General features: G+C 51.8%; 348 protein-coding genes and 6 non-coding genes across 354 annotated transcripts; 181 read left to right on the plus strand and 173 right to left on the minus strand.

The window, feature by feature from the left end:
- Positions 1 to 8,826: 8,826 nt before the first annotated feature.
- Positions 8,827 to 11,286, minus strand: RHO25_006072 (uncharacterized protein; the record flags this gene model as incomplete). The annotated part of the gene is made up of 5 exons (XM_065602736.1): positions 8,827 to 9,649; positions 9,700 to 10,418; positions 10,468 to 10,809; positions 10,859 to 10,927; positions 10,975 to 11,286. The coding sequence occupies 5 exons, from the start codon at positions 11,284 to 11,286 to the stop codon at positions 8,827 to 8,829; spliced, it is 2,265 nt and encodes a 754-aa protein (XP_065458808.1).
- Positions 11,287 to 13,772: 2,486 nt separating this feature from the next.
- On the plus strand, positions 13,773 to 16,235 carry RHO25_006073 (uncharacterized protein; the record flags this gene model as incomplete). The annotated part of the gene is made up of 1 exon (XM_023596930.2): positions 13,773 to 16,235. One exon carries the CDS (start codon positions 13,773 to 13,775, stop codon positions 16,233 to 16,235), a length of 2,463 nt encoding a protein of 820 aa, XP_023452265.1.
- A 772-nt stretch (positions 16,236 to 17,007) lies between these two features.
- On the minus strand, positions 17,008 to 18,354 carry RHO25_006074 (uncharacterized protein; the record flags this gene model as incomplete). The annotated part of the gene is made up of 1 exon (XM_023596931.2): positions 17,008 to 18,354. One exon carries the CDS (start codon positions 18,352 to 18,354, stop codon positions 17,008 to 17,010), a length of 1,347 nt encoding a protein of 448 aa, XP_023451984.2.
- A 623-nt stretch (positions 18,355 to 18,977) lies between these two features.
- On the plus strand, positions 18,978 to 20,078 carry RHO25_006075 (uncharacterized protein; the record flags this gene model as incomplete). The annotated part of the gene is made up of 1 exon (XM_023596932.2): positions 18,978 to 20,078. One exon carries the CDS (start codon positions 18,978 to 18,980, stop codon positions 20,076 to 20,078), a length of 1,101 nt encoding a protein of 366 aa, XP_023451983.1.
- Positions 20,079 to 21,091: 1,013 nt separating this feature from the next.
- Positions 21,092 to 21,805, minus strand: RHO25_006076 (uncharacterized protein; the record flags this gene model as incomplete). Its single annotated transcript, XM_023596933.2, has 1 exon — positions 21,092 to 21,805. One exon carries the CDS (start codon positions 21,803 to 21,805, stop codon positions 21,092 to 21,094), a length of 714 nt encoding a protein of 237 aa, XP_023452125.1.
- A 153-nt stretch (positions 21,806 to 21,958) lies between these two features.
- Positions 21,959 to 22,501, minus strand: RHO25_006077 (uncharacterized protein; the record flags this gene model as incomplete). Its single annotated transcript, XM_065602737.1, has 1 exon — positions 21,959 to 22,501. The coding sequence occupies one exon, from the start codon at positions 22,499 to 22,501 to the stop codon at positions 21,959 to 21,961; it is 543 nt and encodes a 180-aa protein (XP_065458809.1).
- A 313-nt stretch (positions 22,502 to 22,814) lies between these two features.
- RHO25_006078 (uncharacterized protein) lies at positions 22,815 to 24,643 on the plus strand (the record flags this gene model as incomplete). The annotated part of the gene is made up of 2 exons (XM_023596934.2): positions 22,815 to 24,420; positions 24,483 to 24,643. 2 exons carry the CDS (start codon positions 22,815 to 22,817, stop codon positions 24,641 to 24,643), a joined length of 1,767 nt encoding a protein of 588 aa, XP_023452456.1.
- Positions 24,644 to 24,921: 278 nt separating this feature from the next.
- RHO25_006079 (uncharacterized protein) lies at positions 24,922 to 25,746 on the plus strand (the record flags this gene model as incomplete). The annotated part of the gene is made up of 1 exon (XM_065602738.1): positions 24,922 to 25,746. One exon carries the CDS (start codon positions 24,922 to 24,924, stop codon positions 25,744 to 25,746), a length of 825 nt encoding a protein of 274 aa, XP_065458810.1.
- A 662-nt stretch (positions 25,747 to 26,408) lies between these two features.
- Positions 26,409 to 29,366, minus strand: RHO25_006080 (uncharacterized protein; the record flags this gene model as incomplete). The annotated part of the gene is made up of 1 exon (XM_023596935.2): positions 26,409 to 29,366. The coding sequence occupies one exon, from the start codon at positions 29,364 to 29,366 to the stop codon at positions 26,409 to 26,411; it is 2,958 nt and encodes a 985-aa protein (XP_023452454.1).
- Positions 29,367 to 29,696: 330 nt separating this feature from the next.
- ERG10B (Acetyl-CoA acetyltransferase erg10B, cytosolic) lies at positions 29,697 to 30,989 on the plus strand (the record flags this gene model as incomplete). The annotated part of the gene is made up of 2 exons (XM_023596936.2): positions 29,697 to 30,330; positions 30,427 to 30,989. 2 exons carry the CDS (start codon positions 29,697 to 29,699, stop codon positions 30,987 to 30,989), a joined length of 1,197 nt encoding a protein of 398 aa, XP_023452455.1.
- Positions 30,990 to 32,751: 1,762 nt separating this feature from the next.
- Positions 32,752 to 33,137, minus strand: RHO25_006082 (uncharacterized protein; the record flags this gene model as incomplete). Its single annotated transcript, XM_065602739.1, has 3 exons — positions 32,752 to 32,927; positions 32,992 to 33,081; positions 33,131 to 33,137. 3 exons carry the CDS (start codon positions 33,135 to 33,137, stop codon positions 32,752 to 32,754), a joined length of 273 nt encoding a protein of 90 aa, XP_065458811.1.
- Positions 33,138 to 37,981: 4,844 nt separating this feature from the next.
- On the minus strand, positions 37,982 to 39,361 carry RHO25_006083 (uncharacterized protein; the record flags this gene model as incomplete). The annotated part of the gene is made up of 1 exon (XM_023596937.2): positions 37,982 to 39,361. One exon carries the CDS (start codon positions 39,359 to 39,361, stop codon positions 37,982 to 37,984), a length of 1,380 nt encoding a protein of 459 aa, XP_023452451.1.
- Positions 39,362 to 40,089: 728 nt separating this feature from the next.
- Positions 40,090 to 41,319, plus strand: RHO25_006084 (uncharacterized protein; the record flags this gene model as incomplete). The annotated part of the gene is made up of 1 exon (XM_023596938.2): positions 40,090 to 41,319. One exon carries the CDS (start codon positions 40,090 to 40,092, stop codon positions 41,317 to 41,319), a length of 1,230 nt encoding a protein of 409 aa, XP_023452453.1.
- A 132-nt stretch (positions 41,320 to 41,451) lies between these two features.
- On the minus strand, positions 41,452 to 43,839 carry RHO25_006085 (uncharacterized protein; the record flags this gene model as incomplete). Its single annotated transcript, XM_023596939.2, has 1 exon — positions 41,452 to 43,839. The coding sequence occupies one exon, from the start codon at positions 43,837 to 43,839 to the stop codon at positions 41,452 to 41,454; it is 2,388 nt and encodes a 795-aa protein (XP_023452449.2).
- Positions 43,840 to 44,861: 1,022 nt separating this feature from the next.
- On the minus strand, positions 44,862 to 45,189 carry RHO25_006086 (uncharacterized protein; the record flags this gene model as incomplete). The annotated part of the gene is made up of 2 exons (XM_023596940.2): positions 44,862 to 45,092; positions 45,142 to 45,189. The coding sequence occupies 2 exons, from the start codon at positions 45,187 to 45,189 to the stop codon at positions 44,862 to 44,864; spliced, it is 279 nt and encodes a 92-aa protein (XP_023452450.1).
- Positions 45,190 to 45,663: 474 nt separating this feature from the next.
- RHO25_006087 (uncharacterized protein) lies at positions 45,664 to 46,926 on the minus strand (the record flags this gene model as incomplete). The annotated part of the gene is made up of 1 exon (XM_023596941.2): positions 45,664 to 46,926. One exon carries the CDS (start codon positions 46,924 to 46,926, stop codon positions 45,664 to 45,666), a length of 1,263 nt encoding a protein of 420 aa, XP_023452762.1.
- A 301-nt stretch (positions 46,927 to 47,227) lies between these two features.
- On the plus strand, positions 47,228 to 48,448 carry RHO25_006088 (uncharacterized protein; the record flags this gene model as incomplete). Its single annotated transcript, XM_023596942.2, has 2 exons — positions 47,228 to 47,549; positions 47,601 to 48,448. The coding sequence occupies 2 exons, from the start codon at positions 47,228 to 47,230 to the stop codon at positions 48,446 to 48,448; spliced, it is 1,170 nt and encodes a 389-aa protein (XP_023452763.1).
- Positions 48,449 to 48,872: 424 nt separating this feature from the next.
- On the plus strand, positions 48,873 to 49,949 carry RHO25_006089 (uncharacterized protein; the record flags this gene model as incomplete). Its single annotated transcript, XM_023596943.2, has 1 exon — positions 48,873 to 49,949. One exon carries the CDS (start codon positions 48,873 to 48,875, stop codon positions 49,947 to 49,949), a length of 1,077 nt encoding a protein of 358 aa, XP_023451847.1.
- A 298-nt stretch (positions 49,950 to 50,247) lies between these two features.
- Positions 50,248 to 50,979, minus strand: RHO25_006090 (uncharacterized protein; the record flags this gene model as incomplete). Its single annotated transcript, XM_023596944.2, has 2 exons — positions 50,248 to 50,846; positions 50,901 to 50,979. The coding sequence occupies 2 exons, from the start codon at positions 50,977 to 50,979 to the stop codon at positions 50,248 to 50,250; spliced, it is 678 nt and encodes a 225-aa protein (XP_023451846.1).
- Positions 50,980 to 51,276: 297 nt separating this feature from the next.
- Positions 51,277 to 57,876, plus strand: RHO25_006091 (uncharacterized protein; the record flags this gene model as incomplete). The annotated part of the gene is made up of 1 exon (XM_023596945.2): positions 51,277 to 57,876. The coding sequence occupies one exon, from the start codon at positions 51,277 to 51,279 to the stop codon at positions 57,874 to 57,876; it is 6,600 nt and encodes a 2,199-aa protein (XP_023451845.1).
- Positions 57,877 to 58,562: 686 nt separating this feature from the next.
- Positions 58,563 to 59,579, plus strand: RHO25_006092 (uncharacterized protein; the record flags this gene model as incomplete). The annotated part of the gene is made up of 1 exon (XM_023596946.2): positions 58,563 to 59,579. The coding sequence occupies one exon, from the start codon at positions 58,563 to 58,565 to the stop codon at positions 59,577 to 59,579; it is 1,017 nt and encodes a 338-aa protein (XP_023451844.2).
- Positions 59,580 to 60,020: 441 nt separating this feature from the next.
- RHO25_006093 (uncharacterized protein) lies at positions 60,021 to 60,344 on the plus strand (the record flags this gene model as incomplete). Its single annotated transcript, XM_023596948.1, has 1 exon — positions 60,021 to 60,344. One exon carries the CDS (start codon positions 60,021 to 60,023, stop codon positions 60,342 to 60,344), a length of 324 nt encoding a protein of 107 aa, XP_023451850.1.
- Positions 60,345 to 60,386: 42 nt separating this feature from the next.
- RHO25_006094 (uncharacterized protein) lies at positions 60,387 to 60,884 on the plus strand (the record flags this gene model as incomplete). Its single annotated transcript, XM_023596949.1, has 1 exon — positions 60,387 to 60,884. The coding sequence occupies one exon, from the start codon at positions 60,387 to 60,389 to the stop codon at positions 60,882 to 60,884; it is 498 nt and encodes a 165-aa protein (XP_023451849.1).
- Positions 60,885 to 61,000: 116 nt separating this feature from the next.
- On the minus strand, positions 61,001 to 63,384 carry RHO25_006095 (uncharacterized protein; the record flags this gene model as incomplete). Its single annotated transcript, XM_023596947.2, has 2 exons — positions 61,001 to 63,271; positions 63,325 to 63,384. 2 exons carry the CDS (start codon positions 63,382 to 63,384, stop codon positions 61,001 to 61,003), a joined length of 2,331 nt encoding a protein of 776 aa, XP_023451851.1.
- Positions 63,385 to 64,261: 877 nt separating this feature from the next.
- LAP1 (Leucine aminopeptidase 1) lies at positions 64,262 to 65,466 on the plus strand (the record flags this gene model as incomplete). Its single annotated transcript, XM_023596950.2, has 2 exons — positions 64,262 to 65,214; positions 65,265 to 65,466. 2 exons carry the CDS (start codon positions 64,262 to 64,264, stop codon positions 65,464 to 65,466), a joined length of 1,155 nt encoding a protein of 384 aa, XP_023451848.1.
- A 1,363-nt stretch (positions 65,467 to 66,829) lies between these two features.
- Positions 66,830 to 67,818, plus strand: RHO25_006097 (uncharacterized protein; the record flags this gene model as incomplete). The annotated part of the gene is made up of 2 exons (XM_023596951.2): positions 66,830 to 67,086; positions 67,137 to 67,818. 2 exons carry the CDS (start codon positions 66,830 to 66,832, stop codon positions 67,816 to 67,818), a joined length of 939 nt encoding a protein of 312 aa, XP_023451843.1.
- Positions 67,819 to 69,402: 1,584 nt separating this feature from the next.
- Positions 69,403 to 70,970, plus strand: RHO25_006098 (uncharacterized protein; the record flags this gene model as incomplete). The annotated part of the gene is made up of 2 exons (XM_023596952.2): positions 69,403 to 70,042; positions 70,096 to 70,970. 2 exons carry the CDS (start codon positions 69,403 to 69,405, stop codon positions 70,968 to 70,970), a joined length of 1,515 nt encoding a protein of 504 aa, XP_023451842.2.
- A 2,180-nt stretch (positions 70,971 to 73,150) lies between these two features.
- Positions 73,151 to 74,644, plus strand: RHO25_006099 (uncharacterized protein; the record flags this gene model as incomplete). Its single annotated transcript, XM_023596953.2, has 1 exon — positions 73,151 to 74,644. One exon carries the CDS (start codon positions 73,151 to 73,153, stop codon positions 74,642 to 74,644), a length of 1,494 nt encoding a protein of 497 aa, XP_023452629.1.
- A 977-nt stretch (positions 74,645 to 75,621) lies between these two features.
- RHO25_006100 (uncharacterized protein) lies at positions 75,622 to 76,593 on the plus strand (the record flags this gene model as incomplete). Its single annotated transcript, XM_023596954.2, has 2 exons — positions 75,622 to 75,814; positions 75,875 to 76,593. The coding sequence occupies 2 exons, from the start codon at positions 75,622 to 75,624 to the stop codon at positions 76,591 to 76,593; spliced, it is 912 nt and encodes a 303-aa protein (XP_023452630.1).
- A 173-nt stretch (positions 76,594 to 76,766) lies between these two features.
- RHO25_006101 (uncharacterized protein) lies at positions 76,767 to 80,033 on the minus strand (the record flags this gene model as incomplete). The annotated part of the gene is made up of 1 exon (XM_023596955.2): positions 76,767 to 80,033. One exon carries the CDS (start codon positions 80,031 to 80,033, stop codon positions 76,767 to 76,769), a length of 3,267 nt encoding a protein of 1,088 aa, XP_023452631.1.
- A 1,343-nt stretch (positions 80,034 to 81,376) lies between these two features.
- On the minus strand, positions 81,377 to 82,064 carry RHO25_006102 (uncharacterized protein; the record flags this gene model as incomplete). The annotated part of the gene is made up of 3 exons (XM_023596956.1): positions 81,377 to 81,552; positions 81,610 to 81,673; positions 81,726 to 82,064. The coding sequence occupies 3 exons, from the start codon at positions 82,062 to 82,064 to the stop codon at positions 81,377 to 81,379; spliced, it is 579 nt and encodes a 192-aa protein (XP_023452632.1).
- A 353-nt stretch (positions 82,065 to 82,417) lies between these two features.
- RHO25_006103 (uncharacterized protein) lies at positions 82,418 to 84,227 on the minus strand (the record flags this gene model as incomplete). Its single annotated transcript, XM_023596957.1, has 3 exons — positions 82,418 to 83,507; positions 83,565 to 83,798; positions 83,854 to 84,227. 3 exons carry the CDS (start codon positions 84,225 to 84,227, stop codon positions 82,418 to 82,420), a joined length of 1,698 nt encoding a protein of 565 aa, XP_023452633.1.
- An 849-nt stretch (positions 84,228 to 85,076) lies between these two features.
- RHO25_006104 (uncharacterized protein) lies at positions 85,077 to 87,173 on the minus strand (the record flags this gene model as incomplete). The annotated part of the gene is made up of 8 exons (XM_023596958.2): positions 85,077 to 85,544; positions 85,593 to 85,967; positions 86,017 to 86,649; positions 86,703 to 86,742; positions 86,793 to 86,874; positions 86,926 to 86,970; positions 87,022 to 87,041; positions 87,091 to 87,173. 8 exons carry the CDS (start codon positions 87,171 to 87,173, stop codon positions 85,077 to 85,079), a joined length of 1,746 nt encoding a protein of 581 aa, XP_023452634.2.
- A 1,373-nt stretch (positions 87,174 to 88,546) lies between these two features.
- Positions 88,547 to 90,972, plus strand: RHO25_006105 (uncharacterized protein; the record flags this gene model as incomplete). The annotated part of the gene is made up of 11 exons (XM_023596959.1): positions 88,547 to 88,820; positions 88,878 to 89,007; positions 89,059 to 89,244; positions 89,304 to 89,500; positions 89,550 to 89,686; positions 89,736 to 89,879; positions 89,935 to 90,069; positions 90,121 to 90,453; positions 90,506 to 90,590; positions 90,641 to 90,797; positions 90,858 to 90,972. The coding sequence occupies 11 exons, from the start codon at positions 88,547 to 88,549 to the stop codon at positions 90,970 to 90,972; spliced, it is 1,893 nt and encodes a 630-aa protein (XP_023452635.1).
- Positions 90,973 to 94,039: 3,067 nt separating this feature from the next.
- RHO25_006106 (uncharacterized protein) lies at positions 94,040 to 95,138 on the minus strand (the record flags this gene model as incomplete). The annotated part of the gene is made up of 3 exons (XM_023596960.2): positions 94,040 to 94,123; positions 94,176 to 94,969; positions 95,024 to 95,138. The coding sequence occupies 3 exons, from the start codon at positions 95,136 to 95,138 to the stop codon at positions 94,040 to 94,042; spliced, it is 993 nt and encodes a 330-aa protein (XP_023452636.1).
- A 389-nt stretch (positions 95,139 to 95,527) lies between these two features.
- Positions 95,528 to 97,942, plus strand: RHO25_006107 (uncharacterized protein; the record flags this gene model as incomplete). The annotated part of the gene is made up of 6 exons (XM_023596961.2): positions 95,528 to 95,921; positions 95,974 to 96,107; positions 96,158 to 96,533; positions 96,587 to 97,015; positions 97,184 to 97,668; positions 97,727 to 97,942. The coding sequence occupies 6 exons, from the start codon at positions 95,528 to 95,530 to the stop codon at positions 97,940 to 97,942; spliced, it is 2,034 nt and encodes a 677-aa protein (XP_023452625.1).
- A 1,416-nt stretch (positions 97,943 to 99,358) lies between these two features.
- On the plus strand, positions 99,359 to 101,366 carry RHO25_006108 (uncharacterized protein; the record flags this gene model as incomplete). Its single annotated transcript, XM_023596962.2, has 5 exons — positions 99,359 to 99,489; positions 99,542 to 100,326; positions 100,383 to 100,539; positions 100,602 to 101,250; positions 101,307 to 101,366. The coding sequence occupies 5 exons, from the start codon at positions 99,359 to 99,361 to the stop codon at positions 101,364 to 101,366; spliced, it is 1,782 nt and encodes a 593-aa protein (XP_023452626.2).
- A 267-nt stretch (positions 101,367 to 101,633) lies between these two features.
- Positions 101,634 to 102,458, minus strand: RHO25_006109 (uncharacterized protein; the record flags this gene model as incomplete). The annotated part of the gene is made up of 1 exon (XM_023596963.2): positions 101,634 to 102,458. One exon carries the CDS (start codon positions 102,456 to 102,458, stop codon positions 101,634 to 101,636), a length of 825 nt encoding a protein of 274 aa, XP_023453094.1.
- Positions 102,459 to 102,670: 212 nt separating this feature from the next.
- On the plus strand, positions 102,671 to 105,298 carry RHO25_006110 (uncharacterized protein; the record flags this gene model as incomplete). Its single annotated transcript, XM_023596964.2, has 1 exon — positions 102,671 to 105,298. The coding sequence occupies one exon, from the start codon at positions 102,671 to 102,673 to the stop codon at positions 105,296 to 105,298; it is 2,628 nt and encodes an 875-aa protein (XP_023451896.1).
- Positions 105,299 to 105,804: 506 nt separating this feature from the next.
- Positions 105,805 to 106,736, plus strand: RHO25_006111 (uncharacterized protein; the record flags this gene model as incomplete). The annotated part of the gene is made up of 3 exons (XM_023596965.2): positions 105,805 to 105,956; positions 106,015 to 106,663; positions 106,725 to 106,736. 3 exons carry the CDS (start codon positions 105,805 to 105,807, stop codon positions 106,734 to 106,736), a joined length of 813 nt encoding a protein of 270 aa, XP_023451899.1.
- Positions 106,737 to 107,146: 410 nt separating this feature from the next.
- On the plus strand, positions 107,147 to 108,181 carry RHO25_006112 (uncharacterized protein; the record flags this gene model as incomplete). Its single annotated transcript, XM_023596966.2, has 2 exons — positions 107,147 to 107,732; positions 107,784 to 108,181. 2 exons carry the CDS (start codon positions 107,147 to 107,149, stop codon positions 108,179 to 108,181), a joined length of 984 nt encoding a protein of 327 aa, XP_023451898.2.
- A 1,406-nt stretch (positions 108,182 to 109,587) lies between these two features.
- On the plus strand, positions 109,588 to 110,759 carry RHO25_006113 (uncharacterized protein; the record flags this gene model as incomplete). Its single annotated transcript, XM_023596969.2, has 2 exons — positions 109,588 to 109,774; positions 109,825 to 110,759. The coding sequence occupies 2 exons, from the start codon at positions 109,588 to 109,590 to the stop codon at positions 110,757 to 110,759; spliced, it is 1,122 nt and encodes a 373-aa protein (XP_023451891.1).
- Positions 110,760 to 114,049: 3,290 nt separating this feature from the next.
- On the minus strand, positions 114,050 to 114,995 carry RHO25_006114 (uncharacterized protein; the record flags this gene model as incomplete). The annotated part of the gene is made up of 2 exons (XM_065602740.1): positions 114,050 to 114,837; positions 114,893 to 114,995. 2 exons carry the CDS (start codon positions 114,993 to 114,995, stop codon positions 114,050 to 114,052), a joined length of 891 nt encoding a protein of 296 aa, XP_065458812.1.
- A 232-nt stretch (positions 114,996 to 115,227) lies between these two features.
- On the minus strand, positions 115,228 to 116,163 carry RHO25_006115 (uncharacterized protein; the record flags this gene model as incomplete). The annotated part of the gene is made up of 1 exon (XM_023596970.2): positions 115,228 to 116,163. The coding sequence occupies one exon, from the start codon at positions 116,161 to 116,163 to the stop codon at positions 115,228 to 115,230; it is 936 nt and encodes a 311-aa protein (XP_023451895.1).
- A 449-nt stretch (positions 116,164 to 116,612) lies between these two features.
- RHO25_006116 (uncharacterized protein) lies at positions 116,613 to 119,788 on the plus strand (the record flags this gene model as incomplete). The annotated part of the gene is made up of 3 exons (XM_023596971.2): positions 116,613 to 116,822; positions 116,870 to 119,311; positions 119,366 to 119,788. 3 exons carry the CDS (start codon positions 116,613 to 116,615, stop codon positions 119,786 to 119,788), a joined length of 3,075 nt encoding a protein of 1,024 aa, XP_023451894.1.
- Positions 119,789 to 120,285: 497 nt separating this feature from the next.
- RHO25_006117 (uncharacterized protein) lies at positions 120,286 to 121,301 on the plus strand (the record flags this gene model as incomplete). Its single annotated transcript, XM_023596972.2, has 3 exons — positions 120,286 to 120,387; positions 120,451 to 120,972; positions 121,035 to 121,301. The coding sequence occupies 3 exons, from the start codon at positions 120,286 to 120,288 to the stop codon at positions 121,299 to 121,301; spliced, it is 891 nt and encodes a 296-aa protein (XP_023451889.1).
- A 191-nt stretch (positions 121,302 to 121,492) lies between these two features.
- Positions 121,493 to 122,146, minus strand: RHO25_006118 (uncharacterized protein; the record flags this gene model as incomplete). Its single annotated transcript, XM_065602741.1, has 1 exon — positions 121,493 to 122,146. One exon carries the CDS (start codon positions 122,144 to 122,146, stop codon positions 121,493 to 121,495), a length of 654 nt encoding a protein of 217 aa, XP_065458813.1.
- Positions 122,147 to 123,808: 1,662 nt separating this feature from the next.
- On the plus strand, positions 123,809 to 125,596 carry RHO25_006119 (uncharacterized protein; the record flags this gene model as incomplete). The annotated part of the gene is made up of 4 exons (XM_023596973.2): positions 123,809 to 124,136; positions 124,190 to 124,289; positions 124,343 to 124,416; positions 124,470 to 125,596. The coding sequence occupies 4 exons, from the start codon at positions 123,809 to 123,811 to the stop codon at positions 125,594 to 125,596; spliced, it is 1,629 nt and encodes a 542-aa protein (XP_023451888.1).
- Positions 125,597 to 126,562: 966 nt separating this feature from the next.
- Positions 126,563 to 127,759, plus strand: RHO25_006120 (uncharacterized protein; the record flags this gene model as incomplete). The annotated part of the gene is made up of 1 exon (XM_023596974.2): positions 126,563 to 127,759. The coding sequence occupies one exon, from the start codon at positions 126,563 to 126,565 to the stop codon at positions 127,757 to 127,759; it is 1,197 nt and encodes a 398-aa protein (XP_023452679.1).
- An 889-nt stretch (positions 127,760 to 128,648) lies between these two features.
- Positions 128,649 to 131,408, plus strand: RHO25_006121 (uncharacterized protein; the record flags this gene model as incomplete). Its single annotated transcript, XM_023596975.2, has 1 exon — positions 128,649 to 131,408. One exon carries the CDS (start codon positions 128,649 to 128,651, stop codon positions 131,406 to 131,408), a length of 2,760 nt encoding a protein of 919 aa, XP_023452680.1.
- Positions 131,409 to 131,638: 230 nt separating this feature from the next.
- On the minus strand, positions 131,639 to 132,299 carry RHO25_006122 (uncharacterized protein; the record flags this gene model as incomplete). Its single annotated transcript, XM_023596976.2, has 4 exons — positions 131,639 to 131,716; positions 131,773 to 131,867; positions 131,951 to 132,020; positions 132,105 to 132,299. 4 exons carry the CDS (start codon positions 132,297 to 132,299, stop codon positions 131,639 to 131,641), a joined length of 438 nt encoding a protein of 145 aa, XP_023452677.1.
- A 555-nt stretch (positions 132,300 to 132,854) lies between these two features.
- Positions 132,855 to 133,901, minus strand: RHO25_006123 (uncharacterized protein; the record flags this gene model as incomplete). Its single annotated transcript, XM_023596977.2, has 2 exons — positions 132,855 to 133,709; positions 133,761 to 133,901. 2 exons carry the CDS (start codon positions 133,899 to 133,901, stop codon positions 132,855 to 132,857), a joined length of 996 nt encoding a protein of 331 aa, XP_023452678.1.
- A 227-nt stretch (positions 133,902 to 134,128) lies between these two features.
- On the plus strand, positions 134,129 to 134,612 carry RHO25_006124 (uncharacterized protein; the record flags this gene model as incomplete). The annotated part of the gene is made up of 2 exons (XM_023596978.2): positions 134,129 to 134,191; positions 134,244 to 134,612. The coding sequence occupies 2 exons, from the start codon at positions 134,129 to 134,131 to the stop codon at positions 134,610 to 134,612; spliced, it is 432 nt and encodes a 143-aa protein (XP_023452683.1).
- A 3,017-nt stretch (positions 134,613 to 137,629) lies between these two features.
- On the minus strand, positions 137,630 to 139,276 carry RHO25_006125 (uncharacterized protein; the record flags this gene model as incomplete). The annotated part of the gene is made up of 1 exon (XM_023596979.2): positions 137,630 to 139,276. The coding sequence occupies one exon, from the start codon at positions 139,274 to 139,276 to the stop codon at positions 137,630 to 137,632; it is 1,647 nt and encodes a 548-aa protein (XP_023452684.1).
- Positions 139,277 to 140,042: 766 nt separating this feature from the next.
- Positions 140,043 to 140,972, plus strand: RHO25_006126 (uncharacterized protein; the record flags this gene model as incomplete). The annotated part of the gene is made up of 1 exon (XM_023596980.2): positions 140,043 to 140,972. The coding sequence occupies one exon, from the start codon at positions 140,043 to 140,045 to the stop codon at positions 140,970 to 140,972; it is 930 nt and encodes a 309-aa protein (XP_023452681.1).
- Positions 140,973 to 141,246: 274 nt separating this feature from the next.
- Positions 141,247 to 142,531, plus strand: RHO25_006127 (uncharacterized protein; the record flags this gene model as incomplete). The annotated part of the gene is made up of 3 exons (XM_023596981.1): positions 141,247 to 141,322; positions 141,376 to 141,621; positions 141,672 to 142,531. 3 exons carry the CDS (start codon positions 141,247 to 141,249, stop codon positions 142,529 to 142,531), a joined length of 1,182 nt encoding a protein of 393 aa, XP_023452682.1.
- A 7-nt stretch (positions 142,532 to 142,538) lies between these two features.
- On the minus strand, positions 142,539 to 144,002 carry RHO25_006128 (uncharacterized protein; the record flags this gene model as incomplete). The annotated part of the gene is made up of 1 exon (XM_023596982.2): positions 142,539 to 144,002. The coding sequence occupies one exon, from the start codon at positions 144,000 to 144,002 to the stop codon at positions 142,539 to 142,541; it is 1,464 nt and encodes a 487-aa protein (XP_023452685.1).
- A 611-nt stretch (positions 144,003 to 144,613) lies between these two features.
- On the minus strand, positions 144,614 to 148,156 carry RHO25_006129 (uncharacterized protein; the record flags this gene model as incomplete). The annotated part of the gene is made up of 1 exon (XM_023596983.2): positions 144,614 to 148,156. One exon carries the CDS (start codon positions 148,154 to 148,156, stop codon positions 144,614 to 144,616), a length of 3,543 nt encoding a protein of 1,180 aa, XP_023452686.1.
- A 1,314-nt stretch (positions 148,157 to 149,470) lies between these two features.
- On the plus strand, positions 149,471 to 151,510 carry RHO25_006130 (uncharacterized protein; the record flags this gene model as incomplete). Its single annotated transcript, XM_023596984.2, has 1 exon — positions 149,471 to 151,510. One exon carries the CDS (start codon positions 149,471 to 149,473, stop codon positions 151,508 to 151,510), a length of 2,040 nt encoding a protein of 679 aa, XP_023451752.1.
- Positions 151,511 to 151,532: 22 nt separating this feature from the next.
- On the minus strand, positions 151,533 to 152,523 carry RHO25_006131 (uncharacterized protein; the record flags this gene model as incomplete). Its single annotated transcript, XM_023596985.1, has 2 exons — positions 151,533 to 152,413; positions 152,481 to 152,523. The coding sequence occupies 2 exons, from the start codon at positions 152,521 to 152,523 to the stop codon at positions 151,533 to 151,535; spliced, it is 924 nt and encodes a 307-aa protein (XP_023451751.1).
- A 326-nt stretch (positions 152,524 to 152,849) lies between these two features.
- RHO25_006132 (uncharacterized protein) lies at positions 152,850 to 154,629 on the minus strand (the record flags this gene model as incomplete). Its single annotated transcript, XM_023596986.1, has 2 exons — positions 152,850 to 153,266; positions 153,319 to 154,629. The coding sequence occupies 2 exons, from the start codon at positions 154,627 to 154,629 to the stop codon at positions 152,850 to 152,852; spliced, it is 1,728 nt and encodes a 575-aa protein (XP_023451750.1).
- A 983-nt stretch (positions 154,630 to 155,612) lies between these two features.
- Positions 155,613 to 156,029, plus strand: RHO25_006133 (uncharacterized protein; the record flags this gene model as incomplete). Its single annotated transcript, XM_065602742.1, has 1 exon — positions 155,613 to 156,029. One exon carries the CDS (start codon positions 155,613 to 155,615, stop codon positions 156,027 to 156,029), a length of 417 nt encoding a protein of 138 aa, XP_065458814.1.
- A 661-nt stretch (positions 156,030 to 156,690) lies between these two features.
- Positions 156,691 to 157,997, minus strand: RHO25_006134 (uncharacterized protein; the record flags this gene model as incomplete). The annotated part of the gene is made up of 2 exons (XM_023596987.2): positions 156,691 to 157,881; positions 157,935 to 157,997. 2 exons carry the CDS (start codon positions 157,995 to 157,997, stop codon positions 156,691 to 156,693), a joined length of 1,254 nt encoding a protein of 417 aa, XP_023451749.1.
- A 251-nt stretch (positions 157,998 to 158,248) lies between these two features.
- CDC21 (thymidylate synthase) lies at positions 158,249 to 159,262 on the plus strand (the record flags this gene model as incomplete). Its single annotated transcript, XM_023596988.2, has 1 exon — positions 158,249 to 159,262. The coding sequence occupies one exon, from the start codon at positions 158,249 to 158,251 to the stop codon at positions 159,260 to 159,262; it is 1,014 nt and encodes a 337-aa protein (XP_023451748.1).
- Positions 159,263 to 160,046: 784 nt separating this feature from the next.
- On the minus strand, positions 160,047 to 160,924 carry RHO25_006136 (uncharacterized protein; the record flags this gene model as incomplete). The annotated part of the gene is made up of 2 exons (XM_023596989.2): positions 160,047 to 160,699; positions 160,759 to 160,924. The coding sequence occupies 2 exons, from the start codon at positions 160,922 to 160,924 to the stop codon at positions 160,047 to 160,049; spliced, it is 819 nt and encodes a 272-aa protein (XP_023451746.1).
- Positions 160,925 to 161,851: 927 nt separating this feature from the next.
- On the plus strand, positions 161,852 to 163,387 carry RHO25_006137 (uncharacterized protein; the record flags this gene model as incomplete). Its single annotated transcript, XM_023596990.2, has 1 exon — positions 161,852 to 163,387. One exon carries the CDS (start codon positions 161,852 to 161,854, stop codon positions 163,385 to 163,387), a length of 1,536 nt encoding a protein of 511 aa, XP_023451744.2.
- Positions 163,388 to 165,624: 2,237 nt separating this feature from the next.
- Positions 165,625 to 166,689, plus strand: RHO25_006138 (uncharacterized protein; the record flags this gene model as incomplete). The annotated part of the gene is made up of 1 exon (XM_023596991.1): positions 165,625 to 166,689. One exon carries the CDS (start codon positions 165,625 to 165,627, stop codon positions 166,687 to 166,689), a length of 1,065 nt encoding a protein of 354 aa, XP_023451743.1.
- Positions 166,690 to 168,230: 1,541 nt separating this feature from the next.
- On the plus strand, positions 168,231 to 169,289 carry RHO25_006139 (uncharacterized protein; the record flags this gene model as incomplete). The annotated part of the gene is made up of 2 exons (XM_065602743.1): positions 168,231 to 168,547; positions 168,635 to 169,289. The coding sequence occupies 2 exons, from the start codon at positions 168,231 to 168,233 to the stop codon at positions 169,287 to 169,289; spliced, it is 972 nt and encodes a 323-aa protein (XP_065458815.1).
- Positions 169,290 to 170,092: 803 nt separating this feature from the next.
- RHO25_006140 (uncharacterized protein) lies at positions 170,093 to 171,346 on the plus strand (the record flags this gene model as incomplete). Its single annotated transcript, XM_023596992.2, has 1 exon — positions 170,093 to 171,346. One exon carries the CDS (start codon positions 170,093 to 170,095, stop codon positions 171,344 to 171,346), a length of 1,254 nt encoding a protein of 417 aa, XP_023452079.2.
- Positions 171,347 to 171,876: 530 nt separating this feature from the next.
- On the plus strand, positions 171,877 to 172,878 carry RHO25_006141 (uncharacterized protein; the record flags this gene model as incomplete). Its single annotated transcript, XM_023596993.2, has 1 exon — positions 171,877 to 172,878. The coding sequence occupies one exon, from the start codon at positions 171,877 to 171,879 to the stop codon at positions 172,876 to 172,878; it is 1,002 nt and encodes a 333-aa protein (XP_023452078.2).
- Positions 172,879 to 173,758: 880 nt separating this feature from the next.
- On the plus strand, positions 173,759 to 174,838 carry RHO25_006142 (uncharacterized protein; the record flags this gene model as incomplete). Its single annotated transcript, XM_023596994.1, has 1 exon — positions 173,759 to 174,838. The coding sequence occupies one exon, from the start codon at positions 173,759 to 173,761 to the stop codon at positions 174,836 to 174,838; it is 1,080 nt and encodes a 359-aa protein (XP_023451918.1).
- Positions 174,839 to 176,456: 1,618 nt separating this feature from the next.
- On the minus strand, positions 176,457 to 178,340 carry RHO25_006143 (uncharacterized protein; the record flags this gene model as incomplete). Its single annotated transcript, XM_023596995.1, has 3 exons — positions 176,457 to 176,506; positions 176,594 to 177,199; positions 177,251 to 178,340. 3 exons carry the CDS (start codon positions 178,338 to 178,340, stop codon positions 176,457 to 176,459), a joined length of 1,746 nt encoding a protein of 581 aa, XP_023451919.1.
- A 1,351-nt stretch (positions 178,341 to 179,691) lies between these two features.
- On the plus strand, positions 179,692 to 183,071 carry RHO25_006144 (uncharacterized protein; the record flags this gene model as incomplete). Its single annotated transcript, XM_023596996.2, has 5 exons — positions 179,692 to 179,952; positions 180,002 to 182,107; positions 182,159 to 182,512; positions 182,574 to 182,736; positions 182,788 to 183,071. 5 exons carry the CDS (start codon positions 179,692 to 179,694, stop codon positions 183,069 to 183,071), a joined length of 3,168 nt encoding a protein of 1,055 aa, XP_023451920.1.
- A 938-nt stretch (positions 183,072 to 184,009) lies between these two features.
- On the plus strand, positions 184,010 to 185,397 carry RHO25_006145 (uncharacterized protein; the record flags this gene model as incomplete). Its single annotated transcript, XM_065602744.1, has 3 exons — positions 184,010 to 184,490; positions 184,540 to 185,306; positions 185,365 to 185,397. 3 exons carry the CDS (start codon positions 184,010 to 184,012, stop codon positions 185,395 to 185,397), a joined length of 1,281 nt encoding a protein of 426 aa, XP_065458816.1.
- Positions 185,398 to 185,482: 85 nt separating this feature from the next.
- On the minus strand, positions 185,483 to 186,136 carry RHO25_006146 (uncharacterized protein; the record flags this gene model as incomplete). The annotated part of the gene is made up of 1 exon (XM_023596998.2): positions 185,483 to 186,136. One exon carries the CDS (start codon positions 186,134 to 186,136, stop codon positions 185,483 to 185,485), a length of 654 nt encoding a protein of 217 aa, XP_023451915.2.
- Positions 186,137 to 189,575: 3,439 nt separating this feature from the next.
- RHO25_006147 (uncharacterized protein) lies at positions 189,576 to 191,349 on the plus strand (the record flags this gene model as incomplete). Its single annotated transcript, XM_023596999.1, has 3 exons — positions 189,576 to 189,632; positions 189,682 to 190,063; positions 190,187 to 191,349. The coding sequence occupies 3 exons, from the start codon at positions 189,576 to 189,578 to the stop codon at positions 191,347 to 191,349; spliced, it is 1,602 nt and encodes a 533-aa protein (XP_023451916.1).
- A 273-nt stretch (positions 191,350 to 191,622) lies between these two features.
- RHO25_006148 (uncharacterized protein) lies at positions 191,623 to 192,051 on the minus strand (the record flags this gene model as incomplete). The annotated part of the gene is made up of 1 exon (XM_065602745.1): positions 191,623 to 192,051. One exon carries the CDS (start codon positions 192,049 to 192,051, stop codon positions 191,623 to 191,625), a length of 429 nt encoding a protein of 142 aa, XP_065458817.1.
- Positions 192,052 to 192,476: 425 nt separating this feature from the next.
- RHO25_006149 (uncharacterized protein) lies at positions 192,477 to 194,831 on the minus strand (the record flags this gene model as incomplete). The annotated part of the gene is made up of 3 exons (XM_023597000.1): positions 192,477 to 193,460; positions 193,510 to 194,670; positions 194,718 to 194,831. 3 exons carry the CDS (start codon positions 194,829 to 194,831, stop codon positions 192,477 to 192,479), a joined length of 2,259 nt encoding a protein of 752 aa, XP_023451917.1.
- A 941-nt stretch (positions 194,832 to 195,772) lies between these two features.
- Positions 195,773 to 196,609, plus strand: MDE1 (Methylthioribulose-1-phosphate dehydratase; the record flags this gene model as incomplete). The annotated part of the gene is made up of 2 exons (XM_023597001.2): positions 195,773 to 196,072; positions 196,124 to 196,609. 2 exons carry the CDS (start codon positions 195,773 to 195,775, stop codon positions 196,607 to 196,609), a joined length of 786 nt encoding a protein of 261 aa, XP_023452292.1.
- A 380-nt stretch (positions 196,610 to 196,989) lies between these two features.
- Positions 196,990 to 200,187, plus strand: RHO25_006151 (uncharacterized protein; the record flags this gene model as incomplete). The annotated part of the gene is made up of 1 exon (XM_023597002.1): positions 196,990 to 200,187. One exon carries the CDS (start codon positions 196,990 to 196,992, stop codon positions 200,185 to 200,187), a length of 3,198 nt encoding a protein of 1,065 aa, XP_023452898.1.
- Positions 200,188 to 202,920: 2,733 nt separating this feature from the next.
- RHO25_006152 (uncharacterized protein) lies at positions 202,921 to 203,100 on the minus strand (the record flags this gene model as incomplete). The annotated part of the gene is made up of 1 exon (XM_065602746.1): positions 202,921 to 203,100. The coding sequence occupies one exon, from the start codon at positions 203,098 to 203,100 to the stop codon at positions 202,921 to 202,923; it is 180 nt and encodes a 59-aa protein (XP_065458818.1).
- Positions 203,101 to 204,634: 1,534 nt separating this feature from the next.
- On the minus strand, positions 204,635 to 205,144 carry RHO25_006153 (uncharacterized protein; the record flags this gene model as incomplete). The annotated part of the gene is made up of 1 exon (XM_023597003.1): positions 204,635 to 205,144. The coding sequence occupies one exon, from the start codon at positions 205,142 to 205,144 to the stop codon at positions 204,635 to 204,637; it is 510 nt and encodes a 169-aa protein (XP_023451914.1).
- Positions 205,145 to 205,377: 233 nt separating this feature from the next.
- RHO25_006154 (uncharacterized protein) lies at positions 205,378 to 206,439 on the minus strand (the record flags this gene model as incomplete). The annotated part of the gene is made up of 1 exon (XM_023597004.2): positions 205,378 to 206,439. The coding sequence occupies one exon, from the start codon at positions 206,437 to 206,439 to the stop codon at positions 205,378 to 205,380; it is 1,062 nt and encodes a 353-aa protein (XP_023452554.1).
- A 334-nt stretch (positions 206,440 to 206,773) lies between these two features.
- On the plus strand, positions 206,774 to 207,949 carry RHO25_006155 (uncharacterized protein; the record flags this gene model as incomplete). The annotated part of the gene is made up of 1 exon (XM_023597005.2): positions 206,774 to 207,949. One exon carries the CDS (start codon positions 206,774 to 206,776, stop codon positions 207,947 to 207,949), a length of 1,176 nt encoding a protein of 391 aa, XP_023452934.1.
- A 1,004-nt stretch (positions 207,950 to 208,953) lies between these two features.
- On the plus strand, positions 208,954 to 209,868 carry RHO25_006156 (uncharacterized protein; the record flags this gene model as incomplete). Its single annotated transcript, XM_065602747.1, has 1 exon — positions 208,954 to 209,868. One exon carries the CDS (start codon positions 208,954 to 208,956, stop codon positions 209,866 to 209,868), a length of 915 nt encoding a protein of 304 aa, XP_065458819.1.
- Positions 209,869 to 210,498: 630 nt separating this feature from the next.
- Positions 210,499 to 211,898, minus strand: LGD1 (L-galactonate dehydratase; the record flags this gene model as incomplete). Its single annotated transcript, XM_023597006.2, has 2 exons — positions 210,499 to 211,700; positions 211,754 to 211,898. 2 exons carry the CDS (start codon positions 211,896 to 211,898, stop codon positions 210,499 to 210,501), a joined length of 1,347 nt encoding a protein of 448 aa, XP_023452932.1.
- Positions 211,899 to 212,704: 806 nt separating this feature from the next.
- Positions 212,705 to 213,001, plus strand: RHO25_006158 (uncharacterized protein; the record flags this gene model as incomplete). Its single annotated transcript, XM_023597007.2, has 1 exon — positions 212,705 to 213,001. The coding sequence occupies one exon, from the start codon at positions 212,705 to 212,707 to the stop codon at positions 212,999 to 213,001; it is 297 nt and encodes a 98-aa protein (XP_023452933.1).
- An 8,448-nt stretch (positions 213,002 to 221,449) lies between these two features.
- Positions 221,450 to 223,137, minus strand: RHO25_006159 (uncharacterized protein; the record flags this gene model as incomplete). The annotated part of the gene is made up of 6 exons (XM_023597008.2): positions 221,450 to 221,661; positions 221,712 to 222,005; positions 222,064 to 222,250; positions 222,540 to 222,693; positions 222,757 to 222,918; positions 222,992 to 223,137. The coding sequence occupies 6 exons, from the start codon at positions 223,135 to 223,137 to the stop codon at positions 221,450 to 221,452; spliced, it is 1,155 nt and encodes a 384-aa protein (XP_023452551.1).
- A 1,588-nt stretch (positions 223,138 to 224,725) lies between these two features.
- On the plus strand, positions 224,726 to 227,836 carry RHO25_006160 (uncharacterized protein; the record flags this gene model as incomplete). Its single annotated transcript, XM_065602748.1, has 2 exons — positions 224,726 to 225,017; positions 225,252 to 227,836. The coding sequence occupies 2 exons, from the start codon at positions 224,726 to 224,728 to the stop codon at positions 227,834 to 227,836; spliced, it is 2,877 nt and encodes a 958-aa protein (XP_065458820.1).
- Positions 227,837 to 228,775: 939 nt separating this feature from the next.
- RHO25_006161 lies at positions 228,776 to 228,877 on the plus strand. The gene has a single exon. It is a non-coding gene; the product is annotated as a tRNA-Pro (tRNA).
- Positions 228,878 to 229,777: 900 nt separating this feature from the next.
- RHO25_006162 (uncharacterized protein) lies at positions 229,778 to 230,911 on the minus strand (the record flags this gene model as incomplete). Its single annotated transcript, XM_023597010.2, has 1 exon — positions 229,778 to 230,911. The coding sequence occupies one exon, from the start codon at positions 230,909 to 230,911 to the stop codon at positions 229,778 to 229,780; it is 1,134 nt and encodes a 377-aa protein (XP_023452549.2).
- Positions 230,912 to 231,857: 946 nt separating this feature from the next.
- Positions 231,858 to 233,037, plus strand: RHO25_006163 (uncharacterized protein; the record flags this gene model as incomplete). Its single annotated transcript, XM_065602749.1, has 2 exons — positions 231,858 to 232,023; positions 232,079 to 233,037. The coding sequence occupies 2 exons, from the start codon at positions 231,858 to 231,860 to the stop codon at positions 233,035 to 233,037; spliced, it is 1,125 nt and encodes a 374-aa protein (XP_065458821.1).
- A 125-nt stretch (positions 233,038 to 233,162) lies between these two features.
- Positions 233,163 to 235,061, minus strand: RHO25_006164 (uncharacterized protein; the record flags this gene model as incomplete). The annotated part of the gene is made up of 2 exons (XM_023597011.1): positions 233,163 to 234,247; positions 234,470 to 235,061. The coding sequence occupies 2 exons, from the start codon at positions 235,059 to 235,061 to the stop codon at positions 233,163 to 233,165; spliced, it is 1,677 nt and encodes a 558-aa protein (XP_023452550.1).
- Positions 235,062 to 235,801: 740 nt separating this feature from the next.
- On the plus strand, positions 235,802 to 237,576 carry RHO25_006165 (uncharacterized protein; the record flags this gene model as incomplete). The annotated part of the gene is made up of 2 exons (XM_023597012.2): positions 235,802 to 237,281; positions 237,338 to 237,576. 2 exons carry the CDS (start codon positions 235,802 to 235,804, stop codon positions 237,574 to 237,576), a joined length of 1,719 nt encoding a protein of 572 aa, XP_023452270.1.
- Positions 237,577 to 238,133: 557 nt separating this feature from the next.
- On the plus strand, positions 238,134 to 239,588 carry RHO25_006166 (uncharacterized protein; the record flags this gene model as incomplete). The annotated part of the gene is made up of 2 exons (XM_023597013.2): positions 238,134 to 239,365; positions 239,417 to 239,588. 2 exons carry the CDS (start codon positions 238,134 to 238,136, stop codon positions 239,586 to 239,588), a joined length of 1,404 nt encoding a protein of 467 aa, XP_023452547.1.
- A 508-nt stretch (positions 239,589 to 240,096) lies between these two features.
- Positions 240,097 to 241,265, plus strand: RHO25_006167 (uncharacterized protein; the record flags this gene model as incomplete). The annotated part of the gene is made up of 2 exons (XM_023597014.2): positions 240,097 to 240,142; positions 240,196 to 241,265. 2 exons carry the CDS (start codon positions 240,097 to 240,099, stop codon positions 241,263 to 241,265), a joined length of 1,116 nt encoding a protein of 371 aa, XP_023452348.1.
- Positions 241,266 to 242,247: 982 nt separating this feature from the next.
- RHO25_006168 (uncharacterized protein) lies at positions 242,248 to 243,363 on the plus strand (the record flags this gene model as incomplete). Its single annotated transcript, XM_023597015.2, has 1 exon — positions 242,248 to 243,363. One exon carries the CDS (start codon positions 242,248 to 242,250, stop codon positions 243,361 to 243,363), a length of 1,116 nt encoding a protein of 371 aa, XP_023452347.1.
- A 213-nt stretch (positions 243,364 to 243,576) lies between these two features.
- On the minus strand, positions 243,577 to 244,821 carry RHO25_006169 (uncharacterized protein; the record flags this gene model as incomplete). Its single annotated transcript, XM_023597016.2, has 1 exon — positions 243,577 to 244,821. The coding sequence occupies one exon, from the start codon at positions 244,819 to 244,821 to the stop codon at positions 243,577 to 243,579; it is 1,245 nt and encodes a 414-aa protein (XP_023452350.1).
- A 397-nt stretch (positions 244,822 to 245,218) lies between these two features.
- Positions 245,219 to 246,194, minus strand: RHO25_006170 (uncharacterized protein; the record flags this gene model as incomplete). Its single annotated transcript, XM_023597017.1, has 2 exons — positions 245,219 to 245,473; positions 245,526 to 246,194. The coding sequence occupies 2 exons, from the start codon at positions 246,192 to 246,194 to the stop codon at positions 245,219 to 245,221; spliced, it is 924 nt and encodes a 307-aa protein (XP_023452349.1).
- Positions 246,195 to 246,868: 674 nt separating this feature from the next.
- Positions 246,869 to 247,740, plus strand: RHO25_006171 (uncharacterized protein; the record flags this gene model as incomplete). The annotated part of the gene is made up of 2 exons (XM_023597018.1): positions 246,869 to 247,650; positions 247,707 to 247,740. 2 exons carry the CDS (start codon positions 246,869 to 246,871, stop codon positions 247,738 to 247,740), a joined length of 816 nt encoding a protein of 271 aa, XP_023452352.1.
- Positions 247,741 to 247,853: 113 nt separating this feature from the next.
- RHO25_006172 (uncharacterized protein) lies at positions 247,854 to 248,690 on the minus strand (the record flags this gene model as incomplete). Its single annotated transcript, XM_065602750.1, has 1 exon — positions 247,854 to 248,690. The coding sequence occupies one exon, from the start codon at positions 248,688 to 248,690 to the stop codon at positions 247,854 to 247,856; it is 837 nt and encodes a 278-aa protein (XP_065458822.1).
- Positions 248,691 to 249,017: 327 nt separating this feature from the next.
- Positions 249,018 to 250,321, minus strand: RHO25_006173 (uncharacterized protein; the record flags this gene model as incomplete). The annotated part of the gene is made up of 3 exons (XM_023597019.2): positions 249,018 to 249,312; positions 249,364 to 250,184; positions 250,298 to 250,321. 3 exons carry the CDS (start codon positions 250,319 to 250,321, stop codon positions 249,018 to 249,020), a joined length of 1,140 nt encoding a protein of 379 aa, XP_023452351.1.
- A 753-nt stretch (positions 250,322 to 251,074) lies between these two features.
- Positions 251,075 to 252,002, plus strand: RHO25_006174 (uncharacterized protein; the record flags this gene model as incomplete). Its single annotated transcript, XM_023597020.2, has 2 exons — positions 251,075 to 251,309; positions 251,383 to 252,002. The coding sequence occupies 2 exons, from the start codon at positions 251,075 to 251,077 to the stop codon at positions 252,000 to 252,002; spliced, it is 855 nt and encodes a 284-aa protein (XP_023452194.1).
- Positions 252,003 to 252,031: 29 nt separating this feature from the next.
- RHO25_006175 (uncharacterized protein) lies at positions 252,032 to 252,961 on the minus strand (the record flags this gene model as incomplete). The annotated part of the gene is made up of 1 exon (XM_023597021.2): positions 252,032 to 252,961. The coding sequence occupies one exon, from the start codon at positions 252,959 to 252,961 to the stop codon at positions 252,032 to 252,034; it is 930 nt and encodes a 309-aa protein (XP_023452353.2).
- Positions 252,962 to 253,601: 640 nt separating this feature from the next.
- RHO25_006176 (uncharacterized protein) lies at positions 253,602 to 255,132 on the minus strand (the record flags this gene model as incomplete). The annotated part of the gene is made up of 2 exons (XM_023597022.2): positions 253,602 to 253,750; positions 253,806 to 255,132. The coding sequence occupies 2 exons, from the start codon at positions 255,130 to 255,132 to the stop codon at positions 253,602 to 253,604; spliced, it is 1,476 nt and encodes a 491-aa protein (XP_023452987.2).
- A 358-nt stretch (positions 255,133 to 255,490) lies between these two features.
- On the plus strand, positions 255,491 to 257,071 carry RHO25_006177 (uncharacterized protein; the record flags this gene model as incomplete). Its single annotated transcript, XM_023597023.2, has 5 exons — positions 255,491 to 255,555; positions 255,651 to 255,828; positions 255,884 to 256,512; positions 256,573 to 256,751; positions 256,803 to 257,071. The coding sequence occupies 5 exons, from the start codon at positions 255,491 to 255,493 to the stop codon at positions 257,069 to 257,071; spliced, it is 1,320 nt and encodes a 439-aa protein (XP_023452986.1).
- A 157-nt stretch (positions 257,072 to 257,228) lies between these two features.
- On the plus strand, positions 257,229 to 257,441 carry RHO25_006178 (uncharacterized protein; the record flags this gene model as incomplete). The annotated part of the gene is made up of 1 exon (XM_065602751.1): positions 257,229 to 257,441. One exon carries the CDS (start codon positions 257,229 to 257,231, stop codon positions 257,439 to 257,441), a length of 213 nt encoding a protein of 70 aa, XP_065458823.1.
- A 170-nt stretch (positions 257,442 to 257,611) lies between these two features.
- On the plus strand, positions 257,612 to 259,018 carry RHO25_006179 (uncharacterized protein; the record flags this gene model as incomplete). The annotated part of the gene is made up of 1 exon (XM_023597024.2): positions 257,612 to 259,018. The coding sequence occupies one exon, from the start codon at positions 257,612 to 257,614 to the stop codon at positions 259,016 to 259,018; it is 1,407 nt and encodes a 468-aa protein (XP_023452184.1).
- Positions 259,019 to 259,050: 32 nt separating this feature from the next.
- Positions 259,051 to 260,031, minus strand: RHO25_006180 (uncharacterized protein; the record flags this gene model as incomplete). The annotated part of the gene is made up of 1 exon (XM_023597025.2): positions 259,051 to 260,031. The coding sequence occupies one exon, from the start codon at positions 260,029 to 260,031 to the stop codon at positions 259,051 to 259,053; it is 981 nt and encodes a 326-aa protein (XP_023452185.1).
- A 304-nt stretch (positions 260,032 to 260,335) lies between these two features.
- Positions 260,336 to 261,268, minus strand: RHO25_006181 (uncharacterized protein; the record flags this gene model as incomplete). Its single annotated transcript, XM_023597026.2, has 3 exons — positions 260,336 to 260,807; positions 260,867 to 260,939; positions 260,992 to 261,268. The coding sequence occupies 3 exons, from the start codon at positions 261,266 to 261,268 to the stop codon at positions 260,336 to 260,338; spliced, it is 822 nt and encodes a 273-aa protein (XP_023452186.1).
- Positions 261,269 to 262,570: 1,302 nt separating this feature from the next.
- On the plus strand, positions 262,571 to 263,890 carry RHO25_006182 (uncharacterized protein; the record flags this gene model as incomplete). The annotated part of the gene is made up of 1 exon (XM_023597027.2): positions 262,571 to 263,890. One exon carries the CDS (start codon positions 262,571 to 262,573, stop codon positions 263,888 to 263,890), a length of 1,320 nt encoding a protein of 439 aa, XP_023452187.1.
- A 709-nt stretch (positions 263,891 to 264,599) lies between these two features.
- PIM1 (ATP-dependent Lon protease pim1) lies at positions 264,600 to 267,902 on the minus strand (the record flags this gene model as incomplete). Its single annotated transcript, XM_023597028.2, has 2 exons — positions 264,600 to 264,755; positions 264,810 to 267,902. 2 exons carry the CDS (start codon positions 267,900 to 267,902, stop codon positions 264,600 to 264,602), a joined length of 3,249 nt encoding a protein of 1,082 aa, XP_023452182.1.
- Positions 267,903 to 268,600: 698 nt separating this feature from the next.
- On the plus strand, positions 268,601 to 269,050 carry RHO25_006184 (uncharacterized protein; the record flags this gene model as incomplete). The annotated part of the gene is made up of 2 exons (XM_065602752.1): positions 268,601 to 268,767; positions 268,981 to 269,050. 2 exons carry the CDS (start codon positions 268,601 to 268,603, stop codon positions 269,048 to 269,050), a joined length of 237 nt encoding a protein of 78 aa, XP_065458824.1.
- Positions 269,051 to 271,003: 1,953 nt separating this feature from the next.
- On the plus strand, positions 271,004 to 274,418 carry RHO25_006185 (uncharacterized protein; the record flags this gene model as incomplete). The annotated part of the gene is made up of 2 exons (XM_023597029.2): positions 271,004 to 273,147; positions 273,194 to 274,418. 2 exons carry the CDS (start codon positions 271,004 to 271,006, stop codon positions 274,416 to 274,418), a joined length of 3,369 nt encoding a protein of 1,122 aa, XP_023452183.2.
- A 2,678-nt stretch (positions 274,419 to 277,096) lies between these two features.
- RHO25_006186 (uncharacterized protein) lies at positions 277,097 to 278,377 on the minus strand (the record flags this gene model as incomplete). Its single annotated transcript, XM_023597030.2, has 1 exon — positions 277,097 to 278,377. One exon carries the CDS (start codon positions 278,375 to 278,377, stop codon positions 277,097 to 277,099), a length of 1,281 nt encoding a protein of 426 aa, XP_023452158.1.
- A 501-nt stretch (positions 278,378 to 278,878) lies between these two features.
- On the minus strand, positions 278,879 to 278,964 carry RHO25_006187. The gene has a single exon. It is a non-coding gene; the product is annotated as a tRNA-Val (tRNA).
- A 613-nt stretch (positions 278,965 to 279,577) lies between these two features.
- On the minus strand, positions 279,578 to 281,407 carry RHO25_006188 (uncharacterized protein; the record flags this gene model as incomplete). The annotated part of the gene is made up of 6 exons (XM_023597031.1): positions 279,578 to 279,632; positions 279,679 to 279,772; positions 279,817 to 280,459; positions 280,541 to 280,720; positions 280,768 to 281,028; positions 281,087 to 281,407. 6 exons carry the CDS (start codon positions 281,405 to 281,407, stop codon positions 279,578 to 279,580), a joined length of 1,554 nt encoding a protein of 517 aa, XP_023452159.1.
- Positions 281,408 to 281,819: 412 nt separating this feature from the next.
- RHO25_006189 (uncharacterized protein) lies at positions 281,820 to 282,841 on the minus strand (the record flags this gene model as incomplete). The annotated part of the gene is made up of 3 exons (XM_023597032.1): positions 281,820 to 281,956; positions 282,008 to 282,135; positions 282,192 to 282,841. The coding sequence occupies 3 exons, from the start codon at positions 282,839 to 282,841 to the stop codon at positions 281,820 to 281,822; spliced, it is 915 nt and encodes a 304-aa protein (XP_023452163.1).
- A 597-nt stretch (positions 282,842 to 283,438) lies between these two features.
- RHO25_006190 (uncharacterized protein) lies at positions 283,439 to 285,539 on the minus strand (the record flags this gene model as incomplete). The annotated part of the gene is made up of 3 exons (XM_023597033.2): positions 283,439 to 283,840; positions 283,897 to 284,426; positions 284,480 to 285,539. 3 exons carry the CDS (start codon positions 285,537 to 285,539, stop codon positions 283,439 to 283,441), a joined length of 1,992 nt encoding a protein of 663 aa, XP_023452169.1.
- Positions 285,540 to 286,307: 768 nt separating this feature from the next.
- On the minus strand, positions 286,308 to 289,529 carry RHO25_006191 (uncharacterized protein; the record flags this gene model as incomplete). The annotated part of the gene is made up of 1 exon (XM_023597034.2): positions 286,308 to 289,529. One exon carries the CDS (start codon positions 289,527 to 289,529, stop codon positions 286,308 to 286,310), a length of 3,222 nt encoding a protein of 1,073 aa, XP_023452927.1.
- Positions 289,530 to 290,031: 502 nt separating this feature from the next.
- Positions 290,032 to 293,157, plus strand: RHO25_006192 (uncharacterized protein; the record flags this gene model as incomplete). The annotated part of the gene is made up of 4 exons (XM_023597035.2): positions 290,032 to 290,063; positions 290,126 to 290,888; positions 290,941 to 291,096; positions 291,145 to 293,157. 4 exons carry the CDS (start codon positions 290,032 to 290,034, stop codon positions 293,155 to 293,157), a joined length of 2,964 nt encoding a protein of 987 aa, XP_023452926.1.
- Positions 293,158 to 293,546: 389 nt separating this feature from the next.
- MCD4 (Glycosyl phosphatidyl inositol anchor synthesis) lies at positions 293,547 to 297,623 on the minus strand (the record flags this gene model as incomplete). Its single annotated transcript, XM_023597036.2, has 5 exons — positions 293,547 to 294,487; positions 295,295 to 295,548; positions 295,599 to 295,786; positions 295,837 to 297,398; positions 297,455 to 297,623. The coding sequence occupies 5 exons, from the start codon at positions 297,621 to 297,623 to the stop codon at positions 293,547 to 293,549; spliced, it is 3,114 nt and encodes a 1,037-aa protein (XP_023452925.1).
- Positions 297,624 to 298,152: 529 nt separating this feature from the next.
- On the minus strand, positions 298,153 to 298,778 carry RHO25_006194 (uncharacterized protein; the record flags this gene model as incomplete). The annotated part of the gene is made up of 3 exons (XM_023597037.2): positions 298,153 to 298,494; positions 298,560 to 298,696; positions 298,766 to 298,778. 3 exons carry the CDS (start codon positions 298,776 to 298,778, stop codon positions 298,153 to 298,155), a joined length of 492 nt encoding a protein of 163 aa, XP_023452924.1.
- Positions 298,779 to 301,884: 3,106 nt separating this feature from the next.
- RHO25_006195 (uncharacterized protein) lies at positions 301,885 to 302,595 on the minus strand (the record flags this gene model as incomplete). Its single annotated transcript, XM_023597038.2, has 4 exons — positions 301,885 to 301,962; positions 302,031 to 302,317; positions 302,460 to 302,493; positions 302,560 to 302,595. 4 exons carry the CDS (start codon positions 302,593 to 302,595, stop codon positions 301,885 to 301,887), a joined length of 435 nt encoding a protein of 144 aa, XP_023452923.1.
- A 1,008-nt stretch (positions 302,596 to 303,603) lies between these two features.
- On the minus strand, positions 303,604 to 305,582 carry RHO25_006196 (uncharacterized protein; the record flags this gene model as incomplete). Its single annotated transcript, XM_023597039.1, has 6 exons — positions 303,604 to 303,950; positions 304,005 to 304,301; positions 304,441 to 304,859; positions 304,918 to 305,212; positions 305,281 to 305,302; positions 305,358 to 305,582. 6 exons carry the CDS (start codon positions 305,580 to 305,582, stop codon positions 303,604 to 303,606), a joined length of 1,605 nt encoding a protein of 534 aa, XP_023452922.1.
- Positions 305,583 to 305,922: 340 nt separating this feature from the next.
- Positions 305,923 to 308,667, plus strand: RHO25_006197 (uncharacterized protein; the record flags this gene model as incomplete). Its single annotated transcript, XM_023597040.2, has 2 exons — positions 305,923 to 307,902; positions 307,960 to 308,667. 2 exons carry the CDS (start codon positions 305,923 to 305,925, stop codon positions 308,665 to 308,667), a joined length of 2,688 nt encoding a protein of 895 aa, XP_023452921.1.
- A 417-nt stretch (positions 308,668 to 309,084) lies between these two features.
- Positions 309,085 to 311,055, plus strand: RHO25_006198 (uncharacterized protein; the record flags this gene model as incomplete). Its single annotated transcript, XM_023597041.1, has 1 exon — positions 309,085 to 311,055. One exon carries the CDS (start codon positions 309,085 to 309,087, stop codon positions 311,053 to 311,055), a length of 1,971 nt encoding a protein of 656 aa, XP_023452920.1.
- A 452-nt stretch (positions 311,056 to 311,507) lies between these two features.
- On the minus strand, positions 311,508 to 312,406 carry RHO25_006199 (uncharacterized protein; the record flags this gene model as incomplete). The annotated part of the gene is made up of 2 exons (XM_023597042.1): positions 311,508 to 312,093; positions 312,141 to 312,406. 2 exons carry the CDS (start codon positions 312,404 to 312,406, stop codon positions 311,508 to 311,510), a joined length of 852 nt encoding a protein of 283 aa, XP_023452931.1.
- An 842-nt stretch (positions 312,407 to 313,248) lies between these two features.
- Positions 313,249 to 315,175, plus strand: RHO25_006200 (uncharacterized protein; the record flags this gene model as incomplete). The annotated part of the gene is made up of 4 exons (XM_023597043.2): positions 313,249 to 313,421; positions 313,478 to 313,927; positions 313,976 to 314,081; positions 314,132 to 315,175. 4 exons carry the CDS (start codon positions 313,249 to 313,251, stop codon positions 315,173 to 315,175), a joined length of 1,773 nt encoding a protein of 590 aa, XP_023452930.1.
- A 399-nt stretch (positions 315,176 to 315,574) lies between these two features.
- RHO25_006201 (uncharacterized protein) lies at positions 315,575 to 316,621 on the plus strand (the record flags this gene model as incomplete). Its single annotated transcript, XM_023597044.1, has 4 exons — positions 315,575 to 315,641; positions 315,693 to 316,150; positions 316,201 to 316,545; positions 316,598 to 316,621. The coding sequence occupies 4 exons, from the start codon at positions 315,575 to 315,577 to the stop codon at positions 316,619 to 316,621; spliced, it is 894 nt and encodes a 297-aa protein (XP_023452101.1).
- Positions 316,622 to 317,104: 483 nt separating this feature from the next.
- RHO25_006202 lies at positions 317,105 to 317,198 on the plus strand. Its single transcript has one exon. It is a non-coding gene; the product is annotated as a tRNA-Thr (tRNA).
- Positions 317,199 to 319,172: 1,974 nt separating this feature from the next.
- Positions 319,173 to 319,923, plus strand: RHO25_006203 (uncharacterized protein; the record flags this gene model as incomplete). The annotated part of the gene is made up of 2 exons (XM_023597045.1): positions 319,173 to 319,461; positions 319,517 to 319,923. The coding sequence occupies 2 exons, from the start codon at positions 319,173 to 319,175 to the stop codon at positions 319,921 to 319,923; spliced, it is 696 nt and encodes a 231-aa protein (XP_023452102.1).
- A 1,601-nt stretch (positions 319,924 to 321,524) lies between these two features.
- Positions 321,525 to 324,020, minus strand: RHO25_006204 (uncharacterized protein; the record flags this gene model as incomplete). The annotated part of the gene is made up of 2 exons (XM_065602753.1): positions 321,525 to 322,206; positions 323,377 to 324,020. 2 exons carry the CDS (start codon positions 324,018 to 324,020, stop codon positions 321,525 to 321,527), a joined length of 1,326 nt encoding a protein of 441 aa, XP_065458825.1.
- Positions 324,021 to 324,547: 527 nt separating this feature from the next.
- Positions 324,548 to 326,662, plus strand: RHO25_006205 (uncharacterized protein; the record flags this gene model as incomplete). Its single annotated transcript, XM_023597048.2, has 4 exons — positions 324,548 to 324,701; positions 324,754 to 325,456; positions 325,519 to 326,581; positions 326,642 to 326,662. The coding sequence occupies 4 exons, from the start codon at positions 324,548 to 324,550 to the stop codon at positions 326,660 to 326,662; spliced, it is 1,941 nt and encodes a 646-aa protein (XP_023452105.1).
- A 428-nt stretch (positions 326,663 to 327,090) lies between these two features.
- RHO25_006206 (uncharacterized protein) lies at positions 327,091 to 329,189 on the minus strand (the record flags this gene model as incomplete). Its single annotated transcript, XM_023597049.2, has 2 exons — positions 327,091 to 328,394; positions 328,457 to 329,189. 2 exons carry the CDS (start codon positions 329,187 to 329,189, stop codon positions 327,091 to 327,093), a joined length of 2,037 nt encoding a protein of 678 aa, XP_023452106.1.
- Positions 329,190 to 330,937: 1,748 nt separating this feature from the next.
- Positions 330,938 to 332,764, plus strand: RHO25_006207 (uncharacterized protein; the record flags this gene model as incomplete). Its single annotated transcript, XM_023597050.2, has 1 exon — positions 330,938 to 332,764. The coding sequence occupies one exon, from the start codon at positions 330,938 to 330,940 to the stop codon at positions 332,762 to 332,764; it is 1,827 nt and encodes a 608-aa protein (XP_023452103.1).
- Positions 332,765 to 333,289: 525 nt separating this feature from the next.
- On the minus strand, positions 333,290 to 334,315 carry KRR1 (ribosomal RNA assembly protein krr1; the record flags this gene model as incomplete). The annotated part of the gene is made up of 1 exon (XM_023597051.2): positions 333,290 to 334,315. One exon carries the CDS (start codon positions 334,313 to 334,315, stop codon positions 333,290 to 333,292), a length of 1,026 nt encoding a protein of 341 aa, XP_023452104.1.
- Positions 334,316 to 334,715: 400 nt separating this feature from the next.
- RHO25_006209 (uncharacterized protein) lies at positions 334,716 to 335,765 on the plus strand (the record flags this gene model as incomplete). The annotated part of the gene is made up of 1 exon (XM_023597052.2): positions 334,716 to 335,765. The coding sequence occupies one exon, from the start codon at positions 334,716 to 334,718 to the stop codon at positions 335,763 to 335,765; it is 1,050 nt and encodes a 349-aa protein (XP_023452109.1).
- An 804-nt stretch (positions 335,766 to 336,569) lies between these two features.
- On the minus strand, positions 336,570 to 337,091 carry RHO25_006210 (uncharacterized protein; the record flags this gene model as incomplete). The annotated part of the gene is made up of 1 exon (XM_023597053.2): positions 336,570 to 337,091. The coding sequence occupies one exon, from the start codon at positions 337,089 to 337,091 to the stop codon at positions 336,570 to 336,572; it is 522 nt and encodes a 173-aa protein (XP_023452110.1).
- Positions 337,092 to 337,998: 907 nt separating this feature from the next.
- On the minus strand, positions 337,999 to 339,836 carry RHO25_006211 (uncharacterized protein; the record flags this gene model as incomplete). The annotated part of the gene is made up of 2 exons (XM_023597054.2): positions 337,999 to 339,227; positions 339,281 to 339,836. The coding sequence occupies 2 exons, from the start codon at positions 339,834 to 339,836 to the stop codon at positions 337,999 to 338,001; spliced, it is 1,785 nt and encodes a 594-aa protein (XP_023452870.1).
- A 299-nt stretch (positions 339,837 to 340,135) lies between these two features.
- Positions 340,136 to 344,182, plus strand: RHO25_006212 (uncharacterized protein; the record flags this gene model as incomplete). The annotated part of the gene is made up of 1 exon (XM_023597055.2): positions 340,136 to 344,182. The coding sequence occupies one exon, from the start codon at positions 340,136 to 340,138 to the stop codon at positions 344,180 to 344,182; it is 4,047 nt and encodes a 1,348-aa protein (XP_023452869.1).
- A 101-nt stretch (positions 344,183 to 344,283) lies between these two features.
- Positions 344,284 to 345,744, minus strand: RHO25_006213 (uncharacterized protein; the record flags this gene model as incomplete). Its single annotated transcript, XM_023597056.1, has 4 exons — positions 344,284 to 344,578; positions 344,668 to 345,221; positions 345,278 to 345,442; positions 345,511 to 345,744. The coding sequence occupies 4 exons, from the start codon at positions 345,742 to 345,744 to the stop codon at positions 344,284 to 344,286; spliced, it is 1,248 nt and encodes a 415-aa protein (XP_023452872.1).
- Positions 345,745 to 346,644: 900 nt separating this feature from the next.
- On the plus strand, positions 346,645 to 347,676 carry RHO25_006214 (uncharacterized protein; the record flags this gene model as incomplete). The annotated part of the gene is made up of 1 exon (XM_023597057.2): positions 346,645 to 347,676. The coding sequence occupies one exon, from the start codon at positions 346,645 to 346,647 to the stop codon at positions 347,674 to 347,676; it is 1,032 nt and encodes a 343-aa protein (XP_023452871.1).
- A 473-nt stretch (positions 347,677 to 348,149) lies between these two features.
- RHO25_006215 (uncharacterized protein) lies at positions 348,150 to 349,369 on the minus strand (the record flags this gene model as incomplete). The annotated part of the gene is made up of 2 exons (XM_023597058.2): positions 348,150 to 349,282; positions 349,336 to 349,369. 2 exons carry the CDS (start codon positions 349,367 to 349,369, stop codon positions 348,150 to 348,152), a joined length of 1,167 nt encoding a protein of 388 aa, XP_023452866.1.
- A 503-nt stretch (positions 349,370 to 349,872) lies between these two features.
- RHO25_006216 (uncharacterized protein) lies at positions 349,873 to 352,470 on the minus strand (the record flags this gene model as incomplete). Its single annotated transcript, XM_023597059.2, has 1 exon — positions 349,873 to 352,470. The coding sequence occupies one exon, from the start codon at positions 352,468 to 352,470 to the stop codon at positions 349,873 to 349,875; it is 2,598 nt and encodes an 865-aa protein (XP_023452865.1).
- A 774-nt stretch (positions 352,471 to 353,244) lies between these two features.
- RHO25_006217 (uncharacterized protein) lies at positions 353,245 to 358,260 on the plus strand (the record flags this gene model as incomplete). The annotated part of the gene is made up of 1 exon (XM_023597060.2): positions 353,245 to 358,260. One exon carries the CDS (start codon positions 353,245 to 353,247, stop codon positions 358,258 to 358,260), a length of 5,016 nt encoding a protein of 1,671 aa, XP_023452868.1.
- Positions 358,261 to 358,532: 272 nt separating this feature from the next.
- On the plus strand, positions 358,533 to 358,919 carry RHO25_006218 (uncharacterized protein; the record flags this gene model as incomplete). The annotated part of the gene is made up of 1 exon (XM_065602754.1): positions 358,533 to 358,919. The coding sequence occupies one exon, from the start codon at positions 358,533 to 358,535 to the stop codon at positions 358,917 to 358,919; it is 387 nt and encodes a 128-aa protein (XP_065458826.1).
- A 1,662-nt stretch (positions 358,920 to 360,581) lies between these two features.
- On the plus strand, positions 360,582 to 361,818 carry RHO25_006219 (uncharacterized protein; the record flags this gene model as incomplete). Its single annotated transcript, XM_023597061.2, has 2 exons — positions 360,582 to 360,969; positions 361,028 to 361,818. The coding sequence occupies 2 exons, from the start codon at positions 360,582 to 360,584 to the stop codon at positions 361,816 to 361,818; spliced, it is 1,179 nt and encodes a 392-aa protein (XP_023452867.1).
- Positions 361,819 to 361,999: 181 nt separating this feature from the next.
- On the minus strand, positions 362,000 to 363,734 carry RHO25_006220 (uncharacterized protein; the record flags this gene model as incomplete). Its single annotated transcript, XM_065602755.1, has 3 exons — positions 362,000 to 362,992; positions 363,042 to 363,365; positions 363,417 to 363,734. 3 exons carry the CDS (start codon positions 363,732 to 363,734, stop codon positions 362,000 to 362,002), a joined length of 1,635 nt encoding a protein of 544 aa, XP_065458827.1.
- Positions 363,735 to 364,225: 491 nt separating this feature from the next.
- On the minus strand, positions 364,226 to 364,672 carry RHO25_006221 (uncharacterized protein; the record flags this gene model as incomplete). Its single annotated transcript, XM_065602756.1, has 2 exons — positions 364,226 to 364,479; positions 364,567 to 364,672. The coding sequence occupies 2 exons, from the start codon at positions 364,670 to 364,672 to the stop codon at positions 364,226 to 364,228; spliced, it is 360 nt and encodes a 119-aa protein (XP_065458828.1).
- Positions 364,673 to 366,802: 2,130 nt separating this feature from the next.
- Positions 366,803 to 368,720, plus strand: RHO25_006222 (uncharacterized protein; the record flags this gene model as incomplete). Its single annotated transcript, XM_023597063.2, has 4 exons — positions 366,803 to 366,847; positions 366,905 to 367,413; positions 367,473 to 367,863; positions 367,920 to 368,720. 4 exons carry the CDS (start codon positions 366,803 to 366,805, stop codon positions 368,718 to 368,720), a joined length of 1,746 nt encoding a protein of 581 aa, XP_023452860.1.
- A 483-nt stretch (positions 368,721 to 369,203) lies between these two features.
- On the plus strand, positions 369,204 to 370,262 carry RHO25_006223 (uncharacterized protein; the record flags this gene model as incomplete). The annotated part of the gene is made up of 2 exons (XM_023597065.2): positions 369,204 to 369,255; positions 369,343 to 370,262. The coding sequence occupies 2 exons, from the start codon at positions 369,204 to 369,206 to the stop codon at positions 370,260 to 370,262; spliced, it is 972 nt and encodes a 323-aa protein (XP_023452059.1).
- A 103-nt stretch (positions 370,263 to 370,365) lies between these two features.
- RHO25_006224 (uncharacterized protein) lies at positions 370,366 to 371,460 on the minus strand (the record flags this gene model as incomplete). Its single annotated transcript, XM_023597066.2, has 1 exon — positions 370,366 to 371,460. One exon carries the CDS (start codon positions 371,458 to 371,460, stop codon positions 370,366 to 370,368), a length of 1,095 nt encoding a protein of 364 aa, XP_023452060.1.
- A 475-nt stretch (positions 371,461 to 371,935) lies between these two features.
- RHO25_006225 (uncharacterized protein) lies at positions 371,936 to 373,005 on the plus strand (the record flags this gene model as incomplete). Its single annotated transcript, XM_065602757.1, has 2 exons — positions 371,936 to 372,763; positions 372,826 to 373,005. The coding sequence occupies 2 exons, from the start codon at positions 371,936 to 371,938 to the stop codon at positions 373,003 to 373,005; spliced, it is 1,008 nt and encodes a 335-aa protein (XP_065458829.1).
- Positions 373,006 to 373,583: 578 nt separating this feature from the next.
- Positions 373,584 to 374,885, plus strand: RHO25_006226 (uncharacterized protein; the record flags this gene model as incomplete). Its single annotated transcript, XM_023597067.1, has 3 exons — positions 373,584 to 373,779; positions 373,835 to 374,144; positions 374,210 to 374,885. The coding sequence occupies 3 exons, from the start codon at positions 373,584 to 373,586 to the stop codon at positions 374,883 to 374,885; spliced, it is 1,182 nt and encodes a 393-aa protein (XP_023452061.1).
- Positions 374,886 to 375,094: 209 nt separating this feature from the next.
- On the minus strand, positions 375,095 to 376,077 carry RHO25_006227 (uncharacterized protein; the record flags this gene model as incomplete). The annotated part of the gene is made up of 2 exons (XM_065602758.1): positions 375,095 to 375,565; positions 375,628 to 376,077. The coding sequence occupies 2 exons, from the start codon at positions 376,075 to 376,077 to the stop codon at positions 375,095 to 375,097; spliced, it is 921 nt and encodes a 306-aa protein (XP_065458830.1).
- A 749-nt stretch (positions 376,078 to 376,826) lies between these two features.
- Positions 376,827 to 378,110, plus strand: RHO25_006228 (uncharacterized protein; the record flags this gene model as incomplete). The annotated part of the gene is made up of 1 exon (XM_023597068.2): positions 376,827 to 378,110. One exon carries the CDS (start codon positions 376,827 to 376,829, stop codon positions 378,108 to 378,110), a length of 1,284 nt encoding a protein of 427 aa, XP_023452062.1.
- Positions 378,111 to 378,781: 671 nt separating this feature from the next.
- Positions 378,782 to 379,621, plus strand: RHO25_006229 (uncharacterized protein; the record flags this gene model as incomplete). Its single annotated transcript, XM_023597069.2, has 1 exon — positions 378,782 to 379,621. One exon carries the CDS (start codon positions 378,782 to 378,784, stop codon positions 379,619 to 379,621), a length of 840 nt encoding a protein of 279 aa, XP_023452063.1.
- An 832-nt stretch (positions 379,622 to 380,453) lies between these two features.
- Positions 380,454 to 382,011, plus strand: RHO25_006230 (uncharacterized protein; the record flags this gene model as incomplete). Its single annotated transcript, XM_023597070.2, has 2 exons — positions 380,454 to 380,711; positions 380,929 to 382,011. The coding sequence occupies 2 exons, from the start codon at positions 380,454 to 380,456 to the stop codon at positions 382,009 to 382,011; spliced, it is 1,341 nt and encodes a 446-aa protein (XP_023452064.1).
- A 268-nt stretch (positions 382,012 to 382,279) lies between these two features.
- On the minus strand, positions 382,280 to 382,876 carry RHO25_006231 (uncharacterized protein; the record flags this gene model as incomplete). Its single annotated transcript, XM_023597071.2, has 2 exons — positions 382,280 to 382,590; positions 382,672 to 382,876. The coding sequence occupies 2 exons, from the start codon at positions 382,874 to 382,876 to the stop codon at positions 382,280 to 382,282; spliced, it is 516 nt and encodes a 171-aa protein (XP_023452065.1).
- A 1,932-nt stretch (positions 382,877 to 384,808) lies between these two features.
- On the minus strand, positions 384,809 to 385,911 carry RHO25_006232 (uncharacterized protein; the record flags this gene model as incomplete). Its single annotated transcript, XM_023597072.2, has 2 exons — positions 384,809 to 385,741; positions 385,792 to 385,911. The coding sequence occupies 2 exons, from the start codon at positions 385,909 to 385,911 to the stop codon at positions 384,809 to 384,811; spliced, it is 1,053 nt and encodes a 350-aa protein (XP_023452066.1).
- A 1,590-nt stretch (positions 385,912 to 387,501) lies between these two features.
- RHO25_006233 (uncharacterized protein) lies at positions 387,502 to 389,434 on the plus strand (the record flags this gene model as incomplete). The annotated part of the gene is made up of 5 exons (XM_023597074.1): positions 387,502 to 387,692; positions 387,742 to 388,057; positions 388,112 to 388,964; positions 389,022 to 389,266; positions 389,321 to 389,434. The coding sequence occupies 5 exons, from the start codon at positions 387,502 to 387,504 to the stop codon at positions 389,432 to 389,434; spliced, it is 1,719 nt and encodes a 572-aa protein (XP_023452058.1).
- A 4,180-nt stretch (positions 389,435 to 393,614) lies between these two features.
- RHO25_006234 (uncharacterized protein) lies at positions 393,615 to 394,149 on the minus strand (the record flags this gene model as incomplete). The annotated part of the gene is made up of 2 exons (XM_023597076.2): positions 393,615 to 393,857; positions 393,910 to 394,149. The coding sequence occupies 2 exons, from the start codon at positions 394,147 to 394,149 to the stop codon at positions 393,615 to 393,617; spliced, it is 483 nt and encodes a 160-aa protein (XP_023452811.1).
- Positions 394,150 to 394,804: 655 nt separating this feature from the next.
- RHO25_006235 (uncharacterized protein) lies at positions 394,805 to 396,396 on the plus strand (the record flags this gene model as incomplete). Its single annotated transcript, XM_065602759.1, has 5 exons — positions 394,805 to 394,808; positions 394,869 to 395,401; positions 395,451 to 396,073; positions 396,134 to 396,277; positions 396,336 to 396,396. 5 exons carry the CDS (start codon positions 394,805 to 394,807, stop codon positions 396,394 to 396,396), a joined length of 1,365 nt encoding a protein of 454 aa, XP_065458831.1.
- Positions 396,397 to 397,270: 874 nt separating this feature from the next.
- Positions 397,271 to 398,444, plus strand: RHO25_006236 (uncharacterized protein; the record flags this gene model as incomplete). The annotated part of the gene is made up of 3 exons (XM_023597078.2): positions 397,271 to 397,729; positions 397,788 to 398,057; positions 398,109 to 398,444. 3 exons carry the CDS (start codon positions 397,271 to 397,273, stop codon positions 398,442 to 398,444), a joined length of 1,065 nt encoding a protein of 354 aa, XP_023452809.1.
- Positions 398,445 to 399,264: 820 nt separating this feature from the next.
- RHO25_006237 (uncharacterized protein) lies at positions 399,265 to 401,886 on the plus strand (the record flags this gene model as incomplete). Its single annotated transcript, XM_023597079.2, has 3 exons — positions 399,265 to 399,385; positions 399,439 to 401,819; positions 401,875 to 401,886. 3 exons carry the CDS (start codon positions 399,265 to 399,267, stop codon positions 401,884 to 401,886), a joined length of 2,514 nt encoding a protein of 837 aa, XP_023452808.1.
- Positions 401,887 to 402,185: 299 nt separating this feature from the next.
- Positions 402,186 to 402,806, plus strand: RHO25_006238 (uncharacterized protein; the record flags this gene model as incomplete). The annotated part of the gene is made up of 1 exon (XM_023597080.2): positions 402,186 to 402,806. The coding sequence occupies one exon, from the start codon at positions 402,186 to 402,188 to the stop codon at positions 402,804 to 402,806; it is 621 nt and encodes a 206-aa protein (XP_023452815.1).
- Positions 402,807 to 404,562: 1,756 nt separating this feature from the next.
- On the plus strand, positions 404,563 to 404,967 carry RHO25_006239 (uncharacterized protein; the record flags this gene model as incomplete). The annotated part of the gene is made up of 1 exon (XM_065602760.1): positions 404,563 to 404,967. One exon carries the CDS (start codon positions 404,563 to 404,565, stop codon positions 404,965 to 404,967), a length of 405 nt encoding a protein of 134 aa, XP_065458832.1.
- A 182-nt stretch (positions 404,968 to 405,149) lies between these two features.
- Positions 405,150 to 405,347, minus strand: RHO25_006240 (uncharacterized protein; the record flags this gene model as incomplete). The annotated part of the gene is made up of 1 exon (XM_065602761.1): positions 405,150 to 405,347. The coding sequence occupies one exon, from the start codon at positions 405,345 to 405,347 to the stop codon at positions 405,150 to 405,152; it is 198 nt and encodes a 65-aa protein (XP_065458833.1).
- A 484-nt stretch (positions 405,348 to 405,831) lies between these two features.
- RHO25_006241 (uncharacterized protein) lies at positions 405,832 to 406,971 on the plus strand (the record flags this gene model as incomplete). Its single annotated transcript, XM_023597081.2, has 1 exon — positions 405,832 to 406,971. The coding sequence occupies one exon, from the start codon at positions 405,832 to 405,834 to the stop codon at positions 406,969 to 406,971; it is 1,140 nt and encodes a 379-aa protein (XP_023452814.1).
- Positions 406,972 to 407,864: 893 nt separating this feature from the next.
- Positions 407,865 to 408,968, plus strand: RHO25_006242 (uncharacterized protein; the record flags this gene model as incomplete). Its single annotated transcript, XM_023597082.1, has 1 exon — positions 407,865 to 408,968. One exon carries the CDS (start codon positions 407,865 to 407,867, stop codon positions 408,966 to 408,968), a length of 1,104 nt encoding a protein of 367 aa, XP_023452813.1.
- A 403-nt stretch (positions 408,969 to 409,371) lies between these two features.
- RHO25_006243 (uncharacterized protein) lies at positions 409,372 to 410,241 on the plus strand (the record flags this gene model as incomplete). Its single annotated transcript, XM_023597083.1, has 1 exon — positions 409,372 to 410,241. One exon carries the CDS (start codon positions 409,372 to 409,374, stop codon positions 410,239 to 410,241), a length of 870 nt encoding a protein of 289 aa, XP_023452812.1.
- Positions 410,242 to 410,405: 164 nt separating this feature from the next.
- RHO25_006244 (uncharacterized protein) lies at positions 410,406 to 410,831 on the minus strand (the record flags this gene model as incomplete). Its single annotated transcript, XM_023597084.2, has 1 exon — positions 410,406 to 410,831. The coding sequence occupies one exon, from the start codon at positions 410,829 to 410,831 to the stop codon at positions 410,406 to 410,408; it is 426 nt and encodes a 141-aa protein (XP_023452807.1).
- A 1,506-nt stretch (positions 410,832 to 412,337) lies between these two features.
- On the minus strand, positions 412,338 to 414,165 carry RHO25_006245 (uncharacterized protein; the record flags this gene model as incomplete). Its single annotated transcript, XM_023597085.1, has 3 exons — positions 412,338 to 412,411; positions 412,467 to 413,970; positions 414,022 to 414,165. 3 exons carry the CDS (start codon positions 414,163 to 414,165, stop codon positions 412,338 to 412,340), a joined length of 1,722 nt encoding a protein of 573 aa, XP_023452806.1.
- Positions 414,166 to 414,754: 589 nt separating this feature from the next.
- Positions 414,755 to 416,596, minus strand: RHO25_006246 (uncharacterized protein; the record flags this gene model as incomplete). Its single annotated transcript, XM_023597086.2, has 3 exons — positions 414,755 to 416,130; positions 416,180 to 416,283; positions 416,334 to 416,596. The coding sequence occupies 3 exons, from the start codon at positions 416,594 to 416,596 to the stop codon at positions 414,755 to 414,757; spliced, it is 1,743 nt and encodes a 580-aa protein (XP_023452529.1).
- A 1,850-nt stretch (positions 416,597 to 418,446) lies between these two features.
- RHO25_006247 (uncharacterized protein) lies at positions 418,447 to 419,963 on the plus strand (the record flags this gene model as incomplete). Its single annotated transcript, XM_023597087.2, has 3 exons — positions 418,447 to 418,608; positions 418,659 to 418,920; positions 418,972 to 419,963. The coding sequence occupies 3 exons, from the start codon at positions 418,447 to 418,449 to the stop codon at positions 419,961 to 419,963; spliced, it is 1,416 nt and encodes a 471-aa protein (XP_023452530.1).
- A 539-nt stretch (positions 419,964 to 420,502) lies between these two features.
- RHO25_006248 (uncharacterized protein) lies at positions 420,503 to 421,848 on the minus strand (the record flags this gene model as incomplete). The annotated part of the gene is made up of 3 exons (XM_065602762.1): positions 420,503 to 421,349; positions 421,465 to 421,616; positions 421,753 to 421,848. The coding sequence occupies 3 exons, from the start codon at positions 421,846 to 421,848 to the stop codon at positions 420,503 to 420,505; spliced, it is 1,095 nt and encodes a 364-aa protein (XP_065458834.1).
- A 1,170-nt stretch (positions 421,849 to 423,018) lies between these two features.
- Positions 423,019 to 423,561, minus strand: RHO25_006249 (uncharacterized protein; the record flags this gene model as incomplete). The annotated part of the gene is made up of 2 exons (XM_023597088.2): positions 423,019 to 423,079; positions 423,134 to 423,561. 2 exons carry the CDS (start codon positions 423,559 to 423,561, stop codon positions 423,019 to 423,021), a joined length of 489 nt encoding a protein of 162 aa, XP_023452527.1.
- Positions 423,562 to 424,050: 489 nt separating this feature from the next.
- On the minus strand, positions 424,051 to 424,958 carry RHO25_006250 (uncharacterized protein; the record flags this gene model as incomplete). Its single annotated transcript, XM_023597089.2, has 2 exons — positions 424,051 to 424,643; positions 424,709 to 424,958. The coding sequence occupies 2 exons, from the start codon at positions 424,956 to 424,958 to the stop codon at positions 424,051 to 424,053; spliced, it is 843 nt and encodes a 280-aa protein (XP_023452528.1).
- A 549-nt stretch (positions 424,959 to 425,507) lies between these two features.
- Positions 425,508 to 425,607, plus strand: RHO25_006251. Its single transcript has one exon. It is a non-coding gene; the product is annotated as a tRNA-Asn (tRNA).
- Positions 425,608 to 428,640: 3,033 nt separating this feature from the next.
- Positions 428,641 to 430,785, plus strand: RHO25_006252 (uncharacterized protein; the record flags this gene model as incomplete). The annotated part of the gene is made up of 1 exon (XM_023597090.2): positions 428,641 to 430,785. One exon carries the CDS (start codon positions 428,641 to 428,643, stop codon positions 430,783 to 430,785), a length of 2,145 nt encoding a protein of 714 aa, XP_023452525.1.
- Positions 430,786 to 431,196: 411 nt separating this feature from the next.
- Positions 431,197 to 432,256, plus strand: RHO25_006253 (uncharacterized protein; the record flags this gene model as incomplete). The annotated part of the gene is made up of 3 exons (XM_023597091.2): positions 431,197 to 431,286; positions 431,388 to 432,079; positions 432,154 to 432,256. 3 exons carry the CDS (start codon positions 431,197 to 431,199, stop codon positions 432,254 to 432,256), a joined length of 885 nt encoding a protein of 294 aa, XP_023452526.1.
- Positions 432,257 to 432,615: 359 nt separating this feature from the next.
- On the minus strand, positions 432,616 to 434,398 carry RHO25_006254 (uncharacterized protein; the record flags this gene model as incomplete). Its single annotated transcript, XM_023597092.2, has 3 exons — positions 432,616 to 432,860; positions 432,932 to 433,981; positions 434,038 to 434,398. 3 exons carry the CDS (start codon positions 434,396 to 434,398, stop codon positions 432,616 to 432,618), a joined length of 1,656 nt encoding a protein of 551 aa, XP_023452523.1.
- Positions 434,399 to 435,107: 709 nt separating this feature from the next.
- Positions 435,108 to 436,091, plus strand: RHO25_006255 (uncharacterized protein; the record flags this gene model as incomplete). The annotated part of the gene is made up of 1 exon (XM_023597093.1): positions 435,108 to 436,091. One exon carries the CDS (start codon positions 435,108 to 435,110, stop codon positions 436,089 to 436,091), a length of 984 nt encoding a protein of 327 aa, XP_023452524.1.
- Positions 436,092 to 437,263: 1,172 nt separating this feature from the next.
- On the minus strand, positions 437,264 to 440,290 carry RHO25_006256 (uncharacterized protein; the record flags this gene model as incomplete). Its single annotated transcript, XM_023597094.2, has 4 exons — positions 437,264 to 438,848; positions 438,920 to 439,108; positions 439,622 to 439,874; positions 440,263 to 440,290. 4 exons carry the CDS (start codon positions 440,288 to 440,290, stop codon positions 437,264 to 437,266), a joined length of 2,055 nt encoding a protein of 684 aa, XP_023452531.2.
- Positions 440,291 to 445,921: 5,631 nt separating this feature from the next.
- Positions 445,922 to 449,667, minus strand: RHO25_006257 (uncharacterized protein; the record flags this gene model as incomplete). The annotated part of the gene is made up of 2 exons (XM_023597095.2): positions 445,922 to 447,756; positions 447,984 to 449,667. 2 exons carry the CDS (start codon positions 449,665 to 449,667, stop codon positions 445,922 to 445,924), a joined length of 3,519 nt encoding a protein of 1,172 aa, XP_023452532.1.
- A 439-nt stretch (positions 449,668 to 450,106) lies between these two features.
- RHO25_006258 (uncharacterized protein) lies at positions 450,107 to 450,931 on the plus strand (the record flags this gene model as incomplete). Its single annotated transcript, XM_023597096.2, has 1 exon — positions 450,107 to 450,931. One exon carries the CDS (start codon positions 450,107 to 450,109, stop codon positions 450,929 to 450,931), a length of 825 nt encoding a protein of 274 aa, XP_023451712.1.
- Positions 450,932 to 452,587: 1,656 nt separating this feature from the next.
- RHO25_006259 (uncharacterized protein) lies at positions 452,588 to 453,844 on the plus strand (the record flags this gene model as incomplete). Its single annotated transcript, XM_023597097.2, has 3 exons — positions 452,588 to 452,794; positions 452,851 to 453,015; positions 453,074 to 453,844. 3 exons carry the CDS (start codon positions 452,588 to 452,590, stop codon positions 453,842 to 453,844), a joined length of 1,143 nt encoding a protein of 380 aa, XP_023451711.2.
- A 1,197-nt stretch (positions 453,845 to 455,041) lies between these two features.
- Positions 455,042 to 456,658, minus strand: RHO25_006260 (uncharacterized protein; the record flags this gene model as incomplete). The annotated part of the gene is made up of 3 exons (XM_023597098.1): positions 455,042 to 455,673; positions 455,729 to 456,497; positions 456,548 to 456,658. 3 exons carry the CDS (start codon positions 456,656 to 456,658, stop codon positions 455,042 to 455,044), a joined length of 1,512 nt encoding a protein of 503 aa, XP_023451714.1.
- A 1,387-nt stretch (positions 456,659 to 458,045) lies between these two features.
- RHO25_006261 (uncharacterized protein) lies at positions 458,046 to 459,068 on the minus strand (the record flags this gene model as incomplete). Its single annotated transcript, XM_023597099.2, has 2 exons — positions 458,046 to 458,790; positions 458,842 to 459,068. 2 exons carry the CDS (start codon positions 459,066 to 459,068, stop codon positions 458,046 to 458,048), a joined length of 972 nt encoding a protein of 323 aa, XP_023451713.1.
- Positions 459,069 to 459,133: 65 nt separating this feature from the next.
- RFC2 (Subunit of heteropentameric Replication factor C (RF-C)) lies at positions 459,134 to 460,685 on the plus strand (the record flags this gene model as incomplete). Its single annotated transcript, XM_023597100.2, has 3 exons — positions 459,134 to 459,254; positions 459,299 to 459,515; positions 459,578 to 460,685. 3 exons carry the CDS (start codon positions 459,134 to 459,136, stop codon positions 460,683 to 460,685), a joined length of 1,446 nt encoding a protein of 481 aa, XP_023451716.2.
- A 237-nt stretch (positions 460,686 to 460,922) lies between these two features.
- Positions 460,923 to 461,447, minus strand: RHO25_006263 (uncharacterized protein; the record flags this gene model as incomplete). Its single annotated transcript, XM_023597101.1, has 1 exon — positions 460,923 to 461,447. The coding sequence occupies one exon, from the start codon at positions 461,445 to 461,447 to the stop codon at positions 460,923 to 460,925; it is 525 nt and encodes a 174-aa protein (XP_023451715.1).
- Positions 461,448 to 462,080: 633 nt separating this feature from the next.
- On the minus strand, positions 462,081 to 463,938 carry RHO25_006264 (uncharacterized protein; the record flags this gene model as incomplete). Its single annotated transcript, XM_023597102.1, has 4 exons — positions 462,081 to 462,671; positions 462,733 to 462,801; positions 463,180 to 463,854; positions 463,903 to 463,938. 4 exons carry the CDS (start codon positions 463,936 to 463,938, stop codon positions 462,081 to 462,083), a joined length of 1,371 nt encoding a protein of 456 aa, XP_023451718.1.
- Positions 463,939 to 464,610: 672 nt separating this feature from the next.
- RHO25_006265 (uncharacterized protein) lies at positions 464,611 to 465,084 on the minus strand (the record flags this gene model as incomplete). Its single annotated transcript, XM_065602763.1, has 1 exon — positions 464,611 to 465,084. The coding sequence occupies one exon, from the start codon at positions 465,082 to 465,084 to the stop codon at positions 464,611 to 464,613; it is 474 nt and encodes a 157-aa protein (XP_065458835.1).
- A 282-nt stretch (positions 465,085 to 465,366) lies between these two features.
- Positions 465,367 to 466,092, plus strand: RHO25_006266 (uncharacterized protein; the record flags this gene model as incomplete). Its single annotated transcript, XM_065602764.1, has 1 exon — positions 465,367 to 466,092. The coding sequence occupies one exon, from the start codon at positions 465,367 to 465,369 to the stop codon at positions 466,090 to 466,092; it is 726 nt and encodes a 241-aa protein (XP_065458836.1).
- Positions 466,093 to 466,825: 733 nt separating this feature from the next.
- On the minus strand, positions 466,826 to 467,352 carry RHO25_006267 (uncharacterized protein; the record flags this gene model as incomplete). The annotated part of the gene is made up of 2 exons (XM_023597103.2): positions 466,826 to 467,133; positions 467,190 to 467,352. 2 exons carry the CDS (start codon positions 467,350 to 467,352, stop codon positions 466,826 to 466,828), a joined length of 471 nt encoding a protein of 156 aa, XP_023451717.1.
- An 816-nt stretch (positions 467,353 to 468,168) lies between these two features.
- RHO25_006268 (uncharacterized protein) lies at positions 468,169 to 469,418 on the minus strand (the record flags this gene model as incomplete). The annotated part of the gene is made up of 3 exons (XM_023597104.2): positions 468,169 to 468,286; positions 468,345 to 469,112; positions 469,171 to 469,418. The coding sequence occupies 3 exons, from the start codon at positions 469,416 to 469,418 to the stop codon at positions 468,169 to 468,171; spliced, it is 1,134 nt and encodes a 377-aa protein (XP_023451720.1).
- A 452-nt stretch (positions 469,419 to 469,870) lies between these two features.
- Positions 469,871 to 470,424, plus strand: RHO25_006269 (uncharacterized protein; the record flags this gene model as incomplete). Its single annotated transcript, XM_023597105.2, has 2 exons — positions 469,871 to 469,966; positions 470,023 to 470,424. 2 exons carry the CDS (start codon positions 469,871 to 469,873, stop codon positions 470,422 to 470,424), a joined length of 498 nt encoding a protein of 165 aa, XP_023451719.1.
- A 387-nt stretch (positions 470,425 to 470,811) lies between these two features.
- Positions 470,812 to 471,637, minus strand: RHO25_006270 (uncharacterized protein; the record flags this gene model as incomplete). The annotated part of the gene is made up of 2 exons (XM_023597106.2): positions 470,812 to 471,452; positions 471,508 to 471,637. 2 exons carry the CDS (start codon positions 471,635 to 471,637, stop codon positions 470,812 to 470,814), a joined length of 771 nt encoding a protein of 256 aa, XP_023452309.1.
- Positions 471,638 to 474,071: 2,434 nt separating this feature from the next.
- On the minus strand, positions 474,072 to 474,372 carry RHO25_006271 (uncharacterized protein; the record flags this gene model as incomplete). The annotated part of the gene is made up of 2 exons (XM_023597108.2): positions 474,072 to 474,082; positions 474,171 to 474,372. The coding sequence occupies 2 exons, from the start codon at positions 474,370 to 474,372 to the stop codon at positions 474,072 to 474,074; spliced, it is 213 nt and encodes a 70-aa protein (XP_023452313.1).
- A 550-nt stretch (positions 474,373 to 474,922) lies between these two features.
- RHO25_006272 (uncharacterized protein) lies at positions 474,923 to 475,777 on the minus strand (the record flags this gene model as incomplete). The annotated part of the gene is made up of 2 exons (XM_023597109.2): positions 474,923 to 475,210; positions 475,262 to 475,777. The coding sequence occupies 2 exons, from the start codon at positions 475,775 to 475,777 to the stop codon at positions 474,923 to 474,925; spliced, it is 804 nt and encodes a 267-aa protein (XP_023452311.1).
- Positions 475,778 to 476,328: 551 nt separating this feature from the next.
- On the plus strand, positions 476,329 to 477,627 carry RHO25_006273 (uncharacterized protein; the record flags this gene model as incomplete). Its single annotated transcript, XM_023597110.2, has 4 exons — positions 476,329 to 476,484; positions 476,535 to 476,785; positions 476,834 to 477,441; positions 477,494 to 477,627. 4 exons carry the CDS (start codon positions 476,329 to 476,331, stop codon positions 477,625 to 477,627), a joined length of 1,149 nt encoding a protein of 382 aa, XP_023452081.2.
- A 127-nt stretch (positions 477,628 to 477,754) lies between these two features.
- RHO25_006274 (uncharacterized protein) lies at positions 477,755 to 478,639 on the minus strand (the record flags this gene model as incomplete). The annotated part of the gene is made up of 3 exons (XM_023597111.2): positions 477,755 to 478,331; positions 478,391 to 478,579; positions 478,629 to 478,639. The coding sequence occupies 3 exons, from the start codon at positions 478,637 to 478,639 to the stop codon at positions 477,755 to 477,757; spliced, it is 777 nt and encodes a 258-aa protein (XP_023452316.2).
- A 1,783-nt stretch (positions 478,640 to 480,422) lies between these two features.
- On the plus strand, positions 480,423 to 485,207 carry RHO25_006275 (uncharacterized protein; the record flags this gene model as incomplete). Its single annotated transcript, XM_023597112.2, has 1 exon — positions 480,423 to 485,207. One exon carries the CDS (start codon positions 480,423 to 480,425, stop codon positions 485,205 to 485,207), a length of 4,785 nt encoding a protein of 1,594 aa, XP_023452327.1.
- Positions 485,208 to 485,905: 698 nt separating this feature from the next.
- On the minus strand, positions 485,906 to 487,025 carry RHO25_006276 (uncharacterized protein; the record flags this gene model as incomplete). Its single annotated transcript, XM_065602765.1, has 2 exons — positions 485,906 to 486,263; positions 486,325 to 487,025. 2 exons carry the CDS (start codon positions 487,023 to 487,025, stop codon positions 485,906 to 485,908), a joined length of 1,059 nt encoding a protein of 352 aa, XP_065458837.1.
- Positions 487,026 to 487,427: 402 nt separating this feature from the next.
- On the minus strand, positions 487,428 to 488,177 carry RHO25_006277 (uncharacterized protein; the record flags this gene model as incomplete). Its single annotated transcript, XM_023597114.2, has 2 exons — positions 487,428 to 487,761; positions 487,822 to 488,177. The coding sequence occupies 2 exons, from the start codon at positions 488,175 to 488,177 to the stop codon at positions 487,428 to 487,430; spliced, it is 690 nt and encodes a 229-aa protein (XP_023452331.1).
- A 386-nt stretch (positions 488,178 to 488,563) lies between these two features.
- On the minus strand, positions 488,564 to 489,955 carry RHO25_006278 (uncharacterized protein; the record flags this gene model as incomplete). The annotated part of the gene is made up of 1 exon (XM_023597115.2): positions 488,564 to 489,955. One exon carries the CDS (start codon positions 489,953 to 489,955, stop codon positions 488,564 to 488,566), a length of 1,392 nt encoding a protein of 463 aa, XP_023452330.1.
- A 171-nt stretch (positions 489,956 to 490,126) lies between these two features.
- On the plus strand, positions 490,127 to 493,168 carry RHO25_006279 (uncharacterized protein; the record flags this gene model as incomplete). Its single annotated transcript, XM_023597116.2, has 1 exon — positions 490,127 to 493,168. One exon carries the CDS (start codon positions 490,127 to 490,129, stop codon positions 493,166 to 493,168), a length of 3,042 nt encoding a protein of 1,013 aa, XP_023451877.1.
- Positions 493,169 to 493,887: 719 nt separating this feature from the next.
- RHO25_006280 (uncharacterized protein) lies at positions 493,888 to 495,228 on the plus strand (the record flags this gene model as incomplete). The annotated part of the gene is made up of 1 exon (XM_023597117.2): positions 493,888 to 495,228. One exon carries the CDS (start codon positions 493,888 to 493,890, stop codon positions 495,226 to 495,228), a length of 1,341 nt encoding a protein of 446 aa, XP_023452790.1.
- Positions 495,229 to 495,528: 300 nt separating this feature from the next.
- Positions 495,529 to 496,227, minus strand: RHO25_006281 (uncharacterized protein; the record flags this gene model as incomplete). The annotated part of the gene is made up of 4 exons (XM_023597118.2): positions 495,529 to 495,636; positions 495,687 to 495,833; positions 495,887 to 496,042; positions 496,102 to 496,227. 4 exons carry the CDS (start codon positions 496,225 to 496,227, stop codon positions 495,529 to 495,531), a joined length of 537 nt encoding a protein of 178 aa, XP_023451813.1.
- Positions 496,228 to 501,404: 5,177 nt separating this feature from the next.
- Positions 501,405 to 502,851, plus strand: RHO25_006282 (uncharacterized protein; the record flags this gene model as incomplete). The annotated part of the gene is made up of 2 exons (XM_023597120.2): positions 501,405 to 502,325; positions 502,399 to 502,851. 2 exons carry the CDS (start codon positions 501,405 to 501,407, stop codon positions 502,849 to 502,851), a joined length of 1,374 nt encoding a protein of 457 aa, XP_023453043.1.
- A 620-nt stretch (positions 502,852 to 503,471) lies between these two features.
- On the plus strand, positions 503,472 to 505,358 carry RHO25_006283 (uncharacterized protein; the record flags this gene model as incomplete). Its single annotated transcript, XM_023597121.2, has 1 exon — positions 503,472 to 505,358. The coding sequence occupies one exon, from the start codon at positions 503,472 to 503,474 to the stop codon at positions 505,356 to 505,358; it is 1,887 nt and encodes a 628-aa protein (XP_023453042.1).
- A 302-nt stretch (positions 505,359 to 505,660) lies between these two features.
- RHO25_006284 (uncharacterized protein) lies at positions 505,661 to 506,452 on the minus strand (the record flags this gene model as incomplete). Its single annotated transcript, XM_065602766.1, has 1 exon — positions 505,661 to 506,452. One exon carries the CDS (start codon positions 506,450 to 506,452, stop codon positions 505,661 to 505,663), a length of 792 nt encoding a protein of 263 aa, XP_065458838.1.
- An 892-nt stretch (positions 506,453 to 507,344) lies between these two features.
- On the minus strand, positions 507,345 to 508,857 carry RHO25_006285 (uncharacterized protein; the record flags this gene model as incomplete). Its single annotated transcript, XM_023597122.2, has 9 exons — positions 507,345 to 507,456; positions 507,510 to 507,592; positions 507,645 to 507,882; positions 507,957 to 508,370; positions 508,429 to 508,464; positions 508,515 to 508,536; positions 508,585 to 508,652; positions 508,714 to 508,775; positions 508,831 to 508,857. The coding sequence occupies 9 exons, from the start codon at positions 508,855 to 508,857 to the stop codon at positions 507,345 to 507,347; spliced, it is 1,062 nt and encodes a 353-aa protein (XP_023452776.1).
- Positions 508,858 to 511,108: 2,251 nt separating this feature from the next.
- RHO25_006286 (uncharacterized protein) lies at positions 511,109 to 514,232 on the minus strand (the record flags this gene model as incomplete). Its single annotated transcript, XM_023597123.2, has 2 exons — positions 511,109 to 513,781; positions 513,837 to 514,232. The coding sequence occupies 2 exons, from the start codon at positions 514,230 to 514,232 to the stop codon at positions 511,109 to 511,111; spliced, it is 3,069 nt and encodes a 1,022-aa protein (XP_023453038.1).
- A 1,045-nt stretch (positions 514,233 to 515,277) lies between these two features.
- On the plus strand, positions 515,278 to 516,773 carry RHO25_006287 (uncharacterized protein; the record flags this gene model as incomplete). The annotated part of the gene is made up of 2 exons (XM_023597124.2): positions 515,278 to 515,728; positions 515,788 to 516,773. 2 exons carry the CDS (start codon positions 515,278 to 515,280, stop codon positions 516,771 to 516,773), a joined length of 1,437 nt encoding a protein of 478 aa, XP_023453040.2.
- Positions 516,774 to 517,728: 955 nt separating this feature from the next.
- Positions 517,729 to 518,602, plus strand: RHO25_006288 (uncharacterized protein; the record flags this gene model as incomplete). The annotated part of the gene is made up of 2 exons (XM_023597125.2): positions 517,729 to 517,945; positions 518,004 to 518,602. The coding sequence occupies 2 exons, from the start codon at positions 517,729 to 517,731 to the stop codon at positions 518,600 to 518,602; spliced, it is 816 nt and encodes a 271-aa protein (XP_023453020.1).
- Positions 518,603 to 519,845: 1,243 nt separating this feature from the next.
- Positions 519,846 to 520,348, minus strand: RHO25_006289 (uncharacterized protein; the record flags this gene model as incomplete). Its single annotated transcript, XM_023597126.2, has 2 exons — positions 519,846 to 520,010; positions 520,073 to 520,348. 2 exons carry the CDS (start codon positions 520,346 to 520,348, stop codon positions 519,846 to 519,848), a joined length of 441 nt encoding a protein of 146 aa, XP_023453022.1.
- A 1,234-nt stretch (positions 520,349 to 521,582) lies between these two features.
- On the plus strand, positions 521,583 to 522,365 carry RHO25_006290 (uncharacterized protein; the record flags this gene model as incomplete). The annotated part of the gene is made up of 1 exon (XM_065602767.1): positions 521,583 to 522,365. One exon carries the CDS (start codon positions 521,583 to 521,585, stop codon positions 522,363 to 522,365), a length of 783 nt encoding a protein of 260 aa, XP_065458839.1.
- Positions 522,366 to 523,730: 1,365 nt separating this feature from the next.
- On the minus strand, positions 523,731 to 525,547 carry RHO25_006291 (uncharacterized protein; the record flags this gene model as incomplete). The annotated part of the gene is made up of 2 exons (XM_023597127.2): positions 523,731 to 525,073; positions 525,163 to 525,547. The coding sequence occupies 2 exons, from the start codon at positions 525,545 to 525,547 to the stop codon at positions 523,731 to 523,733; spliced, it is 1,728 nt and encodes a 575-aa protein (XP_023452403.1).
- A 536-nt stretch (positions 525,548 to 526,083) lies between these two features.
- RHO25_006292 (uncharacterized protein) lies at positions 526,084 to 526,674 on the minus strand (the record flags this gene model as incomplete). The annotated part of the gene is made up of 1 exon (XM_023597128.1): positions 526,084 to 526,674. The coding sequence occupies one exon, from the start codon at positions 526,672 to 526,674 to the stop codon at positions 526,084 to 526,086; it is 591 nt and encodes a 196-aa protein (XP_023452399.1).
- A 3,113-nt stretch (positions 526,675 to 529,787) lies between these two features.
- Positions 529,788 to 531,059, plus strand: RHO25_006293 (uncharacterized protein; the record flags this gene model as incomplete). Its single annotated transcript, XM_023597129.2, has 3 exons — positions 529,788 to 530,037; positions 530,094 to 530,417; positions 530,485 to 531,059. The coding sequence occupies 3 exons, from the start codon at positions 529,788 to 529,790 to the stop codon at positions 531,057 to 531,059; spliced, it is 1,149 nt and encodes a 382-aa protein (XP_023452613.1).
- Positions 531,060 to 531,562: 503 nt separating this feature from the next.
- RHO25_006294 (uncharacterized protein) lies at positions 531,563 to 531,881 on the minus strand (the record flags this gene model as incomplete). Its single annotated transcript, XM_065602768.1, has 2 exons — positions 531,563 to 531,762; positions 531,833 to 531,881. The coding sequence occupies 2 exons, from the start codon at positions 531,879 to 531,881 to the stop codon at positions 531,563 to 531,565; spliced, it is 249 nt and encodes an 82-aa protein (XP_065458840.1).
- A 1,060-nt stretch (positions 531,882 to 532,941) lies between these two features.
- RHO25_006295 (60S ribosomal protein eL34) lies at positions 532,942 to 533,504 on the minus strand (the record flags this gene model as incomplete). Its single annotated transcript, XM_023597130.2, has 3 exons — positions 532,942 to 533,130; positions 533,256 to 533,393; positions 533,481 to 533,504. The coding sequence occupies 3 exons, from the start codon at positions 533,502 to 533,504 to the stop codon at positions 532,942 to 532,944; spliced, it is 351 nt and encodes a 116-aa protein (XP_023452612.1).
- A 441-nt stretch (positions 533,505 to 533,945) lies between these two features.
- PRPF8 (Pre-mRNA-processing-splicing factor 8) lies at positions 533,946 to 541,249 on the plus strand (the record flags this gene model as incomplete). Its single annotated transcript, XM_023597131.2, has 3 exons — positions 533,946 to 538,496; positions 538,555 to 538,599; positions 538,745 to 541,249. 3 exons carry the CDS (start codon positions 533,946 to 533,948, stop codon positions 541,247 to 541,249), a joined length of 7,101 nt encoding a protein of 2,366 aa, XP_023452390.1.
- Positions 541,250 to 543,133: 1,884 nt separating this feature from the next.
- On the plus strand, positions 543,134 to 546,385 carry RHO25_006297 (uncharacterized protein; the record flags this gene model as incomplete). Its single annotated transcript, XM_023597132.2, has 1 exon — positions 543,134 to 546,385. The coding sequence occupies one exon, from the start codon at positions 543,134 to 543,136 to the stop codon at positions 546,383 to 546,385; it is 3,252 nt and encodes a 1,083-aa protein (XP_023452389.1).
- A 1,229-nt stretch (positions 546,386 to 547,614) lies between these two features.
- Positions 547,615 to 548,409, minus strand: RHO25_006298 (uncharacterized protein; the record flags this gene model as incomplete). The annotated part of the gene is made up of 1 exon (XM_023597133.2): positions 547,615 to 548,409. The coding sequence occupies one exon, from the start codon at positions 548,407 to 548,409 to the stop codon at positions 547,615 to 547,617; it is 795 nt and encodes a 264-aa protein (XP_023452388.2).
- Positions 548,410 to 551,033: 2,624 nt separating this feature from the next.
- On the minus strand, positions 551,034 to 552,158 carry RHO25_006299 (uncharacterized protein; the record flags this gene model as incomplete). Its single annotated transcript, XM_023597134.2, has 2 exons — positions 551,034 to 551,363; positions 551,463 to 552,158. 2 exons carry the CDS (start codon positions 552,156 to 552,158, stop codon positions 551,034 to 551,036), a joined length of 1,026 nt encoding a protein of 341 aa, XP_023452384.2.
- Positions 552,159 to 554,533: 2,375 nt separating this feature from the next.
- RHO25_006300 (uncharacterized protein) lies at positions 554,534 to 555,634 on the minus strand (the record flags this gene model as incomplete). The annotated part of the gene is made up of 5 exons (XM_065602769.1): positions 554,534 to 554,575; positions 554,641 to 554,724; positions 554,793 to 554,825; positions 554,885 to 555,476; positions 555,630 to 555,634. 5 exons carry the CDS (start codon positions 555,632 to 555,634, stop codon positions 554,534 to 554,536), a joined length of 756 nt encoding a protein of 251 aa, XP_065458841.1.
- A 2,646-nt stretch (positions 555,635 to 558,280) lies between these two features.
- Positions 558,281 to 560,167, minus strand: RHO25_006301 (uncharacterized protein; the record flags this gene model as incomplete). Its single annotated transcript, XM_023597136.2, has 1 exon — positions 558,281 to 560,167. The coding sequence occupies one exon, from the start codon at positions 560,165 to 560,167 to the stop codon at positions 558,281 to 558,283; it is 1,887 nt and encodes a 628-aa protein (XP_023452344.1).
- A 541-nt stretch (positions 560,168 to 560,708) lies between these two features.
- RHO25_006302 (uncharacterized protein) lies at positions 560,709 to 561,212 on the minus strand (the record flags this gene model as incomplete). Its single annotated transcript, XM_023597137.2, has 1 exon — positions 560,709 to 561,212. The coding sequence occupies one exon, from the start codon at positions 561,210 to 561,212 to the stop codon at positions 560,709 to 560,711; it is 504 nt and encodes a 167-aa protein (XP_023453104.2).
- An 803-nt stretch (positions 561,213 to 562,015) lies between these two features.
- RHO25_006303 (uncharacterized protein) lies at positions 562,016 to 563,152 on the minus strand (the record flags this gene model as incomplete). The annotated part of the gene is made up of 3 exons (XM_023597138.2): positions 562,016 to 562,742; positions 562,797 to 563,029; positions 563,090 to 563,152. The coding sequence occupies 3 exons, from the start codon at positions 563,150 to 563,152 to the stop codon at positions 562,016 to 562,018; spliced, it is 1,023 nt and encodes a 340-aa protein (XP_023453105.1).
- A 3,776-nt stretch (positions 563,153 to 566,928) lies between these two features.
- RHO25_006304 (uncharacterized protein) lies at positions 566,929 to 568,070 on the minus strand (the record flags this gene model as incomplete). The annotated part of the gene is made up of 2 exons (XM_023597140.2): positions 566,929 to 567,251; positions 567,305 to 568,070. The coding sequence occupies 2 exons, from the start codon at positions 568,068 to 568,070 to the stop codon at positions 566,929 to 566,931; spliced, it is 1,089 nt and encodes a 362-aa protein (XP_023452750.1).
- Positions 568,071 to 568,696: 626 nt separating this feature from the next.
- On the plus strand, positions 568,697 to 569,500 carry RHO25_006305 (uncharacterized protein; the record flags this gene model as incomplete). The annotated part of the gene is made up of 3 exons (XM_023597141.2): positions 568,697 to 568,855; positions 568,957 to 569,242; positions 569,310 to 569,500. 3 exons carry the CDS (start codon positions 568,697 to 568,699, stop codon positions 569,498 to 569,500), a joined length of 636 nt encoding a protein of 211 aa, XP_023452747.1.
- Positions 569,501 to 569,846: 346 nt separating this feature from the next.
- On the minus strand, positions 569,847 to 571,927 carry RHO25_006306 (uncharacterized protein; the record flags this gene model as incomplete). Its single annotated transcript, XM_023597142.2, has 5 exons — positions 569,847 to 570,285; positions 570,354 to 570,471; positions 570,531 to 570,797; positions 570,851 to 571,630; positions 571,684 to 571,927. 5 exons carry the CDS (start codon positions 571,925 to 571,927, stop codon positions 569,847 to 569,849), a joined length of 1,848 nt encoding a protein of 615 aa, XP_023452748.1.
- Positions 571,928 to 573,345: 1,418 nt separating this feature from the next.
- Positions 573,346 to 573,968, minus strand: RHO25_006307 (uncharacterized protein; the record flags this gene model as incomplete). Its single annotated transcript, XM_023597143.2, has 2 exons — positions 573,346 to 573,711; positions 573,768 to 573,968. The coding sequence occupies 2 exons, from the start codon at positions 573,966 to 573,968 to the stop codon at positions 573,346 to 573,348; spliced, it is 567 nt and encodes a 188-aa protein (XP_023453102.1).
- Positions 573,969 to 574,943: 975 nt separating this feature from the next.
- On the minus strand, positions 574,944 to 576,218 carry RHO25_006308 (uncharacterized protein; the record flags this gene model as incomplete). The annotated part of the gene is made up of 1 exon (XM_023597144.1): positions 574,944 to 576,218. The coding sequence occupies one exon, from the start codon at positions 576,216 to 576,218 to the stop codon at positions 574,944 to 574,946; it is 1,275 nt and encodes a 424-aa protein (XP_023453103.1).
- Positions 576,219 to 576,809: 591 nt separating this feature from the next.
- Positions 576,810 to 577,646, minus strand: RHO25_006309 (uncharacterized protein; the record flags this gene model as incomplete). The annotated part of the gene is made up of 1 exon (XM_023597145.1): positions 576,810 to 577,646. The coding sequence occupies one exon, from the start codon at positions 577,644 to 577,646 to the stop codon at positions 576,810 to 576,812; it is 837 nt and encodes a 278-aa protein (XP_023452741.1).
- Positions 577,647 to 577,766: 120 nt separating this feature from the next.
- On the minus strand, positions 577,767 to 578,708 carry RHO25_006310 (uncharacterized protein; the record flags this gene model as incomplete). The annotated part of the gene is made up of 2 exons (XM_023597146.1): positions 577,767 to 578,597; positions 578,664 to 578,708. The coding sequence occupies 2 exons, from the start codon at positions 578,706 to 578,708 to the stop codon at positions 577,767 to 577,769; spliced, it is 876 nt and encodes a 291-aa protein (XP_023452743.1).
- An 894-nt stretch (positions 578,709 to 579,602) lies between these two features.
- On the minus strand, positions 579,603 to 580,987 carry RHO25_006311 (uncharacterized protein; the record flags this gene model as incomplete). The annotated part of the gene is made up of 4 exons (XM_023597147.1): positions 579,603 to 580,067; positions 580,130 to 580,214; positions 580,267 to 580,802; positions 580,877 to 580,987. 4 exons carry the CDS (start codon positions 580,985 to 580,987, stop codon positions 579,603 to 579,605), a joined length of 1,197 nt encoding a protein of 398 aa, XP_023452665.1.
- A 473-nt stretch (positions 580,988 to 581,460) lies between these two features.
- Positions 581,461 to 582,406, plus strand: RHO25_006312 (uncharacterized protein; the record flags this gene model as incomplete). The annotated part of the gene is made up of 3 exons (XM_023597148.2): positions 581,461 to 581,520; positions 581,580 to 582,318; positions 582,375 to 582,406. The coding sequence occupies 3 exons, from the start codon at positions 581,461 to 581,463 to the stop codon at positions 582,404 to 582,406; spliced, it is 831 nt and encodes a 276-aa protein (XP_023452489.1).
- Positions 582,407 to 582,774: 368 nt separating this feature from the next.
- On the plus strand, positions 582,775 to 583,665 carry RHO25_006313 (uncharacterized protein; the record flags this gene model as incomplete). Its single annotated transcript, XM_023597149.2, has 3 exons — positions 582,775 to 583,124; positions 583,214 to 583,391; positions 583,450 to 583,665. 3 exons carry the CDS (start codon positions 582,775 to 582,777, stop codon positions 583,663 to 583,665), a joined length of 744 nt encoding a protein of 247 aa, XP_023452509.1.
- A 517-nt stretch (positions 583,666 to 584,182) lies between these two features.
- RHO25_006314 (uncharacterized protein) lies at positions 584,183 to 586,634 on the minus strand (the record flags this gene model as incomplete). Its single annotated transcript, XM_023597150.2, has 2 exons — positions 584,183 to 586,177; positions 586,224 to 586,634. The coding sequence occupies 2 exons, from the start codon at positions 586,632 to 586,634 to the stop codon at positions 584,183 to 584,185; spliced, it is 2,406 nt and encodes an 801-aa protein (XP_023452503.1).
- Positions 586,635 to 586,979: 345 nt separating this feature from the next.
- On the plus strand, positions 586,980 to 587,831 carry RHO25_006315 (uncharacterized protein; the record flags this gene model as incomplete). The annotated part of the gene is made up of 1 exon (XM_023597151.2): positions 586,980 to 587,831. The coding sequence occupies one exon, from the start codon at positions 586,980 to 586,982 to the stop codon at positions 587,829 to 587,831; it is 852 nt and encodes a 283-aa protein (XP_023452485.1).
- A 497-nt stretch (positions 587,832 to 588,328) lies between these two features.
- RHO25_006316 (uncharacterized protein) lies at positions 588,329 to 589,696 on the plus strand (the record flags this gene model as incomplete). The annotated part of the gene is made up of 1 exon (XM_023597152.1): positions 588,329 to 589,696. One exon carries the CDS (start codon positions 588,329 to 588,331, stop codon positions 589,694 to 589,696), a length of 1,368 nt encoding a protein of 455 aa, XP_023452483.1.
- A 145-nt stretch (positions 589,697 to 589,841) lies between these two features.
- Positions 589,842 to 591,707, plus strand: RHO25_006317 (uncharacterized protein; the record flags this gene model as incomplete). Its single annotated transcript, XM_023597153.1, has 1 exon — positions 589,842 to 591,707. One exon carries the CDS (start codon positions 589,842 to 589,844, stop codon positions 591,705 to 591,707), a length of 1,866 nt encoding a protein of 621 aa, XP_023452487.1.
- A 173-nt stretch (positions 591,708 to 591,880) lies between these two features.
- RHO25_006318 (uncharacterized protein) lies at positions 591,881 to 593,795 on the minus strand (the record flags this gene model as incomplete). The annotated part of the gene is made up of 2 exons (XM_023597154.2): positions 591,881 to 592,730; positions 592,783 to 593,795. 2 exons carry the CDS (start codon positions 593,793 to 593,795, stop codon positions 591,881 to 591,883), a joined length of 1,863 nt encoding a protein of 620 aa, XP_023452486.2.
- Positions 593,796 to 594,757: 962 nt separating this feature from the next.
- On the minus strand, positions 594,758 to 595,597 carry RHO25_006319 (uncharacterized protein; the record flags this gene model as incomplete). Its single annotated transcript, XM_023597155.2, has 1 exon — positions 594,758 to 595,597. One exon carries the CDS (start codon positions 595,595 to 595,597, stop codon positions 594,758 to 594,760), a length of 840 nt encoding a protein of 279 aa, XP_023452511.1.
- Positions 595,598 to 595,794: 197 nt separating this feature from the next.
- On the plus strand, positions 595,795 to 599,841 carry RHO25_006320 (uncharacterized protein; the record flags this gene model as incomplete). The annotated part of the gene is made up of 1 exon (XM_023597156.2): positions 595,795 to 599,841. One exon carries the CDS (start codon positions 595,795 to 595,797, stop codon positions 599,839 to 599,841), a length of 4,047 nt encoding a protein of 1,348 aa, XP_023452227.1.
- Positions 599,842 to 600,413: 572 nt separating this feature from the next.
- On the minus strand, positions 600,414 to 600,803 carry RHO25_006321 (uncharacterized protein; the record flags this gene model as incomplete). Its single annotated transcript, XM_065602770.1, has 1 exon — positions 600,414 to 600,803. One exon carries the CDS (start codon positions 600,801 to 600,803, stop codon positions 600,414 to 600,416), a length of 390 nt encoding a protein of 129 aa, XP_065458842.1.
- A 297-nt stretch (positions 600,804 to 601,100) lies between these two features.
- Positions 601,101 to 602,535, minus strand: RHO25_006322 (uncharacterized protein; the record flags this gene model as incomplete). Its single annotated transcript, XM_023597157.2, has 2 exons — positions 601,101 to 601,986; positions 602,051 to 602,535. The coding sequence occupies 2 exons, from the start codon at positions 602,533 to 602,535 to the stop codon at positions 601,101 to 601,103; spliced, it is 1,371 nt and encodes a 456-aa protein (XP_023452398.1).
- A 2,016-nt stretch (positions 602,536 to 604,551) lies between these two features.
- On the plus strand, positions 604,552 to 605,574 carry RHO25_006323 (uncharacterized protein; the record flags this gene model as incomplete). The annotated part of the gene is made up of 1 exon (XM_023597158.2): positions 604,552 to 605,574. The coding sequence occupies one exon, from the start codon at positions 604,552 to 604,554 to the stop codon at positions 605,572 to 605,574; it is 1,023 nt and encodes a 340-aa protein (XP_023451664.1).
- A 7,170-nt stretch (positions 605,575 to 612,744) lies between these two features.
- RHO25_006324 (uncharacterized protein) lies at positions 612,745 to 613,563 on the plus strand (the record flags this gene model as incomplete). The annotated part of the gene is made up of 1 exon (XM_065602771.1): positions 612,745 to 613,563. The coding sequence occupies one exon, from the start codon at positions 612,745 to 612,747 to the stop codon at positions 613,561 to 613,563; it is 819 nt and encodes a 272-aa protein (XP_065458843.1).
- A 2,216-nt stretch (positions 613,564 to 615,779) lies between these two features.
- On the plus strand, positions 615,780 to 616,223 carry RHO25_006325 (uncharacterized protein; the record flags this gene model as incomplete). The annotated part of the gene is made up of 2 exons (XM_023597159.2): positions 615,780 to 615,950; positions 615,999 to 616,223. 2 exons carry the CDS (start codon positions 615,780 to 615,782, stop codon positions 616,221 to 616,223), a joined length of 396 nt encoding a protein of 131 aa, XP_023451708.1.
- Positions 616,224 to 618,174: 1,951 nt separating this feature from the next.
- Positions 618,175 to 619,455, minus strand: RHO25_006326 (uncharacterized protein; the record flags this gene model as incomplete). The annotated part of the gene is made up of 1 exon (XM_023597160.2): positions 618,175 to 619,455. The coding sequence occupies one exon, from the start codon at positions 619,453 to 619,455 to the stop codon at positions 618,175 to 618,177; it is 1,281 nt and encodes a 426-aa protein (XP_023452397.1).
- A 1,368-nt stretch (positions 619,456 to 620,823) lies between these two features.
- RHO25_006327 (uncharacterized protein) lies at positions 620,824 to 622,574 on the plus strand (the record flags this gene model as incomplete). The annotated part of the gene is made up of 5 exons (XM_023597161.2): positions 620,824 to 621,412; positions 621,471 to 621,565; positions 621,619 to 622,182; positions 622,234 to 622,272; positions 622,329 to 622,574. 5 exons carry the CDS (start codon positions 620,824 to 620,826, stop codon positions 622,572 to 622,574), a joined length of 1,533 nt encoding a protein of 510 aa, XP_023451667.1.
- A 39-nt stretch (positions 622,575 to 622,613) lies between these two features.
- Positions 622,614 to 623,525, minus strand: RHO25_006328 (uncharacterized protein; the record flags this gene model as incomplete). The annotated part of the gene is made up of 1 exon (XM_023597162.1): positions 622,614 to 623,525. The coding sequence occupies one exon, from the start codon at positions 623,523 to 623,525 to the stop codon at positions 622,614 to 622,616; it is 912 nt and encodes a 303-aa protein (XP_023452402.1).
- Positions 623,526 to 624,565: 1,040 nt separating this feature from the next.
- RHO25_006329 (uncharacterized protein) lies at positions 624,566 to 626,622 on the minus strand (the record flags this gene model as incomplete). The annotated part of the gene is made up of 2 exons (XM_023597163.1): positions 624,566 to 624,595; positions 624,667 to 626,622. 2 exons carry the CDS (start codon positions 626,620 to 626,622, stop codon positions 624,566 to 624,568), a joined length of 1,986 nt encoding a protein of 661 aa, XP_023452400.1.
- Positions 626,623 to 627,058: 436 nt separating this feature from the next.
- Positions 627,059 to 628,975, minus strand: RHO25_006330 (uncharacterized protein; the record flags this gene model as incomplete). Its single annotated transcript, XM_023597164.2, has 9 exons — positions 627,059 to 627,189; positions 627,239 to 627,338; positions 627,397 to 627,697; positions 627,756 to 627,880; positions 627,935 to 628,255; positions 628,311 to 628,528; positions 628,582 to 628,601; positions 628,649 to 628,681; positions 628,743 to 628,975. The coding sequence occupies 9 exons, from the start codon at positions 628,973 to 628,975 to the stop codon at positions 627,059 to 627,061; spliced, it is 1,482 nt and encodes a 493-aa protein (XP_023452401.1).
- A 527-nt stretch (positions 628,976 to 629,502) lies between these two features.
- On the plus strand, positions 629,503 to 630,996 carry RHO25_006331 (uncharacterized protein; the record flags this gene model as incomplete). The annotated part of the gene is made up of 1 exon (XM_023597165.1): positions 629,503 to 630,996. The coding sequence occupies one exon, from the start codon at positions 629,503 to 629,505 to the stop codon at positions 630,994 to 630,996; it is 1,494 nt and encodes a 497-aa protein (XP_023452393.1).
- Positions 630,997 to 631,509: 513 nt separating this feature from the next.
- RHO25_006332 (uncharacterized protein) lies at positions 631,510 to 632,529 on the plus strand (the record flags this gene model as incomplete). Its single annotated transcript, XM_023597166.2, has 1 exon — positions 631,510 to 632,529. The coding sequence occupies one exon, from the start codon at positions 631,510 to 631,512 to the stop codon at positions 632,527 to 632,529; it is 1,020 nt and encodes a 339-aa protein (XP_023452396.2).
- Positions 632,530 to 632,644: 115 nt separating this feature from the next.
- RHO25_006333 (uncharacterized protein) lies at positions 632,645 to 634,379 on the minus strand (the record flags this gene model as incomplete). The annotated part of the gene is made up of 3 exons (XM_023597167.1): positions 632,645 to 633,518; positions 633,575 to 634,284; positions 634,335 to 634,379. 3 exons carry the CDS (start codon positions 634,377 to 634,379, stop codon positions 632,645 to 632,647), a joined length of 1,629 nt encoding a protein of 542 aa, XP_023451938.1.
- A 925-nt stretch (positions 634,380 to 635,304) lies between these two features.
- RHO25_006334 (uncharacterized protein) lies at positions 635,305 to 637,183 on the minus strand (the record flags this gene model as incomplete). Its single annotated transcript, XM_023597168.1, has 6 exons — positions 635,305 to 636,002; positions 636,058 to 636,441; positions 636,493 to 636,879; positions 636,941 to 636,986; positions 637,039 to 637,108; positions 637,161 to 637,183. 6 exons carry the CDS (start codon positions 637,181 to 637,183, stop codon positions 635,305 to 635,307), a joined length of 1,608 nt encoding a protein of 535 aa, XP_023451937.1.
- An 817-nt stretch (positions 637,184 to 638,000) lies between these two features.
- RHO25_006335 (uncharacterized protein) lies at positions 638,001 to 639,629 on the minus strand (the record flags this gene model as incomplete). The annotated part of the gene is made up of 3 exons (XM_023597169.2): positions 638,001 to 638,151; positions 638,211 to 638,395; positions 638,448 to 639,629. 3 exons carry the CDS (start codon positions 639,627 to 639,629, stop codon positions 638,001 to 638,003), a joined length of 1,518 nt encoding a protein of 505 aa, XP_023451936.1.
- Positions 639,630 to 640,823: 1,194 nt separating this feature from the next.
- Positions 640,824 to 642,285, plus strand: RHO25_006336 (uncharacterized protein; the record flags this gene model as incomplete). Its single annotated transcript, XM_023597170.2, has 4 exons — positions 640,824 to 640,891; positions 640,943 to 641,394; positions 641,451 to 642,131; positions 642,188 to 642,285. The coding sequence occupies 4 exons, from the start codon at positions 640,824 to 640,826 to the stop codon at positions 642,283 to 642,285; spliced, it is 1,299 nt and encodes a 432-aa protein (XP_023451935.1).
- A 461-nt stretch (positions 642,286 to 642,746) lies between these two features.
- Positions 642,747 to 645,131, plus strand: RHO25_006337 (uncharacterized protein; the record flags this gene model as incomplete). Its single annotated transcript, XM_023597171.2, has 1 exon — positions 642,747 to 645,131. The coding sequence occupies one exon, from the start codon at positions 642,747 to 642,749 to the stop codon at positions 645,129 to 645,131; it is 2,385 nt and encodes a 794-aa protein (XP_023451940.1).
- An 807-nt stretch (positions 645,132 to 645,938) lies between these two features.
- Positions 645,939 to 648,692, plus strand: RHO25_006338 (uncharacterized protein; the record flags this gene model as incomplete). The annotated part of the gene is made up of 1 exon (XM_023597172.2): positions 645,939 to 648,692. The coding sequence occupies one exon, from the start codon at positions 645,939 to 645,941 to the stop codon at positions 648,690 to 648,692; it is 2,754 nt and encodes a 917-aa protein (XP_023451939.2).
- A 284-nt stretch (positions 648,693 to 648,976) lies between these two features.
- On the plus strand, positions 648,977 to 649,537 carry RHO25_006339 (uncharacterized protein; the record flags this gene model as incomplete). The annotated part of the gene is made up of 1 exon (XM_065602772.1): positions 648,977 to 649,537. One exon carries the CDS (start codon positions 648,977 to 648,979, stop codon positions 649,535 to 649,537), a length of 561 nt encoding a protein of 186 aa, XP_065458844.1.
- A 252-nt stretch (positions 649,538 to 649,789) lies between these two features.
- Positions 649,790 to 652,822, minus strand: PRP16 (DEAH-box RNA helicase prp16; the record flags this gene model as incomplete). Its single annotated transcript, XM_023597173.2, has 1 exon — positions 649,790 to 652,822. The coding sequence occupies one exon, from the start codon at positions 652,820 to 652,822 to the stop codon at positions 649,790 to 649,792; it is 3,033 nt and encodes a 1,010-aa protein (XP_023452817.1).
- A 698-nt stretch (positions 652,823 to 653,520) lies between these two features.
- RHO25_006341 (uncharacterized protein) lies at positions 653,521 to 655,245 on the plus strand (the record flags this gene model as incomplete). Its single annotated transcript, XM_023597174.2, has 3 exons — positions 653,521 to 653,717; positions 653,765 to 654,461; positions 654,517 to 655,245. 3 exons carry the CDS (start codon positions 653,521 to 653,523, stop codon positions 655,243 to 655,245), a joined length of 1,623 nt encoding a protein of 540 aa, XP_023452568.1.
- A 521-nt stretch (positions 655,246 to 655,766) lies between these two features.
- RHO25_006342 (uncharacterized protein) lies at positions 655,767 to 657,534 on the plus strand (the record flags this gene model as incomplete). Its single annotated transcript, XM_023597175.1, has 4 exons — positions 655,767 to 656,336; positions 656,431 to 656,971; positions 657,029 to 657,396; positions 657,451 to 657,534. 4 exons carry the CDS (start codon positions 655,767 to 655,769, stop codon positions 657,532 to 657,534), a joined length of 1,563 nt encoding a protein of 520 aa, XP_023452583.1.
- Positions 657,535 to 657,758: 224 nt separating this feature from the next.
- RHO25_006343 (uncharacterized protein) lies at positions 657,759 to 658,631 on the minus strand (the record flags this gene model as incomplete). Its single annotated transcript, XM_023597176.1, has 1 exon — positions 657,759 to 658,631. One exon carries the CDS (start codon positions 658,629 to 658,631, stop codon positions 657,759 to 657,761), a length of 873 nt encoding a protein of 290 aa, XP_023452582.1.
- Positions 658,632 to 659,849: 1,218 nt separating this feature from the next.
- Positions 659,850 to 663,419, minus strand: RHO25_006344 (uncharacterized protein; the record flags this gene model as incomplete). The annotated part of the gene is made up of 1 exon (XM_023597177.2): positions 659,850 to 663,419. One exon carries the CDS (start codon positions 663,417 to 663,419, stop codon positions 659,850 to 659,852), a length of 3,570 nt encoding a protein of 1,189 aa, XP_023451742.1.
- A 389-nt stretch (positions 663,420 to 663,808) lies between these two features.
- RHO25_006345 (uncharacterized protein) lies at positions 663,809 to 664,744 on the plus strand (the record flags this gene model as incomplete). Its single annotated transcript, XM_023597178.2, has 1 exon — positions 663,809 to 664,744. The coding sequence occupies one exon, from the start codon at positions 663,809 to 663,811 to the stop codon at positions 664,742 to 664,744; it is 936 nt and encodes a 311-aa protein (XP_023451747.1).
- Positions 664,745 to 665,575: 831 nt separating this feature from the next.
- On the plus strand, positions 665,576 to 667,447 carry RHO25_006346 (uncharacterized protein; the record flags this gene model as incomplete). The annotated part of the gene is made up of 5 exons (XM_023597179.2): positions 665,576 to 665,643; positions 665,703 to 665,932; positions 665,991 to 667,004; positions 667,065 to 667,295; positions 667,383 to 667,447. 5 exons carry the CDS (start codon positions 665,576 to 665,578, stop codon positions 667,445 to 667,447), a joined length of 1,608 nt encoding a protein of 535 aa, XP_023451753.2.
- A 271-nt stretch (positions 667,448 to 667,718) lies between these two features.
- Positions 667,719 to 669,296, minus strand: RHO25_006347 (uncharacterized protein; the record flags this gene model as incomplete). The annotated part of the gene is made up of 1 exon (XM_023597180.2): positions 667,719 to 669,296. One exon carries the CDS (start codon positions 669,294 to 669,296, stop codon positions 667,719 to 667,721), a length of 1,578 nt encoding a protein of 525 aa, XP_023452189.1.
- A 367-nt stretch (positions 669,297 to 669,663) lies between these two features.
- On the plus strand, positions 669,664 to 670,911 carry RHO25_006348 (uncharacterized protein; the record flags this gene model as incomplete). Its single annotated transcript, XM_023597181.2, has 2 exons — positions 669,664 to 669,772; positions 669,821 to 670,911. 2 exons carry the CDS (start codon positions 669,664 to 669,666, stop codon positions 670,909 to 670,911), a joined length of 1,200 nt encoding a protein of 399 aa, XP_023451764.1.
- Positions 670,912 to 671,517: 606 nt separating this feature from the next.
- RHO25_006349 (uncharacterized protein) lies at positions 671,518 to 677,610 on the plus strand (the record flags this gene model as incomplete). Its single annotated transcript, XM_023597182.2, has 2 exons — positions 671,518 to 672,797; positions 672,891 to 677,610. The coding sequence occupies 2 exons, from the start codon at positions 671,518 to 671,520 to the stop codon at positions 677,608 to 677,610; spliced, it is 6,000 nt and encodes a 1,999-aa protein (XP_023451775.1).
- Positions 677,611 to 678,694: 1,084 nt separating this feature from the next.
- Positions 678,695 to 678,812, plus strand: RHO25_006350. Its single transcript has one exon. It is a non-coding gene; the product is annotated as a tRNA-Met (tRNA).
- Positions 678,813 to 681,745: 2,933 nt separating this feature from the next.
- On the plus strand, positions 681,746 to 683,563 carry RHO25_006351 (uncharacterized protein; the record flags this gene model as incomplete). Its single annotated transcript, XM_023597183.2, has 2 exons — positions 681,746 to 681,827; positions 681,876 to 683,563. The coding sequence occupies 2 exons, from the start codon at positions 681,746 to 681,748 to the stop codon at positions 683,561 to 683,563; spliced, it is 1,770 nt and encodes a 589-aa protein (XP_023451776.1).
- An 878-nt stretch (positions 683,564 to 684,441) lies between these two features.
- Positions 684,442 to 686,282, plus strand: RHO25_006352 (uncharacterized protein; the record flags this gene model as incomplete). The annotated part of the gene is made up of 2 exons (XM_023597185.2): positions 684,442 to 684,700; positions 684,763 to 686,282. The coding sequence occupies 2 exons, from the start codon at positions 684,442 to 684,444 to the stop codon at positions 686,280 to 686,282; spliced, it is 1,779 nt and encodes a 592-aa protein (XP_023451778.1).
- An 816-nt stretch (positions 686,283 to 687,098) lies between these two features.
- Positions 687,099 to 687,858, minus strand: RHO25_006353 (uncharacterized protein; the record flags this gene model as incomplete). The annotated part of the gene is made up of 2 exons (XM_065602773.1): positions 687,099 to 687,167; positions 687,265 to 687,858. 2 exons carry the CDS (start codon positions 687,856 to 687,858, stop codon positions 687,099 to 687,101), a joined length of 663 nt encoding a protein of 220 aa, XP_065458845.1.
- Positions 687,859 to 703,213: 15,355 nt separating this feature from the next.
- RHO25_006354 (uncharacterized protein) lies at positions 703,214 to 704,767 on the plus strand (the record flags this gene model as incomplete). The annotated part of the gene is made up of 1 exon (XM_023597186.2): positions 703,214 to 704,767. The coding sequence occupies one exon, from the start codon at positions 703,214 to 703,216 to the stop codon at positions 704,765 to 704,767; it is 1,554 nt and encodes a 517-aa protein (XP_023451779.1).
- Positions 704,768 to 705,628: 861 nt separating this feature from the next.
- On the plus strand, positions 705,629 to 706,523 carry RHO25_006355 (uncharacterized protein; the record flags this gene model as incomplete). Its single annotated transcript, XM_023597187.2, has 2 exons — positions 705,629 to 705,929; positions 705,982 to 706,523. The coding sequence occupies 2 exons, from the start codon at positions 705,629 to 705,631 to the stop codon at positions 706,521 to 706,523; spliced, it is 843 nt and encodes a 280-aa protein (XP_023451880.2).
- A 387-nt stretch (positions 706,524 to 706,910) lies between these two features.
- On the minus strand, positions 706,911 to 708,570 carry RHO25_006356 (uncharacterized protein; the record flags this gene model as incomplete). The annotated part of the gene is made up of 3 exons (XM_023597188.2): positions 706,911 to 706,943; positions 706,997 to 708,473; positions 708,527 to 708,570. The coding sequence occupies 3 exons, from the start codon at positions 708,568 to 708,570 to the stop codon at positions 706,911 to 706,913; spliced, it is 1,554 nt and encodes a 517-aa protein (XP_023451879.1).
- A 607-nt stretch (positions 708,571 to 709,177) lies between these two features.
- Positions 709,178 to 711,737, plus strand: RHO25_006357 (uncharacterized protein; the record flags this gene model as incomplete). Its single annotated transcript, XM_023597189.1, has 3 exons — positions 709,178 to 709,474; positions 709,529 to 709,738; positions 709,797 to 711,737. The coding sequence occupies 3 exons, from the start codon at positions 709,178 to 709,180 to the stop codon at positions 711,735 to 711,737; spliced, it is 2,448 nt and encodes an 815-aa protein (XP_023451882.1).
- Positions 711,738 to 712,202: 465 nt separating this feature from the next.
- Positions 712,203 to 714,563, minus strand: RHO25_006358 (uncharacterized protein; the record flags this gene model as incomplete). Its single annotated transcript, XM_023597190.2, has 4 exons — positions 712,203 to 713,637; positions 713,689 to 714,129; positions 714,179 to 714,366; positions 714,525 to 714,563. 4 exons carry the CDS (start codon positions 714,561 to 714,563, stop codon positions 712,203 to 712,205), a joined length of 2,103 nt encoding a protein of 700 aa, XP_023451881.1.
- Positions 714,564 to 714,969: 406 nt separating this feature from the next.
- On the plus strand, positions 714,970 to 715,595 carry RHO25_006359 (uncharacterized protein; the record flags this gene model as incomplete). The annotated part of the gene is made up of 2 exons (XM_023597191.1): positions 714,970 to 715,451; positions 715,520 to 715,595. The coding sequence occupies 2 exons, from the start codon at positions 714,970 to 714,972 to the stop codon at positions 715,593 to 715,595; spliced, it is 558 nt and encodes a 185-aa protein (XP_023453100.1).
- A 406-nt stretch (positions 715,596 to 716,001) lies between these two features.
- On the minus strand, positions 716,002 to 720,030 carry RHO25_006360 (uncharacterized protein; the record flags this gene model as incomplete). The annotated part of the gene is made up of 1 exon (XM_023597192.2): positions 716,002 to 720,030. The coding sequence occupies one exon, from the start codon at positions 720,028 to 720,030 to the stop codon at positions 716,002 to 716,004; it is 4,029 nt and encodes a 1,342-aa protein (XP_023451883.1).
- Positions 720,031 to 720,348: 318 nt separating this feature from the next.
- On the plus strand, positions 720,349 to 721,812 carry RHO25_006361 (uncharacterized protein; the record flags this gene model as incomplete). The annotated part of the gene is made up of 1 exon (XM_023597193.2): positions 720,349 to 721,812. The coding sequence occupies one exon, from the start codon at positions 720,349 to 720,351 to the stop codon at positions 721,810 to 721,812; it is 1,464 nt and encodes a 487-aa protein (XP_023451885.1).
- Positions 721,813 to 721,831: 19 nt separating this feature from the next.
- RHO25_006362 (uncharacterized protein) lies at positions 721,832 to 722,884 on the minus strand (the record flags this gene model as incomplete). Its single annotated transcript, XM_065602774.1, has 5 exons — positions 721,832 to 722,244; positions 722,296 to 722,469; positions 722,529 to 722,698; positions 722,758 to 722,809; positions 722,857 to 722,884. 5 exons carry the CDS (start codon positions 722,882 to 722,884, stop codon positions 721,832 to 721,834), a joined length of 837 nt encoding a protein of 278 aa, XP_065458846.1.
- An 884-nt stretch (positions 722,885 to 723,768) lies between these two features.
- RHO25_006363 (uncharacterized protein) lies at positions 723,769 to 724,215 on the minus strand (the record flags this gene model as incomplete). The annotated part of the gene is made up of 1 exon (XM_023597194.1): positions 723,769 to 724,215. The coding sequence occupies one exon, from the start codon at positions 724,213 to 724,215 to the stop codon at positions 723,769 to 723,771; it is 447 nt and encodes a 148-aa protein (XP_023451884.1).
- A 3,502-nt stretch (positions 724,216 to 727,717) lies between these two features.
- Positions 727,718 to 728,140, plus strand: RHO25_006364 (uncharacterized protein; the record flags this gene model as incomplete). The annotated part of the gene is made up of 1 exon (XM_023597195.2): positions 727,718 to 728,140. One exon carries the CDS (start codon positions 727,718 to 727,720, stop codon positions 728,138 to 728,140), a length of 423 nt encoding a protein of 140 aa, XP_023453099.1.
- Positions 728,141 to 728,863: 723 nt separating this feature from the next.
- On the minus strand, positions 728,864 to 730,156 carry RHO25_006365 (uncharacterized protein; the record flags this gene model as incomplete). Its single annotated transcript, XM_065602775.1, has 1 exon — positions 728,864 to 730,156. The coding sequence occupies one exon, from the start codon at positions 730,154 to 730,156 to the stop codon at positions 728,864 to 728,866; it is 1,293 nt and encodes a 430-aa protein (XP_065458847.1).
- Positions 730,157 to 730,441: 285 nt separating this feature from the next.
- RHO25_006366 (uncharacterized protein) lies at positions 730,442 to 734,302 on the minus strand (the record flags this gene model as incomplete). Its single annotated transcript, XM_023597196.2, has 1 exon — positions 730,442 to 734,302. The coding sequence occupies one exon, from the start codon at positions 734,300 to 734,302 to the stop codon at positions 730,442 to 730,444; it is 3,861 nt and encodes a 1,286-aa protein (XP_023451878.1).
- A 438-nt stretch (positions 734,303 to 734,740) lies between these two features.
- On the plus strand, positions 734,741 to 735,198 carry VMA21 (vacuolar ATPase assembly integral membrane protein vma21; the record flags this gene model as incomplete). Its single annotated transcript, XM_023597197.1, has 3 exons — positions 734,741 to 734,838; positions 734,903 to 734,994; positions 735,065 to 735,198. 3 exons carry the CDS (start codon positions 734,741 to 734,743, stop codon positions 735,196 to 735,198), a joined length of 324 nt encoding a protein of 107 aa, XP_023452674.1.
- Positions 735,199 to 736,010: 812 nt separating this feature from the next.
- Positions 736,011 to 737,321, minus strand: RHO25_006368 (uncharacterized protein; the record flags this gene model as incomplete). Its single annotated transcript, XM_023597198.2, has 4 exons — positions 736,011 to 736,594; positions 736,646 to 736,822; positions 736,875 to 736,952; positions 737,117 to 737,321. 4 exons carry the CDS (start codon positions 737,319 to 737,321, stop codon positions 736,011 to 736,013), a joined length of 1,044 nt encoding a protein of 347 aa, XP_023452675.1.
- Positions 737,322 to 740,004: 2,683 nt separating this feature from the next.
- RHO25_006369 (uncharacterized protein) lies at positions 740,005 to 740,961 on the minus strand (the record flags this gene model as incomplete). Its single annotated transcript, XM_023597200.2, has 3 exons — positions 740,005 to 740,067; positions 740,121 to 740,630; positions 740,752 to 740,961. 3 exons carry the CDS (start codon positions 740,959 to 740,961, stop codon positions 740,005 to 740,007), a joined length of 783 nt encoding a protein of 260 aa, XP_023452672.1.
- Positions 740,962 to 742,199: 1,238 nt separating this feature from the next.
- RHO25_006370 (uncharacterized protein) lies at positions 742,200 to 742,421 on the minus strand (the record flags this gene model as incomplete). The annotated part of the gene is made up of 1 exon (XM_065602776.1): positions 742,200 to 742,421. The coding sequence occupies one exon, from the start codon at positions 742,419 to 742,421 to the stop codon at positions 742,200 to 742,202; it is 222 nt and encodes a 73-aa protein (XP_065458848.1).
- A 528-nt stretch (positions 742,422 to 742,949) lies between these two features.
- RHO25_006371 (uncharacterized protein) lies at positions 742,950 to 744,541 on the plus strand (the record flags this gene model as incomplete). Its single annotated transcript, XM_023597201.1, has 2 exons — positions 742,950 to 743,388; positions 743,502 to 744,541. 2 exons carry the CDS (start codon positions 742,950 to 742,952, stop codon positions 744,539 to 744,541), a joined length of 1,479 nt encoding a protein of 492 aa, XP_023452673.1.
- A 2,033-nt stretch (positions 744,542 to 746,574) lies between these two features.
- RHO25_006372 (uncharacterized protein) lies at positions 746,575 to 747,464 on the plus strand (the record flags this gene model as incomplete). Its single annotated transcript, XM_023597202.2, has 2 exons — positions 746,575 to 746,606; positions 746,657 to 747,464. 2 exons carry the CDS (start codon positions 746,575 to 746,577, stop codon positions 747,462 to 747,464), a joined length of 840 nt encoding a protein of 279 aa, XP_023452671.1.
- Positions 747,465 to 747,744: 280 nt separating this feature from the next.
- Positions 747,745 to 748,827, plus strand: RHO25_006373 (uncharacterized protein; the record flags this gene model as incomplete). The annotated part of the gene is made up of 1 exon (XM_065602777.1): positions 747,745 to 748,827. The coding sequence occupies one exon, from the start codon at positions 747,745 to 747,747 to the stop codon at positions 748,825 to 748,827; it is 1,083 nt and encodes a 360-aa protein (XP_065458849.1).
- Positions 748,828 to 749,237: 410 nt separating this feature from the next.
- On the minus strand, positions 749,238 to 753,230 carry RHO25_006374 (uncharacterized protein; the record flags this gene model as incomplete). Its single annotated transcript, XM_023597203.2, has 1 exon — positions 749,238 to 753,230. The coding sequence occupies one exon, from the start codon at positions 753,228 to 753,230 to the stop codon at positions 749,238 to 749,240; it is 3,993 nt and encodes a 1,330-aa protein (XP_023451794.1).
- Positions 753,231 to 753,752: 522 nt separating this feature from the next.
- RHO25_006375 (uncharacterized protein) lies at positions 753,753 to 754,425 on the plus strand (the record flags this gene model as incomplete). Its single annotated transcript, XM_023597204.2, has 3 exons — positions 753,753 to 754,066; positions 754,152 to 754,339; positions 754,415 to 754,425. 3 exons carry the CDS (start codon positions 753,753 to 753,755, stop codon positions 754,423 to 754,425), a joined length of 513 nt encoding a protein of 170 aa, XP_023452668.1.
- A 100-nt stretch (positions 754,426 to 754,525) lies between these two features.
- RHO25_006376 (uncharacterized protein) lies at positions 754,526 to 755,935 on the minus strand (the record flags this gene model as incomplete). The annotated part of the gene is made up of 2 exons (XM_065602778.1): positions 754,526 to 755,371; positions 755,435 to 755,935. The coding sequence occupies 2 exons, from the start codon at positions 755,933 to 755,935 to the stop codon at positions 754,526 to 754,528; spliced, it is 1,347 nt and encodes a 448-aa protein (XP_065458850.1).
- Positions 755,936 to 756,277: 342 nt separating this feature from the next.
- Positions 756,278 to 759,958, minus strand: RHO25_006377 (uncharacterized protein; the record flags this gene model as incomplete). Its single annotated transcript, XM_023597206.2, has 2 exons — positions 756,278 to 759,891; positions 759,949 to 759,958. 2 exons carry the CDS (start codon positions 759,956 to 759,958, stop codon positions 756,278 to 756,280), a joined length of 3,624 nt encoding a protein of 1,207 aa, XP_023452670.1.
- Positions 759,959 to 760,523: 565 nt separating this feature from the next.
- Positions 760,524 to 761,405, minus strand: RHO25_006378 (uncharacterized protein; the record flags this gene model as incomplete). Its single annotated transcript, XM_023597207.1, has 1 exon — positions 760,524 to 761,405. The coding sequence occupies one exon, from the start codon at positions 761,403 to 761,405 to the stop codon at positions 760,524 to 760,526; it is 882 nt and encodes a 293-aa protein (XP_023452666.1).
- Positions 761,406 to 761,751: 346 nt separating this feature from the next.
- Positions 761,752 to 761,843, minus strand: RHO25_006379. The gene has a single exon. It is a non-coding gene; the product is annotated as a tRNA-Lys (tRNA).
- Positions 761,844 to 762,242: 399 nt separating this feature from the next.
- RHO25_006380 (uncharacterized protein) lies at positions 762,243 to 763,934 on the minus strand (the record flags this gene model as incomplete). Its single annotated transcript, XM_023597208.2, has 2 exons — positions 762,243 to 763,480; positions 763,532 to 763,934. The coding sequence occupies 2 exons, from the start codon at positions 763,932 to 763,934 to the stop codon at positions 762,243 to 762,245; spliced, it is 1,641 nt and encodes a 546-aa protein (XP_023452667.1).
- Positions 763,935 to 764,900: 966 nt separating this feature from the next.
- Positions 764,901 to 767,647, minus strand: RHO25_006381 (uncharacterized protein; the record flags this gene model as incomplete). Its single annotated transcript, XM_023597209.2, has 2 exons — positions 764,901 to 765,764; positions 765,818 to 767,647. The coding sequence occupies 2 exons, from the start codon at positions 767,645 to 767,647 to the stop codon at positions 764,901 to 764,903; spliced, it is 2,694 nt and encodes an 897-aa protein (XP_023453080.1).
- A 763-nt stretch (positions 767,648 to 768,410) lies between these two features.
- RHO25_006382 (uncharacterized protein) lies at positions 768,411 to 769,019 on the plus strand (the record flags this gene model as incomplete). Its single annotated transcript, XM_023597211.1, has 1 exon — positions 768,411 to 769,019. The coding sequence occupies one exon, from the start codon at positions 768,411 to 768,413 to the stop codon at positions 769,017 to 769,019; it is 609 nt and encodes a 202-aa protein (XP_023453082.1).
- Positions 769,020 to 769,913: 894 nt separating this feature from the next.
- On the minus strand, positions 769,914 to 770,495 carry RHO25_006383 (uncharacterized protein; the record flags this gene model as incomplete). Its single annotated transcript, XM_023597210.2, has 2 exons — positions 769,914 to 770,309; positions 770,373 to 770,495. The coding sequence occupies 2 exons, from the start codon at positions 770,493 to 770,495 to the stop codon at positions 769,914 to 769,916; spliced, it is 519 nt and encodes a 172-aa protein (XP_023453081.1).
- A 3,237-nt stretch (positions 770,496 to 773,732) lies between these two features.
- On the minus strand, positions 773,733 to 774,905 carry RHO25_006384 (uncharacterized protein; the record flags this gene model as incomplete). Its single annotated transcript, XM_023597212.1, has 3 exons — positions 773,733 to 774,191; positions 774,247 to 774,504; positions 774,555 to 774,905. The coding sequence occupies 3 exons, from the start codon at positions 774,903 to 774,905 to the stop codon at positions 773,733 to 773,735; spliced, it is 1,068 nt and encodes a 355-aa protein (XP_023452841.1).
- Positions 774,906 to 775,618: 713 nt separating this feature from the next.
- RHO25_006385 (uncharacterized protein) lies at positions 775,619 to 776,098 on the plus strand (the record flags this gene model as incomplete). The annotated part of the gene is made up of 2 exons (XM_023597213.2): positions 775,619 to 775,693; positions 775,742 to 776,098. The coding sequence occupies 2 exons, from the start codon at positions 775,619 to 775,621 to the stop codon at positions 776,096 to 776,098; spliced, it is 432 nt and encodes a 143-aa protein (XP_023452842.1).
- Positions 776,099 to 778,292: 2,194 nt separating this feature from the next.
- Positions 778,293 to 778,991, minus strand: RHO25_006386 (uncharacterized protein; the record flags this gene model as incomplete). The annotated part of the gene is made up of 2 exons (XM_065602779.1): positions 778,293 to 778,726; positions 778,826 to 778,991. The coding sequence occupies 2 exons, from the start codon at positions 778,989 to 778,991 to the stop codon at positions 778,293 to 778,295; spliced, it is 600 nt and encodes a 199-aa protein (XP_065458851.1).
- A 185-nt stretch (positions 778,992 to 779,176) lies between these two features.
- Positions 779,177 to 779,884, minus strand: RHO25_006387 (uncharacterized protein; the record flags this gene model as incomplete). Its single annotated transcript, XM_065602780.1, has 1 exon — positions 779,177 to 779,884. The coding sequence occupies one exon, from the start codon at positions 779,882 to 779,884 to the stop codon at positions 779,177 to 779,179; it is 708 nt and encodes a 235-aa protein (XP_065458852.1).
- Positions 779,885 to 780,323: 439 nt separating this feature from the next.
- RHO25_006388 (uncharacterized protein) lies at positions 780,324 to 781,610 on the minus strand (the record flags this gene model as incomplete). Its single annotated transcript, XM_023597216.2, has 1 exon — positions 780,324 to 781,610. One exon carries the CDS (start codon positions 781,608 to 781,610, stop codon positions 780,324 to 780,326), a length of 1,287 nt encoding a protein of 428 aa, XP_023453085.2.
- A 629-nt stretch (positions 781,611 to 782,239) lies between these two features.
- On the minus strand, positions 782,240 to 784,195 carry RHO25_006389 (uncharacterized protein; the record flags this gene model as incomplete). The annotated part of the gene is made up of 2 exons (XM_023597217.2): positions 782,240 to 784,086; positions 784,150 to 784,195. 2 exons carry the CDS (start codon positions 784,193 to 784,195, stop codon positions 782,240 to 782,242), a joined length of 1,893 nt encoding a protein of 630 aa, XP_023453076.1.
- Positions 784,196 to 786,078: 1,883 nt separating this feature from the next.
- Positions 786,079 to 786,919, plus strand: RHO25_006390 (uncharacterized protein; the record flags this gene model as incomplete). Its single annotated transcript, XM_023597218.1, has 3 exons — positions 786,079 to 786,645; positions 786,703 to 786,836; positions 786,883 to 786,919. 3 exons carry the CDS (start codon positions 786,079 to 786,081, stop codon positions 786,917 to 786,919), a joined length of 738 nt encoding a protein of 245 aa, XP_023453077.1.
- A 1,194-nt stretch (positions 786,920 to 788,113) lies between these two features.
- On the plus strand, positions 788,114 to 789,562 carry RHO25_006391 (uncharacterized protein; the record flags this gene model as incomplete). Its single annotated transcript, XM_023597220.2, has 5 exons — positions 788,114 to 788,300; positions 788,629 to 788,669; positions 788,719 to 789,148; positions 789,201 to 789,490; positions 789,545 to 789,562. 5 exons carry the CDS (start codon positions 788,114 to 788,116, stop codon positions 789,560 to 789,562), a joined length of 966 nt encoding a protein of 321 aa, XP_023452298.2.
- A 397-nt stretch (positions 789,563 to 789,959) lies between these two features.
- Positions 789,960 to 791,245, plus strand: RHO25_006392 (uncharacterized protein; the record flags this gene model as incomplete). The annotated part of the gene is made up of 4 exons (XM_065602781.1): positions 789,960 to 790,019; positions 790,074 to 790,084; positions 790,135 to 790,214; positions 790,272 to 791,245. The coding sequence occupies 4 exons, from the start codon at positions 789,960 to 789,962 to the stop codon at positions 791,243 to 791,245; spliced, it is 1,125 nt and encodes a 374-aa protein (XP_065458853.1).
- Positions 791,246 to 791,852: 607 nt separating this feature from the next.
- RHO25_006393 (uncharacterized protein) lies at positions 791,853 to 793,586 on the plus strand (the record flags this gene model as incomplete). Its single annotated transcript, XM_023597222.2, has 2 exons — positions 791,853 to 791,957; positions 792,018 to 793,586. The coding sequence occupies 2 exons, from the start codon at positions 791,853 to 791,855 to the stop codon at positions 793,584 to 793,586; spliced, it is 1,674 nt and encodes a 557-aa protein (XP_023452297.1).
- A 1,841-nt stretch (positions 793,587 to 795,427) lies between these two features.
- On the plus strand, positions 795,428 to 796,455 carry RHO25_006394 (uncharacterized protein; the record flags this gene model as incomplete). The annotated part of the gene is made up of 4 exons (XM_023597223.2): positions 795,428 to 795,611; positions 795,669 to 795,809; positions 795,895 to 795,964; positions 796,014 to 796,455. The coding sequence occupies 4 exons, from the start codon at positions 795,428 to 795,430 to the stop codon at positions 796,453 to 796,455; spliced, it is 837 nt and encodes a 278-aa protein (XP_023452392.1).
- Positions 796,456 to 797,086: 631 nt separating this feature from the next.
- RHO25_006395 (uncharacterized protein) lies at positions 797,087 to 798,367 on the plus strand (the record flags this gene model as incomplete). Its single annotated transcript, XM_023597225.1, has 3 exons — positions 797,087 to 797,217; positions 797,281 to 797,517; positions 797,572 to 798,367. The coding sequence occupies 3 exons, from the start codon at positions 797,087 to 797,089 to the stop codon at positions 798,365 to 798,367; spliced, it is 1,164 nt and encodes a 387-aa protein (XP_023452301.1).
- A 515-nt stretch (positions 798,368 to 798,882) lies between these two features.
- Positions 798,883 to 800,092, plus strand: RHO25_006396 (uncharacterized protein; the record flags this gene model as incomplete). The annotated part of the gene is made up of 3 exons (XM_023597227.2): positions 798,883 to 799,107; positions 799,158 to 799,796; positions 799,859 to 800,092. 3 exons carry the CDS (start codon positions 798,883 to 798,885, stop codon positions 800,090 to 800,092), a joined length of 1,098 nt encoding a protein of 365 aa, XP_023452738.2.
- Positions 800,093 to 803,984: 3,892 nt separating this feature from the next.
- RHO25_006397 (uncharacterized protein) lies at positions 803,985 to 805,127 on the plus strand (the record flags this gene model as incomplete). The annotated part of the gene is made up of 3 exons (XM_023597228.2): positions 803,985 to 804,074; positions 804,155 to 804,653; positions 804,721 to 805,127. 3 exons carry the CDS (start codon positions 803,985 to 803,987, stop codon positions 805,125 to 805,127), a joined length of 996 nt encoding a protein of 331 aa, XP_023452296.1.
- A 3,224-nt stretch (positions 805,128 to 808,351) lies between these two features.
- Positions 808,352 to 809,237, plus strand: RHO25_006398 (mitochondrial 54S ribosomal protein uL29m; the record flags this gene model as incomplete). Its single annotated transcript, XM_023597229.2, has 3 exons — positions 808,352 to 808,879; positions 808,950 to 809,099; positions 809,151 to 809,237. The coding sequence occupies 3 exons, from the start codon at positions 808,352 to 808,354 to the stop codon at positions 809,235 to 809,237; spliced, it is 765 nt and encodes a 254-aa protein (XP_023451637.1).
- A 271-nt stretch (positions 809,238 to 809,508) lies between these two features.
- RHO25_006399 (uncharacterized protein) lies at positions 809,509 to 812,259 on the minus strand (the record flags this gene model as incomplete). The annotated part of the gene is made up of 1 exon (XM_023597230.1): positions 809,509 to 812,259. One exon carries the CDS (start codon positions 812,257 to 812,259, stop codon positions 809,509 to 809,511), a length of 2,751 nt encoding a protein of 916 aa, XP_023451638.1.
- Positions 812,260 to 812,527: 268 nt separating this feature from the next.
- Positions 812,528 to 813,307, plus strand: RHO25_006400 (uncharacterized protein; the record flags this gene model as incomplete). The annotated part of the gene is made up of 3 exons (XM_023597231.1): positions 812,528 to 812,606; positions 812,684 to 813,153; positions 813,230 to 813,307. 3 exons carry the CDS (start codon positions 812,528 to 812,530, stop codon positions 813,305 to 813,307), a joined length of 627 nt encoding a protein of 208 aa, XP_023451668.1.
- A 290-nt stretch (positions 813,308 to 813,597) lies between these two features.
- RHO25_006401 (uncharacterized protein) lies at positions 813,598 to 816,096 on the minus strand (the record flags this gene model as incomplete). The annotated part of the gene is made up of 5 exons (XM_023597232.1): positions 813,598 to 814,548; positions 814,599 to 814,857; positions 814,913 to 815,554; positions 815,613 to 815,701; positions 816,007 to 816,096. 5 exons carry the CDS (start codon positions 816,094 to 816,096, stop codon positions 813,598 to 813,600), a joined length of 2,031 nt encoding a protein of 676 aa, XP_023451636.1.
- Positions 816,097 to 818,541: 2,445 nt separating this feature from the next.
- RHO25_006402 (uncharacterized protein) lies at positions 818,542 to 819,354 on the plus strand (the record flags this gene model as incomplete). Its single annotated transcript, XM_065602782.1, has 1 exon — positions 818,542 to 819,354. The coding sequence occupies one exon, from the start codon at positions 818,542 to 818,544 to the stop codon at positions 819,352 to 819,354; it is 813 nt and encodes a 270-aa protein (XP_065458854.1).
- Positions 819,355 to 820,211: 857 nt separating this feature from the next.
- RHO25_006403 (uncharacterized protein) lies at positions 820,212 to 820,865 on the plus strand (the record flags this gene model as incomplete). The annotated part of the gene is made up of 1 exon (XM_023597233.1): positions 820,212 to 820,865. One exon carries the CDS (start codon positions 820,212 to 820,214, stop codon positions 820,863 to 820,865), a length of 654 nt encoding a protein of 217 aa, XP_023451641.1.
- A 418-nt stretch (positions 820,866 to 821,283) lies between these two features.
- On the minus strand, positions 821,284 to 823,179 carry RHO25_006404 (uncharacterized protein; the record flags this gene model as incomplete). The annotated part of the gene is made up of 1 exon (XM_065602783.1): positions 821,284 to 823,179. The coding sequence occupies one exon, from the start codon at positions 823,177 to 823,179 to the stop codon at positions 821,284 to 821,286; it is 1,896 nt and encodes a 631-aa protein (XP_065458855.1).
- A 972-nt stretch (positions 823,180 to 824,151) lies between these two features.
- Positions 824,152 to 825,810, minus strand: RHO25_006405 (uncharacterized protein; the record flags this gene model as incomplete). The annotated part of the gene is made up of 1 exon (XM_023597234.2): positions 824,152 to 825,810. The coding sequence occupies one exon, from the start codon at positions 825,808 to 825,810 to the stop codon at positions 824,152 to 824,154; it is 1,659 nt and encodes a 552-aa protein (XP_023451642.1).
- A 511-nt stretch (positions 825,811 to 826,321) lies between these two features.
- On the plus strand, positions 826,322 to 827,314 carry RHO25_006406 (uncharacterized protein; the record flags this gene model as incomplete). Its single annotated transcript, XM_023597235.2, has 1 exon — positions 826,322 to 827,314. The coding sequence occupies one exon, from the start codon at positions 826,322 to 826,324 to the stop codon at positions 827,312 to 827,314; it is 993 nt and encodes a 330-aa protein (XP_023451639.1).
- A 766-nt stretch (positions 827,315 to 828,080) lies between these two features.
- Positions 828,081 to 828,431, plus strand: RHO25_006407 (uncharacterized protein; the record flags this gene model as incomplete). Its single annotated transcript, XM_023597236.2, has 1 exon — positions 828,081 to 828,431. One exon carries the CDS (start codon positions 828,081 to 828,083, stop codon positions 828,429 to 828,431), a length of 351 nt encoding a protein of 116 aa, XP_023451640.1.
- A 592-nt stretch (positions 828,432 to 829,023) lies between these two features.
- On the plus strand, positions 829,024 to 830,132 carry RHO25_006408 (uncharacterized protein; the record flags this gene model as incomplete). The annotated part of the gene is made up of 3 exons (XM_023597237.2): positions 829,024 to 829,089; positions 829,158 to 830,023; positions 830,072 to 830,132. The coding sequence occupies 3 exons, from the start codon at positions 829,024 to 829,026 to the stop codon at positions 830,130 to 830,132; spliced, it is 993 nt and encodes a 330-aa protein (XP_023451643.2).
- A 345-nt stretch (positions 830,133 to 830,477) lies between these two features.
- On the minus strand, positions 830,478 to 831,796 carry RHO25_006409 (uncharacterized protein; the record flags this gene model as incomplete). The annotated part of the gene is made up of 2 exons (XM_023597238.1): positions 830,478 to 830,965; positions 831,019 to 831,796. The coding sequence occupies 2 exons, from the start codon at positions 831,794 to 831,796 to the stop codon at positions 830,478 to 830,480; spliced, it is 1,266 nt and encodes a 421-aa protein (XP_023451644.1).
- A 420-nt stretch (positions 831,797 to 832,216) lies between these two features.
- RHO25_006410 (uncharacterized protein) lies at positions 832,217 to 833,661 on the minus strand (the record flags this gene model as incomplete). The annotated part of the gene is made up of 4 exons (XM_023597239.2): positions 832,217 to 832,518; positions 832,573 to 832,679; positions 832,732 to 833,245; positions 833,301 to 833,661. The coding sequence occupies 4 exons, from the start codon at positions 833,659 to 833,661 to the stop codon at positions 832,217 to 832,219; spliced, it is 1,284 nt and encodes a 427-aa protein (XP_023452368.1).
- A 397-nt stretch (positions 833,662 to 834,058) lies between these two features.
- RHO25_006411 (uncharacterized protein) lies at positions 834,059 to 834,892 on the minus strand (the record flags this gene model as incomplete). The annotated part of the gene is made up of 3 exons (XM_023597240.2): positions 834,059 to 834,509; positions 834,569 to 834,794; positions 834,853 to 834,892. 3 exons carry the CDS (start codon positions 834,890 to 834,892, stop codon positions 834,059 to 834,061), a joined length of 717 nt encoding a protein of 238 aa, XP_023452367.1.
- A 351-nt stretch (positions 834,893 to 835,243) lies between these two features.
- Positions 835,244 to 835,845, plus strand: RHO25_006412 (uncharacterized protein; the record flags this gene model as incomplete). The annotated part of the gene is made up of 2 exons (XM_023597241.2): positions 835,244 to 835,609; positions 835,666 to 835,845. 2 exons carry the CDS (start codon positions 835,244 to 835,246, stop codon positions 835,843 to 835,845), a joined length of 546 nt encoding a protein of 181 aa, XP_023452369.1.
- Positions 835,846 to 837,215: 1,370 nt separating this feature from the next.
- On the plus strand, positions 837,216 to 838,163 carry RHO25_006413 (uncharacterized protein; the record flags this gene model as incomplete). Its single annotated transcript, XM_065602784.1, has 1 exon — positions 837,216 to 838,163. One exon carries the CDS (start codon positions 837,216 to 837,218, stop codon positions 838,161 to 838,163), a length of 948 nt encoding a protein of 315 aa, XP_065458856.1.
- Positions 838,164 to 839,497: 1,334 nt separating this feature from the next.
- RHO25_006414 (uncharacterized protein) lies at positions 839,498 to 840,052 on the plus strand (the record flags this gene model as incomplete). The annotated part of the gene is made up of 1 exon (XM_023597242.1): positions 839,498 to 840,052. The coding sequence occupies one exon, from the start codon at positions 839,498 to 839,500 to the stop codon at positions 840,050 to 840,052; it is 555 nt and encodes a 184-aa protein (XP_023453018.1).
- Positions 840,053 to 840,506: 454 nt separating this feature from the next.
- On the minus strand, positions 840,507 to 841,277 carry RHO25_006415 (uncharacterized protein; the record flags this gene model as incomplete). The annotated part of the gene is made up of 2 exons (XM_023597243.1): positions 840,507 to 841,148; positions 841,206 to 841,277. The coding sequence occupies 2 exons, from the start codon at positions 841,275 to 841,277 to the stop codon at positions 840,507 to 840,509; spliced, it is 714 nt and encodes a 237-aa protein (XP_023452364.1).
- Positions 841,278 to 841,952: 675 nt separating this feature from the next.
- RHO25_006416 (uncharacterized protein) lies at positions 841,953 to 842,966 on the minus strand (the record flags this gene model as incomplete). The annotated part of the gene is made up of 3 exons (XM_023597244.2): positions 841,953 to 842,038; positions 842,092 to 842,116; positions 842,172 to 842,966. The coding sequence occupies 3 exons, from the start codon at positions 842,964 to 842,966 to the stop codon at positions 841,953 to 841,955; spliced, it is 906 nt and encodes a 301-aa protein (XP_023452363.1).
- Positions 842,967 to 843,212: 246 nt separating this feature from the next.
- Positions 843,213 to 846,520, minus strand: RHO25_006417 (uncharacterized protein; the record flags this gene model as incomplete). Its single annotated transcript, XM_023597245.2, has 8 exons — positions 843,213 to 844,588; positions 844,637 to 844,776; positions 844,824 to 845,065; positions 845,114 to 845,316; positions 845,368 to 845,503; positions 845,826 to 845,844; positions 845,899 to 846,407; positions 846,461 to 846,520. 8 exons carry the CDS (start codon positions 846,518 to 846,520, stop codon positions 843,213 to 843,215), a joined length of 2,685 nt encoding a protein of 894 aa, XP_023452366.1.
- Positions 846,521 to 846,852: 332 nt separating this feature from the next.
- Positions 846,853 to 850,419, plus strand: RHO25_006418 (uncharacterized protein; the record flags this gene model as incomplete). Its single annotated transcript, XM_023597246.2, has 5 exons — positions 846,853 to 848,575; positions 848,632 to 848,860; positions 848,953 to 849,656; positions 849,705 to 849,949; positions 850,009 to 850,419. 5 exons carry the CDS (start codon positions 846,853 to 846,855, stop codon positions 850,417 to 850,419), a joined length of 3,312 nt encoding a protein of 1,103 aa, XP_023452365.1.
- Positions 850,420 to 852,074: 1,655 nt separating this feature from the next.
- On the plus strand, positions 852,075 to 853,567 carry RHO25_006419 (uncharacterized protein; the record flags this gene model as incomplete). The annotated part of the gene is made up of 2 exons (XM_023597247.2): positions 852,075 to 852,727; positions 852,778 to 853,567. The coding sequence occupies 2 exons, from the start codon at positions 852,075 to 852,077 to the stop codon at positions 853,565 to 853,567; spliced, it is 1,443 nt and encodes a 480-aa protein (XP_023452362.1).
- A 686-nt stretch (positions 853,568 to 854,253) lies between these two features.
- On the plus strand, positions 854,254 to 856,808 carry RHO25_006420 (uncharacterized protein; the record flags this gene model as incomplete). Its single annotated transcript, XM_023597248.2, has 2 exons — positions 854,254 to 854,464; positions 854,518 to 856,808. 2 exons carry the CDS (start codon positions 854,254 to 854,256, stop codon positions 856,806 to 856,808), a joined length of 2,502 nt encoding a protein of 833 aa, XP_023452361.2.
- Positions 856,809 to 857,162: 354 nt separating this feature from the next.
- On the plus strand, positions 857,163 to 859,022 carry RHO25_006421 (uncharacterized protein; the record flags this gene model as incomplete). The annotated part of the gene is made up of 1 exon (XM_023597249.2): positions 857,163 to 859,022. One exon carries the CDS (start codon positions 857,163 to 857,165, stop codon positions 859,020 to 859,022), a length of 1,860 nt encoding a protein of 619 aa, XP_023451698.1.
- Positions 859,023 to 860,723: 1,701 nt separating this feature from the next.
- On the plus strand, positions 860,724 to 862,279 carry RHO25_006422 (uncharacterized protein; the record flags this gene model as incomplete). The annotated part of the gene is made up of 3 exons (XM_023597250.2): positions 860,724 to 860,946; positions 861,002 to 861,922; positions 861,975 to 862,279. 3 exons carry the CDS (start codon positions 860,724 to 860,726, stop codon positions 862,277 to 862,279), a joined length of 1,449 nt encoding a protein of 482 aa, XP_023451699.2.
- Positions 862,280 to 864,818: 2,539 nt separating this feature from the next.
- RHO25_006423 (uncharacterized protein) lies at positions 864,819 to 865,311 on the minus strand (the record flags this gene model as incomplete). Its single annotated transcript, XM_023597251.2, has 2 exons — positions 864,819 to 864,970; positions 865,023 to 865,311. The coding sequence occupies 2 exons, from the start codon at positions 865,309 to 865,311 to the stop codon at positions 864,819 to 864,821; spliced, it is 441 nt and encodes a 146-aa protein (XP_023451700.2).
- Positions 865,312 to 867,294: 1,983 nt separating this feature from the next.
- Positions 867,295 to 867,699, plus strand: RHO25_006424 (uncharacterized protein; the record flags this gene model as incomplete). Its single annotated transcript, XM_023597252.2, has 1 exon — positions 867,295 to 867,699. One exon carries the CDS (start codon positions 867,295 to 867,297, stop codon positions 867,697 to 867,699), a length of 405 nt encoding a protein of 134 aa, XP_023451701.1.
- A 189-nt stretch (positions 867,700 to 867,888) lies between these two features.
- On the plus strand, positions 867,889 to 870,036 carry RHO25_006425 (uncharacterized protein; the record flags this gene model as incomplete). The annotated part of the gene is made up of 1 exon (XM_023597253.2): positions 867,889 to 870,036. The coding sequence occupies one exon, from the start codon at positions 867,889 to 867,891 to the stop codon at positions 870,034 to 870,036; it is 2,148 nt and encodes a 715-aa protein (XP_023451696.1).
- Between the last annotated feature and the right edge of the window lie 15,531 nt (positions 870,037 to 885,567).

Genomic DNA, 885,567 nt, shown 5'->3' on the forward strand with positions numbered 1-885,567 from the left:
GCGCTATTAAAGAGTATAAAGAATAGAAAGAAGCTAGAGCTAATTAAGTAGGAAGTAGCTAAGAAGTAGGTATTCTATAAGCTAAAAAATCGATTTTAGACTATACTACTACTAAGGTACTTTAACTCTATACTACGCCTATAAGTCGAAACTAACGCTTCTAACTTCGTAGTAGCCAGTATTCTAAGCTAACTATTCGAAGCGGAATAGTATCTAATTACCTTCTTCTTATAGAAGATAATTAACGCTAAATATAACTATAAGGTTTATAATAAGAAACTACTCGTAGTAGTTAAGATATTTAAGGCGTAGCGACTATACCTCGAAGGCGCTATATATAAGGTTAAGATACTTATTAATTACGTTAACCTTAAGGAATTTATAGGCGTTAAGTAGTTAATAGGTAGATAAGTAAAGTAGACGATATTCCTCGCTCTCTTTAATTTTACTATTAGCTATCGAGCTAGTAAGCTTAACCTAGCCGATATACTATCTAGACGTAGCGACTACGTATAAGAGGTAAAGGAAATAAGTAACCTCCTACTATTACTATAGTAGAAACTCTAGGTATAGAGTACTATACTCGTAAGCGGCCTAGTTATCGCCCGTATAAAAGCTACTTACTAGGCTTAGTTAGATACTCTAAAGGTAGTTATAGTAGTAGTTAAAAGTAGGAGGGTAGCGCTACTTAATAGTAGGTATATTATAGTAGTAGCTAACTATTCGGTTCGTCTATTTAGCTTTACTCTACTCTTACGAGTCGCTAGCGCTATTACTACGTAAGAGTAGCTATATACTAACGTCTCGGATATAATTATTAGGTATACTACTATATTAGTATAGCTCGATCTAAAAGCAAAAGTACTATATAAGTAGGCCGAACGCGAAGATATAGCGAGCGAGAAATATACTATTAAGGATAGCTATATATATCGAGAAGAGGCTCTATATCTACCGAACGACCTAGTATTATAGACGTAGATAATCTATATATACTACGACGATATCCTAGCGAGCTATTTTAGTAAGAATAAGATAGTAGAGTTAGTTAAGTAGAAGTACTAGTAGCCGGAGGTTAGTAACGATATAAGGTAGTACGTCGAGTAGTATTATAGCTATTAGAAGATAAAAGCGAAGCGCTATTGCCTCTATAGCGAGATAGCTACGCTCCTACTACCTAACTATTCTTAGAAGAATTTATTTATAGACTTTATTACGAATCTTCTATCTAGTAAGTAGAATAGCTATATCTTTAACGCGATCCTTATAATCGTAGATCGTTACTCGAAGATAGTAACTTTCGTTCGAATAATAAAGCGCTATACTAGCGTAGAGCTTACAGATATTCTAATTAATAAAGTAATACGACTACGTAGTATACTAGCTAGTATTATAAGTAATAGAGGCTTAGTCTTTACTAGCTAGTTCTAGTTAGACTTCTACTACGAAACGTATATAAAACGTAAACTAAGTACTATATTCTACCTATAGACTAATAGTTAAACCGAGCGCGCAAACTAGACGCTTAAGTAGTACCTATATATCTATTATAGTAAGTAATAGGACGACTAGGCGTCTATCCTATTATTAGTAGAATTCGCGTATAATAATAGCGCGAATACTACGCTTAAGATATTACTATTTCGAGTAGTATATAGGTTTAACTTAGACCTTTCTATAGAAACGTATAAGAGAGATATAAGCGAAGCTCGAGATATACTTCTTCGAGAAGAGATATTAGTAGCGAAGGATACTATAAAGAAGTTAAAGTAGAACTATAAAGAGCTAACTAAGCGCTAGTAATAAGTAAGCGAATCTTAGGCTAAGTACTTTAATTAGAAGTACTAGCTAATAGAATTTAAAGTTAGTAACTTAGTCCTATTATCTATAAAGAACCTCTAGTTAAAACTACTATTAAAGAAGCTAGCGGACAAATTCGCTAGACTATTTAAAGTTATTAACGTAGTCGGAAAGTAGGCGTACTACCTAGCTCTACTAACCGGCTCGCGGATTTATAATATCTTCTATATATTTCTCTTAGAACTCTAGTAAGATAGCGATATATAGAATACTAGCCTACTACTCGTAGATAAGTAAGGTAAATAAGAAGTTAAGAGGATACTAGAAAGCCGTATAGAGAAAAGCGTAAAGAAGTACCTAGTTCGATAGTATAAATAGCTAGAGGAATATAATATCTAGAAGCTAGTAGAATATATCGGAGATTACGAGGTACTTAATATATTCGAAGCGTAACGCGAAACTAAGTAGCTCGTACGTAAAGCGAAACTATAGAAGAAATAGTAATACTTATTAAATTATATTCTCGTAGATACTCGTTAGATAGATATAATATAGTAGAAGTAGAGATAATAAGTAGGAACTAACCGAGTTAATTATATTAGTTAGTTATAGGTTATATCTTACTCCTAAGATAGGTATTAGCTAAGTTATATAACCTAGTATTATATAACCTATATTACCTAATTCTAATCTCTAAAGTATCTCTTAGAATATCTAACTAAACTATACTTTCTAATACTTCTACTTAGGCTAGATAGTCTTCTACCTACCTTCTTATATTCCTTATATATAGCTACGCGAATTAGATTAAAACGACTAAAAATCCTATCGATAGAGTTTCTAACTAAAAAACTCTAATAGTAGAGTTTCTAGTTACTTTCTTCTATTTATATATCTAATTCCTCTATATAGAACTAATCTTTTACCTTTCCTTATATAAGTTAGAGTTGTTTTATAAACTCCTAGAACTATAGCCTATTCTTTAGTTTAGTTAGGCTATTAGTAACTATCTCTTTTATTAGAATATATTTAACTATAATCTTCCTCTACTACTAGAGATATCTAATATAGTTATATATAATATTAATATATTTAGATCTCTTATAGGTATATATATTCTTAATAAGAGTTAAAGCTACTTAATTATCTCCTATAATTTATACTAGCTTTAGCTCTTTTACTATATTAGGATATACTTTTATAGTTAGTTAGAATAGGTATTCTTCTACTAACTCTATATAGTCTATCTCTCTTAAGAGTACTACTAGGAACTAAGATTGCTTTATATATATATTTATAGCTATATACTTAGCTTCTATTATTAATATTATAATAGACTTTTGCTTCCTACTTATTTAAGAAACTAGAGCTCTATAAAGGAAGAAGATACTCCTAAGGATTAAGACTCTATCTACTTTATCTATTATATAGTTAGAGTCTAAATATCCTATTAGGCTTCCTCTATTTCTTCTAAATATTAATTCTAAGTCTTAGGATAATCTTAAGTATCTTACTAGTTTCTTTAGAGCTTATATATACTTCTTAGTCGAGTCTAAAATATATAAGCTTAGCCTTCTAAAAGAGAAAGTAATATCTAGTCTTATTATAACTATAGGCTATATCTAGATACTAGTTTAGCTTTAGTACTCTATCTTATTCTCTCTCTTATTATATAAGCCTATTAGTTTTAGGCTATTATAACTATCTATTAGTAAGAGAGTTAGGTTAGCTATTTCCTTAGTTATTTCTAGCTTTATAAGGTTCTTCTAGATAAAGTATTCTTAATTAAGCTTTAAAGTTCTAACTTATCTATTTCTTATTAACCTTATTCTAAGAATTTTCTCTAGTTCTCTAAGATCTTTAATTTTAAATACTTTACCTAGCTATTCCTTAAACTAAAGTATATCTTCTAGCTTTAGTACTATAATTAGAATATTATCTATATAGGTTAGGATTAGAATATTCCTTTCCTAGTAGATAAGAAGATATAGGTCTACTTCTAATTATATAAACCTAATTTGTTTTAACTTTAAAATATAGAGTTTGTTCTAGTCTCTTACTACTTACTTTAGTCTATATAAGCTTCTTAGGATTTATAGGACTATATTAGGTAGAATTTTAACTTCTAGTAGTAGAATTATAAAGATTTCTTCTTAAAGTTTACTCTTAGTAAATATATTATTTATATCTACTTAGTAGAGTTCTAGATCCTTTTTATAAACTATAGCTATAAATACTCTTAAAGTATTATATCTAACTATTAGTATAAAGGTCTTTTAGAAATTAACTCTAAACTTCTAAGAGAAACCTTTTATAACTAGTCTTACTTTAAACTTCTTAATAGCTCTACTAATTAATCTTTTTATATTAAATACCTACTTAGATATAATAAAGTTTACTCCTTTAGATAGAATAACTTTTATCTAAGTATTATTACTTCTTAATATAGTTAGTTCCTTTTAGACTATATCCTTCTATATATATCTCTATTTAGAATCCTAAATTATTTCTTTATAGGACTTTAGAATAGGTACCTCTTATCTTTATATAGAGACTTAAGGAGCAATTACTATAAATATAGACTCCTAAACCTCTAATAGAGCTTCCTAAATCTACTTCTATTCTTAGCTTTAGACTTAGCTTAGGAATACTTTATAATACTTAGTACTAGGCTCCTTCTTCTATTTATATTTTCTCTATCTCTTTTAAAGTACTTATCTTATTACTATACTATAAGCTTTTAGCTCTAGGCCTAGTCCTTTATCTAAGATAGATCTCTTTCTTTTTTAGCTATAGATTTAGTTTTAGTTCTTCTTCTAATTTCTATTTCCTTATAGGTCCTACTATATAATATTTAATCCTTTTACTTTAGAATATAGTCTTCTACTAGTACTAGAACTAGCTTATCTATTAACTTCCTAGCTTAGCTTAAGTAGTTTAGTAGTTCTACTTTTCTTCTACTAGAGTTATAGTTCTCTAGAGTTTTCTTCTTCTAGATTCTCTATTCTCTAGTACTTCTTCTTATTCTTTAGTAGAGGTAGTAACTATATAAAGAGTATTTAGCTAGGACCTATAGGTTTAGTTACTATAGCTATAGATATAGTAGCTATAGAAAGTATAACTACTATTAGCTTCTTTAGAAGTCTACTAACTAGGTTTCTAATAGATATACTACTTACTTAATTAAGCTTAGGAATATTTAGCTCTATATCTTCTCCTTTCTTATACTTAAACTAAGTAGTAGTATTATAGGCTTTAATAGCCTTTATATTAGGCTTCTAGAAGAGCTATATTTTAGTAGTATTAGGAATATATTTAATAAATATAGTATCTTTATTTCTATTTATTAGTTTATCTAATCTTATTTCTACTAGCTAGAACTTAGGATCTATATAGACTACTACTTTATAACTCTAAACTCTAAAGTATAATACTAAGAGTTAGATACCTAAAAAGGCTTCCTTAGGTAATACTTTAAATCTATTAATTTCTAAGCTATTAGGAAGGGAATTTCTAATAACTATATAGACTACTAAGGCTTCTAGCTAGAATTTAATAAGTATATAGGCATCTTCTAGTATTGCTTTTATATAGTCTTTAGAGGTTTAGATTAACCTTTTAACTACTCTATTCTAGATAGAGTTATATACTTTAGTTATATAGAAGGAAATTCTATATTCCTTCTCTTACTACTTTAGTATAGTAAGAAGCTCTCTTACTCTATTACTCCTTATAATCTAGAGAGAGTTTCCTAATTATAGCTTAGCTTTTACTTTCTAGTTTTTAAGAATACTTAGTATATCTTCTCTAAACTTTATTAGGAAAGTCTATTTCTTTCTTAAGAAGTTATTAATAATCTTAAGCTACTATTTATATCCTAATCTTAAAATAGATAAAGAACTATAGATATTAATAGAAACTAGAGATAACTTTTAGAGTTTTCTTTTAGTTTCTTTCTCTCTATATTTCTTTATTTTTACTAAGAAATATACTCTATAAGGTTAGTATTCCTTTAGAATAGGAATCTAAGCTTTTAAGTTAGATACTTTATATAGGTTTCTAAGAAGACTCTCTCTAAAATATATAAGTCTCCTATACTAAAGCTCCTACTATTCTTAGATCTTTTCTTAGACTTTAAAGATATAGGCTTTATTCTCTTATTTTTAATTAAAATATAATATTATAAGCTCCTATAATATATTATTAATCTTCTTAATAAATAGTACTCCTTCTAATAGTTTTATTTAGATAACTAGTTTCCTAGATAATAAAATAAGTATAGATTTTAGTAGTTAAATACTATACTACTAGCTAAATTAGCTCTAAGAAACAAGATTTACTCCTAGACTAGATATAAAGAGAATATTCTTAAGAATAATCTATTTTCCTCTTTTTCTACTTATTACTATATTTTCTATATATATAGCTATTAGATAGCTACTTCTAACTTTAATTTACTTTTTTCTCTAAAAAGGTTTTAGTTTCCTAAAAAGTAATTCTTAGTTAGTTATATATAATAAAGTATAGGAGTTAAGTAGCTATCTTAATAGTATATACTTGCCTTTTACTTCTATAGTTAAGTATATAACTTTATTAATATTATTATCCTCTAATAGAGATTAAGATACTTTAGATACTATAGAAGGCTCTATATCTTCTTAGATAGTATATACTTTCTTAGAAAACTTTCTTAAGGTTTATCTCTTCTTAAGGAATTAGACTTTTAAGTTAAGTTTCTTTACTATTTCTTTTAATACTTCTTTATTTAGTAAAGATCTCCTTCTAAATATACTTTCTCTAGGTAGTATTCTTCTCTTCTCTACTCTACTAGCCTATTTTAAGTTAATAGTTCTCTTAGCTTTATTAAAGTATAGATACTTAGTAATATCTCTAAAATACTCCTTTTTATAGAAGTAGTATTTTAGCTTTTTGCTTTAGATCTCTCTTCTTTTAGTAAATATTACTATTTCTTATAACTAGTATCTATACTATATTAACTCCTCTACTTTAAGAAGTTAGAGAATTTCTTTAGAGTCTAAGTCCTTCTAAGCTTAGATAGTCTACCTTATACTCTTATACTTAGCTAGAAGTATAAAGAGTAGATACTTAATCCTTATATTAGAAGTCTTATAGTATAACTCCCTCTAGTTAATCTCTATAATCCTCCTTCTAAAATTACTAAAGTAGACCTATAATTTCCTAATTATATCCTCTAGTTCTATCTTAAAGGTTATAAATTCTTAGATAATAGCTATTATATATACCTATTAGACTTTACTATATTTCCTATATAGCTTTATCTAGATATTATATACTCTTATTTTATCTATTATCTTATTTTAGTTATCTATATAAAGACTTTCTATTAGGATATAGATTGCTTTTATATTATCCTTCTACTATTTTAGGCTAAACTCTAAAAAGGTAGTAGCTTTCCCTTTACTTAATAAAGCTTTAGATAAAGCCTTAGATAACTTAGCTAGAGTAGATACTAATAATCTCTTTAAGTTTAAAATTATTTAGAAAATTTCTTTTTCTTTAAGTATATTTTCCTATAGCTTAAACTATAGTCTCTAGTTCTCTCTTATTAGAATTAGTATTCTCCTTCTATCTAATTTACTTATTAAATCTATTTCTATAAAATTAAATAAATAAATCTAAACTCTAGAAATATAAGCTCTTTTAATCTAATTAGTAGCTTCTAGATTTCTACTTTCTCTAGTTACTAAAACTCTTCTCTCTTAGCTAAGATATCTAAGAACTCTTCTCTTTTAAAGAAGTTAGTTAGATTCTTAAGTAGAGAACTTCTAAAAGATCTACTTTCTTAGAAAGATACTACTAGCTAGTTCTAAGATATTAGTAGTACTTAGTACTTAGATCTAGTCTTATCTACTTAGATACTATAGTCTAAAGCTAATTCTTTCCTTTTTATATTTCTTTAGTATACTTCTCTTTTAAAGTATAGTATACTTTACTAGGCTTTTCTCTATCTTATTTACTTTTTAGGAACTTCTAGCTTATAACTAGAATCTTCTAAAGCTTTAAGATAGTATAGATAGAATATACTTCTAGTCTCTTTTATACTCTTTTTCTACTTCTCTATCTAATTAATACTATAGGTTCTATAAGAGGTAATATATATTACTTTAAGAATAAGAAAGCTAACTCTTACTACTTAGAGCTTCTCTATAAACTCGAGCTTATAACCTATTAAATTATATTCTTATAGATACTCGTTAGATAGGTATAATATAGTAGAAGTAGAGATAATAAGTAGGAACTAACCGAGTTAATTATATTAGTTAGTTATAAGTTATATTTTACTTCTAAGATAGATATTAGCTAGGTTATATAACCTAGTATTATATAACCTATATTATCTAATTCTAATCTCTAAAGTATCTCTTAGAATATCTAACTAGACTATACTTTCTAATAATTAATATAGATACTAGTATAGAAATAAAGACTATATATATAAGCTAGAGTTCCTAAGCTAGTAGATAAGAGGATCGGGCTCCTAAGTACCTAATAATATAAGAAATAACTAAGGAGAACTATATTATAAAGGATCTAAACTATTAAAATAATATAATATTATCCTAAGGAGAAACAGAAACTATAGAAGCGGCAGGCTATATAGAGCTAGCCGCAAAATATAAAGATATAAGGAGGTTTTTCTGCCGGAGTACTAGCACGAGGGCTTTTCCACCTACGAAAAATATAGAGCGTGCTGCTTACTCTAGTTAAAAGAGGTAGACCAGCGTATAAGATTCATCTATCTATCTAATTTTCTACATTCGTCATACACATCCTGAGCAAGAAATCTCTCAACAACGACTGCAAAGTTGATCGTAACGCACGATGTTTGAGCCCATAAAAGGATACCCTTCGGCTTGCAGCAAGACCTGAGAGACATGTCAAACACGATGAAAATCTCCCGTGAAATCGCACTATGTCGTGTGTGACGGTATATCTGCTACGAGGTCTATCGCTGCACGCAATTCCAACGATCCACTGATGGTCTCAAGCGTTCAGCGTGAGTGAGACGTCGTCAATCGAGACGAGGGGCGTAGCAGTAGCCGACCTCCCACAACTCGCCCGGATATTCAAGCTGTTGGGAGTCGTCGAAATGATTGATCCCCTCTGGTCAATCAAAAGATTCTGGTCGGAGTTGACATTCTGCAAAAAGCATATCCTTCCCGAGCCTATATTGACTTCCATGGAACAGGTAGTCCGTACATTGCTTGGGAAGCTAAAGACCACTTTGGCTGTGAAGTGGTACGTTTGCCCGTACTCAGCAGAAGAAATGGCCTGCATGAGGGTTGCCTCGAGATTCGACGTCGATCCGCCGGGGTATGAGATCAGAGCCGCATTTCCCATTACATCGACGGTTGTATTGGCGTTTTTGCGGAAAGTCCAGGGCGTGAGAGCGCCGCTGCTGAAGTCGCCGTTCTGGATGACCTGCACTGGTGATATTACGGTTACATTGGACCCAGGAACATCTTTGAGCGTCGAGAAGTTGACGTTGTCGACCCCGATACGTATTCCAGGGGAGCTGGAGCAAACGCTGTAGATCCTGAAGTTTGCGGTCCCGTTGACCCGGGAGACACCATTTCCAACGAGATTGACTAATCGTTCGAATCGACGCCCGTACCCATAGCTTGCATCGAAATTCCCTCCGAAACTGTCGAAGGTGACACTACAGCCTCCATTTGGGTTCCCTCCTGACCCGAAGACCTCAAAGGTGACCTGAGCACTGAAGGTCCAGGCGGTACCAGCAACTAAAGTGACAGGCTGGACCAATTCATCATTTGGCACGCCCGAACATACATAGTAAGAAATGTAGCTGTCAATACTCATTAGTATCGTGCAAGGCAGATCTGGATTGACACTTACGCTTTTCCACCTTCGACATTCCAGGCTCGATTGGGCGAGCAACCTGAAGAACTTTCTAGCCGGGTGTGTTTCCACGGCGTCAATCCATTCTCAAAATCTCCGTTCACTAAGAACGGCTGGGGAGAGTCTTCCGTCGTAGGATTTGTCTGACGAATGGCAAAATGTACGGCCGAGGTTGCAGCGAAACGTGAGCCATAGCCGGATCTCAACTCGCACAGTTTGGTGCTCGGCTCCCAGCGAGCTGCCAAACACTTTGTGCCCTCTCTGGTACAGAGATCGATGCAATATTCAAGGCCCTCGACCGGAACGCGTGGTACACCAGGTAGTTTGTTGCCTTGGGCGTCCATTGTGCATTCCAGGACATACTTCGAGCCGTCGCGTGCTGTGTATGGTGTCCCGGAGCCATCGCACTTCGCAGGAGGAAGTGCTTTAGCTTGTACTGTCTGGGTTGTGTATACTACTGTGGAAGGTGTTATTGTAGTAGTTGGTATAACCGTTACGGTCGGCGTGACCAGCTCCGTCGAGAGTGGTGTGAAGGTGCTTGAAGGGGTGATGTAGACTGTCGGCGTGGTGTACTCTGTGTGCAGAGGAACAAATGTCGAGAACGACGTAATGGTGACCCTCGGCGTCTCATGCTCCGTCACCTCTGGGGTCATCGTCGAGATAGGCGTCTCGACGAAAGTAGGGGTTATTGTGGTTTGAGCAGCAACATTGACGGTCTGCTCCTGTCAGTCGGCGTCTGCGGGAATAGGATCTCTGAATAGGTACCTCATAAGTTGTTGCCACACTCTGTTGAGTCGTTGTGAGTGTCGATGTCGGGGTGGGTAGCCTAAGACAGCCACAAGCAGATGATATCCTGGTTCGAGCTACGCCAGCTAACAGTGCAAGACCGGCAGGAAGTCCTGGAACAAGCTGCGGTGACGCATCACGTCGGTCAAAGCCTATACTTGTGGACGTCACGAATTCGGTGCTGGTGACCGTGACGGTATCGGCCGTGTCTGTGACAGCATCAATGGTGATAGTCGAAGCATCAACGGTCTGCGTAGTGACACTGGTGGCAGCGGTCTCAACGACAAGTTCTCCAGTAACTGAAGTGGGCTCCGCCGTAAGCTGCAAAAGTGTTAGCAACGGGTCCCCCGACTTTTCGTGAAAGACATACAGAAATTGTACTTGTGTCGGCATTGACAATGACAGTGTCGAGAGTAATGGTCGTAGGTTCTGCGGTGACCTGCGCGTCACTTAGCAACGTCAAAATTCAAAGAAGGCTGGTCATACAGTCGTTGTCCGGGCGGGCGCTGTAAGGACATGGACTTCGCCAACCGAAGTGACCGTCGCTGCCGAAAAGGTGTTCGTCCCTGTCGTAGAGGTAACAAAGGCTTTCGTCGTCTGCACTGAGGTAACCGTGACAGTCGTAGATTGCGTCTTGATGCTCAACCATGATGAACAAAACGAGCTGGCCTGGGGAAATCCGTTCAATATTGTTACTACGGCGGCGACTGGGGCACAAGTCCCTGTGACGACCGGTCCAGCATTAACTTGTGTGTACAGGAGAGGCAGAACTGCCCACATGCGGTTCGTTCTTGGCATGATGGCGAGAATGTTGGAACTGAGTGCGTTGTTGTGCAAGGGCTGTCCTTTGCTACACATAATATAACCATCGTTCGAGCCATGCTATCTCACAAGAGCCTACGCATGGTAGTGGCATGATATGTGCCACCAAAGCCACATAAGACTGCCACCTCACGTTGCTGGTGCTCTTGCGGCGTGGAAGTCGACCATGAGTGGCGTCAAGTGTACGAAGTCCGCCGACTTGAACGTCCCGCTGCAATAGCTGTCTGAAGGGTGAAGGAAAGGCGGACACCCCGAAGTTTTGTGGCTGAGCACTAGTGAGCAAGATGCTGCTGTGGTCAAAACTTACATCGCTGCGGCCGGATGTCCTAATGAATGGTCTAGTCACGCTCTAGCTTGATACTCCCGGGACAGTAGTTGCACACGGACTTGGGCGTGCACTGAAGTTTACGTTGCCTTGTACGAAGGCCAAAAAAACACTCGGTTTTCGCAGAAATTCATGCCGGATTCCTGGACCTGACGCATTCAGTCAGTGCTTCAGCCTCCATCAGCTGTAGACGTACATGCAGTTCGTAAATGACATTGAGCGCGCTTGCGTGCCTTCATGCGACATTGCTACAGTATACAGCAGATTATGAGCTCGGAGAGATTGTGTACTGTAGCAGGAAGCCACAGCCAAGAGAGTTGTCTTGGAAATCTTGGCTGCATGATGTTGATATTGCTGATCATGTTCTTAGGCTGATCGTAGAGCAGCCATGGCCGACACCATCTGTGCCATCAGTATCGGATAATGATGACACTACCTGGAGTAGCAGATAACCTTATGCAATTGCGAAGATCAAACGTACCCTACAGAATCCCGTCCATCAGTGCATTTCCAGTCGAGAGCTGCCAAGGGTACTGTGGCTGATGTACCTTCCCCATTTCAGGCGTTGGACGGGTATACTGCATGGCCACGTGGTCTCACGAGGCGTTGGATGCTGCAGCCTCACTTGCTCACAATTTATTGCCTTGAGGACACGACATCGGGACTCCAAGCATAACGCCAGCCAAGCTTGGCGCCTGCATTGTAGACTGCAGAATCATTAGCGCCGAGGCGTGTACGTAGAGGACATTGCCGCGCGGAAGGTCAAAGCAGGTGCCCACGCGCAGGGAATAGCCACAATGGTAGAGCCAGAAAGATCTCGCAAATGCTCGCATCGTCTGAAGCCTACTCCTCTTGAGGCTACAAATTATACTTTCAAGGTATTCCATGTGCACCCAGTCACCGGCGTTGGACTCAGTGCTGAATAAAATAGATTGGCCTTGATCAATTTGGAAGATTGGGTCAAGCAATTTTCAGAGAAATGTGAGTGTTACGTTTGCCTCCGCCTGGGATTCTGATTGACAGATATGCCCCCGAAAGTCTTGACCGACCGTGGATGCAAGTAACCGCCATCAATGTCCCAGGTCTGGAAGCCGAGCAGGTAGTGTCGATTCTCCGACAGCCAGGCTGGCTGTCCAAGACATCTGAGGTCCAAGTGGCGACGCCCTCAACGGATGGCGTGGAGAAGCTCGACATAATAGATGGCAGATCCAGACGTTCCATCATGCTCTTTCATGAGACAGATTCGGCGAGCATACCGTGGCAGTCAGTGAGCGTCTTCCACGTCGTCAGGGCCAGTGATGCGTTCGTTTCAAAAGCAGAAGGTCATGTTCACGGGCAAGGTGCAAGCAGAGTCTTAGTCGCTGGATTTTCAGACGCTCCACGATTCGATGTGAACGCTAAAGAGCTTCGGATGGCGGATCAACTTCGAGTGCGCATCCTGGCATCTGGATCACCATCCCGCTGGGACTTGCTGGCCTCTATTATACGCCGAACTTTCTGGTCTGAAGCGAGGGTTCGGCATCACTCCGTGAATAGAGCAGTTGACTTACTAGGTAAGCGAGCAGCACAGGTATCGAGGGGTGGCCGCTGCTGAAACCTCTCAGAAGACATATTATCCCGAGATGCAGTAGGGGCGTGCTACCTGTGGGCCATGGCCGTAGATGGGCGGCACGTCTTGGGAGGAGGACTTTGAAGGTTGTCTGGACTGGTTTCTGGGACCGCATGCGATTGGAGCTGGGAAGCCAGGAAGTTTGGAAGGTGGCTCCATTCGACGAGCCAGTGTCGCGAAGGAGGAATTGATCGCATTCGCGCCCCAGAAGTATTGCAAGGCGTGCGGTCTGTACATATGTGGAGCGCTAGTCGAGTAATGAGAGTTGAGTGTTGTTCTGTTCTGTTCTGTTCCGTTCTGTCGAAGTGAAGGCCGATCTCGTTGGTGCCTCAGGCCCCACTGAAGCGCGTCGCGAAATTGACTACGCGTGCGGAAGCTCCGCTCAAGGCCCCCACAATGTCGGGGTGGTGAAGACGGAGGTGAGACCAGACCACAGCTCCAGGGTGGTGCACCACCTCACATCACGCAAGGAATCGGCGGAAGCTCTTCAGACTGCCCTTGCAAGAATGCCCTGGAACGGCCGCCAGCATGGAAACTCGTAACAACTTCACCGTCGATCACAAGGTGGATTTGCTGAAATACCTCATTCGCACCTCTCACACCTGGACCGACGCGGACCTCGCCGCCTTTTTCACGCACGTGCAGAACACCTTTGCCGGCTTCAAGGGCACCAAGTGGGAGGATCAAGATTTGGAGACGAAGCTGCGGAAAGAGGAGCGTTTGTGGTTGGCAGAATGTGCTGGCAGTCGTCCACGCCGGCGAGGGCACGAGAAGGGCTCGTACTATGACAATGCCATGACCACGTGGAAGGAGATCTGGAATGAGCTCTTGATCAAAGACTGGCAGAATGAGGTTGATTGCGGACGAACATATGACCAGGTGCCTGCATCGTTGCGGGACAAGTTGGTGTTTCCCACTCGCCCTTCTGCTTCCACCACAAGCTCCAAGTCACCCTCCGGCACGCCTCAGGCCCCACTCATGACTGCGGCGGACTCACAGAAGCCGGCCGACGTTGTGCTCGAGTTCGATGAAGACAAATTAAAAAGCATCATCGACAACGCAGTGCAGGAAGCTCTTCGCAGGGGCGACAAGGATACAGCTCTTGCGGTGCAGACAGTGTATAGGGACTCGCAAGAGATCTGGGAGCTCAGGTATCTGCTCGAGCAGATTTTTAAGCAAACTGCGAACGCCGAGCAGACCTCCCGCTTTCACAAGTACATTCGCGCGGCGAAGCGCAAAGTCAAATTGCAAAAGGCACAGCAGCAAGCCGACAAAGTGCGGCAACAAGGCGACCGACGAGCGCACAAATTCGCACCCGTCGCCAATATGGGCAAAGGTAGTAACAGTGTCGCGCCGATCGAGGCTAAGCGGCCAGACCACGCTCCTGCGCCTGCTGTTCAGCAGAAGCTCGAGCCCCTATCTCCCGCGGACGCTGGTCCTTCGCAGTGGCCAGCTGCTGAAATCGACGAAAACAACGCCGGCATGGCCGACACTGTACACGCAGATACTCCAGATGCTCAGCTGGCGGCCGAGGAGAAGAGTGCTGAGCAGCAGGCGACTCGCACGGCGAAAACAAATGGGAGCTCTGCATCGGCCGAAACTGCTGTCACGTCAGATAGTGGCTACGATACTACTGACAAGCAACCCCATCGCGACCCATTGGTGACCAAGATATTGGGCAACTTGCAGCACGAGCCATCTGTGAAGAGGTTGTTGCGCTATGACCGAGCATTGCCAACATCAGCAAACATCAAGCAGCTGCGCAAGCGGGAATCAGCTTTGGAGGCTATCAAGGACATCATCACTGCCCATCCCGCCGCAAAGTCTGATCTCACGGTACTTGCAAAGCGGCTGCAGGAGCGAAGCGCTCGCGAAACCGCGGCTGACGGCGAGCAAGCGACTGCTGGTGCCGAACACAGCGAAGATGAAGGCTCAGACCACGGCCTCGAGGAGCAAGAAGCAGAGGGCGTCACTCCGCAGACCCGACGCTCTTTACGGCCGCGTCGCTCAATTGGAGAGGAGAGCAGCGAGCAAGTCAGTTCTGAGCGCCGCCGCACCCACAAGTGGCCATGTCCAATGGCCCAGGAAGCTGGCTGCGATCAATGGTTCAGCTCCTCTGGACATGCCATTCGTCACGCAAACATTCACAGCGGCGTGAAAGACTACAACTGCCCCGAATGCGACAAAGCGTTTGCTCGCAAGGACAACATGATGGAGCATTTTAGAGGAGTGCACAAGAATCGTGTATCTTCCAAGAAGCGCGGTCGTCGATCTTCCGTCTTGTCTGATAGGGAAGTTGGAGAAGACGCCGATCGTATCGCGGCTGAACGCGCAGCAAAGCGGCAGAAGAATTCAGAGAAGACCTTCAGAAATGCACGAGCTGCTAGAGACAGCTCGGTCGAATCTGCAGGTACAACTGACTCTTCCTTGACGGACCTTACCTCCTCCGCCGAGGACCGTCGCCCTCCAGCGGCAGGCAGTTCTGGTAGCGGCACAATGACACAACTGACGCATGCTCTCGAACTTTCCGCCAACACTCCCCACGCGAACCTCGACCACGCTGTCAAAGCGACTGCTGTAGGCCTGGCTAAAGATCCGGCAACATTACTCGCTCGTTTGGAAGCTAAGATGGATGCTCTTCTTACTCGCCAGAATACTGCTCCAGCCCACTTGTCCTCCTCCGGCACCAGCACCCCAAACGGCACACATACGCAACCCGGCGCCGAACATGCGATCTGGTCCTCTGCAATGAGCCTCCTCAACATCGCCACTTCCCTCGATCACAACGCCTTGGACGGTCAGAGCCCCGAGCTTGTTCAGTTCGTCGCTCGCTTGACCAAGACTGCCGCAGAGGCCGTCATCCGTGCATCAGATAGTGCGAAGCAACTTGCCCTGACTGCGAAGAGTGTTAGCGAGATGCTGGAAGATTACGATGGATTTGACGAGCAAATTTCGCCTATTCCCAAGAGTCCTATTCGCGAGAGTGACTGATTGAGATGACGGCATGCGGATACTGCGGCTACGTTCTTCTCCTTACGGCTTACGTCTTTTCTACTGTTTCTCTTTCCTTTGGAGCGTTACGAAAGCGAGTACACACGGTGGCGTCTGAGAGCATTGAGAGGACCCCGTGGATGTGCATAAGGCAGGAACGGTACGATTAATGGGTACAGTTAATTCAAGGATCAAATGTCCGGGCAGAGCACGTTGTCTGGAGAAGAGAAACAACCTGGTGTCGATGAGGGAATGCATCGCTGGTGTGCCGGCTGGTTGCTGGCTGCTTTACTACTGCGTGCTTACCTCTGCACAGAGACAAGGATGTTGCTCTTAGTGTTTGGTCCGTTACATTGCTGTCGTGTATCATATTTCAGTCTCCGACCTGTATTGGTATTCCACTAGCTAATTAGCTAGCTTACTTCACAGTGGTGTAGTGCTCTCTGCTGTACAGAGAAATGAGCAGACTCAGCCACCCTCGCTTCCATTTCGTGCCGAAGCAATTACGTGCATGCAGGAGCCTGAATTGTTTGCGGTGGCTGTATCAGCCAATAGCAAAGACCTTGAAAATAGCATCGCAGCTCTGCACGTGTGACCAGCTCGCCGCTGCGTCGAGACATAGAGATTTTCTTTTCAACCTTCTCGTTCTCTCGTCTAAAATGAGTGACACCTAGTATACAGCGTTGCAGAATAGAAAAGCCCTCTATGCCTAGGCATGTCCGGCACAAAAACTATTCTACTCATACAGTGTCGAAAGAATGAAACAGCACTTTCACGACCGTCGACCAGATCTCTTTCTGCAAGCTTTCTTTTCAGCATCTTGCTCCCGCGTAGATTTCCTGACGGCTTTCTTGCGCGACTTCTCTTCACTTTTGGCAGCGAGTATATTCTTGATCCGGCGTTGCTCGAGGACGGCTTCGTGATCGATCAGGTCCTTGTTGAAACGCGTAGCTTGCGACTGAATTCTGGTCTGCTTTGCTATTTTTTGGTTCAGGATATGGTCTTCTGGATCTGTCAAGATGACATCTGGTTTCTGGGTTTTAGTGACGGGTGCAATACACGCGGCTTCTGGCTCCTTCGGTAGGATTCCCAGGAACCGGACATGCTCAGCATGGCTTTTGCCCAGATGAGTCCAGCGTTCGACTGATTTGTGCGCAGTACCGTTTTCTACCGCTTCCCTCAGGTGATCGAGAAACGCTTTGCGAATGCGGCTGTTTCGATCTACCCAACCAGCCATCTCCCAGGCATCGCGACAGACGGGAGCCGCGAGCCGGTCGCGCCATGCGGCATCACTGACACCACGTCGAGATTTAGGAGGGGTGCCGCCGGTATAGGTGCGACTTATGCATGCGTAGGGGTTTTCTTTGCTGAATCGACCGAAGAGGTGCACCTCCAGCAGCATCAATACTGTCAATGATCCTACGCGCATCAAGACATCTGCGATTTCCGCTTCGTCCGGATCCGTCCAAAACCTTGGATTGCGAGACTCCACTTTCAGAAGATTGCTTGGACAGATCTGTATACGCTGTAGGTTCGGCAGACAGTGGAAGGCAGTGGCGAGCTCACGCTTTGCGGTGTAGCTTGAATATTGGAGAAGTGGGAGCAATGACTTCCAATGATTCGGGCCCCCCTGGTCCGGGTCGTGCACGACGATGCCTGTGATTAAAGAAAGGTGGATTGCAGGTATACGATGTTTCAAGGTGAAACTCAATTCGGTAAAGTCTGCGAAATAGAAGGAAGCGTTCTGCCAGAAAATCGGTGTCGCTTCGCTGGCAACTTGCTTGTTGACGCGTAGAAGGCCAAGGCCTTGACGAGCGCGACACAGCTTGCGACATTTGTTCGTGTTCAACTCCACTTCTATTGGCTCCCAAGGGCTGCGCCTTCGTTCTTCTACACACATCGGAAGCCTGGCAAAGGCTGCTTTGTGATCGATGAGTGGGCATTCGCGGTGGTGTATTCGGTTGTGGAGGTCCGGCTCGATAACGACATTTTCCCAGATTTGATTGCGAAGCTCAGCAGGCAGGCCAAGGAGCCCCGGCTTCTGCATGGTGCGGGCGCCAATTCTCACGATGCTCAGGATGTGTGGCAGTTGTGAGAAGTCGTAATCGATGGTCGCCATTGTTATTGCAATCGCTTGTATACTCAAAGTGGTCAGTAGGTTGTTAACATGGAGTGGACAGAAATGCTGCTGTCAAGCCCATCCTTATAGATTTGGCGAGGAGTCATGGTGATAACGTGGTTCTGTAGTTGAGCATATCTCAAACCTACCAGAATCGGGCAGGTGAGGCCACTCAGGCACGGCTGACATCGCCAGGCAGCTTCGTCTATTGGTCCTAAGCCCTACAGCTCACTGCGTGAAGGAGGTCAGCGATATCTCTGGTAGTGTTGCCAGATGCTGTCTAGTTACGGATAGCAACACGGAAGCTGGAAAATACGCTCATCTTGCGATCGCTCTTGCAGACTGGATCCCGCAGCTGCCTCGACAAAGCCCCTTAGATACACTATACACGGCGGCTATACGAGGATGGAAGGGGACTCGAATCGACGAGCAGAGAAGCGCGGAGTCTCAATCCTGTATCTCGTCCTGCTTTCCGTCAGTCGACTGTGTAGGTAGAAGTTGTAAGTCAGGAGCACCCCAAAAGCATCAACGTCGGGAGAGCCAAGCCTTTCCTCCGCCATCCCGACGACACCCTTCCAATGCTGTGAGCACCATCATCGCCTCGAACTGCATCAACACCGATCATGCCTCCGCGCAGCATAGGCGTCCCTCGAGGGACATTCACATGCCATGCCAAACACATACGCGCCCAACGGCGCCCTGCTAGCACAGCAGTCTCCCACCTCCCCACTGCAGCAGCCATCCCCGAAGCACCACTTTGGAGAGCACGATCAGAACCCGTAACGCGACTCGGACAATCCATCACTGGCGCGATGGAATGGCAGACTTCCACATATACCTTCAACAAACAAGCTGTAAAGCCCATCCCGGTGGTCAGCGCGAACGTGGAGAAACTCATTCAGAATTATGTCACATTGAAGCGGGTCAACAACGTCGGCAAAGATGTGCGAGCGATTCGAACGGCCCTTGCGCAACGGAGAAAAAGCGCAGAGAAGGTTTATGTCTCGAAGCCAAAGATGAAGGATTATGGTGACAGGGTAGAAGTCAAGTGCTTCATTTGGGACGGGAGAGAAGCTCTACGCGAAGAGGCCGATAAACAAAAGCGCTTTGGGAGGAACCAAAGCGACGATTCCAGCAGTGGGAAGAAACAATCGAATGACAGCGATCCCATTCTTGACCCTACACAAACAGTTGGGCTGCAAAGTCTACTTGCGAGAATGTACGGCAAGCAGGTCGATCTGCAATTGATCAAGATCAAACGTCCGCACCTTGACGCTGATATCCTGGCTGCATATGTCGCGCAAAGACTACGAGACCGACGCTTCACACCCCGAAGAGTCATCCGTGACGCGACATGGAGAGCACCTCTCCCTTCAGCGCAAGCAGTCGCAAATATCAAGAACGCAAAACTGCGGAACCAGCCTCAGAAATTCTCATGGCAGGATCTGACCATTGGAAATGCAGCACGGGCTAGTGCGACAGGGATCGTGGAGAGTTTGGCTCTAAGCCAAGTCAGCAGTATTCAAGTAGAAGCCGCCGGTCGTTTGACGAAGCGGTTGACAGCCAACAGATCTGCAAAGAAGATGGCAAGAAGAGGTACAGCGAGTAAGGGACCAGCATATATGCTTCGTGGCTTCAGGAAAGCGCATACACAGTACGCATTTGCGGGTGGTAAGAGACGTGTGGGACAGTTTGGTATCAAGGTTAGCGTGGGACATGTGTGAGCGCCTTGCGCTTTTCTCTTGTATTTTGTAGATTCTGTACAGATACAACGAAGGGAGTGAACACGATTCTTGCTTCGAAGATCAGCCAGTAGCTCATGTTGGAGCTTTGTCTCCAAAAAAAAAAAAAAAGAAGACGAAATGGCCAAAATAAAACTAAACCACATCCGCACGACAGGCGTGTACCCGGCCGTCCGCACCACCACCAGAACACAAGTAATTGTTGTTCAGGGTGACGATTCAGGCAGGCTTGTGAACAAGCATCGACAAGCATTTTGACGACTTACTGCTTGAGCCATCCGTGCAGATGTGACTGTTAGAGTGGGAGCAGAAAATGTTGAACATGGTACCTGGATAACTGAAATGGACAAATGGCGCGGAGGTCCTCGAACGTGGCATGACAAGTATCGCGCGCGGGTAGCGTTGACGGTAGCTCCAACAGAAGTGCACTTCAGCAGCAGTTTTTGCGAGTGCGAACTTCGTCCAAATTTGGCACTGGGGGGCCTACTAGCGTTCACGATAGCAAGGCGAGACTCTTGATCTATGACAGGAAATGAAAGGGCCCACAGCTAAGCATGTTGCCTTCATCTGACGCATTGGAGTTTCAGCTTGTTTGAAACTATAGAAAGCCCAAGAGTTGGGTTTGGTACCATGATTATGTTCTCAACTCTTTGCCTCAGAGCCTGTCCTCAGGCTGCGAATAGATACAAGAGCTCTCATGTGCTGCTTCTCATAGCGCAGCGTACTTCAGCCGATCTAATGAGCTGGAGATGCTTCATTCGTGAGTCGAGGGCGATCGTGGAGGTCCGTCTGCTGTCGAAGTGTCAGTCCTTTAGGCCCTGTTACCTGGCTGATTTTGCATCGACCTACTCAGATACGTGGAAGGAGAAGCCAGGTTGCAGAGTCATTGGGGGCATGACGGGCCCATGACCACAAATCTGCAGGTAGCCAAATGCATCTGACGATACCTCCACAGAGTTCGCTGCGAAACAGATGTGTTGGAACCGTAGTACTACTCAATGCTGTCTCGGCTGTGCGGGTCTGTAGTCCCACAAGATGCTTATCAAATGGGGAATGCAAGTCGACGACTCCATCGATCTCCACTCAAAATAAGAGTCATGGGGATCCGATTCCTTGAAATTCTTTAGTGCAAGCGCGGCGGAATTCCTTGACGCGCGCCAGTCGCTCATGTCACGAAGGGTGACTGCCATCTGCTCGCCATTTGGAGACTCCTTCAGTCCAAGAAAGCACTCCACTCGAGTGTGCGGATTCCAAGAACCACGTTGGTCACGAGCACGTTCTTCGATACTCCTAAGTTGTTTGAACAGGCAGTGTCTCATTGCTCCCAGAGTAGGGCGTCGCGGAAAAACACTGACGATGCCGACCGTGATGTGGCGCACGTATGACTTGCCGACGTCGTCGATCATGTTGAGAAACCAATCGAGGCTTGTAGCGCTTTCAGCATTATCGCGGTCAATGGTTGCTGGGCCAATTTTGAAGTGATTGTTTGCGAAGAACATCTCGGTGCATTCGTCTCGGGCTTGACGACAGACGGCGAGGAGCGAGAGTGGACGAGAATTGAATGCGCGGTTGAGGATTCGCATTTCATTCGGCCTCCCTCTTGCATCATACTTCATGGCCATGTAGATCGGATCATCGTGAATCAGCACGTACTCAAAGATCTTGTTGCGGAGCTCGGCGGCGAGCTTGCCAAGCGGCGAGTCGTCCATAGCGCGTGCCTCGCGTCGTAGCGGTATGTTGTCGACGTTGTGTGTTGTTGTTGTTTGTGCGTGCGTGCAATGCGGTGCTTTGTGTCAGAAGACGCAGGGCGGCGGAACTCGAAGCAAGAAGGGCGTTTGCCCATGGCTTCACTTCTTTCCTCACTAGCGGGCCAGTATCACATCATCGTCGAAGGCACAAGCTTCACATACTGCATGCGCGTTTCCATATGCAGGACCCCTCAGGCCAACATACTTCATCAACATCCATCTGCCGTCCGTCTTCCTCACTTTCCACTGTAATTCGCCCATCGCGCCCACGGCCAGATCCGGAGCGCTTCCCTTCAGCACAGTGTCCAGGTGCACCGTGGCATGCTGCTTATCATCGTCAACATGGCACCAGACATTCGTGACTTCGAGGCGGATTTCCGGCATCTGAGCGTACATCCCGCGCCACTGCTCCATAAACTCTTCGAAATTCATCAGAGCCGGGACATTGTCATGCTTGGCACGGAAGTGGGACGAGATGTGAGAGAGAACTTCTTGTCCGGCAGGAGAAGCATGAGCGAAATCGCGAGCATTGACGATATCGATCTCGAGAACCGACAGCCGGGAAAGGTGGGATTTGATGACATCTATCTTGTACTCTTCTTGTGGAGTGAGCGTCTTCTGGGCCGGCTCTGGAGGGGTTTCTTCTGTTCCATGCATCTTGCACGGATTTCTAGCGCAAGAGAAGAGCAATTCACGCAAAACATGTCTCTCAGCTCGGATATCATTCCGCTGCAAGGAGGAGGCAGTGCTGAAGAGCGCACTCGCTTTCGGCCGCGGCAAAAGCTTCTCTCTGATCGCCTCCCTTGGCCGTGCCGCCCCACTCTTTTGCTGCTCGCCGCCGCCGTTGATTGACGACGAGAGCTGATGAGATAGGCAGGTCGGAAGGCGTGCGCGGCCGACGACAACGTCACAAAGGTAGGTGCTATCCGTTCTCTTTTTCCTTCTTTCATCTTGTCAATAAACAGCTGCGATGGAGAAGTCCAGCCTCCCCATCGCCGAAGAGCCACGCGCTCCAGTTACTAGCAGCAGTTGGAAGCAGAGAGGCTTGAGAGCTGGCCTCCTCACGCTCATCGGCGGCCTCGCCTTTTACAATGGACTAAGCGGAGATACTGTGCATCACATCGGCAGCATTGTGCGTGGGGGCCACAAGCACGACGGCAGTTCCACCAAGCACCAATGCAATCAAGTCCCGGCCTTATGGCCATCTCAGGACGCGAAGCTGCAACACGCCTACGATTTCCTCTTCACACCACAATTCGAGAACGCTTCCATCGCTCGCTTGTCTGGCGCTGTGCAGGTCAGGACGGAGTCCTTCGATGATCTGGGCAAGATTGGAGAGGACAAGAGGTGGGATGTGTTCTATCCCTTCCACGACTACCTCGAGGCTACATTCCCTCGCATCCACAAAGAGCTCAAGGTGGAGAAGGTAAACACGCACGGGCTGGTGTACACATGGCAGGGAAGCGATGCGAGCAAGAAGCCTGTAGTGCTTATGGCTCACCAGGATGTGGTGCCTGTGGACCCAGACACAGTTGACTCGTGGACGCATCCTCCATGGAGCGGATACTATGATGGCGAGCAGATTTGGGGTCGCGGCGCGAGTGATTGCAAGAATCAGCTCATCGGTACTCTCGAAACGCTTGAAGTGCTTCTCGAAGCTGGGTATGAGCCGAAGCGAACCATCGTGCTGTCTTTTGGCTTCGATGAAGAAAGCTCTGGCCGTGAAGGTGCTGGTCACCTTGCGCCATTCCTGTTGGAGCGCTATGGAAAGGACGGCGTGGCAGCTCTTGTCGACGAAGGTATGGGATACACAGAAGCCTTTGGGCGTGGTTTTGCTGTTCCGGGCGTGGCAGAGAAGGGCTACACAGATGTTGACATTACTGTTCGCACTCCTGGAGGTCACAGCTCTGTTCCCCGAGACCACACAAGCATTGGCATTCTCAGTGAGATCATCACTTTGATTGAGAGCCAGCAGTATCCGACTTATCTTGATGGCGAGAACCCCTTCCTCGGTCTGCTGCAGTGCTCTGCTCAGCATGCGCCCGACTTTCCAAAGAAGCTCAAGAAGCTGTTAGGCTCGCATAGCACTGGCGGCAAGCAGGCTTGTTCTAAGAAGCACCACGACAAACTTGCCATCGAAGTTGCCAAAGTCAACCCGCTGGCCAAGTACTTAATGCAGACTTCTCAAGCTGTGGACTTGATTCACGGAGGCACAAAGACCAACGCTCTGCCTGAGACTGCAGTCGCGACTGTCAATCACCGCATCAATATTGGGGACCAGCCAGAGACCATCTTCAATCACCTTGCTCAGATATTGAAGCCGGTTGCCAAGAAGTACAATTTGACGCTGCATGCTTTCGATGGCGAGGCAGCGGCCTATAACTCTATTTCTCTCGGTCCGCGACATACAGTTCTTAGACCTGCACCTGTCACTCCGACCAACACTGATTCTGTCACGCCATATGCAGTGCTATCTGGCACGATCCGCGCATTGCACGGAGAAGACACTATCGTCGCGCCTGCTATCATGACTGGTAACACGGATACACGATACTATTGGAACTTGACTAGGCACAGTAAGTGACATCGCTTCAAAGCAAACCAATGACCACACCCGCTGACCCTACTTCTCGAACAGTCTTTAGATTCGGTCCCGGCTACATCAAGGAGACGGCATCTGATCTCGGCAACATCCACACCGTGGACGAAAGTATTGCTGTGACGAACCATCTTAAGGTTGTAAGGTGGTTTACCCTGTTCTTGAGGAACATTGACGAAGCTCAGTTTGCGGACGAGTGATTTCCGTCCCATCTGAGACACCACGCTATCGGCACGCGTCATTCGTTCCCTCCGGAGAAGCACGAACCCAGGTCTGGATCATGAGGCTGAGCACGTGAGCAGTACCATGGTAATGCGAACAGAAGAGTTCGGTATCGCCGTTCTGGCCTCAAGACTTTGGCACACCAAGCTCGGCGCCATCAGTAGCGCATGTGATAGACAGAATCATATAGTCGTCAATGGCGACCCGAACGCCATTCTGTCGTTCGCACTGCCACTCCTTCCACCTTACCTCCACCATGTCCTCTTCTCCAACCTCACCACCAGGTGGCTTATTCTCACTCGCCCGCGAACTCCGCGACCAAATCTACCTAGAGATCCTTCTCTCCACCCCGCCAGTCTCCCTCTCCCTCAGCAACCGCGTGCACCTCGAAGCAACCTGCCATCCGCTTCCTAATGTCCTCTTGATAAACAAACAATTCTCCGACGAATACCTCTCCCTCTCCCTCAAACTCTCCACCCTCAAAATCTCCAACCACATCTCCTCCAACACCTTCTCGGACCTCGCACCTCACCGTATCTTCTCCCCGGACGAAATAATCTACGTCGAACCCGGCACAACAGCAAGTTCCCTCAGCTCCAAACTCGCCCTAAAACCCCTCCCAACGCTCCCTACCCCCGCTCTCAAGATCCGCAACCTAGACTTCGACATCATCTGTTCCCGTTTCCGAACCCCAGGCTCTGAACTCTCCATCTTGGAAACCTGGACAGACGGGATTTTGAAACAATACCCAATAAAAGAACTCAAATCTTTGGAATTGAATGTCGCGGTTCAGGAGAATGAGGGTGGGGCGGGAGTTTGGGAATTGGAAAGTGAGATTTTGTGGAGTGGAAAATGGCTTCGTTTGAAAGGGATCAAGGGGTTCAGGATTTGGAGGGATGGGAGGGTGGGGGATCTGGGGGATGGGATTAGAGTGAGGAATAGTAGGAGGATTAGGACGAAGGCGCTGGAGTGGGATTTTGATGATAGGAGGTTTAAGAAGCCTGTTGCTGATGGGAAGGGAGAGGGGCAGGCTGGGATGGGGGTGCAGGGGAGGAATGTTTGGTTGAATACGGCGGTTTGATGGATGGTGGGTGATGAGATGGGGTTTTGTTGGATGTGTGGGCGTTTGTCAGGTTTTTGGATTCGAGATGCGTTTTGATGACTGTTCCGATGAAGGCCGTCGGAATTGTATTGCAGGAGTTGTTTGAGGAATAAACGATTTTGTCAGAGGTCTGAGCAAGATCGATTTGTCGCGGGAGAAATGCTCGATTGTCATTAATTTTTCGACACATCGAGATGCATGGTAGTGTTGTTTCGATGAAGAGGTATACAGGCTAGTGGGTAATTTGAACATCGCTTCCAATTCTTTTCGTGCTCATCTACCTACCATGTGAACCTCTTCGTGATGGTCCGTCACCAATTGCATTGCCCTCTAATGCCATGCGGGTCATTGTTATCAGTGGCTTCCTCTAATCTTGCGCTTCATCATATCTCCAGCTCGTGGCACCGGATGCGGCCCGCAAACATTTCATCGGACATGCGCGCCGATTGCTACGCAGCATCGGTGCTGGGCAGCAGTTGTGACGCCGGGTGACTGGTGTCGGGAACTATTCCTAGGCTCTGTGACTCACGGCGTATTGCACGTGTTGTTCTGGTTCACTCGACGTTTATCCAGCCTGCCGCTGTCGATGTCCCATTGGCAACGAGACTGTTTGTGTGGGTCATGTACCATGAAGCTGGCTCTCAGCCATCAAGCATGCCCGTCTCTCGGAGCTGTCGCATGATCTCTGGCTCCACGTACTTGCTGACAGTGACATCCTCACTCAACCCCTTCCTCCTCCTTGTCTTCAGTACAAAATCGCGTGCCGTAGCCTGCGCGCTGGCTGGCTCAAGTGGACGCAGCTTGACGCTCTTGTCCAGTGGGTCACCAGGCACTACCTGCCAGCGATCGAAGACAAGCGACACCGTAGCCTGCCCTTGCGTGTGAATGCGTAGATCCGTTTCGAATCCGAAAGAGTCGATGACAGGGATCAGGCCTTGTACACTGTACAATGGCGTTCCAGGAATAGGCGCATCGCTCAATACATGCCCCCGTCTCCTGGCCAGTACAGTATACAATGAGCTGACGCTGTTTGCAGGCCCGAGCATTGTACACGAATACATTGGTTCCATTAATCTGGGACCAGCCATGAGGAACGATGAGTAGCAAGCTCGACGTGCTGTAGGAATGATCTGACCACCGCCGCGGAAGATGGCTTCCGATGCAAGTTCAACGTCTGTGATCTTGAACTTTACATTCCGGATGGGCTCTTCACAGAGTGGTCCTTCTCGTGTTCCCCAGCTGAAGCCTTGACGGATCGTGTCTTTCACACTCCTAAGCACCTTTTGATCCACATCAGATGGAAGTGTATCGTTTTGCAGAATGTTAGGTCCCAGATCTTCAGACCCAAAAGCCCAAATGTTTCGACTGGCAAGGATATCATAGCCGTAGTTCTCTTCGAAGAATTTACCGACTTTTCGCACAGGATCTTTGATGCTGACTTTGCCGGATTCAATGTCCTCCGCGATGCCGTCATCAAGTGGCTCAGCAACAAATGTCAGCTTGTTCTTCTTATTGGGCGTCAAAGCATAGCACTTCATAGCACTCTGGTCGACACAAGTCTCGCAGAATCGGGTCACCGGATCTGAGATCTTGATCTCCATTTGTGCGTACAGCTTGCGAAGGTCGTGTAGGACGCAGTCCATATACAGCTCTCCTGTGCCGAGAACGACATGTTCACCACTTTCCTCGACCTTTGTCGTGATGAGTGGATAGGATTTGTTGATCTGACGCAGACCATTCAACATCTTCGGCAATTCGGATGGGTTGATTGGCTCGACAGCCACCTTGAAGACGCTCTCAAAGAAATGGGCGATCGGCTTGAAAATGTATGCATCTTCGTCGTCGGTTAGTTTTGGTGCAACGATGGTCGCAGTTTTCATGATGGAGTTGTCGACACCGCCAAGCAGGACAAAGTTACCTGCAGGCATGCCTGACACAGGTACATTGTATCTGCTCTCTGCTATCCAGACCTGCTCGATAGTAGCGTTGACCATGTCTTCCTCGTCATCGATGCTGTAGTTCTCGCCAAGGACTCGAACGGATTGACCAGGCCTTGCAGTTCCACTCATCACTCGTCCGAAGCTGTGGAAGCCTTGTGCGTCTTGAGTGTTAAACAGCTTGGTTACATGGACAACCAAAGGACCCTCGGGGTCACATTCAAGCATTGCTTGAGCTGTCTTGGTATCCAAGGGGCCAGTGTAGTACTTCTCCAGCTTCTGCTTTGCTCCTTCTACTGGGGATGGGACGTGCTCAACGATCATGTCTACGAACCCAGTGGCTGGACCGAAGAATTGCGCACATACCATTCTGAGCAGATCTTTGGCATTTGCTTTCAACTGACTAGGCTTCAGAGATATCCCGAGCGAAGCGAGTGTCTTCTTGAGGTTACCCGGAGACTCGGAAAGAGTATGAGAGTAAAGCTTGTAAATCGGTTCCAGGACGAAGTGGACAAAACTTCGCTTCGCACGCTCTTCCACACCTCTTCTGGTGAATTTGCGTGAGCCAGGGTTGTAATAGATGTCGCCCCATAGACGTCTGCTGAATTCTTTCACATCGAATCCCGCACTCGGGTAGTTCTCGGCGTACATTGTCGCGAAGCTAGGAAGTGTGAAACACCATTCCATGCTGCTGCATGCAAAAGCGACATTGCCCTTCTCGGGGCTTACGCGGAATTTCTCTCCTCGCCCAGGAATGGTGTTCTCGATGTGTGTGTTGACTTGTTCAACCACATGCTTCAGCTTGAAGTAGGCATCCGTTGGAGGTAACTTCAGCTCCAGCATCAGCCGGTCAACTTTATTGATGAGGAGTACGAGGGGGAGTCCGGCAAGTACAGCGTGCTTGATCGCAAGTTCTGTCTGCACCTGCACGCCCTCTACCACGTCCACAACCAAGACAACACCGTCGACCAAGCGTAAGGATGCGGCCACTTCGTCTCCAAAATTGACATGTCCCGGTGTGTCCAAGATGTTCAGTAAATGTGTCTTGCCCTTAGTGCCCTGTAGCAACAGGCTCATTGGGCTGGCCTTTACTGACAGCCCTCGTTCGCGTTCTAGGATGTGTGTGTCGGTATACTTGATCGTCTCGTCGCGCGCCTTGCCAGTCTTGCCCTCCATAAATTTTGAAATGTCGTGTGTTTGAGCGACAAGCATGTCCATAATACTCGTCTTTCCATGATGCAGATGGCCGCACAGGGCGATGTTCCTTATTTGCTCGGGAAATCCCAGAAGATCTGCCATAAACCCACGATCGAAATACACCTGCGGCAAGTCCTCCTCCTCAATTGTGAATTTCTTCTTCTCCACCGGTGCGACAATCGGCTGTTGCAGCGTTTGGGTATCTTCTTCCTGCACCAGCGTCTCGACGTCGGGTCCATAGATCTGAGAGGCGGATGGGTAATACTGCTTGTCTTCGTGCAATACAACGGCATTGGACGGCCCTTCATCGTCGATGTCCATCAACTCCTGGCCGGTCGTCGCCTGTGGCTCGTCTGCATCATCGTCGAGGTATTGCGCGCCATCATTCGCGCCCGAGTCTTGCTCTTCCTCGCTTTCCACATCCTCCCCGATGTAGTTGCCGAACTCATCATAAAGGTCGTCCATATTGGCGATTCCGTTGGTAAGTGAGCGACGCGGATTGTCACTGTCGTCGTCGCCGTCGACGTCGCCGCTGTCGCATGCACGCGACAGAGCTACACTTTTTCGACGCCAGCGGCAGAAAGTTCGGCCGCGCGGGCCGAAGCGAGGCGAAGCCCCACCCCAAACCCTGATGATTAAACAGCTGAGCTCTCAGATTGTTTGGTGGGATGGTACGATTCGGTCGGTGAAGAGAACAATTTATTGCTCTCAACAAAGGACTTTTTCCTCACTTCCTCTTCCTCGCCACAATTCGAATTCTTCTCCACCACTGTACAGCCTACTCCTCCAGCAACCATGGCTCCTCCAAAGCCCGTCTACATCCTCTCCGCAACGAGAACCCCAGTAGGAGCATTCCAAGGCTCGCTTGGTTCGCAGTCAGCCATTGAGCTTGGTACCGTTGCTATCAAGTCTGCGGTTGAGCGTGCAGGCATCAAGCCAGAAGAGGTGCAGGAGGTCTTCTTCGGCAATGTGCTCCAAGCGAACTTGGGCCAAAACCCAGCAAGACAATGCACAATCCACGCTGGACTTCCAGAGTCGACAGAAGCGACAACGATCAACAAGGTCTGCGCCTCCTCGATTAAAGCCATGTCGTTGGCTGCAGCTACCATCCTCACCGGCGAGGTAGACGTCATTGTCGCTGGTGGAACTGAGAGCATGTCGAACACACCACACTACTTGCCCACGCTGCGTAATGGAGCAAAATTTGGTAACCAGACACTCGTCGATGGTGTGTTGAAAGACGGCTTGACCGATGTGTATAAGGACGAACACATGGGTCTGCAGGGAGAAGAGTGTGCAGACGACCATGGATTTAACCGACAGGATCAGGACGAGTACGCCATTCGTTCCTACAAGAAGGCAATTGCTGCAACTGAGGCGGGCTGGTTCAAGGAAGAGATCACACCGGTAACGATCAAGGGCACAAGAGGTGAGTTCAATTTACCAGCGTTGGCATAAGTCTGCACATTGCTACAGGAGTGCAGGACCATCGCTATTCGCAGAGAAAATGCTAAATTTCGACCAGGCAAGCCAGACACAGTTGTCGAGGTGGATGATGAGCCAAAGAAATTCAACGAAGAGGGCACAAAGAAGCTGCGATCAGCATTCAAGAAGGACGGTACCGTAACAGCTGCCAATGCCTCGCCTTTGTCTGATGGCGCGGCCGCAACAGTCTTGGCGAGTGAGGAATACGTGCAAAAGCATGGCTTGAAGCCAATTGCAAAGATCCTTGGCTGGGGAGACGCTGCTAAGAACCCATCAAAATTCACCACCGCGCCCGCTCTTGCAGTCCCCAAAGCATTGAAGCACGCTGGGATTAACCAAGAGGACGTCGATGCTTTCGAAATCAACGAGGCTTTCTCCGTCGTTGCGCTTGCCAATATGAAATTGTTGGGCGTGAGCGAGGACAAGGTCAACATTCACGGTGGTGCAGTGGCCCTTGGTCACCCATTGGGCGCATCAGGTGCACGCATCGTCACAACACTTCTGGGTGTCTTGCGTGAGAAGAAGGGCAAGATTGGTGTAGCTGGCATCTGCAATGGCGGCGGAGGTGCGTCCGCAATCGTGATCGAAAGACTCGACGTATAAGTCGAATTGTTTGCAAACAGCAGGCGACAACAAAAGCATCGAATATACCCCATAGAGTAGGTCGGCCTCGGGGCCGATAGCGAGATATGACGAAGTCTTGTCAGAACCATCTACTCCACTCCTCCCCCAGCTCGACCACCAAAACTCCCAATTGCGACTTCACTTTCAAGGATCTCCTGGTCAATTTGTCTTAGCAGAAATCCCATCTCCTTGGCGTATCAAACATGTTCCACAGCGCTGACGACTGCGGCCGACGTCTTCTCTCAAACGAGAAGTTGCATCTGCTAAGCGAAGAACATCCGCTGGCGGCCGATTTCGAAGCATCAATCGTGTTGCGAGCATGAGCTCGAGAGTTTCTGTTTGATCGATGATCGCTCGATTACTCAAAAGTACAGCATCACTCGAGCATCAACCTTGCCGTACCAAGCAACGATTCGTGAACGGATCAGTTGTTACTGTTGTAAATCTTACTGCAGTGGAACATGGTGATTCATCCGAATACCATGCATCATCTCGAAAAGGCAGTTGCATCGTCGTAAATCTGAACATCCATTAGCTCCCGTCGACGCAGAAGCAATCGCACTGCGCCGCAACGGTCGTATAGATGACCCTGGGTCACATTTCCCAGCTATCGTGAGCACTGGCACAGTCAGGCATCACTTTTCCCGGTCCTGCTGACCTTCGTACCTCTTTGGTGCCACCACAGGCCAGTGGCACAACAGGGCGTCCCGCTTCCGGTGGCGCTGGTCAAACTGCTCGAAGTAGATGTTGCATACCAACAATCACCGACATACACTAGCGGCCGAGGATTACCAGACAATCAACATTGTCCTCTCAGTCTCACAAAGTCGATCCTCTGAAGCACGTGCCTGTGCCGATTCAAACCAGGACTGATGTTGTGAGGGCCCTGCATAAGAGCCGCTGAGCCGCATGGTACGATGCCGTCATGTTACGAATTGCCAGCCCCCGCCAGCACCAACGTGAATCTTGCTTGCAACCACTCTCGCTCAGCGATCATGCAATTGCCCTTTCAGCCAGTACCGCGATGTGACGCTTGATTCTCGGGAGGTGTCCGAGGACAGGATGGCGGATACGTACTACGTACGTATGCACGTCCGCATGACCAGGTATCTTGAGTCGAGCAATTGCTCAAAGAGGAAGTCGCCTCTCGCCACTTGACAAGGTTCTCAATTGTCTGTGTATTTTACAGTATCTTTCAGGGTGCAGACGTAGGGTACAGTGACATGTTGAGACAGAAGTGTTGTTGGCTGTGTTGGCAAATCTCACGATGAGGTGTGTAGTCGTGTCCTAGCGCGAATGCAAGAGATGCTGATCGCTGATCACTGATGAAGATGAACGCTGGTTGTTCACGAGCGAGAGAGCACAAAATTCCGGTTCAATTGTCAGCAGCTCGGGATGAGTAATCCCGATCTCCGCCAATTCCGCAATGGGCTCTGATTTACTTTAGCTGTTACGTGCGTCTCGTTACATTTCAACATCACCTCCTGTTGCAGCCACAGTAGAAATGCAGACTCTCGCCGCTTCGGGCGCTCTTGCACAACAACAAGGACGAGTCGGGAGGAGCTAATGATTACAGGAAGCCAAGCCCAGAAGATCGGATGACAGGAGCACTTGATGAGTTACTACAGAGCATTACAGTGATTACAATACTGGGCCGGACACGACTATGCACGGCATCTCTTCTCCTCCCTGGCATGCGACCCTCCATTGGACTCTCATCACCTCGCCGCGTTGTAGTCACTTATTCTGGGCAGTCGCTTGCGCAAGCACGGCCGTCAGAGCAGCAGCCGCAGTTCCAGCCACCTCCAAACCCGCAAGAGGCAAGGCAGATCCAGCAAGCAGCAGACTGGCGCTTCAGGATCTCGCCGCTGGTGTCTGCCATGGTGCGGCGGAAGAGCTCCATGGTCCTGTCAGCATCTACAGGACGAATCTTAGTCATCTCTTCTTGGCGACTACGTCGTTGCAATGCTCGGAGACTTACCACGTTTGGTGATGACATCGACAGCGGCATCTGGCGATGGAGCGGCCATGACGGAGCCGAGAGTGGCAACGAGAGCGAAGATTGTGGTGACTGAGTAGGGTCAGTATTGCATGTCAGTGTGCAGGCAACAGAGCCTTACGCTGCATCTTGGATGGTAAGGGCGGGGTGTTGGGTATGACTGGATTGGAGCTTTGTTGTGCTTGTTGCTGCTTCGTGCAGGTCTACTGATGGCGATGCAACAGATATTTATACGAAGAATCGACCGCCGGTGACACACCTGCCTGCCTTCACTGACTGAGCAACGCTCGCCAGATGTCAGTCTCCTCGCTTCGCTGCTCCCAAGATGATACTAGAGACATCCAATATCCGCCATAGGCCGTCGAACAGCGACGATACGAGGTATCACCGGACACCTAATGAGTATGAATGAATCACCAGACGGGAATCATGAAGTTCTCTGTTACAAATCATACTGCAACTCCGCAGCCGAGCAATGGCACAGGCCAAGCTGCGGCGGCCTTTCTCTTACTAGCGATGCGCTGCCATCATTGCATGTCTCGGAGGACGCATCGGAACTAAAGCACGCGTGTTCGTGGAGGCTGCTCCGATACACGCGCGCTGCATCAGTGATTCGCATCTGCACATCATGAAGATTGTGGTGCACATATTCCCACGACATGTGCTTAGGCACTGCGTACCTCTGCGGTCGCCATTTTGCCTGAGAAGCACTCATAGGCATTGCGAGTCATGGACAAGATGTGCTGCAGCCGCGCGTTTCAACGGACTTCCTCCCATGGACTACAGTCACAGCACGGAACTTCCCAGGTTAGGACGCTATCTGCGAGCCCGGGACTATTGGAGACCAATGGATCTCGCTGCCATGCTTCTCGTGCAGCTGCTCTTCAGTGCCACGTGCAACACTTCTAGAGAACTACGCCAGTATTGGCCTTGTCTGCTAACCACGAAGGCCGAATATGCGCGGCGCGCACTCGAAACACCCAATCCGCCGATTACAACTCGCTTGCTGGCAGTAAAAACAGTAACCGCTGGAAACCCCACCGGAAAAGTCTCTTGTCGAGCGTCGTCGCCACGGAAAATAAGAAAAACAGGTGTTGCTTAGTTGTGCTAAGCTTAAGGGCATCCTAACCCTAGACCGGGTAGGTTCTATGCCCCGGAATTCTTGTCTCGTGCGGAGGGGCGTGAATCTCGGCATAAAGCGCACGTACACTTTCGATGGCCAACGCACTCGGTTCACACCACCCCGTCGTGCCACTTGTCCCGACGACCACCTGTAGGCACTCTCTGCGATCGCGCTCGGCATCCCGAACAGAGCAAAGCGCGCGGCGAAAACCACAATCTAACATGTTCGATATGAAGGTCATGCGGGACCAAGCATTCTCCATACTATTCTGTCTACGCTTTTAGACAAGAAGTATGACCAGCACGTCGATCAGCACATGGCGGTTTGTCTCAGACATGCTCGTAGACTTGACGTTATCGTGGGACCTGTGTCTGCTCACGATCGTACAGTAGCTGGCCTCCCCGACTGAAGTTGTCTTTGAGCACGGAGCGGCGGTGTAGAAGTCTGGCGACAAGTCGCCAGACTTCAACCGCCTGCCGTCAAGCGCCTTTGGTCATGGTCTTGTGCTGAGCTAGCCGTGCGAGACAATACTGGAAGGGCCAGCTGTGCAATTTTGCACTCACTACTCTGGCAAAACGCGGGTGGTCCCGGCCTTGGGTGACTCAACACTCTCGGACTCGGACTGGAATGACAGCGCATACGTACATCCACTTCAGTAAATTCATAACGACCAGCCCTTGTTCCTCGTGGTCATGATTATGGGGAGGTGAGAATCCAGGATCGATTCCAGGAAAGAAACGGCGTTAACACCGAGCTGTAGAGCTCGAAGTTCTGGCTACGCCTCGTTTCGCTTCCATGTGCGTATTCAGACCGCCCTCACTGCCAAACGAGCGCCGAAGAAGCGAGCAGAGAAGCATGTGCACACTTTGGACTTGGCGTCAACATGGGGTGGAACCACTGGTGCTCATGCGATAAGGTTGGTCGCATTCACTTGCCAGTCATAGCTGTGATGGCCGCGAAAGTTCCAAAAGGAAACTCGCACAAATGCTTTGCGGGATATCACACAATGGCCAAAAGCTCGAATGCCTGTCAGGCCAGGCTCATCGGAAGGTTCGGCCAGGATCGAGCCCAGGCTACCTCTTGTCTTCACAAAGGACTATGCAGTCTATGTCCTGAAGAGGACTCCAGTGGTTTCAGTGTTTCACTCACCGGCTTCTTGCGTGTTGGTGTGTCCTCTCGAGATCGAAACGACCTAGCATGTTGCTTTATGCCTCGTTGATGGGCATGTAGTCAGAAAAGAGCGGCACTTGCCATTGCGATCCAGGGTAATTGGTAGAGTCTGTCCGCACTGTCCGTGGACGATCGCCCAGCATGCTGCTCCTCGGAGTCTCTGATCTGCTGAAGATGTTGGAGATAGCAAGGTTGAATGCGAACACTGGAGCATTCGTTCCCATGAAAAGCAGGCAATGCAAGTCTGAGCCAGTGGGCATGTTGCAGTGGCTCGTCCAGATCTAGATGTACCAGAAGCTACGCCTGGACGTATGACAACGAGCAACGCAATCATACAGAGGCCCTTGCACACCAGAGCCACGCCAACCATGCCCTCACAGCCATCGGCAGGAAAAGCAAATGCCCAAATGCTGAAAGAGGACATCGCACTGCCGTCAACTTGACAATCTACTAGCGTGAAGACGAATGCGACCAGTCAGATATGTCGTTCGCGAGCGATGATGTCGATGTATCAGGTGAGCAGCGGTATCGTTGGTTCAGTGATCAGAAAACAGTTGTTGCAAAGCAACGCCAAAGTCTGGTACACCTCATGTCCTGTCTGACTACCCCATTCGGCGAATGCAGGACTGCCTAGAAGCAACAAGTGCCGCAAAGACTTGGCGAACAAGCCATTCGTGGAAGAAACGGATTGCGGAGATCTTCGCAATCCGAGCCCAAAACAGCAGGCACATACAGTAGAGTGTACTGTAATCTATGCCCGGGAAAGCGACCTAAGGATCATTGTGCAGGTTGTATGCAGGCATGAAGTGCAGAATGATGGCCGCCAAGCTGGCCGCTCCCAAACAGGCTTTTGGTGCAATAGCCCAACGTAGCACTTTCTCTGGAGATCACCACACCTCATCGCTCACCTCTCCGACTTCATCAAACAGAATTCACACCAGTCGCACAGCCATCAAATCCATCGTATCTTCGCAGACATGGTACCTTTCGATGCTGGAGTCGATGTGCAAGCATACCCTACCAGACATTGCTAAATGCATACATGGGTCTAGACTCCGAGCCCTAACGCCACCGCGGAGCCCGCGATACTCCAGAACAAAAGCATCAAGTGCGTAGTGTCGTTCTTCTGGTGTTTGCCAGGAAGATCGCAGTCAAGAGGAACAAGAATAACACTGTACCGGAGATGCCACAACAGCAGCGCGGGCGATGGATCGAGGCCGGGCGCCGCTTTTACACCTCACAATCCGATCGCGCGGCCGCGAAACTCTTTTTCAACCTGCTGATATTGATTCTGCCCGCGCAGGGCGGACACATGATGCGAGCAGCAAACATGCTGTGGTGATACAATGTGATACCAGGTTCTCACCATCACGGTTGGCCATTTTCTCGCAGAGTCTAACGGATGTTCCTCCTTCCGAGCCGGAATGCGCAGTGGTGAGCTGAAGTCTGACATCCATGGCTTGCGGAGACATGTCCGCGGCCCCGAAAACTACTCTGCTCTGCTCTGCGATGCGCTCTGCTTGCCCTGAGAGGCTTTTCGATGCCGTCTCGTAGTGGAAAATACACTGGATCATGGCTTCGTGAATCGAGTTCTGTTCGTTGGTGACAGCGGTAAGCTAACGGTTGTCTGGGCTTGGCAAGGCTGCTGGTATGTGGCGAGCTGAAAGGTTGCAGCCATGGCGTTTCTGTGGCGAGCAGTCGGTGAAAATTCCGGTTGTGGTTCTTCACTATGGCGATGGAGACCATGTCATTCTTTGGTGGACCTACGGTATGCTGATGTGATCTTTTAGTTGACCGACTTGCCCAATTACACGCAAGATATAAACCAGAACATCACAACGCTTGCTGGACTACAGAAGGCTTAAGCGCATTGCGACAAACAAGCTGGTTCGCAGTCGCAATCGATGGTTCACATGAACAAAATAGCCGACGCCTCTTCAGCCCACTGCAAGCCACCACTGGAGTGCGTCTGTAACCCAGTATTCTAGATCATGGTGGCTGAAGGCTTCTGATATCTGGACCATGATCAATCCCATCAACTACCGCGTAACAAGTAGGTCAGGGCTCGTTACCAGCATCTCGTCGGCATCGCCGATAGAATATGACCAGTCTTTGGTCTAGAACGAACGCCAGCCCACAACCCTATTCTTGGCCCCACCATCTAGCACGAAACAGGAAGTTGACGAGAGAACCACATCCACAAAAGGCATACAACATCTTGCTTCATTCTCCTGATTCAGTCTGGCTCACAAGGCCTTCGCCCAAAATATCACTCGCGAGAATCTAGATGCTCTGACACGTGGTTTCGACCGATGCGAGTTGCGATCCTCCAAACCCTCGTCCATCGATGGTGATGGCTCTAGATGCTACGAGGCGGAATCGCAGTGATGACAGAAGTTCTACTCTTGCGGACACTAACGGATGTCCTGCCAAGCTCGGTGAGACCGAACAGTGGCGAGCTGAAAGACGAGTCGTGGTGCGCCAGGGGCAATTGAAGGCGTTGGCCAGATTCTTGCGGTGAATGTCTGCGATGCAATGGAGCGAAGCAAGAGAAAGGCGGACACTGATGGAGAAGTCAGGACATTCTTCGCAGAGCGATTCTGCGTCTACTGCCACTTTGCATGTCCGACGGACATGTTCAGCAAGAACCCTTGATGACAAGGAGTCCAGCTGTGCATCTCAAGAGATACCCAACTTCACATTCTCACCAAGCACAGCATCAACCTGCGCCCCCGCAGCCCCAAGATAGCCCTCTGGCCTACATAACTCCCTCAGCGTCTCCTCGTCCAGGACGTTTGTAACCTCATCCCTCGCCATCAGCTCATCGAACAACGTCCTCTCCGCCTTCGTACTTTCGATCGCCCCTCTACAAGCCTCATAAACCACATCGTGCGCCCTTTGCCTCCCAATAAACCTCGCCAACTCCATCATCACCCTCTCCGCCACAATCAAGCCCCTCGTAGAATCCAGATTCCTCTTCATTGAGTCCACATTGACGACTAGCCCAGGAAGCGCGAAATTCGCCTGCGAGAGCGCTCCTACAACGAGAACAAAAGATTCCGGCACAGCAGCCCATTCCAAATGCCACGGTCCCGTCGCACGTTCAAAATCTGTAATCATCGCATCGAGACATAACCCCGCATTTGCACGAAGCATTTTCGAAGCTGCGAGGATGACTTCGGAACTGATGGGATTGCGTTTCTGCGGCATGGTGCTCGATGCTCCGCGGTGAGGGACAAATGGTTCGCTGACTTCGTTGAACTCGTTCGAGGACATAACGATGAGGTCTGTAGCGAGTTTGCCGAGGCTGCCGCCGATGAGAGCGAGGAAGTTGATGATTTCGGAGATGTTGTCACGGGAGGTGTGCCATGTGATACTGGGATTGGAGAGATTGAGATTCTGGGCTAGTTGAGCCCGGACGGAGAGAGACTTTGTGGAGTCTGAGCCTAGAGATGCAAGAGTTCCTGCTGCTCCGCCGAATTGGACGAGGAGGCAGCGAGGCCGCATCTCCTGCAGCCGCGAGAGATGGCGTTGGAAGCTGGAGAGGTAGACGGCGCATTTGTAGCCGAACGTGACTGAAAGAGCGTGTTGGAGGTGAGTACGGCCTGCCATGGGCGTGTCTCGATGTTTTTCCGCGAGCGAGGATAAAGTCTTGATGATGGCTTTTAGTTGTTCCTCGACCAGGTTCAGACCAGCTTTCATTTGCAGAACGGCGGCTGTGTCCTGGATGTCCTGTGTCGTGGCTCCCCAGTGAACATATTTCCCGGCATCCTCTCCGCACGCTTCAGAGAGCTGTCGAACTAATGGTAGAATCGGATAACCCACGATATCGGTCTCTTTAGCAAGGCGGTCGTGATCAAGTCGGACACTGCGAAGCGCTTTGGCAATGTCAACAGATGCCTGCTCAGGTATAATTCCGCATTGTGCTTGGGCCTGAGCTAGTTGAAGCTCCACTTCCACGCAGCATTCCACATATCTGGAGTCTTCGAATATGTCTCGAGCTGCTTGAGTGCCGAAGAGGTTTTTGAAAAGGAACGAGTCAATTGCGCTAACCGGCATTGTGAGTCTGCTGTTTCTCTGTCAATGGTATAGTGGACTTGGAATGGTGGCAATGAGCAATGCAAGAGTTGAAGATGGTAGTGGAGAACAGGTTGAATGGAGCTCCATGGCGATATCGGACTGCTACTTCAACCTCGCCTGCATTTGGCAGAAATGCTCTCTTTCCGGAGGCGGGACAAAGCTCGGCATTGACCATGACTACGGATATCTCATGTTCTCGATGCCATCAAAGAGCAGGTATGTATCTCCGTGAAGCAGATGCTATCGGGCTGAAATTCCAGATGGTCAATCGAAAGGAAGGTTTACTGCCAAGGATCGAGCTCTTCCATCCAGTGATCTCTTCGGAGTCGAGAACTCGCCGTTGCTGCAATTTAGGAGTAGTGTATTCGAGAAATGTGGCCATTGCTGTCCATACCGGCATCATGCCGATGTCTGTTCATACCACAACAGGAGGTGCGGTGTCGGCAGACGGCACATTCAATGCCAAGCGGGAGATTCACGTGCTTGAGCCAAAATAGCAGCCAATGACATCAGCACTGCAACACGCTCGGCGTTTAGCGGCGGATTGAGCATGCATGCTGACACGCCGCCTGCGAACGTTGTTTGTTCCTGGCAACAGGCAGACGTTTGGCCAACACGATCTCTCTCTCTCCAGCTCGTCCAATGTCCCCCGACACGACGGCGACGTCTCAGTAACCCTCACCACGCCGCCCCTCCCCACCGCCGTAATGGGCGACCAAGAACACTACTCCTCCACTGCCCGCGCCCTCGCCGCTCAGTACAACGACTCCGACGACGATGAGCCTATCAACCCGTCCTCCATCGGCACGCGCAATGCCCCCATCTGGTCACGTCGTTCGCTCGAGTCGCCTAACGCCAGCACATCACGTCGTCCTTACCGGCGCCGCGACAAATACATGACTCTCCTCGGCCAATACTCCACCCGCGGCCAACAGCTATGGAACTCGCTCACACCAGCACAAAGAACGCTCACGGTAATCGCCCTGGTCGTTATAAATGTCCTCGTCATCCTCGCCCTCATCTTCTCCGAACGAATCTTCCACGCTCTAGCCCCAGCCGCCAAACGTTGGCGCGAAATGCCAGCCGGCTGGCTCATCCTCTGGATCATGACCTTTTTCGTCTCCTTCCCTCCCATGATCGGATATAGCACCTGCGTCACCATCGGGGGCTTTGTTTTCGGCATGCCAGGCTGGTTCATCCTCGCCTCGGCCACAATCGTGGGCTCAACATGCTCCTTCATCGTCTCTCGAACCGTCCTCAAAAATTTCGTATCACGTATGACGGAGAAGAATACACAATTTGCTGCGCTATCTCTCGTCCTGAAACACGATGGTATCAAACTACTCATTCTGGTACGACTTTGTCCTTTGCCGTACAGTTTCAGCAATGGAGCTATTAGCACGATCCCGACAGTGACATGGCAGAATTTCATGTTGGCAACGGCGATTGCGAGTCCGAAATTGTTATTGCATATTTTTGTTGGGAGGCAATTGGGCGTAATTGCCGAGTCCGGAGATAAGATGTCCTGGGGGACGAAAATGGTCAGCTATACGACCATGGCGATTGGCATTGCCGTGGGCATTGGGACAGGATATTTGATATATTCACGGACAGCAGCGAGAGCCGCTGTCTTGGAGGCCGAGGAGATCGCGGCTGCTGGGCAAAGTGGCAGGATCAGAAGAACGAGTACGGGAGGGACTGAATATGTGGACGATGAAGCTGTCGAGGCGGGATTCGGCAGTGGGGCGGCGGATATTGTGAGGCAGAGGCAGAGTGATGTTTCATTGCACACAACGTACGAGCAAGATTTGGAAAGAGGTGGGGCATATCGCGATGAGTTTACGGATGATGAGGATGCTACGGAACGGGACGTCTTCGACTCTGGGGAAGGCGAGACGGATGATGAAAGCACTGTTAAACGAAAGGGCTCAGGGTGACGATTTGTATAGAGATAGATGCATGAAGTGAACGATTTCTCACCTAAGTTCACATTGTTCGAAATCGCTACGTTTCCTAACACTGGAAGGGTATCTGCGCACTTTAAAATATAACACAGCAGGCTAATGCCACTAACATCTCACAGTCTCAAACCCACCACTCCTCGAAGACGAAGCCTCATCCACAAGCCACGCCCTCCTCCCATCCCTCCTCACCATCGGCGCAAACTCATACCACTTCCCCAACCTCCTCAACCTCTCATCTCTCACCCTCCGCTTCGCACCTTCAACCCCAGCAAAATCATCCAACAAACTCGAACCATTAAGATACAACATCTTCGCCCCCAAAGTCTCAGGCAAAACCGGAACCTTGGGCTCTCGACTCCGATGAAAAATCACCAAAATCGAAGAAACAATCATGATCCCGAGAATCGCAAGTGAGAGATACTCAGATACCAACCATGTCATATATGTTTGTCCAGCACGGTATGGGACGCCTGAGATGACGATACTGAGAGCTTCACCAAGAAGCGTGATGATCGTGACCATGGCGACGAAGAAATAGCCATGTTGCAGCGCACGCCAGGTAGACAGGAGAGGAGTATTTGTCGGCGCGAAGCAAATTGTACTTTTTGGGAGACAAGGGTCTCGCGCCATTCGACCTAGCGGAGCCATAATCATCGCGCTTTGCTCGATGGTACTCCATAGGTTTGTGAGAATGGTTGCGGCTCCTGTGAGGATGAATCTAGGGCCGAAGGTGTCGCTGCCGAAGAAGCCGTTGAAACCTGTTTTGCCGGATGTGAAGCGCCAGGCGAGGATGACGCCGAAAGTACCTGTCGCGACGAGGAGGAGGATGGGGTCCATCCACATCCAAGTATGTGATCGCGCGGAGGTGGCGTTCCATGAAGATTCAGCGCTGGCGTTGGCGACTGCTGAGTATTCTCCTCGGTCGCTTTTGAAGAGTGTGCGTTCGGTGTGAATCACATCTGCGTCGTAGCCGAGTGGGTAGATGCCGTAGCCTTGTGCTCCGGAGGCGGTCTTCCAGTGGCCAAGGCCGTAGCGTTTTCCTCTCAGTGCTTCTTCCATTGTGAACAAGGTTGTTTCTGGTCCGACCGACATTTCATTGAGTTCTTCTGCGAGACCTGGATGTCTCATCAGACTGCTGACTGTGGCAAGAGAACTTGGATCGGCAGATAATCCCGTTTTGCGCCTGACCAACGCCGCAATGAGACCGATGATGACTGCGCCGGTGAATCCAAGCATTCCTTGAAGGATCCTCACCATCAACGGGGTGGTTGCCAGCCTAGGCGCACATGGAATCTTTGGATTCGGTCCAGGATTTTTGCAGCCCCAATGTGTATCCACCCAGATCACTTCCGAAGCTAAGGCTGGCATGGCGCAGGTGATAATGTACGCGGTAGCTGTTGCTGCTACCGCCCATCTACCTTTCATCAAAGCGGGGAAGGGACCAAACACGACCGAAGGGTTCTGATAGAAGGAGAAAAACGACTTCTCTGCGAGAGCTCCTTGCGAGCCGAACATTTGGCGGAAAGGATCGATGAGCACAAGGTTGCTGTGGAGGACCGAGTATAGGACACGGTAGAGCACGGCCAGCAGGACGCAGAGGAAAGTCCCGTAGAAGACTTGCAATTCATTCCAGTACGAGACAAGTACGACCTTATTGCCATTCTTCCCGATCACTTCTGCATGCAGTGGAGAACCGGAGGCGTCTGGCATTGTCCAGTCCATGGTCATTGTCACTGGAATCAGCTCGTAATTCGTTGTGAGTACACCGCCGGTCGGTTGTACGTAATCTGAACCAGTAGCTGTCCAGGTTGTCTGGCCTGACTGTACGGTCGCCACGACGGCGTGCGAGGAGTATGATACAACAAGCATCGGCTTAGGCGTAGATCCTGGTGACGGTGTCGCAGTCTGTTTTCCTGGAAGATAGTCACTGCTAGGCGGGGATGAGGCGATTATGGGCACATAGTCCGTCGGAGGAGCGTATTGAGTATTGCCAGTTGGGATGTAATCGCTTCGGTCAGGAACGTAGTCGGTCTGGGGTACATCTGAAGCTATTGTCTCCCAACCTCCTGGCTCCTGGACCACGGTTGGACCAATGTAGTCGGTTTCATCTGCGCTTGACACTAGTGTCTCGGTGGGGATGTAGTCGTCCTTAGGAAGTGATTGCGTTACGATTGGTGTGGTAGGTGTTTCAATCACTGGGTCATCGACGATGGGTTCGACCGGCGCTGCAATGGGATCCGCAGGCGGTGTTTCCAGCTCAGGTTCAACCTGTCGGGCGAGAATTCCATGTGCATGGTCTTGATCAGATGTTGCGCTTCTAGATACTAGACTATTTCGTCCATTTCCATGCGGGAATGCGCGGGTGGCATATTCCAGTGCACCGATCAGACCGAAGGTAAAGAATAGCAGACATACCAGCGATGCTGTTCGTAATATCACTGGCTTATACTTGGGCTGGATGATGTCGATGTGAGCGGTCGTCGAATAACTCATGCTGGAATACCGGATTGAGCTTTTGTCGCTGTACGAAGTCGTATCGGCCATAGTGCCCTCCCGGAACAGCGACGCTCTCTCAGGTCGTTGTGCATACATCGGGCCAATGTTGCGGAATCAAACGACTGACGACTCCAGAGCACTGTGAGATGGAGAGTCGAACGGGTCAACTATGTGTCCCGGTATGCACCTGAATCTCCCATCATGCTGCGTAGTCAGCGTGGTGGCGGGGTTCTGGTAGCACCGCCCCTGCAAATGCGGCCATCTGGGCTGATGTGGCATTTTAGAAGCATGCTAACTGGTTCAGCTGCGGCGGAAGGATGAAAGTGAGTTTATTCTTGGCATCAGCTGAGAACAGATTGAGCATCGTGAGCAAATCGGGTCGGTCGATGTACTATCAGGACTTCGTTGCTTGCACAGTCCATCAGTGTATGTCGTGCACCATGTAGCTCTGGACGATCACTCTCTATCACCGAAGACAAATCCCTCGCCCTTGGCAAAATGCTTGTGCTGATGACATCTTTGTTGAGGTGCGAGGTTCGTACGTGATGCAGTATGGAGGACACGTAGCTCGAACAACAGCGATGTCGCGGAGTCGCAGTGTACATTCAGTTCCGTGGAGCATCGTGATTGTGGTGCTTGCCAGCAGCAGTGATTCGATCGTGGTGCAAGTGGCTGCGACGCCAAGGCCGTCGAGCGGAAGGCGTCGAGCCAGACCAAGTTGTGGAGCGGCGAAGCAAATAAGAAAGCTCACATCTGTTCACGTCCCATGGTCGTGCAGTTTTGCTTCAGTGCGAAAGCGAACGCGAAGCCTTTGCAGTTTGGTCGGGCACAGCCAGGAATCTTGGAGGGTGTTGCAGTGCTGCGATAGGCAAGGACGTCAAAATACTCGCTTGGCGTATGGTCCTGTGATGACTTGACAATGGCGCGTCTAGGACTGGCGTTTGCACTGGTCTGAAGCTCAAGCTGCATTGCGCGAGCCAGCAGGTCCACGAGCCTCGCCAACAACATACGCAGTGAGTTTACAGCTCGCGCAGGACCTTGTCTACATCTGCACGAGCCTTCTTCAGCGCCGCATCGGGCTCAGCATCGGGATGGGCGAGCTTGACAGTCTTGTGCAAGTCGAGAAGGTCCTTTGCTCGCTTCAAATCCGGGTCTTCATGGCGTCCGTTCGACGAGACTTCTCCGTTCGCTGCTGCACTTCCCGCCGCGCTCGATCTTGCTGACACGAGTGCGAGAGCGGCGCCCGGGTCCTGCAAGAGTGTAAGCAGTCGGCGGTGGAAGAGAAACATCGGGACTCACAGCAAACTGCAACTGCGTGAGATCCGAGAGTAGATCGGCGACCTTCATCGTGAGGAAGATCGGATCGTGCGAGAGAATGTAAGAATTTTGCCAAAAGCGCAGATGTTGTGGCTGTACAGGAAATGGTGATGGTCGGACGCTGTCACAGGACACTTGACGGCAGCCCAAACGTATCTAAGCGTATCAACCTCACCATCACGCAGCCTTCACTTGCGCAACAGTGGCTTGTACACACCAACTCGCAGAAACCAGATGTTGCGTCGCATGACTGATACAATGCTTTTGACATCAGCTGTGGTTCAGCTAAGACATCATGCGCCTGGGGCTCGCTATGTTAGTTGGAACCGAGGAGAAAGCAGGAGCAATTCAGTCTGGTCATCAACAACAAATGAATAAAGGGTATCTTGTGAATGTCCCTACGCTATGCATCGCCCATCTGCAAATGTATCCGCTCACTCGCTCAAACGCTGCAGGAAACCCGAAAAAGTTGAGTGAAAAGCACTCCATCTATTCCCAGTGGGATCAAGGCCCCCCTCTCGGCGCTTGGTTCCATCGCTTGAAGCTCCGCACATTCGCGTTGACGTTTGTGAACTTCGCCTCCTTGGGATCGTAGCACGACTGCACGTCAAACATCATCCTGCCCCTCTGCCCTCGTACTTCCACCAGTCCTTGAACAACGAACGTTCCTCGTGGAGGCTCCATTTTCTTGGGATTCCAGTTCTTCCTCAACGTGGATTGAAAGACAGACATGGCAATCGGGACGTCCATAGAGTCCTCGCCGGGTTTGGGCATGGGCACGTCGACCATCCACCAACTCAACTTTCTGGCTTCGTCACTCGTCGATTTTGCTGGCGGCATGTTCGAGCTGCCATTCGCACCTTCTGGGCTGGCGTTCGGCTCCAGTTGCCCTTGCCCGACTTGCTTCCTACTCAGCTCTGGGTGATGCTGCTTGTTGTGCATCTCGATCGCATGTCGCATTCTCTCCTCCGGGCTGAACGGATCCTTGTCCTCCCATCCCAGTGCTTGTTTTATCCTCCGATAATTAATGCCGGCTAGCATTGAGCCGGTAGCCCATAACGAATCGAAAGCTGCCTTTGGCCAGATCGTCCTGGTGAGTCTCCACTGATCCTCTGGGCTGATCTTTTGTTGGCTCCAAGCGATGTATGTATCTGCGATCTCGATCCCACTTCTCTCATACTCTTGCGGCGGCCCATCGGGGAAAGAAATGTCCAACCAGTACTTTCCGACCTTGTTGTCCTTCCCCAACTGGCGCGCAACGCCCGGGTGCTTGAGACATTCCTTAAAGATCAATTGAACCAGCTCATTCTGGATTTTGGTGTGCCTTTCTTTATCCTTGGCGATTTTGATGAACTCTTGCCATTCGGGATCCGAACCTCTGTAGAAAGTACGTGGCAGTTTCGTTGACCATGTCAGAGGGATGAATAATGAGTCTGGGTGCGCATATCCGTCGTCCTCGACCTCTTCTTCATCGTCGTCCTCCATCTCCTCGTCCACCATTTCGTCCAGCATTTCCACTTCGACACCCAGCCACTTGACCACCATGCCGAAGTACCAATATACGCAAGCACCGTAAACGCCATATGTTACGATCTGCCGCATGCTCGGACCACGCCCTCTAAAGCGCACTGCTTGGTATCGAACAGGCTCGCCATTCCGTTTGTAGGCGATCCGCGAGGTGAAGCGCTGCTGGGGTATTCGCGACCTGATGTTGGGGCGTAGAAGTTGTTGCTGGCGGAGGCTGATGGCTCGCGGGAGGCGATGCATCTTTCGAGGGTGGGGTGATCAGAGAGTTCGACACGGATCGGACATCGATACTCGCATCCAAGGAATAGTATTGGCAGTGGTCCGAGACAAGTGAGTGTTTGCAGGACAAAGGTGGTGCAGGTTGTTGGAAATGTATCTTCCAGAACATCGCCTCGTCCGTCACGTTCGTCATACTAGACTTTCTTGGCGGTACGGTGATCCGTGCTCCATCTTGTGAACAGCTACCGTAGGCGACAAGCTGCATCTCGGTGTCGAGGCTCCTGCACAGCGTTCATCGCCGCCACGAAGACCGACAGCGACGATGAAGAGCACCGCACACTTTCTCCTGCCCGTGCTGGCTTGCGCGGCACGCATAGCAGAAGCGGCAACTGCACACGTCTACACATACGACCCCCATGCATCAGCGGCGAGAGGGCAAAGCGGAAGGGATCTATCGCCAGTCGCCGCGAGGCTGGTGCTGGCACAAAGAGCGGGGGTCGAGGATTATCACCAGTCAGATTTGCTGAGGCAGGAGGCGATCGAGGCCATTAACGACTATGGCAAGCAAACACCACTGTTTGCTAAGGAGGAGGACAGGCGAAACAATGCCTTTATACTGCTCGAAGGAGTGACAGACAGCATACGTATGGCAGATTCATGAAGCTAGCAAGATCTGGGACACTGACTGCGTGTAGCCTTCTTCAAGGATAACTCCGCACGACATTCATTTGGAATCTCACCTGCACCGAATTCAGCAGCGACGCGAGGCCTCTTTGTCGATCTTGTGAAACAAGAAAATCCAGCATCAGCATCTTCCGACTACGAGATCGTTCAGCATATTTCGGACGCAGACCGTCTCAGCTCAAGCGGGAATGTCTTTTATCTCGCCAAATCAGTGGAGGATATGCTGGCTATGTGGGAGAAGTTCGAGCAGACTGGGACTTTCGCGATCACTGCAATCACCACTCCGGCAGATGCCGAATCGAGCAGGAATGAAGGCAAGTTCCAGTGGGGAACATATGAAATGCCGAACAAGAAGTCAATGCTGCAGAAGAGACAGCGATTAGCACCAGAGGCACCGCTCAGCATGTCGAACGATTTCGCAACGAGCGACTCTTCAGAAGACTCGCCATTACCGAAGTTCCAGGCGAACAACACAACACCTCTACGCGGCATTCTCCCGGCTTGCTTCACATCAGAGTCCGCTTGCGAAAGTGCGACACGAAATTGCACAGGACATGGCAAATGCGGTCTCAAATACCATGATGCGGACTCTCTGGGCCCAGGCGGTCAGACTGGTCTTGACTGCTGGTCCTGCCAATGCACGAAGCCAAAGAGCGAGGCTGGCAAGAAGAGCACAGTATGGGGCGGGCCAGCATGCCAGAAGAAGGATGTCAGTGTCGAGTTCTGGCTCATCGCGCTCTTCACTGTGGCAATCATTGGTCTGGTCAGTTTCGCGGTAGGCACCATTTGGGAAATGGGTTCGCAAGAACTGCCCAGCGTTATCGGTGCGGGCGTTTCTGGACCTACGGCAAGGAAGTAAAGGTGAGTATTGGGAGGAAGGTCGGAGAGATGAGCATGTACCAGAACAAATCATCGAAGGGCGTTCGTCGAGGTTCTAGCCGGGTTGCACGCACTCGGGCCTGCGGTATGTACTTTCCATGTAAAATTGTCATGACAGGTTGAGAAACTCTAGCCCGTCCCGATGCTGAGCAATACATGATGCTCGACGTTTGCAGCCATTTCAGGGTCGAGCCTATTCATATGACTTTGCACATGCAACATTGACTGAGCTGAATAGTCATTCACCCTTTTTCTTTCACCCACTTTTCCTGGTCCTGGAGATGAGATTCACCCCTGTCACCCATTCACTCCATGTCTCTATCATTTCGAATGGATTCCTCACCGGTTCTTTATTCCTTTCACTTACGAAGTCTTCAGGCTTTTCCACCTCACGGTTGACCACAATGGATGGCAAAGCACACCAGTCGACAACACAGTCGAGTCCTGTCGAGTACATGGCGGTTCAACAGCCGCCACTTGACTCCTCGAGTAGTACTACTGCACATCGGTTCCTTGACCTGGAAAATGGACTGATGCATCGTTCTCAACCCACCAACATAGAGCCTGCTGCTCAACAAGCACTCCTCAACCCCTCGAGTCGTAACGAGATCTTTGATTTCTTCGCTCTGCCTCGCGAACTTCGAGACCAAATCTATGACTTCACGCTCGATGAGCCGAAGCATATTAAGACCAGCTCGTTGCAGATCGGGCAACCTTGGGATGCGGCTTACCTTGCGCATGCTCCAGTTCTGGGCCTGCTGCTGGCCAACAAACAAATGAACCAGGAGTACCAGGATGCTATCAAGCGCGCGGAACCCTCGCAGAAGCTGACACTGGTGATCGACCCCGATGTGCGCTACTACCTTCCAGCTGAAACCCTCGTGCCATGTGACGAGTATCTGACCAGCAAGCTTCGAATGGTCCCCAAACTAGAGGTGATATTCTCATGGTTCTACGAATACACTGACCGCTATGACAATGGCGTCACCGCTGATTCCAGCTGGTCAGACGACGACATTGCAGACAACTTACGGCGAATCGGTAAGGACCTTCGCACAGTTCTCGTGCGGCCCTTGCTCCATCAACAGGCACTTACCAACATTGCGCTGATCGTGCGCGGCGCAATCGAGGATGACATAGAAGAAGAAGTAGACTTTCCGATGCTCACTTCCGCGCTGAGAGATTGTGGCAAGAATATCTGCAGTGCTGAGAAGTCTGATGATTCTTACCCCATGCTGTTGCAAGGCATCAAACTCACGTACTGCATTGACATGGAGATGCAAGTTCGGAAGGTGACTGCAATCCCTCGCGTTAGACGCAAATCAGGACTGGCGAATCAACAGTTTTGGAAGAAGGGACGAAGTTATTACTGGAGAACATACCGTGCTACGCCGTCTACCTGCGAGGATAACTTCTATGGCTTTGACCTGGAGAAGCTAGAGCCAGAGGAGGCTGAATTCATGGAGAAACACACGAGATGAGTAACGGACTGTTGCAGAGCAGGACAGATAGCCGAGGACAGGGTCAGAAGATTTTTGAGATTGGGACAGAATGTTTCATAGCGGGCTCGCTACAAGCTCCTGCCGTTTGATAGGGGCAAGCTTGATGCCTCTCGTGGGCAACACAGAAGGCTTGACATAGACACACACGGATTTGTTGTCTTCAGGGCAGAGAGTGTCTTCGCGCACGTATGGTCTAAGCAGCCAAGTGTACTAAGGAGCTCACAGCAGATCAGACTCTGATTATATGCATTCACTCTATCATCGCGACTCTATATTTCTATTTCTCACTTCCCTCTGCTCTGTTTCTCGCCTCGATCTCCCTACATCTCCTAGCCAGGTCACTAATATGCTCATCTCCACTCTCCTCACTCAATCCATTCAACGCAGCCTCCAACTCATAAAGATAATCCTTATTCTCTCCACTCGGCCCTCTCGACTTCACAATATGCTCTGCCAATGCCTGCGGGTCCTGAGGACCAAGAAATTGCGGATTATCCGGTAGGCCAATATACACAAGACATCTGATTGCTTTCCCGTCCGTGGAGAAGTTGTTCGGCACGTGGACGTCTTGGAATGTGGCGGACATGTCTTGCGGTTTCGTTGGTTGTTTGAAAGGAGTGTATTGGATTGAATAGCCGTTGATCTCTCGGATGTCCATGTATTCTTTTACTTCTGCGACTTTGGCTGCGGGTATTCGATATGCTGCGCCCCAGACTCGTGGCGGGGCGGATGCATGTTGATCGGTGAGAGTCTCCCAGAGTTTACGATCGATTAATGTGCAGACTCGGCCTGGGGCTTCTGGCGTTCCACGGTGATCCTCAGAAGATTGCCAGAACCTTCTGACATAATTTTCTATGTATCCAGGGAGACGGAGGTCTTTGAAGATGCTATGAGTATAAAACTTGAAGTAAGAGGAAGAGAATGCCCTACCGTAATGTGGCGGTGGCTTCCATATCAAACTGCCGTAGCCGAACAGCCACAGATCCTCAGGCTCTTCAGGGTCTGCCATGGTCTATACTTTAAATTGTATAATGAAGTCTATGGGACAAAGTCGAAGTGAGCAGATGCTCTGCCGAACATGAAGACGTGCTTGGTCGGATCGGATCAACGTTGTTTGCCGGCTCTTGCATGACTCGCGCTTTTCGCCTAATCTGGCAAAGCGTCAACTTGACTTGAAAATCGTCTTGACCTTCCGATCTTCAATCTCAGTCGCGTGCAGTCTCAGTCGCGTGCAGGCTCATTCGAGCTGACGACCTATCTCCCTTCCTTTCCGCGCGCGCAATCCCGCACATAATACATCGCCATCATGTCGAAACAAGGGAAGGGCGGCGATGGCGCCGACAACAACTTGGGCCAGTACAAATATGCGGCCATGTCGAATTTGGTCCTGCAGGCCGATAGACGATTTGTCTCGCGACGAGGGGACGATGCCACTGGTGATCCGGAGTCACTGGCTGGAAAGATCAAATTGGGAGAAATGGGTTCAAGGACGGCGCGAGAAAAGGCGCCGGTGTCTGCAGCGACGAACGAGGGCGCGAAAAAGAGGAAGCGGACAGAACCTGTGCAGAGCTCACGACAGGCTGGAATTTTGAGCGCACAGGATATGAATATCGAAGGCCTGCGATACCGACCTCGAACCGCTGCGACAAAGGACGTATACGACCTCATCTCATCGAATGTCGCACAGAAAATGGGTGGCGACTATGGGCTGGCGATCACAGCTTCTGCCACTGATTCGATCCTCGAATACCTGAAGGACGACACTTTGAAGGACTTTGACAAGAAGAAGGAGATTGACGACATTCTTGGAATCACGCTATCGAGCAAAGAGTTCAATCAGCTTGTCAATCTGGGAAAGAAGATTACAGACTACGAGGCGCAAGATGACGACCAGGAAATGGGAGATGGCAATGACGACGAGACTGCCATGGATGAACAACAAGGAGTCGCCGTCGACTTCGGCGATGAGTCGGAGGATGAAGATGCGAATCAAACGTTCGAGGTTCGGGACGAGAACGACGAATCGGAAGACGACCTGGCCATGGGTACGGAAGACCTGGCAGAGGACGGCGCGGGCCCGCCGCCTGACGCAGAAGGAGGTGGCGAGGAAGAGGATGATGGACTGGTAATCGAGAGTCGACCCAGACGGACAGGCAAAGAGGGGAAAGATCCAAATTTTGTCCCTGCACACGAGATCGACGCATACTGGTTACAGCGGCATATTGGTGATATCTACGACGATGCGCATATCCAGGCCGAAAAGACCAAAGAGGCTGAGGCAATAATGTCAGGAACAGACGAGTCAGGCCAGGAGCGGCCACTAGGACAAGTGGAAAACGACCTCATGGAGCTCTTCGACTATGAACATCACGAGCTGGTCGGAAAGCTTGTAAAGAACAGAGATAAGATCGTCTGGGTAACGAGATGGCGGCGAGTTGCCGAAGACGATGAATCTCGGGTCATCGTAGAGAAGGAAATGGTGAACGCTGGTCACGCCAGTATCTTGAAGGAACTCCGCGGCCGTGACGAGACAACAGGCAAGCCTAAGATCCAAGTGAAGCTGGACCCGATGCAGCTTGACGCGAAGCTGGAAGTCAAGGACGAGGAAGAAGTCAAGAAGGAGGGCCTAGTGGGAGGCCTGCAACCTCGCAAGACGTTGAATCTGGAGGACCTGAAATTCGACCAAGGCAACCACTTGATGACCAACCAGAACGTACGATTGCCGCAGGGCTCAACGAAGCGAACTTTCAAAGGCTATGAAGAAATACATGTCCCAGCACCGAAGCGCAAGCAGGTCCCCGGCGAACGACCTTTGATCAAATTGGAAGAGCTGCCTGCTTGGGCACGACCCGGATTCGGCTCAAATCCATCGCTCAATCGCATTCAGACAGAGTGCCATGATTCTGCGTTTCTGGGAGATGGCAACATGCTCATTTGTGCACCCACAGGTTCAGGAAAGACCAATGTGGCGATGCTCACGATGTTGCGCGAAATTGGCAAGCATCGCAATCCAGAGACTGGTCGAATCAATCTGGACGAGTTCAAAATTATCTATATTGCTCCATTGAAGGCATTGGTCCAAGAGCAAGTCGGCAACTTTGGCAAGCGTCTGGAGTCTTACGGAATTAAGGTCTCCGAGCTGACAGGTGATCGTCAGCTCACCAAGCAGCAGATCGCAGAGACGAATGTCATTGTCACGACTCCTGAGAAGTGGGACGTCATCACGCGAAAGGCCACAGACACCAGCTACACGAATCTTGTCCGACTGATCTGTATCGATGAAATCCATCTGCTGCATGACGACCGTGGCCCGGTTCTCGAGAGTATTGTTGCGCGTACGATCCGTCGGACTGAGCAGACGGGCGATCCTGTGCGAATCGTTGGTCTCTCGGCTACTCTGCCAAACTACCGCGATGTGGCATCTTTCCTCAGAGTCGATGTGGAGAAGGATCTGTTCCATTTCGATGGTACCTTCAGGCCTTGCCCGCTTAAACAAGAGTTTATTGGTGTCACCGACAAGAAGGCTATCAAGCAGCTCAAGACCATGAACGATGTGTGCTACACGAAAGTGCTTGAGCAGGTTGGGCAAAACAAGAACCAGATGCTCATCTTCGTTCATTCGCGAAAGGAAACTGCAAAGACCGCCAAGTACATTCGTGACAAGGCCCTTGAACTTGACACGATCGGGCAGATTCTGCGCACTGACGCTGCGTCGAGAGAGATCTTGCGCGAAGAAGCTGAGACGTGCCAGAACTCAGATCTGAAGGGTGTTCTCCCATATGGTTTCGGTATACATCATGCCGGTATGAGCAGAGCAGACAGAACTGCCGTCGAGGACTTATTCGCGGATGGTGCGATACAAGTACTCGTTTGTACCGCTACACTGGCTTGGGGTGTGAATCTGCCTGCCCATACCGTGATCATCAAGGGCACTCAAATCTACTCCCCTGAAAAGGGTTCGTGGGTAGAATTGAGTCCTCAAGACGTCTTGCAAATGCTCGGTCGTGCCGGCCGTCCCCAGTACGATACATATGGTGAGGGTATCATCATCACGACGCAGGCAGAGATCCAGTACTACCTGTCGTTGCTCAACCAGCAACTGCCCATCGAGTCACAGTTCGTGTCACGTTTGGCAGACAACCTCAATGCCGAGATTGTGCTGGGCAATGTGCGGACTCGAGATGAAGGCGTTGAATGGCTCAGCTACACGTACCTGTTTGTGCGGATGCTGCGATCGCCTGCCCTGTATCAAGTCGGCGCGGACTATGACGACGACGAGATCCTGGAGCAAAAGCGCGTGGATCTTATTCACTCAGCAGCTGTCGTCCTCGAAAAGGCAAGCTTGATCGCGTACGACAAGAAGAGTGGCCGTCTGCAGAGCAAGGATCTGGGCCGTGTTGCAAGTCACTACTATATCACACACAACAGTATGTTGACCTACAATCTGCACATTCAGCCTTCGGTCAGCCCAATTGAGCTCTTCAGAGTGTTCGCGCTCAGTGATGAGTTCAAATACATTCCTGTACGACAGGACGAGAAGCTTGAATTGGCCAAGCTGCTCGGAAGAGTTCCAATTCCTGTCAAGGAAACCATTGACGAACCGCAATGCAAGATCAATGTCCTTCTCCAAGCATATGTCAGCCGACTGAAATTGGAGGGACTTGCCCTGATGGCAGATCTCGTCTATGTCACGCAATCTGCTGGTCGTATCCTCCGCGCCATGTTCGAGATTGCTTTGAAGAAGGGGTGGTCGCAGGTGGCGAAGGACGCATTGGATCTATGCAAGATGGCAGAGAAACGCATGTGGCCTACCATGACCCCACTTCGCCAATTCGCAGACTGTCCACCGGACATCATCAAGAAGGCTGAGCGTATGGACGTGCCGTGGTCGAGCTACTTCGATCTTGATCCACCCCGCATGGGCGAGCTTCTGGGCATGCCCAAACAGGGACGACAAGTTTGCAACCTGGTTGCAAAGTTTCCGCGACTTGACATCCAGGCACAATGTCAGCCAGTCACCCGAAGCATGCTCCGCGTCGAACTGACCATTACACCAAAGTTCGAATGGGACGACAACATCCACGGTCGCGCTGAGAATTGGTGGATCGTGGTCGAGGACTGTGATGGCGAGGACATTCTGTTCCACGATCAGTTCCTGCTCCGCAAGGAGTACGCCGAAGCTGAGATGAACGAGCATGTCGTAGAATTCACAGTTCCGATCTCTGAACCGATGCCGCCCAATTACTTCATCTCGGTCATAAGCGACAGATGGATGCATGCCGAGAGCAAGCTCACGCTCTCATTCCAGAAGCTTTCACTGCCCGAGAAATTCCCAGCGCACACTCAGCTCCTGGATATGCAGCCTTTGACTATCGAACAGCTGAAGAGGCAGGAGTTCATCGATCTTTATTCTGATATTCCTCAGTTCAACAAGATTCAGACGCAGACATACGATGCCCTTTTCCGGTCGGACGAGAATGTCTTCGTGGGTGCGCCAACAGGCAGTGGCAAGACTATCTGCGCAGAATTTGCATTGCTGCGCCACTTCACGAAAGCTCAAGGCGGGAAAGCCGTTTACATCGCTCCTTTCCAGGAGCAAGTGGACGCAAGGCATGAGGCATGGAAGAAGGCTCTTGGACCGTTGGCCGGCGGCAAAGCTGTTGTTAAGCTTACGGGCGAGACAACTGGTGACTTGAAGCTACTCGCCGAAGGCGACCTCATCTTGGCAACACCCGTGCAATGGGATATGATGTCCCGGCAATGGCAGCGCAGGAAGAACGTGCAGAACGTCGAGCTCGTCATTGCCGATGATCTTCACATGCTCGGCGGTCACGGCGGCTACACCTATGAGGCTGTCGTCTCCCGAACGCAAGCGATCAAGGCTCAGCTCGAGAACGACCTTCGCACAATTGGGTTGAGTGTCTCGCTATCCAACGCGAAAGACATTGGAGAGTGGATTGGTTGCAGCAAGCGCACCATCTTCAACTTCAGCCCTAACAACCGACCTCTGCCTTTGAACTTGCATCTCCAAACATTCAACATCCCGCACTTCCCCTCGCTCATGCTTGCAATGACCAAGCCGACTTATCAAGCAGTCCTGCAGTACGCTCCTGAGAAGCCAGCGATGGTCTTCGTGCCGAGCAGAAAGCAAGCTCGTGCAACAGCACAAGACTTGCTCGCGGCTTGCATTGCTGCTGATGACGAAGATCGATTCTTGCATACAGAAGCAGACCAACTGGCACCAATCTTGTCTAGAGTCAAGGAGAAGACTTTGGCAGAGTCCCTATCGCACGGTATCGCCTACTACCACGAAGCGCTCAGTGACTCTGACAAGCGCATCTCCACGTCACTGTTCAAGCAGGGCGCCGTTCAGCTTCTCATTGTCTCAAGAGACTGCTGCTGGGAGATCGAGCCTGCAGCACACTTGGTGATTGTGATGGGAACTCAATTCTACGAGGGACGTGAGCATCGCTACATTGACTATCCCATCGCCGAAGTTTTGCAGATGTTCGGGAAAGCAGGGCGCCCTGGCGAGGATAGGGATGCTCGCGGTGTGCTCATGTGCCCAGACACCAAGCGCAACTATTACAAGAAGTTCTTGGCTGAGGCGTTGCCCATTGAGAGTCAATTGCTGTCCTACCTCCATGATGCATTCGTGACCGAGATCAGCACGAAGACTATCGAGAGCACACAAGACGCCGTCGATTGGACGACATATACATACCTCTACCGACGGCTGCTTGCCAACCCAAGCTTCTATGGTCTCACAGATACAACGCACGATGGGCTCAGTGCATATTTGTCTGAGCAGGTGGAACAGACCTTGAAGGACCTGACTGATGCGAAGATCATCGAGATGGACGAGGATGAAGACACAATTACACCTCTCAACGCTGCCATGATCGGAGCCTACTACAATATCTCCTTCATCACAATGCAAACATTGCTCCTGTCTTTGAAGCGCGGCACGAAGCTGAAAGGCATTCTCGAGATCGTAACAGCGGCAACAGAGTTTGAAGACATTCAGATTCGTCGTCACGAGGAGCACATCTTGTCACGAATCTACGATCGTGTGCCGGTCAAGCTCGGCGAAGTCAACTTCGAATCACCGCACTTCAAGTCCTTCGTCTTGCTGCAAGCACACTTCTCGAGAATGCAGCTGCCGGCAGATATGGCCAAAGACCAGGAGATCATCCTTCGCAAGGTCTTGAGCATCCTCAGCGCTTGTGTTGATGTACTCTCATCGGAAGGCCACCTCAACGCCATGAATGCTATGGAAATCTGCCAGATGGTTGTGCAGGCGATGTGGGATCGCGACTCTCCACTCAAGCAGATTCCTCACTTCGAGGACGAGAAGATCGCAGTGTGCAGCAAATTTGGCATCAAGGATGTCGTGGAGTTCCAAGATGCTATGGACCCTGATGAGAATCCAGATCATGGCAAGCTCATGGCCGGTCTGGGCTTCAGCAATGCTCAACTCGCAGATGCTGCCCGTTTCATCAACGAGAGGTATCCTAATGTCGAGATGGCGTTTGAGCTTGACGATCCTGAGAACGTTGCGTCTGGGCAGCCTTCGTACGTCAACGTTTCTATCACAAGACAGCTCGAAGAGGATGAAGAACCCAATCTGCAGGTTCATGCACCATTCTATCCGGCTCCGAAGACGGAGAATTGGTGGCTTGTGGTTGGCGAGGAAAGCACGAGGAATCTGCTTGCCATCAAGCGCGTCACGGTTGTGAGGGAGTTGAAGACTAAGTTGGAGATTGTGGTGCCCACGCCTGGAAAACATGAGTTGACGTTGTTTTTGATGAGTGATAGCTACGTTGGCGTGGACCAGGCACCGACTTTTGAGGTTGATGCTGCGGAGGGCATGGAAGAGGACGACGAAGAAGAAGAGGATGAGTGATAGATCGAACTCTCTTCGCTAAGCCACTGTAGATGTAAATGTGAAAATTGAAAATTTAGCGACGTGATTGTACAGTTGGCGACTCGTTCAAGAGGAAATTCGTTTGAAAAGGTCACATTTTGCTGTCTCCATAGCTTTATCTGTGCCTACCGATTTTCGGTGCGGTCCCCCGCACGCAGTCCGCCCTTTGCATGCACACTCCTACTATTACATTCGCAGGTGGGTGACCCTGAGCCAAAGCAAGCGAACCTTGAAATACCCAACTGTCAATCTGAATGTGCTCTTCCGACGGATGACATGCGCGCCGAATGTGGATAACTTGCTGTGGCGACCCGTATAGGCGAGCGCAGTGTTGTTTTCAACAGTACAGCGTGGAGACATCCGGCGATCCGGACACCAGACTTTCTATGCACCCGCTGATGGGACATGTGCAAACTGAGTGGAGCGATGCCGTTGCGGATGGCGGCCATCAGCGGAAGTTCAAGGCCGTGTGGTTCCTCAATGGTGTATACTTGGGTGGAGATCACCTGTACGATCCGCTCCAAGGCCTCTTTTGGGGTATTTATTCGCCGTCCAGCTCGGCATCCTGTTTCCCCGATCGCACAGCTCGTCTTCTAAATTCTCCATGCACATCGAAGGCACAGCGCGTTACTAGCAACAGACAAGATCAGCAATTTGCAACCAGGATGCCACGTATAAAATGGACGCCGATCAACTTACTACAGATCGTGCCTCCGACCGAAAAACCCAACGACTCCCCATTCTTCAGACTTCCCCCCGAAGTGAGATACATGATCTTCAGGAGATTGTGGCGGCACGTCGATATTCCGCAAGAGCATCTCGTTGTCCACGACCATCTGCCCGACGCGAGACTGACGTTCCACACTATTCCAAAGCTTCTGCTGGTTAGCAAAGCCTTCAAGGCCGAATACGAGAAAGAATTGCAGCTGCGTCGCGGGCGCAAAGTGCTCACTATACAATTCTACGACCGCAAAACGAAAGTCGGCAGATTGCCGATTCTGCAGTCCCTGACGGCCGGGGTGCGCGTCGGGCTTGCCACTGTCGAGCACCTGGTCTTGAAGACGAGGTGTCAGTACATTTTTCCTGGCAACTTCACGACCGTCAGCATGGCTTCGGGTCGGCTTCTGATGATGATGCCAGCCCTCAAACATATTGTCATCACTATCAACTTGAGTTGCTGCGTAAGGATCTCCCTCTACGCTGGTGATGAGAACGATTTTGAGGATAATCACTTTCGAGGACGCGCGGCGGCTGAAGTCAGAAGAATTGCCGAAGAAACTCGCGCGGCTTTGCTTGGGATGCTAGTGGAAAAAGTTCCCACGCACTTCTTATTCCGTGCGCCGAAGATACCATTCCTCACGCCCCTGCGGCTGCCCGGGTCCGAAAGAGGCTCGAGGGAGAGTAGATACTTCGGCACTTTCGCCAAGAACAGTCCCCGCAACCACATGTCGCTCATGGCGCGGATAGAGGACCTGACCAAGGAAGGTGTCCTCTGGAAAGTTGAGCCTCCAGATGAGCCGGAGAAGGTGTTTCATGACTTGGAACGGGACTTCAAGGAGGCTCTTGAGTTGTTGAATGCTAACAGGTTGACCCATTACCAGTTCAACCTGGCATGTCAGGATGGGTCGTTCGTGAAGCTTCTGCAGTTGGCAATTGATAGGCCTGCGGTTTGGACAAAGTAGTAGCTGGCAAGAACGAATGGTATCTTCATTACTAGGCAAGTCCAAACATTCCCGTTTCCTGGCACGAGGCTTGCGACATTTGGCTGGCTGGCGGGCAGTGTCTCCGTTTCTTGCGTGGCATAGATGTGAGATGCTGGTGGCTCAGCCCAGCTGCTTTCGACTGCAAAATGGAGACGCGATGGGCAATTTGATGGAAAAGGAGTGCACCGACAAGCGACATGTCGTCGACAGGAAACCACAACCTCGTCTCGAGGACCCCACAATGTGGATGAGGCCACCGATATACCCGATCGAGCATTCCGGCTGAAACCCCAGCTCACCTTTCCCCTCTTGCTCCAGGTGGCGGGCACGCGGCATGAGATCACCCGCAACCAAGTAACTTGGACGCCGACAGTCAATTCAACCGACAAGCTCTCGTTGGCCCGCATTCAGACGCCGACCATGGAGTCTAAGAAACGTATAAAGATCTGCTGGGGCACCAGCGTACAGTCAGCTTCTTTCCGCCAAACCATCGTCAACCACAAAACAGGCACCGCACGAACGTGGGAGAAGCAAGAGCCAAGTCACTGGAAGCAAAAGGGAACTGTATTGGGCAATCCGGAAGATCCAGAGAATTACTACAGTGAACGGAAGAGTTTGGGTGTTCCGAGACGACAAGATTATAAGCTGCAGTCTTCTTCCACTTCATCTTCATCATCTCCAGAAGAGAAAGATAATAGTAAACCCGTGGACAAGACAGCAGACTACGACACCAGCCAACTTTAAAACCCACCGCCTAGACATAACAACAGCATCACAACAGCAACCATGTCCTCCCAACAAGGCCAAGGCCTCCGCATAGCAATGGGCTGCGACGAAGCAGGCTGCAGCTACAAAAACAAAATCAAATCCGACCTCGAAGCCGACCCTCGCGTCTCCTCAGTCATCGACGTAGGCGTAAACTCCACCTCCGATAAAACCGCCTACCCTCACCCGGCCGTCGACGCCGCAAAACTCATCAAAGACGGCAAAGCCGATCGCGCTCTCCTCATCTGCGGTACAGGACTGGGAGTCGCAATCAGCGCGAATAAAGTCCCAGGCATCAGAGCTGTGACGGCACATGATAGTTTTAGTGTGGAGAGGGCGATTTTGAGTAATGATGCGCAGGTGTTGTGTATGGGTGAGAGGGTGATTGGGTTGGAGTTGGCGAGGAGGTTGGCGAAGGAGTGGATTGGGTATAAATTTGATCCTTCGAGTGCGAGTGCTGCGAAGGTTGAGGCGATTATGGAGCATGAGAAGAAGAATTTTGCCGAGTTGGCGAAGTAGGTGCATTGGGTGTGAGAGATTTGGCACATTAGGCATGGTTGGAAAGAGTGTGAACAGCATCATCATTGATCGTGGCATTTTCGTTTTCGCTCTCCATATAAGGCTACTCTTCGTTTCTACCACTCGAGAGGCTCGGTCTTCTCCTCTCCGCGGTTCGTCTTGGGCACAGGAGCTGCCTCGACCTTTACAGGCCCTGTCCTGTGCTTGGCAAGATAGCCAGAACCGTCTAACCACGGTGTCTCCTCAGACCGTCGCGCCTCAAACTTGGCGATCTTGTCATTGTCCTGCATGGTGAGACCAATATCATCGAGACCGTTGAGCAAACAGTGTCGGCGGAATTCCTCCACCTCGAAGCTCGTGATCTCATTTCCATCAGCATCCTTGATTACATTATTCTCAAGGTCCACCTCGATTTCCTTCCCGGCGCTAGCCTCATCGAAGAGCTTCTGCAAGATCTTCTGATCGGTGATCCTGATTGGCAGCATACCGTTCTTGAAGCAGTTGTTGAAGAAGATGTCACCAAATGAGCTGGCGATGATACACTTGATGCCAAAGTCGAGAAGAGCCCAAGGCGCGTGTTCTCTTGAAGAGCCGCAGCCGAAGTTAGGACCGCTGACCACGAGAGTCTTGGCTTTTGTCCACGGCTCTTGGTTGAGCACAAACTCCTTGTTCAATGAACCGTCCTCGTTGAATCGGAATGCATAGAAGAGACCAGCGGAGAGACCTGAGCGCTTGATCGTCTTCAAGAATTGTTTCGGGATGATGGCGTCGGTGTCGACATTACTGCGGTCCATAGGCGCTGCGAGACCCTTGAGCTGCTTGAATGGTGGCATACCCGGCGAGCCTGATGCAGACTTTTGCACGTCACTTGGTGATGCTGTGATATCTTGGTTTTGAGGCAGGTCCAAGATCTTGTCAAGGTCGACGTCTGACTCTGGATCCTCCGAATGAGCCTCGACGTTTGTAGGTGCAATCTTGGCTTGAGGAAGAGCCTGCTCGTAGCCCTCGAGATGCCTGACATCTGCAAGCTTGCCAGCAAGCGCTGCTGCAGCCGCCATTGCTGGCGACATCAAATGTGTGCGACCGCCAGCACCCTGTCGGCCCTCGAAGTTTCGGTTGCTGGTGCTGGCACAGCGTTCGCCAGGAGAGAGAATATCTGGGTTCATACCCAAGCACATAGAGCATCCTGCTTCGCGCCACTCGAAACCAGCGTCGGTGAAAATCTTGTCCAATCCTTCTGACTCAGCTCTTTGCTTGACAAGTCCGGAACCAGGCACGATCATGGCACGCTTCAAGTTCGATGCAACCTTCTTGCCCTTTACAATGTGCGCTGCAATTCGCAAGTCCTCGATACGAGAGTTTGTGCAAGATCCAATGAATACTTTGTCGATGACCACATCGGTCATGGGAGTTCCAGCTGTGAGACCCATGTACTTCAAAGCACGCTCGCAGGCCGACTTCTTGTCCTTGTCGTCAAAGTCATCTGGGCCTGGGACCTTGCCGGTGATTGGCACCACGTCTTGCGGTGAAGTGCCCCACGACACGGTAGGTGCGATGTCTTTGGCATCAATCGTGACCACAGCGTCCCATTTGGCGTCAGGATCGCTCTTGAGGTTCTCCCAGTATTTAATGGCCTTCTTCCACTCTGGGGAATCGTATTTAGGCGCCAATGGCTTGCCCTTGATATATTCGTAAGTAATCTCGTCTGGTGCGACCAAACCAGCACGTGCTCCACCTTCGATCGACATGTTGCACATGCTCATTCTGGCTTCCATACTCAAGCTGCGAATGGCGGAACCGCAGAATTCCATGACGTGCCCGGTACCTCCAGCTGTGCCAATGATGCCAATTACGTGTAACACAATGTCCTTGCTGCTGACTCCAGGGGCAAGCTCTCCGTTCACTTCGATCTTCATGTTCTTGCTTCGTTTCGTCATGAGGGTTTGTGTGGCCAATACATGCTCCACCTCACTGGTACCAATACCAAAGGCAAGACCGCCAAAGGCGCCGTGTGTACTTGTGTGCGAGTCACCACAGACGACTGTGGTACCGGGAAGGGTGAAGCCCTGTTCTGGTCCAATAACGTGGACAATACCTTGCCTCTTATCACCAAGACCGAAGTACGTCAGGTTGAAGTCCTTGACGTTCTGCTCGAGGGTCTCGCACTGTAATCTGCTGTCATCCTCCTTGACAAAATCACTGATGTTCTTGAAGCCTTTTCGTGAGGTGGTAGGAACGTTGTGATCGGTAGTTGCAAGGGTGTTGTCGGGTCTCCGGACCTTTCGGCCAGCATTCTTCAAGCCTTCGAACGCTTGAGGGGAAGTGACTTCGTGCACGAGGTGGCGGTCGATGTAGAGGAGAACGGTGCCATCTGGCTTCTCGTCGACCTAGATGTCCCCGTCAGCACGAAATAACCCGCCGCTCTCCGGCAATGGCTTACAATGTGTGCCGCGAAGACCTTGTCGTAGAGGGTCGACGGCCCTTTCACCACACCTGGCATTCTGGTGGTGTGTGCTCGAACTGGAGGTTGCAATCGGTATCGTGATCGCGGCGGAGAGTATTCGTGAGGCAGTGTCAGACAGGAGGTATTTAGAAGCAATGAGCGGTACCCTTGTCTCACGCCCGCAGCGTCAATGTATAGCAAAGTATTCAAGAGTAGGTGGGCTGCGATATCGGCGTCGCATGGTCAGCCAGCTTTCTGCTCAACATTATTGGCCACAAGTGGATCGAGCAACCAGCATCCGCTGACGCCGTTAATGAGCCGCCACTGGCCATCTGTGCAGAAGTCCGTCCGGGCGGCGGTCCTGAGTCCTGCACTGCTCCGAATACCGGAGTGCGATGCCATGGCTCGAGGTCGGAGGCAGCGGGGCACAGTTTGCAGGTATTTTGGATGTTTGGAACTCCCCGAACGCTTCCAGCACTCGAGACTTGAGGATCCAGCAGCGCGATGATGCCCAGAGGAGGGTAAATAGCGCAAGTTATTAGCAACTCTCTCTTGGTCGAATCGGACAGCCGAATATGAAGAAGCAAGATGCCGCTTAACAAATGGCATCCCTACGCACGCCCAGCAGTCGCACGCGGGGAACGGCGTGCTTCTCCATGACGAAGAATTGAAGCCGAAGCGCGTGATGCAGGCAAGATTTGACGCGACAAACGGAAGTATGTGGTTCCTGCATCAAGAGGTAGGACTGTATATCGCGACGTCTGTTGTGTAGCTGCACACAGATCGCATCGGCAAGTCCAAGTTCAAGTTTGTTTGTGGTGACGCGACCAGCCACCGGCGACACCGGCGTCAGCAGGCAGCCAGGATACCATCATACACAAGCTCAAGCTTGGAGCATTCATCTCACCTGCACTCTTAGCCAGACCACTCCAACATGAAGCTCTCATCGGTATTCCTTGCAGCATCGTCTGCGTCGGCCATATCGGTCCCATCGTTCGCCGACCTCTACAATGGCCTCCAACAGCAGACGCCCTTCGCATCTGGCGAGAAGTACCTGATCGAACTATCGCCATCCGAACGTCGATGGGTGTCCGAGGACGAGAAGTGGCAGTTGCGCCGTGAAGGCGTGCGCTTCTTCGATGTTACAGACCACCAAGACCTGGATGTCTCTACCTTTGCGAGCAAGAAGAAGGTCACCTTCCCAGATAAGATCGCCGAGAATGAGACCGTGTCGGAACTGCTCAAGAGCTTGGATCAGAAGAAGATGCGCAAGCATTTGGAAAGGTTCACAGGCTTCCACACACGATACTACAAGAGCGACTATGGCCGACAATCGTCCGAGTGGCTGTTCGATCAAGTGAACCAGACCTTGACAGATGCTGGCGTGGGAGTCGTGCAGTTCTTCAAGCACCCGTGGGGGCAGAACAGCATCATCGCCACGCTTCCGGGCAAGAGCGAGAAGACTGTCGTCATTGGTGCACACCAGGACAGCATCAACCTGTTCCTGCCATCTATACTCGCAGCGCCTGGCGCAGATGATGATGGCTCTGGTACTGTCACTATTTTGGAAGCCCTCCGCGTCCTCGTTCAGGACCCTAAAATTGCACACGGCAAGGCCGAGAACACCGTCGAGTTTCACTGGTACAGTGCCGAAGAGGGTGGTCTGCTTGGCTCGCAAGCGATCTTCAGCTCGTACGAAAAGCAGGGTCGGGATGTCAAGGCTATGCTGCAGCAAGACATGACCGGCTACACGCATGGAACCAAGGAAGCTGGCGAGCCCGAGTCTGTTGGCGTCATTACCGACTATGTCGACCCTGGCCTGACTGAGTTCATCAAGAAAGTCGTGACCGAGTACTGCACGATTCCGTATGTGGAGACTGCTTGCGGGTGAGTTAATGTTGATCTTGCTCCTATGGTATGCGCTGACAGATTGCTAGCTACGCGTGCTCCGATCATGCTAGCGCCAGCAAGGCTGGCTACCCCAGCGCCTTCGTCATTGAGTCGGATTTCAAGTACAGTGACAAGAAGATTCACACCACTGAGGACAAGATTGAGTACCTTGACTTTGATCACATGCTGCAACATGCGAGATTGACCCTTGGGCTGGCCTACGAGCTAGCCTTTGCCTCCTTCGATTAGATGATGCCCAGTTAATAAGAATAGCGATCGGGTGTCCTGTCTCCCGCTGTTCCGATTATTCTGGACAGACACATAGTGGGTCAAGATAACGGGGTTCTCCGCACAGCAGCGATGATCAACCTGGGGCGCCGATATTATTGAGAGGGGCTGTAGACTCCTGCAAGGGCTGAATGACCTGTCAATCGTAGACAGCACGTGCTTTGCGCGTGCTCTCCGCATTCCTCCCATCTCACATTCCAGCAACCTCATGGCGGCTAGATTCGCATGTCGCAATTCGAGCGTGTAAGCTGACAGATCGTTAGAGCCATTTTCTTGCCAATAGCCGCGAGTCGCATCAGTCACACGTTGAGGTTGCCTTTGGCAGCTTCGAGATGCAACTAGAAGGCCTGTCGTGCGAGGGATCATCTTCGTGCGCAGTTGTTGAAGTTGCATTGCATTGCGTCCACCGCCTCCCCAACCACCCATCTTCTCGTCGGTTGTCGAACGGGAGCGAAAATCTTTCAGGCACGATTGGAGAGAGGGTGGGGTGCTACACGGCGTGATTTGATCCTGCGGGTGCAGCAAGGAGCAGATTTTCGGGTGCATGCAGTCCCTGCTACAGCCACCCGAAGTGTGAAGTAGCGAGCGGTCTCGCGTAGATTCGCTGTACAGCATCACGCAACACCCGTCATGATTGTGGCCGCCTCGGAGTCGACAGCCGAGTTGATGCGACGAAGCTGGAGAAAGTGGATATTATCGTCTGGGGAGAAATCTTGATTACTGCAGAACTGACATCACGTTCAAGTTGGAATCGGGTGTTCTTCGTGCAAATGAAGACGCATCACTCGGCAAGCACAATCTGTACGCCGCATTTAGTTCCTTCCCGCACAGCGAATGCCCGCCGTTCCTGCATATTGACCTGCACTAGTGCTCGCATGATGGCTAAAAGTGGCGATACATGGGCAGATGCAGGTCGCGCAAAAAGATGTCGCCCGCAAGTCGTCGCACAGGAGTCTCAAGGAAATAACCGTTGAACTCTGCCGCTACCACACAGTCACAGTCGCAATATTGACGGAAAGTCCAAGCAACCGTTGCGATCGTGCTGCACGTAGCCGCACGTGGAGGGCAGGCGCAAGGCGAGACACTCGACATTCGTTTGGAAGGCTTCGGCATAAAAAGGGCGTGGGCTCAACGCCGTTCACATACCTCCCGACCTCAAGACATTTACGACTCTCGCCAGCCACCGCCAACGGCTCGAGCATCACAGGCATTCACTTGACTCGATCGAGCTTTTGCAAGGCATACAGATAGAAGGCCGCCACTTCTACTCTGTCGACCTGATTCAAACTTTCGTTTCACAAGCCACGACGACCTCTCCACAGCCATGCTGCTCTTCGCACTCTTTGTCCTACTTGCAGCTTGCGCCTATGCACTTCCGCAAGAGGCGACATGCGCCACCATCACTCGACAGATCATTGTGCCCACGAGGACTGCGACGTACTTGTCGACTGACGTGGTGACGGTGTACCCAACTACTATCAAGGACCTGGGCATTTTCACCTTGATCACGACTCTCTCCGACACGACCACGATTCAGACATTGACTAGCACGACAACCACGTGTACCGCGACTGGCGTTGTGTAAGCCGTCCAACCTCACCTTCACTCGAACAACTGCTAACGCATCTCAGTTCGGCTCCGATTTCGACAAGGACTGTCTATGGAAAATCAAACTTTGTCACGAAGCGCGAGCTGGGTCTCAACCCCAGACAAGAAGCTGTCTGCACGAAGACAATCACGTCCTACACCACATATGGCCAGACTTACACCTATGTCCCAGCCGGCAAGACCAGCACTTTCACTGCTCACACGGCATTCAGCCAAGGCACTGTAACTAGCATCAAAACCGGCGGCAAGGCATATGCCATTGCAACTGCATTTGCCGAGCAGCCTACAACTTGCGGAACTGAGACCATCACTCAGAAGGGCCAAACAGCAACTGTGACCTTGGATCCGAAGTGTTCCCCAACGGCCATGATCAGCGCCTATGCAGGCTACGGCATTCAACGTCTGGACAACACACCATCTGCTGGTGCGACATGGAAGACTAACACGACTGATGCCTCGCAATGCTGTCAGCTATGTGCAACCTCCTGGCAATGTGCGGTCTCTGCTTGGGACATTCGCACCGGCGAGTGTAGGTTGGAGTTTCCAGTGCAATGGAATACTGGAGAGCTGAACTGCGGCACCGGTGCCTTCGCGTGGTACGATGTTGGTCCGTCAACCCCCATGGAACCGGGCACAGGATGGTTCTTGGCAGAGCTCTGCGGCAAAGCGACATATGGCAACACGAAGCCTGATGATGGCACGTAAGGGCGTGCGATGATGCTCCAATTCGACAGATCGCGATGAGAACAGCGAAAGGGACTATGTCACCATGACAGTGTCAGCGAAGCGGTGAAAAGCGGACATGCACGACAAGCTGATATGTACAAGCCTCATCAGCAACAGATGTATATAATGTATGACTTAATGAGTAATGGCGCAGGGATGGGTAACATACGAGGCAATGACAGCACATTGAAAGGACAAGAACAGTCCATCTGTACGAAGAATAGTTCTTTCAACGCGATCGCATCCGGATGCGCTGGCCGAACTGATGGTTTTACAGGCATCTTCCCGCTTCGCCTTCGTGTATGGGCCCGAATTACTGGCGTGCGAGAACCCAAAGGCAAGCGTACCTTGGCAGCTATAGAGAGCATATGCTGTAAATTTGCTAAATCTGTTCGCAGATCCAGCCGCAGTTTTCTCGCACATTGTGCAAAGCTGACTTGACCAATAGTCTGGATGTCTTCAGCAAACGTGTTGCGCCAGGATTATTGTCGGACCACACGCGCGACGCTCGTCTCCCCGTGCTTAGCAGAATCCCGCAATTTCAGCCCGCTGGTGACTACACGAGTCGACCACAGACCGTAGCTTTTCTGCGCTGTCGTGCACAGGTGCGGCCATAATGCCCATGGGGGGAAGTGTTGTTGCTTCTATTCCGGTTTGACCACGTTGGCGGGAGACTGCCTTGATTTGACACGGGTTCTGCACGATGCGGTCACGTCACAGTCGTGCCGGTACGACGGGAGCCAAAGTCTCGAACGTCCATCGCCATCGTGCGGAATCATCAAACAAAGCAAATGCATCACTCTTTGGCCGGTGAGAAGAGAACATCTGCTGTATACATTCCCAGGATGGAGTGTTGGTTCTCTTCTGCCCTAGGGCTATGTGCTGTCGCGCAATGTTTCGGCTTACGAACAGCCCCGGCTCGGTTGGTCGCTAGGGGGAGGAAGAAGAAACGAAACGCCTCTCGCGCTTCGCGAGATTTTTGGCTTCTGCAGATCTGGCACACATGTGTTGGCACGCGGGCTTGTGCCAAACAAGAAACAAGGACAAGCCATGCTACGCGCCTTGGTGTCCGTCACTCTGCAGGTAGGTTAGCAGATTTCCGAGGCGGATATCTCTCATCACTTGCGACTGCTCTTTCTCTATCATACTTGCTAGCAACTACCTCTCGTATTGCTGTCTCAAACTGAGGAAAGAAGGAACGAACTAAATAACTGCAGCCGCGCACAGAGCATTGGATCTCGCATCGACGTCGGGTAAATCACTCAGCTCACCACCCATAGCTCCTATTTGCCTTTCACCCACGCCCACGCCCTGTGCACCGGTACAGCCTCACTCGACCGGTTCTGGTCCTGTAAAGCTGTCCTGCTCCACTCGTTTCCACACCGGCGGTGAGCTGTGTGCGAGCCCGCGAGCTTCACGCCTTGTGACGCTCCAGTCACGCCGAACAAACCAGCAATCGACGCGTCGGACGCGATATCCGACCAGAACTACAAAGCGTAACAACTCCCCGGAACTCTTTCGATCACCTCTATGACAAGTCGGCCCAAGCCCGCTCACACCACCATGTCCTCCCGGGCACCCCATCGCAATATTAGCTGGAACCACCATCGCGCCAGACACTTCAAACGGAAAGACATTCGACCTGACGAGGTCGATAACCAAGGCGCTGGCACAGGCTCGGGCGACGCAGCACATGATGAGAAGAATGTTGGACAAGGAAGAGGCAATGGCTATAGTCAAGTTCCCATGGTGGACTCACATGGCCACAGAGTCAATCATGCCGGACACAGAGTGACGCCTGGGATTCAACCTGATGGCGAGAGTGGAAGGAGCTGGTTTCACCCTTGGCACTTCTTTAAGATCATCTGGACGAGTTCGTGTGCGGCGAGTAAGTGGACGAATGTTTTGTGGCCGTGGACGATTGCTGCGATGGTGTTGTGGTTCACTCATGGTCCCCCATTGTGGATCTTCATTACGGCCTTTATTGGCATGATTCCTTCTGCGAACTTGGTTGGATTTGCTGGACAGGAAGTCGCGAGAAAGATTCCAAAGGTTGCTGGTGTTCTGCTGGAGACGACATTTGGAAGTGTTGTGGAGATCATCTTGTTCATGGTCTTGCTCGTGCAAGGGCGAGAGGAAAACGTTCCTGTCATTCGAGCTGCGATTCTGGGATCCATTCTGGCGAATTTGTTGATGTGTCTTGGTAAGTTCTAACAAGGAACGTCTGTACTGCTTACATCTGCTAACGACGAAAAGGACTCTGCTTCTTCGTCGGAGGCATCTTCCATCCCCAGCAAACCTTCCACGAGGCCATTTCGGAAGTCGGATCGAATCTCATGCTCGTTGCTGGATTTGGCCTCGTCATCCCAACAGTCTACTACAGCTCCTTGACGAATCGTCCCGCAATCTTGGACGAAGTCACGTACAACACAACCAAGCTTTCGCGCGCAACAGCTATCATCTTACTGATCGCATTTTGCATTTACGTCTGGTTCCAGGCTCGTAGCCACCACGGACTGTACGAAGATATTCTCGAAGCTGATGAGGAACGCGACCATGACCGGCATAAGGACCTGGCCAAGCCGAAGCTGACCCTCACTGAGAGTATCATTGCGCTGATCATTGCGCTCACCTTTGTCAGTTTCATGGCTGTATTCCTGGTCAAGGAGATTCACTACATGGTTGAGGAGCGCGGGATACCAGATGCCTTCATTGGCCTGATCATGGTACCGCTTGTCGAAAAGGCAGCAGAACACATCACCGCCATCGACGAAGCATACGACAACCAGATGAACTTTGCTCTCAGCCACGTCCTAGGCGCCAGTATTCAAACTGCACTTCTCAACGCACCACTGGTCATTCTGGTTGCCTGGGGTATTGGTGTGCAGAACATGGCATTGAACTTTGAGCAGTATGACGCTATCGTCCTCATTATTGCCATCATTGTGGTCGGGAATTTCCTGAGAGATGAGAAGAGTGACTATCTGGAAGGAGTGCTCTGTGTCATGGTGTATGCGCTGATCGCCATCGGGGCTTGGTACTATCCCAATCCGCAAGAGGGCGGCGCTCCAGCTAGTGGCGGCGGTGGCGCTGAGGCTGCTGAGGCTGCACACAGGCTGATGTTCAGTTGAGCGGATACGATCGTGCGTAATGCACGGTCTCTTCAACTTTCAGACTGGAGGCCAGTCTGACAGACGTACTTGGGGAGTGGGCAAGCGAGCGATGGTGTTGGAAGGCGTTTTGATGTTTTTGCCCCTCGAGGCCTGGGTCGTTGCTTACTTCAACTGTCATTTTTTTTTTACCTCAGCACTTCACATGGATGACAGAGCGAGACTGTACCTAAATCAGGAATCAAACAGAACTGGAATCTTACTGTCCAAATTGCCACAAGCAGAATTTCTCAGCATGATTCGAGGTTTCTACGCGCGGAGCTTGATTACGGCCGCACAAGATGTACGGTCTTGCAGCTCGTTGACAGTTGCTAATTCCAGTGACCAGAGACACGGTAGGTGCCATGTTCTGCTCAGGACCCAAGGCGGCAATGTTTTGATCGGAAGGCAGCAATCTACTATTTTCGAAGTCTTCAGTCTTGGCTGTGTTGGTTTTGATTTCATGATCGTCAGTGGTCCAGACATGTGATGAAGTGTGGAAGGCAGCAGTCTCCTCAGTGGCCTCGCAGCGCTGGGAAGTTCAGACAGCGGTGAATGGCCGAGGAACGACCGTACCGTGTTGTGGAGTGCTCGAGCAGACTGTCATGGGCTGAGCAAGAGCCTTGAGTCGTTAGTCAGCGCTTCTCGCCGCCTGTGGAGAGCTACGGTGGGATTGATTCCCAGTTTCTGGGGTTTGGAGAGCGCCGACTTTGTTGAATCCGCGGGACAACATCAGCCACGGTATGTGGCGCTCTTACTTCTCGTGACGGATTGCGAACGTTGTAGCGGATCGCCATCGCAGGTATGGCAAAGCTGAGGGGCAGGGATGAGGATCCTGCTGTGGACCGAGATAGATTCTGGTTGTTCTTGGTATCGGAGTCGAGTCACGAACCTGGGACGAGCCTCGCTTGGACAGGTAGAATGGTATGCAGAAGGAGAAGATAGCATCACCTCGGCGATTTTCCACCGTGCTTGGGAGAGAGGATGTATGAGCAGTTGTAATTCGGGACCGAGCAACCACTTTGACGAGAGGGAGACGGAGCGCAGGAAAATCATCGCTTCGAGTGTGGCTAGAGAAGGATCAAATAGCAGTCACCAGCCTCACAGCGAGATGGGACGGCAGATCTCAGCTCTTGCGATGCTGCTCGTCGTCGTGGTCGTGGTGTTGTGTTGTGCGGCAAAGCGGGATAAGGAGAATGGAATCGCCGAAGTCCTGAGGCCGCCCACTGCAGGACGGCTCGGCGAAAAAGGGTCCAAGCGTGTTGTGGCTTGTGGCTTTGCAGACTTCGCCCCGTCGTGATGGCATGAAACACCATCGCACACTCCCAGCACCTCGGCCGGGCATCCACGAAATGGGACACAATCACCCATGCAGCTTACACCAGACTGTCGAGAAGTGGACTGCAGATGGTGGAAGCGAATGTTGGTAGACACGCGTCGACTGCAGGCAAGTTGCGCGTGGTGTTCGCCGCCGAGGACGACGACGGGGCGCCCTCATGCATGGTGAAGCATCACGATGGAAGCGTGCAGGGCGGCCGTAAGCTGTTGGTCCGTGTTTCGCTTCTGCGACAATGCTGCTCCCTCTATACGCGAACCCAATCCTTTGACGCTTCGGCGCGCTCTGCACGTCAGACATGCTAGACTGTGGCATTTCTTAAAAGACAACCTCTGGGACCTGCATGAGAGCTGCATCTGCACCTCGTGTGTTTGCCTCAAGACAATTGCACAACAAGACACCTCTTTGTCCGCCTCAGCCTGAGATACAACCAGCACATTACCAAGCCATACCTTTTCTGTGTCCAGTGTTCACTATAAAGCCAAGCCCCGTCCCTGCTGCTGCTTCTGGTCACAAATCAGCCACCTCACGGAACCACCAAACCGACAGGTACCACCGAGAATCAGAAGATACAAAAGTCGCCCTTCACCATCCCTACAATCAGCAGCCTATCTCGAACAGACTACATTCACCGGTCCTCAGGCTTTCGATAAAGATCAATTGGTCACAAGCTATAGCTTCTGCGTCAGAGGACCCTTCACCAACACTAGCACACGCCAAGCCCATTGGCGTCCAGGCACCAACGTCGCTGCATGTGACTGAAGAGACTCGGATTGGATAAAACTTCTTCTTTCTCTTCACCACATCAACCCACCAAGCCTTCACAATGTGTGTAATTGAGAACAAGACCTACGTCTACCAAGACAACCACAGCCAGACTATCCAGAAACAGTACCGTTGCCACAACGCCCCTGCTGAAGGACTATGCAACCACGTCAGGGAGAGGAACACCGAGTCCGCGCGCGTGGTTGAACGTAGACCGACATCGTCGTCGTCAACCAACATCGTCATGGCCGACGGACGCGAATACCGCTACTTCCCCTTGAGCAGGAGATCAAGCAAGCGCTCCTCGACTGGTCGGTCTACTGGAAACAGCGGCAGGCAGTCTCCAATTGACAGCCTTGTTTCGTCATCACCACCAAGGCCCATGTCTCGTACTGTTCGACCTCGGGCACCCTCACCACCGGCACCTCGACCAGACAGGCGAGTGTCTTTCCATGAACCAACCATGAGGCGCGCAGAGATACTGGACGGTACAGCTGTGTATACGGAAGTACCTTCTCTTGCCATGCCGAGGGCGCCGATCAATGAGAGACGCTCCATCGATCCCAAGTCGTCTATCTCATCTCTGACCAACGAGATTGACGACACCGAGCCACCTGTTCGTCGCTCGTCAATCAAGAGAAGCCGTCGCCCCAGCGGTCTTAGCCTCGGTCTCGACACCCCAGGCACTACGCCTTCTTCACAGTCCTCTCCTGGCCTCAGCGAGCTTCCCAAGATCTATCGTGACCGCCCCTCAGCTGGCACCGCTTCTCCTTCTCACCCATTTAGGTCTGGTTCTGGCAACTACCAATCACTGCAAGACCAAGAGCGTGAGGAAGATGAAAGACAAGCACGACTCATCAGAGATGCTTTGGCAGCTACGGAACAGCGACAGCATGATCGCTTGTCACGAGAAGTGCGTAACTCAGCTCGCAAACATTCGGAAGATCTATCACGAGAGTCTTCGTCAGAAGCAAAAGCAAAGCACAGACATGCCACAGCTGCGGCTCTGACCGGAGAGTCATCTAGAAGCGCCAAACAGCAGGAGAGGGAACGAGAGATCGATCGCAGACTGCAGGCCGATATCGAGCAAGTCAGACTTGAACGTGAGGCGGCAGCTATGCGCAAGCGTGCAGAGTATCAACAACAGCAACAGCTGCCACCAAGCAGTCCGACATCTGCTCGTACATACACATATGTACCGACACCTCCACCAACCACAATCTCAAGGCGGCCCATCTCTGCACGAACTATGACCGACACTTCCTCGCCCACGCTCTCGGCAAGAACACCACGCTATGGTCCGGCCATTGTGCATCAGCCCATTCCGCCGCGCAACCCGTTGGCTGAACAGGGCGAGCGCGTCATACAACGAGAACAAGCTCGTGTAAATGATGCCACCAAGAGGATGACGGAGATGCTGGAGAATACCCACATGTACGATGAAGCATACGACGACGGTACGCAGATATCTGGGGAGTCTAGCGTGCGTTCTGGGTCGGACAGGCGTTATAGGAGGGGAGACCGGCGACACAGGCGTGACAGCTACGACGAGTAATTTGGTTCCCACAGTATCCATGGCGGACATTGTTAGAAATTCGTATCTGGCGCTTTAGGCTATTTGCACGAAAGATAGACTACAGAGCAAATGATAGATACAGACATATTGTCATGCAATTTTCATCGAATGCAGATCCCAGTAAGGATTTTGGTGCCTGAGGCTCGAAAAGCGCTCGAGAAGCTTATGCTCTTGCTCTTGCCTCACAGCATCAGCTCGTTTCCCACTTCGACGCAGACATCAACAACAACAACACCATTTAGCAACTGACACCGAAGCGCAGTGGCGCAAGCGGAAACGAATTTCACGTATGTTGCGCACAAGTACTGTTCCCATACTCCAAGTGTCTCCGTCCGAGATTATCCTCTCTTGGAACGTCCCGGCTGGACGCCGATCGCAGCGAACATGAGATCTTAACGGAGAGTGAAGGACGACCTGCCCTTGCCGCGACGCTCGCGCCTTTTATGACTCTCTCCCTCTTCTTGGATTTGGTGGGCTGTCGAGCAGATGATAGACTGATATTGCATTCGCAAACTGCCCAGAGTCCACGGCAGTCATCTCTTCGGCGAAAATTGTCATCTTTGACAGAGCCACCATCACCAAGCAATTTGTCAGCCAAAAAATGAACCAAAATATGGAAGAATCTCGCAATCGAGACCTGCGAGACCGTCTCGGCCCCAACTTCCCCAGAAAGGTGCATAAGGGAGGAGATATGCACTATACAGGCTGCTTACCGATGCTTGGCGAGCAGTTAGCGTGCATGATAGTCCGACACTTCACCCACTCGGGACAACACGTGGGCGGCAGAGAGAACCGCTTGGCGTGAACGTCACCTCAACTCGGCCTTGCGTCAAGATCGGCATTCCGCATCGAATGATACATAAGCAAGGTGATGGCGACCTGTCAGTTTCTGGTCTGGGCCTTGAATTTCGAAAGAACCTATCTCTCATTTCAGAACTCTACAAAGGTGGTACAAGATGAGGGGCATCTCTGCTTGGACGACGTCGACACTGCTCGCTGTAGCAGCTCTGGTTACAGCTCATGGAGAGCCGAATTTGAAGCATGAGCACGCCGGAGATGTATTTAGGAAACTTCATCGAAAGCAATGCTATCTCGACGGCCCGGCAAGTAATGGCAGCTCGACTGGAGAGTATCGAACCGTGGATGGCGGTATGTTTCCTCAAATACCAACTATTCTTAGAGATTTAAAAGCTGACAATCATCTCCCAGTCGACCTCTACGTCGCCCACCCACCATCCCGCCACCACAAGAAAACCAAAACAACCCCACCAGCCATAATCTACCTAACCGACATCTTCGGCGTCCAACTCCTCAACAACCGCCTCCTAGCCGACGCCTTCTCCAAAGCCGGCTACCTCACCATAATCCCCGACCTCTTCCGCGGCGACCCCGTCCCAGCCAACGCTCTCTCAGACCCCAACTCCAACTTCAACATCACCGAATGGCAAACCCGGCACCCCGCCTCCGAAATCGAAAGCATCATAACCTCCACCCTCCGCACCACAACCTCCGAATACGGCATCCCCTCAACCAAAATCGGCGCCGTCGGCTATTGCTTCGGTGGAAAATATATCGCCCGCTACCTCTCCTCAAACTCAACCCGAGGAAACTTAACCTTCGCAGCAGGTTTCACAGCTCATCCTTCCAACACTCTACCTTCCGAATGGGAAGCGATTGAAAATCCAATTAGTATCGCGTTTGGAGAATTAGATGCTTCGAGTACACCAGAGAATCGCACGAATATTGAAGGGATTTTTATCGAGGGGAATAAAACTTTTCAGACGAATTTGTATGCGGATGCGGAGCATGGGTTTGCGGTGAGGACGAATTTGACGGATCCGAAGAAGAGGTTTGCGCAGGAAAGTGCGTATTTGCAGGCGGTGAGGTGGTTTGATCAGTGGGTTAAGGAGGATGAGGATGATGAGTGAATGACGGGATGATGAATGTGTAATATTTTCGGGAGGGAAGGTGCGTTGGTGAGAGGAAGGGAGGTCTTGCCAATAAGCATTCGTTATGAAAGCTTAGTATCTGAAGGGTATACTCATTTTATGCTCTACTGGTGCATTCAAGAGTCGCGCGTCGGTACATCGTCATGAAACTCTTACAGCTTGAGCTTCTCAAGGGCTGACAAGCTTTCTTCGTACAAGCGAAGTTCGCTCTCAGCATCCTTAAGCCTGCTGTTCTCCTTCTCCCGAACTTCTTTGCTCACGCCTTCGGACAAACTGCCGATCAGCTTCTCCTGCTCCTTGACAGCCTCACTGGCCTTCTGCATCTTGGGGTGAGTCTTCTTGATCTCAGTATCTGGGTCAACCTTGCCCTTGAGCTGAATGTAGACAGCTGCTGCCGCAGACACAGGGTACACAGCGGTACCAGCTGGTGCAGCGTCGCCAGCCTTGAGCACAGTAAGATCCTTCAGGTACTTGCCAGACAAGACCTTGATCGAGCTGTGCTGTGCAGATGCAGTGGATGCAGCTTCCTCGTTCAGAGGACGCACGAAGGCAGTGCCTTCCTCTTTGATGGCGTACTCGTTGAGCAGTGATCGAATACCCTTTGAGCATCCTAAAACGAGCTCGTAATCACGCTCAGACTTTGGATCGTCAAGCGCTGAGTCGTATTGGGGATAGTCGGCGACAACAATCGAGGGCGTCTTGTCCTCTGGTCGGCGCGGCAGGCGTTGCCAGAGCTCTTCTGTAAGGAAAGGCATGATCGGGTGCATGAGGCGCAAACCGCCCTCAAGAGCAGTGTACAAAGTCTCACGAGCACTTTGCTGCTCCTCTGGTGTGCCATCTCTGATGATACCCTTGCTGTTCTCGATGTAGACATCGCACAGGTCGTAGAGCCAATAGCCGTGCAGAGCTTGGGTGGCTTTCGAGAACTCACGAGCCTCAAGAGCGCCGTTAACGTCTCGAGCAGCAATGGTCAGCTTGTGAAGGATCCAGCGCTCTGGCAAGCTTTCCTGCCCAGTCTTGCCCTCTGTCGCCTTAGGCGTGAAGTCCGAAGGTAGATTCATGAGCACATATTTGGTGGCTTGGTAGATCTTGTTGCAGAAATTGCGGTAGCTGCGCATGACCTTGACATCGAAGCTGATGTCGCCACCTCCGGTAGTGTAGTTGATCAGCGAGAACCGCAGAGCATCAGCACCACACTCGTCGATACCATCAGGAAAGGCAGACTTCTGCCACTTGGTCGCGCGCTCGATTTCCTTAGGCGCCAGGTTGCCGACCTTCAGCTTGTCTGTGAGCGCTGTGAGCGAGATGCCGTCCATGATGTCTACTGGATCAATGACATTTCCGAGCGACTTGGACATCTTTCGTCCTTCCGAGTCACGAATAAGTGAGTGGTTGTAGACCTCCTTGAAGGGCGACTTTCCAGTCATCTTAATACCGAACATGATCATGCGAGCAACCCAGAAGAAGAGGATATCCCACCCGGTCTCGAGGAAGGATGTGGGATAGAGTTTCTGGAAGTCGTCACTCTCGAGATTGGGCCAGCCGAGAGTGGAGAAAGGCCAAAGGCCGGATGAGAACCATGTGTCCAAGCAATCCGGATCGCGTTCGAGCTCGAACTTCTTGCCTGGGAACTTAGCTTCGGCCTTTTGACGCGCTTCCGCCTCAGTCTCTGCACACACCCACTTCTCGGGATCTGTGTCATACGCCGAGCCATCTTCCAGCTTGACGTAGTATGCTGGGACCTGGTGACCCCACCATAGCTGACGTGACAAGCACCAGTCGTCAATGTTTTCCATCCATCGATAATAGGTGGCTTCAGAGTTGGCTGGTCGGAGTTTGATCTCGCCACTCTTGACGGCCTCGATGGCGGGATCTGCGAGAGGCTTCATGTGCATCCACCATTGAGGCTTCATGATGGGCTCAATGACATCCTTCGACTTGCTGCACAATGGGATTTGCATCTTGTTGTTAGACTTGCCAACGTACAATCCGAGCTTCTCCAATTCGCTTATGATCTCGTATCGGACATCAAATCGCTTCTTGCCCTCGTATGATCCAGCGTTCGAGTTCATGGTGCCATCATCATTGAGAATGTTGATGAACTCGAGGTTGTGCTCCTTTCCACGCTTGAAATCGTTGAAGTCGTGTGCTGGCGTGATCTTGACGGCACCGGTACCGAAGTCCTTCTCAACAGTTTCGTCTCCGAAAATGGGGAGTTTACGATCAACGAAAGGATGCTTGACAAATTTGCCAATCAGATGCTTGTAGCGCTCGTCTGTAGGATGCACAGCGACACCACTATCGCCAAGCATGGTCTCGGGACGCGTCGTTGCGACCTCAATGAACTCATCGGTGCCGTCAATGGGGTACTTGAAGTTCCAGATAGAGCCGAACTCGATCTTTTTGTCGTAACCTGGGACATCAATCTTGGTTGAGCCTTCCAATTCTTTTTGATCAACTTCCAGATTCGAGAGTGCAGTGTTCATCTTGGTGCACCAGTTGACCAGTCGGTTCGCGCGATAGATGAGTCCTTCTTCGTGGAGATCGATGAATGTCTTTCGAACAGCTGCTGACAGGTTCTCGTCCATGGTGAAGGCTTCTCTATCCCAGTCCATCGATCCGCCAAGTCGTCTCATGACTTTGTTGATCTTCTGGTGGTACTCCTCCTTCCACTCCCAGACAGTCTCGACAAACTTTGGTCTGCCCAGATCATGTCTCGTTGTTCCATTGCGTCTGTTGTACAGCATGTTCTCGACAACGCTTTGCGTGGATATACCAGCGTGATCGCAACCTGGCACGTACAGTGCCGTCAGGCCCTTCATGCGATTCCATCGTATCAAAGCATCTTGTAGTGATGTCGCTAATGCATGTCCTATATGCAGAGCGCCTGTTACGTTGGGAGGTGGGATGGGGATGACGAAGTAGCCAGCATCTTTCACGCTGCCATCTGCCTTGAACTGTGGCTTGTGGAAGCCTGACTTCTCCCACCAGTCATACCAGGCACTTTCGACAACAGAGGGAATGTATGCCTTGTGGTAGTCATCGTCCAATGACTTGAGGATCTTCTTCTCGCCCTTATTCGTCTCTTCCACGTACGGCGGCAGCTTCTCCTGCTCTTTCTTAGTCTTTTCCTTGGGTTTCGACTTTGCGGCCAGCTCAGTCTGTTTGGCCTGTTTCGCTGCAAGCTTTGCCGCCTTTTCTGCCTTTGCCTTCTCCTTGGCTAGCTCTTTCTCGGTCTTCTCTTTCTTGGGCGCGTTGGGGTCTCCGCCGTCCTTGCCCGGCGCCGACTGTCCCTTGATATCGCTGTTTGCGGCGTCGAGGATGGCAGCTTTGCTCTCAGCCGATGGAGCAGGTGGCTGTCCTGTAGCAGGACCCGTAGCCTCGCCGGTCGGGTTGTGGGAGGCGTGGTTCAACGCCATCTTGAAAGTTCGTCGCTGCAGTGACGGAAGTGCTGCTATGCGATAGGATGCATATAGCTGGCGCCGGAGGAGCGCTCGTGACAGTATCTTCGTCGACGTTGCGGAGAATTGGTTAGAGAATGTGGTGCGAGAAGCGGCTCATCTATAACGTTATCTTGCGCGATGAGTCTGACGCTCTGACGCGAATTGTTGACTGTGTATGAGTAGCTGGCTGGAATCACTGATCGACTCGACTCGACTCATCCTCCTTCTACACTTTCTCTGCCAAGACCGTTCAATGAGCCCAAGCTTGACAGGGATTCCCGCTCCCCCACCTTCTCCCACAACTTCACTTCGTCCTTCACTTCATCCTTCACATGATTGAGCCAGCATGTCTCCAACAGCTGCTTGCAGCACAATTATACTTCTTCTTCCAGCTGAGCAGCATAGAAACCTTTCCGCTGTCAGAGATAGAAGCGAAGGGTCCTACATATTGCTTCCACACAAGGCAGTCGCATCTCTGTTCTCCGACAGATCTCTGCAGCACAATTTTGGCCTCAGCCATACCAAGCAGCATTGCAATTTCAATTGAGTCAGAGAAAAGAATATACGACGTGTTCTCAGCCGGATTTTGCCGTGCAAATTTCCCTCTTCGTCACGCCCGGGAGCGGTCACTTCCGACCTTTTTCAGAGAAAGATAGCTTCTAATACAAAATGATTCTAGCTCTCTGAACGATCTCTACGTCACGTCCTAGGCCGTGATTCAGCATAGAGGCAGCGAAAGCCCCAGTCATACGGAGAAAGACGGATCTCGTGCAAATCCAGTCGCGTCTCAGTCAGATCTCTGCGGCACAATCTGGACCAGGGGTACGCAAAGTGGCAGTGGACGTCTTCATTAGTCTGGAGAAAGGCCAATTTAACGGCGATCACGTTGGTTCATCTCTGCCCTCAGACGGCTTGTGCGAGACAGTTCTCCCTCATCATCGAGCTGAGTAGCAGAGCTCTCTCGCCATTTTTCGAGAAAGAGGCAATCCCTAGTGTTTCTCCGTCATACTCCCAAGGCTCAACTCTTGGACGTTTCCAGGCTGAGAAGCAGAGACGCTTGTGTATCTTCAGAGAACACTGAAGCTATCACGGAAAGCACCGTCATCTCTGTTAGACTCACACGGTATCATTCTGGATATATTGAAGCCAAGAAGCAGAGCAGCCTCTGTATCTTTGGAGAAACACCTGAATTTCTGGAGATTGCTTGGTGAGACTCTCATTCATTCGTGCTGTGATGTACTCTATCAACAGTTTCCGGCGCGCTGACTCTGCTCGTCGCCTGCATTCTAGTTCCGGCCATATCTGCCTTCCTGCGCACACTATTTTTGCTGCGTTGTGAGCCAGCCGCGGCTAGTGCTGCCGAGCACATATCGCCCGTGGATCTCGTTTGCATCGGATCTGTCGTAGGCGAGCGCCTGGTGTGCTTCGTATGGGTAGCGGTGGTAGCGCGGCGCAGGTGAGTCTGGCTTGGTGCCTTGGATCGTGCGGGTGTTTACTGGAGGGCGATCTGTTAGTATCCACTTACTACCACTCGAGGTCTCACTGTACTCACATGCTGGGCTATAGGTGCTGCCATCGTAGTCGGCAACAAGGCCATCAGGAAGTGGTTGTTTTTCCTGCCGCCACAAGTCAGCTCATTACCGACAATTTTCAGTACGATGCGCCTACCTCTTCAGCTGTACGCTGGCGATGTACGAATATGTTCGACCGCCAACCTGGAAATGCGAACTCGTGCTCCTCCTCCTGCGGTCCTAGACCTTCTTGACGTGGCTCGTTGCGCGGAGCTCGCTCGTGGTGGACGTGGTAAAATGGGTGGGCCGCAGCCAGATCAACGCGATTGCCGCCACTGCTCGTGCCCTTCTCCCGACCGCTGACATCCCATCTCGAACGGAAAGGCAGGCGCTCGCCGTCGAGTGTTGTGCGGCGACGTGAGTCTTCGCCAGAGTTGCCATGCCCGCCGCCGCCGCCGTGTTTGCCGCTGCCGTCGCGAGGAGTGGAAGAGTTCATTGCGACTTACTGGAGATTGATACCGCCGGGGAGATGATGTATAGGTGTTTGAATGAAGTATTGCTGGGGGAGCAAGAAGTCGTGAAGTGTTCTTATATTTGAAGTGCACTTGGTTTGGTGAGTGAAAGAATTTGGAGCTAAAGCTAAAGCTTGTTCAAGCAAACAATCACAACGCCAATGCATCACTCAATGCAACGGTGGACGCCAGGTCTCACATCAATGGAATTGTGAGTGAATCAATGGATATTTCTGTCGATCTCTACTGACAATCATAGCAATCATGTTGGAAGCCGTTCAGAGTCGTGAAGCCGGAACTCGTCGTTGCACCTGGAGTCCTAAGCAAACGTTTCTGCTCAAAAGAATCGCTGCATCTTGATGCAAAGGACTACGCTCAAAATCAATGTCAGAGCGCCTCCCACGAAGACCAGAACATAGTTCTGAGCCAAAGCCCTCACAATCGCGTGAATGGCTGCTTGTCGAGTCGCCTCGTCCAGGTCGATGAGATACTGCTTGCTGGCTCCAGACACGATCTCCAATACTGGCGCGTCTGCAGGCAGTATGGCAGTCAATGCATCCTTGGCTTGGTTCAAGAAAATGGCATTGGCAATACTGAGGGTGATAGCAGGCGCTGCTAGCTGGCCCCAGGTGATGAGACCTGTTGCAGCAGGAATCAAGCTCGGATCGACGAGCATTTGGCACGCGTTGAATGGCATCTGCACGTACGCTCCAGCGCCTGAGCCAAGGATAACGGTATACCCGTAAAGTCTGGCGGTAGAGGTGGTTTCGTCCACAGTATAGAGGAGTGCTCCACCAACGACAACCAGCACACCTCCATAGAAGAACCAGGGGATCCATTTTCCAGTTGCTGTCACCACGGCGCCGCAGAGCAATACTGTTCCGACCATTAAAAAGACTAGCGGCAGCAGACGAACACCAGCTTCCAGGGCGGTCTCGTTCTGAATGTACTGGAAATACAGCGGGATGAAATATATTGGCAGGAAGCACGCCGTAGAGGAGCAACACTCATTGATGAAGATGATCACCACTCGAAGATCCTTCATCATCTGGACCGGGAACACCACTTGGCGAGCTGCAAAGCCAGTTCCTTGCTGCACAGCGAAGATGAGCAGCAGCGCACCAGCCACGACCCATAAAGCGATCATGGATCCAGAAGTCCATGGGAATGTCAGACCACCAAAGCAAATCGCCAGTACCAGAGAAGTGGTGCTCCCAACAAGCAGCGTCGTACCAACGAAATCGATGTTGTACAGCCGTGTCTTCCAATAAGCATTTGGCTGCGGATCCTTTGACGGGACAAGAAAGAAATACACTGGCGCGAAGAGTCCTGCAACACAGATGTTGACGTAGAATCCCCATCGCCAGGTTGCCGAAGACTCTGCAAAGGCACCGCCAATGATAGGACCAAGAACCGTTCCAGTACCCCTAACCAGATCGTCAATATCGAGTCTCTACACGATGAGCAGAGTTGCAGCCACTCACCAGGTAAGTGCAGGGAACGCCATGTATAGAGCGCGCTCCTTCTCAGTCGTGCTCATCGACAGCAGCGTCAACACTCCAACATACATGCCACTGCCTCCGACGCCAGTGATAGCACGTCCAGCAATCAAAACATCGATATTTGGCGCTGCACCACAGAGCACATTACCGATTTCGAACACGACTACGCAAAGGATAAACACCCATTTGCAGTTGAACTGTCCCAGAACTTGTCCCCTATGAATTACATTCATGTCAGCATTCAGCATGTTGACAGTATAGTTTCACTGACCATGTCAAAACCACCGCTGCAGCCCCCAAGAAGAACGCAACGGAACAGTATGCCAATTTATCGATCGATTGAAATTCTCGTACGAACGTAGCTTGGATATCCGCGGTGATCGTTCCGTCTAAGCCCCAAAGGAAGGTGGCCGAGCAGAGAGAAATGACGACGAGAACCCATTTCCAGCCATGGACGTCCCGTACTGGGACATTGGATCGTAGAGAATTGTGAGAGGGCTGAGACCTGAGAGTGGAGGACTTGTGGCCGAGCTCCTTGTGTGTTCCTGAAAGGTGCTTTTCTTCTTGAGCGGGATCGCTTGTAGCAGCGGATGAAGAAGGTGTGGTTGGGCGGAGAGGTGGTTTGGTGTCGATTGGTTGGTCCATTGTGATTCTCCAGGTTATGTTGGGAATGGATGATGGTGGAATGGAATACAATGGCTACTGGTATTTGGATAAATGAAGACAAGGCTGGACGTTTCTCTATAGCATCATCTCCTCGGGACGAGACGCACGATGAAGCACTTTCGAGACCCTAGGGTAGGCCCGCCGGTATGGTTTGTCGGATAGAGCATCGTCATCGAGATCATGTTCCGGCCACGGGTTCTCCTTCTCGCGTCCCTGCTTTGAGCTACGACGGCACGCAGTGTCGTCTGTGATTCAAGATCGACTTCCGTCCTGACAAAGGTCTTAGGATGAACCGGCTCGTTCGTAACTAACATGCAGTTGGGGAGAAGAGCAGCTACTCATCTGCCAAATGCATGGTAAAAGCCACCTGGTCACAAATCTGCGTACTTGTCGGAACAAGCATGGTAGCTGATACCATGAAGTCAAAAGAGACTTCGATGTGGCGTTTCTGACTCGTATCTGTTTCAGCACTGCAGACTGCGGAGCTTAGGGTGATGCCTACACCATAAAGAATGGGCCACGAGTGGAGTTCAGAGGTTGCATGTGACGGGGCCGGGAGAGCATCCAAGATGTCGGGGCGTTGTGGAGCAAAGCAGCAATGTGTTACGAGTCATCGATGAGTATCGTCTGAGCAACTGACCACTGGCACACTGGTACACAACCGAGCTGTGACAAGAATGTTCAATGGCTCATAGAGAGTGACTAAACGACTTTCGTGATCTCAGAAGTCACTATCTGAAACGCGAAAATCGCGATCCCAATGACAAACGCATCTCCGAGTGACTGTAGCCATCTTTCTCCCCTGGTCTTATCTCTAGATCGCTCCGACTAATCAAGCGGTCCATATCTGAATGGCGGCTTGAAGGAGGCATGAGTCAAACCCTTGACATAAGCTGGAGGTGGCTCTAACGCCTCAACACCCTCCGCCAAGATGATCTGCTGTCCGCCCATGAAATGTGCAATCTTGTGGCAATGCAGCATGCTCAGTGCCGGGAAAGTGATCTGATATCTCACAACCGTCCAGGCACCGTGCTCGCTTTCGAGCATAAAGCCGTCTCGAAGAGGTGCGTTGACCAAGTTGATGCTTTCGGGAGATTCTTTGACAGCTTCGTCGACATCTATCCATTTAAAGAATCCCTGACCTTGTCCGATGACGAAGACCTTGTGGTTGTGCTTGTGGAATGGATGCATGCCGTGTGCGTAGTTCTCGAAAATGATGTCCACGACAGAACCATTTTTCATTCCTTTGAATGAGGTCGGTCCCATTGAGTCATTGTTCCACATAATGGGAGGCATCTATGCTTGTCAGAGAGGCCTGATAGAATGAATATGCGCGATGCTCACCTGCTGTCGAAAGCCTTGATGTGGCTCGCTGGCGATCACCCACGAAGTCGGGGCAGTCTGATTGACCGCGAAGCGGAAGGTGTGGTCAGCCTTCTGTGGAGGCGATCTGGGAGGGAAGGGCGCCAGATCGCGCATCTCGTTCACAGTCTTGCCATCGTGAAGCATCTTGCCTCGCAAATCGATGTGAGGCTTGCTGTCAGGGACAGTCATTACGCCCCCAACTCTGTCTTCTTCAACTCCTGCGTATCGCAAGATGCCAACACCCTGAATAATCTGATCATCGGATAGCGATGAAGCTCGCACTGCATAAGTGCCTGGCTTCTGATCGAGTTTCACCATTACACTGATCCGCTCGGCCATGTTGAGAGTGGCTGCCTGAGTATTGTCAGCATCCATTGCAGTCAGTAGTTGAGCGCATTTTTACCTGAACCTTGACTGGCTGCACGAAGTCACCATCAAGCGCCACAATGTACATATTGTGCTCATCAACAGAGATGCGAAGCATGTGGTAGCTTCCGCCATGGATGAAGTTCATGAGCATGTACTTCTGACCATCTTTGGCTTCGAAGACCTCCATGTTTGCATGCGTTTGCTCGCATTCTCGGTGATTAATGCGATCTCCGCCGATGAGTGGCGGCAGACACCCCTGGCTGTTTGAGTGCGGGCTGTAATCGTCCAGAACGTCGCGAGGCAAGCATGTAACCCTTCCTTTGTCGTTGAATATGATTGCCGCTGCGCAAGATGGCTCAATGCCAGTTTCGCGATATTGGATCGCTTGAACTTCTATATCGTCGTGATACCAATCAGCGAGCATGACATGATGGGCACGATCCTCGGCTTGCATCATAGCCTTGACTTCCTCGGTGTTGGAGGAGATCATTGAATATGGCCTGGGTCGTGATGCTGATGGCTTGACCCAGATAGGTCCTCGTTGTCCATCGATCAACACAGCACCGAAATGTCCGTGGTACCAGTAAATCCCAGTCTGGTTGGTGACCTTCATCTCGTACGTGTAGGCGCTACGGGGTTCCAAAGGCCATTGCGTAACACCTGGGACCTGCAAAGTGGTCAGTGAGATAGCATAGGAGCAGCAGATCCGACTTGACAAACTCCATCTTGCCACATTGAGTCGTGTTGAAAGATGCCGTGCCTGAGCGATATTAGCCGGTGATGCCAACGATACGGATGAGAAGATCCAACCAGTGCAGTGTAGCTTCAACAAGCGCCGTATTCACCACGTTGACGCGGAGAGTATCTCCTTCCTCGACTTCGAGCACAGGACCTGCTCACTGCCATAAGTAAATGTCAGGCGAGATTCAAGAGCGTGCCTCACCTGGAGTCTGCTTGTTGATTGTCATGGCCGCCCTTCCAAATCCCGCTATAAGAAATCAGCGCCGTCTTTTCGAGGCACAAGTGAAAAGATGTATACCGATATTGAGCCATGATTGCCTTATGTGGTCAGCGGAATTCAAGAAATCTTGAGCTGCAATACACATACTCTAGTGTCAGATTATACTCCCGCAGCCTTGCGCTGACACCACCGATGGCGCTCAGTGACGACCAGATGAACAGAGACTTCATGGTATGTGACAATGTGCTTCGAATATCTGGTGTTGGAAGTTCGCGAGCTGTCTACTCGAGCTGGAGGAGCAGAGATGTAACAAAAGCTGATTGAAGTTGTTTGGCAGCGGCTCCGATAACCGCCCACCTACCGTGCCACTGCCGAGCTGGAACATAACAGGTCGAAGAGTACGAGTGCATCGGAGCACGACTCGTGCTACAGAGCTTGTGGAATCAGCATTCGTGAGGCTGGCAGGGATGTATTCGTTCCAAAGTCAAGCCCACGGCAGCATACTGTGCGCACCACCCGTTTGATGACTCGTTGACTGCACAAGACTGCAGTGGCAAGAGCATACGACCATCACGGACCACTGCGAGCTCGGTCAGTCGTCTGCAAGTCGTCGAAGTGTGAGGAGCACGAGCTCCATCGCAGGGTCCTCGAGCTGAGTTCGTTGCCGTCCAGATTATACGAGGTCGATCAATGACCCAAGCGGGTGGTCGTACCTGCTGAACCTACACTGCCTTCAGGAGTATCAAAGCAGGACGCTGTCGGAGTCACGGCCGACCCTTCGACACCACAGACGCGATAGGGCAAGCTCGTGAGGATGCCAGAATGGAGAACGAAACATGCGCGATGCACTCCGCGATCTTCAGGAAACCTTCTCATGATCCCAGCTCCAGAGCGTCGTACTCCTTGCCGCTCTGGCGGTGTGAGAGGCTGTTGGCTCGCTGAAGAGACGACGTGAATTGTGTTTGTGTCTCTGTCTCGGAGTGTTGTAAGTCTGGGAAAGTCGAAGAAGAAGGTGGCTCGGTTTCGGACCCAAACAAGTTGTGGACGCGTTTTCACTCTTCTCCTCCTTTCCCTTCGCAGTTTCCCAAGTTCATCTCCTTAATCCAATTGGCATCCTCATCCCCCGAAAGCTCGTCGTGTACAACTACGAAGATCAGATCTGTGATGGGCAAGTATGTGCTTCGCGGCGGTCTCATCGACCGAGCAATATGCACGCTCCATGACTTAGTTCTACGCGTTTCGTACTCCTTCTCGCATCCCGGCGTCAGAGCTGTACGCTGCAAGTTCGCATAATCCGGCAAAACATGCCGTAGACTCAGAATGCCTGCTTTGCCATGGCACAATGACTTTATGTCGCCATAGACCGAAGCTGAAACGAACGTAGACCGATCGAGAGCATGTGATAGGCCACGCAGTGCATACGAGGTGCATTACTCGTCTATCAGAGCTCCAGGCACGAAAATGGAAGCACCTGTGCTCAGTTGTTCACCCACATTCTTGTATCTGATATCCGAAGTACTAGAATCTGCACCTCAAGACCGTCCAGCTGAAGTAGAGACATATTGAGCAGCACACAGCAGGAACTCCGTGCACTCGAAACAACATGGACGACAAGATCGAAGCCGTTCCCTTCATTGCCCAGGAAGATAGCCCAAAGAAGAAGCAAAATAGAGGACCCAACCTGCTCCTAGGCCTGGCTTGCGGCTTGGTTCTACTCGACTTGGGGACGAGATGGGTAGGCAGCCATCGTGATATTCTGCCAAAATGGCATGGGCAACACAAAGATTGCGGACTACCATCGACTCCTATCACCGAAGTGAGAGAGCCGGGAGTGGTTGACTATACTCTCACGCTCTCTCAAGCATGGCGCAATCCTGGTGAGTGTGCTCATCCTTTGATGTGAAGGCGATTCAATCTAAGTAAAACTTGCACAGATGGAGGCTGGTGGCGACCAATGTTTGTTGGCAACTCGGAGACCCCGTTTGAGACCATCCATGCTCAAGAGGGCGATATCGTCAAGATCCATATGTTCAATGAACTTCAGCTACCATGGGCTATTCACTGGTACGAGGTCAGGCCTCTCCCATAGCATAACTGAAAACTAATCACAGATAGGCTTGGGCTGGACTCTGGAAGTGAGACCTGGAACGATGGCAGTGCCGGCGTCACTACATACCCTCTTCTGCCTAGAGCGAATCGTACGGCAGTGTTTAACACGACAGGCCAATGGGGCCTCAAGCGCTGTCTTGATCACGTCTCGGTTCCATCTGTCGAAGGAAATTATGGCACAATGTGGATTCGGTGAGTACGATAGGAGCATTCTCGCTATTCTCCAGATCCATCAACTAACAACTGCGCAGCCCGAGTCCCAATCGCGAACGGCCATACTCTGTCATCTCGGATGACAAGCAAGATGTTCAAGACATGCTCGAGGCCGAGGTGCGCCCTCACCCTGTGACTGTCTACAATTATCAGCATCGACAAGCAGCTGGCTTGATCGCTCAACTTCAAGCAGAGGGCCACGATCCCTACTGCTTCCAATCTGTCTTGATCAATGGTAAGTCTCCTTCCTTTGATGCTGTTCAGATGGCGCTGACACAGACCAGGGAAGGGTCGTGTTCACTGCAAGCCACCACAGCTTGACAAATTGGATGGCAAGCCTCTAGATACCTACGGCTGCGTCCCACAGGCTTCGGGTGCAGTCGGCTATGGCGAGTGCAAACCATCCAATGGAGACTACGAGGTACTCCACACTACTCCCTGCATGCCAGTACCTTCTCTGACGTTAGTAGATCATACATACTGATAACCGCCGCTGGATCCTCCTCCAGTTCACAAATACAGGATTCGAACATGTCTGGAGGATCTCGATTGACAACCACAAAATGTGGATTGTCGCGAACGATGGCGGCTTTGTGCAGCCACAAGAAGTTGATGTAAGGCGAGGCCTAGTGTGATATCATGCGAGTCAATCTGCTCACAGTCATCCAGGTATTGCATCTCATAGATGCGGACACAATCCACGTTATGATCCGGCTCGACCAGCCTGCACAAGACTATGCTGTTCGCTTCTACAGCTACAGCAAGATGCAGTCTATCCAAGGATTTGCTTACTTGCGATATCCAGTAAGCATAGGCACAAAGACGAACTGCGGTAGATGCTAACGCCTGCTGCAGCATAGGCGTATGGGCCAGACTATTGGTGAACCAATGCCTCAACCAAAGCTAGAAAATGGTCCTGTCAATCTCGACGGCACAGTCAAGAAAGGCTTCGTGCTTCAAGAGGTTGACAAGCTTGCACCATTCACACCAAATAAGCCTGATCAAAAGGCCGATCTGACTCTCCGCCTCAAAGCAACGGGCGCACCAGATCCAGTCAATCCTTTCGTAACCAATTGCTCCCTGAATGGCGCTCCTTGGCAGCTTTTCCGCGAGTTCATGGAACCTGTCGCTCTCCATGTAAAGGAGCAGTCATCCGAGCCGGAACCCATCATCCGGAATCTTCCACTCGTAAGCTTGACATTCAATGCTCATTCATTCTCATTTTCTAACGCTCTTCTAGGGCTCTGTCGTCGACATAATTCTCGAGAATGACCTTCCAGTCGACCTGCCGTTCTACAAACACAACAACCCAACCTTCAAAATCGGTAGCGGTCAAGGCAAATACCCCTACGAGAGCGTCGCAGAAGGTCTCAAGATTGGGACACGAAGAAGTCTTTCAATCTCGAGAACCCAACGTATGGCTACATGCACGAACTTCCTGCCGGAGGTTGGCTCGCATTGAGGTGGAAGATCAACAGACCTGCTGCGACGATGTTCACGGTGTACAAGGTTCGCTACTTCATTCAGGGAATGTAAGTCGTTCACTTCAATTACAGAAAGTTGACTACTGAAATGCTGATTCCTTTCGACAGGCAAGTCGCTTTGCTAGAGGGCGACGATGCGCCGTGGCCGGAGTTGCCAAAGGAGCAGCGAGAGCTTCCGCATGTTGACTTCCCTATTCCGCCTCGTTGTGGAATCTTTGACTAAGACGATCGTATGGAGACATGAGGCACCGAACAGAATGATGAGGTCGGCGTATGGTTTCAGGAAAGCTTTGAAGAAGGTCGAGCACAATGCTAGGAATGACAAGCAAAGAAATTGAAAACCTTCTTCTTGCTATTTCCTAGCCCTCCTTCAGAACTGTACACAATGTCGTATTTCTGACGCCTGATGGGTATAGTCCAGGGCAGCCGCGCCCGTACCATCAAAACGTGCCGGAGGGATTCCGGTACGTTGTAAAACATGTTACAACCACTTGGAAGTGTCGGAAGTGTTCGAATTCCCAGCGGCATGGCTCCCGTAACGTCGCATTGTTGGTTGCAGACGTGGTATCGAGCCGATTGCCGCGCTCCCCGCCAGAAGTCTCACCAGGTTCGCGGTATAGCGGTGAAATGGAGTTCGTGAACAGCGCACGCTGGCGTTAGATGGTGCAGCATATGACAATCCGAAGTCGGCGGACCATGGTCTGGAACAGTTTGCCGCTCCGCCGGCCTCAGCATCGTGCTCGTGTTACTTGGGGTGGTTTTAAGTTGCAGTGGGCGTAGTCCCGAGTCGATGATGAGTTGCGGTCGGCCATCCCGGCTACTGCCTGTTCCTGGGTCCCCGTGTAATGTGGTATCGTCAACCGCAGGCCACGGCGAGCTTGAGCAAAGTGTTCATCAAACATACAGTGTGATCAGTAATGTACAGCGCCGTTGGCCTTGACGGCTGGCAATCTTGTCTACAACGCTCACGCGATTTGCGCCCCCAAGGGTAGTCGACCGCCAGACAGGCGGCTCGCAGTTGATCGTCTTGATCAGATACTCCATGGCGTTGTAACCTTAGCCACGTAGAGATGTATCGTCGCGTTGTCCTAGCACAAGATGACATGCTACACTGATTCGATGCCTTGAGTGAAGTCACGCCGATAGGGCGTCGACTAATTATCACAGAGGGCGTTCCCATCACGTGCTGCTCGACAACTTCCGGTGAAGACATCTCCAATATCGCGCATTTGAGCGCCAAGCCATAGTTCATTTACCCAAACCGCGCGAGTCTCTGACCCCTCCACGAAGAATGTACCGCTTGTTGCCGCAGCTGGCTCGGACAATCGCGGCCAGTATAGATGATACTGTCCATCATGCAGTGCTACGAAGTGCTGGCATATGCTGTGTTACCCTTCAGAAAGGAATTGACAGCCGATTGCTGGCTGATACTGTTTGCCTCCCACCTGCAGATGGCGCGAGCGCAGCAGTGAGCGACATGATGGTGCATCTCACTACTTCGAGTCGATACAGACATCATGGATGATTCACAGGCGAGTGGCAAACTGCACACATGTTCACCATGCAGATGAAGCTGCAGCGTCCCGAGAGCCCCTCCGGTGTCGTTCAGTTAGCGCGACCATTGCATGTGGTAGCACGAGGCATGCTACATGAACGCACTCAGCCCTGGACTCGCAGGAGATGCGGCAGGCCGCATACTTGCCATCCAGTCTCGACTGTATCATGGAGAAGTGCAGTTGGCCCGGCATCTCAGAATGTAGCCAAGCTAATTCCCTCCTCGGCACCAGCTGGAAGCCAGAAAGTGTGTCGAGGATCCCAAGCTTGATAGACGTCGGTAGATAGATTAGATGCAAAGCAATAGACTATGGCAGCCGCCCGCTTGGCGAGGTGCTGTCGCCGATCAATCTCGCAGATGAATCTGCGGATGCTATGCCCGCCATGGGTACCACACGGCTGAGAGCATGATCTCTGCTTTGGCGCGTCACCGGTCATCAGATTCGAGCACTGCTCGAAGAATGGCCGCCTTCCAGGGCGACAGGGTTGAGCCCTACAGCACTGCAGTGTCAGATCTAGCGAAGGAGACCACGTGCATGGCAATCCTCCAGTCAAAACCAGTACAACAGTAGCATTATCAAATCTGCCCTAGCGAGATTTGTGTTGACACGCGAGCCTCGTTCAGGTTGCGTATCCAGCGCCAATGCATGTCGATGTTTTCGGGACCTGGGCCAGGGTGGTAGTCGGTAAGATTTGCTGTGTGAAGTATGTATCTCTCGTGGGAGCTTTGTGTGCGGTCTTCAGCGAACTACTCCGAGCCTGCGTTCAACTCACGATGGTCGCTCGACATACTCCTGCAGTGCGAGATGTCCTCGTCACAACTCGAAGTCCGTTTGCAGTTGCACAGTGATGACCAAGGCGGCTGTCTTGAATGCGAGCTGCGAGATAACCAGTTTACGACGCGTATAAGAGTCTTCAAGAGCCATTTGCGAGCGGGGCTTTTCATCCAAACAGACACAACGAAGTCCAAGCAGCAGCACTGAGTCACACGAGTAACGTTGTCTTCCAACGCCGGTTCGAGCGCAATCATTCGAATGAGTTTGCCATTAGCTGAGATTCAGAAGCGCTGCGGAGACGCCACGCGTCAAAGGTAAGGGAAGCAGACCAAATGTTGCTCATGATCCAGGCTGAGTCCATCAAGTCAGGCCGATGGTCCGAGCAGCACTGTTGCGTCGCATGGAAGTCCTCCGCGTGGCCAGACCTGCGATTTCAAGTCTGGTGCCGCCCAAGTGCCTCAAAATGCAACGATGTGTCAGACCGCACAACCAAACTCATACAGCATCAACCGATACATCGAGACCCCACATCCGTATGAGAGGTTTCTTGCTCTTGGAAAGAGTTGCGATCAGAAGAGCGTGACGCCAGCAAAGGAGACCCGGGTCGCTAAGTCGTCTAAGAGAAGGTCGTAAAGCTTTTCGTGCGGCATGTTCGATTGACAGAAAGATTGGGCGAGGCTGTTTTCGACAATGGCATGCGCCGCATGTATCCGAGTCGGATCGTTCTGTAAGATTAGCATTGAATTCGCATAGCAAGCTGTGTATCACAATGCTTGTGCACCATGAAGGATGTCCTAGTGAAGACCAAAACGGTGTCAGCGGATTCCACAGTGCACCGTCTGCTGCGGCAATAAGATAATCTTAAGCGGCACAAGTTGATCAGTCAGAAGAAGATCTGACCCTTTCATAAGCAAAGTGGTATCTAGTCTCAATCGTGATTCGAGTCTCACTGGTATCATATTAGTGAGCGTTGTTCTCTTGCTCCGCTTGCCGAACAGGTGCGAAGTATGGATGGGCTTGCGCTTCTTTGGCGGTGAGACGTTCCTGGGAAAGGTCAGTACGTTTTAGTGTGATCGCTACAGACGCAAACACATACCTGGTGATCGTAACGCAGTAGCTTATCGAGGAAATCAATCGCGTCGTTGCTGATAAAGCGCTGGTTCTCTGAATTGACAAAAGCCTGCCAGCTCTTCTTTGGGAACCGACCAAGAATGTCGTCGTATTGCGCGTCGAGCTCGATGTCGTACTTGTCAAGGTAATCAAACAGATCTTCGGTTCCCAGAACCTTAGCGATCTTGACCAGTTGATCGCTATTGCTGTTGCCGTGAAAGAAAGGCTCCTTTCTGAAGATCATGCTCGCAAACATGGCGCCGAGTGACCACATGTCTAGACTGTAGTCGTACTCTTGGAAATCGACGAGGAGTTCCGGTCCCTTGAAATACCTGCTTGCGACGCGCACGTTGTATTCTGTCCCAGCGTGATAGAACTCGGCCAGACCCCAGTCAATCAACCGTAACTTCCTGTTCTCATGATCGATCATAACGTTGTGAGGCTTGACGTCCCGGTGCATGATGCCTTTGCTGTGGCAGAAGTCCAGCGCTTTGAGCAGCTCGTAGATGTAGTACCGAACATCATAATCCTGGAATTTGGGATACAACGTGCGGAAATCGGTGTTGTTAACGTGCTCGAAGATCAGACTGGGAGTTTTTGACTGGCTGTCTCTGACAACGTCCAGCAGCGCGACGATGTTTGGCCCACCAGAAAGGTTTTGCAAGATTTTGATCTCACGCTTGATCTTCTTCTTCTTGACCGGCTTGAGCACTTTGATGACGCATTTCTGGTAGTTAACCACGTTGACGCCTTCAAACACCTCGCTGTATTTGCCACGCCCTTTCCTCGCCGTCAGCTGTGTCTGTCATGAATGCGCGCGTGCCCATATCTTACCTATCTTGCGAACCACCTCGTAATTTTCAAGTACTCCCCAGCTGATGTTGACGCTGTCATAGTCCCAGTATGCGCGCGGCATCTGCTGGTTGACATCTGCGTACACCCGCGCCATGCTGACTTGGAGAGCCAGCGAAGGCTCGAGGCTGTTCACTGTTGCCTACCCACTTTCCACTTTCAAGAAGGTGGTGTTGAGATCGAGTCCAGACTGTGTTGGCGGCGCGCGGACGGCGGGCGGATCGAGGCGGCAGCGTGCAATGTATGGGCGGCGGCGCGTCCGGTATTGTAGGCGGCCGGTGTGGTGAGTATCTATGCAACGGAAGGGCTAGAGCGTGGGTGTGTCAGTGTGGATGTGGTCACAGAGATGGCCCCACCAAGAGAGAGCACGAAGGCAGGAAGTGACGCGAGCGGCGGGCCGCGAAACCTTAGGAAGATTCCTTGCCACGTCCAACCTCTCCTGTCTTCTCGACATGCACTCGACACTTCGATGGAAGACGTCAAATAATGGAGCTGAAGGATCTGCCGTTGGTGCAGAGGTTGGCCCTGCCCGCCGTCTCCTCCCTGATCGCGTTCTTGGCCTACACTTCTCAATGGCTGTTCCACCGCATCGAGCCAGGACCACTCTCTTCAGGAGAAGCATACATCTTCAATGCTCTGGTGGCTTGTATTTTCATCTGCTACTGGAGAACATGCCTCACAGATCCAGGCACAATACCCAAGGACTGGCATGAGTCACTAAGTGGCCAAGAGTCAAATGCCAAACAGACCGCAACCAAAGCCGCAGCCCAGAGCAATCGTTGGTGCAGACGATGTGAGGCCTTCAAGCCGCCAAGAGCGCATCACTGCAAAACGTGCAAGCGATGCATTATGAAGATGGATCACCACTGCGTGTGGACTGGTAGGTCGTGGTCCGCGCAGGTATGAACGATGGTAGGTAACTCGTTTTCCAGCCAACTGTGTCTCTCACATCACCATTCCACACTTTATTCGATTTCTGTTCTATGCTGTGGCCTCCATGTCATTTCTGGAATATTTCCTCTTCCTTCGAGTGGCTCCTATATGGGCCAAAAGGAGTTTGCCAAGGGTACGTTTCCTCTCATCCTTCTTTGACTCAGGCACAACTCACAATAGCAGTACCTTGGACCTTTCGTTCTCCAGCTCAGCCATATATTCGTCCTCTTTGCAGTCAACAGTTTTGTTCTGTTTGCTCTTACGCTTCTACTTGGTCGTACCTTGTGGTCGCTTGCAGTAAATACATGGACCATCGAGGGCTGGGAGATTGAAAGACACGATGCTGTCCTCAGGCGGGCCCGCGTCCTGGGTGGGTATCTCGAAGACCCGGATGGAAACAAGATCTTCATTGAGCACCAGGAATTCCCATGGGACATCGGCATCTGGGCCAACATTTGTCAAGGCATGGGCAGCGCGAATCCTTTGAGCTGGCTATGGCCTTTCTCACGAAGCCCAAGTACAGAGACTGGGCTATCCTATGAGCACAATGAGATCGATGGTATGTGTGCGCGCACTCCTTGACACTTCTTGATACTGACTCATATTCTGCAGATCCTAGTAAGCCGTGGCCACCGCCGGATCCGGATCGTCTCTTCCGTGCTGAACGCAAACCGCTGGTTGGTGACGGCTTTACCAAATCATGGGACATCAATGATTTCAAAGAACGTCAAGCGGCGGATCTTGCGCGCTATACAGACGGCGACGGCGAGTACGTAGTTCGTCGGCGACCCTTCCATGAGCGACTAGAGGCTTCCAGACAGAGCGAGAGGATCTACGAGGATGAGGATGCAATCGGTACAGATACAGAATCTGACGAGGAAGACGTCCGAGGCAGACCATCGCGACGTGTCGACGAAGGGGAGGAAGCATGGCGGAACAAGGAGGGTGAGCGATTGGCAGACTTTGGTGTGGATGAAGTGGCCGACTTTTACGACGAGGACGATGTGCCTCTCGCAGAACTAATTCGACGACGGCAACTTGGTCAGGCTGCATGATGGAACGAGAAGCCAAAAGTCGGGCCTGAAAGAAGCCAGCAGATATCTAGAAATCATATCATTTCAAATTTCCACCCAGAAGCAATTGATTGAAGAAAATCCTATGTTTGTGTACACTGAACTGAATAGCACGTGTAGCTTCCATCAACTGAAGCTTGGGATCGAGGCTTGGCATCGGCCTCCGCATCTCATCATCGCTGGCCGTCGCGAAGTAGCCGCAATTCATCGACGTGTCTGCTCACCATCGGCATCATCACGCTATTGTCGCGTCGCGGCCACGCGCAGAACTCACCAAAGATGGCCGAGAACGTGCCACCGAACTCGGCGCAGTCCGCGACCGCTGCAGCAGACCAACCTGGCCGACCATATTACGAGTCACTTCGCTCAACGCTTCGCCAGACACTCGACAAGAAACGAAAAATGGACGAGCAGCTTGCGGCGCTCGAGGAGAATATCTACAAGACCGAAGGCGCATATCTTGAAGAGACGGCCAATTCAGGCAACATAGTACGTGGCTTCGATGGCTGGGTCAAGGGTGTTCAAATCGGCACTCGCAGCGCTGTGGATGGGTCGAGACGTGGCGGAAGAGTGAGAGAGGAAGACCGTGTGTTTAGTCGGAGTAGTGTCAGTTGGATGCGCGTGAGTTCATACAAGGCGCCTGAAGGAGTCAGGTTTGGCATACTGATGCGGAAAGCAGCTCCAGGAAGGACCGGACAGTGGTACTCCGTCTCATGCGCCGACGCCAACAGGACAATTTCCGCCTCAGCTTTCAGCTCGAGATAGCAATGCGAGTACCCCTGCTGCGGGCTCTGGTAAAGCCCAAGGCAACAAGAAGAAGAGACCGACAGATAAGGATGATGAGGATGATCTGAAGCCGTCGAAACGTCACAAGATCACTTACAGTCGGGAGTAGCCTGGCTCTATGAACGAGCTGTGAGTTGGAGCGTTCTTAGCGAGGCGTTTGGAGTACATCACAGATACCCGGCATTATCAAGACACTTTTTTTGCTTCGATATCAGCGAGCACTGCAGAGGACTCAGACCGTTGTCCGAGAATCATGCGATCGGCGCAGGGTATATTCTCAGCACCTATGCAACCTACTTGATGCAGCTGCAGGTGAAAGTCCCAGAGCTCTAGGACCTGCGAAGATTACAACATTTCAACAATCCTGCCTTGTAGCGCATTACACTGTACAAAAAAGAAGCTGGCCCGACAAAAATGGAAACTTGCTGGTCGTGCAAGCTAGTACAGACGACTAGAGGCAGCCCAGGCAAGGCGATGGTCGGTGGCCGGCGACGTCGTGAAGTTTGGCCATCCATTGTCTTGCTGCAGATGCGATCACATTCGCTGCGCCAAAGCATACTAGCCGGCGGACACGCCAAGCCAGCATCAGGCCACAGCCTTGATCTCAAGATGAACCCGAAGCTTGCGACTGCGAGTCAGGCCTCATGAGGCGATATAAGCCCTTTGAGATTGTCGACCTCGCTACACGGCTACATGAGCGCTGCGACCTCCGAACACGTCGCAAGCATAATTTTGACTATGCCGCCGAGCTGAGCGGCTACCACCTCAAAAGGGCACATGCGAATGCGACACAGAATCTTCGGTACGTCGAGAAGCGTTCGCGTAGGTGCGTCCCACTATTGACGGCTGAGGAGCTGCAGGTGAAAAGCTCCAACAAGCCTTGCGCTAATCTTGATGAAGAAGGACCTTCTGAGCTTCTACAAACGTAGCGGTAGCTTGTCTCTTGCAAGCATACGATCACCGCTGCGCGTGGCTATCTTGCATATGCACATCACTGAACGACAGGTCTTGTATGGCGTCGCTTGTTTCTTATCCACTGCTATGTGCCTTCACAGCCGAACTCCTGCTGTAACAGGCATGGTTTTGCGCCACGATAAGTCCGAATCTCGACACCAACGGAACATCGACGCAATCATTGGATGTCTCATTTGGTAAATGGCACGCGACCTGCTGCCACCATCTGCCGACAACGAGACTGCGGCATGGTATTCTTTACAAGCGTGGCTCGTAGTGGTCGCCAAAGCTGCAGCAGAGTCTAACGGCGAACTCACATTTTAGGAAGGAGAAGATATAAGCATACAAACGATGGAAGACATATATCCTGCAACGGGCTGTCGAATGCCTTCGTTCATCTGGTCGCATTTGGTCGCAGAGCAACATGCGATATCTTTCTCTGATCGGGGCCTTCGTGGCATCGTGTTCCTCATCTCCATTGGCAACCCCACATGTACTCCACGAAAGCAGAGATATATTACCGCATGGCTGGGTGAAGAGAGATCGGATCCATGGAGCTACGGTTATACCCATGCGAATTGCCCTGTCACAAAGTAATCTGGACAAGGGAGAGGAGTGGTTGATGGAAGTCTCGCATCCAACCTCTGAGAAATATGGCAAGCATTGGTCGCCGGAAGATGTTGCAGCTGCATTCGCTCCCAGGTAACAATACTGAGCATTCTGTCCGGAGGCGCAGAACTGAGACTATCGATAGTGACTCCGCAGTTCAGGCTGTCAAAGATTGGCTGTCAACATCAGGCATTGCTGGTGAACGCATCAAACAATCTCAAAGTCTTGGCTGGCTACATTTCAATGCTACTATCGATGAAGCCGAAAACTTGTTGAAGACAAAGTATCACATTTATGAGCATGGAGAGACTGGTCAACCGCACGTGGCTTGTGAAGACTACAGCATTCCGGCCAACTTGAAGGACAAGATCGACTTCGTCACGCCAACTCTGCACTTCGACCTCAAGCTGAAGCCGAGAAACGAGAATGCCGAGAGACGCGATATGCAAGAACATGTCAAACCGGGAAACCCAAATGGTGGCAATATCCCGAAGTTTCAGCCTATCGCCAAGAGCAGTATCATCAAGGAGTTGACCGATTGTGACAAGCAAATCACACCAAATTGTCTGCGTGCGCTCTACAAGTTCCCTCCCGGTCTGACAGCCAATCCCAAAAACAGCTATGGTATCGTCGAGTACACTCCGCAAGCCTACGTCCCTAGTGACCTAGACCTGTTCTTCAAGAATTTCAGTACCAGAGAAGTCGGAGACCGCCCCATTCTTCAATCGATCGATGGAGGAGTTGTGCAACAAGAGCAAACCGGATTCAGTTTCAACGGCGAGAGTAATTTGGACTTGGAGTATGGCATGGCTCTTGTCTATCCACAGAAGGTCACTCTGTACCAAGTCGGAGATGAGATCGAAGGTGCTTCTTTCAACGATTTCTTGGACGCGCTTGATGCTTCGTATTGTACTTACGAAGGTGGTGATGGTAAGAGCACAGATTTGCATGATTGTATCTGGGGTCGAGGCTGACAGTGCTTCCAGATCCGTCTCAAGATGCTGCATACCCAGATCCCGCAGCCGGAGGCTACAAAGGACCGAAGGCATGCGGAGGCTTTACTGCAACGAAGGTCATCTCGACGTCCTATGCCTACAACGAAGCTGACTTGACGCCTTTCTACGAGCAACGACAATGCAACGAGTAAGCAGAGCGTACCTTTCTCATGGCGGAGTGAGCCCAGTTGTCCTAACCCTCCACTGCAGATACATGAAGTTGGGTCTGATGGGCACATCCGTCCTCTATTCGAGCGGCGACTATGGCGTCTCCGGCAACCAAGGCCAATGCATTGGTCCAACAGGAGAATACCAAGACCAGTCTCTCGGAGGTCGCTTCAACCCTTCCTTCCCAGGAACTTGTCCCTACGTTACCGCTGTTGGCGCCACACAAGTCAAACCCGGCGTCAATATCCTGACAACACCTACCCAACCCGAACAAGCCTGCGAAACCGTCATCTACTCCGGCGGCGGCTTCTCCAACGTCTTCCCTCTGCCATCTTACCAGTCCTCAGCAGTCAAATCCTACTTCGCGAACCACCTGCCGCCATACACCGCTGCGCAATACAACAACAGCCAGGCCACGCGAGGTTTCCCAGACATCTCCGCGAACGGAGCGAATTACGTCGTCGCAGTCGATGGTAGCTGGAGTTTAGTTTTCGGAACATCTGCTTCTTCGCCAACACTCGGATCGATCCTCACGTTGATCAATGAAGCGAGATATGCGATTGGCAAAGGGTCGATTGGTTTCATCAATCCTGTTGCATATGCTCATCCATCTATGTTCCGCGATGTCACTACTGGCGGGAATAAGGGGTGTAACACGCCTGGATTTTCTGCTGTGAGCGGATGGGATCCTGTGAGTAGAAGCGCCACAAAAGTAATGGTTCGAACAGCTGCTAATCAAACTTTCAGGTGACTGGTCTGGGGACGCCGAACTTTGCATTGATGCTGGCAACCTTCTTAGCATTGTAGATGTTTGGATATCTGGGCTTGAGTTTGTGTGGAGGATGGGTCACTCCCGGGATTAACGGGTATAGTTGATGATCAGCGGTCTTTGAGCCCAGAGTAGCGACTAGGAAACAATCAAATTCTCTGAAAGTGCAAAATCAGTCACAATGTAGAAACGTTATCGAAAGTCAGGTGAGGTTTGCGCTTGCTGCATTCCGAAAGTCTCGTCTAGGTTGTAAGGACTGCCATCAAGGCACACCAGGTAGAGGTTCCGGACGTATGCGCCTGCGCTCATGGCCATCTGGAGGCCGAGGGACGGATAATATCTTCTTCCTCAATACGTCCGTCTCCCTCGTGCAACACCATCGCCTCTCTGTGTCGTCTCCTCCTGTCCTCCGCTTCGTTCCCCTGTAGCCCGCCAGACGCAAAAGAAGGTCGAATCGGTGCAGGAATTCTGTCCCAGCCAGCGAACCTTGCGTGATTGGCTCGAGCTTGCAAGTCATCCATCTCTCTTTCCGTCCTGGCACTTTCCTCACTTAGCTCCTCCAACCGGGCCACGACGTCCATGGCTCTCTCGTCGTCAAGTGAGTTCTGTTGTCTGTTCCTAGCTCTCGCCATTGCGTTCCAGTCATCGACATCCATGAGCTGCAGCTCGCCATTCTCGTCTCTGTAGGCAACGTCATCTGCATATTCCATTGGCATGTCTAGGTCATCTAGACCGCCGCGTGGAAGAGAATCTCGAAGCTCCAGGTCGAAGTCGTACAGATACTGCACAGCCTGTTTCGCCCTACGACTCGTCTCTGGGTTCTTGGAGTCGATATCGCGTCGAAGGATGTCTATAGCGTTGGGCTGAGCTGCAAAGCGTCTGATGACCAGCGAGTGCGCCGCAGCCGCAATCGACGGGTTCGGCGACTGACATAGAGTCTTCAGCGTCTTCACTTCGATGCTCTCTTCCGGGTGAGCGCCGTGGTCGGCATCGTTGGCTGGGAATTGTGCAGGATCGAGTTCGGTCAGGCGAACGATGTCCGTCACGGCGTGCTTGACGTATTTGGCGGCGAAGTAGAAGAAGACGCCGGCGCCCAGCCACAGCCAGCGGTCGTCGATGCGCGTGGCCATGACATTTTGTCCGTCTGTGGGAAGTGAACACAAGCGACGTGGGCGATGCGCTGTTCGGATGAAGTGCACAGGAGCGGACGAGCAAGCTGTGTTCAGCCACAAGGGCGATTCGGGCCGACCGAGCTTCCGACGCCACAATTATAGATTGTGGCAGCCAAAAAAGTTCACCTCTTCGAGACGCGGTCGACATTCTCTCGCTACATCATTTAATCATGCCGGCGTCACAATTGAAGAGACTAAAGCAGAGTCTCCGTGATTCAGGCGTCACAGGACCGCAGAAGTCGAAAAAGCAAAAGAAGCAAATCGCCTCATCGAAAGACCAGACTCGCCGTAACGATCGTGCCGCTGCTCTTCAGAATATTAGAGATTCATTCAACCCGTTCGAGCTCAAGGCGACCAATTCTCGCCCCGCCAAATTCGAACATGCCTCAGCGAGCAACGGAGCCGGTACAGGAAAATACAAGGCGGTGCTACATCGACCTAGGGTGTCGAAGTCTGCGGGGGAGGAAATGCGCAGGGCGACACTTTTACCAGAACTGAGGAGAAGAAACAAGGTCGGCGGGCTCGTTGATAGGCGAATAGGAGAGGGAGATGTGGACATGACGCCAGAGGAGAGGGCTGCGGCTCGGTTCGCGAGGGAGCAAGAGCGCAAGTCGAGGGGCAGAAGCATGTTCGATCTGGAGGGCAGCGATGATGAAGGGGGAGGATTTCAGCTCACACACGGCGGGAAAGGAGTTCGTGATCTCGCAGCCGATGATTTTGACGTGAGTGTGTCAGGCGGGAGTGACGATGAGGGTAGCGAGGGAGGCTTATTCAGAAAGAAGAGACGGCGAAGTGATGTGGAAGAGGAGGGTGCGGTCGATGAAGAGGAAGGTGAGCAGGAGACGGAGGAGCCCGAACGCAAGAAGACGAAGAAGGAGGTCATGGAGGAAATCATCGCAAAATCCAAAATGCACAAGTACGAGCGACAAAAAGCAAAGGAAGATGACGAGGACCTGAGAGAAGAGCTGGACAAAGGTTTTGATGAGATTTTCAGTCTTCTCAAGGGCGCGAAGAAAGCAGCGCCTCCGCCCAAACAGCCACAACCTGCAGCTGTCACTGATAGCGGACCTGTCATCAATGCAGATAGACAGCGATTATTGGATGGGATGGATCGCGAGAAGGCAGACCGGGAGTACGATGTCCGCATGAAGCAACTCGCAATGGATGCTAGAGCTAAGCCTTCAGATAAGACACTGACTGCAGAAGAGAAGGTGCAGAAAGAGGCACAGAGATTGAAAGAGCTCGAGGAGAAGCGACAGAAGCGTATGCGTGGCGAGGATGTCTCCGACGACGAAAGGACGCATAAGGACACCGAAACACAGTTGGGGGGCGACGATGAGGAAATTCCAGATCAAGCTGCGGAGTTCGGCTTTACCAACAGCCTACCCAACCAAAAGCTGGAACGAGATGTGCAGCCGGACGAAGACGAATTTGAGTTTGATGACGATTTGGTCGCGAGCGACTCTGAAGCTGAATTAAGTGATGATGAATCGGAAGCAAGTGACGGCGCTGACGGCGACGCTGCTGTCGAGAATGAAGAAGATGAGTTCGTGAAGGAAGTACTTGGACCGGAGGTGTCAACTGGTGCCAACACAAGTACCCTAGGAGAACGAAGATCTGGTACTGATGCGTCTGGCCTGTCTTACACATATCCCTGTCCTCGATCACACGCCGAGCTACTGGATGTTGTGAAAGATGTGCCGGCAGAGAAATTGACAACAGTCATACAACGAGTTCGTGCTCTGTATCATCCTTCGTTATCTGCCGCGAACAAGGAGTCGATGGCAGATTTCTCTGCTGCACTGGTAGAGCACTTGGGCTGGATGGCGGACAATGCGCAACCATTGCCCGTGATCGAGCAGGTCATGAGACATCTCCATTCGCTTTCGCGAACATATCCGACAGAAATCGGGGAGGCATTCCGGAGAGGACTGGCCGCATTTCAGCAGCGCGGACAGCCTACGCCTGGAGACTTGGCACAGCTTACCGCAATCAGCTCAATATACCCTACCTCTGACCACTGGCATCAGATTGTCACTCCTGCGATCACATTGATGGCTCGTTGGCTGTCCTTGAATGTGCCAACAGCATCTAAACCGGCGACTGCGCAAACTCTTAAAACGGGTGCATTCTTGGTAGCGATTTGTGCGAAGTACCAGTTGCTTAGTAAACGCTATATTCCGGAAGCTGTACGGTTCACCATACGCGTGTTGGATGCTGGTACGGGCAAGCAGAGTGCACCGAAGGAGCTGCTCAGGCCGCATGTCCAGAATCTCGCAGCGATGGCTGATCTCTGGAAGGACAAATCGGCATTCATTGAGATCTTTTCGCCGGCCTTGCCAATTCTGAAACGCATGGGGCAGAATCCACAGTTCAAAGACCTCAACGCAAAAACGCCACATCGAAATATATCGATTCTCATACAGCAGTCGCGGACCGCGCGGCGACCACTCGAACTTCATCATCACCGCCCACAGCCGATTCGAACATCGATACCCAAGTTTGAGGAGAACTTCAATCCCGACAAGCACTATGATCCGGACAGGGAACGCTCGGAAGCCAACAAGCTGCAGAAAGAGTACAAGCGTGAGCGCAAAGGTGCACTTCGTGAGCTTCGCAAGGATGCGAACTTCGTGGCGAGAGAGCAGCTCAAGGATAAGAGGGAACGCGACGCCGAGTATGAGAAGAAATACAGGAGACTCATCGCCGAAGTCCAGAATGAGGAGGGTGCGGCGAGTAAGGATTATGAGCGGGCCAAGGCGAAGAGGACGGCGGAGAAGAAGCGGAATAAGAAGTAGTGACACAGAATTTTGTATAGTACAAATGTATGCGAGGCATGGCTTCTTCTGCCCGGTCATACTTCAGTACCGTCACGTGCAAAAGATCTCTTCGCTGTCGAGAGCTGCTTTGGGGTTCGACGAGGCTCGTATGTGTACTTTGCTGACCAAGACTGACAGCGATGGCCTCGCCGGAGTCGTCTGAACTGAACTCCACCTGTACAGTATGTGTAACCTGAGGCTGTCGCACTAGTCCTGTTCCTGTTCCTGCATGCCAGGATGTGAGCTTCTCCAGTGGCTGGGAGCTCTCTCGAGATCGTCGAGCTCGAATGCGCGTCTCCTCCACCACGATCCTCAATACCGACACACAAAGCCCTCTCGACCGGTCACGACCGTCACAGCCGAGTCGCATACATTACGCGACCGTTCCGACGCGCTCCTTCTAAATCAGCAGACGCGATAGTGACAACAGCGCACGCGTGCGCACTGCAGCTACGAGAACAGACGGAATAAAGTCATTCGCAGCAATGGCTGATACTGAGGGAGAAGTCATCATCGAGGATGAGACCGCGGTCGATGAGGAGATGGGTGAGAATGTGGAGACCGTAGTGGACGAATCTGCACCGGCTGGTCTCGAAGACATTGAGCCGACGCTCCCAAATCGCACCACTTTCCTAGAGTGAGTATGCTGGCAGCCGGCGTTGCAAGATTGGCATACTAACATATCAACCGCGTAGCTACTTGCGATCCCCGATAGTCGAGCTGGTCGTTGGATCCGCTGAGAACACTAGCACGCTCTACGCACATCAAGGAGTCCTCATCAGCTCTCCCTTCTTCCAGGAAGCTTGCGCGCAATTCTCTGAAAATGCTGGCCGCCGACGCATTGAGCTTCTGCAAGATGACGAAGCCGCGACGGCTTCCGTGCTGGAGTATCTGTACAAGAGCGACTACTTCCCAGCACTGCAAGGACAAACCAACCTTGAATACGACTCCACAGTGCCATCCCCAGATCACGATGGTGTTGGCCTTCTGCGTCATGCCAGAGTCTACACACTCGCGCAGAAGTTTGGTCTACCTCAACTTGCAGCGCTCGCGCACAAGAAGATCCACCTCACGCAATCTACTGCAAAGGGCGAAATTGCTTACGCTCGGTTCGTGTACAAGGAGACCAGCCCCGACGACGAGAGCATCAGGAAGCCCGTCGCGGCATTCTGGGCTACCAGAAGCCACGTCTTACGCCACGAAGCCGAGCACGAGTTCAAGAGGATGTGTTTGGAGTTCCCGCAATTCGGTTTCGATGTGCTCAGCTTGGTGCTCGATGCACAGGAGAAGAGAAGTCAGAGACAAGAATCTGGTGGCGGACCTGCTGGCCGGAAACGACAAAGGGTATGTCTCAACTTTCGCAGCCGAGTTCAAATGACACAAGCTAACCTTCTCCTTCGCGCAGACGATTCTATAAGCATCGGGAGAATGTGTACAACTTTGTTTCTAACAGTGGACAATATGGCTATTGTACTTTATCTTGGCATGGATGTACACCGGATACAGATGTTTCGAGATCGCAATGATCCAGCTCATTCGCAGGCAGAAGTTGTACCACTGACGTGTACAGGTCGCTAGTCCATCCGCGCGTCTGTCTTATTAGATCTTCCAAGCTCACGGACCTGGGTGTCGGCTGAAACGATGACAACACAACATCTCCAGGTCCCAGCCCTCCCCTGTCTAAGCTCAACCCTGACGAAGGCAGACAAGAAAGTCTGATCATCCTGTGTACCAATATAACACCTGCCCGCTTCTGCGATCAGAGCAATTCAGTAATCCACCGCCCGTCTCTTCCGGTCATCCAGCTTCTTACTATTTATTTCGAGCATGTTTACAGCACCACTTCGCTTCTTCCGTCCTTCTGTAGAGTATAATCTCACGATCCGTATCGAAGCTCTTCCTCTCGACAAAAACACCATCGATAGCACCGATCTCAAGAGTGCACACTTCGATCCTGATCCTATCGAATTGGGAGATAATACTATTTTACATAGTTACTTGGACCCGCTTTATCGCGAGAAGTCTCCTGTTCCGAGGTCGCCGGCTAGATCTCCTTTACACAAGATGTCAACGCAGTATGATCAGATTGGATCGAAGCACAAGTCGTTAGAGGATAGTCCGGTTGGAGAGGTGGATTTCGAGACAACGTCCAGAGCGTTGGGCGATGTGAAAGGGCTTAGAGTCCTGGATCTGGCGTGTGGAATTGGAAGGTGGAGCCAGTGGCTTGTGAGGAACGGGGCGAAAGAGGTTGTGGGTATTGACATCTCGGAGGCAATGATCAAGGGCGCAAAGGAGATGCAGGCTGCGCTGCCGGAGGGTTTGGCGAAGAAATTGGACTTCTGTGTAAAGGATTGTGGATTGCCGCTTACGGTTGAAGAGGGCGGGTTTGACCTGGTGTTGGGTGCTTGGTATTGTGGGTTCACTCTGCTCATGCGCACGATGAATATGTGCTAATATCGGACAGTGTCCTATGCTGCGGACCATGCGGGGCTTGTGACTATGTTCAATAACATACTCACCAATCTTAGACCTGGCGGCCGATTCCTGGGCGTCGTACCCAACGCGTTCACTCCAATGTTTTGCGACTACATCGTGCACGATCTGAAGATGGAAGTGAACGAGCAAGTGGGAGAGGGATTCTGGAGGTGCACGTTGTCATACAAACCTGGAGGCCTTGCGTTCAAGACGAATGTCAGGTTGCATGATCTCTATGAGAGGGCCGCGAAGGAGGCGGGAATAGGACAGATCAGGTGGAGGCCATACGTCCTTCCCAAAGGCGATCAGCGAGAAGAGCAAGGCTTCTGGGACGAGTTCAAGCTTCGGCCGCATCTGTGCCTGTTAGAGTGTTATAAGCCGGCTTGATCAACAGCGAACGTATGATATAGCACACGAATGATATGTGACGATGATTAGCTTATGTTACCGCCCAGAAACGCGTGTCGTGAAACCAACGCGTTCAAATAGACCCTTGTTTCGCGTCTCCAGCGACCCGTTCTCCATTTCTCCCCACTACAAACAATGGCCGACCAAACACCCGCCCACCACGACGCGCCCAGTCTTCCCGGCTCACCGCTGCCCAAGAGAACGAAATACACCGAGCCCGCAGCCAACCTTAGCGTCGCATGTTAGTTCTTCACACCCCTCAAGCAACGAACAAACACTAATCTAGCTCTAACACACAGCAATCCTAAACGACCAACAAGCCACTCCAACACCACAAACTGCTCAGCTCCCCAACCCACTATCCGAAATGTCAGGCACGATGAATGCGACAGCCGGCGGTCCACCAACACAACTTTCGAATCCGGCAGCAGCAACTCTGCCGCCCATGTCCTTCGAGCCTCCCCCACCAGCCCTACAAGTCAAGCTCCTTTCTGAAAACGCCAAACCTCCCACTCGAGGCTCTGCTTTCGCTGCAGGCTATGACCTTTACGCATCAAAAGAGGCTGTCATCCCAGCGAAGGGGAAAGTTCTAGTCGATACAGATATCAGCATCGCAGTGCCTGTGAATACATATGGGAGAGTTGCTCCTCGCAGTGGGCTGGCAAGCAAGCATAGCATCGATGTGGGTGCGGGAGTGATCGATGCAGATTACAGAGGGCCGGTGAAGGTGCTGTTGTTCAACTTTGGGGAGGAAGACTTTAAGGTTGCTGTGCATGAGAGGGTTGCGCAATTGATTGTGGAAAGGGTGAGTAAAGTGCTCTCCGCAACATGTACTTGGTATTCGGGACTCCACACTAACGCCATGAGTAGATCTACACGCCAGAGGTCGTCGTTGTTCAGGAGTTGGAAGCCACTGTGCGTGGCGCAGGAGGCTTTGGGTCGACAGGTGGGTTTGGTGGTACCCTGCCACCTCTTGAGTCGTCTGCTCTACCGCAGGTCGGTGGTGCTCCGCCCGCATGAGAGGATGGATGGAACGCATAGCACAAGTGTTGCGAAGTTCCAGGGCCAGTTGCAGACGATCTCTGGACTCCGTCGAGCACATTTTGCGGCATTAGGGGCAGATAGCTGCTTGACGTGCCGCGACAGCTTACGGCATCGCTATTCAGCATATGACCAAGACGATGCCAATTAACGAATTATTGGGCATGAGTTCGAAGTGAAAAGGCAAAAGCATAGGAAGGAAACGAGGCAAAAGTAGTTTCAATGAAACATTTCACGAGTTCCAATCAAATTGATTAATCGGAAGTGCTTCGAACTCCGCACCTACACTCCGTCTCGACCTCATCGAGGATCGAGGCACTGAATGCCATTGAACCCAACGCATCATGATCGCGAGAAAGTCTTTCGCGGCGCTGAGCTCATCCGAGCGACAGCTGATCAAATCGCAATACCTGAGCATTGGGCAATGCGCGCGATGTTTCCACAGCTCGCGACGACGAGCGGCAGAAGAACAACGCCCTGAGGACGGTTCACCTGCTATCAAGGACAGTGCCACACGAACGGAGAACAATGGTAAGCTCATACATGCTAGGCTGTAATGCAGCATGCTGAAGCAAACACAGGTTCAGCAGTACAGGCCCCATCCACCAAGCGAGCACGCGCCCAACGCATCTCGAGCGAGCTAGAAATGCTCAATAAGAGCCCGCCGCCTGGGAGCTCGACAACGTTCCCTACTTCCGAGCAGAACCAACATAGCGATCCGACGAGGCCAAACATCAGCGCTGGTTTCACGGAAACGCCTACATCGATGGGCGGGGGTGGCCAACGGATGGGCGAGAACGTGTCTGCGGGTCGAGAAGGCGTGAACGCGCAAGGTGTTGGAAGAATCGCAGGAATCGATGAGCATGTTCGTAACGAGCATCCCAGGCCACAAGCGACTCGGGCGACCGACCAAGTGCAGGATCCAGCGAGCGGCGGTGCAAGCGTGCTAGAGGCTTCTACACCTGGGCAGCTGAGTCGCACTGTCGGGAGTCAAACCAGCACAAATCCAAGCGAAGACGAGGCCCTAGACGAAAGACAAGAAACACAATTACGAGAACACTTGGCAGGTGCCAGGCCTCATGGCCTGCCCTTCCGTCCTCACAAGGCTAATACGAAGGAACTTTTGCAACAAGGTCGAGGCGCTGTTACTCCAACGACGAGCCATTCCGAGGCTACTGTACTAGACCGATACAAGCTGGCCACAGCTCCTTCACGCGACCCCTCCCAACCTTCAGGACGAAGCAAATTCACGCTCGAAGAGGCAGACCGCAAGATTCTTGCAGCGAAGCTCATTGCTGGAAAGTATGACGACCAAGGAATTCTTGCTGGCAAGCAAGTCTACAAGCAGGCCATATTGAACGAACTTGCCAAGAAAACGATGATCAACGACACGTATCTGAAGCAGGACGGCGAAAGATTGCTCAAGAAAGTCCAATCACTCTTGCCGGCAGCTCAACCCGCAAGAACAGCATCTGCACAGAAGGCGCGGCCAGCACCGGCGAAGGCGAGTGCCTGATTCTGCTAGAAGCTAATACGATATACTGTATAAACATTATATTCGTGCCCAGGGCACGACATTCACCCATTGCCTGGTCCATTTAGTCGCTGTTTGGAGGTCCGATGCCGAACATGTCGAACGCGCTCCGGCGAGCACGTTCGCGTGACCTTTCAAAGGCGCGTTCGGGCACTGACGGCATAGGGCTTGACCGGCTCGTTGTGTTTGGTGTTTGATGCATCGATGCCTTGAGAAATCGAGTCGCATTCGACGTTCTAGGCTGTCGTGCCGATAAGGGAGCAGATCTGAGCGCCATTTGTGGTGCTATTTTTGAGTGTTGGAAGCCGGCTGGCGTCTGGTCTCTACAGCGGAACAGATCCTTGATCTTTTGTGACAATTTGGCCATGACGTTGACCGATGCCCGATGGCCGAGATTGGGCAGCCGAAGGTTGACGTAGGCGTGCTCTAGGGCAAGTCGATCTTGGTGCGATCTTACCGCGACTTCGCAGGTCTTGTCGCTTCGAAATCAACGCCTTGTCGGCGCAAGCGACACAGATGCAACGGCACTTCGCATTTCAGGCCAGCACAAGTTCAGGAGCAAATGCTGCCAAGTAAGCTTCGACAAGCATGGAGCAAGACTCAACGTGACAGTTGCGTCAACCATGACCCTGTCCCACGCGAGGATCTCCCCAGGATTCCCCGGGAAAGAGTCTCGAACAAAGACATGCAGGTCCGTTGGAGTTCACCATGTGCAACCTGCATTGGTGAAATGTCTTGCAATGGCTGTCAACATATTTCAGGATTACTGATCTCTGCAACAATCGCTGCGTGTGCTGGGTACAAGAGGCCATTGAAGTCAAATGGGAGCTTGGGGTCCATCAAGTGTTATCAAACTCAATTACATCCCACAGCTTCCCCGTAATCCCAGGAAGGAGACCCCAACATAGGTCCAACTGCCCCCAACTCCAAGCCAGGCACAAGCTTCGCTGCCGTCTTTCTCGCGGTCAGCCCACTGCAGAACACCTCCGGAGTCGGCCACTTTTAGTATCACAACTCTGCACCTCGAACATGAAATCAAGATTCCGCACAAAGATGGGCAACTGCTTCTCATCAGGATCATCAAGCCGCAGAAATCCTTCAGAAGAACTATCCCACGTCTCTCCCGCAACCATGCCAGGCCTGGCAATACCCAAAGAACACCCCGCGCATCCACAGTACGTCCGCCTGTCCCCCGATCCGCACCTACAACACCAACTACGTCGAGAAGGCTCCATACCGACCGTTCATGATGCAGCTACGAAGAGACCGCCGACCTCCCACTCCGCATTATCCAACCAACCTCGAAACAAAAACTCCAGGCCTTCTTCCTCCGAACGCGACCAACGAAGCGATTGGCCTATAGCTTGGAAACCTCAACAACAATACCCACAAATCCCCATTCGACGCTGTCACCCACCCATGCCCGCCATAGCAGTCTCCCCTCCCTCTCCACTGGAAGTCGATCAGAAGGGAGCAATCATCACAACCACAACCACCGTCACGAGTCCAACGGACGACCACCAGGAAAAGATCTGAAACGTAAGACAAAGAAGCGTCCTTCTCGACGAAACATGCGAACTATCCCAGCTCCAATGGAATCCCCTTTATTCGACACCCCCATCCGCGACAAACGAAACAGTTTCGCAGGAGAAGTCCTAAAAGAACTCGCAAGATTCGATGAAGCTTTCCTCAACTCAAGACCTTATCTCCCTAACAATCATTCTTACTCATCCGGTGGCGGTGGCGGGGACGAGAATTATTATAGCGACAGTCATTTGAGCGGTGCTGGGGGTAGTGCGAAGGAGCGAATAACAAGGACACTCAGTTTGAAGAAAACGATGCCGCCGCCTAGAAGGAAAGCTATTAGATTTGATGCGCAGGATTCGGAGGGGAAGAGAATTTTGACGAGTAGCGCGAGTAGTGTTTGTAGTAAGTGTGGGAAAATCTTGCCGGATGTGGGGTGGAGGGCGAGGGTTTGTAGGTGGTGTAAGAGTATTAGTGGGGGAGGGAGTTCGGGGAGGGGGAGTGGAGCGTGGTGATGATTATGATAAACGGTGCTGAGAAGGAGTGTGGGGGGGGTTTTTTTTTGTCAGGTTTGGTTGGTTGATTGATGATGGCGATGAGATTCGGCGAGGCGATCTTGGAATTTTGTTCGTTGGGCTGGTCAGGCTTTTGGGACTCAATTGTGAATGAAGGTGATTAGAATCTCGATCATGAATGTTGACGGACACAACGCATATGTTTGCTGTACATATTTGTTTACGAACCTCTTCGACGTTTGGGCATCCGCTACCCAATTACAAGCTTCGAACTCCCCACAGCGCGACACTCCTCACGACCACAGCATGGGCAGTTCCTTGTCGAAGAAGCCAGACAACAACGTCGTCTCCGTGGACGACTACTGGAACAGTGATCGCGCTTCGACCTGTGACCATCCGCATTGTTTCCACGCCCATCCAGATCACATCCTAGGTGGAAGGAAGAACAGATATTGGTGGAACCCAACAACAAATCGAAGGCGTCTCTATCCCGAAGGACGAGATAGCGAGCCGCGAAGACCACTTGTAGCGTCCGACGATGTGGAGGAGAAGAAGTGTTGTAGGATCTAAGTCTTTGCGGCCGAACAAGCTTTGGTAGACAGTCACCTTTCTCTGAGCAAGCATTTGGTTGTTCGTTGATACTCCGCCGAGAATCAATCCTACTTGTCGTTCTTGGTTCTCTACTTCCTGACTATCTTGTCATCCTCTCAGAACACACCATCGATCCCAAAGAAATCGTCCAACGACAGGGCCGGTTCCCGGTCTCATGCGAGGAGTTTCTGACGTGTCGACTCTGACAATATGTTTGTGGTAAATGATGGTGGGCCGCGTAGATTCCGAGCCTGGCTCAGAGATTGTCGATGCCGTCGAAGGTCTTCTTGCCGAGCTCATCGCACGTGCGCGCTGGAGTTTGCGTTGTCTGGGCTTGTTTTGATATGCTTCAGTTTGGGAACTTTGCATTTGGGGGCGGCCCGATTGCGAGGATGAAAAGGGCTGTTCTGAGTACATTATGACTTGGTCAGGGACGAACATGGTCTCGTCAACGTGCGTGGAGACAAAATGCTGCTGTTTAGTGGCAAAGTTTGTTCAAATTATTTCATGCCGCAGCTGTGAATATTGCGAGCTTAATGATTGTTTTGGTTCGGTGAATGCTGTGCATACTCTCATCGTGAGCAATGCGGTCTCATGACTTCTGAACCATCTGCAACGGTCCCTGCAATGAGTTAATTATCGTTACACCTCTTTCTCCTCTCGCCAGAAATCGAACATGGCTTCTATCTCTGCCTGCCCAACCAGTCTCTCCAGGGTCTTCAGCCGTCCCTGAGGCGTGGGGTCATCCGATGACATGCGTAAATTGCCATTCTCGTCCCAGCGCTCGATTGGCTGCGACAGGATGTCCAGAGCAAAAGCAGCAATCGCAGTTGGAGAGCTCGACGCTGGTGCGTTCGGGGGCCTACTCATTGCTTGAGCCATGTCGTGTAGATTGTCGAAGGTATCACTCAAGACGTTTGCAGTGAAGCCTTGCATGGGTTGCCGCAGTGTACAAAGCTGCATCAGATCTCGAGAGGTTGTTGTTGAGCGCGTTGGATTTGGCTTGTGATTTACGTACTTGGCGGCATGGCTTTGCAGCAAGGTTGGTAAGCCGTCAACGCCATGAAGTGGGAGGATGGGGATGTGCGGTAGATCAGCTTGGTTCATCATTTCTGCTTGCAATTTGGTGAAGGCCAGAGTGCCATCCACGGCGTCAGTGCCGGGCTCTGCAGCGTTCCCCGAGAAATGCTTCGCCGACTGAAAGGAAGTGTTGCGTGGCGGGTTCAGCAAGAAGACAATGGCAATCGGTTCGGTTGTGAGGAACGAAAAATGTTGGATACGCTCCAAGGTTGCCTCCAGCTTGCCGTCCGCCACGGTGGATGGTGATAGCAGCAAGAAGCGCAGGTGACGGGTCGATTTCGAGATGCCCGTACGCGGATCAGTCTCGACAGTGATGGGCACAGCGATGTCGTGCGTGTTGAGGAGTTGCTCTGGGACATGCTGTCAGCAATACTAGTACCGCCACTTCGGTGAGAAGATACGGACCACGAACGTCGTGTTTGGCTTGAGCGAGCAGGGTTGGAATGGCCGACGCGTAGGACGGGCGGCGTCTGAGGGAGTTGCAGAACAGAGTCGGAACTACCGCCATGATCAGGTCTTGGTGTAATCCAGTAGTCGGTGCGAGTGGCAGAGGGGATGGCAGGTAAACGGCTTTTTGTAATAGAACTGTTCGTACATCGCTCCTTCCCTGAGAGAGTCGGAAGTGGAGCGCGCCAGCCGTTATTGCCTGTGGCGAGCATCTATCGTCTAATGGTAACAAATATACAAGTAGCGGGGTATCGTTAGTTGTGAACAGAGTTGCGAGTCCATATTTCTACACATCATCTTCCTTTCCCAGATGCCTCCACTGTATCCACACGCGTCGGTGGTTGTTGCTCAGCTCCCTCTTTGTGGTCTGGCGACTTTTTGTCGAATGCCCTCTCGATGATACCCTTCTTCTCATACTCTTTCGCTGCTTCTTTCGCCGCCTTGGCTTCCTCCCGCTGTTTCGCTATCCGCTGCACTCTCTCTTCCGCCTCTTTCTGGAGCTTCCTATAGTCAACCTTGGCATCCCGCTCGGTTGTAGCATCTTCTTGTTCGCCTTCTTTAGTGCCAATCCAGCCTCGGGGATTCAACCAGCCCGTGGTCTGCTTCTTCTTCTCTCTTGCTTCCTCCTCCCGCTCGTGCAGCTGGTTGAGTGTCTCGAGATTGGGATCAATCTTGCTCCTCAGCTCCAGCACTGTAGCCTCCAACTCTTCCAATCGTTCCGCGACCTCGTCTCGTCGATCGCTCTCCTTGGCTGACCTGCGATAGTTCTCGGCAAGGAGCAGGCTGACCGCGACCATGAAGATGAAGGCTTCGGAGAAGAAATTGGCGCCCAGTTCGATGGCTCTCGCTTCTGAAAGCGGACGAATCTTAGGTTTCAATGGCTTCTGCTGCTCTTCTTTGGGCTTCCCCGCCGCAGAGTCTGCGGCCTCTTTCGCTTTCTGTTCGTCATGCTTTTTCTGCTCCAGCTCTGTGCGTACAGTCGGCTGCTCCGCCTTTCTTTTCCTCTCCTCCGCAAGCCGTTGCTCCCTGTCATGCATTCGCTGTTGCGCATCGGGATCATGCAATATGCCCAGTCTCATCCGCATATCGATCCGATGGACCCGCTGTGCCTGATTGACGGCAAACACCCTGAACCCCTCATGTTCCTTCGCTTGTCGTTTGATGTAATTTCCGATGGGCTTTGCAGCAGTTCTGATGGCCAGCGAGAGGAGCTTGAAAGTGAGAGACATGGTTGCGTCTAATTGCCAGACGATCTATGCCTATCGGATATGCAGCGTTTCTGTCTGTACAGTCCTGGGGAAATTCCTTGCACTAGTATCCACCGCGCCATGGTGTGCACGAGCACAGTGGCACGAGAGTAGCTTACGACCTGCGCATTGCTCCAAGGTATTCAATGCAGTCGACCAGTTCCTGGATAGCGATGTGGTTTGTCTGTCTTTGACGAACAAATGCTGGTTCGGCTGGGTCAAAGCTTGTATGAGCCATGTGTGGGGCCGGCGTCCGGTTGCTATGCAGAATGCTCGGCGTCAACACAAGTGCGTGAACTGCAGCGAACTTCACACTCTGCCTCCGAAAGCCTATCCTCTACTCATCCTACAGCGCGGTGCAGCGAGAGCGTGGCGTTGATGTGTGCGAGCAGACGAGGAACATAACACACCACAGAAGACATACCGCGACTATGTCTTCCACCTCCATCCACGCCGACCCTCCACCGCCTGTTGTGACGGAGCCGACGGGCATCAGTTATGCTACGGGAGGAGCGCTTGGGAAGGGCGGCTTCGCCATCTGCCACAAGGCCGAGCGATACGATGGCAGTCGGCCGACGGGGCAGATTGTCGCGTTGAAGATCGTCAAGACGAGGATGGAGCCGGCGAAGCTGGCGCAGAAGGTTGGTGAACATACAGCAATCCTCCAACTCATGCTAATGGATCTCAGTTCGTCACGGAGCTGCAAATACACAGCAAACTCTCCCACCCGAACATCGTCGGCTTCCACCGCGCCTTCTCCTTCCATACCAGCACATACGTCGTTCTCGAGCTCTGTCCGAATGGATCACTGGCGGACATGCTCAAGAAACGGAAACAAGTCACACTGCCCGAGATCCGAAGACTGGTCATCCAAGTGTGCGGCGCTGTCAAGTATCTTCATCATCGACACATTGTACACCGAGACCTGAAGACGGGCAATCTGTTCCTCGACGAGAGGATGAATGTCAAAGTTGGTGATTTCGGCCTGGCTGCTTTGCTTGTTACAGAACGCGACATGGAAGTCAGGCGAAGGACTACTATGTGTGGTACACCGAATTATCTGGCTCCGGAGATCTTGGAAAAGGGTAAGGGACATGACGAAAAGGTGGATCTATGGGCAATCGGAGTCATCGCATATACACTGGCCGTTGGAAAGGCACCCTTTCATGCGAGTACGAAGGAAGAGATTTACAAAAAGCTAAAGTCCGGGACATACACTTGGCCCGAATTGAGCGCGACGACAAATCAGAGTGCAGATCTACGCGACTTGGTGTCGAGTATATTAGTGGAAGAGCAGCAGAGGCCGACCCCGGATGCCATCGTCAGCCACAAGTTTTTCAAGATTGCATATGTGCCGCCAGAGATTCCAGTTTCCGCCAGGACGGAAGCACCGAGATGGGACGTTTCGATACCATCGACAGAGACCATGCGACGCGGGTACAGCGAAACATGGTTTACTCTGTGTAAAGAGTCGGGCGTGGGAGAGTATGAAGATGGCAAGTGTTTCCCTCTGAACGGTGGGCATAAGATAAGGAGCATTGTCCACGATATGGAAAAAGAGACTCAGCTTGGGCGCCAACCGATGATGCCGATTCCAAAGGACGTGGTCTACACTTCGATGATCTCGGATTTCGAACGATCCAGCCCCGATATTTCCACGGCGTCGGTCGAGCCTCAGCGCAAATACACAACAACTCGACATGTGCGGGAGATCTCTCACAACGAAGTTGCAATTTCGCGACCTCCTCGCGTTACGGACCCTACGAAGGCTGCGCGAGATGCGGAGCTAATGCCACCACCACGCGCTCCGTCACGCGCTGCCCGAGGGACAGCATCTGGTTCGGTAAGGCGAGCTGCTAGGACGATAAGTGAGGAGACCGCAGCCAGATCCGCTGAGTCAGTAAAGGTTGCATCCGATTCAGCCTCTTCCGGCCCTTCATCAGCCGCGACGGTACGAGTTGTCAAGCCCAGACCAGCGGCTGTGCCATCATCGAGTGCACCAGCGACGGTAACGATAGGATCGGCATTGAGGGAAACAAAGAACTCTGCATCCAGCACGACCGCCTCATACCAGACTGCTCAGCCAGAGCAGAGCTCCGATCCGCTGGAGAAGCCACAGAGAGCCGGCACCACCAAGAGGAGCGCGGACGCCAGCCTTGCAAGGCGACCACGGGCACCGAGAACCACTCAGGATCGACCAGCGGAGCAACAAGTTCCCGCACAGCCAACTGCAGCTCGCATTGCAAGGAAGCGTATTGTATCGCAGCCTGTCGAAGAAGGACCGCTTGCAACGCTGGACGAGCTGAGAAAGGTCGAGCCATTCAAGCCGAGCAGGAAGGCACCAGCACCAGAAGTAATCGAGATACTTTCGGACCCAGAGTCCGACGACAGAGATGAGCTTAAGAGGCCCACCGAATCGATCACGGCGACGCTGAAACTGTCCCGGCCACCAAAGATGACGGCGCGGCTGCCACAGCCACAGAAGAAGCTTAATGTGGAGATTGAACCTGCAGTACCAGGAACAGACCCGACCACGGTATTGAACAAGCTTGCGACTCTCAGAGACAATTTGGCCGAAGCTCTTACACGATCCGCGACCGCAAGGACCACATCCAGCTTGAGGAGAGATAGCAATGATCCTGCTGCCGGTCTGCCTTTTGTGTCGCGATGGGTCGATTACAGCCGAAAACATGGTGTAGGATATGTGCTGTCCGACGGCACTGTTGGGTGCATTATCAATGCTACTGCCAGAGCTGGCCAAGCGCCTACGCCAGTCACGCACGTTCTTGTGCGCAATGGACAAAGGTGGCTGAAGAAAGTACACAACAACAAGGAATTCACCGGCATCGATCAGGTTCCACTCGAAATATTCGAAGATCGTGACGTGGAAGGCATCAAGCGTAAGGTGTACAAAGGCCTTGGTAGCGTCAAGGAAGGTCCTCTTCTTGTTGAAGCTGAGAGGCGGCGAACACTCAGTGTGCTTTGGGTCAAGTTTGGCCGATATATGTGCCAGTCTTTGGATGGGTCAGAAGACACCGGTAACAACGGCCATGACCAGGAGAACTTTGTGCGATTCTATCAGCGAATCGGCAATGTTGGCGTCTGGGCCTTTACAGACGGATGTCTCCAGGTAAGCCTCTTCTCTCAAGATTGCGTGAAGCAAGTTGCTAATTCTGTTTTGCAGGTTCACTTCCCAGATCACACCAAGATCGTCCTATCCGCATCTGGACAAGTCGTCTCAGCGACGGTCTTGACTCCCGAAGCTACCTCTCACCTCTCGCACAACGGCGAGCTACTACCTCAACATGTCACGAATCGCGAAATCCTCGCCGACAGCGTGCAAGCCTTGCTCTTCGAAGGTGGCCGTGTCCGACAACGAATTGTCAAGGCCAACCAGCTATCCGCCAAGCTCAACTTCATCCAAGAAGTCGTATCGCAATGGATCGACAACAATGGCCTCGGCCGTTTGGACGAAGATCAAGGTGGCGCTAAGCTCGCGTGGGAGGGCTTGACCGTGAAAGAGAACAAGACGAAAGTTGACCGAGTGACGGTTGGCAGATATGGCGGCGACGATGTCCGACCAACTGTCGAGACCGTAAGAGTATAAAAATATTTTATCTTTCTTGATGATGAATGACGGCCGGAATTTTGTGTTTGCATGGAAGGCGCAGTTTGGTTTACTCCTTGACTGATGAAGAATTGTACAGGCGTTGGTCAGGCCCGATGAGCGAGCATTACGAGGGGCCCTTTTGGATGTTCTTTTCATGAAAGACGCATTGTGGAGCGTTCGAGCGTTTGGATACGTCCGTACTGTATTCAGCGAAGCAAAGTATCTTTTTCTCACACTTTTTGTGACCCCTAACGCCACGACAATGCAAATCACAAACAGTATACACTGGCACCGTGTCCTTGAGAAGAGACGATCATGATGATCTGCCATTTGGATAGGAAGGCCAGACCTGAAGTGATTTCAAATCCGCCAAGACTGGTCCAATGTGACGATCTCCGACTGTCGGACAGCTCCGAACACAGCGACATATAAATGAGCTTGCACTGAGGTTTACAAACAACATCGAATTTGACGAAAAATTTCGAGCTGCCATCATGTCTCTAGGAATCAGCCAAGATCTACTCATCTGCCGCGCTTGTGGAACGCAATTCGATGTGCCCGCAGACCAGCCACTCAAGTCTTGTCGGATCTGTGACGTGAGCTTTACTCTGCGATGTTCCGATTTCCTACCCTACCAAAATCACTGACCAACCTTCCAGGACCCTCGCCAATACGTCCCACCCCAAGGCCAAACCTGGACCTCCCTCGCCTCCCTCCACTCCAGCAAAGAATACAAAAACCAGTTCCAACCCTTCCCAAACGACCCCCGCCTAATCTCCATCTCCACAACCCCCAAATTCGGCATCGGACAACGTGCTATTCTCATCTGTACACCCTCTGGAAACATCTTATGGGATTTAATCGCATACCTCGATCAAGAAACTGTCGATTTCATCAATTCGAAAGCAGGATTGAAAGCTATTGTTATTTCTCATCCGCATTATTATACGACGCATCTGGATTGGGCGAAGACGTTTAATTGTCCGGTTTATGTTTCGAAGGAGGATGAGGAGTGGGTTTGTCGGAAAGATGGGGAGGGGAGGAGGAAGTTGATTGAGAATGAAGTTGAGGAGATTGTGGAGGGGGTGAAAGCTATTAAGGTTGGAGGGCATTTTCCGGGGAGTTTGGTTTTGCTTTGGGAGGGGATGTTGTTTATTGCGGACAGTTTTTTGATTACGCCGGTGAGTTTTGAGTTTTATTTGGAGAGATTTGTGGGATGGAAGGAGCTGATTTTGATGTGCAGAGTGGGCTTTACCATGTGGACAGGCCGGCGGGGACAAATTCGTTCGTGTTCATGTATTCGTATCCGAATATGATACCGCTTCCACCGCCGGAATTGCAGAAGATGTGGCAAGTTTTGAAGAAGCACGATTTTGAGAGCGCTCATGGAGCTTTTACGGGGCAGGATGTGTATGACAAGAATGTGAAAGCACGGGTGTTGGAGAGTATGAAGATACAAGTGAGAGCCATGGGCTGGAATGATGTACCACTTCTGCAGGAGAAGGTATGAGGTACTGGGTTGTTGAGTGTTTCGAGCGCAACGATCAATACGATTCTGCATCAATTGTGAGTCTTGGAACCCCATCGCTGAGTTGTGTTTTTGTTTTCCTCGGATCGCGTTCGGATGCGGCTGCTGAGCTTGATCAAGGCGCACGACTACGACGCACAAGCCTCCAGAGACGATCGATACGGTGCAACCTCCTACGCCTTTCTCCTCCTCATCACCGTCTCCTCCACCTTCCTCTGCTCTTCCCTACTTCGTTCCACAGCGCGATCGAGACTCACTTGAATTCGCGCAGCGATCTCCTCAGCTGGAGTCTCCATTCCCACTAGGCCAATGAACTTGCCAACTTTCCGTCTCTTGATCCTGATTCTTTCCTTATCGCTCATGTTCGCGTAAGGAGCTCTCGGATCAAATCCTTCGACCTCACTCTGGCTAGCGAGAACCGGAGCCTGAATGTCTTCCACCGTGTTCATCAAGTCCTCAAGCCAGATGTCTTCGGACTGTGAAAGCTGCCGGCTGCGACGTCGGATGCGCCCATCGAAGCTGACTTTGGAAGCTGATATTGGTGTTTGTGGTACTGGCTGTGGGCGATTGGATGGTTTGGCGAGGAAGTCTTTGTCCCAGTTCATGTTCGCCGGATAATGGTGCGTCCATTGAGAAGGAGTCGATTGATGGTAGTAATGTGCAATGCTGTCAAGCTCATCTTCGGTGAGCAAGTGGAATGCCATAAGGGTTTTTGGAAATGCAGGGTGAGGCGGTCCTGCCGGAAGAGGGACAAGAGGAGCAAGTCGCAGCTGGAGTGTTGCAATCTTCTTTGCGAGTGCGCTATTTCGGCGGGTGGAGGGCGCCATGTCGAACTATTCTGGCTGTTCCTGCGGCCTGCGTAGGATTGGTAAATGCTGGTCAGGGTGTCGAAGGGCTGAGTATCAGTTCGTCGTTCGGCGGAGTAGACGGTGAATGCTATCTATGCGTGCCCACCTTGTCATGGGCCCGCTTTGTCTTAGGTCCAAATGAGACGTCTAAATCCGTGCCGGCAAGGCCACGTTCGAGAACAAAGGACAACGAGCCACAGTGCCTATCGGGCTTTTACCTTTGTCTCATGGGAGACCAACCGGTCGTCGCTGTCTTGCATCTTCACTTGGCTGCCTTCATCAAGCTCCGGTCCAAGGCATGTATCAACAGCTGAAGTCAGTGGACGTTACGTGGAAAGCCGAAAATCATCATCAGCTGCCCAGACACATGCGGCAGGGTTGGTTGAATACACACAATGTAAGACGGGAGGGCTGGGCTCCATCGCAGTGAAGCCAGTCTCGATCTTCACGCGTGATCCTGTACGAACAATTGGTTGCTCCGCGGCGCTGTTCAACCCAGTTGAACGGTTTCTTCGGCGGATGAGCACCTGATAGTCATGGCATGTTGCAGTATGACCTGGATCTTGTGGTAGCTGTTTGACATTTTTGACTCCCGGCGATGCTTGAGAACCACGGAGAGGATAGTGGATGGCAGTGTGATGGGACCGTGGACTATGACAGCGGTGAAGACCCAATGGATCCGGAGCTGCGCTTCACGATGGACTTCGTCGGGCATCAAAGCCGCTTTTGGCTTTCATCTGCGAGGCGCACTGCTGGCGTGAGTCTTGGAAGCAAAGACTGAGGTGTTCACGATCATTGTCGACGCGTATAGATGTTGTATTTTCGATCTTGAGGAAACGCGACCCAGACACAGTTGTTTGCCAAGACTTGGCTGACTCAGCAGCGAACACGCTCCGCGTCCCGTCGTGTTCTTCCCTTTCGCGAGTCCTTTCCTTACTCTAAACATGTTTCTCACATACACCGCATTGCTGCAGGCCACTGCATTTCACCACAAGTGACAAGCTCCACCAGTCTTGTTTGGCGGAGAACAAGCTACACAAATTCTCCCAAGATGTTGCTTGGACGCCCGAAATCCTTATGCTCGTCTGCTTTGTATGGAAGACGATGATCTGATTATCTGTTCCTTGACATCAGTCATGAGGCATCATCTGCGCCGCGCCCACGAGATACAAGATGAGACACGGCGTTCATTGGGATGCGGTGTGATGAACGCAGACAAGCTGCAGAACCCACAATTCCAGCTCCGTGTTGCGCAACTTCCGTTTCGAGGTCATACAGTCCAGCTGCAGAAACGTGGCTGGCTGTTAAGACTCTAACCATGCGCGTGGATGCAGTACTTCAGCCCGATGCACGGGAAAAAGGGGTCCAGACTGTCACTAATCCCAATTTGAGCTTCAGCTACTACCACCAGACAGTTCAGCTCAGGCCACGCAAGCCACGTTCTACAATCGCTTCGACAAGATTGGCCCATCATTGTTCATGTTGCAGCATGGCACAAGAAGCATGCATATGCTACTGGAACGCCTTGTGGTCTGTGGTCTCCTGCGGGGGAACGGCTTGTTGCTATAAGTACGATCATGCCAGCTCTGAGGGCCAGCGGCGATCCTCGTCTTCCACTGAGCTGGGGGTTTGGCAGTCAATATGGCAGAGGCCGGCTCTCAGGGTACCGAACACAAGACGAATGTCGTTGAGTCTGTTGTCACGCCCGCCGTGCCCGACTGTAGCCTCTGCCGCCGAATCGATGGATCGGGAACTTTGCCCAAGCGACTGATAGTCTGCTGTGATGGCACCTTCAATGCCTCCAATCAAGGTGTCGAGAGCAATCCGACCAACATTGCAAGGCTCAGTCGATGTATCGCGAACGTGGGCTATGCCAAAGATGGCAAGACCAAAATGCCCCAAATCACATACTACCAGGCTGGTATTGGAACAGATACTACTGCCTCAGCGTATACAAAGGCGAGACAAGGTATCACCTCGGTACAAGCTGCCATCTCAGAGCTGTATTAACGTGAAAAACAGGCGGTTTTGGTGCCGGTCTCAACGGCAAAGTTTGCGAAGCCTACAACTACCTCACCAATAACTATGGGCCCGGAGATGAAATTCTAATATTCGGATTCTCGTTCGTCTCAATCCGCTCGTGTTAGCTGGAGGTCCTCTGACAATCAACTTTAGTCGTGGCGCATACACCGCGCGAGTTCTGGCAAGCTTCATTTGTAATTTTGGATTGCTAACCCCAGGGATGATGGGTATGTTAACTCTATCAGCTACGCTGGTTTCGGACACGACGCTGACTTTCAAGACTACTTCGACGAAATATTCGAAGCTTACAAAAAACGCGGCTATTCCGAACACAATTTCGAAGAGATGGCATGGGCACGAGCGAAAGCCACCCCGGGAGAACTAGGACTTGAGCTCAACAGCCCACCAACAACCCGATACGACTGCATCAAAAGATGGACACACATGCACGTCAAGATAAGATGCGTTGGCGTGTTCGATACTGTCGGTAGCGTGGGCATGTCAGGTTACCAACAACAACCTGGTCAAGATGTCGACTGGCATTCCACCGCTCTGCATCCAAAGATCGAATATGCCTTCCAGGCATTAGCTCTCGACGAGAACCGTGGCAACTTCTCACCAACTCTCTGGTATCAGTACGACCAAACAGAAGCGGCTGGCACGGTACTCAAGCAGTGCTGGTTTCCAGGGTATCATGGAGATGTCGGAGGCCACAGCGATCCAGTGTGGTGCACGAACAGTGTCGATTCATTGAGTTTTGCGTGGATGATTGATCAGCTCACTGCTGAAAACCTGCTCCAATTCAGCAAGCCACAGTTGTACTATCCCGTACTGAAACGCGTCCACGAGGGAGTGGTCAACGGAGTCGCAACGAAACCTCCCAAGAACACCGAAGAAGCCAGTGAGCGACGCATTCAATGGTCTGATGGAATTCTTACTCAGACCAATAAATTGACTTACAAGTTCTCTTCTTTCGTTGCGACCAGGAGGTTGTGGTACACACGCACTCCAGGTCACTGGAAGATGGCCAATGGAGCCGATGTCCCAGTCTGTCAACTACACGAGACTATACACCCCAGCGTGTCACACCGCATGCGCCAGAAGGAGATGGCATACCAACCCGAGGGCTTTGCCAAGAAGGAATGGCAGTATCGAGAGAAGACCAATGGCTCTGGGCACGAGTGGGTCAGGACCGTGGACGGGAAGGAGGTCGCAGTCATTCCAGAGTACGAATTGCCAAAGATCGAGAAACAGAAATTCGAGAATCATAACCTATGGTCGGGCAGTCTGGAGCAATACCTAGCACCATCGGATATTCTTGGCAGTGAGAAGTTCGACAGCTTGAAGGCCGATGTCATCGATCAGGGGAAAGTCTTGTCTGCAGCCTTCCAACTGCGCAATGACTGAAATGACGCCTTGAGCATTACAGCTTGTGGCTTATCTTCTGCTTCCATTTCAGCAATCGACACGCAATCCTAGTTCAATTTCGCTTTCGATGCGAGAATCGCATGCATTGATCTACTTTGAGGATCGCATAATCCTCTTAGAGTGCTCAACATCATTCAACCGAGGTGTTTCCCGCTAGGCAGACCTCTGTTCTCTGTCAGACTCAACATCCATCTGTTCGATTCATGGTTACCACCACAGCCATGGCTCTCAGCGGCTGCTCGAAGGATGGTGCCACGTCTGATTGGCGCTCAGGATGTGCTCGGGAAAACTGATACTCACTTGATTGCTAGAAAACAGAGACTGCCGCAGCCCAAGAAAGAAAGTTCTGTGGTTCAACACTTCCATTCGATAACATTCACTCATTGGACTTGTCTGGTACTTCGTCGTTCTTTCTTGATATGCACACAACAGCAATGAAGAACTGAGATCATTCGGATAGCCGGATGCCAGTACCTATCGGGCCGTACGAATATGGGTCCACCTTTAACATCCCGGTCTTCGAAATGTTTTGCGATACGACACTGATGAATACAGCTCCACTCTCTATCTCTTCGCACGAAACGGCGTCAAGATTCAACACCAATACGGCGGTTCCTCGACTATAAGCGGAAGCAGAACAGAGGACTATCACCTATTCGGAAGTTTGACCACTATCGCAATGTCCGAGACGCAGATTTGTCATCTATTCTTGTGTAATACGAGGCACACTAGTCGCCGGCAGTTTGGACGAGCACTCATTGTTGAATCAGTAGGTAGGTAGGCGTGCGCCAAAGATCTCACTTTCACTACAGTAACGTCTCCTATCGTCGAGTATCACTTTGTATCTTACCTTCTAATTCTGCTAAGGCTCAGACTCAAGGCAGGAGTGAGGTCAAGACCACCGCAAATCCTCGCACGAACATATTAACTATTTGATTCCACACCATGCACACGAAGAAAGTGGTATCGCCACTTCTGTTGGCAGCTCCTGCAGCATTGGCCCAAGAAACAGGAACCGGATCATGTACCGACGTGCACATCTTCATTGCACGAGGCTGGAACGAACCCTATCCTGGTCGCCATGAGAAACTGGTCAACGACATTTGTGCAGACGTGTCTGGCTCGAGATGCGATTATGAGGACATCGTCTATCCTGCTGCGTCCAGCGACTACTGCAATGCAGTATCGACGGGGAGCAACAATGGAAAGCAACAAATCGAAGCTTACTACGCCAAATGTCCGGACAGCAAGCTTGTCTTGAGCGGCTACAGCCAAGGAGCCAACATCATTGGCGACATCCTAACTTCTGGCAGCTGCGGATCAAGTACTGGCCTGGACAGCGCGTCTGGTGCGAGCTGCAGTATCGCCGCGGCACTTCTGTTTGGCGACCCGCTCCACCAGCCGAATAAGCCGTACAACTACCTGGATGGCAATGCCGGTCAAGGAACAGGTGGACCACGATCAGAAGCTTCCAACCAAATATTGGATAGCTACACTCCCAGGCTCAGGTCCTACTGTGCAAAAGACGATCTTGTTTGCGCTCCTGGCCAGGGTGCAGATACCGTCGAAGCTCACACCAATTACTTCGATGTGTATTCGCGAGATGCCGCCTCCTGGGTCGCCGAGCTTGTGAAATCTTTCCCGGAGGATGGTTACTGTTCTGTCCCAAAGACCTCTTCGACCAGCAGCACTGTCACCACCAGTACTGCAGAAGTCAGCAGCGCAGCATCAGCGTCAGCGTCAGCGAGCATCACTTCGTCCGTTCCCGTTGCAACCCCGTCTTCTAGATCTAGCTCTCCATCATGGTCGACCAGCTACGCAAACTGCACGTCCACGTCATCATCTCCGACAACGACTGTTGCTGGCAAGCCTGCAGTTGTCATCTCCACCACTGAAGTCGCCACGACAACACTCTGGAACTTCCCTACCCTTGTTATCACCAAGGCCTCTCCAGTGGCGACTTCCTATATTGGCAGTGTCGGGTGGAGCAACGGAACTGCGCCAACTGGAACAGGCGCTGGATCTTGGACGTCGAGCACATCCGCGCCCAGTGCCACTCCTTACACTGGTGGTGCAAGCGGCGTGCAAGCTCTTGGTTGGGCTGCTGGCGCCGTGGCTGCTGTCACTTTGATGATACTTTAGGGCTATGGTGTCTGGTAACGAAGATAATGTATAGATGTTAAGCCGGCAGAGAGGTGCTGCGGGGCCGAACAGGGCTGATAACAAGTGGTAGTAGTAATGTTGAATTTGATCGAATCGACACTGGTCGATCTCAATGCAATAGTGGATCATGTCTGCCAAGAAGCTGACTCAGCCGTCATTTCCTCACCTTGTCCTCGACGCGTCCTTCTCTTCTTCCTGACGCGTGAACTTCACGACATTGTTTGGAGAAATCAGCCATGATCTGCGACCAATGCAAAGACCCGATCCCGGCTCAGCATGCATCCAAGGACGACAAGCTTCAAAGAGTGCTCGCGGTTTGTGGCAACAAGACCCCTGCTACCTCGAACCAAATCAATCATGGCCAGGACGAGAGCGACAGACATGCGGCACTCATGTCTTGTTTACACGCCGCAACTGCAGAAGGGCTGGGTCCGAATGGTGACGCCTTCGAAGCCATCTTGCTGAACAACCTCAAATCCATCGTGTGCGCTTACGCGACCCCTTCTGCTGAGGAGCTTCGTTTGACCGCTCGTGCACATTGTCTACTACACACAATTGGCAATAGAATGGTGCGCTTCCTGCGCACTGGGACTTCTGTCGCTTTGCTGCTGCGCGTTTGTTGATCATCTTGACGTTTGATTCTCACGCACGAAGATCCTTGAACAAAGCATCATAGAGCATGGCAGCAAGATAGGTGTTTGCAATGAGCCGCAACAAACGCTACGGTGTTTGCTGCGCGTGTGTATCTCATGCGAGCTGCAGTCTGTATCCTGTGGCTACCCGCAGGGGGGCCAATGGATATAATAGGGCAACTCGCCTCATCATAGATTTCCGGCAAGAACGCATCAGCTGATGTCAGGCGCTCGAGATGGCATCAATTCCACTCGTATCGCAGTATCTGAGGTACAAAACTGGCACGAACAGACTTGTCAACTGGCTCGCAAGTTCAGCGCAGCAGCTCAATGATCGCCAGGCGCTTTCTCCTGGAACCACTCCAGACTCCACAATACCAAAGACAGTGACGGTCAGCACTTTGGTCGAATACGCCAAACGCATTGTGAACGCTAGAAATCCAACAATCGAGATCAGCACTGCCATTCTGGACATTACGAAAGATGCCATTCTCGGCCGCACTGCCGCCATGAAATGGTACCAAGAACTTGTCGACAATGGTGACTCAGCCAGTGTGAAAGATGTATCTGCTCTTCGAAAGGCAAACGGCACCCACAAACACTTCTTGCTGGCCCTTGAGCAGGTCTTCGAGATTCTGAACCGCGAGCACAAGTCTCGCCGGCCGAAGCGCAAGAAGCAGATGCCTAAACTGGCGTCCCTGGAGAACGACCTGACCAATCTTTACCAGCATCTGCACATCGAGGAGCCAGCAGATGATCCGGATGATCAGTCGACTCCGAAATGCAACGCCGAATTTGTGCCTCCAGTAGCCACATCTGATGGCTTTGAACTTGACAACGAGCTTGAAGACAACCGTTTTGCGGTCTGGTGTCTGCTGAAGGACATGTCCGATATCAGACTTCATCTCAAAGATGTCTGGCGGCAGTACAAGCAAGGAAGTCTCTCATTCCTTGTCGCCGCTAGGATCGCAGACTCTGCCATGTACGTGTGCTGGGAGCTGGCGGCACAATTCGAAAAAGTGTATCCCGAAATCGCAGACTTCGACAAGCTCATAGCCATCATCGGCGTCAAGAAATTCAATTCGCTCGCCATGCATGCGCAGATGCACCATGCTGAAGAAGATCAAGATGAAACGCCTCCTCAACACCATGGCGATCTATTGTGTTGCCACGCTTGGCGCGCTCTGGAAACCTTTCGAAACGTGCAGCTCTACGTCTGGTCTACCGAGACCGAGAAGAGAGACATGTTCGGGGACAAAAAACCATCCATTCACCTCCCCGGCTTCCCATTCAGCAGCGTGCTTATGAACCTGGCGTTCGATTTGAGGGAGGCATTTCCAGCCATCGGACCTCGCGGATTTGATCGGACCAAATTCACTCAGGTATTCTCCAACACCGATTTCTTCTTGGCTAAGCTTTTGGAGTTCAGTGCGAACAAAAAGATGGAAATTGGACTGGTTGCTGCCACGCAGATCTATGCGGACATGCATGACGAGCTCCGTGGCAATATCTCATTCGCGCTACAAGAGACAGAGCGTGCGCATCACTTCACCATGGACACTGTGCGGAAGTATCTCGATGAGCCAGACCGTGTCTCATGGCTTGAGGCGTGTGGCAGCGCGCCGCTGTCCATCAACCAAGAGCGGAACGGATTGCGTGGCTGGGTAGTTCTAATACCCAAGGGATACCGAGACGACCTAGCTCCCTGCGAGACATTCATACCCGAAAGCATACTCAGAGCCCTCCCTTTGCTGCCTGCCATCAGAGTCCGCTGCCACCTATACGCTGCACAACATCAAGCGATCGACCAGATGTCGCAGCATGGGATGTTGCTCTCGGCTGCACATCTCTACCACGCTGGACGCATGACCCGTGCGATCTCTGCACCATGGGAGGACATGGATTTCTTGATTGAACGCCAAGAGGCAAGAGGCGTTTCTCTCAGATTGGGTGCTGCAACGCCAAGGTCCGTGGCAAGACACTACTTTCTCGCCATGGGTCACTCGCTCGCAGAGGTCATGAAGAGCAAAGCGCTCCCAAATATGCTTTCTCTGGCGCAAGCAGAAAGCAAGAGGGTCAAATGTGTGTCAGCATGTCTGTTCGACACAGTACAGGGTAAGACGGAGTACACATCCGAAATCCGTCTGCTGTACCAGGTGGTCCAGGCTTACGGCAAACGAATCAAAGACAAAGAGATCAACGCACAGTATCTGGCCACGAAGCGACTGAACCCCGTTCAGCTGCTTCAAATTGCACAGGAAGTCCTCGTTGATGACGAACCGCACCTTTACTTTGACTACCTGAACTTCGGCGAACTCTGCAGGAAATGGCTTGTCGACGCCTGCAATCTGGTGGCCAAGGCTGTGGAAATGAACTGTGTTTTCTCGAGAGGTGACAAAGATCTCTACATACCCACCAGCATTATTCTATGGCGTGCCGTCGTCGCTGACGATGAACACCGATCCAAATTCAGAACGGAACTCTGCCAGGTTGGAAAACTGGCTGACCGGCTCATAGCAAGCCATGGCAGCAAGTACAAGACACAACTTCTCGAGATCATGTCGTCACGCACGAGTCTGGACGGAGCAGCAGGTGAGACCACGAGCTCCGGTCCCAGAAGTGAGGTGACTCCTGATGAGCATTTTGGCAGCGTCGAAGACATCAGGGGACCACTTCAGCACTGGCACGACCGTCATTACCCAGCTGAGGCCCAGATCTTGAAAGACGCACACGAAACATTCACCTTGTTGACTGCCACACAAGGTGCGATCCCGGAGGAGGCTGTTCGCACAATCGAGAATCAGCTCGATACGCAGTACAGAAAGAAGACGATCCTCAAACAGCCGACACCAGAGCTAGTTGACGGGCAGCTCGTGATCACCACGAAACCGCTGGACGAGCAGGGGCTTGAGACTCGTGTGAGGAACTTGCTTCCTCCTGACTGCGGGGAAACGCTCGAGACTACACGGTGGATGACAGGGTTTACCATGATTTGATGACTCTGTTTGAAGAGTCGTCAGAATCGCGAGGTTTTAGGAGGTCTCGGGGCCTCGCAGTCTGATTTGAAACAGAGCGCAACTCAAGAGGCAAGGCTTTTTCAGATATTGCAACATATTTCAAGATTAGGTACAAAATCGTTCACTCCAGTGCAGCTTGCATTCGTTCTGTGATTCCACTCGTTCTGTCAAGCCTCTTGTTTCCTATCGTTTCGGCTCTGTCTCGTGATCTAGTAGACGATCTGGGCAAGGCGGCCAGTCAAACCAGCCAGGACAATGGAGCTGCCCAAGAAGAGCTGGAAGCGGACCTAGAGAGGGAGTCATCAGCTTCATCAATGGCTAAATGCAGATCACTTTTACGTACCATGACCTTGTTCACCGTCGATTGGAAAATCGAATGCACGATTCTGGCGCCAACGTAGGTCCAAGCCGCTTTCACGGTGTTTGGATGGTCGTCGCCTACAGCACGCACGTGTGAGCATGGGACCTCTGTTGCTGAAGTGCCCAAACACAATAAAGTTTCCACCATAGGCTTTACGTACCAACGACAGCAAGAGCCAATGCCACGGCAAAGAAGATAGTCGGCTGCTCGTGCAAATGATTGTAGTTGTCCTACACCAGCCACATGACCCATGTTAGCTTCAACTTCTGAACATTTGCTCTCGCGCTAGACAAGGTAGCGGATGGAAGCCCTACCGCAATCTGACGAATGGTGATCGGGACCTTGGTGTTGAAGTCTTGGGCCACTTTTTCGGGATTGACATCGATGTTGTACTTCGAGATAGCTGGGATGCGAGTCGCGTACATCCAGGCCTCCATCACGAAGGTCCAACCAGCCAACGTGACGAGCGGCTTGATGAGGGGAGAGTGACCGAGGACTTGAGAGGCCATGGTGATTACTGTGAGCTGTGGCTGTGAGTTGTGATTTCGACAAGGTTATCCTGGTGGATGATTCTGGGGTAGAGATGCGGTTTCAGAGCTTGTTGATGTGTTTTGTCTGTTTTGAGGATGCCTAGCAAGGTATTCGGAGTTTAGCTGGCATGACCGTCCTCGGCTATTGGTCACCCAATAGCCGGACGCGAAACATGCCAAGACATGGTTCGCTCACGTAAGCTGTCCGGCTCAATGTGCTGTAGTCTCTGTGAGACTGGATGATTGCAGTGGATATACAGTCCGTCAAATGCATACGCGGATACTGGGGACAGAACAGGGTATTCACTCTGCAATTTTGCATGGTTCACTGCCAATCAGACAGCTCATTGTGTCCAAAGGCGGCCAGTTCAGATTCTTGAGAGTGGAAACATAGAGTCAGAGGCCCTGCTTTCCGATCCCCGAATGCATGTGACGGACTGTACAGGACAGGTCGGCTGATTCCAATATAGAAATTCAAGTTCTTTTCGGGTTGCCATGAGTCAATTATGCTACTTCATGGGCTACACGAGCCGGCTAAGCTTTCTTTGCATCACGCTCCGCCTTCTTCAGTGCCCGTCTCCGGATGTCGACATGCATCTTCTTATTGATACCCAGCACGAGTCCACTCATCGTTCCAGCGAAAGTCGCGATTCCCCAGTGCATGATTCCGTGGGACCAGTAGGGTGTGCTGGTCGCCGCGATTCCCTGTGCACCTCCAGACCTGCCAATCTTGCCCAAAGCAGCACGAACAAATTGCTTGGGGTTTGGAATCAGAGCTGAAGAACGCCTAATCTTGCTCATGGCAGAAGTGACCAGGTAAGACTGCACGAGCTGGACCTGCACGTTCGAGGAGGCAAGCTCAGAGCTGAGAGCTGTCGACCATTGTTGCAAGAAGGCTTTGCTTCCGCTGTAGGTTGCGAGCAATGGAGAAGGCATGATTCCGCCGAAGGAAGCCATGGTCAAGATGAGACCGCGCTTTCGTTGTACCATGCCTGGTGCGACTATCTGCGTGACACGAAGGGTGCCAAAGCAGTTGATTGTGATGATGTCCTTCATCTCCTTCTCTTGTGTCTCGATGAACGGCACTGGGATGCTATGACTTTGTCCCACATTGTTGATCAGAATCGATACGTCCAGCTCAGCAATCAGTGTCTTCAGGTTCTCGAAGTCGGCGTCTTTGTTCGCGGCGAAGTCCATCGCGTAGAGCTTGGTCTGGACTTTGCATTTCTGTTGGATCTCGGTGGCAAGGGTTTCGAGTTTCGATTGCGTTCGCGAGACAAGGAGGATGTTGAAGCCTTTGCTTGCGAGTTGGAGGGCATATTCTTTGCCAATGCCGTCGGAAGCACCGGTCACGACTGCCCATGTGCCTTTCTTGCCGAACTTGGAGAGCTAGTCGGGGTCAGCACTTCTATCTGTCAGTAAGGGGTGTGTGAGGCTTACAGAGGTGCCTGGCAGGATCAATAGCGAAGCAATCAGTCGCCAGAAGGAGAAGATCTTCAGAGTCAGCCAGATCAGGCCAATGGCTGCAAAGATTTGAGTTGTGGGCGCAGCGTAGATGTCAATGGGCACTGCGGACGCCATCGTGCCGGTCCCTTGCTTGACAAATGAGCTGCGAAGTGAATGTCCAGACGAGGTGGTTGGGACGTGGTGTTGGCCGTGGTGGGACAAGGTTGGACTTCCAAGAATTTGTGGAGAACGCGAACGCGCCCAACTTCACGTCGCGCTTTCAGCCGCAGCTACAAACATTAAAACCTCGATCTCCCCATCTCACGATCATCGGACAAGAATAACGTGTCAATATCGCCATCATGGCGTCTTTGGTCGACTACCTTCCACAGCATGACGGCTACTTGCCCAAATGGCTCCTCTTCGTACGTCCCATCCCATCACCCTTTCCAAAGCTCTAATGTTGACAGCAAATAGATCGCAGTTGTCTCCATCGGCAACACGATTCAATGCTACCGCTCTCTCGCTGGTTCAAAGGAAGTCTACGCTGGCAAGCCCTACAAGACCGACAAAAATGCAAGCCCAGTCAATGAGCTCAGCGCCCGCACTTTTGGCACCTGGACTGCTCTTTCCAGCATAGTTCGGCTCTACGCGGCCTACCACATCGATAATCCTCAGGTGTACCAGTTGGCACTCTGCACCTATGGAATCGCCTTTGCGCACTTCTTCAGTGAATGGCTGGTCTTTGGTTCGGCGAAATGGGGAAGAGGCTTGGCGAGCCCGGTCTTTGTCAGTACTATCACTACGGTGTGGATGCTGACGCAGTGGGGCAACTACGTGAAGTAGATCTGGTATACTTTTGGCCATGTTCAGGCTGTGGAAAGTTCTCAAGGACATCTGCCGCATGCCGCTTGATTAAGCATCCAGACACAATCCCGCTCTTCTTTCCCGACCCATCGAGCAATAAAGATGCCTCCCGAGCGCCGCCTTACTACAGGCTTCGAGCGCCGCTCGAGTAGCTGCGATTGTTTGTCATGCTCCACCAGTCCAGTTGCATCTATCACCACCCGAGGCCTTCCAAAGGGGTCTTCAAGAGGTATCAGAAGCTAATGTGTTTGCTCTGAAACTTTTTAACACTGAAGTTGGCCCCAAGCCATCGATCCGTGAAATCTGTAGCAAAATGAGATCCACTTTCAGGCTCGATGCAGTTAGCCAGAGCCTTCCGATCAGCGAGCAGCAAACACTATAGCACACATAAAATTCGCACTTTTCAAATATATCTCCCAGCAACACGCGCTCGACCTATAAATTCCCTTCGCCAAAGCCTATAAAACACACTTTCTCACCAACAGCCTACTCTCGAATCACCAATACACCGAACACAAAATGGTAATCTCTCCGTATATCCGCAACCCTCGAGGAATATTTACTGACTTCTCAGCCTCTGCAGCCCTCTCGCCGTTCCGCTCTCCTGTACATGGCACGCGCTTGGCGCCTGGCAATGTACTTTATCTGCTATCCAGAAGCCTTTCAGGTTCACAGAGCCGGCCTTCGAATGTTCGGTGCACACGATTGGTACGTTACATGTCGGATAATCACCTTGGTCAGTACAACTTCTGCGACTTGTCTACACTTTCACCCAGAGTACTGATCCATACAAACAGAGACCCAGCCGGAACTCCCCTCGCACCGAAGTCCTCCTTACCATCGTCAAAGCCTGGGCGATGGCCACCGGCATCGGCAACACTCGGATGGCGGACGAGGCAGACCGTGTGGGAAGGGAAATCTTTGGCAACCGCGCGTGGGCCTCTGTCTGCTACGCCTGGATGCGGCAGCAATGAGTGGTACTGGGTATATGGCATTGCTGCCTGCCCGATTGTGCTTGGAGATGGAGGGAGGTGTTTTGCGTACCACTGCATTGAATATAAAGACCTCGAAATGGAATCTCTCGATCTAATCAATTGGTACAATGCTCCTGAGGTTCCCTATTGTGGGCCGTGTCACCTGTAACGCATGCTGAGATCGTGTTGAATAGACTTATGCCTCCGTCATTTCGAATCTTGTAATGCGGTCCGGTTCCCCATTTCTGATCGTGCCCTACATAATGGTTCCCAAAGACTTAATTGATTTGGCTTCTGTCTCCGCGTTTTGGACCGTGCAATACTGCTCGACATCCTGTTTTCGGGTCATGTGATATTTTAAGATGCTCAGAGATTGTATTAAATTGACTTATGCCTCCGTCGTTCGGAATCGTTCCATGGCGCTCCATTTCCATCTTCTGGGTCGTGTCATACATAAAGGGTTGCAGAGGTTGGACTGAAGTAGCTGATGTCTCCGTGTTTTTGACTCGTGTGATGCTGTCCAATTTCCACTTTCTGGATTCCGTTACTTGCAACGATATTCAGAGATTGCATTGAACTGGCTTATGCTCCCCTCCTTTCGACTCGCGTAATGCTCCCAAATATTCAAATCATGGGCCATGTCATGTATAATGTTTGGCAGAGATTCACAACCATTGGCCTATGCTTCCTCCGCAATATTCGGTGCAACGCGTCCAGACATGGAGAGCTTGGGCTGGATATAATACTGCATCATTCAGAGAGCGGAGCACTGACTTGACTCCAATCCTTTGATCCGTACAATACTCATGTATGTCTATCTTATGGGTCATATCATCTTTACAATTATGCAGAGACTCATGCTACGGTGCCATACTTCCATCATTGAATTCAGTTCAAGGCCCACATAAGGAACAACGATTACCTGCTCATGGTGTTTGATGATACAGAGACTCAATGATCCAACTTATGCCTCCGGGTGTTCAATTCGTGCAATGCTCGCAGATGTTTATCTTATGTGGCATGTTCGGTATATGATTATGTAGAGACGAGATCCTGTTGGCCTATGCTTCCACGATAATGTCTCGTGCAACGCTCGCAACGATGGATAATCCGAGTTGGACGCCATACCAATGATACAGAGACTGGTTCGAATGACCCCCGACTCTGATATACATCATCAATTTGAAAGCCCACAGGTTTCAATCCCCTGATCGTGACATGCATGTATGCCAATGGAAGCACAACCTCTGCAATATGCTTCCGTTCCATCTCCTATTTTGAAGCTGCCCGTTCTCGAAATTATGATGCGGGACATACATGCCTGATCACAGAGACAGCAATCTGCAACTCTTGCTTCTGGCATAGTCAATTGCTACAAAGCCCACAGATCTGTTACTTACTTGTCATAGCCAGTCTACGGAATTCCAGAGTCGATTTGATTCTAGCTTCTGTCTCTGCATCAACATGTTGTATAATGCTCGCAGATTTCGAACTCATCAGCTGTGCCACGTATAAAGTAATGCGGAGAGACTATATTTTTGCCGCTCATCTCTCCGCCATATGGCTTCCCACGATGCTCTCATTGCTCCAAACGCCCCTGATGGCTCAAATATGACAATCTGGAGAGTCCTTGTTCTGCCAGCGCATGTTTCTGCTTCAATGTCGGCCACGATGCTTCCCGATGTCTCTTTCTTGAACCAGTGTAGATGTATGATAAAGCAGAGATTGAATTCTGTCAGCTATGCCCTCCTCTTTTCGACATCGGGCAATGGTTCCAGATATTCAAAAAGTTGCCGCGGCACGCCCTCAATTCTGCGGAGAAATGACATTTTACCTCCTAAGTTCCGGAGGACTCTATCGCCAGTGCTTCAATTCGTGTTGTCAAGTGTAAAGGAGCAGACCGTGGGCAGTGTAAGAAAAGACAGAGAGTGCTTACTTCATCTATCAAGATCTACACAATGACCGTATCGTATCCACCAACACCATCGCTCAAACAACAGATAACCAATTGACGAAGGCTTTCTAAGCCGCATTCTTTTGCTGTCTACCTTGCCTCACAAGCCAAAGCAAGAGATCCACCTTCGTAGCGACAGCGACTGCTTTGAGCGAGTTATCGGTATCCCGCTCCGTCACAATAGCAGCGGCATTCCAAACGAAGAATCGCTCGAGGTATGTCAACGGGGTATTCATCGTGATCTCGACAAATTCACGCTTGCTCTCGTCACCCTCTGCGCTGTCTGGATTCTTCTCGATTGGCTTCACTTCATCGATCTGGCTGAAGTTGAACATGACGTCGGAGATCGGGCTTGCAATAGTAACGCGGCCGGATGAGAGGTACGAGAGGCAGTTTCCGAGAGTGACCATGCCCACTAGACGCTTGCCAGAGGCAGCTGTGACAGGAATCTGGTCGTAGCCCTTGTCTCGCATGAGCTCGACTGCATCGTCGACAGTCTGGTTGACAGCGATAGTCTGAATTGGCTTAAGGCGAAGGTCGCGAATCTTGGCATCCTTGGACTGGTCCTTCGTTTCTGTTGTTGTGAGAATAGGCAGAGACTCCGGCTTGCCGTCGTTCTCGCTGACTGGCTCAGCAGCTGGCGTAGGCGGCGTCGGAGGTGCGGTAAGAGGCTCAGAAGGTGGCAGTAGGTCGTTCGCCGCGAGCCAGTCATCGTCCACGAACTTGCTCAAGTAGCTGCGAATGCTATCAGGCAGAATGACAACCACGGAGTCTTCCGGGCCCAAGTTCATTTCCTTGATGGCCTTCATGCATGCAGACATGGCAGATCCTGAGCTGCCACCAACGAGCAGACCTTCCTCGCGAATGAGTCTGCGCGCCCAGTAGAAGGAATCGCGATCATCTGTCTTGTACCACACGTCCACCTCTTGCTGGGCAAGCACTTCTGGAATGAAGTCGTAGCCAATGCCCTCCACCTTGTATGGCTTGTCCTTGCCCTCATCGTTCAACTGCGCTGGCACCGCGAGGATCGAACCCTTCGGGTCTGCTGCCACAATCTTGACCTTATCTCCATGTGCCTTGCGGATACCTCGAGAGATGCCTGTGATCGTACCGCCGGTGCCCGCACCCGCAATGACTGCCTTCAAGCTCGAGGAAAGCGCGTTCGTTTGCTCGACGATCTCTGCCGCGGTGCCGAACTCGTGTGCCAGCGGGTTGTTTGGGTTGCTGTACTGATCCAGAATAACACCGCCTGGAATTTCCTTCTCCAGCTTTTTCGCAACACCGATGTGGCTTTCCGGGCTATCCCATGCCGCGCTTGTTGGTGTTCTGATGATCTCTGCTCCAAGAGCCTTGAGCACACTGACCTTCTCGCTGCTCATCTTCTCTGGCAAAGTGATGATGGTCCTGTAGCCCTTGACAGCGCCCACCAAGGCAAGACCGATGCCAGTGTTACCGCTCGTGGGCTCGATCAGTACGCTGTATCCTGGCTTCAAACGGCCTTCCTTCTCTGCCGCTTCGACCATACGCAAGGCGATGCGGTCTTTGACACTCCCGCCTGCGTTGAAGAATTCGCATTTTGCGTAGACCGCACACTTAATGCCGATCGACTGAGGAACTTTGTTCAAACGGACAAGTGGCGTGTGGCCGATGTTCTCGAGAATGGTGTCCATCACGGCGGGCGGGTTCCGTGGGGTCTTCGAGTTGAGGTGCGACATGCTGTATCGTCTATGGTGATGGTGTATGTCAAGAGGAGTGAGAGAAGGAAAAAGTGAAGATGTCGAGAGAATATATGAGATGCCCGATCCTACTCACTGCCCATCAAAAAGTGTCCCCAGGCGCGTTTTCGGTCACGCCTTGCAGTTCCAGTCTTTGTCAAGAAAATGCCCCTCGCCCCTTCTAGCTTTGCCTTTGGCCGCAAATAGCCGACCACCCGGAAGTCTCTGCGCAGGAACAACACCTTGGCCGCATCATCACGGTGGACTGTGCAACGTGTGTCTCGCAGGGAGGAGAAAGCATCTTCGACGAGGGAGCAACATTGATGAATACACCAAACGTGGTCGCGGTACCGACACCGGCAACGCGCTGGTCTCGCTCTCGACCTCACTAAAGTCACCCCACCATACCCGCTCGTTCCCTAGAAGGAAACTTTTCCTATTTCTACCGTCCGTTGCACGCACGTCCGACAATTTCAGCATGTTCGTACATGACTACGCTCTCATCAGTACGACGGCTGCTGCGGTCAGAGCATCCATTTCTTGAGACCATCAAACGGCCGTTCGAGGCCTCCGATACTCGTACGAATCTACGTTGGACTGCTCGGTCCCTACATCCGTGTTATAGGCAGAGCTACACGTGATCGCGAAGCCATTTAAGAGGTCTGTATCGAAGCTCCCGTGGGCTCTTTTCCACACTGTTTGCTTTGACGAAGCCCTCCACAATTCATACTCATTAAGTGTACCTATTAACAACGAAAACATCACAATGGCTCCTCCTCGCTTGGCATGGCTCGGCCTCGGCAACATGGGCAGAGGCATGGTCAAGAACTTGGTCGAGAAAGGCGAGTACACAGCACCACTTCTCGTCTACAACCGAACGAAAAGCAGAACCGAGAAGCTGGTATCGCAACTCCCGGACGGCAAGGCCAAGGTCATCTCGTCCATCGGAGAAGCAGTGAAAGGCGCGGACATCATCCTCCTTTGCTTGTCCAACGACGCCGCTGTTGAAGAGACCATCAATGAAGCATTGAAGGCTCCTGAGTCCAAGGGCAAGCTCTTTGTGGACTGCAGTACAGTTCATCCGGACACAACTAATAAGCTCGCCAAGACCATCAATGGAGCTGGAGCTGAGTTCGTGGCATGTCCCGTGTTCGGCGCACCAGCAATGGCTGATAATGGCCAACTGATCTGTGTGCTCGCGGGCCCCGAGGCTCAAGTCGATCGTGTCCGGCCATATTGCAAGGGCGTATTGGGTCGAGCAGAAATTGATTATACCGACCAGCCACATGGAAATGCCACGAAACTGAAAATTGTTGGCAATACCTTCATACTATCAATGGTCGAAACACTATCGGAAGGGCATGTGTTGGCGGAAAAGTCAGGTCTGGGAGTCGACAATCTGCACGCTTTCATCGAAACCATGTTTGGAGGAGGCCCATATGCTGCATATAGTAATCGCATGAAGAGTGGCGATTACTTTGATCGCGATGAGCCACTATTCCAGGCGCATCTTGCCAGAAAAGACGCCGGTCACGCGAGAAGCTTAGCCCAAGCTTGTGGAGCGAAGATGAATGCTCTCGAGGTGGCCGATGCGCATCTCAAGCAGGTTGTTGATCACGCTGGAGACAAGGGTGACATTGCAGGAATATATGGTGCTGTGAGAGCTGAGAGCGGGCTGAAGTTTGAGAACAAATAGATGTGGTAGTTGTTATGCATGGATGCAAGCCTTCATGCTCAAAATATCAACCAACCTCTCTTCGGGTACGCATTAGATTTTTCTCCTTGCTGTCAGTGTTCAGAAATAAATAAATGTTGAAGCTGTAACGAGTGGCAAAACTGTCAGTCTTGGCACGCATCGAGGACGCGACTTTGACGCCTCGAGTCTTGCCGACTTCATCACTTTCCACTTCACGGCAAGACATATTGTCTCCCTCCAGATAAGCGCATGTAATGATCCCGAGACAGGCAGCATGTCTGTCCAGAACCCAGTCATTACCATTTCCTCTTCAAATGGCTCTTCGCAAGCTGTTCCAGGCGCATTGACTCGTAAGCAGTCCCACTGCTGACTATTGCAGGAGTAAATGCTGATCCCGCAGCAGACCGTCTTGCAACACAATCTGCTGCCGATGCACTTGGAGATCTTGAGAACCCGGGAGCCTCAGCGGTCTCAAGCGGCATCAGTTACCTGGACAACTCTTTGACTGGCAACAACCCAGCTGCAAGTCCAGGTTTCGAACGTGGCAAAGTTGCCGAAATATGGGGACCTGCAGGCGCTGGCAAGACTGCGATTGCATTTCAAGCTGCTGTAGAGGCTCTCAAGTTGGGCGATACTGTGACTTGGCTTGGTGAGCAGATCGTTTTCCACGGCCTCATTGCAAGCACTAATTGCCGGTAGACTGCTCTTCGTTACTGAGTGCCGCTAGACTCAGAGTGCTCGAGCACATTGAGCTACCAGAAGGTAAATCTGCAGACGCACTGCTTCAAGACCACTTTCGTTACCTCGCAATTTCGACTTTCTCTCATCTCCTTGCTCTTGTGCTGCACCCTCCAGCATTATTTCCTCCAACGGGCACCACGTTGATGGTAGTGGATGGACTGGAAGCTCTTTTGAATCCCGACTATCCAAGAATGCCATACGGAAACGGTGGTCGGACTGAGCAACAGAAATGGCAGGCAGGCCGTAGATATGCCATTCTGGGTACACTGGTCACCGCGTTGAGCAGGCTGGCTGTGCTACACAGCATGGCAGTCATCGTCACGACTGGATGCGGTTCGAAAATGCGAGCTGATGATGGTATGCCAGCGGCCATTGGTCCAGGTCTTGGGGGCTCAGAATGGGAGAATGGAGTCTGGTCACGGGTCGTTGTATTCCGCGACTTCGCTGGCAGATTCGCCGGTGTGCAAAAGTGTCAAGGCCGGAACCTGATGCCTCTCGACCCTACCTCTGACGTTAGGAACGCCATTGGATTCGAGATCGATGAGAATGGGCTACTACGACCGAAGCATACGACTGTAGACTTGACAAGCAGCTCGCCTCTGCCAGTAGTAGCACGACCGCCAGCAAAGAGTTCCAGTCCCGCTAAGCCAGCTCGCAAGCGTTTCTACGAAGAGATTGCCGACTCTGACGAAGATGCGGATGAGTATGGATGGGGCGAGGCTGACGAAAATGCTGTGACTACCGAAGGATTGATTGACGAGGCGCAAACCCAGAAGGAAACACAAGCAAACGATCAATCAAATGGAGATGCTACCTGAAATATGTCTACTGAGCTCTCCAGCCATCGACTACTTGGAACAGAGTCTCGTTCGAGCCGACGTTGCCCGGGAAGACAACATAAGGAATGCCAGCCCACTTGGACGTCTCTTCTAAGCACTCCCACAATGGTACTCCTGGTGCCGCTTGTCCGACAACTGTTGCGATCTTCATCTGCAACCCCTTGGTCGCCATGTCCGACGAAGTGATGCCGCCTTTGGCGATCACATATCGAGGGCGCGACTGCAGTCCAGTCAAGAATGACACGAGTGCTTTCGCCACTGTTGCTCCTATATTGAGACTCTCAGTGCCATCAGCTCCGGTCACTAGCTTCCGGCTAGTCATGACGAGAACGTCCCGTCCTCTCTGAATTTCGCTCGCAGCAGTCGCCTGAGCCTCTTTCACGATCTGCTCTGCAGAATCTGAAGATTCAAGTAGCTTCCCAACATCCAGCGTGACAGTAGTAAGATTATCACCACTCTTCTCAACCAGAACTTCCAATTGAGCCGTAGTCTTCGGCACATACGACCCCGCAATAATCAAACCTCCAACGTTCGGATCCAACTTCAATTCCTCTCTCGTCCTCGGCGGAATAGGCTTAATCCCCAACCTCGCACTCACCAACGCCGCCCCACTCCTAAACAAAAACTTCCTCTTCTCACTAGCCCTCAACAATCCCAAAACCACAACATCCATATCACTCTCACTCGCCGCATTAACAATAACCACACTCCCTTTCTCATACCCCTCCAACAATTGTTGAACCTTTTCCGGCCCACCCTCTCTCACATCCTTCAACCCAATCCCCACAACTTTCTCCCTCGAAATCCTTCCCCCCGATTTCTCCACAACCCAATCCCTCAAATTCGACTCTTTATACCCAAAAGTTGCATCTTTGGCAAATTGCGTCTCTCCTGCGGGGACTAATGTCCCTTCCTCATCTACATAATGCACATCATCAATCGTGTACCTTCCACCTTGTAGAAAGAAAGGTGCCAAGACCCAGAGATCCGCTTCGCCGAGGACTTTGCTTGCCGCATTTGCTTCAAGAGGGAAATGTCCTCGGAGGGTGGAATCTGATCTGAGAACGATTTCGAATGTTTTACCGGTTTCTTGACTTGCGGTTTGGAGATTTTGGGTTATTTCTGTGATGAGGTTTTCTGCTTCGTGGGGATGGAGGGCGCGGGAATTTGTTAGGATGAAGAAGCCACCGATGTTGGACGTTGTTTCGGAGTTGAAGGCGTCGCGGAGGACGGGGATAGACCAGGTCATAAGTACATTGATAGCGTGGCACGTCTGTGTTCCCGTTGGGTCGTCATCGAGGATTACAAGCAGTGGAAGCTTGCTTGATGAGGAGGAGACTTGGGACTTGATTTGGGAGCGGAGGTCGCCTGGGTAGGGGGATGGGAGTGCTGAGAGGACAGTGTCGCGATTCTGGCGCGTAGGCTTGCTTGAAGTGGTCAAGGATGACATGGTGAGTGGAGGCGTTGGTGGTGTGCTTCAGGTAGAACGCGGTGGTCGGGGCTCGTGGTCTGCAATATCCTTACACTCGCGGTTCTTCCAGTCGCCGGAGACAGTGCCTATGTATGCTGCGGATGATGCACTTCACACCTGGAGTCTCGGTCCGCGGATGATCTTTCAGACGTGAGGTCGGCATTTGAAGGCATTGGGTGTAGCTCTTGGTGAGCTGGGCGAAGCTCCACCCTGCGGAAGCTCCGACTGCGGCCAAGACACCATGTACTAGAAAAGCAGCTGCATCGAGCTTGGAGAAACAGAAGTGAAGAATCAATAACATCGCTTGACATTTCATCATGTCCTTGCTGGAAGACCAGAAACTCTGGTAGAGAAGGCCGCAATTGCTATGGCGGCAGTAATGCCCGAGGTGTCTGCCAAGCGCTGCATGTACTTACACTTCCGTCTCGTCTTGAACTTAGCCTTATATCATGTCATAAACCACACTTTACCTCTGGTCGTAACCAGTTGCGACGATTCGAATGCGCCTGACAAAGACCGCCAGCTACGAAATATGAACAGAGTTCCCAAATAAACAACGCCAGCCCGTGGTATACCCAACATGCTTCCCATCACTTCATATCAGCTGGCGTCAAAGCCTGCACAACGGACGTACCATCCATAAACCTCGTTCTGAAGATCCTGTTGGCGTTGGTAAACATCCCATCCTTAAGCGATACAATTATGAACTGGCTCCCTCTGAATCTCGTCCGAATCAGTCGACCAATGTTCTGTGTATGTGAAAGATCGAGCGCCGCATCAACCTCGTCCAGAATGTACATAGGTGCAGGCGAGTATTGCAACAACGACAAGATGAGCGAGAGAGCAATCAGCGATCGCTGTCCTCCAGACAGTTCTGTAAGTGATTGCTTCCAGACTTTGCCGAGACAGACCTTGACTTCGAGACCGTCGCTGATGGCTTTGCCTTCGGGAGGATCCAATTTCGCCGTGTTACCGGGCAAGAGATCGTTGAAGATAAGTCCAAAGTCCTCATTGACCTTCGACCACGTCTTGTGCAGAGCTTCCTTCTTGTACTCGTCCAGCGTGATTATTGTCTCCTCAATCTTCTTCTTGTCACGTATCACTGTTCGCATCATGTTCTTTAGGTCGCGCTCCTTCTTCTCAACGCTGTCGATGGTCGCCATGACAGCTGGGTTGATCTTTTTCTTCATGCCTGTGAAGCGCTCTGTCACGTTCTTCAGATTTGACCTGCACTCTGCCATGTTCTGGTTGTGAAAATCATATGGCGTGTTCGCTCGGCCAAAGGATGAATGCTCCTCGAGAATCCAGTCATACTCTTTCTCCAGACTTGACACCGCTTGCTGTGCTCCTTGCTGGGCTCTTGCAAAGTTATCGATGGCGTGGCCAAGTTTCTGACCCTCGATCTTCTCATCCGAGATCTGCTGAGTCTTTCTCTTCGCAGTACGATCGAGGTCAGCAATCTCATCGTCGAACGAGCTGAGCTTCTTCCTCTCATCGTTCAAGGCGGCTTCAGCTTCCGCGTGCTTGTCACGGATTTGCCTCTGCTCTGCCTCATGCGCTGCAAGCTCCTCTTGCTGGCCCTTCAGAGTGGTCTCGGCATCATGGAGCTCTTCTTGTGCAGTAGTCAGGTCGCTACCAATCTGCTCGGCGTCCACACTCGCATCGCGCACTTCCTGCTGGAGTGGCTTGATAGAACCTTGTGTCTTGGCCAAGGCCTTCTTGAGCTTGTCCAGCTCAGCCTGTAGTTGTTCAAGCTTGGCGCCCTTGTTCGATGAGAAGTCCTTCATGTCCTTCTCGATGCGCTTCACTTCGGCGCTCGCCTCGGATTGACGTGCCTTCGCAGCTTGAATGTTCTCCTTGAGAGCAACATTTGTGTTCTTCATCTCCTGCACCGATGCAATAATGCTACTGGAAGAGTTGCTTGCGATTTGTGTTTCAGCAAGCTGGATCTCATGGTTCTTGAGGTCCAACTCCTGTTTCGACTGGCGCGCACTCTTCAGCTTCTGGGCATCTTGCCTCATAGCTTCATCAAGGGCGGCAAGTTTTGCTTCTTCAGACTCCAATGCCTGGGTGATCGCATTGAGCTTTTGCAACTTGAGCAGAACACCGCTACCTGATGCTGCTGAGCCGCCTGACAACGTTCCGCTCGGGTTGTATGTATCACCCTCAACTGTCACGCTCATCATTCGCACCGAGGGGTCGAATGTGACCTTTTTCGCTGTAGCTGCGTCTGCACAGACAAGAGTATTGCCGAAGACATATTCCATTGCCTTCTCCACCTCATGAGCATAGCCAATGAGGTTGATTGCCAGATGAACATTTCCAGGGCAGAGCTGCTTGGCAGCATTGACTCTTCCAGCATCTGCTCTGGACGCATCGATCTTGTCCAGCGGAACAATGGTGACTCGTCGTCTAAGTTTGCCGTTTTCGATCAGTGCAGAGGAAGTCTTTGCAGTGTCCACTACAACATTGTACAGTCTTCCACCCGCGCAAATTTCGAGTGCTGTGGCTGCCTCTGTCGATGAATCAGGCAGATTGAAAAGCTGAGCAACAAGACCCTTCACTCTCCTCCGATCAAAGTTCGGTTCGGGATCCGCATAGGAGAAGTCCAAGCCTGCGACCTGCCGCCGTAGTCCTTCCGCCTCGCCCTGCAATGACCGTACGCGCTTCTCAAGCTGAGACTTCTCTGCCTGCTGCTCTTCTTCCCTACCTGGCTGATATCCAAGCTTCTCCAGGCGTGTCTGTAATTTTGCCGCCTGAGTTCGCAGCGATTCCAGGTCTTTCAAAAGACCAGCGTTCTCCTTCTCGGCCTGTTTAGCACGTGGCTCGTCTTCCTTGATGCGTGCTTCCAGATGACTAATTTTCAATTTTGACTGCTCAATCTCTGTTCCGGCCTTCGATGCACTATCTCGAGCCGCGGCGAGTTGACCAGCATAGCCTCCATCGGATCCAGCATTCGACGAGATACCGGTCTGCAAAGTCTGAAGCAGTTCTTCCTTCTTGTCCACTTCCGCTCTCTGCTCCTCCAGCTCTTTGCTCGCTGCTTCGTATTTCTGCTGCAGCTTTTGATGAGCTTCGGTCTTCTGCTTCAGCTGCTTCTCCAGATCTTTTACTGTCGCTTGCATCTTCTGCAGACGCTCTTGCTCCTCTGCCATTGAAGATTTCTTAAGTTCCAGTTGCGCATCCAGTCGCTCGAGGCTGATCGAATGCTCCTTGACCGCTTCCTCCAACTTTGCAAACTTGCCGCCCTTGCGGAGCTCCTTGTCACGAGCCGCTCGCACCTTTTCCTTGTCCTCTTCAATCACACCGATTTCACGCTGGAGCTTTTCCGCGCTAACCTCGAGCTCTACAGCACGCTCTTTCTTCGCCGCCAAATCCTGTGCACTCTGTTCCATCTTCTGCTTACTCTTGATGTAGTCATAGGCGATGACCAGTTTCGTAAGTCGCTCCAGGTCATTTTGTGTGCTCTGAAACTCCAGAAATGCGCGCTTCTCGTTGCGCAGCTTCTCCAACTTCGGCTCGATTTCCTCCTTGAGCAGACCTTCCAGCTCCTCCACCTTGGTCTGCTTCTTGGCCAACGTCTTCAGCGCCTTCTCGCGCCTGTCCTCAAACATGCGTGTGCCCGCCGCTTCTTCCACCATGCCCAAAATCTCGGTGCTCTTCATGTTCAGCACCTTTGTAATCTTTCCCTGCATGATCAGGAAATTGGGGTTGTTGATGTTGAGCTGCACGCTTTGGAACAGGTTCTGCACCGTCTGCTGCTGCGCACGATGTCCATTGATGAGGTATTTGCTGGTGCCGCCCAGCACGATCTGTCTCGTGACGTTGATGACAGGCACATCTTCGAAACCAATTGGCGATTTCGCGGTGTCGCCATTGTCGAACACCAACGTGACTGACGCTTTTGTAATGCCGGCCTGCCCCCTCTTGTAGATGAGATCACTCGCTCCGCCTGTCGCACGCAACAGCTCAAACTTGCCAATGCCCAAGCAAAAACATATCGCGTCCAAGATATTCGACTTTCCAGATCCGTTCAGGCCAGTAATCGCGTTGAAGGTGGGGTCCCAGCCGGAGATGACGGTGCGCACGGCGTACGACTTGAAGCCGTCGATGATCAACTCGGTGATGCGCATCGTGGCGGTGGGTATATCGCGTCGTCCAGGTCGCTAGGTGCGCATAGTGGTGTTGTTGGACTTCTAGTTGCAATGTTTACCGGCGGGAGTAAACAAAGGTCGGCCCACGCGAGCGCCAAGCATTTAACCGCCGTTCCGTGCTGCGCGAATCCTCACTCAGCCTGGCATACGCTTACATAACGTCAGGTTATCAGTAACTAGTTCCAGCAAAGCCTTGAATCATCTCTATTGCGACAATTCACCCAACTCATGCCGCGTCTCCCTCGGCCCACTGGCAAGGAACAAGGCCAGAAAGTGACAATAGCATAGCTTTATCAAAGCCTGTCCAGTACGCTCTGGAATCGTACATCATCGTTGGAGCTTGTCGGGCCACGCATTACGCAGCATTTGACCTCGAGGGCTAAAATCAGAATGCTCATGGGCGGAGTAACATCCCGCCCCAGGCTGCGTCTTTGCTTGTTGAAGGCACACCACGACCGCCATTCATGACGAGCTCCCACGGCAAGCTCTCGTGAGAGGCCAGTCCCGCAAGCATTGCTTATTTCAGGACGGCAATGATGTACATGCCGCCGAACGATGTTACACGTGGGCATGCGAGCCCTCGTGTATGTAGCCTCAGGCTACGATGTTGGTTGATCTCAATAGCCCCCGCGGCATACCTCCTACTCCCAATCTGCCGCGCATTACGACGACCAAATGAGGGTGCTGCATCTCCGGCTGGTAGCTTCTCGAGCGTCGAAGGAGAGGAGAGCGGAGTGAGTTCACCGCGGTCTGAATCGTACTCGACGCAGCAGGGCACAGGCACAATGCAGACCCTGGCCACGCGTTGGAGTTCTCGTGCGGAAAGAAGAACGGTCGGCCGCTTTCTGCACAAATTCTGCACTTGCGGGTCTGGCAGGGTGGTTAGATCGCAGTAGGCGCAGTAGTCGCTCGAGCACATCGACCGCTTCCCTCGCAGCGCCACGATCAATAGAATACACCGCCCAGGCCAAGCGATGCCCGCCCGCCACGTCGTCGTCGGAAGAATCAGATGATCAGATTAGATAACAAAAAGTCGCGCGCATCCCAAAGTGCCGCAGCGGATCGTGACTGACTCCCTCCTCTCCCCTCCCTCCTCGGGCTGCCATTGCCACTTCTTGTGCAACACTCGACTGCGCCCGTCCGCCTCGGACCCAGATGCACCACCCCACGCCGCCGTAGCAGCAGGGAATCGCGTCGCATTTTGCTCGCCATTTTCGGGGCTACTGCCGGCATTGGGCCCAGACATCAAAGACGTTTCCCTCTGCCCACACCACTCGTTCCGTGACATGGAAAATGACTACCTCTATGTTGGCGTCTGGAAAGGCAAACGTATACGGGGGACTTAAGAAGTTGACCGTCAGCCAATGCGGCCGTGTATACTCCAACTCCACCACACCGCCACCTCCGCCTCCAACTGCCAATGGCAAGCATGCCGCGAGGGCCGACGACGCCGCCAAGCAGCGCGAGCTGGTGATGAATGTGCTGACGGCGAATGCCACCAAGCGCGACGCCAAACAGTATCTGGCTCGATTTGAGCAGTCAGCACGAACCAGGGCGTACCTGGGCCCAAGCAATGCAGCACCACAAGATGACTCCCATGGCTCTCGTCACCGCACCAAACAGAGAGAGGACCATAACGGTGTGAATCTTGGCGGACTGTACACTCCCGCGAGGGCGATTGCAAATTCTCCACAATTCACTGTTCAAAATGCTTTCCGAGAACAGCAAGTGCAGGAACCCCAGCAAGAACTACATGTGGCGCTAGCATGTCTCAAAGCGCCAGAAGCCATCGACGACTTCACTCTGGACGGCCTTGCCAGAACAATTTCTCAATTGGTCAAACTTGACATGGCCATGATTCTCGTTCTGGACATCAACCCTTCCAATGTCCAAGCAGAAGACCACGCAGAACAACTGGCTGATACAAAAACAATGCGACGTGTCCTCGCCCAGCAAGCAGATCGACTCTGCGATGCCATAGATCGTCATAATCCGGAAGGTGCTCGATCTGTGCCGAACGCCCTCGAAACGTACGAAGATCACTGGGAGCAGGGCATTGATACGATGGAGTTGCAAGTGGCAATGCCAAATTTGATCATGGATCCGTTAAGTCGTGGCATGGTTCCAATAGTATCACCATTGGCTTACAACACTTCCGGTCAACTCGTGGAAGTGGCAGCCGCCGATATTATGGCTGCTTTGACCAAATATCTCACTGGAAAGGACAAACCTGTGGATGATGATGCTGCACATAACTACGGCGAGGTTAGCCTCGATCGGATTGTTGTTTTGGATGCAGTTGGAGGTATTCCCAGCAAGCATCGAGGGCACGGAGCGCATGTCTTCATTAATCTTGATCAGGAATACGACCTAGTGGAGAGCGAACTGGCAGAGTACGCAGAAGAAGCTCGCCAAGACGAAACAAACAGCAGAGGTCCAGCTTTCTATGATCAACATCGTGACAACTTGGAGCTGGTTCGACGATGTCTACACATATTACCATCATCATCTTCAGGACTCATTGTCTCACCACACGAAGCCGCAAGCTCGTCAACAGCTACGGACGCTGCTCCCTCTCCACTTGGTGCTGCCGGAACAAGACGACAGAAGAACCCGCTGATCCATAACCTTCTCACAAACAAGCCTGTAATATCATCATCGCTACCCGCAGCTCGACTGGCCCCAAAAGAACACGACGGCGATGAAGGGCCTCTGACGGAAGCGAGCACTGTGCTCAGAAAGGGCATGCCGCTCAGTGTCATTCCATCAGTAGGCAGGACACGTGGTTGGCAAAAGCCGAGTGTCGGGAGAACTCCACTACAACTCGAAAAGGATCCACGCGTGGACCTTCCTCGTCTGGTACATCTGATCGAAAACAGTTTCCGACGCAAACTGAATGTCAAGCACTATTTACAACGAGTGAACAGTCATGTCGCTGGCATTATCGTAGCCGGACAGTACGAAGGCGGTGCGATCCTCACATGGGAAATGCCGCCCGGTGTTAACGATCCGCAACGACTAGTACCATATCTCGACAAATTCGCCGTCTTGCAGAGCTCACAAGGGTCAAGCGGCGTCGCCGACATTGTCTTCCAAGCAATGGTGCGCAGCTGTTTTCCCAACGGCGTATGCTGGCGCAGCAGGACCGACAATCCCGTCAACAAATGGTACTTTGAGCGTGCAGCTGGGAGCTGGCAAATACCAGACAGCAATTGGACAATGTTCTGGACTGGCGAAGGTGTCATCGAAAACGAGCAGAAGTGGAATGATTATGTGGCCGTCTGTTCAAGCATACAAGCCAGCTGGGCTCCTGACGGGAAGAAAGATGACTGAAAGTAGTTTTAATACCCTCAAGTCAAACAACCAACTTGACCTTCAGCTTATCCCTCTCTACAATCTCCTTCTTCTTCTCTTCACTGACCAATTCTTCCAGATCCCATGTACAGTTCACATATCTTCCCGATAACCATTCTCTCTGCTCCTGACACAGAAATGCCAAAGTATCTGCACACAGTCTCGGAGTCTCAGTGAACGCCGCTTTCAATTCTTCATTCATCCCTTCTCCATTCCCTACAATATCTGTCAAGATATTCCCTGGATGCACAGCAATCGCCACAAGTCCTTGATCTGCATATTCTGCTGCTACAAACTCCGTCAATCGAAGAACGGCGAGTTTGGAAATTTGATAGGCGGAAAGAGTGGGATTGACGAGGTGTGCACCGACGGAGGAGATGTTGATGAGTGTCTTGGTGGAGGAGGCGAGTAGTAAAGGGAGGAAGGATCCTGTCATGAGATAAGTTCCTTGGAGATTAACGTTCATGGTCTCGTCCCACCAGGTTTCAGGAGTGGAAGAGCCGATGAGGTCGTTGGAGGACATCATGCCGGCGTTGTTGATTAGGATGTCGAGTTTACCGGAGAAGCCTTTGGAGATGAGTTCTGCGGCTGCTGAGACGCTGGTGCGGGATGCGATGTCGAGGTTCAGAGGGAGGATTTGGGGTTCGGGATGGCCGGCTGCGAGGGCCGAGGATTTTATGAGGCTGGAGGTTGTAGTCAGGGAGCTCCTGGCTCCCATGGCGATGTGGGATGCTCCGGCTTTGGCGAATGAGATTTCGATTTGTTGGCCGAGGCCTTTGGATGCGCCGGTGATGAGGACGGATTTTCCTGTGAGGTTGGCTTTTGTGGGATCGATGAAGGGGTAGGTGTCGTTGAATACTTTTTGGGTCATGGTGTAGTCGCCTGGAGATTGTTTAGTATGTGGAGGGAGAACTCCGAAGGGCATTTGGGTGTGCCAATTTCAACATACCTGGTCCTTCGAGGACGTTGGGTGTGCCTCGTGGAGGCGGCATATCGGCGGTCAAGTGTTGATCAATCGGCGAAAGTATTGGTGGTATCTAGGTGTTGAAACAACAGTGTTGAGGCAGTGGAATTTATGTATGGCCATTGATACATGAACCCTAATACGAAGACAACTCCGAAGGATCGTAAACTCCGTGATCTCCACACCACAACCTGCCGTGCAACGTGTTGTAGCTTATCAATCGTGGGGCAAGATACGCCGGGACTTAAGGACGGACTTGTGAGTTTTGCTGTCGTTGGTCGTTCGTCCACTACATTGCATCGTACAATTTCGGTATTTTCACACTCACAAGAACCAACGCTTTTGATTTTTTTTTTACGACTGAGTAGGCATATTCACAGTCGCCCTTGTGCTAATAGCGTCCTCGCTTCTCCAAAGACTTGTCACAGTCTTGAGTTGTGTGTAGAAGTTCAAGCCTGGCTTGCCGTAGAAAGTGTTTGCGCCTCCTCCTGCAACCGACTTCTTGTTTCCTGTGAAGCTGAACATTGGCAACGGCACTGGAATCGGTACGTTGATACCGACTTGCCCGGCCTCGATCTCTTTCTGGAACTTGCCAGCTGTGGCGCCAGATGCGGTGAAGATAGCGGTTCCGTTGCCGTATTCATTGTCGTTGATGAGCTTGATCGCATCGTCAAGGGTTGGCACGTTCAAGCAGACGAGGACAGGACCGAAAATCTCCTCCTTGTAGCATTGCATGTCCTTGGTCACGTTCGCGATGATAGTTGGTCCAACCTGCAAGGTGTTAGCACGTGCTCGGTAGGAAACTGTTCGTAAAAATGCTTACCCAGTTGCCATTGGCGTATTTGGCATCCTTTGGCTTTGCTCCGCGACCATCAAGTACAATGGTAGCACCTTCCTTCTCAGCAGACGCAATGAGGCCCTCGATCCTCTCCTTTGCCTGTGGAGAGATGACTGGACCAAGATCTGCGCCCTCCTCGAAACCGCCGTTCATGCTGAGAGCCTTTGCACGCTCGGCGATTTCAGGAGCCCAGTCCTTGGTCTCGCCCACGAAGACAAGTGTGGAAAGTGCCATACATCTCTGGCCCGCGGCACCGAACGCAGCACCAGCGATGGCATTCAGTGTGGCGTTCTTGTTGCAGTCAGGTAGGACAGCGGCGTGGTTCTTGGCGCCCAAGTTGGCCTGGACACGCTTGCCTTGTGCACTGCCACGGCTGAAGATGTACTCGCCAGCCTTGTTGGATCCGACGAAGGAAATGGCCTTGATACGTGGCTCGTCGATGATGAAGTCAACAGTCTTGGCTGCACCGTGAATGATGTTGATCACTCCAGGTGGGAAGCCAGCCTTCTCCGCGAGCTCCGCGAGGATCATGGTGGCACCTGGGTCGCGCTCTGAAGGCTTGATGATAACAGTGTTACCAGAAATGGCGGCAATGGGGATAGTCCAAAGTGGAATCATGGCTGGGAAGTTGAAGGGGCAAATGGCTGCCACAATGCCCAGTGGCTCCCGGTACGAACGAGTCTCCATGTCCTTGGCCACTTCAAGCACCTCACCAGTGATTTGTGTGGTAATTCCGCATGCGTTCTCTGCTACTTGCAGACCACGAAGGACATCACCCTTGGCGTCTGCGAAAGTCTTGCCTTGCTCGAGCGTGATGCTCGCGGCCAAGCGGTCCCAGTTCTCTCTGATCAGCGCCACATACTTGAACATGAGCTGTTGCCTGTGCAGCACACTGGTCGCCTTCCATGCTGGGAATGCCTTCTCGGCGCTGTCTACTGCCGCCTTCAGCTCTTCATCTGTGGACTGCGGCACGCGGGTAACGAGGTTGTTTGTGGACGGGTCGTGTAGATCAATCCATTGTGTAGCCTGAGAGTCGATGAACTTGTTATCGATGAAGTTCTGGGTGTTCAATGGCTGTTGCACTTTCTCGTGGGTCGTTGGGTATTCGGTCGCTGTCGTCGCGGCGGAAGTGGTACCTTGCAAGTGTCGAGTTGTGGCGTGTAGCCGTCGGACGGCCTGCTGGCCCGCATTGGGGTTTTGCGGCATTCTGGTAAATCGAGCGGCGACTGGAGCTGCAGGCCGAAGCGTCAAGCTCTGGAGTAGCTTTCCCTTGGACACAATGCGGCGGGTCGACATATTCGTGGAAAGGAAGAACTCGCTGTCTTCTAGCTAAAGAGACGACGAGGTGGAGCGGAGAGGGATGGAGGGTATCCAACAATGTATCTTTTGCGGAGTGCAGGCGAAACGGTAGAAGAACAGAGCTCGTCGTGACGTCCCCTCTCATCCGCCCTCGGCTTAAGAAGCACAGCGGCATCGGATCCTCAGGGCATTACTTCTTGGCACGGATCCGTATTGTGTATCCATCCGCGAACAAATACCCTATACGGCACGGCATCGACGAGCGCGATATATTGTAGACATCTCACTTCCGCAGATTACGCACAATGACCACGCTTCCAATTCAGTCTGCTGTACTTTGCGACCTACCGTTGCACACCTCCATGCTGTCAAGATCAATGCTGGCTTTCCGCTACGTTCATGAGAGCGGGCGTGAAGACAGAAACACTTCTCTTCATCGGGGACGAATGCCACACCACCGCATCTGGGCCCGGCATCGCTGCACCAGACCGCACTCCGTGGAGACAGCATGGCAGCGCGAAGTCTGACCGTGACACCGGCGAGCAGCCACCGGGCCGGGCAGCCATAATGGCAGGTGTGGCCGACAAGTCCCTCCATGACACGCCGAAACCCTCAAACGATCATAGGGTTTGTTGTACGTGCGAAGTCACTGGGCTGCGTCCATCGTCGAGTTGTGCCGCAGCAAATGGGCTACATATCATAAGCAGGAACGAGATGACTCGCAACTTCATGTGGTACCCGAGCTGATAGGCAACAGACGAATCCTTCAGACTTCACCATAAAAGACAGATGATTTTGAGCTGACATGCAGGAACAACCATCGCTCAGCGTTCAAAATGCCATCAGGAAGCTGCCTATGCGGAGAGATCAAGATAACCTACGAAGGAGAGCCCATGTTCACGGTAGGCTCTTCACCAGCAGCTACGAAGCATATCTGATCAGCGGGCAAGGCAATATGCTGGTGTGACGACGACCGCAAGATGGCCGACATCTCAGTCTATCAAATTCCCAAGCAACACTTCAGGATCACGTCTGGGACGCCGAAAACCTGGACGAAGCCATCTGACTTCGACCGCGAGATCACTAACCACTTCTGTGCAACTTGCGGAACGATTCTCTTTCGCACGGGTGGCAGCCCCAATGTACAAGATTGTATAGGTTTGCGGGCCGGCGTACTGGATGATCAGAGTATTGTCAACGAGACTGTGCCCAAGGTTGAGGTCTTCCCGGAGCGAAGGCCGAAATGGAGAACCAAGGTCAAAGGAGCCATACAATTGAAGGGGCAGGTGGAGATTCTTGAAGATGAGTATTGGAATAAAGATGGCACTTCAAAGGGGACTGATGCCGACGCTACGACGAGTTCGAATGGTAAGGATCTAAGTTCTGCAGAATTTTGAAGCAAATTCATGTTTGTGGCTGCAAATGGCATGTGTTGCAATCAAATGTGCATGATTATATCAAATCTGCCAAAATGTTTCCATTGATGCAAGAATTGAGCCTGATCTTGTCCAAGGCTTTCACATAACCTAAAGATTCGAAGTCGTAGCTGTGACGGCGGTCAACCCCTCCTATAGCTGGCGGCACTGACCGGGTACACCGCGAACAGGATCATTGGATTACGGATCCGATCCTGTTCAGAACACTGCTCGACGGCATTGTGGGTAGTATTCAGTATCCGATTCATTCACTCGTGTATGGCCGTCGTGTGCGGATATAAGCCGGACATTTAGTGTTGGACAGTTGCTGTAGTATGAAGCCTGTATTTTCCGAGGCATGAAATGACTGTCGTCCTGTGCTCCCGATATTTGCGACGTCCGCGGCTCACGAATCCCCGAGAGATTGGTGAGATCGCTCACGAAACCATCGGAGGCCTAGCAGACGCTCCAGATCCTCTCTGCTTCATCCGATCCCTGCACGCTAATAGATCTTTCAGGCCAATACGAAGGAGATATGGTGCGATTATCAAGCCTGTAACACTTGTCTATGTTCGCGCCGGTGCACTAGCTCTGTGCGCTAATGGGAATAGGAGCAGAGAACGCTAACATTGGGGTATCGAAATCAGCGACGCACGACCTCCTCAGTGTCGTCGAACTCTTCTACCTCCTCCGTGCTGTCGCTGTTATCGCCTGCGCGATCATCGTCGGATTCCTGTATTTGCATTTGAGGAGCACCGCCTCTTCGTCCAAAGAAATCATCTGTCTGCAAACCTCGAACCGCATCAGGCCTAATCCGCTTATTCATGGTCTGTCCGCTTCGTCGTTGCTCCTTGATGTATTCTCGGATGGGTACCATGGCGGCATCTCTGCACGCCTCCTTGATGCCGGACCCACTCATGCCAGCACTTACGCGCACGAGCACATCCAGATCAAATGCAGCTGCACCATTTTGGAACTTCCTTCGGTCGATCTTGGTGTCGCGTAACGTCAACTCGAATATCTGTCTCCTTTGCGCAGCATTCGGCAGACTGACCGGGAACTTCTTCGGCATACGTCGCAAGATGGCCTCGTCGATATCCTGGATCCTATTCGTTGCTCCGAGAATGCAAATCCTTTGGCTTCCCCCTTCTGTCGTTGACGAAGCAAGACCATCCCAGTGTGTCATAAACTCAGCCTTCACCATTCCGCTTGCCTCGTGTTCGCCGCTCCTCCTTTGTCCGAGCACAGCATCGATCTCGTCAATGAATACGATAGAGGGTTGCAGTTTCCTAGCAAGCGAAAAGACCGCCGCCACCAATTTGTTGCTGTCACCGTACCATTTCTCCGTCAAGGTTGAAATATGCAAATTAATAAAGCATGCGCCGCTTTCACGTGCCAAAGCCTTTGCCAACATTGTCTTTCCGCATCCAGGAGGTCCATAAAGTAATACACCAGAGGGGGCAGTAAGAAGACTGGAGTGGTTCGAATACAAGTGAGGCATGGTGAGCGGATATATCACGCCTTCGCGCAGCTCTTCTATGATCTGGTCCAAGCCACCTATATCGTCGAATGTAACAGGTATTTCGGTCGGCGCGACTACTTCGGAAGCGATAGTCTGCTCGTATGTGTTCAGTGCAAGCTCTTGCTTCCTCGGTCGCTCGACGAAGCCGGAGTCTTCGTCATCGTGCTCGTCGTCGTAGGTCTCGTGAGTGTTGAAGATAGAATGAAGCCGGGATTCTACTGCTGCTGATTTTTGCTGTGCTTCCTTCTTGGCTTTCGCATCAGGGTCGAAGTGGGCGATAATCTGTCGGGCGAGGAAGAAGGCGACAACGGGCTGCGCGGTGGTCAGTAAGTTGGCAACGGGCGTGTATCGTGTCATAGCCTTACCGCAGCAATCATAGGAAGAAAATCGAAGGCGTATGCCGTCCAGCTCTGCTGCTTGATGGCCATGATGTGGACGTGGAGGCGATGGGCGCCTGTGAGATGTTCGTAGGCGTCGACTTTCACATGCTGCCTTCATGAAGCGTGCTCGTCGGCTTGTCGGAGTCGCCAGCCACAGCATGCCGACGCCACAATTTGTCGTCACTTGCCGCTTTCCGCCCGAAAGTGCTCGTGCAGGGAAGGCGCGTCTGCCCCGCGACAACGCGTCTCGCTCCAAATTCACTATTTCCCGATCAACAGAACTTCATACACAAGTCAAGATGGCGCCAGCAGCAGTCGAAGCCAGCACCGCGATTGAGCCTCAGCTTCAAGTCAAGACGGAAAACGGTACCGTCAATGGGCATACGAAACCGCACGAAGAGTACCAATATTTGAACCTCATTCGAGACATTCTACAACATGGTGAACATCGCCCCGATAGAACTGGAACTGGCACGCTCTCTATCCCATTCCCACCGCAACATCGCTATACTCTTTCCAAACCAGATGGGACATTAGTATTGCCACTCCTGACCACGAAACGCGTCTTTCTACGTGCGGTGGTAGCAGAGTTGCTGTGGTTCGTTGCAGCAGATACCAATGCGAAGACGCTCCAGGATCAGAACGTTCACATCTGGGATGGTAACGGGTCTAGAGAGTACCTAGACAGCGTTGGACTTTCTCACCGCGAAGAAGGCGATCTTGGGCCAGTCTATGGATTTCAATGGAGACATTTTGGTGCCGAGTACAAGGATTGCCATACAGACTATACTGGACAAGGAGTGGATCAGCTGGCTGAGGTCATTCACAAGCTCAAGAACAATCCTTACGACAGAAGAATCATTATGTCTGCCTGGAATCCCGCAGATATGAAGAAGATGGCTTTGCCACCTTGTCACATGTTTGCCCAGTTCTATGTTTCGTTCCCCAAGGACGCAAGCACGAGGGGAAATGGCAGTAAGCGCGGTGTTCTCCATTGTCTACTCTACCAACGCAGCAACGACATGGGCCTAGGGGTGCCATTCAACATTGCTTCGTACGCACTGTTAACACACATGATTGCGCGCGCCACCGACCTGGTTCCTGGCAGTCTAACGCATACGATGGGAGATGCGCACGTCTATCTGGATCACAAGGAAGCCTTAGAGGTACAATTACAACGAGAGCCGCGCGACTTTCCGACGCTGGAGATATCGAGAGAAGTGGGTTGCAGTATTGATGGATGGAAAGCGGAAGACTTCAAAGTTGTTGGATACGAGCCGCACAAGTCCATTGCCATGAAGATGAGTGTATAGAGAATCTTCCATGACCGGAGACGAAAGGTGCTCTCTATCTGAGTGGCCACATTGTCAGCAACATTTGCCCGGCACGAATCTCAGGACGAGAATACGTCCGATGCTTTTGCTGTTGATTTCGGACGCTGCAACAGCCATTCGAGAAGATTACAATACATTTGTGCAAGCGAGCAACGATCTCTACTGAATCGATAGCGTTTCGAGGAGAACCACGGAAACTTCGGTCGTCCTTATTTCTCTGTGAGAAGGATGAACTATGCGAAGACGGCGATACCAAACATGACGGGATATAGGGAAGCTGAGCAGCATCTTCTGCTACGCGAGTGGACTGGATTGCAGGAATCGAAAGAAGTGGGCTCTTCAATGCGAGCAGAATGCGCGTCGGCCAACATCCACGACATAACGCGCAACAGGAATTCGTCCTCGCCTCGCACCAGCGGCGATCTTTCGAGTTTCCTTCGCAGAACTCATCGCCGCTCGGAACTCAGGGATCCGATCTATTTGACATGCATCGCGCTCGAGAGGAGTGAGGCGAGTTCTGTATTCAATGTGCAGATGATGCATTTCGTTAGCACTACACATGCTATTGTTGTTACATTCTGTGCATTCAACCTGATGCCCTTTGGGTATTCTCCCAGTCGGTCGCTCCCAGACTTGCCTCAAAAGTCGAGCCGATTCCCGCACTGTATACTCCAGACGCCACGCTCAGCATGTCAGTCTTTCGGTCTTCCCATCCTATCAATCGTAGCAAGCTTTGCATACACAATTTCAAACGATGTTCATTTCAAGCTTCGCCAAATCGCTTTTCGAACTCGTCGAATAGCTTCGGGGTGATTTCGTCGCTACTGTTGCCTTCGACTCTCCATAGTACACCTCGCTTCTTGAAGTAATCGACTAGACCTCGGCTACTTTCGTCAAAAGTCTTTAGCCGATTCATCCAGACTTCTGGTTTGTCATCATCTCTCTGGATCAGTGGCTCTCCCGTGATGTCGTCTTTGCCATCGACTTTCGGTGCGTTGAAGGTCGTATTGTACACTCTCCCGCTCGACGGGTGCACCCATCGATTACAGATTCGGTCAAGGATGATCTCAGTAGGAGTATGCAGTTGGATAGCCATGTTGACTGGCACCATTTTCTCCAATTGCTCGGCCTGTGCTGCATTGCGCGGGAATCCGTCTAGGATGAAGGACGCATCTGGATGTTCGCTGTAACGGTAGTCGGTGTCCAACTCAGTAGGAATTGTCGTCCAGCTCTCGGGCACCCCATCACCCGCCGCAGGCTGCAGATCGGCTGCGTTGCTGTAGTTCAATGTGTATGGTTGCATGCCATCTGCAGGTATGAGCCAGCCTTTGGTAGTGAGAGCGTTGCGGATCAATCGTAGAATCATGGCATCGGGCACCAAGGCTCCGCGATTCATGAGCGATTCGGCTTGAATGCCTGGTCACGCGACGTCAGTGTTTGGCTCACGTCATGGGATGAATTGGATAGCGACTCACCGAGCGGTGTCTTGTTGCGAACATTATCCCGCAGCAAATCTCCCGAGCTGATGGCAGATAGTTGTGGAAAGCGCTTCATCAATCGCTCCGTCTGTGTGCCCTTTCCAACACCCGGCGCACCAATGAGAATGACCCGAGCTGCTCGGCGCAGCCTTGAAGTCGGCATGGCTGGTATTGATATCGAGTCGCAAGTTGTGTCGATGGCAATACTGGCCGAGTCGCAAGCGGGTGGTTCAAGTGCAGCAGGTCGGGAAAGCGGGAGCCGGCGCAATGGGTGTGATGGTGAAGACTCGTGAGCCTTCCGCGGACAAGGTGTGTCAGCTGCTGTCGTAGACGGCCATGGCGAAGGTGAGGATGGTGAGTGAGGTGTGAGAGAGGAAGAGGAAGGGCAGGCGGGTGGGATGGGCGGACGATAAGATCTAGTGTCGTTCAACCAAAAACAGCGCCGAGGGACGGCAGGTGTCGCTGTTGCGGAGCTGCTGCGGAGGAGCTCGTGTGATGACCGAGAGCGACCGGCCGAGCGAGTACGGGGGGCTATGTACTTGCAGTGGTCATAAATCTTCCACAAAGTACACATTCCACAGCAGAAGATCCGCCTGCCGAGCTGCTACGCGTAGCCACAGCTCGGGAGATGCGACTAGGCTCGCTCAGGCAACAGAGTAGGGACAAGACGCAGACGCTGTTTATCCAGCATATTATTGCGTGTCTACATTATTCTCAAAACAAGAAGTTGGCCCACAGACCCTGTCGGCGAGAAGCTTTCGTTTTAAGTCCGGGCTTGGCTTCAACGGAACGACCAGGGTGTCTGCCGTTCTTTGCTGCAGCAGCTGCTGATGTCAGTAGATCTAACTCGCTGAGACGCAAGTCAGCCAACTCTGTTTTCTCTCCCTCTCAACATCACCTCCCCACCACCGCCACCCATCATCGCCCGCCTTGCAAACCGACGAGGGCATCGACTCCCGCTATTCTTCTTCTGCTGCCGGCCAGCATGATGAACTCACGCTACTCGGCGCAACTTGCGCCTCTCCTGCTTCGCCATGGCACGAGAACCGCCTTCTCGAGATCTGCTCGCCTGCCTAGGACCATGCCCGCAATGGCCATCATCGTTCCTCGCATGCATCAATCCACCAACAATCAACACCATGGAGAAAACAGTGGTCCGCCACCTGGCTTCAACATCGAGCAGGCTAAGAAGCCAATCGCCAAGGAGGCCGACAAAAAGTCCTCGGAACAGAAGATCTCCATTCCAGCTCACAAGCCTTCCGAATCCGCTCCTACACAGGCTGCCGAGCAGCAGGCTCTGAGCGAAATTGCCGCAGAGACTGCAGCGGAAGAAAAAGCGGAGGCGAAGAAGGACGTTGCAAAGAAGGAGGAGAAGAAAAAGATGACCATGTGGGAGAAGGTTAAGCACGAAGCGCAGCATTACTGGGATGGTACGAAACTGCTGGGCACCGAAGTGCGCATCTCCTCGAAACTGGCCTTCAAAATGGCGGCAGGCTACGAACTCACACGAAGAGAACACCGTCAACTCACCAGGACCGTGCAAGATCTTGGCCGCCTTGTGCCATTCTCGGTGTTCGTGCTGGTCCCATTCGCAGAACTGTTGCTTCCAGTCGCCCTAAAGCTGTTCCCAAACATGTTGCCTTCCACCTACGAGAACGCAAAGAGCAAGGAGTCCAAGGCCTCCCGCCTCCGGTCGTCAAGAAAAGAGGTTTCGAACTTCTTGCGCCAGACCATGCGTGAGTCTGGACTTCCCGTATCTCAAACCACAGCGCAGAAAGAGGAGTTCACAGAGTTCTTCCGAAAGTTGAAGACCACGGGAGAGGAGCCCACAAAGGCGGACATCATCAAGGTCTGCAAGTTGTTCAAAGACGATTTGACTCTGGACAATTTGTCGAGACCACAATTGATCGGTATCTGCAAATACATGAACTTGGGCACATTTGGCACCGATGCCATGCTTCGATACACTATCCGCCATCGCATGCGACAGATCAAGCGCGACGACAAGGCTATCAGCTTTGAAGGCGTCGAGTCGCTTTCTGTCCCAGAATTGCAAAACGCCTGCGCCGCACGTGGTCTTCGCACTCACGGCATGAGCCCGGGACGTCTGCGGGATGATCTCCAGATGTGGCTCGATCTGCGTCTCAAGTATGGTGTCCCAAGCACCCTTCTCGTTCTGAGCAACGCTTTCATGTACGCCACCGGCAAGGAGAACGAATTCGAGGGTCAAATGTCGGCACTCCAGGCCGTGCTTGCCAGCATTCCAGAAGAGCTCTTCCATGAAATCGAGCTTGAAGTGCACACCGCCGAAGGCGCAACAACGAACAAGCAGAGGCTGCAAGTCATCAAGGAACAGCAAGAGCTGATCCAAGAAGAGAACGAGCAAGCCGAGGAACAGAAAGCATCTGGTCGTACGGAGGTCGTGAACGACAAGGAGGACATCGACGAGAAAGAGGAGGAACAGAGACAACACGAAGCTCTTGCCAAGAACAAGGACAAGGCTGAGTCGGACATGCTCGAGTCAGAAACAGAGCTCGCAGAACAGCAAAAGCAAGAGAAACAGAGCACGGCCGCCGGCACCAAGGACGGTGCGTCGCCCACGCAGGAGAAGACTGAAACCAGGTAGAGTGGTCCAGGGCGTGTAATGAATACGGCGCCGACACGGAAATTTGTTACAATAGAGGCATAGAACGGGTGGCGGGCGTTTTCGCGGTCGCTTTTCATATGTCATGCGAAAGGCGGCCATGCCGAGTGGCGAATGCCAAAATTCAAAGATCAATGTGTGACTAGAAAATTCGCCCAATGACAGGGCGCAATGGAAGGAAGGGATTTCGGACAAGATACTACGCTGCTCCATCACTCGCGGGAAATGCAAGCAGACAAGCATAGCTTCCATAGATATCATCACTTCCCATAATCAAAATATTTGAAACTGTAGTCCCGGATCAGCCGTGGAACATAATGATGAGTTGAGCTGCCGAGTTGACAAGTTGACAAGTTGTGACGATTGCATGTTTTGCATCATCATACAGTAGCTTCGACTCGCGATGTGCACGCGCGATAGCTTCGTGTGGATATGACAGAAGCTTGGTTGAAGGCTTGGCCGCGATGGCAAGGGCCACGTTTCTCATTCATGCCTGAGTGAGTAAGTTGTTACGGCTTCCCGCGATATCCATGCTGACAAGATGCAGATCGAGGAGGGTCACGCAGCTCAATGTGCAGCGCAGCATAATGCACGGCAGTGTTCTACTACATGCCTTGCCTGGCGACCTTGAGCTGGTTTTCCGACTTCATCTTCGCTAATCGAAGGACTGGTCAACACGCAAAACAATGTCAGCCATGTTTGCCTCGATGTAGTATCCCTAGCTCAGGCGCTGACTGAAACTCGCTCTGGCAAAACCGCATACTGCATCTACACACCAACCGGCACTCGAACCCCTGACCTACGCGAACTTCGCGCGAAAATAGCAAAACGACAAGTCGACGATCCTGTTTATGGGGATCTACCGGAACTAGAATCGGCGATGAGTCGCCAACTTGTCTGAGCAAGCACAATTGCTAGCAGTTTATTAACCCCAACAACATTCCTGACCAAATGCCCGCGAGCAGAGGGGCTTTGGCGATGGCAGTCCTATAGTTGCGTCAGTTACGCCTCAAGTCCAGGAGTGTAAACAAAAACCAAAAAAGCAAGGGAATGAGAACGAATGTATTACGCGCCAACCGGCACTCGAACCCCTGACCTGCCCGTAACTTGAGGAACTCTCGCGCGCAAAAAGCAAAAACAAGTCGACCGCACTCTATACATGTGGTCTGCCGAAATTCGACGCTTTGCGAGTCAACTTGTTGAGTAAGCATGTTTGTTTGGGATATATGAAGGTCAACTGTGGCCGCACGCGACTACTGCGAGTTGCGCTGCAGCAGTCGTGCCTGCTGCCACCTTCCGCGGTCAAACTACTGGGTTTGAGAAGGAGACAAGTACTGTTCATGGGCGACCAGTACCATTTGCTTACACCAATATTCCTTAGAGTCGAGACGGGAGCGACTATGCCGAGCCCTGGTCAGCTTGCTGTTGCGCAATGCACCATGAGTCAAATCAAACGTGTTCCGAAGACAACAAGCGCGCTCTACTGCCCATCATATCAGTCTCTCATATCACATCTTCAACGCTTGCGCTTCTTGCTCAGCTCAGTCACGTCCACAGCTTGTCACGCATTTTTGGCAAAGACAATTATACAACAAATACGCCTTGTGTGTAGCAATCAATTTGCACTCCAGGCATCAGAGCTTTGAGCTTTGTGAAGAGTCAGGTCTTGAATGACTCTCCACGCATCTTTAACGAAGCTGTCCGTCTCACCGTATATGAAGTAAAACGCTGTCTGCGACCCATCACGATAAGCGACTCTTACTCTTAAGTGCGAGGACCGGATACCAGGCAAAACCGGTTTTGGACACGACACGTACTGGAAAGCTTTCACGATGCTCACTGCGGTTGCCACTGCGAAGTGCCGCCCACACAAGTGGATGGTGCTGGCAAATGGCGGGCTCCTACCCACACCCTCTCGTTCCGCTGCAAGGATCACGGGCGACCACGACGCCGCTTTCGAGATCACAATCGTGAACTAGCACGAGATACTTGCTACACTATCACATGAACCATATACTTCCGCGGTGTAACAGTCGATTTCACGTGAACTTGCACAGATCGAGTTGAATATTCACCTCGGGAACTCAATTCACAGGAGCTCGTCTCTGCATGCTCTATTTCAGCCATCTTTCTCTCTATCACAACACTCTTTTCATGTCGCAAAACCTACGAACTCGGAGCATTCTATCGTACTGGCAAAGGCTTGAGGACTAGCCACCATGCCGTATGATGGGTTGCCAACTGGCATTGAACCTCAGGGTTTCACTGAACAACAGGAGAACAGCAAGTCGAAATCAGATACTGGAGCAAAATCTGGAGACTGTTACAGTGATGGCCCCAAACCCTGTCCACGGCTACCAGTCGAACTCATGAGCCAGATATATGGTTGCACATTCTCTCCCTATCTCAATGCCGCCATTCACAACCGCGATTTCACTCTGATCAAAACCGAATCTGGATTTCACACTTTGGCCGAGACCGACTGCAAAGAAGCAATGGACTTCATGCTGGTCAACACAGAGCACAACGAGAAGTTCAGTGCTTATCTGAACAGGCACGCTCCCGTGCATGTTTCACTGGTCACCAAATTGACCCCGGTCGATGACTCTTCCTTCCATCTCACCATCAGAAGCGTTGACAACATACTCCCTACAATGGCAAGACAGCTTTACATCAGTACCGAGATCGAAACTCCAGACGAATCCTTTGCCAACCCGGAAGACACATCCAAGTTTGAGTGGGAAGGTGATGTTCTCACGCCATGGCCAGTAGATAGCCTGGCTGAGGAGGATATCATGGCGAATGAGATCTTTGCTCAGGCCTTCAGAAAGCACCTCGGCAAGGAACTTCCAGAAGATGTATGCATGACGGTCACTCATTCAGAGGAAGAGGAGAGCATCGTGCAGCAGGTGGACAGACGCACTCAGTTCGACATCACAACCTCACCTACTTTTGTCGAACTCAAGAAGCGCCTGCAAGGTTGCGTCGACACAGAAGACATTTTCCTGGTTTTCGACAACGTCGGAGGAGGGTCGCTATCCGGTGAGGACGAATCTGGGGGCGAGTTCGACGGTATGGTTTTCAAAGAGCTGGTTACGGCTGTGGAGCAGATTGCGCGAGTGAAGCGGTACGCTGTCCACGTCGGACGCTATGGGATGTTTGCGTCCCGCAAAGCTGGTCACATGTGGATCAGCCCCGAGGTGCTGCGCATCGATCGCGATGTGCCATGGTGGAGATTCAACGAGGAGTATTACGAGCTTCTCAGGGACTTGCATATCCAGTGATGAGCATGAGCATGAGCATGAGCAGCTGGCGCAGTCTACAGATCACTGAATCTTCGCACAGTGTCTGGAGACAGTCGGGCTGTCTCAAGATCCATTTTGACGACCAAGCACCAACATTACACAGTATACCTTTACGAATCGAATATCAGCAACACGGCAAATTTGGCTTTGGCTGAGTCGGATGTCGACTCCACGAAAACAGCAGAGGCATGAAGCGTTGAGAATACTCCGAAATAGATACCAAATTGACACATGCACTGCACAAAATGTTCCCTACGTTTGATTGAGTTGATGCGCCAACATCGAGGTATGCACATTACACATTTATATTCAGATAGAAGCCGTCTCATATTGACTTCTGCTAGGCATTTCCCCCAACCCACCTTCCGCGATTCAGCTCCTTGGCTCTGTGGAGGAGGCAGGTACTATTCATGGGCAACCAGCACCACATATTGCACTGGTGTACGCTGCCGACTACAGCAAACTCTCTCCTTTCCCCACCGTCTCACGGATGCGGCTTCCTACAAAACAACAGCGAAAGGTTTTCTTGAACTCGCTTTCCGGCGCTTACGCTTCTTGCTGAGCTCAGCATGATTGTATACTTGGGCAAAGACCAACATACAGCAAATACCCTTTGCTTGCGGCAAACGGTTTGTTATCCAGGCACCAAACTCTCGAGCTATTAGAAGAGTCAAGTAGTTACTGACTTGCCAGGCGTTTTCCGGAGAGCTTGCCCCATTCTAAGTGATGGTACCGCAAGCCACCACAACCTGGACGTATTGCAGCATCCTCTGCGCTGTGCATTTTCTGCACTTCCACCTGTCATTTAAGTGTACTATAACACAATGTCTACACTTCTATCAAGTTGTATATGGCACTTTCTGCTGAGGACCACGCCCCATTTCGCAGATCGCCAGGCTACAAATTTGGATCAGAACACTTTCTGTGCTCAACTCAAGCCACGCAGCTGAGGCCGGTCGGTAACTTCTATTTTAGAGGCGCATTGCCAATCGTGCAAACAGGCCCCGCATAATCAAAGGGGCTGTACATTGGCACCGAGGTCGAGAATCCTCGCGGTCCCTTGGATATACGCTGATATCACACTATACTCGAAACCTAGCCAGCGAGAGGGATCAGGCTTCATGCTAGTGGGAAAGTGCCATAATGACAAATCTGTGCTTCTCTCCAGCTTCCTTCACCTAGGGCTATGGTCATACAAGAATTCGGCAACCGGCTCGAGCTGTGTGCCCCGCCGTTGCCGGCACTGCTAACACAGGTGAATCTTCCCTCCGGGACTGGGATCATAATCGAAGCACAAAGCAGTTGGCGATTTTGACACATGGTATCAGGTGACCAAAAAAAACACCTGTGCAAATATCCACCCTGCATAGCGCGTTCACTACCTGCTTGCTTCACTGCACGATTGTGCTAGTTTCCACAATACATCAACCTCCCTACTGCTACGATGCTCTTCCTTCCACCTTTCTGAGCCGTGAGCTTGCACCGCAAATTCGATGGCAAACGCGTCCAGAACAGACATCATGTCTGGTCGACCAGCATTCTCCGAACTCGAACCTCTGCTTCAAGAACAACAGCAGCAGCCAATCGCTACGCCGTGTGAAGATGAAGACCGTCGTCGAGACTTCCTTGACTCTGACCTTCCATGGGAAACCATTAGCAACATATACTCCTATGTGCTACGAACCAAGATCTCGATGAGGGAGTACCAAAAAGACTTCACCTTAGTCAAGACCAAGGGCGGGCACAACTCTGTAACAGGAAGCATTGACGACGATCTTGACCGCTTGCTGTTGACAAGCACGACACACAACGACCACGTCGGCCAGTATCTGCACAGGTCCGTCCCAATGCATGTTCAACTTGCTGCCAAGCTCAAATCGGGGTGCAACAACTGACGCGAGTTCAAGATCGAGAATCTTGACAGGATGATACCTACATCAGTACGCGGGCTGTACATCACTGCCCAGTGTGAGGTCGTTCATGAGACATTCAGCGACTCAGCAGACACTTCGACGGCAAAGTTCGAATGGGTCAATGGAGATGAGACAGCAGAATGGCCAGTTGATGGAATCAGCGTCGAAGATGAGCTGGCTAACAATGCATTTGCGGAAGCGTTCAGACGTCATCTCAGCGACGAAAGCTCAGGTCAAGCACATCAGACGGACGAAGTCATACGTGAGGAAACCATAACAGGCACGGGATTTCGTGGCGAGATTACAAGAACAACCGCGTTTGCGGAGTTCAAGCGACGCCTTCACGCTTGTGAGGCGACAGAGGATATCGTATTGGTTTTCGACATCGAGACAGAAGATCCTTTCGCGGGAGAGCCGGATTTAGAATCGCAAGAAGCATTCTCTTTGTTCGAGCAACTGATGGCTACCGTGGAGGGGATGCTCAGAATCAAGCGCTACAGCATCCATGTTGGACGCTTTTCAGCAACCAAGATCCGCAAGCTCAGCCAGGACTGGAAGGCAGCTGGTGTTATCCACATCAACCAAGAGACGGCTTTCGGACCCCACGACGAGATCCATTGCAAGTTGCTGTCGGATCTACACATTCAGTCACTGCCTCTACCATGAGTGGCTCTTCCAATTAACATTGGGTGTCTCAAGCTTCAAAGTAACGACAAGCATACACTCAATATCGACACGAAAATTAATGACAGTACGATGAAGTGGCAACGCTCGGCCTATCACAGCCACAGGAATCGCAAGCAAGAAGTATGATGAATCGTATGACCACCGCACAAGTCATTCTCTACGCCCGAAGCGGCTAAGAAGAAGAATACAACAGCAGGTAGCCGTGCTGTTTGATGCCATAAACGAAATATCAGTATGAAACTCTCGCTTCTATCATTTGCACAACCCGAATTCCGTTCCAGCCTGCGAATGATCTATTTACCCGACTATCGGCAGAGGACACATGCTTCTCCGATGCATGTGAAAATATCTCTGAAATTCTCGAGTCTCCTCAAGTGCTGATCAGAGCTATGCAGTGAATCAACGCAACACGCTTGCCAGCTTCACATGCTCCACAGTGTCTTATCATTCGCATCGGTCAAGCTCTGTCAGTGCTACACTAGTGGTTATGAAGAACACATGCTGGCATCATGCACTTAGCAGCTTGTGATGGCTCTCAGGACAGGTGAATGTCTGTCCTCTTCTTCCGTGCACTCTTAGCACTCTCTCCTCTTCTATAAGATGGGGTTTCTCAAGACCTTGCAACTCTTTCCGCTATCGCACACTTCTAGTGCTACCTGCAACCTGAATATTAACACGAACCCACCCATGTCCACATCCATCCTAACCCACCTCTTCGACGACTCACAACAAACATAGCTTGAACCCACAAGCACCTTACCGTCTTCATGGATTGCCACACCATGGCTCTCCCTTCACCAATGGACTGGACGTCCTCCAACAACGATACCAATGCTCTTACAGCCACAGACAAGACTCCGATCGAGGAGCTTCCATTTGAGCTACTACAACATGTCTATAGCTACATTGGTCTCCCATTACGATGCATCCATCACTCGACATATGACAGAGTGATTATCATGACGAAGACGACCTATGGTCACGACAGGATACTGATTGTGGACCATGAAGACCTTGCCAGGTCTCTGTCCTTGAGCAAGCTATTGCATGACAGGATTGGCTCGTTGATGCACAGGAAGGTTCCGCTGCATTTTCAGGTCAACATGGTCGTGAAGAGAAGCACAGATGGCATGGAGGCTGAAGTGGCACATTCATCACTTGCTGATGTGATCCCTCTATCTACTCACAAGGTTGTGAGAAATGGACGGTCTGAGATTGAAGCTATCAGCACCATCCACTCTCGTGGAGTTTTCATTCACATCGATTGCGATGCGACATCGTTCTCTTTGGATCCTGTGGAACAGGAGGATGATCTTATCAGCAACCTGGACGAGCCTTCTCAATTCGACTGGATCCACACCACTGGCTGTGATGATCTTGTTGAAGGAAACGATTGGGCGGACGAGTTTGGAAACTACGAGTCCCTCGACTCCGCATTCACCCTTGATACTTTCACTGCCTCCGACACTCTAAGCACTGTTACAGAACAGAACGCCCATCAGTGGATGCCATCCTGGGACAGCGATGACGACCGTCAAGAATCAAAGGGGCCGGGCTCGAACAACGAAGAAGAGATCAATCGCCATATCGTGTCTTCGTTTGACTTCGAGGGCTTGCGTCAGCGCCTCATTCTATGTCACAACACAGAAGACCTGGCGATCATTGTGAACACAAGAATCGACGAGCACGGTCATCAGGAGCAAGAATTGCACACAGGTCGGACGAACATCTTCCACGACGCATTGATCCAGATTGTCGAGCAGATGCCAAGATTGAGACGGTATGCTGTCCGCGTCAATCGATTCACGGCATTCGGGTCCCGCCAGAGAGGCCAGGCATGGACGGACACCGGGGTGGAGAGAGTCTCTCACCAAGGTGGATACGAGGACGGGTACGGAACGCTCCTGGACGGTTTGCACGTCCGTTACGAACCAACGGGGAGGTCAGGCAACTGTGTCTGCGGCTGCGTCGGCGCACAGAAGACTGACGAGGAGAAGGAGTATGCTGGTGGACCAGTCGCCTTTGACTTTTGGTGAAGGTGCCGGCTTTGACAATAGCATTTATGGAAGTGAGGTAGCGTTTTCGTACTCGGAGACGCGCGCGAGAACGAGAAGAAGTCCAAAAGTACTTCGAACACAAGCGAATGGCATCGAGCCTCTCGATACGGAAATCTTTGAGGTCGAGGCATCCGAAAGTATGGGAGTTGTTTTCGTCGCAGAACCGGAAGAAGAATAGATTAGACCAAAGACAACGACGGACTTATGATCATTTCAGATCACTCACGCAGTGACTTTGACCCGTTCTTCATCTCTATCGTTGCTAATCCGCACTCTGCAGAGCAGGAGTAGAGGAGGTATTGGTCCAGATCTGAATTTAGATCAAGAGATCTTCTGCGAATAGAGAATAGGTTCGTGATAATCGAGGCTTTTCGTTACTGACACACTCCAGGGAGAGCTTAATACTGCCTTTTTGGGAAGGATGTCGTTGCTTTGACACCTCACTATCCAGATTGATTAATCAGCAAGGGGTCCACATTTTACGTCATGTATACAACAGAATATTGAAGATGCCAGTCTTCGTCCTACTCGTCAACAACAATTTCTCGACTGTCTTCGCTTCGTACCATCACAAAATGGCTGGTAAACTAGCTATCATCGGTGCCAGTGGCAAATTGGGGTTCGCAACTTTGAATGCTCTCCTGGACCACAAGCTCATTTCGCCCGAGAACATTGTCTGCACAACTTCATCAGACGAAGGTGCCAGGAGACTTGAACCAGCACGCAAGCAAGGAGTCGAGATCAGATCCGCCAACTGGGAAGACCACAAATCATGGGACGAAGCACTTCAAGGATGCGAAAAGGTTTTCCTGATCTCCTCTGCTCGAATCGAAAAAGACTTCAATGATGCGCCGCATGGAGAAGGCCGGGAAGCAGACCATTTCCCAGCAATCGAAGCTGCTCGTCAAACCGGAGTCAAGCACGTCTATTACACCAGTTTAGCATTCGCGAACCCAAGTTTGAGCCGGGTCATGAAAGCACACGAGCGAACCGAGGAGTATTTGAAGCAAAGCGGGTTGAAGTACACCCTGATCCGCGAAGGACTGTACAACGAGAGCTGGCCGCTCTACTTTGGACACTATGACGTGAAGAACGATCAGAGAACAGAAGTTGTCGTAGGCGGCGATAGCAAGATCAGCTGGACTTCCATTCCGGATCTTGGACTAGCCAACGCAATCATCTTGTCCGATCCGAGCGAGACGTGGGAAGGCAAGACCTTCTACCTTTCGCAAAGGAAAGCACATTCGCTCGAAGAGGTTGCTGCGATGGTATCGAAGGCAAAGAGCAACCAAGTCAGCCTCAAAGTGGTGTCGAGAGAAGAGCACGAGAAGCACCACGTGGAGGAGCGAGGAATGCCAGAGCCGTTCATCAAGTGGTGGAGTAAGACGTACGATGCTCTTCGAGAGAAGGAGTGTGAGATTAATGATCCCACTTTGGAGACGTTGCTTGAGACCAAGGGTGTCAAACCGAAGCAGATGGAGGAGACAGTGGAAGAAGCTTTCCACTCTTGAACTTGAAGCAAAATCTATACAACTTTTGCCAGAGCCTAGCCGACACGGACTCCGGATGTGTTAATCTTGGTCAAAGTTGGCCCAAAATGCCGGAATATATATGGACGGGCAATGAACGGCCAGGACATATGTTCACTGAACGAATGTGGGCGTCTTGGCTGTTATGAGGCTGCCGAATGTGAGCCTGGTAGACGCTTTTATCTCGCTGCCAGATGCGGAAGTTTCGTTTGCGACCCTTTCGGTATCGATTCGAGTCATTGTCGACAGCGGGTTTTGAAAGTGGCCTTGCCCTGCTTGCAGATCGAACTGCATGATGGAAGGGCGTGAAACTCCGCCGCGGGAGCTGCATCAAAGCTAGCTATGATAGTATGGAGAACTGTGGCTCTGCCAAGCCATTAAACAGCTGCTAGCAGGACGTGAATGAGTAGTCGCGGCCCGCAGTCTTGTTGGGAAGGCACCACGAGAAGGAAGTCACTGCCCAATGAGTGATACCTGCACGTGCGCAAAGCAATCAGTAGGCCTTGCGTCACATGAAGGCAGTTCATCGATTCAATGTTGCCTCCCAGCTCATGGCAGATGCTGCTACATATCGTTACCGCTTGACTTTCTGCTCCGCAGCGATATATGTCTTGCATCTCCTATTTCCACACCAACATACCTTGTGTGGTCTTTGCCGCAACAACCCTTTCCGAAGAACATCAGCCGTCGGATCGCACTCTCTTAGCTGTGGCTAATTCAAACCTATGGTCCTACGAAGACACACCACCGGTGCCCAGGTCTCTTTCTGCCACAACTCACCGAAGAAGAGTTCAATATTGACATACTGTAATCGCTAGAAATTCGTAGCCCTTTGTCTCACAGGCGCCATAACCTACAGGACATGTCGTCTAACAGATTCGAAGGACAGCCAGAAGGCCAGCGGACTCAAGTTCAGACCAGGCACGCCCACTTCGCCACTCCAGCACTCCCCGCTCGAACCGCCTCACAAGACCCCGGAGTCGTCACTCTCTCCCTCAAAACAACACGCGACCCCCACTCCATCGCAGAAGCGCTCAACTCCTACTCACCTCGACAAACCCCTTTCCACCTCCTCTCACCAACCCAAATCTGCGACGAAAAAGTCATCCGCCATGACCACACCGTCGCACAGCACTTCGAAAGCCAATCACAACAGCCACGAAGTATCGACAACGACACCCATCCGCACAAGAAAATCGTAATACACCACCGCGAGCTCGTCGGCCTCAACCTCATTTCCAACCTGACCCGAATCCAATACGGATACTGGCATGACGAACCGGCCTGCCTCATAGGATTCACATTTCAGTTTCTCGGGAGTGAACACGGACATAGATGGGTTCGATTCGACAGAGCGGATGTGACGATCAAGTTCCACAAAACAGAAAGTGAAGCTGAGGGGCAAGACCCTGAAGTCGTTGATTTTGGGCCCAAACATCTGGTAACTGGCAACAATGGAACAGAAGAGAAGCGCGAATGGCATCTGTCCGCCAACCTTCCAGCCGTCACGCTCGGCGCCATACCAGTGCTAGGGCTCACAGCAGGAGTGTCCCGCACATACGACAAACGATACGCCTCGTCTGTAGAAGGAGCGAGTGTACCATCGCATGGACACACAGCACCAGATTTGGTACGATTTTGGATTCGAGAGGATGCGAAGCAAAGGGAAGGATTGCCGCTGGAGCTCGACTGTGCTATCGTCGTCACGTTTGCAGCGCCAGCGAGTTTCCGAGCTACAGTGAGCGTGAAAGCAGGAGCAGTGTTTGATATGTTGGCGCAACCATGGAGTGAGGCGGAGCCGGTTCTGTTTCAGCATGGGGTTGAGCTTGGAGAGCCGGTAGGCAAGGCTAAGATGGGTATGGTCGACTTCGCGACTTTGGATGTGCGAGATTGGGGGCAAATGGTAGGGGCGGAAGGGATGCTTGAAGCTGGAAAGCGGTGAGGATTGTGGGTTGAAAGTACAATCGTAAATTCCTAGGATCACTAGCGAACATTACGACGCATTCCTAGCTTTCTTGGAAAGACGGACTTCTGCGGAACTGTCATGAAGATACCGCTGATAGATGCCAAAGCAGTTGCGTACTTCCGGGGTTCCTTTTGCTTCGAGCTCTGTGATTCTCGTCGTCCTTCTCATGCCGGCATGGTTGTGAGAAATGACTTAAGTAGACCCAGGCCTAGGCTATGTGGAGCCAAGATGTTAGTCTAAGGCGGGTTCTTGGCCGAAAACCTCGAGCTAGGATAGCGCCGTAGCAGTGGTGCGCTATACGAGCCACTTTCGAGGCCTAGAATTTTGATTAGCCAATTGAAATCGTCAAAAGGCTCTGCAAGGGCCGCCGAGGTTTGTGTTTGCGACCAGGCGTAATCCCGATTAACCGGTTCAGCCAAGTTGATGTTGAACCACTTCTTTCTGCTACTCCAGCGTGGCTTGATCGTTCTGAATGATCAACATGTTGATCAGAGAGTTGAGGCTGGTTGGCTGAATGTGATCATTGCAAAGAAATACAGATCTTCCAGAAGTTGGTTTCGGGAGGGAACAACGCGTCTATTCAAGTGAGAAGCAGCATACCGCCATTGTGAAACAAGAGCAGCGACGTCGTACTCTAATTCGAGGCGAGCAATCATGGAAGTCGGTCGTCGCGGACGGCTGATAATAAGTCTCTCTTGGCAAGCTGATCTAGATGGGCCCACGGAAAAGAATATCTTTCAGTGATCATGAGGACGTCAACGGAAGCATATTGACTTACCAGGAAGACGAACAATCGAAGACAGACATTCTGAACTGTCTTCCAGTCTGCGAGGCACGATGAAAGCAACATCGGTGATTTTCACACTTCTCCTTCCCTTTACTTTGGCATGGGCACGTGGCATGTTCTCCTTACATCAAGAACCCGAGAGCTGATGTGAGAACCAGAACTGCAAAAAGCTCCCCCAAGGAGGCGATGGCTCTTGTTGGCCCAACGATGAGCAAAGAGCGCAAGGCGCCGTGACGCAACTCTGTTCCGAGGTAAGCCATGAATGTGCAATTGTGGAAAAATCGAATCTTTTTGGTGCTGTGCTGATAGGAGATGATAGGGGCCTCCTTGCAAGGAAGAGGACAATGGCTGCTGGCCGAACGCGATTCATTATGATTTCGATCCCAACCGACCTCGGCGTATCACTGGATGGCGGTCGAATTGTAGTTGAGGCTCCATAAAGCGGCAGAAGAGGCTGGAAGTGAGCGCGATGCAGCATTTTGAATGTCGTTTCAGGGTTCTGAAGAGGTCGATCGGCTTAGGAAGTTGAAGTGGAGTTGTGGATGCCGCGAGCTTGCATATGGGAGCTTGAGTGGTGAATGCTTGAGAGCAAGGAAAACGTGAAGCAGAGGCGAAATCTCAAGACTAAGGATACTGATGGAATAAGATGTTAGGTATAAAGCATACTAAGAAGAGTACGCTGCGTTGTCAATACGTGTCTTCGTGAAGTCGTAAGAATGCCTCCGCTCAAACGATAAATCTCAAACCAGCACTCTACATGTCTTCTCGAAAGAAACAAGAATTCCTTCACGTCTTGAAGTAGACCGCTCAACTAAGTGTAGCCATTGCCGCAGCGAGGAGCTTAGCATTTCGTCGTTCTGCGCGAAGAGTCAGCTAAGGTCAGACAAGACGATCGATCGCGGCCCCACCCACTTAGTGCGACGACCGAACCAAGGCCATCCTACCTTTTCGGTCTTTTTCGACTCGTATCACGTTTCGTTGTGGACTCTTCTCGCGCTCGTAGACCACGAGGTCACCTCTTGATCGACTTCGGTCACGATACTCGACCAGCGAGTACTCATCTCGGGTTGGATCCCGCAGCCGCATTGCCAGGTCGCGTTTCTGCTCTGCATCGCGCTCGAGTCTCAGAGCACGGCGTTCCGCTTCGAGAGCTCGAATTTCGGCATTAATATCCCGGTCCGATTGATGAGGACGATCGGCTAGGACAAGGCTGCCCGCATGATGTGAGTGAGCTGGTGCGCGCTCCTCGATGACGGTCTTTCGCTCTTCATAGTACTCAGGCGCTGGAGGAGGAGGCGGAGGTGGCGCCGCCGGCGCTTCGATGAAAGTTTCGTGTTTCGAAACATAAGTCCCCGGTGAAGACGGTCTTCGCGACCGAGAGCGGGGCATTTGGCTGATGCTACTCTTTGCGCTGGGTGATCCGCGTCGGTCGATGATCGTTGGCGGGTTGATCCATTCAGTACGTTCCACCATCTCGTGCTCGCCCATCGGCGGAGGTGGCACACCAGTCTCCTCGACTGTTTTCTCGTAGCGGTAAACCTTCTTCTTTTCTGCTAGGCTGTCAGTATCAATTCTCTGGACGTGAGCTGGACTCAACTTGCCTCCTTCCTTGTATTGTTCGCTGATCTTGATCACTTCATCGATTTGTTCTTTCTCAAGAGCGATCTGCAAGACGTAGAAGTGCTCTTCTTCAGCGAAAGGATAGCCTAGATCCATGATTGCTTCCACTCGCACCAAGCGCTTCGGCATTCGGGTCTTGCCCTTCTTGAATTTCCTTTCTTCACGAACACTTTCCTGAATCAGGGTCTCCTCAACAGTTTCAATCGGTACCAATTCAGTCGCAGGTGCTGGTGGAGGAGGCGGTGGGGGAAGAGTCGTCACGCTCGATTCGCTCACAATCGTGGGTGCCCGGCTCTTCGACTTCTTCGTGCTTGCTTTGGTAGGAGCTTTACTGGGCGCTTTACTTGTTGCTTTGCTGGTTGCCTTGCTGACGCTAGAAGCGCTACTACTGCTACTGCTTGAGCTGCTCTCGCTCCTCTTGGCAGATTTCTCGCTCTTGGGTACGCGTCTCCGATGGACGGAGCGCTCACGCTGGATTTCTACCTCGCGGTATCCCTCCGGCGGCTCGTAGTAGCGCTCGTACTCACGATAGTGTCGGTCGTCGTCCCACGCATCGCGTGTGCGGCGGATCGGGAGCGGAACAGGTACGTAGGGTGCGATGGGATATTCTTCGCGCTCATAACGAGCGGGCCGTCTGTCGAAGGTGTCGAGACTACTTTGCCTTCTCAGCAGACCCGGACGCGGCGCGCGCTGATCGATATCAAAGTCTTCTCGGCTGATGCTCTTTCGGCGGGGCACAAGTTGCATATCAGCCAGTTCACGAGGATCGACGTCACCAAACAGCTCCCTGTCGGTCCTCCTCCGCGGTCGAGATGGAGCCCTCCGCTCTTCTTCGTAAAAGCGGTCGCGCTCTTCGTATCCGCCGCGAGGACCGCGGCTCTCCACCCGGTCCATGACGGCGATGTCGATGTCCCGCCGCCCAGGGCGGTCCCGTTCGTGGAAGTGGAAGTCCTCCTCATATCGTCGGGGCGGCGGGACACTGCCTCTGGCGCCCAGTCTCTCGAAGCGCTCTCGATCCCATCGTTGGGGGATGTCGCCATAGGCCAGGTCGTCGTTGCGATAGCGTGACATGATTGCTCCCTCGTCTTCAGGCTTGTGCTACACGAGCACGGCTCTCTGGCTCAACGCTGATCTTCGGTATGCTGTGCTGGCGGAAGGATGCAGGGCGCGGGCAGGAGAAGGAGCAGTGGGAAGTGAGAAATGGGAATGGAAGTGGCAGCTGGCCAAGATGGGGCCGCACAGAGTCACGGGCGGTGGCTGGCGGGCGTGCTGGCGTGGTGCAGGGAACCGGGCTGTACGATGGGCGTCTGCGAGTGCCCAATTCTGGACCGGTGCTGCAGTGGGAAGCTTCGGGCAGCGACAGACTGTCTCTCAACGCCCTTCACGCTCCGAAACCCATGGGCGAGCACAGACGGCGACGGAAGTGGGTTGCGTCGTCCGAAGGTGCACACGCTGTAGTATTGGGCAGCAAGCGAGAAGTGGGCTGTAGAGGACGACTGCACGAGGATGACGTCGAACTTGGCGCCGATCCCTGCTCCCATCCCTGTCGACTTCACTTCACTTCACCTGCGCCTTCCTTTGGAGTTGAGCTTCACTTCGTGTGCATACTGTCGGACACTACGCATCGCATGCATTGATATGTGAGATGAGATGGAGTCTTCACTTTCCGGCAATGGCTTTAGTGCAATGTGAAGAGTTGGCACACCCCTTCGGTCAACGGTACTGAAGGCAGTTCTTGTGCAGCTCGTTGCAGATCCTGGGTGGTAGTTCGAGAGCAGGCGCGCGAAACTCCAGCGGGCCGGTCAAGATGAAAAGAAGCTTGAAGACGACGTTCAGTCTGGCATCTGGTTGAAGCGGCGCATAGCTATAGGTTCCAGTGTCGGCATGCCGTTGCCGCAAGCCGTAACACAAGAGCAAAGAGGAAGCATTTCATGGCAGAGTTGCTAAGAACCGCAGACAGGATGCAAAGAAGTCAAGTAAGAGGTGTTGACGATGACTACTTCACAGATACATGTGCAGGCGCCGTTCCGTGCACTGGAAATCACGATGTGCCGCCGAACGTCGCTTCTGCTGGAAATCAGCTCAATCCATACCAGAGGCAGGCTTCACCCCCGAGACGCACCAACTTGAGGCAATGTCCTCGCGATCCGCCTCACATATGCATCAGCATTATCATCACTCGGCGCGCGCTCGTCTGATTCTGCGCTTCGCAACATTCGCGCCGCTGCTTAACTTTGACCGCTGCATTAGCGTCAAGGGACAATAGAAGCGCTGCAGCACAATGGAAGCTCGTGCCACGCCGGCGTGACACACACACAGCTGCCTGGAATATCGCTTCTCGTCCGATCTCTTCCTCTTCAACCTTTACCAAACTTCTTCCACCTCGTTTTTGCATACCGCACGCATACCGCACGCATACAACATGGCAGACCCCCTTCGCAGCAGCTTGTTGCACCACGACTCCCTCACTGACGCAGTCACCGGCGAGAGTGTCACACCAGAAACCCAACTCACTGCACTGCACTCGCCGTCACCCGGCTCCCTTCTGTTCAACCTGACGCAGACCGCGGGCCCAAGCAAGCCGTGCTCGTTGGTCTTCAACAATGAGCTGTTTCCGTCTGACGGTCACTCTCACGAGCCAGCAAATTCCGCCTTCCACGCGGACGTCACCTTCAGCGACTTGGTGAGTCACATTGCCAATGCCGCAGGCTACAAGCGCTGACTGAGAATAGCTCACCATTCCGCACTTGCGTGTCGAGGTCAAGTGGCCGGCCCTTGACTTGAAAGTCGCTGTCAAGATTCGCATCACCGAAAACAACGTGCGAGTGGCCTCAAACGTCACGCGCGGCGATCTCACCGCAGACGAGCTGGCCTGCACTTCCTCGGGATCGTCACGGCTCAGTCGAGAGGGCTTCAACAACGCCATCGCGAAAACCAACCAGCTCTGCGTCAAGAGCCAGCGCTTGCTATGGCATCTTCGAGCGCTTTTCGACACTGATGGCCCAAAGGCAGTCAGAATACGCTTCTTCGACACATTGGCTGATGACAAGAGCTCCTGTATCCCTCAACTTCTGCCATTCATTGTTGGCCCTCACAAGCTCAAATCGCTCGCTCTACCAGATCACAGTCAGCTGGTACCTTTGTCGGTCACTCGAACACCTCACGAGCTCTTAAGCTCTCCAGCTCCGTTTCCATTCACAACATTGAGCAGCGGCACAACCTACATCAGCATCAACGATGCCCAAGCTCAACTCTTCGAGAGTGCCCGCATTGCACATGTCGAGCAAGATCTCGGACTCCAGCAGTGGTCCAAAGTCCAGCATGAAGCGGTTCCATATCAGCTTGGTGAATTCGTCATCCTGGCCGTCAATTTCAAGCCTTTTACACCACTCCGAGGTTCGGACGGTTCTAGCGTGGCCTTCCGCCTCCCAGAGCGCATGACCACCAAGATTTGGTCGCAACAAGCTGGCATCGAGTTCGCTTGCTCAGCCTTCCTCTGTCCGTCGATAGCCATGCTCGAAGGCTACGACGCTCTCTTCATCGTCGCCTCGCGCGTACCATTCGCACTTCGGACAGCTTGCCACGATATCAGCGACCTCAACTTACGCACCTCCATCATGGTGACCTTCGAGCCCCGCATCTCGCAGTTCAGCATCTCCAGCCAACTAGCCACTGCCACGGCTTTACGCGCACCTGATGTGGCTCGCTGGTTGCCGATCATTCTCAATCAATCTCCTCATCTGCCTTATGTTGACCTTGCACTCAAGCGGGCGCCAGACTTCAAGGGCAGCGTTGATCGCCGCCAGGTTGACAGAGTGTATGAGATGATGCTGAACTGGCGCAAGTGGAATCCCGAGCAATTGGCTGCACTGAGAAGCGTACGCAGCGCAGTTGGTGGCATCATCTTGATTAGCGGCCCTGCAGGAACTGGCAAGACTTTGGTGCAGCAAATTCTGTGTGCCTTCTTCTATCTCATTGGATTACACGTGCTGGTACTTGCACCAGCCAACAGCAATGTCGCCGACTTTGTCAGCAAGCTCCACAAGAACTTCCCAAGCGGTGATGTTGAGGCTTTGCGAGTATTTCCCCGCTCCGCCGAAACCGATCTCAAGGATGCTGTCGGCAAAGATGCGACAACTGGGCCCAGCACTTCGTTGAACCCAGGACTACCGCCCACGCACCTGTTCGAATTCGAGTTGGTGCGATCCGAAGTCAACGCCGCAGGGGAGAAGTACTCAAAAGGTCGTGAGTCTGGCCTCCAGCACAAGGTGCTCAAGACCGCTCGCAATGGCTCTCTTGACGGCACACTTCTACAACCGATCATGGATGCGAAAGGCAAGGCGATCAGTGACGGCAAGGTCGACATGTGGAAAGAGTTACGCAGATGCATCGAAATGTGCGAGCGCGGCGATTTCGACTGGCAAGACGACAAACTCGTCAACATTTACGAGCAATCTTACAGCGCTTGCAAGTGTCAGTTCATTGCACGCAGCAGGCTCATCGTCACCACCACTGGCAACGTCCACAACCCCGACATCCAAGAGAACTGGGCACAAGACATGCATGGCGTCAAGTGCAAGGGCGTGGTGGTCATTCTGGACGAGGCCTGCAAAGACAACGAGATTGACACGCTTGGGCCGCTCATGTGTCCCGGCTTTCGCTCCAAGGTCACTGGCATGATTATGGTCGGCGACGATCGGCAGCTTGAGCCGACAGATACCTCAGCCAAAGGCCGCGTCCAATTCAGCCTCTTCCCGGGCCGCAGCTCGATGCCGCTTGCGACTCGTCTGAAGAGTGAGGGCCATCCGTGCGTTGAGCTGCTTGAGCAGCATCGAATGGTAAGTACCACTTCTACTGGCATCGCGCAATATTGGCTAACATGAACTCAGAGCGTCCGCATTGCCGACTGGCCATTCACCAACTTCTACCCACCTGGCATGCGTAGCTCACCCAACACGTACCGAACCTTACGCGAAAAGCTACCAGGACTGCGAGTGTGCCTTGCCAAAACGCTGGGCAAGGATCTCGGACATCTCTCACAGCTGTACTCAGCAGTCGACGAGGACGACTTTCTTCGTTCGCACTACGTTCAGGTAATGGGCCGGCGAGTGAAGCGCAACCTCTCCACCGTTGTCCGCGAGCACATACTGGCATTCTTCAACCACATCTTCTGGGACCTACATGCTTACTTTGGTACCGAATTGCATGACAACGTGACTGTCATTGTCGCCTACAAGGAAGCGGTATGTATATCACATTGGCTAGATTTCTGATGTCTCGAGCACTTTATTGACTCTGTCGCAGCGGTTTTGTTGGCAACAAGCTTTGAAGCATTTGATGCGCATCCACAAGCTGACGACAAGAGAGTTACCGAATGTCATGACGATTGACTCCAGTCAAGGCACTGAAGCAACCATCACCATCGTCGACTGCTCTGTTCAGCAGTATCGGAAGGACAGCGACATTGGTAAGATATGCGACAGGATTTACGAACAGGACCGTTCTAATGATTTGACAGGATTCATTGACGACGATCGCCGTATCAACGTTGCAATGACCCGCGCGCAAGAAGTCCGTTGGTTTCTCGGTGGTAGCTGCAGTGCTGATGAGCGTTACGCTCGACGAACCAAGCTTCCGGCTTACGTTCGATACCGCAACCACACTGAGACGACGAACAGTCTCTCGAACTTCGGTGGCGAAGTTCTACCTGCTGATGGCGCGGGCTGGCTGGAGAAGCTTGAGAAGAGAGACGTCTTGCTCCAGAAGACCTTTGTGGATGACATGCGTCGTCTTGGCAGGTGAAGAGGCACGGCGGATCCCAGAAGAAGAGGTTTTAACGTCACCTTGTTGGCAGTATTGAGATTGCACACCTCCTTGCTTGTTTAGCAATTCGGACTGCGGCATCAGATGCGTACATAGAGTGAGCTTTGGAGACGTGATATGAGCGTCATGTTCAGGACTAAAGGAATGCACAACTGTAACTACTGTTCCCACTCAAACATTTGTCTCACCATTTGACTGCAACTCAGAACGGCGTAGAGGGGAGGAACGTGGCTTAAGGCAAGAAAGTGAGGCGGATGACACCGACCAATCACATGCGGTTGACCATGTTGACATCCTCCTCCCTTCTCCGACTCGTCTTGCTCCTGTTCCTCTGAAACAGCAGCAACAATCCACTTTTCGCCATCTGAGCTTAGGAAGCACCACCAGAGTGCCAATTTCCGTGCCCGCTGGACTTCAGTGTCGCGTGCAGTAGCTGGGCCAGTCACTAGAGAGGGAATCTCGCTGCAATGTCGCGAATGACAAAGCGCGCTCCTTTGACACCACCACAAGGCCGTTGATAGCACGTCCATCAGACCAGCTGTCATCTCGACAACAATACTTCTAGGCACTGTCATATCTTTGCACAAGAGCGATCGTTTCCTGATCTGGTCGACATGAGCGCACATTTCCGCCATTTGTAGGAGCTGACTAACCTCGGTCTGAGATCAAAACCCGAAGGATTTGGCCAAGACGAGACCAGTGAACGACGAGGAACTCAGCCTTCATACTTTCGCGATCCTCTGTCGTTGCCGCGCAGCGAGCGCCCGTAGAGTCCGAATGTTATGCATGCATTGTCTAACATAGAATTGTTCGATGCTGCGAAGGTGAGAATATAAGAGTTGCAAGCTGTCCACGCCATCGACCCAACACTGTACTCACGCTCAACTACTATATATCACAGGTTGACGGCATCAGAAATGACAAACAACAAGTTCAAGGTCCTGATCGTGGGAGCTGGAATAGCTGGCCTCTGTATCGCGATCGGTCTCAGGAAGCAGGGCCATCATGTTGTTCTGCTGGAAAGTGCACATCAACTTTCGCCTGTTGGAGCTGGTATACACGTACCACCAAATGCCACATTGGTTCTGGAGCACTGGAATTTACTTGACAGGTTCAAGCATGTCGCTATTGCTCCAGCTGGCTTCATCTTCAGACGATACAAGAATAGTTCGATTCTTGCACAACCAAGTCGACCCGCTCCATCAGACGACGCGCCCACTACCCCTTACTGGTCTATGAAGCGAAGCGACTACCAGCAAGGCCTCTACGAAGCAACTTTGGAAGTCGGTGTAGAGATTTTTCTGGGAAAGAGAGTCGCGACTATGGACCAAGACAATGCATCGGTAACGACCACCGATGGCGAAACTTGGACTGGCAATCTAGTCATTGTTGCAGACGGTACGACGAGATCTGTGCACCTGGATATGCTCAAGCTGACTCTATCCAGGTATCAAATCTCGCCTTCGCCAGCAGATCATCGATGAGCAAGACGTTTCGGCCATTCTACAGCCACTGTCGACCTACAGGGCGATGGTGACGCGAGAAGACCTCATGGCCGATCCTCAAGCTTCCGCTCTTTTTGCCAATGGTGGCACCAATGTCTGGCTAGGGCCATCTCGACATGTGATCATATATCCTGCTGAGAATGGCAAGATATATGCTGTCAATGGCACACATCCTGCTCACAACGATTCTGCTGGAGAATGGAATAAGCCAGCCAACGTTGCAGAGATCCAAGCAAAATTCAACGACTTCGATCCTGCCCTGCAAGGACTGCTCGCGAAAGTCCGAGACTGCAAGTCCTGGGCATTGGCCGAAGTTCCACGCCTGCCTCGATGGACCTCAAAGTCTGGCAAAGTCGTGCTCATCGGTGATGCTGCTCATGGCATGCTGCAATTCCTTGCCCAAGGTGCAGCCATGGCTACTGAAGACGCAGCGGCGCTCGCGGAAGCTTTGTCGCGGGCGAAGTCAGTCGAGAATATCCCGAAGGCTATGCGCGTCTATGAGAGGAGTCGCAAGTGGCGTTGCGAGAAAGTCCAAGCGAATGCTCGACGCAATGGCGAATTCATCCACATGCCAGATGGCGAGGAGCAAGAGCATCGAGACCGCAAAATGGCTGGACTTCAGCGTCCTGATGATCAAGAAGTTGATACCGGACCGCTTCTGGATCCAAAGTTCGCTTCTTGGCTGTACGGCCATAATGCATTTGAACATGTAAGTACTGTTTCCCATCCAATGTGCATCGCCACCGAAATGCTGACCTCGCCCACAGACCCGCAAATTATTAGATGAGGCCGGGTTATAGCCCCACCCTCCCTAACGCCTCCCAAAATGCTCGAGAACTCCTTCCAGCGCCCCCAGATAGCAAAAAAGCCACAGATCACTAATCTCTAATCCTCACAAAAAAACGCCTCAATCAACTTCATCTTCAAAAGTTCAAAATACACAGTTTTCAAATCCTTCCCGTCCCCAAATCCCGCTTCAACTCTCTGCCTCAAAAACCCTTCCTCCAATTCTTTTTTCGCCTCCTCAACATCACGTAAATGAAATTCTAATTTCGGACTGAAATCTATTCCCTTGCATAATTGTGCTGAAACGTACACCGCTACATTGACTCCACTTTTTTGGAGTTCGCGGAGGGGTTCCGAGGCGCGGAAGAGCATTCCGATGTGGTGGGCTACGTTTTCGAAGGGGAGGTGCTGGTCGAGGCAGATTTTGATGTTGTGGAATTTGGGGGTGGGAGGGGTTCGATGGGATTGGGATTGGTTTTGGCAGATTTTTCGGAGGCGGTGGAGGCTGTTGTTGTTGATGGGTTCTTGGGATTGGTGAATTGCGGTTATGAGTTCGAAGATGTTGTCGTAGATGAGGTCTCGGGCTTCAGAGTGGATTTGTTTGCAGGTTTGGAGGAGGTTGAAAATTGGGTGGCTTGTGCTTGTGGAAGGCTTCGTGAGGTCGATTTGGATGGGTTCGTCTTGGAGTAGGGCTTTTTCGTAGATGTTGTTGCGGAGTTCTCCGGGTAGTTCGAGGAGTCGACAGCGATTCATCTTGTGTTCTTGTTCTTCGGTTCTGACCTTTGGATGTGTTAGCTGGTGTGCTTGACAAGAAAAATTACCCGATTCGGCACCGACTTACTTCGTGGAGAAATTTCTGGCAATGATCTGCACAACTTTTGTATGTTTCACTGCTGAACAAAGGCAAAGCCCAAAGCAGAGGACAGAACGTACAGATGGAAAAGCAGAACAGGTCAGCGTGGCGAGAGAACGGCGAGAGAAACTTCCTATATGTGCAAACGCATCACCTGCAGCCCGGGTTTCTTCACCAATTCGACACTAGCTCGCCTTGGCGGTCTAGACTCACGTGCGAACAATTGACAGAATTTCACGTCACTTTGACATGAAAGTGTATATGTTCTGATGCGGTGTTGCAGAAGCGATAGCGTGAGAGAACGGGATACATCATCTCGCATTGGAAATGTGTTGTTCTAATGTGGTGTCGTTTGCAGCTGATTGCATGGCTTGTCGGGCGATTTAATCAAATTGGTTAAGCTTGGCTTGAAATCGTCGAACAATATCCTTCTTCGATGGAAATATAGCTCTGATTGGAGTATAACAGATCGACAAGGAATAACTTTGAATGTTAATGATTCGCTGCATTCAACAAAGTTGTGCCCTCAATGCCGGTCGTTAATGAGTCGCTGAGCGGGTCTCGCTGAGCGGAGATGTCACCACGATCATGCTTATCGAGAGTCTAGCCAGTCCGTTGTATATCTCTTGCTCTGTGCAACAAGAGCCCGTGTCCGTAACGTCAGGACCTTTGCGACAGAGTCGCGTCTTGCCGTTCAATCGTGTTCTTGCACACAGCGCTCCTGTTGAACCAATGCAGGGGCGTCCACTGACGGAAGGCTAGCCTCTTGCACGGTCTAGGAAGGGCTTCAAATCGAGCAAGCATCAATGGCCTCGCGGTAGACTTGACATTATATATTCGGCCGAAAGAAATGAGGCCCGCGCTTAGAATGCATGGTACCGTCGAGCCTCAGTCCTTACTAAACGTTCAGTGACTAAAGAATTGTCCATGGCTAGTGATTCCAGAGCGATCGAGGGTTTTTGGGAAGACCGGCGTCCGAACTTTACGCAATTTGGTTGTAAGAGTGGCTGAAAGGCTGCCTCCGAAGCTGGACATGCCGCCGGATCAGCTCAGTCGCATGCTTTATCCATACACAAGCGTGATCTGATCTTAACCCAGGCTTTCGCCTCGGCCACGGCGGTGTTGGAGAACTCTCCGCCTATCGCCATGAGAGTTCCTGTCCAGAGTCGCAAGACGCACAACTCATACAGTTGTGACGTAGTCGGACAGTATGGGCAGTGCCACGAGCTTACTCCCAGATGGGAAGAGGCACGACCGCTACCAAGATTCTGCGAGCAGAGACATTGCAAGCTGGTGACTACACCGCATGATCAGCTGTAAAGCTCAATCGCGGCCTCTCAATGAATGCGTGTCCCTGCGTTCGGCGCCTGCATACTAATTGCCCTCTCGACTTCTGCCATGGCATGGCAAAGAAAAGTCAACCTACACACCACGAGTGTAGCCCTTGCCGATTACCCTCCAAGACTAGACAACACGTCTGAGGTGGATTTCTACTTCCGACATGCTGGGTCCAAGACATTCCACCGAGCTACACTGTCTGACGCGGAGAGAGCTCGGTCAACAATGCGGCGTATGCTGTGCCACATTTCCATTGCCACGACAAGAATAGTCATTTTGAACGACGAGTCCAGACCGGATATGCCAGTAGTGAATCTAAACGAACTCGAGCGGATCATCAGAGAGAAGACGGTCCTTTGCTACGGTCACAAGAGCCAGAGCTTCGTGGTCGTGTATGACCACGATCCCATGGCCGAGCTGACGCCAAATGGACCTAACACTTCAGTGGTGTTGTCCAGGCGTCCTCAGAGACGTCGGCGCTCGAGACACCGGAGGAGGGCTGCTGTAGTAGTCAGTAATTGTAAAGGGGCGAAGGCACCTGACACTATCGTTGAGCGGAGGCTTCCAGTGCTTGGATGCTGGTTGGGAATTGCTGCAGCATGCTTAGTGCTTACTGGCAGAATGCATCCTTCATAGCGCGAACTCTGGCTAAAACGCATGATCCATTGTCCCAATCTGGACTCGTATGTGCATGACCCAGTATTGAGGTCCCGATTCCGATCTTTCGTGGCGCATCAGGTGGTGGCGATGGTAGACTGCCGCAAGCTTCATCGCTGCGTGATCGCGTGGGTAATCTGTAGTGGATCCATCCATTAAGGGCGGGACCTGTTTGTCGCTCGCCGCACATAGTAGCCAGAGTCTGTGTGACATGTGCTAAAACTTGGATCGGTGATCATTTCAGGCGGAAGCCTGGTCCACAGCAGAGAATTGCCTCCTTTTCACGTCCTCGGAGAAAGCGGCTCCATATAAGTGTGCAGGCGCACACTACCGGGACTTCCAGCTCACCTAACTTTCACTTAGTTCCAGATACCCCTAGAGCATCCTACATAACGTTCACTGCCGGTCTGAGAAAGACAGGCAGTGAACTCAGGTTTGTAAAGTTGGGCAGGCTGGCAGTATCGCTCCGAGGATATTTTCTGTAGCTCGTGTTCTAGGCGTTACGGCGTGGTCCACGTAGAAACAAATCGGGACACAGCATTCGATGAAGGAGGCCCTCACCGCAAAGCGGGGCTGAAACATAGCATTGATAGCAGTAAGGTTTTGGAGTAATGGTCCTGAGTGGCAGGTGAAGTCGGTAGATATAACCCGGCTTGGCGTTAGCCCTTTCCTTTCCGTCCACTTCCCGTCCACGGGGAGCCTGCCCGGCATTCCTCGCATGTTGCTTGCTAGGATATGAAGCATACGCAAAGATTGGCTTTGTGCTGAACAATCAACATACGAGTTACGGCGATGGCCATCAAAGCTTGCTGCATGCAAGCCAACAGCATCATGAGCAGATCGGCACGCCCGCAGGCATGCATATCCTGCATCGCAAGAAAAGCGCGGCGGAATAGGGAGTACTTGCGGTGAGATTGAAAGCCCGATTGATGATTTGTCGTAGGCTCATGAACTTACGAGCCGTCTAGCCGCAACGTTTGAAACGGACAAACGTTGTTTTCGATCTACGGACAAAACGGCTTTCCAACATCTACTGAGACACTTTCGGCAGTGTCGTCTACACGTTGGCTGATCTAACAAGAAACACCGAATCAAGCATCTGACAACGTGGTCTGGTACCGCCTGGCTGCAAAGTGCCGATATCGTGTCCAAGTCCTTTGCACAGACTCTTCGAGGCTCATTTTTATCAACGTCTAAACCGGCTTCGAAGAAAGTTCATTCTAACCCATGAACTACACGTCACGTTGTTGATCGCCCGTCATGGCTGCCAGGCATATATATCTTGTCAAGACATTGCGTCCCTCTACTGAGACTTCTCTATACCAGTAAGGTACACGAGCCAAGATGGATTGGCCTACCTACCTTCTTTCGACGGCCTCTCACAATGATCCAGATCTCCCGGTCAGTATGGCTTGTTCTACGAAAGAGGCCGTGAAGTTGACTTCCATAGCTCGCGTTCGATGCCGATATGCCTGGGCGGACTATGTCTTGGAACCAATACGTACAAGTCGTGAAGAGCGTAGCTGCTGGACTGCAAGCCACACACGTGAAATATCAAGACTGCGTGGGGCTTCTTTCGGACAATGACATTTACTATTATGCCCTGGGAGACGCAGTCGTCGCTGCGGGTTGCATATTCTGTCCGATTCAAACCACCCACAAAGTGGCCGAGCTCGCACATCAGCTCAAAACCGCTTCTGTCAAATACCTTTTCACCAGCCGAAAGCTACTGGACCTCGCACTCGAAGCTGCGTTGTCTGTGGGCATTCCAGATGAGGCAGTCTTCGTATACGACCCTCCTGGCAGAGAGGTCTACAGCGGCTCGCGTACAAGTAAGTACGACCATTCTCCGAAGGCACAGTCGGCTCCACAATTCTTCGCCATCGCAAATTCAGGAAAGAAGCAGTGCACCATAGATATGGGACAGCAGTGCTAACACTTCATGCAATGCACAGGTATGAGTGGGTTGATGTCTACAGATGTCAATCGATGGCAGAATCCGAATGTCGACAAAGACCCTCGCGAGATCATGGCATATCGAATGTTCAGTAGTGGCACGACTGGATCACCCAAAGCCGGTGAGATCTCACACCACACACATGTCCTCAGAGTCGATCAAAGGAGCAAGGGACCCTTTTCCGGGCCCGAAACACAAGCGGTGATCTGGATTCCAATCTACCATTCCTCCAGTCACTGGAATTATCACCAAGCAGCTTTGGGACTGCAGACCATTCATGTCACCCTTGATAAGGAGATGAGAGACATGCCTGCACTCATTGATATAGTTCGCGAAGCCAGGATCTCGTCTCTTATCCTCCCTCCGCGCTTTCTTCGGCCATTCATTGCATGCATAGAAAGTGGCACACGGAGCATGAATGATCTGAAGACGATTGAAAAGGTCAGCGTGGGAGGCTCGGCTATTGACCCTCTTGCTGCTCACCAGTTCCGGGCGACTTTCCCTGAGATCAAATTCCTAGGTGTCTACGGCACAACGGAAGCAGGAGGTATTGCTGTCGGGCCTGGACCTGATCTATCTAAAGCGGGTCTCATCGGTGGTCTTCAGCCGGGTGTTGAACTGAGGTTCATCGATCCGGAAACACTGATTGATGTACAGCCTGGCGAAGATGGCGAAGTCTGTGTTCGCTCCGTACAGGTTCTCAGCAGATATCACAACAACGCCGAAGCCAGCGCATCATCCTTTCTCAAGGATCCGTCAGGAGACTGGTTCCGCACAGGAGACAAAGGACGTTGGGACTCCGAAACGCACCAACTGTTTCTCACGGGCCGCTACAAAGAGATCTTCAAAGTCGCATCGAAAGAAGTATCGCCAGAGGAGATCGAAAATGTGCTAATGCAACATGAAGCGATTGAAGATGCGGCAGTCTGCCCGGTGCCATCGAAGCATGATCAGAATGAGTTGGAAGTGAGAGCCTATGTGGTGAAGAGAAATCGCACACAACAAGTTAGTGCAGAAGACATTGTCCAATTCGTTGCTACGAAGCTTTCGAGTCAAAAGGTTCCCACGGGAGGTGTGGTGTTCTGCGACGAGATCCCAAGGAATGCGTTGAAGAAAGTGGTCAGACGAAAACTACTGGAAATTGACACTAGCAAATTGTAGACGGCTGATGTTCCCGGACTTGAATTTATATATGCCACTTTACGTGATAATTGCATTTTGTGCGTTACTTTCATGCGTGTCATCCACGACACTAATGCGTTTTGTTGGCAAGAAGAAGCAAGTTCCTCGCTCCACTAGTATTTGCTTGTTGCCCTTCATGATGCTCGAGCTGATGGTCGCAGATCCAAACTCGCTCGCTCCTGTAAAGAAATAAGGCCGTGGTTTCACGGCGACCAGAGTCACCCAGCATCGGCCGTGCTTCCCTTCACCACACTACTGCTCATCAACTTTATTCACAACCTTCGCCTCGAAAGCCTCCTGCCCAATCAGCCGCTCACCAACCTCTCCAACCCTCTTCTCAAGCCCAGCACGTCTCTTCTCCAGCAGCATCGCCGACAGATTGACAAGGTATTCAACAGCCATCTCACGCTTCTCCTCCTTCGTAGCAACAGCGACACGCTCGCCAAAAGCAATACGCCAGAATCCGTCCTTTGCGAGTTGCTTACGATGCTCATCTTCGATGCCGACGGCTTCGAGCATGTTGTCTACAGCTGAGGAGAACTGGCCTAGTCTGAGAATGTCGTTTGCTAGGGACTCGACTATGTGGGCGTCGCCTTTGCGGCCGAGGTCCAGGAGAGAAGCCCAGGCGCCGAGGAGAGGGTGGATGAGGTCGTCGGTCTTGAATTGAGTAGTAGGTTGCATTGTGATTGATTTTGGGCTAGGCGATATTGGTTTGTGTTTGTTCTGTAGGATCTGCGTCGGAGTGGATGCAGAGTGTTTGGGTTGTTAGAGCCGTCTGTGAGGATAGGAAGATATGGAGTGCTGAAAACCCGAGTGAATGGTGAAAGAATGGTCATGCGGGAACAATGGCTTTGTGTTGATGTGAGAGCAAATGCATTCACCGCTGGCACATGAAAAGCCAGTCAAATGAGTACAATGCGAATAGGATGGAGAAACAATTGGCTGCAGAGCAATAGCTCAAAGGAAACCAGCAGCAGGAAAACCGGAGACGCTGATAATTTCTATGAGTTGATGCTTTCTCTACTACTATTAGTGTTAGATAGCGAAATGACAACGAGTCTAACCCTCGAAGCTCCACAACTATCTTTCAGCGCCCACATCCCAACTCATCGATCGCGCACAGGATCATAACTAGTCGTACCGCTCGATGAGCTCTTTCGCGAATGCATCGAGCTATGCTGAGACGAGTCAACACCAAACTGTGGCGCACTACATTGTTCCCACTTCTTCAACATATCTCCCATCCTGTAGTCCTCGACGTGATTCGTGTTGCGCACGTAGGGCATACTCCAATTTGGGTAGATTGCAGCGCTCAATTGCTGCAGATCTGAGCCTTGCCAGGAGCTACCAGCCATCATCCGTATCATCTCAGAAATCGAATCTGGTAAGCTGACGTGTAACTCCTCCACAGCAGTGTGATAGAAACTCCGGGCCAGTCCGCGAGATAGCTTCCATTTCCGACTTGTTGCCAGCAGTATTCGGAAGAACTCCTCCAGTGCGGAAATGGTGTCTTGTACCGGCCCGTGTTGGCTTCCTGCGCGGCTGTCCATTCTTTGGGGATTCGCGTGCATGTCGTTGAGGCATATGAAGACACCCATCATAGAATGATTCAGAAGCACAAACGAGACACACTTTAGCCCGTATTCCTCACGGAAAGTCCGAATGAGCGACGCGCCGTGATAGCAATGCTGCAGAACCTGTGCTCGCAGGAAAGCCTTCGTTTGTTCATTCTCTGGGCCCGTCAAATCTTCAGCGTCTCGTACTCTGTCGCGCATCGGACCGAACATTTGCATGAAAGTGCGTTCATGAATCGCCATCTGAACGCAGTGATATTGAACGTGTAGATCGTAGATGCTTGGTGGAGTCTTTGCGCCGAAGTCCAGCTCCTGGGGCAGACTCTCATGCCACTGTTTCAACTGCGCTGACAGTTTGCGGACCACTGTCGCATGCTCACGATGTGCGTCGAGTTCGTTGGCTTGCCAGATCAAAATATTTGTAGCCTCCCATAAGTATCGTGTCAATCGGCATTGCTGTGCGAATAGCGAATTGGCACGAAACGGTATCGGTTCGGTACGGAAGGGGTAGCCTGTCTGTAGCAATGTTAGATACTTCATAATTATTGACTTGTTCTGCGCTTACCCAGTAGTACACGGCGTCTGGTAGCACTTCGTGCACTTCAGGCGCACGGCTCCAATCCGTACCATTACCACCAAGCATAAGGCCCATTTTGCATGTCAATTCCAAATGCACAGTCATCCACCAGATGCAGCCTCGAATTCGGTAATATTCCTGATCGTCTTTGCCCAGTGTACCATCTCGCGCTGGTACATGCAGTCTGCCGTTCAATGCGCAGGCTGCATTCAGCAGGTCAAGTCCTTGCCGGTCTTGGCCACGAATGATACTGTCCACGGCCAGTATTGAAAGCCCTTGAATGTTTGTTGCACTTGGTTCGGACGCCGCTCTCGCCCACAACTGCAGAGCTTTTTTGTGATACATTGCACCAACTTCTGACTTCTGCTTCTCCACAGCGCCGGTCGGTTCCTGGTCGATATTTGCATTCAAAGTTGCCAGTGACATCATCGCGTTAACCAATAATGGCGAACAGTATCGTGATTTGGTGTCTTTACTGCGCATAGCCTTCAAGAATGGCTTCACTTCCACAAAACGCCAGCAGATATTTGGGTAGGAGAAGAAAACAGATATCAAGTGGGACGCATCTTGATCACTCGTGTCGTCAAGCCATGGTTGCGCCGGCACCCAATATGGCGGACCGACATTCTCCTCTTCTTCAAAGACTGGCGCCCCATCTTCAATAGCAGCCCCTGGATTCGCTTCAGTCAATATGCCGCTCATGTGGTCAAGAGTGACGATCTTGTCTTGCAGGTGCTCATATGATTCTAGAGAGGGTAATGCGATGCGTTTATTTGTGATTACCGAACGGGAAGTGCTTGCCACTTCCTCCAGCGAGGCTGTCGATTCGACCAGGTTGAACAGAAAGAGTCGGCGTGGTACTTCGTCAAGTGCTGTCGAAGTGGCTTGATTGATGGAGCCATGCTGGATGAAGGCTAGGAGCGAGTCGACATCGTCCCCTCGGCGTATGCGCTGGAAGATCTCTATAGCTTTGGCTTCATCTTCTCCAGCAAGAACATCGTAGAGCTGCTTTAAGTCTTCATTTGTCTGCGCTAGCTCCTGATGCCTTCGCTTGCGTGCTTGTTGTGGTGTCTCGCTGGGCAGGGTGCTCTCGTATGAGCATTCGAGTGATCGGCGTGCACAGTAAGCGCACGGTAGGCGTCCATCGCACTGTCATGGTCAACATGTGAAGCTGCAAGGAGGAACAGTTGTCGTACTTTGACCTTCTTGGTTCTGCAATTGTGGCACGCTGTAGGGACCGTCTGCCGCTTTATGCTCTGCAGGAGGCGGTCTGGCTCTGGTGCCCTCGCACCTGATGAGGTGACATCCATGGAGGCGGGGCGATCAGTACAACACATCTCGATTGCCGTGTAGACGTGAGAGGCGTGAGGTATTCGCAGTGAGCTATGTTTCGATCCCGGCGTGACGTATATGTGATGTCGACCTGTTGTTCTCGGAGTGAGAATGGTATACTAGCTGTTCTGCATCGTGGCGAGAGATCCGGAAAAGCGTGGCCGAGAAGGACTCCCTGAAGCAAGAGTATGGCAGAAGAGTAGCGGTAGCAAATCGCAAATTTCGCTGAATACCTGCGCGGCGAAGTGCACCGCGTTAGACCGGACACGGAGCAAGGCCCGGAAGCTGAGCCATACGATCGTCACGACGGAAGTGGCACAAGTCCCATAGAATCGTTGCCATGTAATTCGCTCTGAGGCTGGCAAATGCCGGCTCTACGACCTGTGATCGTAAGACGTGCAGCCGGCTGCTCCACTGTCATGATGTGCATGGCCTGTCTTGGGAGAAGATCGAACAGCTCGAGCCGGCCTGGCCTCCGGTCCCACCCCAACTGCCTTCCCTTGGCGTTATCTGTCGAAGTGAAGAAGCCGTGAGCCCGGCTCCGCTGGCTTGTGGAGTGAGCAGCGAGGCACATGCTCAGGACGACATCATGTATGCGCCGGCTGATGTTGCCAATGACTGGCATTACAAGTCCATGCAATTGTGAGAGATCCGCTTGTGTTGCTGTGCCACAATCATGCATGCCGCTGTCACTCGGTTCCCAAGCGAACTGACTCACTGCAACACTTGTGCCTGCAGCATAGTATATCGTCGGAGCATCTGGTTATGATCATTACATTCTAAGATGGCGACCACGCGAGGTGAGAACTGGACCGGGTCCGGAACAACCTTTCGCCGGAAAATGGACTCCCGTCTCTCCAACGAGATGACCCATTGGTGACCAATTCATGTCCAGCCGAAGAAGATTCTCCCGCAAAACATGGCATCCGAAGCAGAGCGGAACACGATCTCGAACGGAGGCCGCGATGAACATGCCCTGGCCAACGAAAATGACGCCCTGATCACCTCCACCGATCCCCACCACCCCGCGAATCACATCTGCTCTCTTTGCGTTCAATTCTATGGCCACGGCTGGGTGACGGGCACGGGAGGCGGCATATCCATCAAGCATGGCGATCGCGTATACCTTGCGCCGTCCGGCGTGCAGAAAGAGCTCATGAAGCCTCAGGACATCTTCGTCATGGATTGGGCAACGAAGCAATACCTTCGTCGGCCACAGGTAGGTGCTGTCTGTCCATGGATAAGTGCTCCGTCGCTGACGGCAAGGTAGGTTCTCAAGCCTTCAGCATGCACTCCCCTCTTCATGTCCGCCTACACCAATCGTGGCGCTGGCGCCTGTATACACACCCACTCTCAATGGGCTGTGCTGGTAACACTAATTTGCGAGGCTGGACTACAAGACCCTGACAACAGAAATGTTTTTGCGATGAAAGAGATTGAACAGATCAAAGGCATCTCTCGGGGAGGCACTGGATCGCAGGAGATCGCAGAAGGTGGCAGGAAGCTGGGCAATCTCGGCTACTTTGACACAATGAAGATTCCGATCATTGAGAACACAGCGCATGAAGAAGACTTGGAAGAGAGCATGTCTCAAGCGATGAAGCAATGGCCCGAGACGTGCGCTATCCTGGTGAAGAGACATGGTGTATATGTCTGGGGCAAGGATGTCGCGCAGGCGAAGACACAATGCGAGAGCTTGGATTACCTATTCCAGCTCGCTGTGGAAATGCACAAGCTCGGGCTGAAATGGGTGTAGCGTGCGGAAGTGAGTCAATGTGAGTTAGAGATGATACCCGAACGATGCTGCTGATGGACGGCGCAATAGAGCGTTTGATTGTAATGGTAGAGTCCACTTCTCTCGCACTCTCCTTCCAGCGAAAGGTATGCAATGACGTTGAGTGTTGCCCTGGCATGACAGAAGCACATTCATGCATCCATGTGTTCGATGAGATGAGTCGAGGGAAGCAGCATTGAGCAGGATTCACAGGATTTCGCTTGGCGAGCTGCTGCAGCCTGGCGGTATCTCAAAAGAGAACATCGACTCATAACACAACATGACTCGAAACCTCCAGTATATCTACGCATAGAACGTTCTACCTCGAGCGATGCAGGGCAGAGATGTCCAAGCTACTCAACATGGCACAGCAAATGCTGCCGACGCGAGAGGTGGCCAACGATGAATCACTAGGGACCGCGACCGACGTGGTCGCAAAGCGATATGATCTACTCTTTCTGGTCGATGCTACGGCCTCTATGGGCTCCTATCTGTACGCTTTGAACCAAGCGCTACCACAAATTATTGCCCTCTCGAAGCTCACAAACTGCTTCGCACGCATTGGAATACTGGCATACCGGGACTACGACTGTACTGGTGGACAGCTACTTGAATGGAGTCAATGGCTCACAGTCGGCTCCATGAAACACCAGCCGGATGTTATCGCAATGGCGCGCAATTTACGAATGGTGGGAGGTCGCAGCTGGCCAGAAGCAGTCAAGACTGGTCTCGCCAAAGCGCACGAGGTCATGCGGTCCAAAGCGAACACACTCGTTATTCTCTATGCAGATGCTCCGCCTCATTTCCGGGACTTCAAAAGATTCGAGGCTAATGCCCGTGAGAGAGACGCCCTGCTCAAACCTGGCAGTTACGGGGGCAATGGCCACATCTTCACGGACTGGACCCAAGGTGCCCGTTTGCTACGTGAAGGTAGCAAGTCAGCTCAGGTCATCAGTGTCATCAGTGGACGCAGCTCAAAGAGTGGCTGTTTTGAGTATTTGAGTACTGTCACAGGAGGCGCTTGCATCCACCTCACCGATGGAAGCGCGCGAAACATTTCGCAAATCACGATCGACTTACTGCTTGCATGGATGGGTGTAAAGAAAGAAGGCTCTGTGGCATCTCCTCTCGGAGCACAACTCTCATGTTATCGCGATGCAGCCGGAATTATGGACATCCAAAGCGAGCAGGACCCTGCACTGGGACGGTTCATCAACCTGGAAGATGTGTGCTTCGGGCGATCGAACACTGTTGAATACGCTCAGTTGACCACTGAGTTACTGGAAAGGCGCTTAAACAAGCGAGCGACATCACTGCAAGATCTTTCGAGTACGTACCTCTCTAACGAGCACTATCGTATGCTCGTTGTACAAGAGCTGCGTGAGATCATCGAGACCGACGTCACAACAATGAGTCTGAACCCAGTCTTCGGCAGCCTCTGGCGAACCTTTTGTAACGACCGACAAAACGAAAATCGACAGCCTCTCCTTGACGCATTCGGTAATAAAATTCAAGCTATCAGGAACGTTGAGGGCCGTGAAATGATGAAAGTCTGGCTTGAGCAGTCGTACGAATACTCTGCCGAAGTGCTGGGGATGATTGAAGACGTTCCTGAGGACCGAAGATATCCATGCGTCTGTCTTGATCCCACACTAGCATTCGAAATTTCTAATGGCCATGACGATGACAAGCGCCCAATCACGGAGTTCACGAGGGACGAACTTCTGGACATTGGTCGAGCGTGCGATTGGAGAGTGCTCAAGCGGCTGGGCAAGGTACTGACACGACTCACATTCATCCAACATGCCGATGATGTGCCTGTCCACATTGCGCATGCGGATGCTGCTCAGCTGCCGAAGATACCACTTTCTCTCGCTCGCAAAGAGCATGGCCGAACATTCTGGAGCATCTTGCTTCATATCGTTGTTCCTGGAACGAAGTTGGGAGCCCGAAGTGCCGCCCTACTTGCAGCATTGACAATTCGATTGGGCGTGCAGCCATTGATGCAGCCTGCTGTTGAGCAGATGCTGCTTTGGCGCGATAGGTGGAATAATCTCGAGGTTCCTGAGACCTGGAATATCAACTGCTTGTCTTTGCTTATCGATGCAGACGATGCCTATCGAAATGGTGACAAAAGTTGCGATGGTCTGCTTCAGAGCTGCGACCGACAACTCTTCGAGCGACTGATCGACTACAAAATGCTGGAGTTGAATCTTGAAACCACGTCGACTGCCAAGGTTACCTGGACTGCGGAACACACCATGATGCCAATAGGCCAAACAGTCATGTGCAAATCATGTCACTGCCATTGCTCAGTCACGATCATGGCTGCCGATAGCCTATGTGGCATATGCTACTACCTCAGAGACCACCCGGAGACAGAAGAGGCAGCGGCCGCCAGAGCGATCACGCAACGAGATAGTGACAAAGCCGACGCGGCATGGTTTCAGTGCAACCTCAATCACTGTCGGGCACAGTATGTTGTCTATGCTGTGTCAGACCTCAACGTCAAGCCCAAATGTCATTACTGCCGTTTCCTGGGCGGGAATGCGCCTGTAGTTGAGTGCACGAAATGCCTCAGCAGCATGATCTGGCCCGAAGAGTATCGTTCTGGAAGCCTGCAGGAATTTCTCTGCGTGGGTTGCAAAGCTGGACGAGAGACTATTGTGGATGTCGAGACTACTGCTAAAGCCCTGCGAGCGGAGAATGGCAACGCCTGGCTGATTGAAGCTAAACAGCATATGTTCATTGATGAAATCTTCTCAGGGCAGAGTCTGTACAAAGTCGCATCGGCTGCAGCACCTCTGGACAATCTCTGCTCTAACGTCGAAATACTGCCAGATATACCGGATCTCAAGCTCTATCTCGACGGTAGGCTCGTACAGAACACTCCGGCCTTGGTCGAACAGCTACGTTCTTGGGTCAACAGGCGACGCACCGAAGCGGGAACCTGCTCACTCTGCTTCAGTGATAAGCGCAAGAACGACCTTCTGCCAGCATGCGGCCGCTCTGGCTGCCAGCAACGAGTCTGTGGCGAATGCCTCAACGGTTGGTACGGGCTCAATGCACCAGGCCAGATTCTCAATACAGCCGCGCTACATTGCCCCTTCTGCAGGCGAATGCCAACGACTAAGACTCTCGCTCGCAACCGCAGCGGTGTCCACGCAGTCAGTCAACTCAAATCCGCAGTGGAGAATAGTGGGACATGGATTTACGGTTGGTGCATCACCTGCGGGACCTCCAAAGAATACATGGAACGAGTTTGTGCGCAAGGAAGTCCAGATGCTATTGAGAACTGGTCTTGCGAGGAATGTGAGGAAGCCAAAGCCACTTCTGGGTCTCAGCCGAAGCATATCAGAAAGGAGTGCCCTGCCTGTGGCGTTATGACAGAAAAGGCCGGCGGCTGCGATCACATCGAATGTGTTTGCGGGGCACATTGGTGTTTCTTCTGCGGCAAGGAGCAGGATTTGGATGGCATTTACAGTCACATGAGCGAAGCGCATGGCGGGTATTATGGAGGTTTGGATGTGGAGGAATATGAATCTGATGAAGACGATTAAGTGCTTCCCGAGGGCTGATTGAGACTTTAGTATGGCGTTATCAGGCACAGTGGCACAATTGACTATGTTTACCATGTTGCTGATTGCAAATTCCACATGCTCATCAATGCCTTCAAGCGCTTGTTATCAACCTGGATCATCCTGATGTTCTGTCAGGGTACCACGACGGATGCACTGGAAGTCGAGAAAACACATGAGAAGTGAATGCCTTTTTCGCGTGCTTCACAGCCGATCATTGATCCTCGATCGTCTGGCTGTCCACAAAAGCAAGCTGCTGGTTGAGCAGGTGGCAGTGCTTCGATCGACACACGCTGACGCTTGGAGAACGCAGCCTGTAGAGGACTTGCGTTTGCCGGCCATCTTGCTGATGCGGATGAGAAGCCATGGCACACCCGCCCATTGTCGTCAGGTCATGAGTCGTCACCTTCTGGTCTCTGTATAGGAAATATGCTTTCCCCTTTCCAAAGGGCCAGCTTTGCCGCCTCGGCTCTTCTGCAATGCCTTGGAGCTGGTGTAATTTCTCTGGCTCGCGTCCTGTGCTTCAGACTCACTCTCATTGTTAATCACGCTCCCGCCGTCTGGTGAGGAGATATTTGGTAGTGGACGGGGCACTCTTATGGGCCTTTTGGCACAGCGGGGCATGGCCTATAACGCTCGTGGTTACATCTGATGCCTTATACCACACTCAGTTCCTGGAGACAACGAAAGATCGACGATGTTACTCTTCTATGCAACACAATCTACCCGCCGTACCATTGTCACACAGAGCGGCTCCGACGATGAATAGTACTGGGAAACATTGACGTTGATGCAGATTACCCAAGGTCGACGGTGGCCACGCTGCTGGTCCTTCGCATGCAACAATGCACCGGCGAAATAATACATGCATGCCGGGCCGTGCTATGCGCAAACTCATTCCTTGATGCAGTTACACCAGTGGCATGGAGGAAGAGCAAGTGATGGTCGCAATCCAGCTTTGCCGAGAATCATGCCTGATAGAGCTTTACTCATCTTGAGCAATCAAAATCAGCATTGTGGTGGTGGCGGCGATGTTTTTTTACAAGCTCGGCAATTCTGTTCAACGGTCGATTGATCCCTCGCTCCATCTGTGCTCAGCCGACCGTCGTCTGTAGCACTTTGATCAGAGTCGCTGGAGTCTGCCATCATGAGAGCCAGGCCAATCGACCATCCTGGATCTGGTTCTCATTCTCCGTCTGCCAGGCTGCAGCTGTTTTGATATGTCCCACACCACGCTCGCTTCGAGGCAGAGGATATTTTGGAGAAATAAGATCTGTGGAGTAGTTTCCCGCCCATAAAACTCAGTAGGATTCTCTTGAGATCTCTGCGTGGATCCGGTGTCGTCACGATTGATCTCATCTTTGTATAAGGAAGCTGCACCAGCTGAGTGTCGAGTACGTCTCGTGCATGTATTTCGCGTCTTCGCAACTTCCACCACTTTTCTCCAAGCTTTCTAGACGTTGCCCACCACCACCACCACCACACAACCTCTTCCTTGTCTCCAACGGCTCCAAAATGCTGCACGACTGTCCAGAATTGGGTGAGATCTGTCGCAATTGAGCTCGTGATGTTTCGGTATCGAACAACCCTTTCCAGGCTCCAGCAAAGTGAGATTGGTCCACCTCATGCCTGCATGAATCTGTCCGTGGGCGAGCAAAGCATACTCACATTCTCGAAAAAAGTGGAAGTTTTCCAGCTGTGTCAAGTTTGGTCAGTGAAGTACACCTTCACTGATCTCGTGATATCTCCAGACGAGCGAGACGTCGCCATTTTCAGCGTGCTTCGTCTGAGCAGCATCCTGCGCTGTTTGGGTTCAGAAGCAGTCAACTCAGGCTCTACTCATCTCCGCCAGAATATTGTATAGGCGTCCCGATCCATCTGTAGTCCCGCTGGCTCGAAGTGGCGTCACCAGTTGGAGAGAGAGGATTATCTATTCCGCAGCTCGATTCCAATCTCAAATCGGGTTTTCGAGCGTGGCCAGTCCTGTTAGCACTCAGTTGCGCTGTAATTCAGAAGCAGACAAAATCATGATCCCGCCGCCTCCACCACGAACATATTTACCCGTTCCGCGTTGTCTTCCCTCCTATTGCCTTTGAGCGTCTTCTGGTAGTAGAGACAAGAGAATTGCGGAAGTGTTCCTCTGTTATGAGCGAGCGGTTTAGGTTCTCAGCTTCGTGAGCTCCAATGCCGTTCGATCCTGTTGAAATTCGGAAGCAGACGTACCATAATCTAGTCTCTCCGCCACGCAGATCTCCAGCCATCCTGGCCATGTTTACTCCTATTGTCTCAGAGGATCTCGGATGACTGGAGACATCAGATATTCAATCTACGTTTCTGTTCGAGCGAGAGATCGATTTCTCGAGCTTTGCCGACCCTGTTGGCTTCCAGTCGTTCCGTAATTCAGAAGCAAGCGTGTCCTGTGTACTCATCCCTGCCCGAAGGACTGCGACTGGTCAGCACCATTTGCACCCTCAATGGCTTGCAACAGTCTGGAAAGCCAGAGAGAGTGGAGAAATTCGAGACGGTCACGTGTTTTTGTAGCAATTTTTCATTCACTTGCTATTTTTGCCTGTCTCCCTCCCTCACTTTCCAGCGTTTTGGTTCGCCCAATTGCGCCAAGCCTCCTCACTGCGATGCCTCAGTGTTGTGTGTATCTGCTCATTTGCGCGTCAGTATGGAGCCCAGGCCGGAATATGGAGGCAGGAGACTTACGGATCAGACGGAAAATGGGCTGGAAGTAGCCATTCCGGCGTACTTCTTCTCCTCGCGCCGCTGCTTGAAGTTGTGGAGCCATTCGAGTGGCTTGGCGCAGAAGGAAGTCAGGCAGAGGACGAACAGGAACCAGAGCGGGCCATGGCAGTCGGCCTCAGTAGCGGCGGCGTCGACTTCAGACATGTTGTGGTTGCTTTTGTAGCGCGGGAGTGAATGTGTGTGCGGTGGTGGCGCAGAGGCGAATGTGTGATAACTGTGCTGTGGCGCCGTGTGTGTAGTTGAGAAGGCGCAGAATATTGTTGTAGTGGTGGAAGTCAAGAAAGCTGAAAAGGCGGCCAAACAACACGGCTTGACAAGCTTGACAGGGGCTAAAGGCGCTAGCGTGCCCTCACAGTACGCGTTCCTCTCGCTGATGGGCTGTACAAGCAATAGTCCTAGTCGGAGCGGCAGCTTGTTCTTAGCCTGCTCAAATCGACATGAACGTAAAGTAGGACGCATCTGTAGCAGCAGTGTGCCGGTCCAATGGTCCTCGAGACTCGACATTCCGTAAGTGAAGCAGACACGAGGCCGGCCTGTCCACCGGCCGCGATGACATGATCCTCCTCTGCTACACAATACGACGTTGTCTGTGTCCGATGCATCATGAACATCAGCCAGAGGAAGTGTGTTGTCCTACGGTAGGATCACCTTCAAGGCCGCGTCCAGCTCCGCAGGCACAGCTCTAGAGGATCACATCGATAGCCACAGCTCCACAGCGAAGATGCGCAGAAACAGCTGAAAGACACCAGCGCTGGTTCATCGATGAGAGCGCGAAGCCGCAATGAAGCACTTCGTCATCCGATCGTGTTCTCATTCGACGTTGTTGACCGTCCGCAACAGTGGGCATCCGGAAAGCTGACCGCGGACAGCCCCCAGCCCCGAGTGAACGAGGTAATGTGGTCACGAGCACCGACGACGCCCCTACGGCGGACCATCTACAGCTACCATGAGAAGAGGCAATCGCCTCGGCGGAGTCACGAGCGTTCAGCCTCCGGTCTCGTCTTGAACTGCCCCAGAGCATCAACGCCTCCAGCAACGATCATCCACCCACCGAGCGAAACAGCCACCAGCACAGAAGCATCAGCACGTGGGATAACCGCAGCGCAGGGCTCTGAAGATGGCGATGCACCACTCGAACTGTACCGACGACATGAACAGAGCGCTTCCGAAACCACCAAAAGCTTTGGACAACCGATTGGAAAGAGCTTGGAAACTTGGAGAGGAGCAGGAACATTTGACAACGCAGCTTGTATTGGCTCGCTGTCTGTCGGTCAACAACACCCTGATGGTACTTCGCGTTGCTCTCAGGACCAAGCGTTCGTCTGGTCTTCCAAGCTCGGTCTTGAGCTCATAAAAACGGCTTCGAACGGCGCAAGGTATCTCGAGGATACCACAACCAGAGCTCGACAGCGTTCCTTTAGCACTGCCGGGCATAGCAGAAGCCACGCTCGCGCACCGAGTAGACCTTGAGCGCCAAAGAAGCAAAGGACTCGCCATCGCAAGGGAAAGAGCATGACTTGTGGGAAACTCGCCGGGCACGAGCAAGAGTGATCAGGCACACCCAACGAGCAGGCTCGACATCATGCTCTACAGTGTTGGGACAGACCGCATCAGCCACGAGGGCGAGGGACTCTCCTTTTGGGGAGAAGTCTTGAGAAGAGGAGACCACGCCCAGCAACTACCAGCCTGGACAATTGAAGGCATTGATCTCCTTGAACTCTTCTTGCAGAGCCCTGCTCAGTCCGTGGCCTCGATTCCTTCCGGCATTGAACCACAGCCTGTACATGCCCCTGCCATTCTTTGCAGCGCCATCGCTGTTATCATCGACGCACTGCCAATGGCTGACATCTTCTGCTTGCTTGAGCTTGTGCTTGAGAACTTCGCATCGCGCAGCGTCGTAGTTGGAGCCAATGTTGATGGAGTACGAGATGAAGAACACATTGTCGGTGGCAGTACAAGACTGGTGTCCAGATGCAAGATGCAATGGGGCCGGCTGAGGATCTCCAGTGAAGAAGTGCTTGGTTGAGTCGAAAGCATTCTTTGTGCCGTCGGATGCTTCGTGGTAGGCATCTTCAACTTTCCCGGCAGCCTGTCCGGCATCCTCTGATATATCTGGGAGAGGCGATGCTGTGACCAGGCGCAGTAGCAAAGCATTGGTCGAAAGCCAGAAAGGGTGGAGGATACGCATGTCTGGTATGTGAGCAGAGGACCTCGGGACGCAGGCTTATCAAGTCTTACCGATGGACTTCGCGCTGCAGCCAATAAGTATGTGGTTGATTGGATGCTGGCAAGAAAGGCTCCGGTGCAGATTCGCGGGCGATATATGCTCCTGGCCACGCCGCTCCATGACCAAACCACGCGAGGATGCAAACACACGAGCAAGATGATCACCAACCGGCGTGACCCAACACACAAACAGTCTCATGCGGCAGCAGCTTTCGGAGGCTTGCGGCTATATTGTACAGCCTTATGACCTCTTTCTTGGCCAGGTCCTGTTCCGTGGCCGTCTGACCAGCAAGCATGACAGTACAAGTCGCCATCGCAGCCGAGACACCGAACTTCACCATCTTCGTTGCAAATGCAACACCAGGAGTCGATATCCTCATCTGTATACGTTGGAAGACTCGACTTGGTCTGGGGCTTGACTGAGGCGACGACTTTCGGCTTTGATGATGGCTTAGAGGTCGGCGTAGAAGGCAGACCAAGGCTATCGAAGCCGAGCTTGGAGAATCGTGCTTCCAGCTCGCTGTCCTCGTATGAGGGTGGTTCATGCTCAGAAGAGACAGGCACATCCTTGAGCTGGGATGGCGTAGACGGTAAGTCGAGCGTATTGCCACCTTCGCCGGAAGTATTGTGGTCGCTGGGCTCCGTATCGTTCACAGCCTCGCCGTATTTCTTCTCGATGTCGAGCTCAGCCAATACTCGCGCGATATATTCGTCGGCATCCTCTTCATCTTGCTCATCCTCGTTCTTTCGCGGAGCGGCATTATCGTCATCCTCTGCAGGCGAGGTGACCTTGTCATCGATCTGGTGCTCATCTTGAGGACCGGAAAGTGGCTCAGCAGTCATGGAGAGCGACTCCTGTGCTTCCTTGAGCAGAGACTGCACATTCTTGGGCTCTTCAGGATCAAGTTTCCACTGTCCATCTGCTTCAAGTTCAGCCAGGAGGTCATCTACACTCTGCTCGTGGCTGTCGTCCTGCCAATTCCGGATGGGATCCTTCTCGGTGTCTGGTTCATCGTGCAACTTCCTCTCGGTTGTTTCAGCAACTGCAGAGGTTTGTCTGTTCGTCGACTTGACATTCCCGGTAGGTGTGAGACTGCCTCCAGCTCGCAGTGTTTTTAGTCTCTCTGCAAGTTTGTCCTCTACAGACTGAGGGGCGCTGGATTGTATGTCGATGATTGGATCACCAGGATCCAGCTTCACCGACGACGGCTTGAGTGCATTCAGCCTGGCGAGGAGGTCATCATCCTGGCCAGGCATGGTGGACAGAGTGTCGTTGATGCGGGCGGCACGGACGGACCACGGACGACGTGAACTATACTGCTTCACTTGGCAAGGATACACGCCACTGGTACGCGCCAAGATGCCGGGAATAAACCTCACGCGTCATCCGAGCCGAAAGTGACACCGGCGGACTGCTGATGTACTCCCAACACGATCGCGGTGAAGAATTGTCGACCTTTTCTCTGCGGACTTGCTGAGGACCCGTCGGACTGAAGAGGTGACGTCTCTTGCCTCTGCGCCGTGTTATGCGGCTTCCACGACTTCGTCCAGAGCTCGCTCAGCTCAACGCTGAACGAGCAGCCGATACGCCATGGCCTTGACCGCCGGAGCCCGTGCGATGGTGAGGGTGGTGGTGGCACAGGGCGGAAAACCAACGAGAACCCTCTGGACGACGTCCTTCTTTGCCCAGGAAATCCAACCACGCAGCGAGCGACGCGACCGACCACGATCCCGCGACCCTCAGACCGGCCTCACTACACCAGCGCCCGAGGAGGCCACTAAGAAGAAGAGCCAGAGCCCATACTACTTCGAGGCTGGCTACGCAGGATGGGCCAAGCGACCTTCTCGACCATTTCCGCCGCCTTTCTTCTCCCCGCCCAGCGGCAGTTTCAGCGATCCGCTGTCCACACACCACCGTTCGATGGACCGGAGACCGAAGGTCGATGGGCAGATGATCCGCGGAGTGACAAATGGAGACGATGCGATGCTCGCAAGTGAGTCGCTGATAGTCGCAAACGATGGAGTTGGAGCTTGGGCACAGCGTGAGCGAGGACATGCTCCGTTATGGAGCCGGCTCGTCGGACATTTCTGGGCTCTAGCCGCTGAGCAGGACATGTACGGACGAGAAGGCGATCCCGATCCTGTGAAATACTTGACAGAGGCGTACGAGAAGACGAAGGAAGCTCTGTCCGAGCCGAACGAATGGCATGGAACAACGACAGCAAGCGCGGCCCTGCTACATTACGCCGGAAGCGAGGGCAAGCAGCACCCAGTGCTCTACGTCACACAGCTGGGCGATTGCAGAATCATGGTCGTACGGCCACAGAACGGAGACCCAGAGATCGTTTTCACCACGAAAGAGCAGTGGCACTACTTTGATTGCCCGAGACAGCTGGGCACCAACTCACCAGACACACCCGAAGGAAACGCAGTCCTAGACAAGGTCGACATTATGGAGAAGGACATCATACTTGCAATGAGCGATGGCGTTACGGACAATTTGTGGGAGGAGGAGATTGCCGACTATGCAGTGGGGGCACTCCAGACGTGGAAGGAGAAGTTCGCCGACAGTACCGACGGAAGTCTGGCAGAAGCAATGAAGTACGTCGCGCAGGAGATTGTGCTATCGGCACGTAGGATCGCCGAAGATCCGTTTGCTGCTTCGCCGTTCATGGAGAAGGCCGTAGAAGAAGGATTGGCCATTGAGGGAGGGAAGCTGGACGACATCTCCGTAGTAGCGGCCGTCTGCTCTCGCCGCAAGGGATGAAGGAGGGAGAAGTCCCCACGATTGACGAGCCTGACGGCCGCTGGACCGGTCGTCCATAAGATACCCATAGCTCCGAAGCATTGCCTTTTTTCGTCGCTCCCAGACAGCGACCAGCACCGAATCCTCACAGTTCCGGTGCATCAGAAGGAAGACAGCGTGCAAATATGTGCACGTCACTAACCTGGTAATAGCTGGTGTATCTGAGCCGAATGAGAGGGAGAGCATGTCACAAGACCGTGCGTCTCCGAAGACAGCAAGGACAGCATGGCACTATGTAGGCCACTTGTCCATGCACAGCTGCACATACAGAAGCAGAACGCAGCTTCAAGATTGTCTCGGTGTGACCTATTCACGGCTTTGTCTCCTCTTTTTTCGCCATTTCTCTGCCTCCAAACCTGCAATGATAATCTTCGCACCTGAGGACCAGCGGTACGAGCGATAGCAGAGTCGCCTGTGTGGCGTCTCTTCTCTAGCACAAAAGTTAGCTGCATCCTCAACAGAAAGATGCGAAAGGCACGTCTCTCTCTCAAGAGATAAGTGGTTTCTCAGGGCCCGAGGTTGGGTACGACGAGAAGTGTGCAGTAAGGGACTGTCAGAGATGCGACACTCTCCTGGCTCCTTCGCCTGGCAATGTACATGCCTTGATGACTGCCGATGGCACGGAAGGGAAGTCGCGTTCGGAGTCGGCCCAGCGTGCATGCTTTTCACATGCAACTGCCCAAGTCCGTCTGTAACCAAATTCGGACCTCAGCCGGCACTTGGGAAGATCGCAAGGACCGTAGACCGTCTTGAGCATGGCATAGTGGAGCTTACGCCAGTCAGGTGGGCCAACTGCAGCGTTCGAGCAATCATTGATCATTCTGCAGCATCAGATAACCATGTGCTGGTGGGGACACTGCAAATTGTGTGACCATTGTGTCTTTTCCCTTCCCTTCTCGCATCGCTCTTGACAGTTATGCCCGGAGTTCGTTTTCCAGCTCCATCACAACCAGAAAACGCCCTTGATGGCAAACCCGTACAAAGGAGCGAGTGGATCGTTTTGGGGGCTGTACTCTCAGGGCCGTCCACGACTATCGGAGAGCGTTCTTCAACGGATATGGGAATATCATACTAGCAACGGTGGAAGCTTCGAGGTCGTACACGAGCCTGGCGCGGGCATCGGCCTGCATACCGAACGCTTAGCTGAGAGGTTCCAACACGTTATCGTCTCGGACACGGAAAGGAGCAGTCTGGACATTGCTACAACACGGTTAAGAGGGTTAAAGAATGCCGAGTATCGTCTGGCGAGATTCGAAAATGCTGCACGACTCCCCAGAGCAGGCATCGATATGGTCGTGGCCATCGACATGACTCACTTCACCGAGACGGACAAAATGCTTGAAGCCGTACATCGACAACTCAAGCCAGGAGGGACGTTCGCGGTGATCCTTGTCGGTCCATCGAAACTGGAAGAAGCAGCGGCGCAAAATATCTGGAAGCGTATATGGTGGAGCAATTTGGAGGCAGTGACGCAGCCCACCATTGGAGGAAAAGTCCGCGATCATTCGTGGCTGGACAGATTCGTGAATGGCCTCGACGGGATTCCTTTACCCGAGCACATGTTCGAACCAGGGGCCGTTCGCATCCACATCAACACTGCGGGAGACTGGCACGACGAAATCATGCCGCCAGGGCTCCAATTCGACAAAGCTCCCTCACAGTCCGACCAAAGCGACCATGTGCTTCACATTGAGGAGAACGAGAACTTGCGATTCACCACGGACATCTTCGGACTCCGAGAGCAATTGGCAGCAATGTCACCAGCCGGCTTGAGTACGAAGATCGAAAAGTCCCTGGAAGAACTAGATCGTTCCTTGAACGGCCGAAAGGTGTCAGGGCACTTTCTTGTCCAATGCTTATTGGCGACAAAGCGTCGCTAGTACGACTTACGGTGGATCTGGCGTTGTAAAATTCAGGCAGAAGTCCGCAAGCGTGGAGCTCAGTTCACGAACCGATCGACAACACAACAAAGTCCGGCGCCACGAGCGCGTTGATTTTTTATCGTAAATCTGTATCAGTGATCTACACCACGTGCGTAATTTATCGTTTTGATTGGTTGAAATGATGAGATAGTGTCTCTCGATGTTTGTGATATTGTGCTGGTATAGATCGAGTACGGGACAACTCATATACCTAGCCATCTGGCCCCTCGTCAGGGTAACATCGCTTCTGAATATCGGGAGCTACGCTCTGCCGACAGTGGACTTCATTCGCATCAGCCCGAAGATCAGCCGTGGGGAGGTCTGGGTTGAATGAGGTACTGTACTCTAAGATGTCAGCCACTGAGAGAGCACAACTATCAGTATTGATGAGCGTTATTACTGTACGAGCCAGTTTACATGGAACCAAGATGGCAAGATCTCGCCGCAACTGATCTATGGCAGAAAGTATGGAGCAAAAGATCGAAGAAGTGACGCTCAGACCAAAGTGAGAGGACGGGGAACGTAGGAGACTGGTCTATAATTATTCACTGTAGTCTATGATATGGAGTCATGTCTGCTTACATGCTATCAGAATTTCGCGCCCTCGAGAATCGGCCTCGCTGCTTCAGTCCGCCACCAGCTGACACCTTCTTTGCCTGGAAACTCATATTCCTCCATACTATCGGCCTTCATTTCTACAGAGTACCCAGGCTCCGTAGGCGTTGTGTAGTAGCCATCCTTGATGACCGATGGGTGAAGGAAGTGCTCGTGAAGGTGGTCGACGTATTCCAAAACTGACAGCTTGCCAGAGACCACGACGTAGTCAATCGTGCTCAGATGTTGAGTGTACTCCGGCAGACCGACACCACCGGAGTGGGGGACGATTGGCACGCCGTACTTCTTTGCGATCAGAAGCACAGCTAGCACTTCGTTCACGCCTCCCATCCTGCAGGCATCGATTTGACATACGTCAATGGCACCTTGCACAATGAGCTGCTTGAAGATGACTCGGTTTTGGCACATCTCTCCGGTTGCAACGCCGATGCCAAGGGGCTTCAATGCTTCGCGGATAGCCTTGTGACCGAAAACATCATCTGGGCTTGTAGGCTCCTCGATGAACCACGGCTTAAATTCGGCAAGTTGTTGCATGTATTCGATAGCCTCCGGGACCGACCACACCTGGTTCGCATCTACCATGAGGACATTGCCCTTGTCGTAGCCGATGACGTCTCTGGCAATTCGGAGTCTTTGTCGATCTTGTTCAATACTTGTCCCGACTTTGAGCTTGAAGTGCTTGTATCCTTGAGCCACAGTTTCGTGCAACAGAGCTTTCATCTTGTCCTCTCCGTATCCGAGCCAACCTGCACTAGTGGTATACGCAGGCACAGCACGATTCTGCTCTGCTTCCTTCATTCTCTGTGCCTTGCCAACTTCCAGCTTTTTCAGCATTTGTACAGCTTCCTCTGGTGTGATGGCATCTGTGATGTATCGAAAGTCGATGCACCTGACAAACTCCTCAGGCGTCATCTCTGAGACGATTCTCCAGACTGGCTTGCCCAGCTTCTTTGCCCACAGGTCCCAGATTGCGTTTACGAGCGCTCCCAATGCGAGGTGAATGACGCCTTTCTCTGGACCGATCCATCTGAGGTGGGAGTCTGAAGTGAGATATCTCCATGTCTTGCCCCAGTCGGCCACAAGATCTTCCAACTTCTTGCCTTTTACTCGCTCTGAAAGAGCACTGATTGCCTGGCATACGATCTCGTTGCCTCGCCCAATGGTGAAGGTCATGCCTGTGAAAGATTAGTGCCCCCACTCTGTAGCTCTGCTTCAAGTTCGTGCTTACCATGCCCAGTGTATTCAGAGTCTGTATGCAGGATGCAGTATGCCGCGGAGTAGTCTCCAGCAGCGTTCATAGCATCGCTGCCAGTTTTGTCGAGAGACGTTGGGAAACGAACATCTTTCGTGGTGATGCTAGTAATCGTGACCATTCTGAGTGTCAGCTATCCTGTGAACGCGTAAATCTGCAAAGAAAGAGGAGAAGAAAGTTTTGGAGTGAAGTTCAAGAGTCACTGTCACTTTGTACCGGATCATCAGGTACCGTTCTGCAGCAGGTAAGCAGCATACAAGCAATGCCGCGCCATGCGAAGCCATCGGCTCCAATTTTCGACCTCCAACAGCATTCGAGACCCCCACTAGCCCTGTGGAGGGGTCAGCCATTGGGTGTTGTCGGGAGAAAGATGCCCCAAGGAGAGGAGCAGTTGCCGACGTGAAGTCAGTTTGGGGCCACGATGAGATCAGCCTAAACAGCTCCGGTTTCGGCACTGAACAAACAACTCCTTTGGCAATTCGACCTGAGAGCTTGAACAACACCGAACTCCACCACCATACTGGTCGTAAACTGTACTGACCGCATATCTCTGTAGGTGAAGATCGTGGGTTGATTGACAAGCCGATTCCAGTTCCCTCTCCGGAGCCAGAAAGCGTGGCGAAACGATGCGAACTTCCCAGCTTGCCAGCACCCAGTAGATTCGTTCTTCATGGCAATCACATATGCATGCTCGTGAAGATGTCCATGCTGTCGACGGTAAATTGGCTTCGATAGAAGCGCCTCACAACTTGGCGATCAAAGCAAGTATTTATGACAGAATCGATGTCGTCATGACGGAGTGACGCCCTCAAGAGAAAGAGCAATTACAGCAGGCTTTCCAACTACCTTTAATTGGGCAGTAACTTCGTCTTCGTAAAGACCGCAGCGAGACCGCATCTCCCCAAAAACACGGATCATCAGCCCAAGATGGCACCTCTCTACACGAAGCCAAAGTTTCTCATCGGAATCGCCAACCTTTTCGCAACCGGCGGAGCCACACTATACCTCAAGAACAAAATCGAATACAGTTTGGAAGAGAATGAAGCCCGGTCAGACGAGATCGAGGGGACGCTAAGGGGCCATATTGGATTGATCCACGAGGCACACGACCGGATAGAGAAGAAGCTTGGAACTGCAGGCATAGGCGCGGGAGGATTAGAGAACAGGGACATCTATGATCAGAGGGGAAAGGATGAGAAGAAGGACAAGAAGGACAACAAGTAGCGCGATCTCGTTTAGTAGGCTTACTGTGCTGTTTGGCGAGCAAAGGCTGCGACACTGCGCGACGGATTTGGAGCCTCGCGTCCTGCAGTGTGGAATGTCGAGATCAGACAAGGATCCTTTGGCACCGAGTAGATCGACGGCGTGTGCACTCAGTCAAGATCAGGATCGCGCCTGTTCACTAAGGCTGGTGAAGAATTTCAGAAAATCATCCGAGCTCTGCCGATGCCTCGCCCGGTCCAGCTTGTTGGGGGGTGCGGTTCCTAAGGATACTTGCAAGCCGTGGCTTGATTGCACGCTGCCCGCGCTTCTGCTACTTGTCCAATGTAAGTACAAAATGCGCTCCATGGGCATGAGTCGCATCTCAACGACCAATGTAGCGTACCAATGACTAGATCTCCTTTGAACTCAGGCGACGCATGGTTCTCGACTTCAGCCTGTCAGAATGCTGGCATGTTCGCAAATTCCAGCCGTATCGAAAGCCGCGCTAGTCGCAACATTCGCATAGTATCCACGTAGGCACTCTTCACCCTTCACCACGGATATCAACATTGCATTGCTCACAACAACGGCCCATGCAAAATTGGAATTGCTATGCAAAGCGAGCTGTGTTATTGCAAAATTGCAGCCGTGCAGGCTCTGCCGCCTGGGCTATTCGCACTTGTCCCCCAAGAGGATGGATGAAGTTCACTTTATTCACTTCACCTACAGACCTCCAAAACGAAAATAAGAGCTGCAACGAGCAAAAGAATCCGGGCTCAACCGGGATTCGAACCCGGGGCCTGGGGAGCGGGAACACGAGTTCCCGAGAGCGAACATCCGTAGGCAGAAGCGAAGCACTATTTGGTCCCGTAGCGAGGTACGAGCGGAGGGCCACCAAATGTGCGAGCGCATGCCGGAGGGTGGAGCGGTAGGGGACGAAGTGTGGAGCTCCGACCTTCACTCATAGCGGTGGGCATCGGGGGGGGGGGGGGGGGGGGGGGGGAGCTTGCGACCCTCCCCTCCATGCCCTGAGCGGCAATTCTACAGAACGCAACACTGGTAGCGGTGGGCATCGGGGGGGTTGGGGAGCTTGCGGCCCTCCCCTCTATGCCCTGAGCGGCAATTCTTCAGAGCGGAACACTGGTAGCGGTGGGCATCGGGGGGGTTTGGGAGCCTGCGACCATCCCCCCCATGCCCTGAGCGGCAATTCTATGGAACGCGACACTGGTATTAAGCGGCAACGTCCGCGATAAGCAAGCGGAGAAGCGGAGGGAGGAATTCCGAACGTGAAATCTTCCCAATCGGGTCAAATATGAAGCCAAAGTCCGCCCTTCTCCTTCCTCCTCTAACCTAAGATACAACTGCGCTGCCCGAACGCCCTGCCGTCGATTGCCCGATCGGGAAATTGAGGTCAAACACGTGCATACAGCCAACACCTCCGGCGTACGCACAAAAGTAACATAACATAATTTATAGGATAATAAGCTCTCCTATTAGAAAGTGTAGTCTAGTTAGACATTCTAAGAGACACTTTAGGGATTAGGATTAGGTAATATAGGTTATATAATACTAGGTTATATAACCTAGCTAATACCTATCTTAGGAGTAAGATATAACTTATAACTAACTAATATAATTAACTCGGTTAGTTCCTACTTATTATCTCTACTTCTACTATATTATACCTATCCGACGAGTGCCTACGAGAATATAATTTAATAGGTTATAAGCTTAGGTTTATAGAGAGGCTCTAAGTAGAAAGAGTTAGTCTTCTTATTCTTAAAGTAATATATATTATCTCTTATAGGACCTATAGTATTAACTAGATAGAGAAGTAGGAAAAGAGTATAAGAGAGACTAGAGGTATATTCTATCTATACTACTTTAAAGCTTTAGAAGATCCTAGTTATAAGCTAGAAGTCTCTAAAAAGTAGGTAAAATAGAGAAAAGCCTAGTAAAGTATACTCTACTTTAAAAGAAAAGTATACTAAAAGAGTATAAAAAAGAAAGGATTAGTTTTAGACTATAGTACCTAAGTAGATAAGACTAGGCCTAAGTACTAAGTACTACTAATACCTTAGAACTAGCTAGTAGTACTCTTCTAAGAAGATAGATCTTTTAGAGGTTCTCTATCTAAGAACCTAACTAACTTCTATAAGAGAGAAGAGTCCTTAAATACCTTAGCTAAAAGAGAAGAGTCTTAGTAACTAGGAAAGGCAGAAATCTAGAAGCTACTAATTAGATTAAAAGAGCTTATATTTCTAGAGTTTAGATTTATTTATTTAATTTTATAGAAATAGATTTAATAAGTAAGTTAGATAGAAGGAGAATACTAATCCTAATAAGAGAGAACTAGAGACTATAGTTTAAGCTATAGGAAAATATACTTAGAGGAAAAGAAATCTTCTAGATAATCTTAGACTTAAAGGGATTATTAGTATCTACTCTAGCTAAGTTATCTAAGGCTTTATCTAAAGCTTTATTAAGCAAAGGGAAAGGCACTACCTTTTTAGAGTTTAGCTTAAAATAGTAGAAGGATAATATAAAGGCAATCTATATTCTAATAGAAAGTCTTTATATAGATAACTAAGATAAGGTAATAGATAAGATAAGAATATATAATATCTAGATAAAGCTATATAGGAAATATAGCAAAGTCTAATAGGTATATATAATAGCTATTATTTAAGAATTTATAACCTTTAAGATAGAACTAGGAGATATAATTAGGAAATTATAGGTCTACTTTAGTAATCTTAGAAGGAGGATTATAGAGATTAACTAGAGGGAGTTATACTATAAGACTCCTAATATAAGAATTAAGTATCTGCTCTTTATACTTCTAGCTAAGTATAAAAGCATAAGGTAGACTATCTAAGCTTAGAAGAACTTAGACTCTAAGGAAATCCTCTAACTCCTTAAAGTAGAGGAGTTAATATAGTATAGATATAACTCCTTAAAGTAGAGGAGTTAATATAGTATAGATACTAGTTATAAGAAATAGTAACATTTACTAAGGAAAGAGAGATCTAAAGTATAAAGCTAAAATACTATCTCTATAAAAAGGAGCATTTTAGAGATATTACTAAGTATCTATATCTTAATAAAGCTAAGAGAACTATTAACTTAAGATAGGCTAGTAGAGTAGAGAAGAGAAGAATACTACCTAGAGAGAGTATATTTAGAAGGAGATCTTTACTAGATAAAGAAGTATTAAAAGAAATAGTAAAGAAACTTAACTTAAAAGTCTAATCTCTTAAGAAGAGATAAACCTTAAGGAAGTTTTCTAAGAAAATATATACTACCTAAGAAGATATAGAGCCTTCTATAGTATCTAAAGTATCTTAATCTCTATTAGAGGATAATAATATTAATAAAGTTATATACTTAACTATAGAAGCAAAGAGTAAGTATATACTATTAAGATAGCTACTTAACTCCTATACTTTATTATATATAACTAACTAAGAATTACTTTTTAGGGAACTAAAACCTCTTTAGAAGAAAAAGTAGATTAAGGTTAGAGGTAGCTATCTAATAGCTATATATATAGGAAATATAGTAATAGATAGGAAAAGAGGAAAATAGATTATTCCTAAGAATATTCTCTTTATACCTAGTCTAGAAGTAAATCTTGTTTCTTAGAACTAATTTAGCTAGTAGTATAGTATTTAACTACTAAAATTTATACTTATTTTATTATCTAGGAAACTAGTTATCTAGATAAAACTATTAGGAGGAGTACTATTTATTAAGGAGATTAATAATATATTATAGGAGCTTATAATATTATACTTTAATTAAAAATAAAAGAATAAAGCCTATACCTTTAAAGCCTAAGAAAAGACCTAAGAATAGTAGAAGCTTTAGTATAGGAGACTTATATATTTTAGAGAGAGTCTTCTTAGAAACCTATATAAAGTATCTAATTTAAAGGCTTAGATTCCTATTCTAAAGGAATACTAACCTTATAGAGTATATTCCTTAGTAAAGATAAAGAAATATAGAGAGAAAGAAACTAAGAGGAAACTCTAAAAGTTGTCTCTAGTTTCTATTAATATCTATAGTCCTTTGCCTATCTTAAGATTAGGATATAAATAGTAGCTTAAAATTATTAATAACTTCTTAAGAAAGAAATAGACTTTCCTAATAAAGTCTAGAGAAGATATACTAAGTATCTTTAGAGACTAGAAGGTAAAAGCTAAGCTATAATTAGGAAATCCCTTCTAGATTATAAGGAGTAATAGAGTAAGAAAGCTTCTTACTATACTAAAGTAGTAGAAGAAGGAATATAGAATTTCCTTCTATATAACTAAAGTATATAACTCTATCTAGAATAGAGTAGTTAAGAGGTTAATCTAAACCTCTAAAGACTATATAAGAGTAATACTAGAAGATGCCTATATACCTATTAAATTCTAGCTAGAAGCTTTAGTAGCCTATATAGTTATTAGAAATTCTCTTCCTAATAGCCTAGAAATTAATAGATTTAAAGTATTTACTAAAGAAGCCTTTTTAGGTACTTAACTCTTAGTATTATACTTTAGAGTTTAGAGTTGCAAAGTAGTAGTCTATATAGATTCTAAGTTCTAGCTAGTAGAGATAAGATCGGACAAACTAATAAATAGAAGCAAAGATACTATATTTATTAGATATATTCCTAATACTACTAAAATATAGCTCTTCTAGGAGCCTAATATAAGAGCTATTAAAGCCTATAATACTACTACTTAGTTTAAGTATAAGAAAAGAGAAGATATAGAGCTAAATATTCCTAAGCTTAATTAAGTAAGTAGTATATCTATTAGAAACCTAGTTAGTAGACCTCTAAAGAAGCTAATAGTAGTTATATCTTCTATAGCTACTATACCTATAGCTATAGTAACTAAACCTATAAGTCCTAGCTAAATACTTTTTATATAGTTACTACTTCTACTAAAAGATAAAGAGAAGTACTAGAGAATAGAGAATCTAGAAGAAGAAAACTCTAGAGAACTATAACTCTAGTAGAAGAAAAGTAGAACTACTAAACTACCTAAGCTAAGCTAGGAAGTTAATAGATAAGCTAGTCCTAGTACTAGTAGAAGACTATATTCTAAAGTAAAAGGATTAAATATTATATAGTAGGACCTATAAAGAAATAGAGATTAGGAGAGGAACTAAAACTAAACCTATAGCTAAAAGAGAAGGAGATCTATCTTAGATAAAGGACTAGGCCTAGAGCTAAAAGCTTATAGTATAGTAATAAGATAAGTACTTTAGAAGAAATAGAGAGAATATAGATAGAAGGAGGAGCCTAGTACTAAGTATTATAAAGTATTTCTAAGCTAAGTCTAAAGCTAAGAATAGGAGTAGATTTAGGAAGCTCTATTAGAAGTTTAGAAGTCTATATTTATAGTAATTACTCCTTAAGTCTCTATATAGAGATAAGAAGTGCCTATTCTAAAGTCCTATAAAGAGGCAATTTAGGATTCTAAATAGAGATATATATAGGAGGATATAGTCTAAAAGGAACTAACTATATTAAGAAGTAATAATACCTAGATAAAAGTTATTCTACTTAAAGAAGTAAACCTTATTATATCTAAGTAGGTATTTAATATAAAGAGATTAATTAGTAGAGCTATTAAGAAGTTTAAGGCAAAACTAGTTATAAGAAGTTTCTCTTAAAAGTTTAGAGTTAATTTCTAGGAGACCTTTATACTAATAGTTAGGTATAATATCTTAAGAGTATTTATAGCTATAGTTTATAAGAAGGATCTAGAACTCTACTAAGTAGATATAAATAATATATTTACTAAGAGCAAACTCTAAGAAGAAATCTTTATAATTCTACTACTAGAAGTTAAGATTCTACCTAATATAGTTCTATAAATCCTAAGAAGCTTATATAGACTAAAGTAAGTAGTAAGAGACTAGAACAAACTCTATATTTTAAAGTTAAAATAGATTAGGTTTATATAATTAGAAGTAGACCTATACTTTCTTATCTACTAGGAAAGGAATATTCTAATTCTAACTTATATAGATAATATTCTAATTATAGTACTAAAGCTAGAAAATATACTTTAGTTTAAGGAATAGCTAGATAAGGTATTTAAGATTAAAGATCTTAGAGAACTAGAGAAAATCCTTAGAATAAAGTTAATAAGAGATAGATAAGCTAGAACTTTAAAGCTTAATTAAGAATACTTTATCTAGGAGAACTTTATAAAGCTAAGAATAACTAAGAAAATAGCTAACCTAACTCTCTTACTAATAGATAGTTATAATAGCCTAAAACTAATAGGCTTATATAATAAGAGAGAGAATAAGATAGAGTACTAAAGCTAAACTAGTACCTAAATATAGCTTATAGTTATAATAAAACTAGATATTGCTTTCTCTCTTAGAAAGTTAAGCTTATATATCTTAGACCTAACTAAGAGGTATATATAAGCTCTAAAGAAACTAGTAAAGTACTTAAAGTTATCCTAAGACTTAGAACTAATATTTAAAAGAAATAGAGGAAGCCTAATAGGATATTTAGACTTTAACTATATAATAGATAAAGTAAATAGAGTCTTAATCCTTAGGAGTATCTTCTTCCTTTATAGAGCTCTAGTTTCTTAGATAAGTAGGAAGCAAAAGTCTATTATAATATTAATAATAGAAGCTAAGTATATAGCTATAAATATATATATAAAGCAATCTTAGTTCCTAGTAGTACTCTTAAAAGAAATAGACTATATAGAGTTAGTAGGAGAATACCTATTCTAACTAACTATAAAAGTATATCCTAATATAGTAAAAGAACTAAAGCTAGTATAAATTATAGAAGATAATTAGGTAGCTTTAACTCTTATTAAGAATATATATACTTATAAGAGATCTAAATATATTAATATTATATATAACTATATTAGATATCTCTAGTAGTAAAGGAAGGTTATAGTAGAATATATTCTAATAAAAGAGATAGTTACTAATAGCCTAACTAAACTAAAGAATAGGCTATAGTTTTAGGAGTTTATAAGACAACTCTAGCTTATATAGAGAAAGGCAAAAGATTTATACTCTAACTATAGATTAAACTCTAGACCTTAGGATAATTAATAAAAGATACGTACTATAATATTAGAGATATTATAGTATATATAAAACTAAGCCTAGAAGTTATACTATAGGAGAAGTAGCTTGCTATATATAATAAGTAATTAGGATCTAGGAATCTATATATAGTCTAAAAGAGAAAAGCCTAGAAGAGAAACAAAAGCTCTAACTATATAACTATAGTACCTAATAACTTATTATAATTTAGGGATAGATTTAAATATAGGAATATAGGCAGAAGACTATCTAGCCTAAGTAGAAGTATTAGAAAGTGCAGTCTAGTTAGACATTCTAAGAGATACTTTAGGGATCAGGATTAGGTAACATAGGTTATATAACACTAGGTCATATAACCTAGCTAATGCCCATCTCAGGAGTAAGATACAACCTATAACTAACTAACACAATCAACTCGGTTGGTTCCTACTTATTGTCTCTACTTCTACTGTGTTATACCCATCCGACGAGTGCCTACGAGAATACAATTCAACATCTCCAGGTGATCGAGCTACCACTTTGCATTACAGAGACGAACTCGCCGATTTGCCGCTGGCCGTAATGCAGCGCATATCGTCATGCATGTGAGCTGCACGTGTCTAGTATGTTTTCTGTGTTGTCGCAGTGTGATAATTACAATGAGAGACGGAGCTGTGGAGGTGGTCGAATGGTGTTGTTCCTCCAGCGGAGCGAAGCGGAGGAGAGGGAAAGTGGAGCTGGTCGCAACGGCAGTTGCCGCCCGGAATTCAAAGAGGAAGAGCTCTCCACACCACCACGGTTCTCGAGGAGCATTTTAATTCTCACCAACACTGCCTGCAGCCAGATCTCGATATCGGAACCTTCACAGCCGCACGTATACTGGAAATGACGAATCAAGTGCCGGCCCATCACACGGGCAATCTCAGACTCCAACCTCTAGCGATGCCGCCGGCCAAGATGACCTTCTATGGTGCGACTTGACACAGCCAATGGACTCTTGTTGCTGAGATGTGGGCATGCGAAGGGGTGGCACCGGACAGCAGGGAGAGTGAAAGAAAAAGATCGCTTGCACGCTCATTGCTCTATGCAATGGCCAAATGGCTCCATGGCAAAACAGCTCCAACCACACACCGAAAAGTCTCGCGCAGCAGCAGATGGCGAAGTGAAAGAGGCGACAACGCAGACGATGTGACAACGGTTTTTCTTTTCTTGGTACGGTGACAGTAGTCAGTCTCATTCAAAGAGCTATGGTAATCTTCGCGCCGCAGATGGGCGCCCAATTCCATCTCCACCTCGCCCGTCACCGTCGTGGGGCGTACAAGAGGTGGAGGCATTCGACAAATCAGTCGTGGTGATCAGCACTGCGGCAAATCGACAGTGTAGCAGCCGTCAAGCCCAGGCTTACTCGAAGTCGTCGTTGGCAGCGTTAGCAGCAGAAGCAGCAACAGTGGTGGTGGTCTTGCTCTTCTTGCGAGGCTGCCGCTTTGGACGGTCAGCAGGAGTATCCTCCGTCTCGACCTCCGCGCCCTCCGCTTCGTCGCCTTCCTCGTCGTCGTCCACAGTCGGCTTGACGCGCTTGCGCTTGTTGCCAGTCTCCTCGACGACCGTCCAGTCTTGGGGTCAATTAGCAGGATTCGCAGTATCGCAATCAGGACGCGCTTACCATTCTTGTGCTTCTTGGACAGCGAGACGTAAAGGCTCTCTAGACCGGCTTCGCTGAGCGTGTTGAGCAACAACACTACTGGCTCATCGTCCTTGCCAGCTGCGCCGTCGATGACCTGAGTCTTGTATACCTGGGCCTGCTCCTTGGCTGGGCCGCCGCGGCGGACGGACGGCACAATGGGGCCAATGGACTGGGCATACGCCTCGAATTGTGGACGGAGTATGTCCAGATACTCCTTCTCGAGCAGCTCGATAGTGCCCTTGTCAGTGCCACCGGCTGACTTGGGGGCAGGAGCTATTTCCAAGAGTTAGTTCGGCGTGGTCCATCCAGTCATGATAGCTTGGTCACTCACTGGACGCGCCTATGTGCTGGCCCACTGCCTTGCCAAACATGATTGGCAAGCCCTCTTCGGAGATCTTCGCCATCAGTTCCGCAGCTCGAGCGTAGTCGACACCATCATCGTTCATGGCACTCGCATTTCTCTTGGCCTGCTTCACGAACAGCTCCTTGAACGCCTTGGCTTGCTTGGTGCCCTTTTGCTGCCCAACTGTTAGCCCTGGTCTGGCGGCATTGACTTGCATCATGTGAGAGTCGTTGGCAGAAGGCATGTGTCGCAGTGTCTCGAAAAATGGCTTCAAGGCACAATCGTGGCTCATGGCCGAGCTGGACGGCAGAGGACCTCGTTCTCTCTGGGAGGGCGCTTTGCTCGCGTTGTGGCGTTTCAGAGGAAAGCTCTGCGACGACGTATTGGCCGTCGCCAAGCCAAAGAGGAATAAAGCCTCTCTGCCTGATCGGAGGAAGGTGTGCTTTGGGGAGGGGTTGACTTACGCCACCACGATCAGTCAGCTTGTCCTTCTCATTCTCTCCAAGTGTCTTCAAGACTGAGGCGATGAATGCTTCGAACTTCTCCTCCAGTTCATCGTAGAGAGCTTGATCGTCGTCGCCGAGTGTTCCGAGCTTCGAAAGGCGGCGAGGGGCATTCCTATCGATTGACTGATCAGCTGAATGCACAGACTGGAATGCGGATTGGGAGATTGTGGCTTACGAGCTGGCAACGACGACGAGGACCTCAACCACTTGGTCAAGGCGGTCGGCGAGCACACCAATGTTGTTTGAGATTTCGGTCTGCCAAGCGGACAGAAGCTCTGGGTGCTTCTGAGACAGCCAATTCACGCTCAGCTTCGTGGAACCCGTCAGGCCTTGCAGCCTGGGTCATGTGTTAGCACCTGGATGGAATTGCGCCTGAGGCATAGTGCTCAGGGGACGCGTGGAGTGCTCACCTAGGGGTCAGTGGTGAGCCTGGTGTCGTGGGACCACCTGGGCTGTTGTCACCAGCTGTTGGGCTACCTGGTCCAGCTTGGCTGGTGTCGATCGAGAGTTGATTCCCACGGCCTCCAAGCTGCTCGACTCTCTTGGATGCTGCCATGTCGTGAAAGCTTCTGAAGCTGGCGTTGGGTCGGGGCGTCGGGTAGAGACGAATTGAGAGAAAAAAGTGAAAGCTTCCCTTCCTGGTGGGAGGTGAGTGGGATTATGACTTTCGCCAACAAGAGAACTGCTCTTCGCCGCCTTTGAAGAATGTTTGGCAGAGAACCATTGTGGACCCGTTCGAGCTGCAACTGCGTCTTCGCGACGTTTCTGGTCGGAGGCATGCAAACGCTCACACGCATATGCATGCGCTGCATCAACGTCCCGTCGATCAGACCGCACCATTCACCACGGTCTTTGGATACACTTCGAACACGCGTCGATGCAGAAATTGCACTATTACCGCCCTCATACGCGGCGTTTGCACTGCCCGTTGCCGTGAGATATGCACGGGCGCACTTCAAACGACGCTCCCGCAACCCCTCTTTGAAGCACGCATCAGCCTCGTTTGTATGGTCTCGTCACCGTTCGTCGTCCTGATGGCGTTCTTTGATCACAGGAGGATGCATGCCGCCGACTCTACGCGTTTTGCAACATCGCCTCCGGGCTACAAACCGAACATACGCTCCCAGATCATGCAGTGGTCGGGGAATGGGCTTTCCATGGCACTGTCTCGCTCCGTTCGTGCTCGCAGCTGCCGCAGTCGTGTCATACCGCCACCAATACCCGCCCTTCAGTCCGATGAAGGCAAAATCCCGCAATCACCATTCCAACGACAAGCAGCTCACCATGACACTAGCTCGTTGTGGGCAACATTCAAGATCTTCCTTTCGCCCAAGGCGGTGTTTGCTGAGCTGCCGGGGGCAATGGGTCGTATAGCTTGCTTCATGCACATCATGCATGTTTATGCTATCGAAGTTTGCCGAATTCCACTGCTGAATCATGCTGCCTTCCTTTGCCACTGGCGCTTGTGCATCTGTTGAACTTGAGTTTTCCGTGCAGCACTCATCTTACCTGTCGGTCCGAATCTCTCCCCGTCGTTGTGTTGTCTCGGCCCAAGCAAACCCGTGGCTGTTTCCGGCTTGATGTGCCTTGGCTAACCCGCCTGGCTGCGCCCCTCGCAAAGAAGTCAGGCCTTCATTCGGGCTGAGACTGTCTTTGAGAGGCGAGCAGTCCACGATGACAGCAATCGGGAGCAATCCGAGGCATTCAAAGACAGGAAAACATACTGCCCAGCGTAGCAAACCCTTTGGTGACCATATATGTGACCTGCGCGAGCGCTTCAAGTCCAGATTAGCAGCACTCGCATTCAGTAGAGTCAGTCCTCCCTTCGTTTCCTGGTCCGACGCTTCGTCGCCATCATCGTTGAACCCCCTCGCCAGAAAGCCTTCGAAGACTCTTCACGGTCCCAGCTAGCTTCCAGTCACTGTGACCTTCTTCGAGCAGAACAGCGAAGCTGCTCGCCGTCTCGTGCCCCCAACACCATTGCTCCCTCTCTCGCACGGTTTCCCCCTGTCTCCGTGCATCAACATCTCTTGCTCGACACCAGCACTACAGCACTGCCCATGGGACGCTCTCAAGCCATACCAGCGAACCAGCTACAGAACAGCACTTCCTGTTCTCACCGTCTCGCTCGTCCCTCTCTCAAGATGCCTCCCAAGAAGATGCAGTCTCTGTTCGCTGCCAAATCCAAGCCCGGTGAGAGCCGCAAGCGACTTACACTCACCAACAAGCTGGACCGCATGTTCGATCTCCCAAATACTAACAAGGTCGAGATCCTCGACAAGCTCGAAGGGGCGGCCAAAGCTTTCCGTGGAAAGCGATATCACGCGCCCAGGACCAAATCTCGTCAGGACCATCACCGACGCATGTACATCGCGTATTTGGCATGGAAGAGGAATGAGGATCCTGATTGCCGGAGCGATGAGAAGTGGGACGAATGTAAGTTGAGCAAACCATCCCCATCTGCATACCCCCCAAACACTTCACACATGTCATGGCACTTGGTGCAGAAACGTGACGAGTCTCTGGCGCGAGCGATGTTCAGAGACATTGCAAGTTGGCCCTTTGCCTCTGTGTTCACGGCACACGGTCTGCCACCTGGTCTAGAAAGTCCCAGCTCAATTCCACAGACTCTCGACAGAGCGCCCTTGCTGACAGCCCTGACAAAATTAGTCCTCTTTCCCGAAGATTTTGAAGTCTTGTGGCAGAGTGTAAGGGAATTCATGATCTGGGTCTACCATCTTGCTTCACCACGATCTTTGGCTACCGGCGAACGCATTCAGTATCGCAGTCTGTGCCACTATCGCGACTCCATCATGTATCTCGCCTTTCGCTCGTACCGTATGCGCAGAATCGCGGCACCTCCACTGCAGACGGCCCACTTTGAGATGACCGAGGCCATGAGAGGCGTCGTCGACGAATATGGTGATCCCAACGCAAAACGAGTGCCAAAGACCTACCTGGGCCTCGTTGAGCTGAGACAGCTCATTGATCAAGAAATGCAGACGAATCGCAGCATCGAAAACTCCGAGCAGCATCAGGCCGTTTGGTGCATCGTTCGGCATACATCTGCACGCCCAGGCAGCATTGGCACAAGTGGCAAATATGCTCGCAACCTGCCTCTGCAGTGGCGCAATGTCGAGTTCTACCGTGGTGACAACCCGGGTGAATTCACCTGTGTTCTCGAATTCGACGACATCAGAATCAAGCGACCAAGCGACCCAGAGCGGGCTGCTCGTCATCAGGAAGACGAGACACCGCTGAAAGTGGTGATGAAATCACCCCAGCCTGACAACATCATCTTCTCGGTTCCACACCGTCTGCTAGTGATCGCTCTTCGCCGCAAAGCACTACAGGGAATCGACACCATCGCAGAGCTGCTTGAGGGTACCCAGCAGCGCATTCTCGTCAAGGATGAGTTCAAAGACCAAGCGCTCTTCTACCGCAGCCAGCCCAAAGGCACCGGAATCGACACGAAGCAACCATTAAGTGCAAATGCGATGACAGATTACCTCAAGAACCGCGCCAGAACACTAGGCTACACGGGTGCCGTCACCATGTACTCGCTTCGTCGCATGATTGCCACGGAACTAGTCGCTCGCATCGGTTTTGAGCGCACACGTGTGCTAATGGGTCACTCTCCCGACTCAACAACCCTTGAACGCTACTACTTCGCTATGGGCGACATCTTCGACTCGACATCTGCTGCTCTCCAGCAACCTCTTGCTGAAGGAGGCATCTCCGAGAAAATTGTCAAGGAATGGGCACCATTAGCTCTTGGTCGCCTGGATGATATTCAGCGAAACAATACGCGCGGTCTTGCCTTACGCGCGATGACCAACCGGCTTATCAACGACGATCAAGGCCCACCAGAGAATCTTGACAGGCCAGAAGTCCGCAAACAATATCGTGCTCGAATGAGGGCATGCGCGCAAAAGGCGTTGATGGAGGAACAAGCCAATATCGCCAAGAAAACTTTGACCCAAGCTGAGTTTAGAGCTCGCAGGGGTGCAATGAATGCTTCACACTTTGCGGAAGCTGTCCTAGCACGTGCACAAGCGATCGCCAGCTCGCACACTGGGACGCCTGACACGCCAGACGCCGTCGCCGAGACTGACGCGCTAGAGGTGCTGGAGACCGATGTTGTGGAGGGGGATCTCGACGCCCTTGCGCAAAAATATGTTGATGAACAGCAGGACAGCAATGACTCACCGCTTGGCCACGTCGAGATGGGCATTGATCAGGAGCTTGATCCTGAACCCCAAGATGAGGAAACTGCTGTTCCCTACAAAGGCGTGGCCGAGGTTTTCATGGGTGTTCTGATGGACAACTCTGCAAATCTCACAGAGGTATGGTCAGAGAAGTGGAAGAGATGTCCAGAGTGCTTTCTTGATCCGACGGTGTCGTACGAGAAGAAGGCTCAGGAGTATCCCAACAAGACGAAACTGGAACAGCACTTGACGGAGTCCACGTTCCACACTCCCCTCGACAGAATCCGGCGCGAGCAGAAGAATTGCCAGGCCGACCACCCGAAGGGCAAGTGGCAATGCAAGTACTGCCAGCACGCAGATGATATGCCCGAGGAGGATAAGAAACTCTGTTCCAGCCACAGTCAGCTGACCACACACATCAAGGACAGCAATGCTGAGAACACCAGCGCGGAACACGACAGGCTCAAAGCTGAAGATGGTTGGTATGACCCCGATTGGACCCGCCTCAACCCAGCTACGCAAGTCAAAAAGGCACAGGCTGGCATGAAGAATCTTAAGACTCTTGGCTTCTCTACGGCCGAGCAGAAGCGTGGCAATGGTGAGGATTTCGCTGCCTTCCCTGGCCTTGTACGAGGCACAACGGCCGCACCACTTGCTCGGTTTGGTGACGCATTCAGTGCGGGGAGCTCTGCTGGCCCAGTTGCAGCAAGTAAGCGTTTCGGTGATCAGCTCGTCGGCGGTGAGCACATCAAGTCCGGACTCACGAGCGTGCCTCGCGAACTTCGTGCCGGTTTGAAATCAGGTGTCAGTCAGCCCGAGGTCGCTGGCCCCGGAGCTCCACTGTCACGCAAGCCAAGCAAATCGGCACCTTCAGCGTCCAGACATGGCCCTGCTTCTCGAACGCGGCCTATGCCCATATCCAGCGGTTCATCGTCCCTCGTCGACGACGACGATGTTTTCACAGATCGCGGCCCGAGGGACGATGACAATCCAGAAGGTGGAAAGGGGGGAAGAGAGCCTTTTCGTCTCACAAGACACGGACAATGAAGATGGGGATCTCTAACACAGAACAGCAGTCAGGTGTAAGTTCCACTGTCAGCCCCGCCTTTCTATGTCAGGCTCTGAAGCCGACGCCTTTACATTGATGTTGCTAACTCCTCCAAGCCATTGCAGTTGTTACTTTCGCTCCCAAAGCCCACTGTAGTCTGGAACGGTACACTTTCGCTCGACCAAATTGTGGTGGAAGAGAGAGGTACTGGTCGAGCGGCTGCGATTGTCGCTGGCCATGGCATGATGGATTGCCATGAAAGGATTGCTAGGGTCGCAGAGCATCGGGACACCTGGCAGCTGGAAGCATATGCTGCCATGCCTACATATCATTGTATCTTAGCATTAGACATCTTATCGGCGCTTGAAGTTCGGTTTCAGCAATTTATGCTTCGATTCACCATAGAAACTGTAAAACATACAAATCCAGAATCTGTTCCTCCGGCCATCACCGCTCAGTAAACTGACCTTCCCCTGGTCGACGAACCGTCGCCGTATCATCAATCTGCTGATACATGCTCTCGATGTTCGACTCCCTCTTATCGTGCAGGGATGAAGCTTTGGAAAGTCTCATCGCTTGGGCAAAAAGATCGCGCCAAGGCAACAGCCATCGCATTACATAGAGATAGGCCTCAAAAGAAAGCAAAAGGAATCTCTCGGCGACTGAAGTAAGCTCCCGTCGATATTCCGCTGTGGTAACATGCAAAGACCCTGAACTATGTTCCGGGCAACGATCTTTTCGCCTTGTGCATAAGTCGCAGCGCAGAAGCGTATACCTTGAAATTCGTGTGACAAAGTTCATAAATTGAAATGTTCTCGGCGAGTATCACCATACTAGCGAAATCTGGGTCGAGAATCTTCAATTCAAGGTTTTCGGGCTGCTCTTAGGGATTGGATAGCTAACATATTATTCCACAACCCCAATCTCCCATCTGAACCGGTTCTTTGGTCTAGTGGTATGATTGTCGCTTCGGGTAATTCCCGCAGAGTTTCTCTGCATCGAAATGTGACAGGTCCCGGGTTCGACTCCCGGAAGAACCCAGTATTACGGAGCACATTTTTGCAGACGGCATATCCTGCGGTGTCCTGGTTGAATGTGGATCGAGGGGCCAGTTAGGGATGATGGAGCATATTTGTTTTGCCCCGCCGAGGGCTGGGTACCACGCCATCACCGCTTCTGCAGCGGGAGACTTGACTTCGATCGCTGAAGTAACATGTAGAGATACTATCTACAGTATGATTCAGTCGTGCACTTCGAAAAGTAGACGTAATCATGCAGACTACGCATCAAGCCTGACCGTCTTCTTTGCTTTTGTGCGCTTTAGTACAAGCAAGCTTCCTCATGTATGCGTTCTCGGAGTAATGCACCTCCAGGGAGCTGGAATGGGCCATTCATCGGAAGAGCTCAGGTAGCTAATGAAAACGCTTGAATAGCCATGATGAACAGGTGCAGCTGCGATCTTGTCGCTGTGCTCGCGTTGGCAGTCTTCTGAGTTTGCATGAACGTTCGGTCTTGATCTCGAGGTTTCGCACTGCAGGACTTCACGACCCAAGTGCACCAGTCGGCCTTTTGCGGCCCCTGCTCGTGAATAGGCAGATGCCCGCGGACAAGGCCGCCCTACTTCTTATCCTTCTTCTCGTCTTTCCCCCTCTAATCGTAGATGTCCCTGTTCTCTAATCCTCCCGCGCCTATGCCTGCAGTTCCAAGCTTCTTCTCTATCCGGTCGTGTGCTTCGTGAATCAATCCAATATGCCCTCTTAGCGTTCCCTCGATCTCGTCCGAACGGGCTGAGCACTTCATCGTATACTGCTGCAAATAAACAAACCAAAGGGGTATCTGCCATAGAAGCCATCATCTCTCGTCCAATGCATACACTCATAACCCATATCCTTCCCATCTACTACCCTTTCTAACGCCTCGCCATGCCTCGATGTAACCCATCAAACGCCACTGTAAACGATCTCAAACGTCGCCTTCTCGCATCGATCGCAGACAGCGTTAGGAGGATAGAAGTTGCCGCTCTTGCTGTTCTGCATCACCGGTGCTGCAAACATAGTGTCATGTCGCTTGCGTACCACATTCAGCGCACAACCAGCGAGGTCTAACTCGCGATTCTTCGAGGCAGTCTCGCTGACAGCCTGAGCAACGGCGAACTCGTGACAAAGACAATATTGCTCCTCGGTGCACTTCTTCTTCTGCTTGCCGGTCTTCTCCGTTTTCACTTCAATGGTGGTCGAGCCTTCTGGTCCTCGCCGCATCGCGTACACGATATGAGCCATTGAAAGCGTTCTCGGAAGCGCATTGAACCGGAGTTCGACAGAGGTCAGGAAGCCTGCAACATCCGCTCGCGGCTTCCATGTCATAATGTTCGGCGGACTTAACATGCTAAGATCAGCGAACATGCTGCATGCATTTCGCTCAAAGATGAAGCGATTTGTTCCATAGAAGATTGATAGAATCTCACGTCGCATCTGCTTGTTGGCACTCGCTGCGAGTGGCTCTTGCGGAAAGCGGCGGATAACGGTCTTGCGATGTGGAGTCAATTTTTTGCAAGGCTGGATCCGGCGAAGCTGTGCTTCGACAGGATCCTTGCGCACAGCTAGCAAGTTCCAGACGGAGTTCCGTATTTCTGGAGGTAGGTTCAGTAGGCATAGTGGTGGCGACCGACGGACAAGTGCAGCACCGCCCTTTGCCGTGAAATTGCAGGTCACCTTCGTCTTCGGCGGTTTTGGGCGCAACCTCGGCGACGAGACTGCTTTGGCGGCTCCAACGGATTGCCCCTTTCTGGAGCGTGGCTTCGAGTGCACTTTAGCAATGACCTTGTGCAGCGAGAATGATCCAAATCGTGGACCTGGCCACTGCGGGCATGTCGAAGGCAGACTGAAGCCAAATCGCCGAAACCCTCCCTCTTCGCCAAAGTTCAGCGTGCCGAAATGGTAGACGAGATCATTCAGGCTCGCCAAATAGTCTTTCGGATGTGTCAGAGCAACCAGCTGGTCGACCGCCGAATGTAGGACATAGTCAAGCTCGTTAATTTCTTCTCGCTCAAAGTCCTTGATCGACACGACTTCCATCTTGAGGCGGTTCTTGCGAATGCGTGGCAGTTTGGAAGACAACCTCGTTTGGCGTCGGTGTCGAGTTGATGTCATCTGCTGGCACGTGCCAGTGGATTGACACCAAGGTGGCCGTCATGCGGGCAATCACCTCATTTCATGCCCTTCGGAGTGAGCAAACTCAGGACAACGAGGGATCTAAAAGCGTGTTGTTGTGTGAAATCGGCGTGCGTGAGACGAAAGTGAAAGAGAGGTTCCAAAGAGAAAGCAACAGAGGTGGTGTAAGGCAGGCAGGCACGAGATGGTGTCTCGGCACTTCGGCTGCCTGCCGGTGCACGCGGTACAAACCCTATTCGTCTCCTTCACGTTCGCATCTCACTTCTGCCTTCACGTCGCGTGCTTGTGGCTTCACCGGCGTGCACATGTCAAGACGAAAACAGTTAGGAATTGTGCCTTTGGCGTGCCGGAGCCTGAAAAACATGAATCGACTTGAGCCAACTCAGTGCCAGCTCACGTCAAAGTGAAACCTCTCCTATCAAACGATTGCAAGATACGTGTTGATGGCTCAGTACTACGCTTCGTTATCCATCTAGCTTCATTCTCGAGTGCCAATGGAAAGTCTCAGTAAGTAAAGATACATTAAAGGGGAAAGGGCCGAGAATCAGAACTGTGTACCAGACAAAACGTGAGACCATGCTCCAGCATCGACTACAGGCGAACGCAAGCGCACAAGTAGAAAGTACTACTAGCTTCATGGAAACCTTGACTGGAATTAGCGATGGAAGCACCTGGCGACGACGGGTCGTCGGTCTAATCTGCCTTCGCAGCCTTTCACAATCGGCGAACGCGACAAACAAAGCCGCAAGTGAGATACAAATGGGCACGATTGATGCCGCCTGATTGACACGACATCTGCCCACTTGAGTTGACCTGGCACAGCAACATTGAGCACGACGACAACAACATCATGCGATACAATCGCTGCAGGAAAGACGAATTGGTCAAGTTCGCCACCGATCGCGAAGTCGTGGTCAACTCGAAAACGGAAAAAGGCCCAACCAAGAAGGACTACATTGCTGCCCTTGTCAAGGCAGATCAGGATGCGACATTCCCGTTTGAGAACCTTGCACCAGGTAACTCGGGACTTCGCCCAAGTATCAGCTGTATCACACTAACACACCCACCCAGAGCTTCGGAACATGGTCTACGCAGAGCTCCTGACATTGCAAGACTCATTTACCTGTTTTCCTCAGATCTTGCGCACTTCTCGCCAAATCAATCAGGAGGCGACGGGTTTGCTCTACAGACTCAACTATGTTGATGTCGTGATCAAGGACTCCGGTGTGTGCGCACATGGCCATCGCTGTGGATCATTCACGCCGCATATGTTGAGACTACAGCCAGACACGCATTTCACGGCATTGAAATGGCCCGAGTTCCTTCGTCGAGCTCACCACTTGCGCGTGATCGTACCCGACGACATCTGGTCTCAGTTGTCAGTCGGCGGTGCGGATCAGCGGATCGGATGCATCGCCAATACGCTGTACTCCCTTTGTCGCATGCTACGGGAAGGCAACAGCGTGCGCCATTTGCGCATCATGGCCCAGCCCGATGCGGCCAGCGCGATGGAGAGCATCCAAGCCATGTTCTATCCATTGCGAATGCTGGGAGGAATGACGCTGGAGATAGTCGACGGCTCTGGAACCTCGCTCGCCAACTTCTACACCGACCAAGATGCCGGCATCGCGATTACGAGCCCCGAAGCACACATACGGCTTCTTTACGATTGCTACTTGACAATGAGAGCGCTCTCCGACGGTCTAGCAGATCGCAAATTTCCCGGCTTTTATCCCTTAGAGCGAGCTGCCACAGCATTTCTCAATGCGGTGTCTGCTGCTGGACCGTGGTCGGAAAGCGATCGTGACAAGACACCGGCCTGGTTTCATGCTCTGCACACTGCTGTAGTGCAGGTGAGGACCACAATGGAAGCCCGACATCAACCCCGCACGCCAGTGCAGCACGAATTATTCTCACGAGTATATCGTCTGCTCGCCTTGGAAGTCGACAAGCCAGGTTATGGCCGCAACCCGCTAGTTGCACCGGCGCCTTGGCAAATCAAATCGAGCTCCTCTGGCGAGAGATCTTGATCTGAAGGAGGCGCCGGCTGCGAGTGATTGGTGTTCAGGACTGTGTAGATTGATCCGAACATCACACGAAGCGGCCAAGCTGAGCGGCCAAGCTGAGCGCGTTCGATTCATCCATTCGCATCGAATCAGCAATCTGTCAGCTCAACAAGAACAGCAGATCTGTTCTGGAAGAAGCCAGCAGAGGGAGCTTGCGGAGCATACCGTTCAGATGCTGCCGCCAAGTAGCGATCCTTTGTCCAGGGCTCAATCAGCTCATCGGGTGTCTTATTCCAAATCTGCATGCATATGTGCAGAGTCAAAAACTGTGTCCCCATCGCTTTTCGTGTCTCAAGTTTCGCCGTAAACCCAATCTGTCGTGACCAGGAGAAATTTCTTGAATCACCTGGCGCCATGATAAACCAGGAGTCAACGCCAGATACAATATGTAGAACTTCAAGTGCGGTGGTACCAGTCAACTCGAACACGCCTAGCTCGAGTGGCGCCCATGGCCGATTGTACCCTACCACGAAAGCGAGATCGGGCAGCCAGTCGCTCTTATATGTGATAATGCCACAATCACCTTGCGATACGAAAACATCTTCGCTCTGCAGCCATTTGTCCTGAGGAAAGTAGTCACCACGCTTCGGTAGAGGCAGATCCGTGTTACCGTCGAATCTGAGTCTGATCCTTGGTGCCGAGGAGGCAGCCTTGTTATTGTACCAGTCTCTCGGAAGTGCAGAAGCCGGTGGCACTTTGCTCACGCTTTCTCGGGAGATAGTAACAGCGTTCTTCACGTATCCTTGCTCCAACAGCAATTCTTCCGAGACGATACTCATGCGTGACAAATGCGTGGCAGAGCAAACTTTGCTGGAGCTTGCAGGGATGGAGTTGCCACTGAAATGAAGCTTGCTGACGTGTGGGTAGTCGTTGTCGATCGCGATAGCACAGCACTCATAGATGTGCTCGACGAGGTAACCTTTATCGCCCTTCTGCCCTCGACGTCGCACCGTCAGCGCCAGAGGCCCTTCGCAATCTTTCCTGAAGGCGCAGTTGAGGATCGGGTGGTACGCCGAGGGCATCTTGCCGCACCTAAGAAGCGGTAGGCGAAGTCTGAGGCCCAGATTCGTAAGTCCATACGCTTCCACCCAACCGTCCACATCTTGATAGTGTTGTACAACCTCATTGTTCAACGCATACTCAAAGTGAAGTGGGGAGGGTGCCAGGAGCTGACCTGCAAGATGCGTGTCGTCATGTATCATGTCTTCGCTAGATGTATACTCTCAAGCAAAGATGGAATGATCAGTCGATCGAAGGATACTCTCTTCTTGCAATCGTCGAAAGGCCAGACGCCCTTCTCCGTACAATAACGGCATATTCACGCCAAAGATTCCAAGCAGGCAATATACTTCGTCCTCCAGTCGCGTAGTTCGGCGTTGGGAAGCCCAAGACATACGGGTAGCGACACTGAACTCAGAAGGGCTTGCCCGACGGCGGAGGACAGCGGTGCTGATGCCAGTCCTCTGAGCAATGGCCTCTGTCAGATCTTTGTCATCGCCTAAAATGCCGAGAGACATCCAGTGCGAGTTCAGAAATTCGAGGCGGGTCGGGGCCAATAGTTCTTGCAAAGTCCAACCTCGATTGAACCAAGTACTGCGACAGATTGCCGCTATCATGCTTTCACTTCCGGGCTGCTCGTCAACATCGGCAAGATACACCTTGCACACCTGTGCATTTTGATAGTAGCGAAACATCGAGTTGATGGCCTCCGACAGCTCTGTCGGATCCTGCTTGTTGATGCAGCAGGTGTCTGCCCATGCATATCGTTGATTGATTCGAAACACCTCAAAACGATTTGCCTCGTTGCAAAATGCTGTGATCTTTTGAATGCCCGGTGTATCGCCCTCGTGTTTGCCGGTAAGCCAGTCGTTCCATTCCGAAAATGTTACTTCCTTGCCTTGCCATGTGTGTGACAGGATGGCGTAGCTGGGACATTCTTGCTCTGCAAATTGCTCCAGCTCATATGTCTCGACATTGATCAGTCTCATGTTTCGAAAACCCGATATCTGCTCTTGGAATACAAGCAACAATTATTAGTGGAGCTACAGGTCAGCTTCAAAAAGAGGGAAACGGGCGACCACAGCTGAAATGTGGTGGCGTTGCCGCTAATGTCCAGCTGAATGATTCGAGCCACAATCTCCAGCGGCTGGAAGAAAACGTTTCGTGACGACTGATTTCAGCTCTGTCACAGCAAGTATTCACGAATAGCAGCTATTGCTGAGCTCACCAAGCGTGTGAAGCGTCGTTGGCCATCATGGTACCAAACGAATGCGTGGTTCAGCTTGGAGAGCAATGGAGCAGCCACTCAATGTCAGTCATGTTGTTTCAATGAGCCCTTTCAACGCCCAAGTTCGATCCGGTGATGCCAAATGCATGAGTGTAGGAGGAGAAATGTGCAATGGTGAATGGCAGGTGAAGCAGGCGCAGGCAGACAGGGGTCCGCGGACGGAGATTGCCGGCCACGAATTTGGGAGTTGGACTGGAGCTGCAGCAAACTTCAGCGAGCTGCAACAACAACCTCTCGACTCGCCCGAGTCCATCTCTTCGCGCACCAACACCGACAGCAGCTGGATGAGTGCCTATCTAGGTCTCGCCACACTCTCAGCACGCTGATAACAGCGCTCCGCCCCCACCGATCTAACTCGTAGCCTCTCCTCGAATCGCCCGCGAAGTCCGCAGGATTGGCTAGTAAGAGCTCAGACAGCACAACACACGTGGTCAGCACAGCATGTCTGACCGTCGCATGCAGTCAGGACGTGACGATCGACGACGCGACCACCGACGTGATGAGGATCGCCGCGACAGTCGCCGCTCGCGCTCGCCACATCACCGCCGACGCGACGGACCAGAGATAGACAGCTACTCATCGAGCCGTGGTTATCGGGAGCGAGAGCGAGAAGAGCGCTACAACGGCGGCGGAGGAGGAGGACGCGAGCGAGATGACAGAGACTGGAACAGAGATCGTGGATCTGCGCGCCGAGATGCCAGACGCGATGACGGCGGTGGCCGGCGCCGTGATGACCGCCGAGGAGGCGAACGCGAGGACTTGTTCGCTGACAGACGCGGAGGACGACGTGATGATCGCGACCACCGTGGAGGCCGAGGCCCCAGAGACGATGACAGGCGAGACCGTGGCCAGGATCGCGACGATATGAGACAGCTCGAGCGCCAGATGAAGCGCGAGAGTGCGTCTCCTCCACCCAAGAAGCCACGAGAGCCGACTCCGGACTTGACTGATGTTGTCAATATCCTCGAGCGCAAGCGTCGTTTGACGCAATGGGACATCAAGCCTTCCGGGTACGACAATGTAACCGCAGAGCAGGCTAAGCTATCCGGCATGTTCCCACTTCCAGGCGCGCCTCGCCAACAGCCCATGGACCCAGCTAAATTACAGGCATTCATGAACCAACCCGGTAATCAAGCAAGCAGCTCTGCGCTCAAGCCCTCCACAGCACGACAGTCCAAGCGTGTTCTGCTTTACAACATCCCAGCCTCTGCCACTGACGAAAGCATTGTTGACTTCTTCAACCTTCAGCTGAACGGACTCAACGTCACTCGAGGTGCAGATCCTTGCATTTCTGCTCAGACTGCGAAAGACAACAGTTATTCGCTAGTTGAGTTCAAGACCCCAGAGGACGCCACTAATGCCATGGCTCTTGATGGTATTGTCATGGATCCGAACGCGATGGACACTAACGGAGATGCCAATGGCGCTTCCAAGGGCCTCCAAATCAAGCGACCCAAGGATTATATCGTGCCAAATGTCACCGACGATACGCAGCACGAGGCCGGGCTATTGTCTAACATTGTGCCGGATACACAGAACAAGATCTCCATCACTAACCTGCCTGCCTTTTTGGGCGAAGAGCAGATCCAGGAACTGCTCATGTCTTTTGGTGAGCTCAAGAATTTCATCCTTGTCAAGGACCAGTCTTCGGGCGAAAGCAGAGGTATCGCTTTCTGCGAGTACAAGGACTCATCCGTCACCAAGACGGCCGTGGAGGCGCTCAATGGAATGGAACTCGGAGATGTCGCTATGCGTGTGAAGCTTGCCAGTATTGGCATTCAGCAAGTCAGCAGCGAAATGAGTGTCAACGCCATGAGCATGATGGCCGGTGCGAAATCGAGCGAGTCGGACAACGGACGTGTGCTCGCCCTGATGAACATGATTACGCCCGAGGAACTGATGGATCCTGATGATGCAGATGGTAAGAGTCTACTGACCTCCAGCACAGCCCCGCATCCACTAACGCAAATGCTACAGAAATTCTCGAAGATGTCAAGGAGGAGTGTGCCAAGTATGGCCCACTACTCGAGGTCAAGATGCCACGCCCTACTGGTGGTTCTCGCCAAAGCAACGGCGTTGGCAAGATCTATCTCAAGTACGAGGCTCCGGAGCACGCAGCAAAGGCTTTGGCTGCATTGGCAGGCCGCAAGTTCGCCGATCGCACGGTCGTCGTGACCTACTTCGGCGAAGAATACTTCGACGTCAACGCTTGGTAAGTCCACACCCAATAGAGTCGCTTCTCTTTCAGTGTGAGCGGCAGCATGGCAAAGGCGTTGGGGTTGCGACGGGAGCGAGCAGGATATTTCGATGGTTGAGGCGGAAGCGAAAAGTTTCGAACATGGCCGTGAAAAGTAAATGCGTTCGCAAGATTGAGAAGTTGCTCTGTCGCGAGCAGAAGAACATTGAGACTGCTGTACCATAGTGTGTGAGCGCTGCGGCGCGGAGAAGTGCACAAAGGATCAAAAGCGGTATGGCCGCCACATCGGATTACGCTCAAGTTGCGTTGCAACACATGCGATTATCACGATGTTGAATGCAATGCACATGATATGCTGGTGCCTGACCTGAAACTTGCCGTGCCTGAACTATCTTTGTCTGCGCCCAAAAGCGGCGGCGTTGCAACTCAGCCACTCCTCGAACGTCGACACGATCGCCTGCGACAGATCGCTCCCTGATCGGCGCCGTAGCTCTCCACCAACATTTCCCACCTCACGTCCTCCTTGTGCCCTCTTCCTGTTTCGTACATTTACTCCTGCACACCCACATCGCAATCATGCCCTTCGGCTTAAGCAAAAAGGACAAGGAGAAGGACGGCGATCTCGAAGCCAAGAAGTCATCCCTCTTTGGCGGGCGCTCCAAGGGCAAATCGAGTTCGCCTGCTCCCGCTTCCAACAACCCCTACGCCGTCCCACCAGCTGGCAACGATCCGTATGCGAAGAGCGGCGGCAATCCATACGCCAACCAGAATAACAATGACCCATACGCGAAGAGCGTGAACTCGACACAGCCGCCGACAAGTTCGTTCGGCAACCTCAGTCTCAGCAGCGAGCAGAGTGCACCACCTGCTTACGGAAACAGCGGCAACGGACCTGCACCCAATCGCTACGACAAGAGTCCTGTGCCGCCTGGCGGATATGGAGGAGGCCCTCCGCAACAACGATTTGGAGGATCAGGCAACTCTTACGGACAAGTGGGAGGTTATGGCAGCGATCCATATGGCAATGGACAACCCGCACAATCGCGTTATGGGTCTGGTGGTTACGGTGGGCTAGGCCGGACCAGGAGCAATGAGACCATGGATACCCAGGCAGGCCGTGACGCACTCTTCGGCGATGCTGCCAACAGAGCACAGAGCAGACCGGCGGACTCGACAGAGCCACAAGGCGGCGACAACAGCTACAACAACACAGGTGGATATGGCTCAAACGATATGCCTGACGGCTACGGGTCTGGACCTCCGCGTGAACTCACTGCGGAGGAACAAGAAGAGGAAGATGTCAACGCGACGAAACAACAGATTCGATTCATCAAGCAGCAGGATGTGGCATCCACTCGTAATGCACGCCGCATTGCTGAGCAAGCGGAGCAGACAGGTCGCGAGACTCTTGCCAGATTGGGCGCACAAGGAGAGCGTATCCATAATACGGAACGCAACCTGGACATGGCTTCCAACCAGAATCGTCTTGCAGAGGAGAAGGCTCGTGAGCTCAAGACACTGAACAGAAGCATGTTTGCAGTTCACGTTGCAAATCCGTTCACAGCCAAGAAGCGAGAAGAAGCAGCAAATGCCATTGCGCTGGAGAAGCATCAAGCGGAGAGACGACAAGCCGATGCCACGCGGTCGGAGGCATACAGCACCCAGGCGAGACACCAGGCTCAGCAGCGAGATTTGAATGGCAACGTGGTCAGGACCAATAACCAGAAGAGTCTTGCCGATCGTGCCAAATATCAGTTTGAGGCTGACAGCGAGGACGACGAGATGGAGAACGAGATCGAAGACAACTTGTGAGTAAAAGTCCTCTTTACACGCAAGAGAACTGCATGCTGACTTTTCAGGGACGCCATTCATCGCGGTGCTCGAACGCTTAACCAGCTGGGCCAGGCCATGGGCAACGAGATTGACTCGCAGAACAAGCACATCGATCGTATCATTGGAAAGACGGATAAGGTGGACGACCAGATTGCTGTCAACAGAGCGCGTCTGGATCGCATCAGCAAGAAAGGATAGATTGGCAGTAGTGTGTTGATCGTCAACTTGAGAGTAGCGGGCATTCCTATACCCCTTCAAGGCTGACAGTGGCACCACTTGAGGATAATAGATAAAATTGAACTATTCAAGATGTCAAATAAGCACTTCCTGCTCAATGCACAATTTCTATGCTGCAGCATTCGAAAATGCACAAAATTGAATCTTCACATTGGGAGGAGCGGAGTGCTGTCCGCACCCTTGCACCCCGCTGCTACGTCAGAGCAATGCATCACCAGTCAACTTGATGCGAATTGTGAGGCTGGACAACTCGACTTCACTTGAACATTCCTGCGTGCGCAGTGACAGCCTGCTCCGCGCACTCTTCTCGGAAGGCGCTGCGCAAAAAGCCGAAATCACTTCCGTGACTGTTTGCTCAACACTGCACCCGGCCACGCGACCAGCTTCCCGCGCGCTGGTAGCTGCTCGAATGCGACTCATATCGAGTCGACCCTCGATGAAGCTGTGAGACGACTCCGCCTCGCTCACGATGCCTCCTCGCTACTTCAAAAACGATGCGCCGCCTGCGCGACGAGGTTGGTTACCCGGGCTCATAGTGCGAAATGCACCCGCTAACCTGTAGCTGCAGATCCTCGCCGCCAGCTCGAAGCCTCCCTCACGCGCCTGGTAACCGAACATCCTCCTGCGAGCATCAAACCCGGCGGAGGGCTCTTCAAGGGCCCTGTGTCCGTCGCCTATGCCTTGCTCGTCCTGCAGGGCATGTACCCGGACTTCGAGATCGAGGGCCATCCGCTCGGTGTTTGGAGTGCTGCCTACCTGAAACATGCGCAAGATCATTTCGCTACGTATCCTGGACCTTCGATTGGCAAATGTGGTATAACGGACGATATTCTTGCTCTCCTTGCGATTGGGGCTGCGAGCTCGAAAGATGCAGACATGGCCTCCAACCTTTGCGACTACAGCGCAGAAGCACTAGAAGAAGGAACCGAGAACGAGCTGCTATATGGGCGTGCGGGATACCTCTATCTACTTCGACTGATCAAGGCGAGCTTCGTGGATGATGAGAAAACGTTGCAACTCATTACAGACACGCAAGACGACGTTGTGGATGCGATACTAGATTCTCCACGACCATGGAAGTGGCATGGAAAGGCATACATTGGGGCTGTGCACGGCACAATGGGAATCATCACACAGGTCGTGTTGACGAATCCACAGAAATACGCCCCGAAATTGGAAGCTGAGCTGGCAGTGCTGCTTACTTACCAGTATGATTCTGGGAACTTCCCCAGCAGCGTGCCACCTGAGCGAGATCGTCTGGTGCAGTTTTGTCATGGAGCTCCAGGTGTGATCGCAAGTTTGGAGTCGATCAAGGAGTATTTCCCAAACCTGAAGGATCGTATTGAGAAGGCCATCACGAAAGGCAGAGAGTGTATTCTCGAGCGCGGGCTTTTGACCAAGGAGCCTTGCTTGTGCCACGGCATCAGTGGCAACGCAATTGCGCTGGAAACCCAAGATTTTGAGCATTTCCTGACGTACACGACCGGGCACGAGATGAAGTCCATGGAGAAGGATGGTATGCTAGAAAAGTCCTCAGCACCGGAATCTCTGTTCCAAGGCGAAGCGGGAAGAGCGTGGACTTGGGCTGTCAGTGAGAAGAGCTTGCCAAAGAGAATCCTGGGCTACAATGACTTGTGATGCCTTAGCATCATGCATGATTCACGATCACGAAGCATCTGATGGTTACGAATGGGTAATGGTTGTCTGGAGGGAAATGGCGCACAACATCATTTGATGCTGCATCATGGCGCTCGTGGCATTGCTCTGCAGTCCGCAACCAAAACGACAGTGAAGACGATACGCATAATGAAATCCGTCAATTTCAAGATGCTGCGTCATTGCGTCTGCCAATGCTTCAAACTGTTCCACACTGACGATTTGGTAGCCGGCAACAATTTGGTCATCCTGACATGCATTCCTTGCCCTGTCCGCCGGTCTTGGCAACAGCACAACCTGGATTTGAGAACAAAGAGATGACGCCCAGAAAACGCCAAATGCGAACAGAATGAGTGAGGTCAACTACGACAGCGTCAAGTGACTTTGCAAAAATTCCCCCTCTTCGTGTGCTGGTGTTGGAACAAACTTACTGCGCTTTCCCAACCGAAGTGTCGCCAACGCCCCAACTACCAATCAGCTAGCCACAGATTTGCCAATTGGAATGTTGGCCCATGCAGAATCAAGCAATAGCGGTCTACCAACACCACCAACACGTTGATTCTTGGAAAGCTTCGAAATTATTGAGGGGGTGAATGGTCAGAGTCGCTTCCACTATTCACCGTTTCGCCTCTACGATCTCATGATTTATTGAAAATTTCAGTTTTCTTGCGAGTGAAGGTGCTACAGATACCTTCCTGCTTGGCACTTGCCGAGTCGGGACCTGGACCTTCTCAGTTGCAAGCAAGAACCTGGACCTTGCTGATCACAAACTAAGGTGGTTGCACTTTGGACTTCCATCTTTCAATTCTTTACGCCACAGGACGAAGCAAGCAGAGAACATCGACTGCATCAAAACGCCAAGCATCAAGCATTGCAACTATCCGCAAGACCAGATTCGAACGTCGCCGTTCCGCCATCGAGGAATCTTCAGATGCTTTGAACACATCTCAGCGGGACTGCAGTTATGGCCTCACTGGCCAGCACTCCAAACTCGACTGCCCCAACATCAGCGGTCAGCTCGCCGGAAATCAAAATCACCGATGATCATGGCAGGGGAACCGCAGTGCATCTACCCGACCCGATGACAGAAGACACACTGAGCACGCCGCGATCCCGATCCATCACCATCGAGCTTCCCGGACAGGAGAGGAAAGAGCATCTGGGCGTCAGACCTTTACCAGTGAGAGCTGCAAGCTCGGAAGCGACACTGACACCTGTTGCAACGGTGAAGCCCGCACCAGCTACACTTCAACCTGAGCTCCCTGCCACCAATGGGAAGCCAAAGACCAAACAGTTGACTCGAACGGGCTCCAGTCATGGCTCTCTACGGATGTCTCTTAAAACTATGGCGAGTGCTGGTCTCTTGGCACCCAAGAAGAAGACTGCTGCCGAAAGTGGCAAGTCATCAGTCGCGGATAGTGGCACAGCGAGTCCAAACCGCGTTGACACGCCCGAAGTCAAGACCATATTCGCCAAAAAGACCTGTCCGGATCTCGATGCCGTCAGCCGTGCTTTGGAGTCGTTGAAAGCTCAAGCCCGGGAACCAGAAGATCCTCTAGTCGTAAATCTCAGATCCCTGGAGAAGAAGATCCAAGGCGCTCGCGAAGATTGCGCGAAGCTCTTAACTCGAGCCATGCAAGCGCGAGACCAGGGAAGATACGAAATGTGTCGAGCACTTTGCATTCAGATCGTACACAACCAGCATTCGAAAGTGGAAACGAAAGTATACGCGTACAATATCCTTTCCACGCAGGCTTCACCTGGACAAGTCATGAATTTTCTCAATGACGCTGCGAAGTTGGTAAAGCAGTGTGAGGAGGGCGAGGAGAAAGATAAATTGACTTCGGTGGTCGCTATGCTTCAGGAACGCGGGTTGGCGAAGGAGAATGAGCGAGAAGCTGCGAAGCAGGAGTCGAATGGTAAGGTCAATGGGTTCTCTGAGGATAGAAAGACTCCGCCGGCGAAGAGGACCAGTGCTGGAAGCTCGCCGTCGCCGAAGCGGGGTAATGGAACGATGACGCCCAAGTCGGAGAAGATCCTGAGCTGGGCTTCGCCGGGAAGGGCGAAAGCTGCGTCCTAGGAGGCTTCGCTGGGGATGTGATCGTATGCGATTAAGCGGTATTGAGTAATTTGGTCAGCACTTCTTGCTGGACCGCGACAGCGGGCGCTGCATGTGGAATAGGAACTCTCACTTTAGCAAGGCGTTTGGCGTTACTGGTATGATCATAGGCGGTTCAATGGAGTATGCAAGCTGCTCTTGAGCATTAATCAAGTACCACTTTCAGCGTGGCGCTCAATTTCTCCTCTTTCGCTTCGCCCTTGTGCTCTTCTCCTCCACTTCGAACACCTTACTCTCCTCATCGTCCACATACTCCCGCTTGATCAGCTTCTCCGTTTTCACCACTCTTCTCGTTGCATCCTCTCCACCCTCGCCCTCCTCTTCCTTCACCACACCTTCCTCCTTCTTCACCCCCACAACCCTCTCACTAAAAGCCTTCAAATTCGCCGTAAACAGAATCGACTGTGCCCAACCCGCCTCTTTCCCCCACAAACTCCTAAACTTCGCTCCAATCGCATCATAGGTGACCTTTGTCAGACTCGCATGTTTGCCTTTCCCAAACTTATAATCCCGTTGCGCAATTTGCCAGACATGAGTATCAACAGGTACAGCTTCTCCCCAGCCAAGTCCCATGAGACATACGCAGTCTGCAACTTTAGGTCCGACACCTTGCAGAGTCAAAAGCGCTTCGTGCGCAGCGCGATAGCCTTCGCGACCTTCTGGGAGGAAAGGACCTGCTGGAGATGGTGAGACGCCTAAAACGGGAGATTCAGGATTCCGTAATGAGTCGAGCCAATCTGGGTCGTCTTTTTCTGTGATTAGGCGTGCTGTGGTTGCGATGTATTTTGCTCTATAGCCGAAGCCGAGGTTTCGGAGTGTTTGTTCTACGCCTGGAACGGAAAGTGCTTGGGGTGTGGGGAAGTCGTGGTAGGGTTCGTCTTCGAGGTGGCCGAGGAGGGGACCGTAGTTGGAGCAGAGTTTGTGGACCATTTGGGAGATGCGGATGATGTTGTTGTTGGATGAGCAGATGAAGCCTACGAGTGCTTCCCAGGCATCTTGTTTGAGGATCCGAATTCCTGTGAAAGCGGGCGCTCGACGGGCGAAGTTCGCATCGTTGGAAGACCATTCTTTGTAGAGGTCTGTGAGATTAGGCTCCAGATTCAGGTAGTGTTTGATGAGGTCGAGAGTTTCCACTTCGTCTTTCTCGCCACCTTCGGGCAGGCTTGGCGGGTTGGAAGAGGGCGGTGTTGGGGGCGCCTCAATCTTGATACTTTGCGGCGATGGCGGTATTGAGCGGTAGTATAAGTACTCTTTATCTTGGTGTAGAGACAGGATGCGATTGTGTAGCGCGATAGACCAGACGCCGAGATCGTTCTTGCGCCATCGGAAGGACTGGCCACAGCGGAGTGTGGTGTTGATACAAAGTTCGGAGAGCGAGATTGGCAGCTTCTGCCATTCAGCCAGGTTGAGTGCGCCCATCTTGTCGAGATTTTGTGGGTTTGCAAAGTCGTGTAGAGTGGTGTCGCGAAAAGACGCGAGGTCGACAGGGAGGAGCGCGTGGCGATTTAAGGTTGCGCAGGGTCTTCGAGGTGCAGATTGATTGGCCATTATTTGCGCCCAGTAGCGGCAAGAACTCCGCAAAGTCTAAGTTACAGCGCTGTGGTGGAAGGCTCTGGCCGAAGCTGTGTGTACAAGTATGTATAGGGAACAGCATCTCGATATTGAAAAGTTAAAGGCAACTACAGAATTTCTATTTACTGCACCGAAGCTTATCATAATGTTCCCAATCCAACATGCCAACATCAAAACTTGAAGTCGTCTCAATCATTCATCGTCAATCTTCTCCCGTCTTAGAACGGCCAATTCGAAATCTGCCCTATACTCCAGCCCGGGTTGAATCAAACAAAGCCCTCATCCGACGTCCTTGACCAGGGGTGAATTCGAAGAGGCACGAATCATAGCTGTAGTCCATGTAGTTGTTGATACTGTCGACTCCTTTAGAGCGCGGACATGAGTTCTTGTTAGTCGGGCATCCTGTCGTAGGTGTCGATTGGCGAGGGGTATCGCCGACGCGATCGCCTTTCTCATCATTGCAGTTTGCACCTTCGAAGACATGGTACAACCCAAACCACTGCGACCATGTCAGCATTCGGTATAACATCGCTGGAAAGAGTGTGGCTTACATGACCGACTTCGTGGACTGCTGTTAATCCCATGTCATAGTACTTCGCGGCTCCTCCGGGCATAGAGTCTGCGAGGTTGATGCAGCCATCAAGCATTCGCATTTGCTTGGAAGGATCGCTTGTTGGAAAGTAGCAGAAGCCAAGTAGTCCGTCGCCTAGGTCCGACAGGAAGTACAGATTGAGGTCTTGGTATCTGCCACGTTGCAAAGCTTGCTTCATGTCGGTCTCTTCGCTGGATCCTGCGGAAGCTTTGGCCCAGGATTCGTCAACAGTGATATCGAAACCGACAAGCTCGAATGAGAAGCCAGTCCCTTTGAATGCGTCATTCATTACGGAAATCTGATTCTGGACCATTGCATTGTTATATCGTCCTCGCTTGGATTGTGTTGAGACCACGTGCACATACACTTCGACTACTCGGGTTGCACGATCTGTTGGTGTCTCATGATGGCCGCGGGAGAACTCGTCCAGTACGCGACGTTGTGCAACTGTAGGGTTTGTAGCACACCGAGTATACTGGTCGACTTCCTGTGATGGTGCGAAGCCCGTGTGTGCGGTACTGTTTCCTGCCTCCGATGTGAGATTTGTTCCGAGTTGTGGTGATCGTCGCCAATGAGCAGAAGTAAATGCTGTAAAGAGTGAGAGTTGTATGAGTGTAATCGACTTCATGTCGGCAAAGTGCGTCAGTGTCTGATCTACAATCGTGATGAAAGAAGAAGAGGCTGAAGAGGTCGCATCGGGGTGTTTAATACACAGCTCATACTTACACTGCCACCAGGCTGGCATGTTCGAAATGGCTATGGCATGGACCATCATGGCGGGAGTTCTAGATCAATCGCCGTTGCGCGTCGGTCGTCCTCGCTGGTGGTTGGCCCAGCACCGCCCAGTAGTAGGTGCTGGCAGGAGACGACCCCTAAACCTGATCGGCACAACACGTGCGCGGCAGGGTGCTCGCGTGGCTATATGTAAAGACGTTTACCCACGAGAAGAGACTGCCGCTGCGCTGGGAGGCAAGGTGATTCGGTCGACTCTTGAGACATTGCTGGGTGACAACAAACGGTGGAAAACGGCCAGTCTGGATTTCGTTGTGGCAGGTTGTCATGGCACCGTCGCGAGGCTTGATGTGCATTGTAGACGTACGTCTCTCGAGATGCACTGCAATGGCAATGTTGTTGTTGTCGATGAAAGATGTGGGCGAACAGGTGGAAGTGCAAGAAGACGGAAGGCTTGCGATACGGAAACTCAGTTTCATTGGTTCACAACCCCTGCTGCACTAAGTTCTGTTCGTACTTTCCAACCTCATCCGCCGGTGTTAGATTCCCAGCAACATCACCAACCTGATCATGGTTTTCTCCTGGAATCGCAACCGTCAGGATACTGCGACCGCTACAAATCCCGCCAACGAAAACATATCCATTTCTAACTTACTCAACCTACCCGCCGAGATACGGATCCGCATCTTCTCACATCTCATTCAGGTAGCACCAGCAACTTCAATCCCACATCGTGCAGCCGCTCATGAGCAAGGCTACACAAGCGGAGTCGGACACGTAAACTCTGTGCAATATGGCACAACATGGCGATCCGTCACAATCGCAAAACCCCCAGGTTTCGCTCTTACCGCACCCGCCATCCTCCGGGCCTCAAAATTAATCCACAACGAAGTCATGGATTTACTCTACAGCAAAATGCTCTGGGTGATCAATATCCAAGATCTTCGACCTAGTTCTCAGGTCCCTTTTGGATCGGACGACAAAACAAATGGCATTGTCGCTTCGCCTGAGAAGAAATCCATGTTTTTGCAATGGATTGACCATGTGCATGTCAGGCAACATATTCGGCCTGAGGAGGATTTGATACAGAAGGCGCAAACACTAAGGTCTCTTTTGGATTGTTTGAACGTTCATCGGAAGTCTTTGCAGGTTACGTTTCATTTCGATTCTATTCATCTGGTCAACGATCCGGAGTACCCGCGGGAGAAGAAAGCGGAATATAATTGGAAGTTGTATGAGAATGAGTTGAGGCGTATGGATCTGGGTGCGACACCGCATTTTCGGGTTAGTTCGTATTGGTTGGAGTCGGAAGGAGAAGAGAGGTTTGCGCAGTTGGCGGCGAGTGTAGGAGGGTACGTACCTCGTTGCCGCTCGAGCTGACAACGACTATTGAGCTAATGTGTCGCAGTGAAATGAACAGTCGAAGCTACATATATTGGTGAAGCCACAATTGAAGACCTGAGGAAGATGACGAATTAACTATGAGCCTGGAGAATATCACATTGCAGACCTGTTGGCAGCACATCTCGCGTTCACTCACTGCCTTCCACCGGACTCACTCCCAGAACTCCGCCCGACCCTTGCCCTTCCAGCGCCCCTCATGCTTCTCCTCAGCCGGCTTCAACCTCCAACACCACCGCTGAGGATATCCTCCCAACCACGGCCCAAATATGGCGATTTGCGGTAGAACTTCATTCAGATGTGCCTCCGGCTGCTGCAACGCGTCTGCCAAGTCTGAGGTTGTCCAATATGGTCTTTCCGCAAAACCAACTTCGAGCATGATCAACAAATCCTCTTTCGGGATGAGATACTCTTGCTCATGCAGTGTGTCAACGGGCTGTGTGTGCTGGGATTCATGCGCATCGAGATCATCGACCTCTGTCTCCGACCGCGCTGACCCTTTCGCCTGAGATGCCGATATTTCCGACGCGGGCAGAGTCTCAACCTTCCCCTTCGCCTTCACCCCAAGTTGTCCCTCCCCCAGAACAGCATTAGCAAAAAGCCAGTGCCCCTCACACTGAGAGATCATTTCATGTGAACGTGAAGCCTGGTCTTCGGTCCCAAAGTCGACGTCCATCCTAGCAGTCTCCCGCACATTAGAGCTCGTATCCCTACGCTGGTCATCAAGATCTTGAAGAATTCGTTGATGTCGGCTCGTTCGCTGAGCAGAATTCGTTTCTGCAACTGTCGTATTCCCTTCGTCTGCAGCATGACTTTGTCGCACAACCTTCGGAGTTGCCAGTGCAGTCGATGGGTTGAAGCCCATTGCCTTGTCCTCCATAGCCTTGAGTTTCGTCAGCGAGGGCATATCAATCTCGTATGGCCGGTTCGTCATTGTTTCCTCCCACCAGCCTGTCGTTCGTTGCTCTTCGTGACCTCGCTTCGAACTCATGTTCCAGAACATCAGGACAGAGCGGACGTCATGTAGGCACCGGCCACAACATGGAATGCAGCGCGCAAACACGTTCGCATCTATCGCAATACGATGCGGCCGGGCACAGCAAGAGTCAGCTGTTGCCGTTCGGCAGAACGGGCAAACAATGGAGGCTCAGGTGGCAAGCACAGCAATCAATGTAAGTTTGTTCACATTCTGTCATAGCTGCATCGCTATGCCCGCTCTATTTGCCCATACATCGTGAGTTCCCACTTGTGCCGCCATAATCATACAATCTAGTATCGTACATTCCATGAAGTCCAGGTAATTTCTCGACAGTCGAACCTAACTCGCCGCTCTGTTCTTCTTGCGCAAGCTTCCGATGCGCTTCTTCAGCCCAGCACGAAGACCACCACTGTCGCTGCGATTGCGACCGGTGTCAGCGTCGTGGGTATTTGCGTAATCAGCGTATGGCTCATCACCAGAGATGTTGACGGGATCGTAGCCATCCTTGGAGCGCTTCTTGTCTGACATTTCGATACCATTCTCGTTGATCGTGTGGTTCTTCATGGCTCTGTCGAGCACGAATTCATCACCTTTGCCTTTGAGATCGTCGGGATGATAGTCCTTGCCGGCCCACCTGTGGGCGCATTAGTCATATGTCATACATCAATTCGAACACAATACATACCTCTTATAGCCGGGACCGTCCGGACCGTCCTCGTGCATCAGATCTGCACCTTCCTCGTAGCGGTAGACTCGCCCCAAGCGGTCCGGAACGCCCGGAGGAAGCTGTGCCACGCCATCCAACGGACGGTGCCTCTCGATCGCATCTTTAATGTTCTCGGCAGGCGTCGCCTTCAAGGTCTCCGCATTGCCGTGCTGTACAGCCGCGACGGGCGAAATCTCAAAACTATTGTTTCTTGCCAGCAGTGCTGCATCGTATGGACCTTCGTGGTGGTAGGCAATACCGCTGATGGCTGGGTCGAGGCGATCGATGGTGTCTGGGCCTGGCAGGTGCTTCTTCTTAAGATGCGGGCTGCGATGGGCTTTCTTGCTGTCCCGTCGAATGATGTCCAGTGGCTGATGGCTGTTGTCACCTGGGTAACGTGCCGTCAACGAGCTCGTGCGGCGGCGATGGCGGGTTTCGCGTTTCGGCGAGGTGGTCTGGTCGTAGGAAGGAGGCGCGTCGCCATTGCCGTTGCTGGAGGAGTGACGTCGTGGGGAAGCATAGTCGGAGAAGGCTTCGGCGCGATAGTTGGGGAATGCCTCACGCGGGCTGCGACTCTGATGTTTCCTCGTGCTGGGGCTCGCGCCGGGTGGAGTGCGTGGACCGGAGGACTTGCGATAGGGATTGTTCGATCCTATCGTCGAGCCCGTGGGCTGCTGGGTAATCGAGGGAGCATTGGCTTTCTGTGCGGGATCGAAGGTGCTGCCGAACGATGTGCCTGGTCCTGTCTCGGCGGATGGCTCGGGTGCGTTCAATGGGTCGATCAAGTAGGCCGCCGCCGTCTGTGTTGGTGACGAGTGTCAGCATGTGTACAGGACAATATAATGTGAAGCTGTCGCAGTTTCATGCTCGGCGGTCCCTTGCATGGCGGCTGCGTGGGGTCACTGGAGCATACCTTGGATGATACTGCTTGGGACATGTTCTCACGCTATTCCCGTGCTATGCGATCAATTATGGTGTGAATGCAGGAGAGGAGAGAGCGAAAGAGAATCAGCAGATCCAATGCAGATGACTGGGACATGTGTCGCTCCTGCCATCAGCACGCACAGCGCATCCAAGAGCAGCTGGTGACGCGGCGCCAGAGCAGTGCCCACCGGTGACGTCCTGGTCTTCCTCACGCAGGGACGCACCAGCTTCCAGGCACTTCCGGCCCAGAACACCCTGAATTCCCCCAGCGGATGGGCCTCTTTTTGGTCCCAACACCACCTCATATCTGCTGTATCTGGCCCTGTCGTCATCAACACAAGGCAGCATCTTGATTGCAGCCTTCTGTTGAGCGAAGACATTACCATCCCCAATCGCGTTCAGGACGGCAGACTGGGAGCCGAGAGGAGCTACAGTGAGCTAGTTTCGCTGCCAGCTCTTCGCGGTTAGTGTCCGAATGCTGCGTATGCAAGGCACCGCGTGTCCTCGTGCGCTCAAAGCAAGCAACATATTCGGCACTTTCTTGCGCTGACTGCCCAGAGTTGCTGCGCCGAATTGTGGTTGTTGCCCTCCAAGGGTCCTGAGATTGGGCAAGACTTGGCATTGGGCACATTGCGCGTAACTTCTCACAGCAAGAACGCGTCTACCTCACCCGTCTTCTCAGCACCCAAAGATCGTCAACCGCCCGAGCAATCTCCATACAGACCAGCTCAGCCTCATCAAAGAGACGCGCCGTGAGCACAGCATCATGGGACTGGTCAACTACTCCGACAGCTCGGAAAGTGAAGCAGAGCCTGCCTCGAAGAAACCCAAGCTCGAGACTGCGCGATCCAACGTACTGCCTCCACTGCCACCTCAATTCCGTGATCTCTATTCATCGACAGTCCGAACGAGCACACAGGACGATCCTGCCCTTCATGGTGGCCGTAAACGCGTCACACCTCATGTCGCTGGCAATTGGCCAACGCATGTCTACCTAGACTGTAAGGAAGCGTGATCCATGTCCTGAATCTTTTCTCGCAATCGAAATTTCGTCTATACTAACACACACGGGAGGGACACCTCGGCCAGAAGAGTATTCGGCATTACAGCAACTGATCTCTCACATTCAGAAGCCTTCCGGCCAGGATACTGTTCACAGTCTGCTGGAGAACGATCTGGGAGTGCGGCAGCCGCTGCACGTCTCACTGTCTCGGCCACTCAGCTTGCAAACCGACGACAAGGACGTCTTCCTCGAGCAAGTGAATGAACGAAGCGCCTCGTCCGAAATCTCGGCATTCGCGGTGCAGCCGCTGGACCTCGTTTGGCATCCAAATGAACAAGGCACGCGTTGGTTTCTCGTACTTCGATTGCAAAGACCTGCTGGCGACGAGCTTAGATCTTTGTTGAAAATGTGCAACTCTGTCGCAAGCCATTTCTCGCAGCCACTGCTTTATTCGGACGAGGCCAAGCTCAGCGAGACATCGACCACTGATGCACACGACAGTTTTCATATCAGCATTGCTTGGACCATCCAGTTGAACCAAGCGGATGCGACGTCTGGTCCTGTGACGGTTAATCTTCCTAACGCACTTCTGCAGACAGTGACAACGAAAAGCATCAATGTCTCGGAGATCAAAGTGCGAATCGGACAAGACGTCAACTGCATACCATTACAGCAGGCGCGGAAACGTTGAGCTCGCACAGTGCTTGAACGAGCACAACTTCATCGGACATCGGGCCAATCTGCATCGCTCCAGGGTCGACCACCTGTTTGCTTGGCCAATGCATCCACTGTCGTCCACTCCCACCGACTTCCTCCAGGATTGACCAACTCGTTCACATTCCAGACTCCATACCGTCCGTGGTTCGCTTTGCCTTCTGCCATCACACACCGGAGGTAATCCGTGCGTTTGGATCCAGCGGCTGTGAGTACGCTTGCCTTGAACGCTGCCAGAGGGAGTTCCACGACGCGGATTCTGTTTCCATTTTCTCGGCTCATGATTGTTGCGACATCCGAAAACGTCGCAGTGGTGCCGCCAATGTGCACTTGGTCTGGTATCCGCGAAAGCTCGGTCAAGCACAATTGGACAATTGTGCGAGCAAGATCACGGACAGAAGTGAACGAGATGGCAACGTCTTTGCTTCCTACGCACGCATACGTCTGTCTTTTCGAACAGAATCCGAGCCACGGACCAAAGGCCTGTTCCAGCAGAAGGCTCGCGAAAATCTGGCAGACTTTAGTCCCTGGCAATTGGGCACGAGCCAAAGCAACGTTGCTCTTTTTCCAGTCCCACTCTGCAAACCGGAAGTCGTGAAGGTTGTGGTCAACGTCGAACTCTGGCGGGAAATAGATCATGACTTTGGCCTGAGCCATGGCCGCGATCAGTCGCCTGCTGAATTCTACCCCGGAAGGACCGACGGCATCGACAACAATATCGATGTCTTTGAGGCTTGCAATCAAATCCCGTTCGTCACACTGGCGGATCACTGCGTTGTATTTCTGCCACCTCTGCAACTTTGTGGCACGCCTTGAAAGCAGCACAACGTTCCGGAACTTGGATCGGGTTCCAGGATCGAGCAAAGCTGCGGCTATGTGCTGGCCAAGGTATCCGGTCGCTCCGAACACCGCTATCGTTGGCTTCACGAGTGCCATCTGAGCCCAGAAAACGATGCAGGAATGAAGTCGATGAAAGTGCTGTCTTGACACTATCTTGACGTCTCGGCTGGCCGGGGATTTCGCCGCTACAATCAGCTTGTCGCGGTGCTCAACATTACAAGAAACAGCTACTTTCTGATCCCTGCACGTGAGAACTTCCAACATGCTCCCGCAGTTCTCTGCAACTGCCTATCTCGTGCATGTTCCCGCCATGTTGGTTACCAACCACAGTGTGACAGCTCTTTCGTGCTTTCCTTAGCCGCGGGCTTGACGAGCCAAAGTCAATCACACTCAGTGATCCCTGCTCCGCTCCGGCAACAGTGCAATACTTCCGCTCTCCATCCGCATATGCGCCGCGTGCCGATGGTTAAATGAGAAGGCTGATCACATATGATGGTTTTCACATGCCTTATCATTGCGGAGAAGGCGGGGACGCTGCCAAAACTTCCTCTTGTGCGACCTGCGGTGATCAAGTTTTCTGTGGCAATGCGGCTCCAGCGCAAAGACAATGCATTGATCTACTTCGCTACCAAGCCACGTTGCTGCGAACTCACTGCTGATTAGATCAATAGGAATGCACATGCAATACCAAGAACGTATTGCTTGGAACCCATATCTCAGGCCACTGCCAAGATGCTCACCAAACGCTGCGCACATTCTGTGATGCCGCTCGCGCCAGTCTGGATTTACTGTATTGAAAGCACTCCGGCAGAGCCGTTGCGGACCACAATTTACCAAGGATAATCTTCGCAAGTCCAGGCGCGCACATCCAGATTCGGGCCATGCCTACAATACGATCAGCACGTGTACGGGGCAGGGAAGGTTTAGCCGTCGTGCTTACCATGTCCATTGTGTCCCGCCAGGATGAATTGCCCTTCTTTGCCTTCAACTGCTCCAACCATCGGTACGGAATCCGGTGTCATGGCGATAATTCCCGTCCACGAATGATCGACACCCTCTCCATGCCGAGCCGAGTCCGGTCTGGCCGTCACGAACAGCTTCCTGTAAGCTTCTGCAGATGATCCAGCAATCTCTGCAGTGTACTCCGTGTCATCGAAAGAGGCGATTGAGCTCTTTGTGGCTTCGCTCCAGGTGGGGTTTTCTCTGGACACACCAAATACCACCGTCCCATCCACTGCGCGCTGGATGAAGGAGAAGAAATGCTTCAGCCCGTACCGCAGTGACATGGTATTCGTGTTGGCATTTGATCCCGAGAGCTCGGCACCTGGCACGATCGAATGTGCTTGAGCGCGGTTCGGTGTCACGAACGCTGACAGCTCGGGCAGCAGGTGTGCAGCATAGGCATTTGTACAATGCACGAATATCTGCGAGGCGACTGTGCCGCGTGCAGTGATCACGTCCCACATCGCCTGGGTGCTTGGGCCGGACGTCTGGTGCTTGCTGACTTCCGTGACAGGGCAATGCGTCCACAAGCCGATACCTTTTTCGACCAGCTGCTCTAGCAGCCACTGTCCAAGCTTTGCAGGATGACTCGACCCAGCTGGCCATTCGTAAGCAGCGATTGCGCCTGCGACTCGGGTCTTTGCCTTCGCTTCGTCGCCTTCGAAGTACTGCACGTGCGACACATCCCCGCCAGCCGCCTTATACGCTGCAAATGATTCCTTCTGGTACTCCACAAATTCTGGTGTCAGGCAGACATCGAATGTCGTGGTTGAGTTGAAGTCGCATGGGACGTTGTGCTCGCGGACGAAAGCGTCTAATCGCTCGAATACGAGTTTCTCACTCTCAATGATCTTCTTGGCTTGTTCTGGACCGTGGATTCTTGAATATGCTGCGAAGCCTCGAAAGGCATCCGGTCGAACGTGGCCTGCATTACGACCTGAAGCTCCAGAAACCGCTTCGCGAGCTTCGAGGATGAGTACGTCTGTTGCTGGCACGCCGTGGTCAACCACTAGAGACCATGCTGTCAAGGAACCTGAGAGTCCGGAGCCGATGATCACGTATTTCGCACTTTGCGGAACTGGAACATGCTCGTTCGCATTGAGATACTTGAAAGCTCGCGTTGTGCGATGCCAGTAGGAGAGGCATGGATTTGGCAGAGGTAAAGAGCGATAGCCCTGTTGATGTGTTGACTCTTTGGTAGACTTTAGTCTCTCTGGGATGTCAAGTGAAGCGGGCTCCGGACTGTCTGTCGCATGAGGAGCCATGTCAACTTGCGACAAGAAATGCTTGAGTATTGTAACGCTGTTCTGAGAGACAATGTGCTGGAGGGCCCACTGGTCGCGCATCCACATCCAAAGCAATGAGAAGAGAACTGCCAACAGCTTATCAGGCACCAAGCTCAACTAATTCACTTCTTGCAACTCTTGTTCCGCTCTTCGGATGGCCACTTTCAGTTGCCCGGGTGTGCCGACAACGCGCCTGCGGCTACGAGTACCCCGCGAGTTCGCCTATCGGCCGCTATCACAGCTCTTTAAGAAGTCACGCCAAGGCGCAGATCTTGCTAGGGTGGCATACTACTCTGGGCGATAGCGACCACGAGATGCAACATAATCCTGTCGTGGTATGTGTCACTTGGGCCCGCTGATAGGATGCGTTCCGCTCTGGTGCTTCCGAGGATGGGCCAAATGGTGTGTGCTTGAACTGCCAATGGTTCTACATTTCTGCTCTTGATCTGCCTTTTGTATTGACTACTGTTTTGAGGTTCTACTGACTTGAGTTACAGCTTTGGATGCTGGAGAGTGGCAATGATGGGAATCTTTTCGAAAAGACCTGCCTTCCTGGCGCCCACGCCTGAACGAACCAAGGAAGAGAAAGCATTCGTGCGGCGTTTGGATATTTTCTTAATGACCTTTGGATGCATTTCTCAAGTCATCAAGTACTTGGATCAACAAAACATCAACGCGAGTAACACCCAAGATCACGAATCGCCAGCTGTCTCACTAACAAAGCACGCAGAACGCCTACGTCTCCGGCATGCAAGAAGACCTCTCCCTCCACGGCAACGAACTAAATTACTTCACCACCGCTTTCAACATCTCCTACTGCCTCATGCTCATCCCCTCCCAAATCATCCTCACGCACGTCCGCCCCTCCTTCTGGCTCCCAGGCCTCGAAATCGGCTGGGGGATCCTCACAGGCCTCATGGCAACCGTAACATCCGCCAAACAAGTCTACATCATCCGCGTCTTCCTCGGAGCATTCGAAAGTAGCGCTTGGCCCGGTATGATGACACTTTTCATGCACTGGTATACTCCCACCGAACTTGCGAAGCGAATGGGCTTTTATCATTCTTGTCAGGCGATTGGGAATATGATGAGTGGCGGGTTGCAGGCTGCTATTATGAGGACTTTGGATGGGAATTTGGGGTTGGAGGGGTGGAGGTGGTTGTTTGTGATTAATGCGGTTGTTACGGTTGTTTGGGGGTTTCTGGGGGTTGTGATGTTGCCGGATTATCCGAATAGGAGGAATCCGAGGGCTTTTTGGTTTAGTAGGGATGATCAGGAGTTGGCGATTGGGAGGCTGATTAGGTATAAGAGGGCGGAGCCGAGGGGTGTTACGTGGGAGAGTTTCAAGAGGACTTTTTCGTGGGTTTTATTTTCTGGCGAAAGGGAGAGAGATGTTTGGGCTGACTTTTTGTGAAACAGGTCTTGGGTTGTGTATTTCGTGGCTGTGCTGTATGCTGGCACTGTGCTGGCTACTTACGGCTATGTATACTTCGGACTGTTTCTGAAGGCGCAGACGAGACCAGATGGCTCGAAGAGGTGGTCGACTGAGGAAGTCAATGTGATTCCTATTGGAGGTGGCGCGATCAATGTTGCGTTTGGTGAGTCTCTGTGACCATGCAAGGACATGTTTCGATTGCTAACCTCTACAGTCTGGATCTGGGCGCTACTTTCCGACGCACTTCAGACCCGCTGGACTTTGATCGTCGCTCAAGGCATCATTGGTCTGATTCCGTGCATCATTATGTCCATCTGGACCAGTCACCCAACATCTGTGCCTGTGTCGGCAGCTTATGCAAGCTATTTCATCAACTACGTTGCACTTGGAACAGCGCCATTGATCTTTGCGTGGCTTTCTGATCTCATCCCACAAGATCCAGAAGCTCGCAGTCTCATCGTGGGCGTTGCTGTCGCGGGCTAGTATGCAATCTCTGCATGGTCGCAAGTTTTAGTGTGGCCTGCGAGCCAGGCACCTTTCTGTGAGTTGTATAACTTATATGAGAAGCGTTCGATACTGATGAAGTCCAGACAAATACGGTTGGCAATCATGCATTGCCATATGGGTGCTCTGTATCGCCATGACCTGTACATTGCGATACATCGATGTGCGATATCTGCTTCCGAAGCGACGTGCCTTCGCGGAGGCTGTGGATACCGGGGAAGTCGCGGTCGCGGGTCATGTTGTTGCCAAAGACACCATTGACGGACTGATCATTTCTACCGATGCAGATGGTGTGGACAAGACTGCGAATGTCACTGTCAAGAGTGACTTTACGAAGGATGCGCGCTAGGCTGACTTTACGAAGGATGCGCGCTAGGCTGACTTTGGAGTGGCAGCGCATTGAGTCAAAGTGCTCCGCCCCAAGTATGTCGATCACAAGAAATATAGGTCGGATGTTTGGCATCATGCTGTTCCAGCAGCATAAATTCCCATCACGTCTACAGGACGGAACTTGACACCATGGCGGCAGAGTTGCCCACGGCATTCAAAGTCCTGCGCATCACCAGCCCAGCTCCCAAGCCGCTCAAGTCGAAGTTCTTGGAATTGCCTCGTGAGCTGCGAGACATCATTTATACATATGCCCTGGACGACGTTCCATTACTTGAGCGCCTGCATGTCCCAAAATGCGAGTTCTATGGCCCCAATGCCGACTTTCTCACACCTCCTGCAGTAAAGGTTTACACGCCGCGAGAAACGTGGATCCCGCGAAGGACTGAAGCAGAAGATGAATGCCGAAGGACCTGCGTCATTCGACAAGGCTTTGGCTTGTGGACAGTCAGTAAACAAGTTCATGCAGAAGTTACGCAGATGTGTTCCCAATTGGTTCTTCACCTCACGTTCTTGCATACCGAGGATATGTTCGATGCGCTGGAGAACCTTCCCCAGGCGACTTTGAGCCGAATCGAGACTTTGGACTTCCATAACCTCTGGGGGGATCACCATTATCGATGGATAGAAACAGATCGCGTTGAACAGGAACGAGTACTCAAAGTCATATCAAGTTTGCCCAAGCTGAAGAAGCTGGTACTCCCCTACGTCTTCATCCGCGGAGGACCTCACTGGCTGGTCGAATTCACTCGCATCCGGACTCTCGAAACAATTCACATAATGCAAATCCCCCTTCTGGGCTCAGTCGGTCCCTGGTGTAAATTCAGACGTCCTGCTTTCGAGTATCCGTACACTCTAGCCGGCAAAACTGTAAACATCCAACAGGAAATTCCTTGTGCGCGTGGAGTTTGTCCTCGAGGGTATGATACTAGTCAACCTGCACCGCTCGCAAGTACGACTGTTTGGTGTCGTTGGTGCTTGGGCAAGGTTGAATATATTGGCTGGCTGGCGGATTCAATGCATGGGAATGAACTTCACGAAAGACTCGATTATGATTATCTTGAGAATTCGGCGCCGAAGTATAGTATAGAGAATCCATGTCGGGATACGATTCATTTTCGTGGGGATGAATATGATGTTCTGATTTATGAATTGCCGTCGGTGTCGCCTGCTGTGAGGCGGCGGCGTGTTGCGGAGGAGGCGATGGCTCTGGCGAAAGCGAAGGGAGCACATAGCCGCGGCCCAATAGTCCAGGGAAGTGTGGAGGAGTCAGATGTCGATGAGGGGGACGAGTACGAGGCTGATTTTAGACCTTGCAAGTCGGCGACGCGGTCTCATACGAAGATGGAAGTGAGAAGGGATGGACAAGCTCAGAAGAAAGCTATGGAGGAACGCAGTCGCAGGAACGCGAACAAGGAGAAACGTGAGCAGGCTGGACGGAAATCAGAGGCCAAGGACGAGCGCGGCAGTCTTCAAGTCTTGAAGACCGCATTGGTTGAGAATAAGAAAGCAGCAAGGAAACGCAACGCAAAACGTTGAATCTCATATTAGATACTTTGCTCGTGCATACGCTATTCTCGATCAACAATAGCAGAACACTCTTCCAACCACGCGATCAGCGAAGGCAACAAATCTTGATAGCTATGGCCGACACCAGGCACAATCTCCAACCTCGCCTCAATCCCATGCTTCCGCCAGTCCTTCTGCAAACTCTTCACCCCTTGCACCCGACTCATCCTCCCCAGCTTCTCCTCCACCGTCTCTCCCTTCAACTTCGCTTTCCTTCTCGCCAACCACTGCAACAACTCCATCTGTCCATCCGACATCTCATCACCCTCCCCAACAAGTAACAAAACATCCTCAATCTGCTTGATCGCATCAACATTGACCTCCTCCCCGGGAAACACTTCATCAACATTCCTGATCCCTCTCGGCCATGCCTCAGACACGTTCAACTTCGTGACTTGTCCCGGAGCAGCAATAGCAACAGCAGAGACGCGTTCCGGATTCAAATACATGAATCGATTCACAAATTGCCCTCCACCAGAAAAGCCTACGAGAATGATCGGGTCGGTGTTTATCCCTGGCCAGATATGTCCTACTTCATTCAACATATCTAACAACCTTAGATCTGCTTGCAAAAATTCCGTTCGGAGAATTTTATAACTGTCCAAATCAAACAGCGAATCCAGTCCCGCCGGAAAAAGAGGCGCTAAAATGGCTACGCCATGCTTATCTGCAAAATCAATGAGTGAGTCGCGACAAGTTATGGCGTCGCGGCGGGTGCTGTGGATATTGACGACCAGTGGAAGGCGAGGTGGGATGTCATTTTCGGGGTTCTGTGGGATGTCGTGTATTTTGCAGTATTGTTCTGGGACATAGATTGCGTAGGAGATTCTTGGATCGCTGCGGAGGGATTTGAGGGGGACTTTTCCGACGAAGTAGGCTGCTCGGAGGAGTTTGGAGGGGAGGTCGATGGGGTTGATTGTTGGTGGTGTTTCGGATATGTCGGCTCGTTCTTGTGGGGAGACGTGCTTTTCGTGTGAAGTCATTGTGTTGGTGATGTCTGGCTTCTAGAACAGAGACGATTAGTTGGCTTGGCGATATGGCTCCCTGTGTTGGGAGATGTTCATGTCGGCGGAAGGAAGGAGCTGAGCTTTCGGGATCCGAGACGGGCGGGGCTTGGGTGACTCTTGCTCTGTTGTAGTCAGCTTGATGCAGCAGCAAATGAGATCAGAAAGTAGGAGCAATGCAATGCTGATTGTGGCGTAGTAAGGCTATAAGCTTTTCTTCATCTATGCTATTTCAGGGCGCTTACTGTCGCGAAGTCACTGATTTTGACAGACTCGCAACTCTTCACTTTGTCTTTGTGGCACCTCCGTCTACGATAAGCTCTTGCGCAGTGACGAATCCAGCATTGACGAGGTATTCGACAGCATCAGCGATGTCCTTAGGACGTCCTGCACGATTGGCGAGATGATCGGCCACATCCTTCTCCTCGTTGAGCTCCGACCACTGCGTCCCATTGTCATCCCCATCCTTGCTCTCGTGGGCGACCTTGATCCGACCAGGAGCAACCAGATTGACTCGAATACCGTAAGGCTTGAGACTGACAGCCATGCTGTGCATCAAGCCCAGCTGCCCAGCTTTGGTCGATGCGTAGCCTTCTTGATTGGGATCGCTCTGGAAGGCACGGAAGGAGCCGATGTGGATGATACACGGACCAGCTTCGCTTGTGTCGTGATCGTGTTGTCTCTGTTCGTTCTTCATGTATGGAAGGGCAGCTTGCGAGACGGCGAATGGAGCTGTCAAGTTGGTTTCGACATACCTTTGCGCGAATCAGTAATCAGTATGAAGCTCGCGCATCATCATGTTGCGGAAACTCACGCTTGCCACTGGGCAAAGGTCTCCTTGTTGAACATGGTCTCGTCGTCCTTCCACTTGGGATTTGCGATGCCGCCTTCGATGCACTGTCAGCTGCGAACTGATTTCGTAGGCGATTTGCTACTGACCATTGTTGACCAGCACATCAATCCGCCCTCGGAGGAACTTTGCAGCTTCTTCGACTTTCTCGCGGATTTCATCAACGCTCCTGAGGTTGCAGACGCTCGCCCCCAGAAAGCCCTTGTCGGTGTACTCCTTCAGATGATTCTTCACAGTGTGGTTGAGCTCTTCCTCGTCAATGTCGAAAACGTAGACCTTGTATCCTCTCTCCAGGAATCGTCGAACCAGGCAACGTCCGATGCCACGTGCGCCGCCCGAGATGATTGCAGTCTTCGGGTTCGTCATTTTGACTTTGTTCAAGATGTTGTTGAAGAAGTTGCGACTTGGACTTGACACTTCCGTTTGCTGTCTTGCAACTCACCTTCGCCTTCGTTATATGTACGTCATGGTGAGTCGCGAGGTCGCACTGTAGCGATTGCTGGGCGACTCGATCACCTGCATGTGAGCGCTGATACACAGAGATACTGAGCATCCAAGGTATGTTGCCCTATCGTTCGACACTCCCATACCTGGGCAACGCTTCGTGGTTCAGAAAGCGGCACCCGGCGGGAGCAGGTGGCATTGCCATTCGACCACGTTCAGCACGATGGAAATGCCTGGCATCTCGACTCTCGAAGACTACACAAAGACTAATAGTCCTGCCACCCAGCAGTGGATACTGGCTTGGTGGTTGATGCAGTAGAGGAAGAAGAGGGTATTTCAAACAATCCCCCTTGCCAACAAAACGAAACAACCGGATCAACCATGGACCAATAAAGTGAAAGCGCACGACCACCCGGATGCCTTTCCGGGCCAAGAATGAGATGGGGCTCTGCGGCGGCGGGACGTGCTTGGGCGCTTCGGCTATTAGTTACTCGCCGACGGGATGAACAAGGAGTAGCTGCTTGCTCTGACGTCGCAGGTCAGAAACCAAGCTGACATTGACAATGACAAGCCTCAGACTGTAAAGACAAGACTTCACTATGAGTCGATTTCATCACCTCGAACACATACCGGATCCAGGTCTCAGCCAACTGGAGCAAGACAAAAACATTTATGCACAACAATACTTGGATCAAGATGAGCACGCGACACACCCGGTTGTGGCGCCCGCGCTACGATGCCGATCGCTCGTGCCAAGTACCTGCTTGCGACATGGTCGTGAGGCCGTGATCCTGAGATCGGGGCAGAGCACTCCATCCTTCTCAGAGGAGTCGCTGCGCCTGCTTTGCCTCTGTTCCTTCCCTCTGACCGGTCGTTTCTGCCTTGCAAAGCCTTCTGTTGCATCGTTCCCAATATTACCATCTTCATCGTCCAGACTTTCTATACTGATTCGTTGTATATCATTTGGTACCTTCATCCGTTAGTCAGAGAGCTGTACATTTCGTACTCTTCTCTTGCTCTACTACCCACGCGGTGATCTTACGAGAACACGAACGAATACATATCGTTACAGCCACGAACCAGAGGCTGCTCCGAACATTACTATCGTCCTGGATGACTTCGATACCATCCGCTTGAATAGGCCGCAGAGTAAAGACTTGGGAGGAAGAAGGAGATCGGGGAGTTGGATGAAGAGTTGGATCATAGAAGGCGCTATATTCCAGCATGGCAGGAGAAGCAGTTGCAGGCTCTCTGCCTCACGACTTGACGGAAGCCACCAGGAAGTTGACGGAAGGAGTCTTTGACGACTATGTGGAGTGGACGGCGAAGCCAGAGATCAAGCTTCCCAACTGGGGTGAAGCAGTCATGTTCGTGACCATCCTGTTCGGTGGCATGATCCTGACCCGGCGAAGAGATTTCTCGATATTCGGACGCAATCGAAGGAAAGGTGGGGGTTATAAATCCATCCTGGACAGATCGCCGAGTTCCTCCTCCCTGGATGAAGAGTTTGAATTCGACAGCGGGAACGAAGACGACGAGAATGCGTGGCAGTCCTCCTCAGAGTACCTCTACGGCCCCGAGAAACAGATCCCAAAGACGCGCTCTTGCTGCGGCCTCTGGCAAATCACCACACCCAACACCTCCCGCTTCCAGAACCACATCCACTCCCGCCTCTTCCAAAAATTCCCCTTCCTCGTCGAAATGCTCTACTGGGTCCTCAACTACCTCTTCTACCGCATGACAACAATCCTCTCCAACAAAATCTTCGCCGGCCAAGGAATCTGGACCGCAGCCCAATCCCACGCCATCACTCTCCTCTCCTTCGAGCACCTCAGCATTTTCCGCTACCTCTTCTTGATCCGAGAACTCGACATCCAACAATGGTTCATGCACGGCCACCAAGACCTCTTAACCTTTCTTGATCGATTCTATTCTCTCATCCATATCCCCGGCTCCATGGCTTTCATCGTCTGGTACTATTACGTCGCACCCTCACATGCCACTTTTGCGACTGTGAGAAGGACGATGACGTTGACGAATTTTATGGCTTTTGCGACTTTTACTGTTTATCCCATGATGCCTCCGAGACTTTTACCCAAGGAATTCGGATTTCTGGATACGGTTCATATGGAATCCGCTGCTTCTCTTTGGCAAACTGGGAAACATGTCAATTCTCTCGCTGCGATGCCGAGTATGCATTTTGGGTACTCGTTCGTTATTGGTAGTACTTTGATCTACCATTCTGGAGTTTTCCGTCGACGGTTTGAGAAGTTTGAATCGAGGAAGAATGGGTTTTGGAAAGTGTTTTATTGCATTCTGGGAGTTGGATATCCTTCGATGATTCTGATCACGATTCTGGCGACGGCGAATCATTATTGGATGGATGCGTTTGTGGCTTTTGTGTATTGTTTGATAGCGTTTGCGTGCAATAAGGTGTTTTATGTGTTTTTGCCGCTGGAGGATTGGTTTTTGTGGTGTATTAGGGCGGCTAAACCGAGGCCGAGTACGGGGGAGAGGTATCATGCGAGAGGAGGGAAGATATAGAGGTTTTGTAGTGAAGAAATCGTCATCTTTGCTATGGTGTGTGAAGGTTGTGCGTGAGAGATGTTTCCAGTTGTTGGCTTTTGTCGTCGCGTTGTGGAGTGAGAGATATACGCAAGGATCCTGGATAACATGCAGCGACTGCGAAGTCGAAAAGAGATGGAGGTCGTGAAATGGAAGTACGAGTGAGGTCGTTGTTTAAGTGCAATGTCGTGCTCGCAGCCACCAGAGCGGGAGGGCCTAGACCGGGCTTTTGTACCACGTACATCTCCAAGCGACCGCCAGCATCGCTATTCAAGGACATGCGTCTCAAGTCCACAGAGGATGGATGCGCATGAACAATCAACCCAGTACGAAGATCCATAACTTGTTGGTAGTTGTACAGTCGTGCTCTGTCTAGTCTCTCTTTCACTAGTATAGCCTCACTTCTATACCCAGCTTCTACCTCTTCCAGCGCCACAGCGCTTCCCTGCTGGCAAGGACTGTATATTATGTACAAGAGCGGAGTAATGCGATCCGCTCGCCAGCGCCATATTGGCATCTCTCGCAAAGTGCCCGACCTCTGAGGTCCGTCTATTCGATATGCCGAATTCAAAGTGCGCCGGCTCATGCTTCCATGTCATCGAGTCTGCATCGAAGTATGCTGTCTTGCTTCGTGCGAAGTGCGATAACTGTACTCTAGCTTCCCACAAGGGTTATTCAGATGCAATTCCTAGTCGTCATCCTTCTCCCTCTCCTCTTTCGGTGGCTTGGCCAGCTGCTTCTTCCAGAGCTGGTTGGCGGCATCGACGTTAACGTCTGGGAAGACGAGCTTGTACACGTCAGAATACCAGTCCACAGGTTTGCCCTCGATGCCTTCTTTGATGTTCTGTAACGTGGTTAGTCTTCATTTACGTAACGATGTGGATGCAGAAATGCTTACCTCAGGCAACTCGAGCCAATCACTGAGATTGTCCCGTGGGAATAGTATCATGCGTGACCCAGCACGTCGTGCAGCGACAGTCTTCTCTCGCAAACCACCAATGCGCAATACTTTACCAGTCACTGTCAGCTCACCAGTCATAGCGATCGTTGGGTCCAGAGGCTTGTCCAAAGCAAGTGAGAGCAGCGATGTCGCCATCGTAATACCAGCCGAGGGTCCATCTTTCTGCACAGCACCTTCTGGGCAATGCAAATGTATCCGAGCTTTTTCAAAGAACTTATTCTCCGGGAACTGCTTAGCCAAGAGACCTTTTGCGAATGAGTATGCAATTTGCGTCGACTCCTTCATCACAGGCTTGAGGTTACCCGTCCTTTCAAGACCAGGTCTTGAATTGTAAGAGAGGGCATTCTCCAGAATAGATTCGACGTACAGCGCTGCTCCGCCCATCTGCGTCCAAGCAAGACCCATAGCCACGCCAGGTGGAGTGCTATCGTAGAGCCGGTCAGAGGTGAAGACTGGGGGGCCGACGTAGTCCTTGAGGTTGTCCTTTCCAATTGTGACGTGGACTGATTCCGGTACCTTGAGAGCGACGCGAGGCTGCTCAGTGGTTTCCTTCTCAATGCTTTCCGGAGTCTCCTTCGGATCCGTCTCATCCTTCTTGGATTCTTCAGCAGCTGCTTTGCCCTCCTCGGTCAATGCTTTGTCCTCGCTGAGCACTTCCTCGCCAAGGTCTTGAATGATCTTGAGTGCAGACTTGCGGTACACCTTCTCAATCTGCTTCTTCAGGTTTCGCACTCCAGATTCGCGGCAGTACTTGTTGATGAGTTCGAGGATAGCTTCCTTGTCAAGGTTGACGTCGACTTCCTTCAGTCCGCTGAGCTCTTTGGCTTGTGGAGCAAGGTAGCGCTCAGCGATGGCCATCTTCTCGTCCGAAACGTAGCCCGAAAGCTCAATCATCTCCATTCTGTCGAGGAGTGGACGAGGAATAGTGTCGGTCATGTTTGCTGTGCAGACGAACAGGACCTTGGACAAATCGACGGGCACGTCCATGTAGTGATCCAAGAAGGAGCTATTTTGCTCTGGATCGAGAAGTTCGAGCAGAGCGCTCGAAGGATCGCCTTGGTGGCCACGACCAATCTTGTCGACTTCGTCAATCAAGATCAGAGGATTTTCAGTCTGGCACTTCTTCAAGGCCTGAATAATGCGACCAGGAAGCGCACCAACGTATGTCCTTCGATGACCCTTGATCTCCGCAACATCAGTCAGACCACCGACACTGAAGCGGTAGTACTGTCTGTTAAGCGCACGGGCAATCGATTTGCCAATACTCGTCTTTCCGACTCCAGGTGGCCCGACCATGCACAGAATCTTGCCCTCCACGGTGCCTCGTAATTTACCAACCGCAATGAATTCCAGTATGCGATCCTTGACGTCTTTCAGTCCGTGATGATCCTCATCGAGCACCTCTTGGGCATGCTGAATACCAAAGTTCTCGGCGCTCCGCTGGCCCCAAGGAATCTGGGTGAGCCAGTCCAAGTAATTCCTCGTAACATTGAACTCGCTTGCTGCAGGCTCGAGATGTGCGAGCTTGGCCACTTCTTCATCAAACACTTTCTTCACCGGGTCCGGCATTGCCAGTTTGTTCGCCTTCTCCTTAAATCTCTCCACGAGCTTGTCCTTGCCATCACTTTCCAGGCCTAGTTCTCTCCTGATGCCCTTCATTTGCTCCATGAGCCAGTATTCCCGTTGACGTTTCTGGATCTTGCTCTCCACATCTTTGGTGATCTTGCTGCTCAGTTGCGCGTTCATGTGCTCTTTCTTGATCACCTCGAGCGCCTTGCTTAGTCGTGTCTCAATGTTCAGCGACTCCAATACTGCCTGTGCTTCCTCCATCTCGCCCCCAGACACTGCTGCGGCAAAGTCGGCGAGCTTGGCGGGTTCCTCGGCGATGTTGGCGGCGGACTGTGACATTGCGAATGCGGAAACGTGGTCACGGAACAGGTGGTTGACGCTGCCAATCTCTTTGCATGTGTTGACGATCTCCGAGATCAATGCTCGTATTGTGGGTGCACGCTTGTCGAAGGGTTCGTCTGCCAGGTTGTCGACCTTCACCAAGCTGACTGGCCATGACCGCAGGAAGTCGGTGGGCTGGAACAGCGCCTTGTCGTCCTTCTTTTCTGCAGATGACTCTTCAAAGCTCGCCACCACGCCGCTCTTCTTCTCGTCCGTCTCTGGCTGTTCGCCCTGCTCCGACTGTGGCACGTCTTCCAAAGTCGCTTGCGCCGCCTTTTCTGGCTCCGGTGCAACTGGTGGACCTCGATTGGGCTTGATGAGCTCGCTCAGTCGAATTCTCCTGTGTGGATAGAGCACAGCCTGCAGTGCCTTCTCCTCGCCATGTCCAGCCGGGAATGCGCCGGTAACCTGGCAAAAGGTACCCACGTCGTAGACTTCGCTCGGGTCGTTGATCACGTCCTGACTACTTTCCTGGTCCTTTAACAAGAAAGCTCCCACATAGCTCTGCCCTCGCTTGAGCAGTTCCTGCACAGCAGCCACGACATTGGGGTCTCTGATGGTGATGGCTTTGTAGAAGCCCGGGAACAACGGCCGTTGTGCAATGGGTATCGCCAACACTTGCGGGTAGACTTCTGGTGCTGCAGTCTTCACAAGTTCTTTGCCCTGGCCCTTTCGCTTGCGATTTCCGCCGTCACCGCTTCCCGATCCAGACTCGCCACCACCGCCGGTCCCAGCGCTCGATCCTTTACCATCAAGCGGAATGGGCGATGGCGTAGGCTCCGAATTGCTCTTTGCCTCCTTCTCGTCTGCCTCAGTGACATCTGTCTTGCCCTCATCCTTCGCGTCGTTGTCCGATGGAGGCTTCTCTTTCCGTCTCGCAGGCGTTGTCGAGAAATCGCGGGAGGCTGTGAGGGATGATCGTAGCGAAGTGTATGGGATCCTGCTCTGCGCTGACAATGCCGAGACCTGTGCGGACCGCTGTATCTGACAGGCCCTACATGGTGCCCGTGCCGTGGTGTATGCGCGCTGTTGCGATTGTTTCCAGGCGGTCCGCCATGCTTGCCCTCGGCCGTAGACCATGCTCTATCGCACGCAACCTGCTCGTCTCTCGGAATTGGGCAATATCGACCCTGGCTGTGATTGCCAATGAACGTAGCGAGAGTGACAGCAGAGCCCAAGATGAGATGTACGAGGTGGGCGCGGAGTGTCGATGCGAGGCGATGATTTCAGCGAGTTCCATCGCCTGAAGGCTACTATCAGCGCGTCACCACCGACCATCGGACCTGCAGCGCCGCCCGCCAAGCTCAAACATTAATCAGCATTTGAGACACTTCAACACGGGAGACCTGGAGGAAGCTGGAAGCAGACACATCGACTACTCTACAATTCCTTCCACCGACTTGCGTTCTTACATGCCAAGAGCTGCGACCGTACACACAATGACAACTTTGTTTGCTCCAGCAGTTGCGTGCTTGATTCCTCGATACTCAAATCACGACGGAGTACAGAAGACTGGGAGCCACAGCGAATAAGCCTGTATGGCGCCGATGTTGATTACTGACCAAGTGAGAGCCCTTGACTTGCACGCAACCTGGCCATCAATGGAACAGCATCATGACGAAAAGGCCTTTCCTCCCCATGGACGAAAACACTTCAAGCTGATCCAGCACAAGCCGTTCCAGGTCAGAGACCCCGATCTCGAATGGCAAGCAATGATGCAGTCGGCCAGATCAGCGGCATCGAAATGATCTAGACGTCTTGTTCGACCCATCGCCAGCATGCTTGGCGACATGGCCGTTGTCTTCGTGTTGTGCAGCACTGTCCTGGAGCAGGATCAAGAAGGTGGATCGAGGACAAGGCTCGGCTCGGTCTATGATCCGTATGCCGATGGTGCCGACAACTTACCCGAAGCCGTTCTGGCTCCAACCATGTCTGCGTCTGCCACGTTGGCATCGTCCAGAGCCATGGCTCCATTGAGCTGTACGTCCCTTTCAAGTCACTCGCCGTGGGTATATGTTCCCCGCATTATGAACCTTGGAGTCGACTAAGATGGTGCTCGAGCCCTGCAAGGTTCTCCAGATGGCAATACGCATCTTCGCTGGACTACGTGGTACAAACATAGACTACAGCCGCACGCACACTTGCTCGTGCCTCGCAGTCACGAGGCCAGTACAGTATTCCGTTTTGATGGTCTTGCTAGCTTCCGGGCTGGGGAGCCCGCCAACTAGATCTGCTTGGCAGGTCTGGGAGAAGCGTTATTGTTGCGCCACAAGAGTAGTGGCCACGATCTTCGGGTTGTCGAGCCTTTCCAATCTAAGGGTGGGCATCACAGATGCTGCCTGGGCTCAGAATGGGCAAAAGTGTCCTTGTGCTACAAACCTCTCTCTGCAGTACTGACGTTTCTGGCAAGCGCACAGTCTATGATGGGGTTTATCTTATGGTAACGTTCTGAGCTGCGACTGAGTCGCGTTGGGCTGCAATACGGCAATCGACAGCGACACTGCAGATGTCGACAGGCCATTATCTCGCCTTCAATGGCGTTGTATTCGGCGTGTAAGGTCAACGTAGACAAGCAACTGATCATCCAGGAAGATTTTCCACCCACAGCAATACGCGCCATCAGCTGACGTGAAGTTGCCGTCGAGTGCTTGCATAAGGCATCGGGTAAAATGTTGATCAGCATGTCTTGCAGCATGCGTTTCCTCCTTCGAGCATGCACGCCTTTCTGCCACCTCTCCCTCACCAGGCTGATGATCCTTTTGTCCACCTGCTGTGAGACCACCCACGAATCAACGCGGTAATCGCATCCCACGCATGCTGGATGTTGCACCATGGCGCCTGCTCCATCCGCATGTTCACGTCATTCCAGGACCCTCGTGGCTGCGGACAGTGCAGAGGCGCTGGAGCGGAGCACGAATGCCAGCCCAGTCACGACCGTGAGGGCCAAAAACTAGTGACTGCGAATCGCACGCCACAGTGCACGAGAACGCCTCTTCCGTAAGTTTGATCCCACAGCCTTCCACGTTGTCTTCTTGGAATCGACATGTGGGTGGACGAGATCGTCGTGCTTCTAGCTCATCTCAGCTCGTGGCTTTCCTGGAACGCGCAAACTCTCCGACCCACGAGCTCGTGAAGGCAGCGCAGCGTGATAACGGTCAAAGGAGCACGCTTTTGCCGCCAGAACGTGACCGAATTTCACCGCAAGCGAGCGATCCCGGTTCCTTTCCACGCGCCAAGTCTGGCTAACTACTTCGTAGTGGCGCCGAGGTTGGCATATTGATCGCCCTTTCCCACAGCATCCTGGAACGGCACAGTCTGCACACATGACCCGATCCCGGACATCACGCCTCACGCAGGCACAGTGGACCTCAGCCCAGGCGATTGGATTCGTTCTGACCCAGCGCTGCTGACGTTGGGCCCCAGTCTGCAGAGATTGGCCTCGCGGATGTCCTGCACGCCAGATCCGCCCAGGACTTTCTCTGATGCACCTGTCGTTGCAGCTTTGAGTGCATGCCGAGATACATGGTCCTACTGTCGAACGCGCTTCCAGGCCGATCTGTTACCTCCGCTGGCTGCGATCGCATCCCGCTGTCGAGCGCGCAGTGTCGTCGCACATTCCAGCGAACAAAGCCAAGTCCCAGAGACCAAAGAGGGGAACACGATAAACTCCACCGGACTACACCATTCGCCGCTAACGAGTATTGAGGCTCTGGAGTCACTGGGTCCTCTAGCGCTTCCATAAGTGAGGCCTGCTCGCCGGTCCCCTTCTATCACTTCATTCACCGTGTCTGAGATGGCCCATCGAGAGCATTCTGTGCCCGCAGAATAAGTCCGCCCACTGCCGGTTCCATCTACGAAGCTTTGCGCCGCCCGGACACTGGGGCCCTGCTCACGCCAATCTGCAAGGCTGACAGTACGTTCAGAAGTCTGGCACAGTACATCGTACGAATTTCTAGTTTTGGATACGCGCTCTACATTCCCACCGTAAGAGATCTTGGACACGTTCGAACACCCCGGGATCGGCCTAGAGTCTAGGCCGCGGATTGGTCCGTGATCTCCATCAATCCATCGGAGTGAGCAACAGAAATGCGAAAGTTTGGTCGATATAGTGCTGGCTTCACAGAACTTCGAACCTGATGCAGACCCCATTCCAGGCTCAACACTATGGTGGTGAGGTAACGATGGCCGACACATCTGCTGCTGAGGCCGCGTTGAAGGCTAAGTTGTCCAGGAAACGCACAAAGACCGGGTGCCTGACATGTCGCAAGCGACGTATCAAGTGCGGCGAGGAACGGCCTGTGTGCAACAACTGTGTCAAAAGCAAGCGTCATTGCGAGGGCTACAGCCAGCGCGTAGTCTTCAAGCAACCAACCTTTGATTACCAGCCTGGGGCAAATGGCTCAGCTCACATCACCTTTCAGGCGGGACCTGATCCAGGGACACTAGGACTGCATCCATCAGGTCAGGCTCTGCTCGATCAAGCATATCCTACGCATCTTCGACCCCGGCCATCGCAGGACCAGTTCATTACAGTATGGGACCAGCGGACTCAACAATATGTGCATATTCCCGCACCCGCACCCGAACAAGTGCAACAAAGTCCCACAGAGGCTGGACCTCCACAGCCTGTAGACGGACTCGGTCCTATCAGTCCTGGCCATGTCATCAGGGATCCTTTTTCATTGCATCAACTATCCCAATCCCCGACCGATCAGTCACCTTCGCATATGGCTGCCCATGCCCCTTCCATGTTCCACGACTCGGGAACTCAATTTTCCTCAAACCCCTACAGTGCATCCGAGCAATACAATGACCAGCCTACGACGAACGCGCAGATCGAAGGATCAATTTATTCGGCTGGCGAGCGATTGTTCCAGAGTCCTGGCGCGGGCCTGCGGAACAGTCTGTCAAGTGAAGCTACGATGCCAGTCCACAGCTGGACGGACGCTTCATCGCAGTCCCGCAGCGATGCATCCACGATAGTACAGACTCCAGTCTCAGCCGACCCTTCACAAGCATTCTCGTTCTCTCGCCCAATGCCTGAAACGGGAGCGCATGTTCAATGGCAGACGGAGTGGAGTTCAGGCCAACCCACGAGTCAGAACGGAACCCCACAATTGGGACAAGGGAATCATTATTATCCTCCACCCCTTTCATTGGAACACGTGCGAGCGATGCATCGTAATGGCCATTATGCCGTGAAGCAGGAAACACCAAGCTCTGCAACCGCGTTGCAAGATGGACGGCCGTCGACCCCAGAACTTTATGAGCATGAACTCCATGCGCCTGCCACCATGACTCCTACGTATCTCTTGAGCGCAGCGGCTGTAGAGAAACAAGATGATGAGTATTATGATGTAGATGAAGATGATGCAGACCAGGAGCAAGATGTGGACACGTCGTTGTCGCAAGCTCAAAGTCATAAGCGACAACGCATGCTCGGCAGAGTCTTGCAAGGCAACCAGATCAGCATCCAGGGCCTCCAGATGCGTCGCTACGATACGTTCATCTACGACGGGATCTTGGATACGTATCGCGTCGAATATGTCGCGAGCCCCCTGAAGAATCCCGCAACAGCAAGAGTGTTTGCTCACTTCATTTCGGCGACAGGCCCAAGCTTATCGGTCTACGAACGAACACCAAATACCTCTTCGGTGCTCTTTAATGGAGGCACGGTGCCCATATCACAGCAAGGCTTGTGGACGTACACCTTGCCGATGGCTGCGCTGCATCATCAAGGACTTCTTCATGCAATGCTGGCTTTGGCGAGTCTACATATTGCAAGATTACAAGGAGCATCGACAACGCCATCCATGCAGCACTATGCGTGGGCATTGAGGCGCATTCACGCGGCAGTCAGCAATCCGAAGAGTAGGCTGAAAGCCACAACCATTGCAGCCTCCATGCTTTTGGGTTTCTACGAAATCATGACTGCAGATCACATGAAATGGAACATGCATCTCATGGGTGCAAAGCAGCTCTTTGTGGAGACAGATTTTGTACAGATGACCGCTGCTTTCAGGAGGATGAAAATGGAACGTGCTGTGAACATGTCGGGTCTGTCGGGCAGGAAAAGACGGTACAGCATAGAACAGCCATTCTCTCAGGGCGATCTGCTGGATCAGATGCACGACATTGATGAGCGCGTGGTGAGCCAGATCGTGGGTAAGGAAGTCAAATATGACATCTTTGGCCACGTTGAACCCTCGAATGCGAGTATACCGCCGACTCTGGATCTCAGCAAGTATGATATCCTTCGGGATTTGTACTGGTGGTATTGCAAACAGGATGTCATACAGAGCATCGTGAGCGGCAATGCTTTACTGTGAGTTACCCGTTCCCACTGATCGATTGACACTAATGCAGTGCAGCATGGACTTCAGCCGGTGGCCGAATTGCCCTCCTCGAGGCCCATTGGGACGGGGTGACGCGGTTTACGGATCATCCGATCACCTCGTTCTACTGCTTGGTCGGATCGCAGACTTCGCTTCGCGGGATCGTAAGCGCAAATTGAAGCAGATGGAGGCCAACGGTGGTCATTGGAGACCTGCGCCTGGTATGAATATTCCTCGCCCACCTCAAGCTTCGCAGCAAGCACCGCCAACTCCAGTATCTGCTGGCCCTGGTATGCCTATGCCTATGCCTGGTGCAGTTGGCGGACCCTCAGTGCTTCCGCAGCCGGGTGGTTCACCGTCTATGCCAGATTTCTATGGCATGGCTCCACCACCCAGGGCGAATGTACACATGCCGAGCTCGTATACATCGACCAATACGCAGCCGACGCCCACGCCGACGAGCGCATACCCTCCCGACTCATTCGAACACAATCTACCACAAGCCACCCAAGACGCTCTGGACGAGTATGCGCAAATACGACAAGCACTGATTCTGTTTGAGCAGAGTCTCCGTCGCTCACCAGCATTTCAGCCCCTCGAGTCCGGTTCCTATCATTCCGTGGACACGGCCTTTGGCCCGACATACTTCTTCCGCACTTATGATATTGGTTGCTTGTGGGCATTCTACCACATGGCCATGATCATTGCGATACGTGCACACCCGCACATGCCGCCTGCAGCTCATATGGCAGCCGGCGTTGCAGCACACGAGACGAAGCATCATGCCATGGAAATTGGTCGCATCGTTGCCGGGATTGTACCAGGACCCGACGACCAACCACTGAATCCAAGTCTCGGAGCAGCACTCTGCGACAGCTGTATGCCTTCTTTCTTCGCTGCAGTACAGTATCAGGATCCACGACAGCGTTACGAAACAGTGACTCGAATCTTCAGCATTGCGCGGCGAACAGGTTGGGGCAGCGCGGAGCTTATTGCCAACGGCTGCGAGACAGCTTGGGTGAAAGCTGCGGCTGTTGGGAGAGGACCGCCATATACCAGAATCGTTCGAGCGCATCATACGAATAGCGAGGATCCGCGCTTGACGGGAAGTTGGGAGAGATTAGATCCTCAGTCGGCACCAGTAGACGGTGATGATGCGGATCGAAGACTCGTGAAGACTAAGAAGGAGGCTCGATTGAATTGGGCGATTGGAGTGATGGGTGTGGAAGAAGACGTGGAGAAGATGAAACTCGTGGACTGATTATGATGATGAAGATTTTGCATACTACGACAGATAGATGACAGCGAAGGTTCAGGTTGTGAAAGGAAGTGTACAGTCAGAACATAGTGTGTATGAGCAATGTGGGACCAGTGGAAATTCGCGGGTCGTGTGAAAACTTTGCATTTGACAAGAAGGCGAAGAAGTAGACAAGGTCTTGAATATGCTACGACAGACACTTCCGGCTTTCAAAGTACCGGCGAGCGAAAGAAGGACGTGATGTTAGCGATCGTGTGAGGGCAGCGGAAGAAGGCATGATACCTAATTAGCGCTTGGTATACATTTCCTCGCGATGTGCACACAGGCACGTTTGAAAAGCAAAATTCCAATACGGATCTCTATTACTACAAACTACCTACGCAGCAAAAAAGTGTTAATATTGAATGTTAAGAAGCAGTAGCCCTGTGTTTCGTTCCACTCGAAGCCTTATGCCATTGGTCGGACCAATGCCCTCGACCGCATTAGCGGCATCGCCGCCATGAGCAGCGCATCGACTCCTTCTCTGCTCATGGACTTTCCCTTTTTAGCCCCCATACGCGAGGCTAGGAAGATTGACCGTCTTTTCCTCCTGTCAGGGGCTTGTGGTGTTTGGGAGAATGGTGACAGGGCGTATCCTCACTAAGAGTGCCTCTGGATTAGTAACAGCATCGATCATCCAATTGAACCATCACTCACAAATAACCACGTGCTAAACAGCATCTAATAAATGATCAGCGGAATGCCTTTAGAATGTCGTTCACTGGTCAAACACTTACACCGCCCCTCCATTGCCTTTCGGAGTCCATGCTATAAAAGTCACCCAATCGCCTTAGCTATAACACCTGTGCGAAGCCTCGTCTCCAACTTACGATTGACCCGGCGGCGTATTTCCACACTAGTCCCATCCAGCGGCGCAAGCTGCCTTTGCCGAGCCGTCGCCGGGACAATTAGTGTATTTGTTGAATTTCACGTTTTTCTCGCAGTGTTTGACTGAGAGTCCCTCGGCATGCGGGCAGGCGAATGCTTGGACACTTGGGACTGCGATCGCCAGCAAGAGGCCGATGAACGACACGTAAGAGCAGTGCATGTTTGAGGCAGGTTGCGAAGGAAGCTTCTCGGTAGCGGATGTAGATTGTCGCGGGTCGACGAGTTGAAGTGACGGGGCTGCGGGCGTGACTTTGGATCATCTTTGGACGGATACCAGTTCTTCTTATATAGACCTGACAGATCGCCAACACACAAATCAGTGGTCTTCGCAAGATACCAGGAAGTTCCAAGTGGGAAGTGCCATTAGCTTGATTTTTCTGATGACAGAGAGGCCAACACATAATGAGTTCAACGCACACAAGGGGACCTTTGCTGGAAGGCGATTGTATGTGCATTGCGAGAGAAGGTATTGTGGGTCTAGGGTTGACAGCTTCAAGGGCGTCTGGTCTGCGAAGGATTGAAGGTGGACACTGGCGCGTCCAGAGCGCTCCATGATATTGAATCCCGCACTGCAGATCTGGGAAAAGAGTCGAGTAAGGGCCGCCAGTGAATCTGAACGCTGCCCGTCAAATCCGTGCTGATTGGCGCAATAACATACAATCTGTCATCCGCATCTCACGGACTCTAGAAAGTTAAGCTCAAGGCCGATCGCGACACTCCCGTCAATAAGCTGCCCTAAGGCGCGTGCTAGAAAGCTAGTTTTGTGCCGGGTCAGTTGAGTCGTTCTGAGGTTATGATATGAGGGCACAGGCACCGTTCTTAGCCAAGGTACGCTGGTCAGCGAGCCGTATTTCCCGTTTAGAGACCCAGCGTAGGCTGAGAAGGCACAAACACCGTAGATGCAGCCACTCGCTGCGCAGCTTCTTGATATACCATTTGGACGACTCTGATGGCGATCTTCCAAGCATCAAAATCTCTTCTTCGGTTGCACCATTGTTACTTGCATTCGGAGCGCGTCCAGCGCGTAGTGAGGGAAGAATATCTTCCACTTGAGTGTGTCCGACCTTCTTCTGCCCAGAGATTGGCTTTCCAGTGAGCAATGCAAAAAGAGGTGAGGTTGGCGCTGCTTGATGCAGCGAGTTCTCCTTTCCAGACTGCACCTCTTGAAGCCCATGTGACGCAAGCCTCGGAACGGAACAACAGAGGTGCGGCGCTTCTGCTACATACTTCTTCCTAAGCTGCCATCTCTAGCAGTGGTGTTAGGCCTATTCGGTACAGAAATTCGCTGTAGGAGAACTGTGCTGTCAGTACGTAGTGTAAATTAATGATGCGAAGATAGTGGAAGGCTCGATCTCGCGTGAAAGTACTGCATTAAGGGAATGTGCTGATGCTCGAACCCTTTCACATCTATATGTACATAGCGCTGAGCTGCCGTCTCCTGCAACGCCATGCTTACATAGTACAGGTCGTCCCCAAATGGCTGTTTCATCAATAGCTGAGTTTTGCGGAACGCCAAAAGGTAGGTGAGTAAGCACAACAAAGAAATCGCAAAGGGGTATGGGGTATTTCGTAGGGGAACTCCACTGGTATTCGAAGCTTTTCAACACTGTTCTGACGCCAGTAGACCGAGCTCGGAAGGGACAGGGGACGATAAATGTCAAAATAATTCGAGCGAAAGAAAGGGCGCGCCTCGAACCAAGCCAAACAATATGGTAGTCCATCCAACGATTTATCCAAGGTAGCGAAGTGGGCGCTCAGCCAGTGTACGCATCCGCAGCACTGATGATCAACTTGAACGAGCCTTGGGTATCAGCATTCTTCCTGACCAACTGGAAGGCGCTCTGCGCATCAAGCTTCTGGCCAAGCCCATATTGACGACTATACGTCTGGGCTTGAACAAACTCATGCGGGAAGTCGCTATCAACTCCGAGGGTTTCGAGGATCCTGGAGACCAAACCGTCTGGGTTGAGCACACCAGAAACATCAACCTCGAAGAATGATTTCTGATCTTGCGATACCATGATCAACTTGTGTCCGGGTGAACTAGCAATGATGCGCAGTTTCTTGAAGGAAACTACGGTCTTGCATAGGGCCCACAAGCCGAAGTTCTTGGGAGATGTCGCAGATACTGGGGAAGCATTCGATGCTTTCCTGCCAGTGGAGATGTTGGTGATGATCTTGCTGTGCACTTGTTTGAAGTGTCGGCGCAGGTCTTTGGGGTACAAGAAGGCCTTGACTATGCCATGTTCTTGACAGTCTGGGCAAGAGTGCGGGTGCGAGTCTTTGGGCGCATGAGTACGCTGATAGTGTTTCTTCTGGTCGCAAGCACGATCAAATGTCTCTGTGCAGCCGAGACAAGGATACCCGCCCTTTTGTTGTTTCATCCGTTTACTGGGAGCTCTCTTGACCGAGCTTGCGAAATCGTTGCTTGTATCCTGACGCCCTCTCTTGGATAGTGAACGATGTAGGTCGTTGTGAGCGTCTGTAGGGCTTTCGAGGAGTGCACCAGCTGATGGCGACGATCGCGTGAGCGGCGGTTTCTCCGTTTTCGTGGTGACAAATGGCTCGGAGTATGATTGATGGAGGATAGGTGGATCTGGCATCTGCTGCTCGGTTTTGACAATGTCTGCCGGCTCGTACGCGGACGAATTGATATAGTCATCGAGGTTGTAGTCGCCATCCGTGTTGCGCAGCCCATTCTGACCGAGCACCTCCCCTGCATTGAGGTTGTCTTCGTTGTACTCAGGCTCAGGTGTGTGCAACGCTATGGCGCTGTTCGCACAAGATGCGCTCGGCGATGGGCCATCGGAGAGTGCGGGCAACGCTGGACCCGGGATCTCCAGACCATTCGCAGTGAAAGCAGTCTCGGGCTGTCCTGCGAGATAGCGTTGTAACTGCGCATCTTCCTCATTGACATCCAGGAAGTTGCAGTTCAAAATCGCTGCGACCTGCTCGGGATCGAGTGCAGTGGATTCGTCGTGGGTGTTGTCGCGAAGGATAGCGTCCCCGCTGTTCAGCTGGGTTGTGCTAGCCATGCTGCCGCCGGCCTTGAGGCTTCGCCCGGGTGGCCTGGGGGGAATGCGCAAGGGGCATATAATAATGGTCGAGACGGAGGAAGAACATCCTGGGCGAGTTCGCGAGTTTGTCAACTCATGCGACAGACAAGGCTGAGAGGCCGCACGAAGGATCTCGTGCGGCGTGAGGGCGCTGTAGCTGGCAGCTGGCGGCATGAAAATAGAGTTCAGCTCCAGCCAGCTCCAGCCGGTAGCTGGTCCGAGCTTTCGCTGACGCGACGCAGATAAAAAGCTCCAGCGGTTAGGTATAAATATGGGAGTGTCAATTGCATGAAGTATGCTCGCGAGTATGGTTATAGACTGGTCCATGCATGTTGTTGCTGTTTTTGGACAATATTGGAAGGCAGGGGCGTGTCAGGGTGCAAAAGTGAATGCAGCGCGTATTGCACCGCACCAACTAGACGGTCAAAAATGCAAAAAAGACAGCCGGCGAAGACTGTTGATCACAACCTGATCGCTTGATCACATGTACTTTCGTCGAGACTTGAACTCGAGACCTTCAGTGTGTTAGACTGACGTGATAACCACTGGAGACATATTAGTATGTGGGTAATGGACCATTTGGAGGAGGTGCAAACTCTTACACTACACCACGAAAGCCTTGATTGGATGGCAGAAGTGCTATCTAGGTTATTATAGTCGTTTAACTAGATGAGGAATGCAAGGGTGAAGCCGGGTCCGAAAGCGGGACTTTTTTCCACTCTTTCGCCCCACCACAGCTCACAGAGGTCTATCACGCCAATGATCCAAGCTACAATGACACTTTTAGCATCACTTTCATATTGCTAGGTTGTCCAGACAATCTGAGCATTCAACGATCTCCCAGCCAGCAACCCTTTCACCCCTGACTATCCAGAAGTCCCACACGCGATCCGACGATGCAAAAAGCATGCATCTGGCATAACAAGACAGCTGTATAGTTGCTGGACTCTGCAGAATACTCATGAGTGAACTCGACATTGCAGTCTGGTATCATGCCGGTATACAGTATCGAATAGCTACCGCATGGACGATGGATACGTTTTCAGTCCATCAATCATACCTCAAGCGCGACGTCTGCCAATTCATTGCCGCCAAAGAATGTCCAAGAATGCATTTCACGACAGCACTGTGGTTGTCGAAATGCTCACAGACACCATGCGGATTCTCGACTCAAACACATCACCTTTCCCTGCGTTTGATGAGGTTGCAGATCAGTCCTTCTTGCTGTGTGAACCTGGACTTGTCAGCAGCGATACCCTTTGCGCCGACGCTCGACCTACCAGTGATTGACGACACGCCATTCTTTCTCAGGGTGGGTCAGCTCGACATCATATCGTCGAAGAAGCTCAGGAATTACCTTCGTCATTTCGATCCCTGTGGTCATTAGCCAGGCCGTATCAACACAGACGCGTGCTCACAGGAAATGTGTCTTCCAATGCACTTCCTAGAGCCTCCTCCAAAGTTGAGTTCCCATAAGTTATCCATTTCTCTCAATTGTTCTCCTGGAGCCTCCGTCCATCGCTCCGGTTTGAATGAGGTCGCCTGAGGGAAGACGCCTTCGTTGTGGTTGGTGACCCACGGATTGATCCCAACGATGGTGCCTCCCTTCAAATAATGACCATCGATCTCAACTCCTTGCTTGGGAACATGTCTCTCCATCAGCAATCCAACACTCGAGTGCAGTCTCATACTCTCTTTCAGCACACCATACAAGTACGGCAGTTCGCAAGCCTCCTTGTACGAAATCGGCTTACTCAATTTCCCTTCTCGGTCCGCCGCATCGATGTCACTGACGAGTCTGTGCATGCAATCTGGATTCCGACAGAGGAAGTATATCGCAGCTCGCAATTCAATTGCTGTTGTGTCAGATCCAGCAAAGACATTTCCCGATAAATGAACGACAATATCCCTCGTGCTCATTTTGTCCGGGTTGGAGCTTTTCACATGTGCCCATCTGCTCAACATATCCCGCCCTTCGTGGTCAGCATTGATGAGTTCTCCATCGTGTTGGATACTCGCTCGATTGTTGATCGCTTTCAATGTGAAGACGAGAACCTGGTTCTGCAATAAGATGATGGGAAGTAAGTGTATGCTCCAAGTGATCCCCTCAAGTTTGTCATCAATGAAGGCAATGAAACTCACCCATGTCTCCATAGCTGGCATTACTTTGGTGAAGAGTGGATTGCCCAGTAGCAGACCATGTAGCTCAGGTACTTGTCCACACAGGCTTGCATATGTCAGCATTCCCTCAATAGCTTGTATCATGCCATCGACGTCTTTCCCCTGCTCAAGAAAGCCTAGTTTACGGGCAAACGTGACTTCCTACCAGATCGTTAATCGTTGAATTGATGAACATGATGTCAACTTACTCCCACAACATCAAATGCATAGTACTGCAACCAAACACCCAAGTCCACTGGCTTATCTTTATTCGCAAATGCACCAAGCTTATCCATGAAAAGCTCAATACAACTGTCAATTGCCTCCTCGCTCTCTAGCAGCTTTGACAACGAGTATGCAGTGCCGACCTTTCGCTTTTCGCTTCGGTGATGTTCGGGATCTCGTGTTGAGAACAAGTTCAGCTCAACTCGTTTCTTCCAGGAAATGGACTGGATGGGGTAGAACGCAGTCTGTTGAGTTAGCTGGTAACTTCGAATCGCTATCCCCCATACAAGAATGTATGTGTACCTTGGTATAATCCTCCTTCGCCCCGTAGAACACGGGAATCCACTTCGGGTCTGCCACCGAAACAACATTAGGTGCAATTCTGACCAGATTGCCGTACTTCTTGTGTAGCTTGATAGCGTCCAGGTGAGCAGACCCTTTCCAGACATTGTGAAGACGCCATAGCTTGGTATATGCTGCTACTGGAGGCCCAGGAATTGAGGTCAGGCCTGACTGAAACTTGTTTCGAACAGCGATCAACAGAACGACTGTGAGAGTGACCAAAAGCAGATGTTCTTGGATGGCTTCAAGTAGCTCTTCCATGGCTGATGAAAGCGAAGACATGTCGGCTGGTTGCAGATGTTGCTGTAGTAAGGTCTCGACTACGAATAAACGATGGGCGTTAATGGCATAGGGCTACGCAGCTGTTTATGCTTTCCATGATGCATTGCTGCCCCGCCCTCGATACCATACTGTGCCCGCATACTGTATCAGCTCATTCGATCACAATTGTGGGGCAGTGCAACCAGACGGAAGGATTGTAAGCGTATCTGCCGCTGTGCTTCCGAAAGGCATTGTGCGGCTGATAACCAAACATTCCTATATAACGCAGACCTATTGGGTCGAAAGCGCTCTATCGTTGAATTGTACGAGCAGCACACACTTCGAGCGTGTAAGAAGACTGCGATCGTCTGTTGTCGCTGACATGTATATCGGCTAAAAGTCATCGACCATGGTCTGTTGAGATAAGGATTATTCAAGATCCGACTCGCTTTCTCGGTCGGCCAGCATTCTGCCACGCAGTCATATAGTCGTCTTCGTTCCAGTCGTCTCGCTCGAGATCATAATATCCTCGTGGGTGATTTGATCGAGGCACAACGCCAAGGGTACGACCTTCACGTGAGAAGTCAGAACAATGTTGAAGTCCGCAACCATGTTGCTTACCATTGATCGAGTGATCAGAAGCCAAGTGAAGAAGTGCAGCACCACAGTCCTCGCCTTCGCAGAATGGAGCTCCACCGTTTAGGAGCTGCTCCGAAGCCTGCGGCGCCCGAATACGGGTCGCTACGAACCTGGTGAAATCTGTCAGCTTGCTTTGAGATCATCTCTGTGGTACAGCAAAGTTTACCACGGGGCCAACATGTTGATACGGATCCCTTGCGAGGGTCCTGATTGCCGAATGCTCTTCATCAAAGCCCTCAGTCCCATTTTGGCCGCGTTGTATTGCGGCCCACCAGCGTAATCAAGATAAGAAGCCATGCTTCCGGTCAAGATGATACATCTGTCTCTATTGCCCGCGGTTCGCTGCTTAGGCAGATAGAAAAGCGCAAGCTTGACAGTATAGACGACTCCCATAAGGTTAACCTGCAAGATGTCGAGGTTCGGTTCGATTGGTTCGCCATCATCAGTTTCAGCTTGTTCGAAGACGCTGTCGGTCCCAGATACTCCAGCATTCGCGATCACGATATCAATTGTCTTGCTCGGCGACTTCTCCAAAGCTGTCTTGAACAGAGCAAGTTGGTCCCGCCATTTCAAGACATCGCAAGGCACGAAAGCAACTTTGCCTTCGAATTCAGAAGAGAGTATTGTTCCAAGGTCGTTGGCAATATCGCCGAAGGTGACGAAGGCGCCGACTGCTACAAGTGCTCGTAGATATTGCTCTCCAATACCAGATGCTCCGCCCGTCAAAACAACACTCTTGCCCGCCAGTGTGCTTGCGTCAAAGGTTGCATCCGCAGGAATAGCTTGAGCTCGAGTGAAGTCGGTGTTAGGGGCCATGGTGTACTTTTGCAATAGTAATCCGATGGTTGCTCTGAGGGACGCTCGGAACCTTTCGCTGAAAGCCCCAGCTTCATATAAGCCGAAGCACATGGACGAACGGGCCAAGTCATCTTGTTCCGCTGTATCGTCCGCCAAACAGATAGTAGCACTCGGAACGTGGGCGTAGGATGCTTTGGTCCACAATCGAGACGCGAGAGCGAATGGAAGTTCGCAATCCCAAGACAGCAGTTGTGCGGAGAGAGTTTATCTGCGAGCATAAAGCTACCGGTTTAGGGGCATTTAACAGTGATACTAATATCGATATCAGCGTATCAAGGCTTATTTCGTGCACTGGAAGGATCATCGCTTACTTCTTGTAGTTATCGTTCTCCATACGATACACGCTTTTGTATCGCGCATTACACATCACACTGCACACAGACCCCAACTGCTGGTTCTGCTGTCTCTACAGTGGCTCAAGAGTTGCATGATAGTGTGAGTGAAGCCTCTTGTTCACCTCATGTCCAGTACGACAGATGTCGGCAATCAGTGAAATGCAAGAAGTGGGCTCACGCCAATATCGATAATGGATTATAGAACGTGCTTCGAATCCTTTCAATTCCCCTTGGGTTCCGAGCCAGTCTCTCCATCCGACTTTTCGACATCAGAAGATGGCTCGACAACCGTATCCAGTACTTCCTCTTCCGTAAAGCCAGGCTCTTGCGCGATCGTGGCTTTCAGCGAATCATCACGTCTCTCTGGAGGAAGCAGCTTGCCGTAATATCTCGGGAAGACACAGCCGAACACGATTGCTGACAGGCCGATCATGGACAAGATGAAACCCGTGATCATCATTGGATCATAGCGCAGAGTGTGGAATTCTGGGAATGCAAAGCTGAAGATGATTGCAAGGACCGGACCGCTGATGTATCGAAGCAGGATCGGCCAGAACACCGGAATTCTCCAGTTCTTGCCACGACCGACGATGAGATTGAGATCTCGACGCAGTTGGTTGCCCTGAAATAGATTGTCAGTTTCGTGATTCTCTGCAAATCTCGAACGATCACGCTTACCGAGTAGAATGCAAGATACCACAATTTGCTAGTGAAAGCATTATTGCCCCAAAACCTCGCTGCACGTATACTTGGTGTCCTGGCGATGAGAACTGCAACTACTGCGCAGACGATGAAGAACCCAAAACCAGCACCTACACCAATCGGCGGCGAGCCAGTGCCATGTGCAACGGTAATACCAATAAGAAGACCTCCAAAGTACGCCAAGTTGTAGGTGATGAACGACGGAAGTCCAGTCTGCTCGACCACATCCGTCCAGCGGTAGATGGTGGTAGAGCCGACAACTTCAGCAAAGACCACAAAGATCAGAGCAACATTGTTGACCCATCTGTCGACGCCGTCCAGGAGGTAGTAGCCGAATTGCGTGCAGTAAGGCAAGCAGAGCAAGAACGAGAAGATAGTCAGACCCGTGACCACCCAAGGTCGTGAAACTTTGGTGTTCGCATCGCAAATCATGGTCGCGACCACGTCCAGCATCACGAATGCAGAGCTGTATCCGAGGACGATCAAGGTAAAGAAGAGGAGGAATGCTATCACCAAGTTAGCAAAAGATCTCGGGATAGTCGGGGCATTCCAAACTCACCCCAGAAGTTAGCTCCAGGCATCTGCAATACAGCTTCCGGAAGTGTGTAGAATCCAACAACGAAAGCTCCCAGTCTCTCGCCATCCTGAGGCCAAAGTCGAAGAAACCCGACAACTCCAAATACCGCAAAAGCTGCAAAGTTCTCAAACAGGACATTGCTTCCGCAGATCAACAACGAATCCATGACCGCATTCGAATACTTCTGATTGTACGATGCGTACGAAGTGAAGTATCCGAAGCCGATTCCTGTACTGAAAAAGACCTGACCCACAGCAGTCTGCCAGACAGTTCCAGATTTCAATTGATCGCCTCTCCACGTCGCCCAAAGAAGTCGAATTCCCTCTCCAGCATTCTCCAGACTCACAGATCGTCCCACAAAGATAATAGTCGTGACAATCGGAATCCCCATGCTGAAATACACCACACGGCCAGTCAATCCCACTCCTCTGACGATGGACAGCCACATGATAAACCAGATGAACACGGACCACCCGACCGTCTCCCCAATCAGTGCAACATCATTGTACTGTGTATAGCTCGCCACGCTGCCTCCACCAGGCGTCAAACTTCCAGCAGGCGGCGTCGGATTCGCCACAACATCATCATCATAAAACTCATTAATCCTCCCCTCCCAAGGCAAAGGACTCGTGAACGAATGCCTGAAATAACTCATGATCCAGGCCAGATTTACAGTGAAATACTGCACGACCACGAAACTGACAAAGACAGGTCCGATTCCTACACCTCGGAGTCGGCGATTGATGCCATTGAAAGCAATCATGCTGCCGCCGCGGTAGGCCTGGCCGATGGAGACTTCGAGGATTAAGGCTGGGATGGCGATGAGGAAGACGGCGAGGAGATAGGGGATGAACCATTGGAGGCCGTAGTTGTTGTAGACGACGGAAGGGTAGCGGAGGAGGTTTCCTTGGCCGGCACAGCCGCCCATGGCGGCGAGGAGGAAGGCGGCGCGGGAGGGCCATTGGTCGCGGCCATCGGAGGATTTGCTGGGCGGTGGGGCGATGGTGTCGACGACCTTCTTGAGGAAGGATGGGAGAGGCATTTTTGCTGTGGTCTTTTGTGTCGGTCTTGATGGTGAAGGTCCTTTTGGCCTTCTCTTGTTGGTAGATTGATCGTTCTTGTCTGCGATGAGACTATCGGGTGGCTCTCAAGGATGCCACTCGATGTTGAGTATGTAAACCGTATCACGAACGTACGGATCCATACATGGCTTGTCTCGTGATATGTGGGTAGTCTTCTCGTCTGTAGGGCCTTCAATGTCCGGCTAGATGGATCTATCGAATATAAGATCGAATTCCAGAAGAAACAGGGAAGTAAAGACACGAACTCCACTATGAAAGGGAAAGCAAAACCCACACCTTGTACCACACCACCTATCAACTCACCATTATTCGGTACCGTGAACAACTCTGTCATCGCCAAGTTCGCATGGCACGAACCCTCCACGCCAAGTGGTGCTTAGGGAAAATTCCCACGCGAGTGTGCAACTTCCGCGCAAGCACGGCGCAGAAAGGAAGCCGCGCAAAAGCACGACATCGAACGAATTGCTCGATGAACGTGCATGGGAACGAAATTGTGGCGTCTCGTTGGCCCAGGTGACGATAGCCCAGCGCGCCGCGAGATCCTTTGGTCTTGGTGGTGGAGACGGTCTTGGAAAGAAGGGTTGCAGTGGACCAGCCGGGAGTGCCGACGCCAAGCAGCGGCCGCTGAACGAGCGGCACGAGCATAAAGAATGCTATAGGAGCGAAAACAAGCCCGAGAGAAACGTACAATTCAATGTTGTACAAGGGTATCTATTCTATACTGAACTTCATCGCTTGCTCTTTTTACTCTTTTTGCCACCACCGCCACCTAGCTTCTCGGCCTCCTCTTGCGCTTCCCTCAATGCCTCACCAGCTTTCCGCTTCTTCTCTTCTCCCTTCTTGCTACTCTTGACAGCAATGGTACTAACGCTCTTCCCCTTCTTCGCCGCATCTTTGACTTGTTTCTCGGCATCTTCCCAACCTGCCTCACCCTCTTGAATAGCATATCTGTCCAGAGGCAAGGCATCGATCATCTTTCGATTTCGTTGCCTTTCCTCTTCGTTGAACTCCTCCGCTCCTTCTGCTAGATCGTCTGCGAGGTTCTTGCTCACGGCAGCGCCATCGATCGCTTGCTCCGCATCTTCATCGTCAGGCGCAGCATGTGCTCGGCCATTGGTGGCAGGCATAGAAGCTTCAATGGCACCAGAAAGGATTTTTTCAAAGTGCGTGCTGACTTTGCGCATCACCTTGATGAACATGGCCATGAGTTGTGAAACAGTCAAATTGAGCTCCTTCTCCATGTCCTCCAACATCTTGCGCTGCAGCCCGATCGCGCAGAGTAGGGCTTTTTGCACGCCAGAGAGCACGACTCCATTGTCGTCTTTGATGCGGCCAGTAAAGAAGAGAGTTGCAATCGTAGGCATCAAGTCCAAGATAACGTGATAGTCCAGCATGTTGTCCGCATACGATTTTATCCGCTTAATGTCGTAGGGAGAGAACAGCTTATCAAGCTCTGGCTTGTCGAGTGGACGGGCCTTTTCGGAATCATCCAGTAATTTGATGCCCTTGTTGGTGCTGTCATCAATCGAGAGGATCAGAACGGTGGGGAAGACACGGAACTGGTAAGAGGACAAGTTCAAGATTCGGCGATGGAAGTCTTGTGCGTAGGCGCCGAGCCAGCTCGGATCTGTTGTATCACTGTTGGTTGGCTTCAGCATCACCATCGTATGCTCGCCGGTCAGGTCGTTTGCAGTCTGCCGAAGATAGACTGGGACATAGCCACCTCGATACCAGAACTTGTGGAGCTGTTGCGTTAAACCATATGAAACGCCAGTGTAGTCCAGCTTAGGAGGTTTACGTTGATGCAACCGTGCGAAAAGCGGAGGCATAGATTTGATGTCGCGAACCTTGATCGTCTCCGTCTGCAACGAGCCCTCAGCAAGCTCCTCGTCGGTAACCCGCCTTGCTGACTCCTCGTTCATGGCGAGCACATCTGCAGACTCGTCCAAGCTGATGTGCTTGCCCTCGTAGAACTCGTTCAGAAGCTGAAGTGCACGAGACCCGTAGCCCATGTTCCCATAGTCCGGGTTCGTGGCAATGCGCACGATCCGTGCTCCGCTCAGGCTTGCAAACTCGGAATCCTGGAATTGCTGGCTGACAAGCCATGGGATGAGATCGCCACCAGCTCTTTGACCTCGCGAAAGGCTGTTCAGCACACTCTCCCTGCTGATCTGTCCTTCCAAGGCCACCTGAACCACGCAAAGAATTTCCGGCAGCTTATTGGCATCATCTGCAGTCGGCGCTACCAGCACGAACAATTGATGCGCCGGCGCATCAGACATGAGTTGCAGGTCGTTTGGCGAGTTCTTGTAATGTGAAGCGACATAAAGCGCCATCATCTGTTGTAAGAACTTTTCGGTGATTGGGTGGAATGAAAAGAGGGTATCGCGGTTCACTTGCAGCAATTCGCATTGTGAAGGATGAGGAGTTCCATGAATCCTCGATTTCCGCGGCAGTGTGGCATCAAGACAAAGCAGTGTGTTCATCCATTTCTCAACAGCATCTCCAGAAGCGTATCGAATCGGCTCGTTCAGTTCGATCTCTCGTAGCGATCGAGCGGTCCTCGGTGTGTAGTCTTGCTCCTTCTTGTTGCCATCCCGGTTCGCGATCTTGGTGTCGCCGTTCGGCTTGCCAACACTCCGTGATTGATCCCGTAGTTGTTGTATCAGCTTCAAGGAGAGCGAGCGGCCTGTTCCTTCGTATCCATTGATTGTGGACGCCATAAAGACCAGATATGGACCGAGCAGTTTTCGCACAAGCGGCAGAGGAATGGCGGCAGCCTCATCGATGACTAGGAGCTCCGCCTGTCCAAGAGTGTATGAGTCCTGCGGCTGAATATACTGGATCGTCTGTCGGTGCTCTCGGTGTATGTTCACTCGGACGATGGCTTTGTTGAAGTCTGGATTTGTCGATTGTACAATGTCGTAGTCTGTGTGATCGAGGTAGCCAAACTCATCGAAGCCCTTGAAGACGAATTCAAACAATGTCTTCAAGTTCTCAGGAGATGGTGATGTGATGAAGATGTTGCTGTAGCCGCACGCGATTGCTGCAGCTATTGCCATGCCCAAAGCAGCTGACTTTCCCCGTCCTCTGCCTGCTGTGAGTGTCACCGTGCTTGCCAGTGTCTTCTCCATTATGGCTTCGACGAAAGTCATGAGGGCCTTTGCTTGGTCTACTGTCCTCGCAAGCTTTACCAAATCGCCAACTGGCTTCTCGCCTTCAAGACTCTCTTTGATCTCAGCAAGCTCCTCTTTCGACTTCTGGCTTTGTGTTGTGACCTCTTCGCTCTTGAGCTCCACCACTCCTCTTGCACCAGAGACACTGCTCAGTACGTTCATTTCGTCATCGATGACCAATGCGCCTCCGCAACTTCCCAAGCTCATCAGAAATCTCTCGTTGAATCTCGCCACGACATCTCCGTGAGCTTCTGTGCGGTACCGCGCATGGACATCCATGTTCATGGTGTACAGCTGCTTCAGACTGGTGATATTTTTCAGCAAGAGTAAGACCATTCCTCCTCCTTCTACCGTCTCCATTGTCCTCGCCAGCAAATTCGGCGTCAGACCTTCAAAGTCTTGCAGCACGCACATGCCAAAGGTCTGACCGAGAATCTTCTCCGTCTCCTTGTAGTAGACATATCGCACATCTCGCGTGCTGACGAACAGCTCGAAGGGATCTTGCTCGTCCACATCGCGCTGGCCTCGCTTAATCTCCGCCTTGATCTTCTTTTCCCGCTTCTTGCGGTGACTGCTGAAGCCCAGCAATTCTTTTTTGTAGGCCCATAGTACGGACTTGCTGATCTTGATGTCGAGGTTCAGCAAGATGTGGTACAGATTGACGATGACATCTTTAGCGTGGTCGCCGACAATGACGAAGAGGGATCGATGGCGGAGGAGCTGCGAGTTGCGGATGAGGGCAGGAATGCGCGCGTCGATGGCCTTCTTCGGCATGATGGCAGCGGGAGAAGATTACGCCGGGAAGCTGGGATTCGGTTGCCTTCGTCGGCTGGGGGTGCTACGCCATGGTCAGACCTCTCATATCGTGCATTGAGGCTGATGCAAAAATCGGCGTTGGAAGCTCGCCGTCTGTGCACGGAATTTTTTGGGACGAAGCATCAAAGTTTATCCCCACAATGTCGCACATGGGACAGCAGGGATCTGGGAATTACGGAGCCGAGCCCGGTTTGCAGGTTTTGGCTTGTGAAGGAATGATAGCGCCGTTGCCATTTGCAGCAGCCATCAGCCCACCCTCGCGTACAGCATCCACCACAGCACGGGCAGTCCTCAGTCTCCCGCCTCCCTTTCAACGACCGCGACGACTCCACGATCATCAACGACTTGGACGCTAGAATCGAGCATACAGCCGCTTACGAGCCTCAGCCACACTTGCGCCCGCGACCAGCAGTGTTACCGCGCCCAGTCAGCTTCGTCAGACAATGGCTGATCCCGAGGCATGATGGTGAACGCCAAGTGGCCAGCTCTAAGGTAAAACTCTCCGTCTGACGCGCATAATTGTTGTGTCTCGCGCTGACTTCTTTGTTCTCCAGTGGCCTCATCCTGGGCACCGTCGTCCTCACGCGCGCGCTTCCCACGAGCTTCGCATTCGATCGCCCGGTCCACAGTTGCACCGCGATTCTTCTCGGTGCAGGCGGCGCAGTAGTTGCATTGAGTAGAGGGCTTCCACAAGACCAAGAGCAGCGCCGGCGCAAAAATGGAGGACAGTACGATCAGCTGCTGCCGTTGAACGAGGTCGGCCAGCCACATCCCAGCAGGGAACCCAGTCCCAGTCGCGAGGATGTCACACACGCGAGCAGTCAGCGCAAGCTGCGGATAATATTCCTCACATTGGTCGCGCTGATCTGCCTCCGAGTAGACTTACTGCGACGCGTCATTGACAACGCGCATTGCGCCGAAACGCATTGGACCACGTGGGTACCACTGGTGTTTGGCGCGTGGCAGTACTGGTCCTCACGAAGCCTCCAAAGGACGAAGACAACAGGCGATAACGAAGAACACGATGGATCGTCGAGGCTGCGCAAGCTTGCGACTTCTGCGGTTGCTCCAGTAATAGCCACCTTCGCTATTGCTCTGGGCGGTGGGTCAGTGCTCAGTGCAGTGCGAAGTCCAACATCGACGTACATATGCGCCGCTTCACTGCCTTATCGGACCACAGTACCATGGCTTCAGCGCGTTGCTTCCATCCTCGACATTGCGATTCTGTACTACATGGATCAACTTGTTTCCTCACCAGGTGCAAAGAGTGCACTCAGCACCCCAAATCGATTTGCAGTAGTCGGTCTGGCGCTGCTGGTATGTCCAATGTATTGGTGGATCCGGCCACGTTCACTAACGAGTAAATCAGGTCTGCGCCGGCTTCTGGCTCGTAGTAGGCGGTGTGTATTGGTATGTCCAAGAGACTGGACGCACGTGGCTTTTGACGATACCCTCCATCTACTTGTGGAGCGTAATGAAGCTTAATGTTTACATTGCATTCACCCTGACTTGCGCTTTGCAAACCGTAGGTCTGCCGCAGGAGTCCAAGTAACGTTGCGCTGACATTGATCAGGTTCATCATATTGGTCTCTTATCAACGAGCGTGGTCACCACCTGCATTAGTGTTCTTACGGCTTCGATACTCTCGGCGTGGGCCAACAGCCACCCTTTTCCAACAGTCTACTTCGGCTCGGCGTTCTGTGGCATTGCATTGTTACTCCTTGGTGTGTGGCTTTATCTTCAGACTGAAGCTACATCGGCAACGCATCACAACGTTCGAGATGAAAGACTACTGCGCAAGGTACCTGCATGGTTCTCTGCTGCATGTATCGCAACCATGCTTCTTTGGCTAGGATTCTGGCTGTGCTATCACAGAGAGGTTGCGTTTCATCCCATTGACATGCTTCTGTATCAAGCCGAAGCGGCGCATGAAACATTTGTCGCACAGTCAGCGACCAGCAAAACATTGGCCGAAGCCGTACAGACGTACCGCGAACGGTATAACCGACTCCCTCCGCCAGGCTTCGATGCTTGGTACGAGTTTGCGACTAGTCGCAAGTCATCTATCGTCGACAACTTCGACAGTATACATCGCGACTTGCTTCCCTTCCATGCCTTGACTCCGGCAGAAATTCGAGAACGGACCTGGAACCTGATCGCTAACCCCTGGAACGATGCAGCCGGGATCTCGATACGCAGCGGAAAGGTCGCCATATCGCCGAACGTTGTACCCACTCACCTTTGGATGCTGGAAGGGATCGTAGACATGATCAGCAAGTTCGCGGACAAGTTACCTGACATGGACCTCGCATTCAACCTGAACGACGAATGTAGGGTCTCCGTACCGTATGAGCACGTGGAACCGATGCGGCAAGTAGGCGCACGTGGCAACATACCGATCAACGTCGACAAAACTTGGACATCGGCTCGCAGCCAGCAATGGAAGCCGATACCCGATGAACCTTTGCACGACAGTTCACTGGTGGAAGCTTCTTGGCAGCCAACATTTCATCGCTTTGGCAACATCGGCTGTCCTCCGAACTCTCCTGCACGCGCGGAGCGAACATGGGATACAGGTTCGTTATGTCGATCATGCGCTTACCCACATTCTATGGGCGCCTTCCTGTCGAATTGGACCACTGCGGGCGACGTTTGCCACCAACCAGATCTGGCAGACATGCACGGGCTATACCTATCGCCAGCAGCATTCAAAGCCAGCTTTGAACTGTACCCAATATTCTCTCAAAGTAAAGCAGGCGGCTTCAACGATATTATATATCCGAGTGCCTGGAACTATATCGACAAGGCCAAGTACGAGCCTAACCAAGAACACCCAGATGGATCATTCGCAGAGAAGAAATCAACGCTGTTCTGGAGAGGCGCCACATCAGAAGGCTTCTCCTTCCACGGCAATGTAGGCCAATGGCGCGGCATGGCGCGACAACGCTTTGTTCATCTCAGCAACAACATCAACAACAGTAATCCCGACCAGACGCTCCTCGTCAAATCTCATCGCCACCCTCACAACCTCGAATACCAGACATTCTCCGTCCAACAACTTTCCAGCTTCCTCGCCACAGACGTCCACTTCGTTGACTCCATTGTCCGTTGCGCCGGCCGAGACTGCTCCGATCAAGAAAAGGAATTCTACCCATTGGAACGGCCTCTCGATTTCCAAGCCCACTGGCAATACAAGTACCTCCTCGACCTCGATGGAGCAGGTTTCTCAGGCCGCTTCCTTCCCTTCTTACAAAGCAACTCATTGCCCTTCAAAGCCGCCCTCTTCCGCGAATGGTGGGACGACCGCGTCGAAGCCTGGGTACATTTCGTCCCACTGGACCTTCGAGGTCAAGGCCTCTGGGCGACATTAGCTTACTTCCAAGGCTTGTACGCGAAAATCGGTGGCGTAGATGTGAGTGTCGAGGCGCATCATCAAGAGGCGGAGAGGATCGCCAGGCAAGGGAAAGAATGGGCGGAACAAGTGTTACGAAAAGAGGATATGGAGATTTACATGTTCAGGTTGTTGTTGGAATGGGGACGATTGACGGATGACAAGAGGGATAATTTGGGGTTTGTGGTGGATTGATTGATTCTAAGCGATGCATGAGCGATGAAGACGAATGTGTAATGAAGTTCAACTGGCGTGATGAAGGGGATTCGGTACCTTTGACGAAGTATTATAATAGTTCAACAGATTTTCAAGACACTGGCATATCAATCTATTTCATCGTCCAGTGAAAGCTGAGGAATTAGGCAAAGATTGGCCAATATGCACGCCGTCTCACCTTGGATCCAGGAGAGTCAGTAAGAATCCGACGAGATAGATACGACGCAGTCATCAGGTGAGCGTTCATCTGAACATTGAAACTCAGAGAGCTGTACATCGTACTCTGTAACCTAGACTGTACACGCGTGCATACCATTCGTACAAGAAATCTTTTTCACAACGAGGGAACCACTTCCTCATCGTTGCCACTACTTGTTCTTTTTGTTCTTAGCAGCAGTCGGTGAAGCTGCCACGACACCATTAGGCTTGCCATTAAGCGTCCCATTACTCGAATTTGTCCCCTTCACGACATCATCATCAAACTCCACCCCTCTAACGAAAACCTCACTAAGAGCCTCCAAGCCCGCAACAAAAATGCAAAGTACGGAAGCAATAATAAACATACTAATACTCTCTCCGATCTCCAACCAACTTCCCTCATCTCTCACTTCCCAGAAGAAGCGCAATGTCAAGTAATCGCCGATGCCCATAACGATGGCGAAAAGACTTCCGCCTCGGAGTTTTAAGCGCCTGGTCAAGATGCCCAAGTTCGCGGAGATGAGGGCGAAAGGAGCGAGGAGTTTGAGGACGAGAAGGGCGCCTTGCGAGAATGGGTCGAAGACGGGGATGAGGCGGTAGACGGCGTCGAGGGAGAAAGAGCTGACAGAGGCGATGTTGCCGGTGGAGTAGAAGCCAGATTGGAGGAAGAAGAGGAAGAACAAACAGATTCGAGCGTCGGAGAGGGTGAGACTCCTGTAATCGCCTGTCTGGGCGGCTTTCTCACGCTGTTGCGCTGCGTCCAATGCCGGTGCGAGTGGAGTCGTGACGTCCAATTTCTTCTTCAGACCGTTGGCGTGGGAGGCGTCACCGTTACTTGCGGCGTGTGTGCTGTCGCCCAATGCACTAGATGAGGTTTTGGCTGCCGCTGTAGTGGTGTCGGCGCTGCTTCCACCAAAGCGTTGATGTATTCTGTGTTCGAGTCGCACCCAGCTGACGAGAGTGATGGCGATCGCGAAATAGAAGAGACCCTCGTAGGAGATGGTGAGAATGATGAACACCGGTCCAAAGGCAAGGAAGATGATGGCAAGACGGTGAAGGTAGTGGTTCCGGGGTCGGAGCGCGTGGGCAAATGGCAGGATGAGGGACGTGACTAAGAGAATGTGTGTTAGCGAGGAGTCCTTCCAGATGATTTGTGAGTACAACGACAGCGACATCCTCTGTCTTCCATGCGCGATTCCTGTGCAGTGGTGGTTCGAGACGCTCGTTCATGGAACGGCTGCGTTGTTCCTGCGGCATTCGAGCATCATGTTCAGCAGCCGAAGTCCGATTCGGGAGCGTAAGGTTTTGACCCAGATGCAGGTAAAGTGTCCTTGGTGGTATCGCCAGTGGAGGGACATAAATATTCTTGGTCCACATCCAAGTGACTGTCATCTTCGTCCAAGCGGATGTCCTTTGCGCTCGGGCACCCTTTTCACAAGGCGACTCACTGGTGCCATCGAGTTGCACAGCAGAGATCTCATCTTGCAAGTGGACCATCAACAGTTTGCGACCCGGGGAAGCATAGATGTAGTCGTACCAGTATTGCTCGTCTGTCGTCGCCAGCCACTACTTGCGCGTTCCAAACATGAGCTTAAATGGCAGTCGGAAGAGCAATTCGAAAAGTGATGCGACCAAGCAGCCCAGTGGGAGGTACATGAGCAGGAACGGACCCATCCAGACCTGCGTCGACAAGTCGTAGGCTTTAAACGATCTCCAAGGATGCTGCAGGATGCACAGAACATCCTCCAGCTCGTCTGCAGTGCTGGCATAAATCCCCATTGTCGATATGTACTGACGGTTGCACAGCACGTGTTGTATGAATGCTAAGAATGCTCAAATGCTGGCTTCACGGGGCCAGCCCAGTGCGCGATGAGATGTGTTGTATGCGTAAGAAGTAAGGGAAAAGACGTGCACTTACCCAAAGTAATCCACCCAAGGATCTGCGTACCAAGAGGCAGGCCCGTCTTTGCTTGCAGAGAAGCGACGCTCGATCTGGTTACAAGCATAGCAAGTGCCACCAGCCCTACCTGCGCGCCGAGGATCAATCTCGAGACGTAGTCTGCTTCTGCCGCTTCGAGGTCTTCCTTGGATGTTGAGCTCTGCACCAGCAAGCTCTGTTCGAAGGCAATGTACAGAACACCAATGAGAAGAATGAGGAATCCTCCCAAAAGGCTGGAAATTTGTCAGCTTCGTTTTCGGTTCGTTGCAATCGGCCTACATACATGAGACCAGAGCTCTCGACTTTGTTGGCTGGCAGCAGAGTGAAAATGCTCATGGATGCACACGAGAGCGCCCACGTCGTGCAAAGAAGCCCGTTGGATTTGACGAAGTCAGTGCCATAAAGGAGAGGCCAAGCTGTAGCGACCAGATAGAGAATGGTGTAAATCTCTCGATGATAGTAGCTTTGCACCTGTGCGACTGGTCAGCTCCCGGCGAATGCGTTGTTCAAAATCGGCCTACCATGACTTCGAGCAAAGCTAGATAGCCCAGCACATTGGCTGCCAGCTTAGTGACTTCGCCCTTCGAGAAGTTGGCAAAGAGCTTGTTCTTGCCTTGGATTAATGCCTGGCGACGCGCAAAGACTTCCTCCCAGAACAGGACAGGGAAGAGCGCATAAGCATAGTAGGTGATGGGAGATGCTTGGAAAACCAGCAGACTGTACAAACCAACCAGGATCGATACGGAGCTGATGATGAGACTCGGAGTTCGCTGCACGTCCACCTTGCCATCCAGAATGTGCACATCGACGGCGGTGGTAAAGGCAAATGCTATCCACCCAAGGTAGCCTGCTGTGACCAAAGTCCTGAGGAAGAGCCATGCATATGTTTGCAAGTAACGGAGACCAGCCAGACCAAGTTGAATCAGTTCATCAGATTGATCGATAGCTTTTTGATACTCACGTCTGCGGATCAACTGCTCGATCGATGCTATGCGATTCTCGACACTGTGCTCAGCATCGGCGAATCCCGAGTACGGCTTGTAGCGCAGTACTGTTGCCATCTTTTCCCGCTCTTTGACGTGGTACATTTCCAGAATTTCCTTAGCGTTCACTAGCAAGGCTTTGGCTTTTTCTTCGTCACTCGCATCCAGGAAGGAAAGCGGGAGCTCTCCGACAGAGTTGACAGGGAACTCAAGTCCAGCAAGATAGGCCATGAGCGCCGCAACATCAGCCTGAGCAACGTCGTGTCGCTGCACATGGTCAAAGCGCCAGTCACTAGAAAAGCCATCTTCGTGTCCAGGAGCTTTTCCTTGTTTCACAGTCTGCGGTTTCGCTACGCCTGATCCCCAGGCGATCAAAGGAGTTCTCGTGTTGTCGGGATGTCCATCGCCATGGCTGCCCCAGTCACTCATGCCATGGTCTGCTGTAAAGACGAAGGCTGTCTCATCGTCATCGTAGAAGTTGTTGATGACTTCTGTAATTTCCTGGACTCCTTTATCAACGATCTGAATGTTCCTCAAATACTCTTGCGAGTACGGTCGATATGCGTGTCCCGTAGTGTCCAATCCGAGCAAGTGCAAGAAGAAGACCAGTTTGTCCTGTCTCAACTTGTTGTTCAATGCTGGGTCTGTTTCCGCATCCTTGAACAGCTTCTTCACGCGATCAAACACCCAATAATCCAGCTCTGTGGCATCCTTGCTGAAATCCTCGAACTCGTGGCCGTACGTGGCATCTTCAACTCGCCCAGGCACAGCTCCCGTGGAGAACATGGGAAGGATGTCCGGACTACCCCAACTCCATGTGTGTCTACTCCTGTTGAACACGCTGTCGAAGTTGACCGGGTTCAATTTCCATCCCGTCGTCACTGCTGCCACATCCTCATACAGCCCCGCAATCAACGCTACGTGCCCGGGTCTCGATTCGGTGGGTACACGGGTGTGGGACACTCCAAAGGTGCCATGCTCGAGGACTCGCGATCGGAGGAAGGGGGCCATTGGGACGACATCCTGGGAGGCGGACTCGTTGGCGGGTCGAGAGGGGTCGGGGAAGAATTGAAAGGCCTTGTCGGCGCGGAGTCCATCACCTGAGAAGCGGATCGTCAGTGCTGAGTAGAGCAAGCAGACTTTATGCACAGCATACCGACATATAACACCAATCGCTTTGCGGGAGCTTCGTGATCTTCAACCCGGTACGCTCGCATGCCACGCACAATGGGCGAGACGAAGTAGATGTCGAAGATGGAGTAGACGTAAATGAGGTGGAAGACCACCGCCACGCCCAGGAAGCCCACTCGCCCGAGTCGCGCCATGTTATGAGACTCGCGCGCTCGTCTGTGTTGTTCACATTGATTACGAAAGTAGGGACTGAGCGAGCTGGCACATTTGTTCGATGAACGCGTTCACAGGCGCGGACCGAGTTCCATTAAGGTTGCCGCTAAGCATCACACGCAGGGGTCACTCCGCCGCATCTCTCCCCCGAGAACACGTAATCCAATCACTCCTGTCCACTCCGTCCACGTTGATGGATTTCAGCCGATATATGCTGCCCGGAGCATCAAACAGCGGCTGCGGCCCAGGTGGAAAGTCTGAAGCGACAACAAGATGGCGAACAGCATCTTTTGGAAGCATGTCTTGTTCACCAAGAGGGAAACCGGTCCAGGGCCTACTATGAAGGACGAATATCGAATGAGCAGTATTTGACCGTCAAGCTTGTGGATCATTCGAGTCTCAGTCAGATGGAACCGAGTCACTCTGCCCATCTATGCAAACAGTGGGCTCAAATGACTCTCTTGAGCCCCGAGAAAAGACTACTTCTCGGTGATTGCTTCTACAGTCGCTTTACGCCTTCTCAAAGCCGGTGAACGCAATACTGTCCGGATCCCACTCAAATATCGGGGCAGCATCGCGCTTCTTCTCACCACCCATCACAGAGCCCAGGTGCTTCCTGATGAATCTGGTGATGAAGTTGGGGTCCGCCAGAGCCGAAGCAAGAGTCTCACGTTTCTCAAAGCCGGTAAATGCGATGCTGTCTGGATCCCATTCAAAGATCGGCTTGGCCTCAGCATTACGCTTCTCCCATCCGGTGGATGCGATACTCTCCGTATCCCACTCGAAGATCGGCTTGGTATCGGCTTCGCGTTTGCTGTTGACATGATTGACAACCGCCTTGGGCAGACGCCACTGAATGAGCGAATGACATTAGCACTAAGGTTTGATAGAGCAGTAAGTGTAATCATTGCACTCACGCCGAATGGCTTTGGAAACCATGGCTGGGCTTCACGCTTCTCCCACCCAGTGAAAGCAATGCTATCGGGGTCCCATTCGAAGATTGGAGCGGCCAGTGCAGAGCCAGCGATCGTGGCAATCGAGCACAACACGGCGCCTGTCGGAATCAATATCAGTTACTCAACCTCCGCTTCGAATTCTTGGCACAATGGAGCACGGAACTCACACTTCATTCTCATAGTAGCAGGAAGGAAAGGGGAAAACGATGTCCAAGAAGGGAACAGAATGTGTAGGTGACCAGCACTTGCACTCGACCCGCGGTTTGTTCTGATTCGCCAACTGCACGACCATCATGTCCCTTATATGCTTTCTCGACGAACTGGAGCCTGGCACTCGTTTGCGTCGAGCCCTAGATAGTAATGCGTAGCTGTCTTTCCGAACAAAGTACGCCGTTTCATGCTTCGGCGGATTGCAGCCAGCAACACCTCGGAGGTCACCCTAGACAAGGCTTGGCTAGGCCATGAGCGAATGAGCCTCTGGTCTAAAGCTCGAGCACGAGACCTGCTCGTACGGGCATAGCAAAACTTTCAATGGGGTGTCCGAGTCCCCGTTTGGCATCAAAGATACTATTGAAAAGACCAAGCAAAATGGCCGGCTGGGCGCAAATGGGCGGCATCATGTATGTACAGTCTTTCCGTAGGAACGTTCCTACTGTGTTCCGAAGCTTCGGCCTTTGGGTCAAGGACGTCCAACGATGCGGGCACCGATGGCGAATCGATCAGCCGCGCTTGAGAAGAGCAACTGCGCAACGAGAAAGATCTATAACGAACGGCAGAAAATGTACCTCGAGCCCCGGGGATGTTTGAAGACTTGGTCTGAATATCCGCCGCAACAACTGATCTGAAACAGCAGGATCACGATACTCCAGCTTGAGGAACTTGTCCGGTATAGAGACTGGGTATGGAAGCTGCCTTCTCCACCGGATGACCACACATGCTGCCTTACAGCACACATCCCAGACGACCTGTAGCACTTCTCTACGTTGGAATGGGACGTCCTGCGAAGCTTCCTTTCCGTTCTCTTCGACTATCTCTCTGAGACATGACCAGTCCTCCTTGCAGCCTTCGCTTATCGCCGGCGCCTTCAACAGTTACCTGTTATTCGGGTCAGAAACATCAGAATGAGTTTGCAGAGCTCACAGCGAATTCGCACGTACGCTTGAATACGTCGTCACAAGGGTCTTGATTCTTTGGTCGAGTCTGCTTCGGTGGAGAACGGATCTCGATCGCTCGATCGCTCAATTCTGGAGCTGGAAGTGCCATGACGCAAATTAATTCCAGAAAAAGGCCGCTCAAGGATAAGGAAATCTTCATTGTTGGATTGGGTAAGCTCGTGAATACAGCAAGGAGAAAAGAACAAATTACTTTGCGTACTCTGCGAAGTCCGACAGCCTCCTGTTTAACATTGTCGAATGGAGAAGCCCTCAATGTCAATTCGGCGCCGAAGTAGAACTAGTCGAAAGAAAGGCTTAGGGCTTATGAAGCTAAGATGAATGTCTTAGGCGACCGAAGTTTTCTCTGGAGGAATATCATCGAGATGCCATGTAGCGTGAAAACGCTTTTGTTGGAGACCTGCCACATTCTTGAAATCTTCAGTTCACACCGAGTCATCCAGCCCCAAGACAATTACCTACTTCGGGGGTCACGTACAGGCATCGTACAGTCTCCTAGCCCGGCCAATGCATTGCGAAATATACTATTACATCAAAAGATGCAGGCATCTCGGATTCGTGAACCAAAGAACCTCGACGTGAGAATCTCCGCAACCATAGCGGAGAGAACATATTTGCAACCGAAAATTGTCCCAAATATATCTTGTAGAAAACACTGGTATCGAGGCTACATTCCAAGTCCATCGTCCTCAGATACATAACAACCAAGGGGCAAGCACGTTTCCGCCATCCTACATACCTCGCTAATAACCATGCTTCGAGCGATATAACACACTGCCATCGTCTGCCGGAGGTGTGCTATCGTATGAGACTTGTCACTGTAGACCTTGCGTGGCCATTCAGTTGCAGTTCCCTGTGGCTACGTCAGAGAAGAAGTACAGCAATAATGGGCCAGGATGACAAGTTGACACTACTCACGATTATACTGCGAAGTACAGACGTTTCCAGCTCCTGAATTGGACTTTGATCCAATTGTGGGTTGTTTGCTATCCCGAGCAGGTGTTGCTGGAGCGGCATAGGTGCACGCAAATAGGAGCGCGCCCATAATCGATGAAGAGAACTTCATTTTCCTCGGAAGTGGCTAGGACAAGCCTTGGATGGTGGAAAAGGAAGATTGTAACTAACGAATGAAGGAATGTGCTGGAACCTAGAGCTCAACCATGTCTGGCTCTACCTCCTCTTTTATTACTATTGTGCCAAGACTCCGCGATCCGCACTTCTCTTCAGCTTACTCGTTGCAGAAAGGAGATTAAGCTAAGACCGAGTGTCTCGGGCCCACTGTCAACATCTAGACTTCTTGGCCAGATATAAGAGATGCAACGGACAAGTGAATGATGAGTGTGCGATGTAGAATGGAACCGGAGAAGGACTTTGACGGCTGGTTGCCTTTCTCAAAGGGACCTCATGTACTGGTCAAACCAAATAGAAGCCAGGCATGGTGAAGGATGGGGTTGTAGAAAGCTAAACCGAGGAGAGCCCATCAACCTTCCGATCATTCTTCACTATCTTGATCCGGTCGGCTCGCATGCCTTGGCATGATACATTTAACCTAGACAGGGCCGAAGTATGAGAACAGGAGTCTTAGGCCTAGACTTCGTACCCCGGCGATTATAGAGGTCCCTCATCCTGGGAGTCCGAGCAATACGACCGGTGAACTCGGACAGGTGCTTGCTGCGGTCCTTCTTGATGGAATACCTTGGTTTCGCAATGGGTGGAGGTGCAACAGCAGGAGCAGATGGAGACTGGGTGTCAGACACGCGGAAACAACGCTGGAGGGTCGCACTCGCTGTGGACTTGAGTAATGATCACGGAATTCCTTGTTCCGCATGGCATGTCTGTTTGTATCGGGCCAATTGCATTGGCGGAGCGCCAACAGCTCAGAAGAGATTTGGCGAGTGGACAGTCGAGATTGCGCGAGTCTTGCATCCAGCGAACCCCAATATGGTGGGGACAATCTGCTTCAGGCCAAGTCCGACCATGACTTTCGGCCGTTGAGCATGGCAGCATACACAGTGGTCGAGGCTGAAGATGTATTCTGTGAGCACGATGGCTGACGAACTGCTCTCTTCATTAATATAAAATATGTACAATAATTGCCAAACATGTTCTGAGATCTAGAAGACCAGAGTCGCGAGGCGGGCGGTCATGCCAGCAATGACAATTGAGCTGCTAGCGAAGATCTGGAATCGGGTCTGCGACACTTGTTAGCTAGCTCTCCGGAACCTGTCCGCGGCTGCGTATCTTGAACGGCGTGGCTCACCAAAACCTTGTTGACAAGCACCTGGTACAGAGAATGGAATATCCTGATTCCAACGTATGTCCAAGCTGCCTTGACAGTGTAGTCATGGGTGTCTCCCGCAGCTATGAGTGATAGTGCGACGGCGTAAAACACCGTAGGCTGTTCGTGGAGATGGTTGTAGTTATGCGCGATGGCCTGGATATTGTTTGGGACCTTTTGCTCAAGATCTTGGTTGATTTTGCCCGCGTCGATCGAGACGTTGTATTTACCAATAGCATTGATTCTTGTGACGTGCATCCAGGCTTGCACTAAAAGAGATCATGTGGTGTAAGCATGTGGTTCAGATATGGCTAGCGATCTGAGAACATGTTGGAGAGGTTGGAGGCCGGGGCTCGGTCCGGCAAGTGAACTGCCTGTCTCGGTAGGCTGCTTTCGACGGTTGGTACATACTGACGAATGTCCATCCTGCGAGGACGGTCACTGGCTGTAGACACAGTAAAGGTCAGCATCTCCACAAGACAACTCTGTCAGACGAAGTATAATAGCGCACCTGGAGCAGTGGGTTCTTTGCGAGGTTGAGAGCCATCTTGTTCGTTTTGATTTATCGTTCGATGGAATGTAATGAGAGTGACACGTGCACAGTGTTGTATGAAGGCCAAGGTAGTTGATAGTAGCAGAGAAACGAATGCTCGAGGGCCAATTGCCAATGATGTAAACCAGAAGCAACCACAAAGCTAATGCTATAGCTCCCGTGAATCCTCGGCAAAGGCGCGTAGTAGCGCGGATACCACACGATTCACTTCCAATGGCTTGGCTAAGACCTGTCTCGAACGCCGATCTGGAACCTTTCTCCGCAAAAGCTTCGTTCTGCCGGCAGGCTTTCTTCGATATCAGAGAACAATGATGAAGATAGTTCTTGTTGAACAGCTGTCTTTACCGGGCATGTTTTTTTTGTACAGCGTGTCCCATAGCAGGTTAACGACGGATGAGTGTTCCACGTCTTTCATGCATAAGCTAGGCGTCGTTAACCTGCTATTTGCAGTTTGAAATACCTTGTGTCGTTCTCGACGTCCATTCAAATCCTTCTGTCACGATTTGGAATGTCCGGACTGTGGGTGAGGCTGCTCCTGTTCGAGCGAATGTTTTGGAAATGAACGCGATTGAGACCGAACTGAGACCTGCAATATTCAGCGTCCCGTAAGTCGATGCGTCTGTCCAGCTGATGCTCCATGGAGTCGCGTGCTGAGGCTATATACTGCATCGCAGCATGTGCTTTCTGTGCTATGGAAGGAAAGGTTCATCTCGGGATCCGCGTTTGAGCGGCAAGGCGGAGGAAGTCTGCTTAGTCAGATTTGTCTTGGCATTGCGATGTATCACTTCTCCGCGGGCTGTGTTCCTGCTCAATCCCATCAACACAACTTGCATTGGCACTTTTCGCGACCCGACAATGGAGTGAAGGTCGAAACTTGGTTCGTTGAGTTATGAACAGCTGCACAACATACATGACACCTGCGCGCGGGCCTCAATGAGTCCTGTCTTCAACAGATTTGGCATCCGCCATACACAGTTTCCTGGCAAACGGTGATCCAAATGGCTATTCCTGCTTGATGCGCTCTGATCTCTCCGCATATGGATCAACTATGACTTTGGAGAACTTCCGCGCTGAAAATCCTTCTTGAAAGAGGATGTTCAACTCTTCATACGACCGATCCTTCGTCTCCGGCAGGCGGAAATATGTCCAGACGAAGAAAATGGCAGAGGTGCCAGCCCAGAAGAGTGCTGACTTGCCTTGCCAATTCTCGTTACCTGGGTTCACCATATACGGCTGGATCACATTTCCGATGACCTGACAAATGTAATAACTGATTCGAGACAGACAGACCGACTTGTTACGCAGACGGACGGCTGACGTTTCGGAAATGATGGCGTAGCAGACAGGTCCTGCATCAACAGTCAGCAAGATCTCACGCGCGCTCGGGTCATCGTTCTACGCACCGACTGTGAGATAGTAAATGAGTAACCAAGCCATCACGAACCCAGCCTGAATGTAGCTTGACGTGCTTCCCTGGAAGGTGGCGGCCACAATACCGGTGATCAAGAGACAGCCTGTGAGCAAGGCCATACCCCAGACGTAGAGTGTCCTGCGGCCGATGCGACTCAATAGGAACCAAGATATGATGGTGCCCAAGCTTGCCAATCCAAGGCCACCGACACTGAACTTGAATGCGGTCGACGTCGGAACTCCTGCTTGTAGGAAGAAGTACGTTGGGGAACCACCAAGAGGAGAGCCACCTGCGGGCCACTGTCAGAAAACGCTCGTAGCTCTAGCAAAATCAGAGCGACTTCGAGCCTGCCGCTGAGCAAGTAGCTCGCAGATCAACATTCGTAAAGGGATGGGTACGGAAAGGGGGTGTCTCGTGGATCTACTCACACCAGATCTGAGCCGCGAATGCCATGCAGACTATCTCCGTCCTTCGCAGATCGACGCCCTTGAAGCAGCTCCAGTAGCTTGTTCCAGATTGGACTTCATCCTCAAGCTGATTCGTGTGCTTGATAAGGGCGATTGTATCCTCGGGAGGTGTTGTCGACGACTTCGAAGCCAGTCTCCGGAGGGCATGCGCTGCTTCTTCTGTACGGCCACGTCGGACTAGCCACCACGGACTCTCTGGGCAAAACCATATGAGCAAGAACAGTGGCACAGGAAAAATCCACTGCAACGCGAACGGAACTCTGTACGCCCACTGAGAAGTGCTTGTCGCAAAACCCTCAAGGACCCCGGCTGCGATCAATTGTCCGAAAGCCCAGCAAAGATTGACATACACGGTCATATATCCGCGCAGTGTGAGTGAACTGCGGCAACTTTGTCAGCCCTGCTTTTGCTGGCATAAAATCTGGACTTCGCACTCACCAGACTTCCGATGCGTATGCCGGCGCCATCGTTGCGAACACGCCCCACGGAAGACCACATAGCACCAGGCCTACTAGCAGCATGGTCAAGTTGGTCGCGAAGAAGAGCAGAAAGATGAACGCCGTGATTGCGACAAGTGAGGCCAGCAACACCTTCCGATACCCAAATTTATGCGTGAGCCAGCCATTGAGGAAGGCCCCAGCTACGGCGCCGATCGTAGGTGCAGCTCCCAGTGCGGACTGCCATGGAGCCGGTATCTGCCATTTGCCAGTGGTGCTGCTGGCAACGTAGCTGCCTGGAAGAAATCAGCCCATATCGCGCAAACTCATATGCCGAGGCGATGAAATGGAATGCGCCTCGTACCATATCTCTCGGCGAAAGCTGGCTACGGGACGTTACAATTAGCTATCGCTTCGACCATTTGATCGAATGACTCTCACCTGGCCAAACAACGAGGTCACCAGGACAATGTCGTAGCCCTCCATGATAATTGCAGTCGATACAGCTACCGACCAGAGCACCGCTTTTGGCTCGCTTTTAATGGCTTGCCAAAAGGTCTGCGAGTGCTCAGCAGCAGCAGCATCCTGCGCAACCTCGACATGCTGCTTGTCTTCAAGACTCTCGACATGCATGGCCGAACTGTTGTTCTTCTCGTCCACGAGCATGGTCGCCGCAGGTTTGGCTAAAGATGGTAGAGTATGGGAGTAGTGCTAACGATGAAGAAGGCCGATCACCTTAGCGGACCCACGATGCTTCATATGAATGCTTGTCATCTCCACGTGGAACGGAGGATGTTATCCCACAAACTATATTCCAGCTACGGCCATTCCAGTTGCCCAAGGGAACTTGGTCCAGTCTCGCGTCCCCCTAGTGGGTGGTATCCCACCGGAGCGAGAAAGCGGGGTGAAACACGAATCCCCTCTTGCAACCTGACATCCCACAAAACCTTATCCGGATCAACAACCTGGAGCGACATTGCGGCCCCCATCCTGGCTCTCTACCTCAATGACAGTTTCGTGCTCACATTGTGGGCGTGCATTCGTGCGCAGCGAGCATCTGACTAGACATGTCGACTCTGTGCATAAACGCGATCGAGTTTACACTTGCAATGTTTGCGGCAAGGAGTTCAACCGCTCGGACAGCTGCCGTAGACATCAGCAAGCCCACAAGCGTGCTGCGAGCGAATCCAAGACTACTCGCGGGGAACGGACGCGGAGGGCATGCCACAGTTGCGCAATCGCACGAACGAGATGTTCCGGTGGCGAGTGCTGTGAACGGTGTCGAGAGAAGCAACTGCATTGTACATATGGCCTGGTTCACCTGCAGCATCCCACAGCGACCACGACCGAAGCCAATGCTTCCGGAACAGCACCTGCGGGTGCGACTCCATCAACCAGTGCCAATGTCACGGGAGCGTCAGGCGCTTACCTAAGTGGTGGTTCAGTCGTCGGACCTGGTGCTGTTCTTCCTCTCAACGCCTCGACCATACGCGGGCCAGTCGATGATGGAAGCGATGGTGTTCCGCGACTGGAATCGGAATCCCAGCGGCTTGAATACGATGACGCCTTCCCAGAGAACGTAGACACTGGCCTAGACCAACTTCCGTGGTCGGAGAATATGAACTGGCTCCCTGTAAGCAACGGCGCGGACCTCGCTATGCTGGAAGAGTTCGAGCTATCTACGGCAATTACTGGCTCAGCGTGGGTATTGCCGGGTGTCATCAACGTGAACTCACCCCTCACCTCAACTTCATCTACGACGGATGTGACGAACATCGCACCCTCTCGGAGGAAGGATTCTGAGTCACGCTATGTAGACGGTCATGGCGCTCGAAAGTCCGTACAGAGAGCCAAAAAGCTGTCCAAAGCGCCTGCAGAGACTTCGTGGCTAAGAGACGATACATTCTCTTTTCCTCAAGCCGTGGCACGAGCTTTTGATGATCCCACGAACGAGGACGAGATCGTCGACCACCAATCCTACAACACCATCCTGCGATACTTTCATTCACTCTGCGTGAGTGAGACTACTCTTTGGAAGCCCTTTGATGCAGCTATATTCCCTGGACGCAGTTACCTGAACCGTTGTATGACGCTGTTTCTCGAACACATTACGCGACACGTCGCATTGATTCACAGCACATCCTGGGCGCAGAGGGCTGTGCCATGGCCCGTACTGCTTGCTTGCATCACCATAGGAGCCACATTTGATGAAGAGGGTAAAGCTCAGGAATGTGCGCACGCTTTTCGCGAATTCCTCCGACGAGTGGTTCGTTGGTGTCTAGAGACGGATACAGCTCTGGATCGTATGCCGCTGGTGCAGACCTGCTTGCTTCATACCATCGCGCAATTCAACGCCTCTTCGGATGATAATAGCTTGTCGGCAGTGGCAGATCTCAGGCTGGCCATGTCATTGTATCAGGCTACGTACAGAGCACAGCCACTCGACCAGATTGATCCATCGCAAACAGAACTTCTATGGGCCGCATGGATACATGAGGAAACGCACAGGCGACTGCGGTGGTTTACGTGGCTAACAGAGATGGTGCTGAGTGCTACGAGGCGTCATGTCGTGGCGCCACCATTGCCTACAGACATTGGCCGACTGCCTTGTGCCATGGTTCTGTGGAAGGCGGACAACATCTGGACTTGGAACGCAGCATTCGACAACGTTGGACAAGGCCCAGAGTTGCTCGAAAGTCTGAGCTCTTTATACATCAAACATCGAATTCCGAATCTGGTTGACACGACACAGAACATCCTGCTGACTTATGCTATCATCGCGCGGACCGAAGAAGTAGCTACTACCGCTCAGCAAGCTCTGCACGACTGGAGTCCCACGCCCGCGGACGGAGACAATGAAGTTGGCAGTGATGACGGAGAAGGAGGAGAGAGTACAGGTGCCAAAGATCAATGGCTACCCGCCAACTCTACATATGCTGCATGGCGTAACAGTGCCTGCGACTGTTTCGATCTGCTTCATTGGCAGGTATGGAGTTCCTGATTGCGTCTTGTAATCATCTTAGCTGACTGAATTTTCATCAAGGCGAACAGCGAGATTCACGCCGCGAAGGGCTTCGAAGGGCCCGCGATCCTCCACTTGCACCTAGCACGCCTGCTATTGCTGTGCCCATACCGTGACTGCATGTCACTGGTATCGGAGCTCAGTCGACGCCATGCGGCTGGTGCAGAGAATGTATCAGCCACACAGCTTACAGCCAACATCGTCAAATGGCTCACGTTGGACGATCACAAAGGCCGACTGAGCTTAGTCCACGCAGGTGCAATATTCTGGTACATACGACGATACTCTCTTGCGCTGCATCACGAGCCTTTCACGATATACGTGGCTACAATCATACTCTGGACTTATGGTCTCTACGTGCCACAAGTACGCAGTGCTCTTCTGGCTATTAAAGACTCTCGAAACAGACGCCACAATGAACGACAACAGGATTCCAGCTTACAGAATGATTCGCACCCAGCAAGCTCAGAAGAGAGCGAGGATGACGATCTCATCCCCGATACAATACTGATCGATAGACCCTGCGACGACGAGATCATTCAGGCATTTGTTCGTAAAGGTCATGCAATGACAGCTGAGATGTCTGGCGCTGGAGACATTTGTACCCCACGGGGCCTGCGTCGAGTTCTCGAAGAAGGAATCAAGTTGCTCCGCCGTTCACAATACATGAGTTATGATAAAGCTCGTGAGTACAGTCAGAATCTGCACAAGCTAGCACAGCGTACTTGATATAGCAAACAAATCACGCCCGCCATCTTGCTACCTGTTCACATTCGTTGAAGCTCGTTCGAGATCAGCCGAACCGGCTTCTGCTTGTACCGCGAGCGACATAGAAGTGACGGAAGCACATCGCCGTCTCCAACATTAATCCGCGTCCCACAAGCATTCGTATGCATCCATACCATGCATGCATTATATGTACTGAAGAGAGCATGCAGAGAAGCTGACCCGCTTGGCAGCTCTCGGACGCTGCTGCACCGAGCATTTATCCTCGAGCCAAATTCATCCCGCCGGGAGCTTGGGATGGACCTCCAAACACGAACTGTATTTGAGCTGTGTTCCACACATCATTGTTGATTCCCTTCTATTCTGTGTGCAGAAATCGGCCATTGCGATCGATCCTCCAAGGAAATCAGCCTCAGCAAAATGCTCTTCAAACAAGAAAACAAGCTCGTCTTCAGACACGACGATCACACCCTCTGGATCGAATCATGGGGTCCAAACGCCTTCCGAATCCGAGCAATAAAGCTCCGATCAATGCCAACAGAAGAATGGGCCTTGAGCGAAAAGATCTCAGACTCGAACAACGTCCAAATCAACATCACAGAAGCCCAAAGTGGTGAAATCACAAACGGCAACATCCGAGCCGAAGTCTCTCGACGAGGCAAACTTATCATCTACGATAGCAACGGCAAGAAACTCCTCGAAGAATACGCTCGAAACCGAATGGATTTGACAGATCCCAAATGCTCAGCATTAGAGATCCAAGCAAGAGAATTAAAAGGTATTCCAGGCGGAGATTTTCAAGCTTCGATGAGATTGGAGTCGTTGGATCCAGAAGAGAAGATTTATGGGATGGGACAGTATCAACAACCATATTTGAATCTAAAGGGTACGGATATTGAGCTTGCTCAGAGGAATTCTCAGGCTACGGTGCCGTTTATGGTTTCTTCTTTGGGGTATGGGTTGTTGTGGAATAATCCGGCTATTGGAAGAGCTGTGTTGGGGAGGAATGTTATGAGTTTTGAGGCATACTCGACGAAGGCGATTGATTATTGGATTGTTGCGGGGGAGACTCCGGCAGAGATTATCGAAGCCTACGCGAACGTGACCGGGAAGGTTCCGATGATGCCAGAGTATGGGCTCGGCTTTTGGCAATGCAAGTTGCGATACAAGACGCAGGAAGAACTGCTCGAGGTTGCAAGAGGCTACAAGAAACGGAATGTACCTCTGGACCTGATCGTCATTGACTTCTTCCACTGGAAGAAACAAGGAGAATGGAGTTTTGATCCACAGTATTGGCCAGATCCTGCGGCAATGGTCAAAGAGCTGAAAGAGATGAAGGTTGAGCTCATGGTTTCGATTTGGCCTTCGGTAGATCCACTTGGAGAGAACTGGAATGAGATGGTGGAGCGCGGACTGCTCATACGACATGATCGTGGTCCTCGTGTGGCATTGATCTGCGATGGCTACACGACCCATTTCGATGCCACGAACCCAGAAGCGAGAGCTTATGTCTGGAGCAAGGTGAAGAAGCACTACTATGATATTGGCATCAAGGTTTTCTGGCTCGACGAAGCGGAGCCTGAATTTTCGGTTTACGACTTCGATGTCTTCCGTTACCATGCTGGCAGCAACATGCAGATTGGCAACACCTATGCCAAAGAGTATGCAAGAGGCTTCTACGAGGGCATGGAGGCTGAAGGGCAGAAGAACATCGTGAACTTGCTCCGATGTGCTTGGGCGGGAAGCCAAAAGTATGGTGCACTCGTCTGGAGTGGCGACATCGCTTCCTCTTGGGGCTCCTACCGCAACCAGCTTTCTGCTGGCTTGAACATGGGAATGGCCGGTATACCTTGGTGGACGACCGACATTGGTGGCTTCCACGGCGGTAGTCCCGACGATCCGGAGTTCCGCGAATTATTTGTTCGCTGGTTCCAATGGGGCGCTTTCTGCCCTGTCATGCGATTGCATGGAGATCGTGAGCCTAAACCTGAGGGTCAGCCCACGGAGCCTGGTGCACCGAACGAGATCTGGTCTTATGGCGAGGAGGTCGAAGAGATCTGCAAAACGTACATTGCGATTCGTGAGGAGCTCCGAGATTACACGCGAGATCTTATGAAGCAAGCTCACGAGAAGGGCACGCCCATCATACGAGCCTTGTTTTTCGAATTCCCTCAAGATGCCAGGTCCTGGACTGTGGAGACGCAATACATGTATGGTGGCAAGTATCTTGTTGCGCCGGTGTTGAAGGCCAAGCAAACGAAGATTACTGTCTACCTCCCCAGTGGTGCTAGCTGGACTTCCTGGGACGGCAAGAGTTCATATCTTGGCGGAAATGAGGTGGAGGTGGACTGTCCTATCGACACAATGCCTGTCTTTGTTCGCCAGGAGTAGATAGTATAGATTATCGGCCATACTGCATGCCGGGAGCGGTGTAGACGACTGAAGATAGATATACAACGAAGTTATACATGTTGATGTGCAGTTATCATCAGAAGGCCGCATGGCTGCTGTTCGATGTCGTGGAATCCGCACCGCAGATGTCTTGGTTCCAGCAAAGCTGGTCAACACGCCAGTGAAAGTTGTGTTACTTTGGCGAGCACACCGCGGCTCCTCATAGTCTGGTCCAGCCTCCGCTGAGTACAGAGTGTGCGACGACTCTGAGAGCGTGCCCCGCATCCGACAGGCCTTTTTGAGTGCCACAATCCGTGGAGACGAGAAAGCTGCAGCCGTCGGTAAATTTTTTCGGCAGACCCGTGCTGTCTGAGCATTGTTCAAGGCACCTTGAAGTATGAAGTGGCTGACACAAGGCTTCATGCATGATAAGCAGCAATCCCAACAGGCTACTAATCCCAGAGGTCATATAGGAGCCTTGCTGCAGCCTCACCGCCCACATCTCCGGGCAGGTTTTCTTGCGGTGCCACACAAACCGCAGTCGCGTAGCCTCCGTCGTGGCTGATGGTGAGGATGGCCATCTGACCTTCATTCCCGTCCTCGTCTTCCTTCGCATATACCGGGAACGAGAAGATATCGTAATTGTCTGAGGTCTCGTCACTATCTGCCTGTTGCGCGTCCAATTCTGAGACGGTGGGCTTGGACGAGGTCTCCTCACTATCTGCTTGTTGCACTTCCGATTCTGGACCGATGGGCTTGAACGAGGTCCCGTCATTTGCTGCCGGTCGCACTTGCGACTCAGACTCTGCCGGCTTGTCTGGCGATTCGTCGAGGTCGACGTCGCTCGGGGCAGCTGCATTGCTCAGGTCCAATCTCCGCATGCCGCCAACCACCCAACTCAGAGGCTTGTGAACGAAGGTTTTATCTCGAATCAAAGCAAACAGCTCCTTCGTTTCATTGTTCTGCATAATTTCGACGTCCATGAAGGTTAGTTTTCGCGGCTTTACCGCTTTTATGGCAGCTTCTTTTGCGGCCCATCTATCACGACGTTAGCACGGCTCGAGCGACGAAGAATATATCCGCACCTTCCCGCGAGATGCAGTACGACTGTGTCCAATTTCACTGGATCTCTGAAAAGCTTATGTTGTCTGTGATTCAAGCCTGGATTACGCTGCCAGAATCTGACGATCTCCCTCGCGGTGAATGTTCGTCGGAGGAAGGTATCGAGCTGCGATACTGGCCTAGCCTTCTTGAACTTAGGCGGTTGCCTGGTGATGAGTTTGCGGATTCGGTCGTGTGCTATGATGTCGGTACCAACGCGAAACCCGTACGGAAATGGTCTTGGAGGCATGATTGTGGTCAAAGCAGGTTTTTTGATGGAGGCATTCGTGCTGGAGGATGGAGATGGGAACCCGATATCCGCCGTGGCTGAAACGCTGGACAGCGCGTGGCTGTTGTGCTTGGCGTGGCTTGCGTTCAAAGCTTTCTCTTTCTCCTTCCACACACCATCCGCCCTCCCTCTGCCAGACATTCACTGTGTACGCCAACTCAGCTCCGTATACCACTGCCTACTGAGTATCCCCGGTGATGAAAGTGTCCCGAAACATGCCTCCCTGGACGCTCTGAGTGAGCGAGCCTACAAGATCCTCACAACCGCTTGAACTACAGCCTCCTGGCCAGCACAGCGACACACCGCGATTCATCAAGACACAAGGTCAAAGGAGGCAGCATGTGCTGTGGCGACACCTGAAATGCCTATGGGCCAGATATGCAGAGCACGAGCGACAACATGACCTACGAGGTAGCTTTCCCAAGTACGACTGGTTCGAGACTGCACATCGCACAGTGGTGATCAACAATCCCACTCGCCAGATCATCAGGCAGGCATGACTTTTATCGCGATCGTGCGGGGATGTCGACGCGATGCTCATCATAAGAAAACTTTGAAGCTTCATGTACCATAGCCCGCCACGCACATATGCCAAATGCGGTATCTCGTATGTGCGACGGTAACCCCACACTGGCGTTCCTCATCGATCATTGGGTCTCGGCTTGACTCCTGGATCACAGATGGCCTGACCAGTGCTGATCGCAAGCCTGCGTCCCGTCCTGAGGACATGTAAGCTGATATCGTCTTGATCGGAAGATAAGATAAGATCTTTGCATTTTGGAGGCTGCATTTACTCTCACATCATGACTACCACGACTTCTGAAGAAAAAACGCCATACCACAATGAATATGACGAAAACGATGAGAAACAACGCAGGATCTCGCTGGCGGACTCAGTTGCTGGCACCGATGAAGAGCTCATGGCCGTGAGGAGCCAAGCCTGGGGCAAGAACGGATTGATCTATATGTGGATTGGGTATGCGAACTGAAGAGTACACCACGCCGCTCGCTTTGCGCACTAACAGACCGCAGCATTGGTCTCATGTGGACCATCTTCGAGCTCGACAATGCGACCGTATACAACTACCAGAACTTCGCGACGAGCGAGTTCCAGCAAGTCTCCCTCCTCGGTGCACTGTCGACTGCAGGCACTATCGTCTCTGCCGTTCTGAAACCACCCGTCGCTAAAGTGTCCGACATCATCGGTCGCGCAGAGACGTACTGCTTCGCAGTCGCCTTGTACATTTTGTCGTACATTCTTTGCGCTTCGTCGAACGAATACAACCAATATGCGGCGAGCTATATCATATACTGCATTGGGCAAACCAGCATGCAGATCCTGAACCAACTTATCGTCGCGGATATTACGACTTCGAGGTGGAGGGGCTTGGCCAATGGGCTTGTCAATCTGCCATTCATGATCATCCCGTGGATCGCGGCCTTCATTGCGGACTCTGCGCTTAACACAGTAGGATGGCGATGGTAAGTGCCTGTCGCAAGCAGAGCTAAAACAGTACTAACCGAGAGTAGGGGTATCGGCATGTTCGCCATTATCATGCCTGTATGCTCGGTTGTTGTAATTGTGCCATTGCTATACTTCCAGCGAAGAATGAAGCAGTTCGGCCATAGTACAAAGGTCAGTCGCTTACCTGCTGGCTATGCGGGAAAGAAGCTGACAGTTAACAGGCGCAAGCGACTTTCCTTTCTTTCTTCTCCAAGATCGATGTCGGCGGAATGACTCTCCTGGTCGCAGGTTTTGCATTGGTCCTACTCCCGCTCGCTCTGGCTGGCACCACGCCATCTCGCTGGGACACAGCTTGGGTTCCTGCCTTGATTGCCGTCGGAGGCGTCTGCCTGATCGCACTGGTCGGCTACGAATGGAAGGTGGCTGCCCATCCTCTTGTTCCACTTCACTTCTTCAAAAACATCTCGCTGGTCCTGGCATGGACCATGGGACTCATGGACGCCTTCGCATTCTCCGCAACGCATACCTACATGTATACTTTGGCGGTCGTCGTTCACGAGTTCAGTGTGCGCGACGCCAGTTTCTTGACCTTTACAGCAGGCTGCATGCAAGTCCTCACAGGGCTTGTCGCAGGCGCGCTAATGTACAAGACTCGCCGCTACAAGTGGCTGCTGGTGATCGGCGTCGCCGTCCGCCTGCTTGGCTATGGAGTCATGCTCCGACTACGAGGCGCGACCAACAGTGTCGCAGAGCTATTCATCGTTCAGCTCATCCAAGGCTTCGGATCCGGCATCGTTCTTGGCATCTTTCTGGTTGTGGCACAAATTGTAGTCCCCAGGAGCGAGCTTTCCCAATCAACAGCGTTGGAACTGCTGTTCATCTACATGGGCAACGCTTTGGGCTCCACAGCTGCTGGAGCGATTTACACCAACTCATTTGCGCCTCGCCTGAGGGACTACTTGCCGAACTCGACCGACGAGCTTGTCAATACTATCCTTAACACTTTCACCGAAGAGCCATTCGCGAATGGTACTCCTGAAAGGACTGCAATCAATGCAGCTTACAGCGATGTCATGCGATATATGACGTACGCTGCTCTGGGAGCGAGCATCTTTGGCATCATTCTGGTCTGGTTCCTTCCTAACTTGCAACTGAGCGACAAGCACAATCTGGCAGGCGAAATGGAGCAAATCAAGGCGGAGAGTTCCAAGAGAGCGGATGAGGGTATGCTGCGATGGTGGTGGCGAACGGGTCGACTGTGGTGATAAGTTTAACCAGCATGGCTTGGGTTCCTTCGATGTGATTCATGTCTGGTGTTGTGGCACGTCCACTCAGTCGATCGCTAATCAAACCAGTGAATGTTATTGACTGCTGTCAACAATGGCTGTCCCAAGGAGAGAGGACGGGAGTCATAGGCTAGCGTGCTCCTTTCGTCAGAATCCTGAGCGCATTTCGCGTAGGCAGCTTCACCAGAGCTGTGTGCGGGGCTGATAAAGTGCAGCAGAGATCAACTCACTTCAACCTGATATTGAATAAATGAGCCGGCTTTTATGCTAAACCTATCTGCGCTCTAACTTCATCATTGCTTTCGTCAAGCACTTCACCAGACGCTCGCAGCGTTACAATAGTTTCCGTCCCGGGAAACGACTTACTCCAAAGCCGCCATGACAGAATTCATACCAGACGAGAGACTCTTCACTCAACTGAAAGACAAGGTCATCGTAATCACAGGTAAGCTGAAACACTCATGAATCCAGCCAAAGCACACGCTAACCGCAACAGGCGGTGCAACCGGAATTGGTGCAGCAACAGTAAAACTCCTAGCCCATCATGGAGCTTCAATCGTCATGGGCGACACAAACGTACAAGCTGCCTCCCAACTTCTCGAAAATCTCCCCGGAAACCTCACATTCGTGAAAACAGACGTGAGCGACTACAACCAACTCTACGCTTTATGCGAGCAAGCTTTCCAACTGTACGGAAAAATCGATCATGCAATCTCATGCGCTGGAATCTTCGAGCAAGGAAATTGGTTCGATCCGAATCTTACGATCGAAAGTGTCAAAGAGCAAGGGAATACGAAAGTGTTGGATGTGAATGTTCTTGGGACGTTGAATTTTGCTCGGATTGCGAGTGTTTTTATGAGGGAAGGCGGGAAGGAAGTTGGGAGGAATAAGAGTTTGACGTTGTTGTCGAGTGTGAATGCTTTTAGGGATAGTCCGGGGTTGTATTTGTATCAGGTAAGATCAATACCGTTCGAAGCGAGGGTTTCGCTAATGCTGGGACAAAGATGTCCAAGCATGCTATTCAAGGTCTTCTGCGGTCCACACGCAAGACGCTGCCTGAGCGTGACGGCATCCGAGTGAATGCGGTCTGTCCTGGAGTCACTGATACGGCAATGACTGCTGGAATCATCGATGCTTTCAAGAATAACAACCTCTTTTGGCAGAGCCCGGTGAGTGTTGCGAAGATCATCCTTGGTCTTGTCACGAATGAGGCTGTGGTGGGCAAGGCCGTATATGTTGAAGGCGGCGATGGCTGGGAGTTTGAGGACAGTCTCTATGCTGCACAGAGCCACTGGCTTGGAGAAGAAGCTACGCGGAGGATGCGAGTGAATTCGGAGGCCGTGCAGAAGGTGAGTATTGTCGGACGCCGAAGACCATCCTGTTGCTGACCTCGCCTTACAGGGAATCTTGACTCCCAGGCAGTAGCACCAAGCTCTGTTCATCGTAGGAAGCAGGCGAAGCCTGATGGCGCTGCGCATGTATATGTATTGCCACCAAATGTGCCGTTGCCTATTCTTCTTAGTGTACGACCTTGACAGTTTTGCTTACCCCCAGCAAATGTTGTCCAGGTCCACTGCCTTCCCGATTAGGCATGCATTTCCGGATCGTGAGAAGTTTCATTGGCGGAACTTGGCTTCACGCTAAGGGAAGACCTCTTCCGCCCTGGTTCAGACGCCGGCGGCGCAGGCTCATATGACTTGTGCTGGAGTTTGTTCAAAAGTCTTTTGACCGCCACATAATTCTAAGCAAGTCTTGTCGTTACAACGAGTCCGTCCTGAGTGTCCCATTCATCCCGGCGTATACTGATGAAAGTGGGGATGGCTCCGGGCCAAGGGACAGAGCTCAGCTCCATGTTCACCCCATTTGGCAGCCTGTATATTGTTGACAATCATTTCTTGGCACACGTTTGCCCGTTTAGCTCAGTGGTTAGAGCGTTCCACTCGTATGCATTGGTTGTATGCTTGTGATGGAAAGGCCAACTGTTCGACTCAGTTATCGGGCAGTGATCCTTTTGCCTGAGTGAGGCATGGGCCATTATTTTGGCCCACCGACGCACGAATACGATTGAGAACAACGCCGGCAGCGAGAATTATGTGCTGCAGAAAGCCAATCTTCCAAGGCATAGTTGCTACTGCTCAGCCCTGGTCGTTCACTTTTTTAGTGAATTGTATCTCAACGATGTCTGTGGCAGAAGCCCCAATGTACTGCGTCGAGACACTCATTTGTCCTTTTAGGTGAGCAGAAATGATGTACTTTTCTAGGACAAGAAGTTATTGGCATGATCGATAATGTCTCCGGTGAATGGTCTAGTCTTCCACTTTTTGTGGCCACGGTCAAGGAACGGAGAGCTGCCTGAACACCATGCGTTACCTGTGACCCAATCCGGAGAGTAGCCTGGATCCATTACGCAGTTCAACGGGGAATAGACGTGAGCAAAAGTAGCTGTTGAACACCAAGCCAAAAACACAAACATATATTCAGCTGTTCCCTCCTTACCTGGAGCTCAGACTCAAACACATGCTGGTGCTTTTGAACATTCCACAAGAGGAGCAAAACGACAGCGAACAGCAAAGCAACAAAAAGATGAGATGATCACCAGCGATGAAGCTGACCCCTGTTGCTTATTAGCCACTGTTCAGAGTTCGAAGGCACCTGCAAGACTCACGGATTGAACGGATGACCTTCTGGAGGTTCCAATAACTGGAATCAGACGCGCTACCGCTGCGCCACAGCTTCATTGTCGAGATGTAATGCCTCTGTGTGATCCACTGTGGGACCGAATGCCAAGACATTGGTATTGCAATATGTCCGCTCACCATCGTGTCGTGGGGCGTGCGTGATACTTGGCAGAGGTCGGATGGGCGGACGAGATTGATTTCGGCATCTTGTAGACTTGCAAATGTGCGTTACATGGCGTGGGAGGTAGCGCGAGAAGAAAAAGTGCATGCCAAGACCACATTCAGATGGATAGCCAGTCCTGAAGTTTATTTCGACGGGCGAGCGTGGCATCAGGTACAGTTTGGTATTGGTAGGCCATCAAAGAACGCTTTGCACGCCAGCTTCGTAGGCAGGACATGTAGTGTGCAAGTGTGACTCCGTGGAGCATGGACAGGTTCGCGACGGACCCCATTCGCACGAACAGCACGAACCAGAAGATCTGGCCAGATTTGCGGAATCGTTCGCTGCGCAATGTAGAACCCAGCACGGTGTTACAGCAGATGGTACGCAAGATCTGTCATAGCTCTTCGACAGGCTGACTGCAAGATGTTCTCGAGGCAAAAGGCACTTGAGTTGGCGAGATGTATTGAAGCCAAGGACGGAACTCCGTAATGGCTGGGCCGATGGCGCCAGAGGTGCTTGTGCCTGGCACGACTTCGGCCGTGGGAGTTGTGGGAATGTCCAGATTCGTGTGGCCAAATCTCTGGCAACTCTGCTCTGCCTCAGATGACTGCCCATTGGGGTATGGCCATCGCGCGCCCTTCTGCTCCTCGTGCCTTCGAGAGATGTGCCTCAATTTGCGCAGTGTCTCAGGCGCGGCGTTTTCATCGTCGACTTCCTCTTCACCAGCATATCGGCCTTCCAGTGGAGCTCATTTGCCGATTCCGATGCTCATAGTTCTTCGCAGTGACCGCGCTGGTTGTTGATGATCAAGTTGTGCTGTTGTGGATGTTGTCTCCGCGTCGCCAAGGACCACCACTTCAGCTGTTGAAGAACTCAGGCCTTCTCATGAACGAGCAGTGTTGGAACCTCGTACGGCCATCTCTACAAAGCTTCGCTATCGTCCGGATCCTGCATATGGTGTTTGCTTATCTCGGCCAAGCGAAGCCCCGTCATCCACACGCATATCGTAGACAATCGGCCTAGCGCGACAACGGCCCAGCCCTTGCCGTCATGCATCACCAACGACATTCGCTCGTTCCAACCGTACATTGCTGCCATTGTTTCACGACATAGACCGGGAAGGGTTGCTCACAGGATGCACTCACTCATCTCCATCGCGCTCTTAAGCGCATACGCCGCTGGATTCGCACTGGGTCAACAACAGCCGATCGCCGAGTCGCATCTAACCATCAATGGCATTCCCTTCAGTATTCGAGCGCATTGGATGAGAAGAGCCAACCAGGCATTGGCAGATCTGGTCTCACCATGCCCCTTTGGTGCCTTCGGAACTGCGATTGTCAATCATACCGCTGGCGATGGGCTCGGTGAGCTAGTTTGCATCGGAGCAAATTCTATTGGCTCGACAGGCAACCCAACGTTGCATGGTATATCGTGATTCCTGACTGATATTAGTAGCCAGCGTATTGACTCTTTCTGTAGGAGAAATCGCCGCGATCAATAACTGCACCACAGTCCTGACCAATCCCGAAGGACCTTACGGCCTCAGCGCAAGCGAAGCACAACGGGCCTTTGCCAGTCTGTCTCTCTACACGAATGCCGAAAGCTGTCCAATGTGTGCTTCTGCTATTCGCTGGGCCGGCTTCAAGGAGTACATCTACGGCACCTCGATCGATGCGCTGATCCAGAAAGGCTGGGGCCAGATCCGCATCAGCTCCATGGAGGTCTTCGAGCAGTCGTTCGATCTGAGCAGCTCAACTCGTCTCGTAGGCGAGGTTCTCACGAATGAGACCGATCCATACTTCTCATGGCAGTACGATCCGAGTAACGCATGCCCTGCAGGTTGTACCAGGATCGAAGGCCAATGTGCGCGCACCGATCAGCAATAGGCGGAAGTCAATCGTTGGGCTGCTTGAGTTCTACAAGGGCGAGCAGCAATGGATTGAAAACATTTCAAATCAGCGTGGCTCGAATGGGTTCTCGGCCTTCTCGATTTCGCCCTTCGCTCTGAAGATGCAGCCTGTCTTTCTTGCAAGATGCCGAATACGGAGGATTCGAGCTCCTCCGCGAATGTTTCGGAGAATCCCGCATTTCGTGGCACTTCAAACGCTTCGCGGCACACTGCAGGAAGACTAGTTGGGAGAGAGTTCCTTGCGAAGTGCAGCATGATCTTTTGGCGGAGGAACATGAATAGCTTGCTCACGCTTCGCCGAACAGCATAGACCTGCCTGCTCGAGAATGGAAGATCATCATAAGATGCAGCATATTCAATCTGTCCGTCCTCCCTCCGTAACGTGATCAGCTGGGGGTTGATTAGACGTTTCCTTTTTCTCTCCATTTTGTAGGCTAGGGACCACGAACCTTGCTCCTACTGACAGCTCTGAGCACATGGTCAAGAATCGTGACGGCTTGGGAGGCCTTTGCCGGGCGCTGAGACGCAGCTTTCGCGAGAACAGCGCGGTATCGTGCGCGGTAGACCCTGAGTCCAGGAGGCCTGAGCAGCTCTTGTGCAGCGCGGGCGACCAAGAATACATCAGCTTTGAGCCTTTGACAGACATCCTCGAAGATGATGCATTAGCGAATCAAGTTGCTGCAGAAGGCGGAGTTTGGGAGCCTGCCCAAGTCAGAGCCAGGTCATTATCAGGCTGCTCCTCAAGTGCAAGACGCGGCGAACTCGTGAGGGCTCCCCGAAATGGCCGCAGCATGAACCTTGCCTAATGCCATGGTGCAGCAGTGCTCCCGACTGCTTCTGATTGCAGCTGTTAGGGAGGGAAATCGGCACATCGCCGAGAATGGTTGCGGTCAGCATCCTTGAGAGAATTCCAGCTTGTCGGGAGTTACGACTTCCATGTCAGTATTTTCGTGATGCCCGCTTCTTTCCCAAGTTCGGCGATAGCTGGCGGCGAGACGGCCTGCAGTTACAGGTTGTGTTGGGCACAGCCTCTGCAGCAGCATACATTGACCGGATGGCATGTGGAGGCGCAAACAGGATGCTGGTATCACTGATTGATGGCTCGAATTCTCTGGATGCGCAACGTACTCCAAATTGCAGTAGCTGGTGGCGGAAGGAGGGCGAAGCGGCGGGTCAATGCAAGAGCACGCGGCAGTGGCAGCAGCAAGGGAGCGAGTGGGCTGGGAGGCCGAGGGCATGACGTGGGAAAAGAGCTCAAGTGCACGAGCTGAGCAAAGCAGGAGAAGCAGGAAAGACAAGACATGATGAGACTGAATTGATGGATTTGAAAGAAGATTTGGTTTGAATTTGATTGAATTTGAGACTTTTGAAGTCTTTGAAAACCCCTGGCAAGGCAGCGAGAGCACTATGAACACCACACCAAACACCCAAATGACCAAAGATTGCTGACTGCTGAAGACCACCACTGTAGACCACCCACCCATCTCTGACTTTGCTTGTGTTGTTGTTGTTGTTTTGTCTTCTCGAGACAGCTCAGCGCATGGTCGCTGGAGTAATGGCCCACTCTTTCGTGCCATCTCACATCGTAAGCACCCGGAGGTGGCGCGCCGAAGTCGCTAACTGAGCTGAATTTCGAAGCAGACGAAGCAGGCTGGACTGACGACGACTCGGCGCATGGTCGCTGGAGTAATGGCCCACTCTTTCGTGCCATCTCACATCGTAAGCACCCGAAGGTGGCGCGCCGAAGTCGCTAACCGAGTCATCGTCGTCTGTGCCAGATCGTCGCGTGTCGAAGATGTTGTTGTGTTGAACCAAATGGCAGGTGCGTGGCGCATGGTCGCTGGAGTAATGGCCCACTCTCTCGTGCCATCTCACATCATAAGCACCCGAAGGTGGCGCGCCGAAGTCGCTAACCACGCACACTGCCAAGAGGTCGAATTTTGCTGCTGCCGCCCGTTTGCCCATCTGCCTGCTTTCTCGCCCGCCCAAGTCACTGCCCTGCTCTCTGCCTGCTCTGCCTGCTCTCTGCCCGTCTCTCGCTGCCTGCCGCCGTCTCGTTCGTGGATCTCGTTCGGTCGATTTCGGTGTCGTGATGTCGTGAAGTCGTGATTTGCTCGGTGTGCTGATTTTGATGGTGGAAAAGTTGTCGCTGGCGTCGGCGGTCTCGATGGCGGCAGTGTCGATGTCGTGCGAGTGCGCGGTTGGCTGTTTGGCCGCCAAGATTGTTGGTGCGGCGAAAATGGTTGTGGTGCCATGTGCGCTGTGATGTCAGTGAGGAGGAAAGGAGTGAGGTGAGGGGATCAGTGACTCACCGACTGAAGGTGCTGCTCGCAAGCTGCCGCCGACTCGTGCCAGTGAGGAGGTGGGAACCTCAGTGAAGTGCGCTGCGATGTCAGTGAGGAAAGGGGCAGTGAGGGGAGTGAGCGGTAAGTTACCAGTGATGGCGCTGGTGACAGGCGCCAGGCTGACGGTTGATGTCGCCGCCTGTGCGAGTCAATGATGTGGTGGTTGACAGGCAGTGAGGTGCGCTGTGATGTCAGTGAGGAATTGCAAGTGCGGTGAGTGAGGAGTGACTTACCAATTGATGGCGCTGGTGGCAGGCGACTGACTTTGACGGTTGATGTCGCCGCCGATGTCAGTCAGTGATGAGTGATGGTTGATGGTTGATGTTGAGTGATGGTTGATGGTTGATGGGTGATGTTGAGTGAGGTGATGTTGTTTGATGGATGTGTGTGGATGAATGAATGATGATTGATGATGATGATTGATGATGTTGATGTTTGATGATGATGTTGTGAGTGAGTGAAGGTTGTTGCTGGTAGTGGAGGAAGCTGAAGAAGTGGATGGTAGTGGAGAGAAAAAAGATTGAGGAAGAGGGGAAGGTTGCCAGCAATTTATAGGAATGTTCTGACTAGCGCGTCCGTAGTGCGGGCCGTTCCAACTTTTCTGCGCCACGACGGCGACGGCGAGTGGCTTTCCTGTGGCACGACCAATGAGAGCAGCAGGGAGCAGGCAGATGCCAGAAGCTTCTCGCGGGGTTTGTCGGCGTTTGCGGCGTTTGAGGCCGGCGAGGGGGAGGAGAGGAGGAGGAGGAGGAGGAGGAGGAGGCGGAGGATGGAGGGCGGCGGCGGCGGCGCCAGCAGTGGTTGGCGGCGACGGCGAGGTGAGGCGAGCAGAGATCTTGAGTAGTTATTGGAGGCCATGAGGTGTCGGTGATGACTGCGATGGGTGCGCGGCGACACGAGCGGCAACTAGAATGGTGTTTTGCAAAATCTTCTCGCGACTCGAGTCGCGACGTGCTCAGCGCTCGGCCATCTCCTGTATCACCTTCTCGAGGTTCTTCACATCATGAGCAAAGCGCCCAAGGAAGCAGCCATCCACGCCATCCTTCAGTCTCTGAAATGTACCAGGCCCAGCGGAGCCTCCATACAAGATGCGCGTTCGGCCTTTCCTGTCCTGCACCAGCGCCCTCAAGCTTTGCGTGACTGCGACAACATGATCCGCGCCAGCAGGCTCAGCAGCGCCTATCGCCCACACCGGTTCATAGGCCAGAATCACTTCTGCGTCATCTGGGACCTGCGAGAGAGCGGCTTGAATCTGGGGCTTGCACTCGCTCACAGCGAGGCCAACGGCTTGCGACGCGATTTGGCCCTTACTCTTCTCTCCGATGCACACAAGGGGGATCATGCCGTTCCTGACGATGGCAGCGGCCTTTTTGGCGACATCTTCATCTGTTTCCCCAAAAAGTCTTCTCCTCTCCGCGTGGCCGATCTCTACAATCTTCACACCAGCTTGACTCAAGGTCAATGGGCTGACCTCGCCAGTAAACGCGCCTTTGTCCTCACTGTACGAATCCTGAGCCCCAAGAAGTACGCTGGACTCGGCTAGCTTCTCTTTCGCCGAGAGCAGGGTGACGAAGTCCGGAATGACGAAGAGGTCGATTTCTGCCTTCTCAGCAACGCTCGAAAGCGCTGCAACCTTGTCGATGTAGTTGAGAGTGGACGGGAGATCGAAGTACATCTTGAGCGAAGTTCCCACGATCCGCTTCTCGCGCTTGCCAGGAATGGGCGGCATGGTTGCTGTGGTCAACGACAGGACTCAGTATGACATTCAAGTATGCCAGCGGGCAATACACGACCAAGAGAGTACTACATGGCGATGGGAAGGAAGAGGTGAAGTCGACGTGTGGGTCGCTCCACGTGTCGTGGATGCCTTCCTCATGTAGTATTCCGACGCACCAGCCTTCCTCCTCCAAAACTCTCCCCTACAACTCCAACAACGCCCAACACCACATCTCTCACAAGACATGCTCTGCTGTAAGATTCATTTACGTCACGATTCCAAAGCACTGCATGACTTTGTACCAGAAGACAAGCGAGCACAGCGTACATACCATGCGGAGCTCAACGTGGCAATGTTCGCCGTCGCAATGCTAGTCTAGTCTGCTTTAGGGCTTCCCGGTCTGGCTCGACACGAGGCATAAGGATCTGTTGGCGCCATGCGATCTCTCACCACTCGTCTCCAGTATTGCGGAGAAGTAAGGCGAGAGACCTCAATTCTCGATCTCGCCGCATTGCAATCTTTTCTTTTCAGTTGTACATATGGCGGTGACGGAGGCTACGAATGCGAGCAGCAAGCCTGATGGCTCGCCGCGAGGACCCGGACGTCGACTGGCTGGCCCAGGAAGACAAGTAGGTGAAAGTCGCAAGCGTACTCGAACCGGATGCTTGAATTGCCGTCGGAAGCGGAGAAAGTGTACGCTTCGCGCAGAGATCTAGCCACAAGATTCAATGTTAACAAGTTGAAGGCGACGAAGCCAAACCGACATGCGAAGGCTGCCAAGCAAGACGAGAGGTGTGCGAATGGGGCGTGAAGGTCTCCTTCAGACCAGAAAATGCACAGACTATGGAAGCCGAGCATCCTTCCATGTTGCAGGCTGCGAACAACGAACGATTGAACTACAAGATTGTCAATGTGACTAACGAAGTTATACGGGACTACTTCGAAGAAAGCACGAATGGCGTGGACGACGCTCGTGCTGCGGAAGCAGTACCTCTTCCCTCGTCCTCGTCGTCCAAAGAGACTGCGCCAGCCACTCGGAACGGTCGTGACAAGAGTCGTCAGATGGCGCCATTCGACATGCTGCGTCAAACAGCAACACATGACAGCTATTCAACAGTTGAAGACGATTTAGTGCCAAGCTTAGAGCTCGAAGGTGCACAACTAGTACCTTCTCGAGAGCTATTCTTGTCACCCGACTACAGCGACAGCACTTTTGAAGACGGCATTTTCTCGGCCGGCTCCCAGTACCAAGAATTACACGCAGCGCTGCGCAGCAGAATCATCGATACCGCGAAGTCGACAGCTCCGTCCAGACTAGGATCGCCAGAAATTCATCAAAGGTCAGAGCTGTATCCTGAGGGGAGCAGTGAAGCTGCCGACGACGAGTGGCAAAGGCTTGCATACCTTTCTGTGGAGCAAGAGTTCATGCTGTGGCAGAATTATATCGAGTAAGCCACTGTACCGGGTCTGTTGAGATGGAGAGGACTGACTGATTCTCGTACGTACACAGTGAAATTGCCCCTTGGCTGGACAAATTTGATATATACCGTCATTTTGAGCTTGTATTGCCCATACTAGCGAAACATCATCCTCACCTCAAGTACTCGATATTGGCCTTATCTGCGCGACAAAAGGAACTCAAGGAGAAGAAGCCCGACAACTCCTGCAGTCTGGCATTGTACCAACACGCCATTCACCTTCTGTCTCCTCTTCTGCAATTGCGGACCACAGCGGTTTTGGCATCATGCCTAGTACTTTGTGTACTTGAGATGATGAGCTGTTCGCCAAAGGCATGGCGCCGACACCTCGATGGCTGTGCTGCTTTGATACAGGCACTCGGTATCTCAGGCGGCTGCGGCGGTCTCGAGCAAGCCATCTTCTGGTGCTTCGCGCGCATCGACATTTGTGGGGCACTCATCTCGTCAGAACGAACTCTGATACCATTACACAAATGGATGGGAGGAGTTGACATCACCGCGGACGTGAACACGCTTCTGAATCTTCATTCTGACTTCAGCATGTACGCCAACCACGTTGTGTACCTCACAGGACAAGTCATCGACCTTCTCTGCTCCTCTGGCAAATGGGAGCAGCGACACCGCAACCCAGCTCACCCAATGAGCCCCACCGAGTACTTCCACCAATGGACCCAACTCTTCGAACTTCTCGAACGCTGGTACCACGACCGCCCGGAAGAAATGAAAACCATCATCAGCATCTCCGCCTCTACGACCAACAAACCCTTCCCAACACTCCTCTTCGGCAATGGTCCCGGCATTTCCGGTAACCAAATGTATCACACTGCTGCACTCCTGATGCTCAAATACAAACCTCCTCACGTCCAGTTTGCCAAGAAACCTGCTTCGGTCTTGTGGCACGCTCGACAGATTTGCGGCATCAGTATCAGTAATCACCATCATGGCAGTTGGAGTAACAGTATTCAGCCACTGTGGATTGCAGGACAGCATATGAGTCATCCGAGCGAACATCGTGCGATTTTGCAAATATATGAGACGATTGAGAAGGAGATGGGTTGGGCAACGAAGTGGAGGGCGGATGATTTGAAGGAACATGTAAGTTGCAAGTTCCAGTCTCGAGAATATGTGCTTGGTTCGCTGACCGCTGAAATCTAGTGGGGTGATGTCGATGTTTGAAGCGAGACGACAGGCGAACGCCTCTACACTGACCGCATTGCTTGTGCCTCACATCAGCAATGCGAAGAACATGGCGCGAGTCATGATCTCCAACATTTTGGTTCTGTGCTACGTCAGGCTGGCAGCCAAGAAGTACATGCACTAGTGCGCCAGGAATAGGATGCCAGTTCAGCCAGTGGGATCTTGCATGGGTCAGCAACGTTGAATGTAACCGAAGTAATGAAGCCGAAGATTGCAAGTCTAGGACATTTGCCCCCTATATATGATGGCCATCTTCGCCGAACCACTGTACATTTTGGTAGCAAGTCATTCGTGTGTATCATACCCATGCGCCTTTTCTGATGCTGATTCTCTAGACCTCATTTGCAGAACGCCCAGTAACATTACAATCAATACAAACATCATCGTACAACATTATCTTCGTCGCTCTAAGAACTGGAGTTTGGGGCTGTATTATCCGCTGTTCGTGATCGTGGCACATCTGGTGCCTCGGCCGCACTGTGCTCTTTGTCGCTGTCGCCCGCTGCTGCTGTCGTCGCTTCCGAAAGTGGTCGACTCGTCGGTGCTGCTTTCGAATGTCTCTTCGTGGCCTTCGATGCCCGCTTCTCGTCCGCTTCAGCTTTCCTCGCTGCTGCATTTTCCTTCTCAGCTTCAAGACCTGTCTTGGTCTCTTCGTGTTCTCTTGAAAGTTGCTTCTTCTTGATGAGTAACATGACAGCGAAACCCAAGGCTGCGAAACAGGTGTACATGATCCACATGGGCTGTAGTGAGTCTGCGAATGCAACGCGGACGACTTCGCGCTGGTCTTCGGGTAGTCGTTGGATGAATTGTGTGCTGGCGCCTGCGCCACCTCCGGTGATTTGGCCTGCTGCCTCTGGACCCAGCGCGGCTGATATTTGGGCGCTCTTCTTCTCCATTTGGTTCTGGTAGACTACTTCGCCGATGACCACGGACACACTCGTCGCAAGCTGGCGCACAAATCCAAGTGTGGCAGTCGCAGTTCCGATATCGCGGGGATTGATGTGAGCCTGCAGAGCGATGATGGGAGACTGGAAGATTGGACCAATACCGAGACCAGCAATGAGTTGAAATACGACAAGCTTTGCCCACGAGCTGTGCGCATCGAAGTTGATGAAGAGACCGAAACCGAGCGTCATGAAGAAGAACCCAAAGTAGATCGGGGGCAAGAAACGACCAGTTTTCGCAATGAACGCTCCCGTTGCCACAGATGTGATTGCGAGAGCCACAGCTGTGGGCAGAATGAGGACTCCGGACATGATGGGCGACTGGCCTCGGACCGCTTGGAAGTAAAGTGGGAGGTAGTAGCTACTCGAAATGAAAACAAAGCCATGGAGAAAGACCACACCGAGTGTAGCAGCTCTGGAGCGGGATGCGAATAGAGCCATTGGCATGATCGGGTACTTCGCGCCTTTCCACTCCCACATGCCGAACAAGAAGAGTGTGAAGACACCGATGATAATCAAGCAGAGCACTCGAGCAGAATCCCAGGGCGCAGACACGCCACCGTACTGTAGGCCGAAGAGGAACATCAAAGTTCCTCCTACCACGAGTAAGGATCCAAGCCAGTCAATCGCTTTGAGACCTTGAACGATCGGGGTCCGAGGCGTTTTGATGTCCAGGAAGAAGAGCAGGATGAAGAAAGCAATTCCGTCCAAAGGCAGGTTGATGTAAAAGCACCATCTCCACGACACGTACTGGCTGAATGCGCCACCTGAATTTGGAGTCTATGTCAGCAAAAGTTCGATCAGTTATACGAGAGGGGGATCGACGAACCAAGAATGGGCCCAAGACTTGAAGCAATCGCCCAAACACCTCCAATGACACCATAGAAAGCACCACGAATGCGCATTGGAAACAGATCGCCAATGACGATGTTGACCAGAATGATTAAACCACCACCGCCCACACCTTGGACAGCTCTGGCAGCAATGAGCATGCCGATGCTGTTCGCCAGTGCAGCAACCAGAGATCCGATCAAGAAGATGATGTTGGCAACCAAGAGCATGGGCTTGCGACCAAAGATGTCACTGACTTTTCCCCAGGAAGGAATAGAAGCTGAATTCGCCAACAAGAAGGCAGAACCGATCCATGTGTAGCCAGCCGCAGAATTGAACTCTTCACTGATCGTGGGCAGAGCGGTTGTGATGATCGTTACGTCGAGAGCAGCTAGGAAGACAGCCAGACACAATGCCAGCATGATGATGACAATCTTTCCCTTCGATCTCCCATTGATCTTGCCATCACTGCTGACTACTGGCTCCAGCTCTTCCGAGTGCTCTTGCTTCTCAACGTCTGCCGCATCTGAACTCGTTCTGGGTGCATTGCTGTGTTGTGTTGTGTCGCCCTGCCCATTGTTCTCGTGTTCTTCCAATTCCGTCATTGTGTCTCGGTGTGACTCTGGCCTCGTCAAGCCTGGCTGCGCTTCTGAGGAGTCCGTGGTCGCATTGGGAGCATATGTCGTCGGATGCAGAGTCGCGTCGATCGCTCTTTCTTCTCGTGAAGTCATGATTGTCTCGACAGCCAAGCACACTTGGCAGGTCCTAGGTCAAGATGTATGCTCCACCAGCTGGACCAGAGGAATGTGTCTCTTGGAGCAACGCCAGAAGTCGATTGGGGAGTGGGTCGGCAGAGCCAGAGGGTTATTGTACAGTCATGGTAGCAGCAACGAGTGCAAGTCTCGCCGCGTGGTGTGCCACGGCAGCGAGGAGGAGGAGGCGTTTGGCACGGGAAATCGGCCTTTGGAAAAATCCACACGCGAGAGTCGCATCATCATTGTTTGCAAAATCTAGCCCGATTGAGCACAGGAGCTGTGACACGCATCGAGACGCCAAACGGCACACTTGCTTTTTCGGCTCCCCAAGCTCGCGCCAGCCCGAGCGGAGGAGGCCGATGATTCGTAGAAGGCACACCTCTCCTCCTGTTTGACAGCTTGAGTGGCCGCATGCTGCGCGCCCTGCAATCTTCTCGTGCCTGACATGCGTCTTGGTCACTTGCGCCTTGTTTTCGTTGATGTCGAGAGATTGTTGTATGGAAGCTACAGCTCTGCGAAGTCGCTCGTTCCTCGATCTGCTTCCACTTTTTCCTCAAGATCGCGGCTGCAGCTTGCGCCATCATACAAGGATCAAGTACGGCTAAGCCTCCGATGCCTGACGGTACAAGTGTCCAGGAGTGCCCTTGTCTTCGACTTCACCCGTCTGAAGTAGCCTCTTCACTTGCAGGCACCTGGCCGTCGAACTTTTGCAAGCGTCAAGACGAATGCGCGCGACCTTTCTGCTGCGGTCATTGTTCACGTGGCCACCTCTCACGGACCCCCAAGATGGCTCGTACGGCACCGAGAATAAGTTTTGTCAGCCATGAGGAGCGCTAAGGCTGAGGACATCATGCTGTGTCTGGCGACACTGTCCGCAGCAGCTCGCGCTTCTGGGTCAGCAGGATCTCCGACACGGCAGGAAAGATGTGAGAAGATATGCGAGAAAGAATAGAGAAGGGCGCGCGTGCATCTACGACAGAATGGGCTAGAACAGCGTAAGTAATGGCAATGAAATTGCTCATAAAAGCACATGGCTAGAGCCCTACATCCAAATGGCTTTGGGACGCGAAGACCAAATCGGTGCTAGAACTGGTGGGAAGGCAGCTTTGTGCCCACGGCTGGTTCTGATACAAAGCAAGACTGCGTTGAGCAGCGCGTAGCGAATGCACACATGTCGCGAGAAGCGAAAGTACTCCCGGACTGCATCTCAAGACGGCCGTGGCCAGACGCCGAAGAAGGAGACGCCGAGGACTTGCTAGCAATGCCCATGAGCGCGAGAACTTCGTGCAAAAGAGTAGAAAGCTGCGGGCCAAATTCACATGCGGCGGCTTCACAGACGCTCTAGAGCGCTGGAGACTGGAGCAGATCTGGTTGCAATCGCTTTCAGCATGTGAGTTGTGTCGTGATGCCTGGAGTGTAAACGTTCAGTGAATTGCCTCTAGTTCAGCCAAATTTGAAGAGTCCCTTCCTCTTCCACATGTCAACGGGTCTTTCGACGACCGCGACATCACCCGACACTCTCGCCTCAACTCTGAAATCGTGTGCGGTGTGCTACATGAAGACTTATCGCTCACACACGCTCACCCATCTCAACCCCAGCATCAGGAGACGGGCAGACTCGGTTGCACCGCCTGACCAACATCAACAACGGCGCCCACCTGCCCCGGCAGCAGTTGATTCCTCCACGCGCGCAACGACCAGCAGCCTGCTGAGCACCTCCCGACATGTGCTTCCAGACGTTCATCACCTTCCTCTGCGGCTGCACACGAATCGATGAGGGAGAATGCTACCTTGCCGCCCAGCTGGACGTCAATTTCTGGCGCAAGATTGACTGTGCAGACTACAGCATCGAGCATGCAGAGGAGAAGGTACAATGTGGCGCCGGCATGTTCTATTGCGGCGCTACCAGCGATGGCCAATTCTTTGACAAGATCGAGAAGGGCCATCAACAGGTCAAGGGCAAGCTCTTCGCTATCGTGGCTGAACTCGAGATGCGAAAGCGCATATTGCTCAGCAAGCGCGATGTCTGGCTTGCTCAGGGCGCCTCTCATGAACACATCCTCGCCCTGAGCGAAGTGAAGGTGTTGAATTCTTCATTGATAATCGTCGATCAGCAGAAAAAGCAATACGAGCATGAATGTAACACCTGGATGAAGGTCAAGAGTCTGGCCAAGCGGCATTATGACGATCAACAGGTTCGGAAGCAGCAGGGATATCCACGGGGCCCTTCGTTTGAAGTCTTCCTCGCGAACTTCCACCCACAGGTGCTGGCTAAGGTCAACGAGTCTAGCGACCCAAGCGAAGTCATTGACGGACAAGGCTTCGAAAGCGTTCGCCAGTTTCCGCTGGAGCTGCAAATTCCCAGTGGACCGTTGCATCAGGCGTCGTTGTTGGTTCCGTCAGCTCCTCATAAGCAACAAATGCCACGAGCTCCTGTCCAGAACGCCAGCGCAATCCACCGCACCCACCCTACGGCACAAGCGATGGTATCTGAGCAGATGCGGGCCCAAGCACAACAACGCGCTGTCCAGAACGCCATCCCAGAAGTGCGAGCTCACCAGCAGAAGCTTACTAGAGCCAAGAAGCAGAAAGTGGAACCTGCCAGCTCGCCAGGGAAGTCTTCCAGCGTGGTGCGGCGAAGCAGTAGGGTAAAAGACAAGAAGATCAACTATCGCGATGACAACTCGGACCTCTCAGGATCCTTCTCACCCATCAAGGCTAAATCCGACTCTTCTGGCTTCTCGCCGGGCAAGTCTGACCCAGTCCATTCGCCCGACAAGGCACGCACTGTTGGGAGGAAAGGTTCCGGACTGCTGCACGAACATCTTATAAGTGAGCGTAAGGTGTCTTTGGCAGACAAGATTGGAGACTGGAGACGTCACGACAGTGGCATTTTCTTGCCGAACAGTGCTTCTGGAGATGGTGCACCGCAAGCGATGAGGGGCATGAAGCGCCAGGCGGAAGATGAAGGAATGACTAGTCCAGGCGGAACTCGATTCAAACGACAGTCGAGATCAGACCAGAGCATGAACAAGGGCGGCGCGGTCGGAGATGGCATGCCACCTTTGCAGAGCCAGCAGATGCGCGCAAGCTTCAATCCGATGATGATGCCGGATTTTCATGCAGCGCCCCTGATCAAGCGCGAGTTCTCTGACACAGCTGATCCAGTCAAGCGATTGAACGTACTCTCCACGCCAACACATTACAGCCAAGGTGGTCCAGTGGCAGGAAGCACCGCCGCGCCAGCACAAAACGCCATGCCGGCTGCTTCGACGTGGTTCAACCCGCTGGCAGAGAAGATTTCAGATCAAGCGTCCATTCCAGTTGCGTCCTTTGCTCAGGTCTCACCAGCATCAGTGCACGACTTCGCCCTTCCACACAACTCTGCCATACCACAGGAGGCAGGCTTTGCATACGAGAGAGATGCAGACGAAAAGCAGGTTGTGGATTTCGGGTTGCCATTCGACGCTGGTTCCAACATGGCCGACAACATCTACTCTGATATTGACTGGTCTCTTCTTGGTGAAGGCGACTTCTCCCTCCCGGCTTAGGCACCTGCGTCTTATCACACCCCAGAACGAGTTCCAGCGATATGCATTATACCGCCAACAGCATAGAGTTGTTGCCAGCAATACGACGACACACTCACTGCGCAGTCGGCCATTCCGGGCACACGGCCAAATTTGGATGAGCTCAGTGTTTCGAAGACGAAACGTCGTCCACGCTCTTGTGTAATATTTGCATTGTTGTTCTTTTCGCGCCGCATGATCGCAAAGCCCGCTCTTTTTACTGGACTTGCGCTCTACTTTGCGCAATTGCGCTCGCTATTAAGGCCACGGGCCATTTTTGAGTGCTTAAGCGAGCGGCTGCACTCTACAAGCGCCACGAGTTGACTGTTGACGGCGTGAGGGTTTTGGGTGCGTGATTCCACAGGAAAAGGCCCTCAAGAAGGGGGGACTTAAAGGCAGCAGCAGTATCGATCGACATCCGTATGCAATTGATTCAAGCTGTCAGTAACACGAACCACGCCAGACTCCTCGCTAAGCCAATGCCATGCCACAATGTACAATTTCTGTTCACTCCTCCATTTCTACATCCTCCGAAGCCTTCCGCTTCTTACTACTCTTCTTCTCCCCATCCTTCTCCTTCTTTTTCTTCTTCTTCTTCACATCCGCATCCTCCTTCGGCGCCTCAAACGCCTCTTCTCGCTTTCGCTTCTTCTCTTCCATCTTCTCCTTCATGACCTCCTCCCTTTTCTCCTTCTTCGCCCGCTCCTTCGCCGCATTATTCAAAAAGTACTCTCCACTTTCGATCTGCAAATCCACCTTGCTCTTCTCTTGTGGTGGCGGGAAAGGTGTGTAAACCTTCTTCGATTTGTCCGTGACGTTGAAGGGTACTCGTCTCTTACTCAAATTCCTCTTCTTGAAATGCGGCAGAAATCTCTCCCAGTTTTCATTCTTGAGTTCGGGATCTTTGGCCAATTCGCGCTTGATCATGAGCTCTTTGATGTGATAGATTGGATGAATATTTTGCATGCAATCTTCCACGACTCTGCGGACTTCTTTCAAGCTCTTGTAGCCTCCCATGATGGATACTGTGTTGCCTTGTACGAGGATGTAGGTTTGCGTAAGAAGCATGAGAGCTTTTAATGTGCTTCCGTTGGGACCCAAAATTCGTTGTCGTCTCTTCACGAAGCGATCCTTATTCCTCACCATGCCTCGAATCTTTATAACATCGCATGCCATTCCATCTTCTAGGATCTTCAGCGCTTGGTCGACAGGCACACTACGCGCGAGCAGTTTGATCAAATCGCGGGCGTTGAGAATCGCGGCGGGGTCGAAAGTTTTTCGCGTGGTTTTGACAGTCATGCTGCCTTCGATTAAATCGAGCGAACATGCTATCCCGTGCTTCTCGAGCGATTTTGTGATCCGCGGCCAGTTGGTTTTTAGGTAGAGTTCGCGATATTTGGGGAAGAGGGTGGAAAATGTCGATTCTTCGCTGAAGGTGCCGCCGGCGTTCTGGTCGGGGGTAAAGGGGTCTTCTTTCCATTTGTCGATGTCGTCCGTGTCCCACGGTTTGTCGGCGTTGTGTGTGGAAGGCATGGCGTAGGATGTGTGTGTAGAGAACTGCGATCTCGAACTCGACGACCAAAAAGATTGATTCTGATTAGAGTTTCGCGTAACTTCCAGGTTGTAGGGCTTGGCCGGATGGCTCCGCAGCCGCGTCCGCTCCACTCCACAGCGACCAAGCTCTTTGCGAACTCGGATGCAGTGGGAAGCAGGGAGCCTTAGATCAAGGAAGGCGGCCACATGACAATATCGAGGAGGTACTAACTTAGCCTGCAGAACAGCATGCTCGCGTGGCACGTTGCGCCAATGCTGCGCCAGACTTTTCTCCTTCACGTCGGCCGCCCACCTGGAGTTTCTCGGTAGCTTGTTGAGCTTTTTCACCAATGCCTCTTACGCGATCGATCTTACATCTTACACATCTCTGTCCATTAACATGTCCCGAAATTCTCAGCTCCAGACTAGTTATGCAGACCGCCTGGCGACCTTTCGAGGGTACTGGTTCGACGATGACGCCACTGCAAGACAGCTAGCAGCTCTTGGACATGTATATGACCGCCCGCCTCTCGAAGCTCTCGAGCAAGGTTCAAGATGCAATTCCTGTGGCGCCTTCGTACGGCGAGAAGACAGCGTGCGTGCCTTTCAAGGCTGCATAGCTGACGCCCCTCGGATATTCGAGGCCATCCGGCTACACTATCCGGAATGTCTCCATCTTCAAGTGCGAAACCCGCTGGACATGAACAAGCCAGACTCGCTCCCAGGTGGCAAGTCAAGATTCAATGCTCTTCGCCGGCGTTTTGACCGACAATCCGGTGACGCTCCGGAGCGTGCGGTGACCTTGTCGAGACGAGCCCAGAAGAGTCCATTCTTCTCTTTGCCGACCGAACTTCGTCTTGAGATCTATTCCATGCTCATGCCAAGACTGGACAAGGTTACGGCGATTGTGCCACTGAACGCGGACACGAACCGCGTCATTACAGAGGCTGGTCATAGCAGACGGAGAGCTCGTGATACCACCAAGATCAACATCATGCTCACTTGTCGTGCCATCTATGAAGAGGCACTGGACATTCTGTTCTCCAACACGACTTTCAAATTTGGATCCACAAAAGTCATGTACCTCTTTCTTAGACACATTGGCAATTATGGGCGCCAACTGCTGAAAGCAGTCGATATCATATGTGGTGCACGAGAAGATGCAATAGCTTTCGCCCTCCTTGGTGCCTGCGACAAGCTCCAATGCATCACGATCAGACTGCCTCGCCCAATGCTCGTCTACCCACATGCGCGTCCCTGGGTGATAGACGGGGTCTCGTGTATGCTACATCTGAGCGGACTTGAGTGTGTAAATCTGGCCGAGTGTAATCCTACGACAAGGCACCTGGGCGACAATCCACACGATACAAAGATTCTCAAACGTGAGTTGACGAGGTCAAAGAATAAGCGCAGCAGCATCAGATGGGTGAGCGGCGCGATGGATCTATGATGAGTACGAAGTGTACCATGCATTTCATCCGACATGTGTGCATGTCAGCATCCGGTGTACGCTCAAAGCATATGCTCAATGGCTCAGCAAAAAGTCGATTTACGGCCACACATGAAAGACGACATCAACGTTCTTTGTCTTTCACTTTTTCCTGTTTGAGTCCTGAATAGGACAGCATGTGTAAGAGGTCCGCACACCTCAAAATCCTATTTGCGGAAAGACCAGTCGACTTGAACCACTTTGCGACCACACCGAGCTCATTGGCGTGGCCAACTTTGCCCGTCATGAAGCTAGAAATCCGTTTCGCCCTGGCCACCGCATTTCTGTCAGCTTCAGTACTAGCAGCACCGGTACCAGAACCACCAAATCTCCCAACAGATATTACGAACATGGTCGGTGGACCAAAATGGCTCAAATCAATTGCGCACACACATCCTTTCCGGCAATGACGCAGGGGTGAAGGAGAATCTCGGCCAGAAGCTCATACAACTAGGAGGAGGCAGATTTGAGGACGAGCCCTGTTCAACCTTCGAGGGTCGAATGCGCGGATGTCCAATTATGTGGAGTGCATGGTGGAATCGATCGAACGATGGCGAGAGACATGGTTCGACTCGGAAGATTACCGAGCGAGCATGGAGACTTAGAACGGCCGAGGGGGCACAAAAGTCTTGAGGAACAAACGGAAGATCGGTACGAGATGAGAACTGTAAGCCTGAAAGGCTGGTCTAGCGGTAGAACCAAAATAATGATCATGACTTATACCAAAAGGAATCGCTAACATGTCAAACAAACTCTTCCACCTATCTAAGCAAAATGCTTAATCGCCTCCTCAAAATCCTTATCCACAACCTTCAAAGTCTTCTGTCCAGCCGCTTGCTCACTCGCCGGCGCCTTCGCCACAAGCGCCTTCCCTAAAGTCTCAGTCTGGACTCTCAAATCCTTCATATCCCCTGTCACAGTCCCCTGCAAACTCGAAGCAACAAACAATTCCTTCTTCGTCTTCATCGCATTCATACAAGCTCGAATACTCGGCTCCAAAACATCCGTAATATAAGCAATAATTTCGCGAGCTTCTTGTTCGGACACGATTTCTGAGGCGTTGGCGTCTGCGGTTGCGTTTTTGATTTGGATTCCTAGCGCGGCTTCTTGGTTGGAGATGGGAGAGGCGGCGAGGAGGCCGCCGGAGTAGGCTGTGACGATTTGGGTGAGTTTTTGGACGTATTCGTTGATTGTGTTGAGGTTTTCTTGGGTTGAGGCTGCGGAGCGACTGGTCATGGCATTTTTGGCTGAGGCGGCCAGTTGGGCGAATTTGCTGAGGCGAAGCATTGTGTTGGTTGTTGAGGTTTGGTTGGGGGGATGTGGTTGTGGATAGATACAGCAGGTGTTTTGTAGTGATCTTGTGTTTGTGTCTGTTTGGATTTTGGATCTGTTCGTGCTGCGATAATGATGCGATCTCGACAGGAGTCAATGGCTCTCTTTATCTACAACTCACTTTCAGTGCTGCCTGATCATGACACTCATCATGTTCTCGACACAAGCAGCCTACGAGACTTCCGAGGCTGGCGTGGAAATCTGTCACGGTGACTTCGGTCCTTGCCGTGAGTGGCACATCTTGGGCGAGTTAAGCTCGCAAGCCTCAAGCGGAGGCGGAGAACTTCTAGGCGGCTTGTGTTGGAAAACCACTCTCCGCGAGCCGACCAATTCCAGCCTCAGGATATATTATCGGCGTGGCCGTTGTGTAGGCAGCAAGATAACAGGATTGTAGATCGAGGAAGAACTTCATTTCCACCCCACTAAATGCGGTGCCGAGGCATGTTGTGCCCCTCATGAAGAGTCCAGCATGTGCAACCGGACAGGCTCATCGGTGCACTCGTGCAGACACCAATAGTCTCTTCTTTCAGATTGAACGTCTTCTCTCAATGACCAAGGTCGATCCGGAGTCGCGACAGAAGGAGCAAGGGGAGCAGAAAGAATAGATGACGAAAGTAAGAAAGGTAGCGTAGCGCCAAGAAAATGCAGATCGTACCTTACAGTCCCTGCCCGAGAGTACAAAAATAAGCAGCAATGCACGCGTCTGCTGATGAGGTAACCTGTCGTAGCACATTTCAATACTGTCCCTCCATACATGCACGCCAAAAGGGTATCAAACCAATAGAAGTTGCGAAGCCTATGTTCACAATGTCATTCTATGCTTCGGAGTTCAGTACATCCTCACGTCCTGTTCATTCCATATTCAGTCATCACCCACTGGCTCACTGTCTCTCACAGCGCCATAATCGGATCTGTTGACACCTTTAGCGCGTCCTGTGATGTCTTGCCAGGTCGCTCCAAATCTTCTCCCTGTGCTGGCCAGCAGTCCCTCCTCCTCTGCTTCGCGCAAATCCTCGTCCATCAATTCTTCGTCAAGTTGAGGAACTCGGAAGAGTGTTACCAGGAACACGACGATGAATATTCCCAAGAAGGCGAATTGCGCGTAAAAATCTACGGCACCAAGATAAGGGAAGTTGGCAGTGATCCTGTTGATGAATGTCGACACAACAGAAGGCGTGCAGACCATCTTTGCGACGGGGTTGTCCGACCTTTCTGAGCAAGGCTTGATGGCATTGTGGTGCTTGCTGCAGTCCGGCTGCAGGTCTGGGTTGCTAGTCGGCCTATCACAATAAGTCTGCGGACCGAATGTGACGTACTGAGGTGCAACAATCATTGCCAGACTGTAATTGAGGGCAAAGGTCATCAGCGTCAACATCACTGTCGCCATGAGCATCGCATTGGGTGTAGTTTGGCCTTTGCGGATCCTAAAGAGCATGACCCATAGGAAGCGGATACCAATGGTGGCGAGCCCCACAACGGATGCCGAGAAGAAGAGGATGGTGAGCAAGAGAAAAATAACGTAGTCGATGGGGAAGACCTTGGATGTCTCGCGAAGCAGCGCGTTGACGGGTTGGAAGATCTTCGTCTTGCCAAGGAGGTAGCCGCACGACACACCGCAGGCAGAGTTCTTCAACTTGTCCACCATGGTGATGAGCATGCTGGCGAAGATGATCAACGCAATGACGACCAAGAGCAAGCCGAGAATGAGCTTCAGAGGACGGAATATAGCCTCAATCTTGAGCCACACCTTAATGATCCAGTTGCGGTCAGTGCCAGCATTCTCTTGGGCGAGGCGCTGGCGGCGAACCAAAGTGCGCTCCTCGCGAACAAGAGCTTCCAGCTCACGTCGGTCGCGGCCATCCAGACCACCTTGACGGCCTTCGCTGCGGCCCTCCAATTGGCGTTGACGCTCCCGATTTTGAGCAAGTTGACTCTCGGTGGACTCGGCAAGCTGTGGTGCAGAGATGCTTGGTGCGGATTTGATCAACGAGACTGGGAGCAGAGCCAGGCCTGGTGCCGTGTATAAACAATAGAGAAGGGTGCCAATGAGGATCAGGACACCAATAGCAAATGTGAGAGCGCGTTCGCCATCTGCAGAATTGTTAGCGAGATGCTGTTGATACTGACGGAAGCATGATACGCACGATTTTCAGTGAGCAGGTCCTTGAAGTAGTCGAGGTCTTTGTTATCATCTCTTGCCTTCTTCGCAACAGGTATGAAGAAGCCGACGAGGAAGAGGATCACGCAGAACAAGAGGAACGCGAATGTCCACTTGAAGGCACCCCACAGCCTGCTGCCGATGGTCTGTTGCCCTTCCTCGGTCGCAACCTCGTCGTACTCTTCGTAGTAGAAATAGGTGAACGGGACGACAAGCAGACACAGCACAGCGTCCAGACTGTACAGAGTGTAGTATACAATCTTCAGAGTGTACAGCGTATCATCCACCTTGTCGGGCGTGGCCCAATCCTTCTTCCTGCCCAATTTCCTGCTTGTTGTGGACGAGACCAGTGCCACATCCACTGGCATCAACAGAACGGTTGCGAGCAGTGCGAGAACGGTGATCCAGCATATGATGGTTACGGCGACGCTGCGTTCGCCCGGTTTCTGGTAGACGAAGACGAAGATGGCGGAAATGAAGAAGATGATGGCGAGGCAAACGGCGTAGGCCACCCAAATGAGGCTGGTCTCGATGAGTGCCATGGTGGGCGATGGAGGTGTCTGCGTCCGCGTCCGGCGCTGGTGTGGTCGCGTGAGGGGAGCAGAGAAGAGGAGGCACAGCTTCTTGTAGCCGCCTGGTGCCTTCCTTGGTCGGCGAGCTTGTTAGCTTGAGAGCAGCAGGAATGACGATGGAGCTGTTTGAGCTTAATCGTGCACGGACGCGATCCCGACGCGCTTCCATCTAGAAATCCAAGCTGGACCCACGCGACATCCATCACCATTGCATTGTCTGCGCTAACAACACTGCCAATGCGCGCAGACCTGGCGACGGCGGAGAAGACATGCAGTGCTACACGGAGCTCGTGCCCCCGACGGCAGTCACCCACGCCGTGTCGCTGCCGTTTCTGAGCGCCGAGTCCAACAATCTGGTCATCGCGAAGACGTCTCTGCTGCAGGTATTTCAGGTCCATGCAACGAGCGATGGCGGGCAGGAACGACTAGTGCTAGTGGGAGAGTACAGTCTGGCGGGCACAGTATCCTCCATAGCGCGTGTGAAGATACTCGAGAGCAAGTCGGGAGGAGAAGCCGTGCTTCTGGCCTTCAAAGACGCGAAGCTCAGCTTGGTCGAGTGGGATCAAGAGAACTACCGCATCAGTACCATCAGTCTGCACTTCTACGAGGGAGACAATGTCGTGACGCCACACTTCGGACCTCCTCTCAGCGACTGCGAATCCATCTTGGCCGTCGACCCGAGTTTGCGATGCGCAGCCCTCAAATTCGGCGCAAGGCGGCTGGCCATTCTGCCATTCAGACAATTTGGAGACGAACTGGCAGGTGAAGAGGAGGGCGAGTACGAGAACGGCGAGACATCACCGGCCCTGAAGAGATCGGAGTCGATACCACAAGTCAATGGGGAAGCTGGAGAGACGCCATACAAGGCCTCTTTCACTCTCGCTCTCACTGAGCTGGAGCCGAGTATCAGCCATGCTGTTCATCTGGCATTCTTGCATCAATACCGAGACCCGACCTTCGCAATCCTGTCGGCTCCTGTAGAGCCTTCATACAGCCTCATCGAGGAGCGAAAGGATATCCTCACCTACACAGTGCTCACATTGGATCTCGATAAGACATTGGCAACAAGTTTGATCAGCGTGCCCAAGCTGCCGTCGACGTTATGGAAGGTCATGCCTCTGCCATTGCCAGTGGGTGGCGCGCTGCTCATTGGCACGAACGAGCTAGTGCATATCGATCAGAACGGCAAGGCCAATGCCACGGCGGTCAACGAATTCGCCAAGTTGGAAAGCGACTTTGGCATGGCAGATCAGTCTCATCTGAATTTAAAATTGGAAGATAGCAGGATCGAGTTATTGGATCGCAGAACTGGAGAGCTACTCATCATCACCAATGAAGGCTCGCTGGCAATACTGTCGTTTCAAATGCTCGGCGGCACTGTCAGCGCAGTCAATGTGAAGAGAGCGACAGCGGAAAATGGGAGCACTCTGGTCATGTCCGGATCGTCTTGCACAGCACGACTCGACAGCGACCACGTATTCATCGGCAGTGAAGATGGCGCCTCAACTCTTCTGGGCTGGTCGCGGCCCACCTTGGCTCTGAGTCGGAAACGCTCGCACGCTCAAATGCTCGAAAAGGATGACGAAGAGGAGGAGGAAGAGGAGGAAGATGATGACGACTTATATCAAACCGCTCCAGAACCGAAGAGACGCGCGACATCTGATACGGCAGTCAACTCGGACTCGCCGTACCATTTCTCGATCAAGGACGAGTTGCCCGCCATTGGACCCATCAACAAAGCATGCCTGGGTCGGCCACGGCAAAGTAAAGAACGCCTCGAGCTCGCTGCGGGCTCTGGACGGAAACGAGCCAGCAGACTTACTTTCCTCCATCGCGACATTGTTCCTGAAGTGCAACGCACACTCAAGCTCGGGAACTCCAAGGCTGTATGGGCAGTCCGTGCCAGACAACGTAACGCTGCACCAGCCCAGCACGACAACATGCTTTTCGTGTCTGATGATGATGGCACAAAAGTATACGATATCCAAGACGACAGCGACGATGCATACACGGAACGGAATGCCCCAGAATTCGAAAGCGAAGGCGAGACGATTGACATGGACGCGGTCGCGGAAGGTACCATCATAGTGCAATGTCGGCGCACGGAGCTTCGAACGTACAACGCGAACCTGGCTCTGGATCAAATAATTCCGATGACTGATGAAGAAACGGACGAAGATCTCGATGTTGCGCACATCTCATTCGGCGATCCATACGTCGTAATTATACGTAACGATAGCAGTGTACAAGTGCAAGCGGTCCGAGGCCGTGAACTTGAACCGCTTGAAGGCGAAGGTTTGATCAGTGAGAAGAAGTGGTTAAGCGGCTGTGTATTCTCAGGAGACTTCACACAGAACAAAGCTGCGCTCTTTCTGCTGCATGCGGATGGCACTCTGCACGTCTTCAGTTTGCCCGAGCTGCAGCCGATCTACACAGCCCAAAACCTGTCTTATCTGCCCCCGATTCTGGCAGCTGATGCTGCAGCACGCCGCGTTGGCACCAAAGATACTTTGACGGAACTCTTGGTGACAAATCTTGGACAACGAGATGCAACACTGCCTTACTTGGTTGTACGGACAGCTTTGGACGACATTGTGATATACGAACCTTTTACCTGGCCGCAGGACTCGACTGATGACGCGTGGTACTCAAGCTTGCGGTTTCGAAAGGTGCCCCTTTGCTACAACCCCAAATTCAATGAGCAATTGGCCGGAATTCAACAAGCTAGTCGACCAGCCCCGCTGAAGCGTGTGACCTTTGGTGACTATCGCGCTGTTAGCATTCCCGGAGGTCCTGCATGTCTGTTACTGAAAGACTCTTCGTCGCTTCCTAGAATACTCGAGGTGCGGGGAACAGAGTCATCAAAGCGCGTATCGACTCTATCGCCAGTGCATCGACCTGGTTGTGATCATGGCTTTATTGCTCTGGCATCAAACGACGAGCTACAAGAAATGCGATTGCCGGAACAAACCTGGTACGGCACCGGCTGGAGTGTACAACAGACGGATCTTGGCGAGGATGTACGACACATTGCCTACCATGAGTCAAGATGTGTCTACGTCGTGGCGACTTGCAGAGAGGTGGACTTCTACTTCGCTGGAGAAGATGGCAGGCATCCCGAACAGGATGACGTCGAGCTGCGGCCACAAGTCCCTCTGTATACCATTCACTTGGTGTCTGCGACATCACACAAAATCTTACATTCGATCCAACTACCTTATCTCGAGACTGTCACGGACTTGAAGGTCATGGTGCTGGAGGTGTCAGAAAACTCACACGAGCAGAAGCCACTCGTAGTGGTCTCCACTGCCGCACAGCGTGGTGAGGATATGCCAGCTAAAGGAGCCGTGATACTCTACGACATCATCGATGTTGTGCCAGAGCCTGACGTCGCGGAAAGTGGCTTCAAGCTCCATCAGCTCGCTCGAGAACAGTCACGAGGCGCTATCACAGCTTTGGCCGGTCCATTCCCAGGCGGGTTTGTCGGTACTGCTCAGGGCCTCAAGCTCATGGTCCGTGGTCTCAAAGAAGACGGAACATGCCTGCCGGTCGCATTCCTGGATGCTCAAAGCTATACGCATACCCTGAAAGTCCTTTCTGGGCGAGGCATGTGGCTTGCTGGCGATGTATGGAAAGGTCTTTGGTTCGGCGGCTTCACAGAAGAGCCATACAAGCTTACGGTCTTGGGCAAGTCACCGAAAAGCAAAATGGAGATCATGGCTGCAGAGTTCCTGCCGTTCGATGGTGGGCTGTACATCCTCATCATGGATGCCGATATGGATCTCCATGTGCTCCAATACGACCCCGAGAACCCGAAATCGGTGAATGGAATGAGATTGTTGCACCGCAGCACCTTCCACGTTGGGCATTTTGTGACAAACATGCTTCTTCTGCCCTCGGCTTTGAAACCATTTGAGACGCAAGACCGGGACATCGCGAATGGAATGAATGATGATGCCGATGATGCCACGGGAGCCGCTCCGTCGCTGTATCATGTGCTCACGACATCCACCTCAGGCTCTATCGGACTAGTGACGCCGCTTGACGAAGCTGCGTACAGAAGGCTGTCGGCGCTGCAGACTCATCTTACAGCGATCTTGGAACACGCTGCCGGCTTGAACCCGAGAGCTTACAGAGCCGTTGAGGCCGAAAACTTCGGCGGAGCAAGAGGTGTGGTAGATGGTAACTTGATCAAGAGGCTTGGCGAGCTGGGTGCTCCTCGAAGAGCAGATGTACTTGGTCGAGCGGGTACCGATGCATGGGGCGTTCGCAGCGATCTAGAGATCATAGATGGTGGTGGTCTGGCATACTTATAGCCGCGTGCCTCCTAAACTGTACTACTAGCATTTCACTAACGCTGCAATGATGGAACGAGCCCTGTTCTCACGCTTGTCGGAGCGCAAATTCAATTACATTTCTACAATTTGCCCTCATAGGCACTGCATAATTTTCCCTCTGTCCACACTCCACGCAGGTCTAACGTGTGTGTAATGTCTTCCAGGGGATTGCCCTCCACGAGTAGCAGGTCTGCTCGCAAACCAGGCTTGATCATCCCACGATCTGAGAATTTGAACCTTTTCGCAGGAGCAGAGGTCGCCGAGATCAGAGCCTCTTCCGGCGTGATACCACACTGCTTCACAAACAAGTCTAATTCCTGATGCATCGACAATCCCCATGCGGTACCCACTGCAGGTCCCGCAGCATCAGAGCCACTATCCCACGAGCATTAGCCACAACATCAAGAGCCCTCGAACGTAACAGCAGCCAAGTAATTTGGCAACGTAAAAGAAATGAGACTTACCACAAAATCAACACCCCAGCCTCCTTCAACCTCCTCACCGACTCAAAAGCATTCTCGCACGTCGCGCCTGCTTTCCTCGCAAACTCCATACATTTACACATTTGTTCCCTTTCTGTCTTATCCAGAAGGTGTTGTACTCTCTCATCATGCGCGAAGCGTTCTTGCGTTTCCTTTCCCTCCTTGGTACCTGAGCCCATTGCCGACAGAGTAGGATTACAATGCGCGTTGTTCTTCTTATATGCTGCTATGAGCTCTTCTGTCGGAGGAGCATCGATGAAAGTATGCGTCAAACCATCTGCACCAGCGGACAGGATCTCGAGAGTGTCAGAGAGACAGGTTGCGTGGGCCACGACGAGGAGATCGTGGGAGTGAGCAGTTTCGATGATGGATTTTTGGAGGTCGAGAGAAGGTTTGGGGAAGTTTGCGCCCATCACGAGGCCGGATTCGTGCATGAGTTTGATGTAGTCTACGTCCTCGCTGATGCGGTCAAGGACGTATTGTTGGCCGTCTTCTGGAGTTTGGAGCTTCGGCCAGGTGGCGATCTCGGCGCGAGTCTGTCGACAAGTCGTGAGTCGCTTTATTTGCATTGGAAGATTGGAACTTTGCCTACTTCTGGATTGTCGTTGAGCATCAAAACGATGGCCTCGGGCCAGCCACCTTTAATCGTGGCAGCGAAGCTTGTGCTTTTGATATCTGCACAGTCACCGCCTTTGATTTGTTCGCGGAGCTTTTGGATATTTGGGAACCCATTGTGCATGTCACAAACCGTAGTACACTGCAAGCCGTGAGTCCAAGATCAACACCTCATCTTAAAGTGGTGTTAATTAGGGAAAGCCTACTTACTCCAAATCTAAGTGCTTGCGGTGGAGCTATGGGATTGGCATTATCGCAATGCACATGAACATCGATAAGTCCAGGGAGAAGTGTATGACCGGACTTCGAGATGATCTTGCCGTCATACTCTATTGGTTCCTTGGAGACTTTCGAGATCTTGCCGTTCTCCACCACCACGGAGCCGCTCTCGATCGTGGTCTCGCCGTCGAAGATCCGCACATCTTTGATGAGGAAAGATGCCATATTCGAAAAGTGGTGTCTCAATCACTACTCTGAGGTAAGCGCTGTTCAATAGAAAGCTGACGCGCCGCAATATTATAAGTTCGCGTTTGTGTAACAACTATGCTGCAGCGAGACGTGCTGTGGATCCGCCTGACATAATGTTGATGAAGTAGGCGCTGAAGGAATCAACGCTCACTGCAGCTGACCACTTGGAGGAAATGGCCCGTCACTGGGCAAGCTCCAGCGTCGCACTATAATATATGCAAAGTCAATGACTGCTTGCTGCGATTAACAGTTGAGCTCTTGCGTTGGGTTCTCAATGGCGACTGCTCTCGGGCAATCCACGTTCGTTTTGAAGTGTCTGATGTGACGAACTCTCGTTACGGTCTTGCTGGAGTCTTGGAGCTGAGCCAATACCCAGGAATATTCTCCGGACCTGTGATCGTTCTTTTAAGTCCGCTGGCTGACGGGTGAAGTCCGTTGCTGTGTGCATGAGCACGGATCGCCGTGGGGAGCCAGCACTGGAGCTTGAAAACCAGCTGTCCAGCTTCTTTGGATTCTGATACAATGCATGTTCCGCGTAGCCATACGCTGCGGACTTGAAATTCTGATGCCACGCGTTGTATCTTTGAGGAGAACATCTGATGCCAGCAGTAGGTTTGATGATAGAAAGACAATGCTGACGATGATGATGAAGAGAAAACAACTGCCGGAAATGTTGACCGCTGCTGGTTTGAGCTTGCCCTTCATCCTGTTCTTCCGTTTCCCGTAGCATGTGTACCACAGTCTGCATCCCGGTTCGACAGCCATCGCGGGCACCGGAAGTCTGCTAATCTGTATTCAAGTCCACCGCTTCTTGCTTTCTCTTTGCGCCTCTCGTCTGTCTTTGCAGCTCTCCAGCACACTAATCAAACTAGAAACATGGCATCCGGAATGCCTCACAAGATCGACGTGCATTCGCACTTCTTGCCTCCAGTATACCAAGAAGCCCTCAAGAAACACGGCCACGCCAATCCCGATGGCATGCCATACGTTCCCGGCTGGTCTGCAGAAGAGCACCTCGCCCTCATGGACAAGCTGAACATCTCCAAATCCATCCTCTCCATCTCAAGTCCCGGCTGCCATATCCTCCCCGGGGACGATGACTTAGCGCGATCTCTGACCCGAGACTGCAACAAATACGCTTCAGACCTGAAGAAACAGTACCCCACTCGATTCGGCTACTTCGCGGCCCTTCCTCTTCCAGACGTAGAAGGCAGCCTCGAAGAAATCCCCAAAGCCATCTCCGAAGGCTGCGACGGCTTCGTCTTCATGACCAACACCCATGGAATCTACCTCGGAGATTCAGAACTAGACCCCATCTTCGACGAGCTCAACAGACGCAAAGCCCTCCTGTTCATCCACCCCACAACTCCTCAATGTCCTTGCTCTCCGGAAGCAATCGCAGCAGGCGAGAAACCCGTGAAAGCCACACCTTTCGCAGAAAAATTCCCAACTCCGATGCTAGATTTTTTCTTCGATACTGCACGCGTAGTTTCGAATCTCTTCATGAGCGGTACGATCAAACGCTGTCCCTACCTGCGAATCATCTTGCCGCATCTTGGAGGTGCTTCTCCGCCTTTACTCTCGAGATGGACGGGTTTTGGGAGACTGGTTCCAGGACCTTGGCAAGCAATGGAAGAAAGCGATGTTGTTGAAGCGTATAAGACTCAAATCTGGTTCGACATGGCGGGTTTCGCGTTTCCGAGTCAGATAAGAAGTCTCTTATATGGTGTCGGAGTGCCGCATTCAAGGTTGATGTATGGATCGGACTTTCCGTTCACACGCGCAGATGGTGTGGAGCTCCTGCTGGGTCAGATGGATAGTGGTGTGAAAGAGCTGTTCAATGAGGAAGAAGTCAAGGATTTGTATCATCGGAATGCGGAGAAGTTGTTGGCTTTGAATGAGAGATGATTGCGAGGCTTGAGGGATATTTACTCGTACCTCTGATCTCAAGCTGAATGCATCGTTGGATGCCATCGCACCACAGAATCTACTGCAGTACATTCCCACGAGAGTTGAAGGACGTCCGGAGTGCGCGAGGTGAAGTCGCCGAGTCCGGCATGTTGTCGGAGGACATGCTAGATGACCTTGATTTCTCCGCTGGAAAGTGGGACCGCGGATCTCGTGTTGCGATGAGGATTTCAAAGCGGAAAGAACACTTCGCTGGACGTGGAGTGTACAGAAAGGATTGAGTATATACTACATGTTGCACACAATGTGGTCGTCAATATGAAAGCTGCCGGCGCGTGGCGATTCAAGCTGTGCCTCTAGAGCTTTGCTGAGAGTTCCATGCCCTCACGATGACCATCTGCGTTGTATCGCCTGATCTGCCCGTTCTCGTGCCGCACGCTATCGAATAGACGATGTCGTTCAGCTTCAGGCGACTAATACAACCCCTCTACCAGCCCTTTCACCTTATCATAAACTGGCCCACTCTCCTGTCTCGTTGCGATCTTCACGATCCAGTCCACCTGATCCCTTCCAACTCCCTTCTCCGTCAGAGTTGTCTTCAATCCGATATCCTCCACCAACTTCGAGATTGCCTCTCCCACAGCCACACCGTCTTTCTTATCATCGCCACTCTTCGTCACACCCACGAAGGGCGCCATTCTCGCCAGTTGTTTCGCATCGTCCGCCGAGCTTTCCGCTTTTAGCTTGACCACATGGCCCAATGTAAGACACGATGTGATACCATGCGGAATACCGAACGGGCTGCCGAGCGCGTAACCCAAAGTATGGCTCAAACCCAAAGCACCTTTGACATTCAAAGCCAAGAATCCCAATGACTGGAACGCGGCGAGCTGTAACTTGGTGATAACTTGTTCATCCTTGGGATTCTGATGATACTCCCTCAAGCCCTCGAACAACCCTTGAGCAGCAAGCAAACAATTCTGTCTCGCGGGCATTTCGGTCGCCGTAGGATGGTACATCAGCTCCATTGCATGATCCAGTGCTCGCAGACCCGTGCTCTTGAAAAGCCACTCTGGAGTTTCGAGAGCGAATTTACTGTCGTAAATCACGACATGCGGCGCCAATTCAGCATGAGCCACGCCGGTCTTGATCCCATCTTCGCCAGTGTAGCCCGCACCGAGGGTACATTCTGCTGCACTGAGAGTTGTAGGAATTGTGATGTGGTAAAGCCATTTGCCTTTTTGCTTTTCATTCAAGCGGTAAGAAATGGCTTTTGCGCTGTCAATGGGTGAGCCGCCACCGATGGAGATGATCGTGTCGATTGAAGGGTCCTTGAGCACGAGCGCAGTGGCTTCGTCGAGCTCCTTGACTGGAGCATGTTGACCAATCTTGCTAAAAGTCGCGGCGTGCTTGTTACCCAGTTGTTCTTCCACTTGCTTGATCAGAGGAGTCTTGGTGGCGAGAGAATTGCCTGTGAGGATGAAAGCTTTGGATGTCTCGCTCGGAAGGCTTTCAAGAAGGTGGTCTTTGACGCTGTTCGGGCCATAGTATAGACGTTGCAGGTGCGTTGGTTTCCATAGGCCCTTCAATGGCGACTGGGAGGACTCTGTCGAGGATGATTTGTAACGCTTCTGCGAGGTAGGGATCAGGTTCACTGACCTACAGAGGGATCGTAATAGTTGGCCATTGACATTGTTGCGGGTTTCGGCTGTCCTTGATCTTGTTGACAGTGAAATGTGGCGGGTCCGATGCAGCAAAGTATAGGCGTGGAGTGTTGGTGTTGATGTTTGCGCGAAAGTGCCCCGCGACAGCTGACGCAATGGCATCGCAGTGCGGAAGGACGAGACTCGGCTCATCATTTGTAATCTAGGGCAGCACGACACGCAGCTCCACAGTCATCGTCCAAGTACTGAAAGGCGTACTCAGTTCCACGGAATATCCGTTGTGTTAAGTTGGTATGCTGACAAACTACAGCATCGTCAGGATGAAGTCAAGCTCGCCGAGGCGGAGTCTGATTGGACTTGGCGATAGAAGGAAACGCATGAGCACTTGGTGGAAGTTGAGAGCAGGTCGTCACCAAGAAAAATGCACAGGATTGTCCCGTATATACAGTATACCCATCCAATGCTGCCAGCAATGCTATGCGCCGGCCAATGCACATACCAAAAAATGCCTTAGAAGAAGCTCGAAAACATCTCATGTGTCGAGCCCGACCTTTTCAGGGTCCTCGTCTCTATACCTTTCATTTCTGGCCGGATGCGCTCTGTCCGTGCTGCCTCTGCTGTTGCCACTCGAGCTTCCTTCGCCAAAGTTCTCGTGGTCATCTTCATCATCAGTTCCGATATCAAAGGCCTCGGCCTCATCTGTGTCGCTGCCCTCAGCGAATGCATTGTAGAGGTCTTTGCCCTTATTACGTGGCTTGCCGCTGGCGCGGCCTTTGCCTGCGAGCGGTGCCGACTCGTCTGGATCGTCCTGTTCGACCATCTCGAACTCGCCCAAGTCTCCCAGTCTGCGTCGCTTACGTCGGACACAGAGCATCCAGACAGCGAGAGCCATCAGGAACGTCAGAATGAGGAATGCTGCACCATAAATCCAATAAATCGTCTTGCGTGATACCCCAAATGTCGGCCATTTGGACGGAAGGAAGGAGTTTGTGTCCTCATCTGCAACGGATGTTGGCTCGTCGCCCTCCACTGCGCCCGGAGTGTCTTGCGCTGCTGGCGCGGTGGCGATAGGCTTCGGCTTCGTAGGACGGTTTGGATGATCAGTGGGGTTGCCAATCGGTGCGCCGTGGGCATCGGTGGGGTGAGCGACGGATGTCGTGTGAGCAGTCGCCGTTTGGGTCGGGACAACGTAGACATCGTGATTGTCATCATCGTGGTCTGTTGGCATGGGCAGGAGAGCCTGTTTCTCGCCGTCGATCGACTCACCCCAGAGCTTGAAGTGCCAATCAATGAAAGTGCCCTGGTGGGAGTTCTTGCGAGTGTCCTTGACGATGACAGTCCATTTTCCAACACCCGACTCACCCCAGTGTGCCACAGTCATGAAGGTCCAGTCGACGTAGCCGCTTCGTGCGTTATCGTTTCGACGATGGGTAGCAATTTCGGATTTGATCCCAGATGGACTGATCAAGTCAACAGACAGATCACCGCGGCGCGTGTGTTTGACGTTCATAGTCACAGTTACGTGCTCGACACGCTCGAGGTTGGCCTCCTTCAAGTGCTCCTCGGTCACCTCGAAAGTCGATGCCAATCCATCCTGGCCTTCGGGAATGGCTTGCTTGACATGCAGCCATGGACTGAAGTACCATGCCTGTGGTTTCACGTTGGTCCAATTCTTCGCCGCCTCAACGAAAGCCCACGCATCTGCCTTGCCGTAACCGTATTGATGGCTGAACTCGCGACCGATGGCCTTGTTCATTTGCCAGTCATCGCCTTGGTCAAGCTTGACAGCGTTGAGGACAGTGATCCACTGGAAGTCTCTCCAGGTAAGCTTTGGATTTACCTCGAGCATAAGAGCGTAGATTCCTGCGACGAGAGGACCAGCAGCAGACGTGCCACCGTGATTCACGTAGCACTTGTCCGCACCGACATCAGTAGTGTGGATGGCATCGCCAGAGCCTGAGGAGTAGGTCACGACCAGTTGTGCTGAGCACTTTTCGCTGTAGTACGGGTGCAGACCTTTGCGATCGATGCCTCCGACACTGACAGAATAGATGGAATTCGTGTAGCCGTCAAAGTTGCAGTTATCATCGTTGGCGGCTCCATTGCCAATGGCGAAGACGTAAATGCTGCCCAGGCCACCACGACCTTTTTGCACACCCTGAACCAGGGCTCTCCGGATCAGAATGCCAGGCGCCTCCATCGCGGTTCCATCATCCGGCGGGCCCCATGAACACGAGTAGATGTGGTTTTGCTGGTACGCGTAAATCATCGCCTCGGCTTCGTCGGCGTCGGAGATGACTTTACTAAGGATACGAACGCCAGCAACGCGTCCGCCGTATGCCACGCCGACACCACACACGTCGTTCTTCACGGCAGAGATCTCGCCAGCACATCTTGTCCCGTGTCGATCGTCAGAGAGTCTGGGGAGGGGATCTGGCCCAGGATCGTTGTAATCCCAGCTACCGGCGGCGAAGTAGCTGTCTTTCAAGTCGTTGCTGTGGAAATCGAGACCATCGTCTACGATACAGACTGTGCTGCCATTTCCAGTGACGCCATCCATCCACACGCCGGTGACGTTGATGTCGTGTCCCACTTCAATATTGTTGAACAGATGCCATTGCTCTCTGAATATGGGATCGGTGATGCTCAAGTTCAAGGCCACCTCATTCTGCTGCGCAACAGCGGCTTCGTCAAACTGCGCTCCCCCACCGAAGTTGCCCTGTCGGAGTATCTTGTTGAGGTAGTCTAGCGAAGGGGCATTTCGCTTCTCGAGGGGAAATCGTTTGTGCAGCTCTTGCTTCTTCGATAGCCGCACAGAGTCGAGGACATGTGGGGCGTCGGCGCCAGCTTCTCGTTTCCGCCGCCGCCTTTTGAGGTCGGCCTTGAGTGTGGTGATGTGATCGTAATCGTGTTTCCGGTCTGCGGTGCGGAAGATGTAGTGGTCGTCCAGCTCGCCCAGGGGCCCGTCGTACTCGAGGCCGATTTCTCTGGCGGCTGTCTCGGGGTCCTGCCCAGGCCGAATGTGTACTGCATAGTAATCGAATGTCTCGTAATCGCGTATCCGTCGTGGAGCGTCTGCTGCGCAAGCTGTGGCAGCCAGCAATGTGGGAAGGAGACTCGACCACTTCATGGTGATGGATGAAGCAGCAGGCGGGGAATGGGGTGGAGGAGGCAAGTCTCACGTCGCCATCCGACACGCGACACGAACGGCGGAGGCAGTGCAGACGGGGAGGAGTGCGAATGAGGTGAGATGCTTGAGCAAGATGGAGAGGTGTCCGGTTGGCAGTGCTGCACTGGAAAGCCAATAGAGTTTATGTGTCCGGACTGAGCGTGGGCGCTCTTTGTGTCGTTCGGCGCCCGCGCACCACTCCGCAGCTCCCAGGGATCGGTGAAACACGCGTGTGGAGCAGGAGTCCGGCGAAATTGCCATCGACCAAACCACTCACCTCGCGCGCTGCTGACTGCGCAATACTCCGGCCGCGGTGCAGCGGTACATAATGCATCAGCGCGCAAAGGCAGGCAGCATGGATGGGCATGCGCGACATGTGCGGCTGGCGCAGACACGTGCGCGCGCGAGGATCGCCTCCGTCATGGCTTCAGATGCAGATGCAGCAGCTGCAGCAGAAGTTGGCCGTCCAGCCACCGAATAAGGTGCAGTACATGGGCGACGACATCAGCGCCCGACCTCCCCATTCTCCTCTGCTCCCCTTTGGCCCTCTCTCCTTGGATCGCATATCGTGCGCGTACATCGCAATGCCTTGTGCCACCCGTTGACCGGCAGCGTTGCGTCTGCAGGAAGCGGCTGACTGCCGCTCGAAGGATGCCCTCGACTTAACAATAGAAGCACAGCTCCGCATGGAACGCGCGACTCATGTAGAGCTCGAGAAGATCCAATACCACCGCCATGTCTCACGAACGCCGACAGAGCGGTCTCTGGTCGCGCAATCCCGAGACCGATGTTTTCGAGCAGCTCCCCAGCAACGCTCCCTACCAGTATTACGTGCCTCCCGGCAATCCCAAACGCTCCTTCTCAGACCGTACCGCACCGCCGCAAAATGCTCCCACCGGCACCGCGAGGGCCAATTCGCGACGGAAGGAGCGCAGCAACACGCTCGACGCACCACCCACCAATCCACTGAGAGTCGTCAACCCAGACGATGAGTTCAGAACCACCTTCCCAGACCCCGATGCCGAGCCGAAGCCTGCCTTGAAGGTGGATCCCAACTATGTGCCTACGAATGTGCGCTCGAAGCCCTGGAGTCCCGATCTCATGTCTCCCAGGACCGTCGATGTGACTCAGTCGTCCAAGCAGCGACAAGCCAGCAACGCCAGCAACGTCTCGGAGCATGTGAGACGAGGCTCCGTACCCGATCGCAGTCCGTTGCAGAACCTCGAGACATGGAGCAAGGAGGAGAAGCGAGCAAGAGTTGCGCATGCAGAGGAGCGTGCGCGGCAGAAGAGCATTGCGAGCGGCAGAGGGGAGGCAGGACTTGACAGAAATGGCAGAATACGCAACGACAAAGCAAGAGTGGTCAGCGACAGTACGGGGAGACGACCCAGCCAGAGCGAGAGACCGCGCAATGCCTCGGAAAGTCAAGCAGAAGCGGGCGTGCGACGTTTTCAAGATGCGAGGGACTCTTTGCTCAGAGAGAATATAACCCCTACAACCCCGAGAGAGAATCCCGTGGCGCAGGTCGCCAACCAGTCCAGGACCTACGAACGCGCTCCAGACCAGCCGCCGCAGCCAGCATCGACGACCGCACCTCGAGGCTCGACCGATATTGGCCGATCAGAAAGTCGCAAGTATCGTGCCAAGAACGCCGGCTTCGCAGGTGCTGATGCGGCTGCATGGAGTGGTCCCTCGATTTCGAGCGCAGGCTACTCGCCAGGCGCCGCTGAGCGTGGAAAGGTCGCGTACGAGAAACGCAAGAGTCAGATTCAGAGTGAAGCCGCGCAGTCTCCAGCCAGTCCTCTTTCACCGAGCAGTGGCAAGGACGGATGCAGTGTTGCCAGAAGCAACAGCAAGAAGCTACAGAAACGATCACCAGATGGTCGCAAAACTGACAACAGTACGCGAGATGCTCTGTATACCGGTCGCATGGGCGGTCTTTCTGGCACTAAGAAGGAGTGTCAAGCTGCGGAAGCAAATCTGCCATCGGACCCGGTGCCTCGAGCAGCGGTAGTGAATCCGCATCCCGAGGATGGTGTGCGGTATGCCCAACCACCTCAAACTGCGAACGCGCAGCAGGCGAGACAGCAAGTCGGGTTTTCAACAGACGCAGCGGCAACCCACGAAAAGCAGCATCATGCCATCCGAGGATTCTTCCACCACGATCACGACCAGCGTCGTAGCTATCAACCAACAGCCAAGCCTTTGGAGGATTGGCGGAACGCGAAACCAGCCGTACTGACAGCAGACGACATCGAGTTCGAAAAGGCAGTTGCGAACGTGGGTCAAGAGGACAGCAATGCTCCGTGGTGGGAGAAGAGCCACAAAAGATCAAGCTCTGGCGGCTCTAAGCCGATCCCTGACATGGCACAGCTTGATGGACCGTATGAAGAGAAAGCGAACGGCTTTCAGCCTCGACTGTTCCTGAAATGTGGCCCGCTTCTGCGCTACACTGGCATACGGCAGCAGACTGTCCGCAATCAGCGCACCAACGTGGTCTCGCAACGAGAAGTGTGGAAGGGCACCGTCATGATTGTCACTGAAGACGATCAGTCCGACCTGGCCCGGACTCCTGTCCTGCGCCTGTTCGCTCAGCCGATGGACTTACACACGCCTCCGCCGCAGCACCTCCTTGAAAGTGGCCATGAGCTCCCACCCGAGTATGAGGATCCGGTCGCCGGACAAGTCAAGCTCTCTCGTACAGGCCGAGCACTCTACGTACGGCCAGTACATGACATCGAAGGCGACGTCGATCTGTCTCGCGAGGAGAATAATTCAGGACTCTTCTCAGCGCAACGTACCCCCGTGCTTGGGCCACAGGCCACGATGGGATCAGACGGTCGACCGACCCAGCATATCACGTTTCAGGATAAATCGCGAATTAAGAAACGCGACGGCGAGCGGGCGAGCAAGTATCGCGAGACGAAGGCTGTACGTTTGCACAGCGAGCGCGGCTTCACGTTCTGGCGCTTCAGCATCGAAATCGAGCTCGCAAGTCAGCAAACCCGCGTAGCGTATCGAATCAACAAAGGACCTGCCATCGGGTTTTGGGTGCCTGCACGGGGTGAATCGATGAACATCATGTTCCACTCTTGCAACGGCTTCTCCATGTCTGTCGATAGCAACACCTTCTCCGGCCCAGATCCGCTCTGGCGAGATGTCTTGAATCGTCACCAGGCTCGACCATTCCATGTCATGATTGGAGGAGGCGATCAGATTTACAACGATGCTGCAATGCGGGATACGGAGCTGTTTAGGGAATGGCTCCAGACCAAGAATCCGCAGTACAAGCATGAGGCTGATTTCAGCATTGAGATGCAGGAAGAGCTCGAGGAGTTCTACCTGCATCGTTACTCCATGTGGTTTAGTCAAGGTTTGTTCAGCATGGCGAATTCTCAAATACCGATGGTCAACATGTGGGACGATCACGACATCATTGATGGGTATGGCAGTTATCCACATCACTTCATGAGCACGCGGATCTTCACAGGCCTGGGTGCGGTGGCCTACAAGTATTACATGCTATTTCAACATCAGAGTGTTGCTGCTGAGACAGAGAAGGAGGAGCCCAGTTGGCTACTTGGACGCTCACCAGGACCGTATATCAATGAGAGGTCACGGAGCTTGTTTATGAGTCTTGGCCGCCACGTCGCTTTCTTGGGACTCGACTGCCGCACAGAACGCATGCGTGACGAGATCCTGAGCCAGGAAACGTACGATGCTATCTTCGACCGGTGCCGCGCGGAGCTTGTGAAAGGCGAAACGAAACACTTGATCGTACTGCTTGGTGTACCCATTGCATATCCTCGACTCAATTTTCTGGAAAACATCTTGACGAGCAAGGTCATGGACCCAATCAAGGCCATTGGTCGAACAGGTATGCTTGGGGGCTTCGTTAACAAGTTCGATGGGGGCGTCGAGATTCTGGACGACTTGGACGATCATTGGACCGCGAAACACCACAAGGCCGAGCGCAACTGGTTCATACAAGAACTACAAGAGCTGGCTGCAGAGAAGAGTGTTCGTATCACCATCCTTGGTGGGGATGTTCATTTGGGCGCTATTGGACGATTCTTCAGCAACGGCAAGCTTGGTCTTCCCAAGGACAAGGACCACCGATATATTCCCAACGTCATATCATCGGCCATTGTCAACACGCCACCCCCGGTCATGATGGCAGATGTGCTCAATAAGAGGAACAAGATCCACCATCTGGATGCCGATACCGATGAAGACATGATTCCCGTATTCAGTCATGATGTCGACGGAAGCAGGAGGAACAATAATCATCTACTTCCCAGAAGGAATTTCTGCGTGATCAGAGAATACGTGCCAGGCTCAACGCCGCCCTCGTCACCAAAGCTCCGTGCTAGTCCGTCGGCAAACCTGCAGCAGTTTGACGGCACTAGCGGAGAGTACAAGCGAACCCGTGGCAATGATAGAAGATTTCCACCAGGGAGTATGAAGCGCACAATGAGTCTCACTCGCGGGCCTGCTGCCTTGGTTAGGAGACTAAGCAGCTCATCGAAGAAAGGACCACCGCCGGTCTCGCTGCCGCTGGAGCATACAAGGCCGTACAACGACGATGATCGCAAGGCATCAAGCATACAGAGGTCTTCGAGTATGTCGGCAGCCGACAGAGGCGGCAGCCAATATTCGGGCAATGTGAGGCATGATCCGAACATCCCGCCTGAGAGGCCCTCGTTTCAACGTCGTCCAACAAATTTGTCAGAAAAAACTCCGCGGCGATTTTCCTTCGTGGGCAAGAACAATCAGAGTGGGCTTGATAGTACCGCCGACGGTGCTGACGCCGCCGAGCACGTGAATCTTGAAGGCGGGCTGGACATCTCGCTATGCATGGAAGTCGACCAGCACAATCCGGCGGGCACGACTGTCCCGTACAGGCTCTTAGTCCCGGCGCTTTGGTACGAAGGCTCTGGTGATCCAAATGTCGCCAAGTTCCAGCCTCACAGGAGGAGCTTAATGGAACGTCTGCGACTTAACAGGAAGCGCGAGGCTCTTGATGGACCTGAAGATGCTGTCGCTGGAGCTACTGCCGAGCATGAAGATAATACGGAGTACAGCGAGTATCGGGGAACCACTGATGGCAGCCGAACTCCAAGTCCAGACTTCCGAACTCAGAAGAACACTGCTCTCAACTCGAACCCGAACACGGGCGTCAGTCATGCGGCTGTCGGCATGGGTCTGACCAGTACTGGACGCGGTGCATATCAAACTCGCCAACTTAGTGACGGATACGGCAGTGCTGGTCAACTCATGAATCACACGCCAAGACTTCCGTCTGCAAGTCCGCAACGTGGTGTCGATCCATATCAGAACGGTTACAACCTCTCAGGACCACCCATTGGTTCGCAGAACCAACAATATACCGACAGCACTGCCTACCCACAATCCGGTTACCGGCGGACAGCTGCGCCTGGATCAGCTCCTATCACCGCTGCACAGGGTAATCGAGGACCCTACGGCCGTTCGCCGCCTGGGCAAAAGAGTCAGGGCAGATATGATGGTACCCATCACGGCTACGATAGTACTGGTAGCTTGACTGGCAGTGAGGATTTTGAAGAAGAGCACATGGGACGAGACCGACTCCCGCAACGTTCAGGAAGCAAGGCGGAACGATTCTTTGGCGTTGGAGCTGGAAGACAGAGCTTGGATCAGGGTCGGCCAAACGAAGTCGACTTTGGAAGAAGTGATAGTAAGAGGAAAGCCGGATGGAAGATTTGGAAATGATGAGGTGTGGTTGGATAGTGGTGAGGTGTAGGCGTCCTCTTTTTGTTTTACTGGTTTTGTAATTACGGACGTTGACTGACGTCTGAGTATTTTATGACTTGTATTACTCTATCATCTCCAAGCCGCCCTCTCACTCTTCACCGACTTTGCAGGTTTCGTGGCATGGCAAGTGAGATGCGAGTCGGATTGCAAGCCGCTGTTGTGGCTGTGCCTTCTGCGCCTTCTGGAAATCTGCTGCGCGCGGCTGTGCTATGCTGTGTTACCCCTTGCCTATGTTCCCCGAGGAGTACAGCAGCTGGGGAACCTTCGGGGCGATCGGAACGACCGCGTCTGGCGCTTATCACTGTGTTCTTGCCGTGCACCTGGACTCGAAATATAGCTGCTTGAGCGGCCTACTGCAGGCTGCCCTTCGGCTGGAACGCTCGCCTTCCTACCGGATACCTGGAAACCATACGCGTGAGCGGACTGCTGCAGACGATGAACTGCCTCCGTCTCGCCTGGAAGCTCGCGTGAACCTGGTCACTACCTTCTCTTTCCGAGCACTTGGAATTCCTGCGCATGAGCGGGCTACTGCAGACGGGTTCCTCCTCCTTCTCGGCTGGAACACTCGCCTGGAGCGGCAGACGACATCCCCGAAGAGCTTGAAAGATCTCCAATGACGGCACTGGTGGCACTTGTGGGAAGCAGTGTGGCACAACGTGGAGCGGATCGTGGCCCGGGTGGAAACCGTGGCTCACTGGCGCTGGCAAACATGTGCCGAATGTGTTGTGCTTCACGGACCGCCTGGGCCTTTTCTTCCTATTCGTTCCAACGTCAGAGAAGGATGTGCCATGTGCCGATGCGCGTGGGAGATCTGGCATTTCGGAGTTCTGGAGAGCTGCAGGGTGCATGTCGCGAGGATGTTGCGAGATCCACGTCGGTCATACTATCGTCGAGATTTTCTGGCGTCGGTGTCTCTTTTGTGACGAGGGTTGCCTTGAGGCCGGTGGACGAGATGAGGTGTGACCGGACGCTGGGAGAGTATAAGAAGATGGAACGTTTCTCGAGAGGCCCTCACGTTCAAGTACAGAGCGATCGACAAGAAAAGCAACATGACTTTCGTCGAGAACGACAGCAAATTTTGGGAGCCTGACCTCATGCTCGATTGGTCTCAATGCTTTGATCATACATTCTCATTCCGCGATGAGGACTTCGCAACAACACTCGTCGATCAGGTCATGCCGCCTTGCAACATGAAGGGACCAATTACTCCATGCCTAGAGTCTTGTGATTGTCTCCTGGACTGGCCGGCGAGCGCGTGTTGTGGAGCGGGCTGGGTTGCCGCTGCTACTGACGATTTCCATGCAACACTTCAAACCAGTCATCCATCTCTAGCGTTCGATGCTTTGGCGGGCAATTGGCCTGGGGATGTGTTGCTCGCCAACCCAATCAGTCAACAGGAGCTCAAGGCAACGACACCAAACTCAATATCTTCGACCAGTCCCAGCAGTATCGACGTCCCGGTTGTCAAGTAAGTTGTCCACACTGCAGCTCTCAAGCCGTACTAAGTCCTTGTTAGACATCGTCGACGATTACGGCCGTACTCATGCTGTTCATGCAGTAAAACATTTGCATTTCCCAAAGACCTGCGTCGACACAGATTGACTCATTCGAACTCAAAATCACATAAATGCCCCGTCCGCACGTGCAGATATCATGAGCAAGGTTTCTCGCGAATGGACAATTGCTCACGGCATGTCCAAAGAGCACATCCGGAGATAAGCCCAACGTTGAGACAAACAGACCTATCGATGGCAGAATTCCCGCCTCATGGAGACGTACCTTGGGAGACGAATGCAACATACGCGTCCCCAGGAGCGGTCGAAACAGCAAGAAAGATGCGGCCGCACGCGGACTTTCGTGCGGCATACATCAATGATTGCCAAGCATACACCTTGGCATGACGGAGCTTTCACGTATGCTATGCTGCTTGAACGATCTCACTTGTCTGGATTTGTTATGCCTGTGGACCTGTGCGACTGCTTTCTCGTGCCGGGGGTTCTCTCTATCCGAGGTGATTCGCTACATCTGCCTTGGCATCAAGCTCGACGGCTATATGGATTGTAACTCATTACGCCTCCACGACAACTGGGTCCAGCAAGGGAGTGTTATCTCCAAACTCCGCTAGAGCTCGATGACGACGCGTCGCAGAGATGATACCGCAGGCAGTGCGATGATCCACAGGAGAAGATGTATAAGAGCATGAAGAGAACGCCCCAAGACATGTTGTCCATCAACCACTGCTTCCTTGACCAACATTTCATCGAACGACACTTCACACTATGGCGTTATCCAACTTCACCTCCGCGCTCAATGCGACCATGCGAGCAGTCGTGTGGCAAGGCAATGCTTACAATGTGAGCGTTCTGGATGTCCCTCGTCCAACGATCGTCAACCAGACCGACGCCATCGTCCGACTCAGGCGGGCTGGAATTTGCGGCTCAGACTTGCACATCTATCGCGGCACCCAGCCTGGACCTGAAGCAGCTTACGTCCTTGGACACGAAGGTGTCGGCTACATCTCGGAAGTGGGAGATGCTGTGGGCTCGTTGAGCGTGGGCGACCCGGTAGTCATTCCGTTTGAGCTTGCTGAAGGACATTTGCGTACCGAGTTGACGACGCCCTTCTATGGCTCTTATGGCAATGGTCCAGAGCTTGGAGGCACTCAAGGTATGGTTTTACTTGTTGAGAAGTCGTCGAGGTGATCAGAGCACTGACTGTTAATCAGCTGAATATATCCGCATTCCCAATGCGGACGCGGGTCTCATCCCAGTCCCATCATTCGAACGTACCGATTCACGAACGAATGAGACGGTCTCCCTCTTGAATGACTACACCATGCTTTCCGACATCTTCCCCACAGGTTGGGCAGCTCTCGACTACGCCGGCTTTCAAACAGGCGACACCGTAGCCATCTTCGGCGCCGGACCCGTTGGGCTCCAGGCTGCATACTCCGCCGTCCTTCGCGGTGCCTCGCAAATTTACATCGTTGACTACATCGAAGAACGCCTCCAAATTGCCGAATCCATTGGTGCAATCCCGATCAACTTTCTCGACTCGGACCCTGTCGAACAGATTCTCGCCCGTGAACCCAATGGCGTGACGCGGAGCATCGACGCCGTCGGCTTCGAACAAGTCAATCGCAACCTCACTGTCCAAGCAGATATCATCGCGCAGAATCAGTTGCGCGTTACATCCATCGGCGGAGGCCTTGGAACTGTTGGAGTCTACAACAGCGCCGCCAATAGCTCTGAATACGCGCCAAGAGCGGAGAGCATTCAAGAAAATGTGCAGTTGTCGTTGGCGGACTTCTTTACCAATGAGCTGAAATGGCAAGCGGGTCCTTCGGATCCGATTGCGTTGGCGCCAGCTTTGAGACAGTTGATTTTGAGCGGCAGGGCGAGCCCTGGCTTGATTGTGAGCGATGTTATTTCGATTGAGGAGGCTCCTGAGGTATATCGGAGGTTTGAGAGGCATGAGTTGGTGAAGGCTGTGATCGATTTTCCAGACGCAGAGTAGCTGGAACGTCCCGGGTGGCTTTGAAATCAAGAAAGCGGGCAAGAAGGTCAATAGATGCTTTGTACAAAATATCAGACACATATGAAATCATCATCAGTCTGGGGTATTACTAGCTTACACATCTCCTGGTCGATTTCCTCTCCCTTGCTTGCCTCACAGCTCCCACCGAAAGGTGCAGTCCTTAAACCACTACCCTCCACTCAGCATTCCTGTCCATTCTCGTCCTCACGCGGTATTCCATTTGATCTGTCCTGTGCTTGACAGTCCAGTGAAGATTTGGAGCCTTATCCTGCACTGCACGATATGTTCCCAGATTCAATCCAACCTTTTTCACCCAGTTGTCTGAGTCCTTTGCTTGATGGCGGATTTTGATAGGCCAGAGTTCGAGAATCCACCAGCCTTTGGCATCGACAAGTTGATCGTTGACTTTTTGTAGAGCATCAAAGTAATCTTCGACTTGCTCGGGTGTCCAATGTTCGTGTAAGTCTGCCGAGGGCTTTTCTGAGTCGGTTTCTTTGTAGATCTTGAGATGATGCATTCCGTATTCGTCGTTGTGGTCGACGGGTTCGAGGAGGGAGGATCGGCGATGGATGGGGCCAAGGAGACCTTTGTGGTAGCGATCGAGCATGTCTGGGGGCGGCGGACCAGCTGGGATGGAGAGGGGCTCGTATCTCGGCCACAGGGTATGAATGTCGAGACCCTCGTTTGCTAGCATCGGCGTCTTGAAGATGATGCCGGTGTCGCATTCGAAGCATTGCCGAATCATCCAGCGGAGTGGGATCTGTGCCAGCTTATGTCTCACTTCGTTCTTGACTGCCCCACCGCCAACGTCTGCATGGCATCCTGTGAACCACACCTCGCGGGCGTCGGTGTCCACGATATCCTCCTCGGCAGATACTGTGTATTTCTCGCCCATGCTGTCTTTCACCTTGTAGCGACATGCCTTGAACTTGGCTCGATGCTCGTCAAGCGCCATTGCATGACGGAAGTATTGTGCTCGGTGCGTGGGTGTGCTGCTGAGTGGCAGTTTGCGTGGGAAGAAGCCAACGGATGCTACGCTGTCGAACACTCCGACGAAGTAGACATTTACGGGAATGCAGAACGTTTTCCGAAATTCCTGGCTCATCGCCCAACCTTCGTCTGTGTCATCCTTGTAGTATTTGTATGCGAACGGCTTGGAGTTGTTAGCAGGGTGGTCATTTGGTTCGAGAATCTGGTCGCACCACTTGAGATACATTGCCGGCCGGAAGCAGACCAACTTTGTGGATCATACCAGCCAAGCATCGAGCGGTATATGCACCACGGGAGAAACCGAGCAGGCAGATCTTGTCACCCTGTTTGTAATGTGCTTGGATGAACATGTAGGCATCTCGAATGTGCACACCCAGGCCAGAGCCAACAGCCATGTCGAGACCTGCGTTGATGCCATTGGTGACACCACCGCCATCATACGTGCCGATACCAGATTGATAGTATGTGACCTGCTCCGGGACTGCCTTTTTCAGACAGCTCACAAAGTGGACGATGTTGCTGTTATCGGCGTCGAACTAATGCCATGTCAGTGGTGGAGCGAGACGACGTGCGCCTTCCTCGATTACCTGATCACCTGTGCCATCAAGGCATATGACAATATTCTTTCCTGTCGGTTCGTACGACTCCGCATCCTTCACAGCTCTTATTTCTCGTGGTATCTTGATGTGCTCGACAGGCTTCGAATCTCCATTCGCGGGCTTCTCTAGTCCATTGGTGGGCTTCGGGAATCCATTTGGGGGCAAAGCAGGCATAGCAGGTATATCACCCAGATCAGGCATATCTTCGGTCAGTGGAGTTGCATAGGCTGAATTCGCATAGGCAGACCGGGCATCAGACGGCCGAGCATCATAGCCATAAGGCCCGTCCATCTGTTCGAGTCCCATTGTACCACCAAAATGTCAGAAACAAGACTGTTGCCCAGGCTAACGATAAGTGGGACGGCCAGTAGGAGAAATTGGAAAAGTGCAAGCACCTGTCACTCCACTGTGGGCCTTGATTTACAGTTGTGAAGGGCGAAGGGCAAGGAAAATAGTGTCTCACAGCAGCACGAGCTTCGTGAGGGACACGCGCAGGATCAATTACCATGGCGTTGCCAACGGATCGCAACGATGCGAGCGGGTGCTCGACTTCCGCGTACCACTTACGGAGCTCAACACACTCTGTTTTGTACGACAGCCAATTGAGGACGTCTCCCACCTCGAAGATCGACATCTCGCAGGAGTAGAGGTGGCCAATGCATAAGATCAGCGCAAGCTGCGATCGTTTCGGGCAAACGCAGCAAAGATCACGTGCGTGGTCGACATCTCAATGGGTGATGCACTGCTGCTGATGAATTCTCGGAGAGCCGTTCTGCTTGGGAAACAGGACCCAGTGCTCAAGGCCGGGTAGCTGCAGCATTTCGTGCTTGACCAAGTGGGGGCATGTTGTACAAGACTCTGCAGCGAGTGAGTAGACCGAGGACATGAACGCAAACAGCGATGACTGCTGTGGCGTACCCAAATTCGGAGGCCTTTGCTATGATCGTGCAGAGGCCCAGGCGGTTTTTGTTGCTGCCACTTGCTGGTGACCAGGAAGCCACATCATTTTCCTTCTTCTGCCGCTCATGTAGCTGCATGTTGACGATGGTTGCTGAGGATGTTCACAAATCAGAGTATGCTCGCACATCCGTGGCTATGGATGTCTGTAAAGTAGCTAGTCAGCCAGCCGTCGACGAACAGAAGACAGGGCCTGCCAAGATTGATTGAAATCCGCCGGCGATACTTGGATCCGTCGCTTTCGGTGCTCTGAATTGACGTTGGACTTCTGAGTTGTCTTTTGACATTGTGTAATTTGCAGCTCACGGGGCACATGTGATGCTGGTGATGTCGAACAGCGCAGTGGCGGTTGCCGCCGTGAGCGAAGTGCACGTAGCGAGTTCCAGCGAGGCTTGGCAAAGGGCGTCACGGCACGGGCACTGACTGTGACTGCTTCCATACAACGACGAGTCCTGTCCTGCGTGCTCACCGACCACGACGAGCAAGCGCCTCACCTCATCAATCGCCCACTTCGACTCCCTCCACTCCGATGACAGCGATTTAGCCGACAATTCTACGATGGGACGCGTGCTGCGCCGTTGCAGTGCAGCCACTCACCCTCACGGTCGCATCTCCATTTCCGTGTACCCCAGTCATGACTGATCTCCGATGTTTGAATGGCTACGTTGCGATCAACCTACCCGACGCACCGCAGAATTGCAAAAACTGGACATGATTCCATGCAGGAAGCAGCAGAGGCAGATATGCTGGGCACGAAAGAGCCGCATGGGATGAAAAGAGAAAGTGAGGTGCACACGTGCAACCAGGCTATCTGACTAGATGATATGGAGCCTCACCTCTGCTGCCATTAGCAAAAGCCTTTGATCTAATGCCGCATCAACGTGCATGGCGATGCTCAGCAAGTTGGCTCGCACAAACTACAGTGGTGACGGCCAGGTCAAAGGGCGCCTCCGTGCCACAGCCACCGCACATCATACCCTGGATCCGAGCTGTCTAGTGCTATCGAACTCCAGAAGCGATCTCGAAAGATGCGCAGCGTGTTTCCCAGACCCGGACATGGGCCATGTCCTGTTACTGAGCACACAATGCTGGCGACACCTCTGACAGCAACAACAGCTTGCACTAGCCCGCGTCTTAGGATCCCAATTGTCGATTGAGCGACTCGCATCGTAAGTAGCATGCCATAACTTCAACGTGGTAGGAGCTCTTGCACTTTCTCTTAAATTCGACTTACGTTCGTCGTGCCCAGAAAGATGCCAAAGGGCCACTACTTTCTCTAGAACTTACTGGCGACAGGCATCTCGCAACAAGCAGCTTTTGCAAGATTGTCCTAGTCACATATGCGAACAAGCGCACGAAAACGGATGAAGCTACTCGAGCGATCAGTAGGCTCGCATGGCGTGGCAAGCACTTCTCGACGCACGAAAACGTACGTGCAATCACTTGCCCACAATCGCAATTGCTAAACTATCGCGCAGACTATATAAGCACTGTGTTCAAGCCCAAGCTGAGCCGATTGATGCTATGCAAGATCAGGCGCAGTCGTGTCATATCGGCACGTTCTCACCAAGACCACACCCAATATTATGCCCGCTCTTCAATGCGATGCGATGCGATCGACCAAGGCGTTGGCATTCTCGTCAAGGCATTGTCGGAATCTGCCTCTGGACCTCAAGCGGGGTGTCGACACAGAGCTCGGCAGAAGATTTGCTTGCGTCAGCTGGACCTTGGATGCAGTGACGCCACCTGGAGTCTCGGTGGCCACCACGATCACGACGGTGCCTGAGCGTGTGGACGAACTATTCACTCGCGAAGAGAGCGAACGCAGGCGCGCTTCCGCGCTGCGACACATCGAGCAAGACAGCAATCAGGCCCCTGGACTGCAGACAAAGAAGCAATCACCGGTTGAGGCGGCATTGTGCTAGCTGATTCGCCGGCAGCTGGGGAAGGTACGCGCCAAGCCAGACTCTCGCAGTCCTGGACCACGACGACAACAAGGCAAAACAGCGCAGGTCGCGCTCGCATATAGACGACGAGTATCGAAGAAAGCATTGCACGCAGCGAGTGCGAATTTGCGCGTTTTCCGCGCGCGCGTTGTCGCCGATTTCACATTTCTGCGCCAGATTTGTGACGTTTCTTCCACGCACGGACGCCCGCGAACGAACGCTCAAAGTCGCTCGTTCCTCTTCCTCTCAGATTTCGTCCCGACACCACCAACAACATCATCACCACCACCCCAACGCGTCTCTGCCGTATCGCCTCAGCATCTGCCGCCGTATCCCACTCGCATTCTCACCCGCCCGGCACCGTTTGCAACGCGACCCGCCCTTCACACGCGTTCCGATAGCCCGACCATCGCGTCGCAAAGCCTGCTAGTGCCAGGACCCACGCACTGTTGCGAGAAAACTTTTGTCGAGATGGCAGACGAGGGGCCTGCCACGTCGCCCGTGAGTGCGCAAGCAGTAAGTCGTGTCGCCGCTGGCCCAAGAAACGTCTCACCGTTGCTGAGACCTCCCCAGCCTGCCACTATTACTGCCGACTCGTCTGAGCCCGCGCCCACGACGACGCAGACCAATGGCGATACAGCAGCATCAGAGGCGAAGAAGGAGGAATCGGGGGCACCTGTCGAAGATGTCAAATCACACGAGCCCACCGCCGACGGCGAGAAGGCGGCAGAGGCCAGCTCGGCGTCAGCAGAGCCTGCGAGCGACGGAACGCCAAAGGACAAGAAGAAGAAGCCAGTCGGAGGCGTGCCTGAGCACAAGAACAAGAAGCTCGGCAAGAAGAAGTCCATGCCCACGCTTCGACTCGAATGCAAGCCAGGCGAGTACTACTGGGCGCGTCTCAAGGGTTATCCTCCATGGCCAGCGATTGTCTGTGACGAGGAGATGCTTCCCGAGTCGCTTCTGGCCACTCGCCCTGTGAGCACAGCACGTCCCGACGGCTCTCTGCGCGACGATTTCAAGGAGGGCGGAAAGAACGCCAAGGAGCGCACCTTCCCAATCATGTTTTTGCACACGAATGAGTTGTAAGTCCAAAGTGCGGGCGATCTCGCAAGAAGAGGCTTTGCTGACGTGTACCTGATAGCCAATGGATGGTCAACACCTCGCTGACGCCGCTGGATCCTGACGAGTGCAACACCCTTCCCAAAGCGAAGATGACCAAGGCTCTGGCAGAAGCTTACAAGGTCGCAGCTGAGGGGCACGACATTGACTATTTCAAGGACCTACTGAGACAGCACCAGCAAGACATGGAGAGAATCTTACAGCAACAAGCCGAAGACGAGGAGCGCCGTGCGGCAGAGGCTGCAGCGAGAGCTGAAGCGGCAGAGAACGACGAGGCAGCGCCCAAAGAGAAGAAGAAGAAGGGACCACGCAAGAGCAAGGCTGCGGATGAGGACATCGAGATGGAAGATGCTGATGCGCCCAAGTCTACCAAGAAGAGAAAGAAGGCCGACGATAGCGATGCCGATGCCAAGGTAAGCCTTCTCTTCGCCCGCACGCGTGAGATGTACCCCGACTGACCATTGTGTAGCCCAAGAAGACTCCAAAGGTGACGAAGCTTAATGGACCTAAGACACCGAATGGCGACGCGTCTACAGCGAAGAAGAGCAAGCCGAAAAAGAAAGTTGTCAGCGCACCGAAGAGTGACGAAGAGGAAAAGCCGCAGATGACAGACGAGGAGCGACTTGCGCAACGCGAGAAGGCCGTGCTGTACTTGCGCCATCGCTTGCAAAAGGGGTTCCTGTCGCGTGACCAGGCACCAAAGGAGGACGAGATGGCTAGCATGGCCGAATTCTTCACCCAGCTCGAGGGCTACGAGAATCTGGAGCCGTCGATCATTCGCGTCACCAAGATTCACAAGGTGCTCAAGGCCATTGTCAAGCTTGCTTCGGTGCCCAAGGACGATGAGTTCAGCTTCAAGACGCGTAGCTCAGCTATGCTGGAGATCTGGAACAAGCGTCTCGAGGCTGATGGAGATGCTCCAACTGGATCAGGCGACAAGGAGAAATCCGCCGCACCAGCAGAGACTTCCGCGACTAATAGCGAGGCCGCAGCTCCTCCGCCCACCGAGGCGGCCGAGACACCTGCTGACGAGCCTAAGGCCGCTGAAGACGCAACTAAGGAGATCGCCGCTGCTGGCACGACCAAGGCTGAGGCCGAGGAAGGAGCTGCGAAGCCCGCCGAAGGTCAAGAAATTGAGATGCAAGATGCTGAAGCGTCAGAGAAGGCTCCAACGACGGAGACAGAAAAGGCAGCGGACTCAAATGCTGGACAGATTGAGGAGAAGGTCGAGGCTGTCAAGCTCGACGAGACAGCAGCAGCCTCATCTTGAGGTGCTTGGACTACACATTGTGCGATAAGTGAATGGAGTGCGGCGGCGTCAGGCAGGCGTGGAGCTTTGGGAGTATAGAGCTCTGGATGAGTTGCTCAGCTGTTGGCCCAATGGCGCAAGTGAAGAGCGTCAATGAATTGTAGTATTGCTCTGAGTTTGATAGGATCGGCGTCTTGGAGCGCTGCAGCGCCCAAACGAAAGAGTTAGCGAGATATGATATCTGTATTGCTCAACGCTGCCTCACGTTTTTCCACATTGTTGGGGTTCATCGTAGTGATTCGAGGGTGTGCTTGAAGATGGCCGGAAATAAGCACTTCGTCTCAGCGGTCCTCGGCTATAGCCTGACGACATACTTCGAACTACGAACCTCAATGCACAATCTGGACGCCAGCCTGCAAGAGCTCTTTCCAACGACCATCAGCGACATCAAGAATTGTACGTAGCTTACAGAGGCGTTCCGGATTGCAACTACACTGTTTCAAAATGGCGGCCGCGAGTACAGCCAAGCAGGTCATCCGACGAGCACAGCTCTATGGTATGTCATGTACCTGCCATTGCTTGAGCCATGAAGCTCCAAACATCCATTCTTATCAAGCAGAATTCAGCTAACAAGCCAACTTAGTACCTGGCTCGTCAATGCGCTTCCTCGAAAAGTCTCGCGGTATCGCAGCAGTAGACAGCATCGCATACGATCTCGAAGACAGCGTAACACCCAACAAGAAACCCGAAGGCCGGCAAAATGTCCTCGAAATCCTCAATCGCGACCGAGCACCTGGGATCCGTGAACAAGCTGTGCGCATCAATGCTGTTGACTCAGGCTACGCGTTGGATGATCTGACCACAATCCTCAAAGGCAAACATCTCGATTGTCTTGTCGTGCCGAAAGTCGATGCTCCCAAGGATTTACATTTCGTCACGGATGTTTTGCGACAAATGCTCCCCGAACGCCATGATCCGAAATCCGATTCGTATGATCCTATCAAGATTGTTGCGCTCGTGGAAAGTGCTCGATCAGTCATGGATTTGAACAATATCTGTAAAGCTTCACCATATCTTTCTGGCCTCACCTTCGCAGCAGAAGATTTCGCCATGGATCTCAGTATCACGCGAACACCAAGTTTACACGAATTCTTGTACGCCCGCTCCGCGATCGTGACAGCGGCGCGAGCGCATAATTTGCCTTCGGCGCTGGATTTGGTTTCTACGACTTTCAGAGGGGAAGAGGGGAAGAAGCAGATTCGGGAGGAGAGCGAGAATGGAAAGAGGTTCGGGTTTAATGGGAAACAGTGTATTCATCCGGATCAGGTTGCGACTGTGCAGGAGGTTTATAGTCCGGGGGAGAAGGAGACGGAATGGGCTGTGAGGGTTGTGATTTGTGATAAGAAGGCTGATGAGCAAGGGAGAGGGGCTTGGACTTTGGATGGGAAGATGATTGATGCGCCGGTGAGTGGGAAGGCGAGGGCGATTGTGGCGAAGGCGGAGCTTTGTGGGTTTGATGTTAAGGGTTTGATGGATAAGTTTAAGGATGAGGAGCCGCAGTAGATACGTACAGGCATAGTGGTCACAGTACAGCAAGAAAGTGCTTCTTTTGGCATCAGATCCACATACGAGGTATTTGATCGTGATTTCTTTGATTCTAGAACTTCTAATAACCTCTACTTCTCCTCACGACATTGATCAACGGCTCGCCATGTTCGCGGTGCTCAAGATTCTGCTCGAGGACCTTGAACGTCCTCTCGGTATATGCAACACCATTTCCGCTGACATGTGGTGTGACAATCACGTTCTTCAGCCCCCAGAGCTCACTATCTTCGGGCAAAGGTTCTGGATCTGTCACATCAAGTGCTGCACCTGATAATGTTCCGTCCTTCAGCGCTTCGATGAGCGCCGGCTGGTCTATAATCGGCCCACGAGCAATATTGGTGACAAAGGCCGGCCTCTTGCCATTCTGACTGAGCACTTTGAACTCTTCCTTACTCAGGAAATGTCGCGTCTGCTCAGTCAATGGTACCGAGATGACAAGCCAGTCGAGATCCTGCTTGAGAAAGTTGTGCAGGTTCTCCTTCTCGAGACCAGAGAACCACTCGACTGGCACCTCACCTTCTGGATCTCCTGTGCCAGGGACGATGAAGCCATGGTCCTTCTTCTTCTCAGGAGTGTCCTTGGGCGTAGCAGTAAAAGCCACGACTTCCATACCCATTGCTTTCGCTACTTTGCCCACTTGTCTGCCAATCGAGCCATATCCGAGGACCCCTATCCGTTGACCGACCCAATCTCGGACATTGTTGTATTCAGCTCCTTTGCTGCCCCATACCCGCTTCTTTTGCAGCTCGTATAGCTGGTTGTAGCTATGGCTGTGTACCAACGCAGTCAACCACACCCATTCTGCGATCTGCGGCCCGTGGATGCCGCTGCTCGTGGTGATTGTGATTTTTGTGTCTTTGTAGATATCCGTGTTCTGCACCTGATTACTTCCAGCAGAGACCAGATGAATCAGTTCGAGGTTTGGCACTTCGTCTGGCTCCGGGATGACATTGAACGTGATGAGGATGGTGGCAGAGTGCCAAAGCTCCTTTGGAACGCGTTTTTTGAGTTCTTGGGTATCGTTGCTGAAGGTCACCTCGATCCAATTGATATCGAGACCTGGGAACTTTTGGGTCAAGTGCTGTGTGATGTCCTTGGGCTCGGGAAAGGGAAGCACTGCGAGGAGCGTGTCCTTGGCTGGTCCTCCGCCCATCATGGAGAATTTGTCAATGTCTGTGTACGGGAGTCAATGGCTTACCGGAACTTGGTGACTACAGATGATGCTTTGTCATGGTTGCTGGATTGAGTGCGAGAGCTCATGCATGACGCGATGCACTCGCGAGCCGTGATAGGCAAAGTCGTCGCGCTGCCGACCCGCCGAGGCAGGCGAGGACGCGTAAGAACATCGGTCTTTCGCACAACGACCCATCTCGAGCCACGGCACATCAACGCATATCGACAAGAGAGCGGCACAGCGAGAGTTCAACAAGCCAAGATGGTCTCCAGCGTCAGAAATTCAGCGCCAGGAACGGCCGGCCGTTAAGCACGATGAGGCTATGCTGCCCGGCAATCAGGCGTCCAGCGGTGGAAGTGGCATGGATGCCCGTTATGTGTCAAGGACCATGAGAACAAATACTCTTGCGGGGCTCGATTAGTATGACGGCGACCACAATACAAGCAACTGACAGGCAATGGCCACTGCTGCTGGAATTGGCTTCTTCGACCTTCCGCGAGAACTACGAGATTTCGTCTACCACCATATTCTAGCTCGATACCGCCACAACAACCCCGATGGCGACCTTGGAAAGCTATGGCATGTACCATATTGTCTCGCCGGCACAGGCCTAGACGACCATCCATTGCGCATGCGACAGCGCATCCCTGGTCCGTCCTTTGAACGACTTCTTCGCGTATCAGAGCAATTCTCTGCAGAGCTGTGCGAAGAACTGCGAGCAACGCAGAGCACTGTTGCATTAGAAATCGATGTGCTGTTCGCCACGGCCACCCTCAAACTCCGACATTCTGCCCGGTACGGTGTCCGAGTCTGGAAAGGTACCCATCCCAAGCCTTTCTCGCTCGATGCCACGATCGCTCCCCCTCTTGCCCTGGCTGCCACAAGTAAAAGGCTCCGAGTGTGGTCTTTTGATCGTATCGATGCACGGTTCCTGCGCTGTGTCACTGTTGTTCGTCTACGAACGCCGCTTATGGAAGAGGTCAATTGCCAATGGTGGGCGACGAATGCGCGTTTTCCTGACTTCGTACCTCTCCTCAAAGCTTTCTTGGGCACCGTTGGGCCAGAACTGTTTGCTTCGTATCCCAGTCTTCGCACCGTAGAGGTATCGATGGCTGGCCTTTGGTATCCTATCACACACACTATGTTCGGACATAGTGTGCCAAATCCCATGATCCGCTGCTTCGACCTGCTGTGGTGCGAGGGTAGACGCCATCGTGGCGGTCAGCTGAGGCCCACATTCTTCATTGGAAGGGGGAGGTTGAAAGACTGGCTTGCAAGTGTTTCGGTAGGTCTTTGTGAGCTTGTCGCTGACATCACGATCGATCTGTTGACCGATTGCGTTCGCAGACAGAAGCGACGGACATGGCTTGGGTTATAAGCTGCCTAAACTACGGCGCCAGTGACTTTGTACACCTAAATCCAGGAACCACAGATCAATTACCTGCCAAGAAGAACAAGACCACAGATGTTCTTCCGTTACGTCCGTACAAAACGTATCCGAAAAGAGTCTTCGTGGGGCCATCATGAAAAAGGAGTGTACAGCTTTGTCAAATTCTGCGAAGAAAGGTTCAGACCTTGCACTTTATCGACACATCTCGGGAACGCGAGGTTGTAGACTTCTTCCCCTACCTGAGCGGCCTCGGAAGCGCGATGGCGAGAGCCTTATAGTTAGGTCAACGCCCAACAATGCACGGATGGCCGGTATCGTGTGCACGAAATCTCCAGACGTAACCAGACGGTCGGTGTTCCGAATGTGCGAAATCTGGGGAGTGCTCACCAGGCTCGTCAAGAACGTTCAGCATCTACAAGGAAGATCGCGGTCACAGGCCTGTCAAACAACTGCGAATGGATTGCGGGCGCAGCTCCATCCTGTACTTCACCCACAGCCCCTTGCGATAAGGACATTACTCTTCAGGATCACGGGTCTGCGCGCATTGAGTGGTCCTGGATGCGGTAGGAGACGTGGGTGTAGGTCACAGCTCTTGTGAGCAATAATGGTGCAAATGCCCAAAGCGATGCTGACATCTGGTTTTGCGACTCCCATTTCCTTCTTCATTCACTTCATGCGCCTGTCATCAGTACGAGATAGCTGAGACACCGCCATCATGGGCTACAGCGGACACACTTCCGGCGAAAATGTTGTGATTGTGGTCACGTTGTTCACGGTCATTGCGGTTTTATGCTGTATCCTTCGGCTCTGGACACGCCTACGCATTTCAAGGCAAGCTGGTATTGACGATGCCCTCGCCGCAGTGGCTGCTTGCCTAAACATCTTGGTCAACGCGTGCATGTGCATGCAAGGTCAGTGAGATCTTTATCGAGCGCTGCACGTAAAGCCATGACTGAGTATGTGCAGTAAGATACGGCATGGGAAGACACATGGACTCTCTGACACCAAACGAGCTTGTGCATTCTTTGATCTGGTTTTACGTCTCGATACCGGCATATATGGGGTCGCTCGGCATCATCAAGTTATCGATCGTGTACCAGTGCTTGCGCGTCTTTGGTCACATAGATTGGTTCCGAAAAGCGAGTATCTTCATGATTGTACTCCTGGCGATCTTCACGACTTGTAGTATCTTTATCAGCCTGTTTCTGTGTCGGCCAGTCAATCATTTCTGGTATCCAAAACGACCTGGCAAGTGTCTGAACAAGCTAGCAATCTGGTAAGGCTCGCTGGACATTCAAGCGAGTTACAAAAGCAGCTGAGCTGATGGTAACACTGTACCAGGTTCTTCATCGCGATCTTCAGCATCATCACCGACATCGTGACGGCCATCCTTCCCGTGACCGTGGTCAGAAGCCTACAACTCCCGCGAAGGCAGCGAATCTTGCTCAGCTGTGTCTTTGCCCTGGGAGGCATCGTCTGTGTCATCTCCCTCATTCGCTTCCACGCACTATATGCAATCGCCAAATCCACCGACCCCAGCTACGACAACCCTCTCGCAGCACTTTGGGCAACAATGGAAATCAACATCGGCCTCATTGCTTGCTCTTTGCCCGTACTCAAAGGCCTCGTTGGTCGCTGTTTTCCCAAAATGTTCGCGACATTCGGCAGCGGTATCGGATCTGGTGGCGGCGCGGACGGCTCCTACGAGCTTCGAGGTCGGTCTTTGCAGACAATTGGAAGTGCCCGCGCGTTTCGGAGTAAATCACAAGGAGGCGCTTCGTTGCTTGGGAAGAAGTATGGTGTTATGGTGACGGCGATTGAAGCTGAAGGAGAAGAAATGGAGTCGCATCGGGATGAGAAGCGGTTGATGCCGCCTACCAATGGCATCCAGGTCACGACTACTATGGAGCAGAAGGAGGAGGCGAAGCGGAAGAGTACGATATCTAGGGCGCCGACGAGGCCTAGTGATAGTGGGGAGGAGTTAGTGCCTTGCCCCATGCCGGCGCATGCGGTTTAGGATTGGAGACGGATTTGAGAGGAGAGCGATGAAAAGCTGAGCTTTGGAAATTAATGTGCCCAGGAATGACGGCTTGTAAATTAGCTTGTATGGTTACATGACAATATATGGATGACCGAGTGCTCTCTGTGCCGGCAAGGTCTGTGACTTGAAACTGAATCTGAATTCGCACTTCCGCCAGAAGAAGTCCCCACTCGCTTCTGGGCCCATCAGGTAGAGGTCGTTGGTGGCAGCCAGATTATGCTCGTTCTCGTCTTCATGGCAGGCAACGAAGTCGATTGTAAGGCGGCACTGCTTGCCGAAGAAGAGGCAGTCGCCGTAGCAGTAGTATTCACAGAAGCAATCGGTACAACCAACACTGTAGAAATCGTCGTCATTGCCGGACCCGTACTCTTAGAACTGGACGTAGGCTTCTTCTCGCAAGATTTCGTCTTGGGCTCATAGCCAAAATCTGGCCAGAAGTACGGATCCTCAGGTTTTTCGTGTTGCCGTATGTCGTATTGATCCGGGGGCCCGGCTGGACACAAATTGAGCACGTTGGGATAATGTACTTCGTCTTTGAGCACTTGGTCGAACTGCTGACACCACACAGCCATGCTGTGCCCTCGCACACGCTGTTTCGTCACTGGGTCCATGAAGAATTTCTTGATACATTGGTTGGCATTCATTTGCCAGTTTGCCTTGGTAGAGGGAGAAGTGTTAGCTTCAGTTCCATTTTCATTTATTCGAGGCTTGCGCTTACCTTTTCGTGCGTGTGTATCGGCAAGCCTTTGCATTGGGCATTAGGAAAGACTGTAATATTGCAAAGTCCATGTCTTGTCAGAAAGATGTCGGTCCTCTGATGCCCGCATCCGTCCCTCCAGTCACAATTTCCGTGGACAGCATTTGGGACCACCCAATTAGCACTTTCGACCCCTTGGTAGATGTTGTAGTGGTAGCTGTCGAATCCCACAGGAATTGGATAGCATGGCGTACCACGATTGGCGGCGAACCTCTTTCTTGAATTGAGCACGTACTGACAGTCATTGTCATCGTAGGTGAAAACGTCGAACTGGATGGGGTTGTTCACAATTCCTCCATTCTTTGGTGGCTTGATCAGCGGCGGTGTTAGCTTGTCTTTATCATCATCTGCTAGTGTGATGGGGCCCAGGAGCAGAAGTGTTGCGAGCAGCAGCCTCGTTGCTGACAGCATTGCGACGATTGAATGAGGTTCGTTGAATTTATTCGCTTCGCAGCTTCTAGAAGTCGTATGCTTTCCTGAATCAGAAAAAGCGGCCGTTACGATAATCTTTCATTCCCGTCCCGAACTTCTCAAGATGGCAGACATTTTTTTCCTCTGTGAAGATAGGCTTCGCTGAGCACAGCTGGCAGGATTTTGGCTTCAGGTTCTACCACATATGTGCCTGAAGCACTGAGCGGAAAGTTGCATCATGTGAGGCCGCGCACACATTTTTTGAAAGCGCCAACGCGTCTTTTGCTCGCACGTGGAATCCCTTGCGAATGAGAAGTTCCCCAGAGCTTGCTCCTGCATTTCGAGCGCCTTGTTTTAGTAGTTGCGGTATAGCCTGTGTATCGCTAGCAGCTCAGTATCCATCGTTGAGCATCGCACTGCTGTCGCAGTGGTCAATATCAACCATGGCTGCTCCATACTGATGGCGTTGAGATGGGCACTTTCCGTAGAAGCATTATGTGTACAGGGGACATCTTCCACAATGGTTCGCGACGTGAATCGCATCTCTTTACCAGTAGGATGATGACTCCCAGATTTGAGCATCAGTCCTCGAGAGTGCATGTGAAGAGGACAGAGAAGGAGCAGGAGCGTCATCTGCACGTGAAGTCGTGTTGACGCTCTGACCATCTCGTTTCACGACCTTGCAGCAGCCGCGACTGCTGAACTTCGTGATTCACATTGCTCATAACAAACGAAGAAGACACAACACGATGGCGAATGCTCCCGCACCGCGCTCAGAACTACCTGGTCTGGATACCGCACCGGACGTCTACGAAACATACGTAGACGATGACACGACCGCAAGCACAGCTGGAAATCGCTCCTCCCCTCCACTTCCTTCGGAGCCTTCAGACACGAGTGCCGATGAAGAAGACGATGACGACTTTCGCGGTATCAGCACACGGAGATTGCATGTCAGTGGGGCGCGCTTGCGCTTTGGAGAACAAAGCCGTATTATCGAGACCAGAGGGGCGGATTTGAGCGACAGAGTGGATGGCCGACGGAAGGGGTATCGTGTAAAACGCGGTGGCGCAGTGCAGGACGACGATGAGACTCTAGAGGCAAAGATTGCAAGACTGCGTAGGGAGGTCGAGGAATGCCGGGCAGAAGCAGAAGCTGAGAGACGACAGAGGAAGGCAGACACTGACAATGAGGATGGGGAGGATGACGATGGCTACGTTGATGCCACCGAGAAGCTATGCGAGATGCTTGCTGAAGCGCAATTACCTGAAAAAGCACGGAAGAAAAAGGGACATGCCAGGAACAACAGTGGCAGCGTCTTTCACGACGCACCTTCAACAGCTATACCGGACACTGGGACCGATCGAGATGGCGATGTGAATGATGAGCACACCTTGACGAAGGTCTCGGCTTTTGAGGCCAGGCTGGCTGCGTTGGAGCAGTCACTGGGCATAGCATCTTTAGACTCGGTTACAGATGCGGACAGCGCATCCACTCCATTGCTGCCGACTCTGACGCTACTCGATCACCAGCTTGCCAGCTTGACCACTGCAACATCGTTGAGCTCACTAGAGCAAGCCACATCACGCATACAAAAACTCAAGTCAGAAGCACACAATCTTGCACAACTACAAAGAGCTGCGGTCAGCGCGAAGAGCACTCCAGCCGGATCAGACGATGAAGAAGAAAGCGAGGCTCCACCGCTGCTGTCATCCGATGATATGAAACGTCTTGAGACATTATACACCTTACTACCCAGTCTGCAATCACTCTCTCCTATCGTTCCGCCGCTTGTGGAGAGGTTAAGATCTCTTCGCACGCTGCACTCAGCAGCCGCCAATGCAAGCCGGGATCTCGACGATATCGAAAGTAGACAGGCTGAGATGGATAAAGAGCTGAAGATGTGGCGAGAAGGGTTACAGAAAGTGGAAGAAGCTGTTGAGCAGCATGGCCAGGCGAACGGGAGAAATGGAAACTTTGTCAAGGGCTGGGTGGAAGACCTCGAGGCAAGAGTGAAGGCGCTGGGCCGTTGAGGGGTATCAATCTGCATACTTCATTCTCACGAATCACGAGTTACACGCGATGCGCCGCTCAGTCGCAGCCTCACGGACTTCACGCGTCTGATACAAATTTGCAAGGGCATTGCGACGCGTTCCGTTCATGTTGGCTGGTGACCATTGTTGACGATTTGCAGAGCCCGAACCTCCCGCCGTAGGACAAAAGCAGCGCGCGCAATCTTGGATCCGAACTTCCAGCTTGTTGGCAACGGGTGTTAGAAGAGCCGACATGGATTCAACAGGCTAAGAATCAAGCCTGCTCAGGTCTGGAGCGTCGTGCCTCGCCCTGCGGGCTGCCGCCAGCATCTAAGAAAGTCCGCAGTGAAGCTAGGCGAATTGCGTACGAGGAGGCACAAGCTATGTCGTCGCGCCATAAGCAAGTCTCTTCCACGTCGAAAGTACAGTAAGCGGAAACCACGTTGGAAGAATCGGATGTGGTTGCTCTCCGGATGCGGTAGTGTCAACAAACTCCGTACGGCAGAATATCGGTGTGCGTGGCGTCCACGGAGCGAGACTTAAGTGAGACTTATACGAACACGGGCCATATGGCGCCACTGAACAATAAAAGATGCCACACATAAGCACCCAAGAGCGCGCAGAGTCGCAGATTTGGTTGCAACTTCAGGCCGACTCCAAGAGAAATCACAATGCGCGTCTCAAGTCTTCTTCCATTCGCCAGCACGGCGCTCTGCGCAGCAGTATGGGAGACCCTTCCGCCAACTCCAGCTCTTCCGGCTCCAATTAGCGAAGCTAGGACAGCAATCAACGGGGTCCAGCTCTGGTCGCAGAAGTACAATGAAGCTGCTGGCGGGATCCCGATCGTCTTTATCGCAGGTGGTCTAGGCTACTCCGCGTACTTCGGCGATGTAATCTCCAGAGTGTCGAAGAAGCACTATGTCATCGCAGTCGACCGTCGTGGCCATGGACGTTCCACCTATTTGCCAACAGACTTCACTGGCTTCGAGCAATTCGCCAAAGACACCGTCGATCTCCTCCGTACTCAAGGCGTTGAGAAGGCATACTGGCTCGGCTGGAGCGACGGCGCCATCACGACCTTCGCAGGACTTCTGGATCCTGCTATCAACCCTACCATTGAGAAGGCATTCGCTTTCGCGGGCTCGCAGAAACCTTCTGATACAAATGCCACATTCGGCGATACACAGATTTTCTCGGAATTTGTTGCCCGCTGCGGAACGGAGTATGCTCAACTTCAACCAACAGCAAACTTCACGGATTTCGCGTTGAAGGTTCAGACGTTGGAAGGCACGCAGCCTAACTGGTCGGATGCGAAGTTAGCGACTATCGATGGCAAGAAGGTGACTATCGCGGAGGCGCAATATGATGAGGCGGTGAACAGTGGTGTGCCTTTCCATCAGCATCAAGTGATCAAGGGGAGTGGATATGTGAAGTTCACGGATGTGAGCCATTTTGCGCCGCTGCAGGACCCGGACCAGTTCGCCAAAGCTGTTTTCGACTGGGTTGGCTAATTGTCCAAGTTTCCGGCGACAGAGCAGACGTCAGGATAGGAGGCGGTGGCTCCATGGGACTGGAGTCGAGCAGTCGATCTTTGGAAAAAGCGCTGTAGCAGGGGTTGCTGACGAGAAAAAGCATCTTGCATGATACTGTACTCCAGTATGATCCTTCATCAGCTTCGAAGCAGAATAGTGAGGGCCATGTCTTCATGCCCCTTGCCCAAACAGTTCCCCATCCGTTTCTCCAAAGATCCGCGTTCTCGCCGTTCTACCCGCAGCCTGCAGCGGCTGGACAACTCATGTACCCCAGGGTATACTGGCTACGGATTGAACGCCGTCGATGTGCTGTCAACTGACAAGATTTGTGCATACATTTCTTCTGACTTGGAGCATTGCCGCACTTCACTCCTGGATGTTGGCCCCACCGCGTCCGGCATAGACTGCAGAAAGCGCGTGGCAGGCAGGTGGAAGAGGTGTCAAACGCCGAGCAAGCAGTTCAGGTCAGCAGGGCGTGCCTCGGCTCCGTGGGTATTTCCTGACCGCGTTTCGCCTAGGCTGGGCGAGTAGACTACGCTCTGAAGTGATGGTGTGTTGATATCATCACATGGAACCGAAAATGAGCCGGGATAAATTGTAGAGCATATGACCCGCCGGGCTGCACTGCTCACGAAAGCAGCAGACGGCGACATTTTGCAAAGTGAAGACGCAAAGTGAAACGCGAAAAAGCTCGAGCTTGCTCCATTTCTCCACACGAGCCCGAGACGCGCCTTCCGTTGCCGCGTCTGGCGGAGACCCTGGCCCACTTGCTCCACGAATTTACATAACAGCCCACTGAGCTGTCCCGCCAATGTCATCTTCAAACAAGAACACCAACCCTTCCAAACAGCGACTCCAGCAACTCAAATCGCAACTCAACATGGGGTCTGTTGGCGACAACGTGGCTACGGCCTTCACGCAGGATGTCGTGCCTCTCGCACCAGAGGATCCGCTGTTCGGATTGATGGCCGCCTACCGCAAGGATACCGATTCGAAAAAGATCGATCTGGGAATTGGAGCATATCGTGACGACAATGCGAAGCCTTGGGTTCTTCCCGTCGTGAAGCAGGTAAGCTAGTTTGGAGCACAGAGAAAGAGTCCGAACACGGTGGCGAGAAATTGGCAGACACCGCTTCCGGTCATTGGAAGCAAGAAGGAGGCGTTCGAGTCATACATTCTGTTTGTTGGATTGGCGATGCGGGATAATTGCCATTGTTGAGAATGCACCTGCAAGCTTCAATCATGTGGAGGTCGGTGCATCCACGCCTTACTAACACCCACCTCAGGCAGACGAACTCCTTCGCAACGATCCCGACCTCAACCACGAGTACCTTCCCATCGCCGGTCTCCCTGACTTCACCTCCGCCTCTCAAAAGCTCATCTTGGGCAAGAACTCGCCTGCCATTGCCGACAAGCGTGTCATCTCCCTTCAGACCATCTCCGGTACAGGAGCTGTGCATCTTGGTGCCCTTTTCCTCGCCAAGTTCTACAACCCGGCAAACGCAGAGGCAAAGGCGGTCTACGTTAGCAACCCAACATGGGCAAACCACAACCAGATCTTCGGCAACGTCCGACTGCCGGTCAAGCAATACCCATACTTCAGCAAGCAGACCAAGGGTCTCGATTTCGAGGGCATGATTGGCGCTATCAAGGACGCACCAGAGGGCAGCGTTATTCTCTTGCACGCATGTGCACACAACCCCACGGGCGTGGACCCCACACAAGATCAGTGGAAGGAGATTGCGAAGGTCATGAAGTCCAAGAAGCACTTCCCATTCTTCGACACTGCCTACCAAGGCTTCGCCTCTGGCTCGCTTGAGAAGGACGGCTGGGCCATTAACTATTTCGTCGAGCAAGGATTCGAGCTCGTCATCGCTCAATCCTACGCCAAGAACTTTGGTCTGTACGGTGAGCGCGCAGGCTGTTTCCACTTTGTCACATCCCCAGGCTCCAGCGCAGCAGAGACCACACAGCGTGTTGGATCGCAACTGGCCATACTCCAGCGTTCGGAAATCTCAAATCCTCCGGCGTACGGTGCTCGCATTGCTTCCCTGGTCCTCAACGACGACAAGCTCTTCGCGCAGTGGGAAGAGGATCTGCGCACCATGTCTGGCCGCATCAAGGAGATGCGCAAGGCTGTTCGCACACGTCTCGAGGAGGCCAAGACTCCAGGCACGTGGAATCACATCACCGACCAGATTGGCATGTTCTCCTTCACTGGCCTGAACGAGAAGCAGGTGGAGAAGCTTCGCAGCGAGTACCACATCTACATGACCAAGAACGGCCGCATTTCCATGGCCGGTCTCAACACCAAGAACATCGACTACTTTGCCAAGTCGGTCGATGCCGTCGTTCGTGAGACATCATAGAGGTTTGACAGGACTTCTCTTTACGGTATGTGATGAGTAATGGCACGAGAGCACGACCAGGCACGAGACAATGTCGGCAGTAGAAGGTTGATAGAAATTCAGGGCCAGGGGCCCTAGCTTCAACACAAAAGTACTGTTGCTGTGCAATGATTGAACCTTTTCCTCTCCGAATCGTTCTGTGTTCCGATGCCATTCGCTGTCGTTATATGTTCTTCCCACCATGCTCGTCGCAGAAGCTCCACTCATTCGCTCCAACATGGCAAATGCCTCAAGCATTCAAAGCCTTGCCGCCCAACCAAACCAATTTCAAGCAAATAATGTTACTTGCCCACCATGCCACCCCTCGCAGCAAAGCTAACTTCGCGTCTGTAATGAGGACGTACGAAGCAACGTACACCAATCTCGCAAGCGTATAATAAGCTCCTGTCTTATTGATCACCTCTGTTGGCAAATGCGCCACGTGAGCGAACAAAAGCGCTCCAACGAAAAGCGGGAAATGCTCCACACTATTCTCGTGAGCGGATTGTACGCGAATGATCTGGTTCAGTTGTTTTTGAGTAAGTTTTCCTGATGCGACGGCTACAGATTGACAAGAAAGTATGTTAGTATAAGTTGTTAGGCTTTGGAGAACATTTGGGTATTATTGGGTTTTAGGCTGACCTTTTGGTCCGTACTTTGTCAAGTCTTCGCGTGGGGAGACTTGGTGGTCGATTTTGTAGTGGGATTTCCAAGGGCGGGTGGAAATTCCGGCGTAGGCGAAGATGAAGTGGAAGATTATGTAGGAGGATGTGAGGGATGGTGGGAGGGCGCCGGGAGGCTGGATGCCGAGGAAGAAGGTTTGGAGGGTGCTGAGGAGGGAGGACATCGTTCCGAGTTTTGTTCTTCTTGTTGGGTGGTCCGTTTGATGTTCCCGGCGACGTGTGATGCTGGCGGCAAGACGTGGAAGAATGCGTGTGTGTTTCTGCTTCCTTCGTGTGCTGAAGCTGATAGGAGTGTGATTCAACGCGAAATTTGACGAAAGTTTGATGCCAATTCGATAGAGCTTTAGGGTCAGAGCACAATGGTGAAAATGGTTCTTGGTAGGGTTTATTGCTCAAATATAAAACTGCAGTGCGCACGTTCCAGTGTTTTCAGTTGCTGCCTACTGTACGATGTAGCAACGTCTCCAGTTGCGGAGTGTGATCTTAGCGCACGTCGTTATCGTGAGACGTTCGAAGGATCTCATGAAAGCCAAACAGCCTCGGGCAAAGCTTGTGAAAGTCGCAGAGGTCAATTCGAACCTCCCTACATCAGAGACGACTGGAAGACGGCTTACTTCACATGCTGACGCAGCGTTTGAAGTGATGTTCCCTGTGGCATGCATGCAAGGGACTTCGGCGTCGGTTTCTTCACATCGCCGAAATGTCGCACAAGTCGTCTGACATAGCCGATGCCCGGACCCAAGCTCCGGGGCTTGACATCACTAATGGCGATCACGTCCGTTGACGACATCCGACTTGGACGACCTGAGGCTTCTGATTGTCTATCTCAAACAGCGTCTAGGCTCAGTCTATTGCCACCGGCTCGTGTAACAGCCACATCACGGAGCGGCGGTTTAGGAATTGGCTATGCGGCACGGGTGAGCCAGATTATTCACCTCAAAGCACGATGCGACTGGCTTTCATAACAATCAGCCGTCTCTAGCTACTTCTTCGAGAATAGTTGTGTCGGTGGTTTGTCTAGACGCTTCATGTTGCTTCGACCGATGCCGTAGTCATGGGTTTATATCATGACAGACGTAGTCGGATGATGGCATCTCGTTGCGCTAAGTTGTAACATTTTCAAGCGAATTCAATTCTTGCTTCTCATGTCCCGGTACAGTGATCGTAGCGTTACCACATGTCGGAGTTGCAGGTCAGCATTAATGGTTTTCGGTTGCTGCCACCAATTACTGACACCATGCAGACGTCGAAAGCTGAAATGTGATCGAGGACGACCAGTCTGCGCGAGGTGCAGAGAAACGAGCTCCCTGGTAAGCTCGGTCCCGTTTTGAATCCCTGTTTTGGTGAGGGCGTGATTTTCTAACATAGCTGCAGTGCATATACGAGGAGAAGCCTGGCAGAGTTACAACAGAGTACCGCTTCGTAGGCAAGTGCTGAGAGCTCGCATTGTGGTTGAGAGCATGCAGCTAATGAGTTTAGATCAGACGCCCGCAGCTTCTGGAGCCGCAGATGCAGTCGAAAGAGGTGCGCGCTCTGAATGCGAATTACTGCGAAAGATTCAAGCGCTGCTTGAGCGGTTGCGAACGACCACGGAGATGCTGTTGCCGCAGAGGTCGCTCGGTGCTGCGGAGACTGAGATTGGAAGCAATACCCCGAATTCTTCCAATGCTGCTAGACAACGATCGGCACACCGAAGACTCCTTTGGACATCCTTGAGAGAGGATGCGTCTGAGCTGCACAGCACTCTCAGCGCGGGTCACCAGACTTCACGCCGATCTAGTGCATCGCTATCGATGGGTGCGGAGCAGGGCAGGACATCTTCCAATAACGAAGCTGGGTCGCACGAGAGCAGGACAGATCAGCGCATAGACTTGAGCGCAGCCGACTGGGGAGGACTCGAAGAATTCTTCCCAGAGCTGCAGCATTCGGATCGTCCTCAAAGGTCCGCATATTCAGAAGAGTGTTGAGCCCAGGATGCGTTCTCTTCTTTTCGAGTCCTTTCGTCAAGAGTAGGGCTGCTGTCCGGTTGTCTGGAGTATGTTGCAGAATAATTGGCATAGATTCGAGTGATAGACGGTGCTCGAAAGATGTAGCTCTCAAATAAAAAAGTCCCAAGCCACCAGAAAGCTGCAGAAGGCACAGGTCGACCAGAATAGCATCTGAGCAGTGCTCCGTCGTTCGCTTGCTCGCTGGAGCTCCTTGTTACCTCTGCCCAGATTCTCGGTGGTCAGGTACGAATCTTGTACGAGCTGTTCGATATGCTCGCTCTGTTGTTGAAGGTTGGCGTGCAAAGTATTGTGCAGCTCGCTGATCTCCAGGATACTCTTCTCCGCGGTGCGTACCTGGTCCAGCTGGTCTTCGTAGTGCTTGAGAAGCTCATTGTTCTCTTCTGCAAAGAGCTGGAGCTGTTCTTCGCTCAGCTCTTCGCGCGCCATCGTGTCAGATGTTCCGCTTTCCAGCTCAACAGAGAAGCGCTGCCGTTTCGAAGGGCCTGATTGAGAAGACGCCAAAGATTCGCCTGCGAGGTGAGATGTGGCACCGCCCATCGCTGACTTGGCCAATATAGATTTTGTCTTCTCCACTTCTCTGGTCAAACGTATATCCATCATTTCACTCTGCACCCGTCCAGCTTCTTCCAGCTTCTGCTGCAAGTACAGAATGATGCTCTCTCTGACAGCGAAGATGGTCTTTCTGGCAGCCTCCTCAAGCTCTTCTTCGGGCGACTTTGCAGTTTGCGCTCCGCCTGCTGCCCACCGCCCGAGCCCCATCAAGCCGCCTTGGGCACGCTTGCGCAGGGCGACAGAGTCCAATGTCTGGTTTCGCACATCCTCGGCCTGTTTGAGTCCGGTTATTTTGGCATTGAGTTGTCGCAACAATTGCTTCGACTGGGCATCGATAGCCTCGCGTTCGTCGTCTGTCAAGGGTCGGGCGCTGTCGCTCACGTGCCGTCGTCGAGACTGCTGTGCTGTTGAGAGATAGGCTGGGCGGATAGCACGCAGCTCTCGGTTCAGGTCTGCTATGCGCGCATACTTGAGCAGATGTTAGCCAGGCACCATTGCAGCCTCCACAGCATACATACTATGCTATACGCTTCCTGCAGGAAAGCGTTGATGGACTGGAGATCATACTGCTTGGGCAGAACCGGCTCAGCGCCTTTTTGCTTCAAGCAGATGTTGAAGTCCCCCGTAATGTCGGTCATCGTCGCTCATCCATGTAGTGGGGATGTGTGGTGGACAAGTCGGAAGAAAGTTGAAGACAGCTTGACATCACAAGCCTGCTCGCAGCTGCCCAGCACGGCGTCCAGTCCGCAGCCAATCATGGTGCAGCGGTATTTCGAGTTCTCTTACACGAAATACCGCTGCACTGGGCATGGAAACAACATGTACATTACCAATTGCTTACGCCAGGCTCCACGTGCGCGCGGAGCTGCAGTCATTGCATGATATCGCCTTGATGGTGTCCACGTCTCTGTGAAATGCAGCTCTCAATCATTTCTCCCGACAAGCATATCGATGGACGAATCATCTGGCGCGGGTGACATTCTGGCCCAGACATGGTTGGAAACTGACTACATATATTGTTTTCGTCTGCCGCCCGCCGACTTCATCTCTCCGCGTACAACGTAGACCTCGCTCTCCTCGTGCCCATGATGGCGCTCAGCATCTTTCCTCCGATCGCATGCTATCAATCGACATCGTCACAGAGCAGTCCATATCGTAGGGCTTCGCCGATGCGCTAGCGAGGAAGAAGGCCTCGTGGGCTGCAACGAAGTCGATGACTGGCCAGCACCTTCACTCATTGTGGCATCTCTAGGTTCCTTGGGCATTGCATTGGCATGGGCTCACAGCACAGTGGCGTCGGCGAACGCCTGAGCACGTCAACCTGCGCGCTGACTGTGGAAATGGGCTCATGCAGCACGTGGAAGGCAGACGGGCGCAAGATACTCGAAGAGGAAGCTGGTCCTGGCGTGTCGACAAGACTGCACCGAACACCGCGCCATGTCAAGGCGATCCAAGAAAACGATGTCTGTTCGACGCTGTTCGAGGTCCATTGGCAAAGAAGCAGAAGCACTGTGGAAGGAAGAGCTGCATCGACACGTGGTGGAGTGCCGCCTTATGATTGGAGTGGAAAGTTCCTCGCCGGCCGACGCGAGGCGTTGCCCAACAGACTTTGCCAACACCACCAGCGTGCGCTGCGATGGCACACCTATACGCACCTGTTGCATGCGGAAGGTGTCGCTGCAACAATGTGTATATCACGAATTGCGCCAAAACCTCAGAGATACGCTGGCCTTCGCGAGCGCATGCCACCAAGACAAGGTCAGACGTTGAAAAGAAGTCTTCAGAAGCTCTCGCAGTATCTTGGGCTTCGCCGAATTCCTCTTGTCGTACCCACTTTAAAGCTATCGAACGTCGCCGAGGAAGCCTTGGATTCTCTCAGCGCTGTCTGCCAACCCAGAAGACCGAGAGCCAAGTGCAGTACCCAGGTATCCAACGACGAGCGCTGATACCTGTTGGTGGTCCTGTGAGCCACGGGCAAAAACGAATTCAGCCAAACATTCGTTCGCCACGAGGGAATTCGTGCCTCCTAGCACCTCATGGCAATGCTTGGTAGCCATGATCGATCTGGCAGCGGCACAGCTTTTGCTTGTGGCGGAAAGTCCTTCCATCTCATATAAGTACAGCTGAACCAGGTAGGGACTGCTTCGCGTTCTGTTCATTGCAAACCCATTCTTTCTTTGGCACGAGTCCCTCTGTCGTATACCGTTTCTTGACAGTATCTCGACGCAATGGCTGCTCTTCCACAGTACAGCTACATCTTCGGCCTCGGCCTGTGTTTCGCCTTCCTCGATGCGTGGAACATTGGTGCTAACGATGTGGCCAACTCGTTCGCGACTTCGGTCTCATCCAGGTCCTTGACCATGATCCAGGCCATGACCATTGGTGCGGTCATGGAGTTCCTCGGAGCAGTGCTCGCAGGGTCAGTATGAGACGCCATTTCACATGTACAACCAATTAACCAACCCCAGTAACCGTGTCGCTGGTACTATCCGAAACGACATCATACAGATCAGCGAATTTGAGGAGACCCCCTCTGTGCTCATGTTGGGAATGTTGTGCGCTCTTATCGGTTCTTCCCTTTTCTTGACCCTCGCCACCAAGATCGGACTTCCCGTCTCAACAACACACTGCATTATTGGCGGTATTATTGGTGTCGGCTTCGCGACTGTCGGTGCCAATGGCGTTGACTGGAGCTGGGAGGGCGTTTCTCAGGTTTTCGCAGCCTGGGGTATTGCGCCTTGCGTTGCCGGATGTTTCGGTGCGCTGTTGTTCTTGTTCACCAAGGTAAGCTCAAGGATATGACATTTGCTGTGGTAGGCCTTGCTGATAGCCTTGCAGTACGGTGTCATGAAGTCCAGGAATCCGCTCATCGTCGGCCTCTGGACGATTCCGGTTTTCTTCGGCCTCACTTCTGGTATCCTGACTATGTTGGTCGTCTGGAAGGGAGCTGCATCCCTCGATCTCGATGACTGGGGAGTTGCTCCAACCGTCGGTACCATCTTCGGTGTTGCTGGTGGTGTTGCGCTCCTCTCCGCCCTCTTCCTCATGCCATTCATCTACGTCCGCTTGGTCAAGGAGGACTGGAAGCTCAAGCAATGGGAGATCATCAAGGGCCCTCTCCTTCTCCGCCGTCCAGATGCTGGTCCAGTTCCCGAGGGCATGCGTCTCGTGCCAGATTACTACGCCGGCCACAAGACGCGCGCTGAGCTCGACAGCGAGGGTCGCACGATCGTTAACGACCGCTCCAGCGACGAGGAGTCCCTCGACAAGACCCAAGTCGATGTTGACGGCATCAGCACCGAGAAGCGCCGTGAATCCTACGTTCACAGCCCAGCTGTTGCCATGGCTGAGAAGCCAGCCGAACCAGCCGTCCCTGAGGTCAAGCCCAAGTGGTGGGAGCCAGCTCAGCTCTGGAAGACCGCCAAGTGGTTCTTCTTCCGCGGTGTCATGATCGATATTGTATCAGAACAGAGTGCAACGACTCGAAACAATGAGCCCAAGTTCCTTCAACGTTTATTGGTGGGCAAGAATCTCGCGGACAAGCACGCTCGCGTGGAACACTACGACAACAAAGTGGAGCATTTGTACTCTTTCCTCCAAGTCATGACCGCTGCAACCGCATCTTTCGGCCACGGAGCCAACGACGTCGCCAATGCCATGGGTCCATTGGCCGCCATCTACCAGATCTGGCGTACTAACACTGCCGGCGAAGATTCCGAGGTTCCGATTTGAATCCTAATTTTCGGAGGTGCTTCCATCTCCATCGGTCTCTGGACATACGGATACAACCTCATGCGTAACTTGGGTAACCGCATCACTCTGCACTCCCCAGCTCGTGGTTTCTGTATGGAGCTTGGCGCAGCTGTCACTGTCGTCCTGGCGACGCGTTTGGCCCTCCCGGTCTCTACCACACAGTGTATCATTGGCGCTACTGTTGGTGTTGGTCTCTGTGCAGGCGATTTTAAGGCCATTAATTGGCGCATGGTTCTTTGGGTATAGTACAATCGCTATTGAATCGTCCTGACCTCCTACTAACTACTTTCATAGAGCTACGCTGGTTGGTTCATTACCCTGCCTTCGACCGCTGTGATCTCTGGATGTCTTATGGGCTTCGCCATTAATGCTCCTCAGTGGGGCAGAACGCCTGCTGCGATCGTCTAAAACGAATTCAGATATGATGTTCTGGTTTTATGAAAATGATAGCATGTTACAGTCACTATAGATGTTTATGAGATCGTCTCTCATTGCCTCTGTCAATCCCTCGTCCTCCCGTCATCTCACATCTTACGTCTAACGATCTTCTATCATCACTCTTCAATAAGTTGTGATCACCTTTCTTGGAAGTGGCTGATGTGATGCTCCAGTAAATCCCTCTGCCATCTGAGCCCAGGCACGTGATGCCAAGGATACCAATTTCCATTCTTCCCGGACCAAAGAGCATGATCTTCTTTTCTTCATCAATGACACTTTTTCCCCTCACTGTCGATCGGGAAGTTATCACATCACGTAAATGCAGGTGCACGTGAGTTTGTGGTTGCAACGTGCGCGATGGTGGCAAGACAACTCAAGGACGCCCCACTAGTCCATGCGACCGCGACGAGATGATGACAAGAGAGTAACATGAACCACGCCTTGGAGACAACTTGGACACGCAAGAATTTCTGATTTTGTTGCTACTGACTGCTCGCTCTAAATCTGGCTACCGATAGGCTTCGTGAAGCTGCAAGGGCCAGAAATCACCGAAATCTCAAGTCGGAAATAATCTGCGCGAAATTTCAGCTTGTGCATGTGCCCTTCAATTCGCTCAGGATACGATGAACATACCTTGTTGATGGCTTCAGCCCGCAATGAGATTGTTAGAAGGTGCTGCGAAGCGCGAGAAGCTTTCAAGCAAGCCTCAAACCTGCGAACACTCCGGATGGCAAGGAGCTTCCATGGGCCAGAAGCTGCTGCTTGGTCTGTCTCAGGCCGATTTCGCGGCGCTGTCTTTTTGAAACAGCAGAGCGTGTCGCGCACGCCAGACACCTGGCGACAAAGTCAGTGGAGGGGGATGAATGTGCAAGGACGATGGCTTACCACTGTCGGGTTCCCGGCCCTGCTGAGAGATTGTTCTGAAGCCCGCTCAAAGGCGTCCAGGATCCACAGGAGGCGAGAGAGGCGATATTCGGGCTCGCTGATCACCTGCTGTACCTGTCAGTGATGATTAGGACGTGCAGGCGCAAGATGACTTACCACTCCCGCCTGTCAGAACCGCTGCGAGATTGTTGTGAAGCCCGCTCAAAGGCTGGGCAACCCCGGAGAAGACGACGTTCGCGGCGCGACTGTTCCCTGAAGCAAGATCAGTGAATGCTTGATGGGAATGCCGAGGACTACTTACCTCTCCAGTATTTGGTCACCGCTGCGAGGTTGTTGTATGGCCCGCTCAAAGGCCCAAGCGGCGGTTGGCTGAGAAAAACTGTTGCAAGCCAGCGCCACTTCCAATGTGCGAGGTGAGTCGTTTGATGAGAAGTGACGCTGACATGCAACAGGCATTCCAAGTGTCGAGATGTTCCAGTGCCGCGGGAGCCCAGGTGCCTCGCTCGAAAGCGTGCGCACCATGCCCTGTCGATTCTGGCAGAAGCCAGCGTTTCTTCTTGCGAGCCGCGGAGATGGTTGCACTTACCGAGCTGTGAACTGTTCACTGGCCGCGAGGTTGTTGTGAACCCGCTCAAAGGTGTTTGAGTCTTTCCCGGTTCCCCAGTTCTGTCGCCAGATGTCAGCATAGTCGAGACAGCACACGGAAGGCGGACGCTCACCGGATTCTGAAACCTTCACTAGCCATGAGGTTGTTCTTCTGCCCGCTCAAAGGCGCCGGTCCAGATCCAGATCCGAGAACGCCAGGCACCAGGCACCAGAAACCGGAAGTCCAGAGGCCAGCTCCAGATGCCCAGATCCAGTCGCCAGAAGTCCAGTCTCCAGAAGTCCAGTCTCCAGAAGTCCAGATGCCACTTGTCAAAATCAGAACGCCCAAACCCAAACGCCGAACGCCAAAAGATCAAATCTATGTACTTTCACCCGCAGATGCCCGCCCTAACAGATGACTTGCGACCGTGTAAACACGGATTTTTACAGCAAGGGAGAGCTAGGCTTGGACCATGTTTTTCGCGTACTCCTTTGAAATGCGACCGACAAACGGCACTCGACTTACGCTGCCGCGAGGACTTACGCTGCGAGTGCGAACCCGGGGCGACTTGATCTTTCGAGTTCTTGTGTCCCTAAGAAAGAAAGAAGTTAGCAGGTGGCGCTGGCGAGGTGAAGGGGTGATGTGCGGGTTGGTGCTGGGGGAAGGAGGGAGAGAGAAGGGTGGGTGGAAGGTGATGAGAAGGAAGAGAAAGAAATGGAGGAGAGAGCAGTGTCTTATGCTTGCCAGCAAGTGGGTCACGCTAGTGACGGCGACGACATTTGTCCAAGTGCTGCGCGTCAACGGCTATCTGAAGAGCGCATACGCTGGTTGCATGACTGGAAACGGTTGTGAGGACACTGCGCGCCTCGAACTATATTCAAGAACTTCAGATCTTCAGATCGCGATTTCTCCACAACGAGGAGGCGCTCCGACATGCGAACAACGGGAGATTCATCTGCAAGTCACGCTGATCACGCTCGATCTAAATTTGGATGGCATTGGGGCATTTCAAGATATGGTGTGTTGTCAGCGTGCAGATATTGCTGATATCTTGTGGCTGGCGTTTGGTGGACCCCTAAAGCATCCAAACAACACCCCCTGCAGGGCGTCAAAGCTTCGAGATGGCAGAAGGCACGAGAAGACAAGACAGGGTCACGCGCGAGACGCTGGGGGAGTACCGTGGCTGCCTCTGCGCTTTGGGCATGTCGAAGGTGGGAGAAGCGACGTAGTGACGGTATGTGGCCTCTCGAGGAAACTGAAAGTGCTCTCATGCTGCCGGATACACCGCGCCACGTAACATTGTTCACAACGGCTGGTCTGGAAGTTTGGCATGGACAGCAGTCGCGCTGCACAGGAGCGTCTCCGTCCTCGAGCCACCGTGAAGTCAGAAGCCAGGCACGATTGTCTCCTGCTTGATAGGAGATAGGTGCCCATTCAGACGTGACTGCCACACACAGCTGCTGCGAGTATCCGGTGGCCTCAAGTCCACTCGCGAGCCGAGCATAGACTCGATACATAGCTGGCAGTGTTGAGAGGCTGCCACGAGGCCGCTCAGAAAACGTTTGGTCATCCGGAGCAGCGAACGCAGGTGCATATTCTGCATTACCCCTGCAGTCTGACATGCGCTGGGAAGAGATGCTGCGCGCGATAGAGGCGGTAGCACGGTAAGACGCACGATCACGAGCGCGACTTCCGTTCACCGAATCATCACCTTCAGTGCGAGAAATCGCGAGCGAACGATGAACATTGGGTGGGACTGGAGCATCATACTGAACGACATAAAGCACATGGAGGAAAGCTCGCACTGCAACCCGCATCACCTGCCCATCCCGCGCCTCGCGCGCAATTAACTTCATGGCTATGGCAAACGGCGAAGCGAGCGTGTTCCGAAGGAATAGAAGCTTCTGAGCTCACGACACCAGCTACGGCCAGGAGTGTGATACGAGGGACTTCCTGAGAATAGACCAGCGTTGACGAAAGCGATCGCGAGCCACCAGCTTCCTCTCCGAAAAGCACAGGGCTCCGCTCTTGAATCCAAAGAAGAGGCGGATGAGCGCCGCAGCAATCTGTCTGAAACGACTGCATGGGGCCATCTTGCCATACAGGAGCGAAGAGAACGGGGAAACAGGATGCTTGAAGGGCCGATGAGAATCAGCTGCAATGTATTTGCTCTAAGGAACGTAACTCAGGACTAAGACAAAGCTCAGCATACGGTGGCCGTAGAGTCTTGGAAGGAGAACCGCCTGCGATGGCGCGCTTCGAACTCTCTTGGACTGCTTAATTTGCATGTCGAGACTGGTTCTAACTGCATATATATAGCGAATGGTACACAATACCAACACACTCCACCTCGATCTCTTCATTTCTCGTTTGGAACAGCTCCGCAGCCTCAGAGTTCTGCCGAAGTGAACGAGCAGGCGAATCCGCGCTTCGCGTTAGGATCGAGGAGATGCTCATGATTCTTGCGCAGAGTACGCACTAGTTTCCCCTCTTCCTTCCGGTAGTGGACAGCTTCGTATGGTGACCTATTGCCCTGTTCCAAGCAGGAATACTTAGATTGAGTACGTATCCACGCTATTCTGCCGAGTATGATCTCGCTGTCCGTTCAGTCCTCCGGATGTGCCGTGAACGCATGGTAGCATCTGCAGCGCACCACAGAGATGATTCCACTCCTTCGTATCATCTGCTATCTTTCTTCTCCTCTCTCCCAGTCTGTGCAGAACTGGGACCTTTATCCGTACTGCTCAACTCGCCCTGTCCAGCGTATAACCTTCCTCGACCTCCCTTCACCGGCTTACCCCCTTTGCTGGTTTCCCTCGAAAGCCCTTGTTCAATGCTCTCATGCTCTGGGCGATGCGCCGCGGCTTTGCTGACTTCGACATTGGCCGGCGAAACGTTCAGCGGATTGGTAGATTGGCCGATCTGAGAGAGCCGTCAGCCGGGTGACAGCCGTGGTCATGTTTCAGCAACGCACTCGCTTGCTCTCGCTTTCCGCGTTGTCCAGAGCCTCCTCTGGCGTGTTGTGTTTGCTGCCGAATGAGGTTTCGACGTTTTCGGCGGCAGCTTCATCTGATCCTGTCAAGCTGTATTCGTGGCTCGTCCGCTTCAAGCTGTCTTTATCTTGGTCATCTTTGTAGGCATTCGATCTGCTTGTGAGAGAAAACGGGCGCCGAGCTGCCAATGACTGCGCTGATCGTAGAGTTCGCAGAGCCATGAGAACATATGTGAGTAGAGAGATGTTGCCTACCTGTCCGTCCAGTGCCACAATGGTCTCAAGCTGAGCCAATGGGGCAGGTGGGCGCTGAACGTCATTGTTGTCCTCGCGCAAGGGAGGTGCAGGTCATCAACTCGCGCGTGCGTAATTGGCATCACCTTCAAGCACCCCAGATGTCGGAAGCGGTTCGGATCGAATTGCTGGGGCAAGAGTGATAGATATGGTTGTCGCGACTTCCAACACCGCATTCTGCCTCTTTTTCTTTCGTCGGGAGGTGCTTTCCTCGATGCATGTGGACATCGCGAAGCCAATGGCTGTCATGCTGCTGCGGCACGATGGCACTGTCGTATCGAGCTGTTTTGATGACCCGCCCACAGTCTGTCAACCATCTGGGCACTCGATCAACTTGTACGCCTGTTCAATGCAGGTCAAGTCGCCGTGGAAATAGTTATCTGATACGAATTGCTTTTGCTTCAAGCACCAAAGGATCATGACGCGGCGCACATGCAACTCACGAGGCGATGGTTCGCCTACGCGCGACGCGGTCATCGCCAAGCATCTCTCTATCACGCCCAACCACTTCATTTATGGTATCATCTATGAGAATGCGATCCTGATACCACTGACAAACTGTAGAGCTTGAGAATTGGAAGATATGTGTAAGTCCGGATCTGTTGCCGCAATGCAACACAAGTTTGGCTGAGCTTGCGTCCAAACAGCGGCCTCACAGATACGACATCGCTTCAACGTGCTCAGCAGACGGAAACCGGATACGCGTCACATAGGCAATGGCGAGAGGCACAGTCTACTTTACCGTGTACCTGACTCTGGCGAATATGGAGCGACAAGCCATTCTCAGAACCAAGACGCGCAGCACACGAACAAATCTGGCAGCTTCTGGAGCAGACTAACGCCACGAAGTGTGTTGAGGACAACCTTGGCTGTACTCAAGAGCAGCTACATCAACATACTGCTCGTCTTTGTGCCAGTGGGCATCATCGCAGGCGCTCTGGACTTGCCTCCTGGCGCGATATTCTGTCTCAACTTCCTCGCCATCGTGCCACTTGCTGCACTTCTATCATTCGCCACGGAAGAGCTATCCGAGGCCGTAGGAGCTCATATTGGAGGTCTACTCAATGCGACATTTGGCAATGCTGTGGAGCTGATAGTGAGCGTCATTGCCTTGCAAAAAGATCAGTTTCGGCTGGTACAGGCCAGCATCCTGGGCAGCGTGCTGGTCAATATTCTGCTTGTTTGTGTTGCCAATACACGTCGATCTACATGCCACTGACATGCACCAGGTCCTAGGATGCTGCTTCATCGCAGGCGGCATTCGCCGCTCGGAGTCCAAGTACGATTCAACTGTGGCCTCTATCATGTCAGCGCTACAGACTCTGGCTGCGGCCGTGCTTATCGTACCCGCAATACTATACTGGACAATGCAACGATCCGCCGATGGCGATACAATCGACATTCTGGCAGTCTCTAGGGGAGCGGCCATGATTCTGATCGTGCTATATTTCTTCTACCTTTACTTCCAGCTGTTCTCGCACAAGGATCTCTTCCGAGAAGACGCTGGCAACGATGACAGCGACGGCAGCGATTTCGAAGGCGACCCACACGGTGCCGCACAGAAGGAGAGCCATCAAGGCGGAGAGATTCTGGGACCTACCGGGGCATTCACCTGCATGATTGCTTCAATCGTATGCGTAGGCTTCTGCGCCGAGTTTCTGGTCAACAGTATTGAAAGTGTTGTAGAAGAGACTGGCATGACAACCACGTTCATCGGCATAGTCTTGCTGCCCATTGTGAGCAATGCTGCTGAGCACGTTACAGCAGTCATTGTATCCTACAAGAACAAGACCAATCTCGCGATGCTTGTCACCTTGGGCAGTGGAATGCAAATAGCGCTTTTCGTCACGCCGTAAGCCGCGCTCGTTGGAGTCTAGACATATAAAGCGACCACAGACTGACCGCGATCCAGGCTGCTCGTCCTGATCTCTTGGGGCATGGGCAAATCGTTCGACCTGCATTTCCAGCTGTTCGAGACTGTCGTCTTCTTCGTTAGCGTTCTAGTCGTCAACTTCTTGATCAGAGGTGGTTCAGGCAATTATCTTGAGGGCGTAATGTGAGTATCCAACACGAATCAAGTGCATGTTCGCCATAACTGACGTTCGCCAACCCAGGTGTATTGGCTGGTACATGATCATTGCGCTTGCATTCTTCTACTACCCAGATGATCAATAGCAACAGAACACATAGTGAAGGAAGCCATTGCGGATTGCTATTAAGCCTCTGAGTGTTTACTATTAAGCCTCTGAGTTCCAAGGGCCTAGGGTAGGCTCCAGCAAATTACACAGCTTTTACTGCCTCTTGGACTCTACACTGTCTTCGGACAAGCGAGGCGAGCTTGCGAGCGAAGTGAGTACTCGGAGCTGCGAGCCTGCGAGCAATAGCGACGACGTACGATACCCGAGCGCGTGAGGCATAGGCCCCTAAAAAGGATAGCATTATTTCTATTAGGCAACGAACGAGACCGAGCCGAAGGCGAGTGTCGAGAGAGGCGGCAGTGTCCCTCAAAGGTGTAGGGTAGGGCAGGTTGTTACGCCCGATAAGAACTCAGAGGCTTAATAGTAAACACTCAGAGGCTTAATAGCAACTCCCGAAGCCATTGACGCATGCATGCCTACTGCATCATAAAACCCGAATAGTTTGTCAAACTATAGCCGCTTCTTCTGCTAACCAGGATCAGCTGGAAAGCAGTCTGCAGGTCTTTAGTTTTCGCTCCAATCGTGTCTCTCCAAACATGTCTTGGCGTCGGCATGTGGATGTGATCACCACTCCGCGTTGTGCCTGAATGTTCAGTCGACTCTTGGCAAGCTATACCGACTCCACATACGTGCTCATCGCCACTGTTTCATGGGGATCTTGGGGCTCCATGCGACCGATGACATGCGTTGCGGGAGAACTGTAAAACGGAAAATAGAGATTTGTCCGCCTTGTTGCTAGGATCTGCGGCTTGGATTTTCTCAGGCTTCGAAAACAAACCTGTATAAGTTAGAGTTGCGGCTGTTCTCTACTAACAGTGTGCACTCTATTTGGTACTTCATTGACTTCAGACATGCGTTCAACCTCATTTTTCGCCGCAGCCGGCGTGCTCGGTGCCGTTTCGGCAACACCTATTGCACAACAACAATACGGCGAACCGGCACAAGAGGAATATGTGGGCTACTTTGGCACATTCTTCCCTCTGCAGGACGAGGCCATCTATGGCTGGCTCTCGAATGGCAACGACGCACATTCATGGCAACAGTTGAATGGCCCTGCTGGAAATGGCTCGATACTGCGCTCCAACGTTGGAACGACTGGCGTGCGAGACTCACATCTCATTCCGAGCCAGGATGGCAGCAAGTGGTGGCTGATTGCTACCGACTTGAAAGTTAATGACTTCAAAGAGGACTTCAATGAGGCTACAAGGTTCGGTAGCCGATCAATTGTGGTCTGGGAGAGCGAGGATCTTGCTACGTGGAGTGAGGCGCGGTTGACCGAGCCTATCGTGGATGTCAGCGCTGGCAATGTGGTAAGTGCTAAATCCGGGAAGCCTTCTTGCTGTTAAAACCATTGCTCACCGTCTTTAGTGGGCTCCGGAAGCAGATTGGGATCCGCTTGTAGGAGCGTATGTCATGGTGTACGCTTCCCGATTCTGGGATCCTGCCGATGTGAACAGGACTGGACCTCAGCCTCCAAACAGACTCATGTACTCAACCACCCAAGATTTCGTGACATTCTCCGAGGCCAAAGAGTATTTCTTCCCAGGATACCCCGTCATCGATGCCACCTTCTGGCATGCCACGGAAGAAGGACCAGACGTCTGGTACCGATGGATCAAGAGTGAAGTAGATTACCGCGTTAGTTTCTGAAACGCACAGCAATGAAACCTCTCACTAATCTTGATACAGATCTACCAAGAGCGCTCTGAGAATGGTATTCTCGGCACTTTCACTCGCGTGGGAGGTGCATCCGAAGATGAACGCATTCGTTTCGCAGATCAATACGAAAATAATGAAGGTCCTCTCATTTTCCGCGATAATGTCGACCCTGGACTCTACCATCTATGGATCGATCAGAACACTTTCCAGTCATATGTGCCAGCGACCGCGAGGACGTTGAACGATATGGCTGCGTGGCAGGTAGAGTCGCTGAACGGCTTTCCGAATACGATCAAGCATGGCCAAGTGACTCCGATCACCCAGAAGCAGTACGATACGATTGTTGCAAAGTACTCTTTCGTTTAGGACGCCAGGCAAAGACGAGGGACATTGTAGATCGCTTCTTTCAAAATACAGACGGCAGATTGTCGAGGCTCGATGGTTCAGCAGCTTCTCTTTATTTTTTATTTTTCTTCGCCGCCCTCTCCTTGAATCCGTACGGTCTCTCGCATGTGACCTGCATGCATCTCTCGGATTGGTTCAACGGCGTTTGGAAGAGACAGTTCCTCGTGCCCTCGATTCCGGTTTGGTGGATATGGTGTCGCGTGTTGATGACTGTATAGAAGTGGAATGAGCGAGCCACGGCACATATGAAACGGCAAAGCCCGAAGTGGAATCAGCCACTGGGATGGAGATCGCCAAGCCACGGCCAATCTCGGGTCTGGCCAAGCCACAATGTCGGCTCCTGTAGCCACTTGGAATGGGGCTGCCAACGCGAAACTACACTCGTCCATACACCAGGTGACATTTTCGCAACTGTCGCCCTCATCAACCAGCAGCCCGATCCCCGCCGCCAGCCCCATATGTTCGTCAGCTCCTCTTGGCCGCCGACCCAGCGGACTGCTCGTACAGGTTGCGGACTCCACTGCGCGTGCGAATAGGGTGATATGCGGTGGGCTCATCTGTCTACTACAGCCACCAGCAGCCATTGACGCCTTCAACTACAAGGGCGCCCAGCCAGGGGCCGAACTACACTTTTGCGACATGAGTCGCGACGTCGCGTGGTCTTGCATTCCTCCGTCCAGACTACCTCTTCTCCTCATCTCGACTCGTTTTTGCCATTGAACTTCTCGCATTTCAGGTTCCTAATGCTCAGTGTCTTACGATCATTTGGGTGCGCCTTCAAATGACACACGAAAGTAATGTCAAATCCATCTGGCGCAGCTGGGCTGCGTCTCCTCGCCCTTTCCTTGGCTTGTTCTTGATTTCACTTGTCTCCCTCGTATTCTTTAATCATTTCGTGTTCGGCAAGTACCCGTGCCAATAAGATCAGCCATATCGTCTACTGACTATCTTATAGATACCGACCCGAACAAATGTCAAGCATTGGTCTCGGAGGGACAGTGGTACAACGGGAAAAGTTGGCTGATTCCTGGTTGCACCACGATACCCTATGATGGTAAACATATCAAACAATGTGTGGGCAACGAGACGCGCCGATTCACGCTCATTGGCGACCTCCATGTGCAACGGCTATATTTCCAACTTGGCAGGCGTCTTAAGCATGACATCGAGGTCCCGGACGACCGTGAACAAGATCTGTCGATCTCCAAAGACAATATCACGGTGCAGTATTTTTACGATCCACAACTGAACAGAATCAGCCTCATCGACAGCTTTGCTTCCGAACATGAGCAGGAAAGAAGGCCGCCGTTGCTGGCAGTCGTCGGCGCAGGCAACACCTATGCGGAACGGGGAATGGCTGAGCGGTATGCGGCCATAGTCGGTGAACTGGCCTCGAAATATCAGACGTCCCCTGCAAAGGGTCTTTTCACCCACGAACGGGGACCCGGCGACCTTGTCCTCTTCACTCCTGCTGAAGAACCGTACAATAATGGGAGTACGAAGAACGAACCCTTTCACGAGCTGAATACCAAACTGGAGGCGCTGGAACATGTCAACATACTCTGGAGCTTTCGCGACATGGTCAGTGGCCGTCAAGATCTGTATAAGGCGGATGGGCCGCGCGTAGCGGACAAAATTATCAAGAAACGCGTGGACTTGCTGCTGAATTTTCGGTGCAATGCGAAAGTGGGTAGCAAGATGAACTCCAACAACAACGCCATCTGTTGCGGAGCCTGGCGAGGGCCCAACTGGATACAGATCGCTCTTCTTCTGCTCGGTTTTGCCATACTGCCCCTGGTAACCATCGTTGACTTCAAGCTGCAACTCCTGTCCGACTCAGCGCGGCCGGTAATGCGAGCATTTTGTGCATTGACCGCTGTGCTGGCTTCTTCGTGGATCGCAGATCGGACGCACATCTTTGAGCACGGAACACGTCTGGGGCTGGTCAAACCCACTCTGTTCTTGATGATCATCGTCACATTCTTGATTGGTTTCGCGACAGTTCGCAGAAGTGCCATCAAATCCAAGCCTGGCGAGGCACCACAAAGCCAGCCGTTCCTGCCACGCGACCAAACTGACGAGTGGAAAGGCTGGATGCAAGCTCTGATTATCATCTACCACTACAACAAAGGCTGGAAATTACCCCCTTTCTGGGAGGTCATCCGCCTCAGTGTGGCATCCTACCTCTTCCTCACTGGCTTCGGACATACGGTATACTTCTTGCAGAAGAAGGACTATTCCCTGAAGAGATTCTGCAACGTCATGATTCGTACGAACCTATTACCCGTTGCATTGACCTATGTGATGCGGACTAGCTGGATCTTGTACTACTACCTGCCTTTGTCAACCTTCAACTTTCTGGTAGTGTACGCTACACTTGCGATCGGACGCCGTTACAATGAGTATGTCCTTTTCCTCTTGGCGAAGATCACAACAGCGGCCGTACTCCTCAATACGTTCCTGAGTACGAAAGACCTTCCCAGAACTGTGGTCCACTTCTTCCAGCTTACATGCAAGATGAGGTTCGACTCTGATGAGTTCTTTGGTCATCGCGTCGAGCAAGATAAGTACATTGTGTTCGTTGGAATGGTCACTGGTATGCTCTACATCTACGTTCGGTCTACAGTGGAAAAGCACGAGCATACGGGCAGATTTAACAACGCTTTCCAAAAAGCTTGGCCAGTACTCAAGCCGTTCTCTGTCGCAACTGCCGCCCTAGCTCAGGTTCTTTTCTGGTACTGGACTGCGAAACACATCCCGAACGAGAGGCATTGGACAAAGCTGCAGCCCTACTCCACAGCATTACCGATTCTAAGCTTCGCTGTCTTGCGCAACGCCCATCCTGTACTGCGTAACTGGCGTTCTGCTGCGTTCGCCTGGCTTGGAAGATATTCACTGGAGATGTACGTCCTGCAAGATCATCTGTGGCTCGCGAACGATCAGGAGGCAGTGCTTCGCGCCGGTTTCTTTCATGGAAACGAGACATTCTTGGCAGACAGGTGGCGAGACATCGTATTGCTTACACCGCTCTACTTGGTTGCGTGTAGCATTGTTGGAGATGCTACAGGTGTCATCACCAACTGGTTCATCAAGGAGGAGCCAATAACGGAGCGTGTACCAGCAGCCACAAGTAGACCACTTGAGGAGGTCGAAATGGGTCTTCTCGCCAATGAGGGCATCGACACAATGCCCGAAGCAAGCACAAGCGAGAAGGCAAGTGGCATACCGACGACGTGGATCGGCGGAGATTTGAAACCATACCGAGTCGGAATATGGCCACGAAAGCTCAAACATCGAGTTTACCTTACACTTGGGATCTTGTGGACACTGAACATGGTATGTCATGGGACGCCCGCATCGATTATCCAATACCTGACTGACAAGCTTGTAGACGTACACATGATTTTCTGGGAACTATTTGGCTAAGCTATTTGAGCGATCGCCTTGACGGTACTTATCACAGCGTTGCCTTGAGGCGCTGGTGACAGGTGTACGGCATAGACGAGCTGTTGCAACACCATCTCGTGCACACATGATCCAGAATCTGTGTAGCATGGTAGTAAAGCTATCGGTCTCGTGCAAGTCCTGCTGAGAAGGCGACAAAGCCGATTACCATGATAAAGATCCTCCGCAGCCGCCTTCCAGCGGCCCAAGCACACTCATCCATTCGTACACAACTCACGATCTCCGACGACAACAAACATGAAGCTTGCCGCCCTATCTATCGTACTGGGCACTGTTGCAGCCATTCCGCTTGCCATCGGCGAAGAGGACAGCGTCGTGCTCAGTGTGCTTTCGCACGACAACTTTATCGCTGAAACAACTTGCAGCTGGAGCAGCAAAGGCAACACAGACAAGACCAAACCATGCCTCAATGCCATTATCAAGAATCTCACACAGGATTTTCTTGCTGCATACCAGGAAGCATCGCCAGTGGATCAGAATGTGGACGCCCCGCGCTCTGTCCAGCAAGGCAACGCCCAATTCAACGTCAGCGGAATCGTCGGCAACTTCTACTGGCTTTCTCTCAGCAGCGAGGCTTATGATCACTTCAACAAGTCACCCGCAACTGTGGAGCTGATTGCAAGTTCCCTCAGCGACTATGTCCTTGAATACAACGCCACGGAGATTTGCGTCGACTTCAGTACTGGCAAAGCCGGTCGTGGTGATATCATCGCGAACGGTGTCATGACTTTTGGTTGGGGCCTGGAGCCGTTCTACTATGCTGATCCAACGCTTTTGGAGAGGAGGCTCAAGCAGGACTGTCAGATTGGCAACATGCGCATGTATGCCACGCACTACCGTGAGGTGCCTCTGGTCTGAGGAGGGATAATTTTGGATTGTCTGGGGAGGAGTATACTTAAGTTGCTTCGTCTAAAGAGTGATGCGGTCTCCCGTCCCAACGCTAGACTGAGAGGCAGGGACTCCACCTTGAACCGGAGAGAGTGGTACCTGCGGCTATGTCTCTAAACCAAGGGCTGAGGTTTCTTCTTTGCCGTAGCTAGTCTCGTGAGCTAGAAAACTTTCATTCTCTCAGAGAAAGGTGTACTTCCTGGTGATCGCTCACTCGAGCTCTAGCAATATCCTTCCCTTGCATCGCCAGACTGGGGAGCAGAGACCTCCCTCTCTCTTAAGAGAAAGCACGGAGCCCGCTGCTATGTCTCTGGATCAAAGCCTGTGGGGCATTCTCGCCGTGGCTAGCCTCGTAGGCTAGAAAGCCCGTGCGATCCAGAGAAAGGTGTGCTCTCTGTTTACCTAAAGTGGCTGGCAGGAGTTCCATCTCGTTGTGTCTCAGACAATTCTCGGCAGCACTCTCGCGCCGCTTCGGCTACATCAGGAGCAGAGGCTCCTGTCTTTCATTCGGAATGGGAGCTGATCATCTGCAATCCCTCGTCGACATAGATGTCGAGTCTCGGCCAGCCCGTTACTGCACGCTCCTGGCCATAGCTATCCTGGGCTGCCCAGCAGTCTTCACCACTCCAGAGAAAGGTGTGCGCTTTCTGGACATCCTGTGAGTTCGGGTCCGCGGTGTGGAGAGCAAGTATAAACCATCGTCACGTAGTGGTAGCGTCAGGCCGGGGCGGCAAGTTGAACTATACATCAGATTCAACCAGCTCCTACAGACACTCATCTGGCTTCCATGGTCCCATGTCGAGGACAAGCTAAGCTTATGCGCAGCTAGCGGTGTAAGCATAAGCCTCCTTTCTTCTCAAGCCATTGTCTTTGGACCATGTACAGAATTGCTTGAAACTTTCATACATGTGTTCGAGGTCAATATCGTACTTCTGAAGTTCGTTATCAATGTCGAAATTATGCGAAGAAATAGTATGCATTCGCTCGGTTGGGTTTTCTCGTTGCTCTTCTTTGCTCGCTTTTCGGGAGGCTCTGATCCCTCTGTTTGGTGCGTTAGGTCTTTCTCTACTTCAGGCTCCTCTTCCGCACCAGGCAACTTTTTGGTAAGTGATAGCATAGGAATACCACAGAGTCTCATGCGAGCCGGCGCGTTGGCACATCTGGTACGCTTGGATGGAGGTGTGGCTTTCTGAGATGTATTCGAACCTCGACTGGTAGTGCCAGCTTCGTCGCCTTGGTGTCTGCCGCAAGTTTCAAGTGTTCACACGATGGTATATTTCAGTTCGGACTGGTTGTAGAGCCAGCGTTGTTGGCAATAGATAAGCAACGAGCTGGTCAGAAAGGAGACCGTAGGGCTTCAGCATGCATTCGATCTCCGCGGCAGAACAAAATTCTCAAGCAGTGATGGTTGTTTGTTCCTTCCTTCTGCACTTCGTCGCATCTTTACTTGACCCACTTTTTACAACGGTCGAGATAAACGCGACGTCAAGTGCTATCACTCCTCTTCTAAAGTCATCCTGCTCCTCACTGCTTCGGAACTCATCCGGCTACTCAGCGCAACTGTCTCTCGTCAGTTTGTGCTTCCTGCGCGCCACACACCGTCGACAACGATCTCAAGATCGCCACCTGCACCGTGTGAACGAAGAAAGAACGCGGCTTGACTCCAAAATCATCTTCTCTCCAACACAGACTTCCAATCCAAACCGTGCCACTTCACATCCCGAGCATGAGTGCCATCATCGACAGAGCGTTCTGCGACGCGTACAACGAAGCAGCCAAATTGTGGGACGACGATAAGCTCGAGGAGTGCATCACCAAGGCAAAAGAAATTCTTGCAGAAGGTGCCTGTCCTCGCCTTCTCCGCATCAAAACACTTACTCTGCTTGGCAATACGCTCGGGGACTTGGCTGAAGCCAGTGAATGCCACTTGGAGGCCCATACACTTTGGCGAATTGTGCGTCGCTGGAATCCTGCCGGCGAGGACGAGAAGATGGACACAGCTATGGCGGAACTGAAGCAGGAACTTGACGATTTGAAGGAAGCACTGGAGGAGGAGGAACGCAAAAAATGGGATGAGTGCGAAGACTGCAATGCAGTGCGAGAAGCGCGCGCAAGAGGAGGCCGTTCATGAGGCAGTATGTGGTACCGAGAACGAATTCGAGAACAGACTGGTGACTGGTCAGCTCGATGAAGCTGACTGATGTCGAGGAGGATCAGTATCAACGTACAGTAGGCGAAGCCGATGTTCAACGAGACGGCCATTGTACTGTACTTACTGGTGTTGCAGTGCAAGATCGAGCAAGCCAAGCAAGCTCAGCACTTGACACCTGTCCTACTCAGCTCATCAACCCAAAGCAAGAAGTCTTTGACATTGCCCTCGCGACCACACAGCATGCGAACAGAGGCGATATTGAGGAAGGCATCGTGGAGGCGGACAGACAGGAATGTTGGTCGCTGATATCGGAAGCAAGACTGCCATATCGCGATTTCCTGCAAATCTGTGCTGCGCATTGTCGCGAGGTGGCCCTGATCCGGATCAAAATTATTGCGATTTGTCCGGAGAAATGCACTCTGCTTGACCTCGAGAGAGCGGATGTTTCCATGTTCCAGCACAGTATGCTTGCTGTGGGGGATTGAGCGTTACGAGATGTGTTCACCGTACGATTGATCGCTCTAGTGCATCCTACAGTGCAAGATTAGCATGAACGAGATATGTTGCCTGATAGCCGACTCCATTTCGTCCAGACAAATACAAACCTGGAGGTGAGGTGATTGCAGTTCACCCAGCAATAGTGTTATCGGGCTGTCGGTCCGACGTCGGGTGGGGATGCGTTCGAGGTCCATGGTCCACTACGCTCGCAAGGCGTGATCGAGCTGCAGTTCGCGCAATACTTTTGTCAGCAATGCAACTCATGTATAATGCACCTGCGGAAAGCCCAATGACATTCCCAAAGCTTGTGACGCAACAAATCGCGAGCCAACAAAACTTCCAACCATGCCAGTCGAATTCATAAGCTTGGCATTTCCCAATGCCTCCACGGAGCTCGAGCCTATTCCTGGAGCTGGAGTTGATCCAGACTTCTTGAAGAAGTATGCTCGCAACTTGGACGACTATGGGTTCAACTACACACTTCAGCCCTACGACTCTGGGTCATTCGACCCTTTCACAACCGGAGCCACCATCGCCGCAGTGACGAATCAGCTCAAGGTCATCATTGCACTTAGGCCAAACACAGTCTACCCAACAGTAGCTGCGAAAGCACTTGCAACTTTGGATCAGCTTAGCAATGGCCGAGCTGTAGTCCACTTTATCGCGGGTGGAAGTGATGTGGAACAGGCCAGGGAAGGTGACTTCTTGCCCAAAGAAGAGCGCTACGCCAGACTCGAAGAGTACATCAAGATCCTGAAACGTGCCTGGGCTTCTCCAGAACCTTTTGACTGGGAGGGTACATACTACCAGTTCGAGCAATTCAGCACCCGGGTGCGTCCAGTGAACGGTAGCAGCATTCCCATCTCAGTCGGAGGCTCCTCGGACGAGGCATACCGTGTTGGAGGATCGCTGGCAGATATCTTTGGGCTTTGGGGAGAGCCATTGAAAGAGACGAAGCAGCAGATCGATCGCATATACGCCGAGGCGGAGAAGGCGGGGCGAAAAGACAGGCCACGAATCTGGGTCACATTTAGACCCATTGTCGCCGAGACAGACGATCTCGCGTGGCAGAAGGCGTATCGCACTCTGGATCGCTTGAAGACGAATCGGGCAGCTGGTCAAGGGAAGGTGCCGCCTGGAGCGCCAGCACCACAAAATGTCGGATCGCAAAGATTGCTGGAGATTGCTCAAAAAGGAGAGGTGCAAGATCGCGCACTGTGGTATCCGACTGTGACTGCGACAAACGCTCGTGGAGCTTCTACCGCACTGGTGGGATCATACCAGACTGTGGCTGATTCGATCTTGGATTATGTTGACTTGGGCTGTGATTTGATCTCGATCCGTGGGTATGACAACTTGAACGATGCCATTGATTATGGCCGACATGTCTTGCCGAGGGTCAGAGGGGAGTTGAAGAAGAGAGGTGCTGTGAACGGCGAGAAAGCAGCCAGGAATGGTGTCTCGAATGAGGTCGTTGATGGGTAGAGCACGATCTGGATACCGACCTCTTGTAAGTCCCTGTATTAGCACTTGTTCCCCTTGTAGTCCATTCCACGCGCGATCGGGAATTTTCTGCTCATGTTGCGCCCTCGTTTAGACAAGTGGTCACTCTCGGTATTGTCGGTGGAATAGTGGAATTGCTCTTGGCTCGAGGCTTGGTGAAGCTTGTCCGTTGAGATCAAGAACAACATCACCCTTCCACGTTGAACTTCTTCCTCTTCATCCTCCTTCTGTTATCATTGCCTTCTCTTTTTTGTGTCTGTTTTGACGCGTCTGGCGCGGAATCGCAAGTTCTGCCGCGCGCAGACCGACCGCGTCAAGAGGTGGGTAAATTCGACCGCTTTCGTCGCGCGGAAACGAGTTCCAAGATGCTGTGCCAGAGCGACTTCGAGCGCGTCTCGCAGATCGAGTGCAAGATTGCTGGCACTGCTAAGCACTGATATCGGTGGGAAGATGTGGGCGCTGGAACCGCGTCGAAGTCCTACTGCTGCTCCTCGGTCATCACGATGCCCAAAATGCGCTAACTAGTCTCACTGCTCCGATGGGTCTCTGCAAATTTCTGATGAATGAGCTTTGCGCTGCTCTTTCTCGGACGTGCTGACAATGATATCAGATGACGGCCTGAGAATAATGCAATGCACAAGACTGGGTTGTCCTTGCGATTGGCTGGCGTCGCCTGTCATGTCCGGAAGCAACAGGCACGCGTTTCCGGCATGCCGGCATGTTAGGTTCTGACGATCCTGCAGCAGATTGTTCCCGGCGTGCGATGCGATAGCGCTGACGAAGCAGATTGTAGACCTCACCTGCCTTTCTATCGTATCTCTCATCATCACTAGACTCCAGAGTATACCGGATGCCGTAGGGCCTAGCACAGCACCATGAAACGCATCACTAAGAAGTATCTTGCGTACGCGCAGGCTATCGCATTTGCGTCTGTGCTCACCGCCGTCCTCCTGCTGAATCTCTGGCCGTCTGGAGGCGATAAACAATATGACTGGGCTCGGATCCGTTACAGGTCAAAGGCCAGCAGCTTACCTGAGGCTCGTGGTATTTGTCCGGGCCTCGAAGACGGCAGCAAGCCTGCCTTAGTGGTGGCTCGAGTTGAGTCAGAGGACACCAAGTGGCTGGACCAACTGGCATCGTACTATCACCTCTGTGTATATACGGCCGACGCCCCATTGGATCGGACCTCCAGAAGTCTTCAGATCCCCGCCAATCGTGGTCATGAGGCCATGGCCTACTTGACATTCATGATCGACAACTATGAAAACATCCCCGAAGCTGGCGCAGTATTTGTCCACGGGTCCAGATTTGCATGGCATAATGATTCGCCGGACTACGATAACGAGGCCTTGCTGAAGGCCTTGAATCTGAGCTCGGCTCTTCAGCATGATGGCTATACGAACCTACGTTGTGACTGGAGCGCTGGTACCTGCAGTCCGTTGCAAGCACAACCTCAAGGCAGTCTCGAGACCCTTCTTTCGTCGAAATTGCAGCCGTGGAGCAGACGCGCCGTATCCGATGCAGCACTTCCCAAAGCCCTTCAACTGCTTTTCGATGGCAGCACAGAGGGCGACAAGTCTCAGGCGCTTCTCCGGCGGAGCGATGCTGTTCGTGCTCAATGTTGTGCACAATTCGCAGTCTCACGCGAGGCCATTTGGCGACATTCCCGCGACGAGTACAGCGCTCTCCGACAGTGGCTTCTTGATGATGGCGTGGCTCCTTCTGATGACCGTATAGCAGGGCGTATCTTGTCCTACGTCTGGCATATGTTATTCTTGGCTTCTCCGGACAGCCACACAAGTCTCCAGGCTCTCAATGCTCAGGCTTGCCCTTCAGCTCAGGCCTGCTACTGCCGTCTGTACGGGAAATGTGACTTGCAGAATTGCGATTCGCCGAGGCGATGCAGAGGCCAGTATGTCCTTCCACGGGACTATAGGCTGCCGGCCGATTGGGAAGAGCTTCACAGTGGGCTCCGTTAGCATCTTATGCGTATTCAAGCGATCGTCTGGAACAGCAACAGCACTAGGCTCTCCATAGCCGAGTGCGCATGAGCAGTTTGTAGCTCGACTGCTCAAATGGGACATACGCCAAGACATCTGCAGTGACGATCTTGCAGATCTCTCGACTCGTGGTCACCCCACTGAGTTTTATTGGTGCGACCAGCAGTACCACGGGGCCATAAATGACAACCGTCTGCAACGTCGTGGGCTTGACGAACGACATGCAAGCATAAGCGACACGTTGAGTTCTTATATTCACGGAGGTCGCAGATGACGACCGTGGTACCAGCAAACTTACGAGTTCCTTGGCACGCCATACTTAAAAGCACTTCACGGAGCCCATCATGAATGTTGATTTCTCCAGGGACGACAGATATTCACAATGAAGCTCTCCGGCCTTCTCGCCTTAGCGACTGCAATCCGTACTGCCTTGGCGGTGTCGGCTGGCACATTTAATGTCTTGGCCTTCAACGTTGCTGGACTACCCGAATTTCTCGCCGACAATGGCATTCCTGGGGGCAAGGAGGCGGCTGCCAAGCAGATAGGACAGAAATTCGCTGCTGGAGCATACGATGTCATTCACGTTCAGGAAGACTTCGCCTACAATGACGAAATCTACGATAATGACAATCACAAATTCCGCACCAAAACCACGGGAAATGTGCCATTCGGCAGTGGACTCAATACTCTTGCCAACTTCGGGTGGAGCGACTTACGAAGAATCAAGTGGGATCGCTGTTTCATCAATGAAGCAGATTGCTTGACGCCAAAAGGCTTCACTTACATGCGCATGGAAGTGGCCGAAGGCGTCACTATCGATTTTTACAATCTTCACGCGGAAGCAGGCAACGAAGAACAGGATTTTGAAGCCAGGAGATCCAACATCGAGCAGTTGAGCAACCACATCACTTTCGTCTCAGCGGGTCAAGCAGTCATTGTCTTTGGCGACACGAATACTCTATATTCGAGGGCCCAAGACAATATTCGCATTTTGGGCACGCAGAACGGCCTAAGAGACGCCTGGGTCGACCTTATTCAAGGCGGAACGATACCAGCCAACGCACCAGAATGCACAGATCCCACTACCAACCAGACATGCGAAGCGATCGATAAGGTGCTATATCGCTCTGGCGCGAGTGTCATCTTGTCGGCCGCGAATCATGCCTATGTTACGGACAGATTCTTGCAACCGAATGGAGATAGACTGTCGGATCATAATGCGGTTCTGGTGGATTTTGCTTGGTCGGCATAGTTCATCTGCATGGGCTACACTCTAAAGCCGCACGTCTATTTTATTCACAAAGGATCTATGTCATAATGCCTACATTTATTTCTCATCACATCTTGCGAGGCTATTGTATCATGCCTCATTGCGCCAGTTGCCGGAGATTTTGTCGTCGAGCAAACACACTGCGATCAGGACCTGCTCAGGTCTCTCGTGTCCAGCCGCATGTTACTGGACACGACCAAAGATCTTCGCGATATGACACCATTTGACCTTTGCCTATGCTGACATGGTCTCTGCCCAGCCAACGTGCCAAAGTAGGCCGCCGCCGAATATGTGGCTCGCGTTTGAGAAACTAGCTGTGTTACTCGTGAGAGATACGCCCATTGCTCCGGATCCGGATCACAACCTCCACCGTGCGTAGTTGGAGCTTTGGCTGCGGGCTTCGGGTACCTTCTAAGTGTCGGGGAACGGTTCTCCCCTGGAACGCACTTCGAAAGCACAATCATGATCATCGCTAGCATCTTGCGGTCTTCCGGCGTGACAGTGATCTGCGTGCCGTCCGAGGACCTGCTTCTCGAGCCCGATGTAGTCATGGCCTGCCAGAACAGCGGCATGGCCAAGAGACTCCCGCCGATGTAGTCCTTCTCAACGAGACTTGCCGTTCGATGCTACGAGGTCTCTCTTCCCCTGCTATCTTGTCGAGCGTGTTGCGATTCCGGCTGCTCCGATTATAGTAGCAAGTTCGACAGCCTGTGATCCTCGAAGATTCTCCTCGTGTGGCCAACCTGACGAAGACGTTCCCAAGTCCGTCATAAGTCTTTCGCATCATAAATTTCGTTTCACTGTACACCAATCAGTCACGAACAAAACGACCAACGAGCGCCATCACTTACAGAAGAAGCCAGCTTCATTCCTGTCCATCCGGAGACAATTCATCTCGAGGTTCCCATACTATCATCCGTGTCCGTCCTCATGTTCATCTGCGGTCGCTTTGGAGGGGCATAATCCTGCCATCCATACTCCAGCATCATATCCCTCACATTTCTCTCCCTCACATCTGTCATATACCCTCTTTGCGAGTTATCCCGTACTTGTTCGGTGGCGTTTAGAGTCTTCGCATTTCTGGCTCTCATGTACGAATGCGTGAGAGCTACCCCGATCATGACTGCTGCGCCTGCGCAAGCAAGTACAATTGCGATGACGGCAAATGGGCTCATAGCCATCTTGAAGGTGGCACAGTGGCAGGAGACTTTCTCAGCAGGTACCAAAAGAAGAGACAGACGTCAAATTGGTTGTGAGAATAAGGCCGAAGTAAGGGAGAGCAGCACGTGTAGAAACTACTAGTACCTTGCATCGGTATCGCTATGTATGGTATCACCAGAATCACGATGAATGGCTGGTCGTCATCATCAGGAATCTTCTACACAGCCTCCCCGGATGCATGCATGCCAACCGCATGGCATTCCCGACTGCTGCGTAAGAAGGTGCTGGGCAGGAAGGGTTTACTAAGAGATTCTCGTTTCTCGTCGTTGCTGTGTGTCGTCAATTATAGGACGGGCTACGACCGGCTGCTGACAAGCGCTGAGAAATTGTGGAGCTTCAAGGCTGCGCGCTGCGCAATGCTGGGTCTTGGCATCACTAGGCGGCCTCGGAAACCAGTTCGTTCCGTGTTCGGGTTGTCTCGTACATTTGTGCATTTCGAAATTTGGGCTGACGACGTCGACTGTTGATGGTGTTGGGTCGTACCAGTCGCGTTCAACTGGCGTAGCGTTACGACTTCACCAATCGCCGTGTCGGTTTATGTTGATGAGGTTGTGGTCGTATCAATCACACAATCCTATTGATCACCTTGTCGACCGGATCCGACATTCCGAATTCATGCTGTTGGCACATGGCACGAAAGGATTCAATCCTCAGCCAGGAGACGCAACTGCGTAATACTGAAGACGCCCAGAGCTTGTTTCACTGGACTCTGAATGATGTCTTGGAAGCAGACGTGGAGACGCGACTCAGTAATGCGAACTCCATGCTCGTGCTTTGGGGCGATGAGATCGGAGTCTTCGGCGCCTAAGGACCTGGTATCTTAACAGGCTACGACTAGGGTCAACTGTCACAAAGTGCTACCTCCCTATACGTGAGCTTGGCGTGAACACTGCTATAGCGAAGCAAATGGCAGCACAGATGATGCTTTGTACTACAGTAAAAGTCAGCATGAGTTCACTCAAAGCGCAGGAGAAAGTCTAACTTACTGTTGACTTGATGCAGCCCGTAAACATAAGCAGGCACGATCAGCTTCCGAATCTGCTCGCTCGCATTTTGAACATAGGTGATATCCGAAAGCGCTCTTTGCATGATTTCCGAGCCATCGGGTACTCCCTCCAACGCAGCTCTCAAACCTGTTCTAAGACCACCTTGATAGACCGCAGCTCCAGCACTGGCACCTGCAACAGCGCCCAGGTTGAAGAAGAGGTAGAGCCCAGAAGCCGTTATAGCAAGGTCCTCCTCAGAAACACCAGCTGCCAGTGCCACGAAGATCGAGCTTGATGATGCACCTGACGCAAAACCGCCCGGGAAGATGTACAGTGCCTCGGCGGTGGAAGTATGACCATTCCACAAGAAGAGGCACAAGGACATGCATAATACCCCGAAAAGCGGTGAGATGACAGTCATTGGCTTGTAAAGTCCAGTGTGCTTAATGAAGTATCCAGCGATCAGGCCTCCTATCGTATTTCCCGCAAAAGCAGGAATCAAGTATGCACCAGCCTGCGCGGTATTGGCCTTGTTGGTGACTTGGAAGTATAGCGGCACGATCGTCATGAGCGAGAATTGCAATAGGACTTGCAAGAATGCTATGCTGTAGTTGCTCAAAACTGCCCACTTTCTCAAGAGCTGGAGCGGAAAGATAGGCTCAGCGACGATGTTGGCCGAGACAGTGAAGATGGTCAGAGCCATCACGAACCCTACGGCCGAGCCGATTATTGGAGCAGATTTCCATGGGAACCGCGAGCCCCCTGTTTCCAGCATGAAGCAAATTGCAAAGATCGCCGCGCAGAGCGAAAGAGCTCCTAGGAAATCAATCCGCTTCAGTTTCTGCCGTTGCGTGTGGCCCGAGCTCTGTCGTTTCGGAAGGTCGAGTCGGCAATGGACAAGAAGCATCGACAGCAGCATTGGTGGTACTTGAACCAAGAAAGCCCAACGCCATCCGAGGCTGTAAGTCAACGCGCCACCAATGACTCCACCGCAGCTCCGTCCACTTGTCTGAAGAATGTTGACATAGCTTCGTATCGTGGCGACCTCATGTAGTGGTACCATATCTGTAATGATGATCGAGACCAGAGACGTAATTCCAGCAGATCCAGCGCCCTGCACGACTCGTCCTCCGATAACTTGGGTCATGGTTTGGCCGAGCCCGGTGATAGTGGTGCCCAGCGCGAAGAGGATATATGCAGCCTGTAAGCAATGCTTGCGTCCATAGATGTCCGAAAGCTTGCCATAGAGCGGCTGAGCAACACACTGCGCAAGGACGAATGCGGAGAGCAGCCATGATCCCGAATCGAGGTCGCCGAAGCTGGATGCGACAGTTCCATATGTGGCAAGCACCAAACTGGCATCGACCTGAGCTACGAAAACACCAAGCAGGAGCACGGAAATGGTAGCATAGACGCTGCTAGATGCTTTCCCACGATCATGTCGCCTCTTGGCCAGTTCGATATCCTTGTCGTCTGCCGGCAAATCTCCAGCATCACTTCTTCTCTGTCTAGCGATTAGCTCGAGCACGACATAAGTTGGCGTGTATGCTCTCACGCTTATAGTCCGGTATAGCACTGACGGCTCGGCACCATTAGGCAAAAGAGGTGCGAATTCGTCGACCAATGAGTCAATTGACTCATCATCAGCACTGCTTGCACTGGCAGGTCGTCGTCCCTCAACTTCTTCCGTGGTGGCCATGACCGAGGTCTACACTTCAAGTGCAGAGTTTCGTAAATCCTCAGACAAAAGCGATCAAGTGTTGTTCTTGTACTTAGTCACTCGCAGGATAAATAGCAAGAGTCTGATTAGCGGTGTCGCGGGCCGCCACGATAGGCTTTCGAGCTCTGGATCATGTAGCAGGTGCGGCCGATGACGGAGATCGAGCTCTTCCTGTAGAATCCTTGCACGGTATACACAGCTTGGGCAAAGCGTTGTTCTGCGAACGCAGTTAGTCGCAGGGTACTAGGATAAATTGGTTCGAGGCTGTGCCAAGACTCGTGCCAGCGTGGAGCTGGATGGCGCGATCGATACTTGAGAAAAGTTCTGTATGCTACATTCAGGATTGTAAACCGAGATATGGAGTATTGAACCCTGCGTTCTTCTCACTTTGTTGTATGCGTTGGGACTGTATGCGGGTCTCTGTAGATTTTTCTTCACGACTGCTTTTCGGGTCGTCGCTCAACTATCAACTTGCTCCAGGATCCGACTGCAGTGCCGTTGTTCCGTTCATGTCGCATGTGCATTCGCGAGTAGAATGATTCTGCAAGTTGTCCGGCTCATTGCGCTGTCAAACGCGCAAGTACGAATGGCCAGAAAAGTTTGCTGCATAGTTATCCTCCTCCCAGACGTTGACAGCTTGTGGACCTTCTTCACTAAGAATCTGTCCCAACGCGCACGAAGAGAAGCTAACCTTGGGTTGGTCGATGTAGAAGGAATCGAACCGCGTGTCCAGTGCATCTTGCAGCGTATGCACACTGCCGTCAAGGTGCAGAGACTCCCATGGCCTCTGACAGCTTCGTGCTTTGCAGGACTTGAGCACGAGCAATAGAGCGTCTAGACGTGCTGTTACATCCACCAAGGATCGGCCAAGCAACACATAGTCCGAAGACAGCGCAGATCCTTGATTGCCAAGGAGGTTGTGAATCTGGCTGGGATCGCGGCCTGTATCGTACAACTCCTTCTCGCCAGTGCACCAGACTGTATACAGCAAGCTGTACTCATCGGAAATAAGACGAAGAGCCTTGTAGGTATTGTTGCGTGCAGAGATAGGCGGTCGCCCAGGCGAAAAAGGCTCGTTGCCGATCTTGCCGTACTTGCCCTCTGGGAGAGCTTTACCCCAGTATTCGACGTTCACATGCTCACCGAAAGATCCTTCAGACAGCTCGCCTTGCGACAGCGGTATCGGAACTCCATCTAGGTCCGGCCGATCTACACCTGCAAGCTTCATAATCGTGGGGGTGAAGTCAGTGTGCGAGCTTACAACACCTGCAGTCTTGCCGGCGGGTATGCCCGGACCTCTCACAATAAGTGGAATGTGGATATCGGTCTCGAAAGCACACTCCTTCCCGGGCGGCAATCGATGTTGAGAGATATGATATCCATTGTCGGTGGTGAAGAAGAAGTATGTGTTCTCGAGCAAGCCGTACCCATCGACCCTCTCGACAAGCTGCTCGACCATCTCATCTACAGCCTGCAATGCTCGCAGCCTGGCTCGCTGGTATTCGTCGTGGTAATCGATAACAGTCTGGTTGAGCTGCGGCAACTCTTTCACCCAGCTCACTCCAGAAGGTACGTCCGGGTTGAAATTGGGTGTGCGTGGAATAGTAAAGTTCTTGAGCAGATGTGCGTGTCGTGGCGCGTACTCGGGTATTGACATAACACCGGGCACCTTCGGGTCCTGATTACTGTGTGGTGCAACTGGAGCTGCGACGATGAAGAAGGGCTGTTCGTGCGAGACAGCTTCATCGAGCCAGCCGTAAGTCTTCTCTGCCACAACATCAGGAGAATATTGCCCTTCATAGCTGACAGGCACCCCGTAGTTGCGACTCATGGTGGCATTCCAGTAAGTGTATGTGTAAGGATCCAGAAGGAAGTCCGATCCATTGAAGCCTTTCACGAAAGGATCATTGTAATTGTCCACGCTATGAGAGTTGAATAATTTCCCTGGCAGGCGTTGTTAGATCAAATCTCTGTTCGTGGCGAATTCTCGCACCAGTGTAGTATGTATTGTAGCCTTGGGCCTGTAACCAGACCGGCAGCCAGTCATCGTTGAAGCCCCTTTCCACGAACTTGGGATAGCCGCCATACGGCGGAGATCTGGGATAGTCAGTGACTTGTAGCTCGCTGGAAGGGAAAATCGTTCGTACACGTCAGTGACATTGGTATTGTGTGCTGTAAGACCAGTCCAAATATTCACTCTGCTGGGGCAACAGATCGAGACCGTGCAATAGTGGTTGTCAAACTTTGTGCCATGGTCGGTGATATGCTTCTGGAGCAATGGCATGTAGTCTAGAGAACCCCAATTATCCTGGTCATCTGTGAGGACCACGACGATGTTCGGTAGTGATTTCGCATCGCACACAGCAGCAAGCGCGTACAAGCCCAGGAGAGTCTTTCTGAAGTTCATCATTGCCGTCACCGCGTCTCTCCGAACTCGGTATGCCGCGCCAAATGGATTTCATCGCGGCGAGAAGTCGTCCGACGTGCCGTATATATGTCCAGCGATCGGCTCAATCGCGGACGCGCAGAGCACGCCATCACATCTGGAGAGCGCCGATGCACGTTTCCGTGGAGCATCGCGTCAGTCTTCACTGTACGTGTTGGTGACAGATGGGCGTGCATTGGGAAATGTTGTTGTCGTGGAAAGAGTTGAAGCACAGCGGAAAGTGCAGCTTGGCATTGAGGAGCACGTGCCTCGGCCCGGTGGTCATCTTACTTTGCTACTTCAACCTTCGCAGCAGTCATGTTCTTCCGATCCCAATGGCAAGAGATGTGGTCGATTCAGAATCAACAATGCACCTCTTACATCGAAGTGCTGGACGCAGCTATGGCAGCGCCGAATTTTGCAGTCACCGGGACAGCACGGTACGGGTCGTCGGCGGTTGAAGACCTGCTTCACAGCATCGGATGCTTTCGACAACTGTCCAACGGAGAGCCGGGGCGACATTGAAGCTGTTCAACTCCAGGCATATCGTCCACGACAGGGCGCAGACCAGGGCAGAAGCACTGCCTCTTCATGGCAATTGTTGGCACGCGACACAGCACAACAGCACGCCCTCGACGCGCGACAGTCAGGCTGCTGAGCCGAATTTTGGACCGAGTTCACAAGTTCAGTGTCGCCACGTGGAATGCCGGTCAAATCGTGCATCGGGCATATTAATAACGCGCTGCCAAGCCACCGAATCGTGCAACGATTGAGATGCCAATTTATGGTATCTTGATAGGAGAATGGGGAAACCTGGATTGATGCCACAGGGAGACTGCGCACCGGCGATTTCACGATAAGAATCTCGTGCGAGAGTTGACAAGATTCGAAAGACTCTCTCATCGCCACAGGTAGTAAGTACAACAGCCAAGAGATCTGCATCGGCATTATTGCGACTGCAGTATGTCACCGGTTGACCCGACCCCAATCCTACACGTCCAGAGTCGGAATCTCCTGGCCTCGACAACTGCCAGCGTGAGGACCGAAAATGCGAAAAGCGAATCCTACAGAAACCAAGCAATCCGAAGCTTAAACCCAAGCTGCGAACCACGGCTTGGATGCAAACTTTCCAACATTGTACCCACAAGGTGCAAAGGTGGGTAACACTTTGGAATGCATTATCACATAGTGTCCTGGCTTAGATAAGGCAACGCGCAACAAGACCATGCCGTGTGTCTTGCGGTTGTGTCCTACAGCAACGGATCATCTGCCAAGTCGGACGGTTCTCGGTCGGTGATTTCCTTCCTCGCAACTTCCTCCGCAACCAGACAATGGTTTCAAAGCAGTCTTCCAAGCCCGACGACAGCCACAGCCACAAACGCTCTCCAGACGACGAGTACGCGTACGCTAGAAAAGCACAATCCGGGATAATGATTACAGAAGTAGCTGCGAAAAGAGGCACGAAGATGCAACCACTGCCAAGATCAGAGCTATAATCTCGCGCTAAGCAGAAACTGGTTCCAATGATGTCCTGCATGTGGATATTGAACCCTTGCAGGCGCGACACACTTTTTCAACAAACCGTCGGTAGCCGTTCCATGACCGTGCACAGCTGCTGACCACCAGCAATGGCATTTTCCCCATGGGCCAGTGTCGCTATGCCTGAAACTCTGAGTAACAGATTTCGTCAAGCGCGAGCGATAGTGGATGGAGCCTTCCTGGTTCTCCGCGACTGCTCTTAAAGTAGACTTTGCGCACTCCTTCCGGTCGCAGCACTAGCCAACTCTTTTCTCAACTTCACTCATCTTTCTCGCTGGGCGGTCGTGGTGTGCAAAATGTTCGGGGACAAGAAGCAGCAACAGCAGGAGGATGGCCTTGCGCCTGTCGCTACGAGCGATGTCGGAGATGTCGAGGACTATGCCAACAAGCCCAGGGCGGATCCAAATGAATCAGATCCTTTCGGAGAGCTCTCGCAAGATGGTCCAAATTACAAGAACGTAGGTGTGACATGTCATATGGACACGGCGTCTGCTTACATGGTATACAGGTTGGCTGGGCAGGAAGCGCTATCCTCATGTTCAAGACTCAGGTCGGGTTGGGTGTCTTGGGTCTCCCAGGAGCTTTCGACGTGCTAGGCATGATACCTGGAGTGATCGTTATCCTCACAGTCGCAACTATGACAACTTGGGCTGCCTGGATGGTTGGACAGTTCAAGATCAACCACCCACACGTTTATGGTATCGACGATGTCGGACGAATCATCGCCGGCAGAATCGGACGCGAATTCTTTTTCTGGGCCTTTGTCCTCCGTGAGTGCCAACCAACCCATGAGACTTGAGATCGCCTGCTGACAGTTACAGACTTTACATTCCTTGCAGCATCTGCGATGCTGAGTATTTCGATCGCCCTGAACTCGGTGTCCGTCCACGGTGCCTGCACTGCCATCTTCGTTGTTGTTGGCGCCGCCATTGGTTTCAGCTTCGGCAGTATCCAGACTCTCGGCAAGGTCTCCTTCATTGCATGGGCCGGCGTGATCGGAATCCTGAGCGCAATTTTCACATTGACCATCGCTGTCGGCGTCCAGGACCGCCCAGCAGCCGCACCACAAGAAGGACCATACGAGTCCAACTACCAGCTGACCAGGACTCCCACTTTCGCACAAGGCATCTCGGCCGTGTCCACGATCGTGTTCGCTTTCTCCTGCCTTCCGGCGTTCTTCGCTTGCCACGCTGAAATGCGAAACCCAAAGCACTACACACGATCCCTCCTGACTGCCCAGGGCGCCGTGACCGTCGTATACCTCATCATTGGCATCGTAGTCTACTACTACTGCGGTTCATACGTCGCTTCCCCAGCCCTCGGATCTGCCGGTGCTCTTATGAAGAGAATCTGCTACGGAATCGCTCTGCCAGGTCTGGTCGCAAGCTGCATGCTCTTCGTCCACATGCCAGCTAAAACAATCTTTATGCGCTTCATGCGTGGCACTCGACACTTGACATCCAACACTCCAATCCACTGGATGGCCTGGCTAGGCTGCACTGCCACAATTACCATCGTGGCATACCTCATCGGATCCGGAATCCCAGTCTTCGACCAACTTCTCTCGCTCGTCGGTGCGCTTTTGGCTACTGTCACCTGCTTCCAACCTACAGGATTAATGTACTTGTACGACAACTTCAAGCGGCCTAATCGTGGCTGGACATGGTATGCTGGAGTCGCTTTCAGTCTGTTCATGGTTATTGGAGGTACTTTCGTTACCGTTGGTGGCACGTATGGTGCTATTCTTGGAATCGTGAACTCTTCGGATCGTTCCAGTCCATGGAGCTGCGACGACAACAGTAACTCTACTTAAGATGCAACGATTGATGCGAATGATTTATGGCGGCATTGCATGGCGGGACTATATGCATAGATAGCGGGATACAGGCAGCATTTCCAAAGGCCTTTTGAGCTTTTCTACGCATACGGAGTTCATTTCCGCGTGCCTATGTCGTTCTCGTAGGTGGTGCAATTAAATTGAGACCTGATGCACCACGATTCCTAACCTCGAGGAGCGCTTTCTGCCGATGCTCAAACATCACCCGGCACCTCGGACATGTGTAGTGATCGCGTACACGTCCCTGAGCCTCTGATTCTCCTTTGTCTGGAATTTAACAGCCATGCGCGTAGTGGTGTTCTCAGCAACCGCTCGTCCGAGGTCACTTCAATGTCACGCGTCATCAGATCAGACCGGAGTTGCTGATGCGGATTGAGCGTGGCCGGGGTGCCACATGGCTCTGATGAGCCGTGAGTAAGAGGTCCTCGGTCGATCTTTCGGTGGGCAGCGAAGAGCATACCGCATATCTTTGGAGCCAATGTCCTTTTTTTTGAAAACCATCAATGCTTGCTCCACTAGTCCAAGTACTGCGAGTGCCGACTAAGACTTGCTCTCGACCGCTTAGACGACTGTCCCGCAACAGAGACGACCTGTACCTTTTCGTCCTCCGCCCAATCCGGTCGTCCATCACCGGTGATTTCATACCACTTGCCCTTTGACAAGTACAACTTCCTCACCACAGGTTCCTCCCGGGTAGGATCCAATCCCTTAGCATCTACTCCGAGATTGCGCAGCTCACTAGGCCGCACTGGAGTTTTTCGTCCACGATGAATTCGTTTCTCTGAGAGTGAGCGAGGTTGTGCTGGTTTCATGGGCTGGGGTGTTACTTTCTTGCTCGAGGCTCTCCTCGGTGAAGGTTGGGGCCGATACTCCGGCCCGCCGTCATCTTGCGACGTGGCTGACGAGGAGATTTCCGAAAATGGTCGCTTGGGGGACGGTGCGCGGGCTGACACTCCTGATTCGATCGATGGTGCGGCCAGGAGATTTGTTGTGGCAAATTGTCGCGAGGATGCTGACGGTGGCGGTTTGACCGCGAAGTCGTCGTTGCTGGCTTCTAGATCAGGAACAAGATCCTTTGCCTTCTCGGTCGATAGCTCGGCGTTGACGCCGCTGTCTCTTCGTGATGACTGCGCGCTTCTGATGGCGAGCTCGAGTATGTGAGCTTTTCCTAGCGCCAGGTCTTGGGCCGCGCAGACATCCGGAGGTGTGTGGCGGGGTCGGAAATTCTTGGACTTGCGGTGCTCCGTGAGATATTGCAGAACTTCGTCATCTTCACGTGGCGGAGGGCTACGGTAGCGTATGCGCGTGCTTGTCAGGCCTTTGTCATCGCCTCTCACGCCTTGATTCTGCCTAGAGGTGGCCCTGGTTGATTGTTAGCGATGAGAAATACGAGATGTGACATTCTTGCGGAGCAAACAGTCCACAATCGTGAGGTGCAAACATGCAAGTCATCTTGCCTGTGCAGAGGGTCACCTACATGAAAGCAGAGTCCACTGTATGACCTGATCCGGGTTCCAGGAGGTTCCGAAGCCTGACACCGAGATTTTCGAGTCGGCGGATGTGTTGCGCACCGTCGTCTTGAAGGTGCTTAAGGAGAAAGGTCTTGATGTCGCCCGTACTGTAGGATATCTGCACCTTGGTGAAAGTGGCGTGAGATGGATGTGTCGAGGTTGAGATTCGCCAGAGAAGGTAACGAGATGCGATCCGCCAAGAAGCTAGCTCCTGTGTTGTGGCACGTGCAGCCTGCCGTAGTGCCTGAACTCACGACAATACGACAATGGTAGTATGCGGCGGACTCGTGAAGCAGCGCTGCTTTTGAAGATATTGTTGATGGCTTGACGTTGAGGTGCGAGGCAGGCATGCAGGTAATCACGGCTGGAGACCCCTCCAGCTTGTCAAACGCCAAGTGCAAACGATCGAACCGGCAAATGCCAACCAGATCGTCCAGGACGTGCCACCAACCTTGTCAACCAATGAAGTTTCCTGATTCAACGAGTTGTACAACTGTTGAGGCAGAACACAGTGGCTACCGAACTACTTTCTGACTCCTTGTCTCTAAGGCACAAAGAAACTGGATCAGGCTGAGCTGACTCAGGGCCGCCAACAGGCCACGCACCACCAGTGACGACAGCGTGGTTTGTCGCGCACGCAGGTAAAGGTCTAAAATGTCTCCAAGGTTGCATGATACCTCTGTGCATGTTACTGCACTGTTTCAAAACTCGTGTTCCAGTGGCAAGACATTCGCGACTCGAAGTTGTGGAATTGAGTCGCGAGTACAACCGCAGCATCTGAATTGAGAGTCGCGTTTGCTCATCACCCCGAATGAGTGTCTGATCATGGCGGTGAGAATGCGTGCCACTGGGTCATGAGCCTGAGCGGTCAGTACCCGACGCACACCGCACAACCACGTGCCGTGGGATGCGTTTCCCACCGTCAACGCCAACATGAGCCATCGACTACGAAGCGCTGCCCTCGTGAATGCACTGTATGTTGCTCTGGTAGATCATGGCCATCACACACAATCTTGTCGCGGTCGAGAGCTGGCTGATTTTGGCCTTCGTCACATGCACGCAGGTCGTCCGTCGTGCGATTTTCCCAGAGAGGGCCCGTCAAGCAAGAGCCAGCAAGAGCCATGTGGTATTGCTTAGTGACAATTTACTTCTCATCGCAGTGCACGCCGGGCATGGCATCAGGTGCGGGTGAGGTGACCAGCTATTTCTGCTGTAGAGCAAGGCCCGTAAAACCTGTGCAGCTGCCTTCTTTAGTCCCATTGTTTTTGCTCGAGATCCCTGTGCAAATCGCGAACGTTACGTTCACCCATATTGAGCTTACCTGCAGTGGCGAGCGCGAAGCTTTGCTGGCCCCATATGACGCTCTGGTCTATTAGAAGCTGCAGGATGTTGCCAAAGGAACCGCACGGTCGCTTCACAGAAAACAAAATAGCGAGATACTGCGCATTATGAAATTCGTCTACTGCGCCCTGCGATCATGGGAGCCCCCGAACAGGTAGTCAACGCAGTGGACGAGCATCTCAGTAGTTATCCCAAAGATCCTTGATGAACCCTTCCGTTAGCTCCTTGTCCTCGCCGTACCTAGGAAAGAGATTAGCGACACTGCAAGATATCATCAAGAGCATGGTAACGTACTCTTCTTGCCACTTCTGAAAACCACCGTCCAAGACGTAAACCTTCTGGTTCTGCTCTGCGTCCTTGCCATGCAAACGTTCACGCTCGCGCAGATACTTCAAGGCGCTTGATGGTCCACGCTGCTGCGATAAAGCGCAGTGAAAGATGATGGTGTTTTTCTCTTTGAGCGTCCGCACCAACTCCGGCATGCGGTAATCATGCGTGGCTGTGGGCACATTCTGACAGCCCCGAATGTGGCCACCGATGTAGTCACTGTCGCGGACATCGATCACAGCCAGCCCAGTGTTCTGCTCGCGAACCAAAGGCGCGAGAGCCTCACGGGTGATCCGGGGAAGGTTCCCAACGTTGTAGGTTGACATTTTCTTCTTGCGCGCAGCTGAAAATTGCGTGCGAAGGAGAGGAGCGAGTCGCGTGTTGACTTGTATCATGCGCAATGGCTCTACCTTGGGGACCTGCACGAAGACGGACAAAGCCCGGGTTGGTCGATTGTCTTGAGTCAAATTTTAGGCGTTGCTGATAATACGGACTGGCCGCACCAATCGCGGATCGATCTTGCACAGGCCTAGAGGACGCTGTATTTGCGATGTCTCTCACGCGGGCGAGTGGCCTGAACACATGTTAGATTTCCATGGAGTGCAACAAACAGAGAGGAGCAGTACTGACGTGGCTTGAGGTGGTTACAAGTTGAGAAGTGGTTGTGTCAACGGAAAAGCAGGCTGGACTGGCAGGAGGCGAAGTTGGGGTCGCTTCGGATTCCGTTCCGATAATCAAATTTTGATTACACAATTGAAGAGGTGTGCATGCAGCAAACAGCAGGCACATAGTCGAGGCAATGTCATTGTCATTGCGATACAACTGCGCAGAGGCTTGTCTACAAAGCCACTTGAAAAGCCAGCTTGTTCCTGTGCCTCGCATCATCACAATTTCGAAGGCTTCCACCTTGGCTTCCGCTTCTCAACAAAAGCCCTCACACCCTCTGCCATGTTCTCACCAGCCTGCAACTTCGGCTGCCAATTCTCAAGAGCGTATTTGGTAGCATTTTCAGCGCCCATACCTTCCCAGCCAAGTTTGATACCTTCTCTACTCACAATCACGGCATCCGGACTGTTCGCCGCAATCAGACTCGCATACTCCACAGCAGCCTCCACAACCTCGCCTTCCTTGTCACCAACGACTTTGTTGATCAGTCCCCACTCAAATGCCTCTTGAGCAGACACCGTCCTCCCAGTCAAAGCCATCTCCATGGCCCTCGGCCTACCTATCGTCCTGATAATACGCGGTAAAGCTCCTGCCGCAGCCACAACGCCAACCTTGACCTCCGGCAAAGCAAACGTCGCTTTGGGCGAAGCGACAACCAGATCACAATTCACAATCATCTCGCAGCCTCCACCGAAACATATGCCATTCACAGCAGCGATGACCGGCTTCTTTCCACTCCGGCGAGAGAGCCCGCCGAATCCATTACCACTTATAGACTTGGGCGTCTTCGCAGTGTTCAATGTGTTCCACTCTACGTGGCATTAGCCGCTCTCACGGACGCTTATCCTCTTCGCATCATATGCATATATCTCCTACCTTTTAAATCCGCACCCGCACAGAATGCCCTGCCTGTTCCGGTGATGATGCCTACAGTGAAAGCTGGCTCTTTGTCTAGCCACTCCCATATTCTCTCCAGCTCTTCTGTGAACTCTGCATTGATGCAATTCAGGCCTTTGGGCTTGTTCAAATGGACGAGCAGAATGCCGGGTGCTGGGTAGGAGATGATGGAGTCTTTGGTTGGCGGCTCGGGATAGGTGAGCTTAGGCTTGCGGGATATGGGCGCCATTTTCGAGAGGCCTCTATGTGTCAGTGAAGCCCATGTCTATGCTGATTCAGTGCTAGTACTGCTAGAAGAGTCAGACAGCCATGTGTGTAAAGTCGTCAGTGAGGTGGTTGAGCATCTTGTGGAGACGCGCTTCGTGGACCGAGGCCCATCCTCTCGCTCCTGCTACTCGACCTTGCGACATTCGACACATATCTCTCTCGTCAATATCTTGAAAGACAACCTGTCTGGCTGTACTCCAGCTCCGAGGACGATGGCATTTTCCAAAGATATCCATACGGTCTGAAGCAAGAGCTGGCGGACCCGCGTCGGCGCCGCGTCGCGACGTGTTGACGGAGCAGAACCAGACCCACGAAAATCGATCTGCATCGTCGAAGCGCAGCGCACGATCAGTACCGGACTTGAGCAGAATACGTCTGATGATCGGGATCTATTGGACTTTACATCGAGCATGCTTTCCAGCTGCACCCACAAACAGCCCTCATGAATGGTAAGCACATTGGGAGAAGCATGATTTACCAATGAGAAGTCGATCCAAGATCGACTCCTCCATCCTCCTTGGCGCAATTGGCTAGCGCGTTCGACTGTTACAACACTTCCCAGTGTTCTGCAATCGAGAGGTTCACAGTTCAAGCCTGTGAGGGTACGTGAATACTGCTCGTGCGCATCCAGATCATCAGCAACTAACGAACTATTAGGGGAATGTGTCAAAGCATGAAATTCTCTTTTGGTTTTGCAGCACCCGCCATCTTTTTGCCTCTTATTTAAGCCGACTTTGTAGGGCGGGGCATGTCGTTTTGCTGAATATGAGATGGCACAAGAAGAGTCAGGGTACCGCCCCTTTCTCTCCTCGTTTCTTGGTGGACAAGCATAGCATTTCAGACTCCGCATACGCCGTGACCTCAGCACCTGTGCATGTAATTTGCTACCTTATCCTCGAGCCTCCACCGTTGCGATATGGCTGCCATCTGCTCTTCGGCATATAGTCACCACCCCAAGCTCGATCGATAGTCTGCCGCACCCTGTTGGCGTGTGATACACCTAGGCTTACACTGCTGTTCGTCCAAGCTTTTGTGGAATGGTGCTGCTGGCGATCAAACTGTCCTCTCAGACGGGCCAGAACTGTGCACACTATCGATCGGGCCTAGGGTTGTGACTGTACAAACTTCACTTTGCTCATCATGAATCGCTCATCACCTCGATTCGATCACTGATTTCTGTTTGGCGACAACGCGGAATGGAATACACGATGCATGCCGCCAAAATATGGAACCAGGTAACTCAAACTCCTTCACAACAGGACTCTTGGATATTTGGTAACATCAACCTGTGAATGACATATCAGCCTTTGAATGGACGATCTTTTGCGCTTCACAGGTAGCAACACTTCATGTAGCCATCCCAAGCTTCCCCGCCCGTTGCATGTAGACAGTCTACAGCCCCAACACTGCAGCTGTAGAACGGAAGATAGGGCTCTTCTAAAGTGGGTATCAAGCTCGCCCCCTAGGCGAGGCAATTGCAAATTGATCTTGCTCTATGTCGAATCAATTGGCAGCCTCTGCGTGTTTCTAGGACCATGTCTGCCAATTGAACGCAGCGGAGATGTTCCCAAAGGTGCATTGCAAGAGCGTGTGCTTAGAAGTTTAATACACAGCCCTACATCCGTTCCACGGCTGCAGTATTAGGGCTGTAGTCCAGCACTTACAGGCAGGATACCATGCTTGCTGGACCACGAAGGTAAACCTATCATCACCATGTGTCGGCAAATCTATATATCATTGCCGGAGCAGGAGTTCCATAAAGCGCTGCCATCTTCGCTCGATACCCAGCGACTCCGACCGCAACTCCGGATCACTTTGCAAATCTACAATCATAACACTTCCTCAGATCTTCTAGCTATCCGAACATGGCCGTCACCAACACCCTTCTTATCATCCTTCTCACGCTTGGTGCCGCGTGTGCCGCGCCTTCTCTCGTAGGTGTTGATGTCCCATCGTCATGCACACCATCTCTGAACACATAATGGCCTGGAGTCTTGCTGAATGTTCGAAAAATCAGGATGCAGTCCAAGCGCGATTCATGGACTTGGCGAATCACACCCGAATGGCGCTTCACCTTGGAGATGACGGAGTCGCTCGTGCCTTCGATGCCAGTGGTTTGGTGCTCGACTACGTTCGTCTGTCAAACGTTGAGCTCGCGGTCTTGGAATCGGACATCCCTTACGAGCAAAGAAAATGGACTTTGGTAAGTGATCCAGTACATGCATCCGTCCAAAGAAAAGCGAACAGATTCGATACTTCACCAGGCGTGCTTGCTGGTGATAATGAGCTCTACAGTCGAGAAGGTTTATTCGCTTACCAGAGATGAACATTGACAGGTCGACGGCAATGATGTTGACGACGGAAGGTGTCAGGAACCAGAGAGCCATATCCTGCCGAAGGGGTTTTGGCTTGCGAAACAGGACATGAGTCTCAAGCGAGACCGCGTGTCAGCACTCTTCAAGCGTCTAACGCTATGTTCAATACCGGGCACTATCTGCACTGCCGCCTATTCTTGTTACAATCCGTACACGAGAGAGACCTCGTGTTCCTGCACAGGAGGAAATCTAAAGCACTGCGGCGAACCTTGAGGTATAGAAGGACGGAGCTGCGGGCAGAGGGGGGTGAAAGGGTGCGGACAAACAGGTATGGGATGGGTGAGATCAGCTCGCTAGCACGGAAGTCTGCGACGTGTTCAGCTTGCTACGGTAGACCAGTGTACTTCGTCTGAGCCTACCGACTGGGTATTGTCGTTCGTGCTGTGGTCCGTTGGTGTGAACGTGTTCCTCACTGTGGCAAGTACTGGCAGCCGTTAGGCAAGAGTCCGTCGAGATGTCATTTGATCAAGTAAGAGGCCGCCTAGCCGCGACTAATCGCTCCCGAGTCTTGTGCATATATGGATCGGACGACTGAATGTTGCCTTGTGCATGTGCATCTCATGAGATGGGGGTGGTCTGAAGGCAAGGCTTCGTATCTCGTATTTTTGCGAGCAACTGCAGGCAGGGATGTTGTTTATGCCTTGGCTTCATTGTTTCAGTTTCGTGAGACTGAGATGTGTCCAGCCTACGGAAGTAGACCAATGCAGTCCATCTGAGTTTGCTCTGTCTACTCGTATCATCGTTCGTCGCTGTGCTCGATTGGCTTGTATGTCCCTCATTGTGGCGGGAGCATGATCATTGTGGCTTGACCTCCACCTTTCGACCGCACCCGGTGCGGCTGAACCCAGGCACTATCGCGGTCTGGGTTGTTTCGTGGCTGCTCTTCAATCCGATTGGCATCTCTCTTCTACACCTGCAGCTCGAGGCCAACTGTAGACTCGCACGAGGCAACAACTACCACTAGCCGGACAATCGTAACCCGGTCTGGCATCGTCGGGGCTTCAGGTGTCGCAGAGCCGCTGTGGCTGATACTGAACCCTATAAGGAAGTGGAGTGGTCACTCAGACCCCCGGCAAGCTGGCTCCTCCCAAAGGCATCTACACCTCGCGTTCGCCCTTCCGTCGTCCCCTCCTCATCTCCCTCCTGTGCCTGGTCTTCATCGTGGCGCTGTACAATCTAGTGCCCCGCCTACGGCTCCTCGTGGAACAGATCGCCGTTCCAAAGGCACCCTTCAGCTTCCCCACACGCCCCATCACCACATCGACGACAATGGGCAAGGCATTCAAGAAGCCGCCTCAGGCGCCACCCGTCTTCACGCATACTCCGGAGACGGTGATCGAGCGGACGAAACGCCTGTTGGACGCCAACAAGGCACTGCAGGACAAAATCGTCAAGGACATCACACCTGAGACGGCGACGTTCGAGAACGTCGAACTGCCGTTTGCCCAAGATGATAACAATATGGCGCTGGAGGCACACATCATTGGCTTCTACCAGGCAGTTTCCACAGATGCCAAGCTGAGAGATGCATCAACGGAGGCCGAGAAGCTGATGGACGAGTTCAGCATCGAGTCGTCGATGCGCGAGGATATCTTCAAGCTTGTCGATGCTGCGTTCAAGAAGCAAAAGGACGACCAGAAGTTGGACGCTGAGAGCAGACGGTTGCTGGAGAAAGATCACAAGGGCTACATTCGAATGGGTCTGGGCATTCCTGCTGGGCCTGATAGAGATCGTTTCAAGGAGATCAAGAAGAGGCTGTCTGAGCTCTCGATCACATTTCAGAAGAACCTCAACGAGGAGAAGGGCGGACTGTGGTTGACACCAGAAGAGCTAGACGGCGTACCTGAGGATGTCACAAGCGGATTGCAGAAGGGCAAGGAAGGCACACCGAGTGAGGGCAAGCTATGGCTGACATTCAAGTACCCCGACCTTTTCCCGACGCTGAAGTATGCGAAGAACGAGGCAACGCGGCGCAAGGTATTCGTTGCCAATGAAAACAAATGTCCGGAGAACATTGAGCTGTTCAAGGAGGCTATCGTGCTCAGAGATGAGAGTGCCCGTCTGCTCGGCTACCCCAACCATGCTACCTTCCGCATTGAGGATAAGATGGCCAAGACGCCAAAGACTGTCGACGACTTTCTTGGTGACCTGCGCGAAAGACTCGCACCTGGTGGCCTGAAGGAGATTGAGAAGCTCAAGGAGCTCAAGAAGAAGCAAGGTGCTGATGGCGACAACTACTATCTGTGGGACCACCGATTCTACGATACTCTCATGCTTGAACGCGACTACCAGCTCGATCAGAACCGCATTTCTGAGTACTTCCCTATTCAGACATCCATCAGTGGCATGCTGAACATCTTCGAAGAGATCTTCGGACTGCACTTTGTCGAAGTACAAGGCGAGCATCGCGACCAGATTTCAGAGACGGGGAAGGGCGATGATATCGTTTGGCACCCCGACGTCCAAGTCTTCTCTGTCTGGGATGATGAGAGTGAAGGCGGCGGCTTCGTTGGCTATTTGTATCTTGACCTCTTCCCACGTGAAGGCAAATATGGTCACGCGGCAAACTTTAACATCCAGCCAGGCTTCATGACTGAGAACGGCACACGACGCTATCCTGCTACTGCTCTTGTTTGCAACTTCAGCAAGCCAACACCGAAGAAGCCTTCCCTGCTTAAGCATGACGAGGTTGTCACACTCTTCCACGAATTAGGGCACGGCATTCACGATCTTGTTTCCAAGACGACGTACAGCCGTTTCCACGGTACTTCCACTGTCCGAGACTTCGTCGAGGCGCCATCCCAAATGCTGGAGAACTGGTGCTGGACTCCATCCCAAATCAAATCGCTCTCCAAGCATTGGTCGCACCTGTCACCGGAATACGAGGCCGCATGGAAGGAAACCGGAAAGGAGAAGCCTGCGCAGTCGGAGATGCCAGACGACCTCATACAGTCCATCATCAGCACGCGCCACGTCAACGACGCCCTCTTTAATTTGCGCCAGCTGCACTTTGGCATCTTTGACATGACCGTGCACGAAGCACCTTCACACGACTGGGTCAAGGGCCTCGACGCTTCTGAAACGTACAACAAGTTGCGCAGCGAGATCAGCAAGCTTGACGGACCAGAGACGCTTGGCGAAGGTTGGCTCTGGGGCCATGGCCAAGCCACCTTCGGTCATCTGATCGGTGGGTACGATGCTGGATACTACGGCTATCTCTCCAGTCAGGTGTACTCAGCAGACATGTTCTACACGATCTTCAAGGCTGATCCAATGAACGGCAAGGAGGGCAGGCGTTACAGGCACATGGTGCTCGAAAAGGGTGGAAGTCAAGACGAGATGCTCACGCTAGAGCAGTTCCTTGGACGACCGCCGAACACTGAGGCATTCTACAAGGAGCTGGGTCTGTCATAGATATTGCAAGTGCCTCATTGCACCTTAGCGCTTGCAATGATGCTTTGCCGCGCTCATTACGAGCTGCGGCCTTATGAAATGCGACGAATTGTCCGATGTTCACGAGTATCATATTTGTTCATGGCGCATTATCAACATCAGCCGCTCCCGTCATGTGCGGCGTCTCGTGTCTTATATAGTAAGCTGCTTCTATCGAGTTCTAGAAAAGTGAATAAGTCGGCAACTTTAATCCGGAAATGGAAGAAAGCGCGTGCACAGCCCCCCACTCAACCTCACGTTTCACACATGTTTTGCATCAACCTGTACTCTGCAACAACATCCCTAGGCGCTCACTCGCCCTAAGTACTTTTGGCCTTCCCATGTCGCGCTTGAACATATAACAAGAACAGGCAAGCGTGCGCCCATCCAAGAATGTCATACTTGGCAGAGCAACTCAAAGAGAAAGGCAATGTTGCCTTCCGGAATGGGGAGTACCACGAGGCCGAGGACTTTTACACACAAGTAAGTACTGCCTGTCGAGTTGCTTGCACAATGTTGCGCAAGAAGAGTCGCGCGACTGTCATGCAAATCGCGATGCGACTTCGATTACTAATAGGCAGCAGGCAGTCCAGAAGTACTCGCGGAATCCGTTAATCTTCACGAATCGCGCCAATGTCCGCCTGAAGCTACAGAAATGGGATGATGTGGTAAACGATTGTCTCAAATCAATAGAAATCACTGGACCGAATGGGCAGAACCACAAGGCATGGTACTTCTTGGCGCAAGCGCAACTGGCGATGCATCATCCTCATGAAGCACTTTCCTCAGCACTGAAAGCCTACGAGCAAGTCTTACATCCAGCGCCCGCAGCGAAAATTAGCCCGCAAGATCTCCAAACTTTCTCAAATTTCGTCCTCAGATGCAAAAAAGAAAAGTTCCGAGCTCGGGATCGAGAACGACTGAAGCGACAAGGCGAGCTTCGAGCCGAACTGGAAGAAACGCTCGAAAGGCAACGACAGCAGGAGACTGATGAGATCGCCGCACAGCTGCATCGTGGCGAACTTGGTCAAGTTGAAGCTTCGGAACGAAGTGAAGAAATCCGGAAGCTCTACGAGGATAAGAGTAATACCTTACGCACAGTCTTCGAAATTGCCGATCCACAGAACAACAAACCGCGTGAGATTCCCGATCATTTGATCGATATGATTACCTTTGAACCTATGCATGACCCGGTCATGACGAAAAATGGGCATTCGTATGAGCGAGCGACGATACTGGAGCATTTGAAACGCACGCCTACGGATCCTTTGACGAGGTAAGTCACTGGCGCTGAGAATCTTCGTCCGAAGCTCAATCGATTTGGCGCAAATAAACCTAACATGCAAACAGAGACCCTCTCAAAAAGGAAGACCTACGACCGAACTTTGGCCTCAAAGCCGCCTGTGATGAATTCTGGGACAGTGGAGCGCGAGAATGGATTACGGACTGGTGACTATGCCACAAAGCGGAGTTTGACAACCAAGGAGTCCTTCGCCATACTTTCGATGTAGATATGTCGCCAAAGACTGCTCATACGACAGAAGCTGCCTCGCCAGGAGCGGAACGTGCAGGAAAGCGAGAGCGGTTGAAGAAGTGGGCGCAGCGGACTTTCGCCCCTCGCGATTCTGATGTGCAGATTGACTAGGCGTCATCCATTCGAAGTCGACGGAGGTTGAGACGCAGAGTCAGAAGTTGGATTGGCATACACTTGCGGAGCGGCAGTTTGAATGAGGGTTTGACCTGATGATTTGTGATTGGGAGCTGCGTTCCAAGCAGTCTTCGCCAATATCTGTACATGATTCTCACTCCTTTTTACGATTTCTGCTCGAGCAAAGTTAGACGACAAGGCATTCCTTCCGCAGGCTTTGCTGTCCCCAATTGGATCTGATACGCCCTTTCGCCAAACTGTGTCTGCACGCCAGTTGTCGAGCTCGGATATCCACTTCTGTCGCCTTTCAGTTTCCCTACTTCGTCATACGCTGCTTCGAAGTCGAATGTCCGCAAAGTCATCGCCAGAATAATCTTGGTCTCTATGATTGCGAGTTCCTGGCCGATGCCTGCGATTGAGAGAGTGTCAGCATGGAGATTTCCGACCTAAAATCGGGAGAAGCAAAGTGGTGAAACTTACAATTTCTCGAGCCCTTGCTAAAAGGTACCCAAGCCTCCTTGTTATTCTGCGCGTAGACTGCCGATCCGGGCACGAAGCGGTCAGGGTCGAATTTGTCCGGTTCAGGCCAGTACCTTGGATTTCGATGCAGTCCTACGTTCACAGGCCAGATCATGAAGTTCTCAGTCGGCATATTCTCTCCCGTGTCAGGGTTGTGAAGAGTGTAGCCAGGCCGGCCCAGTCTGATTGTACTGGCCGGACTGTCTAGTCGCAGGACCTCTTTCGTTACGGCTAATGTGTATTCGAGCTTGTTGAGTAGATGTGGTTCTGCGATGATCTTTTCGGCGACTTGGCTTGGATCTGGACCGAAGACTTCTTCGTGTTCCTGTTTGATTTTGGCGAGACAGTCTGGTGATTTGGCGAGGTAGTAGTATGCGTAGCAGATGGTAGAGCTTGTGGTATCGTGTCCCGCGAAGAGCATTGTCTTGACGTTGCTGATCGCCGCTTCCTTGAATTCGGCATCTAGTTCTTTCATTTCGTCAACATTGGCGCCGCTGCCCTTCTTCTCCTTGAGATACGTTTCCAGTGCCAGATCAATGACATGCTTCGAGCGACCTCTGCTCTGACGGCCAGCGAAACGTTCGTCAAGACGGGCGCCGACGTATTGGTTCATCTTGTAGTTATTGTATCTTTGGATGATGGGTCTCCGAATATCCCATAGCTCACTCGGCTGGAATTGGGCTCCTTTGGCTTGCCATCGGACTTGCGAATTGAAAGCATCCACTAGCACGTTTGCTCCGCGCTGTGCATTCAGATCGATGTCAAGAACGATACGGCCAATGACGTTGACTGTGAGTTTTGTGGTAGCTTGTTCCATGCGGAAGAGATCGTTGTTCTTCGCGTGCTGAGCCATGATATCGCAGAAAACTTCGCATTCTTTGACGATTGCAGGCACCTGAGTCATGAGATGGCTGGAGGAGAAACCTGGGTTGAATGCACTCCTCCATCGTTTCCAGACTGCTCCGTCTTCGCTGACCAGATTTGCAGGGCCTCCGAAATTCCAGATGAATTCTACGACGCGGACGTACGTCAGTAACAAGATCTCGACACTTGCGTACTCGACTCACCTCTCACAAGTGGATGCTTCGGAAAATGGTTCTCAAGTACAACTTGATTCAGCATTTCGGTGTTGAAGATGGCCATCAACGGCGGACCTAAAGGCCACGGGTCGAAATAGATCAAGTCTCCCAACTTGTAATGTTCCTTCAGACAATGCATGTACGTCTGTGGTGCGGCGTCCCTCGGCTGGGTGGCGAGAACCTTTCCCATGGATATGAGCGAGCCCAGGAAGTAGTTTTGTGGCGGCGACGGCAAGCCTTTCATGATACTGCGCTGGAAATGTAGTCTCCGAAAAAATTGAATTACGCATATCGATGCGATGGCCGCTGTGGCATACCAGACGCCTCTGGAGGCCAGCAGCTCGAACATGTTGGGTACAGCCACCGGTGTGGCGGGGCCCGGAGAGTTCCAGCGGAATATGCTATGCGATAGAGAGTATATGGAGCAGAAAGAAGACGAACGAAGTCCAGGTATGAAACAATACCCTATCTCATCACCGTGTTGGATTGTGAGAGTTCAGCCGCGCAGAATCGACGACGTTACGAGCTATACGAGCGACGGGGGTCAAATACCAAGCGAGGCATCGCCGTGATGGTGTTGGTATCAAACGCTTCCCACATTAAGCCCCATATGAGCTGAGAGAGGCGAATTGTCTTCTTCGAGCTTGCTGGAATATGCTCAGAAGTATCGAGGAAGGTGTACTTGGTCTTGCTTCCATCTGTGAAACGCACGTGGAAGAACCGGACCGCGACGGACCGATTCGAAAAGTGTAACTTCGAAGCCCTCAAACTCTCTCAAGACTTCACATCAACATGATGGTGGGAGCATAATCATTGTTCTCCATAAGAACTAACATTGCACCATTGCAAGGTGCACAATTCGATGTTTGGAAGCTCTGCAACTGACAGTATATCCACGTCAACAAGCTCCATGCACTCCATCGCACATCACGACTCCAATGAGTCTTGACGTCAGTAAGTGTAAGTGGCCATTTGGTGGTTTACATACGCCTGTATCGAGATGGCAAGTACGTCCCAAAGATCAGACGCTTTCGTGATAGAAAATCAAAATCGCAATCATGTCACCACTCAGCAGCAACACATTCGAACCAAACAACGGCATCCCAGATCTCTCTGGCAAAGTCTACGTCGTCACCGGCGGAAGTGCAGGAATCGGCTTCGGCATCTGCGCTCATATCCTTCAACATAATCCCGCAGCTTTGTATATTCTTTCCAAAAAGGAAGAGCACTTGGAAGAAGCTCAAGAAGCTCTCAAGAAATATGGAGATGTCACCAAAGTCCACGCCGTGCAATGCGATCTTGAAGATCTCCAACAGACAAATGAAGTCGCAAACCGACTCCGCGAAGAACTCACAAGACTCGACGCACTGGTACTAAACGCAGGCCTAGGCGTCGGAAAATACGCCGAATCCAAAAACGGCCTGGACACACACATGCAAGTAAACGTCTTCGCCCAACACCACATCACCATGATCCTCCTCCCCCTCCTCCTCCAAACCCCAGACTCACGCCTAGTCCTCCAATCCTCCGACCTCCACCGCGGCGCAACCTCAGACACAAAATTTGAAAGTCTCACCGAAATCAACCAAGACATCGGTCCCATGCGCCTCTACAACCGCACAAAACTAGCCCAAATCCTGCTCGTCCGCGCAATGGTTCGTCGCAAAGAACGAGGCGCAGGCGAGCTGGGCTTAAAACCCGGATCAGCGCCATGGATCAACGCCACACACCCGGGAGCCGTGAAAACTGATCAGCAAGACCAAGCCGTAGAAGCATACGGGACTCTCGGGAAAATTGGAGTTAAAGCCGTGCGGCCATTCATGAAAGAGCCCGTGGACGAGGGTTGTAGGTCCGCGCTTTTTGCGGCTACGAGTGGAGATATTAGCAAAGAGGGGATTGACGGGAAATATATTGTTCCAGATCGTAAGGTTACAGCTGTTTCTTCGCAGGCGGAGAATGAGGAGCTGGGGGAGAATTTGTGGCGTTTGACTGCGGAGGTTTTGCAGCAGAAGCTCGGTAGTCTGCCGTATAGTATGTTGTAGTGTATGTACTGGGCTGGGGTGATGTGGGAGGAAGAACAGCATTCAGGTGCCGGTTTCCCGTGTAGCGGGAGGTAGTATGCAAATCGATAGCTCATAAATTGGGAAGAGTAGCAGTCCCCGCTTTCGATGCAGCATGTAACATCAGCAGCATACCTACGTAGAAATACCATCAGCGGCGGAAGCCAAGCTTGTGGAAATCGACCGTCTGGACCCTCTGAGCATCATGTGGGTGATGTGCATCTGATCAAAAGTGGAGTTGTCAGCGGGATCAGATAGTGAGATCAAAAAGTGGAGAAAGCTGTTTCCGTTGAGGTCTGAAGTTGAGGTAAGGGGCCTCCTGCATTTCAGTCAAGCACGCAAAAACGCTAGGGGCTGAAGAGAGAGAGCTAACTAATTCATCCAGCCGCCCCCAGTATACAATCAGGCCACCCTCTCGTCACGAATCTCGTTCAACATTAGCCGGTAATTCAGAGCCGCCACCAAGCAGGCAGCTCGTTGTTCCATCTGTTCCGCTGTGCTTGACTCGCATTTCATCTGATTCATCTCGCATCACTTCTTGCGCAATAATCTCTCACTAGCTCCTCTCTCTCGGTCTCGTTATCATTCTGTCATGCAATCCAGAACCATGCTCCATGCTCTATCCCTCAATAACACCCTGTTGTCTGTTGCTGTTGCTGTCGATATCCATCTCGAACCTCGTTACATCGTAGGAAAAGAAAAAAGAAAACCAAGTAGCCACATTATGTTCTGTGGCCATCATTTTGCGTCCTGTTCAACCATGCTTGCCGTATACGCCGTAGGACTCCTGTGCGAGCTTGCTTGGGCCCTTGAACCTCCTCTTGAAAACAACCCGTCGCTGAAACGCTCGACGCAATTTCTGAATAGTGATCGTGTTATCTCAGTCTCATGTCCCTGTCATTAAAAGATGCTTGAGGCTCCTCGCCAACAAGGGGTATTGTGAAGAAGTGAACTCAAGTCGCGCAAAAGAAGCAACAACGGGCACGGTGTCGCTGTGTTGAGCGACACATACCAAGTGCGTCCAGCGCCAGCACTATTTGACACAATTGGTGGGTTTGTGACGAACGCAGCACATGCGAACATAAGAAAAGAAGTGTCTTGCGTGGTCCGAAGCAGATGCACCAGAAGATAGTGCCAGTCATGTGATGCTTCCCTCAGGAGTATGCGGCGGCGAGCTGATCCGAGTAGTATCCACGACTTGACTCGACGCCCTGGAATCTTCCGATGCCGCCGACAGGCTGTGCCCAAGATGCTCCAGGTAAGGCATCGGACGACTCGTATTTGACTGCCCACTGTGAAGGCTCAGTGGAGTACCGGGCAGCGCTCTCAATCTTGGGCAGAGGAAGGCCTGGTTGTACGCCTTCGTATAGTGGACCCGGGTAGTAGCGGTAGCCTTCGTGGGTCTGAATGTCATTTCTCTCTGCGTCGGACATGACAGAATCGGCTTGATATTCGTTGTCAGCACCGCCATCGATGCTCGAGGCGCTGCTGGAATGTTCCGGCGACGCCTGATAACCATAAGCATACGAGCGGTAATTTGAGCCACTCAGGCCGCCGGCGTATGAAGTTGTCGACTGGCGGAATGCTCCTGTTGTCAGATTTCCAAAGGTAGAGGTACCTCCTGCACCATGCCCACTGCCGCCACTTGTGCTGCCACTGCGGCCATTTTGATGATGGCCTTCGTTTTGGTAGTGGCTAGGGCTGCGACCGCGAACTACGATCTTCTCACTGACGCGATGCGCAACCTTCACCCAGGTCGGATCGCTGGCTCCATCTGGCCGAACATCGGCGAAGAGCTCGACAATGAGATGGAAATACTGTTGTGATGCGCGGCGTTTCCCATTGTTTGCGGTGGCCTGCTTGAATTGAACTCGCTCGAATGTGTGCGTGATGTTCTGGCCTGGAAGTGGCAGATGTGTTGATCCGCCTGCGTAGCCGTACGACGTGGCGGTCAAGCTTGACGCTTGCGCGGGAGCCGATGCAGTGTCGGCTCCAGTACTTTGCAATGGCAAGAATGGACCAGTCACTTGACCCGTGGTATGGTAAGTGGACATACCATACACACCATGTGCCGTCACGCTATGGTCGTTCCGGTTCGCCGATGGGTGCGGAAGAACCTTGGTGACGTCGATCTTGTTCTTTGGCCCATTGTCGCGCTTCGGGGTGTGCTGAACTAACTCGATGGCCTTACCCCCGGAGCCATCTACGGCGGCAGACAGTCGCATACCCATGGCCTGGATGGCCTCGGTGTGCTTGTTATTCGTTCGTTTGAGGTGCATGCGGCCATTGTTGATGTTCGGGTGCAACTCGAAGCTACATTGTACGGAGAAGTAGTTCCGTCTGTAGCACGTCCACTTTGAGTCGACGTTGGAAAGGAAGAAGCCCTTTTCGACTTTGGCGTGGACCTCGGGTGTGACTGACTGGCCTTCGCAGGTCATCTCGGCATGTATCTCGAGCGTCGGCCACGGGAAGTTGCCGCACTCATGCTGTTGGCCGCCGTACGTCGGTGATGAGGCCATCGTACCAGGAGCATAGGCGGTGTTGGACAGTGACAGGCTGTTGAGTCCAAGACCGCTCCTGGGGGTGTCTGCGAAGGATGGGTAAGCAGGCGTGGAGCCGGGCGAGAGCTGCGATCGAGCTAGGTAAGGAGTCGAATGGGGGTAAGCGTCGCGGTCGGCTGCTGAGCTGGAGAAGGACGATCGGATCGGGTTGGCAGGCGGCGGCATACCAGTGCCAATACTGTCGAGACTGTCAACACCCGTGAGCTGTGGGCCGCGAGGGCACCGCGGGCGCGGACGCTGTGCACTCACTTTGGCAGTTCCCGCTTGCTGGCATACGAGGGGTGTTGCGCGAACGCCTGGGGATGTTGCACAGGGCCGGCGAAGGTGGGAATGCTGGTGGTGCAGTGAGGGTAGTTGGTGTAAGCGAGCGACGACGAGGCGGCGCTGGAGGGCGAGCTGATGGAGCTCGAGTCCGTGAAGGCGTTGGACGTCTGATAGCTGCAGATAAGCTTCGCGTTAGCCCGCGACGTCTCAGGACGGCGCACACACGCAGCAGCAGTGGGAGAGGGAGGGCAGAGCAGGGTGGGCAGGCAGGAGCTGAGGGGGCGCAGAGGGTGTGTAACGTGTCGCAGGTGACAGTCGGTGCCGGCGCGCACTCTGCAGCGGTGCAGCGCCTAGCCTCGCGTGACATCACCCGCCGTGTGATGGGAGGCGCAGGACGAGGCAGCCAGAGGCAGCGCAGAGGCAGAGGCAGCAGAGCACACCGGTTAATGCGCTGGACGCCCGCCCTGCCGGGTCGTCGTGCGACGCCGCTGCTGGTTGGCCGGCGCTGCAGCTGCTGGGAGACACATGTGTGTGTACCAAACCAGAGGTGCCGCGATGGGCGACATTCCCGGGGAGCGTCCAGCGCAAATCCGCATCGACTGATGATGCACCCAGGTTGCGTGGGCGAAGCGTGCCGGGATGCTCGCCTCATCCAGCGCCAATAATAGGAGAGCACGCTGCACTTACCTGCTGCTGCTCTCTGGCGCCACGCCGCGAGCCGGGTCGAAGCGAGCTCCAGCGCCGCCATTTGCGCCGGGGAATGCGAACGGGGCGGGCGTCTGGATGGAAGCGGAGCCGTGGCGGCGCAGGTGGTCGACAGCGCCGCTCGTCGTGTACGTGGAGTGTGCGTGGCCGGCGTATTGGTCGCTGTAGTCGTGTTCCGAAAGATGAGAATGATGATCGATCGGAACGGGAGGAATGTACTGCTGGAGCATGGGTCCTGCGTCGACACGTTAGCATGGCGTCTCCCGTTGCAGCGCCGCCACGGCCGACTCCTGCAGAGCGATAACAGCACTGCAGATATTGGATGCAGCGCTGCCGACCGTTGAGTGCGCCTCCGCACGTGAGATCGTTGCGCCGCCCAGCGTTGCACAACGCTGCTGCTGATGCCAGCTGTTTGCGTTCACACAGATGTTCTTCGACGCCGAACAAACGCCTGGGGCAGTTCGACGTCGTTGCACATCAGACGTAACGCAAACTGGGCTTGTGAGATGCCTGGTCGCTTTCTGCCAATCTGTGATGCATCGGCCCTGTGTGGACGAATGGCAATGGGGGTGGTGGGCTCGAGAATGTACGCTGCATGTGCTAGGATCCGCACCTTAGCTTACCTTGCTCCATCTTCATCACAGAGGTCATTGAGATGACCGAGTGTCGTTCTTCAGTGCCTGCGAATTTCGCCCTTGGATGGTCTACTCGTCGCGCTTGGCGCAGACCAGAACCAACGACGCTCTGCGTCGCAAGTCAATTTGTGATAGATGTCAAGACACCTAGACCGTTGCCCGCGTGCCGATGGAACGGAGCTGGCCAAAGCTTTCGAGGCAATGGGATCCGCTCTTCGGGCCGGCTGCAGCGTTTGAGCGCGATGACGAAACAATCGCTAACGCACGAATGAGGTGCGATATAGAGCAGGAACCGGTTGAGACTCTGCAGCGGCGCTCAGCGCAGGCTTGCGGGAAGCTGTACTCAAACTCGGTTTGAGTTCAGAACGGCGATGCCTAGGAGGTGTTTCTTTCGACGTCGGCTGATCTGTCTTTCCAACCTAGCAATTCGTTAGCAAGCTTTGCACTGTGCACGACGCTTGCGATAGTTTCAGGAGCGCAGGGTTCTCGTAGCGGTTTGCATCGTCGAAGCAGAGCAGCGCCAGGAGTATCAAAGTCCCCATATTGCGACATGCCGCAACGGGTAAGTGCTTGGACACGGCACACGCAATGCCTCGAAATTCGATCATGTTCTGTGCCAGGAACCTGCCCGTCGCTGTTGTGCCAGAAGGCATCGCAACGCCCTCTGCCGCTGAGGAGCATTTTGCTGGCGCAGAGAGTGTGTACTGTACTTACTGCAAAGCTTTATGTCAGCTGCCTCGCCGTCTGAGACAGCGTCCGACAAGAGACCAAGTCCTTCCTGGAGCTTTGTTCTGGCTGTCGTCGCACCGTGGTGCAAGACCTAGATTGGTGCTGATGGTTCCCCTTATGGCCCAATGGTGTGCGGCAGATGGCCAGGCTGTTGAACAGTGGGTCGTCGAACGAGTGCGAATGTGCCTGATGCCGATATATGTCGATGGTGGAAGGTGTCTGATGAGTCTGCAGGGTGGTGCGGTGGTTGTCAGAGAGATCTGAGTCCGGGCGTGTTCGTGTCACCCCAGTAGTATTACTCTGTGGCGGACAGCGGGTGAGGCTGTGGACAAAGAAGAAGTATTAGAGTGGCAGTGAGCCGGTAGCAAAGTTAAAGAGGCACAGGATCTCTGCGCCGGGTTTTGATATGACCCAGCAAGACAAGATGTTGTTTGGGAGGAAGCAGCAAGATCCGCGTCTACTTGCTAAGGATCGCCGGCCGTGGTGTCCTACTTCTAACAGGCGTCATGACCGACCTTGGCCGGCAGCAGAGACTGACTACCAAGTCTGGCTATCGTTACCAACTCGCTGGGTCGAGGTCAGCCTCAGAGTATTCATCGTATTGAGTAGCGCTCAGGCCACATTGCCGCCTCGCAGGTCGCAGTGGACAGCTGCATGGCTAGTCTGCTGTTCGAATGCGCCCTATTTCGATCCCCGAAGCCAGGAGGTGATGAGCCTGGCCCGTACGTGTGAATACAGCCCAGTCGTTGCGCTTCTCCTTGCACACTGCCACATCGCAATGCTGAGCGTACGTAGGCTCCACGAGGACAGCCGCGCACGAATGTTTGGCGCCAGCTCCCGCTTTGACTCAACACAGCAAACCAACGTCTGTACTGATTGCAAGATGCATCGCTCCGCTTAGGCCCGCTGTCTGCGCGATCCATCAAAGGAGCCCGCCCTCCACCTCCAGAACCCGGTGTGTATGATCGGCCCATGGACCATCTGGAGGATTGGCGCAGCGTTGACAACCACAACCACACGCTGAATGGACCTACCAGAGCAGCTGCCCTGGCAGTCTTCCGATCGGCCCGCGTCCCGGTGCACCGCATGCGACCTGCTGCTTGCTGCCACCAGACTAGCCGGCAGGTCCCAACAGTCGTCGGTCTGGTCAGCTAATCAGCGCAGAATATACCTGTCACAAAGACCACGGCTTCTGGGGCGCCTGCAGCGAGTCACGCGAATCGCTGACAGTTCAGCGTCCGCTCCTCACAGCAAGAACCCCCGTCATGTAATCTGGCGCTACAAGCCGCCACGCTTGCGCAATAGGTGCAGCGGGCACCGCGCCAGCAGTCCCATCTCAGGTCCAAGCGCTTCGGGGTCGGCGTTCTTTGTTCGAAATCATTGGAGCCGTCGTGATCCTGCTGATCCCTGTTTGACTGATGACCGTCGAGCGCGTCGCTGTTCACGCCGACGAGGAGTCCGCGATGTTCCTTCCCGTTTCAGGCCGGGCCCCCACTCATAGCGGGCTCTTCTGGCTGCAAGTGTATTGCGCAGTCCCGCCCGAGTGTGCCTTGCTTCGATCGTGAATCCATGTCAGCCATCATGCAGGCAGATGGAGAAGAGGCGAAGTGTGAGGTCGCTTCGCTAACCCAGCCAATCGCCTCCGCCCTAGCGCGTGCACGTGCCGCCAAGGCCTGCTCGTTGCAACCGCGAGAAACACAACCGCTGGCTGTCTGGCGCGTCCACACATGTTCACATTCCACAGCCAACACGACGATAAAGTTAGCTCGCCAGAGGGCCGCTTTAAGCTGTCTCGTCGACAATGCGGTCGAAATGGAAGCTCCGAAGATCATCCACCGAAGCTGAGAGCTGACCCGCGCAAAAACCATTGGATACCAGTCGACTCCTGCTAGTCCAAAGATATACCAGAACCCTCTACGCGCGTAGCAACCACAAAGGGAAGAGCGACTGCTGTGCCCGATGGGAGTCGATCATGTGCGGCCAGCGTTGCGCCATGCGTCGCCATCGCCACAATGAAGTAGACATGTCTCATTTGCTGTCTTCTAGAAGACGATTGGGACATTGCGGATGGCTGCAGTTCTCCGTTGGCAATCTCAGGCACCCTTTCACCGCCACTTGCTCCTCCACAGGACTCGACATCTTCTGATGCCATCGTGCCCGCACGTGACGGAAATGTGCCTGAGAAGCAAGACTTGCCGAACTTGGACGCCCACGTTGAAGCAAGTCGTCCTTTTTGTCTACCCCTGCCTGGACAAGTTGGTTCCCGACAGCATGCTGCACGCTGTGTCTGTAGATGCAGCCCGCAGTATGTTGAGCTCGGCAAGGACTCGATGACCCATGTCAGACCTGCAACTGATGCATGCCGCCTAGGAGCACTGACGTCTGTGGCCGCTCTTGGTCTAGGTGCTGAAACTTCGCAATGCTGATTAGAGGCATTGCTGTCGTTTCAGCCAGCGGTCGTCATCTGCCACTGCGGTCTCGCTGGTACTGGCCCCCTGCAGAAAACTACAGCGACCTCGTGCAATTCGAGATACCCGGATGGGCGCAGCTCGGACTTTGCATTGCTTCCCAACGCATGCCACTCGCCGCACTCAACCGCTGAACAAACAATACACGCGCTTTTTCTCACGTCAACATGCACTCCCCCACGGACCAAGGATCAATTTGTCAGGAGCTCACTACTGAGCCAATGCACCATGCTCACATGATACATGAATTGTAGCGACATACAGCAGCGCTCTTCAGCGCGATGATGTTGAATGCGCCTCCGGCCGGACATTGAACGCACTGTGGCGCTTGCACAAGCACGTCAATGATGCACGACATGACCAGGAGATCTGCATCGTCAGCGCTTCAAAGTTCAAATTCGCAGCGCAATGCACGTGCCGCCTACGTGTTGCTAAGGACTAGTCTCGCAACTGCAGAGAACCCATGGCCCGTGCATTGTCTTAGCAGAGTGGCGATGAACTGGTGGCCGACCTCAGGCTTAATGTGAGACTACAGGTGTTGACAGTCTCAAGCTCAGGACGGTACAAGGCGTGCGACAAGCTTGCTCAAGTGTTGTATGACCGTCTCTCCTCTGGACCAATTTCAAATCTCGTGCCCGGCAACCTGGATCTTCGATTGTCACAGCGTCGCAGTCGTGCTCACTCGCGCCCACCCCTCGGCGTAAGCTGTTCCTTGCAATTCGCATGATACACGGCTGGGCTGAGGGTAGCCTAGGGTGATCATCGTGGCGAACGCCAATAAATGGTCAGCTGGTCAATCGCATCCGCTCGCCCAACCTCCGTCGGAGATTTGTGAGCCAACCGCGAGACTGGCAAATCACCCTGATCCTGGCGCTCTTGCTGTTCACACTCGAGCATCTCGTTCTGGAGAGACGGACAATTGAAGATATTGCGCCCTGCTTGTGTGTTCCCTCCACTGCCTGAGAGCGCCGGACAAATGTACAGCCCAGATGCACATAGTGACGGAGTGCTCATGGTCTCTCACGTAGCTGGACAATTGGACTGTCCATCCGACTGCAGGCTTCGTCCAAAATGACGTTCATTTTGCAACATCATTCGTTGTGCTCCCTCCCCTCTTCCTGAGAGTGAGCCAGGCTACCAAAATATCGGGAACAAGTTCGTCAGGCCAGCAGTACGGGTCGGGCGAGCATCTCCACAGCCCAGAACATGCTACGCGAGTCATTCTAGCACGCAAACACGTCGCACAAGTGAGGAGCAAACAAGTACCACGCGATGAGCCCAGGCACCTCCAGATTCGAAGAGGGTGTACTGCGACCAGTCAAGCGTACCTACCAGGAAAGTTGACGTGCCGGTTGCACGCGCCTGCCTAGTCGTTCTTTTCTCCGCCCACGTTGACTTGAAACATGCGTGCAGAAGAGAACAACCAGCGCCTTGTGAAGCTGAAGTAGCGCGCCACGCTCGTGTTCACACATCTCTACCCATCGACATCAGTACGAGAGCTTGTGTCCCCTCTCCAAGGACATGGTAGGTACAAGGAGACTTAACAGTCTCTCAAATCTCCGTAGCCTGCTCGCTCTTTCCGATCCTCGAGAGCAGGCCATACCAAACATGAAAAGATCTTCGATCTCAGGAAGCGATCCATCATGACGACGCAGCGAACACAGCATAAGCGGGCAGTGCTAGTCCAATACTTGGGTCATCGCCTGTACCCAGCCTTCCTGATCGTTCCATCATCCAACACCCAGAATTCCTTCACGACTCCCAAAGACCAAGCCACTTTCAACCAGTAGCGGAAGTCACCAACGCTACCATCTCTGTAACAACTTGTGCTACCCACACGAATCCAGGGCTCCCATCGGGGATTACCTTGCGACAACATGTCCTACAGAGTACGAACTTCGACCATATTTGATGCGCCACAATCGCTACGTGCGTACCCACGATCGCTACGTACGTACCCAGAATCGCTACGTGCGTAACATGGACCAGGATCCTTCCGAGTCGACTCGCGAGAGGAGCTAAGTATGTGTTGGAGCGACCATGACTGACTCGGGACTGAAAGCTGTGCACATAATCTTGCTTCGCGGCGGTTTATGAGTAGACTCGCGTCATGTGCCATCTCGACCACGAGGAATGGGGACGGCGAGCAGGCTTGAGCAGGAAAGTGAAGGTTCCTTCATCGCCTGCATAGATCACTCTCCGTGCCAACAGTCGCTTTCCGTGAGAACATTGCTCTAATCTACGAGTCTAGAACAAACATAACTGCACAGAGGGAGGTCAGACAGGGGAACGTATGCGAGATGGTCAGAAGCGATGAACTCTCGCCATCCTTATATGCATTTCTATGCGCTTCACGTGTATGGACATAACAACCCCTTTTGCGCTACCCCCATACCTTCATAACATCTGCATTAAGCCACCACTCGTCTTCACATCACATCACGTCAGAATCACTGGCTAGTCTCCCACTCTACCCAGTCTCTCCCAACAACTCTCCAGACCTTGACCTCACCACTCCTCAAATCGCCAAGTCTGAACTTCTCACTTCGGACCTTTTGCTTCTCACGCCCCTGTTCCCAACCTCGAATGGCTCTCCGTGTGCCGTCCCACTCTTCCACAATCGCGACGTGCATACTCCCGTATTCTTGCTTATATTTGTGCTTCACTGCGCCATGCGTGCCCTCAAATCGAGTATTCCTTAGCGTCACAATGTCACCAGGTCGAATCTCGTCGAATTGCTGTGTTGAAGCATTTGCGAGGTTGGCGTATACCAGAGCGCCGTAGGCTCGATTGCCAACTGGCTGAAGGGCTTTGGGAATACTCTTGATAAGCTCAGCAGGGAGCGCAGCAGGAGAGCCGTTGCCAACTGAAGTATCCTTTTTCGCATGTCCCAGAGCGTTCACAGATTCCGAGATGTTGCGACCAAAGCGTTGCCAGTATGCTTCGAGCTGCTCCTGGCGGAGCTTCGCTGGAGGAGGGCGATGCTGCTGCTCAATTTGTGCATCCATAGGATTGCTGGCATCGAAGCGTACCGTGATGATGGTCTGACTGTAATCAATATAGAGAACGTAAATTTCTTTGGTGACCTCCTTGCGGCCGCCACGCTTCGAAGCAGTAGTCTCTTCGGATTCAGACAAGATGTCCACGCCTTGCCTGTTCTGCAATGACGGCGGTAAAGCTTGCGGCGCAGTCCACCATGTTGTCGACTCAGCCATATCAATGTCCTGGGCGATGTGGCCATTATCCATGGATGGTCTCGGCTGGTCCATTGATCTTCGTATTGCCACGTTCGATCTGTGTTGGTCAACAGACTCTCGTGGGGGTGCCCGGATGGGCGGTGGAGGCTGCGCTGCCGGAGGCGCAGGAGCAATGCGGGAGGGATCCTCGAAGGACCGCTTGGGCGGAGTTACAGAATACAATTCGTCTGCATCATCTGCAGAGCTCTCAGGCTCCGGTTGTCTCGGAGGAGGTGCGGGAGGTGCGGCCATGGGAATTGTGCTGGGAACCGGAGGAGGAGGTGGACCGCGAGTGCTATCATAGCGGAAAGGATCGTAATCATCATCACCAGGTACGGGATCACGAGGTGCTGCAGGAGGCACAGGCGGCGGCGCTCTGGGCGCGTCCATGGAAGGTCTTGTTGCGTGCGCAGGAGGAGGTGGAGGAACAGATCTTGGCGCAGTGCCGTGCGGTGGAGGCGGTGGAGATTGAATATCAGTGTTGTCGTCCAAGCTCGGTTCTCTCACGTGTGTACCAGCTTTTAAAGCGTCTTTGTGTTTGGCACTGGACGCGATGTCGGTGTCGTAATCTCCCTCATATTCGCTCTCTCGCTCATGATCTCCAGCTTGCAAGTCAGTGGTATGGCTTACAGCTTGTGGTGGAGGAGGCGGCGGAGCACGAGGCGATGTGATTGGACTTCCAGGAACTGGGGGCGGCGCTCTGCTTGCTCGCTTGTCGGAAGTCGCGGTTTGAGAGTCGACTGAGAAGTAAGAAGCGCGTCGACCTTCTGGCGATTTGGCAGTCTCAGATCCTGGGACCGGCGGCGGACTTCGTACCGACATATTGCGTGTAGGCACCCCGGGTGTCTCAGCGCCAGGTGTCGCAGCCGTCGATCCAAGATTGCGCACCGAGGCTTCGTCGTCTGATTCGGAGCCGGTGCCTGGAGACAGGGGATTGGCGTGTGGCGGCGGCGGCGGTGGCACGGGGCGCGATTCTATCGTCGAAGCGCGGCTGGGCTGAGAACCAGGCACTGGAGGTGGCGCTCCTCGTTCCTGTGGAGGACGAGACTCTGTGTACATGTCAGCGAACACTCAGATGGTGAAGAATAGGGGCGAGGATAGCTTCTGCTCGCTGATGCGTGCCACATACTACCTGCAGCCTGCTCAGTCGGCTCATCCATGACGTCTTCGGAGGAGAATGCGTCACGAAGGTGATGACCTGAGGGCTGACACGGCGTTTTGTTGCCACGACGACTTATGCGCATCGAGAAAATGCTCTTCCTTCGCTTCATCTTACCTGTGGGGATCGGCGGTGGAGGGCCGCGATCTTCGCCAGTGGATCTGCGCGGAGGAGGCACTGATTCATGTTCATCGTCACCATGAGCTGGGGTAAAGCGTTCGTCGTGCTGAGAAGTTGCGGACTCTGGGCTCTGCACTCGTTGTAGGCCAGGGACGGGGATCATTGGAACTCTTTGCTGTGGAGGTGGGGATGTAGGAGGTGCCTCATCACTTGGTTTCTTCTCCTTTCGTTTTTTGATGGGGGCCGCACCGGGTAATGGCATTGCTCCAAACATGCCTGGCATTCCCATACCCCCACTCATCTTGGCCATACGTTCTCTGATCTCCATGCGCTTCCGGGTCTCCTCGTCCATGGAGTCTTCGTCATCTTCGGCGTCTTCAGTAGTGTCGTTCTCTTCATTGGCGGCTGGGTCTCGTTTTGACACGGTGGGACTACGTTGCAGCGGGCGTGGCGCGCTTGTCTCATCGCTATCTTCTGGTCCGATTGTGCCTGCGTCATCTTCTGTAGTTTCACCTGCAGCAGACTGGTCTGCGTCATTTCCATCGCTCACAAGCTCCGAGTCAGGAGCTACAGGTCCAGGAGACAGTGGCTCTGAGGGCTTGCGTTGGGCAGATGGAACCCGCGGACGCTCGGCCGGTGCCTCAAGTGACTGTCTGGGATGTGGCGTGGTATCTTCGGACTCATCAGCGTCTGCGTCAGGTTCTGGCAATTGGCCATGCTCAGAAGACTCCGAAGCCTGTCTTGGCGCGGCTTTCTTCTCTTTCTTCTGACCACCATCTGCCCTCCGTTGTGCCTGCTCAAGCTGCTGTTGCTGCAGCAAGGCAATCCGCTCCTTCAGTGTTTGAGGTTTTGGTACGTCTTCGGCATCATCCTGTTGTTCGCCAGACGCATCCACTGAGAAGCCTGCCGCCTCAGCAGCAGCCTGGTCTTCTTCACGTCTCCTTTTGATCTCAGGATCTTCCTCGCGAATGTAGGGCTTGTGAACAGGCTCAGCCTTGACTGGTGGTGGCACGTAGGAATTTGCCATAGGAGGTGGTGCGACGAACGGCTTCTTTATAAAAGTGTTGGCACCAGATCTAGGTCCTCCAGGGACCATGGGCGCGATGGGAGCAGCTGCTGGAGCATTGAAGGCAGCAATTCGGTCCCGGAAGGCATTGGATTTCGCGGCAATCGGAGGAGGCGGCTTCTTCGCAGCAGGAGCTGCTGGTTCTGCCGGAGTAGGCTTCGGTGCTGCTGGGGGCTCACTCGGCAGGGTAGGTGATTTGACGTTGGCGGGGGGCGAGCGGACTTCCTCCCGTGGAGGCAACGCTGGCGTCGTGTCAACTGGTGGAAGAGGGGGCTTGGTTACTGCTGGTACAGCAGGGACATCGCGGGCATCCTCAATTGGGTCTGAAGCTGGTGTATCCTCTACAGGCTCGGGCACTGGTTCAGGTACTGGCTCCTGCTTGGGGCGGGCAGGTCGCGTAGGACGACTAGGCACCGGAGGCTCATACTTTTCCACGAACTCGCGCGGAAATATACCAGACTTGCTCTCGCCACTTGCATCGGTGTACTTGCCCTCCAGCCAGTTCGCATCAATCTCCTCCGTGACATCAATAATCTGGCCACCGTCGAAGCCCAGATCGTCTTCCTCTTTCGCCTCGAACTCGTACAGAGCTTTGACTTTAAACCAGGACGCCATGGTAGACGTCCACAGGCCGGCGGTGCAGCGGCGGTGGTGTGCTCGTGGAAGGCGGGGTGGTGTTGGTGGGCGGTGGTGCTGCGGATCGTTGACGCGGCCTGCTCAAGGCAGCTGCTGATGAAACAGATCCGATGCGCTGTCGTCGAGACTGATCCGCCGCCGTCCGGCCAGATCAGATGCCAAGTTGCTCGCCGGCGCCGTGTATGCTCCTCCAAAGCAATGCTTGCGGTATGGCCAAACAGAGACAGCAGCAAGAAGGCAGCTGCAGTCGAATGGTCCGAAGTGGGTCAACAATCTTGTGGCATGGGAGAGCACGGTCATTACGTCGCTCAGAGTTTAATACCGCCCACCGAGGTTTAGCCGGCCATCGCATACAACTGCGATTTAATTGCGATCTTCCGCACAACCTTCTTGCTGCCACACACGTCGGATTATCGACATGGCCGCCAAGACACCGGTCAAGTCTATCCTCAAGCAGTCGTCGAAGCAGCGTGCTCCAGCTTTGACCGCCGAAGAGAGGGAGAAGGCGGAGAAGGACCGCAAGAACCTGAAGATAGCGCTTCACCACGCGTATAGAATTCAAGCGCAAAAGGATATCGAGGCGCAGATCCTGGACTCGATTACTGCTCTCATCGATTACCCAGCATCACCCAGTTTCACGTCTCGCGAGGCCCTCAGCTTCATACAGCTGGTCAAGCCGTTCCAGCCCTCAGACTATGACAGTCTCATTGAAGAAAGGACCATAGACCACAAATGCGGATATGCGCTGTGCCAGAACTCACCTCGCTCCCAAACGATGGGTAAGGCGTCGGAGTGGAAGCTGAAGAAAGGTATGGGTGATTATTGTTCTACCGACTGTGCCAAAAAGAGCCTTTACGTGAAAGCGCAGCTCAGCGAAGTGCCTGCCTGGGAGCGCGAGCGGAGCCAGCAGCCAGACATCATGCTACACGAAGACGATCGACCACCGGAGGAAGACACTGCTACTAGGCGAGCGAATCGCGCAGCTCGCGTGAACGAGTGGCGCGAGAAGGTCGCGAATGAGGACGAACTTGCCGCTGAGCGTGGCGAGCAGAGTGGCGGTTTCAGGCCAAAGCAGGTCATGACTGATGATGTCGTGGAGAAGAAAATCAGCTCGAACATGCCGAGAGCTCCAGATGCAGATGTGGAAGTGTTCTTGACTGCTGGAACGATCGAAGGTTTTGCACCGAAGAAGATCGGCAAAGACATCTTCAAGCCGAACCTCAGCGATGACGAAGACGATTGAAGTTCGAGTCACTCGCGCTGCCAAGTATCAAATGGTATCATCAAGTCCGCGACCTCCTGGTATTCGAAGTCGAGTGGGACCTAGCAGCTTCGCGGCCCCCAGTCTCCAGAGCCCGCACTCCAAACCATGCCTAGCGCCCTCCTCGAGAATTTTTGCGTAAACATCCGACCAGCGACCATGGAACTCATGCGCCTGCATGCTTGCGACTCGATTGCGATCAGGACATAGGTTTACAGACACTGAGCTGTGGATCCTGCTCCCAGAAATCGCGACTTGACGATTAGTCCGATTTCTACATGTTACCATGCACTATCGCTACGGCCATTACATCAAACTCTTCGGGCTTAGACCTCTTTCTACCTCTCCGGCGAACAGCAAAGTACGAGCCACAAAGCTTCCTCCCTCTATACTTCCAGATTCATTCGGGATGCTAGTCTGATCCCATACCATACCGTCGCGATCATGGACAACAGATTGAGATGGATCGACATCGCATGTGCTCTGGAGAACTCTCTGTTCTTGCTTCGCATGATCGCGCTGGGCTCAGATTTGGCACTTCCCGTGCTGGACGTCGTGCGTTCCCTCGTCGCTGGATCAAGGTGAATGAGCTATACATGATGGACAATGGCGATGATGCGGCGAGTGGTCGCACCTTGATGTATTCGTTCCATCATGGCTGTCTGAGTACGGGGGCCGTAGATGAAAAGATTCAACAATGTCATGCCACTTGCAAATACGAGTGGGACCCAATCGCGCTTCTTTTGAATCAATAATACCGGTCCATATGGTGGCGCAGTCAAGACAGTGACGATGAGCAATGCTGTCTGGATCTGGAAGTAGACGGGGAAGATGCGCTTCTGAAGTGTGGTAAACGCTGATGCCGGTAGTGCTTGGTAGCACACTTTTGTGTTCACGAAGGACTGGTAAACTGTCGTCCCCAGAAGAATGCCATAGCTCAATAAATGGTACGGAGCAAGATTGAGGAGAGGCGAGAGATAGGCTTGTAAGCTATGGATGGAAGTCATCTTGAACTCTTGCGACTCGGTTGGATGTATGGACTGACGGGCAATAGGGAGCTATAAGCAATGTTGCAGCCTGGGGCGCACTTAGGACCGGAGCTTGGCGCTTACCTTAGCTGGCTACATGTACACAATTGCAATCCATACCTAAGGTCTTGCTAGAATGGCGGTGGGACGTGCGGTTCTTGAGTTTCGTATTTCAGCATGTAACCAGGGTAAATTGGGTGGAACTCGTCTACGCGGATACTCGAGAGAGGACATATCTGTAGCTGTTGGGAGGTGTGTCCAACACCGAGATTTGTTGACCCGCTCCCTCAACATCAAGGCGTAGCTTCTCATGATAGCCGTCACGCCGGTAAGACCGCCCCAGTTGGGCCCAGAATGGACGTTGGCGACCAGCAACAATCGCTAAGAGGAAAGTGAAGGTGAAGGTAAAAATGCAGTCACCAGCCACTGGCTGTGGCGCAGTTCCGCAGCCACGTCCCAAGCTCCAATGCTGAATGAAGCTCACTCCGTCACACCTTCGACTTGTCGCCAACTTCACCTGCTCCGGCAGCGGCATTGTCTGACCCCTGCTTTCCCTTCGTCCACATCTTCTCCCTTTCGCCTCATACACTACCACCACATCACGCCGATTATGTCGGCAGCGCTCAAGACGGGCGCAGACGCGCGAGCGATGCGTAATACCTCTTTTCCACCAGAGTTCAGCAAGAAAGTTGACATGACCAAGGTCAACCTGCCTGTGATCAAGAAGTGGGTGTCGGATGAGATCACCAAAATCCTCAATAGCGACGACGACGTGGTCACCGAGATGATCTTCACGCTGCTCGAGGCCGGAAAATTCGTGAGTTGACATCTTCAGCTGCAACTCCGTCACTCGTGCTGACCAGCTTTTCCTAGCCGAACATCAAGCAGATCCAGACCGACATTTCCGGTTTCCTCGACAAAGACGCTCCCCCATTCTGCCTCCAGTTGTGGAAGCTGCTCCTCAGCGCCCAGGCCGACCCCAAAGGCATTCCGCAAGAGCTGCTTGAAGCGAAGAAATTTGAACTCATACAGGAGAGGGTGAGGAATAGCTTTGGATTCCGGATAAGCAGCTACAGTATGCTGACAGCACATACAGATCGCAGAAGACAAGGCGCGCGAGGAAGCCAGGCAGCGTGAGATCGAAGACCGCGAACGCGAACGAGACTTGGCACGAATCCGCGAGCGCGAGCGCGGTTCTCGTGGCGGCAGAGGAGGCGGACGTGGAGGTCGAGGCCGCGTACGCGATCGCTCCTTCGATCGCCGACCCTCGAGAGACTTGTCCAGATCACCACCTCCGAGACGTCGCAGTCCACCACGCGCGACTGACAGCTACGTACCAGGCGGACGCGGTCGTGGAGGCAGAGATGACAACCCCCGTCGCCGTCGTCGTTCACCTTCGTATGGCCGATCACCATCGCGCTCACGCTCTCCTCCAAGACGTCGTAGACGCCGCGACTCATATTCCGATGCATCTCGCTCACCTCCTCGCAAGAGGGACAGACCAGCAAGCAGTGACGATGACGACCGTCACCACAGGAGACGTTCACCTTCACCGCGCAGGCGGCGGCGATCTCCCTCTTACTCTGATTACTCACGCTCACCACCCAGCAGGCGTCGCCGTCCATCGCCATCCCGATCACCACCACCGCGTCGCCGATCTCGATCTCACTCGCCACCGTCGAAACGCAAAGGCAGACTGTCGCCACCAGCTGATCTGATTCCAAGCAAAGACCGCAACAAAAACTATCGCTTGAGTCGAGACAGCTCTTCCTATGGCGATCGTCCAGGAAACGGCCGTCGAGGCTCGAAGTCATCAGAGTCCGTAGCCAGTGGCGGTGCTAAGAATGAGGTGGGTAACGATGACTGAACCTTGACCTTTTCAGGAAACCTTCACGCAGTACGAGTATCAACTATAGCAAACTTCGAAACGACTATCACGAGCACTTTTCCCTTTTTTTCTGGTCTTTGCTGACGCTGGTGTAAGTATCGACGCCCTTGCCCACTAGTGAACCCCTTTCGCATCACCAAAGAGGAGCTGTTGGCAAGACTAGCCGCAGCAAAGCTCGAAGCCCAACAACGGGCCCAACAACAGAAGTAAGTATCGCTATCTTCCTGCATTGTCTTTCTTGGCATTTTCTTAGCGACGGCGGCGGCGAGGCTCAAAATCGGTGATTCTGAGGCATTGAGGCGGACGATGAAACGGTTGAAAAAAGGTTTTTTGTGACGGAAGCACCGCGTTTGGGAAACAGGTTCGCTTGTATAACTCTCCAATTCAACATATTGAGAGTATGCTTCTCTTCTCTGTCTCCGTCGACCCTCCGCAATCACTGCCAAGGTGTGAGCGCTTAGGTAGGCTCGAGTAAGTATTCCTGGAACGGAGCGACACTCTTCGCACCTTCGCCTCTGGTTGCTGAGTGTGCACTGAGCCGCCTCAGGTCGCATCGCGCACTACTTGCCGTGTTCGTTGCAGATCGGAGAGGCGGTCGAAGTCTCTCAACTCTCTGTCAGGTGATACTGCTCAACGCCAGCCTTCGCTTGCGCGATCGATCACTGTACCGAACGAGCTTGTAGGGATGCAGCATACCTTGACGTTCAATGCGAATACGCTGTGAAATGGTCGCTCATTCGACTTGACCGTAAACAATTGCCAGCGCTTCTGGGAGAGGTGGTCTGTGAGCACCACCAGTGCTCTAGCTGTCGAGCATATTGAGGGCCAACTCGAGTACCCTTGCATAAGACCTGCCATGATTATTGACACTGGAGAGGTGTTCGGGCTTTATTGGCTCTCTGTCAGGCAGCGTGGCTTGGTGCCAGCATGTGTCAGGATTCTCACCCAAGCTCGAAGCGCATAAGAATGGAGTAGTGTTCTTTCACTTTTTCTTCTCTAGAAGTCTCTTCGGATTTAGTCTACTCTGAGCACTCTGATGCAGAGAAGCTGTGTCTGGAACTCAGGTTCGATATTCAGAAACATGGGATCAATCCGTAGATACTGATCTATGTGAACAGCAGCAGTAGATTGCAGGGCTGATACTGGAATGCGGCGAGCCTTTTCAACGCAAAGCTCTCAAAACACCTTCTTCCCACCCGGCACCAACTTCTGAAATACACCTTCCGGGTCATACTTCTTCGCAACCTGTCTCAACCTCGCATGATTCTTCGCTCCATATCCCTCAAAGACATTCTGGCTCCTCCCAGCGTAATTCATATAGATGTATCGATGCTCCAACCCCTTCTTCACACTCCATTGCTTCACGTCCCTCATGAGCGCGTCGCCAAGAGCATAGATCGCTTCATCGTCTGCCTCCGAAGCCCCAGCGGGCCAGCTGAGGCCGAGCTGGACAATGAGAAGCGGACCATCTGACTCAGATAGGCCGAGAGCGTTGCCGCCGCGATTCTTGGTGTGAGACAGGGTAGTCTTACCCAATATCTGAACGGGGAAAGCAATGAGGTCGATGGCAGGGTGGTTCATTGCTCCGTCGTTGATGCGTTGATGCATGTAGTGGACCACTTCGGTGTTCATTTTCATGGTGATGTCCCATTCAGCGACAGTATTGCCCGGTGTCGGGGTGGTGTCTTGAGCGAGAGAGGAGATGTTGGCGATGCGGATCGAGTTGGATAGTTGGTTGGGGCTTTCCATGAAAGGCGTGAAGATCTCTGGAGTTGTGGAAACAGGGTCGGCGTAGACAGGCTCGGTGTCTAGTCAAGGTCAGTACAGTCTTGAAGTACGCTCAGTGTTGATATGTAAACTCACTGATGAGCCAGAAATCTGTCTTGGGATAGTAGACCGGAGCAAACCAGGTAGTGGCTTTGGGGTCTTGCGTTTCTGGTTGTGCGAGCCTGTTGTATGCCTTCATCAAAGGCTCCAGCTCGGAAATGTTGTAATTGATACCTCCACCCCAAAAGCTCTGGTGTTTGACCGTGTTAACATCGAAGCGTGTCACGATGCCAAAGTTATTGCCTCCTCCTCGCAGCGCCCAGAATAAGTCTGGATTGTTCTTTTGGTTGACCTCCAACACCTTTCCGTCAGCATTAACAAGCTGGTAGTTGCGGATGTTGTCAACACCCAGTCCTTGAGAAGGGTGCAAGAAGCTGAGACCTCCACTAACAAGCAAGCCTCCGACGCCAACCGTCGAGACGCGTCCACCCATGACAGTCAGGCCAAGAGGATCAAGTGTCTCGTAGACTCGTCCCCATCGGTTTCCGGGCCCGATGCTCGCTGAGCCATCTTTGTTCACCGTGACTTGATTAAGCTGTTGTAGGTCGATAGAAATACCATCTTGAATGCTGTTTGCTCCAGCGAAGAATGTATGTCCACCACCCTTGACAGCAAACGGACATTGGGCTTTCTTCGCTGCCTTCACCACGGCAGCAACATCTTGGGCAGTAGTAGGCAGAACGAAGCACGCCGGTGCAAGGTCGGAGTTGAACGTCGAATAGTAGCCAGACTGGATCTGTTGGAATGCTGCGGCGTTTGCAGCTGTTGTTACTTTGCCTGGCAGCGACTTGCTCAGATCGGTGCACTAAATTGTCAGATAACTTCGTGTAGCGCAAGCTGGCGGCAGATACTCACAGCTCTCGCACACCCTTTGGTAGATGGTCCCTTGTACGAGGCAGCAACGTTGCAAGCTCCATGGCCAGAGAAGACAAGGATTGCTACGATAGTAGAAGTCCAGTAAACCATCTTGTCTCCGAAGACAATTTAGTGATCGACAAACTGTGCATCCATGCTCGCGGTGGCCGAGCAGCATATATGCGCTCCCCCGTCTCCCTCGCTCCCCTCATCTCCTCAGCGTGCACATTCAGCTCTTGGCCGGAGCGCCACACGCTGGTCGCCACGTTTTCGAGTAGCACGCCTTGCTACAATCATGAGCAGCAAGCGATAGGTCAAACTGTATCTACCTACTAGTTTGAAACTATGCCCGAATGCGAAAGCGCTTCAGCTAGTAGTTGAGCGCCTTCCCGCCCGAAAGAGTATTCGCACACCAAGCCGAGGCGAGATCTGCTTGGAAGTGAGGCTAGGATTTTCTGGAATCGATTAGTCGAAACTAGTGAAATGTGTCTTGATTCTTGATAGGGTAAGATTCTGTAACAAAGGTTGACAGAGGCTGTGTTCTTTCGACGATCCGTATTGCACTGAGGCGCATTTGCATCGAGCTGAGCCATGCAAGCCACGAACTAAGCCTGCCAGAAGGAGTAACATAGGTTCAAGGGCCGCGACCATACGTGTTCCACTTTGTACACGGGTTGAAGGCAGAACGCTGAAACCACGAGCTGAGTGGTGTGCTGGCACGAGGCCTTCACTGGCTGGGGCAAAGTACATTGCGCAACAATGTTGTCCAGTGCTCTTGCACCAATGCAGGCTGCAGCACGTGCGTTATGCTTAGACAAAGTAGCGCAAGATTTAGTGAACTTAAAGCGGAGCCTTCCACATCCGATAGCTACAGCATCAGAACTCCAGGTATATGCTGTGTCAGCGGTACCCTTGAGAGCTTGTGATATTAGCGTGTGTAGAATTGGGATCCTGGCACTAGATCTTCTTCAATAGCATCTGGAGAAAGCGGAAGAGATGCGGTCAAGATGAAGGTCGGGAGGATGAACAAGATGGGACGGGCGGAAAGGGTATCTCGGCTTGCCGAGGGCGTTTCTTGGCAGCGCCAGTATGTAAAGAGCAAGTCATGGTGAAGCTGCAGCTCTTTTGAAGCTCTTTGGGCGGGTCATGCCGCCAGCAGTAGCTGCAGAATGGACCTGCTGTGATCGGCCAGAAAACATTTTCGTGAAGTGCTTCGAGCTGATCTTTTGAGTGGAGGCCACATCCTCGGACTGATCCCAGATCCCGGTTATAGGCCATTGATCTACCCCTCGTGCATTATATATGATGGCGAGCGTGTGTGCATGCAAATCTGTTGGCCGTACCACCTCTCCATGGCCTGTCTGTCTTTTGTGCGAGGTGGACGCGTCCATCGTTAGCTGGTCGTGAGGTCCTCCCAGCATACTCGACGGCAGGCAGCGCGGAAGAGGTTTTGAGGCAGGCGCCTCAGCGGTCGTTCGGGCACGGGACGTAAGTGGTCTCATCGACCCACTCTCGATAGGAGTCGCTGGTACAGCCTCTGTCGGAGCTGAGCATTACGCGCTCTCTCCTCTTCCACGTTGTACTTCACGCGCATCAACACCATTTGCTCCTTTATCGTCTTGCCAAGGTCCAGATCGGCGATTACCATTTGACCGGAATTGAATGCATCGAAAATGTGAGCTTCTGTCCGACGAGCAGGAGTGAAAGATGCAAGTAGGCGTTCTCGTTCTTCATCTGCTGAGGTTGGAACAGCACTCTCGGTCGAAGTGCCCGCTGCAGTGAGATTTTGCATTTCGATGTCGGCCCGGCGTTCTTCTTCAGCTGAACGCCGGACGCCTCGCTCCTCGTCCTCTACTGTCTGTACAGTCGCCGTAACAGGATCAGCTGCGACCACAGCGGACCCAGTCTCGATGGCACTCCTGAGTCGCCGTCGCAATGTTGATGCTGACAGATGCACAATCTGCAACCCCAACAACACAAAGTCGAGCAAAAGTAGATGCAGTTTACTTGAAGGCCCCTTTTGTCCGATGAAGTCCATGATCAGACCGCCATGCATGTAGCCTCGCGTGGCTTCACCTGCAGAGGGCGTAGCAAGGATACAATGCAGCAGCATGCAAAGGAGATTGGGCCCAACGATGCTGCCTAGGAATGAGCGATCTGGGAGCTCCTGGAAAATAGCCGGTTTTGGGGTGAGAAAGAGGAACTGGATGAATGCTCGTATGAAGAACAATGTCACCTGGCAGCTGTCTATTTGTCAACACTGCCTCCAACCTGAATGTTGTGAGAACACATACTCCATGTAATAGATCGTGCTCAGCTCCGCATATATCAATATGTCAAGGTTTCGAAGCAAATCATCGAGCAAATCTGCCCTTTTCCGTTGAAAGTTCTCCCGGTCCTTCCTCCTCTTCTTGGCTAGCTCTTTCGCCGTGAGCGGCCTGGTATCGTCATCCAGTCCATCTTGCTCGAGATCGGCATCTGTCGCAGGTGGTGCAGCGGATGAAGCCGGCGCATCGTTCATGACTTGATGCGCGTGGAGCGAGCGTGATGGCGCATTGCACGGACTGTCACAGAGCAGTCGACAAGATGGGCGAGGTTATCGTGCAAGCATGTTGCGAGGAGCGTCTGGGAGCTGGAGTGGGTGAGGCTCGTCTCGCCGAACCGATGGACGCTCGGCGGAGTCGCGTCATCCGAAGTATTGACGAAAGTGCGTCAAATATTGACGCTCTTGTCCATGACGCGTCGCGAAAGTGCACGGCGCGACTCCAACGCGAAACATCATCGTCGACATCACCTTCGGCTTCGAAGCTTCCATACCACATGCCCTCTCGATCAACACAAGCAACATGAACCCCTTCTTCGACAATCGGGCACGACAAGCTGCTGCCAAAGCAGCAGCAGCTTCATCTTCATCGAAACCAGACAAGAATCAAGAAGACAATCGTCTACAGCCATGGGTTGAGAAATAGTACACACCTCTCCTGCATCAACTGCGTATGGCCTGCGATACTGACAAATCCTACTCCGCAGCCGCCCCAAATCGCTCGACGATGTCACAGCCCAAGACCATACCGTTACTATTCTCCGTCGAACTCTCCAATCCGCCAACCTTCCCCACATGCTCTTCTACGGCCCTCCTGGAACCGGAAAGACCAGCACAGTACTCGCACTCGCCAAACAGCTCTACGGCCCCGACCTCGTCAAATCTCGCGTCCTCGAGCTCAACGCATCCGACGAACGCGGTATCAGCATCGTTCGTGAAAAGGTGAAGAACTTTGCCCGCATGCAACTCTCAAATCCACCTTCAGGCCCGGCAGGAGAAGAATACAAGAAGAAATACCCTTGTCCGCCGTACAAGATTGTCATTCTCGACGAAGCAGATTCCATGACGCAGGATGCTCAGAGTGCGTTGAGGAGAACGATGGAGACGTATAGCAAGATCACACGGTTTTGTTTGGTGTGTAATTACGTGACGAGGATAATTGATCCTTTGGCGTCGAGATGTTCGAAGTTTCGGTTCAAGAGCTTGGATGAGAGCAATGCCGGAAAGAGGATTGAAGATATTGCAAAGTTGGAAGGCGTGCAATTAGAGGACGGAGTCGTGGAGACGTTGCTGAGATGCAGCGAGGGAGATCTGCGAAAGGCGATCACATTTCTGCAAAGTGCGGCAAGACTGGTGGGTGCTACAGCAAATGAGGGCAAGGGCGGAGGGAAGAGAAAGAGAAAGACGGTGGAGGATGACGACGACGATGCCATGGACATTGATTCAGGACCTTCAGCTTCATCACAACCTGTCACGGTGTTGAGCATTGAGGAAATCGCCGGCGTGATTCCGGACTCAACAATAGATCGGCTCATCACAGCGGTCACACCCGCGGGAAAGAAGGCTCCGCCGTACGAGCCGATTGCCAAAGCTGTTGAGGATCTCGTCGCTGAAGGCTGGTCTGCGAGTCAAATTGTCACGCAGCTATACGACAGGGTAGTCCTGACGAATGAGATAACGGGCGATGCAGCGAAGAACAAAATCATGCTCGTCTTCTCTGAGGTCGATAAGAGGCTGGTCGATGGCAGCGATGAACACCTGACAGTGCTGGACCTGTGTCTGAGGACCGCTGGGATACTGGGTGCGGATCAGTGAACATGGACATGCATTGGATTGACATCGTATTATACATGTTTCTGAGCGTTGGCGTTACGGCGCGACTGCATGGCACCGTCGGTTGACAGAACCCACAAAATTCTCGCTCTTTTTTACGCAGACCTTTCGAGCACACACCTGCGTGTAGCAGCCTTGGCCAACATAGCGTAGTGCCGCATCTCAAGGCAGCTATCGACGCGAATGGCAGCCTCCTTCCCGCTTGTATTTCTCCGCAGCTCAAGCGGCGTCGAGACCCAGTTCACTCAGGAACTTTTCCTCGCATGCAGCCCACTTCTTGTCGCCGTCAGCAGCCGTTTTCGCAATTGTTTTCCGGGCGCCGGCGATAGTCTTGGCCAGCGAACTTTCGTAGTCGAAAACGTCAATCTTGAGCTCAATTCCGTCCTGAACTTGGAGCTCCCAAGTCAACTGCTCGAACTTGCCAGCGAACGACCGCAATTTGCCTAGGTTGGCGATCATGCCCTTCAAGATTTTCCGGTCGAAAACATGCTTTTCCCTTTCGTGGTCATAGGTCGTCCACGCCCTAATCACGACTCTCTTCACTCTTTGCATGCCTTCGTTGGTTGTGAGTTTGTTGAGGTGAACCTCTGCACTTTCCACGGAGGAGGGCTCGATGGAAAATGTGGTGCCGCAGTAGAGCAGTCCAGTGGCTTCGTTGTGGATTTGCTTGCAGGTTCTCAAAAGAGACATGGACATCGGCTGGTACGAGCGGAAACGACCAACCAGAGCGGGAACAACCAGCATGATCGGTCTGAGGTCAGGAAGCAGGAGGGCCCAGATTTGGTTCCGCAACTGAACTCGTCAGCGAAGGCACAACGTCGCGACCTGGACGACATGAAGAGAGAGACTCACCTCTGGTGGGAGTCCGCCCAGCGGCGACTTGTCTATGACTCCACTTGGACGTGGTGCGACGATGTGGCCGATCTGTGCAGCGCTTTGTGGAGAAATTGATGGTTCAAAGATCGCGTTTCAAAGCACAAGAAACGCAAGCTTTTCAAAGCGCGCTAGAAACTGAAGTTGGATGTGAAGCTGCAGGGTTGTTTGCTTCACATCCCACGAGCGCCTGACCGCGCTTGATCTCCTTCTGAGGACGTTTGAGACTACGAGCGGCGACCGACGAACGTGAACATACACAGCCCGAAGAACGAGAAAGGCAGCTTGCTTTGACCAATTGCTTACCTAATTGTTGGCATTTGGTGCGACTTGACAGGGCGTCAACTGTAAACCTTCGGAACCCACGACTCCGATCCCATATTCTAGCCATGCACTATGATGTTCGCTCAACACTGGGGCCACTGCGTTGGAGTCCTTCTCTGAAAGCATTCAGTCTCTTCTTGCCCTCGTCCTGCAGCCTTTCTCAGCCACCATCGCAGGGCTTCACAGAGCGTAAATAGGTTGGAGAGCTTGCTCAATATGCCGCGCAACATAACGGTCTCCGGTCTGCTTCCAATCTGCAACCACCTCGCGCGCTTTGGCCACGTTCATCCTAAGCGACTCGCGATAGTGCCGCAGATCGACGTCGAGAGTCACGCCTTTGTAGATCGTGACCTGCCAGCTCAAGTGTCGGAGATTTGGAGCAAGCGCGAGAAGCTTCTCTGGTTCCAGCTCCTGGATGGCTTCTGCAATCATTTGGCCGTACGCAAGGTTGTCATGGAGGCTGCTACCTACCGGAAGTGGGAAGTCATCGAAGCCCCGCATAGTGAGATTTTTTGTCTTTGGGCCATCTCGAGTTGCGAGCATAGTGAGTGGGTTGTCTGTACACGTGCCGAAGGTGTTTGCATCCACGTGGAATGTGTTGTTGTCGTAAAACATGTCGGCGCATTCGACATGGATTTGCTTGCAGGTTTTGAAAACCCAACTGACGTCTGGACGGCGCCAGAGATAACTGATGCAGTTTGGACGAATCAGGGTGCTGAGTCTGATGAGGACGTCCTGGGTCACCGCGGACTCCCAGATGCGATTGCGCAGCTGTGGCTGTCAGCAGAGACTTTCTCGTCGTCGCGCACGGAATGCCATTCATTCGACTCACCTCCGGTGCGAGCTTGCCCAATCGTGACTCCTCCATTGGATTTGTCGACAGCGCGGTAGTGAAGTGGCGCTGGGTTTGACGACTTCGTGTCTGATGTTCAAGAGTGGAAAGCGGTGTTCTGAAGAGAAAAGTGGAATAGCTTTCCGAAACGCACTAAAGGGGAAGCTGCATGTGAGGCTGCAGGGATGTTGCCCTCCCAGGCGACACGCTGAGCACTGCCAAAGTGAGATCCGAAAGACACCACTCGGCGAGAGTGAAGCTGCTGACAGTGCTCCAAAGGTGCAAACCTTTCTGCCCTTGTCATATGGTTGAAAAACCTTGTGGATCTACGACCTGCTCATGCCTCTGCTACATGTTACAGAACTCAAAGGTGACGATGAGCAAGTAGCGCTCCATGGTCTCGGCTTTCTTCTGAGTAAAGAGTCACTGTATGCAGCAGTATCCCACCTTCCGCCCAGTCACACCTGATTGTAAACTCAAGTCTGGGCCACTGGCTTGCGTAGCCTCTCCAAGTACCTCTTGCCTGGCACACAGCTCGTCATACTGCGGTAAATGTATCTTGGACTCCATCGCAAGGAGATTGACCGTCTTCCCTCCCATGGCGGTCGAGATCTTGGCCATCGCCTGCCGAAAAGACGTAGGCAGATCGAAGACGTCGATATCGAGCAGTAGACCTCCGTTGTCCCACACAGTATTTCGCTCCACTGAATGCTTCTTGGTAAACCGGACTTCGAATCGCAAACTCGATAGGCGACTACGCCAGTGACCAAGGAGATCAAGTTCACCGTAACAAATACGGTAGAAACAAGAGGAATCTCGGTGCAGCACATCTATCGTTCCTGCAGATATGATGACCCGCTTGACCAACGGTACGTTGTTGCCCAATTTGTGTATGAATCTGCGAAGATCCTCGTCGAGACTGGAAGCGCCGCTGAAGCTCTCGAGTATGAACGTGTTTGACGCGTAGAACATCTCGGAACATTCGTTCTTCGATTCCTTGCAGACTTGGAGCAGAGCCGTAAGATGTTCGGGTTTCGTCCTAGATCCTGGGGGCTCGACGCTGCTGCGCACGAAGATCGGATCTTCGTGGATCAACACGAGCTCCCAGATCTTGTTGCGGAGCTGCAAACTGTTAGTAGGTAGTTTGAAGCGCCTCGAGAAGACACATACCTCGGCCGCAAGCTTACGGAATGGCCAGTCGTCCATGATTGCGGAGTCTGTTGCTAATGACCGTGCAGCAATGGTTGGTGTCGCAAAGAAGGGAGACGGGGGCCTGAAGTAGCAAAGCCTTGACTAAGCCGAGTTGCATATGACGACGCCAGGAAACATCAAGCCATCAAGAAACGCACAGGTGCATACAATTCGGACTACTTGATCTGAGAAGGAACTCGAGACTTGCATCTAGTGCTGCAATGTATGCGCCGAACTGCTAATGCTATAACGTGCGGGGCACCATCCATTCTCGCCCCGTGGCATGCGACGAAGCCTCGTTCTGCTCTGCTTGATTTCCCGTATCACCGCGCTACTGCTGCCATGTATCTTCCATGCTATGCTCAACACTTCGCGAAAATTTCTTGTGATTTACCACTTGACGCCCTTGTACCACCCATTCATTTGTTGACGCTTCGTTGGACATGATGATCCTTCACAACACCTCATGTGTGTATCCAACGCGCGTCATAGCTTGCGGAATGAAGGCGTCGACGCCAGATTCGTGATTCCAAAGGTCCACGATCACTTGGGCCATGTCGAAACAGAAGTTTGAATATTCCTTCACATTTGCCATGATTCTGGTCCATCTTTCCGGGCCCTGTGCCCCTGGAATCTGAATATCGACCTCAGCTGTAAGCTCACGGAGGTGATCATCGTCTATTGACTTCAAAGTCCTACGGACGTGTGGTCGAGCAACACAAGAGCCCCCACATCGAGCCTTTGACGTGGTCTATCGGAGGTTGAGACGTGGTAGACAATGCCAGTTACTCCAAGTCTGTGGGACATGGTGTTGATGAGCAGGAATTTCTTGACCACAATTGATGGCAGCTGCACCCAGTCCGATTGACCATTCGAGTATGGCGAATCCTCATTGTATGGACGCTGGTTACGAAGTTTGAAAGTGTTGTGGTGATAGAATATGTTGGTGCACTCCTGCCTGACTTGCTTGCACGTCATGAGCAACGAGGTTGCGTTCTTGTCGGTGAGGGAGAATGTGATCTCTGCGTTCCGCTCGAATGTGAAGATAACCTCATGGCACTGCTCCGTGATGAGAGCAGACTCCCAGATCTTGTTGCGAAGTTCCGCCGGCAGCCGACTGAATAGCGACTCAGTCAAGCCAAGGCCGACGCGTTTTGCCATCTTCGTCGGCTCGTTATCGCGTGCCGTGTCGAGGCCCATCTTCCGAAGGAGGTTGCGTGCCATCAATGTTGGCTGGTGGACCATGAATGCCTGTTGGTTGTCGGTGAAATTGAGTTTAGGCAAGAAGCAGGAGCGTTCACTGCGCCAAGACGTACGTGCATGTGAAAATGACAGGGGTCTGTGCACCCTTCTCTGCCTATTCCGAATATCACAAGTCGTATGAACTACAACAAACTACCCTCGACCACTTAAACATTCCACCGACCAGACTGCAACTTGAACATGGACGCCTCACCCCTTGGAGCACTGGCTGCGGAGCTTCGCAACATGATCTGGGAACTCGCTGTCACCCACGACGACCACATTCTTGTCGCGCCGCGATCGTGTGGGAACAACACCGAGCACAAAGCGTCCTCAACACGTAACGAGCACGTCACAGCTATGCTAGCAGTCTGCAAGCAGATGCGATCCGAGTGCAGCGCCTTGTTCTATTCACTGAACACATTCGAGGTGCGGACAGGCTGTCACAACTGGCGAGACACCTCATCCATTACAGCGAAATTTTACAAATCGATCGGTCATCAGAATCGGCAGAATGTCAGGAGCATGTATTTCAGCATCACCCTCTCGGATTGTCCGACCCGTGAACCATCAGAGGAGGAATCACGCAATGCAGTCAGCAAGGAAATGCGGTGGTTTCGCGAGGTCCGCGATGACCTGGCGAGCATCGTAAGCAAGATCGCTGGGATTAAACGGAAACGACCGATGAAGAGTCTGCAAGCCGACCTCAACCTTCAAAATCCCTCGTCCAATGAGTTCAACGGCTGGTACACGTTCCAACTTGATTTTCTCAACGTCAAAGCTTCATTCGAGAATGATTGTCTCTTACAAAAGCGTCGTTGGCCACGCAGCATTCACTGGGCATGGAGCGAATTTCATGCGCTGGACCGTGCTGCCGTGGCGCAGCTGGTGTGGGCACGTTACTGCCATAGTAGATGGCAAAATTGAGAGATGGAGCACTGCCCCAGGCACACACAGATGTCATCTGAACCTTACAGAGAGCACTAGTAGAAGAGAACATGCGGAGAAGCTGCAATACTCCCAGACTGTGATCTCGAGTCGATCAAATGTGCCTTTGGTGACTTCGAAGAAGCGAGAAGGCTGGCAGAGCCTTCTCGCTCCTCCGATGTCTGGGTCTTGCCTCCGAAGCTGCCTACACTCGGGGCCACGACAAGAGGGTCCCACACATAAGAGACGATCAGACCTTGACATGATCCATTTCGTTGAGGAAGATTGCGAGATAACTTGTACATTTCAGCTCATACACTGAAGAGTATGAGGCCTTCTGCGAAAGAGCACGACCACTCCCATGGCATCGCATGCCTTCTCGCTCCCGAATTCGAATGACCGGTCTTCTACCGATCGCATTGCTTCTTAGCGTGTGGCGTCTTGTTTCAGGGGACGATCGCTTTTGGTCGCTGCGCCGCGAGTGCAGTCTCCAACTCGCTCGGATCCGCGGCCTGATACTACATCGCTTCACAGGAAGACGGACTTAGCAGGCAAGCATTTTCATTTCCAAAGTCGTAAGTCATGTGTTCTATAGACAATCGTGATTCTCCCAGTCGCGCGGGCGTCATCGTGGTATCAAAAAAGGATCCTTCAAATCCAAAGCAAAGAAATCAAGCATAGCAGGAGCAAGTAGCATCCTCGCCCTGTCCTTACCACAGTATCTCGTCTCCGCTCACTTTCCTGGCTCAGGGGTCTTGTCCTTCTTGTCCAGTCCCACTGCATGCTTCACCTTGTCCAAGAGGCCTCCGCCCTCCTTATGCGTCGTGGGTCCGACTTTTGGCGAATTCCTCGCCTCAGCTGCAGTCTGTTCTTTCTTGGTCGAGTGTCCTCCATATTTCTCCTTGTACACATTTCCCTGACCTCCACGACCCGTGTGGAAATTGTCATAGCCGTCACCGGGGCCGACGTTGCGGGTTGCGGACTCCGGGATGATTTCTTCCGAGGCGCTGCCGGGGCCTGCGGCGGGATGGACGATGTTGCCTGTACATGGTGTTAGTGCGATTGCAGGAGGAGTTAAATGGGTGAGGGAGGTGTACCAGCTCCGCCTCGTCCAGCACTGTACTCAGAATGGTTGCTCACGCCAGCTTGGCCTTCGCGGACGATGTCCCCGTCAACGTAGGTGTGCGCATCAGGACCAATGTTGCCAGCGCCGCCGCGGCCAGTGGAGTGGATTGGGTTATTGCCGTTGGCGCCTGACATGATCGCAAGTGCCGCTTGGGTTTCTTCGAACGAAGTGGTCGCGTGTCGCAAAGTGATCGCTCTGTTAGTATGTAGCTATTCAGCTGAAGAAGCTTCAAAGCTCAATGTCGCACAAGAAAACGTGATTCTTGAGTTGCTGTAGGAAACAAGTGAAGTAAACACAACAGTGAGAAGCACCCACAGAAGCGGACGAACTGCAGCGTGCGTCGACCAGGAAGATGCTCGCTTCCCACATCACGCGACAGCCTCATGTCATCACCGCGCCGGCCAGAGCAATGACGCAGCCGCCTCGCTTCGTGACTGCATGTGTCGACACAGCCATAGGCGAAAGCGACATCTCTGACTGGCCACACTTTCTGCCATCTTCGGTCTTGGTATCGTTGAAGGAGGAGGGAGAGAGCTGAAGTCGTCGGACACTTGAGGTCATTGCCAAGGCACTGGGCCACTTCATTGGCGGCGCTGAACATGGGCTTATCAGACATGCCTCAAAGGAGAAATTTCTTATCAGTTACAATGTAGCTCTGCGAGACGCAATGGCGATGATCATAATCGTGCAGATGTCAGATCATGCGTGTACCTGCGTGCACGTGCTGGGAGGGGCCTGGTGAGTCCGGTGAGGCTCAACATCAATGCAGTGGAAGACACAGGGAGGTATCTCTCAAGAGTCAACTGTTCTTTCCACGCATCAAGCTTTCTTCATTAATCATCACAGGTGTATACTACAGTACTGTTCCATCCTCAGGACAGGCTCCAGGTCTTCTCCAGAGTGTGGTGAAGCACTCACCCCTCGCTGACTACCTGTTCACTTCGAAACTACTACTTCTTCTCCTCAGCCTTCTGGCCACCACCACCGGTCGTCGGCAAGCCCATAAAGATCTTGAATGAGTCGTAAATCATCCATTGTAGGCCAGTTAGCGTTCCGATCATTACGATACTATTCACACGGATTAGCACGTGAGTGAATACATGTGAAGTAACAACTTTGCACTTACCGGACGGGCAGACCCGACCAAAGACCAGAGAAACCGATTTCCTTGTAGATCCGACCCATAGCAGCTCCAGCAGACTCTCCGGCCTTCTTGTTGGCATTAAGCTTGGACACCATAACATCGGCGGGATGGGAGATGATAGCGCAGAGGATACCGGCCATATAACCACCGGTGAAAGCAACTCCCGTCTGGGCAGCCTTGGAGTATTCCTCCTTGGGCTTGGGCAAGCGGGCGTAGATCATCTCGACAATGGTTTCGAAGGAAGCAAATTTCATCATGGTGTACGGGATTTGACGACCCCAAAGCGGACCGATGCCCTTGTACAGACCTCCAACACCTTCGGCGGCGACAATCTTGGAAATACCATCGAAAGTTCCCTTGGCGAAAGGTGGCATAGTCGTCTGCATCCTCACCTTGACGGCTTCCAAAGGACAAAGACCAATATCTGCGAGGAATTCTGCCGAGGCCGAACCAGCCAGGTAAATTCCCGTCTTATACTTGACCGCATTCTCCTCGCCCGCGAGATCCGAATAAAACTTCTTGAAGAACTCGTACCAGCCGTACTTGAGCGCTCCCTGGATCGAGTAACCGAAGAAAGTTGGCGAGCCACCGGTGTACAAGCCTCGGACACCTTCACCACGGATGATTGTGCGCCAGCCCTCGATGTTGCCTTTGTAAAGTTTGGAATCGACTTGACGACGGCACTTCACTAGATCGAGTGGAGTGACACCCCAATGGGTGAGACCACAGGCCATGAGACCCCCGAACGTGCTGTGAGCTCCTATCAGCAACGATTGCCAACACTCAAGCGGTACGTTGTATATCTCACCATGCAGCATAGTATTTCCCGCTGTACAGCTCAATCTTGCCCGTCTTCTCTTGCGCAATGTTGCTGGCTTTGGCGAGCTCTGCAGCTGCCTTGTCGCTCAGCTGCGTGGCCTTGTTCTCTGCATCTTCTGTCACGTCCCAGGATGTATACAAGTGGCTGATGTCTTTGCGCTTGGGTGTGGATTGGTAGGGTGTAGCTTCACCGAATGTCGCGCTCAGGGCGCTGAAGGTGGGGAATAGCGACGGCATGATGTGCTGTGCTAGAGGACAACCAGAGTCAGCAGTGGAGTCATGGGAGGAATTGGTTGTTTATGCTGGAGACGGAGCATTGCTTATTATCTCCGTTTGTTGCCGGGCATACGGACGGCTGCGGAATCTTGCTGATCCTTTCTGAGGATATCGATGCCAGTAATACGAGAAGCGTTCAGCTCACCTGTTCTCCCAACAATATGTGTTCTGTGCCCACACGTGAGGCTGAAAGAGAGCAACAGCAACACTGGTATGCGCGCATACCTTGGTTAAGCTGTTTGGGGCAGCTGAGCTCGTGGCAGAATGACGTACCCCTGCCCGCGGATAACGAACCTTAATTGTTTCGCGCCGAGAAGTGAACTTTCCCTGACCCCAGTCGCCGGACTTCACCTCCAGAAAGTGTTCTACGCGGCTAAGTGCACATTTCCGATTACAGCTCCCGATCTGGTACAATGGCAGCGACATCGACATCGTCCGCTTCCGAGTTGCCGACTGGCACCAATGACACAACAAGACAGCCCAGTCCATGGGCCAGCAAATACAGAGGGGTATGCCATAAACTCCCCTCAACCCCTCCATCTTCTGAGTATTGATGTTTTCCTAGGCCGTAGTCGAAGATCTCGACCCATCACCCGCTTTCTCCACCCACCCTACATCACCGATCGCCCATGCCCTCACATCAGCCCTCGAACGAGACTACACCCATCTCACTGTCATAGACGAACACAAGACCCTCCTCGGCTACCTTTCCGTTCCTCGACTACGTGAGCTTCTGGAACGAGGCCAAGTCCGCGAGAGCGAGCCTGTGGAGAAGGCGATGCAGAAGTTCCAACGGCGCGGGAAAAAGTATAAGCTTATCACTATGGAGACGAGGCTGGAGGATTTGGAGGAGTTCTATGAAGGAGGAAATGACTTTGCTGTTGTGACAGATCCGGGGAGGAGATTTGTGTTGGGCGTTGCGACGAAAGACGACTTGAAGAAGTTTGCGGAGAGGAGGCCGTTTTGAGGAGGTGAAATCAGACATGTGATTTGGTGCAACTTTTTAGCGTGGGCGTTGGAGGATCGAATTCAACATTAGAGTGCAGGACCTCAGATGACCTTCTGCTAAATGATGCAGGACTCAACGAGAGAGAAAGGACAGCACATCACCCAGGAATGAACCACACTTTTGCTGTCAGCCTGACCGAAGCTAGGCTGTTCCATGAAGACGACCATCTAAACATGACATTGAGACAAGAACGACTGGTCACTCTCTACATATCGAACAACCAAGTATGGAATCTTGCCGACGAATTGGACGCGTACGTAAGCAATCTCAAGAGCCCGTCTTGCCCCTCGGCTGACTCCGCGCACCACTCTTGCACCTCTCCTGCGAGTATCGCCAAATTTGCACCTATTTGAACTCACCCTCGCCGTGGCAGCGAGTCATCGGCGCCCAACGCTGCTTCTTGCGACAAGTGGTAATGGCACCAGAGATCCAGTCCACACCTGCGTAGCTTCCCGATCCGTGATCATCAGCCATCCATGTGCCAATCTGACGGAAGCTTCCTGGACAGCCTTCCATTGTGCGGCCATAGCGACGAGTAGTCAAGGGGTTCGTGACAATCACGCCGCACTCTCCATCATTGATGGTCACCTTCGTTGCAACGGAGTATTGAGTGGTCCAAGTCCTGGTGAAAGAGACGCCAAAGGTGGCACTCAGTCTGCCCGCAATGAAAGTAGGGCTGCCGCTACCCTGAACGGTAACTCCATTGGCCACTGAGAAACCACTTGTGACAGTAACATCCATTGGTCCACCGCTGCCGCACACTATGGGAGACATCTGAACATCCCAGTCGACAAATCTCTCGGTTTTGTCTGTGATAATGCTGGTGGTTTTGCTGCACTGACGTTTCTTCAGGCTAGGCTCTGCCGAAGTCTCCACTGCCTCTGGTGCAGTGAAGTTCAGATAATCGTGATCGACCTCTGGAGTCTCGAGCAGAATGCCCTCTGCGGCCAAGAGATCTTTCCAGGCAGTTGCATTCAAGATTTGCCCTGGGCCGACTGGTCAGTATATCTGTCGAGCTTTCTTGTCATGGGCAGCGATTACCTGCGAGTTCACCTTCGGTCAAGAGGAGATCTCCAGGGGTAAGACCCTCGATTGCGGCGGGATCGATCTGGGCTGGAGCGGCGGCTGCGGCGGCTGCCAGCAGCAACGACACGAGGGCGTGAGAGAGCATGATGAAATCCAAGAAGCTGCTGAAGCGCACAGGAAACGAAGAGTCGCCTTGGTCGATGGTCCTAGATGTTCTCCAGCTCAGTCCATTTAAGTATGCGCACGAAGTACCGACTCCACTCCATGGTCAAGCCCATACCATTTCGAAATAGGCTCTCAGAGCTTCAAAGACCGACCATGCCGATTACTCAACCTGTGTTGCACACCACACTCATCACATACGAGCAAGATGCATCGTCACATGGGCCGTGTACTCCTGAATGTTACATCGCCATGCTAGCTTGGACGTGCCGGAGCAGATTGGAAACTCTCGTCCCGAATATCTCCAAGTCCTGACCCATAGCACGTTTCCTAGCAGAGCATTGCGAAGGAATCATCAAAGTCCGTGTTCTATATGCAAAGCGGAGACTGTGGGACCTGTCGATCCAGTCAGCGGAAGAAGTGCCGGGACGTGCACTTGCACCATAAGTTGCACAGCGCACGCTTTCCTGCACTCTTACCCAACCACCAAAGATTCGACAAGGCCGTGACATTGATCTGTAATCCAAATTGGATCGACTGAGACAATTTGAGTCTCAACTGCTACCAAGAACTGCCAGATCACAAATATTTTTTGCGACCCCCAAAGTCAGCTCCACAGCGTGCTATGCGGCAGTAGCTCGGCAACTTCCGAAGGATCAAAGACACCACACTGAATGCCACAGACATGTCGTTCTTGCATGATTGGCGCTCTTAGCTGGAAGTGGTTGTCGGCTCGAACGTACGTCAAACCAGGGCGAATCAATGATTGGCGGCCACAGTGGGTTCTCGGATTCTGCCGATTGTATACATTGATGAACGAGAGCACCACGAAATCCAAGGGCCCGTTGTGAGGCTAAGACTGTCAAAGCATCCCTGCTCACAACGTGGCCGGCCAGACGTGCTCTGCTACTCAGTGCACATCCTCCACAGAGACCGTTGGAGGGGATCATGATCAGAGCAGGGTCCAGGAGGTGTGCCAAAGCCATCACATATATTCAATCGGTGGAAGGGCTATTTGCAAGTTCTCTTGCCTATCCAGACGAAATGACAGGATAAGCTGCAAACTCTGTTCGCTATCATCAATGTCACAGGTGAAGCCAAGCAGGCCAAGATCTAGTGCTACTACCCAAGGTGAAGCTTTACATTAGTTACTGGAGACACAAGCATTAACGACCATGCTTTATCTGCTCGGACTAGGTTCCCTTATGCAACGTGGTAACCGAGCAAAAGTGTCACCACCTTGGTGAACAATATCGAAGCGAGATGACAGCACACGGCCAGAGTCAACGTCAACGCGAGGGATAGCGCAACCGCCCAGCAAGACAACGGCAAAATGGCACGCTTGAAGGCATCTTCGACAGTGCTCGTGACGAGTTCGTCTGTTGTTGGGTTACATGATGCAATATATAAATATGCCTGCTCACTCGGCATCCAAAGGCACAACAAGCACGTCCGAATCCCGATACCTTCACGACATTGATTCGCCTCAGCACCAAGTCCTCAAGGACCATGCAATACTTCGCAGGAGCAGTCTTTCTCCTGGCACTTGCCTCACAGTCCGTCCAGTCAGCTCAAGAGCATATTATCTGATTCGACATCCATGCTAACAATCGTTTGTCACGCAGAGTAATGGCGGATCTACACAGCTCAGCAGTCTGTGTCAGCGGTAGACAGATAGGTCATCCTGGCGGCACTCCTTTCAGTCCCGGCATGGGCGGCTTTCCCAAAACGTACGAAATCCTGCTCGATGCTACAGACTGTGCTTGTGGCTACTACCGTCGACGGAATACTGGGAATAAGCAATGGGATCAATGTCCTGACTGTACATTTGTAAGACGCGAAATGATGTTTGAGAATGATTTCAAGGCTTTATTTGCTGATCTTGCGTAGGATGGCCTAGAGTGCAAGTCTGAGGGGTGGCATATTGGAGGCGACGAGGTAAGTGCCTTGATGATATCGTTTCACTAATGCCAACGCGTATGAAACGTATACTAATGTTGATGTTTGCAGATGAATCACTACTGTACGAAATATTGCGGTGCACAGGGATCCGAGGCCGATTGAGAGACTGGAGCACAACCTCTTTGTGGTGCATGCATCAGAGCAGTGCGGGGAGGTCATGGTTCGTGTTTCTATGTCGGAAATCACACAGACCCATCATGGCCCATCCATTTACGACATCCTCACAAGCTTCGGTTCTATTTACCAGTTTTGCATACATATTGCCCGACAAGTGCTTCGAGAACACGTTCTCTTTAAGTCGATCGATACCAAAGGTTTGACGTTCTCTACTAGTACCCAACACCGGTTTCATCGCCAACTTTCCAACGAGTTTGTCCCCCGGCGTCTTCGGACTTTAATGCAAATCAGTGCTCAATCACTGTGAACTCCCTTCTTCATCCGTGATCTGTAGTACCTCAAGATCCGCCTGAACATTCGTCAGCCATCAAGTCCAACGCTCGTTGGCCCGATCAATTTGCCTGGATCCCGCGCTGGCCAGTCGGATTCAGACTCACCTTTATTGACACAGACTTCATAGACGCCCGGAGAACTTTGATAGCAGATTCTTCCAGCACAACAAGCGTATTCAAAATGCGACCGGCACTCTTCGAGTGAAGTAGATGCAGTGCCAGGCATGCAATTCACGCCTTGACCTGGAAGGTCTTGTGGAAGGGCGACGGCCAAGGCGACAAGGAGGAAGAAGCGGAGCTTGAACATTGTGGCGGCTCAGAGAGTGTGGATCGAAAGGAGTCAGTGGAGCATGCTTGAACGAGGAGCACGACATGCTTCCAATATATATTTACCCCGTTTGGCGACCAAAGCTCCCGATTCATCATAGCTTCGTCTCGGGTTTTCCTCTTTACTGGCTGGGTTTGAGCAATGACAAGAGGTGTGCGAATCAGTACAGACGTTCTGCTAGTTTGACAACTAGAATGGTTTCAATCGTCTAAGATGTGAAGCGAAGAGACTTGGTGGAGTTCGGCTCCGTCTACCGACATCTATCCGGCGCCGTAGGAGTTCGGGTCAGTTCGGCGTCGCAGTCGGCGTTGGTAGGACGCGGTTGCGGATTGGACGATCGCTTCGAATACGACTACACTTACATATTACTAAGTTCTGTTTTGAGCTCCACCCACATACCTTAGAACCGCAGAGCATTCTCGAGATGCTGTCCAGTGCCTCAGTCCTTCTTTGGAATTCTGGAGAATGTCATGTTCATACAGAAGTAAAGGCGCACTATAACTTTCATTGAGTAATGCGGAAAGTAGCACTAGAGCTTGCCAAGTCTCTCGATGGCCTTGCTCCGCTTCTCCTTGATTCGCTTGACTCCCTCAGCAGCAAGAGTTTTGAACTGATCTCTGGCCATGAGATCGTTTGTGAATCGGGTCTCGTAGTATGTCGCTCCAACGTGATCCATGTTGGGCACACGAAGACACATCTCCTTGAGGTTGACAGCATGTTCCGCTCCACGCTCAGCAATTTGCTTGCAGAGTGCCAATGCTCGAGGCAACAGCTGTCCGACTTCAGTCACTTCATCCACCAGACCAGTGCGAAGTGCCTATATTGATCAGATTAGCATGTCACAAGAGCGGCTGGCCTAGCATCTTACCTCTTCTGCTCCCATCGGGTCACCAGTAAATATCAATCGACGAGCTCTCTGTACACTCATCTTTCGAAACATCGGATGGGTCATCGGATTAAGACCATATTTGACCTGCGAAGCTCCAAAGGCCGCATTCTTCGAGCAGATAGTGATATCCGCAAAGTTGGCAACGTCCATGGCATATCCTGGACACATTCCTGCCACAGCACAGACGACTGGCTTGGGATAGTCGTAGACACCGATCATGAGTTTTAGTGCGATGTCAGAGAAGGCTTGCTTCTCGCTTGCATTTGACTTTTCCAGGAGTGTGATTTCCCATCCCGAGCTGAAGTAATCTTCGTTGCCGCAGAGTAGGATACAGGCGACATCTTTATGCTCTTTGTACTCATCGAGCACTTTTAGCAAGTCGTAGTGCACTTGCCAGTTCAACGTGTTCCTCTGCTTGGGGTTGTTGATTTGAACAAAGCCCACACCGTCTTCGATGCGTGTGTTGACGGTCACCAAGTTTCTGTCTTGAGGCATGACTATGGATCTTTTTCTTCGATTGTATGAAGTGAACGGCAGGATAGACGTGTGCAAACAGCTGTGAAATGAAATATAGACCTCGGTGTAGGCACTCGGTCATACCCAATGCGGAAGCACCGGGCAAAGCAGTGTTATTGGTCACATCCATGCGGGGTTTCCAAAACGAGCAGGTATCTGCTGCACCATGCCAGTCGCGCCAAGGCGATTGCTTCTCCGACTGCCCTCTACGATCGGCAGAGAGACGTTTTGCACTCGCATTCGCGAGCTGAACAGCCCAGATTGACCTCTCACATTGTTTTCTTCCATGTCGTGCAACCTGAAAATTGCAAAAAGTCGAACTCGTTCAACGTTCATCCATTCGTAAACGCTTCATGGACGACAGCATCGACAGAACGCCGTTCGCAGAAGCTCCGTGGCTGACAGGCGTTCCCTCTCCATATTATTCGGAGTCTCACAAGCAATGGCAGCGGACCTGTCGAGCCTTCATATCTGAAAACCTTGGCGACCATGGGCTGCAATGGATGCGTGATGGCAAGGCATCGTTCGATATGTATGCCAAATTCGCTGCAGCGGGGATGCTGATACCTTCACTGCCTGCGCCGTTGCCGGTCGAGCGCCTGAAGCAGTTGGGTGTGCACGAACTGCCGGGAGGTCTTCGTCTTGAGCAGTTCGATTACTTCCATTACCTGATATACACCAGCGAAGTATCGTCACCTTGAACAGCCTGGACAGGAAGCAATGCTGACCTTTACAGCTGTACTACTGTGGGCTTTGGGCTCCAGCCGGCATGATCATCCCTGGAATGGCTTTCGGCACTCCGCCGTTGTTGCACTACGGGAGCGAGGAGCTGCAAAATCGTCTTCTGCCAGAGCTTCTGCTTGGGAAGACGCGAGCATGTATCGCTGTGACAGAGCCTGGCGCTGGCTCCGATGTTGCGAATATAGAAACAACGGCAGTGAAAAGCACTGATGGGTCCCACTATATCGTCAATGGTTATAAGAAGTGGTAATTTATTCTTCGATGCCCTCGCGGTCATGCGCTCACCAGATGTAGGATCTCCACTGGTATATGGGCGGACTACGCAACGACCGCTGTCAGGACAGGTGGTCCTGGTGCCAGCGGTATAAGCCTGATGATGGTCCCTTTGAAGAACACCTCAGGCGTGACGTGTCGCTCCATGACGTTGTCCAATGGACAGGTCGCAGGCACAACTTTCATCGAGTTCGACGACGTCCGTGTACCAGTAGGAAACCTGATTGGGAAAGAAGGGCTAGGTCTGAAGTACATCCTGACCAATTTCAACCATGAGCGGATGAGCATGGTGATCAGCGCTCTTGTCCAGGCTCGGAAAGTACTCAGCACCACTTTTGCGTATTGCTCTAAGAGGCAAGCCTTTGGCAAAAGATTGATTGACCAGCCAGTCGTGCGCAACCGTCTTGCTAAAGCCGGCTCAATGCTGGAGGCAGAGTGGGCTCGAGCGGAACAATTGACCCATGGGATGAACACTTTGCCCAAAGCGGAGTCAGATACACTCTTAGGAGGATTGATCGCGATGGCAAAAGTCGCAGCTGCCAAAACGCTCGAGCATTGCATCAGCCATGCGCAAGTTCTGCTTGGCGGAAACAGTGTTACGCGAAGCGGCCAAGGAGAGCTCATCGAAGGTGAAGACACATGTCCCATTTCCCTGCCGTCCCAAGCTAATTTCGCTTCTAGCAATCTCGAGAGAAGTTGGCCTTTCGCGTGTGCCTGGTGGCTCGGAGGATGTCTTGCTTGATCTGTCTGTGCGGGAGTTGCTGAAACGGTGGGAAAAGCTCACGAAAGCTGCAGCGCAGAGCCATAAGTTATGAAGTCTGCGTAGAATCTTCTTTGCCGATAATCACGTCCAACATAATGTCTCCAATTACTGATGTCATCTTGGGTGCGGATTTATAGGTGATGACTTTCGAAGCTCACGACAGCCAGGGACGTCACTGCTCACCAAGTCGCGTAGGTACCCAGGGAATCGTCCAGATCACCGAGCAATGCATCGTGAAAGAACAATCTGTCCCATCGCCATTCGCCGTGCTGTTCACCGTCGTGATCGTAACTGGTGAACTCATCTCCTGGCTCGAATCGCTCGCTCGCATCGCCAGCTACCAGCATTTCGGTCGTTGGTGTAGAATCGCAATGGTCGCTCCTCAATATAGGTGGCAAATCCTGAGGATATGTCGCTGTGCTGTTAGAAATGCACAGGTTGTAAGCAGTGCCAAGCCTCAAGTAAGATGTCAAGTACTTTCGAAAGAGACGGTGCGTGACGCCATGAGACATGCTGGCTAGATCCCAACTCGGTTTCATAGCTGGTGCTGGGGAGTCCGTTCCGCTGACATTCGGAGGCCCAAGTGCATTGAGCTTGCTAAGCACACGATCGATACCATCCCATCTCTGGCGGTGTGCTTCCATATATCGGCGTAGGTGTTGCATATGATATTTGATAGCACATTGGTCTTCTGACACGGTGCTTAGCTTAAGAGAGAGTTGAAGCAGACGCATAGGAAATATGCACCATGCTGGGCTGATGGATGAGAGGTTAGTGTGAGAACTTTGCAATTACATCTGTGCACGTAGACTGACTCCTGCATATCTGATTTTGTTTCAAGTCCCTGAGATGACAACTCGTAGGCTGTGTTGGCCATCATGACAACACTCTCGGATATGGTTTTCGCGGCATCGTTGATCAAGTTCTGTGCTGGACTCGTGAAGTGCTCCGGATGGAGTGAGCACGTTGCAATCAAAGTGAAACTCAGGGCAATTCTAGCAGTCCTGCGCAAGTCGTTAGCACAGCGCGATCTCAACGGCCGGCTCTACGAACAGGATTTGCATCTTCAGTCGGCTCACGAATAGTAAGACAGCTGGCTTGACATCTCCGACCAGGACATGGTCCGCATGCCACGTTGAGACCTTCAACTGCCAGGAGTACAGAACGCTTTCATGATGCGCAACATGACCAGTGAAGTTGTGGGCATCTGTCGAGGACCCCACTTTGGGCCCAAGAGAACCGGACACCGGGTAAACGAGGCTCACCAAGTCGGTGAACGAAAACGAAAGTCCTAATTGAAGCCCAAAAAGTTGACAGACTTGGTTCCTGTCCAAGCAACTCAGGACGAAGGATTCACCAAGAGCTCCAGTGACTGCGTTCTCTCCAGGTTGGAGATTCACGCTAGATGGAATAGCATCAGATGGCAATCGAAGAGGCCGTCTCGTCATCAAAGCCAGAGTACGATCCCGTATGATAACGCACCACCATATTCTCTGGTAAACAGAGTCTCCTTCGTTCGAGGCGGAAGTGTGCCTAGTTCGAAGAAAGCGAATAGCGGTGTCGATCCAGCAGGAATTCCCCCTTACCAAATCGTCATATGGGCTGACAAGAGACAATAACAGGGCTCCTTGTGCAACAGTGAGAGGATCTGTCCATATCCCAAAATCGTAGAGCAGCTAGCTCACAGTCAGTAGCGCTCTTTCGTCCGCTGCAAAGACTTACACTAGCGCGGCGACAGAGAGTATGCCGGGCGGAATGATAGTCAGCAAATCCGCAATCACCAAGGGTGTGCGGAGAGAGGAACTTTCCATTAGTCTCATTCTTGTGAAAATCCATGTATTCGACAACGTTTACTTACAACACAACTAGCCGCGAGCAAGGCTTGAAACAGGAATATCGGCATCTTCTTTGTATTCCTACCGTCAAGATCGAGGTGGACGGAACGGAAGAGGGGGTCGCAGGCAGATGCCGATCATGGTAAATATTCTGGTGATCTAGGGAAAGTGATGAGCCCAGGTTGCCAGGTGCATTTGGTGAGCTGAGTTGGAGAGAGTTAAGACCAAGAGCATGAGCAGCATCATTCCGTGCCCTACGCCTCGGATCTTTGCGACGAGCCTTGCAGTGAGCCAGGCGGCAATCGAAGCCGTTAGAACTGCAAGGCGTGCATTTCGCATCGCCCGGGCCTAAGTCACATCGAACTTTCCTCTTCCGGCAGGAGTCGCAAGCTGGAACAGCCCTCCTTTTGCTCTGTGTAGGGTCCACGAGTCGGAAGACATCTGGCATCTTTCAGCTGTGCACGGCAGACATGGCGTGTGCGTGGCAAGTGACGAGTCACTTGTCGGAAAGCAGCTGATGTGAACGTGGAAGCCGTGTTTCTAGAACCTTGGGCATGTGACTGTGTGATGTCGAAAGGAGGGAAGCCAAGCCCAAGTGTGCGAGCAACAGGAATCGGATATCGGCGTTACATTTTCGCCGAGTGGCTCTCGCGGCTTGAGCCCGGCGTCAAGGGCTCGGTGGGCTGATCCGAACCCGCGCATGCCCGCGTCGCCCGTGCTGGTTCGTTCGTCACTTTCCGCTGCAGCTGCAGCTAACGTCGCGACACAACCAGACGACTTCTTTGCGCCAACTCGACTCCGCCAGCGACAGCACACTGTATCCTCACCGCCACGCGACACTATCTTTACACTCGCCTTCCGCCCCTCGCACCGAACTTCGAGCATCTTCCGCCTCCGATTCGCGCGACAGGCGACCCGGACACTTCACCTCCGCCTCTCCGCCGCTGCTGTATTCAACGTCTGATGGTCGTGCGAACAGCGTCTTCAGCACTCGGGTGGTGCTGCGACCACCATGCCGGGCTTCGTTGAAGACGGCGCAGATGCGCAAGCCCCGGCACCGCCAGAGTACACCGTGCTAAAGCAGCGTGTGGACCTTGATGTCGATTTCCCCGGCAAGTCACTTCGAGGCAGCACCGAGATTACCGTTCAGCCCCTCGTGCGGGATTTGCGCCACATCAGCCTGCACTGCCGGCAATGCAGACCGACGCAGGCGCAAGTGAGCGGGATCAATGCGAGGTTCGAGTATGACGATCCTTATCGACGGACACGAGTGGGTGAGAAGACAGGCGTGCACCAGCATGGAATGCTTCGTTCTCGGATACAAAGCGCACTCCGACCACTGCCAGAGGCGCAGCTTGTGGTCACACTCCCACCCAGGTTAAAGATCCAGGAACTGCGCGTGGATCCTGCGACAGCGCTGCCCATTCAAGAGCAGAGAGCTGGGGTGTCGAAGCCGGATGGAGATGCTTTGGAAACGCCTGTGATCGAGAAGTTACAACAACAAATCCCGCAATTCGCCCCAATCAAGCTCACAATTGAGTTCGAGTTGGACTCTGATCGGGACGGCATTCGATGGATCGGCTGCAACCCAGGCGATCAGCGGTACCCATACCTGTACACCAAATTGGATCCTTGGCCAGGGAACTCATCGAGCATATTTCCATGCGTGGACGACGCGACGAGCAAATGCATCTGGGAGATTGCGATAAGGTGTCCAAGGACTTTAGGAGATGCATATCGCAAATCTAAGGCTGATACGCCGCAAGCGAATGGACAGGTCCAGGAGGTCGAAGACGTGGATATGGCGGATGGGGATCAGTTGGTCGCCAAACAAAAAGAAAAGCGAAAGCCTGCGGATGACTATTTGATCGACATGGACAGTTCAGAAGCCGCACTGGAACTCGCGATCTTGTGCGTTGGTGATCAGTCAGAGGACACCGCAGATCCCGAGGATGATACACGGCATACTGTTACATACTCTCTCAACGACGCCGTCACAGCACGGCACGTGGGATTTGCCATAGGCCCTTTCGAGCATGTCGATCTTACCGCCTTTCGTGGCAGTGAGGAAGAGGCGAAATTGGGTCAGACAGCGGTCAAAGTGGATGCGTATTGCTTACCTGGCCGGTCAGCAGAAGTTGAGAACACCGGTTATCCCATCTGCCAAGCTGTCGACCACATCTCCGTCAACTGCGGGCGGTTTCCGTTTTCCACCTACCAATTGCTTTTCGTCGATGACATGATCTACGACACAGCGGGGGCGGCCGGCTTCACAATATGCAGCAATCGCCTGCTCTTTCCAGCTGACATCATCGAGCCTCTTGACCGGCACACCCGCATATTGGTCCGAGCAGTCGCAGAGCAATGGAGTGGCGTCAACATTGTGCCAAAAGAGCCTTCCGACACTTGGGTCATTGCAGGCATAACAGGATATCTCACCGACGTATTCATGAAGAAGCTGGCGGGTAACAACCAGTACCGATGGGAACAGAAGCTTGCTGCGGAAAGGGTCTACGACCTCGATGTTGACAGACCGTCGCTAGCACAACTAGGCTCTTTACTGCATATCGACCCAGCCATTCGCGATTTCCTCGATCTGAAGTCAGCCGTGGTGCTGGGTATTCTGGACCGTCGACTGATCAAGTCAAGTGGCTCCACTGGAGTTTTTCGCATCATCAACAAGATATTCCTAAACGCCAAGACTGGAAGTCTTCACAATGGCGAGCTGTCCACCGCCGACTTTCAGCGCACATGTGAGAAGCTTGGTCACAACAAGCTGGAATCTTTCTTCCGCCAGTGGGTGTTCAATTCCGGCTGCCCCATCTTCTATGTACAGCAGCGCTTCAACAAAAAGAAACTTGTCGTGGAGATGACGATTGCGCAAAGACAGCTCGAACGCCAGACCAAGCCGCAATTCGAGCCTTCCAACTTTATGCGGGAGGTCAAGGAGCACGTGCAAGAAGTATGGGCACCGGAGGTACAACCCGTTTTCACAGGACCTATGACGATACGGATACACGAAGCAGACGGTACCCCTTATGAGCACATAGTCGAAATCAAGGAACCAATCACGAAGCTGGAGATCCCGTATAACACGAAATACAAGAGGCTGAAACGCAATCGGCGGCAGAAAGAACGTGCCAATGCTGCAGAGGGAAACGTTGGCGAGGAGGGGGGCGATAGCGCTCTTCTATACTGCTTAGGCGACATTCTGGACAGCGAACAGGATCGGAAAGAATGGGACCTCACCGAGTGGTCTGCTGAAGACGAGGAGAAGATGAGTGGAGAATCCTATGAGTGGATCCGCATGGACGCCGATTTTGAATGGATCGGCAAGATTCACCTCGTCATGCCGGTGTACATGTACGTCTCCCAGCTGCAGCAAGATAGGGACATTGTGGCGCAGTACGAGTCCATGCGATATCTCGTAGGCTCCAACCCCCATCCTGTGTCGCTCACGATATTATTGCGCACACTCATGGACGAACGGTACTTCTACGGGATACGCAAAATGGCAGCGGATGGCATTGCAGTCCTCTCTCAGGATAAGCTGATGCATATCGGCAAGCATCATCTTATGAAAGCCTTCGCATACTTTTACTGCGAGAACGAGGGCGCTACCGGTCAAATTATGCCACGACCGAACGATTTTTCGAGCAGGATCACATTCATCATGCAATGCGCCATCCCACGAGCAATGTCCAAACTGCGCGACGAGGATGGTAAAGTGCCCATGGACGTGCGGGAGTTCTTCAAAGCGCTTCTCACACACAACGACAATTCTGATAATCCTGTTTCGGACTGCCATTACGTCGCCACGCTGATGTCATGTCTTGCAGATGCACTGGTAGCTTCGAAGTGGGATGGTGGTAGAAAAAAGGAAGCCCCTGCGCCGGAGCCAGAGGTACCCCAATCGTACACATTCGACTTCGGAGAGGAGGAAGAAGACGTCGGTATGGCAGATGTTGGGGGAGCAGTCAAAGATCCGCTTGATTTCGAAGAAGATCCCGTCGACCCAGACGCGCCATTCACAAAAAGTGCCATCGATGTGATTGAGCGTTATCGACGACTTGATGAATGGATTGTGACATATCAAAATGTCTACTCCACTACCGCCATCGAGTGCCTGCAGAAATTGGTCAAGGCGGGCATTGTCAAGGACAAGGTCATGGAGCTGATGCAGTACACAAGGCATAGCACTGCTGACAACGTGCGACTGGGGGCTTTTCGCTGCATGAACGAGATCGGTCTGACAAGGAAACCAGCCTTCATGAAGCATCTACTGTACTCACTAGCGGACGATGATTCCCCTTACTTTCGAGAGCGCATGTTCCGTTGCCTCGGTGAGGCCCTGGGCCACATTGCTCTCGGTGAGAACGAAACTGAGAAGCCAGCACCTGCACCTGTTAACGACGGTGGGCTGGTCCTGGAAGAGGCTCAAAGTAACGAGGCGAGGCGGATCGAGGCAACCAGGAAAACCACTCCCGAGGGTGCTATTGCAGCGCTGAAGATCGCGTTCGAGAAGGATGAGGTTTTCAAACAGGCTCTTTGGTATGCTGCAACATCGCCGAGCATTACCTTGGACGAGGTTGGCTCCTTCTGCGAGATTGCGGAGCTGATGTTCGACGCTGTCACATCGCTCACACTGACGATCAAGTACCCGTTGCCCTGGAAAGTTCAGCATCTTGGCAAGGGCAAGATGCGCTTCTACAACTATGGTACCCAGTACCGAACGAAGCCATCAAAGAAGGTTGGTCTTTCTTGGGATGCATACCAAGATCTTGAGGCATATAATCTCCAATACACTGGCCCACTAGCTCGGGAAACACAGCAAGCTATCAAGGAGAGGGACGATGCCAAGGCTTTGAAGATCCGATTGTCGCAACAGCAGCGCGAACAAAGAGAGCGTGAAAGCATGGAGGCAACAATGGCACTGCAGCAACAAGCTTCGTTGTCGATGCCTCCTCCCGTCATTCCGCCTACGCCTACTGAGCAGAAGTCAGGGTTCAAGCTCAATCTTGGTAGCCTGAAGCGCAAAGCTAGCGTAGACATCGCTTCCCCACGCGAGGCTAGCCCCAAAATCCCCAAAGCCAGCAAAGCATCAACTCCAGGTGCTTCCGCCAAGAGTGCCACTGATGGCAGACGAGGGTCCGCATCTCTCAAGGCAGGCAGAAAAGGTGGTCCGCCTGTCGTGTTACAGCTTGGTATAGCCGGCTCCAGGAGGGCATCGGACATAGTATCCAAGCCACCTCATCCTGGTCGAGGACCAAGTGGGCAGCCGCCTGCCAAGAAGATTGTGCCAGTTAAATGCGGCGGACGAAGCAGGCAGAGCTCCTTCTCAGGTCCCGCAACCAACGGTGCATCGTGGAGCCCTGCGCCACCAAGTTTGACCTCGCCGGCTGGGCCGCAAATGAACCTCGGTGGCTTCAGGAGCTTCGGTGATGCTTCTGCATCGTCAGCCACAGCTGCCCCTGGCGCGGCACCGGCCATGTCGCCACCTTCGTTGACCGGGTTCCGCTCCCTATCTGGTGGCGATGCCGCGTCGCCCCAACCCATAGCAGCAAGCGGTTTCAGAAGTCTCAGTGGCGAATCTCCTAGCATCAGTCCGCCGGCGACTGCCTCACCACACAGTCACGCCCACCCCAGCCCTGGTGTACAAAGCCTTACGGGCGGGGCCATCACGAGTCTCAGTAGCTTAGGGCAAAATGGAACGTCAGGAGATGCGAAGCCAGAGCCGCCTAAGAAGAAATTCACTTTGAAACTTGGGGTGAAGCCCAAGACTGAGCCGTCTGGATAGAGTCATGGCGAGAGTTTTCTTAGCACGCAGAGCCCCAGTCACGACGAGAGGGACTCTGTAATGGAATTGGAAACAAACAGGGAATGGACGATGGCATGCCTTGAGCCGGGGTGTTACGGCCGTTTCTTAGATGGGGTCGCACTTGCCCGTCACCACTGGAACCAGCACGGTGAATACCGCATCACGAGACATCGGCAGATCAAGAAGTGAATTAGCTCGAGGGTTGGGTGCACTGGCGGGGACATAGGTATGAGACCTTTACGACTTCTTCTTCGGCACTGTCTGATGAGTCGATCCCAATCATAGCCCGTATTATTTGGAACGTCACGTCCTGTTGGCTTCGTCAAAGGATCTACACTGTGCCACATTTTCCCGCAAACGCTTGTATGTCTTCTGTTTGATTTCCTTGGTTGCCTGTTTTACATAATGAGTGACAGGTCGCGCGTGGACTATCGTTAGAACACCACATCAAGTGTTGGAATTTTCTCATACCATCGCAGCGATTGTCTCTAAGGTGAACGACCTTTCCCAGCCTTTCATATTTGGGCAGGAATAGGGAGTATATCAGAACATTGGATTTCGCCGCAAATGTTATGAAGTTCGGCTATGGGCATACATCTTGTGACTGTTTATGGAATGCGTTCGATTTCTGCGCAAAATCTCCAACCTGAGCGCCGCTTTCGCCTACCACTGCGTCGTCACCATCTTGGGTCAATGATCGGAGTTTGCCCAAAGTCTTCTTTCAATGTCACGCCAATTGGGCTTTGTACGCCATGCGCCTCAACTCCAGGCTCCAAATCATCCCATTCTGTAACCGCTGCTTTCGTAGGTCTCGGATCCCGTGAAATAGGTGTCTCTTCTCGTTTTCCGATGTCAAAGATCTCAGCAAAGAAGTTTCTGATCGATCGATGTGTTGCTGGTATACAGCAGCAAATGACGCCAACCACAGACTCCACGAGTGACCACATACATAGTCCAGCAATATCCACCATTGGATCCGTTCGGTGTGCTGCAGGTTCGACTAGAGTTGCTCGCATGATGGAACATATGATGACTCTACAGGAATGAATTAGCATGAACTGAGCATCAGATAGCACTGAGAGAACGTTCGACTTACATTCCACCTAGGCCAAAGATGCCCAACACTTTGAGCTTCTTCCTCCGGTTCATTTGCAGGCCCCAAATCAACTTGAATGGCAGCACAACCACGCAGCAATCCGTCACGATACTGATGATAGTGTTCGAATAAAGATACGGTCTGTGATCTTTGCACGTGCCTCCACTCTCGATCGGAGTCGCAGTGACTCTATTCCAGAAGTATGCGACCGGTTCGCACATAATGATCGCAAAAACAGTCAGAAAGAAGCTTGTCAAACAGACAATTCCGATCAGCGCCCAGCAGTATCGTCGAAATATTTGCTGCTCTGGTGTCGCGGAGTGGAAGATCCGAGTGTAGAGTAGTAGCGTACTTGTCTTCGTAAGAGCCATGACGAGGAGGTAGTTGATCTGATCGAGCCAGATGAGTAGTAAGACTTCGCGGATCTTAGTCGGATGGGAGGAGAAAGTCGATCGTCCGAGGCCATCGTTCGCAGAGACAAGGATGAGAAGGCAGCCGATGAGGGAGCCTAAGCCGGCGAAGAGACAAACCCAGTCATCAGAACCGATGCCTTCTGATGTACCGGTTTGTGTGAGAGGTTGTTGAGAGGAGAATTTTGGGCGGGAGTTGTGGCGGGCGATGAAGCGCAGGGTGACGAAGAAGGTGAGGAGGATGAGAAGGATGGTCGTACTCGCTACGATTGTGGAGGAGGAATATGTCATGTTGGAGATTTGCCGAGTGATCGCGAGGCTGGTGGTAGATGACGATGTCCTAGGAGGTTTCTGCTGCGATCAGTTGTAATGACTGTTTAATCGAGTGTCGGCTATGAGTTCAGTGCATTAGAAAGAAACAAAGCGCGGTAGAAGGAGCGGTTTGAAAAGATTCATTAGTAGCAGTATGGTACAATGTCTGCGATACTCAGCCGGCTTCGTGGCATGCGCAAGCAACCCGCGTTTAGTCCTTCGCAAAATTCACGACAGTCTGCGTTGCCCTTCCCACAGGGCTGGTCCCCAGGTGCTGCAGAAGACCAAGAAAAGTATTCCAGAAAGAGCGCTGCCCATGTTCTCAGTCTAGCCTCTGCTGCATCCCGTTTCTAGCACCCCCTTCACCATGTGAATTGCCGCCTACACGTTCGTTTTATCCTCCGCCTTCTGCCTCGCATCCCTGAGCTTCGAGTTCTTCGCGGCCTTAGGCTTCTTCAGTTCACCGACCATGAACCAGCAGAGGATCTGACAAAGGAATGCAAAGATTCGAAGGATCACATCAATTGATGGATGGTGCTTGAGAGCTTCCCCTGCGGTAGCTTCCAAGATGGTGTCGACAACCAGCCATTGCTCGAGTGCGAAGAAGAATAGTACCAAAGTAACCTGGGTGATCATGCGGCCACTGCTTCCGAGTTTCTCGTAGCTGCTCTGTATGAGGTTGCGAGTCCCTTCGTTGGTGTTTGTGATAAGGTGACTAAAATTGTCAGCAATGTTGCAAAGACTGTATAAGTATAAGTGGAGTGACTGGACTAACCTGAATGCTGGGCGTAGAAGGCCGAGGAACATGAATCTCACTACGAGATACCAAGCCGAAACGACCATGAAAAGGACAATAAGGAGACCGAGTACCCAGAACGGGCTGATCGTAAGCCGGTTCGAGTCCATCGCAACCTTCGTCACTCGTTCTGCCATGTCCGCAGCTGGTGGTATTGGCGTGGCGCTCACAGCGGCGAAAAGTGTCGAAGTCGAAGTGACTCGAGAAGTGCTAGGTAGTATGTTTGAGGCTGCGCTCGAGTTCGTGGTGGTGTTCAAGTGAGGCGCTGTTGTGACGTTGGCAGTGCCGCGGGTAATCGAACCCAGTGATGTCAAGATGGTGGAGTTCGTATCCATCGTGGTGAGCAGTGCGCCCGGGTCATGAGCTGAAGGGATCACGAGAGAAAGCCCGTGGTTGAGTCTCAGCAGGAAGAAAGAGCTTGTGACTTGCGTTTCGAATTTAACTTTTTCACGTGCAGCGAGTGAATGCGACGGCCCTATCCGGTTGCAATTCCGCGTCGTTGGGATGTAAGCGTCTTCCAGCAGGTAGCAAGGGTCACGGGATCTGCCATTTGAATATAAGTTCTTCTCAGGTGCGTATAACACGCTTTTACCTACTTCTCCCAGAAGCTGCACATGCCACAGTTTCCTGTTCGTTCGAAGTGCCCAGGGCCGAGTGAAGCCTCCTCCGCCAACATCACCGAGCCTATACTAGGTGCCAAAAAGTGGCTCGTGGCTTTTTTTCATGCAAAGCGAATCTTGTAGCGTAGATCAATGCCTGCGAGTGCTGGGTCGCTCACAGCGATCTCTTCTCCATCTTCGACCAATTCCTTCAGCTTCTTGTTCAAATTCGCTTCTGTCTGCTCTCTCAAACCATCAGGGCTGCTGTAGTAGAGCGACTTTGCCTCAGACCTCAGATTTGGCTTCTTCAATTGTGCCTCTGGTCGCTCAGCTAGACTCTCCACGAATTCACCCAATGTACTCTCTGGTGACAGAGTGAGATCCTTTGGCAGATTACCACAAACAGGGCAATCTGGCTTCTTCTTGTGTCCGAAGGTGTATGTGTAGATGCTGTTATCACCGGTGTACAACATGTAGTTGTTTGGGGCCGGAGTGAACTCGTCATCGGGATCGTAGGTCTCCGGATCGACACCGGGCGGCAGAGAAGCAGGGTTGGCGAGGAAGGGGGCAGAATTGGTGGCGATTTTGAAGGCCTCATTGCACGTTGAAGCTGCAATGATTGCATTTGTCGAGGCGATGGCGGGTATGATGTTCTTCACCACACCTTGAGTCATGGAGTAGGTAACGCCTTCGATGCCATACTCTTTCGCACGCTCAAGGGCCAGCTTGTAGAGCCACGTGATGTGTTCCGGATCATCGGTGTCGAGAGTGTCGTCCTTGCGTAACTCAGGCCACTTAATGATGTGCGCCCACTCAATGCAATGCTGTGGCTGACGAGGAACGGTGGCGAGTGTGCAGAGGGGAACAGCAGCGCGAGGAGCGTGCATGTCTAGCTGGCACTCGATACAGGAGGTCATGGTTGGGAAAATGACACGCGACTGGCCTTTGAAGCCCTCTGTGCCGCCGTCAATCAACGGCTTGAGGCTGTCCGGGTTCTCCATATCAACCATGCCGACCAGTGTCGCGTTGATCCACCGTCGAGCCTCAATGCTGTCCAGCCCACAAATGACGATGTGGAACTGCATGTAGTAGTCCTCGTCCTTGTCCTGGATCTTGCCGACGTACGCATTGATTTTGCATCCCGGTACGCGTTTCATGACAAAGTCGGCCGCCACTGTCGCCTTGGGCGAGCCCACATCCTTTTGTCGGAAGAGGAACTGGCGATTCAAGTTGGAAACGTCAATGGTATCCATATCGATGACATCTATGTTTTTGAAGCCCGATAAGGCCAAGTTCTTCAGAATTTCGCATCCCAGTCCTCCAGCGCCGATGACCAGCACTTTAATGTTCTCCAGCGTCTGGATGGTGGGCTCGCCTGGGATGAAGGCCTCAGGATCGGTGAAGGCACCGGCTCGTGAGAGAATGCGGTCGAGGTGAGCATATCGAGCTCGTGAGGTGGTGTTGTCGTTAGAAATCGTGGGCACGGCGCCTTCTGGCTGTATTGTTGCAGCCATCTCCGCGTATAAGAGAAGGGTGTGTGGTGTTTGTGGAAGCTCTGTGACGTTTGGAGCTTCCTGGCTCCACCGCTGCTATCGATAAGCAGGCGCGAAAACACGTGACGTGTCACATTTCCCAGTCAAAAGGCCGCCTTCTTCTTTCCATCAACATGAAAGCATCAACATGTCATGGCCGACTTCCTCACGGCAGTCAAGACGACTGTCGCAAACAGTAGTGAGGAGCTGCAACCCTCGCTGAAAGATGTCTCCACTCGACCGGATCAGAAAAAAGCCAAGCCAGAAGTGGTAGTCCAGCCAGCAGAGGATGATGGACGCAGTGCCGGTAGCGAACCTCAAACAGAGGCGGATGTCTTCGACTTTCCTGTATCTCCAGAACAAGCTCTCCAGATCTTGAGGAGCGAGCCCAATTTGCCGGCCGTTCGGAGTATACTGGAGCAACTTCGCTCTGGTCAAGGACTTTCGTCTAATTTCAGTATTGATGCTGTAGGGCCACAGCAAGCCCAACTGATCAATGCTATCGTCAACACCATAATACCAAACTTCTGGTCAGCTCTTGATAAGAGAGACCGAAAGCTGCTTACATCATGCCTGACCAACGTGGCGGGAGGGAATGCGATTACAGCCAGGATCCGAGCAGTGGCAGATGTCCTTTTGGACACTACGTTGTCCACGTCTGGGGCTAGTGAGCTGCAAGACTTACTGGGAGTGATGCTTCAGCTGCTCACTGGTGAGGCATTTGTTAGTCATGTTTGGCAGGGGCTAGTGAAAGCTGTTCCCGACCAGACCAAGCGATCGATGTCGTGGAAAGAATTTATAAATCTGATCGGCAGTGGCAAGGTAGTCGCTACAATCGCACGCGCGGAAGACATCCTGAGCGATGTTTCGGATGTTCACGTGAAGCGATCTTGGATCTCTAACGCGTCCGAGTATACGAATTGGCTTGGACGAAGCATCACGGAGATGGTTGCCGTTGAAGCGGAAGGATCTGATGAGCAGGCCAATTCTCAAGCAGCAGCCCAATTGCTGACGAAGGCATTTGGCTTGGGTTACCCTGTGCCTCTGGTCAAAGCGATTCTCTCGTATACCGCAACCTTTGCACGATCTTCTTCGGATGCGACACACGGGTTTCCGCAAATCATAAGGAGATTACCAAGTTTCACGAAACGTCAATTCTTGGAGAGCACTTTACAATGGTTGTCACAGCTGCGTTCATCGGTACCATCAGGCGATGGTGACCATATGACTGGAAGTGCCAAAGTCGTGCCTAGTTTGGCGGCATGTATAGATCTGCTCGTGCATGAGGAGAATGCAAGCCGCGAACAGTTGCTGTCGTTTTCTGCCGACCCGACATTGCTGAGCACAACATCAGTGCCAGTGCGCCGAGCCATGGTCGCAGTAATAGCTGAAGCGCTTCCTGATGAACTGCCAAACGTGTTGGAAAGGTTGATCACGACGTTTGGGGACCGACTCTTCATCAACCACGCTCCGATCATCCACCAGGAGGTCATTGCACAACTGTTGCTCCTCGTAGCTGGATATTTGCATCGTCAAAGCCCAATAGCTGTTCTGATGACTACACGTTCCTCTGGGCACATGTCTGGAACCAGTAACAGATTGCACAGCAGCAACTCTCGTGCCAGATGGCTCGGCATGGTTGTAGCTACAACGATATCCAGCCTTGTTGACAAGGAGGATGCGAGAATGAACTTCGAGACTGCGGAAATGCAGACGGAGGATGCGAAATGGTACCAGCGGCTCATCAAGTCAGACGACAAGCTTGGGACACTACGAGACTTTGATTCTTTTCTGACGTCTCGATCGGCCATGACCTACCAAGGACGAAAGCCGGCTAGGAGCAAAGAACTACCCATCATCAATGGAAAGCAATCCTTTGGGCCTCCCAGGCCGCCAGTGCAGACTGAAGTTATTGGCGAGAAGGTCACAGAACTATCGGATGACGAGGGCGAAGAAGATGATGAGTTGAAGCCATACGCGAAACCCGACAGCGATCCTGAAGACAGCGACGAAGACGCGACGCTGGTCAACCGCGAAAAGGTTCGGCCGCCCGTGTACATCCGAGATCTGATGCGTATGTTGCGTGAGGATAAGAAGCATGGTAAATTCCAGGTTGCAATAAAGCACGCAGCTTCGTTGATCAGAAAGAAGTCCAATTTTGGCAGAGAAGTGACCGACCATGCAGAGGAGCTCGGGCTGCTTCTCTGTGATCTACAGGATCCCTTTGATACGGAAGACTTTGATGAGCTAAAACTGCAAGCGCTGATGGCAGTGCTTCATAGCGACGTGGGCAAAATAGCACCATGGCTAAGTCGACAGGCTTTCAGCGGCGATTACTCGCTCTCCCAACGCTGCATTATGCTGTCAGCTCTTGGCCTCGGAGGCAGAGAGTTAGCTGGGCTGAGAGATCAGGATGATCTGAATCCAGTGCTCCCAAATACCTCATTTCCCAGCAAGAAGCTTCCTGCTCGGCTTCACGCTATGTACGACTCTACCTCTCCACCTGTGAAGCGCCTAGAATCAGCCAGCAGTAGCGTGGAGGATGCCATCATGAAACCTCTCGCTCTATCAGCCGCAGACCAAACAACTTCACACCTCAACGCGGTCAAGATCAAAAAATTTTCCAGCCGCATGGACGTTGAACGAACGAAACGTAGACCAGCAGCAAACCAGCTTGCCAAGATATTCGCAACGCACTTCTTCAACCCCCTAGTCACTCGCTATCAGCAAGAGATTGCTTCATATGGGCAACGCAGCGTCTTCGCGTCTGCCGCCATCGTGCAAGTCACCTTTGTCAAGACACTGGCTCTGCTCCTGCATGCCGCGGGTCCTGCTACGATGGGCCTCCCGGACGTGACAACTGCGTTCTGGGAGCTGCTGTTGAATCTCCGTGTGGCTTCAGCGAACGACATATCCATTCTAGAGTCGGTGCTCTTTGCATTACTCACGTTGCTTGAAGTGAACTGTGAGTGGGGAAATCGTGCACGGCTAGCGCAGGAAGAACCGAAGAGATTAGCGGAAACTCAAAGCTGGGTTGAAGTTGTCTTTGAGCGGACAGGTAGTGGAGGGTTGGTCACCGAGGCGGGTGGCGAGGAGGGCAAAGTCCGAATGCTGGCTGCTGGAGTGCTTGTTAAGTGCCGAGAAGTCATTGAGGCATATCAGAAAGGAATTATGGGCGGGCTGCAGTCTGGGTGACCTTGACCAGGACTGAGGTGCCTATGCTTTGGCTACTGGACGTATTGTCTCTCCCTCCACTGCTCATATCACGGGCTCGATACAGGGTCGATGGCAGTCCTGGTCTCTGGTATATGCACGTTTTGGTCCTGAACGGCTTTGGTTCTACTGAACGTTCAGTACGTCATTGGCAGTATTCCTTGGCACTGATCCAACGTTCATCGCTCGAGCCAAGGTAGCTCTATCGCTGTGTCAACAGGAGGGAACAGAACCAGCTTCGTGTTCATCTCATCAGGACTACTGCTTGGAGACCGTGTCGTACTTGACACTTGTGCACGTGACGTCGTCGTCAAAACTCGCCTCACTTCCAGTAGCTCCTGCATGCACTGCTGAATTGTCGGTAGCTCGCTCCTTCGTCCTGCACTGGGTTGCAAACAGAAACGCGTGGCGGGCACTTTTGTGCTCAGCCCGCCAAGCGCAAGCATACCAAGAGACGATGGAGAAGCCCGCCCAAACCCTATCTACGTAGACTCGACGGCTATGCGCCCCAAGACGCAACGGTCGTACCCTTATTGGCCAATCTGGTGTCGATCTTTCGGGGGTTCCCACGGAAGGATCTATTCTGCACCAGCTTCGAAGGCTCTCACAGAAGCCTTGCCATTGAACAACTTTTTAGCAATGTAAAGCCTGCTTCACAATCAGCGTGTGCAGCAAGGCAACATCATCACTCGCTGGACAGGATGCGATCGCACCATCGCTATGTGTACATGGGCGCCATTGCCACCTTTCTGATGATACTGGGCGAGCTGCTGTACTTCGGGACACCAAGATGGACCAAAGGCCTCGTACACACGACGTTCGGGCGTGCGAAACCTGCACAGCCCTCGGACGTCTTCTTGGTCTTCCGTACTGGTGCAACAGAGATGCATACCAAACTGCCAGCACACGTTAATACCACACTGACTCTGGCCGAGCACGCAATGATATTCGCAGATGTCACCCAAGAATTTGCTGGATACACTATACACGATGCCCTTGAAAGCGTATCTGAAGAGACAAAGACCAGTAATAACGACTTCCGCGTTTACCACCAGATACAACAACACAGGGAAGAGAGCGCCTTCTTGCAAGGATTGCCAGCTAAAGAAGCCTGGACCCTCGACAAGTACAAATGGCTCCCAACGATCCACAGAGCAACAGTGGCAATGCAAACGACGGACGCCAAATGGATGGTTATTGTGGAGGCTGACACAAGCCTGTCGTGGACAAATTTGCTACATTGGCTTGGTTCATTGGACGCATCGAAGCCGCACTACCTTGGAGCCAGGAATTTTGTTTTCAGTGATCCCTTCTCGCACGGTGGCAGTGGTGTGCTGATTTCTCTCCCGGCGCTGCAACTCTTACAGCAGAAACGCCTGGCTGAGGGTGCAGCCAAATTCGATTCAGCATGGGAGGCCCGTTGCAATACACCTCGAATTCTGTACGGCGACCTCGCTTTAGGCCTAGCATTGAAAGAGGCTGGCGTTGCTCAGGAGCAAGTCTGGCCAGTCCTTCAAGGAGAGCAAGTGTCGACTATGGGTTGGGACAAGCAAGTCTGGTGTCGAACTCCCATCTCATGGCATCACAACAGCCCTGAAGAGGTAGATGCACTCTGGAGATTCGAAAGGGACTGGATAAACACGCATGCCCCAGGATCGACATTCTTCTTCGGCGATGTCTTTCAACACTTCGTGAAGCCGTATATTGGAGAGGATCGTAGAAAATGGAACAATCTTGCCCAGCGTCGAAAGCTTGTGCACACAGACTCTCTTACTCCCGATGACAAGGACCTGGAAAAGTACTCGGAGCTAAATGGGCAGGAGCAAGAGGCGACACGATCTCCAGAGGCTTGCGCGGCGGCTTGCGCGAACGAAGGACGGTTTCCGTGTATACAGTGGGCATTCACTCCAGGTCGCTGTCATTTGGATCACCTTATCCGATTGGGCAGTTCCACAGAGCAGGAAGGAACGCAATGGACCTCGGGATGGATTCCAGATCAAGTGGCATCAACCAGCGCCCAGATGATGGCATGCATCCCTTGAGCCTTGCTCCATATAGGAGTACGAAATTGACCAATTGACACCTAAAATTTATGAGCGACATCGCATGGGCAACAGCGTGTCGGTCTTGGAATGTGAAAGACAATGGAAAATTGCGAGGCCATCAAGCGAACTCGGTTGAATGGAGTACCCTAGCGATTCCAATTTCCCTCCTGTTCACTGGGCGGCATACTACATCACGAAAAGACAGTCCAGCTCTAGTCTGCGGAACTGGTCATGAGCCCGCGTTGGACACGATCAGCTGCACGGTCCCACCCGGCCAGACATGAAGCCCGATACCGACTACTTTCGGTGCTTCTGGATGTGCGCTGGCACACCAGCGCTTCCCTGACCACTGTAGACAACATCGGCGAGTTCCTTCTTGTCGGCAGCTGACATGTTGCGGAGATCCTGTCGAAAGTTAGCTATAGCGTGAGATGGCGCAAAGATGTTGCACGTACATAAACGGTTCCGTCAGCGAAGGTGAGGAGATCGGCCTCAACCTCGTTGGAAACCGCCCTCCTGCTACCACCGGCGCGGCGGTTGCAGTCGAACCCACTTGGCTCCCAGCTGAAGGCAGAGAAACCGTTTGGTCCATCAGAGACACACTTTCAGATGTTAGCCACTAGTTTGCATCTCTAGATTTCTCGAAAGTTCTCACCTGGCCCCCATTTCCGCGGGCGATGAAGTTGCAACCTGCGTTGCCATCGGTGGGTGGGATCCCGCCCAGGGACAAGTCGTTGGCCTGTGGGTTGGTGATACGAGTGCTACCGAACGAGCGGCCATCGAACACGCAGCAAGAGCATGGGTTCACATCCTGGAAATTTTTGCATCAGAGTTCTGGACAGATTACTTGCAAGATATGGGGCTGCATACAGAGCATGTGACGAACTCGCCGGCCTGGCAGGCCACGTTGCTGCCAACGTATGCGTCCAAGTTTCGGACCTGCGCATGGGCAGTCATGGCCATGAGGGCAATGGAGCTGATCTTGGAGAAAAACATGGTGTCTGTTGTTTGGAGATCGGGGTCGATCTGTGGTATGGGGGTTTGCTGCTGGAATTTGCTGGCTGTGAAGGCTGAGGCTACTGCTGATGCTCTATCTCTGCACAGGACATTTCAGGCCTTGATATACTGCCGCCTCAGACCTCTTTCATTGCTATTTCTCCTGTTTCGACACTCCAATACCAGATCCTTCGGGGATATGACAGCATGGTAAACACGTTTGAACGGGCCAAGCATCTGTTGTTGTTCTGAAGGATGTGCAATCACAGTCACGGCGACAGCATCGTGCGTATCGTCATTGCTCTTTCCTTCGGTATGGGCGAGTGAGTGCAGAACGAGAGATCGACCATTCTGTTGCCCATCGTCCTCCGTAGCGTTATTTTCTGACGTTGCTACAGAGCTGTGCCATGCCCGCGGCTGTGCATTGGAAGCAGAATGTAAGACGGCGACGATGATCTTCGACTTATTGCGCGCATGAAGCATTTGGCATCCCAAGCTCCTTCTTAATCTGGTATATTCCCGTACAACTTTGGCACCAAATCCTAAGCTACGGGAATGCCCAGAGGACAAGAGACGTGATATGGTTTCCAAAGTGCCAAGGTAAGGCCTCCCGACTCCGCGTGGGATACTTTGCAGGTGCATAGTGCACTTATGTCACCCGGTGCTGAATACACTACCGTAGCGGGATGACGATCACAGCACAATAACCAATGAGAAGGCTAAGCCCAGACTTGCAGTGCCCCGGAATGCACCGCTCCTCTCCAGGCTGGAGTGAAGCTCAGCTTCTGCAGCAACACAAGCCGGAACAATTCATGCTCATCATCCAAGACCAAGATGCCAATGGTTGCATTGAAGGGCCGAAGTAATGCATTAAGATCACGCGTCATCATCACAACTCGTAGCGATTTGCACAGTAGCGCAATGATGCAGCAAGATGTCGTTGACGCCTCTGTCCCTTGGAATCAACAATGAAACAGATACATAACGCACAGATGGCAAACGGTATTGCAAGCCGAACGTTCCTTCAATTTAAGAATTCATCCGCTCTTACTCTATACCAGCATACTCACCCCACGCTCGGAAAGCTACTGAAACTCGCCATTATCCGTCGTAACCCATTACTTGGCAAGGCATCCTGCAGATGTAGGATGCAGTCCACTCGAGCAGCGATCTCCCGCCCAGATCTGGCGTCGGCCAGAGGATTGTGGCTGCAGTGGCCATGCTCAGTGCAGCACGTGCGGGCGGGCCACATGGAGCGAAGGAGTGCGGAAGGTGTTGGATATCTTCCTCGGAACGAATCAAACAGGCCCTTCCACACACAAGTTGCGCCTAACAGTTCGCAAGCTCCACTTTGTACGACGTATGAGGCGGTATGCTGCTTGAGACGACCATCTCTCTGCCGTTCCAATGCAAAATAGTTCAAAGCCAAGACCGGAGCTGGCAACGAAGGTCTCTTAGAGCATTGACTGTTGTGAGCTCTTGTCGATCGTTTTGCATGGCAGACGGGACGTTGGGAGCGAACTCAGGCGCAATTCAAATGCGCGACTACAGATGCCGAGACTCGGTTTGCTGTGCAAAACAGGTGAGTAGAACACGGCAATAGTAGGCGAAGGCCATTCGCACTTGGGCTTGAGGTCTGTTTCCTCTTCACACGCGGACCTCCCCGAGTGCATTCGCTTCTGCGCGCAACATAGAACTGTACAGCAGCTTTTTGAACAACTCGAAACTGGCGAGAACGAATTTCTAGAGATCGAAAGACACTGCATTAATTCCCAGAATACAATAATTTCGCACTTCTGATTGACTGGATTGCTGGTGGCGTATACCTCGGACAAGATCTGGAAGCAGGACTGAAATTTATTCAAGGAAGTAATGTCAGCTTTCTCCGCTACGATGGCGCCTCGACAACTACGACAAGCGTGCGACGAATGCACGAAGCAAAAAGTCCGATGCGAGAAAACTAGCCCCCTGGGGCGCTGCGAGCGGTGCATGGCCAGAGACATATTCTGCAACTATTCGTATAGTCAACGAGCGGGAAATAACAAAACCTCAAGTATGTTCGGCTCAATACCTAATCGTAAGTCATACACCGTATTGCTGACCCATCGCGGCAATGATGTGCGCTAACATCGATGAACAGAGACTGTGTTCCAAAGGATGCATTCACCAGCAACTAGCACTTCCGATTGCATGTCCATGTTGGAGAGCCATGATATGTGCAACAACCAAGAAACTTCCAGTTCATCTATCCCAGAAGCCTTAAGATCTCTAGGCTTTTCAAATCTCGATCAGATTTTCGACTCGTTTGGGACATCAGATACGACTCCCTCGGCATCCTTGACATGTACACCAGGCTCTCCGACATGGATGCCACAATACTCGTTGGCGACTCCTCCGTGCACTGATATCTTCTCCGCAGACTTCGCTGGCTCTGGCTCCGAAGAATCGCAAACAGAATCCATCCCGGCAGATAAATCAAACTCCAGACCACGAAACAATTCATGCTGTATGGCGTTACTTTGCGAGTGCCTCGAAACTCTGGACACTGCAGAGACTCGCTGTCTTTCCGTAACGCGGATTCTGGATGGCTCTCACAGTGCTTCTATAGAAGCTCTAGCTTCCGACGAAGTACTCGCAAGGAATAAATGCTACATCGATGTGGTCCTTCGTGTCCTGAAGTGTCCGTGCTCCGGAAGAGCGCTGTTGTTATGGATGTGCTATCACATAGCAGACCAAGTATTTGCATGGTACGCAGCAGCAAGCGGCTCGACTAGCGAGCATATTGCTCCAGCTCGCGTAACTGCTCGCCCCATATCAGCGGGAAATTACAGAGCCGAGGATGCGCAGCTCGAGCATTTGGCTCAGTTTGTTCGAATGGAAGTGCATCGTTTGCTATTACCTTTGCTGCGAAAACTGGTTGACAAAGTGCCTGAAGGAGGGCAAGGGAGGAGCATACTTCGAGATAGAATAGGTGAATTGACAGTCCGGGTGGAGAGGATGCTCTCTTGTCGATGAATGAAGTCTAGAAGACTCTTCGCGGGACGCTAGGTGAAGGACTGAATAATTAGCAGGCATGAGTCTACTGGCTCCTAAAACGATCATGCGGATATGTGCCTCCAATCACCTCTTTGGAGCGCAAGCCCTAGTATTTTCTATCCTTAGCTGGAGGAGCCAACTGTTGAGACTGCTGAGACAATGCTCTTTCTCAAAATCATGCACAATGATGTTTTGTCGTCGAACAAGCTTCTCCAAACCATTTTCGTTCGAATCTGTTCTTGTTTCAGCCGTGGGATAACAGGTCCTCACTTGAGGTTTGTTGGTCAACGATCATCAAATAATAACGAGGCCCTATCATTCAATAGCAGCAAGCATAAAAGTGAAGAACCTGCTGGAGGCCGAAGGATTCATGTCTTGGCACTCACTGCTGCCTGGCGTAGCCTGGCGCTAGCGCATTTTTGGAAGGGCATATATCAATTCGACATCGTGCATGGCCATTTTGAATGCAGCAGAGCCTGCAAGTTCTCACCATGGCTCGAACAATCGCCCGAAAACGCGAAACCCAAGCAGAGGCCACCATGGTTCGAATGCAAAACGTGCAGATCTCCACTCTGGTCTGGCTTCGTTGAGAAACGCAGAAGCACAGCTGAAGCTCACGATGAACTATCGATGTCGAAACGACAATCGGGATTCCAACATCTGAAACGCTGTCACTCGTCCACAAGACGGCCCGAGTGTCGAAATGACTCGGCGAGCAGACAATTGCCGAGCAAGGATTCCCTGTATACTGGCAAACTGCCAACAGCTCCGTACCTGCACAAATGAACCAGTGAAGTTCTCGACCGAAGTTTTATGCTTTGGGCGGCATCGCCTTGCCGCGTTGCGATAGGTGGTATATCCTTGATCGAGAGACACAGATGAAGCAAGTGGCGTCCTATTTGGTTGGCAGCTAAGTTTTTCCAAACAATCGGAGACGGGCTTGGGGCCTGATGTATTTCATCTTCCTCCCACGCTCTGCGATCATGGTGATGCGAGAGGACAATAGACCAGTCCGCGATTGCCACCGATGCCGTATGTATGAGCACCAGCGTCACGAGTGAAAGACACATGTGACAGCTTGAGGATAAATAGAACGGGATCTGAATGCCTAACTAGAACACGGACCGAAAATCTCACAGCACCTTGCACACCGCTGTCCTTGGAGCCGTTGGAGCGAATGGATGAGATGCTTTCGCAAGGAAGCCTTGACCCAGATACGTTCATCGCTCCAAGCGGTAGCCGCCACCCCCGTGGAAGCATCGTGAGCCCAATCAATTATGCGCAGCTGCAAGCCCACGTCATTAATGCCAACGCAGCAGAAGCAGGAAGCGTGGAAGAATAGTTGCCGGCAGCGAATGGAGCAAATTGAGATCGAGCCGCGACAAGAGCCAGACTTGTGCAAGTGAGGGAAGTGAATGATGAAGTGAGTGTAGTCGCAAACAATCAGTCAGCCACAAACTCTTCTTGCCCTCGTTTCTTTCTGTTTGAGAAATACAAAGTCAGATCCGGCCTTGCTCTCCCATCCGCTCCGCGCCGCCAACAGAGAGGAATTCAATTGCAAAAGACGAGCCGCCTTTTTCTTCCACAGCAAAGCCAGAACCAGGCGTGTTTCTTCGCTTCGAGCACCTGACGTCCGGATCCAGACACCTTCGCCTGTGCTAGAGGCGAGCGCGCACACCAACCTGAGTCGTTCGCTCGCGTGGAATCGCAAGCTCGAGGCAGGCAGCTTCACGCGTGCATGAATATCCGCTCACTCTGCACTTCGCGACATCAGCAGCAACACCACTCATTTCGACACTGCCAGCACCAGCATCCACAGTCACCGCACGCGAGAGGCACCGTCGACGCAAAAAGAGGTTGAGAATCTGCGCAAGTCCAGCATCCCCGGCTCGCAGAACTCCAAGTCGCCGCGCCCGGATCCGCGCCAGCCCCATCGCCCTCCTGCAGCGAGCCGCGCCTTTCTCTGTGTGGCCAATCCGACCAACAATCTGCTCATCACGTGGGGTGAAGAAGTTGGGCAATCCTGCGCCTTGCGTCGGGCGCAGCCAGATTTCCTCCTGCAAGACCCACGTCATTGTTGGGCTGCCCCGCCACCATCCGCCGCCAGCGTCGCTCGATAGTGGGCAGAAGGCCGCTGGGAGATGGAGGGCGTTGTAGAGGATGCAGGTGAGTTTGTGAGCTGGGCCGTCAACAACCACTTCGACTCTGGATGGGATCGTGCTCGCAAGTACATCAACGGCAAGAAAGTCGAAGACGTGTACCGGCCTGTACGACCGCCGCGTTCACTGCCACCGGACCATCATCAGCAGGTCATTACGGCCGCCCCGCCCCGGAGTAGTAAGCAGCAGCAGCAGCAGCGCCGCGCAGCGACTGCGGCGGCCTCTTCGTCGTCTTCGAGCAGCTCTGGTGGCGCGAACCGCACAGGGCTCCGGTCAGCATCGCAAGGCCGCAATTCACGCGTGAGGTCATCAGACTTTGAGCGCAATACTGCCTTTGCCTTAACTCGTTCAGCCCGTCCTCTCGACGCTGATCCATACACCACTCAACTCGTCCATCTTCCAGCGTCGCGACGCAAGCAAGCAAGTCTTCTAGAACCTGCTGCAAAGAGTCGTTTCGCCGACGATTCGGATACTTCAGCTCTCATCCGTACTCTGAACGAACGCAACGATCGTGTCTTGCAGGAGTACGAAGCAGAAACCGACGATCCTGCGCGCAACCCAGCCTCCGTCCTTCCCGAAAAGGATCTCTGGACTCTCGAAAAGCACGACAAGCCGAACAAGCAGCTCGTCGCAACGACCAACGCTGGTTCTCGCAGAGACAGCGGAATGGCATCGGGGTACAACGACGACTACCGGGGTAACACCCAATACCAGGGCGAGACGCGCTCACGGTCTGCCCAGCCTCCACCGCGCAGTCGCTACTATGATGACGACGACAGCGACTACGACGAGCGAAGTGGTCGCAGGTACGAAAGTGGTGGCCGAGGATATAGTGATCGCGACCGATACGACGATCGCGACTACGATCGCTATGTCGAGACGACAGAGAGATATCGGGGACCTGTAGGTGCAGGACCACTTGTTGTTCGTCACCGGCGTGGTGCAACGTATGAACTTCGACTGATCAGATCTTCAGCCCGCCGACCGCAGAGACAGCTACGCCCGTGATGCGCCGTACGGCGCTGCAGGCACCGTAGCGCGTCGCTCCGACCCTCATCTCGACCGTTCGCAAGTCAGTCGCCGCAGCGGAGTCTCACGCGGCCGCGAACGATCGTACTCTCGCTCACGCTCTCGAAGCCGGTCGCGCAGCAGATCCGGCGGAGGCAGCAACTTCCAAGACAAAATCGCGCAAACCTTTGACACTTCTAGTAGAGGTCTCGGAGTCGGTTTGGCCGGTGCTGTCGCTGGAGGTTTGGCAGGCAGACAATTCGGCAAGCAACATCGTCAACGTGATATTATCATCGGTGCTGTTGTGGGCGGATTGTTGGCCAATGCCGGAGAGAATAAGTGGAGTGAGTACCGGGAGGACAAGAAGAGAGAGGAGGAAGGGATGCGATATGAGGGGAGGAGCAGAAGCCAAGGGCGATAATGACCTTCCCTCTCTCCTTCCTTCGCTCCTGCCACGGAGGCGACCCGGTGCGATTTCCAAATGTTATGATGATGGATTGGACATGGACCGCATGGCATTATGAGATGGCATGGACTGGATACGGGCTTATGACTTTCCTATTTCTTCTTCTTCTTCTTCACTTCATCATGATACGACAGCGGGTACGAGTATTAGAGGCGGCACGGCTTTGCATAGCGTTTTGGCTGAGGCTGCGAGTTTCTGATCGAGGTAGACTTGAGTGTGACAGACATACATTGTGAACTTTTCAAAGTGAACTTCTTTTGATACTGCTGTTTCTGTTGTCATGGGTGGGATCTGCCCTCGTCGACGGACCCTGCCTCTCATCTGACCGAGCTCTGAACCTGCTGACATCGGCACCACACCTCACACGCTGTGATCCCAGTCACCAGACCTAACATCTCCTTTTCCCTTCTTCCCTTCTGTTTACATCTATAGGTATTTCGGAGGAGTGGCCGCCATAAACCTGAGAGAACCGCACTCAGTCATACAAAGGCACGCGTGCCTCAGCACGTCGTTGCGCGCCTAGGCCGGTACCTAACACCATAGCGGCAAGCACATCTTCAACCTCACACGACGCCATGACCGAACCCGTCATCCACCGACCGCCATCGACAAACTCCTCCGAACGCGGCATCGAAGAAGAAGATGCCCTCCTGACCGGCCAGCGAACCGGCAAAACCGACAGTCGAAGCACCACCAAACTCCTCGCACGCAACCGATGGCGGGAGATAGGACTCCTTATCTGGGCCATCATCGCAACCGCTGCAGTCGTAGTCTTAGCAGTAATCTGGCAACACACTACACAAACAGGCAATGATGGGCAACAGAATGGAGGCAGCGGAGGCAAAGATGGCGGCAAGGGGAAGAAGAACCTCATCTTCATGGTCTCTGACGGAATGGGACCGACGTCTCTCGCCCTGACGCGATCTTGGAGACAATATGTTGAAGACCTGCCTTGGGGCGAGACGCTGGGTATCGATCAACATCTCATCGGACAAAGTCGTACTCGCAGCTCAAGCTCGCTCGTCACGGATTCTGCTGCTGGAGCGACGGCTTTCTCTTGTGGTGCGAAGAGTTACAATGGAGCCATTTCTGTCTTGCCGGATTTTGAGCCTTGTGGTTCTGTTATGGAGGCTGCGAAGCGCATGGGATACACTACGGGTTTGGTCGTTACAACGCGCATCACGGATGCCACCCCCGCGGTTTTTGCAAGCCACGTGAGGAGAAGGGAAATGGAAGATGAGATTGCGCTGCAAATGCTGGGAGAAACGCATCCTCTAGGCAGAGTGGTGGATTTGATGATGGGAGGAGGGAGATGTCATTTCCTGCCCAACACCACCGAAGGAGGGTGTCGTGCCGACGACGTGGACGCCTTGAAGGTCGCGAAGGACAACGGCTGGAAGTATATTGGGGACAGAAAGGACTTCGACGCACTGGATAGTAACACTGCCGAACTTCCCCTATTAGCCCTCTTTGCTCCAACCGACATCCCATACGAAATTGATCGCAGGCAGGAAAACGACGTGTACCCGAGCTTGGAGGAAACAACTCGCAAAGCACTCGAACTTCTTTCTGCCGCCTCGAAGCATTCTGACAAGGGCTTCTTCGTCATGATCGAGGGCTCCAGGATCGATCACGCAGGCCACGGCAACGATCCCGCTGCGCAGGTACACGAGGTTCTGGCATACGACCACGCCATGAAGGCCGTGTTGGAGTTCATTGACAAGTCGGATACTCCCACGCTGATGGTCTCCACTTCGGATCACGAGACGGGAGGTCTGGCTGCGGCCAGGCAATTGCACGAAACGTATCCGGATTATCTTTGGTACCCTGGTGTCCTAGCCAATGCTTCACACTCTGCCAGTCACACTGCGAAGAACTGGTATGAGTTCTTACATCGTGGAACAACCAAACTCCACAAGAAAGAACTGCAAGAGAATGATTCTCACGATGAAGACGAGCGTGAATTCCTAGACTCCCTCTTCAAGAAGAATCTCGGGATCCACGACGCCTCCTCCGCCGAGATAGAATCTCTCCTAACGGCTTCCGCTCCGGCATCTTACATTTTCGCCGACATGATCTCTCGTCGCGCACAAACTGGCTGGTCGACACACGGCCATTCTGGCGCGGATGTAAATATTTACTCTTCGGACCCTGTTGCCGCGCGGGCCTTGGTTGGAAACCACGAGAATACGGACGTGGGCAACTTCTTGAAGAGCTACTTGGGTGCCGGAGAGGAGGTGGAGAGGGTCACCAAAATCTTGAAGAAGTTTGCTCATGAAAGGCAGGGAAAACACGTCGAATTTCTGGGCACTGTGCCGGAGGACGGCGAGAGGCTGGATGGGCAGACGCATCTAGAGGGCTACCATGGAGATCATCGGACTAGAGCCGTGCGGAGGAGCTCCGATGATCGTGCAGCTGTTGGGAAAGACTGTGGCTGTGGTGGCGTTCATGAGGGAATTTAGAAAAAGATGAAGCACACTATCGGTGTTTTAGGTCATGCACTTTGGGATCTGCTTGGAGAGTCCGGGAGTCTTGGTGATGCTTGAACACTACATTTTTCTTGGATTGGGACCTAGGAGCATTTGAAGCATCAATTCCGGTGGGAAGTTCTGTCGACAGAATGCATATCATCGACATACATGTGAGTATTAGCGCTGGCGTTTCGGATTGGCACTAAGATTGGAACATAATCAATGTACACATGCGACATCGCATCATTATGCCGCGTCCTAACAATTTCATATCCTCGCTTTGAGATCCTATTCTATGCAAACTTCTGCGCAAACCTCCCAGCCAAATACCCCTTTGCAGCCTTCGTCGCCATATCCCTCTTACTATGCTTTTTCTTCTTCTTCCCATGTCCCTCATCATCACTACTATCACTACTACTACTACTGCTACCATCATCCTGCTGATGCTGCTGACTCCCATGCGCATACCCCGCCGCAGCACCCACAGCCGCATAATTCTGCTGCTGCTGCTGCTGCTGCTGCACCGGAGCACTATAATACTGCTGTTGTTGCGGTTGCTGAGGCGGCAAACCACTCAACATCCAATACTGCCCACTCGTATCCCCCGCCCGATCCGACATATGCGCCCCATATGACCCATTCGCATACGTATTCAAACACATCCCGGGCCCCGTCCAATCGTTCCATAATTTATAATACCTCGCCCCTGGCGCACCCTCAGGGATCCGGGCTTGTTCCTCCAAATGCCAAATCTGACTTGTTGTTCCATCGGGTTCGGAAAGACAGACTTGGTCTCGAGAAGGGGTGTCCCACATGTCGAGGAGCCAAGTTGTGTATTCTATGCCGGGTTTGCTGATATGGAAGCGAGAGTGGTGTTCTTCGAAGACGATTTGGAGGGTGTAAGTCGGGTTTGTGGGAGTGCTGTTTGAGGCAGGGAGAAAGGTGAAATTGAGGCCGCCGTTGATGTAGGATTCGGCGGGGGCGAGGATGAGGCCGTTGGTGGAGGAGGTTTCATCGGGTTGGAGGGTGTAGTGGGGGCCTTTGTAGGAGTTTGTGAGGAGTTGGCGGGGAATTGGGACGGCCATTTTGTTGTGGGTGTTCTTGTTGGGATATATTGAGTTGAATGGTCTTGTGTGGTTGGATATGTTGTGACCAAGGCAAGGTTTCGTTTCGTGCGAATACAGCTGATCTCCTTGCAATGCGCTGCTCGTTGCTTCTACGACTTTAGGAAGGATGCTTCTCGCGATAGCTGATGCATGCAACGCTTCTTATACACTAGCAGCACGATAGCTCGTTCACATGTTGGTATTCTGGTATTACCGTAGATGATCGACACTCTGAAGGATTAGCGATGATCTCAATGGCAGTGCTGCTTTGCAGTGGCTCGGTTGGAATCCTACTTCTTGCCCAATGCGGTAATAGACCAACAGGTAGATCGAGTCTTCCACGTGAATCTGCTGCTCAAGACTCAAAGGGTTCAACACAGCCGATCACGCATGCAACCAAAAATTGCATGCACTTAGGGCAATATTCGTGGCTCTCTTCCAGCATGTTGGTTCCGCGTTCTAGATGCTTAGGCACGCCACCAACTTCTTTGCTAACGACATGCCACTCAAAATGTTGGTGGGTGCATGATTCGGCCTTTCTGCTTGTGTCCAAACGCCGTTATTCGAGGCCGAGATGGTACTCTGCTACATGTCAGTAAGCTTAATTTCTTGCCCAATATTGGCGGTCGTTTGTGTAGCTCAGATGCTCAATGGGATTACGTTTGATACGACAACATCTAGAAGTATGATCAGTGCACTAGAATCTCGTTCCACGTGCTCGGAAGGCGTCGTCACACAGGCCAGCCTGTAGTGGTATGAGTGGATGTCCTCATATGTTGTTGGCGTTTGAAAAAGGCTCCAAATTGGTGATGCTCGCTTGTACGCTCTAAGCTAACGTATACGTAAGCCAATTGATGCCGAGGACTCGCTGCTAGTCAGACGGCGGTCTTGCTACACTGCCATTACCTGCCTCGTGCTCTCCATTCGTTTCCGCAGGAGCACTGACTTCGTGGTCGAATGGCTTACGAGCATATACCAATCGTCTGAAAGCCAGTGTAAGCGAGTCAACAAGCGATATCAAAGTCGAAAAACTTACACCTCGTGGTAAACATGCTTCTTGCGATCTCGCAAAGCTTTTCGGATCTCCTGCAGCCAGGCCTGCACTTCGTCGACGGACCACTGTGGCAAAATCAGCTCCTGCATTGGAAGCCGGTAGCGAGAGGAAGCTTACCCCTAATACTCTTGTGTAAGGCGCAATCACCCAACCTTCCATCCCCTCTTCCCAGTTTAGCAAGTTCCATCTCCCAATCTCTTTCAGTCTTGGATCTGAACTCCAAGGTCCAATAGGCCATTTAAAACGCTTCTCTACCACGTCGACGAAGCCAGCTTCCTTAATAAGCCCAGCCATGTTTTCTGCAATCTCGAAAGTTTTGTTTATCCGTCTTCCGCACTCGATGCCGTATCGAGACCTGTGAGCAATGATCGTCAGCAACGTGCTGTTGGGTGTGCATTGTCAGAAAAGCGTTTATCTGTATCAGCGTACCATCTCGCCAATGTTGAATCAGGGCTGAGTGAGCCATCTGCACTTCGGTTCTGTATGCTCCATTCAACTTGTTCAAGCCATCCACCAGGTTCCATATGCTCATAACATCGTTGATACAGCTGCGGCCAATCACCGATGCTGCCGAAAAGCCCGCGAATGTGGATGAAGTCAAAGTGATTCTCGGGATACACCCACTCTGACATGCAATCGTCGATCTCGAATCGGCAATTATCGGGCTGCATGCCAGGTTGAACAGGCGAGAGATCAGTGCCGATCACCTCAGCGTTGAAGAATTTGTCTGCAATGTCGGTGGCCCAGATGCCGGTCCCGGTACCAATGTCGAGGATACGTTTGGGATCGGTGACGGGTGCGAGAAAGAGCTTGTCTCGTAGGGTCATGATGCAAAGGTGGTGCCTGAGATATGTCAGATTTCGATCGTTATATCAGGACATACAGTCGTGGATCCTCATACACTATTGCCTCGTGGTTGTTTTGTTTCTCGTCGTTCCTGGGGCGATTTAGTTCACCTGCATCGGTCTAGTATTGGATATAGCTTACGGTTGCCAATACTCGCCGTCTCCTATTCACGATTAGCACACTTCACGTTGAATCAAAGGCACATACTTACGATATGCGTGATAGGTCCTCCCATTTTCATGTCGATACATGGTCGTCGTTGTCGCCAACGTCCTCGCACTAAATCGATTCTCAGCATTTCGACTCATGTTACTTGAACTTTCAGATCGAGACCACGAACGAGGTGTAGCTATCATTCTCGTCTCCATATTGGTCACTAGAATAAGTAGAATAATGGTCATCCTTTGTTGTGTCTCAGCGCTGAATATTCTTCAAACATGGCTGAGAATGGCCTCACTATAGGGATCTGGTCTGAGAGTGCCATTTGCACAGAGCAAAGTTGTGGTGGTGGCAGAAGTCGCAACAACCGCCACCACAGCACTCTATCTTGCTTCGTATCTCGAAGCTGTTTCCGGAGTCTCCGTGTACGACCAATGGCTTCCCTTCAGAGTGTTGATTCAGATGTGCCAGATCGGCGAGACCAGATCGTCGGGTCAGCGTCGACAGATGTGTTTCGGAGTGTCGTCGTGAAGATTTTGATGATGGCAGATGCTGGACCCGAGGGAACGGTACGCTCGAGTATGTTGTGCAGTAGTGAAGAGGGCATCGAACATTGAGTGAACCAGAAAGGCGGGAGGCTGGGCCGGCAGCTGTATCCTGGTACGAGGGAGAAGGGAGATGCAGCGAATCACAGCCCTTGTCAAGTATCGTTTGGCGTGTGTGTGCGTTGGCCGGTCTAGCAAGGATGAAGATGTCGACTGCCCGCAGTTGTCGGAAGCGCGGCGTGCTTCGTTCTCGGACCTGCAGCAGTGCTGAGTCACATTGTCGGTGGTAGCGCAGCTGGTCTCACAGCTTCCGTTTGCCTGGCGTCACGCCAGGCATTGGCGATCAGCAAACCCATCGGACCATTGTCCGACAGGCCTGCGCTATTTCTCAATCGGGCTCCCGGCTGGGCATTTGAACACGGCACAGGAGGGCGCGGGACCGGCTCATCTTGTGGCAGCAAGCCAGCTTCTGGAACTCAGAGCACGCCGACGTCGATGGATCGCAGAAGAGAAGGTTGTTGATCCTGGGCTGGGCGAGGAAGAGCAATATTCTATGCAGCTAGAAGCGCATTCGGGTCAGGTGTGCGATGCATCGTGGAGAAGGTGCCCGTAGCTCCGTCCGATTGATTGGGTCGACACCGCGGGCACAATCATCACCGCGCTGTGCTGCACAACGGCTGCAGTGAGACATTGGCTGGCCAGCTCGTGTTGTTTCGACAGAGACGCGGCTGTGACGGGCGCGCCGAGGCCATGTGAGGACAACAGTGATGATGTCGAGGGTCTTTGAAGGACTGGAAGCTCGAATACGAAGTGCTGTCCGATCTGGAAAAGCCGAAGGAAAAAGTGTCAAGTGAGTGGTCAACATTTTTGAGACACCATATTCACTCATCGCTGTACACTGTCAACGACTTCATGTTGGGAGCAGAAAGTGCTGAAGTGAAGTGACATCAGCTGCCATCTTCAGCACTGAAAACGGTGCTCGCAACTTCCACGTTGTGTCAGCACTGCACAACCTTCCACGGATTCCCGACACCACCACATGCCACGCAAACAGAACCATTAAAACCCCCAGCTACAGTATGCCATCCACGGAATTTCCACCACTTATAGGATCCGCAACCCGGAAAGCCCGTGAGGAGGACCAAAGTCCTTGCACGGCATTACCGAAGAACAACGTGCACTCACTCCGCCATGCGTCGTAGAAACTGTACAGGTCGAACCAAACAATCCACCTTCGTGAACCATGGACCGTTTCCTTCCATCAACCAAACGCCGCCCACACGGCCAAGAAAAAAGCTATGCAGTATGTCAGAAAGCACCAAGCCCTCAAATATGCACGACAAAGGACGCAACGCAATGCACTGCACTGTACTGCAATGTACTGCAATGCAATGCACCCATTTCCCGATCCCCAGACGATTCCACCATTCGTTGTTCAGTAGACGACATCCATTCTTCCCTTATCAGCTACCATGTCTATCTCACCTCGCTTGCACGCGCGATTCCGATCTGTTTTTGTTTCTCGAACTCTTCTCCTTCACCGCTCTTCTCTTTCACATGCAGTGGCATTGTAAGACGCTGAGGCGAGGAGATACGTACCCGTGTTGCGCTGTATACGTGACACCGACATTCTGGGTAAGCACGTAGCCGAGCGGAATTCTTGGCTGTGTAAAATTGACAGGTCTGGAGTCACTGGATTCAGTAGGTTGATAGTTGATAGGTGTTTCAACAATACGATTAAAAAGTAATCATAATACTTTTCGTCCATCGTCGCCCTTCTTCTTCGCCTCTCCACCATGTAGTGAACACCAAGGCTGGAACGTTGGCGCACTACGTCGATTCCCATCCATCTATAATGCTTGCGCCGCTGAGTGTATGCAAGCAGCAGCAATTTCTTGCTCCGAGCAGGGTGTAATTTCCTTCATTACTTTCCAACACTCTGCCGGCGAACTAATCGCCTGACATTCGCCACCTGCTCCATATCGATCACTCATCGTCAAGCACCTTGCCGCTCGTACTCATCTTCCTCCTCTAAGGGTGTCCTGCAGGTTTCCCGGGATGGTGTTGGTGATGGTGATGTTCCTCTTCTACCACAGGCGATGGTGATCGCACTGTACCACTTCGCAACGCTTCCAGCTGTGGCTTGACATCGGTACCAGGATCTTTCCCTCCACCCAACACTGTAGATATTTGCGCGTGGGGGACCGCAGCCCTCGGCGATAACGAAAGCGCACTCTGGAAGTCGCTTTCAGGTGCCGCCTGCTTGTTGCGTGCGTGTTCCTCCTCGTCGCTGCTGGGCGGTGTGTCCTCATCCTGGCCAATCCGGAGACGGGCCGCGCTACTGTCCATGCTCTCTCGTCGAAGCCTGTCAGCTTTCTCCTTGAGAACCTTGGCCTCCTCTGCGGCGCGTTGCGCTCGGACTTGTTTCCTCCACATGCTCGCATAACGACCTCGCTGTGCGAGCAGTTCGTGATGGGTCCCTCGCTCTGCAACCTTGCCTTGATGCAGAACCAGAATTTGGTCACACATGGTGATTGTGCTTAGCCGGTGAGCAATGACCAGCATGGTTCGGCCTTGCGCCAAGGTGTTGAGAGCTTCTTGGATATGCTCCTCCGTCTCGGTATCCAGCGCTGCAGTGGCTTCATCCAGCAGGATAATGCGGGGGTTCTTGATGATAGTGCGAGCAATCGCAACTCGCTGTTTCTCGCCACCAGAAAGTCGTAACCCGCGCTCACCCACTTTCGTGTCGTATTGATCCGGGAATCCCATGATCTTGTCGTGTATACTCGCTGCTCGGCACGCTTCGTAGACTTCTTCGTCTGTGGCATCCTGCCTGGCATACTTGAGGTTGTACATGAGCGTCTCGTTGAAGAGGACCGTGTCCTGCGGTACTACACCAATGTGTTTCCTCAAGCTGTCAATAGTAATACCCTGCACATCCCTGCCATCCACCTGAATCGTTCCTTGTTGCGTGTTGTAGAAACGGAACAGAAGGCGGAAAACTGTGGACTTGCCACCTCCAGATTCGCCGACCAATGCGGTTGTGGTGCCTGGCTTGCAGGTAAAGCTAAGTCCTTGCAACGCAGGTTTTCGCTGATCGTAGGTAAAGTGTACATCGTCGTATCGAATCTCACCTTCGCAAGAAGGCATCGTCTCGGCTTCCGGGCTGTCCACTACGGTCGGCTGCTCCTTGAAGAGCTCCAACATGCGCTCCGAGTTGATCATGTTGTTCTGAATCATCCGGTAAAATGTGCCAAAGAAGTTCAAAGGCCCTTGCAGCTGTGTCATGTACGTTACCAGCAGGACAAATTTGCCCACTTTGAGTATTCCCGAGGTGACTTGGTATGCTGCTATGAAGCTGGCCACAATCAGTCCAAACATGAAAACCAAGTTTTGGATCGTGTTCATGAGCGCGAGCGAGAAAGTGACCTGGTACTCAGCCTTTTGATACTTCTTCACGGCATCGCGATAGCGGTTGAACTCATACGCTTCCGCGTTGAAGTACTTGACCGTCTCGTACGACATCATGGAGTCGTTCTTGACAGCGTCCTCTTCCCGACTTGCATTCGTGGCTTGTCGGCGGATTTCTGCTCGCCACGCTGCCATGCGGATGGTGATGTAGATGTACCAGAAAGTAACCACGACAATCACCAATGCATAATAGGCATCGAACTTGACGAGGAATACCACAAAAGCAGCGCCCAGATCGATGAGCATGGGAAGCACGTTGAATGTCACGGACTCAAGGAACGTGTTCAGCGACGCGCCCTTGCCCAATGCAGAGAGCACTTCGCCGGTTTTCTTGCCCAGGTGGAAGTCCAGGCTGAGGTGGTGGACATGCTCGAACGCTGCCACCGAGAGCTCACGGTACGAGTACTGCTCGATGGGGATCCACAAGACTTGTCTCGCAGCTCCCAGCAGTCCGTTGGAGCCTTGGAACAGGCGGTAAATGATGTACAGACCAATTGCAAGCCATGGCATGTAGATGTTGTCTCCGGCCAGGATATCAGTGATGTTACCCAGCTGGATGGGAACCAGAATCTGGATACCACGCTGGAGGAACACAATCACGAAGCAGATGACAAAGTTGAGCTGCAGTGCCCGATCCTTGGCTGGCCAGATGTATGGCAAGAACACTGCATATGCTCGAAGGTACTCCCACCAGCTACGTGTCGGCGTCTGCTTTGGCTTCTCCCAGCCCGCCGGTGCTTCCTCGTGGTGACCACTGCGTCCATGTCCATAGCCGGCAGGCCCGTGCGCTTTGCCATTTGTGGAACCGTACGCGTGTGCAGTACCATTGGCTGCGCCGTTCTCCGCATGACCATTGGACAGGAGGGCAGTGGTCTCCTCGGTATTGAGCACGTGCTCTGACTGGGGCTTTCGCTTCCACACATCATGTAAGAAGACGAAGAGAGTGTAGAATGCCAAGAGGGCCAGAAGGATGAAGACGCGGACGATGTCGATGGTCACTTCGGTGACTTCCCATTCCGACATGCCTCTCCGGAATTCGCCACCGTGGCGATGACCGGGCTTCGGTTCGCGGTGCTCGGAAGTGTATGCGGCGAAGGAGGCTCCCAGTAAGACGAGCTCCATCAGCAACGCGGCGGCCCATGTTAGGAAATGGGCAATGGTGGGCGATGGCTTGGAGTCGATCATGTGAATGACGAGTAGGATGTAGACCATGAAAGACCCCACCAGATAGATCTGTCCTGTCAGTATGTGCTGGCACGCATGTGTATCGCTCTTTCCCGCAACATACCGTGGGTGCCTGACCGCACCACCAGCCCTCATCTCTTGCGGATATGGCGTGGACGATGACCACGAGGATGTTGGCGCTCAGCGAGAAGATGACGCCCACCGACAGCCATTCGAACAGTAGTTTGCGTGGCCGCGCAAAGTCGAGGTCCGGTGAAATGTCCGACTCTTTCTTGACAGCGTTGTTCTTCTTCCTGGGCAGCGGCTTGCCACCAGGCCCCAGCTGCTCCGGGCGTTGCGAGGGGAGGGTGTCGCTGTCGCTGCGGGCAGTGACGATGCTGCGGACGGTGAAGGTGGTCAGATAGAGCACCAGCAAGGTGATGGGATATGCGATCTGCAGGTAGTCCAAGATGGCCTGGGCCGTAGGATTCGACACCCAGGGCCGCGAAGGGTCAGCCATGCTGGGTGGTTGGAGGAGGAGGCTCAAAGGGCGCTGGTGGGCGATGTCGTCGGCGGAGGGGCAATGAATGAAAGAGCACAATCCAGCAGCCGGTTCCGCCCCGCGCCACGGCCGTAATGCTGCTCCACCGTCGAGGTATGGAGGAGAGATGCGGAGGGGTATGTAGCGACTGTGGTGAGGGCACGGGCTGTGACAGCACGGCTAGGAAACGGGCGAGAGAGTTCAATCGGGAGGTCGAAGGGTGAGAGCGGTGGTGGCACGCGCCGGCATGGTCGATGGCGGCGGTCAGTGAGCGAGCAATGGGTGTAGGCAAGCAGCAGACGAACAAGACGCATGCACAGCACTTAACTAGCGTGCGCAACGCAGAATAAGCCCGTAGCACAGCTCGATGGCTAGAAGCTATCCGGAGCACGGTGGGAGGATGGCATGTTTCCCATTCGCTGCCGCGGCTGCGCGCATCGGACAAGCTGTTCCTGTCGCACCCTCCATCCACGCTTTTGTCCATCACGAGGCCGTGTGCATGTGGGCATTGGCGGCGCACTGCTGCTCGCATGACAGGCTGATCTGGGTGATCGCGAGATTCCCGTCGGCACTGCTGCAGCTGTGCCACCGTGACACCTGCTGGTGTGCGACACTTCCTCCACCGTCCCCCCGGCCAGTCCGCAGAGACGAGATCCGGCTCGTCGATGTGCTCGATCGACGCTGCATACGCATGACGAGACCGAATTGTGCCAACTGGACGACCATGACCACCTCGGCCGTGTTGCTCTTGCTGCTTCGGGCAATTCCAGCTTCATCACTGTTCTCTCCAACACCAGCGGCAGCAACACCAACAAACAACACAGCAACATGTGCAACATGTGCAACACATGCACCCTGCACGCCCGCCGCATGGCAGACACGCCTTCCACCCCTGCGACATGGCCTCGATCTGCACGTCGATCCACTGCAGGACCTGCGCAAAGCAATCCGGGTGATGCAGTCGTCGTATTTCGAGCTGTGGTTGGGTGCGTGGCCCACGGCCATCGACTGGACGGCGGCAGTGATGAACACGCACCTCGCGTCTGCCTTGACTGCGCTAAGCAAGGCGCTCGATGCAGGTACCGCTGACGCCAGCGATGCACCGCATGTAGAGAACGAGCTCAACACCTACTTTGGCCAGGCCACCGCCTTCTACTTCGGTGAGGACGCCTTCGCCGTCAGGCAAGAGGCCTTTGATGACATGCTGTGGGTGGTGCTCGCGTGGCTGCAGCACCTTCGCTTCATGCAAACCCACTCTCGCTTGCATTACCAGTTCCAGCCCTGGCACGGCGTGCAGTTCAAAGCCGCCTTCGCCCATCGCGCTCACATCTTCTACGACTTGGCGAGTCGTGGTTGGGACGAGAGCCTGTGTGGTGGCGGCATGGTATGGAATCCTACTCTGGAGCCGTACAAGAATGCCATCACCAATCAGCTGTGGATTGCAGCCTCGGTAGGCATGTATTTGCACTTTCCCGGTACGAGTACCACTTGAGCACCGCATGTATCTCCAGCAATTCCTACTCACTGTGCCTAGGAGACGACAACTCATCTCCGTTCCAGAGCGACGACGTTCGCGCCAACGACCTCGAACATGCCAAGCCACATGATGCCCATTTCCTCACTGCGGCAGTGCAGGGGTACCGCTGGCTGAAGCACAGCAACATGACTAACACGCAGGGTCTCTATGTAGACGGGTTCCACATTTCGGGGATCGAGCGGAACGAAACACAATGCGACTCCAGGAATGAAATGGTTTACACATATAATCAAGGGGTAATCCTTTCTGGCCTGCGTGGACTATGGGAAAGTACTGGCAACACCACCTACTTGCAAGACGGACACGAACTTGTGCGGAATGTCATCAAGGCGACCGGATGGCGGGTCGATCGAGACCTTGTCTCGTCAGAGACCTCTGAGTGGGCCGGTCTGGGTCGAGCGGGGATCCTGGAAGACTTCTGTGATGCCAAGCGCGATTGTTCTCAGGATGCCCAAACCTTCAAGGGCATCTACCTACACCATCTCGGGCAGTTCTGCGAGCCCTTGCCAAGAGAGCCACTCTATCCGGGCAAAACCTTTGCTGCTAACAATGAGCTTGCTGCGCTTCACCGTACCAGCTGTCAAGACTATGCCCCTTGGATCGCACACAATGCTCGCGCCGCACTCGAAACGCGAAATTGTGAAGGACTATTCGGCGGGTGGTGGGGTGCCTCACGGGGTAACTATATACCCGCTGCACTTCCCGCAAGTGCGGTGGACTATCGCAACAATGCTTCAGAGCTCCTACACCGACCTTGGTCGACTTCAACAGGCGGCCAACAGATTGCAGGAGCTCCGCATGTGCAAGACCAAATCCCCATGGCACCCCTCATGAATCGCAGTGCAGGTAAATGTATCACCACGGAGGCCGTTGAGGGTCGCGAGGGCGACTGGAATGATCGCGGACGCGGCCGAACAGTGGAGACCCAAGGTGGTGGCGTTGCTCTGCTCACCACCCTGTTGGACCTCGTCTACGCCGCTTGAATGGGCTTGCTTTCGGCCGCGCGATCTCCTAACGACAACGTGCTGACGTTGAGCCATTAGCCTTGCGTCTTGTTGCCGACCTGCCAAGCAAGCTATGCCAACACTGATGAAAGTTACAGGCTCGTGGTCAATCAATAGTCCGCGTTCCTGCGAAGCCAGCTTGCGAGATGTATCTCGAATGGAGGAAGCCAGACCCACATCCCTCGCACTGCAAACCCAAAAGGGGCAAAGGTCACGACTTCACATCCGACCAACCCCTTGTACACAGAGATGACCTCGGCCACGACATCAGGCAAAACGAAGACCAAAAAGCAGATCAGTCAACACAGCCATCTAGCTACTGTCCGGATGGCTCCGTGAAGATACTTAACTTAGCGTGGAAGAAATCCGGCCCCGCTCAGGGCAGTGGCCATAGCTGGTGGCTGAAATCTCCTGTGCAAGACGCGAGCTGCCATCTTGCGACTCTTCTGGCTCAATATGAGGTGTTCTCGATCTCAACGATGCTCAAAAATGTTTTCATTGCACCATGACCGCGCATCCCGTGCATCAGTCACACGCAGCAACCCACGCTAGACCACGAACATGTCTGGAGACCGGCTCGGATCACTTACATGGCCGATGATACCGCTTGGAAACGCACGGATCCAAGTGATGGACAGGCAGGTGCATGCCTTTGTGCGGCACTTGAGCCCCGAGTTCGCTGATTGGATCGTACAAGGCAATACAGCGCACCGTGATGCAAAACCGCGATGTGTTTGTCTGAAAGATGAGTGTGAATGTGAAGTTTACAGCCTCCGGACTCCGGACTCAAGCTTTGGACCCCAGTTCAGCAGGGATCTGGGCTGCTGGGTGCGGACCCTTGCACTACATCGACACGAAGAATACAATGTGATATAAACCAGTCGTTGGATGAACAGCTTCGAGGCATCAGTCCTGCCTTTTTGAAATTTGCACAATGTCCAACGATAGCAATCAGGATTGCACTCCCGACTTCCGTGACCTCGATGCTTTCTTCAACTTGAGGACTGTTGAGGCCCATGCCCCACACATTATCCCATATATCAAGAGCGACTCTCGGATCATCGATGTTGGTTGCGGTATTGGATCTATCACAATCGATCTCGCGCGCCGCGCGCCACATGGATACGTGCTGGGCGTCGACTACTCTGCCAGTTCGTCTCTCCATCGCCGTTGGTCCCAGCAGTTCAACTTACACAGGTTGGCCCACAGGTTCCGTTGCGGCCGCGAAAGCTCAAGCTGCCGCTGCTGGATTGACCAATGTGGAATTCATGCAAGCTGATGTCTACTCCCTTCCATCGTCCATTCCGTCCAATTCTTTCGATATCGCTCACTGTCACCAACTGCTTGTCCATCTCGATAAACCCATCGATGCCTTGAAGTCCATGTCTCGCGTTGTCAGAAGCGGTGGCATCGTGGCGACACGAGACATGCATTCTCAATGCACTCGACCTACCACTCCAGCCATACAACGAAACTGGGAGCTCTATCACACTCTATCACGTCAGCGTGGTGCGCACCCGGAAGCAGGCCTCATCAACTCCCTTTGGATGCAAGAAGCCGGCTTCGACAGGGATCATGTTTCATCGGGCGACGTCGCCAATCTCTTGATGGAACCAGAGGAGAAGCGGCTATTTGCGAAAGCCCTTCTGCCCAGTTTTGCTGCGACGTATGGGAAACCGATAGAGTCCGAAGACGACGAGAACTGGCTGAGAAAGTTTAAGAAAGATACTCTGGCTTGGGCAGATACACCGAATTCGAGTTTCATATGGTACGATGGCTGGGTCATTGGGGAGAAGACCTGGGAATGAAGTTTTGCAACAAAGAAGTAGACGCAAGAGGATGAGAATATGGATACGATGAGATGTCGACTTAGCTTAAATTGTAAATTGACGAGTGATGATGGACCCAAAAAGAATGTAAGAAATCAAATTGCAACTTTCCTACGTGAACAGCACTTTGACTCTTCCAACAGCCCTTCCATCCCCCTTCAACCTTTCTTCACAGCCCCCTCAAACTTCCTCGCACTCTCCACCCCCCAATCCTTCTCCCCCAACCATCCCACCCGATGCACACACCACTGCTCCGTATCCGGCTCCCACTTCTCATCAAAATCATCCAGCGTCCCCGCGGCAATACTCACAATTTCATCCCACAGCGGCGTAAAAGCGAAAAGATTCGAACTGCAAATTCCGCATGATATTCGTGTAAGCTCTGTTCCGGAAGAAGTGGAAGTATCTTGGTAGGACTTTTGTGAAGAGGCACCGGATGTTATGGTGAAGCCTGAACGAGGGGTTATGCTTGCGAGGAGGAAAGCTGATCCGGTGACCTGTGGGACTAGTGAGAAAATTGTTGGTTTTTGTCTTTTCATTCGGTGACGACGCAGTAGTGGAGGGCTATTTCTGGTCTGGTTTAATGTTGCACTTACTCGGCGACAGTTGAGACAGTGGCAGATTGTATTGTAGTAAGGTTTCGCTGAAGCGCCAGTGAGAGAGTATTTGATTGCGCCGCAAAGGCATTGACCTGTTCTTGTGGGGTTTTGGTCGTCGGTGTCTGAAGTCATGGTTGTATTCGCGGGCTTTCTGTGTTTCTGCTGATATGCTGTTATGCTGCAGATGTATGTCGTTGAATTGAAATGCGAAAGATGGCTTTTCTTTTTGCGGGGTGCTTTTCAAGGGCGTTATTGCTTCTCCAGAATGGTCTTCGTACTCTTGGTCTGTGAATTCTTGACTCGATCGGGCGAGGTCGCATGTTGTGGTGGAGACCTTGACGTATGTAGGGACGAGAAGACTAGCTTAGCTATCAGGTTGCCAATCACAGGCAATTGAAAGCTAGGAGGTAATATTCTGGTACTATAGGCACTGGTCCTGTAATCGTCTGTGGAGATGAATGACTGTAACTTGTCTCCCTGTTCTTCTTATGCAAGAACATTACAGCATTGTCACTCTTGCTTTGTGATCATCACCCCAGCTTTATTTTCCATCAAATATGCTGCTTTGATTGCCGCAAGATGTGCATCCATAATGAAGCACAAGCGTCCAATTTGCGAGTTCATCACAAATACGAACGTGCTTTATTATTCTCTTTCCATGCCTTCTCTTCCTCCGAATTCGAAGGTGGTGGATCGATGCCTTGAATGCGCCACAAATCTCTCGGTGTCTCCGCGATGTGGATTTCCCACTCGATCTCAGGTCGCTGAAGGATGTATGGACGCAGAGTCTGCATGTCAAGTCCATTAGTTCAGTACACAACGCAAAATGATTACCAAGCTCATTACGAACCTCATTCATCTTGTCCATCCATGCTGTACGTTGCTTTCGGCCTGCTTCAGTATCAGGATTCGGCATTTGTCGTGCGATTTGCTCCACTGTTAAGCGGACGAAGTTCTTCTTCGTCTCTCCGCCAACCCACAATCCCTCTTCTTTCACGTCGACAAATATGACATTGACATAGAATGCAGGTAGCATCGCATATTGTTTGGTGATGGCTTCTGCGATACCTTTCCTCTGGTCATAGGTGAAGGTATCTGGGTGTGCGTAGATTCTCCAGAGCGGCATGTTGGGTGGCGTGTAGCTGAGTGGGCTAGAAGGGTAAGATGATTTCCCTCAGAAGACGAATGAGCTTTGGGTTCTCCGGCAGGGCGTCTCCATATTCTCTTATATCTCGTCTCCAGCCAAAGTTTATGCTGAGCTGGAAGCCACAATCCGCTGTGATGGTGGAGCCCCTCCTGCGGGGATTAGTGACCGATGACGGATTGATATAGGAATGTGACCTGCTGTCCAAACGCGCATCTTTGATCCCTCGGTAGCGTTGTGCAGTCGCGTGGAGCATAATGAAGCTGCTGCATCGTCACTAGCGGCTGAAGTTCACTAATCTCAATATGCATCCCATCGAAGGCTTGCTTGTGTACGAGGTTGCACTCGGATCCAGAATCTCTGTACCTTCAGCCGTACATGTCGTGAGTTTGACGGCCAGCAAGTCGCAATCTCCATCACACGGCCGTAATTGCATCTTTCAGGCCTCCAGGTCCGCACGTTTGGGCAGCATGAAGCCTGCTTGAAGTGGCTCACGCCCACGCTTGCCGCGGAGCGTCGGGGTCAAAGTGGCTCAGACAAATGAATCAGTCAGCATGCTCCAGATGACTGAGATGAATGCAATGCATCAATCGGTTTTTGTATGAAGCTGGTATTTGGAGTTGTTGTTCCAGTCTGTTGTGGAAGAAGGTGCGGGTCATGACGTCGAGAGCCTCGAGACGAGGGCTCTCGGCTATGAGCGTTTCCACGCGCGCTCTCCTTCTCCCTGGCATCCACATCAACATTGAGCAACATCAACGTGACTTCAAAAGCTCCCGTCACGCTGCAAGACATGCGGACGGAGAGCGGGCGCACTGCAACGCGTCGCCATGCGCCAGATCAACGGCCGCCGTTCCCGTCAGACAATGGCTGAAAGGAGGCAGCCGTCTGTCCTCGCGAATGTGCTAATTGACATAGTCTTGCAGCCTTGCCTCGTGGAATAGCTCTGCCTCCTGGCACATCGGCAGTTCTGATGGCATGGAGTCGTAGCTCTTCACCGGCCCGTGAAGCCATCACGCCGGAGAGACCGTACAGCACAGAGCAGACGCCATGGCGCGACAGAACCAACTCTCTCGGGTCGCACGACATCGCAAGTACACTGTTGAGCTTCGTGGAGACCACAAGCTCGACGTAATTTGTACTATGCCCGACTGCTTCTCCAGTCACTGACCTTTCGTCCACCTCATAAACACGTTACACTCAGGATTTCACCAGCAAAATGCCCGAATCGTACACAGGCCATTGCATAGCAGTGCAAAGCACTTTTGCATCCTGCGCCCAGCGCGTCGACTCACTCCGCACCGAATGCACCAAATCTTACACAGCTCTCACACAATGGCCCGGTCCTTGCGAGTGTACATACTATGCTCAAGATTTGATGTGCTTCGACGAGCAAGAACTCTGTGCATCGCAAGTCTGGTCCCAAGTCCCGCAGTGGTTTCGTGATGGAGTGACTTCTTGTCTGGCCAAGGATCCCGACTACACAATTCGTGCTCAGCTCGGGCAATTCTCCAATCCATTTACCGTTTCTGGTCTTGCTGGTAGCCTGGCGGCTGCAACAACCTTTGGTCAGGATGATGTGAGCACGACCGCAAGTCCCGGCAGTTATGCCTCTGGGTTACCGAATGCGACCGCCGCAGCTGCAAGTCCTCCAGCCAGCCGTCGGACCAGCTTGTCAGGCAAAAGTATCGCAGGTATCGTGATCGGAGTCGTGGCATGCTTGATCTTGGCACTACTCGGGCTCTACCTGCTTTTCAGGCGCAGGAAAGCGAGGGAAGGGGCGAGTACCATCAAAGCCAGCCACGAGTTGCATGCAGAATCAAATGTTCATGAGAAAGACAACACAGCCATCTATGAAAAGGAAGGCATAGATATGTCCGAGTTGCCTCCACCAGAACCTGTCGAGTTGTTCACCGAGGAAGCAGCACTGGAACTGGGTGTCCCCCCAACGGGTGACGCCGGGAGAGTGCGCGAGAAGACGTTTCGATCCCAGCCACCATAGTAGTATATTATGCTCGAGCAGATATCGGTCCGTATTCGCAGGCACAGCAGCCCTCAGTGAACTGTGGGGCCCAAAACTACGGACATTCGTTAGCTCTTCTATCTGGCAAGCCAGTAGAATCACGTCTCGCTGCACGAGATACACTGGTACAGCGTTCAAGTCACATTCAGGAGTACCAGTGGCGCCAATGCACATACACATATGCTTCTGCCCCAAGAGCCCTCATCAGAGTGTGGGGACATTCGATGCAAACATCCGCTGGCGTCCGTTTTCTGACACCCAACAAAACAGCAGAAACGGCAGCCTCCGAAATCCTTCCAAGCCTCCGTGGCGTTCATGCGGCACCGGAAGCGCGGTTCAACATCGTGCAAAGTTCCATACCGCCATTGAGATCAGTGCTGCATGGAACCACAACTTTCAATTGTGCCCTCTGCCGACTGTGGATACCTTTTCTGCAGACAACCGCTGGTGTCCGCAGACTCACTACCATCAGGAATGCTTACCGTCATATACACTTCGATCGTATCATCGTATTCGCAATGCTGGCGCAGAACGACACATCTTGCCCTAGTCGTCAGGATATGGATATGAAGTTTTGCCCTGTTGCCCTCTACCAAGTGTGGGGAACGCATCTGCAGACATTGAGTAGCGTCTCTTCACAACTTAGCCAATCCTTTGGCATTTGGCCCTTGTCACTGTGCTGATCTGATCGAGCGGCTCCGAGAAGCGGGCCCTCGCAACAATCTGAGGAACCTCGACAGCGGCTCTCGCATGACCTATCTCGCCTGGTTGTAATAAAGTTCGCTAGTTGATCCCGGTAGGGAAACCTATGTTCGAACTAGTTAACGACCCAGCCAGCTAACATCAACAGCTTTTCCTGCTGTGCACAGTATCGCGAAATGTATGCCCTTCAGAGATCAGAGTTCAATGATGATGATAGGAGGTACTCGCTGCAATTGTGGCTGACCAATGATGGAAGTGTACTTGGAATTTGGAACATGATTTCAAGAGGCGTCGGTGGACCCACATCGACTTGAGGGCTCAGCTCGCTCGCCGAAACCACATCACTGAAACTGTTGAACAATGTTGTCGCTCACTGTATTTTGCACTTACTAACTCATTCAAACACCATGATCAAAGATTTCCGACTGCGATGCATTTTCATGATGCTTTGAATCCAGGAAGCCAGAAGCATGCAGAGCCAATTTGATGAACTTTGATATGCTTGGCGTCATACAGCAAGGAACAATTAATGGTCTTATGCGTCAATCTCTGCACAGCAACGAGCCCCACGACAGAACAAGTTGTCACCGCAAATGCAATGATTGTTGTCAAACGCTATCTCTCAGCTCAAGCTATACTCACTTAGTACTCCTGCTGTCTAACAATCTCCGGAGAAATCAAAAATCCACATCTTTCCTTCAATTTCTGCTTCTTCAACGCTTCTCGTGCGGCATGACTACCATTGACACCACCATACCCTTCTTCCGGTCCACCAATAATGTAGATTCCATAATTCTCATCCTCGAAATTCGCCTTATGCCAGCCTTGCAAAGTGGTGTTATCGATCGAAGGCTGACCCAATGCAGCAAATGAAGTCCACGATCGGCTCTCTCTGGGAACTAACGCGTAATCCTCAGGACTGGGGTGGAAGGGAAAGTCGTAGATGTCGTAATGCGAGAGATTGCCGAAGGAGTATGCTAGCTCACTGGTGTGAGGAACACCGTATCCGTATAAGGAGAAGTTGGTTTCAAGTAACGGCGTGATGATTGTTTGGTTTTGATCGTAGAAGTAAACGTCGTTTCCGGCTTTCGCTAAGGCTTCTCCGAAGTAGACGGGTTGGCAGGTCATGAGGATGTCGCGTAGGATCCTGCCTGCGCGTCGGATTTCTGCGTTTAGTTCGAGGGTGCCATTTGAGAAGTACTCTGCCTGAAAGTCGGATTGTGGATATAGGTCGAGGAGCTTGTCCAAGTTCGCGTCGGTGAATCCGGGTAGATAGTCTTTGAAGAAGTCGCGGGTTGCTGAGGCATTGGTGATCGTTGCCGGTGTGTAAAATGTTGTGTCATCTTCACACCATCCAATCATGGTGGTTACGTTGTAGAATCGTCCCGTGGCGATGAGCTCTGACGGAGCTGCTGGTAAGAAGTCGCCATCCACTACAGGCAGCCAGATGTCTCCCAAGTTCATGAGAGTCGATGTGGCGTTTTGGGCGTCCAAAAGGTCGGCTGTGGTGAGATTTCTCAAACACTGCAGAGTTGCATCGGAGTCCAGCTCGGTGGTGTTGCACTTGGTATAATCCGCGACCGCCTTCATCGCATCACGGGTGAAGTTGGCGGTAATGCCGCCTTCCAGGATCTGACTCTGCCCAATGGCTTTGTGAAAGACTGATGGCTTGCTCGCGCCATAAGCCATCATCTGCATACCAATTGCCAGGCCACCAGAGCTCTGTCCATGAATGAGGACATTATCTGGGTCTCCGCCAAATGCCGCGATATTGCTCTGAACCCATTCAAGAGCTAGTCGATGATCGCGCAGTCCTGCGTTCTCGGAGCACTCTTGCTTCAATGCATCCGACTGGGCGAACCCAAAGATGCCCAGTCGGTAGTTAATCTGCACTGAAATAACTGGATGACCATGGGCGACGGACTGTAAGATCATGCCTCCAGGCTGAGAGATGGGGTCGTCCTTGAAGCCAACCTTGAAGCTTCCTGGTTGTTCGTTAGCATGCTAATCTGGGTGACACTGGATGATGTACTCCAGCAGCACGACTATGTGTCACAGGCAGTCGAAAGCATACCTCCATGTATGTACAGCATTACCGGCAGTCTATCATGATGAGTCGTTCCATTTGGTCGATATACATTCAATCGCAGACAGTCCTCCGAGGTCTCTGTTACGTTTCCCAAATACGGCGGGACGGCGTTCAGTCCTAGTAGCTGAGGGCAAGCAGGGCCTGGACCTTTCGCTTCGATTACTCCTGAGGGTACAAATGGTCTCGGTGGCTTGAACCTGTTCGCTCCGCCCGTGTCTTGTCCATAACGGATACCCAAGAAAGTCTCCACTTGATCCTTGTACAGGCCTTGGTACGTTGCGTTCGCCGTAGTTGCATTAGGCGCACAGGAGTATGCTTGCACAGATGTGAAGAGTGCCACGGCGGCCACGGGAATCCACCCTGACTTCATCTCTGCGGTCTACTTGGGCGGTGAATGGAGCAAAGAGGCTCAATATCGCGACACCGTTGCGCTCACAGGGATCCCGGTGTGCAACCCTGGCTAGCTTTTGAGGTCGCAGCTGTTAAATGTCCTGTGCGGCTCCGCTGGTGGAATAGACTAAACAGAATGATGAAACTTTCAAATAGAATACATTGAGATGCATTGTCTGTTGGATCCTCTGCTCGGATACCACATTGTGACGCATGCAACGTCACCCATTTATGCCCGAGAGAGGACAGGATCGGCGTACAGGATCGACGACAGTCAGGGAGGAAAACCGCGTCGTCGTAGCATTGAAGCTGAATTCCCTGTTGACCACATGAAAGTCTGGTCTGTCGCTGGTGATGAAGCAGAAGCTATAAGCAGATCAAGAAGGTACGAGCTGTGCGAGGGAAAGTATATGGAAGATAGGCCGCCAAGATGGGACCCAAGAGAATGCTTGATTCGAGAGTGCTGAGAAGTACTGAGGCGGTATGGGAATTAGTCTCATCCCAACAACAATTCTATCACCGCAGTCGGGTTTGCTCCAGTGACGCCCTCTTCGTCGCTTCTCTGACAGCACGCTCGACATCAGAATACACTCGCTCCTCGTCCCACGACATGACCGGAGCCGCAGGGTGAGGCGCCGTCGGCACATAGCGGTTCTTCGCGTCTCGAAATGTGTCGCATCGCTGCTCCCACGCCTCGGCCGCTCGTCGTTCTTCCTTCGACAATGGCGGAGCAGGTGGTTCATACTGCGCCTCAGGCGAGGAACCGCGTCGCTGATGTTGCTGTTGGTGTTTCTTCCGCCGAAAATACGTCTTCCTCGACCAATGGTCTTGCGGTTCCTCTTCGTACTGGCGTCTAGATCCCGGCGCGGCCTTCTGCTGATGTCGACTACTTCGCAAGTACGATTTCCTGGACCAGTCCTCCTCGCTCTTCCTATCGCTGGCAGAACTTGACGCACGATCTCGAGACCGACTTCCTGAGCAATCTCTCTTCTCGCGAGGATCTGCAATCTTGTGGGCGTGGTGAATGCATTTCTCCCCGATGGCAGTGTCGACCAGCTTCGTCACGCCCGTCGCACAGATGCCGGCGATCGCAGGGTCGAAAGGCATTGGTGGAGGATCGAATGGAAGGATCGAGCTGACTTTGCCTTGATACAGGATTTCAAGGCACAACAGGCGCTAGTAATTTGCAGTGGGTCAAGTATACTGTAGCGTGGATCTTCGTAAGGAGCTTTCAGTGGTCGCTGATGTGCAGCAGTCTCGTTGTAGTTGAGTACGACTTGTCTTGCACCCACGACACCTCCTCACGAACACCACGACTCACCGCACAGTGACGACACTGACAGCGTGACACTTTCGGCTGTCGTGTGCCTGACAGATCGCTCGGTAGCGAGCCTATTGCGTGCAGGTGCCACACGAAATAATGTCGTGATGGTTGCCCGCCACCGCGCTAGTGGAGCCATACCAAGAATTGACTTCAGCCGAGCTCTGGGGAAATGGGGCTGAAACGTGCAGAGGGGTCTAGAATGTCGTCACGAATGCCATGAAGCGATGTCCGGTCTGTATACACCATCTCTAGGCAGCGACCAGAATCCCCGCCGACGAAGACGCAGTCGACCACAAACGATGAACATCACCCCGCAAGACGTCGGTCTGTCCAGTGGAAGAGTGTGAGCAACGGCCACTGTAGCGCTGAGTACCTCTGGCCATGCCCTTTTCTCGTCGTTCAATCTTGCCATTTCTGACGTCGGCAAAGACATTTTCGAGGATAACTTCTTGGTCATTCAGTCGCCTATCTCACCTCTCCGCGGACTCAACACAAGTTGTATGCTTAACGATAACCTCCGCGGCGCAGTCCACGTGTACTCCAAGCTTTCCCTCGCGCACTCTTGCAGCTCTTCTCTTGGCGTCGTTGAGCTGGCCAGTCTGAACGCAAGAAATGCCAACAAGCATTCGCCACTCTGAGATCAAATGACATCGGTCCAGGCTCGCTGTCAAGAAATCCAAGAATGTTCTTGAACAACAATCATGGCATATGACATAGACAGGTAGGTGAGAGCAGTGAACGAGAGCGTATATAACACTGCGAGAAAAGTAAGTATTGCACATCATCAACAACAAAGCAATCGCCTCCATATCGAACAAGAATTACAATATTATCGCCCACAAACAACACTCACAACACAACCACAAATCTACACTCAAAAATCAATCATGTGTCTTCCATTCCGTCGTCGACGCACACAAACAGTCGTCGTGGAGAAGCCACGCTATGGCAGCCCCCGCATGGGAGGCGGAGGAATGATGGGAGGCGGAAGAGGAATGATGGGAGGAGGTCGAGGGATGATGGGAGGGTTCGGTGGGGGACGAGGACGCGCAGCATGCCCACCTCGATCGCGTTTCGGCGGCGGCCGTCGCTGCTAAACAATCGCCAATCAACAGCAAAGTCCTGGACAAGAGTTCAAATCCATCACGACGAACAACGATGTCACGATACGGACCTGTAAGACTACTGAAGAGAAGAGTCACGAGAGAGTGAAGGCGCCTGGGGAAAATTTCCAAAGTGTACTTTTAGCAATTGATCAGCACGGCATTGGGAGGATTTATTTGTACGATGAGGATGTGACTGAATGAAAGAAACTATTCCAGATCTACTACTGCGAACTATCGAAAAGGTTGCAAGCCATCAACTTGGTCATGCGATGCGTCTTCGTTCGAAGACTGATCCAACAGTGGCCTTCAGACAGGGTTTACCTTGCACGATTCGAGCTCATTTGGCAACGACAACCAGGCAGCAATTTCTGCTCCATCGAACTCAGCAAGATTCCAGTTCTCCATCCCGTGATCGTGGCCTCCATTGCCTGCATTCGAGATCGACCGCAGTGTTGATCATCTTGAGAAGAACAGAAATGTTGTGCACGGCGCACGCTGCTGCACGGGGACGACACCAAGATCACCCTTGACCACCTATCGGCCGCGTATGTGGCTGTGTCCAGTTACTCAATCCAAGTTCTCCACTGTCTGGTAAGGCGATAGAAGTCTGGAACTGGAAGAGGAGCATGCTACTTGTCGACGGCAAGGTTGCTCAGGCACCAAGGGAGTCATAAGTGCTCACCCTTAGCCCATTTTTCTTGGGTTAAAGATAATTGATATCACTTGAGAGATCCATCGCCATTCTTCTTTCCTCGAAACGCCTCAGAAGTACAATCGTCCAGCATCGTTCTTCCGAAGAGTGACAGACTTTACCGAAGCGAGCTGTTTCTCAATCCAGACAGAAGCATACCAGCAGCATCAGTCGTACGCACAGCAATGTGCCTGCCATTCTATCATCGCAGCTACTACAGACCGCATTGCGGCGGATATGCAAGACCTTACCTTGGCGGGAGAAGAATGTACGGAAGCTATTACGGTCGTGCAAGCTACCAACCTGGAGGACGACCACACCACGAGTACCGCCACGAATACCGCCGAGGCCATAGCTGCGGACCTGGTCGTCGATAGGTACCCCGAGTTTCGCATATTCCTACCGGGCTCCAGCTCGAACGCTGCCATAAGTGTCCGGAAATCGAAGGGGACCGGAGCAGGACTAGATACTCGTCCAACGTGAAAGCGAGTCTCGACGACGACGGTCGATGTAGTAGGAATGTATGCCATCTAGATCCGGGAGGAGATGGTGTAGTCACAACGAGAGCGAGGAAAATACAGGATCATCGCGGTTTTCTGTTATTTCAAGGTGTTGCCCGGTATTCTCTTCCATCCTTTCACTTCAGAGACCTTCCAGCTCCGCGATCGAAGTCGATGAGATCTGAGTTCAACGTGAGTCGTGCTCGTACTCGTCCTGACGTTCAGCGTTGCGAATATGATCGATTCCAAATTAGCGTTGAATGAGGAAGAACAATGTTGTCGGCAAAAGAGACGTCAAGTTGGCTTCGGCGTCGGCAGAACAGCGGCTTCTCTCCAAACGTTCTCGAACTTGACCAATTCTTCTTGTCGCCGGAAGCAAAATTGAACGAAGCCCCAAGCATATCCGCAACTTAGAAGAGCACCGTGATGGTTTGTAAGATGGCCAGGACGAGAGGCATCCGGGTCTCGCTGCCTGATGAGTCCCCGCGCGCCATCATTCGAAAGGCCTGAAGTTGAGAGTTCTGGTGTTGCAAAAAGCAGTCCATCAAGGTCGTCCATTGCTCTGGTCTCTAACCAACTTTTGCAGCCAACTGCCAGTCATGCCTATCCCGACAGAAGTAGTTGGCAGTTTGCCGCGTCCTCAGAAATTGCAGCGAGCGTACGCCGATTACGACGCAGGCAAGATTTCCCAGGAAGAATTTGAGAAGACCCAAGATGCAGCTGTACAAGACTCACTCATACGCATGGCTGAGACCGGGGAGGCATTGATCACTGATGGCGAGCAACGTGCCAGTTCGTTCGCCACATATCCGATCACTGATACTCTCGGCGGCACAGGGTTGGCAGATGGTTCGTAGCGAGCAATGATGCATGTCTCGTCCCTCGACACTGACTTGCGATCTCAGGCCTCGCGGGTGGTGGTCAGACTGTGGCCTTCTTCGACGATGGTCATTGTCGCCAGCTGCCTCGTCTCGCCCGAGGACCTTTCAGGTACAAGACCTACGCGTACGACAACTTCAAGAAGTCGGCACCATTCGCCCAAGGCAAGGCAAGGAAGACGGCAGTAGTCTCTCCCAGCATGATGTATCTCTTGTATCCGCTGAAAGAAGAGGTCGAGGGATACCCAAGAGAGCGATTCTTGGATGACCTCGTCAATGAATGCGGGAAAGACATTCGCGGTTGTTTCGAAGCCGGAGCAAAACGCGTTTCGATTGACTTCACTGAAGGCCGTAAGTCTCACTCTCTCACTTGTCTGCTTTTCAACATTGGTACTGACCTCGTCTTCTCTCCCTTCAGGCCTTACAGCCAAGAATGACCCACGGAATCCTTGGACAAATGAGAACCTCCTTCAAACCTTCGTCGACCTCAACAACCGTGTCCTGGCCCGTTTCAGCCCAGCTGAGCGCCAGCACATCGGCCTCCACACTTGTCCTGGCGGTGACTGCGATAGCGCCCATTCCGCCGAAGTTCCTTACCATACCCTCCTTCCTTCACTCTTCCAAATCAATGCAGGCTACTTCCTCATACAGCTCTGTTCCGAAAAGGACAAGATCTCCGTGTACAAACAGATTGGACAGCATATTCGGCAAGACGCCGATGCTGTGAAGCAAATAGCGTTCGTCGGAGTGACGAGCCCCCAAAATCCGAGGGTTGAAACTCCAGAGGAAATTTGTGCGGAATTGGTCGAAGCTGCGAAGTGGATTCCGAAGGATCAGTTGGGTGCGACAGATGATTGCGGTTTTTCACCTTTTTCGATTGATCCGAAGCCGAATTTTGTCAAGGGACCTGATTATGCGAGAGAGATTGCGGTTCAGAAGATCAAGAATAGAGTCGAGGGGGCGAGGATGGCGAGCGAGAAGTTGGGGATCTGACATCACGTTCTGGAGGAGCGTGCCGAGTCAGAGAGGACGTGAGGTTGAACTAGCACGGATATTTGGGCTGACCTTGATGGAGTGGCCACAAGCATGTCCAGTCCCAAAGGTCCCCGGTGCTGGGCAGAAGCAGAGGGTACGAGACACTGTCCGGCTTCGAATATGACCACGAATGGCTTGGAACTGATCATTCGGGACCATACATGGTCTTGCTGCAAGGCTTCGACGACGGAACAGCAAATGTTCGTCCGCGGTTCCTGTTGTCAGTATCGACCAGAGACATGGCTGCAATGGAACAGATGGGGAATGTGGAATATGCACTTCACAATCTTCTGTTGCCTTCGTCATCGTCTGCAGTCGCGAAATGTTGCCTCTGCTGCCGATTGAGCAGTCGTCCGAATGGCTTCTCTTGCACCCAGCATCACCTCAGTTTCTGCCCATCAATGCTCTCTCATGTGCAGCGGGCAAGCGTTGACCCACTACTCCTCCACATTGGAGAGGTACTAGTTCTCTTGAATGAGTCGTGCCGTTGATCTGCATGTATATCCTTCCTCGGCTTCAGCCCAGTCCAGGGGAACGTTTGCACGCATCCGCCAGACTCTATATGGAATTGTGCCATCGTGGCTGAAGGCCTCGGTCTTGGAAGTCGACCCGCGGACTGGGTACGCAATGACTTCGGTCCATGGCATGCCGCTCGATGGCACTGAGTACACAAACCGGTGTCAGCTGTTTCGAACTTCGCCTTGCACGTTTCCTGCAGAAGCACAACTTACGTTCGCAACAATAGGTGTGATGCATCCAGCCCTCTGGCTCGTCAAACATGTTGCCGAAGGATGTGTAGTATGGCTGCGGACGTCGGCGAGGGCGTCGGGTCGGTCTCTGTCCGCACGTTTCGTTGGAGCGTTTCACTCCTCGGGGGCGCTGCGGACCATGGCGACTCTCCCGAGGCAGTTTCTCTCGACGGTGACGAGTACGTTGGCACTTTTGTAGACCCATGCTGGCTCGCTCAAAATGTGGTCAGTTCAGTCCAGCACACGATCACATCCATGAGACTCACCTCGAGCTTCAAAGTGAGTCGAGATTCAAAGCGTGCAGTATTGTGGTGGTGAGACAACTCCTTCGTGACTCGGGTGAGGATTCAAGCTGTCGAGGCCGCGCTGCAATAATGCTGATCTTGAGGATATGCCAGTAGCGGATGTAATTGCTGCAGCGTTGGTAAATGATTGGCTCTTGATACTGTCGCTGTAGTTGGATTTGGTAGAACACGGAGAAAGGAGAAAATGGAGGACAACGCGAGGAGGGCGTTGTTGACGTGGCGCAGTGGGTTCCTGCCTGTGCAGTTCTGGTTGTGGTCCATTTGCAGTAACGAGCGGAAGTTGTGGAGAGGAGAGGCAGCCGCTGCACTGCAAAGTGCATGTTGACATATTGCCTGGGTGATGGGTACAGCATTGCGGTTGCCGTGCTTTCGACAACGGAAGTAGCCATGGAGGCGTCGAATACCGCAATGCTGAGAAGGACCTGTCGTCAGTGTGTATACTTTGTCTCGACCTCTATCGACAAGAGTTGTGAACATCATAATAATGAATCTGCTGGAAGTGAGCATCCGCAAACGGGACTAGTGATGGGTGCGTTGATTTGGGGGCGACAGCGTTGTTTCATTTTGACCGAACGGATTTCATTCAGCAGCTCAAGTATAGCGCATTGGATACGCAAGTGGGCGTGTCAGCCCAGGCAGCGTCGTGTCATGTGCTCCCATCCATTTTGATGGCCCAGCTTCTTCAAATGTGAGCTGGCCATGCATGCGATGTGGTCGTGTCAATGCATCCATTCCTGCCTCTACGCCATACACCTCCTTCCCTACCGAGCATCAAAGCTGAGACGTCTATCGGCGGGCCTGCTTCTTCTCAGCCTCCTTCATGACCTTCTTGACAATCTTTTGCTCCTCGATCAAGAAAGCGCGAGTGACGCGGTCCTTCACGCAGTTGGCGCAGCGCGAGCCACCGTATGCGCGCTGGACGGTCTTCTTTGGGTGGGAGATTTGGGCGTATTCGCGTGGACGGAGCGCTGGGACCTGTAATTCACCTCCGTCAGTCCTCTGACCCGTCTTTCTCAAGTTTCCCATTGAATCCTGTGCATATTCGTCCTCCTTCACGTCGTGCTGGCTCGTTCGAGATGGGTAGACCAGGATAGACCTACACCTGCAAGCTTGATGCCACAGTCACCACACTTGGGTGCAGTTCCTCGCTTCTTGATGTGCAAGTAGCGGAGCTCGCCACCAGGAGTTCTGATGATGCGGGTCTTGTTGCTTTTGGTGTTGTAAGACACCCGGCGGCGCTGTTCAACATATCCAATTAGCCCAAACACATTCCCTCACAACTCCTGCCACTGCCGCAGCATCGTCGGTATTCGAATCGCACGTACGAAGGTGAGTCTGTTGGAGCCCATTGTGATTGTCGAAGTCGGGGATCGCTGGGTGGATGAGTGTTCGGCGGAGTGTTGTCGACTTGCGGTGCGCTTCACGGGCGGAGGACTTGTGCGCAAGATTTCGAAGGGTGCCAAGACCGAATCGCTGAGGTGGAGGCTCAAAACAGAGCGGACCAATCAATGCAGCCGGAACAGCCCGCTTCATGAATCGCGCATCGCATCCTGCATCTCGAAAAACTGCGGCAGCGCGACGTGAACGACACGAACGCCACCTCGCTGTCCACCACCACAATCGCGCAGGCCACAGCGCGTCCCGGTTTCATCTCCTTTGACTCGAAGATCGCGTGGACTTGGAGGAATCGCGTCGTGGCATAGCAGGACAGCATCTGACCAAAGGCGAGCTCGGCGCCAGAAGCCGCAGCAACGAACATCTTTGCACGACATCTCGATAGCATCATCGACATGGCTGGCATCCCTCCACCGCCGGGATGGGCACCTCCACCGCCTCCAGGAGCGCCGCCGGGACTCTCAGCGAACGGTATTCCCCCTCCGCCACCTGGGTTTGCGCCGCCCAAGGACCCTCATGCGGAGAAGCTGCAGCAGAAGAAGCAGAAATGGCTACGACAACAGAGGCAGCGTTTTGCAGAGAAGCGACGGGGTGGCTTTGTGGAAACACAGAAAGCGGACATGCCTCCAGAGCACTTGCGAAAGATCGTCAAAGACATTGGAGATGTGTCGCAAAAGAAATTCAGCGCAGACAAGAGAAGTTATCTTGGAGCGCTGAAGTTCATGCCACATGCTGTTCTGAAGCTGTTGGAAAATATGCCTATGCCATGGGAGAGCAGTCGGGATGTAAAGGTCCTGTACCACGTCAATGGATGTTTGACATTAGTCAACGAGATTCCGAGAGTCATCGAGCCAGTGTTTCACGCTCAGTGGGCGACGATGTGGGTGGTCATGCGACGAGAAAAGAGCGATCGACGGCATTTCAAGCGTATGCGATTCCCGCCTTTTGACGACGAGGAACCACCGCTTTCTTGGAGCGAGAACATCGAGGACGTCGAGCCTTTGGAGCCAATACAAATGGAGCTGGACGAGAACGAGGACGAACCTGTGTTCGAGTGGTTCTACGATCATCGCCCGCTTTCTGACACTAGCCATGTCAATGGACCGAGTTACAAAGAGTGGAACCTGTCATTACCGCAGATGGCCACGCTGCATCGATTGAGTGACCCGCTGCTGTCGGACATCAACGACAAGAATTATTTCCACCTCTTCGATATGCCAGCATTTGCGACCGCAAAGGCGCTGAATGTGGCGATTCCTGGAGGACCACGATTCGAACCTCTTTACAAGGATATCGACCCGAACGACGAAGACTTTGGCGAATTCAACGCGATCGATCGAATCATCTTCCGTGCTCCCATCCGAACTGAGTACCGTGTCGCCTTCCCATATCTGTACAACAGCTTGCCTAGATCTGTCAAGCTCGGGGTCTACAGCTACCCGCAGACAGTTTACGTCAAGACCGAGGACCCAAATCTACCGCCTTTCTACTTCGACCCAGTCATAAATCCTATTTCTTCAAGGCAAGTGATGCCGAAGAACCTGACAATCAGCCACGAAGACGAGATCTTTGGGCAAGGGAACAACGAAGAGCCGGACGAGGAAGACGGCGGCTTTGTCATGCCAGAAGGTGTCGAACCATTCCTCGAGGATGAAGATCTGTACAACGACGATACTGCGGCAGCTATCGCGTTGTGGTGGGCGCCATATCCATTCGACAGGCGGTCAGGCAAGATGGTGCGAGCTCAAGATGTGCCGCTGGTCAAGCAGTGGTATCTGGAGCACGTTCCAGCTGGTCAGCCTGTCAAGGTCAGAGTGTCCTATCAGAAGTTGCTGAAGACATATGTCCTGAACGAGCTGCACAAGAAACCACCCAAGGCGCAGAACAAGCAATTGCTTGGGCGCAACCTGAAGAGAACGAAATTCTTCCAGCAGACCACCATCGACTGGGTAGAGGCCGGTCTTCAGGTCTGCCGACAAGGTTTCAACATGCTGAACTTGCTCATCCACCGCAAGAACTTGACCTATCTCCACCTGGACTACAACTTCAACCTGAAGCCTATCAAGACTTTGACAACGAAAGAGCGAAAGAAATCGCGTTTCGGAAATGCTTTCCACTTGATGCGTGAGATCCTTCGATTGACGAAGCTTATCGTTGATGCTCAAGTGCAATACCGTCTTGGCAACATCGACGCCTTCCAGCTGGCAGATGGCATACTCTACGCCTTCAACCACGTCGGCCAACTCACTGGTATGTATCGATATAAGTATAAGCTTATGCACCAGATTCGATCGTGCAAGGACTTGAAACACTTGATCTACTATCGATTCAACAGTGGACCAGTTGGCAAGGGGCCTGGCTGCGGTTTCTGGGCTCCTGCGTGGAGAGTGTGGCTGTTCTTCTTGCGTGGTATCATCCCTCTACTGGAGCGATGGCTCGGCAACTTGCTTAGCAGACAGTTCGAGGGTCGTCACTCGAAAGGTGTGGCAAAGACAGTCACCAAGCAACGTGTTGAGTCGCACTTCGATCTCGAACTCCGCGCATCTGTCATGGCCGACTTGATGGACATGATGCCGGAAGGTATCAAGCAGAGTAAGGTCAACACAGTTTTGCAGCACTTGTCGGAGGCATGGAGATGCTGGAAGTCAAATATTCCTTGGAAGGTGCCCGGTCTGCCTAAGCCGATTGAAGATGTCATTCTGCGATACGTCAAGTCAAAGGCGGACTGGTGGGTATCCGTCGCACACTACAACCGTGAGCGCATCCGACGTGGTGCAACCGTGGACAAGACCGTGGCTAAGAAGAATCTTGGTCGTCTCACTCGTCTGTGGTTGAAGGCTGAGCAGGAACGTCAGCACAACTATCTCAAAGACGGTCCCTATGTCAGCACCGAAGAGGGTGTCGCCATTTTCACGACTGCGGTGCACTGGCTGGAGAGCAGGAAATTCCAGCCTATTCCATTCCCATCGGTCAGCTACAAGCATGACACCAAGATTTTGATTCTGGCTCTCGAGCGTCTACGAGAAGCCTACTCGGTCAAGGGTAGACTGAACCAGAGTCAGCGCGAGGAGCTTGCACTCATCGAGCAAGCATATGACAGCCCTGGCACGACTTTGGCGCGCATTAAGCGCTTCCTGCTGACGCAGCGCTCATTCAAGGAAGTTGGTATTGACATGAACGACAATTACAGCTCGATCAACCCAGTCTACGATATCGAACCCATCGAGAAGATCACAGATGCCTATCTTGATCAGTACCTCTGGTACCAAGCAGATCAGCGACGCTTGTTCCCAGCGTGGATCAAGCCCTCTGACTCTGAAGTGCCCCCACTCCTCACCTATAAATGGGCGCAGGGCATTAACAATTTGTCGAACGTCTGGAGTGTCGACGAAGGCGAGTGCAACGTCATGCTCGAAACGAGGCTGGACAAAGTGTATGAGAAGATCGACATCACGCTTCTCAACAGACTGCTGCGACTGATTATGGACCACAACTTGGCTGACTATATCTCCTCCAAGAACAACGTTCAGCTGAACTATAAGGACATGAATCACACCAACAGCTATGGTATGATTCGAGGACTTCAGTTCAGCGCCTTTGTCTTCCAGTATTACGGCTTGATCATCGATCTGTTGTTGCTTGGCTTGCAGCGTGCATCGGAAATGGCTGGTCCACCAAATGCGCCGAACGACTTTCTCCAATTCCGGGACAGAGCCACGGAGAGTCGTCACCCCATCCGACTCTACACACGCTACATTGACAAGATCTGGATCTTCTTCCGCTTCACCGCTGACGAGTCGCGTGATCTGATACAACGCTTCCTCACCGAGCAACCAGATCCAAACTTCGAGAATGTCATTGGATACAAGAACAAGAAGTGCTGGCCTAGGGACTCACGTATGCGCTTGATGCGACACGATGTCAACTTGGGACGTGCTGTTTTCTGGGATATGAAGAACCGCTTGCCACGTTCTATCACCACTATCGAGTGGGACGACACGTTCGCCAGTGTGTACAGCAGGGACAACCCGAATTTGTTGTTCGCCATGAACGGCTTCGAGGTCCGCATTCTGCCAAAGATTCGCAACCAGAACGACGAGTTCCCAACCAAAGACTCCGTCTGGGCGCTTGTTGACAATGCTACCAAGGAACGCACCGCCCATGCCTTCCTTCAGGTCACTGCCGAGGATATCGCCAAGTTCAACAACAGGATTCGTCAGATCTTGATGAGCTCTGGCAGCACGACTTTCACCAAGATCGCCAACAAGTGGAACACGACCCTCATTGCACTGTTCACGTACTATCGTGAAGCCGCAGTGAGCACGGTTGAGCTGCTTGACACAATTGTGAAGTGCGAGACCAAGATTCAAACTCGTGTCAAGATTGGTCTCAATTCCAAAATGCCCTCGCGTTTCCCACCAGCCGTCTTCTACACTCCCAAGGAATTGGGTGGTCTTGGTATGATCTCTGGTTCACACATTCTCATCCCAGCCTCGGACAAGCGCTGGTCCAAGCAGACCGATAGTGGTGTCAGCCATTTCCGCGCAGGCATGAGCCACGATGAAGAGACCCTCATCCCCAACATCTTCCGTTACATTATCCCATGGGAGGCCGAATTCATCGACTCGCAACGCGTATGGACCGAATATTCGCAGAAGAGACTTGAAGCTAACCAACAGAACCGACGTCTGACATTGGAGGACCTGGAAGACTCCTGGGATCGTGGTCTGCCCCGTATCAACACACTTTTCCAAAAAGACCGAAGTACTTTGTCATTTGACAAGGGTTTCAGAGCCCGGACGGAGTTCAAGATCTATCAACACATGAAGAGCAATCCCTTCTGGTGGACTAGCCAGAGGCATGACGGAAAACTTTGGAATCTCAATGCCTACCGGACGGATGTCATCCAAGCGCTGGGAGGTGTTGAGACCATTCTGGAACACACGGTATGTCATGTTCCTGACTCTGACCTGTACTGGCTATTCATGCTAACATTTCCCGCAGTTATTCAAAGCTACAGCTTTTCCAAGTTGGGAGGGCTTGTTCTGGGTAAGCAAATCAACTTCCTTCATGCAGCTCATCAGTTTCGTCGATCCTGCGATCAATTCTGCTATCGCACTCCTTCCAAGCACCGCCTGCCTTCGATTTCACGCACATTCGCATCTTCAGTGTCTCCGTGCTAACAGCTTCGCAGGAGAAAGCCTCCGGGTTCGAGGAATCGATGAAGTACAAGAAGCTCACGAACGCTCAACGATCCGGTCTCAACCAGATTCCAAACCGTCGTTTCACGCTCTGGTGGTCGCCTACCATCAATCGTGCCAATGTCTACGTCGGTTTCCAAGTCCAATTGGATCTCACGGGTATCTTCTTGCACGGAAAGATTCCAACACTCAAGATCTCGCTCATCCAGATCTTCCGGGCCCACTTGTGGCAGAAGATCCACGAGTCCGTTGTCATGGACCTGTGCCAAGTCTTCGACCAGGAACTCGAGGCTTTGGGCATCGAGACTGTGCAGAAGGAGACTATCCATCCGCGAAAGTCCTACAAGATGAACTCTTCCTGCGCTGATATCCTCCTCTTTGCGTCTCACAAGTGGAGTGTCAGCCAGCCGAGCTTGTTGTACGACACCAAGGACAACATGGGCCTAACGACTACGAACAAGTTCTGGATCGATGTGCAGCTCAGATATGGAGACTACGATTCACACGATATCGAGAGATACGTCCGTGCCAAGTATCTGGACTACACGACTGATAGCATGTCGATTTACCCATCGGCTACCGGCTTGATGATCGGCATTGATCTGGCATACAATTTGTACTCTGCTTACGGGCAGTACTTCCCTGGTCTCAAGCAGCTGGTACAACAAGCCATGGCCAAGATCATGAAGGCCAATCCAGCGCTGTACGTGCTCCGCGAGCGTATTCGAAAGGGTTTGCAGCTGTACGCATCTGAGAGTAACCAGGAGTTCCTCAACTCTCAGAACTACTCAGAGCTGTTCAGCAACCAGATCCAGCTCTTCATCGACGACACCAATGTCTACCGTGTTACGATCCACAAGACGTTTGAAGGCAACTTGACAACCAAGCCGATCAACGGTGCTATCTTCATCTTCAATCCTCGAACTGGTCAACTGTTCTTGAAGATCATTCACACCAGTGTCTGGGCTGGTCAGAAGCGCCTTGGTCAGCTCGCCAAGTGGAAGACGGCCGAAGAAGTGGCTGCACTTATTCGATCTTTGCCAGTGGAAGAACAGCCCAAGCAGCTCATTGTCACGCGAAAGGGTCTCCTCGACCCCCTCGAAGTGCACTTGCTCGATTTCCCGAATATCAGCATTCGTGCATCAGAGCTTCAACTTCCTTTCCAGGCTGCCATGAAGGTCGAGAAGCTAGGAGACATGATTCTGCGTGCCACTGAGCCGCAGATGGTGCTGTTCAATCTCTACGATGAATGGCTGAAGAGCATCTCTTCGTATACCGCGTTCTCCCGTCTGGTCCTGATATTGCGTGCACTGCACGTCAACCAGGATAAGACAAAGCTGCTGCTGCGACCCGACAAGACTGTCATCACGCAGGAACACCACATCTGGCCCTCGCTTTCCGACGATGACTGGGTCAAGGTCGAAGTGCAATTGCGTGACCTCATCTTGAATGACTACGGCAAGAAGAATAACGTCAACACCTCTTCGCTCACCAATAGCGAAATTCGAGACATCATCCTTGGTATGGAAATTTCCGCACCAAGTATGCAACGTCAACAGGCCGCAGAGATCGAGCAGCAGCAACAGGATCAAGCTCAACTCACCGCTGTCACTACCAAGACGCAGAACGTGGCTGGCGAGGAGATGATTGTTACTACAACGTCGGCATACGAGCAGCAGTCCTTTGCATCCAAGACCGAGTGGCGGACGCGAGCCATCGCCACATCGAACCTGCGGACACGTGCCAACAACATCTACATTTCCTCTGAAGACATTCGCGACGATGAACACCACTTCACCTACGTCATGCCAAAGAACATCCTGAAGCGCTTCATTGCCGTTGCAGATCTTCGTGTGCAGGTCGCTGGCTACCTTTACGGTGTCTCTCCGCCAGACAACAAGCAAGTCAAGGAAATCAAGACGATCGTAATGGTTCCTCAAGTTGGCTCAACGCGCGACATCCAGCTCCCACGCAACCTGCCGGAAAACGAGATGCTGCAAGGTCTCGAGCCACTGGGTGTCATCCACACCTCGGCAGGCAACGAGACCAACTACATGACGGCACAGGATGTCACTCAACACGCCAAATTGATGGCGGCTCACCCATCATGGGATCGCAAGACTGTGACCATGACTGTGAACTTCACACCTGGCTCGGTCTCTCTTTCTGCATGGTCTCTGACGCCTCAAGGCTACCAGTGGGGCGCAGAGAACAAGGACCTGTCATCCGACCAGCCTGCCGGATTCTCTACTGCTTTCGGCGAGAAATCTCAACTTCTTCTGTCGGACAAGATCCGAGGATATTTCTTGGTGCCGGAGGATGAGAGATGGAATTGGTCTTTCTTGGGATCTGGCTTTGGTGATCGCGAGAAGGGCCGCGTGTTTGTGCAAGTCGGCATCCCGCGACGATTTTACGATGATGTGCATCGACCCATCCATTTCCAGAATTTCGCTGAGCTGGAGGATGTTTGGGTCGACAGGAGCGATAATCTGGCATAAGGGAGGTTAGGAGAAGAAGATGAGAATTGAGCATGAGGCGGAAAGCTCAACGAATAGCGACGAGTGTACATGACTTTCGGACAGCATCAGCGTAAGGCGTTTAAGAGGCGCCTAGATATGGCTCAGGATGATTGTGGAAAAGGAAAAGGTGAATGCAGTTGTAAGATTACATTGCTGCGTCGATGGAATCTAGAGCTTGTCTTGCATAGTGTGCACGAAAGATTGCTCAATGTGTAAAATCTTCAACTTTCCGAAGAACAGTCGCATAAAAGGAGTGGACTGAGATCATCATTCGAGTCCTTGTGCTAAATCACTGAATTGGCGGCGACCGAGCATGACCAGAGTACCAACAGAGCGGTGAGCAAAGGTTGCCTGCATCGATTATGCAGGAGCAGTTCGCACAGCATTGAATGCAGAACCATTCAACCATCACCCGCGAACCAGGCGGGCTCAGGTGAGGATGACGACGCCACGTCAGGTACCATTACTGTGCCATTAGTCAATCGCAGTCCCACGACATGTTGCAGACAAACAAGCAGTTTCCAGTTTGCGGCAAATGCTGAGGGAAATGATGACGACGAGATTGTTATGCGAACTTGGAACATGGTCGAAGTTGAACTGGCTCCATCGCTGCCAACTCCCCGCCCGTCATTTCGCAAGGTCGCTTGTCGGGGCGATACAGTACACAGGATACGCGGCCGGAAGAAGGTCCGCCCGTAAGCTCGTGTGCGAGGGAGGTACGTAGTGGCGCGGTGGGTAGATTCTGGAAGACTACTCGAAGGAGGTCCGACTCCGCTCAGGCTCATGCCGGGAGATGCGGTGGACGACGACATTTGGTGGTACGGCAGGGGACGCACGGCATGTTTTGAGAAATTTCGAAGCCGACTCTGGCCTTTGGTCCGAAGCGATGGCAGTCAGAAAGCAGGCAGAATGGGGGGCAATGCATGCGTTTTGCAGGCGGAAATGCAGCTATTGCTGCAGTGGATTGGACTTCTTGGGATTATCATTGGGCCGACGCACGACGAGGCTGCGGCGGCCAAGGATTCGTGCAGTGCAGGCAGCGTACTGCATAATAAGTCACTCGGGCCTCGTCGTATCGTCGTCGTCGTCGCCGGCGCCGATGCTTTGCCAGACCACGCTGAAAATTCGCAGCCTCCCGTCTCGTGTTGTATATCTCCTACACTCGTGATGATGAAAGGGCTGAGGGACGGGAAATGAAATGAAGATTCGCTCCACGTGACCGGCGACGTCAGCGGTCTTCAGAGAACGAGCGACTTGCTGCGAGCGAGCAGACACGGGCTGGCGTCGTGCTGGTGCCATCATTGCGCCTCGAGCGGTCGGGCGCGCGCCGTCTCACCACAACCACCACCACCACCTCGACCATCGCGTCCACGCCGTTTCACCCCTTCCAACTGCCCACCGCGCGCGGCCACGGACCGACAGCGACACTCTTTGCACACGACTACGCTTCCCAGCCCGGCCTGCACGGCCGACCACGACCACCACCAGCGCCAACATCCCAGATCCCCGCTCACATTTCTCCTGCGCGCTGCTTCACACGCGCACCACTGCCCGTTCCCATCGACGACCTCCACCGACTCGCAGTCCTCACTCGGCTCTCGCCAGCCATTGTGCCACGACAGACACCAGCCGATGCATATGTAACGATATACACCCATCTGTACAGACTCTCAGACACGATTGCCCACGACCCAGCTTGTAACGACTACCGAACCTTTCTTCTCGCGCAGACCTTACTCTTGACTCGGAACAACCAGAAGTCCCACCCTAAACTCTCCGCAAACACTAACCGTAATTCTTCCTGGACGAAAAACCTCCTGCCACGAACACATGTCCCACCGTTTTCGATAGCAACCTCCCACTATGGACCCGCCACCCCCAGACGGCGTGCACACCACTGCGGAAGGGAAGAGCAGCGCGGATGGCAGTGTGAAACATACCACGACTCGGGCAGAGCGACGTCCAATGCCTGGCAGTTTCGTGGACATACCCTCAGACGATTCTGCGAAGAGCGATCATGCGAACGACAGCATGGCCACCACACCTCCGAAGCCGTTGAGCAGGAACAACTCCGACTTCCCTCCCACGCCGCCCACCATGACCAGCAGCGAGCTTGCCGATCCCATTTCCGCGCCAAGGAGGCTGAGCCCGTCGCCTGTCTTTGCAGATCGGGTCAGGAACGAGTTGGAAAGACACAAGTCGGGCCTTAGCACGCCCGTCAATCTGAGCAACAGCCCGCCTACACCGGATCCGTCTCCTCCAACACGCGGAGGTGATGGCTTGACGATACCACGTCCAGCAATGGCCAAGTATGAGAGCTCCTACGCCGAGTCTTTCCAGACCGCTACCGAAGGGCGCACATCACAGGCGAGCAGTGCGCATGCGACCATGCTTCCCGCTGGGGTCGAGAGCACCCCGAAGCAGAGCTGGCTGGACATGGCCCGCGCAATGGGCTTATCGAACCAGGTGTTGGCCATGCAGGACGAAGAGCGTGCGGTGAACGACACTGATAGTGACAAAGCCGCGCGCGTCAAAAATTATCACCTCGAATCAGATGGCAGTGAGGGCGAGAAGGACAACAAGACGGTTACTTACGATGCTAGCGATGAGCGCAGCACATCCGATTCCAATGCTAAATCGTCCCCTGTCACTCGAAGCGTCAGTCAAAAGCTTGCTGTGACAGCCGTTCCTCGACTACGCAGGCCATTCCAGCCTGGCGACGAAATTAAGCGACCCGACGATTTTCTGATCTATGCATCCACTGGGTCTATCAAGAAATGGAAGAAGCCAGAGCGCATGTCCAGAACACCGCCGCCCCGGGAAATGGACTCAGAATTTCTCAGGAATGCAGAACCCGTGTTCCAGCCCGCCGCACCGGAAGCCCCAGAATCTGGAAAAGACATTCTTCAGCGTCTAGAAGATGTGATCAAAGAGGACAATGCAGACCCTGCTCCATTGACTGCGCTGCCGCCCATTCCAGCTGAGGAGCGACAAATATTGACACCACGCGAGGAGGAAGTCAAGCCTCTGAAGGAATTTACACCAAGTCCTCCCGCCAACACCATCCCCACACCTCCTTCCACGGCACAGAAGGAAAAGAGTCTGGAAGAGAACAATGTGGTGTACAAGATGATCCAAGAGGAAAATGCTAAGCGACATAGCGCCATCTCTGATGGTAGTGTCCCAGCGAGAGTTGTCGCGCCGGCGGAAAACAAGCGCAAGCTGAGACACTCGCAGAAACGAGACTCCCTTCGTGGCGATGTCAGTCTGATCAGTAGCTCCGACAGCCATCGCCTCCGCCACAAGAGGGCAATGGGCAGCCTTGGACACAGCGAGGATGTAGCTAGCGCGAAGGAGAATGTCCTCTCGAATGGACGTCCGTCAACAAGAGGAACAGAAGGCAAGAGTGCTGATCCTATCCCCCGCGCGAGCAGATCAACTGGCGAGAAGATCTTTTCGTATAGTAATATGCGAGATCGTTCTCCGAAGGTCGCACCCGCTAGCGTTCTGGGCAACCCGCACAAGTTGAGACGGTCACTTCGACACAGCAGTCTCGACCACACCCCTCGATCTGTCAGTGATTCGGCTCGGCCTCTGAGCGTTAATACTCATGCATTCCTTGCGGAGGCAGAAGCAGCTCCTCCTTCACCACGGCTAAGACGATCGTCCGCCGAAAACCGGTTGGATCGAAATAATGAAGTGCGGCGAACGAGTCTCGGGCACGTGCCAGAGGTGGCACTCGCTCCCATAGAGCCTGTGCAGCCTGCCATTGCAGAGCAACCGATGAACGATGTGTCCAAAGAAGAAACACAGCAAAGCCCTCGACTGGGCACCTCGGAGAGGATGACGAGGCGAGATCGACCTGAATCGTCCGAAGTCAGCTTCAATACTACACAATCTCCGCGACGGAAAAGCATGGACTATCGATCACTGCACCCGACCATCACACCTATGAGCCAAGCTTCAGGTACCGCCATGTCAGAGGCTGAGCTATGCGAGGCCAAAGGTGTAACCTTCTTTCCCCACAACAACAAGAGCCTGCTTGTGGTCCAGACTGCGCGGCATGTCAGCATCCCGGACTACCCGCCGATTGATGAGGATGATTCCGACATTGACGGCAATCCAATACCTCACATCAAAAGTCCGCGATTCAAAGCTTTTGTTACGCCCGCTGATGAAATCGGGAAGCCGCTGCATAGCGTTGACAGCCCACTTACGAATCCGCGCGCAGCACCCGAACCTCCTGTCATAAAGTTCATTCCTCCAACGCCTGCTGACGAGCTCGAGCGAGAACTTGGCAGCGAAGAGGTCCGCAGGAAGGAAAACTCACGACCCAACCTGCAACGCTCTCTTAGCTTGAAAGACCGCATTCGTCGCCTTGGTGACGCCCTGAATCAACCCGTTCCGTTCGGCCGCCAAAACTCTTACCGCAGGTCTGCTCCTCCGCGCCGCATCCCGCAGGCTGAAGTGCAGCAGAGACCTACGTACTTGAGTTCCTTCTGGCAGCCGAGGGACTTTTGGGAGGGCTACAGTGATGACAGTGATGTTGAAGACGAAGAGGACTTCGAGCCTTTGCCCGCTGGTGGCGACACGAGCGATGTTGGCGAAGAGCAACAGCAGAAGCGCAGGAGTGCAGCGTTCTTCCTTCCTCGCGCTATGTCGAAACGTCTTCCGGGCTTTCGCGGATCAGGTGGCTTCTTGATGGGGAACAGTTTGGGGATCGATCGTCACGGCTCGAATAACAGAAGACATTACGTGGAGCGAAGAGCGAATGCTTCACACCCGAGCTTGGTCCTTCGGCCAGATTTGGTCCCTGACCAGCACCATCGACAGCCTTCGTCGACGTCTTCCATGCCCAGCCTCCGGAACCGGCACTCGGAGGAGCTTCTACGACGACTCTCGATCTCGGGCCCGCCCCAGCAGCAAAGAAGAATCATTTTCAAAGTGCCTTTCACTGGTGGCAGGAGGATCGAGTACGTGGGATTTTCGGTTTTGGGAAAGAAATTAGCGGCGAAGAAAAAGAGAGCAGCGGAAAGACAGGCGGAGGAAAGGAGGATGAGAGTAAGAGAAAGTATTGGACCCAGGGTTTATCATGAAGGTGGCGTGAGGTCATAAGGGAAGGAAAATGGATACAGATGATGACCAGGAAACGGGAAGGATTCGAACGGAAAGGCATGCCATTGCAGTGCGATGTTGCCACGTTTGGAAAATGAGGAACGATGAACTTTTGGGGATATTTGACGACCGGCTCAGCTCATTGACGAAGCGGAGCATCGATGAAGATTTTGACTGATGATGAATGATGACTTGACTTGTCTTATGACATTTGTACTTTTCGAAACGATTTAACGAATTTCGCACGAATGTATCAACGTATTGATTCTCTGCGAGGCTGGCTTCTCCCCTCTTCTGTAAGTTTTGTGTATTGACCTGGCTTTCTGTATTGGTTTTTTTTTTGGCAGAAAGGGGCAATGCGAAATGAGAACTGGGGGGAGGGAGGTTTTGTCAAACTGCATATCCACACCATTTTTGACAATGGGTGCCTCACAGCTGGACGATTTTGCAGAGATACTGGAGGCTGGTGCCTCTCTCCGATAGTCTTTTGGGCTGTATATCCACACTATTTTGACAATGGGTGTCTTACAGCTGGACGATTTTGCAGAGATACTGGAGGCTAGTGCCTCTCTCCGATGGTCCATTAGGCTGCGTATCCACACCATTTTGACAATAGGTGCCTTACAGCTGGACGATTTTGCAGAGATACTGGAGGCTAGTGCCTCTCTCCGATGGTCCATTAGGCTGCGTATCCACACTATTTTGATAATAGGTGCCTCATAGCTGGACGATATTGCAGAGATACTAGAGGCTAGTGCCTCTCTCCGATGGTCTATTAGGCTGTATACCCGCAAAATTTGGACATTAGATGCCTTCCAAGCGGGAAATATCGCAGAGATACTCGAGGCCTAATGCGTATCTCTGCTAGTCCATCAGGCTCAAATCCGCATGATTTTGATATCAGGTGCCTCGCAGCTGGACAGTATCGCAGAGATACTAAAGACCTGAGATGTGTCTCCAGTAGTCGGTCTGGCTAATTTCCGAACCATGTCGACATTGGATGCCTCACAGCTGAACGATATTGCTGAGATACCGGTTTGGTACGTATGACCTGGTGGTCTATGAGAACAAATGGTCGCTGAAACCAATAAATTTCCAAGAATGAGTAGCATTTCTTTTGTTATTTACTGATATAGCCAATTGTGTAGAGTAAAATACAGTCTGGGCTCTACGCAAGAACGTCTTCCAAAATTCGCCTTTCCGCCTATCATCTAGGAGATGTAGTGCCGCTAGTGCGAGTACTCCAGCTCTCCGGCGGCCTGTCTGAGTTCCCACAGCCGCATCTTCTCCCTTGCAGTCAGCTTTCTAGTCTTCTCGACTGCGTGGAGTCCGCGGCAATGTGCTTCTACGGCATGGAAGAATGGAACATCTCTACCCTCGACTTTGGCTTCCAGGAACAGACCGAAACCAGGAATGACGCCAGAGGCAGGAGGCTTTTTTTCGATGAAGTGGCATTCATCGAGGCACTCCTCCAAGATGGTGAGATAGGAGGGAAGTGATGGATCTTCCATCTCTACATCGTCGACCTCGTCTTCCTCATTCTTGGCCTCCTTCTCGTGCTGCTGAGCTGGTTGGGAAGATTCGGGCTTCTCTTCTGAGTCTTCGGGCTGCTTTTCCGAATCCTCAGGCTCTTCTTCCGGATCCTCAGGCTCTTCCTCCGAATCCTCCTGCTGAACAGTGTTCACTGCACCAGCAATATTTCCCTGCGACTGCATCGAGGCCTGGGCGTTCTGTCTGGCCTGGGACTTTCCTGATGTCTTCGGCTTCGCGGGTTTCCGCGGGCGCTCTAGCGCCGAGAGAGAGGGAAGATAGAAGTCGATGATATCCCTGAATCTCGGGTAGACACTTGGATCTTTGTGGAGGCAGTTATGAACCTTTATACGGCAGGCTCTGTTCGTGCGTAAAGACCTGAGTAGTGGTATAATTTCCTTGTAAGCCATTTGACCGGTATGCCCTGGCATGAGAGCAGCACGCCCTTGCAACAGCAGTTGCAAATCGTGTGTGGTCCACAGCGCTGGAGCCATCGTCTTTTCTGGAGGCACTGTCTTCGCCTTGAGAGTCTTGTACTGAGGTGTGGCTGGAGGAGCGACCGTGCTTGCTGATTCTTGTGTGATGGAAGACGACAAGTCTTTATTCCTGCTGAAATGAAGTCTCGAGTGTGTTGATTTTTGATCTGAAGCGAGTAGAAGAATGTGTCGATAGACGTTGATGATGTCGTAGTATGGTGAGAAGTTCTACGAGAGAGGAGGAACTTGCAGGTAGAGACAGTATTTAACAAATCTTGAGAGGAAGAAGACGGATAGGAGGCAGCTTCTTGGTTCTGAGGCCACATCGAAGCCTCCGCGGTACCCCGTACGCAGTGGCATACCAGACTCATGGCCCGAAATCTTGATGGAAGTCATCGGTTTTCTTGCCTGTTGTTGCCGGATTGCTATTTTGACACTCGGTACTGCTGTTGATGTTATGGTAGCTTCCAAGGGGCAACATTGGTCCACGTCGTCACACACGGCGACGACATGAGGCCACTTGATGAGTACCATGAACATCTTGACGCATTCGTTGTGGTTGTTACGTGTCAACTGCCGCAGCAAATCGAATAAGCCGCTTTCTGTGGATGCCATGAGCATTTTGGTATCCGAGTGAAGTGGTTGCAGTGGCCTCGAACCGTTGATGGAGCAATCCCGATTCGGAAGTTCGCGCAACGCCACAAGCCACACTGAGCCAGTGCCAAGACAGCAGCGCGCTGTGGCTACTTCCCAATTTGCGGCAGTGAACCAAAGAAAGTCGTCCCGTCCTCAACTTCAGCCTTCTTGATCACACCCGCTCGCGTCTCATATGCCGGAACTCAACAGCACGAACGGCACAGACGAGATTCCGTTCCATCGACGACACCGGCAACAATTGACCTGGAAGACGCGAATGACTGTCGGTGATAGGGCAGACATTTCGAAGCCCAACTGCACCTCTCATGCTGCAAAGTGGATCACTTCACTCTGGTAGACCGGTCGACTACTGCACACTTCTCAGGCAGCGCGACATGTGTGCGCGTGGGGTATTCTGGAAAGGTAGCACGATCTGAAGCCCAGTGCTTGGGCTCAGCGCTGGGCATTGATGGGCTTCAGGATCGTGGGAACGATTCTTCAGCTCTTAGGTAGGGACCTGGTTGGTACTGCAAGTGGTGGAAGCCAAGCGTTGTCCGGCTCGCGTTATCCGACATTCTCTGCTGACCTGATCAGGCAAAGAGCGCGATTCCTGGATATCATCAGAAGCGCTGCGGCTGAGGATAGATTGAGCGAAAAGTCGTGTCGCTGGTGTCCGCTGCTAGTTCTACTGCTGCATTCCTCAGTTCTGGTTTCGCTACTCATCTTCCAGTTCTCCACATTCAATTCGAGTTTACATCGCATTCGTCATTTTCTTCACAGGCGTAGCCTTGCAACATTGTCCAGAGAACTTGTGCAGGGTGGGAGATCCGAAGGTTACTTGGCAACAGGCACTTCCAGGCACTTGCCAGCAAGCCGCGTATCGATGCCCTCAACATCCGTGTCGTTCGGCACATACTTACCGAGGCAGATTACACTAAAGATACAGATCTCGAGTTGGTCTACGTCTCTGTGATAAACCAGGTCGTCTCGAGGTGACGCTGGTTGTCCTAGCATACGGCCGTCACCAAGCAGCTTCTCGTCCGCATGACAGGCCATTTGATACCCGTTGATGAGACTCACCTCAACGTGAAAGGCAGCTCAATAGATAACCTCCCGGTCAGTTCAGTCATCAATCTGATAGTAACTTGCAGCGTTGATGCCCGGTCGACTAAACGAAACTTTGATTACTGTAGAACTCTGATGGCGGAACCCCAATCATGCGTACAGAATTTGCAGACGACATTTTATCATGCTCCTGTCAACACTTGCCATCATAGGATTGCCACTTTGTTACAGCTAACAATAGCAAGTGGCGATCTCAAGATGCAAAGAGTAGGCGAAACAGAAAGTCACGGAAGACCCTGGGTGAATGCCGATCCCATGCGTGGCCGCCCGAGCAACGTCAATCAACAATTGAGGTGTGGGCCGGACAGCAGCTGGACTGGGCATCATGGAAGAGCTTGACGTATCCATTCACTCGAAAGAGAGACACAAGCAGACTGTCAACAGTTCTCATTGAACATCGCCAAGTTTTGAATTATACTGAGTACAAGATTGCATTGCTGCGTAATGCTGTAGTATTGAGCTCTTGAGGGAGAAACTGCCCACATTACTCCCCCGCTCACTCTACGCTCTAAGATATCCTTCGCCATGCGAAGTTAATAGTACAATAGACCCCCGTTTCGTCTTTTTCCCTTTCGTTGCTAGTAATACAAGGTCGTCATTAGGGCTTGGGGTATATAACAATTCGTCATTAGAAACGACATGTCCAGCAGGTCGTGTAAAACCAGAACAAACATAAAGCAAGCAAGGTTGGAGCTGCCCATTCAGCTCTCAACAAATAGAAAGACTTTCTCGTTGTAAATGCTCGATGTTGTACATGCGCGCGTGTCGCTTATTCTCCAAACGCCTGGAGCGCTGTCGCTGTGGTGAATACTTCTTCTTGTTGGTCCGGGTGGATCATCCCTCCGAGGTGGGATGGTAATAGATGTAGTGTCGTACGACTATTACGCGTCCTGCTTGTGGATACGCGATGAAGGTGGAAGTGGCCCTGTCGTACTGCTAGTCGCCGTGTTGTTCGAAGCTGTCGAGTCTTGGTGCTGTAGGAGATTCGTCGCTGTCGTGATACCATCGTGATATTGTGGACGATAATGCATATGCATTTGCTGTGGTTGTGGAGTAGGTCGTACAAACTCGGAGTCTTCCATTTCGGGTGCATCGAGCTCCATGGCTTTCTCTTTGCACGCTGTGGCTGAGAAGCCGTTGCCAACTTTGCCGGAAATGATGCGCCAACGGTCGGCTTCGTATTCCTGCATGGCGGATTGGAGACGTTGAACCTGTAAACAGTCAGTCAGGATGTTCGTAGTCACTGTAAGTGCCATACCCTCATCGCCAGTGATGCTGACAGAGAGAACGAGCCAGATACAAACACCTACCATATCATCCGTCCAGATCGTGGTCTTGGCTTTAAGCTTCGTGCAGTATCGAACCTGCAGTGTGCCGGAACTTCGGCCGGGAAAGAAGTCGGCAATTTGTTTCCAGGTAAGGTTCTTGGTCTCTTTGAGTTCGACAAGCAAAGCATCGTCCTCCGGAGTGAACTTGAGTTTGGGGCCTTTGGGTCGAGGTGCCGGCTCGGGCATGCCAGGCTGCCCAACAACGCTTGGCGGCCCGTGTTCGTCATCTTCTGGCGTCTCACGACCGAAGGTGCGCTGAATCTTGTTCGGAGGTTGCTGATTTGGGAGACGGTGGTGATGGTGTGCGGTCTGCTGTTGCTGATACGCTGCGTACGTCTGTTGCGGAGTGCTCGAATGTGAATGAGACTGTGCAGAGGAAGACCGTTGTGGCTGATACTGGTATGAGACCGCCCCGGTTTGAAGTTGGGCGTGCTGCCCTTGAGGTGTGAGTTCGACCGGCATCTGAGTACCGCTGGAAGCATGAGCCTGGAGCTGCTGGAGAGCTGGATATTCGTAGGTGTACTCCTCATGGTAGCTTCTCTTTCGGGAAGGCTGAGCATTGGGAATCCCCTTGGGCTGGTGCGCAATACTCGGTGGACTTTGATAAGGTGTGCCTTGGTGTGACGAGTACGCCGCGGATACTTGCGAAAACTGTCGAGGCTTTTGGTGCGCAAGCATCTGCTGCTGCTGTGGTTGCACTTGGTTGAGCGCATAATGCTGCTCTCCGGGAAGGAGAACTCCAGGTGAACCATACGGGGCATAATCCTGTCCATTTTGCTGCGGTTGCTGTGGCTGTAGATACGAATGATCGAAACCTTGCAGCAACTGCTGGTATTCGGCCTGTGTCACCGGCGGGACTTCAGTATTGTTCTGCTCCGGTCCATGCCCGCTGAAGTCGAAGGAGAAGTCATAAGGTCGCGCCACAGCTGCTACTGAACATGGAGGCTGCCAGAGCTCTCCGCCCAGGCAGCGTGCCTCGACTGGCGCGGGTTGGTGAATGTCGTTAGCGACGGGAGACGACACGATGTTCGTGGCCGTCGTCGTGAAGTGATCGTAAAGAGCTTGGTGTGCGCGCTCCGATGCGCAATGTTAGTACAGGCTTTCGCGTCGAGCTATTACAACGATAGTCGGGAGGGCAGCATTAATGTGAAGGGAGTATGGTCATAAGACATGCAAACATAATAAGGAAAAGGTGATCTGCCGTCTAGAATATGGGCAGGGCTGGCATGGCATATAAGCACTTGGGCAGTGAACGCCATGATGAAGTTGATCGCCGCACCTGCATTCTGCTGCATCAACACCCAAGCAGCGGACCTGGGCGTTTGAGGTGCCAGATTGGCTCGACCCGGGACAGTAGACAGACGAGTGCAGCAATCTGAAACACCGCAACGTGCAGAGGATGAACCTTGATGTCGCGGGCCTGACAGAGCATTCGTCGGTGCACATGCAGGTACTGCTTAGCCAGACCCACCACCGCGGGCTGAAGGGTCCACGATACCAGGATGCCGCAGAGCCTCATGGCCGTCAGGTCACGCCCACTGGTGCCTTCTCGAGTGCTCTGCCGCTCAGCGTCGGCTGTTCATAGTTTCACACCCGCTTTCTCAAAGCAACATCCCAGTCTCCCCAGATGTGGTGTATGCTTAGCTCAGGTTGGTTCGTAAGCGGATATTCCTGTCAAGATTGTGCAATGCCGAGGAAGCGAGTTCGGCGGTGCTTTCAGTTCTTTGCTTTTTTGTTTTGCCTTTGCCCTCAAGATAGCACCTGCGCTCGCTTCTGTGCCGCGAGCACCGGATGAGTTTGTTCCGCAATCGTCCAGGTGTGCATCGTGACCTCCGAAAGTGTGCAGCAGCTGCGGTGCCAATGGGCGCCCGCGCTAGCTAGTTCTGGACCCTTCGAAGGCGAGGGCTAGCCGTGAGGGTCTGCGAGTCAGTGTCGATGATTTCCACATATGGCCTAATATAGGCAGGGTTGAAGAGAATGCCGCTGCGGGCGGACCCTTCAGCGGCGCTCGAATGGCAGTGCTCGGGCAGCTTCCCGACGCGGTTGACGTATACTGGTATGCATGAGGCGACGCCCAATGCAGCTCTACCGCCGGCAGTTGCGATGCATTGGGTACGCGATGCGCGGTGGTGTTGTTGCGCTGTCACCTCGCTGTCGAAAGTGCGAGGTGAGAGGTGAGGTCGGCTGGTGCGACATCCGACGGACAGGCTGCGCGGCGGTGTGGGCAAGGGCTCTCGCCGAGCGCGGTGGAAAGATCGCCGGGCAATTCTCTCTCGTTCGCCAATTCGCCACCCTATCCGGAGAATGGCGAAACCCACCTGACAGACGATTGACATGTTCGGCAATCTTGAACGTTGCTCAACTGCGCTCGGGACCATCTTTACGGCATTCGTGGCGTGGCACAGGCCGCTACGTTTCATGTGCTGCCCAGACCGTTTCAGAGCGATGTCTCGCATGCCATGAGACGATGAAACGCCTGCGTGCTGCTCTGCGGTGCCTGAGGGTCGCCCGGTGCGTGTGGCAAACATTGCTGCGAGTGCACGGAGCAGTGGTTGTTGCTGAGGAAGTGTGGGTCTGGCGGTTTGGAATGAGAACGTCAGGTCTTCCTGCCGCTTTTGACTACCCTCCATAACACTACTGCTGTGCCGTCGTCTGCTACCGCAAAGCCGTCGTTGAACTCGCCTGTAAGGACACGATAATGCTCCTGTTTTGCCAACTCAGCCCAAATCCGTCGGCAACCCACTGCCATAACACCCAAGTCCTATGCCTTCTTTTTGACCCTTCGCCTGGTATCCGTACAAGATCAAGTCCGCATGCTATCTCGCATTACCGAGCGTTCATATTCCATTATGAACTCCCCAAACGCCTCGCCGAGACGCATGCCATTCAGTAGAAAGGAAGAGTGAAGTCGAGCCTCGAAACGAACATTGAACGCCAAATCCAAGCTTCGCGCATCGCCAGTTGCGCGTGGGTATCTCTTTCCAAAAGCGCGCGCGCATGCAATAAGACCATATGCTATATGCGCCAACCATCAAAGCAACCATCGCTGATCTTCAGACTTTCCAGCCTTGCTCCTTCGCGAACTGCTCGCAAGCCTACGTAAGAAGGTCAGTCTCTCGTCAACAACCCGTCGCCATCGCGCCCGAGAATCGATTCTCACCTTCGCCGGCTTGCCCACCTTCTGGCCAATGACTTTCCACTTATTGTTCTCATAGTCTTTGATGGCTTGGAGCAGTGCGGCACTCTGCGACACCGTTAGCTGATGCGATCTCTGGTACCAATCATCGCTGTGAGGCGAACAAAATTGCTGACCTCGTCTTCCGCGAACTCAGCATAGTGCATGTCCTACGGAGACACTGTCAGTCGCGGTGCTCTAGTAAGAGTATTGTACAAGTTGTGCGCACTTTGTACCAATGCTTCTTCACGCTTCCCTCCGTTCGGGTGGGAAAGGTTTTCGCAATCTCACTCCAGCTACTGCCCGCATCGCGCAGCGTCTTGAGTCTCTGCTCTTCGGCAGGCGTCCACGGGGTGTTTGTGCGCCCTTTCTTCACCGGTGGGGTCGGCGCGACAGGCTGCGGTGGCGGCCCACCCAGTCCACCCGGGTCAAGGTCACCCGGTCCGCCTAGCAGACCAACTGGATTTCCAAAGACGCTCGCATTGCTGCTCGAGGACCCCGGCAGGCCTTCAAGTTCCGACGCGCGACGTTTGCGCGAGTTGGTTGGGGAGATTTGCTGCAAGTGCTGCGGCGGGGGAGGGTGATGGGTCTGTAATTGGTGTGGCCGGTATCCTTGGGGTGGAGGAGGAAATGTGAAACCGGTGGGATCGTGTGGGCTGGCCAGATACGAGTACTGCTGTTGGTACGGATTGGGCAGACCCAGATGAGTCTGGATCGACTGCAGGTCGCTAGGCAATGTGAGTTGCGATGGTGACGCCGAGTATGTGTTCTGGTTCGTGAGGTTGGATTTCGCGTCCGATTGCTGGTTCACTTGCTGATGGCTGTAAGGAATGTTGTTAGTGTACATAGTTACAAGAGCATTCGCACTGGCCATGTAGCTGTTACACAGCTCGTGCCTATGTGTTTGCGATGATACATGAGGATCATGTGGACCCGGAGTGATGAGTGGGTCGGTAACAAGAGGAGTGACATACGACATCGCGGCAGAGCGGCGGATGTTTCCTGGGCAGGGCTACTGTGGAAGCGTTCGGTTTTGTTCTGACTCGAGAGGTATTATCCGCATGGCTCTCAGATGTGTCGGACGGCTGACATTGGCCTGCGAGTCGCCGAACGGTGCGACAGCACGAACTCCGCCAGGCTCCGAAGCAGCAGCGTCTATCGGCGCATGTGCAGCAGGCGCTGGACGAGGTCGACGAGAGACGGTCCTGCTGCTGCTGCTGCTAGTCGTCCTGCACGGCAGATTTGGCAATTAGGTGAGAGGTGGACGTCAAATGACGAGCGCAGAGGTAAGCTTCACGAAAGCGGAGAGGTAGTTTTGGCGATAGCTCCAACCAGTACAGGGAGCTTGTTGTTGGAAGAGGCGTGGGCGCGAACGAAATGGTGGCCTGCTGCGTCTAGCTCGATGTCTAGCACCGCCTAGCGGCCGTAGGTCCATGCAGACGAATGCGAGATCTGGGGCAGCAAAGGCTTGTTGCATGCACATCCGGGGCCCAGCAGTGTTGCGCTGTCGTATGCGGCGCGAGGGCCACGGGCATTTGACGTCGTCGAGACCACGCAAAAAGCAGGCTTCACGTCTCATTTGGGAATGCAGCGAGGGGATCGCACAGAGCGAGCGCTGCGGTGCGGGGTAGAGCGATCATGGCAGGGCAGAGGGTAGGGCCATACTGTCGACGCTGCTGCTGCCATGCCATTCCTCATCGCGATGGGCGCTGGCGAACGAGTGATGGCTCGCAGCAGCAATCGCCCCGGGCCAGCCTGACGCTGTCAGCGCGCTGGGCCGACGTCCGCTCATTCGTCGTTGGCCTTTCATGTGCAGGGTCGAGAGTAATGGGTCGTCTCTCCCTTGACCTCACGCTGCAGCATGGTATCGGCGGGAGCAGCCCGGACGTCGATTCGCTGCAATCACCGCGCGCGACGGCTCGCACAGCGGGGGAAATGCGCATCGCAAGCAGGCCGCGCGCACAAGCTGGACAGTCGCCTGGAGCGCGTGACCAGGATGACTGCTCTAGCCGGCTGGTTCATTGCTAGCCGAGGGGCATGTTCAATATGCGCGGAGATCCTGACGTAAGGGCGTGTTCGATCGAGAAGGCTACATTTCTTTTGCACCTCCGCCTCGAATCGCATGGAGCTCCAGGCCTGTCGGATGGTCGTCCGGGTTCGTCTGGAAGCGGATGAATTGCACCATGTCAGGTGAGCGCTGTGGGCGAGCCTGGTCCGGTGTTTTGTCTTGGCCGTAGCTGTGGCCGCGGTGGAGGGGAGGAGGATGAAGATGTCCGCCACACCAGGTCACGAGAGTCAGGCAGCACTGGCCGAGCCAACCTTAATTCTCAGTTCAGGCCTCGCTCGGTTGTCGGAGTCGTTTCAGGTGCGCTGCCACAATGATTTGAGATGGCGTTTCATCTTCTGTGACACTGCCACGCTGCTGGGCCATGTGCCCAACCTGCCCAGACACACCGTGCTGTGGCGAATCTCCAGAAATAAGGTGACGCCCGGACACAGCTGTGTCGCCCGGGACCAACCGGATCCGGATACGCGTGGACGAGCTTCAAGCCGAGTCATGTAGACTTGCCAGGACGACGGAACGATCTGAATGCTGCTGCGGACTGTATCAGTTGGACACGTCAATCGTGAGCCGGCGGAAGAGGAGCAGGAAGGAGGTGGGTGGGCAGCGACGAGGTGAGCGGAAGTTGCAGTCCAACAGCGCAGGCGTTCTGCGAAGGCACCAGCGACATCAAATTTCCATCTTGGCATCAAACACAGCATTGAGCATCACACATAGACTTCATCCAGAGTGCGGGCTCTAACAGCACTGCTAACACTAGGAGACGGAGCATATGCGAGACTGCGAGCGTACAATTGATGGAGAAGCCAAACAGCACCGGCGCTCGTTCTGAGCGCCACAGTACCGCCACCATCTGTGATCTGTGAACTCGCGGATGTTCTCAGGCTGTGGAGCAAATATTCCTACCGGTTGCCGGCGGTGCATTCGTACAAGGGCACCGGGCGGTAAAACACAAGAACATCGATCTACGAGCACCCCAGCCAGATGTACTGCTACTGCTGCGGTGCTGCAAGTCTTTGCACCACTGATGCCGTGCGCTACAGGCTGCACGTCCGTTTGCGCCTCACGTCAAAAGGAGTGCTAGCACGAATGACACCGCCGCAGAGTTCGCCCTTCGTCAGTGAAGGGTAACACATTCGAGATGGCAAGATGATGTCAGGCACGAACAACCAGCCTTGCGGTGTCCGGAAATTGGTGGTGTAGATTGAGACACTGAGCTACCAGCAATGGGCCATCCTAATGCATCATGTCGCAAGTGCGAACGGCTGACCCAAAGTTGCGCGCAACAGTTGTAACCATCATCGCGGGGATGGAGGGCTCCTCGCGTGCGAGTACAGCGAATAGGTCTCAGAAAGCGATCACAGATAGTCTGTGACTTGCACATTGAGTGCTCCATTTATGGACAGTTCATCGTTCTTACAAGAATAATCTCATCAAGAGTGGGCTTTTATTTATTTCTCATTCCAGTTTTGGGCATCTCTGGGCATGCGACCAAGACTGCACCCACAAATCAAACCTCTACTCTTCTGGTCCAACTCACTTTTCTTTATGACTGCCCTCAGCCTACTCCCTCTCGGGAATTATGCCTCCGGATCTTTCACTTTCCCAATCCCCATTTACGGCACTAATGCTGAACTCATAGTTCCACTTCCCTCCGATGCAGAACACATCTGCTTTCTTATCCCGCCAAACACGCCCGTCTGTCTCAGCGACATGGTCTATGTTCGTCAATGCCCGGACGTAGACCAGGAAACCAGCGATACTCTTCGCAGATGAACTGTGTTCATAATCCCAAGCAAGATTTACGGTATTGCCTTCAACGGGTCCTTCGATTCTCAAATTCAGTGGCCTCGCCAACGACAACGGTTGGTCATACCCTGCTGTAATTCCCCCGTCATCGTCATCAGCAGCACCAACTCGAACAGCTCTGCCGTGGCCCCATTCTCCATGCACCCACTCTGCGTCCTTCGTCACATCAAGTCCAATGCCCGTCTCATCAACCCACTCTCCATGCTTAGTCCTTAAACACCATCCTCTCACCATGATCCATTGAATCACATCCCCTTCCGGCAAGCCTTTGATTTCACTCTTGGTACCAAGCGAGCCTTGTAAAGAAGGAAACGCATCACCACGATCATCATCTTTGTACAAGACTTCATATCGACTGATCACGCGTTCTGTCTCCGGAGACGTCCAAGATATCCCGAAACCGCCACGAATTGGCCGAGTCTTGATGTGAGTTGGAGCGGGGATGGGGGTATGTGTGCAGGAGCATGTGCAGACACGGGACCAAGGACCATGTTCGAAGCCGTGAGTGCACCGGATTTGCAATTCGAGGCGTGAGTCCTTGGATGTTTCGATGTCGATTCGAGGGGAGTTGGAATGTATGATATTCCAGGAGTCGTTTGATTCTTCTTCATAGGAATTTCTCTCGGGGCGCAGATCACGATGGCGAATCTCGTATGCAGCGCCAAAAACTTCCTGCCAGGTGACATTAATGCCCATCGGTGTACTCTTCGAGACGATGTCCTTCGGATCGCGGAGATCGCGCTTGGGCACATCCTTCGGGACTTTCAACGTCTTCTCTCCCAGTCCAAAGTCGTTATGCAGAGCCTCTGAAAACGCCTGAGCAATCTGAAACTCTCCCAGTGCACTCGGGTGTAGTCCATCATAGGCCGCAGGCGCCCAGTCTCGATACTGAGGCCCACAATCATAATGCTTCGCAACATTCACTGCCACCACTCGACTATTCTTCTTCGACCACTCCTTTGCCTTGACTGGAAGCAGGTCATTGAAGCGTTTCGTATTTTCCAACAAATCCTCTCTCCCTTCCATATACGTCCGATTGACAATATTCCCCAAGGCGAAATCTACATCAGGTTTCACAGCTCGCGTTCTCTCCACGATTTTATGCAAGCTATCCAAAGTGCCGTCCGCATCTGAGACCCACCAACCAACATCATTGAAGCCTAGGAGACTCAGGATGAGATCTGGCTGCCAGTCTGACACCACATCGGCAATGGTATCTTTGCACTGAAATGCCTGATAGCCCCATGTCGCGAAGTGACGTGAGCCAGCTTTGAACTTCAGGTTCACATCGGGCGCATAGCCCCAATCAATGTGGACTGCATGATGGTTATAGGGATCATCTTCGCCTGGGAGAGGAGCGGGATGCGGGATATTGGGCGGGTCAGGGCCTTTCACGCCAGTATAGGGTCCCACGAAAGAGACTAGTGTCTTCGAACGCCTGCCAGCTTCGGTGTTGAAGGGATCGCCGGGATAAAGCAGTTTCTCTTGCTTGAACCATTGCCACAATCGGTATCGCCATGTGTAGTCGCCCTCTCCTCCGTGTGTGATGGAGTCTCCAAGGATCAATATCTTCAGATGCTTCTTTGCGTGGTGGCCTTGAATGCTGAGCTTGGCCAGGCTCCCGGTTGCTTCGGGATCCATTTTCGGTGACGATCTAAGTCAATGTGTCGCTGGACTGTACCATTGCTTGAAACGAACCACAGTTCCAATTAAGGATTGATGAGGGATGTTGTTTCGAGGTCTCGAAATTGTCAATAGACGTGAAGTCAGTCGCCGGCGAAGTGGGAGATGGAATGGCAACGACCGGTCCAATCACGACTTGCCAATGCTACATTGATGCTGCGCTAGCTATTTTGGAGATGTGAACCGTTCATATATTTACATGGATACTGTTGTACAATATGTATGGCATCTGGTTGCCGGCCTCGTGTCTTCATGCATGTCCACGTCTCACTGGACTGCCTTCTAGCACAGAAGTGGCGATCCTCTCAGCTTGCTTCCGAAATGCTGATATCCCTCACGCCACAAATTGTCGAGACGACATTGCACGACAATGTATCGTGCGAAGCCGAGAAACGAGCATCGTGCAGTCTGGCGAGGCTCCTCTAGCTTCTACCCCTAGCCGCGCAGGTATCACTCCTGCTAGACGCTTCTCAATCACCCACGTCGTGTGTTGTTCCTCTCACTTTCCCTCCCTCCATCCTACTGGCACCAATGCTGCAGCAACTTGCTGTGTCCCTCTCTCTGTGGCCAACATATTGAACTGTGCCGCGGCGTTCCTCGTATCCTGCACTTCAATTCTGATGCCCAACTCGGCGATGTCTCTCCTCGTCTGCGGGCTCACTGGCACGATCTTCTCGCCAGTCCCCAGGATCAATAGATCCGGCTTAGGCCACACCAGGTCCAACACGCCCCACACGCTCTTATCCACTTCGAACATGCCTTTCGGATTCCTCAATTTCCCTGCTGCGCTCGACACGCCTTTCTTGTCGTCTCCAGCTGACCCAGCGCCGATCGTGCCTTCTTTACGCCCTGGTCTGACCCATGGCCGCCACTTGAAAGCTTCACCTCCTACCAGCAGTACTCCCGCATTGGTGACTTTCAGGCCGGAGTCGAGAGCAAAGCCGTCATCGAAGCATGCGTCGACAGCTGTTGAAGGCGGGGCCATGTTTCCGAGCATGTTCATGGCCGCAAAATCTGTCTGCGTATCCTCTTTGCTCGCGGGTCCACGATCGCGACTTTTCGGAGGACGTGACTTGCCGGCGGATGCTGGATCCTGTGTGCGTGCTGTGGAGCTGAGAGATCGCGTTCGCTGATTTGGGAATATCGAGGCCACATGCCTGCCTTTTCTGCTTTGTGGGGCGCGCTCATGTTGTATTCTCTGCCCAATGGCTGTTGCATATGGTGCCGCGGTGGTCGAATGTCCACTGCAGCAGCAGCGAACAGCTGCAGAGAAAGCCGCTAAGGACGATTGCGGCCGCAGACTTTGGGCCATTTCGAGATCCTGGCGATGCCGATCCTGTTCGTGATCCAGCTAACTTGATGGTATCCCAACTGTCACAATGTACAATCAATGGAGATAGAAGTGGGAGCAGCAGCATAGTGATGGAATTTCGGCCCGTCGCTGCAGCTCATGAAGAGCGCGTCATGAATTGGCGTTGTGCAAGTGGCCAGTGCATCAAATGTTCCTTCGACATCCTGGCCTCTCCATCCATACACCTCTGTGCGTTGACATGCAATGAAATCCTCGAAATCGGTATTATCGCTACTCTGCATCAAAACACGTGCACTGACGAGCAATGAAGATGCCCTCAGTTGCCCCCACGGCCGCTGACATGCGTGGTTCATCGTCCTCGACATGCCATCCACATCGCATCAACTCTATGTGAGCAATCCTCGCTGCACCGCTGTCTCCGCCGTCCAAGGTTCAGGTCTATCTGCCGACAATCTCCTCCGCCGCCTGAACCACGCGGTGCCCGTTGGTGGACCTCACACTCCCAGCAACCACTTGAAGCCCGCCAACGTGTCCTGCACGTATTCTGTGCTCCGATCCAACTCCGGCCAATTTGTCCAGAACATATGCCCATAACCATCATACACTTCGAGCCTCGTCTTGACTCTATTTTCTCTCAAGACACTCTCATAGATCAGAGCTTCGTCTCGTAATGGATCTAATCCAGCAACTTGCAGATAACAAGCAGGCAATCCGGCCAGATCCGGATGCAACAATGGATTGAACCGTGTATCAGTAGAGCCTTCACCTGCAAAATTCGGAGGCGCGTGAGTGACGAATTTGTCTCCGAATAGAGGATCGTTGATAGACTCCTTCCGACTGCGATATTCGGACTTCCACTTCTCTGGAACCGCATCCCACCACAACAGTGACGGCACAGAAAGATATTGTCCTGTAATCGCAGGCTTCATCCCATCGTCTCGCGTCATCTGGGACATGACAGCAGCTAGATTGCCTCCAGCGCTGGAACCTCCTACAATAAAACCAGCTGTTGGATCTCCGGGAAGCTCAGAACTTTGCGGCGATGCCGTCTTCGCAATGTATGTAACCACATCGTAGCAGTCTTCTACGCATTTTGGCCATGGGTGTTCGGGTCCTAGTCGGTAATCGACATTGATACAGAGTGCTCCAATATCTCGCGCAAACATGCGGCAGTTCAGGTCTTCATCTGTCAGGTCGCCCATTGTCCAGCCGCCTTCGTGTCTAAATGTAGTTAGTATTTGAGTCAATGTGTAGCCTCAAGAACGAAAAACACACAGCATGACGATGACAGGTGCTGACTTCGAGACAGATCTCACTGGTTTATAGATCCTGACGGGGATCTGGTAGCCGTCTCTGGCTTGTATCGTGCCCATCTTCTCATGAACTTGATCAGGAATCGGGCCTGGGATCGGATAAAGATGTCGCAACTTTGCGAGATGGTCCGCTCTTCGCTGTCGCCATTCTGAATGCTCGCCCCCTACTGCAGGTCCTGCACGTTGTTCAACAGCCTGTGATCTTGCAAGTCAGTATGCTGCTCTGCATTTTCAAGGTCGGCAACATCTGTGTACCTTCGCCAGTGGCGAGGCAACTGTGCCCATGCGCACGCGATCTTGCTCTGTAATTATGGGCATCTTCTGAAACTTTGGCGGACCTCGATGACTTCCTCAAAGTTGTCGGCGATGTGGCACTGGAGAAAGAAGGATGCAAGAAGGTGCGGCAAGTTGAAGCTCGGCTCGATACAATACCGCGACGTTGATCAACCTTGGCAAGAGCTGATGCTGGTCATCGGGAAAGGGCAGCCACACACAACTACTCCAAACACTTCTACAAGCAGAAAATCTTCGCAAGAACACCGAGAAAAGAGTCAACAAGCTGACATTTGCTCCACTGCTCTAAAGATGCACGCACGTCAAACCTCCTAGCCTCAGAATACTCCTCAAAACCATCGAACCGCTCGATCAAGCCCACGAAACGGCTTCATGAAGCTCATCTGACTTCGATCGCTGCAAAAGCCCACCGGCTTGTCCAGGACTTAGTCACAGTCATTGCAGAACCAATACCTTCCTTCAATCACCCACACAACGCGACACAGCACAGAACATTGCCTCGCACACTAGTACACTTCCCGTCTTTCACTTCATCTTCGTCGGTATCTCCCTTTTTCTGTGAAGTTCCAAGAAGAGATTAGCAACATCGCCTTCACAGCCATCGCATGATCTCTCCCTTCGATTCCAGTCCACAGCCAAACGACGAAAGTTGTCATCACCAATACCGCACTCAGGAAGGAAAGGCTCTATGGAAAGATGAACTTACGCAAGTAACATTGCACTTGGTCTTCCCATCTAGCGCCGTCTTCTCATCTATCTTGTTTTTCTTGCAAGTGTCGGTGCTATCGTCGCATTGCCCATGAGCTGCCAAAATGGCTTGCTGAATTGCATTCAGGTTCGTGGACTGAGAATTGTCGATTGCATGTTCGAGTGGCGATGGGAGAGCGAGGGTGATGCCACAGAGGCCGAGAAGGGAAAGGAGAACTGTGGATGCAGATGAGAGAAGCATCTCGAGATGCTTATTGTGTGCGGTTCGTGAAAGCGATGGTACGAGTGATCATATCCGAGAAAAGAAGGCCAAGTTGGCTTTTATACCTCACGGATAGGTGAGCCACGTTGTATACTTGTATCGATGCATAATACTTCCCGGATCATTCTTCGGAGTAATATTTCATCATACGACTGTAGCCAACTTGTCCAAGGAAAGCTGTGCCGTGAAGCTCAGACCGTCCCTCCAGACTGGGCTTCAGTCAACCAGCTCATCCCCTGTCCAGAATCAAGAAAGGCATGTCAGGCAAAAGTCAAAACGTTGCCCTACCAGCTCTTCCATAAATTCAGAAACCACTCGATATCACCATAACACTCTTGTCATCTCCTTAACAGGGTCCAAAGCAGCATCTCATGTTTCCTCCCACATTGGAACAAGATCCGCCATGATTGAGAATTCCATTCTACGTGCCGAGTGTCAGTCTCTCTTCTACACGATGAAGAAATTTGAGTATGAAGGTTAAGCAGAATAATGATCTTACGCATTCAATTTTACATGCAGCTCCCGCGGGTGAGTTTTGAGTTTTGCACGTGTCCGTCGTCTCATCGCATATATCAGCATTGGTCTGAAAGACTGTGTTCTCTTGCATGACATCGGACGAGGCCGAGTCGAGATTGGTGTCGAGTACAGCAGCCATTGCCCATGGGAGAACGAAGAGGCAGATGAGGAGCCGCGATGGAGTAGATGTAAGGTGCATGTTGTGTCTTGTTTCGGGGGGTTGTGGTCCTTGAACTCCTTCGCTGCGGTTTCGTGGAGTCTCTTCGGGCTGCAAATAAGTCTTGGTTGCTCGTCTTCTGTGGCAGCTGAATGGTATTATATATCTCGTCAATGCCTCATAGCTTATCATTGGTATACGAGGAGTGGGAGCTTTGACGATCAACATCGTTTGGAGCGCTAGGTACTGACCTTTAGGGCTTTGGAACTCCAACCTGTTCTTACAGTGTTAGCAGTATGTGAAGCAGGCATTGTACGTCCACGGAAGTTAACTGAGTTCAGAGCAACGACCATTCGTGGTAGGAAATACGAAGCTCTGCCCTATGATAGATAGACTATGCTTGGCGCTGAACGCTGTTGTCCTGTCCAAGATTGAAGTTCTGTCGCTAATCAGTATCCCAATCTAGCTCAGAACATTGAACATGCAATACTCACTCCTCAACACAGAGTGTATTCACCCACAAAGCCCAAAGCAACACTGAAAGTTTCCTTGAACGTCCACACACTTGCCTCCCTTCGTTGTCTTACCATTCTGTTCATCACATCACGTAAGCCTCGCTGCAGGTATACTATGGCATGACTCTAGCCACTCATAACTTACGCAGATAGCCATGCAATCGTCGCCCAAGTTCAGCGAATAGAGTTTGCAAGAGTCCAGTTTGCAACCTGGTTGGCCGTCGCAAAGCTCTTGGATGATATCGACTGCTCGTGAAGAACACTGCGCATTGTCCGAGCCAGTATTCGGTGCTTGTGGGCTCGCGAAAACGACAGCGAGAGACGAGAGCAGAAGGGCGGTACTGATGAACTGCATTTTGGATATTGGCTTGCGAATTTGCGACAGCTGCAAGACGTGTGATGCGGGTTGACGAACTTTATCGTTGATGGAACGGGAGTAATTTTATGTCTCATGATCTGGTTTTCGTATTCGCGAGAACAGCGGTTGATCGACTGACGAGAAATGCAGTCAGTGCTTTCCACTAGCAGCCGGCAATCATAAAGATGGTGAGACTGAGTCCAGATTCAAGAACACCTATGGCTGCGTGGGATCCACGGACCCGGTTCTCAGTTGTTTAGACTCAATGGGCGGTAATCCCAAAATGGAGAACATAATCGGAAGGAGGACACCTGGTTCGTAGAAGTGTAAGGCTGAGCATCCTTGTTCGCAATGCAAGGAAACTCCAGTATCCCTCGGACTTCGTGCAAAAGCGTGCATCAACACGACTCCAGCACGGTGCTCATAGCTGATCCTGTAGAGCATGATGTTCGAATCGGAAGTGGTTATCTGCGATTGCTTCTCTTAATCAAAGGGAACTTGGTCCAGACAAGCTTCTCACCTTGATGGGCAAGGATCCTGGAGGTCGATGAGACTTCTTGTCACCAATGCTTAAGTCATGCGGATGACATGGATGAGCAAAGTCAAATTGACCACGTTATTCCCAGGCTTTTCCCGAAATTCCTCGAAGAGCTACGACTTGCCAGGCAATGACCAATGAACCTCGCGGCTAAACCGAGCCCCAGTTGGCTTTCCAAACCCCAACCCTATGCCAGAATTTAGCGACAATTTGAATAATACTTTAGACAAGCGACGCGAGCTTGCGAGCGAAGTAAGTACTCGGAGCTGCGAACTTGCGAGCAACAGCGACGACGTACGATACCCGAGCGCGTAAGGCATAGGCCCCTTAAAAAGATAGCATTATTTCTTTTAGGCAACGAACGAGCGCGAGCCGGTAGGCGAGTGCCAGAGAGGCGCAGTGTCCCTCGAACGTAACATTCCGTTTTGATGGAATATTGATTGAATTTGATGGAGCAGCTGGGGCTCGGAGAGCCAACTGGGGCTCGGTTTATCCGCGAGGACCAATGAAGCGCCGAGTCGACCTCTGTGATAGCGTGGTAAGATCTGCCATTTGTAAAGTTCTAGTGGTGTAAAATAAAATGCTTACTCATGAATCTCAGACGCCATTGACCCTCGTCCACATGCGTCCTCTTTCCGTTCGGATGGGTATTGTGCAATTGTATCGCCGTCTATGCCAATCATTTGTCCGATTCGCATGCACCCAACGCCTCGCTGATCCCATCAACCATTGCCATCGACATCGCTTTACAATTGAACAACATTGTTCAGCAATCGCACTTCCTCGCCCGGCTTGAATGCGGGTAGACCAATATAAGGACATCCATCACAGCGGAAGGCATCGCCGAGAGCACAGTTGCCGCACGAGCCCACCTTGCCTTGAACAGTGAAGTCGACTTCGGTCAAGTCATCGGCAGCAAGTGTTGGTGCGGCCACGTTCAACTTTTGCAAGTTCTTGTCTGCTTCGGCGCGCTTGGCTTTGTCCTCTGCGGCAATGCGCTCAGCGAGACCGCACGTGCAGTCTTTGCATGCTCGCCTTCTCTTCGTTCCATCCGGCTTGCAAGCCTCGGCTGTGATAATGTCAGTGATCTGCTCTCGCATGAGACGCTTGTATACCACTTACGAATGTTTAGCGGCTTCTGTCTGTCCTCCTCGGTCAACAGCGTATCAGGATCAATTTTTCCGGCCCGCTCCAATTCGTCGTCGTCTGGAAATTCGTCCTCTGCGCTGTCCCAATCGGCTTCGTTCTCAATGAAGCCAACACCTGCAGGCGTGGACTTGACAGCGGGCGCGGCGCCGTTGCCATTGGTGTGCTGCACCTCGACATCGCCCATGTTGGCAGCCTCTAGCTCATTCGCAGGTACTGCCGCTGCATCGGCCTTCTTCTTTTTGCCAAAGCTCAATTTCACAGTCTGCGTGGAGGCAGTACTGTCTGGTTTCACCATTCCATCACCATTTCCATCCATTAAGCCTGCCAAAATAGCCTCTGTCTTCTCCGAACTCTGCACGGCGCCCAATTGTCCATCTTGACTCTTCAAGCGGCCGCCTGGCTTCAAGCTGTCCACTATCCGCTGCATGACTGCGCGGTCCAGTAGATTTGCGCCCTCATTGGATGAGCCAGCGTCTGAGAGTAGGAGTACAACATCGTATGTGGTCGCAGGAAGTGACACCAAGCCGACTGCCAGCCGATCCAGCATCTGAATGTCTGTCTGTGAGCGGTCATATGCCTCGGCCACTTCTGTCAGAGCGGAAGGGTGCGAGGCGACGGAAGGTGGGGCAAGAAGGAGCGTTCGGTTGTTCGAGGAGGCATTGGTCTGCTTGACGGGGGCAACGAAGTCATCAGTCATATCAAAGTCGGGCGTGTTGTCGATGAGCACGGAGGGCGCCATGGTGGTCGATGGGAATGCGTATCGGGGGCGTGTGTGTGTGGAGAAGGGGAATTGGTGGTGGTATATGAGTTGAGATTGTCGGCAGGCTAGGTTATCTGCATGTGCTTCGAGGGAACATCTCCGCGCATGAAAGTGCAGGTGATGACAAACCGACGTCGGAGGCAGTCGAGTCCAGTGGCGTGGGAGGTGGGGGTGAGTCGACGGCTGCGGGCTTGGCGCCAGGGTCTTTCTTTCACCACCGCAATCACCGACGTCGCAAAGGTCATCAACAGCGTGTTGTACGCGTCTTCCGGCGAGACTGGATATAGAGCAGTACCTCCTCTCCAGTGACTTCACGATGCTGTCTCCAACATGGTGGCCATGATCCCGTCCAAGGTAGGTCCGACTCTCACAACCCACTCCCGCAACCGCTTCATCAGACGGCGCGAAGCTGGAGAGCGCGGAAGCCACAAGCGAGCACCAATGTAGCGCTTGGCGGAGAAACAACGACGATGACAGGATGCAACTGCATCTCATTCCTCCTGCTCGGTGTGCCAGGACATGTCTCGACCCCTTTTCGTCGTCAACTTGATGCTCCCACACCGCTCTACCCCCACCAAGAACACCAACAGCAGAACACTCCCACCATGAGCGGATCACCTCGCAGAGCCGCCGGTGTGGCCGAAGAGCATCGCGCGTTCATAGATCGAATGGAGTTGATGTATGAGTACCTCATCGGAGAAGGCTACGTCCGCCATATGGACATCCAGGTCCCTCCCCATGGCATGCCCAAGGACCCCGTGAATGTGAGTGTCCCCACCCAGCAAGAGTGAGGTGCACTCTCGGAATCGCCGCAGAGACACTTTCTCGTTACGATTGCAGCTCCCTCTGACGAGATGCTGCCCAGGTCATCAACTTGCGCGGTGCCGGCCTCGAACCAGACACCATTGAGCTGATTGGCATCCTGCCATGCTTCACCAATTACGCCAATGCCGAGCAGCGAGTTGCCTCCCGCTTAGAGTACGACATTCCCATCGCTCCAGGATGCGCCGCTGTTTCGTATCTGGTGAATTCCTTCCTTCCAGAAGACTTCAGGGACGTCGGGAGTGATGAGCGTATGCCTCCAACAACATTCAAGATTGCCACCGCAATCGGTCCAGCAGGTTGGAACATTGCCTACGACATGCAGAAGAGTCAGTCTTTCAATCGTCTCCCAACGACAAGTCTCAGAATCTGTCAATGAAGCTAATTGCCGGGTAGAGATGATCACAAAATGGCCACTCAACGGCTGGGCCAATCGCCATGACGTGTCGGTCGAGGACTTCTTCTCGGACTGGGCTCAGCGTGTGAAGTCTGACGAATGGGTCTTTAGTGCAAGGCCAGCATGCTTCCTTCGCACTATCCAAGTCCGGCCCGGCACTGGTACCAATGGCCACGCGCACGATCACTGATGCATTCGACACGTGCACGCCTGGACTGTCTGCTTCCTTACGTCCCGGAGCAGGCTTCTGCGCGTACGGACGCTGTGCACGCATCTTTTTTTTTTTGAAGCATTGGCTGTACCTGAGTAGTACACGGCACAGGATATGCTTTCACAAGAACGCGACATGATTGCAGTATGAACATTACCGAGCACACTCACGACAGGATTGGGAAGATAGAGGAACACAAAAGTAGTGATACAGATAAATTGAATTCACAGCGGGTATCGCAATGCTAAGATTCATGAATACCATTCCCGCTCAATGCAACACCAGCCCGTGCTTGCAATGCAACATGTTCCCAAGATGTCTGCCACTACGACTCATGCGGCCTCGAATACGACATGCCTCTCACCCCACTGATGCCCGTCGCCTCAGCATCAGCACCAGAACTCTCATGAATGCCCTCCCTCTCTGTCGCCGGTGGCAATTGCAAATCTTCTCTCCTCTCCTCTGCTTCCATGCCCGCTGCATCTGCCTTCTTGATGCCTCTCGCTCCAGGCTGCAAATACAGCGCATCTGCCGTGACCAAATCCTCTCCGATAGGTGGCTGCCATTTGGAGCTCTTGCGCGGTGGCACGTGAGTAATGTACATGGTGTCAATCTCCTCCAATGTACGGCCTTGGTGCTCTTCGAGGAAGAAGAAAACAATGGGGATCGAGATGAAGCAGCACGAGGCGAAGATGTAGCCGTATTGAAAGTCGATTGCTGAGGTGATGAAGGGGCTGAAGAAGGATATTAGGAAGTTCCAGATCCTGTTTACGAGATATGATGGTTAGTTGGATTGGTCTTGTCTGGATGGAGGAAAGGGCGTGCAGCTTACCAGTTACTTGAGCTGGCAATTCCCATGCACATGGTTCTATAGCGTGTGGGATATAGTTCTCCGACTACGACCCAGATTACCGGACCCCATGTCATTGCGTATCCGGCGATAAAGAGACCTGGGAAGGATTGATTAGCACGAGTTTCATCCGGGAATCGATGAGCGGAGGGTCCTTACAAGCAAACACAATCATGGCGGCGCCGGCCTTTGGCGTTGATGTTGGATCTGCTTGATCCAAGGAGAAGTGCCCCACGGAAGAAAAGACCATGAAACACATGAACATCCAACTGGCACCCCACATGAGAGCTCCGCGGCGACCGGCTTTCTCGATCACGTAGAGACCGGGGAATGTGAAAGCGAAGTTCACAGCGCCGAGGATCATGCTGGTGATGTAGCTGTTATTAAGCCCAGTTGCCGTGAAGATGGTCGTTCCGAAGTAGAAAACTGAAATGTTGTCAGCAAACGCAAGCCATGATGGTGACAAAAGTGCAACTTACAGAAGTTGGCGCCTGTGAGTTGTTGCAGTGCTTGCATCGTAACACCCAGCAAAGTCCGGTATGCCATACGAGGTCCCGTGAAGATCTCATACCACTTTGGTTTTCCACCTCCTGCGAATTCGGCGTCGTATTTCTCTTTGATCTCACGCATTTCCCGTTGCACTTCCCAGTGGTTGATGGTCACTCCGTACGATCGGGCAATGGTCTTTCGGGCTCTTTCGATGTTGTTGTGGCGGTAGTCCCAGCGCGGTGACTCTGGGAGGAACAGGATTCCGATGATCATCAAGGCTGGTGGGATGAAGCCAACGCCCATAGGAATGCGCCATGCTGATGCGTCCTGGTTCTTTTCGGTTCCGAAGTTGATGCAGTACGCGACGAAGATGCCGAGCGTGATGAAGAGTTGGTAGCATCCAACCATTGCTCCTCTGATGTATCTGGGTGCTGTTTCTGATTGATACATGGGAGTCAGAACAGAGAGACCTCCGACTCCAAGACCAGCTACCCATCTGCCCAGTGCGACTTGGTACCATTTGTATTCGGCAGTCATTTGGACGATCACGCCAACGCAGAAGATGATGTTCCAGAAAATGATGCAGACTTTGCGGCCGAATTTGTCTGCTACGGGCGCAGAGCATAAAGCACCAAACATGGTTCCAATGGAGAGCAGACCAACAATCGTTCCAGAGACTGCGTCTGTGAAGGCATAGGTATCGGGCGAATCGCCGACATTGCCAAATCGTCGTAAAAAGTCGGGCATTTCGAGGAATCCACTAATCTGACCTGTTTCGTCGACGTGAGATGATTGCTGAGAGCTGCAACAGTATCCCTCTTACCAGTATCGTAGCCAAAAATGAAACCACCAATGCTCACAATCGCTGCGAGAGCGAATGTATATGGTCGCAATAATCTGATCTTTTCTCGGTCTGTGGGAGCTCCATCTCTTTCGACATCGCCATGATGCTGTTTATCGGTCGACCTCTTCTCAGTGCCAATGGGCGATGCTGCGCCATCTTGTCGAGGAGTGGTGGCTCCACTGTCCGTGTTCTTCGCTCTGCCAAACATCTTGAGCCGATTCATGATCAGAGAACAGGAATGGAACAGAGAGAAAACAAAAACAGTATTACCAAAGTCGTGGAATGCTACGTGCCCTCCACGGGGCAGTTATATATGGGAACCTACAGTGGACCGGGAACCCCAAGGGCAGAAGATGAAGAACGGGCAGAGTTATGCGCCAACGTCGTCATCGCCATGTGCGCTCTGGTGTTTTCCCTCATCGAGAGCCGATTTGATAGCGGTGGAGTCGCCTTCGAGGCAACTTTGTGCTCTTCCGGTAAAGCGGGATCCATAAGGTCGACGTCAGAAGGAGCTGCCGTCAAAGTCCGAGCATGCAACCTTTTATGCCCATGGTCGAGCTTGGCGGCACAAGATCTGCTTGGGAAGGCTTGTGATTGGGCTTGGTAATGACTGCACGTTTTTGTGCTCGATCGATGCAGGCATTTGCAGGATTTCCGTTCTTCGTCACCGAATTTTGCTGTCTGTTACTGGTTGGGAGGATGGACTGCTTTGCGATTTCGCGATGAAGAGGCGAGACAGGTCGACGTCATTCAATGCTTGCCGAATGCCGACGTTGCCCCAAGCCGTCGACACACGCGCTTTCCTTTGCCATCCCACGTGTCGACCGTAGAGCCGCAAACAACTTACATCATTGTACATTTGCAGACTCTGCACACGACCAACCTCGATGCCGAAATCTGATGGCCAAGAGCGCATGGGGAGGCTGCCCGCGGCTCGGACGAATCTCGACTCTCAAACGCAAAATCGCGAGAACAGGACGCACCTGTCACTGCTTATGAATCTGTCTTCTCCTAGGAGGTACTGTGCTATGTGCCTTGGATCCACATAAAAACGGAATGCTCGGTCCGTGTCTTCAACTCCCGCCGCGCTCGGCATCTGTCTGCTTCCATGGCCGACCAAAGGGGTGGTGTTGAAGAGCTCGAGACTTGGGGCATCAGGAGACTGATGTGGATAAGTCTATCTGCGCACAGCACGCCTGGGAGCAGCGTTACCTCTCATGTTCTTGGTGCGGAGAATCTGGCTGGAGAGGTACAACCGCCCAACTAGCAGTGGAGCAGAAAGGGGACACAAAGTCGAGATCAATTGATGATTTGTGATCGAGGTCCACTGTTCACGGTACCGGACCACAAGACCTACTTCCGCTGTTCTCTCCTTTTGACAGCCCAGTGCGACAACGAGGCCACATTTACGCTTCCGTTCGTGGACTCGTAAAGGCGTAGTCTCTGTCGGCATCCCTAGCGAATCGTGGGAACCACTTTCATGCGATAAAAGCTGATTTGAGTCATACAGCTTGTCAACTTGCACCTGTTCCGGATCCCATCATAATTCCACTGCGCCCTGGTATCTTGTCTCAAACGCCCGTGGCCCTCCCAGAAAGCACAATCAACGTGTATCGTGGCAATCGCCCTCGGCAGCAACCATCACATCCAAAGAAGTCCAGTGACACACACGGCCAGAAACGAACCGCACAACACGACTGCTGATGGGCTAGAGGTTAACGATAACTGGGCTGCACTTGTTTGGCAAGTACCTCCATTAGCGGTGCGCTTGGCTCCGCCGGTGATTTGGACGTCATATTCATAGTAGCCAGTGCCAGTAAGGTTGTAGCTGATTGTCTTCGACAGAGGAGTAGGGCCATAATTATCATCCACGACGGTGACGACGCAAGAAGCACTTGACTTTGCGGGGTCCAGCGTGCAAGATTCGTGCATGGTGGCGCTGGTCTCGGAGTAGATCGCTGCGCTGGTCACCTGGAAGAACTCGCTGCCTTCTGTTATTGTTGCGACCTAGCAGCACATCAGCTTCACATTGCGGAACTCTGGAGCTTCACGGCTGTGCTGACCTGACCCGCGTTACCAAATGGAGCTGAAGTCATGGACACCACATAGGTTGTACTGCCATCGCAAGCATTTTGGATCGAAGCGGCCCATTGGGCATTGGGGTTCATGTTGTCGATGAAGAGCGGCACGGACTCTGTTCCCGATTCTGCTGCGGCGACATAGCTCGTGAGTGCCAGTATCAAGCACACGACTGGGCGCAGCATTTCCCGCGGTATTCTGGTGCAACGAATTGGGTGGCAGTCGCGTCAGGATCGGCGCTCGATTACTGCGCTTGAGAACCGTTGTTCTAGCAAAGCGTGTTGGTCAAGCGGACTCGTCGAAGTGAAGGCGCGTATCAGATGAAGTGCAGCAGTCGAGCAGAAAAGATTGCCGGAGGCATTCGCAAGTAGGAGGTACGTGGGCGCGATTCGTATTCCGCTCTAATCTCGTAGCTGCGTGCTAGCTGGACGCTGGAACAACGTGGATGGAGCCAATAATCCTGAACTTTCATATTGCAAGCGAGGTGGTCCACTCCGGGCCTACGCCCGAGCAGGAGCAACGATGCAAGGCGAAGGAAGTGAAGCGTTTCAACACTCGTGCCTGTGGCGTCTTCCCCGCGTCGCGACACGTGTGCCTGGCATGGCTGCTACACGAGATTCCGCGCTCGTGGACGTAGCAGTATAGAATGTGCAAGCGGTGTTGCGACCGTTTTGTGCAACGTGATGTGGTGGTTCCAGAACGCGGAATCAACGTCCGCGCAAGGCTTAGCGACGGAAGTCACGCCCGAGCGGACAGGGATTATGCGAAGCATTCCACTTTTCCAATTGTAGAAGTAGTTCCTTCAGTCAACAAACCCCTCAGTTTTGATTGTTCGAATTGGAGATTGTGGAAGCTGTCCGGAGCAAAAGGCCTGATGGGGGGCAGATCAGCTGATGAGAGGTCTCCGCCTTCACAGGACTGCAGGACTTCTTGCCAAATTCCCAACCCCATCTCCACGCTGCACCCATGTGTATGCGACGCTAAATGCCGCGCGGCTGTCGAAATGGAACAGAGAGCTTGTGTAAAGCACCATTGGGGTCCGAGCAAGCTAAAGAGCAGTGAAGATGGCCCCAGGTGCTGTCGATGGGGATGAACTGGCTTCTACACGACGCAATCCAGGACATGCAGCGCCATCACCCGCATCAGATGCTCTGCACGGGCTAAGTCACCAGCATCGAGGAGATATTGCGAATTGGCCACTCCGGTCGGGACGCCAGTCGCTCTTGCAACAGAGGTCGCGCTTGCGGAATACCAATGTCGTAGGCAATGATTTCCAGATGGCCCATCATCCAACGGAACATGCTGTTCGACACTCGCGTCGGATTCGAGGCCAGGTATATGGGCATCAAACATGAGAGTCCGCTATACATTAGGGGCCGGCACGCTGAAGCATGACCACGCGGTTCTCTCAGGCCGGCATTGTCGCCAAAGAAGTATGGAAGACTGTATGCGATATCTTCAGATATAGCCAAGATGCAGACGTGGGCGTGCGTGCATCGCGGCTCATCGTCTTGACTGGAAGCCAACCCAGACTTTATTTCGAGCAGGCGAAGGATCTCCTCGTTTGCAGTGATACGGACGCAGCGGTATCGAGTCATCACGGAAGCACCAATGTCATTGTGGTACACATCCTTGTGCTGAAGAAACATATCTCCGCGGCTGCACAGAGGCATCCTTTCTGCACAGAAGCGTGGCGATCGTTGGTCGAACCAGGTACTCAGATCTCCTTCTATTGCTGCCAGAATTTCGATATTCGTGGCGATCGAGGCGGGATCCACGACTTCTGTCGATACGAGAACTTCGCATAGTCGAGCTGCTATGTGCAGGAGATCAGCTATCATGACCTCTTCAGCGTGGAACCGGCTTTGGATACAATTTTCCAGCTTCAACAGCGCCGGTGGTATGCGCTGCCTTCCGTGCAGACAGCAGAGCTCAATTTGAGAAGCTACGCGCTGATACATCATGTGCTGCGCTATCTCCAGCATGGCTCCCTCACCTCGCAATTGCATAAGTTGCACTGCGCCATTCAAGTGAAGCAAGAGTCTCTGGCGATGGGTTGCACTCTCGTTCGAGCCAACCAACTCATACAGCGCCAGCAAGATGACTGTCGCCACAGTCTCGTCCCTTTGCGCTAGTGTGGGATATCGCAAAGATCTTTGTGTCTGGCGAAGGGCTTCCGAGTACTTTTCGCCGGCTAACACTCTGAAGGAGCGTTTTTCCTCTCGTGTCGGTAACGAAGCCAAGCCCAATGCCGTTACGATATTTGACAGCATGCTGTCAGTCTTGGCCTGGCCGTAGAGCGGGGCCACGAAGTCCAGCTCGTTCTTGGTGTGCCTAAGCCACACACTGATATATCGATCAAAGAAGAGGTTGGCAGCCGCAACTGTGGCATGATAATTCGGACTTGCGATGGTCGACATCTGCCCATCTTGCATAATGGCTTCACAAGATCTCGGGAAGCGCGGCCACGGCTTTTCGAGAACACTCTTATCAGAAATAGAGCTTTGGGAGCCTCGGTCGGCAGTTTGGGAGCTGTCAGAAGCAGCCTTCGAAGCTCTAATGTGGACGTCTCGCGTCTGATCGACCACGCGGAGACTGGCCGTATCCTGGTATCCGGTGCATTTTCGGTCCGCTCGCTTGCATTGTCCGCAAGAAGGTCGTGACTGATCGCACTGGAGCATCCATCAGTTCAGCGAAATGTCTTGATGACGCTGCGGAACATTTATACTCTTGTCTTTCTCGCTCTGCATTCCGCACAACCTCTGCTCAACTTCCCTCGGTAGACCATGTTGATCTTTTGGCGGTCAAGCTATGCTTTGGTTACATTCAACCAACATGAAGCTCTCAGTTTCGCCCCCAAGATGTGTCTGCGTTGCAAGTCGGGCATGCTGGGCCAAACATCAGCAAGTGCAGCTGCGAGCTGCATACCAGAACTGGTCTAGCCTACATGCATCGAAGGATTCATCCTCCGCTTAGCCATGGGGGCTGCTGAGGGCTGTGTCACGGTGTCTACGTCGACTCCCTTCTCACAAACGCTCGAAGCCAAACGGCAACACTTCTTTCTGCGCAACCCAGGCCTTGATAACCTCTGCGAACAACCTCGGATCCTGCCTGTTCCACGGATGTCGCATGGCTTTGTGTTGAACAGCAAAAGTCTTGCCATTTTGCTTCTGACCAACTTCTGCGACCTTGCGTGCGACCTGGATATTGTCGTCCGTTGGCACAATGCCCTTCTTAGTCGCTGCAATGATGAGTGTTCGAGCTTCGAATTGAGGCCAATCCTGTTCGCTCAAGCTGCCGCAGAAGACTTCTTTGTTGAAGTCCAATGTACACACGGACACATCGCCAAACTGAACATCCGTGCCATCCATCAGCCAGCGCGTGATAGGTTTTGGCATGGCTCGCTCGACACGTTCATTGAGCCATACTGCGTATGGGAGATATGGCGTTAAGCGATTTCTCGGCAACCTTCCCACACCGGACACTACCATCGAGGTCACGACTTCCGGATGTTCTGCTGCAAGTCGCAAAGCCACACTTGCACCTAGACTGTGTCCAACGACATGAGCCATGCCATGGTGAGCTTGCTGTTTGATCAATTGAGCGATCGTCTCCGCGGCGTAGGCCGTGGTGTATGGCTGGATGTGTCGTGCTTCGCCATGACAAATTTGATCTGGAACAAGAAGATGATAGTCGTGAAGATAAGGAATAACCATGTCCCAGTCATTGCGGTCGACACATGCTCCGTGAATGAGAACTACCGTGACTTGGGCCTCAGGGTTGATCGAAGAATGTGGTAGCACTTCGTCGACATCAAGATGCACCTGCTTTCGCGCAGGCCAAGAGTCGGAAGGGATACCCATGCTGCTTGAGCCAGGCGGTATAGAAGACTTGGAGATCGCGAACATAGACAGAACAGACCACGCCTTGAACACAATACCCGTGCATATTGTGGCTGTGCATGGCGATTGAACTCTAATCCTTCACGCGTCGAGCTTTCCGGGCACCCGAATCTCCAGGATCTCGAATCCGCTGAAGCGCTTCAAGTATCGTTCAGATTTGCGATAAATCTTCAGAGTCCGGTGTCGTTTCCAACGAGACTGTGCATTGACATCTTCCGGCCCCAGTATCGCTGATGGAGCTTGCCAGGCTGGATCGAAAACCAGCAACGAACGCTTTGCTGATCGAGTCTTCTGGAGGCCGACGATAGTCATGCTGTGTCCAGATCGTTGGAAAAACAGCGGCATGAGACCAGTTTGACAGACAATACTCGATCCTGAATTGTCATTGGCCTGCGAAAAGTACTTCTCTACGAAGTCGAGCAACTCGTGCCATGCGTCTCTGCCCTCGAAAGCATGTCCTGTGCATGGGATATGGAGACTCAACATGAGGGCTTCTGCCTCAGGTGTCCCAATATGTTTCCTGCTCCCTCGAATGCCTCCAGTCGCAATGCGGCCGTGCAGGTTAAATCCGGCATCCCACGCGCTTTCGATCACTTCCTGGATATCGAAGATACTGCACTTGTCAAGTGAGATACTTGGTCCCAAACTTAGTATCAAGCCGGGAAGGCAAGAAAGAAGCATTTGAATATTCCGGTACCCGCAAAAATGCCCGCCTTCATTCTTGAGCTTGTGAACCTGCACGACGCCTGTCGTGCACAAGTACGCATATCCGTTGTCTGAATCCTGCTGGAGATGCTGCGCAAGCTTGGGAATTACATTACGAACTCGGTTTCGTTCACCTTCTTTGCTGATAAGATCTGCTATGCGATCGGGCATGCGATCTTCGAATGCATGTCGACCCAACTCTCGTTTCTGCGAGAAACCTATGCATTAGCCTGCACGCCAACGCTACGACTCACACACGTTTATGCCACTGACCCCAAGCCTTCGGATCTCAACCTCACGATGCTCTGCGACAGCCATGCTTGCAGCTTCCAGCCAGCTGAGCTTTACAACTTTCGCTGTCTTCACAGCATCATCAGCTCAGCCACCAAATGAAAGTTCGACTTCGATACGATACCTTGTCAGATAATAAATCGCGCAGTAGTGCCTTGCTCGAGGCACGCACTGCCACATGCACGTGTGTGAACGCGTGTGTGTACAACCCAGATTCCTGAACCCTCGAGGTGGCTCCCCAGTCATGGATGACGCGCGGCCTGGCTGAGTGAGCTGACACGGTCAACGACCATTGGCCAGCAAACGTAACACGAGCGTAGCGCCACTTCTCGCATCGAGACAAGCACCAACCAAGCTTCATTCTCCGAAGCTTGGTACTGGGCTTTAAATGGAAGTGGTGTCTTCATGGTATGTGGATTGTCCCACACCGCTTGCCACTGCTTCTCGTTATTTGTGCGTGTTGTTCCTACTTCCAACATTTGCTGATCGACTCCGGCTTTTGTTACTCTTGTGAAGCCGTCTCTTATCTCCTGTCGTCAAGATGGCTGCCCAGAATGATGTCGAAATGCAATACCAGGCTCCTGGGCAAATGACTCCGACAGCGCCAACCACAGAGAACTCAACTGTGCAAGAAGTAACCGCATGCTCCGCGATGCTCAGAATGATCGAAAGCTGACACAATTCAAGACTCCACAAGAAGAAGAGAAGCCGAAAAGGACGTTCCTCGGCATGCGAGGTGGCGGCATAATTCGTGAGTAACACCTACACTTCCGATCGAGCTCAGTGTGAGATGTCCAACTCACAATATTGCATAGTCGACCTCTGCGCTTGCTTCATCTGTTGCGAATGTATAGAAGGCTGTTGTCATGCGGTCGACGACTGTTGTTGCTGTTAAAGAAGGAGCTTACGATCTGGGACATTTCAGTCTGACGAAGGGTTTGCCTCCGGCCATGGTGTGTCTTCAATGCGATCAACCAACTTTTCACCACTCACTTTGCCGTCACGCATTTCCTGCATGCCTTCCAAGGTCCTATACAGCCCTTTGCTGCCGACCCGTTGAGGATGCATCTTGAGCTGGCCTTTCGCCCACAACTTCTCTGCGATGTCCATGTACTGTCTGCCAAGGGTAAAGTCTTCGGGCTGTGCTGTAATTTTTTCTCCTTCGTAGACATACTTCTCGCCGGTGATGGAGTAACCTAGGAATGACACGGAGTTGACGTGGTCCCGTGAACACACGGTATCCAGCAAATTGCAATAGATGCCTCCTTCGCTCCCGAACGCCTGCGCACAGATGGCTGCTGAGCTTTCAATCGAGACAGTGTCGAATACTAACTTCAGTTTGTTCTTGGTAGCAGTACGGATACTTTCGCCTACCGATGGAGCTCGCTGGGCTGAGCATCAGGGGGGACCCACAAGCATTGATTGAGAGTGGGCGTGCTGATACATACATAGTCGTATAGGAGCTTCGCTCCACGCTCTCGCAACAAGTCGAAGTGTTTTGGAGAGCAGGTCGTGATGACCGAGTAGCCAAGCCTGATTCACGGATCAGCACACACTCTCGAAAATCTGATTGCCAACAACACACTGAGCTGCAAGCTGGACCGCGATAGATCCTGTCGAAGTGCTACCGCCATAGACCAGAAGAGGCTCTCCATTGGCCAAAGAAGACGAACCAGGAAGTGGCAAGCTCAAGCTCTTGTGCAAAGCATACATACTCGTCCCAATCGCGACGCCGGTTGAGGCCGCTGCTTCAAAGTCGACATTATCGGAGATGTGAAGTTGTAAATCACCTTTGACAACAATGTATCGAGCGAATGCCCCTCCCTCTGGATAGGCGTCATTCGCGCCATGAGCGAAACCAGCTATTCGATCGCCAGGCTGGAAAGATCTTGTCACGCCTTTGCCGACTTTCACAACGACTCCAGCGTAGTCGCAACCTACGAGGGTACCCGGAGCACCGGCAGTATCCAGACTTGTGTGATCAGTGGGGTTGAGAGCAATGGCGACTGTTCGAACCAGGATGTAGCCGTCTCGTAGCTCCGGTATTGGGATTCGTTGCACTATCGCCTGGCCGGCACTTTGGCGAATGAGGCCGAAGTTCTCCTCGTTGTCTATTGTTGCCTAATTTCTCTTCGGCTCAGGTAGAGGTATGCCGAGGTCAGCATGTGCAATGATATGTGTTTCACCCTTTATACCAAGATGCCCAGGCGAAAGGATCGTTGCGCTGCTGATAAATCCAATTCCGCTCTCCTCAACACCGAACACCGCTGGCGATATGCCGCATGGTTATTGTTTGTCCCTACCATGATGCCCTCAAGTTAATATAGTGCGACACGACGGGCGCTCTTTCGATCTTGGCTCATCGCTTTCGCGTACTTGGGAAACGGCCGAGACACCGAGTGCAAGAAGTCGCATCTCATCGTTCTTACCGCATCATGCCGAATAGCCGGCAAGTATGCGTCTTAAGGCCAAGGAAATAACCATGTTCCATGCGCAACCGATTGAGCGGGGGACGTTCACAAGCTGTTGGCGAAGTGAAAATGGAGATGGAAGTGCTGAGGGAGATTGTGGCTGTTCGCAGCTGGTGGCGGTGCAGCTCACCAGCCACACGTGCCTAGGCCGAGGTTGTTCGGCTGACATTGATGATTGATCAACCGCATGTGTCTTCCAGTTCATGTCAACGACAAGCCATTCGGCCCCATATTGACCATAAAACAAACGGCCGTAGTCTCAGAAGCAAGCACCAAGATATTCTCCAGCACAAGCAATCCCTGTCAGAATGGCGCAGAAATACACCGACATTATTGTCACGGTTCAAGACGGCATCGGTACGATCAAGGTAAACACATATCTTCCATCAAACAGCCACCAAACGCATCAGAACTAACTCGATCGCAGTTCAACCGGCCCAAGCAACTCAACTCCTTTGGTGGTACCCTCATTGAAGACACAATCGCCGCCCTGCGAGAGCTGGACAACCACCCAGATACCACGTTCACAGTCATCACAGGCGAAGGCCGCTTTTTCGCCTCAGGAGCCGACGTCACTGGAATCGCAGGCACGCCCCAAAACTTCAAGAACGATGGCGAGAAGAAAGTTTTCTGGGTTCAGCGATTTGCTGTCGGAATGGAACTGGTGCGAGCCATGATCGATCACAAGAAAGTGCTCGTGACGGCGATGAACGGTCCTGGTGTCGGTGCTGGAGCTGCTTGGTTCCAAGGATCGGCTGATCTACTGTATGCTGCTGAGGGAGCGTGGCTGCAGGTGACGTTCTCGCAGATGGGGTTGGTACCTGAGAACGGAGCTGCGGTAAACTGGGCGCAGAGCATGGGTGTGCATCGTGCGAACGACTGGCTGTTGTTTGGTGGCAAGGCCACAGTGGAGGAATTGAAGGAGGCGGGCCTGGTGAACAAGATCTTCCCACAGAAGACTTTCCACGCGGATGTGCACAACTACCTGAAGGAGATGCTGAAGGAGAGAAGCGGCAAGTCGATGATGGAGATGAAGCGACTGCAGAACAAGGGGACTCGTGACGCGCGAATTCTGTCGTTGTTCGAGGCTTGGCAGGCGTTGAGCGAGAGATTTGTGGATGGTGAGCCGATGGTGAGGATGAAGGCCAAGATGGACGAGCTGGCTGGTGAGTCTACCTCCTTGTCGTCATTCTGGACTTGCTTGATGCTAACCCGTTCACAGCGAAGAGAAAGGCCCGTGAATCGAAGATCTAGAGGTGGAAGTTCTGTACTGATCGATTTCCAAAAATATGCTGAATGTTGCATAGTTGCTGGCGAGATCGGAGGGCACATGGCCCTGGCTCGAGCACCTCACTTCATGTCTCTTCGACACTAACGCACACTTACCTTCGCGATCAGATGCACTTCTGCTATGTATAGCTATGATCAAACCGGACAGGTGCCATTGAAGTTGGCCTGCCCATCGTCACAGTTTCCTTCTCATATAACCATTCGTCGCCGTTATCGGAGCTGCGAACATAGCCTCAGTTCACACCTGGCAGCTCATGCTCCGTGCAGTTCTACACTTTCACATATCATCATACCAAACCCTCACCTCCCCAATCCAAAACTAGCATCTCACCATGTCGTCCTCTCCATCAACCACGTCCCAAATTCCGGCTGCTTTGACAAACCTTTTCGAAGCTATCGAATCATCCTTCCCCTCCACCACACTCGGCCAAGACAAATGGTACATCGTGGTACTCGCCTGCCTCGTTTCAGGCAATCATCCCGGACAAGCAGCCGATCTCTACAAATACCTCATCCTTCGCCCTGAGTTTTCTACACCAGACCAAAGAAAAGCTCTTGTCCGCCGCCTTCGCGAATGCCTCATCAAACTCGTCATCATCGGTGGAGTCATCAAGCCCATCGAGGCGATCTTTTGCATCGCCAATATTGAAAGGCCGGAAGATCGAGATTACACTTTTTCGAGGTAAGAGATCAATCAAAGGCACATCAACCTTACGTCCGCTTTTCATCTCGCTCATAAGAATCCTCGCACTAACAAAATTCCTCCGAAAGAGAAAACTGGTCCTCTGGTCCCGAAAACGAAAAACGCGGCCGAGCCTGGCTCGATGCAATCTACAAGCACAACCACGCCAAAACCGAAAACCTCCTCTCATGCCACAAAGACTTTGATTGGCTTTCACGAGAAATCACCTACGGGTTATTTCTCTCTGATCATGAGATTCTAGGACCAGTGAGTAACATGCCAACATGACCCCACTCAATCGGTCGACTGACCAATTATTTTCCAGGTCGAAACAGAACTCATAGTCCTCTCTGGCATCGCCATGCAGAATCTGCCTCGCGAAATGGGCTGGCATCTACGAGGGACAAGGCGAATCGGCGTCAGTGCAGAAGATGTGGAGAAGATACATCAGTGCATCGAAAAGGTCGGGGAGTACTGCGGATTGCCACTGGATCGACTCCCACGAGTCAAGGATATCGAGCATGAAGTGGCATTTGACTGATGAATCGGGAGGGAGGGCAAGTTGGGTGAATGCTCTGCGTGACTGAGGTGCCATAGTATGCTACCCATTGGCAGCATTCTCGCTACTGCTGAAACACGCACGAGGTGGTTCACGGCCATGAGAAAGTCACCGTAATAGAACGGTCAAGGGGGAGCGCTTTGCGCAATGTACCATGCGCGGCCTTTATAAGACGTTGGCCATCACGTCCACTCATTACATGTTCTCTCACGCATTGACCATTCGTGCGTATCACGATTCGTAGCAAGAGGAGATTCGCTTTCTTCGAAGCTGAGAAGGTGAAGACTGCATGTCCAACGAGCCTCCCTCAGTGCTATCACAGCTGTTCCTGGTTGTGAGCAGACCAGAACTACTCACCTGTGGTTCGCCGTATGTGTAGACGTCAGCTGTAGCGTGACTTTGCGAATCTGGTCGGCGCTTGATGCACAGCCTGTTCAGCTTCGAAGTCTCCCAGCGCCCTACACTCACACAGGTCGAGCTTGCGCTGTGCGACAATTGATCAGACGTCATCATCCTGCAAGTAATCAGACTGCTGCCTCATCCTCGCAGCCATTCGATGCTGAGCCCTAGTCTGCACGCCAGACGCCGAAGGTCTGGGTGATCCATCATGGAACAGCAATGCGCTTCGGTCACCGGCGAGGCTCGAACTAGTGCGTGTACCAGAACTCGACACACCAGGTGGCTCAGCATGCCTGTGCGCTCTGTTCACGAAAGTCTCAATCCGATCATTGCTTTGACCCGCACTTGCGTGTCTTTGACCAGAATCACTTTCGCCAGCAGGAGACGAAGGCGTGGAGGACGTTCCGTCTATCGCAGACACGATTCTGTAGCGTGGTCCTGGAAAGTGCAAATCGCGAACGGCTTGTAGCCGCCGCGCAACCTCATCTGGTGGGTCCTCTCTTTGGATCGCTCGCTGAGCTGCAGCTTGCGTCGCGTCCAATACCGAATACTGCATTGCAAGTGCCATTTCTTCATCGGTCATGACAGGCGTGACCTGCCGCCCTGGAGGTAGAGCGGCTTTGGCCGACAGCTCACGTTCCTTTTCCAGATTGTCCCTGAGCCAATTCATCGTGTCGTTGAAGTATACACCAGCACGAGTAGAGCTGGAGACCTTGTCAAGAGTACGCCGGATCGACTTCAGCCGAGTGATGTTGTAGCTGAGCATATGTAGGCGTAAGCAGTAGCCTCCGCAGTGGTCCGACTTGCACTTTTCGCACGTCAACGATTGATCCACTTGCTTCAAGAAGACATCCTCCACTGCGGTTGCCTCTAGCCTTCGCTTAAGGCACTGTAGGAGAGTGTCATCAGCTAGGCGAAGCCATTGACCCAACCGAATGCATTTATTGTTGCACAACTTCTCCGAGCAGTATTCTCTCACGTCAAGGGCGGCGAAGACATGTGTGCACAGGTCGAAGATCGTGTTTGAGATACGATCCGTTACAGCGATGATGGCGTCCACTCCTGGCAAGGGCGTCATCTCGTTGATGCTCGGAATAGGCGCTGCCGGCGCCCGGCGGAACAAGTCAATGGGATGCTCGACCGTTCGTGTGTCGCTCGATGCCGGGGCAGGGCCCAGATGTACAGGAATACCGAGCTCTGCAAGGGTCGGGAGCTTGAAGACGGGAGAATTTACGTCAAATTCCGCAGATCTGCTTGACTGTCGCGGCGGTCCTTCGTTGTTGTCCACGATGCCACAGGATTTGTTCGGCTCTAAATGACTTTCGATTGCGTTCTCAAGCAGAGATCGAAGATGTTGACATGCAGTTGCAAAGGCCAGCATAGCACTGTGAAACAGCATGGAACCTGCGCCACAAGCGCGTGAGCGTTCTTCGTGCTCACGCAATGCTAGAGATGTTCGATTCGCCGCTCGGAGATCGCGCATGAAGTTGGAGGTGATGGTCGTTTCAATGTTGTCTAGGTCTAGTGTCCCGTTGTCACGATTTCGATTGGCGCCGTACGGAGAGATATATTTGTCGATGGCTGAGATAGAGTCATATGATGGCGGAAGTCCCCGCCGGTCCTTCTCCCGCTGCTCTGCCTCCTCGATATCTAGTCGGCGCAAGTCGTCCAGATCACTTTCGAAGGTCTTAGCTACGGCATTGGCGTGTTCCATGACGGTGTGCATGTTTTGGACTTGCAGATAGGCCGAATGCGAGCGATCGACGGCATGCTGCTTCTCCTTGAGAGCTTGTGCTAGAGCTTGTTGATGCCGTGTCCGCTCGCTCTCCAGTTCGCTGCGATGCTGCTCTTTCAATGTTTCGGTTTGCTTTTCGTGATCGACTCGGAGGAACGCGACCAAGCGGTGTAGGCCAATCTTCTCCTTCTCGTGGTCGCGAGTGGCGCGCTGCTGAGCCATGATGTGCAGGAAAAGCAGATCCTGTCGCAACTCGGATTCTTTCCGGTGATGTGAGGTCTGCGCATGCAGTAGTTCTTGCCGCAGGGCTGCAATCTGGGCGTCTTTGACGACGAGATTGTCCTCGGCGTTACGGAATGCCTGCGACTAGTCAGACTGGATGCCAGATGGCAAACAGCACACGTACCTTATTGAGCAGACGGGCATCCTCTTCGCTCTGCCAGGCATCCTCATATCTGCTGACACTAAGTCGACGTCTTTTCCCAGCTCGGACGTCGATGTCAGGCGTGATGCTGCTCCCGCTCGCGATCGGCGCCTGCGCATACTGCTCAACTTCTCTCGTCGACAGCTCGGCATAACTCATACGTTCTTTGCCGTGCTTTGCTTTGGCGTGTAGGGAGCTTTTGAGGTATTTCTCGGTGGGGCTCAGCAGTGGGACGCTGGTGGTCAGGTTGGCAGTGGGAGCGTGGGTGTGAGTACGAGAAGGCGGCGAGGGCTTCATGGCGACGCTCTGGCGCCGAGGCGGAGGGTCATGAGTTGACACGGCAGGAAAGACTGTGACGGGTCGTTGGTGCCTCGACGTGGACTTGGTGGTCATGGCGGGTCTCGCGTGCGCTTGCAGAGAAGCTTATGTAGCGATGGAAGTGCTCGAAGTCCGGCGTGGATGCATGCGTGGGTGGTGAATCACAGAGGTGCAGTCATGTCGGCAGCGCTTTCAACATCCACCGCATCGTCGCTGACCGCGGCGTGGACGAGCAGCAGGAGTGAAAGTGAGAGCTGCAGCTCAAGTCGAGACGCAAGTGACGATGCATGCGATGTGGGCCCCATGTCATGTCATGCCCGTCGATCACTTTCGCTCCTGGCGGGGATACGCGACGTGTGCACTCACACGCGTCGGACCACTGACATCGCTCAACAACACCCGTCTCGAGATGCTGGCAACATGGCTCTAGCGAAAGACCGACGCATCGACTTCATCACCGAGCAAGCGCTGGCAGATCTCGTTGCAGAGTATCCAGAACACGTCCCGGCCAGAGCAGCCAACTATGAAGAAGCGCGTTATGTGTCAATTCCCCAAGCCGTATCGGATCGAAGACGAGATGGCAAGCCTGCACTGGAGCAGAGTGATGTACTCGCGCTCGTCGATTGGAAGTTGTCTCATGGCACCTTTCGCCCGAAATTGAAGCAACTCGTGCAGTCAAATCCCCCGGATCTGGTTCACACCACCACAACCTCTGCATTCGCAAAATACGATGGCAAAGCAGAGAGCGCAAAATCATGCTTGACCGACCTGTGTGTTTTGAAAGGCATCGGCCCCGCGACTGCAAGCTTGCTACTGAGTGTAGCTTTCCCCGATTCCGCGCCCTTCTTTTCTGACGAGCTGTTTCGTTGGACTTTTTGGGAGCAGGGCAAGGGCAAAGGTTGGGACAGGCCAATCAAATACACGCCAAAAGAGTATCTGCAATTGTTCGAGAAGGTCCAGCAACTCCGCCAGCAACATGACTGGTCAGCTGTGACCATGGAGAAAGCTGCATATGTCCTTGGCAGGCAAGCACTGCACAAGAACGCCCACGATAGCAAGGAAGAAGTCGAGGAGCCCAAGGAATCTGCGCGAGATGATGCAAAATCTAAGAAGCGCCCAATTCTTGAGCCGAACGATCGTATTTCGCAACCGGCGAAGAGGACCAAAAATGCCGTTCCCAAAGACCAATCTGCGAATGACAAGGCGGTCAAGTCATCCGTACCGTCGGTCGGTATACGCTGCTCAGCACGAATCAGAGGAAATACATCATGAGCAGAGACGGGATCGAAAGGACTCAGCCCTGCAAGTTTACTTCTTCAGGTTTTGTCAGAATTAAAGGCAAGCCTCGATATAGGCGGCGCCGTCCTCGACGCGGCCGCTGTCACGGTTAGCCTCAGCCTACGGCCTTTGGAGCTGCACTTGCTATACCACGAGCAAGAATTCCCTTTGACCTGTATGTGCATGATGACGAGCATGAAAATCACGGTATGTCGGTCGATGCAGACTGGGGGAACCTATCCACGATCTTGCACATGGCAATCGTTAGTCTGGTTCAAGCTCAGATACCACTCGGCGAAAGACTTGATGTCGCCACATTGGCTTCCGTCGAAGTGCTACGCGAGTCTTGCTGACGAGGAAGCTTCGACCCACCGAACTCGGCTGAGCTACCTCTTGTCTATCTCAGCTTCGTGGACAATTCACGACCCGCCTCACAAATCATCGCCAGTCACTACATTGTTGTCATCGATTGTCAAGCATCAGGAGTCTTCATGGCTACGCGCACGCTCGCATCATGGGCCATTAACCTCCAACCATCTTCAGTTCCTGACTCGGTGAAGCGTGCAGCGATCCGCTCATTGTACAATTACCTTGGCTGCGCCATTGGTGGCACAAATCATGTAACAGTCACCAAGACGAGACACGCCCTCGCAGAGTTCTTCGGTAAACCAACAAGCACAGTATACGGCAACCATGGCGCTCTTCGGATCGACGCTCAACACGCTGCATTGCTCAATGGCATCGCCTCTCACGTCCACGACTACGATGACACGCACCTCTCGGCTATCATTCACCCCACGGGACCAGTTGCTTCCGCCGTTCTCGCATACGCCGAATCGTCTTCCATTCCTGGGCCCGATCTCATCACTGCTCTGATTACTGGTATCGAAGCTTCATGCAAATTGGGCCTCTCGGTGTGGCCTTCTCACTACGACGTAGGATGGCACATCACATCCACGACTGGCTCAATCGGTGCAGCCGTAGCTGTTGCGAAGCTGATGCACCTGGACGAGACACAATTTACGCATGCGATCGGCATTGCAGCAACGCAAGCGACAGGCCTCCGTGAGATGTTTGGCTCGGACACGAAGAGCTTCCATGTTGGACGTGCTGCGCAAAATGGTCTGCTTGCTGCCCAGCTGGCGAAGAAAGGCTTCACATCGAGCGAAGTTGCACTGGAAGCCAAACGGGGCTGGGCAAATGTTGTGCTTGGCTCTTCGGAGCGCGAACCAGAGCTCAATAAATACTGTAGCACAAGCACACCACAAGGACTAGGACAGACGTGGGAGATCAAGAGAAATGCCTTCAAGCCGTTCCCGTGCGGAATAGTGTGCCATCCCGCGATTGATGGCGCTATTCGTTTGCACCAAAGGCTTAATGATGGAGCTATTCGGTTAGAAAATGTTGCACGGATCGAGCTCCTGGTTCATCCTTTAGTCATCGAACTTACATCTAAACGTAAGCCGAAGGACGGTTTGGAGGGCAAATTTTCTGTCTCCCACGGCGCAGCAGTCGGCTTCATCTATGGGAAAGCTGGCCCAGCACAATATGCGGACAATGTGGTCACGGATGCTACTGTAATTGATCTTCGAGACAGAATCGATGCCCACATTGATCATGGCCTACGCGCTGATGAAGCTGACATCACTGTAACGATGAAGGATGGCGATGTCCTGCATGAACATATCGACTATGCTGTGGGATCTCTCGAGAAACCAATGACGGATCAACAGTTGACGGCAAAGTTCTTGGACCAGTGTTCTTTGGTGCTTGGGGAGCAAGATGCAGAGAGGGTGAGCAGTTTGGCTTGGAGGATCGAGAGAGCGGATGATGTAGCTGCAGTGCTCCGTGACCTGTAATCAACTGGTCTTCTTGGTCTTTACTTGCTACAGATGAATTGCACATTAAAGCCCGGCATTGAGGTCATTTTCTCTCTGTATCAGTATCGAAGGCTGTGCAGCCTTGTTTCACGACTCCATTGTCAATGCATCCGCCAAGACCGCCATGATCCTTCCTGCCCTTGCACCTCCACTCTTCGTTGCCACAACACAACACTTGCCCAACTTGTTTCCTACTCCGGCCCGCCAACAATGCGAAGCTTGTATCATCTCAAGCATCGCTCCAATGCCACGATACGATGATCATGAAGAAGAACAGCACGAAGAACTCGAACGCCTCGTTGACAACGACTCCGCCCAACCTCTCCTCGACGACGATAACCATCCGGCGTCTTCCTCGCCTACCGACCTTCTCGACCTAGAGAGTTTGATAGCCCGCTACAATCTTTCTGACCATCGTGATGACTTCTTCGAAGCAGTCACCACCTTGTCACAAGACTCCGTACCTTCCAACAAGAACAAATTCCATCTTCCCGTTCCCCTCACCCTCATCATCCTCGTCGTTGCCCTCGGCGCTGCATCTCAGGGCTGGACTCAGACGGGTATCAATGGCGCAAACCTCTACTTCCCTCGCCTCTTCGGCATCGGTTCAGACTCTCCCCGCGACACGCTCATTCTCGGAATCATCAATGCTGGAATTTATCTCAGCAATGCCATCTTTGGATCTTTCCTCGTCGCGCCCGTAAATGATCGATTCGGACGACGAGGCGCTATCTTCATCGGAAGCGTCATTTCATTCGTCGCGAATACCGCAGGGAGTGTCGCACAATCTTGGCTGGTGCTTCTCATCTGTAGATTGATTCTCGGGGTTGGGCTAGCGCTGGTCTCGAGCTCGGCGAACGTCTATGCAGCGGAATGTGCGCCAAAGGAGATCCGAGGTGGCCTAGGAGTGGTTTGGCAAATGTTTTGCGCGTTTGGAATTTTTGTCGGGTTTGCGGTCAACTGGTGGGTTGATCAGAGCCCAGAGGCTTTTGGGCCGATGAGGTGGAGAGTTATGTTGGCCGCGGCTGCGCTACCAAGTCTGCCACTGATGGGCTTGGTGTGGTTCTGCCCTGAGAGTCCGGCGTGGTTCGTCAAGCATGGGGAGAGGTACGAAAAGGCGTTTGATTCGTTGTGCAGAATCAAGCACAAGAAGGTGGAAGCGGCGAGGGAATTACTTATGGTCTTCCAGCAGAATGAGCAGAGTTCCAAGGTGGAGGAGAATCCGCATCGTTCATTAAGCAGGAGCCTCATGGAACTATTCAGCGTTCCTCGAATTCGGCGTGCGACTGTGGCCGCCTATACCGCCATGCTTGCTCAGCAGGCATGCGGTATCAACATCATCGCCTTCTTTTCAAGCAATATCTTCGTGCGAGCGAATTTCTCTCCTTACGCCGCAGAATTGGCTTCCACAATATTTGGTCTCTGCAATTTCCTGGGTGCCTTCCCGGCCGTCTGGACAATGGACTCTCTCGGACGACGCTCCTTGATGCTTTACACTCTTCCGCCAATGGCTCTGACACTAGCCATCGCCGCTATCGGTTTCTCCCTCGCAGACGCGCAAAGAAAAGTGAGCTTCTACCTCACGACATCGATGATATACCTCTTCTGCCTTCTATACAGTCCCGGCATGGGACCAGCGCCCACAGCGTACTCGGCGGAAGTCTTCCCATTGAGCCACCGAGAACTGGCGTCCAGCAGCGCTGTGGCCGTCACGAACTTCTTCGCGGCTGTCTTATCGTTGACCTTCCCATATTTACTTGCCAAGCTGGGTACTGCGGGAAGCTTTCTTCTTTACGCCGTACTGAACGTCGTGGCGTGGGTACTGGTCTTTTTGCTAGTTCCAGAGACGAAAAAGCAAAGTCTAGAGGGGCTCGATGAGGTATTCTCAGTCCCTACGAGACGATTCGCGAAGTACCAAATAAAGAGATACTTGTTGAGGCAAGATGTGAAGAAGCCTGGTCTCGCGGGCGTTGGGTTGGTTGAGCGATAGGGAGGAACTGAAAACAGTAATACCAAGATTTCAAAACGTCGAGTCAGATATGAAGCAGACACATGCAGCATGAACGAAGCAGGACGTAAGGTTATCCTGCCATAGAATTCACATCTTACTACGGTAATTCACTGGCATCAAGGTCTGGTCTCCAAGTAACGATCCCAAATTGTTTACTTCTCCGGTGCCGTAATCTGCACACCCCGATACTCCTCTGTCCGTCCCACCTTTCCCCAAGGTGCAAAGGCATTCTTCACATCCTTCAATGGAGCCCTCAAGTCTGGGAAATGCCTGACCAGCACATCCCTCATATCATTATCCTGCACCCAATCGATCCCCTCTTTCGTATAAATCTCATGTTTGAAGTCACTTGCGATAAAGCGATCGCTCTTCAATCTACGGCTAGCCATAAGGATAAAGACTCGGAAAGCCGTGTCAGAAAATCCGAAACCCTTGGGAAGTGGTTCGCACAGGCATCCGATAAGGAGATCGACCTTTTCGATATCGCCATCGTAGACTTGAGACAGTTCGGTAGCGAGGGTAGCGTTGCCGCCTGTCAGTGCGGAGAAAGATTTTGGCACTGGCATGTGGAAGAGGCGGCGAAATTGGCAGTAGCGAGGTACTCCACGTTCCCGGTCACGGAGGACATCGACGCAGCCCATGTCGAGGTGCTCGCCATCGGGCTTCTTGAGATCGCGGAGGAAAGACGGCATGTTGTGCGCGGTGATGGCGCCGGGGAAGTTGATGCCAAAGGAGTAGAAGGCGTCGGCAAAGTTGAGGTTTTGTGGACCTTCGAAAACAGAGCGAGCATTCTCAAAGGCGATGTCTTGGATGGGGATGTTGGAAGTGTGTTCTCCAGTACGGAGTTTGAAGAAGGCAACATCATCGGGAATGAGGCTGTGGAGGCGGTAGACCGAGACAAACTCCTCGGTCAGACAGTAAGGGGTCTTGCCAGAGTCGGCGCCGGATTCAGGGATGCCGGTGAAGGCTTCGCTTTTGCCGAAGTTGGAGAAGAGTTTTGACCTGCGCGTGTTAGTTGGCATAACTCTCACATGAAGTGAGCCATACGACTCACCAAGATGGGCCAAGGAGGCCACTCCAGTTCGCGTTCATACCAATGTCAAGAGTAGGGTGGGGAAGAATGGCAGGTGTCCACTCAATGGTATGGATCTTCGCCATAAGAGCGCAATTGATCAGACGAGCGACATCGAAGATCTCATCGCCGCTCCAACTGGGGTTCTTGGTCTTCAGCATGCTACAGATAGCATTGTGCTCGAGAGCGAACAGAGTGTGCAGGAGCTCCAGACCAAGCCACCAATTTTCCTTGAAGCCAGTCTTCGGAATGCCATCATGTCCTCGAGGCAAGAAGTGCTCTCCCTCGATGCGATCCACGTCCAGAGTGCCATCCTGATGCTTGCCACGTAGCTTGCGAGTGGCCTCTTCAGTGGAGCCATAGATCTGCGAGGCATCCCACCAATGAGTGTTCTCGTTCTTGTACGCAGGGTACTTCTGGTCCTCCTCGTCAAGTGGTTCATCCTGCACGGTCTTGGCGACCTTCATAGGATTCTCTGGCCAAGGATCGTCGGCCTTGAGAGGGATGTGATGGAACTTGGTCTTGGAATTGGTGTGCTGCGCCCAGTCGTGAACCTGAAACTGAATCCACGCGGCGGCGAGCAAGTTGACGATGGTGGCAGGCTTGAATTCGGTACGTTGCAACAGCTTGGCGCTGACAAGTCTTGGATCGGGGGTCATGAGGTCGTGGTCACTTGGAGGTGCAGTATACTGGCGAGGGACATTTCGCCCGAAGCGCATAGCTGCGCAGCCCATCTTTGGTCTTTCGAGATCGTTGTGAAGGCCATCGCTGTTCCGCGCACAGATAAACTTTGTGTCCACAATCGGATCACTCTTCGTCGTGCCCTGGAAATCTTCGGTTGGGTAGGTATCATATAAGTTCTTCTCTCGCAACTCATCTCGCAAGGCTAGCAAGTTGAGCGCACCGATTAACGGGGGTAGTTTGTGCCATGCAATGATGGCATTCACAGCCTTGAACAGAGCGACCAGCACTCGTTGACCAAATGTATAAACCATGGTGATGGCTAGAGGACAAGGAGGATACGATGCCAGATGTGGGAGAGGGCCTACCGCTCTATCTATACACAATTGAGATGGATGCGCAGCCATGAGCTGACCGCGCCATGCTGTAGCTCCTGCGCCTGCGGAAGTGTCTCGAGTGCATGGGCTTCAGCCTGGCAATCTAGAACAGTATGCGCTCACCGTGTTTGGAAGGGCTCAGCTGATGGAGACCGCGGTGGCGCACAGCTCGAGGAACTTGCATTGCATTAGCGAAGCGCTTGGCGTTACTCCTCGTGCTTCCCACGTTGTGAGGCTGAAGACTATTTTGGAATATATGGAGTGAAGTTCCACAAGCCGCCGTCAGCCACAAATTGGGGGCTTTCGGATTGGCCGACGGCTTGCATGGAGCTGGAACGACTTGCAGCCATGTACTGTAGCTGACTGAATAGTCTCAGAAACGCGGTGCATTTCCCCCTCCCGTCTCCAATGCGTAGATTGGCTCTTGTCGATAGCATGTGGAGGTAGTTATGCGCCGCTACGAGCTGAGCTTGGACAGACCCGTTCCATGACAAGCTGGCTGAGACCATCATCGTATGCTGTGTGTTCTAGCCAGCCAGTCGTAGACGGCCGAATGTCCGGCATGCGTGCATACTGTCTTGATTACACAGTTGAGGCATGTGTTGTGTTGCTAGCATGCTTGAGCTTCAGCGCGTCTTTCATCTTCTGCTGTGCAAAAAGGTCATTCGATCCGGATACATGCGAGTGCGCGTTGTCTCCAGATATGGGACGTGGCTGGCACAATCCCTACTCGAAAGTGTGGTCGGTGTTTGCCTGCACTGATCTCTGACGCACTTGGCCGTATCAGCGTCAAATAGGCAGGTGTTACTCCAGTAAAGCCGACACAGCCATGCTGGTGTCCAGGTCCGCATGCGCTAAAGGAGAGACGTGTCGGGCGTCGACATTGCGCCATGAAGTTTTCATCCTGGGAGCTCCTCGTCGTGGCCATCTCCAGCGAGCCTCTTTACGAATTCGACATAGCCCACCCTCCTGCCCTTCGACAGGCTGACCATATCCTGCAACACACCAAATGCTAAGCCGGCCTTTGCGCCCATTTTGGCCGTCCTGGCTGCCGTAGGTACAGGAAATCTGTTCCACGCGCTGAACATTCCTGCGATACCCAAACCAGCCAACATGGAACTGAAGCAGTCCCTCGAATCTCTCACGATCTCTTCTTCCTCATGCTCTTCATCGTCTAAGCTCAATGCAGCACTCGCCAATCTCATCTCTCGCGCTCCGCTCTTCCACTCTCCGCCCCAGAACCTGCCCCACATCCTTCTCCCTGCCGCTCTGCCACGATCAACGCCTTCTTCTAGTAGGAAGAACAACCCGGTCCACGCTCCAAATTTGAGACTCTGCCTCGTACCTTCCTTGATTCCGCCAAGCATCATATTGTAGTTCTTGGACTTGTGGTACAGGAACCAGCCTTGCTGTGTCGTAGGTAAGCGGTGAGCATTTTCGGCGCGGAAGCGGAAGTTTGTGTCTTGAGAGCCTTTGGCAAGACCGAGGAGCAGCCCTGTCACGGAGGCGATGGTGATGGAGAGAGGGAGGCGAGAATACAGCGGAAGAGAGAGGCGTTCGGCATCATTGCGGAGCTGGATGGGCGTGCGAGGTTGCTCTAGTTGCGACTGAGGTTCTGGCATGGAGTGCGGGATGGGAAGCACCGGGAGGGCATCGATCGGCGGCGAGGGCGGCGGAGGAGGTGGTGTTTGCAGAGCAGCAGCCGGTGGCGCAGCCTCTTCACTGCGTTTCCACCACATCCTGACAGACAGCTTGGCTCCTTCCAGCACTTGGTCGGAAGCTGGTCTTGGTGGATGGATAGAGAGGTGTGCGTGAAGCTGCGGAGTTGGGGAAGACACCTCCGAGCGCACGGACCAGCCATGCACGTCGATGACTTTGAGAAGTGCTGTGTGCTTCCCTCTCGCATCGCCACTTCTGACTGTGCATCCATTGTAGAATGCTGGGAAGTCGGCATGGCGCCATCCGCCCGGCAAAAACGAATGCCTACGTGTGCTGGAGCTGTAGAGCCCAAGCACAGCAACTACAACGACGGCCTCGAAGAGGCAAGCACACTGCGGCGACCGCTGAGAAGCCGGACGAGGAGCTGCACGATGGCAGGCAGTCGCAAGACAAGAGTCAGGAGCGAGAAGACAAGCGCCCCAAGGACCAGATCCGCGCTCGACAACGAGCATCGGAATCTGTCGATGAGCGGTTAACACTGAGCCAACAACGTTATGATACACTCAAGGCACAATTCGAGCGACTGCAAGAGCGCAAGAGACATAAAGCATTGGCGCAACAGAGCAAACCCGTCGCCCGTGCTCGACAGCAAGCATCGAAACCTGTCGACAAGTGGTTGACACTCAGCCAACGACGCAATGAAGTGTCCAAGGCACAACTAGAGCGACTGCAAGAGCGCAAGAGAGATGGCGCATTGGCGCAACAGAGCGGATCCGTCTTCCGCGCTCCGAACAATGCTGACCGGTCACATCCCGCTCTCCGGGCCATTGACGTCGACAAGTTGTTCAGAGCAGATCCGAGCGATGATGGTGGAGGGAAAGGTGAAGAGGAGAACTTGAGTTCGGTTTCATGGCGTAAGAAATACAGCTCTGCAGAAGGCCGCGCCTCAAAGCCTACGTTGTCTCATCGTCCATTGCATATCACGGGATCCAGCTCTAGTGAGCTCGATTTCTTGTCGGCTGTTTCGCAGCAGCGTGCGCGACACGCAGCGTCGCGACCAACTCAGCCTGTTAGCTATGAGTCGACTTTCAATCACTTGTTGCAGTCGAGACCTTTTCCTGCAAAGAGTGCTTTCGCATCGCCGCCTCCAGGAACTCAAACACAAGGTATGCGCACGTTCCACTCGCTGCGTCGAATCAACCAGCACGCTGTCGCGCATGAACAGCACGATGACATGGGGACCGATTTGGCACAGGAAGGCGCTACAGAAAAGGCGGGTGGCATCCGGGCCCAGCTGCGCCAATGGCAAGAACTGCACGGCCATGAAGAAGATATCATGCCCGAGCTGCCCCAAGAAGATTTACCATACGACGAAGAGTCACCATACAATAGCTTGACCCGACTTCCCAGTGAAAGGAGCATGAACCAGCAAGCACAGCGGGCAGAAGAAGAACAAGGCCGCGCCGCGTTTATGGAGCAACTCGGAAAAGAAGGGTTCGAAGGGACATCGAAAGAGCAGAGTCGTTTTATGCAGCCAGGGGATCTGGTGGAGCTGACATTTTCCATGTCCGAAAGGGAAAGCACAATGGCAATATACATCCAGCGAGTTGCCCAAGGCCTTGGTCAGTATCTGACCTTGAATGGACGATGGACCCATGTGCACGATGCCGCTGTACCGTACAGTGTGTCCGGATGGATTGACCCGAAGGAGCTGGAGCCTCTGATGAAGCACCTCCCCAAGCCAGAGACGGCTCTCGACCTCGAGCAGCTGCGAGTCCAGGCTTACACTGAAGACCTTGATGTTCCCCGAGAAATTACCGGCCCCTTGATTGCTCGCCTGCAGGTCTTCTCTGATGAAGTGCGGGAGATCTATCGCCGCAATGCCAGTGCTTTGGACGATGCTCATAATGTTCTTGCTCACGAAACAGATCTGCGGTATGGCTCGCTGGTGTCAGCTGCTACCGCCCTTCTCAAGACTCCGGCCGACAAATTGCCATTGCCCGCACTGTTCACCGTTCGCAAGGCCTTGGCCAACGGCGGCTTCGCTTTCAACATCGATCGCCGTTCTCATCGCTTGACAGGTTACATGCAGATCCGCAGTAAGCAGCAAGTCCGAATGGTGGAGAAAGTGCGTGACTGGATCAGAGAATGGCAAGATGACCTGGCACTGCGAGCAAGCATGGATGAAAATCGACGTGGGAGGCACAAGCCGTTGAAGGGCGCTCAAATCTTGTACGGCTTCATCGACAAGTCTCGTACAATCGTTGCCAAGCAGCGACAAAATCGAGAACCAGTGCCCGAGGCGGGCAACGTTGGTCCTAGCAAGACGCGGCTGCCCATTACATCGACTAGTGAAAGCTTCAAAGTGGAGACAGAGCAGCTTTTCACCGAGCACGAAGCGGAAATTGTCAAGTTTATTGAAGGCTGGTGTTGCAGTCAATTGTACGCCGGATTGCCGCGTCTATTGAGCTTGCCGCCACTCATACTAAACGCTCTTGACTTGTACTCGGGTCTGGAGCTCGGGCAACACATTGGCTTTCTGTTTCTGCAGGAGCTGGGTGCCATCATGCCTCACGAGAACCGTGTTCGTTTCGACCAGCATCTGCTTCTGCCGAGCTCACAGCACAGCAAACCACTTCAAAACCTGATGTCGACCCTGCTGACTATGAGATCCAATCACAACCTTCGTGACTCTTTGTCAGATCTTCGGCATGACTGGAAAGCTCTGCCCGTCTATTGCATCGATGATGCCAGCGCACAGGAGATTGACGATGGAATATCAATCGAAGACGCAGGAGTGGATTCGCAGGGAAGGCAGCAGCAATGGCTCCACGTGCATATTGCCAACCCAACGGCATTCTTCTCTCGAGACCATCCTCTCGCAAAGATGGCACGTCACATGGGGGAGACAATTTACATGCCGGAGCGCGCCTACATGATGCTGCCGCGATGGGCTACCAAATCTCACTTCAGTTTGGCACCGGACAGACCGTGCTTGACGTTCAGTGCGAAGCTTAACTCGGACGGCGAGACACTCGATCACAAAGTCACTGCAGGCATTATCAGAAACGTTCTGCGCGTCACTTACGATGAACTCGAGAGTCAAGTGTTCGGCAAAGACCCGGAAGCAGAAGAGCGACTCATCCTCACCGTCGGGGGCATGCCGCCTCCAGATCGCAACCCTCCAAGTAACGCTTCTTCTCTCACGGAGCAGAACCGTAATGATTTACAGCGAATCATGGATCTTGCTCAAGCGCGATCTGCCATTCGTAAACGTGCTGGTGGTATCTTCTTCGAGCTAGCACAACCAGAAATGGCTGTATGGCAGAGTACACGTGGGACCGGACTAGCGTGGGATCACCCTTACCGAAGTGGGTCCAGGACTGTATATGGCGATCCAGTCATCCAGCTCCAGACTCAGCGAATGAAAAATTGGTTCACGGCTTCTCGGAGTCAAGCTCAAGTACTCGTGAGCGAGTCCATGTTGCTTTGTTCAGAAATCGCGGCCATATACTGTGCACAGCGCCAAATTCCAGCAATTTATCGAGGGACCACGTCGATCAGCGCAAATGCCGAGCACCCAAAGAAGGAACGGTGGGAGGAGCTCCTCGCGCAGGGAAAGCAACTCCCAATGCATCTGGGTATTCCCTATCTGCAGTCTATGGGATACACTGTGCTCCGCACGAGACCGCTCAAGCACGATTATCTTGGTATGGATCATTACGCTAAAGTCACGTCTCCTTTGCGCAGATACGGTGATATGATTCTGCACTGGCAAATCGAAGCTGCAATACGTTGGGAAGCTACCACTGGTCAAAGTCTCATTGTCCCGCCTGACGACAAGACTCAACACGACCGCCGCTTCCTTCCTTTCAGTAACCAGATTCTCGAAACTATCATGTTGGGTCTTCAACCTCGCGAGAACATGATCACGAGGGCCAAGCGCTACTCCAACAGCCATTGGGCTTCTATGCTCCTTTTCCGCATGCATCACTTCAAAGAAGGTGGATCTGGCCCTCTTCCCGACCGCTCTTCTCCTGAAACCTTTCCGGGTAGTCTCCCGCCCGGTCAAGGCGGTCTGCCGTTCAAGACTTTGAATTGTTTCGTTCAATCTCGTCCTGAGTTGGATGGTTACCATAGAGTGCATGCTACTTCTATGGAGCTGAATTTGTCGGTGGAGATGAGTAGACCAACTGATGTAGACACTGGGCTGCCTGAGGTCATGCAGGGAGATATTTGGGAGGCGGAAATCGAGTGGGTAGATATCTATTACCGGAGGATTATGGTTAAGCCTCTGAGGTTGGTGGCCAGGGAGGGCTTGTGAGTAGGCAGTGCAATGCATTTCCTGCATGTGACGTCCATTATGGCACGAAGGCAACTGTAAAGCTGTCGACTCTCTTCTCCATGAAATTTTCCTCGTCCCTGCCTATTGTTAGATGTGGCCTCCCGACCCAACGAAAATGAGGTCTTGCTTTTGGCGAAACTTGGGGAGCACTGTTGGGTAAGACTACTTTGCTCCCGAATGCATGTCTCATCATTGCAGGCTCCTCGAGATTACAGCATGCCTGAACACGTCCGGAACCCCATTACAGAAACAAAGTCACCCTAATCATTGCAAACCCATCCCGAACATACTCTTCACAACCCCATCTCACACATTTCCTTCTCCACCAACGGACCTCCCCGTAATTGAAAGATCTCACCCCACTCATCTCTGCAATAATCGAAGAAATTACACTGTCCAAGCGCACACGTATAATACAGCGCTCTCGGAACTTTCGTCTTCTCTCCACAGACTTGCAAACGGCTCAGCTGAAAACCACCGCACCAGCATTCTGGGTTTGCTATATGGATCCCTCGCATATCGCCGAAACAGACGAATCGATTGCACATCGGTTAAGTGTAGTATGGACGTCCTGCGTTTCCGTTTGGATTTTCTGCTTCTACGAATTGTTTCTGTGTGTATTCGCTGCAGTTGCCGCTGGGACAGGGTGGTGGATTGAGTAGGGCAGGATGCGGGTCGCGAGGATGCGTGATGATGTTTGTATCGGTTTGCCCATATTTGATGTGCGGATCGCGAGGATTCATGATGGCATTTGTGTCGATTTCCTCATACTTAATGTGCGGATGGCGGAGATTCCAGATAGCAGTTGTATCCTCTTCCTCACATTTGATGTGCGGATGGCGAGGATCCATGATGGCATTTGTATCGTTTTCCTTACATTTGATGGTGGAATGTCTTGACGATGCGCTCTCGTTGACGAGTTCCGACGAGAAAGCACTCATATTTGTGTCTTGAGAATAGGGATGAATCCGCTGGCGGGGTCTAGGACAGCTGTGGTTGCGATGTCTAGCCAGCCGAGGGGTACCGATAGCCTTTTGTTTCCAACCCATGCAACTTTCGGAGCCCTGTCTACCATGGGTCGTACTCTGGTTATTAGGTGCTTACGGGTAGGCGGAAAGGGCACTTCGCAAATCGCAACACGAACGTGAAAGTTCAAAATACCAGAGATCGCGATCATGTCGCGATGCACTGGTATATAATTTTGTCATCAAACAACAGAGCTACTTAACTAGATTGACTTACAGCCTGCTCTGGATCTTCTCTGGAGTATCTCCAAGAGCATACTGCACGGAAGCCTTGTAACTCCTAACCTTCTCTGACTCCTGCATTGAAGGTGTCTTGGCCGCAGTCGCTGGGTTGTATGTCCACGCTGTGCCCTTAATGGCTTCCGCATCGGTCAGTTTCTTGTTGGGCTTTCCATCAGCACGCTTGTAGACATTTACGACAACGCATCCACCGAGACCGAGATTGTGTTGGAGGGCTGCCCTCGTATCGACATGTCGGGTGTTGGCCCAGCCACGAAGCTGCCATGTGAGCTCTGCGCATTGTGCGAGGCCTGTGGCGCCAAGTGGATGTCCTTTTGAGATAAGACCGCCAGATGGGTTGATGACTGGACCTTTGCCGCCGAATGTGATATCTCCATTTCGAACCATTTCATGAGCTTTGCCTTCCTCGCAGAACCCCAATCCTTGAATGAGAGCCATTTGGTTCGCCGAGAAACAATCGTGAAGTTCGCAAACCCCGATGTCTTTTGCGGTAATACCGGCTTCCTCGTAGGCCATTCTCGAAGCTCTCTTGGTCATGCCGTAACCAACGAGGTCCATGGCGCTTCTGGAGAAGAGAGTATCGTCATCCGTCTGCAGCTGCTGTCCGGCCATCAAGATGGCTTGCTCCCAAAGATGTGGTCTCTTCTCCTTGATGAAACGTTCTGACACAACAACGGCGGCTCCTGCACCGTCGGATGTTGGACTGCATTGCAGCTTTGTAAGTGGGAAGTGAATCATTGTGCTGTTCTTGATCTCGTCCAGTGTGTACTCTTGTCGGAACTGTGCGTATGGGTTATTGACCGAGTGCTTGTGGCTAATGCGGCCAATCTCAGCAAAGTCATCAGCTGTCGCGCCGTACCTGCCACAAGTCAGTCGTTGTTTCCAGCACTGCGTAGCTGAGCTGAACCTACAGCTTCATGTACTCTCTTCCAGCATTGGCAAAGTATTGTGCGTTTCGCGGGCTGTCGTGCGCCCCGTACTCCTCCTCCATTACCTGAGCACTCAGTTGCATTGGTTCAGGGCGATCCTGGAATCCGAGCTTGATTGAGCCCGGCTGCATCTGTTCAAATCCAACGACCAAGACGCAGTCTGCGGCGCCTGATCGCACCATGGTCCTTGCCATGTGAAGTCCTGTCGAGCCAGTGGCGCAGGCATTGTTGGTGTTGTAGATGGGAATGCCAGTCATGCCGAATTGGTAGAAGACGCGCTGTGCTGAGCAGGTGGGGCCAATGCAGAAGCATCCGACTCCCAAATCAACGTCGTCGTAGTTGATTTGCGCGTCCAACATGGCCTTGACGCCGGCCTCGAAGCCCATCTCGACATATGAGCGGGTCTGTCTTGGCTTGATGAACTGAGTGAGACCCACGCCGAGCACGTAGGCGTTTTGCTGGGGCTTCTTGATCTCCATGGTGGCGGTGTATGAGGATGTGGTATCTGTGGTCCTTTGTCTCGCAATCTGAGCTGACAGGCGATGTTATGTGCTGGCTAGAAAATGTGTCGCCAACACTGACAAGTAGAGTAGGGGACGAGCTCCCCTCGGCTGAGCTCCGCACGGGAACTTTGTTGCATGGCCGAGGTTGATGAACTTTGTGCGACGTTCTGTGTCGATTTCTCATCAATTGTGAGCACTAGTCCTCGTCGGTAACGACCCGTCCGACGTCAGGCGCAGCATGATTTGTGCTGCTCGACGCTTGCCACGGTTCTGCACAGTGCAGTTCTGAGGAAATAACAAGGAAATAACCGGTGTCAAATTATCGCGGTAGTCTTGAGCACAGCAACACCAACACGTGTGTCAGCTTACGCGCCTCCCCACAATCCCCAGAAATGCCAAGGGCGGCTCTGGCCGTGACTACGTTCGTTCCTGCTTCTGCATCTGGGCCATAATATATGAACTGTCTTGGGACGCCAGTAGCATAGCGGACGACATGTGGTGACTTTGAGCATCGAGTATCAGCAACGATACCAAAATTTGATATCCTCATTCCAGCAAATCTTTCCTCGAGCCAATCGTTAAACACATCTTTCTATGACAAGAGGAACAGATGCCCGGTGTGAAATAGTAGGTCATGGAGTCAAAGGCTATCAACGCCGATGCTGTCGACAACACTCAGTGAATGGGAGGAAGGACAGATGTCTGACCTAAGAGCACTGCAACAATGCTGAAGGAAAAGGGGCTATTTTCGAGCATCGATAGGCGTAGTGCATGTAGGTCACATGCATCAGTGCCATTCATGCAAGTTGATACTCGTAAGCATCAAACCGCTACTGGCCACGAGACCTGGCTCCGCTCTTGCTCTCTTCCAAGTGTTGCGAGCGCAAAGATGGCTGGCAGATGAGACTCCTGCAGACACCCCTTAGCGTCCTGTACTCAAGGCACTCATAGCGCCTATGATTGAGATGGAAGCAGCCGCCAGAATGGAACTGAATGCACCTCGTGCACTAGCCGCCCACAGTTTGGCAATGGGTTGTGCTGGATATGGCTGGACAGATCAGCGAGCGCAGGTGGCAAGATACCTGTCTGATACATCCAGCCATGATGAAGCGGAGTTGAGCTGAGGCGGCAGTTGGGAAAGGTCATCGATGGAAAAGTTGGCCACTACACGCAAGAGAGTCTGCACGAATGCTCCAGTCTGACGAGGTCCTGGAGAGCGAGCCATCGCAACTCGCTTGACATTCTTGACCATGCATACACGGCGGCTGTTGGCGTACCGTTGTTGATGCATATGCAGATCGGGAAGTAGTCGACCATCTGTAGTCAACCACTTACAGATAGGAACATCGCTTGCTCTGCAAATCTTTGGCCAACGTCTATACAGTAGTCTGAGACTCATGTAGACAGCCACTAGAGGACCAGAGCTTGTTGGCAAGTCAAATGCATTCGCCAATGGCGGCAGCTAGGCCTGCCACGTTCGCATCTCGCGGAAAGCGGGATTGCTCATCCGGTGAGGTGACAGATTCTCGAGCGATGCAGAATTTGAGATCCATTTGTGGATACGACTCATGGTCACGCGGACATGCACTGGCGTGCCATAGTATACAGCGAATGCGGTCTCTTGCTGATAGAAGGGTCCTGCGGTGGCTCGGGAGTCTGGAATCGAGGCGGGACAGCAACGGCAAACGGCATCTGCAAGGCGACAGCCCCGTCAATGCATCGCTCGCTAGCATACATGTATTTTGAGGGTCCGTACTTCTGTCATCTGAGGGCGGTGAGATGGAATCGCGTTGGGTAAGTGCACATACGATGATACGAAACATGCTTGAAGTGAGGTGGAGGCGGATGTAACTGAGGCAAGGTCTTGGCATTGGAAGATTCCCGAAGGAAGGTGGCGCGGGGCAGGCAAGCAACGTCGTGACGTACAATAGCACACTTCGTCCTTCGTCTGCCACCGTCGACAACGACTCTACGACTGTTCATCAACACACCATGGCCACCTTTATCGCGCGGCGACCGTTTGCCCTCGCGTCGGCGCTTGCCAAAGAGCTGCCCGCCCCTCGAACCGCATTCCGCTCCTTCCAGACGGCGGCGAAGCCTCAATACCAGCAACCGCTGACCAAGCAATTCACGCCGCTCCAGCAAAGCGTCATCCGCTCCGCCTTCCAGCAGTCCTCCCGCCGTACCTACCAGACCTCCGCGCCCGCCAACCCTCTCGCACAAGGCAACCTCACACAGCGCCTGATCTATGGCGGTGCCATCTTCGGCGGAACTCTCCTGGCTATCAATCTGGTCTTCAACCGCGAAACCCGTGAAGATGGCGGCATGCCACCATATGAGCGCGCATACCTCAATGAGACCTTCCTCCACACCGGCTTGGGTATCGGCATCATCGGTGTTGCTGCCCGCGCGCTGCACATGAATGGCTGGAGTTATCGCTTGATGAGCGCCAATCCTTGGTTGGTGCTCGGTGTTGGACTCGTGGGATCAATTGGTACAATGATGGGATGCTACGCCACCAGCCCGGATAACTACGTCGTCAAATACGCTCTATGGGGAGGCTTCAACTTGACCCAAGCTGCTCTGCTCTCGCCCATGCTCTTCTTCGCTCCTGGCATTCTCGCCCGCGCTGGTCTCTACACTGTCGGTATGATGGGCTCCATTGCCTTCGTTGGAGCTACTGCCAAGCAAGAGAAGTACCTGTACATCGGTGGTCCTCTGCTTGCCGGTGTCGCTATCGTCGCTCTCTCCGGTCTGGCTCCCCTCGTCCTTCCAGCTACCGCCACCCGCGCCCTGATGTGGACGGAGAACCTCTGGCTGTACGGCGGTCTGGCCGTCTTTGGTGGCTTCACCCTTTACGACACGCAAAAGATTCTCGCGCACGCACGCATGGCTGAGCAAGGCCGCTTCAGGAAAGATGCCGTGAACGAGTCCATTGCCCTGGAGCTCGACTTCATCAACATCTTTGTCCGCATGGTGCAAATTCTGGCCATGCAACAGGGAAGGAGAAAGTAGGCGAGCACTCTCTGAAGTGCGAAAGGAATCAACATAAAGACAGAATGTGATATTAGCGGCATGACCTGACGCGGCGTTTCTGGATATGAACGCCACAAAAAGACCTCTGTGGAGGACGGAAAGGATCTTTGTTTCCTGTGTATCAGTAATAGCTATCATGTACAGACAACCATAGTTTCTCAGCTCCAAGTGCACGACCCTGGAAGCGAGTTCCTCAAAGTGGAGAATTGTCATAGCTCCCATGCTCTGCAAACAGCCACGGGAACCACAGCATTGACGAAGTCCGTCGCCAAGTCCATTCGCAGTATCTAGAGATAGCAGAAGAATGATCTCTTCTACCCGGATCGCAGGCCCGTTTAACCCGGAATCCCGTCGTACTGAAGAACCACAGTTCGGCGAACCACGGTGAAGCAAGCGTGTGGCTGGGGAGCTGCACGTCAGCCAGCCCTGCTGCAGCTGTAGGTTCAAGTATGTACTGCTCCAGCTGTACCATGGGCACTTACATTGTGGCTTTGATGTGCTACCTGCTCTTTTGTAATATGGTTGCAGGATCTGAAGAAGTGGGCGGCAGGATTTGTAGACAAGGCGCCTTGGTTCAACGCCACATTTGTTCCGCTTATCAAAAATGTGCAGCGCGACGAGCACAAGAAAATCGTTCGGAGATGTCCTTGCGGTCTCGAATTCTTTGATCGTTTTGGGCCGGTGTCTTGTGGGAAATGCGCAATGAGAAGGAGCCATGGCTATCTACCAAGTCGTTGATCGACCAACGCAGCCTCCTACCACTACGAATTGCCAGTTTCTGTTCGTAACTGGCCCTACGCTCTCAGAAACTAGCTTAAGACCGCATCATGCACGGCACACGGTACACCGGTGAATACCATCATCGTTAGGGAGAAATAGAATTCCAACCACTTTACACGAGATTTCCGCGGCATCCAACCCTCGCACGAGGTATGACCCTCCAAGCTCTGGCACCCTACTGGATGTCCGCATTCTGTTTCACTGCCGGCCGGCCACGGACCTCACTTGTCACATGGTTGAACTCTCCAGCCAACCAGTAGGTCGGCCCCCAACACTGACTGGGCAGCTTCTGGTACAGGACTAATCCATGTCTGCATATAAGCACGTAATATATGATTGCCACGCTGTCGCTAGCTCTTGCAGCAGCAGCATTAGTACGCACGCAATGTGCACGTGTCACTAATAATGACGAGTGTATCGATACATGCAATCGTTACTGCTGCAGAAATATGCCGCCAAGTGTTGGTCCTCCGATTCACGAGACTCCAGTGGTCAAAAGGGTTCGATTTTCGTCGACGCGGCTGTGGTTGAAGACTTGTCGATTTGCCGTTGAAGGGCGCCCGGATCGGTGGTTGTGTGGCTGAGTGATGTACTGAGACTGTGGTACGCTGGTACGGCTTGGCCGAAGGAGTACCATTCTTTTGTGCTTCTGCTTCCGTGCCTGCTGCCCCAGCACTTCGGACTACTATTTCATGTCCGGGCCCACAGCGCCGGCAAGCTGGAGCACCAAGCCATCCACTTCACACACAGTCAGTAACAGGGTGCACTACAGTGCATAGAGAGGGGTCCGCGATCGTCGAGCTCTGCGATAGCTCTCGAAGCTCGTTTCCTGACAGACTTCCCGTTATACGCTTTCTAGTGGTGTGCTGTGCCGTGCAGATTCGTGGCTCGCACGCAGTCTCGTTTCTTGTGACATGTTTCTTACCCTGCGTCAGAAGCAGTCACAGCCGATGACAGCTAAGAGGTGACTGGCTGGCCGGTTCCAGGTTTCACATTACGCACTGCTTGTGCAATCCTACAATGTGGAAAGTCTCCGAGGTCCGGAGGGTGTGGTCGGCTGCTGGGTGGGTGGGTGGAAACGGCTCAGGGCAATGGCAGAAACAAACAAAGTGCTGGAGCCGAGATCTGGTCTGACTACAAATACGTATTGTGTCTCCTGTGTGATGCCTTGGAATGGAACATTGGCCATGCGCAAGTACTTTTCATGGTCATCCTAGTGGGTGTCTGCAGAATGTTCTGCTCGAACCAACAAGTTGTTCGACGTTGGACACGAATGGCTTCTTCAAGCCTGTGTCCGATCATTCTCCTGCGCGTCCATTAGGAACCGGCTTCCCGATGGTCCCTTTGCAGAACGTATTCGGTGGCTGAGACCGCGTAGCCTCTTGTCTGCTCACTTTCCTGGCTGAGAGTTGTCGACAATGCTGGAGCTCTAGCGGGAGACCGCATAATGTTTCGGATGGACATGAGAACACAATTTGGTGGATGGTTTCCCAGAGTATTGCTGATGATGGCCAAATTGCAGCCAAGTCCGCCATGACTCCTTCCAGTGGGAGGGCGATAGATGACGCGCCAGAGGGAATTGCATGCCTCAGATTGGACCATCCAATATCTAGAGGATGCTCAATGCATCGTCATACCTCTCGCATTGCTGTTCTGCTGCATCGTCAAGTCTGGATCACAGATTCTCCAGCACAAAGCCTCGAACAATAGAGACCGCCTCTCGAGCTCTCCCAGCACCTCACTCGCTCAGTCTTGTTGGAACGCTAACGGCTGGCCACACGTGCATGCGTCCGCGCGCAGCCACGCACCGCGCTTGTTTCAGCTATACATACCTATCACGATTCCTTTTGATGACCAGAAAAGTCTGTTGATCAACCGAGTGCCAATTTCACCAAATTGCCATAGCTCGTGCATCGTTCGCACTCGCGTGCGCCGCACGTTGTGCTGCCGCCGATAGGTCTGAAATGAATGCAGGCGATGAAAGTCAACCTCGTGCAGCGAATGCCTCCTCTCCATTCGAGAGAGCTAGCAGACGGGCATTAGTGGATGTCTGCGTTTTGTTTCAGTTCTTGGGAAATTGAGTGAGGATCTGTCGGTCGTATGGTCGTGCAGTTGTCAGTGCGGCGGGGTGGATGTGAAGTATGTGATGGGCGGTGTGCGGTGCGCGAGCAAGTGCAATCGACGTGCAAGAGCGACATGCACTGCATGGGACGGCAATCGCCAGTGCTTCCAGCGGTGCTTTCCTTCCACTCTTGTGTTTTGTAACACAATACATGTATCGACATATCGCAAAGACCAGCATGACGTTTTTAATACGCACCCACAGTCAACCTGCTGCTCTGATCTGATCTTTCCAAGCCAGCTTCGACCGACAGCCGGCCACCGACATCTGTGCCATTTGAATAATTTTTGGGAGGCTTCAAAGCCATGCGCGGAAGTTCAGCGTAAGTTTATGAGGCACTCATATGCTTCGCACTTCAAAGTGAATGCCGTGCTGCTAGCGCTCTAGCTTGTGGCGCTTGCTGAAAAGCAAGACAGTCAGTTGTCGAGCTTGCGCGGACGCCAACGGCTGTCATGTTCTTGCGCAACTGCCGGTAGTCTAAGCACTCGAGTGTCGACGTTTGCGAGTCGCAAGACCGAGCAAATGCTGAATCAAGGTCAAGCCGGTGAAGTTTGGCAGGGAACCTGGTCGGACTCAGCATCCTTGGTGGTACTTTTTGTCTTGCGTTGAACCACTTGCACTATCCGGGCTCGTGCCATTGCTGGATGCACAATTTTATGACTGGCTGGTGGCAGCTTCGTGAGTGGCGGACGCCAGCGGCTGTCCTTGGAATGCTTGACTGCGAGCCCAAATAGGGCAATCCGTACGGAGCAGCTTTCCAGTCTCCCTAGGTTCAGCACAATCGTCACGGAACGTGCGAGATGGCCAATGCTCTGTTCGAAATGCGCAGCGACGAGCTGTGACTTGCTGAGACAAGTCGTCAACTAGTTCATGTCGCAGGGTGGCGTCTTACTTGTGGGCTACTGGAAGTTACATTGATTGCCCTGCTACACTAGTGAGCTGTCACTATATGCCCGGCAGACGAGGCATCAGAGGCGTGGGAGAGACGTGCAACGTTTGTTGTGCGTTGATGCATTCGCCTAACAAGTTCTGTCCTGCCTGCACAAGAGACACATGTCGGCAGTCGCCTTGTCTCAAGCTTTGCCAGGCCAAAAGCGCTGACATTGCATAGGTCAGCACTCTTTGGCATCATAGCATCACGCCCAGTGTCGCCCGAAAAAGCCACGTCTTCGCCGTCGGCCAACACTCAAGATAAACTCACCACGCGTGGTGCAACATTTCCAAGAGACACTCGTATCCAAATACCTGCGCTTCGTGCTATTCGTCCTCCGTGTACAGCACGCTCTCGCACGCTAGCGGGTGACCGCTTTTGCTCATATATCTGGTAATCTAAAGCGAAGTCTGACCAGCTCAAGCAATATGGAAGACCCCGGCATAGGGCAGCAGCATATATGACCAAGGCTATGCTGCCCGAAGATTGATGAAATACGAACCTCGCAAGTCTGGTAGCATAGATGAATATGAAGTCAGTACCAGAGATCCCGGCCTCCAAAACAGGAATCTGTTGCGCCACGAAGAATAGCCTCAGGCAGGTGAGAAAAAGTCTTGCAAGAGCTTTCGGTTTCTTTGGACTGCTGCTTCTCGAGCACCACGGAGTCTAGCGGAAGGACGCATTTTGCACCCGGGATGGTAGACTAATGTCTCCGAAGACATGGTATGGGCAATATAGCGGCATCGTGGAGATTGCATGCGGTGCATGGCAGACCATGGGCGATGCAAACACGCTGCGGACCTCCCACGGTACGAAAGCTCATGGCCCCCATAAGCGCGACGTCAGCGGCGATGCCTCCGTGGCCGGTGTTTGGTCATGATGCCTGCTAGCCGGAAGAAAGTTACCCGATGCCATGGTTACATCGCTGTCAGCGGAAGGCCTCACCACGACCTCGATGGTTGTACTGAGCTGCAGCGAAAAGATACTCAGGAGATTTCCGTCTTTCTCAGCGGATGAGGCTTGAGTGACGTTGGTGCGAGCGAGCAGCTTGATCGACACCTTGCTGACGAGGGAGAAGAGACCGGGTACGGAGTCGGAGAAATTCACCTCGGCATTACTGTGGTTGGCCGAGTCACCCGATTCTGTGGATGTACCGGTAATCACGGCTCAATTTATGCCACATCTCAGGCCCGAAGTTGCGTTGACTGCAATGGGCAAGCCACTGGATCACGATTTCTCGACGTCTGGTCATCATCAGCTGACAGCGACGAGGTGCAGACGGGATAGCGCTGATCAGCGACCCAAGAACTGCCTTCCTGCAGGCTCGCTAGACGCAGCCTGATGACCGCCTGGTCCGCCAACAATCCGCACATCTTGGAAGCAGCAGATCATGCACGATACGGGACGATTGACAAGCTCTGCATGTACAGGCCCATGCAGCGCGCCGTCGTGGCGAGCGCCAGCGCACAGGTTACCGGGACCCGCCTGGCGAGAACACTGAAGATTCCAACCCAAACAGGCACCTGAAGTTGCATTTGAGTGCGGCGCTTGCAGAGTCCCCTGGTCTGCCTCGTGTCTCCCGCCACGGCAACGATGGTCATTTGTTACCTTCCCTTGTCCCAAATGCGGTCTTTAGCAAGCGTCGAGCCTCGGTCTTGCGAATGAAATGGCCCACCGAGTCAATAACGCTGCTTGGACGCGATGGATCTGCTGGGAATGCTTGCGCTTAGCGCGGGAGATATATGCGCTGGCTCTGGACTTCACTTCTACTTCGCTACCAGAATTCTGCGTATCTGCGTCCACCCGCTGGCCTCGCGAGAAGATGGACGAATGCGAGGCGATGCCTCCGAGGCACCTGTGGTTCGTGCGATCTCTCTTCAGGCATCTACTCTTTCCCCGGCTTCTTTGCTGCGCGTACTTGGCAGCAGGACCGATTTGCCAGACTCGGTGCCACGTCGGCGGTGGAGCAGGTCCAGGTCCGGCCCATTTTGTGCAGTTCAGACCATCTATGCTGAATATCCAATGTCACCTTTGGTGGTTTGAAGTTTGCCAAAAAGCCCTCTTCCTTGTTCAAAAGGCGACGAGCAGAATGGAGACGATTTCACTGTGATGAGCGCCCACATCCCTTCCGTACTGACCTTCATCTCGAAATTGCTGGCAGTATTTTACCCCTCCTCTTATGTTTCCTGTCCTATGCAGATGTCAGAACCCGACTCAACTTTTTCTTACACTGCAGTCATGATACTGGCACAGCAGATCCCCGGGTCACGGCGAGGTTTTGCTCGGCGGCAGTTCTGAGGCCTTGCCCATACTTTTTCCCAAAGGACCGCACTATGCTCATCATTAGGCATAGGCTACAACGCGTGGTCAAGAGCCCACGTGTGGGCATGGTGCCGCCCTTCCACGTCCGTCGACAGCAGAGCTCACGCAAAGCGCGGAGCAACTCTTTCGCAATTTGTTCAAATGGGCAGTCATGCCTTAGGGGTAACTCACTCACATGGTTCATGATCTTTCCTGGAAGTACATCGTTGTGATACTCTTACCACAATCTCAGGGACTCCGAATGACAGATCCCCTCTGCTTCAAAGGGGCCCGGTGACAGCCCACTGACCTCCGAGCAGCCCTCATATTACGACTATTGGGGCGACTGGTGTTCGCGCGCATCTTCATCAATCAGCGCTTCATCGTCGCCTAACGATGGGTCTACGCCGCGAAGTCCTTGATGTCGCGCGGACAATGCTCTGTCGCAGGCATCCGGGTCACGTAAATGAGACAGTGTCTGGCGAGAGCGACTACGACAAAGCAAATTTTCATGCGGCGGGCTTCTGTCTCTGCCATTTGGTCTCAAATGGTCTTGACTTTGAACTTCAAGATGTTATAATAGTTTGTAGCAGGAATCCCTCTGCTCTCGCACTAACAACACCAACGCAAGTTCATACATACCTGTTCTCCTCTTGCTCACAGACTTCCAATCATGGCACCAACCAAGCGGTCATCCAGGGGCAATAACCTCACCACTTCGCGGGCAAGACGTCGCAAACACGAGCACGTACATGTCGTGCGCAAAGCACAGGTACAATGTACAACTCGTCAATTGAAAAGATACAAACACAGCATTGTGGATCTTGCCAGGGAGACCGTAAAGCCTCTGAGTAAGCTTCGCTTGCAAAAAGACCTTGGCCCTGGCAAAAAGCTTTTCGAATGGATGCGCTCACTCGAGATTCAACTTTGGTTCCACAAACATCGCAGGCAGTCTGAAAGAAACATTCGTCGAGCCTGGGCGGCAGAGAGTGGTGGCTTGCCTTTCCCACAGCCGATGCCCAAGAAGGACCTTCCAAGCACAGAGTTCATGCAGGAGGGTATCGAGCTCATCAGCGACACCTTCTTCTTCGGCGCCTTGCAACACTGTTCCTTCACCTGGAAAGCCGGCCTGAGAGCGAGAGAAGGAATGCTTGGCCAAGCAAAAGAGCCGCTGAACTACTCTCTCAGCTGGCACGAAATTGAAATCGACCCAAAAGACGCACATGAGCACGACGAGACCCCGGACCATGTGACGAGTGTGATTGACACATTGCTCCACGAGTGCATTCACGCTTTCCTTTCAATCTACTCCTGTCGCAATGGCACCAAAGAGACTGAGGCGGCGCGACGACGTGGAAAGCTCAGCCGTAAGCATCACTGCAGGAGGCAGAGAACCGGCAAGTCATGCCCGGACAAGAAATGCCAGGCGCAGTGGGAGAGAGCTTCCGGACCAAATGGCCACGGCACGGCTTGGTTAAGTATTGCTACGCATATTGGACAAATCGTCCAAAGAGACATTTGGCACAGTGCCGAGCTCAAATGGAAGTATCTAATGCGGAACGATTTTGTGGAGACGGGAGTGGTGCTGAGGAAGAAGGATATCACCAAATTCTCTGTTAACACGAGGGCGACAGTCGAAGCCTTTTTGCATCGTGCCTTTCAGGTACAGAGCAAGATCAAAGTCTTTGATAGGGAGCAAAAAAGAAGACTGGGCAGGCGTGAGGAGGAAGGAAGGGAGGCTCGGGAGGAGGTGTATCAAGAATTCCGACGCAGGGCATTTGTGGAGGAAAAGTCAACGCCAGTCGCTGAGTTGAGATTGGTTATTGGCGAATGAGGAATGGGGACTGGGCTGGAAAACTTCAGTTGAGCTTCTTCAGAGGGCAAGACATGGGCCGTTTTCGGCTGGGCCATTTAGCTAGGGCGCGGCGAGGCACGATGGCTCGAAAGGATCTGTGTCTCTTTCACATCTGTCACATGTGAAATAATGAATCTTGTTTATAGTCATAACTTTGTATTTTGTACTTGTGTAGATGTCCTGGATTCACTTCCTCGGATGCCGGCCGCTGATTGGTATATACTTCATCAAATCTTCCTTCGTGTCGAAACTGCCGTGCCTGGAGTACGTCTGGCTCGCGATGAATATGGGGCTTACGTCGGGTTCATTTCGTCAGACATCATCCTGGAGGACCAGACGCTAATATCCTGTTGTTAGTAAAGTGAGGGTAGCCGCCTTATTTCCGGCGCACGCGACTGACCTTGTGCATGTAAATGATTCCATCCCATGTACAGAGAAGAGAAAGAGAGTCTTCAATATGTGCATATGTGTGCAGGTCAAGATTACTGCCTCCGTCATGCACACAGGCAAGATCGTGCGTTACTCTTCACTATCCTGTCGGGTGAACACAGCGTTATTAGCTGCATGCCCAGCTTCTGCCCGCGCTTTTGATATGCAACATATATTGCTTGCATAGATTGCTTTGGAAGTATTTGTGATGGCGAGCGTGGAAGTCGCACACGTGGCCTACTCTCAATGAGAGGCATGTTGGTGATGGTGTCGCGGACTGCGTTTCTCCTATTGTTCTTGATGTCTATGTGGGTTTAAGCAGGATATGAGAATGACCGCCTCCTTTACCGTGGTAGTCAATTCTGTTGTGCTCGGTCCGCTCATACTTTTCTCGGTTGCTGAAGTGTGCCAAACACAGCCATTCTTGTCTTCTCTTCCAGGAGAGATCACCAGCTTTGCGTGTCTCAATTTCTCTGGCCTCATTGTGAACGTCTCAACACTTTGACGTCAGTCGCACTTCCGAGGAGATGCCCTTCGATGGGCAGGTGCACGCCTGACTCGCGGCATCTAGACCTGCTTAGGTCCTTCCGCACCCGACACCAAGTCTTGAGGATAGTACCTGGCGGATGCGACCTCCAATGATTAGTAGTTCCAGCGAGCGGGTTCCCCCAGAGAGTGCATTGCAGGCTTGCCAAAACGCGTTGTGGCGTATTCGCCAGCACCAGACTGTCGGTCTTCTCGCCGTGGTAACGGAAAAACCGGTGGTGCTTTTTCGTCAAGTACTTCCCGGTCTGCGGATCTTGACCAATATTCGGCAGGTAAAATCACGTCAACGGCATACTGGCACGTCGTGCCTAGGCTGTGCAATGCTTGAGCAATATGTAGACCTCTTCGGTTCGGCTCGATATGGCCAGCAGCTCATGAGGCTCCGCGCGTCTAGACCGATATGTGTCTGATTGTGAAGATCCCATGCGACGCGGACCAGCGGGCCGTGTGCTTTCCAGCAATGAGAAGCTAGGATCGGACGCAGATCGCACATTTCTTGGTAGCTTTCCGATCCTAGCAAGTAATGTGCACTGCCCTACGTGTAAGCCTGCGTGCATCTGGTTGTATTGCTCGTATCGTATGCCTGTCTCGTCGTTTCGCTCGACAACATCCCGAACAACTTCTTCTTGTGGACCTGAAAGTCGGTCGGTACCGGACGGACGACTGCTAGATATACCCTGTAGACCGGTGCGCTGCTGCAGCGATACCGATCACAAGGCTAGGCCGGAGATCGCTTCCCACCCGACTACACGCGGTCGAGAACATTGCAGTAGCAGGCCGCTAGGGATTGCTTTGGCGAACCTTGTTGACTCCTCCCCATCAATCAACAGAGTGTGAGGGATTTGCCCTGCGTCCACAGGTCTGCATCATTGCAACGGGAGAGCTCGATACAGGCCGTGCAATGGGAAGCTAGGTGGTTTAGGCGTCCGAGGTAGCATGCGAGAAGGGCTGAAGCGCCGGTCCGGCTTGGAAGACCGCTCATGATGTTTCGACAATTCGGAAAAGCAAGCCAACACCTGACTCGATACGTGTTGGCCGGAGTTTTCTCCAGCTCAGCGCAGGAACTGCCGTCTATGCCATAGTCGTATAAGACATGCGTAGGGTCCCGCAATGCCCATACCAACGTATGTGCTCCTGCACTTTTGCCATTCGTCTCGGCATCGGATAGGCAAACCACCGCCGCAAGTGTTGCATTGCGTACCAAGGCATCAGAGCGGAGTATGCAAGCACTCAACCGACCACACACAGCAGTGCTGAGCCAGGGACCGGAGAGCATGACGCCACCAGAAGGATCGAACCAGGCCCGAGCTTTGCCTGAGGAAGGGTTCTTTCGACTCGTGAGCCTCGACACAGACAGTGCGGACGACATCGAGCTATACAATCGCATGAAGGTAAAGTGAATGCATGGCTACCTTCAACAGAGAGCTGACACCGGATAGATCGAAGCTGCAGCCGGCCTGCAGCGCTTGTCTCGCTCAGTCGGCAACGAGGATCCAAGTGAAGAAGCTTTTCGAGCAGAGATCCTCTTAATCTACCAGGATGCCAGCAGCCAGACCAAGTCGGTCTACGATCGAGGTGCGTTGCGAGTCGACGGCGCTATGACGGACAATTGGGTGATTCGTTGGCTCCTGTGGCAGGCCATGCATCAGCCCAACGGGAGGTAGTCCAGATGGTGAAAGAAGCAGCTTGCATCTTGCTAAGCAGGGATCTTGAAGCGGGCATTAATGTGGATGGGGGCGCCCGAATAAAATAAGACCGACCCGAATAATGATAATGAACGCCCTCGTTATGGCGAAGAACGAAGCCTTCGCCAGTTTGTTTTCACGTCTGTCCTTGTTGGTCTCTGAACCATGCATTCCCAGGTCCGCTGGTCTTATTGATGCCGAGGCTCGCTTTCCAGAAGTTGCTCGATGTGTTTCCAGGTATTGATGGGTGTTTGTTCTCATCCGGGCAGACTCCGTCCTGAACAGCGATATCGGTAGCGACGGGCTCATGTGCGGCACGGCAGAACGTAGGAGGGTGAGACTGCATGGCTGTCGGACATTTCTCATGCCGTATTGCCCAGTGTCCACACTTCTCCCACGTTATCAAATTTGCAACGCACATGCTGCAAGTTATATGGCCAAGTCTTGTGGTGTGCAAACCATAGTATATTTGCATATGTGGCGCAATAATAAATATTCGGGCAGGGAACAGCTTCTTAATAAGTTCCAATGCCTCGTGTCTCTTAGTTCGTGGTGTGTTTCACAATCTGTACAATCATCCCGCGTCTCAGCGCTCTCGAGGCCACTAAATACCATAGTTGCAGGTGCGAGCTGAGCGAAGAGGCCATTCCAAATCCGATAAAGTGTGCTAGCGGCTCTGATCCTGCTTGTCAATGATCGCCTGGCCCTCGAGGCGAGCAATATTACATCCGCGATATAACTCCAGCAGTTCGGTTGATGCACGAAAGGGCGCCTGAAATGGGGCAATGATTGGGCACCTTTGCAAGCACAGCGCGTAGATAGCGCTTGATAGTCTTCGCAAATGCCAGTAGACGAAGCCACGAGTAACGCTGGAAAGTGGGACACCGAGCTTGAGCTCCAGCTTCTTCCAACCAGAAAGATGCGATCCCAGACTTGAATGCAAGCCACAAATAAGGTAAACGATGATCCGGTGCCTGCTAAGTCGGGACCCTGCAGAACCCTATGTGTTCCTCGGACTGACATAATGAACCCTTTAGATCCTCAGGCATTACGGTGCCAGAGAACTGCGGTCTCATTAAGCACCAACGTGTCGGGCTCGCCAACTCTGGTCATTGGCAGTATGATCGGTGTTATGACTCCGAGATGTTCCGATGTTCGACAGAGGAGTTAGAAAGGCATCAAGTACCTCCTTGTCAAGTACTCTCATCACTTCAAGCAAGACAGACTACATTCCAGGTGATCCATGACGCATCCACAGCACGACTTAGAGCGCAAGAAAGGAAGTCATTGATTCAGTGGCGGATACCAAACCATCTAGATTCAGATGTCTAGACAGCGACATGATGTAGCTGCTCAATGATCAGCACCATGGCTTAAGCTTGACAAAGCTCGTTGGGTTCCGGATCAGATGTAAGTTCGACGCTTCTCCAGCCATACGACAAGACAGGTCGTCCACATGTCCTAATCAAGAATTTTCCCCCGTGCATACTCCATAGCCTTGGAGCTGGGCATCAAGTCCAGACCGCTGCCGGAAGATAGACCACTTCGAATTGTTTCAAGATGGCGGATACACGTCCGAGGGGCACTGCCCGAGCAGAAACCGATAGATTCCCGTACCGGCCCGGACCAAGAGGATGCCCGGCCGCCGGCTGAGGCGCACTGTTTGGGTCGCAATGCAAAGCAATGTCTGCAGCGGGAGTCCAGTCGTCCAATGAGCTCAAGTGCTTATGAGGACATTCACGTTTTCTCAAGCCAATCATGAGATGGTGCAACGAGATGCCCAATCATAAAGTGTGGCCGACGGCCCAATCAAGTCAACACGAACAACTTTGCTGACAGCTCGTGAAGTCGATCTCTCGGCTGTATTAGGAAAGCGCTATGGCTGGAACGTCGTCGCGTTTCGGGATCGCTAGGCAGCAGATGGCAGTCGTCATCGTGGAGCAACTTTTTTGAGCCAATTTCTCAATGGAGTCATGGAAGGCAACGAATCATCCACTGGACGAATGTCGTAAGCCGAAAGATCGATGGCAGCAGCAGGCGGGCGATAGAATCTTGCAATAGCATGCACTACGCCGCACCACTTGGTCACCAAGATCAACAAGTGCAGCAGCCAGATGCTCACGATCGAACTCAGGCTGATCATGCCTGGAGCACAAGGGGCCAATACTTGCGCCCGACGGGTGAAAGGGACCATCTTGCTCTCATACGCACCAAACGCAGACTCATGTCCTCGTGGATTGTTGGCGATCTCGCGGGCGAGAATGTATGCCCCGACGAAGGCGACCGTCGTTCCCATCCCTGATGACGGGCAAGGGCAAGACGCAGCATCACCCACGAGAGCCACACGATCTCGAGTAAATGCCTTCAGTTTGACCTGAGCGATCTCTTGCGTGTGGAAGTGCTCAGCGACCTTGAGCCCATCTAGAAGTCTGGCTTCTTGCCAGCCAATTCCACGGAGATGAGTCGCCCAAAAAGTCTTCTGCTCGGCAAGGCTGGCGCTTGCCAAATGGCTGGGCTCGAAAGCGAGGCCTGAAATCCATAACGACACTCCTGTTGTTCCGCTTGTCTCTGGTCGTAGCAGAAGCATTCTTTTCCGCGGGGCGACATACCATCTGGCCCACTCACCATCTCCGGAAATGCGTGAAATGCTAAACCAGACGACCCATTGACCCAGCCGCTGAATCGCTTTAGCAGAGACGTCGTGGCCAAAAGCGAGCCTTCTCGTTGTGCTGGCCCAGCCATCAGCTCCGATCACTACATCGAAGTGCCTAGTGTGCCCGCTGTTGGTGAAAGTGACATCGATGCCCGAATGGCTCGAAGACAGGGTCTCAATACTCTCGCCGAAGATGTACTCGACGTTCGACCTCGTGGCCTCCCAGAGCAAGGAAACCAGTTCCCCGCGCACAATCTCGATGCCACCGGTGAAACCTGATCCATCTGCAACGGGGAATTCGACGCTGCACTGCCCTTGCGCGTCAATCATTCGAAGGCCAGCCTCTCCAGTCGCTCTCTCGCAAGCCGCCCGCTCGAGGCCCATGCGACGAAGGATGGCAAGGCCATGCCCTCGCACGTCCACGGCTTGACCTTCCTTCCGCAAGGCGTTGGATCGCTCGACTACTGTAACGCGCGCACCGGCTTGGGCCAAGAAGAATGCAGCGACGATACCCGCGATCCCGGCGCCGTTGATGAGGATGTTGAGAGCTGGCTCCATCTCGTCTCGAGCGACGTGCAAGATGTGTGCTGTCGATCTTTGGTGTGCTTGAGTTCTTGCGGATTTCGTGCTATGGAAACATGGTTGGGATTGAGATGCTCGCTAACAGGGATGCTGTGCATCCGCGGAGCTTTGACTGTCAACATTCCGTCATCTTGATAGCGGTCATTGGCAAGAGCGACTTCTGGGGATGAAGCCATCTCGTGAGCGGTAGCAGGTGACAACGAAGCCTTTCCTGCCTGCGGATGCCTGGCTGTGAGCGCGGGCAAACGACTCGGAAAGTTCAAGTGAGTCGGCCACTGTGCTTCGCCAAATGAGGTGAAGTTGGGAAACAGATGAGCCGGAGCCTGCGGTCAGGCACTTGTGCCCAGAAGAGCATGACTGCTGGAGAAGAAGGGGTAAGGGATCGCCGAGCAAGAGAGAAGTACGTGTTGCGCAGCGACAGAGAGCAGTTGAAGTGGTGAAGCAGAACAGAGCAGAGTGTGTAGCCAGATGCGCCTACTGCCAAGACTGCAATTTTGCCACCCTGTCGACAGGGAATTCACAGGTCTCATCCGGACTTTCCATGAACACGAGACGACGTATATCACAGGCGAAACCTCCCCGCTGATACTGTTGCAGCTTCACTTCGCATACTCAATCAGATCACAGGTGGGAACAAAGCTGCGCGAATCTCCCCGTTCGATGGCTTGCTCGGAACAGCCTTGTTTCTGGGCGCATCGTACACCTCAGCAGAACCCGCCTCAGCCGCCGCAGTTCAAAGGAGACTGAGGGACTTCACGAACCAACGCCAACAGTATCTTGAGTGTTGGGGTTGGGTTGAGCTTGGGATGTCTGCCTCCATCTCCATTTTCTTGCTGTGCATCTCGACAGGCGCCAGCTAACAACGGAGCTACAGGGCTTGAACCTCAGCCTTGCGATCTGCCATGGCGACTGAAACAGATCGATTTCAAGAAGAACAAGAACATGATGAATGTGTTAATGCAAAGACTCAGACGTCATTCTGCTCGCCACTATCTCTGCTTGGCCGAAGAATCCCTGTAGCATCATGCAGCTGCCATAGCGAGCAACACAGGCGACGAGATATTTGCCGTGCTCTACCGATGTTTGGGACGACAGGCCAATCGAACTTATCAGTACAGATTGACCATGTCGATGCTGGAAACTGATTGGGGTGCGAATCATCTGCTGACGCGCACCTTCTGCCTCAAAAATGAAGCGCCTTCGTACTGTTCTTCAATCATCTGGTTGACGTATAAATGCTGAAGGCCGCATCGCAATTTGAGACTTGAGATTCACTCGCTGCTTTCCATTGAATCGTCATTCTGACAACGGCCAGTGTTCGAATTCTCAGCTTCGACCACCGCAATGGAGAAAGATGAGGAGAGGAGGGACAATGCGCCAGAATGTGTCACAGATACTTTTCCTGAGGTTGGAGAAGTCAAGGACTATGTCACTCACGATGGCGATGCTGCACTGGATTTCTTACGCCAAGAGGCCGACGTTCGTCCTATGACAGCCGAAGATGAGAAAAGATTGGTTCGCAAGATCGACTGGATGATCATGCCCATCATGTGGGTGTGCTACTGTCTTCAGTACCTGGACAAGACATTGATCAATTATGCCAACGTCATGGGTCTCCAGGACGATACTGAAATGTCCAAAGACCAGTTCAGCAATCTCGCATTGATATTCTACGTCTCATATCTGGCGTTCGAATTCCCACATGCGTACGGAATGCAGAAGCTGCCGACTGCAAAATACCTTGGAGCCATGGTCTTTCTATGGGGCGTCGTCGTGACGGTGACAGCTGCGTGCAAGAACTATGGTGCTTTGGTGGCGACGAGAGTGCTTTTGGGAGTGTTCGAATCTGCAGTTGCTCCAAGCTTGATTTTGAATACCAGCATGTGGTACAAGAGGCACGAGCAGCCGCCTCGCGTTGGGCTGTGGTATCTCGGTGAGGCTTTCGCATGCGACCCACTAGAGCGCATTGCTAATTTGTTGACTGCGTACAGGTGTTGGAAGCGGGACTATCATCGGCAGCCTCGTGTCGTTCGGGTTCCAGCATGTTACTAGCAGGACGTTCTACTCTTGGCAAATTATGTTCTTGGTATGTTGATCCCACACAATCATACGCACCAACGTGTACTGACCTGTCTCAAGACTGTCGGCCTTGTCACTTGCACCGCAGGCATTGTGGCATACTTCTTTCTCCCAGACAACCCCATGTCGTCACGTTTGACGTACGAAGATAAGGTGTGGGCGATTCGACGCCTGCGTGAAAATCAAACCGGCATCGAGAACACCCACTTCAAACCTGCACAAGTGATCGAGTGTTTCCTCGATCCTCAGACTTGGCTCATCTGCCTTGCGACAATCGCATCAAATGTACCTAATGGAGCTGTCTCGAGCTTCCAGGCCACAATTATTAGGAATTTCGGCTTCGACAGCAAGACGACCGCTCTCCTTCAAATCCCATCCGGTGTGATCTCAATGATTGCTATTATCATTTCGACACAGCTTGCCGGCAGGTACAACCAGCGTGGCCTACAGATCATCGCACTCGTGCTGGTGGGTGGTGTGCTCGGCGGTGCTCTCATGGCATTCCTGCCAGAAAATCACAAAGCTGGCACGCTGATCGGCAATTATCTCACCAATGTAATTGGAGCGTCGTTGCCTTCGATGTACTCCTTGGTCGCAGCCAATTACGCCGGACACACCAAAAAGGTAAGCAGACTCTTATACGTCTTTTCACGGACATGAACTCACTGAAATCAGGTCACGATGAATGCCCTTCTACTGATATCGTTCTGCTTGGTAAGGTCATTTTCGCTCAGATAGCATCAATCACCTTCTGATGACCACGCTTCTAGGGCAATATCTTCGGGCCCATGTCCTTCACTGGACAAAGCGCGCCAGATTATATCCCAGCGAAAATCACCATCATCGCCACCTGCGCGGGGACGTGTGTGTTCGTCGTTTGCCTCCAGGCGTACTATGTCATGGAGAACAAGAGACGCGATAAACTGGCAGCTGAAGCCGCGGATCGAGATGAGGACGAAGCAGCGTTCATGGACAGGACTGATCGCCAGAATCAAGGCTTCAGGTATCAGTTGTAAGATGTGCATGGCACGTAGTCTGGAGAGTCCGAAACGCCCTCAAAACTGCATGCGGACCTTCAGTTTGTCGCCTTCCACAATCTCGTCTTTTCTGGCCATGAGCTCTTCCATGTCCCATGGGCAGCTGATGTACCTTCCGCCAAGCCACTCCCTTCGTTCCGAGGCCAGCCAAGCGATAGTATCGCCTGCGATTTCTTGTTTATGCGGCAACTTGTTACGCAACTCCCCAGGCTCGTTGATAGTCATCTGAGTTTTGATCGCTCCTGGGTTGACGCAGAAGGTAAGTAGGCCGTCATCACCGTGTTCCAGGTTCAGTGCTTCTGTCCAGCGGAGTACGGCAAGTTTCGATGATCTATAGCTGGCACCGCCTTTTCGCACGCTCAGCGCTCCAGAAGATGATACATTGATCATAGTACATAGACCGCCATGGTCTTTGCGGGTGCGAATCTGCATTGGTAGGAATGCACGAGTCATATTGAACAGTCCATGAACATTGACCTCCCACGTCCTCCAGTATACATCTGGGTCCGCGTCCAACACCGACCCATATGGCTCTTGGTGGGCAGCATTGTTGACAAGAATATCCAGCCGATCATTGAAGGCTTCGGAAAGTGTCTTTTGGAACACCGATACGCTCTCCTTTTGAGAGATGTCGACATGGCCGCTGAGCACGAGTGGTTCCGGACGACCTGCTTCCACAGCAGCAGCCTTGAGTTGGGAGACAAGTTGATCAGAGACTCCGTGAAGGTCTATCACAGCAATGGCAGAAGCACCGGCCCGTGCAAAGGCCTTAGCGGTTGCATAGCCTACGCCATCCTCCCAGGCCGCTCCAGTAATAAGCACGTGAGCTCCAGAAAGGTCTTGTGATAGTGGCGAGATGTATGGATAGCTTGTAGCATGGGTTCGGGCGGTGAAGTCGCGCCGTGCGGCAGGAGGGTTACTTGTAGACATTGTAGGCGTAATTGTTGCTCTCGTAGCTACAGACCAACAAGCAGCAATGTTCTGTACTCGTGACGTCGCGACACATGACAATACCTTACTCGTAATTGTGCCGGGACAGCGCCCGTTCCTGCCCGAGCGATTAGTGAACTCACATTGCCTCCACTTCACGTTTCATGCCGTCCTGTTGCAGGAATAGGGCCACTGTACTCAAGGATCACCCAAGAGCTTCGTGACGAAGCCTTCAGAACCTCAGAGCAACCGGCTGGCCGTATGCCGCAGCCATCCTTTCACAGCATCTACGCAGCTTTCTGTCTCTACTGTCCGCGCATCTGAGTCGCTGCCACGCGCAGTCATCGAGTTATCCGCCCCTTTTCTTCTCCCGAGCGGAAAATACCTGCGCGCGGGGCTCCATCTCTTCACAAATTCAACGATGCTCGTCAATGACCAAGACACCGTTGCACTGGGATCAGTGGACTTCGTCTGCGGACTTCTCTGCAATGAGGATCAAGAGCTAGAGCGACCATTCTGCTTCGTGCCGATGCTGAGGTAGCATGGATCTGTCGAATCAGACGTCGATACTGAGATTGTACATGAGTGAGCGCAGGCGAGCGTTGGTAGATGTGCTGGGCATTGTTGTTGTTCAGGACGAAGGGCTCGCGGCATACGGCATCTAGAGCCGTCAAATATTGATTAACACTGACTGCGTCCTGATCAGCGTGACAGCCAAGCGAATCGAGAGGAAGACGCGTGCTTTCCACTTCTTCTGAACAAAACAACAACAATCACAAACACCTCCTTTAGTCTACCGAAATCGACGTGGCAAATCGGCGAGGTGGGGTCGGTGATATTCATCGTCCACTTTGCTCGTCAAGACCGATCTGATACCAGTACGCGAAGACGCGATAGCACGGCGATGGGACAATGTTCTGATCACGACATCGGAGTACGATTGGAACGAGCGTCACCTGTTGCTCTAGAGTTGTCGAATCCAGCCTGAGAGAGGCTACCGCGATCATGCGTTTACAGGTGCCACGACAACGCGAAATCCATTACCACGCCATCGACCATTTGCCTCCAAGCTGCCACGATAAGAACAGTTAGCCTTGAGCTTACCACTTGAGAAACAGCCACCTCGTAAGACACGACGTACACGCCCTGGCGCTTTCATGTCCTCGCGACCATCATTCGCGTTACACGGGAACTTGTACGAAGGCTCCGACATATTCTCGGCCCAGAGTGTGGAGCACCATTCCCATACATTACCTGCCATGTCATGACATTGGAAAGGTGAAGCTCCGCCAGCAAAGACACCGACTGCGCAGGGCTGGTTCAGTCCTAGCTCTTCCGAATTACAGGCGTCAGCTTTCCAGCCTGCGCCCCAAGGATACACATTGCGTCCAGTCGCGACGATTTCGAGATCTCCTTTTGCTGCAAGTTCCCACTCAGGTTCTGTTGGCAGGCGCACTCTTTGATCAGTCGCAATTCTGCCCGATTGATGCCAGACTTTGGTCAACCACTCACAGTACGCGACTGCATCGTACCATGTCAGATCGGTCGCTGGGACGTTCTGTCTTGCTGCATCATTCTGTTCCGGGCTGGACCAGTTCCGAGCAGTCTCTTGAATAAACTTCTTGTACTCTCTCACTGTGATGGGGTATCTCCCAATAGCAAATGGTCTGACAACTACTTCATGAACTGGCTCTGAATTGGGATGCTCTGGTGAGCCCATGGTCAATCTCGAAAGGGGAACAAACTGCAGAGCCACCAAGTCGCGAGGGTCCTCAAGCCGCGATAATGCAACACTCGCAGCAAGGCGGTCGGGCAGCTCCATTTTTCCCTCTTCCAGTACTGCCAAATTGAGATGCAGAACCCTCTCTCGGAGATCAACATTGGGTAAGTCATGCTCCGCCAGGAGAAGTGCAGCGCGCTGCGCATGCAGTCCAGGACTCCTCAGCAATGATGACGCCAACTTGTCAAGCTCTTCGGGATCCCTTCTCCGCGCAATGACGCTACCGACAATCTCACTTGCTTGTCTAGAGTCGCTGCTGAGGATAGCTGCCGTCGCCTGAGGATCTTGGATGGCAAGGTAGCGAGCAGCGAGCAGACTGCGCGTTTTGCTGATAGCATATAATGCAGGAGTTTCGGAGCCGACGATGTGCTTAACCGGGCTCCGCGAAAGCCCCAATCGCTCAAGAACATTGCCCAAAGCTGCTTGCTGAAGTTCCTGCGCCTGAGTACCGTACTTGACGACTGCCGCCAACCAAGCATCGATTGTCGCTTCTGCCGATTCACCAAGATAACTAGCTTGCAACGCAAGTGCAAAGACCAAGTGATTCGCCGCTGCCAGACCTGTTGGAACATTTGTTCGATCGTAACTCAGATGCAAATGCTTTTGGCAGAATGACCTCCGCTGTGCCAGCAACAACGGCGATAGATTATGCTTTGCAACATGGATTGGCAAATCCAGACTAGCCAGTGACTTTGCATCGCCCAGCATCACCACGCGATTCTCTTCCCCGGCCGCGGACACAACTAGGGAGATCACGTCGGCGATCAAACGCTCTGTATTGCTTCCAGCATGATCTACATCATCTAGGACAATCAAAAGCCCTCTCGAAGCATGCTGTGAGACATGCTCCAGGAGTTGTGGTACCTTCTCCTCGACTATCTTCTCGAAATCGCCTGCATCCGCGATTGGAAAATAGCATGGGAGCAATGCAGGCCTTTCCCACACTTCTGGATGTGCATCGCCAGACTCATTGCGAATCAACGGCAATTCTTGCTCCGAGACCAAGGGAGCCTCAGCCACAAATCGATGACACAGGACTTTCGCAAATGTCGTCTTACCGCTGCCGCTTTCCCCAGTGAGCAACAGGAATTTGTTATCTCGCACCAATTCAAGAGCGGAATAGTGGACAGGTGCATCCTTATTGTCGCCAGTCTTTCCCTTCCTGAGGCCTTTTGCTGCCTTGTCTTCGTGCGTGAAAGTCGAGAGTAGTGGGATATAACCTGTGACTAAGTCCAGCACCTCGCCGCTAGGAAGAACAAGCAATGGCTCGTGTCCGAAACGCTTTGCTTTCTGGAGAAGATGTGCAGCAATATCCATGTTGAATGCCTCCGCGAGAACAAAACGTATTGTTTTGCATCGATAGTCAAGATGAACAAGAGAACCGTTTGTACGAGGTGGCGAACCATCGGTCGTCTATACTTGTAAATAGATGCCGCCAGCGAAATCAGTCTAATGGATGAACACCGGCTGTGGCGTTGCACGCGGCTGGGTATACCTTGCAATCATCGCTAGTATGGCGAATAGCACCAAGTGGACACTCGGGCAAGATACATGGCGGATTTCGGCATTCCAATGCAAGTGTTCAAAAAATTCGTGGTCCTCAATGGGATGAATAGATTGCTACTGTGTCGCTGTATTACGAGATCTGCTGGCAGTCTAGCAATTCTGCGTTGACTATACCGGCCATGTGCAGCCCGGTGTCTAGCCGGCATGCAGTGGAGCCCGAGCAAGTGCATTATCATCCACTTCATAGTTATACACGAGCTTTCCGTTCATGCAAATACTTATGTGCCGTGACGAATCCGATCGCCAGCCCACCAAAAAGGATCAGGATCTGGTAACCGTATTTGTACCTCGGGGCATCGTAAGTAGGGAATAGCACAACTATGTTCTGTCAGTAACATGCCACTGCAAATCGTGAAGTTCGACTTACGAGGAACCCAAAGCACCCAAGCATAAGAGAAGAAGTTCGCAACAGCCACAAGAAGCTGTCTCAGATTCGGATCGCCAGCATTGAGTTTAGAAGCCCAGGCCTAGAACTTACTGTCAGCGCACGACATGAATAAATCTGTATAGCGGGGTGACACGTACAATGAGCACCGGCGTAGTAGCACTTCCAGCATAAGAAATGTAGTACGCGAACATCAAAGCCGCCTTGGGAATATTCCAAACAGACAGCAAAATGTTGGACAAGATCATGACGCCGAGCAGACTGACGATGAGCCAGTAGAATTTTCCAGTGCGATCGGCCAGCATGCCCCAAGCAAGCGTAACGACTATTGCTAGAGCATTCCCTCCAGTAGGCAAGTAGTTGATTTTGTCGACGCTGTAGCCCTCGGCTTTGAGCCACAGGTTGAAGTAGCTTGTGGCAGTATGGCAGGCGGCGATCATGCTAGGCACGTTTGTGTCAGCGACTGTTTCTGTGACCGCGTATGCGTCCTGTCACTTACACGTAAGACCAAACGAACACCCAAAGCTGCCATGTTGCCAGTATTCGCTTGATCTCTTGCCACGTCAACTTCAGTGGCGCCTGGTGACCGAATTTCTCGACACGCTCAATGCCATATCGAATGTGCTGGGAATTGTAAGCACAACACTTTTGTGCAGGGGACGCTGCTGGCGGACATACCTCTGCAGACCAATAGAACGCCCTTGTGGTATGTGGCTTGTCCGGCAGCAGGATGAAACCCGCAACAGCGATGGGAATGGAAATGACACCGTCCATGACGAACAACCATCTCCAACCCGCTAGACCATGGCGGCCATTCATGCCATTATACAAACCAGCTTGCAAATAGCCACTGAACATGCTCGCTATCGATTCCACTTCCAGCAAAATTGCGGTACGCTTTGCGAGTTCTTGAGGTCCGTACCATGACCCGAGGATCGCAACATAGCCTGGAAACGCGCACGATTCGAAGAGTCCTGTGAAGAAGCGAAGTGCGTACATCTTTGCAGATCAGCTCGTGATCAGTCTTAGGGTTTCGACGCTCTGCTGTACTCACAGTCTCGATGTTTTTGGCGAACCCCATACCGGTGACCAATGCAGACCATGCGACTTCACAGGAGGGTATGAGAATCGATGGTCGGACGAAGCGAAGCTGAAACATCTGCGCTGGAACGCTGCCGATGATGATGCCCAGCGCAAACCAGGTGTTCAGCCAATTTCGCTCGTTGCCATACAGGTGAAGGTCTTCTTTCATGCCGCTGACGAACGCATTGCCTATTTCGATCACGTTAATCGTTGTGATATCCTTTGGATCCCATTGAACTCACTGTAGTTCGTCTGGTCGAGACTGGCGGATGTCAGCATATCTCAAAGACCGCTTACCAAATCACTCACTACTTAATGAAGTATCCCAAGCACACGATAGGACTAGATAGATAACATAATTAGCCTGCCTGCACGAGACTGCCTCTCGAAGATGTCTACGCACAAGAGTCCAAGATCTAGTCGTCGCACATAACGACGATATTCCTCTTCGCCATCGGCTGAGTCCCATACGAAGGACAAAACTCTTCGCCACAGAGGCGAGGCTGATTTTTGCCCGGAGACTTGATTCACTTCGATCGAAACGGCGTCCTTGGGACTGTCATCGTAGGGGTTACTCAGAGCGGCGTTACCCATGCTCGTGCGGCCGACCTGGTTTCTGGGGGCTTCTTCATCCATATCGACTGGGCTTCAGCAAGCGCGCATACAGATGCGACTGTTTGATGAGAATGTATTACACGATGAAGACTATACCTGTCTCTGGAACCCTGCAAGGCCAGCATCGTGTTGAGCATGGTGCCCACGTGGAATCGTGGAAGCGAAGTGGATCTGCTTCGTTGAGCTTGTCGCTGCTTGCCCGCGAACGGCCTGCTGAATGCGTATTGCGTGCTCTTGGCCTTGCCGAAGGAGTACATCCGCGTGTGATAAGGCGAGGCAAGCATGAAGCCGAAGATCACCAAGCGACAAGCGCCATGGTATCATTCTGGCCCACAATATCGAGGCTCATCGTAGTATCTCGCGTGAAGCATCCTCCATCACTGTGACCCATATCCCTGGCACACGGCCTTGCTGCAGAGTGTGATCGGCTCTGAGACGTGAAGAAGCTCCAAGCAGAAGGAGAAGTTGAGAGGAAGTCGCACAGTCGCACTCCCAAACCAGACCAGAATCTGCGCAGTACTTCTCAGCACGTTCTGCCCGACGCAACAATGCCAACCACGACCAAGTCACTCCGCATCGCATTGGAAAATGTTGACTTCCGCCTGCCAACACAGGTCACAGACGACAACAGCGTCCTCGCACTCAAATCACTAGTCTTCGAGCCACTCATCACATGGCGCCCCCATGGCGAGTTCAAGCCAGGCCTCTTCGCGTCGTGGACAGCATCACCCGATGCCCGAATCTGGAGCTTCCACATTCGTGACGGTACAACATACCACGATGGCGTGCCATGTACAGCAGAGAAAGTCGTAGAGTACATCAAGGGCTTACTTGATTCCACGGACTACTTTGGGATGAAATGGAGCTACGCCAGGTATTTCGCCACGACAACATTCTCCGCAGCAGACGAAAGGACAGTGCGAGTGGAAAGTACCGCGCCTTTTGGCGACTTGCCCCAGATCTTCAAGGATTTCTGGCCCTGTCGGATCAACGTTGATGGGAAGCCCATCCTTGGAACAGGACCATATCGGGTAGCAGAATTCTCAAGGCAGAACGGACGAGGCCACGCCGTTCTCGAACTGATCGATGCATCTACCAAGACACATCTCCCCACAACGATCACGGCGATACATGAGCCCTCCGCTTCAAAGCGACTCGCGCTCCTGCGTGATGGCAGCGTTGATCTCGCCCTCAATCTCGAACGAATTTCCGATCGCAGCTTACTCGACTTCCAGCCACCGTTGCTCTGGGGCCGACAAACCAGCACGCTTTCCGTAATCTACTACCTCAACAACTTCACTGGTCTCTTCTCTCACCCCTCCGCTCGCTTGACGGCCAATCTCGCCATCTCCAAAACGGATTTGAACCAAGATGTCTACCATGGCCTTGCCACGGCCGCTGCGACAGCGGTGAGCCCCTTCCATCTCGGATTCCGCGAAGCAAACTTGTCCCCAATTCCCTACGACGCCGCACTCGCACGCTCTCTCCTATCATCACTCAAGCTTTCAGACCTACCTGAAGACCAGAAAGTGCCCACAAGCATTACCCTACGTACCCCAACTTATATGCCGGAACATGCGGAGAAGATATCCGCATTCATTGCCTCGTCGCTTGAGGCTGTAGGATTTCCACCCATAGAAGTCAAAGTGGAGTACAATCGCCCTGAGTATGCGCGATCCATCGGATTGAACAAAGATCTTGGAGATCTGGCACTATTTGACTCAACTCCGAATACGACGTTCCGGGTCTTGGATGACAAAGTGTCGCAGAGGAAGAGTGAAGAGAAGACGTGGTGGATGGGGTACCGTGATGAGGAGTTTGAGAGACTTTTTGAAGATGCGAGGAACCTAGGAGTGGATGTGCAAATCGCTGATGACAAGGGTGAAAATGGTAAGGGGAGAGCGGATCTGTATGCGAAGTGTTTGAAAAGGCTACAGGATAATCCGCCGTGGGTATATGTAGCGCATCCGGATGTTGTATGGGCTGCGAGAGAAGGTGTCGATGTTGATATCGGGCCGACTGGTGTTCTCAAGATCAAGTAAAGTGAAATATCAAGTTGCAAGTAAGTACACGGTAGGACAGCTGGAGGAGTACAGTAGAGGAGTGCACAGGCCGCCAAGATTGGACAAGGAGCGGAAGAGTGGAGCCGTGTGGGGGAGAAGTGAAACTCCTCCATCTTGAGACTTTCTCTGGAATGTCGTCGCGTTGCTCACCATAACAGCCATCGATTTGAGATCTATCGACAATGACCCTTCCGCGTAGGCTCGTTCGATGTACTGCCGACGCAATGTTCGCCTGGCCCGCCTGAGAGCCAATCGTGTCCCGCGCGAATGACATCGGCTGTCCAATGGCACAGATGACATCACCCGGATGAATGAAGCAGCTGAGGTTGATGGGGAAGGTAAAATGGAGCGGCAAAGACGATGCGGCGGCAGCTGCGATTTCAAACAATGCTCCGCCGTTATCTCCTAAGACCGTTTACAAAAGCTCCTACATTTCCCACCCCACTCACGTCAGCTCAACGATACAATTTCCACACCACACCACACGCAGATATGAGAGTCCTACTTACCGGAGGCAGCGGCTTCATTGCCGCCCACGTTCTCGATCACCTCCTCGAACGCGGCCACTCCGTCGTCACCACCGTCCGCTCGCAGCAAAAAGCAGACAAGATCAAGGAAGCACATCCCAAGTATGGCAAGGACAAGCTCGATTTCGCACTCGTCGAAGACATTGCACAAGAGGGAGCCTTTGACAAGGCCGTCGTGTCAGAGCCGCCATTTGAGGCAGTCATCCATACAGCCAGTCCCTTCCACTTCAATGTCACCGATGTGCAGAAAGAGTTGCTCGATCCTGCAGTGATTGGCACAACAGGGATCTTGAAGAGCATCAAGAAGAGTGCACCGAGCGTCAAGCGTGTGGTCATCACCAGCTCCTTCGCCTCCATTATTGACCCTCAGAAGGGTGCACGGCCAGGACACACATACAGCGAGAAGGACTGGAATCCCATCACGCAACAAGAGGCGGTCGAGAACCCAGCTGCGGGCTATCGTGCCTCCAAGACCTTCGCTGAGAAGGCAGCCTGGGACTTTGTCGAGAAAGAGAAGCCAAATTTTACCCTCTCGACCATGTGTCCACCTCTGGTCCTGGGCCCAATCGTGCACTACCTCAACTCGCTTGACGCCCTCAACACATCAAACCAGCGAATCCGCGATTGCATGCTCGGCAAGTGGAAAGATGAGATTCCTGCAACGGGAATCTTCATCTGGGTGGACGTGAGAGACCTCGCACTCAGCCACGTGCTCGCAGCAGAGAAGGCAGAGGCAGCCAATAAGCGATTCTTCATCACGAGCGGACACTTCTGCAATAAGAGGATCGCGGAAGTACTCGCGAAAAAATATCCCCAGTTCAAGGATCAGCCGACCGAGAAGACGCCCGGTGGTGGAATGCCGGAGGAAGGCATTTATGACATTGACACGAGCAATGTGGACACTGTGCTTAAGGGCTGGAAGCAGGTCGATTTTGATCAGAGTATCACGGATACCGTGAAGAGCTTGCAGGCTGTTGGTGGTTAGCTGAAATAGATGGTATACATGTAGCCTTCTGTATCATTATGACCTTATCCGGCCTCATGCGTGGCTGCGTTGAATCCTGGAGGTAGCTATCAAGCTCAAAGACGTGGCGCGCTCTCTACGACGCTTCTTCCGTCGCAGCAAGAGCCTTTCTCACACGGGCTAGGAGGTCTTCCGAATCCTCGATTCCTACACTGATCCTCACCAGGTACTCAATAACACCATACTTGGCCGCCCACTCAAGCTCCCTGGCATGCGCGAGCAGAGTGTAAGCGCAAGACAGGGTGAAGTTCGTGCCCAGAGACGGGCCCTTGGCTACTTCTAACGCATCGTAGAATGCCATCGCAGATGCAGGTTTATCGAAGACGATCGAGAGCAGAAATCCGTAGCCGCCTCCTTCCCTCCGGTGACGGTCGTAGTATGGTTGAGACGGACTGCCCTTGGGATAATACACCTGTTCCACTTTTGGATGCTTCTCCAACAGCTCAACGACAAGCTCGGAATTAGCGTTGGCTTTTTCAACTCTTTCGGCAAAGTCCACACTGTTGCGCTCCATGATCACTGCATCAGGCGGGAAATACGTGTCAAGGTACACCGCGTCCAACGTCGTTTTGAACTGGGAGTAGTACTTGGACTTTGGATTCAGAGCGAGACTCCCGCCCATTGCATTGCAGGCGCCACTGAACATTTTCGTTAAGCTGGTGCACACGATGTCTGTATGAGCGATCAGATCGAGATTTACAGCAGTGCCAACGGTGTCATCCAAGACGACTGCGAACCCATACTCGCGCGATAACTTCCAGATTCTGATCAGATCCGGTGATGCCAGTAATGGGTTGCCTGGGAATTCGAGGTACAGTGCCTCGTACCGCATTGGATCTGCCTCGAGGTCCGCTTCGAGTTGGTCCAGGTCAGCGTCCGAGGCGTTGTAAAGTGTGCACTGGAAACCATGGACTTTGGACAAGACCTTGAAGGTGTCGACGTACAAGAACCTGGGACATGGCTCAGTTCACTTGGCAGCATATGCGCCAAAGATTGCAGAACTCACCCAAACACGGCCACACCGGGCCTTTGCTCTCGATTTCCAGACACGAGATTTGCAGAATAAGCAATGGCCGACATACCGGTATGAAACAGCCAGACATCATTACTATAGACTGTTTGCTTCTCAGAACAGACTAGATCAGCTATGCGTGTGCGGAGCTTGGTCTTTGCTTTCACTGTCGCCATCGTTATTGGCATGTCGACATCAGGCTTGTGGCTGGCTTTTGTCCATATTGCAGTGGAAAACCAATGTGAAGCACATCGGCTGGAAATTCCATAGCCGGTATGTTGCCACAGTGCTTTGGGCTCTCCTTGTGAGGAAGATCCCCTGAAGATTATTGCGAATATCTCGGAAGTGCCGTCTCCACCTCCTCCAGCATAGGATTCGAGTGGGTTTATATCACCAGAGAAGTTGATCACAAAGGCACCGAGAGTATCATCTTTGGTTGTCTTCTGGAGATGTTCCAGACATACCATCGCCATGGCTTTTCCGGGGACAAGTAAAGCATCGAGATCGTCAATGTTCTCGACATTTGCTAGGACGTTCGCGAATTCAGATTTCGAGATGTGCCTCACGACTTGCTGGGCCAAGACGCGGACTATTCGTGGCACAAAGAACCTTGGGTAGCCAGTGTTGAGTTTCTCCAAGACTTTCTCATCGCGGTATGCCCAGCCCACGGTATCTTGCCATAGTGGGAGTGATACGCTTACTCCCTATGATCCTGAACTCAGCACCAGTTTGTAAGAGAAGTGAGCGTTCTTACGTGTGGATCGCCGGGAGGAAGAGAGCTTCCTAACTCTATCTGCATTGTGCTATACTCTCCGCTCTAGTATCCTTGGTGAAGCGTTCATGGGACAAAGGATTGAAGGAAGCAATCTCTCCGCAAGGTCTAGAACGACCAAAGGATGGCCACATGGTTGTAACATGGAGGTGACTTTCACCACTTGATCGGATCTCCGGGCGACTGTGTTTCCTAGCTGCAGTACCGAGAGGTGGCATGACGTGGAAGGCACAAACTGTGAGACGATTAGCAATGGTGCTACTGCAGGCGCGAGAAGCATCTTCTCATAGGCGGTGATCTAAGGAAGTTTGACAATTAATCCTTACTTATGGTCTTCAGCGAGCTCGAGGAGCAAACAAAAACTATTAGCTCCAATGCTCTGTTGTATCGTACCTCCTACATCCTACCACATAGAGTACCTATTCGACTTGTGTCTTTGTGAATATCCAGACCTCTTGGCGGTGTACATCAATTGGCAAAAGAGTGGGCTAATGCAACATTCGGAACCGGAAGCAGGGAGCTACTGCCGGAGCTACCAAACAAGCAATTGAAGATCACCTTTTTGTGTTTACCTAAATTGGTGTGTTATTTGGCAGCACATACAATCCGGTTCGCTGATAGGTCGACTGTATTGTCATAACTTGCTGAGCAAAGGGTGTTTCGTTCGCTGTGGCGTGGTCGGAGGTATTGGGACTTTATCTATATTTTGCCCTGTACTCAGTGTACGCACTTTGAGTGCAAGCTTGCTTACTTTCCCTGAGAACGCTTAGCCAGACAAGAGTACTTCTGTTGAGCTTTTCATGCGGATGTCAGTACGGCGAAGCTGAAACGGCAGAATTGACAAGAGAGAACATGAAGTTGATCATGAATGCCAGCTCGAGCGAATGAGCGAGCGAGGCAATGTATTTCGTTTCATACACAAATGCATCTGTCAACCATTACGGCCCATCCATCAAGACTTCTCAACGTGAGCGACAGTGATGTCAGCACCCTTCTGCGACGAAGTCGAGTTGATGCGGTTGCCCTCTTGCGACTCCTCATCGATAGCCTTTCCAACGTCGACCTTGCCAAACAGGTCGTCCATCTTCTCCAATGAGATACCCTTGGTTTCTGGGATGAAGAACCACGTGAAAACGAACATGGTGAAACAGAAAGATCCGTAGATGAAGTATGCTCCATATCCACCTTTGCCGACAGTGGCGATCATGTTTGGTGTAGCACGGGCAACGACGAAGTTGAAGAGCCATTGGGTCGCAGCTGCGATGGAGACGTTAAGAGCTCGGAGTCTGGCGGTTGGGATTTCAGAAACGTAGATCCAGCAGACTGGTCCCCAACCGAATTGGAAGAAGACGGCGAAGAGGTAGATGGCGACAATGGCGACGTAACCTGCTGGAGGGACTGGAACACCCTTCTGTGGGGGCTCGACGCGCACGTAGATGCCGATGTAGTACATGCAGAGCCCTTGGGCGATGGAAGTCCAGAGCAAACTCTTGCGACGACCGAGAGAGTCGGCTGCGAGGAGGAGGAAGAGCGCGCATCCGACCATCTTCAAGACACCGTAGATACCAGTTGCGAAGAGCGAGGATTCGGTACCGGTCAAGCCCAAGTTGGAGAAGATCTGAGGAGCGTAGTAGTTGATGGCGTTGGTTCCTATGCAGCTGTTAGCAGCCTGCTCATTTCGATGAAGCACGCGGACTTGACCTACCAGTCATCTGTTGGCATATCATCAATCCAATACTGATGAGAGTTCGCTTCCTGTTGCCTGGAATGGTGAACATTTCCTTCAAGAGATCCAGGGCACCAGAGCCAGCGATCAGTCGTCTCTCGTACGCAAGTTGGTCAGACATCTCTTGGAGCTCCTCCTGGACGTATGGGTGGGTTGCTGGGAGGTTTCGAATGCGGGAGAGAACCTTTGAGGCATCGTCCCAGCGGTCCTTGCGTGCGAGCCATCGGGGCGTCTCGGAGCTGATGAACATGCCGAAGAAGAGGATAACAGCAGGAAGAGCCTGGAGAGCAAGCGGCACCACGTACTGAATCGTGCCGGAGGAGTGAAGCAGAGATCCGTAGTTGATCCAGAAGGCAATGCAGACTAGTGGTGTCAGTACGTTTCCAGATGTCCGTATGAGGCCGGACTACTCACCTCCAGTGACAATGAAGAACTGGTACATGCCCGTCAAGGCACCTCTGATGGCTCGCGGCGCGTTCTCAGATGTATAAAGAGGTGTGATCATACTGGCAGCTCCAACACCGACACCTGCGATGAAACGTCCAATGTACATGACTGGGAAGTGTCCGGCTGCGGCTGCTTGCATGACGGATCCGACAATGGCGAAGAAAGCAGCGATCATCATGGCGATACGTCGGCCAAGCCTATCAGCAGCCCATCCTGCAACGAGAGCGCCGGCGAAGCAACCTGCTTGCAGTGTGGAGACGATGTTTGCTTCGAGGTTGGCGGAAAGGGTGGGGTTCTCGGACGCCAAAGGCAAGCCGTACTTTTGTCGGAATGGGTCGAGCTTCAGGACACCACCTGAACAAAATCAGTCAGCGCCTGTGGGAGGAGGTTGTTCAGAGATTGTTCGAATACGTACCGATGATACCAGTGTCCATTCCGAACAAGAAACCACCAAAGCATGCCTGCCGTATGTCAGTCGCCGCAACGGATCTGCTCGTAGACAAATCAACTCACACTTGCGCACACCACGAACACCCTCCAGTTGTAAATCTCCTTTGGGTCATTCTTCATCGACTCATTGCGACTATCACAAACATTAGCTCAATGTACCACATAGTCTGGAACAGTATCCTCACATAATCTTCTCGAGGATACCCATGGTGGCGGTAGTCGCTCAGTATCAGAGTGAGTGTAACAGATACTCTCAAGCCCTCGAATGGAGCGAGACACTTGTGATGAAGATCCTTGAAGACAAAGAGCGGAGAGCTGGAGCTGCAAGATGTGAGCAGGTGAGCAGGCAGTTCTTTATCTACAAAGAGCTCTCTTACCACAAAGGCGGAAGATATCCCCCTGCCCTTGGCGGCGTTGGCCGGTGCAGTGAAGTCCGAATAGCCAAAGAGGCAATAGACGAGTGGCGTCAAACGCACTAGTCTGCCTGTTTCCGGCTCGCGTGCTGCGTCGAACACCGTCTAGACAGGATCTCACATGGGGAGGAGAAGCTTGTCTTGCATGCGAGCCAGTATGGACCAAGTTGTCGTGCCGAAGTGCAATGTGTTGCAGGTTGAGCACCTTAGCGATTCACGCGGAGTAGCCCCATCCGCGCTACGCCAGGATCAAAGGAACGATTGGGTGGCGCTTTGGGGGTCACTGTCCAAGGCCTGTCCAAGCGCTGAGGCGCACACCGTAGGACGCTTCCCCGCAATCTCAGTTCCGTGTGGAGGTGCGTGGAGGTGAGGGCTGGGGTACAGCCAAAGGATGCTATCATGTGCTCTGTGCCAAGCGAGATTTTCCATCAATGAAACGCCTGCACGCATCCGTGCACGAGACATGTTGACCCCCATACCTGTTGTCGCGTGGCGGGCACGAGGTGAACAATGTCCAGATCTAGATGCACGTGGATCGTGGAGGGCGCATCTGTCTATCTTATCTGTTTGTACTCATACAGCGTGTAGTGAATAACCAATCGCACATGAAATCTATGCCTTGCATGGTGTTAGTCGGACCATGAGCGGCTTCTTTTCCCACATGATGTACGTCTTTTGGTCGGCCCATCGCTTGCTCTCTTCGCACAGTGTCAAGTCAAAGTTGTAGAGCGTCTTGGTCAGTATCAATCGCATTTCGTGGTATCTGCTCAAGTGGTCAGTGATCTCCGTCTTCGTCACCCAGCAGAGGTTCGCCAAACTCACGCCATATTCTTGCCCAAGCAATTCCGCGGACCAGTAGAGAACGGCTGGAGCGCATGTTTTTTGTCCTCGGAATATTTTGCTCCCTCTGGATCGTTTGGTAGCCATCGCTCTGGCACGAATAGCTCAGGGTCACGGAAGTTGTTTCGATTGTTGAAAACAGCCACGTTCGATACGCGGACTTTGCTCTACACCTCGTTAGCTCGATCGACGTCCCGTACCTGCAGAAGGATCACATACTCCAGGTGGAACCTCATGGCCATCCACAACCACAGGTGCTCCCGGTAAGGCGACACGTGGCAGACCCTGCGGCACAGGAGAATACATACGCAGCCCTTCCTCCAGACAAGCATGAAGATACTCCAACGCCTGCAGTCTTTCCACTGTGATCTCTTCCTCGCTCGCGAAAGCGCTGCGGATCTCCTGGACCAATCTCTGCATCTTCGATGGGTTCGTCAAGAGTCGGAAAGTCACACCACTCAGCAGCGTTGCCGTGGTTTCTGTCCCAGCGATCATGAAAATTTCTGCATTCGCATACATTTCCTTCTTCGACAAACCACGACCTTCCTCCTTGCCGAGAACGAGTCCCCAAATATCTGGTCTGGCATCTTGCTTCTCAAGTCGTCGTTCCACGCGCACACGTGAGAAGTCTGCATGCAATTGCATCTGCTCCTTGATAGAGTTTGGCATGCAGTACTTCAGTAGAAACTCGTCCAAGGATGGCGCGAGCATTCTCATCGAATGTAGGATTACACCGAAATGCAACCCGCCAAAGATGGCAGCCACCCAAGGGTGATAGTCGGAGTTGTCCAACATACCCAGCGGCTCTCCGAATGTCAAGTCGCCCATGATGTCGAAGGTGGTGCAATTGTATAGTTTCACCATGTCGTATTTCTTGCTGGGATCTTGGCGTATCTTGCTGATCATTTTGTCAATGTGAGTGAGGAAAAGTGGTTCCTGGAGTTTTAACGATCGATCGGAAAAGGCGTGACTGAAGATCTTTCTCATCCGCGCATGATTGGCGTCGTCGGAGTTGACGATATCGCGTGTGGTCGTTCCCGGATTGGTGTAGAAGTCTTCGTCCTTTTGAAGAGACCCGTAGCCGGCCTTTTTGAACCCATACACATCTTTGTATGAGTCGGCGCTAGAAAAGGACAACTCATTCGGGGCCACGCGGACGACCTCCCCATATTCATCGTGGAGTTTGGTGATCCAAGCGACGAGGTCGCCTTTGAAGTTTTGGCGAACATAAGGTATCGAACTGGCCTTGCAGGCGACTGGGCCTGGAAACTTCGAGAGTGGGTGGAAGAACAGATTGTAGATGTATCCAAGGAGTGAATATGCGATTAGCAGTACGCACAATGCAAGCACCGCGCCGCTGATGCTCGTTGGCACCAATCGTATTGTATGGTTGTCAGTCATATTTTGTGTAGAATGATCTTACTCGTGAGCAGCAAGACAGGTCGACTTAGCTTATTATAATAACTACGTGACCTGGGCATAAGAGTGCGCATACGCCACTACCGGCAGATCTTGAACTTGGCATAGGAAGTTTAGGGCCAGGCCTACCACAGGGGCAATGGATTATACCAGTCGACCAGTTTCACCGGCACTGTGAGGTTCCGATGCCTGTGGACAAGCAGAAATGGACGACAGCATATGCACGCAACACACTTTCGGGACCATCGCGAGGAGAGTTGTACAGCTGCTTCTTCGATTTACCGGACACACATGACGATGTTCCGCGTCTGATGGGCCTGTTTCAGCTTAGCAAGTGCGAGCTTAGCAGCTGCGACCTCGTAACAAATGCGAGCTCTGCTGACTCGCCCAGAAACCACAGATGTTGTCTGGCGAAAGTGCGGGTAACTTGTTTTTGGTAGCATTCTCATCCAATGCCTTTGCGGCTCCGGTGGCTCATCACAGGCAGCAGCTTGGCAGTGTGCTTCACGATGTATACGACGAGAGGTCATCTCCGCGTCGAGTGCACAACGGAGACGGAGCAGGAATTGGAGACCGCTCCTCTCGCTGGGATCTGTGGCACTTGATGAGCACTCACATCTTGAGCAATGCCGAATAATGTGACCAGTCCCATCTGCGTCACACGGCTGTGTCTCCTACAGTCCTGCGGAAACGAAGCAGTTGTCTATCTCTTGCAGATGCATGCAGGTGCTTGCTGCGACTTGCTCTGTTTGTCGGGCGACTCGGCGACAGGCATCTCTTTTGCAGTATTCCTGCTAGGGAACGACAGGGCTTCGGCGGCGCGAGTCTCACGCCTGTCGCCATTCGATTGCACCACCTCGGACGGTGGTCGCTTCCACCCTCGTCGGCAACATGTAATGTCGAAGACAAGAACATCCGCTTCGCTATGGTACCGTCATCACACTCATCAGAATATCATGAACGCGACGGGCCCGCGAAGAGTCAGCAAACATGTGAGAGTTGGCCGAGGCCCGCCAACTGGAGAGCGAGCTCCTCACGTAGCCGAGGCCGTGGCTGTTACACGACTGTCAATAACAGAGACCTCAGCTGTCAGCAATCCATCTCCATTCGACTCTGTAGACTAGTAGTCATCCAGTCTTGACGTTTGCTCGCTTGCCCAAATACTGAATCATCGACATGGCAGCCTCACGAGTCTCGCAGATCGTGTCCCAGTTGAACCCTCTGGCCAGCCCAGTGGACAAGATGTAAGACTGAACAGTGGCGATAACAGTACCTAGACTAAAGCTCGACTACAGCACTCAAAAGAACCCCGACGATGTGGTCATTACACTTGCTCTCCGTACGCCTCTCACCAAAGCTGGTCGTGGTGCCATGAAAGACACAACCCTGGACGGCATGGTGTTCAAGCTGCTCGAGCAAGTAAATGCCCAGTCCAAGCTTGACCCCAAGCACGTGGAAGACATCTGTCTGGGTAACGTCCGTGAAGGTAGCGCTGCCTACTACGTGCGTGCTGCGGCCCTCGCCGCCGGCTATCCAAACACCTGTGCTGCGTCTGCAAGTGCTCGATTCTGCTCGTCTGGTCTTACCGCCACTCAACATATTGCCACCTCCATCCAAGCCGGCATCATCGACTGCGGCATTGCCATTGGAGCCGAGCTGCTCAGCGACAACAGGCCGCGCTTGGAGCGTCCCTTCGTTGATGAAATCATGGGCAACTCGGAAGCTCGTGATTGCATGATTCCTATGGGTGGGCTAATCTCGACTGTCACTCTTGGCGATATGTCAGCTAACATCTTTCACCAGGCGGCACATCGGAAATCGTCGCTAAGGAATTCAACGTTACCCGCGAGAAGCAAGACGAATACGCAGCCGAATCTTACCGCCGTGCTGAAGCTGCCGACAAAGCCGGACTTTTCCAAGACGAGCTGGTTCCCATTACCGTCATCAAGGACGGCAAGGAGACCAGAATCGAGAAGGATGAGATCCGCTACGGCACGACCTACGAGAAGATTGCCAAGCTTCCTGGCGCATTCAAGGACTACGGCGACCGCAGCACAGCAGGTAACAGCTCCCAAGTGACCGATGGCGCCGCAGCAGTCATTCTCATGCGCAGATCGAAAGCTCTCGAGCTCGGCCAGCCGATTCTGGCCAAGTATGTCGGAACTGCTCTCGCAGGTCTGCCACCAAGGATCATGGGAATTGGTCCATCTCTCGCGATCCCAAAGTTGCTGTCCAAGTATAACCTGGACTTGCACAAGGACATTGACCTAATTGAGATTAACGAGGCTTTTGCTTCAATGGCCGTGTACTGTCGCGACAAGCTAGAGCTGGACTGGAGCAAGATGAATCCTCGCGGTGGAGCCATCGCACTGGGACATCCATTCGGTATGACTGGTGTGCGACAAATTGTGACGATCTTGAGCGAGGCGAGGAGGCAGAAGAAGAAGGTCTGTTTGACGAGCATGTGTTTGGGTACCGGAATGGGTGAGTCTTATCCGATGCAGCGAGGTAGTGATTGTTTGACTGACTTCTTTCACCAGGCATGGCAGGATTGTTCGTGAACGAACAGCTTGATGGACCAGAGTCGAGTCCGACTGCTGAAGGCCGGAACGCAACTGCTCCAGGTATCATGAGATGATGATCAAGTACTAAGTTAGGGAAAGGAAAAGTTTAGCAGCCAAACATGCGGAAAGATAAATGTATGCCAGCTTTTGACCCCAATGTTTGAAGCGTCGTCTCCTGAGTGATGGCGGTTCCCCTCGAATCAAGCCAATATGCAGGATTAGGCACAGTATGCCAGTTGATGGGCTAGAGTGATGTGAAGTAATACAGGTTCAGGCTAGGAGGTATCGTCGAATTTAATGACTGAAGAAGCCGAGACCTGGCCATGACGGGGATGTGTGAGGCCATGTTTCCTGCCAAGACTCGTTCGACGGGGATGTTGCGAGACCCTGCATATGTCCTTACCCACCCGTGAACACGAGTTGCCAAACATAAGTCTCCTATCCATTCGCTACAGCTTGGGCGAGGCAGACAGGCAGCCCTCGAGATGCCACGGGACATGTCACCAGGACGATAATACCTCCTCTCTTTCCCGCCATGCGACTCCGCCATGTAGCGCAATCCAGTCTGCGGCGCATCACTCGCCGCTACCCATGGACCAAGCACATCTCGCTCTTCACCTCCGCCATCACGCTACTCTGGCTGTACTTCATCCACGCCGAAGAACGAGGCATCTCCCACTCACATATCAGAACATGTGACTGGCAGAACTGGGAGTCATGGCATCGCGATGCACAACCCCACCGATCCGTCTTCATCGCCGACCCGCAACTCGTCGACCCCCACACGTACCCAGGACGTCCGTGGCCGTTGTCGAGTCTGACCGAGTACTACACCGATTTGTACATGCGAAGGAATTTTAAGCTGATCAACCAAGTGCTGGATCCTGACAGCATTGTATTCCTCGGAGATCTCCTGGATGGAGGACGGGAGTGGAGCACGGAAAGAGCGAGGGGCTTGAACACCGATCAGAGACAGGTGCTGATCAACCTGCTGATATTGGATGAGAAGAAAAAGGAAGGACAGAGACTGCTGGGTGATGGGACAACGGACCTCAACCAATTTGTCGCAGGTGAAAATGGCCGCTGGAGCAAGTATAAGCAGCAGCAGTGGGATACCGAGTACGACCGCTTCGCGAGGATATTCCTGGCTGAGGACCAGCTATACCCGGGTGTGAATCGGAGCCTGCTGGCAGCATGGGAGCAGCCAGAAAGTCCTGTGAGCATTGAAAATGGCGCGAGAAATGTGACATGGGATGAGTATGCAACTGCGGGAGGCAAGAGCCGGATTTTGAAGACAAGTCTGCCTGGAAATCACGACTTGGGCTTTGGCAATGGAGTACAAGTGACTGTGAGGGACCGCTTCGAGAGTCACTTTGGAGAGTCCAACAGTATCTACGTGCTCGGGAACCACACTTTCGTGAGCCTGGACACTCCGTCATTGAGCGCATATGACGAGTTCGTTCCGGATGTTGGAGAAGTCAGTGAAGAGCGCCGGCAAAAGTACAGTCACTTATGGAAACCCGCGAACGAGTTTCTGGATGGCTTGGACAAGACAGGCCCTAAAGTTGTCGCAGAAGAGCTGGAGCGGATCTTCCCAGGCTCGCACCCTCCCAAGCTATGGTCACACGATATTGTCGAGCACAAGGACGATCGCGGCATTTTGGACAAGCTGAAGCCCGCTTCAGGACCTCACATGAAACGCGATGATGAAGAGTGGAAATTGGCCCCAACTGCGAAGAAGCCAACAGGGCCCCGGCTTCCAGTCGTTCTTCTGTCCCATGTCCCGCTCTACCGTAACCCCGACGTCGACTGCGGCAAGCTGCGAGAGAGGGGGAAAGCGATCCCGCTCTCTGCAGGCTATCAGTACCAAAATGTATTGACGCCAAGTCTGACGAGTATCGTTGGCAAGAAAGTCTCTGCAGCTGGCGACATTGTGCACATTTTCTCAGGAGACGACCACGATTACTGCGACGTTGATCATCGATTCAATGTGGGCCGGTACGACGATGCCACGAAAAAAGAACATGTTGTAATGCGAACTGTCCGCGAGGTGACAGTCAAAAGCTTCAGCTGGGCCATGGGTGTGCGCAAGCCAGCATTCTTGCTGGTGAGCTTGTGGAATCCTGTTGATGAAAAAGGCAAGCACGTCGGCGACTGTATGGGTGGCGTAGCCGAAGGATGCAAAACTGTCCAAACGGAACTGTGTCTGCTACCTGATCAGCTGAGCATCTTCATCAGCTATGCTCAGCTGCTGGGGTTGACTATCATAGTGCTCTTCGTGAGATCAGTCATTATTGGCATTCGGAACCTTCCCGAGCCCGAGGAGGACGACTCTGAGCTGGACATTAACACAGCTCGCGAGAAAATGGGGCTTCCCCGATACCTTCCTCGGGGAAAACCATACGGACGGAATGGTTCTATCAGTCCTCGAAAGGCTTCGCCGAAGCCCGACGAAAAGAAGGGCCGTGGTCGTGCAAGTTCAACGTCTACCGGTTCAGCCAACGGCAATAACATCGGCAATCAGCATCTCAGCGTGCAACGCTCCTACAATGCTCGTACAAGAACAGTGTCACCTGCGATGAAGTCTGGCTCCCTTACTCCAAATCATTCTGGCTATGTCTTGCCCGACCTCTACGAAGCCAACAGCAAGATGAACGGCAACGGCAGCTTGATTGACAAAGCTGGATACTATCCCAAAATGCGCTGGCGGGACCCGGACGAAGATGAAGAAAGCGACGAAGAGTCACACGTAGGGGGCCATTATGATGATTTGGACGACAGTCAAGCGAAAGGCGGGAAAGTCGGGCGAAGGAAGCCCAAATCAAAAGCACGCAGGGCGTTGGATGAATTTTTCAGAAGTCTCTTGTTAATTGCCGTTCCGGCTGCATTGTGGTATGGGTTTTTGATTAAGAATGGGTGATGTATATATTGCATGAACGGACTCCTTTCTTTCCTCAGGCCACATCGGACTGGCAATTGGTAAATTCATAGATGGTCTTGATGTGCTGAGCGCTCTTCAGGCGGCTTCTTCACCAACGAGGAGACACTGGGAAATCAGCGATGTGACACGCTTGTTGTCGACTGGCGGCATCCCTGTCCTATCAAGGTAGTGACTTCGCTTTTCTTTGGCATACGATCACTGGAAACTTCGCGACGAAGCTGTAGACCGGCCTGGCAACAAGGAGAGAATGCTGCGACAAGAAGCAGCAAACCACTTCCACAATGGCTCAGGCGCATCTAGGCGATCGCGCCTTTGACGACCAAAGCTAGGCTGATAGAGAAGGGTGCGAGACATTCCAGCACTGCGCAAACAAGCAATCTTCCAGCATCATGGCTCTTCAGGACTTAATTGACACTGCGGCTGTAGTTACTGAACATCAACACAGCAACTCACACTGCGCTTGCCATGGCGGATTACGATGCCGTGATTGGCGTTTCACTCGTTGCCATCCTCGTTGCGTCCCTCGTTCAATTTTACGTCGAAGCACAACATGCTGGACTCTGGCACAGGCTGGGGAAAAGCACACGGAAACGATTTGAACATGTGATCCACTTGTGGTCTTGGATGCGGAACCAGCGTGATCAGAACCATGGGCGCTTTCCCGGTGTCGAGTTGGCACCAAATAGAAGAGACCGCCGACAAGCAGTGGAGGATGGGACCCGCACCTTGAGAACTTGGCCATTACTGGGCGTTCATCTGAGCTTCATCTCCTGGTATTCAATCGCAATGTTCTTCGCATGGGCAGCTGTGAGCATACTCAGTGGAGTGCAGATGGGTCGATCCATATCAGAAAAAGACAACTTGAAGATCGACGCTGACATCGCAGGAACTGGAGTCCTGATCGGTCTCTTCACACCAGCCATGCTCACGGCGCTAAATCTTGTGCTCGGCCACTTCCATTCCCAAGATGGAGGGATTCTGGAGATCGGCGCAGCGCACTTTGCTAATCTCTCTTCACTTCTGATCAACACTCTGAAGGCTCTGTGGTGTGGTTCCATCGATCAATTGTCCGAGGAAGAAAGACTGATCGCTGCAATTTCCATCAATTTGTGCTGCACAAGCCTACGCATGAGCTTCTCGGACAAGACTGCTTTAGCGTCTCGGTCATTCATGGCTCTATCATCAGTGTCGCGCCTGTTCGGACTCATTTGCATGTTCATCCTTCTCGGCAGCATTGGACACGCATCAGCTGCGTTCTCGATCTCAACGTTGCATTGGTATGGGGCGATTCGGTCGCATGATGGCACTTACTGGAGCGTATGGGCTTTGCTCGCAACGAACTGCATGATCTGGATGTCTGACACACTTCTTGTTGCGTACAGGCACACACCTGGCTTTGACAAGGCGCACAAGGCGCAAGAGAGAAACACCTTCCATGCATTTCCGACATTGCGCACGACCGCTCTCTTAAAGCACGTCCAAAGCTTGCCGGTGCTCGTCATGGACATGTGGGCGATTATGGCATTGGCACAAGGCTCAGATCGTGGGAGCTTAGCAGACTGGGGTCAGAGCGCTGCGTTAGCCACAGCCCTGACAACAATAGCACACTGGGGCTATCGCGTGCTCTACGACATTCTCTGGAAGTCCTGGCACAACAATCGATGGCTGAACTTCAGCCGGCCGAGTCCTGGGGAGATTGATGCTCCATTGAATGACACAGGTTATTGGCCGCGCGAAGCAGCAACCAAGACCAAGCAGGAGCTGCAAGAAGAGCTCCTTGAAGCATGCCGAACCAACGACATTACATGGTTCGATGAGATCATGCAGCAGCTCGAAGACGAAGATATCAATTTCGTGGACCAAGAGACGAATAGGACTCCACTACTCATTGCCATCGAAAACGGGAGCCTGACTTTGATCAAGGAGCTGAAGGAGAATCATCAAGCCTCGTCAGCGTATCTTGATACTGAACCGGCCGTTGTGCGTGCTGTTGAGCTCGGAAGGCACAACATCTTGACTTACCTGATCTTCGACTCTACCTTCACTGAAGATCCATGTCAATTGTCTCGGAAAGGAACGTCTCCACTGCAGCTTGCATGCCAGAGTGGGCATTGGGCTGTGGTCGAGGTCCTACTCCGGCATCCAGCTGTGACGAAGGAACTCACGTTAGCGGGACGTCGTGGGCCTTTGTGGACAGCACTTACTCTCCCGCAGCGGGACGTTGCGATCAAGGTGTCTTCACTGCTCCTTTACAAGCTGGACCAATTGAATGACTCTAGTGTGTCCTTTGACGCCTTGGTAGACCTCATTCGCGATGGGAACTGTGCTGCGATCCAAAGTTACAGCGAGGTGGCAATATCGTCACAACCATTTCCTATGAATCGGAAGGACTCTAACGGATGGACGCTTTTACACTGGGCTGCATGGAAAGGCGACATGGGAATCTTGGAGGGGGTCTTGAGGCAGATGCCAGGCACCACTGACGCAACAATTGTCAATGAGCCCACGTGTGATGGCAGGACAGCGCTGCATGTTGCAGCACAGTATGCGCCCTCTGATCTTGCTTTGAGGCTGCTGGAATTGCCCACAATCGAGACGGGAATTCGAGACCATACTGGGCGGTCAGCACTACCGCTTGCTGCGCAGTTCGGAGCGCTACGCCTTGTGCAAGGACTGCGTAAATCCGGTGAGCGACCCTTGAACACCCTCATTTCCGAATATGTTCGCGACGGAGTCAAGTATTCATCGTACGGCCCAAAGCGGCCACACTTCGATCATGATATCGAAGGACGCACGCCACTGTCGTACGCCGTAGAGCAATTACATTTTGAGATCATGGACTTGCTCCTTGAAACTGGTGCTGATCCATTCATTGTGGACACCTCTCACAAGCTACCACTGGCGTATGCCTATGCAACGATCAGGACCAGGCATCCTTCTTCGCAATCGTGCCATCGGCATCTGCCCAGTGAGACATCATGGCCGGAGCCATCTGGCCGAACCACGACCGAAAATATTGTGGACGCTGAGTGGCGTAGCCTTGAGAGGTTCGTGAAACGGTGGATGCCTTCGAAGGAACGCTTCGATATCGACCAGTGGAAGACGGCATTGAAAGAGATAGCCGACCACGGCATGGTTCTCACCGGAGCCAAAACCAGTTTCATCGAATGGCTATGTTGCAATGGTATTCTTGATCCGACTACCAAAACAATGGCCGGCGTCGATGCAAAGCGCACTGCAAGTTGCTTTCTAGATTGTCTGTTATACTACGTGGCTGAGCATCGACTGCGAGGCTTGGCGGTTCCGCTCAATCACTTCAAGTGGAGCACTCACGGCGCCGACATGAGCTATCCTTTAGATGAGTTTGGAGGTCCTTGTGTGGCCATCTACGCTGCGAAGGCTATTGAGCTCGGGCACTTGCACCATGCCAAGTTCCTGGTGGGAGATGTTGGTATCGACATCAATACGCATGAAGGCTTGTTGCTCCATGCAGCCGTTCAAGGACAGCGCGTCGATGGCGTTGCCTGGGTCTTGAATTAGGAAGAGAAATGACCGCATTGGCCTCCAACGCAAGAAAACACCCAAGCAAAGCCAAAACGAAAATCTCCGAGTTGCTACTTGACAGAGGAGCTCGAGTAAGGCCCGACCACGGCCAGCTTCCTTTGTTCCGAGCCGCCCGGGTACATGATGCAGAGGAAGTGGCTAGGCTGTTGGAGCATGATAGCAGACCGGATCCATGCAATGATCGACATTCATTGAACTCTGTATTGGGTTTCACACTCGAAAAGATGAATGAGTCGAACTACAAAGCTTGTCAAGACACAATGAAGCTTCTCATGGAGCGTGGTGCTCGTTTCTCCAGAGAGGACCGCATATCACTGCCGCTCGACGCCGTTCAGTCGCTCCTCTTTGGGGCTGAGAAGCCATTTCTCAAAACTCTGATCAAATTTCACGCTCACATAAGAAGCGTGGATCCGGACTCATACGTGCTCAAAAGATTCGCCGAACATGGCGTACATCTGCTGCCGACTACGCAAGACATCAACTGGGACCCTGACTTCGAGGTGAGCTGGCAAGCTCCAGACGGAATGCCTGATGCAATACTCGCGCACGCAGTGGGGTCCTTGTGGCGATGGGTCCTTGAACAGAGTGGTGAGACCAAGGAGGAACACAAGCAGGCTTTCAGACAACAACTCGCATATCTCGATGCTACGACTGGGCATCAGCTCGTTGCCGCTGCTACCCCTTTACCGTTTTCTGGAGACGATGGTCTCGTTGTAGGATTAGATGATGACGTTCTCTGCGAATCAGCACTCGAGGCAGGGGCAGAAGTTGCAACATGGCCTCCAGATCCAGTCGAAAACATGCGATCGGCGCCGTCATAAGAAGCTCAAGGGCGTCAAGGGCGTCTCTGCACGGAGGAGGAAGGTAACTCAGAGCCATGATAAGGGTAGCGCCGGACCCATCGAAGCGGAATGTCAGATTTGGTAGCTACAGCTGTAGATCCGCAGGAAGGTTATGGGGACTGACGGTGTCTGCCGTAGGAGAGGCACCAGCTTCGCGAGAACATCCGGTTCAAATACAGCACATCTCAATGCCAAAGCATGTTCCATGCCAAGATATCCACTTCCAGATCATCACCTCCTCCTCCCAATAACCCCCTTCACAACACTACTCCCCTTCGTCCCCGGTTTCTTCACCGCACTCTTCCCAACAACTCCATTCCCACTTCCCACACCATTCTTCTTCCCCGCCGCAACACTCCTCTCCCTCTCCTCCTCCTCCTCCTTCGCCCTCCTCCGATCAACCTCAATTTGCAACTCCAACTCCGCCTTCTTACTATATTCAATTTCCCTCCTTCCCTTCCCACTACTATACCCCTTCTCCTTCACCGAATAAAACACTCCACCCAAGTCCGCCAACCAATGCGCATCGACCGCCGTCGCGACAGACATGTACTCCTTGCTCGTAAGAATAAGTTCATGGTACACGACATAGTCTGGCGGGTCACCAGAATTATACAACGCGGAGGTGGGATGTAAATTCATGGTGACGCTCGTTCGGAGATTGACGTATTCGCCCAGACCTTTGCGTTTGGCGGCTTGGTGGTAGTATCCAGAGCAAATACACTCTCTCACGACATCGAGATCGTAACCGCAAGTTGAGATGTCCATTTTGGAGGATTTCATGATATCGGTGATTTGCTGTTTGATTTCTTCGGCTCGACGTAGGGCTTTTGGGTGGAGGAAGTGTTTGACACACCAGCCGTCTTTGCGGCCGTTGAAGACCCACTGTTGGTAGACGGTGAGGAGGGTGAGGTGGTCGGAGTCGTGGACGAAGAATTTTTCTCGCGCGGCGTCGGCTTCTTCGAGGCGTTCTTTGGGGCGGTAGAAGACGGATGGGACGGAGAGCATCGAGACGATGGTGATCATTTCTTCGGCGCAGTTGTATGTGGTTGATGAGGTGATGACGAGTTTGGCAAGGGATGGGTCCATGGGGAAGGATGTCATGAGGCGACCGAGTTCGGTGAGCTCGCCCAGGTTTGTTAGTGCGCCTAGTGCCCAAAGATCGAAAAGAGAAGTCGTTATGGTGTCTTGAGGAGGCGGGTCCATGAAGTCGAAGTCTAGCAAATCTTTGACCCCAAGTGATTTGAGGAGTAGAACAGTGTTGGCCAGATTCGTTCGCTGGATCTCAGGTATCGTTGCCACGTACAGTTCTTCCTTGAAGGCACGCTCAGTATAGAGGTGGAATGCTCGTCCGGGTCCAGTTCTTCCAGCGCGACCGGCACGCTGCGAAGCATTTGCCTGACTGACAGGTGTGATCTGCAGAGTGTCCATGCCCATACGAGGGTTGTAGACCTTAAGCTTGCTGAAGCCACAATCCACGACATACATGATTCCATCCACTGTAAGTGAAGTTTCTGCGATGTTTGTGGCAACGATGACCTTGCGCACTCCTGGCGGAGCTCTGTCGAAGATCTTGGCTTGCAAGTCCGCAGGCATCTGCGAATAGATGGGCAGAATGCTCAATTTGGGAGGGTCGTTCAGCTGAGCAAGACGTTCTGCGACCAGCTCGCATGTAACTTCAATATCCTCCTGACCCGTCATGAAAACGAGAATGTCTCCCTGGCCTTGACTGACGTGGATGGCGAGAACCTGTCGCACGGCACTGTCGACATAGTCTTCGCAAGGCGACCGTGAGTACTGGATGTCGACTGGGAATGTTCGTCCGGGAATGAAGAATTCCGGTGCACCACCGTAAAATCGCGAGAAGCGTTCGGCGTTCATGGTGGCAGAAGTGACGATCAGCTTCAAATCTCGCCGTCGCGCGAGTACTTTCTTGATCAGCCCCATGAGCACATCCGTATTTAGGGCACGTTCGTGAGCTTCGTCCATGATGATACAGCTATACTGATCGAGATCAGGATTCGTGAGCGATTCTCTCAGCAAAACACCATCAGTCATGTACTTGATCATCGTATCTTTACTCGTGCAATCTTCGAATCGAATGGCGTAACCCACAGTGCCTCCCAGCGGCACCTCCATCTCCTCACTGACACGCTTTGCCACTGACATGGCAGCCACACGTCTGGGCTGGGTGCATCCAATCATGCCGCTCTTGGCATAGCCATCCTCGTACAGGAATTGGGTCAACTGCGTCGTCTTTCCCGATCCCGTCTGTCCGACCACAATGATGACCTGGTTGTCTCGAATGACGCGTAGTAGATCTTCTCGTACGGCAAACGCGGGCAGGTACTCTCTCTGCTCACGCAACGATTTTGTCCTTGAGAAATCCGACTGACCAGCGTCCTGCTTCTTCATGTGCTCTGCAAACTTGCTGCCTTTACTCTTGCCGTCTTCCTCACCCTCGCCGAGAGCAGGAGCGGCCGAATCGGTGTCTTCTTCCTTCACTCCCGTGACATTGCCAAGTGTCGTCCCGGCGGCACTCGTTGCTTCCTGCGCCTGCTTTTGCCGTTCTTTCTGCTGCCTCCTCTCCCTCACAACTTTGCTGCCCTTCTTCGCAAAGACAGCCATATCACTTTGCGGATCCTTTACAGCACTGATCGGCTCCAGCTGCTTGGTGAAGACAGTCTTTCCGTCCAGGAAGGGTGGCTTCAGATCGTGCACCAACAAGTGCACTCTCGTTTCCTCGTTTTCATCATCCAAACTGTTGAAATTGTCCCGCGTTTGGGCGACACTCGAGGCCAGCATGCGATTCGCTTCCCACGCATCATTGTCCTTTTGTCTCTGCAAGAACTTGGGGTTCACGCGACTTCGCACAGCCATTTTCTTCTCCAACAGCTCCCGCTCCCGCTCCTGGTCTGCCCATGTTGTGTCCTCGTTCCCGCCGAAGGGATTGTGGGTTTCGTCACCCAGCACAGCGCCATCCTCGCCGTAATTGTACCAATCGCGATCTAAGGCGGCCGCATCATCGTCGTTGACGCCTGCTTCGGGCCCATCAAACTCGGCTTGGTGGGGCTGCGAGGGCGTGCCATCACGATAGTTGCGCGGTGTTGCAGAGCCTCGATCTCGGGACTGCGAAGAGGGTCGATGCGAATCTTTGAGCTTGTCGTGCGGGCGGCGGAAATGCTGGGGTTGTGCGGCGAAGTGCTCGTTGTCGTCGTTGTGGTCGGTACGCTGTCGCTTGGCTCTGTGTTCATCGCCAGCCATGATGATGCGCTCTTTGCCGTGGCCTTTTTGCAGCGAAGATACTCACATGCGCTCAATCGCCAGCCTTCGCGCACGACACTTTTTTCCGCCGAATGCTAGTTAGCGCCGGTCCCTGCAGCTGGTACACACTGGAAGAAAGAAAGAGCAGTGGAGGTGGTGGTGGTGGTGCAGGGGTGGGACACAATTCTCGGCGCGACCAGCTGCTCTTCCCGCCACTCCACCACCGCGTCGTCTATACCGTCTCAATCACTGCCACAACATCGGCTTCATCTTCCCAGCGATATCGATTCCAAATCTCGAGACATGCAGCGCCATCTTCACAGCTTTCCCGGGCCGCAACGTGGCGCTGCACTTCCCCGCCCAGATCTCGGCCTTCATCTCGCCGGTGCGACGGTGCTACGCCTATCTGCCGCCCTTATCGACTTCTCCTGCTCCCTAACTATGGCTTCCACCTTCGACGCGGCGCATTAGTGCTGCGTCGCACATGCCATCTTGGCCGTCCATCGCCTCTCACCATCCGCCCGGAGCACGCTGCCCAGACGGTAAGGATCAGCATCGAGACCTGAAGCTCGCGTCGACATTGCCATCTAAGGAAGCAGGAGGCTGTCCTGCGACCTCACTTTCCCTTCGTTTTCCATTGATCCCCTGTCTGCTGTGCTATTGTTCTCGCCTCTTGGGCGTGAACTACTAATCTGATCATGGCATTGAAGTCTGAGAAGCAGGTCAATGTCTCGCCAGACGATTCGACCAACAACAGCCTTCACGCCGACGACTTGATCAATACTTCGGGCCACGTGCAAGAACTTGACCGCACGTGGAATTTTTGGTCCATTGCTGGTGAAGCTATCATCTCCGACAACGCCTGGGGCGCTGGATCAGGCTCCTTGGTCCTGGCGTGAGTATACCTGTTCCTTCCGAGTCCTGCTATGCTAAGTGACATAGTCTGTATAATGGTGGAGGACCGGGAGTGCTCTACGGGCTGATGGCGGCGACCTTCTTCTACGCCTTCATTTGCGCCGGGCTGTCGGAATTATCCAGTGCCATGCCGACGTCTGCCAACGTGTACCACTGGGCTTCTGTCACACCAGGACCCAAGTACGGCAGAATTTGTTCGTGGTTTGCCGGCTGGTGGAATTGTGTCGCTTGGATTTTCGGCTGCTCCTCCACCTCGCTCGCTGCTGCCAACGCTGTCATCGCCATGTACAATCTCTATCACCCTGAGTATGTCCTACAGCGATGGCATGTCTTCATCGCATTCTTGTTCATCATTTGGACCGACAATGCCATCATCATGTTCGGCCAAAAGTATCTCGCGAGATGCGCTACAGCGAGCGGTATCATTTGCGTCTTGTTCTTCCTGGTGTCCCTGTTGACAGTAGCCATTATGCCAAGTAGGACTGGGGCGGGATACGCAACGAACGCATTCGTCTGGACCGAGTTCCAAAATTTGACGGGATGGAGCAGCAATGGCCTTGTTTTCCTCATGGGCGTCCTCAATGGAGCGTACGCTGTCGGCACCCCGGATGCAGTCTGTCATTTGTGCGAGGAGTGTCCCCAGCCAAAGAAGAACATCCCAAGGGGCGTCTTCACCCAGCTCACCACAGCTTTCGTCATGGCATTTGCATTTTACACATCACTCGTAAGTTTTCGTGTCTTCTGCCTGGTATAATGCAACTTCTCACAAACTGAATCAGCTCTACGCCACCACCTCGCTCGACGATGTCTTTGGATCGACCATTGTATCACTACCGCTCGCCGAGATCTATCGTCAAGCAACGCGAAGCACGGCAGGAACCATGGCTCTTCTTTTCATCTTCTTCATCAACATCCTCCTCACTGTTCCGGGTGCCTGGATGGTCGCTGGCCGCATGCTGTGGACTCTCGGTCGAGACAACGCTTCACCCTTTCCCAGCTTCGTTGGCAAAGTGTCCCCTCGATATCGAAATCCGTTCAACGCCCAACTCCTCGTCACCATCGGCGGCACCATTCTTGGAGCAATCCACGTCGCCTCATCGACCGCCTTCAACGCCTTTGTGGCTTCTTTCACCATTTTCACCACCATGTCGTATCTCGCCGCCATCCTCCCTCATCTTCTCACTGGTCGCAAACATGTCAAGCCTGGACCATTCTGGATTCCTGGCATCTGGGCATATATCATCATGGGCGTCGCATGCGCTTATATCCTGGTCTTCAACATTATCTACATGTTCCCGTACACATATCCCGTAGCAAGTCTGGATCTCATGAACTGGACGAGCGTCATGTTCGCGGGCATCACGTTCTTGCTGACTGTAGGATACTTTTGGAAGAGTCGAACAGGATATGTCGGGCCAAGGGTGGTCATGGATGCAAGTGATGATATCATGAAAGGTGTGATCGGACTAGACCAGCAGATTCAGAGGGACCTTGCGAGGCACTCTTAAAGTGATCATCATGATGAGATAGAGACCATGGCAATGTCCAACGATTTTCACTTCCATCCCCTCTCTCCACTACGCGAGGGCTCGGGCTTCAAATTCGACGCTGCGGTCATGCAAATGGCATTCAGATTGAGCTGCTGAAGCAGCGTGAAACTGAATGCCGGCAGCAATCGTCGGAAAATCTTGACAAAGAAGGAGGCAAATCTGGGTGTAAAATGGACATGTGGACGCCGTGTTCGGGCTTCACATCCTCGCCTTCACATTATGAGGAGATGATCTTCAACTGAAGACCCAATAATTGCCAGGCGGAAGAACTGCACCTGTGAGAAGCCTTCACGATGCGCATACTGCTCTCTTACCAAATCCGGCGGTGACAATGGCACATTTGCGGGGCATTCCTTTATTGTTGTCATACAACAATGAAACAGCTCAACAACAAGATGGCAAGTTTGTCGGACACCGCCTGCGCACACGAACAACACCTTCTGCGACAGCATCGAGCTCGTTAGCAACAGTTGCAGAAAATGAACATCTTTCGCGTGGCGAGACAAGCAGCTGCTGCCGAATGGCATCGAGCTTTCGGCCGCGCAGCAAGACCATTGACGACCGCACACGTTCCAGCTCGACTACAGCGCCAAGCGGTCTCAACAAGCAGTCGCGCAAGCAGGTCGCAAAATTCTGGAAAGTCATCACCGAAACACCTCACACCCATTTCACGCATCTCCAAGTCGACCAGATTCACCCGCCCGCGGCCGTGTCAAAGCATCACAGGTTACATTACTCGCCTGCACCAACTCATTTACTGCTTCGACGAATTTCAAACCGCTGTCGAGGTCCGCGATGCTTTACAAGCTCGCTTGGAGGAGCTGGTCCCATCGGAAGCAGATAAGATTGAACGAGTCTCCAAAACTTCGTTTGCTGATCCAGACGGGAGGATTGGTGCAGCAATTTCACGCATGGAAAGAGTTGCGGGAGAGATACTGGTATCGCTAGAACCTGGAACTGAGGATGGAGGTGTGCCGACTTTGCCTGTGAAGTTAGTGAGGCAAGTGAGAGGATTTGGAGATGCTGTAAAGAGGAACGCGCTGGAGAAGGTGAGTACAGTCCGCCGTGAACAATTGCGATCTCACGTTGTCGCATCAGTCATTGCATTAGCGGTTTGACACGACTTTCTGATCATCTCATCAGGTCATTACATCCCTTCAACAAGCCAAGCGCGATCGACTACTTCATGACACTGACCCGGTCCGACACCGATACAAGCCTAGCGAAGCCCATGTTGCCGATCTCGAGCGGCAGAGAGCTGCACTGGAGAACGGGCAAGATATGCCTCATATACGAAGTGGTGAGATGTCAGCTGAATTGAAGGCCCTTTGCGAAAGTGGTGCGGAAGAGGCATTGAAAAGTGAAGTGATCCTGAGGCAGCTACGAGCTGTGCACGATCCGCCTGTTGTTGCGACTAATGAGAAGAACTATGTTGAGTGGAAAGAGCAGGGGCTGGAGCCAGCTGTGGTTGAGGGGAGTGAAGAGTTAAAGAAGAGGTGGACCGATGTTCAAACGGAGTTGGCAAACCGACAAGCGATTCGAATCGGTCTACTGGATAGATCCTACTCGATAGAAGAGCGCAGGAAAGTTCGGCAAGGTACAGGAAATCGGGGCATCACTGATATCGACTATTGGGATCAGAAGTGGGTGAAAGTAAGAGGCACCGCCTTCGAAAACTTGCAAAGTTAGTCGGATTGCGTGATCAAAGAACTCCTCAACCGTTGCTAACTCAAGATTACAGAAGCCGAAGAAGGATTCAAGGCCATACAGGATGAAGCTATGAGAGCTGGACTTGGGCCAGCAACGCTGGAAAACTTTGGTGAGGTAGACAGTCAGATTTTGATCTTCGATGAGCATGCAGAAGACGATGAGTCGGCGTCGGTACGTTCGTCTGCTTTCTCTGACCGGCTTGCGAAGCGTGACGCCTGGCAATGCTGGGTCATGCAAATACTGCCTACCATGGCCGAAAGCCGAATGACATCTGAGCAAGACAGCGACGAGATTTCTCCAAATTGGGATACGTCCTCGATAGACTTTGGCAATGGAAACAGTCTCACAGGCCAAGATGTGCGCGACGGCGCCTTTCCAACTGCAGCCAGAAAGGCGCATGTAAGTAAACGTTCATTCGAAGACTTTTGCACGACACGTACTAAGGAAAGACAGATCAAGAAATGGAAAGCACATTGTGAGGCACTTAGAAGCGACGCAGCTGCGGTTCGTGACCAGCGGAGATTCTTGGTATTGTAATCCTATCATTCAGGACCTCACGATGGAGTCTATCCTGGACAGGCTGCCGGTCTATCATCCAGGACCTCACGATGGAGTCTATCCTGGACAGGCTGCGGGTCTATCATCGCGTTTTATGAGTCCACAGCACCCATCCGCCACCTGGAGCTATTTCTACACACTCGAGTGCGCAACAGCATCGCTTACTCATCAATTCCCTCGTACTTCTCTCCGTTCGGACGCCCCTACTCCAGTATAGTCTGATCGAGGAAGTCGCTGCGCAGATTCTTGAAGCTCGAGGCCATCTTGGTGCCCTCAAGCTTAGCTGTCAAGCCAGTGTGGTCAGACTTAGAGCTCGCTGGTCCGCCATTGCCGCTGATCTTGCCACTCGCCTGGAGCTGGAAGCCCATCGCGGCAACTTCGTCTTCAGTCAGCGCCATCGTGTGGTGGTGTCCGCTGGAAATCTCTGGTACGTAGGTCGGATGAGGCATCAGCTGGTCTGAAGTGGCCGCGGCACCCTTCTTGTCGCTCACTCCGGCCTTGCCCTTGTCCAGCACCATGATACCTTCCTCTGGCACCAATTCTTCCACGTTCGGATAGACACATCGAGGTGTTGGGTGCATTTCCAGGTGCGGATCGCCGTCCACGTCTACAAAGAACAAGACCTTGGCTTTCTTGTCTTCCTCCGCTTGGGCAGCCAGGAAAGTCTGGACGGGTTCGCAAAGCTTCTCCCAGCCCAACTTCTTCTCACTGACTTGCTTGTCCGATAGAGCCCACTCAATATCCCAAGCCCGCTGCAGAGCTCCCAGAATCGCAGCCTTTTTCGCTTCGAAGAACTGATGGAAATACCGATCGAACCCGGACACTTGGTTCTGCTGCCCGTGACGGTTCGTCATCTCCCGATCAACGGCAACTTGACTCGAAGCTTCGTTGGCAGCCTCGCGTGTGAACTGGTCGTACTGGACGCTAGAGAGCTCCGCCGGACGGGGAGAAAACGGCGGCAGTCTCTCGCGGTAGTGTTTGAGGAAGCACTCGGTGCACTCCGTAAAGAGCTCCCAGCGAACGATGCGCCCGAGCTCGTCTTCGAGGCAGGCAGAGACGTGGACTCTGATGCTCATATCGCAGGTGCAGCATCCAATCTCCCGAGAAGTCGTTCTCTCTTCGACTTCGAGTCCGGCGACCAGTGCACCATTGGCGAGCAGAGCGCGGGCTTTGTAAACATCATCACCGCGGCGCCATTGTTGTTAGTGGTATGTATATGCAAAAGGCGAGTTGAGTACATGCAAGTCCGGATTGAGCACGACCCGATCGAAATACTCGACTGGATATTTTGATTGCTTGGAGGCGCCGACAGTGGCGAGCTGTGGCGGAGCCATCGTTGATGGTTCTGGTGTGCCCGAGATACGCGGATGCAAGTGGCGGCGACGAGAAGCAGTTGGATGCTTCTTGCATGTTCAAGACTCAGCTTCGTCCGATCTGTGCTATCGACGCAATGGCGGGCAGTGTTTGCCAAGGCTGTCGCCGGTCCCTCCCGGCACCCGAATCCGAAGTGAAGTGAATGTGCACAGCTTTGGCCATGCAGGGATCAAGACTCTCGTGGCAGTACACTACAGTGCAGGCCATGATGCCTAGTACTCTCAGTCTGACAATCGCATTTTAATCGAGTTTCCGACCTGTTCTTCGATTTGACCTCTTCTCACAATGAGGCTCAATTATTTTGCTCCTTGATGGTTGCATCGACATGAGAGACATCTCTTTACAACACTGAAATGGGACAGACTGTCTCAACTTCAATGCACCATCATTTCACCTCCCTTCGCGGATCCTGTGCCCCTGTGTCCATATACAAAGACGAGAAAGTGCTAGTATGAAACGACAAAAGGTGCGTGAGACTTATTCGTAGTTGTGGGAATAAAGGGGCCAACATACGTAGGACTAACGTGTCTGTCTGCAACAACATCGTTCTTGTCCTTATCGTCACGCAAAGCTAGCTCTGATGGGCCAGAACAATTGCCAAGTTCCAGAGCTCGCAAGTCCAAGTTGCTGCAAATTGCAAAGGTAGAAAGTGTTACAAAATGACGGATCGCAAGTTCAAAAGGTGTAGCATTCCATGCAAACTCCTGACGCGTGAGAGAAGCAATGCTGGAAGTTGACAGCACCGCACAATGCAAGTACATCTCATTCTCATACGCCCATGAATGCGTAACACCGAATGTTCCGTTCCCATACGTGGGTATCTCTTGATTGTATCCAAATTTCCACATGCAAAAGGTGACATCCCACAACCGAGCCACCTGGCAACAATGCGAACCCGCGTGATGCTGATCATGCACAAGCTAAAACGTCATCTTGACCTCCCTCTCCTTCCCAAAATCTGGGTCATCCGCGTCCGCGCCGCCGCCCCATGGATTATAGTCTGGACTTGTCACCATCTCCTCTTCAGCAAAGTTTCGACTCGAAGGGAACGGGCTGGTCACGCTCCTCATATTCTGTCTTTCTAGCGGAGGTCCGAATTTAGCTCTCGTCTGCCCCCAAGCAGTTTCGGGTCGTTGTGGTTCGGGTGTCGCATGCCGCGAGATACCAGAAGCAGGAGGCATTACAACAGGCACGGACGCTGACGCATTGTGTGAAGCGCTTCTTGAGAGATCGGATGTGTGGGATCGATCGGGTGATCCGAAAGTCATGGAAACGCCGTGCTCGTAATTGTCGTCTTTATGTGTGCCGTTGGGGAACACCTCTCTTGTTTTGACTGTTGTCGTCCCATCGTGGGATTGCGACTGCGTAGGTGCCAATGATGGTCTCGTCGCGCTACTAGGTGTATTTCCACCGCTCGAGTTGTCATGCTTGCTTAAATCGACCTTGAGAGCAGGCAGTGTTGACTGCAGCTCTCGTACGCTGAGATGCTTCTTGATCTCTTCAATATCACCCGGCTGCTGTACAGCTAACGCGAGTGCCTCGCGGCGGATGGCTTCCACATCGAACATAACATTGGTGTTCTCTTCGGCCAGCTTCTGGGCCTCCTTTTCATCACCCTCCAGAACTTTCATGTTTCGTTCATCATAAGTTTCCCATGCCTTCTTCTGAACTTTCTTCCTTACAAAGAAAGATTTGAAACCCTTCTTCTCAGGCTGTTCCTCGAGCTGTCTTCGTGCTTCCTCAATCTCGTTAATCAGTTCTCGCTGTCTTTTCTCATGGTTGTCGGGGTCCGGATCCTCGATTTCCGAATACTCAAGCGAGTCTACCATCCAACCAACCTTGTCCAGCAAAGTAGGCATCATCGCACGGTAAGCCATGTGCCCTGGCACGTCTTCCGTGACGTCGATGTTCTCAATTCCAGTAATATCTACCTTGCCAAGTCCGGCGATTCGCATCACGCCGCCACCAGTGGCGCGGAAAAGGTATCCAAGAATCCAATCGTTAGTGGCATATCCATTGACGAATCGGCCTGGCACGACCGATTTCGCTTTGACCCAATCTTCTTTCTTGACCACGACCGGCGCGCCGAACATGTAGACGTTTTGTACTAGACCAATCCCGCCGCGACGTGCAAGTTCTTTGAGACAGGCATACACGACACGAGCGCCGAGTGAGAAGCCAACAAGAGTGATTGGTCGGACGCCAAGATTGCGTTCGATGATGGAGTCCGCCATAATCAGGCCTGCTGAATCTGCACGGGCACAGGATACGCTCCATGGGTTGTCAATGAGATAGGAAATCTTGGCCAGGATCAGAGGAGTAGACAGTCCTGCCATTAGCGTGGTCAGAAATGTGGCTCCGAGAATCTGCTGAATAGTCTGCGTCAATGCCTCGGTGCCCAGAATTTGCATGGTTGCACCGGTACTTTGCAGCATTTCCGGCTCCCAGTTGACTGAGTAAATATCTCCCATGATAGGGTCGACAGTGGAGAAAGGCAGTCGGACATCGTCGACAGAACCAGTCATCCAGCCTGCGACTGTGACAATGAGGTTGACACGCTTGTTGTTGTATAATGGCTTGTATTCGAACGTCTTGACCGCCCCCGTACGTCTGCCACTTGTTCCGAACCCGATCTTGCCACCGATGAGCGTACCAGTGGTGCCAATCAGTGCCGCTGCGCCTGTCCCGCCGAGGAAGGTACCAGTCCCGGTGACGCCGACCGCGGTGAAGCCAGCAGCGAGACCGGCACCAATGACTGGGGCCAGGAGACCGGCGCTGAGACCAATGACCAGTCCACCGCCAACGGTACACAAACCCATGACCACCATACGCTTCTTCTTCGCTGCCTTGGCACGCGCCTCGATGTGGTCATCTTCGTTCCAATTCTCCTTTTCTGCTTCTTCCTGCATCTCCAATGCGTCCGTGACCCGCTTCTCGAAACGACAAATCTCTTGCCATGGAACAGAAAGTGCGACCCCGACTCGTTCAAGCAGGACTCTGGCGCGTGCATCGTATGTGCTGTCCGAGATGAGAAGCAGGAAGAGGTCGCAGAGTACCGTCCATCGAATGTCGATGTCTAAATTCTTCGCATCTTCATAGTCGTCGGGGTTTTCGATTGTTAGCTGGTCCGCAGTGTGCTCTTCATATGCCGGAGGTGGGGTCTCTGGATCCTGAGGCAGCGGCGTGCCCGGTTTCGAGGACGGGCGCGAGGTGTGAGCAGTCGATGCTGGCCTTCCCCCAATACTGGATGGTCTGGGTGAAGCCATTGACGGGCGAGCAGAAGTGACCTCGGAGTTGGAGCCGGAAGCTGCCGTAGGATTCTTCACTCTTGCATTCGCCATCAATGCAGGTGTGAGGTCGCTCGGAAGAACTCCATGTTCCGACAACTGCTCCACCATGATTTGCTCCCTCGCGTCGATCTCCATATGGGCGTACAACTTGATCATGACCTTCTGCGTCCACATCTTCAATGCCTCGGCTGCAAGCTCCACCAACTTCTTCGTGTTCTTCATTCGTTCCAGCTGATCGAAATCCTTTTGCATCTGAGCCAGAGACAGTCGGACAACTCCAACGTAGGCCACTCGCTGTCCCTCTGTCAACAGCTCCTTTGTAGCTTGCAGCTGCCCCATGGCGTCCATTGCCTGGCCTTCGTCTTCTTCCAGCAGAGCATTGCTGCGGCCGTACTCTTTGAATAGATACGCAGTGTTGTCATCCATAGAAGTTGCACTCTGAGCATCTTCATCCATTTGTACGCGAGTGTATCCTTTACCGGCGCCACCAAGCGTGCTATAGGCGACCGTCTCATCTTCCACCTCATCGACGCCCTTGGCAAGCACTTTGCCCCAGTCATCATAGATGCGGTGAGTGGCGATGGCGGGCATGTCTTGCCATTCGTCTTCCTTCTCCTCCTTGACCTCATCGACGTCGTCTCTAGCGACGACTTGCTGGTGCGAGAACTCGCCAATCGTGCTGACGGAGGCCTTGGCGGCATGTTTCCTCACCGCAGTGGGGCTGCCTGGAGTCCGAAAACTCACAGGCGAAGTGGACGTGGTTTGAGCAGAGGACTGGGTGTCCGTGTGCTCCGGACGCTTGCCATCGACACTGGTGCGTGGTGTCACGGGACTCTCTTTCTGCTCTTTCTCACTCTTGCTCGCCTCTTTCGCAGCATCGTTCGATTCTGACTTGGCGGCTCCCGACTCGGCTCTCTTCCTATTCAGCTCCCCCTCCGTCTCCTCGACGACCTTTTGTTTGATCTGCTCGGGACTATCCAGCTCGTTGAGCGAGTAATTTCTCCTCCGCGGTGGCCTGATGGGAAGTCCAAACTCGTCGGCGGCCGGGGGTTCTGCCTTGGGCTCATCAGGCTTCTCGCTGCCCTTGGTGTGCACGCGCTTCAATTCCGTCACCTGGTCATCCTCCTCTGCTGCTGTTGCTGCTGCCGTATCCGCTACAGGCTTTCGGGGTTGATCGGCGGGGGATTCATTGTCAGGCATGCTGACGCCGGCATGCTCTGTCTATGCCATACGATGGCGTATTGCTGTGGGTGATATGTACTGTTGCGTAAGAGGCTGGTGAGCGAGGGAGTAATCCTAAATGTCGCGACTCGTATGTCGCCGAGCGTTGACACGAGGCCAAACAAAGGCAATGTCCGTCTATTGGGATGATGCGGTGTTGCGCCTTCTCCACATGCACATCTCACGGACCGACAAGGGCCTCGTAGACCCCTGCGGCCATTTGACGGAGCTCACGCTAAAGCTAACCGAAATAAGCTTAAATTTGACGCAGCAGCCAACGCGCATCTCAAACCTTTTTGACGCGGCGGCCGTCGCAACTCTGCACCACCTTCATCACCATTCATACGGACACTACTGCTGCCACCAAGATGAAGGGAAAACGCAGCAAAACCTACCGGAAATTGATGCAAAAGTACCAGCTCACCTTCGACTTCCGCGAACCCTACCAAGTCCTGCTCGACGCCGATCTCATCAAAGATGCTGCGCGATTCAAAATGTCACTGGGCAAGATGCTCGAATCCACCCTGCACGGAGAGATCAAACCCATGATCACCCAGTGCTGTATCCGACATCTCTACACTTCACCCGACGATCCACTGAAAGCATCGTGCATCGAAGTCGCAAAGCAGGCCGAGAGGCGAAGATGTGGGCACCACGAACTGCCTGAGCCACTAAGCGCCTTAGAATGCATTAACAGTGTGGTGGATCCGAAGGGAAGTGGCTTCAACAAGCACCGCTACGTGGTGGCCAGTCAGGACGACCAGTTGCGGAGAAAGATGAGGACCATCGTAGGAGTGCCGCTGGTGTACATCAAGAGAAGCGTGATGATCCTCGAGCCGATGGCCGATGTGAGCGAGGGCGTGAGGGAGAAGGAAGAGAAGGCGAAAGTAAAGGCTGGCTTGAGTGGGAGAAGAAGTGCAGGGAATCCCACTCCCGGCGAGAAGAGGAAGAGGGAGGAAGACGACGAGGACAGTGAGGCAGACGGAGCGCGAGGGACAGAGGCTGCACAGAAGAAAAAGCAAAAGCGAAAGGGACCGAAAGGCCCAAACCCACTGTCTGTCAAGAAATCAAAGAAAGATGCACAGCCAAACCTATCCCAAAAGCAGGACAGCGATGAGAAAACAATATTACAGAAGATGGTGAAAACCGATCCTCAGGCAGCGGAGAAAGTGGGCATGCACATCGCAGCAGACGGGAACTCAGAAGCTCCCAAAAAGCGCAAACGCAAGAGAAAGCCCAAGGATGCTGTAGATCATGGCGGCGTAGCATTAGGAACGATGGACGCCGGCAATGATAGTGACTGAAGAAGTCGTACGAAGTGCTCTCATGCACCTAACTCCCTGGCGGGCCACGTCGCTCACACGAGCATACCGAGAACAGCCACACGCTTCATTCGGTATCCACTCCGACAAGAGATAGCCCGATTCGTCTTCGGCAGTCGAAGTGAGAATTTCCCGCGCGGATGCCAGATGTTCCAGGGATGCTGGCCAACTGGTAGCGCGAGTGAAGTGCAATCGCGGCCATTGCCCAAGCCATCAGTAAACGTCGCACAGAAGCTATAATATGCATGCGGTCGAAGCTGCAAAGTACTTGCAGCCATCGAACTGTTGTGCACTCTTGCGGCAGGCCAGCCTCACCCGAGACCGATGAATCCCATTCGAAGCTCGAACAAGAGCTCAGTCAACAAATTTATGCTGCAGCACACTTGTGACAGCATTGCAGACCTACCTCCTAGCTATGTATAGTGTATGGCCAAGGCGACTCGGATGCCAGACCCGGTCTTAAGCTGGTGCCACCACGACGCCCCGAGAAAGTGGTGGACGTTGATCATTGCCTATTGACGACAATGCGCGGGGGGTTTCGTCGATGTTCCTTCGGTCCAACGTGCACTTTTACCGCTCCACGAAATCGTTATCCTGGGATCGCCAGATGCTTGCCATATTCGAATCTGAAGACGACCGTCGCGTTGTGCTCAGTACACTCCCGATGCAAGCCTGACTTGCTCGTACCACTCCCCCTCCTTCGTGACCTTTGCCCAGCTCTTCCATTGCTTTCCAGCAGTTCTCTCTTTTTCTTTGTTCGCAATATACTATCAATATGGCCGGGCACGACAGTAGGCTCCCTGCAGGCTACACATGGCGTTCTTCAACATGGTTCATCATGGCGTGCATCGCAACTGCACTTTTTCTCGGTATCATGAACTGTAAGATTGAAATGATACACGACACTGCTCACAAATGCTACAGACAATTTTCTCTACAGCTACATTATCCCAATCCTACCAGTCATGCTTGAAAAGCGGCTCCACGTCGACGAATCGGAAACGCAGTCTGCTACGTCCCTTGTTCTCTCCGTCCACGCCTCTGTTGCAATGGTGACGGGTCCATTCGTCGGACACTTCGCAGATTTGATCCCCAGTCGGAAGCTCTCGCTACTCGTCGCCCTCGGAGTGCAGTTGGTCGGGACGATCATCATCATAGCATCGTTGTCGGGTAAGAAAAGCAGTGTACAACTTGCGAAGCAATAACTTGTCTTACCAGATATCTGCAGTGCCGGTCCTCGTCATCGGACGATCAATCCAAGCCATTGGTGGCAACGCAGCGTGGATAGTCGGGTTAGCCACCCTGGCAGAGACTGTTGGGAAAGAGAATACGGGCAAGGCTCTGGGGGCAGTCTCCTCGTTCTTTACTTCGGGCACTATGTTCGGATCGATGACTTCTGGATTCTTGCTACACTATGTTGGATACTGGGCTACATGGGCCGTAGCGATTGCTTCACTTACTGTTGACATGGTCATGCGGGCCGTCATGATTGAGAACAAGAAGGGAAGCGTCGATCAACGTACAGCTCTCGACACCTCTCCGGGTGATATGGAAGCTGCACAGCCGAACAACGCTGCAGAAGAGGAAGTCAACGAGCGAAGGGCTCTCCTCAGATCCAACGCTTCCTCCGACACAGAATACCAATCGTTCCTCATGCCTCAAACGCCAAACGCCGGCGACAACGATGACGACCGGAACTTGTTCAACTCCACTCAGAACTCCCGCCCCGACTTCCCCTCATCGTCTCCTTCGTCACCTCCACCAAGACAAGCACCCATTCCTTCCGCTCCACGCACCCCAGAAAATCTCTACAGATTCATTCTTACCAATCCTCGCGCCCTCACGGCGCTAGCAGCCCACGCCACTTCCGCCATCATAACCACCAGCATCGACACTACGCTTCCTCTCCACGCTCAACGAACCTTCGACTGGAACTCCGCGCAGATCAGTCTCATGTTCCTCCTCCTACAGCTTCCATCTTTGATTCTGGCAACTTTCATGGGAATGCTCAAAGACCGAATCGGTGCAAAACATCTCACCAGCTTCGGCTTCCTAGCCCAATCCGCATCTCTTTGGGTTCTAGGTGCTGCAACACAGGATAGTGAGGTCGGAGGAATGGCGGATGTGGTTTTTGGAAAAGAGACGAGAGAGAAGTACGCGGAGAAAATCACTTTGGTGGCTTTGGTAGCGATGGGAATCTTCAGGGCGTTTACGAGTGGAAGTGCGCTTTTGGAAATTACGAGTAAGTTGACCTTCTCATGATTTTGCCGTGAATATCTCGCTGACACTGTGGCCCGCGGAGATGTTATGAAATCTTTCCAGCCACCAATTATCAACCCTCCCGCTTCTTCATCCTCACCTCCCGAAGCTGGTAATACGGGCGATAAGGCAACAACGAAGAAGCCCAACAACAAAATGTCTTCTGCGTTTTCTGTCACGAACTTCACCTGGAACCTGGGCATGCTCCTCGGACCCATCATTTCGGGTGTTTTGGTGGAGAAAGTGGGATATTACTATATGAACACGGGCATAGGTACGTCGCTCGGGTTCCCTTAATTTTCTATCAAGGGCGTAAATATGCAAGTTGGTAAAGTTAATGACTGACACTGAATTCACACAGGTGGGATATCCACTGTCGTTGGAATATTGTCTGGTGTTTTCATGGGAGGAACGAAGCAAAATTAGTATCATGGATCAAAAATATGCATTATTTGGAGCGTCTATCGTTTTCGTTGCGAGAAAGCGGCATCTAGCGGGGCTATTGAGGTTTCGCGGTGAACTGAAAAGTGTTGGGAAAATTTATGCACAAGGAACAAAACAAATACTGCTGCAAATGAGAATTGAGCTGATTCCCGAGTATGCAAATTATTTACGTTGGCCCATGACCCGAGAACTCAGGAACAGAAAATGTAGCACACCCCCAGAGCACTACTTTACTTTTGTCGTATCGCTAATCTTACAATTCATCATGTTCTTCCGCAGCATCACGCTTCTTGCCCGCTTCCTCCCCTTGCTTCATGATCTTCTCATACTCCTCGTCGCTCACTTCCTCCATTTCGAACTCCATCCCCTCTGGCATCTGCGCCTTCAATTGCTCCTTCATCTTCTTCACTGCGTCTGACTCTGGTTCAACGTTATCTGGATCCGGCGCAGTCTCCTTCATTCTGACTTGATCCGGGTCCTCAATAACAACAGGTTCTGCAGGAAGTTCCGAAGCATCAACGACGAGACCTTCGGGAAGCTTCTTCTTCGGCGAATCACCCATGCGGATAGCATCGATCCAGTCCTCGATCTTGGATTGGTGGAAGTCGGCAACGGTGTAATGGCGGACCCAGTCTCGCTTACCGTTGATAGCGATGATTTCGACCTTGTCCGAGGCGAGGTCCAGCTTGCTTCGTAAAGCAGGATTCTGAGCGTTGGCATGCGGGATCTGGTAGAAGGGGAAGAGTTTGCGTCCTTCGTATTTCTGTTGGATCTCGTTGAGGCTCTTGATGGCAAGGGTCGTGCCCTCTGATGATGTGTCTTCTGGGAGCAGAGCCAGCACACATGTCCCTGCCTTGTCGTTAAGGCATTTGTGCTGAAGTGCCAGAGGATCGGCGAGTGATGCGATAGGTGTAGCTTCTGACTTAGGCGCGGCTGCTTTAGGGGTTGGCTTCGTCTCAGGTGTAGCAGTCTCGCCGGCTTCGCTCTCGGATGACTTCTGTGATGCAGACGACTTGGCAAACTTCGATGAAGAGCTGGCGTCCTTCTTCTTGTCGGAGCTGGTGGACTTCGTCTTCTTTTCCGACTTGGGTGGGTCTGGATTCGGCGTTGCGGCTTGCGACAGGAACTTGACAATCTTGTCTTTCTTCATCTCGCCATTGTATGTGACTGGATCCTTGCCATCTCCTGGTAGTAAGACAAGAGTAGGAAACTTCTCGACTTCGAAAGTCCCCACCGCTTCGGTCTCCTTGTCGCGGATCTGAGCCACATCTAGCCCACCAAGGAAGTCGACCGCCACAGCTTTGAGCGTCGGACTCACTGGGCCTTTGTTGGTGAAAAGAATCGCTTTTGGACCCGTGCCTTCTGCCACCCACGCCGCATAGTCATCATCCTTCAGCCTCTTCACGTGGTTCGGAATCTGTTCAATCACAGCATCCACAATCGCTTTTGCGCTTCGAGCGCCTTGGTAATCTTGAATGATTGGTCTGCCCGGCTTCTTGCCTGGTTTTGCAATCTTCAAAGTCGGGAAACCTTGAACGCCCATTTGGCTGCATAGCTGCTTGTTCGGTTCTTCATCGCAGTTCACGGCCACGACTTTGGCCAGACCTGAAAGAGATTTGGCCGCTTTTTCGTACGCAGGTTTGAGATTTTGGCAATGTCCACACCATGGAGCGTAGAACTCGACGATGCTCGTGTGATTCGACTTGTTGACTATGTTGTTGAAAGACTTGCCATCAGCTTGGATTACTGGTGATGATTTGTCGTAGAAGGCGTTAGTGGCGGGTAGCAACAATGACGCTGCCGCTAGGGCGAGAGGAAGTGAGTTGACCATGGTTCTAGGCAATGTGTTGTGAACTGTGTAGGATTATCAGTTCACAATTGAGTTTTCATGTTCCAAAGAAGAGGTGTTCGTGTGTTCGTGTTCGATCCTGTCAAGGACAACTGTTCGAAGTCGACTGCCATTTCCATGAGGCTGGATCGAAGCTTCCCCCGCAGCTTTGATGCAGGGGCCACCTGCTATTTCTGGGATCGCCTTGCACGTGGCATTGCCGAACGCCGCTGTCACAATCGCATATGCTGTCATTCACTCTTTCACATGCTATTTAGCTTGTGTTGATCCGGCCAGAGTATACTCAGAGTACTCTTCGGCTGAATACGAGGACACCGACCGGACTGCGCACACCACCGACAATAACAACATGGCCGCCGCGTTACCACCGAAGCTCAAGGCTGCCGCACCAGATGTAGGCCGATTTGCGACAAGAGCAGCTCAGCTGGAGAAGTTCAGGCCGATCGTGGCGTACTGGTGTATGTGAGCATTCAAGGAGTGATGCCGGCTACGCTGACCGGGACCAGGCGAATATTATATCCTACAGGCTATTCTCAGCCGTCAACTACACACCACCGACGAAGAATGCACGACTTATGCTTTGGGGTTGATGGACAAGCTCGAAGCTTACAAGGCTGAGAATGCTACAAACGATGCAGTAGTAGACGATGTGGCAGCAAAGGCATACATCGAGAATTTTGCGCTCGAGACGTTCAGCCGGGGAGAAGACGCACAGAGGAACAACAAGGTTACGAAACAAACCGCAGATACATTTCAGGCATCGGCTACTTTTATGGACCTTTTGACAATATGGGGGCCATTGGAGACAGAATTTGCGGCGAAGAGCAAGTTTGCAAAGTTCCATGCTCTGCGAATAGCAAGAGCGATCAAGGCCGGCGAGGACCCAAACGCTTCCAATCCTGTCATCGAGGAGCCACCTTCTGCACCACAAGCCCCAGTAGAGGATGATCTGGAGACACAGCTGAAGGCTTTGGAGAACGAGGAGAAGGCGTATCAGCCTCCGACAGTAGAAAGCGCACCCGACAGCAGGATACCTTCACGGCCCCAGTCGACATTCCAGACGAGTCCATTGGCGCAACCGACACTTCCCACGATAGACGTGCCTCCCACACAGCCTGCAGAACATGATGTATCGCCAATCGAGCCAGCAGACGTCAACAGCAGAGCAGGGTCAGTAGGCGGAGGGTACTTCCCAGCAGCGCCAGGAGAGCCATCCGGTCCAGGAGCGCCCATCGAACCTCCTCACATCTCATCGGACCCCGCAGACTTCTACAACGCTCCTCAACTTCCACCAATTGCCCCTACCGCAGAAGACTTCGGCGGCCTCCCGCAAGGATCTGCGGCCTCAAGCCACGTTGCGCCTGCGCCACCAGCTGCCTTGCCAGCGTTCTCTCCTCCGCCCGCTGCGGTTCCGGTCGCGCCTGTACGCGCGCCTATTGCTGTCGGCCCTCCAGCAGGTGGTTACAACACCGACGATGAGTCAATCATGGCCGCTCAGAAGCATGCAAAGTGGGCCATTTCCGCTCTCAATTTTGAGGACGTGGACACAGCAGTGAAGGAGCTGCGCATTGCCTTGAACAGCCTCGGTGCATCATGAAGGAACGCAGTACCTTCAGTGTCTGGTAGCGTTTGCAAATGCCCAGGGGCGTGAGTAATGGCACAAACGAAGAATTAAAAGAATGATGCAAGACTTGGGCCTGTTTCCAACAGTCTGGCGCACAGAAACTTCCCAGGAGCCCGTTGCCTAGCTGCAGAGCTTCGCAACGGTACGACTGGTACGCAGCATATGCAAGCTACGTGTAGGTGGGTCGCGTGTCATTCTTGAGCGTGGCTGAGCTAGAAACATGTGAGATCAGCTTCAACCCGACAAGGTCACTGAGGCTGTGGATGGTAGTGGCTCACCTGGTGCTGTCCGTGGTCAGCATCCACAGTCGGTATCGAGACCCCGCAGCAGCTGCTTCTGTACCATTAGTACTCTGGTCATCGATGTCAAAGGCGCATGGTGCTCACGGCTTGGCGAATAATAAGCACGCTTCGACCAGGATCGAAATGTGGGCCTGCGTCAGTTATCCGCAGCTGAAATGTTGTGTAACGTGAGCTAGAGGCTGGTCTGGTCCTACTCGCTCAAACATTTTCTCCGGCCTTCGTCTAGTGCACGATCATTGTCAGCTTCAGTACCTCAGCAGAAAGAATTTCTGGTGAAATGGCAGATCCTCTTTCGATTGCCTCTGGTATTGCAGAGCTCATTACACTTGCCGACATCATCATCGAAAGAACATATCGCTATATCAAGAACAGCAAGAATGCCACCAAAGATGCACAGAGGCTACTGCTCGAGATCCAGTCTTTCTCGGGTGTACTCCACAGCTTACGCGTGCTCGAATTGCAAGTTGGCGAGCATGCTCTGCAAACGAAAATTGATCCTTTCCAGCGGCATCAATGCCATGAACTACTCGAGGAAATCAGAGACAAACTCAGTGAAGCTCCTCTATTTGCCAAGACGAAAACGCAGAAGATAGAGCGCACACTCAAGTGGCATTGGACGGCAGACCAGGCAAAGGACCTGTTCTCACAGATCGACCGCCACAGAGCATCGTTCAACCTTGTCACTTCTATGGAATCACTCGAAACCGTACTCAAACTCAGAGTTGAGCAAGGCAATGCGATGAAAGAGTTAATTGATGTCAAAGCGATTCTTCTTCGGATCAAGCTTGACCAAGAGACGAATGAGATGCTAGACTTCTTCGGCACATTCGACTCGCAAGCAAACCACGCAACGAGCGTTTCGCTTAGGTCACCCGGCACTGGCCTGTGGCTGACAAGCAGCGAGGAATTTCAAAAATGGCAGGAGGAAAGAAATAGTAAATTGTGGCTATCTGGCATACCTGGGGCCGGCAAGACCGTCTTGGCCGGATTATTGGTTCAGGAAATGCTCAACTGTCTCACACCATCGAAAGGGGGGGCATTCCATTACTGCGACTACAAGAAGGCGAAGTCGGGAAACATCCAAAATATTCTAGCCAGCATTGTTGGCCAACTAGCGATGCAGAGCTCCGCATGTACTGCAATACTTCGTGGGGTCTACAAGCCGAGCGATAAAAATGTCACCTCTAGGACACTTCCACATGTGAAAGAGCTTATGGAGTTGCTGAAGAAGATGGCATTACATTTTGGCGAAATTATGCTTGTTGTTGATGCTCTGGACGAATCTGAGGATCAGGAATACCTGAGCCGGACATTGCACGATCTTGTGAAGTCTCCCAACTGCAACATCAAACTTGCTGCGCTCAGTCGCGACGAACAAGACATTCGACAGAATATGAGCGACTTCGACCACGTTTCTATCGCGGCGAGGAGCAGTGACCTCAGAATATTTGTTGCTGCAGAGATCGAGGAAAGAAGTCGGAATAGAAAGCTGCGCATCAGATCGCCAGGTCTAGAAGACGAAATTCTGGACTGCCTGATAAATGGAGCGGATGGAATGTGAGTCTTCATTATTATCATGTGTTCAGCTGCACAACACGTCTCTTCTCATCCTAGTCTGGGCAGGAGCGTCACATAGCTGACAGTCATTAGGTTTCGATGGGTTGTATGTCAAATGGACCACCTCTGTCAGCTGCCGACCGATGCCGCCCGAAGAAAAGCATTGAAAAGTCTGCCCCCTGACTTAGAAACAACATACGAGCGTATTCTGGCACGGGTAGAGCAAGCTAACGAGCACACGAGGACTCTGGTTCGCAGAGTCCTCATGTGGCTCGTCCGAAGTCCAGATGATGAAAACAACCATGAGAAGACAAAGCATGATGGGGCTCGACTCTCCGCCGCAGCACTCTGTCAGGCCGTGTCGATCAACGTAGAAGACCGAGAGTTCGAGCACGATGCCGCTCCTGATGTTGAAGAGATACTTATATGTTGCAGCTCTCTAGTCCGCCTATCACACGATGGTCACTCCGTTGAACTGGCACATTTCACTGTGGAAGAGTATCTCCTCAACGTTACACAAGACATGGAATTTGGCAAGGGGGCCCTCCGGTTTCACACAGCTACAGCCAACGACTACAGACTTTCGACCTGCCTGACAATGTTACTAATGCGCCATTTTGATCACGCACTCATCGATGATAGCTCTATCGAGCTTCGAAGGATACAGCACCCCTTCTACCATTACGCCGCTTTGTTGTGGCCCCGCTATTACAAGGCGACTTGTGATTCAAAACCTAACAGCCTAGCTCTGGAGCTATTCTCTCTAGAATCCACGGCCAACTTCCAAACTTGGGCACAATGTTATCTATATGGAACGCACAACTACCTCAGCTCCGGGATTCTCTCTGAGAATCTGTTAATGGTCCAACCAGGGCCTCTCCACTTCGCCTGTTTATTCAGCTTTCCGTCACTCGTCACTGAGCTGATAGAACAAGAACAGGACGTCAATGGCTATAGTCTTATCGGTGTCCCATTGCACTGTGCAATGCTAGACAAATCCACCATTCTGAGCAGTCAATTCAGCCCCTTTGCGTATTTGCACATTCCCGAACCTGCAACTGAACGCTCCAAACGCGTGGTCTCCGCATTGTTGGGAGCAGGTGCGCAGAGGTCAGCTTTCTTACCCATCGAGGGCAAGGAGCTATGGTCAATGCTACGCATAGCATGCATGTCTGGCCATTTGGGCGTGTTGCTTGACCATGGGTACATGCCTGATCAGGAATCGCTCGATTCCTTGCTTGGATGTCACAATGAAGCCTGGTATCACGAGGCTACCGCTCAGCTGCAGTCACGGCATTTACAGCACATCGATGGCGACATTATCTCAAGACTTATGTCAAGATCTCGAAACGTACACAGCTCAGTCGTTGCGAAGCTTTTGCCCGATACAGGCGACACGACAGCCAAGAAATACATATCTGCTCTGCGCTACGCTGTGACAACTGATGACGTGGGCATAGTGAAAGAAATCCACAGTAGACACGATCAAGGGTTGTCATATATGCTCGCCCTGGATTTTGCCAGCCGTCGTGACGATGACGAGCAAGGTATTGCGTGCACCTTGCTGAGGCTAGCGCTGAGGGAACAAGCCTTCAAAGTGGCCAACTTCCTCATCGATCAAGGTGCAAATATTCATGAACAGGACAGACATGGCGAGACACTCTTGGACGTATGCTGTATCGTGTTCTCAGACCAACAGTCACATCAGTTGGTGGAGCACTTCTTAAAATCCGGTGTCGCCCTGCGCCCATCCAGCTTTACTTACTGTATAAGGAAACAAAAAGTGGAGTTGCTCTCCCTTATAATGGATGTGCGACCAGAACACGGCATTGGCAATGTGTGTGACGAGGACGGCGAAACTTTATGGCATCACATAGTGCGAAGCAAACACTGTGGATTAGTCGATTTGTTCAAGAAACGTGCGCCTTCGACGTTTGTGGAAAGCATGATGGTCTTCAATGCTGCTGGTGAGGCCCCGATGCACTTGACAGTGTCACTCGGCCTGGAGGCAATGTTGCGTGACCTACTGGATAAGAAGGTACCGATGCACCTGCGGACTACGAAGGGTGATACGATGCTGCACCTGGCGGCACGCTTTCTGATCGAGGGGAATAGTGGCGACAAGGAACCTATGAGGCTGCTCATAAACGCAGGGCACACAATGGAACATCCCAGTGGAAGCGGGCTTTGCCGGAATGAAGCACGACAGACCGCGTTGGACTTCCTCCTGGACGCATCTACTGACGACGAGAAACGTGATGACTGCGAAGAGGGCATCATGCTTCTTTTGCCAACGCTAAATCATGCAACGCTACTTTCGTATACGCACCGTTCTAGGACACTTTTGACCTGGGCTGCTGATCTTACGTTGGCATCCACAGTAAGATTTCTACTTGCTGCGGGGGCAGATGTAGACCAGATCGGAGAAGCTATCCGCCCGGCTGGCATGACGCCCCTGGAGTATCTTGTTGAACGATGCAGCGATGCAGTACTGCTTTCAGCCGCTCTCAAGAGTTCCTGCGCGATCCACACGCGCAGCAAAGAAGCACGGTCTCTGCTATGCATTGCATTGGAAAGCGAAGCGGCAGAAACTGACATTGAAGCAACCTGCAAAGCATTACTCGACGCAGGGTATGATCCTGACATTCGAGCCCACGTGTACCCCCGAAGACCTCCGATAGTAGCCGCAGTCTGCCGAGAACATCTATCTGTGGCCGAACTACTGATTGAGCACGGAGCGGACGTGAGTGCCTGCGACGACAACGGCTCCGACGCGCTCTTTTATGCCGTCAGAAGCAATGACTTGGACTTTGCGAGGTATCTCATCTCATCTTCGACTCACTTTATCACTAACTCGTACAATCTCGACTCGCTCGTGCAATGCAATGACACTGCACTTGGGCCTGTGGAACTGGCTGCTGGCAATGGCGATCTTGAAATGCTTGAGCTTCTGATGCCACATCGACAGGCGTATTTGACACCCGCAGATGTCTCTCCACTATGGATTGCCTGTTGGGACGGCAAGGACGAAGTCGTGGACTTTCTTTTGCTACGCGGCGAGTCACTGGATGCTGTGAATCTCCAAAATGGCTCCTCGATACTGCATGCAGCAGCACACAGCGGATCGAGGTCGCTAATCGAAAGACTCATCAATTCGGGCCATGAATTCATCATTCATGATCATTCTGATCTATCGCCCGTAGATTATGCCATGCTGGCTCGTCACGAAGTTGTTGTCGGACTGCTCGAAGAGTATGAGAGATCGCGGCGCATAGCCCAAGATCCAAGCTCTTCGCATCCAATTGGTGAATCACGCAATCGATTCCATGCAGCGGTTACCCGGGCTATCAAAGAAAATGATTTGCCCACATTACGAACATTACATGCCGAGGGCTGGGACCCTAACGATAGATATTCTTGTGGTCGCTGCACTGCACTCATGAACGCCCTGCTGGAGACCAAGGTGGAAATCGGCGAGTTTCTAATCGACCTAGGGGTCTCCCCGAACGTTCGAGGCTGTCGCAATCACGCCAAAAGGCGCACTGTGTGGGAGATTGCGGCTTCTGAGCCACCTCTTGCCCCCGTGCTTGAACGACTACTTCGGCGGCAAAAAGAGCCCCGAATGCCTAATCGCTCGCTGGTAACACGGGCTGCGGATCCCTTTCTGCTTCACATTGCATCGAGTGCTGGGAATGGGGCGGCTGTGAAGCTTCTCCTGGCTCGTGGTGCCCATGTGGATGATGTGGATGACACTCTGGCCACACCACTAATCGTCGCTGCCACTAAGGGACACGAGAAAATTTTGAGCATATTACTTGGTGCTGGGGCGACCATCAACGCGAGGAATCGCAATGCTATGACAGCATTAATATTAGCCACCTATCACGGTCACGAAGGCGTAGTAAGACAGCTGCTAACCTACGACAATATTGATCTGCATGTGCAATCTATCCACGGCCTGACGGCGCTACCGTATGCCGCGGATCGCTGTCATTTGACGATCGTGCAGTTGTTGGTTGGCCAGGGACTAAATCTTGATGACAGGAACGCAGGAGTGCCATCTGCCAGAGCACGGCTGATCACGGCAGGGACGTCTGTTGCTGCAACTTATGCACTGCAAACTCAATACCAACTGCACGACTTCAATCACTTGTTTCGCTCATCACTTGATGGCTCACGACTCATCCAGATTCTGAGGAAGTACCCGTCGAGCTTCATGCACGAGGACTTGAACACTCAAGCAGTCTTTCAGGATATTCCTATGCCCATCACTGCCCTTTACTATGCGGTAATTGAGGATCTTGGCAAGTCGGTAGTGCCGCTCTTGTCTTCTGGTGCACTCCTCAACCTCGAGGGCGGCGAAGAAGGCACCCCACTCATGGCTGCTTGTGCGCTAGGCAGACTGTCACTCGCCAAGCTCCTTATCAGGCTTGGGGCGACCGGGTACTACATCAAGGACGGCATAGTCATCAGCGCGCTCAAAGCAGCCCGTCATTTCCCAAAGATCCAACACTGGCTCCTGGTCGGCAGGTACACTGATCAGCCGAAACTCACGCACAAAAGTCTAAATATTCCAGACGAGACGACTACGAGACCAGCATCCACTCGAATCGGTTACTCTTCTTTCACACCCTGGTCGGCTTTTGATCGAAATCTGGTGTTTGAAGAGGACTGGCCAGCCTACTTGAAGAAAATTGTCCCTCCTTCGACGAGGTCGTTCATTTGTCGTATGGAAGAAGGCATCAGCACATTATTGCTGACAGATATCGAAGCGGAACGAGGCAACGTTGCAATGTTGCAACTCCGACAGTGATTTGGATGGTAGATGGTGGTGGCATGGCATGATTTTGAGCTCAGGAAAACAGTCTGAGGGTACGATGTACTTGATTCCTTTACTCTTTGGTGCAATATCTGTGATGAGTTTCATTCGATAGGTCATACAATTCTATGATTCAATCATTTATGGTTGCAATCTCATCATGCCTCATAAATTGTCCACTCGTCACTATATGCTCAACTGCCTTCTCGTTCGATGTTTTACAGTCAACTCACGTCTGGATCAGAACGCACGCTCTTCTATACGATGCCATGGGGCCATTGTGAGTCATTGCCGCAGAACACCCACCCCAGACTCAGCCCATGCCAAGAGCCAGCCATCATAAACAGACATGTAGCTCGGCTCCACCAATCAGCACGGTTCCTTAGCTCAGTTGGTTAGAGCGTGGTGCTAATAACACTACAATGTGTTCAAACGCCAAGGCCGAGTACGACAGCACCGCTCTCAATCGCCTCCAGAGCATCCTGCTAACATATATGCAGGGGTTCGACCCCCTTAGGGTGAGCAATATCGTCAACGATTGACATTCAAACTTGTACTAATAATAACCAGGACCATTATCACCATTGGTGTCCTACCACCGCGACGTAACAATCGACGGCCATCTTTTTTGCCTTTTCTGCTGAAAAATAAGTGAATAGATAGGAAGAAGAAGATTTTTTTTTGGTTGGCTTAGGTGAAAGGGTAATACTCCACAAGATGCTGTGGATGTACCATATATTTTCATATGCTGCCAATCTTTTTGAGACTTCCACGAACACAATTTGTCCGTTTGCCATCGTTTTTCGATCGATACTGCTGTCCTGCCAAGCCTCTGACCGCGACAGCCAAAACTTTTCTTCCAAGTGCGGGGCCAGCTGAAGAAGCCCCTCACTCCCACCTTTCCGAGCTCAGATTTCCCACACGCCAACACCCTTCCGACTCATCGCTGTGAGCCTTCATATTGCAACACCCCTTCTCAACGGCACCACGTGACCTCACCCGTCACCATGTCCAGCTTGTACGGCGTCCCACCAAACCACTTACCTGTTTGGCATAGTTCACTGACCTGAATTTCTCAGGCATCGTCTAACGGTTAGGACGTAGGTCTCATACTCTCAGAGTATGACCTGTCTCTTCAGAGCAGGCTCTTCTACGAAGGCATCCTAAAATCTGAGTTCGATTCTCAGGTGGGTTCTCACTCAATTGTCCGTGTCAGTTGACTTGATGCTAATGAATCTTGCAGTGCGAGCAAATCAACTACGCACTGGTTGTGGTTTAAACATGACCGAGATGTCTTGAATCAATATGTTAGGTGACGAAAAGTCATCAGCAAGCCTTTCATTTTTGCTGTTCTTTATCATCTTTGTTGTGTGTCGTCAGTTGTGTGAAATTCTTTTGTGCAGGTGATGAGATTGTAGGAGTATTGCAGCATGCCTGAGACGTTGTTGCAATTATTTGCTACGTCTGGCTGCGGCACAACGTTTTGCATACGAATTCTGCATTAGTGACAAGACTGTCTCAGCAACGAACGAACATGACTAGCCGCGTTGCATTGAAACAATGAATTGATCAAATCGGCATGATACTGAAGGGCCAAGAGATGCATATACTGTTGCGTGACTTGAGACGTTCAACTTCAAACGGAACTTCTGATTAGGACAATTGAACCTGTCGCGTGGGGCTTGTGGAGACAGATCAGATAGATCGAGAGATCGCATTGTCGTGGCGTTGAATAATGACCAACACCAACAAGTGATGCGCTCGTGTTGGTGATTCGCGTTGACAGCCATTGACGTTGGCTGTGTTCAATGGCTAACAGAGTTCGATGAGGCACAGCGAGCACAAAGCTGACTCCTGCGGCCCAGATCAGCCATTGCTTGGCAGTCGAATATTAGCACGATAGGTGCTCGGGCATTGGAAGCGTCCCGCACGCGCGAGCTTATAGACATGACATGGCGTGACATGTCCACACGTGTTGTGCTTGATTAGAGTTCTCCAGTTGGGACGCTTCCACGAGAACGAGCACTTGTCGTGTCGTGCCGTGCGTTGGGAAGAGATGGAAGATCATTGACGGCAGAGTATCGACGGAGCCCGAGCTGTCGTGCCATTCAATCGATAATGCAATGCATGTCGATAATCGTAGGTACCTGCATGCCGCATCTGAGCTGGATCTCGGAATTCCAGTAGCTGTCTTGTGACATGGGCAAGATCAAAAGTATGGCGAAAGTTTGCGTTGAGCTCACGTAAAAGTGGTATGTTCGAGCATGTGCAAATGGCCGCGTTGATGCGTCTATTCCTCACCTTGTCGCCTAGGACCTTTGACTTGGCGCGGAGCAATGGAGAGGATTTCCACGGAGAGGAAGCTGGTGCGATGCTCAAGGTCCCTGCTAGATCTACAGCGTGGATGGGGCAGCAGAGGCAGCAGAGGCAGGGCCAGAAACGCAGGTACGGCGGAGCTGCATCCACATCCAGACGTGCAGAAGTGGAGGATGCGATGGATGTGGAGACGGTGTTGGCCGAAGTCGAGGGGCACAGCGACTTCTCGCATTGCTGTTCCTGCCTTTTACCCAGACGAGCAGATACCGACGGCTGCACGCTGATGTTCGCGAGTATTCCGTGGCCACCCGTATCCGGAAAGCACATCGTCGACGCGTCCGTGGTCGATGGCTGCCTTCGACACGCACAGCAGCAAAAGAGCAAAGAACGAATAGACGTCGGAGTTGCGATGTCGAGAAGAGTATTGGTCGCACGGACACGACGCTAGTCCCGGTGCGTGGAGCCGCACGCCACTTCCTCCCCCGGGTGCGAAAAGTTTACGCAACTCTCGCCCAGGAACAGAATCCTATCATCACCACGCCGCTCGACATTGCGGTTCCATCGCGCACGACGACTCAGCGCCGCCGACATTGCTGTGCTGCGCGTGTCTCCAGCCAGGATGCCGTGGCCAGCGCCCACCACACGACACTCGAGCTGAGACAAGCGCGGCGCCGGCGGCGATTTTGCAGTGCGAACTGTTCCGCCGGAATCGTGTTTTTTGCAAATTGCGAAAAGCGATCGCAGGACGAACTCCAGCAGCGAAGATGCCTGTCGGGCCGTGCAGAAGATCCTCCACGATACCCAACCTGTCACGGCGATGATAAAGGCGAGCAGTATACGTACTCGCGGGCCAGTATTGGTGATCTTGTGCCACCCGACAGCCGCGACACGCGAAGAGCAATAGCAGCAGCAACTCTACTCGCCGCAGCGCGCACCAGTCAGCAATGCTATGTTGCACGCGCATCGACGGTCCAGCGTGCGTACAGCAACAGACTTCTCGTACGCGCTGCAGCCGTCACACTCGGAAGAGGCGCCCCAATCACGCTGCGCGAACGCGCTTCTCGCAGCGACGCAGGGATGCTGCCATCGCCGAAACGAGCTGGCGCTAGTTAGTGCTCGGCACTTTTCTCGAAGCGGGCAACTGGCCAGGAACAACAGCGGCACCACTGCACCTCACCACGCACACTGCATGAGCCCGACATGGGCCTCCTCCTACTGGCGAAAGCGCACGCTGCCACGCCGCACAGGGATGGAATATCATCACACGTTACAGCTCCAGTGGAGGCACGCCCACGGGCCCGCTGCCGCTTGGCCGGGCCCTATGCGACGCCTGAGAATGCTCCATGAGCCTTGGTAGGTCGCTTGTCGTGCCCTGTCGCGTGTCAATCGCCGCCTGTCTTCCATCCAGAGGCGCCGCCCTCACATCTACCCTATCCCCAAGTCATTCCCTACAACTGTTCCATCATTGCTGCTCCGTGTCAGTCGCCGCCCGCACTCTCTCTGTCCGCACCCTCACGCTCCTTCTCTGCCCTCGCTGTCAGCGTTCCCGCTGGTCTGCGCCATATTTCGACAAAGCCCGAGAAACAATCGAATTCGCCGCTGCACGGGAAAATCGCTTGGCCCAATGTTCCTCGCTACTGTACAATGAACACCTGAGTCGCAAGAGCTGGAATCGATCGTCAATGTTCGCCATCATTCACTCACTTCCACGAAAATAGTCATCGAGGACAACAGCATATCATCGAATACATATATAACGACACGTGCAGTTCGTGCTGAGTTCACATCGCGGCCGTGAAGGTTGCGGACAGCCATGGCTACTAGCAACTCCACGCTGCTGGGCAACTGCGTCGCACCTTTTCTAGATGCATCACGATTTTCGCCCACCGATGGATGTGAGTTGCGAGCATGCTGGGGATTGCACATGTACTGATGCTCGCTAGTCATCGATGGTCGCCTCTGCGCACGAATCGAGGGCATCAATGGCTCGCCAACATGCTGTCTGCCCTGTCCCGCCTCGGAATGGGCCTACTCAGACAACTTCGATACCTACAACACAGCAGCGGAATGGCTGAACGTCATCGGCCTCGGCCTGCTATGCTTCATGCTGATATCCTACATTATGTTGCCCGCACAGCAAACTCGAAGCCATTATCTGAGTGTGTGCCTGATCATCTCGGTCATGATGATCACGTTAGGCTTCACGGTCCCCCTCGCTGCAAAACCGGAGCAATGCTACAACGAAATCACACCAAACGACATGTATACATCGATGCCGTGTGCCTGGGGAGGAGCCTTCATTGTCGCCGGAGGTCTATCCGTGGTCATGTGGGTGCTGATCCGAGCCCTGTCCATGAACCTACAAATCTGCTGGGATATCGTGCCTGGAAGGAGATTCTTCTACGTTTCGCTGATGTTCGGCTGGGGCGTGCCAGCAGTGCTGTTTCTGCTGACCATCACCCTGACCGGAGTCAGCTTCCGATTCGGCAGCGCCTGCCATGTCAACCACGAGAATTCTATGGGCGCCTTCTGGGGGCCGCTCATGGCCATGGCTGGCATTGCTGGCATCCTACAAATTATGACCTTGGTTTACTGCGGACACGTATACATGCGGAACCTCTGGAGTGATGAATCGGCCAATGTCTCCACCGCTGCCTCTGGAGGCCTTCCATCTTACCAAGGCAGTGAGCATACCAAGACAGCTCGCGCAGTCTACAGGCGGCTGAAGAAGGTACTATGGCTCCAATGGCGCGGCATCTGCATCGTGACCATCATTCTGGTCGACCTCGTCTTCTTCACTATTGTGTTCCTGAAGATGGACACCATGCAGAACGGAGCCCGGTCCAACTACGAAAAGGTAGTGCCGTGGTTGGCATGCTTGGCGAGCAATCCAACAGACAAGAACCAGTGTCTGGATCTGGTCAACGACTTTGTTGTGGCTGAGCCCGCCGTCGCCGCAGTGCTATTCATGCTTTCCTTTGCAGCATTCGAGGTCTTCCTTCTCTTGACGAGGCCGTCTATCTTCCCGGCATGGCTCGACTTCTTCCGATCATTTGGGAGACCTAAGCAACAGCAATTTGTCACCCTCGACGCCACCCCAGACCTCACAAGGAATACGTCTCACTCTGGCTTGGTGGACCCCAAGGCTGGATATCAAAGCACGACTTATGAGATGTCCAACAAAGGACCTGACCTCAACACAGACGGGCTTGACATCAAAAGCTCCGGCGAATCGGCCTTGAGCTCGCCGGAAACTTCGTACCAGACGCCAATCCACCGTGGACAGTCACCCGCCTTCGTGACAAATGGCCCCACCTATACCAACACATACCAACGCCCAGGATACCACCGCGAAATGCCTAATGACTGGGCGAACAGTAACAATTTGTACGAGTTGTCTGACCAAGATGCGAGACATTACCAACAACCAATGACCTCCTTCTCAAGACCTGCCGCGCCTGCACGGGGCAGCTTCTCTGACCAAGGTGGGGTCTACCCACGAGGTGGATTGGGACAAAATCCTCCTAGTGAGGCTTCAGAAAGTAGAGAAAACGTCAGCAACGTCCGAGCGGCATCCAAGAATGCGCCGAAGCTCAGGCTCCATCACTACGATCGGGATAATCGGATATGAGGCTGTATGACCGAGCAACGTGAACCTGTGATGAGCAAGCTCTCGTAAGGTGATCGTGTATGAAAAATTGTGTTTACTTTGAAGCGTTTAAGCAGGCGCAAATTCGGTGTTTCTATGGATTGTACATATTCCTTACTATCAGTGTGAAGGGCGAGAAGAAGAGCAGAGGTATGGCGGGATGAGCGTTGCAGTCGTTCCTGACCAAGCAAGAGCGAGGAATTCGATCGACAATATGTGCGTGTTTGCGTGCGCAGACTTAAGCGGAGCAATCCGGCTAATCCGAGCAAAGACAGTCGAGGGGGAAAGAGTCGGAGGAGATACCCAGGTCACCGTATATCATTGAGAGACGCGATATGAGATTGAAGACTCGAGAGTCGGAGAACGTTTGACATATAATATGTCTCTCATTTATCAAAAGCCAATATTATCATTCGCGAACTTTCATCACTTCATGAGAATTGCCATAGTCTCTGATTGTCTAACACCCGCCACCCTGTGACTTCTGTAGCTGATCTCGACCAGACTGCTTCAAGTATACCAGGCGACGTGGGAGGAAATAGACGGTGCCGTAGCATGTTGAACAGCGTGACTCACCGCTAACGGTGATGAACTGGCCCCTTTCGAGAAACAAGGAAATCTGCAGAGAGCTTGCCTAGAGCCTAACAGAAATGTCCATAGCAACTTCCCATGCCTGCTGTATGGCTATGACGTTGGCCAACTCTTGGCGTTCAAACTGAGCACCATCCCATGACATTGCTGATCACTAAGCCACTCTCAACCTCAATGTCTGTCTTTTTTATTACTTGGCTCCTTTTCTCGGTGTCGGTTTTCCCAACAATGGCCCATATACCGCCGTCACGATAAATTCAAGAGCCACAATGGCGCAAGAAGCCGCTTACTCCGCATCTCTCCCTTACCATGAACCCGGCATTGTCACCATCCTCATCATCTCTTCGTTCTTGCTCCTCCTGAACTGTGTCAACTGGCTTCTTGACCGTCTTGTCTTTTGTGGTCTCATCGGGCAGATTTTCATTGGAATTGCTTGGGGAGCACCTGGATCGAAATGGCTTACTACAGAGCTGCAAGAGGTGATTGTGCAGCTGGGATATCTTGGACTATTGTGTATTGTTTATGAAGGTAAGTAAACCCCCAAATTGGCATCCACTCATACTTCAGTAATGTCTGACTCGTCGTTGTAGGCGGCATCTCAAGCAATATCCGCGCCTTGAAAGCAAACTTATTCCTCTCTTCCGCCGTTGCGCTCACTGGTCTCGCGGCGCCCATTGGTCTCTCCTTTGTGCTGTTGGGACTTCTACCAGGAACCTCGCCTGTTCAAGCTTTTGCTGCAGGAGCAGCACTATGTTCGACTTCACTGGGGACCACTTTTACTGTTCTGGCCACGAGCGGATTGACGGAAAGTCGTCTGGGCGTTGTACTCACTAGCGCGGCGATGATGGACGATGTAGTCGGGCTGGTCATGGTTCAGATCATCTCGAGCTTGGGAGAGGGATCGACATTCAGCGAAGTGACTGTCATTCGACCAGTGTTTGTGTCAATTGCTTTTGCCCTACTGATTCCGATGCTATGTCTCTTCGTGGCGAAGCCGGTTCTGCTGCATGCGAGGACTTTCCTGGCGAGACCAGAGAATGGCAAATACCAGGAGGTGCTATGCTGCCAGAAAGCTGCTTTCGTGTACCAGACCGGAGTGCTGTTGGCCATGATCACTGGAGCTACGTACGCCGGGACATCGAATCTATTCGCTGCGTATCTGGCAGGCGCATCTGTTACGTGGCTGTGCGATCAATTGGAAGAGGAAGACAACAAGATTGCCAATAGAACCGAGCATGCAGGAGACCTGGACAGATCCAACTCAACAGCCGCCAGTGCCGTGAATCACCAGGCAGCACATTCCTCTGAAGACGGCTGTTCCGGAAAAGAAGTGTATGAGAAGTTCTACATGCACGCTGTCGACCACATTCTCCGGCCATTCTTCTTTGCATCTATCGGATTCGCTATCCCAATCACAAGGCTATTCACAGGCTCTGTTGTATGGCGCGGAATCGTGTATACGATCCTCATGATCTTTGCGAAAGTCATCTGCGGAGCATGGCTGATTCGCTTTGGCTCTATGCCTCGAGCAAAGGGCGTCTCGAATAAGCTCAATTCGATATCCTCAACTCTTGGAAAATGCTTTGGTATCGTAAAGAGCGACAAGCAGACAAAACGGTCGCAGCCACTGACAGAGCCCATTCCCGCCAATGCTCGGCCACGCCCGGAGTCTGCGGTCTTGCGACAGCCTTCCAATGCTACAGCAACAGCAGAAGCATCGACAGAAATCACTGCCTCGACGCCTGTAGCCTTAGCCAACACTCCCCGCAAACGAGCGTCCCTACCCAAGCCTAAGTCTCTATACCCCAGCTCCATCCTCGGCATGGCCATGGTCTCCCGTGGCGAGATTGGTTTCCTCATCAGTTCTGTCGCGGAAAGTAGAGGAGTTTTCGGAGCCGAAAGCCAGAATTCTACCTTCCTCATCGTCACATGGGCAATTCTTCTCTGTACGTTGATTGGACCAATCACCGTAGGGCTGCTTGTCAAGAGGGTGAGAAGGTTGCAAAAGGCAGAGAGGCAGAAGGCGCGTGGTCATGGGCAGAAGGAGGATCCGTTGGGCGTGTGGGGTATTGTGCCGCAGACGTCGACAGGTGGTGGTGTGGTAAGGTGATGTTGGGGTCATAATAATCTGGTGCAGAAAGGAGTGGCGGATACATGTATAGAGATAGAAGTGGTAAATGGTAAGTGGTAAATTGAATCTATCACCCGCCGAGTTGTGCAGGACATCACCCGACTTTGTTCTATCTCTCTTTGATGCACTTTCCCCACATGCTGTCCATCATAAGGGAAAGTCTGAGCAGCTTTCGATATGCGTCGCTAATTTACTTCAATCCCGGTCTGTATGTGATGCCCTGCCCCACGATGATTCCTATCGTTGGATTTGTCAATGCATGATTGCGAACCGAAATGCAAAGCCTCTAACTTTTCTCGACTTGAGCTTCGTCGAATATTCTGTTTCTGCTAGCAGTGGCCTTCTCGTAGTCTCTAGATCTTCTGGTTTTTGAGTCTGAATGTAATTTCTGGCAGTTTGATACTCCTCCTTCTCTAGAGCTCTCCCATTTGCGCTTGTGGGAGCATGCAGATTTGCGACGAATACGGCGGTGCAGCTTTGATGAGCCATGGGGTCATTCTGCGCCAACTGGACCCATGATTCCATTTGCTTGAGATTTGTTGGTCGGATCATAAGTGATTGCAACATGTTCCGATCCCGCTATGATGAGGTTGTGCAGAGGTTTGATCTATCGCTCCTGGGGTAGAATACCGGCACTATCGGCTGGTGGTTGTGAAGCCTGGTATCTTGCTCGTGGCGAAGGACATCTGGGAACCAGAAAGTCGATCATGATAGATGAGTAACTTGGGTGTGTCCAAGACAGGTAGATGAACGCTGATGCCCTGTATCAGTCATTGATCAAAGGAAAAAGTCTCCTCATATGTCTTCTCGATTCGAAAGCCGGACGTCAAGCGCGACTTGCAATGCGAATACAGTCAGCAATATCTATATTGGCTAGTCAGTCACTGAGTCAGGCAGAGTTGCACATGGGAGTTGGACATCGCGAACGAATGCATAACACAAATCAAGCGCATCGACTTACCAACAAACTCCCCACCCCCACAACACCCAATTCCCACCCACCACTCACAACTTTCCCATACACGGCCATGGCATCCTGCTGCCTCCAGTATCGTATCGCGCCAATGACCACCACGATCAACGCAGCAGATTGTAGAATGACAGCGATTGGGATGCTTAGGACATAGAAGCCAAAGACTGGATCTGGATTTGGAGAATGCTGTAATCGCCAAAGTTGAGCGACGACAACTCCCATCATAGATAATGCAACAGAGGTACGCAGATAGCCAAGAAAGGTGCGTTCGTTTGCCAAATGGTCGCGACAGTCGACGTGGGGGACCGTAAGTTGAACATTGTGGCGCCAGAATTTCTTGAGAGGGGTGAAAGGGGATATTGAAGATATGGTGCTGGGGGTGAGAATGCGGGAGATGCGTCGCGGTGCTTCTGTTTGCTGCTCATCGTCCTGAGGGGTCTGAGCAGCGGAGGTCGAAGTCAGAGGAGGGAGTAGTTCGGTGGCTTCCCGTTCATGAGCCGGTATGCCATCTGGAATATGAGCTGGCTCTGGTTCGGGGATGGGAGGTGCATGCTTCGCGTGGTCTTGTCTCACTTCTGCCATTGTGGACTGGGCACTTTGCCTGTTGATCCTGGTGGCGATGCAGTCCAAAGACTGCAGTTATGCCCAATGACCAGCGTATAAGGTGTCAATGGCATATGGAGCTCTGAGTTCGAAAGATAGCATAAACGCAGACGGACCTACCGTTGCACAGTCCATCGTCTCACCACTGACGCAGTAGAAGTGTGCCCCACGTGACCTACAGAACCTCGTAAACCTACAATTCCAGCATGTTTTTGAGGTAGTGTTTCTCAACCATTACTGCATAGATTGTTATAATTCAAACTGTATTATAATCGCTATATATTAAGCTTGCTAAACTAAAGGTTTAGTACTACCTTTCTACTTAGTTATTATATTCTTAATAGTTTAGCTAGATTAGCTTATATACTCGCTACTAGCTTTATAGGCTCTATAAATATAGGCTATAGAGGTAGTACCTTTAACTCTACTTATTTTAATCGCTTTAGAGCCTTAATTAATTAATTAAGGTATTACTAGAGCTATCTATTAGCTACTTTATCTTCTTTAATATATTATATTTCTATTTTTACTTTAGTAGTTTATTCTTACTTAGTTATACGCTAATTAAGCTTTTCTAACTTCTGCTATTCCTTTATAATTAATTTCTATATATTAGCTAGTTTCTTAGCTTATTTCTAAGCTTTCTTCTTAGCTTATTCTACCTCTTTATTTAGCTATTATTAAGCTATAAAGTTCTTAGCTTCCTTTATTTTCTAAGAGCTATATATTATAGTACTATCTATATTTAGTTTATACTAGTTATTAATTAGGCTTTTACTCTTAGTCTTATATTTCTTCTTATTAGTAATAGTCTACTTTAAGCTATTATTTTTAGCTTTAAGTACCTAGTTCTAAGCTTATATAGTAAATTATTAAATTTAGAGGTCTAACCTATCTAGATATAGTAGAATAAAGCAAAGTAAAACTCTCTATAATAAGTAGTTAGAAAGGCTTAGATTTCTATCTACTATAAGCCTATAAAGAAATACTTTCTACTAAGAATTTCTAAAGTCTAAAGTACTACTTACCTAAAGTCTAACTATTAGATAGAGAGATATAGTATCTTTAGAATCTTATATTATAATACTCTCTCTAATAATCTATCTCTTAATAGCTAGTTACTTTCCTTAGTCTTATTTTCTATTATAATAAAAGCTTTTACTTTACTTATATCTCTAAAAGCTAAGACTATACTTCTTATAAGTTCTAGATACTAATAGCTTAATAGATAGATAATTCTTATACGCTAGTCTACCTCTTTTAACTAGAGTAAGTAGTACGCTCTATATTTTTCGTAAGTAGAAAAGCTCTCGTACTAGTACTCCGGTAGAAAAACCTCCTTATATCTTTATATTTTATAGTAAGCTCTATATAGCCTGCCGCTTCTATAGTTTCTAGTTCTTCTTAGGATAATTTATATTATTTTAATAGTTTATTAGATCCTTTATAATATAGTTTTCCTTAGTTATTTCTTATATTATTAAGTACTTAGGAGCCCGATCCTCTTACCTACTAGCTTAGGAACTCTAGCCTATATATATAGTCTTTATCTCTATACTAGTATCTATATTAATCCTATATCTAACTCTTTCTTACTAGTTCCTAGAGTAGGTATCTCTCTATATAAATCCTATTTCGATTTTAACCTTCCTTAGTATCTAGTTATATAACTTATATCTAGAGAAATTCTAGTTTTTATATAATATCTAGAATAGTAGTAGGTATCTTTATAGGTAGCTCTAAGTATAGTATAGAGTTAGATAGCTTATATTAGATACTCTACTTTTAGACTTAAGGTTTCTAGAGAGCTCTAGAGTAGAGGACTAGTCTACTCTAGAGTCTCCTATCTAGATAAAAGGCTTCTAGTAGCTAATTATCCTAGTATTTATAAAGATACTACTATTCCTTTCTTCTATTTCTACTATTCTTACTCTTTCTTATTAAAGCCTTCCTTTAAGTATACTTAGTTCCTTCTCTTTAGTCTATTTAGAGCCTAGGTTACTACTCTAGCCTCTAGATCTATAGTAGTATTTACTACCTAGAAGAGCTATCTCGTAGTCGAGTATTAGAATCTTATAGTAGTTATACTACGCTAGCGTCGTCTTCGTATTCTTAGGAGCTCTCTAATCTCTCTAGGTCGAAATTCTAGACTTTTTCGCCTTCTTCCTACCTCGTAAGTATCTAGCTACTCTATAATTTACTAGTATAGCCGAAGCTATCTATTTCTACCTACGACCGCGTAGAGGTATATAATAGGACTTCGTAGGCCTAATAGCTTAATAGTAAGTATCTCTTCTCTTAATATAAAGTATACTATCTAGCTTTAAATAACTCTAAGTTATTTATTTTCTTTCTTTTTTATTATTATCTCTATATAGCTCTTATAGTATAAGCTAAATATATTAGAAAGTATAGTCTAGTTAGATATTCTAAGAGATACTTTAGAGATTAGAATTAGGTAATATAGGTTATATAATACTAGATTATATAACCTAGCTAATACCTATCTTAGAAGTAAAATATAACTTATAACTAACTAATATAATTAACTTAGTTAGTTCCTACTTATTATTTCTACTTCTACTATATTATATCTATTCGACGAGTACCTATAAGAATATAATTTAATAGATTATAAGCTCGAGTTTATAGAAAGTATAAGAGTAGAATATAGTAATATATTAAGCGCCTCTAGACTCCCCGTCTAGAGATATTAAGAATAATTCTTGCCTCTTAGTTTATATACGTTCTACGTGCTTTTATCCTACGCTAAGTATAAGCGGCACTAGCCGTTATGCCTTAACGCCTAACAAGCTACGCCTCTCGAGCTATATACTCCTAGCTCTTATAGAAAAGCTCTAAGTAGAAAGAGTTAGCTTTCTTATTCTTAAAGTAATATATATTACCTCTTATAGGACTTATAGTATTAACTAGATAGAGAAGTAAGAAAAGAGTATAAAGAAGACTAGAAGTATATCCTATCTATACTACTTTAAAGCTTTAGAAGATTCTAGTTATAAGCTAGAAGTCTCTAAAGAGTAAGTAAAATAAAGAAAAGTCTAGTAAGATATACTCTACTTTAAAAGAGAAGTATACTAAAGAAGTATAAAGAGAAAAGAATTAGCTTTAGACTATAGTATTTAAGTAGATAAGACTAGGCCTAAGTACTAAGTACTACTAATATCTTAGAACTAGCTAGTAGTATTCTTCTAAGAAAGTAGATCTTTTAGAAGTTCTCTATCTAAGAATCTAACTAACTATTAGAAAGTATAGTCTAGTTAGATATTCTAAGAGATACTTTAGAGATTAGAGTTAGGTAATATAGGTTATATAATACTAGGTTATATAACCTAGCTAATACCTATCTTAGGAGTAAAATATAACTTATAACTAACTAATATAATTAACTCGATTAGTTCCTACTTATTATCTCTACTTCTACTATATTATACCTATCCGACGAGTACTTATAAGAATATAATTTAATAGGTTAGAAGCTCGAGTTTATAGAGAGGCTCTAAGTAGTAAGAGTTAGCTTTCTTATTCTTAAAGTAATATATATTACTTCTTATAGAACCTATAGTATTAGCTAGATAGAGAAGCAGGAAAAGAGTATAAGAGAGACTAGAGGTATATCCTATCTATACTACTTAGAAGCTTTAGAAGATTCTAGTTATAAGCTAGAAGTCCCTAAAGAGTAGGTAAGATAAAGAAAAGCCTAGTAAAGTATACTCTACTTTAAAAGAGAAGTATACTAAAGGAGTATAAAGAGGAAAGGATTAGCTTTAGACTATAGTACCTAAGTAGATAAGACTAGGCCTAAGTACTAAGTACTACTAATACTTTAGAACTAGCTAGTAGTACCTTTCTAAGAAAGTAGATCTTTTAGAGATTCTCTATCTAAGAATCTAACTAACTTCTATAAAAGAGAAGAGTCCTTAGATACCTTAGCTAAGAGAAAAGAGTCTTAGATTAAAAGAGCTTATATTTCTAGAGTTTAGATTTATTTATTTAATTTTATAGAAATAGATTTAATAAGTAAATTAGATAGAAGGAGAATACTAATCCTAATAAAGGAGAACTAGAAACTATAGTTTAAGCTATAGAAAAATATACTTAGAGGAAAAGAAATCTTCTAAATAATCTTAGACTTAAAGAGATTATTAGTATTTACTCTAGCTAAAGCTAAAGTATCTAAGGCTTTATTAAGTAAAAGGAAAGGTACTACCTTTTTAGAGTTTAGCTTAAAATAGTAGAAGGATAATATAAAAGCAATCTATATTCTAATAGAAAGTCTTTATATAGATAACTAAAATAAAGTAATAGATAAAATAAGAGTATATAATATCTAGATAAAGCTATATAGGAAATATAGTAAAGTCTAATAAGTATATATAATAGCTATTATCTAAGAATTTATAACCTTTAAAATAGAACTAGAGAATATAGTTAGAAAATTATAGGTCTACTTTAGTAATCTTAAAAGGAGGATTATAGAAATTAACTAGAGAGAGTTATACTATAAGACTCCTAATATAAGGATTAAGTATCTATTCTTTATACTTCTAGCTAAGTATAAAAGTATAAGATAGACTATCTAAGCTTAGAAGAACTTAGACTCTAAAGAAATTCTCTAACTTTTTAAAGTAAAGAAGTTAATATAGTATAGATACTAGTTATAAGAAATAGTAATATTTACTAAAAGTAGAGAGATCTAAAGTATAAAGCTAAAATACTATTTCTATAAGAAGAAGTATTTTAGAAGTATTACTAAGTATCTATATCTTAATAAAGCTAAGAGAACTATTAACTTAAAATAGACTAATAGAGTAGAGAAGAGAAGAATACTATCTAGAAAGAGTATATTTAGAAGAAGATCTTTACTAAATAGAGAAGTATTAAAAGAAATAGTAAAGAAACTTAACTTAAAAGTCTAATCTCTTAAGAAGAAATAAACTTTAAGAAAGTTTTCTAAGAAGATATATACTATCTAAGAAGATATAGAGCCTTCTATAGTATCTAAAGTATCTTAATCTCTATTAGAGGATAATAATATTAATATTAGAAAGTATAGTCTAGTTAGATATTCTAAGAGATACTTTAGAGATTAGAATTAGGTAATATAGGTTATATAATACTAGGTTATATAACTTAGCTAATGCTTATCTTAGGAGTAAGATATAACCTATAACTAACTAATATAATTAACTCGGTTAGTTCCTACTTATTATCTCTACTTCTACTATATTATACCTATCCGACGAGTGCCTATAAGAATATAATTTAATAGGTTATAAGCCTAGATTTATAGAGAAGCTCTAAGTAGAAAGAGTTAGCCTTCTTATCCTTAAAGTAATATATATTACCTCTTATAGGACCTATAGTATTAACTAGATAGAGAAGTAGGAAAAGAGTATAAGAGAGACTAGAGGTATATCCTATCTATACTATCTAGAAGCTTTAGAAGATCCTAGTTATAAGCTAGAAGTCCCTAAAGAGTAGGTAAAATAGAGAAAAGCCTAGTAAAGTATACTCTACTTTAAAAGAGAGGTATACTAAAGGAGTATAAAAAGGAAAGAATAAGCTTTAGATTCTAGCGCCTAAGTAGATAAGACTAGGTCTAAGTACTAAGTACTACTAATACTTTAGAACTAGCTAGTAGTACTCTTCTAAGAAAGTAGATCTTTTAGAAGTTCTCTATCTAAGAACCTAACTAACTCCTCTAAGAGAGAAGAGTCCTTAGATACTTTAGCTAAGAAAGAAGAGTCTTAGTAACTAGAGAAGGCAGAAATCTAGAAGCTACTAAATAGATTAAAAGAGCTTATATTTCTAGAGTTTAGATTTATTTATTTAATTTTATAAAAATAGATTTAATAAGTAGAATTAGAAAGAAAAGAGCTATACTAGTACTAAGTAAAGAGAATTAGAGATAATAGTTTAGCCTACTATAGAACTACTTTAAGTTAAAGAATATATTTTAAGTTATCTTAGAACTAATACCTAACTTATCTATTAAGTTATTACTATCTATCTTTAGCCTAAGACATTTAAGAAACAACCTAATATAGATTAAGGCTAATATAACTACTAAGTATAAGATAATAATCTACCTATTAGAAGATAACTAGAAAGAGGTCCTTAAGAAGAAATAAGCCTTAAAGATATAAAAGAAGATAAGAGCTAAGTATAGCAAGATATATACTATATATATAATAGTATATATCTAGGAGTTTATAAACTTTTAGATAACTAAGGATATAATAATTAGAAAAGCATAGGTATAGCTAGCTAGTATAGCAAGAAGGATTATAGAAGTAGACTCTTAGGAAGTATACTATAAGGAACTAGAAAGGAGACTTAAGCATCTCCTTAATAGCTTGCCTAAAGTATACTAAAGTATAAAGGATATAATCCTTATATAGTAGTCTATAGTATATAAAAGTATACTATAGCTACTAGAATCCTATAAAGCTAGACTAAACTAGTCCTAAGAAATAGCAATATTTGCTAAGAGTAGAGGTATATAATATATAAAGCTAAAATACTATCTTTATAGAAAAGAGTATTTTAGAGGTATTACTAAGTATCTATACCTTAATAAAGCTAAGAGAACTATTAACTTAAGATAGGCTAATAGAGTAGAGAAGAGAAGATTACTATCTAGAAAGAATACTTTTAGAAGGAGATCTTTACTAAATAGAGAAGTATTAAAAGAAATAGTAAAGAAACTTAACCTAAAAGTCTAATCTTTTAAGAAGAGATAAAGCTTAAGGAAGTTTTCTAAGAAGATATATACTACCTAAGAAAATATAGAACCTTCTATAGTATCTAAAGTATCCTAATCTCTATTAGAGGATAATAATATTAATAAAGTTATATACTTAACTATAGAAGTAAAAGGCAAGTATATACTATTAAGATAGCTACTTAACTCCTATACTTTATTATATATAACTAACTAAGAATTACTTTTTAGAGAACTAAAACCTCTTTAGAGGAAAAAGTAGATTAAGGTTAGAGGGAGCTATCTAATAGCTATATATATAGGAAATATAGTAATAGGTAGGAAAAGAGGAAAATAGATTATTCTTAAGAATATTCTCTTCGTATCTAGCCTAGGAGTAAATCTTGTTTCTTAGAGCTAATTTAGCTAGTAGTATAGTATTTAACTACTAAAATTTATACTTATTTTATTATCTAGGAAACTAGTTATCTAGATAAAACTATTAGGAGAAGTACTATTTATTAAGGAAATTAATAATATATTATAGGAGCTTATAATATTATACTTTAATTAAAATTAAGAGAATAAAGCCTATACTTTAGAAGCCTAAGAGAAGCTCTAAGAATAGTAGGAGCTCTAGTATAGGAGACTTATATACTTTAGAGAGAGTCTTCTTAGAAACCTATATAAAGTATCTAACTTAAAAGCTTAGATTCCTATTCTAAAGGAGTACTAACCTTATAGAGTATACTCTTTAGTAAAGATAAAGAAATATAGAGGGAAGGAAACTAAAAGAAAACTCTAGAGGTTATTACTTATTTCTATCGATATCTATAGACCTTTACCTATCTTAAGATTAGGATATAAATAGTAGCTTAAGATTATTAATAACTTCTTAAAAAAGAAATAGACTTTCCTAATAAAGTCTAGAGAAGATATACTAAGTATTCTTAGAGACTAGAAGGTAAAAGCTAAGCTATAATTAGGAAACCCTCTCTAGATTATAAGGAGTAATAGAGCAAGGGAGCTTCTTACTATACTAAAGTAGTAGGAGAAGGAATATAGAATTTCCTTCTATATAACTAAAGTATATAACTCTATCTAGAATAGAGTAGTTAAGAAGTTAATCTAAACCTCTAAAGACTATATAAGAGCAATACTAGAAGATACCTATATACCTATTAAATTCTAGCTAGAAGTATTAGCAGCCTATATAGTTATTAGAAATTCCCTTCCTAATAGCCTAGAAATTAATAGATTTAAGGTATTACCTAAGGAAGCCTTCTTAGGTATTTAACTCTTAGTATTATACTTTAGAGTTTAGAGTTGCAAAGTAGTAGTCTATATAAATCCTAAGTCCTAGCTAGCTAGAATAAGATTAGATAAACTAATAAATAGAAGCAAAGATACTATATTTATTAAGTATATTCCTAATACTACTAAAATATAGCTCTTCTAGGAGCCTAATATAAGAGCTATTAAAGCCTATAGCACTACTACTTAGTTTAAGTATAAGAAAGGAAGAGATATAGAGCTAAATATTCCTAAGCTTAATTAAGCAAGTAGTATACCTATTAGAAACCTAGTTAGAAGACTTCTAAAGAAGCTAATAGTAGTTATACTTTCTATAGCTGCTATACTTATAGCTATAGTAACTAAACCTATAGGTCCTAGCTAAATACTCTTTATATAGTTACTACTTCTACTAAAGGATAAGGAGGAGTACTAGAGGATAGAGAATCTAGAAGAAGAAAACTCTAGAGAACTATAACTCTAGTAGGAGAAAAGTAGAACTACTAAACTACCTAAGTTAAGCTAGGAAATTAATAGATAAGCTAGTTCTAGCACTAGTAGGAGACTATATTTAAAAGCAAAAGGATTAACTATTATATAGTAGGACCTATAAGAATATAAGAATTAGGAGAGGAACTAAGACTAAACCTATAGCTAAAAGAAAAGGAGATCTATCTTAGATAAAGGACTAGGCCTAGAGCTAAAAGCTTATAGTATAGTAATAAAATAAGTACTTTAGAAGAGATAGAGAGAATATAGATAGAAGGAGAAGCTAAGTACTAAGTACTATAGAGCATTCCTTAGCTAAGTCTAAAGCTAAGAATAGGAGTAGATTTAGGAAGCCCTATTAGAGGTTTAAGAATCTATATTTATAGCAATTGCCTCTTAAGTCTCTATATAGAGATAAGAAGTACCTATTCTAAAGTCCTATAAAGAGGTAATTTAGGATCCTAAATAGGGATATATATAAGAGAATATAGTCTAAAAGGAACTAACTATATTAAGAAGTAATAATACCTAGATAGAAGTTATTCTACCTAAAGAAGCAAACCTTATTATATCTAAGTAGATATTTAATATAAAGAGATTAATTAGTAGAGCTATTAAGAAGTTTAAAGTAAGACTAGTTATAAGAAGTTTCTTTTAGAAGTTTAGAGTTAATTTCTAAGAGACCTTTATACTAATAGTTAAGTATAATACTTTAAGAGTATTTATAGCTATAGTTTATAAGAAGGATCTAGAACTTTACTAAGTAGATATAAACAATATATTTACTAAGAGTAAGCTTTAGGAAGAAATCTTTATAATTCTACCTCTAGGAGTTAAGATTCTACCTAGTATAGTCCTATAAATCCTAAGAAGCCTATATAGACTAAAGTAAGTAGTAAGAGACTAGAACAAACTCTATATCTTAAAGTTAAAACAGATTAGGTTTATATAATTAGAAGTAGACCTATACCTTCTTATCTACTAGAAAAGGAATATTCTAATCCTAACCTATATAGATAATATTCTAATTATAGTACTAAAGCTAGAAAATATACTTTAGTTTAAGGAATAGCTAGGCAAGGTATTTAAGATTAAGGATTTTAGAGAACTAGAGAAAATCCTTAGGATAAGGTTAATAAAAGATAGATAAGCTAGGATTCTAAAGCTTAATTAGGAATACTTTATCTAGGAGAACCTTATAAAGCTAGGAATAACTAAGGAGATAGCTAACCTAACTCTCTTACTAATAGATAGTTATAATAGCCTAAAACTAATAGGCTTATATAATAAGAGAAAGAACAAGATAGAGTACTAAAGCTAAACTAGTACCTAGATATAGCCTATAGTTATAATAAGACTAGATATTGCTTTCTCTCTTAGAAGGTTAAGCTTATATGTCTTAGACCCGACTAAGAGGTATATATAAGCTCTAAAGAAACTAGCAAGATACCTAAGGTTATCTTAAGACTTAGAATTAATATTTAGGAGAAATAGAGGAAGCCTAATAGGATATTTAGACTCTAACTATATAATAGATAAAGCAGATAGAGTCTTAATCCTTAGGAGTATCTTCTTCCTTTATAGAGCCCTAGTTTCTTAGATAAGTAGAAAGCAAAAGTCTATTATAATATTAATAATAGAAGCTAAGTATATAGCTATAAATATATATATAAAGCAATCTTAGTTCCTAGTAGCACTCTTAAGGGAGATAGACTATATAGAGTTAGTAGGAGAATACCTATTCTAACTAACTATAAAAGTATATCCTAATATAGTAAAAGAGCTAAGGCTAGTATAAATTATAGGAGACAACTAAGCAGCTTTAACTCTTATTAAGGATATATATACCTATAAGAGATCTAAATATATTAATATTATATATAACTATATTAGATATCTCTAGCGGTAAAGGAAAGTTATAGTAGAATATATTCTAATAAAAGAGATAGTTGCTAATAGCCTAACTAAACTAAAGAATAGGCTATAGTTTTAGGAGTTTATAAGATAACTCTAACTTATATAAGGAAAGGCAAAAGATTCTAGCTCTAATAAGATTAGTTCTAAGCGGAGGAATAAGATATATAAATAGAAGAAAGTAACTAGAAAACCTACCGCTAGAGTTTTTAGTTAGAAACTCTATCGATAGGGTTTTTAGTCGTTTTAATCTAATTCGTATAGCTATATATAGGGATAGACTTAAATATAAGAAGGCAGGCAGAAAACTACCTAGCCTAAGTAGGAGTATTAGAAAGTATAGTCTAGTTAGATATTCTAAGGGACACTTTAGGGATTAGAATTAGGTAATATAGGTTATATAATACTAGGTTATATAACTTAGCTAATGCTTATCTTAGGAGTAAGATGCAACCTATAACTAACTAATATAATTAACTCGGTTAGTTCCTACTTATTGTCTCTACTTCTACTACGTTATACCTATCCGACGAGTGCCTACGAGAATATAATTTAATAGTTTCGTAGATAGATTAATCTAAGGTTCTTAAATAGCGACTATATAGTATCTCTTCGAGTCGAGTATCTATAGGAAGAGGATTATTACCTTATTTCTACTATAGTTTATATTATACTATAGGATAGTAAGAGTAGGTATACTATTTATTATCGTCTGCTATATTATTATCTATTAGGTTCCCGGTCGGTATTATATAACGTAAGGCTTTAGGCGCGCTAGAGAGAGGAATACGTACGTCGAAAGTATAGTCGTCGCCTTCTATAAAGCTCGTAATCTTGCTCTAGCTATAGTCCCTTACTATCTATATAATATCTACGTTCCTTAGCCTCTCTAGCTCTCGCCTAGCTAGTATTATATCTATCGGGGACTCCGCTCTTAGACGCTTATCTTCTATATTATATATAGGTACTAGTAGTAGCGATAGAGGTAGTAGTAGAGCTATACTCCCTATTATTAGGCTTATCTTTATTATTATTCGGTCGAGGATATTATATAGCGTAATATAGGCTCTCTATACCTTCTCCTTCTATATCTATTTTACTTAGTATTCTAACTACTATATCGCGTATTTCTCTCTATAGTTAGTATACTTATTACTCCTAGCTATATATATACTTATCTCGTATTTCTCTATATACTTCCTATACTCTACTTCTATCTTATAGTACTTCTCGATATAGCTCTATTATATATATTTCCTATATTATATAGGTCTATACTTCGAGAAGTATAGTTCGACTATCTAGAAGTACCTCTTATAGGTAATACCTCGTAGGTAGATTTTCCTAGCCGTTTCGATATTATTTACTTCGATAACTATACTTGTCGTCTTTCTATCTACTTTATAGACTAGGCCTTTTAGGAAGAATACTCGTTCGATAACTAAGCTAGAGTATAGTATCCTATTACTTTAGATAAACTATACGATCGTATCGTTTATATTTATTTATATACTAGTTATTAGTACGTCGTATACTAGTAGCTAGAAGCTGCCCTTCTCTATTCTTACCGACTTCCTAAAGTAAACTATTATCTACTTTTTGTCTTTTTCTAGTTCCTTTAAGCTAGCTTTGCTAGTAGCGAATACTCTTACTCTATCGCGAGTTTTCTAGACTCCGACTATATTACTACCTATAGTTTTAATACTCTTAAGAATATCTATATAGGACCTCTCCTTTAGAGCTTCGCGTTCCTTTCCTTCTAGTACTCGAATCGTAGTTACGTAACTAACTATAAGTATATAGTACGTATCCTATTCTCTTTTAGTAGTCGTAGAAGGAGTAGTCTTTAGAGTCGCTACGCGTATTATAGCGGCGAGTTTGCTTACCTCTTTAGTAAGCTAGTCGATTCGGTCGCTCTAAGTAGAGCAGAGGAGGAGTAGGAACGCGACTTCGTACGCGTTATAGAAAGCAGAGAGGATAGAGTCCTTAAGTAAGGAGGTTTCGGTCTTAAGAACCTATCTAGCTCTATTAAGTCTATCTATTAGGTCTATTTATATCTAGTATATTAGTATAGTAGTTACTAGGTTTATAGAGCGCATTATACTCTTTAAGGTAATCTTTAGCGTCGCCGGCGGAGGCCTTAGTTAACCGCCTATTCTCCTACTACTATTACTAGAGGCCCTCCCGTCTGTCTCTTTAGTTTACTAGCTATCGCTAGCGGTTACTTCGTCTTTACTATTTATATTTTCTTTAAAGAAATATATAGCTCTAACTATCCTTCTTTCTTTATAGAGCTCTAGTTTCTTAGATAAGTAGGAAGTAAAAGTCTATTATAATATTAATAATAGAAGCTAAGTATATAGCTATAAATATATATATATAAAGTAATTTTAGTTCCTAGTAGTACTTTTAAGAGAGATAGACTATATAGAGTTAGTAGAAGAATATCTATTCTAACTAACTATAAAAGTATATCCTAATATAGTAAGAGAACTAAAGCTAGTATAAATTATAGGAGATAATTAGGTAGCTTTAACTCTTATTAAGGATATATATACCTATAAGAGATCTAAATATATTAATATTATATATAACTATATTAGATATCTCTAATAGTAGAGGAAGGTTATAGTAGAATATATTTTAATAAAAGAGATAGTTACTAATAGCCTAACTAAACTAAAGAATAGGCTATAGTTTTAGAAGTTTATAAAGTAACTCTAACTTATATAAGGAAAAGTAATTATAAGTAGAAGACTATCTAGCCTAAGTAGGAGTATTAGAAAGTATAGTCTAGTTAGATATTCTAAGAGATACTTTAGGAATTAGAATTAGATAACTTAGGTTATATAATATTAGGTTATATAACTTAACTAATATCTATCTTAGGAGTAAGATATAACTTATAACTAACTAATATAATTAACTTAGTTAGTTCCTATTTATTATCTCTACTTCTACTATATTATATCTATTTAACGAGTATCTATAAGAATATAATTTAATACTATATAGTATATTCTTCTACTTAGAACTAATATATATTAGATATCCTATCTACTTATATATACTATTCTTTCTACTATCTAGTTTATACTTATAAGACTACTTCTTTTACTTCTAACTCTTTTATAGCTTTAGATCCTACTATTACTTTTAAGTCTCTTACTAGAGTACTTTAACTCCTACTAGAAGTACTTACTATTATATCCTCTAGCTTCTAGCTTTCTAGCTATAATATAAACCTAGGCTTATAACCTATTAAATTTAGAGGTCTAACCTATCTAGATATAGTAGAATAAAATAAAGTAAAACTCTCTATAATAAGTAGTTAAAGAGGCTTAGGTTTCTATCTACTATAAGCCTATAAAGAAATACTCTCTACTATTATAATTTAAGATTCTATAGATACTATATCTCTCTATTTAATAGTTAGGCCTTAGATAAGTAGTACTTTAAGCTTTAGGAATTCTTAGTAGAAAGTATTTCTTTATAGACTTATAGTAGATAGAAACCTAAGCTTTTCTAACTACTTATTATAGAGAGTTTTACTTTACTTTATTCCGCTATATCTAAATAGATTAGATCTCTAAATCTAATAAGAACTATTAATAGAGTTAGAAGTATTCTATAGTAGATATATCTATTAATATATATAATAAGAAATACCTCTTAAAAGTAGTTAAGAATATATTACGATTTAGCTTTATTTACTCTACTACTAGTCTTACTATTCTAGTAGTTACTAAAAGTACTATAGTCTACTTTAAACTTCCTTAAAGCTATAGAAATATTCGGCTTATTTTATTTACTAAGCTAGTCTAGTACCTATAGTATAGTATCTATAATAGTAGTATAATTAATAATTAAATATATTAAGAAATACTAAAACTATAGGTTTATATAGAGTTATAGGTTACGTAAGGCATACTTCTAGCCGGAGCCTCGGAGCTAGCCGCGGATATCCTAAGGACGAGATCGCGACTACGCGACTCGAGGCTATCGATAGAGTAACTAATTTTACGTTACTATATAGAAGTAGAAGGATATAGTAGAGGAGAGGACGAGAGTATAGAGCGCGTAAGAAGTGAAAGCATAGCAGAGAAGACGCGTTGGATAATAGCGTGCTCAAGACCATCGTTATTTGTCAGTCGTGCTTTCGTTTTTGGCGCCTCGAGTGAATCCTGCGTAAGAGACGCTGCGGGCTGAGCTGCGAGACTAGTGGCGAGGTAAGATCGCATCTCAAATCGCAGAAGGCAAGCAAATTGAGCACTGCTTCTGGATCTTGAGTGAGGAAAAGAACGAGCCTGGACTTCGAGGAACATAGGAAAACGCCCGACTCCCTTTCCAGTGCAGAGGTAATGTCGCCCGCCCTACCTCGATTACCCAAAACTCAAATAACGGCTGGATAAGGCTTTCGGATAGCCGAATAACAGGGGATGCTCAATGTCTGGCATCACCTCCAGTGGTGCGGCTTCGATGCGGATCTTTCGCTGTGCGAAGCGGCCGTTGCGTTGCACGTCGATGGCAATCTTTCACCTCCTCCCTGTCGCTGGTATGCTCAGTGCCACTGGATCCTCTTGTACTCCCTGCGACAGCAAATGCTGTGATCGTTGGTGAAACAGACGTGCGTGACAGCGGCCGGCAGTGGTTACGAAGCATTACGAAGTTGAGTTCTGGACTGCCGAAGTCGCGAGGTCGAAAGTTTGTCCGCCACAAGAAAGAAGCATGGACATCCAAGTCACTCACTTCCATCACAGCACCGCTTTCTCCGCGCGGAGCGAGCACTGAAAACCCGCTCGAGACTTCTCCTTCAACCTCCTCTTCCACCACCCTCCTCACCTCGCCTGTCCGTCGCGCCACCACCTCCTCCGCCGCTCACGCCCGAGCCCCTCCATCCTCACTGCCGCAGCCATGGCGCTGTCCAAGTCGAATCGCATCCTCATCCTGCTGGTGATCGACTCGCTCTTCTTCCTGCTCGAGCTCGTCACCGGCTATGCTGTCCACTCGCTCGCCCTCGTCGCCGACTCCTTTCACATGCTCAACGATGTCCTGTCTCTCCTGGTCGGATTGTGGGCCGTCAAGGCTGCGAACAAGACGGCCACTCCGAAGATGTACACATACGGCTACCAGCGCGCTGAAACCCTGGGTGCACTGGTGAACGGTGTTTTCTTGGTGGCACTGTGTGTGACCATCTTTTTGGATGCCATTCAGCGATTCGTCGAGCCTCAGGAAGTCTCGAATCCCAAGCTGGTGCTGATCGTGGGTTGCCTTGGTTTGGCGTCGAACATGGTGGGACTGGTACTGTTTCACGATCATGGACATGCCCACGGTGGCCACAGTCATGGCCCTGCAGGTGACTCTGTAAAGGACGCTGAAGAAGGACACGCGGGACACGATCATGGGCACGACCATGTTCACGCCAATGGAGAATCTCATGCTGGCCACAAGCACGATCACAAGGATACTGCCAGCGAAGCTACCGCTATCGCCGACGATGCGGCCAACAGTCCTAAGAGGGCAAGACGGCACAGCAGGTCGACCTCACGAGGCTTTCCTGAAGACTTCTCGGGCCCCAGCCAGTTCCGAAACTCCATCATCGCCATGGGCCAAGGCCGACTTGATACTGTCGATTCGGAAGAGGGCAGCGAGGCTGGTGAAATCGTTCCAGCTCCAATCTTGACTGAGGACCAGCCATTGATGGCAGGAACTGCACAAAAGATCTCCTATGGCAGCGCGGCAGCTGAGCGTAGATCCTTTGACCACCGCGCACACAAGCACTCTCAACCACGGGAAGCTGGCAAGGGCCACGGCGGCCACTCGCACGGCGATCTCAACATGAAGGGTATCTTCTTGCACGTCATGGGTGATGCCCTCGGCAACATTGGTGTTATCGCGACTGCTCTCATCATCTGGCTCACCAAATTTCCTGGCAGGTTCTACTTCGATCCCGCCATTTCCCTTGTCATCACATGCATTATTTTGGCTTCAGCAATTCCTCTCTGCAAGGCCGCATCTCGAATTCTCCTGCAGGCTGTTCCCTACGGCATAGAGGTCGATGATATCAAGGATGATATTGAGGACCTCGAGGGCATCGACAGCTGCCACCACGTCCACGTCTGGCAACTCAGCGACACCAAACTCGTCGCTTCTCTTCACGTTCGCGTCACATTCAACTTCAAGGGTGAAGGATCCCAACGATATATGGCACTAGCTTCTGCTATCCGAAAGTGCCTCCACGAATATGGCATCCACTCATCAACTATTCAACCTGAGTTCCACTCCGAATCAGAAGACGGATCACAGCACGAGCTTGGTCAACCATCACGAACAGGATCCGTCCGTGGCGACACGTCTTGCCTTCTCGAGTGCACTGATGATTGCGGTGGAGGCAAGAGCTGTTGTCCTCCAGCCGGGTCGAGTGCCGAAGACAGTCACGACCACAGTGGGCACGGGCACTCGCACTAAGTTGACATGAGTGTCTCACTTAATCATGTTCACCGAGCAGAGCTCCCTTTTGCTCTTCAGACTCGCTTCTCTCTGACCGCACCGATTGCGGTACATCATGCTTCGCGGTTTACTCTAATGCACCTCGCTGTCATTAGTATGGTGTTCGATGACGTCTAACAGTACGGGCTCTTTCTGCCAATTCTTTTCCTTTTTGTTTCCGCGAAAGAGCTTCCGGTAACACGCTGGCTGCGGGTCACAGGATGCAATGAGCATGGTTTCAGCCAAGCTCATAGGGGTGGCTCTAATATTTCAAGATATGTGGGTGCGCGTTGTGCTTAATGGGTGGACTGGACAGGTTGGGCACGAGCTTGTGTGAGCAATGTGTGTGGGCATTCGCAAGGAGTGTGGTGTATGATAGAAAAGTCCCTTTTCGAACGGCCGACTGTGCGAGGGACCGATAGACGCCTCTTCTCAGGCTTCCGGCGCAACAATGTATGAAGGTGCTAAAAGACTATCTTTTGCTACTGCTCGATTCTCAGGATGAAAGAGGCTGGCTCAAGCAACCATACGCGAACGCCGGCGGGAAGCAACGAACTAGACATTTCTGGTTGTGTCTAGGAAGTGGCGCCTTCCCTATGGGGACAGTATGGCTTTGAGTTCGCACTATAATTGCGCTAGTCAATCGACCATGCTCTCGTCAGCAACGGAGTTCACGATACGCTCGAAAGCAATGCTACCGTGATCAAAGCGACCACATGGCATTGCATTTGTAGAATCGTGTCGCAAGCGACCAAATATATATTAGAGCAGAAGAAGTGCGACATGCTCCTTTCCAAGTCAAAGCATCAGTTCACAGCCTTCACTCCAACACCAATCAAAATGCTCTCCAAGACACTACTCTGGCTTGTCCCAACGGCACTGGTCACAGCTGCTCCACACAATGCCCTAAGCGCACTCACCTGCACAGAAATTGAGATTCCAGTCAATATTTCGTCTCCGGTTTTGAACTTGCCTAACAACCTCAACCTCTTGTCTGTTCAGGACCCCTCGTTCTTGAGCAAGTTCGTGGCAGGACTAGGATCGACGATTGCCGCAGGACAATATAGTATTGGCGCGAGATACTGCGAGCCGACAACGATCGTTGCTTCAAGGAGTAATACTTTGCAAATTTTGGTGCATGGTGAGTTCGGATACCATAAATTGTCTTGAGATAGGGAGCTGATGGTCACCAGGTAGCACATACACCAGAGACTACTGGTCAGGCCTCGCAGCTCCCGGAACACAACCTGGTCAAGACCAATACTCCTGGATCCTCTACGCCGCCAACCAAGGCTATCCCACCCTCTCCGTAGACCGCCTCTGCAACGGCGGTTCAACACGAGGCCTCAGCGCAAAAGATTGCCAACTCCCCACCCAAGCCGAAACCCTCTACTCTGTAATCCAATCCGCTCGTTCAGGAACTCTGCCCACCGCCCAACGTTCTTTCAATAAAATTATCTACGCAGGCCACTCTTACGGCGCAATGGTCGGCAATGCCCTCTCGATCCAACATCCCGAAGCAGTGGATTCCTACCTCATGACAGGTTTCTCGTTCAAGCTCCTCCAAGGCCAAGCCGGTGTGATCGTTCAATCAGGTTTTCAGCCCGCGGCAGTAGCTCTTCCGAACAAGTACGGCCACCTCGATCCAGGCTACGTAACCTTCACAAATGGTCCCGGCGTTCGCAGCGTGTTCTACCACGGTGATTTCGACGACGCTGTCTTTCAACAAAAATAATCTCTCGAAGAGGAACTCTCACAATCGCGGAAGTATACACTGCGACATTCGGACAAATGAATGCTCCTGGATATACGGGTTCTGTATTTGTTTTGGATGGAAATGAGGATGGGGTGTTTTGTGAAGATGGGCCGCTGCAGGCGATTCTCGGTGTTGCGGGGGATTGTTCGAAGGGGTTCTCTGCAGGTGTGAGGGATGGATATCCGAATGCGAAGGCTTTTGGGTTTTATAATACGGCTAATACGGGGCATTGTTTGAATACGCATCGGACTGCCCAGGAGAGTTTCAAGGCGGCGCATGATTGGTTGGCTGGGCAGGGGTTTTAGGATATGAGAACTCTTTTTACTGCGATGGAATTCGTTGATAGAGTAGATGTCGAACTGCGGGCTATACCGAGATCTCGTTGAGTTGCAAAAGAACCTGTTGGAAGAATTAGTGCATCTCCTAGACTGCATTACAGATTGCTCACTCACCTGATTAATGAACTTCACACCCACGACAACTCCATCCTGATCTTCAGCCTCACTGATCTCTTCATACTCATCATTATCAGCATCCAAACAAGTAAGACAATCCACAACAACCTCAGTATACGTGTTTCCCATAATCGGCGGCAAGCGACGCTTCGCAAGGCCCACGAGGAGATCTTTGAATGCACCAGGTGTAAAACGAAGTAGATCACTAGCGCTGACCTCGAACGCTCGTCCAGGGCCGGAGATCCTTCCGTTATTGTCATACATCACGAATGAATTCCAAAGACCAATTTCAAGCAAGCAGACGCCGAGACTGTAGATATCGTGTTGCATTTTGTATCGCTCCTCCGGGAAAGAGCCTTGTCTTTCGGGGTGGCGATACATGTTTTGTTCCCAGTTTGCTGAGCCGCGAAGGTAGGTGTTTCCATCTTCGCTTCGGACTTGTTCGAAGCCGATGAGGTAGAAGGAGTCGAGGGTGAGGTCGTCTTCTGCAGTGGGGTTGAGGAAGCTGATGAAGTTTTCGGGTCGGATGCCTTTGTGCACGAAGGCTAGGGTGTGAACGTAGTTCACTGAGGTCGCGATTCGTTTGGCGAGTGAGAAGCGGTCTGTCAAGGAATGTGGCTGCTGCATGAGCAAGCAATTTCGTAGACTCATTGGTGTGCCGGGTGATGGAGTATCGAATATCATGTCGAAAGAGGCAACGCGGCTGCCTGTGACATGGCGCATTTTGACGACTCCGCGACAGCGTAGAACTCCAAAGACAGCTGGGTCTACCGCGCGAAGCTTTCTAGCCAGGCGTCGAATGTCTTGCGTCATGGTTTCGGTATTTGAGTGACCTGGACATGGTATCGAGTCCACGATGTACGAAGTAGAGGAACCTTGCTCATGGGCAATCATTGCTTGCGAATGTGGTACACGCCTTGTATCCATCTTTTCAAGTTCGTTTGGCGACAAGAAGATGTGCGTGTCAGATGGCTCAAATTTACTGATAGCAGCGCGGACTTTGGTTGCCCTGCGCAGCAGGACGGTGGCTTCCTTTGAGCTTGCGGATGTCAACCTTTTCAGCTCATCGTCAATCTTGGGGTTTGCAATCTTCATGATCAAGAACCAAGAAGGATCGTACACTGCAGACCATTCGGCTAGTTCGTCTATCAGACTGTCCAGGTAGGGCTTGACCAGGAGATATTTGGTGAGCTTTATTTTCCGCCGGGAGTCAGGATTACAATGGCCGTCCTTCTGCTTTTTCAGCAGTCCTTCAACTCGCCGTTCTGCGGTCTTGATTTTGCTCTGCAACAGGGACAGAATAGATAGCTGCGAAGCTTGGTGCTCTTCTCGAAGCCCCGACCAGGTGGACTGTGCGAAGTCGAGCTGAACCTGAGTCCGACGCCAATACGACTCGATCTTGATGGCGCGATCTTCAATGTCGCTTCTTGCATACTTCAAGGTGATGATGAGATCAACCAGTTTGTGTCCTTGGCTGCCCCTCCGTGTCAGCAGCTGACGCATGGCGGAATTCTAGGAGATGAATACCCAAGTACTGCACCCACGGCGGATGCTATCGCTGGCAACTCCATGATCTTTCAAAGAGCTGAACCGTGTGCTGAAAGGAAGTGCAATCGTCCGCGCCATACTGAGGGCAGCAAAGACTATTTTCAGTGCAAGATGTCGGGAGAAGTCTGCCATCGCTCTTGAGGTGGCGCGGGTCGGGGCTCAGGAGATCATGTATGTTCAGCCACGGCGTCTTAGCTCTGCAAGCCTTGTGCATTCCAGCCGCAATCACTGGAACGTTGCAAACAACCTCATCTCACTGGGGCAGGTGAACTCTGTGTGGAGAAGGTAAGAACTGCCAAGGTATCATTAGTCAGCAATTTGACAACACTGCCGCGCCCTCTATGAGTTAAGGCTAATTCTTGCTATGCAGATATGATATTCATCTCGCATTCTCTCAACACAGCTCCGCACGATGCCTCCAAAATACTTCTCGCGCCAGCCACGGGCTGTGCGCTCGGATCGGCGAGATGAGCGCCAATCACGCTCTGAGAAGGCCTTTGTGGCTTGCATGATCAGGCTGAGCCCCTCAGCTGTGCAACCGCGTGCCAGCGATCGTGTTGGTCCCGTTTGCAAGAAAGAAGGAAACGACGAGAGTAAGATGCTGAACTACTGCGAGGAAAAGCAGCCCGAATGCCACGAGCGGCTGATCTGGTGCTTCTGGCGCGGCTGGAAGCACAGTTGACAGAGACACTTCACGGTGTCTTCACAAAGCACAGCGATGGTGAGCTGCACACGGTGTGGAGGAGAGACCCGCGACCCCTAGGTAGAGGTGGTTTTGGCGAGGTCTATCGCGAAGAATGCATCGATGGCCTCCAACGAGGGTCAGTTCGCGCTGTCAAACTCATCCAGAAGCCGAATGCAAGGCAATTGCGAGGCATCGACTTCAGTCGAGAGCTAGAGGCCATCGCGCGCTTCTCCCAGCCACAAGTAGAAAGACCCAAGAGCCGTTGATTCATGGATCGTTCGCTAACACTTGCGCAGTATGAGGCTTATTTCGCAAAGTCATTTGGCTGGTTTGAGACATCGAGCACTGTTTTCATTGCCATGGAGTTCCTGGAGCACGGTGATCTTCAACGTTGTTGCGGAAACCCGATTCCAGAAAGAGAGATGCAAGCGATCGCTTCTCAGGTGCTTGGGGGCCTCTCCTTCATGCATTCACAAGGCTACGCTCACCGGGATCTGAAGCCGCAGGTACGCAGTGCTTGCCCGCGACTGGTGTGCACAAACGCTGATAGAGTGGTGCGCGCAGAATCTTATAGTGTGTCGCCCAAGACCGCGTTGGCATATCAAGATTGCGGACTTCGGTCTCAGCAAACGAGTTGCCGAGAGCTTCTCTTCGCTGCACACGCAGGCAGGAACTCAAGGCTACATGGCACCAGAGGTCATGGGGCTTTTGGACGATGATGATGATTCAGACGATGGCATTACATCTTCATACACTACCGCCGTGGATATCTGGGCCCTAGGGGTAATTACGTTCTACATGCTGACCGGTCAGCTGCCATTTCCGGTATCAGACCAACGACCACTCAAGAAGTATGTTCGGGGCAAAACATTATTTCCAGTGCAGAAACTACATGAAGAGGAGATAAGCGACGCAGGTTGCACCTGGATCGAAACCTGCATGGCACCTTCTCCACTAGACCGACCAAGTGCGGGATATAGTCGGCGTCACGATTGGCCAATGGGGGCTAAAGCTTTCGATGCTTCCACTGAAGAATTGCAGTCTTCAGTTGCATCAAGCGGCATGGCCACCGCTAGTTGGACGGCGACAGATAGTGCCTACGACTCTGGGAACCATCCGCCTGTGGCCGAGGACTCGCCGAAATCTGCCACATTGAACAACACAGCCCCGGTAGCATTACATATGTACGATGGCAGCAGTGAGATAACCGAGTCCAACACTACGTTACCAGCAAAGCCAAGAAGTTCGCGACAACGTACCCGAGCTCGCCCTCTACGGCCAGCCTTGAGCTTCCAAACCACCAGTGAGACTTCTGCTTGGAATTCTGCAGATACTATTGTGCGTGAAGATGACTCGATGTACACTCAGATCCCTGTGCGCGAATATCTTTCAACGGGATGGGCGGATCACGTTACCCTTTCAGCGGACAATGAAGTGATAGGCACCATTTGCGGAACCGATGACGCCACGCAGCAACAAGTGCGCCTATGTCTGTGGAGCACAGAAACTGGCAAGTCCCTACTGAAGCTTGATCTGGAGCTTCCGAAAAGTCATATTCGCGACAAGAATACATTTGGATCATTGGTAATTGGACCTGGTGCACTCTCTGTGGCTCTGTCAACAGACGATGCCAGAATTCATGTCTGGCATTTAGCGCACAATGGCACCGAACACCAGTCGCCACCCACGTCGATACATGTCGACCCCTCGTATTCAAGCTACCGGAATCTCTTAGAGTTCTCTAGAGATGGCAAATATCTGATGCACTATGGGAAGACCACTTGCGTCTATGATGCAGTATCAATGTCCTTGGTAGGCGAATTGCAACTTGACCTTGATGAATCATGTCGAGGCTCTCAAACGATCACCCCCGACAGTCAGTTCCTTAAATATACTCCTCGCGCTCAGCATGGCAGTAGCTCTGGTGAACCTCATCTATTGAGCATTAAAACAGGTCGCGATCTGGAAAAGAAATTTTACTGCGGGAAATACAGCAAGGGAGTCAGCGGCTACTCGCAGCCCTTTCACTTTGTGGACCAAAAGCCCCTTTTCTCACTAGATGGTCGCCGAATGTGCGTCATGAGCTTCACTTGTGGTCTACACCTCTGGGATCTCAGCTCTGGCAATTCGCTATTGGACGACGACGTTGGCGCCCGAAACTCGCTTTCGTGGACTCATGGACTCTATAAACCCGCTCTTTCGCGTGACGGACGATTTTTCGCTGGACTCAAACCGCTGTATCGCAGCCGCAACCGTTCTATGGATCAACTGGAACTCACGATATGCAACTTAGATACGGGAGTGAGAGTATCGCACCTATTTCCAGTCGCATTACTGTGCAAGACACTCTTCTTTCACCCGAATGGCCAATTGGTTTTCGCGGGATGGTACATGAAGCCATGTCCTAGACCTTCTGGGCCTGGATTCATCAGGACTTTGATGCTTGGGAACGAGCAAATCAATGTGAGCATACTCATATTTGCAGATTGGCTCGAGGATGTATGACAAGACTATTCGGATACACTGTCCAGTAGCTCACGAGCTTCGCTGTACGCGTTCAAGAAAAGCGCGGGGTCTACTGCCAGCGTCGGATTTTGAGGTACGGCGTCCAGCTCCGGCTGGCTTGCTGGCTGGCTATGGAGACGGGACTCTGCCGCTAGCGCCTCCACGGATCATGAGGTAAGCTCCTGTGCGACGTCGCAGGGTGGCGTGATTGCAGTGCTCACGGGTCAATTGTTGTTGTGAAATGTAGCAGCGAAGGCTGCCGCAGATGTAGTCATGTCATTTGCCAAGAGAAAAGTTTTACATGGCGCGCGATCGGTCTGTATTGACTCTTTGGTAGGAGCGACGGCCGACATCGCGCTGTGTCTACTATCGCATTCACGCACGGCGTGTTGGGAGCGCAAAATACAGCAGGTCCAGAATCTCCAATCAGTCCAACACATCTCCCCTGCCTTCAGCCATCATCTCCTAAAACGACAGCAAATCCCCTTCCCCGTTTTGCACATGCGTCATGGGCCTCACGGTTCCCAAACCTTGTCCCTGATTAACAACATACATTTGCTCGGGGTGACCACCTCCAGTAGGACTCGACGCGAAGCCATCGTTGGCAACCCCTTGTCCACCAACGCTCGCAAAATACGCGTCAGCTTCATCAAGCACATGTCCGCTCGGTTGCTGCTGTTGACCGTTGATAGCCGCCTGCGCATCTGCAGCAACCATGTTGGCTTCTTGTTGTGCGCGCCATGAAGGGAGCTTCTCTCGTTGGAGAGCGGGACTGTCTTGGAGTCGCCGAGGCCGTGTTGAGCGGAAGACAGTCTGTACGGGCTTGAGATACACTGTGGCCAAGGTGCCGACGACCAAGCACATTTCTTCTAATGTCACGGGATCGAGCTTCTCACTCTCGGCCGTGATAGCAGGTTTCTGGCCCATGACGATGCTTTTCGCGGCCGTGGGATTACTGCTCAGCAATCGCCAGTACATGTAGCCTCGATCTCGCAGATCTGGATTGTCGGTCTCTTCCGTCGCCCATTTGAGAACTTTGGGGACCAGATCTTGTCCTTTGCTAGGTCGTTGTATGAACAGCTTCACTGTCGCAGTCAAAAGTGCGAGCTGCACTTCGTGTGTCTCGTCTGCCCAGCTGTCGAGAAAATCCTCAAGAAGAATCTCGGAGTTGTCGATGCGGTCTGCATATTGGCCAATAACCCATATCATAGCCGCCTTCGCCTCCGGTTCGTCTAGTGAATCCAAGTTTTCGCATAACGTTGAGATGATCGATTCATATTGGTTCGGGTATTTGCGGAAGATGTTCTTGATGACGACTGTGGCCTCCTGCACAATATATGATACCTTTGTTGATACCAGCTCCAGTAGTGTTGCGATGCAAAGCTTTGCTGCAGGCTCGATCTTGATCGCCAGCTTGCCGATCGCACGCACTGATTTGCGGACAAAGTGTACGTCGATCTCCGTTGCGTACTCTCGTAGCTCCGTCAATACTTCCTTGATATTCTTCTCGTTGGCCAGCATGAAGATGAGTTCCAACTTGGTGACCTTCACGTATATAGGATCGTTGTATTTGCAGAAAAACACTCGGATGTCGTTTCGCAGCACCTCCGGTCGTCGCTGCAAGATGAGTAAAGCGTTCCGCAGTGCAAGGTATTGAATCTCGGAACCCTTGCTGAGGAGTGTTACTAAAGGTGGGCTCAGCTTCGCACATAGTCCAGCGATGGTCTTATCGGAGTCAATGTAGTTCATCAGGTAGAGGATGACCCGAATGCATGTCAGTACGACGGCGGAGTTCGTATGTGATAGTCGTGGCGTAATTCTGTCTGCAAGTAACGCTGCTTCTTGTGTATCTTGAGGCACATATGAAGTGAGTGCCTCGAGAATGTACGTTTGTCCCCATCTGTGCCCACCATTAGCTTTACGGTTTCACATGCTCATTGGGAACGCTTACTCGGAGCAATCTGGCAAAATCTGAACGATTTTACTGGCATTAGCATAGTCGATCGTCAGTTTAATGCTTTCACTCCGTTCCCAGATGTCCATCAATGATGCCAGAGCAGATGAGACGACTGTGGGGTTCTCGTCCCTCAGCATGAGATTGAGTCTGTCGATCAAGTCGCTGCGTTCCACCAAGTGTCTGTCGTGGTCGTAAACTTTGGCTACTGTAAAGGCTGCTGTCTTCCGCACGTATGGGTCTGGATCTCGGAGAAGGCTCTTGAGTGGTTCTACTGATGCTTCAACATATTGTCGCACGTGGACATAAGACAGAGTTCGTAGGGAAAGTGCGCGTATCAGGGGGTTCGTATCATCCAGATCCTGAATAAGTATGGGAAGGGCTTTGAGAGCGATGTCTGGCTTCATTCGTGCGTAGTTGACCAGGTAGAGAAAGCACCTAGTCTCCTGATCAGTATCATCGGGTGGCAGAACGGAAGCCCACTCACATCTTCTTGATCTCCAAATTGGGTATGCCCATACAACCTACGATGTCCGGAAAAAGCGCGACCATGTCATTGTTGCTCATTGTCATGTTCGCAACGATCTTCTTGAGCGCGATCTTCTTGGTCAAGAAGTTCTTGTCCTTCTTGCCTCCACCTTGATTGAGCTCGAGCTTGAGCTCTGCAACTTTGCCCTGTCGCGTTTGGGGTAAGCTTGGGTATGGCGAAGGAACGACGAACATGTTGGCCACGCAATAATTCTAGTCGTGTAGTCGGAGATAGTCGCAAGACTCTGCCGAAGAAGTCGCTGCGCTTCAAGAGGGGTGGTGTACGCAGCAGAGGTGGAACGTACCCTAGCGAAGAACTTCGCATCCTGCCCGGCCGCACTCATGTTGGCTGCTCTGGCGCAGCCACCAAGTGGCAGCTCCCGTTGTCAAGCTCTACCGCCAGCAGCGCGAGTCCTGCAAAGCTCCCATGCGACTATGTTCGGCTCCAGGCCAATGCGATTTCAGGGAAAGCCGAGTCGGTTTTGTGATATGGCTGCGTGCGGGGCTGTGGCTGCGAGTCGCGTGAAGGGTACAGAGATCGCGTCTGGAGTCTCGTTCTGGCTGGGAGCGGTGGAAAGCGATGGTGGAGCGGCGTCTGGCGTTGATGTCCGCTGTCTCCTGGCGGTGCTCGAGCTGTCGCATGGGATGAGGCTCCGTGAGATCGCTGATCACATGTGGCTTGGCGCGCGCCATCAGGCAACTTCACCTCGACAACAGCACCAGCTTCCCTAACCTAGACACCAATCCATCATGGCGCTCACGGTACCTAGCCCGCAGCCACGATGGCTCGTCGACCTGAACAGCAACTCTCTCACCAAGCCCAAGAACACCAGTATACCCGATCCTCCCGGCTACACCGCGCCGACCACCACGAACGCTTCCAGATCCAAAAAGTCCGTCTCGACACGAAAGGTCCCTACGCCAGAAGAGATGGACAGCCTTAAGCTCAAAAAGGCATGGGAACTCGCCATCGCGCCAGCGAAACAACTTCCAATGAACGCTATCGGAATGTACATGACGGGCAACGGGCTACAGATCTTCAGCATCATGATGGTATTCATGCTGTTCAAAGGACCCATTCAGGCGGTGCTGAACCTGCAAAACACATTTGCCAGACTCGAGAGTCCGGGGAACAAGGAGCAGATGATCATGGTGAAGTTGGCGTTCATCGGGTGCAACCTGTTGGCCCTTGCGCTTGGTGTATGGAAAGTGAATGCGATGGGACTGTTACCGTAAGTCATACATCAGCTGGTTTCTTGGCCGACTTGAATAACACTCATATACTGAATTCTGATAACAGGACGACGAGATCAGATTGGCTGGCTTGGGAAGCTGCCCGAGAACCGGCGGAAAGAGCGTATTTTGTCCCTTCATAACGACAAGCAATGCCAATTAAATGCCGCCTTACTGCTGTCACGACTCAGCTTTCCAATTTTCAAACGTCTGCTCTCATACCACTCTTTGACGTTTCCAGGACACATACTCTGGCATGCACTCATTCATCTGCACTGACAAAAGCAAGCTCGACGGGTCAATCTGTCAAGTTTCAAATATGGATGGTTGTACAAGGTGGAACTACTTTCGAAGGACGAGAAGTTTTCATTTTGTTCGGCTCTACACATGGAGCTCCGACAAGTTAAGCTGTCTGCTATCAAAACCAGTATCGAGAGGCACAAAACTTGTGCTGCATACATCCTTTAGGACCCCGATTATTCCAAATCGAGGACCCGCACCAAAATCCTGATCTCCACATTTGTGCAAGCATGGGAGCAGGACACTGTCTCATACAGCCAGTTCATCTTCTTCCGGATCACGTAACGTTCTCATCGGGGTCTCAACGACTCTCTTCCGCATGTGCACATCCGGCGTCAGGAACTTGTGATTGATGATAGGTGTGTCCTTGCTCTTCGTGGCACGAGCGCTCAGAGACTTGATGCGAGCGACTCGAGGCCAGCCAGGCTGCCTGGGCGTCTTGTAGATACTTGCGGGAGCCTTGGGCTTCATGAACGCAGGAGAGCTTGAAGATTTCTCGGCGGCAGGCTCGATTTCCTTGGTCGTAACACTCTTCGCAGCACTGTTTCGCGTCTTGCGAGTCTGAATTTTGGGGGCTCTGGCAGGCGCCAAAGACCCGCTTGCTGGCCGCGACGTTGACGAAGTCACCGCCTCAGTTGATGACGATCCTGCTTCCAGAACTGGCGGATCAGAAATTAAAACATCCTCTTCTGGTTCGCTGTTAGGGATCTCAGGAGACTTCAATGATTGCTCAAAGTCTTGTACAGGTTGCAGACCTTGCTTGCTGGGTCGGGCCCGAGGCCGGTTTCTCACTGTAGGCACAGGTGTAGACACAGTCACTATTGGTGAAAAAGTGACCCGACGCGACGAGCTTCCGGCAGTTTGCTGAGAGGGAGTTGCAACGACGATCCCATCATTGTCCTCTTCAGCGGTCTCCAGCATGTTGTCAGGATCCTGTGTGGCTGAACCATTAGATGTCGTGTTGCCAGCAGGTTGTTCGATGAGCTCTTTCCTCTTATCCTCTTGGCTGACTTTGATACGCCACACGTTGTTCCGTGGCCTTGCAGTGTCGACTTCATACGTTGGATTGACTCGTAATTCCTCACGTACACGATCCTTCCAGGCACGAGGAGCGGTGCTGTAATACGGGTAGTTCGCCTCAATCCATTGAAAGATGTCCGTGTTTGACAAAGTTGTCTTGTCAGTCGACTCAAACGCCATTTCCACCATGTTCGCCCAAGAGATGTCCGGCGGTCGCGAGTAGTCAGCAGAATTTTCGCTCAGCAATGGCTGCGAAGTATCGCGTGCGACCTCAACATCGCTCTCGTGTGCATCTCCACTATCATGCACGAGAGTAGTTGCTCTTGCCCGCTTCTTTCGGCTGTGTCGGCGTCCTTGGCTGTCCTCTTCAACCTCTGAGAGAGTGGCGTCGTTTGCCTTGGCGGCTGACTCTTTGCGAGCAGTCACCCGTGACGCCGATATTGTGTCAGCCATCCACGCGCGAGGCGCTTCATCGGCCTGTCCGTCCGGTGGCACTGCAGTCGTAATCGCAGGTATCACATGCTCGATGTCGTGTGGGATGGCTCTGTTGCCTGGCGGGTGACTGAGCCCATTGGTGCTGTTCGAGGTCTCTGTCGCTGGGGCCGCGAGTCTACCCGAGACTTTGGTCTTCTTTGGCTGCGTATTCAGAGCAGACACGTGAGCCTGCTCAAGCCGGGCATCAGCCCCTTGGCGTCTAGCCACGGCGTTGATGGTTGGACTCGACTGATGCGCCTGTTGCATCTCTCGCTCTAGCTGCAGCGATGCTGCGGAAGAAAGGTTTTCGTCAAGATCGGGATACGAGCCTGGACGGGCAGCATTGGAGAGCGCTTGCAAAGCTGGATCGAGCGCGAAAGGAAGGCTGTCTGGCTGATTCAGCTGCTGAATCTCGACGGGATCTGGATGCGCCGTCATGTATGATCGACGTCGATGACTGTTCCCGAGCGCTTGCCGAAGGAGAGCGTTGCTGGGCCTGTGGTTCGTAGAGGGCATCACAGTGGGAAGGCTGTGCCTCGAGCGGCGAGATGAAGAGGGAACGTTAGACGCTATAGACTGTGGTCCTGCTTCTTCGTTGCGTACCATAGACATTGGCGCCGCATCGTCGTCGCCATGCGAATATGGGTCAGCCGAGTGTGCTTCGTGGCCTAGTCTGGCCCCTGCGCGGAGTTGACTGTAATGATGCTGGAGAGCGCCCTGAGTGCGGTTATGAAAACGTTTCGCAATCTTTTGCCAGCTCAATCTGTCGACCTCACGTAGTCGCACAAGTAGCGCATCCTCTTCAGCAGTATACGACCGTGATGCACGCTTGAGCGCTTTCTGTTCACCTGAGTCCGACTCCTCGACAGCGTCGTGCATGTCAGTCTTGTCCCCCGCCAGTAGCTCATACCGGCGCTGAACAGCATCCGGACTACGTCCGGGTAAGCGCTCTGCTATCTCTTCCCACTCAAGCTCATCGTCTTCGCGATAGGCGAGAAGGTCTTCGTCTTGTTGTGCAGTCCACTGCACATCCGGAGACATATTGGGGTACTCATTAGACTGCAAACGAGCATTGAAGAGCACCCTGCCCGGACAGTCTTTACCCTTGAGCTTGGAACTGTAGTTCTTCTGAACGTTTTGCACGCTGCGCGGCGGAAAGTGTTGGGCAATAGCTACCCAGCTCAGGCGGTCGTATTCCTTGAGCCTGATGAGAAGTGCGTCGTCCTCTGTGCTCCATTTATTGTTTATAAGGCCCGGAGGGGTCCATGCAATCGGCCGTGAAGTGTTGGCAGCGTAAGTAGTAGGTTGAGTGGCTGGCTGTTCACTCAAATGAATGCCATTCTCAACTGCTGGCACCTGATGTGTTGAAGGCGGTTGTGGGTCTGTGTAGATGTGCGCATGCTCTTTCACTAACAACACATTTGACTCGGTCGCAGTGTTGGTAAGATCAGGTATGGGAGTGTTTTCAGCCAGAGGGGTGCGCTGAGATGAAGGAGGGCGCTTGGGCACGAGGCTTTCATTGGTGACAAAATCATGCTCGGATACAAGAGTTTGCTCCGGTACAGAACCTGACTTGGGTGAGGCAATGTTCTCGTTGCGGTCTGGCGGTTTTGAATGCACTGCAGGAGGTGTGACAGAGTCGAAGCCTTTCATGCGGCCATGATGGTCGTAATATTGCCAACACGACTGGCACAGATCTTGATCGTGGGGCCCCTTGTGCCAGCTTGAAGATCGGGTCAGACTACAATTCCAGCATCTCTTAGCTTCGCCAGAGTTCTTCGCACTGCCAAATCGACGCACCGGCGCCGTCTTGTCCAACGCCGGAGTCTCGGTACGACGGCGCCTTTTCCGCTGTTCGGGGTTCGGTATGGCCCAGAGAGAAGGGGTCCCAGGGGAGGGAGCATTCGGAGAGGACGAAAGCGGCTGCGGCGGAGGCGAAACATCGCGCTTGCGTTTTGATTTACTTGATGGCCGAAGCTCAGGGTAGTCCCAGATGGGATCCGCGGCCCTGCGCACCGTCGCAGGTTTCTTCTTAGATTTCTTCTTCTTCGAAGACGCACCCATGAGCTTCGCCAGCTGATTGGCAATGCTCATGCCCAGAGCGTGGACTGTCTCATCATCTGCTACTGGCCGCTTCCCTCTGGCATGCGATTCGACAGTAGGCGATCGTCTTAAACCACGACTTTCGTCAAGCATGAAGCTGGGCGTAGCAACAGAAGAAGCCGTCTCGTAGACCGAGCTCGTCTCGCTGCTGTCATCATCTGGAATCTCCAACGGCCGATGGTGGGTGCCCTCGCCCGCGAGAAGCTGCATGAGGTGGGGAAGACGGGGTGGAGGTCGCGATGCATTGTGGGCAGGTGCCGGTACGCTGTAATCGCGCAAGCTCAGTCCGCGGCGGGACGAATCTCTTGTCGATTCCGCGACGCTCTGGTTCTCAGATTCGCTCTCTGGCCCTGAGCCATCCTGACTGTCCTCCCCCTCTGTTTCTTCCTCGTCTTCGGATGTCGACTCGTCCTCATGCGCCAGCTTCTCACGGAAGTTCTTGACAAAACGAGAGGAAGCGGACTTGCCGGAGTCGACCTCATTGCGCATATGTTCCAGATGCCCATTGTTGACAACGAGCTCATCGGTGTGGATGTCGAACTCATCGCCCACGCCCGTGAAATCGCGCTCGTATTTGCGAAAGATGTGCTCGAAGCGCGATTTCAGCTTTTGATCATTGCGCCCACGCTCGATGTCCAGCTGTGTCAGCGCATCGTCGTCGTTATCACGTTGAGGCGCCATGAGTGGGCATGCGGGACATTGCGCGTGGCGGCGCGAGCGGTGGCAGCGGGGGCAGCGGAGTGCACGATAGACGTCGCTCCGCTCTCAGGCAGACGCGATGTTGACGCGCGTGAAGTGGGAGGCATGGAAAGTGGAGCCGAGAAGCGAAGTCTTGGCACCCTTCGCGCCTCACTCGTTTAAACCGACTCGCGGTAACACATGATCGATTGACAAGTGCACAGTATCGCCCTCAACAAACACGGGCATGATGATGCCTAGTCCACTGGACCTTGCAAATCCTGTGTCCAAGCCGCCATTTAGCAGCAGTTGAGATCCGTCATGGCCGCTCCAACGTTGCAGTGCCAGAAATGCAAGACGCCGCTGCGAGTTGATGCCTCTCTCCAGCATCTCAACCCGGCTTCTTTCAAGATACTGGCCGATGCTGCACCGATTCTGGAGCCCAAGGCCCCTGAGCCGCCTCGATCAGCCGCTTCGGCGGAGAGAAAGCAGCTATATGATCACGTCTCGCAGCGTGCAGGTCCACCCGTCCACAAGAAAGATGTTCGACAGCCTACGAGAACAGCAGGTACCCGGAACACCGCCGATGATATGTCCTACATTATGCTTTCCGAATCGCAGGTAGCGCCTGTCGCTGCCTCGCCCAGCAAGAAGAAAGCAGCTACCAAGAAACCGGCGGCTCCAGTCATTGCTGATGACCAATCCGCATTGTCTGAGGAACTAGAGACGACAAGGAGACTCTTTGAGATTCTGTCTGCTCGATCAGATATCGACCATCCAGTGTGTTCTGAATGCACCGAGCTCCTTCTAGAAGGCCTGCAAAAGCGCCAAGTTGCTGTCAGCCGTGAACGTGATGCTTATGTCGACTTCCTGAAAAAGGCTCAACAGGATATCCCCACCGAGGAAGAGAAAATGCAGACCAAACGTGCTCTGGAGGATGCGCAACGGCGCGAGAAGAAATCTCTAGATGAGCTCGAAGCTTTGGAAGCCGAGAAGGCGCGGATGGAAGATGAGATGGCTGCTCTGGATGCTGAAGCAGAAGCGCTAGATGAGGAGGAAGAGAATTTCTGGCGCGAACGTAACGCTTTCACTGCTGAACTCACGGGTTTCCAAGAGGAACGCGACAGCCTGCAAACTCAACTTGCGCACGACACCAAAGTTTTGGAAGCGCTCCAGCGTACGAACGTCTACAACGACACTTTCTGCATTGGTCACGATGGAACATTTGGAACTATCAATGGGCTTCGCCTAGGCAGGACACCAGAGCAGTCAGTCGATTGGCCGGAGATCAATGCAGCGTGGGGTCAGACACTACTGCTATTGACTGTTGTTATCGACAAGCTTGGTTATAAACTCAAGGGATTCGAACTGGTTCCCGTCGGCTCGACTTCAAAGGTGGTCAAGTTGGAGTACGCGCAATCAGCATCGACAGTGGATGGAAAGCCGAAGAAACATGTGTTTGAGTTGTTCAGCAGTGGCGACTTGCCTCTGGGGCTGGGATTCCTACATCGCAATTTCGACAACGCCATGGTTGCGTTTCTCGAGTGCTTACGTCAAGTCGGCGAGCATGTGGAGCGCACAACGCCCAAATCTGGCAACACTGGTTTAAAAATGCCATATCCGATTGCCAAAGATAAGATCGGGGACGTCAGTATCAAACTCGGCAATTTTGGCCAAGAGGAGCAGTGGACCAAAGCTTGCAAATATACATTGACCTGCTGCAAGTTCCTGCTCGCCCACGCTAGTCATGTCTCTGACGCGAACGAAGCAAGGAGTGGTCGCTGAAGAAGCACAATTGTCAACACTATCCCAATTGCGCCCCAATAGCTTGCAGAGGTGCGCCTCGCTGGTGGAGCAGCTTCAAGGTCTCCTCAGCCTCGCGGTCCAAAGGTTCTGGGCCAGTTCGAGATACGATTCCAGTCTTCGGCTCGATCTCAAGCGTCTCCCCTGAAATATTGCCATCGAGGCATTGCTCAAAGGCTTGCACAACAGACTCCATTGATACAAGCAAGCCCCGTGATTCCATCGCGGAATAGAAAACCTCGTTAGAAATATTCGTTCTGACAACATTCGGGCAAATCGCGTTAAGAGTTATCTGTTCCTCCGGAAGGTGCTTGCCATAACTGCGAGTGAATCCGACTACACCGTGCTTGGCTGCAGTGTAGATTGGCAAAGTCGGAACGCAGTAAAAGCCGCAGACCGAGGCTGTCACGGCGACTGCATACAAATGTCAGCGCTATGCATCACTCAAATCACTGCATCGCTTACTCTTGCCTCGGAAGCCGGCCTCGTCCGGTTCCTGACGTCTCATCTGCTGTATTGCAAGCGCGCAGGTATACAGCACTCCATTCAGATCAACGTCGAGTACTTTCAGGTTGGGTTCGACGAAGTCGGTGCTTGTAGGATCGTTGGGTATCCAGACCTTTTCTCCAATACCAGCGACTGGCGCGCGTGTCAGTGAGTCGGCCGGCACAAAAGCGATGGATGGCGATGCAGCATACTGGCATATACATAGTCAATCCTGCCAAATCCGCCTAAGACCGCTTTGAAAGCGCTGATCTGGGAATCCCAGGTTGCGGCATCAAGAGCAACTGCCAATGCAGCACCAGGCAGAGTTCTAGCCACGGCCTCGGCTTGTCCAATGTTGGCATCTGCAATCGCCACGCGAATGCTGGGATTGAATCAATGATTGCCGCCCCCAAGAGCATTGTCGGTGTTGATTGCATTTACCCTCTCTTCGCCAGCATTTCCGCCACCGCCTTACCGATGCCGCTGGCACCGCCTGAATTCACTCAGCTGTGTCGACATTCGCCCGAGATCCGGACAAACCTGTCACATATGCAGTTTTGGGCGCCATGATTGCAGCATTAACAACTCTTTGCTCCTGACGAAGAGTTTGCGCCAGTAACAGTAGTTTGTCGCAAAAGGATAATTGCGTAACAGATTGGTTGCTACGTTGAGCGTGCGTGATGATGCAGCGCCTCTTCGCTCTGGAAGCCTGTTCCCGGTTATCCAAGAGGGGTCTGGTGGTGACCCCGCCATGAGCTTGTCTGCACATCACCTGCCTTAAGTCTATCGGGTGCGGAGTACTCTCACTACAAGGAGTTCGAAGTCCGACAACGTGTTCGGACGGTTCGTCGCTTGGAGGGCCTTGTATTCAAATGGAAACTTCGACCGTACTCTGTCAAAGTCTCGAAGACCTGGCTGTCAGATACGCGCGAACGTACACGCATAATGATTGTGAGACGCTATGAGAAGCCGCACGATGGGCTGTTCTGTGCAGAAGTTATGAACCGCCGACCGCGGCTATGACATTTCTCGTTCCCACTACTGCCGCCTGGGCCTGTCCGCTCCCATCAAATGCACTTGGCGGCACCTAAGAAGCGCGAGAAGCTCAACCCTTACTAATATTGACGAGCGAGCTGGCGTATGGTGCCTCGCCCGCGCGTTCCGTGGGCCTTCCGTAGGCGTTCCGTAGGCGTTCCGTGGCCACGTGCCAGCAGCGCCGCTGCGCTGTCGTTGATTCAGGTGGGCTTACACCCATCACGGCGGCTTGATGCTTCTTGATGAGATCTGCTACAGGCATTTCGCGATGCTCGATCTTTTCGATCGTATCTACGATCACGCCGGTAGCTATAACGATCCGCCGGCGTCACATTCCGGCCGGGAGCTATGTGGGGTCCTTCCACTTCCTGCTATCGCGTGGATGTCGCATTCGAGTTCTTGGTGTCTCTCCTCCCTCTAACGTTGGCTGCCAATATCCCCACCATGCTCTGTACTAATGCCGAAGTCTGCCTCGTGCGGTGACTCGGTGGGTACAGGAGTTCGGCCTTCCGCTGGTTTCAGGATGGTGTCGAGCAGCTGTGTCAACATATCTTGCAAGGCGACGAGTTCGACTTTGGGATCTTGACGCTTGAAGTCCCCCTTTGAAATCTTCATGGAGCACGGCTGGTGTGTATGTCCGAGCTCCATCTTGTCGGCTTCCGGAGGCGCGCGTGGTAAAGTGTCGGCGATCAGGTCATCTTGCTTTCTGCAAGCAAAAGAGCGCACATCTCCGGGATCGCTCGAATGATTGTTGCGATACTTGATGAGAGGCAACGTCGCATGATCAGACAGAGACCGCGTGATGGGCACCGCGGAGGTCGAAGAGACGCTTAGTGCAACGAGCGAAAGAAGCGAAGGTTTCATGGCGGCGCTGCCGACCGAGAACGCTGCTGGCTAAATGCCAAAGTAAATGGAAGCCAAAGCAGCGAGAGCTGCGAGTGTTAGGGAGGACCAGTTCCTATGGCTAGCAATGCACCTGACATCCAGTTGCGCTGTGATGTCACCAGCCATGTCCTCGCCTTTATCTCCTGGACACTCTGTTCATCGTTGCTCTATCTGGATGCTGGTTTTCCTGTCAGCCATTCCCGTGAGCATCTGGCTACCGGACCGTTACCGAACATCCTTCGCGCCCTTTCCGACTTATGCCTGCTATCTGTAAGTCTTGCATCTCGTCGTGCGTAGCACCGTCGTTGTCGGCGTCGCTGTTGGTACTCGCACAATTGCTCCGGACCATGATTTGACTGAAGGTGACGTGTAAGATATGCGGATCGTCGGGGACCCGAGGCATAGATCTGGTTAGAGTGAAAAGTCTGGAATCTGCTTCCAAGACGTTGGCAGATCAGCGCTTTTCCTACCATAAAGTCATTGAAAATTTGGCTTATTGGTGGATACGACGTCTGCTGCTGTCTCACGCGCATGTGAGAGCATCTTCAGCAACAGTCTTTTTGAAACAGAGAGATGTCATCTGGATCTCGCGACATATGTTCTGACATCAGCGGAGCGGCTCTCAGATATCGAACAACGTGGAGGCCGGGTTGCGCCGCCGCCTTGGCGGCGCATGCACAATCTGGTCGAGCACTGTAAACCGTTGAGAGCAACGCTCTCCGGACCAAAAAAACCGCTTGTTTACATCTCGGTCTTCGGTGGATCAAACGCCTCCGGCGGTCGCAAGCTGCCCCGGAGCTAGAATGTGCAGCGCTCCCGACGAAACATTCGCTGCATGGGAAATCCACAAGCCCGGAAAGAACAATGGTTTTTGGAGCCTACGCAATCGAATGAGCGATCATCGGTCGTTCTACTGTCGAAAAAGGCTAGGACGGCAGGTCGACGACTACAAGAGCTTTATTAGCTCCCTCAAGCTCCTCTACGAATCATCGCGTATGTTTTCTGAAGCGAAGAGAACCCAAGCCCGAAGAGCGGACAGTATAGGAGGTCAGGCCTGATATCACATCGTGTATACAGGCAAGCATTGCAGTGGCGAACAGACGAATTCGAAATGACAACGCAGACGACAAAATTCGCACGCATACCAACAGAAAGCCTTCAACACTCGCCCAACTGAAGTTGCTCGGATGACCACATTTGGTGCTGAAGAACAAATTTGTTCCACGCTCTACAACACACCGTTCATTTCGATCAATGCCCACACGCGGACGCAACATGGGATTGGAACGACACGAACATAGTCCACATGTCTCATTCCTAGCGTGTCACTTATCAACGCGAAAATTGGGGTTCGTATCTCGCACAGTCGGTCTGAATGCGAGACAGGACTCGTTCTGAGGTGACGATTTGTGGTTCGGAGGTCGACGCACACTCCATAGCGGCTCATCTTCCACATCGCAAGCCCTGGCGCTGGTCGCGCATTGTCTGTGCCCGCAAAAGACTTCTCTCCGGACGCTTGATTTGATATTGATCCCGTGTGAACAACAGTAAGAAGAATAATGCAGTTGGGCGTTTCCCCTGCTCTTCGAGGACCAGTCGCATTGATCACGGACGGCACAACGATGAACCGCGCGGTGATGCATAAACTAGCTACGCTAATTTCGGCCTCGCTCCAAACTAACATATGGATAATACAATTCGCCCGATTGAAGAGAGTCCTTCGATACACGGACGCTTCTAATGACGATCATCTGGTCCGCTTGGTCGTCGGCGTCCAAGTGGACATACAGATCCATTCGATAACGAACGTGGTGTGCGATGTGGAGAATTTGTCTCAAGCTTCTTGATAATCAACATTTCACGAGTGGAGCGCGATGGGTGATCGTGGGGCAACAGGAAACTGGTCAGTGCCGTATCCGGGGATTCACTCGGCGGTCCGTATTGAGAGCGGCACGACTATTCAAACTTCAGGACGCTCCGTCCGTTATCAAAACTCTGCTACAAGCTGAAGATTGTGCATCATGCCACGGCAAGGTTCTTTCTCTGCCACTCAATGTGGCAACGATGCCCTTCAATGCATCTGCCTCGCGTCACCATCCAGAAATGTAGACTTCTCCAGTCTCAGAGATGGATGGAAACGCTACGGCCTCGGGCAAGTGTCCATCGAAGCGGCGGTCCGTTGATGTGAAGGCATAGGCTACCCAATTTAGCATTGTCTCAGATTGGCAAGTTTCCTGCTAGCCGCTCAGGGCTGCAAGCGAGAAAGCTATGGACCTTTAAACTCTCCTGTTATGGTCAAGCGGCACGACTGGACTGTTGCAAGTGAATGTGTCGTCTATCGAAGCTATCCGGCTAAATTTCGCTAAGCGGCAAATCTCAGGCAGGGGTCTCTGGTTGGAAAAAGGCTTATCACGCTTGTGCTGACTGTCTTCCTCCCTGTGCAGCGAAGCATGTGCATGGGGCTTATTAAGACTTCCACGACTATACTGCTTATGTCCTCTACTGACCAGAAGATGCGCACATTCGCATGAAGTCGTGCATACATCAGGAGGAAAATCAAATCGGCACGGCGGCTCAGGAGAAAATCCCCGGATACGAGATATGCGAGAAGCGAGAAGCGAGAATGTCGGGTTTCGGGTTCGCCTCGGTTTCAATGTAGTTCAGCATGAAACACCACGTGCACCGAGAAGGCGGCTGGCATCCCTGCTCTGCTAAGTCAGCCTTAAGCTTTCTAGCTAAGCGTAAACCTCTAGCTTTGATGTCACAGCAACAACTTCTGCACGTGGCCGAGATATAGCATATCTCTACTTCTTCCTAGAAGATCCCGGCGCGCCTCCTCGTTCCGACCGATGAAGCCGTTAGGGTTGTGTCTTTTTATTACGAAGACCTCTGCTTCGAGTCATGGCTCCTGGATCGATCTCCTCCACGGGCTTGATTGCACGAGCACCGTTAGACTGCTTGTGCGCTAATAATGCATCGTGCATACTCGAAGGAATTGCTAGGCCCAATCTTGGACCGTGAAGACGTTCCCCAAAATATCGCAGCGGTCAAAAATGAAACATCGTCACTCGGGCTGCCCTTAGCATCCCGAGCCAAGCTCCATCGCGGTCACGGTGGGCTATCACGTAGCCTACGGCCACACGGATAGACAGACCTAGTGCTTCTTGCTCGAACTGGCAAAGCCATGCAAAACATCAATCTCGTCGAGTGTGACCACTTTCCATCACCTGGTCCTGGACGGTCCAGGCCCCTGTGTGATCGGATGGTACTTGGCCGAGCTGTGGATTGTGTATAAATGCAGTGAGCTTTTCACCTTGATCCATCGCCATCATCGCACTCACATCCACTTCCATCTCCTCAACTCCGATTCTGAGATCTTTTCGGACAATCAGCCCAAATCGGTCAATCCCGTCACAAGTATGTGCAGATCTCTAAACGCCTACGAATTGCCGTTCTAATCGTCCCCTCCAGGACCCACAAAATGCATATCTCAGCCCTCTTCTCCGCTGTCTTCATCGGCGCCGCTCTCGCCGCTAAGAGTTGCAGACAGTGCGATTGCACATTCACGTGGAGCAAAGCCGATCCTCGTCCGAGAATTGCTCCATCGAGCCAGGCCCAGGTCCAGTCCAAGGCTGAACGATGGCTCGACTTGTACGTCGCGAACAGCGACTACGAGGACTTCCAAATCAAGCCAGCTGTAGGCGCCAGCTGCCCTGCCGACACATCTCTCCCATGCGATTCATACACAGCCGACTTCAAGGCCTGGAGACTGTGCCAGAACGGCGGATCTTTCGTCTGCAGCCAAGATGATGATGGAGGAAACTACAACATGAAGTGCACCTGCACCCAGTCTGTCGACTGCAGGGGTAACTGCCGGAAGGGCTGCCCAGCACTTCCAAACTAAGGATATCCGCGAGCGAATGATGGGATAATGGATGGGATACTGCATATGACATGGTTTCTGTTACGAGATGGATTTCAGGTGTAGCATTGTATTGTACAATTTCAAGAGTTCTTTGACTCAGCCATTGCATACAAGCCTCACCCTTCTATTGTGGGTCTTGGTGTTTCCGCCTGCCCAGTCAGTCACTTCGTCTGAACAAAGCTCAGCAGCAAATGAATACTGCAGCGGAACTAGACCGCATGCCTTCACATGCTTATGCCATGCGTGTCACTGGCACTTCCCACGGTCCCCTACTGTCAGGTACGCCTTCCGCAAGCATGGATCGACAACCACCGTGTCTGATCGCGCTTTTCTCGCTCTTTTCCCGTCGAGGACCCGTGTTCACGATTAGCGAGATACCGTTCCACGCAAATCTGGAGTTCGCTGTTCCACCATAATAGCTGCATCATGTATGTGAACCGCTGCTCCGTGTACTTGAGAGCTCTGATCTCGTTCAAGTCCGTCGGTCGATCGCCTTCGCCTGCGCTACCGGGCCTGACTTTGCGATTGAAGTCCTGGCGTCAACGACAGCGGGTACGATACCAGTTGCGGGAATGGTATCCACGGGAAAGAGAGTCGTTTTGCTAACCAGAGGATCCGTATGAGAAGGACCTTCCGATAGAAATAGCCTTGGTGAAGCACCAACGATTATCCTTAAATTCAACAACAGAGCCGTCGAATGCCTCATAACGGCGTAATAGGCGTGCTTGGACTCAACATGCCAACCGTGCTAGCCGGACTCCTCATTGAGCCATCTGTTCCCATCACTGCCCTCTTGCAAAGCTCTGCATCTAAACTTCTCTCGAGGTCTTCCGCATTCGAAAGCAGGACCCCGAGCTCCTGCTCTCGTTCCCGCATGGAGATAAGAGCGCCGACTAACCGCGCAACGCGAGGAAAAGAGAGCCTCTCCTTTCTCTTCTGCTCTTCGTCATCTGTACCGTCTTCGCGCGGACCAGAAGGATCTCGCCTGCTCGAATTCGTTCCTCTACGTTTGCAGACCTCCGACTCTGAAGGCTGCGGGAACAAAATCCTGACCTCCTCCCTTGCAGCTTCTAACTCGCGTTGTAGTTGCCCCATCTTCGCCTGCGTAGCTTTAAGCTGATTCGACAAATTGTCAACATAAGCGCGATGTTCGAGATTCGAGCCAAGTTGGATCTTCGCCGCCAGTGGAATGACCATCAATGCAAGGATAGAATCAATATCAGCATCCTCGCCGAGATCACTTCCATCGTCTGCAAGACCATCTTGAGCTGTAGCAGCAAATATTTTCTCTCCATCTGGCTCATCCCCAGAAGCGAACAATAAATCATACCACTCCCCCTCCATCTCATCCAACCTCCTCTCCGCCATCCTCAAAACCCTCTCCGCACGCTCCATTCCCTCCTCCGCCACCTCAACCCGTCGATGCGACTTTCTAATCCTCCTATCCAAACCTCTCGTACCCCCGATGTTTGTTAACCTTCTCTCAGTCACTCCAAGATCATAAAGACTCTCCACCCTCACATCCTCCAATTTCCATAACTCTTCCTGAAGAACATTCACGGAATTCCGATAGACTGTAACTTTTTCTTTCGCTGGCTGGAGAGCATGTAAATGGAAGTCATAACGTTGTTTGAGGAGTTGGAGTAGGCGTCTTGCTCGACGAGCGATCGGATCCAATGAGAGAGGTGTCAGCGGAGTCTGCGGGAGTGGTGTCCAGAGGTACGCTGAGGGCCATTCCAAAGGACGGGGAGGTTGAAGGGAAGATATGCGGGAAGGTGGAGGCAGGGGAGCAGAGACGGTGACACGTTTTGGTATAGTAGCGGCGGCAATTCTCTTTTTAGGTGAGCGGCCCTTAAGGATGCTCTTCGGCGTCGATGTAGCTCTTGGAGTAGGCGGTAGAGTCGCTGATTGCCTCGCAGCATTTGTAGGGGACTTCGATGCTTTGCGAGCCTTTTCAGTGGGCTTCCTGATTCGCGTAGAGTGTCGTTCTGCCATGGCCTTTGTGACAAGCGATTGCGAGATGCAGGCTATGTGCTTAAGAACTATTAGTGGGTGTGCTACGACCATGACCAGGCCCTAGTCAGCATCGTCTTTGTCATGTCGGCCGGATCAGGAAATTCTTTGTCGCACCCCAGTTTGTAGCTAGTTCAAGACTAGGAACTGAACATGGGCAAGAAGCCATTCGTACAAGACGTATCATTCGTCAGCAGCGATTCTATGTGTACATACCCAATTCCCCGTCCAAAAGTTCAGCGACAATGCTGAAATTCAGCAACACAACTAGTACTGGGCCTGCTTCGACGCGACCTTGAGTCCCTCGTCTTCCAAGCCCTTCTTAAATGCATCCTTCAAGTCGTCACCATTAGTAGTCTTGGTCTCATCTGGCTCTTCTTTCTTCACCTCTTCCCGCTTTAGCTTCTCCGCCAGCATTTCTTCAACCATCTGCTGACCGGCCTTCTCCGCCTTCGTCTCATCTGCCGCAGTTGCACCTTCGCCAGCAACACGTTCGTCAAGCGCAATTTTGGACTCGCCGAGTGCATGAATTTGCTCTTCAATGGTGCCCTTGGTGACGAGACGGACGACCTCAACTTCGCGCGTCTGACCTACGCGATGCGCGCGGTTCTCAGCCTGGATATCATCTTGAGGGTTGAAGCCAGAATCGAAGATGATGACTTTGTTTGCCGCCGCCAAGTTGATGCCCGCACCACCAGCACGTGTCGATAGCATGAACACTGGAATGGTCTCATCCGTGTAGAACTTGTCAATCATGTCCTGTCGATCCGCCATGTTCGTGGACCCGTCAAGTCGCAAGAATTTGATGTTGAGGGTCTCGAGAACTTCCTCCAAGATGTCCATGAGTGTGGTGAACTGCGAAAAGACCAGAGTACGATCGCCATTCTTCACAAATGCCTCAATGAGCTCTTTGAATTTGACCACTTTGCCAGCGTCCATCCACTCCTGCTTCTTCAGCGCGAATTTCTTGTGCAAGAACTGACGATCGGGATGAGCGCAGAACTTGTGAAGGCCGAAGTCACCACCCTTGACACATTGCGCAGCAGTGCCATCGAGATAGGCTCTGATTTTGTCTGGTGGGTTGCTACCAAACTCTTCGGACTTGGTCAAGGTAGTGACAAGTTTGTTCAGCTTCTGGTCGTCGAAAATTCGCCTGGACAGCAGTGGATGAATAGCGGCTTTGCGCAGAGCCATGATAATGTTGGCACTAGCCTTGTTCACAGCGGCGGACTTCTTAGTCCCTAGCGCAGTCTTTTCCTTGAGCACTTGCTGGAATTGATCAAGCAATTCCCCATAATAGTTCGCCTGTGTGTCCGTCATTTCGCAGTATTCCACACGCGAATCCTTCTTTGGGAGGTCGAGCACTTGCTGCTTCTTGCGGCGGAGGATGAACGGGGCCATAATACTACGAGCTCTAGCCACACGTTCGTTGGAAAGCAGCGCAGCCGACGATGTATCCTTCGTCGTGGCCTTGTGCTTGAACAGGAAATTGAGGTCCTCGCGCTTCTCGGTGAATAGCTCAGGCATGATGAATGCTAGGATTGCAATGAGTTCCTGCAAGTTGTTTTGAAGTGGCGTGCCCGTCAAAAGAACCTTGTGGTTCGCATCGATCCGTGTAAGCTGATTGTAGCGGTCGGAGTTGGGGTTGCGCAACATGTGCGCTTCATCGTATACGCACACTTCGAAAGGCCCAAACCTTCGCAAAAACTTGTTGTCGCTCTCCTTGACTGCCATATCGTAGGTCGTGACAATGACATCGGTAGTGTCTTGGTTCGCTTCCAAGTCTGCCTGCAGTTCAGCGCGTTCGGCCTGGGATCCATAGTATGGCCGCACTGCAATGTCAGGTGCGAACTTCTCGAACTCTCGCAACCAGTTCTCAAGGGTAGAACCAGGCACAATGATCAAGTGGATTCCATCAACCTTCTCAACATGCAGCTGCGCCAAGTAGGAGATGATCTGGCACGTCTTGCCAAGTCCCATGTCGTCGGCCAGAATGCAAGAGATCTTCTTGGTGTACAACATGTACAGCCAGTTGAGTCCCACGAGTTGATACTCCTTCATAGGTAGGTCCTTGTTCATGATCTCCGGCTGCTGCAGGAATTTGCCTTTGCGCTTGCTCTTGATGCCGTTCTGGACAGGTGCATCTTCAGCGACCGAGCTCGCTGGTGTGCCAATGCCAGAATCGTGTGCCTCGTCGAGGCTCATAAGTTGCAGCTCTCCATCCTTGACATCACCAACACCCCAGGCTTTTAAGGCTTCCTGCAGCGGCGCTGCCATCTTCTCACACTTGACAACCAATTCGTCGACGGCATCATAACCTGACATAACCTCGATGCATTCTTCGACAAGCTGTTCTCCAAGCGCTTTCGTCTTCTTCGACTTCTTTCCAGCTTTGGTCAAAGTCTCCTGCACGATTGCGCGAACCTCATCCAGGTCGTTGAACGGGCGTTGATCCAATACAAACTTGATGTTGTCGACAGGTTTGGCCGTGATCTCAGCAAGGTCGGCCACTGTCGATTCGTTGAGCAGCTTGAGTACTCTCGCCTCTCTCATCCACACCACATCTTCTGAGACCTCCGCAACGACTTGCTGTTCAGGCTCCCCGTCAGAGCCATCACTCACATCATGAATTATGCCCGAGTCGCCATCCTCGTCATCAGAAATAATGACTGCCGCACGCTTCTTTGCAAGTCTGCCTGGTCGAGTGCGTACCGGAGGTGGAGGTGACGACATTGGACTAGATCTCTGCGTTGTACGCCCGCTGCCACGGCCTCGCTGCACTACCTCATCGTCGTCTTCGTCACTATCTTCGTCCTCGTCGCGTACAACGCGTGCATTCTTGCGCGCACGATACTTTTCGGCGATCGTCTGCTTCGCTCGAATGTCCTGCTTGGCGGTCGGGCGTGGCGGCCCCTGTGAAGAATTCATGGGATGGTATGGCGACATGTTCTGAGCCACACCTCTTCTCGGAACAGGACTGAGACTAGAAAGTTCATCCGCGGTTGTTGAAGATTGGCTGCGTTCGCTCTGGTCGACCAGCCATGTCATAGCAAGACTCTCGTTACCTCGAGTCTTTTGCAAAGCATGAAGACATGCCACAACACTGTATTGGGGTAGAGCATTCTGGATGGTTTGCACCTTCAATCGAAGGTGATAGTCAGGAATTTCATTTGCAGTGCGGCATCCTGGATGTGGTTGCTGTTGCACAGGATGACCGGGCGGCATTGGTCGCGGGGCATATTGTTGTTGTCCAGGCATCTGATACATTGGTGCTTGTCGTGGCATCCGAGTCGAGTTGCCGTAAGCACCTGCCGAGTCGTACACTGGTTGCTGATAGGGGTAGTGGTGATACCCGAGGGGGTTGACAGGCGCTGGACGGGGCTGCTGCGGCGGTTGATGGTGAGGTTGTTGGCCAGGTCTATGACTGAACTGACTAAGCATCGACATAAACGGCGTGTTGATATTGTTGGGAGTTGGCGCATATGCCTGATTTGCACGAGGCGACTCCTGAACCCGCTGCATCTGGGGCGGCGACGAAGGCAGATGCACACCCGCTCTCTTAAATTCCGTGGGTCGTAGCGGCGCCCGAGGCAGCTGACGGGCCTGGGATGGCTGACTCTCATGCCGGACAGGTGGATCGTCATCCTCATCGCTCTCTGCAGACGTAGGCCAATTTTGTGATTGTACGTTGACTGGACGCCGAAATGCCGTTCCCGGCGGCGCCATTGCGCTCGCGAGTAGGCCACCACGCACGCCTTGTGCCATGTTCAAGGGATTACGGATCGGCTGCGGAGTCGGTCTCTGTGCCGTTGATCTCTGCGGTGATTGCGCAGCGGGCGAAGAGCGCTCGACTTGCACCTCTGGCCGCATAGGCTGCGTCGGCTGCGTGACATGATCGGGCGTGGAAGAGGCCCCAAGATCCGAGTGGAATTGGGCAGATGAGTAGTTCAGCTGGTTCTTCCTCTGCTGTGTCGGCAATGGCAGCGTTGCCGCGGTCTGGAAATCATCTGCCTTGAAGTCGTCCCCGCTGTCTTCGTTCGAGTCCCATTCCTTCCCACCACGCGCGTCATTAAGTTTCCTCCTCTTTGCAGGCGTGCCATCGCTTATCGGGTCGAATCTGTCAGCCATGATCGGCGAATGTGCCGCGGCGGGCTAGTGGTACAGGAGTGTGCTCCGTGATGGCGGCGACGTGACAGGGCAAAGCGCAAAGCGGAAAAGAACGCGAGGAACAAAGAACACGCTGTTGTACAAAGGCCGCGGCCGGTGCGAGTGTTGACGCGCCGCAAGAGTATGCAAAGTGCAGTGCAAGCCGTTAAGTGTCGGAAGCGAGGTCGAGTCTGTGGGGGGAAAGTGGTGTCAAGTGAAGTTAAGCACAAGTGAAGATGTCGACAAGCACGCAGCCAGCCAGCCCGCGGGCCTTGGACGCTTTCAGCCCTACGCGCAACAAGGTTCACCGGGATCACGCCCATACAAACGTCAGCCACTCCGAGCAAACCATCACTGCTCGCAACTCCGTCACGCAACAAACACAAGAACTACCCGAAACTCGCATCTACGTACCAAACAATGGCGACTCGAAGAATCAACACGTCCGAAAAGACACACCTCGACCAAGATGAGACCAAAGCCGAAGTGAAGTCCAACATCAGTCCCGCCGTGCCATCGTACGCACACCACGCACCATGCTAGCCCATTCCCGTCCCTCACATAATAACCGAAACCCTCCAGTTCCGTGATCTACAAACTCCTCGGCTTCACAATCGCAATGTTCACCTTCCCAATCGGAACCTACTTCCTGACCGTAAATTTGGTATTTGGTGGTATGTTCAAACATCGCCTCATCCAAACGACCACACACATCTCAACTAACTCTCGTCTTCTCATTGACAGGCAACTCAACATACGCCGGAGGTCTCGCAGCCGTAATGGCAAACGTAGTCCTAATCAGCTACGTAATCGTAGCCTTCAACGACGACAAGAGCGAACGAGAAGCTTTAGCAGAAGAAGAGAAGAAATCGCGTTGAAGATAGTCAGCGCCATGAACCAGACCAACGTCCCTATCTATGCAGTGCATCGCGGAGTACCATTTATTCCATCGCTATCTAGCATTGCGTGGCACATTCCAACGAATCGCCGCAAGCAGGCATCAGAAATCTCGTGGCATGGGTCAGCGGAAGTGCCTCCCACCAACGCCGCTCGTACCTTTTTCTTGTCCCTTTATCTCAGCCGCATCTGCACGCACGAGACAGGCAAAGCTTATCGCACCTCAAGCATCAGGCTTGCAGAGCAGAGTCAAAAGCACTTCAATCGATAGGCCGGGGCATTCAATGTTCAGCCCAACCAAAATTGAAACCGCAGACATACTGCGAGAAGAAATAAGAGTCCATTTCCATTTCTAATGACCCTAGTCCCGCATTGTTTCGAAACAACAAAATGAAATAGTCATGCCATAAGTTCAGAGATAGTCCAAAGAAGGAAAGGCCCCTCAAGACCTGGCTATCCATCACCGATTCTTCTTCGTCGTACGTCGTAGCCAAGTTTTTCTCAAAGCGGAAATTATCTCGCTTTCTTTTGCTTGTTCTTCTTTCCATGAATCAATCCCAATGTTTGACAGGGAGCACGCCGTCACAAATCAGAAAATCTCCAATCGAGCACTCGGCGGAGAGTGAAGACTCAGCCAAGTTGCTGTTCATCTTCCCTTTGCCGTGCCATCCCACCATGAACTGCATTACTCATTACATTATTATGTGCAACGAAGCAGAAAATGCCGAAGAGACCTTGTTCATCAGAGGACCTCCATATGCGTGCACGTAGAAAGATGCTGCTGTACATATGCTTAGTCTTTGCCCTTCTTGCTGAACATTCGGCTCAATCGACTCTTTCTCTTCTCTGGCTCCGGTCGCTTCGATGATGGAAGGCTTCCAGGAGCGGGTGATGGGGTGCCATAGCTACTCGTGTTGCCGAGAGGAATGGGTCGTCGGGCGCCGTTCGGTGGCTGAACAGCGCCACCGTGCTTCATCGGATACGCGCCATCTTCGGGGATAGGTCCTGGAGATCCGGAACCGTAACCATTGTGCGAGTATCCGTTCTGGCCATAGCCACTTTGACCATAGCCGTTTTGCCCATAGCCATTCTGTTGGTAGTTCTTATCAATGGAGCTATTTTCGCTGCTGGGGTCTGTGCTGTTTGCCCATGGTCCTGTGCTATCGGAGCCATTTGTCACCGCTGTCGCCATCGTGTCTTGCGAGTACTGGTGTCCATGTTGTGGAGGGTATGGTCGTGGCATGTTGGGCTCGGACTGCATTCGAGGAGCGCCATAAGGAGGCCTGCTCGGACCTGGTCCGTAGCCTTCTGGTCGGTTTCCGTAGTATCCTCCTCCGTTGCCATTGCCGTATCGAGGTTGTGGTCCGCCATTATTGCCTGCAGATGCTCATTAGCGCCAGTCTTTGCGCCGATGCTGAATGTACCCACCATATGCACTGTTTCTCCTCGATTGTCCGTAACCATTCGACTGGTCATTATAGGACTCGGCACGCCCGTAGTTTGATCGTCGACGATATCCAGAATCAATAGCTGCTTCGAACGAACGAATAGTGTCTAGGGGACGCTCCATGCGCGGTCGCGTTGGGTTGGACAGGTCAGGATCGGCTGTATGGATTGATTAGTCTGGGTGTTGCCGCTTTCGGCAGGACTCGCTTACTGATAATGTTGCCGTTGGCATCTCGATGCTGTGTCGCGCGCAGAGGCGACAATGTGCTCTCCTCAATGATAGCAGCGACTGCAGGTGAATTAGCAAAGATGTCCGACGCCGGGCGCGACTTGATCGAAGAAGCCATTGGTGTGAGTGGATGGATGTGCAGAGTAGGCAGCTGGAATGAGCACAGAGCAGCGGAGGTGTGATGTTATGAAGAAGGCTGGGGAGATAGGTCGACCGTTACCCACCTGCCGGAGTAGCCTCAGTCAAAGCGGCATTAGGATTGGCCTTGCTGGTCGTACTCCAGATTTGTGATTTGCGCGCCTTTTCTTTGGGACTTTCAGTCAGATCCTCCTTCGGACGCGACGATCCGCTGTTGTCGCTGCGAAACGAGAAGCCCCGCGAGCGTGCCGAGGGCGACTGCGGACCCGGAGTGCGCAGCGTCTGTTCCATCGCAGCGGCGGCGCAAGGGCGTTGCAAGGGCCGTTGGGGAGAATACAGTGGTAGTGGATCCAAGTGGGTTCGGAGAGGAGCCGGCGTGCGATAAGATGGTGGTGTGTGCGTAGGCGGTGCAGCTGCTGGGGATGGATGCACGAACGAGCGACAATGTCTCTGCAACGACGGTCTGCGCGGTGGCGGCGGCGGTGATGATGATAATGGGGGAGAAAGACTTCACGGAAGGGAGCTCAATGCTGACGGCGACGGCGGCGACAGTACATGTATACCTGAGTACGAGGCTTTACGCGTGTGCTTACAGCTCGGCAGGGACGGGCGTTCATCGATTTAGCTTCAAGCTTCACCGGGCAAAGATAGAGCGCGCTCCTGCTGCACCATCCCGAGCGGACGACGCACGCCTGCCTGCGCCGCAACGCTGCTGCATTCACAGCGTGTGCGCGTGTCCCCAGCAGCAGCAGCAACAACGTGGACAACACCATCCGGTCCACCGTCTCGCTCTGCTGGTGACGCTGGCGTTGACGTCGTCTTCACGAGGACGAGGATCTACCGCAAACGCTTCGCCAAAATCGGTGATGGGCGCGAGCACGGCTCAGCTGTTCCTTGGCAGAAGAACCTTGCAACAACACGCTGCGCATTCCACTCTGCTGCATTCGCTTTGTGCGCATGCGCTGTTTCCAGCACGACGAAACAATTCCGCCATTCGCAAACGCCGCTCCCGCCATCTTCTGCAAACGCAGAGAATCATCTATGCCAACATTCTGCCAGCAAGACATGCGTTGCACAAATCATGGCAGTTGTGGCGCGATTTTCGTCTAGCGCCAAACTCAAAGCCACTCGCTTCCGCGCCAGGGCAAAATATTCGTGGCCATTCATGCATTTTCGCTGTCAGCTTGGCCGATTTGAAACACCTTCCACGAGGCTGGTCCGAGCCCCTGTGGTCTGACGTTTCAGACCACTGGACTTGTCGTGGCTGTCGCCGTCTCTCTGCATGAACAACCGGACACCTCAAGGACCGAGCTCCGTACGCTGTATGGCACATATTTGTATCAAACTTTATGCCAAAATTCTATTAGATTGCTGAGCAGGATGGTGAAAGGCATTACTGATGAGTGCAAGTGAAGAGCAGCATCACGGATCTCCATGGTCGTTGCACGCCCACACCGCTCCGCCACGCGATCCAGAATCCCATGCAGTGATCTTTGCACGCACGCCCACTGCCCACGCCTCCGACGTCAGGATGTTCGTTGATGGCTTCTGCTTAGCGGATCACGGCGCTGCAAGGTCCCGCTACAACCATCGACATTCCCCTATAGTGATCAAATCTCACCACCCGTCAGCTTCCGCCTTGCTGGCGAACTTGTGCATGTAGTGCGTGAAGTCCATATGTACAGCATGTGTTTCGAAACTCTGCCCTGGCGTGCCCAGATCCTCCCCAGCTCTTCGCTCTTCGACGATGCGTTCAGTAGTTCATGGCCGACACGTGGAATTGAAACATCCATTGTTGCTCCGACACGATCGTTCGCGCTTGACTTGGCGCGCTGCACAACGGTGAGTGTGTGACGGCGCCGCTGGTTTGGCGTTGGCAACACACCTCCCAACCACCGCCACGACGCGGCCGCATTGAGTGGCATGAACATCAGTCATCAGAGTCTGAAAGCATCATCCGCGAACACAACATGACCCAATGCCGCATACCCTCCCATCACCAAAATCATCTCGTCAACTGCCCACAGCAACACCCACTTTCTCGCCCATTTTCTCCTCACCTCCCTTCCCATCAACCTCCTCACTCCCCCTCACCGCCCCCTCCAACAAAAACACCACATCCTCTCTCCTCCCCTTCTTCTTTCCCTCCCCTTCCTCATTCCAAAGACTCCAATCCAGAAAGTACCCCACCACAATTCCACACCTCCTACATTTCACGAAAAACCTCTTCTCAAATCCATCTTCCAACTCTAACATCGTGGCCTCGTTCTCCACTTCTACGGCATCCTTGATCAAAAGACTCGTATTCGCATCTAGAGCTTCTTCTTCCGTGCTGATTTTGAGAACTGAAGATTTGTCCGACTGTCGGGCGGATAATTGCTTGAAATTTGCTGGAGTGGCGAGAAGGAGTTGAGAGCAAATGCAATGGTAGGTTGATATCGTGGGAGGCATTTTCAAATTTTGCTTGTTTTGTTTTGTTGCTATGTTCCGTGTTTTGCATTGAACCTACTGGTCGGAAAGAGGATTTGAATTTGGGGAAGGGATTTCTGCCTGAAGCTGCCTTACTGGCTGGAGCAGCACTACTAGGGATTCCACTAGAAAGCATCTACAGTCATGATAAGGTCGGAACGCCGTGACCGTCATAGAAAATGGAGAGGACGATCTCAGAGCATCGAATTCATCAATTGTTGCGAGCTTTTGCTTTCATTCTCTCATAAAATCTGGTGAACTTTCCTCACGTCCGCACTGGACGCTTCATGATGCTGTAACGGCAAACGCCCCTGTATGCCTTACCCCTCACACGCTATGCTACAATTCATTCCTCTGATCTGTCATCCAAAACTTGCGATAAAAGAGAAATTTCGCGAAAACTCCGCGCATGGAGGCAATGCAGATGACAGGAGATGCTGCTGGCCGCGATGTATGCAACTCTGTTCACAGTATGCAAAAAGAAAAAGTACTCGCGCGGCGTCTTCTAGTCCTTCCACCGATTGAGAAATTTCTGCATGTCGTCCGTCGGTCCTGCTTGCGGCGCGGCCTAAGAGCAGATGTCAGCGTGGCCGACGTAGCAAATTTGGTGTCTCAACTTACAGTGTTCTCCATGCTGCTCACATGGAACGTCTGGCTTTGAGTGATAGTGGTCTGGACCTTCGCATTCGGCAGGAAAGTCGTAGCTATCGTGTAGCCGCTGGTGGGATGCAACGGCTTGAAGTTCTTGGCCGATATCTTCGTCGGAGGAATGCCTTGCATCGGCGCGTACTTGGTGGCTCCAGACTGATCCGCGTAAGGCACATCAAAACTGCCGCCATCTGCTCCCACGGCAGCTCCTGCGTTGTTTGATACTTGGTCAATCGTAGCTGGACCAGCTGTTCCTGTCACTGACTTCATGGCCGTCGCCACGCTCGCTGGTGCGGTACCGGTCAAGCCTGTTATGCTGAACCGATCCGAGAAATTGATCACTTGTCCTCCCTCTTTGGCCACCGATGTCATCTTCAGGTAGAAGCTATTCTTAACGTTCCCCGAGACGGCAGGGTCGACAGTACCCTGGGCTGACATTCCAGCAGAATGTGCACCCTTAGCGGACAGCACTGCCAGAGCGACCTGGTAGAGTGGTCAGTGCACCCCTCTTTATGTCCTTCACTCGAGGTGTTCGCCGCCAGACGATTGGCCATGCAGATTCATTGCTTCTCCTGCTGTTTCCACGCCAGATGTACTGACTTACCGAGCTCGAATCGTCATTTCCGCCTTGCATCAATTGTATTTGATATGAAGTCAGGTCGCTGAGCTTCGGCGTATCCCCAGAATCATCCCACTCTATCGATATCGTGCCGGCGGAGAGAGTCGCCCCAGCCGCTGGCTTCGAGAACTTGACATCTGCAAGTGCTGTCGTTGCGAAGAGAGCGGTCAATGGGAGGAGGGTAGAAGGCCGCATCGCGGGCAGAAGGCTCTGTAAATGTCGCAGGCGGGTGCTGAATGCGTTCGCGTGAGGCTTGTGGATCGTCCAGCGACCGAGTAAGTGTTGGAGGACTCTTTAGATGTCGCTGTTGTCGTGAATTCGTAACGAGCGTGGTTTTAGTGCGTAAGTTCGTTGTGAGTTGCAATTGCAAGCAATGTTGAAGCGCAAGTACAGACCAGTGCATGCGCGTTCCTGACAAGGGTGCACGATGGCGCCTGCGGATGATCGACCCGCGCGTTCTAGCGTGCCGAGGCGAAGGATCCCTGCGAAGCTCGGTCCCTCTATGTATGGGATGCGACAGAATCACAGAGACCAACAAATTTCTCCTATGAATTACACAAGGCAGGGCTAGATGAGAAATCGAGGATATAGGAGAAATGATACAGGAGCTACTTTCCACGTTCCGCGGCGCTCACGCCTCACGGAGCAAGCACGATTCAGCTCAGTGCATAAAGCCAGATCTATTTCCAAGTACATGATACAGTAAGACCTTTTGCCATTGGCACGTGTCATACAATGTATCCTAGACACAAGCACATTGGAAGACACAAATGACACTTCAAACTTTTTCAAGATTCCCCTGTGTTGCATCGTCCATCGACGATAAACATGATACCTGCGGCGACACCTCTCTACCTGGGCATTTTCGTATCATGCATCGTAGCGGCTGTTATCCTGTCGCTGTATGGCGCACGTGCTCACCTACCTTGCCTGATTTTGGTCGATTTGAGTTTGATATTGAGCGCAGTCCGTAGTCATGGCACGAATACCAGCAGAGGCTGAACTCAAAGCGAGTACGATCCTGATCCATAGCGTAGACATAACTACAACCGCAGACGACCGGTGTTCTAGCTTTCGAAGCCGGCGGAATGGAGCGGTCCGTGCACATCGGTTGTGCCAGGTCGTGAGTGTATATGGTATGGATTGGGCAGCGAGTTCGTGCCGTGCTGCGAGTGGCTGAGAACGGCATTCGTAGGTGGTCTTGCCCGCGCGAGCTGTAGCGGTGGGTATAAATCCGAAGCCAAAGCACGCGATTTCGTAGCAGGAGCTGTTGCCAGTCGCGCATCGGCAAGTAGATATTGTGATACTCGCATCGAGAGTAACGAGGCAAGTTCCAGGCTCAAGAGATATGTGAGACCGCCGTGCCCAAGTTCCAATGTCATGTTCGGTTTCTCAAGATGCTCAGGCTGGCCAACAAGCGAAGGAATCGCACCTCAATTCCTAGTGCCACCCAATCCAAGACGCTGTTCGCGTGTCATCTTCGCCCTAGATTTGGGCTGGCCAGCAGGAGTGTCGTCTGAGGGCTGAAGGTAGGTCTGTTCCGCGTGCGTGTTCTCATCTTGTCGCTTGAGCGCGTCCCGCTGAGCCTGTCGTCGCTCGTACTCGGCGATATCCTCGACAGTGAGACTGAGCTTGGTAGCTGGACGAGAAAGCATGGTATCGACAAGATGTTATGCGTGTTGTAGGAATAATATATTTGTTGAAAGATGCGTTTGTAGCGGCAGAGATTCGCGGCTTCCAGATGGAAGAAACGACGCGGTCTCGGCTTGGCACAACACAACTCTACTTTGCGCGTGGCGTTTCCATCCTTCTCTGTTCTTACTTCACCTTGCTTCCTTCGACTCACAAGTTGTGCCTCTCTGATCGCAGTCGCTGCTGCGTAGTTCCTCTGCCCTCAGCTTCCATGATGCATCTGGACGATCGCTTTCGAGTCTGCGACGTCTCCACAAGATCTAGCCAGGCAAAAAGATCATCATGCGCCTGCATAGAAGTGCTGAGGCTCAATGTACAATGTGGAATGAAGGCCATTGGCTGAAGCAGTGAGGAATGTAAAGGTATGTCGGTACGGACAACAACTTGTCTTTTGTACTATGGCTCTATTTTTTGGTGTTTCCTTCGTACCCTTTGAATTGAGTTGCAGTCGCTGTTTCGCTGGAAGTCCATCCGTGGGGGCAGCAGTCATCATGCGGTCCTCCCTACTGCGCTCGGGCACATCTCTAGGAGTGCTGCTGCCGTTTGCTTCTCATGCTACAGCCCAATGGGCGCCTGGGGGATCTTATTTCAGCGGCTCAGGCGCACCAGGAGCTGCATCTTATCGACTAGTGGATGATTATACTCCATCTGCATTTTTCGACAAGTTCACCTTCTACAACCGATACGACCCAACCTATGGTCACGTTAAATACGTGAACAGGAGTGTTGCGTTGACTAATGGCTATGCCTATTACTCCTCGGCGAACAATTCCGTCGTCATCAAGCCGGATACGATCAACAAGTGGCCTCCTGGCACGTTCCCGAACGGCGAGTATTTGCCCGGACGTCCCAGTGTTCGTCTGGAATCTTTCAACACCTACTATCATGGCTTGTTCATCTTCGATGCTAGCCACATTCCCACAGGGTGTGGTACCTGGCCAGCGTACTGGCTTCTTGGGCCAAATTGGCCTGCGAACGGAGAAATTGGCAAGTCCTGCATTATGGTTACTTATGGTCGAAACTCCCGCTAACACTGTTTAAAGACATCCTTGAGGGAGTCCACACTTCCGAGACCAACACCATGTCACTACATAGCTCGCCAAACTGTAGCATAATGGGTAGCGGACAGACCGGAACTTTTGCAACATCGAATTGCGATTCGTCTCTGAATGGCAATTCCGGGTGTGGATCTGAGCTCAAAAATACCACGGCCAATCCGAACAACTATGGTGCCTCGTTCAACGCCAATCGAGGTGGAGTCTATGCCACCGAGTGGACTTCCAACTACATCAAGCACTGGTGGTTTCCGCGAGGCCAGATTCCTGCCAGCATCGCAGCAGGAAATCCTGACGTGAATACATTCGGACATCCAGCAGTCAACGCACAAGGTGCTTGCGATATCGACTCGCATTTCCGAAACATGTCTATCATAATCAACATCGATTTCTGTGGCGCTTGGGCTGGCAACGTCTACGATCAGTGGCCTAGTTGCCCACAGAATGTGCCAAAGAATACTCCTGACAAAGCGATCGACCGATGCAATGCTTACGTGGGAGAGTATCCCGAGCGCATGAGTGAGGCCTATTGGGAGATCAACAGGATTCAGGTGTTCCAAATGCCTGCAGACGTGGCCACTACATCTACGTACTCCACGAGTCTCAGCTCAGTTGCACCTACAGGCCGAAGCACAAATACGATCCCTCTGGGAATGGGCGCTACCACTAGCACGTTACCATCAGCTCCGGCCTACACAGGCCCTGTGTCGACAGCGTCTTCCACACGGTCTGTCTCGGTGTCTTCTTCCATGGTCACGTTCGTGTCCAAAAAGTCTATGAGCTGGGTCTCTGAAGGCATCACATACAGCTCACCTTACCCTTTCACAATTGCAACAACCTCGACATTCGAAGTGCCTGGTCAATACAGTTCTGCATCCAGTTCCAATGTAGACGAAAGTAGCAGTGGCACCGCGTCTCAGCCCGCAACAATGCCGACGACCAGTCCAAGACCAGCGTGCCCAGGAACGTACGATGAAGCCTGTGGTGCGCCATCTTCCTCGGACGATCCGTACTGCTCGAACTCCTAGGGCAACACATACGCAATTCAATGTGGGCGTGGTTTCATTGGGACCATTATTCCGCAGGATCAGATCGTGATCACGATCGTACCGGACTCCTACAAAAGAGATATCCTTCCCGACGTCCCAAAGAGAGTCATCGTGCCGAACTATGCCTCTTGCTCAGCCACGTGCGATAACACGGCGGGCTGTGTGGCCTTCCAATTTGAGCCCCCGAATAACTGTACGCTCTTCAGTGAAGTGACTGGCACTTACGATCTACCAGGAGGCGTCGGCGCTGCCTCAGTCCCAGATACGTCTAATCCTCCGAGCTATGCCGTTCCTACAACTTCGTCTTCTGCTGGATTACCGTCTGGCTATACCGACTTAGTGCTTTCATCCTCGACCGCATTAACTACGACAACGGCATACACTTCGCCTTTGAGTGGATCATCGTCGAAAACTTCTTCATCCCACATCGTGAGCTCCACAGCGATCTCCATTCTTCCACCACTAGTCACAACAGGCTCGAGCGCAATCACAGGCATTCCTCCCACCACTGCGCTGCAATCTACCAGTTCAGCGCAAGGCACGACCAGCACTCCGGGCATTCTTACCACACGCGTGCCTAGCACCTGTCCTCGCGTTGTCTCCGGCACTGGATACACCACAATTACGAAGACATACACAATGACAACATGCGGAGCAGGCGAGGTCTGCGCCAATCCCGACTATACAGCTATCGGAAATTATGCAGGTTATTAGCAACCTTGAAGGACCATTCATCAAGACGACCACAAACAGTCGAGGAAAGTCTGTAGTTATCTTGCTGGGCTCTCGGGCACATCGTTCGCGATGTGGCCGCATTCACACGAAAGGCCATTCATGAACAGCCTTTGTTCCCCTATAACATTCGTATAGTTATAGAATGTATTCAACTCGCGTCTGGGGCACTGTAGCGAAACACGGAAACGACAGAACTGTTCGGCTAATCTTGGCGACCGACAGTGTGGATCTGGACCTCAATAACGGAAGACCTTGCCTGTCCGCCGCTCTCTGCACTATCGCTGACGCGTGGTGACTGCTCTCCAGTCAGCTACAGTACGAATTGTTCTCATTAGATGTCGTGGGCCATATCTTCCACAACCAGAAAAGGATAGTCCACGCAGACCTGCATGGCAACCTCTTCCAGCTCTGCTCACAGACTCGATGTCCGCCTGACCGACTGGAACGACAAAAACGCCGTTGCATTGAGAGCAAGACAACGACAAGAGATTTATTCCGAAAACGAAGGCAGGCAAGGCACGGTACTCTCAGCAGAAGACGTCCCTGTTTTTGTCGTCGCAACTTACGACGAGACCACTCCTGTTGCTTGCGGTGGACTGCGACCTCTCTCATCCACTGTGGCCGAAGTCAAAAGAATGTACGTCGTGCCAGAGTTCCGAGGACGAGGGTATGGCGCTGCGGACATGGTATTGCAACAGCTTGAGACTCAGGCCTGCCAGCGGGGCTGGAACATTCTGCGGTTGTCAACTGGAGCCCATATGCTCCGGGCGCGAAGGTTCTATGAAGGTCGTGGGTTTTATGAGATACCGTTGTATGGGGCTTACGTGGAGTCAACGTGGACCGTATCTTATGAGAAAACTCTGAGAGCGGACTCGTCCTGTGATACGTCATGTTCGAGGCGACGAATGCCTTACGATCCCTTCTTCTGTATCAGCTAGGCGCACTTCCAACATTGAAGAGGTATGCTGCTGATGAATGTAGTGACGTGAGCATAGATAGTAGAAGCGTTAATTGCACTGTGTTTTTTGTTGCATCGGTGTGTTGAGTTGCCTTTCCACCATTCATCTATACTCGGGACGGTCGATGGCCAAGTCTTGCTCGTTTATCTGCGGCTTCTTTCTTAATACATGTATGTCATGAGGATGTTGAAGTTGATGTCGAAGTGCGAAGTGCACTGACACACATCCCCCACTTTCTCGGACCACGCACCTCCCCTTGCAGGCAGCTCATACATTAGAGGCACACCGCGTCTACACATCCCGCCAAACACGCCCAACATGGCCACAACAGATCCTTTTGATGCAGCGCTGTATGTTTGCCCATCGCCTCTCACGCGACAACGCTGACCCGCTCCTCTAGCGACCTCCTCCGCCGCCTTCCACCCTCCTCCACCCAGCAAAACCTCAACGGCATCATCTCTCTCCAACCTTCGCTGGAAGAAGACCTTCTCTCCTCCGTCGATGTCGCTTTGACATCCAAACGCTGCACCAAAACTGGCCGCGACTACCTCTGCTGCGACTACAACCGCGACGGAGACTCGTACCGCTCGCCCTGGTCCAATGAATTCGAGCCTCCGATAGCCGAAGACGATGCCGCCGACTTGATCCCCTCTGGTCGCGTACGCCGCATGGAGGAAGTCTTGAACCAAGGCGTCGATGTCTACCGAGAGCTGTACTACGAAGGTGGCATTAGCAGCGCTTACCTCTGGGCACTGGACGAGGGATTCGCAGGCGTAGTGCTGTTCAAGAAGAGCGTGAGTGGATCGGCTGCAGGAAAAGGCGGTTGGGACAGTATCCATGTGCTGGAAGTCAACGAAGCCGCGACGAAGAGAAGCGCGCACTATAAATTGACATCAACAGTCATTCTGGATCTCGGGCTGCAATCGAATGCCGTGGATAACCTAGAACTGGCGGGGAATTTGACGAGACAGACACAACAAGACAGTCCTTTGCAGGGACTCCGGGATGCCGAGATCGAACAGAGTCACGTCGTCAACATCGGCAGGATGGTGGAAGATATGGAGACGAGGATGAGGAATATGCTACAAGAGGTGTATTTCGGGAAAGCGAAGGATGTGGTCGGCGATCTGAGGAGTATACAGCCGCTGAGCGAGGCGGAGAAAGATCGTGCGGCGCATAGGGAGGTGATCGATAAGATGGGGCGATGAGAGAGTGATACAGACTGGCGCGGAAGCTGCGTGGTCAGGCGTGCGCAAATGGACGGCAGTGGCCATGGCTGTCAGTAGAGCGTCGTGGCGTGACGACGCCAGTCATGCGACCAGATGAAGCATGATTATAAGATACAGGTACGAAATGCATGAACAAATCAGCTTCTACTTGATCAGCTATCACAATACCCATGAGCGGTCGGCCATTGACCGATCCTTCAAGGCCTGAGCTACTGACCGACCAGAATCTGCGGCATCATCCCAAGCCCCTGGAACAGCCATGGCCATATTGCAAGGCATGCCTCCGAACAAGCGCCTCAATGCCTCAACTGGAAAACGACAACCCGGTCAAACCAAACCTCTTCCCGAACTCCCTCTCGTCAAACATAAGCCCTCTTCTCTGATCGCCATCACCAACACTACTCTCCCACTCTCATCTCTTCGTCTCAAAGACATCGACCTCCACAAACTCACTCTCAATCTTCCTCGCCGCCAACGAACCGGAAAATGGTTCTCTCACCTCCCCTCTCCAGCAGGCCTCTTCAGCACCCTACCTCCAAGTCTCCGCCGCAAGATTTTCACTCTCGCCATGAAATTCCCTGAACCCTTCGTCATACACGCCTACCGCGACGAAGGAAACCGCCTGGCTCATGGACCCTACGTGAAAAGGAAGTCTGGCAGTGGGGGAAGCTCGTCTAGCAATGAAAGGGAGAATCTCCTCGCTCTCACCCGCGTCAGCAAAGCGATACGCTACGAGACACATTTGCTATTCTATCAGCAGAACACATTCTACATCAACCATGATCCGGATTTTCAAGGCAACGACGCGAAGAGCGTACTCACAAAATTCCGCACTATGATCGGCGAGGAAGCCTTTCAACGGATCCATGGTTTAGGATGCTGTTGCCAGGTGAGGAACGAACGGGTCTCGAGAGTTCTGTGGCCGAGGGGTGAAATTGGAGGTCAAGTCATCGAGATTGTGAAGCGGTGTGTCGGGGCTCTGGAGGAGGTTGACCTACAAGGAAACAGGTCAACCGAAAGGAGATGGGGAGGAGAGGTCAGGTTGGAGATCTGTTTGGAAGGATTGATGAAGAGACGCGAGAAGAAATCGTTGCGTTCTACAGAGCGAGGAGAAAGGTTGCGGAAAAATGCGCAGCCGAGCTTCTCGATGAGGATTCAACTGGACCTGGGCCTTCCAACATGTATGTGGGATCGACATCTGGCAAAATGGGCCAAATTGGCTGATGAGGCGGAGAAGAGAGGCGATATGCTTCGGGCGAGAGGGCTCAGAGAGGTGGTCAAAGAGATGCGAAGCGCTGAAGGCAAGCTGGAGAGCGTACTGCCTTTGCAAAGGAGGATTTGATGTCCACTATGCAAGCGGCAGTGTACCAGCTGTCCAGTCGGAGTGACCACAAATGTAAAGATGTACTACACTGGACGATTTGGAATGTAGAGGCAATTGTGACGTGACTCAATATAATTAATCTTCAAACCCAATCCTGGCCGTTTTGGTTCGCGAGTCAGTGAAATGTGCGTCAGCCTTGCGTACCTGTGCGACGAAACGTAGTGTGTCTTCTTGATGAGCGAATAAGACTCGTGGCCAGCAAACGTGATAATTCTCTGTACTAGTCTTCCCGGCTATATGTCTGCGTTGACAGGTTACTAAGCGAGCTACGATCCCAACTGTCTGCACTTATGCATTAGGTGACAGGAAACGTCGAAGAGGTGGGAAGTGGGACTTGCGCGAGACACGATGCATGCCTAGGCAATACATCAGTCATCATCGTCGCTTTCTGTAACCACTCGTCTCTTCCTCCCTTTCGCGAAGGGTCTGACATCGATTTCCACCACGTCATCCTCTTCGAGATCCGCTTCCAAATCAAGCTCCATCTCTTCCTCGCTCTCAACGATCTCATCCACATCGCTGAGTCGACTTCGCACTCCCTGCTTCAGCCTACCACGCTTTGGAGCAGGCGTGATAGGTTGGGAGGAGCTCATCATGCTAACCTCATCACTGGGTGCCATGAAAGCAAGATCTTCACTGTCAGGTTGCTCCTCCTCCTCCTCCTCGCCGCTTGTGTCGCGGGAGCCAAGTTCCTCACCCAACGCGACCTGCGTAGGGATACGCATCGCAGCTGGCGTGCGCTCAGGACTCGATTCTTCTCCTTCGGCGGCCGCATCACCGTAGGATGGTTCGCGTTGCAGGGCCCGTTTCTTCCTCGGTCTTCCTCGAGGCTTGGGGGCAGGCTGCGGTCGCACTGGAAGTGGTAGCTCGGGTTCTGAATCGGGCTGGGCTTCCTCTGGTATGCCGCCGACTTTGATGCGGCGAACTCGTGCCCGTGACTTTTTGGTGGGAGCCCTCCCAGCTCGCCCCTCGGTCTCGCTGTCGGATGGTATCGTTGTCGGCTGCAGATCGGTGGTTTCCTTCGGCCGCACGGCAGGATGTTTCGTGACAGCAGCAGGAACGATTCCAGATGCAGACTGTGGTTTTGGACCTCTATTTCTTATTTGTGGACTGACAAGTCGATACTTGGCTAGGCCAGCGTCTTCTAGGTCACTCAGATGCAGAGCTTCGTTGAGCTGAAGACACTTCGCAGTGGTGATCTCGTGCACCGCTTTCATTGTCTTCTCGGCTAGCAGAGCAGCTCGACCATGACTGATATACTTGGTGGATCCAAGGTTCCGCAACTTCTCGGGAAAGCGTTCAAGATCAGGGCCAGCCATAACCCCGTCCAAATCCGCGTCCGCAGTGCGGGCGTACTTCTCTTCCAGCTCTTGTTGTTGCTCGCGCGTGAGCAACACCTCCTCCAACGGCGGCAGAAGAGCGATCTCTGGCTCAGGGGTGATGGCACGTGTGATTGGCATTGATACCTTCTGGAAGACGGGAGTCGTGTGCTTCTTCCTTGACGCTGCCGGCTTTTTCTTTGCCACGACACGAGTACTGTCATCATTATCACCTTCGCTGTCCGAATCCAGCTTCGATGCCTTGACAAACCCCGTTCGAACATTGTCTGGCATGTGGAACTTCTTCGGAGGTCGTTTAGTTTTGCCTCGTCCCTTGCGATGCTTCTCGTTGAGGTCCACAGGCTGTGTATTCTCAACCGGGATCTCGACCGGTCTCTTGTCGGGCACTGGCTTGAATTCTCTCGGTAGGATGCGAGGGCTCTGGTCGTCTCGGTAGGAGTATTTCGTTGCATCTGCGATCGTCTTCTGGATGTATGCATAGTTGTCCTGAGCTTTCTCATAGTCTCTCTCCTCTTTGCCCTTCGTCAGCAAGAGTTCAACCTTGCCGGTCCGCTTTCGCCCCGTGCGCCCGATTCTTTGAAGCATGCGGATAGGAGATGAAGATGCATCGTAGCAGACGATCATGTCCACAGTACCAATGTCAAGACCTTCCTCGCCAATCGACGTGGCGATTAGTGTGTTGTACTTTCCGGCCTTGAAGTCCTGGATGATCTGGTTCTGCTGCTTCTGGTTCATTCCCTCCTGCCCTTTCGACGCAGCTTGGCCAACAAACACATGAGGCCGGATCGTGGGCTCGTTACGCTTCAAGACCCGGCAGATCTCTTCTGTGCTGTCTCTGTAGCTAGCGAAAATCATGATGCGAGTTGCGCTCGGTGGCACATCACTGCCTTGCCTCCCTTCGCCAGCGTCCAGGAAGTGGTTGAGCACAATTTCGCGCAGGTACTCGAGCTTCGGATGGCCGATGAAATCTGGATTGTTAGTCCAGGTCCGAATAGTGCCCATCATTTTCACAAAATTCTGATCTTGTGCGATGTTCGCAGCAGTCTTGCCCTTCTGGGCACCACTCTCCACCTCTCGCTGAAAGTTGAGCACACATGAATAGAAGGGCCCGATGCCATGGTGTTTGAGTAGCCCAATACTATGGGCCAGGCTGGACAACACGTTGAACGCGGCGTTCATCATGCCTTTGACCGGCATGGGTGCTTTCCGGCCAGCATCAGACTGTGTCCATTTTGTCCGAGCTTGTGTAAGACCGTAGGCAGTCAGTGCGAGTGGATCGTTAGACCAGTATGCATTCTGTCCACGAATCTTGTCAAGCAGTGGTCTCAAAGTCTTAGCAAACAAGTCCATGATCAGCTCCTGCTCAGGGCTAAAGTCGAAGACTTGAGTATCGGTGTGCTTCTCATGAGTGTACTGCCTAATGTCGAGGGAGCTCTCAGTGCGAAGCTCAACACGCGCAATGCCAAGGTTGTCGATGACAGCTTGAACGGCCTCAGTTGTGGAGCCAGGGGTGGCAGTGAGAGCCAGCACGCGGAAGCTGCTGTTGAATCGACGCAGAAATTGTACGACTTCAGTGTAAGCATATGCGCCAGTCGCTTTGTGCGCCTCATCCACCACGAGTAGCACGAACTTCTTTGGGTCGCATATACCAGTCTTCAGATCGTTGATGACTGTTTGTGGCGTCATGAAGAACACCCGTTTCTCAAGCCATTGATCAGCTCGAGCTGCTGGAGTTGTCTCGCCAGTCATTAGTACTGTGTCTCCCTTGGGTATGCCAACGATGCCATAACACGCGTCCATCTGCTGGGCGATGAGGGGCTTCGTCGGCGCCATAAAGACAATTTGCGCATCTTTCGTCCAACGATAGTAGTTCAGCATGACTGTTGCTGCGATGAAAGTTTTCCCTAGCCCTGTCGGTAAGGCGACTAGAGTGTTGTGGAAAAGACTTCGCGACACAATGTTGAATTGGTAGTCACGTATGCTACCGATGTTCGTAGGGTATACCCAGGTTGCCATTGCTTGCTCGTCGAGCTTGTGGTGAGTCGGGTTTTCATCGCGATTCGCCAGGGGCCAGGCATGCCTTTTCTGTGCTGCTTGAGATGCAGTGAGATCTTGTGTCGCAGGCTGACCGAATATCGTCATCTGCTTGAGACCATCTTGTGGTCCACGGAAATTCACAGGACGGGGTGCTTGAGATTGATTCGGCTGTGACGACAACTCGATAACGGCATTCCTGTTCGGCGATTTTTCAGGCGAAGATGAAGAAAAAGCGTCCTCCGGTAGATCTGCTAGATCCTGTGTCGCATCAAAATTGGCTTGGGTTCCCGTGCCCACGTGTTGCTTTGCGTAGCGGCGTCTTGCCAATTCATCTTCCTCTGCTTGCAAACGTGCGGCCATAGTCGCATCATCCTCTACGACAGGTGCACGGACCCGACCAGGCACTGACTGGAAGTAGTTGCCAATGCTGTTGATAGCAGCCGCCTTGATACCAGCGGCTCCATCCGGCATGTCACTGCGCTTCGCTGGAAATGCCAGAGGCACCGGCGGTTTCGGTCGTTTCCATACTGCGCCTCTGAAGGCTTCGGGTCGCTCATCAAGGCCATGTTGTGTTTGGGTATAGATCATATCTGGGAACCTGCCTCCTTGCTCAGGGACGTGAATCTTGAATCGGCTCACCCTGGGGACTTCCTGCACATCGCCAGGGAGTTCCCCAGGCAAATATGGGTTGTCTTCAATGTCATCGCTACCTCCACTGGTGGCCTGTGTGAAGCCATTGGCCGTACTTTGCAAGTTAGCAGAGACCTTCGGCGGGCTATGTGCCTCCTCGTCCGTCTCCGACCACTCATATTCGACATCGCTGGCTCCATCGACATTTGATGGGCCTTTCCGAGTCACCCGGCGGCGCTTGGGGGGCCGGGAAGATGGCTCAAAGTCATGAGGCTGGGATGCTTCTGCCTGGGTGGCAGCGATAAGAAATACTGTGTCATCGTCGTCGGTTCCAAAGTCGTCACTGTGCGGCATCTCTCATTTCGTCAAAGTCTTGTCGTTGATGTTGCGGCATGAGGTGGCAACCGGAAATGGGAAGCGCGTTCCAGTCGCGTCGGCCGTCGCGAAACCGACACGATCACGTGAACACAATTTTTCCCCACTTCTGCGCTGTTGGCTGTGAAGCACGATGACAACATGCCGCTGATCGAGATCCGCCCATCACAGTCTCCATTATTGCTTGGATCCCTATAACAGCAGGACCGCAGTCCGTTTCAAGCTCCATGACATTGACTTCACCTGTCACCCGACATGGACGACAACGGAATGTACCTGGAGAAGCTGCGGAATTGTCAGCAGCTCGAGTAAATGACCACGAGAGCGACAACACAAATACGTGCGGAGTCGTGTTGGTCTAGAGCTTCACCTACGTCAAGCTATCTTGCCTCGAGTAATGGTAATTCTCCTTTCTTCTCCTCCTCGGCCTTCGTATATCCAGCGTCTGCTCCCAATTCCCTTCTCCTCCTCTCCTTCATCACCTAACATACAGTCTCCAAAATGCCAAACGCACCCACCGGCGATCCCAAAGACCACGACGTGTCCGAGTTCTCAGAGAAGCTAAGCGGAACATGTCTCTGCGGTAGCGTGACAGTCACAATCACCGACAACGAGCTCTTCACGAAACGACGCGGCCATCTCTGCCATTGCGCCAATTGCCGAAAAGTCGCCGGCTCCTACGTCGCGAGCAACTTACTCATCGAACAAGAGAAAGTGTCAATCGAAGACAAAGATGGAACACTGAAGACATACGAAGACTATGCGACACTGAGCGGGAATGCCGTACACAGGACATTCTGTGGTAAAGACGGGAAGTGCGTTGACATTTCTCCTCTGATTTCCAATGCATGATTTCTGGGCGGTTGATCTGGTTACTGACATTCACTCACCATTTCTCAGCCCCATCAAATCTGAAACAGAACTCTATCCGGGCAAAGTCGTGCTCAAAATGGGCATCTTCCCTCGAATTCCGCAACCAGAAGCAGAAGGGTTTGGACTGCATAAACATGATTGGCAAGGTAGCCATGATGGCATTGACACGTATGAGATCAAGTGGGCAGGTCCGGATAAGAAATTGATGAAAGAAGGTGCGGAAGAGGATGAGCCAGATATGGTTTCTAAAGGTGTGCAGTAGAATGCCCTTTTTGACACAACTTGTACAGGAAGCGCGTGAGAACCGGCGACGATTAACAAGAAGGATTGTACGTACTGTAAAGCGACTGAAGGCGCCCTAGATGAGAGACCAAGTGAAGAGCAAAGCTTTGTGACTTCCCTCAAACCGTCTTGTTACTCTCTTCGCTCACTCGCCGGCCTCGGTCTCTTGCCCTCCACGGAGACTTCACGCGGTAGTACCGCTGCTCGGCAGCTTTTGCGTCCTGCAGTCCATGGCCAGGACCTTCCGTCGTGCCGAGTCCTGTCTGTATTTCGTTGACGGACCCATTGCGTACTGTCGAACCTCCCTCACCAAGCTCTCCGATCTCACCACCTGCCCCGGGTAGTTCTTGACGTTTCTCCAGACGCAGCCCTCTTCGACCTCGCGGCGGCGACCGAAGGATGGGCACGCCATTGATGGTACCAGGTTGAGGCAAAGATTGGACTTGCACTGGTATCGGTTGCTGTTGCAGGAAATGACTGTGCTCGCTGTTCGTTGGGTAGAGATAAAGATTGTTCTGCCGCCATTGGAACTCTAGGGGGCTTTCATGCGGCAAAATGCTTCGAGGCGGCCATGCGTTCTGCCGGGAGTGTATGTGGGGCACTGCCCAAGGATTCGTAAGTACGGCCGGCGTCTGCTGAGTTGGTAATGCAGTGGCTAGATTGAATCGATGCGGTCTGGGGTAGGCGTAGGGGTGTATGTGTTGCATCTCAATCACATTTGAGTTTGGAGCTATGCCAGAGAATTGATCCGGTCTTAACCATTGCCCTTCGAATGACTGCCATGCTCCTTTGCGTTGCGGTCGCGCGTTAGGTCTTATCTTCTGTTTTCCCGCCATGTCGAGCGGCCCGTTGATCTTCTTGCCAGTGATAGATTCCAATAACTCCTCGATATGGAGTTTTGCAGTTTCGGTCTCCAGAAACGCTCTCATCTGCCAATCTTGCCTAAGCATAGCCATGATGTAATTCTGGGCCACGGGGGACAATATATCAGCCACTAAAATCTGAAAACCATCGCTCGAATCACTCACCTGCAAGACTGTACCCAACTTTGTCCAAGCCCGCCCGACCTCTCCTTCGGCGCCAACCCCATGCAGGCTCATGAAAGGCTCATCGACTCTCGTCGTTGCCGCGCCTCCACCTACTATTTGTTCGATATTCCAATAGCCCTGTCTCGCATACCATGACTCCCGGCCTCGAACCAGATGCCTCCTTCCCACGTGCCCAAGCTCATCTCCGTGCTGCGAATCCGGCCACAAGATCATCCCATACATATTCAGAAACGCATCGACCAGGTGTAATAATTGCGCTGGTAGTCCAGCCTCCAGGGTGGTATTCTGGAGGAATGCGACAGGATTGAAAACGTTCGGTTCGATGACAAAGTTTTCGTTGACATGCTTCCAGACGAGGAGGTGGAAAGGTCGTTTCGCTGCTGGAGTCAGGTGGAGTTGGCCGGAGATGTCATCAAGGATGGCCGAGGGGTCGTATGAGACGGTAGAGTCGACCCAGTGTTCGCTGTTTGGCGCTGGCATGACCGCGTATGTGACAAGTTAGAAGTTTGGGGAAGAGAAAACGAAGGCATAGATTGTGGAAATGGGCAAAAGCGAGATGCAATGATTGGAGGCAAACAATGTAATGTGAGTGACAATGAAGTGAAAGCTTCATATCTCATTGCGTGGTCGTCTATTAGCTACAATCAGGTCAGCGCAAACAGCCACCGTCCCAACGCTCCTGCTGTGCACAGAATCATGCCTTTTTATGGAATAGTGCCTGCCCAGCGACGTGCATCGCCACTTCAGTACAGCTAGCGTGACCTTCACCCTATGCATTCTTTTTGTCATATACATTCAGTCTCGCGCGCGTTATGCGGCGATCTACAACACAACCATCAACTCATGCCGCACCAGCTTGTCATCTTCGATGGCTGGATAGTAGGGCACCATGGCATCCGCGCTTTGCACGTACGCGTCATTGTACAGTCTCCAGTACGGCACTCGCACTTTCCTCGCCGGGTGGAAAAGACCTGCCCAGACGTAATTCATAACCGCTCCCGTGCCCACTGCGAGGCGAATTGCGTCGATAGCTTCGATAACACGATCGATAACGTGCGGACTGGTCTCGAACAAGTTCGGGTAGAGCAGGTTGAGTAAGTGCAGCATGGCATCTTCGCACCCTAGACCGACCACTCCAAGTGCGACGTGCTTGACGACACTAGCGGCAGTTTGACGGTGCACCTGGTCGCGATCAATGAGGGCATCTTCGAGAAGGGGCGTAACGGCATAGACGTAGTCTTTAGCCATTTCGCCGATGTACTCGAAAAGGAAGGATAGTGACTTCAGAACACCATTCTGCACGTTCAGCTCTGGAACGCGATACTCGTTCATGAGAGCGGGCAGAACCGTGAAAGGCGCACATGTCTCGGCGACGATACCAATGGCGACAGCCGTGCAGACACGCGACTGACGCTCTTGGACGCGCAAGTTGTTCAATAGTGTGGCAAGCACATCCTGTGGTCCAATGGCCTTGGCAATGAAACCGAATGTGTTGTTCGCAGCACGCCGGATGCCCTTCTTGTGTGCCTTGAGCATGTCGAGCAGCTCGAAGCAGATTCGCATCCACTCGCGTGCGTTGACCGACTCTGGTCCGCGGTCGGCGATACGTCCCACTAGATCAATTGTGTTTTCTTGCACCTTCTCGTGCCTGTTCCGCAGAATTGGTGTCAATCGCGGTAGCAGATCCTTAATAGGGGGCTGCATGCTACTGATGCCAACCACGGTAACGATGCTCCTCATGGCGCCCAAGATACTGCCCAGGACTTCGGGATACTCTTCACCGAGGTATTCGTACAGGACCGATCCCAGCTTGCCAAGTAAGACGTCCTCGTCACACTGCTTCAGCACGATCGCAATCCGAGTAATGAGATCTGCCGCTTGCTGTCGCACGGTGGCAGATTTGTTGTTGAGTCGCCAGAGAATGGTACTGACGATCTGTGGCAAGTATGGCTTGCAACGCGTCCCAAGGGAGTTGACAACTGTACCAAAGCCATTGAGCAGGACCACGTCCTCGACGCTCTGCTCTTGGAACGAATGGAGAATACCATCAACAAGACGTTCTTCGAGACGCTCGTTGATGTCAGCAGCGCCCATGGCAGAGATGACCTTCTCGATCGTCTCGACTGTCATCTTGCGATAAGCTTCGCTCTCATCTTTGAGGTTACCAACGATTCGCTCAACAATCTCGCCGACGCCGACTTTTTGACCCAAGTCGACCGTGGTCTCGACGACCTGCTTGTAGTTCCGCTTATCGAGCGCCATTCTTCGAACCCAGAAGAATTTGAAGAACTCGTTCAGCACGTGCTCTTTGAGATAAGTGGCCGTCACACCCGCGCCACCAGCACACTGACTGATGACTTTGAGCACGACCTTCTTCATCTCTTCATCTGGAGACTGGAACTCTCGGATCAGGATTTCCATGATTTGACTGGTGTAGTAGTTGCCATATTCTTCGTCCATGAGTGGGATGATGTAACCAACAGCCTTCAGGAAACCAGCCAAGCCTTTACCACGCTGCTTGCGCGCTCCAGTCCAGAGTGGGTTGAGGATGTCGTCGAAGCTTTCGATACCGAAGGGGTTTGACGCTTCTGCAAGCGCGGCAAGAGCAAGCGAGGTGACTGTTCGAACCTTTGCTTGCTCGTCATTTAGGTTCTCGCCGATGCAGTCGACAAGACCTTTGAGATGAGGGAGCACAGCACAACCCATAAGGATGGGAATCTGTTGAATGATTTTGACACCAGTATGTCGAGCTTGCCACGACTTCTTACTCTTGCACACAGCTTTGAGGAATGGTAAGAGGGTCGGGATGCCGAGTGCTGAAGCAACGACAGCGAACGCTCGAGCTGTTGTATTCCGCACGTATTCGTCCACATGATCGATATCCGGCCGCATCGTGGAGATCATGGTGGCCAGACCGGCGGCTTTGGCCAAGTTGGAGATGATTTCGCGACCCTCCACGCGAGCATAGTAGTCTTGATCGATGAGAAGTGGCTCAATAACCACCAAGATCTTGTGCACGTAGGGTCTGACGAGATCATCAAGCTTGTAGAGAACACGATCGATGACTTTCACGAGCAAGTGGCGCTCTTGGTCCTCCAGGCTCTTTTCCATGAGTAGGGGGAGGATCTGGTCAAAGAGCGGTCCGGCACCAAAGCTTCGTGCATTGTCCGTGAGTTGACGCAGTGCGGTCTTTCGCATTGGTGGTGTGCCGTTCTTGACTTTCAAAAGCAGCCGCATAATCTTGCGTTGCTTGAGCTCCTCCACACTGAGGTCGTTCTCGTCGGCTCCGTCAACCAGCTTGCCGAAGTAGGCCATATCCTCGGCCTTGAAAAACTGTAGGTCTCCAACGCCTGGGATCTCAGATGGTAGTTGCTTGCCCATCGACCGCGCGTCCACTGGTTCCTGGTTCATGAAACCGCCAGTCGCTGGCGTGGCTGATGGTGCGACCCTTCTCGAGGGTGCTCGCAGTGGTTCATAGCCTGGAGGTGGTGTGAGGATCTTGTAGCCCTCGCTGGGCAGCATTTCGTCCAACTCTTCGTCTGACAGCGGTGCGTTGCGGCCTGATGCATCATTGCCGAAGGCCACCACAGGTCCCGTTGGTGCCGCATCTGCTGCACCATTGGTTTGACCGCCACCTCCGCTGCCAGCTGACACCAGATCCCACTTGGAGCGCTTCTTAGGTGCTGAATCTCCATCGGGCGCTGGTGTGGAATCCCATCGCGATTTCTTGACTGCAGCCTCTCCGTTTGTCGCGTGCCCGTTCGTGCCATTCGTGCCGTTCGCTCCGTTGGCCTGCGCATCGCCATTCGTCTCCGCAGGTTCTCCCGAGGTGTCCCAACGTCTCTTCCTCGTTCGCTTCGGCTTGTCCTCTGCCTCGGGAGTCTTGTCTTTCAGTGTGGGGCGGCCTTCCACGCCTTCCATCGCATCATCGTCACCATTGGCAATCGCCTCCTTGTTCTGGTCCTCGATGAGCTTACGAACTCGTTGCTCCTCGCGCTCCAGCTCTCGCTCTGCCATAACCTCCTTGTACGTCTTCTCGCCATCTCCATCGAGACCGCGCTGGAATCGACGCTTTTGGTAGTCGGTCTCTCGGCTCGCAATTTGCGCCTGCTTCTCGCAACTCTGTAGGATATCGTCCTCAGCGTTCTCACCGTGCGCCCATTCTCCTATTTGAGCAGCCGTCGCGGTGTACTGGCCGATCAATCGGCCGCTTTCGCCGTCGTCGGCATCCTCCATGTCCTCGTCATCGTTGACATCGATGATGGTATTGTAGCCTGCAAATTTGTCGCCTGAGTCATTTCCGTAGAGCTCCTTGTCGAAGTTTTCGGTGAGAGAGACGCCCTTGTTGTTGTTAGTGCGCTGGCTGGAGGCGTCCTTGAAGCCTTTCTTCCCTGCGTTCCGCTCGATTTGCGCCTGCCGCACTTTGTCGAAATCGGCTATCAAGTCACTATCAGTGGGTTGCCCGCGAAATGCTGAACTGCGGAGGGGCGTACCGTCAGACATGGCGGCGGCGGTGCGAGCTCGTGGAGCCGCTACTGCTGCTGGAAGTTAATTGTCTGTCGAGCGCGCCAGATCTGCCACAGAGTGAGCGCTACCTTGGCGATGTCCTGTCAGGCCGGTCGTGCGTGCGTGTAGCGATGTTCGTGTCGCGACGCTGAATCGTTTCAAGACGGCAAGTCTGATCGCGGCGGCAGCGGCTTCTTCCGCTCTCCGACTCCGACTCCGACCCGACCCTGTCATCAAGCAAGGCCTCCTGATACTGATCGCTACACCCTCCACGTCTTGCTCTTTCTTGCTGACTGCAAGTCCATCTGGAATTTGGACCGCTGCATACGTTTTGGCACAATTTTTTTTTTATCACCGCGCGCAAATAATATCTTGCTCAACAAGGCTGGTGTCCGAGCGCACAAGCCTGCCAGACTCGACCACTTCACGGACACCACGCAATGGATTCGATGTGACCTTGGTCGGGTATCTCAAGTTTGTCGAGGACATAGAGCAGTCGTTGGGGAAACCCTATGGCTTCATCTGCGTGTCTACTCAGCCAACAGCCCCAGTTATTTGCAGTTTACTTGTCGTTCCCATCATCTCCTCCATCGTCCACTGGGCGCTTTGGCGTCAGGAGGCTCGCAAGCTCGGCATGGTCATTTGCAACCGCTATCTCCAATGCAATTTGATGTTTATTTCCAGACGGTTGGCTGACATCTGCACCAGCTCGCAGCAACACTTCAAGTATCTCCAGATTGCCTGACGCTGATGCAGCAGCCAAAGCAGTCACGCCATTGTAGTAGCTCGCGGCAGCGTTGACTTCTGCACCTTCTTCAAGAAGCTTTCTCACTATAGCGACATCTCCGCAGCTGCACGCCCCTTGAAGCGCCGTTAGCCCTCTGTACTTCGAAGCTGGGGCATTCACGTCTGCGCCACATTCAAGCAGGCACTCTACGACGGCGCCATGTCCTCCGGCTGAAGCTGCTTGGAGTGCTGTACGACCAAAGTGGTGTGCCATAGATGCGTTGACATCAGCACCTCGACTCAAGAGCAACTCCACGATCTCCAAATGTCCGTTCTCTGCGGAAGCCTGCAGCGTTGTCCGACCCATGTATCTATGAGGTGATGCGTTGAGATCGGCACCGGCTTCAATGAGCAATTGAACAATAGACATGTGGCCAGATCTGGCCGCGAGTGCCAATGCCGGTATACCACCATTGTTTCCGCCTGGCGCATTTGGACTGGCTCCAGCCTTGAGGAGATGCTTGACAACAGGAATATGCCCGTCGACTGCTGCAGCCTGAAGAGCTGTTCGCCCGTAGAAGCCCCTCGGAAGCTCATTCGGATCATGGCCAGCTATTAGCAAAGCCTCAACAGCTGCAAGATCTCCACTTGATGATGCAAGTTGCAGAGGCGTCCACACGTCTCCTTCATCGACTTCTTCGTCGAAGGTAGAGTCCATGGTGTTGGTCGATGGCACGGGTGAGTCTCAACACCGAGAGATGGCTCCGTCCTCTTGTTACGATTGTCCTGCAGAACAAAAGCTCATGCTTCAAGGGTGCGCCTGATAGCTGATCAGAGAGTGCCGAGATGCCGCACCTGCAGATCCAACTTGCTGCATCGTCGACGACAGGCCAGGAGAATAACAACCTATTATGTTACATGGCCCCATGCATCTCCGAAAGCCCACCCCAAAAAGACATTCTACGACCCCAACAAGACGGTGTCGCATGTCCAGTCGAGTTCGAGGGCAACGCACAGCCAAAAATCAAAAAGAATGGTCAGGTCTGAAGACTTTGTATAGGAATAGCCGAAGGTGGGGCTCGAACCCACGACCTTGAGGTTTCAGGACATTGTTGTCCTTAAGAGCCACACGCTCTACCGATTGAGCTACCCCGGCAATGGGGTTGTTGGATGACAGTGAGAGGAAAGGCGCAAATATGAAGACTCAGACAACAGAGTTTTTCGAGCTAGCATCGCGGACCCACTACGTGTGGACTTGGCACTTCAATCTACCGAACCACCCGGAGCTTGCTACAGCAGCAGCAGCATCGATATTCGATAATCCTCAGGTCCATGCCTCAGACTTGTGACGACGAAAGAGCATCACGCAACCCAAGGTGCGACTGCAAATGTAGTCCGATGGGTTGCCACACTCGAAGGTATAGGAAGATTGTGACATCTCCGGCGAGAAAAGCTGAATTCGCTCCAGGTATGCAGCAAGACATCCATTCCAATGCCGAAATGCACATGAAGTAATGACCTTGCTGTCTCGACTCTTCAACCTGCTTCGCTCCCGTCAATAGATGTATCGGAAGTTCAAATTCTCGCGATCCGTCAAATCGGCAAATGCAGTCCCATCCAGATCTCTTCCCTCCAAACCACCTTCCTGCATACTCTGAATCATATCCCTTCTCTTATTCTCCCGACTCAGCAACATCCTCAACACCAAAATCACCACAAACTCAATCAGATGACTAACAATCATCGACCAGATCCCCAACTCATACCCAGGCTGCTGCGATTCCAGGTAGAAAAACGGACCAACAATATTTCCGGTACAGTATCCCAGAAACAGAACAGCATTCGTCACCACCTTCTTCGTATGTCCCGCCGTATTCGCCGTCGTCAACGACAAAATCATACAGAAAGCCGCATTATACGGACCCGTTAAATAATAGCACGTCAGTCTTCCGCCCATGTTATCCTGCGCCAGAAATCGAAGGCCAAAGGCACCAGCGATATTCGGAAGCAAGAATAGTAAGATAAACCAGCATCTTGTCTGCCGGCCTTTCCGCGACATGTAATCGTTCAAGTATACGCAAACGAGAATGCTCACGGCAATTATGAAGCCGTAGGGAATTTGCATCAACGTCGTGACGAGCGTGGAGAATCCGAAGCCTCGAATAATGATCGTTCCGAAATTCGAGATTCCGCCATTAGGGATATTGCAGACCATGCCCAAGATGAAGAAAAGATATAATTTTGGATCCAGGAATGCTTCGCGGATTTGATAAGATTTGAAATGTTTGTTTTCGATTCCAGTTTGGTCTTCTCGGAGTCGTTCGACTGCGATGCGTTTTTCGCGTTGCGTGAGACCTTTGGCTGTGACGGGGCTGTCGGGTAGGAAAATACACATGACAATGCCCCAGAGACAGCATAAGGCGCCAATGATGATGAACTCGAATTTCCAGGATGGCAGGCTGCCTTTGATGTTGCCGATTCCATAGCCTAAGAGGCCACCGAGTGCGATTCCGAGGCCGTTGGCTGTGTACCAGAGACCCATGCGGATAGGTTGTTGGCGGCGAGTGTACCACATTGCGGTGACGAGCATGAAGGCAGGGTCCGCGACTGCCTCAGCTGCGCCAGCGAGGGCACGGAGGGCGGCGAGGGCGCTGAAGTTCGGTGCGGCGGCTTGAAGCATGAGGAAGAAGCCCCAGAGGAAGATGTTGAAGCCCAAATACTTCCCTACTGGGAAGCGTTGAAGGAGGAGATTAGTAGGTAGAGCCCAGGCCAGGAAGCCGAAGTAGAAGATACCTGGACAATAACATCAGCTTTGTTTCTTCGAAATGACAGGTTTTCACGTACTGCTCAGCCAACTATACTGCGTTCCCACGAGATTCAAATCCTCGCGAATGCCAAAGATTGCGGCATAGCTGAGCGTCGTCTTGTCAATGTAGAAGAAAGCATAGCAGACAGCCAAATATGGAATGATCATAAAGTCGATCTTGCGCACCAGCTTCTTCTCTTCAGCCGGATCAATCGACTCGTGAAGCTGGTCGGGCGAGTCAAAGAGCGCTTGAGCGACATCGCCGCCTTTCTTCGATGTCGCCTTCCATTTCTGAGTCTCAATCGTAGAGACATTCTCATCATGGACGATCTCGTCGTGCCTAGTCGACTCGTGCTGGCGATGAGGCGAAGCAGAATCTGAGCTGTCGATCTGGTCGCCATCAACGACAGCGCCGCCGCGCTTCTTGAAGAACCCCATCATGCGCTGTAAAGTGCTCAAGAGAAAAGGATGCAAAAGTGGTCAGGCGAAGCAATGGTGGCGCACCGTTAAGCATCATCCAGCGGCATGGCGGCATGTCTTTGCGGCGAACGCGCCGAACGTAACAACATCAGACACCGACACGTCGCGTGGACGCCATGTGCGCATGTCGTCGACCTCACAAATAGCGTATGAGAGGTCGACAGTCAACCTACTTGCAGATGCGATGGCACCCCCAACGTCGACCCCGCAAAAGTTCTCCACACTCATGTAACCATACTTTGTTCCCAAGAGGAAACAATCGGCACGTTCATGCGAGGTAAGACGGTAAGTAGCGGCAGGACGCAAATTGTGACTGAGTAGTAATATCAACAATCGTTCCATTCTCATTCGTATATGCAATTTTGGAGGTGCTGAAGCAGGCATCGTCGTTCTTTCGTACATTCGTGCTGGGGTATCTACAGCAAAACCCCACATGCGTATCAACTTCGAACGTGATTCGACAATTTGATAGAATGTGTCAGGATGCGGGGGAAAGGGAAGAAAACAGAGACTTTCAGTTGTCGAGGTGATGTCGACCAGCGACAGAATCTCGCACCTTGTTCGGAGCTCCCCAGCCAGTCTGGACCAAGCTTTGGGCAGCGTTGAACAGAAGGTTGTCAGGCTCCTCCGCACCGGAGTCTCCCAGCACGGGCTTTCCATGGGCGAGTGGCACGGCCTGGTCTCGCCGGCCTCGAAAGCACGTGATGACCTTTTCTAGTCGGAACCCGAGTGCGCCGAGTGGAGGATGATAGCGCAGCCGCTCCCTGCCTCTCAATAGTTCGCCGTCTCGCTACTCTCGCGTCCATCGTTGCTACGGTCGTAGATCTAACGATTTGAGGTTGGCAGTCTTGCATCTGACCGCCACATCCTCGGCCTGGTGGATTTCATGTCTATTCCAAGACACGAAGGCTGCTGTTGAGATATCGCTCAGCCACGGCGTTTCGACGTTGCATAGTGCGCATACGCCGAATGGTCCACACTTGCTTCCCTGTACCGCTTTTGACCATGTCCTGAGACATAGGCGCTTGTGAATGCATCTTGCCACATCACCGGAGTGACCATTGGCATAGCCGGCGGGCTTGTGTCCGGTATGACTGGGTTGGACACTGGAATCTGCTGCGCTCCGTACATCGCGTGTGTACTAATGGGAGAGGTCTGGTTCTGCATGATCGGTGCCGATGTGTGTTGCATACTAGCAGGACCTGGGGGCGTAGCTTGAGGCGGAGCACCACCGCCGAATGCTGCGTTCCACTGGTTGAATATGCCAGATGGATCCCAGACAGGCGTGTGTTGCTCATTGCTGATGACAGGCTCTAAGGCGTACCCGGTCTGTGCCGCTGATACTTGTTGCATGGCAGACGGCGCATATGGTGATGTCTGCGACAAATCATAATTCCCGTCGTGATGCGTCATCGATGGCCTCGCAGACAGGCCATGGCTGGCGCCACCATCAAAGGCAGTTGCATAGTTGACGCTTGCTGACATGGATTTCGAGTTGGCTGCATCGGCCATATTCCAGGTGGGCTGTGTCAGGACTCGGGCGTTCGTTGGATCCGAATTCGTGCTCGACGGCGTGGAGTGATTTTCCATAACCGGGCTCCTTAGGCCCAGAGTAGGTTTGAGTTCAAAGGGCTGAGTGACATCGGCACTGAAGGCCTCGCGGAGTGTGTTGATCTGAGCTTGCATCTCTGCATTGGCAGATGTGATACAATGCTCAAGCACGCGCATGTGGCGAGTGAAGTAGATGCGGGCTTGAGTGTTCAGCTTCGGATCTGGGCAGGTAATCGCGGCCTAGTATGCTGTCAGTGTCTTCAATCTCTGCGAAGATGTAAAAGTGAACGAACCAAGTGCAGCATCATGCATGTCAGCACACAATAGATCGTGAAGTTGACTCCACGAATCATGAACTGCAGGCCGTGGAACTGAAAATCGCGATAGAGAGCTTCTTGAATACGGCACATGAGCATGGCCGAGTTCAAGCAGATTTCCAGCTGGTCCTTCCAGCCAGGGTCACCTTTGGCTAACAGCGCCTGCAATTGTGGCCGATGATGCATAATAATGGTCAAATGATGATACACGTGAATGTAGGCCTTGTAATGATCTGCGCCGAGCCAAGGTGGGCTGCCATCATCACTGTATTGGAGCTGGAAATCGTTCGGTAGATTCTCTGCCCAAATTGGAAGATCTTCGTTATGTTGCACAAAACTTGGATCGAGAGCCCAGTCCTTCTTATATCGTTTCATGGTCTGCCACAAAATATTGGATTGCTTGATGTTCCTCACGGCCTGCGCGAGTATCGTCGATCTCCGGGATGCCAGATGTTCGAATGCATCAATGTCATTCGTTGGCGTTGGTAAAGCATATTGGACAGAATCGATGTCGACCGAAAAGTCTGATCTTCCCATTGGCGCGCCTGTGAGGATCTCGAGAGTGAACAATGTCTGCCAGATTCGCGTGCGCAGCATGCACTCAGTCCTGTTGTGATTGCATTTATTCGTGGTCCGGTGTTGCTCGTGGTGAATATCCAGCCCGAGATCAATGGCACTGGTGGTCATATACTTCACTGCCATCCACGACCGATAATAATAACCCCGTTTAGAAATACTCTCCCGTGCCTTCATCAGGATAATCATAGCCTGGATTGTATCGAGCCTGGGTACATCCTTGAAGCTTTCTTCATGTCTGCTTGCCAGTGCTAGCCATTTGCGTGATTCTACAGGCTGTTCGAGATATCGAGCCACGCACGCAAATATGGCCTCTAGGAGCAGCGGAGACATGCTATGCCGGTCCGTGCGCCATTTCTCCAGAAATGTCGCTCTGTGCAATACCGGGCAGTAAGGATGAATATGGTCAAAAAAATAATTGAAAAAGTATGTCGCCCGTTCGTCGGATGGCATCATTTCAGGTGGAATGCGGATCGTGGAGTCTGCCAATACTGACGCAGGAAGCACGACTTCCACCTCATCCATTCCGGGTGCGTCTGGTGCGAGCTGTGCACGTGTTATGTATGGAGCAGCAGAAGTGATGTCGATCTGGAGGTCGCCCATGGCACTGGAGAGCTCACGTACACCAGCTTCGATTTCCTGTGCATCGCCGCTGGAGGCTTCAGACACCTCTGTACCAGACCTGATGAAGCTTGGTATTTGGCCACCACTTTGCGGGTACTGCAGAGGCGTAGAGGTGCCGGCATAGAAATTGCCTTGAGGGTAGCTTTGCTGAGTCGGCCGGGTATTGGGTTGATGAGAGTATGTGTTCGATGAATATTCGGGCTGATATGCTGGAGCAGATGTGGGTGTTGTCGGAGGCACGTTGTTCGTCCATTCGTGCACCATCCGCGGCTGCGAAGAGACGCCATTTGGTTTCGTCGCCGCCGGACTGGTCTTGGGAAAGGTGGTGTTCTGGAAAGAAAAGGTCTGCTGGCCGGTGGCGCTGTCGGGCGTCTGGCAGTCATCGTCCTGGTCGAGAGTCGGCGGCACGCACTTGAGCTTCAGACGAATGCAGGCGCCGCAGGGCCATGGACCATTTTGCAGGGCGCCATCGCAGCGAATCTTGCGTTTTCGGCAGCCATCGCAGGCGCGCATGACCTTGAGGCGCTTGTGGCGGTTGTATTCGTCGACGAAGACATACTGCTTGGTATGCGCAGCGGGCGCCGGCGCACTCGTCGCGCTGTCCATGCCGACGGAAGAGCAGCTGTTTCTGGAGATGTTACCTGAAGAAAGTGCGGAACGCCGAAGAAGTGGATATCAATGTCATCGGGAGTTTAGTGTCCAAAGCTCACGCGCAGGATCCGAAGCCGCTGACAGGCATTCCGTTTCCTCGGGCGTTCATTCGGCGGGCAGGAGCAGCGGAGGGTGGAGGCAGCGAGGTTCCAGCAAACACAGCGACGGCGGGCATTCTTCTGGTGGAAAGGCGAGGAGGTGAGCAGGATGCTAAGAAGCCATGGCTGGCCGGCGGAGGGGTGTGCTGCCACAGCAGCAGATCATCCGAAGTCCCAGAAGACCCCTGCCCAATTTAGTGGCAGCTCTGCCAGCGGGCCTGCCGCTTCTACGCCACGCCACTTGGGAGCTCGGGAGGCAAGCACGTTGAACCCTCAGTTGCGACTCGTCAGCCGTGATCTTGTTTTGCGCTGCCGACCGGGCGACCGCTGTGGCCGCAGCGTGCAGCATGCACGGAAGCCTCTTGCTGGTGGGCCAGCAGCGTGCAGGGCCACGGAGTGTGCCGGCGGCGGCATCCACTCGCACGCCGCACGCCCATTTGCAAAGCTGCAACCCACCGGTTGACGTGCCTGTTGTAACGCCTGGCCTTGGCACCCGCCCACGACGTCCCTCGACTCGTTCGCCTCCGCCTCGCGGAACGTGCTGTGCCATCTTCCTCACGCCCAACTACGCAACGTACTGCGCGTCAGGACCTCTCCCGTAACATTCCACCGCCACCACCATGGACGCCGGCAAGGACAACGCGAATCCCACCATCATCAACCCAAACGACCTGCCGTCCCGCCGCCGCTCTACGCCCTCTGCAGCGAAGCCGCAAGGAATCTTCGATGCATTGGTGCCGCAGTACCCAAGCTTTCTCGACGCCGCGGCCGCGCGCGACGCTGAGGTCTTGTCTGATGTCTCAGATCCTGCCTCGTCAGACGACGACGAGCGCGAGGAAATAGACGAGCAAGAAGTTTACGACCTAATCTCCACCATCACCGACCCCGAGCATCCACTCTCGCTGGGTTCGCTGGGAGTCGTGAACCTGGAAGACATCAAGATTATCCCGCCGACTTCTCCACGGTCCCGCATTAGTTCTGTGCAGGTGCTCATCACGCCTACCACCTCGGCCTGTTCGCTGACCACCGTCATTGGACTCGGCGTCAAGGTTCGATTGATGAATGCCCTGCCTCCACGTTTCCGAGTGGACGTGCGCATTAAGGAGGGAACCTCTTCATCGGCAGACGAAGCGAACAAGCAACTCGGCGACAAGGAACGGGTGGCGGCCGCCATGGAAAATCGCAACTTGATCAACATGGTGAACCACATGTTATCCTCATGCCAGTAGAAGAGCCAGCCTTTAGCCTAGGGTTGCAACCTCGTGCGAGTGGAGCCGGTAGCGTCGAAACAAGCGATTCATCAATGCTCGGATAATACACGCCCAGGCGACGAAATATCCGAACGCGCAGATGCCTACCTACTACGGGTGCAGGACGTTTGCCATTCCCGTGCCGAACGAACTCCATGAATTGAACTCGCACTGCCACGCACATAGACATGGATGCATCAGGGGCACATGCTTGCTGAACGGTGCACAATCCGCACAATTAACAATGATTATCAATACAGCGAGCAACCAGGATATCGGACCCATCGAACGAGCCACGAGGCTTCACCGGCCAAGGGCATACAGGCCGAGGCACAGAAGCACGCACATGAGAGACATTCGTCGGACCAGCATCCTCTTTGGGCACTGTGATCAAAAGCGCGCAATTGGGCATCTGGACGCTCGGGCCCGGCGTCTCCACGGACAGGCTATAGACTTCTCGGCATTTGAGCACGAGCTTCGCTTAGATCGAGAGAGATGAAACCAGGGTTAGAGTGGAGCTGCATGGCTATGGCAACACGATACAAGAGAGCAAATCGAAGTGACGTTCAGTTAAGGTTCATAAGAGGACATGGCTGATGCTGTCTAGACAAGATGCGGACTGCTCGCTTCGCCTTGTTCGTGCCGTCTTGCCATCGCTACCTGCCCCTTCCAGCTTGATGAAACGCGCCAGGACCTTCTAGATGATGCACAAGTGTCTGTAATGCCACAAGTGTCTGTAATGCTCCCATGCCCACGCGCTCGCCAACTACCGAACCATCGTAGAATACCCACATGCTGTACTGGAAGCTTGATATGACACAACCTTGACGCCATGCATTCGCTCAAACGCAACACTGTTGAAGCACTGATCTTCTATGGGCGCGGTGCCTGAGGAGCGGTGCTCGACTCGCCCTGGTTCTCCGGACGCGGCGGGACTTGGTAATTCTGATCTGCCATAGCCTTGCTCGCCCCTTCTGGAGGATAATACGCAGGGGGCGCATCGCCGTGGTAAGCAGGGGGAGGATTCGGCGGCGGAGCATATCCGTGCATGGCGTAGCCTTGTGCATATGGATCAGGGCGGTACGGATAGGACTGCTGGTGCTGAGGCTGCTCGTAGCGCGCCGAACGCTGCACCATCCATCTGTGGTAGGCGAGAGGAGGTTGCCCCTTCTTCAGACGGCTTCGGGCGTGGCAGTATCCTCCGACGAAGTACAGCAGGATGATTGCGAGGATGACACATATCAATGCATACCTAACGGCATAGCCCGTCTGTCCGAATTGTCAGCAAATCTCCTTTGTGTACTTCACATCTTCCCACGCGGCAGCTCTTACATCCGACCACCACCAGCTTTCAGAATAGTCGTAGGGGTAAACATCGTCATCATCGCGCTTGTCGTTGATGCTGTCCTCGCGCTTGAGCACTTGTGCAGCTGTGAAGTCTCCCATCACGCCCATGATGTGTGGTCCGAGTCCCTGCGATCCTTCTTCCTCCACCTTTCTTCTTCCTTCTTGCGCCAGTAACGCCGAACTCTCGCGCGCCGAAACGGACGAACGCAATCACACTTAGTTCGTGCCGTCAATACCCGGGCAAAAGTTAGAGGTGAGATAGTTGTCACGGTAGCAGTAGTAAGCGCGACGCAGACGCAGGACTACTGCAGGTGCGGCCTTTCCTCACGGCCAGATTCGGGCTACAATCGCGACAGCTGCAGCAGGATCACAATTGCTACGACCAGGTCCGCGCGTGGGTGATGAGGAATAAACTTTGATCGGTCGTTGCAGGAGGTACGAATGCGAAGTGGGTGGTCTCTGGAGCGAGTGGCCTGAATTCGATTCGAAAGGGGAAAGGGTTTCGAGGTGTCGGAGGTTTAGGGCGGCAGGGAGGCCGAGGCACAGCGTCTTTCGTGCAGCGTGAATGGTGCTGCAGCAGGTTCCTGCAGGTATAGGCGGATGTCGGTGCACGGCGACAGGATTGCAGCGAAGGTCGTGTGTTGTGTGGGAGGATCTGTGAGGTGTGGAGAGATTGTTGTTTGTATGTGGTTGCAGCCGAGAAAGTCAAGAGCCTAGCCTCGCATCATCGACACAGCAAGCGCAGGCGGAACTTGCATGTTTCGGGATTTTGGTTCCTTCCATTTCACAATCTTCACTACTGATGTGCTGCAGGTCTAAACGTTGTAACCGACTTCACGAATGATTGATTGTCAGTGTCATTATCGAGCAAGAACTGTGTATACGAGGCTGAGCGAGCAGCGAGGCTGGAGTTCTGGACCAAGCTCCGCATCTCAGCGCCAACCTGGCTTGTCTTGTCAACCTTGCAACAAAGTACAAATCAAATTGTACAAGTACCAGCCCGACTCGGCCCTTTCCTGTCGTCCATGCGAATGCGATTTCGACCCAAATGGACATGGTGTCGGAACCTTGCCCACCTGCTGCCGACGACTGCTACACAACACCTCGGGCATCAATGGGATGTTCCACATTCATGCCCATAAACGCTCGTGCCCAAGTGTCGCGCATGTCGACATGCAGATGTAACCCACTTGATCGAACTTTCGCAGATCATCTGTTCTGCAACTTAGGGCTGACGACCAAGGAATGAAAAATCGAAGAGGCGCCGAACAAGCCACACCCAAGTACGTACTGTACAAGGACACCGCATTACACGGCCGACATGCGACGTTGCAACGCAAGTCTCACAATCAGCGTACAACGAAGAACTGTAGCGCAATTCTGCCTCCAATCAGTTTAACTTTTTTGATGCAACAAGAGAGCTGCCAGCCACGCGTCCTGTGGCGTTGCTGCGCAAAGGCAGGGTCCGGGATCAAGTTACGTGAGCGCGCATGCATAGAATTGTGATGGAAGAAGTCTATTTCGTGATGTTCTGCATGTGATGGGGCACGGCCTCGCCGACGTTGCTGGTGCAGAGGCCGATCTTAACATCTCTTCGAATATACTTCCTCAATATGGGCATGCGAGAGGCACAGCATTGCACTGCCATCAAGTCGATGAGACGAGAGTGGCGACTCAACTCGTCCGTGTTTCCTTCGGCGTTTGAGTGGTGCATGGCACAGGCATGAGGGATGTTGGGGATGCGCGATCTGAATTGCGAAATGCACTAGAAGGTCGAGGGTGTCATTTATGGAGGATTATTAACTATCGAAACATGGGTTCGTGAGAACTTGCGGGCCTCAGATCCGAGACATTAACACACTTTTGAGGATCGTGACGGAACGTCAGTTGCCTCAGATCTGGAAGGTCTTCTCGCATCGATACTAATCATCTCTGCGATTCTCACCGATCAAAGGATTCAAAAGACAGAAGGAGAGATGGCAAGCATCGCCAACACATTGCGAACAAGCTCTGGTCAGTCCGCTGGCATCCGCCCCGGCAAAACACCGAAATGTCCTCGAAACATCATGTCCTTGCTGATCAATGAACACCGCACGGTATATTCCTCCCGTATCATTCAACTCTGGTCCTCAAGACATATTCCTCCGCTGTGCGCGCTCAAAAAGCAGATCCACTAATGGTAATTTTGGAGAGCAAAGATTGTACCAATGTTCCGGCTTGGGAGGACTTGGAAGTCTAGCACAGTCGCCGTGATACGACAACTTGATCGAGCACGTGCGTACAAGTCCACATCGTCTGCCTATAGTGTGGATGCGTCAGCAGAAGTCAGTCATGTCTCGAGAATGTCTCCGAGGCACAGCAAACATGCCTAGGGCAAGCACATGAGCAAACATACCTACATTTCTCAGATGGAGATGCGATGGTTGACATGTCTTTGGAACGTCTCCTCGGCGCCCTCCCCGTCGACGCTAAGTGCAGCAGCGGCGAAACCTCTTCTGCTTTTTGCGAAAGCCTTACTCATAATTGTGTCTCCGGTCTTTGTCTGCCACACGATATGTCCCATACTCAACCCCAAAGGTAGGTCAGACCGACTACGTTTGGTGAAATATGTGCTTCTAGTTTGACCTCAACCAAGTCTCCGTAACGTATTTGTGCCCAGAGGCAGGCACAGAAGCAAAGCGTTCCCTCCTGTCTTTGGAGACAATCGTAACCGTTGACCTATCTCCGAATCATCTCTGCTACGCAACACGACCCGAGTTCAAGCGCATGAGCAGCCAAAACCGTCTGCCTTGAGAGGAAGAAGTGGTCACGATGCTTTCTCAGCCAAACCTTTACAACGCTATTATACCCGCGGCCAAGCTCGTGCGCAGAGAACTACTCATTCGTTCAGAGAAAAGAACCCTTCGCTCACGCCTCACGATTCATTTCATTGCCAATCCACGAGCTAAAGTGCTGCTGGCTATGCCGGATGTATCAACGCTGCTCCAATTCGTTACCATTTGAATGCAGTTCCCTGCAGCCTTTTGCTCCAAACCCATGCTCAGCAACAGGCCCGAAACCTAGCAGTAGCAAGCACAGCAATTCCGTTTTCTCCCAACTCAGCCAATTCCCTCCTCTGCTCCTGCCTCGCTTGGAGGATCTCCGAGCAAATGTGTCCGTAACTCTGCGAGCCGCACACGCAGGTCCAAATCCTGGGTTGACTGCGAGGTGGCTGTGAGCGGAGTGATTTTTCCAGAGAGATGAGAGAGACTCTCGAATTATCTGACGCAGAAGAAGACAATGAGTCAGCTTCCTGGGGTCCTTTTTCGCCGTGAAAGTGAGGGTTTTTGCTGCGAGGGTGAACACTCACTTTAGCTTGGACTTCAAGCTCTCCCTCATTTCGTTGACCATGTGATCAGGCCAAGCTTTCGCAATCTTCTCGTCCTTGTTCTTCGGGGAGTCGGTCTTGAGGGTCAGCGCCTGCTTGCCGAAGCTCAGGATATCGACACCGGCTTCCTTGTTGCCCTTGGCCGTTCCCATTGCTCGGAAGAACTTGTGTGCATCGCCGAAGAGCGCTTTTGCGGCTTTCTGCGGATCACCCTCACTGAAGACCCCGCTGTCGAAGTGAACGCGTGTGAGGTTCTTGCATTCGGCAAGAACGTTCAGGGCAGTGCGGGCAGTTGCCTTCTGGTAGTTCTTGATGACGACGCTAGTGATACGCTGCCGGACGGCCGGGTCGAGTTGAGAGAGGAAATCCATGACACTGGAGCTTCCATCGAGGCGGATAGGGATCGAACAGAAGATTTGCACGGCCTCTGCGTAAACCTTCCGCAAAAAGTTAGCTCTCATTTCACCGTGGTCGCTCCACCTGGTGCCATACCTCCTTGTTGACTGCGAGAAGCCCGACGCGATTCTTGCTGTCGTTCGAGTATGTCTTGGCATACATGTCGCTGAAAAAGAGCCCACCCTTTCGCTTGCCGTCCACCTGGATTGGGTCGTCCACGCCGCCTCTGTTGGCGAAGTAGAATCTGTAGATGCGGGTGCGAATCTCAGGCTCGAGCTTGAGAAACGCGAAAGGCTTCGCTGGTCGGACGAGGATAGCCTGGCAGCCTTCATCGGGGCCTTCCGTGAGCATGAACTGTAAAATAGTCAATGTCAATGTCATTCAGTATTTTGATGCGGCCGTACCGTCTTGAGAATGACGAATTTGTCTGCGCTTTCCAGCCTAAGGAGCTTTTCAAACCCATTGCCCTTCTTCTTCGGCTCTGCCACTGGCTCTTCGTTGCTGACGCTGACATCAATAGACACAGTCGCCAGTGAATCTGGGTCACGCTTCAGTGGCCCAAATTCGACTGTCTGACTCTGTTTTTTGGGCGTTTTCTTCGACGGAGTGGCAGCCAGCTTCGGTGGCTCAGCTTCCGACTTGATATCGGAGTCAGGCTCTTTCTTCGATTTCGGCTTCTGCTTGGATGGAGTCGACGGCCACTTGTCAGTCGCCTTATCTGCGGCCTTGGCCTTCTGCGCGTTTTTCGGAGGCATGGTGTTGGGATGAGGAGTGAGAACGGTCACACAGCTTGTCTCTGGCTGGTCAACAGAGGCCGAACTCGCGGGTATGGAGAGGTTGTGAAGGAGAGAAGTGACAATGGGCTGGAAGCAAAGAAATAGTTGTGGTGGGGGTAGCAGTGAGGTCGGAAGTGAGAGCTCATCTGCCGCTGCAGCCTACCTTTCCAGCCAATGGCAGCGCTTCTGCGTAATGCATTCATGTGAATGAAGTGAAGTGAAGCTCAACGGTCGAGTCTCGGGAACTGCTAATGATCTGATTCTTCTGCTGGGTGGCTTTCGTGAGCTTGGAAGAGCGTTCGGATGCAGGATATATGAGAGTCTACTGTTCCAATATGACTATGTTCCATCTCTGACTCTGACTCCAGAACGTCGTGCCCGCCGCCGTGCATGGCTCTCAGAGAGACACTTGATTTGCTTCAGCAGCGGAGAGTACTGTTCGGCCGTAATCCCTTGCCCATATCGAATGTATGCCAGCCGAGAGCACAACCTGTTTCTATGCAGACTTGATGCAATGCAATGAAGTAGCTCGTTGGTCTGATTGTGAAGCTGAAGAAGGAAGTGCATGTGTGGTCGACCGATGCCAAGCATTCCCGGTCAAGGCGCGTGCAACCACGCGACTGCGCGACTGTCGCTTCACATTCGAGCTCCATCACGCCAATTCTCAGCAAACCCACAAACTTTATCGCACAATGGCAGAACCGACAGCAAACGGCACACCGCCTGCGAATGGTGATATCGAGATGAAAGAGGAACAACCCGCAGAAGTACGTGCCCTGCTCAGCCGTCCGCACCCACTTCTGACCACCTCACAGACACCTTTGAACACTATTCAACAAGCAGACCCGACAGACCCGAACCCTCCGCCGCAGCGTTGGACCGACCAATCGCTGCAACCCCACGGACCTCCCGATCATCTTGCGAGCATCGCGCCAGGCGTGGCCACTCCTCCAGCAGGCGCAACAACGCGGCCAGGTTCAATGCCTCCTCAACCTTCAGCCCGGCCAGAGAAACCAGTCGCGCATGGTGGTCCAACCAGGCAATATCTCAATACAAATGTCACGCCGCACTTGCTCGAAGGAATGAAGTACTTGGCTGTCTACGAGCCCGAGAAGCCGCTCGAATGGCTGTCGAATTTCTTGAAGGAAAGGAGCAAGGAGGTGGAAGGTTGAGAGCTGCGCAGTTGGAATAGCACATGGCTCGAAAGGCAGATGGAATAGGTTTCTCGTCTGCGCACGCATCGTGCGCCTGCTTAGAACGAGCAAGAGAGGAAGAGCGCTTCCTGCGCATATCGTTTCGCTGTGGCAATGCTTTGGCGACACGCCCTGGACGCCTCGAACGTAAGTCCTGTGGCTGCTGACCCGATTGTCACGACTCGCAATTCTGACTGCCCTTGCTCCTCAGACGCCGTTCGACCCTGCCCTTTTGCAAGATAGACCTACACGGCGTACGCGAGGACAGCGCTATGAACAACGCATGGGTTGCCTAAGAACAGCTGAGAACCAATGATCTCTCTGCTGGCCCTTTACAACGAGTGTTGGAGAGTTGCAGATCTGTCTGTGCTGTACCAATGATACATGCTTCAGGACCTGAGGATTGATCACCGCAAAGCTGAGTAGCACATGCGCAGGGTACAGTAGCACGAGGCGATCACGGCAGCTTCCGAAACATCAATTTCGTCGTATGGCTCGGAACAGTACGGTGGTCAGACATATGCAAATTGACTGCACCAGTATGTCTCACTGTCTGCGCAGTGTGTGACAACTGTGAAGCAAAAGGCGTGCAGCGAGGTGTTGCAAGAAAGCAGGAAAAATCATGTTCATCATAATCAAGTCGAACAAGCCTCGATCCTAGCTGAAGTGGCTTGGCGGTACCGTAATACAGGATGCAAGCCAGCGAACAGTATTTCTCCTTTCTGTCAAAATCCAACATCAAGTCGCCGAATATCAGCATCCTTCGATCAGCGTGTTGGAAAGTCCTACACCTGACGAATGGCATGCCCGACTTCCCAGCTTTTGGGACGCAAAGGATGTGGGATCCGAGCTTCCGCAGCGCACCAGGACCCCAGACCCACCTTTGTCAGCTGCAGATCTGTCCTCAGCTGGCACCACCATACCAGAAAGCGATTCACGCGCTCACTAGCTTTTGTGCGCGCATGGGGCTGCTGATCAAAGACTGCCCCAACCACGAATCGCCTTTCATGGTTGTGCGTCAAGACGATCGACCATGCCCATTAGGTTTCAACTCTCAGCATGTGAGGTGCGTGGTATGCGCGTTAGAGGGCTGGGGCTGGCAAGTGGAAAGCTCGGTGAGCGAGGATTATATATATATCTGTCTTGCCCGAAGTTTTGTGATATTAGGCTTGCCGGTTCACGCGTGCTACTAGTGATGACACATCTTGATCAAGGGACACTAGTAATAACATAATAGACCTCACCTCACCTCATCACCACGTTTCTTTCATCGCATCGCCTCGGCGCGATCAGAAACCAACAACAGCAACAAGAAGAGGCATAAGACCTACCCTGCCAAGAATGAACGTCTATCCACTTCCACCATACCAGCGCGTCAATCTTTCGTTCCCTTTCCAACATCACAAGAAACAAAAGACTCCCAAGATGCCGTCCTCTCGATCATGTTCCTGGCGACTAAAAAAGAAGGTCGACGTTGATGCCGAAACAAGACGAAACACCCATCTCAACAGCCTGCCTACAACGAACTATAGCGAAAAGCACTCCGGCAGCGAGCGATCCCTACGCTCTACAAGCACAATGTCCAGCTTACGAACAAGCAATTCTGTTCAAAGTGGCACTGCATCAGCGAACAATTCACTCAAGTTGTCTGAGACAGCAACTTCATCTACATCGCGAAAGAGTGGATGGCTGAGGAGAGTGTTCTCATCTTCGTCTTCTGGTTCGGGTACTTCTTCTCCTGGTGATGAAGACGAAGGCAAACGAGCATACTTTACCAAGAAGGAGAAGAAAGATCGTCCAAGGAAGCCAATTGAGGATGAAGATGATTACGACTATGAGCGGGAAATACATAACGAGCAACGTGCGGCATGGAGGCAGTTGTCGATGGGGTACGCGAGTGTTGGTGTACCTTTCATTTTCTGAGTCGGGTCTGCTTTTCTCATTGTCAGAGAGGAATGGAGTAGGGGGAAATCTGGTTTCTTTGGTGCTGATAGATGGCGTTCAAGCGGCGAGAAAGGGAATACCCAGAATGATACAGGATGTCATTTGCGTTACTATAGGCTCGTAGATCCATTCATTGGATCATTTCTTTTGTAACATACACCAAATACCAAGCAAGATTCTTGGTTTCCAATTCCGTTCAACATACAAAAATCACTAGATCGAATGAAATTCAATTCCACGTCCAACCATTTTCCAATTCCCAAACCCCGTACTCTTCCAGGTTATCTGGAAGTGGCCAAGGACGGGACACAGCTTTAAGTCGCTTGACACGAATGCAATTCAGACCTGGTAAGCCAGCCGATCTCAGGGTTCCTAATGTCTCCTCCATGATTCTACGCCCTACGGAGTCCTTTGTGTTAAACCCTCGCCTTGCGTAGACGAAGATCTGACTTTCTTTAAGGTTCGAACAATCGGTTGTCTCGACGACTCTTTTGATCCATTTGCAGTTCTTCAGGTTTTCCTCGTAGGTAATGTGTTCGCTGATGGGATAAGAATCGTTCGGGTTTGGTAAGTAGTTCAACACAATGTTGATGGTGATTTTTTGTATATTTCGAAGATGCTGAATTTCGCTCGGAGGCTGTAGGGAGCGAAAAGGTCGATGGCCTGGATATGTTAGCATTAAGTTTGAACCGAGCCGTCTGCGTGTGTCTAGATATTCTTCGGAAAATGCTTTGCTGATGCGTAGAAGATAGGGTTTGATACAGCCTTCGAGGACCGCTTCGATAGGATTGTCATGCGACAGAGGGGCGATTTCTGTCTTGTGGTTGAAGAGGTCGTTGTAGACCATGTCACGCATCTCGCGCGGAAGGCCGAAAAAGTCGTAAGTCTTGTGCTCTTGAGTGTCGGATTGTGCGTTCGGCGGATCCATATTGGCTCGATTGGAGGTGAGCTGTTCATGTGTTGTGTGTCGTGTGCAGACTCTCTCAGGTGGCAGGCAGTGGTTTATATAAAACCCGATAAAAGCCTGGAAAATGTGGCCTCAAGCAAATTTGCACACTGGTACGCTCGAAAGCGTACCAGAAACCCAACACTCGCACTGCTTTCCTCTCAGACTCATCTCCAGTCCCACCCTCCTTCCGCCGTCCATTTCCCGTACTGCCCGCATTTCCTTGACGCCTTCGTCGTATCGTCTTTTTTCCCAAAGCTCACCACGCGGATCAACGACAATCCTGGCAAGCGCAGCTGCGTCAACCTGTCCAACATTGCTCCCACAGGCGCCCGAACCCGAGGATCCTGCATATTGATCTTTCGCTCCGTGAACACCCTAATCTCAGTATCTTCGACGCCTAACGCAGCCCACAGCATCGCAGCCAAACGTAGCCATACAGTATTCCCGTAGAAGTTCAGGCTATAAAGGAATTGACCAAGTGTCCTGGGACCACCGAAATGACGGGCATAGTGCAGAAATACGTTGACGGTGACTTTCTTGATGTCTCTGAGATATCTTCCCACGGCTGGGAGACCGAAGCGAGGTAAAGGTGGCCGGCGACTGATGTGCGTCAAGACAAGCGTTTTCGTGACGCGTTTGAATCTTGGTAGATACTCTTCAGAGAACTGTTTATTGATGCGTAGGAGATGTGGTTGCTGTTGTCCTTCCAGGGTGACCCATTCCCCATGTTGTTGCGAGAAAGAGCTTGAACAAAATTCTGTCTTATGATTGGCGAGGTGGTCATAGATCATATGGCGCAACTCGAGTGGGAGGTTGAAGAAGTCGAAGATGCGGCGCTCTTCAGGAGGCAGTTCTGCGCTTTTGGACGCCATCTTGAGGTTGATGGCAACGACTTGTCGATGCGTGTAAAGGTCGGTTGTGCTTGGGGTGTAGAAAAATGTCGTCGGAGCCTCAGACAGAGGACTTGCCAAGAGAGTTGTCGTATTCGGTAAACCCCCAAGCCTACCACAAGTCCAGTGAAGCCTGTTACCTCCACTCTTGAAGTGATTGGCAAAGGCTTAAGAGTGACCCCACCAGCAGTACCAACTTCGTCTTCAAAGCACCAGCCCTTCACGGATCATGCTTTCCTGGCTTCTCGGCGCCATCAGTCCCAATGAACAACTCATACGGGATTCCCTTCAACCTCTTCACCTCGACCTTCTTCCCTTGCCTCTCCAGCACCTTCGTCTCGAACGGCTCCGGCTCGTATGCAACCTCCCTATACCTTCTGAACATCTCCCTCCAATAACACGCCTCCGCCGCAGGAGTCAATTATCTCTCCCTGAACATCTGTACCGAATTCTCAATAATCCTCCTCGTCTCCTCCGGGTTGCCCAGATAATGTTGTACCTTCTCTTCTAAATCCGACCAATCCCTCTTCACACTCACAATATTTTGCTCCGGCCCCTCAGCCTTCAACAAATGATGATAAAAAGTCACAAATTCCAACTCATGCACCACCGCCACATTATCGCAACTGAGCATATATTTCATTCTTCCAGACCAACTGTGTCCTTCTGTGTACGCAGCGAATAGATATCGACAAAAGTCCTCGATATCTAGCCACCCGCCCTCCAAATCTGCCCATGGTTGTCCTTTCCCAGTTTGCAGTAACGCGCCTCGAAGTTCAGGATTGATATGTCGATTTCCTCGCCAGACGATCTGAGGGATTTTCTGTTCGATCGGACTATCGTGTGAAGCGGCTCGTCGTCGCGCATCCTGATACGCGTTGTGAATGGGGATCCACGCCCAGAAATTGAAATCCGGCATAAGCCACATGCGCTCGTCTTTGTGACTAGAGATTCTGCGATCGAAAGTCCAAGCTGTGTGGGTGTCACTTTCACCATCGGGTAGTTCCACGTGATCGTTTACTGCGATGGCGAATTCGATGTTGGGAATCGTTCCGCCTCGTGCTGTGGCTCCGAGCAATGCGCGGTGGATTTGGCTGAGGGTGAAAATGACTCTGCGCGCATCGTGGCGGTCTTTGTAGTGGTGAGTATCTCTTGTTTCGAGGATGCGAAGTTCGTTCTCGTAGATTAAGGCGCGAAGCCCGCCTTTGCCTGTCCAAGAGACGTTGGTGTCTTGAGGACTGATTTTGTGGTTGCGGCTTTGCCAATATTCGACACTTCGATCGAGTTCGTGGTAGAGTTGAGGGAAAGCGAGTGAGCATTCAGAAGGGCTGAGCGCGTGGTTGCGAGCGTCGCGGGAAGAGTTGAATGACCAGGTCTGGGTCACTGGTGGTGAGTGAGCTGGTTGTGATGGGTATGAAGTCGGCTCTGCGTCTGTCTCGATATCATTGTAAGTATCGTCGAATATGCGGTTGCTGTATTCTGTCTGCTGTGTTGATGTCGACAAATGCGACCTCCATTTCGGAAGCAATGTATCTCTGTTGCCAAAGATAAGGAAAAGTTGAAGAACGATGAAAACTGAAAGGAGAACAATTGACAATCGCGACTGAAGGAGAGAAGTGGCCTGCATTGCAACACCGTTTGCGCGACAAGCTGAAGAGGATGGCAGAAAAGTGCGAGCTTCGTGCTTTCTGTGATTGACTGTGATCATCTTAACGGATCGCTTAGTTTGACCTATGTGGCCGATGGCGCACTGTGGCACCTTAGGAAGCCCTTACACAGTTAGAGCGACACTAACCCAAGGGGCTCGACCCGCCTAGACGTGAAAATGCTCACCAAGCGTCGCCTCGGTAGGTCGACCAGTGACACGCAAACAGCATGACGAGTAATGAACGTGTGCGATGTGCGATGTCGCGTCTATCTGTGGCAGAAATTCGGCTGGCTGCAAGGCTCCGCATCCACGGGTCTAAGGACCACATTCCGACACTCCACAGAATGCTTGGACGTTTCAGAATCGGCTGCATCGATGCGGCGATGTGATCGTTGCTTTGTTCAATTGTATGTAGATAATCTGTACGCAAATAAACTTCCTCGAGGGTCATTGATGTATGAAGAAACGCCTTCCATGCCTTGCAAACGCCTCTCATGCCCAACGCCTTGCTAATTTGGCAATAATTGGTGTCCTGTGTGTCCGTATCCCAGGGTATCTGTGACTGTGTTTGGCCGTTATTGTTGTGTCGCCACATCAGGTCTATGCCCGAATGCATATATGGCTGGATGAATAGTGTAGCACCGACCTCGGTCACTGCAACAATCCATTTGAGCTTTTGACTGGAGGCATCAAAGTGATGTTACCCTCGGAGGCTGTGCACCGTTGGGCAAAGCTTTCTTGGGACGCAGGTTAATGACAGACTCCAGCTCGCGTAACATGCTTGTGTTTGCATCACGCTGCGCGCGCAGCTCTTGCTGCTTGGCGCGCTGTTCATTCATCTTTGCGATGCGCTCTTCACGCGAAACGAGGCTTTGGCGTTGCCTAGGCATGGCGATTGCCTCGAAGACCATCTCTTCCTCGTCCGATGTGGCATTGAGACTGGAGCGCTGACTTTTGCTTCCTTCTCCATTGAGTACTTTCAGAGCATCGGCTGGGCCGTCTGAGATCTCGTCGACAGCTGTCAGACCCCCAAGGCTGGACACAGGCGAACGAAGTCCACTCGAAGCCATAGATATGCGTCGCTCATGGCGTGAGATATTCGCCTGCAGCGACTGCTTCCCAGCCTCCCAAGCTTCCAGCAGTTCTCGCAGGTCGGTGCCGATGGCATCGTACTGTGCCATAAGCGTGGGACCAAGATCGGTGAGATCTTCTGACTGCTCGATGGATTTGTTGGTTTCCTCGCGCAGGATCTGCATCTTCGCCTGCAAACCACGAATGCCAGTGCCGAGAGCACTGATCTTGCGGACCTGCCCTCGCATGCGCTCTCTGTGGGGAGTGTTGGTAGCTTTCAAAGCGGGCGAGGCCATACTGAATGATTCCATTTCGCTGAGAATCAGGCGTATGCGCTCTGCTGATCCAGCAACTGCCTTGCTCAGCTCTCGCATGATGTGCGTCGCCGCGCGCCAACGAGCGAAGTCCAGCTTACCGCCATCAGCGCCCAGCGCCATGAGTGAACATAGCGTTATCCTACGCAGGACACAAGCTCGGTAGCTCAGTACTCGCAACGACTTCAATGATTCTGGATCCTCCTCCAGAACTCGAAGTGCATCTGGACCGGTTGACTCCCTGGCGTCTTGACTACTGATATCATAAACTTCGAAGTATTTTTCGAGATCATCTTCACGAATCAATGCAGCCAGCGCGGTGTAAGCTTTGATGGATGCCGGGATAGTCGTGGCGTATGCTTTGTGTAAGGCGACACGGAGTTTGGCGCATCGTCTGGCCGTCCCCGTCTCTTCGATTCGTGAGGCAGGCGGCAGAGGCGTGCTCAGCCTGTATCCCTTCGAGACCAGCTCAACTTCTTGGATAAAGGACAGAGAAGAACTTGATGAGAGCTCGAAAGCTTGCCAGTTGGTGGTCATTCCTGTCGCGGCATCGACCGCCTCGTGCCGCAAGCTCTCCAACCATTGTCTACGCATGTACCCATAGCCAGCAAACAAGGCCAATGCAATAGCTCCTAGTAGTAATGCTGCCCGGCTTCTGCTCACTCGGCGAGTACGTAGCCAGTCGATGAAGTAGACTACAGCGAAGGCTACAGCGGCCGCCGAAAGTGCGCCAACCACGTTGGCTGTATCCTCTGCAATTGCGGCCTCTTTCGACGAGCCTTGCAGACCGAAAGTAGTGGCCAATGCAGTGGCCGGTGCCAATGACCCATGATCCAAATACTCGTTCAGCAGCTGCGATGCTACGATGGTGTAACGGAAATGCTCGAGAAATTTGGCGTTATCTGAAGCCCCCAGCCTCGAGTTGACTGCCGAGGACCAGGCATGATGCGCTCGCGTGAACGCACTCCTAGGGGATTGCTTGTCTTGCGGAGGAGACTGGAGCTGCGGGATGCGGATACGTGGAAATATGGGGCCTTTCGCAGTCGGCGCAAAGGCTGCCTCGCTGGAGGAGTCGTTCTGGTCCGGCGTATGCGGTGGTCGAATGTCGTCGGACGTGCGACTGTCGTTGTCGAAATCGAAGGTGCCTTCACCTGTGTCGCGTCAGTTCTCCTGCCCTGTGCTGAAGAGGGACTCGGTCGCGCTAGTTGTCGCACCTTCCAGATAGGCGGCCAGAGGGCTGTCGGCGTGTATGGTCTCCATGCATGCAGCGGACTATCTCAATACCACATGGTCGCTGAAGATGCCACGCAATTGAACGGGGATGGAGGACCGACGTGCCGCCTACTTGCAATTCGGCCACGCGTGGTTGCCGTGGAACATGAAGATGGACAGCCGTTGAGATTGACCGTTGGACACACCGGCAGAAGGAAAGCACACAAAATGGCAAGGGAAAACAGAAATGAGTGTGATGGACACGCCTGGAAGGGAGGTGCCTGGCAGTCAGTAGTGAGAGTAGTTCGTGGCCGGACGTCAGCTGTACGACGCGGATCGACTGTGCCTCCTGACTAGCGTCATCTGCCGACATGGATGAGCCTCCGCGTCTGCAGCGAAGTCATCTCGAACGCCTGTCGCGAATCTGCGCCTTGCCATCGCGACATGTTCGCGGGAGGCTGCTTCCCTTCAGCTGCGAGCGCATCACTACAACTTCACCTCACGCGACCAGGCAGGCAGCTGAAGTGCAGTGCGACGCATGACGAATCTCAGCTCAGCCGGCGTTATGTGTTGCAGCAAACGCCGATGGGCTCGGGTAAAGCTGTCATCTCGCACCCGTCTTCATCTCCACCGCCTTCGCGACTTCAAGCGAGCCGGATTCTGCAACACACGCACGTTACAGCATACACATGTACCTGCTCGATGACTCGACCCAGGCGCAGCGATACCAGTGCCTGATAGGGCTGGGGCCACCAGACACTTCCTGTATTCCCTGCCATATGGTCGTCTGCTTACCAAACGACGGAAAGGCAGGGGCCATCGCCGAAACCTCACCTCTGCAATCAGACCTGCTCGGCGTCTATATGCTGCCGTTGTGCCAGCTCGCATCGATATTCGCCACTCTGTCATGCGGTTGAACAGCTATGCCATTGTCTGCTCTTGCTGGACATGGATCTGCTCGAGGGAGTGGCCGGAACGGACTGCGCCATCACTAAACGTGCGTAGCAACGCCACGCGATATCTCCCCTTCTGTACCAAGGCCGCTGCAACTGTCACCACAAGGCTCCAGGACGCGTGAACTCGCATTCGTTCGCCGTGCCTTCCTGGTCCATCCCGCCGCTTCGCCAAGAACAAAACACCATGTTGACGTTGGTTCATCCCAGTATCTTGCCCGTTCAACAATGCTGCCTCGGCAAGCGCGCATCGGCCGTGATGCTTAGGAATACAGAAGACTATGGACGACCTTGCGCCGCCGAGTCGCCGAACACACTCGTCTTCATTTTGTCAATGTGCTGATTTGCTGCCTGCTTGCTAATCAGCGGACTATGTCCCCAGGGTTTTTCAAGTAGCCTAGTTGTCCATATCCAAAAGGATGCTCCCATCGAAGCCCAGGTCTCGCGCACTCCGAATGGAACCAGCTCGTCAAACAAAGGCTACGGAACCACATAGTTCACTTGCTGAGCCTTGCATCAGATGAACGTCTCTCACTCGCTACGGGCCCCTGACACAAGACTCCTCGGCCGAAAGCTCACCAGAAGCGATGTGCTTACATACTTCGTCGACCGATGACTATGTGTGGCGACTCATCCTTATGATTTCCCTAGGTAACATCTATGGTACAAAAGGCCTCTGGGCTTCTTGGCTGTGCAGCGTTTGCCACGGCCTACTCATGCACAGTGATCCTGCTTCTCGCATCCTTCGTCCTCATTGCACCGCGACCACTGTACCAGGATCGGATTCGCAATTGCACGCTAAGGGTACCCTCGAGAACTGTAGAGGGAGTTGGGATGCTGCTGCAACTAATTGTTAGGGTTGATGACACTTGAGAAGGACTTGCAGTGACTCTGGATGATATAAAGTACCTGAGCCTTGAGGTACCAGACAGCGTCCTCAGAGCCTTCAAGAAGCCCCCTTCAACAGCTATCGGAGTTATGAGTGAAGAGCAGCGCATTAGCATTTGCAAGACGAGCCTGAACCAGATCTTGAATTCGCTGAAAGAGAATCCTAGGCAATGGCGAAACCAAATTCCGTTGGCACGCACGATCATCGCCCATCTAAACGCCACGACTTTGATGCAACAAACAGACCGCTTGCAAGAACGAGTCTGGTTGATCGGAGGTTTGCAAAGGCTGGCGTATGCAGACCCAGACAGTGGAGGCGTTCCTGACGTCGCAGCCTGGTGTTCTCAGCAGTGGGCTGTGATTCAACAGAGCCAGCCCAACAATATCTCCGCACTTCGCGGATTGGGGCAAGCGTGGCTTGCGCGGGCGCAGCCTACACTTGCTCGCATTCAACGCGAGGAGGGCAGATCCTCAGGTGATGGCCCTCCGCAATCTCGAGCCGGCAACACCTTATCACAAACCGAGGCTGAGAAAAGATCTGGTACTGCACAGTATGTCGAAGCGCGTGGCAACCTCCAGCCTGCAATCGACTTCCTCGAACGTGCCATTGCCGCAGCGACGTCACAGCACACGCTGACTGGAGACTTGCTCGCCACCGTGAGTCGCATGAGCACCACTATGCATGTAGCAATACTTCCTGCTAATCCCATGCAGACCGCAGAGGCATACATGTCACTTGGCAATGTCACCTCGCCCCGTAATAATCAACAGCACTTTACTCGTGCTCTGCAGCTTTTGCGAGCTGCAAATTCGATTGAGGGTTATCAACTGAATCGCTATCTTCAGCAGTATGTACTCCTCTCGCATGACCTTTACTCAGCTGAACCTGTGCAGGTATTTGGAAAGATATGGCAGATACATTGACGCTTGAACTGCCAACTTTATGAGCACATGATTGAGAACTGCAATCGCCTCTCAATGCGACTGGGTGACTATATAGCGAATTGGATCACGAGTACACAACATTTTGGAACAATAGAAGGTATAGATTTCAGCTTAGGCAAACATGCATACAACTTGAGCCTCGAGTGGAACGTGGCAGACTGTGGAAAATCTGCATTCATTAGAAAGCATAAACACATAAACAGGTAGAATATTGACATGCACCTGGGATTTTCTACACGAGTTTCGTTGTGCTTCTATCTGTGTTTGGCGTGACGTTCTATGGGAAGGATCGAAGGGGTGAAGTGGATGCAGCAGTCGCTTCCATATCGGCACATCGGCTTCTGCCCTGCCCTGCACGGCTTCACAAGCCTCATCAGACCACGACCACGACCGCAACACCGGACCGGATATTTCCAAACGAACAGACTGCGCCGATTGTAAGAACGTCACCACACAAAATCCTACCAACCTGGACGCTGCATCTGAGAGATTCGCATAGCCTCGCAAAGAAGCCACGCAATCGCGAAGCCCTTGCTGCCTCTATCGCATCCTGCTGCATCAAGCGGAAATAAGACCATCAACTCCATCATCATCATCACAAGAATCGACACCGCAGCCTAGCGCTCGCCACTACCAAGCCTCTTCCTCGTCACAGCTGTCCTCGTGGCCGCTTGACCAGCCTCAGCCATGATAGACGAACGCCAACTCCAGCTCAACCCCATCGTGCCCGAAAGCGTCCAACATAATGCCCGCGTACGTAACCTGCTCAACATCTCACCTCTCTTCCCATATCATCCATCCAGAGCTATAGAATTGTTTCTTACGAACTACAGACAACATCCAATATCCGCTCCCTCACAGCTTCGCTCTTTGGCGTGGCAGCTGGCACACTCGGGCTAGAGTCTTTCCCGGGATTTATCTTTTATTTTCTCGGGACGGCGATTGTTAGTCTCTTAATATTTGCTTTGAAGACGGAGCAGAAACCTGAGAAGTACTTTTTCCGCGTTGTGGGAGATTTGTGGGTGGGAGATTTGTTTGGGGGTTTGATGAGTTTTGTGCTGACGTGGACGGTGTTCTATGGGTTGTGTAAGGCTTGAGGAGGAGAGCGAAAAGTTGGAGTGGGATGATTCATGTTCATAGGGAAGGTCTCTACTTTGGATGCGCGAGGGCTTGAGCAGAGATGGGGTGGCAGTGGGCACGAAAGTTGGTCGAGAGGGAAGGTGGAAGAAGACTGGAAGACGCAAATGTCCCTAAGCGCAAGGGAACGTCGACTGCTGACATTCAGCGCGAGCTCTGCTTCAACACTGTCTCTGGAGTATACTACTTCCTGAAGAGAAGCACAGCCCCGACTGCGAGAGGTTATCGCCGTGGCTAGAGACCAAAAATTGGCCAATTGATGGCCTCGTCAAATCCTCGTCAAATTTGTAGTCAAACACGTGGCTGGAAAACGCCAAGCTGTCACTGTCGAAGTGCGCGTCACGGACGCGCGAAGGCGCGTGTCTATTTCGCTAAACTTGTCTCGCAAACAGCCCCTCCAGCTTCCCTCTTCTCACATACACACACCACATCGACTTTGCGTACACAGCTCATATATAAGCACAAACTCCTTGCACCTGCTTGAAACACCAAGAGCAAACAGACAAGAGTACGTGATCGCTGTGGAAAAGCTTCAGGCATCAGCTAACATCTGTGCAGTGTTGGAAGCACGTCTCGAGCAGGCCAACCTGCTGAAGAAGGTATGCATACAGCACCCACCCTCAAACGCGCATCTAACACCATAAACAGGTTGTCGATGCCATCAAAGATCTTGTCCAGGACTGCAACTTCGACTGCAATGACTCCGGCATCGCCCTCCAGGCCATGGACAACTCCCACGTGGCCCTCGTGTCTATGATGCTCAAATCCGAATCCTTCTCTCCCTTCCGCTGCGACCGAAACATCGCCCTCGGTATCAACCTCACCTCGCTCACCAAAGTCCTACGATGTGCACAGAACGAGGATATCTTGACGATGAAGGCAGAGGATGCACCAGATGTCGTCAACTTTACATTTGAGAGCGCCGAAAGTGACAGGATCAGCGAATACGATATCAAGCTCATGGACATTGATCAAGAGCATTTGGGTATTCCAGAGACAGAATACGCGGCAACCATCACACTGCCAAGTCCAGAGTTTCAGCGCATCACCAGAGATCTGTCTGCGCTCTCAGAATCTGGTATGTTGGGACAGTGCTACAGTGTGGGCCAGACCACTGACAATATGACCAGTCTCGATTGAGTGCACAAAGGACGGTGTGAGCTTCAAGTGCGCTGGTGATATCGGAAACGGCTCTGTCACTTTGCGCTCGCACACGAATGTGGACAAGCCAGACCAGAACATTGAGATCAACCTCACCGAGCCAGTCGCACTCACATTCTCGCTCAAGTATCTGATGAACTTCTGCAAGGCTAGCGGTCTTAGCGGGCAGGTGAAGCTGTGCTTGAGCAATGAAGTGCCACTTCTCGTGGAGTACGGGCTGAGCAACAACTCCTACTTGCGATTCTACCTCGCACCAAAGGTATGAAACATCTGGCGTGTGTAGCCTCAGATGGATGCTAATTGTTTTCAACAGATCGGTGACGAAGAGTAAACGCGATATGCCACGAAACGAAAACCAGAGATTTGCATGATTCGCCGCCTTCGAGGTGCTGCGAAGCTGGTGGCCCTTTGACCGGCTCCACACGTCCCACCTCCCGATACCATCTGCATTCGAGATTGCGCACAGCAAGATGTCATAGAGCATAATGTTGGATGGAGTGTGTGCATGAAGCAGCAATAGTAGCACAGCATCGTCAGCGGCATTGTTGTAGGGCAGAGGAGACGAAACAAGCACGGATAGCAAGAGCAGCCGATGTACCGACGATAACAAACACCCCCACCCTCGTCATTTGCTGACTGGGTTCTGACACATTTTCAACAAACAGCGCGTCCTCTCACTTCCACGACATCATTGCTCCGCCCTCGTTCACGAATTATTCGCAGTGATCATGGCCGAAGCAGATGATCTCGAGGTGCCCGAGACTCACGTTCTGGCAATCGCCAGCCATGTGGGTTCTCCTTCAATGTCTGTAGGTGACACGATAAGCTAATGGCTGCACAAGGTGACCTCTGGGTAAGTCTACAGCATGCAGACAGTCAATTCACATGCTGAACAAGTCCAAGTTATGTCGGCAATACTATGGCCACCTTCTGCATGCAGACACTGGGCTGTGAAGTGTCGGCCATCCACACTGTCAACTACAGTATGCAAGACACATTTGGTGTGAAATGAGCGCGCATCCCATTGACTCCACCCACAGGCAACCACGTCGCATACCGCGCCTTCAAAGGTCGCAAGTCCACACCCGAAGAAGTCGCCGATCTCTACGCCGGCCTCAAAGAGACCAAACTCGATCACTTCGACATGATGCTTTCCGGCTACTGTCCCTCCGCCGCACTCGTGGAAGAAGTCGGCAAGATTGCACGAGAGCAGAAGCTAAGAGCTAGCACCAAACCTGGATCGTTCTTCTGGGTGCTCGATCCAGTCATGGGCGATAATGGGAGAATCTACGTTGCAGAGGATACTGTGCCTGTCTACAAGAAACTACTGAAGGATGCGGATTTGATACTGCCGAATCAATTCGAGGCAGAACTGCTTTCGGAGATCAAAATTCATGACTTGGAGAGTATGAGAGAGGCGATTGGGAAATTGCACGAGAAGGGTGTACCGAATGTGGTGGTGACCTCGATTCGACTTCCGCCTACTACTGCGAGTACGCCTGTGCCTGGAGAAGGAGGGGAGGGAAAATCGAGTCAACCGAAACTGAGTATTATTGGGAGTACGGCGACGTCCAATGGCACGCCGAGACTCTTTCGGATTTCTGTACCTGCGCTTCCGGTGTTCTTCTCGGGGACGGGGGATATGTTTGCGGCGTTGCTTGTGGCGCGGTTGAAAGAGGCGGCAAAGGAACATGGAGTCCTGGATACCTTGAGTTGGAGGAGTGGGGATGAAGTGAAGGGACCTGAGCTGCCGCTGGCGAAGGCCACGGAGAAGGTTTTGGCGAGCATGGGCGCAGTTCTGAAGGATACGGCGAGGCACTACGAGGGTGTCTCGAAAGAGTTGGAACAGGGCGAGGAGTTGAATGAGGGGGTTGGAGAGGAGGGACAGAAGGAGAGGGAGAAAGAGAGGCATTTGAGGTTATCAAGAGCTGCGGAAGTACGGGTTGTGCGGAATGCAAGGGCGCTGAGGGAGCCGCCGGAGCTGGGAGATTTTGAAGCGGTCGCGGTGGAATGAGTATACTGTACTGTGAGAACAACGCGACTCAAGATGTTTCAGCATCGCATGCTTTCGATAGCCAGAGGCCAAGGGAACAGCAGCTTGCTGCAGACAGTGCCGCTGCCTCCACCCGCCTCTTTCACGTGAAGAACACATATCATAGACACCATTGAGCAATCAGATGATATATCGTGAGTGACGAGGCATCCTGTGCAAGTGTCGTGCCGTTTCAGTCAAGTGACAAATAGCAGCTTGTCTTATCATATAGCTCCCCCAGCGGCGCTAACTACTGCGAACTCCCGACAACAACGTATAATCACTGCCCGAGCCCATTGCACCATTCACCCGAGGCATTGGCACCTGCAACGACAGCTTGCAGATTGCGCGAGCCAGTGAATATATTGTCACGGGTGCAATTCAGCCGGAAGGTTTCACAAGCCACTGGCGCTAGCCCCACAGAATCAAGAAGAGGGTCGAAGCTCCCAAATGCCACCTTTCACATTCAGCAGCCGAAGATAATATCTGTGCGGCACTGCTGACTTGGGCCGACTTCCCACTTTCTGTCCTCTTCTTCCCCCAAGCCATTGCCCGCTCGGACTGACCACTCGCCTGGCCATCCATCACCATGAAGTTGCACTCACTGCTCGCCCTGGGCGCCGTTGCAGCTACTGCACACGCCGCTGACGACGAATCGACCGAGTCGCTCGAGGCCAATCTCCCTTCCTTCACCGTGAGTATTTCGCAATGACTCGAGACTGTTACTGTTGCAGCATGCTGACCGCTCTACTAGCCCACCACAATCAAGGCCGACTTTGTCGAGCAGTTCACAGACGGCTGGGACGCACGATGGAAGGCATCGCACGCGAAGAAGGAGGGCACTGAGGAAGAGTGGCAATACGTCGGCAACTGGGAGGTCGAGGAGCCATCCGTGTTCCCAGGCATCAAGGGCGACAAAGGTCTCGTGCTCAAGGACAAGGCTGCCCACCATGCCATCTCCGCCAAGTTCGACACACCCATTGACAACAAGGGCAAGACCCTCGTGGTTCAGTATGAAGTCAAGCTTCAGAACTTCCTCGAGTGCGGTGGTGCTTACCTCAAGCTCCTCCAAGACGGCGCCATTTCTTCGCAAGACGAGTTCTCGAACGCCTCCCCATACGTGATCATGTTTGGTCCCGACAAGTGCGGCGCTACCAACAAGGTCCACTTCATTTTCAAGCACAAGAACCCTAAGACTGGCGAGTACGAGGAGAAGCACATGAACGCTGCTCCTTCTGCGGTCATCAACAAGCTCTCCAACTTGTACACCCTCGTTGTTCGCCCAGACCAATCTTTTGAGGTCTTGATCAATGGCGAGTCCAAGAAGAACGGCACTCTGCTCGACGATTTCACTCCATCTGTCAACCCACCAAAGGAGATTGACGATGCTGAGGACAGCAAGCCAGAGGACTGGGTCGACGAGGCCAAGATCAAGGATCCAGAAGCGAAGAAGCCAGAGGACTGGGACGAGGACGCTCCATACGAGATTGTCGATGAGTCTGCCGAGAAGCCAGAGGACTGGCTGGACAACGAGCCACTCACCATTCCAGACCCAGAGGCTCAGAAGCCAGAGGATTGGGATGACGAGGAGGACGGAGATTGGATCGCACCTCAGGTGTCCAACCCCAAGTGTGACGATGTCTCTGGCTGTGGCCCATGGGAGAAGCCAATGATCAAGAACCCAGCTTACAAGGGCAAGTGGACCGCGCCTCTCATTGACAACCCAGCCTACAAGGGCGTCTGGAAGCCACGCAAGATTCCAAACCCAGACTTCTTCGAGGACAAGAAGCCAGCCGACTTCGAGCCAATTGGCGCTATCGGTTTCGAGCTCTGGTCCATGAACGAGAACATCCTCTTCGACAACATCTACATTGGACACGACGAGGCCCAGGCCAAGAAGTTCAAGCAGGAGACATTCGACGTTAAGAAGCCAAACGAGGAGGCTCTTGAGAAGGCTTCCAAGCCAAAGGTTGACGACAAGAAGTCCCCATCTGACCTCGTCTTCCTGGACGACCCAGTCCTCTACGTCAAGGAGAAGACCGCCCTCTTCATCGAGCTCGCCCAGAAGAACCCAGTCGACGCCATCAAGTTCGTTCCTGAAGTCGCAGGTACCATTGGTGTTGTTCTCGTCACCATCATCGCCCTCGTCTTCGGCCTCGGCGGCGCCGCTGCACCAAGCAAGGAGGAGATCAAGGACAAGGCTAAGCAGGCCAAGGACGCTGCGCAAAAGACGAAGAACGATGTCGCTGATGCTGTTGCATCTGGCGCGGACAAGGCACAAGCTGAGGTCAACAAGAGGACCACGAGGAGTGGTGCACAGTAGTAGCCTTCCACCGTGTCTTGTTGTTGTGTATTTGGGAGAAACTTTCAAAAAACTGGTAATCAGAAGTATCATTTATGATGAGCGTTCTACTATACTGGGATGAAAGTCAGCAAGAAAGAACGAAATGAGAAAGTTTAGCGTGCTTTGCGCGGTAACATGCCAGATCCGTCTGTTCCTTTCATTGGTCCTTCTGCTGCACTGTGGAAGTCGGCGCAGTGGTGGAATGGGCTGTGCTCAGATGCGAGATCAGTATCGTTTAGACGAAATGTAAAACAAAATCGATCATGACATGAAATGAAAGGAAAGCTGCGATATCTATGAACAGAGTGTGTTCGGCTTTACTGTGATTGCTACTAACTTAACTGGGGCAATAGACGTGACTCAAAGTTGATCATCGGCGGCATGAGTCTGTCCCCACATGTCTAGGTCCGTGTAGCAGTGAATAACGTGGAGGGATTCGGATCGGGGATGTTGACCGACTCTCGACGAACAGAGCTGCGAACGCGAGGGGAGAGAGCAGTGCAGATGGTCTCTGCGGCTGCTTAGGTGACACGGCAGGCAGTAAGCTTTTGTTGCCATGGTCGTATTGGAGCTTCGCGGATGAGCTTCCGCGTTCCTGCACTGCATAGACGTGAAGAGAAGCGAGAGGATGACATACACTCAGACGCTGTGGGAGACTTCTTGTTAGCTTGTTCCTTCAGCTGTTTGCATGAGATGAAGGAGTCTTGGCTGGAGATTTTAAATTCTATCTCACTGCTGGTTTCTGGTGTGCTGAATAGGTATGTCAAATACTGATGGACGCCAGAAACGCGTTCTCTCCAGGCCAGCCAGGCCGCCCATTGTCACATCGAGGCAGATGTAAGGCGTCGACCATGCTGAGATCATCGGCCATGTGGTATGTCAAGGTTTCCTCAACTGCCATATGCAGTTAGACGAGGCTTAGTATACCCTTCTCTCCAGCCCTAGTGTCGAATTAAGCCATGCGGGTGGCCTTAAGCTGCATGCACGATCGCGAATCTGACTCTTGTTGGCCGGTCGTTGTTTGGAGAGACATTTGAGTGTCGTTGATCGTGCGCTGCTACTATGCACGCTGTTTGATAACGGTGCCGAACACATCCTCGTGAGATGTCAGACGTTAATAGAAGTCAGCTTAGTTTTTCTCTCCCTCCCTGATCATGCTCACGGCCTTAACCGCATACTTTGAGTCACCGTTATGGTCACCGCATAGGCAGTCATCGCATACCATCGGCACTGCGGCTGACATCTCAACTCGGGCCATACGGGACGTGGCTGAAGTCCTTGCTCTATTCGATCATATTAGACGACCGTAGGATGTAGCGTCGGCATGATCGAACAATCAGATTGTCCGGGAGCGCCTTGCTGATGTTAGGCGGGAAGGCACGGTGGTCAGGCACCTCGTTGCAGGATCGATGGGGTCAGTGAACGATACCACATGGCAAGCCCCCTTGTTGGTCTTGCTTATGTCCTGCCTAGTTCACATAGTTTGACACCGTTCGCCATCTTCATTTGGACATGTCGGGCTCTTGGCGGTATATGCGTGGCTGCGCCGAACGCTTCCTCGCGTTGTCCGTGAAGCGTGAACGTACAGGTATTGGTCGCATTCTGGAAACGCCCTCACGGCAGCGTTCCTTCCAGGAGTGAGCAGTGCTGCCACTATTGATACCAAGACGGAGGCTGCTGTTTACATCTCTTGGCTGCGATGTTGGTGGATGACTGGGCGTTGCGGTGCAAGAAGGAGGTTGACTTGGAGGACGGTATATAGGAAGACTGGTCATCACGGTCAGTATGCTCGAATATCAGCTCGATCGACCAGTCCCATCATGTACATTCCTAAGGCACTTGGCCTTGCGGTCACCCTTCTCGTTACCTTGTCCAACGCCTGTCCCATTGTGGAGCGGGTCATCGCGACTGAGGAGGGCGATTCCTCCATCGAAGCACGTCAGTCCTGCCCAACGAAGTATGACTACAGCCAAGGAGGTCGAGACTGGCACACCAAGTGTGCAGGTAAAGTCGAATCCATCATCCGGTGTTGAAAAGTCTGTGAACTGACATGAGGAATAGCTTGGGCAAAGTGTGGCAATGGCAAGCAGCAATCTCCGATAGATTTACCAGCCAACAGCTACGCAAAGACTCATACTCCAGCTTTCGCGTTCCCTGGAGGAGCTGTGCGTGGTGAGATCTTCAATAGGGGCTTTGGGCCGGGTGAGTGTAATCGCTGAAAGGCGTCTTCAACTCGCGAAGACTTGACTCCGACATTATGGTACCTTCCAATGACAGACTTCGACAGAATGGCACCCCGCTGCAGGAGCTGCAGTGCCTACAATCCGCTTCGATAATGAGACGTACAATCTTCTCCAGTAGGTCGACCACAACTTTGCGTGAGGCACAGAGCTGATTTGTACCAAGATGGCATACCCACACTCCAGAATCCGAGCATGCCTTTGGCGGCAACAAGCGCAGAGGAGAAGTCCATTTCGTTTTCGGCACGGGCTCGACTCCCAAAGCAGTTGCTGGCATTGGCTTGGACTACGGAGCAGCCAGCACGTTCTTCGCTGCGGTTTTCCAGCAGCTGGACTCACAGCGTCGTGACTTGCCTCCTGTTGGTTCGACGGCACGCTATCCGATCTCGATCGACTTCTCCCAGGGCATCTTGGGCCCTAATCATTTCCGTACTTTCTGGACGTACGAAGGCTCCTTGACTACTCCTACCTGCGGAGAAGGCGTGCGGTGGTTCCTGGGTGGCTGGACCCATATGCTCAGCGGCGATCAATTTCCCCGACTGAACAGAGCTAGTATTGACTCTGTGAGAGCGCTGCAGCCGGTGTTGGATCAGCATATCAATCTGTAATTAGCTCTTCTGGTACTTATCGTGTCATTGGAGTATGGAGTTTTGGCCACTTGGATAATCGAGCGTGGCGTATTAGATCTCTCCAAGCTCCCGCGAGCATCCCTTCTCTTGCTTTATAAGGTGTGTTGATCTCCTTGGTTCAGCATCCGTGAGTTAAAGTCCACTGTAGCCTTGCCAAGCGCATTGGGGTTCTTCGCTTTCAGCCCACTCTACTTCTGTACGCTGTAGCTGCATCGGCGGCGATGACACAATACAGGCTGCAAGAGCTTGAGGCCGGCCAGCTGGGCCCTCCGGTGGTGTTTCGTGATCACGAGACGGGATGTCGTGAGGCCGCACTCGGAGGTGTCGGCTTCGAGGCTCGCGTGATCTGCAGGAACGTCTGCGGCTCTCGACTTCCTCGCTCATCGGACGGGGATGTTCTCATTCTCGCCGCGAGTGAGTCAAAGCAGCCGGCAGACGGCGACGGGGCGACGATGGAAGAGCTCCGGTGAGCTCTCGCAGGTCCAATGGGCAACGTCAGCTTGACAGCAGCTGCACCGGTCATGCACCCCAGGTTATAGCCTCGAACCATCTGCAGTCCAGAGGTTCATCCGCTCTCCTGCTGCACGATCTGCGTCTCACGACTCCCGGAATGCCATCTGCGATCATGGCAGCAACAACAGATCGCCCGAGGGTTTTCCTGGATGTCTCCATCGGCGGAGACCCGGTGGGCAGGCTGACCATCGAGCTGTTCGTGGACAAGACTCCCAGAACATGCGAAAAGTGAGCACATGCGCGACCGCGCTCAGGCAGAGCTTGGTGAGCAGTCCTGACACGATGTGCTAGTTTCCGACGTTTGTGCACTGGTGAGCACGATGCGTTGTCGTACGCGAAGGTTCCCTTCCACCGAGTCATAGACGAATTCATGATCCAGGGTGGAGACATCACCAAAGGCGACGGCACTGGACTTACGAGCATATACGATGGCGAAGCTTTCGACGACGAGCAGCTCGGTTGGCGCGAGATGGACGCAGCAGGCCTGGTCTGCTCAGCCAACCGGGGAAAGGACACAAATGGAAGCCAGTAAGCACAAATCTTGTTCTATGAGGTGACGACAAAGGCTAACACAAGCCTCAGATTCTTCATCACCTTAGAGCCATGTCCGCATTTGTCAAGCAAACACACGATTTTCGGACGACTTGTAGCGGGGGAAGAGACGTTGCAGCGCATATCGAAAGTCGCAGTGGATAAGACTGATACTCCAGTCGAGCCGGTGTTGGTGTCACGCTGCGGCGAGCTGGAGAGGAAGAACAAGCAGAAGCGCGACTCCATTCAAGACGCCCGTGCAGCGCAGACAAATGGTGCAGAGCGAGGGCGCAGGAGGAAAAGCGACCCCTCGGACGACGAGATGGATACTGGTACACCTCCACCCAAAATCGGTCGACGCAGCAGAAGGCAGAGTGACAATGTTATTGACGAAGGCCTTCGAGGCAGACCGAGAGCACGTTCGAACTCACGCTCAGCTTCAAATCCAATCGAAGAAGAGGACGAAAATGCGGAGCATTCACCTGCTGCAAAGCACAAGCGGAAGCGAAGCCAGTCGCCCAGTCGACACATGGATCGCCGCGAGGAAGGTGCAGGATCGGAACGAAGGCGTCGAAGTCTCCCCAACCAGTACCGGGACAGAGATGGCCGAGACTACAACGACAGTGATCGATATCGGCCAAGTCCACGGCGACATGATTACAAACACGCTGGTCGGCGAGGCGATGATCGCTATAGGCCTTCAAGAGATCGTCGCCACGATGACGGGAGACTGAACAGCAACGATGGACGCCTCGGTGGAGGTTCCTCCGAAGCCTACGGAGACGCGCCAGTGAAGTTCAAAGGACGAGGTGCGATGAAGTATCGTGAAAACGACAGAGCTTGGTAATCTTGATGGTTTTACGGCCGCTTCCTCACTGAACCTTATCCTGTACTATAGGCATTGCCATTTTGGCGTCTTCCATATCGGCGGGTCTATCTTCTGCAATGATGATTGCATTCGCGAAACATACTGCTGCTCATGGTTCTTCCACGGAAGCATATTCAGGCTGATCGTGGCTGCCCCGCAGAACAAAATCCACTACGCCCCGCCTACCGCTCGCACTTCACATCATCATGCATAGTTATGCTGTGCTCAATGGCAAAGCAGGAGTGGCAAGACGCACGACGTCCGCGCAGGCACAGCACTTGCATGTCGAAGCAATATCCGGGTAAAAATGTGATCACTTTAGTGTCGGCGCAATGGCGAGAGAAGCTCTGGTGGTTGAGCTTATAGACGGCATGCGGCATTTACCTGCCTAATTGGCTATACAGGACACGACTTCAGGTTTGGGGGCGCCGGCAGGGTTAAGTTGCTCGATGCCCTCCTTGGTTCGCGCTTGCCAGCTTTTCCAGACCGCGATTATGTCCACCACAGCCACGCTCGTTGTCGGCGCCCTGGTCGGTAGCACTTTGGCTTCGTACCCAGGTAGCTCTTGGAAGCCGAAGCATAACAACCACTCACCCTGGGATCTGAAAAAGTTCACTTCACTCGTTACATTTGGCGACAGCTACACTGACGACTCACGACTCTCGTACCTTGGACAGACCAATGGCTCGCTACCACCTGTGGGCTACGCAAATCCAGCAGTGAGTCAAGTCCTTCACGATCGATATTGCATCACTAACGCGCCGTGCAGAACTACAACTCTGCGAGTGGTGGTCGACCATGGCCTCAATACGTAGCACAATATTCCGACATCCACCTCTACAACTACGCGGTCTCCGGTGCTGTATGCTCGAACGACATCACTCCTCGTACATACAGACCAGGCATTCTATTCCCCAGTGTCGAGGAATATGAAGTTCCAGCCTTCATCGCCGATAGCGAATATGTGGAACCCAACGGCGACAAGTTCATGATCAACCCACCCGACGAAACCGTCTACTCAATCTGGATCGGCACCAACGATCTCGGCAACAAGGGCTTCTTGACCGATCAGCAAGTCCGCGGGACCAATATCGTCAACTACACCGACTGTGTCTTTGATGCCTTGAAGCAGTTGTACGATCAAGGCGGAAGATACTTTGTTCTGCAGAATATTGCACCACTGAATTTGGCGCCTGTTTACGCGCTTCCGGAGGATGAAGGCGTTGCGGGAAAGGATAAGTACTGGCTGGCGGATTGGCCGCTTGACAATCAGACCGCCATGTCTTATCGGATGTTGGAGCAGGTTGTGACTGTGAATGCGATTTTTGAGTGTCAGACTCCTTTTGTGAAGAGGATTAGTCGGGAGTTTGAGGATGCGAGGTTTGCGATTTTTGATATGCATGCTTTGGTGAGTTTTCTCTTTCATCCCTCCAGGAGTCGCTTTCATTTACTTACTCTGCCATGTGACAGATTTCGGACATCTATTACAACCCAGCTTTGTATCTCAACGGCACCGCGCCGCTCAACGTGCGGGGATTCGACAACCAGTGCAACTCGACTGGAGGCGATTGCGTGAGGTCTGACAGTCCTGACAGCTTTTTGTGGTACGATGCGTTGCATCCCAGCGAGCAAGCGGATCGTGTCTTTGCGAGAGAGTTTGTTGAGGTCGTCAAAGGTACCAGCAGATGGGCGAGATATTGGTAGAGAAGTCGTGGAAGCGCGAGACATGGGAAATAGATGGATCTTGATTGGGTCTGAAATGATATAAGCTCGCCTTGTACTACCGACGTCCAATTTAACTTCCGAATGATGAGACGACTTGGGCTTCTTGTTTGACCACACTCGCATTAGGTTCTCATCTCCTCATGTATATCAACGGCGGCCGCTTGGCAGATCTGAACTACTGCAGATCCAAACTCTCGTGTCAACGCCACGGCGAAACCTCGACATGCCCTTCAAAACCGTCGATCCTGGCACGTGTCTTGGTGTTTCTACTTTCCCTGCAGAACAGCTCTGATGTCCTCCAAGAGCTCCCTCATCTGGTCCATTGCACATCCTCACGAACAGAGCAGTGTTGTGAAACACTTTCTATTCATGGTCTCCTGGCAAGGTGTCGTTGGCCGTCGGGCGCCTGTCGCCTCGCCGGCGGCCACTCGGCGTAATCCGCATTTCATCATAGTCAAATTTCTATGTCGTTGTTTCTGGGCAACAACCACGAAACGCCCGCCCAAGCCGCTTCGGGAAACCGCCAACACTTGAACACGAACACTCCAGAATTTGGCCTACGAAATCACTGCCTCGAAGTCCGGCCAAGCACTCTACGATCAACATGCAAACAGCCGTCGGATGCAGGTCCTTCCTTCCACACATATGTCGGAATCTACAGGCAGCGGAGCTTTATCCGGCAGTAGCACGCATTGTGCAGAAGTGGAGCTCAGGTCAAGCTGGATGCATCACCTACTTTTGAGCGACGAACGGCCTTTCCTAGATGCAAAGCCATCGTGCACTACTCTCGAATTTGGTCAGCATCTAGGCTGTCGCAATCCGACGAGCTGGAAGTCACGTCTCAAGTGCAGGCAACTTCAGCAGGACGAAGAGCAACTGCGACTTCCAAATCAATTGCCGGGCTTCCTAATTTGGCAATACTTTGGCTTCATCAAGCAGTCACGCGTGATGTCACGCGTGTCGCGCGTTTGATGAGCTCAGCGATATCAAGGATTCCAAACCTTTTCCGCACAACGGCTAGCGTCATCAGCTCGCGTATTGCAGTTCTGTACGCAATCAGGACGCCAGGGAACGGCAGACAAGCAAATTCACGCTCAGCGACCCGGGTTGGCGCCACGCAGCAGACTCGATGCGCTTTATCGCATACAATTGGCCTGGAGCTCAGCAATACTTCCCTATGCACGCCCGATTGCTCCCAATGTGTATGATCAATCCACCCATCTTCCACAGCGACGACGTGATGCCAAGCACCCACCTACCGAAGGCTTATGGAAAGGCGCGTTTCTGGTCGCTACGCCCGGGAAACTTATTGCCAACTTGTTCACAGCACCTCGGCCGCGCACGACAGACCGGGTGTGGATCAAGGACGAAGCCGACCCTTTGCTGTGCATATCCCAACGTTGGGCACCGCTTGCTGTCACATACAGAGTCGGTCTCCTAATGCTTTGCATGAAAGAATTGCGCCATCGCCGTCGCAAGTGGAGCGATTTCCGGCCAGCTCTGGGCGATCGCTATGGAACATTCTTCGGCGACCCCACGACGCCCGATGCCTTTTGGGCTGCGGCGACAGTGTGTCTGCGCTCGGGCAATTCGAGACCATTTGTCTGCCGCAGCAAGTCTCCTGCGGTGCTTCCTATCCTCTTCTCGATCGGCGCAAGTCCAGCGAAATGCGCTCGAGGATCGAGACTTGAAGGCGCTGCGCGACATCGCTGTGGAATGCCTGTGAAGCGAAGGGTGTCGCGCAAAGTCTCGACGAGCGGTCCGCCTCCTAGACTGTGCTGAACTCATCAGTACTGCCTCCCGTGCAAGTTGGTCTGAGAAGTGGTAGCTCATGGAGAAAGTGTTGGTGTTCTCCGCTAGCATTTCTTCACCAACAGCCACCTCTAGGCAAAGCATTCGATTCGATCGCAGCGAAGAAAGATACTCTGCACCGATCGTTCGTGAGTTGGCCGCACCGCATGCATACTGCTGTGCTCTGCCAAAGTATGAATGGTCGGCCAACTATCCGAGACCGCGCCAACCCGCGCCAACTGCAGGCTCCATGTTGGGCAACGCCAAAGCGCTCAGCGGGAACCTCCAAGGGTACCTGGACTGGCAGTCGCGTCCTCCTCTTCTGCCCCATCGGGAGACGGACCGATCAAGTCTCCTCCGGATCCTCACTGTCCAGGAGTAGGCGTGTTGCAGGCATGCACTTCTCCGGCACGAAGAGCGATCTGGTCGGTGCGACGCGGTGCTGGATGTGAGGCTGATGTTGTTTGACGTGAACTCGACCGTGCTCGTCCAAGCATCATAGCCAGCGCTGCGCATCGTCCTATGCTGTCTGCAGAGGTGGTTTACACGGTACCACAGAGGCGCGCTGGAACTTCTCTCAGTCCGATCGCCGCTTTCGGGTCCAGGCCTATCTTGAGTCCGCTCATCGAGCTCGATTCCCACAATCTGTACTGTGTCATTGCTAGCGGCCGATTCGCGTTCGGGCTGTCTGCGGAACGAGGAATGCGGATGATGCCCTTGCGACTGCGGCAGCTTGACGTTAATGAAGAATCTGATGCGCGGGACGAATTACACGATCGTCTCATCAGGCCTGGGATGACATGCGAGCAAAAGTGACTTTTGGCACGGGCGACAATCGTGATGCTCGGAGTCAACCCCGATCACCTCATTCGAAGGAAAGACAGACATTTCCCCAGCGTCCAGCAGTATGTCGAATTCTGCTCCACGGCGTTGCGCACTGTCTCGTTATAAGTGTATAGTGGATCGCAACTGTTTGAAGTGAGGTCTCGGGAGGCGCTAGAGGGCCGGCGCCGGAAATGCTGCTGATGTCACTGGAAGCTGTGCTTGACTGCAAAGTCATGGTAACCACGCTGGAGCATTGATGGTCCTCGGTGCGCACAAGTAAAGTTTTGCTTCGCCGCAGGCTGTTGGAAGTCCAGACGAGTCGGCATCATGATTCAGCCATCGAATACCGACTACGGTACCACGTTCGCTGTCGATCTGCCGGACGCCGACCAGCGATCTTTGTGAAGTGGTGTGGCGGTCTACCACGATTGCTGGAACGCCGAGCAGCCAAGCCTAATCCGACAAGTCTTCAGCACTGGTTCGTGAAAGGGACCCGTTCGCCTAGAGAAAGTTTGCTTGTGGACCCAACCTCATAGTCCTTGTTTGTGCCTATAGGGTCTACCCGAGCACAGGGAAGCTGTGGACTGCGGTTGCAACATGGTCCCCGCACGTGTCGGCATCAGAAGGACGTGCTGATTATCGCCACTCGTGTGCTGCATCGCTCCATTGGCTCGCATGGCAAGGTACAGAGCACGTAGCGTATGCCGATGCATCTGGTCGCCGCCTCTTCATAACGATCAACTCGAGGCCTGCGGGCGGCGTACAGTCGTATCGAAACGAGAGGGTCACCATTCACACGTGAGCCAGCTAAGGATGGACTAGACATGGAGTCTCTATGCAGCAAAGACTTGCACTAGCCCTAGTGGTGAGCATTTCTCCGCCGCATGGTGGCTTTTCCTGCAATGCATTCCCACGAGTGATCTGGGCAGTCATCGGAGCTCATCTCCAGGCCCTCGGAGCAACATCCCGCTTCTACCCTATGACTGTAAAAGGTCTGACTTCTCGACCCTACCTGGAGGGACAGTAGTCGACGTTCTGGACATTTGTCATCTGCACAGCTATTCTGCTGCGTTGCCAATGACCTTGGTACAAGGTTTCTAGGCATCACTCTACCCTGCGCCCATCACCACATTGCGACGCCGGCTCTCTGCCATCAGTGAGCACCCAGCTATCGTGAAGTGGTGAGCTACCACACTACAAACTGGCATCGGCTCACCCTCGTCGCGGTGCGCGAGTTCGAGCCGTCGCCGAACCGATGTCTGACGAAAAGGCGAAGGGGAGGGCGAAGGGGCGCCGCGCACAAGTGGCCAATGCCTGCATTACTTGTCGGACTGCTAAACTGAAGGTTCGTCTGCTCTGCGCTATCTCTTGCTCTGGCAGGATGCGCTAGCTTCCCACCGATGGTCTGCTAATACATGTACGAAGTGCTCTGGACAGCACCCAACATGCGCCCGCTGCCGGGATCGAGAACTGGTCTGCGAGTACGACGTGTCCGAGGGCATGACCAAGCGACAGCAGCTTCGGAATGATTTATCAGATCGCTCGCTCGAGCTGGAACGAGCGATGGGAGTTCTGACACACATGCAGCAGGCCAGCGATCATGAAGCAGCGGAGTCTCTGGCGCGCCTACGCATAGGTTCCTCCATTGAGTCCGAATACCTCCGTATCCAGTCGCAGCGCGCCTCTCGCTCTCCTAGTTCCGACGGCATCTCGCGCTCGCATTATTCAGCGAGTGCCAGTAATCCTGACCTGGATCGTACTCTGGCATCGCAAAATCAACGACTTCTCAGCCTGCTGAACCCAGCAGCGCAACAGCAACAGCAGCAGCAGCAGCAGCAGGCGGAACAGCAGCCGCAGCCACAGCCGCAACCAACCACACAAGCCAATTGGTCTCAATCGCCAAACGCTGCAGAGAACTGGACTGGTACTGATCGAAGCGATTGGCGAGCGCATGACTACCACAGCATAGATCCTCAAATGCTTGACCAAAGCGGTGTTCCGTCGCGAGACCCGGGCCTATCGAGCGCTGGCACAAGCTATCCGCAGCACTATCCTTATCGACATCATCCTGAAGCTCGTCCTTGAGAACGAAACATGGGTCATCACAAGCAGCACGACTATTCTGTCCACACTGCTCGCGAGAAGAGGACTTGTGGATCGTGCGAACATTTACGCTGCTCGGAAGCCGGCCAGGTCAAAATGCCGCCAGAATGACAAGAGCATGGAGCAGCAGCAGCCCCGAAGCGACGCCCTCCTCGGTACACTCGGCTTTTTGTGCAGCAACCACTTGCCACCGAAGCTCCGTACACCACGAAACAAAATACCAGGGACCCGCCTCGAGACGACAGTGCGCAAAGCCGGACAGGATACTTGGTGCAGGGACAATCAGCAGAAATAACTTGCATTTCGGTAGCTTGGGACTGCGGCAAGACCCTAGTTCTATAACGAATGCTGTCTGGATGCTCTTGGAACGAAGGATTCTTCCGGGACAAAGTCAGCCTAAGGTGACAGTTTCGCCTGCGGCAAAATCGACAACAGCATTTCAGCAGCTTGCTTCTTGGCTGATCATTCGTTCAGCCCTGCAATCCGCAAAGTAGGAGATTTACTGCTCAGCTTTATGTGCGCATCGATGCACTGGCATCGCGCAGTCGGGATCGCGAGTTGCTCTAGATCGGCTCAGCTGTTCACGAATAAAGAATATCATTTGCTCGAATTGAATCTAGACGCTTCTCCACATTCCGAGCATGCGTCGTGCTCTCACTGTGGCGTCGACTGTCAATCAGGAAATCGACTTCCGCTTTCGACTTAGAAGCATTGCAATGAATCTGGCTTGCGTTTTGTTTGGCGAATCCTTTACACCCGCAGGACGATCACATCACGAGTCGCATGCATGGAAGTCCACTACTGCGCATGGCATGCAGGTCAGCGAGCGCGTCATCATAGTGCTATGTGCTCAGATCTGGCTAAGCCACTCATGCTGAAGCGGTTGACGGCATGCCACAGGAAGTGGATCTGTATCGGATATGAGTTGTCTGTCGATCCGGCCTGGGCGTGGACCATGGGCGCCACAGGGTTCCTCACTGCCGGCCGGGGGTCGCTTGCGGGATCTGGAGCAAGCGTACGGCAATAAGTCAAGACTTCACATTGGACAACAGGTGATGGAGGACGAGGCCAAGGTTGCAACTCGCGACCTGGTACATGCCGCCGCCGAGCCGCCAGATGTGCTCATGGCGAGGTACACCTGAGACAGCGCCGTTCTCCGGCCCCACCAGCACGGGCGACGAACGTGACACGACGGTACCGCACGGCGACAACTTCGACGAAATGTCAGCAGCCCGAGGCTCGCTTTCGTGAGAGAGACATCGCATTGTGATCAGCGATCATTAAGCAACATGCCATGCAATTTGGCTCGAGCCTCGACGTGTCGACGTGAAGTTGGTCAATTTAGGCTCGAATTTAGGTTTGGATGTTACGTCAGGCGTTCGTCCGAGCACCCATTGGACTGCCCATTCTGGTGTGAGTGCCGCATCCCAGCCACTTATGCGCGGCTGTGCAGCAGAAGCTCGAAATGCTTGATGCAAGAGGAGATGTGTGTGAGATCTACGAGATCCGAGATCTGACGCACCAACGTCATGTCGCCTAGGGACAATAGACACGGGTTGTCTATACCGCTGAAGCTCGATATCTATACTTTCTCCGCACAGCATTCCAAAGCGGTCTCATCACAAGCCACGACGCCTCACGCTGGGACCATCGAAGCCTTCCCGAGGAGAAGTTCTTCCAAAGCGAGCTCACGATCTGCGTGCTGCAGCTTCGTCGAGATGGAAAGAACCGTGACGAGGCTCCAAAACACCAAAACTGAAGTAACGATCAGCAACGCCAAGCGCAGCTCGTGGCCGTTAGTCCCGTGTAGATCTTACAAGCTTCAAAATTTTGATTTCTAGATCCATCATTTTATCCATACTGCATAGCCTGTATTCTACAGGTCGCTTGAACAGTGGCCAGTGCGGGAACAGATCTGGGCCTGCGAATCCTGCTAGAAGAACCTGGATCTCACACTTCACGCCGCCAAGCTTCAGTGAAGCGAGCCTGAGAAAGAAACGCCAGTCAACTTCCCCCGGGTTTTTTTCCCCAAGATCGCCATACATAAGGTTAAGCCGCAAAGTGTGGCTGGAAGTTGAACATCGGCTACACCAGTCGAAAGCTTCAAACTAAGGGCCCGTTCGGTGCGCCGTTGTTCAAGGGCATTATCGTTATTCAGAATGTGTCTTGGCGCATTAATTCAAAGTTCTGCGTGGCATTCCTGTCGCGTTCGGTCGACGCTTCGTGATTCAAGATGGAAATTCAATCCAAAACCCAGTAGAGTTCGGTATGCAGAACCTAGCTTATCCAGCCAATCCGTAGATGTTCCGGCCTACGCCACTCGATATTCCTCGATTCTGCGTGTGCATTCTGCATGTTGGTCCCGACCAACATGTCGCCGCGCTCGAGCACGTTAGCACGTGAATTCTCGTTTTTCGAGGGATTCTTGAAGAGGCACTTTTTTGAATTTTGGTGCACCGAACGCACCCCGATATCCAATTCATTATCGTGGCTTACGCTAACGGAAACCTAGAGGCTCGATAACGGCCGTGCATCGCTGCATTGAATAATCTGATTATCCGCGCACCGAACGCGCTCTAAATGTGCTAGTCAGTAGTGTGGTTGTTCGCCAATAATGCAAGGCATCGTTAGCCGAAGTGAATTGCTCGTATATCGTACTTGGCACATGGAAGTCAAATAGAAGTCCAGCAGTGGAGCGAGCATCGGCCTTATTGTGAGGCTGATCGAAATACAGAAGTGACGCACGTGTACCGGGCCCGATTCGCAGATCTTGCAGGTACACAGGACAGGCACGATGAACGATTCGATGGACGAACGGGCTGAGCCATCTTCCAAGCTTCCAGTTCCCAACCTGGCGGTTCACCCGCGATCGAGATGCTCGCGTGCGGCTCATGCAGCAGCTCTCGTGGCCCTTCGGCATGAGATCTTTGGTAATGTGTTCGTAGGGACAGCTGGCAGGAGGCTGCGTGATCTACGCATCTTGGCTATAACACTGGTCAGATATGTGTGCTATCTTGAGCACAATTCATGCAGGACGGCTGCCACGTTGGCAACAACGCCGCCTAAGGCTGACCGCTACGTCGGACCTGGACGCGGCAGAGATCGCGGAACAGCTGGAAGTGGCGCCTTGTCGTAGGTCAGAAGCATTGCATGCATTTTCAGTGCTCGCACGGTCTATCATGCTTCATGTGAGCTCAATGACCAGTGGTGTCCGACAGCTGACTGTAGCTTCTTTGTCCCGCAGTCTCGTATCTGGGTCGGGAAAGTTGTGTCCAATGCTGTGCTAAACTCCAACAATTCTCATATCATCAGTTGACAACGGTGGCTCATTGTAGGCCCGGGGAAACTGTAGGCCCGGGAATGCTGCTGTTGATTTTGAAGCCGTGGATCAGAGAACAGAGGTGAAGCCGTAAACGCCAAGCATTTTGCGGAGCGGCAGCGGACCCCCGAGATCCTCATTGGGAGAGAGCATCTACTGTGATCGAACTTCGTGAACCACCATCCCACTTCACCACCACCATGCATTGCACCTGCAAAACGCTGCTCAGCAGCGTCTTCGCCGCGCCGCTCGCCCGCTCTACGACCTCGATACCCCCGACTTTCCTCGCGCCAGCTCTCGCTCTCAATCAAACGACCTCCTTCTCCACCAGCACTCGCCAGCACGCGCGTAAAGATGGCAACCCCGCTCGAGGAGTTTCCGCTCTCCGCCGCACCGGTCTCAAGAAACAACGACTCTCCATCACCGCTGCCGAACTGCCTAAACCCGTTCTCGACCCATCGCGAAGATCCCAAGTCGAAGTCGATGAGGATCATGGACTCTGGGAATTCTTCCCATCTGATAGGAAGTCAATGGCAACACCGGAAGAGCTGGTCCAGCATGGCCGCTCTTGGGACATGAGAGAGTTGAGACATAAAGATTGGGATGATCTGCATCGGTTATGGTGGGTTTGTATCAAGGAGAAGAATCGGTTGTTGACGTATAAGCTGGAGAGGGAGAGAGTGAAGAATTTGTTTGGACAGTATGAGTCTGATCAGAGGGAGGATGAGGTGAGTACTTCACTCGCGCAAAGGGATCAATTTGTGGTTAGGGAAATGATATGCTGATACGGTGGAACAGATCAAGAAGACGATGAAGCGTATCAAGCAAGTTCTGACAGAGCGTTGGTATACATGGGAGAATGCTCGACAGGACGCGATGCAGGATGAGGAGATCAATATGTATGCTGATCTGGATGCTGGAGAGCCGGCTTATTTGCCAAAGGAAGAGGTGAGTGAGGTTGCTGTCGGGAGTGGCATGAAACAAGCTAACTGGAACCAGGCGCAGGGTGAAGGTATATCAGACGCTCTTTCACAAGCTACTCTTCCACCGCCAGGCGAAGCTTCGAGGCCTGAAGTACGAGCTTGATAATCTGTACAATGTTCGTGTAGCCATAATGTACAAATTCCGCCAGAGCGACTTTCTCACAGAACAACCCTTGGCCTCTTTGATGAGACCGACGAGGAGGGCAACCCATTTTGAGGCACCCATGACCATAAAGTGTACAGCGCGCTCTTCAGCGCCTTTAAAAGCAAACAAGCAATCCCGGGGTATCACCCTCTATCATATCGAACGCCATCGCTAAGCAGCAAGCAAAATTTCCCCCTTCATATCGAACCATGCATGATCAAAATCGTAGTCAGTTCAGAACAGACATGAGCATCTCATCATCGTCCTCCAGAGAACGAGTCACCTGCTCCCGTCGAGCAAAGGCTGCCTTGACTTCTGAAAGCAGGGCTTCTGGGTTGGTCACGTCCTTGTCCCCGCCAGCGCTCACGAGCAATTGGTGCAAACTGGCCGTGAGTGACAGCACACGTGAAGAAGCCGCATCGAGACCTTTGGCCATTGGTATGGCTGGCTCGTTGTAGCTGAGCAAGGAAGTAGTCACATTCGTCCTTCCAGTCATATTCATGATGGCCTGTGGGGAGGTCCTGTAGTCCAAAGTGAGGTCGTGCGTTCCTTTTCTGGCAGGCGTCCGCTCAAGTGGCAGTCTCGACGACTTGGTGCGCCCCAGCTTGTTCGAGCTCTTTCTTCTCGGCAGGACACTTTTGTCTGTATTGGGACGATACTCTTGGTCGCTGACATTCTCACTCGTGACGACAGGTGCATTGACGTCCAATTCCTCCAAAGCTCTTCTCTCGCGAGTCCTTCTTCGCTTTGGTGCACGCTGATCAGCCTGCTTGCGCGGAGTGGCCTCCTCTTCTGCAAGGCCGATCACTTCACTCGCGGGAACGAAGCCTAGCTGCCGCTTGTGTCCGTTACTGGTGTGCTGCGCCTCGGTCAAGTCAAGTGTTTCGGGTTCAGGAGAGGCATGGACGCGAGCATCGTCGCTCCGTCCATAATTCCGGCGCTCGATCATAGATGAAATCGCATCGCTTGCATTTCTACCAACAAAGTCTCGAATGTCGCGATTGCGCTGTGGCGGAGTCAATGCTCGAGGCTCGTCGATCAGGTCGCCCAATTCTCCCCGTGCCACAAGACCATCGTGATTGTGTTGCGTGTGATTTTGTCCTCGTCTTTGCTGGAACCGTGGCTGCTGCAGATGATCAAACCACACGTTCTCTCGAGTTTGACCTGTCGTTGGGAGCTGGAAAGGCTTGTTCACTCGATTCTGTGCCGGTGGCTTTCGGGCACTGCGTCGGGGTCTTGAAACAGAATCTGCAATGCCTTCAAGTGGCGTACCGGCTGGTGGCTCGAATGACGGGCCGTAGTTGTATTCGACGGGGTGGTGAACATCGGGCGAGGGCAGCGGAGAATATACCTGTGGCGGTGGAAGTGCGGATGAGCCGATCAGTCTACCGTCTCGAGCTAGTCGTATATCTGGAACGTGAGCTGAGGGATGGAAGCCCTCATTTGGCGATGGCGACGAAGGTCGCGGAGTTGGCAGTGTGCTCATGTTAACACCGCAACGCTGTTTCGTTGGCGAACTTGACGTCGTTAACAAGCCAGCATTGTCTGAATCTTCTTGCCCGCGCAATGGCTGAACGTCCTGCATCGGCGAAGACCGTCGGAGGGAAGCATTGAGCTTAGCTGCAATCCAAGGATTCGAAACTGTCACGTCGTTCTTGGAGCGCCGCATCTCTGCTAAATCGTCCTCTATGTGACTCGTGGGTGGACGCTGATCAAGCAACTCCAGATCTTCCTCGTCACACCCATACATGGTGGATCGGTACGCTCTTGGTGGTAATTCGTCATCGGGGGCGTGTTCGCCTCCATGAGCAGGTATTGAATCCGCTCTCATAAGTGCTGGAGTTGCCGAAGGATGTCCAGCAGCATTTGCAAGTTCCTGCTGCTGTTGCTCCCCACGCATGTCTGGAACGCCTGGACGTGCTGGTACCTGCTCCTGGTCAGGATCTGCTGCGGAGAACAGTTTGCGGGCGATCTCGAGAATTAAGCTAGAGTCTTCGAATAAGAGATCGTCTTTCGCAGGCTCCAGGTTAGCGTCGTAGCTACCGCGGGGACAGGTCAGTTCAAGGTAGAGAAATGGGTCCTTGATATCTGCAGAATCCGGGGCTGCTTTTTTCAAGGCGTCACGAAATATCTTAACGATCTGCTTGAAGACTCCTCTGCTAGTAGAGACTGGTCGAGCATCAACCGAAATATATGCTCCAATGCCGATGATTTTGCTTGCCTCTGCATCGGCACGCGGGAGAAAAGCCTGTAAAGTAAATCCGCCGTCCTCGAGTATCGACCACATACACTGCGAAGCGCAGGCTGCACCGACGACTTTGAATGCTGCATCTTCGGCGTTGCCACCAGGTTTCGGAGCATAGATCCAGTCGCCCTTATTGTTCTTGGCTTTCAGCACCTTCAGAGCAAGTCGGACTCGAGGTCTTGCGAAGGCGTATGCTTGAAGCGTGCGCTTGATCTTCTTCAAGCAGTTCTCGGTATTTTTGAGCACAACTTGTCGACGAACAGGATTGGCCTTGATGAAGTCGGTGATACGGACAGTGGTGCCAACAGGTAAAGACGCTTTCTCTTGAGCAACAACTTCGCCTTTCTGGCTGATCTTAAGAGCTGCGGCAACTTGCTCCCCTTCAATCTTGGTACTTATCGTTAGCGAGCCGCTCAGCTGCGCAGCACTCGCAAGTGCTTCGCCTCGAAAGCCGAGCGAGGAGCCGCCAATGTCTTTGAGATCATCGTCGTGCGTTATTTTCGACGTGCAGTAACGGCGTGCAACAAGTGCCCGGTCTTCAGGTACAATGCCATGGCCGTTGTCGCGGACCTGAATCACATCAATGGTGTTGCTGTGAATCTCTACAGCGATCGAAGTTGCATTAGCATCGTATGCATTATCGAGTAGTTCCTTGACCACGGCGGCGGGATCGGTCAAGACCTGCGATGCGCCCAGCGCTCGCACAGTAGCTTGTGGTAGTGCTTGGATACCCATGGTGGCATGACCGATGCTCTATCCGCGCTGAGAGGTACAGCCCATTTGCATTCTCATAGCTTCTAAGAAGAAATATGTGGAAGTGTTTGAGATGAGGTTGATGAAGTAGGACGCGTCGTGGCACGCGTCGGATGAGATCTGACTTCGGCTCCCGAGTCGGGCAGATGTCATCATCGCAGCTTCCCATTGCAACGACGTAGACCGCCAGCTCTTTCCTTCAATTTCTCACAACACTTCATCCCATTCAACTGCAAACACTTCCAACACCATGGCTCTCGCACCCAAGTTCGCCGGCCAGAAATTCGTGGCTAAAGCCTCACCAGAAACCCTCCACACCCTGGAGCTCTGTAAGCCTCTCTTTCGCCTCACTCCACCCCACCATCATCAAACAAAAGTCGCCATGCTAACAAACCAACACAAAAAGACCTCGACTACGTCTGCCCCTTCAGCAAAAAACAATTCGACACAATCTACGACCAAGTCTTCCCCCTCATCAAACAAAAATACCCCGACAAAATCCAATTCATCTTCCGCCAACAAATCCAACCCTGGCACCCCTCCTCCACCCTCGTCCACGAAGCCGGCGTAGCAGTCCTCCAAACTGCCCCCAACAAATTCTGGGATTTCAGCAAAGCCCTCTTCGCCGCACAAACAGAATATTTCGATGCCAATGTCGTGAACGAGAAACGAAATGATACTTATAAACGCTTGGCGAAACTTGCGGGGACTGTAGGGATTGACGAAAAAGATATTTATAGTCGATTGGAGATTTCTGATAAGCCGGATAAGGATGGAGGGTTGAATGGAGGGAATCAGGTGACGAATGATATTAAATTGTTGGTGAAGGCGAATCGGTTGCAGGGGATTCATGTTACGCCGACGGTTATGTTTAATGTGGGTCGATCGTCCTCTTTGCATCCCACTGAGATGTCCTAATGTTGTTGGTCACTGACTGATATTCGTGTGATAGGGATACCCAGAGAACGGCATCTCGTCGAGCTTCAGCAAGGATGACTGGGAGAAGTGGTTGGAGAAGAATATTGTGTGAGCGCATGCGAAGTGACTCTAAACTTGGACGTTCTCTAATGATGAAGTGTTGGTAATGAACACAAACTTCAAGCCCGGATCTAATACAGCGGGTTATGAAGATCTCAGAAGCTCAAGTCCGCCACATCTCAAACATGCTGGTAGAGCCACATCCGCTCATAAATGAATGAAACGAAAGAACTGCTACTCGTGGCAGAACGGCTGACATATTGATATGTAGTCTTCGTCTCAGGTCTGCTGGACACTGTCACTACTGCCACAGAAGCTTGAATGATCCAACCTGCAGAACGGCTATGATCTTGCCAGGTGGGCGAAGACTGTCACCTTCTCAATATCTAGCCCCTTGCCGTCGCCATTATCGCCGGCTTTCGCAGCGGCGACCTCGATCTCTATCCTGTTTACGCCGTGTGATAGGTTGCCATCATAAGAATGTGTGCGCTTGCCTGTCTCCTGGTGGTAGGTCGTGTCTCGTTGCGTGAGGCGCGTACCATTCATGGTGACAAATATTTTGTACGCTCGATTGATTGCCAGCTCGCGCGATATCGTCGGCTGGATCTGGAGAAAGAAATGCGATGCGGGTAACGTGATCGTTGTACTCTGTTGCGATAGTGAAGGGTGCGGCGGTATCGAGATGCTGAAAGGCTTGGGTACCTTCAGGTGAGGATGGGTGTGTAATGTGACCAGCGGCAGCAGGGCCTCAGATGCGGAATACTGTCGCACGGCTGTAGGTGGCAGCAAGGAAGGTGCGGTATAAGAGTAGCTGTTGACGAGCGGTGCGGCTGGACCAGAGAATGGAGTTCCGCTTGTAGCGCGGACCATGGGAGGTGGCATCATGCAGTTGGTCGCAGGCTGCATCCCTGGCGCAACAGCATGAGGCGCAGGAGATTGACTGGGTATCTTCTCGTTCTTGACCATCTGCGCGGACGGACTGCCGCCTTGCCCAGAACTTTGAGGTCGGATTGGCCCAACTGAGGATTGTCTTCTAACTCCATTGACTCCTGGCATCGCTCGCGGGCCGTTCGGTGCATGAGAACCGTTCACGCCAGCCTGGACCATGTTTCGTTGTCGAGTGAGTGCATCATTGTCGACGGACATGCTAGGGCCTGGCGAAGGGCGGTTTTGTGACAGGTTGAGTGTGACACCCGATTTCGTCTGCGGTTGAGGACCACCCAGCTTGATCCGTGTACTCTGCGGTTCCTTGACCAGTTCTTTCGCCTCGGCCAACCTCGATTTGAAATGAGCCTGTGCATTGGTCAGTACTCGCGAAATCGCGCAAGAAGCGTTGTACCAACCTCGAGATCACCAGCCAGAGCATACATATCGCTGCCGTCTTCGTTGTAGTCTCGTGCGTTGCGCCAGATCCAGCTGACTTCCTGCTCGAAAGCATCCCACGTCTTGAAATCGGAAATACCAGTGGCTGCGTCTCGTCCGTGAACGCCCCGCACACGCTTCTGCACTCCCTTCAACGAAACTGGGTGCTTGATTACTCTGTAGTAATCTGTGAGACTTCGTGAGGGCAGGAAGACGAAGGGTGTGAAAATTTCGAGTCCCCTGTGAGGCGGTCAGTATGCAATGATATCCCATCGTCGGTATGCAGCAAGCCTACTCTTCATCGGTATAGCGGATCATCTCAGCTACAATCATCTCCTGTGCTTCTTGGAATGTCTTCCCGGTGAAGTCCATGCTTTCGTCCTCGCCGCCAGCTGCAGTACTAGGCGCCACGGAGGATTTCCGATCTGAAGGCGCCTCCGAAGCTTTCTCTGCCACCTTCTCAGAAGCTCGCGGTCCAAGTGATATCTTGAGCTTGCTGCTGGAATCTCGAGTTGCGCGATCTTCTTTGATAGCTGCCGCGGGCTGGTGGGCTGATTTAGCTTGGGCACTGGGCGTTCCTTGCGCATGATGATTGCCGTTGGTCAATGTGATCTTGGTCAGGCCGGGAATGGGAGTGGCGACTGCTGAATAGCTCGGATCTTGGTAGGCTGGGTTGTTGACCTTCATATAGTTGTAGATGAGCTTGCGTACTCGCTCTGCATCTTCGTACACTTCGCTCTTCGGCTCGTTGTAGTCCTTCGCGTTCTGGATCATGCGCTTGAAGTCGCTCTCCAGCGCACTCACGGAAGGATAAGCATCATTGCGCAGCTTCTCTTCGATAATGTTGATCGATATGGGCAGCCGGATGACCTGGTAGTAGTCGGGCAGCTCATCCTTTGGGGGCAGCTCGATGAAGGCATCTGTAATGGGTCGTCCGCTGCAAGCGAGGTCAGTGTCTGGGTGTGGTCGGGCGCTGCTTCGCTGAATGCACGTACGTCTTATCGGTGGCATTGCTGAGCTGCGCGATCAGCTTGTTGCCCACGGCCTGCACGCTCCGGTCGATGGGGGGTTTGGGGTTCGAGTTCTGTGTCGCGGCGCATCATGTCAGCGTGCATCGGGCAGGTGAGTGCAGACGGCATGGTGCTCGGGCGTGCTCCTCGTTGCGTGCGGCTGATGACGGAGGTGCTTTGGGTAGTGGGTAGCAAGATGCCGGCCATGCTCGACACTTCAACCCGTCGCGTAGTCTCGTCCTTGATCGACCCTCCACCTCAACTCAACCACGCACACCACAACCTGCACGCGCGCCCACTGCGCATCGCCGCCGCCCGCATTGCACGAGGAACCCGCCGAGCACATCCACCGAAGCGCAGGAGGAGGACAGATACATACCAGCAACTTGAGCTTCTTCGTCGCGCTCCCTTCGTTGGTTGTGGGAGTCGCGTGGAGGGCTTGCGCTTTGCGCTTCCTGCTGGACTCCATCGCGCGTCGGTCCAAGCTGTGCAAGATGGGGGACGCGCAGCTCTACGGGATCCTGCACCGAGATCTGGAATCGGCGAGTCGGCCAGAGGGGTGAATAACATGCGCCGGATGGGACAACTGCCTCGCTCTTCGCGTTGCAATGCGCTTGGGTGATGCCCTGGGCTTGGCCCGATTTGGCCGACTGCGGGAGTATCCGTCGCTCCTCGGCACACTTTCCGTCAGCGCCAGCGCGAGGTCCGTCGGACAGCATGCAAGGCGTTGTTCATATGAAAGCTATCGAGACTGCCACTGCAGGATCGACCGCATTCAAGACGCCATCTCGCACGCATTCTCAACAAATGCCATGTGATGATCGCTTGAGGGTCAAGCTCGCCAAGCCCAACATCTTCAACATCGGCAGCTGGCACGTGGCACGAATCAACCCTGCTTCGACATCTCCCTATGCCACTCGTGGTCTGTTGGCCTTTTGAGAACACGCATGTAGGTATGTAAACGGCTTGTATACGATCGCCCTATGTCGATTGGCCTCGGTCCCACCCGCTACACGGAGCTGGTGCGGCTAGCTAACCAACAACCTCGTTGCCGGCATGTCAAGCATCATATTTTCACCGATTTTCTGCACGGAGAAAGTCAATGTGCAATATTGTTGTTGTCAAGAGTGGCATGCCCAACGGGACACGAGAATGCTACGGAGCCAGGTACGCGAAGTGTGCGGCACGACTCGTGCAACAGGGAGTGATATGCCGCCCATGAAGCTTGCATCTCCCACTGTTCGGGCCGCTAGTCAACGGACTTACGGCTTTGGATTACACATTACTGCTTCCGTCGCATGCTCTCGCCCTCTCACAGTCAAGCAGTGGCCGTTCGCGAGCAGCATCGTTTGGAGACTCTGTGGAGCATGACGGCGTCTATGCAGCTACATGACCTGAGCAATGGGGTTCGTCAAGACTAGACCGACTCGGCTGCCAATCGCATATGCTTTCCGAAGGTCTGGCCCACACGCTCCCGATAGCTCTCCCACAGTTATGCCGAAAGAGTTACATCCGGCATTGGGAATCCCATGCGCTTATCACTTCATGTATTGACACGTCGGCATGTGAGCACTTACCTCAACGATAAGGCCTCAACATACAGAAGATAATCTCACGCGTTCGATTGGTCTGTGGAATGTGTTTTCGGTATCAAAGTTGCGGGTAACACGTTGCCTAGCCTGGACGACCCCGGAGTACAGGCTAAAGAACAAGCCTGACCCTAGGAGAACCGCAAATATGGAAGTATAACAGCATGGCATCGCATATGACAACGATAAGGAATAGCTCCACGTTGGCATTGATATGCCTCTACTCGCCGCGCTGAGGTTGCGGGTGTGGCTCCCGTCCCACTCCACACACCCGAGTATTTTCGGCCCACTCTCTACAGGCTCCTGATCATACCTAGCTTCGTGCTTTAAGCACCGCGCGGGATCACTTGGGTTGTCTTTCAGCATCGAAATACACTCGATCCGAAGCTGACAAGCAAAGCCTTCTCGAGGAGCCAACCAAAGTCCAAAAGTCGACTGCCAGATCAATCGAGCGCCTCATCTGCAAGCTACCGTATTCGTTCTCGGACTATACAATTCAAACAACGCTTCCCCCATCAATGCCTTCCTGTGCACGCTGCGCGGGAGGTGGATCAGTGGCGAAGCCTTGTGCTCCCTGTGGTGCCACAGGGCACATAAGGCAGCGAATTCGATGCTATCAATGCAAATCGAAAGACGCGCCGACCGCGGCGGCTTGTACACTTTGTCGTGGACGTGGACAATTGACTATCCCAGTCAATTGCACTGTCTGCGCGGGTAGGGGAAGCATCTTGAAATTGGCTTGCGGCGACTGTGGTGGAAACGGGATGGCTAGAGCTTGATCGCAAAGATCAGTCGGTCAACGAGGAGGCTGAGGTGGGCGAATCTGGCAGGAAACAACATTGCTTGTCTCAGCTTCAGTCTGGTTACTGAAGAGTTTACGTTCAATGCGACTTCTAATGCACTACTAAGTTATCTGCGGTGCATACATGGCATGCATATACGAAATTGGCATATTGGCTTGCACATTACTGATTTGAGGAGGAGCATTTCTGTTTGGTCCATCACGAAGCAAAGAGAATGAGACAATGCTATTTTTCGGGACAATAAGAAGTCGAGGGATTTCTATTGTTGATGGTGTATCACTCGACTGATCTTCGCAGAACAATAGAGGCTCAATAGTCTCGGAACGTGTTGCATCATGCCGATTCACTCTTTTCCGTGCCTGCCTGACTGCACCATTCACCCTCTTCAGCTTCAGCTTCTGACTCAATCGACCGAAACAACTCAGACGCGACTTCACAAGACACATACAAGACTCAAAGCTCCATACCAATCACAAACTCAACAAACACAGCCCAGTCGATAGAAGCTCGAACTTGCGCGCGATGGAAGCTCTCCGCGCAAGACTCGCTGAAGCTACAGATCCAGTCAGCCAGGCGCGACTGCGACGTATCATCGCCCAGCAAGAGCGAAACGCGCGCAACAGACAAGCTTGGGATGAGGATCGCGACCTACCCGAAAGCCCAGGCCAGAAGAGGAAGCGAGACGATGGGAAAAAACGCCCAGCAGAACAAATCTTCGCAGATATCGAGCGCGACTTGCGAGAAGAGGAAGCGCGTCAAAAGCGCGAGGCAGAATTGCGAAGGTGCGCAGAGGCACGCCGCCAATCTGAAGCAGAAAAACGCCGAGTCGAAGCAGACAGGAGAGCCCAGTACAGAGAAAAGCTACGTCGCGAACGCGAGCAGCGGGAGCGCGAGCGACGAGAGCGAGAGCAGAGAAGCGAAACGACATACCCACCAACACCTCGAGTTCCACAATCCGCCGTTGCCATTTCACTTCATACCATCACGGACTGGCGCCAACACGTTGCTCTCGCTTTCGCCAATTATTCCGCCATGCAAACCTTTCCTGCTCCACCTGCTGCTCCCTGCGGTAAACCTGAATGCCATCTAACCCGCGAACTGCGCACATTGGAAGCCTGCAAATGCAATGTCCAAGCCTGTATTCGGAGAGCTGGGTTGGTCTCCAAAGCACAGCTGAAGTCTGAGCGATTGAAGTGGCATCCTGATCGATTTGCTGCTTGCCCGGAGGGTGTAAGAGAGCAGTTTGCCAAGATGGGCCGAGAGGTGTTTGTTGTCGTCGACGGAATGTTTCAGGGGGAGGAAGGAGGCAGATGTGCTGGGTTTGATGGGAAGTGAAGACTGGTCGTAGCGAGTTGCTCAATTGCGTGCGGTGGTTCTGCTGGGTCGGAGGGATATGCGCCTGCTGGAGCTGCATCTGGTAAAAGGGGAGGGCAATCGTATAGATCTATAAACTTGGTAAAGGCCATTGGGGCATCGCTTTTTCTACTCCTAGAGACGGTCAGTATGACTGGCTCCATCTCATACAAGAAGTTTCAAGACATCACTCCTCGCTCTTGTGATATCGATGTCTGCCTCTCGTACTTTGTGTCGAACAGTCAAGCCAACCATGTGCCTGAAGTCGCAGGTGGCTCGAGTTTCATTTGGGGAGACTGTCAACATCTCATGCGGTATGACACTATCGGCATACGGATAGTGCGTCCTTTCTCTGGTACATCGTCATCTTCTGACGCCCCGAGCTGGAATGAACATAGCAAGCAATGATATATCGTCTGTTCGAGATATTGCTTGTTGCGCATGTTTGTGATTTTACATGTCAAAGCATGCCTGCTGCTCTCTTTGCTTGATACAAATCAATTAGATAGATATATACTGCTCTCTTCTCCTCTCCCGAAATTCCCATTGCATCCGCACACTCTCATCTCACGACACAAATTACAACACGGATCAATTATCAGAAGCCAACGATGTCACCGGTGAGTCCCTTGTGAATTGCTAGTGAATTGAATCTTTTCCCATGGACTATTCACTCAAGCGGGGCTTCGTCATTGGCCTTGCTCCGCCCTTAAATACACTACTTGCTTCTCATCTTCTATAAACCAACCAGCAAGAAAACATTAGCTGATTTGGACCTCGACTCAGACCCAAACAATCCAGACAACATCAGTACATTCCTAAACCATTTCACCAACACGATGCCAGCCCGCAACCGGGAACTCACCGTCCCGTACGAGAAGTACCCCTTGATGCGCCTCGCACTCCACCAACTTCGCCTCCACTACCCAACGCTGAATAGCCCAGCCCGCCTCGATATATTCAACGCAATTTTTCACGACCAGCTCGAAGAGGAAGGGTTCGAGGACGGGAAGGTGACAAGCCACGACAAGCTCGACAGCCAGTATCGCGAATCTAGGAAGGAAAAGAACAAGCAGAAGTGGTCCGGTATCATCAAGCATCAAGATGACCTCGATGACGAAGATTTCAAGGTCTATCAGACAATGATGGCCTTGATCAAGGTCAAGGGGCGAGAGCTTGGCAAGGAGATGGTGTCAACTGGGAACGGATCGTCCGATGAGGAGGATGAGGACGAAGACGACGACAGCGAAGAGGATCAGCCAATCTTCGAGTCATCGGTCCATATGAAGAACGGTCGGACTTACCCTGCTGGCGACATCGGACTGGCTCAGAAGTACAGTGGCGCCGGCAGCAGCGGTGACACGATGAGGTTGTACAAGACTTACGCTGGCGAGGAGGATTCGGGCGACGATGGAGCTCCAGGACCGAGCAGGAAGGGAGTTGCGAAGAAGGCGAAGAAGGGAAAGAAGGCAAGTGGCAAGAAGGGCAACTGAAGACCTCCGATTGATGGTATCGATTCTTTTGCTTTGCTTCGCTTCGTTTTTATTGCTTCTTGGAATTGGGCATGAGTTCTTAGGGACATTAGCTGGGCGTCTGAGGCAGAGAGCATTGAGGTATCCACTAGTTTGATCAGCAGCAGACTTCCATCGTCGATGATGTGAAATGATTTCTTTCCTAACATCTCTCAAATTCGTCACCATTGCTCTACATTCCATGGTGCAGTCGCTGTAGGACAGCTCTCGCGCAAGGAAACGAGAGTCTCTGCGATTTTGTCATTGAGGATGTAAGGAACGTAGCCGGACGACCGTGGTTCTTTAAAAGCTCGCAAATGAAAACTTTTTCTCCGTAGTGCGCTGGAAATGCTGATAACGCAAACACCACCGTCTGACACACAGCTTTGACCCTCAGCCACTATCGACCAGCACTTCCATCCCTCTTGAACATCCTAGCAAGCGGCTTCTCTTTACACAACGCCGGATTGAACGGCGCACAAATCGGTCCCTGAGGACATCCCAAATCACTACAGTAAGCATTGCCCGGGCAAGGATTATCCTTCGAACACGGTCGCGGCGTCGGGTTCTCAGTGAAGCACTGTACAAACTGCTTACTGTCGCTGAAGCTCGTGCAAATCCCCGGTGTACCTTGTCGGAAAGAATCAATTTGGCAGCCACAGTTATAGTCCCAAGGACACATTCCTCTTTCGTTGCAACCGATTCTGCGACATGTGCCTCTGATAGTTGAGACGTCGCAGAATTCCGTCCCACTGCAGCCTGGAGAGCACTTCTTCTTGCATTCGCCGTTGCGGACGGCAGAGGCGTCGCAGTAGGAGCTCTCGGCACAGGAGCCGTTGCAGAGTTGTTTGCAAGTACCCTTGTCGCAGTATTTGCCATTCGCTTCGGTGCAATCGGCTTCGCAGACGTAGGCTTTGCAGGTTCCTTGTTCGGTTGATGTATCGCAGTATTCTTGTTCGCCGCAACCAGCAGCACATTTTGGCGAGCATTCTGCTTTCCCATGATCGCAGAATTCTGAAGAGCCGCACACGGGACTGCATATATCTGTACACGTGCCCAAAGGCGAAGTAATATCGCACTCTTGATCTTTTCCGCACCCGGCAGAGCATTTGCGTGTGCAAGTTCCGGTGGGAGAGCTGGTGTCGCAATACTCAGAGTCGCGGCAGCCAGCAGGACACTTGGCTGCGCATTCGCCTTGCGGAGTGTCCAGATCGCAGTATTGCGTTGCAGTGCAGCCGTTCTTGCACTTAGGTTGACATGCTCCAGGTGCGGTAGTCTTGCCGCAATATTCTGTAGATTCTGCGCATCCGCTTCCACAGTACGTCTTGCAAGTGCCCAGAGGTGTGGTTAGATCGCAGTACTCATTGTCGCCGCATCCGAGACCACATTTCGCTTTGCATTGGCCTTCAAGAATGCTCTTGTCACAGTACTGGCTGTCCGAACATCCGGACTTGCATTTGATTGTGCAAGTACCTGGCGCAGTCTTCTTGTCGCAAAACTCGTTGGCTTCGTCGCATCCTGTGCCGCAGTACGCTTTGCAAGTTCCCTCCGGAGTGCTTTCGTCGCAGAACTCGTTATCAGGGCATGAGCCACCGCATTTAGGCTTGCAGAGCCCTGCAAGGACGGTCTTGTCGCAGTATTCTCCGGCCGTACAGCCAGCTTTACATTTAGCCGTACATGTGCCAGGCACGGCAGTCTTATCGCAGTATTCGTTCGCAGAGTCGCAGCCCTTCGCACAGTACTTCGTGCACGTCCCAGGAGCTTTTGCTTTGTCGCAGTATTCATCTCCTGTGCAACCTGCTGCGCAAAAGTCCTTGCAGGCTCCACCTGCGACAGAGCCGTCACAGAACTTGCCAGCCGGGCAGCCTTGTGGGCATATTGTTATTGTTGTCGTAGCTTGCACGACGGAGACTCTCGTGCTTGCCGTAGTCGTTGCAGTAACAATCAATGTTGACGGAGTCGTAGCACCAGACTGGATGCATGCGCAAACGTTCTTTTGGACAGAATATTGTTTGAGCTTGAGAAGGGCGAAGTTTATGAGATCTGACACCTGGCGCTTCTCCTTCTTGGAGCCAGCGCCCGTGACTGTTGCAGTGGCTACAATTGTGGTCGAAGTCGCGACTGGTGTTATCACGACGGTCGTAGCGGTCACTGTCTTGACTTCGAGCGGATAGTTCTGCTTGCAATAGTCGAGAGCTGGTTTGTATTTGGACAGCTGTTGGAAACCTTGGCATAGGTTGTTCTGGGCTTGAGCCAGCAGGCCGGAGGCCAGGAAAACAATAAGGGTATTCCGCATGGTGAAAGCTGATGAAAGTGACAGAACACGACATCTAAGCGTTGCACAGCGCCGTTCTTATACTCGTTGCAGCAGACATCTCGTGGCAGCAATGGAAATTGTCCCGCTGCACAACCTACACCAAGATGCTCTGGATGCACCTTCGATACAGGCTCGAGTGCCATGTGCTCGCCATGTGGCTTCCACGCCCGATGAGTCGCCTGATATTTTTCGGAGGCTCCGTGTCGAAGTCCCTGGGCTCAGTACGCCACATGCATCGCCAAGAGCATCGAGGACCTGTGTCCGTTCAGGATAACAGCCACGCTTGGCAGCGCGGGTCTATGCTTCGAGATCTCTCCCTGCTAGTCCTCCTGCACGAAGCCAGTGGCTAACAGCTGTGCATAGGTCCGACTACTGGAAAAAGATGGTCTCTGTTTGTGGCTTGATGGGGAGACGTGTTGTAGTGTCAATTGGGCCCTGAGCTAGTCATTTTGGGCAAGAGGACAGGGCGCCAAGCCAAGCCATCGCTGCCCCGGCTCTACTTGCACGTTGACCGCTTCTGCTGTGTAGGTTGGTCCGCGGACTTGATTCTGCTCTTTTGACTTTGGGTCAGCTATACAGCTGAAATTATAGCTGCGGCTGTCTGGCCGACGTGGCACGTGGCTTGCTCCAGATGGCTTCCTCGTCCGGTGCATCAAGTGAAGCGTGCAATACAATGAGGGAATCTTGGGTAGAAGCTGAGATCACATTCAGTAGACCATGATCATCAGGAGTTGGCCAGTGAGCCGTGCTGTACGCGTAGTTGCTAGCCTCGAGGGCTGTGGTAGCGTGTGAAAATGCAGCCACGCTCGGTACACGTATGTCGGACTTGCCGCTGAAGGTACTGGCAGCTTGAGATGCGGAGTGGCACTACCAGCTACACTCCTAGCCTTGGGTCCATGCCAGAAGATGGCTTCACATCAAACATCATCATATTCTTTACAGATCTATGGTCTAACTCGTAGAACATGTCGTGGCCGCTCCATCCCCTCGTATACTCTTTCCAACAGCCTGTATTAGACTGATACCCATAACAATACATCCAAATGCAATGCAAACATACGCAGCATACACCTCCCATGTTTTGCGCTTCGTGAGCTTCACAAAGCACAAAGGCGGCAGGATATACGCCAAAGCGCAAGCACTCGTCGCTCCGACCAATTCGAAAACCACGCCCAAATCGCAGGTGAGAAGCGCCATAGCCATGGCTGTGAGAACGTGCGAAGTCGTAAAGATAAGGTGGCGATTCGGGTTGAACGGCTCCGACGGGAAGTAGTACTCTGTGATGACTTCGCGGCAGACAAAGCACTCGAGTGGCAGTGTTGTGAGCATGTTAAGGCCGAAGCACAATCGGGCGATATTGACCATGATATTGTCGTCCTGAAAGTTGTTCAGAACGTTGCCCTGCGTGTAGCTGCCGAACGTCAAATAGCCGGAAAGTGCCATGATCAGACAAGCAACCATGGAGATCGATGTGCTCCAATGTGTAACTTTGGCGAATCGGTCCATGGTAGGAGTTCTCAGCGAGCCATATATGAGAAGACTGTTGTGGTGACAGACGAAAGCAAAGGAGATCACTCCGATCGCTTGGAACACGCCTGCGTTGACGATGAGGCTGGATTTGATTGGGCCTTTCATATCGGCTGGTGCGAGTGGGCCTTGTGTGATGACGGTGAGCACGATGATGCCCATGCTCACGAGCGCAAGCGACGATGCTTTGGCCAGCATTGCAATATCCCTGTATAGTGATAGAGGGTATGAGACACCGAGGGTGAAGAGAACGATCACGGCTCGGCGGTCGGCCAGAAGTCCAACTACCGGTATGGTGTGCAGCGAAGGAAAGAAGGCGGAGAAGACCTTCGGTATTGTGTCTCCAATAATGATACAGAAGGCGATCATGCCTCCGAACGCAAAAGCCCATTGGGCCACAGAGATGGCAATGAGGCCAGATTTGCCAAAACAGTGCTCCATCGTGGCTTGAAAAGAGTTGGCTCCGCTCAGCTTGGAATTCTTGACAATCAAGCGGATCGTCCAGTCGACCGTGATCGTCAGAAGGACCAAGAGCACAATGCCTGTCAAAAGACCCGCTTGCTTGAACGCATATGGTTGTCCAATGATCCCCGCTCCAATGATGCTGTTCGCCATGTTCATAAAGGCACTCGCCATACCACTCTTCGGCCTAGCAGACTCTAGAAGGTCCTCATCGCTGTATTCGATGTCGTTGGCGAGGGAGACGCTGGGAGCCTCGATGCCAGTCAAGAGCGGTGCTCGATGTTGTCCTCCTGGCGCAGCATGTCCGTTCATGTAGTCCTCATCGTCCATCCACTCCGGCCCCGCCTCGCCAATCGTTTCAGGTTCGGCGACATCGAAGCGCACTCGATGTGGCGTTCGAGGCTCGCCGTTTGGGCGGATCTGTGCAAAGCTCGATTGTCGTCTCGGAGCAGGTGGTTTTGACTCTTGTTTCACGGGCGATGGTGGCTTCTCTTGGAGCGTGCGTCCTTCATCGCCCGAATCGTCCCTGGACAGTCGATTGTCCTGGAGAAGGCCGGCAGCCTCTTCGCCGCTGCCCTCCTTGCGCGCGGCATCTCGGTCGTGCGGAGTGTCCCTGGCCATCACAGATCGTCATGTTGCCCGTCAACTCAGCAGTGCATGGCGCTCGGTGGGAGAGAGGTGGTTGTTTCGTGAAAGGTGGTGTTTGAACGTCGGACATGCACCACGTAAGCTCCGGGCTAACTGAGGCTATTGACGACGGAACCGGCACATCCTGGACGCCAAGGAATGCGCTCACGACGACGACATGCCTGATAGACGACATCACCGCTTTGTCTTCCGCCGAGATTCACTTACTAACCTTACAATAAATTTCTTCCCTTCCCCTCCGGCGGGACGACATCGACTCAACGTCGTCTACGGCGTGCAGCAGCGTTCCAGATACTCGGCTTATTGGGGCCGCCGAAACGGCTAGCGTGTCGCGTGGTCTCCTAAACGCGTCTGCCCTTTCTCAATTCCAACATGCTGAGCTAAACACGTGAAGACGTGCCGCCAACGGACCTCGCACGATGGCGATAACTACGACTGACAAATGATGCCTTCCAAGGATGACTCGATAGTCTGAGCAGCACTAATGGCTGCCACGCACAGCCTGAGCCACCTCAAGGCATTCCAACTCAAATATCTGGCCTTTCTGACTGGCTCGGCGAGCACAGGGACCAAAGCCGCTCTACAACATGCCCTCAGTCGGAGCCTCGAAGTTGGCGTCTCGAGGGCAAGCCGAAAAGTAGTCAGCGTAGACATGGGCATTCGGAATTTGGCATATTGCGTGGTTGATGCCAAGCAACCCCCGGAGACCGGGGATCCATCACGATTACTTACTGTCTCGACATGGACACGCAGAGATCTGCTGAGTCCTGCAGCGCCGGAGATCAGTCCGCTGCAAGAACCCAATGATCAGATGAATCAGAAACAAGGCAGAACTGGCAGGCAAAAGATCGATACTGAAGCCTTCACTCCGCCACAACTGGCGAAGACAGCTCACAGTCTGGTCAAGACCCTGCTGTCCCACAAGCCAAACAACATTCTGATTGAACGTCAGCGTTTTCGCTCAGGTGGTGCGGCTGCTATACAAGAATGGACTGTGCGCGTGAACATGCTCGAAAGCATGCTTTGGGCGTCGTTGGAGACTCTGAAGGCTTCCGATCTGTCTCTGGTCGGTTTCCCAGAAACACTTGCTATTGCACCAAAACGAGTTGCTGAGTTTTGGCTCTCCGGCCAGCGTCCGGTGTTGACATCTTCAAATTCGATTTTCGGATCTAACGCTTCGCTGCCTACCACGGAGCGGCTTGCTCGCACGAAAATTGAGAAGAAGGAAAAAGTAGCTCTGGCGCAGAAATGGGTGATGGGTGCTCTCAGTGAGAGTGGCGTGACTCTTTGCTTTGAAGGGCAAGCTGCCGAAGTAGCAGAAGCCTTCAGCGAGCAGAACAAGCGAGGCGCGAAGAAGATTGCTGGTGGAAAGCTCGACGATCTGGCAGATTGCCTCCTGCAGGCACTGGCATACCTGCAATGGGAAGAGAATAAGACCCTGCTTCGCGAGATGTTGAAGCTTAAAGACCCGTCGTGAAGACTTGAAAAGGACAGCGACAGAAACGATATCAAGCCACATTGGATTCTCTGCGGAGTGTTCGCGTTCGGCAACTGCACGTCAGCCTAAGTGTGAGTGTCATCGCATCATTTACAAGGCGCTCCACATGAGCCTCGCCAGAATTCCAGAGTGATGCGTTCTGTTAAGGCGTCAATGAGTCTAGTCATCAGACGACTGAAATGTGAAACTTAGCGCCAGATCCAGCTCGTGTCTCGCCTTTTCGGCATCAATCTCAAGGCTGGTAGGCCTCACTCAGCAAGAAATGCCTGTCAACATCGTCCTCTCCGGAACGCAAGACGAACAGCTGTCGCATGCTCGAAGGCACTTTGGCGATTTGCTCTCCGACGAGAGTCTTCCAGAATGTCCTCGCACACTTTAGGTCGGCGACTGTCTCGATATGCAAATCGTACCTGGTGCTCACTGAGCTTTGGAGACAGCGTGGGCTAAAACGTCTCGGACATTCGTGGCGCAGAGTCACAATACTTGTTGTGAGACAGTCTCTTCTATCGCTCTGTTACTTTCTCATGCAGCGCAGCATTCGCCCTCGCGTTAGCTATAAGATGGCTCTTGCTACTTACTGGAGTCATCGATCAATAGACAACAAGTCCATCGGTTCCTGAACGCTGGCACAGCAAGTCCTCTTCAGGGGGTGCACAGATACAGAAGATCGCTCAAGCAAACCTCACAACTCTCAACGACCAGCTCACAGACGCCACAGTCCTCGACTTTTCGACCATTTTTCAAGATGAATGCCCAGGAAACCGCCCACCACACCTTCAAAAAGCCTATCGTCCAAGACCCAATCGAGCGTCATGAGCAACTTCGAGGCCCATCGAAGCTAGAGCGTGAACTTGAAACCCGTCGTTTGACAGACTCCAAGCATGCTCCACGCTTCTCAATTGTTCAATCCGAGCACTACGAAGACTGGCTCCAGAATCCGCCGCACCCAGCAGGCAGGCGCCGTTCCTACCACACACTTGCGAGCACGCCAGCTTACCAGAGAGGCAAAGTGCCGGTCAAGAACAGATTTGAGCCACTCCAGACTGAGGGATCGAAGACGTGGGAACAGGAGGAAGAGTTTCGTTACAAGTTTTGAGTTGGTGGCTCCATAGAGCGCGATACAAGATCAGTTCGGTTGATACCTCATAAGCATGATGGATATAGGAGGCTCATCAGCGCAGAAGACTAATGATGCCAGTCTCGCTGCAGCACCTTTGCAAAAGGCCACTGAGGTTCCTGGACATGGCATGTCTAAGGTGAAAGGGAAACAAGTCTGATCATTGCACAGCGAGATGGATTCTTGAGGGGTTTCAACGTTGTAACATACCACTTGGGAAATCATGTACTTTATTCATCATTGTCAACGTCAACTATTCGATCGTGACTGCCCCATGCAATGTACGGTGTCAATCTTATCTTACCCTCCTACATATATCGGACTTGCCTCTTCAGCCGTCCCTCCCTGATGATGTAACACAAATCTTGGCGCGTGGCTTCGCGCCACTTTCGCGACACCGTCTTCACTTCACCTGGACACCAGGCGTCCCACCTTTTGTCCAGTCATAACCTGATCGAGTCATCGCGATTCTCGATACATGAAAGCCCGCGTCCCGCTCCATTTGCGAGCTCCTCTTCTCCAAACAAGATCAAGCACTTTCTCAAGACAATTTCTGACGCACACAAAAAGAATGGCTTCATCAACGACAGATGGCCAAGCGGCCACAACGCCTAAGCCTACCATGAGATTTGCAGATGTCTGTATCTCGTACCGATCCACTCACCAATTCAAGATCGAAACCCTAACACAAATTCCCAGTAACAGATCGGAATAAACCTCTCCGATCCCATCTTCCGTGGCATTTCTCATGGAAAACGCATCCACGAAGACGACCTCATCCACACTATCTCTCGCGCCCGAGATGCAGGTGTCCAAAAAATGATGATCACAGGCTCCGATCTCAAAGAATCCCGCGGAGCAATCGAACTAGCAGAAGAATATCCTGGACTCTGTTTCGCCACAGTTGGCGTACACCCATGCTCAGCCAAATCTTTCGATTCGTATCCTACAGGCCCGGAAGCTATGCTGAAGGAATTGAAAGCCTTGGCGATCAAAAGCCGGGATCGAGGGACAGCAACGGCGTTTGGAGAAATTGGATTGGATTATGATCGGTTGTTTTTGAGTGATAAGGAAACGCAATTGAAGTATTTTGCTTGGCAGTTGGATTTGGCGACGGAGTTGGAGATGCCTTTGTTTTTGCATTCGAGGGCTGCGGCGGAGGATTTTGAGAGGATGCTGAAGGAGAGGTTGGAGAAGTTGCCGAAGAGGGGTGTTGTGCATTCTTTTACGGGGAGTGCGGAAGAGATGCGGAGATTGGTGGATTTGGGGTTTGATATTGGGATTAATGGGTGTAGTATGAAGACGGAGGAGAATTGTGCGGTTGTTAAAGAGGTGCCGTTGGAGAGGTTGCAGATTGAGACGGATGGGCCATGGTGTGAGATGAGGCCGAGTCATGCGAGTGCGAAGTATTTGAAGGGCGACGACGTGCCGAAGCTGCCGAAAGCGGTGAAGAAGGAGAAATGGGCGAAGGAATTCATGGTGAAAGGCAGAAATGAGCCTTGTGCGATGCCGCATGTGGCGTATGCTGTGGCGGGGATAAAAGGAGTCCCTGTGGAAGAAGTGGCCGAAGCGTGAGTGGAAAAGATGCATTTCATGATCGTGGGCTAACCAAGAAACAGGGCCTGGACCAATTCTCTGCGCATGTTCGGGCTCAAAGATGCGCCTTCCGCTTCGCAGTAACCTTCGGTCCCGCCGCCGTCTGAACGCAATTCTTCCAAGCCCACTAAAAGCATAAAGATAGATAATTCACAGCTCATAGCTGTTCCCACAAACGCTGTCCGATTTGAGTGCTGCAACCCTCTGCTCGCCTCGTGCCGCCCTCAGTCAAAGTCGCGGTCTCGTGAGAGAAGCACTACTCATGGTCGGATCCATCGTGAGACAGATTAGTTTTACCCGACTGATGGCTGTCGTCCCAATGGCGATGTCGCTTAGTATCAGAGCAGCCGATGTTCCGATTGACTGATTTCCTTGCGACCGTTCAACCAGTCATGATTCGCGCTTGCCTAGGCGCTCATTAGTGGCCACTCAAGAAGCGTCTAGATTGTGACCGAAACGGTGCTGAAACTCGCCATAGAAATCGTACTCCTCCTGCTCTGGCAGTTCAGTATCAGGCTGCCTCTCTGGCACGAACAGAGGTTCCTCCTCAGCCCCCGCATGATTTTCAATATCTTCTTCGTCGTCGTCGATTGCGGTAAGGTCCTCCTGGATCTTCGACTTCTTTGCTAATGGCTCCGGGAGTGGCTCCTCGTGGAAGTTCTCGTCATCGTCATCGATGCACATTACTGTGTTTAATTGTCTTGTAATGATCGGACCGCGGTTGATGGGACCACCTTCTGCTTCCATGATCTCCTCTTTGACTTGCATCGTCTGTGCATTCTGCTCGCGTTCACGCTTTCGCGTCGCCAAAGCTGAAGCAATCAGTTCTTCACGGGTCATATTGTGCAAATCGGCATCTGGATCCTCAGGTTCTGGGCTAGGCGTCCGAGGAATAACGTGTGCCTTTTTCAGTGCGTCTATCATGTTCTGTTAGCATGTGAAGGCCGCCACAATTCTTCGGCTCTCTTACCTCGCGAGCCGTAGCGGAACTCGTAGATCGCTACCGGACCCTTCTCAAGATTGAGATGATCAACTTCCGATAGAGCAGCTGCTCCTCGGTCTGGGATCGCTTCGCCGAACCCAATGCTGTGGCTGAGCGACTTGCCTTTGAGATCCACTTCGTCCAATCCGTGGATGCTCTTGTCTTGAAAGTCACTTGCTAGTGCAGGCGTAGCTAGACCTTGCTTGCGTACATGCCATACACAAGTCTTCACTTTGCCCAGTTGCTCGAGCTTCGCTTTCTCTGCATCAGTACGCATGCCCCGTGCGGCTGCCATAGCACCGTCGATCAGCTTGATGGGTCTGAAGCGGTACGGCAGCACGCTATCGGCTGTAATGTATTGGCCTTTTGAGATGCAAGTCTTGCCGTTGGCGTAGTGGCTTTGGATCATAGCCGGGTAGACGAGTAGAGAATCGACTTCATCGCCGTCGACTGAGATGTGCATTGCGAGACCGTATTGATCACGTTCGGTAATTGGCCCGTCAAAGCCGGCATATGAGTCTGGCCGAAGGCCATGAAGGCCCGCGTGAATCTGGAAAGGGACAGCGTCGTCGTCACTGCTAATGCCGGAGTCGGAAGGCGACCCATTGTTAGCCGATGCATCAGGGATCTCGATGTAGCGAACGACATGGTTGCGTTCCAGGTCCTCATGATCTGGTGTCGCATCTCGGTCTTCATGTTCGATGAGGGGAGTGCCGTTAGCGACGATTGTGACAGGCATCTCCGGAAACGAAGGATGGATTGCCATGGCGATGACTTGGCGCTGGAGTTGCGCAAGTGGAAAGTCGAATCTGAGATGGAGTGGCTGTCTTGACGCGCAGAGGGTGTAGCAAGCTGTTATTCCTGTGTACAGACAAAGTCAATGTGTTAGTGGGCGTTGAGGCTGATGTTAGTGACGAAGTAGTCATGAGAAGTTGGTGTGATGGAAGAGCTTATGGAGACCGCAGCAGTTGGATGGGAGCAATCGTCAGTTCAAGTGAAGGTGAGGTTCAGTTGCCAAACGCTCCTTCCACAGCTTTCCAGCAGCAGCTGCGGCAGCACCAGTGAGGTGCGCCGAGCACCTTGATTCAGCGGGTGTGCGACATCGCTCTCGCGCATTCAGCGGCGTAGACACAACTGAACGTGAAGTGCACCTGCAGCAGACTAATCGGCTTTAGGCTCGCAACCTTCACTTCGGTGCATCGTCATCCTCAGAGTCGTCACTCTCGGAGTCATCACCACTCTCAACCTCATCCCGACTTCGATCCTCACCCGCTGCCCGGGGCACAAAGACAACTTCTGAAACGGTTCTGCGACTATCCTGAGCTACCGCATCGCTTCGAAGACCTTGGCGCCGAACTTCTGCTCCTGCATGAGGCTGAATACCTTCCATCTCCTCCCCAACCTCCTCTTCCACCGGCTCCAGCCTGGCATCCTCCGGTGGAAGCAGTCGATCTTCCTTGGGCAGCACACCCAAGGCGTCGAGCATTTCTGCAGCTGCTGTTAGTCCAGGGCCAAGTGTGAGGAAGGAGAAAATGAGCTTACCCAGAGTGCGGTAGTGATAGACAAATGTCACGGCCTTGTTCTCATCTCCACCAGCAGCATCGACATCCCAGGTCGTGACTGGAGACACCAGCTGCGGCGCAGTGAACCTACTGCAGGTTAGTTGTCTGAAATGAGCAGGTGTTACTGGAATATGTTCACCTCACAAGCAATCCCCCAGCCTTGTCCTTGATGGCCTTCTGCTTCGTGTCACTGATTTGCGAAGTCTGCGACGAGCGCTGTCCGAACAGGACCGGCTCTTTCTTATTAACATGACAGACGATGATTTTGATGGTACCCAGCTCTTCGAGATTATCGGTATCCGCACCAACAGTGGTACTTTCAGCGTTGGATGCAGCGGACGTAGTCGGTGGTGAGTTGTCAGAAGCCGTTGCACTTGGACTGGCAGCATAGGCGTCCAAAATTTCACCAATCGTGCTCGAAGCATGCGAGAAAGTAGCGGAGTTCCCAGAAGATCTGGCAGAAGATGCCGTAGCCGTACTTGAATTCGTCGTCGTAGCTGATGATGATTTCGGAGGGGCGACGTCGACCCATGAATCGCCGGTAGTAGAGGCAGCAGACCGTCTGCTGATATCCCTGTAGGAGGGGAGGGGAGTCCTACTCGACATACCCGAGGTGCGAGTGCGAGACGACAGTGAGGCACTCTTGCGCTCAACTGTGAACTGTCAGCATCCCCAATCGCGGCCGAACACAAAGCAGAAAATCCTCACCGACTTCAATTTGCTGCTCTCGCGAAGCAAACTGGTATCTCCGCAGCATGTTGCTGCTCACGTATTTCCCACGACTCCTAGCACTAGCTCCACTCTTTGCGCTCCAATCCGAAGCATCAATGAGAGCGCCATCGACATACTTGCCATCCACGTAGAACTGAACTGCCAAAGAAGAGCCGGCGAAGCAACTCTGCTGAGAAGCGAGAGCGTGGATTTCGAAGATCTGGTTAGGCATCGCCTCGATCATGTAGCTGATTGTGCGCTCGGGATCCTCGATGTCATCGTCACGATACTCTGGGAGAGCTTGGCCATTGATTTGGATGCTGATTGACACACCGGGGAGTTCGTCGATGACGGCCATGGCGTAGGAGGTCTCTGTCCAAGTTAGGATTGTGCTGCGGAATCATGCTGCGGTCTTCTGTATATGTAGGCAGACTTTCTGGTTATTTGCCAGTTCAATACTCACCCGAGACACGCCCAGAATGAAGCGGATGCTTGCAGAAATTGCTTCAGCAAACGATGCGCCCCGAAAAGTGCTCTTTGTTCAAGCAGACGCGGTGCCACCATCACGCAAACAACGCTAGAGAGCAGCAGATGGCAGGTATGTCCTCGAAGCCGGCGAGACTGAATGATCACTCTTAGCATATCATTCCACAATATGTACATATGAACACGATGGGTAGTGGTGTCCTATTGTAGCATTCCCGCTCCTCAAAACGCCAGAACACGTATGCCGCTTCCGTCCACGCCTCTTTCCTCTACTTCCTGTACCACATTCTCGTGATCTTGGTATGCCTCATCTTCTTCTGCAGTTGGAAAATGCCATACATCAGCGCCTCGCTCGTGGGTGGGCAGCCTGGCACATAAATATCCACTGGCACAATTCGGTCACACCCCCTTGTCACTGAGTATGAGTAGTGATAGTATCCGCCTCCGTTCGCGCATGAGCCCATGGAGATGACCCATCGTGGGTCTGGCATTTGATCGTAGACTTGTCGCAGCGCGGGAGCCATTTTGTTTGTGAGGGTGCCTGCCACAATCATGACATCGGATTGACGCGGAGAAGCACGGAAAATGATACCGAGGCGATCTTGGTCGTATCGTGGCGTAGAAAGGTGCATCATCTCGACGGCGCAGCAGGCGAGTCCGAAAGTCAATGGCCAGAGCGAGCCTTGACGCGCCCAGTTGGCGATGGAATCGAGGGTAGTGCTGTGTCCTCTGTCAGCTGTGTCCTCTGCCCCCATATTTCAGTCCTTTCTCATGCTTACAGTGCGTATTGCACGGCGCTCTTGTTCCCCTCTTGACTAGCCAAAGGCACCTCCTGGTCCATCTTCTTACTCAATGCCTTCATGCTCGGTGGCGGGCCTGGGTTGCCCTTGACATTCCCTGAACCATATCCTCGAACAGGCGCGACCTCCTGTGCTGGCTTTTTCGTAGATTGCGATATCGAGGCGGCGGCGACTTTGAACGGCGTGACTGCGGTCATGGGCTTGGCTGGAGGAGCTGTCAGTAAATTTGCCCACACGGCCGGGCGGAGGCATTGAAAGCGTACCGCGCAGCGCCAATGCTGCCTGTCGCGACGTCGCGAGCATTTTGACCGGTTCAAGAAGGAAATGGAGTGGAGTGAAGTGGAGAGGAAGACGACGGCCAGCAGAGGAATGAAGGGTGGTGTTGTGGCGATGAGGTCGAGGTCGCACCTTCCCAGTCCAAGCGTCATCAAATGTGTGGCTGCTGATTGGATGTTGGCTCGGAGCAGAGGTCGGCCATACTTTCCTCCGAAATTCCCAAGTCACTCTCACGACAACACGATACTCATTCGTTCAGAAACACGCAGCCGAACAAGTTCACATCTAGCCTTCCAGAAGAAGATCAACCTGCATACAGCGATCTACAGCTGAAAATTGCGATAGATCAGAAGCCAGCAAAAGCATAAGTATCGAAGCATGGACCGCGCCCCATCCATTGCCGCCATTGGCATAATCGGCCGGAGCAACAATCCCCTGCACATTGCTCTTTTCCCAGCAACCGGCTCAACGGACTCGCAATATGCCGCAGAGCGAGATCAGCTAGAATACCACATGATGCTCAATTCTTGTCTGGACATTTTCGAAGCACGGATACCTTCTAAGACAGTCGGCCACGACTTCGGACTTCTCCACGCACTGGACGAGCGGATAGCTATGTATGGCTGGCTCCTGAACACAGGCATCAAGCTCGTGATTGTTGTAGACATGGAAGGACGGCAGGCGAGAAGTCCAGAGGAGGCGAAATTGGGGGTGTTGGGGCTGAAGAATAGTGATCTCACACCAGTAAGTCCATCGGGTGCGAGAGTCATCGATTTCGAGGTCTAACCTCATTTTACTAGGCCTTTCAAGCTCTGCAGACTGCTTATGTAAATTTGCTGCGGAATCCTTTCTATGTGCCTGACGACCACGATCCCAAGACAGCAAAGCAGAAAGGGAATATGCAGATCGAGAGTCCGCGCTTCATCAAAGAAGTCGACAGGATTGGTAAAGTTTGGTTCCCAGGAATGACTGCGATCTGAGTGCTGGGGAATCCCTCAACGCCTCTTTCACTGATGAGTTGGCCCGAGGAGGTTGCGTACCGAAGGCCGACGGAAAAAGCAAGAGAGCTTTGAAAGTGGATGTTTTAAATTCTGCCTCTCACGGCACTGTCAGGGTTCAAGACTCATCTGGTGGAGACGATGAATCCATTTGCGCCGAAGCACAGTCCTGCCGGAATCCTGGAGGTGGAGTCTGTTCCAATTGACATCTTTCCCCGCCAGCGTATACTTACAACAATATCCCTAAGTGATGGTGCCTTGGAGAGCTCCGCAGCGCGCTGCCTGCCATGTTGGGCCTCGCGCAAGCGTGCAAGGGGTGTGGATTGAGCTTCTTCGAAGTCCGTAGAACTCCAGTCTCGGGCCCTTCACCCAGCCACTGATCTTGTCTTGGATACGCATTACTCCCGAACAAGTATGAGATGTATTCCAACTTGGTTTCCGGCGTCATTGCGATTCGCTCTCGCACTTCCTTGACGATGTCTGCGACGCGAACACTTTGCTAGCAAAAGGGGTAGATCGTCGTTCTTGATAGGCCCACGACGAACAGATAAAGTCGATCTGGACAAGGACTCTGGCTGTGGGCGGCTGAAAGATCAACCTCTACATGACAGTGTCGAGGACTTCGTTAACCGGCCAACGTTTCATCGCAGACTTGCGCAGTTTCAGTGGCGTGGGAGCGCTGGCTGGACCTTTGACTCTGTCATATCCCATCACTGGGATCTTGGCAGCTCGAGGAGGATGTCGTTGCAGGGCGCTCTCGGAATTTACACTCTTGTCCCTGAGATGGCTTCCTCCTGTGTCCGGATATCAGCACTGGACCAAAGTTAGCGCTCCAATGCCAGCGGTCAACATTTGATACCTGCCCGGATCTGCAGACTTCCACTCGAGCCTAGACCGAAAAGCTTTTGTTGCGACGTCAAGGACCCGCACTGGTTTGAGATCAGGGAAGACTCGATCGCCTGCTTTCAGTGTGTGCAGTGTCACCCACATAGAATTTATGAAGCACAAAGCATGGACGACAACGATTGCGTAAGACTATACTCAAGCGAGATTTCAAGATCACCTCTCGAAGCTTGGTGAGATACCAGCGCTTGCTAACACAAAATAGGGATCCAGAATAATGGTTCGGGCTGGGTCCGTTGGTTGCTCATCGCCCCTCAATAAATAGTGTTGAACCTAAGGCAGACCTATTCACTTCACTCTTGGCAGACTCCACTAGCGCCAACCACTGGAGCTCAAATTTGTTTCTTGTCCTCAGACGGTCTTGGCACCTCTGAATATCCGCGGAAAATCAGACACAGCTCAAAATATTTCATTGCGCTTCCTCTTCGGTCAAGCAGCTCGGCTCAAAGATGTCTTCATCACTGTCTACCCCAGCAAGCGACGATCCGGTCGCCATACCCAAGCAGAAGGAGCCCGCGACCCCAAGCTCAGCCTCCCAGCGCACTTTAGGGGTCGTCGAACTGCTCGAGAGCATCCTTATGCACTTAGATCCTGTCCATATCATCGCCGCGGAAGAAGTCTGCCAGCATTGGCGCAGCGTTATCGCGGGCTCTTTGCTTCTTAAGAAGTGTGCATGCCTCATCGCAGACGACAGTCTTGCAAACCGTGCGCTCGAAGTTTACTGCGTTCGGTGTCAATGTCGCAAAGATTTTGTGACTCTGGATCCCAACTACAGAGGCCTCTATCCTCCGCATCCCCGTTATGGTCTGTCATCCTTCAGGCAACCCCTGAAACTATCCGAACTCGCAGGAAATCGCAACAAGTCACTGCTGCAGACTGTTCCGACACACTGTCGTGTGTATCGTCACTCAGAGCTGGAAAATGTTACGGGGCTTTACGATGTTTGGATGGAACTCAATCTGGAACTCACAAAGGCTTGTCTGGACATGGACACGCACTCCAAGGCAAGCTACCTCGATATGCTGATCTGTCAGCCTCTTCCGACTCGCGCAGAGCTTCGTATTTATGTCCGGTATTCGGCGGGAAATGGGCTCTTATGGCACTGCTCAGTCCGCAACGCTGACGGTATTCGACTGCGAGATGTGGTTTACGCTCTTCGCGAGAAATTGCAGATAATTAACACAACCGAAGCGGGCTATATCTATGGAATCGACATCAAAATCAGGGGTGGAGGTCCCAATGGCGAGCACGACATCTTCTTTCCTTATGAGCATAGCCAAGAAGTTCTCCGCGCGAGACTGCTGGCGGCTGAGCAGGCTCAGAAGAACGAAGAGTCGAGTAAGGGAGGAGGTTGCAAGGCGAGCTCTGCGATTTGCTGTCGATATAGATTGATTTAGCAGCCGGTTTTTAGGCGAGAACCCGGGTCGTGCACGATCGAGGCTCAGAAGTTAGCGAGAGGCATAGTACCAGCGGTAGCGGAAGCGGGCTTATACGGCAGGGATTGGGAGATTTGAGGAAGCACGACGACGGCCCCGCCATTCTATTGCTCCTGTAGACGGTTGTGTTCTCACAGAAGCAGTGTGACGAAGCAGTATTCACGCGCATTGATGCTACACGGTCTACAAGAGAGCATTGGTCATTCACCCGAGTCCGCTAGGGCCTCTGCCTAAGGCATCGAACACCGAGCGCTTGAGAGGACGCAGGGTTTGTCATAGCTGAACTTTTCGAACAAAAGTAAGCTATTCGGCTAGCTTTTGAGAACCACATTCGTTCACCATAGGCAAAGTGCACACAAAGCTGACAATTCTTATCGAAAATTTGTAGGTTATTGGGAGCATGAATTGCAAGGACGCGAGAAGCGTGGATTTACATATGAACATGAATGTGGGAGCAATATGCCTAGGTCAGAATTGCACGACCAAGACCCCTTCGCAGACGAAACGGAAGTCATTGCTTGCTGATACGAGTTCTTTGTCTTTGCCCGCAGCAAGCTTGTTGCATGCATTTCATGAGAGCGGCACCCGGATATAGTAAATGATTCGAGCAACGATGCGCCGCACATGCTCTCTTCATTCATTCATTTATCAGTGAGACCCAATGACACTGACGGAGATAAAAGTACAAAACCAGGACTCCGCATCTGTATACACCCCGTAACCTAATTTAAGTCAAGAGCTTGTACGGTGTTAACATAAGCATGCTCAAACTTAGCCTCGATTGACTCCCAGTGACTCACGGTGAACTCCTGTTCACTTCTTGGCAAAATCACTTAGCGTCCTTCGCCTGAGCTATATATGCACCAAGACAATCAACCCAACACAAGATCTCATGGGTACCCTGAAGCAACATGAGCGATCATACTGCGCACGAGTCTGGTCGGCAACCTGGTCCGAACATCCCTCAATCTCACGCAGTCCCTTTCACTCCTTCCAACAGTGACTCGAACGCTCATGTTGCGCAACGCACAGTCGAGGCCTCGAAGTCAGCCAGTAACCGAACTTTTGCAGTTGTTAAACTACTCGAAAATGTGCTCCTACAGCTCGGGCCTTTCCAGATTCTTGGGGCACGAGCAGTCTGCCGGCAGTAGCGCGACGTCGTGGCATCCTCGCCGCTTCTTAAGCAGCGCGCGTTCCTCATCACCGACCCCCGGCTTCCAGGCATCTCTTTCGATGGGCGATGGAAATTACCCTGCTGCTTTATCAGCTGCTTCTTTGTCGGACCTCACCGTCACATGCGCAACACTTTCGCCCGCACCAGCTACAGCCGACCAACTTACGTACCCAACAACACGGACCCCTGGCTTGTTGGGATTTACAACAAGTCTTTGCTGCGGTTCGAATCCGGACGATGCCGCGGTCACCGTCACCTCAAGCTCGATTCCGCTTACGCGCTATACGACGACTGGATGAGCCTCGATGTAGGTCTCGTCAAGAAGTGTCTGAGTCAGAAAGTGCGGCTGCAAGGAGGATTTCGCAACATGCTGCTATCTCAGCCTCCTCCAACTTCGGCTTCCATATTGGTCGAATTCAAGTACCCGGCTGGCAATATGCAACGATGGTGGCATCATGTGCACCGCGTCGACGGTGTTCGCTTGCGAGATATCGTGGATGCATTCCGTGAGAAGATGCAGAAGTGGCAGAAAACCAAGGCGCAGGACATCCATACGATTTCTCTCAGGGTCAAGAGCGGAGAGAGCACTATCTTCTTCCCCACGGAGGACAGAAAGAGAATCCGTAACATGGACTCGATGCACGGTGAAGTTCGCGAGCGGGGAAGGCTTGTATAATACTGATGCAGAGTTTCAGTCACACGGAGAATTGGCTGCATGGTTGAGGCAAGTCGGAGCATCCGCAGTCGAACAGAGGCTCAGAACATGCATAATTAATACTCGGAGAGCAAGAAAGGCATAACTCGGGCGATGTATGGCTTGTGCTACAGGACTTGGGGGAATTGGGAAGGCAGAAGAACAGGCCTACATTGTTGCCACTTTCGGCGGATCAATCATGTGTCTCGCAGACATCGCTGTTGTATTTTTGGGAAAACAGCATTCGGGTCATATGCATACAGAGGTAAAAACAAGCGGGGAGCACTCAAACCAGTGCCTCCACTACTGCCAGATTGATTGTTATGAAGCTGCGTCAATGTTTATCTAATTTACAGAACGCCTGAAACCCTATGCTGTGTCGAGTGTTGTGCCTCCGAGGTCAAGATCATGGCTAGATGCTCCCAATGTCTTCCGACTAGTAATTGCCAGGAGCAGAGAAGCCACCAGCACCAGCACCGGCACCAGCTCGCGCATTGCCTCCCATAAGTCCGTTAGCAAATCCCATGACACTGCCAGCAGCCTGGCCGACAGCGTCCTGAGCAACATCGAGAACAGCCGAAGGTGCATTGGCGACGTTACCCACAAATGGGAGACCTGCAATCTGAACATTGTTGCCGCTGTGACCTTGGCCTTGAGCGTGAGCGTCAGCATTAGCGAAGCCATTTGCACCGACACCGCCGTAGCCATCAGCGTTGGTCCAGGCATTGGCATCAGCATTGGCCCCAGCATTGGCGGAGCCGCCCTGGCGTTTCTGGAGAGGAAGCAGACCTCCGCCCAAGCCCTTCACCATATCCAATGGATTGCCGAGACCCCCGATACCGCCACCATTGCCTCCGCTGAGTCCGACTCCGCCGATACCTCCGCCATTGCCTCCTCCAAGCCCACTGAGCGGGGAAGCGAGGTTTCCTATCAAAGGAAGACCAAGACCGCCGTTGCCGCTACCTTGCTGAGGATAAGGAGCTGGTGCCGGTGCGGCGTTCTGCGCCGGGTTGAAGTTCTGCGGCTGAGCAGCTGCATTCCATTGAGCATTCTGAGGCGTATAACCTTGAGGGTTGTTCTAAGTCTCAAAGTTAGCACAATCGATACAATACGACGAAGACATGAACGAGCCTACCTGCGCGACAGGAGCGGCCACGACGCCGGCGGCGAGGCCAGAGAGAGCAAAAGCTGCAGTTCCGAACTTCATGATGTCGATGTTTGCGTAAATGGTTGTTGAAAGAATGTAGTGCTTGAAATGAATATGTTGTTGGTAAAGACTGGACCTGCCAAAGGAATGCTGCTGTGGATGCTGATGCTGAGTGTTCTGTCGCTCTCCTGTAGGTGAGCAGCCAGTATTTGTATCAAAAGCGTGACTGAGCACATTGTGCTATTCATCATCAGTGGACGGAACGAGCAGCTACCTTACAATCAAACTTCCCGCACTATTCAGCGTGCCGCAGTTGGTGATACATTGCCTTCAGGCAATAGCTATTCGGAAATTCTGCGGTAAGCAAACCAGTGAGGGAGGAGCATACCCGTCCTCGTGGTCAGTGGTGATGACCCTGTGTGACTGCAGCCGTCACGTTAAGATTCGGTTTCATGACTTACACACGAAACTCAAAGCCAGTTTTGCCGTTTCCTACCATTCCGCATTCTGTTTCACGTGGTCAGCGAATCTGACAGCTGCATAAGCACCTCGCCAAGAAAGCGAATCTCTCTTGAAACTGTTCACGTCTGATGCGTTTGCAGTCTTCCTATGGGTAAATTGGTCACACTACGTGATTTCCTTCCGGAAGCGCTGCTGTGGAGTACCGGGCTACAGCACGAACAGCGTAGTCTTGCAGTATAGAACGCGTCTACGGCGTGCGATTCATTTTGATAATTAGTAGCTGAACTTGAACCCTCCATTCGCACAAACGACGGAGCCTGTGCACCAAGCACTATCAGGAGTACAGAGCATCGCCACCACTGTGTAGACGTTAGCCAAGATACAACGCTGGGCATACCCAACATGGACTTACCGCCTGCGATTTCGTAGTCGTAAGCCTAAGTAGGATACGTCAGCGTGAGAAGTCTCTAGAAAACTACCGTCACAACTTACCGGTCTACCTCCAGCAAGTTCAGCATTGTCGACAAGATCCTTGCGATCGATGTCGGGCCGGATTGCTGCAAGAGGGGTATTGCGCGTCCAGCCGGCCATCTTTCCTTGGAATTCTGGTGTCGTTCCAGCGTACATATCGGTAGCGACTGGTCCAGGGTTCACGGCATTGACAGTTGCCCGCTCGCTTAGTTCTCTGGCCCAGGTTCTCGTCATGGCTTCCAGTGCTGCCTTTGTTCCCCCATACATTCCGTCTCCATTGAAGCCCAGACTGGAGCTTACGCTGCTCAAATTCACGATCCTTCCGCTGCGATCGTGAGGCAAGTATTGCACTGCTGCCTTGATAAGAAGAAGCGGTCCTCTAACATTGACGTGATATAAGCGGTCGAATTCTTCCGGTGTGCAGTCTTCGATATCCGTCTTGCTAGCTACACCTGCATTGTTGATGATGATATCGATTTGGAATTTTCCGCTCTTTGGGTGAGCGAAATTGTTTTTTGCGATATTGATGACATGCGCTGGACCATTGACATTACCCATGTCTGCCTGAACAGGCAGAGTCTGAATGCCATGCTCCTCCTGAAGGCGCTTGGCAAGTTCTTCGGTCTTTGCAGCGCTATTATCAGAGGTGTAGTTCATGACAAGGCTGGCACCTTTGGCTGCCAGGTTCTCGCATATTGCCGCACCAATTCCTCGTGAAGCTCCGGTAACAATGGCGATCTTGCCTTCAAGAACTCTCCAGCTGCCACCTTGGATGTTGGTGGTGGAGACACCTCTTGCAGTGCTTGGACGAGACATTTTGAATAGTCGACAATAAGTGCTAACTGGAAGTGTTTGGAAGGTGTGAGCAAGAGGTGTTTGTTGATATGACGAGTGGTGGGTCCTTCATTCGGAGCATTTCGCGCCGAATTCATGGCCTGAGGCATGAAAGAATTGAGCCACAGGTTCAGCTTGAAGCTGGAGAGTGTATAGATAAATGATCATTACTTAGCGCCAGAGCCAATGTGCAAGTCTGGAATAGCGCACCGCCACCAATGGAGAAATTCAGCGCTGAGAGAAGGCTCTATCAGAGTACAGCGGGCCACGCGACGAATAAGGCGGGACTCCGCTCGACCTTGCGTGATAATGTGAAGAAGGCGGGCCTGCTCCCCGGACACCACGAATCTGTGACACTTGCGGATCCCAGCCTCGCTGGCTCATCGACGAAGGTGGCAATGTGACTCTGCCACCACGAGGTGTCTGCGAAGGGTGTGCTCTCACGCGGGAGGAGTACGGTGCTGGCACAAGCGGAGGAGCAGCTCGGTCTGGCCACAAAGAGCTTGGCCTGTATTCCATGCCACGACGTGAAGCTCCAGGGGTATCTCGATAGGACGCAACTCCATTTCGATAGATCATTTCATCAGCAGGGATCGCATCGTAATGAGCCTCACTCAGAGTGCCTTTGGTCCTGGTCTCGCGTCTTCTGTCGTTCCCTCGTGGTGGCAGCATGAGACCGTGAGATGCAGATGTTTCACAATTCGTTGCTTGATCATGGTGAGCAGGCCGAGGCGCTCTTCGAGAAACGGAAGGCGGCTTCGAAGCAGATTTTGGCTCGTGTGAGTTGCCGCTTTTGAAGAAGGGGCTGAGCACCGAGGCGCCTGGCTGCGCTGCAATGTGCCGCCGCTGAGCCATATTCTGCTGAATGGGAGGCTGCATAGGAAGCTTGCGAAAGTTTGATCGTTGGCTACGTGCGGCCAGATTTAGTGGTGCTTGAGCTTGGGAAGGAGCTTGGGAAGGAGCTCGAGCAATGGGCTCAGAATACTCGCTGGGCGCGGCGTATGGCGAGCCCTCGTGTGCTGTGCTGAGCCTCTGCTCGGCGGCTGCCGAACTTCTATACGTGATACGCTCTGATGGCGCTGCGTAGTACTGTGCAGGGCCGCGCGGTGAGTAAGAGCTAGCTGCAGCTTGGCTCCTTGTTTGGGCCTGTGAATATGGCATCTGGGCGGGCTCCACAGCGTGTTCCCTGGGCCGCTCATAGAATGCATTGTAGGACGCTCTCGGCTGCACTCTGTCATTCAGATTCATGGCATGTAAATCAGGCAACGAGTGCAGTTGCTCTGGTCCCGTCGCATGGTCATCGTAGTGGCTAGCACTGATTTCGTCGTACTCGTGCTGCGGAGGCAGCTGTTTTCGTTGACGTGCTCTTTCAGGTAGGTCTCGCACCCGAGGTCGAATCATGGCCAGGCTATGCTTCTTCGTTGCTTCAGGCTCCGATTGTTGAGATGCTCTGGGAGGTAGCAGCTGTGGAGGCGGCAATGGTGGAGGCGGCATCGTTTGGTGGTCATCCTGTGCGAGCTCCTGCTCTATCTGCTCGTCATCTGGATAAGCTTCGTAGTCTGCACGCTTGCGCTTTGACGATGAAGTGCGATGTTGCTCATCGACTGCTGGTGTTAGCAGATCTAAACCCTCGCCGCACTCCGGGGACATACCTAGTGTGGTGGAGGAATCAACCGGCCGTGCCGCAGCAGCTCGTGCATTTGGCGGAGCAGCAATGTCTTCGAGGCCATAGGTCTTCCTCTCAATATGGTAACCGAGCCTTGCCAGCTCCTGGCGCATCGTCTGAATATCGCTACCTTTTGTGAGTTTTGCCGTGTGTGCGTGTGGAAGTAGACTCACCGAGCCATTTCTCCAACAGCACCCATGTAGTGTCGGATTTGATCTTTGCGGGCCTCCCAGCCTTGCAATTTTCTTTCCGCTTCTTGGCCGCGCTTCTGCAGGGCTTCGTAGTCGGCTTGCAACTTGCGATGGTGCTTTCGCTCTTTGTGCAAAGTGCTCTCCAAGGTGCGACGCTTGCGATCGGCAGACTTCCAGCGTTTTGTGACCTCCTGGGAATACGTTTTCATCCGACTATACTGGAACTGCAGCACAATCAGCGCTGCATACAGTCACCAACGGGCTTAACTCACGCGAAGAGCCTCCACGCCGGGGTCGTCCCCGTCCAGTGAGACTGGAGGGCATTTGACATAGTCACTCGGTATCGCAGGATCGAGTTTGTCTTCGGTCAAGCCGCGAATACCGTAAAGATTGCGAACTTCATGATTGTTGCTCGCTCGAACGCAGACTGGGCAGATGGCCTGTGGAGGTTGATCACTCGCATGGAACGGGACGCCTGCGCTGTCAGCTCCCCAATCCAATGGCGTTCGCATCGAGTGAGGCTTACCGCCGCCCTCCAGATGGCGCCCGCAGAAGACATGCACGCAGTTTGCGATCCAGAGCTTCGTGCCCATGCCATCGTCAGTGTCTGAGTGCGAATGCGGATTGTCGCCATTGGCAGGATACAGGTCGGAGACGGTCGCCTGACAGACACCGCAGCTGAAAATGATCTCTTCGAGGGGCGGGACCGGGCGTTCGCTCTCGTCGCTGCTGACGCGCGCCGGCGCTATTGGGTGTAGTAAGTACCGTGTAGCATGCAGCGTGTGGTATCTGGGAAGATGAGGATCAAAGTTGAAGTGTCGTGTGGACGCGTCTCGCGTGTCTTGAGTGAGGAAGTCGCGACTTCCGAGCCTACCTCCCGTCACTCACCTCGAACACAAAAATAGGAGTTTGAACAATACATGGGAAAGGTATGTACGTCTACACTTCTGCTGCACCTCGAATACATTCCTGCGACACCTATACGAAGGTTCTGCATGGGTAGCTGTTGCCACGTTAGCGTCTGGTCCGATGATCAAGGACTTTTCGCAGTACTTACTCTGGGCCGTATGTCTGCTCTTCCTCCTTGCGGAGAGAGTAGGCGCCGCTTGTATTGTGCGTTCCCAAATGCCTGCTTGTAGGGAGCGGTGGCAGTCCATCAGGCCCTAGCACATTTTGAAACACCTGCTTGTTCTTCTCGAAATATGTGCTCAATCCTTTCTCGCCTTCCTCCTTGACCTCCACCAATTGTGTCTTGCCCGCATCTCCAATCTTCAGCGTGTCCTTTGGCGCCGCAGCCGAGCCTACGCTCAACAGTCCCACCACGTCCGACTGTGTCACAGTGGACAGCCTAGGGTATGACCTGCGCACATCGCGCTTCCAGTATGGGTTCTCGGCGAGGTCAGCGGCGGGCACCGTCACAGGGTCAATGTATTCCGTAGGATCGTTTCCGCCCGGGGGTGGGTTGCGAAAGTGCGGATTAAGAGGGACACCGCTCGATCGGCCGGGGTCGAGGGCGAAGAACTTGTGTATCCGTCCCCATATGCCCTGGGGTTGGACGGTGTATTTCTGTTGGCCGGTCAGTGCTGGCGCCGTACTCTGGGAGGGCGTGCAGAGCGCACATTGAGCTGCGTTGCCTTCGCCGCCTTCGATATGGCGTTCTTGGGCACTGCGGTCGCCATTGCGGAGCAGTGGTTGCGAAGGGCGCGGAGATGTCGTCGACGGTGTTGCTGGCAGCGAGGTCACCGCAATGGCAAGCTGCGTGATTGGTGGTGGTCTGCGAGTCTGAGTCTGCGTCTGGGCTGCTGAGACAAGCCACGGCTGCACTTGCTGCCGACGGTCGCACTACAGACAACTCCACCTCGAAGCGAACCACGTTCTCTGCAGCCTTACGGGCCTTCTGATTATCCAGACTGCAATAGAGCTCCTTTGGCTCCTTGGGGCGGAAGTCTGAACATACACCACTGTCCATGTTCTTCCGCGCCGAAATCGACATGTTTTCGACCACGCGACGATGCCAGCTGATGTGGCAGCCGGCAAGCCTTTCCGAAACGACGCCAGTCCACCTTCCCCGTGGCCTGCTGTCCCTCCGTCCTCCTTGAACCTCACTCGTTCTCCAACAACAGCGACTGCGGATCTGGATGAATCCATCGAGCTAGGCGACATGCGCCACGACCACATCGACGCGGATGCGAACCAGCCGCTCATATCAGGCCCAGGAGATGCGCCGCACCTCATCAGTTCCCGCCAGCCAGTCAAGGTCACCCTCCGCAATGCAGGTCCGGTAATACGTTTCCTCACCCTGTCCGCCGGCATATCTGGACTTCTGTTTGGTTTCGATACGGGTGTCATCAGTTCTACACTGGTCTCAATCGGCACAGATCTCTCCAATCGGCCTTTGACGACAACCGACAAGAGTATTGTAACCGCCATCACCTCACTCTTCGCACTGCTTTCAGCACCGAGCACGGGCTTCTTTGCAGATCGATATGGCAGAAAGTCCGTCATCCTGGTCCCAGCGATGTTGTTCGCACTCGGCGCTGTGATTCAGGCCCTGGCTACCTATGTCTGGATCATGGCCGCAGGAAGGGCACTTGTTGGTGCTGCCGTAGGCGTCGCATCTGGTGCGGTTCCTTTATACATCACCGAGCTGGCACCTGCCGAACTACGTGGACGGCTGGTTACTATACAATCGCTCTTCATTACTGGTGGCCAAGTCGTTGCATATTTGATCGGATGGGGATTCGCAGCATTTCCCCATGGCTGGCGGTACATGGTCGGCGTTGGCGCAGTGCCAGCTTTGCTGCAACTTGTTCTGCTATTCTGGATGCCGGAAACACCAAGATGGCTTTTGCAGACAGGCGAAGATCACCGAGCACGCCAAGTGCTGCAAGATGTATATGCTACATTGCCAGCATCAGACAGAGATATTGTCGTACAGCACGTACTGACGAGCATCCAAGCAGAAATTCAGGCAGAGGACAAAGCTATGCAGGGCTTTAGCACGAGCAGTAACGACAGCAACAGATTCCGCGATGCGACAAATGAACTCATCATGGTACCTGCAAATCGTCGGGCCCTGATTATAGCTTGCATGCTCCAAGCTCTGCAGCAGCTCTGTGGATTCAACTCATTAATGTACTTTAGCGCGACAATCTTCGCCATGGTCGGATTCACGTCTCCGATCGGCACTTCTTTATCGGTAGCATTGACCAACTTCATCTTCACAATCGTGGCCTTCGCTTTTATCGACAGCGTAGGACGGCGCAAAATTCTACTATGGACGATCCCCTTCATGGTCCTCGGTCTAGTGGCTTGCAGTTTCTCGTTCGAATTCATTCCCACGAATGATTCAGAAACAGCAGTCGCTGCGCAAACGGGAAGCGCATCCTGGTCGATCGTCCTCCTGTTCAGTCTGATCGGTTACGTTGCAGCATATGCTACCGGGCTGGGCGTTGTGCCTTGGCAACAATCGGAGCTGTTTCCTCTACGCGTGCGCTCTGTGGGGTCTGGTGCTAGCACTGCTGTCAACTGGAGCTCGAATTTCATCATCGGAATGACATTCCTGCCAATGATGAACTTCCTGGGAGCCAGTATCACTTTTGCGTCCTACGCTATGATCTGTGCTTTCGGCTGGGTTATGATTTGGAAGATCTACCCCGAAACGGCTGGACTAGAGCTGGAAGGCATAAGCGAGCTCTTGCATGACGGCTGGGGAGTGGAAGATAGCATGAGAGGTTTTCGAGAACGAAGACGAGTTGCTCCTGGGCGTGAACGCGATGACCATTCGTAGATATAAAATTGAACATGCCGAAACGGCCACGAATACCTCTGCGCGAAAACGGACCTATCTTCAACACACGCGTCAACCTGAACCTCACGCTCTTCACGCAGCCAACTCACTCTTTGGCGACACATGTCATGGATAGCTTCCTCGTGCATGAGCTGAGCACAAAGATAATGCTCAAGCTAGGATTTGCGACAACTGGCGAAGCGCGACTGCCCAATAGTCCAGAGCTTTGGTCAGCGAAAGTGTAGGGATTCGGATCCTGCGCGCATGAGGCCCATTCACTTCTGATGGATACCATATACTGCAACGCGCCGCCTGCCACAGCCTAGCATTGCGCCTGGACACAATGCTCTGGAAAATGGCCGCTTTGAATACTCTCATTGGCCTCATAGTTGCAGTTGGCTGTACCGTTCTATATTCCATCCTAGGCAACAAGAAGAGGCCAGGACTGCCTCCAGGTCCCAAAGGCCTACCTCTTCTGGGGAATCTCCGTGACTTGCCAAGGCCTGGAGAGCGTGAATATGAGGTCTGGACTAAACACAAGGAGCTCTATGGCCCGATCAGCTCTTTGCACATCCTTGGGCAGACAATCATTGTTATCAATTCAGCAGATTTGGCTATGGAACTTCTTGAGAAACGGGCTACTGTGAGCTATACCCGCCCGTCCATGGTCTTCGCGGGCGAAATGTGCGGATGGAACAAGATCATGATGTTCCAAGCTCCTCGCAGACTTCGCGCCTACCGAAGACATTTTCACAATGTAATTGGATCGCAGAGTTCTCTGGTCAAATTTATGCCGCTTTTGGAAACAGAGGTGAAAAGGTTTCTAGTGAGAGTGCTCGAGAACCCAAATGATCTGTTGCAGCATGTCAGAACTGAAGCTGGTGCCGTTATTCTGAAGTTGACATATGGTTACGATATCGAGCCGCACAAGCAAGATCCTCTCATCAAGCTTGCTGAAGATGCCATGGATCAATTCTCTCACGCTGCTGCACCGGGAGCTTGGATCGTGGACTTGATACCTGCGTGTAAGATGCGGCATATCACACCAACATATGACGCTGACAAGATTGTAGTCAAGTACGTACCAGACTGGATGCCTGGATCAGGCTTTAAGCGCACAGCTCGTCTATGGCAAAAGACGTTTCTCAAGCTAGGCAATGTGCCAATGCGATTTGCGCAGCGACAGATGAAGGCAGGGCATCGCGAACCTTCCTTTGTGTCCAGCGTATACGAGAAATCCGATGGGCGTATGACTGCCGAAGAAGAAGATATTGCCACCTGGTCTGCCGCATCGATGTATGCTGGCGGAGCTGATACCGTAATTGGAGCCAAATTCTGCCTATCTGGCGCCATCTGACGAAAGCACAATGTAGTCAGTCTCCTCCATGCAACTCTTCTTACCAGCAGCAGGTCCCCACTGCTAACGAAGATATTCCTGGCGTCGCGAACATCCCGCAAATGAACGACGAAGGTGCCGACCAACCCCCGGCACTGCAGCATCTGGCGCACGCTTTGCAGCACGACTACGAGTGTCTATATGCAGCTGACCCGCTGGATGATGACATGCACGCTCGGTTGCAGGCCGTGGCCGAGACGGTTCGGCGAGAGGACGAGCAGGCTTGGGATGACTCGTGGGCCGTCGGCGTTGAGAAGGACCGAAGGAGGTCGATGGCGAGGCTGATGGCAGTGGCGGAGGACGCTCGTGTAGCGCGTGAAGTCTCTGATGCGTTTGATTATCAGCGAACAAAGCGCGAAGGTGGACAGGGACGGGGAGCAAGGCGCTTGTGAAGAGGCAGAGCAGAACGAAGGTGGCAGGCGCAGGATGTCGAAAAAGGCAGACCAGGATGGTGTTGACGAGGCCGAGATTGGGGCAGGACAGGAGGTCGGAGATGACACAGAATAGTGAGGAGGGTCGAGGCTCGGGAGGAAAGAACAGCAAAGCTATGTACACAGTCGCGGCTGCCGTAAGTGCTTTCTGGAAATGTCAGTGACGGCCAGGGAGACGGAGGTTGCGCTGTCAATACTTGTACAAAACTTCATCAATCTCACACGACACACCTTCTCACCAGCTCCACCTCACTGCCTCCGCACCAGCTCACCACCCTCTTCTCTACGCCCTCGCCTCTCCAGCGAACGACATAATGAAAAAGATCATAAACAACAGCAACGCCAAACAGCAGACCACGTCCCAAGAACACCCGCAAAAGCAGGCTGATCCCTCCGTCCCCGCCGCTCAGTCAATAGTCCACTCATCCCAACCCAACGACCAGCAATCATACCTCCGAAGAGACGGCTGGTGGAAGTGAAGGGACTATGGCCAGCTCCGAAGAAGACAGGTCGCGCGCACGTCCCACAACATTGGAGATTGGAAGGATCTGTTCGAGGTGGTTGGCTGCTGCTGTGTTGTTGTGTGTGTTGATTGTGGGGAGAGGAAGAAGAAAGGTGCGTGGAAGAATTTATGATGTGTGTGATGTGGGGCGGAAGTGGAAGCTTCTTGAGTCATGCGTGATTAGTCATTAGGCGCAGCGTGGGTGTGAAGTGAGTCATGTCAAGAGTAGATGAAGTGAGCGGTCGTTCAATATAGTCACCGCTTGTGTGAAAAAGAGAGAAGCATGAGCCAGTCGCAGTCGATTAATTGCGCAGCAGTCAATACAGTCATGAAAAGCGGCGGAAGTCAATATTTGACCTCCTTCAAGCAGCGAAGCGGTTTCGATCCCTAAGCCTGCTCTGTTGTGAGCCCTAACGAATGTGAGATCCTGAAGAGAGCTTCAGGCTGAGATTTGTTCGAGACCACTCAGCTCCTGCCTTTTCTGAATCACTAGTTGAGCAATTGTGCAAACCTTCACGCGACAAGCGTTGATATCTGATTCGGGTTCACGAGCTCAATCTTTTTGTGTTGGAAGAAGTGTCAACGAGGGATTCTGGCCAGATAAAATGCAAGTCTCGTCCACTCTCTACTTTCCACATTAAAGGAGCTTGGGATTAATTGCTTTTGCCTTGGAGCATGTTCTGCAAAAGTTGTGCATCGGGAATCGTTGTCACTGTACCAGATTCTTTCAGCACATCTAGAACAATGAGCGATTCGACAGTAGTGTAAGTGAGCTGGAGCCACGTTATGCATTCGCCAAGTATCGCTCTTCGGCCTTGGGAAGTCTCCGTCGGCTTGCTAAGGCAATGATCGACATTGTGTGGACCGCCGATATTGTGACACGTTCACCATGGTCGTCCTTCGGAGTTAGGCCGAATGTCGTTGACTTATGCTCCTGCTGAATCCATCGACGGATTTAGTGCTTTGATGAGTGTGTCTGTTTGTTAGTAGGATTCGAGCTATGCACCTGCTTCCAGCCAAGTGGGCCATTGACTGACGTATTCGTGCTTCATATATATGGATCGGCCGCCTTTCTTCACTTAACCTGCGTTCTAGCAAGTGAAGCGGATTCAGAATGGCGTCCAACTCGAAATTACTCCAGCACGGCACTGTTCTCAGTTTTGATGAGGGTAGCCAGTCAATCAAAGTGCTCAGAAAGGCATCGCTGCTGATCATCAATGGGAACATCGACTCCATCTTCGAAGACGGTGCTCAGCACAATATACCAGATGATTGCGAGATCATTGATGTCGCAGGCAAAATCATCTCCCCAGGCTTCGTCAATACCCACTTTCACGCCTGGATGACGGCCTATCGCACAATGACGCCGGATATCACTTTGACGCACTACCTCGACTGGCTCGCTCCTGCTGGCGACACTGCTCGCAAGGCGTTCTCTGCTGAAGGCGTGTACTGGAGTGCTCTCGAAGGATTTCTCGAAGGCCTCAATGGGGGCGTCACCACAGTTCTGGACCACGACCACGCATGCTGGAATCCGGAGGTGATGAAGAATGGCTATCAAGCTGCAGTCGACAGTGGAGCCCGAGTTTGGTGGTGCTCTGAACCGCAGAAGAACATAGATGGATTCGACGTGGGTCAGCAATGGGATACATTGCAGACTATCGCCGGAGGTGATGATAGGAGCGATGTGGTGGCGCTTGGCATGTCCTATCAAGGGCTTGCCGGAGCCAAAGAGGAGGAGTTCGAGGGTGTGAGGAAAATGGTCAAGTAAGTCGTCGCCAAAATAATGTCTCCAAGCAGCTATTGATCTTCAGCAGAGCAACGAACATGAAAGCCATCACGATTCATCACGTCGGCGGTCCTTGGCCAGCAATGCACAGCTCGCCAGAGTCGCTCGTGGAACAAAACTTACCAAGCCTCGAGATACCCATTATCTTGTCACACGCGGGATATCTGACTGACGCGGAGCGAAAGGTCCTGCGCGACCAGAACATGCATATTTCCATCACGCCAGAATCCGAGCTGCATTGTGGCCATGGACACCCGACTGCCCATCTCGTATCGGATCAAGCTTCCTTGGGCGTGGACATAGCTTTCACATTTTCTGGAGACATCCTCACGCAAGCGCGTATCTGGCTGCAGAAAGTTCGTGATACCAGTTTCCAGAAGCACCTTCAAGAGACCGGACTGCTGCCACGTAGGACGCCGCTTTCAGCCGAACAAGGCTTTCTTCTAGCGACTCGTCAAGGAGGCAAAGCGCTGTGGCGTGACGATATCGGTGTGCTAAAGGTCGGAGCCAAAGCTGATATTGTGGTGTTCGATGGAGGTTCACCCAATATGCTGGGCTGGATAGATCCGGTGGCTGCTGTCATGCTTCATGCCAACGTGGGCGATATTCAGCATGTCCTCGTTGATGGCCAGTTTAGGAAGAGGGACTTCAAACTTGTCGATGGCAAGCACAAATGGGAGGACGTCAAGAAGAACTTCCTCGAGGTGGCGGAGAGGGCGCAGCGCGTGGCTCTCGAGAATATGACCGAGATACCTGAGAAGCTGTGGGGATTCTTTCCCACTGGGGAGGTTGAGGCGCTATCGACGATGAAGACGTGATGAAATACCCCAATTCTTGGGGTGGACCGCCGATGGCCTCGTGTCGTGCTCATCTGTTGTTGCTTACCCAGTTCATGGCCTCTAGCCTCTGTGCGGTGAGTGGTGAGGACGCGGCGTACGTATTCTGCCAAGGGACGACAGCATCTCCAGCATGTCGGCGGTATTGTCTCAACGTGGCATGCCGCGGCGATAATGTCCAGATGACCTGTCGGCGCGCTGGGTGGTGGAGAAACGGTGATTATTAAGGGCTGCAAGGTTGAAGTTCGGCCCGGAGTGCAGGCCCGGCTGGCCGTCGCGACACTGCGCCTCCACGACGACACCTGGCACGTCGTCTTCTCCAGCAGCTTCATCTGCGTACAAATGGCTATCGCTACGCCTTGGCAGCCCTCGTTCCGGTGTTGCGGTGCAGATGTAGTGTGCGCAGCCCTGCATGTCGCCTCCGCAAGCGCACCATTGACGACGTGATCCCAGGCCCGGAGGCCCATGGTCCGTTGGAAGCAACCGCACGCCATCGTGGGGCTGTCGCATAGCTCGATACGGCGCCTGTGGACTTCACTCGGAGAGTTAGCCTGAACGCTTGGTGACCAGTATACTTATTGACTGTTGTCGCTGCTGACTAGATTCCCATCTACCAGCTTTCATTCTTTTCCCTCTTATCCTTCCTCGTCTCCTTCCGGCAAAGCACAATGGCAGCCAAATATAAAGATTTCGATGTCCAGGACGTCTTATCGCAGCTGACCATCACCGAAAAGGTCTCATTGTTATCAGGAACTGACTTCTGGCATTTGGCCGGCGTTCCGCGGCTCGGGATACCAGCTATCAGAACCTCAGATGGACCAAATGGTGTACGAGGCACAAAGTTCTTCAATGGAGTTCCAGCTGCTTGCCTGCCTTGCGGTATGATCAATTTCCTGCGAATATGAAGCAAAGCACGGGGCTGACATTTACAGGCACGGCCCTTGGAGCTACGTGGGACGTGGAGCTGCTCAAAAAGAGCGGCGAGCTGATGGGACGCGAGGCGATCGCTAAGGGCGCTTCAGTCCTGCTCGGTCCTACTGTGAACATGCAACGATCACCTCTGGGCGGTCGAGGATTTGAATCGTATTCTGAGGATCCGGTCCTTGCCGGAAACCTCGCTGCAGCATCCGTGGCCGGCATCCAATCAACAGGCGTTGCCGCGACTCTCAAGCACTTTGTCGCCAACGATCTGGAGGACAAGCGAATGTCCAGCAACAGCATAGTCTCAGAGCGAGCGCTTCGCGAGGTCTATCTTATGCCTTTCCAGATCGCACAGAGGGACGCACAACCATGGGCATACATGACTTCATACAACCTCGTTAACGGAACACACGCTAGCGAGAACCCTAAGCTTCTGCAGCAGATTTTGCGCAACGAATGGGGCTTTGATGGCCTTGTCATGTCAGACTGGTTTGGCGTTTACTCCACAACTGAGGCCATCAAGGCCGGCTTGGACTTGGAAATGCCAGGGCCCCCGTCTCTTCGAGGACCGCAAGTTGATCTGGCGTTGCGTTGCGGCAAGCTTTTAACTCATCACATCGATGCTAGAGTGACAGAAGTCCTCAAGCTGATCAAGAAGTTGCTGCCTTTGAACATCGAGGAAGGCGCAGAAGAATCCAGCATCGACACACCGGAAACCGCTGCCCTTCTCAGACACGTCGCGGCCAACAGCTTGGTCCTTACTAAGAATGAGGAGAACGTGCTGCCTTTCAAGAAGGAAAAGACAACTGCTGTCATCGGGCCGAATGCCGCATTTGCGGCCTTTTCTGGGGGTGGCTCTGCATCACTCCTGCCCTACTACGCAGTAACGCCACTCGATGGAGTCAAGTCTAAAGTGCCAGAAGCTCAGTACGCACTTGGCGCTTCAGCCTGGAAACGGCTACCACTCTTGTCTCGTGCTGCTAAGACCAAAGATGGTCGATCCGGACTAATCATGAAAGTCTACCTCGAGCCTCCGAGCGGGAAAGAGAGGCAAGCTATTGACGAGCTTCTCATCAAGGACACCAATATCTTCCTGTTTGACTACAAGAACCCGCAACTAAATTCGCATCTGTTCTACTCCGACATCGACACGACCTTTACGCCTGAAGATACAGCTGAGTATGAGTTCAGCTGCTCGGTGGCAGGAACCGCTCAGTTGTTTGTCAATGGCGAGCTCGTTATTGACAACAAGACCAAGCAAACACCAGGTGACTCCTTTTTCGGCGTTGGTACACAGGAAGAGATTGGTACCATCAAACTCGAAGCGGGCAAAGCCTATGATGTGCACGTGGAATTCGGCTCAATGCCGACCCTCACATATAAGAAAGAGGGCGTTACTGCATTCGGTGCAGGCGGTATTCGCATAGGTGTGCACCGCAAGCTTGACCCGAAGGTCGAACTTCAACGCGCTGTCGATCTTGCAAAGAGCGTCGATCAAGTCGTGCTTGTCACAGGTCTCAACTCGGACTGGGAATCGGAAGGATACGATCGAGCGCACATGGACCTGCCACCTGGATCCGACGAACTTATCGAAGCCGTGCTCGCCGCAAACCCCAATACCGCTGTCGTTGTCCAATCGGGTACACCAGTGACGATGCCATGGGCCGATAAGGCGAAAGCATTGGTTCAAGCTTGGTACGGCGGCAACGAGATCGGTAATGCCGTGGCAGACGTGGTCTTTGGCGATGTGAACCCAAGCGGAAAGTTGAGCTTGAGCTTCCCGAAGCGCAACGAGGACAATCCGGCCTTCTTGAACTATGTCAGCGATCATAACAGAGTCTTCTACGGCGAGGACGTGTACGTTGGATACAAGTTCTACGAGAAGACAAAGAAGGAGGTCCTGTTCCCATTCGGTCATGGCTTGAGCTACACGACCTTCGAGCTCAGCAATCTGCAGGTCGCAGATTCAGACGAAATCACCGTGTCCGTGTCAGTCTCAAATACTGGCAAGATTGGTGGTGCTGAGGTTGTTCAAGTATATGTCTCGCCAGAAACGCCGAGCATCAACAGGCCAAAGAAGGAGTTGAAGGGTTTCACAAAGGTCTTCCTTGAGCCTGGCCAGACGAAGACAGCGGAGGTGAAGATCTCCAAGAAGTACGCTACTAGTTTCTACCACGAAGGCAAAGATGCTTGGCTATCGGAGAAGGGCAAGTACACAGTACTGGTGGGCAATTCGAGCGCGAATACACCACTTTCTGGGCAGATCGAGGTTGCGAAGGATTTGGTATGGAAGGGATTATAGAGGCTTGACATGACCATGCGTAATGATGAATGATACCATTGAGCTGGGCAAATCTCGATTGCTCTGATTCTCGGTTCAGCTGTCTCCAATCTATCGGCATTCACAATTCTCAAACTCTGGAGTCGAATGTTGTCTCTATTTTGGTAAGTGAAGAAAGTGGGTCTCAGACACGTGATGTCATCGGTTCAAACTTGATCCGCCCGACGCGTCCCAAAACAATCTTTGGCCAGACAACCGGCCGATCATTCACTTGCGAGAGCACACTCTAGCGAATATAAGGACCACAGATTGCGCTCAAGTGTCCGCCGCTCACACAGATGACCACAATACGGAAGCTGCGCCAGCTCTGTGATCATGCTCTTCTCCCGCATACGCTGCCACTTTTGTGGCTCGAAACAACCATATCCCAAAGATGTCGTCGAGTTCCAGTGCTCTGGCTGCGAGGCCGTCAACTACCTGGACGGCAAGGGTAACATCATCGACACACCACAACGAGCTGCATCACCCCCGCCGCAGACCATGCCTGACAACAGGCCCTTCTTGTCCTTCACGAAACCACTTCCCGATGCACTCGAGCACCAGCAAAAGCAGGCCTTTTGCCGGACATGCACCCAGAATCAGCACCTGTACAACCGGATATTGGCGGAATATCTTCCCGAAGACCTCGAGGAGAACAGCAGAGAGTACAGGATGAAAATGCGAGCATTGCCCAAGTACAAGGCGGAGTTGGAACAAAAGTACCCGCAAGTGTGCAAGAAATGCGCAGCAGTTGCGCAGACTATGATCAATCGAGCGGATTATTATGCCATGTCACAGAACGCTGCAAAATTGGTGCAGGATACAAGAAGAAGAGGTGGTAAAGCTGCGACAAGGACACGGGACAGTACAGACAAGAAGATTATGCGAAACTTGCTACGAATGCTTGGGGTGCTACTGTTCCTTGGATATATGGCGCAGATTGCATTCCATGCTTATGGCATACTGCACACCCTCTTCGGAATCTCAACAGAAGAGACCGAGGTGAATGCTGTGCTCGCTCCACATCTCCGCGAATGTGTCCAGCAGACCTTTCGATTCACCTTTGACAACTCCTGCTATGGTGTCTTCAGCTCGCTTGTACCAAAGGCACTCGCGCTCAGTACTGTTTTGCTCTGGTTCAATCCGAGCCTGAAACTCTGGTATCATCACACAAAACGCATCGAGGCCATCGATGGCCAGCAAACGTACTTTTACATGCAGCTCATCATTCTACTGGTCAGGAGCTGGTCTTGGTACACGATGTCGTCTGGCTCATCAGCTACCAAGCTCGAAAGGGAACAAACAATTGCGATACATGGCTTCACAATTTTGTTCATGCTCGTCACGCAGGCAGTGGCGAACCGAAACATAAAAGCAGTACAATGGACCATGAAAGGCAAGATCATGCCGAAGCCGAGTGAAAGGGACATTCTTGGCGCAGTAGCAGGACCTGCGCATGAGCATCACACACCGAAACCATCATCGAAGGATCCGTGGAAGTATCTCAGGCGAGACGACACAACGCAACAATTTGACATCAACAGCCTGGCGCCCAAGGCGGAACAACCTGTGCTACGACCTACAACAAGGTATCTAGCCAGACAGCCTTCTCCGGAGTTTTCTGACTACGGCGACGGAGACTTTGACGCGATGGAAACGGATGACAGGCCAGTCATGCGTTCATCACAACGAATGTTAGACAGCAGGCCGAACCTTCAACCCCGACACACATACTCGAATCAAGCAAATGCCGCTCCACTGGCCTTTGGCGATGTTCGAAATCAACTTTCGGGCGTTTCATCACAGATGGACCAGGAAGCAGAGCGATTGAGAGAAGAGCAAGCGCAAAAACTTCATTACCAGCCACAGCAGCGACAGAGCCCCTTCTACGGTAGCCTACCACCAGCACCAATGAGCATGGAAAGGCGGCTGCGCAATCCAGTTTTCCGCCCGGCTGTACCGGAGCAAGTACCATTGAGTCAGCAGAAAGACTTCATGGCCCAAATGAGACGAGGCGTAAAACCAGTCACATTTCCGGAGAAAGGGACAAATTTTCAGCTCAAGCAGAGCAGCTGGGTGTTACCTGGTGATGTCAAGGAGACGGGGATAGAGGAAAGATTCAATACGTCCTTCAAACTGGACGACGAGCAGCCTGGTAATGGGAAGAAAGGTTTCTTTGGGAGTTTGTTTGGGTGATTCGACAGCGGCATTGCACAGAAGAGACTTTCTCGGCGGAATTTGTCCTGCTCATATTTGGGGAGGGAGTTTTGGATTTCAGAACGATGGAACGAGAGATACCCGGTCTGCATGGCGGCGCTTTTTCATTGATTTGTAGCGTTTGTTGAGCATCTCGCATAGCGCTGTGTACTTTAGAGATATTGTGGGCAATGGCATGCAGGCACCGACCTGCTTTCTGATTCATCCGCTCTCCACGAGCTTGACTTGGCGCTTCTGGAATGGCGCAGATCTCGCAGCATAGAGTCGGGTTCGTCGCCCTGCAGGTCTGTGAAGTGCAGTGCTAGCGCTGACCCAGAGCACTCAACGAACGCCAGCGGTCTCGCCTAGAGGATCTTGGACTTCGAGTGACTGACGCAAGATCAGCTGCGCTATTGACTTGGCAGGTCAATGGGCAGCTAGTCGCTAACAGCTATAAGAACCCGTCAGCAGCAAAGCCTGCTTGGTAACTGGGCCTTTCTGGCACGTCGCTGACCTCACGTCGTATATCTCGGATCGAACAGAAGTCTCGGCGCGCACGCGTCTTTGGGGACTTGCAAGATACATCTTCTTCTAGGCAAGCTATTCGGACCAAATCGCTAGCACGCATCTAGATGAAGCGTCGAACTTCATCATGACAATCTTCATACGCTCTCACAACACACCTCTCATCTGAATCTTGTCTTGGACGACGCATCACCACATGACATCGACAAACGATAGACATGGCGAGAGGACGGGTAGACCTTGGTGATGATGTCTGCACTTGACGCGGATATTGGAGTTTCGCAGAGGCATTCGTTGGTTACCCACCAATCTTTGGAGGCTCTCCTAAGTTTTGCTCGGATAGTGACTGTTCCGTGGCGCCGACACGGATCACTGTCATACCCGGAAACGCGACCATGGGGTGGATTGACTGTCCATCCGAAATGACCGCATATTCTTCATGTGGCACTTGATGAGTGATCGATACGAACGCGATTGGGCCCTAAGACAAGTTGAGGAGTAGCACGAGCGGCCGCACTGTCGAAACCCTCGAACCCTTGGCGCCGGACCTGGCCACCCAGATCTTTAGTGATCACGAAATCCATGCATGATGAATGAAGGTCATCGACATATTTGCACCTCCTGTGGTGAGCACACAAACTCTCGTGAATGCTGCTAAGATGCCGACGCATGGTCAAGGCTCTAATTCAGCTCTATACTCGTCGATCGGCGGCGTGCCGCCAAGTAAGAAATCGCCCAACTTGATACCCTACTAGTTTCATACCTCATTCGTCATCTACTCAACACGATGTGATTGGCGAACTCCTATCAATAGCATGCAATTGGTTCAGATATGTCGTTCGAAGATGCTGGAGCGGTACGTGTGTCCGTCAAAGCTTCGATGATGGATCCTGAGAACCGTAAAGACCGAAGATGGACGCTGCATCGTAAGTCTCTGGTAGTGCTGATTGACTGCTAGAACTATCTGGGTTCATAAACACGGCTGTGCAATGCTTCGCGGTTGTACGCATGCGTGTCGACTGCTCTGCCACATGCTAGAGTACTACGAAGACCGGGATCTCGACTCTCCATTGATGAGGCAGACGTATAAAAGTTCGGTTCTGTGTCCGTGGCAAGCCTCCATCTGCTCATCAACAAGCCGTGCCTCAGCTTAAACTCGAAAGGTCGAACTGAACAATGGCTACAACTACAAGCTACGAAGTCTTCCGCGAGTTAGTGACATCTCGAGCGTTCCAAATATGCAGCTTCTTGCTGCTTGTGTTTCTCTGTGCTCGATGGATGCACTCGCGATTGCAACTCTTAAACACAATCGAAGGCGATGACAGAACAAAACGCAGCGCCAAAATCATTGCCTCGAGCGCATATGTTCACAATATCGTGGTCGTGGGACTCGTCTACGGTTCGTCTTCAACGAGGGCTTCGATCTTTGCAATCATTCATTAACTTCATTACAGCCGCCATAGAGAGTGACTTCATTGCGCCTCTGTTCGCATCTGAAAGTGAAGAACGAGTGTCCGCAACTACCTGGCAAGTTGCAATCGTGTCCACGATCTTGATCTTGGGCATAACTTCGACTTACCCTGTGCTGTTTGCTACCAATTTCTCGTATCTGAATAAGCCGAAGGAGCGAGACTGGAACAAACTCTACATTCTTGTAGTGACTAAAGGAACCAATAAGAATACTGTGGAACGATCGAGAGCGATGCGCGATTTGGAAACGCTGGACGACCGAATTCGCTTCGTTATCCTCACTGACGAGGGTTCCGGAGCGGACATCAAGCAAGAAGATGTTGGCGTCGCAATGATCCGCGTTCCTAAGTCATTCTCGCCGACAAAGGCGAAGCATAAAGCCCGAGCACTGGAATACTTTCGACTCAGAATGGAGCTCGGCGACAACGACTGGGTCTTACATTTGGACGAGGAGACGATTGTAGACACGCATTGCGTCCTTTCATGCATCTCGTTCATTGAGCGTGCTACTGAATACGATTGGGGCCAAGGCATCATCACGTACAACACAGTCAATTACTGGAAGAATCCTTTCTTGACCTTCGCCGAGATCTGTCGTGTGAGAGATGACCTTGGACGTTTCCAGTTCATGCAAAGCACGCTTCATATGCCATTGTGGGGTGCTCATGGCTCATTCTTCCTGGCCAGTGGCAAGATCGAGAACGCAGTCACGTTCAACACCGAATGTATTACTGAGGACTTCTGGTTCGCCAACCGAGCATGGTGGGACCATGGCTACCGAGAAGGTCATATTCCAAGCGTAGCTCGAGAGCAGAGCAATTGGACAGTCATGGATCTACTGAAACAACGAAGGCGCTGGATTGCTGGTAATTGGAAAGTAGGCATCTTCGGTAAATGTGGCGTTGGTGAGTGAAATCTTTCTACATGCAAAAAATTTCTCCGCTGACACAGACGCAGTTGCGTGGTTCGTCTTAGGCTTCGAGCCTTTGCTTGCGACAGCTCTTCGGTTCTCTCTGGTTGCGATGCCTTACACTATTGCACTCATGATGAAAGTACACTTGCTGTTTAGCTTGTTCACTTATGCTTTCGCAACCTTCCTGTCCGACGTTGATGCTGGCGTGAGCCCCTGGATGATAGCACTACATGTCTTATTGTCGCCTGTGCTTGGATATGTAGCTCACGTACTGGGACTTATCGCGCTGATATACGCGGCTGTCCGGCCTGTAGGGCCGAATCAGTTCGAGATAGTGAAGAAAGGTTAGCACAATCTTCGGCCATGTAAAACGCAGAAAGTCGAACTCCGCAACCGTGCTTCGACACAGGAACAAGCATCGTGAGACTCACGCCCCGGTCGAGGTTGCTCAAAGTGGCAAGGGCGTTGGAAGGACAGCTCTGAGCGAGGCCAGGGGGAGCTCAATGTATCTCACTACCTATATCAGCAGTGCCTATTGGCTCTTCCAGTGAACACAGATGATCGGAATTCCATTTCCGACATGCTGCTGCCTCGAGCAATGTTCGGTGGAGGATTCTTGGAGGAACAAGGTGCAAGTGCACCATCGTCCACTCGACGGTGCCTGTGCAACGCCTTCTCCTTCCCTTTCTTCGTACTGGGTCCCTTCCTTCTATCGCCTCGTACTGCACGCAGCTCTCCAACGCCCGCCAACTCCACATTGGGCCAAGGCGCTGCAGACTTGCAACATGCCTCGCAGTAGAGCATGAATGATGCTATATCAGCTTGGGGTAGTCTTGTACATTACCTCTGGCTGCGCCCACTCATCTTTCTTCGAAGTGATCTGAGCTCGATGGCGCGAAGTTGGTCGTCACTGCATTGCCCTACAATGTAAGAGGGTGCTTCCGGGCGCTCGATCGCCTGTGTCCAACCAAGTATCGTCTTGACTTCCCAGCTTGTCCTATCGTACTTGAATCCTGCATCTGGTCGAGATATATACGAGATAGCACGCAGAGGTTGGCGAAAAGGGCGAATGAAACGTAGGGATGCGCCGCGGTCATCATGCTGGCCACTTCTTTTTACTCGTGCAGAAGAAAGGGCTCGATGGGGCTCAGAATGAGACACTTGTACGGTCGTGACGATTCTGTTCATACCACTCTTGCAAAGGTGGGCTGCAGATTGAGTTCAGGTGACAGGATGAGACGACCGCAGGATAATCGAGAGGTTGAGCAAAACTGCGAGCAAGTGGGGGACCAGCAAGAGCGCGATCCAGGACCTTGACGAGGGCGCTGATGCGAAGCACTCCTTGTTTCTGACTGACATATGTTTCCATCAGCACGTTCTTTGGGTCGAAGGTGTTCGTAAGCATTGACAACTGGGAAGACAACCTAGGGTTGGCAGATACGCTCACCATGCCAGTGAAATGGTTGCACCTCTCACACTACTCTCGTACTCTGCAACAAATGTACGGCTGGAGGCAGGAAAGATAGCCTAGGGTGGCGAGAGGTCAACGCGCATGACCGACAGCTTCGAGACCACCTATTGCGTAGTCCAACGAGGCAGTGCTTCGCCGCACTGAAGCCACTGATCGGAATCTAGACGACTGGGTCCGTACACCCTCTCCCAGCTCTGTCGCGCCGAGCGACATCCCGAGTCGTCTCACACATTGTCCGATGAACAAGGTTTACGCATCTCCGATGTTGGGCACCATCGCAGGATCGGCATGCCTCGTGCTGCGAATGTCGATCTGGCCATATTGGTTGATGTTGAGACGCTCCCAAACACTTTGTTTTGTTCCACAGTGATGGTAACTGTTTGAGTGGTGAATGAGGATGCTCCTGGTCGGTCGTACATGCGTGGCGTCTTGCGCGTCTCTGGCTCAAACCTCTAGGCGCATGGCGCGGAGCTCGCGTAAAAGGTCTGCGGCGTATTCACGGTCGCTCAGGCAAGCACTGGGACGTTGCATTGCAAGTAGTGTGTTGTGACGCTTTCGTGTCCGCGATCTTGTTACTGCTCACGTGGCTCACGTGATGGTCGTTGATGCCAAGCATCGTGAAGTGAAGTTTTCACTTCAACATTCACCGCGCACAAAATTGTCAGAATTTCGCGCGCGCCCCAGGCAGCAATGAACGTCTCAGTGATCCTGAGCTCTCATTGGTCAGATGTTTTGTTGATTCTGAGCGGGCCGCAGCCCTCGCCGGCACTACAAGAAGGGCTTTCTTCCCCTACCAAACCTCTTCTTCTTTTCCCCAGCTCTCTTTGCCTTTTGGCTTAGGTCAGTCACACTTCCACCTCTTCGATCCATTGCACAACCGCTAACAGTTCAGAAGATCAAGTGTAGTGAGTTTGGCGCCACATCCCGAGTTCAATGACTGCTTGTTGACCACTGCTCCCAGGTATCTGTTCTTTTCAGTTTAATCTCTGAAACGTCACTACGGTGACCTTCTAGATTATTCTTATTTTTTGAACCAGTCTCTGGGCCGCTGAGCTTGCTCATGTCCAGTGGCACCGTGTCGCTGGCCTTGCACTGCCGCCTGCTGACGCGAACACCTTTCATCAGTCTCTCGCAACTGCGGGCACCTGGAGAAGAGTGTGCGGCCTTCGAGGTATCGTTGATGCCGAGTGGTGGAATCTTCGACGCGCCATGGCAGGAAAACAGGAGTCGAGAACATGTGTCGGCCGGACCAGGCCAAATCTATTAAGTGCAAGCGCTCGCTGATCTATAATGCTGCCGCCCCGCAAACTCCTGACGGCAGCAGTTTCCGACAGAAGCGCCTCTATCCTGTTGTACAATGCTTTGAGCAGAGAGTGATTTCTCCCAAACGACCATCTTACATGCGACTCGTATCCAATTACGCCGGTGTTGGCTTCGGCTTGCCAATTTGCCAGCCCCATTTTCGCAGTTGTTTGACGACCTTTGGTGTTATGGCCAGGGTGATGGGGATTCGGAAGAAAATGAGCGACTTGTGCACGCCATATGCGAGCAGGAGTTGTGTACCAAGACCTACTATTATCAGCCCATGTGGTAGTGCAAGACATGCTACTCGATGACCTACCTGGATTCTTACTCTTCGCTTGTTCAGCAACCTGGTCGCCGGCCTCACGCGCTGCAGCCGCAGCTTCTTCCGCAGCACTTGCCTCCTTTTCGAGTCGTCTGTCCTTCAAACTCGGCATGACCTTCTCGGCGATGTCCCAGAAGCCATCCATAATTTTGTGCTCTATCTCCGCTATCCGCTCCGTGCCAAACCACTTCACTGCTAGGAAGCAGAACGGGAAGTCGAGCACTGATAGGCCGAGATAGATGCCTGTCACTGTCCAACCGTACTTCCGCGACATCTCCTTCATCCGCTCCGACAGAGATCGGGGCTTTGCGCCATCTGCTGCCTGACTGCTGTAACCCCGACGCGTCCGTACATTCGGCCTGGCTTTGCCTTGGACTGTCCGCCACAGTCTTTTCCCTAGCAACGCGTTTGCATTCCCGCTCGTCAATCCTCGCCTTTGAGGAGCTGTTGGGCTCGGAAGTTGTGGTAATCGTCTCGCGATTGTTTGCCTCATCGGCGCCCGCAGCGTGGCATCGTGGAATGCCGTCTGGCGGAAGAGCTGCAGTAGTCGCGGTGACTTGAGCATGACCGGTTGCGATCGACGTTGTCGTATGGAGATGATGGGCGATCGATGCTCGCGAAATATTCCTCGCAGCCTTGACATCACATCACAGCCCCGAACGTAGCTTTTGACGCTGCGGGCCGACCCTGTGCCAAGCCTGCTCTCTCGCTGATGAGCGCACAAGACGGGCTCAGGTCCTGCTCTTTCGCTCGTCGTACACCGAGATTTCAGGCAGTTTCACGGCACGACCACGTCTGCAGCAGATGGTTGCGTTTTGTTTCCGCGTGACAGTCTCACTTGTTGCTAAGATGCACGCCGAGAAACCTACAGAGGTTCTACCGGACCCTCTCCGTCGCTTCCCAGCGTGAGGCTCGAGGCGGCGAATCTGGTTGCGACTGTGCCGCGCATCTCCAAAGTTAAATCCAGGAATATGACGGCGCTTTGATGCCCAAGTTTCTTCGTGTGTTGGGCTCGTGCATTGTCTCGAGGCAGAGAGGAGTTACGATTGGCACTGTGTGCTGCGCGTAGCCGACTCCAATTTCACGGCAACCCGAGTCTCGAGCACTGGAGCCGGCGAGGCCGTGAGCAGGCTGCACAGCTGGCCCTTGGGAGACCCGCTGATGAATCGCCATCGTCGTAAGCGAAGGGACAGCGACAAGATCACACGCGCAAGGACCAATAGTCGCGGCGGATGCTGGCGAGGATGCTCAAGCTCCTCCGCAGGCGTTCGATCGAATGGTCTGGTTGTCGGCTAGCTTCCGATTCCTTCGCAGCCATGCGCCTGGTTTTGCTGTAACTACCGCATTCGAAGCTGTCGAGCACATATCGTACGCTACGGGGTCTGCTCGTCGACGCCAGGCGCAGCGGATAGGTAGTGATCTGCATGCCTGCTGAACGCGCCACAATGTAGTGCCACCAACCGAACCAGAAGCACAGCAGAGTGGAAAGGATTCTAAAGCCTGGGTATGGGGGTCACTAATTTCGGTTCCGAAGGCGTCACTTGGGGCTGCTGGAGATACATGTGGTTGTAATGAATGACTTCGCACGCCGTCAGCCGTGCAACATGGCTCATTCGCGGCGGGACGATTGTCGCTGCATCAGAATGCGGCTCTAATGGTGCTGATAAGAATGCCTGAGGGCCGCAGGTGATTGCGGCTGATATTGGCTAAAGTCAATATCTTACCCTTCGGGGCGGTCGCCCGCATAACGTGATGGCAGCCCTCGTCTGTCTCGAACTCTATATTAGCATCCCTCGGCATGTGGCTGAGGAGCATGCACGCAAACGGTTAACTTTGGGACGCGCACATCCTGGCAAGGATGTGGTGGGAAAGTGACTCCTGGCGACGTTCTTCCACTGCCTCTCCGCGCTGTCATTGAAACGCAGCGGGTGGAGCATTAGCTCAGTCGCAGCCGCCTTTACTTCGCATTTGCGTGAAGCTTATTTGGAGCCTTTTTCTAGGACACTGCGTGCCCGAAACGGCTTTCATCAGCCCGGCCTTGACGCGACAGGGTGCTGCTGCGAGCACATGTGAGGCTGCCGGCTCGCCAGCAGACGCAGCAGCAGACATAAAGGCCTCCAGCCCGGTGGCTCACCCAGGGTAAGCCCACCCCATTATTCTGTGCTACGACTTGACTTGATCTCTTTCCCTTGCTCCCCAATCGCTACGCCCTCGCACTCCACCTGTGCCCTCTGACATTCGCATTACGTGCCACCGACGAGCCGCCATGTATATACACCCAGGCCTCGCCGTCACCTTCGCCACCTACCCGAGTCCTCCCTCGCTGGCCGCTGATACGCCTCTGCAATACCCCGACGACGAGCTGTTCCTCATGGGCGCCAACACGAACGTCAATGTCGATGGCGTTGGCGTGCTCAACTACCAGAGGGCCATCGACATCGCTCGTAACTCGGAAGGCGAGCTGGACCCCATGGTGTCCGCATATCTGGAAGGAGCCCTCACAGACATCTGGAACCGCGTCACGCTCCAACCCGACGAATATGTCATGACCAAGGACGAGTTTGCCGTCTTCAACTTCTACCGCCGCCGCTTCGAGGAGAACGAAGTTGCGGAGCACGCTGTTGCACGATACTGGGCCAACACGTACGAATGTCCTGCTGCTTCCACATAGGTCTTGTGAGTATGCCGACTTCCGAGCTTGGATATCGATTCGCTCTTGGCCTGCGATCAGTGGCCCACCTCTTGCCGTCCCAGTCAACACCACAATCACGCATAGCATCGATTCGGACGACACAGCTAACACCATTCCGTCAGCAGATTCTCCTGCATGCGCCTGCATCACCAATAGCTTCGTCGCACCATGTCAGGTCAAGGGGCCGACCGCAACGATGAGAAGAACGCCGTGTCACGTCTGCTGGATCCGCCTGGATCGTTCATCTGCGGGGACAGGGTGGGTTCTTCACACATCACCTTGCCAGTACTGAGCCCCACCCGGCGGATTTTGCTCGGGATGATGGGAGGAGCTCTCGCACTTGCGTTGCTCGTCACCGTCTGGCCGGAGAAGCCCTTCGCTTGGGGGTCGCGGCCCGCGATAACAACACTCTCCAGAGTGAAGGTTCCCAGTGCTCACATTCATACACTATCCGATACACTGTCCGAGGTCTTCGAAGTCTACCCTCCCGTTCTTGCCGTGACTCCGAAAGGTGATCTCGAGATCACTGATGGCTCTTCCAACGCAAGTGTTGCCGTCATACCAAGCACAAAGCCGACATGCCAAAGCACATTAGTGCAACACTCATTCGCCAACTCATATGGACAACCATACGTTGGGGACTACTCGCCACCACCATGTGACTTCAACCGAGTCACCTTCAACCTGACTGTGCAGGCAGCAGGCAGGCAATACGACCGCCTTGGGTCGATCTCTTTCGGCGATATCGAGCTCTTTCGCACCTCAACTGCAGAGCCTACGAAGAATGGCATTACCTGGACCTATCTCAAAGACATGACAAGCTTCTTGCCGCTTTTCCGAGCACAACAGAAAATTATATTCGATCTTGGAAACCTAGTGAACGATATCTATACAAGCCCATTCAATGTGACCCTTACTGCAGCATTTTTCACAGTTCAAGACGGTCCTACACCGGCCGATGTTATAATTCCTATCTCCAAACGACAAGGTGCTACAGGCCAGGCTAGCTTCTTTAAGTTTCCACAAGACAAAGCAATCAATGCAATCACCCTGCCACAAAATACTCGCAAAGCAGTTTTCACAATTGCTGCCACTGGCCAAGCACAGGAAGAGTTCTGGTGGGGCAACGTTCCACAGTCTGAGACCAACGTCTTCCCGGGCAACGATTCTCTGGCTGGCTTTTCTCCCTTCCGCGAGGTCCAACTGTACATTGATGATCTGTTGGCAGGCGTTGCGTGGCCCTTCCCTGTCATCTTCACTGGGGGCGTAGTTCCAGGGCTCTGGCGGCCAGTTGTTGGCATTGATGCCTTCGACCTCAAGGAGGAAGAGATTGACATCACACCCTGGTTGGGCTTACTTTGCGACGGGAAGAGTCACACCTTTGAGCTTCGTGTCTCTGGATTCAATGATAGCTCGGATGGTACCGCATATGCCTCCAATACTACAGGTACTACTTGGTGGCTGAGTGGGAAAGTCTTTACATGGCTCGATCGTCCAGGCCATGTAACTACTAGCGGCCAACTGAAACGCCTTGCGCCGGACCCTTCCTTCAAAATTGCTTCGCAGGTCTATCATTCGTCGAACGGGTCGAATCTGACTCTTACGTACGAAGTCGAAGCGTCTCGGCACCTGTCAGTCTCCTCACAGATCCAACTCTCTGATGGCTCGGTGACAGTCGCTTGGACACAGCAGCTTCAATATTCTAACAGTGGCAACTACACATCGACTGGAGATCAGACGAATACTGCGCGCACCACTGGTCAATACAGGTCATCTGGTGGTTACTATCGCACATTTGAATACCCCATCTATTCTCACAGCACCCAGCAGTCGATCGATGGTAATCTCACGTTGACTGCGACAGTCAATCGCAGCAAGAACATGCAGACTATAGGCCGCCTGGCATTTCCCATAGGAATAGAGCCGTATGCAGCGGTGAACGCTTCTCAAGCAGAATTCACGGCATTCCAGGGCGCTGCGTTGCGAACTTCTCAAAACGGCAGTGCTTACTACACTGCGAATCAGACCGAGCACACATCATATGGCTACGGTAATACAACACAGCACATGAGCCTTTTCGGAGTCCGGTCCTCTGAAGATTCGGACAGTGATGGCATGCCGAAGATCACGCACACCAAGGAGCTTTTCCACCGCCAGGTTCTTGCCGTCAACGACAGCGTCGTTCAGGATGAGGAGAGTTTAATGGGCGTGAGCATCGGACACCGTCACGGGCATCGTCACCACACGGCAGGCGATGGCGAAGGGATGGCCCTATCAGGCACTCCGGGAAAGGGAGCATGGGTTCGTGGTTGGTGAGAAGGATGCTGGTGGCTAACGTTAAGCGCGGTTGATATTCGGTTTGGGGATCAGCTGCGCGGCTGCACAGTGTATACTTTTAACCAGCGTATTCGAGAGGCAATCTCCTGGGGTGCCACGTATTGCTTCGCCTTGTGCTCAGCACATACTTCATACGTAAGCTGAGAAAGAGAAACATAACAACTGCATGGCTCCGCAGCATCAGCAATCTGGGTGAAGATGTTGTCCCGGCCAGAATGCTTGGCCGTGCCGTACCCTGGCTGGAGATGGCGTCAAACTCGTGCAGTCCTTGCTCACCGTCCGGTTGTATCCCGCCTTCCGAACGCACGCCCGCATCGCATCAGCCAATCTCTCGAGTGAGCGTCGTCCGTCGACGTTTCTGCACCCACTTGGCACGATTCCCAGCCCGAAGATGAAATCACGGCCAAGACGCGCAGTCGGGACAGACTTCACAGAGTTTCAACCAGCGTGTCTCGGCGGCGGCACATTCCGTATAGGGCGGACCAGTCTGGCATGAGCCACAACGTTCGAGCATCTGTCGTGGAGCACGCTGGAAACCTTCGCAAGTCATGGTGTCTTGATGCGAATCCTACGCGTGTCTGATCTGATTCATCGACGCCGGAGACAGCACCCGAACTGGACTTCTTCCCCGCAGCACGACGAGGGCTGTCTCTCTCTCTCATGCATCCAGAAGGCCACTGCGCGTCGCCGCCATGGCGCCTGGGGAGCGACCGTCACGGCTGCTGCTGTGGCTTCTCCTGCAGCCTGCCGAACGCCTCTACAGTCAATTCTGTCTATAACGATGCCTCCGTTCTGGCGATTTTTATCGTTATAACGGGGCATCGTTACTGGAAATAGTCATATGACCCTCGATCTGAGGCATCACCTGATTAGTTATCCGAAAAACAGGTCTGAAAAGGGTATTTTCTATGCGGACCCGCCAAAAACTAGCCGCTAAGTCTGGTCGGGAGGTGTTCCGATAACGATATTACTGCAGTTGGGGGCCGTGCGCACTACCATATCGCTAACGATATCGCTATATCGCTGCGTACACCAAAAAACAGTAGTGCGGCCGATTAGTATCGATATAACGAGATATCGTTAACCGGAGAATCGCTATAGACAGAATACACTGTACGTACGAGAGATACTCGCCAGTTCACGTCTATATCGCGCGGTGGTCCGGGTCGGAACAAATCCTGCGGTACGGTAACAGAGTCGGAGCGAAGAATACGCTGCTGGGCAAATGGGGCTCTGCGACATTGCGAATGTCTGCCCGTGGACTGGATACCATACTTTCACTGGGCTGTCTGTTGTTGAAATGATGCGAACACTGAAGTCCTGCTCCGAGATATTCCCAGCCCGGCCTGGATCAAATTAGCACGATCGGATCCAATTCTCTGCTTCAACATCGGCAGACGGGCGGGTTCCGGAAGCGGCATACATCGTGGGCAAATCACGTCTGCGCTGTCCAGATCTGTTCCGTTCGTGCGTCTTTCGGCCAGGCCACCACGATGTCCGACTTTCGATGTGGTTCGAGAAGGCGCGCTACTGTAATCCCGTACAATCACGACGCATGTAAATTCGCAGCCCGTCCCGTTAGAACCTCGCTCAGAACAGATCTGTCGAGCTACTGTAAGGCGACAGGCCACCCGGTCAAATCAGCCTTGTCGTCAACCACACCAGCCTGCAACTTCAACTCTGCCATTCCATGCAATCCTCGCGCCGGATTCACGGTATCTGCTATATGACATTGCTTTGCATGGGCTAAACACGGTATCAACGTCATCGCCATTGTATTTCCAATCCTCGCTTTATGGAGGAGCGAATGCAGATCTGCCCTGCCTTCCTTACGGGTCGCACTTGGCGAGCTAGCTGTTCGGACAGCTCTTCCGCAGCACGCTATGCCTTCGTCAATGCACTTCACCTCGGGTGCTCGCCACGAAACCTACGCTTTCCGCTACAGTATGTGCATGGCCACAACACGAGGCTGCCTGCGATGTGGCGGGCCCGAATATCAGCAAAGGGCTATGTATGCGCTTTGGCTGAACGATGGAGCCAGAGCGACGCGCAAGGCCTGCCGATCAACTAGCAAGAGCTTGCAACGATGAAGACAGATGTGGGTGATCACCGCAAGCCAGAAGCGATTTGATTTCGAAGAGAAATGCCATTTGCTAACCATCTCACACTCGCTGACTTCCCAGTAGCGCTCGTCGAACTTTGTTTCTTCAAATGACTTAATCGCCGACAAGCTCAGGACTATTTGTTCTGATCCTTGATCAAGGGAAGTTGATATTTCGAGAGTTCGTACTGACCTAGGGTGCCTGTCGACGGACTTGGCGGGAAATCAGCTGTGGCGGTGCACAGCTACGTACAGCTCCTGCAAGTGGACAGCGGTGGCCTGACTCGTGTCCTGCAGCAATCTGCATCGAGGCGAATTATCCGACATCAAACAAACTTCTTCCAGAAAAGCTCCTTCAGCACTCATCACATCTGATGCGAGACAGCTGTCGCAGCTGCACCACGCTCTCTGACAAATGCCAGCATGCTCGTGGTGCAAGGATGCTGTCACGCATGATGCATTTGCGTTCTTCGAAATTTGGGACCAATCTCAAATCACGCATGGACCTTATTCAATTCTCAAGCCTTGATATGCGCTGTGAAGCTTGTCAGTGCTGTGAGATCACTGGACAGCCTTGACAACGCAAGTTGCATTATTTCATCTCAAACGACAGGGCCGATGGCATTGCAGTGGTAATACTGACTCGATTCTGACTTTCTCTTTGACCTTCATCCATGTTCACCCGCAGCTAGATCTCATCCGGATGCGTCTCTCGAAACACGGGACAAAATCGACATGTCAAGACAATTCTTTGCCAGCCAATGCTTGACCCCGTGCCGTCATCACACCACAGCTCTCGGAGCTCGAGTACTGAAGCTTTGGTTCGGTGGTGTGGTTGTTTTGACTTTCTGCCACGCAGCAAATCCAAGCACGGCAGGCTGCGGAAATTCGAGGACATGAATTCGTGCCTCGGCCTCATACTGGACAACTCATACTGGACACTGAGACCCAGTGTTGTGCACGTCGCAGGCAACACGGATACGCATGTGCATGTTACATCGCACAATCATGCAGCCTGGCGTCGAATCGCGATCAGATGCGCTGATCAGCTCTTGGGCATCAACCTCATGCACGACGACTGCGGACCGCATACCGAGAGCGGCAACAGCAGGACTGCGAGTGAAGAACACGACACGTCAACATTGACCTTCTACAATGCACATGTTGTTTCAGCGATATCCTGCGCTGCCGCCTTGCCCTAGAACATCGACGGATACTGGCGGGTACGGGCAGGATATCACGGAATGTCTCAAGAAAACATGACTATCGTCGAAGATACCGAGGACTGTCTGGCACATCTTGTCGCCAGATGCTAAGCGCCCGTACAGTATCGGTCTCAGAAGTGCCGTTTCGAGCAGTGATGCCCAACATACGTACGCACCAAGACGACAAGCCAGGCTGAGCAGCTGGAGGCGCGAAGGCGACGCGAAGTGAAGGCTTTGTGAGAGGTGATCGTCGCAACAGCTCGATCGAGGACAAGGTTCCCTTGCACCTGTGTACTCGTCAGTGATCCAGAACACCGAAGGCGCAACAAATGGAAGGCGCGAGTCGTTGGCCTCAGAGGGGAATCAGAAAGCATCTCTCAGTGCCGCATAGCGACTACGGAGCAGCGGTTCTGGTTTCCTCATCATGAGCTCTGCCGTCAGTAGGAAAGATCCGGGCTTACCTATTCTCGACCAATGCCACTCAGTCGTTGAAGACAGTCTGCCACATTCAGTGAACTCGATTGAGTATTGGATGGCAGATGCATTGCCAGATGTCAACAAATTTGAGCTGGGAGAGATGATGATATGTGTTGGCGGTCGCACTTGTTGTCCGAAGCTGGACCGATTCGACTTTTCGCAACTTGATGTCACTACCCACAATTACTACACCTCTCCAACAACATTGAAGCAAACAACCAGGACGATGGATCTACCGATAGCTCTCCGAGGCAGCGTCGTAGAGCTGCCGAACTAACTTGCTGCTGTGCATGGCACATTGCTCAGAGTCGCACTGACAAACGCATGGCGCAGGGAGAATGGCACCAACGGATTGGTTTACTGCTGCGAAGACCCGGATTACCCGGTAACTTCACGATTTCACAATGAACAATTCTGGAGGGACCAGCGTGTACTGCATAACGCAAAGCCTCGAGGGGGCAAGGTGCGGACAGCAAAAAGCGATCTCTGTTGAATTGTATTCTCGTAGGCACTCGTCGGATAGGTGTAATACAGTAGAAGTAGAGACAATAAGTAGGAACCAACCGAGTTAATTGTGTTAGTTAGTTATAGGTTGCATCTCACTCCTGAGATAGGCATTAGCTGAGTTATGTAACCTAGTGTTATATAACCTATATTACCTAATTCTAATCCCTAAAGTGTCTCTTAGAATGTCTAACTAGACTATACTTTCTAATACTCCTACTTAGGCTAGATAGTCTTCTGCCTACCTTCTTATATTCCTTATATATAGCTACGCGAATTAGATTAAAACGACTAAAAATCCTATCGATAGAGTTTCTAACTAAAAACTCTAATAGTAGAGTTTCTAGTTACTTTCTTTTATTTATATATCTAATTCCTCTATATAGAACTAATCTTTTACTTTTCCTTATATAAGTTAGAGTTATTTTATAAACTCCTAGAACTATAGTCTATTCTTTAGTTTAGTTAGACTATTAGTAACTATCTCTTTTATTAGAATATATTTAACTATAATCTTTCTCTACTACTAGAGATATCTAATATAGTTATATATAATATTAATATATTTAGATCTCTTATAGGTATATATATCTTTAATAAGAGTTAAAGCTACTTAATTATTTCCTATAATTTATACTAGCTTTAGCTCTTTTATTATATTAGGATATACTTTTATAGTTAGTTAGAATAGATATTCTCCTACTAACTCTATATAGTCTATTTCTCTTAAGAGTACTACTAGGAACTAAGATTGCTTTATATATATATTTATAGCTATATACTTAGCTTCTACTATTAATATTATAATAGACTTTTGCTTCCTACTTATCTAAGAAACTAGAGCTCTATAAAGAAAGAAGATATTTCTAAGAATTAAGACTCTATCTACTTTATCTATTATATAGTTAGAGTCTAAATATTCTATTAGACTTTCTCTATTTCTTCTAAATATTAGTTCTAAGTCTTAGAATAACTTTAGATATCTTACTAGTTTCTTTAGAGCTTATATATATCTCTTAGTTAGGTCTAAAATATATAAGCTTAACTTTCTAAGAAAGAAAGTAATATCTAGTCTTATTATAACTATAGGCTATATCTAGGTACTAGTTTAGCTTTAGTACTCTATCTTATTCTCTCTCTTATTATATAAGTCTATTAGTTTTAGGCTATTATAACTATCTATTAGTAAGAGAGTTAGGTTAGCTATCTCCTTAGTTATTCTTAGCTTTATAAAGTTCTTCTAGATAAAGTATTCTTAATTAAGCTTTAAAGTTCTAGCTTATCTATCTCTTATTAACCTTATCCTAAGAATTTTCTCTAGTTCTCTAAGATCTTTAATCTTAAATACCTTGCCTAGCTATTCCTTAAACTAAAGTATATCTTCTAGCTTTAGTACTATAATTAGAATATTATCTATATAGATTAGGATTAGAATATTTCTTTCCTAGTAAATAAAAAGGTATAGGTCTACTTCTAATTATATAAACCTAATCTATTTTAACTTTAAGATATAGAGTTTATTCTAGTCTCTTACTACTTACTTTAGTCTATATAAGCTTCTTAGGATTTATAGGACTATATTAAGTAGAATCTTAACTTCTAGTAGTAGAATTATAAAGATTTCTTCTTAAAGTTTGCTCTTAGTAAATATATTATTTATATCTACTTAGTAGAGTTCTAGATCCTTTTTATAAACTATAGCTATAAATACTCTTAAAGTATTATACCTAACTATTAGTATAAAGGTTTCTTAGAAATTAACTTTAAACTTTTAAGAGAAACCTCTTATAACTAGTCTTACTTTAAACTTCTTAGTAGCTCTACTAATTAATCTCTTTATATTAAATATCTACTTAGATATAATAAGGTTTACTCTTTTAGATAGAATAACCTTTACCTAAGTATTATTACTTCTTAATATAGTTAGTTCCTTTTAGACTATATTCTCCTATATATATTTCTATTTAGAATCTATAAGAGCGGGGTCACGTGGGTGGTCACGTGATGCCTAGGTCACGTGGTAATATGCTAAAGATTTATAACCTAGAGCTATCTATACTTACTAAGCTCGGATATTATATCTTTTAGCCGAGAGGTAACGAAACAAAGCTCTAGGATTTCGCTATTATAAGAATATCCGAGCTTAATAGTTCTAATATAAGTTCGGCTAAAGTCGGTAGCTCGGTATATCCGAGGTCTTCGGTTCGATTCTTACTTAGAGCTAAAAAGCGGAGTTAAAATTGCGTCGGTATACGTACTAAAGCTAAATGCCTTAGTACTAGGCGACGTTTATAGATTTACCTTATTATATACTCGTATTACGTAACTAGGTTCCGTACGCGTACGACCTATATACTTCTATAGTCCCTTACCTATCGCTTTAGAGTTAATATAACTTAGTAAGCACTCTTAGTTACGTAATATACTGCGGCCTCTAAGTACGTAATCTAGGCTTAGCGCCGGGGCGTCGCCTTCCGAGAGAAGGGGATAGTTATAAGAGTAGAGTTACGTAGGTAGTTATATAATACCTAGGTTATATAGTAATATACTAAAGATTTATAACCTAGAGCTATCTATACTTACTAAGCTCGGACATTATACCTTTTAGCCGAGAGGTAACGAAATAAAGCTCTAGGATTTCGCTATTATAGAATCCTAAATTGCCTTTTTATAGAACTTTAGAATAGGTATCTCTTATCTCTATATAGAGACTTAAGGAGTAATTACTATAAATATAGACTCCTAAACCTCTAATAGAGCTTCCTAAATCTACTTCTATTCTTAGCCTTAGACTTAGCTTAGGAATGCTTTATAATACTTAGTACTAGGCTTCTCCTTCTATCTATATTCTCTCTATCTTTTCTAAAGTACTTATTTTATTACTATACTATAAGCTTTTAGCTCTAGGTCTAGTCCTTTATTTAAAATAGATCTTCTTCTCTTTTAGCTATAAGTTTAGTCTTAGTTCCTCTTCTAATCTCTATTTCCTTATAGGTCCTACTATATAATATTTAATCCTTTTACTTTAGAATATAGTCTCCTACTAGTACTAGGACTAGCTTATCTATTAACTTCCTAGCTTAGCTTAGATAGTTTAGTAGTTCTACTTTTCTCCTACTAGAGTTATAGTTCTCTAGAGTTTTCTTCTTCTAGATTCTCTATTCTCTAGTACTTCTTCTTATTCTTTAGTAGAAATAGTAACTATATAAAGAGTATTTAGCTAGGACTTATAGGTTTAGTTACTATAGCTATAGGTATAGTAGCTATAGAAAGTATAACTACTATTAGCTTCTTTAGAGGTCTACTAACTAGATTTCTAATAGGTATACTACTTACTTAATTAAGCTTAGGAATATTTAGCTCTATATCTTCTCCTTTCTTATACTTAAACTAAGTAGTAGTATTATAGGCTTTAATAGCTCTTATATTAGGCTCCTAGAAGAGCTATATTTTAGTAGTATTAGGAATATACCTAATAAATATAGTATCTTTGCTTTTATTTATTAGTTTATCTAATTTTATTTCTACTAGCTAGGACTTAGGATCTATATAGACTACTACTTTATAACTCTAAACTCTAAAGTATAATACTAAGAGTTAAATGCCTAAAAAGGCTTCCTTAGGTACTACTTTAAATCTATTAATTTCTAGGCTATTAGGAAGAGAATTTCTAATAACTATATAGACTACTAAGGCTTCTAGCTAGAACTTAATAGGTATATAGGTATCTTCTAGTATTGCTCTTATATAGTCTTTAGAGGTTTAGATTAACCTTTTAACTACTCTATTCTAGATAGAGTTATATACTTTAGTTATATAGAAGGAAATTCTATATTCTTTCTTCTACTACTTTAGTATAGTAAGAAGCTCTCTTACTCTATTACTTCTTATAATCTAGAGAGAGTTTCCTAATTATAGCTTAGCTTTTACTTTCTAGTCTTTAAGAATACTTAGTATATCTTCTCTAGACTTTATTAGGAAAGTCTATTTCTTTCTTAAGAAGTTATTAATAATCTTAAGCTACTATTTATATCCTAATCTTAAGATAAATAAAGGACTATAGATATTAATAGAAACTAGAGATAGCTTTTAGAGTTTCCTCTTAGTTTCTTTCTCTCTATATTTCTTTATTTTTACTAAGAAATATATCCTATAAAGTTAGTATTCTTTTAGAATAGGAATCTAAGCCTTTAAGTTAGATATTTTATATAGGTTTCTAAGAAGACTCTTTCTAAAATATATAAGTCTTCTATACTAAAGCTTCTACTATTCTTAAGTCTTTTCTTAGACTTTAAAAGTATAGGCTTTATTCTCTTATTTTTAATTAAAGTATAATATTATAAGCTTCTATAATATATTATTAATCTCCTTAATAAATAGTACTTCTCCTAATAGTTTTATCTAGATAACTAGTTTTCTAGATAATAAAATAAGTATAAATTTTAGTAGTTAAATACTATACTACTAGCTAAATTAGCTCTAAGAAATAAGATTTACTCCTAGACTAGGTATAAAGAGAATATTCTTAAGAATAATCTATTTTCCTCTTTTTCTACCTATTACTATATTTTCTATATATATAGCTATTAGATAGCTACTTCTAACTTTAATCTACTTTTTCCTTTAAAGAGGTTTTAGTTCTCTAAAAAGTAATTCTTAGTTAGTTATATATAATAAAGTATAGGAGTTAAGTAGCTATCTTAATAGTATATACTTACTTTTTGCTTCTATAGTTAAGTATATAACTTTATTAATATTATTATCCTCTAATAGAGATTAAGATACTTTAGATACTATAGAAAGCTCTATATCTTCTTAGGTAGTATATATCTTCTTAGAAAACTTTTTTAAAGTTTATCTCTTCTTAAGAAATTAGACTTTTAAGTTAAGTTTCTTTACTATTTTTTTTAGTACTTCTTTATTTAGTAAAGATCTTCTTCTAAATATACTTTCTCTAAGTAGTATTCTTCTTTTCTCTACTCTACTAGCCTATCTTAAGTTAATAGTTCTCTTAGCTTTATTAAAGTATAGATACTTAGTAATACTTCTAAAATACTTCTTTTTATAGAAGTAGTATTTTAGCTTTATATTTTAGATCTCTCTTCTTTTAGTAAATATTACTATTTCTTATAACTAGTATCTATACTATATTAACTTCTCTACTTTAAGAAGTTAGAGAATTTCTTTAGAATCTAAGTTCTTCTAAGCTTAGATAGTCTGCTTTATACTCTTATACTTAGCTAGAAGTATAAAGAGTAGATACTTAATTCTTATATTAGAAGTTTTATAGTATAACTCCCTCTAGTTAATCTCTATAATTCTCCTTCTAAGATTACTAAAGTAGACCTATAATTTCCTAATTATATCTTCTAGTTCTATTTTAAAAGTTATAAATTCTTAGATAATAGCTATTATATATACCTATTAGACTTTACTATATTTCCTATATAGCTTTATTTAGATATTATATATTCTTATCTTATTTATTACTTTATCTTAGTTATCTATATAAAGACTTTCTATTAGAATATAGATTGCCTTTATATTATTCTTCTACTATTTCGAGCTAAACTCTAAAAATATAGTACTTTTCTTTTTACTTAATAAAGCTTTAAATACTTTAGCTTTAGCTAGAGTAGATACTAATAATCTCTTTAAGTCTAAGATTATTTAGAAGATTTCTTTTCCTCTAAGTATATTCTCCTATAGCTTAAACTATAGTCTCTAGTTCTCTTTTATTAGAATTAGTATTCTCCTTCTATTTAATTTACTTATTAAATCTATTTCTATAAAATTAAATAAATAAATCTAAACTCTAGAAATATAAGCTCTTTTAATCTAATTAGTAGCTTCTAGATTTCTATCTTCTCTAGTTACTAAAACTCTTCTCTTTTAGCTAAAGTATCTAAGAACTTTTCTCTTTTATAGAAGTTAGTTAGATTCTTAGATAGAGAACTTCTAAAAGATCTATTTTCTTAGAAAAGTACTACTAGCTAGTTCTAAAATATTAGTAGTACTTAGTACTTAGGCCTAGTCTTATCTACTTAAGTACTATAGTCTAAAGCTAATTCTTTTCTTTTTATACTTATTTATTATACTTCTTTTTTAAAGTAAAGTATACTTTACTAGACTTTTCTCTATCTTATTTACTCTTTAGGAACTTCTAGCTTATAACTAGAATCTTTTAAAGCTTTAAGATAGTATAGATAGAATATACTTCTAGTCTCTTTTATACTCTTTTTCTACTTCTCTATCTAATTAATACTATAAGTCTTATAAGAGATAATATATATTACTTTAAAAATAAGAAGGCTAACTCTTACTACTTAGAGCCTCTCTATAAACCTAGGCTTATAACCTATTAAATTATATTCTTATAGGGATAGTTAACGTAAAATATAAATAGCAAAGACGAAGCAACTACTAGCGACAGCTAGCAAACTAAAGAGACAGACGGGAGGGCCTCTAGCGACGGTAGTAGAGGAATAGGCAGTTAACTAAGGCCTCCGCCGGCGACGCTAAAGGTTACCCCGAAGAGCGCAACGCGCCCTATAAACCTAGTAACTACTATACTAATATACTAGATATAAACAGACCTAATAGATAGACTTAATAGAGCTAGATAGGTCCTCGAGACCGAAACCTCCTTACTTAAGAACTCTATCCTCTCTGCCTTCTATAACGCGTACGAAGTCGCGTCCCTACTCCTCCTCTACTCTATCTAGAGCAATCGAATCGACTAACTTACTAAAGAGGTAAGCAAACTCGCTACTATAATACGTGCGGCGACTCTAAAGACTACCTCTCCTACGACTATCGAAAGAGAATAGAATACGTACTATATACCTATAGTTAGCTATATAGCTACGATCCGAGTACTAGAAGGAAAGGAACGCGAAGCTCTAAAGAAGAGGTCCTATATAGATATTCTTAAGGGTATTAAAACTATAGGCGGCAACGTAGTCGGGGTCTAGAAAACCTACGAAGAGGTAAGAGTGTTCGCTACTAGCAAAGCTAGCCTAAAGGAACTAGAAAAAGACGAAAAGTAGGTAATAGTTTGCCTTAAGAAGTCGGTAAGAATAGAGAAAGGCAGCTTCTAGCTACTAGTATACGACGTGCTAATAACTAGTATATAAATAAACGTAAACGATACGATCGTATAGTTTATCTAAAGTAATAGGATACTATACTCTAGCTTAGTTATCGAACGGGTATTCTTCCTAAAAGGCCTAGCTCGTAGAGTAAGTAGGAAGACGACGAGCGTAGTTATCGAAGTAAATAATATCGAAACGGCTAGGGAAATCCGCCTACGAGGCATTACCTACGAGAGGTACTTCCGAACGGTCGAACTATACTCCTCGAAGTATAGACCTATATAATATAGGAAATATATATAATAGAGCTATATCGAGAAGTACTATAAGATAGAAGTAGAGTATAGGAAGTATATAGGGAAATACGAGACAAGTATATATATAGCTAGTAGTAATAAGTATACTAACTACGGAGGGAAATACGCGGTATAGTAGTTAGTATACCGAGTAAGATAGATATAGAAGGAGAAGGCATAGAGAGCCTATATCGCGCTATATAATATCCTCGACCGAATAACGATAAAGATAAGCCTAATAATAGGGAGAATAGGCCTACTACTACCTCTACTACTACTACTAGCACCTATATACGATACGGGAGATAAGCGCCTAAGAGCAGAGTCCCCGACAGATATAATACCGGCTAGGCGAGAGCTAGAGAGGCCGAGGAACGTAGATATTATACGGATAGTAAGAGACTATAGCTAGAGTAAGATTACGAGCTTTATAGAAGGCGACGACTATACTTTCGACGTACGTATCCTCCTCTCTAGCGCGCCGGAAGCCTTACGATACGTAATACCGGCCGGGAACCTAATAGACGATAATATAGTAGACGATAATAAATAATATACCTACCTTTACTATCCTATAGTATAATATAAACTATAGTAGAAATAAGGTAATAATCCTCTTTCTATAAGTACTCGACCCGAAGAGATACTATATAGTCGCTATCTAAGAACCTTAGATTAATCTATCTACGAAACTAATATCCTAAATACCGGAGTACTATTATATTATCTCTAGATCGGGAACTACGAGAACGTATACGTATATCTCTAAAGAAATCGACCTCTAGACGTAGAAAGCTATAATAATAGAAGACGATATCGTTATAGTTGCGGTCGAAATATACTACGGAAGTATAGTAGTCCTTAACTACTATAATCTACTATAACTAATAGAGGGCCGCGAAGAGGGGACGCTCCCGACTATTAGGAGACTCCTCGAGGATAAACGGCGGTTTATAATAGTCGGAGACTTTAACCTATACTACTCGGACTAGTTAGAAAGCAACTCTCGACTATACCGGATAGCGTTAAAGCTAAGAGCTATTATAGAAACTAACGATATATAACTAGCTATATCTAAGGGACTTATTACCTAGAAATCTCCGAGAAGCCGATAGATACTAGATCTCTCGTAGGTTAGTAGAGACATATTCCTTAGCCTTACTCGGTATAAGGTAGAAAGAGAACTAGATTATAGCTCCGACTACCGGCCTATAGCTACCGAACTCCTCCTATCCTATAAGTATACCTAACGTAAGCCGCGCTTATAATAGAAGAAGGCCGACTAGGAAGAGGTTAGAGAAGACATAAGAGCGACTATAGACGAAATTACTACCCGACGCCTAGACTCTACGACGGATATTAGCTAGATAGCTATCGACCTAACTACTACGATTACGCTCGTAATCTAGGCAAAAGTACTAGTCGTAAAACCCTTACTATACGCTACTATATAGTAGACCGCGGAATATAGCTGCCTTACGAAATAGGCCCGCCGGGCAAAGCGGGCGTAGCGAAGGAGCGGGGACGTTCTTAACTACGTTCTATACTAAAAGGCCGAGAACGAAAAAAAAGACAAATTCGACGTAATATAATATAAGTATAGCGAGAGACTATCCGAGAAGTTATAGCCGATAATAGTAAAGTATAGAAACTAGCGAAATAGGCGAGATAACCGAAATAAGCTACCCTCCTCTAATTCCCTCCTATTCGATTCTAAAGCGGCTACCTATAAGATAGCGATAAGAGTAAAGCGAAGGCTCTAGTAGTATACTTCTTCCTACTACCGGTTAATATAGACCTAAGCGATATCTAGCTAGTTTAAACTCTAATAATCTCTATCGACTAAGAGATTACGATAGAAAACGTACTTAAGGCGATAAAACGACTCCCGAAAAACAAGGTACTCGGCCCGGATATAATCCCGAACGAACTCCTTAAAGCGTATACTAGTACGCTCGCCCTAGCTCTATCTAATGTCTTCTCTATATATATAAGACTAGGCTACTACTCCGAAACGTAGAAAGACTTAACTATAGTAGTTCTATAAAAGCCCTAAAAACCGGACTATATAGAGGCTAAGTTATACCGACCGATCGCCCTACTTAATACGATAGCAAAGCTCCTTAAAGCTATTATAGCTCGACGTATATTAGCTATCGCGGAAGAAAGAGATCTACTCCTAGTAATATAGATAGGAGCCCGACTAAACTGCTCTACTCTATCCGTACTAGAGTTAATAACCGAACAGATCTATATAGCGTAGAGCTGCCCGAAGCCGAAAGTAGTATTAATACTCTGCCTAGATATCTCCGGCGCCTTCGACAAAGTCTTATACGACTACTTTATCTATATTCTACGCTAGAAAGGATTCCTACTATAGCTAATATACTTCGTTACGTTATTCCTTATAGACCGCACGACGAGCCTCCGACTCGGTAACGCTATAAGTAGCAAACAAGTAATAATAATAGGAATCCTATAGGGGTCTACTCTATTGCTAATCCTATTTCTATTTTTTGTATCCGAACTCCTCCTATAGCTAGAGAGTAGAGAGACGATAGAGATAGAGTTCGTCGACGATACGGGAATACTAGTAGTCGGTACTACGACCGAGAGAAACTATAAAAGGCTAGAACGGGCCTATAAGAAGTATTATACCTAGGCCGAGCGATACGGAGCTAAGTTTGCCTCTAATAAATACTAGCTAATCTACTTTATAAGAAAGAGAAAATAGAACAAAATAGCAAAGGCTACGATCGTAGAGTTTAATAGCGAACTAGTAGAATTACTATACTTCCTAGAGGTCTAGGTAGACTCGAAGCTTAACTAGAAAGCGAATATAGAGGCTACTATATAAAAGGCAAAGGCGACTACTAAGGCACTATAAGGACTCTTATAGTCTATATAGGGAGCCGACCTGCTCCGTATAAGACAAATATATAATATAATTATACGAACCGCGCTTATATATAGCGGACCGGTATAGGCGATATAATAGCGAACGAATATATAACCCTTCGAAGTCGCCTAGAACGTTAACCTATACCGAATCGCCGGAGCCTACTATACTATACTAGTAGACGCGCTACGCTACAAAATAGGCACCCCGCTAATTAAAGACTATCTATACGAGAAGACGTCCCGATATATCTAGAAGACAGAAAACCTAATAGTAACGGAATATATATAGCGTTAGTACTATAAGATTAGAAACTCGTACTACCGATAATATATAGAAGATCTCTCCTAAATAAGTAATACTTAACTCGGCTACGATATATAGGAAGAAGCGCGGCCTAACGAAGTACGGAATAGATACGATACCCGATACTCCTAGTAGGAGAAAAGCTAGAGAACCGTAGTAGCCTAACGACGGGAGACAGACCTATAGGCACTCTCTATATAGTATATATAGACGAGAGGAGACGACAACTAATACCGGAAATATAAAAGGCTCTCCCGCCCTAAGAGTACGGCTATAATACTACTCCGAATAGAGTATATCGGGCTTAATATATACCTATATACGAGGAATATCCTAGGGTTCGATAGCCCGGTATATAAGTGCGGAGCAAGACGACAAATAGGGAAACATATTCTACTCTAGTGCCCGAATATAGTATAGGGCAGAAACGAGTTTATCCGATTAATAGGGAGTATAAATATATAGACTATACTATTAACTACGAGAGAGATAAAACTAGTAGTATAACGCCTAATAGTACTTAAGTGCCTCTAATAGTTCGTATAGGTAGAGGTAGAGCCGATAATAGAGTAGAGACGAGAGAAAGAGATAGGAAAAGAAAAGAGAGAGAAGAGCCTAGACCTAAGAG

Source organism: Cercospora beticola, chromosome 4 (genome assembly GCF_033473495.1).
Source record: "Cercospora beticola chromosome 4, complete sequence".
Lineage (NCBI taxonomy): Eukaryota > Fungi > Ascomycota > Dothideomycetes > Mycosphaerellales > Mycosphaerellaceae > Cercospora > Cercospora beticola.